General features: G+C 39.2%; 6 protein-coding genes, 2 long non-coding RNA genes and 6 pseudogenes across 23 annotated transcripts; 9 read left to right on the top strand and 5 right to left on the bottom strand.

Moving 5' to 3' along the window:
• Window positions 1–66,680: 66,680 nt before the first annotated feature.
• Window positions 66,681–105,177, top strand: KIAA0040 (KIAA0040 ortholog). 5 transcript variants are annotated; one of them, XM_078077995.1, is made up of 3 exons: window positions 66,681–66,744; window positions 69,874–70,162; window positions 101,616–105,177. In XM_078077995.1, the coding sequence occupies exon 3, from the start codon at window positions 101,749–101,751 to the stop codon at window positions 102,046–102,048; it is 300 nt and encodes a 99-aa protein (XP_077934121.1). In that variant the 5' UTR covers window positions 66,681–66,744; window positions 69,874–70,162; window positions 101,616–101,748; the 3' UTR covers window positions 102,049–105,177. The 5 variants fall into 5 exon arrangements, 4 of the variants coding, with proteins under 4 accessions (XP_077934121.1, XP_035973283.1, XP_035973274.1 ...); XM_036117390.2 differs by lacking the exon at window positions 66,681–66,744 and adding an exon at window positions 69,451–69,595 and having other exon boundaries at window positions 69,874–69,971; XM_036117381.2 differs by lacking the exon at window positions 66,681–66,744 and adding an exon at window positions 69,452–69,595.
• Window positions 105,178–111,703: 6,526 nt separating this feature from the next.
• Window positions 111,704–175,990, bottom strand: TNN (tenascin N). 2 transcript variants are annotated; one of them, XM_036117342.2, is made up of 23 exons: window positions 175,544–175,990; window positions 167,241–167,680; window positions 165,625–165,999; window positions 164,823–165,086; window positions 158,550–158,735; window positions 157,223–157,312; window positions 148,374–148,637; window positions 144,773–145,036; window positions 143,836–144,099; window positions 142,905–143,168; window positions 139,904–140,167; window positions 137,683–137,946; window positions 136,750–137,013; window positions 135,817–136,080; window positions 134,112–134,375; window positions 131,005–131,268; window positions 128,732–128,862; window positions 127,542–127,674; window positions 126,958–127,109; window positions 121,308–121,404; window positions 120,236–120,403; window positions 114,974–115,137; window positions 111,704–112,636 (listed from the first exon to the last, which is right to left on the bottom strand). In XM_036117342.2, exons 2-23 carry the CDS (start codon window positions 167,644–167,646, stop codon window positions 112,496–112,498), a joined length of 4,947 nt encoding a protein of 1,648 aa, XP_035973235.2. In that variant the 5' UTR covers window positions 167,647–167,680; window positions 175,544–175,990; the 3' UTR covers window positions 111,704–112,495. The 2 variants fall into 2 exon arrangements, with proteins under 2 accessions (XP_035973235.2, XP_077934120.1); XM_078077994.1 differs by lacking the exon at window positions 142,905–143,168.
• Window positions 166,213–176,709, top strand: LOC144382590 (uncharacterized). Its single transcript, XR_013449837.1, has 3 exons — window positions 166,213–166,263; window positions 166,607–166,737; window positions 176,012–176,709. It is a non-coding gene; the product is annotated as an uncharacterized LOC144382590 (long non-coding RNA).
• Window positions 176,710–209,829: 33,120 nt separating this feature from the next.
• MRPS14 (mitochondrial ribosomal protein S14) lies at window positions 209,830–238,998 on the top strand. Of its 2 annotated transcripts, none has more exons than XM_036117417.2 (3): window positions 209,830–209,966; window positions 222,145–222,303; window positions 238,531–238,998. In XM_036117417.2, the coding sequence occupies exons 1-3, from the start codon at window positions 209,922–209,924 to the stop codon at window positions 238,711–238,713; spliced, it is 387 nt and encodes a 128-aa protein (XP_035973310.1). In that variant the 5' UTR covers window positions 209,830–209,921; the 3' UTR covers window positions 238,714–238,998. The 2 variants fall into 2 exon arrangements, with proteins under 2 accessions (XP_035973310.1, XP_035973323.1); XM_036117430.2 differs by lacking the exon at window positions 209,830–209,966 and adding an exon at window positions 210,424–210,574.
• LOC118551591 (swi5-dependent recombination DNA repair protein 1 homolog) lies at window positions 223,846–228,580 on the top strand (annotated as a pseudogene).
• Window positions 238,999–242,522: 3,524 nt separating the features above from the next.
• Window positions 242,523–253,554, bottom strand: CACYBP (calcyclin binding protein). Of its 2 annotated transcripts, XM_078077992.1 has the most exons (7): window positions 253,325–253,554; window positions 252,863–252,952; window positions 249,368–249,587; window positions 245,872–245,968; window positions 245,521–245,620; window positions 244,182–244,279; window positions 242,523–243,126 (listed from the first exon to the last, which is right to left on the bottom strand). In XM_078077992.1, the coding sequence occupies exons 1-7, from the start codon at window positions 253,343–253,345 to the stop codon at window positions 242,970–242,972; spliced, it is 783 nt and encodes a 260-aa protein (XP_077934118.1). In that variant the 5' UTR covers window positions 253,346–253,554; the 3' UTR covers window positions 242,523–242,969. The 2 variants fall into 2 exon arrangements, with proteins under 2 accessions (XP_077934118.1, XP_035973306.1); XM_036117413.2 differs by lacking the exon at window positions 252,863–252,952 and having other exon boundaries at window positions 253,325–253,553.
• An 8,712-nt stretch (window positions 253,555–262,266) lies between these two features.
• On the bottom strand, window positions 262,267–1,010,690 carry RABGAP1L (RAB GTPase activating protein 1 like). 8 transcript variants are annotated; one of them, XM_078077987.1, is made up of 27 exons: window positions 1,010,540–1,010,686; window positions 940,132–940,312; window positions 938,632–938,824; window positions 929,197–929,407; window positions 928,158–928,332; window positions 920,483–920,640; window positions 919,562–919,672; window positions 883,943–884,009; window positions 877,926–878,028; window positions 874,449–874,615; window positions 844,526–844,667; window positions 805,708–805,801; window positions 790,911–791,061; window positions 619,624–619,764; window positions 577,536–577,649; window positions 533,896–533,970; window positions 517,273–517,398; window positions 514,726–514,869; window positions 466,990–467,031; window positions 411,818–411,946; window positions 293,752–293,844; window positions 283,027–283,137; window positions 276,959–277,063; window positions 274,122–274,205; window positions 270,216–270,287; window positions 265,403–265,600; window positions 262,267–264,398 (listed from the first exon to the last, which is right to left on the bottom strand). In XM_078077987.1, the coding sequence occupies exons 2-27, from the start codon at window positions 940,267–940,269 to the stop codon at window positions 264,246–264,248; spliced, it is 3,297 nt and encodes a 1,098-aa protein (XP_077934113.1). In that variant the 5' UTR covers window positions 940,270–940,312; window positions 1,010,540–1,010,686; the 3' UTR covers window positions 262,267–264,245. The 8 variants fall into 8 exon arrangements, with proteins under 8 accessions (XP_077934113.1, XP_077934114.1, XP_035973356.1 ...); XM_078077988.1 differs by lacking the exon at window positions 619,624–619,764; XM_078077989.1 differs by lacking the exons at window positions 262,267–264,398; window positions 265,403–265,600; window positions 270,216–270,287; ... (1 more) ...; window positions 276,959–277,063; window positions 283,027–283,137 and adding an exon at window positions 293,264–293,566 and having other exon boundaries at window positions 1,010,540–1,010,690.
• Window positions 325,057–325,879, top strand: LOC118551635 (nuclear transport factor 2 pseudogene; annotated as a pseudogene).
• LOC144382489 (uncharacterized) lies at window positions 337,027–345,188 on the top strand. Its single transcript, XR_013449486.1, has 4 exons — window positions 337,027–337,095; window positions 337,529–337,601; window positions 339,868–339,986; window positions 345,120–345,188. It is a non-coding gene; the product is annotated as an uncharacterized LOC144382489 (long non-coding RNA).
• On the top strand, window positions 350,933–351,157 carry LOC118551648 (COP9 signalosome complex subunit 9 pseudogene; annotated as a pseudogene).
• LOC118551625 (hsc70-interacting protein pseudogene) lies at window positions 607,616–608,866 on the bottom strand (annotated as a pseudogene).
• LOC118551602 (MYG1 exonuclease pseudogene) lies at window positions 628,399–629,563 on the top strand (annotated as a pseudogene).
• On the bottom strand, window positions 742,939–749,328 carry GPR52 (G protein-coupled receptor 52). Of its 2 annotated transcripts, none has more exons than XM_036117557.2 (2): window positions 748,235–749,328; window positions 742,939–747,156 (listed from the first exon to the last, which is right to left on the bottom strand). In XM_036117557.2, the coding sequence occupies exon 2, from the start codon at window positions 746,932–746,934 to the stop codon at window positions 745,849–745,851; it is 1,086 nt and encodes a 361-aa protein (XP_035973450.1). In that variant the 5' UTR covers window positions 746,935–747,156; window positions 748,235–749,328; the 3' UTR covers window positions 742,939–745,848. The 2 variants fall into 2 exon arrangements, with proteins under 2 accessions (XP_035973450.1, XP_035973456.1); XM_036117563.2 differs by having other exon boundaries at window positions 748,375–749,328.
• On the top strand, window positions 967,341–968,001 carry LOC118526413 (claudin-6-like; annotated as a pseudogene).
• Window positions 1,010,691–1,045,956: the final 35,266 nt, after the last annotated feature.

Here is a 1,045,956-nt window from a genome sequence, read left to right as displayed (position 1 = left end):
AGACAACAAAAAGAAATAAAATGTATTCAAATTGGCAAGAAGAAGTCAAACTCTCTCTTTTCACAGATGACATGATACTTTATGTGGAAAACCCAAAAGACTCCACCCCAAAATTACTAGAACTCATACAGCAATTCAGTAATGTGGCAGGATACAAAATCAATGCACAGAAATCAGTTGCTTTCTTATACACTAACAATGCATCTGTAGAAAGAGAAACTAGAGAAACGATTCCATTTACAATAGCATCAAAAATCATAAGATACCTTGGAATAAACCTAACCAAAGAGGTAAAGGATCTATACTCTAGGAACTAGAGAACACTCATGAAAGAAATTGAAGAAGACATAAAAAGATGGAAAAACATTCCATGCTCATGGATCAGAAGAATAAACATCGTTAAAATGTCTGTGCTACCCAGAGCAATCTACACCTTCAGTGCCATCCCGCTCAAAATTCCAATGACATTTTTCAAAGTGCTGGAACAAACGATCCTAAAATTTGTATGGAATCAGAAAAGACCCTGAATTGCCAAGGAAGTGTTGAAAAAGAAAAACAAAGCTGGGGGCATCACGTTGCCCGATTTCAAGCTATATTACAAAGCTGTGATCACCAAGACAGCATGGTACTGGCACAAAAACAGACATATAGACCAATGGAACAGAATAGAGAGCCCAGATATGGACCCTCAACTCTTTGGTCAAATAATCTTTGACAAGCAGGAAAAAATATGCAATGGAAAAAAGACAGTCTCTTCAATAAATGGTGCTGGGAAAATTGGACAGCCACATGCAGGAGAATGAAACTCAACCATTCTCTAACACCATTCACAAAGATAAACTCAAAGTGGATGAAACACCTCAGTGTGAGACAGGAATCCATCCAAATCCTAGAGGAGAACATAGGCAGTAACCTCTTTGACATCGGCCACAACAACTTCTTTCAAGTCACATCTCCAAAGGCTAGTGAAACAAAAGCAAAAATGAACTTTTGGGACTTCATCAAGATAAAAAGCTTCTGCACAGCAAAGGAAACAGTCAACAAAACAAAGAGGCAACCCACAAAATGGGAGAAGATATTTGCAAATGACACTACAGATAAAGGGCTGGTATCCAAGATCTATAAAGAACTTCTCAAACTCAACACCCAAAAAACAAATAATCAAGTCAAAAAATGGGCAGAAGACATGAACAGACACTTCTCCAAAAAAGACATACAAATGGCTAACAGACACATGAAAAAATGTTCATCATCATTAGCCATCAGGGAAATTCAAATCAAAACCACACTGAGATACCACCTTACACCAGTTAGAATGGCAAAAATTGACAAGGCAAGAAACAACAAATGTTGGAGAGGTTGTGGAAAAAAGGGAACCCTCTTACACTGTTGGTGGGAACGCAAGTTGGTACAGCCACTTTGGAAAACAGTGTGGAGGGACCTCAGAAAATTAAAAATAGAGCTAGCCTATGACCCAGAAATTGCACTCCTGGGTATTTACCCCCAAAGACACAGATGTAGTGAAAAGAAGGGCCATATGCACCCCAATGTTCATAGCAGCAATGTCTGCAATAGCCAAACTGTGGAAAGTGCCGAGATGTCCTTCAACAGATGAATGGATAAAGAAGATGTGGTCCATATATACAACGGAATATGACTCAGCCATCAGAAAGGATGAATATCCAACTTTTACATCAACATGGATGGGACTGGAGGAGATTATGCTAAGTGAAATAAGTCAAGCAGAGAAAGTCAATTATCATATGGTTTCACTTATTTGTGGAACATAAGGAATAGCATGGAGGACATTAGGAGAAGGAAAGGATAAATGAAAGGGAGGAAATCGGAGGGAGAGATGAACCATGAGAGACTATGGACTCTCAGAAACAAACTGAGGGTTTTAGAGGGGAGGGGGGATGGGGGGATGGGTTAGCCCAGTGATGGGTATTAAGGAGGGCATGTACTGCATGGAGCACTGGGTGTTATACAAAAACAATGAATCATGAATCACTACGTCAAAAACTAATGATGTATTGTATGGTGACTAACATAACATAATAAAATAAAATTAAAAAAAATAAAGAATATTCATTTGAAAAGACAATTATTCTAGATGCCCACATGTCTCAACCCAGCCTGTCCTCAAATTCTCACAGAAGCCCCACATAGGAAAAAGTGTCTGTTTCTGCCCCTTCAGAATGGACCTGAAACCTCCCACCAACAGAAGCTTGGTCTCCCAGAGAAGGCCCCCATATCCACCCCAGTCCAACTAGAAGCTGGGCACTTGCCTCTCCTCCAAACCCCTTCTAATGGCCTGAGATTGGAGGAATGGCTTGTCATACACAGCCCTGATTCTGTCTGGTACTCTAGGGGACAAAGAACTCATAGCCACCTTCAGAGCCACTCACCTGTCCCAGGTCCTGACCTATAAAAAGAAGAGGAACAGAAATGACCACATTCACACTTAGTGCTTGGTTCCTGGGAACAGAGACAAGTTGGCAGTTCATTGGGCCAGTAGTTTTCACTTTGGTGGCGTCATATGGACTGTGACAGATGTGCTGGGGCCCTGGAGCCTCTCTGTTGCAATTTTCCCCATCAAGGCATGACGTTCACCCTGAAAGCAAGGGAACACCTCCTCCCCCAGAGCACCCAGTGCCAAAGAGTCCTGCCAGGTGGAGAGGAAACCATGTCTTTCAATGGAGCTTCTCACCTGAGTCACCCAGGCATTCTTGCCCTAGAGCATTCCTTCACTCGTTCTGTCCCTTGTCCATACAGTCATTCATTCACACACTCAACAAAGAGTCACTGAACACCCCCTAACAGTCTGCACTGTGCAGGGAACTGGTGGAAAGCCAGGGCGGCTGGGGCACAGATGGGTGGCTAGTGGGTACCACAGATACAGATGGGAAAGAGGGCAGGACCTAATCAGGCAGGGCTCTGCAAGCCATGTGCGAATTTAGATCTATTGTAAGAGTGGCAGGAAGCCACGGGAGGACTCTAAGCAGGAGAGCGAGATGACCATATACACATTTAAAAGAGTTGGTTGTGGCTGTCGTGTAAATGGTGAGGGGATGCAAAAGATCTGGGGGGGGGAGCGGAATGCAGGAGTGGGTCAGATGAGAAAGAGAAATACTTGGCCTCAGGTGGTTTTAGTAAAATCAGAAAGGTAGATATATTCAAGAGATGTTTGGGAGTAAACGGACAGAAATTGAACATGTCGATGAGGAACAATACACAGAATGGTGTATAGGATTCTGGGTGGCCCCACTGGTTGGACGGGAGGCACCCAGGAAGGGAAAAGTCACTGAGAGCCAAAGACAGGAACTGCATTTTGAACAGCAGCTAGAGACTCTCTGAGATATCCAGCCAAGAGGGCAGTTGTGTGGACAAGGGTAATGTTCAAAAGAGAGCCAGAGGTAGAGTTCTTTGGGGATCACATACAGGGCTGGCTTCATGGCCGTGTGACCTATACAATGACACAGGGCCCCACACTTACAAGAGCCCCACACTTGGGTTTAATGCTCTGCTGTCACCACTTGACATTTTTATTTTGCACCAAGTTCAGAAAATTCTAGCTGGACTGGGGTGGATATGGGGGCCTTCTCTGGGAGACCAAGCTTCTGTTGGTGGGAGGTTTCAGGTCCTATGTGGGGCTTCTGTGAGAATTTGAGGACAGGCTGGGTTGAGACATGTGGGCATCTAGAATAATTGTCTTTTCAAATGAACATTCTTTATTTTTTTATTTTATTTTATTATGTTATGTTAGTCACCATACAATACATCATTCGTTTTTGACGTAGTGATTCATGATTCATTGTTTTTGTATAACACCCAGTGCTCCATGCAGTATGTGCCCTCCTTAATATTAGCTGGTCCTAAACATATAATATCAATAAAGATACAGGCATGGATTCATTCATTCATTCCACAAACATGTATTGAGCACTCGATAAAACAAGAAAAATTAGCATAATATATAGTATGTGAGACGGTGATAAGCCTCCGAAGATAAATAAAGGGGAATGTATTAGTCTGCTGGAGCTGCCGTAACAAAATACCACAAACTGCGTGGTGGAAACAATGGAAATTTATTTTGTCACAGTTCTGGAAGCTAGAAGTTTGAGGTCAAGGTGCTGGAAAATTCTATTTCTGGTGAGGCCTCTCTTCCTGGCTAGCAGACTGTCACTCCCTCACACGGCCATTTCCCTGGGTGAACAGGGCAGGAGAGGGGAGAGGAAAAGAGCACCCAGGTGTCTCTTCTTTTAAGAATAATAATCCTTTGGATCAGGAGCCTACCCTTAGGGCCCCATTTAACCTTAATTACCTCTTTAAGGGCCCTATCTCCAAATATGATCCCTCAGTGGGTTAGGCTTTCAACACACATGCACCCCATGCACACATGAATTTGGCGGGAGGGACACAATTCAGTCCATGACAGGAGGTTGGGAGTGTTGAGGGGAGAGCAGAGGCTAACAGTTCTCCCCTTGTGTCTTCTCCGCCCACCTCTGAGGTCCCCTGCGCCTTCTGTGACTCTTCCCATTCATATGGACAACATTTTACCTCAAGCTCCAGTGCTGTTCTGCAAAGATGTTAAGGAATGAATACCCCCAAAGCAATCCTTAGATAATTAAGGAAAGGAGCTGATGGACATCCCTCAGCTTTCTTGCTCCTGAGTATGACAGTTCGGAGGTGTGTGCTCCACATCATTTCTCAGGGGGCCTCCTGGAGCCCTCAGAGGTGGCCTCTCACTGACCAGCTCTATGAGCTTTCAGCCCTCCCCTTTCTCAGTTCCCCGCTACCTCGCTGAGCTGCCTGTGAGCACCTCCTAAAAAACAGACTTGCACTCACTCTTTCATGGTCTGCTTTTGAGACAACCCACACTGAGATAGGATTTTCCATTAAAAATAAATAAATCAGGCCGGGGAAAGCCTCAGTGAGAAAGTCACATTGGAATAATGACCCATGAGGAAGATGGGGAGCAAGCCTCGGGGATATCTCACACTACAGCCTTCCAGGCAGAAAGAATGGCTAGTAAGAAGACGACCTCGAGCTGGAGCTCGCTCACAGGTGCACCAGTGGAGGCTGGTTTGGACAGATCCGGATCCAGGGAGAGTGGCCGGAAATGAGATCAGCTCCGTGATGGGAGGCCAATGGAGAGAGAATGAGAGCCACATATGTAATTTTGAACTTTCTCGTAGTTCACATTCAAACAAGTAAAATGGATTTAATAATAGTATTTTATTTACCCCAATATATCCAAAACACTCCTTTTCAACATGTAATCAATATTAAAATTTTAAAAGATACTAGATTCTTTTTTGATATTTATCTTAAAATTCTGGTATGTATTTTACACTTGCATAGCTTTTCAGGGGACCCACAATATCCAAACTATTTTTCTAAGAATACTAAGATAATGTTTACCTTTTTCATCGCATTGACATTTGCATCGATGGTGGTAAAACTGCAGGCACCTTACCACAAATCAAGACAAATGGCAATAAACCTTGCACCCATAACCATATTTTTTACTCACAGAAAAAAAAAAAAAAAGCCAATTTCACTTAAGAAGATCCTTGATGAAAACGTAAAATTTATTAATTCTATTATATCTTGACCCTGAGTTCATGTCTTTTTAATTCTGTGTGAACAAATGGAAAAAACGTTTAACGTACTTCTACAGAACTCTCAAGTACACTCATTGTCTCCAGAAAAAAGAACTCGGGCCATTGTTTGAGTCACCAGCTGAACTAGTTGCTTTTTTCATAAAACACCATTTTTACTTGAAAGAACAACAGACAAACTATGGGTTTTTTGACATGGGCATGTGGCAGAAATTTTCTCAAAAATAAGCCAAGTAAGCCTGTCATTTGGAGAAAAACAATTGACTTATTTTTTGCTAGTGATAAAATTTGAGCTTTCAAAAGAAAACTAGAATTTTAAAAAACTTGTATCTATTATGCTAAGCTTGACAGCTTCCCAATACTTAAGAACTTTCCTGATGATATCAGTGGTGGTGTTAAAAGATGTGATTTTTTTGATTTTATAATAAAATATGTCAAATTGGGAAGATCTACGTAGCTCACTGAACATTTTTTTCTATTAATTTGCCTGTTGTTTTCTATATTCTAGTAGGAAGCATTTGTCTGTATGCGCATTTAAAATATCTTGTTGCACTCTTGTTTTTCCACTCCCTTGATGGTGTCTTTGATTAAAGAGAGTTTCTGATTTCAGTATAATCAAATTATCAATCTTCCCCTTCATAGTTAGTGTTTGTTGGTCTTGTTTTCAGATTGGAAACATGAATGTATTCTCTTGTGTTATTTGTAATTTTACCTTTTGCATTTAAGTTTTTAGTCTACCTGGAGTTTTTTGTTAGGTAGAATTATATGAAACTGCTTATGTTTGACTATTTTTGACCTACAAAATGAAGGTTCTATATGGTTCAACACAATATATGACGTGAGGCAGGAATATATTTTTATTTTTTTCCCTATGAATAACTTTTCCCAGTACTATTTATTTAAAAGTTTATCCTTGACCACTGATATGCCCATGCTACCTTTCCAATATAAGTCTTTTTGTCAATTCCAGCCCCAATACCACATCATCTCGATTAAAATAACTCTTGTTATCTGTAGGGCAAGACCTCTCACCTTGTTCTTTTTCTTTAAGAGAGTTTAGCTATTCTTGACTCCTTGAACTTCCAAATAAATTTCAGAATCAGTTCATCAAATTCCACCCAAAAAATTTTTTTTTGGAGTTTTTATGGTAGTGCATCAATTCTATACATCAATTTGGAAGAATGGGCCTCTTTATGATATTGAGTCCTCCAGTCAAGGAACACAGAATATCTCTCAACTTATTATATCTTCTTTAATTTCTCTCAATAAAGGATGCTGATTTTCTCCTAAGAGGTTTTACACATATTTTATCAGATTTACTGCCAAGAAATTTTGGGGTCTGTGATTTTATTTTACCCTACCTCCAAGCTAATAAGCTAGCCTGTTCTTGTTTGGTGAATGCTAGTAGAAGACGTGAGACTCCTGCAGAGATTAAAACTCTTATTTTCCACAGCAGGAAGTATGTGCATTTATTTTCCTTGACCCAAGTCCCGTGGAAGAGCCCAGATGGATTCTATTCACTCACATAGTGGGTTTGCTTTATAGCTAAGGATCACTGAGCTTGGGAAACCCATTATTTAATTGCAAGTACTAAACAAGTTTCCTCTTTGTCCCAGAGGAAGACATTACTTCCTGCCTCGAGATTTCTTGGTGCAAAAACAACCTTAAGATAAGACCCACATAAACAGTTGTCAGGACCTTGCATTCTTGGCATACCCAGCAAGACATAGCAGAATGAAAGACTCATGGAGGAGTATCTCCCAATAGCACTTCACATACCCTTGCAAAAATTACATTTTCTAACTGTTTGCTGTTAATATTTAAAAAAAATAATAATTGGATTTTGTTTATTAATGTTCTACCTAGCAATTTTACTAAACTTATTAATTCCAATAATTTATGCATGGATTCTATAGAATTTTCCACATACAAAATCATACCATTGTTGAAAAATGACCTGTTTCTTTTCATCCAAAATTTCTCTCTCTTATTCCTTTACTTTTTCCTGCTTTATTTCACTGCCCAAAATGTTTCACTGGCTTAACTAGAACAATGTTGAAAGAAATAATAATGGCACTCTTATCTCATGTTTTATCTCAAAATGAAAGCTTATAATGTTCCACTATTATAAACAATGCTTTCTCTAGTCCACCTCCTCTTTTTTTGCAAACATCCTTTATTAAATTAAATAATTCCTTTCTGTTCCCAGGTTGCTAAATGTTTATAATAATTAGATAACTTTTTTCTGCAATTATTACATAATTTCCCTTCATTTATCTAGTAATGTTAGAGCAAATTTAATTTTCTGATGTTAAAAGCTTGCATTGCTGAAATAAACTCAACTTTGTCACAATGTTATCAATTTTATACTCTTAAATTTGATTAGCCTTTATTTTTACTTATGTTGGCATTTTAGGTATAAACTTCTCTTCAAATACTACTTTAGCTTCATCTCACACATTTTGATTTGCAGTATTTTTTATTATCATTCAGTTAAAAACATTCTCTAATTTCCATAAGCATTTCTTCTTTGAACCAAGGATTATTTAGCAGTGTGTTTGTAATACTTAACATACACTTCTAATTATGATTTATCATTGATTTGTAGCTTAATCAGATTGTTCTGGAAAGACCCAATCTACATTATTCAGCCTTTCAAAATTTGTTTGGGTTTGCTTTATGGCTCAGGATATAGCCATTTTTTGGTAAATATTCTGTGTATTTTGAAAAAATGCATATTCTAGTCAAGTCAATGATACATGCCCATTAAATCAAATTTTTTCATCATGTTCAAATATTCTATATTTCTACTGATGTCTTTATCTGCTTGTTCAATCAAATTACTGAGAGAGGGGTATTAAAATGATCCACTATAATTATGGATTTGTCTATTTCTCCTTGGAGTTATCAATTTTGGCTTAAATATTTAGAAGTTCTGTTGTTAACGTACATATAATTGTAAATTTTTATATCTTTTTGGTGAACTGAATTTTTTAATGAAGTGAACCTCTTTCTCACAAGTAAGGATTTTGGTTGAAAATCTATATATTTTCCGTTCTTTAAATAACTGCACCAGCTTCCTTTTGGTTAGATTTTGCTCAATGTATCTTTCTTCACTTTTTTTCCTTTCACTCTTTCTATATCCTTATATTTTAGATATTTCTTTTATAAATAACATATAGTTGGATTTTTTTTTTTCAAGATTTATTTACTTATTTTCAGAGATTGGGGGTGGAGAGGGAGACGGAGAGAGAGAATCTCAAGCAGACTCCTTGCTAAGCACAGAGCCCATCACAGTGCTCCATCTCACAACCCTGAGATCACAACCTGAGCTGAAACCAAGAGTCAGATGCTTAACCAACTGTGCCACCCAGGTGCTCCGTAGTTGGATTTTCTATTTCATCCAACCAGACCATCTTTTTTCTCTTAACTCTACAACATGTATTCCTTTTTTAAATTATTATTAATAGACTTTATTTTTTAAAACAGTTTTAGATTTACAAAAAAGTTGCAAAGATAATTCAAAGAGTTCCATATATCCCACATTCAATTGCCCCTATTATTAACATCTTACACTGATGTGGTACATATGTTATAATTAATGAACAAATATTGGTATATTATTATTAACTAAAGCCAGATTTCCTTCTTTTTTAGCTAACATCTCTTTTCTGTTCCAGGATCCTATCCAGGATACCACATTACAGAGGGTCCTCATTTCTCCTTTGGCTTCTCTTGGTTGTGATGGTTTCTCAGACTTTCCTTGTTTTTGATGACCTTGACAGTCTTCAGAAGTACTGGTCTAGCATTTTGTAGAATGTTCCTCAATTGGAATTTCTCTCATGTTTTTTTCATGATTAGACTGGGGTAGTTTGTTTAGGGGAGAAATACCACAGAGGTTAAGTGCCATTTTTATTACATCAGCTCAAGGGTACATATTATCAACATGACTTATCACTGTTGATTTTGACCTTGACCACTTGACTAATAACTTGATAATGCTTATCAGTTTTTTTCCACCACGAAGTTATTCTTTTGCCCCCATCCATAGCACAGAACACTTTAATGCCACTTTGCCCCCATCTGTACCATATCTTTTGGAAGGAAGTCACTATGTGCTGGCCACACTTAAAGACCGGACTTATGCGTCACCTGCCTGAGAGTACCTACATAAATTAGATGAAATTTTTTTCTGCATGAGAGAATTGTCTCTTTTCTCCAATTTATTTATTTATTCCATCATTTATTTATGTCAATACAAATTCATGGATATTTGCTTTATAGTTTGAGTTATAAACCAACGCTATTTTATTTTGTTGCTCAAACTGCTCCAGCTTTCCATTGGAAGCCCTTTTAGTAGGCTCCTGTGCTCCTTTGATTTACCTACATCATTATAAGGTGTTTGTTTGTGACTTGTTTTTTGAGCACTTCCTGACTTTCTGACATTATAAGAGCTCTAGACTCATCTTGCATATTTCCTGCCTCAATCTTAGATTCAGCCATTTTTCCAAGTTCTTTTTATGGGCTAATGGAATTATAATCCAAGATCTTGGCACTACGTGTGCTCATTACTACTATGTGTCATTGCTTTTGGACTCTCTCAGCTGGCAAAGCAAAGGAGTTTATATGTGTATATTAACTACTGTTAATTGTATGTAACCATTTGTATCTATATTAAGTTAGACATGAGTTGTTCTTACTGATGTCTCCAATTCTAATCCATTACCATATGGATGACTCTAGCATCTCCCCAATAGTGAGAAACCAAGCTGCCACCATCTGCCATCATTTACTTAATTGTTCAGTTCCAATATACATGTATAACAGTATCAGAATTGCTAGGCTGTACCTCCATGGGAAGCAAGTTTATCAACTAGAGTATAGTGTGATGCTCAGCTGCTTCTGCGTTTGGTCTCACAGATGCTATTCATTTCCAAAACTGCTTGGGACAACACCTTTCCCCCCTTCCTTTTTAGTGAGGTCTTTTAAAAATACATTTGTGATACAGTTAGATTCTATTGCCATAGTTTGGATTCTTCCCTGGGATCTCTCAGACTCCTAAATGAGGTTTTCTAATTTGCATGCATTGAAGTTCACTGCTTATGTTTTGAAGTTTATGTTTTTCTATTGCATGGATGTACCAGCTTGTTTATCCATTCACTTATTGAAGGACTTCTTGGTTACTTCCAGTTTGGGGTAATTGTGAATAAAGCTCTCATAAACATTTGTGTGCAGGGTTTTTTTGCTCATAAAAGTTTTCAGCTCAACTAGGTGAATACATAAGAATGTGGTTGCTGTGTATGGTAGGACTCTGTTTAGCTTTGTAAGAATCACAAAACAGTCTTCCAAAGTGGCTGTCCCATTTTGCATTCCCACCAGCAATGAATGAGTTCCTGTTCTTCTGAATCTTAGCCAGTATTTGATAACGTCAATTTTTTTTTGTTTGTTTGGATTTTGGCTATTCTCATGGGTGTGTAGTGGTATCTCATTGTTTTTTAATTTGCAATTTCCTCAAGACAAATAATGTTGAGTATCTTTTCATATGCTTATTTGCCATCTCTCCATCTTCTTTGGTGAGGAGTCTTTAGATCTTTTGCCCATTTTTTAATTGGTTTGTGTATTTTCTTACTGTTGAGTTTTACATGTTCTTTGTATATTTTTACTTGTTCTTTTTACATTTCATGAAATTACTGATATATTTCTGTATATATTCCTTCACTTTCTTTAGTGCTTTCTATTTTTGTTCTCTTTCTCTCATTTCTCATTTTTTGTTTTTTTGTTTTGTTTTGGTTTGTTTTTGTGGGTTTTTTTTGACTAAGGTTTCTTCATCCTCCCATTTTTTCTTCCACTAACTTGGAAATTGTACATTATATTTTATTCTTTCAGTAACTTGCATAGAAAATACAACATGCATACTAATTTATCAAAGTAAGTTTAAACAATACCTTTACTCTTTGTCTAGACAGTAAAAGGACTTTATAATACTTTAATGCCATTTATCATCCTCCAGACTTACTATTTTAATTAAGTAGTCTAAGTTATTTTAGAAAACACACAGACATAAGATGTTAGTGAGCTTTTTTTTATGTAGTAAATGAGTATTTGGATTTACTCCTGTATATACCACTTTTTCACTCTTCATTTTTCCTTGATTGTAAGCCTTCCATCTGGGATCGCTGCCCTTTTGCTTGCAGTTCATCCTTTAAATTTTCCTTTATAGAGGGTCCTCTTGCAGCAAATTCTCTTGGTTTTTGGTTTTCTGAAAATGTGTTTATTTTGTTCTTGTTCTTGAAATATCCTTTCCTTGGGAGCAGAACTTTACGTTAATAGTTATTTTTTTCTTAGCACATTGAAGATGTGATTCCAGGTTTCTATTGTTGTTGTTGTTTAATCAGCTGTCTGACTATTGCTCTTTTACAGGTAATCTTTTTCCCCACTCTGGTTGCCTTTAAGATTTTTCTTTGTTGGTGATGGCCTACAGTTTCACTACAACGTGCCAGATGTTCATTTTTAATTTATTCTCCTTGTGATTTGCAGGGATTTTTGAATCTGTGTGTTTTAGTCTCCAACAGTTATAAAGAATTCTCATCTATTATCTCTCTGAACATTTTCCCTAACCCACGCTCACCTCTCCTTCTAAAGATTTTGTTTATTTATTTGACAGAGAGAGATACACAGCGAGAGAGAGAACACAAGCAGGGGGAGTGGGAGAGGGAGAAGCAGGCTTCCCGCAGAGCAGGGAGCCCGATGCGGCCTCGATCCCAGGACTCCGGGATCATGACCTGAGCTGAAGGCAGACGCTTAACGACTGAGCCACCCAGGTGCCACCTCACCTCTCCTTCTAAATTCCAATGAAATTTTTGTTAGATCTTCACATTCTGTTCTCCATGGCTCTTGATATGTTTTTCATATTTTCATTTCATGTGCATGTCTCTATGCTACATTTTGGATAATTTATTTGACCTCTCTTCAAGTTCACTCATTTTCTCTTCACTTCTGTCTAATTTGATGTTAAACTCACCTACTGGGTTTTTTAATTTTATTATTATCATTCCAATAAATTATATTTGGTTTCCAATAAATTGTCACTCCAATAAATTATATTTGGTTTTGCTCACATCTGTGTTAAATTCATTTAAAAAGACCATTAGACTGAGGTGCCTCTAATGCCATGGTGGCCTATGCTAGCAAACTAACATCTAAGCCTGTCAATGCCTCCAGGTTACAGAATCAGAATGCCAAGGACAACCAATCACAAACAGCCAACTGGGCTTTAAACTGTAGCCAATCAGTAATTTCCTTACTTTGCTTCTGCACTTTTTTAATGTAAGTCCTGCCCTGGCTTCTCTCAGCAGAGCACTTCTAATCACTTTTGTATTGGTGCTGCTAGATTTGAATTGATATTTGCTCAAAAAAACTCTTAAAATTTTAACATACCTCGGGGCGCCTGGGTGGCTCAGTCGTTAAGCGTCTGCCTTTAGCTCAGGTCATGATCCCAGGGTCCTGGGATAGAGCCTCTCATCGGGCTCCCCGCTCAGTGGGAAGCCTGCTTCTCCCTCTCCCACTCCCCCTGTTTTGTTCCTTCTCTCACTGTGTCTCTGTCAAATAAATAAATAAAATCTTTAAAAAAAAAATTTTTAATATACCTCATTTTATCTTTTTTTTTTTTTAAAAGATTTTATTTATCTATTTCACAGAGAGACATAGCGAGAGAAGGAACACAAGTAGGGGGAGTGGGAGAGGGAGAAGCAGGCTTCCCGCAGAGCAGGGAGCCTGATGTGGGGCTCGATCCCAGGACTCCGGGATCATGACCTGAGCCGAAGGCAGACGCTTAACGACTGAGCCACCCAGGCGCCCCTCATTTTATCTTTTAACACCTATTTAGACCCTCATTGTAGATGCAAAACTAAATGTCCCCTACAGACATTTTGCTTGTCTTTTATTTCTTTAAACATAGTAATCATATTTACTTTGGATTATAAGGTTGATGATTGCAATACCAGAAACCTGTGCAGATAAATTTCTTCCTTCTATATATTTAGTAATTGTTCATTGTTAGCTGCTCCTTTTCCTTTTCCTTTTCCTTGTGAGAATTCTTTAAAGCCTTGGCTGGAAGTAGATTCCTTTAGAGAGGATTTGTGCTTGCTTTTTCCAGATGGTTGGGGCATTGCCATTTGGGGACTACTTTAAAATCTGACTTGATGTTTTGTGGACCACCCAGGTCACTAAAATTTGACTTACATGTCCACACATAGGTCAGCTTAAGATTTTAATTAATCACTTTCAAGCAGGGAGTGATTTGGACTTTTTAAAAAAATCCTGTTTTATCTGGTGCTTAAGCAACTTGCCTTGAAAGTTTCCTGTGTGTGGAAGAGGTGCAGTTGGGTTTAGTTCTGGCTCATATTGACCCTTAGCATGTCACTGAACTTTTCTCTTTCTTTCTTTCTTTCTTCTTTCCTCTCTCTGTTACACACACACACATACACACACACACACACACATAGGCATTTGTCCTATAAAACTATAAAAATTGAAGCTCAAGTTCATCAGGTTCAGCAATAGCCCTCAGGGTAAAAATTTTGCTTACTTCTCTTGGGTCCTCCTTTCCCTTAGATGTTGGACTAATAAATCCTTACTGCTATATTTTACCAGTTCTCCAATGTTTTTAGGAAGATTTTTAAAATATACATTAACTAACATTTTTCATTTTTATTAGCAGGAAGATTGTTCTAGGTGTCTTTCCATTATATTACCAGAAACAAAGCTATGCACTTTCTGAACATGCAAGTTTGCAACAAGGAGATTAATTCAGATTGAATTCCTACTAAACAGGACAATGCAGAGATCTATAGCTTGACAATTTTTCAAAGGGAACTTAGAGAAATATAATAGTAATTGCCTTTATATACACATTTATACCAAACTAGAAGTTTCAGGCTGGTAAGGATTAGAGGTTCAACCTCTGTCAGGGAGGCCCAGCAAAACGAGTTCTTCTCTAAGGAGACAGATTTTATTAATTCTACAAATATTTATAGCACACCAATTCTACATCCTGGGGATACAGCAGTGAAAAAACCAACAAGTCCCTGTCCTCATTGAATATAAATTTGAATGGAGATTCATGCCCTTGTCTTTCTCAATAGCATGTTCTAACCAGCAGAGTTATGTAGCACAGTTGGAATATAGCTATCAGTGAGTGTCATATTTCTTGGGGCCAACTCAGCAGGTGAAAAAAAATAATAAAGTGAAAAGTGGTTTTTTTTTCCTTTAATAGCCCGTGCCCCACAGATGATCCATTATTTTTCTTTTCTCTGTTCTAAGTCTCTTAAAATTTCTGCCCTTTTCATACTGGGCATAAATGGGAGCAAAAGGAATACTGAGTGTCCATTTGCATGACAAACCCTGCTGCAGTCAGTCTGTTGCACTTGAGTTTCCTCCTTTGAGGAAAATCAAATTTTCTTCCTTCCTTTATAGTCCATGTCAAATCACTGTGAGAGATCTTAGCCTTAAGCTTGGGGAGTGGAGGGAAGTTGAATATGTTCTTTAGAGAGTTGGAAATGCCCAAATAAATGTAGTTCATTTCAGCATTAGAAGGTCTTGGCCCTAATTTCAAGTCCTGACAACGTCCTTCTACCAGAATATATAGCAGAGACCAAGACTTGGTCTGCTAGCTCAGAGCAGGGTTCCCATTTTATCACCTGCTAGATGATCTCAGGTTCACACTTAGAGACCCCAGAGACAAAAGGAGAGAAGTTCCTTCCATGCAAAGTCTTGCCCTCAAAGTCCCTATGATACAACATAGAAGAATAAACTTCATGTGCCCTGTGAATACCATTATATAGAACACTTGCATGTGCAAAAAGAGCAAAAGGCAGCATTTTATAGCATGTGCACCTCAAAATCCTTTGAAATGTTCCCAGGAGGGAAAAATGTAATTGTTTATCTCTTTCTTGAATCTTCTCAAAGTGAATTAATATACTAAGGATTTTTGAGATGTTAAGTATTGAAGTAAAGAAAACTGTGTAATATTATCAGAACATTTTCCAGATTTGCAAAATCATTTGATGATGGGGACTTTTTCTGTCCACATGACCTCTACTGTCCATGGAAACACTTTGGGAAAGTCATGATGGAATCATATGGTCATTGTTTTTGTGTTAAAGTGAGGATTTATGGGTACCTTTTACCTCCATTTCAAACATTTTGCAATCTAAATTGTTTTATCGTTTCACCTGTTTATTTATTTTGGTGTCAAGGTTCTTAGTTGTATGCTGGGTGATTCGGGCAGAAAGGGAATTATTAAAGGCTATTGGATTCGTTCATGGAGGCTTCAGGAGAATCTGAATTGGGTTTAAATGCATCCATCCAGGGGTGCCTGGGTGGCTCAGTCGTTAAGCGTCTGCCTTCAGCTCAGGTCATGATCCCAGGGTCCTGGGATCGAGCCCCGCATCACGCTCCCTGCTCAGCAGGAAGCCTGCTTCTCCCTCTCCCACTCCCCCTGCTTGTGTTCCCTCTCTCACTGTATCTCTATCTGTCAAATAAATAAATAAAATCTTTAAAAAAATAAAAATAAAAAATAAATGCATCCATCCAAGAAAAACATCCAAAATTCTCTCAGGACTGATTCTGTAATGTGTAGTTGTTGCTTCTACTGGACAGAGAGGCAACTGTTCATCCCACTGACAATGCTGACACTGGAGGCTGGCCCCTCTGCTAGAACCGTTACCAACATGGACTCTGGAAATTGGATCTAATTCTACTGCGGCCATTAGACCCCCCAAGATAGTGTCTATATAGCCCTAGCTCTTTCAGATTCCTAGCTTTCAAGTCAAAGTCCTCTCTGGGTTAACTTGATCCATGAATCGTTAATCATGCGACTAGGGTTTGCTGTAAGGAAAGCTGAAATGGTATCTAGTTTTTGTGGGAAGAAGAGGACTTGAAAGAAGAGGACTCAACTCTTTGCCCAGATGGAGAATGTCTCAAAAGATAAAAGGGGATGGAGGGACTTGAGTAGGCAGCCAAAAACAAGCCAACTTTCTCACTTCATATTCAATTATACTTTGTTCTCCTACACACATTGCATCTCCACTGTCTAGTACAATTTTCAATACAAATATGAAAAGTTTCAAAAGCTAATCCACAAATACCTGAGACTCTCCAGCAAGCTATAATAGGATGTTATTTAATGAGCCAAGCTCACTCAAACCTGTGGAGCTGTTACTATTGGCAATGACTTGGGTTTGAAAGTTTTGACCAAAACCTCCTATGTTTTGTTTTGTTTTGTATGTCCACTTTACCACTCCTTCCCCCAAGGAGCCCTGTAGGGCTTCACTATACACAAGTGCATTTTTAAAGGAAATTTTATTGATTTCCCATGACACTGGGATAAATGTACCCTCATTCTACCCTTTCCCTTATTTGCACACACAGCTGGTTGGGTCAGTGTTGTAAAGTTGGAGAACACCCTCCCCAAGAAGTTCTTGGGATTCTGTGGGAATGTTCAGGGAACTTCTTGACCTTAAGGAAATATTCATGGACCCTAAAGTAGTTGTCCAGTGATAGCCCTGGTATGCCTGGAGCCCAATAGAACAACCACACCATGACTGAACCTGGTGGTAGAATGGGCCTGGAATTTGGAGAAGCAAAGTTTACAAGGAGGTGTGATGTGGAGCCTGACATCACTTAATCAAAACCCTCTTAGATGGGGGCACCTGGATGGCTCAGTCAGTTAAGCATCTGTCTTTGGTTCAGGTCATGATCTCAGGGTCCTGTGATGGAGCCTCACATCGGGCTCCCTGCTCAGCGGCAAGTCTGCTTCTCCCTCTGTAAACTCTCTCACTCTCACTCTCTCTCAAATAAATTAATAAAATCTTAAAAAAAAAAAAAAAAACCATCCTAGATGAACCAACCAGTCTGGGAAAGAGGGGTGTGGAGTAAAGAAAGACTGTGTTGCTGAAGTCTAAGCTCTGCTGGGCAAAACACCTCTGAAAGAGCTGGTCAGAAGAGAAAGATATTTCCCAACTACTCTCCAAGAGGGAGTAGAGTTCCAGAGGCCAACAGGCTATCTGGATATATATGCAGACTCCCTGGTTGGCAGATATCTGTGACCAGCCAAGCACAGGGATGTCAGAGCTGTTAGCAAAGGCTATGATTACAACTGAGAAACTGCTGACCCTTACATACATTCTACAAGGGTAACCCCAGGGGACCAAGGGAACATTTGAGATGCCAAAACAAAACCTGTGAGGGTGGGCCCAAAAATATTTAGGGAAAGAAACTCCTGGAAGCAAGAGGACTTCCTGCCTGTCAAGGATGGATGGGCTCTGAGCAGTGATATTTGGGTATTGTCATAAATCTCATCTGATTTCATAGCCACAGATCTAGCTCTGCCACAATAACATCTTGACCTTCGAGGTAGAAGGGTTGAGGCTCCTCCTTTACACTTTAATACATTCCTTTGAGTGCTCAGGAGTTCACAAGTATAATTTCCCTCATGAACCCCAATTCATAATCCCTTTATGGGGAGGGAGCATTGTCATAAACTCCAAACATAAGCTTCAGGTGGAACCTCGTCTTCACCCTCTCTTTACATATGTGGCCCAACTATTCTATCTGGAAGTAGTCCTATAGGTCAAGAGTTCACAAGCCACAGAGCTGGAAGGACTGAGGTCACACTCAGGTCAGATGAAGAGCAATATTAAGGCAGAACAATCACACACTTCCTAGGAGACCCCATTTCCATATGTATGACTGATTTGGATAGAAGACTCTACAAAAATAAGTTTCTGGAGCTATTGGGACACATGAATCACCCCTTTGACTCTACTGCAAGCTTCTTGAGAGTGCAATCCATATCTGCTCCTTGTTTTTATCTCCACAATTCTTAGAATAGTGGTAAATATTTGAACGAATGAATGATAAATATTTGGAGCAGCAATGCTGTACCATCAGAGGTTCCAGTGACAAATCGACACCATCCATTCGTATTACAGGAAGGCTTTTACTTTTCTAGGTGAAAAGTTCTTGGCTCCTGCTAAGAAATTACTTGAAGGACAAGATAATTCAACACACTTTTCCCTGGTCAGTTTCAGCAGTTTATCCCGCTTAAGGTTTCACATTAAAAAAACATAAAAATAACTAATCTAAAGAATGTAATAATAGGATTGGCCAGGGCCCATGAATCCCTAGAAATGTTCTCACGAAGTCATTGTAAAAACCCAATGTTGTGTGTCTAAGTGGTCTCCTGGGTGAAAACACAGTTCCCTCCCAGGAGATGTGACTTGGAGCATGAATAAAGTTTTAGCTTGCGTTAGAGAGGTGGGCATTAAGAAATAACTAGTTTCAGCTGACCAGTTCCTGGGCCCCAAGTACACTGCAGTCTGGCTTCTGAATACCACTACTCCAATAAAACTATTCTAAGGTTGCTGACAACTTCTTTGTAGGTAAAACCAACAGCCTCCTTATTGTCCTTATTTCACATCATCTTTCTGCAGCTTTTGGTACCTACCGAGCACCTGCTCCTTCAAATCTCTTCTTTGTAGCTTCTGGATACTCCTGGGATTTTCATTACTGTTCTAGTTGCTCCTTCTTAGCCTCCTTGCAGTATCCTCTTGCTCTGCCCATCTCTAATCTGTTAGTATCCTCTAGTAGTTATCTTTGGCCCTCATCCAGTTTCATCTAATCCTCTGACAATGACTCCAAATCTTCATTCCCCACCCTACCCTGACACAGTTCTTCTCAGTTAGCTTCTACAAGGACATTAAGCCCTAGTGCCTTTAGGCATCCATTGTATATAATTAATTAACTTCTCTCCTGTGTATCTAGAATAAGAGTACCTATCAACCATCTTGGGGGAGAATTGAAAAAATAATCACTTGGATCATTTCCTGTAGGGCTTAATGCTCTTTAAGAACCCTTATTGAGGCTGGTTGACACTGGTCCCATAGAGCCAACTGCCTAGGAGATATCTCCACTTGGCTATTTCACAGCTACCTCAAAGGCCACACTTCAACAATAAACCCATTGTTCCCTCATAATTCCTCTTCTGCTTTTCCTATCTTGATAAAGACCATCATTATATTACTAATTCCTGATTTTTCTATTTTTAGACATAACCTATTGATTTTCTACTTTGGAAAATGAAGAGAGTGTTCTCTCACACATGCCTGTTCCCAACATACACTTTCCATCCCTCCATCCTATTTGTAATTTAGAATTTTAGTAGCATAAATATTCTGTGTTTATATTATTATAACTATGTAAACACATTTCATAACTGAGCTATGTAATATATGATAATTACTTTTCCTTTATGGCACAACTTTCTGTTTTCCCAGGGTTAGTAGCTGTTTTTCATTTGTTTGTTTATTTGCTTGGATTTCTATGGACATACCCTTAATTTTTTCTGTATACTTATCTGTAATTCAGCTTCAGAGTCTCCTCTAAATGTGTAAACATGTAAACAACCTTAATAAATTAGACTTCCTACAAATTTTACTTCCTTGAAGGAAGTGCCTATAGATGGACTTTGGTCTTCATTATTGATATCTCACTGGGCTCCCCATGGAAGACCTGATGTCAGTACGTTTATTTATTTATTTATTTATTTATTTATTTTTAAGTAGGCTTCATGCCTAGTGTGGGACCCAATGCGGGGCTTAAGCTCACGACACTGAGATCAAGACCTGAGCTGAGATCAAGAGTCGGACGCTTGGGGCACCTGGGTGACTCAGTCGGTTAAACTTCTGCTTCTGCTCAGGTCATGATCCCAGGATCCTGGGATCGAGCCCCATATTGGGCTCCTTACTCAGTGGAGAGCCTGCTTCTCCCTCTCCCTCTGCCCCTCCCCCCCACCCCCCTCATGGGTGCGTGCTCTGTCTCTCTTGCTCTCCCTCTATCTCAAATAAATAAATAAACAAAACTTAAAAAAAAAAAAAAGGAGTCAGACACTTAACCAACTGAGCCACCCAGGTGCCCCAATGTCTGTACCCTTAAATCATTTTTCTTCACTTGGTCACATTTTCAGAGAAGGCTCTTTCCATCTCTCTCCTGAAAGATAAAGATAAAGTTGTCAAAAAGAAAAGATATAGTTGTCAAAATTTTGAGAGCTTGATAGGAGATCAAAGACTGGAGTTCACATCTCTCAGTATGTAAACTTTCAAGGACCACCGTATTTTTAATATGATATCCCCATACTCAACTCTATATGGTATCAATTTTACCCCTCAAGAGAATAACCCTCCTGTTTTCTGTAAGAATGGAAGTGGGAAATCATCTTCTGATATAGATGGAGAAATTATTTGAGGGTCCAACTCTTTCTTTAAAATAATTTGAAGTGATTTTTCTGGTTTTGGTTTGTCCTTTACCTCTACTTCCAGAGTGTCCATTAACTCTGATTTCTAAGATTTGGGGGAGGAAATCTATGGTTTAAATCATCTTCCTATTTGGCTTTCCTCACTGCTTATTTAAGATTAGAATTCCACTTTCTCCAATCTGCTAAATCAATTGCCACTCTTCCATATATTGCCTAGCTTCTAAAATTTTGTTATTGTTGTGTTTTTTCCTGTTCTGTTTGTTCTTATACTTTATCTACTCATAAAAATCCCATTATCATCCCTTTGACGGAGTTTTGGCAGGGAGAGATATTATGCATTATCTTCTTTAAATAAAAGCTCCTTGGCCTTTTAATTATGTCACTTGCTACACTTGCAAACACACTCACTTACGGTTCTTCAAATATACCATTCTCTCTTTCTCTCAGTCTCTCCCTCCTCTCTCTCTCACACACACACATCTTTATGTGACTCTCTCCCCCAGAATGGCTTTTTCCACTTTCCTTGCCCCACATCTATCTGAAGAATGTCTGTTCATCCATCCTTCACCATCAGCTCTCACCTCCATCAGGACATGTCCCAGACCCCCTCCTATAATTCTGTAGCTCCCTAGACATCTCCCTCCCTCAGCTACTTATCTTCCCTGATAATTACTGCTCATTCACTTTTCTGTCTTATCCACTGGACTGAAAAGCACACTCACAGATCTCTCACAAGCCTTCTTCCTCCAGGAATGCTTCTGGCAGAAGGAGACACTACACGAGATGCTCCCCTAAGGCAGTGTTCCAAACCAAGAGAAGGCTTCATTCTTTTTTTAATAGTCTAAACCATTCTTTTTTAAATGGTCTAAACCATTAAAAATTATTATTATTATTATTATTATTATTATAAAAGTCTCTCTCCTACTCTCCTAAAATAGTTCTCAAAGTTAGACCAGAAATTAACTGCCCTAGAAATTATGTTTAGTGCTTTGTAGTCAAAGCACTTTAGCACTCATCAATTAATTATGATAATTTACCATCATTAGCCAGCTAATTAAATTTGAAACTGAAGCTCCAGAGGAGAAAGACCAATTTAGAAATATCACTCCAGGCAGATGTCCATAGGCCCAGCTCCTCATTTCTTGACCTTCCATAAAAAATAGTGGGCTCTGGACTGGAACTAGGCCAAGCAAACATTTCATAGGCTCCTCCTTCTCATTATACAGTCCAAGGCCAGTGCTTCTCCTCTCTGGAGCTTAGACAACAAACACCCTGGGAATATCCTTCCAAGTGACATACTCATCGAAATCACAACAGTCTTATTTTCAGTCAGTAAAAAGAGACTGTCTCTAACACACACACAAAATGCAGATCTTCTCTGGCTCTCATTCTTGCAACAAAAGGGGGGATAAAATGGCTAGAGCTATAAACCATGCAAGTCTTGCAGTGTTTGGAGGCTGCTTAAAAAGTGGTCTTGTGGGGGGTGGGGAGAGGATGAAAACAATGGAATGGAAGAAGGCTCTTTACAAAACTCTATTTGAGGAACTAGTATTCTCATAATACAGTAGAGTCAGGCTCCCAGATTTATTTCTCTTCCATACATCAGAGTCATGACCTTTCACTTGATATCTGTGGAGCTCTTCACCTCTCAGTGCAAAGGAAAGTGGAGGGAAAAATTACCTGGTATGTGTTGTGCCCCACTTATGCACTGAAATTGCCGGAAATGCTCTCCTGGGACATTTTCTCCAAAAACAGTCTGATGAGCCCCCTTCTGCTTGTCATGAGATGTTGCTCTCATATTTTATTAACAAACTCCCCCACCCCAAAACTGTAATCAGCCTGGCTTTTCTCATGTTCCCTTAGAAGAAAGGGAAGGTACAAATGTCTCAGGGTGCAGAGATTTTCCTAGAAACTCCAACATCTTCATTGCAGATTGTTTATAACGGAGCCTGATTATGATTACATATCATGTAATATTAATAAAGATAACAGTAATGATAGTAACAGCAATTTTCAGGTGTTTTCACAGTTTGTATTAGAGCTGTTTAATACCTAATGACATAGTTATTTTATTATCTCCATTTTTACAAGGAATAAGGTTCTTGTAGAGAAAGTGACTTGCCCAAAGTAACAAAGCTAGTTGATGATATAGCTGAGATTCCAATCCTGGTCATCTGATGCCAGTTTGGACTGAGCTACTCTTAGTCTCTCTCTATCCACTGGGGTGCTTTTGACTGCAAATAAAAGAAAGTTGAGCTAAAAATCCAAAGGAAGAGCAGTCCTGGGTTTGGTTGATTCAGTGGCTCAGTGACATCATCAAGGACCCAGGTTCTTTTCATTTCTCTTCTCTATTACCCTCGTGTCAAATGTCATCCCCACACCCTTTCAAGATGCTGCCACAGTTCTAGGCATCACCTGTGTAGACAAAATCCAGAGACATAAAAGAGGCTATGTTTGTAACACATCCCTTTTTAAAAGTAGAAGCAACTTCCCCTCACCTCTCTTTGGCCACAATTTCATCGCATGCCCTTATCTCAACTTGCTTATCACTTAGCAAGTGATACACACCATCTTGATTAGCTTAGACCAATCAAGATGCAATGCCCTAAGTCTGGAAAGAGCCCACTCCCTGCTGAAGAACATGGACTCTTAGAGGAAGATAAATAAAATCTGTCAGCAAAGAAGAAAAGGGAAATGTTCTGGGGTTGGCAATGAACAATGGTCATCACTCTTACCAATATGGCAGATTATTTATTTCCTAAAACATCCTGTTATTAAATAACAAAACAAAGCACCTGGTAATTCTATACCCATAATTGGTATGTAAGGTTAATGGAATATGAGAAAAAGGTCAAAGTCCAGTATGGTTAAATACATATAGTGCTAGATCCACACACTGTAAAGGGAACTCCACTGACTACAGGTGAAGAGACCTGAGCTCTAATCCGACACTAACTGGGTGGTCTTAATCTGCCTAATCTTGGCTTCTTATTTTACATTGGTTAACAATGCCTGCCTCTATCTACCTCACAGATTTTTCTTAATATAAATGGTTTACTAAATCATTATTGTTATTAGACTAAAGTCATTTTCCAATGAATACATGTATGAAGGAAGATTTCTGGTTTTGAAGACACACTGAGTGCTCATCATGCTGGGTCCTTCCCACCCTTTCTGCCTCCTCCCCAGTTCTCAGAAAACCTTGAGGTGGATCCTCCACCCCTGGTGCCTGGCCCTAAACCAAGGACCAGAATGTCTGTCAGTCAGCACCTGGGCTGCTTTTCTGAATTCACTGTAATGAACACATTTAAGCCCACTGCTTGTCTTTGTATTTTAGAGAAGCTGGGTGATGTGGGAAGGAGGGTCAGTGACCATAGTGACAATATGTTCTCCAAATGAAGTCAGGGAGATTCAGAGGGAACTAAGAGAGGGCTAACAATCCTGCTCCTTTTGTTCCTTTGCATTATGAAAGATGCTTCATTAAGCACTTTTACCTTTCACGAGATTCCTGGGTATCTCTCCATTGCTCTTCTCTCTGGTTAAATCTTTTGGACTGAGATTTGTTCCCGCCCCTCTTACTCACTGAGTCACTAAGTCAAACTTCATTGCTAGATCCATTCTACTGATGTGTAGTAGATAAGAACACATCTTTCTTATTTACTACAGTAGTTCTGGCCATTGCTTTACCTTCCTTCTTATAAAGTTTTTAGCCGATTGCCTGTGAAAGAACATATAATAAAACCATGTTTGATTAAACTGGAAGAGATATAGAGATCATCTGGACCTTTGCTACTCAGAGTGTGATCTGCAGATCAGCAACATGGCATAACCTAAAAGCTTATTAGCAATGTAGAATCTCAGGCCTGCCCCAGACCTACTGAACCAGAATCCACATTTCAACAAAATCTTCAAGAAGTTCATATGCAGATTAAGTTTTGAGACGTGCTGATCTAAATCAACTAACTACCTCATTTCACGGAGAAGTCAAGTGACTTCTCTAAGGTCTCATAGCAAATTATTAGCTGAACTGGGGTGGATCTCAGGTATCTTGATTACTAATACTGCACCACACTACCTCTTAAATACCATCGATTCATTTATACTTAGCTACTTTTTCCAGCTCTCATTTCCATATAGGAAAGTAGACACTGACATAAAGATATATCAGTATTTGGCATTCAAATTTCCTTCTCTTACCACTACTAGCATTTTTTATAACATAGCTTCAGAGTTTTCTGCAGCCTTCTTAGATCTCATTTTTTCACTTAATTAATTCACCAGGGCCTGCTTTAGTCTAAAATAATGACATGAGCAGAGTTTCTCTTTAATGTTTTTCTACTCACCTCTTTCTTTCCCGTCCCCTTTTTAAGAATCCATCAACTAGGGGCACCTGGGTGGCTCAGTCGTTAAGCGTCTGCCTTCGGCTCAGGTCATGATCCCAGGGTCCTGGGATCGAGCCCCGCATCAGGCTCCCTGCTCCGCGGGAAGCCTGCTTCTCCCTCTCCCACTCCCCCTGCTTGTATTCCCTCTCTCACTGTGTCTCTCTCTGTCAAATAAATAAATAAAATCTTTAAAAAAAAGAATCCATCAACTGGATTAACAACTAGTCTATCTACTAATATTTTATTTAAAAATCCTGTACCTACCTCTAAAATGAAAATAATCTAACGCTTTCTTTCTGTTTTAGTTCTTGGTGAAGATCATGAGATTAAAATTATGATTGCTTTGCAAAATGAATTGGGGAGTTCAATAATTTTTTGTTGATTTAAAAACCTATAGATCTCTTTTTTTTATTATTATGTTATGTTAATCACCATACATTACATCATTAGTTTTTGATGTAGTGTTCCATGATTCATTGTTTGCGTATAACACCCAGTGCTCCATGCAGAATGTGCCCTCTTTAATACCCATCACCAGGCCAACCCATCCCCCCACCCCCCTCCCCTCTAGAACCCTCAGTTTGTTTCAGAGTCCATAGTCTCTCATGGTTCATCTCCCCCTCCGATCTCCCCGCCTTCATTCTTCCCCTCCTGCTATCTTCTTCTTCTTTTTTTTTTTTTTTTTTAACATATGATGTATTATTTGTTTCAGAGGTACAGGTCTGTGATTCAACAGTCTCCACAATTCACAGCGCTCACCATAGCACATACCCTCCCCAATGTCTATCACCCAGCCACCCCATCCCTCCCACCCCCCACCACTCCAGCAACCCTCAGTTTGTTTCCTGAGATTAAGAATTCCTCATATCAGTGAGATCATATGATACATGTCTTTCTCTGATTGACTTATTTTGCTCAGCATAATACCCTCCAGTTCCATCCACGTCGTTGCAAATGGCAAGATTTCATTCCTTTTGATGGCTGCATAATATTCCATTGTATATATAAACCACATCTTCTTTATCCATTCATCTGTCGATGGACATCTTGGCTCTTTCCACAGTTTGGCTATTGTGGACATTGCTGCTATAAACATCGTAGTGCATGTACCCCTTCGGATCCCTACATTTGTATCTTTGGGGTAAATACCCAGTAGTGCAATTGCTGGATCGTATGGTAGCTCTATTTTCAACTTTTTGAAGAACCTCCATACTGTTTTCCAGAGTCGCTGCACCAGCTTGCATTCCCACCAACTGTGTAGGAGGGTTCCCCTTTCTCTGCATCCCCGCCAACATCTGTTGTTTCCTGACTTGTTAATTTTAGCCATTCTGACTGGTGTGAGGTGATATCTCATTGAGGTTTCCTAATGAAGGATTTGATGGGTCATACTCTATGGCTCATCTATATTTTGAACATTTTTACAAGATTATCCTATTTGAAGGATCATAACTATTTAGAATCAAAAGCTGAGTAATATTTTCTTAGACAAAATATACTGCCATGTTTGCACCTTTGAGATTTGTTACCTCTTGAGCAACCTGGGGCAAGGATGGAAGGATGGAGAAGGGGAAATATACCCGTCAGTCCTTCCACTCCATTCCTCATGACTTCCATCCTGAAATATATAATCTCATGTTTATCTACCTATTGCTTCCACTTATGACACTTCCATTAGCATTTTCCAACTCCTTTTATCCCATACGAAGCAGCTAAGGAAACCGGGACTAGGAGTCTTAGACTCCACTGCAGTATTTTCTTGGGATTTTTCCATTTCGGTGCCCTAAAAGTAGGGAAAGAGCATTTGGACAGCTCACAGTCATGCTCAGGACATCTGACGAGGCACATGTCAGCATGCCCTGGAGCATCTATGGGTGACTCTGAGGCCCTCCCTGATCTGGAAAGATGTGGTCATGATTCATGTTTCTGCAACAAATGACAAGAGGAAGCATAGAGTCTGCCACTTATTAGCAAGTGTCCCTGCTGTCCTTGTCCTCGCACACTGTATTTCCCAGTTTAGAATTATCTCTTAACCTCAGGAACAGCCTGCATTTAGAAGTTTCTGGGTAGCAAAGAAAAACCTATAATTTTATCACTACCACTCCTGCCCCCTCAGTTTGCTTTGAGAAATCTTTGTGATTGGAAGAAGCTAAGGTATATGCAGGAAGTCTTAAGAATCTTAAAATGTATTGCTCAAAGACAAATGTTTCCCTATCTTGATTAACAGGTCAAGTAGGCAATTGCTTCTGTAATGTGGTCTCAAGACATTAATCAAAAAAAGGTCTGCCTACCTCATACATTTTCTTCTCTCTGACCTGAAATTCTGCCACTAATTTGCTGATGGAAGGGTCCTCCTTCTCTTTCTATGTTCAGGGATGGAGGGTACACAAGACAATACATCTAAATTCATGTATTCCACAGTTTTCCCAGGACTAAACTTGCTCTGAATTTTTCACATATGTTCAGGAGGGTAGAGGGGGTACCAGGTGGGTATTGGGGCCTCTGGGGAGGGTGGGTGGGAGGGGGAGAGTAAGCATCAGAGAGATAGAAACATTTTTAAACTGGAAAAGACTCCCATCCTAATGCAGTGCTCTGTAAATCAAGAAAGAGGCAAAGTTTGCAATGTCATTCAGCCTCCTCCAGCTTCGAGAATTTCCTTCTCTTAATGAGGCATCTCTCTTCCCCCAGCAACTGAGTGGGAGAATAAGGAGGTATAGGGAAAAAAAGAAAATCAGCGAACAACATCCTCTGTGATAGCCTAAAAGTAAACATAGCAGTTTATTTACATACATGTTAATTTTATACAAGTAATCCCAGAATTATATGCTGCTTTTATGATTTCCTACATGTATATCTGTGGAGAAATACTCCTATTATTCCAGCACCAAAGGAGTGACAAACCAATTTGAGAATTACAATAGGATGTGAAATATGGGAACAGTGACAAGGTGGTCTCAGAGGTATCTGTAAGCACAGTTGTTAGTTCACTCCTCAAGTTCTGAGTCGAAGCTACAGAGGGAATCTACACAGACAGATTCAGGAGACTGAACTCCCTAGAGGATATGTTTATTCATCCATTTATTCACTCAACAAATATTAAGGAACCTGTACTATGTGCCAGGAATCCCTACTATTGGCTGGTCACTGGCAGCCCAGATATTAGTAAGACTGCTCTTGGCAGCCGTAAGACAGAACATTATAATGCAACGTGGTAAACTATAGTGGTAGAAATGGCAGAGTGTTATAGTACAATTAAGAAATGGCATCCAACTTACAGAATTAGCTAGGCAAAGGGCTGTGTGTGTGTGTTGAGAAATAACAAGGCATGCATATGGAACAAAAGAAACATTCTGTTGCTGGAGAATAAATCATGAGGTAGATGCCAGGAAATAACCTGTAGAAGCCAGCAGAGCAGCAGGGATCACTCATGAAGAACCCTGTGTGCTATGTTAAGGAGTGTGCACTTTGCTCTGTAAATAAAAACTGGGGAACCATGAACAGAATTCAGTCAAGGGCATATCATAGCCAAACTTATTTATGAAGATGCAATTCTCTGCCAGCTATGTAGAGGATGAATTGGAGGAGGTATGCAATGAATTGGAGGAGGTAGGGAGAGCAATCAGGAAGTCACTGTTGTGGTTACAGGGTGATAAGGGTGATAGGTGGTTAAGGTTAAGAGGTGATAAGGGCCTGAACTAGGGGGGTTGCTGTGGGGATGAAGAGGCAGGAATAGGACTGAGAGCTATATAGGAGGCAAAACCAACCACATTTGGTAGTAGATTGAGTGGGGAGAAGGAAAAAAAAGGAGATGTTCAGGATGGCCCTCAAATGTCTTACTGAATTGATTAGTAAATGGTGGGGCCACCAATCTAGAAAGAGAATATAAGAGGGAGGAAGTTTGGACTCAGCATAGCCATGTTAGGTTGGGGAGGGGGGCACTGAGTGGCATCTAGGTGTAGATTTTTAGCCAGTCATTCAGCGGAAGGATCTGAAGGTCAGGCAGGGGGTTGAGATTTGGGAGTTAATAGCAGCAAGCAAATTTAAATCATAAATTTGGATCCAGAGAGAACATGTAGAATGAGAAGAGAGCTGAACTAATGGTATAACTTTATGGAACACCAAAATGTCAGAAGCATCAGGAGAGAAGACTGTCCAACCACAAGAGAACTAAAGGAAAAATCATAAAAAAGAACCAGGAAAGTGAGGCTATACGAGAGCCAAGATTCTAAAGAGATTCAATAACCCACATCAAATGCACCAAAGTACAGCAAAGTGTGAGATCTTAAACATCTCATTGGATATGGTGGTTAAGAAATCATTGGTAAATTTAACTAGACCATCTGAATGGAAATAATGGAGCCAAAAGCCAAGCTGAGTGACATGAAAAGAAATGGGAATGAAGAAGTAGAGACAGAAAGTATAGCCCACTCTAAAAAATTTGCATAAGAGGAGAAAAGAGATTTGTTGAGAGCTAGATGAGGATGTGGATTCAAGGAAATATTTTAACATTGGAGGAAACTTGAGCAAGTTGATAGACTTAGAGGGGTAGAAATAGAAGATACAGAATATAGGGTGATAAATCATGTGACAAATTCCAGAAAAGGCAGTAGGCAACAGGATCTAGGGCACAGGTGGAGAGATTGACCTTGAAATGAGAAGAGAAACTTTCGGGACTGGAAGGGTTAATAAAATATCTGGAATGCTTTTTGCTGCAAGCATCAGAAAATACAATCAAAAGAATCTTAAACAATAAGGAAACATTATTTTATTAAGATGTCAATGAACAGGATGGTTATGGGAAAGGTTGCTAATTCAGTGGCTTAACAATGTCATCAAGGACCCAAGTTCTTTCCAGATTTCTGCATTGGCACCTTCAACACACCAGCTAACTCCCACCATGGTCAGAAGATTACCACAGTATCTCCAGACTACATTGTTCCATAGAACAATATCCAAAGGCCAGGAGAAAAGAACTATTCCTTAGGCTCCATTTTGAGAGGGAGAAAAACTTTCCCAGAAGCCCCTCCACAGACCTCCATTGAATGGCCAGAATTTTTTCACAATGCTAAGCCAAGACTAAAAAAGGAAGTGAAATAGTCAAAATTGGGTTAGGCTAACTATGATTCATCCACTTGGGCTAGACAAGAGCCCAGCCTCCCTGAAGATATTTGATAGCTATCAAATATCTGTACACATCAGGGTTCTGTTATCAAGAAAGAATGGGTGAGCATGGCTGTTGGGTAGGCAACCGAAAGTGTCTGCCACAGTGGGGATAAATGTAGAAAAGTTGGTATCCAAGAATAGAAGTTATGCTTAATTTCCTTTATTTTCTTGACTGTCCGCTGACAGTGAGGGAACAGAAGTTAAGTATGAAGTTTGAAGGAATAGGTAGGATTTGAAAGTCATTGAAGGAAATGAGAAAAAGTGTTGACTAAAGACAAAAGCACTACGGGGCAAGCTGAGAAGAGAGCCCATGAAATTTTCAACATGCCAACCAACATCTGATTATTTTCCCAGTATATCCCCTTATTCAGGTATAAGAACAAAGAAGTTAGAGAGTAATAGTACCACTGGTTCTAGGTTGGGATTTTTGGGTGATAAGATAGAAAAATAAAGGATGGAAAGGAACCAAAGATGCTTATGAAAGAGTGGTTCGGTTCTCTGTATAACCCATGGAATCTTGGTTGTATAGAAGAAAAGAGGAGTCATAAAGGTTCAGATAAACAGTGAGAAAATGATGTGATGAAGAAAGAGGATCTGCATATGAGGTCAAAGTTTAATGGGAAAGATAGTGTGAAAACAGGAAATTGTGACCAGAGAATGGGATACGACAGTGTTGCCCAAGCAAGGTTGGTTGAAGAAGAGAGAAATAAAGGGCATTGGAGTTAACAGTGTCCAGGAGTTTGGAGGCTGGGCTGCTGGACTGGATGTCTAACAAGTGCTATAATATCCTAAGATTGTGTCTGAAATAAATGAGAATAATGACTGGCAACCATCCCCAAATCATCAGTGAAGGAAGGAAAATAACCAGGAAATAGGCAGATGTCAGTAACCTGGAGGCAAACAACATGGTATGAGTGGGTGGTATGACCTGGAAGGGAAAAGAGCTTTTACCTGAAGACTGATGAGGATTGTCTGGAGGTGGATGTGAGAGTCAGGAGAACAGCCACATTTTTCTAGGAAGAATGCTGCATGGAATTTAGAAGTATGATCAGTTGCTATCAGTGGAAACTGCAGACAAAATTGAGACTTTGAGGAGATCCAAATCTCAGTTAAAAAAAAGAGGTTGAGGGGTCTTCTGAAAGGTCTTTGGGGATATAGAAGAGTGTATGTTAATAACAGAAGGGGGCAGATGTCACCAACACCCCCAAAGAAATTTCAGGTCCTTGATAGGAAGAGATGACAGCCTGACTCAAACTCCATATACATTTCAATAAGTCTAAGATTCCTCCATTTACTGAGGGGAGGATTTCAATGTGGCTTCTATACTTTATAAGACTTCTATACTTTATAAAACATTAACAGTATCATTACTAATGCAAGGAAACCTTCTTATGCCAGAGCAAATAAAAAATAAAGGTGTGAGTTTAGATATGAGAAAATGTGGCTCTGAGCAGGAATTTATATGTTTCTGCTAAGCTGGCTCCTGCTCACTCACTCTTTGTCTTTCTTCATTTGCATTTCTGGTTTCTTTTCTCATTATGGTCACTATTTACTTGACAGATGATAGAAGGCCAGCTGAGGGTGGAGTACCATTAGCATATAAACAAGATTTTAAAATAGCTGGAACAGAGAAGGACTTTAGAACCTGCTAATCCTCGGAGTCTTGACCTCAAAATAATCAGGAGAAAGTGTACTCGGGCAATTCTCAGCCAGCTTTAAGAATGTCCCTGCCTTGCCTTGGGTGACCTAGGGTGAGTCATCATTTAACTTGGCTGCAAGCTGCCACCAGGTCTTTTATTTAGCTCTATTATTCTAAAAAGATTTAGTAGCAAATACGTAGTACTTGAAGGAAATGTGGAACAGTGTAAAAAGTGAGGACTTTAAATTCAGACAAATCTAGATCTGAATTCCAGTTGCCAGACCCAACTTTATTTCCCTTAGCAAGTTACTTGAACTCTGAATAGGAAAAGTCTCCTCTTAAGGTAAGTCAGCTGTGGGTCAATTTCTTTATGTACATCCCCAGATTATTACCAACTCTACCTGCCTCCTGGGGTCAGCCACCCCCAGTGGTATAGTCCAAGCCCCTACCTAACATACTAAATTAGAGAATTCTAGTATCCTTTCCAGGATTTCCAAGGTGGGCGCAAATGTTCTTCAAACCCCCGCTGTCAGCTCATTCCTTACCTCCCCTCACCACCTCCCTCCTGAGATGCTGTCCCCTCTCCCTCCAATGAGAAGTAGACAGGGCCCCTCCCCGTTAAGCCTCCACACAGCACCAACACAAAGCTTTTCCTGAAGGTTTAGTGCTAATGGAGGCAATTAAAGAAAAGGAAGCAGATTGAAGTAAAACATTACACACCAGACAAGATGGCATCCCTGCTAACCCCATTTTGAGCCTGTCCTATGGCGACCGTGGACCTGGGATCTCAACCTTCCATTGTGAGCTTTCCCTCATCCTCTCGGTCCTCTGAGTTCCAGAGCCAAAAAACAGACATTTTCTGTTACGTTATGATGCAGGGCACTTTCAGGTCTAGTTGGTCTCACCTCATCCCCCTGCACTTTGCCTTCAGCAACCATGAAGGCCACTTTAATGTGAGTTTCTACTCTGGGCTCCATCCCAAATAACACAAAGAGACATCAGAAGCTTTGAAATGGCAATTTTTCTTGCACATGTTCCAGATCACAGGTCTGGTCAGAGATCCCACTCCCATAAGTAGCTCCTGTAAGTGGAAAGGAAGGGAAAAATTATTCTCCCCCCAATCCTTACAAACTTCTGGGTCCTAAGGTTCTGGGATTCTATCTTCCAATTACACATATATCACTTGAAACCTTCACAACCACATTCTAAGACATGTATTATTATCCCCATTTCACAGATAAGGAAGTTTAAGCTTAGAGAATTAAAACTATTTTCCCAGTTTCACAAGCTAAAATGTAATTGAGTGAAGATTACACTCAGTGTTTGGACTGCTGCCGCCTCTTAGAAACCAGCTCTCATGCAAAAGTCCAATTAGCTTGAGGTGATCACGCTATGAGGAAGCCCCGTTTGCCATGTGGAGAGAGAGAAAAGCCTCACAGAAGAGCATCAAGGAACCAGGCATGTGAACAAAGCCTTCTTGGACCTCCCAGTCCATTTTAGGCACCAGCTGAATGCAGACGAGTAAATGACCCCAACCAACATCACATGGAACAGAACTATCTGGCCAAACCCTAACTGAATTCCTTATCATTCCCATTTTTAAACCTAAAAGGTTAGAGGCCTTTGGGAGGCTCCACTAAGGAAGGTGGGTCACTCAGAAACCAAATTTGTTTCTCACAGACAAATTCTTCCTGAAGAATCTACTGGAGCAATGGCCAAAAATACATAGCCCTTGTAGGAATACCCAAATGTACAGCAGATTCTGGCTGAAAACTGCCCCAAACCATGGTTTTGAATTTCAGGGGTAAAACCCTAATTATGTCTCTATCCATTTCATAGTTACAGTGTATGTGTGTGTGTCTATGTACCTATGCTTAATATCTTCTACATAGACACTGCTAAGAACTTTAGAAGGTAGCCAAGAAATACTCTATAATGGGGAGACTACTGACTCCACATCAAAGAAAGCAATTTAACTACTTATGTTCCATTTCCATAAACTTGAGAAATGGCTTCATACATTCATTCATGTAAGATATGTTCATGAAGCATCCACTTTGTGTCAAGCGACTGTTCTAGGCCCAGTGGATTCCACCACAAAAAAGGGCAGCCGTGGCTCTGCTCTCAAGGAAGTTCAACTCTAATGCCAGGAAGACAAGCAACAAATAAGGAAATGATTCAATAAAACATAAAGGGGGTGGTGAGGCAAGGTAATAGTAAGAATTATGAAGAAAACAAAGTGTGAGCCAGGGGTAGAGCATGACAAGGGTTAGGCAGGGTATAGCAGGGAGCAGTATCTACTTTTAAGGTCCTCTCTGAAGAAGTGACTTGAGCAAAGACTTGAATAAATCAAGCGAAGGAACTGTGTGGAGAAATAGAGGAAGAATGTTCCAGGAGGAGGGGAAAGCATGTGTAAAGGCCCTGAGGAAGAAACAGGCTTGGGCTACTCAGGACAGAGCAAGTGGGCAGTGTGGCTGGAGGGAGGAGGGGAAGGAGGAGATTGGAGAGGTACATGGGTCACATGGTAGAGACCTTCATACCACAGAGGGGAGCATGGATTTTATTCTAGCATGTTGTGGGAAGGCATTGGAGGACTCTGAGCATTCATGCTGGCCTGCTGTATGACAAATAGACTCTGGAGGGAAAAGCGGGGAAGCAGAGGAACTGTTGGAAGGTTATTGTGATTGTCTGGAAGAGCAATGATAGTGGCCTGTGCCTCGGTGGGAAGAAGTGATAAGATTGTGTTTTGAATGTAGAGTACCTCAATTACACATACACAATTATTATTCAGATCGAGCTCCTCAGCTCTGAGATTTGGAAGCATTTCCATTTTTTAAACTGATGACTGAAAGAGCTGACCGGGTACTTCATCAATGCCCTGGAAGACAATGTTTGGCATGCCAAGCCTGCCCCCTGCGTGCAGACACCCAAATCACCCGGACAGCTTTAGGGCAAGGAGACAAGTGGATTTTATTTGATCCCAAAGGAAAGCTCCATATAACCATGTGCCAGTGATGACTGTTGCTTCTCGGCCTAGGTAGACAGATTGGGTAACTTTCCAACCAGTCACACAGCTGCCCAATGAATTTGTCCTATCTGCCATCTTGGAGAAGATCTCCAAGGACATGCTCCTTGGAGAACAACATAATTAAACTTTTTGTAGTCTCACCAATACTCCTTCACATGCAGAACTAGTTCCTGGGAAAGAGGAGGACCAATTTGCATCAGAAACCCAGTGTCTTCTGGGAAGTAACCTAGACTCCCACAACTTTCCCCCCAAGATTTAAAATGAGAGAGTGGCTCCTCAGTGGCACAGTCGGTTACGCATCTGATTCTTAGTTTCTGTTCAGGTCTTGATCTCAGGGTCTTGAGATGGAGCCCTGCATCAGGCTCCCGGAGTCTGCTTAAGACTCTCTCTCCTTTTCCCTCTGCCCCTCCCCCCCGGCGCGCTCTCTCCCTCAAATAAATAAATCTTAAAATAAAATAAAATAAGGGAAATGGCAGTAGCCCTGACCATGTTTCTTCGGCAGAAGAAGATTCCAAGTCCCCAAAGAAAACAAGGCAAAGGGACCCGAGGATGCAGGAGCCCGAGGTTCATGGGGCTGGACCAGTTCTGGGATAGCACGTGGCTGTGGCAGAAGGAGTCTTGCAGCACAGCCTCCAAAGCCATGGTAGCACTTGGGAATGACACTTGGGAGTAGAATGTGAACTTAGAGAGCTGTGATTTTGGAGCTCAAGCATGGGGTTCCTTGACAGTAGTGACTATAGTCTAGACCTGTGAAGACATCAGAGCATTGGCAAATAGTTTTCAACAGTGGTGCCACATGGTAGTGAGACAAACAAGCAGCATGGGACCGATCAGATGCTGCCTTATCACCTCCTATCTTTAAAGCATCTCTGGATCCCTTTGGACTGCATGAGCCCCTAGTCTTCGCAGACAAGAAAGAGGGAAAGGCCTCAAGATGAGATCCTGTACTTCTTGGAGGTGCCTGGGTGGCTCAGTCGGTTAAGCGGCTGCCTTCGGCTCAGGTCATGATCTTAGGTTCTTGGGATAGAGTCTGGCATTGGGCTCCTTGCTCAGCTGGAAGCCTGCTTCTGCCCCTCCCCCCTGCTCATTCTCTCTCTCTCTCTCTTTCTCTCTTAAATAAATAAATAAAATCTTTTTTTAAAAAAGAGATCCTGTACTTCTTAAAAATAAGAACAGATGAGGACCTTAGTGATTAACTGGGGAAATAAAAAGCACCATATATCTGGTAACGGACGTACATGTGGTATGGTGTGTGGTGTACCATGTATATGGTAAGGCATGCATATGTATACCTTACACATATGATTAGAACGTACTGACTAACAATCATAAAAAGGTGGCATTACTACATTTACTTGCAGGAAAATGGGTGCTTTTATTTACTTTTTTTACTTGTATTTATTTTCAAATTTTCTACAATGAGCATACATTACTTCCTCAAAAAAAAAAAAAAGTAAAGCAAATATAAAGAAGAGAATATTTAGTCTACATCCCTCACCCTGCCAGACAAGTGTCCCCAGGGGTGACCCCAGGAACCTATAACCAATGATGACTTCTGGGTGCTTTTGTAGCCCCTATGGATGGCCAGAGGTGGTGATTCTTGGGCCAGAGAGTAGCCAGAGCCCACCATCCCCTCAGCAGAAACACTGGTCAGATTGTTTTCTGAGCTGAAGGGAACTTCCTCAGCCCGGAACAGGACAGAATGAGTGGCAGGCCCCTCCCCAACCTCCTGTCATGGGTCAGGGCTCCCTCAACAGTCCAGGTGGCCCCATGAGGTGACCGCTCAGGGATGTCAGGCAGGGATCTCCCACACAGATTCTCTGGTCCCACATGTGTACTTTACATAGAGTTTCACTTCAGGTACCAGGTATCACACCCAGAGAGCAACAATTAGACCTTCCCTCGTGTGATTTGCATGCTGCAGCCTGGCCTCCTGGGGCTACTCCACTGTCACAGACATTTATATATTCTGCCTTCACAGGGTCAGAGCTCTGAGCTGAAGGCTGAGGGGCACACAAAGATGATAACCCTCGTCAGAATTAATCCTATCTGAGATCACAATAGCACTTTGCTTATATCTTCTTCATTGTACTCATCATATTATGCTTTGCCATCCTCCACTTAACCTTGGGCTCCCAGAAAACAACTATCACATGTCACTCCACTTTGTACCCCTCACAATAAAGGACCCAGCATACAGCAGATACTTGTTTGCTACTTATTGAATGAAGAACCAAGTCATTCTTTTCTGTTTGCAATACTATATATATATGTATTTAAGAAACATCATTGCTCAAGCAATGGTCCTCAGATCCTACAATGGTTATGAAGTACTAATTGGTCCAATAATTAATATCCTGATATAAATCTTTACAATTTAATTTTGTTCACTGAATTTACTTACATTGATAGCTCTCTCATTCTTCCTGTAAACACACACACACACACACACACACACACACACACACACACACACACACACTACTGATTCTGTTGTTTCCCTAAAGAATCCTGACTAGTACACCAATCCACCCTCCACAGGCCAGAAAACTAAGCAATTCTTGCCAGTTCAGAGGGCCTGGCCCCAGTGGATAATGCACATCAATCCAGTACAGTTATTCATACAGGAACACTTTTTCCAAAAGCCCTTGCTGTGTCTTCCACCTGGAGGGACATCCATCAGTGTGACACTCCTGGCCCTCTCCACTCCCCACTCACCTAGTTGGTGAGCTAATGGAGGAACCATAGAGAGCCGCCCAGCCCCTTCCCCATCTTCTAGTTCCTCCTGCCTTTTTCCACTCTTAGTCTGACCTGGGAAAATGTCCAGCTATGTCTGTAACAGGGTAGGCAAGTCTGCGCAATTCTGTGCTCAATTTGTTTCTCGCTATAAGCTTCGTCGTCCAACTTAGCCTCTATCAGTAATGAAGGTAATACTTTCTCTCCATTCTTACTGTTCTGTTTACTATGCAGAGCCCTGAGCAGAGAGGAGGTCCCCAGCCAATGCACATAGCTTGACTTCATAGTTCACATAAAGTGTATCTACCTAGAGAGTAAGGCCTCACTGGGTCCTGGGACATCTCCTGAGGGGCCTGGAGTGACAGAGCTGAAGCAGCCTCGAGGTTGCTAGTCCAATCTCTCCTGGTACTGGGGGCGGGGGGGGGGGGGTAGGGAGGATTACTATACTTGCTGCTGCCTGTGGGAGTTCTAAGGAGCAAATAAGAACATGTACGTGAATATTTCTGCAGTCCATCCTGGTATGTGAATGCAAGGTGAAATTATTTTTGTGGCTGTTGTAGTCCTGCTGATGTAGGATCCCAAATGCCCACCCAGGTAAGTTCCATCAACTATTTCTAGACAACTATTTCACGGGAGCTGTCTTGCCTGGGCTTTACCGACATTTGGATCAGCTACCACGTGGCCTCCACATCCCACCAGACGTTCAGGTACCTGTGGCTAGATATGGAAGAGAATGTTTCCCCTCCCCGCAGGGTGTTACAAAGTTTTTCAGGACTCCTGAAGCAGAAATGTTCCTGCCCAATGCCTTGTGCTGTTCATGTGAACTCTTTCCATTTGTTCTTCAAGCTAATTCCCTGCCTCCCTAAGGCAGGCGGGCCAGGGCTGGGACAGATTTGCATGACAGATGCTGGGCCCACACTGTACCCTTCAGAAGCATAAAACCCTGTTACCAGGTCAAAGTTGTGGTGCTTTGTTCCCACTTTTATAGGACAAGGAGTATTCTAGGAGGTTCCTGAGTCCCTGGCTGAATCACTGGACCAATTTTCCAGAGATGCCCAGACACGTCTGAATTCCAGTGGTGGACACAGCACACCCCTAAGGCAGTTATGCTGCTGCCTTCAATAAAAAGGGCCCTCCAAACCTCATTTCCTGGCCAAGCCACTTCCAAACCTGACCTCTGGGCTCCTCTCCTCTGTCTCTCTCTGCTTTACTCACCCAAGATGAGGGGGTAGTGTGCTAGGGCTGAGTTGTAAAGGAAGGCACAAGGATGAGTCAGCCTGGGGATGTTTTCCCTCTGTCATCCAAGCAGATGATGTATTTTATATTTTGCCCATCGTCAGCAGACTCGAGACCTTTATCCTGTGCCATGTGCACTCACCTCCCTTGTGAAGGAAACTTTCCAGCATAGAGCGATCCCCTGGCCGCGGGAAATCCTGCAGCCTTAACTTCATCCAGGTGGCCACCATGTCTGCGGGCTGGGGGACAGAGAGCGTGTGAGGTGGGTGGTGCACCTGCCCCCCTGCTCCGTACGTGGCGGCAGCAGCACCAGCTCCAGCTGCAGGCTCCACTTGGCGGGGAATTCCCTGCACAAAAGTCTCATCCTGTCTGCCAGTGCGAGCCAGCTCACTTCCTTCTGGGCAGCTCATTCTCTAGGGAAGGCACAGAGAAGGAAGGCTGCGGAGGAGAAGGGTGTTTAGGGCACGAAGAGTCAGGAAGGGTTTAGTTCTCTTCCAAAAAAGGACTGAGCCGGCAGAGCCTGGAAACTTCCCTTCCTAAGCCAGGGGTGGGGAGGACGTGGTGGTGGATGCTGTAAAGGTGGCGTGGATCGTCCCTCATCCAGACCGTAAGAGGCCTCTGATGCCTTAACCTCGTCCCTGCTGCTAGAACACATGTGGCAAAGGCTGTGGCCGTGGATTTCTAGGGAACGCAGCCTGGGAGTCAGCTGGACCCTCACCCTGGCTGGGCGTGCAGGGGCTGAAGCCAAGAGACGCATCTGGGAGGATGCTGCCAGAGGGACCCCAGAGAGGCCAAGGGGACCCTAGGATGAGGGGCCTGTGCTGGTGTGAGGTCTGGTGTTATCCTTTCCCCAACACCCTGCCCAGCTGTCTCCCCCGCTTTGACAAAAACAAAATGTCAAGTAATGGGGAAGATATTAGTCAGTAAACATGGTTGTATGAGAAATGTCACATAGCTTTATTTACTTCCAGTGAATCTGACTCCAGTCTGGTGGGAAATCCAACCGTTGTTACTGTAGCCCCCATACCCCCCAGAATTGTGCAAAGGGCCCCAGGATGCTTCTGCTGCCCCAAATATTCGAGAGGCCCCTGCAGCCCACACTGGTTATGGCACTGCGCCCTCTACAGGACCCCTTGAAATCTAACATCACTGTGACTAGAAGAGGGAGACTGAAAGCCTGATCCCCCTGGAGCCTGGGGTCTTGCCCCCTTAGGTGCGCCATTCCCTCCAAAACCTTGCCAGCTCCCCAGAGACACTGTCAGGGAATGGAGCAGGGGCTCCCACTCTTTGAGGGGCTCTCTGGCTACCACTGCTTTCCCAGAGAAAAGGAACCTCTCCCTCTGTCCCCTCACCTCTTTCCCTCAAAGGTCCTCGCCCCCAAGAAACCCCACATGGTGTCTGAGACCTCAGACTGGAAGCTGGCAGGACAAATAATCCCTCAGATAATGATTTATTTGCCTACCACAGTATTTTTAATTTTTTAAACTGTTGCCACATTAGAGGATGACACTCAAAATACGGATTTCTGACTCTTCTGGAAAAATCAGAAAATATGGCAAATGAGGCCCATTTGATGGGGTCCACCCATCCATTTCCTGAACACCTGTTAGGTTCCAGGTGATAATCTAGGTCCTGGAGCTACAAGGGTGAACAGAACAGATGAGGTTCCAGTTCCGGGGGAGTTTACATTCTATTTCATGGTGGGGACATAGAAACAAACATTGACTGGGGGCGATGAGAAACAAGCTACAAACCAGTGATAAACAAGATCCTTTCCAACAATAATGAGGACCGAGAAGAAGATATACCAAGGTGTTAGTGGGGAGACTAAGAGCTCATTTAGACTGAGAAGTCAGGGCAGCTTCTCCATGGAGGTGTCGTTTGAGCTAAGACCTAAATGACGAGAAGGAGTTTGGCACATGGAGATCTATAGGAAGAGCAAGCCAGGCAGGAGAGACACCAAGTACCAAAGCCCCATGCTGGGTATAAACTTGACTTCTAGGAGTGACAAACAAAAGGCCAGTGGGGCTGTTTGGCTGACATGAGAGTTGTGCTTTAGGGCTTGAGTTCAGGGAAAGAAGGACACTGAGGAGGGAAAGCCTTTGCAGAGAAGAGAAGGGAGTCCTGGAACAATGCAGCAGGTTGGGTCTAAGGAGGGAGGTGGCCAACTAGGGACACTCTCACCATGAAGAAGCATGGCCAGTGGATTCTAGAAGCATTGGCATTTGATATGGAGTTTTAAGCTTCCCTTTTATGGGTTATAATTTTCTTGTGGTAGCATCAAGTCCTTGGGAAAAATTATCTACTCCCTATCACCCTGAATTAGCTGTTTTAGGAGATACCGTCCAGGCTGTGTTCTTGTTTGGAGGGCTAGACCACAGGGAGCTCTAGAGCAGTGGTTAAAACTAGGCCAAGGTGATCAGCGGAGCAAGTCCAAGTCAGGAGGAGCTGAAAGAAACCAAAATGACTTCAGGGACATGGGAGCACTCTTTGGTGATTTTCGGAAACACTTGGGGGAACAAGAGTCTTGAGACACACAAGCTGGGGACTCCGACCATGGCATCTGGATACTAATGCTAGTGACCATTGATGGCTGGAAAGCGTCTTGACAGAGAAATAGAACTAGGCAGATGGATGAAATTAAGATCATACTTGGAAGACTTGAATTGGATCTCTGACCCTAAATGCAAACCCTTCTTTCAAGAACTCCCTTGGCTAAGTTATCTCAAAGCTGCAATAATTAGGCTCCTGAAAACAATGAGCAGAACAGCAGTGTGTCCCCGCTCCTACTTGGCTACATGGCTCTTCCTGCAGGCACCACCAAAGGAGGGTCCTCCTGTGGCCAAGCTTGCTTGGACGGCCTGACACGTCTCCCCGATACAATGCCGAGGGTGAAGAGGTGAAGGAAAGCACAGCCCATGGGCCCCCTGAAAGGCCCGGCATGGGAAGGGGGAGGGGCAGGACGATGTCCCATCTAGTAACGCATTCCATGGGCTATGGTCTAAGGGCTTGGGCTGCATCAGTGATTCCTGCCCTTGTGGAGCTGATATTCTAGCAGGTGAAAACAGGTAACAAATAATAAAAGCACAGCAAGTAAGTCAATTATACAGCATGGTGGGAAGAGAAAGGTGCTTTAGAAAGAAAATGTGGCACAAGACGAGGGAAATCAGGAGTATTAGGAAGAGGGGCCATTGCACGTTTAATGCGGTGGTCAGAATCAGGTGACATTTGGGTGCAAACTGAAAGAGGTGAGGGAGAAGAACATTCTTGGCCGAGTGAAGAGCCAGAGCTAAGGTCCTAAGATGGGGGTGTGCCTGATGTGTTTGGAGAACAGCAAAGAGGCCAGTGTGGCTGGGCTGTGGGAGGGAGCACAGGGTACTGTAGGAGGGGATGTGGTGAGGAGGTGACACAGGCCACGCCATGCGGGACTAAGCCACTGTTAGAACTTGGAACCCACCAGCTGAACAGAAAGTGCCGTAAGCGCCATTACAGTGGGGGCTGCGCATTGTCGTCTCTGAACACCTGGCATAGCCCCTGTCCCCAGCAAGTCCTTGTTGCGCGACTCACTGCATGTGAGATGCACCCTTTATGATGGCCCCGTGTGTGGGCCAGAGCTGAGTCATCACCACGGGCCCCTCTTCGCCCTGCCCCACACTTCCATGCCCCCTCCGGCCCTGCAAGCGTCCCTGATACAGTATCAGTCACTGCCCAAAGCCATGTCCTTATCTGCCCTAAAGGGACACATCATGTGTTTCCAGAGACCATATTACATAAAATTCTTGGAGAAAAAGGGCTGGGAATGCAGGTCCGTGTGACCTAATGAAAAGAGCCAGCCAGTCAACCTTACCTCTGGGCCCTCCATCTCTGATTCCACCTTTTATGGCTTTGCTCTCTGCAGCCTGCTCCCCTTCCTCCCTCCTCCCTGCTCCCTCCCTCATCCCTCTCCCTCCCCCTTCCCTTCTACCCCTTTTCCCCCCACCCTCCTCTCCCTTCTTCCTTTCTACCTCCTTTTCTCCCCCTTCCCTTCTATCCCCTCCATCCCCCGTCCCCCCTCCCCTTCCCACTGAGTCTATTCAGTGAGCCCTAAAGGTTTCCTTAGGAAGGAATTCGGGCACAGAGGCAAGACAGGTATGAGGCACACTAATAAGCATGGGAGGTGGGTATACTCGTTCCATTTTCACGTGGTGCAGCACAAGCAGGCAGACCAAATGTTTCCCAGGGCCTGACTGTGTGGGGCCAGCAATGGAGGAAAGAAAGGAGGGACCACAGCCTGATCTGCCCCCACCCCCTACCCCACCACAACAGACCAGGGCAGCTCAGGTCAGCCTGTTCTTGGGGCACCTGTCTCTCAGGAAAGAGTAGAGTGACGGCTCTGGGCCTCAGGGCTGTCCACCAGGGGACCCGATAAGACTGCAAGGGGAACACTGTATTGAAGCTTTGCAAATGCTTCTCAAATTATCAGGCCCCGCCAAAATCTTGCTTTGACTCTCAGGGTTACAGTAACCACTCCCACCCATCACATTTACAAAAAGAGCTCTTGCACCCCCTCAGTGACTCTGTCTGTCCTTGGGCACTTGCCAGTCGCACAAAGCAATCGGACAGAAGCCTGCACCTGCCAGCCCTGCAAATGCCTGTGTCCCCCACCCCTCCCTCCACCCCTCCCTCCCCAGCCCCGAAGAGCACAAACAATGCCAATGAATATAAAGGTGCTCCAGAAAGGGAAACACTAGACGAATGACCTTGGCTCAGAGGTGAGCAGGGTCACCATGCTCCTTAAAATATACATCTGTCTGAATCAAACCCCGATTTTATATCCTGGGGGAAATCTAATACGTGCCTTGAGATCTCTGCAAATTGCAAGGGAATCTCTATTCTCCTCGCTCACCTCTGGCTCCAATTTCCTGCTGTCCCTGAATTCTCATTCTCCGCTCTCCATAATTCTGCACCTTCTTTGCCCAACCCTATCCTCTTGCCTAAAAGCAATTATTTTTACAAGCATTGCGCATTAGCCAAATTTTTACTGACGGTTTGTAGGTCACGAGGGATGGGTTACATTTGCTCACCGCTCAGCAAGCAACCTCCCATCTGATACTAGATGGCCCGTTTTTGGAACATTCTCTAGGGATTTCTCACCGGCCCTGCCTTCGTGGGCAGCACCAAGGCCTCTCTCGCCCTCTCTCCTCCAGGAATTCTTCCGACTCCTCCCTCAGAGCAGGGTGGCTCCCTCCTGGGCTCGACACATCCAGAGCCCATCTGTGTGCGCCAGGGACCTGAAACCTGCTGGCTCCTTTAGAAATGCCAGTTCTTGCAGACACTTGCTTTAAGTGGTGATCTTTTTTCTTTGTCTCGCCATGAAAATCATTATTTTAATTCCAACTCTTCAGCAAGCAAAGGAGAGGTCTTCTATTTCCCTTTATAAGGTCACTTCCTAATTTGTAGCATTCTCTGCCTCCTGTCCTTGAGGCCCAAGCCTCCAGTCCCATTCATGGCTAAATAGACTCTGCCACCTTGGAACTCCACTGCCTGCCCCAACAGCACCAGCACACAGTGCTTATAAATAATGTAAGTAATGTCTTGACGTTACCACGTCATAACCACTGCAGACGCCTATGTGGCATAAGCCAAGGGGCTTACCTTGGGTGCTAGGAGAGCCTTAGGAAGCCAGGCACAACTACAGATTGTCCATGAAGCCCCTAAAACTGTATGCAGCCACGTGCATTCTTCTGCAGACAGGGTTTATAACTTTAATAAGATATTACCCCCCCAAAATGTTTTAACCATCTCAGGTAGCCTGTGAACAAGACAGAGATCTTTATCAACAATGCAGGCTGAGGGGCTAACGTCACTTCAAACCAGGTCACTATTTAATTAGCAGTTAGGGAAAGAGGAGAAATCATTACGAAAAGACATACCTTTTCAAAAATCGTTGCTCTGAGAGTTGTTAAAAAAAAATCAGCAGGAGTTAAGGAGCAGAGAAAATAAAAATACAAATTGTTGTTTTTTTATGGAGAGTTTTTAAAGATGTGATTCAATAAGCTGATGCCTAACAGCTAATGCCTTTTCACAGACATCCACAAATTCTGAAACGGAGATGTTTATTTCTGTATTTCACATTTTGAAGAGTCTGGTTTTATAATCTTAAATATTAACCATAAAGACAAAGATGAAGCAGATACATAGATTTATTGTATTCATTGCGGAGCAACTTCGCTCAGATAAAACAACTGCAACAAATGAGCCCAAAGTTAAGGGTGGATGGAAGCCTAGAGCCAATTAAAACTAAATGGGAAAGAGATTTAAGTCTGAAAATTGAAGATAAGGGTTGGCAATTATCCTGCCATCTAACCAAACACACAACTGCTACTGTTCTGGATGGCTTGATGTATTTTTAATTATCATATCAAGCATTTGACTCTTGTTAGAAAAAATGAAATTGACCATAAAAAAAAAATCAGCTCTTTCCACCCATAATTCAGACAAAGAAATAGCCCTTTCTGCCCACACGGTGTGTGTCTAAAGAGGCACAGTGGTATGGTACCATTAAAATGGTACCATCAATTACAGAGTGCTCACCATCGCCTGATCTGTGTTTACCTCATATTAATTCTCAGTTGAATGTGGAAATGTTTAGTTTTGCCTCATTTACATTGTTAATAGTTATACACTAGATTATAAGGAAACAGATGAGACAGAAGGCCCTGAGAGAGTGACACAAAGCTGAAAAGGCTTCGCTGAACTTGCCCAATGGAAGACAATACTGCCCTTAGGTTCCAAGCAAGGGGGCCCCTGGCCTGGACCTGTGTGCTAAGGGGGCTCCCACACCTCACAGCACACACACACACACACACACACACACACACACACACGCTTAGGAAGATCACGTGAATGCCTGTGGCACTTGGGATCTAGTGCTTGCGACAGACATGGAGCAACCCACAATCCCAAACATCTACTCTTCTTTCTAGCACCCTTCTGCCCCAGGGAAATATTTCACATCTCTTGCCCCTGTCCTCCAAACAAAAGGCAGCTGCATCTGAATGCCATGAAGGTTTGTGGGTTTCATCCTGCAGACACTGACCCAGGGGGAGAATTTGAGGAACAGAGGCATTTAGGTGTAAGAGAAGAGACAAATTAACCTGTCAGATCCTTCCTCTTGGTATAAACGCAATACTTCTAGCATACCGAATGATTGTTTCCTAGTAAGTACCAGGTGTCTCTTATCTTCCTTCTCTTTGTATTCTAATTTGAGGTTCCAGATGTATTCACAAATGATCACAGTATTGGCAACAGATGCAGGTAGCAGCTGAGGAACATTTTGCAATATTAAACAAATCATATAACCCTTAAATTTGTGTGTATGAGTGAAGCGTGAAACCAATATTTTTACTGGTAACTAAAAGAATATTGAATATTAAAGCTATACATTGTTTTATTTTGGTAAAAATACTTTTAAATATTTAATTACATTTCAAAAAATTCCAATTAAAATTCAACTTTATTGAAAATATTTACATTTGATATTTCTTCAGGGAACCTAGAGTAGACATACTTTGACATGCCCATTCCTTCCATTATGTACAGCTAAAACCCTGAATATTATATGTAAAATAAAGATCAGAAGACTCTGAAAGGCAAAGAGAAGGCAGACTGGCTAGAGACGTCAGAACCCAAGGAATGACAGTGGTCAGTCAGTGCCTTGGATTTTCTTTTTGCCTCATAAATTCCACACTTGGAGCTAAACAACCCAGCAACTCAGAAGCACCAACAGGCAGACAAAACAAGTCCCAACAGAAACCACCTCTCTGTCATCAAAGGAATAGGAAAGGAGCAGCCTAGCAGACTGGAAACTTGTTAGACTATCACCACTCTAACCCAGCCAAACTCCACAAATATCTGCGGCCCCATCCATGCCAGAAAAGTCCAAGTGGGAGCCTAGACTTTCCCTTCACAAGACCATAATGAAGTGCCCCCAACACACTGGGTGGTGTCAGAGAAAGTCAAGTATGGTGCCTGGACTCTCATCCTCAGTGGCCAGTAATGAACTCCCCCCACCCCATGGTGTCCATAGAGTTCACGCTGAGAGCCTGGACTTCCGCCCCCCTCCAACAGAAACAAGAAGCCCTTCTTCTTCCCCTCTGAAAGGCCTAGTGGAGAGTCAGGACTTTGACCAGCACCCAGTAGTAACAAATCCACCCTAACTGTAGTCTGTAGAGGCTGGAACTCCCACCTCCACCTGGTAGTAACAAAGAGTAGGCCCCTCGGAGGTCAGTTGTCCACAACGGATAGGTGGGGAAGCTTGACTTCTACCTCCACCTTACAGTCATGATGTGATGACTCCCCAAAAAAGCCAGCAAAAACAGGTTTAAATAAAATCTAGAATCTCAGAACATAACAGGAAAATGTTCAAGTTTCAACTGAAAATCATTTATCATATCAACAACCAGGAAGATCTCAAACTGATAAAAGACAAATAACAAAGCCAACATTCAGATGAAAGAGCTGGTAGAGCTACTCGACAAAGACTTTAAGGCACAGCCATGATAAGGTGCTGCAGTGAGCAATTACAAACATGCATAAAGTAAATAAAAATATAAAAGTATATAAAAAGAGAAGATGTCCACAAAGAAATAAAATCAAAATGGAATTCTAAAATACATTCACATAACCCACAGGAAGGCAAGAAAAAAAAAACAGAAAAACAAGAAAAACAGAGAGAAGAGTGAGAAAACAAAAAAGACTTCAACCTATAAATAACCATACTAAATGTAGATGATCGATTCATCTTTCTCCATCTGACTTACTTCACTCAGTTCACACTCTCTAGGTCCATCCATGTTGTTGCAAATGGCAAGATCTCATTCTTTTTTTTTCTTTTTATAGCTGAGTAATATTCCACTGTATATATATACCACATCTTCTTTATCCATTCATCTGTCGATGGACACTTGGGTTGCTTCCATATTTTGGCAGTTGTAAATAATGTTACAATAAACATAGGGTGCATGTATGTGTCCTTGAATTAGTGTTTTTGTTTTCTTTGGGTAAATACCCAGTAGTGCAATTACTGGATCATATGGTATTTCTATTTTTAATGTTTTGAGGAATTTCTGTACTGTTTTCCACAGTGGTTGCACTAATTTCATTCCCACCAACAGTGCACTAGGGTTCCTTTTTCTCCTGGCCAACACTTGTTACTTCTTATCTTTTTAACATTAGCCATCGTGACTGGAGCGAGGTGATAATATTACTGCAGTTTTGATTTGCATTTCCCTGAGGATTAGTGATGTTGAGCATCTTTTCATGTATCTGTTGACCATCCCAATGCCTTCTTTGGAAAAATGTCTATTTAGGTCCTCTGCCCATTTTTTAACTGGATCTAGTGCTAGGCAAAGAATTCTTAGACTAGACATCCAAAGCACCATCCAAAAAAGGAAAACAATAATAAATTTCCAGGGATTAAGGAGTGAATGGGGGAGAAGTATATGGTTATTAAAGGTCAACATGAGGGATTCTTGTAGTGATGGAAATGTTTAACTGTATCAGTGTTAATATCCTGGTTGTGAAATTGTGCCATAGTCTTATGAGATAATACCATTGGAGGAAACTGGGTAAAGGGTACATGGGATGTCTCTATATTATTTTTTATAATTGCATGTGAATCTAAAATTATCTCAAAATAAAAAATTTAATTAAAGAATTACATTCAGGGGTACCTGGGTGGCTCAGTCGGTTAAGCATCCAACTCTTAATTTTGGCTCAAGTCATGATCTTAGGGTCGTGAGGTGGAGCCCCATGTCAGGCTCCATGCTCAGGGTGGAGTCTGCTTGAGAGTCTCTCTCTCCCTCTCCCTCTGCTTCTCCCCCCACTCATGCACTGTCTCTAAAATAAACAAATATATAAAATCTTTTAAAAATGTTAAAAACTACATTCATTATTTGCAATTTGGTTTTTTCTTTTAAATTTATTATGTAATTATAAATGCTTTAAAAAAAAAAACTTTTCCAAAATGAAACAAGATGAAACCAGAGAGGGAGACAAACCATAAGAGACTCTTAATCTCAGGAAACAAACGAGGGTTGCTGGAGTGGTGGGGGGTGGGAGGGATGGGGGAGCTGGGTGATGTGCTATGGTGAGTGTTGTGAATTGTGTAAGATTGAGGAATCACAGACCTGTACCTCTGAAACAAATAATACATTATATGTTTAAAAAAAAAAGAAGAAGAAGAAGATCGTAGGAAGGGAAAAATGAAGGGGGGGAATCAGAGGGGGAGACGAACCATGACAGACTATGGACTCTGAGAAACAAACTGAGGGTTTTAGAGGGGTGGGTGTGGGGGGATGGATTAGCCCAGTGATGGGTATTAAGGAGAGCACGTATCGCATGGAGCACTGGGTGTTATACACAAGCAATGAATCATGGAACACTACATCAAAAGCAAATGATGTAATGTATGGTGACTAACATAACATAATAAAAAAAAACTTTTCCAGTAGCATATATGAAAAATAATATTAAATTTTCACTTTTAAATATTTACTTTCATTGATAACTTAGATAAAAACACACTCAAATGTCATTCCTCATTTAACAATCTTTCCATGGCTTTCCAAGGTCTATAGGATAAGAACTCCTTAACTTGGCATTCAAGGCCATTTTTGTTCCATCAACCCTTGACCATCAACCTGGACTCATCCTCTACTGCTGCCCACCTGCCCCCACTCCTCTCTCCAACACTTGCCTGCTTAAACTTCCTTAATGTGCCTTGCTGTTTCATGTTTTTTGCTTACTCTGCCCCCCCGAACACCTTCATAGCTTTCAAAACATCAATACTTTATATCCTTCAAGATTCAGCTAAATCCACCTCCTCTAGGAATTCTTGCTTCTTCCTCCCTTAAGCCCAGGCCAGAGAGAATTTGCCCTCCTTCTGCAGTCACACTGTAATTTGTACATCTGTCTTGGTATCTAACTCTCAGTTGCTTACATGTCTTTTTCCCTCTTGTAGTCTGTGAGCTCCTTGAGGATAACCACCTTTGCAGTGCTTCAAATCATGCCTGACACATAGGAGATGATCAAGCACAGGTTTTTGGAATGAATGGTTGAATACCTAGCTCACCTGACTCCCCTATTCTGTTGGTTTCCTTATTCTCCCTTTTTCTCATCTTTCCCCCAATAAAATTCATTTCTTTTTCTTCTGAAGTCCTTTAGACTTTGTTCACAAGACTAATATGGAATAGGGGCGCCTGAGTGGCTCAGTCATTAAGCGTCCGCCTTCAGCTCAGGTCATGGTCCCAGGGTCCTGGGATCGAGCCCCACATCAGGCTCCCTGCTCTGTGGGAGGCCTGCTTCTCCCTCTCCCACTCCCCCTGATTGTGTTCCCTCTCTCGCTGTGTCTCTCTCTCTATCAAATAAATACATTAAATTAAATTTTAAAAAAGACTAATATGGAATAAATGCATGATCTTGTAGTCAACTGTGTGGATGCTCACCTAAGAGCTCCTCAAGATGGGGATTTTTCAAACACACTTTAGACACATCAAAGAGCTCAAAATTGATTGGTAAACAAATTGTTCAACTGATTGAATGAAGAAATCAATGAATAACCTCGAAATATCTTGTAAATTACACAGTGTAGATTTTTGTTTTTTTGTTTTACTTTGCTCCAGGATGAATTACAGAGAGAAAGAGAGAGAGAGAGAGAGAGAACAGAAAGATACATGAAAATCGTATAAAAAGCACAAACAAAAAAGAATGACTATGTGGCTGGAATCAGGAACATCACTGTGCAGCTTTTGAGTTTGGGGTTAAGTCTTGTGAATTGTCCTTTGGAACTGATGGAAGGAGGGAGGGTGAGAAATCATCACATCATTTCCAGCTGCTTAGGAAGGAACCCCAGTTTGAGTCCTATTTTTCATGTATAGGGAAAAAAGAGACACAAAGACGTGTCAAAATCATCAAAAGGCACATTTTGGTTTTATGCACAGTCCCAGCCTTGAGGAATTTACAATTGTAATCATTCCAAATGTTTTCCTTTAGCGTAATTTAATGAAATAAGAAAATAATGCATAGGAAACAGTGTGGGCTGAATCCAAGCCCTGGATTGACCCTCTGCCAGTTACAGCTGCCTGTCCTCTGATTCTGTTTCCTTAGCCATAAAGTGCAGTATCAGACCACCTACACGTGGAACACATGTGGGATCAAATAAGATAATGTATGTAGACTGTGGAGCATAATTCCTGCCACGTAGTAGGCCAATAAATTATGACTGTCTCTTTCCCCATCAGAAGAACCAATCTCAAGATTATGAACTTCCCAACACCTTCAAGTGAAATATTTTTCTCATTTAGACTGTATTAGAAGCCAAAGTTATAACACCAGGAGAATACTTAAGGAAAGTATGATGTGTGTTAAAAATGCTAGATACCCTGCAGGGCTCTCAATAAATACTTATTGACTGACAAATGTATTGTCAGAGAGCATAAAATCACAGAGATGGGAAGAGGTAACAGCATAAAAAAGTAATTTGGAATCAGCACAGGATAATGATTATACCTCAATAAGTATTTTATTTCTTAAAAGCAATAGTAAAGGAGACTGGAAATCATCTGAAAAAAAAAATCAGGTTTTCTTTTACAGCCTCAAGTTTATATGAATGCCAAGGGCACAGTACCCAAAATGCTGGTATCTTACGGGCAAAATTGGAAGCAGAAGTACTCCAGGTATCAAGGGGCATATGTATTCATGATATCCATTGTCATGTCTTTCTACATGACCCAAGGAACAGGAGACCCAGTTATCCTATGTACCTTGACGGAAGCACCTGCTAGAACACTTTCGAGAGTGTCATCACCTCGGAAGACAGGGTTTACATAACCAATATTTACTGGGCTTTATTATGTGCCAAGTACCATGCTGGGTTCAGGAACACCAAATGGATGGATCACAATCCCTGTCCTCAAGAAGAGAGGTGGAAGGGGTACCTGGGTGGCTCAGTCGTTAAGCATCTGCCTTCAGCTCAGGTCACGGTCCCAGGGTCCTGGGATCGAGTCCTGCATCAGGCTCCCTGCTCGGCGGGAAGCCTGCTTCTCCCTCTCTCACTCCTGCTTGTGTTCCCTCTCTCGCTGGGTCTCTCTCTGTCAAATAAATAAAATCTTTTTAAAAAAGAAGAAGAAGAAGAGAGGTAGACATATAAATAACTAATTTCAAGTAAAGTGTGACCAGTTATCCTTGAGGTATGTCCAAGAACATATGATAGCACAAAGAAAGGAGTGGACCATTTAAGCTGAAGGATTAAGGAAGTGTTTCTCAGAGGCAATAACAATTGAGCTGGACCTTAAAGGATGAAATGTTTGCGATGCCAACAGAAGGTGAGGGCAGTCCAGGTAGTGGGATCTCTTGGACAAAGGCTCAAAGTCCAAATAAAGGGGTAAAATCAGGAAACTCAGGGTAGTTCCATAAGAACCGGGTCATTTATAAGCCATACATAATGTATGTATATATAATACCTCACATAAGATATCTTAACTTTGTAAAATTGGCAACAAATAATTATTCCCATTTTGTTGATGTGCATACCATGAACTTATATTCCCTAGTCCATGAACTCATCAGGTCCACCTAATATATATATATATTATTTATTTATATTTATATAATAAATATATATTTATTTATTCTTAGAGGGTGGGGGAGGGGCAGAAGGAGAGGGAGAGAGAGAATCCCAAGCAGGCTCCACGCCCAGCATAGAGCCCAATGCAGGACTCCATCTCACAACCCTGAGTTCATGATCTGAGCTGAAATCAAAAGTTGGACACCTAACTGCCTGAGCCACCCAGGTGCCAGGTTCACCTAATATTTTTAAATTGAATACCTGTACTTGTTCTTGGTTATAGATCATTAAATGGCCCTTAGACATTGATGCCTTGCTCCTCATAAGTTCTTGAATTTATATAAGACCAGCCGCCCACAATTATGAAGGTCCTAGGGAAGGATAGGAAGAGAGGAGGCTGAAGGATAAAGAGACACAACTTCCCAGTGTGGGCATCTCAATGACCCGACAAAATATCCCAACATCCTGGAGAAATAAATATTTCACAATGGTCAGAAATATGATAGGACTGTGAGTAGTAAATGCATCAACCATATACATTATGAAACCTAAGCCATAAGTCCTTGATTCTACAGTATGAAAATAGAAAAATTTTCATTGCAATAAACAATAAAAACAAAAAAATAAAATAACTAAAAACAAAGACAGGACATGCCAGTTTATTGCAAGACCCTTGACACCCAAGGCTTTTGTGCTACTACAGATCATCTTATTTATGCTACAGAAATAACCGATAATGCTGCCCACGGGCCTGCACTGCGGGAATCACTAAATGATCTCAGTATGTTTTCCCACTGAACCTGAGATAAGGGGATAAGGTGAGATCAATGAATAAAGTGAAAGTGTGTGTTGCGCTGTTGAAAACAGTGCTTTTTAGGCATCTTCGAAATGGCCCTATGGTTACATTAAAATTGCCACTTCAAAATGTCATCTACCTAATTTCATGTCTCATGCCTGCCAGAAAAATGCTTATGTGACCTTTCCTAAGGTCACATAATTTCTCTGGGCTTCTAACTCCTCTCCTGTAAAATGAAGACTTGGACCAGATAACCTCCAAATCAGTTCCCGTGCTGACAGTTCATAATTCTGACTTTCTTTTTACCCCACATCTAGTTATCCCAAGCCTCTATCTGTACTCACAACCAATTGTCTTGGGCAGCAGAGATTTAACCCCAGCCCCCCAAGGCACATGGGTGGATTCTTGGCCCAAACAGCACAGTTCAGTTGAAATGTCCCCATGGGCCCATCTGGGCAGTGTCTTTGCCCCCCACCTTGGACAAATGTGTGCTAGATGTAAAGCGGCCAGACGATGATGACACCTCTCATATTGCTAAGTTGAAGCTCAAGATACACCTTGCCCACTGTGGTTTCATTTCCTGCCAGGAAACAGAGCTCGGTGCTGCAGATGGGGCCTAAGATGACAAATGTTTCTGAGACAGGTTCTGCGTTCACCATGGTTTCCTTTGCTGTGACATATGGTAAACACCACAGAGCCTTCTTTTTGTGGGGTCAGGCAGAAAGCACAATTCGGATGAACATCACCTTGGATTTCCTACTTATGGATGAAGTGAGTGTGAAGTGTACCGTGGAGTTTTGGTGTTAGGTGGAGCCCCCCCTCTGTCCAGCCTCGTGGAATTGACAGGTAGGGACAGAACAGCCCCTTCAAGGGTTCCAGCCAGGAGGCAACAGGCCTGAGGAGCACAGGTGCACTGAACAACCCTCCAGGAGGAACACAGAGTTGCCCCAGGCAGAGCCCACCCCTAGCTCTGCAACACGGGGGACAGCCTTCCACGGGGGCAGGGAGCTCTGTCTGTATATTTGTAAGGGCATATAAGGCAATGTTTAAAAGCATGAATTATGAAGGGGGCACCTGGCTGGCTCAGTCGGTAGAGCACATGACTCTTGATCTCAAGGTTGTGAGTTCAAGCCCCACGTTGGGCGTGGAGCCTACTTTTAAAAAAAAGCATGAATTATGAAGCCAGAGACCCAAGTTCAAGTTCCATCTCTGCCCCTTAACCACCTCTGTGACTTGAGCGATCCAAGCCTCAGCTTCCTCATCCATAAAACGATGCTAATAGTGGAATCTAATAATCAGGGTCATTGTGGGGATTAAATAAGACAGTGAATGTAAAGCAGTAAGATGTGGTAGCTAACACACAGTGCTCTGCTGAGTCATACTTGAGCCTGAGATGGAAGGAAAAATCAATACGACTGAACCTGTCTTTATTTAAAATCTTGATAGCTTGTTCATCATGAAATCTTTGCATTTTTCAATTTTAAAAAATTGCATTAAAATATTACTTGATTGTTGAGGGTTTTTTGCCATCCCTTAAATCTTGCACATGCCTACAAATTCAGTAAATGTTGCTTGTTATCATTTTACTATCATCATACAGTGACTGCACAGCATAATTTATTACTTATCTCATGTCTTGTATTAGTCATTGTTTCAAGTGCTTTATGTCCTATTTTCCCAACTAATTTGTACCCTTAATAACAGCAGAAGTTATGACATATGTCTTTTATGCCTAACACTGCTGAGTACATAAGAGATTCAAGAACGTACATGTCCAGCTCTAGCTTACAGCCTATGGTAGACAATCCACCTCTCTGTTGTGCTCAAATTGTGTCATGTGTTCGAAGGTTTTGTTCCGTGATCCTTACGGCAGGGATGACAGTGGCATTATCCTATGGCATGTCTGGCACAAAGATGGTGGAACAAAAATCAAAGAACAGGCAGGGACCTTTAAGTTTATCTCATCCCACCTGCTCACTTTACAGATAAAGTATTTGATGCCCAAAGAAGTTGGATGATGTGGCCAAACCAATCAATGATAGCACTGGGATGAAAATTCCGTTCTCCTGGGCTTTTTCCACTCCAGTGCTTTGTGAATTTTCTTTTCTCTCTCTATTCCTTTCAGCATCAAGTACAGAGCTCTGCATGTAGGAAAAATTCAGTAAATGATTTAGATTATTGATTTCCAGAACTTGAGTAATCTTTGCTTAAAGGGGGAGTATGGAGTCATTGACTGGGAAAGTGTACGTGTATTTAACAACTCTCAATAGCCCCTGGCTCAGTGCAGCAAGGAGGTTGAGAGAATACTGGATTCAGAGTTAGACAGCTCTGAGTTGAGTCCTGGCTTCGCTACTTCCTAGCTATGGCACTTTGGGTAAAATTAAGTTTCTTAACTTAATTTTCCTCATCCAAAGCATGAACATAATAATGGTACTTACCTCATAGAGTTGTGGAAAAATTACCCAAAACAAAAACACGTAAAGGGCATGGCAGACTGCCTAACCATAGTAAATGCTCAACAAATACTAGGGATTATCACTATTCCAAAAATAAGCCCAAGAGTTAGATGGGCTATGGGCAGATGGATAGTGTTAAATGTACAGCTGTATGATATACTCATATTTTTATATTATGGTGGATTAAAGATTGTGAGTGGGGAGCTAAATAATCATTGAGCACTTACGATTATGCTAGATCTATCCCATAAAGCCTCATAAATAACTCTAATACCCATTGTATTCTGTGGGATCTCAGTTCCATATATCCATGACAGAGACTCCACCGCCTCCCCTCACCCCTACTAGCTGCCCAGCTCCTGAAATTTTACAGAGTTCCAAAAGCACCAGGAGCCCAGACCAGTAGACGATAAAAAGGGACCTGTCGTAGACTCAACAATACCTCACTATGATGCCCTTTTTGTTCCATTGCAAAAGAAAACAAACTATATTAGCAAGGATGCCTGATCAATAAGCAGAAGCCCAGATATAGTAAGACACTCCATGACTTGAAATCCTGCCAACACACGCCCGGTGCTGTGAACAGTGGACAGAATAACCCGGGGAAACCAATCGCACAGTTCACTTCACACAATACCTCACCTACGTTTCCTGTCTTTTCCCCTCAGGACATAACAAGACTCTGATCCCAAACTTACACGACTTCATGGGAAGATGTGAGGTAGAAGTCTGTATGAAAAGCAATTGGGTTTTAGTACTTAGAATTTGGGGGGAAGAAACAGACTTGGATATCCCAAATTTCCAATCAAAGACCACAATATTTTGCATCTTGGCAGCATCTTTATTCCGAAATCCTCACACTGCTTCGACTTGTCTGGCATTAACATCCCAAGGAAGCAACTAAGGGTTCATGGAAGCCACAAAACTCTAAAGAACACTTAATGTTCATGGCACTTTGGTAGGAAAAATGAGGGAAAATACAAAGAAAACCATTTCCATCCTGGGTCAAATCCTCCATGGGCACGCTGAAAGTTCTCTTAAAATTCAAGGTTTCCCCAAAGCAGTGTGGTATCCTAAATTGGATCCTAAAACAAACAAACAAACAAGGACATTAGTGGATAAACTGGTATTAAAATCCAAAGGTTCCATAGATCAATGAATAGTACACTATCCATGCTAATTTCTTAGTTTTGACAAATGCACCACAACCACATCAGATGTTCACATTCGGAGAAACTGAGTGAAAGGTATTTATCTTTGCGATGCTTCTGTAAATCTAAAATTATTCCAGAGTTTATTCAAAATTTTATTTTTGAAATAGCAAAAAAAACAATAATAATAGTAAGTCAAGATTTCTTTGCAGAAGAGATTTTGTTTGATGGGTGGGAAGGCTAGAGATTATTATTCTCTTTCCCCAGTGAAAAGTATATTAAAAAGACAAAACCTCCAGCCTTTGACTAGAGATCAACCAAATGATGGTGGCCAATTCCTTTTCCCCTCAAGTTAATATGTTGGGAAGATAAAGAGAGCTGGGCTACTCTAGGATTTGGGCTCTCCAGTCTGTAAAATGGAGAAAACGGTCTCTCTCAAGTGTCCCCGTTGGGAATACAGGATACAATGGATGCAGAGCCCTTGACATGTGTCAGGAGTTGGGGGAGAGGCATTTAGTTCCCTTTGCTCCTTCTCCTTCTCAGGACAGTCCACAGGCAGTGCCTGTCAGCCTCCTCTGGGGGGAAGGAGGGCTCCTCTGTCTTGGTCAGCAGGGCTCCCTATGCCGCTGGCCTCTGGAGGAACTGCCAGATGGCTGAGCACCTGGACAGCGAGCTGCAGTCTCTCCCTCAGCCGTCCTTCTAGAGAGCAGCTCCTATCCAGCCCTCTGGGAGTAGTTCTGTCCTTGTCCCACTTTCTAAAGAACAGCCCACCCATCACTCTGTGGGGATAGAGAAACAGGACAGCCTATCCCTTACTTATCGATTTATTTTTTGGTAAGAGTGAGAAGGGAGACAATGATCCATGAGCTGAGGCTTGGAGGCCCAGCCCCTGCCCCCACAGAGTATCACCAAGCCAGGTCACATGGAGGCTCATTTCTACAGGTACCTTGCTCCCCTTGTCTTGACTCAACTTTAAGTCTATCCATATTGACTTACTGTCTCTTGTTTCCAGGAAAAACTCTTTTTTTTTTTTTTTAAGATTTTATTTATTTATTTGACAGAGAGAGAGACAGCGAGAGAGGAACACAAGCAGGGCGAGTGGGAGAGGGAGAAGCAGGCTTCCCGCTGAGCAGGGAGCCTGATGCGGGGCTCGACCCCAGGACCCCGGGATCATGACCTGAGCCAAAGGCAGATGCCCAATGACTGAGCCACCCAGGAAACTCTTAAATTAACTAGACCTTACATTGTGTGACTGTGTAGAGCCCCTCCGTTCTTCCTGGCATTGTCTGCCCTTGCAGATCGAGATGTGGTGAAAGTCCCAAGCTTTTATGTTCTACTTCTATAGATTGTGAATTTCTTCAATAATCTCTATTCCAAATATTCGGCCTTATTATCCTAGCAACCATTCAAATGTCCCAGAAATTTATAATGTTTCAGTGTGTATTCCCTCCCGATAGCCTCATCTACCTAGAGGTGACCACACCTGCCGGCCCCTGGAGGGAATTCAGAAGCGTATCCAGTGGTCAAGGTACCCGTTGGGTATTCCTGTATTATCAAGGACATTTCTCATGCTCTTTGGCCACGTTAGCATCTGAGCCCCTTCTATGTTTGGGGAGTCTCTCTCCCTGTGGCAGAGCTGGTCTATGGAGGTGAGCGATGATAGGTATTTGCTTACTAACCTCCCCACGGCTAAAGAAATGACGGTGAACTAGACTCCACCAATCATCTCTAGTCCAGACTTTAAATTGGAAACTAATCATACGAAGGAGCAGAAGTCACCCAGAATCCATCCTGGCAACGCAGACAGCTCCATCCAGTTTACTGATAGACCAGCGATACCAGCCCCGGGGGCAGTTTGCAGCTTTCACTGCGGCACAGGGACGGTGTGTGTGTGTGTGTGTGTGTGTGTGGCACGCTGTGTGTGGCACAGGGACAAGCCTCGGCATCTGGGCTCTGCAGGAGCAGCACGGGGTCCTCACCAGACCAGTTCTGCCGCACAGTCTGGTTATTTCCCCTGGCAGCAGAGCCCCTGAGTCTGGCCCTTTGACCTTCCTGGAAATTCTATGAGCCAGGGCCTATGAATTGGGATTCACAGGTCAGCACCCTGTGTCGTCACACAGGGCCCCAGGCTCAGCATGGTCTCGTGCCTGGTTTAATGCTCTGCTGTCCGTCTTCCAATTCTTAACATTTTGACCAAAAGGCCTCACATTTTCTTTTGGTGCCAGGGCCCTGCAAGTTATGTAGCCAATCCTGCCGTAAGCCAGCTAACATGCTTTAGGTCAGGGAGTTCTTAACCTTTTGTGTGCCGGCTAAAGCCTATGAAGTATATGGAGAACGTTTTGGTTTTTTAAAGATTTTATTTATTTATTTGAGAGAGAGAGAGAGAGAGAGAGCACAGCAGGGGGAGGGGCAGAGGGAGAAGGAGAAAGAGACTCCCCGCTGAGCACAGAGCTGAGCCTCCCTGGAGCCACCAGCCTCCTCAGGGCTAGACCCTGAGTTCAGGACCTGAGCTGAAGTCAGAAGTGTAACCAACTGAGCCACCCAGGTGCCCCCAAGAGAGTTTTTAAATGCACAAAATATAGTAGCCAACAATTCTGAAATATAATTAGAAATTTTTTAAAAACAAATATATGATAGCATAATATCTGTGTTTCTTTTATTAGTACATTAAATAAATCTAGTGGTAGGTCTAATAAACCGCTTTTATCCAGAAGTAGTAGTGAGCATAAACAATATTTTGAAATGTCTGCAACAACTGAAATTGACTTTAAAATATCTATGATTTCTAACAGTAATAAATTCACAGATCAGATACCTGGTTTGTTATCCGCATTCAAAACTTACAGAAATGCTAAACTCAGGGTTTTTTTAAGATTTTATTTATTTATTTGTTAGAGAGAGAGAACAAGCAGGAGGAGTAGCAGACAGAGGGAGAAGCAGGATCCCTGCTGAACAAGGAGCCCGATGCAGGACTAGATCCCAGGACCCTGGGATCATGCCCTGAGCTGAAGCCAGATGCTTAACCAACTGAACCACCCAGGCACTCCTGGAAATGCTAAATTCAGTTTAAGACTAACCAAAAGAAGTGATTCATCCAAGTCACAGAGCCCCTAAATTTTAATTACAATTTAATTTTAATTTAATTTTAAAACTAAATTAAAATTTAATTTAAATAAATTCTTTTTCTGCTTCAATCATCCAAAGTCATTACTTTGTTGCTTACAACAGAGAAACCTGTAGGATAGAGGTGCCCAGTGTGACCCAGGCTCTAGGACCAACCCTGAGTTTGCCAGGCTTCTCCACAAAAAAAAAAAAAAAAAAAAAAAAACAAGCAAATATAATAGTCACAGTGGCTCCAGATGAGTCAAAGATGCATCCAACACAGCCCTGCCCTCAGCTATTAGATCTTCGAGGAGAAAGTGTCACCCCAGGACACTGTCTGCAAATCAGGTGACAAGCTCCACATGTGCGGTATGAACCAAGTGATGTAGGTGGTCGAGCAAGTGGAGATCCCTTCTAGCTTGGAAGATAACTATTAATAATAGTTCTACATTATAAGAAGGGAGATAAGGACGCCTGGGTGGCTCAGATGGTTAAGCGTCTGCCTTTGGCTCAGGTCGTGATCCCAGGGTTCTGGGATCGAGCTCCACATCTTGCTCTCTGCTCCGTGGGAAGCCTGCTTCTCCCTCTCCCACTCCCCCTGCTTGTGTTTCCTCTCTCACTGTCTCTCTCTGTCAAATAAATAAAATCTTTAAAAAAAAAAAAGGGAGATAAGACACATGGTAGGATAGTCGTCGCTCCAAAACCTCCAGCAAGCTAACAGAATGTGGGAGTTCCCTTCCTCAATTTCCTGAATCCTCACACAGGAGTCTCTGTTCTAGCCTAGATCACCCAGGCTTTTTGCCTCTTAGCCCAGTGTCCTTTCCTCTGCCCACACCTCTCCTGTCATAACTAAAGGGGAGGCTGTCTACGAGAGGGAAGTACATTCATGCAGATCATCTAAAAACCAAGATACCCACACCCCAAATTGTGTAGAGCAGGTGTCAGCTAAGAGAAGAGAGGCTCAAAAAAGAAAACAGATCGCCAGATCCTCTGGCCCCCAAATAGGTTTCGAGATCTGAGCCCCCAGCCCAGGACAGAATTCATTTGGCTGGTGACCAGCACACAGAGTCCTTCCCATTCCTGCCTGGGAGTTATGCTCATAACAACAGCAACAGCCGGAAAAGGGCTTCACGAACATAAAAATAAACAAACTTTCTATTTTTAGCAGGGCTGCAGCTGTGAGAGCTTCATTATTTGCATTTTAGCGGCAGCATTCTGAGGGAGGAGAGGCAAGGGGAGAGGGGTGGGGGACGAGGACAACTGGGAACGAGGACAGCAGTCGCTCTGGGAACCAGATTTTTCAATGCTGAGCCCAATTACACACAGGCCACAGAAACCAATGTCCAGCCTGGAAGTCTCTGGAGTCTGCAGGTCTGGAAAAACTGGATAGGGTCAACCAGGAAGCCGGCCCATGATTGGGCTCTTTTCTGGCCATATATAGAAATAAATAATCTTCTACCCACATGGTTTTTAGAGCCACAGAAAACTGTTGCCTAGTGACTCCATCAGAGGAGTAGAAGCTCACTCGTAAGCACAGACCTTTCTCGTCTTAACTCAGGCTCTCAGAACCTGTGGGACTCTCACAGGAACTCAGCTCCAGCGTGTTCCGGGTTTAAACACTGTGTCCAGAATTCTCGATGAGCCTGCAGCGTTTTCTCCTGCCCAGCCCTCACTGACAGCTGACAGCATCAGGAACTTGACAAAGGACAAGCCTAACACTGGAGGTGAGGAAGGATGGAAGCTATGGTTCTTCTTTTCTGTTTCCCTGGAACAGAACCAGGTGTTGTGAGAAGGAAGTGTTCCAAGGCCACCACAGAGGAGGGGTGGAAAGGTCCCTTCCTTACGATAAATGTCACAGCAGCTTTAAGAAAAGTGTATACCTGATCTGATTTCAGAAGAAAGTCTCTTTGCCCATGCTAATCCCTTTAGCCATGCCATACCTTGACCCCATGTCATCTTTAATTATGTTCTTTTCCCTTTTCGTGTCCCTTTTCGTGCATCGTCCCAGCTATATTTTCAGCCCATTGTGAGGAGATAGAATTGCAGACCCCAAAGCAGTCCTGAGGAAAGAAAGAACCCAGTGCTTCTTCAGCTGCTTACAAGGAGGTGAATTCTGAGGAATGCTTGGAGAATGACTCCACAACCTCCCAGATTTGTCCTTACAGCCAAGGGGCTTCCTTCACTGGCAAAGGATTTCCTGAGAGCTGTACCACCCCTGCTCATGCAGAGCTTGCAGCCCAGCATGGGGGAGAAATAAACAGGTAATTTCCTTACTGTGGGCAGGCTCTATGGTGGGTCAGCACAGAGTCCCTTGGGAATACAAAGGCCTGGCTTTTTCCTCAGTCTTGGAAGAGTCAAGATGTTTTCAGAGAAGATGGTGGCTAAGCTGGGACTCAGGCAAGGTAGAGATGGGTAGGGGTAAGAATATCTCTTCAAAGGGTCCTCATCTAAGCGTAGCTCTCAAACAATATGGCAAGACATAGAGCAAGGCTAAAATAGACAAGAACCAACTCCAGCACTGCGAAGATAGTTGGTTTCTACCTCCCAGTAACATTTATCTTGTTACCCAATAACATTACTGAGCAAACCAATTGTGGTCCAATCATAAGAAAGAGTATCATTCTCTATTTGAACGTGGATGTCCACAGCTAACAATGTAAGCCCTAGAACTTGGGGTTGAAAGAGACTGTATGGACTAAATCTCCAGGGATAGCAATCCCTTCCACAGCATCCCTGACAGGTGGTCACCCAGCCTCTGCTTGAATTGTTCCAGGGACAGAGAGACCTCTGCACTGATCAAGGCAACTAGTTAGTTAGTTAGCTAGTTAGTCAGTCAGTTAGTTAGTTTGTTTGTTCATTTGTTCCTTTTAAAGGCAGGAGCTAGAGTATATAGTGGCCTCCTACCAGGCTGGAGTTTCTGACTCTAGTCCCTCAGTCTCTCTACACTGCATTAAATCCTACAAAACACCACCAACCTGACTTTTTTTGAGAGTGGTCTGTCCATTGTTCAAATCTGCAGTGACCCCCAACTACCACCATACAAATTCTAATCTCCTGCTTAAAGACTAGAACAGCTCATATCAAAATGTAACAATGGTTATCATTGGTAACCAGGTTTATAGATGATATTTTGTTTTTCTCCTTCATACTTTTGAGTCTTTCCCTAGTTTTCTGCATTAGAGAGAGAGAGAGATTGAGAAAGGTTTATCAAATAATTAATGTAATTTACAGAACAGTCCTACCATTTATTCCTTTTCTACACCTTTTTCTATGTTGGGTTCAACCTAGCAACCTTTCACTCTCTTTCCCCATCTTTAGATTCTTCTGCATCTCTTAAATTCTGCCCAACCCAGCTTTATCAGGAAGGTTTCCATGAATGCTCCAGCCCTTACTTCCCTTAAATCCAAATTTTAAAACATAGCACTTTGTTATAAGCAGTTTTCTGATATCTGCTAATCATTGCATAGGTCAGTTTCCCAGTAGAATGTAAATCCCTTAAGGGCCATATCACAGTGCCTACCTAGCACAACCCTGACATTACTGCAGATTCTCCCTAAACAGTTGGCTATGGCTGGCTGGATGGCTGAAATTCCACTAAGTTGCATTTATTAGCTCAGTTGGTTAGAAAACAGCTAATAATTGTCTTATGTCATCTCTTCCTATGCTTCTCAAACTGGGGTGGGGGTGGGGGGCACATCCCTGGAGGTATAGGAAAAGTGTGTCAAGTGTATATAAAGCCACAAGATATCAAATAATGTCTTCCTAAAGCAACAATTTCCTACCCTTTAGGGCTACTTTGGTGGAAATTTTGAGAAGCACTTTGTAGCCTATGCTTTTCCAAGAGCAGGAATTTTCCAAGGCAGATATGCAGATTCTGCTTGAGTTTATCAGTTCAGGCCTTGCTTCTAGATACTTTCAGATGACCAGTAGGTCTAACACTCCACCAAGAAAGGTTCCTGGAATGCATCATTCATCCTGCATACAACAGCATAGACACCACTGGCCTAGGAGCCAGAACACCTCGGTTCTTGTCCAATTATGCAACGAGGGTGGGCAACTAGCCTTTTCATGCCCCAGCTTCTCATCCACCCTGCCCTCCTAATAAAGGTCAGGTTAAATTAAACAATACATGTGAAATAATGTCTCTGTAAACTGAAACCTACGTATAAGCTCCAAGTATTATTACTATTGTTACCATCCCAGAATCAGTTCATTTGGTCCCACAGACACAGAGAGCCTGCTTCCCCAAACTGTCCAGTTGATTAAAGTGGGTAGCAGTGGAGTTCTGAATCCAGAAAGTTCTGGGTTGAAGTCTGACTCAAGAGTAAGCTCCACCACACTAGAGCCTGATCCGTTTTTGTATATCTCATGTTTTTCATTGTACTGGGAACATACATGTGCTGAATAAATGCATCTCTATTTCTTGGAATCTCTACTTACCATTTACCTGATCTTTGGAAAAATTTTGTTTTAATTTTCCAAATTCCAGTCTCCTCTTCTATTAGACTATTATAGTATCTCATAGTGTTATGAGAAATGTAAAGGCAATGGGCCTAGACTGCTTAGCACATAGAAAACAATAAGTCAATGGTAGTAAAAATAGAGAGGGTGAGTGTATTTCTGCAACTTAGTAAATGAAGGCTATCCCATTATTTTGTGTTTTTGTCAGCCCTTCCGTTTACCTATTACGAAAGAGCCAGCCTAGGGAGAGGAAGTTTATTGGTGGCAACGTTGAGGTTCTGAGTCACTGAACTAGTTAAGGAAGCAAACTTCAAAGGCACAGTTACTTTATGGGCCCTAGAGGCAAGAGGAATGAACAATTTCAGGCTTCACAAAAACTTCTGCCAGAATGAATGTGCTGGGCAGGGCAGGCTGGGGTTTCCCAGACGTCTCACCGACAAAGTGGCAAGAAATGTTTTATCTCGTCTGTGTAAATGCTACATGAAACCCACACAGTGGGCTCACTCAATAAATCGATACATAAACCCGTCCCCAAGAGAAGAGCAGAAGACAAGGGGGAACCACAAAGAGAGGCAAAATGAGAACTCTGTGGGGCTCTCCTCTGGCCCTGAGACCCCTGCCAGAAAACTGGAATCCAGAGGCCTGCTGCTTCCATTTGAACAAAGCCAACGCTGAATCACAACAAAGAGTGCCGAACAGGCAGCCACAGGGCCGTAAACATAGCTTCCAAGACACAACTCTGGGGCCTATGCACCAGAAGCAGAAAAGGAAAACTGAGCTCCTTCACACCCCAGAGGCATAAACAAAGGGTTTTCTAAGCAAGCACTTGCCCCCCACCCCATCAGCCCTAGTTTTGGAAGCCGTAGGGCAGGTGCTCTGGCTCTGGAATCTACAGGAACCCTACAGAAAGCGCAAAGCGCATGCAGTGGGGGACATGGATGCATGGGGAGACACGTGGATTATCAAAGGAGACATCCAAGAATTTCCGAAACTTTCCCCAGTGCCAAGATTTGGAGCTACCGCCATAAAAGTAGTATTTTTCCTGGCATCCCGGATACAGCATTGAAGGCATTTTGGATGTTGCATTAAAAAGAGTTCCCAAGAAAAGTATATCGTCACTGCTCTTTTTGGAGGAGCTTTCATAATCAGAGTAATTTCTGTCAGAATTCGGCAGTTTAGAAGGGAAGATCTGAACAGAAATCTAATCACAAGAGGTAAATATAATAACTGGTATGAAAAAGGGCTCTCCGAAGTCCAAAGCCAAAATGAAAAAGCAATGCCTTTTAAAAGGGCTGTGAGGGAAGCTGGTGGGGAGCAGAGGAAATGCTTTCTTAGAATGGCTATAATTAAGCTGGAGAACTTGCTGGGTTTTGGATAACCTGCTAAAACTGAAACACGCACGAGACTAAAAATAAAAGACGGTATCTGCAGAAAATACTTGGCTAAGGTAAAAAGCACAGGGTTTTGCTGCCTTCGCGAGGCAAAGGCCCCTGAGACTGGAGACTGGACAGGTAACACTGGCACACTGCCAACTGGCTCAAAGCCCAGCTCTAGCGAGGCCGAGAGCCCTTCCACAAAGGGCTGTTGTCCACAACGACCCCATATATGCACAGTGAAGGGCCTGCTGGGCCACCCCGACCTCCCCACCACATGGAGTAGATCTTAGCTTCGGGAAGCTCTCCTTTATGGCTCTGCCATTCCCACGTCGGTCCAAACCCTTCTGGAATCCATTTTAGGTTGCCAGCTTGTGCCACCTCTGGGAGATAATCCATTCCATACATTCTTTACCTGCTATGTGGTGTAGTATTTCCGCTGACTTGTCTTGAACTTGCCCCTCTCGTGGTTCCAAGGTGCCGCTATATTTCAGGATCTGGTGAACAAGTCTGTGCTCATCTTATCCACACCATTTATAGGCGGATCATTCCCTCTTAACAGCCTGCACCTTGTCAGAAGCCCTTCTGACTTCCAGTCGGTTCCTCAGAGCGTCCGGGCTGCCGTTTGGTGACTTTCTGGAGCCCTGTTTACACTTCTAGACCCTCACCCAAGTGTCACAGGTAAGAATATACCACAGTTTTAGGGGAGAGTAAGATTCTCAATGTAATATTTTCCATACCTGAAGAATATGCCCATTTGGGAGCAGCACTGTCCTGGGCGCACACACATTATCTTCGATGTGGCTTCTAGACTCAGGGCATTTGCAAACTGGTGGGAGAATGTGGATTGATGCAGCACAAGGTGGACTGATGTTGCCCAGTAGTGCAAGCTAATCTGGCTAAAACAGGGCATTGCCAAGAAAGAAAAGCAAGTGTAGTCAGTCCTCATCTTCCTAGCAGGCTATGGTTGGATACTAAATACCCTATTGATTTTCACAACACTGAAAGGGAAGCCTTTTGTCCCCAACATACTGATGTGAAACCAGGTGCTAAAATTAGTGGGGGATGATCACTCAAATTTCTAGTCTCAGTTCACATATCTGCTTATTTTGGCTTCTCTCTTTTTTTTTTTAATTAGATGTTAATGCTCTGATTCACTCCATTTAGAGCCCACTAACCCCTTGACCACCTTCAAATATCTCTACTGAAAACATGAGAAATAATGAGGATTAAGCAAAATGTAACAGCACTGCGGTTGCCCAAGGCCATTTATGAGTTCATCGAAGTAAGGATTTAACTGCCAAGAGAATAAAATAGTAGGTGGGTGCTCTAACCTGCCTTTTAGTAAGGGATACATCATCTACCCAGTGTGAGAATATGTGGCCAGCTGCCCACTCCTTTTCTTCACCATAATTGCATCTTCTTAGTAGTGTTAGCCCCTCAGCAGACCTTGCAGCCGTAGCAACCGAGTATGAGCCAATCCGCCATCTTGCTCACCCATGAGTCACTGATTTCTCTGCCCCAGAAGCTGTTGGCTTTCCTTGCTTAACTGAGACGTCACAGAGATACCACCTTATGGATAGGATTCTGATTTTCTTCCTACCATTTAAAACCATGTCCATGAAGCCCTCAGCTCAAGCCAATTGTCTCCTCTCTGGTTTGGTTTCTTCCTGTTTCCTTTCAAAGGCAACCCTAAATAACTGCCACTTAGGCCATAGCCAATCTGTAATGTTGCTCTAGATTTCCAGAAAAGTATTTTCTGCAGCCTTCCCTCAAAAGGACTCATTGCAGGGCTGAACATTACCCTTGTTCAAGCATGGAATTCCTTCCCAGAAGGCGATTTCCCCCTCTACTTGATGGCATAGTAGTAAAAGGACAGAGTGGGGTTTCAGAAACACTGGAACTCAAATCTGAGCTTCACCATCTATTAGTTCTATGACACTGAGGAAGTTGCTTCACTTCTCTGAACCTGTTTCCTCATAAAAGGAGGAGAATACTACATCTCATAAATGTGTTGTGAAAGATTCAATGATATGTGTAAAGCACCTGACACAGTATCTCGTGTCCTTTCTTAAGATGGAAGGAAATATCCATTCCCCAATCTTTTGACCAGCATTCAAGGCCTCACTGCCAGCCACCCCACCACCCCCGCCTGGCTTCCTCAGTGCCCTCAGGCTCTGCACCCTGGCTTTTAAGTTCCAGGGGTCTTAGAGAAACCAACTCTACGTAGGTAGACAGTTGCAGGCTCAGAGTGTGATCACAGATGGAGCTTTTGGGCAGCATGGTAAACCCATCGACTGAGGGAAGGTTCTCAGTCTGGACACTTCCAAGCAGCCTTACAACCCCAATCTTCCCATTTCTGCTAGGACTACTTGTTAGCCCACTTGCTTCTAGAACCCACTTTCCCCCTTCTTGTCCAGATCTAGACTGAGTTCACTCCACCTGAATTTCTGGGAAAAGAGTCTCATCTAATCTCCTTCCGTTGGAAGAAAACATTTTTTTTTTCTTTCCTTAATCATTTTTGGTGTTTCTGACCGAAGGGCTGGGTTTTCTCTTTGGCCTTGCAACTCAGAGCCATTTGGCTTCTCCAGCACTAACAGAAAGGGGTCTCTTCTTCCTCAGTCGAAATAGTTGACTGCGGGGCGCCTGGGTGGCTCAGTCATTAAGCGTTAAGCCTGGGATCCAGCCCCACATCAGGCTCCCTGCTCAGCGGGAAGACTGCTTCTCCCTCTTCCATTCCCCCTGCTTGTGTTCCCTCTCTTGTTGTGTCTCTCTCTGTCAAATAAATAAATAAAATCTCTAAAAAAAAAAAAAAATAGTTGACTGCAAGAGTCATTTTAATTCCCACCTGCAGAGGAGGGCAAGACCCTGCTCAGCACCTGGCACCTGGTCCCTGAGCACCTGGCAAATATAGTCAAGCAGGCAGCACCCCAGGTCTATGTCATGGAAGGACTTGCCCAGATGGCTCTGAAGAGGCCCCTCCAGGGCAAGATCCTGGCATCATCCTCCCCCCTAGCCTGCCCCCCAGTAACCTTGGAGACACTGAACAATCTCCCTGCCAAGGGTCATCAGAAGCTTCCTGTCTGGAGTCCTGCACCCAACCCTGGCGCAGGCCCTTTCATTTTCTAGAGTTCCAGGTGCTCCAAACTGGACCCACAGAAATCAGAATAAAAAGTGAATGGGGGGCAACTGAGGATAACAGGGAAGAACCTCTGAGAACTTTGTGCAGGCAGTTTCCCCCTCCATCTCTGCTCTGACAGCTCAGGATGGTGCAGGGTTTTCCTTACAGCCTTCAGGGAGCAGCACCAAGACTGTGTGCACCCCCCCCCCCCCAGGCATCCAGCGGGTGAATAAGGCAGCTGGTTGTTTTGTTCGTCCAGATAAGGCTTGGGAGCCTTCACCCAATCTGTCCCATGGTCCCCCTCCCAGATGCCTTCCACTCTCCTGCCAAAAGGCTGCTCTCTTAGGCAACGCTGGGCTGTCTTCACCTAAGCCGAGTTTCCCCGGAATTGTCTCAGGTCCCAGGAACTTGGTGCGTCCGTGAAATGGACTGGCGACGGGCGTGGCGGGCGGGGAGAGCGCGGGTCCCGCAGGAGGCGTGTTCCGGCACTGGTGGGGCACTAGCCCGGCGTGGCGGGGCGGGGGCGGGGGCGGGGGGGTGGCGGGAGACCCGGAGGAGGGCGCTTCGGGGCGAGTGCGCCGAGTCCAAGGGCACCGGCGGTCTGTGGGCCCGGGAGGGGAGCTGGGGCCGAGCCCAGGCGGCGGGAGAGAGGGCGAGTCTGATTCAGGAAGTTGTGTCTCTGACATCAGGAGCAGGACGGAGTTGGAGTGAAACCTCAAAAATGCGAGGCGTCGGCCCGAGGGAGGGCAGAGAACGCAGACGGTGCCTTCCTCCAGGAGAGCGGCAGGTACGCGCGGCGCCCGGCCCCTGCTGAGCCCCCGACTCGGCACCTGGCTCCACGAGGGGGAGGGGCGGGGGGGACGGGCTTCCGCACCGGGACCTTGACCTCACCCGGGACGCGCCGCTGTCAGACGGGCCGCGCGCGCGGGAGACCCCTGAGCCACCGCGCCTGCAGGAAGCCCTCCGGTGGACTGAAAGGTGAGTCTCAAGACTGTGTGTTTGTGTTAACATATCTTAAGCTGTGTGTGTGTGTTAATATATTTTAAGCTGCGTGTGTGTGTTTTAATACATTTTAAGGTGTGTGTGTGTGTGTGTGTGTGTGTGTGTGGTTTAAGTTGCCTTCTGTTGGGAAGGGAACTTCCAGCTCACTTTCGTTCTTTATAAGGATTGACCAGCCCCAGAGATAAGTGAGATTTAAGGATCGTTGGTCCTTCACGACTCTGGTTCTAGTTTGTTTCCCTTCTTTTCGAGGATTCTCAGCAGGCTGACATCTGCTTCTGGGCTGAGTCTACATGGGTTGGGGTTGGGGGATTGGGGTGGAGTTCTCTTAGTCCACTTGACAATGCTGCTGCCGGTAGGAGCTTCGAGATTCTACTTGTTACTGAAAAAGTCAAGGCCTGAGACCCACTACAAAGCACCTCAGTGGCTGATGTTTCTCAGTTGTTTTAAGTGAAGCCAAATTTTCAACAGGGCTAAGAAACCAGCCGAAAAGAAAATATGGCCTGGAGCCAGGAATGGGAACCTGTCTACTAGCCTCTGAGCCTCCCAGGGATTTACTGTGACACAGATTGCTTCCTAATTTCTTTGAGTCTCTAAATGGTCCCACTCCCAGCCCCCCAGCTCACCCGTGAAGGTAGAGGACACAAAAAGACCCGTTTCCCTAGTATGTTTAAGAGCTTCCCAGCATACATTGTGTAATAATTAAATAAACTATATACGTTAGCTGGTAGGAACACATGTCCTGCCTAACCGAAAGGGAAACCAACCCACAGGAGCACTGCCCTAATTTCACAGAGACGGCCGGCAGCCGGCATGCCGGCTACCTTGCCCGACTGCTCCGTGGATTCTGTTCAGTGAGGACGGGGAGGGATGGTGCGCTTGAGAAGATCACTCCTTCCTCAGAAGCACCTTCCTTCAAAGCGGTTGCATTTCATTCACTCAGCTAAAGTTTGTAAGAATCTGAAGCTAATTTTAAGGAACCCTCATTTTGAAGTCCGGATGAATAATGGGAGAGCCTTGAGTTATAAGGAACAGGTCTGAAAAGTACCACTGATGTGTCATTTGTCAAGTTCCAAAGAATTTAGCAAGGGTCTTACCATCAATCTCCTACTCTGATGTGCCTCCCCTTTGCCCAGTGCTGGGCTAGCAAGGCAGCTGTGCAGGGAAATCTGATTGAGTCCTTCATTTCCTCTGAAATTCTGGCTCCCCAGTCCCACCCAAGATACAATCTAGGAAAGAAATACAGGACAAAACAAATGCTTCTCCAGCCTCCATATTTTGTCAATATTTAGCCGGTAGAATAAAGAGAGAATGACTTCTGCCCTTTTCTATGAATACTAAACTCAAGAGAATAATAAACACTCAAAAAGCTAAGTTACTGACTTCATCCATTCATACAATACTTACTATACCTACTGTGTGCCAGGCAGCATGCCAGGTCCTTGGAATCCAAAGATAATGAGATCGTTTCTGCTTTTGAGGACCCACAATCTGATAAATGACGCAAGATACAGAAACAAACTATAGTTCAGAATAATACACGTTATAGTTGGGGCGCCTGGGTGGCTCAGTCAGTTAAGTGGCTGGCCCTTGATTTTGGCTCATGTCATGATCTCAGGGTCCTGGGATGGAGCCCCACATCGGGCTCCATGCTCAGCAGGGAGTCTGCTTCAGGATTCTCTCTCTCCCTCTGACCCTCCTCCCATTCTCTCTCTCTCTCTCAAATAAAGAAATAAATCTTTTTTAAAAAAAGAATAATACACATTATAGTTGCAGTAGCTATGGGACATTGAAATGATCCAAAGGAGAGAGTGATAAACTCCCCTAGGAATTATCTGGAAGTCAACACTGCAGGAATGATGGATGAGCAAGGTGTTGGAAATGATTAGGAAATGATTAGGGAGAGGGTATTTCAGGCAGAGGAAAGGGTATATGCAAAGTCAAGGGCACGTTGGAAGAACTGCAAGTAATGGGGGTAACTTAACTATCCCAAATGTTGTGCATAAAAGCAATGTTGAAGGTGGCTAAGGGAGCCTGTTAATAACACTATCAATGAGACCTTGTTAACACTGAAGAGTCTTGGATTTGGCCAATAGTGATTGGCCTAGAGATATTATTTTCATTCCATATGGTGACTCCCAGGTGACTCTCTCTAGACTTCCAAGGCCTTCCCAGGATGCCTTGCGAGATACCTAAAATGTCGGAGAGTATCTTGTGTTAATGGCACACAGGCAGTACAGATGCATTTAACCAAACAAGTGAATCCCTAGAAATCACTTCACCATATAAGAAATGCATACTTTAGTTCAACTCTAAGATCTGCCAAGACCTCTCCAGAACTCATACCCCAAGTCTAGTAATTGTATCTGTATGGGAGAGTCCTACCATCATTAGAAGAAGAAGGATGACTTTCTCAGATGAATTCTAAACCCTGATAGAATAGTACTTTAGGTCTGGCTGCCATGGCTCAGATCAGGAAATTATGTGACCCAGTATGGAAGGAAAAAACCTTGAACTTGGAACTAGACACACATGGGTTCAATTCTGGCCTTGACCACTTATTAGCTTTCCTTGGACAAGTCTTTGAATCTCTCAGCTTCATCTCCCTTACATGTAAAATGGGGATAACTGGGGGCATCTGCATGGCTCAGTTGGCTAAGCGTCTGTCTTTGGCTCAGGTCATGATCCCAGGAGTCCTGGGATCGAGCCCTGCATTGGCCTCCCTGCTCAGTGGGAGCCTGCTTCTCCCTCTGCCCCTCCCCATGCTCATGCTCTCTCTCGATCTCTCTCTCTCAAAGAAAAAAATAAAAATCTTTAAAAAAAAAAAATGGGGATAATTGTTACTCTCCAGGGCAATAGTTAGAATCAGAACCAAATTGAAAAAGAAAGATACATTTACTGCAAGTTTCTATAAAAATGTAAGTTGTTTTATTATTATTACTAATCTTTCCTCTTGAAGCTACCAACTAGACAGATTGTGTACGTGTAGGATCTGGGGAGTATTGTAGGCCCAGACTTGCAGCTTTTTAACTGTATTATAAAAGTCTCCTTCCGTCATACCAATGGCATGCATCTATTCCGGCCACTTCTTTTACTCCTTACCTCCAGTAGCCAGAGCCCAAAGAAGTGAGTGCTTTACTAATGTTTATGCAATTCTTGCACAGCACGAGGACTCCTGGGAGCTCATGGCTGAAAGCAGCCAGGATTCCATTTGTCAGGCCGTGGACCCAACCCCAGTTGCACTGAGTCCACTCAGAGGGGATGCTTTTTTCCTGATGGTCACCAAGGTGCTGGTTAAACCAGCACTGGCCCTGAATCTGAGCATCAGGTGATGGCTTGAGTGGATCTGTGGTCTTCTTTTGTCCCAACCAAGGAAGCCTGACATGGTCCAACCCCTGTGAAGCTCAAATTTGATGCCAACATCCGAGCTTTCGACTAAACAGACTTCTGAGAAGGGCTGGCTGTTGATGAGCAAAAGGAAATAACCACAGGCTCAAAGACTTCAAGTGGAAAAACACTTAGAAATGAGCCAGCCCCACCCCTCACTTCACAGATGAACGAACTCATGTTCAGAGAGGTGAAGTGTGTTCCCGGCTCAGCAGCTGATGAAGGGGGGGTGGGGGGACCAGAACCCAAGCTCTGTCTCTCTCCACTCAGGAATAGCAGACACTCTCTAGGGTTTCTATCATCTGGACCTTCTGTACGTCGTGCACGAGGACACACACAGGCACTCAGACACTGGCAGCAATGTAAAATGAAAAGGCCGCACTTGAAGGCTGAGCCTTCCCCGACTGGCTTCCAGGGAAAACCAGGAGCAGATCTTCCAGAGTAGAGGGCAGGTCTCCTCTTTAAGGCAATCTCCATACCACACCCATCCCTTCTGTTTCCTCAACTTCTGTCCTTAAATTTCTCAAAAATTTCCAAATACCGGGGCACCTGGGTGGTTCAGTCGGTTAAGCGTCCAACTCTTGGTTTTGGCTCAGTTCACGATCTCAGGGTCGTGAGACCGAGCCCAGTGTCAGCCTCTGTGCTCAGCATGGAGTCTGCTTGAGATTCTCTTCCTCTCCCTCCTCCTCTGCCCCTCTTCCCTCTCTGTCTCTCAAATAAAATCTTAAAAAAATAAAAATTCCCAAATACCCCTCAAAAAGGGAGATAGCACTGGGTGCCTTAATTAACCGAAACCCCTTTAGTGTTTTATTAAACTTGTCATGAAGATGGTTTCGAGACCAGTAGGCAGGTCAGCATTAAACATCAAATACTGATTCACACTTTACTATTGCATGAGAAAGGCTCTGGGTGAATAATAGGAGCTCAGGAGACTCATCACAGGCACTGTAAGAGAGAGAAAACAGTGGCAGATAGACTTTTTTTCCCTCTCCATGCAGCAAGAGGAAAATCAACAGCCAGTTCTTTGAAGGGCAATCCCCAGGGCCACAGAACAGCTCAGGTTTCTGACTTTTCCACCCACATTGGCCTGAGCCATCTGAGCAGAGCACCACCTGGGGACGTGAGCGGGCCCCAACATAGCTGAGTTCCAAAAGGAACCTCACACAAACACGACATTTCTTTCTCGGGGCAACTCCCAAAGGGCCATGGCAGTGTCCAAACCAAATCCCGGCCCCTGGCAAGAGACTTGCTCCCACGATTGTAAGCAAGCTGCTCCATGGAGCTTGTTGCTAAGAAATGAAAGAAAACCTAATCGTTGCTGTATTTCTCGGTCAAAATTGCAGATTGTTTCTTGTAAGCCATCGCAGACTTGCCTTTGCTCTTAACTGTCTACAATTTCTTCCCTCTAGGATGTTTTTCAGTTGACTTTTATTCTCCTCAAATACACTCCTGATTTCAAAGCTGGATAGGCTTAAGGAAAGCCCATCAACAACTTCTTTAGTTTTCCAAGCAAATCATAAAAGAAAATTGGCAGAAGAGAGGGAAAAACTATAACAGCAATAAAGATAGTTGCATGTTAAAATACTTTTAGTCTTCAAATTGTCCTGAGAACATAGGACACAGGTTTAGAGGTAGGTGCAGAGGCTGGGGGTTAAGGTCAGTGGAAGAAGCAGTGGAAACTCTGAAGTTCCATTAGCTGTAGTGTTATGGGCACAGAATGACACACAGTGGACATGCTGTGTCTTAACCCGCATGACATGTGACTGTGGCCACCGTAAACAGAGAAGAGAATGCTTCAATGCAAGTCAGGAGCTTGCTTTTCTCTCCCCGACCCAAGTGAGGTCCTGAGTCTCTGTGCTTCTGGTCATGGTTTCCTAATTCTAGCACCTTCTGCAGCTCTACCAGGGGGACAAAGTATGGGCTTTCAGAAGCCCTTCAGCTTGAAAAGCCCTGGCCCTAGCCTAGAGGCTCCATCAGGCCATCCATGCACAGTGACCTAAAATCCCCCAGGCACTAACAGAGGGCAAAGTCACCTTCCCGATGATTTGGGACTGGGAGAGAACAAATGTTCAGCCAACCTTTGTTGGTTCCCTCACATTTTTAGTGTGCATGCTAGGCTCTCAATAGCCATTTGTTGAACAGTGGTGCTAAGAATTTGAGGCATGCAATCTGACAGCCCCCCGCCCCACCCGCCAGGTTGCTTTATGAGCACATCACAATTGTTTACTCAATGTTATGGGACAGAAAAGTGGCAAAGCTGAAAGGAAACACACCACTTTTAAGGCCAGCCCTGCAGACTTATCCCATCTGTCAAGCCCGTTTCTTGTAAATGACTGAGGTTTACACGCTCCCCTCTCTCTCTACCTTCCACTCGCGACCTGAAACTTTCCCTCCCGCCCAAGGCCCACCAACTGCTGAGTAGCAGTAGCCAGCCCTGCACGCCAGTGGTCTAGATTAAAACCTCCAGGCCCACTGCCTGGGTGACCCACACTATCCCGTAATGAAACTGCCTCTGGGAGAGGGGACCCCATTTGCACACCACACCATCCAGACATGACCTGCTCTGAGCTCTCCTGGTTTCCAAAGGAGAAACTCAGTTCCTGCCCTATGGGGAGATTTGGCCCAACGCCTTCTCTGGTTCAGACAAAAGGCAATGATGTGCCGAGTGGTCTCAGGAGACTTGGTGATTTCCAACTACTGTGCCCTTGGTAGATTCGCACGAGGATATTATTGACCCCTCTGAGGAAAAGCTGCTTTTTACTGTGTTTGCAATGGACGAGTGGCACAGATTTTCACAGCTGGCCACGGAAAGAATATCTCACTTCCAGACAGAGACACTGCATCTCCCCCACCCTCTCTGGGATAAAGGAAGGGGACACGGTCACAGAGCATGTGCCACATGAGGAAGGAGGTCTGATGTCCCTGACTGACATTTTCCAGGAATAAGTTTTCAGTGGTTTAAAAAATAGTATTCCTTCAATAACGAATACTTAAACCATTGAAATATGTGGTCATTCAACATTTGGTATTGTAATGAATGAATAAATATACACTAAAGACAACAATCAATGCCATTTTCTTAATTACTAATAGGAACTATACCATTTTTTTTCCATTTACCATCTATTAGCTTTCAAGAAATTTTGCATTATCTCTTCCCACTTTCTTTTGGAAGGTAAAGTTCACATTACATAGACTTAACTTTTTTTTGAGAGAGAGAGAGACTGAGTGCACGCAAGTGAGGGCAGGGGCAAAGGGAGAGGGAGAGAGAGAATCTTAAGCAGACTCCACACTGAGCACGGAGCCCAACGCAGGGCTCCATTTCAAGACCCTGAGATCATGACTAGAACCGAAATCAAGAGTCAGACGTTTAACCTACTGAGGCACCCAGATGCCCTGAACTTAACTATTTTAAAGTGAACAATTCAATGGCACTTAGTACATTTGTGATGTTGTGCAACCACCACCTCTATCTAGTTCCAGAACGTTTCCATCATTCCAAAATAAACCCCCATGCCCATTAAGCAGTTACTCCCTGTTACTCCCTCTTCCCAGCCCCTGGCAACCACAAACCTGCATCCTATGTCTATAGATATATCGATTCTAGATATTTCATATAAAAGAAATCCTACAGTATGCGGCCTTTTGTTTTTGGCTTCTTTCACTTAACATGTTTTCCAGATTCATCCACGTTGTAGCCTGTGTTGGTGCTTTGTGCTTTTTCGTGGCTGAATAATATTCCATCGTGTGTAGACATCAGTTTGTTTATTCATCTGTTGAGAGACATTTGGGTTGCTTCTGTCTTTTGGCTGTTGTGAACAAGCATGTACAAGGATTTGTTTGAGTACCTGTTTTCAGTTGTTTGGGATACATTCCCAGGAGTGGAATTGCTGGATCATCTGGTTATTTTATGTTCAACATTCTGAGGAACTGCCAAACTGTTTTTCCTTTTTCCCACATTTTTATCAGCGTCTTTTCTTGATGGTAATATGCATATTAAGTAAGCATACTTTCCCATCCCTAGGCTTTTATTTGTGGCCTTTGATCTTATGCTTCAATGAGAGATAGAAAATCCTGCTCCTTGTTGTCCTAGAGATGAAGTTATTTGGATGCTTGAGAAAGAAAATATTTGGATAAACTATAAATTCTTCTTGGTATAGTTTAGTTAACGACCACACTGTCTCTGGAGCCTGGTCTGTATCACGCTGGGCATTGTGGGAAGCACATCACCGACTTCCTCTCACTCAGTGGTCAGGACAGCTCAACTCTTAGGCCCATTTTACAGATGAGAAAACTGAGCTCTCTCCCAAGAGCTGAGTGCTCTTCCTGTGGCTCCAGAGTATTATCCATTGGCCTCTCCTACAAAGGAACTCTGCAGTTTTCCTGCCAATAATGAATCAGGAGCTCACGGTCTATTTCGGCAGATGGATAAAGAGGTGGTTATAGGGCGCCTGGGTGGCTCAGTTGGTTAAGCAACTGCCTTCGGCTCAGGTCATGATCCTGGAGTCCTGGGATCGAGTCCTGCACCAGGCTCCCTGCTCAGCAGGGAGTCTGCTTCTCCCTCTGACCCTGCCCCCTCTCATGCTCTCTCTATCTCATTCTCTCTCTCAAATAAATAAATAAAATCTTTAAAAAAAAAAAAAAAGAGGTGGTTATAACACAGCATAAGAGATGCTATGAGAGGTGTCACAACAGGGACCCCGGGACCAGAGGAAGACCACTTAGCCCAGCTCCGGGAGACAGACTTCCCAGAGGAGATAAAATCGAAGTGTATTAGTTTATGTGTAAACTTTTGTGACCTTTGGTAAGATTTGACTCTCCCCCATCACCCTTTGGCAGCACCACTTGGTGATTACATTCCCAGTGCGTGGGGCCTGGCACACGGTAGCTGCTCATTGAACACAGGCTAATAGACACGTGTGCTTCTGCAGGAGGAATTTCCAGCCCCTGTCACACTTGCGTGACTCCAATACCTTGGGCCTACGTTCCAACTCATAGGCTTTCTCAATTCAAATATGGCCCAGGGACCAGGGGAACATGAGGAAAGGCCTAGAATGGCTTTTGTGGTTCTCTCTGCATCTGCACAGGCTCCGTGTCCATGGGAAGAGCAGAGGAGAAGGAAAAGAAGGCAAGAGAGGGGGAGAGGGGCGGGAGGTCGTGCAAAGGGCATTATGAAGAGATCTTGGCATGCCCTGGTCAGGAGGCTCTAGGGTTGCATGGGGTCCTAAGGAAGAAATGAAATGAACTGGCAAACCACTTTGTAAAACCATAATTTCTCCATCCATCTCGAGATTGTATTGTTGCTTCAGTGCTTCCTAGCTGATGGCTGTGCTGTGTCTGAGGTGATTCACCTCAGCCCCAGGTACAAGGAGCAGTAGCTTCATGGGAAGCTCTGTCTCCCCAGCTGGTAATTCTTGCTCCTCTGTACCAGGGATCATCCGCGTGATCTGGCTGCCATCACTAGCCTTCGGTCAGTCACCTCCGGCTCCTGTTTGCAAAAGGAGAACTGTAAAAATCCTTCGGAGGCCTGGAGGCCTCGCTCTAGAATGCAGAAGCTGCCCCAGTGTGACTCCAGCTACATTTCCATACACGTTTCTTAAAAACTTGGTGTGTGCTTGACACGACGCTAGAAGCCCTGGGGAATTTATTTTTTTTAAAGATTTTATTTATTTATTTGACAGACAGAGACACAGTGGAAGAGGGAACACAAGCAGGGGGAGTGGGAGAGGGAGAAGCAGGCTTCCCGCTGAGCAGGGAGCCCGATGCGGGGCTCGATCCCAGGACCCCGGGATCATGACCTGAGCCGAAGGCAGACCCTTAATGACTGAGCCACCCAGGCGCCCCAAAGCCATGGAGAATTTAAAAAACAAAACCAAACAGCAAGCAGGCACAGATCCCACCTTCCACCTAGAAGGCTGTAAGCACCTGGGAGCAAATCCTGCCCCTCTCGTGCGTGGCTATGAGCAACAGCCTCTTCCCTGGGATGAGAGTCTGTCCCGGGATCTCTGCTCACCAGGGCCACCACCCAGGTTCTGAACTGTGCCACTGTCAACATCCCCGATACCCACTTCATTCCCTGGTCTGCCGCCTTTCCAGGCTCTGATCGACTCGCCTAAGCCATAAACTGCTGCTTTGGGCTCCACCCCAAGTGTGAAAGCACAACGCTTTACAAGACCTTCTTGTTCTGCACAGGGGGGTCCTGGACCCACCTGCTGCAGCCCAGCCTGTTATACCACCCGTGCCCTGGCCCAGCAGAGGCCTCTACAAAGCGCATATAAGATAGCAGGGCTCAGGGCTGAGCATCTACTGTGTGTAACACGAAGCAAGGGGGATTCCTGGAGGGAAACTCCAATAGCTTACAGATCGAGTGGGACCGTGGGCCTGGCACAGCTCTGTACCTGACGTACCCGGTCATCTCCTCCTCGTCAGGGAAGGGAGGCAGGAGAGGGGGGACGGAGTTTTCAACTATGGTGATCTCTCTATAAACCATGATTCTGGAGAAAGCCCCCAGGCCACCAAATCCTTCTCTCACCCCTAGCTCTAGGGGCTTCACACAGGCCCGTCTTCGCTACGGTTCCACAGGCCAGAGCATTCCTCCATGACTCTGCCAGAAGTAACAAGAGGCCTCTTTCCACGCTAAGCATGTCGCCTCTGCGTCCCTGCGCGCCCTTGAGCTCCTCACCGTCGGATCGTTGCAGGGCTCACAAGCCCGGACGCCCCGGGGGCCTGGTGGACGAAGCTAACATTTATTGAGCAACTACTTTGTGCCAGGCATGGTTTTGCCACATTATACAGATTATGTAGCTCATCTGATTTCCACAGCAGTCCTGTGCTGCCCCACGTCTCCTTACCTGCACTTTACTGTTGAGGAAACAGAACTTTCTGAGGTCAGGCAGCTAGTGAACGGAGGAGGGGGCAAGCTTCGACACCCCCCCCCCCCAGCCAGTGTCCCTAAAGAGTACCACAGGAGATGTGGGGGATGGGGACGAGGTGCTGTGGAACTAGAAAGCCACAGATCAAACACAATCTGGCCGCTGGTCACTGGGCACATCTATCTCGTCGGCTTCCCGTTCGCAGCCTCTGACGTAGGATTTGCCCCTCTTGAGCAAACACCTCATTTGGTTTCAGGGACCTTGTGCTAAACATTACCAGTATTGCTACATGGGTGGGCTAACTACTGAGGGTGTGTGTGTGTGTGTGTGTGTGTGTGTGTGTGTGTAGAGAGAGAGATCCCTTTGAACTTGTGCCAACTGGAACCGGCTTTGGTTACCCTTGTGACCCCGGATTTGAAATCGGGATTAGTACCACATTTAAGAATATAGAGAGGAATAAAGTGTGGCTGGAGTGGGGAGAGAAGGAGGCTGAAATTCACTAGCCTCCTCAAGTTTTCTTACACAATAATCTGCCTTTAAGGGCAAACTTGGAAAACACCATCTGAAGGGCCTTGGGCCCAGCACATCACCAGCCACTCCCAGCCCTGCCCTCAGGCCTTCAAGTCATAATAGGCGAGGAGGCCTGGGACAGGAGAGAAAGTTTCCCTGCCGCAGGCCTCCTCCTCAGGCCCCAACCCGGAGGGACCCTCGCCCTGGGGCCCTGGGCCAAGCGGCTCACTGGACTGGCAGGGTTAGAGCCCCGGGCTGGGAGACGTGCTAAGGGAGGGCGGGGCTGGAGCGAGTTGTTTGCGTGTTGCCATGGTAACAGCGGGAGGTTGGAAGGCTCCGAATCCGAGCCACCTTGATTGGATTCTTTCTCTGAGCCAGCTGTGCTTTCTCCAGTAGCTGGAATGCCTTTATCCCCATCCTCACTGCATTTAATCATCCTGCTCTCCCTGCAGATGCCAACCCCAGTCACACCTTCCTTCAAGCCTTGCCTGGATCTCTCATGGAATTAACAGCTTCCTCCTTGCGGCTCCCTCCATAACCACTTGTTTGCCTTTCCCTTTGGACACTTAACTAGTCCTGCTTCGTGGTTCTTCTTCTGTGCTCCTCCATTTCCCCAACAAAAAAATAAATTCCTGGAGTTCACGGTCTACATCTTTAGTTCAGCTTGGAATTCCTTCTCCAGGAAGTTAGCAGGTTTCTGCTTCTTAGGAGGCAGCATTACCTGGAAAAGCCTAGAAAGGAGAGAAGGTCCTCATGCACAGGGTGGCTACTGAACATACGTGCACTGAATTGAATTGTCTGCTGCAGTCCTGCAGAGTGGAGATGGTGGTTCTTGGCCCCAATTGTGTCAACAACGCAGGCTCGGGGAAGGAAGGAAAGAGCTAGCAAGGGGAGTCACTCCCTCTAGGAAGAAACAGGGAGAGCCTTTTGCAGGAATAACAGTGATGTACGTAGTGAGTGCTACACACACGCATACTTTCTAGTCAATCGGCTTGGCAACCAGAAATTACCAAATGAAATGATACCAATTCATGAACACCAAAGTGTGTCAGAAAGACACCTAACCAGGGCATTTCAAGAACACGGTGATAGGTCACAAGGTTCAATATGGCACCCTGTGAGGTCAAGTGCACTCTCCATCTGGCCCAACGGTCTTTGGAAGCAAGCTCTCACTGCTGTAATCTCAGTTTCTTGGCACTGATAGCCCAGCTGGAGATTCAGAAATAGCCAGTCACCAAAAGAGGCCTGCAGAGTCTGCCGATACTCTGGAATGCCCAGGAGCATCTGGTATGTAAGCACACTCTGAGCTCAGGTTGAAAGCGTTCTCCAGACCCAGACTATGGAAAATCCAGTTGGTGGATTTTCTTCCAAGTATCTTCTTCCATCTGACCACAGTGTTGTGTGTGAACCCAGAAAACAGCATGGCAGAGAGGAACACGCCGTGGATATTTGGGGGAAGAAGAATTACCACATCATCCTTAATCATCTATGAGACCTTGGGTGTTTAACTTCAGTGAGTCTGTTTTCTCACCTATAAAAATGTCCATTCATTAATTCAGCAAATATTTTCCAAGAGCAAACATGTCCCAGATGCCGCGATGGAAATAGATTCTGTCTAGAAAGGAAGAAAGATGATTAAATCAATAATTAGCCAAAAGCAGGTAGGGGCTATGCTTAGCAGTATGAGGACAGTGAGGGGTGCAGGGCGGGGACTCTCACCTTCATGAGGTCATGGAAGGCTTCCCAAGGGGCACCATATTTCTCCGAGACTTCAGTGAATAGAAACCAGGAGATTCGGTGGTAGTGGCTGGAGTGGGATTGGGGGAGGGCTGGGGGTTCCAGGGACAGAAGCTTGTGGAGGCCCCAAAGCGAGAGAGGGACCACAAATCTCAGGGAGTCTGAGAAAGTAAACTGCAGAAGGGACAGGTTGCCATCGTTTGCTCCTCTCTCGTGGCTTTGTAGGAGTTGGTGCAGTGAAGACAACATCCCACCGGGAAACCAGAAGACTTGCAGCCCTGTCTGCTCTTGGTCGCTAACCGGCTTTTCAATTTCAACAAATTTTGACCAAATTCCTGCTCCTTAGTTCATTCATCTGTGAAATACGGCAAGAAATTCCTCCTCTCCTCACATTACTGTAGATTGAGTAAAGAGATGTTTGCAGAAGCCCTTAAGAAATTAAAATGAGCTCTAAGTGCAAGGTCTTTGATAGGACTTACCCAGTCATAAATAAATGCAAGCCCATTTGGGCATCAGTTCTCAGACTCGCATTAGGGTTTTATTCCCCCCCCCCCACCCCGCCGCATTCCCAAGGGATCACGAGATAAATAGTAGTTTCTTTCCGATGGGTTTGGTGATATTTCATTTCAGTTCATAATCGGATTTTTGCAAGAAGGAAAGTAGGCTATTAATAAAACTTTTTTTTTTTAATTGTAATGTTTGTGATGACTGAGCCTGGCTGGTGAGGGCAGACTGCCCGCGAGCCCAGGGGTGGGGGCTGACTCCCGCATCATCCCCGGCTCCGGCCACGGCACACCTCCAATGATGAGAGGGACCGGGTTAAGAGCCTGTGACCTCTGAAACCCTGACACTGCTGTGTCTTCTCTGTTCCCCAACTTCAGGGCCTCCCTGGCACCCATTACAGCGAACCTATGATCAGCTTCAAAGCCCTCTGCAGTCCCACCAACCCTGCCTGTACCACCTCGTTCCCCCGCTCTTCCCCGGGGGGGTTTCTGTATGTGCTGGCCTCTCACCTGCACTCTTGCTCCCCCTTCTAGCCAGCTCACCCCAACTTCTCTTTCCCCACCCAACCATCCGACCCTCCCTGTGACCAGGACATCCCATCCTCACAGGAGTCACCTCAGCCTCCGACTCCGGGGTGCAGGGCCCCCCCCTTCAGACCCAAGCCAGCATTGATCCCTCTCCCTCCTAATGGTGTGTGCACTTTGGCATTTTCTGCTATTTACTTTAGCCTTTAACTGCCTTTATTATTTTTTGAAAATTATACTTGGAAGAGCATTTTCAGTTTTTAAAAGAGCTATGCATATTATTGTTTGGCTTTCATAGCAAGCGAGGCTGCGGGGGGGATGAAGTCAGTGGGATTATTACCTTCCCAACTGTGAAGGGAAGGGCCCGCGGTTGGGGGGGGGGCAGGGACTTGCACGGTCTCTGGTCCCTGACCTCTCCCAGGGTAGGAACCTCCATACACCTCTGTGCTCCCCCCAGCACCAAGTTGATCACATAGTAGTTACTTAACTAACATTTCTTGAAATGAAATCCATATGCAACTTCAGGAAAAGTAATTCAAATGGCAAATTTTATTGATGGCAACAGCTGCTGTAAGTTCTGTAGGCTGAACAATATGCCCGCAGCCTTGCTTTTATTATGGTGACCCCGTAAACAACCCAAGGGAGACTCGCACACATTCCATCCAAACCTCCCCACCCCCACCCGGGGTCAATCCGAGGGCAGTCACAGATACAGGTACCATTCCCTCTGCTCCCACCAAGCAGCTGGGGCCCCAGGGCCTCCTGGCGAAGGATGGAATGTGCTTGTCAGAACTTGCTCAGCAGGGCGGACATGCTCAGCCAGCCCTTGAAAACCAGGGGTCATTTGGGCAGAAAGGGGATCCCGGTTGCCCAGCACCAGTGCACAGTCAGGTGAAAGAGCCGCCCGGGTGCGAGTGGGGTGGGTGGGGGTCCATCCATCCAGGGTGGGGTGGAGGTGGGAAGACCTCCCAGCATGGGAGCCAATGTCCCAAGAATTTCAGGCCACTTTGACTACCTGGCAGAATTGAGGTGTGGTGTTTTTTGCTATGTCCCAACATCTGCCTGGAATGATACCGATTATGACTGTAAATATTTGTACAGTTCCCAACAGCCTAGGAGCACGCTCACATACATTGTCTGTTTTGACCTAAGGACCCTGTGAGGCAGGTGGTGACTACTAGCTATTTGTTTCCTTCAGAAGGTATGTTCATGCGATCAAACCTTCAGTACCAGAGGAATGAGAGAAAAGGCACTCTTCCAGCCTGTCCCCAGTGTCCTTCCATCGAGGCAACACATATTATCATTTTCTTGAGTATTTGTCTGGATTTTCCCCCATTTTAGAGATGGAGAAACTGAGGCCCAAAGTGACTGAATTACCTCCCAAGGATGCACACTAAGTCACAAGTGGGAATTTGAGCTGACTTCTCCTCCCACAGTCTATGAGCTTCCCCTCCACTCACGGCTCTCAGCCTGTCATTCTGCCAAGAATTCAGCTCCTATGAAAACCTACAGGAGCATAAACAAATAAAACCAGACAAAAGTCAAAGCCAGAACTGGGCAGAACTGCCTCCCCTGTGAGGACCCTACAAGGACACCTGCCTCCCTCTCTGGCTGCTCTAAGCCAACTCCCTCCCTGGGACCCCCCCCCCCCCCGGCCCAGTATCTTCTTACCAGCAGAGACAGGACCACACCCTCAGACCCTTTGCTGTATCAAAGTGTTTCCACACAATGTCCTACTTCTTCAAGACCCTGATACTGAGTTGGTCTGAGTTTAAAAAAAAAAAAAAAAATGTATTCTGGGCTGCTTATGGGAGATAAAGCTTAAAAGCTGGTGCAGAGCTGAAAGCAGCCCAGCCCCCGGGCCACCCATGGAGAGCTCAGCTCCACGGCCTCGCCCACCATGCCTGCACTCCCAGACGCCCCATGTGTTTTCTAGGGGGTCTTCCTGAAAGCTCTGAGGTCTCCAGGCAAGGATGGAGCAGAGGTGGTGGGTGGGGAGGAGCAAGAAGGGGGGTTGAGGGAAGAGGAGTGTGTGTGTGTGTGTGTGTGTGTGTGTGTGTGTGTGTATAGTAGTATCCACGCCTCCCTGCCCCCCGGACAATCCCCAGCTTAAGCAGTTTCTTGGACCCTTACTCCCAAATCGCATGTTTGCAGTACCTGTAGCCTCCTTTGGGAAGGGCATTCCAGGGGCCAAGAGGAAGACATTTGGGGGTGAGGGCAGGCAAACGGAGAAGATTAGGGGTGGGGTGAAGCCACCGTCAGTTCCAGAATTTCTCTATAACAGGAGTTTAGGAATAACAATCTATCTGCACAAAAACACCTAAGCCGCATTTGATGAGACCGAAACAATGTCAACTGTGTCAAAAGAAGAGGGTGCTGTTTGCAGACTCCTATGTCCTCCGCATTCACCGACAATCAAAACTGTTTTAGGGGCGCCTGGGTGGCTCAGTCGTTAAGCGGCTGCCTTCGGCTCAGGTCATGATCCCAGGGTCCTGGGATCGAGCCCCACATCGGGCTCCTGCTCAGCAGGAAGCCTGCTTCTCCCGCTTCCACTACCCCTGCTTGTGTTCCCTCTCCCGCTGTCTCTCTCTCTCTATCAAATAAATAAATAAAATCTTTAAAAAAAAAATTAAAAAAAAAAAAACTGTTTAAAAAAAAAACCCACAAAACTCTCCATGTGACATTAGTGATGCAGATGAAAACCCATGCAGACAGGAAGTGAGGGTCCATCTTCCAGGAGCATGAACTCCTCTGCACACCTCGCCCTCCGGGCCGGAGCGTGTGGCCCAAAGCCTGCGAGTCTGAAATATTCTACACTGTGCATTCCGCAGGGGTGAGTTATGATTGGAATGAGAGTATTTCTGCTTACTCCCTCTATGATTCGGACTTTATGTTTCCAGCCTTAATATTATAGTAACGTAGCTTTTGGCTTGTAATTGCCCTGAACTTTTGTGAACATCAAATGGAAGGAGGAAATGGAAAAGAAAAGAAAATCATACCTGTATTGCTTTTAAGTTGCATAATTGTATATTTTTGCCACCCCATTAGTTTTCAACTATTCCAGCCTGTAAAATTCTCTTCCACCACCACTAAGAAAAATAAATCAGCCAGTCATTCAGGTCTGGCTGCGAAGTGTGAGAACGCGAAGTTCTCTAGTATTAAAGAGAATGACGCAACTTTCAGTTTAAGGCCTATTTTTTAATGACCACCTGTGTGGGAGACCCCGATTCACACAAGCACTTGATTGTCTTCTTGCTTTTCCAAAATTCACTCTTTCCCTCTGAGAGGAGATGATGTTTGAGGACTTAAGTGTCCGTGGGCCGGCTCAGCCACAGAGAAGTCACCGCCCCTCCGCAAGGGCTCCTAACTTAAAGATGACCTCAGACCCCAAGCTCACACTTTCCAAAAATAAAACGGCACCTACGCGCTTCACCACACCCACAAAAATTGGCTCCAAAATGTTTTACCAAATAGTTTTGAAAAGTGAAAATGAGAGCTGTTGTAAGCCAGGTAATTCACGGTAACCATGGCTACGGGTTTTATTAGCACTAATACCAGGATGTGGTCAGATCAGATACATACCGGCAGCGAACACGAATGTGACCGGTGTCAGTGTGTGTGCCCAGAAATTCTCCAAACTGGAAACCTAGCTCCTAATGATTGTGATTCATAGAGGACAGGGTGGGGGGTGGGGGTTTGGAGGGTGGAGGGCCGCATCCCTAAGCTTGGGGTTCTAATTTTAGCTTTAATTCAGCTCTCCAGCATAATCCTCTAACACCACTACCTTGCATTTCGATCGCAATTTTCCCTTCTCAGTGATCTTTCGTGTCTTGCTGTTCTTCACAAAAATCTTGAGAGAGATCTGGGACAGCGAATGGCCTTGTTCCTCAGACGAGGAGAGGGCTGGGAAAGCTTGCCTGGTTTGCCTGAGGTCAGAGGGTTGAAGGACAACAGAACCGGGACTGGAACTGGATCCTCTGACTCCGAGCTTCATATTCTCTCTGCTGCACCCCTCTGCCAGCCTTTTGTATTGTGCTTGGGACATTTTGATCCACATTCATCTCTCTTGCAGACATCCTTCATCCTTATTATTTGTATGATTAGCCACAGATCAAGATCAGTCAATCAAAGTGGAAGTTACGGCTGGAGAGTACAGCTTGCCTTTTGCTTTTCGTCCTCATTTCTCCTTTCAAGCCCCCGGCCTTGCTCTCCCCGACATAAATTACAGCGCAAAGAATAGGGAATGTAGTCCCTTACTCCCCACAGCGTTTGTAACCCGGGGACTGCAGGCTTTCAATGTGTCCAGGTGCAAGGTAGGGGATAGGACTGGGTGAGGCTAGCAGGGTGGGACAGGGTGTCAGATGAGGGTTAAGGAGGGAACACAGGCCCTTTAAAGCCCCAGCAGACTGTGGCTAGGTAGGAGTTTAGGTTGGGGCCAAATCTGGGGGCTAGCTAAAAGTTGATAATTTTACATGAAGTTAGAGGAGAGAAAAAATAAAGTAGTAAAATAAAATAGAATAAAAGTGCCTATGGGTTGGATATAGCTCTTGGACCGCCCATGGGCACTCACAGGGATTTTATGCTTTGGGTCCCTGATACCTGCTGTCATATGTGATATTGTATTTCTCTTCTTACATTTTTGGTCCTATTAAAATGGGAGCTCCTTGAGGTCACAGAGGACACCTTCATCAGTCAAGAGTGTATCCCTAGGGTGTGGTACACGTGGCAGGCTTTCAGATGTCTGATGGGTGATGGATGTGGTCAACACCCCACATCATCTGAGAAGAGAAGGTCCAGAGATGGAGTCGTCAGCTTCCTGAGCGTGGCCGCTATGTAGCGAGCATAGTGGTCACGGCAGGATCCTCGAACTCAGATTGGACCAGAGTCAAACCTCTTCTGACTTTAGTAGTTCTGCAGCCTCAGGCAAATTACTTAATCGCCAATAGACTCAGTTTACTCCTCTGTGTAATGGGGATAAAAAAGACCACCTTCCGAGCTGTTGAACGAGGCCACGTTTATAGAGCCTTGACTACACACGCAGAGTTTCGGTGCTTAGAATGCAACAAATGGTGACTTTTTGATTGGGCAGATTATTCCCTGTGTCTGTGAAAGGTGATAAGACATTTTGCCAACCCTCTGTCTCAAGGCTTTGGCCTCCTGAAGTATCTGTGTCAAAAGAGGCCAAAGAAAACAAGTGAGCATTCTAGCTGAACGGAGAGGAGAAAGTTGATCGTAGCGGACAAAACAAGGCACCCCTGAGAAACTAGATCCTGGAGGTCAGAAGGGCTGAAAGAAGGAGACGCAGCTGGAAAGGAACAGAAATTAAGTTAGCAAGAAAGCAGGAAGAAGGCAAATGCGTCTGCCCTGATTCCTTAGGAGTTGGCTAACTCACTTCTTAAACCAGTTGGGGGAAAAATTGATAAAACTCTGATTAGAACAGGGGCACCTTGTTGGTTTAGTCGGTTAAGCATCTGCCTTCAGCCCAGGTCATGATCCCAGGATCCTGGGATCGAGCCCCGCATCAGGCTCCCTGCTCATCAGGGAGCCTGCTTCTCCCTCTGCCTCTGCTGCGCTCTCTCTCCCCCTCTCTCTCTCCCTCTCTCTCTCTCGCTTTCTCAAATAAATAAATAAAATCTTTAAGGTGCCTGCTGTGTGAAATGCACTTAGGTTACATGCTTGGTGCACATTATCTCTTATTGCTCCCAGCAAGGCATTCATTCACTCATTCACTCATTCATCCACCCCACAAGTACTACTTGCCAACCCACTTTCGACCAGGCACTGTGCTAGGTATTGAGGAGAAAATGATGTGGCACAGTGGATAGAAAACGCCTAACCCTCTGAGAAATGTGCTAATATCTCTGTCTACAGAAGAGAAATTCTAAACTCAAAATGCTTAAGTGAATGCTGCCCAGACTCCACAACAGTGAGCAGAGGAGGCCAAGTTCTTCCCTGGACGTTTTCTAGTTTAGGGGTAGGAAAATCGGAAAATTTCCTTATGATCTCAAGGCCGTAAATAAGAGGAATTTGTCCACCTGCTAACAGGCTGCAGATATGATATTCAGTCACATTTAGCACTGTTGGAATTTTCAGAGAATCAGAGAGACAGGATGTCTAATCCTAAGGGGTGACTGAAAGAGACTAATTATGAGTGTACAACACGGACACTTCGGAGGCAATGTAATTAAAGATGAGAAGAGAGAAAAAGAAGGAAAGAGGGAAGAGAAAGAGCAAAGGGGAATAAAGGGGCTAGCGATTCCAGGCATTCTGTCACAGAAAGCCAGAGAAAGCCCAGATGAAAACCTTTTTAAACTCTTTTCATTGTTCTTAAATTATTTTCTAATTATTTCCCTGGGATGATCTTTGAGTAGAGTGAGGATGTCTTCTACCTTCCCTCTATTTCCTGGCATAGCTTAATTAATACTTGATTGATTGAAAGATTGACTCACTTGAACCTGGAGTGAAATGGAGCTTTTTAGTTTTCTTTTCTGCTGAACCTGAAATAGAGCATATAGTAATTAGGAAACGATCCCTTGTTATCAGAAAGTCCCAGCTACAATGAGCTCTTTGTAACTGAGCAAAAGGAAGGTAGGTGATAATATAGGAGCTGATAAAGCACACCCCCACTCCCTACTGCTTTCAGTGATATGGAATTTTCTTGATCATTATTTCTTCCTGAAAAGAGTGAGTTGGCTGGAGGATATGGCTGGACCATGGGCTAAATGGTGGGTCATTGTCATCCAAGTCTGGCCACAAATATGACTGATGGTCACGTTTCTGTACTCTTCATTGCCCCAGCTCTCTCTCCCTAATGACCTGGGCTGACTGAACAACATTTTTTTCGAGATCTCTTTTCCTTCAGGACCCTTGGGTTAGCTGGCATAACTTCATTCATTGATCCAGCTACATGCCAGACTCTGGGCATCCAAACGGAACGAGACAGGCCAGGGCCGTGTTCTCATGGAGCTCAGCTCCAGTGCAGGAAGGCAGTCAATACACGTGTAAACTGAAGTTACCAGACCATTATATTCAAATGGGAAATTTAGGGGCAGAAAACACTACAAAAGTGGGTAAGATGGGATGATCGGGGAGGGGTTGGGCTTCTTAGTTAAAAATGCCTCTTGGTAAGGTTCCATGTGAGTGGGAATGCATTTGAGCTGAGCCCTGTTATGTAGTGGTCAGTCACACCAAGATCTGAGAATAAACGTACCAAAGGGACAAACAAGGTCCCGAGGGGGTGGACAGTCCTGAAGTCAGGTGTGTCCAGGACACGGTGAGTGAGAAAGGGGTACAAGATGAGATTAAAGGATGTAGGGCCAGACGAAGGAGGTCACTTGTGGGATCTGTTAAGGGCTTAGACTTCACTCTACAGGCCTTGGGAAACCATGGGGGAGTGGTGGTGAGTGGAGGTGTGGGGGTAGGGGCAACATCGCCTGGCTTGTGGGGGAGAACAGCCTATAGAGAGGGAAGCAGGGAAGCAGATCCTGGGTAAGAAGCTATCTCAGTAATCTGGGTGAGAGATGATGGTGACCTAGCCTTGGAATGGAGAGACCTGAATGGATTGGGGATCTATTTTGGAGACAGAGCTGATAGAACCCACTGATGAGGTGGGAGTAGGGGTGAAGCAAAAGGGAACTCTTAATTTCCTGGGGCTACCATAGCCAAGCACAAGCTAGGTGCCTAAAGAGCAGAAATGTATCTGTCTCACATTGTTCTGGAGGCTAGAAATCTGAAATCAAGAGGTTGGCAAGGTCAGTTGCTTCTGAAGGCCATGAAGGAAGGACCTGTTCCAGGCCTCTCTCCTTGGCTTTTAAATGGCCATCTTCTCTCTCTGTCTCTTCCCATGGTCTTCCCTCTGGGCACATCTATCTCAATGTCCAAACTTCCCCTTTCTATGAAGGACATCAGTCATATTAGATTCTGGGCCCACTTCACTCCAGCATGACCTTGTCTTAACTAATCACATCTGCAACAGTGCTGTGTCCAAGTAAGGTCACATTCTGAGGTACTAGGGGTTAGGACTTCAACCTAAAAATGTGGGGGAGGTGACACCATTCCACCCTTAACTGGGGAAACCAAGGATACAGTCAGTCTTCTGCTTAGTCTGAGCACTGTAAGAAATCATCCGTTCATCAACTATGTATTAACACCTATTGTGTGACAGATGCTGAATGAGGGCGTCAGGTTCAACAGATGAGTAAGAATCACTGCCATGTAGGAGCTTGCAGCCGAGTGTGCGAGAAACAAGTCAACAAGTCCTATGTATATTAGTATATGTATATAAAATATTAATCTATATGACTTTGTACTTTTCTGTATTCTTATCATTTGTCAGAGAAAACAAATCATTGTAATACCGTAAGATAAGGACTGTGGGAGGTTATTGGCTCTATGAGAGCTCAGAAGAGGAAGAAATCGATGTGGGGGAGCTTGGGCCTGGGGGGCTGGGAGTCCCAGAAGACCTCTCAGAGGATGATGAGGGACAGTGTTCTCCCGTGAATGGGCCGAGGGAAGAAGGTGAGAAGACATTCCAGGCAGATGGAACAGCATGTGCCACAGCATGACAAAGGGAGAGAGCAGGGACATTCCGGAGAATTCTGGAAGATGTGGTCATAAGGGCAGTGCTGGTGGGAGATGAGGCTGGGATGATAGGAGGGACGAACTCATGAGTGATATGTCCTCCTTGCTAAGGAGTTGTGACTATCAGGTAAGTGATGAAGAGCCGAAGAGGGGCTGAGCAGGGGGATGTGACCACTTGCAGACTTTAGAAAGATAAATGGGAGGAAGGAGGAACTAGGAACCAGTTTGAGGGCTCGGACAAATGTGAGCCAATGGGGACAAAAAAAAGGGCCTCTGTCCTACCCAGGCCCCTTTCTTTGCCTCTCCTTCCACCCTCTACCCTCTGTACTCACGGCCAGAGCTGCCCAGGTTAAACCACGCTTCATCTTGGGGGCTCACAGGCTCTCGGGCCCTGGCCACCTCCTCTCCTAGGGTCAGCCGAGCTCTTTCCCCCTTCAGAGTCTTCACCCTGCTGTCTTGCCCCCTTGAAGGCCCTTCCCTAAGCTCTGCACACAACTAGGTCCTCGCCATTCCTTGGACCTCCATTCAAAGTCATCTCCACACAGGCCAGGCCAGTTAATTCCTTAGAGCACTAACAACATATCTTGGTTTATTTGTTTGTACCCTTGTTTGTTATCTACCTTCTCCCCGTAAGTAGCTTGACCACATCTGTGTTATGCGTGACTGTGTCCGCAGTACCTAGGACAGGAATGACTCGTGCTGGGAGTTCATTAAGACACTGGCAGAAGGAAAGAAAGAGGGAGTGAGGAGAGGAAGGACGGTGTGGTGTGGGGGTGAGGGACGAGGCTTGTGCCCCGCTCTGCCCAGTGAGGTGGGATCTGTGGAGAAAGGGCAAATAGCCTGTATCCAAATCCTCATAATGCTGCTTCCCACTGATACCTGTACATATGTTAATTCTGAAATGGTTGCTCTGAAAAAGAATGACAAGTGGAATAATTTAGAAAGAATCTCCTTACTACAGGAAAACTAGAGAAAAGAGGGGGGAAAAAATGCCTTTTAAAGGAGACCTATATAGTCAAAGTCATGACTTCAGAACCATCCCAATTCTAAAATGGCAAACAAAATCATTATGAGCTCAGGAGCTGAGGGATGTTTCTTCGGGCCAGCCTGTTTGTTTGGGTCAGATAATAAGGGCTCACATGTACGGCCAGGCTCGGGTCTGAGAAGCTCTACACATACTGACTCACTTAGTTTTCACAACCTCCTTTCTCATTTAACAGATGAGAAAACTGAGCCCCAGGGAGAGAGGGAAGTGACCTGCCCAGTGTGATGTAGTCAGTGAGTAGCAGAGCTGGGATTCCAATACAGGGTATTTGGTCCCAGACCCAGCACTCTGAAGCTCTTGCCTAAACCCCTTTCAGGTCGGAGCTGCAAACTCTAGGAGAGTTGTCGACCTCATTGTATATGTGTTATAATCATTACCAACAGTACCTTTTTGTCACTTGTATTAGTTAGGATGGGCTAACTGCTTTAGCAAATAATCCTCAAAATCAGTGGTTTTACCCACCAAAGGCTTATTTCTCACTCACGCCTGTTCACTGTGGTCTGTAGGGGTATCCTGCTAGCAGTCATTCAGGAACACCTTCTTCTCGGCCAACCCCGGGGGCCTTGGAGTCCTCCACTTGGTCCTCGGCGTCTGGCCAGCAGTGAGCAAGTGGAGCGAACGTGGAAGATCTTGGGACAGATTTCGGGAGCCAGGCCCACATTCCTGTGGACAGAACTTAGTCATATGGCCCCACAAAGATTTAAGGGGACTGAGAAAGGTAGTCTAGCCTATGCCCAGGATGAGGATACTGTGGGCATCTTGCCAAGAGCTGGCTCAATGCTTTATTTTTAAAGACTTTTATAAGGGATACCTTGGTGGAAGGGGGTGCTGGGAGTCAGAAGACATTGGTTCTGGCCCTGACCCCAGCAACTGTCAGCTGTGTGACCTCCAGCAAATAATAACCTCTTTTGGTCCCAGATTCCTTATCAATAAAGTGAGGGTACCCACCAAATGACCCATATCTGGATTCTTCCAATTCAGAATGTCTATATGATAATGCATCGTTTTCTTATTTTTAATAATCACGGTGCCTTAATCATTTTTATATTGATGACCTCTGTGTGCCTTTGTTCAAAATTGCAACCATAATTATAACATTGATTCTGAGGGAAAATCCTATCTATTTTCTTCTAATACTCAATATCTAGTTACACACCACAAATGTATACACTGGGGGAGGAAAAGAGCCTCCAACTTTGCGTCAGAACTAGTTACTTGAAGCAATTAATTACACTGGGGAAAATACAGATATCTATTTCATCATGCCTGGAACCACATTTAAGTTATAAACACAGTACTCCACAAGCAGATTACTGCTGTGATTTGGCCATTTTTGTACAAAACAGTACTTACGTCTATTAGAGGGCACCTGAGCATGCCAGGTAAGCAAGGTGAGAACCATCAAGAAAATATATATCCAGAACAGCAGAGTTAATGACTACTGACTGAGATTCCTCTCCATGCCCCGACTGCCAGAACACCTTGATCTCTGAAGCACATGACATTATTGTCACCATAGGGATTTTGCAAGGCCTGCAGGGGCAAGGTTTGGGCCGGCAGGGTTGGAGAGGCCTGGGGCTGAATAAGATGCTCCAAACCTCCAGGAGAAAGGGCAGGGAGTCAGGTAGAGACTGATGAGATTCCTAGCCTAGAAAAAATAAAATATGCCAGACTTGGAGACCTGACCAGGGACCAGGGCTGGAAGAGGAAGAGCAGAGCACAGCCCAGGGACACCTCCTCATGCCCCTCTGCCCAAGAGCTCTCCCACCACATCCTCTGGAGAACACCCAAGTCTGGCCACTTGTCCCACCCTCCGCCCCCACCTTCACCCTCACCCCTGCTGCCATTTCCCCTGAACAACTGTAATCCTGCTTCCCACTCTTGCCTGCACCAACCTGTCCTCTCTCACCTCCGTGACACTGTTCTTTACAGAACACAGATCAATTATGTCCCCTTGTTGCTTATGGCTCCTGCAGCCCACACTGGCCATTAACAGGGCTTACAAGCCCTAGGGGGGTGGGGCCGCCTGCCTCGTGGGCCTCACATCACCCCACTGTCACCCCCACTCACTGCCACTGAGTTCAACCACACTGCCTTCACATCCTTTTCAGAAGAAGCAGTGGGTCCAACCGTTCATCTAAGAAAAAGCACAAAACACACATTTCCCTGTGTTTCTAGACTTTTGGGGGACACTTTATAATGTATTAGCAACTGAACTCATTGCTTTCAATTTAGAGGCACTTCAGCTGAAAAGGTATCTGAGCGTTGACGAATTTCAAGCAAATAATTTCAAGCAAATTACTTGAAAATGCTTTAAATAAGTTTATTCTATGTTTCGAGACTTTTCAGGCGCCCTTGACCATGTCTTTGTTTTTGTAATTGACCACGTTTTTGTAATTCAGATCTGTTAAGTCATCCCCACCCAGAGCCTGCCCCCACCTCCGTGGTGGGCATTACTCAGTAGCATCACTTCCGTCAGGCTTTCCATATTATAATTTCACACCTGTCTGTGGGATTCTCTGATGAGTCTGCTTCCCACACTAGACTTGGAGCACCAAAAGGACTGGGACCTGGTCTGCTTGTTCCTGGATACCCAGGACCCGACACCGTTCCCAGACTGTAAGAGGTGCTCCATAAAAAGTCACTGAAGGAGTGACTGAACAGACACCTGTCCTGATTATAATTTCCTTTTCATTTCTTTCCTGTGACTCTCTCCAGGCCAAACTGCTTACTCTTTCCCCTAGGCTATTCTCATGTCCCTTTACACAGAACTTGACCACAGGACTCATCACACTATACTTCTGCTTTTTTTTTTTTTTCTCTCGTCTTCGCTCAACTGGAAAGTGCTCAGGGCTGGTGACATCATGGGTGTTCAGTGCATGTTTGCTGCATTGAATTGTGACCTCCAGGACAGTAGTCTTGGCCCAGATGCCCTGACCACACAAGAGCGAGAAGTAATGCCATCATGCTGCAGGGCACGAAGACAGACCTCTTCCCCACCTCCCCTCACCCATGAGCCATTCCCTCATTCAACACAAGGCTCCTATGCTTATTCAACAACTTGTTCATACCACGGTTTTTATACCTGACAATTGTCCAGAAACACTTGGGCTGTTTGTTACAAACATAAATTCCAGGGCCCACCCTAGACCTACTGCATCAGGGTCTCCAGGAGCGGGGCTCAGGAATCTGAATTTAACTAACTCCCTAGGTGACTTTTAGCAGCCAGCCTGGCCAGAAGTCCATCCTTGGGTGAAGGGATAAAGCAGCAGAGTGATAACCACAGCGTAAGGTAGAAAACTCAATGAAATCATTTGAGGAAAGGCCAAGGGAGGTCTTTGCTGCCAACTTTCAATTGTAAGATGCTGCCCCACCCCCCCCACCGCCACCCATGCATAGCCTGGAGCCTGCAGCTGCAGCAGAGGAGTCTGAAGGGTCAAAGGGAGACCTGAACCTCCCACCTCAGCCCACCCCCCATTAGAAGGCAAAAGATTTAGACCATGTGGAGGTCACTGTGGAGTTGCTCTTAGGGATTTTAACTGGGTACCATCATGATCTTTATCATTAGCCTTTCTAGAAAGCATTTACTATCCCACAGACTCTACTCTACAGCTTTACATGTATTATTTCATCAAATAAACAGGAACAAAGAGAGACAATGCAAAGTAGCATGCCCCGCCCCCTGCCGGGGGCTCCAGAAGGAAAACCAGTCCAAGGGCCAGCCTGGCCAACTCCTGCCAACTCTGGAGCAGCTCTTGGCTCTCAGGGCTGGATCAGACCTCTCTGGGGAAGGATGATCCATGCACACTTTCAGGGATTCCAAAGGCTGGGAGGGAGCCTAGGCCCACAGAGGGCTAAGTATTCTCCCCAGGCCTTACTTTATGAGCTCAACAATCCTCCAGACACCAACAGATGTCCCCAAGCAACTCTTCTCCATCCCTGTTGCTGGACGCCAGAGTCTAGAATTACAGCCACAGACCCTCAGACCAGCCATAAGCAGCAAGGTTACCTGTGAAGTTCTTTTCATTTGAATGGGGTGGGGGCCCATGGTTCTTTGGTGGTGAGGATTGGGCTTGGAGGTAAGGGAGGGAGAAAGAAAGTTCAAGGCTAGAATTAGTCCATTGTTATCTGGAGATAACTCACTATTTCATAGATTGTTTTATAGTATTTTACACTTTACAAAATGCATTAAATATATTGAGCTCTTTTAATCCTCACAACATCATTAAGAGGGAAGCTCATTAGCTTCATTTTGTAGCTGAGGTTCGGTAACTCACCAAGGTTACACAGATTGGCCCAGGGCTCAAACCCAGGTCTTCTGGCTCTGCGATCATTATTACCAATCAACACCTTACATACGGACAGATTGAAGCCTCTTGGAAGAAAGAATGAATGAATGACTCTCTCCCCAGCGAGATACCACAGAGGATATAAGGATGAGTCATTTCTGGTTTTAAGGAAACGGAAAGTAACATTTCCCCTCCTCTTTCTCCACACACCCTCCTCCATAACAACAATCAAACAATCAAGTTTGTTGGCACCTATTGTCGGTTTTGGAGGAATAGACTAATTATCTTTCAAACAGTGTCAGCAATACTTGAGATCCAGCAAAATGATGGGGTCTCCCAGAGAGCATTCCTAAGTCCCAAAGTGTGGCTCCTTTTACAAAACATTCTGTGGAAGCTCTAACTTTTAATTCATACCACCAAGGAGATACTTGATTGTTTCCTGGAAATGCTAACAATGCGAGGCTCATAAATACTAATGAAACAGTACAGATTAGCAGAGCTCAGCAAGTAACCTAGGGGGCCTAGAAGAGAATTCTTAGATTTAAAAATATAAAGAATACTTTTTTAATTGAATTTTCCCCAGACTGGGCTCCCAAATGTTAATGAATACTCTCCTTGGCTATATGGAGAGTAGACTCAAATAAGTACCTTCAGGAATCCAAAAGTGAATTATTGACTTAGCTTTAGCTTGAAAAGAAATCTATTTATTCAAAGGCTATTTTAGGTGTCATGGGATAGACGAGTTTGAGACAAAGGTTGGGAGTGGTAGGAGGGCCTGGGACTCAAAACACATAATTCAAATGCATGCTTCTATTTCGGCCAACTAAGCAACCTAAGTTGAAATTTGCTTATTATATTTGTCTTTTACAACATGATCCCTCAATAATAATAACTCTCCTGGAAAATACAAGTCTCCGTGTCTTTGTCCTTCATCACTGAATCCTAACACCTAACACAGTGTGTGGCATGTATTAGGTGCTCAATAAGTGTTCATTAAATGGATAAAGAGCTCTCTTAAAACATTTTCCAGGGCTGTTCCCACCCTGTTATCTTTTCTTGAAGGGCATCCTCCTATTACAAAGCCCCCAAATAAACACACACCCTACGGAGGCCCTCTCTACCCTGGCCACAACCTATAGTCCTCCTCTCTCACACTCTGAGCCCCAGGCTCACCAGAAGGCACCCTGTTCTCCTGCCATGTTCTAAAAGTTTCTCTGCCTAGAATCTGTGCACATCCTTTTACCCATGTTTCTCTGTCAAGATCTGGCTCCTCTTTCTGGGTCCTCCTCAGATGGTTCTATCTTCATGAAAAAATGCCCTGATATTCTCCAAGGGCTCAAAGCCCTTCCTCTTTCTCCCTGGTTGAACCCAAAAGTGGGCCCCTGATGCATGTACGCTCCCTGCAGGGACCAGTGTGACATCTGGCAAGAAGAGTTTGTCAACAAATGTGGTGGTGGTGTCTAATCTGAGTCATAGACATGCAGTACAAGGGGCATTTGGTCCCAGAAAAGTATACGTGTGGATCAAATTAGTGAAAACTACCCAGAGTCTTCCCTCAACAGAGCAGGACATTCCCTCCAGATGGGCCAAAAAACTCTGGGGCCAAACAAGGGCTGGAGTAAAAGCTAAGGTGATGGCAAAGCAAGAAGGAAAAGCCAGAGAGACAAGTGGGTGAGAAGGAGCAAGACCGTGGAGTGGACTTGATGGGGGAGGGGAGCAGTTAGAGGATGCTCAGGGTGTGTTTTCTCAACAAAGAGGCTGTGGGCTTGATGGTGTGTGGGCAGATCCATCGCATGTGATGTTCCCAGGGCCTCGAAGGGGCTCAGGCAGAGCCTCTGGCAAGGGGATGTGACTTCTCAGAACGTTTTTCTTTGTTGTATGTTGAGTTTAAGTTCAGGCAGTCATATGCTTTCCATAAACCTCCACTTGAGCAGGACTGGATTTTTATTGTATGTATCTTCATGCATTTGTGAAGTATCTGACAATGGGAAATAAATCACTCTGTCGTCTTTTTCCACAACAGATTGGGATAAACATTGAAGTCAATCCGGGGAATAGCCACATATTGTAAGATTCTATAAATCCTGGGCTACTTGCCAAAATGGGTTAATTCCACACAAAGGAATAGGAAGCTCAGAGCAACACCTGTGAGGAGCTCACCCCTCGGGGATTTGGAGCCAAACTTTCCAGAATCAGTAAGGCCAGCTCTGCCAGTCACTTGCTGTGTAATCTCTGCCTCTGCCTGTTCACCTGCAAGATGAGGGAAATAACTGTACCTCCTCCATTAAGTTGTGATGAAATGAAATGAGTCAGTTGGGGAGAAGTGCCTAGAATGGTGACTGGGATCTCAGTGCCATTGCTTAGCATTACTTCATTTTCATGGACCAGACGGCACGGGAGTAGGTACCAATTTATACAACTGAATGATTTGTATAGACAATGTGTGAGTCTAAATGCCAGCAGACTAGGACTGAGTTCAGGTGGACTTTGGAAGGACACACAGGTGCACGGGACACTTGCAGAGTGCTATCCAAGGAATCTGGCTTCTGAAGACAACCCCCAAGTATAACACACTACCCAAGAGGGGACACACATGTGTGTCCCAGTGCAGGACAACAGAATGAAGACTGGACTTCACGCTGATTGTGAACCCAGGTCCCCCAGCACTTTTCTCCATAGATAATGCACCATTCTGTTGCACTCTTTAAAAAATATAAATCATATGAAAGTGATTAGAAAAGTAGCAAGTAAAATGCAAATATAAAGTAATGTCATCGTCCCGAACTCTGGGTGTTCGGTGCATCTCTGTGTGGCCTTGGACATATCACCTCCCCCATACTGGGCCTCAGATTCTTAGTCTTTAAGTGAGAGCATTGCTTGGGATGATCTCTAAAGTCTCCAGCCTGAAAATCGATGAGTCTTTGATCTTTGGGTCCCAGGCCATGTCTGTACCAGAAGGTCTTTTGAATTTCCTTGAAACATGCTGCCCTCCAAGTCTTTAGACACAAGAATCTGTGGATTCCAGAACCAAAGGAGCCTGTTAAGACTTCATACTCGAGAGCTGAGGCCTAAGATGTATGTGGAGAGGTGAAGGGGGTACCAGTGGAAGAAGGGCCACTCTGTACAAGCGACCAGAATAGCCCTGGCTGTAAGTTGAGCTCGGGATGGCAGTAGGGACCCCAACCCAGTTTCCAAACACCATTGCTGAGCAGCCTGCAAGGCTCCTTTTCCACTGCAAAGAACAGGAACAGGCAGAGAAAGAGACTTGGGAATATTTGGTTGAGGGACAGAAAGCAGGGATGAGGACAATGCGAGAGAGGACGGTAGAAACAGAGGGAACCAGCAAATGGTCTCCCACTGCAAAGCTCAGTGAGTCCTCTTTGGGCACAGGAGTGGGATGTAAGGAGGGAGGAGATGGAGCGGAGAAGAGAGCATGAAGGCAGGGGTGAGACAGGATGAGGACCACTGACCTCTTAGCCTGGTGGAGATCGAAGCCCCCTATGACAGGTAGCAAGATTTAGACATTTCACCTTGTGCTTAAGCTTTAGTAAGTACTGAAAATGGCAAGTTGTATTCATAGAAAGTCACATACAGCTCTCCCATGAGTAGTACGTGTTCGGAACCTATCAGGCGAGCTGCAGGGAGAAAAGATTGAGAACTGTTTTTGTACAGGCACCAACCCCTACCCAGAATGCTGAATCTGCACTTCACTCATTTATCCAGCAAATGCTGAGCACCTGCTACATGCCGGGTCTGATACACTATTAATTCTTTACGCTAAGCCCTATATAGTGTGTATAAGAATTAGTTAGTACCTACTTAAATGCATGCATTTATTTTGTTTATTGTGTTTCGATACCATTTCAGTGAACTCTGGAAATCTGATTCCCTCCCTTTCCCCAAGCCTAAAAAATATGATGTTGTTAAAGATCATAGACCATTCCCACTGCATTTCTCTTGAATTGTCTGTTTTGCTCTCTTCAGCTGCTAACATTGGCATGCCCAAACCCAAAGCTGGAAGAGGAATAAGTTACAAGTGGACAAGGCTGCATCCTCTTGAGCCCAGGACTTGCTAGTGAGCTGAGAGTTTCCCTTGGCCCCAGTCTAGCCAAGCACCATGGAGAAAATCAGCTCCTTCTTCAGCCTCATTTGGGACACCATCTTGACCAAACACCAAGAGGGCCTCTTCAACACCATCTGCCTGGGCGTCCTACTGGGGCTGCCCCTGCTGGTGGTCATCACCTTCCTCTTCATCTGTTGTCATTGCTGCTGGAGCCGGCCAGGCAAGAATGGCCAACAGCCAGAGCGAAACAAGGGGAAGAAGAGGAAGAAGAAGAAGAAGGCTGAAGAAGACCTCTGGATCTCTGCTCAGCCCAAGCTTCTCCAGATGGAAAAGAGGCCATCACTGCCTGTCTAGTTAGGCAGGAAGCACAGGCGTCCTTCCTCGGGGGCTAAGCCACCTTCTAACTACACACAGGCTAGAGAGCAGCAATCCCTAAAGTGATGCGCTTATGTCCACAGAGGAACTAACCAAGGGACAAACCTCAGGCTGAGTGCCCCACCAGAGGACAGCCCAGGAAGAACACGGACAATTCTTGGGTACTGCCTTGGCAGCTATGTGTCCAATAGCAATGCTCTTTGCCACAGACTCAGGCATGCCTTCCACCTATCTCTAGCAAGCTCCATATGCAAAAGCACAAAGAACGTTTGTCCATACATCTTGACATGTCTCCCAAATGCACACACATGCACACACATACACACACACACATTCAGGCAACGGGTACCTGGACAAATATATTCTGTTTATCAAATGGCCATTGAATATCTACTTTGTGCAAGTACATTATCTGCTCTCCCAAAAATGTCTCATAGGAAGGCCCGGCCAGATTCTAGCACACATGCACAATTATATAACCAGGCAAGGTACCTCTGCACTGTCTACCCATCTACCACTCAGGTTAGAGATATGTGCTTTCTTGTTCCTATCCCTCCATAACGTTTTACTGGAAATCCTCATATTTGGACATTCCAGCAACCTGGTACAGTTCCCATCCCTGTATAGTGATACAGACACACAAAGTTCCCATGTTTCTCATCTGGGAGGCAAAGTTTAAAGTGAGAAGGATCAAAATTCATTGAAAGCACCATCTTGCAGCTCATGACAAGGTCCCCATTTCCACTGATAGGTATCTAATGTTGTCTAAGACCTCTCTTTGAGACGCTACCCCCGGAACCACTCAACAAGGTGCCCTTCTCCAAGCGCAAACAAACAGCCCTTGGAAGTGACTTCTAGAATTCTCTGGAAACCAGGCATACTCCATCCACTTCAGTGAACTGCAGTTGTGGACCTGGGCAGTGTCTGTTTTACAGATAGGAAAGGGATGTTACACCTGAGCTAGGGATCTCCTGTGTAACCAAAGCTTTTCAGCAGGGAAGGAATTAAGACAATTTCTGGTACAGTCTCCCAGAAGGCACACTGGAAACACTTTCATAAGGTTGTAATAGCTGCGTGGTATGCTGCAGATGGGATATAGAAGTTATAGAGTGTAAACGAAAGTAGAAGGAAGCTATATAGAGGTTTAGTCATATTTATCTCGAAGCTCAGGCAAGTGCCTTGCACACAGTAGGTACTTAGAACTGTCTGTGGTTGCTGTTGGGTATGCAATGATGTTAAGGGTAAATGTGTAATACCTCGCTGATCCCCCCAAGTGACCTTCTTTTCTGAGCCCACTAATTGCTGCAAAGGATGGAAGGTGGGCATTAAATGCTCCCCGGAGGCTGCATGCAGAACCAACAGTCAGGTTGACGTGGGTGCCCTGAGACCCATGACGACAGGTAGACTAGGTCCACAGGGAGTTGAGGAGAGTGTCTCCCCAGCAGGCTGAGGTTGGGAGGCCGAGTTAATCCATTTACATGATGAACCGGTTGGTATTTTGATTGTATTGTGACCATATTACAAAGATGGAGACTTCCCAAATTGAGAGAAGGTTGTGCTCTGAAAGGTCACTTGCAAGTCTGCTGGGTAGCTCTCTTGAAATATTTCCCCACAAAAGCTGTTCTAAATGGCAGTAAAATTGCAATTTAATTAACAATGTAGCTAAACTTTGATAGCTGTTCTGCAAGATTGTGTTCATGGACAAATGTAGGCTGTTCGCTCTGCTAGGCTGCCTGGTGCTCACGTGCCCTGCAGGAAGACTCCAGGCTTGAGGAGGGCAGGCATCTGGTGGTGACCACTGCGCCAGGGTCTTCTAACGGGCCGCCCTGTGGGTCATAATTCAGGCCTTCGTGTATTTTAGAACCAGTCACACCCACCTTCTCATACCAAGGGGCCCCAAATGCCCTGGGCACTCAGACCCCCTACTCCTTAACCCCTTTGAGCAGAGAAAGAAGCACTCTCTGCTTCTCTGTCCCCTTGTACATGGACAGCCTGTCAGGGAGCATCTAGCTGTCCCCTTCCCATCACAGGATGACTGCTCATCACCCCACACCAAATGCATGTGCCTCCCCATGCCGGCCACTGCCCACTGGGACCAGCTACCCTTCCTGCCTCCAATTCTCAAGCCCCCTAAGATGGATGGCTTGGGGAGACGCAGAGCTGATGGCTGAGGCTGGGTGTCAGATGTGATCTAGGAGAGAGGATCACTCAGATCAGGGACCACACAAGTAACACGGTTGCCATGGCAACTGGCTGCTAGTTTGAATTAAGACGGCAGTCGGTTGTCATTGCCATGACAAGGCCTCTGTCTCCAGGGGCACTGCCCTGCTGTCTCCTAATCAAATGGACTTGAACTACCTCCGGGCGCGAAACACCCAGAAACTCACTTCTCTGTTGCTTAGGACTCAGGAGACCCAGATGCTGAGCGAGGTTTATGTTTTCTCCTCCCCACCCTCCCCTGACAACCTCCACCAGGGTCTCTCCAACACTGCCCGGGGTGCCCTAGGCCCTCAAACTTCTGTTTAATACCTGGATCCGTGCGAGGGGCCCAAGGCAATCATCAGAGCCATTCCCTGTTCTCCCCACTCATCCTCGTCTTTCTCTCCCGTGTTTTCTTCTCTTATTCCTGTTTCTCCCAGCACCACCATCCCAGGTCCGGCCCTTTCTTTATTCCTCTTCACTTTTACTCCTTCTCCCCAGCCTCTGCCCCAGAACTGCCACCGGCAGCCAGGGGTGCCTCGGGACCGGAGCCTGCTTGGCCCATCTTGGAGAGTTTAAGCTAATGGAGGCAAAAAGATTGATAAAGAACAGGTTTCCTAAACCGGCACAGGCTTGGGGAGGAGCCCCCAGGCCGAGATCGGAACAGCTCCTGCCAAACTCGGCCACCACCATCAGAGGAGGCCTTCCTCCCTCTGCTCAATGTATTTGCTTTTTTATTTCTTGGGGGAAAGGAAGGGGGTGGGGAAAATGTAGAAAAAGGGCAGTCACCTTTTGGAAAAGAGTATAAATGGTCCAAGCTGTATAGTATTTGTCAGTATTTTTTTTTCTAGAAAATTCAAACACGTGCAAAAGAAAAATTTATTTAAATAAAAGACTTTGAAAATAAAAGGCCATGCCTGGTTTCCTTACCTGTTGTCATCAGTTACTTTCTTGACATCCAATATTGCCCTCTCCCAGACATCACTCAGAAATGACAAAGGCAGCGACTCCCACTAGGACACAAAAGACCCAGCTGTCCCGGGGCTCTACCTTCCCCCTGACAGAGTTATAGCTCAAAGGACCAAGACCAGGCTCTTGCATGCCTGCCTGCAGAACAGACACCTCAGAGACCAGGCACCTGAGAGGCGCCAGCTGCAGGAAAAACACTGATTGATGCTCTCTGGTGACTCTTAGCGTTCCCTTCAATGAGGTCAATCAAGGTCTTCTTAAAGGAGAAAGAGGAAAATAGCAAAAACCAAGTAAAAAATAGACCTCTAAGTTAAATCCGGTGTTGGGAAAGGGGGAGATCCAAAGTCTCTATAGTAGCTGCTGGGGAGATAGATACATACATAGTTAGATGCACAGATAGATACATACATAGATACCTACGTTCATAGTTAGAGACATAGGTACTTAGATACCTAGATAGCCAGCCAGACAGGAAGTCACACATATGTATGTATAAATGCCCATCGTTTTTTCAAGGGGACCACACCTTTGCACTGGTTGTGAAATGGGATGATTTCGATGCTCCAAAGTCCTCCCTTGATGATGCTAAGCCAGCCATTAAGCAGAAGCCCTCTAGAGCAGTGCTGTCCAATAGAAGTAGAGAAGATGGAAATGTTCTCTGTCTACACTGTCCAATATGGTACCATTCGCTACATGTAGCTATTTAAATTAATTAAAATTAAATAAAATTAAAGGTCCGGTAGCTGAGTTATACCAGCCATAGTTCAAGTGCCCGACAGCTATGCGTGCCTAGCAGCTACTAGATGCTTGGTGGGGACAAGGGTGGCAGAGTGGGCAAACAGGCTGACAAAACTCTGTGTTCATTACATTTCAGTTAAGGCTTAGGGAGACAGATCTACGGCACCGGCGTCCCCTATGTCCTCTTTCCCCCAAGGCAGGCTGACATTCCTGTAGTTTTAGTTGATTCCTAGGCTCCCTTCCCCATTGCCACACACTCCGCAACAGCCCAAGGAGACAGTCTTTATTCAGCTCTCTGTTCTTTCCTCCAGGACTTCCAAAACTTTCCAGGATAGAGCAGAGACTGTTGCCCAGAAACCACAGGTAGGGAACAGCTGCAGCATACCTGAGAGGACGCCAGGGCTAAACGCCACCAGCCCCACCTGCCCAGGCTCAGCCTTGCCTGCAGTGCTGAGCATATGGATCTGGACAATGCTTTGAGTGCTCTCAACTCACCAGAACTCTCTGTGCTGGCCCCTTGCCCTTTGATTTTAGCATTTTTCCCAAATTCAAAGTCACAGGATTACAGGACTAGAAAAAAAAAAAAAAGAGAGTTCCTTCAATACAGCTGTCAGTCCCCATCATGGGGACAAATACCTGTGATCCTTCATTCGGGAATGGCCATGCATGCATGTATCTAACTCCCTCTTTGAGATTACTTATTCCATTACCATTTTTGGCTCTTTACTAGATGCCAGCGACACAGAGTGGTCCTGGAGGGGCTCACAGCCTGGCTGGGGGTGGGGAGTGGCAGACAAGCTAATCGATCATTACAGCCCAATGTGGTCACTGCTTCCACATTGGGCTAGGACTCAGGACTAAGGGTGTCCTGATTCTGATGCTAAGTCCACCTCCCACTGGCTATGGAATTTAGGCCATGACTTAATCTCTGTAAAGATTAACCTGTAGAGGAGAGTGAACGATAGTCCCTCTCTCACAGGGACAGAGCAATAAATAAGATAAAGCATATAAAGCATTCAGCATAGAGCCTCTGCAAACGTTAGTTGTTGTAATTAAGGGTAGAAGGAAGATAATGAGAGAGTTGTATCCTTGAAGCCAAAGGAGAAGAAACTTTCAAGAAGAAAGCAAGTCCATAGAGTCAGATGATGCAGACAGATCAAATGAGATAGGGGATGAAAATAATGTGCATTTTCTATTCCTTTTGGCGTGATATGTTCCATAATTTCACCACACACTGCACAGCCTATAATATTACCGATACTGCCAATTTGCAGTATGTGATGGGTAGGGTACCTACTCACCCCTGCCTCAGCCCCTCCTGCGCACAACCAAACCACCCTGTGTGACAGTGCCCCCTGGTGGCCAGATCAAGAAAGACTTTGAGTCAACATCTTTACACTTCCTATGGTGTTTCCCTTAGAGCATCAGTCCAGCTAGATGGTTGGGCTTTGAACTAAATGTGCTAAAGACTCACTGGGTTTTATGTGATGTTCACAAATCCTTCAAGGTCAAGATTGCCATGCTCACCTGACAGATGAGGGATTTTCATAACCTTAAGTCTTAATTGTCATTACATATTTTTGGTGAAGTATTTCATGGTTTACATCACAGCCTCCAAGAAAGCTTCCCTAACCACACAAGTCTTCCGGATCACAGCAAAATCAGACTATGCAGCACTGTGTGTGTGTTCCTGTCTTCCCGCTCTCCCCTCCCATCCCATCCTCATTAGAAGTAGCTTTTGTGAGGCCTGAAGAGTAACTATCTTACCACCTTATTTCCAATAACTAGAATGGAGTTAAGTACATACCATACCCTAAATAATGTATTGATTAGGGGGAAAAAAGAAAAGAAAAGGGATGACTGGAGTGTTTCTTACATGTGCAGATTCCCCATCCCTCTGCCCTTCAGATAGATCTACTAAGTCTAGGGTGGGTCCGGACCACCTGCTCTTCTAACAAGCACTCTAGGTAATTGCCAGTGATCCCTGAACCACACCTTGAGAAATATTATCTACTCAGAAAACAACAACAACAAAAATTCTATGGTCAAATAAGTTTGCAAGATACTATATAACATGACTTCCCCTCTCTACCCCATGAGATCTGCAGTCGTGCCTCACATTAAAGGTTCTAACAGGTACTATAGTAAAGAAACTAGTGTAACTCCCCTTAACTCAGACTTCTCCCAAACTTATTTGGCCATGAAACCTTTTTTTTTGCAGATCTGGAGGGGCAAGTGTCCCAAGGAACACCCTTTGGGAAACGCTGCCATGGAGGGTTCATGTACAGCTCAATTCATATCACCCCCAAGGAATCCCAGTCTGATTCGTTCTCACTCTGCCTTTATCTTTCTTCCATTTGTGAGGTGTAACAATCCCATTGGTGGCTATGCATAGCACACACACCCTAGAGCTGGCTAGAGATACACCGCTGTCAAGGAAAAAAAAGAAGAGGAAAAAGAAGAAAGAAAATCCAAATGTTTTGATTGAAGTTATAAGCACTAAAGGTCCAAGCCCTCTTACCACCTATTACGTAAGAGTGTTTTCAGGATCTCATTTGATTCTTGCAGGGAGTACATCAGGGACTGAGGTCATTCCCATTTTATAAATGAAGAATATGAGGCCCAGAGAAGGTGAGCAACTCACCCAGACCTGGAATGGAAACCAAAGTCTTCAGGATCCTATCCTAGTGCCTTCCACACACCAGGCATTCATGATCCAGGCTAATCTGCCGATCTGGGCTCCTCAAAGACTGTTAGCTTGCAGCACCTCCTTTGAGTCAGAACCTTTTGAATACACTAAGGGGCTCTGCCCATAAGACTTCAGAGTACTCAGATGACTCCTTCAGATGTTCTATAGAAAGCCTCACCCACCTCCTTATCCTTGTCTAATTAAACCTAATTTTCTTCACTTACCCAAATAAAGAACCATTTCCACTCCATCTTGTTTCCTTCCTTTATTTAAATTACGATACTGCAATACCGTCATTTTCTATTTCTGTCATTATACATGAACTGCAATTTATGGGCATCAGAGAATAAACAGGCATTTATGGGCTAACCTGGACCTAACTTCTTTATATAACATTGGAAGTGGAATTCTACCCATTCCCCATTCCCACCCCCACCCCCCCCACCCCCAGTAGAAACAATCAACTAACAGAAGGACTTCGGGAAGTGGATTCATTGCACATTAGGAGCTGCCTAAAATCTCTTCTGGGGGTGACCCCTTCACCTTTCATCATGCCAGTGGACCCACCTTTCATCATGCCAGTGGACCCATCATGCCAGTGGACCCATCATGCCAGGGTCTCAGCACCAGCCCGGGAGACCAAGTGAGGGGGGTTAGAGTCCTGGTTTCACTAGGCAATCTCTTCAATGTATTTCCCAGTTTCCTGTTTTGTGCATTAGTCCAGCAGCAACACTACCTGCACCACCACCAAGCATGCGCTGGATGCTGAGCCATCCCTACTAAGCTGATTCTCCACGCCGTTACTCAGGAAGGGAGAAAAGTGAGGGCCCCCAGAACTCCCCTTTATAGAGGATTGGAAAGTGGCCTTGAAGGGAGATGCTCCCAATGGGACAACACTGCCATCTCCTGGCCTGTCTGGGTACAGCATGTCTACTCCGTGGGGTCTGCTGGCCCTGACCATATTGATCTGCACTCTTTATTGACAGAAACTCCTTCCTGATCCTCTTCACCGCCCCCGGAATGATTTGGAAATTTTGTTAGCAGAGGACCTCCTCCAGCAAACGACTATGTTTTGCCCAGAGCTTTTCATTACTTAGACTTGTTTTTCTTCCTGCCCTGCTGTAGGTCCGTTTGCATGTCTCCCCCGCCACGTATTCTCTTTTCCCACACCACACCTGGTGCTTGTCCTTCCTGACATCTCCTTGCTCACAATCCCTTGAGTCATTCTTACTCTTTCTCCCTGGCTCATTCAGCATGTTCCGGCTTTAATGATCCTTGAATCCCTGAGAATTCTAAGTTGAAAAGCAGAGCTTGTGATGTCATGTGACAAACATAAACTCTGGGGCCCTATTCCCAGAGGAAGCTGCTGTCAGGAACAACCGGCTTTAAAGTGTGCCATGAAAGGACCCTTCCCTTTACTACCCAGCCCCCTCAATTCCTGCTGATCCTTCCTCCTAAATATCTCCTTAATCTGTGCCATCTCCCCTTTCCCACCATTTCTGCCACAGACCCAGGAGCTGTGGTCTACTGCAATAGCCCTTAACCTGTCTGGGTATCTCCACCCTCTCCCCAAAACTCCCCTCAGCAGCTCCCCACCATTCTCTAACCTGCCACCAGACGGAGATTTCCAAAATGCAAGCCTGATGGCCAGCGTTACTGCAAGATTCAAACACCTGTGAGCGTCCTCTGCTGCCCAACTCGTCCATCCTGGCAGAGGTCCTCAGGGCTGGTTGCATGCTGGCTTTGAAAAGCTCCAAGGCACAGGACTCAGCTGAGACCCCTTGAGGCAGAGTCCCTGGAGGTGAAGCAGGTTCCATATACCTACAGCTGAGCTGATTCGGATGCACCGTGCGAGCCAAGAACGGTCCCTGCCCATCTCTCTGGCATGGCTCCCCACCAAGCACTCCTCATCCCACCAAGAAACCACGTTCCTCCCTCACCCACGCCACACTCCGCCCTTTCCCATCTTTGCCGCCACGTGCCCTTTCCCCGAGGTGCCCTCCCTCCCTGACAGACTCAGACTCTTCCTTCCGGACCTAATGCTGACCATCACGTCCATGACGCTTGCCCGCAGTGTCAGTCCACACCCCGGTTGACCCTCTCTCCCCGACGTGCTACCTGCTGTCACAGTTTGTGCCCACAGCTGTCCATCCGCACTGCATCCAAGGCCGCTCAAGGGCAGGGCCTGTGCTCTGTCCATGACTGCTTGGCTAGCATCTTGCGTGGAACAGAAAATGGCTCAGAACCTTCAGCAGTTGCTTGTGATGCTTCTATCCTTGCCTCTGCCCTCCTGCCTGGCTCACAGCCCATCCCTTCTGTGACACCTGTTGTTCTCTTTGGTCTGTCCTCACAGGGAGGGACTGCCCCCACAGCTTCAAACCCCCGATGGCTCATAATCTGACTCCCAGGAAAGTGGCCCTCTGAAAAGCAGGTTTGTCCAGACACCCATCCCCGGGGCCTACACTCAGCTACCGGGGTGGGGGTTGCCAGAGCTGGTCCCCTTACAGTGAGGTCTGGCACAGACATTTAGGGCTGGAATGTTCTCCTCAGTCAGATAAATACCCTTTAAAAATGAGCTTCTCTCCTGGTTCCAAACCCCATTGTTCGTCGTCTCCCAAGTGTGAGACCCCAGGCCGACCAAATTCCATTACAATGCACAAACTGTACCTTCGAGTGCACTTAGGTTAAATTCAGAATTCAAGTGCACTCATGTGAGTTCAATAACACAAGGCACATTTTTTTTTTTAGATCGGGTGGTTTATTATTTTTTCTTTCTTGAATAGGAATTTAAGTTACTTTAATAATGATCACGGACTTCACTACAGAAAAACCTTCCAGAGTCACAGGAAAATAAGCCCCAGGGATCCGACTGGCCAAGTGCCCATTCAAACAGTACACCTCCATCTCGGAGCAGCTTCAGGAAACCTAAGGGTCCGACCATGTGGGGGGCCAGGGAAGGGAGGGGGGCTGAGGACTGGAGGGCATGAACAGGAGTCACAGAAGAGTCTTTGGGAGGAATCAATCATCAAAACAGTCAAATTATTTAAAGTTGAAATGAGTGAGAATTTATTCACAACATATGCAGATCTATGCAAGTGAATATGCAGATGGGTGGGAAGGGGGCCCTTGAGAAGAGCAGTAACACAGAAGCTTGGTTTCCAGCATGCTGGACACTGGTCCTAACTTAGCTAGACAGGAATCCATCTCGGTCCCTCATGGTTCTTCCTTTGTTCTTCCTCCTAACACTAGCATTTTTTAAACGGGGAAAGATTTATAGCTTTTTTCTCAAAACCCAGTGGTTATGGGAGATAACAAGCATCAGACTTTAGCCCCTTGGCCATCAAAGCGAACCCTTCCTTGGTGCTTCTTTCTAAGGAAAAGATTTCTAGTAGCAGAGCTTTACATATATATATATATATATATATATATATATATATATATATATACCAATTTCCAGAGATTTCCAATTGGTGAAGTGCTAAATGATTTTTTTCCTTCCCCCCCCCCCAATCCTGTATATTTGTTACTGAAGATAGACTGAAAAACCTTGCAGTCAGGAGTCGTCTTTCTCATATTCTACCATTGGTTGATTTTCGGGACCCCAGTATATAGATGGGCAAAAACGCAGGTAACCAAGGGAAGTAACCTGTATGGTCTGAAGCTTGGTCACGTGCTTTGTCCTGAAGGTTATCCAGCCATCTCAGAAACCAGAGGCCAGGAGCATCCCCCAAACTTCCATGAACCAGTCACCACCACCCACCCTGCCCCAAGCCTACACAGCCCCAACCCCGGGCCGGTCTTGTCTCGTGTGACGACTGCTCCGATAGGCCATCAGAACGTTCTCGAATTTTCTCCTAGTGTCCGCTTCTTTCTGTCCAGGACATGCTCCCCACTGTAGCCATGAGGGCGGATTTTCAACTCCACATAAGGAATGGAGAATTCATGTCCTTTCCACGGCTCCCAGTTCACCCCCTACCAAAAAAAAAGCCAGCATCAAGAAGAGGCAACTTGGGAGGAAGGAGTGGTGGGTTATGGTACAAAGGACTGCTTCTCTGCCAGGAAAACCACTCCCTCTCTGCTTAGGAGAGAGAAAAAGTGAGACCAGCGGTGACCGGGGTCCTTATGATATGGGAAGTAGGGCCGAAGCTAGAAACATGCGCCCTCTGCTGGGCAGCTGAGGTTTGACAGGCTGGTGACTTGGAAGACACCCCCCCCACCCCCATCCCCATCCCAGTGGTTGGAAGGATGGGGTGTGAGCCCAGGGCAACAGGGGAGACCACAGCAGCAGCAAAGCTAACACAGGGTCAACCTGGCCAGCAACACACACATTATCCTTGCCTCGCTCTTTTCCTTTCCGAAAAATTAAAGGCAAAAATAAACGTATTAATTGGTGAATCGTGTAAAATCATTTTCAATTTAGACTGTTTAAATACTAGCTCTGGGGTAACGAATAGCCTGCTGAAAACTAAATTTCATTTTATGTCTTTTGACTGGTGAGCGCAATAATATTTAATTCACTTAATAACCTTGCAACCTGCAATAAAGAGCCCAAGTGACCAATTTTATATATTTTAATTTGTGAGGTAAATAATAAACAAGAAGCTAAATGCCTTGCAGACTGTGAAAAGCACATTAACCAGATGAATGTCTTTTATTAGCAAATATGGGGATGGTTTAGGGCATGCTGGCTGCTCATTTCAAATATTTGATCTCTGATCACAGGCTTCCCTGCGTCAGCCCACATGCTGCCACCATGATTCATGGACCCACCCTCCTTGGCCTCCCTGGGGGGAAATTTCTTCTTCCCTTTGAAACATCACATAAGGACTGGGAGTCCCCGCTGCCTGGTCAGGGCCAAAGTAATCAAACTGTACCAGGACTTGAGATGTGCTAATATTTCTGGTACTATCAGTGATGAGGTGAGTTCTGGGTAGCGGTGGCTTCCTGAAGGCTAGAATAGACCCAGGATGGGAAATCAGAAACCCAAGATGGGGAGGAGCTGGTGGAGGGGATGGATTCATGATGAGCAGGAATAAAGATGCCACGTTCAAGGAGCTGTGTGGGAGCAGCCAGGAGATGCCCCACAGCTGGCAAGGAGTCAAGATGATGCCCACAGGTCAGAGAGGTTTGAGAAATCATCGGTAGCAAAGTTTCAGAGCAAGGAAGGGGAGAGGAGCCATCGAGAACTCTCAGCCCTGTGTGTATCTCCTGAAATAGCGCTTAGCATAACACTCTGGGTAGACCCTGAGCGGCTTTGGAGAAAGTGGATCCAAAGGTGGGTCTGATCAAAGGCAGAAAAGACTTTGTTTTCCTGGTGATCAAAGGATTTGAGAGAAATAGCTCTGGTTTCATTGGGAGATCAACTAGAAGGAATTATGAAGTGTCTGTTATGAATGGAATGTTTGCACACCGTCCCCAATGTATATGTTGAAACCCTAACCCCCAGTGTGATAGCAGCTGGGGGTGGGACCTTGGGGAGGTAATTAGGGTTAGTGAGATCATAAGGGTGGGTCCCCCAAGATGGGATTAGTGCTTTTTTAAAGATTTTATTTAATTTGTTTATTAATTAATTTATTTATTTATTTATTCATTGAGAGAGAGGGAGAATGAGCAGGAGGAGGAGCAGAGGGAGAGGGCGAATCTCAAGCAGACTCCGTGCTGAGTGCACAGAGCCCGACACGGGGTTCAATCTCACGACCCCGAGATTATGACCTGAGCTGAAACCAAGAGTCGGACACACAACCACTGAGCCACCCAGGCGCCCCGGGATCAGTACCATTATAAGAAAAGGAAAAGAGACCAGAGCTCTCTCTCTCTCTCCACTACATGAGGACACAGTGAAAAGGCCGCCATCCACAAGACAGAAAGAGAGCTTCCACCAGGAACTGAATCTGCTGATAACTTGATCCTGGACCTCCTAGCCTCCAGAACTATGAGAAATAAATGTGTGTTGTTCAAGTCAGCCAATCTACGGTATTTCGTTACTAAGACAGTGTCCATATGTGAACCAGTAAACGGAGATGGTGCATAATCCATGTTATCTGTCTCTATCCAGCAGTGGACAGCCTGAGTTCCCACCCACCTAAGCTAAGTAAGTGTGCAGTCCTGGTGGGAATGCAGGCGGGGGGGAATGGGGCTGCAGCAGATGGGCAGGGAAGACCTTGACCTCAAGGCCATAGAACCTGGAGAAGAAGCCCTCCTGTCCTGACCGGAGGCATCAGAAGGAGAGGGGTAGCCAAACCAGCTTGGAGAGTGTTCCCTGAAAGCTTTGAGCAGAACGTGGGACAGAAAAGTTCACCCGTCACATACCTCACTGTGTTTGGTCTCCCCGTATCTGCCATTGGGGTTGGCCAAGTGGCAGTTCTTGTACCACCAGCCACCATGATGGGTCAGGGCACAGTTGCTAAGGGCAATATCATTGTCTCTGTCAAAAGTTGTGAACTTCCATCCATTGTGGTAAGTAAGAGCATCCCCTGCGGGAGAGGAAAGATGAGAGGTGAGCATCTAAGTTTTGCCACTGAGATGGTGATTGTGCTCTGGACTCAGCAGGACAATCTTTGGGCATGAAAATGCCAAGGATCCGGCCAGTTACGTCACAGGGAATCACTCGTCTCTCAAAACGGCCAAGATGAGAACATGATACAGATGAACAGATTCTCCTTCCCGGCCTGTCACCCAAACTTCGGGCCTGTCTCTCCAATAGCCTGAAAAGCCTTGACAGCATTCTCACTTTGAGGCCCTGCAGTCATGTGAAGTAACCAAATATCCAAAACCAAACCCATCGGCTCTCCTCACAGTACCTGACCGCCCCTCGCACGAGGTAACCCCTTGCCCATCTTCCCTGTCTTTGCTCAACCATCCTCCCAGCCACCCCACCTGGAACCCCGAGACACATCTGACAAACCCGTTGTACCCCTTTATGGAGCCCTTCCTCCTGCAGATCACTCACAGATGCCCTCACCCCAGCCTATGCTCCTCTCTGCACCTGTCTCAACACAACAGCCCTCCCGGCCTTCCCTGAAGCACACGCACCCACTTCCACGTTCTCAGACTCAATGTCCTCCTTCCCAGCACCTGGAGGGAGCTGGTCCTCCTTGCTTGGCTCTGCAGGCCTAGAGCTTGGCTGTAGCCTTCACACAATCTCTGAGCCCACTGTCCCCACAGGCACGCGCTGCTTGTGCAGTGGATGGGTCTGCCCCCGTGCTTCTGCTCCCGGAGTCTCTCTGCCCGCCTCAGTCCAAATCCTAACCGTTCCTCAAAGGCCAGCTGGGCCCCAGTCCTGAGGAAGCACCAGTCTCCTTAATAATCCTCGCACACACACTCCTCGCACACACACTTGAGTTTCCTGAGCCTTCCTGGCACATAGGTACGGTTTGAGCTTCATGACATCCTGTCTGGAAATCCACTCACATCATTTGACCTGTATCTCTCCTATTTCCCCACCGTCCTTGTCATCTTTTTATCAGTTTATTTCTTAATTCAGCTCATAAGAGGCGATAACCCCAAGCTAAATCAAGTCATGTTCCTACAATAACATTTAGTTTTCTTCGGATCTCTGAGCTACCAACTCTCTTCACCCTGGGTACCCTCCTCTGACTCCCTCATGATAGCCTACGAGGTGGGGCGGGTAGCTCTTAGTCCCAGGAGGAAACGGACTCACAAAGGTTAGACTCTGGGAACTTGTCAATGCCCCACTGGCCACAAACAGCAGGGCCGGGGGACTCAAACCTCAGGCCTCAGATTCCAAGTCCAGGGCTCTTCCCTCTGGTGGCTTCCCCCTTTCCACAGGTGAGTTATGCTAACAAGAGCAAGCCAGCTCTGGTTCTACAAGTGTGGTCCCTGGACCAGCAGCAGCAGCAGCTGAGAACTTGTGAGGAATGCACATTCTCGGGCCCCATCCCGGATCTACAGAAGCAGAAACCCCCAAGGTAGTACCCACCTGCAATCTGTGTTTTCACAAGTCCTTGGGATGACAAGCCCCTGAGGTGCAAGCTGAAGTCGGAGAACTGTAGTCTGCAACTTCATTTATTCAGGAAATCTCAGACCCCCCTCCCCCGCCCGCCAGGGCCCAGCACTAGGCTAGGCTCTGGGAATACAGACAGAGGGGGCCCCTGCTCTCAAGGACTTCGCTGGGGGTGGTATGGAAAGAGCTATGGAAAGAGTTAACAACATGTTGTGAAAAGGGAAGGTCCCAGATTGTCCCTCTGACCTGGCAGCTCAAACAATGGGTTCTGCCCCGCCTTACCCAGCAAATGGGGGGGAGGCAGGGCAGCAGGTGGGAGGAGGCAAGGCAGCCACTCCTGCTGAGACAGCCGACGGGCTCCGCCCCCATTCGTTTCCTCCAGTCGAGGAAAGGCATACGGTGGCTCTCACACACATCTCTCCCCTTCGGCTTTCTGGCAGTTAACTACAGTTTAAAATAACACGCCATGGCCCCCTGGTGACCCTTCTAATGAGCACAGCTTACCTAACTTGCAACTAAAGTTCCCAGAGCTGTTTTCTAAGAGTGTGTGCAAAGGCTCTTTCTTTAACGATTTGTCTGTGGTTCTCTAACCTTGGGCGCTGGGATCACGAGAAGTGAAGCAGGTTCCGGGCTAAGTGTGGCAGTTTATTCCACAGATGGATTTTCTCGCTTCCAGAAACTGAAGGCGTGCTGACGTTCAGAGCACAGACAGAGGGTGTACCCATGAATCAAAAAATCACTTTTCTCTGGTTGTCAGGCCCCCAGCCAACTCGGCATTCTGATTTATTAAGCTTATCTCCCTAAGTAAGATAGAGTAGAAAAGCCGGTGGTGGTCAGACCCTCTCTCTTCTCTCAGGGTTGTAGGAGAAAACCCTGGATGAGAAATAAGCACCCCTAACTTCTGGTATAATGGCTTTGGGTGGGCAACTGGCTCTCCTCGGCTGGTGGGTTGGAGGGGTTGGCGGCAGGCCCAGAAAAGCCCAGGGTGGGGCCACTGAGCTGCTCATCTCCTATTTCATCTACCACTACTCCAGCATCACCTCCTGAGGCAGGAAGGCAGGCCCAGGCGGCTGAGCCCCCTCAGACCCGAGGGAGCCATCCACATCATATCCCCCAGGAGTCACAAAGGACCATGTGTCTGGACCGTGAACCCTGGGACCAGAACGGGCCAATGGAAGAGTGATGTGTGCCATTTGGGGCTTTCCCTCTTGTCCATGGACCCAACAATTTTCTTCCCCTTCCTTTTAAGCACCAGTATTTAAAAATCCATTTCAAAGCGAGGAAGGCACTTTTGCGTAGAGCAGTCCTTCGCTGTGGATATTTGGCCTCCCTGGCCCCAGCCCACCAAACGCTGGTGGAGTTCCTCAGTTGCGCTTCCAAGTGTCCCCAGGGTGTGGATCTGGCCCTGGTTGGGCGTCACTGAGTCTCCTGGAGGTGGGCCTTGAAACCAGCTGTAAATGGTCGGTTAGCCCATAGAAGCCACTCTGCACCACTCCAAACAGCTGTTTATGTTTTCATGATAACTTCTCAAGAGATGAATAGCGTCTTGAAGGTAGAGCTCATTTGATGTCCTCCCTGCCCCACTCCAAGATTCAGAATCAGAAACTAAATTTACCCAGCACTGCCTTGCTGGGGTTTCTTCGTGAGGAACCAGAAGCTTCCTAAATTGCAAAACCCTCCTGGGGACCAATCAGCATATATAAGGAAAGCTAAAACGCCATGAAGCCCACCATGCAATGTCAGAGTTTCCCAGTAGGAATGCCAGCACATACGGGGAGACCAGATCACTGGCTAGATGTGGTGTGATCTGAAGGTCTCCCGAGGCTTCCTATGAAAAAACACATGCTCCACTGACCAGCACTGCGGGCCTGAACAAACTCAGAATGGGAATTATCCCCTAATCACGGTTAAAATGCAAATAGAGTCCCTGGGAGGAGAATCCCATTAATTAGTGAATACATTGACTTCTTTTCACTCATTTTCCCATTAGCATCAGTTCATTTCCCGGTTATTTTAAGACAGGCCTCAGAACAAGTACATGCGCACAAGAGAAGAGAGGAGGATGGGTGGCCCTAGCGGGTCCCCCACCAGCAGGCCGGGAGGTCACTGGGCTTCAGGGAGAGAGGCAGGACATTGTCTCTTGTCCGCATGTCACCAAGCTCACGCCTTCACTGACCCCGATGCAAGCTACCTGGGTCTCAGGGACTATCCTTTACGATATAGAACATCTGTAAGACTGCACAGAAAGCTCTTGCTAGCAACATCATGTGTGAAACTCACCTACCCTGCCGGGCTCCATGCTAAGCACTGTGAAACGAGCAAATGCAAAATTCATGTAATTTTTTTTAAACAATTAAAAGACCTACAAGAAACTGCCTTAGCAGTTGGCCACTTCGGATCATGGCCCCAGACACTAAGAGGCATCTGTTCATAGTCCTCTGCCATTAGGGGGTCCTAGAGTGGCCTCAGGCTTCATGACCCCACCCCACTTTCCTTGCCTCTGCTCAGTCCTTGCTCACCGTGGACTCCCCCAGGCCTGGGGACCCCTTCCTTGTTTCCCATCTGAGGCTCACCCTTGCAGACCCAGCTCCAGCCCACTGCCCTGCAGGGAGCTTCCTTCAACAGCCTCGGGCCTCAATGTCGCCACCTTCTCACACCCTATAGCTCTTCATTCTCCTCACCCCTTATGTGGCTCTTTACAAAAGTCACTCTCTATTATGACTTATCTGCTTACATGGCAGACAAGGGGAGAGACCACGGCCCATACAGTCAGCGGATCTGGCTGGTAACACATTCCTGCATAGTTACCCCCAAGTCAAAAACACGCAGAATCAAACAACACACTTACTTGTTAGGGTTTAAAAACTATAAATCCAGGCGTAAGATATGATATTAAAACAGTAGCTACCCCGTCCGTCTGAAACAGAATATCCAATGGTATAATCCCAGTGTTTCAGTCACGTTGCTTGGTTTTGTTCTCTTCCTTCACAACTGAACACACCGTCAGCCGGCTTGAGTGCACTGAGCCGCTAATCGAGGTTAGATATTCTCTGCTTTCAGCTGAACGGCTCATCTCTGGGTCCTCACACTCTGCACAGAGTTAATGAGACCTACACTGCTTGTTGTTTGAATCAGAATTTTCATTTTTCCCTTTACTTATGGCAAAGCGCTGTGAAATATTTAAATAATCACACACACACACACACACACACACACACACACACACACTCCTGGGCAAGGCCTGCAGCCACGTGGCTGGAGCCCAGTGACAGGTGGGCAGGCACCATGAATCACTCCGGATGCAGGCTCCTTGGCTGATGCACAGCAGCCGGAACCAGGGAAGCATAAGAAGAGCGTTTTTACGGGTGGGGGGTGGGGATCAACGCATAACGTACAAAAGTTCCAACTTTAAGATTGTCAAGGACTGCTTTCACACTTCTGGTGAGCCCCCGCCCCCTGCAGGGAGCAGGGCCTGGACCATCAGTGAGGACAGTTCCCCTCCACGGAGCAACATGCCATCCCCCGCCCCCCTCGCGCCCCAGTCCGCGGCACACGGCAGTCCGATCTGCAGACCCCAGCCGGGAGGAAATGTGTTCTCGTTCTCCTACCTGCTGTGCCTCTGTATTTCCCAACCGTGAGCCTGTACCGCTCCTTGCTGGAGGCCACCTGGAAGGAATCATACACGGCATAGGCAGATTCGTTCGCAGTCTGCAGGTCCACTCTCACCTCATAGCGGGTAGGGGAGCCAGTAGTGAGATTGTGTAGCTTGTCAAGTCCTGAAAATAAGGAAGGGAATTCCAATAACCGGTTGACTGGCGTGTGTAGGCACACGCCACTAGCATCTGCGATTTCCAGCACCGAAAGTCACCGTGGCCTTTACCTCCTCTGCTAATGGGGGCTCTCCTCACACTGTCTCTGTTGGGGGGGGGTGCCCGTTTTCTCATCCTATTATTTCTTTGGCACGGCCGTGTTTATGAGTGTGGAAACCATGTCCTCTGGGAAGGGGCCATGGAGGGCAATGGGGCAGTGAACCTGCCCTCGACTCCTTCTGTCCAAAGCGGAAGCCCCTCCCCCTCTCACCCCCGTATCTCGCCAAGGAGAAGAGGACATCAACCACCACTCCGAGGTCTCTGAAGGAATTCTGCACCGTGCGCAGACCACAACCATCATCCACTCTATCAGACAATGAGACTCCAGATTATGCTTTTTTAATTCTTCGTTTCCCTGTGGATGCTTTTGGCTATTTCACTCTTCATGAATATCTGCTCCCGATTAGAACAGAAGGAAAAGGGAAAACACCATCCCCATGATGGCTGGCATTACTAGAAGAGCTGCAAAGGGATTCCGGACATGACCTCCTAGGAAGAGCCCTGAACCCCAATGGGTCAACTACTTTTCTAAGACGTGCCAGCTCCAGGTGGATCCTGTGGGGCTCACATACAGCATGAAGACCCCCTGTGACGGGCCCACCCTGTCACAAGCCCAGCACATGGCCCCCATGAGAACCTTCCCAGCAACATGGCCCCACCAACACCCTGGTGGGCTGGCTCCTCAGAGTGTCCTGTCCCTGCCACTGGGACGTCTTCCTGAATGTGGGGAGCCTTCTCAAGCTGCCCAGGCAGCCTCTGAGGATGAAACAGCCCCTCTCCCACAGCCCTCCTGGAATCTCAGAGATCATACCAAGCCAGAACTCCTTCATGGGATCCCCAAAGCCTTCCACGTAGGTCCGCCAGCGCTTGAAGAAGTCCAGCTGTCCAGTGTTGCGTCTCTGGAAGACCTGCAAAGGAGATGGACCTTTCACTCTGACACACTTGAACAGACATGACTGAGTGAAAGAGCACAGTAGCCTGGACTGGGGGCTGCCCTGAGGTTAGACAGAAGCAGAGAGAAGGTCAAAATGACCGATGTGGTGACAGACTGAAAGTGGGACTGAAAGAGAGGGTGAGGTCGGGAGCGATTCTTGTGATTTGGGTTTGCGGCGCTGGACAGCTATTCACTCGGCTCTTCACTGAGACGGGGGCTCTGAGAGAAGACAGGGGCTGCCGGTGTGAGCTCACCTGGGACAAGGGAAGTGCGAGTCACTCCTGAGGTCCCCTGGCCAATGAAGATGCCATAGCAGCAGCTGAGCATAAGGGCTAGGGTTCTGAAGAGAGATCTGGGCCAGACTTGCAAAGGTAAGGGTGTGTCTGAGACGATGCTCAGTGTTCGCCCATTTTAGTCTCCTGTCCCCAGGAACACAGGCAGGAATGCTGCTTTTTCGGGCTCCCTGGCAGTTAAGCTGGAACCAAAGGGCTGTAAGTGGGAGTGCAGGAGGGCCGGGGGGCTCTCTCTCTCCATGCTTTGTCTTCCACTGCCCTGTGCCTCGGGGCCTCAGTGAAGGCCACGTGTCCACAGGGCACAGCCACAAGTTGGAATCAGCCCAAATCCCTGAGTCACCACTGATGATGGCTACCCACAGAAGCTTTGCACACATGAGAAGAGACTGTTCATGTCTTCAGGCATTTTGGGGTTTGGTGTTGGCGTGTTACCACCGCGTAGCCCACTCCATCCTAAGGAATGTAGAAAGCCACTGGGACACAGAGAGTAAAGCAAAGCCACTGGAGAGGATGAGACCACCTGGGAAGAGAGTGGGAACTAAAAAGAGAAAATGGCCTAGAATCAAGACTCAGGGACCTGCACTATACAACAGCCAGGCGCAGAAGGATGTGCTCATGAAGGAGAAGGAGGAGGACCTGGGCATGTAGGAGGACAACCAGGAAAAGACCATAAAGAGAAAGGTGTGGCCAATAGCGTCAAAGACAGGTCAGCATCAAGGAACACAAGGCGTAAGGAATGTGTCCATAGAATTTAGTGACACGGAAGTCACAAGTGACTCCAGCAAAGGCTGCGTTGGAGAGAGACGGGGGCAGAAGCCAACATGGAATGGCCCGAAGAGTGAGTGAGAAGTGAGAAAACAGACACAGACTTGGGTACCACTATTTCATGAAAGTATGCGCTGCTTCCTTTTCAAAAGCTCCTCTATTTGGGGAAGGAAGGCAGTGCCAGTCAGAGTAAATTGGATTCTTTCACATGAAGTAAACCTGAAGAGCACCTACAAGCTAAACACACCTGTGTATGCTACTGGAATGGATAGTAATGGCTGTCATTCCCCGTGACCTTGAAAGCCACACTAAACACCGTCCTGGCTAATCACAGAAATGACTCTGGGATTCTGGAAGGCTGGGATGGCATCTTTGTCTCTACTTTCCTTGGTATTCGTTCAATGCAGAAGGCCCACCACAAAACCCCATCTCCCTCCTTTCTACCATGCTTCACAGCAGGTGCTTTGAAGTAAAACACGTTATCTCAAATTTGGTAAGGTAAACCTCCCAATATTTGTGCGTTCTTTCTATTTTTTCTGGGAAGAGACAGGGAGGGAGGGGAGAACAGGTTGCCTGCAACAGTGCTGAGAGCCTCACGTGGGAACTCACATGTCACTCCTTTTGAAGCACCAACCCACCTTTGCTGGCCCAGGAAGCCCTGGACTGGGGCATCGATCTACGGCGGGTGGGGAGAGCCCGGGGCTCTAAGGCTGACCGGGGCCACTTGCCTGGCCAGTGGCTGGTGAGCCAGTCATCTCTGTTACTGAGCCTCTGTCAGCTGCGTGACACATGGGGTTAGAAGCAGGAAGGAAGCGTCCATCTCAGAGGTGCTAGGAGAACTCAAGGAGAGGGTAAGTGTAAAAATGTTCTCCAAAGCTACTGAGCTGCCAAGCAGAACTGAGAGAATGATCGGGCAAATCATTCCATACTGCATTAACACTGTGGTTTCTTTCCCCTTTGTCCTTCATTTCAGAGACTCTCACTCCTCTCTTGGCTTCCTTCATTTCTTCGTTGGCTTATCCACTCATGTAACCACTGTTAACTGAGCAGCATGTTCAGTGCCGGCTGCAGGGCAAGGACTTATGATGCCATTTTACAGACGGGAAAGTTCAAGTAATCGCTTGATTAGCCAGATTAAATCATAGTCCGCTGATTATCTAGTGGCGGATGCAAGGATAAAACACAGATCTCTTCACCTTTTCATCAGAAAGTTTGAAAATACCAGTTTCACTGAGTTTATTTTCCAAAACCCATTTCTTTAGATTCTAGGGTTAACTGTTCATTTCCTAGCATGCTGCCCATTCCGGTCCCTTCCCCAGGACTCTTCCTGTGCCGTGGACAGTGGGATCCCAGGGCAGACGCCGTACCAGTGTTCCTCATACATCAAGTCCAATTACATTCGCACTAACATAATTAGTTACAGTACAAGGTCAGCCTCAAATCTGATCCTGTCCTCCTGGGACAGGCGCATTACAAAGGCATTCTCCAATCAATGAACAGAGTGCCCAAGCATGGTAGGGGTTTGTCCACCTGATTTTTTTTTTAAAGATTTATTTATTTATTTTGGAGAGAGCGCACAAGCAGGGTGAGGGGCAGAGGGAGAGGGAGAAGCAGACTCCCCGCTGAACACAGAGCCTGACATGAGGCTCGATCCCAGGACCCCCAGATCATGACCTGAGCTGAAACCAAGAGTCGGAAGCTTAACCGAATGAGCCACCCAGGTGCCCCTCCCTGATTTTTTTTTAAATGCTTCAGCTCAGCTAGGAAAACTCTGAACAATGGTTCTGATGCTCTCTGCATCACTACTGAGACCCAGCTCCACACTTACTAGCTGTGTCCTTGGGCAAGTTAGTTAACCTTGACAAGCCTTGCTTTTCTAAACTATGAGATCAAGAGGTTAATAGCCCATTTGTCATGCTCTTAAATCCAGGCTTTAGCAAGATCATTAATCATGATAAATCATAAAAGTGTGAAGGCCAGAGACTGGCACATTCACATATAATAAGTTATTATTATATCTCAATAAATGTTAGTTTGCACTTTATTATGTCAGATTCCAAATGAACTGACCCACTGTGACCATCTGTATCTCTCGATCAGGGAGCCTGATTTGACTACCTCGGAATCTAGCCCATTCCCATTCTATGGTGTGAAAACACCTTATAATGAATTGTTTGGGGTAACAGAAGCCCCTTAGCAGGTCCATCTCAAGGAGGGCAGAGTTCTACACTCCAGAGCTGTCACTGCACTCTAGAACTTACTCAGTGGTCTGACTGATTCCCTGGGGAGAAAAAAATGAAAATGTCATTTAAATGTCTGTGGAAAGAACTTCTAATGCAGTCCTTAAGGCTTGCAAGACGGAAAACAAAGATGGAAATGCTTGAGGCACGGAAGTGTTCCCGTCTGGTCCTCAATCCAGCCTGCCTCCTGTGAGACCAATTACCTCAGGGTAGGGTTTTCCTGGCCTCTTAATCACATTGGGCTCCTGCCACCCCATGGAGAAAAATTTCCTTAAAAGGATTTTGGAAGCTCCATTTAAAAGAGCAATGTACTGGGGCACCTGGGTGACTCAGTCAAGTGTCTGACTCTTCGTTTCAGCTCAGGTCATGATCTCAGGGTTGTGAGACTGAGCCCCTCTCATGGGACTCCGTGCTCAGCGGGGTGTCTGCTTAAGATTCTCCCCCTCTGCCCCTCCCCCACTCATGTGCGCTCTCTCTCTCTCTTTAAATAAATAAAATCTTTTTAGAAAATAAAAGAGTAGTGTACTAAGGTCATCTCTCAGTGACAAAGATTCTCGAGCCCAAAACCATGGAAACTGTCAGTAAAAGATCTGGTGTAGAAGTTTTTAGGACTCAGGTGTTTTGGGGACTGTGGTAGCTTTGAGGAGACCCCTATAGAATCTCAGTTCCTGTATTACCTTCAGGAGTTTGGGTCAGAAAACAAGACTTGGGAGGGGGTGAGGGGCTGGTGTTGGTTAGAATGCAGAGTGATTCGATTATTTCTGGAACTGACCTCGGCATCCTGGTAAGTAAGGGTCATTTGCATGAGCAGACTGTAGAAGGCAAGCTCCTTGAGGGCAGGGATTTGGGTCTGTTTGGTTCACGGCTGGTTCTTGAGTATATAAAACAGTGCTTGACACATAGTAGGCACTCAATAAATACTTGTGGAAAAAATCGGGGGTATTCCCAGGCAGACAGACTGGCAGGTATCTTTCTAGAGGTTGCCCTGGACAAATGTCTCCTTCCCCAGGGAAGGCTGGTTTTCAAAAAGGCCACAGGAAACAACACAAACATTCTGCCAGTGGTCAATTATGGGCACAAGGCAGGAAACTGGCTTCGAGCCTGCAGAGACTGAACGCTTACAACGGTGCTGATGAAAAGCAGCAGGTATAGCCCTGTGGGTCTGCTCAGGTGCAAGACCCTCCCACGTTCCATTCTGTTTGGTTATTTGTATAAATCAATCAGGAATTTCCCTCCACCCATCCAATCCGGTTACTGCCTTTCAGCCACCAGATGCAGCTGTGCGGATAATAAGTTTTCTTCACTGCTGCTTCTCTGATGGGATCATTTTATCCGCGGCTGCTCAAGTGTCTTTGCTTTCGCAGACCCCTGAGCGAACGTGTAAATGAATGTAGTTTGAGCACTAGGGGCTCATGATTTCTCCTCGCGACAGTGAGCTGCGGATGCACAGCAGTAAGGTCTCACGCTGGTTTGGGGTGGTGAGAGCCTCTATCTGTTCAGGCGTGGGAAGGAAGGGCGGGGGGGCGGGGGCATCAGATGGCAACCCTCAAAGGCAGCTCATCATGTAACTGGATCAGGCCACAGCAATCAAAGCAGGTGCCACAGGCTGTAAGCAGACAATGGCCCAAGGGAATAAAACCTCCACACGGAAGCAGGGCCATCGGCACATTGCCAAGTTTCCCTCTTTCAGGCTTCAGCCCTTCAAACCAAAGTTTTGCTTCTGATCCTCAGAGCAGGATGAAGAACCTGGACAAAGGACTTCAGCTCAGAGGCCCGAGGCCCAAAGACATCATGTGTTTCCATCTTGGATGGCCAGAGAAGACCCACAGGGAAAACCAATGATCTGGGAGGCGGGGGTCCTGAAATCTGGTCCCACCTTTTGTCATTAACTCTTGTAACGTGCCAAGGCACTTCTCCCTCGTGGGCCTCAATTTACCTATCTATAAAAGCGAAAGAATAACCTCTGTCACTTACTTGAAAGCTTCTATGGGAGAGTCATGTTTATGACAGGGCTTGGAAGAGAAGAAAATGGAGGTGATACATACACAGAGGGCATTATTAGATGCTGATTAACCCACAGCCTCCACAAATCATTAACCTTCGTTCCACGAAGCCTGCTCTATCCCAGGTGTGAAGTACTTCCAGCGAGGGTGGGGTGGGGGTGGGGCTAGGGCTGGGGCTGGGATCTCTCTGAAAACAAGTACGAGCCACCAATGCTCCTAGACTCACAATCCAGCCGCCTCCGTCCGTGTCCATGTCACAGTACACCTGCAGGGGCAGGCTGGTGTCACCGTGCAGGTAGATGGTGTACAGACCACTGGCAACATTGCTGTTCTGCTGAACTTGACTGCAGTCCGAAGGGTGTGGAAAACGCACACCAACTAGGAGTCAAGCAGAGAGATGGTGTCGTTAGGAGAAGGGCAAGGAAGAAGGAGGGGGCTATTTAAGACAATTTATTTTGTTTCGAAACTATTTCATAACCTCCTACTACGTTGCTTCTTCCAACTCTTCACTAAGATCTTATTTTTCTCATGCACCTGCTCTCATCAAACCCTTCAAATGTACTAGAAATAAGGTCAAGTTCACATCACCTCCTGCCCTAAGTCCCACAAAATAACATTCTGTTCTGCTCCCCTCTTTAGTCTTTCTGCCACGAGATGGATTTCATCTGAACCTATAACCGTATTTCAATTGCCCCATTTCCAGAGAAATCCATCACTCTGTCCACTCGCTCCTCCTCGGACACCTCTTCTGAGCTCTCTGACGCTTGTCCTCTACCATGTTCTCGTTCAGCGTGCAGGAGTCCACATTACCTGTGGAAAGGGTGGTAGATACATTCCTGCTCCGGCGATCACCCTTAAAGGCGATCAAGGAGACAGGGTAGGTGATGCCCTGCTCAAGGCCTCGCAACTCAAGCCTCTCATCCCCTCTTCCAAGCTGTACCTCCTACCAAACAAAGGAGACAAGAGACAGGAGACAGTCAGTCCGTGTGTCATCCCCCCATGCCTGAGGTGTCAACAGCATTCCCTGGTGCTAGTGACAGGAGTTCTCTGAGAAGACAATGTTTGGTTTCTTTGAGGGCTTGGTGGCCCCCAGAGTCCCGGTGGGTCCCAGCAGCTTCCCTGGAGGGTGGTGCCATGGAGACTCGGCCCTGCTGGGAGCCCTCGCAGAGAGCCGGCACCAGGTCCTGCCCCTGGAGGAACACCCTCCAGGTCTCCTGGTCAACTCGGCCTCTAGACATATGCCAGGACACCAACTACAGCCACCGAGTCTGGTGACACTGGGCTGACAAGCTAATAAGGGGAAAAAAAGTGACCACTGATATCTGTGAGGTGGAGCCATAGTTGGCCTTTCAATACTTCCTTCTGAACCTATCTTATTTCCTCTATGAACGGAGGGCTAACTTCCCTTGAAGGGCTATCATAAGCAATCACTGAGATCATGAATAAATCAAAGTGCCCTCCCTTTTCCCCTTTCTCCCTCTTTCTTGCCAAGAAGAAAGAAGAATTTTCCATCATAACAAGTTACCAAATTTGTTGGTCCTCAGATTCCAGGTGGGAGGTATAACTCTTGAAGTCAGGGTTAATCGATTCATTCAATAAATATTTACTGAGCACCCCTCGTGTGCCAGGTTCTAAGCACTTTAGATACAGTGATAGTAACACAGACAAAAAGTCCCTGTCCTCATGGGGCTAGCACGAATTGGGAAAGACAAACAATAAACACAATAACATGGAACAGATGTGTGGCCAGCGAATACACAGTGGTCAGCTAGGAACAGACATACAAGTGAGTCCTATGAAATGAGGCCACATGTAGGATGATGTCGACAAATAACCTTGTGTAGCACCTTTCCTTACCACAGCAGATGATCACTAAAGATCAACTCATTTCTCAGCAGGTCACCGTCATACCAGCAATCAAGCTGGTGGGCCCAAGTCAGGTGCTTCATATGGAGGGGGGGGCATGGGCACCAAGAGAACAAACAAGAAGTTTCCAATACCTTAACAGTGCCATCTGGGAACTGGTAGGTGAGAATGTAGCCATCAATCTGAGCAGAGGGGGCTGTCCAGGTCAACACCCCTCCGGACTGGGTGACAGCAGATGGACGAAGGTTTCTGGGAGGGTCGATGTCTGTATATAAAGTCAAGTAATTATGATTACTAAGTATTATTGCAAGCGGGGCAAGATAATTTTTGACGTGTTAACATATTTCTTCCCACTTCTCCTCCCATTTCTTTTCCTCCCTTCCAGCAAGTAGCAGTCTCTGCTCTTCCTTGCCACCAGCTCCTTATGACCTCTGTTTCCAAAAGCACCCACCTACCGAGGACAAGGGGACTAAGGAAGTTGGGGGTTGAGTGGGTGGCAGACAGAGTGAATCTGTGCTCCCACACCCGCCCCCCAACGCAGATTCTCCAAGAGTGGTGGGTATAAGCAATCTAGATTAGCAGACGGGTTCTCAGGGATGGCAGGGCTCCCAAGGTGGCGTGGGATGCTGAGACAGTGCAGATCTGAGAAGGCCCTGTGTGCAGAAACCAGGGGCTCAGCAAACACCTACCTGGAAAGATGACCGAACCCCTGGATGCCCATCTTCCCCTGCCCGGCAACTGGGAAATTAACGAAGACATCACATAAAGCCCGGGAGAGGGAGCGTGACCCTAAATTTACTGAGATTCTGACCAACAAGCAGAATGTGATAAACATTGAGTTGGCATAGAAATATAAAGTTCTATCTCTTACATCATGAAATATGTGGCCTTAGATGCTTACCCTGTACAGAAAGCCTGGGAAAGCAGGGGGGTGCTTGTGTGAAGGAGAGAAAGAAAGAAAGGGAAGAAGAGGTGGAGGGAAAGCAGAGCATTTCCTCTGACTCTGAACACGGGGCTGTGTACGTGCACACGGGAGACCAGGGAAACTCAATCTCAGCAAAAATTCCAGTCAACACCATATTAATTGGTCAGATGGCTCATTTTTCTTAAACCAAATAAGATATTAAATGAAAATTTCCATTTTGAAAAATCATCACAGAAGATGATTTTAATTTAGAGGTTCCCAAAAAAGATGTCTCCAGGCTATTTTCTCCCCAGTAGCATTTCAGCTGAGAACGGAATTGCGATATTTTAATAGAAATCAGGCAGCTGTTGTTTTGAATTAGAATGTTTTGACAAATTTTGAGTTTCGGTAATATCAGCTTGGTCTGACTCTCTAAAGTGTAACATCTGGTACGGATTTCATTCTTTCCATCCACTGCAAAACTGAATTTCCTGCTTTCAGAAATTAAAGCAAAAACCTTAACTATTTAAATATCTTAAGCTGGTCTCTGCTACTTCTCTGCCCACCAATCCCCTGGTTACAGGCTTGAGAGGTCTGTCTTGGTTACTGCCACATTTCTGTGAAGCAAAAAGGTGGTAATACGGTTGTCTTTAAAAATGGCAAGAGTAAAGCAAAGAGAAGATAATGAAGGAACAGAGGAAGAAAGGAACAAGGGAGACAAACAGAGAGAGGGAGGGAAAGAGGGACTGGTTGTCTCTGGAGAAACTCACTGGGCATTACGGAGTTTTTCTTTCTATATACTTTTGTTTAGTTTGAAAATTTTTACTGTAAGTATACTTTACTTTTTTTTATTTAAAAACCCCACTCAGCAGGAAGCCTGCTTCTCCCTCTCCCGCTCCCCCTGCTTGTGATCCCTCTCTCGCTGTGTCTCTCTCCGTCAAGTAAATAAATAAAATCTTTAAAAAAATAAAAAATAAAAACCCCTGCTATTTGTAACTGATAAAGAAATTCAAGCCACCTCTAAGTCCAGGGGCCACACACGGTGTACCGGCCACAGAGGGGACGGCCAGGCCTTGCCCAGACTGTCCACAGAGGCTCGAGGATGTCAGAGAACCCAGTGACCTTCCCAGGTCCCAGTGAGGGAGATGGAGACAGAAGGGCTTCCTTGCCTCTCTCTTCTCCGAACTGGAGCTGAGGCCAAGCAGGTTCAAACACCCAGGCGGAGAGCCTGGGAGCTGAGCGGGGTGGACGGTGAGGGAGGCTACGTTTGCACAAGCACCTGGAAGAGCCGCACGGGTCTACTTTCACACTGTCTCCTCTACACTCTTCCTAAGCAGAGCAGTCACGCCTGCATAGTACCTCAGAAAGGGAAAGAGGGAACCCCTCTGAGGAATGGCCTCAGGCGAAACAGCTGCCCTCCCTGCCCCCCTGTGCACCCCCAGGTATGGAGGAAGACTGTCCTGATGGATGTACATGATTCCTTGTCCCAGGCCCTCACAGTACCTGTCAGGGCCTTGGTGTCGGCCTTCTTGCTCTCCTGGGCCCCCTTCTGGGCCCACACCTGGACAGTGTACTCCACACCTGGCCTCAGGCCCATCAGGACGGTGCTGTTCTGCTGCTTCCCCACAGACACCTCCCTGGTGTCCCCATCAGCAGAGGTGTAGCGCACCATGTACTTGTCGATGACAGCTTGTACCGGGTCCCAGGAGATGGTGGCTGTGTCCTCTGTCACCCGGTTGGTCACCAGGTTTTGGGGGCTGTCAATTTCTTTTTAAAAAGGAAAGGCCAAATTTTAGAGCTAAGGGAGGCCATCCCACCACCCCACCACCAGGAGTCTTCCCTTCAAGTTATCTTTAATAATGATATAATTCCATTGAAAACAGGAGTGAAAGGTCCCTGCTTTCCATTTTCCAGGGAAACAAGCCATTGGATATTACAACTGGGAGGAATTAGATCTTCTGCAAGCTCATCAATATGGAAATTTTCTGTCTCTCTAGTTTCCACAGAAGTAACAAAAAAAAAGTCTCCTGAGCAACAAGATAAGCCGCCCCACTGGCTGTTGAAACGACCTCTTCATTATCTCTGTGGTATCTGGTTATTTTGTTCACAGAATCTCAGAGCTGAGAAGTCAGATCTTCCAACCTTCTAGTCTTTTATCAAAGGGGAGCATGGAGGCCCAGAAAAATGAAAAGTCTTGCCCAAGATCCTGCCGTTTTCTTGTGTTAAAACCCAGATGGGCCCCTCTTTGCTCTGAGTTGTGAAGCCTCCCACCTTCTAAAGGACTTGTCTCCTTTTCGTCTGTGCTCTCTCCGGCATCCCTGGTCTCTCCTTCTCTACTGTCATCGTTCCCAGACTACAAGCTCTAGGACCTCCTGCCTCTCTGCACCCCTTAGCTGACAGACTTCTCAAGAGAACAGGGTTCACCTTCACTTCACTCCTCCCCTCCCATTCACTCCTCGATTCAATGAAGTTTGGCACTTTTCCATTAGCACGCCACTAAAACCGCTAGGATACGGCACCCCCAACTTCGCCAAATCCAATAGACACTAGCCATCCTCACCTTACTGGACTTTTGAGCAGCATGTGGCAGAGCTGATCCACTCCCTCTGTCTTAAAACACTCTCAGCTCTTAACTTCCATGACCACACCCTCCCCTGGTTTTTTCCTAATGGCCTGACCCTTCCTCAGTCTCCTCTGTCAGCAACCTGGAAATGTTGGGGCACCGGAGGCTCCCCCTTTTCCTCTCTCTACACTCCTCCCTTAGTGACCTCATCCATGTCCATGGCTTTGAATACCAACCAATGCTCTCTGCTCCCCAACCTGTGAGCCCCCCGGCTTGCACCTACAACAGCATATCCACCACGGTGCCTCGCATGCACTTGACACTGGACCTATATTTGTGGAATCAATAAGTAAATCACTCATTCAACCAAGGAATCTCACAAGGTTCTCCAGTTTAAATGTCTAAAAGTCTTCACCTTCTTCCCCGAGGCTATTTATCTCTCAGTCTCCCCTCTCAGACAATGCTGCCCCAACCTTCCACGTTGCTCCCCCTCTTTCCCAATGGCCGTCGCCCCCCTCTCCCGGATTTTACACTAGACTCTTCACTAACCCTCCTAATGCTACTCCTGTCATGTCCTCCGTGGATCCTCCTCACTGTGTCCTGAACTACCTTTTTTAAACAAACACCACATCACATTGCTCTTCTTCTGATAAATGTAACATGCTCCCTCTTGCAGGCACCGCGTGGTCCCGTGTGAGTGACCCTGCCTCCTTCCCACCTCACCCCATGCCACTTCCCTCTCTCCCCCTCTGTGCTCCAGCCACACCAGCCCCCCTCACAGTTCAGCAACCATCTTAGCTGTGCCATCTGAGGGCCGTCACGCACACCCTTCCCTCTGCCACAAATGGCGAGTTTTCCCCACTAACCATTCTCCCCTTCTTCCATGAGCATATTGTCCAATGGATCTCTCTATAATGATGGTAATATTCTACAGTGTCCAATACAGTAGTCACTAACCAATGTGGCTGTTGACCGCTTGAAATGCACAACTTTGAAAATCATTTAATTACTTCTAATTAGTTAACATTTAAGGAGTCCCATGCAGCCAGTGGCCACTCTGTTGGATGGGACAGTAGATCAGAAGTGTTGGCTAGGCATGTGATCATCCAGCTGAAGAATTCATTCCCCAGCCTTTCCTGTCGTGAGGTCTGGCACTGTGTCTTGGATCTAGCCAGTGGAACAGGAGAAGAAGTGAAGAACGTGTGCAATGTTCCAGCCCTGCCCTGCCCTTTCCACTGCTGGAATGAGGGTGGAGGATGACTATAGAGATGGAGGCAACTCCCTAGGGATGACTGAACAACAATACAGAAGCAGCCTGGCTCTCCCATGCCATGGAACGACCGTACCAGCCTGGCCCACCTACCCTCTGACCATCCCACAAGACAAGAATAAACTTCTTTCTTGTGTAAGCAAGTGCTATGTGGATGTTTCTGTCAATGTGGATCTTAACTATTACTCATCCTATCCCTTCTAAGAAACATCCCTACCCTGTTATTCTTTATACCTGCACCATGTTCATCTCCTTCATAGAACTGACCATAGTTTACAGTTATAATTTGTTTGCTCGTTGATTGTCTATCTTTCCCACCGGACTTTAAGAGAGCAGGAATCATATTTGTTTTTGCCACTGTATCCCAGGCCTGGCCTTTAGAAGATGCTCATCAAAACTTAACTGTGTGTTGAAATGAACACAGAGCTGCAACCTGCCAAGGTAACACTTGCTCCTTTAAACTACACACCACTTATTAAGTCAAACCTACGTAAAACAGCCTGTCACAAAACAGTTCCCTAACCCACGGTTTTTCACTGAGAGGCAGAGCGGTTAAAACCGCAAGGCTTGGGGAAAGGGTTTTAAGACCGTCACAGGACTGCTCAGTACTGAGTCCATGACTACACTTTGATTTTTCTTTAGGTAAATGAAGTTTTTTACAGCAAACTTTCCTAACACAGTCCCTGGTCACAGACCCCAAAAGCAGCAGTGGTATAGTTCAGCAACAGGTCAGCCCACAGTGATGACCTGAGTTTATTTTCTCCTCCCTCCTGTTACCTGTTGGGGCCTTGGTGTCGGCCTTCTTGCTCTCCCGGGCCCCCTTCTGGGCCCACACCTGGACCATGTACTCCACACCTGGCCTCAGGCCCATCAGGACGGTGCTGCTCTGCTCCTTCCCCACTGACACCTCCTTGGTGTCCCCATCGGCAGAGGTGTAGCGCACCATGTACTTGTCGATGACAGCTTGCACCGGGTCCCACGAGATGGTGGCCGTGTTCTCTGTCACCTGGTTGGTCACCAGGTTTTTGGGGCTGTCAATATCTAGAAGGAAAAGTACTGCTCAACATACACTATTAATAGGCCTCAGAGTACAGAATCTCAGGGTCATTTTGCTTGGGGTGAGATCCTTTCATGTTTTGTGGTTCCTCCCTCACCTATGCTCTAACTGCTTCATTGAGATGCATTTTCTCTCCCCAGACAGACTTTGACTCCCCAAGAAGAAAGCACAGTAGACCAAAAGCTACAAATCTACACTATTGCCTCCACTAAGAGTTTAATAAAACAAATCTCATTATTTACTTAGTAAGCGAACGTCAAACTCCCACTAGGTACAAGGCATGGTGTTAGGTAGCACGCGGGGCCCAGTTGAAGACACAGCCCATGCTCACAAGCAGTAACAATTTTGTTTCTAGCATCATGTCAACAAAGACCTCTGATTACATGCAAGATGATTCTAATAGCCAGATGCAAATGTCAGCTCCTAGAGGCAGAGGGCTACCTCCTAACCCTCCAGGGTTCCCACAGCCTCGTAGAGAACAGAGCACACGGTAAATGCTGAACATACGTTGTTAAATGAATCAGCCAATTAAAAACCAGTTTTAACAAATAATACAGTATATGTTAAAAAAAAAAAAGAAGATAGTAGGAAGGGAAAAATGAAGGGAGGGAATTGGAGGGGGAGATGAACCATGAGAGACTACGGACTCTGAGAAACAAACTGAGGGTTTTAGAGGGGAGTGGGGTGGGGGGAATGGGTTAGCTTGGTGATGGATATTAAAGAGTGCACGTATTGAATGGAGCACTGGGTGTTATATGCAAACAATGAATCATGGAACACTACATCAAAAACTAATGATGTAATGTATGGTGATTAACATAACATAACAAAATAAAATTTTAAAAAAATACAGTTTTAGCATGCTTTACATACTATAGATGCACTTGTAATGCTGGTTAGCTGGTTAAATCACTAGAGAAATATGGCCATATAGCTCTTTCACAATCAAACTAGAATAGAACATAAAAGTTATCCTTATCCTTAAAACCAGAATTACCATGATTCATACATGCTAAAGCATACCACATATATCTTCTTGCTCTGGTAGATGTAAAGTCTATTTTTCAAAGCTGAATTTTCAACATGTTATTATTAACAACATTTGATTTTCACTTTCTGTTCCCACTCAAAACACAATGAGAGACCCTTAATACTGTCCACAATGAAATATTCATGCACTCAGAGAAGGAGTCGCTGGGCATGACCATCCAATCATGGCAAAATTGTAGCTTAGAACTGCCACTTGGACCTGACTTGTAAGGAAACGAGTTAAAGGGAGGTGAGGGACAGTGTGTGCAGTCTCTTATGAAGGGACACTATCGTGCTCCTCCAGAGCTCATCTAGTCTGCCAGTGTCAGAGCAAGAAAATAAACTGGACCAACCATAGGCTTAGGTTTACATTCTCAAAGAACAATGCTCCCTTACCTGTCGGGGCCTTGGTGTCGGCCTTCTTGCTCTCCCAGGCCCCCTTCTGGGCCCACACCTGGACCGTGTACTCCACACCTGGCCTCAGGCCCGTCAGGACGGCGCTGCTCTGCTGCTTCCCCACGGACACCTCCCTGGTGTCCCCATCAGCAGAGGTGTAGCGCACCATGTACTTGTCGATGACAGCTTGCACCGGGTCCCAGGAGATGGTGGCCGTGTCCTCTGTCACCTGGTCGGTCACCAGGTTTTTGGGGCTGTCAATTTCTTCAAAAAAAAAAATTTGGAAAAGCCTAAGCTTTGAAGCCATGAAGAGATACCCATCACCCCATCACTGTCATTTTCATCTTCTAGGTCTCTCTCTGCACAAGGCAATGGTCTTCCCATCCAGAGTCTGCTGGGAATCAAGGGAGAAAGTAACCCCTGGCTCCCAATTTCAAAAGACTACTCATTGCAAACTTAACATATTTTCTTGGCTTTCAGCTCTCTGGAATGTGGGAGAAATGACATCTTCTTAGCAACATTATGGCACATCAAAACAATCATTAAACACCTGCCACGATGTTCAGGGTACCCAATTTATCGTTTTTTCAAGGGCTATTTCAGGGGCAATCATTCTAAAAGCATTATCACCAGCATTGCAATGGTCAGGGCCTATAACGTCTTTGCTGAGTCGGCTGAAAACATGGCCACTGCACAACTTTACTTCTCCCTTCTAGTGGGTTGAGTAGTTTCGTGAGCAGCTCATTACTATCAGGCAGAGTGATGGCTACCAGCTATGAGCCCACTGAGATCACTACTAGAACTCACTGTCTTTTTTGATCTTTAGGACTTTCTTTACAAAGTCCCTCATCTCAGACCATACCTTTCGTACCATGCACACTCAAATCCACATGTTCAAAATTCAATTCCGATTGACCATCTCTCTCTTGTTACCTGTTGGGGCCTTGGTGTCGGCCTTCTTGCTCTCCCGGGCCCCCTTCTGGGCCCACACCTGGACCGTGTACTCCACACCTGGCCTCAGGCCCGTCAGGACGGTGCTGTTCTGCTGCTTCCCCATGGACACCTCCCTGGTGTCCCCATCAGCAGAGGTGTAGCGCACCATGTACTTGTCGATGACAGCTTGCACCGGGTCCCAGGAGATGGTGGCCGTGTCCTCTGTCACCTGGTCAGTCACCAGGTTTTTGGGGCTGTCAATTTCTTTTAAAAAAAAAATTTGGAAAAGCCTAAGCTTTGAAGCCATGAAGAGATACCCACCACCCCATCACTGTCATTTTCATCTTCTAGGTCTCTCTCTGCACAAGGCAATGGTCTTCCCATCCAGAGTCTGCTGGGAATCAAGGGAGAAAGTAACCCCTGGCTCCCAATTTCAAAAGACTACTCATTGCAAACTTAACATATTTTCTTGGCTTTCAGCTCTCTGGAATGTGGGAGAAATGACATCTTCTTAGCAACATTATGGCACATCAAAACAATCACTAAACATCTGCCACGATGTTCAGGGTACCCAATTTATCGTTTTCTCAAGGGCTACTTCAGGGGCAATCATTCTAAAAGCATTATCACCAGCATTGCAATGGTCAGGGCCTATAACGTCTTTGCTGAGTCGGCTGAAAACATGGCCACTGCACAACTTTACTTCTCCCTTCTAGTGGGTTGAGTGGTTTTGTGAGCAGCTCATCACTATCAGGCAGAGTGATGGCTACCAGCTATGAGCCCACTGAGATCACTACTAGAACTCACTGTCTTTTTTGATCTTTAGGACTTTCTTTACAAAGTCTCTCATCTCAGACCATATCTTTCGTACCATGCACACTCAAATCCACATGTTCAAAATTCAATTCCGATTCACCATCTCTCTCTTGTTACCTGTTGGGGCCTTGGTGTCGGCCTTCTTGCTCTCCCGGGCCCCCTTCTGGGCCCACACCTGGACCGTGTACTCCACACCTGGCCTCAGGCCCGTCAGGATGGTGCTGCTCTGCTCCTTCCCCACGGGAACCTCCCTGGTGTCTCCATCAGCAGAGGTATAGCGTACTATGTACTTGTCGATAACAGCCTGCACAGGATTCCAGGAAATGGTGGCTGTGTCCTCTGTCACCCGGTCAGTCACCAGATTTGTTGGGCTGTCAATATCTGAAAGGAAAGTTAAAGTGTACTATTAACAAGCACTAAAGAGTTAGACCATGTTGCTTAGAGGGAGGCAGTTTCTTGTTCTTATGTTTTTCCCATCTCTTATGTCAGTTTTCAGTTGTTTCATGGACGTAGACCTTCTCTCCATGGTTGGACGCTTGGATCCTCAAGGAGGCAGCATAGGACAGTAGAATGAGCACTAGATCCAGAGTCAGAAGAGCGAGGTTCTGTTCCAGCCCAGAGATGCAGAGCAGACGGGAAGGGAAAGCCCAGAGCAGAGCCACAGACCAGGGATCTAGGCCCAGCTCTGTCATCAGCCAGCTGTGGCCCTGGACAGCTAGCTCTGCTGCCTCTAGCTGAGCCTCAGTTCTTTCTTTGTACAATGTGGGCCTTGCTATCTAGATATTAAGGTACCATAATATTCCATGAATATTCCACAAATCTGACTCCATGAATCATCAGCTAATTTCATGACTTATAAAAATTATTCACTTCTCTGTATATGAGGTTTCTGAACTATAAAATGGGGATATTGATCCCCGAGCTAGCCATCTCACCAAATGCCTCTGAGGACCAAGTAAATGAGGAATACAACCCTCATTTGTTGCTGGTGGGTATATAAAATAATGCCACCACTCTGGAAACAATTTAGCCATTCCTAAAAAGGTTAAACATAGAGTTACCATGTGACCCAGCAATTCCACTCCTAGGTATAAACCCCAAAGAACTGAAAACACGTCCACACAAAAATCTGTACACAAATGCTCATAGTATCCCTATTCACAATAGCCAAAAAGTGGAAACAACCCAAAAGCTCATCAGGGACAAATGGATAAACACAATGTGTTACATCCATACAAAGGAATATTACTTGGCAAGAAAATAAAGTACTGACACATGCTACAACATGGATGAACCTTGGAAATATTATGTGTAGTGAATAAAGCCAGTAATGAAAGGCCACAGGTTGTATGGATACATTTATATGAAACGTCTAAAATAAGGAACTCTATATATAGAGACAGAAAGTAGTAGTTTCCTAGGGCTGGGGAAGTTAGGATGCGGAGGGACTGCTAATGGGCAAGGAGTTTCTTTTCAGAGTAATGAAAATCTTCTGAATTAGATACTAGTGATATACTAGTGATAGTTGCATAACTGTAAATATACTAAAAACCATTGAATTATATGCTTTAAAAGACTACATTTTATGGAAAATAAATTATATCTCAATAAAGCTGTTCTTTAAAAAATGAGAAGGGGCACCTGGGTGGCTCAGTTGGTTAAGTGTCCAACTCTTGATTTTGGCTCAGGTCCTTATCTCAGTCTTGTGAGATGGAGCCCCGCATCAGGCTCCGTGCTAAGCGTGGAGTCTACTTGAGATTCTCTCCCTCTCCCTCTGTCCCTCCCCACCACCTCCCTCTCTAAAATAAATAAAATCTTTTTTAAAAATGAGTAAAGTGAGATGAAAGAGCTTTAAAAATTATAAACTAATACAGTATGTAAGTGCAACCTTAGGATTTTCAGAATGGAGCACACAGTGCTCCCGAGAGGATTTATCCACTAACAAAACAATAACCCTTCCTTGTCCCAAAGAGATCAGAGCAAAAACCATTTCCCTAAAGTACTAGGCTCACAGATCCTAACATATATGGTTTCTTCCTATCTTTTCCTTTTCAAAAAGAAACATTTCAATGATTGAACACAAATCAGAGGAACGGTGAGTAGATGGGACCAATCACCATTTATCTTTCTGAGACCAAAGTATGAGGCCAAGGGTGAGCTCCTTAGTTTAAGATCATGTGTAAAAGGGAGATGAAGGATGGTGTGTGCAGTCTCTTTTGAAGAGACACCATCCTGCCCTTTCATAGATCATCTAGTCTGCCAGTGTCAAAGCAAGAAAACAAAACTGGACCAGCCATAGACTTAGGTTTTACATTCTCAAAGAACAATGTTCCATTACCTGTCGGGGCCTTAGTGTCAGCCTTCTTGCTCTCCCGGGCCCCCTTCTGGGCCCACACCTGGACCTTGTACTCCACACCTGGCCTCAGGCCCATCAGGACGGTGCTGTTCTGCTGCTTCCCCACGGACAGCTCCCTGGTGTCCCCATCAGCAGAGGTGTAGCGCACCATGTACTTGTCGATGACAGCTTGCACCAGGTCCCACGAGATGGTGGCCGTGTTCTCTGTCACCCGGTCAGTCACCAAATTTGTTGGGCTGTCAATGTCTGAAAGGAAAGTTAAAGTGCACTATTAACAAGCACCAAAGAGTTAGACCATGCTGCTTGGAGGGAAGCAGTTTCCTGTTCTTATGTTTTTCCCATCTCTTATGTCAGTTTTCAGTTGTTTCATGGACATAGACCTTCTCTCCATGGTTGGACTCTTGGATCCTCAAGGAGGCAGCACAGGACAGTAGAATGAGCGCTAGATCCAGAGTCAGAAAATCTATGGCCCTGCACATCTCAGCTGCCTCTGGCTGGGCCTCAGCCTTATCATCTATAAACCTGGGGTTTAGGTTGGACAGACTTTAAAGTTCCTTTGAGTGCCAATGTTCCATACACACATCTAATTTCATAAATTACTAATTTGTTTCATGACCTTGGGTAAGTCACCTCACTTCTCTACATTTATAAAATAGGTTTAATAGCTATTGTACATATCTTGCTGGGTGGCTCTGAAAACCAAGACAAAAAATATCATGTAAAAAGGGGCCTTGAAAATACTGAATATTAGTGTCTATAGAAAAAAAAAAAGGCAGAGCAAGATAATATTAGTGTATATCCTGGATACTTGCCTTATTAAATGAGTTAATAATAATATGCCCCTTATGACAATTCTTGGCACAGACTAGATGCCCAATGACCATAAGTTATTATTAATGATATCACCTTGTTGATATTTTATGAATGAAGAAAATTATGCTCCTCCATACTATGCACGCAGAAGGCATTCAAAAATGGAGTCACCAAGAAAATAATAGCATGTCTTTGTTCCAAATAGTTCATTGCAAAAGTCATTCCCCTAAAGTTCTTGCTTCTAGGTTCTGTCACAGATGTGCAATGGTATGATCAAGCAGGACTCTCTTACCCTGGTTTGGGCTGTGACCCCAAGAAAACTGGTATCTACATTCCAACCTGAGAGCCCACAGCCAAGGCAGGACCAACAGTCTTATGACCCTTGGCTGACTACCATCTCCAGACTATGAAAGAGGTTGGAGGGACACCTGTGTGGCTCAGTTGGTTAAGCATCTGCCTTCAGCTCAGGTCATGATCCCAAGGTCCTGGGATGGAGTCCCGAATCGGGATCCTTGCTTAGCGGGGAGCCTGCTTTTCCCTCTGCCTGCCACTCCCCCTGTTTGTGCTCGCTCTCCCTCTCTCTCTGGGAAATAAATAAATAAAATCTTAAAAAAAAAAAAAAAAAGAGGTTCGAGAGGCCAAAGAGATGGGACTTCAAGAGTGGATTTCTTTGGGCAGAATTACACTGTGAGCTTCATGGGTGAGATCCTAACCTCAAATAAGCACTTGCAATGGGATCCGCTACAGAGCTAGTTATGCATACCCTGGAGCAAGTGTTCTCAACCAGGAATGATTGGCAAGGTCTTGCGTGGTTGTCACAATTCAGTGTAAGATGGGGAGGCTCCTGGTGTCTAATGGGTAGAGGCCAGGAATCCTGTTAAACAGCCTATGGTACACAAGACCGCCCCCGGCAATAAAGAATTATCCAGCCAAAAATTTCAATAGTGTCAAGGTTGAGAAACTCTGCCCATGGCTTGGGGAATACCGTGGGCTGGTGTCTGAAATGGGCCTAAAATACCTAAGAGGCGAGAAAACAGCTGATTGCTCTGATGCAGAATGATTAGAGGCTGCAGCATTGCAAAAAGACCGTATATCTGGTTGAATGGACAAAGGGTGCATGCTCTTCCCCGTGGACCCAAGGAAAGGAAGGAAAGGCCCACTTGGGATGGTTTTAGAAGCTGTCCAAGAGGCTCACCCAGATAGAGGAGGTGACCCCAACCAGAAAGGCACTGGAGTGCACCCACATGTGCAGATGGAAGAAAGGGAGCAGGTGACCAGCAGGAGAGATGCATCTGCCAACAGAATCACTACGATGAAAGATTGGAGTGTAGGAGGGTGGCTTAAGAACATGCAGAAGTGCTCCATGAGGGAAAACGCTAGCTTTAAACAGGCCCGGGGCAGCTGTGACTGTTACAGTCAAATAAGACTCCTTACTTCTCCTCCTCCTGACGCCCTGCCCTCTCTCCAAGCTGTGCCAAACATACATGCATCAGAAATCCCAGTTAGCGTGCTGGAAGGAGGGGGCCTGAAGTACTAGGAGGGAAATACAAGAGAAGCTGAGCACGTCTCCTTCCCAGGGCAGGCAGTTAGCCTGCCAACGGCCCAAGCGGATGGTGGGGAGAAGCTTTAAATTTAAATTAAGTATGGATAATTACTAAAATGATACATGTTGGGGACTAAAAGTGATCAGTTATTTGCTTATTTTTAGCTAATAAAATATTTTATTATTTCTGCCTAAAACAGTCATCCAAAGGGTGGAAAGAAAGAACAAGCTCCACAGAAAGGGTTTGAACAAGTAAGGAGGGAAAACAAAGCAGGTTTGGGATCACAGTCAGGCTCCCTCCACAGGACGGGCTCTTGGGCTTTCAATCACATTTATTCCTTATTAGGGGAAGCATTTAGTAGTTTAACAACACAGAAGATGCACAAGCAGACAACAAAGAACTGCGAGTAACAATATCAATCTTTAAAGACCAAAGTTTGAAGACAAGACAAACTATGCATTCTAAGAGAAGCCATGAAGTCAAAGTAAGGGGTACACAGCGGACTCTGCAAGACACCAACCTGCAGTTCTAGAAAACCTCCCTTTCTGCCAAGGTCACAGAAGGAAAACCAACTGAAACAGACCATGAGTTCAGGAGTGACACAGTGATGACGCATGCTCCCTTACCTGTCGGGGCCTTGGTGTCAGCCTTTTTGCTCTCCCAGGCCCCCTTCTGGGCCCACACCTGGACCGTGTACTCCACACCTGGCCTCAGGCCCATCAGGACGGCGCTGCTCTGCTCCTTCCCCACGGACACCTCCCTGGTGTCCCCATCAGCAGAGGTGTAGCGCACCATGTACTTGTCAATGACAGCTTGCACCGGGTCCCAGGAAATGGTGGCCGTGGCCTCTGTCACCCGGTCGGTCACCAGGTTTTTGGGGCTGTCAATTTCTTTTTAAAAAAATATTTGGAAAAGCCTAAGCTTTAAAGCCGTGGAGAGATACCCACCACCCCATCACTGTCATTTTCATCTTCTAGGTCTCTCTCTGCACAAGGCAATGGTCTTCCCATCCAGAGTCTGCTGGGAATCAAGGGAGAAAGTAACCCCTGGCTCCCAATTTCAAAAGACTACTCATTGCAAACTTAACATATTTTCTTGGCTTTCAGCTCTCTGGAATGTGGGAGAAATGACATCTTCTTAGCAATATTATGGCACATCAAAACAATCATTAAACACCTGCCACGATGTTCAGGGTACCCAATTTATCATTTTCTCAAGGGCTACTTCAGGGGCAATCATTCTAAAAGCGTTATCACCAGCATTGCAACGGTCAGGGCCTATAACATCTTTGCTGAGTCTGCTGAAAATATGGCCACTGCACAACTTTACTTCTCCCTTCTAGTGGGTTGAGTGGTTTTGTGAGCAGCTCATCACTATCAGGCAGAGTAATGGCTACCAGCTATGAGCCCACTGAGATCACTACTAGAACTCAGTCTTTTTTGATCTTTAGGGCTTTCTTTACAAAGTCTCTCATCTCGGACCTTTTCTTTCATACCATGCACACTCAAATCCACATGTTCAAAATTCAATTCCGACTGACCATCTTTCTCTTGTTACCTGTTGGGGCCTTGGTGTCGGCCTTCTTGCTCTCCCGGGCCCCCTTCTGGGCCCACACCTGGACCGTGTACTCCACACCTGGCCGCAGGCCCATCAGGACGGCACTGCTCTGCTCCTTCCCCACGGACACCTCCCTGGTGTCCCCATCAGCAGAGGTGTAGCGCACCATGTACTTGTCGATGACAGCTTGCACCGGGTCCCAGGAGATGGTGGCCGTGTCTTCTGTCACCCGGTCGGTCACCAGGTTTTTGGGGCTGTCAATTTCTTTTAAAAAAAATATTTGGAAAAAAATAAGCTTTGAAGCCATGGAGAGATACCCACCACCCCATCACTGTCATTTTCATCTTCTAGGTCTCTCTCTGCACAAGGCAATGGTCTTCCCATCCAGAGTCTGCTGGGAATCAAGGGAGAAAGTGACCCCTGGCTCCCAATTTCAAAAGACTACTCATTGCAAACTTAACATATTTTCTTGGCTTTCAGCTCTCTGGAATGTGGGAGAAATGACATCTTCTTAGCAACATTATGGCACGTCAAAAAAAACAATCATTAAACACCTGCCACGATGTTCAGGGTACCCAATTTATCGTTTTCTCAAGGGCTACTTCAGGGGCAATCATTCTAAAAGCATTATCACCAGCATTGCAATGGTCAGGGCCTATAACGTCTTTGCTGAGTCGGCTGAAAACATGGCCACTGCACAACTTTACTTCTCCCTTCTAGTGGGTTGAGTGGTTTTGTGAGCAGCTCATCACTATCAGGCAGAGTAATGGCTACCAGCTATGAGCCCACTGAGATCACTACTAGAACTCACTGTCTTTTTTGATCTTTAGGACTTTCTTTACAAAGTCTCTCATCTCAGACCATATCTTTCGTACCATGCACACTCAAATCCACATGTTCAAAATTCAATTCCGATTCACCATCTCTCTCTTGTTACCTGTTGGGGCCTTGGTGTCGGCCTTCTTGCTCTCCCGGGCCCCCTTCTGGGCCCACACCTGGACCGTGTACTCCACACCTGGCCTCAGGCCCGTCAGGATGGTGCTGTTCTGCTGCTTCCCCACGGACACCTCCCTGGTGTCCCCATCAGCAGAGGTATAGCGCACCATGTACTTGTCGATGACAGCTTGCACCGGGTCCCAGGAGACGGTGGCCGTGTCCTCTGTCACCCGGTCGGTGGCCAGGTTTGTTGGGCTGTCAATTTCTTTAAGAGAGATGAAAGAATGTAGCATTTACTAACTCTCTAGTTCCTGAAAGGCCAGCACATACATAGACAAAATGATGATCTTGACAAATTTCACAGTCTGTTCTATGCCAGTGATTGGGATAACTTAAGGGTTTAATTAAGCAAGTGGTCTGAAATTCCAAGAATGAGCTAACAGCATTTAATGAGATGTAGGGTTTTCAGACAAGCGAAAATAGTCTCAGCTCTATAAACTTTACCCAAAAGTAGTCTTTGGATTTGGTTTTCATACGCAAATTTCTCCTTTATCCTGTATTTATACAATATACTCTTTCAGTTCCTGACTCCTTGTACCTGAAAGCAATTATACTTCAATAAATCTCTGCATCAGCTCTAATATTTTCTTTGGGAAGAAAAATATCCTGGAAGTAGGGAGCTGTCAGTTCTTTCCACATAAAACATTATGTCTGCGGCCAGAGAACCAGAAGACTTAAATTGATGGTATTTGAGGTCTGGGCAGATAAAAATAATCCGCCTTGCAGAATCTGTCTGGGTTTCTATGCAGTTAAATTGGGTTGGAATCTGGGTTCCACTATTTCCTAGTTGCTAACTTAGGCAGACTGTAAACCTTAACTCTAGGTCCCCTCACCTCCAGGAAGGAGGAAAGAGCGGTACCTACCTCACAGGTTAGGGCAAATCACAAGTGAGATATTCGCATGGTAAATGCTTAAATATAAGCTCTTTGTTATTACAAGTGCCATTTGAGGCATGAAATACCCCTTTCTCCTTAAAATGTGGACCCCTCGAGTCAGAAATCCAAGTAGTGGTGGTGCATGACTAACATGCCTTTATATTCCTGTTTCAAAAACCAAGTCCTCAAACGTCTGAGCTTTCTGTGACAGCAACTGCATTTCCAACCTAGGCACCACTGCTGGACATCACAGCCAGGCCAGGGGGGCGGAACACGCACCCAAGGGAGACAGCTCACCTAGGGGAGCACAGAGTTCCGAAAGCACTAGGGACAGAGGACATAGAAGGAGGAGTTTCGCTCTGGGATTCTCATCCTTCACTACTCCACTCTCATAGACCTGGCCACCATCAACACCACTTAAGATTATTAAGATAATTGCATATTAAGATAAGACAGAAAAAAACCCCTGTCCTATTCTTATACCCCACACCTTTGCATATGCTGCTGCCACAGCTAATGCCCACCCAAGGGTCTAGACTGTGCTCCATTGTCACCTCCTCCTACAGCCTGCCATGACTCCCTCTCCCATCCCAGTCTGTGCTAAGTACCCTTTTTTCTGGTTCCCACAGTTTCCAGGGACATTTGTTGACTCTAGAAATAACATAACTCACTGCACTTTATCTTTTTTCCTTGTCTTCTCTACCCACACGGGTGTGAATGCCGTGAGCACAGACTGTCTTCCATCTCTGTACCCCCAGGGCCTAGCTCTGTGCCTGACAGCACCAGCAATGCCACATCCCGGTGGCCCCCAGTAATTCTGGGGTGCTAACTCACACCACCCCTACCTGACAGAGGGGAAGATTCTTCTCTATTCCAACCTCTACCATCTTAAAAAGACTGACCCACGTGCTTCCTTTTCACAACACTCAAAATCCTACTAAATGGAAAGCCTTGTGTAATATAAACCAGGAGGTGGCAACCTACAGCCCATGGGCCAAATCTGACCTGCTGCCTTCTTTTATAAAGTTTTACTGAACACAGTCCTACCGGTTCATTTACATATTATCTGTGGCTGTTTTCACATCTCAATGGCAGACCTGAATAGTTGCAACACAGACTACATGGCTGGAAACCTGAAAATATGCACTCTCTGGCCCCTCACAGAAAGTGCTGACCCTGCCTTTAAACCAATCTAGATCTCACCATCCTTACTGGCAGCTTCTCCCTCCCCTGGAGGAGATAAGGCCCACCCTGGCCCAGGAAGCTCCATGCTGTGAAATCCATCAAGGGCTGAATGCTGATTAACATTTGCTATGGACTGAATGTTTGTGTGTCCCACCCCCCACCCCCCAACTCCTATGTTGGAGCCCTAACTCCCAATTTGATGGTATTTGGAGGTGAGACCTTTGGGAGATAATTAGGTTTGATGAGGTCATGAGGGTAGGTCTCCATGATGGCATCCATGCCTAATAAGAGACCTGAGCTTCCTCTCTCTGCCACATAAGGGTGTAGGAAGAAGGTGGCCACCTAAAAGCCAAGAAGAGGGCTCTCACCAGGAACCAAATCAGCCAGCGCCCAGATCATGGGGCTTTCCAGCCTCCAGAATTGTGAGAACTAAATTTCTTTTGTTGAAGGCCCCCAGTCTATGGTATTCTGTTAGAGCAGCCCAAGCTGACTGAGACACCTTGTAAGAAATAATCATGACTGTCACCTACATAGCGCTTGGCTATGTGTCAGGCACTTCCATGAATTAACTCATGTAACCCTCCCAATAACCCTATGAATCAAATACTCATATAACCTCTTTTATAGACTGAGGAACAGAGGCGAAGTGACTTACCCAAAGCCACTCCGCTAGTAAACGGCAGAGCTGGGATTAAAACGTGGACAGTCAAGCTTCTGAAACCACATTCCTAACTAATTATCAGCTTCTCTGAGTGTCTCTATACTAACTGACTGTCCAGAACAGAGACCAATCTATAAGTGAATCCTTTTCTATGATTTCCTGTCAAGTGTCTGGAACCTCAAGTGGGCTCCGGGATGAGATTGCTCTGAATTCAGGGACAGGAGCAGAGGAAGCTTTAAGCAGAAACAATGTCTGGGATGTGCCCCTCCCAGCCCCCCACCCCCCAGCCATCTCAGGACATCTACAAGCCCAAGCTGAGCAGAACAGCTAGGTGAAGTCTGGGGAGGGACCCTTCTGGTTTCTGGAAGCTTCGAGGCAGAATCGGTACATTTGATGACTGTTGACTCAGGATGCAGACCATTTCTGTGGTCTGAAAGAGAGTTCCTGATTACAAGCCAAGTGCCTGTGCAGCCTCTGCAAACGGAGATAAGCATTCAAATTCACTGTCAGCCAAATGTTTTGAGTTTTAACGTCCAAAAAAATGAAAATTAGGAAGTGTTACTCTGCTCTGAGAGAGTTACACATGGAATTCTAACCCAAACAAGTATGACTTTCTATGTAAAATAAAAAGGCCGGTTTCTTTTGTTCAAGGTTAAAATGGGAAAAATCATAATTGTGAAATTTTAAATTGCTTTTGCAACCCCCTTCCCCACCTCTGCAAGCAGAAGAGCTGACGTTGGGTGGGCATCGGCCTCCTGATTCACGAATCCGCCTTCTCCCTGCCATGAGGAAACCCGTTTAGGCTCCCATCCCTCTGTTACCTGTGAGGGCGTTGGTGTCGGCCTTCTTGCTCTCCTGGTTGCCCCTTTCAGCCCACACATAGACTTTGTACGCCTCTCCTGGCTTTAGTCCCGTCAGGACGGTGCTGCTCTGCTCCCTGGGGACCGCCGCGTCCTTTGTGTCCCCATCAGCGGAGGTGTAGCGCACCACGTACTTATCTATGACAGCCTGGACGGGGACCCAGGAGACCACTGCTGTGTCTTCTGTCACTCGATCAGTGACCACGTTGGTTGGGCTATCAATTTCTTCATGAAAATATGAGAAAAAAAATTAGAGAAAGACATTTGGTTGGTCAAGATCACAGCAGCTTCAAGCTCTAGTTCATCCAGGTGACCTAGTTCCACAGTCCACACAGTGCAAGAGGGTCTCTCCGTCCTCTGTGACAGGTGGACAACTGGCCTCTGCTTGAACCCTCGGCTGAGGAACCACCCCCATCCTGAGGGACCAAACAATCCCTTCCATTTTGAGACCGCTGAGCACACTAGACATTAGTTCCCACAAATGTAGCCACTTAAGTGGAAGTCCTTCCGGAGGCACATAGAATACACCTCATGCTCTTCTGGGAGACCCTCCAGCAGGTGTTCAAGAATAGCTACCACTCTCTTTCCTAATTCTCCTATGATCAAAACACCTTCATCTCTCCAAGTATGCACTTGCAAGTTACTAGTTTTTACATTGTTCTATCATATCCTGCCATACCGTATCATATCATATCATACTTCCAAATTGTAGTTTCTAGAACTGGCACATTTAGATTGGCCCCCTTTCTTTCCCTGATCAGGGAAAAAAATCCCCAAAACTCAGTCCATTCATTCAGCAATTCGCTGAGCATCCATTCCATGCCAGGGAATATAATGGCACTCAGGAGTCACCAATGAACAAAACCAGCAGAAATCCCTGCCTATGCAAGACTGATGTTCTAGAAGGACCAACCCAGAACAACATGTCCTCTGTGTCCTGGACACCGTGCTCCTCAATAACATATCCTCAGACCACAGCCTCAGAAAATCCCTATGCTTTTTCACACGTGTCCCTGTTAACCCAGGGGTTCTCGACCTTTGTCAACACTGGGCACCTACTAGGTACCACCTCCAGAGAGTTCATTTCAGAAGGTCTCAGATATGCGCTGGCATCTCTGCTAAAAAAAAAAAAAAAAAAAAATATGCAAAACTCAGCAGGTGATTCTGATGTACATCAAAGGTTGAGAAACTCCACGTTAAACCACATCTTTCCCACTTCTGCATATAAAATATATTTCCTGAACCCAATGTTTATTCTTGTTATGTTTTATCTTATGGACTTCATTCATAATTTAGTCTTTCACTTAACATGCTGATTTTCCTTTCTAGCTTATCATTTACAAACCTAATAAGTAAGCCATCTGAGCTCAGCAGCCATCAAGGTCACCGACGAACGTGCTTCACGGAACAAAGCTGAGGCACGCCCCGAGAACCCTGCCTACGTGCAAATCTATATCCTTTTGGGTAAAGACACACAAAACAGCTTCTTACTCTCAGAAATTCAAGCAGTTTTGCTTCTCACCATCCTGTTCTAGTTCTCCTAGCCCAGGATTCTCCAGCAGAGAAGATACAACTTTACATAGCTGCGTTTTTTCACATCAACTAGAATCACCCTCCTGGAGCACAATGGCAGCGTCTTATGTGTGTGCAAAGGAATATGTTCCATCACCAGAGGCTGTGCATGTTTTATTTAATAAATCAACTGTCATTGATTGAGCATATACTAAATTCAAGGTGCTTTTCACACATTACTTTATCAAACCTCATAGTAATAACTCAAGGCATTTATCAGATTCCCCACGTACTAGTTTGGAAAATTAACAATAGTGATCATTTTTTGAGCACTAATTGTATACCAGGCTCAGAGAGGTTAGATGACTTAGCCAAGGTCACTTTGCTAGTAAATGATAGTCACTTACACATTCTACACACCTTCCCTGAATGCCTAGTTGGAGCTGGGAATTCAGTTTAACTCAGTTATAAATTAAAGTGTGCCCCCCCCCAAAAAAAGATACGTCAAAATGCTAACCCTCAGTATCTCAGAATATGACCTTATTTGGAAATAGGGTCTTTCTAGAGATGAGCAGGTTAAAATGAGGTCATTAGAGTGAGCTTAATCCAATATGCCTGGTGTCCTGATGGAAGAGGGAATTTGGACACAGAGCCAGACACACACACAGGGAAGAAGATATGAAGACACACGGGGAGAAGCCAGCCATGTGGCTGGAATGCTGCATCTATAGGGCAAAGAATCCAAGGATTACCAACAAATCGCAGAAGCTAGAAGAGGTGAGGAATGATTTTCCCCTAAAACCGTCAGAGAGAGCACGGCCCTGCAGGCACCTTGATTTCAGGCTTCCAGCCTCCACAACTGGGAGACAATAAATTTCTACGGTTTTAAACCACCCAGTTTTTGGTACTTTGCTACAGCAGCCCTAGGACACTAATACAGTTGACCCCTGAACAATGCAGGAATTAGGCCCCTCGATTTTGCTCAGTTGAAAATCCACCTGTAACTTTTGACTCGCTAAAAACTTGACTGATAACCTACCGTCGACCAGAAGCCTCACCAATAATAAACATTCGAGTGACACATATCTTGTATGTTATATGTGTCATAGACTGTATTCTTACAATACCTCCTTTTTCTTAGTTTTTTCAGGATTTCTAAGCTATGCGGTTTGTCTGTGAGTTTTTCCCAATTATCACGAATCTCAAAAAAATTCCAGTGTATTTATTGAGAACAATCTGCACATGAGTGGACCTGGCAGTTCCAACCCATGTTGTGTAAGGGTTAACTGTATAAGCCACGAACAGAATAGACTCTCTGCTATAGAATTTACATTTTCCTGAAGGAGACAGACAATAAACAAGTAGTGATGGTATTAGGAAGCTCAATAAGGCAAGATAGAGGAATAGAAAATGCTGAACAAAAGACATCTGTGAGCTTAGACAGGGAGGTCAGGAAAGAACTGGCTCACCAGGAAGGGAACATCTGAACAGAGACTGAAATGAAATGAGGCAGTGGACCACATACAGTCTGGGAACCTCATTCCAGACAGAAGGAGCAACATATGTAAAGGCCCTGCTCCACATATTCAGGGAACAGCAAGAGGCCAGAACATCTGGACAGAGTCAGTGAGGGAGCTGAGTGCTGGAGGTGAGACCAGGGAGGTGAGGGGTGAGTGGACTGTGGGTGGCCTCCAACAACTGTGGCTTTTGCCCTGAATGAGATAAGAAGCTTCTAGGGGTTGGCACAGAAGAATGGCATGACCTGCGCTATCAAAAGATCCCTCTGGCTGCCAGAGAGAGTAGGGGTGTAGTGGGTCGAGAGTAGAGGTCACCTGGGAGGCTGCCCCAACAGTGGGAGAAGACAGGAATGTGGACCAGTGTGGCAGGGATGAAAGTCATGAGAAAGGTTGGATTGGGGAGATTTCAAATGTATAGTTGTCAGAATCTGCTGATGGAGTTCATGTGTGACACAAATCCATCCTTCCATCCACCCATGTTATTTTGAGGCCTGAGCGATTTGCAGAAGGGGGTGACCCTTTACAGAGATGATGGAGAGATCTGAGGGAGGGCAGAGTTGGCAAAAGAAGGTGGGGAGAATGGGACCAAGAATTTGCACCTGGACACTTAAAAGTGCTAGAGCCAAGATGTGAACCATTCCTATCTGTCAATGCACCTCCACTTTCTATGTCCCCCGAGCAGCACTATCACCAGCCTTTTCTTATGGAAATAAGAACTATAAATAAATAAAATCAAGTGTGATCTGAAAGCTTCCTGCAATCTGAATCCAGCAGCAGCAGGGAACTGGAGCTTGTCGTGACAACTGGAACAGGGAAACAGCCTTACACTGTTGCTTTTGGGAGACAGGCTGGGCCGAGTGAGCAGTACAATCAGGAGCAAACAACAACAGGGCCACGTCCTGGGCCTCTGGAGGCTGGAGCAGGCTCTCAGAGGATGCTCAGGGGCCGGTGTACACAGGAGAAAGAACTCTTTCCCCACCCTGCTCCCCTTTCTGTGCAAAGCATGATTCTGCAGAGGACCGGGAGGGAATGAAGACAGCCTCCAAAGGTAACAATGTCAATCTGGGAAACCAGTGCTGACTTGGGAATGGGGACATTTAGAATGGGAAGTGAGGATGGGGAAAAAGAGGGCAAGAACACCCCACAGTCCTGCCTCTTAAAGTCCCTGGTCCTCATCCTCTCCAAAGCGAACCACGTCTGTACAACCCATGGTCCCAGCAGTGCCCCTCACCACCCCTCCCTGGCCCAGATCAGCGCTGGGCACCGTAGCTGCAGGACCCCCAGCACAAGCCTCTGCCTTGTGGGGTCAGGGACCTCTGTGTGTGCAGCCCTCTCAGGATCCACCAAGCCCACGGGAGTGTAACCAGCCCTGATGCATCTTGTTCCCTCAACAGTCCCAGAGCACTTGAGGGATGGAGAGCCAGGAAAGGCATCTTGGCCATGAAGAGTAAGAAGGTAGGAAGGAAAAACAGAATCCTCCCATGCCAGGGTTCTAGAGACCTAGCCCAGAGAGATATGACTTCTCCAAGGTCATAAAGCCAGTTAGAGGCCTGGCTAGCCTGGAACTCAGGACTCTGCCCTTTCCCTCAATCCCCTAACCACACCACCCTGAGCCAGAAGGAGGGTCTTCGTGAAGCACTCCTCTCTGTGATAAATCTAAGGATGGGAACCAGACACCAAGACACAGAAGCAGGACAGCCTCAGTGATGGGATCCTGATGATGGGCCACATGGCTGGAAGAAGCCAGCTGAGCAAGACCAAAGCCTCTCTGTCTGCCAAGAAGGGGTACGGGGATCATAAACAGTTTTTCCAAGGAACACAGCAGTAGCTGCAGACGGCTGGCTGAATCACAGATGAGTCACAGCGGGAACCTCAAAGAGGAGACAGGCTCTCCTTCCCAGTCCTCAACTTCCTTCCCACCTGCTGGACACTAGCAGCCCTGATGGGACCTTTCTCAGGGCCATTCAAGGTCAAAGACTTAAGACAAGACTTGGTAAGTAGACCTTTGAGTTGCATGTGTTAGAGTAAAGGGCATCCCCACTTCAGAAGATCTACTTTACAAAACTGAGTGGACAGAAGAGGCTAATTAAGGGCTCTGGGCACATCGGGAAAGTTTATTCCACTTTATAATGAGATTTGCCACCGGGCTGGGTAGGGCACTGCTGTCCTAGGTCTGCTGGAACACCAGCCTCACATGTCCCTGTTCCAGCCCATGGCCTCAGGCATTCAGAATAGCTTTCTCCATTCCCAGTGGCTACTTCTGAATCACCCAGTTGGCATAGTGGAAAATGGCACAGCCAGGATCTAAAATCTACAGGGATATGGGCTTGGGGGCAAAGACGGAGGATAGGGCCTTATGCCCCTAGTTTGAAAGTGAGTTCCTGGAAGGTGAGGCCTTCCTTCGGACTACAGCAGCCATGCGTCCCCTCACCTTGCTTCCTCAGGCCTCCCCTACTGCTTTCACTGTGGCAATAAAATTATCCCAAAGACCTCACTTGTAGAGAATGTGCTCAGAGATCAACCTCTCTTCCTGCTCTCCTCTAGCTTTGCTTCTGGAAAGGTTGTGATTTGACCTCAAGCAAACCTCCGTTCAAACGCCGCCGTTCACTAGTTCACCCTGATCTCCTAAACTGTGTGGGCTTCCATTTTTCTCATCTGTAAAATGGGAATAATAATGCCTGTAATGCTATTATAATGACAAAGATAATGTGTACGGAGCCCTGAGTACCTAGAATATAGGGGATACTGAAATGATGAAGATCATTATTATTTTTCAGCCACTGGGTGTACGTGGGTGGCTGTGTGGGAGGCAGGAGCTCTGAATGTTGACAGGAGTTCATCTTGCAACATGAAGGAGTTTAAGAAGGAAAGTTTTACGGGCTGGGCCATTGCAAATGGAGCAGTATGTTTGGAAGGCAGTAAAAAGAGAAAAAGATCCAAAGAGAGGCAAAATTGCTATTTCACGGCACTGTCAAAGGGAAAAGTTCTAAGAAAATTGTTAACACGTGACTATGCGAGGCTGTATGTTCTGCTGGGCATGGGAGCTGGTGGGATTATAACAAAGCAAGCAGGCCTTTGTTCTGGACTCACCACAGAAATGCATGAATCATGGAAGTTATGAAAACACTTATAATAATGTAAAAAAAAAAAAAGAAAGAGGGACTTTAAGCTCATTTAGTCCAACCTTTCCTTTTACAGATGAAGAAACTGAGGACAAAGGAGTAGCATCACCTCTTAGTGGCCTGCCCCTCCTGTCGTTGGATGTGGGGTGGCTGGGAGGGTCTGGCAGCGAAGTTCAGGGCCCTTTCCCCCGAAGACACTGGCCTGGCAGATGCTCGCTGCTCTGAAGTTGACCTGCTTCTGGAAGTCGCTTCAGTGCACTCTGAGTGTCTTAACAGGGTGAGAATTTTCAATTGACCCCTTCCCTTTCGTGGATTAGTTCCACTGAGTGACTTGTTAAATGGAAAATACCTGAACTGTGTCATTTCTTCCCTGCACATGGTTATGCTGTTCTTAGATTCCAATGTCTTTTTCCATCTCAGGCAATGCAAAATATTTGGAGAAAAGAGAGATTCTTTCCCCCCCCCCTTAAATGAATGAACAGTCTAGCCAGGTTTGAGAGTGTTTCCTGACCTCAGAAATGATTGTGTCTTTTTTTTTTATGTTCGTTGGACACATGACACAAATTTATTTGCTACCCAATAAAATATCCCATCCCACTTTTAGAATATAATTGACAATAAAAATGCTTCTTGAGTGTTCACATTCTAGTTGGGATAACATATTTGAAAGGTTAACTAGCAATTCAAGGCCATGTGTGATTAAATGCTCTAAAAACTCAGAGGCAAAAACGGTTGCTCTTTAATGTGGTCCCACAAGGCCTCGGTGGAGAGGCTAAGGTTGGAGCTGAGCCTGGAAGGATGAGTGATCTTATTGCTATGAGCCTCTGAAGGGCAAGGACCAGGACTTTTCTTCTTTGGAAGAATCTAAAGGGATGATGTCTCTAGTGCCCAGCAGTTAGTTTTTGTTTAATTAATTGATAGCTTGAATTAACTGAATTCCTGATTGAATTAATGGATAGCTAGAGATAACCGTAGAGGGTTTCCTAGGCTGGCATAACATGAAAAACCCATAATGCAGAGATAAGCCTTCTGTGTTAAGAAACCCCGAAACAGAGACACCTGGGTGGCTCAGTTGGTTAAGCACCCGACTCTTGATCTCAGCTCAGGTCTTGATCTCAAGGTTGTGAGGTCAAACCCTGTGTCGGGCTCCATGCTGAGTGTGGAGTCTACTAAAAAAAAAAAAGAAAAGAAAAGAAACCCCAAGAACAGTCCAGCATCAGGGAGGTTTTCCATTGGGAAGTAGGAGTGAGGAGAACAACAGCCCAGGATGGTCAGATCCAGTCCGAAATCAATGAGGAGTCACAGAAATTTTTCTAGTTAGGAGGTAAACAGTAGGAGAATTAGCCAGAAACAATGGGTAAAAAGGTAAAAGTGGGAGAAACTTTAGTTTTGTGTCCATCAAAGCGGATATCCTAGGTTCAAAGGCCAGCTCTGTCATTTCTTAGCTAGGCAATTCTGAGTTTAACTTCCCAGGTTTTTTTGTTGTTGCTTTTTTTTTTAAGTGACTTAGAAATAATACTAGGACCTACCACACAGTTACAGTGAAAACTAAATGAGATCATTTATGAGAAGTACTCAGTTAGCATAATGCCTGATGCATAGGAGGCTCTCAATGAATTCACAGCTAACAAGAAAGCCACCGGAAGCAAGGAAGTCCTTGCCATTTTCCACCCCACTAAAAGTTTTTACCAGTCCACCACTCAGGCAGGCTGCACAGTCTGTATTGTCTCATTCCTAAATGAAGTTATAGCTTTACTGTTACAACTGTCTGACTCTAACTTTCACACTACAGATAATGCGATCTGTTAGGCAACCGAAATAGCGAATTCCATTCCTGCACCATCTCACCACCCTGGCTAGCTCCTGCCAGGACAGAATCGTGTAAAGAACTGAAACACGTTTCAAGGAAGTCTCGAAATTCAAAGATCCCTTCTTGGCCAGCTTCAAGGACTAGCCTTCCCCCAGTGGCATTATAGTCTAGCTCACCGGTTCCCAACTTGGGTTGGCAAGATCTCCACCATTGCAGGAGATGCACCATTCCACACGGACTCAAGCATTGGCTCAAAACTCAAAGCTACGTGGACTAGCTTGCACATATGACTACAGGGATTTCAAATTATTTTCTGATTCATAAATTATAAATCTATCGTCAAGTGTTACTGATTTATAACGTCTGTCATTATATATGTTTTCGCAGTCCACAGATGTTCAATATACCACTGCTCCCATGTGAGAGTCTTTAAAATCTTTTGACATTTTAAAGCAGAGTGCTTGAGTGTGATCATCAGGGAAAAAACACAAGAATAATGGGGAAAAAATTACAGATCACCTGTCTTAGGTAATAGGGAGTTGTGTGCCTAGGTCCAAAATAATGAATAAAAATAATACAGTGATAAGAGCTAATAAAATAAGAAGAAAGATGTCAGAAATGGCCTTTCCCCTTGACTCCGAGATCCTAGGGGAAATTTTCAATGGTAAAACACATTTCAAATAGGAAAAGTTTCCTTCCCTTCCCCAGCCCTACAACATAGATGTCAGTACACAAAGAGAATCTCTCTACATACAAATCCCAGAGTTTTTATCCAGAGAGGAGTCAGCCAAGAAAAATATCAGAAAGCAAACTGGAGAAATGTTCATAGTGCTTCTAAATAGCTCCTACCTGTCTTGCCATTCAGGAGAATCGGTTTGCCCTCCAGTTCCCCTTTCATGGGAACAACGGTGATCTTATATTCTGTCCCGGGCTGCAGACCTGCCAACAAGCAGCCAGGGCTCAGTGAGTTCGGGCTCCAGACCCTCGCCCCCAACCCTGCTCTCCCCCAGGATTTCCCTCATGAGGGGAGGTGAGGGGCTATTCTTCTCACCCGAAGATAAATCTAAGGCAGAGGAAGAGTGGTGGGGCCAGTGGAATACAAGGCGTCATCGAGGGGCTTACGGGGGTGCGGGGGGCCAGAGTGGATGAGGTGAAGGTAACAGAGCTCCTTTGTTGGGCTGCCAAGCACTGATTTCCCAATTTTATTTATAGCCCAAGTGGTTTTCTGCCCCCAACAATCCTATTCCCTCAAAAGTTTCTTTCCACCTCATTGTAATAATTAGCCTAATTGTATTCCATTATTTTCTTCTTTGCTTTGCCCTTTTTTGTTTGTTATTTCTCTGCAGCAGTGGTTTGAATAACTGTTCTCTGTGGCACAGAAATCCAGACTGTGGCAAAGTACGGGCAGAGAGCAGCGTGTGGGAGGCACACACACTGCCCTCCGCTCTGCGGACCCTGGGAACCCCAAGATGTCCTTCCAAGATGGAGCTCACAGAGTGGACAGCGGAGGAGGACTTACCGATGGAGCTAATAAGGCTCAGGGCCCCCCTTCCCTGCACGGGCCACCTCCAAGGATATTCACTTAGGTATTCATGATTGTGTATTATTTTCCTTAAAGAGAGCCCTGAAAATTCTCTAAGCTTCAGGAGTCACAAAATGTGATCCAGCCCTGCATGGCCCTGTTTCCTTAGTGGCCATCAGATTTCCAGCTCTCAGCAGATAAACTAGGTCAGTTGGGACAAGGACCTCCCCACCCAGGCCTCCCAGCATCACTCCTTCCATGCAGCATGCCTAATAAACCAATCTCTCTCTCTCTCTCTCACTTCCTCTCTCTCTCTCAGACACACACACACACACAGTTCACACAGACACACACACACACACACACACAGTTCTTCCAAAAGGAATGACTGTACCAGCATATCCACCCTGAGACACAGACAGGGTTTTCAAGAGGACATTGGGCCTATAATCTGTCAACCAGGTGCTCTGAGATTCCAGAGTCAGCTCTGGGACCCCAGAGCACAGGTCTGCAGGCCTACAGACTGGGCTCTTATCTGGGAGTTTCCAGGGTCAGAGTTCAAAGTGATTCCTAGGGCCCCAGGACCCTCTGTGCACACTGTCCCCACCTCATCATCCACAGCAAATGTCCCACATCCCCAGTGTTGGCTCTTACCCGTGATGTCATATCGGCTCTTGGGGTCACTGCTCTTGGGCACGGTGACCTCAGCCACCTCCTGCCCTGTCAGGGGGCCATACTGCAGCTTGTAGTAGTCCACCTCGGTCGGGGGGTTCTCCCACTCCACATCAAGCGAGTTCTCAGTCTCATCTGTCACCCACGCAGTGCCAAGCACGGCAAGATCTAGGGCAGGGGTCAGGGAAGGCAGGAGAGAGCAGTGAAGAGCAGAGCTCGGGCAGGTCTGGAGCAGAACGTTGGCTACCGGGTCAGTGCCCTTCCTTGACACACTGAGAGCATGCTTCAGCCCAGGACATAATCCTTAACAGGTGTCTTAAAACCACCAAAGTAGCAAATAAACTGTTGGCTCTCACATTTTCCATGGAGGACAGACTATCTACTGGGAAAGCCTCCTCTCTCCCATCCCATCGGATGCCATGCTGCCTTCCCTATCCAAGCCACCATGGGCCAAGCCCTGGACCACACTTCTCCAACCAGCCATCCAAACCACCGGACCCAGGGGTCAGGCTGCCCTGAATGAAACACACCCTTTAGCTGCAGAACCCTGCCCTCAAAGACTCAATCCCAGGAGGAGAAGCTCAGCTTCTCCCATGTAAAGTGTGGGGAATGCATTTGAAATTTTCTGGAGTATAATACTGATAATACAACCAGTGTCTTCCTCCATCTCCCAAATTACAGCTCCTTCCTTGCCACTCAAATTCTCCTACGAAGACTAACCCTAGGGAAAACTATAAAATAGGTGAATTTTAACTTGGTCCTTCTGAGTATCTTTCCTGCGCCTTCTACCACAGTTTTTTTTTTTTTTTTAAGATTTTATTCATTTATTTATTTGAGAGAGAGAATGAGAGAGAGAGAGAGAGAGCACATGAGAGGGGGGAGGGTCAGAGGGAGAAGCAGACTCCCTGCCGAGCAGGGAGCCCGATGCGGGACTCGATCCCGGGACTCCAGGATCATGACCTGAGCCGAAGGCAGTCGCTTAACCAACTGAGCCACCCAGGCGCCCTCTACCACAGTTTAGACCTGGTGACCTCAGCTGTCCAACCTGTCCAACCTGCAGAGGAGAGTTATTCATAGTCAAGTAATAATGGCTAAATGTTTATCCCTCCACTTGGAAAAAAATGAAATTATAATGATTCATGCAAAGGAATGGATCGCTGATGTGGCTCCAAGGGAAGAACTTTTGGGTGGTGGCTGCAGAGGGGACTGGTTTTTTGAGAGCACCGTGAGTTCCAAGGGCCGTATCCAACGGCCATACCCACTGGATGTCATCTGACCCGAAGTTTGAAGCCACCAGGCTCTCAGTCTTGCCCCTTCCTTGGTCACATGCCCACCTTCACCACCTTGGTGGTGCTCCCTAGATGCTCCCTAGGCTGGCTGACCACTTGTCAAGGACATGGGATAGAGAATTTATGTATCAGGCAGGGGGTGAACTTGGTGCTCTTAAGGTCCCTCGGGTCTGAATGTTTCTGATTCACTCTCTTATGAACAGAGAACCTCACAGAGCCTTTTCTCTGAAGAATTTCCTCGCACCTACTGGCTTCCATCTGCCAGCCTCCAGGTTCTTTCTTCAAAGATGGGAATTCCTTAAGGGAACAGGTCAAGAGGTCAGTAATGAAAGTGACTCAAGGACCATAGAAGGGTCCTCTACAGCTCACAAGTGAAAAAGCAGACTTAATGAAAATATTCAAGATTATTATGGGGATAAGTGTCTCTTGGACCCAGGCTCCCCTGAGGAGCAAACAGAATGGGTTTAACATGAATCAGATTAGATAGAAAGACAAGCTTTACAGTTGCAAGATTTTCCAAGCCCCTAGCGCAGAAGCCAAGAGGGGTTACTAAGACTTTCAGAACAGCTGTCTCTGCTCTTCATTGGGAGGCTTTGGGCACTGGCCTGTCTAGAGACAGAGGCAGCCACAGACAAAAAGGGGGAGCTGGCCTGGTTCTCACAGGTAAGCTTGGGTGTGCTCCCATTGAGCATAAACAATTTCACAGAACATCAACATCAGGCAAGCCACTGAGTGGCCATGATAGCTGACGACAAAACAAGGCCATTCCATAATCATGTCTGAACACAGACAAAAACAAGAACACTGACAATACATTAACAAAAGAAAAAACAAGAATCACATGATCCTCTCAATAGATGCAGAAAAAGCATTTGACAAAGTACAGCATCCTTTCTTGATCAAAACTCTTCAGAGTGTAGGGATAGAGGGTACATACCTCAATATCATAAAAGCCATCTATGAAAAACCTACAGCGAATATCATTCTCAATGGGGAAAAACTGAGAGCTTTCCCCCTAAGGTCAGGAACGCGGCAGGGATGTCCACTATCACCACTGCTATTCAACATAGTATTGGAAGTCCTAGCCACAGCAATCAGACAACAAAAAGAAATCAAAGGCATCCAAATTGGCAAAGAAGAAGTCAAACTCTCACTCTTTGCAGATGATATGATACTTTATGTGGAAAATCCCAAAGACTCCACCCCAAAACTGCTAGAACTCATACAGGAATTCAGTCAAGTGGCAGGATATAAAATCAATGCACAGAAGTCAGTGGCATTCCTATACACCAACAACAAGTCAGAAGAAAGAGAAATTAAGGAGTCGATCCCATTTACAATTGCACCCAAAACCATAAGATACCTAGGAATAAATCTAACCAAAGAGGCAAAGGATCTGTACTCAGAAAACTATAAAATACTCATGAAAGAAATTGAGGAAGACACAAAGAAATGGAAAAACGTTCCATGCTCATGGATTGGAAGAACAAATATTGTGAAGATGTCAATCCTACCTAGAGCAATCTACACATTCAATGCAATCCCCATCAAAATACCATCCACTTTCTTCAAAGAAATGGAACAAATAATCCTAAAATTTGTATGGAACCAGAAAAGACCCCGCATAGCCAGAGGAATGTTGAAAAAGAAAAGCAAAGCTGGCGGCATCACAATTCCAGACTTCCAGCTCTACTACAAAGCTGTCATCATCAAGACAGTATGGTACTGGCACAAAAACAGACACATAGATCAATGGAACAGAATAGAGAGCCCAGAAATGGACCCTCAACTCTATGATCAACTAATCTTTGACAAAGCAGGAAAGAATGTCCAATGGAAAAAAGACAGTCTCTTCAACAAATGGTGTTGGGAAAATTGGACAGCCACATGCAGAAGAATGAAACTGGACCATTTCCTTACACCACACACAAAAATAGACTCCAAATGGTTGAAAGACCTCAATGTGAGACAGGAGTCCATCAAAATCCTAAAGGAGAACACAGGCAGCAACCTCTTCGACCTCAGCCGCAGCAACTTCTTCCTAGGAACATCGCCAAAGGCAAGGGAAGCAAGGGCAAAAATGAACTATTGGGACTTCATCAAGATCAAAAGCTTTTGCAAAGCAAAGGAAACAGTCAACAAAACCAAAAGACAACCGACAGAATGGGAGAAGATATTTGCAAATGACATATCAGATAAAGGGCTAGTATCCAAAATCTATAAAGAACTCATCAAACTCAACACCAAAAGAACAAAGAATCCAATCAAGAAATGGGCAGAAGACATGAACAGACATTTTTCCAAAGAAGACATCCAAATGGCCAACAGACACATGAAAAAGTGTTCAATATCGCTCGGCATCAGGGAAATCCAAATCAAAACCTCAATGAGATACCACCTCACACCAGTCAGAATGGCTAAAATTAACAAGTCAGGAAATGACAGATGTTGGCGGGGATGCGGAGAAAGGGGAACCCTCCTCCACTGTTGGTGGGAATGCAAGCTGGTGCAGCCACTCTGGAAAACAGTATGGAGGTTCCTCAAAAAGTTGAAAATAGAGCTACCATATGATCCAGCAATTGCACTACTGGGTATTTACCCCAAAGATACAAAAGTAGGGACCCGAAAGGCTACGTGCACCCCGATGTTTATAGCAGCAATGTCCACAATAGCCAAACTATGGAAAGAGCCAAGATGTCCATCAACAGATGAATGGATAAAGAAGAAGTGGTATATATATACAATGGAATATTATGCAGCCATCAAAAGGAATAAGATCTTGCCATTTGCAACGACGTGGATGGAACTGGAGGGTATTATGCTGAGCGAAATAAGTCAAACAGAGAAAGACATGTATCATATGACCTCACTGATATGAGGAATTCTTAATCTCAGGAAACAAACTGAGGGTTGCTGGAGTGGGGGGTGGGGTGGGAGGGATGGGGTGACTGGGTGATGGACACTGGGGAGGGTATGTGTTCTGGTAAGCGCTGTGAACTGTGCAAGACTGTTGAATCTCAGATCTGTACCTCTGAAACAAATAATGCAATATATGTTAAGAAAGAAAAAAAGAAGAAGAATGTAGCAGGAGGGGAAGAATGAAGGGGGGGAAATCGGAGGGGGAGAAGAACCATGAGAGACGATGGACTCTGAAAAACAAACTGAGGGTTCTAGAGGGGAGGGGGTTGGGAGGATGGGTTAGCCTGGTGATGGGTATTGAGGAGGGCACGTTCTGCATGGAGCACGGGGTGTTATGCACAAACAATGAATCATGGAACACTATATCTAAAACTAATGATGTAATGTATGGGGATTAACATAACAATTAAAAAAATTTTAAAAAAAATAAAAATAAAAAAAAAAAAAACAAGAACACTGTACAAACCACAAAAACTACCCAATATTCTCTCCCCTGACTAATATGAGTGACTACCCTTCACTGATGATGGCTTTAGCCTCTCTCTAGTCTGCTCTTTCTAGATAAGGTTCACTAAGTTACCAGTCATGGAGTTAATTCCCCTTGATGACAGCATGCAAGCCAAAGCAAACCCCTGCTGCCTTCAACTTCCCCCAAATCACCCAACACAAGCCCCAATTCTATCCCAGTCCTTCCTAATGCTCTTACTGAGATACCCACAACCCCTGTGTTGTGTTGTCCCACATGCCAACAGTCAATAAACCCAACCTGCTTGACTCCAGCGGTGTCCTGAGGGGTCTATGGCTGGAGGGGATTGATAAAGGCAATCACAAATTATACTCCCAGGATGACAGGTCTCTCATGGCCCTTTCCAACATGGAGCCATCCCTATCCTCACCACTGAATAGGACAGGCAGCCTGATGTTTCTGCAGAGACAACCATGTGCCCAAAAGCCCAGCCATCTGGGTGTCCCTGGATCTCTCCCCAGGAGTTTAGTGAAGGGTGGAGGCAGCTGATTTTTATCAGCATCTAGAATAGTGCCTGGTACACAGTAGATGTTCAGTAAAATAAAATGAGTGAATGAGGGATCAGAATCACTCACATAGCTAGGTTTTTCCAAGCTCTTGAAGATCTAAGTTGCTTTAAGAACTTTCATGAGAAAACAAGAATTTCTAAACAGTAAGCAGTGAGGCTTGTCTCTCCAAACATTTTGGTAACATTTGGTGGTACACTGGAGACTCTGTCCCTCCAGATCCATCTTTTGTCCTGCTGTGTATCCCAGATTATGACCTGTGTGAATTGTGTTAGTCAGATCCCCTTGCCCTCTGGCTTCTTGTTACGTTCAGCCAGTAAGTTACCAGAATATCAGAGGGCAGGATAGAGAATTTAGGCAACTGATCTCCTTCCCTCCCTCCCAGTGAGGCTATGGTGGACCGCCTGCATCTCTACCCAAAGTGCCTCCCCAGGCAACCCTCTCCTACAGCTCTTTTTGGGTGCCACTACCAATTTCCATCCCTCCCCCTTCAGAATGAGGTGGATCCCCACTGATGCTAGTCCTAGAGTACTTCACCAGCCAAATCCTACCCATCCATGCCTCTTCACTAAACTGTCTTCAATTATGCTGTTTAGTCTCTCTCTTTCCTGCTAAGATGAATCTGATGCAGGTGGCTTCAGCAAATCTCCAGCCATCATCCCACCTCCAACTTGCTGAATGGCCTCAAAGCCTCAGTGAGGGCCTGGGTGTACAGGTGTACTCCTTGGCTGCTTGTGTGTGGCTGCAGGGCAATCAGACCTTACTAATCTTAGGCGCGGAGAAGACCCCTTGAGCCCCAATCCAGCAGGCTCTATTACTGACTTGCAGGAGCCGAGAAAAGGGAGCAAGAACTGAGATTTTTCTCCAGAAACCAGGATTGCAACAGCTACGTTTTTCAACTGCCAAATGAGGGCAATGTTCTGCGTAGTAGAAGGGTATTTGTGGGAACAATGGAAGAAAACATTTAAAATGGGGCCTTTCCTGGGAAACCTGAGGCATCCCACTGCTTCCTCACCTGTGGTAGCAAGTAGATGCTGTGGGCCGCTGGAAACCTCTTTCTTCACATTGCGCAGGGTAACTATGTACTTGGTTCCAGGCTGCAGACCAACGATGTCATAGGTGTGCTGCTCCTTGGGCACTTGGATCTGCTTCCCAGAGAGCTCCTGCCCCAGAGGGTAGTAGCTGAGGAGGTAGTGGTCCACCTCGCTAGAGGGCTCCCAGCTCACCAGTAGGGAATCCTCCGTGCTCTTGAGCAGCTGTAGGCCCTGGGGAGCCACCACTATGCAGAACAGGAAGAGGAGAGGAGAGGGTGAGGAAACAGGGGTGGAAATGCATAACCAACGTGTGGTCACCGAGCCCCTACTATATCCTTAACACTGGCGGCAGGTTAGAGCACACAGCACCTGTGTAGAGCACCACTCTGGACCCCCCCCCCCGCCCCCGCCACCACCACCCCCCCCGCGGGAAGTTACGTGGTTGGGAGTTAACACCGACTCACACACCCCCAGACACACACACTCACACACTCACACACACACACACACACACAGCGCCATTAGATCACAGAAGACCACTGGTTCTCAAACCAGCAGCATCAGGATCACCTGGAACTGGTTATTGATGCAAATCTTCGGGCCTCACCCCAGACCCCCTGCCTCAGAAACTTCGGCTGACCCAGCAATCTGTGTTTCACAAGCCCCCCTGGGCTTCCGAGGTGGACTAGAGGCCGCGTCCCCGCGCCGGACCGGGTGTCACGATGGCTAAATGGCGAAAGCGCGGGGCAGGGAAAGGAGGGAGTCGGGCCTCTCGGCTCTCACCCTGGGCACAGTCGAGGCCTCTGAAGCCCTCCTCGCAGTAACACTCGCCCGTGTCGCAGAAGCCGTGGCCGCTGCAGTCACCCGGGCAGCGGCGCTCGCTGCAGTCCTCGGACGTGAAGTCCTCGTGGCACCGGCAGACGCCGCGCACGCACACGCCGTGCCCGCTGCAGTCGTCGGGGCAGGCGGGGTAGGCACAGTCGGCGCCCACGTAGGGCGGCTCGCACTCGCAGAGGCCGGCGGCGCAACGCCCGTGGCCACTGCACGCCCCGGGGCAGGCGGGCCGCTCGCACGCGGCACCCTCCCAGCCCTGCTCGCAGCGGCAGGTGCAGGTCTCCGGCGAGAAGGTTCCGTGGCCGCTGCAGTGGGGGCTCCCACCTACCAGCAAGAGGAAAGCAGGCTGGGGGGGGAGGGCCGGCGAGCGGGCTGGCTCGGCCTGGGCCCCGCACAGCGCGTTCTTCGGAGGGCAGGGCCCAGGACGAAGATAGAAGTCTGCCCTTTCCAACCTGGGCCAGACTCTGACCTGTGACAGCTACAAACGTGTCCTGCTTTTACGCCCCCAAACGCCACGTGAAGTCCCTCCCCTTTCCCGTCTCATCCAAGCGCTCAGGTGAATTCTGGTTCCCTCCGTTCTAAATGGTGGTAAGTATTTAGGACCTAACTCTGAAGACGTCTGGACTGCTGCAGCCCCGGGTCAGCGCGCCAGCTTATGCTGAGGGGCAGGGCTCCGGGGTGGGGGGTGGGGGGCGGCTGGCAGGTGAGATCCAGGCTGCCTGGGAGCAGGCTGGACCTTAGCAAGGCTGGGTCCTTGGGAAATGAGCCCAAACCGATTCCTGGAAAAGTGGGCCTGCAGAAGCTACCCAATAGCCCAGTCACACTATGGGGTTGAGGGGTGGGAAAAGGGATCCCCCAGGCTCCCCTCTCTAACCCCCTGGCCGGCAGCAGCCCAGCTCCTGCTTCTCAGAACACCCTCTTTCCTTCCTAGACATTTTTGCCCTGGAGGCTCCTCCGCAGCAGTCCGTGCTGTGTCATTCATGGCCGTGGCCCTGGTGCCCAGTTGTCCCTCTGGTGTACAGGAAATGCTCTCAACGGTAGCACTTCCTCCAGCATAAACAGGTATGCCAACATACCCCTCGTTATGATTTGGATCCGCTTTGCTAAATATCTACTATGGGCCTGGAAACTTCTGTACAGCACCTGTAGTCCTCAGAACTGGACAAGTTGATAGAATTATCCTAACTGGGTGGTTTAGAAAACTTCAGGATTTTACCCAGAGTCACACCACTAAATAGTGACGAAACTGGGGCATTTGTACCCAGTCTCGTCTAGCTCCAAGGCCATCTTTCCTCTCCTTCCCACTGCTCCCTCTTCTGGTGGAGATTGGATTCACAGGTCAAAGAGCACCCAGGAGCATAAACCCAGGAGTCCGGACTCATGGTAAGCGTTGCCGGGCCCTGTCTACCGAGGCTTGCAGATACTGCCTGGAGCTAGTGCCAAGGATGAGACCCCCCACCCGCCCCAAGAGTGAGGTGGGAGCGCACCAGACTCACAGAGAGCGCCTGACACGTAGCAGGTGCCCGTTCATGGTTTGTTGAATGAATACCAAGTGGCAAACTCACCAGCAGCTCCTTGGCAGCAGCGCTGGACATCACACTTGTCCTTCATCTCCGCCATCTCCTCCTCCAGCTTCTTCACCCGGGCCAGGAGCTCTTGGACGCTGCTTGCTAGCTCACAGTCCTTCTGTGGCGTCTGCAGGCGGATGTTGTGCCTGAAGATGATGTTCTGTTCCTCAGCCTCCCCTGGGGCCAGGAGTGAGGCCCCGTCATCACTAAGGGGCTGAGGGTCAGTCTCCACCTGGACCAGGGCGGACTTGGGCACGTCAATCTTATAGGTGTGGCTGACAGTGACCTGTTGCTCCTTGTCACTGCAGCCGTGAGGTTCAAGGGTGGCTGGGGCTGATGCCACCAAAAGCACAGAGCCCAATAGGAGCCCCAGGGGGAAGCACAATGTCCCCTGGAGACCCATCTCGGAGAGACAGGGAGCAGAACCTGTAGGAGACCTGTATCCAGAAAAGATGCAAAAGACAAGCCATGGGGATTTGCTGATGGAAGCTGGCCTTTTGAATGGATTCTAGGAGCCCACAAGAGGCTGAGAAACCAGCAGAAATATTTCAGCCTGTAGGTCCTGAGGATCCAAACCAAATGTTTTGTTCCTTCTCACACATTGCCCATTCCTGCCTCCTGTCTTTGCTTACACCGTTCAGTACCTGGGAGACCCGCCTCTTCACCTCTTATTCTATACTCACCTGACTAATAATAACAAGGAAAACAACTGTCTCCTATGAAAGGCCTACTGTGACCGAGCTTCAATCCCCCCATCCCTAATCTATACCACGCTCCTAATACTATCCCATCAAGACCACCTAGAGAACAACTGCACATAGAGACCTCCCCACTGTGAGAGGCAGCGACAATGTGCTGGAAAGACAAGTCAGGTCCTAGGTGTCTAGCCTTGCGAAGGCTCGTTATCCTGGCATTAGCCTCCTCTCGTCAAGTGGGAATGGTCACACCTGTTTCACCGCATTATATGTGGACAGCACTTCATACCATGCCAGGCACACAGGAGGTGCTCCCTGAATGCTTGAGGTTTTGGTTTTAATCAACTACTGAGTATGCTTTCCTTTTCCTTCTCATTTTTTTTATTGTGAAGGATGACATTTATCCTGAAAAGAGCACACGACAAAAATGGTATCATTTTAATGAATTGTTATAAAGGCAACCACCATGGAACCACCACCCAGCTTCAGAACTAGAATGTTGCCAACATCCTAGAAGCCTCCACAGGCCCTCATCTGATGCTGCCTCTTTTCCAACTCGGTAGTCAGAGTCAGCAGAACACCATCAAAAGGAGTGGACCCGAGCAAATAACTCTGTTGGTCATGAAAAGGAAGAAAGCATCATTAAACCCAGTTTTAATATTTTGTAAAATCTTTGATTTCTAAGAGTCAAGGTTTATTTAGTATGAAGAAGTAGAGGATGAAGGTCCCTGGCAGAATTATCATTAAAGATAACAATAATAATATTATTATAACATTACCTGTTATTTATCAAGTTGCTGCTTTGTGCCAGGCATTGCCCAGGGGCGTTAACCCTCATAATTAATCTTCATCACTGCCAAGTGAGATAGATTAGTGCTACTTTGCTTATCCTGGGTGAGCAACCAGATGTGCAAGGCAAAGTCACTTACCAGGGTCTGTCCAACTAGTAAGTGTCACAGTCGGGATTTAAAACTAGGTCCGACTGATTGCAAGCCTGTGCTGGCTCTGCATCCATATGACCTTCTGATACAAATAACACATGAGAACAGTATATATACCTTTCCTATGTCATTCCCTCCTTTGGGCAGACGCCCTGGGTGTTTTACCCAAGGGATGTGCTACCACTCTGAACTAAACCATGCAGCACCTAAGGAGAATTCTTCTTCAGGTTACCCCTTTGCCCCACTCACTCCTTCTTAGTTCTTCCTATAATCCAAAGCATGCATTATTGATGATAATAACTGGGGCTCCTGGGTGGCTCAGTCTGTTAAGCAGCTGAGCCTTAATTTTGGGTCAGGTCATGATCTCAGAGTCATGAGAAGGAGCCCCAGGTCAGCCTCCACACTCAGTGTGGAGTCGGCTCGAGGTTCTTTCCTTCTCCCTCCCCCCTGTCCCTCCCCACCGTTCATGCACAATAGATAGATAGATAGATCAATAAATCAATCTTTTTAAAAAAAATTATAATATCTCACCTTTTCTGAGCACTTACTATGCCCCAGGAACTGGACTCAACATCTTGCAGATATAATGGAATGGTCAGTGAGCCATTTCTTGTCATGGGATTTGGACAGTGGGTAATGAGGGCCCACACATTCTAAAGAGAGATGCTTTACTGAAGCTTTTCTGGGAGCAGGTTGGTTTGAATAGAAGGTGGAAGGCAGAGAGACCAGTACCTGCCTCTTGCCCAGAGGAATTCAGAGGTGGGAGTTTGCCTGGAACAGCCTGCATAGCAGAGATTGGAGGGAGGGTATGGTGCACCCCAGAGTTTGGGGAGACGAGAATATGGAAGTCCTGCCACATATATAAGGCAGCTGGGGGCCAGAGCTGAGGTGCAGCCCCGTGGCTCCGCAGGAGTGTGCTTCCCCAGTGGGCAACCCACGGGAGGAAGTGCCCAGGGGGTAGAAAGCAGACTGTCTGAAAAACCCACAACAGATTCCCACAAGAGGGGATGGGTGGAGCCAGCAATGGGAGTAGCTAATGAAACAAGGGCATCCGATAACTAGAAGGAACTGTAATAGCACTAACTAGATAAAAATCCCTTTTCCCTTCCCTTCTGACTCCCCTCCCTGCCTCAGTCAACAACCTGGGGAAGCCAGAAGCAGCCAGGCAAGTTGAGGGAGGCAGTGGGGGAAGGAAGGCACCAGGCCCACTAGGGCCCCTGCCCTCCCGCTCACCTGCAGATCCCTGATCCCAGATCAGGTCTGAGCTGGGTGGGAAGAAAACATGGGGCCGGGATAGAAGACTGAGGCTCTCCTATTGGGATAGAAATGCCCTTCACAGAAGGGTTCTCTTCCAATACTAAAAGTGACCAGGAAGCTCTAGAATCTGCTTGGGATTTTTGTCAAAGGAGTGGGGGGCAGCTGGGGGGAGGGGGGAGATTGAGGAGGGCCAGTAGAGCGAGTTGGAAGACAGGTGTAGGGTAAAAATAATGATAGTTCACAGTTGCTGTCCTCAGAAGTTCAACCCCATGATAACACAGTCACACATAGCTCTGTTCCTTCCCCAAAGCGGGAACTGAGACTCAGGGGCATCAAGCAATATGTCCTTGGTTATGCAGCAAAAGTACAAAGCTGCAAACTCAGTCTGCACAGTGTCCACTAACTGAGCCCTTAACCTCCCCCACTCCAGCACTTCTGTCACCCCCAATAGCCACACACACTGATCTCAAAGGCAACCTCTTTGTATGGAGTTTTCACTGTCCCAAATCCCCTTCCCAGGCAACAGCGGAGCTAGGAAAATGGGCTCGGACTTCTCTGCCCATTCCTGCCATCCAAACCCCGCCCCCACCCTATGGCTCCCTCTCTTCTGAGATGCAAATGGAGTACAGATGGCTTTTTGAAGAAGTTCTGCACGAATGCAAAACAGCCGCAGACTCCTGCCATAAACTGCAGCAAGGCTGCACGAAGCCCAGTCTCACTGTGTTTGTTTTTGGAAGCCTAGAATATGAGAAACCCCAGAAGCCCTTGTAGGAGCCCTCAGGGTCGCCCGTCCTTCTGCCGCCTGTCGCTCGTAACAAGATGTCCTAGCTAATTGCAGCCTCTTGGATTACCCGAGTTGAGCTCAGATTTCCCTGGGCAGGGTGATTGTTAGAAAGAAGATGGGAGGGAGGCATCCTCCACCTAGCACTTCTGTCAAGTGTAATGAGCGAGAGGAGAAGCCTGCTGGCTTTCCTTCCAACACCTGGTAGGAGAGACTTGCCTGGTGGAAGAGCATAGGGAAGGGATGACCTCAGCAACGCCACTGGGACGCACAGCCGTCTGACCACAGACAGAGTCCGTCACAGAGGGGGCGGACAGGGCAATAAATGTCACCCAGGAAAATGCAGGAGAACTTCCCAAGTGGGCATGATTTTTCTGTTGAGGAATCACTTAGTAAATGCTGTAGGAATGTTTGAGATGAAGGGTATTTACTGGCGTGGAATGTGCCTTTGGGAAGCCACAGGAAACCAGGTGTCCCCCAGAAGCAGTCTCATTAACTCCGATCTTGTCTTTAATTCTGACTGCAGGAAGGGGATGTGGGGAGGTGGGGGGCAGAGGCATATTAAGACTCAGGACAAAGGCTGCCTGGCATGGCCTTTTCAAGAAAGGCTCTTTGAGGTGTGTGCTCCTGATCATCAGCTGGACGGCTGGTCCCCCTAGTTCTGCCCTGAGAGACACACTGATGTAAGAGGGCTCTACATCAGTGCTCCATTCATTCTCTCTTGATGGCCACATCCACCCTTGTGGCTTCAATTTCCAGCCACACAATGATAGCCCCAGAATCTATGTGGGTTCCTCACCCAGACATCCCTGTCATCTCAGGCATGGCAGCGGCCATGAATATGTGGATCCTCTCTGTGTCTTCAGTCTCATAGCACAATCCTGGCCAAGGTAATATTTGGGACATTAATAATAGCACCTAGGTTTTTCACGTGTGTTTATCAGATGATGGGGACTGTGCCAGGCACTTTATAAATGTTATTCTCCATTAGTCCTCACAATCCTGAGAGTCCATTGATATCATTAGTTGTTACAGGTGTTCAGAGAGGTTAAGGAGCTTGCCCAAGGGCACACAGTTAATAAGCAGCAGAGCTGAGACCAAACACCAGGTCTGTCCACTCTCCTTATCTGTGTTCTTCATCTCTCTGCTATATGTACTGCCCCAGATAAAAAAAAAAGCCAGTGAGATTACAACATGTGAAGAAGAAACCAACGTCTTCTTGCCTATCATATTTAAGAGAGGGGTTCTCCTGAAAATAAAAGAAACTCAAGGCTTACTGGGTGCTCAATTCAATCTGAATTGCTCTATAACTAAATCCTATGCCTATACTTCCTCTGAGCAGTGCCAAGTATGATCTCCTAGAAAGATAATTAGTTTTCCCCCAACAAGGAGGTTAAATCCTGCTCGCTTCTCATGAGATGTGGAGAAGTGCCTTCCCAAGAGACACAAAGCAGACCAAGACTTCTGTCTGGAGGGGCAGATATCAACCAAGGCTGGGCCAGAGGAGAAGGGTGGACCCTGAGTCCCAGATAGTCCTCTCCTATCCTAGGGCAGATGGTCTCCACGTCACCTCATTTTCCCCAAAGAAGGACACACACCCTGGTCAGAAATAAAAAACACCACTTACAACAAAGAGAGTGGCAGCCAATTTCTAGCCACCATTACAGATCTTTCTACTTAAATTCAGGGCTTTCTTTGGTTCCCTCATTACCTCATCCTGCCTTTACAATTAACCACAAGCAAATGAGAACACTGCTTTGGGTTTTAGAAAAAATGTATCATCCATTTCCAGTACAGTTAAAAAGATATTTTTTAATATTCTGCCCCCAAATGACAGGGTGGACGTCACTGAGCTATGAAGGAAAGTGGGGCAGATGGTGGCTAGGGATGCAATGATGTCACAAATATCACCTGGCAAACTTGTCACTCCTTCCCCAAACTCTCTTGGGCATATTCTGTCAGTGATCTACAACCTAGGCCCTGGGTGACCCCAAGGTTTTCTGACCCAAGTACTTGGTCCAGGAGAGCAAGTTCTTGGGTGCCTGGCTCAACTCTTCCTGGGTTGGACACCTCAGCCTGCCGATTTTGCCTCTGGATCTCTTTCTCTTGTAGTAATGCAAGCATGGGAGATGCACAAACCAGTCGTCTTTCAGCTAGGTCACACTCCAGACAAAACAAATACATAGGAAGACTCTTATTTCTGGTCCCTGTGACACTGAACCCTCCGCACAGGTATACCATACAGGATATGCGATACCAAGGGTGGGTGAGAATGAAAAATTGGCTTCATGTGATAAGACTTAATACAGGGGCATCCCAGGCATCATTCAGTCCCCTCCTCTTCTAGGTCTAGCGGACCACACCCAGTGAGTACCCAAGAAGACCTTATAGATGACTCACACTGCCATGCAAGACCCCTTTTCCTGAAGAGCTCTTTCTACCACATCCGCCCACGCACCACAAGCTAGAAAAGCTAACACATGGTGTCTCTTGTCCAGCCTCAGCACTCAATCACCTTTTCATGGGTGGTAACAAGCTGGTGTGGCTGTTTTGTCCCATCAACCAAATATTGATCTACCTTATGGGGGCTCAAATGGGCGATGACGATGGTAGTTCCCATTTTCTCAGCTCTTATGATGTGCCAGGCTCTGTGCTAAGCTCTTTTAAAGATTTTCCTGAGCATCAGGCAAAGATGTCCGTTTACACCATGGGAATGAAACCCCTTCTCACAAAAAGCCCTTCCTTTTGCTTTCATGGGAATACATGGGCTCATGCACCGTAAGAAGATAAAACAGGCACAGGGCATAAATTCGGGACCTGCCTCCCCCACATCCAACCACATACCCAATCTCCAGAATGACTTTAAAGCATCACTTTAGACACACAGGTGTGGGGGGCTTCTGATGACAACCTCTGTTTCAGCTGAATGATAATGAAGAGAGGCATATGATGAAAATGTTGCATTTCCTTTCCTTAGTTTAATGTGTGGTTTTCCACATATTGAAATAATTTTAAAGTTCCAGCCTTCTTCCAAAGAGGCTGGGTCCCATCCGCACTCTCTGGGTCTCTTCTTGAGACCAACAGTACATATTCAGATGGTGGCTGGTTGACATTAGCAGTGAGTCTAACTGTGGTGACACCCTACAAAGCCCCTACCCATTCAGGGGCCAGGCTTGACATCTTAGAGTCATCAGTTCAGAGACTGGGGGCTCCAGATGCTGCTCCAGAACCTAAACCACGATCTCATGTCTGTATCCAGACCCTACAGGAGCCAAGGCTCTGGAATGAGCAGTGGATGGACAAGAGTTTCCACTGGCATGATTTCTACAGGCATCTTCTCAGTCTACCCTACATTTCAAACCACAGAACAGTGCTGGAATAGAAACCAGAAGCCACAAGATGATTTGAAGTCATCCTGCCCAATTTTCCCTCCTTAAAGACTCAGCTATCGCCACAAACTTGGGGACATAGCAGGACTCCAAGTTCCATGAAAGAATGTCTGGTTTGGGGGAGAAGGGGAGTTCCCTCCTCCCCTGGGAAAAATGGTAACTGCTGTTAATACTTTCTATTCCCTCCAGAGTCTGCCCAGCATCATCACCTTGACTCTGAGTCTCCAACACACACCTAAATGCCAAAAACACCTATTCTTCCCATGCAGATCCTGTGCTCAGCTGGTCATCAGTCTGTAGTCCTTGCTGAGCGGTGTTGCCTGCTACCTCGGTGATACTCTGGCTCCTCAAAGAGCCCATGGACATTAGGCACTGCAGCTAGCCTAGTTTGTTATTTTCACACTAGGATTTGTTCTTTTTTTAATGCTTATATCAGCAACTCCTGTTTCGTGTTTTTAGGTGACTGTTCTCACTCATTCTTTCTCTCTCCATTCCCTCAGCTCTCTCCCGACCACAAAAATAAATAGATAAGTAAATAAAAAGACGCCCAAGAACTAGTCCACAACATCGTTTCTTGAAATGTTTCCCAGTGGGTGTTCTTGAGGCATTACAAGGGTCGTGGCTGGGACTTTTGGGGAAAGAAGTTGTTCTCTTACAAGTAAAAGACAGAACCTATGAAATTAAATGTTTGAAAAAACTTCAAAGCTCTTTAAGTGCATTTGCAAACATCATCTGACTTGGCATATGCAAAATCCAGAAAAGGGGAAAGTTAGAACAGTTTCCTGATCACATCTAAAATCAAAGTTTCATTTTAGGATTTTTTTTAAAGTGAGATGTAAGAAAAATTACCAAAAAAAAAAAAAAGGAGGACTTTGACATTGTAATAATAATTTTTAAAAGCCAACAAAGAAATAGCCCTGAAGGACATGCCAAACTTAAAGGAAACATCATATGTAAAAATCTATTTTTACTCCAGGCAGAAATTTCCTACAACACAGACTGAGTGTGGCCAAGTAAGAAGATGATTGCACTCAGTCCCGTCGGAGTGTCGAGGATATTGCTAGCTAAGGACATGTTACTTGGGTCCTGGGAAATATTTCCTAATTAGGTTTTCCCTCCTGCTGGAGGTGATAGGACACCGGTTACACTGCCTGGATTTTCAGGCTCAGGAGCTTATTCCCACCTGGCCACCTTCCTCCCTGTCGCAGGTAAAGCCTTCAGAGACTGGTGCTCTTACCTCAGAGGCTGCTGGGCAGCACTTCCAACACTTCTGTCACCCAGGAACTGGGCCCCTTGGGCTGCAGAACACGGTGCTGCTCTGTCCAGCCTTCTCTCCTCTCCTCAGCTTCCCTCCCTGGGTTTAAATCCAGTCCAGGCCAGAGGAGGAGCCAATGGGGACTCTTGGGTGTTTCCCTCTTCCCGGCAGAGACTCAGTTAAGAGATAATGAGCGATTCCTTCTTATTCTAACTAGGGAAGAAAAACCGTACACATTTCCCCCTTCTTTTTTACATCCATTACGCAGCAGCTAAAAATACTGGAGACTGTTTCCATTTAAGTGGATCCAGAATAAGGTTATTAAAAGAGTTTGCATGTCTCCTGGCCAGGAGGTGGGTCTTTGGGTTTGAAAGAGATTTTATAAAGTCTCTTTCTCTTTTTTCTGTCTCAAGCACCCTGGGGCTTAATTGCCTACCATTTTTTAAATAGGAGAAGACCTTTGGCACCGAAAGAAATGAGCAGAGACCCTCAGAGGCGGAACCTCTTGCAACCTCCTATCTCCTCCTTTCATCAATTCACAGCTCTGAATGGCAGGGCTCTGAGGACTCCAGGAGCAAGAACAGTAGGTCCAGGGCATTCAACTCCACTGCCGGCTCTGGCCCACCCCTTTCCAGAAGCCTCCCCCACACGAGCCACAGAAGAGCTCCATCACCAGGAAGGCAAAGTGGTGGTCCTTTCCTGCCGCCCCTTCCTCTTCTGCCATCAGATGGACAGATCTTAATTCTTTCTGTGAACCAGAGCTATTCCAATGGGTCATGGCTGACACTCACTGTCCTTTCTACCCTCTACCCCACTTCTGCCCTGCCTGAAGAAGGTTCTAGAATGCAGATCTACAACACAGTGGAAGGAGCTGATATGTTTCAGCTTACCTGTGTTGGCATTGAATGTTGCTGGAAGTAAAGAAGGAGAACAGGAGAGACAGGGGATGGAGGAGTTGCCTCAGAAGTGTGAGGGTGTGTCCAGAATCAGGTTGCCTGTATCTGAAGTTTGTGTCTGCTACCTGCAAGTGACCTTTGACTTAACCTCTTCCTGCCTGGGTTTACTCATCTCTAAAAGAAGAAGAATATGGTCATGGTGAGGATTAAAGGAATGAATATGTGTAGAGAATTTTGACTAAGTCCCAGGGACAAAATGAGGACTCAATAAATGTTAGTTGTTATTATTGTTGTCGTTATTATCATTTTAAAGATTCTTCTTGCATACCTCACTAAGTAGTCTTTGATAATCCCCACCTCAGTCTAGATGGGTTCAGAGTTCTCTGAACTTCTTTACTCAAAACCATAAGTAGCCCTACTCTCTGCCCCTGGAATCGAGACCAGCAATACACAGAGGTGGTATATTCATTGTGGTGTGAGTTAGGGGTCACCAGAAAATCCCCTTGCCCCCAAACACTTCTCTTCTCCCCTGGATATTTTTTCTCTGCTTCTTAAATAGCGAAGTATCCCCTAGAGGCTCCTAAGACCCTGCAGTCTGCTCACATTGCTCTCCTAGCCTCTTAATTTCCTTTTGTTAATTCTCCTCAAATGAGTGATCTTCACCAACTCTCTCCATTACCCCATCTTCCATGCCTTAAATAGGAATAACTAAACCAATGCAACAGGCTCCTAAGAGGCCACCTTCCTCCAGCCTTTCCCTCCTCTAGCTTATATGAGTTAGATGCAGGATGAGTAGCTATAACAAAGAGCTCTCCCACCCAATGCAAATAGCTCAACAAGATGCAAGATGATTTCCCTCTCACATAACAGAGGCCACCTGGGGCTGGTAGGGCAGCACCACCAACCACAGTGCAGGCCACCTCTCTCCAGGACTATCTCCCAGCCAGAGGGAAGAGTAAAGAAATGAAGACAGAAGAAGTGCATGCCCATTCCTTAAAAACAAAAACAAAACCTTTTTATTCTATAATTGTTTCAGACTTGCTGAAAAATTGCAAAAGTATTACAAAGAATCTACAATAAACTTTCACCCACATTTTCCAAATGTTAACGTTTAACCATTTTGGTTTAATCACTCATTCTTCCTATATATATTTTTTTTCTAAAACATTTGAGAGTCAAAGACACGATTTACCTCTTTACCCCCTTACCACTTTGTCTCCCCTAACTTCCACATTTCCCCCAAACTGGGATATATTCTTATATAAGCTCAATACAATGATCAAAATAAGGAAATTAACATGGTATAATACTACTGTCTAATTTGTGGACTGTATTCAAAGTCCATCATTTATCTCTCTAATGTCATTTATAGCAAAATAAAAATTGTTTTCTTGATCCAGGATCCAATCCAGTATAACTCATTGCATCTAATTGTCCTGCCTTTTGAGTCTCTTTAAACCTGGGACACTTCTTCAGTCTTTGTCTTTCATGACCCTGACATTTTTGAAGAATAAAGGTCAGTTATTTTGTAGAACATCCTCAGTTTGAGTTTGTCTGATGCTTCTACACAACTAGACTTAGGTTATGCATTCTGGGCAGGAATACAGCAGAAGTGGTGTGTCCTCATCATATCTTATCAGGAGGCACTTGATATCCAACTGCCCCAATGTCGGTGATGTGACCTTGGATCATTTGGTTAAGGTGGGGTCTGCCAGGTTTCTCCACTGAAATAGGTGTCCCCTTTGTAATTGATAGGTGTCTTGTGGGAAGATGTTTTGAGACCATGTATATATCCTGCTTGGTTTTCTACTTTCACCCACTAGTTGAGAACCCATTGTTGAATCTTGCCTAAAACACTTACTACAATGGTGGCTGTCAAACGGTGATTTTTCTAATTCCATCACTCCTTCCATGTTGATAGATGGAATACTACTATAGGGATTTTCCTTCCCCTCCTCCCACTTTATTATTTTATTTATCTATATTCAAACTGATTCATGTATTCTTTTTATTCTATGTGTTATATTTCCTATACTCTCATTATTTATTTTATTGCTCAAATTATTCCAGATTTGACCAGGGAGAGCCCTTTCAGCTGATTCCTGTGTCCTTTTAACATACCCCTGCCACTCTTAGAGCATTTCCTTACTTTCTGGATAGCAAAATGGTCAGGCTCACCTTGCACTTCTCCTGCCCCAAACTTAGAATCAGTTATTTTTCCAAAAAGCCCTGTTTCCTTCTAATGGAGAATGATGTACATTTTTGGATAAGGGCACAGCCTGGAGGGGCACACATTTTTTCCGTAGCATCCCTTTGGGCATAATTTGGTCACATGATCACACACAGCTGCCAGAGAGCCTGGCATATCTTCAGGTAAGTGGTCATGTGTCCAATGAAAGCTCAGAAGCAGTGTTAGTTTAAAAAGGGAGAATGGACATTGATGGACAGCTTGACTTCTGCCACAGAGCCCATCCAAACACCACTGGTAAATGCTCTCTTTGAACCATAAGCTCTCATGTCACTCATCTGCCCGAATCTTTCAGAAGCTCTTATTACCTACAGAGCCAAGCTTCTGAAGCTCTCTGTAATGGCCCCATCACATCCTCAATTCCAAATTCATCTCCCACTGTTTGCAAATACAAATGGTCAGCTTCAACCACTCAGCCTTCCCTGGTCCTGGTACACATGATGCTCCTCTCACCTGTGCCCCCTCTTTTTGAGGCCAAGATCATCTCCACTCCATGAGTCTTCTCTGATTTCCCTACTATAATCGCCTGAACCAAGGTGAAATCTTTACTTTTCTAACAGCTGGCCCCAGAGTTTCTCTTAGGGAGGTAACCCTCTTCATGTAGGAAAATACTTGGGATCCTAAGGTCAGGCTTACAATGAAACTAAGAAACAAACCAATAAAGGCCAAACTGCTCTTCATGGGATGAATAGGTATTGGCAAGGGGAAACAGAAAAGATTATGGAAATGGTGAGGCATGAGGGCAGAGGCTGGGGCTTAGGGAGGACTGGAACCAGTGAGATAATCCTTAGAAGATGAATTACTTTTAAGAACAAGAATGTCTATTCAATATTAAAGTGTTTGCTTTGCCTTATATCAACCCCCCTGCATGGTCCCCCAAGACTCAATCTAAGGTTGAGTCTTCCACACACAGAGATGTTTTTTTGACTAGTTTGAAAGGTGAGAAGGAAAACCAAAGGAAGGGACTGGGTCACACATCTGGGTCAGTGCTGCACAAAAGGAAACAGCCAGAAGATTAAGACACCATGCAACGGAGTTCAGAGGAAGCAAGAATCCAGAGCCAGACATGTCCATAGGCCATAAACCCCTGTACCCTGTCCAGGACAGAATTCACAGAAATTGATGATGGGAATAGAGGTGCTTTGGATTTTCCACAAGTTGGAGGCTGGACCTAACTGTGTTTAACTCCCTAAGAAAGGTGACTTCACTTGGCACCTGAGTTACAGAATGTCTTCCCTGTACCCCTCATTTCAAGACCAGTAGTGCTGGTTGGCTTTCCTATGTATCCACACAGAGGCTCCATTATTTTTTAAGATTTATTTATTTATTTGAGAGAGAGTGAGCACAAGTGGGAGGGGCAGAGGGAGAGGAGAGAGAATCTGCAGCAGATTCCCCACTGAGTGCAGAGCCCAACACCGGGCTCGATCTCATGATCCTGGGATCACGACCCAAGCCAAAACCAAGAGTCGGTCGCTCAACCAACTGTGCCACCCAGGCATCCCCACGCAGAGTTCAGTATGAACTTCTGGAGAATGAGGACTTTGTTTTCTTTTTTTCCCCTCACCACCTATAGTATTGCAAGTACATAATACATTACCGGAAATTCTATCATGACAGATTTATTCCTCAAAATGCCCAAGAACAAAGCAAATTCCCCAAACATATCAGGCTTACACTGTGCTATCAGGTACTGTTTTATCTGCCTCCCAACAGCCTCATCCTTCCTCTTTCCCAAGAGAACCCTACTTTTATTTAGATATGATCTTAGGCTTCAGGGAAGTCTGGGCCCATTCCCTGCTCCATGAGGTGGGTTCTGACTGATCTAAGCCAACCCAGGTAATTCCATTGCCACTGACTGATCCAGACAAGATCATGCAATACATTTGGTGTCAGTAAGATGTAGGGAAAGCCTGCTGGCAAGGCTTCAAAGAAAGTTTCCTTCACTCAAAAGATAAATAAATGACCCAAAGAAGAGACAGACATTGTCACATCTTTATATAAGGGCTAAAACTGTGTCAGACACTTTGGAACCAAACATAAGGGTACTAGCCAAAGATGAAACCTATCAAGGATGGCAGGATGGAAAGATGGAAGGAATCTGGAGTTTTTTATGACACTGCTAAGCTGATGAATTGACTACCCCCTGAGTTTTACTTCAGAACTTTTTTGAGTCAGGGTTTTATTTCTAAGAGCTAAAAAAAATCTAAGGAAGTCAACATTGCTCAGTTAATGTCTTAGTAGCCAAGTAATTTATTGACATTCTGTTAGAACATAGAAAGGGATATGTAGGGAACTCCTACCAGGAAATAGTCACAGCTCACACAGGCCATGGCTTGGAGATTGGGAAATCAGTTTACGAAGCTTTCAGTTCTATTGACTCCTCTGTGTTTGTTACCTTTAGGTTGGGAGTTCATGGTAGACTTAAAATAACCACAGATTCTTTGCAGTTCTTCCTCACAAGAGGTTGAGTCTATTTCTCCACTACTTGAACCTGGCCTCCCTTTGTAATTTCCTTTGCCCAATAGAATGTGGCTAAGTGACATTATGATTCTGAGCTTGGGTCTCAAGTGGCCTTACAGTTTTTGCTATCACCCTCTTGGAATACAAGTGGTTTCTGGAGGTAAAAGAGCACACGGAGAAAGAGACCTGGCCATCCTAGCTGAGGTCCCAGACATATGAATAAGTGTAGCCAATATTATGTGAGATATCCCAGCACAGTCTAATCCAAACTACCAACCCACAAAAATTATGAGCAAATAACTAATTTTTTTAAGTCACCATATTTTGGAGAGGTTTGCTATGCAACAATGGAAAAATGATACAGAACCTATTTCCAAACTAGGGGAACAATTTAACTTGAAGATCATTTCAACTCATTATTTTGTCCAAATACTGTAACCCATTCCAGAACAACCTGGAAAAAAACTAAGTTGCTGGTTCAAATGATGGTTCAACCAACATGTTATTATATCATCTTTTATTTGAGAAAAATGTAGGAAAAAGCATTCCAACTCCCGTCATCTCCAATTTTATTCATCCTAAGAAGTCACCCAAAACCCAGTGCACTGGCTCTGAGGGAGCCTGAATCAGTTGTGTCTAGTTTGAAGATCTGGAGCTGGCCTCAGCTGGTTTGGGTCTGTTTGAGCTGGCTGGAGGATATGTCTTAGTATTTTTAATTAGGATTCTGCTGAATCTAAAGGAACTGAAACCAAACCTGAACAGACCTCCACTGCCACCATCTTGTTTCAGCTCACTCACTCACTCTGCTATAAACTATATACAGTTTGTACCCATAGGGTCATCTTTCCCTTATGGTAGATTCTGTGGTAGATTCTTTGTTAGCACTTGCAAGGATGTGCCATATTTGACTTTAAATGTGCAAGTGCCTGCAAAAATAGACAACAGAACACGGCATTCAGCAAAAGGCTTTCACCAAAGGAAAAATTATTATTTCCTTCAAGGCATTGAAAGACTTGATTCTTCTTCCATCAATATTTTCTTCTCTTGGGTCAATATTTTTTGATATCCATCTCAGTAGAAGCCAATATCTTCTTATTAATCTCTTTGGGTGGTAAGAGTTGGTATGAGCCAGTAACCTGAAGTGTATGTGGAATCAGAAGTCTGGATTTTTCTGCAAGGGACCTAGAACCTAGTAGGAAGCATCAGTTTGGTTTTTAGGAGGCTCTTCATTTATCACCTACCCATAGATCATGGTTTTATAGATAATCATTAATATTCCTATTTTAAAAGCCACTTATTATTGTAGACTAACTGCAACATGCAGAAAAATATAAAGAAGAAAATTAACATTTCCTGGAATTCTCACAACCAGAGATAACCACTGATTTTTTTCTACAAGTGTATACATATATGGAGAGATGTATGTATCTGTGCACATGTATTTAAAAAAAGATTAAACAATTAGGATCATATTACACAGAGATTCTTCTTCTGCTCTTTGCTCTTAACTTTACATAGAATTTTTTTCTCCATTTTCTTATAAATTCTTAAAAGGATATGCTTTTTAATGTTGTATAGTATTCTAATATGTGCATTTAATACGCGGGGGAAGGGATTCATTACAAAAGGACATGAAGACATTGCCGGAGTAATGGAAATGTTCTTTTTCTGGATTGTGATAGTCGTCATAGGACCTTATACATTTGTCAAAATTGATTGAACTGTGTGCTTTTAATGGGGTAAATTTTAATGTATACAAATTATATCTCAATAAACCTGACTAGAGGGGGGGAAATACTTAGCTAAATAATCACCTCATAATATGACCTGGTGCTGCCCAGATCTTGATCTACTATTTAATTTCTCAGGCTTGACAGCACATGGAAATCACCTGGGTGTATTTAATAAAATAAGATGCCAGGGTTGAGGGGAGGGGACCCAGAGACTCTGATTTAATTGGCCATGGGATCAAGCCAAGGCATCATATTTCCTGAAAGCTCCCATGGTGATTCTAAAATGTGCAGCCAGTGTTGAGAACCACTGATTTGCACAATAAGTCATTTGGACCAAGGAGATAAGAGGTGATAAAATGGGATGTGTACATTTCAGAATCATAAAAGGGTTTTATAAATTTTGCAAACTAAACATTTATTATCCCACTGATTTTTTGTCCTATATTCCCCCCTTGAGATATTTATATGAGATAGTCATATAAATATTTTTATTGCAACATAATTCACATAACATAGAACTCATCCTTTTAAAGTCTACAATTCAGTAGCTCTTAATGTATTCACAAGCTTGTACAGCCATCACTATTATTTACTTTGAGAACATGTTTTTTCAACCTAAGGACAAACCCCACACCTGTTAATAGTCACTTCCGATTTCCCCCTCCCCCAGCCTGTGAAAACCATGGATCTACTTGCTGTCTGTATGAATTTGCCTATTCTGGACATTTCATATAATTCATATTCATTACATGGAGTCATACACTATATGACCTTTAGTGACTGGCTTCTTTCACTTAACATGGTGTTTTTAAGATTCTTCCATGTTGTAGCATGTATCAGTGCTATGTATTCGTTCCTTTTCATGGCCAAATAATATTTTATCATATGGATATACTATATTTTGTTTATCCATTCATCCATTGTTGGAAACTTGGTTGTTTCCACCTTTTGTCTACTATAAATGTTCCTGCTATGAGCATTTGTGTACAAAGTTTTTCTGTGGATATATGTTTTCATTTCTCTTGGTATTCACCTAGGAGTGGAATTGATTGCTGGGCCATGTGGTAACTTTATGTTTAACTATTTTCCTGTCAGCAATGTATAAGTGATCCAATTTCTCCACGTCTTCTCCAACACCATTATCATCTGACTTTTTTTGTCATAGTCATCCTAGTGAGTGTGAAGTAGTAATCTTGAGATTTTGATTTGTACTCCATTAATGATTAATGATGTTGAGCATCTTTTCATGTGCTTACTGGCCATTTGTATATCTTCTTTGGAGAAATGTCTATTCAAATCCTTTGCACTTTTTAATTGGATTATTTGGATTTTTATTGTTGAGTTGTAAGTGTTCTTTATATATTCTGGATATTAAACTCTTAATAAACATATGATTTGCAAATATTTTTCCCATTCTCTGGATTTTCTTTTCACTTTCTTGAAAGTATCCTTTGAAGCATAAAAATTTTTAATTTTGATGAAATCAAATTTATTTTTTTTCTTTTGCTGCTTATGCTTTAGGTGTCATATATAAGAAACCATTAACTAATCCAAGGTCACAAGATTTACAAGTTTCTTTCTAAGTTTTTTATAGTTTTAGCACTTACATTTAGGTCAATAATCCATTTTGAATTTATCTTGGTAAATGGTGTGAGGTAAGGGTCCAACTCCATTCTTTTGCAAGTGAATATCCGGTTGTCCTAGCACCATTTATTAGAAATACTCTTCTTTCTCTCACTGAGCAGTCTTGGCATCCTTGCTGAAAATCATAGGTATTTTTTAAAAATATTTATCTATGCTCAGATGGAAGAAATCTTTACCCAGCTGATTAGGAGCTCTAAGTCCAATTGGCCATCTCTACATATCAGTAGGTCCAATGCCTAATAGTTCTGACTTTTAAGTGTGACTTTAATAGTTGTGACTTTAAGGACCTACTACTAGGTTCTTAAAAGATACTTTTTGATAAGTTAATCTCAAGGTTAATCAATTTAGTAAACATAGCATAATTGGTTTCTGATCAAATTGATTGGTCTGATTCAAGATCTCTCTGATCGGCCAAAAGGACCAAACTGGCCTGTAAAACTCAACAGTCAGAATAGTGGAAGAATCCTTGGGGTGACAGTTGCCTACTAACCAAGACCACAATTCTATCTGGGTGTTTACCTCTCCTGTATGTGACTCATAGTTTAATCCTGATTTATTCTAAACTAATCATGGTAATTCCAGTCTCTTCAATATGGTTTGATTTAGGAAAGGATATCTGACCCACTTTTGTCAAATGTGGCTTCTGGAAAAGTTTTTTTTTTTATATCAGAAGAGTTGGTCCTTCTCCTTCCAATGGCTATTGCCATGCCTGCCTGGAATATGACAGCCATATTTACAACCATGAGGGGAGCTAAACAGGACAAAAAATGACAGAGCAGAAATATGGGAGGATTCTGGGTCCCTAGTGACATTCTTGAACCCCTGAATTAACTAACCTGTTGCCTTCCTACCTTGGGACTTCTCATTATCTGAGATAATACATTTCTTCATTACTTAATCCAATTGGGTTAGAGTGCTTTGTTACTTGTTCTCATATTATCCTAAACAATATAGGCCTCCGACTTTTCTCAGAAAATGCCCTTCAGACTGAAAAACGTTAAGGAGACTGTAAGACTGAGCACAGTAACCCAGAGATTTGAAATTCTCCAAGGGGATTTTCCAAACTTAGCCCCAGATGAAGCTTCCCTGAGATCTATAAGGAGACCTGCCCTCGAGGCTGATAATGATGGAAAAGGTATGGTACATAAGTTGACCTCCATCACCAACACTAAGTCCCTGCTTCTTCAGAGAGGACGGCTCATCTCTATTGCTTTTCTAAAAAAGGAATAGAGGGGTGCCTGGGTGGCTCAGATGGTTAAGCGTCTGCCTTTGGCTCAGGTCATGATCCCAGGGTTCTGGGATCGAGTCCCGCATCGGGCTCCCTGCTAGGCGGGGAGACTGCTTCTCCCTCTGCCTCTGCCTCTCTCTCTCTCTCTCTCTGACTTTCATGAATAAATAAATCAAACACACACACAAAAAAGGTATCAAGTTTTGGTATTAATGTGTTTCATATATTCTTATCCTCTAGAAATACTTGGCTATGAAGAAAGTGCTTTTACATTCTAAGTAGAATGATGTAATCTCAACATCTTTGGATTGAGAGGGAGACAGAGAAGCCACAAATGTGGGAACCTCCTCCCTGACACTAGTCACCCTCCCTATGGCTGAGACCTCCAGCCGGCACTGCTCACCAACCCTGGTAGGAGGGAAATTTCAGTTGTATGTTGAAGCCAGCATGTATGGGTTTCAGAGAGCCAAGTATGTGCCTCTCTCCCTAAGTTCCCAGCCCCACACTCAGTGATGTCACATGGGTAGCTTAAAAATCAGTCATTGTGAGAGTAGAAGTCAGGAAATCAGGAAAGAGCTTTTTTCTCTCTGGAGAGCCAGCTATTAAATGTTACTGGGGGTTCCTCTTTTGGTCAGTCTTAAACAATAGAGGTATCATGACATCTCCCAAACTTCATGGCTGTAAATCAAAGAGAAAAAAGACCCACTGTCCTTCCCTGAAGATGACTAACTGCTAAAAACTGGTAGGAAAATATAATCCTTTTCTTTACAAACTGAGTCACAGCCTCCCATCTCAAATTTTCCTCCTAAGGCCAGCCTGTTCAGGCTTTTATTTTTTGTTTAAAAACACACACACACATACACACACACACACATACACACACACACACACACACAACTTTGATTCTCCCTAATAGCCTAACCGCCAACATTATGGGTTTTGATCATTGGTTGTTTTTTGGTTTTTTTTTTTAATTGTTGTTTTTTCAGAGTGTAAGGTTACAACAAGGCTGCTGTGTGGTAACTCTTCCATTGCATGAAAGGGCAAAGCCACAGTAATGACAAGGTCTTACTGTGGAACTGCTGAGGTCGCCCATTTGAGGCCATCTGTGGTATCTGGGAGATTAGTCTATGGGTGGCTCCCTGAGTGACTGAGGGGCACGATGTACCTCTGCAGACTTCTGTTCCTCTGTCCTCCCATCTCCTTCCACCTCTATTACCCTATATCCCCTATCCCATATTCCATAGCCAGCCAGGCTTTACAGGTTCTTTTTTCCACTCCCTCTTGCCAATTGCAGGTCTGGGAAAAATTATGGAATAGTTCAGATATACCAAAAGGCATAGAAAAGAGCATTATAAACACTCTTGAATCTCTACCCAGCTTAGGAAATAAATCATTATTAATACTATTAACGTCCCTGCATATGCCTCTCTGATCCTAGTCCCCTTTCTTCAAGAGAGAAATATTTTCCTGAAATTGGGACTATCATTCCAGTGCATGTCTTTACACTTTTACTACATATGTCTATATATAAGCCTCTGCAGTATATAAAATTGGTTTGAAGGCTTTTGAGCTTTATGTAAATGGTATATATAGTATGTCTCTTACTCCACCTTGCTTTATTTCAATCAATATTATGTTTTTATTAATGCTTGTATTAGTGTTCTGTCACCACTTAACAACCACCAGTGCAGTGGTTTAAAATGACACACATTTATTATCTCATCATTTCTGTGGATCAGGAGTCCAGGTGTGACTTAACTGGATCCTCTGCTCAGGGTGTCACAGGCTGCAATGAAAGTGTTAGTCAGACTGCATTCTCATTTGGAGGCCTGACTGGGGAAGAATCTGCTTCTAAGCCCATTCAGGGTATTGGCATAATTCATTTCCTTGAGTTTGTATGGCTGAGAGTCCTAACTCCTAAAGGACACCCACTTCCCTGCCCTGTGGCCCTCCCCCTAAGTTCAAATCATAGCAGCTTGCTTCTGTAAGACCAGCAGAATCTCTCATTCTAATCTGGTAAAATGAGGTTATAAGATTTATCTCATCGATTTTGAGTGTCTCTACACTCAAGGGAGAGAATTTTACAAATGTACAGACACCAGTAGATGGGAATTATTGGGATCTGTTGGCCTATCTCAGGCCTATCTGCCACAATGTTGATACATGTTACTCTCGTTCATTTATTTCTGTTGTTATGTACTATTACATTGCATAATGTCACAAAGTCTACCCATTTTGCTGTTAATGATTATGTTAGTGTGATTCCAATTTCTCCTATTATAAACAATGTCATGTTTAATAGTCTTTACAGATCTTTTCTATACATGCCAGGAAGTTTCTAGGCCCTAAAGCACACCAAAAGTCTTCAGCTTTACTAGATGTGGTTAAATTACTCTCCAGAGCAGTTATGACCTACTTCCACTCCACCAGCAAGTGTGTGACTTCCTCACAATTCTACATAGTTTCCTACTCTTGAAATTGGCAGCATTATTTTAATATTTTTATATTATGGGCAATCGGAGAGCTGTGAAATGGTATCTCCTGGTTCTAATTTTTATTTCTGGAATTACTAATGAGGTTGGTAAAAGGTAATGAGTACCTTTTCATATGTTATTTTTGTTTCTCTTTCTGGAAACTGCCCTGGACTGTTTGTAGTTTTATTTTTGTTTGTTTGTTTGTCTGTATCTTTCTTATCTATTTATAGTTGATTATGTGTCCTGGTTCCTAATTCTTTGTATTATTGCACGACAGATATTTTCTTCTTGTGTTTGCCTATTAACCTTCTTTCTGACATTTTTATATGCAGAACTTTTAAATTTTAATTTGGTCAAATTTATCAGTCTTTCCCTTTATGATTTATTTCTTTTATGACTTATTTAAGAGATATTTTTCTATCCTGAGGCCCAAAAGATAGTCACCTATATTTTCCTATAGAGTTTAAAGTGTTGCTTTAACACATTTAGGTTTTTAATATACCTGTATTCATATCAAGTTTGCTTCTAGAGTCTCTATTCTGTTGCCTTGATCTATTTGCTTATTCCTATACCAATACATTTGGCCTTAATTATTACAACTTTACAATAAGTTTTAATATGCAAATAGGCCTACCCTACCATCTCATTCTTTTCTCAAAAATGTTTAGTTTATATTTGACCTTTCTTTTTCACATAAACTTAGATTCAGAATATTAAATCCCATGAACAACTTTCCTGGGATTTGATGGGGGTAGTCCTCAATTTATAGATTAATTTAGGGAACGTTATAGGCTGAATAGTGTACACTCCAAACTTAGATGTTGAAATGCTTATACCCAGTACCTCAGAATCTCCAAGGGGATGCTTCTACTATTTCAAAGACATACATGTTTCTTAAGGGTTTTGCCACCTGGCTGTCTGTTCTGAGACCTGTGACTTGAAAATAAAGTGAATTGAGGAGCCTGGCGGCTCGGGTCATGATCCCAGGGTCCTGGGATCAAGCCCTGCATCAGGCTTCCTGCTCAGAGGGGAGCCTGCTTCTCCCTCTCCCTTTCTCCCTCTCCCTCTGCCACTTTCCCTGCTTGTGTGCTCTCTCTCTCTCAAATAAACAAATAAAATCTGAAAGAAAGAAAGAAGAAAGAAAGAAAGAAAGAAAGAAAGAAAGAAAGAAAGAAAGAAAGAAAGTTAGTTAAGTGAATTAATGTGGCAATCTACCCTAAGATGCTGAGGGCTGATCGGTGATCAGATGGCGCATTCACATGTTAGGACAAAAGTCTAGCCCAAAGGAATAAACGTGACTGTTGGGGCTCGAACATGAACATCTCCTCAGATCCCAACAGTAATGGAAAACATCCACAGGCTTCCTTTACAGCTCCCTCTTAAAAATAGCACTCCTGGCATTTGCTATCTGAGTGTTCAGATCAGACTAGCTCAGATGGAACCAGGAGAGATTCCAAAGGATGGGGACTTGAAATGTCCCCTTAATTTTATCAAACCACTTAGATTCACACCCCAGTTGCACCACGTATTTCTATGGCCTGGAGCAAGGTGCTTCTACTCTCCTGCCTCAGTTGCCTGACCTGTCCAATAGGATTATAGTAGCACCTACTCATGAGTGGGATTAAGCGAATCATTCATGCAACTCATTGGGAACAGTGCCTGGTGCACAATAAACACTTGATAAACATTAGTTAAGCCAAGGGATGGCCACCTTTGCACTGCCTTTCAGTTACTTAGTGGGCTTTTACATTTCTTTTATTTTTCCTTAAAGTCCCAGAATATGCTATTTAAATGTTACTCTATCCCCCATATGTTCCACCCAGCGGCCTGGCACAGAATACCACTCTAGTTCATTTGTACGAGTTTATCCAACCCTGCCTATCAACAATCACATTACTACTCGCCTTGCTTTTTTTCCTAGTATTTAGGGTTGGATGCCACCGGCTCCCAGGTCAGCTTTCCACAATGAATGGGATGCTGAGCCAGAAGCAAGCGATCCTGAACCTGGCCATAGATATGCCAGCACGCTGGGGGAGTCCCTGGTTTGCAGCCCCATCTCTTAAAAAGTCCAATGCTATCCTGGGGGCTCAGTAGGTCTGTGAGCTTGAAGACATTCATGCCAGGGTCACAGGGGGTAAAGTGGGAAGAGTGAATGACTGGCCTCATTTCTTCTCAGTAACGCCCATCAAGCAATGAGATGGCTGGGCTGTGGTCTGTGGGAGGGCAGAGAGCTGCTATTCCCGTTCAACATGCAATCCCAACACCCAGCACCATGCCTGGCCCAGACTGGGCAGTCAACAAATAGACACGAATCTATCGGAATTTTCCCTGGTACCCAGGCCCCGTAAGGCCTCATGCAGGCTCTGGACACACAATAGATAGTTAATGAATATTGATGGTCGCCCATCAATATTCATTGTGGTCATTGCGGTCATTGGGCCGCAACATCGGTGTTGGCCTCGGTTAGCTGAGTCCCTGTCTTTACTTGTAATACTCTTCTGTTATATTTGTGCAAGTGCACACATCTGCAATAAACTGTTGCAGAGGAGAAATCACTAAACAAACACAGCTCTGCCTATTAAATAAGATGTTTTGCCTACAGGGATGAAGTCTCAGGCACTACTGTCGTTCTCGGCAGCAGCAAACATGTATTAAGGAATTAAACCAGGCAAGGTACAGTGCAGGTCAGAAGGTACAAAGAGCCACAAGCCACCAGCCTTGCCCATGGGGATGTTCAGCAAGGCTTTGGTCAGGAAAACAGAAGCACTGACACAGAAAGTGACAGGGCAGGACAGAAGAGTAAAGGTTGGTTCTCAGGGTCATCTCTACCTTTTAGAAAATCAGAAGCTTCCAGAGCTGCCATAAACCACTGTTGATGATCCCAACTGCCTCAAGCACCAAGGTAAGAAATTCTCAGAGGACTAACATCTCTGCCTCTTTCTCATTCCATATTTCAGGCAAATGCCTTTCTTTGGTGGACTCTAGCTGGGAATGCTGCCAGCAAAGAGTGCTGGGAACTGTTGTTCTCAGGTTTCCAGCCCCTGAATAAGGGTGGAATATAGAAGGGATAGAATGATGTTCAGTTATCAACAGACAGTTCAGCATGAAAATCTTCAAAGTGTAAATTTAGAAAAACAACATTCAAAGGCAGTTAACCTTTGCTAAGGATCTGAGAAGCAACACAATCTGTGCTTGAAGACAAGCATTGCCATGAGAGTTGGAGTCTTTGAGGAAGGCTCTGGATAGAGTCATACCCTAAGACAAGACTCTGTCAAACAGATAATGGAAAAGAGGAAGAGCACATGGAGGTGAGTGCACATACATTTATTCGCTCACTCAGGCGTTTAGCCATCCATTCAACAAACATTTATTGGTAAGCGGTAAGCTAGGCACTTGGGCTCCTAGACTGGGAGAACCTACCAATTGTTTTTCAGAAAGGAAATAATATGATGAGATTTTTAGTGAGGGGAGATCACTTCAGAAATGCACGTGTGCATAAACAAACCGAAAGGATATGCGCCTCAGTGTAAACAGTGCTTGTCTCTGGCTGGTGAGGCTGTGAATAAAGGTTATTTTCCTTTCTAAATCTTTCAGTATTTTCCAAATACCCTGCAATGAATGTGTATTAATTTTTATCAAAAAAAAATTTTAAGAAAGAAGATAGAAAGATTAAACAGGTAACTGTGGAGGAAATTCACGACACATTTGTCATGTGATGTTTTTCTGAGTAGGATACCCTTCCTTTCTCCTCACCTTCTTCCCCTTCACTTAGTTGCCTCCTGTTCATTCCTTGGTTTTCAGCTGAAACTTTCCTTCACTGAAAAGACTTGCCTGAGCCCTAAGTTTAGGCTAGGTCTCCACGTTCTACATTCTCAGCCCCTGGGGTTCTCCCACCACTGTTCATACCTACAAGTATGGGTTTGATGTTTGTCTTCCTCACCAAAATGTAAGTCCCACAGAGCAGGTATCAGGTCTGCTTTGTTCATACCTGTCTCCCAAGCACATTGGCCATTCCATAAATCCTGTTGGAATGAATCAACCATGGCTTTAAAGGATGTAAGACTGAAGACAGGCAGACTAATAAGGAGGGAATTATGACAGTCTGGACAAAGGAGGGAGAATACCTAGGAAAAGGGCAAAGTGATGAAGGGAAGATGTTATGGTATCAAATCTACAGAACCTAGAGACTTCTTGACTACATTCAACAAAGAAGCAGAGGTTGGGGGGATATTTTGGAGGTAGAACTAATAGGACTTGCTGATGGATGTAATGTGGGAATGATGGAAAGGAAGCTGTCAAGAAGGCCTTGAGAGTTTTTATCTTGAGCAGGTGGATACATGATGATATAATTTCCTGAGATGGAGGAAGCATTTGTTGGGGATGGAATCAAGAGTTCTAATGTGGGGGGCGCCTGGGTGGTTCAGTCATTAAGCGTCTGCCATCGGCTCAGGTCATGGTCCCAGGGTCCTGGGATCGAGCCCCGCATTGGGCTCCCTGCTCCGCGGGAAGCCTGCTTCTCCCTCTCCCACTCCCCCTGCTTGTGTTCCCTCTCTCACTGTGTCTCTCTCTGTCAAATAAATAAAATCTTTAAAAAAAAAAAAAGAGTTCTAATTTGGGGTGAGAAGCAAGGATGAGGGTGAAATGTAAGGTGATTGTCAGATTTTGGCTTGGGGGTCATTCTCTTGGGCACAAAATACAGAAGGTGAACCAAGCTTGAGAAGAAATATGAATTCAGGACGCCTGGGTGGCTCAGTCGGTTAAGTGTCTGCCCTCAGCTCAGGTCATGATCCCAGGGTCCTGGGATCGAGCTCCGCATCGGGCTCCTTGCTCAGCAGGAAACCTGCTTCTCCCTCTCCCACCCCCCTGCTTGTGTTCCCTCTTTCGCTGTGTCTCTCTCTGTCAAATAAATAAATAAAATCTTTAAAAAAAAAGAAATACGAATTCAGTTTAGACATATCCACTGAGATAGCCAAGTTATCCAATGAGATTATATGGGTCTCGAATTCATGAGAAATTTCTGAACAGAGACAGAGATGTGAACTTAGTGGGGGTAGTTGAAGCCATCAGGTGAATGAGAACACGTATGAATGAGAGGGGTAGAAAGACACCAACACCAAAACACTTGGGAAAACTCTCCATATTTACGGAGGAAGAGGTGCCCTAAAAGGAGATTGAGAGGGAACTGTCAAAGGAGTAAGAATATCAGATTACATGAAATAAGGAATGCTGTTGTGATCAAAGCAAGAGCTCAAAGAAGGGCATAGTATATTGAAGTGGAAAGAAGGAGCCAGATTTTGGAGGTCCTTGAATATAAGGCAAAGAAATTGACTTTTGATCCTTGGCCTTCATGATTAGCAGTGAATGACAAATATATATATATATGTACTGATTGTACCTGGCTGAGCCTCCCAGCCCTGTAGGGGAATTGAGAAACACTGTGAGTCAAAGGTCCAAATCATGATCCCGCATGGTCAAGATTTGAAGATAGAAAGTATAGAGTGGCCTGTTAAGAATATATTTCTCCAACAAGTGTTGGAGAGGTTGTGGAGAAAGGGGAACCCTCTTACACTGTTGGTGGGAATGCAAGTTGGTACAGCCACTTTGGAAAACAGTGTGGAGGTTCCTCAAAAATTTAAAAATAGAGCTACCCTGTGACCCAGCAATTGCACTACTGGGTATTTACCCCAAAGACACAGATGTAGTGAAAAGAAGGGCCATATGCACCCCAATGTTCATAGCAGCAATGTCCGCAATAGCCAAACTGGAAAGAGCCGAGATGCCCTTCAACAGATGAATGGATAAAGAAGATGTGGTCCATATATACAATGGAATATTACTCAGTCATCAGAAAGGATGAATACCCAACTTTTACATCAACATGGATGGGACTGGAGGAGATTATGCTAAGTGAAATAAGTCAAGCAGAGAAAGTCAATTATCATATGGTTTCACTTATTTGTGGAACATAAGGAATAGCATGGAGGACATTAGGAGAAGGAAGGGAAAAATGGGGGGGGGATTGGAGAGAGAGATGAACCATGAGAGACTATGGACTCTGAGAAACAAACTGAAGGTTTTAGAGGGGAGGGGGCTGGGGGAATTGGTTAGCCCGGTGATGGGTATTAAGGAGGGCACGTACTACATGGAGCACTGGGTGTTATACGAAAACAATGGATTGTGGATCACCACATCAAAAAGCAATGATGTATTGTATGGTGACTAACATAACATAATAAAATTAAAAAAATAAAAAAGAATAATAATAAAAAAGAATATATTTCTCATTAAAAAATATATTGTCTAACCCAAGTCACTACTGACTTGAGGGAGCTGGAGAGTAAAACCCAGAATTTCAAAAGCCATCATTATTCGTGCTTGGTTCTTATAGACAGCCCCTTGGCAATAACAAAGGACCAAAAAACATCCCCCAGGAATCCTCTTGGTTTAGGCAACTCCAAAACCAACTGCAGGTCATCCAATAGCCTCCCTGATGAGCCTCAGTTGCAGAGCTTCGGCGCCACATGGACCATGTGTTAGTTTATGTTCCAGAAGGAGCCATCAGACAAGTGTAGAAAAATGTCTGTCCGTTTTTCCATTACAGTGTTCCAGAAGAAGAAGAAAATGGCCTGAGGCAAGGGGAAGACAGACTTTATGACTCTTTTTTTTTTATTATGTTATGTTAATCACCATACAGTACATCATTAGTTTTTGATGTAGTGTTCCATGATTCATTGTTTGAGTATAACACCCAGTACTCCATTCAGTACGTGCCTTCTTTTAAACTCTGGCAGCCTCACCTTCCACCATACCACTGTGGTTTGAAGAGAGGTTTAAAGTTGAGCTTCAAAAACAATTACAAATGAAGACTCTGGCTAACCATGACCATAGAGGGAGATGGATGCGAGCTGGGTCTTTGCAGAAGGCATTAGGGTGCGTGGTGAGTATGTGAACCTGAATGTCTAGTAAGGCACCTCGGCAGATGCCTTGGTGGCTGGCATGTATTAGGGAGAGTGTGTGTCCCAGGAGGATGAGCCTCTCTGGGTGGACTGGAAAGATGAATGGCCATTCAGACTGTTGAAAAGAGTACCAGGAATGGGGCACCTGATTGGCTCAGTCAGTGGAGTGTACAACTCTTGATCCTGCGGTTGTTGGTTCAAGCCCCATGTTGGGTGTAAAGATTACTTAAAAAAAGTAAAAATCTTAAGAAAACAAAAGAGTACCAGAGATGGTTGGTAACTGACAGTGTGTTTAGGGATGTCTGCATGAGACTGCACTTGGTATAAACACTTTGCAGATATACATTGTGCCGTTACTTTCAGAAAGCAGAAAGCCCTAAGCTTCCAGCCACTGACAGAAGCCAGAAGCTGCAGAGACTCAACTGGAGATGAGCTGGACATGTCTGCTATCTCAGGGGAATGCGCTGGCCCTGAGAACTCTGTGCTCTGGAGCCTGGTTGGGGAGAATAGGAAAGGAAAGAGCAAAGGAAACCCAGTTGGATGTCAGGTTCTTTGATCTAAGCTTTGGCCAACCCTACCCTTAGCCTCCAGTTTCACTCTATGCCAGGCTTCTCTTCTAGTGGAAGGTGAGTGAATAAGCAGAGACATGCCACCTCTGGGGGATGCAAAAGCCGGAACTTAAGTAACTGATGCCCTGAAGCACAAGATGCCTATGGTTGATCCCTCTAACTTTCCGCAACATGCACCTTGTTGGAGAAGACAGACCCCTTCTTTCTGTTGGCTCAGTGGTAAGAGATTCCAATGTGTCCAGTGGAATCAAGGAAGCAAAAAAGCCAGAGGTAAAGTCACAGGCAAAGAGGGACCAAGAAGAGGTCAAGGATGACAACTGGGCTTAAAAATGAGGTCTAAGGCTAAGGTATGATGTCAAAGCAAGGGGGTGGGGAGGAAGACACACACCAAAGAGGCAACCTCTGCTCATTCCATCCAGTACTGTCCGGTCCAACAAGCACACTCAGCACCAAGCACCCTGCTCAGTGGTACACACACAAAAAGAGACAAGGTTCCTGCATTCAGGAAGCACACAGTTTTCCAGACAAGCAAGCTATTAAAAGTCTGTTAACATGATGAGTACCAGAGGTATGGGGTGCAGAGGAGCTGCCCTGGCCCTGCCTGGGGTCCCTTCAGGGAAAGCCTCCTGACGAAGAGGGGTATAGGTGCTCTGAGGGCAGAAACAATACTGTGTGTGCGTGTGCACATGTGTGCATGCACGTGCATGCATGCATTTACTATATGTCCCCACAGTCCTATATGTTATTTTAAATATGGCAGGTACCTAATAAAGATTGTCGAGTGAATACAAGAATTAATGAGTTTTTCTATTTGTATCTCTCTAACCATTCCTCTGCTATCTTCCTAAATCTTACTCTATTTCTTTTTCTTTGCTGGAAATACCCAGAAGAGCTTCATTTTGGGGTAAGGTCCAATAAACTGGATGCCAATCAGATATAGAAATTGTCATTTCATGACATGAGCCAGTATTGAAGGAAAGGGTACCTGTGGCCTATGGTTAGAAGGAAAATCACCACCATCTTAATCATTGGAGAGCATTTATTGAACACACACCCTGTGTCAATTGCTGTTTTAAGGGCTTTAAGTATGGAATGTGCTAAATCATTTTTCCTCACCATAACCCAATGAGGTGGGTATTATTACAGGTGAGAAGCTCAGCTGATGCACAGAGATGTCATGTAACTTGCTCAAGTTCCCAGAGCCAGTACGCGGTGGAGCCAGTTCCGTCTGGCTCCAGAGCCTGCAACTCCTACTGCAATCCACCCTTGGGACTGAACACTGAGGGCAAAAGCATCTTGGGCTTACACCCCAGTGTACAGGCCAGAAACCACTAATTATTTCAAAATTTTTTAGTTACATAATATCCACCAGTTCGTTTTCCCCTAATGCCCTCTGTTTCCCTGTAGGGATTGGCAGATCCTAAATTCAAAGGGCTTTATAAACGATCACTTTTGTCTGGGCTTTTTATTCCAGTGGTAAGAAACATAGGCCATAAAAAAACATGATAATGTTGGAAATCATGGAACACATCATTTTCTTCATCAGATAGTAGCAGCAACTCAAGGTCATACTGTTTTCTGGCAATATGGGACCTGGGTAGAAGAGACAGGCATGGTTGGCCTCAGGCCAATGTCCATGGTTTGGTCTCACCATCTGAAAAATGGAGCAAATGATCTCTCGGCCTCATGAAAGCACTGCAAGATTAACAAACTCATGTCTGTATCTGAGAATTCCGGGTCTTCCAGAGGAAACAATGATCACCAAGATTTATGATTCCAAATAATAGCATCACAAATGACCATTTTTCACCAATCCTCTCTGATTCTTCCCCAGTATTAAAATCAACACTAGTCAGAACCCAGCCTATTACCATAGAAGGGTGAAGGATAACTAAATGAAGCCAAAGGGAGAAAGAATCCTGTCAAAGACCTCTGTGGTCACTCTGGACATCCCACACAGATGAATGTATTCTGCGGTGAAGTATGCGCATGTGTGCGCCCGTGTCTTGTCTTCATTACATCAGCTTTTCCGACCGGGTTGCCATTCCTCTTCCTTCCTGCAAATACTCCAGAAGCAGACCGTCATGGTTATCGAAGGCATGAGGCTAAGGTTTTTCAGAGAATCCCAGATCCACTCAGAGTGGGAGACACTTGGCCTGACATCAAACCTCAAGGACAGATTTCAAATGTATGAGAGGACATGTCCAATCTCTACTTTGTGGATTACCACAATCTATAAGGTTATACCGAATGTAACCGGAACTCCATGGATTCAAATACTTATTGAATGTCTACGGTGTGCCAGACACTGCTTTGTGAGATGAGATATAGAATTGAACAAAACAGACTAATGATCATTGGCATCATCATCGCTGTCCTCCTAGAGTTTACATTTCTATAGGGGAAGACAGACTAGCATTCCCTGTAGTAGAAGGGAACCAATATTAATGAAGTATCATCCTGTAGCTCTATGAAAGAGGTAAATGCATTAATGGTAGTTTGTATTCTTCATGTATCTTTCAGGGGATACACACGAGATCTCCCTGTGCCGTACAGCATCCTAACAACCCTATAGCTTGCATTCCATGACGATGCAGTGACTTAGGTAGCTACGGTTGCACTTTTTTTCCCTTTCTCTTCCTTGAGCAGAGAAGCGGAGGGTGCTTGTGAATTAGATCCAGGGAAGGAAAAAAACACAAACCCCAAATGGATCCCTGAAAGCAGATGTCCAGCAAATCAAACTCAATCCAGCAACTTAATTACTTGATGAAAAGATGTTTACTGAGGACAGAATGCCCACTGAGTGCTGTACATTGCGAGAAATCCAAGAAAGTGCTGTGACCTGAGTCCTACCCTCAGATACAGGACATGAAACAATTAGTGAATAACACAAAAGAGTGTATCAGCTATTTATGACAGCAAAGAGCAGAGGATTAAAAAAAAATCTAGGAACACAATTTTAATTTCCTTTTCTACAATAAATCAGGACAAAATTCGAATTCACCTGGTTTGACTGACAACTAATAAACTCAGCAGGAGACAAGACACATCCAGAAACATTTTTCTTTCATATAAGTTAGCCTGGCAGCTGGCAGCTGGTGGCGGGGGCCTATGTGTGTGTGTGGGGGGGCTGATGGGGTAGAATTTAAGGATTCTTGTGTTTCTGGAAGAAAGCCAATAAGGAGTCTCAGATATACATGGAATGTAAAGTGAGTGTGCTTTCCTCTTGCTTCCTACCCATCCCCAGCATGGACTATGGACAGAAGGACAGGGTACACATTTCTGCTGTTCCAGGACTGCTAGGCGGCCTTCAGGGTCACCCGACCATGTGCCTTCTCAAGAAAAGCCCACCTCTGCCTTGTGCTGGCACCCTGAGGACTCGCCCTGTGGCTTTGCGGACGTTTTCTACGCTTGAGTCCCATTCACTTCTGGCTCTTTGATATTTTCATCCCCATAGCTACTGAAAGCCATGTACTTCCATGAGATGCTAACATTTTGCCTTTTCGTCAGGGTTTGGAATTTAAAAAAACTAGGAAGAGGAGAAAGAAGAAAGAAAAAGGAGAAAGGATGTCAAAGAAAGAAGACGCTGCTTTCCTATCAACTGTTTATTCCCCCCAAGTGAAAATCTATTAAGGACATTGCAACAGAAAACGGGTGTGATCTCATCCCTGAAACCACACGAAACATTTTGTTTCAGCCTGAGCCACAAGCAGCTGGAGGAGAGTGCCTGGGACAGCACTGAGTCGGGTCCAAACCCTCAGAATAAGTGTAAACTTCCCTCTGGTAAGGGGAGAGGGAGGTACCCACACAGCTGCAGGGGCAGGAGCAGGAACAAGCAACAGAATCCGCTTGACAACCCAGGGGACCATGGCCTTGGGCACAGAGACCTCGTGCGGAGAGCACTGTGGCTGTCCTATTACCCCACTGAGGCCAGAGGTCTGGAACCCAGGACGGCCAGGTAGCCCCGGGGGTCCGTGTCTCTCCAGGCAGCAGGCAAGGCTCTCTTGCACATCCGAGGGGAGAGCAGAGTGACCACATCTGCTTGGGTTTCAGCGAGATGAATAAGTATTGTCGTCATCATCCAGGGTTTGTTGGGTCTGACTCTGGGCAGGGCAGCATACTTGATCCTAGGAATACAGAGGCCGAGCCTCATCTCTGTCCCCATGGACGTCACTTTCTTTCCCGGAGTCCACAACACGTGCTTTACGACCGTGTTCCGGAGAGGCCCATGGAGCCCTTCACTCCCTCAGCATCCTCTCGAGGCAGCTCTAGGCCCTCTCCTCTGGAAAAGACAAAAGTGTTTCGATTATTCCCACCAGCATTGTGAGTGTGGTCTCTGTCATGCCTGGGAAGGGAGAGACAGAAGGGCACTCTTTTTTCTAAAATACGAGGCCAGAAGGTTGTATCCAGAGAGGCTGGACTTGAACGAAAAGCCCATGAGTGATGAGGAGAGCATTTTGTGCCAGTCTGTGTCCTCTCCCATTCAGATTGGCAGTGTCTGGTTAGGATATGGCGAAAGGTCAAAGTCTGAATTATTGTCTGAATTATTGCAATCCAATAAATATTTATGCTATTACATACACCAGACGCTCTGCTAAGAACTTGGGTATGAAGTTGACAACAACACATTGCCTTAAGGAACTTTCAAATGAGTTGAGGAAATTAATACAAATAATATATATATGGTAATATATATTTATAATAATAAATATAATATATACAATATATAATAATATAGTAAGTATATAACTATATATATATATTTTTTTTTGACAGCTTGGGGAACATGTAAAACAAGTATATTATGAAAGAAGGTAAAGGTGAAGGGCTCCCGGGTGGCTCAGCCGGTTAAGCATCTGCCTTCGGCTCAGGTGGTGATCCCAGGGTCCTGGGATCGAGCCCTGCATCAGGCTCCCTGCTCAGAGGGGAGTCTGCTTCTCCCTCTCCCTCTACCTGCCTCTCTGCCTGCTTGTGTGCTCTCTCTCTCTCTGACAAATAAATTAAATAAATAAATAAATAAATAAATAAATAATCAATCTTTGGGGGGGAAGTATAGGTGAATACATTAGTCCCACCCTCCCTGACTTGGACTTCCCCTATGAGGATTCTAATAAATATGTACTTGCCTTTGTATATCTCTTTAGAAAGTAGATGGCCAAGTCCTGAGCACACACATTATGAGTCACTCCTAATGAGTCTAGTAGGAAAAGAGGAAGATGGAGGCGAGAAGCGGAAAAGGAGGTGAAGACGTAGAGGTGCTGGTGTTGCTGACTCAATAAAGTGAAAGCAGATGAGCGCAGTGGGCTGACTAGAGTTTCCCCCCAAATTCATGTCCTCCCACAGCCTTAGAGTGTAACTGCATTTGAAAGTGGAGTGTTTGCAGATGTCGTTAAGGTAAGGATTGAGATTAAATCATCCTGGTTTAGGATGGCCTAAATGCAAATGAGACTGTTCTTAGAAGAGTCCGAACACCAAGACACGGGTGGGGAAGAAGGCCAGGGAAAGAGGAAAGGCAGAGATTGGAATGCGCTGCCTCAAGAAGCCAAGGAATGCAGGAGCCAGCAGAAGCTGGAAGGGGCCAGGAAGGAGCCTCCCCTGGAGCCTCTGGAGGGAGTGTGACTGTGCTGACACCTTGACTTTGGACTGTGGCCTCCAGAGCTGTAAGAGGACACATTTCTGTTGTTTTAAGTCACCCAATTTGTGGCAATTTGTTGCAGCAACCACAGGTAATGAATACAACGAGGAAAAGCAAACAGCCTTGGAGGAAGGGGGTAGGTAGCCCAGATGGAAAGAGGAGTCCATATGAGCTTCTGCACACAGATACTGTTACAAACCAATGGGGGTTCCTTCCCTTGGTGATTACAGACAGACTACAACCAGGTGGAGCTGCTTCACATAGTTCTCCTTATTTGCAGCAAATAAGGAGAACATGGGGAATAACCTCCAAAGCTATGATCCCTCCCCCTCCCCAAATAAAGGGGTGAGCAGGCTCCTTTTGTGAGAGTTTCAGATGGATATTCAGAAAAGGAGCCCTCATCATGGCATGTGATGTGCAGGCATGAAGTTGCACCTGCACGCTCAGAAACACGCCGATACATATTTCGTATGTTATGGGGATGACACTTTTATCCCCCCCCCCAAACCTGGGCAGAGATTCTAACATTTTAATGAAGCTTAGGGAACCACCAGGCACTTTATGATTCATCAGGGCAGGCATCCTCCTACGGGTCCTACTCAAAATGTTTCTTTTTCTGCCCCAGCAATTCATTAGTTAGTTTCTAAAAGATAAAATTGATAGTTAGGCAGAGGTTTCTAGGAGTTTCCTGAGTTCAGAGGATCAGACTGATGACAATCCCAAGGCCACGTCTGAGATTATGAACCCTGGGAGCTGGATAGAAGGGTTGAGAATTATCTGCAGAGCTGTGCCTCATTGATAAATAAGACTATCCTAAACCATTTATATCTCAACCTCCAATTTACTTGATTATCTCTGAATCATAGAACAGTAATGCAGCTGTGAGCCAGGGAGCCGGGCCTGGCAGAACGAGCAGGTACACCCACCTCATCACCTGCTCCTCGCCCCCTTGGATGGTAGAAATGACTGTGTACCCGGTGTTTGGTTACTCATTTGATGAACTAAACTGAACTGAATGGAGAGGTTGTCTGAAATCAAGTCTTCACGAGGAAGAACCGCGGAGGGGAACCTTGTAAGACAGAGAACCCAGTGTGGCCAGAGGTGCTTGGCGGGGAAGGGAGATGGTGCAGAGATCTGATACACTCATGGGTATCAACAGAAGGGGTTGGTTTGGACTTTATTCTGTAGGCAATGGGGAGCTACCAAGAATGAGGAGTTGTAGTGTTTTAGAAACTTCACTCTAGCAGCAGGAAAGAGGGGATGTTTTTGTGAGGAAAGTGATAGGTTAAGTAAATACAAGGGGGGAGTAGGAAGGGGTGCCTCACTGGCTCAGTTGGAAGAGCATGTGACTCTTGATATTTGGGTTGTGAGTTCGAGCCCCATGTTGGGTGTAGAGATTACTAAAGAAATACAAGGAGAGTATGGAAAAAGCACAATTAGGAATCCAGCTGATACTAATTCAGGCAAGAGATGAAAATGGTCTGACCTAGAGGAGCCAGAGTGGGAATGGAGAAGTTTAAAAAGAAGTAGAATCAACAAGATGTGGATGACCTGTTTGGATGGGATGTTATTGTCTTAGCCTGAATTTACCTGCTACTCCCCCATCACCCCCAAAAGCAGAATCCCTATGACAAGGGTTTACGCGCAAGTAGTAGATGTGGGCAGCCAGCCTGGGGAGCAGGAGTGAGGGATCAGAGCAAGTGGAATGAGCAAGGAGGGAAAGACAATGTCAGGATGTGTCCTTCCATTCATGGCTGGAGCTCCACATCGCCGAGCCTGTGGAGTCACGGGACAAGGCATCACAGGAGATGTCCCCTCCATAAGCTTCCATCCCCCATTGGTTTGGATGTCCCCACCGGTGTCCACGGCCCTGCACTTGGTAACCGTGTCTGTGTGAGTGAGAAGCAGGCCCCTGGTTCCTCAGGTGTTGTACGGTGACCCCAGAGAAGCTACAGAGCAATAAGCAAGACGTGCCAGAGGTAAGTTTGAGGTACGCGTCTCACTGCGCCTGAGCTCAGTCTTGTATTTTACAACCTCTAACAACAACTTTTTCCTGCTTTTTGAACAAAGAGCCCTACATTCTCATCTGGCACTGGGCCCTACCGGTCATGTAGCCTGTCTTGCCTATGATGCCTACAAAAGAGGCAAACTCAATTGAAAACACAGGTCCTGGGAGGTGGCTGGGGGGATGGGGTAACTGGGTGATGGGCATTGAGGGCACGTGACGTAATGAGCACTGGGTGTTACATGCAAATGATGAGTCACTAAATTCTACCCCTGAAATTAATAATACACTGTATGTCAATTGATTTTAAATAAATTTTTATTTTATTTTATTTATTTATTTGACAAAGAGAGACACAGCGAGAGAGGGAACACAAGCAGGGGGAGTGGGAGAGGGAGAAGCAGGCTTCCCACGGAGCAGGGAGCCTGATGCGGGGCTCGGTCCCAGGACCCTGGGATCATGATCTGAGCCGAGGTCCGACGCTTAACAGACTGAGCCACCTAGGCGCCCCGATTTTAAATAAAATTTCAAACACAGGTCCTACCTGAACATATTATGTCATCACTTTATTTGGAGAGAGACAGAGAGAGAGAGAGAGACAGAGAGAGAGAGAGAGACAGAGAGAGTGTGTGTGTGTGTGTTTCCAGTCTGCATCAGACCCCGGGCGTGGGAAAGGGGTGAGGAGGGCCTGGCAGGCATGGGAGCTCGGCGTGGTAATACTGCCACCTTGTGTTCAATCAATGCACAGCATGTAGCTCCAGGAGGAGACTCCCAGGCAGGGACCACAGCGGCTGCTTCTTGCAAGTGCGTGCTCGGGCCACCCACACTCCACGGCCAAGCTGGTACACCAATAGGGTTACTATTCAGCTGATAGTGCTTATTGAAGGCAGATCACCCATACACACCATTTCAGAGCCAGGGCTGAAAATACTTGCGTGTGTGTGTGTGTGTGCGCGCGCGCGTGTGCTTCCCTGTGCCTTTCTTTCTACATGATCTTTTCCTTCACTCCTACTTTCCTCCTTTCCCCCCCTCTCATAGCTGTCCCCACACACAGACCACCAAAAGCCCAAGAAGTCTGGTTCTTTTGAGTTAAACCATATCCAACTTTCCATATGTGGGCAGCCTGGCCCTCGAGGTCCCTCCTGGAGAACACCAGGGTCCAGAAGCATTGCAGGGGTAAAGCAAGGAGGGTGTTCAGGTCCTAGGAAGTTGCTGAATCAGCTGCATGAGTCAGTCTGGACTCCTGGACCAGACAGGGTCTCTAGGGGATAGGCACACGCCAAGCAAATATTCTTCCTCTGTGATTCCAAGGGCTGCAGCCAAGGAGTCCTGGTACTTACCAGTTACAAAATAATGAAAAGGAATAATTAATCCTCCCCCAAAGCAGAAAGGTTAAGGAAATGATCAATCCTCTACTAGCTATAGACTAGACACTAAAGGAACTACTACTTTGATGGTAGGCACAGAGGAGCCAGAGAAACGAAGCCCAAAGGGACAGTGAATGACTTAGTACTAAATGTGAATGAAGCAAGCATCCCTGATTTCTTCATTTCCTCCTGCTTTGTCCAGGGTCCTGACTGCACGTGTCCCCAAGGATTAGCAGAGGAGATTTACTGGGACCAGGGCATCACCCCTTCCTTCATGTCCTTGGAGAAACACATATTTTGGATATTTGGGGTGAAATAATAGAGGCATAAAAAGAAAAGGACAGATTAATATTGTTAAATCAATGTCAACATTTCTGTGAGTCTAAAGGTAAAACATAAATTATAGGGAGGGGCGCCTGGGTGGCTCAATCATTGAGCGTCTGCCTTCGGCTTGGGTCATGATCCCAGGGTCCTGGGATCGAGCCCCGCGTCGAGCTTCCCTGCTCGGCGGGAAGCCTACTTCTCCCTCTCCCACTCCCCCTGCTTGTGTTTCCTCTCTCGCTGTGTCTCTCTCTGTCAAATAAATAAAATCTAAAAAAAATAAAAATAAATAAATTATAGGGAAATTGAAAAAAAATTCTAAAAACACAATCAGTAATCTAGTCATTCAGTCATTACTCAGTATTTGAGTTATTTCCTTCCTAATCTTTTTTTTTTTAAGATTTTATTTACTTATTTGAGAGGGAGAGAACACAAGCGGGGAGGGGGGCAGAGGGAGAGGGAGAAGCAGACCCCAACGCTGAGGGGCTCCATCCCAGGACCCCAGGATCATGACCTGAGCCAAAGGCAGACGCTTAACCTACTGAAATACGCAGGTGACCCCTTCTTAATCTTTTTCTTTCTTTCTATCTATCTATCTATCTATCTATCTATCTATCTATCTATCTATCATCATCTACGTATCTATCTCTCTTTCTTATAACTATACCTGTATCTTTAAACATACATTTTTTGAAATTTGGAACCCATCAGATTTTGTAAACTAGAATTACAACATGTTATTTCTTAATTCATTTAACTCTCCCTCTACTATTAGACTGTTATTTATTTGTTCTTATTCTAAATAATCCCATGGCACATGTCCTTATAAAATTCTGGAGTTTCTTAGCATTCTCTTGAAATAGATTCCTAAAAGTGGTATAACTGGGTCGATAGATAAAAATTTTGAAAACACTCTTGCCAAATTATTTTGTGGACAAGTTATGCCAATTTATATTGCTACTGCTAGGATAGGAAATTACCCATTTCCCCACACCCACAATAACACTGAACTTTCTTTTAACCTTTGTTAATTTGCTAGATTAAATTGTCATTGTTTTAATTTGCATTCTCTTGGAAACTAGTGAGGTTGAATATTTGTCATGTTATTAGACATTCTGAGGATTGTCTACTGGGATTTAAGTTTAAAAAGATATTCATCGGGGCGCCTGGGTGGCTCAGTCGTTGAGGCGTCTGCCTTTGGCTCGGGTCTTGGTCCTGGGGTCCTGGGATTGAGCCCCGCATCGGGCTCCCTGCTTGGCAGGAAGCCTGCTTCTCCCTCTCCCACTCCCCCTGCTTGTGTTCCCTCTCGCTGTGTCTCTCTCTGTCAAATAAATAAATAAAATCTTTAAAAATAAATAAATAAAAAGATATTCATCTATATTTTCTTCTGTTTCTCTTTTTAAGCTTTGTGAATATTTAACTCCTTAATCTACCTATGGTAAGAGGTAAAGATATAATTAAACATCACTTTCCTGGGGTGCCTGGCTGGCTCAGTCAGTAGAGCATATGACTCTTGATCTTGGGTTTGTGAGTTCAAGCCCCACACTGGGTGTAGAGATTACTTTTAAGTATCTCTAATGCGTGAATGATGAAGCTACTAATGCTGTAAAATCTTTAAAGAAACAATTTTTTCCCCCCTGAATCCTTAACTAGTTGTTCTACCACCATTTGTTCAATGACTGTTACACCTCCTTTAATATATAAGCAATTGTAATTACGTTGGGATTTCTTTTTGGCCTCCCTGCTTTAGTTCCTTTACCTGTCTGCTGATTTTGGTTCCAGTACCACACTAGTTTAATCACTATGGCTTTATAATATATGGCATTGTAATATCAGGTAGAGCAAGGCTATTTGTTATTTTTCCTTTTCAAAAATTGCATTCCCGGGGTGCCTGGGTGGCTCAGTCGTTAAGTGTTTGCTCGGGTCGTGATCCCAGGGTCCTGGATCGAGCCCCGCATCGGGCTCCCTGCTCGGCGGGAAGCCTGCTTCTCCCTCTCCCACTCCCCCTGCTGTGTTCCCTCTCTCGCTTGTGTGTCTCTCTCTCTGTCAAATAAACAAATAAAATCTTAAAAAAAAAACTGCATTCTCATCCAAGTTATTCTTGTACATATATTTTATAATTATTTTGTTAAGAAAAAAAATTCATTGGAAGTTTTTTTCCTCCCCATTGGAAGTTTTGATTGAAATGGCATGAAATCTGGACATTAACCAACGGATATGTTTTATAAGCAAGGATTCCATAACAGAAGTCAGGCCTTTGTCCTTGAGCGGCTGCTCCTCCAGAGGACAATGTGGAGTGAGGCTTAGGAGCATGGGCCTTGGTCTGGGGCCTAGCTCTGTGAGTTTGGCAGGTCACCTAACCTCTCTGTGCCTCAATTTCATCACCCATTCAATGGTTTTTATTTCATTAGGCTCAGAATCAACATGGTGACTAGAATACTTTCTCATAATCAAATCTCAAAATATTTAACAATTAAATTTTTATCTATCCATCCAAACAGTACCTTCTAGCCTCTAAAGGAAAGACTATACAGAAAAAGCAAAGGCAATCTGACAACGGTGATTATCTCCACCTCTATCTAACTCTGTAATCTCCAGTTGAATATAAGCATCAGAAGTTCAGGGATTCTCTTGTTACCCCACCTCACACACATACATACACATACATAATAGGCAATTCACATGTATATATTGGATGAATAAATGCGTGAATGATGATGGTTCTTCTGATCCTAGAATTCCAGGACAGTATGGTCAACAGCCTTCCCCACCTTCTGTCAAATGGCCACAGAGAATCACAGACTTCTTAGGAAAACTCAAGGTAAAGTGAGCTTTCTTTAGCCTTGCCAAGCTTCCATACACACTAATGGAGGAGAGTGCCTTGGAGGAGAAATCTTAGGCTGTTTTACAAAACCAACACTATTAATTAAAGAAGACCCTGGAGTCTTCTCTTACTATCTGAGAGCTGCCTATCTTCCTAACCCTTAAATTGCTTTAATCACTTCTTAAAGTGAAAAACAGCCTAATAAAATACAAATGCTGTTTAAGATATTTGTACATACATGTTCAGAGTAGCATTATTCACAATATCCAACATGTGGAAGCAAAGCAAATGTCCATCAACAGATGAGTAGAGAAACCAAATGTGGTCTATCCATACAATGGAGTATCATTCTGCCATAGAAGGTAATTAAGCACAGACACATGCTACAACATGGATGAAACTTGAAGACATTATGTTAAGTGAAAGAAGCCAGTCACAAAAGGACAACTGTATGCTTCCACTTACATGAGGTACGTTGAGGAGTCAAATTCATAGAGACCAAAAGCAGAAGAGTGGTTGCCAGGGGATGGGGGTGGGGGAAGATAGAGAGTTACTGTTTAATGGGTACAGAGTTTCGGCTTGGGAGGATTAAAAAGTTCTAGAGATGGATGGTGGTGGTGGTTGTACAATAATGTGAATGTACTTAATACCATCTAACTATACACTTAGAAATGATTAAGATGGGAAATTTTATATTGTGTATATTTTAGCACATTTTTTTAAAGCTACTAATGCTGTTTAAAGATGCTTTCAGAACTATTTTTACAGAAAGGAAGCAAAAGGACACCATACACAAAGCTGGCTCACTCATTTTGTGAGCTGATTACAGATGACTCAATTGCGGGGAGAGAAAGGCATTGCAAGGGCTAACATTAGGAATAGATGCTTACCTGACATGGTCGGGAATTTTCTGATTCTACCATGACAGGGACTCATGTTGTTCTTTGCTGCCAGCTGGCCTCAGTCAGTTCCTCCCCAGTCCATTAGAGATGTTCCAATAAACTTGGAACTTTAAAGAAAGGAGTCTGCATTCAACTTCCTTCCCAGAAGATGTAAATAGCACATGGGCATCTCCTCACTTCACCCATCAACACATCTAAGATACAGGTCTGTGCCAAGCTAATACATACTCCTTGATACTCTTCTACCAGAACCGTGGGTAGGTGGTACTACCCTTACATCCAAAGGAAAGGGGCCTCTCAAAGTGTTCATTCCAGACCAAGGACATCTGCCATGAAGATGACCTAAAAGTTCCCTGTACTACAGACTGAAAACAGCAGTTTTTAAAAATATTTAAGTAATCTCTACACCAAACGTGGGGCTCAAACTCATGACTGGGAGATCAAAAGTCGCATGCTCTTCCAATTCAGTCAGCCAGGCGCCCCTGAAAAAAGCAGTTTTTAAAAGGCAATATTCCTTCCTCTCCCCCCGCAGAACTCCAAGTGTTTTAATGTATATAAAAATCCTAGACATATAAACAGGAATCACCAATACGATCATTATCGCCATTATAGTGGACAGAAAAGATTTGAAAATCTACAGGGGGAATTACAGAGAAGGAGGAGCTGGCAATAATTCTAGGTTTATGGCAAACGGCACCCTAAACTGGATGGAAGACATAGGAGGAGGGGGAGCAGGTTGAGCGAGACCGGGAAGGACTCTGGGGAAGAGAAATTGGTGACGAAGAGCTGAGTGGGAGCGGAAGGAAAGTAGGTGGGTAGGGACGAAGGCAGTTTAACAGCATCTAAAGCTGAAGGAATGGCAAGCGAGGAGCGCCACACTGCACCAACAGTATCAAAGTCGCACTTCCGGATTTGTAACTTGCTCATGTTCCGTGAAATACCGCGAGAACGCAAAGCCAATAAGTAAGCCCTCCAGCTGTAGGCTAAAGACCCGCCCTCCGTCCCGCCCCCTGCGCCCCGGGCCCCGCCCCTCGCGTCGTCGCCGCATTGGGCAGTCAATAAAATTCCGGCGGTTCGGCGTTTGCGGCGGACAACATGGCGGCCTCCATGTTGGCTTCTCTGCTGCGGACCGTCCGGAAGGTCAGGCCCGCGCCCTTAGCCCCACGCCCCGTCCTCCCCACTGAATCCCCAAACCCACGGGTCCTCTACCACTCGGCCACCTGTGGCACCCAGTGCGGATCCGCCCCAAGGGAGGTCCGAGCTGCAAATGTAAATTTGATGTTCGTAAGCCCCTGACAGGCATTGAAAGCTGCAGATTGCCGCCGATTTATACAGAAGTGAGTGCAGGTGGAGAAGAGAAGGGGGTCCGTGGATTGAGGCCCCAGGGACTCCAGTGTTAAGCGAGGAGAGCCGAGCAAAGGAGACTTGACGGGAGTTCCTCGAGGGAGAGGGAAAGCCCAGGGACTGTGGTGGCCCGGAAGCAGTCGACGACAGCATTTCAGTGGTCAGCTCTGTGCTCAAAGTTGACAGGCCGATTAAAAGGGCTGAGAATTGGCTGTTGGTTTTAGCAGCGTGGAAGTTGTTGGGAGTCCTCATCATAGCAATTTCAATGGCGTGATGGGGGCCAAAGCGTTCGAGAGAGAACGAGAGGAAAGAAATTGAGAGACTATGAGTATAGACAAACCTTTGCTTTGATGTTTTGCTGCAAGGGGAGCAGAAAAATGGGTCGGTAGCTGCTGGAAGGAGAGGTGGGTTAAGAGTGGGTGTTTTGTGTCCTTGTTTTTTCACGTGACAAAAGTAACTGTTTTTGTGTTAACGGGAAAGATCTTGTAGAGTGGGGAAAATTAAGAGAAGGAATAATTGTGGAGCTGTACCTTTTTGTAGGTAAGAGGTGATGGGCCTCATGTTCCATTGTTTAGTTTAAGAACGTGGACAGTTCATCCTCCGTGGTAGTGTTGTCCAATAGAAATATAATGCCAATTGCATATGTTAATTTAAAATATTCTAGGGGCACCTGGGTGGCTCAGTCGGTTAAGCGTCTGCCTTTGGCTGGGGTCATGATCCCATGGTGCTGGGATGGAGCTCCACGTTGGGCTCCCTGATCAGAAGGCAGTCTGCTTGTCCCCCTTCCTCTGCCCCTGTTCGTGCTCTTTCTCGCTCGCTCGCTCTCAAACAAATAAATCTTTAAAAAAATATATTCTAGTAGCCATGTTAAAAAAGTAAAAAGAGACATGAAATTAATTTTAAATATTTGAAGCCAGCATATCCAAAATATTAATTTCAATATGTAATCTACGAAGATGACTTATGAGAAATTTACATTCTTTTTTCATACTAGATCTTCAGGATCCAGTTTGCATTTTACTTACAGCACATCTCAGTTTGGATGCCAAATTTTCCACCATTAAAATAGAAAATGTCCCACCAAAACAGTAAAGTTGTTTAATATTTACAACTGCTTCAGTTTAAATATTTAATGAATTAAAATTAAATAACATTAGGAATTACATTCCCCAGTTGCACTAGTTACATTTCAAATGTTCAGTAGCAATATGTGGTTAGCGGCTACTATAAGAGTGGATATTTAATAACAGGAGAGAATGTACAGCATATGATTACAGATGCTAGTAAGTGGGTAGATGTAGTAGTGGGTGTTTATGGAAATTCTCTCCTGATTGCTTCTAATTTTGTAATTAAAGAGAAGTCATCAGTGGAGTGTGAGGGTGTGGGAGCAAGTGTTAGGGATTTAAGGGAAGAGGAAATGGTGTGAAATAGGAGCAGACAGGAAAACTAGGGACAAGAATTGGAGCAAGTACAGTGATGTGAGAGAGAGAGGCCAGGGAGTTGAGTTTGTATGAAGTACAACATTGTATTTATGCACTGTGGAATTCAGGCTGGGTAAGAGGGAGACAGGAAATCAAAAGCTGTGAGTGAAAAGTGGTAGGACAATGAATTAAAAACCTCACAGGGGTTGTTGTTGGGGTGTTTGAAGGAGCAAGCCAGAAAGAAGTGATAGAGAACGAGGCACCAAAATTGAGATAACAGAAAGCTTGGACTTACTGGTAATAAAAGACCTAGGGCATGGAAGGGAGTACAAAAATCCCTGGAGGAGAGGAGTTCAAGGAACAGAGAAATCAGGAGATAATTCCATGTATATTGAGATCACCAGGAGTTAGGACAAGAATATTGGAGAGTGACAGTGAGCCAGGATCTAGATTCAGTGATAAATGAAAGGGAGGGGCTGTGGTAGATGAGTGCAGGAGGGAGAGGTGATGGGAGATATAAGCCAAAAGCACGAGAGTCGAAGCTTCCTTTCAGGAAGGAAAGCTTGGGAGCTGCCCTGAAGAGCAAGGAATACACTTTCCCCCACCTCCGTGCCCAGTCACGGGAGAAAAAACTACAGGGGAAGCCATCAGGAGGGATTCAGGATTCAGCTAGAGCAAAAATCTGAAGATATTAAGAGAAGTTGAGGATTTAGAATATTTTGATGACTGTAGAGCATGAGTTGAAGAGGGCCCCCCGAAAGCTTTTTGGGAGGTAAACACAGGTGGGGGGGGAAATAGGAAATAGGATGTGTACAGAACAGAATGGAATGTAATCTTAATGTATATAGTACTGTTAGAAATCTAAAATATTGACAGTCTAAATGTAGGCAAAGGACATAAAACATTCACAGAAGAAATAATGTAATAGAGCAATAAATGTTTTAAGAGTGTATTTTTTTCAAGCCAGACTTGAGTTTTAGTGGGCTATACAATCTACGCCTCCACTATATTATAAGACAAAACTGAGCTGCGTAAATTTGAAGATCTAATTGCCTTTATTAAATGATTCTGGAATCAGGAACTATACAAAATGAGGGTTTTTATAGGAAAGAGGGTAGGGCAAGAAAGTTATTAGCAAAAGAAAAGGATTGTTCCAGGCAAGGTCACTTTCCCTTAGGGGGATGAGGCAGGGGGTCTTATCATGCAGATTACCTCCTCTTCCTTTGGGGGATGGAAGGCCCATGTGGCACTTATTGGTGCCCATCAGAAAATTCCTGACTGACCAGTTAAGAATGCTTTTGTGGGGGAAGTTGAAACTGTGAGTAGATTAGGTATTAAGCTCTGGTTTGAGGATTCGGCCTAAGTAATGCCATTTGGGTCTGTGGTTTTCTGTTTTTTTACAATTAATTACCCCCTTTTGGTCAAACTCTCAGCTTAACAGAAATGTGAATTGAATTGAATTGAATTGAATTGAAGGCCTTAGCTCCACTTGGTGACCAACCTCAAGTTATAGCAGTTTTTGTTATTCCTTTGTGTGATATCCATAGGTCATGACATGTTGGCTTAACCTCTGGGATATTCACAGGTCATGGCTTCAGGTTCATGTTTTTTAAGTTGGTCATTTTCTTTGTTCCTTAGATGTTTGAAATTTAAAAAAAAATTTCCAAAGTAATCTCTATGCTTTGTTCCTTAGATGTTTGAAATTTTTAAAAAAATTTCTAAAGTAATCTCTATGCCTGATGTGGGGCTCAAACTCACAACCCCAAGATCAAGAGTCGCACACTATACCGACTGAGCCAGCCAGGCACCCCCAGATGTTTCAAGTCTTAGATCATTTGCCTGATGGTTAGCAGCTGTGAACATGCATTTAAAACTTTTGAGAGAATACAATGCGCCAGGGAATTACTATGATTAATATAAGCAAGATAATTCCCAGTATATGGAGTGTACTATAGAGCTATAGTCCCCAAGACCCAAACTAATCAAAATTAAATAAGTCAAAGACCCCATGGAAGGAGCTACCTTTTTAAGCCAAGTCACTTGTTCTATGATCTTATGTAATTGAGTTTCAGCTTCCTCAGAAGTGTTAACCCATGCACAGCAGGTGGTGGTGGGCCATAAGGACAGACATCTTGCTCAGATAAAAGATAATCAGGAGTGGGGCGCCTGGGTGGCTCAGTCGGTAAGTGTCTGCCTTCAGCTCAGGTCATGTTCCCAGGGTCCTGGGTTGGAGCCCCGCATGGGGCTCCCTGCTCAGCGGGAAGCCTGCTTCTCCCTCTCCCACTCCCCCTGCTTGTGTTCCCTCTCTCACTGTGTCTCTCTCTGTCAAATAAATAAATCTTTAAAAAAAAAAAGATAATCAAGAGCTACTTTCCTATCAAGGGCAACTTTGCTAGAGAGTTTAAGGATTTTTATTGGGCTGCAATTGCTTTAGCAACGGATTTTGCAATAATTTTAAGAATTAAGGAGCAGTTCTTGATCGTAGCTTCATTTATGTTTATCCCCAACCAGAGAAATACAGACCTGTCAAAAGGAATAAATCCTGAGTCATGAAAGCCTCCTCGTAGATCCTTTTAAACTCAACAGTGTGAATTCAGGGGAATTGACCAATTAGATGTCTTATTTTACTTGTGAAAAGTTAAGACACAGATTTTCTCCTAGCCTGAAATAAGAGGTTACCCCCTCTTAGCAAGGGCCTGAGGATGTTAATCTTCCCAGGGAGTGCCAGATTAAAGGAAAGGAAAAGGAGAATGGGTTTTATGTTTATAGTATGAAGTCTTGATCTGTCATCTTGAGTGGAAGCAGTCTACCTCAGTGTCAGTTACTTCTCTTCCTTGTTAATTTGGTTTAGAGGTCTGCAGCATCTGTATGGGCCAGGTGTCAGGTGGAGTGTTTTTTTAGCTGTGTGTACCCAAGGCTTAATACCTTTTAGTTTTGCAGCAGTGTCACTGGTCAGGAGTACTTGGTAAGGTCTTCTCCGGCGGGGCTCGAAAGTTGTTTTTCTCTGATGATGTTTCTAAAACGCCCAGTCCTCAGGCTTCAGACTGTAACCAACAGGATCCTTTGAACTGGAGTTCAGAGAAAGCTTTATTTACCTGTTGATGATAGGGTTTAGCTTAAGGTACTAAAGATTTGCAGTAGCTAGTCATACTAGCATGATACAACAAGAGAGCAGCAGAATATCATATACTGATAGAATCCCAAAAGGTTTGCAAGGTTTTTGTTAATGTTTGTATGATTTACCCAGTGAAGTGGGTGCTTTGGTCTTTGGAGATCATGGAAAGTATACCGCAGGGGGGAAATCTTCAGCCCATTCAGAAAACACATACAATAACAAGAACATTGATCACCCATGCTAAGCGGCAGTTAAATGAAGTCCAGCTGCAGGTGCACAAAGGTCTGAAGCCTCTGGGAGCACAAACAGTTTTTCCAGGATTATGGCCCAAACGGATCAGATATTGCTGGTAGACTGTTTTTAAAGGCAGATGCTTAACCAACTGAGTGACCCAGGTGCTATTTGATCATATTAGAGAGATTGAGAGCATGAATGAGAGAGGGGAGAGAGAGAATCTCAAGCAGACTCCCTGCTGAGCATGGAGCCCCACATGGGGCTCAATCTCAAGACCCTGAGATCATAACCTGAGCTGAAATCAAGAGTCTGATGCTTAACCAACTGAACCACCCAAACACCCCCGGTATCAGCTTTTGATATTAAAAAATTTTTTTTTTCTTTTTTCTTTTTTTTTTTTTAGGTAGGCTCCACACTGGGCATGGAGCCCAATGTGGGGCTTGAACTCAGGACTCTGATATCCATACCTGAGCTGATATCCAGACCTGAGCTGATATCAAGAGTTGGACACTTAACCAACTGAGCCACCCAGGCACTCCTCTTTTTCCTTTTTTTTTTTTTAAAGTAAGCTCTATACCCAACGGCTTGAACTCATGACCCCGAGATCAAAAGTCACATGCTGTATGGACTGAGCCAGCCAGGTGCCCCTTAAAACTTTTTTTTTTTTAAGATTTTATTTATTTGAGAGAGAGAATGAGAGAGAGAACATGAGACGGGGGAGGGTCAGAGGGAGAAGAAGACTCCCCGCTGAGCAGGGAGCCCGATGTGGGGCTCGATCCTGGGACTCCAGGATCATGACCTGAGCTGAAGGCAGTCACCTAACCAACTGAGCCACCCAGGCGCCCCCAAAACTCATTTTTTTAAAAAGATTTTATTTATTCAGGGGTACCTGGGTGGCTCAGTTGAGTGTCCTTTTTTATGTATGTATTTTAGAGAGAATGTGAGCACAGAGGGGAGGGGCAGAGGGAGAGGGAGAAAGAGTCCTAAGCAGACTCTACGCTGAGCATGGAGCCCAGCACAGGACTTGATCTCACGACCCTGAGATCACAACCTGAGCCAAAACCAAGGGTCGGATGCTCAACTGACTGTCTCACCCAGGCACCCCAAAACTCATTTTTTAAAATAAATTCATTTTAATCTTAACCAGCTTGACCACATTTTAAATTCCTTTTCAAAGATTCCTTTTCCACAAACCTTTTATAACTGTTTCCCCCTGCATTCCATTTTTGTCCTGTTTTTCTTTAAACAACCAGCCTCATTTTAGGACAAAATCAATTTTTTCCCCTTAACAAAAAATTCATCTTTATTTCTCATACGTTTTTTACTCCCTTTTTTGGCATATGGAGATGTTTCCCTTATTTTTAGTAGGTTTAATTACATATATTAATTAAAGTTTTTAACTTTAGAAACTTTAATTTGTAGTGAAAACTAAGGTAAGCAATTGTGAATGATTTGTTAACCAGCATTCCTTAAATTTGCAAATTTATGGTTACATTTCATATTATGTAGAAGCATATGTATGCCTTTTTAATTTTTTTCATGTACCATTAACACATCTAAATATCTTTTAGATTTCTGTAATAAGAATCCAAAAGTAGATAAACCTATGTTTAGTAATTAATGTTTTAGTATTTTGTCTTATTTGGAAATGATCTAGATATTTAATGAATTTAACTTAACTCATTGTTTAACTTAACAAAACTTTAAGGTTTCAAGTTATCAAAAGGATTTGGGGACACTATTTTAAAAATTTACCTAAAACTCTTTATTTAGTCTATTTGTTAAATAATTAAGTTTAGATTACCTACCAGAACTTCATTAAACATTAAACAAAGCATTATCCTAAGGTATTATTTTTTGGTGGGCAGATGTTTTAAGAGATAGCTTAGGTAGAATAAAGTTTTATATTTAATGTTGATACCTTGAAAGACCTGTCTGTTTTCTTTTTTTTTTTTTTTTAAGATTTTATTTATTTGACAGAGCACAAGCATGGGGAGTGGCAGGCAGAGGGAGAAGGAGAAGCAGGCTCCCCTGCAAAGCAGGGAGCCTGATGCAGGGCTTGATCCCAGGACCCTGGGATCATGACCTGAGCTGAAGGCAGTCGCTTAACCAACTGAGCCATCCAGGTGCCCCAAGACATGTCTGTTTTAAACTAGTTTTGATTTCAAATATGTTTTCATATCACATGAACTTGAAAACACATTTGGGTTAGTTTCTTTCTGAGAGTTTTAGAATGCACAAATTTTACAAGCACTTGCCTTCAAACCAACTAAATAGAGCTCTTTTACAAATTAATTTTAGCTGTACCATGTGGAGGTAGAGAAAATATCTAATATTTACAACATAAATGGACACAAATACACAGACAAGATGTAAACAAAAATTTATAACATTTGTTTTTACTAATATTTGTGGAGAGGACATATAGGCCTGATTTCCGAACACCTCCCTGTATTTTTTTGTTTTTTTGGATGAAAAACTTCTCCCTGTAGTTTTGTATTTGCTCTAGGTTCTGGAGAAGATAGGGGTAGAAAATTTACAGAGGAAGTATCCAAATTTTCTTCAAGGTGGAGATTTGGAGTCTATCCCTCTGTTGTCAGAGGTGCTGAAGTCTGAGCCTAAGAACCCTTTTAGCAGTTTGTATTTTGAAAGGACCTCTGTCATGGAGCACCTGGGCTGCTCAGTCAGTTAAGCATTGGACCCTTGATTTCAGCTCAGGTCATGATCTCTGGGTGGTGAGCTCACGCCCCACGTCGAGGGGCTCTGTGCTCAGCGGGAAGTCTGCTTGGGATTCTCTCTCCCTCCCTCTCTCAAATAAATAAATATTAAAAAAAAAAAAGATAAAAGGGCCTCTTTTTTCCTTCAGTCTCAGGTGATTGTGGGCTGTGCTTACATTACAGAGATGTGATAAGATTTATCACCTCCCCTCTCAGCAGGGAGCCCAACTCAGGACTCGATCCCAGGACCCCGGGATCATGACCTGAGCCCAAGGCAGACACTTAGCTGACTGAGCCACCCAGGGGCCCCTAAAATATACCCTTTTTCTTAAGAGGACTATTTTGTTTCAATATCCGGGTCTTTTACAACATTTTGAGAGGATTAGGCGAGGTTTGGGCATTGGTAAAGATTGGGTTTTGACTTGTTTCTGGAGTTTCATTTCTGGTTTTGTAGAGATTTGTAAGACAAAGACAGTTTTTAATTCTCCAGGGAACTGATTTACAGCCTGAATATCAAGGAACCGGCCCATCCTTTTAACTAGATTTGTTTCTTCATATTAGGAAGATTTTTAACTAAAATGAGAACTAAAGGATTTCTGTCTTTGTAAAATCTGTATAAAATAAAGCCATTCAATAGAGACCTTTTTTTCTGCTTATACAATTCAACCTTGGCATCTATTAACTTCTATTAGTATAAAGTATTAGCTTTATACCTTAAAAAATTTGCTGCTTTTCAGGGGACATGAATTCTTTGTTGGGGGAGGAAGTGTCTAGGTTATATCTACAAAGATCATTGTGTGAAAATGCGTGAAGCTGGCAGGGGTTGGTTACAGTAAACCAAACCCTACAATTTGTTCCCAGTGATTCTGCTAAATTCACAGTCTGACTTTTCACATTTACAGGAGTAGCATATATACTTTGAACCTAAAGATTAGGCTGGAGTGCTCTTTGTAAATTTTGTAGGAAAGGGGAAGTTAAAACTAGCAGATGGGGCTGGATTTTAAGGAGGGGAATTTTGATTGGATGTGGACATTATTTGTCTTAAGTCTAATTTTTGTTCTTTTTCTTGTCAAAGGAGTCCCTAGGGCCAGCCATTATACTAATAAGGCAATTGAAAGCTCTTTCTAAAGAATTCTTTTTTTTTTCAAATATAGCCAATTTAAAGGATCCATCATTTGGCCATTGACAAATAGGGTCTCATTCATTTTAATATCAACTCATACCAATAAGCCTTTTATGGCTTACCCAAAGACAAGGGGCATCCAGAGGGCATAGATAATGCAGCCACCTTGATCCAAAAGTTTACTCTGAAGAATAGTCTAAGAAAGCAAAGACTTCAGGCGCCTGGGTGGCTCAGTTGTTAAGCGTCTGCCTTCAGCTCAGGTCATGGTCCCAGGGTCCTGGGATTGAGCCCCACATCAGGCTCTCTGCTCTGCGGGAAGCCTGCTTCTCCCTCTCCCACTCCCCCTGCTTATGTTTCCTCTCTCGCTGTGTATCTCTCTGTCAAATAAATAAAATCTTTAAAAAAAAAAAAAGCAAAGACTTCATTGCATAGGTGATAAGAATAATGTGTGCACACGGTCTCCAGTCTCCCACAAACGTGAATCGCCTTTAGTCACAACCGCCTAATCTGTGATACCAGGCAGGTAGTCTGGAATGGGTTTTCTAGCACTAACAAGCAATACAGGTTGAGATGACAAAGGCCCCTAATAGGCTGGGACCTCTTAGGACAAACTCTCCTGAGAGCCGGCACTGCCCAACAGAGAGTGCTGCTTGTAACAGATCCCCAGTCTGTTCAACTGGCCATAAATGTGCACCCCAGTAAGTGCACCCTCCAGATGGTGAAGACCACAGAGAATATTCTCACCAGTCACAAAGCCAAACTCTTAGGTCAGAGAACAAGAAGAAAGGAAAACCCCTACCCAATGTTGGTTTGTTTTGGTGTTTGTGTGCACATTGACCACTTTAGCTATGCTTTGGGTCTCTCAGAGCCAATCTCCTATGTAGGAGGGGTGTGCTTCAGGGTTGGGAACTGTGTTTTACATAGTATCTCATTGCATGGAAGTTTCTTGAGGTTGGCTGGTGACCTACCGTCCATCTAACCCTTTCTGTGACCACTTACCCCTAACACGGGAGTCTTTGAGTTAGATGGCGAGCGCTCTACGGTCTCACACGCTGGACCTGTGCCCACCATTTTTTTGTGGCTTTTTGGTCTTCAAGATCCCCATTAGCTATAGCCTTTAGGTACACACAAAACAAGATAAACATGCACCTCGCCACACCAGCACTAATGAAAACATGTCACTGCAGACTGGCCAACAGAAGACCGTGTGCGCCATCAGCAGTTACCAATGTGCACTAAACCAGCAGACTCCATTCAGGGAGACTGCAGACAGGAAATGGGAAAAGGACTAAACCAGTAAGTCCCAGTAAGTGGGGAATGCAGACTGGAACTGGGGAAGGGATTCCAATGTGGAATTGCAGACTAAACCAAGTGAGAAAGACAGGCGCTCTGTTAGGATCCCCATTGATCTAGATGGACCCATTAACCCCGGACTGGAAAGCCAATATTAGATAAGTATCTCGAATGCAAGAGGAGCAAAGCTGAAACCTAGGGGGGCTTAGCAGTGGCTCTCAGAAATGGCAAGAAGGACCAAACTCAAAAGGGTTCACAGGGTGCCATGCCTGTGTTTCTCCTTGTCCCAGAATGCCATGAGAAGTTCGATTCATAGCCCAACGCTACGGCTAAATCTGTTAAAACAAAACAAGATTTAACCAAGTAAATTTGGAGATCCAGTTGGCTTTATTAAATGATTCACGGTCAGGCAGCAGCAAGTAGAAGGGAGCTCTAAGGAAGTGTAGAGAATGGGAGGGGGTTTTTTTATAGGAAGGGTGGGGCAAGAAAATCATTAGTTGTCTTCAGGCAAGGTCACTTTCCCTTGGCGGGGGGGAGCAGGGGGTCTTATGCAGATGGCCTCATCTTCCTTTGGGGGACCAGGCCCAGGTGGCACGTATTGGCACCCATCAGAAAAGTCCTGCCTAATCAGTTAAGACTTTCTGGGGGAGGTTGAAACTGCAAGTAGATAAGGTATTAAGCTCTTGTTTGAGGACCCAGCCTAAGTGATGACATTTTGGGCCTGTGGTTTTCTTTTTACCAAGTAAACGTGACAGTGAGAAACAAACTGTCTTATTACTAGACAACTTGTGCTAAGAAATTTTAGGCCAGTGATAATTTCAAGGTACCCTTTACCCCAGCAGTTCTGCTTCCAAGAATGTACCTTGCTAATCTATAGGAATGCATGTGAAATAATTTATGTAGGAGGTTACTCAGTGCAGCATTGTTTAACGATAAAAGGTGAGGTGTGATCTAGATGTCTGCCAGGAGGTCCCAGATTAAATAAATGATGCATCTGTGAGGAGGAAAAAATCATTTCCTTCTGTTCTAAGTTCTCAGCTGGGGCCCCTGTAACAAAAGACATGAATAGGAGAGAAGCATACAAATGTGTAAGTTTTACATGATACATGAGCCTTTATAAGGAAGTGATAACCAAAGGGTTAAACCTGAATATTAATGCTAGGTCTGGTGAAGTGGGAAGTTGTGGGGAAATGTGATAGGAGTATGAGCTAAGTGTGGTAAACTCCGCAAACAGCAAGGCCTGTTCTTTGATTCCTCTTGGTGTCCCTCCATCTTCAATGATAAGGTTGCCCATACCCCCCTCCCCAAACCCCTGTCAGGTATAGGGAGGGCACCTCTCACCTGAAGGTCTTAACACCTGCTTTAGGGGGAGGTCAGAAAGTCTTTCCTGCACCTGCTGTTTCTCAAATTCCTTGTGCTTGATGTAGTCAATAATGTCAAGGTGTCATATTTTGAGGTCGTGTGCCCTGAACCTTGTCAAGTCTACTGTATGGACAGTGGAATATGCAACCTAAAAAAAATGGAGAAACTTTTTAACATATGGATATGAAAGATCTTCAGGATATATTGTTAAATGAGAAAAAAGGGGGGAGGGCATGAAATATGGGGGAGGAAGTATGTATATGTATTTGTATAGACAAAGATCTCTGGAAGGATATACCGGATCTAGTAATGGTGGATACCTTTGGAGGTAGAGGGGTGGTCATTGGGCAGGTAAGGGATGTGGTGGGAGGGAGTCTACACTGTTTCTTTTTATTCTTTTTGGTTTTTGAACCATATAACTATTAGCCTAAGTAAAGGTCAAACAATTATATTTAAAAATCTAAAAAAATTTTTCACTCTCTTAACACACCTTATTGGCATTATTAGTTACCACCATTTTGGATTAATGTACATTTGTAGAAGTTACTTATTTTGAATTGAGTCTATCAGTTTAAGCTATTAAAGTGATCCAAAATTACTAGGAAAAAAAACTATTAGGTCATAAATGGTCAATAAAAGGGATCACAGGATGAGAGACACTGGCAGAGCCTGGGTCTGATGATCCTTCACCTTGTTCCTTATCTTTTAGATGGTTCCTTCATCACCTTCAGGCCAAGTTCGAGGTTATTACGTAGACTGGAAAATGTTGCGTGACGTGAAGAGACGAAAAATGGCCTATGAATATGCAGATGAGAGGCTACGGATCAATTCACTCAGGAAGAATACCATTTTGCCAAAAGATCTTCAGGTGAGCTAATTAAGATGAGCCCCTGTCTACCACAAGATCATTCTCAAAACTGTTGTGACTTAGTAACAATATAATTTCTGGAGAATATGATCAGGATATCTTAGTCAACATAAATTAATACCCTTGAAGTGATTTTGGTGAGTTTCAGACTAAAGAGAACTATTCATTCCTAACTAGCCTTTTAATTGTTTCACTAGATGACCCTTAGAAAGTACTGGTGCATGGTAACCACACAAATTGGGCAGTTATTTTGACCTAAGATCTCTTCCCGCTCCCCGCCCCCCAACTTCTTCCCACTCTTTGAACTGTCAAGGCATTGGGAGGCTGTGCTGACCCATGAGGCCGGCCAGGTGGCCTAAACTGTTCCTCCCCCAGGGCAATTCCTAGCTTCCTAGCCTGCCTCTCTGAACTCCTTTGCCCACCTCTGTGTGCTGAGGTGGCTTTCCTCTAGGTTTACTTTCTTGTACTCCTTAACTTGAATAAGAGGATGTCAACCCTATTTGACTTCCTTAAGCATAAGGTCCTACACCTACCTGGTGACATAGAATACCTGCATTCAGGAGTCTTACTGGGGCACCTGGGTGGCTCAGTCAGTTAAGCAGCGGACTCCTGATTTCAGCCCAGGTCATGATCTCAGGGTCCTGGGATCCAGCCCTGCGTCGTTGGGCTCACAGTCTGCTTCAGGGTTCCCTCTCTCTCCCTGCTCTTCTCCTCTCTCTCTTGCTCTCTCTCTTGCCCTCTCTCTCAAATAAATAAATAAATCTTTAAAGAAACAAAGCAAAAGAGTCTTATCAAGGAGTATAATTCAAACTCAAGCCTACTCAAACTATCAAAAGTTCAGAGTAAGATAAAAAAAAAACCACATATAGAAGCTGGCTGAATAATATACAGGCCATTCATTACTATGAATTCTTTTAAATCTTGTCTAGATTAGCCAGATCAGCAGAAAGCTGAGTACCCTGAACCACTCTGTTAGGGCTTTTATTTTACCATATGGCATTAAGCTACTTGACTATATTTAGGGAGTAGGAAGAGGTGGCCCCTGAGAAACAACTTAAGATGTCATGGAGGAATTACTGATGAAGACCCCCAGAAGAAATGGCTCTGCTATGAGAACCAGCAGTAGCTTTTCAAAGACTGTGAGTTTTAGGAACTGATCCTGGCTCTGTGTCACCTACCAAGAAGCATACAAATCAAACTTCTGTCCCAGTTCTAACAGACGTACAGGCTTTTCACAGCACACTCTATAGTCTCCTGTTCCCTATGCCCCAATTTCCTCATTTGTAAACTGACTTAAATCTTTTTGGGAACAAGGAGAAGTATATATATATGTATATGATAGGTACATGCATACATAAGTCACTTAGAGCGGTTCTAGGACAGCTTCCGCGAAACTTTACTTGTCTGGTGATTTCTCCTCTCCAGTCCATTCTCTAGCACATATTATCCACCATTCATTGACTCATTTGTGTTTTATATAATTCTCTAAGTATTTCATAGTGGGAACACATGCGTAAGCTTTTGGAAATTAGGAAATAATTCTTTTTTCAGATGTGCAATATATGTATTTGGTAATTCTGTATATTACTCAGTGTGTACTATGGTAAGTGTAGTCATTGTCACCATACGTTTTTATAATATTATTGACTATATTCCCTATTTCTGTGACTTACTTATTTTATAACTGGAAAAATATACCTCTTTTTTAAAAATTGAAATTAATTGACATAGAATGTTATTTTCAGTTGACTAACACATTGATTCAACAATTCTGTATGTTACTTTTCTTTTTTAAGATTTTATTTATTTGAGAGAGACAGAGATGGCAACAGAGATAGGGAAGAGAGCATGAGCTGGGAGGAGTGGGAGAAACAGGCTCCCCACTGAGCAGGGAGCCCCATGTGGGGCTCAATCCCAGGACCCTGAGATCATGACCTGAGCTGAAGGCAGACACACTTAACTGACTGAGCCACACAGGTGTTGCATCTTTTTTTGCTTAATTAAAGTATAGTTCACACACACTATTCTGTTAGTTTCAGGGATACAACATAGTAATTCAACAACTCTGTACAAAATGCTATGCTCACCACTAGTGTAGTTACCATCTGTCACCATGTCACACTATTTACAATACATTGACTATAGTCCTTATGCTGTAACTTTCATCCCTGTGACTTACTCATTCCATGACTGGAAGCCTGTACTTTCCATTTCCCTTCACCCCTTTTGCCCATGTACCCACTTACCTGCCTTCTGGCAGTCACCAGTTTTCTGTTCTTATGGGTCAATTTCTACTATAGTTGTTTATTTGTTCAGTTGTTTTGTTTTTTAGATTTCACCTATACGTGAAGTCATATGGTATTTGTCTTTCTCTGTTTGACTTATTTCACTTAGTATAATAACCTCTGAGTCCATCCATGTTGTCACAAATGGCAGGATCTTGTTTTTTTAAGGCTGAGTAATATTCCATTCTATTATACACACCACATCTTCTTTATCCATTCATCTATTGTTGGACACTTGGGTTGTTTCCGTATCTTGACTATTGTAAATAATGCTGTGATAAGCATAGGAGTGCATGTATTCTTTCGAATTAGTGTTTTTGTTTTCTTTGTGCAAATACTCACTAGTGGAATTACTGGATTGTATAGTATTTCTATTTTTCATTTTTTGAGGAAACTTCATACTGTTTCCTTCAGTGGCTGCACCAGTATACATTCCCATCAACAGTATAGGAGGAGTCCATTTTCTCTACATCTTTGCCAACATTTGGTTTTACCCATTCTGAAAGTTGTAACCTCATTGTGGTTTTGATTTTCATTTCCCTAATCGTTAGTGAGGTTGAGCATCTTTTCATATGTCTATTGGCCATCTATGTCTTCTTTGAAAAAATGTCTATTTAAGTCCTCTCCCTGTTTTTTAATTGGATCATTTGGTTTTTTGGTATTGAGTTGTGTAAGTTCTTTATATACTTTGGATATTAACCCTTTTTCAGATATATTGTTTGTTGAAGTCTTCTCCCTTTCAGTAGATTGCCTTTTTGTTTTGATGATGATTTCCTTTGATGTGAAAAAGCTTTTTATTTTGGTGTAGTCCCAATAGTTTGTGCTTTTGTTTCCCTTACCTGAGGAGATACATCTAGAAAAATATTGCTAAGGCTGATATCCAAGATACTGCCTATGTTTTCTAGGAGTTACGTGGCTGCAGGTCTCACATTTAGATCTTTAATCCATATTAAGTTTATTTTTGTGTATGGTATAAGTAAGTGGTCCAGTTTCATTCTTTTGCAGGTAGCCGTCCAGTTTTCCCAACACCATTTATTGAAAAGACTGTTTTTTCCTCACTGTACATTCTTGCCTCTTTTGTCATAGATTAATTGACCATAAAAACATGGATTTATTTCGGGGCTTCCTATTCCATTGACCTGTTCTGTCTCTTTTTGTGCCAGTACCCTACTGTTTTGATTATTATAGCTTTGTGGTATATCTTGAAATCTGGGATTGGGATACCTCCAGCTTTGTTGTTTCTCAGGATTGCTTTGCCTATTCAGGACTTTCTGTGGTTCCAAACAAATTTTCGTATTATTTGTTCTAGTTCTATGAAAAATGCTATTGGTATTTTGATAGGGATTGCACTGAATCTGTAGATTACTTTGGGTAATATGGACATTTTAATAATAATTCTTCTAATCCATGACCATGCAGTATCTTTCCATTTTTTGTGTTGTCTTCAATTTCTTTTCATCAGTGTCTTAACAGTTTTCAGAGTATAGATTTTTCACCTTCTTGGTTAAATTGGCAAACATACTAAAGGTAGTAGGTTATTCACTTACAAAGCTGATATGGAGGTTAAAACCTAAAAACCAAAGTAGTAATCAGTTTTATCTATGAAAATTAGTCTAAGGATACACAAAATAAGAAGATGTAAAATATGACATCATATACATAAAACATGGAGGGCGGGAATTTAGTGCTTTCAGTTTAAACTTAAGCTACAGTCAATGTAATATAGACTGTTATACACATAAGATGATATATATAACCCAGTAGTTACCACAAATGAAGAAGTTAAAGTAGATACACAAAAAATAAAGAAACAGAAATCCAAGCATGACACTAAAGAAAATATCAAACCCCAAGGGAAAGGAGCAAGAGAAGAAAAAAACAGAGGAACACAATAAGGACACAACTAACAAACTGGCAATAAGTGCATATCTATCAGTAATTACTGAAATGTGAAGGACTAACTAATCAAGACATAGAGTGACTGGATAAAAAAAAAAAAATAAGACCCATCTACATGCTGCCTACAAGAGACTCACTTCAAGACCTAAAGATACATACAAACTGAAAGTGATGGGATGGAAAAACATATACCATGCAAACAGAAGTGAAAAACAAAAAAGCCAGGCTAGCAATACCTTGGGTGTGTTTTCTGCACTGGGGATGGCAGAGGGAGAGGTAAATCAAGGTTTCATTCTCAAGATAGAAAGCCTATCTGACTCAGCTGTGATTTTACCTAGCACTCCGGGCCTGTGCCAGTCCACCATCTCCCCATACAAGCAGTTCGGGAAAACAAGCTATGAGTACAAGACTTAGAGAATGATTAAGGAAAACTCAATCTTCATTTAATTCCTGTTACAGTGTGGTAAAATGCCTTAAAGTAGAGAATAAAGAAAATGATCAGACTTTTTCAGAGACACTAGCATCTTCAATTCTGTTCGGTATTTCAAGAAAAATTTAAACACAGTGAATTTGAAGAAAGTACATACTTGAAAAATACCTTCAAGAATGTCAGTGCAGGGGCGCCTGGCTAGCTCAGTTGATAGAGCAAGCGACTCTTGATCTCAGGGTTGTAAGTTCGAGATTACTTAATTAAGTATTACTTAATTAAGAGATTACTTAAAAATAAAAAAAATCTTAAAAAAAAGAATATCAGTGCATATGAATCTAAATCATTTGGTACTGAGGTATGCAGTGATCTCCAAAGTGGCTTTGTAAATGAAGATCTTCCCGGATGAGGATTAAGAAAAAGCAAAATTGGTGAAGAGATTGAGGAGAAAGAATACCTTCTTCAGAGCCTAAAACTGGTCAAAATGTACAGATCAAAGATTGACCTGTCTTAGGCCGCTATTACTTTATGAGCTGCGTCAGCTATGTCTGAGAAGAAACCCAGCCTTACTCAGTTGATAGACCACTGTGGGTTAGATGATAAATTGCTGTACTATAACAGAAATGAAGAAGACTTTATGGGTGTTTAAATCATAATTTTTGTCTCCAATATTTCTGGGAATGACAACCTAAAAGATAAAAGATAATACATTTTAAAAGGAAGGTAGAAACCATTAGGGCTTAGAGAAAGGTATCTTTATATATATATATATATATATATATATAAAATATATATAAAATATATATATATATAAGAGATTTATTTGAGAGAGAGAGAGAGAGCATGAGCAAGAGAGCACAAGCAGGGGGAGCAACAGAGGGAGAGGGAGAAGCAGATTCCCGCTGAGCAGGGAGCCTGATGAGGGGCTCGATCCCAGGACCCTGGGATCATGACCTGACCAAAGGCAGCCACTTAACCGACTGTGCCACCCAGGCACCCCTTAGAGAAAAGTATTTTGATGAACATCAGTTTAGGGCACTCTGTTATATAACTATAAAATAAGCTCTAAAATTAAAATTTAGTATTTTGGGTAAATTTGCCAAAGAAAACTTGACATTTAAAGAAGTGTGAAAAGAAACTTAGATCATGTTTAAAAAAATAATTTGGGCATTTCTGGAAGTCAGGTTTTGTTTTGTTTTTTTAAGCTTTTATTTATTTAAGTAATCTTTACACCCAGTGTGGGGCTCAGACTCATGACCCCGAGATCAAGAGTCGCATGCTCCACTGACTGAGCCAGCCAGGTACCCCTGGAAGTCAGTTTTAATACATTGTTTTGTTTATTGTGATAAAAAGGTTTTATTTTAAATATTAAAAAATAGTCTGGTAAATGTCTAAACCTAAAGTGGTCTAAAAATGCCTGCCTGCCTGCAATGTCCACAATAGCCAAACTATGGAAGGAGTCAAGATGTCCATCAACAGATGAGTGGATAAAGAAGATGTGGTGTGTGTGTATATATACAATGGAATATTATGTAGCCATCAAAAAAAAAAAAATCTTGCCATTTGCAACGACGTGGATGGAACTAGAGGGTATTATGCTAAGCAAAATAAGTCAGTCAGAGAAAGACAAGTATCATATGATCTCACTGATATGAGGAATTCTTAATCTCAGGAAACAAACTGAGGGTTGCTGGAGTGGTGGGGCGTGGGAGGGTTGGGGTGGCCGGGTGATGGGACATTGGGGAGGGTATGTGCTATGGTGAGTGCTGTGAATTGTCTAAGACTGATGAATCACAGATGTGTACCTCTGAAACAAATAATACATTACATGTTTAAAAAAAAAAACAGTAAGAAGGGAAGAATGCAAGGGGGGAAATCGGAGGGGGAGACAAACCATGAGAGACTATGGACTCCGAGAAACAAACTGGGGGTTTTAGAGGGGAGGGGGTGGGGGGATGGGTTAGCCTGGTGATGGGTATTAAGGAGGGCACGTATCACATGGAGCACTGGTTGTTATATGCAAACAATGAATCATGGAACACTACATCAAAAACTAATGATATAATGTGTGTGACTAACATAATAAAATAAAATTTTAAAAAATAAGACAAAAAATAAAAAAATAAAATGCCTGCCTGTTTCCTAAGTTTATGAATCTTGTTTCCATCCATTTCTCGCATATTTCCATCTGGATGGTGTAGCAGGTAAATTAAACTTGTTCATATGTCCAAAACTTAAAAGAAGAAAAAAAAGACTTTAGAACAAAAACTGTAGCAAGAGACAGGGGCATTACATAATGATAAAGGAATCGATCCAACAAGAGGATATCATAATTGTAAGTAGCTCTGTACCCAACATAGGAGCACCTAAATACATAAAGCAAATATTAATAGATATAAAGGGAGAGATTGATAGTAAAACAAAGTGGTAGGGAGCCTTAACACCTCATTTACCTCAGTGGGTAGACCATCAGAAAGAAAGTCAATAAGCAGACCATGGCTTTGAATGATACATTAGACCAGACAGACCTAACAGATATATAGAGAACATTCTATCCAAAAACGGCAGAATACACATTCTTTTCAAGTACACAGGGAACATTCTCTAGGATAGATCACATGTAAGGTCATAAAACAAGTCTCAATAAATATAAGAGGATTGAAATCATATCAAACATCTTTTCTGACCTAACCATATGAAACTAGAAATCAGTTACAAGAAAAAAACACACTTGGAGGATAAACAAAATGACACTAAGCCACAAATGAATCACGAAAAAATCAGAGAAAATAAAAAAATACATGGAAACAAATGAAAACAGTGAAGTCCAAAATCTTTAGGACACAGCAAAGGCATTTCTAAGAGGGAAGTTTAAAGTCATACAGTCCTACCCCAAGAAACAAAAATCTCAAAACAACCTAACCTAACACTTAAAGGAGCTAGAAAAAGAACAAATCTCAAAGATAGTAGATGGAAGGAAATAATGAAGATCAGGACAGAAATAAATGAAACAGACGTGGGAAAAAAAAAAATAGAAAAGATCAATGATAGAGCTGAGTTCTTTGTAAAGATAAATAAAATTGACATTTAGCCAGATTTACCAAGAAAACGGAAGGAATGAAATCAGAAATGAGAGGAAATAACAAATGACATTACAGAAATACAGTTGATAATGAGAATATTTGAAAAATTATATGCCAACAAATTGGACAACCTAGAAGAAATGGATGAATTCCTAGAAACCTGCAATTTCCCACAACCAAATCAGGAAGAGATAGAAAATTTGAACAGACTTATTACTAGAAATGAAATCGATTTGGTAATCAAAAAACTCCCAACAAACAAAGTTCCAGGACCAGATGTCTTCACAGGTGAATTCTACCAAACATTTAAAGAAGAGTTAATATCTATTCTTCTTAAACTATTCCATTAAATAAAAGAAGGAAAACTTCCAGATTCATTCTGCATGGCCCGTTACATGATACAAAAACCAGACAGAGACACTACAAAAAAAGAAAACCACAGACCAAAATCTCTGATGAACATAGGTAAAAAAAAAAATTATTAAAAAAAATTTAGCAAAGCAATGTCAACAGTACATTAAAGGGTCATTCACCATGGTCAAAGGGATTTATTTCAGGGATGCAAGGGTGGTTCACTTTTGGCAAATCCGTCAACATGATACTTTAACAAGAGAAAGGATAAAAACCATATGATCATCTCAGTAAATATATTTGACAAAATATAACAGCCATTTGTGATAAAACTCAACAAAGTGGATTTAGAGGGAACATACCTCAACATAATGAAAGCCATGTATGAAAAATCTACAGCCATTGTCATACTCAGCAGTGAAAAATTGAAAGCTTTTGCACTAAGTTTGAAAACAAGGATGTCCACTTTCACTACTTTTATTCAACATAGTACTCTTAACTGCAGCAATCACACAAGGAAAAAAAAAGAAGAGGCATCAAAATTGGTAAAGAAGTAGTAAAGGGGCACCTGGGTGGCTCAGTCATTGGCTGTCTGCCTTCGGCTCAGGTCGTGATTCCAGGGTCCTGGGTTCCAGCCCCGCGTCGGGCTCCCTGCTCACGTGGGAAGCCTGCCTCTCCCTCTCCCACTCCCCCTGCTTGTGTTCCTGCTCTTGCTATCTCTCTCTCTCTGTCAAATAAATAAATAAAATCTTTAAAAAAAAAAAAAAAAAGTAAAAACTGTCACTGTTTGCAGATGACCTGATACTATATAGAGAAAACTCAGGAGGACCTGCGTGGCTCAGTTGGTTAAGCATCGCACTCTTGGTTTTGGCTCAGGTCATGATCTCAGGATCATGAGATTGAGCCCCGTGTCAGGCTCGGTGCTCAGCACAGGGTCTGCTTGAGAGATTCCCTCTCTTGCTCTCCTTCTCCCTCTCCTCCTTCCCCCACTTGTATGCAGTGCATGTTCTCTTTCTCTAAAATAAATAAATAAAATCTTAAAACCCAATGACTCCACCATAGTCTATTAACAACTGATAAATGATTTTAGTAAAGGTGCAAGATACAAAATTAATATACAGAAACCAATTGCATTTCTATACATTAATAATGAAGTAGCAAAAAGAGAAATTAAGAAAACAATCCATTTACAATTACACCAAAAAGAATAAAGTACCAAGGAAATATTCTTTAATGCTTAATAGTTTGTGTTAATTTAGTGGCTTTCATATGCATTTTATTTAATTTATGCACTTTTAATATGTTAGAGTAATTACTGTGCTTTCTCACAGTCTAGCACAGGGTCCATCATACTTGTCATATTTAAGTGAATATAATCACATAGTAATATGCACATATATAAGAATAAATCTCTACTGAGAAATCCTTAATGCAAGCTTCTGTAGTAATCTCTTTTTCCTCCATCTCAACCACTTTTGCCCTTACCAGCTTCATTCTCTCTATTGCAAAATCTCATCTGATCCCTCATCTTTGCTTCTCCAGCAGTTAGAATCTTTACCATAGGTGTCAGGGCTCTATTACCCTTCTCCAGCCTCCTCTCAAACCCATTCCCTCTTACTTGATCTGCATCGGGAGGTTTCAAATTTTCATGACTCATAAGTCATATGGGAAATAACCTAACTTTATACCTTAAGGAACTAGAAAAAGAAGAGTAAACTAAGCCCAAGTTAGCAAAAGAAAGGGAATAACAGGGGCACCTGGCTGGCTCAACCGGTAGAACATGCAGCTCTTGATCTCGGGGTCATGAATTCAAGCCCCACATTGGGTGTAGAGCTTACTGTTAAAAGAAGAAGAAGAAGAAAAGGAAAGAAAAAGAAAAATCAAAGATTAAAGCAGAAATAAATGAAATAGAGACCAGAAACACACTAAGGTTCAATGAAACTAAGAGCTGATGTTTTGAAAAGATAAAATTGACAAATCTTTAGCTAAACTAAGTAAAAAAGAGCAAGAACTCAAAATCAAATGAAAAAGGAAACATTACAACCGATATTACAGAAATACAAAGTATAAACTGATATGAACTGGGTGGGGCACCTGGGTGGCTCAGTCAGTTGAGCGTCTGCCTTCGGCTCAGGTCATGATCCCAGAGTCCTGCAATTGAGCCCCATATTGGGTTCCCTGCTCAGCGGGGAGCCTGCTTCTCCCTCTCCCTCTGCTGCTCCCCCTGCTAGTGCTCTTGCTCTCTGTCAAATAAATAAAATCTTTAAAAAAAAAAAAAAAACTGGTATGAACCATTATATGCCAACAGATTGGATAACCTAGAAGAATCGGATAAATTCGTAGAAATATATAGCCTAATAAGACTAATTGGAGGAGAAATAGAAAATCTGAACTGACCAATAATGAATAACGCTATTGAATTAGTAATCAGAAACCTTTCAGAAAAGAAAAGCCCAGGACCCTATGGCTTCATGAGTGAATTCCATCAAACATTTAAAGGTGAATTAATACCAGGGTGCCTGGGTGACTCAGTTGGTTAAGTGTCCGACTCTTGATTTCTGGCTTGGGTCATGATCTCAGGGTGTGGAGCCTGCTAGGATTCTCTCCCTCTTCCTCTGCCCCTCCCCCTTCTCCTAAAATTTTTTTTTTTTTAAACATTAAAACATTAAAACATTTTTAAACATTAAAAAAAAAAAAGGTGAATTAATACCTATACTTCTCAAACTCTTCCAAAAACTTGAAGGCAAAGGACCACTTCTGGATTTATTTTATCAAGCCAGCATAACCCTGTCATCAAAGCCAGGTAAGAACACTATAAGAAAAGAAACAGGGGTGCCTAGGTGGCTCATTCGGTTAAGCTTCTGACTCTTGATTTCATCTCGGTTGTGAGATCGAGCCTCGTGTTGGGCTCTGCCCTGGGTGAGGAGCCTGCTTAAGATTCTCTCTCTTCCCTCCTTCCCTACTTCCCTCCTTCCCTCCCCCTTTCTCCCTCTCTCCCCCCCCCCCTCAAAAAAAAAAAAAAAGAAACTATAGGCCAATATCCCTGAAGAATGTAGATGCAAAAATTCTCAACAAAATACTAGCAAAATCATATAATAGCATATTAACAGTATCATCCACCATGATCAAATGGGATGTTTCCCGGGGATGCAAAGATGGTTCAACATATGCAGATCAACAAATATGATATACCACATTAATAGAATGAAATATAAAAATCATATGGTCATCTCAACAGATGCAAAAAAGCATTTGACAAAATTCAACATTATTTCATGATAAAAGCTCTCAAGAAATTGGGTGTAGAAGAAACGTGTAACAAAATAATAAGCCCATAGCTAACATTGTACTCAGTGGTGAAAGGTTGAAAGCTTTTCCCCTAAGATCAGGAACAGGAAAAGGATGCCCCCTCTTGGCTCTTCTATTCAACACAGTACTCAGGCAAGAAAAATTTTTAAAAAGGCATTCAAATCAGAAATGAAGAAGTGGGGCACCTGTCTGGCTCAGTTGGTGGAGCATGTGCTCTTGTTCTCAGGTCATGAGTTCAAGTCCTACATTGGGTGTGGGAGAAAAAAAAAGAGGTAAAATTGTCTTTGTTTGCAGATGTGATCTTACACATGGAAAATCCTAAAGACTCCACCAAATACCGTTAGAACTGACCAATGAATTCAGTAAAGTTGAAGGATACAAAAATCAGTTGTGTCTGTATAGACTAACAACAAAATACCTGAAAAAGAAATAACACAATCCCATGTTACAGTAGCATCAAATTCAGTAGAATACTTAGGAATAAACTTCAGGAGGGGAAAGATCCGTATGCTGAAAACTATAAGGCACTGATAAAAGAAATTGAAGAAGACATAAACGAAAAGATGTCCTGTGTTCATGGGTCAGAAGAATTAATATTGTTAAAATGTCCATACTTGGGGCACCTGGGTGGCTTAGTTGGTTTAGTGTCTGACTCTTGATTTCAACTCAGGTCATGATCTCAGGGTCATGAGATCGAGCCCCGTGTTGGGCTCCGCGCTCTGCAGGGAGTCTGCTTGGGATTCTCTCTTTCCCTCTCCCTCTGCCCCTCCTCTCTCTCTCTCTCTCTCTCTCTAAAATAAGTCTTGAAAGAAAAGGAACTGTCCATACTACACAAAGCCATTTATAGACTTTTTGATAAATTCCAATGGCATTTTTCACAGAAATAAAAAAAAAATCCTAAAATTCATATGGAATCACAAAAGAGCCCTGAATAGCCAAAGCAATCCTGAGGAAGAACAAAACTGGAGGCAACACACTTCCTAATTTAAAACTTTAATATAGGGGCTCCTGTCTGGCTCAGTCAGTGGAGCATGCGACTCTTGATCTTAGGGTTATGAGTTCGAGCCCTGTGTTGGGTGTTGAGATTACTTAAAAATAAAATCTTTAAAGAAAAAACACTTTATTACAAAGTTGTAATATTCAAGATAGTATGCTGCATAAAAACAGACACCTAGAACAATGGAAGAGAAGCAAGAGCCCAGGAAGAAACCCATTCATATATGGTCAACAAATATTCAACAAGGGAACCCAAACTACTTAATGGGGAGAGAGTAGTTGCTTTAATAAATGGTGTTGGGGAAACTGGATGTTCACGTGCAAAAGAATGAAATCAGAACCCTATCTTACACCTCACAATAATTAACTCGATGTGTGAAAACTTAAAAGTAAAACCTGAAACTGTAAATCTTCTAGAAGAAAACATAAGGGAAAAGCTCCTTGACATTGGTCTTGGCAGTGACTGTTTAGATATGACACCAAAAGCACAAGCAACAAAAAGCAAAACATAAGAGTAAATGCTTCTGCACAACAAAAGACCTGATAAAGGGTTAATATCCAAAATATATAAGGAACTCCTATAGTTCAATAGCCAAAAAAAAACACTTAAGTTGAAAAATGAACAGAGAACCTAAATAGACATTTTTCCGAAGAAGTCCTACAAACGTCCCCTACAGGTACATGAAAAGATGCTCAATATTACTTATGATCAGAGAAATGCAAACCAAAACCACAATGAGATATCACCTCATACTTGTTAGAATGACTATTATCAAAAAGACAAAGGATAAGTTTTGGCGAGGATGTGGGGAAAAGGGAACCCTTGTGCACTGTTGGTGGGAATGTAAATTGGTGCACTAATTATTGAAAACTGGAGGTTCCTCAAATAGTTAAAAATAGAACTATCCATATGGTCCAGCAGTCTACTTCTGAGTATCTGAAGAAAATGAAAATAGTAATTCGAGAAGACATCTGCACTTCCATGTTCACCACAGCATTATTCACAATAGCCAAGATACGGAAGCAACCTAAGTGCTAGCAAATGAATGTGATATTTATCCAAAGAAAATGTGGTACACAAAGGCACAAACAATATGCAATGGTGTTTTGCCTTTTGCAATAACTTGAATGTACCTTGGGAGTATTATGTTAAATAAGTCAGAGAAAGACAAATACTGTTTGATTTCACTTACATATGGAATGTGGAGTAAGTTGAACTCATAGGAACAGATTAGAATGGTGGTTACTGGTGGCTGGGAGGTAGGGGAAATGGGGAGATCTCAGGCAGAGTACAAACTTACCTCTATAAGATGAATAAGTTCTGAGAATCTAACATATAAAATGGTAATTATAGTTAACAATACTGTATTGTATGTTTGAAAGTTGTTAAGAGAGTAAATGTTAAATGTTCTCATCACCAAAAAAAGTAATTATTTGGGGGTGATGAAGGTGTTCAGTAGGCCTTATCGTGGTAGTTATTTTGTAGTGTATACATAGATCATCACAATGTGTTACATGATGTTACATGTCAGTTATATCTCAATAAAGCTGGAGAAAAAACATATGGGGAGACAACAGAAATATGTTCACATATTTTCCAAATGACTTAAACAAGAATGTATATAGTGGTGAAAAACTGGGGGCTTTTCCTGTAAGAACCAAAACAAGACAAGGATGTCTACTCTTTCCACTTTTATTCTACATAGTACTGGCAGTCCTAGCCACAGCAATCATACAATGAATCAATGACATCCAAATTGGTAAGGAAGAAGTTAAACTGTCACTATTGGCAGATGACATGATACTATAGAAAACCCTAAAGATTCCACCAAAAAACTATTAGAAATAATAAATGAATTCAGTAAAGTTGCAGGATATAAAATTAATATACAGAAATTATTTACACTTCTATACACTAATGGCAAAGTAGCAGAAAGAGAAATTAAGAAAACAGTCTCATTTACAGTTGCACCAAAAACAATAAAATACCTAGGAATAAACTTAACCAGGGAGGTGAAAGACGTGTACTCTGAAAACTATAAACACTAACGAAAGAAATTGAAGACAATACAAATAAATGGAGAGATAGTCCATGCTCATGGGTTGGAAGGATTAATATTGTTAAAATATCCATACTACCCAAAGCATTCTACAGATTCAGTGCAATCCCTATCAAAATACCAACTGCACTTTTCACACAACTAGAACAAATAATATTAAAATTTTTATGGAACCACATAAGAGCCCAGATAGCCAAAGTAATCTTGAGAAAGAACAAAGCTGGAGGTATCCCAGTGCCAGATTTCAAGATATACAACAAAGCAATAATAATCAAAACAGTGTGGTACTGACACTGAAATAGACATATAGATCATTGGAACAGAACAGAGAGCACAGAAATAAGTTAATCTACGACAAAAGAGGCAGGAATATACAATGGGGAAAAGACAGTCTCTTTAATAAATGCTGTTGGGAAGCTGGACAGCTACATGCAAAAGAATACAACTAGACCACTTATACGATATGTAAAAATAAACTCAAAATGGATTAAAGACATAAATGTGAGACCTGAGAGCATAAAACTCTTAGAAGAAAATATAGGCAATAATTTCTTTGACATCGACTGTATCAACATTTTTCTAGCTATGTGTCCTCAGGCAAGGGACACAAAAGCACAAATAAACTGTTGGGACTAACACCACAATAAAAGCTTTTGCACATCAAAGGAAACCATCAACAAAGTAAGAAGACCTCCTACTGAATAGGAGAAGATATTGCAAATGATACATTGCAAATGATAAGAGGTTAGTAGCCAAGATACATAAAGAACTTCTACAACTCAACACCCAAAAAAGCAAATAATCCAATTTAAAAGTTGGCAGAGGACCTGAATAGACGTTTTTCCAAAGAAGACTTCCAGATGGCCAACAGACACATGAAAAGATGCTCCACATCACTCATCATCAGGGAAATGCCAGTCAAAACTACAAGGAGATGTCACCTCACACCTGTCAGAATGGTTAGAAGTAAAAAGACAAGAAATAACAAGTATGGGCAAGGATGTGGATTAAAGGGAAACTTCGTGTGTGTTAGTGGGAATATAAATTGGTATAGGCACTGTGGAAAACAGTATGGAGGCTGCTCAAGTAATTAAACATAGAACTATCATATGATTCAGTAATTCCACTACTTGGTAGCTGCCCTATTCATAAGAGCTCAAAACTGGAAGCTACCCAGATGTCCATCAGCTGTAGAATGGATAAATGAATTACGGTATGTTCACACGACGAAAATCACCACCAATGAGAACGAACAGATTACAACACATGCAACAGTATGGATGAATCTCACAAGCATATTATTGAATGAAAGAAGCCAAAGAGAAATGAATAAAAAAGAATGCCTACTGTATGGTTAGATTTATATGAACTCTAAACACGGAGAACTCATCTGTGGTGTTAGTAATCAGGAGAGCTGCTGGCTAACAGTGTCTATGGTCAGTGTCTAAAAGGAGGCACACGTGGGGCCTGGGGTGCTGCTGATGTTTGTTTGCATTCCAGTTGCTTATTACAGAGATGTCCTATTAAAAGTGAATGAGCTTTACACTTAATGGTTTGTGGATTCTTGTATATCTGTGTTAAATTTCTATAGAATTTTTAAAGATTGTATTGGGAGCATGCCAAACATTTCTATCATTTTTTCCGGTCTATTTGTTTCTACCCAGAGGTTAAGGTTCACTACTGTGTCTAAGGTTCTTTGGGGAAACTGGCTATATTAGTGAATCTAGCCCTTTGTTCCCTGACTCTAAGCATTGACTCAAGCATATAGAATAACTGTGTGCATGTGATCTGTGTAGTAATGTTGTGACTTCCCTTAGGAAGTGGCCGATGGAGAAATTGCTGCCCTTCCCCGGGATAGCTGCCCTGTTCGAATCCGAAATCGGTGTGTTATGACGTCCCGTCCACGTGGTGTAAAGCGGCGCTGGAGGCTTAGTCGTATTGTCTTCCGTCACTTAGCAGACCACGGGCAGCTGTCGGGGGTCCAGCGAGCAATATGGTGACCCGCTCCGGAACCTACTGAGCAGGGAAGCCAGTTCTGGCAAGAAGAGGCTTCTCTAATAGACAAAAACCTAGTTTTGTAGGGGTCCAGTATGGGGGTCTAGTCTACCTGATGCTGCCTACGGTTAAATTACCTTTTAATTTTAAATTAAGAAATTTGGTGGATGTTTCAGTCAGTGAATTCTGGCTCTCTGTGAATTCTCTCTTCTCTTGGACTTAAAAATTAACTGTACTGTTTCCATACATACTACAAGGAGTAGAGAAATAAAAAATATTCTGTGAAAATATTCTCTGTATGCCTGCCTTTTCCTTCACGCTGCATCTTTTAGCAACATATGAAGGGTTCCTGTATTTTTAAGGGTAGTATTTCATAAAGCAATATTATCTGATCGTTAACGCAGCTCACGGACAAGTAGCTCATCTGTGGCAGTTTGTCATCCTGGGCTGGCTTCCCTGACCTGCATAGCGCACCGTACGGCCAGCTCATCGTTAGGGAAACGATGTGTTAGACGGTACAGCTGATGTTCCTGGGTGTCTAAGTCATGCTCCACTTCTCTGTGTGATGGCTGGACAAGAGGCAGAAGCACTAAACGTTTTCTTGTTCCATCTTTGACGGCCTTTAGGACAGAAGGCCTCTTAGAGCCCCTGAAAATCAATGCAAACAGGAAAAATTTTGTTGGAATAGTATATATTTTCTTTATTCTGGTTTATCTGTAACAGAAATGAGTAAAGGTAGCAAAAGATTGTCTTGTTCAGTAACTCAGCAGTGATCAGCCCAGTGATAAAAATGCCCGGGGTGTAAGTATGGAAGCAGCCACTTCACATCAGGCAAGTGTTCCCGGAGCTGACATCGGAACTTCAATCAAGAGGCAAGGGACGAGATTTTTGCAGAGGGAACCGGGGAAGCGGAGGCACAAAGACATCAAGGAGTGCGACGGCAGCCCCTCCGTTGTATGAGAAATATGAAACGCGAGACAAAGCCCATGTCATGGAAGATACCACAGTATGTGAAGGTAAGACTGAATTGAAATACCAGCTATTGGGAGAGTTTTAAGCAGAGGAATGACCTCATCAGTTGCTCTCCAGATAACTGACAATAGTATGGTAGATCTAGGCCACGAGTGGAAAGGCTCCATGCAAGATAACCAGTTAGGGATGTCATAATCGTTCTGGAAAACCAGGGCCTTAACAAAGGGAGTTGAGGCAGACAAGAGGATAGATTTTAAAAAGTCTTATTTAGAAAGAAAATTGGGCAAGACTTAGAGACTGATTATATTTAAGAGGTAAAGGGGACTGTGGGTTTCTGGTAAGGGTGACTGGATGGATGGTAGAAGGCAACCCCCAGATAGAAAATATGGGCAGAAAAGAATCAGTTGGGAGGAAACTGGGCATGTGAGTTCAGGTTTCAGTCGTGCTGTTTGAGATGCCTTGTCTTCCCAGGGAGAGGCCTGGTGTGCACCTGGGTAGCAGAGTCTGGAATTTTGGTGGAGGTGAAGCTGTGAGAGAATTCTCACAAACCTTGGAGTCATGTTTCCCAAATTTACATTACAGCTTACCAACTGGAATGCTCTAGCTAATATCCCAGCTAGTAACTAGGGTTAATCAGATTATAACTAGAATGTCCCATTTGTTGATTTCTGGCGTATCATCGATAGGACACCCTCTTTTTGTTTTCATTTGTTTGATTCGGGCATCCAAGCATGATCCATCGATTTCATTTGGTTGCTGTGCCTGTCGTTCCTGCTTTCGTGTTACTGGTTTGTTGGAGGAGCCAGGTCATTGGTCCTTCCTTACGTTCTGCATGGCGCTGGGGGTTATATGCAAACTCATGGGGATTAACATAATAAAATTTTTTTAAAAAAGGCCAACATTTGGCTATTTGCTTCTTCATGTGTCCTTTAATTTATTCCCCTGTCCCTAAAAACTTGTAGTTACACTCAGAGGCTTGACTAGATTCAGGTTCAGTTTTTTAAGGAATGAATTTTCCCGAGTGTGCTGGGTACTATTTCCTGTGCCATCAGAAGGCAACTTTCTGGTTGTCCTCCCACTGCTGGGTCCTGTATCCTGTTAACTTGATGAAGGATATTTGGTATTTCCTCACTTTCTGGCATAAGAAAATGCAGGCTTGGGGCGCCTGGGTGGCTCAGTCGTTAAGCGTCTGCCTTCGTCTCAGGTCATGATCCCAGGGTCCTGGGATCGAGCCCCGCATCGGGCTCCCTGCTCCGCGGGAAGCCTGCTTCTCCCTCTCCCACTCCCCCTGCTTGTGTTTCCTCTCTCACTGTATCTGTCAAATAAATAAAATAAAATCTTTAAAAAAAAAAAAAAAAAGAAAGAAAATGCAGGCTTACCTTGTGTATTTTCTGCCTCACATTTTTTCAAGGCTCCTTGGTCCTTTTAGTACAAAAGTGTTGAGACCATATCTGAGCACTAAGGGTGCTGCTGTTTGCTACTGAATTCTGAATTGTCATTGCCTTTATAAAGGCCCTTTTGGTGGATGTTGCTAAGAAATGTGCATTTAAGAAAAATAATGTAAGTTCATATCGATTCTGTACTTGTTAAATAAATATAAGCTCCTAATGACTCGAGTTATTCATTACCTTTATCATATAATACATAAAAATTGCTTCAGCATATACTTTTACTCCTAACACTAAGTGATCACAGTGTTAAGACTTCTGTGGGTTTGTCTTTGGACTCCTGTCGCACTAGCAATGGAGAGTCAAAATACTGTGTTCCAAAGTCACTTGCAAGTATGTCTGTCACAACTTGATATGTTAGGTTTGTTTTCAAATGTTAGGATTACTTTTTATTTAGCTTTTAAATGTTAAAATTTTAGATGGTTCTAAAGTCGAAACTACAGACAAAAGTACACTCACAAGTATGGTTTCCATCCCACCTCGTTCTTTTCCCTACTGGTAACCATTTTTATTAGTTTTGGCTTATTCTTCTGGTTTCTTTTTGAAGTAAGTAAATACGTGTATGTCTGTGTATTCACATGTCTCACCCTTTCGGACACTAAGGTAAGTATACCATAAACAATTTTCTGCACTTTGCTTTTCCTGTATCCTGCTGATCATTCTGTATATGTAGAAATAATCTTCTTTTTGTGACTGTAAGGACCCCCCCATGTAGACATACCTGTTTATTCAGCTAGTCCTCGATTAATTGACATTTGGGTATTTCTATTTCTTTGCATTTATCATTCATTTTTGCCATTATTTTTGAGGTTATGTTAAATGTTTAACAGTTATCCTATATGTTCATTTTAAACCCTACCAATTTTTACCCTACCATTTTTACCAGATTCTCCTATTAATTCTAGTAGTTTTGGTCAATCCTCTTGGATTTTTCCTATGTATGTTTAATCGCTTTCTCTTATCTAATTGACAAATACAAATGGAGATCACAGGCATCTTGCTCTTAACTGTGGATTTTTAAGGGGAGTAATTCTAAAAGAAATCCTCCCTTTTAATAAGCCTTTCCTGGCATACTCCTGGATAGACAGAACTATTCCATTGAACAAAAACCTAATCAACTTTATTGAACATAGGAATAGATGGGATTTTTATTTATTTTTGCTTTATGGTTATTGCTTTTGAAAATCATCTGATCCATGGTAACTTACTAATTGGTACTATAGAAAGATGTTTTCCTTTTCTTGTCAAGTTTAGATTTCGTTTTTATTTCTAAGCATTTAAATCTAGAGAAAAGTATTTGTGATTGGATTAGTAGGCCATGGTAATGTGTGGTATATGTATTACTTAAGCTGCTCATAGAAAACTATGGCAACCTTGAAGCACACAGGTACGAATTTGCATTTTATGCAAAAATTCAGGTTTTATTTTTACTTATTCTTACAATTGTGGGAGCTGGTATCAGGAACTTATAGGCAAATATCAGGAACTTATAGGCAAAAACAACTTTTGTTTTCTACATCTTAGCTGAACAAAAATACACACAATGTGGCATCATCATTAGGCAAGACTTGCTTTTTTACATTTCACACAAGAATACCATATTATCCTTTTTTGAACAAAATGCCCAGATTACTAAGGAAACCATCTTTGGAGGAAGTGTTTAATAAGCATATTTTATTTAAATAAATCCTCCAGGAGGAAATGGGAGCATTCACTGCCTTTACTTAGAAGAAGGCTATGTAAGCAGTTATCTGTCAAATTTATCTGTGCAGCTCACCAACATTTCCTCATTGGAAACATCAATATTTCCACATCGCAGTTCCCAAAATGACTTTAAAGTCTTAAAATTCTGTGTCTCCTTTGGCTTGCTTCTCTCTTGATTCCACCCAGGCTTTATTAATGGTTCGCTTCATGTCATCATCTCCGTCTTCATAAATTTTCTTTAGAACATTCATCAATCCCTCACTGGGATCTGTTTCAGTGTCATAGGAGGGCTTTCTGTGAAAAAGAAAACACAGTTCTAAATGATCCCATTTACTGATATGGTCCTCAATATTATCAATGCTTCTAGTTCAATCCATGTCCAAGCAGGGCCAATTAACTTTATATTCTTCACTTACCTCCTTCAGTGCCAGATTGTATAACTGGGCACTGAGGATACAACAAGAGAAAGACATGGTCCTGTGCTCAGGTAATTTGTTCTAGATTTAAAATCAAATTAGATACATGTATTTCCTAACTCTAGCCAACCAAGTGCACCCCCGGCTACAGGGGAGGAGTGGGAGGAAGGAGGAAGGAGGAAGGCTGAATGACTCAATGTAGGGCATCGCCAGTGCAGGACATTTCAGGCAGAGGAACAGTTTGACCTAGAACGGAAATATCTTTAAATAAACACTTTTTAGAATAGCCATTAAGTAGGATAAAAATATTCTCTTTCACTCTGCACCAGTGACAGTGAAACTAATTACATATGAGAAACTTCTGTGGAATTCAAAACGTTGATCTAGGTATCTGGACCTCTCTTGAGACTAATGGAATCTCTGGGAATGGACAGAGAATCTGTATAGAAGCAGCACAGGTGGGGCACCCGGGTGGCTCAGTCAGTTAAGCACCCAACTCTTGCTTTTGGTTTCAGCTCAGGTCACGATCTCAGGGTGGAGATGGAGCCCCGTGTCAGTCTCCACGCTGGGCGTGGAACCTGCTTGGTATTCTCTCTCCACACTCTGCCCCCCACTGCCCCCTCCCTCATGCATGCTCACTTGCTCTCTTAAGGGGGAAAAAAAAAGCACCCCTGGCCCAGGGTTAAGAACCAATACAAAAAAGCCAACCAAACTAAAGCCCTCCGTAAAAAGCAACTTGCTGGATCTGTGCCCTCCTTAAATACATTGACAGGAGAAAGATACAAGATGATGACTGGGTTACTCAGTGGACATTAAGAGGTAAATGGTCAAATTACAGATTATACAACTCTTACCCATAACAGCAAAGTGTTAAAAATCTACAGTCCCAGCAAAGAATACATTTAATTCTTAAAGACGTGAAAGTAAACTTACTCTTTCTCTTTGCATTCTTTTTCAACCTGAGTCAGGTAGTCCCAACGTGTGTTTTCTGCTTTCTTTCTACATAAGATAAGAACTGTATCTGTCTTGACCTGGAAGAAAAGCAGGAAAACAAGTACAACTTACAGCACATGGAGATAAGCATGGTTATTTGGAAAACATTTACGCAATCAAGTTACTATTATGTGTAGGACCGGTTTTAGGTGGTACTAATACTTTACGAATAGGACTCATGAAAGAGAACGTACACAAGTAAAACTGGAATACCTTCAAATATAAAGACAAAAACCAAGACAAAGAAGGTATTAATGGGGTTTGTTCTTTAGGAAAGGCCTCTGTGAGGTGAAATCTGAGCTGTGGCCCAAGATCCAGAAGAAAGGGCATAGCAAGGAGAAAGGCTGTAAAACGGGATGATTTTGGTGTGTCTGACTTAAAAAGGAAAAAAGTGCTAGGATTTTGGTGATTGAAGGACAGAGTAATACAGTAAGGCGGAAATCAAAATAATACACAACTCTTTCAACAGTGATCCATATAATTCCTAGGATTCTTTTGAGTATTTAACTATGAGATTAATGGATAAAGAAGGAAGCAGTGAGGCACAAGCTAATTAATAAGTTATATTCTAATACTGCCTTTAAACTGCTATAGAAGTATGTAAACACAGATGGCAGAATGGCACATCTATGTACCAGATGTATTAAACCTTATTTAAGTAGAAAAGAGATTATCTGAGTTAGTGAAAAATGTGAATAATAGTTTAAAAGGCCATTTATTTTTTATAGATTTTACTACTTCTAATTAGGCTAAGTGTTTAAGCAACCTCTTATGTATCAAAAATTAAGCACTTTATATATATTTCATTTCAGTATATAATTTCAACTTTGTAAGATAAACTATTCCCATTGTACAAAGGAGGAAACTGAGGCACAGAATGATTAAGTGAGCTACCAAAAAGTCACAACTAGCAAGTGGCAAAACTGGCATGAAAACTCAAGTCTCACTCTTAACCAATTTTAAAAGTTTATTCCCTTCTTGATTTTAATGCAATATTCTTATAATAACCTATTCTTCTAGAGGCAAGAGTTGACACAAGGCCAGATAGTTATTATTTTAGGTTTCTGGTGCAGCTACTTAATTCTGCCATTACAGCGCAATCACAGGCCCAGACAACACATAAACAAGTGAGCACAGGCGTGTTCCAATAATATAGCCATCAGGCTATAGTTTGCTGATCCCTGTTACAGAGGATAAATTAATTCTAGTTCCTCTCAATTCTAAATCAACCAGGTTCAATTTAATGAGGTTTCACAATATGACAAAAAAGTAAACTTACTTTTTTTGAACTGCCTTCCACAGAGATGGGTTTTAAGAGATTGTTCACAATCATGGAGTAACTCTTCCCATTTAGATTCTTTACCAAAAGATCAAATGACCTATAATACAATAGTGAATACATTATCTCTCTGGCTCTATGAGAGGTGCTCTATAGCTCTTGTGGAAAAAAGCCACAAGTTTTATTTTAGGATGTGCATTTGGCCATCCCTGGTGATAAGATTAGCCTCTTCAAAGCAGGTATAAAGGAAAATTCTAAATTTAAGCAGGTTTAGAAACTGAAAAGAAGAGAACCAGTAATAAAGCAATCTCTGACTTAATGATCACTCTATTTCCCATCGTGAGAACTCACCTCTCTGTGAAATGCACCTGCACATTCTCGGTGGGGACCTGATGAACTCCAGTTAAGGTAATGTAGATTTTCACAAACTTATCTGACTGATCCCATCCTAGTAACAAAAAAGGGACATGAGTAAAGTCTCATACTATCTCTAGAACAACAAATGCATATGGCTCCTAAAACTGGAGGAAACTAAATTCTGGAATAGAAACACGGGAAAAATTAAAATATAAGAAACTTTCTAGATGGAGAAATTGAGCTTCATAGCAGTTAAGTAATCTACAAAATTAGGCATCTAGCTAGTGGTAAAACTTGGATTCAAATCCAGGTTTACTGAACACAAAGCCCGTTTTTTTTTTATTCCTTAGAATAGGAATATGATCATTAAACACATTCTTTAAGAGTAGCCCATTTTTTGAAGGGGGGGAATCAGAGGGGGAGACGAACCATGAGAGACTATGGACTCTGGGAAACAAACTGAGGGTTTTAGAGGGGAGGAGGTGGAGGGAGGGGTTAGCCTGGTGATGGGTATTAAGGAGGGCACGTATTGAATGGAGCACTGGGTGTTATATGCAAACAATGAATCATGGAACACTACATCAAAAACTAATGATGTAATGTATGGTGATTAACGTAACATAAAAAAAAGAAAAGAGTAGCCCATTTTTCTAATACCACTCACACAAACTCAAAATGGATGAAAACGGGAGACATGAAACCATAAGCTCCTAGAAGAGAACATCCGCAACAATGTCTCTGGCACTGGCCATAGCAACGTTTTTCTAGATGCGGCTCCTGAGGCAAGGGAAACCAAAGCAAAAACAGTACGACTATACTAAAATAAAAAGCTGCACATAAAAGGATCACCAATAAAATGAAAAGGCAACCTAGTGAATGGGAGAAGATATTTGCAAATGATCTATCTGGTAAGGGGTTAATATTGCAAAATACAGAAGAACTTGCATACAACTCAACACCAAAAGCCCCCAAATGATCAAATTAAAAAATGAGCAGAGGACCTGAATAGACATTTCCCCAAAGACGACATACAGTTAGCCAACAGACACATGAAAAGATGCTCAACATCACTAATCATCAGGGAAATACCAATCAAAACAATGAGATGTCACCTTACATCTGTCAGAATGGCTAGAATTAAAAAACAAACAAAACCCCAAAAACATGAAATAACAAATGTGGGTATGGATGTGGAAAAAAAGGAACCCTTGTACACTGTTGGTGGGAATGTACCAATGTAAATTGGTACAGCCAGTGTGGAAAACAGTATGGAAGTTGCTCAGAAAATTCAAAACAGATATGCCATTATGATTCAGTAATTCCACTACTGGGTATTTACTCGTGTAAAACGAAAACACTAACTTTAAAAGATACATGTACCCCTGCAGCATTATTTATAATAGCCAAGAGAGGGAAGCAACCTAAGTGTCTGTCAACAGATGAATGGATAAAGATGTAGTATATATGACAATGGAATCATTACTCAGCCATAAAAAAGGAGATCTTGCCATCCATCCAGAACAGCATGGATGGACCTACAGAGTATTATGCTAAGTGAAGTCAGTCAAATGGAGAAAGTCAAATAGCATATGATTTCATTATATGTTGAATCTAAAAAACCAACAAAAGCAGAAATAGACCCATAAACACTGAGAACAAACCAATGGTTGTCGGGGTTAAGGGGAGGAGATAGGCACAGCGGTAAAGGGGAGTGGGAGGTACAGGCTTCCAGTTATGGAATGAATAAATTGGGGAGAATAAAAGGTATGGCACAGGGAATATAGATGATACTGTAATAGCATTGTACGTGACACCTGAGGTGAGCACAGCCTAACAGAGGTGCTGGATCACTACGCTGTACACCTGAACGTATGTCTCACTGTGGGTCAACTATACTCAAAAAAATTAAAAGAGCAGCTCATTTTCTTTTTGTGGAAATTTTGTCCTATACCTAAATATCAATAATTCACTACTAAACTGGATGTCTAAACATCAGTATTATCTAACTTCATAATCATTTCTACTTCTCTAAACAGTTCAAAGGCAATCATTGCTTTCTCAATTCCCTTCACTGACACAGTAAAATACAGAGTCCCAATCATCCAAATCTAATTTGACTAACCTAGATGAATTCTGTCAACTAAAAACATACAAACTTCACATAAAAAGTGAATAAAATGTGAATAAAAATGAATAATGAATATTGTATATATATGCTCTCTGTATATCCTTGACTGTTCCTTAGTCCTATAGAAAAAGTGTAGTGTTAATAAAAAAAAAAAAAGACATCCTAGAAGGTTTTGCAGACCTTCATCTAGTTTCTTCCCATTCATTCGATCCATCCTCCACATTGAGAACAGTTTCTCCCTTAACACAAATCAAGGTTGCTGGGTATATGCCATAATCCTACAAGCTCAGACCAGCTTCCTTTGGTCGAATAAGTACACAGCATATCTCCTTATTGTACTATACTACATCTCTCTTTTTTAAAATAGATTTTATTTATTTGAGAGAGAGAGAGAGCACACACAAGAGGGGCGAGGGACTTCCCGCTGATCGGGAAGCCCAATGCGGGACTGGATCCTGGGACTCTGGGATCACGATCTGAGCCGAAGGCAGTCACTTACCCAACTGAGCCACCCAGGCGCCCACTATACTACATCTCTTAAGCACAACACACACTGCTTTTCATTATGACAATACGGAAAATACATGCTGCCTTTCATGGCTCTATGCATGTCCTCTGCTCACTCGATCCCCCCTCCTTTTCTTACACTTGCCGAACTCACCCTTCAAACTCAAATGTCTAAGTCTCCATTACATCAGCTGTATTCCCACAAAACTTCACAAACCTCCATTCACTTCATTCGAGCAAATATTAAGTAATTACTATGTGCTAGATACTGGGAGCACAAAGAAAAATGACTGTCCCTCCCCTCAAGAGAGCTCATCAGATTCAAGTTGCACTGTTCCAAAATGATCTACTGAGAGAAAATGGTATCATTACATGTTATGGTATTAGTTGTATGTCTGTGTCCTAACCACACCATGAGCAAGGACTGGGTCTTGGTCACTGTGTATCCACAAGCCCAAGCACAACAGTGGCATAGATTGGGCACTCAGAAATGTTTCTCAGATTTGCCTCGATTCCTTTCCTTAGATAATACTGGTGGTTGTTGGGCAAAATAAAATGCAAAACAGGATTAAAACAAGAAGCTGTATTCCTTATATGCTGAACATATTTCAGAATAGGTTCATTCTTGCTACTCATTACAGAAGATCATCTTGCTCTTGTTGATAGCTTTTAAATCTATTCTTTCCTTTTTCATCTCTTCCAAAGCATCTTAATAAGTAACAGTAGGTCTTCTCTTTCAAACTACCAAAAACAAACACTGAGACTATTTTAAAAATTGACTTTGTTAGTGGGTCACTACTCACGAATAAGTTCCTGGGAGGCAGAAAGAACTGGATGTAGGATAGGGAGTCATACCGTAATTACTGATTTTCACTGTATATCCTGTTGTAATGGGAGCAACCACAGCAGCTGGCTTTTCACTGTCAAGAAGTTCTGCTTTCCTCTGTGATTTCTGCTGCATCTTGTTCTTGATTTCTGTCTCAATCTTGGATTTTTCAGCTGTAAGGGCATCACGTACTCTTTTTCTAGTGGCTTTTTCCAGCAGCACCTTCACCTCTTCTAAATCTTTCTGTAGCTGTGTTAAAATAGAAGGAAGTTAGCTATGATAAATAAAATAATAACTGGATATTGTGCCTATTGGTCATTTCAGTTTACTGAAGAGCTAAGAATTAAGAGATTCATTTAAATTTTCTAGGGTTGGGTTGCAACCTGAGATTCTTTTCTCCAGCCTATTGAACTGTAAATAACTGAAGCTTCCTATTTTTTTTTTTTAAAAGGAAAACTTAATCTTAAACTAACAGTAATTAATCAAGCCTAAATTTTCCAGTTTGGTAGCTGCCTTTGTTTTAGAACGGTTTATTGACAAGATACTGTTGTGATTCATAAAGTTCGATGAAGGAATCTGAAGAAAAGTTTATGGATTTCCTTATAACATCTGTTCCTAGTCATCAGGTATTAGGAATTTTAAAAATCTTAAAATAAAAAAGATGAGTGAATACACGATGAACATGGTGAAATGCTACAGCAACTTTACTGAGGTAGTCTACTTTCTGTGATTGTTCCTCACTGGTTCCTACCCCAAATACTACACATTAAAAAGTTTGCATTTTTAAGAGATAAAAAAAATAAAGACATTTCTGCTTTTAAGAAAAAGTCTTGTTCTGAATCTCCAGGTTAACGTTGCAGTCAAAAGTCTGGGTCTTGGTTGCACCAAAGAGGAGAAAAACCTAGGCAAACAATCCAAAATGCGACACAGTCCTGATCACTGAAAAAAACCACCTGTTCTTTTCTCCTCATGCCAATACACTGCCTACCAGTGTCTATTTCTACTTTCTAGAGAGAGGGCCAACATTTTATGACGTTCAAGAGTTAAAGACACTATTAGATAATTATAATTAATCAGCTTAAAACCTTTCCCCCATTATCCTCTGACATACTGCAAATGCATAAGATCCTTACAAACAAGGGTTTCATTTTTCTTAAAATAACTTTACATTCTGGCTTGATAATAGCAATTTGACATTATATACTATAGCCTCAGAGCATATAAAAAACCTCAATATAAAAATCTTTAAATGCTTGATAACTCAGTATAATGTCCAAGTAGAATTTTAAAGTCTTTGTTTCTTCATTTGGTCTTCAAAATGTAGTAACAGAAAAACAAATGCTTTTTACCCTTATCCATTTAACTCTGACGCCCTCATTTCACTTATCAGTAACTACTAGGATGTTTCTTATCTACTCCCCTCACCCCAAAACCCATACTGCTAAGACAAAGAATCCTGCAATTTCATCTTTTGAGCACAGAACCAAGATGCTTTCGTTCAAAGCAGTATCTTATTATGATCTTAAAAATTCACAGATTCTATTACCAATATGATAAAAATATTGAAATGTAAAATCAGTGTATTTGTTCCTGAGTAAGGATTCAGTTAACAACAACAAAAAATAGAAAATATATCAAGTCTTAAACAAGATGTTTTATTTCTTGACTGGATAGGAATCTTTTTTCTAGGAGGCTTCTTAACTCTGAGAATTAAGCAAGGGATTCTCAGGCCCTCTTTACAGCCAGTTTTGGCTATCTCATACTACAAAAGGAAGGGAGCCACTCTTAAGTCTGAAGCAACCTTCCAACAGGCCTGTTTTTAATTCCACAGTTCTATTATTTGCAGACCTGAAACCAGTAAAATTGATCCCTTTGGTACTTTTCCTGCACACATACTTGAAGATGTCATAGATAAAGCAGTTTCTCATCTAATTTACCTTAGCATTCATTTGTTTTCCTTATGCAACATCACGCATCCCTTTTATCCCCACCCATAAACACATTCAAGCTTTTTCTTCTCTGAGTTCTTCACCAGGAAGCATTGAAACCAAAGTGCCTCAAAATGAGCAAAGGACTTGAACACAGCCATCAAGCACATGAAAAGATGCTCGACAATCTTAGTCATTTAGGAAATGCACATTAAGATCACAATAGGATGCCACTTCACACCCACTAGGATGGCTAACATCAACCCCCCTCCCCCAAATAACAAGTGTTAAGTAAGAGGGTGGGCAGATATTGGTACCTTCATACGTAACTTAGGGGAACGTAAAGTGGTGCAGCCACTTTGAAAGAGTTCACAGGCTCCTACAATTCCACTCCTGGGTACGTACCTCACAGAATTGAAAATACATGTCCACATTAGAAGCTGTACACAGTATTCATAGCGGCACAGTTCATAATAGCCAAAAATCAATCATCCAAATGTCCATCAACTGATAAAGGAGAAACAAAATGTGGTATATCCATATAATGGAATATTATTCGGCCATAAAAAGGAACACCTGCCACACCATGGATGAACTAGAGATTATGTTAAGTGAAAAGAGCCAAAAGCAAAAAGCCACATTCTGTAAGATTCCATTTACATGAAATGTCCAGCATAGGCAAATCCATAGAGACAAAGTAATTAGTGGTTGCTGGAGGGAGCGGAAGTACGAAGGGACTGCTTAACAGACACTTAATAGGTCTCTTTTGGGGATGATGAAAATATGGAATTATACAGTAGTGATAGTTGTGCAACACTAAATGTACTAAAAATAGACACTTTAAAATGGCTAAACAGTGAATTTTATATCAAACAAAAACAACCTCTTAAGTGTCCTAAGTGTATTTTAAAGTACCTCAACTGAGAAAAATCCCTTATTTTGAAGAGGATTAATAACTGAGCTATCCACATGTGTGACCGTGAAGTCACTGCAGAGACTGTTTCCTCAGGGCACACGGAAACCCAAGGCCTATCTTTAACACGTAACATAAACCTGGGGCAAGGTATCCAGTATAATACACACATACACACACACACATTTTCTTCATTTAAAGATGTTTCCAAGTCAAGTATGAGATTTCTTGGACTTGTTCATATTGAGGAAGAGATCTCCAGAAAACAAATCTAGTTAATACTCAACACTTTACTGTGAATAACAGTATCATGTACTGACATCCTACTTAGGCCAGGAAAAGAGCAATGCAAGTATTATTATTCTTATTTTGTAACTGTGCAAACTAAGTCTTCAAAAAAGTTAAGACGCCCCTGGTTCAGAGTTCATAGACCTTAAAAGAGAAAAAGGCTATTTCCCACCGCTAGTTACAGCCTTTCAATTTATTTTTAAAACGCATCTAGCAGATTGCTGTTTGCCAAGCACTGTTTTCAACATTTAGGACTATTAGCTGGTCTAACTCTATGAAATGGATACTACTGTGGCACAGAGACGCGCAATAACTTGCCCAAAGTAACCCAGCTACTCATGTGCACTGAGAAAACAGGACTAGGAGAAGTCAAGTGCTGGGAGCAAAGACCTCACCTTCCAACCGCCTTCTACGGTGGAATGACCCTCGGTTTCTGCAAAAGAAGCTTCACCTTCCCGGGCTCGTCTAGCAGGGGCTGACGGAGCCTGAGGAAAACGTGAAGGTGACCAGCTCGCCCACGTCCACCGCGGGCACTACCTGCAGCCGGGGACCGCGACACTGCCCCGAGCACCCAGCCCGCGGGGCAGGGACCACCGGCAAGGCCGGGGCTGAGCGCCGGGTGTCCATCGACAACTTTCCCGGGGCAACGGAGGCTGGAAGCCGGGGGAGGCCGCTGCAGGTGGGCGGCTGGGCGGCCGAGACGAAGCTCAGGGACCCGACGACACAGGAGGGAGCCAGGGAGGCGGCCGCCGGGCACCTCAGCTCGGGATACAGGGCGGGGAGCGGGCGCGAGTACGGGGCGACGGCGCTCAAAGCCCCGCACGGCCGAAGTGAGGAAAATGAAGCCGGACCCTTACCTCTTCCAAAGCTGAAGCCATGGTCGGGCTGATTAGGCAAGGCCCGAGCTGCAGACACGCAGCGGAGAGAACAGGAAACACCGCACCGAACGCGCTTACCCGGACGCAGGCCCCACCCGCACGAGTCGCAGCTCCCCAAGCCTGCGCGCACACCCGACCCGGCGCGAGACCCGGCCCGCCTCCCGCACGCGGCGCCTCTGGAACCTTCGCGAGTCCCTCGCCGCCCCACCCCCTAGCCTCCCCCCCCCCCCCCGCGCGCGCGCACCGCCTGCCTCGCTTAGCCCCGCCCCGCCGAACCTGGCCCCGCCCCGTCCGCCGAGCCTCCTAGCAACGCTCAACTCTCGCGAGCAAACCAGCAGCTCGAGAAGAGTAACGCCTCTTCCTCCCCGCCCGGGCAACTGTACGTGTTATACTTTGACCGCGCGTGTCCCGGCTGCGCAGTCGCAGCTCAGAACCGCTGTCTTGGCGTACCTTAACCCAACCCCGGAAATAACGTACTGGTCTTCGGGGGTCCAAATCGGAAGTTGTCTAGAGAGTTGGCTGATTCCGTCCCCTCTAGGGCACCGGGTCGGCTAGGCATCCATCTTATCTGAAGCTAATTTGTGAGCGTCTGTGAGAAAAGGACCAAAGAGGGGGAGAAGGGGCAGCCTTTTTATGCCAAAACAGGAAAGAATGAAGACGGTTAGCGTGGAGAATCCTGAAGGGAATAGTTTGATTTTCAGTGGGTTCTGACGCTCTGGAGACGTCACCACGATGTAGCATCTGCGATGTGGTGGCATCATCACGGAGCGCCACGGGAGGTGGGGTTCTGGCCACGTGACGGGACCCAGTAGCGCTGCCAGGGGTTAAAGCGTCTGCCAGGCTCCCCAGTCTTCGGCCGCAATTGTGGCTCCCCCTTTGTTCCTTGATTGTTGAATTGCTTCTGCGGTACCGTCGTCCCCATCACCGAACATTCTGCAACTCTCTAATTCTTTTTTTTTTTTTTAAAGATTTTATTTATTTATTTGAGAGAGAGAGAGCATGAGAGGGGGGAGGGTCAGAGGGAGAAGCAGACTCCCTGCCGAGCAGGGAGCCGGATGCGGGACTCGATCCCGGGACTCCAGGATCATGATCTGAGCTGAAGGCAGTCGCTTAACCAACTGAGCCACCCAGGCGCCCGCAACTCTCTAATTCTAACCCAGGTTTGAATTCGATCTGAGGCTGTTAACCAGAAAAAATGTAGGCTGAGTTTTCCTGGGATTACACTATGTTCCTCCTCTTTTCAGATTATTTTAGCCTTGGGCACCCTTAAAACGTCTGCAACAGGATTAGGAACAAACAGTAATCTCTAGGAAGTCAAATAACCCTCACTCAGCTTTATCGCCCAAGGCAACGATTAGAAGTCTGAGAAGGAAAAAAGCTACTAGAAAAATGCAGGCTGGCCATTGTCATGGTGAAGAAGCTTCTGTAGTGCAGTACAAAAATAGACAAACTGCAATTACTTATAAGATGCACGAATCTCACAGACCTGACGTTAAGGGAAAGAAACCAGATAGAGTTTACATCGTTTGGTTTTATTTAAGTGAAGGGTAAAACCAGCAAAAGTCATTAGTTATGGTGTTAAAAATCAGGATAGTCTTTCCTTGGATGGGGAGGACAATGACAAACCACGAGGAGGCTTTTGAGGTTCATATAATGTCCTATGTCTTGATTTGGGTGTTGGTTGCAGGTATGTTCCCTTTGTAGAAATTTCATGGAGCTATACACTGGAGTGCAATTTTTTTTGTATGTTACACTTAGCTAAAAGTTATATTTAAGTAGGCGGGAATTTTCCCAAGAAGATGAAATGTTACACTGATACATTACAATTGTCAAAATTGATAGAATGAACTCCTTAAGTTCTGTGCATTTTGTTGTATGTTAATTATTCCTGTTTCTTAAAAAGTGTCCAGCCCAAAGCCTGGAATTATTTATACTTAATTAAATAAGAACAAATAGCCCATTGCACTGCGCGAAAGGTTGACCTAATGCAGTGATTTTTCTAATTTGCTTGATTATACATCTGGGGCAACTCCCCCTACTGCCAGATAGCCTAAATAGAGATTTGATGTATGTATGTATGCATTTATTTATTTATTTTTATTACTGGTCTTTTTTTAAACTTTAAATTCAAGTTAGTCAACATATAGTGTAGTGGTGTCAGGAGTAAAATTTTGTGATTCATCACTTACATATAATACCCAATGCCCATCCCAACAAGTGCCCTCCTTACCATCACCCATTTTATCCCATCCAGTAACCCTGGGTTCATTCTCTGTAGTTAAGAGTCTCTTATGGTTTGCTTTCCTCTCTGTTTTTATCTTATTTTATTTTTCTTTCCCTTCCCCCATGTTCATGTTTTGTTTCTTAAATTCCACATAAGAATGAAATCATATGGTATTTGCCTTTCTCTGACTTATTTCGCTTAGCATAATATACTCTAGTTCCATCCACATTGTTGCAAATGACAAGATTTCATTCTTTTTGATGGCTGCATAATATTCCTTTGTATATATGAACCACATCTTTATCCATTCATCAGTTGATGGACTTCTGGGCTCTTTCCATAGTTTGGCTATTGTGGACATTGCTGCTATAAACATTGGGGTGCAGGTGCCCCTTCGGTCACTATGTTTGTATCTTTGGGATAAATATCCAGTAGTGCAATTGCTTGGTCATAGGGTAGTTCTATTTTTAACTAAACTTAGAAGATTTTAAATACCATCTATTATCCAGTGACTCCCAAATCAGTGTCTTCAGCAACACCTCTCCTCTGAGCTCCAGACTCTGTCTCTACTTGGATGTCTGAGAAGTACATCCAATTTAGCTTATCTGAAAAAAAATCAAAAACTGCACACACACACAACAAAAATCTCCTCTCAATCATCTTCTCACCTCAAATCAGTTTCTCCAATTATTCTCCCGCTCTGTGAATGGTTACCTCCTGCTCCTAATTGCTCAGGCCAAGGAATCATACTTGAGTCTTCAATCTCAGGTCCTACCTCCCATCCTATAGCAAGATTTAGTGTCCTTATCTACAAAATATGTGGATAATCAAACCACTTCTCACAACCTCCACTGCTACCACCGAAGACCAAGCCATAATTATTTTATCTGGATATTTAGCCTCTTAACTGGTTTCTTCCCCCCGCCCCCCCACCGCCCCGGCCCCGTGCCTTTACAGTTTTCCACAGAGCAGCCAGAGTAATCTTTTCAAATCATTATATCCCTTTGGTAAACAACCTCCCAATAGCTCCCTGTTGGGCTTAGACTAAGCACAAACTCCTTACCATGACCTAACATATACTATATGATCTTATCTCACCTTTATGATGAGTATCATGTCTCATCTCACAGAACTCTTCTCTCACTGCTCCTCCCTCTCCCTGGTTTAAACACTGGCATGTTGTCCTTGAATCCACGGAGTTTGCCCTCACCTCAAAGTCTGTACTCTGTGCTGTTCTCTCTCAAGTGCTTTTCCTCCAGACCATCACGTAGATCATTGCGTAGATCTTCATTTTACTCAAGTCTCTCAAAAGTAACCCTAAGGGCTGCTCTTCCCAGCTGTATTAGTTAGGTTTCGATCAGAGAAGCAGAATCAGTAGCAGATACTTATTGCAAGGAATTAACCTATACAATTGTTAGAACTGGCTAAGCAAGTCCAAAATCCTTAGGCCACACAAGCAAAAATGGATTATAGGCAGGCTGGGTGCCATGAGAACAGGTTGAAGCTTTGATTCACAGAAGTCAGGGAAGGAAGAATTCCATTCTTCTCTCAAGTAAATCTCAGCCCTGTATTAAGGCCTTCTAACTGACTCAATTAGCCCCACCCAGATTATCCCAGATAATCTCCCTCAAAGCTAAATGATTAAGAGCTTTAATTACTATGTGCACAATACACAGCAACACTTACTTTTTGGCTGAATCACGGGGGAGTGTAGGCTAGCCAAGTTTACATATCAAAAACCATCCTATCAACCTCATCCCCATCACTCACCATTTCTCTCCACCCTCTTACCCTGCTTTTCTTCATAGTACTTATTAATACCTGCAATTTATTAGTCTTCCCAACAGTCACTCTCAATTGGGGGCAATTGTGGACATTTTGCTTACCCCTTCCTCCCAGACATTTGGCAATGTCTGGAGACATTTGGCAATGTATGGAGACATTTTTGGTTGTCACAATTGGCAAAATACTACTAATATCTAGTGGGGAGAGGCCAGGGATGCTACTAAATATCCTACAGTATGCACAACAGCCCCCACAAGAAAGAACTCTTTGGCCCAAAATGTCAGTAGTTTTCTCTGAGTTTGAGAAAAATTCTGTGTTAAAGTTAAAACTTCTGAGGTAGGATCTTTTTGTTCACCTCATTTCTAGCACTTAGAGACTGGTGCATTAGGCAGTCAGTAAATTTGCTTGAATTAATTTAATAGACCTGGCAATCTGCATTTTATTTTTATTTTTGTCATTTAAATACTACAATTTCTCTTTGGTGAGCCCGTGCTAAAGCCTGAACTTCCTTGCAAATTTTCCTTGCAAGTAAACTTTTAAAAGATTTTGTTCTGTCTCCCTTTGACAGTAATCAAAAGTTTTGTTACGGAAGAATTTCAAAAAGATGAAATCAAGAATCCCTCGCAAATATAAAAGGAACATGTGACAAATATTTTATTCAACTCACTTAATGAGGGAACCAGTAAAATGTTAAAACTGTTATCAAAGTGTATTTGCATAATGGATCCTTAGAGGCAATTTATTTCTATTTTTTAAAGATTTTATTTGAGAGAGAGTGGGGGGTGGGGCAGAGGGAGAGCATCTCAAGCAGACTCCCCACTAAGCATGGAGCCTGAAACGGGGCTCGATCTCACAACCCTGAGATCATGACCTGAGCCGAAACCAAGAGTTGAACACTCAACAGACTGAGCCACACGGGCGCTCCTAAGTGCCTGTAGTTTAATAAGGGAATGTTAATGTAGGGTTGCAAAGTTAGATACAAACTGGCTAATGTCCTACCAGGGTAATAAGCCATATATAACCTTTGGAGTATCCATTCCACTGAAAAGAAAGTAGGGATTTGCATCCCTACTGGACATAAATCTACAATTTAACATGTAACTTCACTAAGTCTAGGACCTTTAATCAGTAGTGAACAGTGAATTTCATTTCCTGTTAATGTTAAGAACACTCATGACTTCTAACTACCAAATTCAGTAGATTTTTTTGAATAATTTTGCTATTTTACTTTTTACATAAAATTTCTCATTTTTTATTTTTTTTAATTTTTATTTTTTTTTAATTTTTTTTTTTAAGATTTTATTTGTTTATTTGACAGAGATAGACAAAGCGAGAGAAGGAACACAAGCAGGGAGAGTGGGAGAGGGAGAAGCAGGCTTCCCGCTGAGCAGGGAGCCCGATGTGGGGCTCGATCCCAGGACCCTGGGATCATGACCAGAGCTGAAGGCAGACGCTTAACCGACTGAGCCACCCAGGCACCCCACACCTATTCCTTTTAATTAATTGCCTTATTATTATTAAACTAGCTGTGAGTGTCTGGTACGTACAACCAAGGAATCTCTATATACAGAAGAGGGCCCTTGGCAGTGCTGCGTGCACAGGATCTTTCTGCAGGGGATAGCCCGCAGCAAACTCCTGGCATATTCTTTCTTTCTAAATGGACTGGAGTCTAGGGTCCGTTCAGAAGCGTTACATAAGGGGCGCCTGGGTGGCTCAGTCAGTTGAGCGTCTGCCTTCGGCTCAGGTCGTGATCCCAGGGTCCTTGGATCGAGCCCCACCTCGGGCTCCCTGCTCAGTGGGAAGCCTGCTTCTCCTTCTCCCTTTCCCTCTGCCTGCCGCTCCCCCTGCTTGTGTGCTCTCTCTCGTCAAATAAATAAATTCTTAAAAAAAAAGTGTTACATAAACATTGGGTTCAGATGATTCAGAATAAAGTTAACTAGAAACAAATAAAAAAGACGTGTATGGGCTTCAGAACAAATGTTTATTACTGCTTAATGGGGCCAAAGGGGCAACACAAAGCATTGAAAACATCACTGACTCACAAAAAGTCACCTTGTTACCTTCTTGGTTGAATTTATTTCACAAGGCTTCATTCACACATGAAAACAAGATACTAATCCAAGTTCGTAACTGTTATAAAAGTAAACATTTGCTGGGACAATGTACAATAAATTGCACTTTTCTTAACAAGCATTACATTTACACTGATAGCCTGTACTATACATAATACATGGAATTATGGAAACAGCTACTTGGTCAGTGATTACAAAGGCTGCTCACTCATGTTTCTTTTGTAGTCAGTCAGCACTGTTTGGGCCAATCAACTCCTTTATTCTAGAACCTGTATTCATTAGAGAAGTCATGGACAAAATCATAGAAGTCACAAAAATAAATGGTACAGAATTTCTGCTACCTCCTCAGCAAGGGAAAGGTAGGAGTTGAAAGAAGGGAAGTGATGCTGATTGAGAAACTTCTTCCTTCATTTGAACTGAGGATCCATACATTATGCAAAATACCAAAAATGGGGAATATGGTGCAAAAGGCTATTGGGTCATCTTGGATTCTGGGACCACCTCCAGCTTTATTCTTGTGCTTTCATGACACCAGAGTCTTGATGCATTTATATATTTATAATTAAGTTGCCTATATTTTATTCCATATATAATATATAGTTATTAAAAGTTACATTTTAACAGAAAATATTTTACATGGTAACTTATTGCCAATGAAAAAGGAAAGTAACTTAAAATGTTTATTTTCTACTCAATGATTCTTTTTTCTTAAAGTTTTCCGAACACTACTAATGATAAACCAAGGATGGAGGTGGGGAGAATGGGACATGTTGATGAAGATGTTTTTATAACAGGTAACGAATTCCTTTGGAGATACGCTTGACATGTAGTCTTTTAGATGGAAGCTGGGAAGGGGACACCTGACAGCTGACTGGAGTCACTCAGCCACTTGTCAACATCCGCTTTTCTCGTTACAACTCACGATCGTCATCTGTTGAGACGCAGCCCACGTGGAAGCATTCATTTTGGTAACTTTTGAGAGAGAAGGAAATTCCTAAAATGAAGGGCTTTGCATGTGTTACATGGAAGTCACTGTAAGAGAGGAGGGCTGTTCTAGAGCAGTTCTAGTTCAGTGTGGCACCAGCAGGTCAACCAGAGGGAAAGACTGGCCACATGTGTATTCAGGGGCGTGGTACCTGGCCGTACAAAGAGGCAGGGATCCTCTATGTAAAATTCTACCAGTCACGCACACACACAAATCAAACAATGTTCAAATCAAACAACAGCGGTTGTCCGTTCTCTCATTTACTTGTAACTGAAGCAAGAAAATCAGCTATTTAAGAGTCTGGATTTTTTTAAAAGAGTAAGTTCTACAACAGAATCCTCTTGTTAAGCAATTAAAAGTGTTCTTTCCCAGAGAGAGAAAACAAGGTATCTAATTTTTTAAACGCTCCCTTTTCCCTGCAAGGGATCCTGAAATAGGACAACCACCTTAGCAGAATCGTTAGTGGGCTGACTGCAGCTAAAGAAAACTCAAGCCCTTACGTTACACGTGTAGGCCCCATCCTCAGTACCTGATGAGCTCCTTTCAGGATCTCTCATCTCATGCCCTGAACTGTGCATTCTCTTGTTTTTCTCATTTTCACTGGGAAATAAAGCCACTAGTTATTAAGTGGAAAATATTTTAAGAAAATGGAGTAGGGGCTTGAGAAAAATGTTAATATACGGTACAGAATGACAATTTTGGATAAAAAAGATAAGTATTATTATTCACTATCCCAACATCAGTACAAAGATTGCTTTTGTACTTTACTTTGGAAATTTAAGAAAGCCAATGAAGAAATTATGAACTGAATAGCTGGGAGAGGGAAAGAGAGAGAGTGGTTGTATGGAAAGAGAGGCCAGAGGCCTATATGACATTCCTATTAGTGTTTCTGATAGGTACTCACACACAGAACATTAGGTAGCTGAGAATTTCTTTGCATTAAATTATATGTAACTAAATATAACCAAATTGTGTCATGGCTCAGGGTGTGAAGCTAGCACACATATGCACTGCAAAATTCAGCTGAGTTTTTTTCAGCTTCAAAGAATGTGTTAAACAAGAGTCTCAAGATATAAAAGCTAATGAACTGAATTATCAAATTGAAATTCATTCCTTTTATTTATTCTGCAGAATTAAATGAAAAGATAAATCATCACTCTTCAGAATACTGCAAGTGTTGGATTTCTGGAGGAATGTTTCACACAACATATCCCAGGAAAAGATGAAAAACACTCTAGAATATTTGGAAATTTCCTAGCTATCTGGGCTGGTTGATGTCTTTCTAAAAGAAATTCAAGAGAAGAGTAGCAATTTTTAAATATATTTCAAAATAAGTGAAATTAAAACTAACAGTTACTTAATACAGGGATGCATGAGTTTTCAAACAATACACGGGGAAGGACTGGGGTGGTGCTATTATAACATGTTGAATGAATAATCATATCATATACCAAATTTTGAATTTTCTTTCTATCTAGTATTGCTACTGACCCAAAGGCATTGCAGTGAGGAACAGTTTAGACTTATGGTACCAATACACATACCTAAGTATGATATGGAACTGGAGAAGAAAAAAAAAAACCTATAGATTGCCATTAAAATCTTTTGACAGAGTTAAGAGAAAACGCAAAAAGACCGATTACACATTTGGAATGTGTACCTGGTGATTTTGTTTAAAGAAAAAAAAATGTAAGGGGCTCTGGAACTGAGCCTGGTGTACAGGTGAGGACCGTACCTACGGCCATTCTATTTCTCCATCAACTACCACGTAAGGAAAAATATGCAATTTAGGCATTCTGTGGAATGTGCTGATTTTTGGAAGTTAAAAAGAGCTCTGTACAGTAAAACTATATGATTCACAAAACACAAAAGAACATCTTTAATTTAGCTGGCCATTTGATAAGGCAACTTGTACAAGGCTTCTTGGAATCAAAGCATAAAATACCAGCAAAGCTAAAAAATTATACTAAATAATTTACAGAAACAAGTACCAAGATGCAATTTTCTAGCCATTATATTTTACAACAACAACAAAAAAGATTACCTTTTCTAAATCACCAAGTAGGGAATATCAGAGTCAACAAGGACACTCAGAATGCTGGATTACAAGGAAATGAATATTATAATGAAAGACGACAGGACAAAACACAATTCTGTAAGAAAAGTATTTGATGAGTGTAATAAAGGATAACATCCATATCAGTTTTATGGGTTGTAGATGATATAATAAACACCAATGAAGGGGACTTAACTTTTTAGAGTTTAATGATCATTTTGGAGGAAAGGATCTATTATGAGCAACTTATAGTGCATGCTCCTGGAGTTGAGATGGCTCTTATTTAATTTTTACTTCCAAGAATGTGTTACTTTTAATTGCAACATATGGCACAGATGAGAATCACTCTGGCTACAGAGTTTAAGATCCTTTGCAAAGAATATGTTCAACAATGAAGCGCAGGATGAGTATCAATAAATGTTATTGTACATAGCGACAGTAGTTTGGTTGGCGTAAAAGGACCAAAGCCTCCAAACAAGCTGAGAAAATGGGAAAATTAGTTTTGTTGTTACCAAAAGATTTCCTGCAAGGACTATATATATAGACAGGTTAAATATAATTGAAAAAAACTATTTCCACCAACTTTTAAACAACAGCTTTACCTCTCCATGAGATAAGTATTTCTATAAAGATTTTATATTCAATCAAAAATGTTACCAATGCATTTGCATCTCTTCGTCTGGGGTACCAAGGGCATTTTAGGGAGATATGGAAATCAGTAAAAGTTGTCTAACAGTAAACTAAGATGATGTGAAGCTGACCTTTATTTCCCATTTCATAACTTTAAAAAGTAGAGTATATTAGTGTTTACTTAGCAAATATATGTCAACATTAAATTAAATACTCTGTCCCTGGTTCTCTATTTCATTTGAAGCACAATGGCTGACCCTGGGCCTTTCTAGGCTTCTCTGGTAAAGGTTCGCTAACGCTGCAACTCACAACAGCCGCCTCTGACTTCACGTTTGCCGGAAGTCACAGCTGTGTTCAGACTTAGGAATCGGCAATTCCCGTGTAGAGTTTCTCAAAAGGACCTGTTAGAATACTAGGGCCAAATGATTTATCTTATCCTGCATTTATCAAAAGCTCTGTTCCTTTCATCTAGGGTGTTTTCTCAATAGTCTATCTTATTCCATGGTTCTTGGCACTTCATTTCCAGATATACCCAACAGAAAATGAAAATAAACTCATTCTTTTTGGGGGGACTATTCAATCCCAGGTTTATTCTTTAGACAGGATTATCGTTTTCCAGGGAGTCACTTTCAGGAAGAAACCTGACAGATGTCATAAATGGTCCCACAGTGTGCTTTATCTGAATAAATCCTGAAAAGATAAGAGGTTTAGATTTCAATCTTTTTTTCTTTTTCTTTTTTTTTTTTCTGTGACAAATCTCATTCTATCACTTCAACCTTGGAATAAAAGACATCTCCATTTTTATGTAAAGTAAGAGTAATTAGGAATAATTAGTTCTAAATAAAAAGCATTTAGTTCTGAATTACTTATTTCCAACTAAACATCAGGCATATAAAATAATGGGTAATACTATGATGGAACTGAACATGGCCTTCCATGAAGAAGCTCGAAAGCAGGTATTCAACATAACTCAGGTCAGTTTAAACATCCCTTTGCAAAGTGTCAAACGAGAAAAGAGTGAGAGCTACTGAGAGATCCTGGCTTGCTTTCTGGCCTCCTGTACTTTCCTGCAAAGGGATACGGGGAGATTCCTCCTGGGTTTCTGTCCCTTTGATCGTTGTGCTCTTGTGCTTGGGGGGAGGCTGGAACTATGTGCTCTCCTTGGGTGGCTGGGTGACCAGCGGAGGCTGCAGTGGCTGGGTGCCCGTGGCCGTTTTGATAGAGTTCAGGGTTTTGCTAAACCAAGAGTTTTTTGCAGCTTGGATTTCATTCATAAGGGCTCCTCTCTGATGTTCAAGTTCCTAATTAAGAAAAGAAAATCATCAGAGTTATATAAGTGTTTTCTCTCTGCCCAAAAAACCAAAGTATAGCTTTTCGGAATCCCCAGGTCTGTATAGCTGTAGCTGTCCTCCCACAAAACCCACAAGAGATTTAATCGGCTTCTTAATGCAAGAAAACAGTTTAGAGCTAAAAGAGTTACCACTGGAAGTCAGAATCTTGCTTCCTCTGAACAGTGAAATGAAACCTCATTTTATCTTTTCTTCCCCCTGCGTTTTTGGTCCAAATTTAGGTTCAGGTTACAACATGTTTGGAACAACAAATAGACATATAGATGGACTGAACTTCTACTGATGATGTAAGCATGAATGAATTCTAGTTCCAAACACATGGCCTTCGCCCCTGACAACATCCTGGGTCCAGCACAGAAACGGTTAAGGGTCGCTAGTGCGGCCCAGGTTAGAGCCATGGCAGGTTATAGCGGTGGGTAAGGACCTTGGGAAAAAGGAAATGGGAAGAGCCCATCAGAAGCCAGGACTATTTTTCTAATTATGTTATCTTCCGATATGGACATAGATTTTCGGGAAAGGGATTTGGTAAAGTCAGGTAAAGATGAAGGAGAAAAAGCTCCAAAGCAAAGAATGGGTGTCAGCTAATGTTCACCTGTCAGGGAAAGGACAACAGAGAAGGTCTGGCCTTTCCTTCTCAGGATCAGCTACCACAGTGACTGAAGTTCGATGAGAAGGAGCGACCTTGGCAACAGAAATCTCAGGGAAAGCTAAAAAAGCATATGCTTAAACCCGTTCTCCTAGGATATTATCTTAATCACTACATTTTCATTTAAAACTATGTATTTATGTCACTTTAAAAATAATGATGTAAAATGTGACGATGGAGGGACACATTAGTGGGCAAAAAATGTGTTCATCGTATGTGGAAACATCTTCGGATGCTGAGCTGGATGGGTGGACCCAAAGGACGAGAATGTGTCCAGAGCACGGACTGTGTCTCTCCTCTGGTCACCGACCTGGATTTTGCACTTGGCCTCCACCAGCTGCAGCTTGGTCTGTGCCAACTCCAGCTCCATCTCCCTCAGCTGCTTCTTCAGGGCGTCCTTCTCATCAGCCAGGTCTACGCCCTTCTCCTCCCTGCTGACGGCCGCGGGCTTCAGAGCGCCCTCTTTGCTGAAAATGTCGCTGCAGTGTTTACAGGCCATCATTTTACCCTGAAATAGCCAAAGAGAGAACCCACATCAAACGACTTCACGGCAGAAATCCCTTCCTGAAACAAGAGGAGAAGATGTTCATGTAGACGCTGCTTGTGGTCCTCAAAGGCAGGCCTACTTCTGAAGGTAATTATTTTTCTTGTGCCGCAACCAAAATGGTTTTAGCACAAAACCCAACTGTGGGGGCACCTGGGTGGCTCAGTCATTAAGCGTCTGCCTTCGGCTCAGGTCATGATCCCAGGGTCCTGGGATCGAGCCCCGCATAGGGCTCCCTGCTCAGCAGGAAGCCTGCTTCTCCCTCTCCCGCTCCCCCTGCTTGTGTTCCCTCTCTCACAGTGTCTCTCTCTGTCAAATAAATAAATAAAATCTTTTAAAAAAACAAAAAACAAAACCCCAACTGTGCAAGTTAGGTGCTCCTTGTGTCTTAAAGTATCTCTAGAGAGACCCTGGAAATGGAAACTATGAGAGCATCTCTGTGAAACCCTGTTCTAGAAATTCTGTGCTGCCAATAGTCTTTCTAGAGCCCCACGCCATAGGCTCTCCATGCAGTGTCTCCTGAATCCTAGAGTTACTGTAAGACCACATACTCTTATCACCCCCATTGTAAGTGAAGAAACTCAAGAGTCTAAGTAGCTGGCTCATAGCAGACGGACTAAATCTATGCTTGCAACAAAGTTTATGTCATGTCCTTTGGTTCAGCTTTAAGCAAAGAGGATCATTATTGTTCAAGGTAATGAAAGTACCTCTGCCCCATGCCTGGCCTGCCAATCAGATGCACAGCACTGACCAAAAGCAACTCTTCAACACACTGGTGCTATTGTTTTCTTAAAATACCTCCAAAAATAGTTTAGAGCTAAAAGATATTACAGAATATTTCTATTTTAATATACTACTACATATTATAATATGTCCATAACCGAAACAACACTCCTCTCTTCACACACACACACACACACACACACACACACACACCAACTCTCCCCACATTTCTGTGTCATTATGCCTGTTTCCACCATTTAGGCCTGAACACTGGGGTCATCTTTTCTTTCCCTTCTCCTTCATTCCATATTCAGCTGGTCACTAAATTATTTTTCTGACATGTCCAAGCTCTTCTCATCCCAGGCCTGAATCCCTAGAAATCACCTTCTCAGCCCCCACTGATTGCTTTTTTTTTTAAATTAACATATAATGTATTATTTGTTTCAGGGGTACTGGTCCGTGATTCATCAGTCTTATATAATACCCAGTGCTCATTACAGCACATACCCTGATTGCTTTCTTATCCCATCTTTAAGGCACTCTTCAGATTCCTACCTGATTAATATTCATTAGACACTTGAAAGGTATCTTGTAACTCTCTTCAGAACCTGTAAGAATAATTAGCCCACTACTGGCACTAAATAGGCACACAGCAAGTATTTGTTATATATATTTATTGCTGACTAAATAAAACGTCAAAGTGCTGGCTTTTGATCTGGGTCTTAAATGACTAGAAGTTTACCAAGCTGGGTAAGCAGTTCTATTAGGCTGAACCCTATGAAGGAACAGACTCCCTGACGGAGGAGGACATTTCAGCAGGGAGAGCACTGTGTGCAAGGATGCTGGCCCTTCAGAGAACTGCAGGGAGCCGGAGCAGGGCCCAGCGGGAGGAGATGGCTCAGCAGTGAGAGGAAGGAAGTGACAAGGGTTCTCCATGGCCCCGTGGTAAAGGTTCTCAACTGTAATGCTATCGAATCCCGATTTCAGCCTATAGAAAATGTCTGCACTGCATCTTGTGCTCCACGTTGGAGAGACGGCAGCGAGCCTCATGAGGCTGCAGTCCGCAGGCGAGCTGAAGAACAGAGGTGTGCTGGAGGCTGCAGAGTCCCACCCAGCATCCAACTCCCTGTCTTCCTTACTAACAGAACTCTGATTTTATTTGGGCTGGCAGTTTGCCCAGTTAAAAGATGCCATTCCCCAGACTCCCCTGAAGCTAAGTGTGGCCATGAAATTCAGTTCTGATAGGTCAGCAAAGTGTGGTATGGAGCTTTAAGGAAGGCCACTTAGAGCTCACCCAGTTGGAGGTGGGCCCTTGTACCCTTGCATCTCCTTCTGGCCTAAAATTCTACCCTGGAAGGTGGGTGTGATGGGGGCCACTCCAGTTGACGGGTTTGACTTTCAGGTCACCCTGAGGATGGAAGCCCATGCTGAGGGTGTGGGTTACCGATAACTGACGAGCGTGGATTGCTGATAAAACCAAGGATCTTTCTAGCCCTAGACTTTTTTTTTTTTATACATGAGATAATCAACATCTTTTGTGTTTAAGCCATTGTTATTTTGGGTTTCCTCTCTGTGGCCAATCTAATTCTAAACTGATACACAGAATGAGAGAGTCACATTTATCCTGGGGAATACTCATTCTAATTCTAGTGTAGAGGATTACCTGAAGGGGGAATGGTGTGATGGGAGGACGGAGACATCGAAAGCCACAGCACTGCGCCGAACAAGAGATGAAAAGGAAGTAGTGCTGGGGCAAGAGGCTGTAGGTCAGTGTAGTAACCAAGGCTATGGAGAGTAGAGTCTCACTCCCTGGGCTCAAATCCTGGCCTTACTACTTACTGTGACCTTGAGATCATGAATGACCTGATTTGGTGATCATTGTCAAAAAAAAAAAAAAAACAAACAAACAAGATCTAATAAATCATTAAAAAGAAAATATAATAGGGGCGCCTGGGTGGCTCAGTCGGTTAAGCGGCTGCCTTCGGCTCAGGTCATGATCCCAGGGTGCTGGGATCGAGTCCTGCATCGGGCTCCCTGCTCAGCAGAGAGATTGCTTCTCCCTCTCCCTCTGCAGCTCCCCCTGCTTGTGCTCTCTCTCCCTCTCTCTCTCTGTCAAATAAATAAAATCTTTTTAAAAAAAAGAAGATGATATAATAGTGTCTACCTTCTCAGGAAGTTGTAAGGGTTAAATGGGATAATCCATGGAAAGGTACACACAGAAAGTGTTTAGTAGGTGTTAGTTGTTCTTTATTCAGCTAAAACAAGTTCAAGTTCCTCTGCCTGACTATCATGGGCTTTCATTAGGCAAGCTTATCTCTTTATCCAGTATTTCCCTTGATTCCTTAATACACGCTCGAAGCACATCAGTCTCCTTAACGAGACTCATTCTGATTTCTGGGTCTTCACTCACAGTTTCTTCCAGAATGTCCTTTTTAAATCCTTCTCACTGAATTCTACCCATCCTGCTTCAGCCCAGCCTCCTCCACAAAGTCATCTTTGGTCTGTAGTTCTTACGATTTTGCTTCTGTATAACCCTACTTGTCAGTGTCATCCAATTCAGCGCTGGCTTACATGCTTTTGAACTATTCCCTAAATATTTCACATGCATATGTATAACTTGCTCCCAGGAAAATTCTAAACTTTTTGTTATGTATAATTTCTGTAAAACAGTATTAGTCTAACAGCTGTGCACACAGTTAGATGCTCAATAAAACCTTGAGTGATCCGTATAAATTCACTTCATTTATATTTCTACCAAGATTTTAGTTCAGGATAGTTAACCCTTTTATGCCAAGGCACCTCATCAACTGAGTGTTAGTGTAAATAAAAGGATGATAAAGGCTAAGGAGGAAGAAGGTAAAGGCAGACCAGAGAGGGAAGACATTTACCCAAAATTTTAGCAGGTTCGGGCAGGGAGATGACCAACATCACAGTCACTAATAACCTCAGACTGTTTTAGAACAGGAAATAAGAAAAAACCACTTGGGATACAAAGTCAGAACAAGGTTCATATTTTCAGTTCTCATGTCTCAAATTTTGAGGCTATAAACTTATAAAAATATGTGTTTATTGTGTGCCAGCCACTAAGCTAAGCACTTTATATATGTGATCTTACTTAATCTTAAAAATAACCCGCCGAGGCAGGTAATGTCTCTATTTCACAGGATACAAAATACAGCTTAGAGAGGTAAATAACTTGTCCAGGTTGTTCAGGGATATGCTAAGGTGCCTAGAGCGCATTTATGCACTAGCATCCGAACATATTCCAAGAGAACTCCGTCAGGTTTCCGTCACGCAGGTCACGAGAGCCGGCTGTGCCCAGGCTGCTTCTTAAGACACCAATTCATTTGCTTTGCGGCTGTTCTATGGAACAATCGCTTTTCTCACATAAGCAACAACGAGTCTCACCACCAGGGGGCAGCATATAAATAAATGCTCTCTACACAACCGGCGGAGAGCAACCGGATGATCCCCCCGGGTCGCACCCCGAAGCCACATCCATTCAGGCACCGTCGGGATGCTGGGGGCTCCCGGGCGTCCACCGTCCAAGAAGGCTCAGGGGCGTCTTGTAACAAGGCTGAAGTCCTACTACCTGCCTCCGACAACCCCTGAGATTGATGGGAACACAACCGTTCCGCGGGCAGCGAAGAGGATCACACCCGGGTCAGAGACAGATTCTGTTCTCCAGAGTTCCTAAATCCTTTCCCGCACCGAGAGGGGCAGGGCGGGTGTGACGTCATAAACTGTCCTGCCTGGGGGGCGTCCTCACGCACTGGGATCGTCCTATCAGGTAGTGACGTAAGACTGTGTGAATCTGGAAGAAGGCATACCACAGAGCTATTTCTCTCTCCCTCACCTTTACCACTTCTAGCTCCTCCTTGCTGGCCGCTTGCTGTGTCTCCAGTCTGGTACTTAACTGGGAACAGATCTGAAGAAAAGAAAAGAGTTTCTTTATTAGGAAACAGAACAACTCTGATGTGCACATTCCTGTGTATCAACTCATACAGTGCTCTGGCTTCTCTGGTGCTAGAGGAAATTTTGCAAAAGAACAGCCCTGCAAATGCCACCCAGGCCCGGCAGAGAGCCCTGCAAATGCCGCCCAGGCCCGGCAGAGAGCCCTGCAAATGCAACCCATGCCCGGCAGAGAGCCTGAGAGTATTCCATGCATAAAGCATATTTTGATCTTAATTAGTAGAAAAACACATGGGGTAATTTGATTTGTCACTAGACTTTGCGACTATTTCCAGTGAATTCCTGTCCTGTTTTTGGAATCAATCTATAGAATTTTTGCTGAGTATCCACTCTGTGCAAAGTACCATTCTGGAAACCTGATGAAAAGAATTCTGGCCACAGAGAGAGTCTCTGTTTTCAATGACCTAAAGTTTCCTTAAGAAGTTGGGGCACCTGGGTGGCTCAGTTGGTTAAGCGACTGCCTTCAGCTCAGGTCATGATCCTGGAGTCCCCGGATCAAGTCCCGCATGGGGGGGGGGGGTGTCCCTGCTCAGCAGGGTGTCTGCTTCTCCCTCTGACCCTCCCCCTTCTCATGTACTCTCTCTCTCTCTCATTCTCTCTCTCAAATAAATAAATAAATCTTAAAAAAAAAAAAAAGTGGCAGAGGGGATAAAACAGAGTTAAAGTGACCAGAAAATAATAAAGACTAAAATTCTGATCAAGTGGTTTGGCAACATGGCGTGAAATGACAAGCCTGAGGTCCAGCTCTAGTACTTTCCAGCAGTGTGTCCTTGAGCAAATTCACTAACCTTCCTAAGCTTCAGTTCCCTCATAAATACAAAGTGCTGTGCTGTGATAATCAGTGGAAAAAAATGTATGCAAAGGATTCAGTATGGCACCTGGCCTATAATAAGTGCTTATTAAAGAGAATCTCATTATTGATTCTGAAATAAGGTGCTAACAACAAGTACTAGGAGCAGGTAGAAATAAGTGCTTTCAAAGCCAAAACCAACCAACCAACCAACCAGCCAAACAAAACCATTTACTTAAAAAAATTACTAGATGTTCAAATTCCTTGAGTGACATAACAGATCTTTTATTTTTGAAAAGTGGAATAAAAAAAGTTAGGGGATGTCAAATTTTAAAATGCAATTTGAACTAAAAACATAAAAGATCTACCTCTATTATCAAAACAGCCTTTTTTAAAAAAAAGATTTTTTTTTATTTGAGAGAGATAGAGAGCATGAGTGGGGGGAGGCGCAGAGGGAGAGGGAGAAGCAGACTCCCCACTAAGACTCCCACTGAGCAGGGACCTGGAGATCACAATCTGAGCTGAAGGCAGATGTTTAACCAATTGAGCTACCCAGGCGCCCCTGGGACTTTTTTTTTAATGTCTGTTTTGAGGGGTGTCTGCCTTCGGCTCAGGTCATGATCCCACAGTCCTGGAATAGAGTCGTTATACTGCCCCCACACACCTCCCCCACCCTTCTCGGTGGGGAGTCTGCTTCTCCCTCTCCCTCTGCCCCTCCCCCTACTCATGTTCTCTCTCTCTCAAGTAAATAAATAAAATCTTAAAAAAAAAAAAAAATGGCTCTAGAGACCAGGGCCTGCTTGTAGAGTTGTTTCCAATTTCTCCAGATCCAAGCCTGGAAATAATGAATAGGACTACACTGGCTGATGTGAAGAAGAAGCAATCTCCCTATAATTTTGGCAAACCATATACCTTTTCAAATAACCCCAAAGATTCCAAAATAAAGCCAATCATAGCCAATTCCAACTACAGAATGCATGTGGATTATGTTTTATATCCTAATTATCTTCAGGCAGATGGGTCTGTTGCCTTTTACATTACTGGTTGTGCCTGCCAGATAATATTCAAGAACAGTCCCAAGGATTACTATTTTGAAGAGTGCTGCATATGGTGGCCACCCATGGCCTAATGTGGTGATGAAAGAAAACCCATTTGCAGTGATGGCAAGTTCCACAGCACATGGTCTTTAATGTTCCTTGGATTGGCTAATGTTTAACCATCCCTTCTCCTAGTTACCCAAATTGAAAATCTCGGGATCACCTTCAGTGTTTTCCCTTGTCCAGCAAAAAATGACTATGTTTTGTGTCTTCCTCTTCTCCATTTTCATTACTACTTATTTTAGTTTAAGGCTCTCTATTTTCTCACTTAGACTCTGCAGTTAGCCTCTTACCGGTCTGTATCTTTGCCTGTGGGTCTCTCCATTTGGTTCCACATTTCTCACTGGGACAGATCAGTGCCAACAATATGTCCCTGATTATGCCACTTTCTTGCTCAAACATTCCTACTGTAAACGGAATAAAATCCAAACTCCTCTGCCTAACCCGAAGCCCCTCCTTGAACTGGGACCCCACTCACCTTTGCTTCTTTTTTGTACTCGAACCTCTTGACAAACAAAACTATTTCTGTTCACTAACCTACCTCCATGCCTTTGCATGTGCCGTTCCTCTGTTCCCCATTTCTATCCCCCTTCGCTGCCTCCACATACCCAAATCTCGCCTGGCCTTTGAAGCACAGCTCAAATCACCCCTCCTCCAGGAAGGGTTTCATTTCCCATGGGCAATAAGCTCCCTTTCCTATTATTTGTGCACAGGTATTAGCTCCCCATTACAAGATCAGCTTCTAAAGGAGAGAAATTGAATTAATTCATCTTTTGATCCCCCAAAGAATCAAGCCTCTCAGATTGCAGGTATCAACACATATTATCATCAAAGAGAGAAGACAGCTCTGAAGCCTTATTTCTAAGCAATCGTCCATGAAGGAGAAAAATCCTTCTGAAAAGATGTTCATAATATATGAAGTGAACCAGTTGCAAAAACTAGCACAAACAATATAAATGACATTTTTATTTATATAGCAACAATGCATATTCAGTATATTACAGTGACTATTTCTAATTGGTAAGGTTAAGCGGGGGGGAGGGGGTGTTTTCTTTGTGCTCTTCTACACTTTCTTAATTTTCCATGAGGAACATAAATTTTATTTATAAGCAGCACATTTTAAAAAATAATAGGAATCAGATTTCAAACTCCTACATGAGGCAGGAGACCCCAGGGAAGTTCTTAGGATAAGCAGGTGACAAATGGTGCCTTGGTTAATTCTGGAATGCTGGAACTGCTGCAGTCCATTCAAGGGTTTCTCAGCAATGCAGAGTCCTTGCCATGTCCCAGCACGAGCAGCAGAGACAAGACGATACTACTCGGGCAGGAATGAGGGCTTTCTGGGAGCACTCTGGTGAAGGGGCCAGGAACATCCAAGGAGAGCAAGCCCTCCACTAAGAGATCAAAGGTTCCCAACAGAAGGTTTCCTGCTAGCCTTGGCCATGGTTGGGTAAGGCCACATGGCCACGTGGGAAAAAGAGCTCCCACATTCTATACTGTGACAGCAAAGGACACACTGATTCCCCGGATACTGTCATTTGATATAATCACTAAGCTTTAGTCCCTGGCAAAGAGGCAAATGTTACTAGTGAGGTCTACTGGAAATGTGCTTCTGAGGTGGGCAGAGACAGGATCCCAATGGTAAAGATCAACTTTCCTGTTCCTCTCAATCTACCAAACATTGTAAACAGCCAACAGATCATTTCGCTCAGTTACACCTCCCATGTTATCGGCAAGCGTGTCCAGTCACTGTTTATTTCAGAGGAGAAAGGAAGCCATCAAATTTAATGAATGTATGCAACCATTGCTCTGGAAACTCTAAAGACAAAATGATTTTTCCCCCCAAAGAAAAACAATACAAATAATCACTTTTATAGCAACGCAAACCTCAGAGGCACGATACCTGCTTATACTCAGCAATGATAGCTGTGGTCTTCTTTATCTCGTACTCTGCCTTCTCCAGTTGTTTCCGGAAGACTTCTTTTAGCTAGAGAGACAGAGAATGAGAAACACCAAGCCTCAGTCAAAAGCCTGATGAATTTCCACAAACACCTATATTCAGGTCAGCCTGATTCGGTCAAGGCCAATGTTAACAACTACAACTATATAAATTTTCCTCACTGAAGCTGTATCTCAAGCATTCGAAAAGCCTGATCATCTCCAGAGATGCAGACATCTTTCCTTCTCTCCTGTAATGTATAAGACATATGAGCAACCCCATTATACAACTGCTTATCCTTACCACTTACTTTATAAATATATTGTTAAATACGTGTCCATTCAGAAGCTATCTTCTCTCTTCTTTTTTTTTTGGATTTTATTTTTAAGGAATCTCTACACACAATGTGGGGCTTGAACTCACAACCCTGAGATCAACAGTTGCATGCCCCCCTGTCTGAGCCAGCCAGGTACCCCGAAGCTATCTTTATTCTTACGGAAGTCTAAAACAGAACAAAACACCCAGGCAATGTGTGTATTCGCTGTATCATCAATGACTGAAGAAGCATGTTAGGCCTTCCCATTCACAGCCCCCTACGGTCACTGCTGGTATCTCTCTGAAGGTGGGAACAGGAAGCTTTTGAGACTGGAGTCAGAAAAAGTTGGAGGAAGATAAGAGCTTTGGAAGTCAGGAGATTCAGGGACTGAGCAGTGACTTTAGAAGGAGCCAGCATGATACATGATGCAGGTACTTGTTACAGTCACAGAAATGCTAAACCAAGAACGCTGAGCTGAAAACCACACTTTTTTGTAGCCCAGCAACTCGGGCTTCTAGGTAGCAAGGAAGGTAGGGCAGGAAAAGCTCAGGTGCCACCAGACGAGGAAAGATTTCAGTTCTTCCACGTTGTTGACCAAACAAACAAACAAACACAAAACAACTCTGGTTAATCTTAAAGTACATAATCAGAATAAATTAAATTCTGCTTTGCAGCATCCCAAATTATAAATGGGATATACGCTGTATTTGCTAATTCACAAATGACTGTGATTTATAATTGGACTCCTTATCGTGAGAAGCTTTCCAAATTTCTTCATATTTGCTATGTTTTTAAATTCTAAAAGCAATTTATAGGACATATTGATTCAAAGTTATTTATATTAGTCTCTATTCTCTGTCTTACATAATTTAAGGACGCAAATCACACCTTTCTCCCCTCCTACGATAAGGCGCCACAGACTTCAGGACAAACTTAGAAAGCTGAGAGGCTTTGAGCAAGTGTCACTTAATTTCTCTAAACCATGGTTTTCTTATCTGGCAAATGAAGAGAATAATTCCTATCTCACAAAGGTACCATAATGATTAAAACAGGATATATGCACATATACAAATACGTGTGTGTATGTGTGTGTGCGCGCGCATACACATACACAGACACACAAAGGGAGGGAAGCATGGGTTAAATTAATTTGCTAATAGCTTCATTCTTTTTTTTTTAAAGATTTTATTTATTTATTTAATTGACAGAGAGAGAGAGAGAGAGACAGTGAGAGAGGGAACACAAGCAGGGGGAGTGGAAGAGGGAGAAGCAGGCTTCCCGATGAGCAGGGAGCCCCATGTGGAGCTCAATCCCAGGACCCTGGGATCATGACCTGAGCCGAAGGCAGTCGCTTAACGACTGAGCCACCCAGGTGCCCCAATAGCTTCATTCTTTACCTAAAGTACTGAATTGAGCCCCAAAAAGGCAGGAGGTAAAAAAACAAAACACAAAAACACAAAAACACAAAACCCAACAAAAGGCCTAGATCAAAGTGGATAATCAGCTCCTAAAAAAAATTTGACTAGGTAAAAAAACAAAACAAAACAAAAAACCTGGCCCACATTAAATGCCAAGAGTCATTTCATCATATTCCAATTTAAAAAAAAAATCATGGAACACTTTTTATTAACCCTGGAAGGTGCTAAATGATACATCCCTTCATTAGTAACTTCAGTAGACTTTTTCTGCTTGGATACAGGTCTTTGAAATGGTTTGTGTTCTGTTTTATATTTAGTATTTTTGATGTCTTGGAATGAAACTCATTAAAATAAATGAGTGAATCATGCTTGGCAGAGATGGAGAACATTGGTGAGGCGGCCCACTCTTCCTCAGGAAGGCTGGAAGTCTCAACTCCTTGAGTAGAGAGGCCCCTCCTGTCCCTTATCCAGGAGGCCTTGGCCAGGCGGTGCGTCTTCCAGCTGATTAGCCTCCCAACGCATATGAAGACTGGAGGGTGCTAACTTCAAGGCTGGTTCCCAAAGGGCTGCTTTTTCCTTTCCTCCGGGAAGTAAGAGCTGAGAGCTCTGCCAGGAATGCTGGCGCTCCTTCTAAGGCATGATTCAGGAAAAACGAGTGGGACTGACTGAGCACCTCCCAGCAGAAATCTCTGCAGGCTTCCCATTCCCCAAGCCTCTCAAACTACTGCTCAAGTCAGTTAGCTTGGAGACAGGACACAAACTCTGCATATTTGTCAAGGCTCTTGGATCGTAATTCCAAGTTGCTAAACTTAGAGGAAACTTCACACTCTCGCTAGCCATCTGAGTCAAGGCAGATTCCTAAAACCTGTTCAAGGGGACAAATCAGTTCCTGCCTCTGCTTCTAACGCCCTTCAAACGAAATGCCGAGACCCAATGCTGCTCACGTGTCCTGCTTCAACATCGCCCTTGATTTAGAGTAAGTTTGATTTTACTTCTTGCTTCGAGTATTAATCAACTCCTCATGCCGACACACCTGCGTAAAGCAAAAGCCCACCGATGCCTCTTACCTGGGCCGTCTCTTCCTCTTGCTTCCTCTTCTCTTCTTCAGTCTCCACCAGCCTCTGCTTGGTCAAGAGGAGCTCCTTATTCAACACATCTGCCTTGTCTTCTGCCTGCACGTTGGAGCACGTCACAGTCATAAGGAAGGTGAAGAAAGAACGGGTGTGGATACTCTCTCCAAACCTAATCTCTAGTTATGATTGTTGCATCACTACCAGAAGCCATTCTCCCCCTCCTAGCTCACCCAGGGCGCGGCTGTTTTCTTTGAACGCCAACTATAGAGCAGGCACTCGGCACACATCATCTCTGATCCTCACAACAATAATTATTTTACTGATGATGGCGGTGAAGTTTGGAGAGATCAAATAACCTGACTGGGGCAGAATGAGAGCCATGATCTGAGTTCAGACATGAATGGCCTCGAAGTGCATGCTCTTTCTAAATGCTTCTTACACATTTTCAGATGTCACAACAGCACTCACTCTGAGACTGTGTAGATGGATAGGATGAAGGGGAGCCTTATATGGAAGCTTCCAACTGTTAGTGCCTGGGGGTGGGGGGTGCGGATTCAGAGAGAGACAGGCTGATCCATGGACAGCAGTTAGGTGAGAAAATTCAAAGACCAGCAGAGGTAAAATGGCCCACAAGGGGACTCACACAGGACAGTGAGTACAGCAAGGAGAAATTAAGACCAAAACCCCATGAGAGATAGCCTTGGGGAAAACTGAAGTATGGACCAGGCATCTAAACAGAAAAGACCATGTTTCTAGAAGGGCTGAGAAAAACTAAAGAGAATACTCTGGTCTTAACTTGGATACAGAGTCCAATTAACCAGGAAAGCACTGTGCGTATATTTAACTAGTCAACCCGTGCCTACTGCACACCCGAGACCCTTACCTCACCCTGTAGGTCTCAGCTTCCAGTTCACATCTGTAGTGAAGTGAGCCCTGAGTCCTGTCCCACTCACCCTTATCTAAATCAGTTCCTCACCCCCATCTAAATTAGTTCCTCTGCTTACATCTCTCCTATTTCCCTTGATAGCACTTAGCACAATCTCTAGTGACAAATTACATGTGTGATTTATTTGTCTTGCCCATTAGACTTGCTCATCTGTTGGGGGCTCCAGCTTCTCTGTTCTTACAGTTCCCTGTGTCCCATAGTCCAATGATTATGGCTCTGTTTTCAGATACTTTGCAACTATGGTGTAGTTAAGGTGAACAGTCCCTCTTAAAAAGACTCTAAAATTTGTTCTGATAATATTAAATTTTAAGGGGGAGATCTACACAGCAAAAGAACATCCTGAAATCAGAGGTGGGCAAAATATCTGTTGCAAGTTACGTTTTCATAAATTGTAAGATATCTGATGCAGATTATAGACACTCAAAACAGCGAATTCTAGAGCCAGTCAGATGACTGCAGTCAAAGCAGGGAGCACCTCCCCAGAGTCTCTGAGGGAGGGTCACAGAGCAGTGAATCAAGAATAGCTATACAGATCATTTCAGTGTTCTTAAAAATTGAACCAAATCTAGCTCCCTATAACGTCAGCCCACTGGTTCAAGTTCTACCTCAGAATATTTGAGCAACAGCCCTCCTAATAAAGAAGAGTGCAATTTAACGTCCTCTTCAGTACCCCCCGCATTTTCCATTTTGTGAAGAGACGAGTCCTTTCTCCTCATGACACTCTGAAGTGAATGTTTTCTAAGTTTGGTTTCTTAAAGAGATTCACCCCAATTTTTAGCCTTTTGTAAATTTCTGCTATCTGGACATGTAAGCTTCTTAAATTGTGCATCACATCTAGACATTTTATAGTTTTGGAACACTAAAGGAGTGTTTCTGACATCTGCAGAAATTGCTGTGGGTCCCATGTGGGACCTCCCATGCTGTCCTCCCATGTGGGAGGAGCGTCAGTATTTTCCAGAAGCTTCATCCAGAGTCTCTCCACTATGTTAAACAGTGAAGTCAGAATGATTCTACTGCTCATCAAAATAGGACCAGATCTGAAAGAACTTGGTTCTCCTAAAAACAGTCTTCTGGGTCTTTGGACACCCAATTTCTACACCTCACTTAAGTAGAAATCATCTTTCATGTTAAATGAATCTCTAGGAACGTAATACTACACAGAGAGATACTCATATTCTTTGAACTCAAACCATAAAATCTTCACCATAATTTGTTAAGATCACTGTCATTATTAATTCTAATCACCAACATCTTTTTTTTAAAGATTTATTTATTTATTTGAGAGAGACAGAGAGAGAGCAGGGGGAGGCGCAGAGGAAGAGAGAGAGAGAGAATCTCAAGCAGACTCCCTGCTGAGTGCAGAGCCTGATGCGGGGCTCAATCTCAGGACCCTGAGATCATGACCTGAGCCAAAATCAAGAGTCGGCCACCCAATTGACTGAGCCGCCCTGGCGCCCCATCACTTACCAACATCTTATAAGGCCTTGTTTTTTTGTAAAGATTTTATTTACTTGACAGAGAGAGAGAGAGAGAGAGAGCACAAGCAGGGAGAGCGGCAGGCAGAGCAGGCAGAAGGAGAAGCAGACTCCCCGACGAGCAGGGAGCCTAATGTGGGGGCTCGATTCCAGGACCCCACGATCACCACCCAAGTCGAAGGCAGACGCTTAACCAACTGAGCCACCCAGGCGCCCCCTTATGATACCTTATCGATGTGGAGACTTCGAATTGCTACCTAAGGTTCATGTGACATACATAGGAGAGGAAAAAGCACTGCCATTTGTGATTTAATCGTGAATTGACCGATAACCTGATCAAAAGGTTCAGCTCTCACATCAGGGATGAGGATCTTTCAGAAATGAGTTCTCAAAGAACTCGTCAAGCCCGTTGTTCAATCTAAAACAAAACAAAACACTTCGCCACTCATTACGTGGAGCCCCTGCTCCTAACACAGAACCTGCCCCGGTCAAGGACGAGGCGTCGTCCGCAGTGCGAAAGTGCTGGTGTGTCTCTTCTGCTCGTTCCTTGCGAACGAGAAAGGACAGGAAGGGCTTGAAGGCAGCTCGCTACAGAAACTGAAATGGAGATGTCGTATCTTTTTACATTGTTAGTCACGGAGAAGTCCTTATTTCAAGAGTCTAAGGGAGAGGAAGTTGTCAAAACAGACAGCTCTGTCGAAGAGAAAAATTAAGAGCCTTTTGTGCCCAGGACGCCCGAAGCCAGCAATGACAAGGGTGAGGAATAATTTATTTTTAAAGAGTACCTAATTATCTAATTAGTGCTTGTTTGCTTTACATATTGTCTTGAATACAATCTGCTTTCCTGCTTGTTTAATGTTGGCTGAAGTTTGACTATTTCAATGAAGAGATGTGATTTTGATGAAAGTGGCAATGGAAAAGTAGGGGGCGAGTGGGGTGAAGGCGGGGCAAGCCGGCGCTTTCCCTGTGCGGCTGGTGTCCTCCCAGGCTGGCTGGGGGGCAGGACACCTAAAGTGCACGGACGGCTTTTTGACAGGCAGATAAGCCCCACTCCGGCAGAAACTGCAAAATCAGATGTTTGGAGGAGATATGCACGAAATAGCAATTGTTATTCTTTCACCGAGATAACAAGCTTCAAAAGGCAAGGGCCAGGTCTTACTTACTCTTTTAAAAACAGAGGTATAAAGGGAGGAAATTAAGAAAAAGAGGAAGAAAATGAAAGAATGAAGGAATCTTTTCTTCAGGGACTAGCATCTAGAATCTATATGAGCTATCTACCCAGATACTCAACCATCAATTATTTCGGGAGTACGCATGCAGCAGTCTTTCCAGGCTGATCCACAAAATAGACTTTCTTGGTGGTACAATATCTTTTTAAAAAATAATATGTTTTTTCTGATTATTAATAAGGTATAACGTATATTATTACTAAACCAAGGGTTGTTAAGAATTTAAGGTCTTCTTATAAAAGATAAAATAATTGAAAAAAATACATGCATAAAGATGAATCTAAAAGTTAGATTGATGCTCATCACCCAGAGTATCTAGAACTAATATTTTGATGGATTTCCTCGTAGGCTTTTTTCCTTTTGAAGTATATTTCAGCTTCCTTTCCTAAGATGATGGCCCTCCACCAGCCATATCCTTTGCAATTTAGATGCAAGCATTATATTCAGATAAATTTATAGGTTTTACAAAAATATTATAACATCATCTTCCCATTGTTTTTAAAAACTATTCCAAAAAGACATTTACTTTCATTCTCCCCTTTTATTGGACATATACATTATTTCTACTTTTTATTCTTCTGAGTAACACAGTAATAAACCATCTTGTACACATACTTCCATCCAGATCTCTGTTAGAATAGCTTTCCAAGTCAGAGTACATATGTCATCTTCCTCATTTACTAAATGTAAGATTAAAATAATACCTGCTTGATGGAGTCATTAGCGAGATTAAATGAGATAACACTTATAAAATTGCGGAATATAGTCGTTGGTGCGTAGTAGGTACTCAGTAGACATTTCATCTCATTACTTTTTAATCCTTTTAAAGGTCTGATAGATAACACCAAATACATTTCCTGCGCAACTTTAAACATACGACTCTCTCTAGTGAATTTCACCGCATCCCCAGAGTCCCACTGCTTAAAACTCTTTTTCATTTAGTTATCCATCTTCAGAAAACTATTAATGGATACAAGATTCAAAAGAACAGAATCAAATGTGAGGCCGTTGGAGAGCCAATATGAAAACAGGAATTTCGTATTAGTACTGACTCACCAGCATAGTCTAATTAATACAAAAATGTACCAGCCGAGGTCAGACTGGTCTTGGTCCTGTCCGACTGGACGCCCCTCTGTCTTCTTTGGCTCCGACTCTCTTAGTCACACATTTCTCACACCACCTCTAACAACTTCCAAACAGCCTGGCTGAATGGTTTTGTGGGGAAAAGGGTCACCCCCACCCCCGGCCCCCCAACCAGACTGCTTTTCAACCTTCTACATCCTGTGTCCCACGAAGCACAGTCTCTGTTTTATCTTCGAACTCTGTTTAGTGTGGATTCCTTCAGCTACCCCTTCTCCGCCTTTAGCACTGTTTTCCTTAATAGTCGTCTAATCCCCATCTTACTGTGGTTGAAACTTTTGAGCTGCAAAAGTAGCTGTTTATATGGGAAAAAGGAGTTGTGCCAGGGACATTTAAAAAACTCCTCCAAACATTTAATAATATTTACATTATTGGATCTGTATTTGAAATATTGTCAATGAGCAGGCAGCACACAGGTGATGCCTCTTTTTTACAGATTCAACAGTGTAAGTCTCAATCTTTCTGACCCTGGCACCGTTTGTGGGGAGTATTCACTTTTTAAGTCAGAAAAGAGAGATAATTTTCAATCTGCCCAAGACTCCTTCCATATTGCCAGCTACCTTTTATAAAACACTAGCGACAGAAAACAGCAAGTCCTAAAGCTGTCAGTACTGCTGGAAAGAACCAGGGAAGGTGAACAATTTAAGGTCTTCCTAGCAACAGCTGCCATGTACTGAACACACACTGCTGACGTGCTTCACCTTCTCTTACTTACAGGCAGGTTAAGAACTGCGCAGGGTCATGCGCTGAGCAGACGGTGCTGCCAGGATTCACAGCCAGGCATCTTGGCCCTCAGCCCCTAGAATGCCTGTCTGCCCACCAATGCACGTATCTTAATGTACATACTTCACATAAAATCCTCACATTCATTGTAGATGAGAACAAAAAGTAAAGTGCCTCCCAATGTCAGCGTGGCATTGGTATAGTCTTGGTGACTGATATTCCCAGGTAATTATGCTGGCAGCCCTTGGCTTAGGAAAAGTACGGACGAAGAGAAGAGACACCAGAGAAGTTTAGAGTTATAAAAAAACACGTCGCACATGCTGTTTGGAAATGACCCAAACCGTTCTCAAAGGCTGGCGTCTTCCACCCTCTCCAGTTAGCACAAGCTGTCCCCTGCCACCTACTGGCCGCCCCTTCACCCAACAAGCAGCCAGAACTCAGCGTCAAGTACAGAGTGAGCCCCAGCGGGACTGCAGGGAGAGCAACTCGGTCCTCGCCTTTGAGGAGCTCGTCGCGGTCTGACTGCAACCTAGTGAATAACACGCTTACCTGATCCAAGTCATTTCGCAGAGCGATCTTGCTGGTTACTAGCTCATGGGCGAGGTCATCGTTCTCCTGTTCCAGCCTCATGCTGGCCTCCTGCAGTCTCCGGTTCTCCCTCTGCAGGAAAAGAGCAATAGCCGGAGGGCGGCATTAGTGCCGAGAGGCACTAGCAGAAAGGAACGGACCGGTGAGCAAAAACAAGCAGCGACAACAAAGTGAACTTCTGAAGGTGTAAAAAGGAGGAGGCGCAAGGGGCACAGGAAGGCAGGATTGCTGTCTGGGGAAACAACAGTGAGTTAAGCCAGCAGCGCAGATGCGGCTCTCTACCCGGTGAACCTTACAACTGTCCCTGACAGGCTGCATGGTAAAAGGCTGCATTATTAAAAAAGTGCCACAAAAGGCAAAATTTCCAACATCTCCCCAGTCCTGTGATGTTTCATATAGACCCAGAACCGAGACACGGGCCATCCTCTGTTTGAAACATGCACAGTAATCCCACCCTTAACCTCAAGGGAAACTGCATGACACAGAAGGCGTGAAATGGGGGGAAACCACTAGACATCTCTTCACATTGTTTTTCCAGTATCAGAGTTCACATTCATTGAATATATTTAATTACGAGCACTAAATCAAGAACCAGAATACATGGGTTCAGGACTTTTGCTATCAACTGACACGTTCATCCTCGGGGTAGAAATACTTTTCCGAACACCAATTTTTGTATTAGTATGAGCGACAGTCCTTATGACAATGGCTCTCGGTGTTTGTTGGAGGGCTTTTAAAGTTTCTCAACTTTAAAACTTCAAAAGATTCTGGGTAAAACAAATTACTGAGCTGTTTTTTTCCTCTTGAACTCCCAGGAAAAATCTGAAACAAAGTCCTATGATGAAAGAACCAAGTCACATTTTTAGGAAGAAAGGTCTCCCCTGAACTAAACATTATGAACTGTGTACATGTGCATCTATTTTCAGAGTAGCAATTTACTGTCTTCCAATCCAAAGTATCAAAAGTACCTTTTTTTGTTTTTTTTTTGCTACTGTTAACAGTTATGGGAGATTCAAAGAGAGCTGACAGGAAAGACTTCAATGTGATGAGCCCTTCCTGTTTTTCAGATTTATACTCCTAACAGGGTTTTCTGCAAGGGTGGCAGAAACTCAGACAAAGGAGTACTGCACAACCGGAAGACAAATCTATGCCCTGGAAGAGAGTATATCATTGTGTAACGTGGGGCAAAAGGACATTTATCTTCTATAGAACAACCTAGGGTTGGTTATATGGAAGAAAGACAGCCCAATTTCTTTTTTTTTCTTTTGGTTTTTTAAAGAAGGGCTAGGAAACTAATGGTAAGGGCAGAGCCTCAGACTTTCATGGAGCAGAGGATCCCCCAACAGGGCCAGCAGAGAAGCTAAAGGATAACTTGTGCTTTGACTAGAACTGGCCAACAGAGTCTATTCCTATCTCCTCTTTTGGAAAAGGAAGACTGGGATACTTGGGGAATGCCAAAACATTTTTGAAAAAGAAATCTACTGAAGAAGATAAAAACAGTCCCAAATCTCTTAAATGCTTTTAAATAAATTCATGATAGAATTCCATGCAGTGTTAAAATATAAGTGAAAAATATGATCAAAGAAATGCTTAAGCCACCTCATAAAAAAAAAAAAGAAGACAAGGAACTAGAAAGTCTCATTTTCATAACATAAATAACATTAATTGCAGGTACTGGCTTATTTTCATTGTTGTCTTTGTACTTTAAAAATGTTTCTAAGTTTTCAACAATGAATACAGAATACATGTGTTTAAAATGTTACTAAAAAAATTAAAAGCCATTCGGAATTTCAATTCCACTGAAAAGGATAAAATGCCAAAATGAGAATTTTTTTAAAGTTTACTCCTGTGAGAAGCTCATATTCTACCCGAAACCAGACTGGATCTTCGGTTTTGACCAAGATACTACGTAACTCCTCAAAAGTGTGGCCCTGCCAGGAATCCTTTCCCAAAATATTCCTGAAAAGACCGTGTACATATTTGTAGGGGCACATCGCACTCATCAAATTCTGTCTGTCCCCTCGATCTATAGAAGTCCTAACCTCCCTCAGAAATATCATCAAAGTAGGCACGAAAATATAGCAGATAAACAGCCAGGGCCTCTATGGCGAAATCTTTCAATCTTTGCTGAAGCAATCCAAATTCTAGCGGGGGCCCGAGAGTTAGTCTTCTACCCAATACATCTAAATATTACTCCTCTTTGTGGAAACAACTTGCCTACTTGTTGAAAACTTAGAATTATATATTAAAAAAAAATGTTCCAGAAACTTTGCCAATCCATTTCCTCCTCACCAGGAACGAGCAGCAACACCCAGCACCATTTCGTCAGGACACAGTGCACAGAGTGGGCTGCTCAGCAGGGAAGCGAGTGTTCTCCCTCTCCGTGAGTCCCTTCCCGAGAGCTCCTGGTGACACGACTCCAGTCCCTGCTCCTGAGTCAGTGTCCGATTCCTCCTGAAACTGTACCTGCCGGACTCCAAGGTGCAGAGTCCCCTCAACTCTTATTGACGTTACAGTTGTTGCGCCCAAGGGACAATGTTGCAGGTACCGGTTTTTCAGGTGACAGTGACATACCAGGGAGTTAAGGTAACCTGCAGGCAAAGTCACACATGGAAAAGCACTTCGTTGCAAGTACTTTAAGGATGCACCCGGTGGCTACTTCTCTCCTGATGGGAGATCAACGCCCGGTGGGTGATGTTAATTAAGGAAGAGCCGGGGGCTCAGCTCAGTGCTGACTGGAAACGTGCCATCACCAAGCCTGTTGCAACTGGAACCCTTCCCTACGGACATGCGGCCAAGGGGGGAGTGGGGGGACAGGGGGAGATTTGGGAGAAACTGTGAGTGTCTAAGTGTCCCTAAAAAGCAAAATGGCCTGAGGGGCGCGCCTACCGGCTTGGCTTTAGCAAGAAGCTTCGGTTGGGTGTGTGCACAGCAAGCAGCACAGTGGGAGTGTGACTCCTGCTCTGCACTCACAGACATGTGGGCAAGCAAGCTGTGGGGCCGAAAATGCAGTATCGTCCTCCAAAGTCTGAACCTGGGGCGGGAGGTGTCCTCAGCAGTCCTCCGTGTCCCTGAGCGGGCCAGCGAGGCACCGCTACCCACCGAGGCGGGGGTTCCTGCCTACGAACCTGCCTACACTCGCCAAGGGTTCAAGTCAGGTGTCTTACTGGGCTGTATTTTCTTTTGCAAGAAAAAGCTCCCCTTTATACTAGAACGGAGAAGAAAGTTCCATCTGGATGGGCCTCGTTCCTTCTGAAAGGTCAGCAAGGGCTGCCCGCCCGAGAGCGCCTGGGAGTCAGCCCGTCAGCCTGTCCGTGCAGAGGCAGCGGCGTGCCCCGGTTTGCACAAGCAGATGTGGCCCGCGGCTCGGAGCCTGTCAACACAGCCGGCGGCCGGCTTCCCGCCCCTCTCCGCAAAGACAGCAGGAGACCCTGCTTCCATAACCCTGGAAACTCACACTGCCCTGTTGGGCACATCCTCCATCTCACACAGCTGACACCATTCCAACAAAAAGCAGACAACAATGCTCCTCGTCCGTTCCCTCCCCCCCCGCCCCGGGGGCATAGGAGCTGCACGGCCGGCAAAGTTTGGTGAGTAACTTTTGGGAGGAGGATACTGCATTTTTCAGACAGACAGACGCCGGTATCACAGACATACACAGATAAATAACTTACCTCCTCAAAAGTCATAGACCAACTACCGTTTTCAATCATAGGTACAAAAGACAATTGAAAAAAAAAAAAAACAGAATATCCAATGAAATTGCACACCTACTAATACAGTTATGAAATGGCAATAACAAAAGCAGACACTTGTTAACAATGTGTTGCTATTGTGTTTTTCCTCAGAGTGTCGTTTACTCTAAGTTCTCTCTCTGTCTGCAAACATTCGCTGGAAGAAAGTACACTGGAGGCAGCCAGTGGGCAAGTCTCAACTCAGGAAGATGAACACACTCAGACTCCTCCCTCTCCCCGCTGCCTTGGACCGTCTGCGAGACTGATGGGAACGCTCTATGTGTGTTCGTGTTAGCAGCTACGGTGTCAGTTGTTTACACTGTGTTATTTCGGCCGGGTGGAGGGAGCTTCCTCATATGACAAGGTCGGAAGCATTGCAAAATAGTTCATTTTCGGGCCACAGAATGAAATTGCTGGGCAGGGGAATGCTTCCAGGTCTCCTGTGCATCTGAGGGCTGGAGTGTGGGTGAAGCAGCACAAGGGATGGTGAACGTCATTTATTCCGTGATGAGAAACCAGAGAAATGTGAACTGGCACTCAAAAGAAAATAAACTAAGCCTCACAGGAAAAAATGATGGGGAAGGAGGCAGCTTCGTAAACTTTAGCTCAGTATTTTGGGTGTGTCATCTGCTGTTCTAATGAGTTCCTGGCACATGTTTTTAAAGACATTTAAGGGTCAGGAGAAAATGTTTTCCTAAAAGACCCAGTACAATTTTATTAGCAACAACATACTCAACTGTTGCATATTTTCGTTCGGGTAATTCTTTCAAGAGTTGATAATTATCATCATCAAATTTCAGCAGTTTTTTTTTGACATTCAAAGGCCTACAGATGAAATGTTTAAATGTCTATATTGTCTGCAAATGAAGATTTGAGAGAGAAAATCTGGATATTTGAAATCCTTTTATGCTCTTCCTTTACCCAACATATCCAATTTTATCTTTCTGGTAGAAATTTTAAAAAATTTAAATGTCAAACTAAAAACAAAATCTTGTCAGTAATAACTAACTGGCAGTTGGCAAACCAGACTGCAGTTCTTCTAGCATTTAAAAAAACAGTCTTAGATTATTCCCTAGCACAGGGGTCAACAAGCTTTAAATGTAAATGGCCAGACAAGAAGTATTTTAGGCTTTGCAGACCATACAACCTTTGTTGAGATTACTCAAACTCTGCCACTGTTGTGCAAAAGCAGTCCTAGACACCGATAAGTAAACAATGGGTGTGGCTGTGTTCCAATAAAACTTTATTTACAAAAACAGGCAGTGGGCCGATTTGTCCCACATGCCATAGTTTGCAGATCCCTGCTCTAGCATACAAAGCAAATTAAAAAAAAAAAAGCAAACGGGTTATAGATGATGTCGAAACATGTTAGTGTGACATAATTTTCTCAGTAATGCTACTTTAGCAGGAAGCAAAAGTTACTAAAAATTGAATAAAAGTTTTGGAGAATTAATTCTCAAGATCAATAAACATACTTAGAAATTCTTAATATGCATAACATTCATACCTCTCTCAAGTGTTAAGTAAAACTCACTGAACAGGCACCATCAGAAACCACCTGCTCCTTCTCAGCTAATTTGCTCAAGAATCCTCAGTAGGGGTTACCTTGCAATTTCCACCATCTTAGAACAGTGAGTTCATTGGATTATCCACGCTCAAAAAGAGTGGCAGCTTTCTGAGGTCTATCACAAAGTTATCACAGGCAGATAGAAACCATGCTCTTGACTGTTAGTATTCATTAAAAGCACATTATTTCATAAATATAAATATTTCCAAAAACCAGTGACAGTCTCTGTGATGAGGAAAATTAATAAAAGTATTTTCATTGGTAGAAAAAGACTTTTCAAAGATGGATTCACTTATCTTGACTTCCTGAGGAAGGAAAGGCCCCACACAGTAAGAAAAAAGGGAAGCCTTTTTTTTTTTTCAGGTAAGATTAGCAAAATTTAAACTTATTTCACTTGACAAGTTAAAAACAAAATGTGATAACTGGTCTAAGTTATTTCATTAGCTATGGAAGGATGGCAAATAATACAAGTTCAATTAAGCTTTGCTTCAAATATTTTGTATTGTTTTTGCCACGTATAATTAGATAGCTTAATTTTAAATTACACGCAGGGATAACTGCTCTACAAAAATTAGTATGTGTGAGACAAACTTTTTGTAAACTTAGAGGAATTATTTTCTTCCTGTTTGAATTACACTTTGATAAGAGAATTACTACTTCTAACCTCATGAAAGAAATTAAACATTCTAAATTTAATTATACTAAATGTAGATAAGATACTTCAATTAGAAATGATGCATATGGGGCGCCTGGGTGGCTCAGTCGTTAAGCGTCTGCCTTCGGCTCAGGTCATGATCCCAGAGTCCTGGGATCGAGCCCCGCATCGGGCTCCCTGCTCTGCAGGAAGCCTGCTTCTCCCTCTCCCACTCCCCCTGCTTGTGTTCCCTCTCTCACTGTATCTCTCTCTGTCCAATAAATAAAATCTTAAAAAAAAAAAAAAGAAAGAAATGATGTATAATACTATCTGTGTCCCAAACTCAAGAGAGTTTAAGCATTCCTGATCCTTTCTAGGATTTGCCCATCTAGAACAGGTAATAACATAATCTTCATTATGCTTTGGAAGACTCCTGAATTAATTAATTAGTTGTGCTTTCTAAGGCTTCCCCCACATCTGTGCAAGTAGTTAATTAAATAAGAAAAGCATACCATATTCCAGAAGTAGATGAAAGCTGCAGGTCTCTAAAAGGTGCTGTCAATAGGTTACATTATTAGAAAACTACCTTTCCCTAAATGGAAACAACTCAACTCCTTAAAACAGAAAACAGTATTACAGTTTCTGAGTTGGTAACTACTTATTAGGAGCTTGGCTATTAATTTTTAAAATACACTAAAACAGCTACACATATTCATGAATGCTTGTTTTCTGGGGGCTTGTATGAAAATGGAAATATACGTGATGGATTTCTATAGACAAATCCTTATCCCAACTTTCACTTCATTTGGAATAAATTAATTAATTTACAAACTGAAGTATCAAGTAAATAAAAACTCCAACACCAAGTTGGCCAGGTCAAACTTAAGAAGGACAATAAAAGAGACTTAGAATAAATATTCTATATTCTTCTTCCAATAAAGTTTCCTTTTTGTGTCTTGCAACCTAGTCATGAAGATCAGCAGAAAGAGCACACCAAATACTGTAGGAAGTCATTATAGAGCTGATTTTCAAATGCAAACTGAAGCCAAGACCAGGTAACCCAGTGCGTACACATATTTATATATGTTTATGTTTGTGTGCATCCATATTTATATATGAAAATGAATGTACCACCCAATTATGCTGGCCTTTCCCCTATAAATATGTATACACATAGGATTTTTAATCATTAATTAGCTCCAGATCTGACGGAAGGTCTCCCTCCCACAAATATGGCTTCTGCACAGGCACCTCTCATGTGACTTGGGATTTATGAAAAGAAAATGGGCTGGATACCAATCCTCTTGAAACATTTTGCTTGGATTTTTTTTTTTTTTTTGAGATATAATTCACATACTATAAAATTCATCTTTTTAAAATGTACAATTCAGTGGTTTTAGTACATTCACGAAGTTGTGCGACCGTTGCCACTGTCTAGTTCCAGAACGTTTTTGTGTTTAGGGTTCTAAAATTTAAATTTATACCAATATAATTCATCTCGTTCTTTGTGGTCGAGGCTTAAGTGTTAGATACGGGTGAGTATAGTGACATCACTTGAAAATGTAGATATTGGCATCTGTCATAAAAATAAAACACATATTTGGATAGATACAGCAAGAATGTGATGGCTGAGAGCTGCCTCTGAATCGCTGGTCTTCCATCCCACCTCTGGCTTCCATGCGAGAGCCCTTTTTGTATGCCAAGGGAAACAGCATCAAACTGAAAAATCTCTTAGAATATTTTATTGTATGACATTTCTGGGCCTTCAAAAAAAAAAAAAAATTGACACAACTTTCCTAACTCCCTTGCCATCTAGTGAGCTAGGGGGGAAACATGGCATTTTAAGCAGAATGGACCTTCATGGTTGAGGAGGGCTTGTTAGTGAACTGGTATAAATTCCGAGTTGATGCCCACGAAGATCTTCCCAAGTTGTTCTTAAGAATTTGCACAACTAGGTTCCCAGTCCAAGATCTACGAATTATAAAGTGCTCATCCCAGGGACATAGATCTTATTCTTGACAGGATTAAATTTAGAAGAGGCTAAGAGGTATTTCTTTCCTACTTTAAGGTCATTATAATTAGTTTCTTAAACTAGCTATTGACTATCTGAAAGAACAAGTCTGGGGATGGTTGGAAACTATTTTGTCAACTGTCACGTTGAAAATGTAATTATAATTTGAGGACTGTAACTTTACCAAGTATATCGCCAATATAGATATCTAGACATTAAAAGGGTATAGAAATATTAGTTAGATGTATTGACAAGCTATTACAATAATACAAAAGAAATAGCTATAGAGCATATCTGATATGTGTAAGTTAAAAGGAGTATCTGTTTTCAAAACAAAACAAAACAAAAAAAGTTTAATTCTACTTTGGTCCCTCAGTAAAATGTGCACACATTGAAAGTCTTACATGTGAGAAGTACTCTTTAAAAAATAATATGCACTGTACTATTTATACATATCTACTTTGATACGAAAAGGATTTAAGAAACAGTACCAAGTTCAGTCCCAGACTGATTTTAAATATACAATTTTAGTCTTTCGTTGCCTTCTCCTCTATTTTAAAGCAATCTTCCCAGATTTTATTTGTAATGATGGCAACTAAGAAAATTAGAATGATCATATAAGCAGTAGGAGGGCTTCATTTGGGATCCTTAAGACTATTTTAAAATTACTGCTTCAAGCCATTCTAAAGCAGCATGTGACATGAGCTACATTAAAACTGGTTTTATTGAGGGGGGTGGTGGTGGTGGAACTGAGCTTCAAACCTTATTCTGTGAGTCCCTTGTGGGTTAATAGGTATCTACCCGAGCAGTACATGGGCTCTTCTTCTCAGTTCTTTTTTTTTTTTTTTAAAGATTTTATTTATTTATTTGACAGAGAGAGACACAGCGAGAGAGGTAACACAAGCAGGGGGAGTGGGAGAGGGAGAAGCAGGCCTCCCGCCGAGCAGGGAGCCCGATGTGGGACTCGATCCCAGGACCCTGGGATCATGACCTGAGCCGAAGGCAGACGCTTAACGAATGAGCCACCCAGGCGCCCCTCTTCTCAGTTCTTTACCCTGTTTTATAAACAAGGGGAGAAACATACTGCTGTCAGGCTACTGGGGAGCAACCTTGGGAGAAATGTGAAGAAGATAAGCGAGGGACTGGTAGAGCAGATCCACGCAAGGGGATGCTATTCTGGTAATAATACCTGGGTAAGGGCAGGCGGTCGGCCTACTTAGGCTAATAACAACCATTTACTGAACGCTAGCTCTGTGCTAGGTACTTAGCACACAACGTCCTCATCCTTGCAGAAGCCCTGTAAGGAGATGAGTAAGCTCCTGCATGTTTTACAGACCAGGAAGCAGCTCGCTAACGAGCCCGGGATGCAGAACAATGCAACAGAGGTATTATAACCCCCCAATGGGGGGGCGCCTGGGTGGCTCAGTCGTTAAGCGTCTGCCTTCGGCTCAGGTCACGATCCCAGCATCCTGGGATCGAGCCCCGCATCGGGCTCCCTGCTCCGCGGGAAGCCTGCTTCTCCCTCTCCCACTCCTCCTGCTTGTGTTCCCTCTCTCGCTGTGTCTCTCTCTGTCAAATAAATAAAATCTTTAAAAAAAAAAAACAAAACAAAACAAACCCCAATGGGGATAACAAATCCTGTGCTTTTTTTTTTTTTTTTTCCTGGAAAGCCAGGATTTGAACTCAGGTCTGACCACATCACCCACCTACTACTGCCATGCCCCGCTCAGGTCAGCAGCGGAGACAAGAGGGACTGTGACTCCAGCTGCCCCTGGTGACTTCTCTGACCACGTGAGGGCAGCTCGAGTTACAGAAGTGGCCGTCATCCCGCGGTGGGGGCTCATTAACAATGCCGCCCCAGTACTTTTCCTGGAAGGATATGTTGGCATTGGTGGTGCTCGGTGTGAAAATACAATATTCCCTAATCCCAGGGTTACTGACATGAAGCAGGAGGGAACCGTGATGCACCTGTAGGATTCTGAGGAATTAAAACATGTTCAAGAGAGACGATAATGTGTCAGCTGGAGAAAATAAGTTCGAAATCAGTGTTTCGCCAGCACCGCATCATGGGAACAGTGTTGCTAACTATCACTGAAGAGATCTATTGATGTGAATGGCCCAATTTTTTACAAATACTACAATTCACTAAGCTATTAAGCTGAAATCAGCTTTGATTCTGAAACTGGATACTGTAGTGAAATGTCACTGTTACTCAGATTTGTGGAAATAAATGTTGCAACAAACACCGTTACTATGCTCTGTTAACCTTTGTGGGTTTTATTTTTCCTTCCAAATCAGTTTGTATGTTTAACAGTTGCTACAGCCAGAGGAAAGTCTGAAACATTCTTGTGCCCGGCTTGGAAGAGTTCACCTTCTACAAGTCCTTGTGGACGTGACCGTGCACAGCTAACACAGTCCTTTGCCACTTTCCTTGTTCTCTCATTTTTGAAAGTAGTCGATAGCCACTTTCTCTCTTTCTTTTTCCCTTTCTCTCAGCTTCTTATGAAGATTCCAAGTATAAATGCAACAGGTGGAGTTACCTACAAATATACAAACTGAAAGAAAAGAAATATTATGGTTGGCTACGCCAGAGTTTCCTGAAATGAAAACATACCTGGACATTTATAAGGTCAGAGAGCGTCTAAGTCAATCAAGAAGGAACCGAGGGAGCTGAACCGGCCACTGCTCCTTTAGGGTACAGAGGCACTTTGCTTCCATGGGTGACCCCCACCTCCCCTACCTTGTATCTATCCATTGGGTCTTCCTGCTGCAGCTGACTCTCTCGCATTGTCTGATATTCTTTCTCATATTTCTTCAGTTTCTTGGTTGGTACCTACAGGGATCAGAAGAAAAGCATGTTAGACAAGGACATGATTTAGGAAAACATTTTCTGATATGGTTCCCAATTAAGTCTCTGGCATTCTAATGGCACACACCCAAGTCAAAGTAGAGGGGGGAGTCTAGATCTGAGAGGAAGGGTCTGCTAACTTTTTCTGTCAAGGCCTAGATAGTATATTTTAGGCTTTGGGGGCCCGACAGTCCAGGTCAAAGCCACTCCACTCTGCTGTCACCTCAGAGAAATGGCTGTCATTAGTGATAAGTAAACAAACAAGAATGGCCATGTCCCAACGAAACTTTATTTACAAACATCCATTTCTGTGCTGCAACACGGTTATGTCATAACTGTTTTTTTGTAAATGCGTTTAATAGTGCTATTAATTCTAACCACTTCTCAGTAAAATTCATGCATAGCCTTCTACCATACTGAAAAGGAAAACTGTTTTATAAAGGTAAAAAACTGAGCAACAAAGAATATTTTTAAATGGAGTCAATATATTGTACCCAAGAGAAAGAAGATTCTAAAGTCTGTCACTAAAAACTCCCAACAAATAACAGAATCGTTGTGCTGTGTGAAATAACAGAACATCATCTAAACGACTCATCTATTTCTTACTAAAATTGTGTCATCTTTAAAAGACAGTAGTCTACTCTTCTCTGAAAAAAAAGAAAAGATTAGGACTTACAGAATCTTAGAATTCTAAAAATAAACAAATAAGCATAACACAGAATAAAGGTCATAGAATTTGGCCCTAGATAGATCAGGGTCTGAATGCCTACTATTGTTTTCTTTTATTAACTATGAAACCTCTTGGCAAACCAGTATTTAACCTCTCTTGGTCTGAGTTTCTTCATCTGTAAAATGGCAGGCAAACAGATTTCTGCTTCATAATGGCTGTCAGGAGAATTAAATGCTGTTAACACAGGCGAAGTATCTAAAATATTGCCTGTTTCCTGGAAGTTTTTTTAAAAAAGTATTCAATAAAATTAATGTATTATCATCTATGTTCCATATGACAGAGTGAGTCTACTTTTAGACTTTCCTTGGACAATCAAAATTATAGAATTCCTTTCAACATCAAAATCTTTATTTGATGTTTAGGTGCTAAAGTAAGTGACTTGAAATGAGGAAAAAGCTTATGTAACTTTTTAAAAGACAACAAATGTGTTATTTTGCTGGATTCTTGGGGACTTGAAGGCAAGGATGTGTTGATGCTCCTTAGTAACCATCGTCATGAGATCTACCTAAGTCGCTGGCCCATAGGAGGCTCTCAGCAGACTGTTTCTTGTTGAGTTCAAAATATGGTATTTAGAAAACATGTAATATGTGTGTGAGAATCTGGCCAGAGAATCTGTTAAATAAAAAGCAAAGACGCCATGTGTCATGCCCCGTCTTATTCTAATGACTCTGTTCTTCCATCCAGGAGCATTCTCAAGTACTGGAATTACCTGCTTCTCACCACAACTGGGAAATTTCACAAACTCAGTCCAAACTGGAGACAGTGGAAATCATTCCACAACCACATGATGACAATATTCATCTGGCTGATGGGGGAGTTTCCCCAGTGAAACAAGAAGTTAAGGACAGTTTTCAGGGTGTAACTGAATTGCAAAACCACTGCTGAATACGGTCATGAGAAACTAATTTTTAATTACTCCATCTCCAGAGACTTTCAACAGTACACTGTGATGAACCAGAGTGCAAAAGACAGGGAGGCACCACCTGCCCACCCTTTGGCCTCAAGATCATCAGATAGACCAGGAAAATACATGTGGTCATGTGCCAACAAGACAGCAGCAACATTATTTCTTCCTGACTTTAATTGGGGGCCTCAATTTCCTCTAGCTGTCTCTTCTCTGGATGTATTAATCATACACTCCAAAAACCAAAAACACTCTTAAGATGGAAGTGGTGAGTCCCTGGCACTGAAGTAGCCCAGAGTTGAGGACAAAGGGAAAAAGTCTCAGTTCTAAGCAATGACAGGTGTTTCCAAGGCATTCCTAGGAACAGGATCCAGAGGAGAAGTGAGTATTGTGGGGATGGTGCCGTGCAGCAGCCATTTACCTACAACATCGGAAGTATGTCAGCATCTCTGCAAATGAGCACGGGTACCGAGGGGTACACCAAGCTGAACATCAGTCCTATGTGGAGGTATTTTCTACTGGTCCTAAAATGGACCCATTTACCAATGACTGATTACAAATTGCAAGCTTATTTCTAGAAAATTTCTCCTAAAACCACATTTTTAAAATTCAAAGTGTTACAGAATTTTTTTTTCATGTAAAAAAGTGTCCTTTGAAAAGTCAGTTTTGCTACTTATGTTAAGAGGTTCATTTCAATGTGAAATTTTTAAAAAATGCATTAAACACCCTCAATAAGCTAATCCTTTCCCATCTGGCTGAGATTCTAGGATGTTTGGCTTCATCTTGTTCAGGGAAACAGAGCAGGTTCCCAGAACAATATGTTGCTAGGAAACCTTCCAAGCTTATTTATCTTGTGCTGTGGGGTGATACTGAGCATCCACCTGTGATTGGCACAAAGTGAGATGGGGGTAGGGGGGAGGAGGAAGGTGAGCTGATACGAAACTGTTATTTATGAGATAATCAAAGAACATAGGCTGTCAAGAGTTTTTAAAGCTGTATTTCAGGACAAAATTGATTTTATTTTAGGGAATGTAATATTGAGTTTGAAATTTTTCTTAGCAGAGAAAGGAATAAAATACCTCTTTAGCATGTAGTTTTAATTAAAAGAACAGAAAGTCATTAAGAATTACTAGAATTGACCCAATTATTATCTCAAGAGTAGTACAGGTATCTCTCCCCTTAAGGTAAATATTTTTAATGTAAATGTGCACTTGAAGAATCACTGATCCTTTCAAATGTCTACCTAATGGGGGTGGGGGGGGGCTTCTCCCTCTACCTGCCCAATACCCTCTATTTGACTAAATTCAGGAAATGTACTCAAAGAATCCACAATTGTTTGATAAGGGCAATGGGTAACGAGCATTCACCAACTCAAAATGGTATTTATTAAGAACAACCCCCAAAGAGAAAAACTCTGGCAAGACAATCCCAAGTATGATAGCAATCATTTAAATAATCAGCCAAGACCTGACATTTTGGACTTGACAACTACATTTGGGGAAGTAGGCATTTAAAATAGAAGCAGTGTTTTAATGTTTTAAATATTTCACGGTATTTAGATTATTTCACAATATGCTTAACCCTGACGTTTAAATTCATAACATAGCCATTTACTTAGAAGTAGTAAGTTGGAGCTGGAAGGACCTTTGGAGACTGTCTGTCTGGTAGGATCCCTGTCTTCAGGATGAGGGAAGTGAACCCACGTGGCTGAGAACACTGGACTGAGCCAGCAGGTTGTGACAGAGTGTTCTGGAATATCTGGAATATGGGTGGGTCCACTGTCTCTCTGGCCTGTACTCTCTTCTGGTACTGGGCTGTCAGGAGAAGTGTATTTCCCAGTATTCCTTTAGTCATGTGAATGCCATTGTCATTATTTTTGTCACATCCAAACACATTTTTCTATGATTTTTCCTTAAATCAACTGATTTTCTTACACAATATTACAAGAAAAATATTTTGGAAGCAAGAGTCAATATAGACAACTATGGCAGACAAAAAAAATGCGCCCCCGCCCCCAAAGATGTCTGCATCCTAACGCCCAGAACCTGTAACTATGCTTCCTTCCATGGCAAAATGGATTCTGTAGATGTGTTTGAGGTTAAGGACCTTGAGATGGGGAAATGATGTTGGACTTTCTGGGTGGGCCAATGAAATCCTACAAGTCACTAGAAGAGGAGAAATTTGGGGGCGCCTGGGTGGCTCAGTCGGGTAAGCATCTGCCTTAGGCTCAGGTCATGATCTCAGGGTCCTGGGATCAAGCCCCACACGTTAGGCTCCCTGATCAGCAGGGAGTCTGCTTCTCCCTCTCCCTCTCCCCCCTGCTCATTTTCTCTCTCTCTCTCAAAGAAATAAAAATCTTAAAAAAAAAAAAGAGGAGAACTTTTCCAGACTTCAGTCAGAGGAGATGTGACTATTGCAGAAAAGCCAAAGAAATTCGATGTTGCTGGCTTTGAAGCTGAAGGAAGAAGTGAATGTGGGCAGCCTCTAGAAGCTGGAAAAGGCAAGGACAGACTGCAGACAGGAATGCAGTCCTGCTGACACCTTGATTTTAGCCCTAATGAAACTGGTCAGACTTCTAACCTACAGAACTGTAAAATAATAAATGTATAAAGCTCTTTAAAGCCTCTGAATTAGTAGTTATTTGCCGTGGTAACCAGAGGAAACTAATCCAATAACATATTATAAATCATAACAACTGGGCGCCTGGGTGGCTCAGTTGGTTAAGCGACTGCCTTCGGCTCAGGTCATGATCCTGGAGTCCCGGGATCAAGTCCCGCATCGGGCTCCCTGCTCAGCAGGAGTCTGCTCCTCCCTCTGACCCTCCCCCCTCTCATGTGCTCTCTCTCATTCTCTCTCTCTCAAATAAATAAATAAAATCTTTAAAAAAATATATATAAATCATAACAACTATTAATTAAACTACCAAATGTTTACAAACAAAACTCAGTTGAAAGTCTTAACACTTTTGCTGAAAGCAAGATAAAAACTTCCTGCCTGCTTCGTTTTACAACCAATTGCAAATTATGTCAATATAAAGTAACCTGGATACTGTCCGCTCTTGTGTTACAAACAGCAGAATGGCAGTAAGCAGAAGATAAAAGCAACTCCATCCCAGCCAATGTGTAGATTCATTCAGCCCCGTCCTGCCTTCTCCCTCTTACCACTAATGGCAATGAGTTGTGGCATTTCTTAAACCATATTCGGTTTTTGCTAAGGATCTGTACAATGTCCCCCAAATATTTTCTACTACACTTTATCATATTCCATTTTTAAAATGTCTGTTCAGACCTTCTAAAATGATTTCATGAGCAGCAGTTTGAAGGACATGCACTAAATCAAGGAGGCTTTTTCATCTGCTCCCCTGACGCTCATACTCACTGGGCTGTAACACTAAATCAGTGGGGAGGCTCTATTAACTCCTGTCCTGGTCACCAATGCAGTCACCTGCCATGTACTGAGGAAAGTGGGTCCTATTCAGCTGTTACCGGGAAATACATAGAAAAGAGCTTTATGAACTTCAGGGAAAGAGGGTGGTGAGGGGGTGTTCAGGGAGTGGTGGGAGAGTGCTCCACGGTGACTCTGGGTAACAGGGAAGAAGAAAGCACAGTAGTTGCTAGTTTGCTTTATTCTTTCTCTCAAAGTTCATCATGCCATCATGCTGGCCTCAGCTGGAGATGTGGGAGAGGAAGACTGAAGAGGAGTATGCTCAACTTTCTTTTCCCATGCTCTCCCTCTTTTCATCTAAAGCATATATTTATTTTTAATTATGACTCTGATAGAATGAAAATATTTGTGTGTATATATAGTTTTTTGTTGTGTATCAATTACTTTTTGGTGAACTTAAGAATCTTTATCTCACTAATGATACCTAGTTGGGTTATTGCCTTATTTTTACTTTTATTACATTGAGTACTCCTTATTAATACTTGAATTTCATGTGCATTAGTTATTTTTAATAAAACATACTTCTTCTCTCACATACATGATTTGGTTTCCTGATTATCAAATGTAATCTCTATACATTTAAGGAGTTTAGATGCCTTTTAAAACAACACAGATCTTAAACTCTGGGTTGTAACTAATGGAATAATAGAACTCTGAAGAAACCCATTATATTAACCTAAGGGAAACTTACACACAGAAAAGAGGAAAATGACACAGCATAGCTGAATACACATGTGGAGAATTTTCAGCCTGGCCTATACTCTGCGATGTATATGTCATGATTTGGGGCATATGCTGATCTTATGGAATGGTGCATCAATTTTGTGAAAAATGGATTCCGAATTTAACTAGAGAAAAGAATCTAGGAGCTACTAGTGTTTCTCAAGGTGGGAGTACTATTGGCGTTTTGGGTGGAATGATCTGGGGTTGCCTTAGACTTCACTTCCCATTTCTGAGCCCCTAGTATCCTTGGCCCATGTATGATGTCGTCTCTTAAATGCTGGTAGTGCCCTCCAGTCATTGGTACAATGAGGATGCCCACACGGCTTTCCAGAGAGGGAGGGGAGGGTGTTAGGGGATGGGAGATAGGAAGGGAGACACTTGAGAAAAAGTGGGATTTGTGCAGAAAACCTCTGCACTGTGCTGACAATAAAGACAAGGGGAGGCCCAGCCCGGCGTGGGAGGTTTTCAGCACTGCATTCACATAACTCTCATGACTGCTTCCTTCTATTCTGTTTTTGATCAGCAGTGATTGGCACGAAGAGAAACACAAAGTGCCTGCATGTCAAAGAGTTCCCTAACAGTGTTAAGGCTATAATTTAGAAAATTATACATTTAAGCCTCTCAACAACTCTGGGAGGTGTTATTTGGATTTTACAAATAAGAAAACTGAAGAGAGGTAACTTTCCCGAGATCACGCAGCTGGTAAACAGAGAGGCAGAAATGGGATAGAGGCCACCATCCACCTTCAGCCTCTGTCCTCTTGGGCCACTTTGCTCCACTGCCCGGGACCCCTGAAGGCAAAGCTCCTCAAGAAGTTGACCTCTAGATGTGGTGCCAAATACATGTCTAATGACTACAGAGTTTCATAAGTGTGGGAAAACCACACCAGTACATATGTTTATAAAAGGTACAAGAGGAAATTTGTTGGGGGGTGGAGAGGAGCACCTGTGAGGTGGATTTTCATTATGACTGGCTTATGGAAGCTTTCTTGCCCAGTTAAAAAAGCGCATTTCCCCGGTGCTAAATTTTAACAATGGGCTAGTCCCTTGTCAGAGCTATTATTCAAAACTTGATGAATCTGCTTCTCTATTTCAAAAATAAGATACAAAAATATTTATTAATGGATGCAAATGCTGGCAAAGTAGATCACTATTTAAAAAAAAAAAAAAGCTGCTGGGGTGGGGTGCCTGGGTGGCTCAGATGGTTAAGCATCTGCCTTCGGCTCGGGTCATGATCTCAGGGTCTTGGGATCGAGCCCCACGTCCGGCTCCTCAGAGGGGAGCCTGCTTCTCCCTCTGCCTCTCCCCCTGCTTGTGCTCTCTCTCTCTCTCTCTCTGTATCTCTGTGTCTCGAATGAATAAATAAAACCTTTAAAAAAAAAAAAAAGAAAAAAAAAAAGCTGCCAAGATCTGTTTAATATTTTCCTGATGGTCAGGAGTCTGAGTGCCTAAAAAATTAATAAGCCAAAGTACTAGAAATTATGTATTGCTCTTGCTCACTTCGGATAATTTCTTAGGAAGAATATAAATGATCCCATTTTAATATATTAATCATCAGAGGAAAAAATAGGTAACTATGGCACCACATTTCTTGGTGATCTGGAGTTGTAGGGGGTTGAGAGTTTCCAACTCAGAGTCAGTTCTGCAAGGACCTGTCAAGATCTGGACAGAAAGTGGATCGGTGGTGAACAAAATTCTAACAGTGAATTTGCAGTAGCCTCAATACTTTGGAAGAACAAGATGGGAGGGGTCAAGAGAAGAAGAGGGGCCATGTCCTACTAGACTTCACTTAATCCTCTTCCCAGTGTTCAGCAAAAGAAGCTACTTTGACTCTCTTCTGAGCTTTGGGGGGGAGGGGGACAGAGGCAATGATACTTTACCCCATGAGATTAGGGGGGAAAAACCTTCAGAGACCATAAGAACCTATAAATGATTATTAACTATTCTTTATTTATTGAAGTTTAGTTGACATATAACATTACATTAATTTCACGTGTATGATATGATGATTCAGTATTTGTATATATTAAATGATATGATGATCACCTCAATAAGTCTAGTTAACATCTGTCTCCTATATAGTTACACAAATTATTTTTATGTGATGAGAACTTGGAAGATCTACTCTCTTAGCAAGTTTCAAATGTGCAATGCAGCATTATTAACTACACTCACCATGCTGTACATTATTTCCCTAAGGACTTATTTATTTTATAACTGGGAGTTTGTACCTTGTGACCCTCTTTACCCATTTCGCCCACCCTCCATCCTCTGCCTCTGGCAAGTTGTATTCTAGTAAGGAATATAATGGCTTAAGGGGGCGGGTACAAGGAAAGTACTTATCTCTTGTAACACTAACGTAACTCCTGAGGCTTACAGAATCAAATTACTAGGCATTCTCTTCCTGAATTCACACATCATAGTCTGCAGTGTGGCACCTGCCTCATCTCATCCGGCATGTTCAGCTTTCCAATGACTCAAGCCTAATGGTGCACACACCTGTGACAGATTCCTGGACTCATTAATGAATAATTGTATGATGCAAGTCACTTTCCAACATTCATGGCTCAATCCTGAATGTAGTATGCTCATCAAAGTATCTATGAAAGCTTCTGAAATACCAATTTCTACTTTCTTTACCACATTCTAATATAAGCTGTCTGTTCCCCATGCTGTAGCAGATTTAAGAAACCGTGGCATTTTATAGAAACTGCTTAACTATTCATTTCTAATTTCTCATCTCCAGTCCTATGAATCTAATCTCATTTACTTTTTTTTATGGACCTCCTTGGTATTCTGCTTGAGCTTTCCTATCAATAAATGACATTTGGAGGTGGAGTAATTTCTTTACTATCCAAATGCTGACAACTTCTATTTTATAGTTTCTAGCTGAACTCAACCTACCTATCCACCTGCTAACTTCATATCATCTTTTAGATATTTCACATAGGAGACATTTTAAACCTGGACACATCACCCACTGTCTAACCCCAACCAGTCCTCCCACTGTTCGTCTTCCATCCAGATGCTCAAGCCAGAAACCCCAAAGTCATCTGTGACCCCTCCCCCGACCAAGGATCATGAAATCAATCACTAGATTCTACAGAACATGCCTCCAAATGTCTCCTAGCTTGTCTTCTTCTTTTGAACCTAATGACACTGCCCAAGTTCAAGCCATAATCCCCTTTCATCACTGCAATAAGCTCCAAACTGGGCTCTCTGTATCTGTCCTTGCTCTACTCCAAAACTTTTTTCCATAGGGCAGCCAACGTTTTTTCAGAATGTGAATCTGTTATCTTTCCTCTTCCTAAATTTTTCAATTGCTTCCTGTTGCATTTAGGACAAAGAGAGGAATACCTGACATAACTCTGCTGGTCCTATAGGATCTGGTCTCTATCTACTTTCCCCCTCTCACTCTCTATGCCTGTATTTTGCAAAATTGGGGTTCAACCATCCCAGGAAGTACATGAAAGGATCCAAATAGATGCAAAAGGCAATTATTAGAATTTTTAGTTCTATTTTTTTAAAAGATTTTATTTATTTGAGAGAGAGAGAGTACACACAGGGGGAGGGGCAGAGGGAGAGAGAGAGAAGCAGACACCCTGCTGAGCAAGGAGCCCAATGTAGTGCTCAATCCCAGGACGCTGAGATCATGACTTGAGCCAAAATCAAGAGTCAGCCGCTTAACCAACTGAGCCACCCAGGTGCCCCTCTAGGTTCTATTTTTTAACCAGCTTTCTTTCTTTCTGTTTTTTTAACCTGATCTTCTTAAAATGTCTATTTTTTGTGCCCATTAATTTATTAAAAAATGAATATGTACATTGGAATATGTATATTGGAAGTATGTGCTTAAATTACTTTTACTGACAGGGATGCATAATCAAAAGAGTTTAGGGGTCACCAGTCTCTACCATAGACATACTGGCTTCTTTTACTTGTTTCTGCACATCATATTCTGTCCTATCTTGGGATTTTGAGTATGCTGTTGCTTCTGTTGGGATGGATTCAGCATATTCACCTCAAGATTCTAATTGGAAGGTCTAAGGTATGATCAGGCACCTCTAATTTTATAAACCTCAGGCAATTCTGCTATACTGTATTCTCCATTTGAAAACCATGGAATTTATCAAGTGCTAAGGGAGTGGGGCACAAGCTAGAGAGGCTTTTAATGAACTGGCCTGAGAACATAATCACCAGTTTCTAAGGGAATATCCATTCTGTGTTTCAAACAACCAATTTATAAATAAACTTTAGGAGAGAATAAATTTGTAATATCAGGAAGGACTATTTTTAATGTTTGAAAATATTTCAAGACTCTATTATATAAACGGTTCAGCTGTAAGGACGCAATGAAGTTTAAAAGGGAAAAATCAGGGTGCCTGTGTAGCTCAGTTGGTTAAGAGTCCAACCCTTGATCTCAGTTCAGGTCTTGATCTCAGGGTTGTGAGGCTGGGCATGGAGCCCACTTTAAATAGACAGATAGATAGATAGATAAGGAAAAATCATATGCTTCAAGAATAATTATTTAAGCAATAGAGTTTCTCTTCAATATTATATGTAGAGTAGTTTAGGGTTAAATAGGCTTGCATTTGAAATCCTTCTCTGTCAAATACTAGCTATGTAATTCTAGAAATGAATCACTTAAACCTCTTATTCAGAGCTTCAATTATTTATTTTTTAAAATGAGGGTAACACAGGGGCGCCTGGGTGGCTCAGTCGTTAAGCGTCTGCCTTCGGCTCAGGTCATGATTCCAGGGTCCTGGGATCGAGCCCCGCATCGGGCTCCCTGCTCGGCGGGAAGCCTGCTTCTCCCTCTCCCACTCCCCCGCTTGTGTTCCCTCTCTCGCTGTCTCTCTCTCTGTCAAATAAATAAATAAAATCTTTAAAAAAAAAAAAAATGAGGGTAACACAAATCACAACTACTGTGACCACCTCCTTTTATTGAGCACATAATGCAGGCCAGGGCACTGGGCTAAGCACTTAACATACTTTGTATTATGTAAGCCTCACAAAGTTGAGTTGGGTCTACTGTACTCATAGCTATAAAATAAATATACTGAGGAAAACTAAGTAACATGAAAAGGGACCATAATAATGACTGACCCAACAGGCCTTCTGGCTCCAAGGTCAAGCCATACTTGCAATATGTTCCATGCCTGTCCTTTACACTGCCCGTCACTGTCCGGCACACACAGCTCTCAAACCCAGGGCCCTTCTCATCAGTAACCGGCTTCAACGAACCCAGCTAGTCAACTGCAGGATGGCGGAGATACTATTTTAACACACGAGTAGGAGATAACGAACCTAAGATATCAGCCATATTACCTAGCATCAAGCAGGAGCTCAGAAAAGTATAAACACCTTCACCCCAAATTTTCTAGGCAAGCCAGAAAAAAGAGAAGGTAAAACAGACCCTAGGGTGGTTGAACCAGGAATTTAACTCTGGGAGAAGCCTGTATAGAATTTTATAAAGTCTCAAGAGGTGGCAGACTGAAATCCTATATTTTCCTCCTCTCCCAGCCACCTGAAGAAAAGTACTGAGGCAGAAACCACTCAGGAGATTTACAGGGTAAAGCAAATTAACTTCAGGTACTGGGAACAGGCAGCGCTTAGACGGAACATTTTTCGAGGCCTATTGTTTCATTGAGAATGCCTTTCTTCTCTGTGTATGATTTCTTAGATTTCTTTCTTTCTGTCCCCACAGCTTCTCATCCTGATTTGTACAAAAACTGCCCAGTTCTTTTCTGCACCCACGTGCAACACCTGCAGCTTGTTCACTAGCACAACTATACTGGCTTTTAAATCTATTTTTCTCAGATTCTTTGCACTTGAAGGAGAGAAAAAAAAAAAGACATTTGCCTGTTTATCTTTTTAGTAGTAAGAATTCTTATCTCACTGTATCCTCTTTATTTTTTTTAGATTTTATTTATTTATTAGAGAGAGAGAATGAGCGAGAGAAAGAGAGCACAAGCAGGGGGAGGGCAGGCAGAGGGAGAAGCAGGCTCCCCGCTTCCAAGCTGAAGGCATACGCTTAACCAACTGAGCCACCCAGGCACCCATTATATCCTCAACTTTAGATTGAATTATGAAAATTCTGTTATTTTCTCTTTGTAAAAATTAAGAAGCAATAATATCTTAAGTTAGTATACCAGGGGCGCCTGGGTGGCTCAGTCGTTAAGCATCTGCCTTCGGCTCAGTTCATGATCCCGGGGTCCTGGGATCGAGCCCCACATCGAGCTCCCTGCTCAGCGGGGAGCCTGCTTCTCCCTCTCCCACTCCCCCTGTTTGTGTTCCCTCTATTGCTGTCTCTCTCTGTCAAATAAATAAATTTTAAAAAATTAAAAAAAAAAAGTTAGTATACCATAATGGATGTTTCTTATTTCTTTGATTTTGGGGAGAGACGCTCAACATCCACTGAAATATCTTAAGTAAAATTCCACTTCCAAGTAAGTTTTAGTTAGAAATTTATCACTTAAATTTTTTATTATAGTGCTTAGGAAATAACAGAATGACTACCGAGTGCTAAAAATTAAGACGGTAAGATGGTATGTAATACCCTAAATCTGGTTACATGTTGAGTGGTGCTGGTCTGATTCCAGGGAGTAGATTAACCAGATGTAGTCCCAAAACTGGGCTGCAGAAAGCTGATATAGCTATGCATTCAAAGCAAGCTAATCAAGCTTATTTAAAACTAGACAATGATATGGGAGAGAAGGAATGGCAAGAGAACCAAGCAGGACACTGTTCTTTATTATAATCAAATGCTATGTTCATTATAATAATAGCGACCTTTGCAGCACGGAATGCAAAGAAATCCAAAACAGTACTTTTGTGTCAGTTGTTGTTGGCAATTAAAACAAAAGTAAATATATATCTCTTGCTAAGAGTTCTCATAGTAGGTGGAAGGCTGTAGATGTTTGTGCCATAAGACATTTAATTCAAGACTAATACGCTGAGACAATCTGAATAATTCTGTCTTTAGAAAGATTCAGCTTTACTCTACCAGACTGAGAGGGACAAAACAGTGGGAAAGAGAGAGAAATGGGAGCTTTTCCTGTATTCATCTGCCTTTAAAGGCAGGAAGTAAAATTGATTAGTCCACAGCAGCAGAGGATCATCCTGCATGATGGCCGCTTTGCCATTTGTATACATCACTTTTGAACACGGGAAGGAAAACTCATCCCTACTTTGCATTTTTAAAAATCATCCATTCACTCACTCATTCGACACATGTTTATGGACTACCTCCTATGTAGCAGGCATAGCCGTCCAGGAACAGTCTGGTGGGGAGAGAGTCTTTAGAGAAATAATCACACGATTTAAATCAACGCTGCCCTTACAAGTAAGCTAAGTGCTGCGAGGGAAGCGTAAAGATGGAGGGATGATGGCGCATGCAGCTCTAATTTTGATTGCGTCTCCAAGGAGTGACAATGAACGTGAGGAGTAAGTTAGCCAGTGCAGTGTGTGGAGAAGTGTTCCCAGCAGAGGGGGAACAAAGAGCACAGGATGGAAAAGAGCCAGACTGGCTCCATAATTTGCCAGGACAAGTACAAAATGAAAATTGAGACCCCTTGTTTAAAGAGTGGTCATTTCAAGATGGTAGAGCATTCAACCAAGTGTAGGGACCTGTGCAACTGGACTGGCCGCATGCCCATGAAGCTGACTCTGGAAAAGAGGGCTAGTCTGAGGGACCATAGGCCAGCTGAAGCGCCGGCGGGACAGAAAAGGCTAGCTGAGGCTGAAGAAATATGGGAGGCACACAGGCACAAACCCAAGGAACAGGGCCTCCAGGGACCAACCTCAGGGACCAACCTGCTCTGTCTCCTTTATAGTTCCCCAAACAGTTATTAAAGAGCTATTGTATAAGCCAGGCTGTTATGTAAGCACTCTTCTGGGCGCTAAGAGGAAGACAAAGAAGACAGTCTTTGCTTTTAAGGAGCTTACAAATAATTCTGTAATTTAGGGTAGAATGTGGTAAGTTTCACATGAGAGTATAAGCACCAATTTGTGGGAGATTCAAGGCATGAAGATTATTCACTTGAGGTAAACAGACTGAAATTAGTCTTCTTCTGCCTTTAGAGCCATGATTTGGCCATATCACTATAGAAATAGCAAACATACCCAGCACTTCCTATATGCCAGGCACCAAATGCTATATGCTTGAGATGTATTAATTTATTTTAGCCTCACATAATGAGGTAGGTGCTATTATTATTTTTTAAAGATTTATTGAGAGAGAGAGAGGGAGAGCATGCACGAGCAGGGGAGAGGGCAGGGGGAGAGGGCAGAGGGAGAGGGAGAGGGGAAGCAGAGTCCCCCCTGGTGCAGGGCCTGAGGTGGGGCTGATCCCATGACCTGGAGATCATGACCTGAGCCAGCCAAGAATCGGACGCTCAACCGCCTGAGCCACCCAGGAGCCCCATGGTAGGTGCTATTATTATCCTCACTTTAAGGAGAAGAAAACAGAGACCTAGAGAGGTTAAATAACTTACTTGCTCAAGGTCACACAGCTAGCAAGGTGGGGATTCATTCCAATCCAGGAAGCCAAGGTCCAAAGCCCTCGCTGAACTACTATACTATATTACCATTTGACTAGCATTGTTTCATTTTGCTTTGTTTTAAAAATCTATACGCTAGGGGCTCCTGGGTGGCTCAGTCGTTGGGCGTCTGCCTTCAGCTCAGCCATGATCCAAGGGTTCTGGGATCGAGCCCCACATCGGGCTCCCTGCTTGGCAGGAGGACTGCTTCTCCCTCTCCCTCTCCCCCTGCTTGTGTTCCCTCTCTCGCTGTCTCTCTCTGTCAAATAAACAAATAAAATCTTTAAAAAAAAAATCTATATGCTATACTTATGCCCTTTTTCCTCCCAGGTCTTCTGCTGTCACTTTAACCTTTTTTATCTACTCAGCCATATATCATATCTGCCTCAAACTGGCTAAGAGATACACAAGAAAAATAATTTTCCTAAAGATTTTTCCATCTTTATATCTAGAGTCAGAATTGTCAGGAACAGAAATGAGAAATACATTTCGGTATGAATTTCTGAAAGGAGATGACACAGACAGCGCTACTTTCCTTTGCTGTTGATGACCATGCCGCGCATCTTGTACTGATGACCAGCTGGAGCCACCATGGTTATGGACAGCTCCTACCGACTCCCTGAGAACTGTGAACAGCTAATGAATGGAACTCTGGAACCCATATATTGGCTCTCAGGGTCCCCATGACCCAATGCTGGATCTGTTCCTTACAGAAGTAAGAAGTGCATGTATGTGCTCATTAATTCCACAAATACCTACTTTGTGCAAGACACTGTGCCAAATGCTCTCGGATACAAAGACAGCTAGGACACAACAATTTCATCAAGAAATTCAAAATAAACTTTAAAATTTGATTAATACCATCATGGAAACAGAAGCCTCCTGCTCTTATGGTTTAGAGGAGAATGTTTTCACAAACTCACCAGGAAATTTAGGACAGACTCTAAGGCGGAGCTAGCCTGTAAGCATTGTCCCCAGGGGAGATTTTGCTATTGACCATTCACAAGTGTCAGGATCTTTCTTCCTTTTCCTTCCTCCCCTGCCTCCTTTTTTTTTTGGTATCAGTAGCTTCCAAGGACTGGACATAAGCAAGGCCACAGGTTTCCTCCCCACTATCTTTCCACCAGGGAGAAAGCAGCATTTGTAGGTGGTAAGCAAGCCCAGAGTGCTCTGCGTCGGGTGCTGTTCTGCAGGTGTTAGACGGCCTGGCCTGCCGGAATCGTCCATGTGATCCATGCAAGGCTAGAGGGGCCTATGTAGTATTTCTAGCCAATCCAATTTAAAATTATTTGACATCCTTTATGCTAATTAGAAAACCCTCTGGTGTAGATTTAAATATAAGTAGGATAAATTTACAGTAGTTACCTCCTGATTAGGGTTTTTTCTAATGCCAACCGACTAACCCTAGACTGTATTCCCGTATCAGGATGCTTGAAATATTAATCAAGTCCAAAGTGCAGACTAAAACTAACACACATTTTATCACACAGTTGGAGTACTTTAATTTTTTAAAAAGATTTTATTTATTTATTTGTGAGAGAGAGAGAGTGGCAGAGGCAGAGGGAGAAGCAGGCTCCCAGCCCCGATGCGGGGCTCGATCCCAGGACCCTGGGATCATGACCTGAGCCGAAGGTAGACGCTTAACCGACTGAGCCACCCAGGCGCCACCCCCCTTTTAAAAATATTTTATTTGTTGGAGTATTTTAACACACGTTTTATCACACTGTGTAGGTTGGAGTATTTTAATGTAAATTGCAGAGTATATAACAAACAGTAGGTAGAACTGTAATAGTTACAGAGAGGAACAAGATAAAGAAAAAAACAGCTCATTATTGCTTATTTCTTTCCTCATTCCATAAAGGAAAGCAGAAGGAAACTGCTGTAAGCAAAGGTATGGAGCTGAAGTGTGGGCCTGCTAACTGTGCTGAGCAGTTGTCCGGGCGGGGAGCTAGAGACCCTGGTGTTCGGCATCTGCAGAGCAGGCTGGAAAGAAGGCACCAAAGCCAGTTCATCAGATCTAGGTCACCACCAGTTGATGAAAGCAGGAATCTATTTTGGTAGTTGCTAGTTCAGTGACCATATTTTCTGAAATAAAAATCGGGCACATGGTCTTAACAGATGTTCGGGTCCATTCTGGATGTGAGAAGCAATTTGGAAGACGAAAGAACCTAAAATGCTAAAAATGTTTTGATTGTGTTAGTAGCTTATAGGGCTTAGGAAACAGAATATTTGACCTTAGAGCTATCTTTGAAAAACTCTTGTTCCAGTAATGGTAAGAGGTCACTGAGGTGGCAAGGGGATAGAAGGATTGAAACTGTGCTGGTAAGAATGTTCATCTGGAGATGGTGTATCTACACTAAATTAGGAGGGAGGGTGAAGAAAAGGAGGAAGGTGGCAATTGAAAGAATATTTAGGAAGTTTTAAAAAACAGATCAGGAGAGGGGCGCCTGGGTGGCTCAGTTGTTAAGCGTCTGCCTTCAGCTCAGGTCATGATCCCAGGGTCCTGGGATCGAGCCCCGCATCGGGCTCCCTGCTCCGCAGGAAGCCTGCTTCTCCCTCTCACACTCCCCGTGCTTGTGTTCCCTCTCTCGCTGCCTCTCTCTCTGTCAAATAAATAAATAAAATCTTTAAAAAAAAAAAAAAAACAGATCAGGAGAAAAGGCCTTTGTGAAGAAGATGACAGGAGAAATGGAAAGGGAGACCCATGAGAAGCAGAAAAGTCTAAAGCAAGTGTGTCCTGTCATTTCAGTTAGGCCCAATGAGCCCTCCCCTCCTTAAACTTCTTCAGAATTTGTCTACACCACTCATTTAATCATCACATATGGCTGGTAAGGAGCTTTTCCTGGGGTATGAATTTTCCTGATTAGGATACCTGAAGGCAAAAAAAACAAAACCAACACCAAAACCCTTCCTTATTTAAACTTGGTATCTACGTGCTTCCACCTAACACAAAGCTGAATACTTAGTCAATGCCTAAAGCCGATTTGTTCAGTTAAGCATATTCTTAATGTCTGGTGGTTCAAGTGGAGTTTGTTAATTAGTTACAACATTAGAATAAGAAAAACAGATGAAGACTATGCCCATATATTTTCTTTGAGTATGGGTATTACAGGAGGTATGTGATGACACAGAGCTGATAAGTGGAAAGACACAGAAATCCACTTAACATAGGATATTTTTGTTACCTAAATGAGAAGATTGTGATAACCAATTAAAAATGGCAGTTTTCCTTGATATGTTTGACAGAGCCAATAATTACCTCTGCTCTGTGGGGCAATTTCTGAAACGGTGCATGAGAATGAGACTATTTGGGAGATTTCTTATGCTATGCAGTTGGATGCTCTTCCCTAAATTGAAATTCATTTCTTTAATTTTGGGCAGGGGGGTGGGGGGAAGACATAAGAAAAAAGTAAAAACATCATGCATAGTGAATGCTTAACACATGGAGAATAGATATATATCTGACAATCGTAAGAGAATTCTCATTGTGGAAAAATGGTAATATCAAACTAACTTTCTAAAAAATAACTGAATCATTTTGAATGCTCAGAGTAGATCAAATGAGAATAATCTGAAATTAGGTTTGGCCACACACAGATAAAGGAAAGACCCTAAGATTGGCTTTTCTCTTATGCCTGTTTCGCGTCCCTCTACTGCTGTTTACACATGAATGACTGCTCTCCAAAGCTTGGGGTGGAGTGGCATTTATGTTCCCATTTCCATGGCAACTGTGAGGAGGCCAGAAAAATAAGGTATGGGGAAATGTGCATTTCAACCCTCACTTCCCTTCTGCAGGTCCAGCCTCCTCATTTCCATGGGAACAGGAATTGAAAGACCTCCAGCAGCTGAAAGGGAAAGCCCCCATGGACTGCAGCTGTTCGAATACCAGCTGAGAGCCGCCAATGACAGTATATTGCAGCTATTAAAATTTTTATTTATTTATTTATTTATTTTAAGTGCTTTTTTTTTTTTTAAGATTTTATTTATTTATTTGAGAGAGAAAGAACACATGAGAGGGGATAGGGTCAGAGGGCAAAGCAGACTCCCTGCCGAGCAGGGAGCCCGATGCGGGACTCGATCCAGGGACTCCAGGATCATGACCTGAGCCGAAGGCAGTCGCTTAACCAACTGAGCCACCCAGGAGCCCCGTGGCTATTAAAATTTTTAAATGATGTTTTCCCTAATAAATTCCCCCACTGTAATAATTTACAACGGGGAGGGGCGCCTGGGTGTCAGTGATGGACTCTTGGATTTGGCCTCAGGTCATGATCTCAGGCTTTGTTCTAGGTGCGGGGTCAGCTTGGGATTCTTTCCCTCTTCCTCTCCCTCCCTTACTGCCCTCCCCTTTCACATGCACTCTCTAAAATATAAATGAATACGTAAATAAATAAAATCTTTAAAAAAAATAATTTACCGTATATGGTTTACAGAAATGGTTTAACTAGATGAGGAAGTACACTCCTTTGGATCGAGTACTTTGCTATCTTTCACAATTCCAATATCACATGTCATTTTTTAAAAGTAATCTCTAAGGGCTGATATCCAAGATCTATAAAGAACTTCTCAAACTCAACACTCAAAAAACAAATAATCAAGTCAAAAAATGGGCAGAAGACATGAACAGACACTTCTCAAAAGAAGACATACAAATGGCTAACAGACACATGATAAAATGTGCATCATCATTAGCCATCAGGGAAATTCAAATCAAAACCACATTGAGATACCACTTTACACCAGTTAGAATGGCAAAAACTGACCACGCAAGAAACAACAAATGTTGGAGAGGTTGTGGAGAAAGGGGAACCCTCTTACACTGTTGGTGGGAAGGCAAGTTGGTACAGCCACTTAAACAGTCTGGAAGTTCCTCAGAAAATTAAAAATAGAGCTAGCCTATGACCCAGCAATTGCACTGCTGGGTATTTACCCCAAAGACACAGATGTAGTGAAAAGAAGGGCCATATGCACCCCAATGTTCATAGCAGCAATGTCCACAATAGCCAAACTGTGGAAAGAGCCGAGATGCCCTTCAACAGACGAATGGATAAAGAAGATGTGGTCCATATATACAATGGAATATTACTCAGCCATCAGAAAGGATGAATACCCACCATTTGCATCGACATGGATGGGACTGGAGGAGATTATGCTAAGTGAAATAAGTCAAGCAGAGAAAGTCAATTATCATATGGTTTCACTTATTTGTGGAACATAAGGAATAGCATGGAGGACATTAGGAGAAGGAAGGGAAAAACGAAGGGGGGGAAATCGGAGGGGGAGACTAACCATGAGAGACCATGGACTCAGAGAAACAAACTGAAGGTTCTAGAGGGGAGGGGGTATGGGGGGATGGGTTAGCCCAGTGATAGGTATTAAGGAGGGCATGTATTGCGTGGAGCACTGGATGTTATATGCAAACAATGAATCATGGAACACCACATCAAAAACTAATGATGTAGGAGGCGCCTGGGTGGCTCAGATGGTTAAGCGTCTGCCTTCGGCTCAGGTCATGATCTCAGGGTCCTGGGATCGAGCCCCACATCGGGCTCCCTGCTTGGCGGGGAGCCTGCTTCTCCCTCTCCCTCTACTGTTCCCCCTGCTTGTGCTCTCTCGCTCTGTCAAATAAATAAATAAAAAATCCTTAAAAAAAAAAAAAAAAAAAAAAAAAAAAACTAATGATGTAATGTATGGTGACTAGCATAACATAATAAAATAAATTTTAAAAGATCATTTTGGGAAAAAAATAAATAAAATAAAAGTAATCTCTACACCCAACAGGGGGCTCAAACCCATGATGCCAAGATCAAGAGTCACATGCTCTACAGACTGAGGCAGCCAGGTGCCCCAATATCATATATCATTTCATTTTCAGAGAGAGAGAGAGAGAAAGGGAGAGTGTGTGCGTGTAGGCCAGCAGGGAGAGAGAGAGAAAGAGAGAATCCTAAGCAGACTCCTTGCCCAGCATGGGAGCCCCATGTGGGGCTCCATCTCACCACCCTAGATCATGACCTGGCCCGAAATCAAGAGTCAGACGTTTAACCGACTGAGCCACCTAGATGCCCCTTATATATCATTTTAAAACAAATGGCTATGGTAGGAAATGCAGTGAAATGAAGAGTGCGCCTCATCAAGTCACTGTGATGTCACACACCTCCAAATGTTGGACATGGAAAAAGTATGGAGGGACTAATTAAACTGAGGGAGGAAAGAGAAAAGAGAGGGTAAGGAGAGATCTAATTTAACTTTAAAAAACTACTTAATTAGGGGCATCTGGGTGGCTGAGGGGGTTAAGCATCCACCTCTTGATTTCGGCTCAGGTCATGATCTCAGGGTTGTGAGATTGAGCCCCATGTGGGGCTACGTGCTGGGCACAGAGCCTGCTTAAAATTCTCTCTCTCCCTCCCCCTGCCGCTCCCTTCCTCCCACCCCCGTGTTCATGTGTGCTTTCTAAAACAAAACAAAAAAAAAACAAAAAAAGCCCCACTACTTAATTATATTTTATTACAAGAAACTATATGAAGATTGTCAGCTATATCTAGAGACCTAGACTTTTGTAAAAAAATTCTACCAATTTTACATTATAGCATTTATAAAAAAAAAATTACAGCATTCGTAAAAAAATTCCATAAACATAGAGTACTGCTATTCAAATCTCCTTGGTTCCTGAGTTCAAATGGAGATGTATACCCATGTTTCTTTAGCTACTGTCATTAAAAAGGACAGGCCAGAACTTGTCTAAGATTACTCATTTCCCCTCTACACATAAAGACTTTAGAACACATATATGTAGGATGTTTTATAGGTGGAAATCTGTGTTATAAGCTTTAAGCTCACAGGGAAATATCCTTATTAATAACTGAAATGAATGCCATCCTTTTAAACATATGGGAAGGCTAAAAAAGAAAGAGAAATTCTTTTTGTTTTACATGTCCATAACTTAATTTTTTTTTTTTTTTTAAAGATTTTATTTATTTGACAGAGAGAGACACAGTGAGAGAGGGAACACAAGCAGGGGGAGGGAGAAGCAAGCAGGCTTCCTGTGGAGCAGGGAGCCCGATTTGGGGCTCGGGAGCCTGATGTGGGGCTCGGGAGCCTGATGTGGGGCTCGATCCCAGGACCCCGGGACCACGACCTGAGCCAAAGGCAGACGCTTAACGTCTGAGCCACCCAGTCACCCCCATAACTTAATTCTATCTCTGAGGTACTTTTTCACTCTTTATGGAGAGGTTGTTATTCCAAATTGTTCACTATAACTTGGCTTCTACTTACACATGCCTCAGGCAAATACAAAACCTGAACATAATCTAATACACTTCAACAGAATGGTGTCAAGAGCATTAGCCAACAAGATAAGGAGGAATATTAGAATAGACCTTTGGGGCCTATATGGGTTTCTTATTCTTACCACAGTCTCCACGGGGATATTTCCAAAACAAGATTATGAGGATAAACTACAGAGGAGCTCCAAGTTAGGATATCCAGTTTTCACTGTTGATTCAAGTAAAATCTGTTTACATCAAGAAGCACATATTGAGGACCTACTTATCATCTTGTACGGGTACTGGTAATACCAATGTTTATGAAAAAGACAGAGTTTCTAACTGCCCGGTAACTTTTTTTAAATGAAGTATTGCTATTTTATAATTAATCTTATTAAAAAAATATGGTTAACTCTCCTTCCCCTCCTTCACTACTATAGACCTTGATGTACATGAGGGTTGTCCTGAGACTTTGTAAGTGTCACTTATGATGTAACAAATAAATTAAGCTATAAGATGCAGATTAATATTTGAAAAAAATGAAAGTGACTTCTTGGGACCCAAGGTGAGTCTACAAGTATGAAACCAAGTAATTGATAAGTTGTGGCACCTTCCAATACTCCGTAAATGTTTTTTCTTTCTCTTTTTGTAAGCAATTTTTTCCTGGCTACCATAATAATTAAAATCGTTTTATGAAGCACTTTGTTGTCTCTATAAAGTATACAGTGATTTAGGTGCATAACATAGAAAGTATTATGAAATCTGACAAGTTAAAGCACGCTTTAACTTAATCCAAATTGCTCTTTTCTTGCTAAAAAAACATAATTTCTTGGCCTTTGTGTTCTCATCAATTCTACCATCAGCCCTAGTGGTTGGTTTTCTCTTTGGACACGTTTTCCCCCAGAAGCAAAGTTAAGTTGAAATCTAGATGCTGAAAAAGACCACTGGTCTCATAAGACTTGCTCCTTACCCAGACTCATAGGGCATATACTGACAATTAGTACTTTTGCAAGATTATAGAATGTTAGTGTTATGGCTCTTAGGAGAATCTCATAAAAGTGTTGAAATCACAAATGATAAAGTCATAAATTTAAAAATCTATTACCATAAATTTTGGAGTATGAAAGTTTCTCAAATTTCCTTTTTCAATGCTAACAATTTCCTGAGATATATATATATATATATATATTTTTTAAAGATTTTATTTATTTATTTGACAGAGAGAGACACAGCGAGAGAGGGAACACAAGCAGGGGGAGTGGGAGAGGGAGAAGCAGACCTCCCGCCGAGCGGGGAGCCCGATGTGGGCCTCAAACCCAAGACCCTGGGATCATGACCTGAGCCGAAGGCAGACGCTTAACGACTGAGCCACCCAGGCACCCCCCTGAGATATATTTTCAAGGGATTATTTACAAATACAAATATATAAGGACCAGACAAAATTAAGCCAAAGCCATTATTAAGTGATTTACTTCATCTCCTAGACTTTGTAAATTTGAGCAGGTATGTATTTAATATATCTGTTGTTTCTAGTCCAAAAAAGTCAAAGGTAACACACCTAGATATTTTCAAAATTTTTATGCATATGCACTCAGAACAGAGAACCAGAAACATTTATAAAGATTTTGTGAAAAACAGTAACAAAGGTCTCCTTTGACAATAGAGTGAAAAACCAGAAATATTAATCACCTTTTAAGAAGGGAAATCGACTTTACTTTAAGGGAACTTTTAATTTTAATTGAAAATATTTTTAATTCAGGTACTATGAAAATTATCCTTTTCTGCTGATAGAAAAGCTAAAGGATAAAGAATATATCTAAACAAAGAACAGATTTCTAGGCTAATCCAGTTGAGGTGAAGGCCATAATACTGAATTGACTATGCTTGGTTCTCTAGCATAAATAACACTTATTTTTGTTTGTATTTTCATGCCATTCAAGAAAAAAAGGTAAGATTTTCTTGTCAAATTGTTTTACTACAGAACCTGCCTTATTCACTTGAAATGTAAACCTCCATGTCTATAGAAGTCAAATTTGCGAGGCACATATTTTTAATATTCTAGAAGATGTTAAGGACTTTATTTCTCCCCCAGCTTTATTGAGATATAACTGACATATAACACTGTTTAAGTTTAAGCCATACAACATGTTGATTTGGTATATGTATATACTGTAATATAATTAACCACCACTGCATTAGCTAACAACTCCAACACGTCACATAATTACCACTTCTTTTTTGTAACGAGAACATTTAAGATCTACTTTCTTAGTGACTTTCACATATATAATACAATCTTGTTAACTGTAGTCACCACAGTGTACATTAGATCCCCAGAACTTATTCATATTACAACTAGACATATGAACCCTTTGACCACCATCTCTCCATCTCCCCCACCCCCATGTCCCTGGTAACCACTAATCTACTCTCTATTTCTATGAATTTGGCTTTCTTAGATTTCAGATGTAAGTGAGATCATACAGTATTTGTTTTTCTCTGACTTATTTCACTTAGCATAATGCCCCCAAGGCCATCCATGTTTTTTGCAAATGGCAGGATTTCCTTCTTTCTCATGGCTAAATAATATTCCATTATATGGAGCACATCTTTTTTATTCATCCATTGATGGACACTTAAATTGTTTTCGTATCTTGGCTACTGTGAATAATGCTACAAAAAACATGGGAGTGCAGATATTTCCTTGAAATCCTGTTTTCACTTCCTTGGAATGTATACCCACAAGTAGGGTTGCTAGATTATATGGTAGTTCTATTTTTAAGTTTTTGAGGAACCTCCATATTTTCTTCCATAGGGGCTATACCAATTTACATTCCTACCAATAATGTACAAGGGTTGTGTAGCATATTTTTGATAACTGCAGAAAATACACCCAATATAAGAGACTAATAGCTCATTAATTTACATTCTTATATGTAAGTGAGCTTAAAATAAACAAAAACTGTACAACCTCTGTTGCTTTGATATTGCTGTTACCATTTCTGATTCCTGCTTTAACTGTTTCTGTTAGGCCTTATTAGAAGGTCTCTAAGCCAAAAAGACAAAGTTGAATTCTTCTACAAGTTCATAATTTTCCCTGGAGGATTAGGCTTTCCAAAGTTGGTAAAATGAACGAAATATTCCAGTCTGACCCAGGTGAAAGGTCAAAAATGCTGAGATGCCTCCAAAACCCTAAAAATGGTCCCCAGGCAGACTTGACAATCAGGGAATCTTCATTATGCAAGAGAGAGCCTGGACGTAGAGTGGAATACTAAGAAGAGCCTCTTTCTCTCCCTAGGACGATGGGTCTCAAACGCTAGTGTGCATCAGAATCTGCTGGAGGGCTTGTTAAAGCACATATTGTTGGGCCTTATTCCCAGAGCTTTTGCTTTAGTAAGTCTGAGATGAGGCCTAAAATTCTGCATTTCTAAGAAGTTCCCAAGTGATGCTGATACTCTTGGTCTAGGGAACATATTCGGAGAACCTTTGCTCTATTTTCCATTTATTAAGGCAAATTCTTGAGTACTTGTCAGTCATCCAATTTCCTTTTGTGTAAATCCATGAAAACAGAGTGCAGGGTGGCCTAGAAAAGGTCCACCCAAGCAAAGTGGGGCCAAGTAAAGTGAGGAGGGTAACCAAGCAAGGGGGTGGCCCTGGGAGGAACATTAGAGCCTAAGAAAGGCAAGGAGAGCATTTACATGGAGAGGAAGCCTGGTACGGGTGTGTTGGAGCCCCCACGGAAGACGTTCATGAGCAGGGTGCAATCTAACATGGGGAGTTACAGCCTGAGCAGGGTGAGAAGGGCATCCACATAAGGAGGGGGTGGGTGGGGGGGGGGGGACAGCAGAAATCGCAGACTTGTACATACAAAGGGATTGATCAAATAAGTTAAGGATCCAGATTTCTCAATGTCAGAGAAGGGAGTTATAATAATGGAACGAGAGAAAACTGGAATGAAGCCTGAAGTACTGGATTGCAAGTGGAAATAATGGTGTAGAGTCAGAGTTTTCAGGTACATAGTTAGAAATAGAGTTGCGAATGTGCGTATGGATGTGGATGTGGCATACTCCCAAGTTCTGTCTGCTGAGAAGGCCTACAGGTAATGATACCTCCGTGGTGAGCACATCTACTACACAGATCTTGGTTTCTACATAGCATTTTCTACTAAAAGGAACCAGGAGTACAAAAAGAGCCTGAATATCTTACTGTTTCAAAAGCAAGTTATGCCCAAGACTAATGGGAACATCCAAAGGACACAGAAACCACCTTGAAGGAGCTCCCAAAGATCAAAAAAGGATTAATTTGAGCATTAAAATAAATAGTGATTGTAACAAAATAGAGTACTGAATAAAATAGGAAAGCATGAGTCCATATAGGTAAAAATGAAATAAATTGAGACTGATTAGGCATGGGATGTTTACATAATTTCAAAGTAGCTCCCTACCAAACTCTTAATAGTTGCCAAGAGGAATAGAGCAACTTTGCAAGGAGAACCTGGCAGGAACGACCCTATTCCAAATATCAAAGTGGGTATCACCAGTAATGAAACAAATCAAAATCATACTCCCTCAACAGAATGGATACAATGGGAAAAATACAGAATCATCTCTATGATATATTCTGGTCAAAAATGTATACCCTAAATCTACTTATGAGGAATCACCAAAACCATCAGACAAACTCAAATTGAGAGACATTCTAGTGAATAACTAGCGCACAATTTTCCAAAGTATCAAGCTTATAAAAGTCAAGAAAGACCGGGAAGCTGCTCCAGACTGAAGGTGGCGGCTCAAGAGAGAACTGAACACAGTACATGGCTTGGGGATCATCTTTAAAAAAAATTCTTTTAAATAAATGAACAAATATTCCTCCTTGAAATTTTGCAGAAAAGGATTGGCTTTTTTTTTTTTTTTTTTTTAAGATTTTATTTATTTGACAGAGAGAGACACAGCGAGAGAGGGAACACAAGCAGGGGGAACGGGAGAGGGAGAAGCAGGCCTCCCGCGGAGTAGGGAGCCCGATGCGGGGCTCGATCCCAGGACCCTGGGATCATGACCTGAGCCGAAGGCAGACACTTAACGACTGAGCCACCCAGGCGCCCCGAAAAGGATTGGCTTTTTGGAGTGGTTTTGATATAACCCTACATGGTAATGAAATCATTCTAGCAGATGATTTCTCTGGGTCCTTTCTAGTTTACCCATTCTACCCTTTTTACTATCTACCTGCCCATCTATCCTTCAGAGTGCACTTAATAGAATTTGAGCATGTACAGCTCAGAACTTGACTAGACAGGCGAAGAACCATATGCTTAAAAAAAAAAAAAAAAAGATGAGTCTAAGGAAAGCTATTTTACACTATAAATCTTATTTTATTTTTTTTAATTAATTTTATTTTGTTAGTCACCATATATTACATCATTAGTTTTTGATGTAGTGTTCCATGGTTCATTGTTTGCATATAACACCCAGTGCTCCATGCAGAACGTGTCCTCCTTAATACCCATCACCAGGCTAACCCATCCTCCCACCCCCCTCCCCTCTAGAACCCTCAGTTTGTTTTTCAGAGTCCATAGTCTCTCATGGTTTGTCTCCCCCTCCGATTCCCCCCCTTTCATTTCTCCCTTCCTACTATCTTCTTCTTTTTTTTTTTTTTAAAGATTTTATTTATTTGACAGAGAGAGCGAGAGAGCACAAGCAGGGGGAGCAGTAGAAGGAGAGGGAGAAGCAGGCTTCCCACTGAGCAAGGAGCCCGATGCGGGGCTCGATCCCAGGACCCTGGGATCATGACCTGAGCCGAAGGCAGACGCTTAACCGACTGAGCCACCCAGGCGCCCCACCTACTATCTTCTTTTTATAAATCTTATTTTAATAGTAAGAAGGCAAGTCTTCAAAATCTACACCTGGACACAAAATGGCCTCCCATTTTCAGTCAAGTCTTCCACAAAAGGGGCTAATATGTATGGTCTACATGGTCTTTCTGCCACATGATTTCGCTTCAACCAAGAAGTAATAAGAAACTAAGATTTAAATGGGTTTTTAAAGTTAAGTATTAACAAAGCCATCTGGTGTAAAATAGGAGTCATCTTTTTGCTTCTTATAATGCCTAGCAGAGTGATGACAAGTTGTAAATGTACATCCAAAGTACCGTAAAGAGCAGAACAGAGACATATATGCTCTGTAGACACAAACACTCCCTGCCTCCCTCCTCCCTCATAAATACTCCAACTGGCTGAGACAACTAATGGTTCAGTATAGCTGAGTAAAACGCATGACAATAGCTGTCTGCCCTAATCTCGTTTTTAAAAAACATTTAAGTCTTACCAGGGCTGAAGCAAGCTTTGATTTGGCTCAAAGCACTGACTCCTAGTAAGTTTGAAAAGCCTCACAAAGAAAATCCCTGAAAGAGGATCAGTGAAAAAAGTATTATTTGTTAGAAGCCATAAGAAATGACTTCCCTTATCCTAAGAATTCAAAGCTCGGCTTAGAACTAGAGTATTAGAGTATCAATCTTACCATTAGCACTAGGGATTCTGAATTTTATTCATAAAACATAATGCAAAAGACATCCTATCAGGGGCGCCTGGGTGGCTCAATTGGTTAAGCAACTGCCTTCGGCTCAGGTCATGATCCTGGAGTCCCTGGATCGAGTCCAGCATCGGGCTCCCTGCTCGGCAGGGAGTCTGCTTCTCCCTCTGACCCTCCCCCCTCTCATGTGCTCTCTCTCATTCTCTCTCTCTCAAATAAATAAATAAAATCTTAAAAAAAAAAAAAGACATCCTATCAGCTTTCCTTTTTAAAAGAAATGGGCAATGTTCATCCTGAGTAAAAAAATACCGAGTTTCACTGGACATATGTATTCATTCCAACCACTCAGAGCCCGGCCCAGAGGGGGCACAAGTATATTGTGAAGTATCCCAAGAATAAACAAAATATGCATTAAAAACAGGCACATTACTTACTTTGTCATTGTGTTAAAAGAGAGTACAATGACTTTTAAATGTTTCTAGTTAAAATAAAAACAACAAAAAACCCCACTAAACTTGGGGGTTAAAAGAAAACCAAACTATTCCTCACTTGGTAAATTGGAACCTGATAAATTCCTTTAGTTGGACTTTATTACATATTCATTTGAATTTTAAAAGTGCACCATTAGATTACTGTTAATTTTAGTAGGTATGATATCAATATTACATTTATGTTTTTAAAGTCCTTATCTGTTAAGATATATACCTAAGTACTTATGAGTGAAATGATAGGTCTTAAATTTTTATTTAGTACTTGAGCAAAAAAAATTTGGAGGAGAAATGGAACAAGAAAAGCAAGAGACTGACAGTTATTGAAGCTAGGTGATGAGTACATGGAAATTCATGGTACTGTTCTAGTTTTGTGTGTGTTTGATAATTTCCATAATAAAAGAGTTTTTAATATGTCTATTATTAAAGCCTTCAGTTATAATTATGGCAGTGCCACAATAAATTCTGGTTTGGATTTAAGTCCTTTCTATTCAAAACACTGGTTTAGAAACCTAACTCTATCCCTGATGCTCTAATCACCTAGTACTATAATCAGATATTTAATAGCTACCATCAACCTCACATATAACATTAATCAATTTTCAACCACATGCAGATACACCATGGGGCAAACATTTAGTAAAAGTTAGACATAGGGCTTGTAGAGTAAGTTGGTCCTATTTCCTAACGCCCATGCTATAAACAATCCATTATAAATGCATTACATTTCAATTTCTAGATTATCGTTCTCGGAGACACATTTTTCTTTATCTCCTCCTCAACATGAAAAATGAAGAAAACAAGTACCAAGTAAATCATCACTCAACAATGGCAAAATCAAGCTCATTGAATTTTGCTTTAAAATCAATAGGAATTACACGACCTAAATTTCTAATTTCTAATCTAACCAAAGCACAAAAACCTAGTCATATGTTTTTTTGCCAGTCTGAGGAAGGGAATCCTTCTTCAACACTAACAGTTGGGAACAAGGAAGAGAAGGTGATAAATAAAATAGGAGACAATCTCTTTCCAGCGCCCCATCCTCAATCGCTCCCACTTATCCTCCTGTTCACCAAACACAGCTGTCAAAAACCCCAATAAACAACAAACTTTCTTCACAAGGTGGGGGTTACAGTGTAAAAAAATGAGAAGAGTTAGGGTGTCCATATAAAGCACTGCTGTATGTGTCTGTTTACAAGTCTGTGTTCCCCAACCAGCCAGAGAGACTCTCCAGGGTGGGGACAGGTTCTCACTATAGTTGACCTTTAAACAATGCAAGGCTTGGGGGCACCAACCTCAGACAGTCAAAAACCCACATATAACTTTGGACTCCCCAAAATACTTAACTACTAATAGCCTACTGTTTACTGGAAACCTTACCAATGATATAAACAGTCGATTAACATATTTTGTATGGTTGTATTATATGCTGTATTCTTAAAGTAAACTAGAGAAAAGGTTATTACAAAAACCACGAGGAGGAGAAAACACACTTACGATACTGTACTATAAAAAAATCCACACATAAGTGGACACGCACAGTTCAAACCCGTGTTGTTCAAGGGTCCGCTGCAGACCAGCACGTGCACTGAGCCTCCACAAGCAGGTGCTCAGCATTTACGGACCAGACGCATGAATGAACTTAAAGGAAAATAAAATCTCCAAAAAGATGAGAGGGAAATGGAAAAAAGCTCTGTATAAAAACAGAAAGACAGAAAATGGCAACAAAGTTGTAAAACACTGCAGATACAAAGAAGTCTGTTTCAATCAGTCAATCATTAGAAATATTTCTGGAGTTCCTGGAGGCTCCACTCAGGCTCAAGGTAGATAATGAAATTAACAGTTGTAACAGTTAAATCTTTATGAACTTTTAGCTTATATTATTTTCCTTCTGGAATAATCTTTCTCCTTTATCTCAATTATTGCCTGTTTGCTTGTTCCTTGTTCATCCATTCACCCCTTTCTATATACACTGAATACCTTTACTGTGCTGGGGATACAATGATGAATAAAATAACTAGTCACTACCTTTAAGATACTAAGTCTAGTAGGGGAAATAAATATATAAGTGAATAAAGACCATAAAATGTCAAAAGATTAAGATCTGTATGGGACAGAACGAGGTACAAAGATTAAATGGTCTGCTTTATCTGGGAGTCAGGATATGTGTCACAGAGTTGGGCCTAGAAAACTGAGAACAGCTGGACAAAGGGAGTCACTAGAAAGCCCCCATGGAATGACTGGTTTGCGGGGGAATCAGTGGGAAGTGGGATGTATGGGAAGTGGGGTGTACGCTGGAGAAGAGCCAGCTCCTGAAGGGCCTTCTTAGGGCACAGTAAGGGGCTCAAACTTCCAGATCCCATGAATTAGGAAGCCACTGAAGTTTTTTAAACAAATGAATTTCATCTCTGGTGGGAACTTGGAGAATGACTAAGCAACCAGAAAAGAATAGAGAGGTGAGAAAAAGTGTTAAGAAGCAGAAAATGGACAGGAGTTGGTCACAGAGTAGATGTGAGCGATGCCTAGACCAGCTCCTAAGTCTTTGGCCTGGATGGTACCATTCTTTAAAAAAGGAAGTGAGGGATCATGCCAGCCTCTCGGGTCTCAACTAGGCCGGGTGACGCTCCAGAATGGGAGACAAGCCAATTTGGGAGCAGATTGGATCCAGCTTCATTCAACATTACTACCAGTTACTTGATAACGACAGAACCCAACTAGGCACAATTTATATTGATGCATCATGCCTTACGTGGGAAGGACAGCAGTTCCAGGGGAAAGCTGCCATTGTGGAGAAGTTGTCTAGCCTTCCGTTCCAGAAAATCCAGCACAGCATCACGGCACAGGACCATCAGCCCACGCCAGATAGCTGCATCATCAGCATGGCTGTGGGCCAGCTCAAGGTTGATGAAGACCCCATCATGGGGTTCCACCAGATGTTCCTATTAAAGAACATCAACGATGCTTGGGTTTGCACCAATGACATGTTCAGGCTTGCCCTGCACAATTTTGGCTGACCTCCACCCAGCCAGGGTTTCCTCCTCCCTCCTCTTCCTCATACTATTCACACTCCTCCAGATGCCCCAAATATCATACACAAATGAGCAGGGCCGCGGCGGGAGCGGGCACAGTGTGCTGCTACCGAGGTATTGTGCATGATGTTTGGATGCTAGACTAGTTGCATCTGACAGGAGAAGTTTGTGTTGTACCAGCGCATGCCTTGGAAAGATTTAAGTAATGTAAAAGGTTGTCTTGTTTTTTGTTTTTTTTTAATCTACTGACAAGTTGCTCTAGTAACCCAAAGAAGTGAAGGAGAAAGCACCTGCCTCACCGCCCAGATACTGATTTGTTTGGATGTTTCAATGCCTCATGATACAATAAAATCATAAAATTTTCTTAACAACAACAACAAAAAGTAAGTGAGGAAGAAGAGTAGGTTTGGAGGATAAGGTCAGTTTTACAGTTTGGATTTTAAACCACATCATTCTACTACTTAAAATATTATTAAATAAGAAAAAATATTTCTGAAATTCACATTTTAAAGGAGAAAAATCATAAAATCATCTGAAGAGATGCACAAAAGCAACTGATAAAAATTAAACACCCATTAATAATTTATTTTAAAAATCTAGCAAATTAGTAATAGAAAAGACTGTTTTAAACCCAGAAAAAGCTATCAATCTAAAACCTAGAGCAAGCATAACATTTAATGGTGAAACCTTAACAACATTCCCTTTAAAACCAGGAACAGGACAAGGATGCTTGTTATTATGGTTCTTTTAACAGTTATTGTTGAAGTTCTCACTGATGAAATAGATGAGAGAAAATAATGAATAGGAAGTTTAGAAATTAGAGAGGAAGGCCAAAAAAAAAAAAATCCTGTTATTTACAGATAATTAATAGTTTAATTAGAGATACCTAAAATAATCTATGGATAAAGGAATAAAACCATTTAGAGACTTTTACAAGTTTGTTAAATACAAGGTCAATTTATAAAATCAGTAGATGTCTATACACTAGCGACAACCAATTAAAAAAATGTAAGTAGAAACGAAGCCCATTCCTTCTTGCCATAAAAACTATAAGATCTCTGGAAATAAAACTAACAAAAAGCCTCTGTGAGAAAAAGATTTTAGTTTTGTTAAAGAACATAAAAGAAGACCTAAATAAAACAGATGGAAAGACTCCCAATAGCATTGATAACATCGATTCTTCCAAGATTCATTTACAAATTCAACACAATTCCATTCAATATCCCAAAGGATTTGTTCATATAAGCCTTGATACGTTGATCCAAAAAATTCATACTGAAGGTAAAGGACCAAGAATAGTCAAACAAACATTAAACAAATATAAAAGAAGAGACATTTGTCCTCCTAGATATCAAAGATTAATAGTAAGTTTTGCTAACAAACTGTCATATCAGCTCAAGGACAGACACATAGACCAACAGAACAGAATTAATGAGCGCAGAGACAGGCCCATGTATATATGGGATTTGGTATAAAACCAAGGTGGTGTTATTACAAATCGATAATGAAAGGATGGCTATTAGTGGAGAAGAGACAGTGGCTATCAAAAAGAAGAAAAGAGGGGCGCCTGGGTGGCTCAGTTGGTTAAGTGTCTGCCTCCGGCTCAGGTCGTGATCCCAGGGTCCTGGGATAGAGCCCCACATCGGGCTCCCTGCTCAGCGGGGAGCCTGCCCCTCCCTCTGCCTGCCGCTCCCCCTGCTTGTGCTTGCTCGCTCTCTCTCTCTCTCTGTCAAATAAATAAATAAAATCTTAAAAAAGAGAAGAGGAAAAGAATTAGGTCCCCTCACACTATCAAAGAAATAATTAGCATAGATGAACTGAGTACCTAAATGAGAAAAGCAAGTATTTTGAAAATTTTACATATAAAACACTATCATCTCTGTGAAAATCGACAAAAATCAGTTTTTAAAAAGTGCCTGGCACTCAGTAAATAGTTAATTAATATTAACCACGATCTTCATCATCATCATCATCTATGATCTCTGGGTAAGGAAGCAATCTAAATAAGAGACCAGAAGCACAAATCATAAAATAAAAATAGAAACCAAATGCTATGGCCTACAAGGCCCTGCTCCATCGGGCTCTCTTTTCCCCAGCAGTTTCCTCTCAGGTCTCCTCAGGCTCACCTAACTTCAGTCTAGACTAGTCTCCAGGCACCAGTCGAGCACCTGCCTCACCCCAACGGCTGTCTCCTCCCCCTGCAACTCTCCCTTCCATACAGCCACGCGGATCACTCTCTTGCCCCAGTCAAGTCTTTGCTCAAATGGACCTTTTCAGAAATCGACCCTAACCAACCCACTTAACACTGTGCCCCCCTCAGTACTCTGATCCTCCTGACTTGCGTTCTCCATATTACCCACCATCTTCTAATACACTATATAGTTTTACTCAGTGCATTTACTGCCTGTCTTCAAGTAAATGTAAGTTCTTTGAGAGCAGCGACTTTTGCCTCTTTTATTTACTATCATATTCCCAGAGTATAAAAGTGCCCAGTAGAGTACTCAATAAATATTTATTGAATGAATAAGTGAATGAAGATTGATAAATCTAACTCATCAAAATTAGAAATTTCAGGGGCGCCTGGGTGGCTCAGTTGGTTAAGCGACTGCCTTCGGCTCAGGTCATGATCCTGCAGTCCCGGGATCGAGTCCCACATCGGGCTCCCTGCTCAGCAGGGAGTCTGCTTCTCCCTCTGACTCTCCTCCCTCTCATGCTCTCTGTCTCTCATTCTCTCTCGCAAATAAATAAAATCTTAAAAAAAAAAAAAAATTAGAAATTCTGGCAAACAGCAACACACCATAAACAAAGTTCATAGATAAGAAAAAACTGAAAGATATGTGTAACAAATATAACCAGTAAAGGATTAATATACAAATACCAATATAAACCAGTAGAAAAAAGACAATCCATTATGAAAATGAGCCAGTCCGTTGAGGGCCTTAAGGGTAAAGACTTAGGTTTCCCCAAAGAGAAAGATTTCTCCTCAAGACTGCAATGTAAGAAATCCTGCTCAAGTTTTTAGCTTGTTGCCCTTCAAGACTTAGAGTCAAGCCTGCAATATTAACTCTGGCCTCAATTTTCAGCCTGCCAGCCTGCCCTATAGATTTCAGACTTGCCAGCCTCAACAATCATGTGAGTCAATTCCTTAAAATAAATAAATCTCTTGGGGCGCCTGGCTGGCTCAGTCGGTGGAGAACACGACTCTTGATCTTGGGGTTGTGAGTTCAAGCCCTACATTGGGTACGGAGATTACTTAAAAATGAAATCTTAAAAAAAAAACAAAAAACAAAAAACAAAAATAAATCTCTCTCTCTCTCTCTTGTTTTCTCTATAAATCTGATTGGTTTTATTTCTCTGGAGAACCCTGACTAATACAATATACTCCAAGTGCTTAGAACAGCACCCAGTACATAGTAAGTGCCACAGACTGATACCTCTTACATAATATATCAAAAGTATTAAAAAGTTAATGGTATGAATATGTATCAATTGGGGAGGGCAGAAAACTATGGAGGAAGGGAGTATAAAGTGAGTGAAGGTAAATGAATTTTAAACTATATTTGCATTGTTTAATTTCTTAAAAACATGATCTCAAATAAATATGGCAAAATATTAATATTTATTCATTTGGGCACAAATACATGGGTGTTTATTCCATAATTCTGTTTCTGAAATAGTTCATAAAGAAAAATAAGGATTTTTTTTAAGTTTGCAGAAAAAGTTGAGACAAGCATAACCTCTTCATTTGTAGAGTTTGTCTTTAAGGGAAGGGGAGAAAGAGAGATAGTACTAGTATGAGGGGGCTCAAGAACTTCCTGACCAGTTTTTCTTAATTTGAGAAAGAAAATATGCGTCACTAGAAGAGTAGTTGAAACTGTTGTGCTAACTGAGATTACCGGTTGGTGCACGGCCCTGGGGGAGGCAGGCAGGGATCAGACTGGGAGCAAGGTTGAAAGGATTAATGTTGAACAACAAGAGAACAAGTCTTTTTCTGAGCCTGGAGAAAATAAAGTATGTTAGGAGTAGAAAAATGTAGCCAGGCAGCATCTGATTACCCTAGATTTTTGGGGAAGCAGGAAGCAAAGTCATCCTTGAGAGCTCCCCTTAAATGCCATTTTTTTCCCAAAAAGCCCTACCTCCTGATTCTGCAATGAGAAATGCTCTCTCCTCTTTTCCAGAGTCCCAGAGTCTTTTGTACCTTTCTTATGAAACTAACTGGACTGTCCTGTAATTTCAAAGTGAACCTCTTACAAGTCTTAGGTACCTCTGACCTGGAGCGTGATGATAGCTCAGTCATGTTTGCAACGCCCAGTGAAACCACTTGTAAGTTTTGACTAAATACCTTTTTCTTTTCTTCTTTTTAAAAAAGATTTTTTTTTTTTTTTAAGTAATCTCTACAGCCAATGTGGGGCTCGAACCTACAACCCCAAGATCGAGAGTCACATGCTCCACCAACTGAGCCAGCCAGGGGCCCCTTGACTAAATACTTTTCTGATTAAAACTTAAAGGTGACCAAGTGTACCACTATGCAGCAGACTTCTAATTCTTTGTTTATGTAGAATATACTCAAATGATTAACATATTATGTAATCTGACTACATATCATTTATCCAGACATTGCACTAAGGGTAAAACTGGGAAGGTTCTGGAACCTTGGAATCATGCAGAATTTAGCACTGTGAAAATTGTGGGCTTTTTAAAACTTGCCATTGTCTTTGAGAAAATAGTCACCTATTCAATAAAGGCTCCATACGTACTTCCCATATTTTTAACTATTACCTAATAAACATTCAGTGACTACCTACTGTGCTTTCCTCAAACCGATCAGCCTTAAAGGTGATTTCAGTTGTTTCTAATACCCAAATCCCCAGGAGGCAATGGCAATGATAAGGACTAGCGTCTGCTGCCTCTTTCCTGGGTACCATGTGCTGTAGAAGCAAATAAAATGATTTACCTTATTTTGTTCCCATAACTCTACAGACATTGTCTATTATTGCCCACATTTTACAGAACAGGAAACAAGGTTAAGCTGATTTGCCACACAGCTGGTAAGTGGCATAGAAAGGCTCTGAATCCAGACAGAGCCCATACTTCTAACCACTACCATGAATTCCTTTACCAGAAAACGGAAAGTTTTGGTATACTGGAGACATGAATAATATGCGTATGTTCCGGTTTTAGGAATAATGTTGTCATTTGCTTTTTTAGCTGGAGGAGGCCAATAGTATCTCACAAAATGATCAACCTCCTGGTCCTTATTTAGAAATATTTCTCTCCCAACACATGAGTAGGTTATGTTCTTAAACTCCCTGGTGAAAAAGAAGTGCTGGGAAAGAATGCTGCTATCGGAAGGGCATGTCAGAAGAAATAATTTTAAAAATTGAAGGGCAGAGTAAATACAACAAAACAACATGCAAGTATTGAAAATAAATGTCTTTCTCGTATTGATTTCAATGGTGTTTCAACTGTGGGGCTTAGAGGGAAAAGGGACCCACAATATCTAAATCTGAAATTCAGTTTAATGGACATTTAGTGCCCACCTGCAACAAGTATTGCTTTACATTTTACTAACCAGAGGATTTTCAAAAGGATTCATCTTTAGGAAGCTCACCGTGGAGGCATGATTTATATATATAAAACAAGACAAAAAAATTTAGATATGATGGGTTATGGATCATGGAATAAATGCTCTCTTGATGAAGTCTAATTCCCAGCGTTTTTGAACAGTTCTTAGGAGCTGATAACTAGCTGTTAAGACCAGAGATTTTCATGTTGATTTCTGGATTACTTTGAAATAATCTTAATTAAACCTTGACCTTTGCAGAAAATAATGCCCTTAGGAGCTATTAATGCTTACATCTCAAAAAAGGGAAGAACTCTTAATTTTATCTCATAGGTAACAGCATGCCTGAGAGACGGTATTTTTACCTTGAAGAATTCTACTTATTACATTCCTCAGCAAGTGATAATGGCAAGAGTTTGTAAAATCATATAAAAACAGATGAAACTAATATAACTAGAGAAGAAATACATTATTATGGATTTTGTTGACAATGTCTCTGTAAGGGACAGGACGATCTGAAAGGCAGCCTGAAAGTAGGCTGATAAAAACACATCACCACAAGAAAAAAACCTGTAACTATGTGTGGTGATGGATGTTAACTAAGCATATTGTGGGGAGCATTTCACAATACATACATAGACCAAATCATTATGTGGTACCACACCTAAAATGAACACTGTTATATACCAAAACTATTTCAGTTAAGAAAAGGACAGAGTGACAAATTAAAAACAACAAAAGCATACATTAATATCATATCATTGGGGTAATATTAGTCTGCGAAGGGCTGCCATAACACGATACCACAGACTGGGTGGCTTAACCAACAGAAATGTATTTCTCACAGTTCTGGAGACTGGAAGTCTGAGATCAAGGTGTCAATAGGGTTGTTTCTCTTGAGGCCTCACTCCTTGGTCTATAGATGGCCACCTTCTCCCTGTGTCTTCACATGCTCTTCACTCTGGGCCTCTCTGTGTCCTAATCTCCTCCTCTTCTAAGAACATCTATCATATCAGGGTGCCTGGGTCACACAGTTGGTGAAGCGTCCAACTTAGTTTCGGCTCAGGTCATGATCTCAGGGTCTTGCGATGGAGCCTCGAGTCAGCCTCATGCTCAACGTGGAGTCTGCTTGAGTTTCTCTCTCCCTCTGTCCCTTCCTACCCCCTCCACGCTGGCACTCTCTCTCTCTCTCTCCCTCTCTCTCTCAAATAAATAAATAAACCTTAAACAAAACAAAACAAAACAAAACCAACCACAAACATCTATCATATCGGATTAGGGCCCATTCCAATGACTGCATATAACCTTAATTACCTTTTTTAAAGATCCTGTCTCCAAATACAGCGATATTCTGAGGCACTAGGGTTTAGGACTTCAACATCTGAATTGGGGAGGGAGAACACAATTCAGCCCATAACAGTGGTTAAAGCCACAAATTTTGGCGTTAGATCTGTTTTGAGTCACAGGCTCAGCCACTTACCAGCATTATGACCTAGACAAGTTGCTTAACCTCACTAAGCCTTGATTTCTGCTTAAGATTGATGTAAAGAATAAAAGATAATCCACAAAAGCACTTATGGAACAACATCTACCATCTAGTACACACTCAAGAAATTACTGTTTTATTGTCCTGGTAGCCTCAAGTAAACTTTCTTTTCTTCTTTTTTTTTTTTTCTTTTAAGATTTTATTTATTTGTTTGAGTGAGAGAGAGCACAAGCCAGGGGAGGAGTGGAGGAAGAGGGAGAAGCAGGTTCTCCACTGAGCAGGGAGCCCAATGTAGGACTCGATCCCAGGACCCTGGGATCATAACCTGAGCCAAAGGCAGAGCTTAACCGACTGAGCCACCCAGGTGCCCCTCACGTAAATTTTTATAACTCTACTTACTTGACACTTAACATTTTTCATGTATTTGGTTTTAGAACTAATTCTTAAATTTTTTATTCTACTACAATCTTTCAATCATCTCATAAGCTAAAACCCTGCTCTGGGAACACACTAACTCCTTGTGCCCTGAGCCACCACATTAGACACCCAGGTCACCATGCTGTGAGGAAGCCCGAATGATATCGAGAATCCAAAGCAAGTATTTTATTCAACAATCCCAGCTGAGCCCTATCTTTTGAGACATTCCATTCCAGGCACCTGACACAAGAGTGAAGAACTTTCATATAATTCTGGCCCTTAGTCTTTCCAAGTCACCTGCGGCTGTTTGAGCCTTTCCAAATGAGGCCTCAGAATACTATGGAGCAGAGATAAGCCATGCCCACTAGGCCCCGTCTGAATTCTTCACACACACCATCTGAAAGCGTAATGGTCCTTGTTTTAAGATACTATGTTTTAGAGTGGTTGGCAATAGATACACTAGAACCATGGATTATAGAAAATCGAAACTACAGAATCATAGAGACATAGAGACTATAGAGAATATATAACACAGTATAATATATACATCATAGATAGCAAGAGCTAGAGAAGCACAGAAGCAAAGAAGACTGTAGAAAGCATATAATCAACCTCCTGGTTTTGTTTTTTTTTTTAAGATTTTTATTTATTTATTTGAGAGAGAGAAAGAGAGCATGGGGGGGAGGGTCAGAGGGAGAAGCAGACACCCCGCTGAGCAGGGAGCCCGATGCGGGACTCGATCCCGGGACTTCAGGATCATGACCTGAGCCGAAGGCAGTCGCTTAACCAACTGAGCCACCCAGGCGCCCAACCTCCTGGTTTTAAAGGTGAAGAAACTGAGGCCAGTCCAGTTATGTGATGAGTGACAAATCTGGGACTCATATTTAAGTCTCTTCACTTTCAGTCCTGAGCTTTTTTTTTTTTTAAGATTTTATTTATTTATTTGAGAGATAGAGAGCATGAGCTGGGAGAAGAGCAGAGGAAGAGGGAGAAGCAGATTCCCCACTGAGCAGGGAGCCCGACGTGGGGCTTGATCCCAGGACCCCGGGATCATGACCTGAGCCAAAGGCAGATGCTTAACTGACTGAGCCACCCAGGCGCCCCAGTCCTGGGCTCTTTCAAAAACACAATTACTTCATAATACAGTTCTGTATTATAAAAGCCTCTTAGCATCTCTTGCTATTATTCAAACTTCAACATTTCAGGATATTCTACATGTTCTCTGAGGCCAAACATCATTATATTTCTGGATATAGACAAATTACCCTACTATCCCTGGCACATGACAGGTACTCAATAATTGTTTTAAGTAAAGAGTTACCAAAATAAGACAGCTAAAAAAAATGTAAAATGATGCAGCTTAGTCTTCAGTGGTTGTGTTTGAAAAACAGAAACAGCATTTTTAGTTTTGGAGCAAAATTTTTTAAGACCTAAAACATGATTACTTCCCCCACCACCAGTAATTAATTTCTGGTAATCTCACTGAGGACAACCTTCACAATCCCCAAACAGTGCCTCAAATGTAGCTGCTCAGTGTTCATCTTCTGAGAGGTACATAAATTTAACTACGCATAATATAAATATAATTGGAGGTATCATGGCTAATTGCCTCTAACTATGCATTTGCCCCTTGTTTTTTAGGAATACATTTTTAAGCCAGGTGCATGGCCTTCAGCTAAAATTATGCTTCCTAGCCTTCTTTGCATCTAGGTATGGCCAGTGACAAGTTTTGGCAATTGGTATGTGAAACTTCCTTCAAAGAGGTATGCTCTCCCTTTCCAATTTTCACCCTTCCCTCCAACTAGAATATAGACCTAGAAAATGTGGTCGTGAGTATATTTAACCATGAACATGAGGGCAACATCCCTAAAGACGGTAGAACAACAGGACCGGAATCCTGAGTCTGCCTTCCTGACCTCAACATAGCCATCACAGTCAATTTGGACTGCATACACTCAAACTGATACTGAAGAGGAAAATGAAGATCTTCCTTATTTAAGCCACTGTCTCTTTAGATCTCTTTGTTAACCTGTACTTTAATATAACAAATACTACATTTTTGTGACCATAATTTTTTTTCCCAGTTTTGGCCCTTTTGTCTTCTGGACTTACATGTGGTCTGTGAATTTAAAAGTTCAGCTCCTGTATCCCAATTTTCAGTGATATTTAAGTATTATGAGGTCATTTCAGGTCCCATCATTGACTGGATTGGATGACAAAGCAAGAAGGTAAGTTCAGATGTATTACTGTGAAAGTCTTAAAAATCTAGCCAGGTGAGGATAGTTATACGTTATATAGTTATATACCAGATCAATGGTATAGAATTGAGAGTCCAGAAATAAACATGTACCTTTATGGACAATTATTTTTTGACAAGATGCCAAGTGTATCCAATAGTATTTTCAATAAATGGTGCCAGGATAATCAGATATTGCTATGCAAAAAATGTATGTAGACATCTATTTCACCATGGCAAAAAAAAAAAAAAAGAATGGATGACAGACCTAAATATAAGAGCTAAAACTAAAAAATGTTTGAAAGAAAACCTAGGAGAAAATTGCTATGACTTAGATTAAGCAAAGATTTCTTAGCTAGGACACCAAAAGCACAATCTATAAAAGAAAAAAAAATTGGTAAATTGAAAACTTTTGCTCTTCAAAAGACATCATTAATTCTATGAATGGGTCTGCATTCAATTAAAGAGACAACCAGAAAAAAAAAAGAAATCATTAAGAAAGTAAAAAAGAAAATCTTACAGATTATAAGAAAGCATTTATGAATCATTTATCTGATAAAGGACTTGTACCCAGAACATAATAAAGAACTATCATGACTCAACAAGAAGACAAATAACCTAATCAAAAAATGGGCAAAGGCTTTGAACAGACATTTTACCAAAGAAGATATACAAATGGCTGATAAGTACCTGAAAAACTGTTCAACATCAATGAGAATGTAAATAAAAACTTCATATGAGATATTATCATATACCCACTAGAATGGTTATCATGAAAAAGACTAGTATCATCCAGGGCTGTTGAGGAGAAGGACAAACTGGAATCCTTGTATACTGGTGGTGGAAATGTAAAATGTTGGAGCCACTTTGGAAAAATTCGGCAGTTTCTTTAAAAATTAAACATAAGCTTGGGCACCTGGGTGGCTCAGTCGTTAAGCGTCTGCCTTCGGCTCAGGTCATGATCCCAGGGTCCTGGGATCGAGTCCCACATCGGGCTCCCTGCTCAGCGGGAAGCCTGCTTCTCCCTCTTCCACTCCCCCTGCTTATGTTCCTGCTCTCGCTATCTCTCTGTCAAATAAATAAATAAAATCTTTAAAAAAAAAAAAAAAAAAAAAAAATTAAACATAAGCTTACTATACAACTCAGCAATTCTACTCCTAGGCATCCACCCAAGAAAAATGAAAACGTATGTTCACACAAAAACTTGTATGGAAATGTTCATAGAAATATTATTCATAGTAGCTAAACACTGGAAACAAGAAAAAAAAAATCCACCAACTAGTGAACAGATACACAGAATGTGAATATCCACATAGTGGAATAGTACTGTGCAACAAAAAGGAACAAAGAGCTGGTAAGTGTAACAGCAGAGACTGACCTCAAAATCCTCATGCTAAGTGAAAGAAGCCAGGTACAAAAGACGATTCATTATATGACTTCATGTATATGAAAACTTCCAGAGAATGCAAATGTATAAAAACAAAAAGTGGATTACAGGTGACTGGGTCTGGGGATAAGATGGGGACTGACTGCAGATGAGGATGAGGGAGTTTCCTGGGGTAACAGAAATGCTCTAAAACTGGATGTGGTAATGGATGCACAACTCTATCTTACTCTTCCTGAATTTCAACTGGGTTCCTGCATACCCATCTAAGGATCTTTCCCAGCCTTCCCTGCAGCTTGTGGGGACATATGACTAAGTCTGGATACAAGCAGAGGTGATGTATGCCACTTTGTACTAGTGCCCTTAAAAGGGAAGGGGTGTGTCCTCCCCTTCCTTTCTCCTTTTGGCAGGGAGATGGCAAGAGCTCAAACAACTCCTTGGACCCAGAGACGGAAGCAGCTTGTGAGGATGGCAGAGCTGTCCTACTGGCCTTGGACCTTTCAACCCTGGACTGTATGTGAGAAAACCACTGGATTTTAGGATAATACAATGACATTATAGAAAATGAAGAGTGGAGTTCACCACTCAGCATTTGTTAACTATGAAGTATCTTAAGCAGCAGCTATCTTTATGAACTGTTTGCAGACCAGCAGTAAGAATGTTCTTATCTAATTACAGAAAAAATTATGCAACAACTTCTGTTAGTTTTCAATATTTAAGATCTGCTGTAGACAATATACTGGGAAATCTATCCTGGACACTAGTATATATCTGAAGTGTTTGTATTGAAAGAATGTTCCAGAAGTTACTGAAGCTTTGTAACTTGCTTCTTTAGGTGTTAAGACTTATTTTCTGAAACAATGAATTGCTAGTATTTTTCATTTCATACAACCACTGGCATTAAAGTAGTGCTAAGTTAAGTCTGTTCTTTTTCTTTTTCCTATAGTTCTCCAATGAATCTTTAAGATAGTTAAACAGTACAAAAAACCTTTTGTGGACAGCTCATTTATATAAAGAAGGTAGGTATTTACTTACCTGCCACCTGACTTAAAATAGAACCCCGACAGTGCTGAAAATCAGACGGCAGTGCCCTTTCCTCCATTATAAAAGTTCCAGGGTTAAGCTTTGTAAAATTTCCACCAACTAAGGGTTTGGTAAACATAGCTACCTTATCAGGAAGATTGTATCACAAAAACAGGTATGTTGTTCTACAGGCAAGACAAGAGAAACTGCCTGTCCTAATTGATAGTCCACGGGACAAACCTTCTACCTCTAGAAACACAAAGTTTAGTACTGTTAACTTACTCACATGGCAAAGATGTGCAAGTCAAAACCTCTGGGGAAACAATCAAAATCCTTGCACAGTTATATGGTTTTATCTTGTAAATAAGCACATAGAGTGGTCTATGAATGGGCACCTCTACTTAGAGACAACAGTGCAGTCTGTGTCTTATATAATAGAGACGTAAGCTTTCACACAGTGCTAGGCAATAATTAAACTGGGTGATTGCATGGCTTACTGGGTATACCAGATGACAATGGAGATGACAGCAATAAAAAGTTGTGCCATTAAAACGGCACAGATTTCAATTATTTTCACTAAGACTATCAACACCTGAAATAAATGTGTTAAATGAATCTTTTTCCGAAAATCTAGCAGAGACCGGAATTCACAGATAATTTCAACTAACTAGCAGGCCTCGTCTCTCAGATTGACATGTATTTTCCATAAGAAATAAATTTACCTGATTCGACACAGTTGGCACTGTCCCAAACAGATTCAGTTTGCATCGTCTCATCTGCACTTGTTTTTAACTTGCTTAAGTCATAAGGCATTTCTAGTTGTGGGTGTGTTCTTTTCTGAGAATACTGAAACTTCTTGTGATCAAAGACCATGTATTGGCTTTTTTGATATCTCTTGTAGTAAGGAATGGTACACCCTTGCCACTTATTAATGCACAGTCTCAGCTTAAATAAGGATCAAACAAGTACCTTATCCTTTGGGCATATCTTTGAGTTACTTTTCCAGGAAAATGGATGTGAGCTGATCTATCCATATTCTCTTGCCTGGTCCCTTTTTTTTTTTTTTTTTTTTTTTTTAAGATTTTATGTATTTGCGAGAGAGAGAATAAGAGACAGAGAGCATGAGAGGAAGGAGGGTCAGAGGGAGAAGCAGACTCCCCGCCGAGCAGGGAGCCCAATGTGGGACTGGATCCCGGGACTCCAGGATCATGACCCGAGCCGAAGGCAGTCGCTTAACCAACTGAGCCACCCAGGCGCCCCATTGCCTGGTCCCTTTTGTGAGATAAATCTGAGAGGCCATTGGCAGAGAAAAAGAGTAAAATCTACTGAACAGAATACAATCATCTGTCTCATGTGGCTACGGAACATATGGCTAGTATTTCATTAACACCTGCCAGCCATGGACAATGCCATTGACCAATTTTTTATGCTTTTTATTTTATCAAACAATGAGTTTGTAAAGCATAAATGCTTACCCAACTCAATTTATACTTCAAATTTCCAAAGGTAAAAATCAAATCTTATTTACTCATTTGACCTACCAAGCAAAAACAAGACTGCCAAGGGTGGGAGCTACTGTGAAGATCAATGCCAGAAACAGTTTAGCAATAGGAGCAAGTTTTCGAACTAAGCAGGGCTTTTTGTATTACTCCAAGGCTAGTCAGCAAGGCCCTGAAGCTCTAAGGAGAAAACTGGGGTATCCGGAATAAAACAGGATTTGCTCTAGGAGTAGTTTAAAAACCACTGTCTCCAGGGCCCTCTAAATCTCCATTCTACACCATCAAGGCCAACACAGCCTGACGTGTGGAAGCAGGAAGGATCTCTTACTGCTCAGTCATGTGTCTCTATATATGATTACAAGAACCAGAGAGATAGCAAGGGAGCTTTGATTTGTATAACAATAAATGATGATTCAATTATATAACAGGAGTATGTGAATGGGCTATTTTCAACATCTTGGAATCTAATAAGACAGATGATGTCATTACTAAGCAGAGAGTATGCTCAAAGAATTTATTGCCAGCCTTATAAGCATATTCTCAGATTTTTATAAACATTAATTTAAAAATCTCAAGATTTCCTTTCTATAAAGGATAGGACCCTTCTTCATAGAAAGATAAAGCTTAGAGAGAAGATAACAAAACTACTCAACTCATACAAATTTGCCTTCAATTTGGCTATTGTATTATTCTGCATGTACTAAGCTGAACAGTTTGCGTTCACTGTTAAATCACAGAAAGTTTTTTTTTTTTTTTCCTTAAGTAGGCTCTACACCCAGTGTGGAGCCCAACACGGGGCCTGAACTCAGGACCCTGAGATCGAGACCTGAGCTCAGATCAAGAGTTGGACACTTAACCAAATGAGCCACCCAGGCACCCCAGGTTTGTTTTCTTTTTTTTTTTTTTTAAAGATTTTATTTATTTATTTGACAGAGAGAGACAGCGAGAGCAGGAACACAAGCAGGGGGAGTGGGAGAGGGAGAAGCAGGCTTCCCGCTGAGCAGGGAGCCCAATGCGGGGCTCGATCCCAGGACCCTGGGATCATGACCTGAGCCGAAGGCAGACGCTTAACGACTGAGCCACCCAGGCACCCCCCCAGGTTTGTTTTCTTAAATAGATGTTTTCAGGGGCTCCTGGGGCGTCTGCCTTTAGCTCAGGTCATGATCCGAGTCCTGGGATCGAGCCCCGCGTCGGCTCCCTGCTAAGCGGGGAGCCTGTTTCTCCCTCTGCCTGCTGCTCCCCCTGCTTATGTTCTCTCTCTTTCTATCAAATAAATAAATAAAAATCTTAAAAAAATAGATGTTTTCATGAATTTTATGGTGCCTTATCATGTAAAAAGTATCTTTGAGACAGGCAACAAAAAAATAAGCTGGACTTCATCAAAATAAAAAAACTTGTGTGCAAAAGACTTATCAAGAAAATCAAAAGATAATCTACAGAATGAGAGAAAATATTTCCATAGCATGAATCTGAAAGGGGCTTGATATCCAGAATATGCAAAGAACTCCTATAAGTCAATAACAAGACAAACAATCCAGTTAAAAAAAAAAATGGGCAAAGGGCTTGAGTAGACATTTCTCTCAAAAAGATATACAAATGGTTAGGAAGCACATGAAAATTGTTCAACATCATGAGCCATTAAGGAAATGCAAATCAGAACCATAATGATATACCACTTCACGCCTACTAGGATAGTCAGAATAAAAGAAAAAAAACCACAGAAAATAATTGTTAGTTAGGTGGTAGGGAAATTAGAACTTTCACACACTGCTGGTGAGAAATGTACTGTCAATGTAAAATGGCTCAGTTACTGTGGAAAACAGCACAGCGGGTCCTCAGTAAGTTCAATACAGAAGTAGAGTATGAGCAAGCAATTCAACTTCTAGGTAAGCACCAAGCATAACTGAAAACAAGGACGCAGATACTTTTACATCCGTGTTCACTGCAGCATTATTCACAATAGTCAAAAGGTGGAAACAATCCATGTGTCTAACAATAGATAAACGGATACACAACATGTGGTATACACACAAGATCAATGTGTTCAGCCATAAGAAGGAATGAAGGTCTGACACGGGCTACAACATGGATGAACCTTCAAAACTTCATACTACGTGAAATAAGCCAGACACAAAAGGACAAATACTGTATGAGTCTACTTACATGAAATAACTAGAATAGGCAAATTCACAGAGACGGAAAATAGACTAGAGGTTATCAGGGGTTAGGAGAAATGAGGGAAATAGGAAAGATCTGCTTAGTAACAGAGTTTCTGTGGGGGTAGGGAGGAAATGGGGGTAAAAAAGTTCTGGAAATAAAGAGGTGAATATAATTAATGCTGTGGAATTGTACAGTTAAAAATGGTTAAAAAGGCAAATTTTATGTTTTATATATCTTATCACAATAAAAAAATACCTTAAAAAAATACCATGAGGTACCACTTCATACCCACAAGGATGGCTAGAATTTAAACAAAACACAGAAAATAACAAGTGTTGATGAGGATATGGAGAAACTGGAACCCTCATACATTGCTATTGGTGATGTAAAATGTTCAACTGTTGTGGAAAACAGTTTGGCAGTTCCTCAAAAAGTTAAACATAGAATGATCTATGTTTATGATCACATGACCCTATGATCCCATAATTCAACTCCTATGTATACACCAAAGACAAAGGAAAACAGGCACTCGTACAAGTATATGCACACACACATTCACAGCAGCGCTATTTACTATTCACAATGGCCGAAAGGTGGAAACAGCCCAAATGTCTAACAAGAGATGAACAGATAGACACACTGTGGTATATGCACACAGTGGAATAGTATTCAGCCATAAAAAGGGATGAAGTACTGATATGTGCTACGCTGTGGATGAACCTTCAAAATGTTATGGTAAGTGAGAGAAGCAAAAGGTCACATATTATATGATTCTATTTATATGAAATATCCAGAATAGAGTCCACAGGCAGAGGCAGATTTGGTGGTTGCCAGGGGTTAGGAAGAAAAAGGAAAATGGGGAGAAACTGCCTAATGGATAAGGGGTTTTACTTTGGAGGGATGAAAATGTTCTGGAACTAGACAGAGGTGATGGTTGCATGACATTGTGAAGGTACTAAATATCACTGAATTGTTCACTTTAAAATGGTCAATTTTACAGAGAATAGAATGATTATCAGGGCCTGCAGGAAATGGGAAGATGGAAATGGGCAAAGGGTACAAAATATCAGTTATATGACGATTAAGTTTAGAGACCTAATTAATGTACAGCCTGGTGACTACAGTTATAATAATATATACTTGAAATTTGCTAGGAGAGTAGATCTCAAAGTGTTCTCACACCCCCACAAAACGACAGGTAACTAGGAGAGGTGATGGATATGTCAAGTCAAGATACCAAGAAGCTTAAATTGCTTTTCTTTTTCAGACAGGTATTAAATTATCCTTCAGATCAATTATGTGTTCATCAAAACATGAAGTGAATTAAGATTCCAAAATAAAACTCTTAATTATATGGGCAAAGGGCTTGAGTAGACATTTCTCTCAAAAGAGATACAAATGGTTAAGAAGCACCTGAAAATTGTTCAACATCATGAGCCGTATAATTTAACTTTCTGTCTGATGCTCAGATTTCCTCAGTAATATCCCTAAAGTGACTACATATGGTTTAACATATTTAGTAATTTACTGGAACATCTCCAGGCATTCAGAGGAATTCACTAATTTTGTGGTGAACAGCTCTAATTGTTAGTTTAGTTTTCCCCAATACTGAGGTGAAATGTGTATCTCTAGCAGCCTGTACTCATTAACCACGATTCTGCCCTTCTGTTCCAACTTCCACAAACAATCCTGCTCAGGAATCTGAAGACCATTCCTGTACCTCCAATATTCCCCTCCCCCAACAAGTACGATTTCCCTTGTGGTCAGTTTTATCAGCCTGAACCCTCCATTCAGCTATATTCCCAGGGTTTTAGTACCATGGTGTCCATGATTATGATCTTCTTGTTCGTATTCTGCACTTAAAGTTCTTCCCATAGTACATCTACAGTTCCTTTACGATGACAAAATGATTTTTAAAAAACCTCTATCATAGGAGTCATCAGAGTACTTTCTCTAAAACACTAAAATATGCTTCATGACAAAATCTATATTCCAATCTGAAAAGAAAAATAACAGCAGAATAGATGAGAAATACTTCTTTCTAGGATTCTTAAACTCACATTAGTGATCTTCGATCTGAAAGGGCTGATCCAAATCTCCTACTTTAAAGATCAAAAGATTCACAACTAGAAAGGTCAGAGGAATTGCCAAGTTTAAGTCACGGCCTAGTGTTGCCCTTTGTGTCAAGTCCAATTTCCTTAACATGGTCTGGTTCCTACAATCTTCCCCAGGCTCATTTCAGGCTCTTCCCTGCTCCCCTCACCTACATTCTATCTATTATATTTAAGTTCTTCTTTTGCTCACCTCCAAGACTTAAATATTCTTCCTCCTCTTCCCGCAATACTTTCCCCCTTACCCTCATTCGCTTCAGTGGCCTGAATCCTATTTGTCTTTTAGGTCTTCTCTGAACCCTAACTTGGATTAGTTCTCCCTATCTGTTCCCATAGAACCTAGGACCCCTAATTTAAATCAGGTTTCCCTATATGTCCCTGTAGGACCCAGGACTCCCTCTCTTCACAAAACTCATAACCTTTTTTTGGTGATTATTTGTTTAATACTTATCTTGCCTGCTAGACTGTAAACCCTGTGAAAGTAGGGAGCACATTTATCTTGGTCTCTTCTGTAGCCTTAACGCAAACACATTATTGTGCACGGACTATGCAGCAAATATACAATTTTGCAAAGGCTTAAATTAGCTTGTAATTGCTAAAAATTTTTATTAAAATGCCATTAACTTGCTACACTACGTAGAATTCTTTTGGACCTGAATCTCATATATTACCCTTGGCCCTACTGTGTTTCACGGACACACTGTTCTAGCCAGATCTTTCTGGATCTGCCCACCAATATATTAGCTATCCATGCTAGTTACCTATACACTTGATAAAAATGCTACAAAAAATATATATTGCCTTTATATAATTAAGTGTCCTTCAAGAAACTGTCCAGAAATAATTTTTAATATAAGACACTTCTGTATCTTTGTCTGATCTTCTTCTAAATTACCGCTTTCTGAATTATCAAGGTGGTTTTTTTTCCATTAAACCAATAAGTACTCTTAGCTTTGCTCCCAGAATTATTTGAATTAAAAGACTGCAAAGTGAGATTCAAGTCAGATGGCAACAGTTCTACATTTGAACAATAACTCCCATCACCGTATGTCTTCTCCACAGTCAGGGAAATTCAAAATAGATGGAATTGTTAACAGGTTTACTTACCCAGTGTCAGTAGGCTTGCTAGATAGAGCACAAGGCTCTCTTGCCACATATAGAGCACAGAGTCAAACATGGAACTTCTGGAATTTGGACAAACATGCTTACCTTACTATTCAAATCCCTAAAAGAAAGTGAGTAGAATCGGGTAACAGTCCTGATCATTGTTAGAGCAATCATTCACTTTCAGGATCCACACTTCAAAAATTAAGAAAGTTCTAATTATAGTGTTAATGTCTAACTTATCGCCTTCCTCAAAAACCACTGAAGTATAGGGCGTTTCAGGATTCTGATAATCAAAGGGATATATAATCAAAGGGATATTGGGTATAATAACTAATGAGTGAGTATAAAGCACAGCGCCCTGAGTCTTGAATGGTGATCAAGAGCACTGCCCTCGAGCCAGAAGCCAGTGTTCAAATCCTGACCTTCCGGTCGCCATGGTGTGTCCTTGAGCTGCTTAGTTAGTCTGTGCTTCCTTTTGACACCATCTATAGAATCAGCCTCAAATCTGCACTTACTTCCTAGAGCTGCTGGGAAGAGTAAATGAGTTAAAAAAAAAAAAAAAGAAGAATGTGCTAAGGGGATTAAATTTAAAAATAATGACATGTCATTCTTTTTTCTTCTGTGTCTATTTTCGTAGCATTGACAGGAAACCCGGGCTCTAACCCTGCGGGATGTGTGGACCCTGCCCTTTATGTTCCTCATTAGGTCAGTTCTCTGTTGTCTCAATTTGTGAGTAGATTGATTTCCTATTCCTCCTCCAAGTCTCCTAATCTGAAGTCCATGCAGAGTTAAGAAAGGAAACTCTTTCGCTTTGTAGGGGTACCAGACACACCAAAGGCAAGTACATTTTACGGTTATATGGGAAATTCTCTAAAAGCAGAGGAAGACCGATGGATGATCCCCATGAGCAGATGCACCATGCAGACACCGTGGGCAAGGTGGGTCAGCGCGACGCCAGCCATGCTGTCCCCACACAGTACGGTGACCATCACGTGGACCTGGCACAGTCGGGCCCAGGCCCTGAAACCAGAAGCCAGCTGAGTCCTGTGGGTTTGGTCTAAACAGGTCACAGGTGGTGAAATGTCTCAGTATGAAATCATAAAGATTTTACATAATGTTCAAATATGTTCAATATACAAACAGCTGCTAAGTACATAGGTTAAAAGATTGAGTAGGCTGATGGCTTCATTTCATCCGGGATGGAATTAGTACTTCTGTTTCACAGCATTTTTACTTCTGTTGCTCCCTTAACGATTATTTAAGGGAGGAGACAAGTAGCTCTTTATTGTGGAATACTAGTATCACTTCAAATTTATTTTTACAACCTTAAGTATTTTCAATACTTTTTTCTCAAATCTGCTGAGGTTACACAGAATAGCTTCTATTATTTCCAATTTACAGAAAGAATTTTCATTCAATTACTCCATTTACATACTGAACCCATTTTGGTAGAATATCTACCACGTTTTGACCTCAGAAGGGTTGAGAAAAAGCCCTCATCTCTTGACTAGTATCTGTTCACAAATGACCTCTTTTCTCCCCTGGGTCCAGTCTCAACACCCTCTTGCCCCAAATGCGGTACACTGAGCTCCACTTCAACGATTATAAAGAGTGCTCACTTCCTGACATAATAGGTCAAAGTCCTGCTTAGGAGAAAAATGAACTTGTGAGTCCGGCCAACTCACTCATAGTCCTCTTAGTTACGTGAAATATACTCCCATCTATTCCAGCCCTCTTATCCTCCGCTCCGTATCCTTCCATCATTGGGAAGGCTGGTCATTGAAAACATCTAATTCTGGTGTGACAACCTTGAGTGCTAAGTTACACCTTGTTTTTCAAATCTTCCTCAAAGAGTTCAAATCAATGAGAAATTAGACTGCACATTTACAGATGACATTAATACTTTAAATGGAAGATATATTTCCTGTCTTTTTAATAAGAAGAAAGCTGAGCAGCCTACACCCAAGAGGGAAAGCAATTTGCACCTTTCAGGCAGGAGCAATAAAAATGATCGTTTTACATGAAGGAATCGAATTAATGTAAGTGTGATTGTTAGGTTGGAGAGTACTGCAGAGCTTTTGGGCTTCTAACCAAGGATCAGATTTTAATTATTAAGGGAAATTATGCTGATTCTAACATTAAATACTGTATGGTTTTAACACTACCTTAGATATACTGAATCCCAAATCATCAAAGTTGTTACAATCTATCAGCTTGGACTACTCTGATGGATAAATCAGTAAATATATCTGGGACCTTCCTCCCCTCCCCCTTAAAACTCTTAGGATGTAATTAGGGAAGGAAAAAATTTATTTCAAGATACCTGAATGCCCTTGTGAAGCAGGAGGATGAATGTGTTCAAGCACAGCATTAGTGACTTGGAGATTATTTTTCAAATCCTACACCCAAAGAAGAACAGCCTGAAAAGGATCTGCCACAGACTGTTCCAACAGGCCCTATAAAGGGAACACTGGGCGATTAGGATTATTCCACAAAAAGACTTCTGAGGATGCACAGTGGAGCCTAGCTTTCTGAAATGTACCATCCTTCTACACATTTCGTATGGCCAATAATTGAGATAGTGATTAGACAGGTACCTGCCAGTGAAATGTCACAAAGAGGAAAAGCGGCACATGTAATGGATATCTATCCAAAAGGTTTGTAGTAAGGTCCTTAAAGAAAAATAAATAAATGAATAAAATGGTTATGTCTCTAAAAGACCCCCATATTTTTTTTTTTTTTTAAAGATTTTATTTATTTATTTGAGAGAGAGAATGAGAGAGAGAGCACATGAGAGGGGGGAGGGTCAGAGGGAGAAGCAGACTCCCTGCTGAGCAGGGAGCCCGATGCGGGACTCGATCCCAGGACTCCAGGATCATGACCTGAGCCAAAGGCAGTCGCTTAACCAACTGAGCCACCCAGGCGCCCCAAGACCCCCATATGTTTAAGAGGAGGCCTCATTGTATAAGCCTACATTGACAATTATGCTGTGATTTATGCAGGAATATGTAGCTGTTTTTATTTTCTTTCTTCCTGTAAGAAATTACAAGAATCTTTTAACAAGTGGCTGTCTTTGAAAACCACTTTGTCTGTATTTTCTAACCTAATACATATATTGATTTTCTTTGATTGTTTTAAGAACAGCAGATTTGGATTTGTTATTTGGACAGGGAAAATCTCAGAGTGGTAAAATTATGAGTAATTATTGTTTTAGATTTTATTTATATGCATTTTCCATATTTTGTATATCAACGTACTATTTTAGTCATTAATGAGGAAAAAAACCTTTAAGTTGCAAAAAGATCTTTAGGGAATAGACCTATTTGGCAACCTTCACTTTATTTTTTTTAGTTTTTTTCTTTAATGTGTTTATTCACTCTTTTTCTAGATTGACTCATATTGTAGATTTTTGGATGTAGATATAATTATTAACACGTAAGGATATATTACCTGGGCAACCTTCACTTTAAATAAATAATATAAACACCTATTCTTTCTGTAACATGTATTAATCAACTTCATTACACCATGTCCCTACTCAAAACCTTCATCTATAGAATTAAAAATATCAGTTCCTAAGCATTACACTCAAAACCATGCATGACCAACTCCCACTATCTTACTACCTTCTGGCCTTGCTCCCATATTCCAGCCAGATGGAACAAGCTGAAATTCCCAGACATGCTACCTCTCACTCCTGTGTGCTGTGAAAATACTATTCCTTCTATATGGAACATGTTTTCCTTCTCTCTGACCACCTGAAAAATTCCTATTTTTTTTCTTTAGAATTCTACCCCAAAGTTTCCACTTTTGAATGGCACAGTTTTATACACTGTTGTTGGAGAAAATGATATATCTCTAAAGAGAACAATTTGGCTCTATCTATCAAAATTATAAATGCACTTACCCTTCAACCCAGCAATTTCACTCCTAGGAATTTAACCTACAGTTATCCTCACACATTTGTGAAATGATGATATACAAGATTATTCACTGCAACATGGCTGGTAGCAGCAAAATATTGGAAACAACCTTATATATATGCATATACTGGGAGTTGGCTAAACACATGGAAATCCATATAGTAAAACTATCTATGCAGCTGTCAAGCGAACGAGGAGTCCTTGATGTACTGACAAAAAAAAATCTCCAACACATACTGTTAAATAAGAAAAGTAAGGAATGGGACACCAAACATCTGTAAAAAGAGAAGGGAAGAATACATACAAATTTGCTTGTATTTGCATAAAATATTTCTGGAAGAATATCGTTAGAAAACATCACAGGACAACCGGAGTGTGTAGGAAACTTCGTTAGATGCCATTTTATAGTTGTTGAAATTTTGAAACCATGTGAATGTACTACTTACTTAAAGGTAAAATTGTAAAAGCTTAAAAACCAAAATGCTTTAAAAAAAAGTATCCACATGTTTATGAAAGTATCTCTATTTCCCACACTCTCCCGATCATTCCTTTATTCTCTCATTAGAACCTTTACTGACGACAGGTACTATGTGCCAGGTGTTGTGGTAGGTAGAGATGGAAAATAAAAACAACCTGCAGGGGAAAGCCTCAATGCACAACTCAGAAAGCAGACAGAATATCTCATTTCAGTGAGTGCCCAGGGTGCAGGGTGTGACAGATACACAAGGAAGAGGCAGGCATCGCATACACCCTAATAGCACTCTTATCCCTGGTGCATAGTAACTGTTTGCATGGCTGTCTCTTAAGCTAGACTGCCATCTCTTTGAAGCTATCTCAGAGGTTAACACAGTGCTATGCACATAGGAGATATGCATGTTAAATGAACCACTGAAAAAGATATAACAGAAATAAGCGCTGCACTTTTTAACAATTAGGAACTAATATATTTTTTTAAGGTTTTATTATTTATTTGACAGAGAGAGACACAGCGAGAGAGGGAACACAAGCAGGGGGAGTGGGAGAAGGAGAAGCAGGCTTCCCGCAGAGCAGGGAGCCCAACGCGGGGCTCGATCCCAGGACCCTGGGACCATGACCTGAGCCGAAGGCAGACGCTTAACGACTGAGCCACCCAGGCGCCCCAGGAACTAATATTTAAGTACTTAGACTCTAACCTGATTCCACAATCAATTTTATGAGAATTTAGTATAAAGATCTAAGGATTAAAAAAAAAATTGGCAGGGAGGGGCAGAGGAAGAGGAAGAGAAAGAATCTCAAGCAGGCTCCACACCCAGCATGGAGCCCCACACTCAGAACCCTGAGATCATGACCTGGGTTGAAATCAAGAGTTGGATGCTTAACCCACTGAGCCACCCAGGCACCCCAGGATAAAAAAATTTTTAAATAACTATCCCTATCTTACGTGTACAGATATTTATGAATATATTCAACTGTCACAAACATCATCTACTATAGACCAATGATTATACCTATGTGGTGTTTCATTTTCTCCCAATACCATCAATTAAATATACACAGAGAGAACAATGCACCAGGCACAATGCTGGGCTGGTGATACAATGGTAAACAAAAACAGATACAGTCCTGCTCTCACAGATGTTATGAGTTAGTGAGAGACTAATCAAATAATCACCCAAGTTTCACAAGTATTTTTCTGTATCTTTAAGAAGGGAAAGAGAAAGAATACAAGGCATGGCCAAGATTTCTCCTAGCCAGCCATAAGGAAAGGAACATTACCTAAAACCTTTGTGTCTCAGATAATATAAGTTAAATGTTATGTTATGGGATTGTGAAGAGAATTCAGTGTCCTTGAGCGCTGATGGAGAAAATACCTTTATTTTCCTGAACCTCTGAAATTATCAGCTATAGATATTACAGATATTTTCATTCACATTATAATTATTGCATATCTCAAAATATTATTTATATTTATCACTATTTTATAGGAACTAAGGTAGTTATTCTACTTGCTGTCATATCCTGTTATTTAATGTATTAATAAAGAAGCATATAGTACTCTATCATAAATCTGATTTTGGGGAGTTGGGGGTGGGAAAAATGGGTGAAGGTGGTCAAAAGGTACAAATGTCCAGCTATAAAGTTAAGTCCAGGGGATGAAATGTATGGTATTGTGACTATAATTAATAATACTCCATTGCAGTGGTGGGGGGTGGGTGGGTGAAATACGCAAAGGGGACAAAAAGATACAAACTTCTAGTTATAAAATAGATAGGACACAGGGATGCAATCTACAGCAGAGGGAATACAGTTAATATTGTAACAACTTTGTATGATGACAGATGGTAGCTAGATTTATCGTGGTAATCACTTTGTAATGTATATAATGTTAAATCACTATGTTGTACGCCTGAAATTAATAGAATGTTGTACGTCAAGTCAACTACATGCCAATAGAAAATAATACTCTATTGTATATTTGAAAGTTGCTGAGAGTAGATCTTAAATGTCTCATCACAGGACCAGGAATGCCTGAAGCACTGCAGGGGAGATGAAGCTGGAGGTGGACAAGATATTTCCCAAGGGCATGGGGCCATACATGGACCTGGATGAGACAGAAGGCAGCACCGGGCTCCTGATGAACTTGGCAGTCAATGAAAAGGCAGTCCATGCAGACTTTTTAAAGGATCTTGTAGATCTCTTTGATAATGATGATATCCAGTGAGGTGCAGCAGTGCGCGTGGTCACGCCTTTGTTATGTAGTGGTCGGTGGATCTCCTCAAAGGACAACTTCAAACGGATCTAAAGAACTTGTGCAATTACTTGAAATTAGGAGATGGTTAACCAAGAAAGAGAAGGATGGTTTTAACCATCTGTATGAGGCTTGTTAATCTCTGAATGTGACCAACTTTCATCCTTCAATTTAAAAAAAAGCGATGCCATCAAAAAAAAAAATTCTCATCACAAGGAAAAAAATTGTAATAGGTGTGGTGCTGAATGTTAACTAGACTTATTGTGATCATTTTGCAATATATATATATATATATATATATATACATGTCAAATCATGTTGTACATCTAAAGTAATGTTTATATGTCAATTATACCTCAAATTTTAAATGTGATTTTTCTCTATTTTGATGACATTATTTCAATGTAATTGGTTTCCTATATAATTTATTTGTTTTATTTTATGCATTTAAAAATAATTTTCCGGTAAGGGGCCCATGGACTTAATCAGATGGCCAAGAGTCCATAACCCCAAAATTGTCGAAAATCCCTGGGCTAATAGATGGTTCAGGTTGGAATAACAAAGTTGGCATACCATAGCATGTCATTGGAGAAGAGAGTTTTCTTTCTTTTTTATTATTATTATTATTTTTAAATATTTTATTTATTTATTTGAGTGAGAAAGAGAGAGAGAGAGAGAACACAAGTGGGGTGAGTGGCAGAGGGAGAAGCAGACTCTCTGACAAGCAAGGAGCCCGACTCAGGGCTTGATCCCAGAACTCCAGGATCACAACCTGAGCTGGAGGCACATGCCCAACCAACTGAGCCACCCAGGCGCATCTGGAGAAGAGAGTTTTCTGTTTTTAATTACCTTTGGGAGAGATGGGAAAGAAGAGTGCCAATTCACTTCAAAGCTCCAAGTAAAATGAAAAAGAATAATAGAACGGTAAGTTTGAATTTATAGTCAGGTTTTATTGTATTTTTGAGTATATGTCATTTTCTGATGACAAATCTGTGGATATGACTATAAACAAAGTATGCTACTGAGAAACACAGTATTTACATATTGTAGATAGCTACCTAACTATGATGGCCACATGAAAGGTCAATTATTACATATGCGGTAGATGATTGTTCAGCAAATAGTCACTTCCTCTCCTCCAACCTCCATGGTGGTGTATCCTTTCCTGTCCCACCACGTTGGAAATGATGCTCTGATTTGCTTTGGCCAATGGAACATGGACAGAAATCAAACTGTGCTAGCTCTGAGACCAGGCCTTTAAGAGGCGTTTCCACTGACCCTTCTGGGAATTTCTTTTTTTTTTTTTTTTTAACATTTCATTTATTTATTTGATAGAGAGCACAAGCAGGGGGAGCTGCAGGCAGAGGGAGAGGGAGAAGCAGGGAGCCTGAGGTGGGGCTCGATCCCAGGACCTGAGGATCATGACCTGAGCTGAAGGCAGATGCTTAACTGATTGAGCCACCGAGGCACCCCCCCTTCTGGGAATTTCTAAACTCTTGTCATGAGAAGGACGCATTCCAGATAGCCTATTGATTACAAAAGAATGGGCAGTGTGGAACAGATCTAACCAAATCTGGGTCCTGAAGCTAAGTAAACTCAGCTATATCCAGCTGTGCCAGCCAAGATCAGCCAAACCCTAGCCATCCAAAGACTCATAAGACAAAGATAAATGCCGACTGTTATGTACCACAAGATTTATGGTTGTTTGTTGTGCAGCAATATCCGACTAACAAAATACACTAAGAGTGCTCTTTAAAAACTTTGTCCGATTAACTAATGCCATTCTCTAGTCCCTCCATAAAGAAATCAGATACCCTGGGCATGCTTAACTCTTGTGGTGACTAGGCCACAACTGAGTTTATGCTTAAAAAAGTTAATTGCATTTGTTCCCAAACATGTTTATGTTCATAATAAGATGAATGTGAAAAAAAATTGAATTGCTATTTCTATAAAAACTAATTTGAACAATCTGGAAAGACTTTCCAAAAGTCAAATGGTGAAACAGAAAAGTCACTGTCACATTAAATGATTGCAATGCTACTATCAAAGATGTAAAAAGTTGCTAAAAAAAAAAACTCTACAAAGTTTAAAGATTGCTTTGTAAGTTTATTAATTTGTTGCCCTCTTAAGGAAACAAACTAGAAAGTATTATGTACTTCAGAATTCCTATTCTAAGAAAGGGCATAAAGATTCCTATAACGAAATTGATAATGAATATAGACTGATGTTTTAAGTTAAAATAAATGTTTAGGTTAATATGTACTTTTTTTTTTTTTAATGCTTCATCCCCTGAGCCAACTTTTTCTATTAAGCGACTTTAGTCCTGACTGTGTCAGGTAAGTGAGCTTCTTCAGTATTTCAGCCTGACAGAAATCCTATTGTGGGCATTAAAATGATCAGGGCTTCAGTATTATTTTTGCTTTGTTTTGCTGCAAATCCTATTTATAAGCCAGCTTGTAGTCCTGGCATTGAGTTTGAATGTTACAATTTCATTTCATATTGAGTTTGAGCACTGTGGTGAGTTTTTGATATAATATTGGCTTCTCTAATAATTTAATCATCTGTTAAAATTTCTGTTAACCAAGCCTAAAATCTGATCCATTAGATTTTTAAAGCACAAGAACATCAAATCAGGAATAAAACCTGAACTCCTTCTGACTTAAAAAGCCCTCCATCATAACCTGGTTCCCAACTTCTTCCCCGACCACGTTTCTTACCACTGTCTGCCCCTGGTGCTCACTCCACATTGTGATCCCCCACTGACCTTCCTGTTTTGCTAATATATCAAACTCATTACCACTTTGGGGCCTTTCTCTCAGAGCTTTTCTCTGCCTGAGCTACTCTTTTTCCTGATTTTCCCATAGATGTCATTCAGATCTCAAATGACACCACTGAGGCCCCCAGTGACTATCCAAAATAAAGCCTCCAATTAATCCCTTTTGATGATATCACTCCATTTTAAGTCTCTGTATAATACTTCTCACTAGGTGATAAGTAATATCATTAGCACTATTTCTGTCTGACTTCTCCCCAAAATAGTACAAGCTTCACAATTGATATGTCTTTCATGTTCACACCTCGCTCCCAGGGCTTAAAAATATAGCACAGCACATAGTAGCCAGATCAATGAATATTTTTGATTATTAAATTGAATACAAACATGGATGCTAAAACAAACAAAAAACCTAGAATAAGATATTTTTCAACCACCGTGATAAGTTAGGATTTAAAAACAGAAATAAAAAATTTAATGTGTTACATGTTTTATGTCAACTGTTTCTATAACATCTCCCACCCCCAAATATTTTGAATTGACTTACAAATCAACAGCACCCCCAGTATCAAGCATAGAAAGATTAGTTCTCAAATCTCAAACAGGATTAAATGCAGAAAAGTTCATAATTATTGTTATAGAAGCTGGTTCAATGATTTCATATTTATTAGCAAAACCACCTAAATAATTTTTGGATAATGAATTTCTTTATAAAGTCTGCTAAAAGTTCATCTTTTATTTCAAGATTTTTATAAAGAGAAATCAGTTTAGAATCATACCAACTAATGCACACGTGCCTCTGTGTGCAAGGTAAGCTCAAGTACTGTACTTGCATTAACTGATTTAATTCTCACAAAATCCTATAAGGTGCTTCTAATATGGTTCCAATTTTACAGATGAGAAAAATGAAGCTCAGAGAGGTCAAGGAATCTGCCAAAAGCCGGTGAGCTTGTTGGAGGTGAGGTCGGATCTGACCTAGTTTGGCTCCAGAGCCTGTGCCCATAGGCTCTACTCTACGCTACGTCACCTCACCTGACACGACTCAGCCAGGTTCTCCCTGAGGATTCTGGAGTTGTGACTTAGGGGTAGCAGCTTAACTCTCTGCATATGACAGAACTGTAAATCTGGATGCTATATGGCAGCCATATTCCTTGGGCATGAAGAAGCAGAAATCTTGGGTAAAGAGATAAAGGAGAGGCCAAGAGAGAAGTTAATGAGGTGGCAAGAGACAGGGAGGACTCTTGCCAGCATCAGTCTGGTACCAACCCTGCTGCCCGGCCGAACTTCTGCCCTTGTGTTTAAAGGGACACACCCTGGTGTCTGTATGGTAAGTGCCCTTTCTTGTTTAAGACAGCTCAAGATTTTATTACTTGCAACTGTAAGAACCTTAACTCATTATCAGAACTGATCAACCAAATGAGGGAAGATTTGGCTCCTGACACTAAACTGAAATTGATGGACTATAGCCAGAATGTGTACATACTAAAGAACAATTAAAAATAAAAAATGTTCAGCTAATAACATTTTTTAAAAATATGGACGAATCAATTGGTCTTATGTTTTATTCGAATCAATATTTGAAATGTATATCCAGTGAAGATTCAGAAATAACTATTGATTTCATTGTTTTACCCATATTTGGCACATGGAATTGCTCTGAATTTTTTTTCTTCCTAATTTGGCATGCTAGATTACCTCAGTGTGCCAACCCAATAAGGAGGCAGTAATTTCAGAATGCTTACCCTCATCTCCCATTGATAGGACAGATAAAGTGTAGCTCCCTGAAAGAGCTCCCTCCCTTTGCCGGCACAGTGCTGCTATTTTGGTATCTGTCAGTGAAGAACAAATATCTAGTGGCAATAGAGGCTAGATGTGTGTTAGCCTGGGTAAACAGCTTTTGTTAATGGACAGTGTTCTAGCCACCGAACACCAAGTCCCTTATAGTGATAGGCGACCCAGAATTTCAAGATGTGGAAACTAGTAAAGCCAGGCCATCTTTTCTCCAACACACTCTTTTTTTTTTTTTTAAGATGTATTTATTTTAATTTTGAGAAAGAGAGAGAGCAGGGAGGAGGGGCAGAGGGAGAGAATCTCACGCAGACTCCCTGCTGAGCGCAGAGCCCAACGCAAGACTTGATCCCAGGACCCCGAGATCACGACCTGAGCTGAAACGAGAGTCCAATGCCCAGCTGACTGAACCACCCAGGCGACCCTCCATTACATTCTTGATATCCAACTTTCCCATTCAAGCTGGCACAACAAACATTCCAATTATATAAAGTAGGAAGTTTACAGTAATTTTCAACTTACCTCAATAATTTACTCTTCTCATGTAAATCAGCTGCTGCTTCTTCCTAAGTAGTATTATTGTATGTATATATATATTGCAAGAACTAACCAACATGCGCAGACTAATTTATCACACTGCCACTGTCAAGTGTCTAAGACCAGACACTTGTCAACTTTTCACCTGCATTGTTGTAATGCCCTTTAAAAATTTTTCCATAGGCAATGTGGCCCCTGTCAGTCCATTATTCCAGATTATTGCTGCAATAATCAATACATCTACTCAGCAGATGGTTTGGCCCATATAAATCCCTCCTATTGATTCTATATTACCTTCCCACCTTCCTGAGGCTCAAACCTAAGACCCTCTGTACCATCTTCAGGGCAGAAGACTTCAAGTTTCCCATAGGACTGATATCCTGATGGTGATTCCCTAACCAAACAAAGTAATTCACCAGGGTAACCCAATGAGCCCATGTTCTCCTTTTGTCCACCCCCCTCCTTCTTCCACATCACTATGGTGCCTTATCTACTCAATCCACTCCTTCCTTTAAGCCTTCTCCAGTTTGAACAGCCCTTTCCTTGTTAGAAGGGAGACAAATAGTAAGGGCATTCACTCTGCTAAATACTGTACAAATGCTCTCATTTAATCCATACAGAAATCCAATGAGACAGTACTACTATGTCCTTCATTTCTGAGATGAGGAAACTGAAATGTAGAGAATTTAGGTAATTTATGAATAAATAGCAAATCTAAAACCTGAACTGGACACTGTAACTTAAAAAGCCCCTAAAGCAGTTAACCTCTCGGCCTTTGCACAAGCTATTCCCCTGCTCAGAAAGGTCTTACCCTCTTCTACTAGTTGGCAAGCACCTGGTCAACCTTCAAAGTCTGACTTAAGTGCCCCCACCCCCTTTTGAAGGCTTCTTCCACACTGCTCAATCAGTGGTAATTAGTCTTCACTTTGTTCTACCCTATCATAGCCAAGTATCACTGCTATAAATATTTATTTTGCTTCTTTTACTTGTTTGTGAGGTCTTTGGAGGAAGGGATATTCTATTTATACCAGCACATTGTAGTAACCCAAAAATGTCTGTAACATTACACACTGCCCTAACAGACATCAGTACGCAAAGTTCCCTCCGTAACCACTCTACAGATTAAAAAACTGAAATAATTCAGAATATAAATTAACATTTAACCTGAAATATTCAAGCTTGACAGTAAGTATGCATTGGTTATTAGGCTTGTTAGCTGCTTAAATCACACATTTTGAATTTAAATACATATTCAAAGCTTCCTTTGGAATGCATAATAAATGTAACAGGTGTGATCTTTTCCGTGTATTTACACTAGTCAGCAACAGAAATAACTGGAAATGGTGGAGGAGGTAGAGAGGAATGCTGGCCGTTCCTCTCTGCCACAGAAGGTCGTGACTGAGGACAACTTCGGAGACTGCCTCTCTCTATTGTTTATCACTCCTTGTGTGAGCACCTCAGGTCAGATTTAAAGATACATGTTTTGGAGGGAGAATGGGGGGAGGGTACAACTTTGTCTCAAAATACAAGTCAGTTAATCTCAGCCAGTGAACAACCAAAGAAAAGGTAATCTGTTAAAGGAAAGCTGGAATACTGTGTTCAATGAGGCACCTTTCTAAATGTTTCTCAAGCCATGTTGACTATACTGGATTTTCACCTTACACACCAACTTATTTATGCTGTAATTAAAAAGTTCTTAAGTTTTGCAAGTGGTGACTCTCATCTTTTGTTTAGTTTATCTTAGTAAATACAATACTGGCCTTGGCAATTTCTTTTTTTTTTAAAGATTTATTTATTTATTTATTTGACAGCGAGAGAAGGAACACAAGCAGGGGGAGTGGGAGAGGGAGAAGCAGGCTTCCCGCTGAGCAGGGAGCCCAATGCGGGGCTCGATCCCAGGACCCTGGGATCAGGACCTGAGCCGAAGGCAGACGCTTAACGACTGAGCCACCCAGGCGCCCCAATTTCTTTTTTTTTTAAGTAATCTCTACACCCAACACGGGACTAGAACTCACGACCCCAAGATCAAGAGTCAAATGCTCTACTGCTCTACCGAGTGAGCCAGCCGGGAGCCCAGGTAATTTCTTGGGTGGGGGGGAGGGAGAGAAGGGAAGAGAGAGAGAGAGAGAGAGAGAGAGGCTTGGCTTCCTTATCCTTTTTTTCTTGCCATGATTGTCTAAAGGGACCTCTATAAAGGGATTTGTGATTTTCTTGCATTATTATTCTAAGGATCAATAGGATATAGCCATATTTTTTAAAGTGTAGCTTGAGACATTTCTGAAATCAATTCAGTGGAACATAACTAGCCTGTAAACAAAACAAAAAACCTGACTACATCACAAGTAGCAAAAAAAGTATTGTTTAGTTAAATTTTCTTTTAGTCTTGTGTGCACAATGGCTTGTATTTTTGTACCATGAGTCTCCACCAAAAATGTCAGAAAGCCACAGGGCTACTTATAAACAAGAAAAGATTCAGTGTCCACATCAAAACCACTGTTCTTAATGGGCTTTTTACCATTTGAGGAATCAAGATACCTTCCATTATGAAACAAAATCCAATTACAGAAAGATATTTAATTAATCCTGTACTAAGAAACCTTCTAAATACCCTTTGTAATAATCGACCTAAACCCAAAGGATTTTATATGTTAGCAAGAATGTAATTTGTTTCACAGTGCAGTAATAAATCAGATTGAGAAGTAATTTATTTCATACTGTAGAAAATCTGAGTATTTATCTCTTTCATACAATTTAAAGGGTTCATCTCAGACAAAGCAAAAAATCTAATATGGAATAAAAAGTAAATGATAAATATTTCATCTTAGCACAATTTTAGTATAACTTTTCCACATGAACCAAAACCAAATATCACCTTCAAAAGACTATACCAGTCAATTCTTTAAAAATCTCACATCTGATAAAGAAAACTATGTATCTCCAGAAAGTTGTATAATCATATTCAACACCCCAACATCTATATTATTTAAATGTTTAGTATACAGTCCAATATTTTTGTCTTTATCATACCTCTGAAACTTTCCATATTAGTGACCAAGTTTCATAGCAAACATCCTCCAGGGTTAGCAGCAGAAGTGTGCTTTGGGGGAGTTGATTGTATCAAGGCACAACATACGTCAACATACTGAATATTCATATAATCTACAAACGGAAGTGTTTCCTAGTAAGCACATTAATATTAATTCGTTGATTCATTTCCTCTCTCTTTGTGCCTCCTGTAAATGTGCACGTGACACACACGCACACCACACAATGTCCTACACTTGCTGAGCGTGAGATGCTCCCTAGGACCTGGTCAGGTCACCGCCTACCTCCTCAGTTTCCCATGTCCTCTTTATTGTGCCACTTTATATCTGTTTTTGTTTCTTCTCTCCTTTGGCACGGAAAATTCCTACAAGTGTTTGAAGACTCAGCTCAGATCCCTTAAGAGGATCTTTACAGGACCACCAAAAAGAAATTAAATAAAGTTCTAAATTTTTTGGATAAGTTTTCATGGCGGAATATTGTGAAACTAATGGCTAAAATGAAGTTTAAAAGATTATCCACAACTACTGATGGACTATCTCTCCTGACTTGGTAAAATATTGTGGTTAACTAAGGATTGGCAATAATATCTACCTAATATATATAATTATAAAAATAGAAAAAAATGTAGGTTATATATATTAAATAGGACAAGAATGCAAAAGGCTAGATGTTTCTGTATTAATGAACACTTATAGAAGTATATTATGTTTTATTTATTTGGCTTTTGCTATTTTTTTGGTCCAGCTGACTCTTTTAAACTGTATCTATAAAACATCTACAGGGGCACCTCGCTGGCTCAGTCAGTAGAGCATTCAACTCTTGATCTCAGGGTCATGAGTCCAAGACACATGTTGGGAATGGAGCCTACCTAAAAAAAAAAAAAAAAATCTACAAAGTGAAGTATAATGAATCCCTATATACTCATCTCCCAGTTTCAACAATTACCAACACACAGTCATCTAACTTCATCCACATCACTAACCCCTCTACTGAATCGTAAATGTTTTTGAATCTTTGCAGACATTTCATCCATAATTATTATTATTTTTTTAAGATTTTATTTATTTATTTGAGAGAGAGAGACTGAGAGAGAGAGCACATGAGGGGGGGGGGTCCGGAGGGTCAGAGGGAGAAGCAGACTCCCTGCGGAGCAGGGAGCGCGATGCGGGACTTGATCCAGGGACTCCAGGATCATGACCTGAGCCGAAGGCAGTCACTCAACCAACTGAGCCACCCAGGCGCCCTCATCCATAATTATTTTAATATGTATCTCTAAATCTTTTAAACATAATTATAATATTATTGCATAAAAATGAATAATCTTAGTATCATTACATATCTAATTAGTGGTCAGTTATAGATGTTTTTTATAGTTTGTTCAAATCAGCATCTAAACAATGGCAATAGACTGCATCTACTTAATATAACCCATAAGTCTTTTCAAAATCAATGTATGAGATCCCCTTTATATTATTCATAACAATATATTGTTTGAAGAAATTGCTGTAGTATGTTTTTAAGGTTCCTATGCCTTAAAATAGAGAATCAGGGTTTCATATTAGCAAGATAACTGTTACGATATAGTCTTTCATTCTATGGGCGCCTGGGTGGCTCAGTTGTTAAGCGTCTGCCTTCGGCTCAGGTCACGGTCCCAGGGTCCTGGGATCGAGCCCTGCATCTGGCTCCCTGCTCAGTGGGAAGCCTGCTTCTCCCTCTCCCACTCCCCCTGCTTGTGTTCCCTCTCTCACTGTGTCTCTCTGTCAAGTAAATAAATAAAATCTTAAAAAAAAAAAAAAGTATGGCTCACTGCTATCTTAAACTAGACAGCCATTATAAGGATGACATTTACAGAGAATAAACATCTGCAAGAACTTCATTTTTCTATTATGTGAGGACATGCACACCAAGACCCTTGGAGAATGGTTAAAAAAAATTACAAGTATTAAATCCAAATGATAATTGTACTAGAAGTTAATTTCATAATAGTTCTTAGTAATAACGTAAACATTCTGAAAGTTATCTGACTTTTAGATAGTTTGGTTCTCCATGTTGATGTTATAGCCCACTGGTAAAAATGTTACACTTCAAAAGACTGAATCATATGTGTTTAAATGTAGGTAACCTTCACCTAATAATCATATACATACATACAAGGCAAACACATGGGACACAGTGATATTTGCCACTATAAAACTCCTCTGACCCTCACTACATATGAAAGTATTAACCTAAGTTTTACTCCTAAAGCACTTTAAAATGCACTACTAAACATATAATAGTGTTTAGTGATGTAAATAAATCATTAAAAACCTGTAGACCTTTTTGTAGCTGAACACAAAGCCAAAAGCAATACTTCTATTTTAATTCCCAGGAAGTTTTTCTCAGTTGCTATAGGAATACAGCTATCATATTAGAAAGGAAAAAAACAGCTCCAGAGTAGTGTGCGAGGCACCACCTACCATAGACCTGGGCTTGCTGATGGCCACCAGACTAGTGAGGAAGTCTTCATCATGCCGCTGGCTGAAAACATGGGCGTCATAGGCCACCATAATGGAGATTTCTTCCATCATCTTGCCAGCTGGCCCTTCCACAGCACCAGCTGCTACCCCAGCTCCAGACCAGACTATCCAAGGAAAACTCCTACTGCAGCTCAGTGCCAATGCCCACACCCACCTGAGTTTCAGGGGGTGGAGTATCAAAAATCCAGAAGGAAAAAAAGAAAAGGAAAAAAAAAGAAAAGCAGCTGCTATCCCAGGCTTGTCTGGCAATTCACCCCCAGTAGAAAACCAAGGGAGGTCTCTTATCTGTGGAGGAAGTATACACTATAAACACCTTCTGCATTCTTAACACAGCAGCTGGAAAGTTCGGTTTTGGGAAATCTTCTTTCAGCTTCAAAAAGAGAAATAAAGAAAAGTTTTCTAACTGGAAATATCCTATAGCAAAATCAAACAAAACAAAACAAAAGACCCCCCCAAAACTGATTTATGTTATGCTCTTGGTAATTAGAATCTTTCAAAGTTTATCTTCTTACTTCAGTATTACTTATATCAAGATTCTTCTTCTTGGAGGAGAAGTGGATTTTCTTACGGCTTATTTTTCCACATTCATAGAAAATAAATAGATGGCAACCTTTAGTTTTTCAGAATTTCTAGAATTCTTGGTGTGGTTAAAAATTATCTCCTGAAGTATGAAAAAAAGAGATTCTTTTTCACCTCTGATTATTTCTGTTAAAGAAAAGTACCAAAATATAAAAATGAAACAGGGACTGCAATATCCATTAATTATCATTTCCCCTTCTCCCACTAAAAAACACACAAATATTTTAAATAAAATTCTTGCTTTGGGGAACTTTGTTTTCTGTTGTTATTCAGAAAGCAACACAATGGTCCCATTTCTAAACTTATGGTTTTTCTCCCATAGATAAAAGTTCTCCTCTTTTTTTTTTTAAGCTTAGAGGTTTCTTTTAATTACCCATATTAGCAGATAGTCATGAACTGGTGGTGTCTTAGCCACCAGAAGTGTTTTACAGTTGGAAACCATAAATGAATCTCAATATGCCCTAATGAAAAATTTGAAAGCTGCCCATAATTATCATTACAAGGTTGCCTAAATTACCAGGAAATATAATGTATGCTAATTCCATGGAAAAAGTATTAAGCAAATAAAAAGGGGGAGAACAAATGAAGCTCCTCCAAAAGTTGTTTTTCTAAAATTTCTAATTAAGCTATTATCGTCTCTGCTTTTTATAGATTATGACATTGCAGTACCATGAGAAATATCATTTGTTAGAATTAGAAATCAATTTGCCAATGTTTGTCTATAATCAAATACAGATACTGGTTGGAATTTTTAGCCCTAATTACCAATAGCATTGTTATGTTGTTTAATTGTTTGCTTTTCAAAGGACAAAACTTAGAATGAGATTCATGGTGTCTATTTTCCCGAAGTACCTTCACCTAGATTAACATGATTACTTAAATAGCACCTTGTTCCATTTAAATATGATTAGGAGAATTTTGCAATTGCTATAGCATTCTAGATTAAACACACACACACACACACACACACACACACACACACACACACAGGAAGGAGAAAAACACCTTATTGCTAGGAAACAGAAGCAAGTCTAATAGGCTTATTTTAACAGAAAATGCAATACTTTCAATAAATCTTCAAGATTAAAACAGCCTCAAACTGTGCTTGACCCTCATTGAAGGCAGTAAAGCATTTTCACTTCATTTTTTGCTACAATGCAGCTTTGTCTCTTATGCTTTATTTTTGTCAAAAAGTTTCCCAGCATATTTATCTTAAGGCTGACTAACCAGGTAAAAATTAAACGGTAATCAAGAGACAAGGTTTCGTAAAGCGTCCAGGCAGTTCATACCTTTTAAATTCCTTTTTATCTTTTCAGAAGTACTGTAAAAGATACTGTGAACCTCTTCACGCATTCACTAGCACCAGAAGGTTTCAGGTTTATCTTGCAGCACCATTTTCTAGATGGGAAAGCAATTCCTCTTGCTTTCATGTTTTTCTTTGCTGCAGTGACTCAGTGCTTCTACCTTGATACCTGAATAAGGTGCACTGACAAAGACACCTGTTGTGGAAGGTAAAGAAACTACTTCCCATAATGCCTTACTCCCTGCTGGCAACCGCCCAGGGGCAAACAAGAATTATAAACCACATTCGAGCAGTTGCCTATGCACCCCGGGAGAGCAATTCAGTGTAACAATGGGTAATCTTCTTGGTTAGGAAGAACACTCATAACCCAAGGGAAAAAAAAGGACCAGAAAAACAATATCAAAAAGTTCAGGTGTTATGTATTAAACTCATAAAATATTTAGGGATCAGGGGTGTAAGAGTACAAAACAATTTTAGGAACATAATCAAAGGCTGTAAAGATACTTTTAAAATTACATAAACAGAAGCTAACGACTTTAAATAATGCAGTCCTTTTAGAATTCCACACAGGTTCTCAGGTAAACAATCAGGTATTTTTTAAAGCTTCTGATTTATTACCTACAAAAGATTGTTCTAATTAGCCACAGCCACTGGAATTATTAATAACTTTTCATTTCTAAATCTAAGAGGTCCTCTATCAAAGCCAGAATGCATGCATTTTCTAGAGCAAGGGTTCCCTAAGTTAGACTTGCACCCTTCATTTTTGTCACCCTTACAATGGTCCTCCATACTTGACTTCCAGAGTCTGGGCAGGAAAAATTCCAATGTTTCTTTTCTCTTACAATTAAATGTATACTTGTGGTCCCAACAAAATGCATACTTTTTGAAAACCAATGATCTATTTAAAAACCTGTCTTTGAACTGGCCTTTTCTCCAGTCTCAGAAATACCCTCCCCAAAGTTCAGGAGCCCTGTTACAGTCATGTTTACAAACAGTCCTCTACTCCCTTGCAAGACATCTTTCTTACTCTTTTGCCTGTTCCCCTGTGAACTGATCCCACGGATCTCCCAGGATTGTTTCCACCTAAGTTTCTGCAGTCCTCTACTTCGCACCACGCAGCAACACTGAAAAAAGCCGTGGGGGTGGGGAATTACCTGAGATCAAGGGGTGTAGCAGCATTTGCTGCTAAAATTTACCAGGCAAGGACTGTATATCCTACCGGCAGCAGAAAACAAGGCGGCAGTGGTAACCAATAGAGGGTCGCCAGTTCAAGCAGGAACTAGCTAGCAGTCTGTCCCAGGGCAAGTCATTCAACCTCCCTAGGTTTCAATTTCCTCATGGTCATGTAAATTGAGAGGGATGGACTAGATCTGAGGTTTTCACGTGCGCTCAGAAACTGTCCAAAGCTAAGTATCCAATTTCCCTCCACTAAACAGGCTTACTGGGGGATTTGAAGGTGGAAATAACTTTTTAATCTCTATCAGAATAAAAAACAAAGGGTAACATTAATCCCAGATGTTAAGAAAGTCGGGGTTGCTATAATGTGTCCCCAAAAGGCAGTCGATTTTGTACCCTACTTTGGATTTTCTAATGCCAACTCTTTTGCCTATGAAGAGGATTTAGTGACAGTGCGGATACTTTTTATTAGTTATTCTTTACAGTCTTTTCAGTTTAGAGGCCAACCTGGCTACAAAGTAATTTGTAAAAGCCTCTCCAGATCTCATTAAAATAAGAAAATTTTAGTGAATAAAATATCTTTAATGATTTGTAAGTGCCATTTTAACATTTTACGTAGGACGATTTTACTATGGTAGCTGATTTTGTTCCAACAATCATTCTTCTAGGATTATTACATTTTAACAACAACATACCTGGGTCATACTGAGTGAGTATGAGTCTAATAAACCATTCCTGGCCTTCAGAGAACATCTGTTCTCACATGTCAAATGTAGGTACAGCCAAAACAAAAAATCAAGGAAAACATGAATAAGATGTGAACATTTTTTAAATTTCTGTGTTCTCCCCAAATGCAGCAAAGCAGCAAAGTAGCTTTATGATGGGAGTGGTATTCAAATCAAAGGAGCAAATATGTGAAAAACAGACAGCATGTCTTTAAAAAGAGCCACAAGATGGGGAGCCTGGGTGGCTCAGTCGTTAAGCGTCTGCCTTCAGCTCAGGTCATGATCCAGGGTCCTGGGATCAAGCCCCTGCTCAGCGGGGAGCCTGCTTCTCCCTCTCCCACTCCCCCTGCTTGTGTTCCCTCTCTCGCTGTGTGTGTCTCTGTCAAATATACAAAAAAATAAAAAATAAAAAGAGCTACAAGAGTGGCTGCAAAGACCCTTTCCCCATGCCTCAGGTTCTGCTTGTTGAACTTCTCACAACAGCCATAAAGTCGGGGCAAGATGGAAAGGAGGAGAAAAGCACCAGGGCAGAAATGTGGTCTCAAGGGCAGAGGGTCTTCTGAGCCTTCCGCATGCACAGGTGGAACCCTCTAGACACTCTCCTTCCCTCCCCGGTGGTTCTTGTGTATTTATTCCTAAATCAGTCAACATAAACATTCACGAAGTGTATGTGACTCAGTTTTAAGAGATCTTCACAAAATATTCATGTATTGACATAAACAACTGTAAGAAAGACAAAATTCTACAAGTACTTTCGTAATTACAGAAAACCAATATTCCAAGTAGGTTTTACACTTAGGAGTGCACATTATAAAACCCAAGTGCTCTAAGTGGGGGAACAAAATATAAAAGGAGAATGAGAAGTCACAGAAGTATCAAGAGCAGAAAGCTTTTCAGAGTATTTTGGATTTCAGAGTAGTCTAGTGACACATACTGAGTTTTTACAAAGGGAAAAGACCAAAAAGTAAAAGAAAAAGAAGCAAAATCTTAGTTTTCTTTAAAAAATCATGCAAAGGTAAATACAGAAAACCTTGATTCTTGCGTTGAATTCCAGCCATTCAGCTCATTATCTTTCCTATCTTCCTAGCAATTGCTAGGCAAATTCAAAACCCCAGAAAGCATAGATTCTTAAGGGAAAAAAAAAAATCCCCAGAGTTAAAGAAAAGAAAAACCAGTGGGGCCTAAAATACTTGCCTAACAGCTACACTGGGTATCTTACTTCCTCATTCGTATCTCACTACAAAGAATGTGGGTGAGGGAGAGTCCAGACTGTGAGTCTGCAACTCTCTAACAGTCAGCTTTTTACCTCATTTATAACTCTAAAATCCACAGCCAACTGTTAAACGCAAAACAACAGGCCCAAAATGGAGTCACTTTTGTGAAGCCCCACGTTACCAAACAGAGACTTCATTACAGTTTTGGCTCTCCCAGAAATGGAATCTTAAACCAGTCACTCAGAAATCTCCTGATCAGCACTAGTTGGGTAATCTGCCTGACAGATCCCTTTGAAATAATCAACCTGCTTTTTTGCCTACTGTAACTTCTTTGTTCCTACTCCCTTTTGCTTACGGAAGTCTTTTCTTTGGTACAACTCCTCAGAGCTCCTTCCTATCTGCTAGATTGGATGGTGCTCAAGTCATAAATCATTGGATAAAGCCAGTAAGATCTTTAAAATTTACTCAGTCAAATTTTGTTTTTTAACACAACACATTCACTTAAACTTTACCTAACCAAAAATAAGTGTTTCCAGTGTTGTAAGCATTCACTGATATTTGCCAAGGATGGTTTCAGACACATCTAAAAATATGAGCAATGCTTCATCGTGTCTCATTTTGAGCAGAATACACAACTCACCTGTAATTACAAATAACTTTACCTTAATTTTTAAAGCATTCAAAATATTTTTTAAATTAAAAAAATTTTTTAAATTTTAAAAAAGTTTTACTAACAACCAAATCAAACCATTCCACAAGGATAATGTTTTAGATTCCCCCCCCCTTTTTTTTAACCAAGATCAGAAGGTAGTTTTAGTTTTAGGGAACAGCAAAAAAGTGTGAACTAGTTTTATTTACATGTTCATTTGTTTCAAGTTCTTCCTGCAGGGCTGGTGACTCCAGCCTGGATAAGTCCCTTTCCAATGGGCCCTCAGGTCCCTGCAGCAGTGGTGGGCTTGATGATCACCAGGGGGAAGTGGGTGGGGGCGCTGGGTTGAATAGGTGATGGGGATTAAGGAGGCACTTGTGATGAGCACCAGGTGATGCATGGAAGTGTTGAATCACTATATTATATACCTGAAATTAATATTACTGTTAACAAGAATTTAAAAACTAAAAACAACAACAACAAACCAACTTGATGAATTTGATGCTACGTGAATTATATCTCAATTTAAAAAACCCGACAGCATTTGCTAAATGCTAGTAATGTGCATGGGAGTGGGGGGGGGGGCTTACAAATTTTTAATATAGTAACATATAATCTAGTTATAATGATGACTAATAGGGGCGCCTGGGTGGCTCAGTCGATTAAGCATCTGACTCTTGATCTCGTTTCAGGTCTTAATCTCAGGGTCATGAGTTCAAGCCCCATGTTGGGCTCCACACTGAGTGTGGAGCCTACTTAAAACACACACACACACACACACACACACACAAATAATAACTAATGTATCCTTAAAAAGTCTTTTAAATAATAATAGGAACTAATATGTAGTAAGCATTCACTATATCCTAGACATAGAATCCCATTTAATCTTCACAATAAGTCTGTGAACTAGGAACTATAATTATCCCTTCTTCTCCACTAAAGTATGGAGAAGTTTAGTGATTTGACTCAATTATCACAATTAGAAATGGAGCTGATAAGATTCAAAAACCAGTGTGTCTGGCTCCAAAGTGCATGCCCTTGACAATAAGGGAAGTGAGCAGACATAAACTGAGAATCGGCCATGTGCCAGACACCCCTGCTTTTCAAATACTGATATCTCCTTCCCCCGCCCACCCCCCAGAACACAATACACTATGTTTACCAAGTAATGCCATCATAAGTGACTTTAGGACTGTAAGAGTATGAAGTCTCTCTGCATACAGGAAAGCCTGCATAGAAAAGACGGAATGGATTTGGATAGGCAAAGTGAAATCATTTTTTACAGGGAAAATAAGCCTGGTCTCAGTGCTGATATTGGTGGGGTATAGTAGGAGATAAGATTTCAAAGGCAGGTTTGAATTGGCCTGTGGTAGGTTTCAAATATCAGGTCAACAACTTCGGAAAACGCAATGTATAAGCCTTGGCCTGTGGTGGGTTCCAAATATCAGGTCAACAACTTTGGAAAATGCGGAGTATAGGCCAAGGGCGGCCACTGAAGACTACGAAGTTTTTGCCTTCCTAGCCTCCATTTCTGTCACTAGAGGAAGGACCTATACTATAAGGGTTAACACATGGGCTTCAGAGTTCAGAATAACCTGGGGTAACATCTGACTCTGCCACATACTAGCTCTGTGACCATAAGCAAATTCTATAAGCTGTCTTACCCTTGGTTTTGGCATCCATACAATAAGAAAATAGTAACAATGTTGTTACTATGAGGGATAATAAGATAATGCACATAAAATCCCTTAGTAAGCTGCCCCGCTCTAGAAAGCATTTGGTTAATGATGCTGTTATTTGCTGTTATTATCAATATTAATAAAAATGATGTCTGCAGGGACAAGATCATTTTTTAACACCGAAGAGAAGATGGAATTGTAACTTTCAGAACTGATAACTTTCAGTATCTGAGAACACAATGTCTCCATTTTCTATTTCCTTATCCAATTAATAAAAATCCAGGAGAAAGAAATAGATGATGTCACACAACTCCAACCTTCCACCAGTTTTCCCTAAGCAATTAAATGTTTTTAGATGTTGCTTTATTTGGGAGCAAATTGGTTAATTTACACGCATCCTTCTGTCAGAAATCACTGAGACAGGTTAGAGGACATGAAAGGTTGATAATGTGTGTGTGTGGAGTCTCCTGTACTTTTACAGCCCTCTCCAGTTTCCTGATGACAATGCTGACAGAGTTTAATCAATTACCTCTTATTAAATTAAGCAATTGTGACAAGAACAGGGAACAAAGAGAGCATTTGTTGTATACCGATATTCATCTGTTGTAACCTGATCAACAAAACACTGTTACTATGGGCTAACATGTGGAAATACATAATCCTTCTTTATAATTGTATTATAACAAGATTTTGCATTGTTCATTGGTACCTTAGAATTAAGAAATATCCTATACAGTGGTTTAGAGTAACAGCTTATCTGGAAGCTTAGACCTGACCAATAAAATTTTAATCCATTTCATTCCAAGGAGATCAACTGAGTTTGATGAGGAGTGTAGGAGGAGGGAAGAGAGAAGTAACACATTATTTAACATCTACTGTGCTGGGATGGAGCTTTAACTACACTCTCCTAATTTTTACAACAATACTATGAAGCTGGTTTTATTATCCCCATTTTACAGAAGAGTAAACCACTGCCCTATGGGTTTAAGTAATTTAAGGTCACACTGCTAGTATATGAAAACCATGATTAAAACTGAAATATGTGATTACACAGGCTGTGTGTCCCCCCAACCCCCAACAGGTTCATCATAAAATGAATTCAAGAAAGAAGAAAGTAAATTCAACTTGGAGATCCTGAAATAGAAGCTTCACAATTTCCAAAGCTGCACTTTGTATCTCTCTTCTCTTAGTATTTTGCTTTTAAATTTTTTTTAAGCAAGCTCTATGCCCAACATGGGGCTTGAGCTCAGGACCCCAAGATCAAGGGTCACATGTTCCACCAACTGAGGCAGCCAGGCGTCCCCCTCTTAGTATTTTCCTTTATTATTATATCATTGTATATTCAAAATATGAATTAAAAACTCATTTTGCATCTAACAGTATTATTTATAAGGCATTTGCAAATAGAAAGAAAACTGAGGCCAACTACTGAGAGGTGTAATGCACATATTAACAGTCTGCTACAATAGAAAATATCGTGTGGATTGAAGCAGCATTCCTTCAATGACCTGTCAACAGCAGCTTCTCTGTGGTTTAAAATTGGCCTTTTGTTTGCTTTAAGAGCAAGAGTAAATTGCTTAATGGGTTAATAGAAAAATAACAAAAAGGCCTTAATATTTTTTAACAGTGGTCTTAGTAGGAGTGGTAGCAATTTCATTCACTTCAACAAGAATTTATTTATTTTTATTTTTTTAAAGATTTTATTTTTAAGTAATCTCTACACCCAATGTGGGGCTTGAATTTACAATCCTGAGATCAAGAGTCATATGCTCTACCTACCAAGCCAGCCAGGCAACTCAAGAATTTATTTTTTATGTTCAATCTAAAATATTTTCCCAGGGGCGCCTGGGTGGCTCACTTGATTAAGCGTCTGCCTTCGGCTCAGGTCATGATTCCAGGGTCCTGGGATTGAGTCCCACATCGGCCTCCCGGCTCAACGGGGAGCCTGCTTCTCCCTCTGACCTTCTCCCCTCTCATGCTGTTTCTCTCTCTCTCAAAAATAAATAAATAAATAAATAAAATCTTAAAAAATTAATTAAATAAAATATTTTCCCAAAAATGGTCATTTCAGGTTTAAGAACTGTCATAAAGCATCATCATAACATATATCACTCCAATATCATGATTTTTATTTTTTACCTAAAAATAGCTAACATCCTTATGTATTACTTATAAAAGACAGCAGGAAGTTGAGAATATTAGTGTCTACATAGCTGCCCAAGGGTTTACTTTCAGTTACGAATTCTAATGCATTACGATGCATCCTTATTTAAAAGTGTCCCTTTGGTGGCTCAGTTTTGGTTTCTGCTCAGGTCATGATCTCAGGGTCATGAGACTGAGTCTCGTGTCAGGCTCCGTGCTCAGTGTGGAGTCTGCTGGAGATTCTCTCCTTCTCCCTCCTCCTCTGCTCCTCCCCCCACGCTGGATTGCCTGTGTACTCGTGCACACTCTCTCTCTTTCTGTCAAATAATAAATGAATGAATGAATGAATGGATGACTAAATAAATAATCTTTAAAAAAAGAAAGTCTCGGGGCGCCTGGGTGGCTCAGTCGTTGGGCGTCTGCCTTCGTCTCAGGTCATGATCCCAGGATCCTGGGATCGAGCCCCGCATCGGGCTCCCTGCTCAGCAGGAAGCCTGCTTCTCTCTCTCCCACTGCCCCTGCTGGTGTTCCCTCTCTCACTGTGTCTCTCTCTGTCAAATAAATAAATAAAATCTTTAAAAAAAAAAAAAAAAAGAGTCTCTTTGAGGGGCACCTGGCTGGCTCAGTCAGTGGAATGTGCGACTCTTGATATTGGGGTTGTGACTTCCAGCCCCCCACTGGGTGTCAAGGTTACCTGAAAATAAAATCTTTAAAAAATAAAAAATAAAAAAATAAAAATGTCCATTTGGGACAACTTAGCATGCATTTGTGGAGAATTTTAAGTATGCAACATGAGATTACAATTTATAATACTAAATGACCAAGCTGAGACTAGAGCAATGTATATATGCTGGCAAATCTGTATAAATGATCAGATTGTAAAACTGAATACAAATATATATTAAATATTGATTTGTGGGTAATTTTAATTTATGTAAATATAATGCCTTTTGCTTCTCCTAATGGCCATCTAGCTTTTGACACTTTACTACTTACTAGTATCTGTACTCCAAAGAGTACAAAAACAGGGAATGAAGGAACAACTCTAATTAGTGATTAATTGGTAGATGTTATTTCTAATCATCTCTGTCAAATGACTACACTAGAAAAACAACTAAAAATTAAGAGCTAAAATAAATAAAATGTTCATTATTTGAAAATTTTCAATTAAGTGTTTTTTCCATACTTTCTATTTTCTATTCCCATGTATAGAGGAGAGCTGTCTAAAGGAATTTCATAAGAAAACTGCCCCATGAGGCTGACTAAATAACAAAATTAATGTTAAGCAAGAAGTTCTGGTATTAAACTTTATAAAGAATAAAATGAATTTTTCCATTATCTGCACTTGGAACACATAATGGAAGCATCATTAACTGGCTGCTTTTATTAACTATTTTATTCACTATTAACAAAACTTGTGCCGTACTGCATGGAGCACTGGGTATTATACAAAAACAATCAATTGTGGATCACTACATCAAAAACTAATGATGTATGGCGACTAACATAACATAATAAAATAAAATTAAAAAAAAGAAAACTTGTGAATCTTTTACTCTAAAGCCACTCTTTAAATTTCAACAGTAACGTTGAAGAACCATGAGAGACGATGGACTCTGAAAAACAAACTGAGGGTTCTAGAGGGGAGGGGGGTGGGAGGATGGGTTAGCCTGGTGATGGGTATTGAGGAGGGCACGTTCTGCATGGAGCACTGGGTGTTATGCACAAACAATGAATCATGGAACACTATATCTAAAACTAATGATGTAATGTATGGGGATTAACATAACAATAAAAAAATTAAAAAAAAATAAATAAATTTCAACAGTAACGTTTTTTTCCCTTCTCTCCATTCTCCCTCCCATTATCTATCTCCCTCATACACATCTCTTTTAAAAAATTATTTTTGTCCTAAACTATTTGATTCTTTAGCACATCGTGTATTTATCAGATAACTTACTAAGTATACACCTTTATATACATTTTTAAACTTAACTCCAGTTATTCTACATTGTTCCCTCTATACAAGGGTTGACAATATAAATGAGATATGAACACAGTACATGATCTTACAGATGGCACTTTATAAATGAGTCCTACATTAGCCGATTGTAGATAATTGTTCTATTATAGTTACTGCATCTACCAGTAATTCAATATTGCTAAAAAACAAAAACAAAACCCTTTATTTTATGTTAGGGTAATATCTTAATGAAGATATTTCATTAAAAAAAATCCCACTGATATGTACAGGGTAATTAACCATTGTGCAAGACGATATCCTAGGAGTTCGTTCCTGTGAAAGAAAATAGCTATACATTTGTCCAAAGCCTCCATAAGAAAAAAATTATAAAGCAACCATTTTTGTAAAGGAGCTTCGTTCAAAGACAAAAGTTCTCTTTGAAATCACACACAGTTTCTCTTTAATGCAGACTGCGTTAGCACTATTAATATAAATTTCCTATGTTCTTTTTATTATTAATATATTTGTAAAAGTGGTCTTTAACCTTACAATGCCACAGAATACAAAGGAAGCAGTAAACAAATTTACTGGTATTTTGTATTTACCCCAGGGCAGTTGAACAGAAGCAAAGGGAAGGAAATGGGTCTGAGATTTGGGTAATAATACAACTCTCTATGTCATAGTGGGAAGACTTAAACCTCTGGCAAGTGAAGGCTAAGTGACAGGAGTCCGACAGTACCTTGCAATGTTGACAGCACCACTTCCCACCCCAAAGCCCTTAGCTTACATGAGTCTTCTGACATATTTCTGGGTCAAATAATCAAAAAATAAAACCATTATAGGTAATACCATTATCTCTACTTCCCTCTCCTAAAACCTTAATGTATTTCCTCTAAAAAGAAAATAGCTTCCTTAGCATTAAAAAACAGTATTTTAGAATTTTGTATCCAACCATTAGAAACCATTTCTTTACCCAGCATATATCACTGACAAGGTATTATGTTGAAAAAAAGTAACTAAAGCAAATGATGAACATACAACAATGTTACTAAGAGGTTGAAGGGAGAAAAGCAACTGTTTACATTAAATATATTGTGGTTTTTGTTTTGTTTTTACTACAAAAAGCCCATATATAAGTTACAAAAAAGATGCAGAAATCAGAAGAAACTCAAAGTGAAACAACTTCCTCTTGGTTTTAATGGTCAATAAAGAAATACATAAATTTAAAATAAGTAAGTCTTTTAAGCCTTTACTAGATATAGGCTTATTAGTTATTTTGGCAGTTGCTAAGCAACAGTCTCTTCCGTAAGGCTAAAGCACATGCAATTAACAGGTTTTCAGGAAAAGATAAATGCAAAATTAGGGAATAGTATTTGAAAAGCAAAAAGGAAAAAGTATTAACTTGCTAAACAGACTGTAACAGAGATTTAGTGACTTCTGCAATAGTGGTTAAACATTTTGTTTTCCACTGGCACCAAATGAGATGTTACTTTAGTACATTAACATTTTAACTTTATTTAAATGGTGATCATTATACTCAACAGCCTAATTATTTTGAATATCTCAAATTAAATCAGACCAGTATGCTCCAATTACTACTAACAGTGATCTCTATAGATCTCCTTCTCTGCCAGTATTTTCCTCAAATCCCCAGTTTCAGGGTAGTCACAGCCCTGGCTTGTATTTTTAAAAAATTTTATCCTACTGTGACATGAAATTAGTAAAGCTACAGCTTCACGATGCTGCTTAAGCTACTAGATCCCTGAAAAACTTGCTCTTTAACGTGAACATTTTGTTTTTAATTTTAAGTAGGCTCCAGGCCCAATGTGGGACTCGAATGCACAACCCTGAGATTGAGAATCGCATGCTCGAGGTGCCTTGGTGGTGCAGTCGGTTAAGCATCTGACTCTTGGTTTCAGCTCAGGTCAAGATCTCAGGGTTGTGAGATCGAGCCCTGCATTGGGCTCCATGCTCAGCTCGGAGTCTACTTCAGATTCTCTCTCCCTCTCCCTCTGCCCCTCCCACTTGTGCACATGCTCTCTCTCAAATAAATAAATCTTAAAAAAAAAAAAAAAGTTGCATGCTCTGTCCACTGAGCCAGCCAGGCACCCCTGATGTGCACATTTTGTAATAACTCTTTTTACAGATCTTACTATATCAACTCAGTGACTAAAGAGGAATACCCTTTAATCCATTGGGTATAATAATGGAAACTTTTTTAAAAAGGAAAATGGCAAATAACTGAATGGAAAATTACTGTAGAATTTCAACTGTTGTGGGGGAAAGAAAAGATAGGAAATGGAATGCAATGCTATCATTTTGAGGATTCAAGGGAAAATTTCCCTCCCTATTCCTGTACTTTTCCCCTTCCTCATTTTTAATAATATGTTGCAAGTTGTGTAAATGGTGGAAGGCCATGATTACCAATCCCCTTGTTCACAAAATCAATTCCTCTCTGACTTTTCTTAGTCTACGCTGAGCAAGCTTGATGCAGGGGCTAGTAAGAGTCCACTTTAATAAATGAGCTAAGGAAAAGAACTTACAAATGTGAAGTGCCTTGTGTCTGGGTTGCAATCATGCCTTATATTGGTTCTACAACCAAACACCTGTGATCTTAGAAAGGCAGCTTCTTATTTTATTTTAAAAGAACAGCTTTGGACTAAATGATTGGTAGAGTCTACTTCAGTTTAACATCCATAACTCCACCTTGAAGCATACTGTTATAAAGAATTATAATCTATTAAATAAATAATTACTCCATCTTTAAACCTGCTGAGACGGGACACTTAATACCAGGTTAGTAGGATCTTTTGAGTGATTTCTCTTTTTGTTTTCCATAGTTTGCCCCAGACCAAACTCAAGAATCTACCACGAAAATCTAATTGTCCAAATAAGAGTAAAAGGCTAAGAAAAATGCCCTCTCAAAAGTCAGCAAGCAGTTTGTAATGATATGCATGGCTAAGACATGAATTTTAATGACCTCTATTTTGTTTTCAACAGCTACCAGAATTAAACATGAGCAGACTCTTCAAACTGTAAAACTCTCCATTGAGTCATATAAATTTCTTAAACATGGCACTGTTAACATTTGGGGATGAATAATTTTTTCTTATAGAACGCTGTCCTATGAATTTTAAGATGGTCTGCACCATCACTGGCCTCTACACATGAGATATTAGTAGTAGCCATTCCCCAAGGTTGTGGCAACTCCAAAGTTTTTGGACTTTGCCAAATGTCCCCGGGGTGCAGTGGGGGGGCCTACCCTGAGTTGAGAACCATGAATATAGATCTGTATCTATAAATTAAAATTATGGAAAGGGGTTATTTTTAAATCCCAAATTGACCTCCAACCATTAGACTTTTAAAAATAATTTCTATGATTTCAGGCCCTACTGATATTGTCTCAAACTCTATTGAAAATTACCAATATCAAGTGCAATTATGTTAAGAAATTGCATTCTGAGGGTTGTGGAAAGGGAGGTGGGTAGGTGGATGGGGTAACTGGGTGATGGGCATTAAGGAGGGCCCCTGATGTGATGAACACTGGGTGTTATTCACAACTAATGAATCACTGAACATTATATCAAAAACTAATGATGTACTATAAGTTGGCTAATTGAATTTAAATTTTAAAAATTACATTAAAAAGAAGAAAATTACCAATAAATGAGTCATTCATTAATATCTGTGAAGAACTTTCTTTCACTTTGACTCTATAAGGTTTTTGCCTCCAGAACATTTACGTATTCTTCTTTTTTTTAGTCTTATTGAAGTATAATTGACAAAAAAAAAATTGTATGTATTTAAGGTATACAGTTTGATGTTTTGATATTAAATATTCTTAAAATTGGAAAAATCATAGTCAGTTACTGACAAATTACTTGTGGTGTCTCATTGTTACAGACATTGTTTATATATCAGTATTAATTACTTATATGTTGGAATATATATTATTCAACTTCAACCATCAGTTTTATAAAGTAGTATCCATGACTTTCAGACATAGGAGGGTTCTAAACGGATGTCAGATTCTTAGGTTTCTGAAGGGGACCAGAATATGCTACCCCAAAATATGCCACAAAATATGCCTAAGGACTATTTTGAGCTGAAAGAAATTGAGAAGCCGCAGACACAGAGGCAACTCTCTGCCCTCCCCCCATCTGCCTAAAAGCAGAGTATAAATTTCCCTTTTGTAAAGAAAACTCCCATCTGTAAAGGGGCCCCCTCCACAACCCTTTTCTACTATTAGTTTCCCTCCTACATTTCCTAGTTACCTTCTCACAATTTACCCTCCTCCAAGCCCAAACCCCCTTCTCCTTTGTCTAGTCACCTCTCTACAATTTATCACCCTTTGTTAAAACGGTATTTAAGTTCCCAGATCTAGCTGCCTCTTTGGGTTTTCATTTCTTTTCTGTGAAGTTGCTATTTATATAAAAAATATTAATATCAATAAAGAAACATATGCCTTTTTTCCTGTTAATCTGTCTTTTGTCAGTTTAATTCATAGGCCCCTAGACACAGAACCTGAGAGGGTAGAAGAAAAGTTTCCCCCTACTTATATTTCCAACCTATAATTTGTTGATGAAATTATCATGAAAAAGATGACAATTATATTTATTCATAAATATATACTACCCCATGGATTCATAGAGTATTGGAATTGGCTTTAGAGAGTACTATCTAGTTCCTGATTTACAGAGGAGGAAACCAGAGGCTAGGGTTAGGCCATTGAAAAAGTAAAAATTTCATTTTTAAAAAATGAGGGGAAGATGAAAGGGAAAAAGCTTAAGAAGGAAGAAGAAACAAAACCAGGAGGGAGGGAAGTAAAGCCTTTTGAGGGGTGTGGCTTTAGTGTGACAAACCAAAGCCTCACATACTGCAGACTTCAGTCCCTGGGATCCACACAGAACAAGAACTGGAGAAGTAATGAATGTAGTTTTACAGCTTTGAACACACTCAGTGCTTCCTGTCAAGGGCCAAGTGTTGCTGGAGGAGACCTGCAACAGACTGGCCAGATACAACTTCCCCGGGCAGTGGTAGACAGAACTACCTGGCTGCTAGACTGACACTTTATAGCACTTGATTAACTGGATTTCCTGTTAAATGGTGGGGACCAAGGGTGTGTTGAGTATGTTTTAAACTTTTATGTTTGGAAAGTTTTCCTTATGTGTTTATCCTGGGGTTTTTTAATCTAAAAGTCTAACTTTAAAAATATAATAAATAAAACATATAAAAAAAGGTAGATCCAGTAAAACATAGTGGTTGACCTTTGGCTGCTTCTATACAAGTTTTAGATTGTATTTTAAAGTTGTCCAGATGTTCCAATGTGTAATTGGTTAGTTTTATCTGAAAGCATTTGAACAGGCATAGGACTTTGTAATATTTTAAAATAAAGAGCAAAAAGTATCTTCTCATTTAAACCGGCCATTTAATGAAAACAATGCTCTGTTAGTATAAACAAATAAAAAGGGCTGATGAACATCCATCCATCATTAAAAATGGCTTAGAAACAGTTCAAATACAGAAAGGTAGTTGGTAAAACTTCGCTGTATCTAACTTCAGTGAAGTTCAAGAGAACACAGTTACTAAGTGTCTCCTATTTATAGAGCAGAGTGCTAAACATCTGGAGTATCAGACTGAAAAACTCAAGAAACCCAGATTTTTATCAGTAGGCTGTAGAAGAAAATGAAAGAAATTTCTACACATGGGGCGCCTGGGTGGCTCAGTCGTTAAATGTCTGCCTTCGGCTCAGGTCATGATCCCAGGGTCCTGGGATCGAGCCCCGCATCGGGCTCCCTGCTCAGTGGGAAGCCTGCTTCTCCCTCTCCCACTCCCCCTGCTTGTGTTCCCTCTCTCTCTGTGTCTCTCTCTGTCAAATAAATAAGTAAAAAATCTTAAAAAAAAAAAGAAATTTCTACACATAATGAAAGTAAATATATTCATTCCTCATTCCCCATAAAAACACAAATAATAACCTCAGTCCATTTTAAAATGTCTTTGAATTGAGCCTTTCTTTTCACTGCTTTTAATAGTCCCTCTTTCTCAAGAGCCTTTGCTTAACAGATGCAGAAAACAAGGCCCATAGAAGGGGAATGAAATGCTTACTTCAGATTCTATGAAATCACAGGTGATGTATGGGTTGTTCAGGCCTTCAGGGGTTCTCTAACTCAACTGCTTATGTCAAAGGCCCCAAATAGAGCTGCTCAGTGGCAAAGCCCTCTTAAGTAAGGACCCTAATGGAAGCCAAAGCCTACCTTACTCTTGGTCTATGTATAGGACACAGCCATTCCAGTCTTCTACAAAGCATAGCTAAGCCATTAGGGTTAAATAAGGTAGGAACACACTTCCTCCAGCACCATTTAGAATGGAAAAGCTCTAGGCCTGAATGGGGCCATCAGAGTGGTCCATGGTGGCCACTCTGATTTTGACTTTGCTGCAGACCCCCAAAACAAGACCAGAAATGGGTAGTTTCTACCCCTAAAACATATGACCTCGACTCAATGGTAATTTTATATCTCATACTTAATATAAAATCAGGCTTTCCTTAAAATATGCTTTTAGATAATTTATTCCCTTTATTGAGAATATCAGACCCTCAAAAGCTTTGGGATGGGAGAGGAGGAGGGAACATTTTAAAAAGCATTAAAAAAATGCATTTACATTGAGTATTACAGTCAGAATTTTTAATAGGCAAGAAGTTTTATTTCAAATTCACTGGTGGAATCTATAAATATATCGCTCATTTCCTGGTTGCTTAGGCCATTAAGGGTCTAATCTATTTCCTGAGCCGAAACTAGCTAATGGAAAAATATTTAGAATAGTAATTATCTAGTGAGATGGGCAGTTGGCATCTATTTACCCTAAACATATCCTTGGTCATAATTCCCTTCAGTAATTTATATGGTTTCTAAAGAAATAATCTCACTTTTTACAATGAAAGATCTTTGCTCTACCCCTAATGTTTTATGAATAAGGGCACCCATCTATGACATCCTTCAGTCTCAACACATATGTACCATAAGGTCAGGAAGTGTATTACTTGCTTTCCTACCAAGTATTTCATTCATGAAGTCAGTGAAAAAAAAAATAGGAAAAAGAAAACCTCATGAAGTCAATATTGTTATCATAATCAAACTCAGATTTTATATCTATGGATGGACACCACCTATTTGCAATACTACCGAACAGCTGCAGAGATCCAATTTACTGAGAGCAAACTATGGTGTGCTGCTGCCGGATTTACCAGGGGCAGCTCACAACGTGACATTCGTAACACTCTCCAAGTTTCATTCCTACAAGTTTCTTTCTCTTCTGTGGCCACCATCTCACTGTTGGATTATCAGCACACCTCTGACACGTCTGTTATTAGGTGGAGGGTCCAGATGGCAAATTAATTTTTTATATTTAGCCTATGAGAAGCATTATTCACAAGGTAAAAATGCCAGAGGGAAACCCCAAATGTAGGAAAAAGCCAAGCATGACTTTACCTCCCTCCCTTCAGCAAAGTTCATCAAGAGCTGTCTTTGAAAATAATCTACCACAGCCGGGTTTAGGCTCTGGAGCAAAGCCAGCCTTTGAGTTGAGACCTGGGAGTGTGGCACTCATGAGTGAGATTCTGAAATCTGAGCCCACCAGAGATTTCTTTTTTTTTTAATTAAAGATTTTTATTTATTTATTTGACAGAGAGAGACACAGCGAGAGAGGGGACACAAGCAGGGGGAGAGGGAAGGGAGAAGCAGGCTTCCCGCTGAGCAGGGAGCCCGATGCTGGGCTCAATCCCAGGACCCTGGGACCATGACCTGAGCCAAAGGCAGACGCTTAACGACTGAGCCACCCAGGCGCCCCCCACCAGATATTTCTTTTAAATCAGTATCTATAAAGATACAGAAGTATCTGTACTTTTGTATGCAGAAGATAAAGCTCAGTAGAAGATGTATTTGATTAGATAAAAATATTACTGGACTCTAAGAAAAATGCCTTTTTTCTTTCAAACAGCATTCTTATACATGTTATTACCTTTCCATAATTCAGACACCAGTGATAAAGCCATTTTATATATTTTGGCACAGAGTATTAATATCATTATTGCTGCTGTAAATGTCTCAATCCAAAACAGAATTAGCAGTAATACAGTTCTAGTCCTTTTGGAAACCTCTCCTAAAAAAAAAAATTAACTTCATTTCATAAAGAAAAAGAACAAATTTCTGCTAAAGAGGACCAATTTACTCTTTAAAGAAATTTGATTATCAAAGCAAAATAGAAACTCTTTGTTCTGTCTGCTAGTCACACCCTGTGCAGTTATCAGTATCAGTTGTTAAAATTTTTCCTTGTGGGTTTCACATCTATCTTAGATCAATCTTTTCATAACACATTGTCCAGTTGTATTTTGTACATGAGGCAGAGCACTTCCTGATCTCAACAGGCTTACAAGGCCCTGGAATTGTCCTGGAAAAGAAAATTGAACAATATAACTTACCAAAAAGAAAATGCATCAGAACTCAGTATTGGAGATTCACATGTGATACTGCACCTCCTGATGATGCTATATAGTTGGGCCTCGGACACCGACTTGCTTACAACTGTTCTGTGCTTTTCTATTCGGAATTTTAAGTGATAGCAACCAGAGAAGCAATTCTCCACATTCTGGAATCTTCCTATGCCCTCTGAAGATCTAACTGATATATTTCTTTTCTGCAGTTCTCAGGGTTAACATTTCCAGGTAAAAGTTTACAAAAGTACCAACAATTAAATAAAAATTAAATATTTGATTCTCATACCACTAAACTCAAATACTTAATTGAAAGACAAGTTCTAGTGTCTGACAACTTTAAGGGTAAACTATCTTTATTTGGTCTTGGATAAAACTGGCATTGGAACAAAACTGGAACAACCCAAGTAAGTAAGACTCTAGAAAAACTAAAGTAGTCAAAGAATTACAGTCATTTAGGTGTGCTATCACGATCAAAAACTGTTCGGATGACACATTTAAAATAGGTCACAGAAACCTAAAAAGTTTTAGAAAGGTAGGAGTTAATTTGCTAAGGCATCCGAAGGAAAGAATAACCCAACTTCACCATTCAAAACAGAAAAGATTGTTTAAAACAGAAATGCCAAAAAAAAATTATTTTCAATATTACAATTTGAACAGGAAAAAAGACAGGTATAAAAATTTATTCTCTTCATTAAGATAATAAAATTGGACTTTTACACAATTGGTGAAAATAATGAAAATACAGCAAAGAATATTTTACATAATGAGAAACATGCAGCCCCGACTAGTACCATGGGCTCCGAGGCTGATTTGTACCATCCCAGCACATCCAGACTAGAGAGAAGATGGCTCTCATCTCTGAGGCCCCATAGAGCCCCACATGTATGGAGGTTTTATTTCTTTATTATTACTATTTTTAAGTAGGCTCCATGCCCAACGTGGGGCTTGAACTCACGACCTCATGGTCAAGAGTTGCATGCCCTGTCAACTGAGCCAACCAGCCACACCTGTGTGGAGGTTTTAAAATGTAATTTTCCTCTGTTGGTTTTCTGTTGCTATATAACAAATTACCATAAACTTCATGGCTGAAAGCAACACCCATTTATTATCCCACACCTCTGCAGTCAGGAGTCCAGGTAGGCCCTGCTGGCGTCTGCTCAGGGTCTCACAGGCTGAAATCAAGATGCCTGGCAGGCTGGGTGGGCTCTAATCCAAAGGCTCTGGGGAAGAATCCCCTTCCAAGCTCTTTCTGGTGGTTGGCAGAAGGTAGTTCCTTGCAGTTGTAGGAATGAGTCCTGTTTCCTTCCCAGCTGTCACCTGCGGGCTGCCCTCAGCGCCTCAGAAGCAACTGCATTCCTTCCCCTGTGATCCCCTCCATCTTCAAAGCCACAACTGCGGGTGAATGCCTTCTCATACCTCCTAGCTCCTCAACTGCCCTTCTGACGGCAGCCAAAAGAAGCTCTCCGCTTTCAAGGCTCATATGATTAGGTCAGGTTCACTTAGATAATCCAGGATAATCTGCCTATTTTAAGGTCAACTGTGATATAGAGCATAACTTATTCACAGAAGTCAGATCTCATCATATTCACAGGTTCCCAGGATTAGGGTGGGACATCTGTAAGCGGGCCATTTAAACATTTTTGCTTACCAAAAAAAAAAAAAGAAAGTAAACAAAACAAAACAACAAAAGCCAAATGGTTTTGTGAACTTGCCCAAATGTGAAACAAAGATATTCTAAATTCCTTACACTTAGATAAGCAACATATGCGTACGGTATAAAATAGAATGACCTGAGAGACAGAGAGTAAAAAGTAAGACTTGCTTCTAATACTGTCCCTTAGCCCCAGCTCCATTCCCTAGGAACAGCAACTGTTTACTAGTTTGTGTCTCTTTTCAGAGATATCCGTATCTAGTAAAGCACATATATTTGGGAAGATTGATATTATCTGTTCCTGAAAAACTGATAGAAGTCCCTTGTTAAATCACCTGGGTCTCAGGCTTTTCTGAAGGGGTTGATGGGGGAGGGGGTGGTGGGGGAGGGGGCAGGGGTGGTAGTGGTTATTCTGTGATAGTTTAGATTTTCTAATTATCTGTGGTTAGTATTGATCATTTCTATTTTCCTTGAAAAATCATCCTTTCTTCCAGGTTCTCAAATTAATTTGCACGGGATTGAGCAAAATATTTTATGATTCTCTTATTCTTTTCTGTTTCTGCCATTTCCCCATGATTATATCTCATCTATGCTCTCTTCCCTACCCACTTTTTACTAGGTTAGCTAAAGAATTATCTATTTTTTTAAGAACCAGCTCTTTTATTTATTAGTCTGATCAATTTTCCTTTTTCTAGTTCATTAATTTTTATCTTTATTCCTACCTTCTGCTGTTTAAGGTTTGTTTTGTGGATCATTTTTCTAACTTTTTGAGTTAGATATTTAATTTGGTTATTTTCTTTCTTCCTTCAGTAAGAGAGGTGCTTCTGAATTCTGCTTTAGTTCTGTCCCATAGGTTCCAATATCAAGTGTTTTTATTGTGCTTTTTTCCCTAGATTTTCCATAACCTTTGGTTTCCTCTGTGATTCAAGAGTTGTTTAAGCAAAAAATTTTAAATGTTCAAATGATAAATTAAAAAATTCTTTTTTTTTTAAAGATTTTATTTTTTATTTATTTGACACAGAGAGACACAGCGGAAGAGGGAACACAAGCAGGGGTAGTGGGAGAGGGAAACGCAGGCCTCCCGCTGAGCAGGGAGCCCGAGGGGGGCTCAATCCCAGGACCCTGGGATCATGACCTGAGCCAAAGGCAGACGCTTGAGGACTGAGCTACCCAGGCGTCCCAATTAAAAAATTCTTTTCTTAATTTTTAGTTTTATTGCAACAAAATTAGAGAGTGCTATATGTATTCCTTTCACCTTCTGAAATTCATTGAATTCCCTTTAGGATCTACTTTTGTGAATGTTTTATTCAGCATTTAATAAGGCCTATTAGCTTTCAGAATACAAAGTGACAAATAGTTGCTTTATTAATTATTATTTTTTAAAGATTTTATTTATTTTTGAGAGAGAGATAAAGAGAGAGAGCACAAGCACAGCAGGGGGAAGGGCAGAGGGAGAAGCCCACTCCCTGTCGAGCAGAGAGCCCAACGTGGGACTCAATCCCAGGACCCTGAGATCATGACCTGAGCCAAAGGCAGACACTTAACCAACTGAGCCACCCAGGAGTACCTTTATTCATTATTTTTATTTGGGTTTTCTTTTTCTTATTTCTTGTCTACCTGATCTCTTGAACTAAGAGAAGTGAATTAATGTTTTCCTACTACTATCATGTAACTATTTCTCTTCATATTTTCTGCAGTTTTTGCCTTATAAATGGTAGTGGTACACTGCTATTATGAATCATCCTTCTTTGCCTTATTTAAAGCTTTTTCCTCCAAATTCAATCATGTCTGATATTAAAGATGCAATCCTACTTTATTGTGTTTTCCCGGTAAGCTTTTGCCCATGTTTTCAATCTTGTCTGTGTGATTCTCCATTCAGCCCATTACCCCGCTTCCTCTTTCTGCCTATTCAGGGCCAAGGAAGCTCTTGCTGCCAGCCCACGCACCCACTCCCATTAGTCTACACTGGGCATTACTGGTTTGTCTGAGATCTGTAGCTGTAGATATCCTTCTTCAACTGCATTTGTCTGTTCCTCATTGCATACTGTGGTTTGGGGTTGCATGTCTCCTAGTTTCTTTAAAGATGGGGCTCATGTTTCTTCTTTTTGTTCTCCTAGTGCAGTTGGAAGATTTGTGAGACAGAAGGGAGATAATGCCATCAGATATGTTCTAGATTCTAGAATCTAGAATTTGTTTTTTGCCAGTTCTCCTTTACTACCTATTCCCTGCTCTCTGGCCAAAGGCCATGCTCTCCTATGCGCTGTAGGTGTTCCTGATAACGGTATGTTCTGGTCCTTAGTACCCTGAGTGAGGAAGGCAGTTTCTTATCTGGCTCTCTGAAATTTGCTCATGTAGTTTCTAGGCTATTTTTGCACTGTCTATATCTACCTCCCCCAGAAGCTTCTGGAAATCCTACTCTTGTCTCTGACTCATGTCTCTCTCTTCAGTTTACAGTTCAGTCTGCCTAAAAGCATATTTTTACCAGCTAATTCAAAGCTGATGCTAAACAAGACAAACCAATGGCTGGGCCACATTATGTTATCAATTTAGCGTTCTACCTACTGTGTACAAAGCCCCCTCCTGGGCATTGGTGAGACATACCAAGATGGATGCCTCAGGAACTCATAATTTAGCAGAAAGAAAAGAAAAAAAATATTGTTCCTATACTTCTTTTTTGCTAAATAAACATTTCCATGTAGTCTCCTCAAATGTCATGTCATGTCATCAGCATTATCCATCATTCTCTGGGTCCTCCCTGTATCACGTTAGCTTTCTTAAACAATTAGAGGTAAATTGCCTTTCCTGTTCAAAGTCTGTACACTCTTGACATGCACATAAAACTGCTACTGTTCATCAGTCCTTGCCTCGGTTGCACAGCCAAAATAATAAGAGTTGAACTCACAGGGCAGTTGTATAAATTAGGATCCTTTGGCTGCAAAGAATAGAGACTCAAGTTATCTCCCGTAACTGTTTGTGGTTGTGTGTGTGTGAGAAGAGTACCTAGGGGGCATTATCATAGGCTTCACATGAAAACAAGGAACAAGGTATGCCATGTGGCTAGGCCTCATGGTAATTCATGGAAAGCAGCTTAACCAGGCCTCACGTGAAGTATAGGAACACAGGTTGAGAATTTCAAGTTGCGATTTCAAGTTGTCCAGGATTAGACAGATGTGTAAAAATCTGGTTATAGTTCCTTAGGCCTTTGGCAGCAGTAATTTGTTGATCATCCTCTTCCCCTGCAGATATGAAGTAAAATCTCTGCAGCCCCACGCACACACTTTTTGAAAATCTCATGACTTGGCTCTTACTTATATATCACTCTTGCTTACTCACAGCTTCTAGTGACTCATGTCATCTTTGTCTGCCTTTTTTTCTGGCTAAGTATTGGACTTCTGTTCCTATCAAATAATTCTCTACCTCAAATTTAAAATTTCCTTAAAAGAGAAGATCTGATCCATCCACTATGTCACCATCATGAGTTGGATATATAAAGTACTTGTGCTGGGCCATTTAAAGGGTCAGACTCCCCAAAGCCTGACTGCTTTAGGGCAAATGCAGATGGCAAGGTCATACAGAACATGGCCACCTAGAGTTGTGCCTTGGGTTATATCCTCAGGAAGGTGTTAGAGGTAGGATTCCTTAGGGGGAAAAAGGCCTCTGGGTATACAGATATTCCTAGATTTGGCCTGACTAGTACAGTGGTTAAGTTTTTCCTCAGTTCTGATTACCAAACACCATGCATTCTGCCCCAGGTTCTCTTTGACTTCCAAGGTAGATATGCTTGTTTTATTGTGTTACAAGCTTTTCCTGTATATTTAAATGTAATCACTACCAAGATAAAAGTCCATATGCTATACCACCAAAGGCAAATTTAGTCCAGCCAGCTAGAAATTCCTTGGGAAGAGTTATATCAAATAGCACCTACTGCTAGCTTCCCAAGGGGTCAAAGTGATTGATATACCCACTTCTCTAAAGGAACCATCCATTTACTAAAGCTAGGCAATAATGTACCTAGAAGAAATTGGGGCTTACTTATAATTTTACTTCTGCCACCTAAGACCACATAGACAAAAAGCTTTTTAAATTTCACTTATGACAATTTAGAACTGAATTTCACTTTGCTATCACAATCCCTGTGAGAGTAAAGTTTTACTATCATCTTATAGATTGGAAAAGAAAATAATTCCAGAAGCCAACAATGCCACAGTTTAGATTAGAGATGCACTGGATTCAGAGAATAAACTGCTATGGCTTTAAAATTTCAACCACAGCACAGCTGTAAACATCAGCCTGGCCTAGCACCTGAACTGAGACAATAAATGCCTGATTAGGTACAGACATCTGTTTGCTCAAGCCTAGCCATATGCCACTGTATTGAAGAGGAGCCAGTCATCCACAGGACCAGAATGTATTCCTTTAAAGCTCCTGTGGGGGAGGGAGGGAGTCTGTCCAATCTGTCCCTGTGTGTGTCTGCTATTTGCCTAATTCTTGCAAAATTATAAACTCTAACAATCAAAAGAATAATCTAATAGTTTTGTTTAGAGTACACAACTGAAGATATTCATCAAACAAAGGGGATATAAATTTAGATAAATTCCTTATACAACAAACATTATCATAATAAGGTTTTTCATAAAAATATTTTCAATTGCCAGATAATGATCTATATCTTAAAGGCACATTACTGATGTGGGTAAAAAGAAATAATGCAGAAGATGCATAATACAAGGAACACTTTTCATATCAGACAGACACATACCATACTACTTTCAGCAATCATTTGGTTTTCAACCAAGAAGTTCTAAGCACTTACAATTCCAATGTATCAGGAATTATAATGGCTATGCAGCATAGGGAAGTGAATTTACCTTCTACTTGCTCTCAAGGGAAGGAATCACGAAGGTCTAGCAAGGCAAACAGACTGAGAAGTAATAAGAAAACAATGTAAGAGTATCTCTAATTGCCTAATCTATTGGCCAAAGATTCTAAGGGGTATGCTCCGATCTCAACATGTCCTATCAGAGATAGGCACTTCTGACACATTTTGCATCTTTCCCAAAAGTGTTTACCATGAGAGATCCTCGGTCATCTATTATCAGATCCATAAAAAAGCAAAGATATCCAGTGGTGTTCTATTCAGTTTTAATGTTATGGTTAGTTTGCATCCCAGGGTGTAAGTTTGATTATATGTGAATGTTAAACTCGGTAAGGAAGGGAATGGTGATCAAAGTTTTCACAAATTATGCTTTGCAGTGGGTATGCCATTAGCAGGTGGAAAGAAACAGCTTGCAGGAGTGTGAATCTTTGAAATGAATGCCTGGGCCAGACACAGGGGGAGTGATGGTTATCTTATATGGAGAATAGGAAACAACTATATCCTTCAAGTCCTCTCTCTTACCTCACGCATCTTCAATCCCCTCACTCCTTTATAAACCTCCAAACATCCTAATCTATTCAAATTGCCTGGTCACTTATGGCAGCAAATATACATGGAAGAAAAATGAGAAAAGAAATGAATGGGAGTGAAATTAGGTTCTTGGTATCACCTTGAAAGAAAATTAATATCTTCTTTTAATGTGATGTGAGCTGCTGAAATAGTTAAATCATAGAATCCTGGTGATTTAAAACAACAGAAGTTCATTTTTTAATCATGCAAAGTTCAGGTAGCAGGGAGGTAGGGTTGGGGCTTTCTGAACTCTTATCATTTAGGATCTCTGACTGTTGGAGATTTTATCATCTTCAACATGTAGTTTCCATGGTCCCTTTGGATGCCAATATTCAGTTGGCACAAGGGGTTGAAAGAGAGCATGGAGGCTATATGGGAGATTTCTCTTTAAACAGCTAAAGGAAGAAATGTACATCACTTTTACTCTCCTTCCTTTGCCCAGACAGAGTCACATAGCTACATCTAACTGCAGAGGAAGTTGGGAAATGTAGACCAAACTGCATCAGCAGGAACAAGGGAAAACAGGTTTGGTGAACAATTAGCCAATCACTGCCACAGTGTCTTTCCCAGATTATTATACTTCATCTGCAAATACACCCAGCTCTTGCATCCTAAGGATGTGAATTTAAATGGTGTATTTGTTACAATGAAATTCTACTACTTAACAAGTTTACCTCCCAATGAAATGTACTATAAAATGAATTGCCTGTAAAAGGAAAATTTTCATTAAAATTCCACACTAGCTTATTCGAATATGAGTTCAACTACATAAAAACATTTTAGAGTCTCTTCATTTACATTAAACAAATAGTGGCACTGTCTCTACTTGGATTTCTTACTTGTCAAACTTAGTATTTCCAAAACTCTACATTTTTTTTTTTTAAGATTTTATTTATTTATTTGACAGAGAGAGACACAGCGAGAGAGGGAGCACAAGCAGGGGGAGTGGGAGAGGGAGAAGCAGGCTTCCCGCTGAGCAGGGAGCCCAATGCGGAACTCGATCCCAGGACCCCGGGATCATGACCTGAGCCGAAGGCAGACACTTAACGACTGAGCCACCCAGGCACCCAAAACTCTACATTTCTAAAACCAGATATGTGATCTTCCCCTCCATACCTCTTCCTGTCTTTGTCATCTTAGAAAAAGACCTCTGGACAGCCCATTATTCAAGCCAGATCCTGGGAAATAACTCTTTATATCCTTCTCCCAAATCCCCATCTTATTCATCAGCAGGTTTTACTTTCAAAGTATATATTGGATTCCTTAATTTCTTCCAATTTCCTCTAATCCAAGTCAATCCACTTTCACCTGGATTCCTGCTGTAGCTTAATCTCTACTTCTACCTTTAGAGTAGCTCCAGTACTTTTACATTTTCTTAATCTGTTCTTTCTCACATAAGTCAGATAGTCTTCCGAAAATCCTTCTGAAGATTTGCATTCTGCTCAGGATAAAATCCAAAATCCCAACAAAAGGCTTTGAGGCCCTGCAAGAATCTGGTCCCTAGTCTCCTCTCCAACCTCACTGGCCAGCCCTTAATTTTGCTCAATCTGTACCAGCCTTTCGGTTCCTTGAAAAGGGCAAATGCCTTTCTGCCTAGGGGCCTTGCCACACAGTATTTCTCCTGTCCCGGAAAAAAAATTTTTTTTTAACCATAATATATATTTTGTTTTTACCGTGAAATATATTTTCATATAAATGAATGTACTGATATATATGACTACCATTTATCCAAACACCAAGGCCAAGATAGGCAATTAACCCAACTGCTTCACTCTGGGAAGAAGAGGTATATGGAAGGAATGGGTTTTCCCCCAGTTCACCTATCGATAGAGAAACTTCTTGTCTTCTGCATGAGGCCCATTAAAGATCTAGTCCAGCAGGGAATGGCAAATGCCTAAAGAACAAAATATAGGTGTAGAATTCACTAATATCTCAGGATTCAGGTTTTCACATTAATTTCTGGTTCCTAAAATTTTTTATTTTCCCACTCAGCCACACATTTAAAAATATTTTTAAATTATTTTATCCAGAAGTTTTAGATGTTCTGTACCAGAAGGGTTTATACTGACAACTGGCCCATTATTTTGCCAGAACAAAAGATCTATGGCATACTTTACTACTCCTCTTCATCTGGCTAGCTCCTATTAAGCTTTTAGAGCTTCAGCTTAAAATGTTTTCCTTGATCCCCTGATTCCCCAGTCTAAATTAGCTTCTTACTATCATCTCTCTTGTAACAAACTTCTCTTTCCCTTTGTAACCTTTATTGCCATTTTTGATTATACATTATTTTTGTATTATCTGTCTCTTCCATTATCCTGTAAGCTCCAGGAGGACTGGAATCTTGTCTGATGTGATTATTCCTGAACAGAATACCTAGTGGGGTACTAGGACACAGTAGGTGTGCAAGAAACCCCAGATGCTTCTTAAGCAAAAGAATGAACAGATGCAGTTTAATGTAATCACACTGAGTCAGAGTAGTCTTAAATCCTGTGACTGATAAATACTGGCACTATTTAACAACTTATAAATACTGATTGCCTTCAAAAACTATGCGGTACAGTGTAAGATGAATAAAAAGAACAGTGAGTATAAGAGAGGTAGTAAAGCACAGACTCTAGAACCAGGCTGCCTGGATTTAGATTTTGGCTCAGTCACTTATTAGCCAAGTGACCCTTGTTACAGACTTTCACATTTTGTGCCTGTTTTCTACTCTGTACAATCAGGTCAATAAGGGTATTTCATGACATTAAAATAATGATTAAGTGATAAACATGTCAGGCATCTATGGAAGCAAGATATCATTGTTGTGGCTGTTATCGTGACAAATTTAATATTAACCAGTGGTGCCTTCACACAAAGATGGCAAGTTGTATAGAATCAGGAGGGAGAAATAGGGAGGAACAGCAAGCTGTGGAAAGGCAGCTGGGTTGCAGATGCACCATTAAGAGGCAGGAGCGCAAGGAGACATCCATGAGGGAGGCAGGGAGGAAAGGGCTGTGCGGGTGCCCACTGCCAGCACACAGACGTAACTGACAGAGCGGTTAGGAGAGCAGAGCCTGGGATGGGCCTGCCATCTCTTTTTTGCAACATGCTCATAACACTTAGTTCACCTGATCCATCACCAACTCTGTGGGGAGGATGTCTTTGGATCTGATTTTGGGTTCAATTCATCAAAAATACTTGCGAACGTCAGCCAAATAGGACAAGATTAAGTTCTGCTCCTTTTGATAGCAGCAAGTATCTCTGGGCATTAAAGGCAAATTCTGTCTAATGCACCAGTTTTCCTGACAAATGCAACACTCTATTCGTGGATCCTATTTTTCAAAAAACGAAATACTAGATCTTCCCCATTTTTTGGGTCTTCCTTCTTTTTTCCAACTGCATTTTTCTCTAAATACTGAAAATATATTACACAATATCTTCTTTTGCATCCATTCCCCGCCCTCTAGATCCTGGGTCCATCTAAAAATAAAGTCATTAGAGTTTGTATCTTGTGATATTACACTGACTATAGGTCTGATTATTTTATAAGAAAGTTTTATTACCCTTTTCTCTAGATATAAAACTAGTTCTTTTTAGTCATCCTGAGACCACTTACCCATGGCCCTCCATGAAAAATTTACATTAAGAGGAGTTTAACTACATCACCCATATTAAGACTCTAAAGTTCTATCTGTTGGGATAAAATGACTACAGCTGAATGCTGAGATGAATTAAAACAAAAATAGAATTAACTAGGTCCAAGGAGCTTACTGTCTCTGTTTTCTTCCAGGTGTTTTAAGGTTTCAGGTCTTATGTTCAAGTCTTTAATCCATTCTGAGTTAATTTTTGTGTGTGATATAAGACAGTGGTGGAGTTTCATTCTTTTCCATGTGGCTGTCCAATCTTCTCATCACTATTTATTGAAGAGACTGTCTTTTCTTGTAGTTTTCAATATACAGGTCTTTCACCTCCTTGGTTAAATTTATTCCAGGGTATTTTATTCTTCTTGATGCAATTTAAGTGGGATTATCTTCTTAATTTCTCTGATAGTTCATTATTAATGTATAGAAACACAACAGATTAGTGTGTATTGATTTTGTATCCTGCAACTTTACTGAATTTATTAGTTTTAACAGTTTTTGATGCAGTATTTAAGTTTTCCTATATATAATATCATGTCATCTAGGAATAGTGACAGTTTTACTTTGTCCTTTCCAATTTGGATGTCTTTTATTTCTTTTTCTTGCCTAATTGCTCTGGCTAAGACTTCTAATACTATGTTGAATAAAAGTGGCAAGAATGGGCATCCTTGTCTTGTTCCTGATTTTAGAGGAAATGCTTTTAGCCTTTCACATTGAGTATGCTACAATGTAGAATACTTAAAAATTTTTAAGCTTCCTGTGAACTCTGGAATCCCAATTCTCTGCTGAATGATGAAATCAGTATCACAGGCTAGATTTTCTTTGTAATCAGAGTATCTCTACTCAAGTTTTATTAACAATTCATAAGCAATTATTGCTTCTGCTATCAGGGAACCTAAACTGATGCTGGCTTTACTCACTCACTTTTATTGTGAAAAAAAATTTTTTTAATTAAAAATGTAATATCAGCTCATAATAACAAAATGTATAAAAGGATATTATTAAATAAAAATTATTAATAAATGTTAGTAAATATTATTAAAATGGCAAGGAAATGTCATTTCCATACCAAATTCTCAGAAATGAAGTTAATTTTTTATATATATACTTAAACATAAATTTACCACATGTATATGTGGTAGATTGTTAGAGGAATGGCTCCCCATCAATCATGTCTCCTGGTCTCCATTTCCCATGTGCTGTCTCCTCTAACACTGATTCTCCATGTGATTTGTCTTGGTCAACATGACCTGACAAATATGACACAAGCAGAGGTTTGATTTGTGCTTGTGCACTGGGTCTTGCCTTCTTGGAAATCTGGGACCACAATACTGTGAAGAAGCCAATGGTAAGAAAATGTGTGGAAAGAGAGATCTTAGTCCCACCTGCTGAATGCTATCACATGAATGAATCCAGAGATAACAGTAGAAGAACCACCCAGCCAACTCACAGAATCATGAGAAATACTGTTGTTATAAACCAGTAATTTTTGGGATTGCCTGTTATATAACAATAGATAAATGACACAGTGTGCCATTTATCACATAAATTTGCAGATCTACTATTGACATTCCTTGAATTTAGTTTATGAAGTAGAAAACAAAATTGATAATTACAAAATACATGAAGAAAACACAAAATATGATGAAATTTCATACATAAATAAGGAACAGACTGCTTTGTTGTTTGAGATCTATATTAGCAGTCTTGATCATAAACTATTAATTTGATGTTTTTCCCTGTTTAAAAAGGCTGTGGCATATACATCTTAGCCTCAGTTCTTTCAACACAATTATTTTTACTATAGACAATTAACAAGTTAATGCAAATGAGACTATATAAAACTTTAAAAACTTTTAGTATTCTTTTTCTTAAAAAAAAAAAAGATTTATTTGAGAGAGAGCATGAGTGGGGGGGGCAGAGGGAGAGAGAATCTCTGGTGAGTGCAGAGCCCAACACGGGCTCAATCTCACTACCCTGAGATCATGACCTGAGTCAAAACCAAGAGTGAGATGCCCAAGCAACTGCACCACCCAGGCGCCCCAAAACTTTTAGTATTCTAAAGATCATTTAATAATGATCTAAAAAATCTAATAGTTGAAGATATGGGAGGGCCCCTGGTTACCAGAGCATCAAAGAAGAAAGCAGACCTTCCCTCCAAGTCTTAAAGGTCTACAAAGATGGAAAATTCACAGTCATATTTCATGATCCCTGTAGTATATACAGTATGATAGACAGCTTTTTTTTTAAAAAAAGATTTTATTGAGAGAGTGTAAGTGTAAGCAGGGGGAGGGGCAAGGGGAGAGGGAGAGAGAAAATCTCAAGCAGACTCCATGCAGAGCACAGACAGAGCCCATGTGGGGCTCGATCTCACTACTCTGAGATCATGACCTGAGCTGAAATCAAGAGTCAGATGCTTAACCAACTGAGCCACCAGGCGCCCCAGACACCTTAATTTTTTTTTTTAAGATTTTATTTATTTATTTATTTGAGAGAGAGAGAGAGCACAGAGCGAGAGGGACAAGCAGACTCTGCACTGAGTGAGGAGCGGAGCCTAAGGCGGGGCTGGATCCCATGACCCTGAGATCATGACCTGAGCCCAAACCAAGAATTGGACACTCAACAGACTGAGCCACCCAGGCGCCCCCAGACACCTTTCTTAAAAGCAAAATTCAGACCAATACACTCAGCTATTTATTTTTCTGTAGGAAGAAATCTGGAATACTATTCAGTGTAATAATGAGAATTTTTCTGTTTATTTCCAGTATTTTCAAAGAGGATTTAAAGCCCAATATTCTTCATCTTAAATGAACAGGATTTGCTAACTAAATAAATATTTAATGTGTGACTTCTTTGATCCAGTTAGGCCTTCTTTGACCCTAGCATAGGCTGGGCATTGGATCAGACACAAGGCATCTAGAGAAGAACAAGGTAGAGTCAAAGCCTTGAGGAACTCACAATAAGAGAAAATGACTCAAAATGAACACAGTAATAATGGCTAACATTTTTTGTATACTAACTATATACAGCATTGTGCTAAATTTCTTACACAGTTGTGTAAGTTCTTACACATTGCTCGGTTCCTTGAGCAATGCAGGGGGTTAGAGACACTGACCCCCACAGAGTCAAAAATCCACATGTAATTTTTGCCCCCCCCATACTTAAGTACTAATAGCCAACTGTTGACTCAGAAATCTTACTAAAAACATAGAGTCGATCAACACATATTTTTTATGTTACATGTGTCATATACTGTATTCTTATAATAAAGTAAGCTAGAGTAAAAGAGTTATTAAGAAAATCATAAGGAAGAGAAAATACATTTATAGTACTGTATTTGTCAAAAAACATCCACGTATAAGTAGATCCATGCAGTTCAAATCTGTGTTGTTCAAGGGTCCAGTGTATATATTATCCCACTTAATCTTCATAGTAATCCTATTACATAGATAATATTATCCTTATTTTACAGAACAGATAGCTGACGTATACGGAGTATAAGTAACTTGCCAGAGATCACAGAGGTAATACACAGAGAAGCCAAGATTTGAACCCCAACAACATGGCTTCAGAAAACCACATTCTTAACTACAAATGCGTTATTCTAGTGCAGGAATTACCAGAGTTAGAATAAATAACAGTCTAGGCTCCCAGAGGAGGTGATGTCTGATCTGGGTCTTAAAGGGTAAACAGGGGTTTGCTTGATCCTATAACTGCAACAGGAACTGATAAATAATTTAGCAGTGAGTCACACATACGCTTAGCTTTAATAATTCTTACAAGATCTTCGTGCAGTAGGTATTAGTCTCATTTCATGATGAGAAAAGTACTCATAGAGATTAAGTAAATTTCTCAGGATCACTCAGTCAGTAAGAACTGGAGTCAGAATTCAAAACTAGACTTGTCTGCCTCCAAAGCCCCTGCGTTTTCCAGGCACTCCACAGCGGGAAAGTATTCCAGGAGGAAGGAACGAGAGGTGACAAGGCCAGGAAGGGGCATGGCATATTGGTGTGAAAGAAGGGGTTCTCTACCAAGCTGAGGGGTGGGGGGCTCATCCTGCAGGTAACAGGGACCCAGCAGTGTTCTCCGAAGTGAGGAGTGACAATAAGAGGTTGATTTTCCAGGCAGACAACTCTCGTGGTAATGAGTACAGGAAACTGGAGAAGACAAAAACTAAAGCCAGAGAGACCAGTTAGTCTGAGGTGAAGGGTCTAAGAAGTTCCTGCTATGCCAGACAATTTTCTTCAGAATATTTCCCCTGCAAGGCAATGTCTACAGTCTGTCTTCTTAAACAATGGCCACCTTAAAATTTGGTGAAATGTTTTAGAATAAAAAACTTCATGTGAATGATTTCAGAAAATACATTAAGTTTCTATATCCTATGTAGTATTCATATTATGTTGTTGCTTAAAGTATCCATTCTATTAGAATAGAATATAGACTTTCTTCTGTCACTGGACATCCTGCTAAGACGGAACTTATTTACTTGCCCAACTCACTGCCTCTCTGTTAGGAAAGGAAGAGAAACAGGGAGGTTGTGGTTTATATAAGATATGATACAATATAAAGGCAGGACTATAAGGAAGTTAATGCGGTAAGACCATACCAGAACAACGGTATGTAAGGTAAATGAGAACTTTTCACAAGCTAACATGCATGCCAGAGGACATGTCTTGCTAACCACGTGGGCTGATGGAAGTGGAGGGTGGGGCTGTAAAATCTTTTCAATAATCTCAGATTTCAGGCTAGAATGGGAGAACTTGGGTATGCTGACAAACATGGGAAATTTCCTGTCCTGTATCATCAGATGTTGGAGACCACTTCAGTGTTGCCAAGTAAGATTCATGTTAAGAAAAGGGTGTTTTCAGAGAATCTGGGGAGAAACTGACATTCTGTTGACTACGAAAAAAGACATTATTATGGACTGAAACGTGTGCCCCTGAATTCCTATGTTGAAGTGCTAACTCCCAGTACTGGTATCCTTACAAGAAGAGAAGACTAGGACCCAGACGACCCAGCAACCCAGACAGAGGGACGATCACGCGAGGACACAAGGAGAAGACCTGCAAGACAAGGACAGAGGCCTCAGAAGAAACCAAACCTGCCGCCCCCCGATCTTGGACTTCTAGCCTCCGAACTGTGAGAAAATAAACTGCTGTTTCAGCCCCACAGTCTGTGGTATTTTATGATGGCGGCCCTAGCCAACGACTACAGACATGAAGACCCAGGGCCAGAAATGAGACCCAGAAAATAAGGACTGCCTCTTTAGGAACCAACCTAGTAAAGAAACTCCAACATGGAGCAAGAGCTAGTGGAAGTACGGTGATCCGGGGGGTAAGGGAGGATGGAGGACAGCGCAGTGCATGGAAAAGAGAAGCAATGGAACACGGCATAGAACACACCGGTAAGTGCGCCGACCCTGTGCCCAATTGTGTACTGAAGCCTCCAACCTCAGCCACTTAACGCTGAGCTTTACCACCTCTTCATGCGGTCTGTACTCCAAGATGCCCTCGCATAATGGTAACAATAACAGCAGCAGCAACAGGAGAGATAGTGAAATAATAAATAACAGGCGTCTGAAAGAGACCATGTGAACTACATAGTGTGGTCATGTGGCTGGGAAATGGGGCAGGCAGGGAACAGGGGAGACGCTCCGGATGAAAGAAATCGCTCTCTTTCACAAGCGGTAGCAATAAAAAGTCTCCAGGCCAGAGGAACTGACAATGAAAAAGTATTTCCCATTTAATCACAGCTATCAGCTATAGCAAGGAATACAATTTTCCCCTCAGCACTTTGTTTGCCTTTAAGTGGAGCTTCAGAAAGCGTGACAACAATTGGAGACATGTGAGTAACACAATTTTTCACTATCTTTTTTGGGTTGCTATTCTCATTTACGTGTTACTTCCACCACCTTTTTTTTTTTTTTTTAAAGATTTATTTATTTATTTATTTGAGAGCGAAAGAATGAGAGACAGCATGAGAGGGAGGAGGGTCAGAGGGAGAAGCCGACTCCCTGCTGAGCAGGGAGCCTGATGCGGGGCTCGATCCCGGGACTCCAGGATCATGACCTGAGCCGAAGGCAGTTGCTTAACCAACTGAGCCACCCAGGCGCCCCATACTTCCACCACCTTAAAAGAATTTTTTTTTTTTTTTGCTGGGGAGAAGGAGAGAAAAAGGCTTAATAGTAAAAGATGTAGGTTCTCCAGAGCATTAATTCGACTCAGTCATTTGCCAGCTAAATACTAAATGGGTCCATGGGTTGGTGGAACAGGCATATAACAACCAAGTAAATATAATGTAATTTTACCTTATACCCCCCAGAGTGGAGGCAATGGCATCTTTTTTTTTTAAATTTAAATTCAATTAATTAACATATATTGTATTATTAGTTTCAGAAGTAGAGGTCTGTGACTCATCAGTCTTACAGAGGCATGGCATCTGAAACAGCTGTGGTTGAAGGGTTTCGAATACTAAGCCCCCAGGATCCAATGACCCAGCTATCTTAACCCAACCTATTTTCAACACCTTCAACATCTAAATTTATTTTTATTGCTACCTACAAAAACAAAATTATTTCTAGTGAGCAGCAACAAGGGCCCAGAAGAACACCACACATATTTTTTTGTCTGAATCAGATCCCCAAACACAAACTGTGAAGCATCACTTTAAATATAATCTTAATATAAATTCAAATAGTTAAAAAAAAAAAGGGGGGGTCTGGGTGGCTCAGTTGGTTAAGCGTCCAACTCTTGATTTCAGTTCAGGGTCATGAGCTCGAGCCCCGTGTGGCAGGCTCCACACAGGAAGTGGAGCCTGCTTGTGATTCTCTCTCTCTCTCTGCCCCTTCCCCCCCAACTTGTGTGCATGCAAGCCCTCTCTCTCTCTCTCTCTCTCTCTCAAAAACAAACACAAATAGTTTAAAAAACAAAGAAAGGTGGATCTCAGTGTAAGTAGTTGAGCAGGAAAATTATTTATTACCAATGTTGCCAAAAACTGAAGACAGGTTCTAACTTTATGCTCCAGCACAGATAAACATAAATGTTACAATTTAAGATAGGAAGTAATGGGCAAAACACTGCAGGAAGGTATATGAATCTTCTTTGGAAGATTGCTGAGAGTGAATTCATTGCAGGGGAGAAAAAGATACTTAAAGTCTGATGCAAGAGAAACTGCTAGTTGGAAATAGCAGTTTTGAAGTATTCTTTTTTGTTGTTAATTTGATGTGGAGAGCTCTGCATGAGGACACTGTACCAAGTTTGGGATGCATGTAAAGGTATAATGCTTTATTCCTATGATTTATTGTTTCCCTTACTAAAAAGAGAGATGCCCATATAAAAATCAATTTTTATATCCATTTATCTTATTTTTCTTTGGTGTAGGACAACCTAATGATTTATATAGATTAGCTCATGATACAATACCCAGGTTCATCCACAAAGTTAATTTTAAAATATCTATATGGCTTTCTCCTTAATAAACTGAAAGAAAATGACGGGCAGAAGTAGGGATAATGGTAGAACAAAATGGCAGAAGTAATAAAGGGGACAAATGCATTCTAGTTGATTAGGAACAGCCAGAAAAGCTCAGTTCTCTAAATGTGGAGGGCACCTGATGCCTGGGCGTCTGGAGCTACGGCCTATTTTCTCCACCTGTCATCAACTGTTTCAGAGCACGTCCAACATTTACATGTTCCCTGTTCATTCCCACAGTACATGATTGTGAGAAGCAAAATCAAATTGCATTAATTTGGGGGAGAAACAAAACAATGCCCCAAATCTGAGGTACACTGAGGATTATGAATGTTAATAGAAGCCACAAAGGATGGGCGCCTGGGTGGCTCAGTCGGTTAAGTATCTGACTCTTGATTTTAGCTCAGGTCATGATCTCAGGGCCATTAGATCAAGCCCCCAGTCCGGCTCCTGCTAACTGCAGAGTCTGCTTGAGATTCTCCCTCTCCTTCTGCCCCTCCCCTGCACAGGCCCATAGGCACTCCCGCGCAGGCGCACTCTCTCAAATAAATAAATAAATAAATAAATAAATAAAATCTTTAAAAAAAAAAAAAAGAAGCCTCAAAGGAAAAAAGAGGAACTGTTTTGATATAGAAACTATCTCATTATCAGTTTGTTATTTATCACATCTCTGTATCCTGCAACATAACACTTCCCCAGCAGAAGATTATGACCCTTTAAACCAAATATTTCCAAATGTGGTTGTCAACATAGAGGTCTTTATAGGAAAGGAACACTAGATGTGGTTCCATTAAAAATGAACCCTTTCCATGGTGTACATAAGGGCACACATTTTAGATCCATGGAGTTGACAGAAGCTTCTGTGTGGCCTCATTGCTAATTCAAAGAAAGCCTTTATTTGGGAGATTATATTCTTGTTTACACATAGCAACAACAGTCAGAAAGAAATAGGAAACGGCATGAAGAAATTAGAGGTAAATAGCTTTTAATACAAATGTTCTTTACAGTTTTGTTCTAGTATGAAAGTTATTTTTCAAACAGTTAAATTCAAATCCACGGTTACCAATATGGAGGTCTTAAAAGGGAAAAAAAATGTTAAATTTCTAGATGAACAAATTTACCATATCCCATTACAAATGTGATTTGTGGGAGGCAAGATCAAATTATATTAATCCACTCTGGGAGCGCAGATAATTGTCCATCTCAGTAAAGAGGTAACTGCGCTGGCGCAGAGCTTAGAATTTTCTGAAGAAAGTAGTTACCACGGTAACCCCTTTGTCATTGGTGGCTACCTCTCCCGCATGAGGCAGGAAGCCAATTTTGGTGTGTGAGCAAGATGCCAGGGCAGAACTTTGTTTTTAGCCATCATGGGTCCTCCTCATCTCCCTTGCTCCTGTTGCCTCTGCCATCTCTGTTTATTCCACCTCAAGGCATTTCCAATGTCTATGATCACAGGAAGATGGGAGAGACGGTAGCACTGTTGCCAGGACAGAGAGGCAAGTCAGAGGAGCTGGCCATAGATGGCAAAATAGCAATTGGCACGGTTCTGCTGCCACTAACTAACCTGAGCTACAACTGAAAATTTTAAGTACAAGTCAGTATTGTCTTCCAGTGTCACTAAATTGTCTTTCAAATATAAGAGTTTTTGGAGGAAAGGTGCTTTTTTCTTGGGTAACCACCACCAACTCATTTAATGTTCTCCTCCACCATTCTCCTAAGTCATGGAGTTCAACAATTCTCTGTAGTTCTCCTCCACCCCCTTTTCTTGCAGACTCTCAGTCCCCATTGGTCTTCACTTTCTCTTTTACTTGTTAGACTCCATTTTCCATCATGTCAACCACACTCTTCTAGCCTCATCTCTCTGAACCTGTGTGTGCTTAGGGTCATCAAGTACCAGTTCCTGAGAAGCGACTATTAACATTCAGAAATTGTGTGAGCCAGTTCTTTTTTTTTTTTTTTAAGGTTTTATTTATTTATTTGAGGGAGGGAGGGGCAGAGGGAAAGGGAGAGAGGGAATCTCGGGCAGACTCCATGCTGAGCACAGAGCCACACATGGGGCTCGATCTCATGACCCTGAGATCCTGACCTGAATTGAAATCAAGAGTCGGATGCTTAACCGACTGAGCCACTCAGACGCCCATGTGTGAGCCTGTTCTTAAGTTATTGGCACCTTGAAATTGGCCATCGTCGGAGTATTTACACCGTGGAAAATGGCACAAGTGACAGATCAGGGATTCCCCTTTTCCTCATCCCTCTCATTCCCCCAAGATCTGGTTTATTAGAGCACCATTGCCTTGGCCCCACTGTCCTTCCTTTGCCTCATGCTGGCAAACCTCAACTTGGGGTCAAGATAACTGTCTACATTCTTCATGTATATATTTGGGCTGCTGAGTGTTTCTGGAGAAACTCACAAAATGCTACAGATTCTTGCCACTATGAATTCATGATCTCCAACAACGGTCCAACAACTCTTTGTGTGTTTTCTCACTTAGTTCTTCCAATCTCTACAACGTCTATTCTAAAAGCTTTTCCATGTTCTTTAAACCTCTCACTCTACTATATACTCCCTTCCTCTAGAATCTGCTTAATTGAAATAACAGAAACCTTCAAATGAAATATTCTCAATTTCCTCCCCACCAAACTGCACATTCCCTTCATCCTCATTGATTCCTTGCTCATTCCCTTCTACTGTAATGGAAGAAAGGTCTATTCTCTGGAATCTAATCCCTTACCCTACTTGGAGGCCTGTCTCTTGATATATTCCTCTTTCTTTACCGAATCTTCAACTTTTCTCTTTCTGTGGGCCTTTTCTTCTTATTTGAAGATGGAGTGGTCTGGCCCCTACATATCAGCCCTCATGATTCTCTCAGCTATAGTCCCATTTGCTTTCCCTCAGTTTCTTAAACAGAACTTACTGCCTCCTTCTTCACAGTGTTTGTACATGCTGTTCCTTCAGCCTGGAATGCCTTATAATCTCAGTTTGAGAAAGCTTTCCCTAAATTGTTGATTGAGTCAGAGTCAGGTTCCTTTGCTCCTTCCCCTCATATATCCTTCTTATTCCCTTCTGAGCTTTTGTCTCACTTGTAATTACACAGTTATTAAGGTGATTATCTAACTAACATTTTGCACACAATAGTATGGAAATCCCATGATTTCAGGGAGCATATCTACCTTGTGTTCCCTGGGTCTAGCACAGCGCCAGGCATATAGCAGGTGCTCAATGAAGAAACTGATTCATTTAAGTTTTTTAGCATTTAGAGACTCATCTTTCCCATCCTCCAAACACCCATATCAGTCTCATGTCTTTTTTTTTTTTTTTAAGATTTATTTATTTATTTGACAGAGAGAGATGGAACAGAAGCAGGGGGAGTGGGAGAGGGAGAAGCAGGCTTCCCGTGGAGCAGGGAGCCCAATGTGGGGCTCGATCCCAGGACCCTGGGATCATGACCTGAGCCAAAGGCAGACGCTTAACAACTGAGCCACCCAGGTGCCCCTCAATCTCATGTCTTCTTATCTCTCTTGTACTTATTCTCTGGCTTGCTGGCCATCTCTTTCATCCCCCATCTTCTTCCCATTCTAACCTTCTCAGAAGAGTTGTTTTATCTTCCTTTCTCCATTTCCTCCCCTCCCATTTATTCCTTGAATCACTGGAGTTTATACTTCATCACTCCACTGAAACTGCTCTCACTAAGGCCATTAAGGACATCTTTATCATTAACTATTGCACAATGTCTGCTTTTCACTACCTTATATGACCTCTAAGCATTACTGACATTTATTCAACTTCTTCCTTCTTGAAAACAAATACCCTTTCCCTTAGCAGTCACACTTCACTTCTCTTCTGGGTTTCTTCCTGTCTTCTCAGTCTCACCAGCTTCTACTTCTCAGCCCATTTTTTTACATGTTAATGTACCTATCCTCAACGTTCCTTTCTGCTCCCTTATGAGAATTCACCCACTCTCATGGTTTCAATAGTGGGACATTCAAATACCTACTTTCAGCTCAGATCTCACTTCCATACCCATCCACTTACTTGATATTTCTATATATTTGGATATGAGATTGTGGATATACACTGCAAACTTAACATGTCCAACACTTCACACATTATCTTCCATCCTTGTAATTTGTTCTCCTTTGTTCTCTTTGCAGTGTGATTACTATCAAGTTGCCTAAGTAAGAATTCTGAAAGTCATCACAGGCTCTCTTCCCTGCCCTAATGCTCACATTTAATCACTAAGATCTCTTGATTCTATCTCTTGAATATCTCTGGAATCTGTCGATATTTCTCCAGCCCATAACAGATACTCTGGTCACTTCTCACCTGGATTACCGCAACCACCCCTGAATTGGTCTGTCACAAATATCTAATCTTACCCCTTTCAATCCATTCTCCACACAGCAGCCAGAAAGATCTTTCTAAAACAAACAGCTGATTATTTCTGCCTCTTATTTAAAACCCCTCAGTGCTTCCCATTGCTCCCAGGATAAAATCCAAATTGCTTACCATGGCTTACATGGCTCTGCACCAGCAGTCTGGCTCCTGCTTACTTTGTCTTCTCTCTATTTACTCCCCTCACCCCCATTCTCTAGTCATCAACTATGATTAGGGCTTGTTCAACACCACATTTTCTTACCTCTGGGCATATTCCCCTTGCTTCAGATACTCCTTAACTCCTGCTAACCCTTCAGGTCTTATCTTAACTCTTATTTCCTCTCAGAAGTTCTCTTGCATAGTTCCTGCACACAACAGGCACTCAAGAAATTAACTTCCTTTCCTAACTACTTTGTTTTAGTTTAACATCAAATTTTGAGGTTTTAATTTTGCTCAAATTATTTCACTAATAAAATCAAATGAAAGAGGCTGATTTCTATTTTTAAATATTCTTTTATGAAGATCTACCAACAGACTATTTTGAGTGATGTGATGAACTTTGCTACTAATGAGATGCATCACAAATGTGGCATTTGGAACATTTTTCCAAATAAAAATGAACAAGGAAGGAAGGAACGAATGAACAAACGAACGAACAGACAAGACTTGTTTCCCAGTCTTTGAAGAGCAATTCTCAGGGAGTTTGCATGTCCATAGAACTAAGGTATACACAGTACTCTAACTTTTATTACAGGTGTTTTACTCTTCTAGTTTATCCTTTTATTCTTATCAGAGCAATGCCAGCTAAATGCATTCCATTATAATTAAAAGATTCAAAATTTTAATATTTCATCATTTATCTACATAGCATTGAATTGTATGGAGAGGCATGAAAGAATTAAATCATATACGATGTCTAATATCTTAAATTTTTGACCAACAAGAATGGCAATTTCATCAATTCAACCTAATACAATATAAATGATGTTGAATAAAATTATATAGAACAACAGGCAGATCAAGAATAATTATAAAGGTTGTATGTATAAGCACTTGAATATCTATAGATATCACATTCATAAATTCTTATACTTTATAAAAATATCAATTTACTTAGCAAGTTTAAGACTGTCCCACAGTATACAGGCTAATTTTTTTTTGAGTTACTGAATTCCTTTTAAGAATCTAATGAAAGCTCTGGATCGTCTTACCTGGAAAAACAAAATGCTCATATGCTTGTGTTAAGAAATTCAAATTTCTACTGATTTAGAGTCCATGAAGCCAAGATTCAAGTTTAAGAAGGTCTATAGTAGCAGAATTTTTAACTACAAGTAACAACTGAATAATGGTATTCAACAAAGCCTGAGGAAGTACAGGATATTCATATATTAAGTAAGCAAATGACTTTTCAAATCAAGTCTGATGGGTCAACATATTTTCCGATTATAACCTAGCTGAAACCATAGGCACAGGAAGATATGAGAAACATTTAAAATCATGTTAGTTAAATCAGAAAAAACCCACAAAAACATTTTTGATATTTAATATTATACAGGTTTGAGAAGAATAAAGTTATTTATCTAATCCAGTGTGGTTTGTTAATACATCTTGTTGTACACATGCAGAAATAAACCACATATGGAACTAAGTTACTTTTCACCTGCAACTAACTGTTGCATCTATTTTAAAAGCAGTCAGTTCACTGCAATCACTCATCACCTAGTTCCTTAAAGTTAGAGGAAAGTGATTCATCTTGTTGGGTAATTAAATGAGAACATGTCAATTCAAAAAAGATATAATCATACACAAATACTAACTCTGAAAATAATTAAAATAATTTTTTTTTAAATTTTTGATATTCTATCTTTAATCTCAAGGCTGTAGATAAGAAATTGTGAGAGCAGCTTGTTTGCCTATTCCATACCTGCAGTCACCTCTGTCTGTGAATGCTTTGCCTAACACACAGCCTCGGTCTGTAAATCCATCATTCCCTAAACTTTGCAGTTGCCAGCATATTCTGCTACAAGGACGGCATGAGGACACACATCCTTACCACACCCCTACTTCCATTATTCATTGCCACACCTCAAACTCCACAACTTCTCACAAGTTGCAGCATATAAGAATGGGGAAGAGGGAGGTGGTGTGAACGGTATGACAGACCTCAGTGTTTTTTCAAAACAGCAAGCTGTTGTGAAATCGATTTAGTGGGTTATGATTACCTTTTCGGTTTGAAGATTTTTCTTCAAGAAGTTTAAATGACACAGAATACAATACAGTAGTAGAAGAGGAAACATCAGAGTACATCACACATTGTAAGGGTATTTCTTCAGATATGTGTGTGGGGGGGGAGTCAGGGTTTTGATGTAAAAGCTATTTTAAAATGTAGGTCTCAGTTAAAAAACAATTTTAAATATTTAGGTTGGAAACCTATGCTCCAGTTCCAAAACAATCCTTGGATATTATACTACTTCCGTCTTCCTTCTCTGAGTTTCACCTCACGTCTACCTCATAATCACTTTATAAATTAAAATGATATCCTGTGATGCAAAATCAATATACAAAACTCTGTTGTATTTCAATACATGAATAAGAAACTACCAAAAAGAGAAATTAAGAAAACAATCCATTTTATAATTGCATCAAAAAATACCTTGGAATAAATTTAACCAAGGAAAGATCTGTACACTGAAAACTGTAAGACATTAATGAAAGAAACTAAAGAAGACACAAATAAATAGAAAGATATTCTGTGTTCACAGGTTAGATTAATATTGTTAAAAGGTCTATACACCCAAAGCAATCTATAGATCAATACAATCCCTATCAAAATTCCAATGACATCTTTCACAGAAACGGAACAAACAATTTTAAAATTTGCATAGAACCACAAAAGATCCCAAATACCCAAAGCAATCTTGAGAAAGAAGAACAAAGCTGGAGGCATCACACTCTCTGACTTCAACAACATTACAAAGCCAAAGTAATCAAAACAGTATGATAGCAGCATTAAAAAAAAAAAAAAAACAGACACAGATCAATGGGACAGAATAGAGAAGCCAGAAATAAATCCATGCATATATGGTCAATTAATTTACAACAAAGGAGCCAGGACATACTATGGGGAAAGGACAATTTCTTCAATAAATGGCGATGGAAAAACTGGACAGTCATATGCAAAAGAATGAAACTGGGCCACTATCTTATACCAAACACAAAAATTAACTCAAAATGGATTTAAAAACTTGAACATAAGACCTTAAACCATAAAACTCCTAGAAGAGGGGTGCCTGGCTGGCTCAGTCGTTAAGCATCTGCCTTCAGCTCAGGTCATGATCCCAGGGTCCTGGGATCAAGCCCCACATCGGGCTCCCTGCTCAGCAGGAAGCCTGCTTCTCCCTCTCCCACTCCCCCTGCTTGTGTTCCTTCTCTCGCTATCTCTCTCTGTCAAATAAATAAATCTTAAAAAAAAGAAAAAAAAAATAGCTAAGATGGGCGCCTGGGTGGCTCCGTCACTAAGCGTCTGCCTTCGGCTCAGGTCATGATCCCAGGGTCCTGGGATCGAGCCCTGCATCGGGCTCCCTGCTCAGCGGGAAGCCTGCTTCTCCCTCTCCCACTCCCTCTGCTTGTGTTCCTGCTCTCGCTGTCTCTCTGTCAAATAAATAAATAAAATCTTAAAAAAAAAAAAAAACTTCTAGAAGAAAACATAGGTGGTGAGCTCCTTGATGTGTCTTGGTGATGATTTTTTTTGGATTTGACATCTAAAATAAATACAACAAAAGCAAAAATAAACCAAGTGGGACTACATCATACTAAAAAGTTTTACACAGAGGTGCCTGGGTGGCTCAGTTGGTTAAGTGTCTGACTCTTGATTTCAGCTCAGGTTTTGATCTCAGGATTGTGAGTTCAAGCCCCATGAGTTTAAACAAACAAACAAACAACAACTTTTGCACAGCAAAGAAAAACCATCAACAAAATGAAAAGGCAACCTATTGAATGGTAGAAAATATTTGCAAATCATATGTCTGATAAAGAGTTAATATCCAAAATATATAAAGAACTCCTATAACTCAACAGCAAAAAAAACAACAACAACAATCTGATTATAAACTGGGCAGAGGACCTGAACAGACATTTTTCCAAAGAAGACATACAGACAAACAACAGGTACATGAAAAGGTGCCCAGCACTACTAATCATCAGGGAAATGCAAATCAAAACCAAAATGAGATATCACTTCACATCTGTTAGAGTGGCTATTATCAAAAAGATAAGAAATAAGTGCTGGCCAGGATGTGGAGAAAAGGAAACCCTTCTGCAATTGTGGAAATGTAAATTGGTGCAGCCATTATGAAAATGAAGGTTCTTCAAAAAAATTAAAAACAAAACTACCATACAATCTAGTAATTTCACTTCTGGGTATTTATCTGAATAAAACAAAAACACTAATTTGAAAAGATAATATGCACCCCATGTTCATTACAGCATTATTTACAATAGCCAGCAATGGAAACCTAAATGGCCCCTGATGGATGAATGGCTAAAGAAAATGTAGCATACATGCACAAAGGAATATTATTCAGCCACAAAAAAGAATGAAATCTTGCCATTGGGCACCATATGGATGGAACTTGATGGCATTATGCTAAGTGAAATAGGTCAGACAGAAAAAGATAAATACCAGATGATCTCACTTATATGTAGAATCTTTTAAAACAAAAATACCAAGTTCAGGGATACAGAGAACAGACTGCTCGAGGCAGGGGGTAAGGTGGGTAAAATGGGTGAAGGGGGTCAAAAGGTACAAATTTCATTATAAAATGATGACATTATTCATTATAAAATAAATAAGTCATGGGGATATACTATACAGCATGATGACTATAGGTAATAATACCATACTGCTACTAGGAGAGTGGATCTTTAAAGTTCTTACCACAAGAAAAAAATATTTTGTAACTATGGATGGTGACAGGGGTTAACTGGACTTATTGTGGTGATCATTTCTCAATTTTGTGACTGAAACTAATATAATGTTATCAACTATACCTTAATAAACATGGTGTCCTGTGAGTACTGTTTTATATAGCTAAGAAAAAGTTACTCTCCTTAGATAATGCAAAGACAAAAAACAAAACCCAAAACAAGACCTAAAAACAAAAAACAAAATCAAATAATTCATTATTACTTAAAATAAAAATTTATGTCTATCTGCTCATGTTCACACAAATTATTCTGGTTGCACATGTTCATTCCAGAAATAGCCCAATCAGATCCTATTTTGAACTTACTTTCTAACATTTTAAGTTTCTGTGTCTTTCAGATACCAAGTTTCTGGTTTGACCGTTGTTAATCGCCTCCATCCTCTGAGGAGCTTCATAAATTATATTGGAAAAAATCCTTCCCTGTACATCTCACAATTTTGGATTGCTTCCTGGGTTTTCCATTCTCAGTGACTGTCCAATGCTACCAAATTTCCCTTGAAGACATTTAACTTTCTACCTTACCTGTACCTCCTAATTCTCTCATCTCATTCTTAGAAATGAATGTTTTATTTTAACAGATTCCTATAGTACTGTTCTAGTTACAGTACCTTTCTCTGACAGCTCTGGAACAATCAGAGGGCTGGAGCCTACCTTTCAAACATACCACCCAAAAAATTCAATCAAAGCCACCATGACTACTGAAATGTATTTTCAAAGTCTACAGACAAATGTGGCTCATACTTAGTCATTTGGCCCAGCCAAATAAAATAATTAGTCTGGAAGGCTTTACAAGTTTGCATTTCAGGATGAAGATTCAGAGGTTTGTTTTGCTTTAGTATCTTTGGAAAATGATTTTTTTTTTTAAATATAGAATTCATTTGAAAGACAATATATTTTTTCTCTTCAGTTATTTACTTTCAGCACTGAATTGTACTTTTCAACATTTAGAATTCACTTTAAAATAAGTTAAGATAAAAAACAACAGTGTTACACCAAAAAAGTGTTAGAGTGGGTATGATGCTTAAATGAAGTCTATGTCAAAGTATATTTTAAGTAATGAATTTAATAACCCAATGGCATCTCAATCTTCTAATCTCCTAATCCAAAATCTATGGAGTCATCTTGACTCCTCATTTCCTCTCATACTCATGTGTAATGTATCATGAAATCCTTTTGGTTCTCTTTCAGAATATACTCAGGTTCCAACTACCTCCGTCCCTACTCCATCTCTATCTCATTGTTATCACCCTGGTAAACTCTATCATTATTTCTCAACAGGATTACTGCAAAACCCCCTGTCTGACCTCCCTACTTCCACCCTTACTTTCTTGCAGTCTGTTTTCAACACAGTAAGTGCTGTGATCCTCTAAAACCTCAGACAGATCATATCACTCTTCCACTCAAAACCCTGCAAGAGCTACCCACTTCACTTAAAGTCTGAATCCTTACAAAGACCTACATTTTCTGGCTCCTTGTGAGCTCTCTAACTTCCTCTTCTATTGCTCTCATTTTCATTCACTTCACTCCAGCTACATTGGCCTTCTTGCTGTTCTTCAAACCCACCAGGCATGAGCCAGGCTCAGGGCCTTTGAACTAGCTGTTGTCTCCACTGGAACGTTCTTCCCCTAGACATCTCCATGACTAACCCCTCTCCTTCACCTTTTTAATGAGGTCTACTTACTCTGAATACCTATTAACAACTGTAACTTTCCCTCTCCTCACCAATCCAGTCTTGCTTATTTCACCCTACTTTTCCTTTTTTCCTAGCTATTTATCACCTTCTAGCATATTAAATATATTATTCATTATTTTAGTCATTTATTGTCTGTTTCCTTCTGCAAGAACATAAGGTCCATAAGACATGGGATCTTTGTCTCTTTGTTCAGAAGGGAAATTTATATTTATGTCATAGTTAGGTAAGAAGATTCCCTAGTATATTCCAGAGGTACAAGAATTAACATCAATAAATTGGTTCCAAATCTTTAAAAAATGTGCTCTCTCATCTTGATACCATAATTTTCTTGATAGAAATTTCCATATCAAATTATTATATGAAACTTGTTTAGTTTTATGAGACATAGGCTAAGGAACAATATATCCATGACCATTTTGCAGATGTGGGGTGGGAATGGGCAGACCAAGACTCAAAGCTTTCCTAGTCCCTTGGAGAAAAGAAAGCACTGCCTAAGCAGGCTTTTCTTGCTTTGTCATAAATAATCCTAAAACAGATGGCCAAAAGCTAAATACTAAGTCTGCTGCTATGGAAACCACTATCACAGCAGTCCATTCTAGAGCCCTACCTATAAGATAAATGTTTGTCTTCCTATTGTTCCAATCTGAACCTACTAACTTTCACTCCAAGTCCTACTAGAAGGTATTATACACATACCAGCCTCACAAAAATGTCTGGGAGAGACTAGTTCATACACAGTATCACCTTAAACATAGTCAAAATCCAGCAATGTATAGAGAAAGGGTTTTATATAATTGGCCACGTTCTTTCTGCATTCAAGTTCTGTCTTTATTATATATAAATCCATGTACCTTACCTTAATATTGCAAGCCTGCTCCATCAGTCTTCTGGCATTTTCCTCCGCCCTGTATCTCTTTGGAAGCTGAACTCTGAAAAACTTTAAAGCACCTTCAAAATCAGCCTGCAGAAGATCTTCCTTTGAGGTCTGCAAAATAATCCCAAGAATCATCATTACATTTTAGCCTGCCTTCAGGACAAATACATTGAAAAAAGAATTTCTATTTTCCCAAATGCATCATTGTAGCTAAGATCTAGCTTAGTTCCACAAGTTATTAGGAATAGATTTCTAACCATAAGTCACCATAAATCCTAGGTGCAGTATAGGAATTAATTAATAGGCTAACATATTTAATTTACATAACCTGAAGATTAGAATGGTGGATCCCAGCAAAGCTAACCAAGTTACAGCTCTGGAGGGAAAAAAAAAAAAAAATGCCAGAAAAGGAAAAAATTTTAACTCTGGGTCTAATCTATGACTTTAGCTTGCTGGGTGTTCTAAGGATATTATTAGAAACTTGGCTGAAGACATAGACAATGTAATCAAAGCACATTAAAATTATATAATGAACACCTAATGGGAGAAGGACCTTTCAACTAATGACAACAGCAGTTCAAGAAAATAAGAAATTGATTGCCCACCTTAAAGAATGCTATGAAAAAGTAAATGAAGTGAATCACTTAACTAGCAAACTTCTTATGAAAACCGTTTGCAAAATTTACTTCTTCAAGAAATAACCACTTAAAAATAAATATATGCATGCATAGAAAAAAGATGGAAAGGAAATAAAAGGTTTCTCTGGATAGTGGGGTCATAGGGGTTTTTACCCTTATATTTTGCTGTATTTTCTGCAGTAAAGATTTTGTAATAAGAGGGGTGCCTGGGTGGCTCAGTCATTGGGTGTCTGCCTTCAGCTTGGGTCGTGGTCCCAGGGTCCTGGGATCAGGCCCCGCATCAGGCTCCCTGCTCTGCGGGAAGCCTGCTTCTCCCTCTCGTACTCCCCCTGCTTGTGTTCCCTCTCTCGCTATGTATCTGTCTGTCAAATAAATAAATAAAATCTTAAAAAAAAAAAAAGATTTTGTAATAAGAAAGACAATAAGGGGCGCCTGGCTGGCTCAGTGGGTAGAGCCGGTGACTCTTGATCTTCTTGGGGTTGTATGTCCAAGCCCCACACTGGGTGGGGAGCCAATTTAAAAAAAAAAAAGAAAAGAAAAAGAAAGGCCAGGGGCGCCTGGGTGGCTCAGTCGTTAAGCGTCTACCTTCAGCTCGGGTCATGATCCCAGGGTCCTGGGATCGAGCCCTGCATCGGGCTCTCTGCTCGGCGGGAAGCCTGCTTCTCCCTCTCCCACTCCCCCTGCTTGTGTTCCCTCTTTCGCTGTGTTTCTGTCAAATAGATAAAATCTAAAAAAAAAAAAAAGAAAGGCCAGAAGTATTTTAATAAACAACTATAAGCAATCTTTGGCAAACACCCTGATACAAATTATAGATTAAGCAGACAGGGTACACAGAAGTAAGCCAAAGAGAAATAAGATGTTTTAAGAGTCAGAAATTATCGAAAACTTCAGTAATAAAATGAAAAAACAAAACAAACCAGGATGGCTAGAAATCATAAACTATGCGCTAGTTCAAAATATTACTTTATTTAGATTCAAATGTAGAGCTGATTAACCTTAAAGGCTGTCCTGAAAGAGTATAAGAAGTCAGAGAAATTCCTGCTCTTCACAGGGCCGGAATCATCTTCAGCACCCTGGTCCCCAAGCCATTAGACATGTCATCTCCTAGGTGAGCCACTGCAGTAACCCACTAACTGGTCTCCCCGTTTCCATTTTGTTCCCCACAATCCACTCTCCTTATCATAGCCAGATGATACCCTTTCACATCCTGTGGTTCTTCTGTGTAAAGCCCTCCAGAGCTTCCTACTGTGCTCAGAATGAAATCCAAAATTGTTACCATGGCCCACAAGACCCTTCATGATCTGGAGCCCCTGCCTTCCCCTCCAACCTCGTCTTGAACCACATCCCCCTCCTGTTCTCAAGCTCCAGGCACACTGGCCTTGTTCCTGTTTCTTGTACACACCAAGTTCATTCCTAACTGAAGGCAACTGCCCTTGCTGTTCCTTCCGCCTGGACAGTCTTCTCCCAGGTTTTCATAAGGATAGCAACTTTTTGTGATTTAGATTTTTAGCTCAAATGTAAAATCTGAGCGAGGCCTTTCCTGAGCACTTAAATTCTCCCCCACCCCCAGCCCATCAAGCAATTTCCCACCAACGCATTTTCCCATTTTACATCTGTTTCCTCCTAAGGAAAGGGGCCTTGTCTGTCTTGTTCGTTGCTGTATCCACAGTGACAAGAATAATAACTGGAATATAGGAGGTACTCAATTAAAATTTACTGAATGAATGAATTCTACTTTCATCTCCCTTACCTTTTAAACAGAAACATGTAAAATAAATTAATCTATTAATTCATACAACAGGCATTTCCACAGGGGTACCAGGTTGCCTCAGCTTTAGATCAGAAAGTAGAGCTAGGCTAACGGTAGCAGTGGAAAAACAAGCCTCGGTACATCTCAGATTGACTTCCTCCCTCGTGGATACTTAGACACGATGGCGATGATGAGTGGTAGAATGTTTAGCATGACAGAGTGCGATCAACTCACCTTAACTTAGTTGGAAAAGACTGTTATGGAAACGTCAGCCTAAAAGAGGGCTTCTCTGACCAAAGTATCAACTGTTGAACTGCTGGGAAAGCATCCGGCTGCCGGATATACCAGACACACTACATCCCCACTCTTCCTTTCTCACCTGTGATACTGGCTCTGACGATCAGCTCTCTGGTGACTGTCGGGAGAACTCAGGACACACTGCTTCTGGAGTTTGTGGGGAAGCAGGATGAGCAGCTATCTTCCCCACCCCAAAGCCTTTGAGGCCACTGCTTCTATTTTCTGGGCAACCAAGCTCTAGTTACCTGGTAACAGATGGCCCCAAAATGGTGGTGCAGTTCCTTGCCTGAAGGCAGTAGCATGATTACCTAATACTGCCCAAGGCCTAATTTCAAATCCAGCCTCTGAGTTGGTGCAAAAGCAGAAAGGTGAGGATTAAAGCTGAGGAATCATACAGCCTGTGACATGTGACCTCTGGTCAGGCAGGGGTGGCCAGGTCAAAGAGATGCTGTCTGAAGGAGGCTACCCACTCAGGGGAGGTGCAGCAAGAAGCTCCCCACCTGGGTGGGGCTAAAGCCCAGCTGGGGCTGAGTCTCTGGAAGGCAGAATTCAGAGTGCCCTGCGACTGTCCTTTCCAAGACACTGCTTGCATTAATGATGTTCCAGATCCCATGGCACACTCAGCTAAGCCCTGTCAGAGAGGCACTCTAATGATCACAGAGCAGAACGACTCAGGTAGACAGACATGTGGAAACTGCATGGTATTCGGTCCCCTAATCTCAGCTTCTAGGAAATAGCTGGCAATTAAAGACACTCAAACAAGGCTGCAAAGGATGAAATAAATTCATTCTGATCCCAACTCTGGCTAAATTGTGGTGCTGCCTACATCTTTACTGTTCTACTTCAAGAAGGGAGCATCTTCAATGTCAAGTATTTGAGAAGGAAATAAGGTAAGTACTATGAGTGCATTTTGTGAGCCCCAAAACAAATATAAGGGATGACAGTTTGGAAAGTTGTCTCTCTGTTAGTCAAATATGCTCAGGTACTGATATTTTAGTAGCTAAAAACAGTACCCTGCTCTCACTGACATTTTTAATTCCATAAAGCAGGCAGTCTAAGTTGTAAGAACTTATATTCCTGTCATGGACTGAAATAAAGCTAATTTCATTGTGAATTAAAAAAAATATATATATATATACACACATATATATATATATATATATATATATGCCAAAAGACAACCCTGGGGGGTGGGGTGGGGAACACGCCAATAAGCAAAAAGTATATTAACAAAAACCTTGCTTGACATTGCTCCAGAAGATAATCTGCATTCCTACTTTGATTCTAAAGGGCTTTTTCCTCCAATTTTCTATCTTTAAGAGACTTCCATAATCATTAAGTATCACCTCCAAATATCTTTTTATGCCATAAGCAGATTATAAATTTATAGGGGTAACTCTCCATTTTCTGATGGCTGTATGTGAGAGGTTTTTCCCTCTACAATTGAGGAATAGATACCTCTTGGTCTGCAAAAATTTGGATACCTCACTAAGAATTTATCAGAAAGTTGTTTGGTTTTTTTAAATACTTTGTAAAAATCATAATTTGCATACATATGTGTGTGTATATACATAGTGGGATCATGCATTTTTTTACTGATGACATATTCACTTTCCCCAAAACGGAAAATATTTTTTAAAAGCCTAAGAGGTCTCACTACCCAGAGATAAACATAATTAACATTTCGTTACATTGCTTATAATCATTTTTTCCTATCCCTACACACATATTTAAGAAAATTTGAATCATATTGTACATATCATTTTTTTTTTAAGATTTTATTTATTTATTTGACAGAGAGACACAGCGAGAGAGGGGACACAAGCAGGCGGAGTGGGAGAGGGAGAAGCAGGCTTCCCACCGAGCAGGGAGCCCGATGTGGGGCTCGATCCCAGGACCCTGGGATCATGACCTGAGCTGAAGGCAGACGCTTAACGACTGAGCCACCCAGACGCCCCTGTACATATCATCTTGTTAAATATATATGCTTCACAACCGTCAAGCATTAATGTAACAGTATTAGTCCAAAATATAAGTAGCAGCGCTTTCTATGAAACTAAAACATGACTTCACACGGCTTATTAATAAACTGGCTACGGAGATGTAAACTTAATTAACAGTTATAATTAAGTTTACATTTGTATGTATGAATGCTACCTGTCTACCCTGACAATGAAGAGAAGCTCACCACATGATCTTGTGATAAGACTCAAGCCTTAAAAATGCACCCCTAAAAGATAGACTAACATTTCAAGGACCAAACCAAGTATCCAAAAGAGGAGAGGCCAGCTTCTGGATATCGTTATCCATCTGTGCTCACTACAACAGAACTCCGTCAGGCTAGAAGAACTGATTTCAGCTGGAAAGGCTGTTCTTCAACTGGGAAATTCTTAAGAGTTTTTCTATATTGCCTTCAGAATGATCGTGAGGGAAAAGTATCATAATGAAAATGCAATTACTTTCCTGACATTATTTGTTAAGTAATATTAGCCAGAAGGTAACACAGACTAGAGTTAGGGAAATCTGAATAAGCAAAGACATGTTTTCTTTCCTTGCAAAATAGAGAACACTATCAGCTTTTAAATAAGAATAAATGATAACTTTTGAAAATTAGTGGTTTTATTAATACTCATCTTTTGCTCCCCAAACTTGCTGTCAAATCCTTTTAAGTGATGATATGGAACATGTTTATCAATTACACCTCCAAAGGGGATATTACTTCTTTCTTCATTTGAATAGAATTATATAAAAAGATTACCTGGACAATTAAAAACATTTCAACCAGTCCTACTTCTGTTTCCTTTCAAGTAGGTAAAGAGAAATATCCAGAGGGAAAAGGTAAGTAGGATTTTTGTTTGTTTGTTTAAGTAGGATGTTAATTTAGGTATCCTTCCCACTTCCCCCAGTAAAATGAATTAAGCACATTGCCAGGCACACGATAGACACCAACATAAATTTGTTCTATGAATTCATAAAAGCTCCACTTCAAGCACACCCAGTGTTAAAAAGTCACAATTAATAAAATGCAAATTAAAAAGTAGATGTAGGACTTATTTTAATATAAAAATTGACTTTTACATCAGAAGTATGCGTGGCAACTTTTATATTTGGGTCTTTAAGTTTTAAGAGTTGTAATCTCTCTTCAATGAGCAATCCTTGCAGCAGTTAAAACAGAAGTAAGAATGGGAGACATACTTGCTCCTCTGGTTTTTCATTTCAATAATCAATCCTCCTTTGGATTCACTGTGCACAGTGCCCACAGTATCAGTATTGAAACTATAGCCAACACTGATATTAATACAGAACGACCTGGTAATAACTTCCCATGCCATATAACAGCTAATAAAATCTAAAGGGAGAAAAGGGAGATTTTGAACAGGAGTAGGATAAAAGTTTTTCCTTTTTCTTCAAATTTCACACACTTACAGAGTATGGACTCTGGCTATGTGTCACCGCTGATACCATTTTGAGTGTGTTTTTCCCACTGAAAAATTCAGTGCAAGAGTATCACATTTTAAAGTGATTTTTTTTTTTTTTTAAAGAGGCAGGGTGGGTGGAAAGGAACAGTTCTAACATTTGGGTGTTAGCTCTAGATGCTTCTATTCTGAACCTCTCACGACTCTTGGATGATCAATCTTTCTTCCAGGGCCTCCGATAAGCAGCAAATCCTAGATTTGATTATTTTAGGGGATTGTTATTTTTTTTAAATCTAGGTATGGTTCTCTTTCTTACCTTCACTATTTTTTTTTTTTTTTAAAGATTTTATTTATTTATTTGACAGAGAGAGACACAGCGAGAGAGGGAACACAAGCAGGGGGAGTGGGAGAGGGAGAAGCAGGCTTCCCGCGGAGCAGGGAGCCCGATGCGGGGCTCGATCCCAGGACCCCGGGATCATGACCTGAGCCGAAGGCAGCCGCTTAACCGACTGAGCCACCCAGGTGCCCCTCTTACCTTCACTATTTTTACCACAAATGGCTTTTTCTTCCTTTATAGTGTCTAACAGGATTTCTATTCAGTAGAGACAGATTTTTGGAAGTCTGAAATCATTTGGAAGCACAGGCTTTAGGAGAGGGAAACATTACTTAGCTGGTATCTAGGATACCTGTATCTCTTGCTCTGGTATTCTAATTTCACCAAAGAAACGTGTGTTCGGTGAGTCAGCACATAGAATTTATGCCTTAGGGTAATATCTAAAATGAAGTACTTGTACCTGATTTGTTAAAGGGAAATTATTCTTTACTAGGTGTACCTCTGACGGACTAGAAGCAAAAATTTCAAAGGTAATTTAAAGAAACCTTAAAACAAATTTTTCAAATGTGCTTGGTATTCTAGTAGTTTGATGGTCCCTCTGTGAATCAGGGGACAATGAATAAGGCTCAAAGTCCAAATCTACAACACTGTCTTGGCAAATCTTCATTTATTTGATCAGTCCATCAAGAAAATTAACTTACATGAAAAAAGAAAAACTACTGGAATCTTTAAAGTAAAATAAAGTATTTACATGTGTTTAACCTACATGCATTCATGTTTAAAACCTATCTAAAAACCAAAACTTCAGTGCCTGCCCTTTTCAGTGGTCATGGAAAGACTGCAATATTGCATGTGGCAGGATTCCTCTCAGGACCACCCTGTGCAGATCAGCCATCGATCCCACATCATTAGCCAGTCCAATAACACAAGGCTGAACAACTGTACTTCCTCCTGGTACACATGCTAAATAAACTTTACGCAGTAACTCATTGGATAGCTTATCTCAATTCACAGCCATATTGCTAATTAAAGGGCATGTGATTTCCCAAACTGTAGAGTACCCTAGTTCTATCAATAATCTTTTAAGTACAATACTGTATAACAAAATCAGAGATTGTCAAATGACCCTATAGACAACTCAGTACATACTTTTCACGTGTAATGCAAATGGCACCATTACCTAGACTCTGAATGTGAGAGCCCAAAACAACCTGAGAAACATACTACCTTGAATACCTAACTGGGCAACCAAGACAACTTCATATGGTTGTGACATACAGATCCACATGACCTCCAGAAGATCTGAAGCTTATGAACCCACCTCCTTGTGGATTTTATTGCTGATAATCTGTTTTAAAACTAAAGGCAGTTTAAATTCAACCCTAATGCAGATTTAAGTATGAGAGACAGTCTTAGTTATCCATTTATGTTTTCCTTCAAAGCAATGAAAGTGTAAAGTGCCAAAGGAAGGCAGCACCAGGTTACTGGAAAGTTAGGAGGGGGAGCCCTGGAGCCACAGAGTTAAGTAGTCTTTAAGAATATGAAAGTATATGAGACCCAAAATGGACTTCTCAAAGAGATGTAGAGAATTTGTTGAAATATATTTTAGCACTTAACAGTGTTAGAGCTCCTGAATAAAATGCTTTTTATTTCACTTAAAAAAAAAAAAACAAAACTCCTTTCTAATAGAACATAAACCTTCAGTTTTCTCTTTTATTAAGAAAAATGAGATTCAGGGAAACAGAATTCAAGTGAGCGCTGATGACCTCACCTGGGCACTAAAACATATGTATTGAACTCTTTTCATTTCTTTCTTAAATGACAAAGAAATTGTATTTCTCAAAAATACCCCCTCCCCCATAACTGTATGCTGGTCATTGCTTCTAACTTCATCTCACAATGATAAACAGACTTTCTTCAGGGTGAAAAACCCCTCATGTATACAGATACCTAAAATGTTGTTATGATTAAACAAGGGGGATGATACTTGCATGCAAATACATACATGAAGACTGAATTGATCATTGCAAAGATAATATAAACAGAGATGAACTAGACTGAAGAGAGATACATGAGAGAAAAGTGTTAAATTCAGTCAACATTGTACTTCTGAAAAGACTCAAATATGACAGAACCATAACGAAAGAACAGTCTGGAATGGCATTAAACTCCACTGTATAAAATAGACAAAGCTTAATTATTCTTGTTCAATTACCAAATAATGGTATAGGACTACTGTAGACCAATTACATTATAGAACAGTTGCTAGGTATAGTTCTCAAACCACTAAAAAGAAACCCTGCACCAGCGATTGTGGGTATTTAATTTTAACCCTTGGTAGGAAGTAAGGAAGGGTGATTTTCCTCTTGTTCAGGAAATCAAAAAACAAGCAAGCCAGACTTCCCAGATTCACAGCACAGACCCAACAGCTTTAAACTGCTTCATAGATACACAATTTGAGCATTCCAGGAGAGAAATTTTCAATTTCCCACCCAAGGATTTTTAGGGGGTAAAATTCCCTACCCAGAAAAAAAAAAAAAAATCAAGTTGGCAATCAAATGGTGAGGTTAGAACGCAAACCACAGTAGTCTAGATAGGTAGCAATAACGTCTGTTGTGAAATTTAACCCTTTTGGAGACGTAAATAACAGAATGCCTACATCAAGCGCTTGGATATTCTGCTTTATTGCTGAGTCTAGGCAGCCAGAAAAACATGGTTTTTTTTTTCCCTGCCACAGAGATAATGCCACTAATGTGGCCCTGGGCTTTTAGAAAAGAGCCAGATCTCCTCTAGCCAATTAAGGAGTGGCCTGGAGCAGGCTCAGCCAGAGCCCCAGGGCAGCGGCCACTGAGCACTTCCTGCTTGGTAGTGTGGGGAAGAGAAGAAAAAGGAGACTGCAAGCCTCTTTTAGGGATACAGGAATTCTCACAGAGGGTGGCAGATTCCTTACAAATGAAGTTCAATGAAAAACAGTCTCACCGCCAGAAGCCGAGGCACAAACAGACGATGCCCCATCCCCAGAAGTTCCAGCACCCGACATGCATACTCATTCACCAGCTTGCTCCTCTCGTCGTGCATGTCCTGGGACTTTTTGACAGGAGGTGTGAGCTTAGCAGCTGGGGCTGGGCAGGGCACCCCTTCTTCCATGAGCAGTAAGTAGGTATCCAGAATGAGAAAGCTGGATCTCTTATCCACAATTTTGAGAACTGCAGTGGGAGGGGAGCCAGGCTTAGGTCTCCCCAGGAGCACGCACAAGCCAGGCTGTGGTGGGAATTGTCAGCTAACGTCTCCACAGGAAGAACATTTTGGCTAAATTATCCACTGTGCAAGAGCCCCAAAGTAGACTGGAAAATGAAATCAAATTTTGATCTAAATAAAAAAACGGCAAAAGCAATCGAATGCAAGAAAATGGCCAAGAGTGATGCAGGAGAGTTCAGATACATGTGTTAAAATGTACCAGCAGCTCAGAAGGGTCTAGCATGTGAGTGTGTGTGTGCGCGCGCGTGTGCGTGCGTGCGTGTGTGTGTGCGCGCGTGTGCGTGCGTGCGTGTGTGTGTGCGCGCGTGTGAGCAGACAGCAGCAGCGGTAGCCGGGAAGCCAGGGCAGTTGTGAAGCTGCAAGGAGAAAAGGATGAGCTCATTGCAATCCTTGATTCGTGACAAGGGGCGCTGCGGCCGCCGCGCCTCTCTCGCTCGGAATCAGTAATGAAGGGGTAGGGGAGGAAGGGGAGGGAAGAGAAGGAGGTAGGTGAATGAGCATGCAGAGTGTCTCGGGGGAGAATGCTGTAATAAGAAGCCAATGGCGAGCCGTTGGACAGATGTGCTTCTCCCTCCCAGTCCACCTTCAATCAGTGTGAGTCTGACGGCTTATGCTGCTGAAGCCGAAAGCCCGAGACAAACGAACTAGCTTCTCTTCACATGGAATGCTCGCAGAAGAACCGGACAGCCGGCAGGCTAAAAGGCTGACCTTTCTTCACTCTTGCTTTCTAATAACGACAACAGATAAAAGTCTGATTTTATGCTGCATATTTAAAGTGGGATGCTCCAATCCTGGTTCGGTGACTGAAAGCTCTACAGAAGAGAGGTTTAGGGCGAAACGATACAGGATAAACAGAGAGCAAAGACCGAGCTTCCAAGAAACGACACACCCTCAAGTTGCAGTGTTTATGCAATAATAATGACTTTTTGAAATGCTAGAATGTGAAGTATGTCAGCATTCTGGGAAGCCATAATTAAAAGTAAGATTTCTATAAACATGCAGTATGACAAAACATAAAGACCTACAACATTACTAATGAGCATACATCTAAGGAACCATTGAAGTTGAGATTCTCAGAGCAGTAATAACTTTCTTAAGCCACAGACCCTGATAAACACTCATTTAATAGCTCAAAACATTATTTTGATGCTCTGTGCTCAAATTAATCCTTCCCTACTAATAATATAACTGAGGATTATCCATGCTTTAAAATTTTACAGTCTTAGTATGTGTCATATTAACTTCCTTGATGTGAATAATCAGTTACAGCCAAATGAAGGCAAAAAGACAAGATCCCCTTTGGGAGCAGTTTTTATACTTTAGCTAACAATTAACTAATCATATTCAGAATCTTGTTCTGGGTTCTGGGGTGAATACCAGGTCAGTTTCTCCATGTAAATTGTAATATGATACAGAGTAAGAGGACTAAGAGAACCACAGCTGATTCCTTCTGAATCTTAGTTTCCTGCTCTGACAAATAAGAGTTATAGATCTCTGCAAGTAACAAAATAGAAACATCAGCTTACCTCTCTGATCTTGGTTAAAGAAATAGATTAATTACAGAATTGGGGTTAAAAGGAAATATTGCCTGCTTTAACAGAATATTGTTTAGTTCCTTTTTCCAAAACTCAATAAAACATTTTTTTTTTGTTAAACATTTCAAGTATTAACAAAATCTTTTTTTTTTTTAAGATTTTATTTATTTATCTGACAGAGAGAGACACAGTGAGAGAGGGAGAAGCAGGCTTCCCGTGGAGCAGGGAGCCCGATGCGGGGCTCGATCCCAGGACCCCAGGATCATGACCTGAGCCGAAGGCAGATGCTTAACGATTGAGCCACCCAGGTGCCCTGAATATTAACAAAATCTCAAATAAGATATTTATATATATTGTTGTCAAGCCCTTATTTCTTCCATAAATTCTTTCTTTCTTTTTTCCCCCCCCAAATGATTTTTCTTTCTTTTTTTTTAAAGATTTTATTTATTTGTCAGAGAGCACAAGCAGGGGGAGCAGCAGGCAGAGGGAGAAGCAGGCTCCCCGCTGAGCAGGGAGCCCGATGTGGGACTCGATCCCAGGACCCTGGGATCATGATCTGAGTTAAAGGCAGACGCTTAACCAACTGAGCCACCCAGGCGTCCCGATTTTTCTTTCTTTTTTATAGAGAGAGAGAAAGAACGTGTGTGTGCTGGGGGGAGGGGGGCAGGGAGAGAGAATCTTAAGCAGGCCCCATGCCCAGCGCTGGCCCACCACAGGGCTCTATCTCATGACCCTGAGATTAGGACCTGAGTCAAAATCAAGAGTTGGACGCTTCACCAACCGAGCCACCTAAGTGCCCCTCCGAAAATGATTTCTTAAAAAACTAGAGATTTTAATGTAAAATGATCAAAACCATTACAGTATGACATATATATATATATATTCAGATCCCTAAGGTTCTGGAGGAAATGTCTGATGGGCTACCCAGGGTGGGGCTTCTTCAGCTCGAAGGGGGAGACTGTTAGGCTGAGGGCAGAGGTTCTGGGCCTTTCATAGCCTACCCCTACACACACACACACACACACACACACACACACACACACACACCCCCTCAGGGAACAGCTCCTTTTTTATCTTGTTTACATACTGGAGTTACAGGAGATTCTGTTTGAAAAGACCATGCTACTGCTGTGTAAGTGTGAAAAGCACTGTCATGGAAGCTTCTCGTTTAAGAACAAGGGGACATTTTTACTTGCAAAGGAAGGGAGAATTCAGTGACTCCTTTGCTTATAGGACTTTTTTTGGATTGATATATTTTTTAAAAGCTAGGGGAAATGTTTCTATGCAACTGACTTGGTTTCAAAGAACACTGGCCGAAGCATTTATTTTTCCTTATATAAACCAGAAACAAAGAATTTCTTGCCCAAACGGATTCTGGTAAGAAGTCAAAATTAATCAAAAGACTTCAGAACTATGGTTTGGCTCTGATGCTCACAAAAGAAGTTCTATTAAATGTAATAGCCAAAGTATGATATTTTAATGAGCAAACTGAGTTACACTTAAAACAATTACAAACAAGTGGTCCTGTATTTCAGTTTTCCTCATCTCTCCATCATCCTGCCCCTCAAAAATGCATTATCCTTGAGGAAGTGAAGGTAAGGTTCAGGCTGGGCTCTGAGTGGCCCCTCCTGGGAGAGCAGCAGTGGTTTTATGGGGAGATGGCATGAGTCCAGAGCATACCTTCCCCAACCAGCCTGAGGAACTGGGGCCACACCAGAGCCCTGCAGAAGGCATGGGGTTTGGAGCAGTGAGCAGCCTGAGGAAGAACAGGAGGAAGGGGGAAGTCGAGGAGGCCCCCGAACCAAGATGCTGAACCAGAGAAGGCAGAGCCGGCACCGTGGGGGAAGGAGAAGATGTAGCTGCTGACACGCAGAAGTGGATCCAGGTCCTCGGGCTTCACAGGCCAGACCCGCAGTTAAGAGTGAGGATGAAGATGGAAAGGGAACAACAGCATAGAGCAACTACAGCTCTGTTCCCATGGACCCAGAACATGCTGAGCTGGTGAAAAGGGCAAAGGCTGAAGGTCCCTCTGGGCCCAGAAGGCATCCCCTGCCTGGAAATGACCACACTGAGAGGGGTCTCACCTCCCTGCACTCCAGGCTAGAACCCGCAGAGGAATGAACACATCCCAGGTTGTAATGTCCATCCCCATCCTCTCATCTTCCTTTCTACAACAAGGTGAACCAGACTTCTTAGAAACCTATTGATTCAGTTCTGCATATATGGGGACATCAGCCCAATCCCAACCCGTCTGGGCAGGTATCACCCTATGGAGAATAAAGCACCCTCTATAAGCAGCCCTCCATCCCCAGAATCATCCTTGTTTTCAACATTTCCATAATTTTTCAGGCTGTCCTTTGAGAATAAGCTGTTGATAAGTATCAGGTAAAACAATTCTTCTAGAACATCACTTGGTGAAATGGAAGAATGGATTCCAGGCATTTTTGAAGCCATACAAGAGTGAGTCATCTCAGTGAGCATTTTCTCTTCTTCCTCCCCAACTCTCCAAATAATTTATTTATTGCTGATGAGATTCAGTACAGTACACTTCTGAGAAATAAATTTTTGAGTTATAAAGTAGTCCAAAGATGAAACTAATGGTAGAAAAAAACTCTTCTAAATTAACCAGTTAAAAATACATGATTTCTCAAATTTCCTTACACTAACTAGTATGAAGATTTTTTAAAAACAATCTGTAAGGAAGTTCAACAGCAAGTTGAAGCTAATATGGGAAATTTGGATGAATCATGCAATGAGGCAGAGTGAGAGAAAAGCGAAGAGGACCAGGCAATGGTCCCTAAGCCATGGTCTAAAAAATAGAAGGCTCTCTCTCTGGAGTGCTGGAATCAGGTGGATGGTGGGGCAGAGCCTCGTGCTTGAGTGCTCTCCCTGAGCCACTCCACTGTGTCATAATTGCTGGGCATGTGCAGGACATAAATAGACTCCCACTGTAAAATGAAAAGCATATTTGACTTAATTTTATGGAATTGTAATTAAGAACACTGAGTGCAAAGAAACATGCTAAGTAGTTACTTCAGGGGTTACGAAGGTGAAAAAGGAAACATTTTCTAATCTGCAAGAGCTTAAACTCAGAGAGGCATTCAAACAAAGATAAAGCAGGATGTGGACACCATAAAAGGAGGAACAACACTGTGTAATGATCTAGTCACATATTTGGTCTTTACAATGGATGCAGACAAAAGTAGGCTCCTATTAGTGGGACTGACCTGGACCTAAACCCAAGAGTAAGGAGAATTAAACATATCTCTAGGAGCAAAACAGGGCATTGTTTATTATACTATCGTTTAGTCATATTTACTTGTATGACATAGGTAAATTACTTAATATTCTTTGAGTCTCTGTAAAATGCTAATGTCATATATCTAGCCAAGTTGCTCTAAAAACTTAGTAACTTAATGCATATAAAGTGCTTAGAACAGGGTGGGTGCTAGTCTGTCCAGGAAGTCCTACAGAAGAGGAGAGCAAGTATAAAATGCATTGTGTTCACCTGGTTTAGGGTTAGAAAGACAAAAAGGACTCTGAACGTATTATTAAAAAGAGAATTAGCCAAATACTGATAAAAGACATTCCTATGAGACCAACTGCCTCTTCAGTTCTAACCTTGAAGATTTAAACACTTAGTAATAAGTAGGAAAGGACCTATACTCTTCTCAACTTGGAAAGGTAAAAGGGCAAAAACTGAATTCTCTAGTTATTTCTTTTTTGTAGGATAGACTTTTTATTTTTTTGATTTTTTTAAAAGATTTTATTTATTTATTTGAGAGAGAGCGAGAACACGAGACAGAACACGAGCAGGGGGAAGGGCAGAGGGAGAGGGAGAAGCAGGGTCCCTGCTGAGCAGGGAGCCTGACTTGGGGCTCCATCCCAGGACCCTGGGATCATGACCAGAGCCCAAGGCAGATACTTAACCCACTGAGCCACCAAGATGCCCCTGGATAGACAACTTTCTGAAAGATGAACTCTCAATAATTTGGCAAGTTCCTAAGATCCAACAAATAGGTCAAATAAAGATGACACAGTAAGTAGTATTGGTATCTTGGCATACATGTAAAATCCTGCACAGCACATGCTCTGCCATTCAAGCTCGAGCTCTGCTACATGCTTCTGGAGGTAGAAAGATACACCAGATGCTGCTTCTAACTTTATGTATTATTCACGCTACTTGAAGAAAAGGCTAAAATGAAATGTAATGAGACTGAGCATATAGGCTGTATCACAGGGAAATGAGTCTCATTATTTTGTAGCTGGAATTCATACCCTGAAGAATTGGGAGTACAAAATAAAATCCGTAATTAACTGACATCATGGTGGGTAGTTCAGGTAACAAGTTTATAGGAACTCAAAGGGGAAAAAAAGATTCCTGTAAAGTATTATAGATTTACCTAGTGTTTAAGAATGGTCTGACCTCTCATAAGACTTAAGGCATAACCACGTTAAAGGAATTTTGGTTTTTTTTTTAATAGAAGAAAGAACTTTCTCCCACCAACAATAATTTACTAACATGCTGAATAGTTACTGTAGCAATTCTTGTGGTCAGATTCTAGCTTAATGCCTTTATTAGTGCAAGAACTTCTACAGTCTCTTTAAGAGTTGATCATTTTGCCTCAACTTCCTTATCTTTATTGACAATTATCTCAAAAGGCTGCTTATTTTATTATTGGACATTTATCTGTTTAGAAAGTACTACTTGCAGTAAGCCAGAAATGTGAAACTTCTAGTCACTGGGTTGGGGAATATATTTTTTAACAACAATATAATGATATATTTTATAACAACAATATATAGAATTAAGTTTACTTTCTTTATGTAACATTAATTAAAATATTTGAAGGCAGTCTTAATTTCCTTTTCTCCGAGCTCACCATCCCTGCTAACTGGACCTCCTATAACCTGGTTTCTGGACCATTCTAAAGTGTTAGCAATCCTACCACCTGGGCAGAACACACTTTTTTGGCCAATGTCCCTCAGTAAAGCACTACTCACACTAAGAAGGATATTCTGGATATGACAGCAGAATCATAAAATAATGTGGTGTTGTTAGACCCTAGAAAGCATCAGAGTCTAACATGTTTATCCCACTGATGATAAGACTGAGACAGCGGATAAGTGACCGGTTTAGGATCATAAAACTTACTCTCGGCAGAGCCAGGAAGCCGAGATCCCAGAGTCCAGTTGCTTGGCAGGGAACCTTGCATTTCCTGCAGTGTTGTTGTCTTTCAATTAATGTAGCCGATTACAAAAACAAACAAACAAACAAACAAACAAACAACTATCTTATTAGGAAAACTGTGCTTCACCATTTTATTTCACATGGAATTGACCCGGAGCCTTTGCCTGCTCTCTGCTATGAAAGAATCTAAGATTCATAGATTTGAGTTGAGAGGGGCATCCAAAAGCCTGCCTTGAGAATAATCACTTCTGAACACACACTTACGATAATAAAGGACATCTGCCTTCTCAGTTTTTAAGCGAGGAGCACTCTCTTCTTCAATCACACAGTTAGAGAGGCTACGTCCCTGGCAGCTCAGCCACAGTGTCCACTTAAGAGCAGCTTTCTTGAAGCCATGTTAGTGATGCAGGCTTGAAAACGGAATGCTGTCTCAGTTCATTCATCCCATTCCCTGGGCAATTTGTTTAAGGCTCACATTTATTTTCAAGGTAAGCAGAAGCATAAATAAATGTTAGCAGGGGCCTGTTTTTTATGTTAAATTGATCAGATTAAAATAATGATCTATAGAATCCAGACTGTTTCTTGATTCTCTCATGCTGGATCAGCATTTTACTTTTTATTTTTACAAGTGTGTATGAGTGTACGGGTGTACTGTGTGTCATGGCTGTTAAAAATAATGAGGTGCTTTATTCATCTTGGTAAGTTGTGAATTGCCTCTACCTTCTTCCCATGGTCCACCTCCAGTTCTCTATTCAATTTGCTAACTCTGGCATCTTCATATTACATAGAATGCTAAGTGTAGTTTAATAGCTGTCACTGTGAAAAATAATATTTTCAGTGGAGTAGTTATATGGGTCAGCCCATGTATTAGCAAGTGAATTTGTTTCCATAAAATGAATATGTCAGATGGGGACAGTCAGGGCTTTTTTGCATAGACAAGTCCATGTTCTGGAATAACGATGGTAATAGGTAGTCTGGCTGTATTATTTCCTTGCCCCTGCCTCTGGCCTCACAGCTTCAGATGGATTCAGTAGAATTTCAGAGGTAGCAAAATGGTGAGAATGGAGGTGATTTTTCGTCTACTTTCACTGGAGGTGATCTGCTCCCTCTTCACCTCCCGTGGAAGTTCGGTTCCTGCAGATACTCAGTATGGCCACAGGCTGACTTCCGTGACCGTAGTAGAACAGATACACAGGGTCTTCCCTGCGTGGTGGGCTCCTTTACCTATCTCAGACTCCTATTTGCTCCATGCAGGGCCTAGCAAAGTGACTTATACATCACAAAGTCTGGTAGATATGTGAGTAACTACTAGTATGAATGATAACAGTTATTATTTATTCAGGATCGATAAAGGCTATGAACTATGCAAGCCCTTAGAGTTTGCATTACTGCATTTAATCCTAACAACCAATTATGACCTTTTCACATTGGAGGCACCTGAGCTTAGAACAGTGAAGGGACTTGCCCAAGATCATGTTGCTAGTAAGTGGTAACTGCAACTATAGTTTTTGGATAACTACCAAATGTTTAAAATCTTTATTTTTTTAAAGATTTTATTTACTTATTCATGAGAGACAAAGAGAGAGAGAGAAGCAGAAGCAGACAGAGAAGCAGGGCTCCCCACGGAGCTCCCAAATGTTTAAAATCTAACTTGAGTTATTAAACAGTGAAGGAAGTAGACTTAAACAGGCTGGATCCTAGAGGTTAATCAAATTAGTCCAGTGCAAACAACAGGATTTACACAGTCATGTCACTATGAATATACTGAGGGACTAGTGTTTCTTGGGTTCTAAAAGAAACGATGGAAACAAAAACAGAGTAAAAACTTACGCTCAAAGAGCATCACCTGTACCCTGGTGATCCTATCCATACTCTTCTTGTTAATCAGTACTGAACAACACAGCCACAGGATCAGCCCTCTCTCCAGAGCTGCCAACCTGTGTATCTATCTCCTCACAGGATATATGCAGCCTCACATGTAACTTGATCTCAGCGTCCAAAGTCACCATTTCTTCTCCAGCACAGATCCTCCTCTGACATTTCCTATCCTGGCTAATGGGTTCCCCATCTGCCCAATTATACAGTAGACACCCAGGTGTCATCCCAGAGTCCTCCTTTTACCTCCCTCTACCTCTAACCCATCATTCAAGTCTAGTGGATTCAACCTCCTCACCATCTCTCAAAACTATCCCCTCTTCTCCACTCCCAACTCTTCTGCTTTGAGATCAGCCCCAGGTATGACATGCTGGGGTCTCCACTGTCTACAATACTGAAGGTACTTGGAGTTCCCTGCATATACCTGGTAACTCCATGTCTCCAGGTCTTTGTTCTTGCTTTCTCCTTTTCTTGAACTGTGCTTCCCCTCTAATTCACTTACCTTTTCTTAATCTGTCAAAATTCAATTCTGATATTACCTCCTGCAGGAACCACCCTTCAATCCCACACTGGGACACCTGGCCCGCTGTTTGCTCCCCATGTTTCCACCTGTGCTGTCTCCTGCACAGCACTTGCAGGCTTATACTTTAATGAGTTGCATGGAAATCAATGGTTAGGGTCCCTCTCCCCTGCTAAGGCACTTAGAGATAGGTATCATATACCATCCTTCTTCTTGTCCTAAAAACTGAGCAGAGGCAGTTACATAATGGCTACCCCGTAATTGTTTCTCGAAATGGTTCAGCATTCAAAATGGATAAAATATGTGTAGGAGAATGAAAGATAAGCATTTCTCTGATTAGAGATATTGGTGCTTTAATATTTCTGAGCCTTTTAAGATGCTCTTCCCTCTTTCTGGAATGTTTTTCCTCCATCATTTTTTCCTTTAAAAATTTTAACAATCCTTCAAAATGTTGTTACTGAAAGAAGAAAAACTGAGATGTCAGACCTGTATTTATTTTTTTTAAGGATTTTTTATTTATTTATTTGACAGAGAGAGACACAGTGAGAGAGGGAACATAAGCAGGGGGAGTGAGATAGGGAGAAGCAGGCCTCCTGCTGAGCAGGGAGCCCAATGTGGGGCTCGATTCCAGGACCCTGGATCATGACCTGAGCCGAAGGCAGACGCTCAACGACTGAGCCACCCAGGCACCCCTGACAGACCTGTATTTAAAACCAACATTTGATGTCCAGTAACTGTGTGACTTGAGGAAAGCTAACCTCTTTGAGTCTCATTTTTCATTAAGGAAATAAGGTTTAAAACAGTAATCTTATGAAGTTGCTAACATTATTCATGACTGTGATATTTCTAGGTTGGTAAACTAGGATGATAGTACAGGTAATAACTGATAGGGAAAGCATTGCGGCCAGGAAAGGACGCAGGATGCATGGAGTTAGCTAGAAATATGTGGCAATCTTTTGGAGATGTTCCACAGGCCATGGGAAAGATGAACATGGAGCCAAGGGATGGGTTTAGAAATCACTGGTGAAATATGGGAATGAATGAGGTAAACGAGGGAAAATACGAAAGCCGTGAAGAGATGTTCTCATATTATGTCATGATATTCTTCTCAATTATGCCAGGTGTGATTTAATAACTAGTTATATTTTATTAGGGAAATAATTGACCCCACCAGACAGAATGCTCCTTAAGGGAACATTTTGCATTTGCTTCACTCACCAACTTGTTCCTAGCACCCAGTAGAGTGACTACATATACAAAGAGTTCAGGAAATAATTACTGAGTTGATGAATGATTGAATCTCATATAATATTCCCTGATGGAACTTCAAGTCATTTGCTTGAAATCTGGTGACTTAAATAATTAGTAACATGAGAATACAAATTCCTAATAAAAATGTGCTGAGGTGGAGGTAAGAATAAAAATCTGACAAGTGCCTGTTGTGGGCCAGACACCGCGCCATCCACCTCCATGCATGGTCTTACTCCATTCCTGTAATATGTGGTAATGAGATCACTGCTAAAAGAAATGATTTGTTCATGTTTTGCAAGTCAGTATTTTTTAAGTTTTTATTTTAAGTAATCTCTACACCCAATGTGGGGCTCAAACTCACAATCCTGAGATCAAGAGTTGCCTGCTCTTCTGACAGAGCCAGCCAAGTGCCCCCTCGCAAAATCCATCTGCCGATTTCTACAACATCCTTGATTCCTTGATTTCCCACTTTCCCTAAGCCTTCCAAGTCCAATTGATCTAGAAGTCCTATCAGCTCTCTCTACAAAATTATCTGAATCTGTCTTCTTTTTCCATCTTCACTGTCACCACCTTAGTCCAAGCTATGATCACGTCCTGACTCGGCCTTCTGAAATAACGTCTGACTTGTCTCCATTCTCGCTTCTTTTTCAATTCACATTCCACACACCAGAATCCTTCAATCCAAATGTCTTAAAACCATAAATCAGATATAATTTCTCCCTGCTTAAAACTTATACTGGCTTCCCCTTAAACCCAAATGCCAACATTTTGCTACTGTTTATATGTCTCTACTGCTCTGGCCCCTGCCTAGCTCCCTGACCACACCTCCTTCCTGTCTACATCTCACTCACTGTGCCCCACTCACACTGGCCCCCTCTCTGTTTTGAACACACAAACCTCTCCTGCCTTAGGGCCGTTGTACTTGCTGCTGCCTCTGGTCGTCATATGGTTGGGTCCACTACGTCATTCAACTCAAATGTTACTTTGCTCACAGAGGCCTTCTCTTACCATCTTATCTAATGGAGAGCAGTAACACACTGGATTCTCTTGTATTCTTTCTTTCACAACATTCATCACTACTTGAAACTGTTTACTTCTTTCTCATGTATGATCTCTTTCTCCAACTAGAAAATGTTAGGGCAAGGCTCATGGGGGAGAGGAGGGAGAGTTTTAAATAATCTTTACTTAAGTTAGTAGAGAAAAACATAAATGTAAAATAAGATTCTGGTTTCAGCTTCTTTTTTTCATTCATTCACCTTTACTTTAAAGGATTATTATTTTACAGGGCCTTCTGAATCTCTCTTTTCTTTAGCAACCAGGAGTCAACTAAAATGACCCCTTGACATTTATAGATTCAATATTTATGGTTTCAGCTCTCCCTGAGAGACCCCACAAGGCCATAACACAGTAACTTGTGGGTTTACTGAGGAATGAATTTAGTTACTTCTGTGTAGCAGATGGTAAGTAAGCTTACCTTATAGTCTTTGTTCTTCACAGTTATTCTATGTTCTTATGACAAGGCAGTTATTTTATCTCAATTTTATAAAAAACGACACTGAATAAAAATATCATAGTGGCATTAAAAAATTTAAAAGCATTGTAGAATATATCTTTCATGAGTGTCAGGTTGTTTTTATCCCCCTGAACCTATGTCTATACACATCTTTGTACAAAAGGTCTACCTGGTTAACTGTAGTAATGCCAGGATTAATACCAAATGTTAGGCTTCCAAAAAAGGCTACTATGAATCTATAACCATCATAAAGACTAGCCACCTAAAACTGCAGAAACCATTTTAGACATGCAAGTAGCTGAGTCATTGTGGTTTTTGGTAGAGAGAGGTTTCTATATTTGAAAACAACGATATAATATTGGTTTTTAAAATGTCCTGCAAACTTTGGATAATATATGCTATAAAACTGTCAGCTACTTTGGGAAGGAGAAGGAAATTAACAACACAAAATAAGCAGAAACACCCCTTAGACCAAATGGGAATAGAGAGGACTAAATGAGCTCAGGGGCAAAAGGTGAAGAGGAAATACTCAATTCTCTATGTATACACCATAAGCCCAGAGTTGTGCCTGGTGCTAGTGGAATATAAAACTAATGCGTAATATGGTCTCTATCCTCAGTGGCATTATAGACTTGGAGCAGAAACAAGGCCCATGACTGGGACATTAGGGAATCCCCATGACTGTGCAATAATGTGCCTAATAGGTACATCTGAGGCCAGATTATGATGAAAATGGAATGCCAGATGATGGGCTTATATCAGACAACAGACAGGTGAATAATACAATGAAGACAAATCTTTAGAAAGATTAATCCGGTAGCAGAGGGCAAGGGAGTATAAGAGAGGAAGAGACTGAAGGTAGACAAGTCATAAAGCTCTTGCAGTGAGCCAAATATGAGAGGAAGAAAGCCTGGACCGGTGTGGTTGCCATGGCCACGGAGAAATGCTTAAATCTGAGAAGCATCATAAAGGAAAAATAGCTCTTCATTATATTCGTGTAACTTTCCAAGTACATGTGGCTTATTATGTCTTCTTTTATATAACTCATTGATACAAAATTGCCAGAGATAATATTCTTTACCAATTCAGGGAAGGGCACACCACGGAGGAAGTGAAATGCCCCCTGTCATATGAATCCTCCCTCAAAGTTGTTGATTTTGAGGCACTAAATTTGGCTAAAAGATCAATTGGTTTGGTCACTTTCTCTGAGAGTCTAATTATTTTTTATTTTTTATTTTTAAAGATTTTATTTATTTGACAGAGAGAGACACAGCGAGAGAGGGAACACAAGCAGGGGGAGTGGGAGAGGGAGAAGCAGGCTTCCCGCGGAGCAAGAAGCCTAATGTGGGGCTCGATCCCAGGACCCTGGGATCATGACCCGAGCTGAAGGCAGACGCTTAACGACTGAGCCACCCAGGCGCCCCGAGAGTCTAATTATTAATAGAGTTCAAACCCTAATGCTTTAGGCGGAACCAAGCAGAAGCTTATCTGATAGCACTACTCAATCATCTAGGGACACACTGGTTATCACTAAATGAGCAGTAAGTAAGAATATGTGAAGTCTAATAAGCTGCCTTCCCTACAAAAAGCATTTTATATGCAGCTCCTTTCCTTAAAATTAAAGAGAGGACAGGACTGGGAAGTTGTAAAGAGGACAAGAAAGAGAGAAATAAAGGAGAGAATAGCAATGAGAATAGCAATGACTTAGCATTTATCATCAAGCACATCTAATCGTTCCCATGTCTCTCTGATGGCACCTGGGAAACGCTGCTCAGCGTCCCCGTACCCTGCCCTTTCCATCCCTGATGTCACAGCCTTGGTTCAAAAGGCCTTCATGATTTCTCCCCTGGTCTATCCTAATAGTTTCACCACTCTCCATATTTATTACCAGTCTCTCCACATTTCCCTTTACTTCTCACTGTCTCCAAAATTTTCTTCCTAAAACACCATATCTAATTACATAACTATTTGAAGGTAGCCTCTGGCCCACAGGTTAAAAGGTTAGCACACAACCCTAACAATAAGACACCCTTCAGACAATCTAGACCTCTCCTGCCTTTCCAACACATCTGTCACCTTGACACCTTAAGCCCAATGTTCTCATGAAGCTTCTTCCCCAACATGCTGTATTTTATGGTATTTCTGGTTCTCACATATGCTGTTCTCATTGCCCAAAATATCATTCCTTGTCTTCCCTTGTTAATTTTTTTAAGTTTTATTTATTTAAGTAATCTATACACCCAATGTGGAGCTTGAACTCATGACCCCAAGATCAAGAGTCAGATGCTCTTCCAACTGAGCCAGCCAGGTGCCCCTCCTTGCTAGTTAAGACTCAAATGTCACTTTCTCTTTCAAGTCATCCTTATCATTACCTCCCTCCTCTGCCTTTGTATCCTGTCCTGTTTCTTCATGACCACACAGTAACAATCATTCTGTGGCAATCATCTGTATATCTATTTTCCCTACTTATCTGTGAAGCCCTTGACTTAATTACAACATACTCATCTTGGCATGTCCACTACCCAACAGCTCCTGGTCACTGTGGTCACAGATTATTTAAATAAATATTGAGTAAAAAAATGAATAACAGATGCTCAAAATGAAGAAGTGAGTTATAAACAGAATTAGAATAGGAGCTTAATTTTTATTTTATTTTATTTTTTAAAGATTTTATTTATTCATTTGAGACACAGAGATACAGACAGAGAGAGAGAGCATGAGCAGGGGGAGGGGCAGAGGGAGAGGGAGAAGCAGGTTCCCTGCCGAGCCAGGAGCCCAATGTGGGGCTGGATCCCAGGACTCTGGGATCATGACCTGAGCCGAAGGCAGACGCTTCACCAACTGAGCCACCCAGGTGCTCCAGGAGCTTAATTTTTAAAAAGACATGTATTACACTAGGGGATGGCAAGTGTCTATTTTATTTAATGTCTAAATGAGTAAGAAGAAAGGTCAAAATGAAAGTAAGTGCAATATTTATGGATTTCTAAAAGAAAAGAGGGAAAACTCTAATACATAGTAAAACAGTGTAAAAGCCATAAGAAAATAAATAAAACTCAAATTATTTAGCAATATGCTATCACTTGGTAGTTCCTTCAGAAACAAACAAATTTGTAAAGAGGACAAGAAAGAGAGAAATAAAGGAGAGAATAGCAATGAGAATAGCAATGACTTAGCATTTATCATCAAGCACATCTAATCGTTCCCATGTCTCTCTGACGGAGGCTCTCATGAGACAGGCTAGCTCTCTGGAGGTGGATCAGTGGACAAATGGACACTTTGCAGGACAGACACAAATGCAAGTCCAGAAGTCATTGTTTTAGTTTGGACTTTAGTGTGTAAAATATATGGGGGAGGGGAGTGTTAAATTAAAAAATATTTTCCATTTCATATGGAAACAAAGTATATGTGTTGAAGGAAGTAGTAACTTACTTAGCTATAAGTAATCAGTACTGCAAAATCCAATCATTAAAGTTCTCAAACAAAGGTTTCTAAACAATGTTATCATGCGCCCAAACTCATATTAAAATAAAATATACCTTTAAGAAAACATCTGATTGGCAAGTTTATTTGCCCAAGAGGGCAGATACTCAGAATTTACTAATAACAGGATTGAAAGCACATTCAAGAAAATGACATAGAAATCACTTGTGGCAGATGGAAGACACTCCCATATGTCCCCCTATAAGCTATTACATTTAGATAAGAGAAAAACTACAAGTAAATGGGTAAGATGTTTGAAATGAAATTAGCCAGGCTAGATAAATTAACCAAAGAATTACATTCCAGTTTCCATTTGTTTCACATTTACATATGGTTTTTATTTCTTTCTTTCCTATGAATGAAAGTTGAGAAATCTAGCCAAACTTCAAGAACTAAAAGTCTAATATGTAAGTATTCCACTGTATGCAAGACAATGGGGCCTGAGAGCAGGTGTCACCACGATAAGGCTTACGGTCTGCACATAATAGCGGAGAAGTATATAGGCTGTAGGGTCAGCACTTGAACAATCATGCTCAAAAGCTCCTGCAGGACCCGAATGGTCATGTGCTTAAAAGAGGTATTATTCCTTTAGCTCATTACATACCAATGTCAGCTTTGCTGTCTTTGCTCTGAAATGAGAACACATTATTTTCCAAGAGGAATGCACCAACTTCAACTGTGCTCAGCAGGAATTTCTTTGATTTCTTCTGTTTACCCTAAAATTGCCTAAACCTAGCATAAAATACCAAGTCATGACAACTACAATTTATATGTATATGTATTTATATATATATTTACTGAAATTGCTTATTTTATTAAAGTGGTAGCCGAGTGAAAAACTAACAATCTAAAAGACTTAATTTTCTGTTTTACAATCACCTATCTGTTAACAGTATATTTTGAAATACTGCGGTATATTCTATACAAAAAGGAAAGGGGAGGCGGAGGAGAAGAAGAAAAACTTTCCAAGAGCCTATTTAAATATCACCAAGAACAAAATGGGTCCTATTTGAAATACACCACCTGCCATTATTTTATAATTAAGGAGGAGGCATTTATAATTTAATAATTAAGAATAGGTTTAAAAAAAAAAAAGAATAGATTGACTGGTGGCTTCCTTTCCAAGGCTGATCATTTAAAATGGAGCTGGCTCGGGGCGCCTGGGTGGCTCAGTCGTTAAGCATCTGCCTTCGGCTCAGGTCATGGTCCCAGGGTCCTGGGTCCTTTTAGAAATCCATAAATATTGCACAGGGTCCTGGTCCAGGGTCCTGAGCCCCCGGCTCAGCGGGAAGCCTGCTTCTCTCTCTCCCACTCCCCCTGATTGTGTTCCCTCTCTCGCTGTGTCTCTATCAAATAAATAAATAAAATCTTTAAAATAAATAAATAAATAAAAAATAAATAAATAAAATGGAGCTGGCTCAACCACACAAGAACTTGCAGAACATGTGAAAGCTGAGTTGCAGACAAGCACCCACTTTACTCCCCACTCCCTCGCTGCCCCCAACTGCTCCTCCCCCTTCTATCTCCAGGCTGCCCTTCTTTACACTTATTTTCATTTGCTCCCCTCACAGTCCTGTCTATTCCTGGCTTTGTACTCAGGTTCTTAAAACTCATCCCAGGCCAGCCTTACTTGATGGCTCGTGCCCGTCTTGGTGACCTCCTTCAGTTCATCTGCTCAACTCTCAGCCTTTATGGTGTATTACCATCTTGTGTAGATGATCCACTACCAGTCCCACACCTGCTGGGATCAGCCTCTCCCACTTCCTGCCACAACAGGGAGAGATCTCAGACTGGTGATGTAAAAGAAAGCAAAGAGATCTGAGATAAGGTACATATAATAAATTGATGAAGAGAGCTAAAGACAAAGGATAATAGAGTAAAAGTAGTCAAGTCTATAATTTTTCAAATAAAAGAGAAAAAATAACAAAGATGCAAAGATGTTCACTCACCTCTCAATTTATCAACAGAATGGTGGAACTAATTTCAAACTGAGGATTAACAGATTTGAATGTGTATTGTAATTGTATTTGATATCTCATGTATCAGGAATAAACTTAAATAAATTTAATGACTTCACTGAAGTCATTCAGTTGAAGAACTGACTCAAGAAGAGCTAGCAATGTATTTAGATGCCTTATCTGGCATTCCCTCACACCCCACTCCAATATACTATATACCCCCAAAAAGTCTAATCTCTCCTATGATGCAAAGGGCCACCCATGCAGAGTTGCAAGCTGACCCAGGGGACAGTAACAAATGAACAAATTAGTTTCAAAGAGCTTCCCTTAAATTCTTCAAATGGCATTTAAGTAAAATAAAGCAGATATTTAAAAGCACTTACTTTAACATGTAAGCTATAATGCGACAGTATTTCCTGGGAGTTATTTCTATTTAGGACTGTAACACAGGAAGGTAAGTGATGACCAGAGATTAGATGTGAGCTGGACATGAAAAAACATGTAGGTTTAGAAAGACTGGAAGGCTATTCACAGACAGAAAGCAGACAAGCCCCAGGTGTGCCTGGCTAATCTTGAGTCCACTTCCAGTTTAGCTGGAGTAAAGATATGTGATGAAGTTAGAACCATCCATGTGAATATAGTATGGACAGTTTACAGGAAAAACTAGGGTATCTGAATTCTATTCCAATCTTTAGGAGTTAGGAAAGTTCTATTAAGTACAGGAGAAAAGGGATGGAAACAGTGTCTGAAGCCGTACTTAACACTGGTAATTCTGAGGGAAATTTCTCTCCGTGCATGATTATTTAAATTGAAAAAAATTTTAAATTTGGGACATAGGACTTTTGTACTCAGAAGAAAGGAGTTTTGGCATACATAATCGACGTGAAAAGATCTGCATTTACTATATAAACAATTAACAATTTAATCTAAAGAAGCAAGGATTAGTGTGATCCACTATTCTTTCTCTCCGATATAAAACATGAAAACAAACCATAGATCATTAGGGAAAAATCAAAACTACTTCAAATATTGCTTTAGATGAAGTGCAATCTACTTAAATACAACAACTAGAAAACGGATGAGGTTAATCCTTTGGCCTTTTGCGACTCTGTGCATCAATCCTGGAATTAGGGATGCTTGCTGAACATGCATTATACTCTCTAACTCCATCCATGTTGTTGCAAATGTCAAGATTTCATTCTTTTTTATGGCTGAATAATATTCCTGTGTGTGTGTGTGTGTGTGTGTGTGTGTGTGTGTGTGTGTGGTGTGTGTACACACACACCACATCTTCTTTATCCATTCATCAATTGATGGACACTTGGCCTGCTTCCATATCTTGGCTATTGTAAATAATGCTGCAATAAACGTAGCGGTACATGTATCCATGTATTCTTTGGGTAAATACCCAGTAGTGTGATTACTGGGTCATAGGGTAGTTATATTTTCAACTTTTTGAGAAACCTCCATATTGTTTTCCACAGTGGCTGCACCAGTTTGCATTCCCACCAACAGTGCAAGAGGATTCCTTTTTCTTCACATTTTTGCTGACACTTGTTTTTTGTTTTTGATTTTAGCCATTTTGATAGGTGTGAGGTGATATCTCATTGTAGTTTTGACTTGCATTTCCCTGATGATAAGTGATGATGAGGATCTTCTCATGTGTCTGTTGGCCATCTATATGTCTTTTTTTTTTTTAAGATTTTCTTTATTTATTTTAGAGAGAGAGGGAGAGATGCGTGCTCAAGGGGGAGAAGGGGCAGAGGGAGAGAATTTCAAGTAGGTTCCATTGCTGAGCATGGAGCCTGATGCCGATGTGAGGCTTGATCTCACAACCCTGAGATCACAGTCTGAGCCAAAATCAAGAGCCAGACACTCAACTGACTGGGCCACCCAGGCACCCCCATCTGTATGTGTTCTTTGGAGAAATGTCTGTTCATGTCTTCTGCCCATTTTTAATTAGATTATTCATTTTTTGGGTGTTGAGTTTTATAAGTTTTTTATTTATTTTGGATACTAACCCTTTATCAGATATGTCATTTGCAAATAACCTCTCCCATTCAATAGGTTGCTTTTTTTTAAAGATTTTATTTATTTATTTGAAAGAGAGAGAGACACCTAGAGAGCGAACACAAGCAGGGGGAGTGGGAGAGGGAGAAGCAGGCCTCCCTCCAAGCAGGGAGCCTGATGCGGGGCTCGATCCCAGGACCCTGGGATCATGACCTGAGCGGAAGGCAGACGCTTAACGACTGAGCCACCCAGGCGCCCTGCTTTTTTTTTTTTTAAGATTTTATTTATTTATTTGACAGAGACAGAAAGAGTAAGCAGGGGGAGTGGGGGGGGGGCAAAGGGAGAGGGAGAAGCAGGCTCCCCACTGAGCAGGGACCCTGATGTGGGGCTTGATCCCAGGACACTGGGATTATGACCTGAGCCAAAGGAGGATGCTTAATGACTGAGCCACCCAAGCACTGTTTTCTAGTTGTTGTATTTAAGTACCCAAGCACCCCAAGATTGCTTTTTAGTTTTGTTGATTATTTCCTTTGCTGGGCAGAAACTTTTTATTTTGATGTAGTCCCAACAGTTTAGGGTTTTAAAAAAAAATTTTTTTTTTAAAGATCCTATTTATTTATTTGAGAGAGAGAGAGAATGAGAGACAGCATGAGCAGGGGGAGGGACAGATGGAGAGGGAGAAGCAGACTTCCCGCTGAGCAGAGAACCCAACACAGGGCTCGATCCCAAGACCCCAAGATCATGACCTGGGCCGAAGGCAGATGCTTAACTGACGGAGTCACCCAGGTGTTCCCCAACAGTTTAGTTTTGCTTTTATTTCCCTTGCCTCAGGAGACATATCTAGAAAAATGTTGCTACAGCCAATGTCAGAGAGATTATTGCCTGGGTTCTCTTTGAGGATTTTTGTGGTTTCAGGTCTTACATTTAGGCCTTTAATCCATTTTATTTTTGTGCATGGTGGAAGAAAGTGGTCCAATTTCATTCTTTTGCATGTGGCTGTCCAGTTTTCCCAATACCATTTGTTGAAGAGAGATTTCTTTTTTTTCCATTGGATATTCTTTCCTACTTTGTCAAAGATTAATTCACCATTTAATTGTGGGTTTGTTTTTGGGTTTTCTATTCTGTTCCATTGATCTGTGTCTATTTTTATTCTAATACCATACAGTTTTAATTACTACTGCTTTGTAATATAACTTGAAATCTGGAATTATGATACCTCCAGTTTTGTTTTTCTTTTTCAACATTGCTTTGGCTATTTGAGATCTTTTGTGGTTCCATATAAATTTTAGGATTGTTTGTTCTAGTTCTGTGAAAAATGCTGTTGGCATTTTGATAGGGATTGAATTAAATCTATAGATTGCTTTTGGTAATATAGACATTTTAACAATATTTGTTCTTCCAACCCATGAGCATGGAATGTCTTTCCATTTCTTTGTGTCATCTTGAATTTCTTTCATCAGTGTTTTATAATTTTCAGAGTACAAGTATTTCACCTCTTTGGTTATGTTTCTTCCTAGATATTTTATTGTTTTTGGTGCAACTGCAAATGGGATTATTTCTTTAATTTCACTTTCTGCTGCTTCATTATTAGTGTATAAGAATGCAACAGATTTCTATACATTGATTTTGTATCCTGTGACTTTACTGTACTCATTTCTCAGTTCTAGTAGTATTTTGGTGGAGTCTTTAGAGTTTTCTATATAGAGTGTTATGTCATTTGCAAATAGTGAGAATTTTACTTCTTCCTTACCCATGTGGATGTCTTTTATTTCTTTATGATATCTAATTGTTGTGGTGAGGACTCCAGTACCATGTTGATAAATGTGGTGAGAGTGGACATCCTTGTCTTGTTCCTGACCTTAGGAGAAAAGCTTTCAGTTTCATCATTGAGTATGATGTTGGCTGTGGGTTTTTCATATAAGGTCTTTATTATATTGAGGTATGTTCCCTCTAGACCTATTTTGCACAGGATTTTTATCATGAATGATGTTGTACTTTGTGAAATGCTTTTTATGCATGTATTGAAATGATCATATGGTCTTTATCCTTTCTCTTATTGATGTGACATATCATGTTAACTGTTTTGTGAATACTGAACCACCTGTATCCTGGGAATAAATCCCACTTGGTCATGGTGTATGTTTTTTTTTTAATGTATTGCTAGATTGGGTTTTCTAATATTTTTGCACCTATATTCATGAGAGATATTGGCCTGTAGTTCTCTTTTTTTGTGGTGTCCTTTTTTTACGTTTACTTTTTTTTTAGTAATCTCCATACCCAGTGAGGAACACAAACTCACGACCCTGAGATCAAGAGTCACACGCTATTCTGACTGAGCCAGCCAGGCACTCCTGTGGTATCTTTATCTGGTTTTGTTATCAGTGTGATACTGGTCTCACAGAATGATTTTGGGAGTTTTCCTTCCTCCTGTATTTTTTGGAATGGTTTAAGAAGAATAGGTATTAACTCTTTAAATATTTGGTAGAATTCACCTATGAAGCCATCTGGTCCTGGACTTTTGTTTTTTGGGAGTTTTTTCATTATTGATTCAATTTCATTGCTGGTGATTGGTCTGTTCAAATTTTCTATTTCTTCCTGCTCTAGTTTTGTTAGGTTATGTGTTTCTAGGAATTGATCCAGTTCTTCTAAGTTGTCCAATTTGTTGGCATATAGGGTTTCATAGTATTCTGTTACAATTGTTTGTATTTCTGTGGTGTTGGCTGTTATTTCTCCTCTTTCATTAGTGATTTTGTTTATTTGTGTCCTCTCTCTTTTTTTTTTTTTTTGGATGAGTCTGGCTAGAGGTTTATCAATTTTTTTGGTCTTTTCCAAGAACCAGCTCCTGGTTTTATTGATCTGTTCTACTGTTTTTAGTTTCTATATCATTTATTTCTGCTCTAATCTGTATTGTTTCCTTCATCTTGCTGGGCTCAGGTTTTATTTGTTCTTTTTTTTTAAGATTTTATTTATTTTGAGAGAGAGAGAGAGGGAGAGAGAGAGAGCACACACATGAGCAGGGGAGGGGCAGAGGGAGAGATAGAGAATCTCAAGCACATTTCATGCTGAGGAGCCCCATGCAGGGCTTGATCTCACAACCCTGAGATCATGACCTGAGCCAAAATCAAGAGTTGGACACTTAACTGACTGAACCACCCAGTGCCCCTATTTGTTCTTCTTTTTCTAGCTCCTTTAGGTAGAAGTTTAGGTTGGTTATTTGAGATTTTTCTTGCTTCTTCACATAGGCCTGTATTGCTATGAACTTCCCTTTTAGACTAGCTTTTGCTGTATCCAAAAGGTTTTGGACCACTGTGTTTTTATTTTCATTTGTTTCCATGCACTTTTTGATTTATTCTTTGATTTCTTGCTGGATAGAGTACTCTTGGATGCAGATTTTTCCCATTCAGTGCTTTGAATATATCATGCCACTCCCTTCTGGACTGCAAAGTTTCTGCTGAAAATCAGCTGATAGTCTTATGGGGTTTCCCTTGTATGTAACTGTCTTCTTTTCTCCTGCTGCCTTAAAAGTTTCTTATCACTAATTTTTGCCATTTTAATGACTATGTGTCTTGGAGTAGACCTCTGTGGGTTGAATTTTTTGAGGGAATGTCTGTGCCTCCTCGATCTGGATATCTGTTTTTTTCCCCAGATTAGCGAAGTTTTCAGCTATTATTTCCTCAAATAAGTTTTCTGTCCCCTTTTCTCTCTCTTCTTCTGAGATTCCTATAGATCCAGTGTTATTATGTTTGATGGAGTCACTGAGTTCTGTGATACTATTCTCAATTTGCATGATTTTCAGGTTGGTTACTTTCCACTACTTAGTCTTCCAGGTAATTAATTCTGCTCCATCTAGCTTGCTATTAATTCCATCAAGTGTGTTTTTAATTTCATTTATTGTGTTCTTGACCTCTGATTGGTTCTTTTGTATCTGTGTGCTAAGGGTTTCACTGATGTCTTCTACTCTTTTCTCAGGTCCAGTAAGTATATTTATGATCATTACTTTATTTATTTATTTATTTTATTTTTATTTTTTAGTAATCTCGACACCCTGTGTGGGGCTCAAACCCAAAACCCCAAGATCAAGAGTCACATGCTCTTCTGACTGAGCCTGCCAAGTACTCCTAGGATAGTTACTTTAAATTTTCTATCAGACATATTACTTACATCATTTTGCCTATGTCTCTTGCTGGGGTTTGGTCCTGTTCTTTCATTTTGGATATATTACTCTGTCTCCTCATTTTGTCTAACTCTCTGTGTCTGTTTCCATGTGTTAGGAAAGTCAGCTACTTCTCTCGCTCTTAATGACAACAGCCTTATGAATAAGAGGTCCTGTAGTGCCCTGCAGTGTAGTGTCCTCTGTTCCCCGGGCTTGGCCCTTCAGGGAGTGTCTCCTATATGTGTTGCATGTGCTCTGCTGTTGAGTCTTGGCCTCTTTTTCTTTCAGTCCATTTGTTTGCAGAGGCTCTCTGCCTATTACGGGCAGTGTTTAGTCCCCAGTAGGGGTGGGTGTACATTTTAACAAGGTGCACGGTGGTTGCTTATGAAATGAGACCTGCCCCCTTCCACAGCTGGAACTGAGGTCCTGCAGTGCCAGAAGCATGACTTGGCAGGACAGATTGCTGAAGTGTGATGGGGGGGTTCGGGGGGGCAGGGTTTGGGGCAACAAGTTAGGTAACAAGTGCTACTTCCCGCAGGTGGCCGTTACTTATGCTGGGGGGCAGCAAAGGGAAATGGTGCCTGCCAACTCCCTTGTTCCTAGAGGGGTCTCCCCATGATCCCTGTCTCTCCAGGTCATGGTCTGAGATGAGCAAATCACTCTCCCTCCTGTATGTCCCTCGTGTTTTTCAAACTGCTGGTGCTATGCTGTATCTGCATGGGCTGTTTGTCTTGCTATCTTTTTAAGGGCAGGAACTCCCTTCCTGATGCCCTCAGGGCTTTCCCAGAGCTGAGCCTGCTGATTTTTAAAATTCCAGGCTTTAGGTCTCATTGGTTGTAAGAACTCATGAAATTCGGCCCCCCTTGCTTTCAAAGACAAATATGGGGAGTCATCCTTATTCATGGGCTCCCTGTTGTGAAATTCTGTTTTGTTTTTTTTTTTTTGGCACCATCAGCTCCCTCCCTACCATGAACGGCCACAGTCCGTTTCACTCCCAAACTGTGTCTTTGCCCTTCCTACCTCCTTCAATATGGCCTCTTCTCTATCTTTAGTTGTGGAGTTTGTTCTGCCAGTCTTTGAGTCATCTTCCACATTACTTATGCTGATGTGAGTGTTATCTAGTTGTATCCGTGGAACAAGGTAAGCTTAGGGTCCTCTTGTTCTGCTACCTTCCCAGCCAACCTCCCCATTTAATATATTTCTTAGTTCTGTCAAACACTGTAATTTTATCTCTTGAACTTCAGTTTGGGTCTTTTTTATATCTTCCATATACTAACTTTTGAACATATGGAATAAAGTTATAATTACTATATTAATGTCATTGGTAATTATACCATCTGAGAGTGTTTTGATTGGTTGGTTTTCCTCTTCAGTATGGATCAAAATCTGCTTTGACCACATAGATGAAGATGATTCCAAGAGATTATAAGGCAATGTTTCACAACCAGGAAGGTATTGCCTCCCAGGGGACATCTGGTAATGTCTGGAGACATTTTTGTTTGTCCTAACTAGTGAAGCGCCACTGGCATCCAGCAAGTAGAGGTCACTAAATACTGCTAAACATCCTACACTGCACAGGTCAACCAGCCACAACAAACCATTAGCTGGCCCCAGTATGTCAATAGTACTGAGTTTGAGGGGCACCTAGGTGGCTCAGTCGGTTGAGCGTCTGCCTTTGGTTTGGGTCATGGTCCTGGGGTCCTGGGATTGAGCCCTGTGTCAGGCTCCCTGCTCTTCAGGGAGTCTGCTTGTGCCTCTGCCCCTCCCCGCCTCCCCCTCACCCCCCAGCTTGTGCTCTCTTTCTCTCTCTTGCTCTTTTTCTCAAATAAATAAAATCTTTATTTATTTATTTTAAGATTTTATTTATTTGTTTGACAGAGAGAGACACAGCGAGAGAGGGAACACAGGCAGGGGGAGTGGGAGAGGGAGAAGCAGGCTTCCCGCGAAGCAGGAAGCCCGATGCGGGGCCCGATCCCAGGAGCCTGGGTTCATGACCTGAGCTGAAGGCAGATGCTTAACAACTGAGCCACCCAAGTGCCCCAATAAAATCTTTTTTTTAAAAAAAATACTACTGAGTTTGAGAAACCCTGATGTAGAACAATAGAATGAAAGGAACTTGGGTTCCTGGATGATCTCATGGTGCTGAGCTGCATACCAACCTGGACTACAGGCCTATTTTCACAGACTGTCACATAATAAAGAAAAAAACCTTATTTCTTATTTAAGGCACTATATTTTGGGTTGGTATGGCAGTTTATCCTATATTCTAATATAGAAATTGGTACCCAGAAGTAAGGTGCTAGCAAAATTAAAACTTAAAATAAGTTTCTTGGCTTTGTGGTTGAGTGAAAGATAAGGCAAGAAAACAGATATTGCAGAACGGAAAATTGGTGAACCTTTTTATGTCACAATAATGGTAAAACTGTAAAAACTAAAAGGTAGACTGTGTGTGTCTAAGATACCTGTCACTCTAGAGAAAGTGGTTGTTAAGTGGTCTATAGCTTAAACTGATCAAGTACCTTGATTTGAGGCCTCAGGGTTAGAAAATCTAAATTGTCCCCCAAATGGAAGGATAAAAAAGCTCTTTATTTTTTCATAAGTATCTCTCATTAAGACTTCTCAGCCAAAATATAGATCCAGCCAAGAGTCAAAGACCAAATTAAGGGTGTTGCCTTCCTACCCAAGCTTGTGGTTTTAGCTGGCCTCAGGGTAACCTCTACTAAAATGGAGGAAGAAGAGAATGGGACACTAAAAGCAAACAGACAAATACAACAAGAAGACTTAAGAATTATGTCTAGGGAAAAAAAAAAATCTTTGGATCTATTTATTTACAACAAACTAATTAGAAGCAAAAAGACCAAAAAAGCTCACAAAAATATTAATTAATTAATTAATTACCTAAAGAGAGCAAAAGGCTGGCTTTTAAAAAAAAGCCTATATTTGTTTGATCACTAAAACACCTCTCAGGCTTCCAAATCTCCACAAATAGGAAGCACGCTTTGAAAATTGTACAGTTTCCAAGGAAGTCATACTCATACTTACTCTTTTTTTTAAAAAAAGATTTTATTTATTTATTTGAGAGAGAAAGAGAGAGTGAGTGAGAGAGAGCATGAGAGCAGGGTGAGGGGCAGAGGGAGAAGCAGACTCCCCATTGAGCAGGGAGGCTAAGGTGGGGCTCAATCCCAGGACTCCAGGATCATGACCTGAGCCAAAGGCAGATGCTTAACTGACTGAGCCATCCAAGCACCCCTCCTAGATAATTACTCTTTTACACTAACTTTAGATGTCACCACAGAGGACAATGGATAATGAAATAGCTCCTAGAGATAAGAACAAGGAGGCAGCCAAATGGGCTAACCAAGAACATTCCTCTACTTCTAGAGCAATAAATTCCGAAAGACCGGTGATTATGGTATGTTTCCCATTCTTCCCTTTCCAAATGAGAACTTCTGTTGCAGTTATACTTTTCCCTACAACTTTTGTGCTTTGGGTGTGAGATGAACAGATACCTTGTCACTGGACTTCGAGGAGCCACTCCAGACCTGAGAGACAGGACTGTGCTTCATCCAGAATCCCTTGACTTTGAGCAGATGAAATAACTGAATGAGCTTTTTGAATGACTCCCTTGGGAAGGAGTTAGTGTTTATGTGTGAGAATAAAGGTGATCACAGATATGGCGAATGGTCAGAGGGGCAAACTGTGACAGACTTCTTTCCCCCTTCCTCCACTGACATGAGAATTTAACAGGTCACATGGCTGCTGAGCTAGGCTGTATTTCCTAGTTCCCTTGTGCTAAGTGTGGCCATGGACAAAACATATGTCAATAGAATGTCAGCAAAAGTAACATATTCAACTTCTTTACTATTTGCTTAAAAGAAAATTGCTTGCCTTCCGCTTTTGCTTAAAATTTCCCTCTTTCTCTGAATTGGAACTCGGATGAGGCATTGATTTAATTTTAACCACATACACGAGGACAACACCCCAGGAACTGGTGGAGCAAAAACATAGGGAACCTAAGTCCCTGAGTGATCTCATGGAGCTGACCCGCCTGCCTTTTTGGACCAGTACTCCTCTTTCTGGAATGGTATGTGTGAACAAAATAAACTATTTCAGTTAAACCACTGTATTTTTTATGGTTGCTCCTTCATGTACTCTTTCTCTTTTTAAACAGCAGCTTAGATTATACCCTAATTAATTAAGGTTACCTATGCCACAAATAAAAGATTTTGCTCTGCATTCACTTGGCTTTGCCAAAAGCAAATTTCCTTAGTCAAAAGAAAACAACGAAGGAGGAAAAAAAAAGACCAAGCCTATGAAGGTTTCAGTTATTGTATTTCCAGTAAAAGCATATTTCAACCTTTTCTCAACCTGCATAAACCAACTATCAATTAAATTTTTATATGCTTCAGTTGAATTTCCTCCAACTAGTTATAATATTGTGATAATATCAATCGATTCCTACAGTGAGTCATCAATCCTGTCAGCACTTTAATGAACAAAATTAGTCTATTTCATGCTGAAAAGCAATACTAGCAACTCTTGCAGATAAAAAGGGTCATAAAAACTTATTGGGCAGGGACATCCTCCGACAAAAGTCACCTGATAATATCTCCTTATGATCAGCTCATACACAGTGATTGGTCAGAGTGAGAGTTTGAATAGGACCTTAAACAGGATTCAGGGATGACTTCATACATCTTAACGGCTATGAAAGAAGAAATGGATAGGCAGAACTCAGAAATCAAATATTATTCTAGCCAGTCAAGAGGAGAGAATATTTTAATTTCATGATCATTCTTGATAGTGAGTTTGTTTTCATTAGCCTAAATTCATTTATTTGCTGATGTGACAGTGGCTCCTAATTACTCTGTCTCTGCTTCTGTCCTGTTCAACCAGTGACATTTTACAACTGGGACAACTATCTTTGAGCATACAGTTGATGGGGTTTGGAACACACTATCCCCAAATATGGTACCTTGGCATATTGAATATTTTAAGCTGAAAGAGTTTGAGAAAATAGCAGAAGCAGGAAGGTTTCTCTGACCTTCCCCTGCCCTTCTCCCCTGAAGCAGGTCATAATACCCTCATGTGAGAAGTACCCTCCCTAAACCTGGAGGAAAGGAGCATCCTTATCTCCAAGACAGGGATACTGAGGAGATTCCAAACAAGCAGGCCTAGTGAAATTTCCCCCAGTTTATTACACTTAGCTCCTATTCCCTTCGTCCTACATATTTCTCGACAACTGTTCACTCTTCTCAAACCTCGCATAAAAACACTCCACTTTAACCAGTTCTTAGGGTCTTCTTTTCCTTATAAAGGCTCCCATGTCATGTAAAACATATTAAATGAAATTGTATGCTTTTCTCCTGTTGGTCTTTGTCAGTTTAATTTTCAGATCCAGCCAGTTTTTAAGATGGTTGAGGAATTTTTTTTCCTCTGCTATACAATCTTCAAACAACTTAGATAAAAAAACCTTTCTTTTCATTCATAGTACGATGTTAACATGGATTTTTTAAATGGAAGCTGATTTCACTACAATTTGAGTGTCTCCAACTATATATAATGTAAAAAAGCATGGAATTTTGACTAAGAGCTCTAGAATTGAGTATCAAGTAGGAATAATAATGTCTTCTTCACAAGGTAATTGGAGGGTTTAAAACACACACACCGGCCACAGTTTAGTGGTTAAGAACAGCTAAGGTAGAATGGTAAGACAGCCCAGTTCTGGGTCTGGTGTGTCACTCTCCTAACTGAATGACTTTAGCCAACTTATCTACCTTCTCAAAGCTTTTGTTTCCTCATCTGTAAAGTGGAGATATTACCTGACACAACCAGTTCATAAATTAGGGAACTGTCAACAAACTGTCCAGTTATGGATGCTTGAGGATACAAATCACTGGGTCTTGGTTAATGCCCTGAGCAGAGTAGGTACAAAGTATTATGTTTACTGACTAGTGTTTAAAGATTCAAGAGACCTTTCCCCTCTTGATGAGACAATTTTCCTTTCAGATGTTTGGGTAAAGTCACTAGTAACTCGACTGTATTAACTTGTGAAGCATGTAAATCACACATTGTCCTTCTTTGTAAGGCATTGGAAAAGAAAGCTAATCCAAGGTAGGAGGATTTTATTTAACAACTTTTGAGGAAATTCAAGACTTTGTGTTATAGGGGCATCTGAGTGGCTCGGTGGGTTAAGCATCCGACTCTTGAGTTCAGCTCAGGTCATGATCTCAGGGTCAGGAGATCAAGCCCCACTTGATCCATTAGACTCACAACTACTGGAGGACCCAGACTATCAACTCTGCAAGCTGTCACACTTGACCCATGACCTGCCAATAATATGCATTCAGTGAGTGCCTGAATGTCTGTGGGCTAAGTGGACTGTGGGCTGAATGTCTGTGGGCTAAGTGGACTAACCAACTATCACTGGCTTCTCTAAAGGGAGGCAAGAAAGCTGGGATCAAGGACCAAGGTGGGAAATAACCTTGAAATGAAGGCAGAATATACCCTCATTAAAGATAGGAGCACAGCAGAGGAGGACACAAATGAAGAGAAACTTTTAAGTAAAAGAGAGAAAAGCCTGAATGAGTTGGTGCTAAAATTACTTAGTTTTCTCACAGAAATAGGACAAGGGAGACAATGAATTGTATTGTTCATATCTCTGTCAAGTAACCTCATATTTCTTAGGGTACGTTAAGTCCAAATGAATTACTGACAATGTGGACATGGCATGATTAGTCAACTATCCTTCTTCCCTGGCATTTTGGATTGTCTCATGAGAAATAAAAAATGACAAATTACTTCAACAAACTTAAGGTGTTATATAATACATGCACGGTACTGTGATGATGTACTTTTTTTTTTTCCTGATATAGATCCCTAATCCATAAAATGCATTATTTCTGGAACTTTAAAATTCCTCTAGTGCGGGACGCCTGGGTGGCTCAGTCGGTTAAGCGTCTGCCTTCGGCTCAGGTCATGATCCCAGGGTCCTGGGATCGAGTCCCACATCGGGCTCCCTGCTCCGTGGGGAGCCTGCTTCTCCCTCTGCCTCTGTCTCTCTCTCTGTCTCTCATGAATAAATAAATAAAATCTTTAAAAAAATTTAAAAAATAAAAAAAAATAAAATTCCTCTAGTGTCTTGGGAGTGCCTGGGTGGCTCAGTTGGTTAGGCAGCTGCCTTCAGCTCAGGTTATGATCCCAGGGTCCTGGGATCAAGTCCCACATCAGGCTCCTTGCTCATTGGGGAGCCTGCTTCTCCACCTCCCTCTGCCTGCCATTCCCCCCTGCTTGTGTGTTCTCTCTCTCTGTCAAATAAATAAATAAAATCTTTTAAAAAATAAAATAAAATAAAATTCCTCGATTATCTTGCACCCCCAATTGTGTTGGTTGTTTTAGCATTTATTAGATAGCACCCTAAAACCACCCTATCATCGAGCTGAGGATACACTAGAGAAAAGTTAAAAAGAAACTAAACATTCAAACAACAGATTATGTTGGAAGGGGAAGCCAATATAAAGGAATGCCAATGGGAAGGGAAGAATTGGAAGCGCTAGACTCTTAGCGTCTATTTCCACAGCAGTAGTGTTTTACTGCCACCAACAGGACAATAGGCATTCCTTCATGGAAATTAAAAAATTAATTGAATATGCAAAAATCACTGCAAATCCAAAAGAAGGTTTACAGTTGCTCCATTTTTTATCCCAGGTCTTTAGACTTCTGATTTTGTAACCTGAATGGCAGCCATAGAAACAACAGTCCCAATGTCAGTCCTTCCTTATGTCACCATCTTCAAGCACAGAAACAAGAACCTTTAACCCAAGTTGGTGAATCAAAGACTAGGGAGAACTGAAATCCATTTTCCATTTTCAAGGCGTTTTGCTCTTCACTTCTTGTTCTTTAACCCTGTATGGCTTCAAATATGGTCCTTCAGGGAGAGAGCGGCTGGATCAAGAATTGACCCTTCTTCCCAATGCCAGCAGAAAGAGAAGGGAAAATTGTTCTTGCAGTTAGGCAAGAAAAAGAAATAAAAGGCATCCAGATTGGAAAAGAAGAAGTAAGACCAACTCTACTTAACAGATGACATGATCTTATATATAGAAATACCTAAGGAATACATACATTCACACACACACACACACGCACATACACACACACACACAAGCTAAAAATGACGTCAGCAAAGTTTGAGGATACAAGATCAGTATAGAAAACCCATTGTAATTTTAGATAATAGTAATGAGGAATCTAAAATAGAATTAAGAAAACAATTTCATTTACAATAGCATAAAACAGAATACTTAGAAATGTATTTAGCTAAAGAAGTGCAAGACTTTTGTATGCTGAGAACTACAAAACATTGTTTCAAGAAATTAAAGAAAACCTAAATAATGGGAAAACATCCTGTGTTCATAGATTGGAAGATTTAATATTGTTAAGATGGCATTAATCTTCAATTGATCTAAAGATTCTGTGCAATTCCTATCAAACTCCCACAGCCTTTTTTTTTTTTTTTGCAGAAATTGACAAACTGATTCTAAAATTCATATGGAAATGCAAGAGACTGCAACAACCAAACAATCTTGAAAAAGGAGAACAAAGTTGGAGGACTCACACTTCCTGATCTCAAAAGTTATCATAAAATTATAGTAATCAAGACAGTGTGGGGGGCGCCTGGGTGGCTCAGTCGTTAAGCGTCTGTCTTCAGCTCAGGTCATGGTCCCGGGGTACTGGGATTGAACCCCACATCGGGCTCCCGGCTCAGCGATAGGCCTGCTTCTCCCTCTCCCACTCCCCCTGCTTGTGTTCCCTCTCTCACTATGTTTCTATCTGTCAAATAAATAAATAAAATCTTAAAAAAAAAAAAAAGACAGTGTGGTACTGGCATAAGGATAGACAAATATCAGTAGAATAGAGCATCTAGAAATAAAAGCATGTGCTAACAGTCAACTAGTTTTTGACAAGCTTACCAAGATAATTCAATGGGAAAAGAACAGTCTTCTCAACAAATGTTACAGGGACAACTAAATGTCCACATGCTAACCAATGAAGCTGTACTCCTACTATATTAGTTAGGGTTGCCATGACAAAGAACCATAGACTAAGTGGCTTAAATAGCAGAAATTAATTTTTTCTCACAATGGTGGAGGCTAGAAGTCCAATGTGTCAGCACTGCTGGTTTCTTCTGAGGCCTCTCTCCTTGACCTGTAGATGGCGGTCTTCTCCCTGTGTGTTCATATGGTCATTCCTCTGTGTCCTCATCTCCTCTTCCTATGAGGACCCCAGTCCTACTGGATGAGGGCCCATCCTAAAGATCTCATTCTAACCTCAATACCTCTTTAAAGACCCTTTCTCCAAATACAGTCAGTCTGAGGCACTAGGGGTTGAGATTCTGACACAAGAATTTTGGATGGGGAGGGAGGATGACCATTCAGTCCATAACACCCTATCCTACTTCATATACAAAAATAAATTCAAAGTGGACCGCAGACTTGAATGTAAGAGCTAAAACTATAAAAACCTTAAATGAAGAAATCTTGGGAAGTTGGGAAGATGGCGGAGCAGGAGGACCCTGAGCTCACCCCATCCCACGTTTTCAACTAGATCTCACTCACAGCCAAGTCAATAAACTGGAGAGCGATCCAGACTGGCAGAACAAACTCCGCAACTAATGTAGGAAAAATCTGCATCTGAAAGGTTAGGAAGGTCAGAAAGGTGGAAGAAGGTTGCTTGCAAGAGGGAGAGAGAGCAGAGAAACCAACAGGCCCTCATACCAGGGAGCTCCCCCACAAGAAGACTAATCCCCATAATGTTTGGCTTTAGAAACCAGAGGGGCTGAATTCTGCTCCCCAGCATAAATACAGAGCCACCTGTGGGAAGGGGAGCTGCACACTTGCTACCAAACCCCCCAGCAGTGTGCCCTGCCCATAAGTTTTCCCAAGGACTCACCCACTCCCACCCACTAGCCTCAGCCCTAGGCTCAAGGCAAATTTTGTTAAAGCCATGTATGTGCCCTGCCAAGTTGCTGGGCACACATCCATTGTGGCGCCCAGCCTTGTGTCCCCAGCCACTGTTGTGTGATGCACCTAGCTGAGTACCCCCAGCTGCTGTCCTGCACTGCACCCAGCAGTGCAACCCCAGCCACCTTCGTGCACTGAACCAGCTGCACCCAGCCATCACTGTGCGCCATGCCCAGCCTTGTGCCCCTGGCCACTCCAGCATGCAGCCCCAGTGGCCGCAACATTTCCGGGGATCCAGCATAGAACTAGTAGCCCAGGGTAAATTTTGCTAACACTGCTGGCCTGCTCCCAAGTTCCCCAGGGAGCACACCCCCTCAGAACTGGCCTGCCTGTCTACAGAGAGTAAGCACAGCTCACAACAGGAAGTTGTCTTCACTGAAAGGCAAAGTGACTTAGATACAACAGCAGGGCATGAGCAACACACAAAGACACTCTTCTGAAGTGCCAGGTTCTGGAGACAGGGGACACTGCACTGCAGGCACCCCAGGACCTCATCTTCATAAAGTTACTACTTTCAAGAGCAGAAGACATAGCTGACTTTCTTAACCCACAGAAACAGACACAGAGGCACACAAAAGGAAGAGAGAGAAATTTATCCCATATGAAAGAGCAGGACAAGGCCACAGTCAAAGATCTAAGAGAAACAGATATAAGTAACATGCCTGATAGGAATTTAAAACAATGATCATAAGGATACTCAGTGGAATTGAGAAAAGAGTGGAAGACATGAGTGAGACCCTTAACACAAAGATAAGGAAACATAGCAGAGATAAAAGGCACAATAAGCTAAATGAGAAACACACTTGATGGAATGAACAGCAGGCTGGAAGAAGCAGACAAATGAATCAATGACCTAGAAGACAGAGTGATGGAAAGTAATCAAGCTGAACAAAAGAGAGAGAAAAGAATTAGGCAGAACAAGAATAGACTTAGGGAACTCAGTGACAACATCAAACGTAATAAAATTCATATGATAGGAGTCCCAGAAGAAGAAAAGAGAAAAAGGAGGCAGAAAATTTATTTGATGGAATAATAGCTGAAAACTTCCTTAATCTGGAAAGTTCACAGACATCGAGATCCAGGAGGCACAGAGAACCCCCAACAAAATCTACAAAAGCAGACCCACACCAAACATATTGTAACTAAATTTGCAATACATAATGATAAAGAAAAACTTTTAAAAGCATCAAGACAAAAGAAGTCATTAACTTACAAGGGAAAACCCATAAGGCTAGTTGCAGGTTTTTCAACAGGAGCTTTGCAAGCCAGTAGGGAGCGACATGACATATGCAAAGTGCTAAATGGGAAAAATGTGCAGCCAAGAATACACTATCCAGCAAGGCTAGCATTCAAAATAGAAGGAGAAATAGAGTTTTTAGGCAAACAAAAATTGAAGGAGTTCATGACCACTAAACCAGCTCTGCAAGAAATATTAAAAGGGACTCTTTGAGTGGAAAGGAGAGACCAAAAGTGACAGTACAAAGGCAGAAAACATAAAAGCAGTAAAAATGAATATTTTTGTAAAAATTCAGTCAACAAACTCACAAAAAAAGGATGTCAAAAGAGAACCAGAGTAGCAACATTTATATCAGACAAGCTAGATTTTAAAACAAAGACTGTAACAAGAGACAAAGAAGAACACTATATAATAATAAAGGTAACAATCCAACAAGAAGATATAACAATTGTAAATACTTATGTACCCAACATGGGAGCACATAAATATATAAAACAGTTAATAACAAATATAAAGTAACGAATGGTTAATAATACAATAATAGTAGGGGCCTTTAACACCCCATTTACATCAATGGACAAATCATCTAAACAGAAAATAAACAAGGAAGCAATGACTTGGAATGACACACTGACCAGATGGATTTAACATATATTCAGAACATTCCATCCTGAAAGAGCAGAATACACATTCTTTTCAGGTGCACATGGAACATTCTCCAGAAGAGATCATATATTAGGTCACAAAACAGGCCTCAACAAATACAAAAAGACTAAAGTCATACTATGCGCCTTCTCTGAGCACAATGCTATGAAACTAGAAGTCAACCAGAACAAAAACCTGGAAAGACAAATACATGAAGGTTAAACAACAGGCTACTACTAAACAATGAACAGGTCAACCAGAAAATCAAAGAATAAATTTAAAAATACTTGGAAACAAATGAAAATGAAAACACAACTGTCCAAAATCTCTGGGATGCAGAAAAAGTGGTCACAAGAGGGAAGTATATAGCCATACAGGCTTATCTCAAGAAGCAAGAAAAATCTCAAATAAACAACCTAACCTTATACCTAAAGGAGCTGGAGAAAGATCAAACGAAGCCAAGGTAGGAAATAACAACATAGCAGAAATAAATGATATAGATACTAAAAAAACCCAACAGAACAGATCAAATGAAATCAGAAGCTGGTTCTTCGAAAAAATTAATAAAATTGATAAACCTATAGCCAGACTTATCAAACAGAAAAGAGAAAGGACCCAAATAAATAAAACCGCAAACGAGAGAAGAGAAATAACAACCAATACCACAGAAATATAAACAATTATAAGAGAATATTATGAAAAACTATATGCCAACAAACTGGAAAACCTAGAAGAAATGGATCAGTTCCTAGAAACATATAACGTACAAACACTGAAACAGGAAGAAAGAGAAAATTTGAACATGCTGATAACCAGCAAAGAAATTGAGTCAGTAATCAGAAAACTTCCAATAAGCAAAAGTGTAGGACCAGGTGGCTTTACAGGCAAATTTTATCAAACATTTAATGAAGAATTAGTACCTATTCTTCTTAAACTATTCGAAAAATATAAAAGGAAGGAAAACTTCCAAATTCATTCTATGAGGCTAGCATTAACCTGATACCAAAACCAGATAAACACCAGAAAAGAGAACTACAGGCCAATATCCCTGATGAACATACAAAAATTTTCAACAAAATACTAGCAAACTGAAATCAACAATACATTAAAAAAATCATTCACCACAATCAAGTGGGATTTACTCCTGGGTTGCAAGGGGGGCTAAATATTCACAAATCAATTGTTATACATCACACCAATAAGAGAAAAGATAAGAACTATATGATAATTTCATTAGTTGCAGAAAAAGCATTTGACAAAGTACAACATCCATTAATGATAAAAACCCTCAAGAAAGTAGCTTTAGAGGAAATCTCAACATAATAAAGGCCATCTATGAAAAAACACACACTAACATCATCCTTAATGGGGAAAAACTGAGAGCTTTTCACTTACGGTCAGAAATAAGACAAGCATGTCCACTCTCACCACTTTTATTTAGCGTGGTACTGGAAGTCCTAGCCACAGCAATCAGACAACAAAAAGAAATAAAAAGCATCCAAGTCAGTAAGGAAGAAGTAAAACTTTCATTATTTGCAGATGACATGATACTATATATAGGAAACCCAAAAGACTCCACCAAAATACTGCTAGAACTGATTAACAAATTCAGTAAAGTAACAGGATACAAAAATCTGTTGCCTTTCTATATACCAATAATGAAGTCACAGAAAGAGAAATTAAGGAATCAATACCATTTACAATTGCACTAAAAACCATAAGATACCTAGGAATAAACCTAACCAAAGAGGTGAAAGACCTTTACTCCAAAAACTATAAAACACCGATGAAAGAAATTTAAGATAACACAAAGAAATGGAAAGATGGTCCATGTTCATGGATTGGAAGAACAAATATTGTTAAAGTGTCTATACTACCCCAAGCAATCTACGTATTAAATGCAATCCCTATCAAAATACCAATAGCATTTTTCACAGAGCTAGAACAAACAACCCTAAAATTTGTATGGAACCACAAAAGACCCTGAATAGTCAAAGCAATCTTGAAAAAGAAAAACAAAGCTGGAGACATAAATTCCCTGACTTCAAGTATTATTACAAAGCTGTAGTAATCAAAACAGTATGGTACTGGCATAAAAATAGACACATAGATCAGTGGAACAGAACAGAAACCCAGAAATGAACACACAATTACATACATGGTCAATTAATCTTAGACAAAGCAGGAAAGCATATCCAATGGAAAAAAGAATGTCTATTTAACAAATGGCGTTGGGAAAACTGGACTACTTTCTTATACTATACACAAAAATAAATTCAAAATGGATGAAACACCTAAATGTGAGACATGAAACCATAAAAATCCTAGAAGAGAACACAGGCAGTAACTTCTTTGACACTGGCCAGAGCAACCTTTTTCTAGATAGGTCCCCTGAGGTAAGGGAAACAAAAGCAAAAATAGATTATTGGGACTACATCAAAATAAAAAGCTTCTGCACAGTAAACAATTAACAAAACTAAAAGACAACCTATGGAATGGGAGAAGATATTTGCAAATGACACATCTGATAAACGGTTAGCATCCAAAATATATAACGAACTTATAAAACTCAACATCCAAAAAACAAATAATCCAATTAACAAATTGACAGAAGATATGAACAGACATTTCTCCAAAGAAGACAAAAAGATGGCCAACAAACACATGAAAGATGCTCATCATCACTTACCATCAGGGAAATGCAAATCAAAACTACAACGTGATGTCACCTCACACCTGTCAGAATGACTAAAATCAACAACACAAGAATTAATAGGTGTTCATGAAGATGTGGAAAAAGCAGAATCCTCTTGCACTGTTGGTGGGAATGCAAACTGATGCAGCCACTGTGGAAAACAGTATGGAGGTTCCTCAAAAAGTTAAAAATAGAGCTACCTTATGATTAGCAACTGAACTACTAGGTATTTACCAAAGGATACAAAAATACTAATTCAAAGGAATACACACACCCTGATGTTTACAGCAGAATTATATACAACAGCCAAATTATGAAACAGTCCAAGTGTCCGTCAACTGATGAATGGATAAATAAGATGTACTATATTACTCAGCCATCAAAAACAATGAAATCTTGCCATTTGCAACAACATGCATGGAGCTAGAAATTATGCTAAGTGAAGTAAGTCAGTTGGAGAAAGACAAATACCATATGATTTCACTTATATGTGGAATTTAAGAAAGAAAACAAATGAGTAAAGGGGAAAAAATAAGAGAGAGAGAGAGGCAAAACAAGAACCAGACTCTTTCCTATAGTGAGCAAACTGATGGTCACCAGAGGGAGGTGGGGGGGGGGGGGGATAGGTGAAACAGGTGTTGGGGATGAAGGAGACACTGATGATGAGCACCAGGTGTTGTATGGGTGCGGAATCATTACTGTATTGAAACTAATATTACACTGCATATTAACTAAGTGGAATTTATTTATTTATTTATTTATTTATTATTTATTTTTAAAGATTTTATTTATTTATTTGACAGAGAGAGACACAGCGAGAGAGGGAACACAAGCAGGGGGAGTGGGAGAGGGAGAAGCAGGCTTCCCGCCAAGCAGAGAGCCCAGTGCAGGGCTCGATCCCAGGACCCTGGGATCATGACCCGAGCCAAAGGCAGACGCTTAACGACTGAGCCACCCAGGCACCCCAACTAAGTGGAATTTAAATAAAAACTTTAAAAAAAAAGGAAAAAAATGTGATATATATATAATAGAATATTATTCAGCCATAAAGAAGAATGAAATCTTGCCATTTCCAACATGGATGGAGCTTGAGAGTATACTGCTTAGTGAAATAAATCAGAGAAAGACAAATACCATATGATTTCACTCGTCTAATTTAAGAAACAAAACAAAGGAAAAACATAAGAGAGAGAGAGACAAATCAAGAAACAGACTCCCAGTTAACCCTAACTACCCTATTTAACACTGCAAAACCTACCCAGAGGTCCCTTTACTCTGCTGTACTTTTCCTTTTTCCCATGCACTATTACTTCTCATATACTATATTTATATATTTGTTATGTTTACTGTTTATTAACTGTATACTGTTAGAACACAGGCTGATGGAGGCAAGTATTTTTGTTATTCTAGTTCATTGATCTAGTCAAGTACACAGAATAGTGTCTATCTCTGAATAGGTGTTTGGTCAATATTTGTTCAATAGTGAATAATAAAATCTGTTTTAAAAAGAGTACTCTGGGTGGGGGGGCGCCTGGGTGGCACAGTCTGTTAAGCATCCAATTCTTGGTTTCGGTTCAGGTTGTGATCTCAGGGTCATGGGATCGAGCCTGGCATTGGGCTCCACGCTCAGCATGGAGTCTGTTTAAAGATTCTCTCTCCCTCTCCCTCTGCCTCTCCCCTCCCAACTCTCTCCCTCTCAAATAAATAAATAAATCTTTAAAAAAACAAACAAACAAGGGTACTCTGGTGACAATGTGGGACTTGGCTAGGACAGTGGTCATGAGCAGCTGGAGGAAGAGCAGACATCCATTTCTCTCAGTTCCACTACTAACACCCAAATCTAAGCCATCATCTTCTCTTACCTATCACACTCCAGACACTGACTTTCTTTCACTTTCTTAAGCATATAAAAATCCTCTTTAAAGCCTCATACTTGCTTCTTCTGCCTAGAAGTCTCACTCCCCAGATTTTGGCATGCTAGCTACTTCTTTTCATTCAATTTTCAGCTCAAATACCATCCCTCAGATCACTTTCATTGACAACTGAAAGAAGGGAGCTCCCTTCACTCTGCATCAACATCATTCCCCTTCATAAACCACAGCATGTGCTAACACAACTATGTTTGTTTAAGTACTATCTTCCCTTCATCGGAATGCAAGCTCCAAGAATGCAGGGTCCTTCCTTAGCAATACTTTATCACCAGTGCCTAGAAAAGTGCCTAGCACTTGATAGGTGTTCAATACTTATTACTGAAAGAGGTCACTGCAACAGTCCAAGTTAGAGAGTGTGGCAGCCTAACTACCAAAGTGGGAAGATTCTGAAAATTCTTAAGAAGTGGAATCAACAGGATTTGATGACTCAGTAGATGCTGGGAATTAAGAAAAGAAAAGCATTAAGGATAACTTCCAGCTTCCTGCTTTGAGCAGCTAGATTGTGCCTTCACTGAGGTGAAGGTTACTGGAGGAGGCAAAGGGCTGGGAGGGTGTATCCGTTCAGCTTTGGCTTCTGGATTTGATGTGCCTCTGAAACATCCAAGCAGACATGTAAGTCCATGGCCAAATATTTGGATCTGGGCTAAATATAAAGATGAGAGTGAACATTTATAGATGAAAGCAGGGGAATGAACAAGATCAGCAAGGAAGAAGCATCAAGTGAATTCCTAGAGGCTGGAGCTCTGTGTAACTCCAAGTTAATGACTAGGGGAAAAAAAGAAGTAAGCAAAAGTAAAATGAGAAGATGAGAGGGAGATAAAAATAAGACAGAAGCCAAGGGAGAATGTTTCAGAAAAGGGGAAGTGTTATGTCTTTATGCTCTTTGGATAACTGTTGAGAAGTCAAGTAAGATAAAAATGGAAATATGTCCACTGATTTTGTTAGTGACTTCATCGAAAAAACTTCAATATGGGGCGCCTGGGTGGCTCAGTCGGTTAGGTGTCTGACTCTTGATTTTGGCTCAGGTAATGATCTAGGGGTCATGAGATTGAGCTTTGTGCTGGCTCTGTGCTGGGCGTGGAGCCTGTTTAAGATTTTCTCTCTCGGGGCGCCTGGGTGGCTCAGTCGTTAAGCGTCTACCTTCGGCTCAGGTCATGGTCCCAGGGTCCTGGAATCGAACCCCGCATCGGGCTCCCTGCTCGGCGGGAAGCCTGCTTCTCCCTTTCCCACTCCCCCTGCTTGTGTTCGCTCTCTCGCTGTGTCTTTCTCTGTCAAATGAATAAATAAATCTTTAAAAAAAAAAAAAAAAGATTTTCTCTCTCTCCCTCTCCTCTTCCCTGCCCCCCCTAAAAAAAAAAAAAAAAAAAAAAAAAAAGGCTTCAATAGAATGGTAAGGAAAAAGACCATAGTGGAGAGGTTGAAAAGCCAAAACCATCAAAGAGATGCTTCAGAACTTTTAAATAATATAAAAGCCCATCCAAGCTAGGGATCATTCTTCTAAAATTTAGCCATGATCAACTGGCTTCTCTAAAAAAAAAAAACAACTAGATGTTCCCAAATGAAAGAACATGGGACTCTTCAAAACTGTCTGAAGAGTTTTGTTTGTTTACAATGACACAAATTAGTATAATAATTTACTTTTTAGGCTGCTTTGTTTTACAACTTGATTTCACTGTCCATAAAAGCACATATTTAGAAATTCTGCTTTTTCAAGAGTATGGAGAAAATGCATTCTCGTATTGCTAGTAGAAAGCAATTTTGCAATATGCATCAAAAATTCAAATTTGATTACAGTCTGATCCAGCAATTACATTCCTCAAAGTTTATCCAAAAGACATCATTACATAAGTATGCAAAGATGGAAATTTAAGGATGTTTGTTTAACAGGAAAAGTCTGGAAACAAATGTCCATAAAAATTAAATATAAAATTGGTTAAGTAAAATTATGGTACACACAATAAGATACTCATTAGTGATTAAAAAGCTAAGGCAGCTCTATGTATATTAATTGTACCTGGGTGCATTTTCATACTTAACAAATTTCCAGACACCAATCATATATTAACTCATTAAACCCTAACAATCCTATGAGATAGGTGTTACTAATATCCCCATTTTAAAGATAGGGAAATCGTAATTTATCTAAGATTGCGGCATAAGCTGTGGGAGATGGGATTTGAACTCAAGTAGCCTGGCTCCAGCATCCATGCGTTTAAGCACTACGTGTCTGTAGTGACACAGAAGATGGTCATAACATAGCATTAAATGAAAAAGAGTCTTGTTCATCAGCATTTTTTGACAGAAAATAATATGTTCATCCTCATACACTATTCCTCTGGATTTATCTCCTATCTCCCATCTCCTTAATTATAATCCTCAAGCCCATATTAAAAATATATATGTACATATAAATGTACATAGCTAATGAATGCTTACATTTCATAGACTAAAGCATGGGAGGAAGATTTTATAATGAATTTTTATTACGGTTACCTCTAGGGATGGAATTATGAGTGGGTTTTCTTTATCTCTATAATAAGACACAAAATGAGCTGGAAGGAGGGGGGAGAAAAACATTCTGTCATTTACTTTTTTTTTTCTTAAGATTTTCTTTATTTATTTGAGAGAGTAACAGAGAGAGCACAAGCAGGAGGAGGGGCAGAAGGAGAGACAAGCAGACTCCCCACTGAGTGGGAAGCCTGAAGAGGCGCTTGATTCTAGGACCCCTAGATCATGACCTGAGCTGAAGACAGAACACGACTAACCCACCCAGGTGCCCCCACCCCATCATTTACTTTTAACCATTGTTTGAATGCAAAGAACCTATTCTGATCAAAAATTCTCTGGCAACATGAAGTGGCTAAGATTAATTCTGACTGATCATTTCTAATCTATTATAATGTACTATATGCAGTGACTATTAAATATTTCATATAACAAATGAATTAGATTGGGGGAATGAATGGACACTGCCAATATCCTAGATGATTTGATGGTGCCACCTACTATAATGAACAATTCATTTAGCTCAATAGCTTTCTAGTTCTTTGGTAGACTATTTCTAACCCAAAAGAAAGTAGCTCCCATTCAGAAAGTAGGTGTCTTTAAATCATACTGAGCAACAGAGACCTTTACTTATATTTATGCTGCTTAAAAATATAATAAATCCAGCTTTGCCATTAGTAAAACAAAAGACTTGAGGCAACCTGGGGCCTTGGCTCCCTCAATTATCAACTGCAGGAGAGAATGAAATCGTTTTCTCTGGTTAACACAATTCACAATTCTTTTACAAGTGACACCTGGACATTTAATGTATGCTAATGGATTACTTATGCTGGGTTCATAAGCACTTTGAACTATCCCTAAGTTTGTTATTTTTATGTAAACAAATATACATTCTTTTATACGGCTTACTAGATCAGAAGCTAAATGCTAGTCCCTTTCATATATTTTGGGATATTCTTTTTCCGGGTGGGAGCAATCAGATCAATTTGGTACACTTCAATTCAGCCTATATATACTGTCTCTAGTGGGGTCAGCTCCAGGATTCATACAAGGAAGGGATATAAATATCCCAAAAGTAGTGAGAAAGCTCTCCTTTTAATCTTCTCTAGCTAGGCAAATTCTGCAAGATACTAGATGAGCATCCATGTATTTCCAGAGAAGATTCAAAAGCCTTTCTGCCCAGTGGCCAGAGAATGTCCTCTGCACAGGCCATATCTGGGTTAACATGAATAAAAATAAATGAAAATAATGCAATCAAACCAAAAAAATCTGTCAATCAGGAAGATAATTTACCAGATGGATACAGTATTAAGCTGACACAGAGTATAGTCCCAATATCCAGACAGGAAATCCTGGGATACCCCCAAAAGACAGACTAAGTATGTACTGAGAGCACCAGTAAAGAAAAGTCACCAAAAAAATGAGGAAGGGCATTTTGGGGAGGATAATGTCTGAGGCTTAAAAGCAAATTAGACAGGATAGGAAAAATCATAACTTTGTTGGACTTCCTCATTACACTTACTTTATGACTAAATATTGTTTTCAGTCTGAATTACATAATACTGTCACTGCTTAGGCATTCTAAAAGTCTTATCCCAGCCCTCTACTGAAAAGCATCTTAGAAAGTTTTTGGTTTTAATTTGTCCTAACGAAAAAAGAATTAGAGGTAGAGATCCATGACTTCGCTAAAAGATACATGCACATGTTTTTACTATTTTACTGAAAATATTTTAAATATCTTCCTAATTTCCAAAATAACTTTGGTATAAGAATTGTTCATATCTAAACTCCAAATGATTTAATGTTACAATTTAAAGTACAATTTATGAACTTCACAAAAAACAAATGTTTAACAGAATAAGAGGTGAGGAGTACACCCCACTTCTTGATGTACATAGGACCCACAGTATGTCATGTCTTGGTTTGGGATCAAGGTATTTACGTACGGAAGCTCTCCTAAAATACCAAGCGGCACTCTGAAGACATCAAGTCATTATCTTTTGGGAAATTTGGAAGAATGATGGGGAATCTAGAAAGTGAGTTACCTTGTGAATACAACAGTAGTCACAATAATGATAGCTAACATTTATTAGGCAATAACATTTTCTAGACACTATGTTAAGTACTTTTTATGTATCATCGTATTGAACTCTTACAACAATCCCATAAATTAGTTTCTATTATTATCTCAAAACTCAGGGTCTGAGCACTTAGACTAATTTGCCAAGGTCACACACCAGAGCTGAAATTAGAACCAAATCTGTCTGAGCCCAGAGTCTGCAATTTTAACAACTATGTTTTACTGGGTAAGGGTGAGCCTGCATTTTTTTAATAAATATAGGCAATTATCACCTTCAGTAACAATGTCCTCTCTTACTGAAGGACAAAAACTGACTGATTGGGTTACTTTCACCAACTTTGCAGCAAATGTCTTGCTATTACCACACTGTTAAAGCTCCATTGATATGTTGATATAAAATTCAACAAGGTAATTGTAATTGAATTCTAAAGTGTCTTGTAAATTTCTAGCTCTCAAAGAAGTGCAAATTGAAATGTAGCAGTTTCTTTTTTAGTCAGTATATTATAAAAGCTTTCTAATAATTCAATTCTATGTTTAGGTACCTCTAGGGATGTTATTGTGGTAAGAAGTATTTTAAGAAAAAGGCTGGCATCGTTTTGACAGAAAACAGGTTTTAACTTTTTCTCTTACATCACCCAACTCGTATGAATGAAAACAACTTTATATGTTCCTGGAAGGAGCACTGTGATAGCAAAATTAAATAGATTATAAGAAAAGTAAAGAAGCAAACTCTAAATAAACAAAAACAACAAAGGATGGGAGGAGAATCAGAGTTCCTCACCGAAGTCTTTGTGTTCAAGAATCTAGAATGAGTCAAAGGCTAATCTGAATTATGCCCAATTTAAAGATAAAAACAGACTTACCTTTAGGAGAGCCAAGGCTACATGAAAGATTATATTCAAACCCTGAAATAGAAAAAGGATCCAAATCAATACTGCCACATCTATCATTATTTTATTAAGTATTTCCCCATACATCTTTAATAAAATCCCTGGTTGCTTTCATCTTCACATACGGTAATAATTAAACCATGAGATTTTTTTTTTTGAAAGGTATTTTCCTTCTCTGAGAGGCTTACTGCAAATTTTTGATGCTACTTAATGTTCACATAAAATTGTTGTTTTTACAATAAATTATTTCCCCTCAATCCTTCAATAAATTATTCAATAAACTATTCTTCCTTCAATTTCTGAATTATCTTCATGGGTCTAAGGCTTGTGAAAGTCAAGTTTTTTGATCAAGATGGCAGTGATGCAGAAGTCTAAAATTATTAATTGAAATTCCCAAGTCCCAGTATGTACATCTTGGTTAAATGGCCAGCAATAGACAAAACAAAACAAAACAGTGTTGCTAATAACTGGGATAGATTGTGTGAGGGGAGTTGTAAGCATCACACTGGATTTCCACTACTGTTCTTTTGCTTTCAAGTAGTATTTGTACAACTAGAGGTATAATTAGGGGCGGTGTGCCAGACTTCCTTTTCCTTTTTTTTCTCTCTGAAAACCAAAGCGGTATCTCTTTAGGAATAAACAAATAGCTTGTTAAGAAGATATAGTGGAACTGAATTTTGAGCTCTGAGTTCAGCCCAGTGAATCTGAAGAGCTGTTGAAATGTTAAATTCAAAATACAGGAAATCTTAAATGCTTAAGATGACAGAATCAGAAACAAAGTTGCCATGAAATATGCTGTTTCCTTGCCACGCAAGTCATCATACATGAGAAGAAAGATCTTTCAAGTATGAGTTGACATCTCCCATATGTCCAGGGTCTATATATGTGCCCTCTCCATCTCAGTCACAAATACAGTCTATCTGCCTTGCCTTTTGGATACGGAGTTGTATTATGTAAAAAACTTCTAATAAACCATCTTTTTCCTGTCTCCAAAATCAGAAGTGAGGATTAAGACTAGGTACTCAGAGTGAATTCCTATTAAAATTTGCTGATCTTTCACAGTCAACTACCTAAAATATGATCTAATGGTAGAAGGCATGAATGATAAACACAATATATTTGGTTGGAGGTTTGGGGTTTACTCAATTAATTCTTTAAGAAACCAAAAGCAGCAGGAAGTATAACAAGGCCAAGAGACAAAACCAAATCAACACAGTTCATCACCACACCACGCAATGAGTCTGGACTGGTTTTGATCACAATTTACCAATTAGAAAAAAAAAAAGATTATTGTAGATCAAAAAACTTGGGTTACAATTAAACAAAATTTTCTTTCCTTTTTTTTTTTTTTGAAGATTTCATTTTTAAGTAATCTCTACACTCAATGTGGGGCTTGAACCTACAACCCTGAGATCAAGAGTGGCAAGTTCCACTGACTGAGCGAGGCAGGTGCCCCCAAAATTTGCTTTCCTCATCCACTAGCTGCTGCCCACTGCCCACTGCTGCCCAAACCTGCAGTCTAAACCTGCTGCCCTGCCTGACGCCCCTCCACCCCACGTCACAGCTGCTTGGCAATGGTGAATTGTTACAACCTGCATGTTTATCAACCTGCCATTATGACTAAGTCCACAATGTCTCTGGATCTTGTTTTTCTAGTCACTGCTTAAAATGTAAGCTCCTCTAGTCTCCAATTCTCTAATCCTTATTATGCTCTGGTCCTTTCTCCTAAGTCAGTCTTCCACCCCACTTCTCCCTCCTAAATCCCTTCAGGGTGCGTGTTGGAAACTCCACTCCATGTTCAACCAACTCTGCTATATTCTCAATCTCTTTGCTTTCACAGGAATAGTGAAATCTCACTGGTTCTCATAACAACATCTATTGTGATTCCCATTTTTCAGAATGTGAACTTGACTAGCCTAAGGTCATATACGTATTTAGTAGAAGGCTAGGATCCTCCAAGCCTTTAATGTCTAGTTTAAGGGAATTTCCACCACTCATACTGGTGTAATATACATAGTAAGTGCTTATTTGAGGACAAAATGATTAAACTATACTAGCTATCCCAAAATTTATGAGATTTATTCTTTTCCCTGTGGACCCAACTAGACCAATTTATAGAGTCATCATCAAATTACAGTAAGAAACCCTTTTCTTCAATTATCTCAAAGTCAGACTATTGAACAAGTGAGCTATGAAAAACACCAAGAACTTAAAAATTAAAAAAAAAAATTAAAGACCTCTAAATAACCAAAATAGCTCTAACACCACAAAAATTTATTCAAATTTTAATTCCATATGCACTTCAAATTACTTTGGTGATATGATTTTATAGTTTATAGATATCAAAAGTAGCAAAGTAAAAGACAAAGTGTGTGGTAGATGGGATTAGAGACAAATAGCCTATAGAGATAGTTGTCAGAATTAAAATATTAGACAGAAATAGAAGATAACACTTTCCTAAAAACTATAAAACACATAGTTGTCTGGGCCCATTTAGTGGGGCCAATAATCCTTCTGCAGTTTACATTAGCTCATAATGATAATTCTGCAGTGTTAATGTTTCCATCATGTTTAAAATATTGTGCTTAAGGAGGAAGTACAGCATGTGTAATAAATAAAAAGTAGATAATTTTTAGTTTGGGAAGCTAAAGAGATAGCTTTCAGTTACCAGAAGCAATTTATATATGTAACCTCTTTAAACCATTTCAGAGTAATAAGGTATTACTGCATCTGCTTACTGAAGCTCTGGACATTATCCATGAAAATAAAGAAAAGACTTCACAAGCCTTAAACTGAAATAGGAAAGTGTTGCCAGACTATGCAAACAAGATACTTCAGACCTCTAAGTTGTTGGAAATCAGGAAAAACTTGCTATTTTACCAAGTTCTTTATTTCACTAGAAAATGTATCCTGATTTCTTAAGAGGAGAGTAAAGAAGGCAACCTTAGTTGGATATTTTCTTTGAAATAAGACTTATTCTCATTTGGAAATATAATTAGAGGTATCATTAAATTATGGAAACCTTCCACAGGCCAACATTTGGTCAGTTTAAAAGTGCAGCACCACACACAGGTTGGTTTTAAGATGACAATGTCAATGTCAGCTTTGGTCCTCAGCCTTCTAGCCAACAATGAAGTGAATTATTAGGGAACAACACTTCACTCTTCCAAGTTACCATGAACTAAATCCTCTATTGTTACTTTATTGTCCATCCATTCTTACATGATCTAACCTTTGACTAACTGAATTGAAATATATTTATTGAGGGGCGCCTGGGTGGCTCAGTTGGTTAAGCGACTGCCTTCGGCTCAGGTCATGATCCTAGAGTCCTGGGATCAAGTCCCGCATCGGGCTCCCTGCTCAGCAGGGAGTCTGCTTCTCCCTCTGACCCTCCCCCTCTCATGTGCTCTCTCTCTCTCTCTCTCTCAAATAAATAAATAAAATCTTAAAAAAAAAAAAAAAAAAAAAGAAATATATTTATTGAAATACATTTTTTTTAAAGACTTTATTTATTTATTTGAGAGAGAGAGAGCACAAGAGGGGGGAGCAGGAGAGGGAGAAGCAGACTCCCCGCTGAGCAGGGAGCCCGATGCGGGACTCCAGGATCATGACCTGAGCCGAAGGCAGTCTCTTTAACCAACTGAGCCACCCAGGCGCCCCTACTGAAATACATTTTTTAAAGATTTATTTATTTGAGAGAGAGAGCCCGCGTGAGCGAGGCCGTAGGGGCAGAGGGGGAGGGAGAGATTCTTAAGCAGACTCCGCACTGTGTGGAGCCCAACACAGGGCTCGATCCCATGACCCTAAGATCATGACCTGAGCTGAAACCAAGAATCAGATGCTTAACCAACTGCGCCACCCAGGTTCCCCTGTTGAAATATATTTTAAAAAGAAAAAGGTGTCATTTTCAAGATGCCTCCCCTTTTCAGGAATATGTAATCTGTAGCAATTTGTTGGGTACTGAGGGGTAAACAAGCGTTCCTAATAGGACTCAAAGAGTAAAACATTTGGAGAACTATTAAGAATAAAAATAACAATATATTGTTATGGCTACTTATTATTAATGGTACAAGGTCTAACTCCAAGTGCAAGATAATAAATAAGAGCCAACATCCACTGAATACTTCCTATGTGCCAAGAGCTGTAATCACAATGAAAATATGCCCTTATTTAATCCCACAATCCTAAATTCCATTTTAATTCCATCCAAATTAAGACTTAGTCAAAGTAAATTTCCCAAGGTGACACAGCTACTAAGTGGATTTTAAACTATGCAGTGCAATTCTAGAAGTCATTCTCTTAACCACCAAGTTAGAGAAGATAGCCCAATGAAGAAGTGAATGAATGAATAAATCCCTTAGTTGGGGTTATTTAATGTGTCCTCTAATTCCTAAAGGATTAAAGTGATTCCTTCCATTTAAAGTAAATTTTGAATGCAGAGGGTAGAAAGATAACAAATAGGTGACTTCTACCCAAACCAAATCTTATTATTTGCCCCATATCAAAAACACTCACAAAACGCAGCTGACTGCTTGCAGGATGTGAGGCCATACAAACCCAGCACGCTGTGGCAAGAAAGGGTCACCACCTTCCCCCAGTGACAACAGACTGAGATCAGTCTTGTGTGCATGAAGAAGTGGCTCCTTAACTGATTGGGAAGCTGCCGTTTCAAAATTCAATCATAGCCTGGCAAAATCTTCACTTTGAAGAACACCTACAAGTAATTGCCCCAAATTAAATAATTGCTCCAAAGTGCAGATCGCTGTGTTCCCGGGTAGGCCAACAATCGAGCACCCACAATCCTGCATGAAGAAAGGCTGACAGCAGAGCACTCACTGAAACAAAGACACTGAACATTTGGCTCTGATGAGCAGGCAATTGTGGGCTCCAAGGGGGCTGACAGATTGTGTGAGAAGCTGTCAGGAGCTACGCTGACAGCGCCGAGAGCAAACGCTGAAGAGGAAGTGCCAAACAGTGCCAAGTGCGCATCAGCGCCTGGGTCCTTAGGGATCAAAACAAAAGGGAAATAAATAGTATGTGGAAATGGAAATCCTAACAACAAGGCAGTGAGAAATGATCAAACCAGAACTGGCCAAGGTAAATGGAGCAGGCCCACAGACAAACATAGCTAAAGCTAGAGGGAATGTGTGCTGCCCTTTCTGACCCGACCAACATGGCATCTACCATCCCAGGAAGGGGTAATGACTAAATGAAATAGCATATAAAAAGCATATCAAAGGAATTGAGCACTTGGTAAGTATTCAATAAATGCTAGCATATATTATTATGTTTGCATATTTATTGCTTATCATATTCTTTTTTTTGAGGGGGGAGGGGCAGAAGCAGAGGGAGAGGGGAGAGGGAATCTCAAGCAGGCTCCACACCCAGTGCAGAGCCTGAGGAGGGCTCGATCTCGCAATCCTGAGCCAAAATCAAAAGTCCGATGCTTGGGGCACCTGGGTGGCTCAGTCGGTTGAGTGACTGGCTCTTGATTTCAGCTCAGGTCATGATCTCAGGGTCCTGGCACTGAGACCCTTGTCAGGCTCCGTGCTCAGCGTGGAATATGCTTGAGGATTCTCTCTTCCTCTCCCTCTGCCCCTCTTCCCACTCATGCTCTCTCTTTCCCTCAAATAAATAAATAAATAATAAAGTTTAAAAAATGGAAAAAAAAAAAGGGTCGGGTGCTTAACTAAGCCACCCAGGCGTCCCTTTATATTTTTCACTTAATTCTCTCAATAACTTCATGGCATATGTGTCACTGCCACCATTTTAGAGATGAGGAAACTGAGGCCCAGAGACATCACTCTGTTAGTAAATGGGAAAGCCAGGTCTAGAACTGATGTCTGTCAGACAAAACAAACAAAAAACAAAAACAAAACAAAAAACAACTCCATAGCTTTTTCACTAATCCCACCTCTACTGCAATGAGACTTTGGTTAGCTATCTGTGATGAATTAAGGATGGTCATATTTCTTTGACACTTCTCCCATTGAGAGGTAGGATCTTTGTCCTCTCCTCTTGAATCTGGGCAGACTATGCTTCTGCTTTGACCAATAGAATATGGTAGAAGTGAAGTTATGCCCATATTCTGGGCCCAACCCTTAAGAGTACAAGTTTCCATGCCCCATCTCCTATAGTGCTCCCTCTGGAAGGCCAGCCACCATGTAAGTACAGTTATACTTAGACCCCATGCTCTAAGAAGCCAAACAGAAAGGAAATGCCCTTCAGGACAAGATGCCATCCATAAGTAACACAGGCCAGGGGTCACCCAGGTGCCAGATACGTGAATGAAGTCATCCTGAAAGTGAATCCTCCACCCTCAGGTGCCCCAGTTGCTACGATGTGGATCAGAGATAGACCACACAGCTGAATCCTCCTGAAATTCCTGACTTAGGAAATTGTGAATAAAATAAATGGCTGTTTTAATTTTTAAAAACCTTTCATTTTGAAATAATTTCAGATTTAGAAAAAATTTGCAAAAGTAGAGCCAAGAATTTCTGCATACCTTTAACTCGGCTTCATCAAATGTTAACATCTTACATAACTACAGAACAACTATCAAAACCAAGAAAATAGTGCTCAAATTTGGTCAAATGTCCCACTAATGTCCTTTTCTGGTCCAGGATCCAATCCTGGATCATATATTACATTATGTTGTCACGTCTCCTTAGTCTTCTTTCATCTACAACAGATAGCAGATGAAAGCCTTTGTCTAATAAACTTGATACTTTTGAGAAGTACAGGAGAGTTATTTTGTAGAACATCCCTCAATTTGATGTGTCTGATGTTTCCTTATGATTAAGCCTAGATTATGTATTCTTGGCATAATAACACAGAATCATTGTTGTGTCAGGGCATCGTATCGGGAGGCTGCATAGTACGTTTCACTCCAAAATCACTGTTTTAAAGCCGCTCAGGTTTCGTACAGCTTCTAATGCACATCAGGTAATCAGAACAGAATGAATCCCTTTGGGCTCCTCTTTGGGTAAGATAAATTTCTTACTTCTGTGATCTGAAAAATAATGCATTTTTCCATGGAAAGAAGATAGTGACAGATAATTACTATGCAAATATAAAGAAATACTGGCTGCTTTTAAACATTGAGGTCTAATTGCAAGCCTAGTGTAACATGTTAGCCAAAACGTATTTTACTTTATTCTCATTCTCATATTGTAAGCTCTTTAAAAATTCCATCTTTTAGGTTGACTAAATAATGGAGTGAGTTTGATGGAGTACTCAGCAAAATGATGTATTTTAGGTTTGGGTTTTGTTTCTGGATGCCCACTAGAGGTCAGGATTGCAGCACTGAAAACCAAGCAGAAGCTTAAAAAATTTCAGGAGCTTTGCATATAAATTCATTTAAGTCCTAATGTTTTAAAACCCTTACGGCTAAGTCCTCCTTTATGTCTACTACCCATTTACTAATATATATAAAATATAACAAAACTTGCACCATTCCAACCTTCCCTTTCCCCCAATTTTATTATATGTTTTTCATTTTTATTATAGATACATTTGTTAGTTTTTTCATGAGTAGGAGTTCAAGAATGTGAAGGGACAGATATAACCTATGAATGCATCTATCTAGTTGCAGGTGGGTTTTTTTTTTTAAATCTTTGCTTGACTTACATTTGTTTGTATAAGTGAAGTACTAAATAAAGGTATATCTACAAAGTCTGATTCCTTAATCATGAGTGGCCCTGGGAAAAATACTTAGTGGTTCGTGAAAACTGAATTTAATAACCTTTTAGAAACAAAGGAGACGGGCGCCTGGGTGGCTCAGTCGTTAAGCGTCTGCCTTCAGCTCAGGTCATGATTCCAGGGTCCTGGGATCGAGCCCTGTATCAGGCTCCCTGCTCAGCGGGAAGCCTGCTTCTCCCTTCCCACTCCCCCTGCTTGCGTTCACTCTCTCACTGTATCTCTCTCTGTCAAATAAATACATAAAAATATTTTTTTAAAAAAAGAAACAAAGGAGATACAATAAGAGAAATAAGTCAGATTCCAGGTTTTCACAAATATTTATCAGATCTGTGTGCCAGGCATTCTGAAGACTACCTAGTATATACAATCACTTGTATGTTTCCATGATGTGTAAGTCATTTCTCCACCAAGGGAACTTCCAGACTAGGATTAGAGATAAAAATATAAGTAGGTAACACATTACTCCTGGCTAACAAAGGAGAGGTGTGACCTGGAAAGCACTTCATAGTTCCTATGAAGGTGCCTTATTGGTGATGAACACTGGCAATCACCCTTCTGTTCTCAATCCCCTTATGTCACAATGAGCCTTAGATTATACTGTCTTCCAGCTACTGTCGTCAATCAACCACCCCAGGCTATGGGGATGTTTTTGATGCCCTTCTTAAAGACAAAGACTTCTACCAATTCCTAACTACCAGCTTCTCTTGATCCTCCCTTTCCTCCAATCTCCTGCTAGAGTTTCTATTGACCCAATTCACCCAAAAGCCAGAAGGTACCGGAGCCTTGTTATTAGTTTTATACCTATACTTTTAAAAAATTTTTATTTTTTAAAAATATTTATTTATTTATTTATTTGAGAGAAAGAGAGAGAGAGAATGAGCAGGGGGTAGAGGGAGAGGGAGAAGCAGGCTCCCCACCATGCTGGGAGCCTGATGTGGGGCTCGATCCCAGGACCCCGGGATCACGACCTGAGCCATAAGCCACCCAGGTGCCCCCTTATACTCTTTTTAAAAAATAATAAAAATGATCTTTAAAAATCCCCAAACACCTTAATCTAAATTCAACAAATATTTATAGAACACCAACTATGTGTTCAACATGGCATGGAGGGGTTCTGAAAAATTTAAAGAAATATATATATATATATTTTAAAGATTTTATTTATTCATTCAAGACACAGAGATACAGAGAGAGAGAGAGAGAACGAGCGGGGGAGAGGCAGAGGGAGAAGCAGGATCCCCACTGAGCCAGGAGCCAGACGCAGGGCTCGATCCCAGGACCCTGGGATCATGACCCGAGCCGAAGGCAGACGCTTAACCATCTGAGCCACCCAGGTGCCCCAGAGAAATACATTTTTTAAAAATCAATACAATTGGGGAGGCAAGTCACATGCAAGGGTTAGAGAATAGAGCAGTATTTGGTTACAGTGTGTCAAGTTATTTTGTTGGGACTCCTCGTGATTACACACCTGCAGAAAAATGCAACAGGCAATCAAAATGTTCAGGAATAACTTGAGTAAGAGCAGTGTGAAGTCTTCTTTGGAACTTGACCTAATTACAATTGAACTAAAACAAGATGACGATGACAACTAGGGTTTTCCCTTTGCAATGCTAAATCCAGGGACTTGTTGGCGGTACCCACTCCCCACAAACCCCACCCTTCTTAGTGATCTCAGAGCTGTGAGGAAATGAAAACTAGGTTCTTCTCAAGGAACTCCCCCATATTAGATCATGCCCTGAGTCTCTGGACCTTACTATATGTTTTCTCTACTTAGAACATTCCTCTCTCTTTACTTAGATATTCCTCTCTTTCTCTAGGTCTGAGTTTCGATGCTAATTCCTCTGAGAAGGTTTTCTTGGTGTTCCACGACTGTGTTAGGTACCCCTTATCAGGGCTCTTTAAAAGCACCCCGGACTCTCCGAATCACAGCACTCACCCACTGCTTTGTAACCAGTCTCTATTTACCGGTGTCTATTTCCCTGTAAGTTACATGACGGCAGAACCCTGCCTATGTCTTTACTGGTGTATTTCCATCACTCAGGACACTACCTGCAACAGAGTAGGTGCTCAGTATTAGTTGAATGAATAGATGAAATGAATAGGATTGTTGGGATCAAGGAAACAGAGCTTTAATGAGAATGAAAAATCATGAAATGATGGGGTGCCTGGGTGGCTCAGTCGGTTAAGTGTCTGACTCTTGGTTTCGGCTCAGGTCATGATCTCAGGGTCCTGGGATGGAGCCCTGCATCGGGCTCTGTGCTCAGTGGGGAGTCTGCTTGAGATTCTCTCTCTCCTTCTCCCTCTGTCCTTTCTCCCCATTATCTCTCCAATAAATAAATCTTTAAAAAAAAAATCATGAAATGTTCCTCAAACCAGATTTTTCTATAATTTCTTGATATAAACTGCATACTTTTTTTGGTTGTTAAGCCTCATTTTCAGGTTATTTGGAGAAATATACAAATTATGTTCAGTTCTTTCTTAAATATGAACAGTGAGCTCCTGAACAGTAACATTAAAATTCAGACATGTTATCTTTCATCTTCTTCTATCCCACTCTGAAAATGGGGGTAAAATGCATCAGGGTGATGTGCTCAGGAAAAGAAAACCAATCACACATTTATCACTGTCTTTGCAGATAAGCAGAAGCTGGTATTTTAAGCATTCCCAAAGCCGAATCATGGAGGAGAAAACCCAAAAACAACTCAAGAACTTGCAGTCAAGAACACAGTTGAGAGGATTTAAAAGCCTCAACATATTGTATGTAATTTGCTTGGTGATGAGTCAGTGAAAGGCAGCAATTAGACTAACACACCAGGGAATGCTCTGGATCATCAACTCTTACCCCATCCAAGGATTAAGTCCTGAGGTTTGTGTCAGGTGGGGAACCATTAATGAGTGTATTCATCTTTGGTAGCCCTTTCTCTTTCTTCTGTCCTCACTCAGTAGATGGGTAAATGTTAGTGAAGCTTAAACACTAGGGACAATAGGAGCATAAGTAATACAGGAGGAAAGCACTGTAAGAGAGTTGGTTTTTGTTTTGTTTTGTTTTGTTTTAGAGAGGGAGGGGGATGTGGGGCAAAGGGAGAGGGAGAGAGTCTCAAGCAGGTTCTGCACTCAGGGCAGAGCCCAACTCGGGGCTCAATCTCACAACCCTGAGATCCTGACCTGAACCGAAATCAAGAGTCGGACGCTTAACCGACTGAGCCAGCCAGGAGCCCCTGAAAGAGAGTTTGAAAAGTTAAATCAGGTAAACAGCTCCACAGTTGCCTGCCATGTCTCTCTGAAGGTATGAGAAGAATGTCACTAATTTCAGAAACTCACAACTTTTTGGTTAATCACCAGATGGGATTTTTTTCTTTTTCTCCACCTCCTGCCCCCCTGCCACTTAGAGCCACTAGCAGCCTGGTCTGAATAAAAAATGCAGTGGAAACTTTAAGAATTAGGATGATTTATGCTGAAGACAGCCAAGGAGCCCCCGCTTCTTTCTGTCTCAGAGGTAGGTGTCGCCTCTTTCTGCCAAGAGCTACATGGGACTTAGCACCAACTAGCCAGACCATTTCACAGGTAGCTATACATGGTAAATCTTAACTGCAACCATCTTTATAGCACTTCATTGCAAAGAACTTCTGAGCACACTGTGTAATTCACCGTCGCAATATCTGTCAGGTATAGAAGTTGATATCAATACCTCCATTTTACAAAAAACCCTCAAATATGCTAGGTGATTTATCTGAATTCACAGCATTCAGACTGGAATGACAAGTTTCCTGATTCTAACCCAGTTCTTTTACCTTTGGCTGAGTAGTTCACAACTGTGGCTATTTATTAGAATCACCTGGGGTGCTTTTATAACACACTGATGCAGGAGTTCCACCTCAGATCAAATAAATAAAAATTTCTCAGGGGTCCAGCCTGGCCGCTTGTATTTTTAAAAACTCCCCAGGAGTCTCTAATACGGATCCAGACTGAGAACTGAGAATTACCTAAAGTTTGCAATCCAACTGCACATTAGAATCACCTGGGAAGTTTTGATAACACCTCGAAGTCTAATTTAATTGGTCTGGGTGGGGCCAGGTGATTATAATATGCAGCTAAGTGTGAGAATCACTGTACAATGCCTCTAACAAATGCACCTTAAAATTCTTTAACTTAAAGTCCTCTTACAGGCCAAGATGTCCATCGACAGACAGATGAATGGATAAAGAAGATGTGGTATATATACACAATGGAATATTATGCAGCCATCAAAAGGAATGAAATCTTGCCATTTGCAATGACGTGGATGGAACTAGAGGGTATTATGCTGAGCGAAATAAGTCAATCAGAGAAAGACATGTATCATATGACCTCACTGATATGAGGAATTTTTAATCTCAGGAAACAAACTGAGGGTTGCTGGAGTGGTGGGGGGTGGGAGGGATGGGGTGGCTGGGTGATGGACATTGGGGAGGGTATGTGCTATGGTGAGCGCTGTGAATTGTGTAAGACTGATGAATCACAGACCTGTACCTCTGAAACAAATAATACATTATATGTTAAAAAAAAAAAAAAAAAAAGAAGAAGATAGCAGGAAGGGAAGAATGAAGGGGGGGAAATCGGAGGGGGAGACGAACCATGAGAGACGATGGACTCTTGAGAAACAAACTGAGGGTTCTAGAGGGGAGGGGGGTGGGAGGATGGGTTAGCCTGGTGATGGGTATTAAAGAGGGCACGTTCTGCATGGAGCACTGGGTGTTATATGCAAACAATGAATCATGGAACACTACATCAAAAACTAATGATGTAATGTATGGTGATTAACATAACATAATAAAAAAAAAGTCCTCTTACAGATATCTCATAATATTTAAAATGTTTCTAAAGGTCACCTGTGCCAAGGTTTTAAAGTCAAACATCAAAGCTAAATGTCATTAAAAATAATGTGAATTGTGCTGTAATTGTATGCTCAATTAACTAAAAGTTATGGAATCTAGATGAAAATAATGATGATGATAATAGTAAAAGTGACTAATATGTTTTTAAGAAATAAGACTGATATTGTGCTCAGTTTCATCTTTTTAGAAACTGTGGTCAGACAAATGAAGATGTTAAAGAATCTCTCTGGAATCTATTAATGCTGATCATACATTATTTTTTTAAAAAAGTAGACCACATTCAATTCTCTATTGAATACCCCTTTCAAGTGTATTCATATAGGTCATAACCTACCAAGAAAAGATAGTTGATGTTTCTCTACAGTAGTAAATCAATATATCATATTTTATGTGAATTATGCATAAAATTTTAGCAAGTACTTGAAATTATCATATTATATTTATGAATTAAAAAATGAATACATAATGATGCAATCATAAAATGATAGCTAAAAGCATGAAAGTTGGGATGCACTGCAGGCTAGCCTATATACCCCCATCAGATCATTTGTCAGCAGAAAAAAAAATATAGAGTGGTCACTTGGAAAGTTGTTGAAAATATGTTACTTGTATCAAACTTCACCAATGTCTTCAGGGACATATGTATGTCTGTATGTATATGTGTATATATTTGTATACAGCTGGTATTCTATTTTAAAAGGAAACCATAAAATTGGCTATTTAAAAATCTACAGGAAATACAAGGAAATGAGTTAAGCTCTATAAAAATGTAAAGAACTGAAAGTGATAAAATTTGGCAGATTAACGATGAGAAAAGAACAGCATATAATGAAAGCCAAGCAACAGAATATCAAGTTAGCAGATTAATTTTATGAAATGGGTCATAAAAGAGATTTCAGAGAAAATAAGCTATCAATAATATTTCCTTAAATAATTTCACTGAAAATCAGTATTTGCTCATCAATCACAAATGTGTCCTCAAATTTTAACATAAATACATATTACTTGCTTGACCAGAAATCACATTCCTTACAAGAAGCGACAACAATATACATGCTTTCAAAAATAGTAATAATTTTAACAGCAATCTCAAAATTTAATCCTTAAACAGAAAATGTTTATAAAACAGAAATGACAAATTTTTTAAGTGTAACAAAATATTCTGGTGAGCAATTAATTTTCCTTGAATACTAAAAACAGTTGTAAATTGAAAAAAGTCCTATTTTCTATAGCTTTATGATGTGTCTACACAGCATTTTTGCACAGCAATCACAGTAACTTAGAATATACTTTTCTTACTTTCACTTTTCCATTCACATATCAGGGATACGTAAAACCTACAACTCTGACCAGGGAGTCATCACAATTATCCACTTTTTTAGAAAGCAAAAAGAAAATGAATTTCCAGTCTATTTTTTTTTTAAGATTTTATTTATTTTAGCAAGACAGAAGTGCGCACATGCGCACCCTCAAGTGGGGGGAGGGGCAGAGGGAGCGGGAGAGAGAGAGAAAGAGAGAGAATCCCAAGCCGACTCCCCGCTGAGCGAGGAGCCCCATCTCATAACCCTGAGATCATGACCTGAGTGGAAATCAAGAGTCAGGTTCAACCGACTGAGCTACGCAGGTGTCCTTCCAGTCTATTTTCTTTTCTTTTCTTTTCTTTTTTTTTTAAAGATTTTATTTATTTATTTGACAGAGAGAGACACAGCGAGAGAGGGAACACAAGCAGGGGGAGTGGGAGAGGGAGAAGCAGGCTTCCTGCGGAGCAGGGAGCCCGACGTGGGACTCGATCCCAGGACCCTGGGATCATGACCTGAGCCGAAGGCAGATGCCTAACGACTGAGCCACCCAGGTGCCCCCCTCTAGTCTATTTTCAAGAAAGTACTATTATTTATGTAGTAAACCATCTTGTGTTAGCAATGAGCTATCATGGAACAAAATACCCAGGACTTCAGGTACATGAAGTACATTTAGTCTTTTGACTGCTTTAGAATATTATTCAGCTCACTCAAAATATGTTAAGCTGTGAAACGGATGGGAGAGCTTGTTCCTTTATTAGGAGCTGACCAAGAAAAAGTATCCACCTAAAGCAGGCAGATAATTAAATCACTCCTTAATGAAAGCTCTCTTCCAAGAAATCCTGGCCTTACATCAAGAAATTATACTGGAAATCACAATTCTACCTCCCATAGTGAGGAGGAGATGTCCTCACTTAAGAAAAGATGGAAGAATTAGTTCAGCTAATTTGATCTGACATCTACTAAATGACAAAACAAAAAACCCAAGTTAAAAGTGAGAGCTATGACAAAGCAAAGAGACCTAATTAACACAAGACACTATAGCAACAGGAAAATATAGAAGTTGCTGCAAATATTCTATAATTCTAAGGAAAAACTCTAGAAGCCCTGGGAAATTCATTCCTATTTAAACATAGTAAATTAAGCCTACTATTAAACAATCTGGAAATTCACTGTAGAAATTCATTAATAATATAAACCAAAAAGTTTCAGAGTGGGGTTAAAATATCTGTACCGCAGTTCTATTTCTGCTACTGACTGGCTTAGGTAAATGTCTCAACCTCCGGGAGTAAGATTCCTAAGTAATAAAACAGAGAGCACCAGTTAAGAATAACGAAGAAGGGTTTGATAAAAGCTCACTTCCTGGGTCTTATTCTGGAAGATTCTGAGTCAGCAAGTCCAGGATGGGCATGAATATCTATTATATATTTTAGCACCCTCCAGCTCCTTCCATTGCAGTTGCTGGGGTGTAAGTCACTGGTAAAATGTCTTTGTGATTATTTCCTGAAGGCTTCCTGTCTCTCTAATTGGGACTTAATTTCCCATGCTCCTTGCATCAGGGACCCCATTTCCTTCCTTTAGATGCTCAAATGACCAGGAAAGAAGTTCAGCTTGAGGTAATCACCTCCTGAAACTCTCTGTGATTAAGGATCTCCTGACTCCCATGCCCCTCAAAGGAGATATACTAATGTCCATTTATGTTCTGACCGTTCTCTATCTACATTTCTTCTATTAAGATTATTGCTACCCCATCCCTCCCACCCCCCACCACTCCAGCAACCCTCAGTTTGTTTCCTGAGATTAAGGGATGGGGTGGCTGGGTGATAGACACTGGGGGGGGGGGGTATGGGCTATGGTGAGCGCTGTGAATTGTGTAAGACTGTTGAATCACAGACCTGTACCTCCGAAACAAATACATTTTTTGTTTAAAAAAAAAAAGGAAGATAGCAGGAGGGGAAGAATGAAGGGGGGAAAATCGGATGGGGAGATGAACCATGAGAGACTATGGCCTCCGAAAAACAAACTGAGGGTTCTAGAGGGGAGGGGGGTGGGAGGATGGGTTAGCCTGGTGATGGGTATTAAAGAGGGCACGTACTGAATGGAGCACTGGTTGTTATACACAAACAATGAACCATGGAACACTACATCAAAAACTAATGATGTAATGTATGGTGATTAACATGACATAAAAAAAAAGATTATTGCTACGTTCACTTCATGGTACTTAGTTGTTTATGCATATTCATTTTCCCCACGAGATGGGAAACCTTCCAGGCCAGGGACCACGTTTTACTGCTCTTGATAACTTCACAGCCAATCTAGAGCTGGGCATATTATAAGCACTTAATAATTTTTTATTAATTTAGTTGAGTTGATCCTATTATCTAGGTGATTGGAAATTGGGAAGCTTTCTATCCAAGGGAGGATAATCCATGCTTGATGTTTATTTTTTAATTTTTATTTTTTTAAAGATTTTATTTATTTATTTGACAGAGTCCTAGCGAGAGAGGTAACACAAGCAGAGGGAGTGAAAGAGGGAGAAGCAGGCTTTTCACTGAGCAGGGAGCCCGATGTGGGGCTCGATCCCAGGACCCAGGGACCATGACCTGAGCTGAAGGCAGACGCTTAACGACTGAGCCACCCAGGCGCCCCCATGCTTGATGTTTATAAATGAAATGAGAAGGGTTATAAAAGAACAAAATACTACTTTTCCAAATTAAATAACTTTCTTTCTTCCCACTTTTTAAAAAAAGACTAAAAGACATATATGATCCAAAGTCATCTGAAGAATTAGTATGAAAGGTACAAGAATTTAAAAGCATACAAGAATTTTAAAGCATACCAAAAAAAGCTACAATAATTCTACTTAATTGAACAGCATGAACAGATGTCAACCATGATTGGTTTCTAGCATAGGTTGACTTATGGTGTAAAGAGAGGTCTTGGCATGTGTCCTCAGTTGCAAAGAAGGAGTTCTATAATCCAATAGTCAAAAGGCTGAGCATAAAGATAGCTTTGATATTAGTTCATCTCATCTTGTGCCTCATTTATAATAAATGACATTTGACTTTCTCCTAAGACCAAGTTTTTGTCTCCTAATTGAGTTCTGGTTCTGAATTCTTACCTTTGTCTAAGTTGCTGTCCTGAGAGCCTGCTCAATTCGCTAGGCTTTTTTAAGACAGGTTTTTGTTTTTTTTTAATTTTACTGTTTACTGTCTTATTTTACTGTTGCCGTACCCTGTTTAGAAATAAGATCCTGCTTCCAAATTCTATCCCTCTGGCTGGGGCTTGAAAGCTTTACTGGACCTACCTTGCATTCTGAATACTACCATCTTCTGAGATCCCGAGAGTCATGCTCGGTGTTCCAGCTAGGAGCTACTGCTTCTTTCCACATACTAACATTTACTACTGAAGGCCAACAACACCTGTACTAGGAGATACGAAGATAAACCACAGTCCTGCCCTTGAACATTACATGCTCTAAACACGTGAAAAGATTCTTCTACCTGACTGGCCACTACTTTAAAGTCCCCCTTTGCAGGATTCTCCATATTTTGTCTAATGTTGGGTGACACAGCATTCAGTCTTTGATCCTCCTCTATTGACTCTCGCTTTCTAGGTGACCCTATCAAGTCCTGTGGCTTTAAATACATACTACATGTTGATCACTCCCAAATCAACATCTTCAGCCTCACTATCTCGTTTGAACTCCAGACTCATATATCCCACTACCTCAAGATCAGATGTCCATACAAGAATCTCAGCCATGTCTAAATCTGAAATCTTTATTTTCCCCCACAAACCTGCTCTTCCTCCAATCTTTGCCACCTCAGTTAACATGGAAACTTCATTCTTCTAGTTGCTCAAGCAAAAAGCCTTAGAGGCATCTTCTTTCGCACAATCCATGACCAATCCACCAGCAGAAATCTTGTAGGATATACTTGCAAAATATATCCAAAACTCAACCTCCTGGTCTTCCTACTCCTACCTCTTGGACTTCCATGGTCTATTCTCCACACAGCATCCAGTGTGACCCCTCAAATCATTTCTTTGCTCATTCTTGTTTTTTTTTTTTCTTTTAACTAAATAGCTTCATGAGGTCATAAACCTGGACTGACTAATTTCCCCACTGTCTAGAACAGCGTTTGGCCCATAGTAATGCTAAATAGTTGTCAATTGAATGAAAGTGCAACAAAAGAGGTATGTACACGGCAAAGGGGGAGCCCCAAAGTAGAAAGATTAGTCCTTCTTGGGTAAGCTGGGGAAGGCGTCACAAAGCAGTGGATGATTGAACAAGATTTTGAAGAATAAACACAAAATGGTCACGTTAAAAGTGTTGAGAGGAAAGCTGTGCAAACCAACAGCCTGGCATCTGTAAAGGCAGAGAGCAGGAAAGAAGCGTGGTGCGCTTGGGAGCAGCATGTGATCTGGAGGGGCTGAGGCAGAAAGCGCATGTGAGCAAGGACAAGGACTGAAGCTGGAGGAGGTTTTCTTTGACTCTTGCAACTATGGGTATCTTGGTCCACACTATTATCAGTTCTAGAGATACCTGGGCAGCAAAAATACACAGAAGGCAGAGGAGGGTGTGTGTGTGTGTGTGGGGGGGGGGTTATGAGACAGATTCGAGACAGCTTTCCTAGGTCTGAATTGACCTTTCACCTCCTATTGACTGTATGACTCAGAGCAATTACTTAAACTCTCTCTGCCTCAGTTTCTTCATAAATAGCACCTCCCTCACAAGGCTTGAGATTGAGTTAGTATATGCAAAGCACTCATAAAAAATGCCAGGTATACACATAAGCACTCTATGTCTGAGCACATTATTATGGCAAAGTCCTCAAAACTGAACTTCCTAGAAGTTTTATAAGGAACTTTAGTTATTCAAGATCTCAAGAAATTTGCTACATATTTTGATAAAAGTTGACCTATATATTTCTTCTATAGCTTCTCAAAAAAATTCTTTTTCCTAATCAACCTGATCATATCAAAGACAAGGAAAAAGGTCACAGAAAATGGAAGTAGCTAGTACTTGAGGAAAAAAAAAAAAAACCAAAGGATTAATAACCTTTAAAAGCTGATAGAGAAGAGGTGTTTATAGTTTCTGCTTCTAGAAAATGATGGAAGCTGACTAATTTAGTCTTTGGCATTTGTTCCTTAATCGTTAGCTGGAGTTTTAAAAAGTTACTTCAAAAAAACAGAGCTTAGTTGTGCTGACAATGTAGGAAGTTTGCTATGGACAGGCCGCCTTGCCTCTCTACCAGTCACATCAGACAGATTTGTGCAGATCCCTGAGCTAGACAGGATCTCTGGAGGTGCATCCACTCAGGCCTGGAGATGTCAAATCCCAGCCACAGGAAACAGACACTGATAATAACCAGAGAATCTGAGGAAGATAACCAGGAAGCCAAATATTCCTCCTGTTCCAATGTTTACTGGCTTCACTGTGTGGATCTGCCTTACATCTAACTGCTGTTCCTTTTGCTATAGTATAAACTTACTTCCTTTTGTTCTATCCTCAAAGGAAATGGGGAACACCTGGTCACAATTTTTCTATGTCATCGAAGATACTTTTGAAGGTACCCTTTCCAAGGTTAAATAGTCTTAATTCCTTTAATCTATCCTCATTTTTACTAATTATAAATTCTTTTGTTGTTCACCTGTGAATTCTTTTCGAGGCCTTCATAAATCTCCTAATACAAAATAAAACTAGATAGTATGCTGAAGAATTGGGAATTACCTTATCCTGAGTATTAAATTTAAGCCCTCATCCTAAACTGCCTACTCCTTCTTTGGGCTTTAGATAAGCCATGGGTCTAACAACCTTTCCTGTCTTACTTATACAAGTCATCTTCTTTTATTTTTTTTTTAACGTTTTTATTTATTTAAGTAATCTCAACACCCAATGTAGGGCTCCAACTCACAACCCCCAAGATCAAGAGCGGCATGCTCTTCCAACTGAGCCAGCCAGGCGCCCCAGTCCTCTTCTTTTAAATAAGGGGTATTGGCTTGAACTACCTGTTGGGCAATTTCCAAGTGTAACAATCCATGATTTTTATGATTTAAATATAATAGAAATACTTGATTTTTCTGGTTTCAAATTAAGAACGGACTGGATAGATTCACAGAGACATGGCTACCTTCAAGTTCTAGTCCACCAGAAGGTGTAACAAGGAAGACACCGACATTACCAGGGCAGAGTCTGGAAACCAAGGCTTGTTTACAGAATATGCACATAGAACCTAGCCTTTTTAGGACTGGAGGAGTTTCCAGGCATCTTGCAAACTTAAAGGAGGGTGAGCTTATGACTAAAGGTAAAGATGGATGCCAGGAATGGTACGGAAAAGAAAATTCTCAAGTTGAAGATCTAGGGTATAGAGGTTTTTGTTTTGTTTTGCTTTGTTTTCTGGATTGGAAAAAAAATATTTGTCAAAAAGCATTCTCATCTATTTTTCACAAATGTTGACAAATTTGGAAAATTAAAAATCTTGAAAAAGTTACCAAAGTAGAAATTCCTTCTCTAGACATCTTATACAACAGGATAAACATTAATTTTAGAGGGATATCTAAGTGTCTGCAAACAGAATGACAGAGAAACCTGTCTATGTAATTCCTAGTGGCCCTCACGAGCTTTTAATAGTTTCAGGGCAATATTTCTGAGGACAGTGAGCTATACTAGGTAAAGAAGGACGTCCTTAGGGCTACCTCAGGGAAGGTAGGCAAGAAGGACAGTGTTGTTCTTTCACTTAAGATTGAATTTGGAAAAGGGGCTCTGTCCATTGAATTTCTCTCTAGGCCATAATTTTGACTTTTGTAATCAAATTCGTATGTCCCCAAGCCAAATTTATTTTATGCCTGTTTTAATTTCCTTTAGGACTCTGAAATTGTGTAACTGGGCCAGATGACCCCTCAAGTAAAATCAAAGGCATTCCTTCTCAGAGAATATGTGGACAGACACTACATCCTGGTGAACCCACACGGTACACTGGAAATGTGAGTATTCAGGTTTAAATACAATCAACCAGTATAGAGAAAAATCCAAACATGAAGAGAAAAGCACTGCATAGGGAACGCACCAAAAAAGTCTTATTTGAATCAAGTAATTGCTTTAAAATTTACAGTGAATTATTGGAACTAATTTGTTTAGCTTTTCATTTTTTAATGCTGTAAAAATTTAAAGACAATATAAAGGGAAATCGATGGGTAACAAATTACAGATAGAAATAAAAGTTGTAGTTGAATTTGGAATTGGTTCTAGTTAAGTATTTGAAGGTTATAGTGTGTGGAGGTTACAGAGCTTGGGCAATAAATGACTGGCTCTTGAATATAATTCTCTAAACAATGTTACTGCTGACAGTAAAGAATAAGAAATTAGTCTGCAATGTCTTCTGGTGAGAGACTCTGGATTCCTTTTCTCCTCTAAAACAGAATGCAGTTCTGATGATTGGCATGTGAGATTAACTGTGTGAAAAGTAAAACCAGAATCTTCACTAGCTGTCTGTTGTTGTTGCTGCTGTTGTTGTTTAACTGTTGTTCTCTAAAGCATTGCTATAGAACATGAGCTCTGTGGAGGCCGTATCAGCATCACCTAAGAGTGAGCTGGATGTGCAGACTCTCAGGTTCTCCATCCCAGAACCATGAACTGGCCTTTAAGTAGGATCACCAAGTGATTTAAATGCATATTAAAATTTGAGACCCACTTGCTAAGGTTCCTTCCAGTTCAAAGAGTTTACGATTATATAATAATAAAATCTGACTCCTGACAAAGGTGTCTTTGAAATAAGGTAAAAAGGAAACTCACTTGAACCTGAACATGGTATCATTTTAATGAAAGGAAAGGACTGTACCAGGCATATGACAAGTATGGTCTCATTTAATCCTCACAACAATCCTAAGAAACGGATATTATTATCTTCTTTTTACAGAGGACAAAACAGAGGTACTAAGAAGTGAGATGATTTGCCGAGCCTCTGGAGCCTGTAAGCCCCAGAGCCTGGTTGGGAAACCAAGTCTTTCTCACTCCAAATCCTATGCTGCTTCTATATCAATGACCAGCAGAGGGATTTCAAAAAAGATGCCCAGTGTAGTCACAAAAAACCAAGTGAGACTCAAACGACCAGCAAATGTTTACTGATTACTTACTCTGGACTGAGAACTGAGCTACTCTAAGTAAAAAGGTAAAATATGTGAGCAAAAAGCCAATAAAATGAGTGAAAATTTTGTGATTCATGCAAATACTAAAGACAACCCATATTTTAAAAATGATTTTACATAAAAGATAAGCAAATCAACACAGGTCTGTCTCAAACAGGCCACACTTTTGCATTTTTCCATTTCATCTATTTTTGCATTTTTCACATTACAGATCTATTCTGTCTAGTGGTTCAAAATATAATCTACTTCCCACAAACAGCAGATGGCGCCATGTATCAGGGAAAGAATGACAAAAAAAAATCAAAGATCAAGCTGTCAAAATTGATATCTTTTTGAAAATGACTCAAATTTTCTAATTAGCTTTCTAATAGTGATAATTTAAAAGACTTCATTTTAAAAATTCACTTTAGATGCAGAAGCTACTTTTTTTTTTAAGATTTTATTTATTTATTTGACAGAGAGAAACACAGCGAGAGAGGGAACACAAGCAGGGGGAATGGGAGAGGGAGAAGCAGGCTTCCCGCTGAGCAGGGAGCCTGCTGCAGGGCTTGATCCCAGGACCCTGGGACCATGACCTGAGCCGAAGGCAGAGGCTTAACGACTGAGCCACCCAGGCGCCCCCAGAAGCTACTTTTAATTCAGCTTTGCTGACCAAAAACTGTGAGGAAATAAAAGAAAGCTATCTTAATTTATAAGTCTGCTGCAAATAAATTTATTAACAAAGCTTATTAATTGAGATAGTAACCTCTATTAATCTTAACATAACTCCTAACATGAAAACTCCAACCCAGGAAAGATTTCTGGAAGAAGAAAATTCAAAGGGGAAATTCAAAGTGCCAAACTGTTAAATAAACAAGTCAACACACAAATTAAGGACCATAAAATAATTATATCTTCAAAACTGATTTCAATCAATAATGATAATATATGGTACTGTCAACAACAGCCCAAGCAGAAGTAAATGTTTTGCCACCAAACCACATCACATTTCTGTTTTTTGACTCCAAACATTCCCAGGCACTGTCCCAGAATACAGTCAGACAGAGCAGGGAAGCTACATGTAAATACCGTTAGCGTAAGTGAGCCCTTCCGTTCTCTGATAAAGCAAGCCAGCAAGCAAACAGAAAGGACTTCAGAAGCTACTGCATTCTTGGAAACATAAAGCACCTGGACTAGCTTTCTACAGAGAGAAGAGAGATTCCATAGACATAACTTCCATAAAAGTTACAGAAGGAAAATGAAAGGTTAAAAGACAGAAATAAAAGGTAAAGTGATATAAAAGGCTATATGTTATTGATGCTTCTAATGTATAAGTCTAAATTCCACTAAATCTCTTTTTCCAAACAGAAAGCTTGTGGGGGAAAAGAGAAGAGATCATGTTTTCAGAAGAAGAAGAAGAAAAAGAAGAAAAAAAAACTCTTCAAAATTTTTCCTGCAATATATTTCTCTTTCTCAACCTTTAAACTATACATGTAGTACTTTCTACAAGAACAGTGTTTTCAGAAGAGGCAATGTTTTCACACTGTCCCAGTCAGGTATTTTTTCTGGGTAAAATACAGTAATAATACTTAAGAGTTTAACTTACAGTTAGCTTTGACCTTCAATTATACAAGTTCATTTTAGGTCCAAACAATAAATAAAGGAAAAAAGAAAATCCACTTAACAAGATGCTTTTTTGCCCTAGGTAGGCACTCTTTTCCAATTCAGTCCTATTCTACCCTCATCTTTTCTCACTGAGCTGTCAAAATCTTTCGAAGAACTCCCCCCAGTGCTTAACAACCATGGCCCATATTCTGAAATACGAATTCATCTACCACCCTTCATCCTCTGTTGACACTTTCAACTAGCCACCATCAGCTCTTCTGTGGGCAGGAGTCCTTAATTGGTCTCCCTGATTTCCTTATCCCCCTTCAATGCATTTACAACAGCCATAATCATCTCTCAAACATTTAAATCAGACCACGCAATTCCATGTTTAAAGATCATCAGTAGCTTCTTGCAATCACTTGGAATGAAATCCCATGTCCTCCTCAATATGGCTGCCACGCCCTGGTATTATTTGGGTCCACCTACCTCTTGGCCAACTGTTCTCTGTGTTCTAGAAGTTTTGGCTTTCTTTTAGTTCCTCCCACCCAAAAGTCTTACACATGCACTACTTCCATCACCCCCTTAAATGGGAATTCTCCTACTCATCTCTCAGATCTCAGCTCTAAATGTCACTTACTCAGAGAGACCATTCTTGAAACCTTAATCTAAAATAGGTTTACTTATTACAAAATCTTGTGGCAGCTTGAACTTTCCCTTCCTAGCATTATAATGTAAAATCATGTTTTTGTATTTATTTATTATCTGTCTACCCATAAGCCTATTAGCTCCATGGATACAAAGACAATGCCTATTCAATTAATCATGAGATCTGTCAGGTCTGGCTCAGTGTCAGGACATATTAGGTGTTCGATATTTATTAAATAAATGAGTGATTGGATGAATGAGTAAGACATTCCCTTGAGTGAGTATCACTGGTTTCCTAGATGTTGAATTGATGAGCTATTAGTTAATATTTTTCTAGAGACAAAAGACAAAGCCTCACTTTGGAATAACTCGGAAGCATATTCTGCCCCATTTTTGGCTTGCCTGGAAGCCTAACAGCTATATGTACTAGTCTGTCTCATATTCATATCTGGAATTAGACAGTCATCCACTTTTCACTCCTTTTCAATGACTCTGAAAATAAATTACTTATTAGGAGTCCTTTCAGAGTCCATATAAACATTTAATAACCTTACCTTTAAAAATCTAGTTATCCTGCCTACAATGCAAAACATTAACTACTGTGTTCTATAAATTCTTTTTTCCCCAAGTATAAGAAACAACTTCAAAGAAAAGGCTATAAAAAAAAAATCTAATCTAAAAATTTTACATACACTGTATAATGTGTTCCCTCCCCCATAATTCCACAAAAATGTAGAACTGTTAGACAATCTGGCATTATACCACAGACTTTTAAATGTATACTTACTGCAAAAGAGAAAGGCACATGTGATAGAGGACAGACGCGGAAGCCACAATCCAGAACATTAGCAGAGATTCTGAATGTTTCTCATTAAATATATGTCAATTGATATTACACAACTGGTCTGGCTCTCACAGAATTACCTTTCTAAAACATCTATTTTATCATGACATTACCCTGATTTAAACTTTTAGCAGCTCCCCATTTATGTAACTGTGCTTTCCAAACTGTGGTATGCCAAAGCCAAGGTACAGAAAACTATGTGTCAGAAGAGGAACGGCTAAAGCAAATATGCTACATTTCCTAGGACAAAATTTTTTTTTTAGATAAACAATTTTTACTTGAACATTTGAAAAAAAATATTTATAGTAAAACAGTTCTGGCTCTACTGTGGAACAAAGTGCAAAATTCAAAAATGAAATTTTATTTTTAAAAAAGATTAGAGAGAGAGAGAGAGAGACAGAGAGTGGGGGGTAGGGGCAGGAGAGGGAGCGAATCTTAAGCAGACTCCACACTGAGCATGGAGCCCCACAAGAGGCTTGATCCCACAGCCCTGAGGTCACAACCCGAGCCAAAACCAAGAGTCTGACACCTAACCGACTGTGTCACCCCGGTTCCCCTCAAAAGTGAAATTTTAATATATGATATGCCACTTTACAGAAGCTTCGAGTTTGTGAGACTGTTAAACACATAACAGACACCCAACAAATGTGGCAAAAAGACATCACAGAGAGGGATGCCTGGGTGGCTCAGTTGGTTAAACAGCCGACTCTTGATTTTGGCTCAGGTCAGGATCTCAGGGTCCTGAGATCGAGCTCCATGTGGGTCTCCCTGCTCAGTAGGGAGTCTGCTTGAGGATTCGCTCTCTCTCCCTCTCCCTCTGCCCTTCCCTTTGCTCGTGCATGTGCGCTCTCTAAAATAAATAAATCTTTAAAAAAAAAAAGATATCACAGAGGACTTCACTCAGTGACCATATAATGACTACTATAGCACAGTAATGCTGGGATTGGACAGTGGGCCTTCCCTCAGTTTGGATTAGGTGTTCCTTATTCTTATGAACCGATCTCTCCTATATATATCACTATTCTGAGTATAATATTAGGTTGAACCACAGGAAATTGCCAATATTCAATATTTTTTATTTACAAAAATGGCAAATTCCTATGGACCAACATAATATACAAGTCTTTGTATCAATTTGTATCTGATCACCCCAACTTATGTCCTTTTAAAAGATCTGTGCTTTGGGGGTGCCTGGGTGCCTTCGGCTCAGGTCATGATCTCAGGGTCCTGGGATCGAGCCCCGCATCAGGCTCCCTGCTCTGTGGGAAGCCTGCTTCTCCCTCTCCCACTCCCCCTGCTTGTGTTCCCTCTCTCGCTGTGTCTCTGTCAAATAAATAAATAAAATCTTAAAAAAAATATCAGGGGGCACCTGGGGGGCTCAGTCGGTTAAGCGGCTGCCTTCAGCTCAGATCATGATCTCAGGGTCCTGGGGTCAAGCCCCACATTGGGCTCCTTGCTCAGCGGGGAACCTGCTTCTCCCCTGCCTGCCATTCCCCCTGCTTGTGCTTGCTCTCTCTCTCTTGTTCTCTGTGTCAAAGAAATAAATAAATAATCTTAAAAAAAAAAATCTGTGCTTTGTCTCTATCATCAAGTAAAGTAACTAGCCTAAAATAAAACACAATAAATGTTGGCTTATGGCTCATCCTGGGTTAATTTGTACACAGTGAACATAAGCAAGCACCTGAAGCTCCATATTTTGGAAGAAACACTGGTAATAGAACCCCCTTCTCCTTCAGGTTGAGGCACAAAAGACTCCTGTTAGTCATTTGTTAAATGGCATGACATAAAAAGAAGTGGGAAAATCTAGTCACATTCATGTTCCTACACCCCAAATAAAGTATTTGTCCTATAGCATACTATGGGGCTTACATAGAACAAAACCATTATAATCAACCATTCATATAAGTGTAGAATTTTTAAGCTTGATCTATTTTTATTGTCAAAGAAAGAAACAGGCTTAGTCAAAGTAAGAGTGCCTGACATCAACCATAAAGAATGAGTATCAAGCCACACTTCTCTTTTTTTTTTTTTTTAAAAAGGGTACTTGTGAATCTGAGCTTTAAAAAGCTTTGATACTTAGAGAAAAGAAGTTTTAGATTTTTAAAAAAGATTTTATTTTTAAGGAATCTCTATACCCAACATGGGGCTCGAACTTACAACCCTGAGATCAAGAGCCGCATACCACCGCCTGGGCCAGCCAGGTGCCCTTAAGTTTTAGATTTCTAAAAGAGATTGTTAGACACTAATCAAAAAAGGTATATGCACTCCTATGTTTACTGCTGCATTATTTACAATAGTAAAGACATGGAAGCAACCTAAGTGTCCACTGATAGACAAATGGACAATGAAACAGACACACACATAGAGGGATATTGTACAGTCATAGAGGATGAGATCATGCCTCTGTGACAACATGGATGGACCTAGAGGGCGCTGTGCTAAGTGAAATAAGTCAGACGGAGAAAAACAAATGCCATATGACTTCAATTATATGTGGAATCTAAAAAACAAATGAACAAACAAAAAGCAGAATCAGACCTAAAAATACAGAGAATGAACTGATGGCTGCCAGAGGGGAGAGAGGTGGGGGGATGGGCAAAATGCTGGAAGGGGAGTGGGAGATCCAGCCTTCCAGTTATAAAATGAGTAAGTCCTGGGAATAAAAGGCACAGCCGTGGGAATGTGGTCAATGATAGTGTAATAGCATTGTACGTACAAGTGGGAGCTACCCTTGTGGTGAGCACAGCATAACATATAAAGATGCTGAATCACTATGTTGTACACCTGAAATTAATGTAACATTGTATGTCAAGTATACTAAATTTTTTTTTTTAAATCGAACAGGTGACACCCATTAACACTCCAACATAGATTCCTTTAGAAAAGGTAGCTCCAAGATCCGGTCAGTATTGATATGATTGGAGGTACAGAGAGAGAGCTAGAATTGGGGTCCAGGAGGAACTGGAGCCTCTAGGGAGCAAGCAGTGGTAAGGGAGAAGTAAAGGTGAGCAGAGGTCACTGGGGGCTGTGAGACTCTGACTGAGGTGGCTACCTGTTTCCCAAACTCCTGTCCATGAGGTATCAGCAGCATGACTTTTGTTATATTCTAGTACCATCTGCACTATTGTTGACTCTGTCTTCCTAAAAATAACTGTATTTTAAAAGGAAAAAAAGGGATTTTAAGCTTAATATATATATGGAATACTATGAATCATATATGATTTTCTGCCTTAGAAAAGTAAAAATCTGATAAGCCCCCAAATAGCCTGTATTGGAACAATGCAGATCCATCTTTGTTCCCCCTACTTGGTAACTGCTAACTCTAAAAACGGTCCCTCTTGTTCTTTGCCTCAATCTTCATGAAGTAAAATATCTGCCCATTTTTAATCATAATCGGTCTGCTGCAGCACTGCTGTGAAACAAATCTGGTCCAGATACTAGTGCCAAGGAAGTGTAGCTGTTAAAACACTCATCTGTTCTCTGTCAACTCGGCTTTGTTGATGGGCCAACAGTAACATCTGCTCAAAATAGCCTTGAAGAAATCAACAGACCAAGGTTTTTACCCCCAGAATCAACACTAAAAATGCAGCAACCATAGAAACATTGCTGGATATTTCCCTTAAGATTTGTGTTTCTCTGAATTCATTACCCTCGACTATTATTTTACTTCCTAGAATTTGCCAAAGTCATGAATTCTAAGAAATGAAAAAATGCGCTCTCTCTCATGCCTCTCCAGCTCACTCCTCTCAAACTTCCAGACAAAGGACTAGGCCTGTATCCTTCACTAGCTCCCATATGGAATGGAAAGTGCTTCCTCCTAGCTACTGCTGCTACTGGGGATTAAAACTGCCAAAAAGCATATAGCCTTTAGCCCAAACACATTTCAGTGTGTAAGTACATGAAACTGTTATATCAGCATTTCTTAAAATTTAAAAAATTTTAAAACTTGGGAACATTTGTTAAACATGCAGATTTATAGGGTCACATCTTCAAAGAACCTGAAGACTAAGATGGGTCTATAGAATTTGCATGTTTAACAAGCACTTCTCAATCTTCCCAAGTTCTTTTTGTTTTTTTTTCAAGTAGAATGGCCAACATTTGTTGTTTTTTTTAATTTTTATTTTTTTAAGTTTTTATTTTATTTTATTTTATTTTTTTTTTTTTAAAGATTTTATTTATTTATTTGAGAGAGAGAATGAGAGAGAGCGAGCACATGAGAGCGGGGAGGGTCAGAGGGAGAAGCAGACTCCCTGCTGAGCAGGGAGCCCGATGTGGGACTTGATCCCGGGACTCCAGGATCATGACCTGAGCCGAAGGCAGTCGCTTAACCAACTGAGCCACCCAGGCGCCCTTTAAGTTTTTATTTTAATTACCCAGTGCTCATCACAAGTGCACTCCTTAATCTCCATCACCTATTTCACCCATTCCTCCCCCAACCTCCCCTCCGATAACCATGTTTGTTCTCTAGAATTAAGAGTCTGTTTCTTGGTTTGCCTCTCTCTCTCTCTTTTTTTTCCCTGTGCTCATTTGTTTTGTTTCTTCAATTCCACATATGACTAAAGTCATATGGTATTTTTTCTCTGACTTACTTCATTTAGCATTATACTTTCTAACTCTCCATCCATGTTGTTGCAAATGACAAGATTTCATTCTTTTTGTATGGCTGAGTAATATTCCATTATACACACACGCGTGCGTGCACACACACACACACACCCCATATCAACTGACCTTTAAAACTCCAGGCTTTAAGCCCCACTGATTGTGAGAACTCATGAGATTTGGGCCCTCTTGCTTTCCCAGCCAACTGCTGTGGGGAATTGTCTTCCCTGTGTCTTCCCCTGTGTGCTAGTCTGTCTCTTGCCCTTCCCAGTGACTGCAGCTCCTTCCCCATCACAGCAGCCAAGATCCATTTCTCTCCTGAGCTGTGTCTCTGCATTTCCTAATTTCTTTGATGTGGCCTCTTCCCTCCCTTTAGTTGCGGAGTTTGTTCTGTCAGTCTTCAGACCGATTTCTGGGGTATTTAGGATGATGCAATAGTTACCTAGTTGTATTCGTGGAATGAGGTGAGCTTAGGGTCTTCCTACTCTGCTGCCATCTTCCCCTCTCTCTTCCACCAAGTTCTTTTTAAAATTAAGATAGAATTCAAATACCATAAAATTCACCCTTTGAAAGTGTACATTTCAGTGGTTTTTAGTATATTCATAAATTATACAACCATCTCCATTATCTAATTCCAGAACATTTAATCACCCCAAAAAGAAACCTTGTACTCATTAGCATTCTCCCCGACGCCTCCTCCCCCTCCCCAGTTCCTGGCAACTACTCATCTACTTTCTGTCCCCATGGAATTGCCTGTAAACTTCATTTAAATGGAATAATCTATTATGTGGCCTTTTTGTCTGGCTTCTTTCACTTAGCATAATGTTTTCACAGTTCATCCATCTTGTATCATGTATTAGAACACCATTCCTTTTTATGGCTAAATAATATTTCATTATATGGGTATACCACTTTTGTTTATTCATTCATCAGTTGTTAGACATTCCAATTGTTTCCACTTTTTAGTTATTATGAAAAATTGTGGTATGACATTCACATACAAGGATTTTTTTGTTTTTGTTTTGGTAAACCTATGATTTTAGTTCTCTCGGGTATATACATAGGAATTGAATTGTTGGGTCATATGGCAACTCAATTTTTAACTTTTTGAAGAACTTCCAAACAATTTTTCAAAGAAACTGTACCATTTTACACCGTCACCAGCAATTTGAGGGTCCCAATTTTTTCACATTCTCAGCAACACTAGTTTTTGTCCATCTTTTGCATTATATCTGTCCTAGTAAGGTTGAAGTGGTATCTCACTGTGGTTTCAATTCACATTTCCCTAATGGCTCATGATATTAAACATCTTTTCATGTACTTATTGGTCATTTGTATATCTTCTTTGGAGAAATGTCTAATCAGATCCTTTGCTCACTTTTAAATTGGGATATCTGTCTTATTTTTTTTTTAAGATTTTTATTTATTTATTTGACAGAGAGCGGGACACAGCAAGAGAGGGAACACAAGCAGGGGGAGTGGGAGAGGGAGAAGCAAAGCAGGCTTGCTGCTGAGCAGGGAGCCCGATGCAGGGCTCGATCCCAGGACCCCGGGATCATGACCTGAGCCGAAGGCAAACGCTTAACGACTGAGCCACCCAGGCGCCCCGGGATATCTTTTTATTGCTGATCTGTGAAAATTCCTTTTATATTCTAGATACAAAACCCTTAACAGATATGTGATTTGCAAATACTTTACCTCATTCTGTAGGTTTTTTCACTTTCTTGATAGTGTCCTTTGAAATACAAGTTTCTCATTTTTATGAAATCCAACTTACCTATTTATGCTTTTGTTGCTTGTGCTTTAATTGTCATATGTAAGAAACCACTGCCTAATCTAAGGTCATGAAAATTTACAGTTAGGTTTTCTACTAAGGGTTTTAGAGTTTTAGCTCTTACAGTTAGGCCTATAATCCATTTTGAGTTCTTATATATAGTATGAAGTAGGATACAGCTTCGTTCTTTTATATTTTAACATCCAGGTATCCCCGCAACTTTGTTGGAAAGAATATTCTTTCCTTATTGAATTGTCTTGGCGCCCTTGTCAAAAGTCAATTGCTCACAAATGTGTATTTGTGAACTTTCAATTCCAGCCTATTAATCCATATATCTATACCTATGACAGTGCCACACAGTTTTGATTACTATAGCTTTATATAGGCATACCTCGTTGTACTGTGCTTTGTTTTACTGTAATTTGCAGATACTGTTTTTTTTTTTTAAAGATTTTATTTATTTATTTGAGAGAGAGAATGAGAGACAGAGAGCACGAGAGGGAAGAGGGTCAGAGGGAGAAGCAGACCCCCCGCCAAGCAGGGAGCCCGATGTGGGACTCGATCCCAGGACTCCAGGATCATGACCTGAGCTGAAGGCAGTCGCTTAACCAACTGAGCCACCCAGGCGCCCACAGATACTGTGTTTTTTACAATTTGACGGTCTGTGGTAAACCTGCATGGTGCAAGTCTATCGGTACCATTTTTCCAACAGCATTTGCTCACTTTGTCTCTGTGTCACAATTTGGTCATTCTCAGAATATTTCAAACTTCTGATACAGTATATTATTATATTTGTTACAGTGATCTGTGATCAGTGATTACGACTTGATGAAAGTTTAGGTAATGGTTAGTGTTTTTTAGCAATAAAGATTTTTAATTAAGGTATCAATTTTTTAAAAGACAATGCTACTGCACACTTAACAGACTATAGTATTGTGTAAACATAACTTTTCTATGTACTGGGAGACCAAAAAATTCATTTAATTCACTTTGTTGCAATATTTGCTTTATTGTAGTGGTCTGGAACTGAACCCATAATATCTCTGACGTATGCCTACAATAAGATTTGAAATTGTACCCCCTCCCCCAAATTATTCTGATAAAAGCTCTGTATGAACTACATTTTGAGAAACACTGGCTTATGCCTTCAAGCACAACTACACTTCTATCAAATGTCTTCTTTCTTTTCTTTTTTTTTTTTTTTTAAGATTTTATTTATTTATTTGACAGAGAGAGACACAGCGAGAGAGGGAACACAAGCAGGGGGAGTGGGAGAGGGAGAAGCAGGCTTCCCGCAGAGCAGGGAGCCCGACACGGGGCTCAATCCCAGGACCCTGGGATCATGACCTGAGCCAAAGGCAGACGCTTAACGAATGAGCCACCCAGGTGCCCCTCTTTTCTTTTTATTTTTAAGATTTTATTTATTTATCTGACAGAGAGAGAGAAAGCACAAGTAGGCAGAGCAGCAGGCAGAGGGAGGGGGAGAAGCAGGCTCCCCGCTGAGCAGGGAGCCTGATGTGGGACTCGATTCCAGGACCCTGGGATCATGACCTGAGCTGAAGGCAGCCGCTTAACTGACTGAGCCACCCAGGCGCCCCTCAAATGTCTTATTTCTATAATCACTATAAATATGTCTTTTACAATATGGGCTTCTAAAATAAAAATATACTAAATAAAAAAAATGCTAGCTTTGCTACATTTAAAAAAATAAATAAAAATACACTAATTTATTTACCACAATTTAGAAACTCACCCACCACCTCCATATTCCCCCCCAGAAAAGAATAACATTTCATCTTGTTATCTAAATCAGAGGTCACAAACCTTTAGGAACCTTTAGCTGAATTTAGTCTGATGATGCATTCTGCTTGGCCACATGGTATTTTTACAAATGTTGATTTGAGTTCCTTTACATGAATCACGTACTCTCCAATTCATATCAGTCCCCACTATTCTGGATTATGTTATACCCAGCCGACTTCACTCATTTTTATGCATATGAGTTGGCCATATCTGATCTAAACAAATCCTTAAAACAGTTCCATTAGGGAAAGTAGGAAAACTTCTGGTTTCTTTTATTTTGTTGTAACCAATGCCCAATTTTTTAAAGGGTTTTATCCAAATGCAAGATTAAATTCAATGATCTTTTCTTGAATTTAAGATTTAACAGAGGTTTACTGACTAGCAGTAGTTCTATGATTTGAAAAATCAGGTAAAGGAGGGCGAAACTCCACTAGGTTCAAAATATTTTTATCAAGTGTAGTAAAAATTCCAAAGTTGAAGACTGTTAATACAGTGGGTAAAATGTAATTCAGGCTTATTAGTAAATTTCAGATAAAATCCAAATTTATCTTTACCAAAGAAAATTAAAAATTGGCTCATATTTCTTAGAGGAAAATACACAGATTAAAAGAAATGTTGGCTGGCACAATTTTAAAAATGTCATTTTAGGGGTGCCTGGGTGGCTTAGTCAGTTAAGCGTCTGCCTTAGGCTCGGGTCATGATCCCAGTGTCCTGGGATCAAGCCCTGCATGGGGCTCCCTGCTTGGCGGGGAGTCAGCTTCTCTCTCTGCCTCTCCACCTGCTTATGTTTTCTCTCTCTCTCTCAAATAAATAAATAAAATATAAAATAAAATAAAATAAAATAAAATAAAATAAAATAAAATAAAATGTCATTTTAAAGGTGGGAGTAAGGAGAGCCTCAGAAAACCTACTGCACTATAAGGAAATCTGGCCCTCCACCTGAGGCAACACTGGCCCTTAAGACTGCCATATAAGCTGGGGCTGTAGTTTCACCATGACCTTCTCTCCTCTCTTTACTTACCCCCCAAAAAGGGATTCATGCAGACTGCTTGAGTTCTCCACCATCCTCCTCCTCAGCCTAATACAGCTAGAGAATATTTTGCTGTTACTAGAATAGTATATGATGACAAAGATCCTAAAAATGGATGGGATTATTAAATGTTAAGAGCTGGGCAGAATCCAATCAGTCCATCAGTTAAGCCAGGACAACATGTTTCCTCCTCTCTCATCCTCTTCCTGGGGCAGAGCATATCCTTCCTTTTCTTTTTGGGGCCAAGCATATACTAACCTAGGATAATAGAAGAGGGTCTTTTATAATACAAGCTTAGAAAGAAAAATGAGGCAGAGATTTTTAAGAACAAAGTTCTGCCAACAGATCGCCATCTTGGTAGAGGGAAATGTCTGATTCTCTTGTAGATGGTACATCCCAAGGGCCATACCAGCTGTTTTCTTTCAGTCTTTTTCAGCCTGGGTGGGTTGGAAACATCCTCCAGGGTAAAATCAGGTAAAGCTTAGTAACTGAATCCCAGGCCAAAACAGAAGAAGAAGAGAAAAGCCCACAGGGCAAAGGAGTAAAAGCAGAGGTGAAAGATGGAGTCTTGGGGAGATAACTAAAGAGAAAGGAAGTGTCATAGAGAGGTTCCCCGAGGCACCAGGAAACGGGTGGCTGGAAAACGGTCAGGTGTTACTCTTGAGGATCAGGTGGGATAGACAGAAGCACAGAGAGGAACCCACCTCACCTGAATCCCTACCCAAGATGAATTCTATAACAGGTACCTTGAGCCTGGAGAAAAGAATTACTCTGTACATCCTTCAACACTCACTGGTATAACTGATCAGCTAACAGTGAGACTTCTCTGTTCTTTCAGTATTGCACTGTTATCATCATGCTCTTCTGAAATTAAGAAGGAGAGTCTCACAAAATAAGCAGTATTTGTAAAATTTCTATGTGCTGTACAATCAGACATAAACAGAAAGCAACTATACTGATTTTTGAAAAAAATAAGATCCGGGACAAGAACTGGATATTTCTAGATAGGTGAATATGCAAAGTAATATCTGTCTTCCAAAGGTGACCTGTTTTTCAGAGCCTGATAATTCTGTGTATTTCAAGGTTGAGTCATAGTATCTGAATACGTTCAGCACATTAGTTTCAACCCATTGTCACTTATTTTAAGCTGTTTACGTCTCAAGCTAACAGCTTATTAATTTAGATAAAATGTGTTTTGATTCTATTTAATAAAAAAAAGCATTTTTTTTAAAAAGCATTTAAATTAGAGGTTTTATCAGTACTATTGGATATCAATCTTTCATCCCTTTACAAGAGTCCTATATTAATAAGTGATTTTTAAAATGGATTTATAGGGAAACAGAGATTCTGAATACTCAGAATGCACTAATTTTTCTCTGTATTAAGGATTTTTTTTGACAAAATGGACTCTTCCCAGTCAATTCACATAAACAAGAGAACTGGTCAGAAGTAGATGTATCTACTTTATTTGGGATGTTGGAGAACAACTAGACCATGATCTCTAAATGCCCTAAGTAAGAAACAACTACCAGACTGTGACACAGCCTATACTGCAATCCAGTAGGTCAATGAGCCAGTGGAACATGCAGGAAATTGTTCAAATATGGAAAATTTTCTGGCATTATTCCTCAGCAAAAAAAAAGAGCAAAATGGGCTATATTACTAGGACATGGACAAGAAGCAAAATGTCAAGTGGACCTCTAAAAAATAAGAGCTTCTGAAAACCCTGGTAAGACAATCCAAAAAGCAAAAGACCAGAAAGTCCTATTATGCTTCTTTTAAACCAATGCAGTCAGCAATTCTAGTACTGATGGCTGGATACTGTTTGTCTAGATATAATTAAGAGGCCCTGGGTAAATAAGGTAAAGGTCAAACCACTGTTCAGTTAAAAATGCCAAACAAGGGATACTGATGGTAAAGTACTTGAAAGGGGAAGACAGAAAAATACCAGGATCATCAGAAGAAGCATTTCCTGTTGAAATTCTGCTAGATCATAGAAGGAACACCTGGGATATATGAGGTCAATAGAGTCTTGGACTCAGAGACCCCCAGTGATGTTGAGAATCGATAAGACTCCAACCTTTAAATGAGAGTAGATAATGGGGGTTTCTTAAAAGAGGCAAAGACCTGGGTGCCTGGGTGGCTCAGTCGTTAAGCGTCTGCCTTCGGCTCAGGTCATGATCCCAGGGTCCTGGGATCGAGTCCCACATCGGGCTCCCTGCTCGGCAGGAAGCCTGCTTCTCCCTCTCCCACTCCCACTCCCCTTGCTTGTGTTCCTGCTCTTGCTATCTTTCTCTGTCAAATAAATAAATAAAATCTTAAAAAAAAAAAAAAAAAAGAGGCAAAGACCATTGGTCTATTTGCTATAAAGATGGGCAAGAATAATAAGACTATCTGCCGGGAGGGCCTGGGTGGCTCAGTTGGCTAAGTATCCGACTCTTGATTTTGGCTCAGGTCATGATCTCAGGAACCCTGTGTCAGGCTCTGCACTCAGAACGGAGCCTGCTTGTCCCCATCCCTCTGCTCCTCCTCCACACTCCCTCCCTCAAATAAATAGATAAAATCATTAAAAGAAAAAAGTAAAGCCTGAGAGTTTGTCAGCAAAAATTGGGTATTAATAAAACTGGATGGTAAAGGGAAGCAACTACTCTCCAAAACGAGGTCTCACTTCCAGCTGTTACTGTATGATAGACTTCTTTCTGTATCGTACAATCTAAATAACTTATAAATTGGAGGATTGTTACTAGTGATTGCAACGGAGATATTTAAACAATTAGGTTAGAAGATGCTTTCACAATCCAATTTCCAGACAATGGGAAGCATTCAAATACTTTATACAGCTTTGTAAATAATCATTAAAATAATATAGATCAAAATTACATGCTGCTTTTACTCAAAACGCTACCTGAAAAAACTATACCATGTAAATGATTTGGAACACTGCTACCCCTTCAACCCTGAAGACCATAATTGTTAAGATTATACCCTATATTAAAACTGTGCAACTCCCCATTCTAATTAAATAAATATCTATGGCTGGATATTTTTGAGATTTTTGAGAATTTTATTTAATAAATTCTATATTTATCAAATGCCACATTTCAAAGCAGTCAATACTAAGAATTTTAGTCCATGGGGTATATGCACACTAGAAATGTTCTGTTGTGCCAGATCCACCAATGACTGTTCTCAGAAAATCTGCCTCCATGTATAGCTCTTTTTTTTTTTTTTTTAAGATTTTATTTATTTACTGACAGAGAGAGAGACACCGAGAGAGGGAACACAAGCAGGGGGAGTGGGAGAAGGAGAAGCAGGGTTCCTGCTGAGCAGAGAGCCCGATGAGGGGCTCGATCCCAGGACCCTGGGATCATGACCTGGGCCGAAGGCAGATGCTTAACGACTGAGCCACCCAGGTGCCCCTCCATGTACAGCTCTTGTTGAGTGGGCTGTAGGCCATATGACTCACTCAAGGCTACCCCTTTCCACAGAATATTAGATAAGACATGGACAACTAGCCTAAGGTGGCACACACCTAAGTTTGAGAACTATGCAAGCCTTATTTTAAAATGTGAGCAGGACCAGTTAGGTTATCCCTCAAGAATTTTACCTAAAAAATATAAAGAGACTTGCCAAGAACTGTTGATACTAGAGTTGAACAATCATGGCAAAATTTTCTGAGATACCACAGACCCCACAAAGAAGTAGGTAAGGAAAGAAGGGAGAACATTCAACTCATAGAGAGCAATAAAGAGTAAAAGAGATGAGTGCCTGGAGTTTCTGTGGCACATGTCCTTCCTGAGGTCTACTTGTTCATCTTCTCCTGGATTTGCTTTATATTCATAATAATCCCCCACTGTACTTGGGCTACCATACGTATTCCTGGTATGTCTACAAGTTGATTATAAGGTATATATAGTAGGGCACAAAAGAGACATGCCTTCTCTTTTCAGAAATTTATAAGCTAGTTATAAGCATTTGATAAGTAATACACAGTAAATAAATAAATAATCACTGACTACAGGGTGCTATAACAGAAGGCCAAAAGTTTAGACTAAGAATAACTGATCAGGAAAAGCTTCTCAGAGGAAGTAACATTTAACCCTAGGCCTGAAGGAGTTAGCCAGGTAAAGAGTGAAGGGTACATTCGAGGCAGAAGGGAAAGAATATGCAGACGTTTTCGACCTGAAAAGATCTTAAATGTTCCAGAAACTAAAAGAAGGCCAAAGTACAGTAAAGGAAGACTGACCCAAGGGTACCACTGGAGAGGAAGAAAGGGCAAGATTAGAGGCCAGGTGAAACAATGTGAGTTTTATTTAGTGGGAAAACACTCAAGGATTTTTTTTTTTTAATCTTATACCAGTGTACTTTATTTATTTATTTATTTTTATTATGTTACGTTAATCACCATACAGTACATCATTAGTTAAGGATTTTCAGCAGAGGAATGACTTGACCTGATCTCTCTGGATGCTATGGCGAATAATGGGATAAAAGGGGGTCAAGTGGAAAGAATAGTTAGGAGGTAACTGAATAGTATGTGACACTGGTTTGGAGATAGAAGACAGCTTTCTAAACCTATTTTAAGAAGTGGACTTCATAAACCAGTGAGTACAATATTTTCTAAATATGTTCAATTATAAATTGCTCAGAGATACAAATATATGCAAGTAAAAAATACAGACATGCATGGGAATGATAAACACTGAATTCTGTATAATGGTTCCTCTGAGGAAGGCAAAGGAGGAGGGTATTTCCTGGGAGAGGGAGGTAATAAAACAAACTAATCTTGTTCGTATTATTTTGTTTCTTAACCAGGGAGATAGATATATAAGAGTTCATTGTAAGTCTTTATGCTTTTAAATAATGTTTTAAATATTAAATCATAAAAATAGAATATGTTTAGTTATTTTATTTAATCCATGCTACACAGTTTAACCACAATGAGCTTTCTGAAACAAAAAAATACTATAAAGTAACTTTAGTTATTCCAATTCATGATAAACTGAAAGATTTTTATTGGGAAAAAAACCTGTTACTCTATAACTTTAAGTCAGTGATATATGTTCTGATTATGAGAACTGTTCACACATAATTAGATGTTGTGGGTTATTAAACAGGTTTGAGATATATAAAGTCTTTGTGAGTCCTCAAAGTAATGTGGGTTTGATTTTACTAAAACAAAATACCACTCCTATTTTTAACAGTAAACATGTACCTTTATTTTAAAGGACTAGGTTTGACATGCTTATTTCTCCACTGGTCATTTTTCATAATTATTCCACCCTCTATATTTCCTAAAGATTGGCCTTAAATATTCCCAAGGGTACCAGAACCTGCTTTTAGAACAAACACTGCAGAGAAATTGTAATCCAGGCATTTCCAGAACAAAGCATGCAATAACATGCCCCAGTCACTCCTCAACATCATCGGTCCCCAAGATGCTCTTTGAAGCGTAGAAGCTGCACAATCAGCCACCCTTCCCTCTCACCACTACATTAAATTAAAATATATAATCAATAAATCTCCAGATGATCCATCAGCACATCCCGTCCTCTCTACTTATAAATCTATCTAGAATTCAACCACTTTCTCACCATGTCCACTACCACTAACTTGGTCCAAGGAACCCAGATAATTGCAAATGCCTCATAGCTGGTCCCCCACTTCTCCCTTTGTACTCTCTCACAATCTTTATTCAATAGTGCAACCTGAGTAGTGAGGATAAAATATATATCAGAGTGTGCCACTCCTATACTTAAAACTGTCTAGCTGTTTCCCATCTCAGTCCAGTAAAACCTGAATTCTCTACAATGGTCAAAAGTCCTTATTAAGACCTGTTACATTTCTCTTCATCTTTTTCCATAGCACTTAACACTTCTGATAGAGTATATATTCTACTTAGTCATTTGTTTATTGTCTGTATCTTCCACAAGGATAAAAAATTTAATGAAGACAAGAGTTTTCTCTGCTTTTCTTTACTGTTGTATCCCCAAACCTGAATGGTGTCAAGCATTTAGAAGGAGTTCAATAAATGTTTGTTGAATAAATGAATGAATGAGTGAATATTTCTTTAAAGTGACAGGAAGCACAGACAATGGTTCTGCCATATAAACTTGAGGTTTCAACTGCTTTCTGTAATGTCAAAATTAATGCAAACACAAGAAAGAGCTGTAACAACTGATGTGAGAACCATAAAAAGCCCCGTAGGCGAGAAAGAAGTTAAAATCCAGAAACAAGATTTTAGAGAGTTTTTTTTTCCCTAGTCCGAAGATTTCTACTGATAAGTAAAACTTTAAAATAACCTTTGCAGTATTTATTGGTTGGTCATAGATTTTTTTCCCCTACTCTTGTAGTCAATTACTACTCTTAAAGTTTTTATAAAATTTATGTTTATGTCCCCTATGCTCATTCTAATGCATTTTAAATTCAACATATTACTTGATAAAGATGTCAGCTAATGCTAGTATGGTAATCATATTGCAATACAGAAATGTTACGAATCAACACATTGTATACCTCAAACTTACACAATGTTATGTGTCAGTTATATCTCAATAAAAAAATTCAAGTATTACTGTTTGAGGGAGAAAATGGGGGCAAAGAATAAGGATATTATATAATGAATCTCCTCTTCAGATAACAGTTTCAGAAAACTGTTTTGAAAGGGGGTATATAGTTGGTGGTATTTAATTAAATATTGTAGTACTGTACTGTCATTTTTTTTTATCACCCTAAGAAGAAAGGAGAGACAGGAAATATATTCTAATTTGAAGGGTCAATGATTTCCTTATATTCCACGAAATATCAAGTTACTATATAAAGCTGAATATAATTTGATATTCTAAAAACTGAACTATCTGGGAAGAGCCAACTTCAAACATCATCTGTCAGTTATCTTGTCAAGACTAAAAGAAATACTGTTTTTCTTATGTCTTCTGAAAGAAAGTAGAAGAAAAAAATACTTTAGGAGGACTACTTGAATCACTAGTCAAAATGAAATAGAATTAAACTTCCATTAAGGAAGTTCTTTCTGTAATGTCAAAATTAATGCAAACTAAAATTGCAGGCTAAAATTTTGGTTTTAGCAAAAAAGCATCTCAACTAGAGGGAAACAAAGGTGGTTAGAAAGGTAAGAAAGAACCAACAGCTAGTTAACCTACTCTCTTAAGAATCTCTGGTGTCATCTAGTTAACGGAAAAAACTGAGAAGCAATAAAAGAGTTATATAGGTGGATAGAGCAGAATGGAAGGTTATATTATTAACTGGGTATTTACTATGTAGGAGGCACAGTGCTAAGCAATTCATATTCATATTCTCATTCAATCCTTAAAATAAACCTGGGAGATAGGTTTTGTTAGCATCATTTTACAGAGAAACAAATTGAGACATATACAGGTAAAGTAACATACAGTGATGCAGGAAGGGTTAAATAAAAAACCAAATATCTTAACTCCATGTTAAACTGTCTCTATGTTGCTCCTTCTATAACTGAATACACTGCTGGATTTTTCCTACCAGGTTAACTTCTCTCGCGTAAGCACAAAAGTGATTCAGCTCTTAGATCCAGCTCTTAGTTCTCATCTGTATGCAACTTCAGAAATCAAGTGAGTAAGTTTTCAACTAAATGAGTTTTATTTTGTTCCATATTCATGAACTCTAATCTGATCTAGGATCTGCCCTCTAAAAAACAAAACAAAATAAAATAAAAACCTGCCTTTGATCACAAGGAAGACTTTCACTGAATAAAAACAACTCAAAAGGTAATGCTCAAAATACTCTGAAAAGCTAGCCGCTTGGTGGCATCTACTAAACCCTAGTATATACATGCCCTAACCCAGCAATTCCACTCCTAGATGTGTACCCACAGAAGTACATTCATATGCTTACCAAAAGACAAGTTCAAGAATGTTCACAGCAACACTATGTACAATAACCTTAATCTGGAAACAACCCAAATGCCCATCAACAATACAATGGAAGAATGGATATATTGTAATATATTTACACAATGGAACAAATGAACCATGCCTAGATGCAACTATTATATGGATGAATCTCACAAACATAATGATAAATGAAAAACCTTGATGAGAAGAGTTCATATTGTATTATTCCATTTAAACAAAGTTCAAAAACATCAAAACTCATAATCTATGGTGCCAGAAGTTAGGACAGTGATGACTCTTCAGAGAGGTAGTAACCGCAGGGGCAGTGAAGGGGAGGAGGGCTTCTGAAATGCAGGCAAGTGTCAGGGTTTTTTTTGATCTGGGTGCTTGTTACATTAGTTATGTTCACTTTATGAAAAACCATCATGTTTTACACTAATTTTTGCACATTTTCTTTTGATCTGTTATACTTCAACAAAAAGTTCTTTAAAAAAGACAATGTTCTATTCTTGGTGGGTTGACAGCACAATATTTACACTATAATTGTTAATACTTCTGGCTTTTTTCTTATCTCTCCATATAGAGGCAGACAATAAAAAATAGAAGGTTTTGTTCTTTTTTAAAAAAATAATTTTAATTTCAATTATTGCCTACATGATAATTTGTGGAAAGTTCCATTCATCTCAGATTTATAATAAGATGTCTTTTTTAAACTCTAGCAAGAGAGGGAACACAAGCAGGGGGAGTGGGAGAGGGAGAAGCAGACTTCCCGCTGAGCAGGGAGCCCAATGCAGGGCTTGATCCCAGGACCCTGGGACCATGACCTGAGCCGAAGGCAGATGCTTAACGACTGAGCCACCCAGGCGCCCCAAACTCTACTTTAAAATCCTGTTGTCAGGCATTTCTCCAAAGAAGACATCCAAATGGCCAACAGACACATGAAAAAATGCTCAACATCACTCGGCATCAGGGAAATCCAAATCAAAACCTCAATGAGATATCACCTAACACCAGTCAGAATGGCTAAAATTAACAAGTCAGGAAACGACAGATGTTGGCGGGGATGCGGAGAAAGGGGAACCCTCCTACACTGTTGGTGGGAGGGCAAGCTGGTGCAGCCACTCTGGAAAACAGTATGGAGGTTCCTCAAAAAAGTTGAAAATAGAGCTACCCTACAACCCAGTAATTGCACTACTGGGTATTTACCCCAAAGATACAAATGTAGTGATCCGAAGGGGCACCTGTACCCCAATGTTTATAGCAGCAATGTCCACAACAGCCAAACTATGGAAAGAGCCCAGATGTCCATCGACAGATGAATGGATAAAGAAGATGTGGTATATATATATACAATGGAATATTACTCAGCCATCAAAAAAACGATATCTTGCCATTTTCAATTACATGGATGGATCTAGAGGGTATTATGCTAAGCAAAGTAAGTCAATCAGAGAAAGACAATTATCATATTATCTCATTCATATGTGGAATTTAAGAAACAAAACAGAGGATCATAGGGAAAGAGAGGAAAAAACAAAACAAGACAAAATCCAAGAGGGAGACAAATCATAAGAGATTCTTAGTCATAGAAAACAAACTGAGGGTTGCTGGAGGGAAGGAGGAGGGGGCTGCGGTACTGGGTGATGGACATTAAGGAGAGCACGTGATGTAAGGAGCATTGGGTATTACATAAGACTGATGAATCACTGACCTCTACGTCTGAAACCAATAATACATTATATGTTAATTAATTGAATTTAAATAAAAAATAAAAATAAAATAAAATCCTGTTGTCAGGGCATCTGGGTGGCTCAAGTCAGTTAAGCGTATGACTCTTCTTTTTTTAAAGATGTTATTTATTTATTTCACAGAGAGAGACACAGAGAGAGAGGGAACACAAGCAGGGGGAGTGGGAGAGGGAGAAGCAGGCTTCCCACAGAGCAGGGAGCCCGATGCGGGGCTCGATCCCAGAACCCTGAGACCATGACTGGAGTGGAAGGCAGACGCTTAACAACTGAGCTATCCAGGTGCTCCAAGCATCTGACTCTTGATTTGGGTTCAGGTCATGATCTCAGGGTCATGAGATTGAGCCCTGCATTGAGCTGCACAGAGCCTGCTTAAGATTCTCTCTCTTCCTCTTCTTCTGCCCCTTCCCCCACACATGAACTCAGTCATGTGCATGCACTTTCTCTCTCTCTAAAAAAAAAAAAAAATCCTGTTGTCTTCATCCTCACTAAATAAGGGAATTAACCTGAGTGACCATATATTCAGCTTTATACAAGCATTTTAAATAAAACTATTAACAACCAGGAGTTTTTGATTCAGACTACATTGCCAAAGTGTACTAAAGTTCTTCCCAAATTTTCTGCTACTAAATTAACTTCATATTTTTGACCTCAGGATGAATGAAAAAATCCTTAAAAGCATATAGCTTAGAAAAGCATGAGAGGCTGATATGCTTCCTAAAAGTCTCCAGCTCAAAGTCTTTCTCGCTTTGCAATAGGATCTTTGAGCAAAATAACTGAAGACTAACACCTTTTTTTTTCAGTCAGAATGATCACCTTTGAAAAATCAACTTTTCCATCTGAGAATTTCTTAGCATTCCATTTGTAACTAAACATTAATTCATAACCATGAAGATCTGTATCATTTTCCTAAAAAAGAGAGAATATGACAAAAACAAACATGTATAGATGATTCTATTTAAGACTATGTTATCATTTCTTCTTTTGGAATATTTGACCACATACGAAAGACGAGCTCTGACATAAATATTTTATTAACTACAAGAAGGAAAGGGGCAAAGAGAAAACACAGACAGGCAGGAAATAAAAGTTTATCTAAAAATTTCCTTTGCAAAATAATCCTCTGACAAAGATGAGTTAGTGGAAAGAATGAATATCCTGATACTGTTCCCAATAAAGTTTATTTTGAATTTGAACTGTTAAGGGATGTTATTATTTATTTCCCTGGTTACCATGACCCTGTGATTACAACTTACCCCATGTTTTGGAAAGCTATGCAACTTCCTTAAACAGCTACAGAGTACAGATTTAAGGGAAGGGAAAGTAGTATCTAGGATGCTCTTACTAATTTTAATAAGCATTCAGATCTTTCAAACACTGTAATTATAAATCAAAGCTGGCAAGTGATAATGCTCATATATTTTCTTTTCCCCTACCATAAATGTTGCTAACTTTCCTACCAACTGACATTAGAAATTCAAATATCTTCAAAATAAAATTTCCTGAGAAATTGTGAATCTAGGTTCCAAAAGACCCATGGACGATACTCCAATGTCAGGTATGGAATCATTCAGATAGAGACAACTTTAGAAAAGTCATCACTCCAGTGAACTAGAATATAGTGTTACTATTCTGCCAAAAGTGACTAAGAAATCCAATTTTACTGGTGTGATTAAGCATATTAATTTCATTCTCTTTTCTATAATGAACATTATAGAACTAATCTAGTATGAAATTAGAAGACCTCTTTCAGCAAAAAATATGAAGCAATGATATTAACTTTTGCAAGCTCCTACTATTTATAAAACTGTTAAAATGTCATACCCTCGCTTTCCTATTTTTTTAAATAAATACCATGAAATACTAAGCTCAGTATGAAATGAACAGGACCAATGAATACTTATTTATCAAAAATAAATTTTAGTATTACTTTAAGATCACAGAAGTCAAAGACATAAATTTGGGTTTTACTTTCAAAGAGTATTACACTAAATTTGAGGAGTCGGAACTGTTCACCATACCAATCTGGATAATCAGGCAAAGGAGAATTTTTAGTACAAATGCCTAAATTTGTGTACACTGTGATTACATCATTTTGACTTTGAGTAAGGTTTTAGCTCCTAATTCTGGTTAAATTTAGATAGGCATTTTAGAAACTAATTTGTAAGTAAAACAAATAGGAAAGTCAATGTGTTCTCAATCAGGCTTGCTGGCTGTTAGAGATTCAGAATTGAGAACTTATTCTGTGACCTTCAGCAAGTCACTCAACCTTTCTTTATCAAAATATGTCACAGATGGGGGTGCCAGGGTGGCGCAGTCGGTGAAATGTCCAACTCTTGGTTTCGGCTCAGGTCCTGAGCTCAGGGTGGTGAGATCGAGCCCCACCTCAGGCTCTGTGCTCAGCGGGGAGTCTGCTTCAGATGCTCTCCCTCTGCCCTTCCCCCATTCTCTCTCTCTCAAATAAAATAAACAAATCTTTTAAAAAAATGTTACAAATGTTTAAAAATCTTACACCTTTACAAAATGCTCTGCAACTTTCAAGTATCGTGCGACTTCCAACTAGAACCTCTGAAGAGCAGAACCCAGCTATACTTGCATGTGAAATAATTCCTGCTGCGGTAGGCTGAGAAGTAACAGTTACGCTTTGCACAGCTTATGCATTTTATCTTTTTAAATCATTTTTATAATTAATTTGATTAAATTCGGTAAATACGACTGAAAGGGTTAGATTTTAAGAAAGGAAACTTTGTGTATAACAAGTAATGTAGTAATACAATACTGTTTAGATTATGTTAGGCTTATACTTTCGATTACTCTACCTTTCTAATTTAAGACAGCTATAATTTATATACATTTATATCCCAAATAAAAAAAATTCTTCTCATCTAGCAATCACTGCTAAGACTGTCAAACATTTTAATTGGCAGTATATGATATATGCATGTGTAATTCTGCTTATTTCTTTAAAAGAGTAAAGTGAATAAAAGCAGCCATCTAGGGAACTAAAAACAATAAATGAAACAAATCAGATACCTAAGGAATTTGCAAACTAATTTTTTAAATATTCTGTGAAAATATATGGTATTGAAGCGTTGGTCTATCACTTCACTATTATCTGGTAGGAGTCTCAAACATCATATACAATAGAAATATCTTATGAATTGAGGATTAAATTACTGTATAATTAGAAAACAAACTTAGTGGTTACCAGAGGGGAGGTGGGTGAAGGGATGGGTTAAACAGGTGATGGGGATTAAGGAGTGCACTTGTTGTGATGAGTACTAGGTGACGTATGGAGTTGTTGAGTCACTATATTGTACACCTAAAACTAATATAACACTGTATGTTAACTATACTGGCATTTAAAATAAAATATAGATTACTACACAATTTTCGTTTATATTCACTCTTGGGAGTATCACTGCATTACTATTAAAAACACCTGATTTTGAATTCATTTCTATAACTTTAAAGGTCCTTTATATTAGTAATACATTATTACACAGATAAAGGCTTATTATGAATTTTAATTACACATATTTAATTACCTCATCTTACTTTGTAGGAATTTTAAATGCCTTAACATTTTCATTTCTCACAAATAATAAAATTATAATTAAAATAGTCTTTACTAAAAATTCAAATAGAACTTTCTGGTCAATATTTATGTCTTAATGTATAAAAAAAATAAAATGAAGAAAATTATAACCATTTTAAATAGAAACTATTTTCTCTTTTGGCTTAGGTATGAGAGATGCAGTCACTCTACCTCACAAAGCAGTAAGTCGATGATGTGGAAGACCATGCAGAGTGGGAACTTGGCTGTAAAAAGAGTGAGGAACCACTGGGAGGCATACATATGAACTTCCAGGTTCAGAACACAAAAATGGTGGTGCAGGTCCGGTAACTGCTCCTAAAAAGTCAAAGTGGAAAAGTGAGAAGCTTTATTTCCTACCACAAATGAAATTTATGACAAGCTTTCTATGAGCACTCTAGATTTTTTGCAGCGTTCATTGAATTTTATGTAACTACACAGAACTGATAATAGGAGATGAGCATTGGGACCAGGATGATCGAGGAAAATAAAGGCAGACTTCTTATGGACAAATAACAAAGATCACCTCTTGCTCACTTGACTATTTTTGTTTCTTGGGAAATGCTCACTCTGACAGAATACCTATAGTCTAATGAATGTCATCCCTCCAGAGTCGAGTCCAGCACCTGATCAAATGGGTTGCCTGACTACCTAGGAAAGAAATTTATTTTCTCTTTGGAGACCACTTAATATCAACATCATCTGGGATCTATGATATCACTTCAGTATATTTTTGGGGTGCTGAGAAAAGCCCAAAACATAATGAGACTTTAAAACAATCTATCTTTTTTGAATTTTTGGTAGAATTCCCCTGGGAATCCATCAGGCCCTGGACTCTTGTTTTTTAGTAGGTTTTTGATCACTGCTTCAATTTCGTTACTGGTTATTGGTCTATTCAGATTATTTACCTCAAAGATACAGATGTAGTGAAAAGAAGGGCCACATGCACCCCAATGTTCATAGCAGCAATGTCCACAATAGCCAAACTGTGGAAAGAGCAGAGTTGCCCTTCAACAGACAAATGGATAAAGAAGATGTGGTCCTTACATACAATGGAATATTACTCAACCATCAGAAAGGATGAATACCCACCATTTGCATCAACATGGATGGAACTAGAGGAGATTATGCTAAGTGAAGTAAGTTAAGCAAAGAAAGTCAATTATCATATGGTTTCACTTATATGTGGAACATAAGGAATAGCATAGAGGATATTAGGAGAAGGAAGGGAAAAATGAAGGGGGGGGAATCAGAGGGGGAGACGAACTATGAGAGACTATGGACTACAGGAAACAAACTGAGGGTTTCAGAGGGGAGGGGGGTGGAGGGATGGGTTAGCCTGGTGGTAGGTATTAAAGAGGGCACATATTGAATGGAGCACTGGGTGTTATACGCAAACAACGAATCATGGAACACTACATCAAAAACTAATGATGTAATGTATGGTGACTAACATAACATAATAAAATTAAAAAAAAAAAAAGCAAAAGCAACAAAAGCAAAGATAAACGAGTGGGACTACATCACCTAAAAAACTTCTGCACAGCAGAAGAAATTTATTATTGGTATCAATAATCCCAAATATTTACTCAGAAGAATTAAATCTCTAAAAACGAGCCTATTGCTTTTAATGTCCCTAGGGGCCCAGAATCTTCTACACAGTCCTTTTTCTCCTGAAAAAAAGCACATATGTCATTGTGCTTAGAGTTCACTTAACATCTTTCCCCTACTTCATTTCTTCTTTAAGGTTTTCTACCCTCCAACATTCTCTTCTCCCAGCAAAGTTGTCCTTAACCTCATTGCTAATTCTCTGTCTTCTCTGTTCTAGTCTTTTAGTCTCCCATTGACTTCACGTCCTCTTTAGACACCTATGGATCTCCTGAGAGGTCAGGCCAATGAGCTCCTACCAATATCTCTACTGCTGCGTCCCACTAACCTTAATCACTTTACTTTTCTCCAGTAGGGAATCAATCCATTAATGTATTTATTTCACATTTCTTTTGGGTTCCCAATACCTCAGATAGAGAAAGCCATATAAGCATGCTACATAGACCCATTATAAATTTAAGATTTTCAACTTCAGATGGAATTTCAGAGCTACTCAGTAATTCCTTTTATCAGCACTAGTCAATAATTTTGCCCTTGCTCACGATCTTTATTATGTAATATTTTACATATATAAAATAATATGTTCCTCATACATATAAACTTACACAGACATATTGTAAAACAGTAACAACCCATTGTTTGAGATCAAGAAATTATATAAGAATAATTTTTAAATATGTCCCAACATTAAAATATTTAAGTGTTTTTTATTCTTTTTCAAATCTTTCTCTGTCATTTCAAGAGTTCTCTACATGTGGACCTAAATATGGTAGTGGTGCTAATTAAGGCAGGGAAAATTCTTAAGTATTTCAATTTTTATTCTGTAAATATCTTCATTTCTTTACAAATACTACTCAGGAATCTCTTCATTGACTTAACTCACTATATTTCCACTTAAAAGTATATTAAAGTTAAATATTTACAATGGAAGACTATTTTAAAAATGATCAAATGGTTAAATAAATATTAACACCAATATAGATTCAGAAACCAAATATATATACATTTTTCCGTAAAATTCCATTAAACTTTCATGAATTATTATTGTTCACTAATTTTATTACTTTTTCTCTAACTCAATCCCTGAGTGATAAAAGCCTAATTTTTATTTACCTGTATTAGTCTCTCCAACTGATAGAACTTGCAATGAAGATCTTCAAAGTTGTTTTTGTAGAGATCTCGTAAACCATAGTCATACATGATTTTCACCAAAACACAGAATGCTTGTTCCTCTGGCATCTACAGGGAAACAGATACATATAGAACGTGACTGAGTGGCATTTGGCCAGAGTGTCAGAAAAGTTCCTTCATGTTATTAGTCCTCTGCATTAATGGCTAAAAGCCTCTAGTGAATGAACTTCTTCAGAGCCAGCCTTCTGCAGCAATATAGATAAAATTTGTGTTCAAACCTTCCAGTTTCCTCACTTGACATGAACTTTGCTCTTTTGTGATTTTTTTATTTGTTTGACAGAGAGACACAGCAAGAGAGGGAACATAAGCAGAGGGAGCTGGAGAGGGAGAAGCAGGCTCCCTGCTGAGCAGGGAACCCGATGAGGGGCTTGATCCCAGGACGCTAGGATCATGACCTGAGCTGAAGGTAGACGCTTAACGACTGAGCCACCCAGGTGCCCCTCTTTTGTGAATTTTAATCATCCTGTTATTCACTCATTAAGCCATCTTAAAAACAGGTAATACAGTCACATGATTTAAAAATCAATACAATGCAAAAGTATACAAAGGTAAAAGTCTTACTCCTCTCTGTCTCTGTATAATAATTCCTGTACCTGGCCCCCACCTCTTTGGCATAACCTCGTAGCTACGCTCCATAATTTCTCATCTATCCTGCTAGTGTTTCTTTATGCAAATAAAAGAATCACACTTATTATATTTTTCCCTTTCCTACATAAAAGATAACATTCTATGTACATTACAATGCATCTCGTTTCTTTTTCCCTCAATAATATTCTCCAAAGAGGGATTTCTGGGTCAAAGGATAAATGCATTTTTCATTTTGATAGTGAGATACTGTCTTCCCACAGTCTTCTTGCTGTTATATTCTTTTTACATAAAAAGTTTTTAGGAAAGAATTTTATGAGCTTTTATCATTAAGAGTTAAATGACAAAATCTAACACACCCCTTCCAGAAGCATTTTTATCTGAACAGAGAATGAAATCTGAAATCCAAGGAACAAATCTCTAAACTGTGGTATCAATAAACTGAAGGGACTTAGAGACATACCTAACATTCTGGAAATTACATCAAGCAAACAGAAAAAGATTTTATCCTTAACTCAGTGTCCTAAGATATAACTATTGTGTAAACTTTACTTTTTTTTAAAATGAAAACTTTATTTATTTGAGAGAGAGTTTGCGCACAAGTGGCAGGGAGGAAGAGAGGGAGAGGGAGAAGCAGGCTCCCTCCCCCGAGCAGGGAGCCCAACACGGGCTCCAGCAGGATCCCAGGACCCTGAGATCAGGACCTTGAGATCAGGGCCTGAGCAAAAGGCAGACGCTTAACCAACTGAGCCACCCAGGTGCCCCTGTAAACATTTACTTCCAATGTCACTTCTTTGAAAGTCTGACCTTGGCTGATTATGGTATTTGACACCTTTGTTAGACTAAATTCCTGTCTGAATACTTGAGTCAAGTAGAGTTCTATGTACCCACTTAGAAATGTAATTCTTACACAAATTGGCCACTTCTATTTTCGACTTATAAACCATGAAATACACAAATTAGTTAAATAAAACCTCCTAAAGTTAAGTAAGTACACTTAGCTGTTGTCATTTTGATTCTATAAACATTTGCTTATTCCTTTTTTATCTATGAGGTGTTTGGGGCTTTGACCTCAGCTGTTCAAGTCAGCAAACATTTTTCAGCTTATACTCATTTTTTCAGAACACAAGTACATTGTATTCTTTCCCCCTTTAACAATTCTGTCATTGAAGCTTCAAGCGACACTAGCTTGCACAAACATGATCTACTCCTCCTACCACCAAGGTCTAAGCCTCTCCTTCTTCCTCTCAGATCTCTACTAAAACGGCCATACAAAAGTGCTCATGTAAGGTAACTGTAGCCAGCCCTAGAGAAACTAATTCACTTAAGTCCTAGTTGAATAGTTTATCATTTGGTATCCTACAAAGGGGATAAACTTTAGTGCCTTGCATGGGTAAAACCACTAAAGCAAATAAAAGGTTTAAATGCCATTTGGTATCCACACATGCAGTCACTGAACACAGAGATGAATGCACTGTGCTAGGCCCTGGGGATACACATGGAACGGTATAGCATCTTCCCAAAGGACAAGTATATAGGCAACTCTCCTTGACTTTGATAGGGACACAGAAATCCTGGGATTGGGGAGGTAGGATGTGTTGATGAGGAATTAGACATCACCACAGCTAGAGCGTAAGTAGAAAAAAGGCTGGGTATGAGCCTGACTGGGTAATTTAGTCAGGAAAAAGACAAATGAACATAAATTTCTGCTTTGTTTTTAGGTATGGAGCTTAAATTCTCCCTTCCTCCCTCCATCTCTCTATCTCCACCTTTCTCCGCTCCCTCCTCCCCACTCCCTATCCATCTGTCTGTTTCTCTCATACACACAAACAATATATTTAATACAGTTCTTCAAAAACAAAAGAATTTTTAAGTTTGAATTTGATTCCCCCAAATAAAATGACAATCCCAGTCTATAACCTTTATTTTTTTTTTAAATCTATATTTGGGGGAGTGAGGAGTCTTAGAGCTGTTATCCTTCATGTCTAGCTTTAGGCAACATAATCTCTAAATAATGACCACAATAGATAGATCCATCACCTCACATAGTTATAATTTTTGTGTGTAGTAAGAACTGTTAAGATCTCTCTTAGCAACTTTCAAATACACAATACAGTATTGTCAACTATAGTCACCAAACTGTTACATATCCAGAACTTATTAATTTTATACCTTAAAGTTTGTACCCATACCATAAACTTGTACCCATGGGTACAACTCACTCATTTCCCCCATCCCCTGTGGCAACTACCAATCTACTCTCTTTTATGACTTCTTGTTTATATTCCACATATAACTGATACCATACAGTATTTGTCTTTCTCTGTCTGACTTACTTCACTTAGCACAGGCCTCTGAGGTTCATCCATGTTGTCACAAATGACAGGATTTCCTTTTTTATGACCGAATAATATTCCATTAAATGTATATACCACAATATCTGTACCCATTCACTTGTTGATGGACATTTAGGTTGTTTCCATGTCTTGTCTATTGTAAATAATGCTGCTATGAACATGGGGGTGCTAATACTATTTCAAGATGGTAATTTCATTCTCTTTGCATATATACTCAGAAGTAGAATTGCTAGATCACATGGTAGTTTTCTTTTAATTTTTTTAAGAACTTCCATACTGTTTTCCATAGTAATTGCACCAATTTACATTCCCACCAACAGTGCACAAAGGTTCCCTTTTCTCCACATCCCTGCCAGTACTTGTTACCTCTTGTCTTTTTCATAATATCTACTCTAACAGGTGTGAGGCAATATCTCATTGTTTTTGATTTGCATGATGATTGGTGATGTTGAACAACTTTTCATATACCTGTTAGATTTTGAATATCTTCTTTGGAAAAATATCTACTCAGGTCATTTGCCCATTTTCTCATTGGATGATTTGGGTTGTTTTTTTTCTCTTGAGTTACAGGAGTTCTTTATATGTTTTAGATGTTAACCCTTATCAGATATGTGGTTTGCAAATACTTTTTCCCATTGTGTAGGGTGCCCTTTCATTTTGTTGATATTTCTTCTGCCGTGCAGAAGTTTTTTAGGTGATGTAGTCCTACTCGTTTATCTTTGCTTTTGTTGCTTTTGCTTTTTTTTTTGAATTTTATTATGTTATGTTAATCACCATACATTACATCATTAGTTTTTGATGCAGTGTTCCATGATTCATTGTTTGCGTATAACACCCAGTGCTCCATTCAATATGTGCCCTCTTTAATACCTACCACCAGGCTAACCCATCCCCCCACCCCCTCCCCTCTAGAACCCTCAGTTTGTTTCTCAGAGTCCATAGTCTCTCACGGTTGCTTTTGATGTCATAATCAAAAAATCACTGCCAAGACTAATGTCAAAAAGCTTTTTATCTATGTTTATTTCTAAGAGGTTTATGGTTTCAGGTATTATGTTTAAATATTTAATCCATTTTAATTTTTGTAAGAAATATAAGATAGGGGTGCAGTTTTATTCTTTTGCATATGGCTGTCCAGTTTTCCTAACACTGTTTATTAAAGAAACTATCACTTCTCCATTAAATATTCTTAGCTTCCTTGTCAAATATTAGTTGACAATATATGCATAAGTTTATTTCTGGGCTCTCAGTTCTGTTCCATTGGTCTGCATATCAGTTTTTATGGCAGTACCATACTGTTTTGATTACTATAGTTTTATAATAGAGTTTGCAATCAGAAAGTGTGATGCCTCCAGCTTTGCTCTTCTTTCTCAGGATTGTTTTGGCTATTCAGGGTCTTCTGTGTTTTCACACAAGTTTTAGATTGTTTTTTCTAATTTTGAAAAATTGTCATTGGGATTGCACTGAATCTGTAGATGACTTTGGTTAGTATGAACATTTTGACATTACCAATTCTTCTGAGGCATGAGCATGAGGTATCTTTCCATTTGTGTCTTATTCAATTTCTTTCATCAATGTTCTCAGTGTACAGTTATTTCACCTCAATTCAATTTATTCCTAAATATTTAATTTTTTATACTATTGTAAATGGGATTGTTTTATTTCTTTTCCAGATAGTTCATTGTTAAGCACATAGAAACAAAAGTGAAGTTTGTATGTTGATTCCATATCCTGCAACTTTACTGAATTTGCTGATTAGTTCTAACAGGTTTTTTTTTTTTGGTGGAGTCTTTAGGGTTTTCTATATATAAGACCATGTCATCTGCAAAAAGAGACACTTTCATTTTTTCCCTTTTTGATTTGGATATCTTTGATTTCTTTTTCTGGCTGATTGCTCTGGCTAGGATTTCTAGTACTGTGTTTAATGGGAATGGTGAGAGTGGGCAACCTTGTATTGTTCCTGGTCTTAGAGAAAATGCTTTCTTTTTCTTTTTTTCAGTGGAGATGTAACTGACATATAACATTATATTGGTTTCAGGTGTACAACCTAATAGTTTGATATCTGTACATAATGTGAAATGATCACAAGTCTAGTTAACATCTATCACCATACATAGCTCAATTTTTTTTTGCAATGAGAACTTTTAAGATTTACTCTATTAGCACTTTTCAAATATGCAATACAGTATTATTAACTATGCTGTACATTACATCCTTATGACTTATTTATTTAATTGGAAGTTTGTACCTTTTGACCCCCCTTCACCCATTTCATCCACCCCTAACCCCCCACCTTTGGCAACCATCAATTATGTCTACGAACTTTTTTTTTTGAAATTCCACATATAAGTGAGATCATATATTTGTCTTTCTGTCTTTAACTTATTTTACTTAGCATAATGCCCTCAAGGTCCATTCATGTTGTGGCAGACAGCAAGATTTCATTCTTATATATATATATGAGACACATTTTCCATATCCATTCATCCATCAGAAGCCACTTAGATTGCTTCCATATCTTGGCTATTGTAAATAATGCTACAGAGACCATAGGGGTGCATATATCTTTTTGCTTTAGTATTCTTATTTCCTTTGGATAAATACCCAGAAGTTGAATATTTGATCATATGGTAGTTCTACTTTTAATTTTTTGAAGATCCACCATACTGTCTTCCACAGTGGCTGCACCAATTTACATTCCCACCAATAGTGCACAAAGGTTCCCTTTTCTCTACATCTTTGCCAACACTTGTTATTTCTTGCCTTTTGGTAAGAGCCATTGTAATATATATGAGGTGATATTTCATTGTGGTTTTGATTTGCATTTCTCTGATAATTAGTGATGTTGAACATCTTTTATTATACCTCTTGGTCATCTGTATGACTAGAGGGAAAACTTTCAACCTTTCACACCTGAGGATGATGTTAGCTGTTGGCTTGTCATATATGGCCTTAATTATAGTGAGATACATTCTGTACCCAATTTGTTGAGAATTTTTATCATGAATTTTGTCATTTATCATTGAATTTTGTCAAATACTTTTTCTGCATCTACTGAGATGATTTTTATCTTTCATCCTATTAATGTGATGTATCACATTTATGATTTGTGTATGAACCATCTTTCATCCCAGGGATGAATCCCACTTCCTTGTGGTGTATAATCCTTTTAATGTGATGTTCAATTCTGTTTGCTATTCTGTTCCAGTCTTTATTATCTTCTTCCTTCTACTAACTTTGGGCTTAGTTTGTTCTTCTTATTCTGGCTCCTTGAGGTATAAAGTTAGGTTATTTGAGATATGACTATTTTCTTGATGCACACATTTATCATAATAAACTTCCTTTTAGAACTGCTTTTGCTGCATTTGGTGTTTTTCCATTTTCATTTTTCTCAAGATATTTTTTAACTTCCCTTATGATTTCTTCTTTAAATCACTGTTATGTTCAGGAGTGTGTTATTTAATTTCTGCATATTCATGAACTTTCCATCTCTTCTCCTATTAGTGATTTCTAGTTTTGTGGTTACAAAGCCTACTTCATATAATTTCTATATTCGTGAATTTCTTGAGATTTTTTTCTATGGCCTAACATATGATCTATCCTAGAAAATGTCCCATGTGAACTTGAGAAGAATGTGTATTCTGCTGGTTTTGGATGGAATGTTTTGTATATGTCTGTTCAGTACATTTGGCTTACAGTGCTGTTCAAATCTGCTGTTTCCTTATCGGTTTTCTGCCTAGATGATCCATTGTTGACAGTGAGGTATTAAAGTCCCCAAATATTATTGTTGCTGTTCATTTCTCCTTTTAGTTTTGTTTGTTATCTGCTTTATATATTTAGGTGCTCCAATGTGGGCAAATACATATTTATAATTGTTATATCTTCTTGATGACATTTTTATCATTATATGATGACTTTGTCTTTTTTGACCCTTTTTAGCTTAAAATCTATTTTGTCTAATACAAATATAGCCACCTCTACTTTCTTTGGGTTACCATTTGTTTGAAATATCTTTTTTTCCCTTTCATTCTCAGTCTATGTGTGTCCTTATGACTAAAGTGAGTCTCTTTATAGGCAGCATATAGTTGGGTCTTGTTTTTGTTTTTTGTTTTTTTTCCCTCCAATCAGTTCTTTTATATCTTTTGATTGGAGAATTTATCCATTTATGTTTAAAGTAATTATTAATAGGTAGCAACTCATTATTGACATTTTGCTGTGTTCTGACTATTTTGTGGGTACTTTGTTTCTTGCTTTCTCTCTTGCTGTCTTCCTTTGTGATTTAATGACTTTTGTAGCAGAATGTTTTCTCTTCTCTTTATATTTGGTGAATCTACTGTCAGTTTTTGCTTTATGGTTACCATGAAACTTACTTAAAATGTCTTATAGTTATAACATCCTATTTTAGGTTTATGAAAACTTAACTTTGATAGTATACAGAAACTTGATACTTTCACTTCTCCCCCACCTCACACTTTAGGGTTACTGATGTTACAGTATACATCTTTTTTATATTGTGTAGGAAAAATTATTGTAGTTATGGTTATTTTTAATATGTTTGTTTTTTTAACTTTACACAAGAGTTATAAGTGAATCATGTACTATCATTACATATTACAGAATCTGACTTTGACTACATAATTACCATTACCAGTGAATTTTACACATTCATATGTTTTTACAATGTTAATGAGCATCCTTTTAATTCAGCTTGATGAATGCCCTTTAGCATTTATTGTAAGGGAGGTCTAGTGATGATGAACACCTTCAGCTTTTGTTTGTCTGGGAAAGTATCTCTCCTTCATTTTTGAAGGTTAGCTTTGCTAGGTATAATATTCTTTTTCTTTCAATACATTCTTTGAATATATCATCCCACTCTTTCTTAGCCTACAATGTTTTTGTTCAGAAACTGAATAGTCATCTGGGGAGTTCCCTTGCATGTGATGAGTAGCTTTCTTTTTGCTGCTCTCAAAATTCTCTTTGAGTTTTGACAACTTAATTATAATGTGTCTTGTTATAACCCTGTTCAGATTCTAACCATCTAGAGTCTTCTGGGCCTCATAAATCTGGAAGTCCTTTTGTATCCCCAAGTTCAGAAGGCTTATAGCCATTATTGCTTTAAACAGACTTTCTGTCCCTTTTTAATTTCCTTCTGGGATTCCCATAATGTATATATTGTTTCATGTGATGGTGTCCCATAAGTCCCGTAGGCTTTCTTCACTCTTTTTCATTTTCTTTTTGCCCCTCTGACTTGATAGTTTCAAATGACCTATCTTCTAGTTCACCGATTCCTTTTTATGTTTGGTCGAGTCTTTTGTAGCTTTCTATTAAAGTCTTCAGTTCAGTCATTGTATTCTTCAGCTCTAGAATCTGCTTTTTGATGGTTTCTATTTCTTTGTTGATTTCATTTTTGTTTCCTAATTTTATTTAGTGATCTGTGTGTTCTTGTAGTTCATTGAACTTCTTTAAAGGGATTATTCTGAATTCTGAATTCTTTGTCAGACAGTTCATAGATCTGGGTTTCTTTAGAGTTAGTTATTTGAGATTTTTTAGTTTCCTTTGGTGGTATCAAAGGTACCTGATTCTTCATGATCCTTGATTCCTTGCATTGTTATCTGCATACTTGAGTAAGTGGTCCCCTCTTCCACATATTACAGTTTGCTCTGGCATGCAAAGACCTTCACCAGTTAGCTCAGCTTAGGGTACTGGATGGACCAGTTGGTAGTATTCAGGGGCAAGCAGGGCTTGCTATCAATCTAGTTGAGTGAGGCCACTGCTCATGCTTTAAGGCCAGGGGGGATGGTATTGGCTGGGCTACACAGTTGGGTGAGCCTACTGGCTATGCTCAGTATTCAAGTAGGACCAATGGGTGGGCTGTCTGACTAGGTGGGGCTGCTGGCCAAGCTCCACTCAGGTGGGGCCGCTAGCTGGGCTCTGCAATCACTTTCAGATGAACAAGATCAGAGGCTATCTTCCTTGGCAGGGTGGTGCCACTAGTTAGACTCCACAATTAGGCAGGGTTATGGGTTGAGCTCTGAAATAGCTCCTGGTCAAGTGGGGTCTCAGGTTGTGCCAGACCAGATGGTGCTGTGGGCTGGACTTTGTGTTCAGGTAAGGCCCCAGGCTGTATCCCAAAGTTAGGCAGGACCACAGGCTTGGCTTCACAATCAGGTAAGCTACTGGCTGTGCTCTGCTGTTGGCCAAGGTAACTGGTTGAGCTCTCTGGTTGGGAGGGGTCTCCAGCTGTATCCCACAGTTGAGTGAGGCTAGAGACTGTTCTATGGTCAGGTGGAATTACTGTCCAGGCTTCCTGATCAGGTGAGGCTGCAGGCTATGTTCAGGAATTGGGTAGGAGTGTAGCCTGGGCTCTGTGGCTGGGCAAGACTGCAGGCTGGGCACTCTGGCTTGGTGGTACTGTAGGCTAGGCTTTGAGGCTGCCCAGGGTCACTTAAAGGCCAGAGGCTATGTTCAACAGTTGGGCAGGGCTGCTGACTTGGGTCTCTGCTTGAATGGGGCTATAGGATGGGGTCTGCAGCAGCTCAGATTCTCTGGCCAGGCTTCCTATAGGGTCAAGACTGAAGGCTAAGCTCAGCAACTGGGTGGGGCTATGAATTTGCTTCCCTGCCTGAGCAGGGTTCCATAGGTTCCATAGCCAGTCTGGCCCATTGACTAGGGATCCAAATCAGGCAGAACTGCCAACCAATATATTGTTTAAAACAATATTAAGATGTTGGAACACAGTGGATCTCTAATATTGAATATCCACCTTTGTTGTGTCATAGAATCAGTGTTGTTTTATTGGGGAAAGGAGGAGACAAATATTAAAATATTATAATTTAAGATATCAAAATATCATCCATGGCTCTATGAAATACAAAACTAAATACCTGCCTCATATGCATAATCTGAGAATCAATCATGATGTAATCATTGTTTGGTAACAAATGTTGATAAGGATCTGCCATCTGTACTAACACTGAATGGAGACAGTCTCCAAGCTTCACTGCTTCTTTCTGCAATTAGTCATAAAGCAAAGCAGGTCCAAGTACTTCAAAAGTCTTTAAGGCTCACCTGATGTAACACATCAAGATGTATTTCAAAGTAAAATTACATGTTGATAATATAAAATAATCCCCTTATTTGGATAAAACTAAATTTTCTGTTCTGCATGATTGTGTTTCACATGTTTTTGTAATAAATCTATGTTTTTCCATGAAGGCAATGAAAATTACACTAATTTTTCATTTTCTTCAACAAAGGTAAATGCTAGTGAGAACTCTGAAAATCATGAACTCATGAGTGTTCATTTTCCGTTTACAATATGAAAAGCAAATAAAATGAAAACTTCTAGCTTTTCATTTTCCTTTTAAATCAAATGTATACTAAAATACATTTATTTATTTATTTATTTATTTTTTAAAGATTTATTTATTTATTTATTTGAGAGAGAGAGAGAGCACATGAGAGGGGGAGGGCCAGAGGGAGAAGCAGACTCCCCGCTGAGCAGGGAGCCCGATGCGGGACTCGATCCTGGGACTCCAGGATCATGACCTGAGCCGAAGGCAGTCGCTTAACCAACTGAGCCACCCAGGCGCCCACTAAAATACATTTAAACTGAATGTCTATTTATAAGTCATAAGACATATTGTATAACATTAGTGTGCTCTGTGTAATCAATTTAAGCTAGTGGGACAAGGGTCCAAAAGGAAAGGCTAGGCAAATAATTAAGCCAATTCTAGAACAAATAGCAGCAAACAACATTATTAGAGGCATTCATTCATAACCCCTTTTGATCCTCATAAAAATTCTGTAAAGTAGGTATTATTTTTACATTTTTAATATTAACTGGTGAAGTTCGGAGAAGTTAAGTGATTTTCCAATAATTACACATCTATTAAGTAAAACCTGGATTTAATCCCATGATTGCATTCTTTTTTGTGCCAGATACAAAATAAGACCCTTTACATTGATAATATAAAGTATCCAATATTCACAAAAATCCTAGAAAAATGATAATATTATCTCCATTTAATAAATGAAGAAACTGAAGATCAAAGAGTTTAGGAAACTTGTTGAAGGTCACAGAACTTGAAAGGTATTAAATCATAATTCAAATTCATAGTCATGCTTTTTATTATCTGTGAAGGAGTTCAGCTTTGAAAGGGCAAAGAAACCTAAGATAGTTAATGGGAGATCAAGAGAGTTTTTGTTTTTGTTTTGTTTTGTTTTTGAGAGAGCGAGAGAGAGAGCACGTGCATGCATGCACATGGGAGGCGGAGGGGCAGAGGGAGAGAGAGAGAATCTTTTTTTTTTTTTAATTAAACGATTTTATTTATTTATTTGACAGAGAGAGCAAGAGAGCACAAGCAGGGGGATCAGTAGAAGGAGAGGGAGAAGCAGGCTCCCCGCCGAGCAGGGAGCCCGATGCGGGGCTCAATCCCAGGACCCTGAGATCATGACCTGAGCCGAAGGCAGATGCTTAACCATCTGAGCCACCCAGGCTCCCCGAGAGAGAGAATCTTAAGCAGACTCCACACCCAGCATGGAGCCTGATGAGGGGCTCGACTTCACAACCCTAAGATCATGACCTGAGCTGAAATCAAGAGTGGGACACTTAACCAACTGAGCCACCCAGGCGCCCCCCCAAGAGAGTGTTTTTTAAAGGTAAAATGTCTTGAGTGTATTTACTCACAGGGAGATGTCAAAAAAATACAAGAATTAACTTAGAACAGGAAAATTTTTTGCATTTTAAGGGAAAAGTGATTTGGGAGTATAGAAGGACTTATTTAAAATACACTAAAACTCTTGTAGTAAAGATATCACTAGTAGATGATGTGATGTATCTGTCTAGCATCCTATCTTGCTCTCATCTGGAATCAAATACCCTTTCCCTGTAGGGAGAAGCTGATCCAGTTCACTATCAGCAACAAGATGGACTCAAGACATGGGCCAAGGCAATCAGAATATCATACTGTCCTGGCCTCAGTAACTGATTCAGGGATGGCAGCAGGTTCCCAAGATAGGCCAATCAGAGTCCTCCAGGGATCTTGTACCTTGGATTCTGTGGAAATCTTTTAGGAAAACTAAGAAGTAACTCTGTTTCTCATTTCTTAAGTCCATTGGTGAAATCTTACCTTAAACCTATCTTTTCTGGGGGATTGCAGTAAAGGATTTGTAATTTTTAAACTTTACTTCATTTTTAAACGCAACCCACAAAAATGCATAAAAGTTAAATGTATACTTTAATAAATAACTTGATCATAAAGTAAAACCAAATAATTATAAAGACAAGTGTAACTACCACCCAGGTTAAGAAACAGAATACTTTCAATACTCCTGAAGATCCCTGTATGTCCCACCCCAATCATGACTCCCAATTTGTCAAGAAATCACTATCCTGACTTTATCAATAATCACTTCATTGGTGTTATTTATATTTTCCATCTAGGTAGCATCCTATGAATAGAATTTAGTTTTGTCTGCTATTGAACTTTATATGAAATGGAATCATACCAAATGATATACTTTGCTTTCTTACTAAACCTTATGTTTGTGTGATTCATTCGCATTAACTTATGTAGTGTAAAACATTCATTTCATTGTTATATAGTGTTCTACTATTAAATATATCACAAATTTTCCATTTTAATGTCTAATTACAATTCTAGTATTAAACATTCTAATAGTGGACATTTGCGTTGTTTGTTTTAAACACTGATCCTGGGACAATTCTAATACACAATTTGGGTATACATGTGCGTAAATTTGACGAGGATGAGTATCTAGGAGTGGAATTGCTGGGTATGCATATCTTTGTCAGATAAAGCCTTTGGTTTCCAAAGGAATTGTGCCTAGTCACAGTGTTTTTTAAAAATTCAATAATTTTAAACATTCTGAATTATCCAAAAATAATCCTTTCTGCAGTTGGAAAACTTCCACATGCCCATAGTAGTATACATACAGTAATTTAACCTTAAAAAGGAACATGATTTTCTGACGGTCAAGGAAAGTATATGTTACAAAAAAAAAATTTAAAACTACTTGACACTAAGTATGTTAGAAAAATATACTGGGTTAAAAATTATTTAAAATATTTTATATGATTTTTAGAATAAATGAAATATATAAAAGGACATTATTTATTATATTTCCAAATAAGCAATGATTAATACTACAATGAGGATATTACTTATCTGTACTATAACATTCTTGACCAACTGTAAAGGATAAATTTCTTGTAATTCTATCAATAGATATAATAGCAACTACTGTGATAAACTAATCTTCTACTGCTTAAAATACAAATTACAAAGCTATTATCAAAGCATCGGGAAATTTTCAAGCACCAAGAGAGCTAATTATTTCTTAAAACTACTTAGACAATGGAAAATCTTAAAAATTCTAAACTTTTGTTTTTGAATACTTTCATTTTTGATCTTCCTTTCCTCGTAGGCAGTGAATGTGAAATATAAATGACCATGGGGGAGGAAAAGACAGCATCCCCAAAAGAATCAGGTTCTGACAATGATTAATATGGAGCTGCCAAAGGATGTCTGGCAGCAGAAAGAAGCAACTGCTTATGTAACCGATAAAAAATTAGTAACACCCCTAGAACTTGAGATAGCGTATTTGATGAATTATTTAAGCTAGACTGTATTCTTCTACCTGTTTAAACCACAGAGACAAAAATATGAAAAAGAAAAAAATTAGTTAATTTCTCTCATTAGAATTCATTAATGGATGGGTTGATCAGTTTAATGGAATATGCTGATTAAAAGAATTATCGCAGGGCGCCAGGGTGGCTCAGTCGTTAAGCGTCTGCCTTTGGCTCAGGTCATGATCTCAGGGTCCCGGGATCGAGCCCCGCATCGGGCTCCCTGTTCTGAGGGAGGCCTGCTTCTCCCTCTCCCACTCCCACTCCCCCGCTTGTGTTCCCTCTCTCTCTGTGTATCTGTCAAATAAATGAATAAAATCTTTAAAAAAAAAAGAATTATTGCATATACTCTCAATTAAAAATTACAATAATATGTTTCTCATTAGCACTATGCTGAATATTAGTGAAACTTTCCTCAAAGGTTCTGAAGGTATTTCTATATTTCCAGTTATTTTTATAAGCCATGGCAAGAACTGCATAATTCTATTATTGTAGAAAGTATGAGAAACTGGACTGAATGTCTATCCATCTTGAGACATAGTTCGAAAGCAGTTTTAGAGTGCTGACTTGGCATGTGATCCTTACAATATGAGGGTAGATAATGCAGAAGAAAATCCTAGGTATTTGAGTTTTCTAGTTATTTGGATTACTGACTCTTTTTTTTTTTTTTTTGTGGGGAAGTATTTCCAAATAAATATGAACTCATACTTAACTAACCCTCTGTTAAATCTGAGAACAGATATCTTAGAGAGATGTTCTTCTCACTGAAGTTTAATCAACATATTGTAATGTGTTTAACAAGGCTACAGGTCTAAAATGCTAAACTGATATATGCAAAGATTACTTTGTGGAAGACAAAATTTCACCACCCATGGCTTCCACTTTGGCTTCTCATCAGAGTGATTAGAGGAAAGGTGATTCTGAACCTTGGTGAACACACTCATGTCACTGGGTGCAGTCTCCAGCCCCCCTGCATAAGAGAGCTAACTATGTTAGACACTAGGTGGGTTTAGTAGCAGAACAAGGGCCCTGGGAATTTGTGGCCATAAAGTGCTTGATTATAGGAATCAAGGGAATACCAAGAAGATGGGCCACGGAGATGTCAAAGGAGGAAGGATAACAAGGAAAAGATCAAGAAGACCATAAAACAGATGATAATGCAACAGAAGAAGAAATCAAAGTTAAAGTGATTTTCTGATTTCTAACAGAACCATTGTATACCATTATTATCATTAGAATCAAGTTATCAGAATTAGGACCGTGAATTTACTGTAATCACTCTTCATTTCCAGAATGCAAACTTAAATGCTTTTGCTTTAAACTTGCTTGACCTCTTTGCTGCGTTTGACAGAAGACACTGCTTCCTCCTTACTGAAAATTAGAAATTCACCAGGAATTTCTGTTCCTCATCAGCCCTTTAAATATCTGGAATTCCTGGGCTCTGGGATTCTATTTCTTTTTCTTAGATGATCTGATCCACTCTCGTGACTTCAGCTATGATTTCTCCCTCAGCATCAGTCTCTAGCATCCACCTTGTTGGTGGACAGTTTCACTCAGATGTCCCCAAAATATCCCAAACTCAAAGAATTCAAAATAAAATTCATCATCAACTCTTAATCATGTTTCTCCATTCAATCTCAATGGATGCATTTTCTATCCGAGCTAAAAATGCCATAAGTCAAAGAAAAAAAAAATACCACAAGTCATCAAGTCACCAAAGCTAGAAAAGTAGACATGTTACTTTTGACTCTTCCTTTGTCAATCCTTCCATAAAACTTACCAATTTTGCCTCCTGCATGTTTCTTAATTAAGCTTCTTTTTCTCTGGGTCTCAACATCTCTCATTTAGATTGATATTTCCTAACTGGTCTCTCTGCTGCTGCTTGTCTCCTTTAATTTCACCCTCCTCAAGGGTATAAGAAGAATTTATCTGAAATGAACATCTAACTGTCCTTCCCTTGCTTCAAACTGATCAATGGCTCCTCTCTAGCTTTAGAATAAAGCCCACCTTTCTTGACATGATTACAGAGTCTTTATGATTTGGTCCCTGCCCATCTGACCATTTTTATCTCATACCTGTCTTTGCATACATTTCCTATAGTAACTGAACAGAAACTGTAATTGCATACTGTTCCCTTTATATGCTGTGACCTTTTGTGTTTCCATATATTTGCTCATGTTGTTCCTCTTTTTTTTTGCTCATGTTGTTCCTCTTATTTAGCTATCTCTACTCCCTCCCTTTTGCAGCCTCAATTATTTCTGTCTGGGCAAGGATACCATCTCCTCCAGAAAGTCTTTCCTGAAAGTTCTAGTAGAGCTGGGTTGGGTAATTCTCCTCTCTATGCTCTTACTCTGTGTATTGCTTTTACTTGGCACACTCTAAGTTCTTTAGTGAACATCAGAAAAATCAGTAAAGACACGTAAAAAGGATAAAAAGAATAAGTATGTGCTTACAGTACTTGTGCCCCATTCTGAGGCCTTTGAGAACACAAATGATAAATTATTCATATTTGTAATCCCACTTCTTAGTTTAGCCCTGACAGACTGATGATCAATAAATGTTCCGTTAAATGAAGGTGACTGAGAGGAAAAAGAGTATACAAAAATAAATCGCAGAAAAGATAAGACTTCCTTGCCATATTCCTTCGTAATGGTTCTAGTCCTGCTTGTATCTGAGCAGTTACATGGACTTCTTTGATTCTAGAGGATTCTCATTAAAAATAACTCCAAATAAGCAATTTATCTCCTTCCTGTCAGCATTATTAATTCAACTGAGAAACTGTCCTGTACCTGACATCAGATCTCTTACTTTATCACAAAAGGTACCTTTTAAAAAAGATGTGCCATGTGTAATCTCTATCAGATAAGTGGAAAATAGGAAGGAAGAACAAAACCAACTAGAAAATAAAATGAACTTGGCAGCACCAAGCCATTTATCACATGGAAAATTACTCACATGCAGCAGTAATACAGCAGCCAGAAAAGACTGTCCTTGACAGTAGCCAATGTCTTCGTCGTAGACAGAGTAGGCCTGGAGAAAAGATGAAGAGAAAGAAGTACTATAAACATTCACAGATTTTAACATAAGTTAACATCAGGCTGCTGCTTGATCTTGACCCTGGGCTGTCCACCACAATTTCACTGATACTTCAACTTAAATGTGTGAGTCGTTAGCACAGTGGGATCCCCCAAAGATGTTGCACAGTTCCTAAAGCAATTCTAGATGTCCCATTATCCCCAGGTTCATCTTTAGAATCTGGAATAAAGAGATGCTCAGAGCACCTAATTTTAAAAGCTCCATTACGATTTGTAGTCAGGCAAATGACACCATGGGAGGCTGACGCAAAGAGTAGAAGAGGGTGGGAAGGTTCTAGAGTTGATGTGGGAGTTCTAATGCAAAGACAAACATCCCAATTGTGCTGTTTGAATCCCGGACATGTATCCCATCCCATGGATCCCAATCTATGTGTTGTGCTTCATTTCAGTGAGGGACTTTCCATTTAATGTGCTTAATAAAATGCATTATGATTTTGTGAGTATAAAAACTGTCTCTGTCCAGGGCAGTGGTTATTAAAGATTACTAGGAAGAGCTACCATAGGGAGGAGGCTAAGTGTGGTAGCTTCCATATGCCAAGGTAGTCAGAATACGGGTCTGGAACTTTTTTTTTTTTCCTGAAAGAAAAAAAACCTTTCTTGAAATAGAGTTTGTATCTAGTGAAATGCATACATTAGTCCTTGAGTTGGGATTTATAAGTACATAATTACATTTATGTAACCACATCGTTACAGAATATTTCCATCATTCCACAACGTCCCTCATGCCTCTTTGCAGTCAACCACCTCCACTCCAGACAACCACTGGTCTGATTTTTATCACAATATATTATTAGCTTTGCATTTTTAAAACAATCTCATACAAATGCAATCATATAAACTCTTTTGTGTCTGGCTTCTTTTACTCAGTATAATGTTTCAGAAATTCTTCCCTGTTGCTGCATGCATCAGTAGGTCACCTTTTCACTGATGAGTAGTATTCCACTGTGTAAACATACCACAATTTGCTTATCCTTTCTCCTGTTTAACATTTAGGTTTTTTCATGTTTGGTTAGTATGAATAAAGCTGCTATGTATACACAAGGGTTTTTTTTAATGGATATAGGTTTTTATTCCCTTTAAGTAAATGCCCAAGAGTGGAAGTTCAAGGTTTAAATGATAAGTGCATGTTTAACTTTATAACAAATTGCCAATGTGTCTTCCAAAGTGGTTGTAACTCAAGCATTACACTTATAGCAGCAAACTATGAGTACTCACTGCTTCACATCCTTGGCAATATCTGATACTGCCAGTCTTTTTCCTTTTATTAATCCCTGTGGTTTTGATTTGCATTTCCCTGAATGCTAACAATGTAGAGTGCATTATCATTGCTTCTAGGCAATTGATATATATTCTTTTGTGACTGTCACTTCAAGCTCTTGCCCATTTGTTTAATTAGGTTTAATTAGATTCATTGGAGTTCTTGATACATTCTGTTCACGAATCCACTGTCAGACATATGTGTTGTCAGTATTTTCTCCCTGTGTGTGCCCTGCCTTTTCACCTTCTTAATGGTGTCTTTTGAAGTACTATTGTTCTCTTTTAACCTTCTTCTGCTAATGATGATATTATCACACTCTCTTCTAATGAGAGAAAAATTAGATCATGGAAACATTACCTAATGAATCTGAAAGGAGCTTTTTCTTCATTATCAACAATTTCCAGAGCTCTGCCTAATTTTAAAAATTGAAAGATGCATTAGCATCCTTTCACTTATTTAATTTTATTTGATTTATACAGTTATAGTTCTGATTGCTTAATTTGTACTTTTATCCAGACCTCATCATGGGTGTGTATATTAGGGGTTGGAAGAAGAGTTACAGAGAGAATAGAAAAGGAACAAAAAAGGAAGAAAGAGGCAAAAGGTTCTAATACTATCCCAATTTGAAGCATTCCTGATAGTGCTCGGTCACTACCTTTTTCATGAAGAAGGAACTCTGGGATTTGTTGATGAGAGAGCATGTTACATGAATGATGAATATATTTTCGAGGCTTCCCCTCCCCCATGAAAGATGCCAGTTAAGGATTCCTTAAAACTATGGATCTCCAAAAGCCAGTCATGCTTCATCAAACCTGACATCATTTTAATCAATGTTTGATCTATTTACAGAAGTATATTTAACGTTTATTGAGAAGTGTGCTGTTTATATGCTCAGCATATAAGTCCAACAGAAAATGAAGGTCCAATACACATCAGACAGAGAAAGTATGAATTCAGTGACTCCAGAGACTATTCTCTAATTAGAGAGCTAAGGATGAAAGTACAGATCAGTAATGCAATGATCTTACTTTCTACTTGTTTTATGGTTTTAAGTTAGAAGCAAAAATGACCTTCCAGGGGCCATCTACTAAATTGATTTTATAATTCACAGTTTAAAAAACAGTGTTCTAGGGGCAACTGGGTGGTTCAGTCACTTAAGTGTCTGACTTCTGGTCAGGTCATGATCTCGGGGTCCTGGGAGCCAGCCCTCCATCAGGCTCCCTGCTGAGCGGGGATCTGTTTCTCCCTCTGCCTTTCCCTCTGCCCCACCCTCTCTCTCTCAAATAAATAAAATATTTAATTAAAAATAAAATAAATTAAAAACAGTGTTCTAGCAAGTTCTTTCCCTTGGAGTTTTTCCAAGAACCGTTTGGCTTTAGTCCAAGCCTTCTCTAACTGAGGTGAACTGAATCCTTTCCCTCTATTCAAAACTTGCTCCTCTTTGCACCAAACCTCTCCCCATTCCTTACTTTAATTGCATCTTTGGCCAGATGCCTGCTCAGTCTGACTTTTAAAAACCACCTGGGTACCACTTCTGTAATGGGAGAGTAGCTCCTACTGGGCCAACCTTCCCTCTGGCAACAAATTTAAACTATATCTGGACAAATACATAACAACAGTTACCTGAAGACATTGATGAGCTAAACGACAGCAGTCAGAAACTGGAGGGGAGAATAAACTAAGAAGAGGAGAATGACACTGGGTAAAATTCCCATTCTTTATGGCTTTTGCTGAAGATCAGTGATACCACATTGGATGGCTAAAACTTGGATATAAAACTGCAGTCTTATTGGCTCGAAGAACCAGAGAACAGATTAGGGTAACAGCTAGAAAGTGAGAGTGGAAATTCTGGAAAAAGGAGTAACATAAGAGAAGCCGTTACTACACTTACTGTAAAATTACAATATTCAAGACAGTATAAAACTGATACAAGGATAGACAAAAAAATCAGTGAACAATAAAAAGTCTAGAACTATAAGCACACTTATAAAGTCATTTGATTTCAACAAAGTTACCAAAATAATACAATGAGGAAAATAAAATTGTTTATATATGTAAACATGTAAGTATATGAAAATTGTCTCAATGAATGTACTCAAAAAGTTGGATATCCATATGGGGAAACTAAATGAACCTTGATACCTACCTCACTTCATACACAAAAATTAATTTCAGACTTATCACAGTTCTAAACATAAAACTAAAACTATGAGGCTACTCAATGAAAACAGAATATCTTTGTAACTTGGTGAAGGCAAAGGTTTCTTAGTCAGGACACAGAAGCACTAACTATAAAAGAATAAACTGATACAGTACACATTATCAAATTTAAAAAACCTCCAATGATGAAAAGACACTGTTAAGAAAATAAATAGGTAAACCACAGACTGGGAAAATATTTGCAAACATATCTGGAAAAAGTCTTGCATCATATACATAAAGGACTCCTACAACTCAGTGTCAAACAACTCAAGTTTAAAAACAAAAGATTTGAAGAGACACTTCACAAAGGGTTATCTATGAATGACCGGTAAGAACAGGGCCAAGTGTTCAACATCATTAGTCAATATATTAAAATGAAATTAGAGCCACAGTGAGACATCAGTACATAGCCACCAGAAACTAAAATTAAAAAGACTGGTACATCTAATGCTGGTATCCTTGGATTCTCAAACACTGTCAGTAAGGAGTGTAAAACAGTAAAACTACTTCGTAAAATTGTTTGACAGTTTTCTAGAAAACTAAACATACACCTACCTTATGACTCAGCAATTCCGTATCTATGTATTCATCCAAGAGAAATGAATGCAAATGTATACAAGAAAGACTGATATAAGGCTAAGACATATTTCCAGCAGCTTTATTTATAATAGCCCCAAACTGTAAGCAGCCTCAGATTAGGGATATCTACGAAGCACTCCTCAGCAACAAAAAGTAATGAATCACGTACACCTGTAACATGGAAGAATCTCGAACTATTATGCTGTGTGAACTACATCTTCCATGAAAATGATTCTCCTCTGTGGGTCCACTAATATAAAGTTCTACAAATCAAAGCGATAAACGGTTAAAAAAAATCAAAACAAAGATTGCTTCTGGGTGAAGGGTCAGGGATTAACTGTGAAGACATGACGGAACATCTATGTCTTGGATTACACAAGTATATGCATTTGTCAAAACTAATGAAATGGCACTCCTAATATTTGTGTACTTCATTGAAAGTAAATTGTACCTACAAAAGAAAACCGTTAGCAAATACTGAGCTCCAGCTAATAATATACATGTTGCACTATTAGGCATAAGGTATAAAGACATACAAAAGCAATTCTGAATGCCTTAAAATATTAAAATGGATTGATCAATTGAACAGAAGGGTAGATGGATCGATAGGTAAGTGACAAAGAAAATGTAACAAAATATTAATTGTAAAACCTAGGTGGTGGGTTGATGAATGTTTCCTGTACAGTTCTTTGTATTTTTCTACATATTTGAAAATTTTCATAACAGTTTGGGGGGAATAAAATCTTTGGCTGCACTCTGTCTCTTCTCTCTGCTCTGAACTATAGACTACTTTTCTGGCTGGGTTCCCAAGAGTACTTCATATTTTCATTCAGCAAGTCAATATTTACTGAGCATCTATTATGTAATCAAACATTGCACTTAGTGAGGTGGATGCAGTGATGAAAAGATACTGTCCATGCACCTCAGCTCAGAGTCTTGTAGAAGAATTCGGCATGTGCAGTGAAAAGGGGCACAGTGAGAGAAGTGCTGACAGACAGATGGAAGCTCAGAGGGAAAGGGTGAGGAAGTGCCCTCATGAAAGAAGTAGAGTTAAAGGCAAGGAAGACATCACAGACAAGGTGATGTTGTCTTAATCTTACAAAAAAAAAAAAAAGAAAAGAAAAGAAAAGAAAAGAAAGGGTGGAACCTACCCTCCCCAATGTGCTATGGTGAGCGCTGTGAATTGTGTTAAGACTGATGAATCACAGACCTGTACCTCTGAAACAAATAATACATTATATATTAAAAAAAAAAAAAAAAGATAGTAGGAAGGGAAAAATGAAGGAGGGGGAAATCGGAGTGGGAGACGAACCATGAGAGACTATGGACTCTGAGAAACAAACTGAGGGTTCTAGAGGGGAGGGGGGTGGAGGGAGGGGTTAGCCTGGTGATGGGTATTAAAGAGGGCACGTATTGAATGGAGCACTGGGTGTTATATGCCAACAATGAATCATGGAACACTACATCAAAAACTAATGATGTAATGTATGGTGATTAACATAACATAATAAAATAAAATTAAAAAAAAGAAGGATGGGACCAAAATTGCTGCAAACTTGGCCTCACATTCTTGAAGGAAGAATATGGAGATTGTTTAAGCATGCTGCAGGGGAAAGGCATGTACAAAGGCATGAGAGAGCCTGCCCTCTTTATTATGTGCCAGATGCTGCACTAAATGCTCTTGCATGTTCTCAATCCTCACAAAGTTTATGAGATAAGAAAAGTGAGGTTTAGAGAAGGTAATTAACTTGGGCAAGGACACAAAGCGAGAGCCAGGATTTGAACCCAAATCTGTTTGAATACAGATGTACCCTTAATACCTGTATTATATCACTGCTATAGACTGTGTTCCTCCTAAAATACATATGTTGAAACCTAATCCAAAATGTGATGGTACTGGGACATGGGGCCATCAGGAGGTGATTAGGTCAGGAGGATAGAGCTCTCATGAATGGGATTACTGTCCTTATAAAAGAGATCCCAGATGAAAGACCTTAATGTGAGGCAGGAATCCATCAAAATCCTAGAGGAGAACACAGGCAGAAACCTCTTTGACCTCGGCTGCAGCAACTTCTTGCTAGACAAGTCACCACAGGCAAGGGAAACAAAAGCAAAAATGAACTATTGGGACTTCATCAAGATAAAAAGCTTCTGTACAGCAAAGGAAACAATTAATAAAACTAAAAGGCAGCCTATGGAATGGGAGAAGATATTTGCAAATGACACATCTGATAAAGGGCTAGTATCCAAAAGCTACAAAGAACTTATCAAACTCAACACCCAAAAAACAAATAACTGAATAGAGACTTTTCTAAAGCAGACATCCAGATGGCTAACAGACACATGAAAAGATACTCAACATCACTAATCTTCAGGGAAATACAAATCAAAACCATGATGAGATACCACCTCACACCTGTCAGAATGGCTAAAATCAACAACACAAGAAACAACAGGTGTTGGCCAGGATGCAGAGAAAGGGGAATCCTCTTGCACTATTAGTGGGAATGCAAATTGGTGCAGCCAATCTGGAGAACAGTATGGAGGTTCCTCAAAAAGTTAAAAATAGAACTACCCTATGATCCAGCAATTACAATACTAGGTATTTACCCTAAAGGATACAAACATACAGATTCGAAGGGATACATGCACCCCAATTTTTATAGCAGCATTATCAACAATAGCCAAACTATGGGAAGAGCCCAGATGTCCATTGACTGATGAATAGATAAAGAAGATGTGCTACATATACACAATGGTTACTCAGCAATAAGAAAAAAAAAGAAATCTTGTCATTTGCAATGATGTGGATGGAGCTAGAGTGTATTGTGCTAGGTGAAATTAAGTCAGTCAGAGAAAGACAAATATCATAAGATTTCATTCATATGTGGAATTTATGAGAAAAAAGATAAACATATGGGAAGGGGGAAAAGAAAAAAGGGAGAGAGAGAAACAAGCCATAAGAGACTCTTAATGATAAAGAACAAACTGAGGGTTGATGGAGGGAGGTGGGTGAGGGGTGGGCTAGGTAGGTGATGGGTATTAAGGAGGGCACTTGTTATGATGAGCACTGGGTCTTGTATGTAAGTGATGAATCACTGAATTCTACTCCAGAAACCAATATTGTACTGTATGTTAACTACCTAAAATTTAAATTAAAAAAAAAAAAGAGAAAGAGATCTCAGAGTGTTCCTCTGGCCACATGAGGACACAGCAAGAGGATGGCCATCTATGAACCAGGAAGCAAGCCCACACCACATACTGAACCTGCCAGCACCTTGACCTTGACGTTCTCAGCCTCAAGAACTATGAGAAACAAATTGTTTAAGCTACCCAGTGAATGCTATTTTTGTCACAGCAGCCTGAAGAGACCAAGGTAATCACTTAGATTCACTCTGTGCAGAATTATTCTTCTTGGACATTTATGTATTTGGGTCCACAGAAGATGGGAGGGCCTATCTTCTGATTTGCCATGGGGCTCAACAGAGATGGGGGATAAGACTCCATAGTCACAAGATAAATGACAATTCTTAATAACAATGCTTAATCTTTTTCAATCCATGACTTCTGGGTTTAGGGAAGGGGAACTTTTTTTTTTTTTAAGATTTTATTTATTTGACAGAGAGAGACACAGCGAGAGAGGGAACACAAGCAGGGGGAGTGGGAAAGGGAGAAGCAGACCTTCCGCAGAGCAGGGAGCCCGATGCGGGGCTCAATCCTGGGACCCTGGGATCACAACCTGAGCCAAAGGCAGACACTTAACGACTGAGCTACCCAGGCACCCTGGGAAGGGGAACTTTTAATTTATTTATGTGATATATTTATTAACATGCTAACCACAGACTAAAACTTAGACATAAAAAAAGACATTTGTAAGGCTTAATCTAATTGGTGCTAACATTTATATATGAATGTAAGTTCTTCTTTATCAAATAAATATGGAAAACACTTGATTTTCTTTAAGTGAGTAACTGTTATCCATTGATGGGATACTAACTTTGAAAATAATTTTCCACGAACCCCAAACAGACAAAATAGTCACTACTGCTCTTGAATTACCTGAAAATCATTAGAGGAAATGTTTAGTTTTACAGATAAACTATGTCTACTAATTGATCTAAAATCCTTTCTCCCAAAACACAAACTTTTACTAGGTTGATGCAGGAAGTGCAGAATAATATTTCTCTTTTGTCCCAGAAATGGACAACATACAGTACTATTTCATTAGAAAAGCACACTTACAGGTAAAGAGGAAGGAAGCTCAGATTCACAGGAAAAATGAAAAGGAAATCAGAAGATGTTCTCTAAGAAGACAGAGAGGCTGCTAAGTGGACATGCAAGAAATGATCAGATTTCTAAAACAGATCCCCATGTAGCTCTTGGCACTGCTAAAGCAACTGATATATTTGCTGATGTACTGGCTACTGATAGACAAGCTGTTTCATCTATTACCTACAATAAGCTTCTGCCAACATGAGATCAAAACAAACAAATCAGCCCTTGGATTGTTCCTGGCATCAACAGCCCTTAAATGAGTGTGTCAGGGAAACAATCAAGTATAAAATATGCAGAAATAAATTTATTTACAAACTAAAAAGAGATCTGTTCTCATGCAATCTAAGAGAAAAAAAGAGATATCAAGGAAAGACTATTCTTAAGTAATGCCACAATAAGCTAAATAAAAAGAGAGCACAGAGTGACAAGAATCTTAAGACACCTGGCTGTCTAAAAGAAATTAGGGTAACATTTAAAGCAATGATTATTCAATATAGTACTTAAGAATACAAGTGGCTGACCAAACCTCGGCAAGATGGTGGAGGAGTAGGAGACCTAAATTTCGTCTGGTCCCAGGAATTCAGCTAGATAGGGATCAAACCATTCTGAAAGCCTATGAACTCAACAGGAAATCGAAGAAAAGAATAGCAGCAACTCTCTGAACAGAAAAGTGACCACCTTCTGGAAGGTAGGCCATGTGGAGAAGTGAATCCGAGGCGATATTCGGGAAGATAGACGGCGGGGGAGGGGGCCTCCGTCGGCTGCTACCGGCAAGTGATAGAGCTGCGGAGCACAAAATCGGAACTTTTAGAAGTCTGCTCCGCTGAGGAACGTTGCTCCAGTGGCTAGGCAGGGGGTGGAACCCTCACTGGGACAGTGTGGTCTCAGGACCCTCGGGGTCACAGAAAGGCCGGGGGTGCCTGAGTGCGGCAGAGCTCCCAGGTATCGGAGCAGGGAAGCCGGCTGCAAAGACGGAGCTGAGGCACAGGCTCTCAGCTCAGGGTTGCCATAAACCATGATCTGTGGCATACTCGGACCACTGCTCCTCCAGCCCGGACCCAACAAGCAGCAGATCCGGGGAGACTCCCCTTCCTCCCCGGGGAGGAGCAGAGCGGGAGTGCACCGCAGGATCTGCTGGGTTTGGAGACTCCACACGGGGTCGGGTGCCAGAGATAGAAACGCTTGGTCACAGGCCAGGTGAGCACGGAGTGCGGCCGGAGACCGGGGAGACGGGAGTTATTGACTGCTTCTCTCTGGGGGCTCACTGAGGAGCGGGGCCCCAAGTTCTTCGCTCCTCCGGGGTGGAGATTGGGAGGCCGCCATTTTCACTCTCATCCTCGAAAGCTGTACCGAAAGCTTGCAGGGAACAAAAGCTCCTGAGAGCAAACCCGAGCAGATTACTTAGCCCGGACCGGCAAGGGCAGGGCAATTCCGCCTCCGGCAAAGACATTTGGGAACCATGGCAACAGGCCCCTCCCCCAGAAGATCAGCAAGAACAGCCAGCCAAGACCAAGTTTACCGATCAATGAGAACGGCAGAACTCCAGCACTAGGGGAATACTGCACATAGAATTCATGGCTTTTTTCCCATGATTCTTTAGTCTTCCAAAATTCTTTTTTATTTTTCATTTTTAGAGTCATATTCTATCCCTTCATAGAGGTTAACCTTATTTTTGGTATATATATATATAAGTTGTTCTCTCATTAAAATTTTGGGATACAGTTTCTTCTAACAGACCAAAATATACCCTAAATCTCTAGTGTATGGCTTTATTCTAGTCTCCTGCCTGATCACATTCTCCCTTTTTTTTTTTAACTCCTCTTCTTTCTTTTTTCAACCACATTCTTATCAATTCCGTTTATAAAATCTTTTATAATTTTCATCTTTACAATCATATTCCATCCCTTCTTCGTATTTACCCTCATTTTTCTACATATATACGTTTTTTTTCTTTAAAATTTTGGGAAGCACTTTCTTATAACAGACCAAAATACGGCGAAAATCTAGTGTGTGGCACTGATCTATGCACCAGTCTGATCATATTTGATCATATTCTATTTTTTTGTTAGTTTTTGTTTCTTTTTATCTTTTTTTCTTTTTTCTTTCTTTCCCTTTCTTTTCCCCCAGTTTCAGGTCTCTTCTGATTTGTTTAGTGTATATTTTTCTGGGGTCATTGTTGCCCTGTTAACATTTTGTTCTCTCATTCATCCATTCTCCTCTAGACAAAATGACAAGACGGAAAAAAATCACCTCAAAAAAAAGAACAAGAGGCAGTACCGACTGCCAGGGACCTAATCAATACAGACATTAGTAAGATATCGGAACTACAGTTCAGAATAACAATTTTAAAGATACTAGCTGGGCTTGAAAAAAGCGTGGAAGATATTAGAGAAACCCTTTCTGGAGAAATAAAAGAACTAAAATCTAACCAAGTAGAAATCAAAAAGGCTATTAATGAGGTGCAATAAAAAATGGAGGCTCTAACTGCTAGGATAAATGAGGCAGAAGAGAGAATTAGTGATACAGAAGACCAAATGATGGAAAATAAAGAAGCTGAGAAAAAGAGAGATAAACAACTACTGGATCACGAGGGCAGAATTCGAGAGATAACTGATACCATAAGATGAAACAATATTAGAATAATTGGGATCCCAGAAGAAGAAAGAGGGAGAGGGGCAGAAGGTATACTGGAGCAAATTATAGCAGAAAACTTCCCTAATTTGGGGAAGGAAAAAGGCATCAAAATCCAGGAGGCACAGAGAACCCCTCTCAAAATCAATACAAATAGGTCAACACCCCGACATCTAATACTAAAACTTACGAGTCTCAGAGACAAAGAGAAAATCCTGAAAGCAGCTTGGGAGAAGAGATCTGTAACCTACAATGGTAGAAACATTAGATTGGCAACAGACCTATCCACAGAGACTTGGCAGGCCAGGAAGGACTGGCATGATATATTCAGAGCACTGAATGAGAAAAATATGCAACCAAGAATATTATATCCAGCTAGGCTGTCACTAAAAATAGAAGGAGAGATAAAAAGCTTCCAGGACAAAGAAAAACTAAAGGAATTTGCAAACACGAAACCAGCCCTACAAGAAATATTGAAAGGGGTCCTCTAAGCAAAGAGAGAGCCTAAGAGTAACACAGACCAGAAAGGAACACAGACAATATACAGTAACAGTCACCTTACAGGCAATACAATGGCACTAGATTCATATCTTTCAGTAGTTACCCTGAATGTAAATGGGCTAAATGCCCCAATCAAAAGACACAGGCTATCAGAGTGGATAAAAAAAAAAAGACCCATCGATATGCTGTCTGCAAGAGACTGATTTTTGACCCAAAGACATCCCCAGATTGAAAGTGAGGGGGTGGAAAATCATTTACCATGCTAATGGACACCAAAAGAAAGCTGGGGTGGCAATCCTTATATCTGATAAATTAGATTTTAAACCAAAGACGATACTAAGAGATAAGGAAGGACACTATATCCTACTTAAAGGGTCTGTCCAACAAGAAGATCTAACAATTGTAAATATTTATTCCCCTAACATGGGAGCAGCCAATTATATAAGGCAATTAATAACAGAAGCAAAGAAACACATTGACAACAATACAATAATAGTGGGGGATTTTAACACCCCCCTCACTGAGATGGACAGATCATCTAAGCAAAAGATCAACAAGGAAATAAAGACTTTAAATGACACACTGGACCAAATGGACTTCACAGACATATTCAGAACATTCCATCCCAAAGCAACAGAATACACATTCTTCTCTAGTACCCATGGAACATTCTCCAGAATAGATCACATCCTAGGTCACAAATCAGGTCTCAACTGGTACAAAAAGACTGGGATCATACCCTGCATATTTTCACACAACAATGCTTTGAAACTAGAACTCAATCACAAGAGGAAAGTCAGAAAGAACGTAAATACATGGAGGCTAAAGGGCATCCTACTAAAGAATGAATGGGTCAACCAGGAAATTAAAGAAGAATTTAAAAAATTCATGGAAACAAATGAAAATGAAATCACAACTGTGCAAAATCTTTGGGATGCAGCAAAGGCAGTCCTGAGAGGAAAGTATATAGCAATGCAAGCTTTTCTCAAGAAACAAGAAAGGTCTCAAATACACAACCTAACCCTACACCTAAAGGAGCTAGAGAAAGAACAGTAAATAAAGCCTAAACCCAGCAGGAGAAGAAAAATAATAAAGATCAGAGCAGAAATCAATGAAATAGAAACCAAAAGAATAGTAAAACAGATCAACGAGACTAGAAGCTGGTTCTTTGAAAGAATTAATAAGATTGAAAAACCCTTGGCCAGACTTACCAAAAAGAAAAGAGAAATGACCCAAATAAATAAAATCATGAATGAAAGAGGAGAGATCACAACCAACACCAAAGAAATACAAACAATTATAAAAATATATTCTGAGCAACTATATGCCAGCAAATTAGATAATCTGGAAGAAATGGATGCATTCCTAGAGATGTATAAACTAACAAAACTGAACCAGGAAGAAAGAGAAAACAGACCTATAACCACTAAGGAAATTGAAGCCGTAATCAAAAATCTCCCAACAAACAAAAGCCCAGGGTGAGATGGCTTCCCAGAGGAATTCTACCTAACATTTAAAGAAGAATTAATACCTATTCTTCTGAAACTGTTCCAAAAAATAGAAATGGAAGGAAAATTTCCAAACTCGTTTTATGAGGCTACCATTACCTTGATCCCCAAACCAGACAAAGACCCCATCAAAAAGGAGAATTACAGACCAATATCCTTGATGAACATGGATGCAAAAATTCTCATCAAAATATTAGCCAATAGGATCCAACAGTACATTAAAAGGATTATTCACCATGACCAAGTGGGATTTATCCCTGGGCTGAAAGGTTCGTTCAACATCCACAGATCAATCAATGTGATACAATACATTAATAAAAGAAAGAACAAGAACCATATGATCCTCTCAATAGATGCAGAAAAAGCATTTGACAAAGTACAGCATCTTTTCTTGATCAAAACTCTTCAGAGTATAGGGAAAGAGGGTACATACCTCAATATCATAAAAGCCATCTACAAAAAACACACAGCGAATATCATTCGCAATGGGGAAAAACTGAGAACTTTCCCCCTAAGGTCAGGAACACGGCAGGGATGTCCACTATCACCACTGCTATTCAACATAGTATTAGAAGTCCTAGCCACAGCAATCAGACAACGAAAAGAAAAGGCATCCGAATCAGCAAAGAAGAAGTCAAACTCTCACTGTTTGCAGATGATATGATACTTTATGTGGAAAACCCAAAAGACTCCACCCCAAAACTGCTAGAACTCATACAGGAATTCAGTAAAGTGGCAGGATATAAAATCAATGCACAGAAATCAGTGGCATTCCTATACACCAACAACAAGACAGAAGAAAGAGAAATTAAGGAGTCGATTCCATTTACAATTGCACCCAAAACCATAAGATACCTAGGAATAAATCTAACCAAAGAGCCAAAGAATCTGTACTCAGAAAACTATAAAGTACTCATGAAAGAAATAGAGGAAGACACAAAGAAATGGAAAAACGTTCCATGTTCATGGATTAGAAGAACAAATATTGTGAAGATGTCAATGCTACCTAGAGCAATCTACACATTCAATGCAATCCCTATCAAAATACCATCCACTATTTTCAAAGAAATGGAACAAATAATCCTAAAATTGTATGGAACCAGAAAAGACTGCGAATAGCCAGAGGAATGTTGAAAAAGAAAAGCAAAGCTGGCGGCATCACAATTCCGGACTTCAAGCTCTATTACAAAGCTGTAATCATCAAGACAGTATGGTACTGGCACAAAAACAGACACATAGATCATAGAAATGGACCCTCAACTCTATGGTCAACTAATCTTCGACAAAGCAGAAAACCATGTCCAATGGAAAAAAGACAGTCTCTTCAACAAATGGTGCTGGGAAAATTGGACAGCCACATGCAGAAGAATGAAACTGGACCATTTCCTTTTTTTTTTTTTTTTCTTTCAAAGTACTTTAATCCCATATAATCTACCAACCTGGAGTAAATTGTTACTTTGCATATTTTCAAATGGTGTCACCCAGTGTTCTGTTAGGTATTTTCCCATGATACTTCAGTCTGTGCCCCATATCCTACACTCTTAGGTTAACGTTATGGAAGCATTTTTCATTCTTAGTCTTCATTATTATTTTTTTTTAAATTTTATTATGTTATGTTAGTCACCATACAATACATCATTAGTTTTTGATGTAGTGATCCACGATCCATTGTTTTCGTATAACACCCAGTGCTCCATGCAGTACATACCCTCCTTAATACCCATCACCGGGCTAACCAATCCCCCTCCCCCCTCCCCTCTAAAACGCTGATTGTTTCTTAGGTCCATAGTCTCTCATGGTTCATCTCTCCCTCCAATTCCCCCCCCCCATTTTTCCCTTCCTTCTCCTAATGTCCTCCATGTTATTCCTTATGTTTCACAAATAAGTGAAACCATATGATAATTGACTTTCTCTGCTTGACTTATTTCACTTAGCATAATCTCCTCCAGTCCCATCCATGTTGATGTAAAAGTTGGGTATTCATCTTTTCTAATGGCTGAGTAATATTCCATTGTATATATGGACCACATCTTCTTTATCCATTCATCTGTTGAAGGGCATCTCGGCTCTTTCCACAGTTTGGCTATTGCGGACATTGCTGCTATGAATATTGGGGTGCATATGGCCCTTCTTTTCACTACATCTGTGTCTTTGGGGTAAATACCCAGGAGTGCAATTGCTGGGTCATAGGGTAGCTCTATTTTTAAATTTTTGAGGAACCTCCACACTGTTTTCCAAAGTGGCTGTACCAACTTCCATTCCCACCAACAGTGTAAGAGGGTTCCCCTTTCTCCACATCCTTTCCAACATTTGTTGTTTTTTTCCCCATCCATTTTTGCCATTCTAACTGGTGTAAGGTGGTATCTCAGTGTGGTTTTGATTTGGATTTCCCTGATGGCTAATGATGATGAACATTTTTTCATGTGTCTGTTAGCCATTTGTATGTCTTCTTCAGAGAAGTGTCTTTTCATATCTTCTGCCCACTTTTTGACTTGATTATTTGTTTTTTGGGTGTTGAGTTTGAGAAGTTCTTTATAGATTTTGGATACCAGCCCTTTATCTGTAGTGTCATTTGCAAATATCTTCTCCCATTCTGTGGGCTGCTTCTTTGTTTTGTTGACTGTTTCCTTTGCTGTGCAGAAGCTTTTTATCTTGATGAAGTCCAAAAAGTTCATTTTTGCTTTTGTTTCACTAGCTTTTGGACATGCATCTTGAAAGAAGTTGCTGTGGCCGATGTCAAAGAGGTTACTGCCTATGTTCTCCTCTAGGATTTGGATGGATTCCTGTCTCACATTGAGGTCTTTCATCCACTTTGAGTTTATCTTTGTGAATGGTGTTAGAGAATGGTCGAGTTTCATTCTTCTTCATGTGGCTGTCCAATTTTCCCAGCACCATTTATTGAAGAGACTGTCTTTTTTCCATTGCATGTTTTTTCCTGCTTTGTCAAAGATTATTTGACCATAGAGTTGAGGGTCCATACCTCGGTTCTCTATTCTGTTCCATTGGTCTGTATGTCTGTTTTTGTGCCAGTACCATGCTGTCTTGGTGATCACCGCTTTGTAATATAGCTTGAACTCGGGCAACGTGATGCCCCCAGCTTTGTTTTTCTTTTTCAGTATTTTCTTGGCGATTCGGGGTCTTTTCATTCCATACAAATTTTAGGATTGTTTGTTCCAGCACTTTGAAAAATGTCATTGGAATTTTGATCAGGATGGCATTGAAGGTATAGATTGCTCTGGGTAGCATAGACATTTTAACAATGTTTATTCTTCTGATCCATGAGCATGGAATATTTTTCCATCTTTTTGTGTCTTCTTCAATTTCTTTCATGAGTGTTTTGTAGTTCCTAGAGTATAGATCCTTTACCTCTTTGGTTAGGTTTATTCTGAGGTATCTTATGGTTTTTGGTGCTATTGTAAATGGAATCGTTTCTCTAATTTCTCTTTCTACAGTTGCATTGTTAGTGTATAAGAAAGCAACTGATTTCTGTGCATTGATTTTGTATCCTGCCACATCACTGAATTGCTGGATGAGTTCTAGTAATTTGGGGGTGGAATCTTTTGGGTTTTCCACATAGAGCATCATGTTGTCTGTGAAAAGAGAGAGTTTGACTTCTTCTTTGTCAATTTGAATACCATTTATTTCTTTCTGTTGTCTGATTGCTGTTGCTAGGACTTCTAGTACTATGTTGAACAACAGTGGTGAGAGTGGGCACCCTTGACGTGTTCCTGATCTTAAGGGAAAGGCTCTCAGCTTTTCCCCATTGAGGATGATATTTGCTGTGGGTTTTTCATAGATGGATTTTATGAACTTGAGGAATGTTCCCTCTATCCCTAAACTCTGGAGAGTTTTAATCAGGAAAGGATGTTGTATTTTGTCAAATGCTTCTCCTGCATCAATTGAGAGGACCATATGGTTCTTCACCCTCCTCTTATTAATGTGTTCTATCACATTGATTGATTTGCGAATGTTGAACCACCCTTGCATCCCGGGGATAAATCCCACTTGGTCGTGGTAGATGATCCTTTTAATGTATTGTTGGAGCCTATTAGCTAGGATTTTGTTGAGGATTTTGGAATCCATATTCATCAGGGATATCGGTCTGAAATTCTCCTTTTTGGTGGGGTCTTTGCCTGGTTTGGGGATTAAGGTAATGCTGGCCTCATAGAGTGAGTTTGGAAGTTTTCCTTCTGTTTCTATTTTTTGAAACAGCTTCAGTAGAATAGGTATTATTTCTTCTTTGAGTGTTTGGTAGAATTCCCCAGGGAATCCATCAGGCACTGGACTCTTGTTTTTTGGGAGGTTTTTGATCACTGCTTCAATCTTGTTACTGGTTATTGGCCTATTCAGGTTGTCAATTTCTTCCTGTTTCAGTCTTGGCAGCTTATGGGTTTCCAGGAAGGCCTCCATTTCATCCAAATTGCTCAGTTTATTGGCATATAGTTGTTGATAATAATTTCTAATAATTGTTTCTATTTCCTTGGTGTTAGTCGTGATCTCTCCCCTTTCATTCATAATTTTATTAATTTGGGTCCTTTCTCTTTTGGATAAGTCTGGCCACTGGTTTATCAATCTTATTAATTCTTTCAAAGAACCAACTTCTAGTTTCATTGATCTGATCTACTGTGTTTCTGGTTTCTAATTCATTGATTTCTGCTCTAATTTTAATTATTTCTCTTCTAATGCGTGGCTTAGGTGTCGTTTGTTGATTTTTCTCTAGTTCTTTAAGGTGTAGAGTTAGTTGGTGAATTCGGGATTTTTCTATTTTTTTGAGTGAGGCTTGGATGGCTATGTATTTCCCCCTTAGGACCGCCTTTGAAGTATCCCATAGGTTTTGGACCGATGTGTTTTTGTTCTCATTGATTTCCATGAATTGTTTAAGTTCTTCTTTGATTTCTTGGTTGACCCAAACATTCTTGAGCAGAGTGGTCTTTAGCTTCCAAGTGTATGAATTTCTGCCAAATTTTTTCTTGTGATTGAGTTCCAGTTTTAGAGCATTGTGGTCTGAGAATATGCAGGGAAGAATCTCAATCTTTTGGTATCGGTTGAGACCTGATTTGTGACCCAGTATGTGGTCTATTCTGGAGAAAGTTCCATGTGCGCTCGAGAAGAATGAGTATTCTGTTGTTTTAGGGTGGAGTGTTCTGTAAATATCTATGAGGTCCATCTGGTCCAATGTATCATTCAAAGCTCTTGTTTCCTTGTTGATTTTCTGCTTAGATGATCTGTCCATTGCTGAGAGTGGAGTATTGAGGTCTCCTACAATTAACGTATTGTTATCAATATGACTCTTTATTTTGGTTAACAGTTGGCTTATGTAGATGGCTGCTCCCATGTTGGGGGCATAAATATTTACAATTGTTAGATCTTCTTGTTGGATAGACCCTTTAAGAATGATATAGTGTCCTTCTGTGTCTCTTATTACAGACTTTAGTTTAAAATCTAATTTGTCTGATATAAGAATTGCTACCCCAGCTTTCTTTTGAGGTCCGCTGGCATGGAAGATGGATCGCCATCCCTTCACTTTCAGTCTGGATGTATCTTTAGGTTCAAAATAAGTCTCTTGTAGACAGCATATGGATGGGTCCTGTCTTTTTATCCAATCTGCAACCCTGTGCCGTTTTACAGGAGCGTTTAGGCCATTCACGTTGAGAGTGATTATTGAAAGATATGAATTAATTGTCATCATGTTGCCTGTGAAGATGTTGTTTTTATAGATTGTCCCTGTAAATTTCTGTTGTAGATCACTCTTGGGGTCTTTCTCCTTTTATAGAACCCCCCCTTAATATTTCTTGCAGGGCCGGCTTAGTGGTCACATATTCTTTCAGCTTCTGCCAGTCATGGAAGCTCTGCATCTCTCCATCCATTCTAAATGAAAGCCTTTCCGGATAAAGTATTCTTGGCTGCATGTTCTTCTCATTTAGTATCCTGAATATGCCTTGCCAGGCCTTTCTGGCTTGCCAGGTCTCTGTGGATAGGTCTGATGTTATTCTGATGTTCCTCCCTCTGTACGTAATCTCTTCCCCCTAACTGCCCTTAAGATGGTTTCCTTGGTTCTAAGATTTGCGAGTTTTACTATTACATGCCGGGGTGTTGGCCTGTTTTCCTTGATCTTAGGAGGGGTCCTCTCTGCCTCTAGGACTCGAATGTTTGTTTCATTCCCCAGATTAGGGAAGTTCTCAGCTACGATTTGCTCAAATACATCTTCTAGTCCTCTCTCTCTCTCCACTCCCTCCGGGATTCCAATTATTCTGACATTGGAATGCTTCATGGTGTCACTTATTTCTCTGATTCTATTTTCATGGATTCTGAGTTGTTTTTCCCTGGCCTCCTCTTTTCCCTTTTTATCTATTATATTGTCTTCCAGATCGCTTATTCTCTCTTCTGTCTCAGTTACCCTAGCTGTTAGATTATCTAGATTGGATTGGATCTCATTGATAGCATTTTTAAGTTCTGTCAATTCACCTTTTATTTCACCAAATCAATCAACCATTGTCTTCACAATTGCTAGCCTGAATTCCATCTCCGACATCTTGGTTATATCTGCATCCATTTGTAAATCTGCAGCATAAGTCATAATCTCTGAGTCTTTTCTGTTTTGGGGGCTCCTCCTCCTAGTCATTCTGTTGATGGGTGTTTGAGGGAATGTATAGAGTCCAAATTATTGACCAGAACCCAAGCAAGATGCACCTGTTTTCTTGGGACCTTAGGGTTGCTGGCCTCTTGTTTTCCCAGCCTGTCTTCTGCAGGAGGGGCCTGCTGCGCTGTTACTCAGGCAGCCCTGTTTGGGCGGAGTTGTCCTGCGCCCCTGTGGCGGGGGATGGGCTCAGTGGGAATCAGTCTTTGGGGCTTTTGTTCTCTGGCACCTTTCCCTGGCGGCTTTCCACATCTCTACCATGAGTCAGAGCAGAAGAGACCATTTCCAACCCTATGCCTCAGAGCAGAGAGGTCGCAGTCTGTTCTTCAGTGAGCCCTCCAGGCCACACTGTCTCCATTTCTGTCTGTGCTGCTATAAACTGCAGCGTCCGGGTTGTGTGCCCCTCCACACTGCTCCCAGTCCTGCCTCCAGGTCAGGGCACGTCTCTGCCCTTTGTGCTTCTAAAACCACCAGCCGCTCCCAGTTCGTGTGGCGCGACTCTGCTGCTCCGGGTTTCCGACCTGGGGGCTGCAGTTCTCCTGCGCGCGACTCCCCTGCTCCAGGTTTCCACCCCGGGGGCTGCAGTTCACCGGCGCGACCCCGGCGCTCAGGGTTTCCGTCCCGGGGGCTGCAGTTCACGTGTGCGTGACTCCGCCACTCTGGGATTCCGTCCCCGGGGCTGCAGTTCACCAGCGTGACCCCGACGCTCCGGGTTTCCGTCTGGGGGGCTGCAGTTCGCGTGCGTGCGACCCCGCCGCTCTGGGTTTCCACCCCGGGGGCTGCCCTAAAGTCCTTTCCCCAATGCTACCAGTCTATGAGTCTATGCCAGTCCACAGTGCGTGAGGCTGTCACTCACCGGCGGTGTAGGATTCCCGCGGCCAGCCACCCTCCCGCTGCCGTTTATCCTCCGGTATCTACCCGCAGAATCACGGCTCTCCACTTCGTACCTCAAAACCAACTGCCTGTGATATTCTGTTTGTAGAGATCCATATCTTCTTACAACTTAGGCTGGTTTCGTGGGTGCTCAGAGTGGTCTGGTAGATATCCAGCTCAATTCCGGGGACCAGCTGAAATAGGGTCCCCTACTCCTCTGCCATCTTCTCCATCCCCCCTCTGGACCATTTCCTTACACCACACACAAAAATAGACTCAAAATGGATGAAAGACCTCAATGTGAGACAGGAGTCCATCAAAATCCTAAAGGAGAACACAGGCAGCAACCTCTTCAACCTCAGCCGCAGCAACTTCCTCCTAGAAACATCGCCAAAGGCAAGGGAAGCAAGGGCAAAAATGAACTACTGGGACCTCATCAAGATAAAAAGCTTTTGCACAGCAAAGGAACAGTCAACAAAACCAAAAGACAACCGACAGAATGGGAGAAGATATTTGCAAATGATATATCAGATAAAGGGCTAGTATCCAAAATCTATAAAGAACTTATCAAACTCAACACCCAAAGAACAAATGATCCAATCAAGAAATGGGCAGAAGACATGAACAGACATTTTTCCAAAGAAGACATCCAAATGGCCAACAGACACATGAAAAGTGCTTAACATCGCTCGGCATCAGCGAAATCCAAATCAGAAGCTCAATGAGATACCACTTCACACCAGTCAGAATGGCTAAAATTAACAAGTCAGGAAACGACAGATGTTGGCGAGGATGGGGAGAAAGGGGAACCCTCCTACACTGTTGGTGGGAATGCAAGCTGGTGCAGCCACTCTGGAAAACAGTATGGAGGTTCCTCAAAAAGTTGAAAATAGAGCTACCCAGCAATTGCACTACTAATCCCAAAGATACAAATGTAGTGATCCGAAGGGGTATGTGCACACCAATGTTTATAGCAGCAATGTCCACAACAGCCAAAATATGGAAAGAGCCAAGATGTCCATTGACAGATGAATGGATAAAGAAGATGTGGTATATATATACAATGGAATATTATGCAGCCATCAAAAAAAACGACATCTTGCTATTTGCAATGACATGGATGGAACTAGAGGGTATTATGCTAAGTGAAATAAGTCAATCAGAGAAAGACAAGCATCATATGATCTCACTGATATGAGGAATTCTTAATCTCAAGAAACAAACTGAGGGTTGCTGGAGTGGTGGGGGGTGGGAGGGATGGGGTGGCTAGGTGATGGGCATTGGGAGGGTACGTGCTATGGTGAGCGCTGTGAATTGTGTAAGACTGATGAATCACAGACCTGTACCTCTGAAACAAGATAGTAGGAAGGGAAAAATGAAGGGGGGGGGGAATCGGAGGGGGAGAAGAACCATGAGAGACTATGGACTCTGAGAAACAAACTGGGGGTTTTAGAGGGGAGGGGGGTGGGGGGATGGGTTAGCCCGGTAATGGGTATTAAGGAGGGCACATATTGAATGGAGCACTGGGTGTTATATGCAAACAATGAATCATGGAACACAACATCAAAAAGTAATGATGTAATGTATGGTGACTAACATAACATAATAAAATAAAAAACAAAAGAAACAAACAAAAAACAAAAAAACCTGGAAAATCCACAGAAACAGAAAGTGGATTAATGACTGCCATGGGCTGAGAATAGGGATGCTGGAAAGTGACTTCTAATGGATATAGGGTTTCTTTTTTAGAGAGGTAGAATGTTCTAGAATTAAATAGTGATGATGGTTGCATAAGTTCATGGATATACTAAAAACTACTAAAACTATACTTATTTAAAGGGATGCATTTTATGGTATGTGAATTATATCTCATTAAAAAATATGGAAGGGGCACTTGGGTGACTCAGTCATTTAAGCGTCCAACTCTTGATTTTGGCTCAGGTCCTGATCTCAGGATTGTTAGTTCGAGGCCCACGTTGGGCTCTGTGGGGAATCTGCTGGAGATTCTCATTCTCCCTCTGCCCCTCCCCCTGCTCACGTGCTCGTTCTCTTAAATAAATAAATAATATGGAAGAAAATGTATGTTTGTATGCATAGATGCATATATATATCTATACATATGTTCATATGTATATATATTCCTTAGCTCTGTCCACTGAGACTACTTGGAGTAATGACATCCTAATAGTAATGAACACACCTAGCATACAGATATTGATTTTCTCCATTTTTAACTAAAGAAAGCAGGGCTCCGTAGAGAAATAGCTAATTCTAGTTCTGGGGCAAAGAAATAGGCCTGGAACATCTTTCTGAGCCAGAAAGAAAGGCAGTGCTCAGAGAATGATAGGGTATGCCAAAAGGTCAGCTTGAAGGCCTCCCACTGTCCAATTGGGAACAATCTGAGCACCAAAAGAAAAAATTATAGTAAGAGAGTAAATATACTGAATAAAATGAGAATTCATGAGTTCATTTGAATATGATAATACATACATATATATACACACATAAATGGAAAGTCTGATGAGGTATATTTTTTTTGTTTGTTTGTTTTTTTTTAAGATTTTATTTATTTATTTGACAGAGAGAGACACAGCGAGAGAAGGAACACAAGCAGGGGGAGTGGGAGAGGGAGAAGCAGGCTTCCCGCCGAGCAGGGAGCCTGATGCGGGGCTCGATCCCAGGACCCTGGGATCATGACCTGAGCCGAAGGCAGACGCTCAACGACTGAGCCACCCAGGTACCCCTGATGAGGTATATTTTTAAGATTTCATTTACTTATATGAGAGAGAGAGAGAGAGACAGAGAGAGAGAGAGCATGAGTAGGGGGAGGGGCAGAGGGAGAGGGAGAAGCAGAATCCCCACTGAGCAGGGAGCCTGACCCGGGGCTTGATCCCAGGGTCCTGAGATGAAGGCAGATGCTTGACTGAACCACCCAGGTGCCCCAAGGGAGGTATAGCTTTTAATTACAAATTATCTCACACAAAATACTTCTTAATTACAAAGGGGAAAAGAGAAACTTCACAGTGGAGAAATCTGGTAAACAATACCTTATTTACGTGATCAAAGTGATCATCATCAATAATGGGAAAAACTGCAGCTGTGTGCTACCTGAGAGGAAGAGATAAGAAGAGATCATTCCTTTTGTGTTACTCCTGCCAAAAATGTATAACCTGAATCCAAACATGAGGAAGGATCAGACAAACCCAAATTAAGGGACATTCCAAAAAATGACTAGGCTGTCATCTTCAAAAGTACCAAGGTCAAGAAAATGAACGAAAGAGTGAGAAACTATTCCAGATAAAAGGAAATCAAGGAGACATGTCAACTAAATGAAATGTGTGATATTGAGCTAGGTCCTTTTTCTATAAAGGACATTATGTGGACAACCAGTGAAACCTGAATGAAGGCTAAGCCTTGGGTAGTAGCAATACATCAATGTTACTTTTTTATTTGGGTGTTTTATTACAGTTATGCAAGGGAATATTCTTTCTTGTTAGAAAACATCCTAAAGTATTTGGGGGTGATGCAGCATCATGTTGGCAAATGACTCTCAAATAGTATAGGGGAACAAAATTATGTACTTGCAACTTTCCTGTAAGTTTGACATTGTTTAAAAAATACATGGAAGTATGGAAATATACATACATACATAAATAAACTTGACAATAATTTTGTCTGTTGACTCTAATAATAAAAAATTGGGACTTAAAAAAGGTTATTAAGTTTGTCCTATATGCTGGCAAAAAGAAAAGTATTAACATAAGCTCTAAAAATAGATTTCCTGATATGAAATAATCTAAACTCTGGTGACTATAAACATAGAAAGCTCGATGTACTCACAAATATTCACTCACAAAGCAATTTTCTTATCTAACATAGCTGGCAAAATTCCTGGATGTAAGTTTCCTTTTATGTAACACTTGGAAAAAGGCCCTTGGCAACAATTTAAAAGTGAACTGATACACTCGTTGTTTTTAAAAAAGGAAATGTAAAATAACTAGACTATCATATCCTTAAAAAAAATTAATGTCCCTATCATAAGTAAACTACTGTGTGATTATAGGAAATTACCCAGAGTGTTCAGTTTACATCCTTGGACTTTTGATTAAGAAAAAAGAAAAAAGGTACATAAAGGACATCAAGAAGGAACTCTACAAAATGAAGAAAAGCAACATCCCTGCTCTTTAAAGAGCTTAGGTTGAATAATTTTATAAATAAAATTATTTTCTAGAAGAAAAAATTATAGAAATAGAGAGCTCCTTTGGAGTTTATATACATTACATTTTCACCTAAAATATCAGTGTGATGACCATGAAAATGCACCTCTCAGATCTCCAACTGCAGAAAACATAATTGACCAAAGGTCCCAACTGCTAAGTTCTGAAATCCATCTCTACATTTGCACCAAGGTCATACTTGCAGGGGGAATACTCCAAGCCAATGACTGAGCACAACAAAATATTAAGGAAGGCCAGCTTCTGAGAGAAGTGGGACCTCACAGACAACTTTGGCCAATGACTCCCATTAGTCTTGCCAAACTTTCCTTAGAAGTGCACTACAGTCTAAGACACTTCTACCTAATCTTCCTTCCTCTCTTCTTCCCTTGGGGTCAGACTAACACTGTAGTCCAATGGCTGTCCCAGCTTGTTCTCCATTTTCTCTTAATAGGCATCTCCCCTAATATACTGCACATTTAATACTGTTTTGGTGATAGGCTTCTTAGATGACCTGGAATAACACAATTTCATCAAGTCAAGACCATAGAGTTAATTATATTACATCATGTAGCCAGTACTGCACTCTGCTCTCTAAAACAAAGAAAAAGAAAATGTCAGAGAGCACCTTTTCCCTCAAAGACTGAACAAACTGGAAGAAAAGACTTCAGTGAAATTAATCAGATAATGTACAAACATAATCCATAATATAATCATCTAAACTTTATAGAGTATTTTAAATCTATAAATCACTGCGGGTAGAAGTGGGCAGAACAAGCTTCACAAGGGAAGTGGGCTAGTAAGATTTGGACAGATGGGAAGGAGGAGGAAAGCAATTCAGATTCACACCCTTCCTTGGTCTTTAAAAGATGCAGGAAAAGGTCTGGTTAAGGAGGAGGTTTCAAAGTTGTAAAGATATTGCCAAATGGATAACAGTAAACAGGAAATAAGTCCCCATAACCCTATAACTAATCCATTCAGGAATAACTGTGCATTTATTGTTTGGGATATTTAAGATATTTGAATCTACTACAGAAATAGATCTCTATTTTGAGAAAAATCATAAATTCAGGACACCATGAGTAGCATTTTATTTGAAGGCTCCTTGTGTTATGTCTTCACAGGTTAGTTTTGTTTTTTCCTTTTCTATTTTAAAAAGTAATCTTATTTTTCTTCTTTTCTCAAAGAATAATGTTGTTTTTGAAAAAGAGTGGCTATAAGCAAACCCTTAGAATGCATACCAATCCCTGTATTCTAATTTTATACATTTTTATCATCCTCCTAATCCTACCCTTTCTCTTCTTTATTCTAGTAATGGTGTGATAGCTTCAATTAGCCTTTCAGTTGAAAGAGTAGAGGCTTCACAGAAACTATAAAGCTATTTCAGAAAACCAGCACTTAAAGAAATTTTAAAAATCTCTTCAAACACTTTCAAGAGCATTACAAATCACTTGTTCTCTTTCCAGGACTCCAGCTTCACAAACCTGACCTTTTCATTGTTACAGTTTCAGAAGAAAAATTCATATTTAAAATAACATCATATTTTCTCAGTTGAGCTTTGACTCACAGAAAGTCTACCCTATTAATATTTATATTAAAAATGACCAAAAAATAAAAAATAAAATCTCAAAATAGTCCCTCATGTATGACTTAGTGATACTAACAAATATAAAAAATATTTTTGAAATGTTATAAGCAAAAGCTAAGCATGAAGTTAACCCCCGAATACACACACACACACACACACACACAGTGAAGCTTTTCAACTTTAAGTTGCTAAGACTTCTTTTATATGTGTATGTATATGCATGAGCATGCATTTGCTGTTCTGAATGGCTATAAACATAACTGTCCTTGGCAATGAAGCAGAATTAGACAATTTACCTAAAATAAAAAACGGAAAATGAGTGATTTAAGGGTAGGGAAACTAAATGAAACTCTTACTCTGAGAGATTAAGATTTATCAATATGCTAATCTAGTATTCTCTTTGCCCCCTGTAAACAAGAGGATCAGGGAAAATCTCCCCTCTCTTCCAGAAAATCTGAAATTATTAACCAACAACTTGTCTAACAAAAAGTTAGAAGGAAACACTGTGGGAAAATTTGATCTCATATTTCCTCACAAGAGCAGAATAATATTTCATAGAAGGGAAAATTTTGGAAAAAGTGGTCTGCAAGAATATTAAAAAATAACTAAGCAGAGATTTTAGTGGTACACAGAAAGTAAGGTGTAGGTAGAGTCCATCAAAGAGGAAGATCTCTAATAAATAAGTCAGGCTTTTAGCTGAAATGCTGGAAGGGCCTCACCCATAAAGCAAAAAATAGTCAACACTGGGTCAAAGGGATCCACCATATATATATATCTTCCTACAAGAAAAACACTAAATCTGCTCTGGAATAAAATCATTCAAAGTCTTTATATAATTTTTCATATACAAGATCTAGATTTCCATTAAAAATGATCAATCATGAAAGAAAATATGAGAAAATAAAAGTCAAGAGACAAGAGACAATAGGAATATATGAACAGGTGAACAGATATCAGACTTGGACTTTAAAATACCTATGATTAATCTATTCAAGAAAATAGAAAAAAAATTCATGAGGGAACTGGAATTTATTTTTAAGAAGGATCAAATAAAAATTCTAGAACTGAAAAATGAAACAACCAAAATTAAGATGGCAATAGATTGGTGAGAGGATTAGTAAAATTTATCTAGATGAAGACACAAAAGAAGGATGGAAACATATAAAATAGAATAAGAGACATAAGTGACATAGGAAAATATGAATACTTGGAAGTCCAGAATAAAGGAGCAAGGCAAAATAGTATTTGGAGAGATATTGGCTGAGCATTTCCTAAAAGTGACAAACTATGTCAAGCTACAGATTCAATAACAAACTCCAAGCAGTACATATATAAAGAACTAGGGCACATTATAGAAGAACTGTTGAAACACCAAAAATAAATTTAAAAAATTTTAAAGCAGAGAGAAAAGATGCATTACATTTAAAGAAACCATAAGATTGACAGCCCTCTTTCAACAGAAATGATGGAATCCTGTAGACAATAGAATAACATTTTTAAAATGCCAGCAAAAACCCCTGCTAATCTAGAACTTCATAACAAATGAAAATCTCTCCAAAATAAAGATATGATAAGACCCTCAGACAAATAGAAAAATGAAATAATTTTCACTAGCAGACTTTTACTAAAGAACATTAAGGGGCGCCTGGGTGGCTCAGTTGTTAAGCGTCTGCCTTTGGCTCAGGTCATGATCTCAGGGTCCTGGGATCGAGCCCCACATCAGGCTCCCTGCTGAGCGGGAAAGCCTGCTTCTCCCTCTCCCACTCCCCCTGCTTGTGTTCCTGCTCTCGCTGTGTCTTTCTCTGTCAAATAAATAAATAAAATCTTTAAAAAAAAAAAGAATATTAAAAATGCCTTCAAGAAGAAGGAAAACAAACCCAGATGGAAGCAGGCAATGCAGGAAGAACTAGGTAAGTCTAAATGAATATGGATGGTTAAAAACACAAAAATAATACCCCGTGTGTGTATGGGGGGGGTACTGACATATGTTCTGTATTAATACATGACACTAGGACAATAAACAAAAAAGTAATATATGGAGTTAAAGAGATATAAGGTTCTTGAATTATATAGAAGTGATTGAAGTACTCACCTAAGGTGGATTCCAATAAGCTAAGAATGTCTGTTGTGATTCCTACAGTAACCACTAAAAATATACAAACTATACAGTAGTTAGAGTATAAAGTGGAAAATGAGGGAAAAAACAAACAGATGAGACATATAGAAAACAAATAGTGAGATATCAAGTTTAAAATTAAATGTCAGAAGTTTATTAAAAATATACTCAATACCCCAATTAAAAAATTGTAGAATTAGTTAAAATAACAAAGCTCAATTGTAAAATGCTTCAGGGAGAGACCCGTTAAATGTAACAACTCAACTGAAAGTAAAAGGATAGTAAAAGTTATACAATGCAAAATAAAGCTAATTTGGCCATACTTATATCAAAGTACTTATCAGCAATAAGAAAGACATTGTATAATGATAATAGGGTTATTCAATTTGAAGACATAATAACACTAAATTTGTAAGCACTTAATAACATAGCCTCAAAATACATAAAGCAAAGCTTGAGAGAACTAAAAGGAATAACAGACAAGTCCAAATTCATAGTTGGGAATATTAGCACAATTTCATCAGTAACTGACAGAATAGGAGAAAAAAAGATTAGAAAAGTATGATTACAGAGTTTATGTAATAATACCAAAATAAAACATACTTAGAAAGCAAGTCAAAAAATTTCAGAAGTGTTGAAATCATACAGAGCATGTTCTTTGACCATAGTAAAATTAAGATAGAAATCAATACCAAAAAATAACTAAAATCACCAAATGTAATGGGTCAAGGATACCATCATAGATATTAAAAAATTTTTGAAACTAGTAATAAAATATAGCATCAAAATTGATGAGGTTACAGTGGAATAGTACCTAGCAATACAAAAGAATGTACTACCAAAAGTTCATTTTTGCTTTACTAGCCTTTGGAGATTATCTTGAAAGAAGTTGCTGTGGCCAATGTTGAAGAGGTTACTGCCTATGTTCTCCTCTAGGATTTTGATGGATTCCTGTCTCACATTGAGGTCTTTCATCCATTTTGAGTTTATCTTTGTGTATGGTGTTAGAGAATGATCGAGTTTCATTCTTCTGTATATAGCTGTCTAATTTTCCCAGCACCATATATGGAAGAGACTTTTTTCCATTGCATATTTTTTCCTGCTTTGTCAAAAATTATTTGACCACAGAGTTGAGGGTCCATATCTGGGCTCTCTATTCTTTTCCATTGGTCTATATGTCTGTTTTTGTGGCAGTACCATGCCTTCTTGGTGATCACTGCTTTGTAATATAGCTTGAAATCAGGCAACGTGATGCCCCCAGCTTTGTTTTTCTTTTTCAACATTTCCTTGGTGATTCAGGGTCTTTTCTGATTCTTTAAGTATAATTGACATGTAACATATTACTATCAGGTATACTATCAAATATACAAATATTTGATATTTGTATATATTACAAAATGATCACCATATTAAGCCTAGTTTACATCTATCACCATACAGCTTCACTTTTTTTCTTATGAGGAGAGCTTTTAAGATCTACTTTCTTAACAACTTTCAAATATGCAATCTGTCAGTATTATTAATTATAGTCACCACACTGTATACTACATCCCCATGATTTACTTATAACTGGAAGGTTGTTTGTACCTTTTGACTTCCTTCACACACTTTGCCCACTTCCCACCTCTGACAACTGTTAATCTGTTCTCTGTATCTATGAGCTTGTTTTATTTTTATTTATTTTTAGAATCCACATATAAGTGGGATCATATGGTATTTGGCTTTCTCTAACTTATTTCACTTAGCATGATGCTCTCAAGGTCCATCCACATTGTTGCAAATGGCAAGATTTCATTCTTTATGATGGCCTGATAATATCCCATTGTATGTATATATCACATTTTCTTTATCCATTCATCCATAGATGAATTCAACCCTAAGGTTGAATTCCATTCAACCCTAAGGTTGTTTTCATATCTTGGCTATTGTAAATAATGCTGCAAATAAACAAAGGAATGCATATATCTTTTTAGTTAGTTTTTTGTTTTGTTTTCTTCAAATAAATGCCTAGAAATGGAATTGCTGGATATGGTAGTTTTATATTCAAATTTTTGAGGAACCGCCATACTGTTTTCCATAGTGGCTGCATCAATTTACATTCCCACCAACCATGCACAAGGGTTCCCTTTTCTCCACATCCTTGCCAACACTTGTTCTTTCTTTGTTTTTTTATACTAGCCATTCTAACAGGTGTGAGGTGATATCTCATTGTGGCTTTGGTTTGCATTAGTGATGTTGAGCATCTTTTCATGTACTTGTTGGCCATCTGTATGTCTTTTTTGGGAAAATGTCTATTCATGCTCTCTGCCAATTTTTTAATTGAATTATTCAATTTTTTGGTGTTGAGTTGTATGAGTTCTTTGCACATTTTGGATATTAACCCCTTATTAGATATGTGATTTGCAAATATTTTCTCCTATTCAGTAGGTTGCCATTTCATTTTGTTGATGATTTCCTTTACTGTGCAGAAGCTTTTTTTTTTTTAAAGATTTTATTTATTTATTTGAGAGAGAGAGACAGCATGAGTGGGAGGGGCAGATGGAGAGAGAGAATCCCAAGCAGACTCTACAGTAAGTGCAAAGCCTGACACAGGACTTGATCCTAGGACCCTGAGATCATGATCCGAGTTTAAGCCAAGAGTCAAACGTTCAACCGATTGTGCCATATAGGTACCCTTGTGCAGAAGCTTTTTAGATTGATGTAGGTTTGGTATCTTGATTGTAGTATATTTTGATTATGGCTACATAGGTGTATACATTTGTCAACATTTATCAGACTACATGCATAAAACAGATACAGCTTATTGTATGTAAATTAAACCTTAATTATATTGATTATAAAAATTACAGTTTTTTAAAGATTTTATTTATTTGAGAGAGAGAGAGCACAAATGGTGGGCCAAGGCAGAAGGAGAGGGAGAAGCATACTACCCGCTGAGCAGGGAGCCCGATACGGGGCTTGATTCCAGGACCCCGAGATCATGACCTGAACCGAAGGCAGACACTTAACCAACTGAGCTACCCAGGTGACACTAAAAATTACAGCTTTAATGCAGAAAAACAACTTTGTAAAAATGCATCTAAAGCAGTATCTAAAAACAATTTGTAGCCCTTTCTGCACCTGTTAGAACAAAAGAAAGGCTAAAAAATTATTGATTCAGGCATGTATCTTAAGAAGCTAGAAAAAAACAGCGAAGTAAACTTAAAATGGAATAAATGAAATAAAAATAAGAGCAGATATCAATGAGGGGCACCTAGGTGGCTCAGTCGGTTAAGCATCTGCCTTAAGCTCAGATCATGATCTTGGGGTTCTGAGATTGAGCCCCATGTAGGGCTCCCTGCTCAGTGGGAAGTCTGCTTCTCCCTCTCCCTCTGCTGTTCCCCCTGCTTGTACCCTCTCTTGAGCTCTCACTCTCTCTCTCTCAAGTAAATAAATAAAATCTTAAAAATAAATAAATAAAAAAGAGCAGATATCAATGAAATAGAAAGCAAATATATAATAGATAAAATCAACAAAGCCAAAAGTTGGCTCTTTGAAAAAACTAAGAAAACTGATAAAGTATTGATTCAATGCAATATCAATCAAAATCCTTATGGAAGTTTTTCTTCTTTCTCAAAAATTGTCAACTTGATTCTAACATATGGAAGTATGAAGGGCCAAGACAGTAAGACTAATTTTGAAGTAGAACGAAGTTGTAGGCCAAAAACTATCAGATAATAAGACCTAGTGTTAATCACCTCACACATGTCAGAATGGCTAAAATTAACAACAAAAAACAACAGATGTTGGCAAGGATGCAAAAAAAGGGGAACCCTCTTACATTGCTGGTGGGGATACAAACTGGTGCAGCCACTCTGGAATACAGTGTGGAGGTTCCTCAAAAAGTTAAAAATAGAACTACCCTATGTTCCAGCAATTGCACTACTAGGTATTTACCCAAAGGATACAAAAATACAGATTCAAAGGGACACACGCACCCCAATGTTTATAGCACTGTTATCAACAATAGCCAAATTATGGAAAGAGCCCAAAAGTCCATCAACTGATGAATGGATAAAGAAGATGTGGTGTATATATGCAATGGAACATTACTCAGCCATAAAAAAGAATGAAACCTTGCTACTTGCAACAATGTGGATGGAGCTAGAGAGTATTATGCTAAGCAAAATAAGTCATAGAAAGACAAATACCATAAGATTTTACTCATATGTGGAATTTAAGAAACAAAACAGATGGACATGGGGGGTGGAGAGAGAGGCAAAAAGACTCAGCTATAGAAAACAAACTGATGGTTACCAGAGGGGAGATGGGCGAGGGGATAGATTAAGTGGGTGATGGGGATTAAGGAGGGCACTTGTTGTGATGAGCACTGGGCATTGTATGTAAGTGATGAATCACTAAATTCTACACCTGACTACTATCTTTTTTTAAAAAAACATATAATATATTATTCTTTTCAGGGGGAGACGAACCATGAGAGACTATGGACTCTGAGAAATAAACTGAGGGTTCTAGAGGGGAGGGGTGTGGGGGGATGGGTTAGCCTGGTGATGGGTATTAAAGAGGACACGTACTGAATGGAGCACTCGGTGTTATACGCAAACAATGAATCATGGAACACTACATCAAAACTAATGATGTAATGTATGGTGATTAACATAACAATAAAAAAGAAAAAAAAATAAAAACTTGAAACTACAAAAAAAGAAGAAGAAAACACTGGATTTGTCTAAATCCAGATAAGTAACTATGGACATAAATTGTTCTTATCTTTGAAATGATAATAGTATCACACATCCTGCTGCCTTATAAGATTTTTTTTTAGAAGCAAAGTAGAGATTCTTTATGAAAAGGCTTTAAATAGAATAAAATGCTAATATAAAAAAGACCTATTGTTAAGCTGTTGTAATTCTAATAGTGTGACACTGGTACAAAGATAGACAAGTAGATCAATGGAATGGAATGGTCCAAAAATGAAATCAGGATTTCAAAGAGATATAGGCACACCAATGTTTAGTGTAGCATTATTCACAAAAGCTAAGATACTGAAGCAACCTAAATACCCATCAACAGATGAATGGAAAATGTGGTGTGTATATATGTATATATACATACACACACACAATGGAATATTATTCAGCCATGAGAAAGGAGGATATCCTGTCATTTATAACAACATGGATGGGCATTATGCTAAGTGAGTTAAGTCAAACAGGGAAAGACAAGTACTGTATGATATGACTTATATGTGTAACTAAAAAAGTCAAACTTGTAAAAAAACCGAGAGTAAAATGGTAATTATCAGGGGATGGAGGCAGGGGATAAGAGTGATATTCTTTAAGGGTACAAACTTACAACAAGTAGTAAATAAGAGATTGAATACATAGTATAATAAATATAGTCAATAATATTGTACTACAATAATCAAACTTGCTCAGAAATTAAAACTTAATTATTCCAACCACTGAAAGGATAGGATAATTATGTAATATGATAGAGGTGCTAAATATCACTACAATAGCAATCACATTACAATATATAAATTATCAAATGAATACACTGTACACCTTAAATTTACACAATGTTACGTATCAAATATATAAAAAAAAGAAATTATAAAAAGCAAGAATTTTAAAAAATAGTCCAGATACACACCCACATATACATGGTTCAGGTTTATGACAAGGATACTGCAGGAATAAAGTGGGGAAGAATGGTTGTTTAAAAATAATGCTGGATCAATTAGAGATACATATGGAAAGAAAATGAACCTTGACTTCTACCTCATACAATAATCAACTGTAGACAGATATATAATCCTTAGCGTAAAAAGCAAAAGAATAAAATTTCTAGATTACATCACAAAATATTTTCATGACTTTGGGTTAAACAAATATTTCTTAAACAAGACACAAATATACTAACCATAAAAGAAAAAGTTAATAAATTGGGCCTTTAAAAAGTTAATAGCATCTGTTCATCAAGAGACACTATTAAGAGAGTAAAAAAGCAAGCCATAGAGAAGATATTAGCTATACATATACCTAAAAAAGGACTCATGATGCACAAAAAAATCTCCTATAAAGCAGTAATAAGAGAAAACCCAATTGTAAAAATAAGCAACGGCAAACGAGTTTGTCATGATAGAGGTTATCCTCATGGACAATAAGCATGTGGAAAGTGCTCATCTTCTGAAATCATAAGGAAAATGCATATGAAACCACAATGAGATACTACTACACATCCACCAAAATGGTTAAAATTTAAAAGTTGGCCAAGTGTTGGTGAAAATATAGAGCACAACTGGAATTCTTACACACTGCTGGTTGAAATATAAATTGTAAAACTGAAAACCTGTTTAGCAATATCTGCCGAAGGTGAACATGTCTATACACTTTGACGCAGAAATTCCATTCGTGGTCTATACCTAACAGAAACGAATACATATGTTTAAGAAAACACTATTAATACAAGCATGTACATACCAACATTATTCCTAACTGAAAGCAAACCAAATGCCTACCAAGAATAAAATGGACACTATATTTTAGTATATTTATACCATGGAATATTAAGCAGCAATAAAATAAACTACTGCCATATACAATAACATGGATAAACTTCATGGACAATGGGAACAAACACACAACCGTCACTTTTTAAATTTCAAAAAGACGTAATACTGATGTATAGCAATATATATCAGAATGGTGGTTACCTTTGGGGGAGGCAACCACTGGTAGAAGAAATAAAGGAAAGCTTCTGGAATGCTAGTAAAATTCTGTATCTTTATTCTATAGTGATTATACATACTCACTTGGTAAAAATTCACTGTTATATTCTCAATATCTGTGCATTTTTCTATATGTATATTAAATGTTATACTTATTAAAGTTTTTTTTTTTTTAATGGTAACAATGAGATGTAAGGTGATTTTAAGGAAACCATTCTTTATAAAGATGAAGGCCTAACATGGATGGACCTTGAAGGCATTATGCTAAGTAAAATATGTCAGAGAAAGACAAGTACCATATGATCTCACTTACATGTAGAATCTAAAGAAAAAACAAACATAACACTAAACTCATAGAAAAAGAGATCAGATTTGTGGTTACCAAAGGCAGGTGGTGGGGAGACGGGAAACTGGATGATGGTGGTCAAAAGGTAGAAACTTGCAGTTACAAGATGAATAAATACTAGGAATGTAATGTAGAACATGATGATGACAGGTAACACTGCTGTATGGAATACGGGAAAGTTGTTAAGAGAGTGGATCCTAAGAGTTCTCATCACAAGGAGAACATTTTTTTCTCTTCTTTTATTGTACCTATATGAGATGATAGATACTAACAAAACCTATTGTGATAATCATTCACAATATATGTAAATCAAACTATCATGCTGTACATCTTAAACTTATATGGTGATGTCAATTTTTTCTTGATAAAACTGGTGGAAAAAAAGAAGACTGCCTTCTTATAATCAGCTACAAGAAAAATACATGTTTTCTGTGATACTCAATTTCTATTTATTATTATTAGAAGTCCCTAGGGTAGGGGCACCTGGGTGGCTCAGTCGGTTAAGGGTCGGACTCTTGATTTCAGCTCAGGTCATGATCTCAGGGTTCTGAGATCCAGCCCTGCATCAGGCTCCTCTCCCTCTGCCTCTCAAATAAATAAATCTTAAAAAAAAAATGAAGTCCCTAGGGTCTTTTCTAAGATTTATTTATTCATTTGAGAGAGAGAGAGAGAGCATGAGCAGGGAGAGGGGCAGAGGGAGAAGGAGAGAAAGAATCTTCAAGCGGACTCCCTACTAAGTCAGAGCCCGATGCAGGACTTGATCCAACGACCCTGAGACTACGACCGGAGCAGAAACCAAGAGCCAGACGTTCAACTGACTGAGCCACCCAGGCACCCCTAGAAGTCCATAAGGTCTTATTTAAATCATTAAAGGCCCTAATCACTAAAGGTGTCCATTCCCCAAATGTACTTCAAATAATCTTTAAAAAAGGAATAAAAATTTACAGGCATGCTAAAATTAACATAACTTCTTTCTAGAATTTCAGATTATAAAATTCTAGATGTGATCATTAAAGATGAACTCATTTTTCTTTTGTGGTGCCCCAAAGCATGTCCTCGGTCTATCTTCTGAGTAATCTTGCACTGGCTATCTTAGGAAAAACATAATTGAAATACATAAAAAAGAATGAGATCTTCCATTTGCAACAAAATGGATGGATTTCAAGGGTATAATACTAAATGAAATGTCACTCATATGTGAATTTAAGAAACAAAACAAATGAATAACAACAACAAAAACAAACAAAAGAAGACTCCTAAATATAGAGAACAAACTGATGGTTACCAAAGGGGAAGTGGGTGGAGGGATAGGTGAAACAGATAAAGGAGATTAAGAGTACATTTAATCATGATGAGCACTGAATAATGTACAGAATTGCTGAATCACTATTTATACACCTGAAACTAATATAACACTGTATGTTAATTAGCTGGAATTAAAAATACATAAAAATTTTAAAAAATAATTAAAACATTTACCTGGACTAGGAGCTTGGGTAACTCCCAGTACACTGGTGAAGACCCCACTGGTGCCCCTGATCTTCTCTTTATTATTATTATTTTTAAAGATTTTATTTATTTGAGAGAGAGAAAACAAGAGACAGAGCACGAGCGGACGGGGAGGGGCAGAGAGGGAAGAAACAGACTTCCTGCTGAGCAGGGAGCCCGGATGTGGGGCTCGATCCCAGGACCCCAGGATCGTGACCTGAGCTGAAGGCAGACACTTAATGACTGAGCCACGCAGGCGCCCCTATTATTACTATTTTTAATAAGACATTTATATGTATAGGCATATAAGGTCATTTTCTTCTTTGCATTTAAGTTTTTAGCTTGACAGAAAAATATTTTCTAGTCCTCTAGCTTTAACTTACATTGATGATAAATCACTTGCTATTTAAACACTGTCCATTTAAAATAAAGAAAAGCCACCATAATACAAATAACATGGACCCTGCCATTAGACAGACCTACCTAGAAAGGAATATCAGTTTCATAATTTCTTATCTGTGTGATATGAGTAAATGCTTAGTCTTCCTGAGAATTTGTTCACCTAATTATAAGAATGCAGATATAGGGGCGCCTGGGTGGCTCAGATGGTTAAGCGTCTGCCTTCAGCTCAGGTCATGATCCCAGGGTCCTGGGATCAAGCCCCGCATCGAGCTCCCTGCTCGGTGGGGGGCCTGCTTCTCCCCCTCCCTCTGCTTCTCCCCCTGCTCATATTCTCTCTCTCTCGCTCTCTGTATCTCTGTGTCTTGAATGAATAAATAAAAAAACCTTTAAAAAAAAAAAGAATGCAGATATAGTTTTTATTTCCAGGATAATTGTCAAAACTATGTAACATGATACATGTTAAAACACCTAGCACAGTTTCTGGTATACAGAAGGTATTTAATAATCATAATTTTTCTTCTTCATTACAAATGTACAATCATAATAGTGGCATGGAAATACCATAGAATTTTAAGCTAACAGAGCTGGGTTCGAGTTAGTCTCTTCCATTTAGTGGCTATATAATTTTAGGTGAATAATTTAACTTCTCTGGCGTTCATCTATAAAATGCAAGAAATTCAATCTGCCCTATGGGAGTACATATGGAAATCAATAACAACAGGTAGAAAGGTGCTTTCTAAGCAAGTGCTTCACAAGTTTCCACTATTATTGTTGTGATTATGTTGATCATCATCTGAATTTTAGAAAGGTTCTCCAAGCCTTCCTGTATGACCTAAAAGAATTAATTTTTCCTTAAGGAAACTAATTTATTTGAGAATACTCTGCCAACCTCAAGGAGCTCTTCTGAAACCACTTAATTCACTGCTCATTATGATGTGCTGGCAAAGCACAGTGACCCTAGAGATTCAAAGAGTTCCTTAGCAGCACCCTATTTGGGTCTACTTTAGAAGATTGCTATGACTCAAAGAAGCATGCCAGAACCCCAAGGGAGAAAGGAGGTACACAGAGAACAGAGAAGGCCTGCTTGATTCTCCAAGGGCTGTCTGATTCCCCCCAAGGTACAGCTCTACAGGAAATCCTTTTGGGTGCATTTTGATCCAGGAACACCTATCATTCCATACCCATGAGCCCTTATTCTGGAGCCAATCAGATTCCAAGGATATGAGCAGGAGCAGTCCCACAGCTTGTTAATGCTCTTAAGCAAATTGGGCTTTGTAAAGAATAGTGGCCTATAATGTGTTTGGTAAATGCTGTCATACAAGCAAGGAATCATTCAGGCACCCCAAAGAAGAGGGTTGTATTACGGGTAGTCAAATAGAAACTTATACTGAAAATATAATCAACTCAGTGAAAAATAATTCATCCCTATAACCACTAATAACCAACTCGAGAAAACAATATAAATAATTATATCTAACTTTACAGAAGTCAGTGATGATTTGCATTCTTCAAAATCATGTAGCAGGTCACTCATTACTGGTATCAAAATAATACCTGAAATGTTTTAGTTCTTACATTAAATCTAATCTAGTTTTGAAAATAATATTTGATAAAACAAGGATTAAGTTTATTTTTGTCCTTCCACAAACCATTATATGATCAAATTATTAACCCAGATGAACAAATGTATTGACCTTTATGTAATATATTCAATTCCTCCATTCAATTCACAACAGTAGCCTCTTTTTCAGAAAACAGTTGCTCTAATAAGAAAATTAGAAAAGGCAATATGCCTCAAATTAAATCGCACACCAAGAGTCTCTTCAATCTATACTGTTGTGAACAATATTTTAACTGATTACTCTGACTGACTGACTGGTCTTAGGTCTTTAAAGAGATATGTATCTCAAAGTAAATCACTAAATGTATTCCATTTCATGTGTGCATGAAACACACACCTAAACACAACAGAAGCCCAGGTGAAGTCTTCAATGTTAAATCATACTCACTTATAGCTCTGGTATTGAGAGACAGAGTTATATTTTATATATTATTCCTGACACAGGAATTATTAAATTCTGCACTCATCTCTTATATTTTAAGAAAAAAAAATTTAAACACTTAGAATCATTGCAAATTGGAATTGGAAATCAGAATAATCATATCAGACCCCATAGCCTTAATGAGGAGGAAATCCAAAAAGTGATTTTCCCATAGTCTTAGGTCTGCATAAGAAAAGAATCAAGAACCAGATTTCCTGATGTTCAGTCCTTTAAACTGTGCCAACCTGTCTCCCAACTCAAAATAGATTTTATATCATATTTAAACTAGAAAAGTGCTAAAGATACTTGGGGAGCTAGTATTTTTTTCCTCCTTTCAAGGACACTATTTTAAAATGTTACTGACTTGACTAATAGGAAAGACAAGAAGGAAGGAAGGACGAAGGGAGGGATGGAGGGAGGTAGGAGAACCCTAAACTTTTCATTTTCAGAATCCTATGAATTCTATTACACTTTCAGTTTAACTTCCACACATAAATTTATGACAACAGAAGAATCTTTGAACCATTTCAATTTCCTCCTACTCTGAAAAAGATATTAAGAGGCAAAAATGGAAATTGACAGGGCCATTAAAACATGACAGCAAGTTTTTAACAGTCTTCCCTCTAATCTGACAGTTCAGATCATTTCTCATTTCACCAGAGCCACAGAAAACTTTTCAACTACAAAGTCAGACTTCTGTATCCTTGAAACCAAAATTGATATCCACACTTATTATAATTGAAAATCTCTTAATAATTTCTGTTTCAATTTAAAAGCACAGCATATTATATTTCTAGTATAGGCTCCAGTGATAAGAAGTTGTCGGAAATAAATGAGGTAATATATGTGAAAGTACTTTGTAAATTTGAAATTAATACAACAGATGGAAGGCACTGCATAAAAAAAGGTCTATAAGTGTGTTGCTAATGTGAATAAGATATATCATTCTTACTGGTAAATCATTAGATGCATTTCTTTTATAATCGGGAGCAAGACAAGGATGTCCACTATGATTGCTTCATTTTAACACTTATGATGGAGGTTCTGACCAGTGCAGTAAGACAAGAAAAGGATTAAGGAAAAAAAAAAAAACTGATAAAGAAGAAGCATTTTAATCAAGGTATTATTAATGTTTCAGGTTTGTGCAAAGTATCCAGGATGGAAATTCAAAGGTATATTGCTGAGAGTGTGAGGTATGATGTTGGATATGATTCTAGAGATAAAAATGATAGAACAGGTGGACCACATTCAGTGGCCTTTTTACATAGAGCAACTTTTGGGGATATGGGATGAAAGTCCTAAAATGAAAGACTATAGCTCAAATTGGATAGAAAAAGCAAAAGAAGTGTATACACAAACTTGAGATGAATATTCAATTCTAAAGTGTCATTAAGTATGCTTTCCTATTTGTGAGTTGTCACCACCACCTGAGATTTCCCTGCATGAGCACTAAACTGCTAAATAATAGATCAAGAAGAGAAGGAATTGTGTCACTTAGGAACACAGCAAATTTTGGTTTCTCCAACATATTCTGATATATTCATTTCTGGTCTCCCCCATTATCTAAGGGTGTTGTAAAATCATGTTTAGGTAATATATATTTTAGTACAACATTATAAGCTTTAGCAACTTTTATTTACTACCTTGAATTCTGAAATGCTTTTAATATGATTCTTTTGTTTTCCACATTTTTACAAAATTTAGTGTAATTTAAAATATTCAGCAGTTATAAGGTATTTTAGAGCTACATTGTTGCAATATTCTTTACTCAGAAAGAGCTTTAAAACTGTCTAATCATGTTGCAAATATACATTGATAATCTAACATGGCTACATGAGCTGTGTGAATGTACTAAGGAGTACTGTCTAATGAATTCAAGGTTGGATTATTATATGCAATATCAAAGCAAGGTTGTATTATTATCTGTAATATCAAAGATATCAACTACTTAAATGTACCAACTATTTAAATTTTATCTTTGTGTTTGGTAATGGTTCAGATATTTCTCCTGTAAATATTGTATAATGAGGGGAATACTGTTTTTACTACAAGGGAGCACAATTGTAAGTCAGAGGCTGAAAGCACATAAAACCATCTGTTTTAGTTATGTGAAAAAACTTTCTAGTATCAGCCAGAGAAAAACTGAAGGAAAAATTACTGATTAGCTTACAGAATTTCAAAATTGGTAGAAAAAATTTTAAATAACTACTTTTGCCTTTTACACTCATATAATGAGTATGTTATACATTTGTAATGGTATTCAATGGTTTGCAGCATATTTTAAAACTAGATGGTGTATTACTTTCCAGAAGTCAGTACACTCTCAGATTTTAAGTTATTTATGCATTTCTAGCTCTGAATGATACATCCATATAAAAAGAGATTTCTGATCGGTGTTTATAATCTTCCAAACGGCTACATCAAGAGAGAAGGAGAAAAAGGAAAGAAAAGAAAAGAAAGACAAGATAAAATAGGAGTGGGCAGAGAGGGCTAAACCACAAACATGCAAGAAGGATTTTAATGAAAGCTATGCCATTTGCAGAATGAAGCATCAGTCCTACTTGGTTAGCACAAGCAGGCAAGCAAGTGCTTTTATATGTAATATAAAAAAAAATCAGTAAATATAAAATAACTCTGATACGTACTTCTGAATACCTACTGGCAAATTTTGCTACTCAGTAGAAGGATAAATTTGATTATTCAGGAACTGATTATACAACTTATAAATTAGCCATGGTATTTGCTTTTTCTCCATATTATTACAAGATTTTTGTGTAGTTCATCTTCAGTAATAATCTCTACTGTAATAGGGGTGAGGACGATGTTGAGTGGTCCACCACATTTCATAAGGCATCTTAAATTTGAGGATAAAGGGCAAAACTTTGTTTGTAATTTTTAGCTTTTGGCCTCAATTAGCATTGACAATATGAGTTAACTATAGGTAATGATTTAAAAAGTCATTTTGCATTTCTGATATAACCTTAAAAAATTAATAATCTGATATAACCTAAAAAATTAATAATCTAGCCCCAAAACTACTATATTAACATTAACAAAAACAGAATCTTTTATATCCACGTAGAGCATATTTACTAAAAATGAGGGAAAAAGTTTTCTTCCAGGCTTATTAATAATGAGGGAAAAGCTTTTTAAAAATGGGACACAAAAACTGCATGAAGATGTCTAATGTGACATAAGTTAAAATATACCAATAATATGAGAGAACTTGCTAGTATTTAAAAACCACATTGTTTTCTTACCCTTATGTATTGTCCAAAAATTGAGCCAACTGCCACATTATTTTCTCCAAAGGACAGTCCTCAGGACTCCTCTGAGCCTTCACTACGTCACCTGAGAGGACCTTCTGTTCCTTCTGTTCCTTTTGTGTTAACAGCAGAGCCAAAGTGAGGCCTTACTGCGCCCCCTCCCTGATGAGGACGCATAGAACACACAGCCAAGAAGTTGCCTTCAGGACTCAGTCCTGAGCAGAGAACACTGAGGCAGGAGGGAAGGGAGACTCAGGAGACAAGCTGACCTAAGTAAAGTCATTTTGGTTTTAGGCTGACCCTTAACCTAAAAGCCAGCAGGTCATAAAAAGAGTCACAAAATCTGATTCATGGAAAACCATAAAACTCCACTCCCTCTAAAAGCTCAACATTCGTAAAAGCTCGACATTTTTCAAATTGCTCCCTGTAGGTAACTTTGCAACCCTAAAACAATGGAAAAACTAACCACCCAATGTAAATGATAAGCCCAAAGTTACAGAGTAAGCCCCTCCCTATACCATTAGCTAATTTTAAAAACTTAAAACCTTCATTAGAGGCGAAGAGGGTCGTCTTCCTCACCTAGGATGAGAGGTCGCTACTTAGTGAAATAGCTTTCTTACTTCTAGACTTAATAAATCTTTGTCCCTTTCTCTAAACACCTTGCTCTTGAATTCTTTCTCATGCAAGAGAGTTCTTGGCAAGGGACTTCGGCTGCCCAGCATCAATGGGGCACAGTGCAAATAAGAAATAAAGACAGGAAAAAATCCAAAAGTCTTTAAGATGGGTTCCTAAAATATGGCCCTGTAAAATAAGTTAGAAAAAATGAGGTGGAGGGCCCTACCTTGCAGATCTTGTAGAGTGATTCCTGGCCATCTCCTCCAGTATCTTTAAAGTAATCATGTGCAGGAAATGTACGATGAATATCTCGAGTGATAACACTTTCCTGGGCTGAGTCCTAAAACAGAAAAAGGTAGACCTGGTCATTAATTTAAAATTTCTTTTTAATTGAAAAATAATAAATACACATGCCAAAAAAAAAATACTCAAATAGCACAAAAAAGTATGCTGCCCCCACCAAAAATATCCGCCTTCCATTCCAAACCCATAGTCCCATTCACCAGATATACATGCTACCAACAATTTCTTTTGTATTCTTCATCCATCTATCTATAGATGTGTGAATATATGCTTATGTGAGAGGGAGGTGAGGGAGAGAAGTTGTATAAACACATCTCTATCCTCTGCTCTTTGAAAACAAATAGAAGAAAACTATCTGCTACTTTCATGGAATAGGATAACTTATAGGATATTCCTAATCAATACATGCAAGTGTATTTCATTCTCTTTATGAGCAGCTATCAAAAAGAATGAAGTATCTGGATATGGACATACCATGATTTGTTTAATATTCTCCTATTAATGACTTTTCTGCATTTTTCTATTTATATTATAAATATTATCACTAGGAACATTTTTATACATACGTGTTCAAGAACAGGTTCCTAGAGGTGGAATTGCTAGGTCAAAGAGTATATACATTTCCATTTTTGATGAAGGTGCTTTCCCTCCAGAGGTGTTGTAACAATACATACTCCAAACACTGGTGGAGTAGATGTTTTTCCATATCTGCCCAACACCACATATTATCTAACTTCTTAAATTTTTGATTATCTGGTAAGTGAAAACTCAGACCACAGTAATTTAAAAAGTAAAGATATCAATCATTTTCTCCTGATAGGTTAATTACCTAACTCATTCACTCCTGAAAATAAAAAGCCCCAAAACTACTATATTAAGATGACACATGCTTTAAAGATAAATCTAGAGGTTCTTTTTAAGACAAATTCAGGATCCAAAAGCTCAAAATTGAGTAGAATTCTAAGCTTTATAGAAAGTGATTAATCATTCATTTGATTTTATTTGAGTCCCATAAATGTTGTTTATCTGTTTAAATGTCAAGAAAATAGGACGGGACTACTTTTAGCAAACCTGATGATGAAAATATTTTGCACAGTTTAAGGAAGCATCGGTGACTACTAGTACAAATTAAAAGTGTCATTTAATGTCTTGCTTCCATAAAGATTTGAACAAATCCCCCATTTCAGTTAAAATCAAGGAAGGAAAAAAAATGTTTAATACATGAGTTACTTTAATGAGTGCTAGCTCCCTTTTTCTTTGCAGCTGAGAAGTATGTAAGAAGGAAGTCGTTGATTAGCTCTAAGTTAAGCCAGGGCCTTCTCTTGCTGCCTTTTTCATTTCAGCTGCTATTTCATGCTGAGTGGTAATTAGATCTTATACCATGTGGAGAAAGGACACAAACTGAAATGTCCCACATTTGCTAGCAAACACCAAACACATTGCAAATCAGTCCAGAGGAAATTCTGATGGCTTAGAGGAATGCAGTGCTACAGCTGAATAAAAATGAAACTTGAAAAAAAAATGATCATACCTTAAGTAAGAGGATATATAGAAAGCTTATATTTATAAAGGCAAATGCAGGTTCTAAGGATAGAGAAAATTTTGAGGGGAGGTGGGAGCACAGAACAAGGTGAATATAAAGGTAATGTATAAAGAGCTATGGTCTGGTATAGAGTCTAAGTAGGAGATCCCTAAGTAGGGGATCTGGTACCAGGTAGAAGAAAGTTTTCACTGTCCAGGTTTTCCCTAATAGAAAGGTTCTCTTTCCACACAGTAATAGTTCCCACTTATAAGCTATTTGAAAAGATGACCAATGAAAATGTTACTACTGCCACTGCTGAACTATTTCAGGGGCAAACATGTGCTGAGTGGTTCACAGGATAACTCTTTTTACACTTTTCAAGATGTTAAGGGAGAGAAATCATTGGACTATATTCCCTAGAAACTGCCTACTCATTTGGCATCATACTGTGTTTAAATGGTACCAACAGTCTGATTCAGAGAAAGGGAAATTGATTAAAAATTTCTAGAAAGTAACTTTATATAATACTGAGTAATTTTTTTCTATGCATACTTGAATCTTCCTTATTTGTTTCTAAAAATAAATGGGCAAAAAATCAAATGAAAATAAAAATCATCAACTTTTCCTGACTTTAATGAACCTTCCCTTTCTAGGATTACTTTTAAATGCTTTCTACATATGTGTGTTTCTAGAGTTTTCTTCCAACATATTGCTCTCAGTTGACTATGGGAACAATTTTTGGAACTTCACTTTATAAACTAAATAAAATGTTTTGCTATATTGTTCACTGATTCCTTTCACATAACTGAAGGTCAGGAGGTACACTAGAGTCTTACAAACAGACTAATATGAATGAAATTGTGTACTAGACTAGGGACAATAATCACGTTTTCAAAGCTAAAATTAATCATCTCCCAATTACTGATGAGAGTAAGAACAGTATATATTTCAGGAATCCAGACCTGAGATGTGAGAGATTAGTCCCAAATTCACTCACTCTTCCAACAAATATTTTAATCAAAGCTAATTCTCTGTAAAAGGAAGGTAAAATGATGATTTTTCTCTTCAATATTAATTTTCTGTTTAGACTTATTCCAATTATGGCTGTGAATTTTTATAAGAAATAAAATGAACAGAGAAGGACAAAAAAGAGGCCAAATATTTCACCATCTAAATATCTGTAGTTAAAAGGGTTCATGTGAAAACCTTTAAAAAAAAAATATGGCTAGAAACATTTTTTAGCACAATCAAAACAGATAGGAGGTCATTTTCGTGGAAGGTTCCCATAAGCAGAGTCTCTTTAAATCCTAAAGGTTATCATCAGAATGGGGAGAGGAAGGAAGTCACTCCTTCATGGGAAGCTACTTCACCAATATCCAGAGAGGTTCACAACTTGACCTGCAATTTACTTCCCAGTAGGTGCATCTCCCATTCTGATCTTCAGTCCAGTATGGTGGATTAGTGGCTTTGGAGTCAAACTCATTGGTTCTATTTCTGGCTACTCTACTTAATATGTATAGGATCCCAAACACGTTATTTAATCTCACTAAACTTCAGTTTTCTGTTCTTGAAAATGGGATGATAATGTAAAATTTATGTCATTTAGAATAAAATAATGCATGCAAAGTGCTTACTTATAAGCACACTGCCTAGCATAAACTGAGTATTCATTAAAGAAACAAAAATAGTAATTGTCAATTATTATTCCCCCTTTTCCTTAAGAATCACATTTAACTATTTAAATGTTCTGGTGAAAATATATTTTAGACATCTTTCTGCATGTGTACACTTTAAATAATGAAACAAACCACTGTTTTTCTTTGGATATCATGAACATTATGAATAGAGTTTTCAGCATGATGACACTTTAATACATACATTCTCCATTCTGAATTTCCCATCATGTATCTTATGTGTCTTAAATTATCCTTATTTCTCCTAATCCATGAATAAAAGCAAAAGTGAATAATTATTTGCATATAGTAATGTTTTTATCAACTGATAACACATTCTGGCCCCAGCCTCGCATATACCCATGAAATAAAGATATACAGAACCCAGGAGGAGGACGGAAAGGACAGGGTGTGGTAGAAGCTAAATTTGCCAGAGTAGCTACCATGTCCATCACTACATCAGAATTTAGCTTCTGAGAATCAGAGAAGGGTTCAAGTCATGGTTATGAAGAGGACAAACGTCACTGTCTCTTTCACATGCCTTCCTTCTGGACCTTCAACACCAAGTATATAACTGGTAGGCAAAGTCCTTGATAGCATCTATCCCATCTAAGGAGCAGTCAGGTTGGGCCACACACAAAAGCGGACTCTGACCAGAAACAGAGAGTAACTGTAAGAGGTTTGAAAGAAAGTCTTAAAAGATGAGTTTTATCTGCCTCCTCCCCACCCCACACCCCTGACAATACCACCACACAGTAACTAAATTTCTATTTAGTTTACCTTTGAAGGATTTTCTTTAATTTCCAAACTGCTAAGTCACAAGACTAAATTATCTTTTTATTTTCAAAAAAGACATCATCTCTAGTGTGATAAAATCCATGCTCCAACAGAGGATATAATTTGGCTTGTTGAAAATCAATTTAAAACCAACTCTAAGAGGTATGATAAGTAGCTCGATTAACTTTTGATCATTTTAAGTGGATTCAATTTACAGCCTGCTACCAAGAGTATTACATGAGCTGTTCTTCTAGTATCATATATATGCCCTAAAATATCTGCAATCCTCTTAATTCCTATTCCAAGAGAATCATCACTTATTGTTTGTTGTGAGAAAAAAAATGAATACAGCATTCAAGTGTCAACAAGTATTAGGAAGACAGGTTTGGATGACCGTAGCCTATTATTTTTTTTATAAAACAATTTATGGGCTGTCAACAACTGGAAAAGTATTCTACTGCAGATGATTGTTTTTACATGTGACCTTAGCACCAGATGAAGTGTAAAAGTGATGTCGATAAATGAACACCTTAGCTATACCTTAATTTGCTACATTTTTACAACTATGACAGCATATACACAACCAGGAGGAGTTTCTTATTATTCTGTATTGTCAGATCCAAAGTATAACTGCATTTTCACTTTTCATCTACCACAAAATTATTTCAACTTTATAAATATCATGCCAATTTGTTAGTGTTATTAAAAATGCCAATGTAGACCACGCCTACTCACAGTGAGCAGATAAATGATTCAGAGCTTAAAAAATACTTGACCTTAGAACGTGCCTTCTATTCTTACTTCACAGGGATCCTCCTTTAGTTCTATGTTGGAGCTAGATCTATGGTAAAACATCACAAACTGGTTGGCTTACATGTTCCTGCAAGCAGATGGGTTTGCAGTGGTGGGTCTGATTTATTTGCCTTGATGTTTGCCAAAAATCCAAAGAGGCAGAGATAAAAGGAGAAAATATGAAAGTGCATTCTAGTTTCAAACATGCTATTGAAATCGTGAGCTAGAAACAGTAACACACACAAAAAAATGGATCATTGCCAGTCTTCATCCTTGAATATGCAGGTGGGGGGCGGGGAGCCTTAGCATAAGTGGGATAATATGAAAGCAAAGAAATAAATGTTAACTAAATCATATTGTAAGCAACCTGTTTCCCAGGCATTGAACACACATGCTGCCAAATGTCTCAGAATCAAAGCCTGACACAAAGGTCAAAAATATAAGCCACATTCTGGCTTCAACTAGAAAGAAATCTCTTCAGGGAGAGAAGCAACAATAAGAACTAAAGGGAGGGGAAGGAAGGGGACAGGAAGAAGTGTTATCTTTAAGACTGGCCAATATTCATGATAGATACCTTAATCTTGAAGGAAGTGCCAGGACTGGAATGGGAAATATGAATAGAATAAAGAATTCTTCTGGGACTGGAAGACTAAGAAGCATTGCAGCCTATGGGCACAGCCTGGATTTCCCAGAGAGCCCATGAAATTTAGGTCGGAGCAGAGATGATTCTGTGACAAATACCTGGGATTACTTTTAGACTCCAAATACACCCACCAAATGCATCTATGGCCATATATGGGTATGTCCTCATTCCAGGGTTGCTAACCACTCATTGTCCCAAAATAAAGGTTCAACTGAGGCACTTAGGCTTGGAAGCTCATTCAATGAGCAATGATAAACTCTGCAACTTCTGTTGGAATAAGCACAATAACTGAACTTCAGTGGTGTTATTTTCCAAAGTAAGATGCATTTCTAACTGTATTATTTTTTTAAAAATTATGATTTTTATCAAAATAGCCCTTTAAGCCCTTTGAAATTAATAATTTAAGAGCTCCATATTTATTCCCATTGTATAAAAATAACTTTTTATTTTTCCACAAAACTAAAGAACACCTCTAAATAACTAGCATTTGATAAAAATGCCTATTTTCACCTAATCTTTACATTTTATAACTTTATTAACTTTGACCATGTACACACCTAGTTATTAATAACTTAATTTTAGCCATTCTACCACTCCTTCGATTACTTTAAATGCTTCTCTTTGAAACTCTGTGAGCTCAATTACATTTTCTTTTTTTTTTAAGATTTTATTTATTTATTTGAGAGAGTGGGGGAGGGAGAGGGTCAAGCAGGGAGCCCAATGCAGGGCTGATCCCAGGACCCTGGGATCATGACCTGAGCTGAAGGTAGACAGACGCTTAACTAACTGAGCCAGCCAGGTGTCCCTCATTTACATCTTCTTAAATCAAATGACATAAAAATCGAATGTACATAAAAAATTAAGCTTTCTACTTGTTGCTTAGTGTTATTAAATTCATTTATGTATAAATTCATTTATGTATACAACAAATACTTAGTTCTGAGTACCTACTAAGAATCAGGCATTATTTTAGGTGCAGAAGATACAGCTGTTAGCAAGGCAACGTCCTTTCCCTACGGGACTTATATTCTAGTAGCAGGAAAAAGAGACAAAAAACAAGTATATCATATTGGCTAGAGAAAAGTACAATGAAAAAATAAAACAAGGTAAACAGTGAGTGAGGAGAGGGCTGATATTTCAGGTAGGGTGGTTTTGCCTTTCTGAGTGTTCGACTATTTAGAGAAAGGGCATTATAGGCAAAGGGGAACGCATGTGGAAAAGCCCTGAGGTGGGAGCAGAATGGCAATACTTCTCTAGATACTTTCTTCATGAATTGCCATGAATTTCTCAAGATACATGTCTTCAATGAATTGCCAAAAATTATTTCAATATTTTTCTGGATTCACATGCCACGTGAATTTATAAGTGTAATTTAGATTTATAAATTTTATATTTGTAAGTGTAATTTAGATTTATAAATTTTATATTTATAAATTTATAAGTTTAATTTAGATCATTTTTATAAGATGTTTTAATTCAAATATTTGAATAATATTCTCCTGGTTGCACATGTCTATATGAAAGTTTACCATTCAAACATCTATCTAACACTTGTCATGTGCAAGATACTATACTAGGATTTATGGGATCAAAAAAAAAAAAAAAATAGGATATAGGCCATAATGTCCCTAAATTGCAAGAGGTTAAGATCTTGTTAAGACAAGATGTAGGTGCAAATATCACTGGAAGGAAACATATGCTAACAGCTAAATAAATGATATGGGCAAAGTTAGCCATGGGAATTCAGCAAAGAAAGTAACTGTAGAAGGGTTCACTGGTGAAAGGGGCCTTCTCAGAAGATGAGGACTGGGTTGGCTACCATAGACAGGATGGGTTCAACAAAATGGAAAGATCTCAAAAGAATATAGTTAATCCTTGAACATTCTCGGGATCAGGGGCACAAACTCCCCATGAAAAAATCCACCTATAACTTTTGATTCCCCCCAAACTTAACTACTTAATGGCCTACTATTGACTGGAAGCCTTACCAAAACATAAATAGTTGACCAACACATATTTCATATGTTATACATATTATATACTGCATTCTTACAGTAAAGTAAGCTAGAGGAAAGAAAATGTTAAGAAAATCATAAGGAAGAAAAAATATACTTACAGTACTGTACTGTATTTATCAGATAAAATTGGTTCTGATTTAAATGCTAAGAGGGCCACAGACCAGTTCAAACCCATTTTGTTCAAGAGTCAACTGTATGCTACAACAAGGTGGCATGAGCAGAGGTTCCAAAGCAGGAAACTACTCCTGGCATGCCCAGGAGATATGACTCTAATTGTCTATAGAAGGGAATCATAGAGGCGCAAGTTGAGTGGGATCTAGAATATGGAAAGGTAATCTTGAATGAAGATGTTTTAATAGTCCCGTGGACCACAAGGAACCATTTCATCTGGCCATGTCATTTCATGGTCTTTGTAGTCGGTTTTGTGAACTCTTGTTTCATTTTGATCTCATCTGATTTTACTATCTGAAAGAATTAGTGTGTAGTGAAGAATTAGCCTTACACAAAAAGAGTGGTGGCCTTTATCATTAGTTACTAGGAGGTGATCTCTACGCCCTTGGAATGCCATGCCTGATAGGAGGTCTTTGTTTGCATGTGGGCTTTGGTCACCCAACAATCTAACAGTGTGATTTATCATGGGGCTTAGGGTCATGCAGCATTAGTTCTATCTGTAAAGAGACTAAAAAACTAAAGATCAGTCATGTGGGCAGCACATGAATAAGCCCCTATAAAAACTCTGCACAAGACCCAAGTGAGCTTCCCTAAATGAAGCTGGCAATATTCCATGTATGTCATTACACACTGGTGCCAGGAAAGCTATGTTGTTGATGACTCCATGGGGAAAAGACAAAAAAAAAGTTCCATGTTTGGCATTTCTCCTGGACTCTGCTTGCGCTTCTTCCCTTGGCTGGCTTTAATCTGTATCCTTTAGCTATAATACACTGGTACCATCAGTTTAACAGCTTCCATTGAGTTCTTTGAGTGTTTCTAGTGAATTATTGAACCTCACAGTGATTCTGGTAACACCCTGAACTTATAACTAGTGTCAGAAGGGATGGCAGTCTTATGTGGACTATGATCCCTCTTTAACTTCTTAACAAGCTGGACACCAATAATTTTGAAAATCTCACTGTGGTATTCTCATCAATAAATTTTGTTTATTCAAGGATATTTATCATTGCCTTTCATTTCCTCTATGACAAAATATTATTCACAATAAAATAGTCCCACAATACTGTATTAATTCAGATGACTTTAAAAAAAAATCACCTTTAATGTAGGGTGGGAGGCTCAGTTAGTTAAGCATCCAACTCTTGATTTTGGTTTAGGTCATGATCTCAGGTTCGTGAGACTGAACCCCGCATGGGGCTCCGTACTGGGCGTAAAGCCTGCTTGAGATTCTCTCCCTCCCCTCCCTCTCTCTCTCTTAAAATAAATAAACAAAATAAGTAAAATAAAAAATGAAAAATCACCTTTAATGTAGAACCCTACAGGTTAAAAATATTGGGACCACTATTGGCCATTTGATCACATGTTCGCTGAGCTCCCCCAAAATACAAATGTGATTAGTGAAGATCACTAAATTAAAAGGGGAACAGACAACTACTGAAGTGATCCTATAATTCACTTACATAAAGGGTCACCTGAAACCTAAAAGGGGAGTGAGCATAAGGGAACAATAACTACATCCCTAAGTAAATGTCAATAATGTATCTATTTTAAAAATCCTTTAAGATCAATAAAGTTCTTCACACTGGGATATGGATTTTGAAAAAGGCAATTAATTTTTATATCAAGTCAGGTTATATAATTACCATTTTGTTCCTTTTTATAGCAGCACATTTCCATTAACCCAAGTTTTTACTCACCCAGGAGTAAAAGATGCACTGATCACACAACAATAACAAAAGAAACAAGGCTAAGAACAGAAAGATTTGTTCCTGAGAGACTATAATAGTTCTAGTTCTCAATTATAAAGGTTATTTCAATGAATTAAATGTTCTAATTCCATCTAGTAACTGTACTATAAGGCATTTAAAAAAATTTTTTTTTAAGATTTTATTTATTTTTTTTGACAGAGACAGACACAGCGAGAGAGGGAACACAAGCAGGGGGAGTGGGAGAGGGAGAGAGAGAGAAGCAGGCTTCCCGCTGAGCAGGGAGCCCGATGCAGGGCTCGATCCCAGGACACTGGGATCATGACCTGAGCCGAAGGCAGACGCTTAACGACTGAGCCACCCAGGCGCCCCAAAGCATTTTTTTGTTTTACAAATTCTAATTAATATTATAATTTTCTTTTCTGATAATCTGTTCAATTTTCCCTATTCAAGAGGGTCAATTTCTGTTTCTCCAACAGATTTTTCTGGAAATAGAAAAAAAATGTTTTTTCCAATAAGGCACATTTAAAGCTTGATTAATCCTTTCTGGAATAAATCATGAGTAGAAACCTAGAGATTTTTATTCTACACTTTTTTTTCCCTCTATATTGATTCAGAAATGAGCATTACTATTCTAAGACTTAGGGGATCTAGGTAAATATATATTCCAACTCCTCAACACAGTATATTCCTTTTTAGTTTCTTCGCTAATTCCTTGTCTGGGTACTCCTTATCTGATGGTGTTACATCCTTAGCCTTGTTCTCTGCTCACCTTCCATGTTCTTCCTGGGAAATCCTATCCATTTCTGTGACTTCAGCTACCGTCTGTCTTCTCTCTCCTTGCTCCTTACTAAAGTAGATGCCAAATCTTAACAATTATCAGAATCATCTGAGAAGCTATTTTGGAACCCATTATCTCCAGATCTCACCTAGATTTAAGTTACCAAAATCTCTATAGTACTTCCAGGCAAGCTGTATTTTTAACAAATCCCTACGCAGCCATAAGCAAAAGTCTACAAATTGTTATCTAGGAACTACTGGTCTAACAGATCTATCATTTTACATCTAAAACTTGACAAGTCAAAAACTCAAATCGGAATTTCCCATTAATCAGGTGTCCTTTTATATTCTCAGTCTCAATGGAGTGAAATTCCATGTCTGAGCTGATATCCAAAGAGTTATTCTGAAAGTTGTCTTTTCCCTTTTTCCTCTCTTAATCAATTGGTCCTTTGGTCTTCCATTCAGTTGTATTAATTAACTGGTACCCATGCCTAAATATCCTCACTTGGCTATCACTTCTAGGTAGACCATGATCAGTTGTTATTTATCTGTTTCCCTGGCACTGGAGACTTTAGTAGATGCTTAGTAAATGGATGCTAAATAAATCAGAATAAGGGAAGCAGGCATGTTAAGTGTATACTCTCCATGACAGAAAGACTCAAGTTTTATAATTTCTGCTCTGAGTTCTAAATTCTCTTGGAACCTCACTTAGATGTAGTAGCAAAAGGAAATAATCTGCCCCAAATCAAAGATGATAACAAGTACTCTTAGACTTACAATCCAAACCTTCACAGCAAAATGTATACCAAAATGTACTTACTCCCAATGCCAAAGATGACACATGGAAATAATTATAGATATTACTACAGAAAAAAACAAACGGATCTCCATCTTAAAAAAGAAATTAGTAATTATACCACCATTGGAATTGCAAAAATCATCATAACAAAAAGCTGTTTGTGGTTTTATCACTGAGTTTTTACCTCATTTTATATGAAAAGCAATAAAAGATAAAGATACATTCAAATGTTGCATTATTTCAAGATCAGTCCTTTTACTTCAGAAATGACAAGAGATGAACACATAATTAATGTGTTCAAAACCCTACCAGAGGCAAAGTACATTAAATATGATGTTTTAGAAATCTACAGTAACCTTCAGAGTTTACATGTTAACTCTTTCTCAGTAAAATAGCTTGAAGTAGTAGACTGAGATCACGGTTAGGCAAGAATCAGAAAATTCTTTCCTATTCATTGCACCTCAGGATCATAGTATTTAACAGGCTCAGGTTCTTTACTAGGTTCTTAATACCATATGAAATCAATGGAGGATACAGATCCTCCTCTTTTATTTGAGGGCCTTTTAGAAGCTATAAATTAAGAGAGTAACATCTTCTATTCTACTTCATAAGATTATAAGATACACATGAATGAGGACTTTTTTTCTATCTTCTAGTCTGCTAGTTCTTTAGGTTCTATAACACTGACCTGAGAAACATACAGACATGGCTGTTGTCTTTCTCACTTTTGAAGCACTACCCCGGCCCCTTTAATCAATATCCATATTTGCTTCTGATTTAAATGCTAAGAGGGCCATAGACCCAAGTTACTAAGAGATGATTTTTAAAGTCTAAATTTCTAAGAAAGAAAATGTAACTGGTTAAACACTAAGAAACTGCAAAAGTAATCCCACTTATTTCTCATTTATTAAGTTGCCATTTGTGCTTTGACTTGGTTCAATAGTCATGGGGACTGAAAGGAGAGTTCTTCCCAGGTGTTTGTCCGGCACCGCTTCTTTATTTAGACCTGGTTCTACAAAGAAAAGCTCTCTCATTTTTCCAAAGCTTTAAGTGGCTGATACCAAGTTACATACACATAACAGTTCCTATGTTACAAAGTAATTAGGCATAATCGACAACTAATCACAATGTGAAAATAAGTAATACTATTCTTTAGACAAACCAAGCGTTGTTTAGGTCAGTTAGGGCATGTGTCCTTTCCTGGCACCACCACAATTCAGGATATTATCACTTTATGCTTAGACTCTGCCAGTGCTTCTAAATCATGACGGAGAAGATTTTCTCTACTTTACCCTGTACAGTACTTTCAGGTTAACCTACCTAAAGTGCTGATTTGCTCCTGTGTAGCATTCAAATCCATCTACAATGTGGTTCCACCCACTATCCTCAAAAAACAAAACAAAACTTTATTCCATTCCATCTGAATCACATCCCATTCCACAAAATTGCACTGTTATTTCAAGCTTCAACGCTTTTGTGCAATTTCCTCTGCCTCGGATGGCCCTATTTCCCATATTTTCTCCTGTTAAAATCCTGTCCATTTATAAAGGCTCATATAGACTTCTTCCATGGTGCTTTCCTAATGATCCCAAGTGAAAATAATGCTGTCTTCCTTATGGCCTAATAACACCAAGGTGTATAAATGTATACAAAACCTATTACATACTGCTTTGGGGGTAAGATATATTGTACCTCCTCTAAGCTCCGGGCCACTAGACAGGGTGTCATATAGTAACACATTTAGTACCCAACAGATCATTGTTGAATAAATGATTTTATGAAAGGAGAAAATGGTAAACCAAGGCAGAAAGACAAGAGAATAAAGAATGAGCTCATGTTGTTGCTCTTTAAGTGGAAGGTGGGTCAAATCCCACACTGAGCCACATATGGAAACTAGGTTGGGCAAATCTTCCTTTCTTGGGCACTCACTTCTGCCCTGTGAAATGCTCTGAGCTGGCTCCTTGGGGAGAAGGGTTATAAAAACCATCCTAAGACAGAATGTCATCTGACAGGGCTAGTGCCACGGCCAATGCCACAGTGAACATTTTTACCCACAAGAAACAGATGGTCTCATTGTTCAAAACCCTGCTCTTCTAGGAGTTACTCAAAGGTAACTTTGGAGCCAATTAGCACATTTTAGTTCATAATGCTAACGTCCTGATTTTTTTTTTTTATTTGAGAGAGAGAGAGCAGGGGGAGGGGCAGATGGAGAGGGAAAGGCAGAGAATCCCAAGCAGACTCTGCATCAAGCAGGAAGCCTGACAAAGGGCTCGATTCTACAACCCTAAGATTATGACCTGAGCGGAAACCAAGAGTCGGACACTTAACTGACTGAGCCACCCAGGTGCCCCAACTTCCTGATTTACAGGAAAGAAGAATCAAAGAGTCCTTCACACAGATTTATCGTGATAAACAGAAAGCATACATTTTGCTTAAATCTACCTTCCATCTAGCAAAAGCTAAAATGCTTTATGGAGTGCAGTGCCGCAATGATCTAAATAGCCACTAGAAACAGCTCTCCTCCAAGTTAGTATTTCTTGCTGACTATGGTTGTGATATGTTCAAGATTATAGTGGCAAAATAAAATACACAGACCTGAACCATGAAGAGGATAGCATGAACCAGAGAACCTGTGACAAATGTAGCAAATCAAGAGCCACAGGGAAAGGAAGGGAGTAATGGCTGACTTTGACTCTTTAAACAACAAAGATGCAGCATTCTGAGCCTGAGTATCAGTCAAGAGGACAACTCTGCCCTTACCACGAAGGGAATATCTGCAACTCCTGAAAGTCAGGAGGAAACGGAGATGGGATGGGCCAAGTGAGGCAGAGGGAGCAGTCTGGCTCTAATCCCAAGAACAGGTATTGCAACATCCCTGTACCACCACCCCTGGGGAGAATCAAGGAAATGTCCACAAAGTTGCGGGGGGGGGGGGGTGTAAAAAGAAGGGGGGAGCTCAACAATATTTCATGAGTAAAAGAATTCTTAACTTCTTAGTTTTTTGTTTGCATCTTACTGAAGGATTTAAGTAGGGCAGGTGCCCTATAAAGAAAATACTCAATTCAATGTGCTCAGCTATAGTGTGAACTTTAGTTGTCTTATAATTTTATAATTCCACAAGAGTTAAAAGCTACTGTGTTTGCCCCAACTTTAGGGTTCCCAGATAAAATGTAGGATGCCCAGGTAAACTGCATGGGATTTAATATTGCATGGGAAACACTTATTTATATTAAAAAATTAGTTTTTGTTTCTCTGAAATTCAAATTTAAGTGAGTATCCTGTATTATTATTTGCTAAATCTGGTAGCCTTACGCAGTTTGCTAATATCACAATGCTGGGAAAATCAATTACTGAGTACTCTTTATATACCATTTCTTTCTTCAGTTGCTTTTAAATACTTGGTCTGAAAGATACCATATTTGATATAAACTAGTCACATCTGACTTCTCAAGCAAGCTGTGTTAAATTTACTTAATAAAAATGAGCAAATATTAAACGCCACAGATACTGCTATGAATATATTGAGAAAGATCTAATCTAAACTATGTAAGACTGAGAGGAAAATGAGGACATCTAGATAACAATGGACAGACACCATTATTAGTGAGAATACCAAGCCTGTGAGGCTCAGAAAAACTGAATTGATGACCTGGAAAATAAGATCAAATTAAGATATAGAAGACTGGTCTGAAGTCCCTGAAGACATGAAGGCAGAGCAGATAAAGATTCCTCTCAGTGAGCAGACCACAAAGATGCTGAGACTATTTACTGAGTCAACAACTTTCCTCTGCTCAAATGTCAAATAAAGATCAATCAATTAACATCTGAAAAACTTCTCTGGTCAAAGAAAAAAAAATGGCTTCAAAATTAGCATAATGGCATATACCTACAGCCGAGATTTTGGTGTTGTGCTAAGCTTTATCAAAGGAGGATTTGTTGTTCTAGTATTTACCCTGCAAAATTGATAGAAAAACAGTATCTGGACACAACTTGAAAGACTTGGGTGTGGTGGCCTGGGGACAAGCAATTCTCATATATAACACAAATTCAGGAATACAAAAATTTAATGAGTTGTGTATTTTAAACAAATCTTTTTCATTTAAGATTTTAAGTAAATAAACATGAGATCCATTTAAATATTCTTAATTATTTTTCTGAATGGTTTTAACATTTTTATTGAAATTTTATAAACTAGCAGACACTATAGTATCTGATTATACTGGTGCACTTTTGAACAAATTGTTAGTCTTTCTTTGAATACGTTGTAAATTAATTGAAAAGTGCGATTTTTCTTCTTTTCATATTGTATTCTTTTTTTTTAAAGGTTTTATTTATTTATTCATTTGAGAGAGAGAGACTGAGAGAGAGAGAGAGAGTATGAGCAGGGCAGAGGGAGAGGGAGAGGGAGAAGCAGGCTCCCCGCTGAGCAGGGAGCCTGATGTGGGGCTCGATCCCAGGACCCTGAGATCATGACCTGGGCCAAAGGCAGACGCTTAACCAACTGAGCCACCCAAGCACCCCTCATATTCTTTAAAACAGAGAATTTTGGGGGTGCCTGGGTGGCTCAGTCGTTAAGCATCTCCCTTCGGCTCAGGTCATGATCCCCGGGTTCTGGGATCGAGCTCCACATCGGGCTCCCTGCTCAGCGGGAAGCCTGTTTCTCCCTCTCAAACTCCCCTTGCTTGTGTTCCCTCTCTCACTGTGTCTGTCTCTGTCAAAAAAATAAATAAAATCTTAAAAATAAATAAATAAAATAGAGAATTTTTAATTGAAAACTATTTTAATATATATTTTTTTTATAAACAAACATTTTACTACAGACACACAGAAACACAAATGCACATGATAGTTCACGTCTTTTGAAACCCTTTTCATCAGTTACTTTGGTCTTTTTGGCTGCAACCAACCAACTGTCGCAGGACCTCAGCTCCCATAGTTCAGGGATTGACAACCTACCATCCCCACACCTTAGGGCTGAACTCACTAAGGCTCTGGGGGCCTCTAAGAGTAAACCAAACAGACTGTGACTAGGCAACATATGCACATAAAAATAAGCAGCACATTATCTTAGAATAATTTGATATTTTAATCAAAAACAAAATCACTTCGGCTCAGATCATGATCTCAGGGTCCTGAGATAGAGCCCCGCATTGGGCTCCGCACTGAGCATGAAACCTGCTTGAGATTCTCCCTCTCCCTCTCCCCCCCTTCCCTATGCTTGCGTGCTCTTTCTCTCCCACGCAAAAAAAAAAAAAAAAAAATCACTGAAGTAGTCAAAATGAGAAAAATCTGAACTTTGCTGTACTTTGTCAAACTTGCTTCACAGAATATTGCCTCTGGGCTTGGTGTTCCTATCCCACCAAACAAGACTATCTGTCCTCACCTCCAAATGGGCAAATCTGATTTTCTTTTATGTGCCCCACCTGTCCAGTAAATCACCAAATACTTCTTCACCCAGGTGTAGAGAGAAAGGATCAGAAGAAAAGACTGAGCAAAATTTAGCTTTCTTTGAATGGGAGGGAAGGGGTGGTGTCCTGAAGTTAGTTAAAGGGCCATATTTCAAAGCTAGGTTGGGTGAGGTGGCTGAAGCACTGGTCTAGAATCAATGCTTTCCAAAAGAAATATAATGCAAGCCATATAAGTAATTTAAAATTTTCATGAAGCCATGTTAAGAAAGTACAAAAAAATAGAGGAAATTAATTTTAATAACCTTTTATTAAAACCAATGAATCTGAAATATTATCTCAACATGTAATCAATGTTAAAAATTAACAAAATTCCATACTCTAAGTCTTTGAAATGATATGAAATTTTTTCAATTCTGATTTGCCACATTTCAAGGGTTTGATAGCACATGTTGCTAGGATCTACCATACTAGACAACACAGGTCTAGATTTCAACTCAGAAGCCAAACTCCACACTTTCGATCCCTTTATCACAAACTTTTCTCCTGTAGGGGGATAGGAAAAATGTCTCTTGGGTGGGGGAGTAAAAACAGAGAAGACTAAACGTTACAGAGAAGAACTGCTTATGCTTTTGTTTCTTCCATCAGTCCACTGGGATGCCAAGGTTTCTTATGAAGCTGCTAAGCCCATTACCAATAATGGTATTTGTTAGCCATGCTTCCATATGGGATGTAACTAATAAGAACTTATCTTACTACCAGGGGCAAATAGAGAAACACCAGTAAAAACCAGAAACAGGGGCATGGTCTTAAACATTTTCTATAAACTTTGGCTTCAAAGAACTCCACAGCAGACTGTGCACATCACAGAGGTAACTTTTGCTCCTGGGACTGCCAAAAATTACAGAAGCAATCTTAATTCATCCTGTATCGAGAGAGCACTGACCTGATTATGTTGACATTGCCTGAGTTCTCTATTTAAGTAGCAAAAATGCGTACAGGCTAGATTATCAAAGTCTAATTTAGGGCTTTAGTGTTTTCCAGGCCTCTCAGTTTTCCTTAGGCACAATAAAGAGGAGCATTAAAGAAGATCCTTCACAATGGAACATCCTTTTCAGAGAGTGAATGGTAGTGAAAAAATCTGAGCGGTAAAGCCACCTACAAACTATATAATCTTGGACAAGTTACTTAATGTCTCTAAGCTTTGTGTGCCTCGTTCTCCCTACTCTGCTACCAAAATGGTGATGTTGGTCCTAATTTTCAAACTTGTTTTAAGATTAGATATTATGTATGCCAATTATAGTGCCTGACACATAGTAAGCATTCAATTCATGGTGGATATCATTAAACCTGGAATTGTGTTGCTTTTTCTCTATAGCATGAGGGCAATAATTCTAGCAACCAGAAGTAGGGCAACTCCTGCAGGCTTCTAAAGTTACCAGGCAGCCAGATCATACATAACACTTCTAAGACAAAGTCATGGTGAACAAATTGGGGTTTAGCAAATCTATGGCCAGCCTTGAAGCTTCTCCACAGGCCATGGAAATTTTAAATCTCTATTACTGAATCATGATCATGATCTAATACTCATTGTAGTGAGTCATAATCAGAATTAAAAGGAAAAATGGGATGGTTAATACTACAGTGCATTTCACCGAATCATTTATGAAAATTACTGCTTCTGACAGACAGACATACATGTATGTATGGGGAGGGCCAAAAAAGTTTGAACACCACTACATTAGAACACACTAGAATTTTAAGAAACTCTAAAACTTCTCACTTCCTGGGAGATGCAGATGAGCAGGAAAGAAGACAGCATCTGACTCTTTTGGAAAGGAATTTTTAGGGCCACAGTGAGAGTTGTCAAAGATAGGCTCTAAAATATGTATATGGGATGAGGATATAATGATCCTAACTTTGATCAATAGGGCTGTGTGAAGCCCAACTACCCTCAGATGACTATAGAAAAAAGTATAACCAACTCACTAGATTATATGAAATCTTCATACAGTAAGTTGCAGGCATTTTTTTTTTTTTAATGACTCTTTTTTTTTTTTTTTTAAGCACTTGAAAAATATAAGAATTAAGGCTCTGGTGAAAGGAATTTTCCTGACTTTATAAATAGAATCTGATATAAATCCTTTTTGTGTGTGGAATTAGAGATTTACATAATTTGAATCCTAATGTGTATAACACAGATGCTATAGTTTGCATTGCTATTTTTGGTTATGAAAAGAAAAACCAGGAGGAGGTCCAAGATGGCGATGTAGGAAGATCCTGAACTCACCCCCTCCCACAGACACACCAAATCCATACTACATATGGATCATTTCCCTCTGAAAGGGATCTGAAAACTAGGTGAACTGATCTCCACAACAAAGGATAAAAGGACCACATTGAGATGGATAGGAGATGCAGAGACAGAGTCTCACAAAATGCCACCCCCCTGGTATGGTGACCCACAAGAGAAAGAGATCTCACGGCATAGGCATTTCTCCCAGAGGAGTAAGGGGTTGCTGCCCCACATCAGCACTCCTGCCTCTGGAATCTGCACCAGAGATGAGCCTTCCAGAATGTCTATTTGCAAAGCCAACAGGGCCAATGTCTTAGGGAGGAGGGGGTGCCAAAGTGCTATAAAAAAACGGAGATTTCTCTCTTGGAGGACTCGTGGTCTTACTTACCCCAAGACCCAGCAAAAAAAAAAAAAAAAAAAAATGCCTAGACTATATGTGAAGGAGACTCATTTTCTGATCTGGAGGCACTGGAAGGAGGGGTGGGGGACAGTTGAGATGCTCTCCAGTGACAGAGATGCTGGTAGCTACCATTATTGCATTCTACACACACTCTGGGGCTGGACACAAAACCCCAACCCCCACAAAGGCTGATGTGCATGGTCTCCACACTTCCTGAGGCCAGAGAGCCTGGGCAGTTGCAGTGCTCCCCTGCTCCCTGGGTAGAGAAGTCACAGACTTCTCTCCCCTCCCTAGCAAAAGTCCACTAAAATGGCAGTTCTACAATCCCCCAATCCCAGGCTGGGGACTGGCCTGAAAACATGTACTAAATGAGATGCCCCCCCCCACCTTGGATCACTGACAGGTCTTGGCACACCCTAAGCAATGGGGACATATCAAGGATAAACCAGGTGGCTTAGACAATCATACAAATTCAAGAGACAGCTAAGAGCTAGGGTATGGCTAAATGAAAAGGATCATCACCTACATGAGACCACTCCCTCAAGACCGAGAGAGGTACCTGTTTTGCCTAATACATACAAACCACAGAAATGCAAGCAAAATTAGGAAACAGAGAAATACGTTTCAAACGGAAGAACAAAAAAAGACCACAGAAAAAGAGGTAATATACCTGATAAAGAATTCAAAGTAATGGTCATAATATACCCACCGAACTCAGGAGGAGACTAGATGAACACAGTGAGAACTTCAAGAAAGAGAAAACATAAGAAAGTACCAAACAATAGTCACAGAGCTGAAAAATACAGTAACTGTACTGAAAAATATATATAGGGGTTCAATAGGAGACTAGATGAATCAGAAGAACAAATCTGCAAGCTGAAATAGAAAGCAATGGAACTCACCCAGACAGAGCAGTAAACACAAAAAAGAATTTTAAAGGGTAAAGATAGCTTAAGGGACCACTGGGACAACATCAAATAACACTCGTATTAAAGAGGTTGCAGAAAGAGAAGAGAAAGAGACAGAAAACTTATTTGAGAAAATAATAGCTGAAAATTCCCTAATGTAGGGAAGGAAACAGACATCCAGTCTAGGAAGCCCAGAGAGTTCCAAGAAGATGAACCCAAGGAGACCCACACCAAGACACATTATAATTAAAATGCCAAAAGTTAAAGATAAAGAGAGAAATCATAAAAGCAGCAAGAGAAAAACAAATTGTTATATACAAGGGAACCCCCATAAGGCTCTCAGCAGATTTGTCAGCAGAAACTTTGCAGGTCGCAAGAAAGTAGCATTGACATATTTAAAGTACTGAAAGGAAAAATCTTCTAACTAAGAATACTCTACCCAGCAAGATTATCATTCAGATGCAAGGACAGATAAATAGTATTCCAGACAAGCAAAAGCAAAAGGAGTTAATCACTACTAAACCAGCCTTACAAGAAATATTAGTGAAACTTCTTTAAGCTGAAAACTAATTGCACTACTTAATAGTAAGAAAACACACAGAAGTAAAAATCTTACTGAAAAAGGTAAATATATAGTAAAAGTAGTGATTAATCACTTATGAAGCTACTAAGAAGGTGAAAAGACAGAAGTGGTAAAAATAACTAAAACTACAACAATTAGTTAAGGGATACACAGAAGATGCAAAGTGACATCAAAAATATTGAATGTGGAGAGGGAGTAAAAGTGTAGTTTTGGAATGTGTTCAAATTTAAGTTGCTATTAACTTAAAACAGACTGTTATATACGTAGGATGATATATGTAAACCTCACAGTAACCACAAAGCAAAAACTTATAGCAAATACATAAAATGAGAAAGGAATCTAAACATAACACTAAAGAAAGTCATCAAACCGTGGCAAAGACAAGAGAAGAAAGGAACAGAGAGGAACTATAAAAACAGCCAGAAAACAATTTAAAAGATGGCAATAAGTACATATCTAATAATAATTACTTTAAATCAAAATGGACTAAGTTCTCCAATCAAAAGACACTAAATGGATAAGAACTAGGACACATCTATATGTTGCCTACAAGAGACTCACTTCAGAAGTAAGGACACACAGAGACTGAAAGTCAAAGGATATAAAAAGATATTCCATGAAAATGGAAATGAAAAGAAAGCTTCAAAACAAACAATGTAATTAAAGACAAAGAGGGTCATTACATAATGATACAGGAGTCAATACAGCAAAAAGATATAACACTTATAAATACATATGTACCCAACACAGAAGCACCAAAATATATAAAGCAAATATTAACAGACCAAAATGGAGAAACTGGCAGCAAGACAATAATAGTAGGAGATTTTAATATCCTACTTATATCAATGGATAGATCATCCAGACAGAAATCAATAAGGAAACACTGGCCTTAAATACCAAAATGCACCAGACAGACTTTATAGATATATACAGAACATTCCATCTAAAAGCAGCAGAATACATATTCTTCTCAAGTGCACATGAAACATCTTCAGAATAGACCACACATTAGAAAACAAAACAAGTCTCAATAAATTCAAGATTTTGAAACCATATCAAGCATCTTTTCCATCCGTAAGAGTATGAAATTAGAAATCAATTACAAGAGGAAAATAAACAAAATAAGTCAAAGAAGAAATGAAAAAAATACATAGAGACAAATATAAACAGAAAAACAACCTACCAAAATCTGTAAGATGTAGCAAAAGCAGTTCCAGGTGGAAAATTCATACCAATATGGGCCTACCACAAGAAAGAAGAGAAATTTAACAAACAATTCAACTTTTCACCTAAAGGAACTAGAAAAAGAACAGAAGCAGCCCAAAGTTAGTAGCAGGAAAGGAATAATAAAGATTAGAGTGGAAATAAATGAAATAGAGGCTAAAAAGATAATAGAAAAGATCAATAAAACTAAGAGCTGGTTCTTTTTTTTTTTTTTTTTTTAAGATTTATTTATTTTAGAGAGAGAGGGAGACAGAGACAGCACAAGTGGGGGAAGGGGCAGAGGGAGAGGAAGAGGGAGGAGACTCCCTGCCACGCACGGAAGCCAACACAGGGCTCAATCTCATAACCCTGAGATCAAGACCTGAGCCTAAATCAAGAATAGGATGTTTAACTGACTGAGCCACCTAGGCACCCCTAAGAGCTGGTTCTTTGAAAAGATAAATGAAATAGACAAACCTTTAGCTAGACTCACCAAGAAAAACAAAAGAAGGCTTGAATAAATAAAATTGGAAATAAAAGTTACAAGTGATACCACAGAAATACAAAGGATCAAAGAGACCACTAAGAATAATTATATACCAAAAAATTGTACAATCTAGAATAAATGGATAAATCCCTAGAAATTTACAATCCTCCAAAACTGACTCATGAAGAAACAGAAAATCTGAATAGACCAACTACTAGTAAGGAGATTAAATCAGTAATCAAAAACATCCCAACAAATAAAGTCCAGGACAAGATGGCCTCACTGCTAAATTCTACCAAACATGCAAAGAAGATTTAATACTTATGCTTCTCAAATTCTTCCAAAAAACTAAAGAGGAGGGAAAGTTTCCAAACCCATTTTATCAGGCCATCATTACACTGATACCAAAACCAGACAAAAAAATTACAGGCCAATAACTCTCAAAGATATAGATGCAAAAATCCTTAACAGAATAATAGCAAACTGAATTCAACAATACATCAACAGGATCATACAGCATGATCAAGTGTAATTTATTCCATGGATGCAAGGATAGTTCAATATCTGAAAACTTATCAAAGTGATACACTGTATTAACAAAATGAAAGACAAAAATCATATGATCATCTCAATACATGCAGAAAAAGCATTTGAAAAAATTCAACATCGATTTAATAAAGTGTGCATAGAGGGAATGTACCTCAACATAATAAAGGCCATATCTGACACAACCACAGCTAATTTTATACTCAATGGTAAAAAGCTAAAAGCTTTACCTCTTAAGTTCAGGAACAAGATAAGGATGCCCAGTATTCCCATTTTTATTCAACATAGCATTAGAAATCGTAGCCACAGGAATTAGGCAAGAAAATGAAATAAAAGGCATACAAATAGGAAACAAAGAAGTAAAACTAGCACTATTTGGAGATGACATTATACTATATATATAAAAAACCCTAAAGATACTACAAAAAAAAACAAAAAAACAAAAAACCCTGTTAGAATTAATAAATGAATTTGGTAAAGTTGCAGGATACAAAATTAATATATGAACATCTGTTGCATTTCTATATACTAATAACAATCAAAGAGAAATCAAGAAGCAATCCCACTTACAACTACATCAAAGAGTAAAGTGCCTATGCAAAAATTTAACCAAGGAAATGAAAGACCTGTATACTGAAAATTATAAGATACTGATTGAAGAAATTGAAGACAACACAAATAGATGGGAAGATATATCATGGATTAGAAGAATTAATATTATTAAAATGTCTATACTACCCAAAGTAATCTACAGATTCAACGCAATCCCTATCAAATTCCAGTGGTATTTTTTCTCAGAACTAGAACAAGTACCTTTAAAATTTGTATGGAACCAGAAAGGAACCCGAATAGCCAAAATAATCTTGAGAAAGAACAAAGCTGAAGGTAGCACACTGCCTGATTTCAAACTATACTACAAAACTATAGTAATCAAAATAGTACAATATTGGCATAAAAACAGACACATACATCAACAGAACTGAACAAAGAGCCCAAGAATATACCCACACATATACACAGAGTCAATTAATTTAAACAAGAATATACAGTGGGGAAAGGACAGCCTCTTCAATAAACAGTGGTGGGAAAACTGGATAGCTATATGCAGAAAGATGAAAATGGACCACTATCTTACATCATATACAAAAATTAACTCAAAATGGATTAACAAATTGAATGTAAGAAACTATAAAACTACTAGAAGAAAACAGGCAGTAAGCTCCTTGACGTAGGTCTTAGCAATGTTTGTTTGAATCTGACTCCCAAGTCAAGGGAAACAAAATGGGACTACATCAAACTAAAATAAACAAATGGGACTACATCAAACTAAAAAGCTTCTGCACAGTGAAAGAAACCATCAGCAAAACAAAAATCCAACCTACTGAATAAAAGAAAATATTTGCAAATCATATATCTGATACAGGGTTAATATCCAAAATATATAAAGAACTCATACAACTCAATAAAAACAAAAGATGCACTCCAATTAGAAAATGGTCAGAGGATCTAAATAGCTATTTTCCAATGATGACATACAGATGGTCAACAGGCACACGAAAAGATGCTCCACATCACTAATCATTAAGGAAATGCAAATCAATACCATGATGAGATATTACATTACATCATTCATAATACCTAATATTAAAAGGACAAGAAATAACAAGTGGTGACTAGGATGCAGAAAAAAAGGGAACCTTCATGCACTGTTGGTGAGAATGTAAATTGGTGCAGCCACTATGGAAAACCCAGAGGTTCCTCAAAAAATTAAAAGTAGAGCTACCATGATACAGCAATTCTACACTACTGGATATGTATCCAAAGAAAATGAAAACACAAATTCGAAAAGATACATGTACTCCTATGTTTGTTTGCAATATTATTGACAATAGCCAAGATATGGAAGAAACAAACCTAAGTGTCCATCAGTGGATGAATGGATATAGAAGATGTGGTATATATACATACAATGGACTACTACTTGGCCATAAAAAAGAATGAAATCTGTTTACAACATTATGGATGAATCTTGAGGATTATGCTAAGTGAAATAAATGAGACAGAGAAAGACAAATAATACATGATTTCATTTACATGTGGAATCTAAAAAACAAAACACAGACTCATAGATAACACAGGACAGATCGGTGGTTCCAGAGGGGAGGGGGACTGGGAAGAGCAAAATGGGTGAAAGAGTTTAAGAAGTACAAACTCCCAGTTATAAAATAAATAAGTCATAAGGATATAATGCACAGCATGGGTAATACAGTAAATAATATTGTATTAATATTACAATATTAATATTGTATTAATAGATGATAGATGGTAACTAGATTTATAGTAGTGACCATTCCACAACGTATGTAAGTTTCAAATCAGTATGTTGAACACCTAAACTAATACTATATGTTAATTACGCCTCTATAAACACACAAAAAACGGAAGAAAAAGGAAAAAAAAAATCTAAATTAAACCACATGAGATTTTTTTTAAAATGAAGCAGCATGGATTGGAAATGCTTGGAATAAAGAAAAAAGTTCTAGCACTAGCAGTAAAAAATTAGGGAAAACAAATGTCTCTGTTATAAAACTAACTATCCTATCTTTTAAGAAACCCTTCTTTAAAACCCTTATGAATTCTACCCTGAACACTCCTCTGTAACTGCTCATTAAGGTTACACTAACCTCTGAATTGACAAGCACAAAAAATATTTTTTTCATATTGTTCATGTTGTATGAAGTGGACAGTGAAAGAGAGCTAACCATTTCTTGGGACGCCTGGGTGGCTCAGTCAGTTAAGTGTCTGCCTTTGGCTCAGGTCACGATCCCAGGGTCCTGGGATGGAGCCCCATGGTGGGCTCACTGCTCAGCAGAGAGCCTGCTTCTCCCTCTCCTCCTTGCTCGTGCTCTCACTATCTGTCTCTCTCTCTCAAATAAATAAATAAAATCTTAGAAAAAAAAAAGCTAACCATTTCTTCTTTTTTTTTTTGTTATGAGAACTTTTATGATCTACTCTCTTAGCAACTTTTGAATACACAATACAGTATTGTTAACTACAGTCACCATGCTGTATGGTACATCCTGAGGACTATTTATTTTTTTATTTCTTTTTTTTAAATTTTATTTTACTATGTTATGTTAATCACCATACATTACATCATTAGTTTTTGATGTAGCGTTCCATGATTCATTGTTTGCGTATAACACCCAGTGCTCCATTCAATACGTGCCCTCTTTAATACCCATCACCAGGCTAACCCGTCCCCCCAACCCCCTCCCCTCTAGAACCCTCAGTTTGTTTCTCAGAGTCCATAGTCTCTCATGGTTTGTCTCCCCCTCCGATTTCCCCCCCTTCATTTTTCCCTTCCTATTATCTTCTTTTTTTAACAAAAGGTACAGGTCTGTGATTCAACAGTCTTACACAATTCACAGCACTCACCATAGCCCATACCCTCCCCAGTGTCTATCACCCAGCCACCCCATCCCTCCCACCCCCACCACTCAAGCAACCCTCAGTTTGTTTCCTGAGATTAAGAATTCCTCTCTCAGTGAGATCATATGAGGACTATTTATTTTATAACCCATTCCTGTTTTCTCAAACCTCTTCCCCCATGGGCTCTATTAATACCTTTTGCCTGATTCCCCTCTTACCTCTTTGCAGCTTCTCAGTCTCCTTTGCCAGCAACTCTTTTTCTGTAAAATTCTTACATGTTCTCAGCCCTTTTTCCTTCTTAACCAACACTCTCCTTGTGTGGTTTTGTACATACAAGGCTTCAACCTTAAGACTGTCACTAATAATTCTCCAATTATGTATCCAATCTCCAGGCCTACATTGTAAATTGCCTACTGAGCAACTCTACCCAGTTCTCCTCTAGGCACTTCAAACTCTGTGTCCTAAAAAACAGACTCATCATCTTTTCCCTAAAGTATTCTTTTCCTCTCATGTTCCTGTCCCACTGTGGGAAATGGTACCATTCTCTATTTAGACCTCCAAGCCAGAAATCTGAGAGTTGTATGCAACCTCCTATCTGTTGTTGTCAAAATCATTTACAAAGCCCTATCCTTTTTTTTATTATTGACCTTCAAATCCATCATCATTTCCCCATTTCTATTTCCCCTACCTTATTTCAGTACCTGAGCTTCTTCTCCCTAGATTATAAACTTTTACTTTATTTTTATTTTTTTTTAAGATTTTATTTTTATTTTTAAGTAATCTCTATACCCAATGTGGGGCTCGAACTGAAAACTCCAAGATCAAGAGTCACACACTACTGAGCCAGCCATGTGCCCATAAACTTTTATTTTAAAAAAGATTGAAAAAAAAAACCAAAACAGATTGAGATATAATTCACTTACCAAAAAAATTACCATTTAAAATATGCAATTCAATGTTTTTTAGCATATTTGCAGAGTTGTGCAATCATCACCACAGTCTAAGTTTAAAACATTTTCATAACCCCAAAATAAACCTCATATCCGATAGTCATGTCCTCCTACCTCCCTCACCCCTCCCAGCCCAAGCAACCTCTACTTTATGTCTCCATAAATTTGCCTATCCTGGACATTTCATATGAACTTATACAATACGAGGTCTTTTGTGACTGGTTTCTTTCACTTGGCACGATGTTTTCAAGGTTTGTCCATGTTGAAGCTTGTACAAGTACTTCATTTCTTTTTATTCCTGAATAATATTCTATTGTATGGATATGCCACATTTTATTTATCCATTCATCACTTTATAGGCATCTAGGTTGTTTCTGCTTTTTGGCTATTGTGAATAATGCCGCTCTGAACATTTGTGTAAAAGTTTTTGTGTGAACGTATTTCCAATTCTCTTGGGTATACACTTAGGAATGGAATTTCTAAGTCATACAGCAATTTTCGGCCCTTTGAGGAACCACCAGACAGTTTTCCAAAGCAGCTACAGCATGTTTACATTCCGACCAGCAGTGTGCGAGGGTTCCAATTTCTCCACATAGTTATGAATACTTAATTTTTTAAAAAATTTTTGTGAGAGAGACAGTGAGAGAGAGCAAGCAAGCATGACTGGGGGGAGGGGCAGAGGGAGAAGCAGACTCCCCGCTGAGCAGGGAGCCCAACAGGTGACTCGATCCCAGGACCCTGGAATCACGACCTGAGCTGAAGACAAACACTTAACCGACTGAACCACCCAGGCACCCGAATACTTAACTTTTTGATTACAGCCCTCCTAATGGGTATGAAATAGTATCTCATTGTGGTTTTGGTTTGCATTTCTCTGATAGCTAATGATGCTGGGTATCTTTTCATGTGCTAGTTGGCCGCTGCTATATCTTCTTTGGAGAAATATCTATACAAATCCTTTGCTCTTTTTTTCAATTGATTTTTTTTTCTTTTTTTTTTTTTTTTCAGAAGACCAATTTTACTTTTACCCACTTATGGTAATATTTGCAATGTCAGAATGTACTTAATATATAATTAAGTAAATCAAATAAGGAACCTAAAAGGAACTGGTCTTCTTGAGTTATTCACAGCACACATTAGAAAATCTAAGAGAGAACACACATTAACAACAACAAAAAAAACCACTGGCAAGCTCAAACCCAAGTTTATATGCTGAGTATTTTTAATGGGTTTAAAAAGCATGCTCAGTTAGCATACAGCCTCTTCTCACTCATAAAACAGATGCATTTCTATCTGCTTGTGTACAGCAAAGGGTTAGAACCTAAATCAACTTACTTATGACTTCAGAAATGTGCTACTTCAAAAATGTATTCCATGGAATTTTTTTCACTGCTCCTACCACTGATTCTTCAAAATAAGCAAAGTACAGAGGGTCTCATCCCTACCCTTGAAACTGTTTTTAAACACCAGCACTTTAAATTGAAAGACAGGCAGAACCCTAGCAATTCCTGTTATAGTGCCTGGACTTAGTCTTAATTATTAATGTTAAGAGTTGAATGTACAACAGAAAATCTATCATTTCTTTATCCTTGGAGAAGAAGGAGGGAGAAAAAGGAGAGGTGGGGGATATGGTGCAGTATTTAGGAGCCAAACAGGAGCACAACTCATCAACCCCGAAATGAAGAACCACGGATCTCATCAATTTTATAATTCATGTTGGATCAAGAAGTTTGGTTCCCCTCTATGTATATCAATGAATTCAAACCTCATACTCTCCAAACTACGAAGATGAATAATGTAAGATAAACTCCAACTGCAACAGTATTTCCCAAGTAGAAAACTGAACACCAAAGGGAATCCCTCCTTCCAACATCTTTTGACATGGTAAGATTTCACCAAAGTAGAAACCTATAATTTAAATATGAAATCGCTTGGCCAAGTAAGAAACTACAGCTGTTATGAGTATTACCTTACATAATCACTATATTACATATTAAACCCAGCATGACATATACTTGCACAATTATGCTGTGAATGATACAGTAGTGATGAAGCCAGTGAAAAATGACTATCTTTAGCCCAAAAAGAGTATGGGGGGGGGCAAGTGAAAACAAGTAGAAAGCACACGAAGAGATGGGTATTTTCTGACCAGGAAGGTCACTCTAAACACAGAAATATAAAAAGAAAAGTATTCCCTTATTTCCCCTATGTGGATATAATGCAAACATTTATTTTCTATATCAGACAAGAACACAGCTAAGTAATCCAATTCTACTGCAGCATTATAAAAATCATCCCTTCACCACAGTGTAAGATTTAAATGCATCTGCACAAGGGTGCACACTATATAAAAGGAGTAAGGTTGCTGCTGCCCTGCCAAGCACTTCCGGTCCCTACCCAGGTCCTACTGCAATACTGGTGGTCCCAATGGTTTTATCCAAATAAATTGTGTTTAAAAAATAAAGCATTTAAGAAGACAAGTCAAAATGCCTCAGAAACCATATCTCCAACTCAAACTTCATCTATTTAAATGTTATATTTGCCTCCCACTAATAAACCTTTATTTCACTCAAACTGAGCAATAAATCTTCCACACTGAAGTATCTTCCTTGCCCAATTAATCCAAAGGAAAAAAACTGAAATGATTAGTAAAGAAAAATGTAGGGACTAACACACCCTTTTAATATGTTTTTAAATATTTTTAAGGTTTAAAAGTGTTTAAAGTTTGTAATTCCTAATAGGAAAACATTATCTGAATGACTACCCTAATGGCAAACCACTATAGAATGTTTCAGTTGCATGTGGGGCAGAGGGGTAGGGATTCTCTTCACAGCACCCCAGCTTTCTTCATGAGAAGGTCAGAGGTACACTGGTTTGTATTATTGCAACATCCATTAGGTGATCGTTGCTTTTCCTTCAGCAAGGGCTTTATTTGTCAGAAGGGCATTATTATGCTTGACCTCCAAATTTGGCTGACAATTTACCGATGAGATTCATAACCTTTGGATTGCTCTGATATTTTGACATATTTGCTGGGTTCTGGGCCACATCCTGGAAGGCCACCATAACTTCTGGATCCTGCATGGCTGCGAGAACCTCTGGATCACTAAGAATTTCATTGAGCCCAGGCATTCCTGCCATTCCAGGCATTCCTCCAGGAAAATTACCAGGCATTCCCCCGAAAGCCACCTGGGAAAGAGCCATACTGAGCTCCTGATTGTCGTCTGGCTTCTTCCTCCCTCTGGGCTCTCTCATGTTCTTCCCGAGCCTTCTTAACCCTTTCTATTCTTTCTTTGATCTCTCGCTCTTCACGTTTTCGCTCATACTTTCTCCGATGTTCAGCAATTTTCTGGGCCCTTGGTTGAACTTCTTTCAGCATTGCGCTAGCATCTTCATCGTAATCCAGTTTACAAGCAAGGGCAAGATCATGTGCTGCTTCTTCCCAATGGCCCAGAAGTCTGTGTGCTTTCCCTCGCCACTTATAAGGCTGAGCTGAATCAGGATTTATTTCAATAGCTCTGTCACAGTCTCGAATGGCAGCATTTGGCTTCTGTAATTTGATGAAGACACTGGCTCTCTTGGCATACAGAATGGCCAAGCGAGGATTCAGTTTGATGGCATCTGTGAACAAGTCAATGGCTTTCTGTAGTTCACCATCATTTAGGGCATCAATGGCAGCCACTTTTTTATCATTTGCCTGATCCATCATTTTCTCGGTTATCTCTACATTTTCATCTCCCATTTCTTGAGGGGCATCAGTATCTGGTTCAATCACACCTTCATTGTCAATTTCTAGATCACTTTCCTCACTTGATGGTTCGTCTGTCTTTATGTTTTCCTCCGCCTTCTTACTATCTGTTTTTTCTTCCTTGATATTGTCTTCTGATTTAGTTTTATGAGTGGCAGGTGGTATTTTACCCCCCCATGCTCTCCACCCACTCCCGCAGGAAACGCATTTCCTCGGTGTGCAGAACGCTCGGATCCTGCTTACACATTTTCACGAAGGCCCGAAGCTCGCTCACTTTGCGGGGATCCATGGTCCAGAGGCGGTGAAAGGCGGCAGGCGCGGCTGAGGTTGCGGCCCGATTCCAAGCGGGGTACTAGCTCAGCGTGATCGTGTGGAAGGGGGCGGCTGCCGCGAGGCAGAACCGATTTTTTTTCTTTCAATGATTGAGTTGTAAGAGTTCTTTTTATATTCTGGATAATAGACTCTTATTAGATAGATGATTTGCAAATATTTTCTCCCATTCTAGGTTGTATTTTCACTTTCCCACTTGATGCATAAAAGTTTTAAATTTTGATGAAATCAAATTTATGGGGTTTTTTTGTTGTTGCTTGTGCTTTTAAGATTTTATTTACTTATTTGAGAGAGAGGGTGAGCATGAGTGGGGGGAGGGGCAACGGGAGAGGGAGATGGGGAAGCAGACTCCCTGCTGAGCAAGGGACCCCCCCCCCACCCATGCAGGGCTCAAACCCAGGACCCTGAAATCATGACCTGAGCTGAAGTCAGATGCTTAACCGTCTGAGCCACCCAGGCACCCCTGTTACTTGTGCTTTTAGTTTCATATCTAACAAAACATTGTCAGGGCACTGGCATGGCTCAGTCGTTAAGCCTCTGCCTTCAGATCAGGTCATGATCCCAGGGTCCTGGGATCGAGCCCTGCATCGGGCTCCCTGCTCAGCGGGAGCCTGCTTCTCCCTCTCCCACTCCCCCTGCTTGTGTTCCCTCTCTCACTGTCTGTCAAATAAATAAATAAAATCTTAAAAAGAAAAGACTGTCAAATCCAGGATCATTAAGATTTATCCATATGTTTTCTTCTAAGAGTTTAACAGTTTTAGCACTTACCTTTAGTTCATGGATCCATTTTGAGTTAAGTTTTGCATATGGTGTGAGACAAGGTCCTATAATAACCTTTTAACCCTTCTACCATCCTTTGGTCTTGCTGCCAAAATGATTTTTCTTAAAAGCAAACAAGCAACAATTCCTATCCCATTATCATGTTTATGAGTCTCTAAATGGCTTTGTCATATCTACTGCAGGGATTCTTAACTTTGTGAGATTAGAGAATTTGATGAAAACTATAGACCCTTTCCCCAGCAAGAATGTATATGAATGTCCATATGCATATGTATGCTAACACACACATACACACTTTTGCATGTAATTTCAAAGATTCACAAATGCACTAAAACCCATCCAAAGACAATTAGCCCAAAGAATAAAGTCCAAACTCCTTTGTACTTCCTTTGCCATTCATTGCCCCCCAGAGGGAGCACTGCCCTGCCCCATCATTTTAGCCTCTTGTCATCCACTCTCCAAACTGGCTTCCCACAGGTTAGTATTAAAAGCTCTCTGATCCTATCTAATGTGTCATGCTACATTAGAATCACATTTCTTTGCACATACATGCTATGCCTTCTAGCCAAAACATATTCCTCCAGCTCACATTAAGTGTGATACCTATGCAAATGTGCTTGGCACACAGAAGACATAATGCTTGTTAGATCTGAAAGAGGACTTAGCAAATGTTAGAAAATGAGGACTTGATACTTTTTTTCTAGAAATTAGACTTAAGTAAATGACTATGTTATATCTGTATTTTTTCATTCAGTAGTAAATTTTGGAAAACCTAATAAGTGTATGTATGAAAATTATGTAGCAGAAGACAATTTCCAAGTAATAGTAAGTCTAAGAGAATGTAAACTGATTGATCACAGAACCATCTTAGTTTTGTAAGTTCCTCTTAAAAGATTTTAAGAAGATCACATTGGTTGAAGTACCCATTTTAAGAAAGTTATAACATAACGTAGAAGAACGTATCTCAGAAAATATAATGTTGTCTCTAGAAAAAGAGATTCAATTAAAAGGGTTACTAAATTCTCACCAAATATGTTCATTCCACCAAATCAATTATCTTTTCTAGACATCACTTTAATGTGCAGCAATTTATCTATATTTTGTTAAAATTAACATTACCATTTTTGGGTATGCATCTGAAGGGGAAAAAATCACTATCTGAAGAGATATCTGCAGCCCTATGTTTACTGCAGCATTATTTAGAATAGCCAAGACACAGAAACAGGGATGCCTGGGTGGCTCAGCTGGTTAAGTGTCCAACTCAGGTCATGATCTCAGGATCCTGGGATTGAGCCCTACATAGGGCTCTGTGTTCAGCAGGGAGTCTGTTTGAGGATTCTCTCTTTCACTCCCTCTGCCCCTTCCCTCACTCGTGTGTGCACACTCTCTCTCAAATGGATAAATAAATCTTTAATAAAAAAAAAGAATAGCCAAGATACATAAACAACCTGAGTGGCCATTAGTAGATGAATGGATAAAGAAAATGTGGCATATATACATAATGGAACATTATTCAGCCATAAAAAAGAAGGCAATCCTGACATCTGTGACAACATGGATGAACCTTGAGGGCATCATGCTAGGTGAAATAAGTGAAACAGAGAAACACAAATATTGTATGATGTCACTTATATGTGGAATCTAAAAAAACCCAAACTCATGGAAACAGAACAGATCAGTGGTTGCCAAAGGTGGAGGGTGGGAGTAGAGGTGGGAAATGGGTAAAGGTGATCAAAGATAGGGGCGCCTGAGTGGCTCAGTCGTTGAGCATCTGCCTTCGGCTCGGGTCGTGGTCCAGGGGTCCTGGGATCGAGCCCCGCGTCCGGCTCCCTGCTTGGTGGGAGGCCTGCTTCTCCCTCTCCCACTCCCCCTGCTTGTGTTCCCTCTCTCGCTGTGTCTCTCTCTGTCAAATAAATAAATAAAATCTTTAAAAAAAAAAAAAAGGTGATCAAAGATACAAACTTCTAGTTATGAGATTAATAAGTTCTGAAGATCTAATGTACAGCCTGGTGATTATAGTTAATACTACTGTATTGTATATTTGAGGGGCGCCTGGGTGGCTCAGTCGGTTGAGCATCCGACTCTTGATTTCGGCTCAGGTTGTGATCTCAGGGGTCATGGGATTAAGCCCCACATTGGGCTCTGCGCTCAGCATGAAGTCTGCTTGATTCTCTCTCCCTCTACTTCCCACTCTCTCTCTCTCTCCCTCAAATAAATAAAATCTTTTTAAAAATACTGTATTGTATATCTGAAAGTTGCTAAGAGAGCACATCTTAAAAGTTCTCATCATAAGAAACAAACTTTGTGAGCATGTGAGGAGATGGATATTAACTTACTGGGGTGATCATTTCACAGTATGTACATAAATTATTAAGTTGTGCACCTTAAACTAATACAATGTTAAATGTCAATTACATCTCAACAAAACTGGAAAAAAATGCAAAACTAACAGCAAAGGGGATAAGAAGTATTCTCTTAAAACTGCAAGTCAAGTGTCCACAGTTATATGAACTGGGAATCAATCCTTAAGAATCAAGACAGAACAAATAGTTTGAAAAGTTGGAAGTATTTGACAGGAAAAATTCAGAAAGATCGATGTAAAATAATCAAAGAGTAACTGGGTAAAATTCAAGGAGGAATAAATAGTTATCTAAGGGTAGTATGCAAGTACTGCCTTTATCCCGAGGAAATTCCACATGAAATTTGTGAAACTAAGGGTAAGGGAAGGCATAAGAATAAAGAAATATATTAGCAAGAAGCCAAGAAGGCCTTTTTCTTTTTTCTGAAAAATCTGTAACTTCCTATACTTACAGTCTTATGCTGACTTGAAATCCCTAATGAAAAATGTTATAAAACACAAATACTGGCATTTTTAACCCCTTATAAGGAAACATAAGAAACAAATTGACAGATTGTGATATTAAATTTCACTGAGTTTCCTATTTAGATATATCTTATCTTTTTGCTTGAAAGGTGATTTTGATTGAGGTAAATGAATTATATACATAATGCTTGATGACTTTCAGAGGTTCATCACTTGGGGTGTGAGAATATGTATTAATTAGGGAAAGGTATAGGAAAAATGAAATGTTGGTAATTACATGCCAGGGCATACATAAAGTCCAACTCTTCATCAAAGTTCAGACAAAATCACAAATAAAAAGACTGATAAATAAAAGGCAAATTATTTCATAAACTTCATGTTATTAAAGCACTCTGACAATAATGAGTATAATAAACTCATTGCTTATTCACTGCAAAAAGAAAATTAACTTCTTTCCACAAATTGCCTCAATTTGTGACCTTCTGTGTAGAAAAAATAAAGTATTTCAAAAGTCATAACTGCAAGTAATGATATAGAGAGGAAAATCCTATGCTTTTTATACTTCTTTATGATTTTTTTAAATCCTAGTTTTACAGTGCGATTTTTTTTAAAAGCACAATGGACAAAAGAAAATATCTAAAAAGGCAAATATAAGCTAATTTTATTTTTTTTATTTTTCATTTTGCAATTATATTTATTTCAACATATAAAAGAATGGTGTTCCCATCATTTAAGCTCTTTCCAACTAGATAATGTTTTCTTCAACATTTAGCCAAGTGTTGGCAATTGAAAGAGGAGAAGTTCAATGTGATTGGTTAACTAAGATTTCAAAGAACCTGCTTCTCCCTAGAGGGTCAGTTAATTTCTCATTTATAAGCCCATTTATAACTCCAGCTCTGAGAAATGGTCCTAATAAAATTCACGGTTAAGTAGGCTGTCAAATGCATACCAGCCATTAACATTTGGGCTGCCTGCTGCTAGCAAAATAGTAATATTTAATGCTACGGCATTTTCATTTTATAAGACTATTTAGCATAAATCTGCTTTAGGGTCTTATGAAACAGCTTTCCTTTGTTAAACAGATTAAATTCAGGTTGTAATGGTTGGTTTTAGAATGACTTGAAAATACTTCAGTTTACAGTCACTAAGAAACTATGTATTTTCTGATTAGATTATTGGCTACATTCCCTCCGGTAACTGCAGGAAGATACACTATTTTTAGGACAAAAGCAACTTATTGTAGGGTCCTCTGAAAAGAAAAGAGAAGAGGAAAAAGAGCTAAGAAGAGAGCTAGGGAGAAGGGAGCAAACTGAAGTCAATAAAGCCATTTCGCCTTGTTATAGAATTTTCCAGTTTCTCCAGCACTTGATGTATATTACTACCTCATCTAATGCTCACAGCAATCTGATGAGGTACATAGACCATTGCTATACCACACCTAAGAGGAGGAAACAAAAGCTCCAGAAGAGTGAAATTACACCTTGGCCACATGGCAAGAAAATGGGAAAACAAGATTAGAATCCTAGGCCTTGGGATAAAAGGAAGAATTTGTGCATTAATTCATCTAATATCTGAGCTCTGTCTTAAATCTTCAAGAGCATAAGGTATAAAAGGCATGTGTGTGTGTGTGTGTGTGTGTGTGTGTGAGAGAGAGAGAGAGAGGGAGAGTGGGAGGAGGAGGGAGGGTGGCAGGGAGAGGGAGGGAGAGAGAGACAGAAGGGATAGTGTAGGCAGAAGCACTTGCATAAGTCATGAAAGCATGAACATGTTTACTGGACTGTTTCCTTCCTTCGATCGGAACCTCTTTGAGGGTAGGGAATGTGTCTGTGTTCACCACTTAAATCCCCAGGACCTAGCAAAGAGCACCATAAAAACTGGCTGCACAAATGACTGACAGAAAGAAAACAGAAACTAAAAGAGAATGAGGATAGGGACATCAAAGGAGGAGAAAATGTCAAGAAAGAGTAGCTAGTATCAGATGTCACAGACACATCTAAATAAGAACCAGAATACCTCCCTTGGATAAAACAAGGAGACTGATGCTGACTTGGAAAGGTTGGGGTGGGTGGGGAATTTCTAGCGGAGTGATGGAGGGAAGACAATCGATACTCTGCAGTTTAAGTCTTGGTCTCTTCTCTAGTGTGTTAACTAGAGATGGTTAAATAGTTGGAAATTATTTTCTGGGCACAACAAGGATCAAAGTGGTATTTCTTTGAGTTCTAGAGAAACACAGGGAGAGAAGAAAAAAAAATAAGCCAAGGACCAAATATTATATCCAGGCAAAAAGTTATCCCACCAGAATAAAAACTCTAAAAAGAAAGAGGTAGAAAAGACATGAGAGAGAATCCATCCCACCCTTCCTTCCACCTAATGAAAAAAAAGTTTAGTTTCTTATATACAGTGAAGTCAGACCTTAGGCTATTTTCATTTCTCTTTGTGCTATTTTAATACTAGGAAAAATAAAACATGGCCAAAAATTAAATGGCACAACAACCAATCAGATGTTTGGTAATGATATCCAAGAAGAATATTTCAATAGCTAACAAAAGATGCCACATCAATATCTATAGTAATGATAACTACATAATGTCTTCTTCTAGGTAAGAGAAATAACATACCATTTTAATAAGTGATTGTTCTATATGTACAAAAGCAAAACAGACACAATTTAAAAGAGGAGCTATATTCTCTGAAAAGTGAAACTGTTGATACCTCCTTTCTGTTTAAGGCTTCAATCTTCACATCAATAGGAAAAACAAATTTCTTTATTCTTTGCTCCATCAAAGAATAAAAACATTAGTCCTGAGATCTAAGAAGGTTGTTACTTCCATTAAGTTAAGAACAAGATCAATATGAACCTTCAGACGTGGATCAATAAGAAAAAATGGAAAAGAGATTTTAAACTTTATTGTAAAAACAGTAATGTGGAAAACTAGAAAGAATGAGGTTTTCTAACAAACTGAGTCACCATCTTAATTTTTTATATATCAGTATCTATTATGTACTATATGTCAGGAAACGTGTAGTTATTTGCTTAAAGTTCGTTAATCAGGTCAATGCCATGAGAAAATGATTTAAATTTGTGCAGTTCTTAATTGCAGAATAATTACAAAGAAAGAAAATTTATTACTTTCAAGTTCCACCAAGTAACAGAAAGGTCCTTGGGGAACTTGCTGTAATGACCAGATAAGGCTGTCTGCAATTAGCATGCCTCTTATATGTATGTTAATCAGTATTCCAACCACTGAAGCCTATTCAGAAACATTTTGTTCTTTTAACCATTTAAAGCATTCCCTTTCTAATCTTGCTCACATTATTAGTTTGCATAGGCAATGAATAAAGAATTCCGGTAGCAAAAGTAAATTTCACTTCAGGCATTGTTCACGTTCCTTATAGGAGTTTAAATTAATGAGGTCTTTACTAAGTTTGGTTTTTACCTTTTTCTAAACTCTCAGCTTTTTATTTATTTATTATTATTACTTTTTCCATTCAATAGTTTATTATGGTAAAAGAAGATAGGACAAGTTTGAGACCCATAGTGGCCATTTCTTATAACTTCTAACTACATTTCAGAAACAGGAATAAGAAAATCATTGTGAGGCCAAAAGTCTACCATGTCATAGTGAGGTAAGAGATCAACTCTCTTAAGGATACGTGTTCTAAAAGAAAAGATCCCAGTGTCTTAAAAAGTACTTAGCATAAATCCTGGTATTCAGTAATTACTGTTTTTTTTATCTTAAGAGCAAGGACCTCCTCTTATATAACCACATTACAATGATCAAAAACAAAAAGCTATTAACATCTTTTAATGGTAACATCTTTTAAAGCCAGATTTAATTTCAAATGGCCCTTGACACTGGAAAATGACCTTAAAAGTTTTGCAAATACTAAAATCAATGATTTTTAAAAAAATAATGGCAAAATGAAATGGACATTGGCTTGGGATTCAAGAGGTTCTGCCTTTTTTGTCACTGCTTGTTATGGGGCTTTAAGAAAGTCACTTCATCTCTGGATCTCAGTCCACTTAACCACAAAATTAAGGAATTGGCTTAACTAACCACCAGAATCTCTCCCAGTTCCAACTTGCTTTCATTCTGTATAAAGATTACTAAAGGTGAAAAACTACTGCTTTTCAACTCAAAAGTATGAAATCTTTAGCTTACTTTTCTGCCTTAAACTTTGCTGCCAAAGTGGTACAGTAAGTTTCAACCAAGTGTGTCCATTCTCTTGAGTCTCTAATGTTGGCTGAGAAATAAGGCCTTTTTTTTTTTTTTAAAGATTTTATTTATTTATTTGAGGGAGAGAATGAGATAGAGAGAGAGAGCATGAGATGGGGGAGGGTCAGAGGGAGAAGCAGACTCCCTGCTCAGCAGGGAGCCTGATGTGGGGCTCGATCCCGGGACTCCAGGATCATGACCTGAGCCGAAGGCAGTTGCTTAACCAACTGAGCCACCCAGGCGCCCGGAGAAATAAGGCCTTTTAAAACTGTATGTTTTGACTTCAATGCATTTAAAACATGTAGTACAGGCTTTAAAGAAAAAAAAATTTAAGATGTTACATAAAAACAGGCCAAGTGTAATAACATCTAACATTTGGACAGTTCCTTAAGATTTATAAGGAATTTCACATGTTATCTCATTTAATCTTCTCAACAAGATGTAGAGCTGTTATGTTTCCCATTCTGCAAAAGTCAAGTTCAGACATGGCATTAGGATTGGGAGATTTCTTACTGTATAGTCCATGCTCTGTCCATTACACCACAGTACCTCAAATGTACATATAAATACCCTAGATCTCACTTTGATTTAGCAGCAATGTTTCTTAAAATGCTTAAATGTAAGCCGTCACAGTTCCATTAGATTAGGAAAGCAGAGCAAAAACCTTGCCCACAGTATATCAAAATTTCTTAATTTTTATTTAATCTGTTCCTGAAGATTCAAGATAACTTTAAAAATTAAATAATTAAGACTAATCATGAAAAGAAGACAAGTATTTTTGTTTGCAGCTAAAATGGAGCATGTTGAAGAAATGTAAATACAGTTTATAATTTATTTGGTTCCCAACACTGAAATGATATAATTATTAATTGGGATATTTCACATCTTCAAAATTTTATTGTCCTTTTGAGACTCTGCACAATTCTATTTATTTATTTATTTATTTATTTATTTTTTATTTATTTTTAAATTTTTATTATGTTATGTTAGTCACCATACAATACATCATTGGTTTTTGATGTGGTGATCCACGATCCATTGTTTTCATATAACACCCAGTGCTCCATGCAGTACGTGCCCTCCTTAATACCCATCACCGGGCTAACCATTCCCCCCTCCCCCCTCCCCTCTAAAACCCTGTTTGTTTCTCAGAGTCCATTGTCTCTCATGGTTCATCTCTCCCTCCAATTCCCCCCCACACACACATTTTTCCCTTCCTTCTCCTAATGTCCTCCATGCTATTCCTTATGTTCCACAAATAAGTGAAACCATATGATAATTGACTTTCTCTGCTTGACTTATTTCACTTAGCATAATCTCCTCCAGTCCCATCCATGTTGATGTAAAAGTTGAGTATTCATCCTTTCTGATGGCTGAGTAATATTCCATTGTATATATGGACCACATCTTCTTTATTCATTCATCTGTTGACGGGCATCTCGGCTCTTTCCACAGTTTGGCTATTGCGGACATTGCTGCTATGAACATTGGGGTGCATATGGCCCTTCTTTTCACTACATCTGTGTCTTTGGGGTAAATACCCAGGAGTGCAATTGCTGGGTCATAGGGTAGCTCTATTTTTAAATTTTTGAGGAACCTCCACGCTGTTTTCCAATGTGGCTGTACCAACTTGCATTCCCACCAACAGTGTAAGAGGGTTCCCCTTTCTCCACAACCTCTCCAACATTTGCTGTTTTTTCCCTGTCCATTTTTGCCATTCTAACTGGTGTAAGGTGGTATCTCAATGTGGTTTTGATTTGGATTTCCCTGATGGCTAATGATGATGAACATTTTTTCATGCACAATTCAATTTAGACTGTATGAGGAGCTCTTGTCTGAAGAGCTCTGGTATAGACTATGACTTAGGAAAACGATATGATCTTCAGATCCTCTAGGAGGCAGCATCATATTGCCACTGATTATTAAATACAACATCTTTATCCACTAGTCTCTGAGATACAGATCATTCAATCTGTTCAGAGTGCAGGCAAAATAAAACCCAGTTTATTTGAAAACAGCCCAAGTCTACACAACCTTCATCACTATGATGTCTCTATAAGTAATGATGATGACTGAAATGTTTGCTGCAGGAAGTATTTCTGGTTGAAGATTTCCATGAACATATAACATTGGTAACCTCTTACAAATTCAGGCCAATACTTCAGGTTGTCAGCAACTGATCAACTGTTATAATTCCAATACCTTTTAGTTATTGCTCAAAACAAAAATCATATAATTATAGTTCATTCACCTTTTATCAATGGTTTTCCAGAATTTGCTTTTTTCTAAAAGATTATTTATTTATTTGAGAGAGAGAGAATGAGTGGGGGAAGGAGCAGAGGCAGAGGGAGAAGCAGGCTCCCCACTAAGCAGGGAGCCCGATGTGGGACTTGATCCCAGGACTCTGGGATCATGACCTGAGCAGAAGGCTTAACCAACTGACCTACCCAGGAGCCCCAGAATTTGCTTTTTTCTTAGTAACAGCTACATAGGTCCTTAGCTTAAAGAGTGGTATCATTTTCCCAAAAGCCAAAAATTAATCACTGCCCTTGATAATTAAAACAAACAAACCACACCTCAACTTCTTCCCTTTTGTGGCAGGATGACTTTCTCAGGATAAGGACCATTCATGCAAAAGAAAAAGAAATACAAGAAATCATGTCTAGATGGAGGTAAAAGTAGCAAAGCTTTCAAGTTTCTCTACTTGGCTGAGAGAAAACACCACTGGATTCTTGAATCCATTTCTGGACACATGCCTACCCTCAATAAATTTGGCTTTCTGAGCTGCAACACCAGAGTTAGTTTTTAACAGCTCCTTACAAACACCAGTGAACATCTGAGGGCTGCCAAGGGAAAGAGTACCGTGAGGGAGCGTACACAGCGGTGACAACAGGCTCCGGAGCCAGAGCGCCCAGGGCCGACTCCAGTTCTTCCCTCGCTGGTCTTTGGTAGTGACGAGGCAGACGGGCTGAGAAAGTAACAGAAAACCCCAGATAGAAGCTAATTTTTCTCTCTTACATGAATGTCCACAGGCTGGCAGTGTGGGCTGGTGCACAGGCTCTGCTCCCCAGAATTCACAGGGACCCCGTTCCTTCCAGCATCAGGCTCCACCACTTCTAGGGTGCAGCCCTGGTGTTCACGGTCTAAGATGAGCTTCACCTACGACAGGAGGAAGGAGGAATAGAGAAGGAAAGGAGGGGCAGCGGGGATAAGCCAACTCTTTCTGGTAGCTCCCCAAAATTACCCACAACACTTTTTTTTGTCACTAATCACACTTAACTGCAAAGGAGGTTAGGAAGTGTGGGCCACATGCCCAGATGGAACTTTTCCTACTACAGGAAAGAGGTGAAAACAGATATTGGTGTATTCGTGGTCTCTACACACCCTGTGTGATCTTAGCCACTTTATGCCTCTGACTTCTCATCGGGGAAATGGAAACAATGATAGAGTCTCCCATCATAAAGTTACCGGGAACACAAAATGATAGTAATCAATACAGAGGGGCTGGCACAGTGTCTGACACACAATGAATACCCAACAAGGGAAATAATTATTTGTCTTCAAATATTTTCTTTGCTTACTGATTTCCTTTCAATTGTTAAAAATTATATAAACTGTTTTGTTCCCTCTGGTTTATCTATTTTTCTCTCCAACCCCCAAGTTACACAGTATAAACAGACTGATCTCAATCACTGCTTTCAGCAAGCCCCCCCTTTCTAATGCTCTTGCCAACACAACACACACACCACACACACACCACATACACACATCACACACACACAACTCACAAACACACTTTCATTCTCTCTTTCTCTCAGAGAAAACTTTAGTGACATCCCATTACCTAAATTCAAGTGCAAACTCCTCTGTCTTTACCTCCATACCTTTCCAAAAGTATCTTCCACTATGATCCAATTAGATCATACTATAACAGTGACAAAAAATGATGGAGATCAAAAGTACTAAATTAATAGAGGCTATTCCTTTTTAAGGTTTTTTTTTCTTTGCCACGTAATGTGCTCAGTGCTTTACACAAACTCTCTCTTTTAATCCTCATAATCCTGTGAGGTTATCACCATTATTATCCCCATATTATAAATTATGACTAAAGCTTAGAAAGGTTATACCCAAAGTCACAGTAAGTATATTGCAGGGCTGTGATCTGAACAGAGGTCTGCTGGGTTCCAAAGCTGTTCGTTTAACCACGGTGTGGCAACTGTCTTCTGCACAAACATGGCATCTGTGTTCTCTCTACACACCTGAGTCACCTTAGAATTCTTTTTCTAATCACATCCTGCAAAGTTTCACTATGGTCCAGCACATTTCTGATCTCTTCTATGGGATGTTCATCAACTATAATGGAATAATAATTACATTACAGTAATTACATAATAATAATAGTGATAAACAGCAAAATAGAACCTGTATTATACTCTTATAACACTACATGGTTCTAAGAACCATACATATACTAACTCACTTAATCCTCACAACAACCCTGTGAGTTAGACCATAATTATTGCCATTTTATAATGAGGTAAATAAGCCTGAAAGACTAAGCAACTTGCCTGAGCTTGCATAGGTAATAAATGTTGGAACCAGGGTTCCAACCCAGTCACTCTTTATCTCCTCTCTGACAAAATATATTCTTCCTGTATCCCTTACTTAGATATTAAATCACATATACCTTATATTATAATTCAACCTTTTCATATATTAAAGTATGAGGCACAAGATAAATGGATAAACGAAATATGAGGTATTCATACAATGGGATAATATTTGGCTATAAAAAGTAATGACTTTTTGATATATGCTACAACATGATGGACCTTGAAAACATTATGCTTAGTGAAATGAGCCAGACACAGAATGACAAATATTGTACAATTCTACTTATATGAGGTACTTAGAATAAACAAATTCGTAGAGACAGAAAATAGACTAGAGGCTCCTAGGGGTTAAGGGGAAGGGGAAAGGGAAAATTATGGTTTCACAAATACAGAGTTTCTGTTGGGGAAGAAGAAAAAGTTTTGGGTATAGATAGTGGTGAGGATTACCCAACACTGTGAATGCATTTAATGACACTGCATTGTATACTTATGAGTAGTTAAAATTATAAATATTACATTTTACCACAATAAAAAAAAAAATCCAGCACATTACATTACAGTTATACTTCATAGACTCTATTGAAGGTTGACGAATCCTTTCTGAGACCAGGAGATAGCACGAAATATTCTACATGGTTGGCAGACAGTAAATGAAAACTACCCTTTCTATGAAACACCAAAGCAATCAATCCATAACCATGTCTTGCTTTCCCAACATGATCAATAGTACCTTTAAGAAAAAAGTTTCGCACACATGCACACACATAAGATGCTCAATAAAATTTATATTCAAAGCTTCACAAGCACACAAATACATAAGTAATCTTTGCAATGATTTCAGCAGGATTCAAGGACAATGCTATAATTTTCATTTTGTAAGTGGAGAATATAAAGTACAAAGAGAAGTGATGCTGTTTGGATGACTTTGTAAATCTGACAACTCTGTAAACCAGGTAGTAGGTTCTCTGCTTATTATTTGATAAGTTACTGGATCATGCAATCTTGAAAAACACCACAAGACATCAACCTGATATTCATACTACAAGGGATTAAAGCACAGTAAGGTGAATACTAATTACCACCTGTAGCTCTCCTTCTCCACATACCCCCCTCCCTCCCTACAGCATTCAACAGGTCCTCCAAATTAAACTGGAATGTCTAAAGACCCTAATTCAGAAGAGGTAACCAATTATGATCAACCAGCAGTGACCATGATTGAGAAATGAATAAAAGTGGCACCTGTCTTTTAAGAAAGTGACTCTAACCACTTCTGATGATGAGGTTCCAAAACCTTTTTTAGGTGGGACTCAACCTGCTCACCAGCCAGACTCTTCCCCATCTCTCATCACTCATGCTCAACTCCTCCCTCTCTGGTTACTGATAAGCAGCAAAATGGAATTTCTCTTCTTGCTCTCTGCTTGGCTTCCATTAGAGGTACAAACCATAAACAACAATGGCATTACTAAAAGCTTGACACCAGAGAGAAAAGACGCAATAAAAGCTAACATATTCACTAACTGAATATTTAATAACTGAAATATTACTAAGATATCTTTGTATTTCTTGGAATGAATCCTAAAGTGACTTAAGAATCAGGAATGAGGAATTGTTAATGTAATGCTATATGATAAGGCCAATACTTACCTGTCTGAATAACTTATGATTTTACACATTTATTAAACAACCAAAAATTCCATCTTGGATATATAAGGAAGAGAATCCCACTCAAAAGCAGCCAAGCTTTTACCTCATTTTTCATGAAGTGAATGGATCTGATCAGTTTCCTGAAACATCACCCCTACCTTTTCTCCCCGAACTGTAGCACCTTTCTTGCCTTACCAAGCAATCTGTGCTCATGTTTCCAATGTAACGTGACCAGGACATGAGGAAATGAGGCTTAGGTAGAATTTCTTTGGCTTGTGACTGGTGCTTAAGCTATATTGCAGCATGGCTTTGTTTGGTATTAGAAATTAAACTTCAGAAGTTCTAGGAAAATTCTAAACTGCACCAAGTCCAGACAATGAATACCTTATAAATCTTGTGACAATCAGCTTAATACTAACATATGCAAAGGAATTCAAAGGGTAACAGAAGGAAAGTGGAAACCAAGAGAAGCTACAGGGGTCAAAAGAGGAAGGAAAGAAAGTAACCAGTCCAAAAATTAAAAAAGTGAAGGCAATTAGCTGGAAACCAAGTAGAAAGAGAATCCTGCAACCTGGTTAGTGATAATTAAAATCTAAAGAAGCAAAACCCCTTTCTTGGGAGTAGGTGATGGAGTATGTCCACACACAGCTGGATACAATCATTAAGGAGAGTGAAAGTAGGAAGAGTCTGGGGAAAACCATATTTCATTACCTGTGTCTCAACAGTGGAAGATACCTGCTAGGTCAGAAAAAAACTGATTCCAGCCACAGCTCTCTCATGTTCCATTTGCCTGAATATGGCCTCAAACACCTCATGCTACCCAGCAAATCCTTCTCCTTTTAATAAATCCCCCACTAATCTATGAAACCACTAATCCACCCTCTCTCTTCAAAGCACACTGCCTATGCACCCTATAACACATGCTTTCTGTCCTTTCAAAGAGAATCATTGAACTAAAGTCAAGGCAAATATTTGATATTCCATGGGAAGATGACTGCAGTGCTCAGGAGGATGAATAATGTGACCTTATAATAACTTCTAGAGAAAGATGCATTGTTTTGTGGGAAGTAGAAGGCGGTTAATCCCTGGCATGTGTTCAGGCAGCTCTACCTTATTTCAGGCTTGACATTTTTAAAACAATTTTACCTCCAGTAGGAGCTAGAAAGTTCTAAACATATTAAATAAGAGGTATCCCCCGCCCCAGATAATTTTATATATTTTACTTCTCTGAAGTTGATACTTCTAACCCAGCAAATAGTTTCCAAGGCATTTGAGGTAGCTGAAGTCCAACCAGAGTCTCTGGCTGGCAGAAGTTCCTGCTGGGAAAGAGAGGCCCAGCAGGGCAACCACAGGAACACAGAGCCATGAAAACAAAGAGTGTGAGGAGGAGATCAGAGAAGGCTCCCTGGACCAGCATTTGTAAATAGCTTTCGAAACATTTCTTAGCGGAGATAAGATTTGAAGCAACCATGATGAATCCCAGAATTGCGGTCTTGGTATGGACCCATGAGCTCACTCTGGTCTGTCCACCCTCCTCCCCAGTGGATGGATCCCAGAAAGATGGCCATGTTAACTCCTAAAGAATTCCAGAGACAGAGACCAATACTGCTACTACTGAAAAACTGTTATTATGCTAAAGCTCTTCTGCAGGATCAAGAAAGCACCAGACATTATGGCAATCCTACAACCACTTTTTAGTTCCACACAAAAACCCACTCACTATTCAGATACCATCTCTCCAAAAAGCCTATCTTGACTCCCCAAGATGGGAGTCATATCCTCCTCTGCGCTCTCATAACAACCTCTACAATGGTTCACCTGAGCACTTACACTATAAATCCACCTATGCTTTATCTGTCTCCCCAGTCAGACTGCGAAGGCCTCAAGGAAGTGATTCCCTGTGCGTTGTCATCGGTAAGTACTCAAAAAAATTTTTTGTTGGATCAATGAAAAACAATCTTTCCCCTTTAAGTGTATTTTGAATCAGATCCGTCTTCCCTGCCCCAAGAAACTGAGGTGGTTCATTCAAGCAGGAAGGGTTAAAGAAGGCAGAATCGGAGAGTGGCTAAGAAAGTTAAATTCTAACACGGCTGGCTTTCTACCTACACGCTACTTTCCCAAATGTGTGACTCTGAGCAACTTACTTGTCTATGCTTCAGCATGCTCACCTACAAAATGATGATAATAATGGTAGCTTTCTTGCAGATTTCTGTGAGGATTAAACAAAACAATATGTGCAAAGTACCCGGCAGGGTAGCTGACTCACCCTAAATAATGAATAAATGTTTGCTGCTCCTGCTGCCAAGAAGAAAGCGTATGACAGCGGCAGGAGTGACAGGCCAGGGTTTAGGACAGTTGGATTCTACATATCCTGGGACACTCTTGCTGGCCATGTGATCTCAAGTAATGAAAAGCAAATCATTCTCATCTCTGCCTTCTTTACTAAGGTAATGTAATGATTAGTGCCTATGTGCACATTATCTTAAGAATGAAAACCTGCTTTCAAAAAGGAGAACTCTGTGTGTGGGGGGGGCGGAGGAAGGGAGAGAGGGAGGGAGAGGAAGAGTGTATTTTCAAAAACGGAATGCTGATAGGTGTTCTGCCTGGCAAATTATTTAGGTGGAAAAGAAAAAGGATTATTTTAGATTAAGACTTTTTTAAAAACCACATGAATATATTCCCAGGCCAAAAAAAAAAAAAAGTCCCTTGCACCAAATTATAAGGCCCAGAGGGAACGTACTACCTAATGTTTAGGTCTCCAACTTTTAGTACAGGGCCTGATACTTGAAAGGCCATAATGCTTGTGGAACTCAGGACAAATACACCATGGTGAATTATGAACAGTCTCTTCGCTGAATATAAAATACTCACTGTCTATACAACTCACTTGATAACTATTATGAAAACTCATGTGGCATCTCTTGGAATACTTTTAGAATATTGTGTGATTTTATGTTGCTATGTAAGCATCTATAAAAGAACCGTGGTCTTCTTTACAGTGAGTAAACCTTTTGAGGGCAAGATCCATGCCTTATATTTCCTCTCAAATTCTGTATTTCTTAGCATCATGTTTCACATTTAGAGAAATCAATAATTAGTTGATAGCTGATCGATCATATGTGCCAGCCTAACATAATCAGTGTATCCAAGAAAAAAAATTAAGAATAAAAATTTCATCTTGGTACTTATTTTCTGTTTTTAGCTTTATATCTAGAAACTAATGAAACTGTAACTGAGGATTAAAAAGATAATCTGTAATCATTATTTTTGCTTCAGGGAAAAAAGATACCCCCTAAATAGAAAATTGTATTAAAATATGCATTTCTAAGAAGCCAGGGAGGTTTGTGAGCTGGACTAACAATCTCAGGGAAGGCACTGAAAGTGATAAACATTTTGAAATCCATAATTTTTTTTTTAGAGGTAATTTATTTTCTACTAGTGGCAAGTCTCGTGGTGACTTTTTTTTTTTTTTTTACTTAAAACTAATCTCTGGCTGGAATTGAATAAGTTCCCTGGCTAGACACCAATTTGACAACTTTATACCTATTTATCCATTTATATAATAAAACTTTTAGAGTATAAAATATAATAAAACACTTGATTTTTAAATTTCAGTAAATACTTAAGTAATTAAGTAACAGAAGCATAGCTTGAAAGGGATGACGTGATTCATTTATGGATAAGTTTAGTCCTTTCTCTGTCAACAAGGGCTAGGTTGCTGTCTTCAGACTCATACTATCATATTCTCTGAGGGAAAAGCACCTACATTTGTCTAGAGTTTGAGACTCATAATGATTGAGAAATAAAACTTAAAGAAAACAGCTGCCTGAGTTATAAGTCCATAAATTCACCTTCCCTTTATTTTGTTTTCTCACCCAGCTTCATTATAGCCTCATACAATATCTACAGGAGTTCACTCTCAACACCATGGTGCCAGTAACTTTTCGATACCAGGGATGACAAATATAAAGTAACACTTAGGAAATTAAGAGCAAGCAGCCGCACACTGGTTTAAGAGACAGGATGGTTAAAAAAGAAGACAAAAATTAAGAGTAGCGTTTCCAAATATAACTTGAGAACTTACTTGCAGTAGAGTCCAGATACTTCTATCTTTTAACAATAATACTCCTCCTTTGTTTAGAAAGATCAGCCAAATCAATTGTGGAGGTCAATAGAATGAAAAAATGTCATAGGCAGAATCTTTATAACTCTAGGGAAACTTAGCAAACCTTGAAAGTGAGACAAGGTTAAATGAGGTAAAGAGGCAAATTTATTAAGCTATATATATATTTGATTCAATGGAAATTTTAACTTACCCTGGCAGTTAAGCTATATAACACCATAAGGAGTTCCCTTAGGCTGAGACAACTCTCTAAATCCCTACAGAAATATGGCTCCATTCTTAAGGGCTAGGGTATCATATCCTTCAGGATACATATTGGAAAAGGAGGATTGCTCTGCCATGAAGACTGGCTGCTTTCTGACTGATTTAAGATGATGAGACCATGGAGGGTTGCCAGGGTGGCTCAGTCACTTAAGGTTGCAACTCTTGGTTTCAGCTCAGGTCATGATCTCAGGGTTGTGATACCAAGCCCCAAGACCAGCTCTGTGCTGAGCATGGAGTCTGCTTGGGATTCTCTCCCACTCTCTCTTTGCCCTCCACCCCCCCCCCCCCCGTTTGTGCATGAGCACTCACATGCACATGCTCTCTCTCTCTAAAATAAATAAAATTAAAAAAAAAAAAAGATGATGAGACCATGGAAAGCCAACAGACCACCAACAACTTAGGATCAGAGAGCAGGCAGTCCTAGGGCTACTACTTCAGCCCTCTTCTTTAGAACAAGAAAGCACTCTAGCTTGGTCCCTCATTTTAACTCTTCCCAATTCAAAGAGTTATACTGCAGTCTTGCAGCCACTTCCTCATCATCTCATAAAGGGAAAAGGGATAAGGAAAACACTCTCCTCTCCCCTCAGAGTTTTCACCAGCCAAGGACAGTTCATTTCTGCCACTCTCTGAGGCTCTAACATGTCTAAAAACTATTTAATCTTCCACAGTTAGTTGTGTTGTGACCTCCTTTTTCATACAAAAGGTCTACCATGGAGCGGCATGTCAGCCACCTTGGTGCTTTCTGGAAAGGCTATGATGTTTTGTCTCAGCCTAAGGAAACACACTCCTTCAGTATCCATCATATTCTTTCCCATTCCTGTAATTTTGCTCTTGCTCTTCTACTATGATGCAGCCTCTAAGCCCTTCCCTTATCAAAGTCATCTTAACCTACATAGAGTCTGTCACCTTTGATGCTATTTACCTACTGCAGACCAAAAGTAAAAATTTCCCCCTCCTTAAAATTTCCCCCGAGAGTCAACTGATAATTTATTGGCATGGGTTAGTTGTTGTTTTCCTATATAACTACTACATCTACCTAATCACACCACCAATCACACCAAATGTTAAGGAAAAGGAACCTATCTTTTTTTCTTTTTGGCACATAAAAGATGCTCAACAGACGACCCACCTCCCCACCGGGGAGGCTGCATGGGCCGCCGCTTCCCACGCGGTCTCCTACCTCTACTGCTGTGGCCGCCACCAGCCTCGCGGCCCCGGCCCCAGCCCCGGCCCCTGTGCTCAGCCTGGAGTCCGTCCCGCCGTCCAAGCGACCCCGCAGCAGCCTCATGGCGCCACCCCGAATCGGGACGCACAACGGCACTTTCCACTGCGATGAGGCCCTGGCATGCGCACTGCTGTGCCTCCTGCCCAAGTACCGGGATGCAGAGATTGTGCGGACCCGAGACCCCGAAAAACTGGCTTCTTGTGACATCGTGGTAGATGTGGGTGGCGAGTACGACCCTCAGAGACACCGATATGACCATCACCAGAGATCTTTCACAGAGACCATGAGCTCCCTGTCTCCTGGGAAGTCGTGGCAGACCAAGCTGAGCAGTGCGAGACTCATCTATCTACACTTCGGGCACAAGCTGCTGGCCCGGTTGCTGGGCACCAGCAAAGAGGACAGCATGGTTGGCACCATCTATGACAAGATGTACGAGAACTTCGTGGAGGAGGTGGACGTGGTGGACAATGGGATCTCCCAGTGGGAAGAGGGAGAGCCTAGATAGTGCTGACTACCACACTGAGCGACTGGGTTGCCCGACTGAATCCTGCCTGGAACCAGCCCAACCAAGACACCGAGGCTGGGTTCAAGCGTGCAATGGACCTAGTCCGAGAGGCGTTCCTGCAGAGACTAGACTTCTACCAGCATAGCTGGCTGCCAGCCCAGGGCTTGGTGGAAGAGGCCCTGGCCCAGCGATTCCAGGTGGACCCAAGTGGGGAGATAATAGAACTGGCAAAAGATGGATGCCCCTGGAAGGAGCACCTCTACCACCTGGAATCTGGGCTGTCCACACTGGGGACCATCGCCTTTGTTATCTACATTGACCAGGCCGGACAGTGGCGGGTAAAGTGTGTGTGCAAGGAGCCCCATTCATTCCAGAGCTGGCTGCCCCTGCCAGAGCCAGGTGGGGTCTTCAGGATGAGGCCCTGGACCAGGTCAGTGGGATTCCTGGCTGCATCTCTGTCCACACCAGCAGCATCATTGGTGGGCACCACACCAGAGAGGATGCCTTGAGCATGGCCTGTGCCACCCTGGCCCAGCACCCGGTACCTAAGCCTCCCACAAATTTCCTAGTCCAATAAAATGTCATCTATCACGTTAAAAAATAAATAAATAAATAAACAAACAAAAGATGCTCAACAAATGTTTGTTGTATGAATCCCTTAACATGCTTACAATGTTTTACATATATTATAGGAGTTCAATAAATAATTGGTATTTACTATTTACACGAGTAAGGAAAATTACTGCAAGGACTTTTGCCATAAAGCTATTGAAGGATATCCTATCTATAGTATAACACTGAATGTTTTAAGGCTTAAAGAATGTTGACATTACTCTAGGGTAGGTTAAGCAGTGATGGGAAACAGTTAAAATTGAGTATGAAAGATAATTTGTACTTTGGCATACTTATAATCCTTTTTAAAAGGCTCTAAATATGTATTTCATTTATTTAATGTGTATATTATTACTTATAATGCTTAACTACAAACAGAGCTCTCATTTATAGAAAAAGTATAATTAAGAAAGAATGCTTGCTATTTTCTCTATATTCTTTAATCATGACCAAGGGAAGCCTATTAGGACATACTGCAATGCCATAAGCCAAGCACCCTCTTGCTTATTCTAACTGCTGGAAACCTAATTAAGAAGCAATAAACAATTCCCTGCATGCTGGCCTTAGAAACTCCAAGTGTAAGCAAAAATACAACGACATGAAAAAGGTTATGTAACTATCACTATTTATTATTATCTCAAGCGTTATTAAGCACCAAAAGGCAAAGAGCTGTCACCAACTAAATTTAAAAAGGACTTTTATTTTCTTCCTTTAAAAAAGATAAGACGCAAACAATGAATCATGGAACATTACATCAAAAACTAATGATGTAATGTATGGTGATTAACATAATAAAATTAAATTTAAAAAAAAAGATAAGATGTGGTAAGATATGTGAATATGTGACCACCCCCCAACCACCATGAACATATTTTCAGAGAATCCTCACTTTAGAGGAAAAATTATCATTTTTAACTTCTAGGACTGTAACTTTGCCTAAAATTGAAAGAAATTATTTCAAACAAGATGTCTTTTCAAAGAAGGGAATTACAGTGTATAAATCAAACCAAACACTTCATCCTGTGATACATATTATGCCATATTTTACTTTGGAAGTAAAAGTACTGCTTTTTGAAAATCTGCCATCACAAAATTTCATGGAGCTCACTTGCAAATGCCAAGGGGATAGAGCTGATTACCATTACTTTTACCATTACCATTACAGGAAAGTTTAACCTAATCATGAATACAATGCAAGAAACACTTATAGATACCTCCTTTAAATGGGGGAGGAGAACTTGGGGCACCTGGGTGGCTCAGTCAGTTAGGCATCTGACTCTTGGTTTTGGCTCAGCTCATGATCTTGGGGTCCTGGGATCAGCCTGCATCTGCTCCACACCCAGTGGGGAGTCTCCTTGGGATTCTCTCTCTCTCCCTCTCCCTCTGCCCACCCCTCCTGCCCACCCCCCCCCAACTCACACTCTCTCTTTCTCAAATAAATAAATAAATAAATCTTAAAACAAAGGGAGGAGAACTTTAGATTAAGCAGGTTCAATATCCTGAAAAAAAAAAAAAAAACCCACAAAATTAAGGAAAAGGTACACAGGCTTTTTCAGAAAAGGCAAATGAGTGATGGCTCAATTTTTAAAAATAATACCACCAAAGATTTTGGTCTAATTTGCAAAGGTAATTAGCTTATATTTGAAAAACAATGGTGATCCAAATGAAAGGAACAAAATGAAATTACAAAAACCTGCTGAATTTGACTACAAATCATTTTTGAGGCTATACTAGAACTAAAAGAGCACTAAATTAACACTTTCAATAAAGTGACAGATTTTGATTATTAATCTCTAAGAGAAGGAATACTAATTGTAATTACTTGTGGTTCTGTGATTCCTACTGAGGATTTCTGCATCTAAGTAAGTGAGAAATAATGGTCTACAGTCTTCTTTTTCTGCACTGTCTTTGTTTTTGCTATCATGGTAATACTAGCTTCATTAAATGAGTCAGGAAATGTTCCATCCAATCTTCTGGAAGAGACTTTTTACAAAAAAATGGTGTTAATTCTTCTTTACATGTTTGGTAGAATTCTCCAGTGAAATACTGGAACTAGAGATTTCTTTTTCAAGAGTTTTTAAATTACAACTTCAATTTCTTCAATGCTTAATGGGCTATTCAGACTACTTCATCTTGGTTGAGTTCTGGCAGTTTGTATTTTTCAAGAAATTGATTCATTTCTTCTAAATTATCCATTAATGGGTATAAAGTTGTTTACAGTATTCCCTTGTTATCTTTTAAATGTCTGCAGGCTCTGTACTGATATCACCTATTTCACTCCTGATACTGATGATTTATATCTTTTCAACTTTTTTTTCAGCCTTTTCAGAGATTTACTAATATTATTGATTGTTTTTCAAGAAATTAGCTTTTCATTTCATTACTTCTGTTTTTTTATTGCTAAGTATATCTGGACAATTAAGAATTGTTTATATTTAAGGTATACAATTTGATTATTTGACCCACAAAAAATTGTAAGATAATCACCACATTCAAGCAAGTTAACATATCCATCTCTTCAGTTAGCATATTTTCTTTTTTTGTGATGATAACAAGATCTACCCTCTACCCTAGCAAGTTTCAAGTATACAATATTGTTAATTACAGTCACTTACAGTACATTAGATTGATAGTATTTATTCATCTTGCAAAACTGAAACTTTGTCCTCTCAACCAACCTATCCCATCCATTTCCCCCTTTCCCCAGCTCCCGGTAAATACCATTCTCCTCTCTGCTTCTATGATGTAGACTATTCTAGATTCCAAATCTAAGGGAGAACATACCATGTTTGTCTTTCTGCATCTGGCTTATTTCACTTAGCATGATATTCTCCAGGTTCATCTATGTTGTTACAAATGGCAGGATTTTGTTCTTTTTAAAGGCTGAATTATATTCCATATACATAAAATCACATTTTCCTTATCCATTCATCTGTGGATGGAAACTTGGGTTGTTTCCATATCTTCACTATTTAAATAATGATGAAATAAACATTGTAGTGAAGCAATCTCTCAAGATGCTGATTTCATTTCCTTTGGTTATATACCCAAAAAAGAGACTGCTGGATCATATGGTAGTTTTATTTTTACTAAGGAACCTCCATACTGTTTTCCATAATAACTGTAACAATTTACACTACCACTAAAATGTTCCCTTTGTCACAACGTTATCATCACTTGCTATCTTTTGTCCTTCTGATAATAGCCATTCTAACAGGTGTAAAGTGATATCTCACTGTGATTTTGATTTGCATTTCCCTTATTATAAGTGAAGTTGCACATCTTTCACAAACCTGTTGGCCATTTGATGTGTTCTTTGGAAAAAATGTCTATTGAGGTCCTTTGCTCATTTTTGATCAGGTTATTGTTTTTTGTTTGATTGTTTGCTGATTGTTTGCTGTTCAGTTGTATGAGTTCTGTATTTTGGATATTAACCCTTTATAAAATATATGGTTTGCAAATATTTTCTCCCATTCCACTGATTGCCTTTTTATTTTGTTGATTGTTTCCTTTGCTAGACAGAAGCTTCTTAGTTTGATGCAATCTCATTTGTCTATTTTGCTTTTGTGCCTGTGCTTTTGATGTCATACCCAAAAAACCATTGCCCAGACCAATGGTAAAGAGCTTCCCCCCCACCCTATGTTTTCTTCTAGGAGATATATGGTTTCAGGTCTTACATTTAAAAGTCTTTAATACGTTGTGAATTGGTTTTTGTGTATGGTGTAATATAAGGATCCAATTTCATTCTTCTGTATGTGAAGATCCAGTTTTCCCAACACCATTTACTGAAGAGACTATCCTTTTCCCATTCTGTGTTGTTGGCACCACTGTCAAAAACTGGTTGACCATGAATGTGTAGATTTATTTCTAGATGTTCCATTGACCTATATGTCTGATTTTATGCTAGTACTATACTGTTTTGATTACTGTATATTTGTAATATATTTTGAAATGAGGAAATGTATGCCTCCAGCTTTGTTCTTTTTTGAGATTGCTTTGACTGTTCAGGGTCTTTTATGAATCCATATGATTTTTAGGGTTTTTTCCCTATTACTACAAGGTATGCCATTTGAATTATGATAAGAATTGCAATGAATCTGTAGATAGCTTTAGGTAATATGGACATTTTAACAATATTAATCCTTCCAATCCATGAGTTGGGATGTCTTTCCATGTATCTGTTTCTCCTTTAATTTCCTTCATCAACATTTATAATTTCCAGCGTACAAGTCTTTCATCTCTTTGGTTAAGTTCATTCCTACATATTTTTTTCTTTTTTGTTACTACTGTGAATGGGATTACTTAAGTTCCTTTTCAGAGAGTTTGTTGTGTATAGAAACATGATTGATTTTTATATATTGATTTTGTATTCTGCAACCTTACTGAATTTATCAGTTCTAACAGTTTTTTGGTTGAGTCTTAGTGTTTTCTCCATATAAGATTATGTCATCTGTAAACATAAATAATTCTACTTCTTCCTTTCCAGCTTGGATGGCTTTTATTTCCTTTTCTCAGTCTGGGACTTCTAGTACTATGTTGAAAAAAAGTGGCAAGAGTGGGCATCCTTACCTTATACCAGATCTTAGATGTGGGCTTCTCATATATGGACTTTATTGTGTTGCAGTAAGATTCTCCTACACTTATTTCATCGAGAGTTAATTATCAGGCATCTCTTGTAGGGCAGCTCTAGTGATGACAAACCCTGTCAAGTTTTTGTTTGTTAAGGAAAGACTTTATGTCCCCTTCATTTTTAAAGAATAATTTTGCCAGGTATAATATTCTTGGTTGGTAGTTTTTTCCTTTCAATATTTTGAACATATCATCCCACTCTCTCCTGGCCTGCAAGCTTCATGCTGAGAAATCCACTGACAGTTTTATAGAAATTCCCTTATATGTAATGAGTTGCTTTTCTCTTGCAGTCTTCAAAATTCTCCCTTTCTCCTTGACTTTTGACAATTTGATTATAATGTGTCTCAGTGAAATCTCTGGGATGATACTATTTGGGGACTTTTGAGTTTCATGAATCTGGACTTCCATTTCTCTCTCCAGATTTGGTAAAGTTTTTAGGCATTATTTCTTTCAGGACTTATTTCTGCTGCTTTTATAATCTCTTCCCCTTCTGGGACTCCCATAATACATGTATTAGTTCTTTTTGATGGTCTCTCATGAATCCCATAGACTTTTTTCACTCTTTTTCATTCTTTTTTCTTTTTCTTTTCTGCCTAGGTAATTTCAAATGACCTGATTTCAAGTTTGGGAGTCTACTGTTGAAGCTCTTTATTGCATTTTACTATTTCATTCACTGTATTCTTCAGTTCCAAAATTTCTGTTTGGCTCTTTTTATGATTTTTCTTTGTTGCATCTCTCATTTTGGCCATGTATTGTTTTCCTAGTTTCACTGACTTGTCTGTGTTCTCTTGTAGTTCACTGAGATTCCTTAAAACAATTATTTTGAATTCACAGTCCCGCAATTCATAGGTCTCCATTTCGTTGGCATTAGTTACTAGAAAATTACTGTGTTCCCTTGGTGGTATAATTTTTCTTGGATTTTTCATGTTTCTTGTAGCCCTGCACTGACGTCTGCACATTTGAGGGCCAGTCATCTCCAGACTTTACGGATTGGCTTCATTGGGGAAAGACCTTCACCCACAGATAGGTATGATGACACTGGCTGGGTGGGGGTATGGTGGCGCTGACTCCATGAGGATAGAGCAGTAGATCATGGGCTCTGGGAGAGAGCAGCAGTGTAGTCTCCATGAAGCTCTGTCGAATGAGGTCACCATCAGAAAAGACTGTAGAGTCCTCAGCAATCAATGTTGTGGATCTCCTCAGTGGTAAAGGCTTCTGGAGTCTTCTTCTTCTCCTTTTCCCCCATAGGGGTAAATAATGGCCAAAAGATCTTCCCTGGTCTTGAGTTTGGCATGCAGGTACACATATGGAAGCAGTAGGATCTGGGGCACTTGTGCCAGTGGGGACACACATGTCTGGGGTAGAGGTGCACAGAGAGCAACCATGAAGCTCAGGGGCAAGTAGAACCACTGCAGGTCCTTGGACAAAGGTGTGGATGCATGTGCTGTGGCAGTGGCATCAGCATTCAAGGTGTGCGCATGTATGGAGCCAACGTCCAGGGCTTGGGGGAACAGAATGACCATAGTGCCTGGGACCAGAGTGCAGGTGCACTTACTGCAGTGGTGACATTGATGCCCAAGGCATGGGCATGTGTTGAATAGTTGTGGAGCCAGGGTCCAGGACATGCATGTGGCTGTACAAGGTCAGTGTTGACTCTGGCTCCAGAGTTGGTGGGACCATTCAGCACTCCTGGGAAGAGGGGGAGATGCAAAGGGGTTCAGCAGTATGGATTCTGGGTAGCTCTGTCAGCTCGGTTCAGGGTCAATGAAGACTACAGGGGTCCTCAGTGGAGAAAGCTGCCAGTATCTACAGGGGTGATGAGAATTGCTGGGGTCCTCCTGTTCTCCTTTTTCGCACAGGATAAGGTCACACCAAGGGGATAAGGTGACACAGGCAAAATGTTTCCTAGGGTTTTCTATGCAGATTCCCAGTTTCTGTGTTCAACGGGGGCTTCTGCAGCTCCCCTATTGTACTCCAGAGCTATTTTCATTGGTATATAGTTGGGATTTTTTAACTGAAGTATAGCTGATACACAGTGTTATATTAGTTCCAAGTATACAACATACTGATTTGACAATTCTATACATTATACAATGTTTGCAATGTGTAGTTACTATCTTTCATCATACAAAGTTATTTTTTTTAGTTTTTTTATTGTTATGTTAATCCCCATACATTACATCATTAGTTTTAGATATAGTGTTCCATGATTCATTGTTTGTGCATAACACCCAGTGCTCCATGCAGAACGTGCCCTCCTCAATACCCATCACCAGGCTAACCCATCCTCCCACCCCCCTCCCCTCTAGAACCCTCAGTTTGTTTTTCAGAGTCCATCGTCTCTCATGGTTCATCTACCCCTCCGATTTCCCCCCTTTCATTCTTCCCCTCCTGCTACATTCTTCTTTTTTTTTTTCTTTCATCATACAAAGTTATTACACTATTATTGACTATATTCCCTTTGCTACACTTTTCATCCCTGTGACTTATTTATTTTATAACTGGAAGCTTGTATCTCTTAATCCCCTTCACCTATTGTGTCCATCATTCCTCCTTCCTTCTGGAAACCACCCATTTGTTCTCTGTATTTATGAGTCTGTTTTTGTTTTGGTCATTCGTTTGATTTGGCTTTTTGGATTCTACATGTAAATGAAATCATATGGTATTTGTCTTTCTCTGTCTGACATTTCACTTGGCATAGTACCCTCTAGGTCCATCAATATTATTGTGAATGGCAAGATTTCATTCTTTTTTATGGCTGAGTAATACTCCATTTTATATATATACAGCACATCTTTATCCAGTCATGTATTGATGGGCACTTAGGTTGCTTCCATGTCTTGGCTATTATAAATAATGCTGCAATAAACACAGGGGTGTATGTATCTTTTTGAATTAGTGCTTTCATTTTCTTTGGGTAAATACCCAGCAGTGGAATTACTGGATTGTATGATATTTTTAGTTTTAGTTTTTTGAGGAGCCTCCATATTATTTTCCATAGCAGCTGCACCAATTTACACTCCCACCAACAGTGCACAAGGGTTTCTTTTTCTCCACATCTTCACCAACACTTGTTATCTCCTGTTCTATTTTTTTAATAACAGCCATTCTGACAGGTATAAGGTTATATTTCATTATGGTTTTGATTTGCATTTCTCTGATGATTAATGATGGTGAACATCTTTCATGTGTCTGTTGGCCATCTGTTATGTCTTCTTTAAAAAAAAAGTCTATTGCAATCCTCTGCCCATTTTTTTAGTTGGCTTATTATTATTTGTGTGTGTGTGTGTGTGTGAGTCTTGAGTTGTATAAGTTCTTTATATATTTTGGATATTTGCCCCTTATCAGATATATCATTTGCAAATATCCTCTCCCAGTCAGTAGATTGCTTTTTTGTTTTGTTGATGGTTTCCTTCATTGTGCAAAATGTTTTTTAGTTTGATACAGTCCCAATTTTTTATTTTTGTTTTTGTTTCTCTTGCCTGAGGAGACATATCCAGAGAAATGTTGCTATATTGCTTGTACTTTTGTTATTGAATCCATTATTGTCAGATAATATGCTCTGTATGATTTCAGTTCTCTTAAATTTGTTGAGGTTTGTCTTATGGCTCAGGATATGGTCTATCTTGGTGAATGTTCCACTTGTATCTGGTATTGTTGGGTTACACGTTCTATATGTATGTGCCAGTTAGATTCTATTGGCTGATTATATTGTTCAGATCTTTTGTATTCCTACTGACTTTTGTCTAATAGTTCCATCAGTTGCTGACAAGGGAGTCCTGGGTCCATTTACATTTAACATAATTTCTATAGTGGCTACATGCAACTTATTTTGTTCTTTTGTCCACTGAATATACATTGATGAATGCTGAGCGTGTATACTAAACACACAGCAGCAGTCACTGATTGGCTGAATTTCAGAAGCCTAAGGCTGTCATTGATCTGCTAACTTCCAGAAGTGTAGTCACTGGAGTGAGGCTGTTATTGACTGGCTGATATTCAAAGGCATGGCCACTGGAGTGAGGCTGTCATTGACTGGCTGATTTTCACAGCATGTGTACTGATCCAGAGCTATTTCTAATTAATGATGGTTACTTATTCATAACTTGGGACTTCAGGCAAAGAACAGCCTTTTTCTTTCTTGAACATAAAAATTAGGTACTTTTAATTCTCAGTTCCCTTCAGAATAACCTGCAGGAGAGACCATAAAGGACTACACAGATCTTTATTTCTGGAGGTCTGATTTTCAGCTAGTGTTTTCATTCAAATGTGTAAAGTGCCAATTACAGTGGTGGAAAAATAGCTCTAACTGTCAAAGCTATATATTTTGTTGAAAAATGTTTAATACATGATATTTAGTGCATCCTAATACAGGCAATATAGGACACACAACAAAATCATTAAATACAGGAGGCCTGGCTACCCTAACTGTGAGGGAATGTAGTGTGTCTTGATAAAGACTTTGGACTTCTGACAGTAAGAACCATGGACAGTTGAGAAACAGGAGAAAGATGTGAGTTAATTAATGTTAGACAGGTGAGGGTGGCGGGGTTGCTCAGTAATGACCATATAAGGGAGATTAGTTTAAATATATCAGGAACCTAGTAAAAATATTAAAAATGAGATCCCTCAATTATTATAAGGGCACCTCCTTAAACTAAGAGTAGGGAGGATAGAGGAAAGTGTTATAAACTAAAGCAGAGTTTGTCCTCTGGTTAATTTTAGTCTTCAAGGGTTTCAGACTGGTATAGTGCTGAACTCCTATTTAATGGCTAAGCTAACTCCTCTACACTATTTATAGGAAAAAGCCTAAGCTTCTGGAATTAGTTTTAGGGATTCAGGAACAAGTTGGCTTGGCTTTTCAACAGTTTTACTTCTCCAGCTTTTCCCATTTCTTGAAATCTCAAGAGCTATTACTAAAAGCCTAAGGCTTTCCATTCATCTCTACATAATTCTAAACTTTAGCCTAGAGTGATGACCAAGTTTGTATAAATTCAAAGTACCTTTTCTCTTCACCAGCATTCTAGGTTTGAATACCTATTTAGGTTGCATTGCAATATTTAAAATCCAGTCTCCTCTTTTAGTGCATTCTTACTCTATCTTTCAAGTATCTAATGCAACCACTTTCCCTGTCCTCCAAAAGCCAAGAAAATTCTGAATTTTATTTTCCATAATTTTTATTATGAAGAAAATAATCAAAATAATGTACCACCCTGTGGAAATAAGGCTGCCTCTTCTATCTTCTTTTGAGAAATGCTTGTATATGGGAAGGAAACTATATGTCTAAGAAGAGTCAGGTGCAGGATGACAAGAGATGTTAGCTAAAACTGCCCACAGAGCAGCCTTTGGCTTCACCAGCACTGCAGAGTAGGTGATAACCTAGCAGATGGATTGGAGGGCAATTTAGTGTTACTCGCTTCACTTCACTGTTCACAGGGGAGTCAAGGACAAGGGTTCAGGTATATTGACAAAATGACTTAACATAGCTATATAACATCTGCCCATACTATTTGAGGAATCAGTCATTGAATTTTTAAATATTCATGGTGTAAATTTTTATACTTGTGAGATTTTCTTTTTTCAATCTAGGTCAATGTTGTAGTTTTAAATTATTTTTTAAACCTTTTTGGCACTTCTAACTAAGCTTGTAAAATACCAACTGGAGATTCAGGTATACTTTTAGTGTTACTTCAACATATGCAACTAAAATAACAGCAAGTAGTTACTGAGTGTTAAACTTAAAAATCAGAAAAGGGATAAAAAGTCAGAATCTGAGGCTTCAGTAGTAGTTAAATTTTCTTACCAAGATGAATTAGTTAAGCAAAATGAGGGGAATCCAGATAAGTACTGAGATATTAGAAGACAGGTGCCATACAGAAGCCCTCTGCAAATTTATGTGGGGATGAACACAGCACATTTCAGAAACAGGGAAGAGCAGAGGTTTTACTTTTCTGAAAAACTTAGAGAATAGTTCTATTTGTAAACTGGCATGATAAAATCAGGTGATTATTATTATATTTCTCTCTAAGACTAAGCATATAGTATGATACAACCATAAATAAAGAAGTTCAGAGTTTCTTCATGATTTCTATTCATAGTCTTAAAAATCCTGGTAAACGGGACTTTTAAGGATTATACAGCACTTTAACAAGAGAAACTATGATTTCACAAGCAAATTAAGAAGGCAGACAATTTAATTAATATTATCCATATAGCAGAGTTTAGAAATCTTAGATTATTTGGCTTCACTCTGTAGATCATGCTTTCCATTAATTACCTTTGCCCTGAAAAATTACCCCTACAGGCTCCAATGGGAACATGTGTGACATCAATCTGGGAAATGACTCATGAAGTTACTTCTAAACTAACCTTCCATGCACACAGAATGGCACTCATGTCAAGGGGCCAGGCAGCATTGACGAATTTAACAGGAACTAAAACCGCCTAACAAGTTGGCATTTTATGACATACTTGTACAATTTAGGTTCATGAAAGAAACTAGAACAAAATGTGAGAAATTAAAACATCTCATCTAATGTCAAATTATAGCTGGTGACAGAATGCTACAAAGAACTTCACAGAACCTAAGCTGCATCTTAAGATCACCTTTGATGGGGTAAATAGTCTGTTTCAATGTGAAACTAAATTTAATCTTGCTGAAAGACAAAATAAATATGATCTTTTTCAAATATAATGTAGTAGGTAATAAACCAATGCATGTGAGTTCAGTTTAAATACCAAGACTATTACTGTATATCCAAACTTTGGAAGAGACATTCCCCATCCCTAACAGAGCCTAGGTTGACTCTCAATTTGCATTCTTTTAAAGTATGTCAAGCTCTAGTATAAGAAACGCTTTCTCTTTTTGTCACCTTTACCACCATAATAATAATAAATGCTAACATTCACTGACAGCTTGCTTGCTATGTGCCAGACCCTGTACAGAGACTTACCACAATAAATCTAGGAAGAAACAACTGTCACTTTTTACAAAGAAACATCACTGCTAGCATGATCTAGGAGAAGGATTTGAATCCAAATCTGTTTAATTTTAGATCACTATGTTAAAACTCAATTTTAAAAAGTGAACTTAATGAAAGTCTACTGGCTATGTTTTAAATGCTTTATCTTAATTCAAATGATACAATTTAAGAAAAACAGCCAAACAACTCAGCTCTATAATCCTCTTCCTCAATTTCTGTAAAACACTTCTAATGGTTCTAACTCCCCTACCTCACCATGACCAAAATGCTTTAAGAGAGCCTCCCCTGGAAAAAGACTCAGAGCAAAGTTTCCTCTTATTATACATGGCACATTGCAGGAAAGAGCTGAAAAACAAAGATCTGAGTAATATCCAAATTACATCACAGCAAATATCTTTATACTACAATTTCTGCTTCATAGAGCTATTCTCTAGAGCAGAGGTGTATAGTATATACACATATATTAGATGAATCTGAGTCCCTATCTCAATATATTTATACGTAGTAGGTTATCTATATGCACCACTGTCAACCCATATGTTAAATATTTTTAGATAAAATAAATGTAAATAGATGGTCTAATATGTTCCCTTACCCAGTGGGTTACAGTATACTCCTCACTCTGGAGACCATGGAACAGAAGATGCAGAATTTTTCCAGCTTCTTATTTCTCTAAAATTGCCTCCAGACCCAAATGCAGAGCAGCTCAAGGACCTTTTTCTAACAGAAGAGCTAGTGGAATAACCAATCTGATAGCTCAAAAGAGTTTTCAGGACAGGTCTGGAAAAGCCTTATTTTCCTTAAATTTACACTTTGATCTATTCTTCTTTATGATTTTTTTTAATCTTTAGGACAGAAATCCTTTCTACTTAGAAATTTCTACTTTATGCTAAATACCACACAGAACAGAAGCAGCCTGTGTAAAGAAGACAAAGGCATATCATCATAAGTATAGCCAGCTGCTAATATTTATTAAATATTATCATGCACCAAGCTAAACATTTTACACGTATTACCTCATTCAATTTTCAAAAAACCTAATGGAGGCCTGGAAACAATAGGTAACTCCTACAAAATTATATATGCAGCATAGATAGAGAAAGAATTAAAACCCAGGTTTATCTGACACTAAGTTCTTAATCACTATGTTTAACCTTCAACAAATCCCTATTACATATGATTTCTCCATGAAAACACTGTAATAACATGTGTTCACTGTGTCAATATTAACTTATCTTGAAAATAATACTCTAAGTAGGAATAGTTATTATTCTGAAACACATTAAAAGGTTAAATAACTTGTCCTAGATCACAGAAGGCTAAAAAGTGATTTGAACCCGGGCATTCTATTTCCAGAGCTCAGACTCTGAACCACTATACTAAAGCAATGTTTTTTTGTAACAATTTCAGCATCCTAAAAATTGAGCAGACAAATTTACCATGGTCTGGTATTGGTATCACGTTACAAAATGAGTTCGTAAACATGAAAAAATTATACACAATATACATACATACAAATGTGCTATAATTGGTCCTGTAGTTCTAGATTATTTGATGTTTAAACAAAATTATCTCTAAATTGTGTTCAAACTTTTACACTGCAGAGGAAAAATCCTATTATTTTTTCTATAAATTTGACCATTTTCCTCCCAGGCAGTTCAAAGTAGTTCTTCGATAAATAACATAATTTTATAATGCAAAGTGAAATATCATTACACCCACTTTGTGGGTAAAAAAAAAACCAAAGTCATGGAAAAATTAAATGTCAGGCTGCAATTCAAAGATTAAATGGCAGCACTGGGAATAGAATACACAAGTCCTTAGATTAGTGGTATGTCTAAGGTTATCCTTCAAATTTTAGTTCAATTCAGTAGACATTTACGGGGCATATTCCATATAGGATACATGGTAGACAATGTTGGGCTCAGGAAAATGCTTTTAAAAATCACTCTTTAGTAGCTTATAATCTGGCAGAAAGGAGAAGGTATATGAGGAATCATAAGGGGAGGATGAGGTAAATACTAACAAAGACTGTAGGAGATTTATAAAGTAACCAAAAGAGGAAAAATTACACTCAGGATGAAAAACAGGGGAAAGCTTCAAAAGGAGGTGGCATTTAACCTGGAGCTGGGGAACAGTATGAATGTGGAGAAATGTGCCTTCCAGATAGCAGTACCATCATCAGCAATGGTTTTTCCAAAGAATAGTTCAGAGGTTGCTGCACCACAGCAAACCCGAAGAGGGCTCTAAGAGCCAAGAGTGGAAAGGCAGGCTAGAAGCATATGGTAGAGGGCACATTCAAGCAGGCTAGGTAGTTTGGGGTTTTATTCTAAACTAAGGAGAACAAGGAAATTATATAACAGAATTTGAACATCAAAGAGACTGCTGTGGCCATACCTTCAGATATTGAGCAGAAAAGACAGCAACTAATTGGACGCACACTTGTTGAATAGTGTGTGTGCTTAGGGTATGTGAAACCACTGAATACTCATGGAAGATCTTCCTTAAAATTCAATTTTATTGGAAGATTTGTAGAATTGAAACAATCATAATTTTTTGTGCTCCTCACAAGGTCTTTACACATGCATCAGAATCACACTTCCCACACTGACCACAAACAGTATTAAATAATATGTAAAACTCACATGCTGGCAGATCATTAGGGTTGTGCTCTAAGGCAGAACTACCCTCCCCCCACAATACTCCAAAATTCTACTGAGAAATACAAAGTACAGAAAATGGCAGAATCTGATTTAGAAAATTCCATTTTAAAAAATCTAACTTTCTTTCACTGGCTGTTGGGAGTTCTAAGATGAAAATGTCTGAGAAACACTGTATAAGATTTTAATAATATAAGTGGGAAAGTCTAAACTATGGCAGTTACAGGTACAATGGGAAAGGGGGATGAGTGGGATAGGTGTTAGGATAAGGTAATAGTGGTCATCCCTTCCTTCTGTCCAGGCTCAGTTAGGTGCCCACCCTAATAAACTTTCCCAGAACACTGCACACTCCTGGCTCAGCACTCATCATATTGTATCCTAATTGCCTGTTTTCCTATTTGTATCCTCCTCACTTCAACTCATACCATCTCAGGGTCGTACTTGTAATCCTAGTACTTGGCACAACTTCTGGCATCTAGTAAGCATTCAGTGAACATCGATGAAATGGCATCATCATTATTCATATTTCCTTTTCACAGAGGGAAGGAACTAGTTTATCCATTCGACTTAAGGATCCTGTTCCTTTATCAAGGATTTAATCAGGCCAAAAGTGAAAATACACACCCTGCCCAGTGGAAGTGTGCTGTGGTCAGACTGGGAGACACCTTCACCTCCCTCCCCCCCTCCCCCCCCACCCCTGTCCCCACATATCTCAAAAGAGTACTCGGCCACTGGGTTGTCCTTCTGGTATCTCTCACCACCTTTTTGACCACTGCTGAGTTAGGTAACATGCGTGCACCAATGCTGTGTATAAAGCAGTAGCACGTTCATGGAGGTTGCACAGTTAGTTATCCTGTATAATGTACCAAAGGCACCCTCTGCTATGTTAATAGGCTTGCTCTAAACTTAGTGAACTAAGGAGTTAATGTTGTTCTATTTGAATGTGCATATAAACTTATATGCTTATATTTAAAATATTTAGTCTAGAGGTATTGGTTTTAAAGTAACATTTCTTTTTTTTTTTTTTAATTTTTTTTTTTTAAAGATTTTATTTATTTGCGAGAGAGAGAATGAGAGACAGAGAGCATGAGAGGGAGCAGGGTCAGAGGGAGAAGCAGACTCCCTGCTGAGCAGGGAGCCCGATGCAGGACTTGATCCCGGGACTCCGGGATCATGACCTGAGCCGAAGGCAGTTGCTTAACCAACTGAGCCCCCCAGGCTCCCTAAAGTAACATTTCTTAATGGAGTAATGGTATACCACCTATAAACTAGTATATCAGTATCTCCAGAAAAAGATCATAATATTCAAAAAATTCCTTCCCAGGGTCATAATAGTTATATAACAGTTTTCTTTTTTTTTTTTTTTAAAGATTTTATTTATTTATTTGACAGAGAGAGAGACAGTGAGAGAGGGAACACAAGCAGGGGCAGTGGGAGAGGGAGAAGCAGGCTTCCCGCTGAGCAGGGAGCCCGATGCGGGGCTCGATCCCAGGACCCTGGGATCATGACCTGAGCCGAAGGCAGACACCTAACGACTGAGCCACCCAGGTGCCCTAAAACAGTTTTATTTTCAATAAAATCTTTAACAGAAAAACAAAAATATAGTTTCAAAATATGTCTTGATAAGAGACATAAATATTTAAAACATAGGAATGTTTTAGTGAGCTTTAATTAAAATATACATAAGGTTTGGGAAAAATGGAACTCTCCTAACTAAATTTTATTACAGGTCTTGAGAATGAGAAGACTACAAGAAATAATCTTCCTTCTTCTGTTCCTTCCCTACTTATTCCTTTCTTGAATCATCAAAAACAAAACAAAACAAAACAAAACAAAACAAAAAGCACTTTGCTGCATGTGAGGCATAGAAGAGAGCCCAGACCCTCCCTCACAGAGCTCAGAGTATGAAAAAGGGAGTAAGCAAAGAAAGAAACATGTTCTCGGTGATATAATTAATTCTGATGGCAGAGCAAAATAACCAAAGTTACAAGTAACCTAGTAAAAATTAATAGAGACCAAATTTGAGTGTCACAATACTCCAAAATTCTACTGAGAAATACAAAGTACAGAAAATGGCAGAATCTGATTTAGAAAATTCCATTTAAAAAAATCTAAATTTCCTTTCAGAATCAAAAAGTGCAAGAATTGATAATGGTGTGCAGCATTTATTAAGCACCTCTGCTGAGGTCTAGCTGTAGAGAACTGGGGCAATGGCCATACAGACATGAGTTTGTTTCCCCAAAATCCTTTACCCATATTCACAAGTGGGGAAAAGGGGTGTTCCTCAGGAAGGTGGGTTCTTAGTGTCAGTGAGTTCAGGGCTGTGGGCTCCACTGATTCCCCCAGTTAGCTTTTTGTCCTCTTTACACCCACCCCAGGTTTAAAAAGGGTAATCATTAGGACGGATATAGCTCTATGTTTCTCAAGTCTTATTAAGCTACTTTGTACTTGGCTCAACCTCATAATATGAACTGTCATAGCAACTCATTCAACTGCCTCCCACATATAAGTTTATAGTCTATTTTTAATTGAAACCTCATCTAAGTCGTAGAAAAACTGGCAAAATACAAAAGCTCAGCTGAAAAGACACTTCTCAAATTATCTTCATGGTTTGGTGAGGGAGACAGGAAAGGCAACTCACTATTCAAAGAAATCCATAAATGAGATGGTTGGCCTTTTAAGTCAAAGAACCAACTTCAGAAGCAGCAAGATAAAATTTCAATATCTACTTATGTTCTATAACTTAAAATCTCCTTTCAGGCCTATTTTACACTATATTACAAAAGAAATTAAAGTATAAAGCAAACATGCAATACCTAAATCTGCCCTTTTTCCTATAAAAAGAAAAAATGACTTAAAGGGTCTAGAGTAAAACCATAAAGGCAATAATCCCAATACTCTTTCTGCTTAAAAGAAATAACAGTATTTCTTGCTAAATGTTATAAAATGTCCTTAAAATGACGATAAAATGTTTTTATTTACCATAATGCATACCCATTTCCAAAAGCTAATTGCTTAAGTCATTTACTAGAGGGGAAAAACTATCAGTTTGACCTAAAAGTTACCATTTGTTAATCTTATTACTGCTTGTTTTGATGAAAATCAATTTTTTTGAGGATGTTCATAGGAACTTTATTCATAATAGGCAAAAGAAAATAAATTTTTAAAAGGAACAACTATAAAACAATAAAAACTAAAAATTATAATGCTTATTTTTCTTTTTACTTAATGTACTATTCTCAGTTACCTGGAAATGTGACAATTTTATAGAAGGCACACATTCATTCTCTCTCTCTGTCTCCCACTTTCCCTCCATCTCTCTCTCCTCCTCGGTCTTACACACACACACACACACACACACACACACACACACACACTCACACAGAAGGAGCTGCAGAAAGGTTTTTTGCTTTGGAGATTTTCATTCTCACACTGCCCCTTCACCAAGAAAGGACCACTCCTTAAATTTCCAGACTGCTTTTTCCCCTAACACTGGAATAATTTATTTGAATAAATTCTCCAAGTACAGACCTCATCAATAATTAAAATGCTGATGAAAGGATATTTGCAAAGAGGAAAAAAATGTTATGATAAAAACCTGAAGTGAAATAAGGACAGGATTTCCTATAAAAAACACCCATCCACATTATGTTAGCATTTATGAATGCTGTTAACATAAGGCTATCATATTTATTTAACAAATATTCACTAAGTGTCTACTATTTGCAGACACCATTCTATAACAAAATTAAGTTGAAGAAAATATGAATTTTTCAAGGACAAAACCTTTTTGATTCTTATAAAATTATACACAATCTAATTTTTACGAATGCTCAATGTTTCTCTAAAACACATGGAAAAGTTGAAGTTTTCTAATTCAATGAAAACCTGACAAACAATTCTGAAAGATGAAAGTCTACTGTCAGAGCATTTTTTTAAATAATTACAATGAACCTTTTTAAATTTGGAATTAATCCTTAATCATTTAGGAACTGCATGTTTCATAAAACTAATTATTTCCCCTTACCTATGAAAATATGACTACCAGGTACCAACTGCATCCTCTAGGATCCTCTCATGATAGTAACTATTCAGGCCAAAAAAAAAACTTCCTTTGGCAAATCAGTCACCAGTTGGCTATTACGTAGCTCCTGTTTATACCACAAGCAGTCATTGCTGACTGAGTGCCTATAACATGCAGAGCATGTAGTTCTCTGAGATCCTAATAGTCTAGACATGCAAAATTCTGGGTTCCTGGACTATACTAAAATCCTGAGATATGGAGAAGAGGTTTCCTTTAAAAAATGATGGTACAATCTTGAAGAACCTAGCAATTTATATGTAAGTGGGGCTGTCACAGAAACTTTGCTTGATTTTATTTTAGTTTTGACGTATGTGCAATGGAGAAAAGAGGTGGTAAACATCACATCTCATGAGAAGAAACATAAATACTAATTTAGAAAGTTCAAGGACTAGTAAACTAGAATAGTGCTAATTACAACAGTAGGGGTTTTTAGAGTGAACACCATTCATTCACATCAGGAAAGTGGCACTTTAAAGTTCCAAAGTCCCAAAGGAGAGAAGCAACATTTTTAGCCTGATTTCACATAACTTCAACACCTAGAATCGTGACCCCATTTTAACACAAAAACTCAATCTACTGGAACACATAAAGGTTATAATATCCTAGAAACAAGGGATATAGCTAAGACATTTTGAAATGTCTAAATTTCATTTTCTTTCATATACACACATATCCAGAAGACTAACAAAGTTGAATACAATTGAATTCTACAGGCAGAATGAATATCTATTTCTTTGCGTGCATTTATGCCTGTTTATTTTTTTTTTTTTTTTTTTTTTTTTTTTTTTAAAGATTTTTTATTTATTTATTTGAGAGAGAGAGAATGAGAGAGAGCAAGCACATGAGAGGGGGGAGGGTCAGAGGGAGAAGCAGACTCCCCGCCGAGCAGGGAGCCCGATGCGGGACTCGATCCAGGGACTCCAGGATCATGACCTGAGCCGAAGGCAGTCGCTTAACCAACTGAGCCACCCAGGCGCCCTATGCCTGTTTATTTTTAACCTTTAAATAATTTAATCATTAATAAAACTGAATTCTGCATACCAGAATTAAGCAATGTTTAAATTCAAGTGAAATAAAAGCTCTATAGAGAAAAATTAATTTACACAAATTTTAAACTTCATTACAAGTAAAAAGCTCTACTTTGATACAAGTGTGAAACAAGGGGTGCCTGGGTGGCACAGTCGGTTGAGTGTTTGACTTGGTTTCAGCTGGGGTCGTGGTCTTGGGGTCATGTGATCGAGCCCTGAGTTGGGCTTTGCTCTGTGCAGTCTGCTTAGGACTCCCTCTCTCTCCCTCTTCCCTGTCCCCCGTGCTAACGCTCATGTGCTCTCTCTCTCTCTCTCAAATAAATCAATCTTAAAAAATAAAGTGAAAAAAAGAAAAGGAAAGGAAAAGCTAGTAAACCCTCCTTAGAATTGGGTAGGTCTAACTTTAGGACCAAATATCTAATTAGAACACCAGCATCCATAACCAATACTTTCTATGTTTCCACATTAATCACAAAGGTAAACATTTTGACTTTTACTCTCCAGATTATCTTTATGGATATATCTTTTTCCTAACAATGCTACACATCCTCCACACACCAAGGTTAGGGAAACTGGTTTCTAATAAAGGATATGCCTGGTGGGGAGTGGAGTGAGGAATGATGGTTTATAAAAATGGCCTACAAGTATGAAGCCAGAAAGGAACAGAATCATAATTTGGGGAGACTGGTTTAAAAAATAAAAAGCAGGGAGGGTATGTGCTATGGTGAGCGCTGTGAATTGTGCAAGACTGTTGAATCACAGATCTGTACCTCTGAAACAAATAATGCAATATATTTTAAGAAAAAAAAAGAAGAAGAAGATAGCAGGAGGGGAAGAATGAAGGGGGGGAAGTCGGAGGGGGAGACGAATCATGAGAGACGATGGACTCTGAAAAACAAACTGAGGGCTCTAGAGGGGAGGGAGGTGGGAGAATGGGCTAGTCTGGTGATGGGTATTAAAGAGGGCACGTTCTGCATGGAGCACTGGGTGTTATGCACAAACAATGAATCATGGAACACTACATCAAAAACTAATGATGTAATGTATGGTGATTAACATAACAATAAAAATTTAAAAAAATAAATAAAAAATAGAAAGCAAAAAAAAATAGAGAAAGAGAGTCTCCAATTTTTTATTCATATATATGTAGATCTTATATACATATTTTATTTATACAGATCTGAGATTACATACAGAGAATAAAAACATTCATAAAACACTAAACAAGAGAAGATGCCATTGATGAAGTTACCACAATTACAAATTTAGAATCATGCTAAAGGCAATAACCAAAATCATCCTTTTCTAGGCAAAATTTCTTTTAGCTTACTGATTTAATAATTCCATTACTAAAAATTAGGTTAGGTTACCTTTTCTTTCTAAATCATCAAAGCTTAAGTATTATAATTGTGGCACTAAGATTTATTTCTAGTTTTTGACTACCAGCTTAGTTAAAAATTTACTGAATTGTTTATTATAACAATCTACTACAACAATTACAAATAGGTCAGGCAAATGTTGCTTTTAAACAATTACAATCATGGCACTATTTAAGTATTTTGTTGACAAGTTAGTCCCTCACCTATGGTTAATAACAAAACATTATAACCAGTCCTTCAATAATTGAACCCTCACTGCACTCACTTAAAACTGCACAAAGCCCAAAAGGCACCTGCGTATAAAATCCACTTTACTATCTACTCTGGGTAACAATTAAATTAGAACTATTCTGCTTAACTTGCTGCTTTGTATGAGTCTGAAAGCAACAAGGAGTTCTCTTATTTCAGGGGAAAAAAAGTTGCAGGAAAAAGTATGGGAAAAGATAAAAATTGTATAGTTCTGTTTTTTCTAAGTAAATTTCCTAAAGAAAAGAAAATTTATATTGACAAGGAAATACCAAAAATAAATTCCAGAGCTAAAAATAAATTATTTATGGAGAATTTACATTTTGATCAACTAATAAATTAATGACATTGGCACTCACTAGATTTTTAAAAGATGTTAGTAATTACCAACAAAACAAAAAGGCAACCTACTGAATGGGAGAAGATATTTGTAAATGATACAGCCAATAAGAGGTTAATAGCCAAAATATATAAGGAACTCACAGAATTCAATAGCAAAAACCCCCCAATAATCCAATTTAAAAATGGGCAGAGGACCTGAATAGACATTTTTGAAAGAAATGACCAATGGACATGTGAAAAGATGCTCAAAATCACTAGTTTTTAGGGAAATGCAAATCAAAACCACAATGAGATACCATCTTGCACCGATCAGAATGGCTAGTATCAAAAAGACAAGAAATAACAGGTGTTGGTGAGGATGTGGAAAAAAGGGAACCCTTATGCACTCTTGGTCAGAATATAAACTGATATAACAACTGTGGAAAACAGGATAGAGGCTCCTCAAAAAATTAAAAATAGAAATACCATATGATCCAGTAATTGCACCACTGGGCAGTTACCCAGAGAAAGCAAAACACCAATTTGAAAAGATATATGAACCCCTGTGTTTATTTGCAGCATTATTTACAATAGCCAAGATATGGAAGGAACCTAAGTGTTCATCCACTATTCCATTATATACAAATATAATGGAATATGACTCAACCATAAAAAAGAATGAGATCTTGCCATTTGCAGCAACATGAATGCACCCAGAGAGTATTATGCTAAGTGAAATAGGTCAGAGAGAGAAAGACAAATACCATATGATTTCACTTACATATGTAATCTAACAAACAAATAAACAAAATAGAAACATAAATACAGAGAACCACTGAGGGTTGCCAGTGTGGAAGGGTGTGGGAGGATGTGCAAAACAGGTGAAGGGTACAAACTTCCAGTTTTAAATAAATAAGTTATGGGGATGAAAAATACGGCACAGGCAGCATAGGGAACATAGTCAATAATATTGTAATAATGTTGTATGGTGACAGATGGGGATTATACTGATCAGGGTGAGCACTGAGTAATATATAGAGTTCTTGAATCACTGTACTGAACACCTGAAACTTATATAATACTGTATGTCAACTACACTTCAAAAAACAAAAAAAGAATTGTTAGTGACTGATAGGCTAAATCAGATATATTTTATTAATTTGTTAAAAAAATATTTAAGTGCCCATTAAGTACAATAAGATGAAGGAAAACACATGTAAAGATCCTACTAAACTACCTGAAAGTAAGCATTTGGTAAATGTTAGCTCCATTACCCACCTCTCCTCTCACTCCACTCATGTATTACAAGGAATTAAAATGCAAATATGATATAGGTTCACAAATACCCATAATGGACAGTTGAATATTAAAGTATTCAAAGCAAACTACAAACCAACTTCTTTGGGACTCAAAAGGTGAAAGGAATTATATTCACGTGGAAGTAAGACATCTGAATTGGGTCTTAAAACATAGGCAGTATTTTGACATATGGAGGTAGTCAAGAGAACAATGAACAGTGGCATGAACAAGGGCATGAGAGCAGGAGAGTGCAAGGGGTATTCAGCAGCAGAAAAGAATGCAGATGGGCGAGGGCAAGTGTCTGCAAAGCTTCTCTCAAATGCACCTGATAATAAATATTTTAATCTATGTGGGCCATATTGTGTCTGTTGCAACTCCGTACTCTGTCCTTGCAGTACAAAGCAGCAGTAAATAATAGTAAATGAATGAGCATGGCTGTGCAACATGAAAAATTCATTTGTGCCCACTGAAATCTGAAGTTCATGTATTTTTCCCAGGTCATGAAATATTATTCTTCCTTTGACTTTTCCCCACCATTTAAAATGTGAAAAAATATTCTTAGCTCTCATTCCACACAAAAGCAGGCAGCAACCCAGATTTGGCCTGCATGTTGTAAACTGTCAACCTGTTTGAAACCTCCAGTAATCTATACCTAATAATAAAAGTTCAATTTTCTCAAGATTTTTTTAAAACTATATCTAACAATATTTTATTTATTATTCTTTCTCTACGGCTAATGTTTTTTTTTTTGTTTTTTTTTAAGTCAGAAAAAGAACCTCAGGGCTTTACTTTGAAACCATCCTTAATCTCACTTCTAGTGTATCAATAGGCTTAAATGTTCCCTTGATGTTTAATTTTATTTGATGTTAAGGCATTAAACTGCTTTTCTTAATTCCTCTATGAGATCTTATTAAGTGTTTTATTACTTCTTCCTGCTTTCCTTTGTATAGCTTATAGTTATCACTCTTTAATTCTTGATACACATATTTATATCTTTTTGTCTCTTGAAATTTTCTTGACAAATATAATTGCATTCCATTTCACTGTACTTTTGGTTTCAAGATGCTCTAGTCACTGCCTTCACCTTTTGAGTCTAAATACTTACAGAATCTTATAAAGAGTCCCCAAAGCATTATCCATTGCAACAGAAATTCCTTACCCTAAATTTGTCTATTCTCATCTCCCCCGGAATATTAAGATCTCTGGGTCATGATAAAAAGGTTCATCTATTTGAGCCCCATATTGACAAAACTTAACCATATTCAAAAGAAATATGCAAAAAGTTACTTGAGTGAAGACATTCCAAAACAGAACTTCTGCAATTAAAGCAATCAAAGATAATCATGTTTCTATTATAAATAAAAATAACTGCTTAGTAGGACACAAATTCTTTATATATGTGTACTTATAATGCAATATACCAAAATTAGAAGAGGAAAATCATTATGAAAATCACTTCAAGAATTATTTTGTCCTAGTGGACCGAGAAAAGAGAAAAAAAGATATGACATACATACCTTGAAACATACTGCAATTGAAAAACCACTGCTCATCTTCAGATCTAAAGAGCTAATGTACTTATATTTTATTCTTTACCTTGTAATTACAAAATCCGATTTTGTGTCCCAGTAATTGATAATACTGCAAAAGGCTAAATATTATCCACAGTTCACAATACACCACAGTACAAATAGCTAGTAGCTGTTTGAAAAAAATACATATCAAAAAAGAAAGAAGTATCTGTTTATGCCAAATGACTCATTTTTTAGGAAATAATGTGACATACAAGTCCTCCTAGGGAGAATAATACCACAGTAATTTTAATAACAGCTGTTAATGTTGATTGTATGTTTACCATGATCCAGACACTGTTCTTTATACTTTATATGCAATAATCCTCACAAAATTTAATTCTCACGACAACCCTATGAGATGGGTGCTATTATTATTCCCATTTTATAAATGAAGAAACTGAAACTCGGTGAGATTAAATAACATTCTAACTCAAAGAGCTACAAAAGAGGCAAAACAGTGCCAGAAACTGGGGAAGTCTGGCTTAAAAACCTTAACTCTTAACCGCTATTCTATTTGTTATAATACAAGCAACTATGTTTAAGGCAGAGGACTATGGCTTTACAAATTAGGATCCAAACCATATTAGTTTTCAACTGTAAGAGTTTATATATAATTTCAAATACAGTAAGGCTTAGCATCTAATCATACTACAAACATTTTACATTATTACTTAGTGACAAGGCTAATATTTACTGGTTAACAGATGGTTGAAAGCTGTCTTAAAATGATGCATGAGAATTATTTTGAAAATGTGACAATTCAGTGTGGTAAATATCTTAAATAGGCATGAGCTGATGAGTGGCAGATGAAAGAGCACTGCTATCTTTAGAATTTAGATCAGTGGTTCTCAAAGTGTAGTTCTCGAGCCAACATCAGCATCGAGGAGTCCAGCTCCCGGTTAAAACCCTATGTGTGTATACAGTAACAATCACCTTACAGGCAATACAATGGCACTAAATTCATATTTTTCAATAGTTACCCTGAATGTAAATGGGCTAAATGCCCCAATCAAAAGACACAGGCTATCAGATTGGATAAAAAAACAAGATCCATCAACATGCTGTCTGCAAGAGACTCATTTTAGACCCAAAGACACCTCCAGGTTTAAAGTGAGGGGGTGGAAAACCACTCACCATGCTAATGGACATCAAAGAAAGCTGGGGTGGCCATCCTTATATCAGGATTTTAAAGCAAAGACTATAATAAGAGATGAGGAAGGACACTACATCATAGTCAAAGGGTCTATCCAACAAGAAGATCTAACAATTGTAAATATCTATGCCCCTAACATGGGAGCAGCCAATTATATAAGGCAATTAATAACAAAAGCAAAGAAACACATTGACAATAATACAATAATAGTAGGGGACTTTAACACCCCCCCCTCACTGAAATGGACAGATCATCTAAGCAAAAGATCAACAGGGAAATAAAGGCTTTAAATGACACTCTGGACCAGATGGACTTCACAGATATATTCAAAACATTCCATCCCAAAGCAACAGAATACACATTCTTCTTTAGTGCTCATGGAACATTCTCCAGAATAGATCACATCCTGGGTCACAAATTAGGTCTCCACTGGTACCAAAAGACTGGGATCATTCCCTGCATATTTTCACACCACAATGCTTTGAAACTGGAACTCAATCACAAGAGGAAAGTTGGAAAGAGCTCAAATACATGGAGGCTAAAGAGTATCCTATTAAAGAATGAATGGGTCAACCAGGAAATTAAAGAAGAATTAAAAAAATTCATGGAAACAAATGAAAATGAAAACACAACTGTCCAAAATCTTTGGGATGCAGCAAAGGTGGTCCTGAGAGGAAAGTATATAGCAATACAAGCCTTTCTCAAGAAACAAGAAAGGTCTCAAATACACAACCTAACCTTATACCTAAAGGAGCTGGAGAAAGAACAGCAAATCAAGCCTAAACCCAGCAGGAGAAGAGAAATAATAAATATCAGAGCAGAAATCAACAAAACAGAAACCAAAAGAACAGTAGAACAGATCAACAAAACAAGGCGCTGGTTCTTTGAAAGAATTAATAAGATTGATAAACCCCTGGAGAGACTTATCAAAAAGAAAAGAGAAAGGACCCAAATAAATAAAATCATGAATGAAAGAAGAAAGATCACAACCAACACCAAAGAAATACAAACAATTATAAGAAGATATTATGAGCAACTATATGCCAGCAAATTAGACAATCTGGAAGAAATGGATGCATACCTAGAGAAGTATAAACTACCAAAACTGAACCAAGAAGAAATAGAAAATCTGAACAGACCCATAACCACTAAAGAAACTGAAGCAGTAATCAAAAATCTCCCAACAAACAAGAGCCCAGGGCCAGATGGCTTCCCAGGGGAATTCTACCAAACATTTCAAGAAGAATTAATACCTATTCTTCTGAAGCTGTTTCAAAGAATTGAAATGGAAGGAAAACTTCCAAACTCATTTTATGAGGCCAGCATTACCTTGATCCCAAAACCAGACAAAGACCCCATCAAAAAGGAGAACTACAGACCAACATCCCTGATGAACATGGATGCAAAAATTCTCACCAAAATACTAGCTAATAGGATCCAACAGTACATTAAAAGGATTACTCACCTCGACCAAGCGGGATTTATTCCTGGGCTGCAAGATTGGTTGAACATCCGCAAATCAATGTGATACAATACATTAATAAAAGAAAGAACAAGAACCATATGAGCCTCTCAATAGATGCAGAAAAAGCATCTGATAAAGTACAGCATCTTTTCTTGATTAAAACTCTTCACAGTGTAGGGATAGAGGGTACATACCTCAATATCATAAAAGCCATCTATGAAAAACACACAGCGAATATCATACTCAATGGGGAAAAACTGAGAGCTTTTCCCCTAAGGTCAGGAACATGGCAGGATGTCCACTATCACCACTGCTGTTCAACATAGTACTAGAAGTCCTAGCCTCAGCAATCAGACAACAAAAAGAAATAAAAGGCATATGAATCAGCAAAGAAAAAGTGAAACTCTCACTTTTTGCAGATGATATGATACTTTATGTGGAAAACCCAAAAGACTCCACCCAAAACTGCTAGAACTCATACAGGAATTCAGTCAAGTGGCAGGATATAAAAGCAATGCACAGAAATCAGTGGCATTTCTATACACCACCAACAAGACAGAAGAAAGAGAAATTAAGGAGTCGATCCCATTTACAATTGCACCCAGACCCGTAAGATACCTAGGAATAAATCTAACCAAAGAGGCAAAGGATGTGTACTCAGAAAACTATAGAATACTCATGAAAGAAATGGAGGAAGACACAAAGAAATGGAAAACGTTCCATGCTCATGGATTGGAAGAACAAATACTGTGAAAATGTCAATGCTACCTAGAGCAGTCTACACATTTAATGCAATCCCTATCAAAATACCATCACATTTTTTCAAAGAAATGGAACAAATAATCCTAAAATTTGTATGGAACCAGAAAAGACCCCGAATAGCCAGAGGAATGTTGAAAAAGAAAAGCAAAGCTGGTGGCATCACAATTCCAGACTTTAAGCTCTATTACAAACCTGTAAGCATCAAGACAGTATGGTACTGGCACAAAAACAGACACATAGATCAGTGGAACAGAATAGAGAGCCCAGAAATGGACCCTCAACCCTATGGTCAACTATTCTTCAACAAAGCAGGAAAAAATGTCCAATGGAAAAAAGACAGTCTCTTCAACAAATGGTGTTGGGAAAATTGGACAGCCACATGCAAAAGAATGAAACTGGACCATTTCCTAACACCACACACAAAAATAGATTCAAAACGGATGAAAGACCTAAATGTGAGACAGGAATCCATCAAAATCCTTGAGGAGAACACAGGCAGCAACCTCTTTGACCTCAGCCGCAGCAACTTCTTCCTAGAAACATCGCCAAAGGCAAGGGAAGCAAGGGCAAAAATGAACTATTGGGACTTCATCAAGATAAAAAGCTTTTGCACAGCAAAGGAAACAGTCAACAAAACCAAAAGACAACCGACAGAATGGGAGAAGATATTTGCAAATGACATATCAGATAAAGGGCTAGTATCCAAAATCTATAAAGAACTTATCAAACTCAACACCCAAAGAACAAATAATCCAATCAAGAAATGGGCAGAAGACATGAACAGACATTTCTGCAAAGAAGACATCCAAATGGCCAACAGACACATGAAAAAGTGTTCAATATCGCTCGGCATCAGGGAAATCCAAATCAAAACCTCAATGAGATACCACCTCACACCAGTCAGAATGGCTAAAATTAACAAGTCAGCAAACGACAGATGTTGGCGAGGATGCAGAGAAAGGGGAGCTCTCCTACACTCTTGGTGGGATTGTAAGCTGGTGCAGCCACTCTGGAAAACAGTATGGAGGTTCCTCAAAAAGTTGAAAATGGAGCTAGCCTAGGACCCAGCAATTGGATTACTGGGTATTTACCTCAAAGATACAAATGTAGTGATCCAAACAGGTACCTGCACGCCAATGTTCATAGCAAAAAATGTACACAATAGCCAAATTATGGAAAGAGCCTAGATGTCCATCAACAGATGAATGCATAAAGAAGATGAGTATATATATACAATGGAATATTATGCAGCCATCAAAAAATTAAAATCTTGCCATTTGCAATGACGTGGATGGAACTAGAGAGTATTATGCTAAGCGAAATAAGTCAATCAGAGACAGACAAGCATCATATGATCTCACTGATATGAGGAATTTGAGAAATAAGACAGAGGATCATAGGGGAAGGGAGGGAAAAATGAAACAAGATGAAACCAGAGAGGGAGACAAACCGTAAGGGACTCTTGATCTCAGGAAACAAACTGAGGGTTGCTGGAGTGGAGAGGGGTGAGAGGGATGGGTTGGCTGGGTGATGGACATTGGGGAGGGTATGTACTATGGTGAGCACTGTGAATTGTGTAAGACTGATGAATCACAGACCTGTACCCCTGAAACAAATAATATATTATTAATTTTAAAAATTAAAAAAAAAACCTATGTGTAATTTTTCAGGCCTGATCAAAGGCAATTATAAAGGTTTTACCCGGCAAACCTTATGGGGAAAGCTGTACTCCCAACACCAGATGTGGTGCACAGCCAATGCAATCCAGTCGCTAAAAGAAGTTGCAGTCAAGGACTCAACTAGGTCCCCTAGCTAATCATGCTCTTCCCCCTATTTATACTGCTAGCCCAGGCACCTTCATTCCTAGATCATGGGCAGTGGTGGGAGTTGGAGGTGTGGAGGGAAAAACAGAACACCCTGAATACAATTTCCCCCACTACTCAGTCCTTTCCATTCCTACTCCTCCTACCTCACCCTCTCCAGACCCCATATGGAGCTTTTTGTTCAGAGTTCCCTCAACATTGAGACAACCCGTACATCTGTGCTTATCCACCTGACCCTCAAGCAGTGTGCCCTTCAAAGGGGGAAATGGAAAAGGAGAAGTCAGCATTCCCACCATTTTTAGACTCTGGTGTACACTGCACCGATAAGTGATTAAAGGCTTAATTGGTACTCCACCACTTGGCAGCTCTGGGCGCTCTCTTACCAGCTCAGCTGAGCTCTTGAGAAGCATCACCTTTGAACTTAGTACAAAATACAAAATCTCAAGCCCTAACCCCAGCTAGATTGAATAAAAAATTTTGGAGGTGTGGCCCAGCAATCTGTGCTTGAGCAGCTCTCCAGGTGATTCTAATCAACACCAAACTTGGAGAACACTGCTTTAGAGAAACCCTCTCCCCATATCCCCATAAATAAATGATTCCAGGTGATTTCTTGGGGCACTTCCTAAGAGCAATTATGAGAGAAATGACCAACCAAATAAATGATTCCAGATGATTTCTTGGGGGCACTTCCTAAGAGCAATTTGAGAGAAATGACCAACCAAATTCAGATATTCTGAAAGAAATAATCTAAGGTTTATTTATGTTCCCTTTATCCATCATCCTTTCAAAAAGTTTGCTTTAATCTTTAAGTTCCTTATTTTTATTCCTTTTAAAAAATAAGATACATTCTTTAACCTAAATATAACTTGCTTGTATTTTGACTGATAAGATTTCAAAAGAGAAAACTGGTTAGACCTATACTTAAAAGGTGCATGTAATCTTAAATGCAACAGACCGAAAACACTAAACAATGCTTAACCTTACTGTCTCAGCTTCAGCTACTATAACAAAAAACCATAGACTGCGTGGCTTAAACAACATTTATTTCTTATACTTCTGGAAGCTGGAGTCTAAGATTAGGGTACAAGCATCAGGTTCTGGTGAAAGCTTTCTTCCCTGTTTACAGATGGCTGTCTTATTGTATCCCCACATGAAATAGAGAGAGGGAGGCTAGCTCTCTTCCCTCCCTTAATAAAGGACATTAATCTCATCATGTGGACTGCATCCTCATGACCTAAATAAATATACTACCTCCCAAAGATCTTACCTACTAATACCATCCTATTGGGAATTAGGGTTTCAACATATGATTTGGGGGTGGGGAAGGACACAAACATGTAGTCCAAACACTTATGGTATCAAATTAAACTGTGACATTCAAAACATTTTTTTCCTAAAAAAGGGGGGGATATAAAATATACTGTCTTTCAGGCTTTTACCATGATGTGACATGGCCCCAGTGAATCAAATTATACTAGTTTGTTGGAAACGCCCTGGTAATAAGCCACTGAGTATAAAACATGGTATCTTTGAAAATTACCTGGGCATTTGTGAAGTATTATAACTAGGAGTTAATGAAGTTCATTATGTTTAATTCACAATAAAAAATAAAGTTTTAGAAATCAAACATTTACATGAAATGTAATGCAACAAGTTAGAATTAGGAAAACTCTGATTAAAAAAGGAGGCTCCTCATACTTTCTTTGACATTTGTCTATTTACTAGTTCTAGTTTATTATAACTGCTGTAGCCATTATATAAATATATCACAATAGTTTATTAGTGTTGAGCCAACACAAAAAAATAAATATAGTATATCACCCTTTACACAAAGTTTAATAACATTCAATTTGCTAAATAATTGGGATATATGTATGTATGTATGTATGTATATATGTATAATATGGGGATATATATGTGTATATATATTTAATATGGGGATATATATATTATAAAGACATCCATAGGAATGATAAATGTGAACTTTTAACTTCTAAATAATGGTTAACTTCAGGCAAAGACAGAGAGATAACAGAGAGAAGTACACAGGGAGCTTCCATATTTCTGACATTTACTTCTTAAGCTCTGTTGTAGAAATGTATTTATCACATTATTCTCTATAGTGTTTTATGAGTTTTTAGAAATATCTCATAAAAACACTTGATATAAATGGTATCAAGTGGCATGTATTCTTTAACTTGCTTTTCTTCACATTATGTTTTCAGTATCCATGTTGAGAAATAGATTTGTGATTCACTCCTTTTTGCTGCTTCATAGTATTCCACTGTATTCAGTACCCTATCTGGATAGGACATTTTAGTATTAGAGTTATGTAGTTACATAGGCTATTTGTATCTGAACCATGTAATATATTATTATCATTTTTCTTTTTCTTTTTCAAACTGTTTCTCCCAACCCCAGAGTTCATAGTTGTCTTGTTTGTTTGCTCAGTTTTCCACATACCCATAACTTTCCCCTAATTTTGTAAATATCCTCTCAATAAATTCAAATACTCTCAATATTTTGTCAACTCCATCTTCTTGAAAAGAAAGTCTCCCTAGATCTGGATTCAGATCTGAACTGGTCACTCAACAGGCCTCCTATTGGCTGTCAGGTTCAAATTTTCCTTTCCCTCATCACAAGGGTTCCTTGCATCTCTCTTTCATGGTACATCTTCTATTTGTTATATGTCTTTCTTTTTTTGTTTTTTCTCTTATTTTCATGGTGAACATTTCACAGTACTTTTTGAAAAAGGACAGATTAAGACCTAGCACATCTAAAAATGTCTTTATTTATATTTTGTTAATTTTCCTGGGTATAGAATTCTAGGTTGGAATTAATTATCCCTCACATATTTGAAGGTGTTGTTCCATTGTCTTCTGGCTTCCAGTTCTGCTAGTAAGAACAAAACCTATTTTTTCTCTCTGGAAGCTTTTAGGAACTTTTGTTCTTAAGACTGCATAAATACCCAATAATATGTGTTGGCACCTGTCTATTTTTATCCAGTATGCTGGATACTTGGTGCGTCCTTTCATTTTAGAAACTCATGTCCTCAATACCATACAATGTCCTTGGATTATTTCTTTTATTTCCTGCCCTCTATTTTTGTCTCATAGAGCTAAGTGTTGGGCCTCCAGGATTAATTCTCTAATAATTTTCTCTATTTTTATGGAGTTAATAATATACACAGTAAAGTACATCAAAGTATATAGATCAAAGAATGTTTACATGTATATACACCCAGGGAACCACACTTATATCAATACACCATCATGTATTATACCTACCCCTAATAGGTAGTCACTATCCCTAACCACAGTTTTGGTTGTTCTTGAAATCCTATAATGGGAGCATGCACTATATACTTCTTTGTGACTGCTTTCTTTCACTAAATGATTGTGCCTTCAGATTCACACATATGTTGTGTGTGCCAAGTTTATTCTTTTAATGCTCTGATCTAACTTTATTAAATTATCTACCCTACTTTCTACCTCTGTATTTGTGTCTATTTGCTGGAAGACTTCCTCAACTTCATTTTCTAGCCAAAAAATTCATTTTTTTAAAATTCCCTGACTGTTCCTACTTATAGGAACACATATGTGTATGTGTATTTTTTGTTTTATCATCTCTTTTTGCTTAAGACATTAATTTTATTTTATTTTTAATGATTTTTTTTCTTCTCCCTGCACATTCTCTGTGCTAAGTGGCTTTATCGGTTTGGTTGGTTGGTTGTTTTATGTCAAATATTTCCTTCCAATGCCTAATGATATTTGGTTACCTGCTCATATTTAAGAGTAGGACACTGAAGTCCCCAGCTGTGCAGGACACTGCCAAAAAAACCCACTTATTTCTTGCCCCATCTAGAATACTAAAGAGTGTTGCATGACAGGGGAGTGAGGAAACAGCTGGGAAGACAGCAGGTGAGGTTCTTGGAGGGCATTAAAGAGAATCTTACTAACTGCATCACACACTCTATCAGGAAGCCTGTCCATGGGCCACTGGGAATGCCTCACCTGCAAATCCTCCCACAGGCTTCACAATGGGCACCCCCAATGCTCTGTGCACCTCACACATACACACCCCCACCTAATGGCCAGCTCTCTGTGCACACTCCCGATACAGCAAGAACAAGTCTTTGCAGGCTACTAGCAAGGAGGTAAAGAAAACTGGTCCAACTCTGCAGGACTGGAAGAAACCACACAATGTTGAGCATTCTGCACCACTCTAGGGGAAGTAAGCAAATGGGAGGCTGTCACCAACTGGCCTGGCTTTACAGGATCAACAGAAGTCAGACAAGCTTATGAATTCCCTCATAAGAGGAAACAGGAAGTGTGGAGCAGGCATATAGAAAAAATCTAAAAAAAGCATTAGAATCCCTATTATGGCTGATTTAAGATATTTCTCTCTTGAAGCCAGTCAGTAAAGACTGAAGGAGGTGATTACATCTTCAAATGTGAAGACAGCAATGCAAGACTTCAAGGAACATGAAAAACAACAACAACAACACACTAGGAAACATGACACCACCAAAAGAATACAATATTTTTCCAGTAACCAACCCCAGAGAAATGGTGATCTGCAATTTGCCCAATAAAGAACTGAAAATAGTCATTTTAAGGAAGCTCCATGAACTACAAGAAAACACAGAAAAATAATTCAACAGAATCAGGAAAACTACATGAACAATAATGACAAAAAAGCTATAACAGAGAGATAAAAATCATAAAAAAACACAAATTCTGGAGCTGAAAAATATAATGAATGAAATGAAAAAAAATGCAACAGAGAGCAGCAGTAGCAGACTGGAGCAAGCAGAAGAAAGAAAATCTGAACTAGAAGACAGGCCATTTGAAACTATCCAGTCAAAAGAAAACAAATTAAAAAGAATGAAAACAAGTGAAGAAAGCCTACATGAACTATAGGATACCATTAAGAGAAACAATCTGTGTATTATTGGAGACCCAGAAGGAGAAGAGAGGGAGAAATGGACAGAAAGATTACTTAAAGAAATAATGGCTGAAAACTTCTCAAATATGGGGAAAGATATGGACATCCAAGTTTCCTAAGCTCAAAGCTCCCTGCAAAATTTCAACCCCAAACAATCTTTTCCAAGACACATTATAATAACACTAAAATCAGCAACAAAGAATTTTTAAATCAGCAAGAAGAAAAACAATTCGTCACATACAAATGAACCTATAAGGCTATCAGCAGATTTCTCTGTAGACACTGCAGGCCAAGGAGACTGACATGATATATTCAAAGTGCCAAGAGAAAAAAACTGCTGACCAAGAATACACTACCCAGTAAAGTTGCCTTCCAGAAATGAAGGCATGATAAAGACTTTCCCAAACAAACAAAAGCTGAGGGAGTTCATCATCACTGGTCCTCCCTTACAAGGAATGCTAAAAGAAGTTTTCCAAGCTGGAATGCAAGTTTGCTAATTAGTAACATGAAAATACATGAAAATATAAAATACACCAGGGTAAAGGAAAGTATATAATCAAATTAAGGATACTCTAGCACTGTAAATGGTGGTATGTTAACAACTTAACTCTAATAAAAAGGTTAATGGACAAAAGTAATAAAAATAAATATTTATAATAATTTGTTAATGAATACATGGTATAAAAAGATGTAAATTGTGACATCAAAACAGAAAATGTGTGTATGGGGCAGGGGTGTTAAGGGTTAAGAGCTTTTGTATGGGACTGAAGTTAAGTTGTAATCAGCTTAAAACTGACTATAGGGTGTTTTACATAAGCCTCATGGTAACACATAGAAGCAAAATCTATAGGAGATACATAAAAGATAAAGAAAAGGGAATCAAAGCATACCAGTAAAGAAAATCATCAGTTGACAAAGGAAGACAGCAAGAGAGGAAGCAAAGAACAAGTGAACTACAAAACAGCCATTAAACAATACAATGGTAATAGTAAATCCTTAAATGGATTAAATTCTCTAATCAAAAGTCATGGAGTTTATGGTTTAAAAAAAAATGGTTTCAAAAAAAAAAAAGCAAGACTCAACTATCCTCCTACAAAAGACTCACTCATTTCAGCTTTAAGGCACATAGGCTCAAAGTGAAGGGATGGAAAAAGATATTCTATGCAAACAGACACCCAAAGAGAGCAGAGGTAGCTGTAGAGATCAGAAAAAAAAAAGACTTTAAATAAAAAACTATGAAAAGAGAGAAAGAAATTAATTATAATTAGAGGGGTTAATTTATCAAGAGGATATAGGAATTCCAAATACATATGTACCCAACATTAGAGCACCTAAATATATTAAGCAAACACTAACAGATCTGAAAGGAGAAATAGTAATACATAGTAAGGAAACTTCAATACCCCAGTTGCATCAACAGACAGATCATTCAATACAAAGTCAGTAAGGAAACATTGGACTTGAACTATACGTTGGACCAAATGGACCTAACAGACATTTATAGAACCTCAATGGCAGTAGAATACACATTCTTTTCTTCTCTTTCTTCTTTAAGATTTATTTATTTATTTGAGATAGAGAGTGTAGTGGGGAGGGGCAGAGGGAGAGGGAGAGAGAGTCTTAAACAGACTCTGCAGAGCCCCACACGGGGCCGGATCTCACCACCCTGAGATCACAACCTGAGCGGAAACCAAGAGTCAGACACTGAACCAACCACACCACCCGGGTGCCCCATATACACATTCTTTTCAAATGCACATGAAACATTCTCCAGGATAGGTCACACGTTAGGTCCCAAAACAAGTCTTAAGAAATTTAAGGAAACTGAAATCATACCAAGTATCTTTCCCAACCACTATGATATGAAAGTAGAAATCAGTAACAGAAGAAAAGCTGGAAAATTTACAAATATGTGGAAATTAACACACTCTTGAACAACAATGGGTCAAAGAAAAATCAAGAGAAATCAAAAACTATCTTGAAATAAATGAAAATGGAACACAATATAGCAAAACTCATGAGAGGCAACAAAAGATCTAAGAGGGAAATTTATAGTGATAAATGCCTACATTAAGAAAAAGATCTCAAACAACCTAACTTTACTCCTCAAAGAGCTAGAAAAAGAAGAGCAAAATAAACCAAAGTTAAGAGAAAGAAGGAAATAACAAAGATCAGCATAGAAATAAATGAAATAGAGACTAGAAAAAAAATAGAAAAAATTAAGAAAACTAAAAGTTCATTCTTTGAAAAGATAAAACTGACAAAATTTTAGCTAGACTTATAAAACAAGAGTTCTCAAAATCAAAAATGAAGGAGGAGACATTATAACTGATACCACAGATACAAAGGACTATGAGAGACTACTAGAACAATTAAATGCCAACAAAATGGATAACCTAGAGGAAATGGATAAATTCCCAGAAACTACAACCTACCAAGATTGAATCATGAAGAAACAGACTATCTGAACAGACCAATAAGGAGTAAGAAGGAGACTGAATTAGTAATCAAAAACTTCCCAACAAAGAAAAGTCCATGACTAGATGGCTGGACTCATGAACTCTATGAAAACATTTAAAGAAGAATTAATACCAATCTTCCTCAAATACTTCCAAAAAAATTAAAGAGAAGACAGTCCTAAATTCATAATAAGGGTCCAGCATTATCCTGATATCAAAGCTACCACAAGACACCAAAGACACTCCAAGAAAACTGCAGGCCAATATATTGGCTGAATATAGATGCAAAATTTGTCAACAAGATGCTTGAAAACAGATTCAACAACACATTAAAGGGCTCATATACCATGACCATGAGAAATTTATTCCTAAGATGCAGACGGTTCAACATTCACAAATCAATCAATGTGCTAAACCATGTTAATGGAATGAAAGATAAAAATCATGTGCTCTCTCAATAGATGAAAAAAAAGATTTGATAAAACTCAACATCTTTTCATGATTAAAAGCACTCAACAAATTGTATACAGTAGGAACTAACTTCTACATAATAAAAGCCATATACAACAAACCCACAGCAAAATCATATCAATAATGAAAGGCTGAAATCTTTTCCTCTAAGATCAGAAATAAGACAACGGTGTCCAGTCTCACCACTCCTATTCAATACAGTACTGCAAGTCTTCATCAGAGCAATTAGGCAAGAAAAAAAAATAAAAAGCCTCCAAATTAGAAGGAAATAAGTAAAATTGTCCATCTTCTCAGATAACATGATCCATATATAGAAAATCTAAAGAATTCACCAAAACCTGTTAGAATTAATAAATATGTTCAGTAAAGTTGTAGGATGACAAAATCAACATACAAAAATCAGTTGCACTAATTATACTGTAAGAATAAACTATCTAAAAAAGAAATAAAACAAACCCACTTACAACTACATTAAGAACAATAAAATAAGTAGAAATAAATTTAACCACGGAGGTGAAAATACACTGAAAACTACAAGAAACTGATGAAAATAATTAAAGGCACAAATAAATGGGAAAATATCTCATATTCATGGATTGGAAGAAATACTGCTGTTGTTAAAATGTCCACATGCACAGTCAGTTAAGTGTCTGACTTTTGGTTTCAGCTCAGGTCATGATCTCAGGGATCTGCGTGGAGTCTGCGTGGAGTCTGCTTGAGGATCCTCTCTCTTCCTCTCCTGCTGCCCCTCCCCCTGCTAGTGTTCTCTCTCTCTCTCTAAAACAAACAAATAAATCTTAAAAAAAAAAGTCCACACCACCCAAAGCCATCTATAGATGCAATGCAATCCCTATCAAAATTCCAATGGCGGGGCACCTGGGTGGCTCAGATGGTTAAACGTCTGTCTTCAGCTCAGGTCATGATCCCAGGGTCCTGGGATCGAGTCCTGCATTGGGCTCCCTGCTAGGCGGGGAGCCTGCCTCTGCCTCTGCCTCTCTCTCTCTCTCTGACTCTCATGAATAAATAAATAAAACAAAAAACAACAACAAAAAAATTCCAATGGCATTTTCCATAGAAATAGACAAACTATCCTAAAATTTGTATGGAACCCAGTGTACAACATGGTGACTATATTTAACAATATTGTATTATATATTTGAAAGCTGCTAAGAGACTAAATCTTAAATGTTTTCACACCCCCACCACACACACACACACACACACACACACACACACCATGATGGAGGTATTAACTAACCTTACTGTGGTAATCATGTCACAATTTATAAGTGTATCAAATCATCACATTGTATACCTTAAACTTACACAATATTATATGTCAATTATATATCACTAAAGCTGAAAAAAAAAAAAACAGAGTAGGGCACTAAGAGCTGAGGGGCAGGTCAGAAGAATAGATTGGGTTTGTTCATAGTGTGCTCACTAAAGGATGATCCAACTAAGCCATTTCTTTTGGGAACCCCAAGCAATCTGTCTTTCTTGGACTTTTTACATTTCCAAAAGAAAATTCTAATCTCTTGCATCAACAAAATTGCCTGATTACTAACATCCTGCGGACTGATGGAGAAGACTGGAAGTCTCAATATTCAACATGCAAAAATTTCATTTACTATACCTGATTTCAACACAGTACCCATCTGCCTTATGCCTTTTACTATTCTGTGGTGTTCTTAGTTCTGATACCCTCATTTTACCCTCTATAGAAAATATGCCTTTAAGTCTTCTGCCACATAAAAGAGGCACTATAGCTTACCTATATGGAGCAGAGGATGGGAACTTGGAAACCAACTGTTTCTTAAATACGAGTTTAAATTAGTTCTGTTTTTAACCCCACTTTAACTCTAACTTCCAGAGGTACCCAGTGTTTCCAATTCCTGAGCATTATGAGATCCTGGTATGTAAATCAGAGTTTTCTCAGTTTTCCCTGCTGCCAACTTATACTTGAGTTTTCTCAGGTCTGCTAAGTTAGTCTAACTCATACATCTGCTTTCCATCTTCCAAATTTTGTAACTTATCTCTTCTCCCATTTTCTTTGCCCTTGTGAGTTTATTTAGTTTAAAACCTCTTTATTTTCATTTTAGAGGGGATTTGGGAAGGACAAGAGCTATCAACATGTGTTTAATCTGCCATGTCTAATTAAAAGTCCTTTTTACTTTTTTGCTGTATTTCAAAAATGAACAAAAAATTCACAAAGCAAAAAATTAAATTTAGACAGTTGCTGTACCTTTCCAAATCTAGTTTTCTGTAAGCTTTTTCAATCTTTCAGTGTACAAACCATAAAAAAGGTGAAAATTTTAAACAAAATGGTAATTTCACCTAAATAAAATCAATAAAGTCATGACAGATATTTTACCATGATTTAAAATGTCCATGCTGGAAGCCACTGTTGTTCTCTAACACCAACGTTCCCCCTAGTCACAGAGCTTCAGCCCAAGGACAAGGAGGGTAACTGAGGAGGTCTCTACACCACCCCTGATACAAAGCTGACAGCTTGCAGACTGACTGGTAGTAAAGCACGGAGGAAGCAACCGGTTACAAAAGCCACTCACAAGAGTCAGCAACTACACTGGATGGGCAAAGAAACTCGTTACAAGCCTGGGACTCTGGCACTCGGTGAAATTAAATGTTATCAGAAGTCCACTGAACATCTGATTCACAAACTTCCTTTCTACTGTCTGGTGCAAGAAATTGCTCAGGACTTCAAAACAGACTTCCAGAGCACAGCTATGGGAGCTCTGCAGGAGGCAAGTGAGGCCTATCTGGTGGGCCTTTTTGAAGACACCAGTCTGTGTGCTATCCATGCCAAACGTGTAACAATTATGCCGGAAGACATCCAGCTGGCATGCTGTACACATGGAGATGTGCTGAAGAATCCACCATGTCTGGAGACATTTTATTTGAAAGAAAAACAAAACATTTTTTCCCTCTCCTTCCTGTTATTGGTAGTTCTGAACATTACATACGTTTTTTCCTATGGGGTCAAAAGGTGCCTAAGTATGTCACTACAAGTGGAAAAATAGGGAACAAATCAGATATTGGCAGTTTTTCCATTTTCATTTGTGTGTAAATATTTAATATAAATGCGTGGACATAAAGAATTAATGTTAAGTAAAAATGTTTCAGCAGTTCAACTTTATAACAATTATAAATAAACCTGTCAAATTTTACTGGATAATGCCAGCATTTGGGTTTGTTTTTTTTTTAAATAAATTTCTTACTGAGAGCAAAATAAAATAAAATGGACAGATGTTTTGGCATAATTTAGAATATAACTAAATAATCTGCTAAATTCTAATACATCTAGTCCAAATACTTTGCTTTTATGACCATGATTGAATTGAATGATTTTTTTCAGTCTATAATACAAATGCTTTATTTTCTGTGGGAAATAAATTTTATTTGCCACTCTCATTAGTTCACTGTTGTATTTCAGATTATCTGGATCACTTAAGTTCTAAGTGTTTTAATAGGCTGTTTTAGTTATCAGCTCATTATGTTCTTGACAATAAAACACTTTTTAAATCAGATGCCTAAAGAATAAGAAAGCCTAGATAATTCATGTGCTAATTTAATTTTGAATACAAAATTTCTTTCAACATGGTAACTGATAATACAAAATATTTAACAAAGTTTTGAACAATCAATCTTTTAAAAAAAAACAATGTAACAAATCAAATGTGAAAGATATTGTGTGTTTCTCTTCCTATGGCAGTCAAGAAATGATTAGTGAAAAGTAAAAACTATTTCATAGCTTAAATAATATATTTCATGGTGTTAATTAGTTCTTATCATAGACCTATTTTATTCCTATTAATTAAAATTCACTCTGCATCAAGTTGCTATGGCAGCACAACTTCACCAAACAATAAATTCTTCAAGTTCTGCTACAAAGAATGCTGCCGACCTTAAGTCTTTATTTTGAGAACAGGGAGAAAACTGTATAATTCTCCAGTCATAAATGTATAATCAATACCTGGAATTGCTTTACAATCTATAGCAAGAGTTTTGCTCTCCGAGTCCTGGGAACTGAAGTATTTTATTTGGCTTTCATTTCTTTATCCCTTTAAGAAATGAAAACATTCTTGATAAGGACCATTTCAGCAGGGCTCACCTCAGGCAAATTGGCTCCGGCTATAAATAGTAAAATCTGCCATCTGCCTTTCTATTCTTGGGCTGAATGCAGTGCTGGCATTGTGTTCACACTCCACTGGTGCCAGGCCTGATGCCGCATAGCCAGCAGCCACAGAAAATAATAGTGCAAGACAGAGATAATGAGGTGAAGAACAGAAATGGTACCACTATAATTAACTGCTGTTTTGATATTCACCACAATAAAGCATACACAATGGTGTTGAGAGAACCTAAAGCCACATTTCATCTGGGCCTCATAAACAGGTTGGAAATCAAACTGTTAGAGCCCAGGGATTTTACATCACTGAAGATTAATTAAAACATAAAGAACCTAAGCGCCGTTAGCAATATATGTTTGGCATGTTAGCAAGAGTTTCCACAGTTGTACTGTGTATTTTTTATTCTAATGATATTTAATGAGGCATTTCTTTGTATCATCAGAGGTATTCTCCTGTTCTGTTTTAAAGAGATAAGCTCTTCAAGGATGAAAAAGCCCTTTTGCTATACCCGACCTTTCCCTAGTCTCGTGGTTCTGAAACCCCATGCAAATTTTCATTTCATACACAGCTCCCACTATTTCTGTCAGCTATTTTGAATCCTCAGCTACTGTAAGATAAAGACTTTTTCTCCTCCTTGCTATTACACAAATCTGACCTATTTTAAACAAGAATAACTGTCAAGGGAGTCGACTTTACATCAGAATCGAAGAGAAATGTATACAGGACAACTGTCATGTTGTATATTCCTTGCATTAGGAACTGTGTTATTCCTGTATCAATAATTACTGAAGTCATCCGTTTGTTGACATAACCGATAGCTAACTTCAGGAGGCACCACGCACTCTTAGAGTAAGTGCCAACAGAGAACACGGTATCGATGGGGTCCCCTGGACCTGTGCAACGGGGCAGTACCAAATGCACATTTAATCCCTACCAGGAGCTGAGGGCAGAGTGTGTAGACAGTACAATGCTGTGGCTCTCAATCCTAGTCACACGTCAGGAACACCTGGAGACTTACTTAAAAACACTCTTGCCTGGGCCCGTCCCAGACCAGTTAAATAAGAATCTCAGGTGATAGGGTCTTGGCATTGTTTTTTGGTTTTGTTTCTGGGTTTTGTTGTTGTTGTTGTTGTTTTCATATGTTTTGTTTTTTTGTTTTTAACTTCCCCAAGTGGTTGTAATGCATAATTAGAAATGAAAACCACTGCCTAATGATATCAGTATCTGATCCAAAGTCTTTCAAGACAAAAGCAAATGACTGAACCCCCGAAACCGAAAAATGTTTACCTGGAGGGGCAGTCCAAGATGGCAGCATAGGAAGATTTTTAAACTTACCTCCTCCCACCGACACAACAAATCTACAGCTACATATGGAACAATTCCCTCTGACAAAGACCTGAAAACTCACCAAATAGCTCCTTTTATCCTTTATCCAAAGGGCCACATGAAGATGAGTAAGAGGCAGAGATGCAGTCTCACCAAAACCCCCATCCCTTGTGCGGTGAACCACAATTGCTACAGAGCTCATAAATCCGGAGCTTCTCCCTGAGGAGCGAGGGGTTCGTCCCCTGTATCAGGCACCCCAACCCTTGGGAACTGCACTGGAAAGATGAGACCCAAAGCATTTGGCGTTGAAAACCAATGGGTTTCATGTCCAGGACACGCAAAGGGCTGCAGGGAACTGAGATCCTGCCCTTAAAGGCCTCACACATTTGCAAGCTCAGAAGTGGTAGTTTGAAAAGCACCTAGATTACATGTGAAGGAGATTCATTTGCTAATCTTAAAGGTTCTGCCAGAGGAGCAGGGGCCTGTTGGAACGCCAGAGATGAAGGTGCTGCCTTTGGGCTCTCCCTCGAACTCTGCTGGTGGGCAGATGCAGTCCCTGCACTCTCCTGCTATTCCGTGAAAAACCAGCGGGCACACCCGACCCCGACGCCTTCCACTGTCTTGATAATGCTGGCAGGGGTGCCCTGGCTCCTGCTCTCCTGGTGCCTCCCTAAAGCCGGCAGGCATGCCCCAGCTCTGTGTTCTCCCTCTGTCTCATTGAAGTTGGCACACACAGTTCACACAGGGGACGTGCCTTGATCACCTGGCTCTGGTGGCCACGGGGCTGCATTAGTCCTGTAATGGGACTGTAACAATCAGAAAGACACTTCTTGACAAGCTACCACACCCAAGGCACTACACAGGCAGCAGACTAAAACATATCCCGTTTTTCTTTGAAAAAAGGCCTATTTCCTTGTCTTAGAGCATCAACCCGAGGGGCAGGCCACAGGTCTGCCACATATCTAGCAGCTATGGAGGTGTCCTCAGGGAACAAAGGGTGGGGGGTGCCATCTTTGCACTCTCTCTCAAACTTGATTCAACTCACGGGTACCTTCCAGAAAGGAGCTTACACACTTGTCTGAAACCCCAGTTTTTGCAATTGTCATCATGAGACACCTCCAGATTGCCTGGTCTGAAAGCCAGCAAGACTTACATTTGCGGTCCCACTGGACTGTATATATTTTCATACTTTAAAAGCTGCTGCCTGTGGGTCTGGTCTCCAGTCAGCCTGAATCTAAATACTAACTAAGATCTGTTCCTTTAAAACACTGACAGGTCTTGGAAAACCCTCAACAACAGAGACCTGTCAGTAACAAATCAGGCTGCTTAAATAATCATAAACGTTTGAGAAACAAGAGGTAAGGCAAGGCTGAATGATAAGGCTCATCTCCCATACAAGTCCTATCCTTTATGACTGTGAAAGGCAGGTGTTTCACCTAATAAATTGAAAGAAATAAAGAGTCAAGCAAAATGAGAAACAAAGGAATATATTCCAAATGAAAGAATAAGATAAAACCTTAGAAAAAAGACCTTAATGATAGAGAGGTAAGTAACCTACCTGATAAAGAATTCAAAGTAATGATCATAAAGATGCTCACTGAACTCAGAAGAATGGATGAACACAGTGAGAACTTCAACAAACACACAGAAAATATAAGAAAGTACGAAACAGAAGTCATAGAGCTGTAGAATACAATAATTGAACTAAAATATACACCAGAGGGATTTAACAGCAGACAAGACAAAGCAGAAGAAAGGATTAGTGATTTAGGGTAAAGAAACTCACCCAGAGAAGCAACAACAAAAAGAATTTTTAAAAAGTGAAGCTAGCTTAAGGGACCTATGGAACAACATCAAGTGGAATAACATTCACATTATAGGGATCCCAGAAGGAGAAGAAAGAGACAAATGGGGAAAAACTTGCTAGAAGAAATAATGATTGAAAACTTCCCTAACCTGGGGTATCCAAACCCAGGATGCCCATAGAATCCAAAAGAGATGAACTCAAAGAGATCCACACCAAAACAAATTATAATTAAAATGTCAAAAATTAGAAGTAAAGAAATAATCTTAAAAGCAGCAAGAGAAAAACAACTTGTTATGTACAAGGGAATCCCCATATGACTATCAGCAGCTTTTTCAGTAGATAGATACTTTGCATGCCAGAATGGAGTGACATGACATGTCCAAAGCACTAAAAAGAAAAAACTTTCAACCAAATACACTTTATTTGGTAAGGTTATCATTCAGACTAAAGGAGAGATATAGTACTTTCTAGACAAGCAAAAGCTAAAAGAGTTCATCACTACTAAACCAGCCTTACAAGAAATATTAATGGGATTTTTTTAAGCTGAAAAGAAAGGGCACTAAGTAATAACAAGAAAATACATGAATTGAATCAGTAATCAAAAACTCCCCCCAAAATAAGTCCAAGACCACCTGGCTTCACATGTGAATTCTACCAAACATTTAAAGAAGAGTTAATACCTATTCATCTCTAACAATTCCAAAAAATAGAAAAGGAAGAAAAATTTCCAAATTCATTTTATGAAGCCAGCATAACCCTGATACCAAAACTAGATAAAGACACCACAGGAGCACCTGGGTGGCTCAGTCGGTTAAGCATCTGCCTTCAGCTCAGGTCATGATCCCAGAGTCCCGGGATTGAGCTCCACGTCAGGTTCCTTGCTAGATGAGGAGCCTGCTTCTCCCTCTCCACCCCCACCCCCTGCTCATGCTCTCCCTCTCTCAAATAAATAAAATCTTTAAAAAAAAAAAAAAAAAGACACCACAAAAAAGGAGAACTACAGGCCAATATCCTTAATGAGCATAGATGGAAAATCTTCAACAAAATACTGACAAATTGAACAATACATTAAAAAAAATCTGTTACCACGATCAAGTGGGATTCATTCATGGGTTGCAAGGGCGGTTCAATATTCTCAAATCAATCAACATGATACATCACATCAATAAGAGAAAGGATAAGAACCATATGATCATTTCAATAGATACAGAAAAAGCACTGGACAAAGTACAACATCCGTTCATGATAAAAACCCTCAATAAAGTAGGTGTAGAGGGAACATACCTCAATGTAATAAAGGCCATATTTGAAGAACCCACAGGTAACAACATACTAATGGGGAAAAAGTGAGAGCTTTTCTCCTAAGGTCAGGAATAAGACAAGGATGTCCACTCTCACCACTTTTATTCAACATAGTATTGGAAGTCCTAACCACAGCAATCAGACAACAAAAAGAAATAAAAGGCATCCAAATCAGTAAGGAAGAAGTAAAACTTTCACTATTTGCAGATGACATGGTACTTTATACAGAAAACCCAAAGGCTCACCAGAAAACCACTAGAACTGATAAACAAATTCAGTAAAGTTGCAGGATACAAAATCAATGTACAGAAATCTGTTGCATTTATATACCAATTTATACACCAACGATACAGCTTCAGAAAAAGAAATTAAGAAAATCCCATTTACAACTGCACCAAAAATAGTAATATACCTAGGAATAAACCTAACCAAAGATGGGAAAGACCTCTGAAAACTATAAAATACTGATGAAAAAAAGTGAAGATGACACAAAGAAATGGAAAGACATTCCATGTTCATGGATTGGAAGAACAAATATTGTTAAAATGTCTATACTACCCAAAGCAATCTATACATTTAATGCAATCCCTATCAAAATATCAAAACGGCATTTTTTTCACAGAACTAGGACAAACCGTTCTAAAATTTGTATGGAGCCACAGAAGACCCCAAATAACCAAAACAATGTTGAAAAAAGAAAAGCAAAGCTAGAGGCATCACAATACCAGACTTCAAGTTATATTACAAAGCGGTAGTAATCAAAATAGTATGGTACTGTCATAAAAACAGACACACAGATCAATAGAACAGAATAGAAAACCCAGAAATGAACCCACAATTTTATGATCAATCAATTTTCAACAAAGCAGGAAAAAATATCCAATGGGAAAAAGACAATCTTAAATAAATGATGTTGGGAACACAGGACAGCTACATGCAAAAGAATGAAAACTGGACCACTTTCTAACACCATACACAAATATAAATTCAAAATGGATTAAAGACCTAAATGTGAGACCTGAAACCATAAAAATCCTAGAAGAGAACATGGGCAATAACTTCTCTGACATTGGCCATAGCAACTTTTTCCTAGATAGGCCTCCCAAGGCAAGGGAAGCAAAAGCAAAAATGAACTATTGGCTGGTGGTGCCTGGGTGGCTCAGTCGTTAAGTGTCTGCCTTCGGCTCAGGTCGTGATCCCAGGGTCCTGGGATCGAGCCCCGCATCGGGCTTCCTGCTCTGCAGGAGGCCTGCTTCTCCCTCTCCCACTTCCCCTGGTTGTGTTCTCTCTCTCGCTGTGTATCTCGCTCTGTCAAATAAATAAAAAATCTTTAAAAAAAAAAAAATGAACTATTGGGACTGCATCAAAATAAAGCTTCTACACAGTGAAGAAAACAACAAAACTAAAAGGCAACTTACAGAATGGGAGAAGACATTTGCAAATGACATATCCAATGAAAGGTTGGTATCCAAAATAAATATAGAGCTTATACAACTCAACACCCAAAAAAACCAAATAATCCAATTAAAAAATGGGCAGAAGATGTGAACAGACATTTTTCCAAAGAAAGACATCCAGATGGCCAACAAACACATGAGAAGATGCTCATCATCACTTATCATCAGGGAAATACAAATCAAATATACAGTAAGATATAACCTCACATACAACATACAATATACAGTAAGATATCACTTCACATCTGTCAGAATGGCTAAAATCAACAACATAAGAAACAACAAGCATTGGCAAGGACATGGAGAAGAAGGAACCCTCGTGCACTGCTGGTGGGAATGCAAACTGGTGCAGCCCCTGGAAGACCATATGAAGAAGGTTCCTCAAAAAATTAAAAATAGAACTATCCTACCCAAGTAATAGCACAATGAGCATTTACTAAAAAAAAAAAAAAAAAAAAAAATACAAAAACACTAATTCAAAGAGATATATGCATCCCTATGTTTATAGCAGCATTATTTACAATAACCAAGATATGGAAGCAGCTCAAGTATCCATCAATTGATGAATGGATAAAGAAGATGTGTATTTATACAATGGAATATTATTCAGCCATAAGAAAGAATGAAGTCTTACCATTTGCAGTGACATGGATGGGGCTAGACAGTATAATGCTAAGTGAAATAAGTCAGTCAAAAAGACAAATACCATATGATTTCAGTCATATGTGGAACTGAAGAAACAAAACAAACGAGCAAAGGGAAAAAGAGGGAGAGAGATTGAGACAAACCAAGAAACAGACTTAACTATAGAGAACAAACTGATGGTTGCTGGGGGGGGGGGCGGGCGGGAGGATGGGTGAAACAGCTGATGGGGATTAAGGAGCGCACTTGTGGTGATGAGCACAGGCTGATGTATGGAAGTGTTGAATCACTATATTGTACACCTGAAAGTACTATAACACTGTATGTTAACTAACTAGATTTAAAATAAAAACTTAAAAAAAATATGAAAATATAAATCTTACTGGCAAAGATAAATATACAGTAAAGGCAGTTGATTAATCACTTAAAAAGCTAGTATGAAGGTTACAAGGCAAAAGTAGTAAAAATAACTGTAGCTACAATAATTAGTTTAGGGGTATATAAAACAAAAACATGTAAAATGTGACACCAAAAACATAAAACTTAGGCAACCTACAGAATAGGAGAAAATATTTCCAAATCATAAATCCAATAGGTGGTTAATATCCAAAATATATAAAGAACTCATACAACTCAATAGCAAATAATAATACTAAATTAAATAAAACCTAAATAATTTAATTAAAAATGGGCAGAGGATCTGAATAGATATTTTTCCAAAGAATACATACAAAGGCCAACAGACACATGAAAAAATGCTCAACATCACTAATCATTAGGGAAATGCAAATCAAAACCACAGTGAGATATCACCTTATACCTGCCTGAATGGTTATTATAAAAAACAAACAAACAAGAAATAGCAAGTTATGGAGAGGATGTAGAGAAAAGGGAATCCTTATGCACTGTTGATGGGAATGTAAATTGATGCAGTCATATGGAAAATACTATGGAGTTTCCTCAAAAAATAAAAATAGAACTACATTATGAACCAGCAATTCCACTTCTGAGTATTTCCAAACCCCCCCCAAAATAAAAACACTAATTCAAAAAAATATAGACACTTCTTTGTTCATTTGTAGCATTATTTATAATAGTCAAGATATGGAAGTAACTTAAGTATCCATCGATAGATGAATGGATAAAGAAGGTGAGGTATACACACACAATGGAATACTACTCAGCCATAAAAAAGAATGAAATATTACCATTTGTGACAACATGGACAGACTTTGAGGATATTATGCTAAGTTAGTCAAACAGAAATTTCACTTATAAGTGGAATTAAAAGAAAAACCCAGTGAACAAACAAAACAAAACTCATAGATATAGAGAACAGAATGGTGGTTGCCAGAAAGAAGGGGTGTTGGAGGTTAGGCAACAAGAGTAAAAATGGGTCAAAAGGTATAAACTTCCAGTTATAAAATAAATTAGTCATGGGGATACAATATACAGCATGGTGACTAGAGTTAATAATTTTGTACAGCATATATGAAAGTTGCTAAGAGAGTAAATCTTTTTTTTTTTTAAGATTTTATTTATTTATTTGACAGAGGGAGAGAATACAAGCAGGGTGAGCGGCAAAGGGAGAGAGAGAAGTAGGCCCCCCACCGAGCAGGGAGCCCAAAGTGGGGCTCAATTCCAGGACCCCAAGATCATGACCTGAGCCAAAGGCAGATGATTAACCAACTGAGCCACCCAGGTGGCCCCATGAGAGTAAATTTTAAAAAGTTCTCATCACGAGAAACAAAAATTCTTGTCACTTCGGTGACAAATGATAAATACACTTATTATGGTGACTATTTTGGAGTGTATACAAATACCAAATCATTATGTTGTATACCTGAAACTGATATATGTCAATTATACCTCCATAAAAAATTTACCTAAAACTTTTATCTGGCCAGGTGCCTGGGTGGCTCAGTCGGTTAAGCGCCCGACTCTTGATTTCGGCTCGGGTCATGATCTCAGGGTCATGGAATGGAACCCCATGTCTGGCTCCGTGCTCAGCAGGGGAACAGCTTGGGATTCTTTCCCTGTCCCTCTGCCCCTCTCCCTGCTCATGGACGTTTGCTTGCTCTCTCTCTCTCAAATAAATAATCTTAAAACAAAAACCCAAAACCTTTTACCTAGCTTTAAGATTTAAAAAAATCAGAAATATTCTGGTACCTGGGTCGCTCAGTTGGTTAAATGTCTGCCTTCAGCTCAGGTCATGGTCTCAAGACCAGTGTTGGGCTCCCTGCTCAGCAGGGATTCTGTTTCTCCCTCTCCTCTGCTGCTCCCCCTCCCCCGCTCATGCTCTCCCTCTCTCTCTCAAATTAATAAAATCTTGTAAAAAATCAGAAATATCCTTAACTGAGAAATGCCAACAATATCAAATATAAAACATTGTATCAATGCAAAATAACATAAAAAAATGTCACTTTTGTAAAGGTATAAAACAAATTAGGGAATTACAATGAAATACATCAAAGACTATTAATATTCTTTGGGAGTGGAACACTCTGCTTCATGAGAGAAATACATTTACTGAGATGAGTGGGGTACCATCTGGAAGACTCCACTATAACCAAGTAGCATTTAGCTGATTTTTTACCTCCTAATAAGGAAGGAGGGAGCTTTATTTATTTTTCTTTCAAGTTTTCATCTAAATTCCAGTTCATGAACATACACTGTAATATTAGTTTCAGATGTAGAATTTAGTGATTCATCACTTACATACAATACCCAATGCTCATCACAAGTGCCTTCCTTAATCCCCATCATCCATTTAACCCATCTCCTACCCACCTCCCCTCTGGTAACCATCAGTTTGTTCTTTAGAGTTAAGTCTGTTTCTTGGTTTGCCTTTCTTCTCCCCCCCTCCTCCAATGTTCATCTTTTTTCCCTTAAATTCCATATATGGGTGAAATCATATGGTATTTGTCTTTCCCTGTCTGACTTATTTCGTTCAGCATAATACTCTCTAGCTCCAGCTACCCATTGCAAATGGCAAGATTTCAGTCTTTTTGATGGCTGAATAATATTCCATTGCATATATACACCACATCTTCTTTATCCATTCATCAGTCGATGGACATTTGGGCTCTTTCCATAATTTGGCTATTGTTGATAATACTGCTATAAACATCGGGGTACATGTATTGGAAAGGGGGAGTTTTAACAGCTACAGTTATGTTACTGTGTATTTCTATAGAGTCTATTTCTGTGGATATAGACTTTTAAAAAACTTGTCTTCCTACCAGCTGTATCAATAGCCTCCTAGAACTGGAGGGATATTACTTGTCCAGATCTATGCTTTATCACCAGCTTAGTCACTTGCCAGGAGAGAATTTCTGGGTCTCTTAGAAATAAAGATGGAAGATCTCACAGTCAAGGGCACAAAAGTATTGCTAAAGATGTTAGTATTTTTCTTAAGTTAATTTTCATGTGTCCTTAAAACGAAGTCCTGCTTCTACATTTCCCCCTACAAAACATATTTGAGATAAGTATTTCTGATGTTTAATTCAATAATGTAATAAACTTATTTTATTTTATTTTATTTTTTTATTATTTTTTTTAATATTTTTTTTAAAGATTTTTATTTATTTATTGAGAGAGATAGTGATAGAAAGAGAGCATGAGAGGGGGAGAGTCAGAGGGAGAAGCAGACTCCCCGCTGAGCAGGGAGCCTGATGCGGGACTCGATCCCGGGACTCCAGGATCATGACCTGAGCCGAAGGCAGTCGCTTAAACAACTGAGCCACCCAGGCGCCCTGTAATAAACTTATTTTAATATCATATGTTAATGTTAGATTGCATCCTCATAATATTCCCCTAATGCTGTTATACCTTAGTGACATATTATTCATTTCTGTATCTGAGCCCTTCCCCTTAGTGAAACTGCAGGGACCTTTCAATAGGTTTCTTTTTGGAATACCTCATTAGCTCCACATTTTAGAATTGTAAGCTAACACTTAAATACAGAAATGTATTTATTAATATGCATTTTACAGCATCTATAATAAAAAAAAAAAATCACTGTTCAAATCCCTGGGTTCAAATCCCAGCTCCACTGCCTACTAATAGTTATTTAACCCTGTGAAGCCTCAGTTTGCTCATCTACAAAATGAGGGTAATTGTAATTCTACTCTATAGGGTTGTTTTGAAGATTAAATGAGATAAGGCATAAAGCATTTCACACAGTGCCTGGCACATAACATTCACTCAATATATATTACCCACTATAATTATCTATTATAATTTAATCATGATAAACTGGTTGGAATTTGGTTTTTACATTAAAATAATAATCACTGTTTTTAGAATGTTTTTCCTATTAATATGAAAATTTTAATGCTTCAGTCTTAGTCTCTTAACTTTATAATTTCTTTATTGTTGATAAGAGTTGAATTTTTTTGGCATGTGAATATTCGGAAGCCATCTTCCAAGAACCATTGTTCCTATTTTGTTTTTGTTTTGTTTTCTATTATGTCCAATTACCCAACATATAGTACATCATTAGTTTTTGATGTAGTGTTCAAAGATTATTCCTCTTTTGATTAACAAAGATTTAGCAGGTACCCAAGAAATGTCTCCAGCTGATCTAAATGACAAAAGTCATATTAGAACCCAAACTCAAGATGGAATACTAGCTACATTTTTAAAATATTTTATTTATTCATTTGACACAGAGAGAGAGCAAGAGCGAGAGAACACAAGCAGGGGGAGCAGCAGAGGCAGAGGGAGAAGCAGGCTCCCCACTGAGCAGGGAGCCCGATGCAGGACTCAATTCCAGGACCCCAGGATCATGACCTGAGCCGAAGGCAGACGCTTAACTGACTGAGCCACCCAGGTGCCCCAGCTACATTTTTTAAAATAAAAATAATTCTCAGAGTTATTCCTCTCACACTATTATGAGCAATAAGAAATATTACCTCTACTTATAGTAAAATTTACCTGAGTATGTGTCAGCCAATATGTATTAAATGTTTCTTATGTGAGCACCTCAATACAATACATCTAGTCATGGTGGGTTACTGCAGAGTTAAAAAACATCATCACTGTCCTTAAGGAACTTGAAATCCAATGAAAAATATATAAGTATGGTTGTAACAATACCAAAAACATAAAGAGTAACTAAAAACAGGTGTATTTATTAAACACCATATTTAGAAACATATTTTGAAATGGCCAATGTGCAAATGAAACAAATCAATCTTTCAACTAGAGTATAACACTTAAGATCTCCCAGAACTAGTAGACATATTACCTCAAACTACAGATGAGCAAGAAAAAGAGCTCCTCTGCCAACTGGGAGCAAGTTCTGTGGGAGAGCTTTCTGCTGGATAAATCACAAACACACACACACACACACACACACCACACACACACACACACACACACACACTTTTCAAAGCTAGAATAGCTCAAGTAACTTCTAACTGATTTCAAGAGTTTGTCTAATCTTATTAAAGGAGCACATAATTTTACGTTGCAAAGGTAGTAGATATTTCAGATGCAGCTGACTTGGTCTTAGTATTTTTCCATTCCCCTAAATTATTTGTAATTATGGGACCCACTTCATAGGATTATTCTGAGATATAAATGAACTAATCTTTAACACAACACTTGACTAACTAGCAAGTACTCATTATTGATTAGTGATTTTTTCTCATTATTGTTCAGTAAATAATATGTAAGAGTGCTGGCAGTTTTTACTGGAATGACTAGTCATGGCCCTGCTAGTTCATAAAGCTTCTTTATGCACATTAGAAAAATGCACTCTTCCCCCAGGCTGCCGGGTGGTACAACCCAAGCGTAGGGACACACCTAGGGAGTTGAGTAGCAAGCTGACTCCCAGCCAGGCTCCCCTCTGCAGGTTATCAGCCTTGAATACAATACCTGCAGGTGGGTAGGCAGAAAACAATTCTTGAACAGTTTTAAGCAATGGTTGAAATGAGGAAAGGAACATTCAAAAACAAATAGGAATATTAGAAAACACACATCAAAGGAATTTATTCAAAGTCAGGGGATGGCATGTGTGAATGTTAAAGAATGATGTATTTCACAAGCAAGATTAATTTATTAGAGTAATATGAACTCAGACCTAACAGGAAAAGAAGGAAGTCATCTGGATGGGGAAGAGAGGGTCAATGGGTAAAATCCTGAAGAACATGGTGTACCTAGAACCATATATATATATAGGTGTAATGAGAAATTCAGATGCTCTAAGTAGAGCATAAATTGGTGTGAAGGGATGAACCAGATCCAGCTCCTGGGTCTAAGTCTTCATATAACTAGTCCTTTCTATTATACCACAAAAAATTTAATATACACTGGTGGACTGATTCTCAGGAAGGCAATATATGCAAACTCTTTGGAGTACTACATCAGCTAATCTCCATGGTGAGAACCTCAGAACTTAGGAAGGCAGACTTGCAGAGGCTCTCTCCAGCAAACTCACGCTGAATCTAGAAACCTGGGATTGGTTGGTTTCACAAGTGCCTCTAACAACAAAAGCTCTCCTTAGTCAAATATACCAAGGATCACTAGCAAAGTTTTTGCTCATTTCCTTCCTCTTTGTTATCTATATTTATTATCCTTGGCACATTCCAGCCAAATGCATATCATCATCCATGCCTACTCTATTCTTACTCAGTCCACTAGACCATTCTGATGGTTCCTTTCATTGGACTCTCAGGAATAATGAGTTACTCTCCTACATCCTTCAAGTTTTCATTGATTGTTCCTTTAACTCCTCACCTTAATTTAAAAATCTGGCTTTCTTTCTCAATTTCTCCAATGTGAATGATTTCTTGTGCCACCTCCACTCCTCAGTTCCTCTTGGCTAACTGCAGAACAATGTTCTACTAACTTCTCATTCTTCAAGTCCTAGCCATATACTTACTTTTACCACGCTGTTCCCAGCCTCATAACCCTCCTCTATGAACTTTAACAGTTTAAAGCTGAGTCTCTGCCTAGTCCCTTTCCTCAAACGTGACATTAATAGTTACATTGGCCACTAGCTCTTTCTGAACTTCAGTGATCATTTCCACCCACTCTAACTATCCACCATTACGACCATCCTAATAACTATGAACTAGATGGTGCTTCATATCCCAGACTCTTGAACATTGTAACTCTCAACTTTCCTCTATGTGATTCCTCACTCTAGTAAACACCTTAATCTCTCATTAATTCATCAAAACCCTCTCTGTTTCACTTGCTTCTCTACCCAGACCCATTTGCAACCATTTCAAATATATCATCACTAGCACCCTCTCTATGTCTTCTCTTGAATTTCTGCTATACAGAATTTACTCATTTCCAACTTTGGATATTTCCTATTTTTCTTTTTTTCTTGTTTTAGTTTCTTTACTCCCATTTCTAAGATGCTAAGCACTGCTAAAGAAGTCACCAAACTGGGCGCGTGGGTGGCTCAGTTGGTTAAGCGACTGCCTTTGGCTCAGGTCATGATCCTGGAGTCCTGGGACTGAGTCCTGCATCGGGCTCCCTGCTCAATAGGGAGTCTGCTTCTCCCCTCTGACCCTCCCCCTTCTCATGCTCTCTCTCTCTCTATCTCATTCTCTCTCTCAAATAAATAAATAAAATCTTTAAAAAAAAAAGTCATCAAACCATGCTTTTTGGGCCCCAAACAATGTGTATCTAAATTCAGTACAGTCTTTACTATGGTTGAGCAATTCATGTGGTCTTATCTTGTGTCTTAAGCAAGTTTACATGTCCCACAACAGGTATTTAAAATCTTTTCTTCTCTCTTTAACTCCATCTCACCTACCCTCAGTCTTAGCAGATGACCTCATCTTTACTGCAAACCTGAAATTCTCTTAATTTCCATCTTCTTCACTTCATACTTCATCATTATTTGCTCTATTTACTGGATATTTAGAAACTGTTCCCCGGGCACTTGAGTGGTTCAGTTGCTTAAGCGTCTGCCTTCAGCTCAGGTCATGATCCTGGGGTCCTGGGATTGAGCCCATCGTTGGGCTCCCTGCTCAGAGGGGAGCCTGCTTCTCCCTCTCCCTCTGTCCTACCCTTGCCCGCTCCCTGCTTGCTTGCTCTCTTCTCTCATGCTCTCTCTCTCCCTCTCTCTCTCAAATAAATAAATAAAATCTTTTAAAAAAGAAACTGCTCCTCCTGTTTCTCAGTGTTAAACCTTGGACATGGACTCATCATTCATCTCCTTCTACCTTCTACTCTGATACGTGAACAATCTTTTACATCTTTGATTCCCAGTCAAGCAAACAAACAATAAAATAACCTCCCTTAATCTCTTTTTTTAAAAGATTTTATTTTTATTTATTTATTTTTATTTATTTATTTTTTTTTTTTTTTAAAGATTTTATTTATTTATTTGAGAGAGAGAGAATGAGAGAGAGCACATGAGAGGGGGGAGGGTCAGAGGGAGAAGCAGACTCCCTGCTGAGCAGGGAGCCCGATGCGGGACTCGATCCTGGGACTCCAGGATCATGACCTGAGCTGAAGGCAGTCGCTTAACCAACTGAGCCACCCAGGCGCCCAGATTTTATTTTTATTTATTTGAGAGAGAGAGAATGAGAGAGAGCACATGAGAGGGGGGAGGGTCAGAGGGAAAAGCAGACTCCCCGCCGAGCAGGGAGACCGATGCGGGACTCAATCCAGGGACTCCAGGATCATGACCTGAGCCGAAGGCAGTCGCTTAACCAACTGAGCCACCCAGGCGCCCTAACCTCCCTTAATCTTAAGAGCCCTTCTCAAGATACCACCTCCTCATCCTTTTCTTTTGTGGTTTAAGCCACAACTGACTGGGTCTGCAATCTGACAGAAAGGCAACTAGGTATATGCCATAATCTACTTGGGTGCAGAAGGAGAACAGTCAAATTTTTCACATTTATTATAATATAGTCTATTCTATTTGTATTTTTGTACATGTTATAACATGAGTGCAAGAGCGTACGTATATAACTCGTAAATACATAAATATATGAGTGCAACAGGATATGTTCGTAACTCCTAAATGAGTAAATGTACAAAAATTGGAGCTCTGTGCTCAAATATATTTTACTGACAGGGTATGCATTTGAAAAAGCTTGGAAAACAGCCAATGGTAGCTCTGAGCTGGAGGGGAATGCCTGAGGCCTCTCTTGTCACCTCAGCAGTGATTTAACACCTCCAATTTCTCGTCTGGGCATGGGTTTAAGAATAGAGAGAGAATGTTGCTGAATTTGAACCTCCTTTACAAGGAGGAAGAAGAAAGGACACAGTTGAAAAAAAATCCCACTGGTGTAAATAACTTAAAAGCAGAGCATAGCAGTCAGGGCTTCTTAGCACCAGAATACTGCAGGTGGGTGCGCACACATATGCTAACTAGATGGTACTTGAAGAGAGCAAAAGACAAAATAGCATCAAAACTTAATCTGGTGGGGGGAGCCCCTCCAGAATCTTTTAGAGTATCCTCAAGGTAAAACTATTTTCTTGCTAATACTAAGATGTTATTTACCTTTTTGGAACTCTCTGTCTTTCAAATATACTGTGGAATTTTCCAGACGCCACATTACAATAAAGTGAATGCAAAGCAGATTTGAGGTTCTGTCTTACACTGGCATTACAGAGATTTCCAAAAATGTAAAACACCATCACTCTTCTCACTAAATCATTTTTATACTGGAAAATAGTTATTTTTCATTAAAAAATGCTATGGCGGTGCACCTGGGTGGCTCAGTCGGTTAAGCGTCTGACTCTCAGGTCATGATCTCAGGATTGTGGGATCGAGCCCCATGTCGGGCTCTGCGCTCAGCACCAAGTCTGCTTCAGATTCTCTCCCCCTCTCTTCCTCCCCCTGCTCAAACTCTCACTCTTTCTGTCTCTCTAAAATAAATAAAATCTTTTTTAAAAATGCTATGGTAACATATAATGGGGTTATTGATGTTACTTTAAAGTGACTGATAAAACATTTTAAAAATGTCACAGTTTTTGATTTCTAATATGGTAAATATGAATAGATAAAACCATCTAAAACTTTTTGGGGTCTTCAATAATCTTTAGCAGCCCTGGGGCACCTGGGTGGCTGTCAGTTAAGTGTCTGACTCCTGATCTCAGCTCAGGTCTTGATCTCAGGGTCGTGAATTCAAGTCCTGTGTTGGAGAGCACTTAAAAAACAAAACAAAACAAAAAGTATAGAGCAGCCCTGAGACTAAAATCTTGAGAACTGCTGCAATAAACACATAAATTCATCCTCAGGGCCTGGGCTGCAAATTTGGATCCAATCAAAAATCTGTCAGAAAAAAAAAAAAAATTGTGTTTAAAAAGAATGGAGTGGGGCGCCTGGGTGGCTCAGTCGTTAAGCGTCTGCCTTCGGCTCAGGTCATGATCCCAGGGTCCTGGGATCGAGCCCCACATCGGGCTCCCCGCTCTGCAGGAAGCCTGCTTCTCCCTCTTCCACTCCCTCTGCTTGTGTTCCCTCTCTCGCTGTGTCTCTCTCTGTCAAATAAATAAAAAAAAAAAAAAAAAAAAAAAGAATGGAGTGCCTTGTGAAAACAAAAAGAAAAATCGCTCTCTTGATGAAGAAACCAGGGTCAGCTAATAAAAAAGACCAGGAAAAGCAAAAGTTCCCTGAGGAAAAAAAATTCAAGGAACCTGTGAAGCTCCTCGGACTATAGGTTCCGCCTTCATCTTTGTTTACAGAGTTTGGCCCATTACGCATCTACTCAAACAATAACTGGGAGTTTAATGCTTTAAGAAGAGAGTAGATTTAATGCATGATAAATAGCAGCAAACTGTGTAAGTTATAACTTACAGCAAATTGTGTTCATCTATCTCATGGCCTTTAACTTCTACATAACTTCTTTGAGAACTGGCTTCTTGAAAGAATAAGCTGTGGTTGCTGTTCCACTTCCTTCCCATTTCTTGTCCCTTCACAGTCTGGCCTCCACCCCAACCTAAAACCTTAAGCTTTTAAAGTTGGCAAATGAACTCCACCAATAAAAGATAACTTCTCTCTCTCTCTCTCTCTCTTTTTTTTTTTTTGGCTTAAAATATAGCACATGCTTCATGATTTAAAATCAAATAGCACAAAAGGGGCACCTGGGTGGCTCAGTTGTTTAAGCATCCAACTCTCGGTTTCAGCTCAGGTCATGATCTCATGGGTCATGAGATCAAGCCCCTCATTGAGCCCTGCATTGGGCTCTGTGCACAGCAGGGAGTTTGCCTGAAGATTCTCTCCCTCTGCCCCTCCCCCCACTCACACGTTCTCTCTCTCTCTCAAAATAAATAAAATAAATCTTTAAAAACCAATCAAATAGCACAAAAAAAATCAAATAGCACAAAACAGCTTATGATTCCTCTTTTCACACATGATTCCTCTTCTCAGAAACAACTTCCCCCCTTCTAATAATAATTAGCACTATACCTAAATATGCATGTACTGACATAGCTATTTCTTGATTTATTCATTTTGGATTTTGCCTATAGGTTCCTGCTCTGATAGCTGAGCCTTCACCTTTAAATGAATAGCAGCATAAACCACAAACTCATACAATGTGTGCAACTCATTTTGTTAGTTTTATAATTTTTCATATGAAGAGTGCTTAAAATATAGTCTGCTTAATTATAAGTTATTTGTGTTATAAATTCATTTTAGATAATTTTATCTAAACAAATACAATTAATTTTAGATAATTTCAGGACACATTAGGAGAAATTCCACATCAAAACAGACAAGCTATAAGTTAAAATTTAAAAACTTTTTACATTAGTCAAAATATGATGCCAATAATATGTTTTAGTCTATACCATAACGATTTCCTAGAAAACTGGCAACTGACAACAGCTACTAGGCTCACAGTTAATTCTTTAGTTAGCAAATAATCCACTGAATGTCAGACATTACATTTCAAACTAGGTAAAAGTAAGTAATACTTCATATATTTAAAAATATTATTGAGGGATGCTACAGAATCATTGCTTTAAAAGTACTTAATGGGTGAAATCTATGTAAGCCTTATATGAATGATTAAAATTGGAATAACGGCATAGTTTGGTAGCAATATTAACACTGTCACGAAGCCTTACTTTAATGCACTTACATGACCCTTTAGTATGATAGTGCTATGACAGAGCTCATTCTCAATAGCTGTAGCTATCAAACAGGTTTAATTCCACTGCATTATGGTACTATAGATGAAGAATGTGAGCAAAAGCTAGAAAACTCATACATATATCTCTGCATTTAGAATATAACTATCCTGAATAACATATTTTTATGTATGTACATGTTTAAATATTCATTTGTCTCTGAGCAGAACAATCTAGCCCAAAGCAGTGTCTTCAGCATTTTGGGCTCCAGAAGAGTACATTTAGCACCACCATCCCAGAGGCTCCCCAATTCAACAGGTGAGCTATATAGATCCATATAACCAAAATTCCAATTTATCTTACTATCTCATCTTGAATTCTTGGCCTGCTACCCACATGCAGATTTAAAGAGGAATAGAGAAAGACTGAAGGCTTACCATGTGATCATTATACTCTGAAAACATGGCTTTAATGCTTAGCTGTAAAACATGGCTTTATACAAGATGATGAATTTTAGTCGTTCCCTGTGCTTCCAAGGAGATGTGTGAGGTCATAACATGCAAATTCTAGTACAGCCTTAAACATGGACTTTTTATGTGTATGTTTATCCTCCTTATGTCCCTATTTTAGAGTAAAATGGGCTAAATACCTATTACCATACCTTTGAGAAATCATGCAAAGTGTTAGAAAATACACAATAAGAACAAGTTTGCTGGAAGCCAGTAACCAGAGTAGAAGCAGTAAAAGTGATAATACTACCATTACCACTGTTCCTAAGAATAATGCTAGCCACCAGCTATTATCATGGACAGAATACTAGGCCAGACATGTTGTGTTCTAAATGGTAAGTCTTACCTTCTCATGAACGTATTTAGGCTGTGAATAATATATGCAGGAATCCTTTGTTCTCACTAATTAGAATTGATTGGCTTAGTGTTCATTAAAAATTACCTAAAATATTTTACAAAATGATTGGTTGCGTAAAGAAGCCACATGCTACTGAAAAGTCAACTAGGAGATAAATTAACCAGAGGACTTGATGGAGAGTCAGAAAATTTAATCAAATGGAAGAAGCATACTTAGTATACCTAAAATTACTCCAGGAGCCATGGGGGGAGGGGGGGAAGCATGAAATTTTAATTTCTCTTTGGTGGAAATTATGGCTTAATTTATTTTAGTTCCAGTGTTCTAAATTTGTGCTTTTAGGGGCAGGCTTGTTTAATTGTAAACATTTAGCATCACATGTGAACCTCCTAGATTCTTTTATAACCAATGAAAATTACCTACTTGTTAGCATCTATCCTTCACTGAAAACATACATTTCTGCCTAAGTGCTTTGTTAGTAAAGAAAGAGATCTCATCCTCCTTAATCTGTAGCCTTCTGTTCATTATAAATACATGTATCTCGTGACTTTATCTTTAAAATCTAAGCTGTCTTTATCACTTTCTTCCATATAACTGAGGCCATTTGGTTGGCTTTTAGTGGTATTCTAAGCATTTAGTTAAACAAGAGATTTTTTTTTTTAACTTTGGTAACTTAGTATCTTCATACTTTTTTTTTTTTTTAATTTTTAAACAAGAGATATTTTATCATGTTGGGAATGTGAAATCCCCTAACTCATATCTACTAGTTAAAATTTCAAATTTTTTAAAAAAATTCCAGTGTAGTTAATATACAGTGTTGTATTGGTTTCAGGTATACAATACAGTGATTCAACAACTTCATATATTACTCAGTGCTTATCAAGATAAGTGTACTCTTAATTCCCTTCACCTATTTTACCCATCTTCCCAACCACCTCCCCTCTGGTAACCTTCTGTTCGTTCTCTATAGTTAAGAGCCTGGTTATTTGGTTTGTCTCTTTTCCTTTCTTCATCTGTTCTTTTAAATTCCACATATAAGTAAAATCATATGGTATTTGTCTTTCTCTGACTTACTTATTTTGTCTATAGATATATTCATGTTGTTGCAAATGGTAAGATTTCATTCTTTTTTATGGCTGAGTAATACTACATTATATATATATATATACTGATATTGCCATGAACTTAGATACTGAAGGCTACGTGTAGTGGAGGTTGGAGGGTTAGAGACAATAGAGAATGACTCTTGACTTTGAAGATATATAGATGTCACTACAATTCAAGTATAGATATCCAGGTAACAGTTGAAAAGGCAGTTCTGGAGTCCAGGAAACTTGAAGACCAGAAACATGTATTTGAGAATCACTGCCTAGGGTATAATAGTAGAAATATAAAACACTTCTTTTTTTTTTTTTTTTTTTTTTAAAGATTTTATTTATTTATTTGAGAGAGAGAGAGAGCACATGAGAGGGGGGAGGGTCAGAGGGAGAAGCAGACTCCCTGCTGAGCAGGGAGCCCGATGCGGGACTCGATCCTGGGTCTCCAGGATCATGACCTGAGCCGAAGGCAGTCGCTTAACCAACTGAGCCACCCAGGTGCCCATATAAAACACTTCTAAAGAATGGATTAGAGGGGGAGAAAGGACTGAAGATAGCTCACTGAAGGATGCCTATATTTAAGATTTGAGAAAAAGAGATGATATATGATTTGTCAGAGAGTTTAGAAGGGCATAAAAATCTGGCAATCTCAGTTTAGAGTACCATAACACATTCTTCTATATTATGTAGGAAAGAAGGAGGAGGGAGGGTTAGGGGATTATATATAAATATACATGAAGTTGAAATATGACAAAAGAGAGGCAAGACAAATATTTTTAACTTATAAGCTGTTATGTTACTAGGCCACATGCATTTCCCTTCTTCATCAGGGATATAGAATAGGGTATTATAATTTATCTTACTCACTAGTACTCACTGGGCTAGTTTTGATTGCACAGAGATTTCTAAGCTAGGGTTCATTATTTTTAATGTAAAAGGCATTAAACCTAAAATAAAGGTATCTAAGCAAAAGGTTTTCATCGTTATTCTTTAAGCCTTAATTACCTTTCTCCAACACTATCTGAGACTAGCTATTTTTACTCAGAGATCTTCTAGCCAAATATGCTCTAATTACCTTGCCCTGAATAGACTCCGCTCATCCCTATTTATACAGTGCTTTGAACATTTAAAATTTGCCAGTAGTTTTTAAAAGATGGCATAATACTATATCACTCCAATTTAATTAAACACAAATGTGCTTTTTTTCATTCCTAACAAAATGAACACAACTGAACAGGACTTGCAAGTTGCACAGAAGTAATAAAATAGGCATTGCTTATATATCAGAGTCACAGGTCTTCAGAGTCATATAATGTGTTTAATGTCATTATTTCCACGATGGGAAGAAAATAAGGTTTCCAGTAAAGATATGTGACATTTGTTCAAAAAGGACAATCATTTCCTTAAGATAGCCTCAGACTAGATGTGTCTCTCAGCTACGTTACTATGAATAACTTTTCTGAGGAATGATGCTGTAACAATTTTTCTAGCACTCCCAGAAGAAAACATCTCCTTCAAATAGAGAACTAGGTAGAATACACAATTGCAAATGACATGCCAATTCATCATATGTCATCAGATCTTAACCACTTTTTCTCTGGCAATGGTACCGTTTAGCTACAAAGCAATCAAGATTCTTCCAAAGAGAACATTGCAGAAATGATTAAAAACTATATTTGGGGTAAGAAAATAAGCCCAAGACTCAATAGCAAAGTAACTGCATAATTGTATTGGTTCAGAGAAAAAGCAAAGAACTGTAACACAAAAGTACATAAGAGATTTACTAAATACATGCATATTGAGAGTCCACTGTAGAAAACCACATTTAAAAAAATGTTCTCTGCCATGATCATGGAATTTAGGGGGAAGAATAATATAAGGGATCTTGAGCCTGTCTGACAGCAACATGCTGCTGGAATTGTGTAGGGAAGATACGGTTCCCTTCTGACAAAGTGAAAAATGTCCAAGTCTTTATTCTAGCACAAACCATACATATGTGAAATCAGGAAAAAGAAACGCTTTTACTTATTCAAGATAGCATAACACTCATACAACTGTTTGTGCACAAATCTAAGATGCTTTTGAAACACAGCTCCAACATGCTAATTCATAGGTAGTGAAAACCCATTCACGATAAAGCAAGCCTTTATGACATGATTATGCCATAGTGGTTACAAAGACGGAATAAAGTGTGGTTTCTGCCTTAAGAACCATATAACTGTGTGAGAGAGATGGCTCTATTGGGTGAATATTAAATATAGTACACGAAAGATAATTAATAGTAAATCAAAATTCAGTGACATGTTATTATCTACCATCAAGTTATAGGGTTTATTAACCCCCAGGGCACTCACCTGATTCACTTTGAACCCGTTCACTAGCCTATAGATTATCAAGGCCATTGGAACTCTCATTTATTTCCCCCCTCTGGTCTTTTTACTATTATCACCTCCACCAGAGTGTGTCATGACAGTCAATCAGTTTTGTTTTGGTTTTTGGTCTTCCTTCCTTTTCTTCCTTCTTTCCTTCCTTCCTTCCTTCCTTCCTTCCTTCCTTCCTTCCTTCCTTCCTTTTTTTGACTTCTTGATTGCAGCTATAGTAAAAACAAGTTGCTACAAAGAAGTTTTGCAACTACTGATAAAATTAAAGAGGTGAATATTATCTGTAAATATCAATTATCTACCATAGTTGTCCTCTAAAAACAAATAACAAAAATTAATAGAATGGAGTGGTAGAAGGTGCTTGTACATTTTAACATCTATATAATTTCTATGGTATCTCTGATGCCTCTTGTTTATATATTCACTGAATTCTGCATATCTGCAGTGATACATGGAAGCACCAATGTAACATGGCAACATTACATCAAAAAACATAATTCTGACAGCTATCTTTTTATTAGTTTCAGGTGCACAATTTAGTGATCCAACACTTCCATACAACACCTGGTGCTCATCACAAGTGCACTCCTTAATCCCCATCACCTATTTCACTCATCTCCCCCCCCCCCCACCTCCCCTCTGGTAACCATCAGTTTGTTCTCTAGAGTTAAGAGTCTATTTCTTGGTGTCTCTGTTTCTCTCTTTTTGTCCCCCTATGCTTGTTTGTTTAAAGACTTTTTTAAAAATTGAAAGTAATAAATGTACATGGATTTAAAATAGTACTTTTAAGCTTAAATGAAAAGCTGCAGGATTCTGTCACATCCCTCCCCACTTCTGATTCTTATTGTCCTGAGGAAATAATTTTCAATTCTTTTAGCTACTTCTTCCTGTATTTACTTATATATTTCTTTTTTTTAAAGATTTTATTTATTTATTTGACAGAGACACAGCGAGAGAAGGAACACAAGCAGGGGGAGTGGGAGTGGGAGAAGCAGGCTTCCCGCTGAGCAGGGAGCCTGACGCAGGGCTCGATCCCAGGACCCTGGGATCATGACCTGAGCTGAAGGCAGATGCTTAACCGACTGAGCCACCTAGGCGCCCCCTTACATATTTCTAAGTAACATGCATACCCTTCAATAAACCCTACTGTGTATTACAGGTATTGAGAGGGTATGCAATATACACATTGTTGTTTACATGGAGCAGTGACCTGGCCAGTTCTTTGGGATTCTTCTTTTGGAATGGTCAGTTTTCCCAGAGAGGATTCTTTCTAATTTCTTGACTATATGGTATAAGTCTGGCTGCTAGTTTTCTGCCTGGTGTTCTAGCTGCTTATACTAATTACATGAACTTTTTGTGTACCTGTTGCTTATAAAAAGTTCACTATGTCAGGAAATTTATTTTTCTATATATTTTGATAATTACAAAGAGCAGCAAGTTGTGATACATTTTATTAACATAATTTTTTATGTGTAATTTTCATAGCTTCTGCACAATATCTTATATATCTTTACTGCAATTAATAGTTTACAAAGATAATCAAGAGTTCCAATAAAATAACAGATTTTTAGATATAAAAGAAACTGTGAATATATTCTGGACCAGCTCCATTATGTCCAAAATTGAAACTTAAGATTAAATTCATAGATATCCTAAGAATCCCAGAATGGTATTTTCCCTCAAAAAGAGGGCACACATACTACACTAAATATTTTTTAAATGGGTATATTTTTCCACTTTTTGGAAGCCAGAGCAACCAAGTGTTTTGAAACACCTACAAAAGGAAATTCTTCTGCAACAGAAACATTTTTAAAAGTATCCTAATTGTTACTAGATAGCTACTTTCCCAAAATGTATACAATAATGTAAACAATAATAATGACAACTCACAGTTGTCACTGAACAATTAAATCTTCTCACAGTGCATTATGTATCCATCTGAGAACCAACTAAAAAAGGGAGGAAAAACCAAGTGATAAAAGTAAACAAGGTAAGAAGATCAAGTAGTTTAGAAAATGCAGAGTCTCAAAGGACATGGAAGTTTTGTGCCTTTCCCAGGCTTTGGCCCCTGCCCTAGATTTTGACTCAGAAACACTAAGAAAACTGAAAGAAGTACATTTACAACAGGAAATGCTTGTTCCTCAGTTCAGATCACTAAGGTTGCTCTTCTAAGAAATCAGACAATTTTTAGTGTCTTCCACTCAATTAAGGCAATAGATTCATAGAAAACAAATTACAAAAAAAGCAACTTGGTCTTTAATTTCAGCTGCAGGTAAAAAAAAAAAATGTGAAGTCTCAATGATTCATCATTCCCATTCATCAACCAATATCTACCAAATCTTTTCTGGAAGCTCCAAGTCCTGACAAGCACTGAGTTTTTTTTCAATGGAACTCAGGGCTACTGTGTCTCCACTCTTCAACCAGGCACTGAGCTTTGCCAAGAAACAAAACTACGGGAAGTAACACCTACATTAGAGGGCTATGTCAACCATTAAATGATAGTGCATGTGAGTTACCAGTCACATAGGCACTTCATAAACCTTAGTTCCTATCCTTCCTTTTTAACTAGACTTATTACATGCCACTTTTATAATACCACTCTCCTGTGATTGTCATTCAGTTCCTTTCACTATGAATGCTTGTGTTGTAGGAACTCTATCTTCCTCTTCTTTGTTATCTGGGCATTTAGCATGGTAACTGGTACAGAATAGGACTCGAGTCAACCATATTGACAGAGTCCATTCATATCTGAATTGAATGAATGGTATGGAAGCAGCAGAATATTGCAGTAAAATGAACACTGTTCCACTCACCAGGAAACCTGCCGTAAGCAGTTTACTTTGGGTAAATCACTTAACCTCTCTGGATGTCATTTTCTCCCTTGTGAAATTAGAGGTTTGGGAAAAATGATCCAAAAACTCCCTTCCAGCTCCAAAATTTTATAATTATATGAATGTGACTCTAAACAGTCTAAAAGTTATGAGGGTCTAGAATTCATAATTTTGTAATATATGAACTTAAAGAAGAATCCTAGGAAGAGAGATTAAAGACAAAAGGAGAAAACCAAGAAAGTAGTAAATTATAACATTTCAGGCTTGATTTTATCTCCTCACATTAAACAACACTGCAGCTGCTGCTATTTACTTATTCTCAAACTGTGCCAAGCACTGTGTTAAAATTCTTTATGTAAATTTCATCATTTCACCTTCAGAATTCTATGGGATAATTACTATCGCTATGCCCAAGGAAACTGAGGCTCAGCGGTAGCAAAGTCACACTGGTTGAAGTTGGATGCCAAAGGCCACCATTAAGAATCCATGTTTTTAGATATCTATAAGCTTTCAAATTCTATATAAATAATTTAACTTCACCACTACAAACATCTAAGTATTGACCTCAAACCCAAAATAAGAAGCAATGACCCACATGGTACTTTCTTCTACACCAAAATGCACCTCCTAGTATTCCTAAGCCTTCTAAGTCTTAACTGCATGCGCTAATTTGAAAACCTTTGATGATTACAATTATCTTTCTAGTGTGTTATTAAAAATTATTAATTCGCATAAAAATGATCAGATGTTTTAAACTTGAATTTCTAGGTTCTGTAAGATTTCATCAGGAATATATGAACTACATTATAATTTAAGCTACTTCCTAGATCAGAATACATCATATGTGGTAACTGATCTTGCTTAAATTCATTTTTTATTTTTTCCCAGTTCTACTGTGCATATTGCATTGTGATATTTTGGTCCTTCTTAAGATTGAAAGTAAAACAATTTGGGGTTAATAGTTATTAATGAATAGAAAGCCTATTCCATTTATAAGAACTAATTCCTAATATTATCCAAAAGGAGTTTAGACTGTAAAGAAAACCTCTTTGTTCCAATACAAGCCATAGCACATCACCAGCTAATATCAACTAAGAGATTGCTCCTCTGGAAAGAGAGACTTCTTGAATTGATAAAATACATAGAAATCAATAAAAATTATATCAAATTTATTTCATGGTCTGCCACTAGATAACAAATATGAAAGAGCCAATTCTTATCTTTTATGAGGAGAAAGAAAGGCTAAATAGTCACAATTAAAAATTTTGTTTCAGTTAAAATGTGCTTATTCTCCATATCCATTAAGACTCAATAAATCTTCCCTACTGATTAGATTTATTGGAGTCTACACAGTAATAATAGGAAATCATTAAAAGGAAGATTATAAAACATATTTGATTTCAATAAGCTCTTTATCAATTAATATACCTAACCAACATATGCATATTACATACATAATCACATATAATATTTATGGAAGCATACATACATTTCTATAAATAGATTTACACATAAATTCATACGTAACTTCACTCTTCCTTAGCTGAATTACCATAGTTCAGTACTAAAGAAAAAATAGAAATCAAAGCTAAAACAAAAATGAAAGGGCTAAATTATAACATTTTTTTTCTAAGCATGATTTAGAAGTTAAAAAATATGGAATTAAAATATAAAATTGGTTTTCCAAATGTGATGAAAATAATACCTATGAAACTAACAGGATCTTAAAATAAATCAAACCTGCAAGGTAAGGTGCTTTCAGGGATTTCATTTTCCCTCCTGGGAGATACTTCAATAATCACTGTATAGTTAAGACTTCTGAGATAGAAATCAGTAAGTAAAATTAATGTAAAAGTGGTCACTGTCAGATCTATAGCATGCAACACCCTGATATTAATAGAGATGCTCAACCACAGATGAAGTGGCTAATCAGTTTTTCAAATAAGCAAATCAATAGCCAACCTACACAGGCTTCTTGGAATCTTTTGTTCAATGACAAGGCTGCTGCTCTTTCTAAGCAGTCTTTGTTGGACTGAGAAAGAGAGAAAAAGAGCAAGGGAACCTGCAAGAAGCTGCCAATGACAAAAGGGCAAAGAGTGGGAGGGGGAGAGGAGCATGAGGAACAGACTCAGAGAATCAGAAATCAGTGTACCAGAAAGACTCCAGGTGATAAAAGGAGTGAAACAGAACTCATACAACACAGAAAGACCAGAAAATCAAAGGGACAAGGGGATGGGAGAAAGGGAGAATGGGAAAAACAAAGAATTTGCACAAAACAGTGGAGTTATGTAACCAAAGAGGCAAAGAATCTGTACTCAGAAAACTATAGAATACTCATGAAAGAAATGGAGGAAGACACAAAGAAATGGAAAAATGTTCCATGCTCATGGACTGGAAGAACAAATATTGTGAAAATGTCTATGCTCTCTAGAGTAATCTAGATAGCATAGACATTTAATGCAATCCCTATCAAAATACCATCAACTTTTTTCAAAGAAATGGAACAAATAATCCTAAAATTTGTATGGAACCAGAAAAGACCCCAAATAGCCAGAGGAATGTTGAAAAAGAAAAGCAAAGCTGGTGGCATCACAACTCCAGACTTCCAGCTCTATTACAAACCTGTAAGCATCAAGACAGTATGGTACTGGCACAAAAACAGACACATAGATCAATGGAACAGAATAGAGAGCCCAGAAATGGACCCTCAACTCTATGCTCAACTAATCTTCGACAAAGCAGGAAAGAATGTCCAATGGAAAAAAGACAGTCTCTTCAACAAATGGTGTTGGAAAAATTGGACAGCCACATGCAGAAGAATGAAACTGGACCATTTCCTTACACCACACACGAAAATTGACTCAAAATGGATGAAAGACCTAAATGTGAGACAGGAATCCATCAAAATCCTTGAGGAGAACACAGGCAGCAACCTCTTTGACCTCAGCTTCAGCAACTTCTTCCTAGACACATCACCAAAGGCAAGGGAAGCAAGGGCAAAAATGAATTATTGGGACTTCATCAAGAAGAAAGCAAAGGAAACAGTCAACAAAACCAAAAGACAACCGACAGAATGGGAGAAAATATTTGCAAATGACATATCAGATAAAGGGCTACTATCCTAGTATCCAAAATCTATAAAGAACTTATCAAACTCAACACCCAAAGAACAAATGACCCAGTCAAGAAATGGGCAGAAGACATGAACAGACATTTCTGCAAAGAAGACATCCAAATGGCCAACAGACACATGAAAAAGTGTTCAATATCACTCAACATCAGGGAAATCCAAATCAAAACCTCAATGAGCTACCACATCACACCAGTCAGAATGGCTAAAATTAACAAGTCAGGAAACGGCAGATGTTGGCAAGGATGCAGAGAAAAGGGAACCCTCCTACACTGCTGGTGGGAATGCAAGCTGGTGCAACCACTCTGGAAAACAGTATGGAGGTTCCTCAAAAAGTTGAAAATAGAGCTACCCTACGACCCAACAACTGCACTACTGGGTATTTACCCCAAAGATACAAATGTAGGGATCCGAAGGGGTACGTGCACCCCGATGTTTATAGCAGCAATGTCCACAATAGCCAAACTACGGAAAGAGCCAAGATGTCCATCGACAGATGAATGGATAAAGATGTGGTATACAGATATATATATAATGGAATATTACGCAGCCATCAAAAGGAATGAAATCTTGCTATTTGCAACGACGTGGATGGAACTGGAGGGTATTATGCTGAGCAAAATAAGTCAATCAGAGAAAGACATGTATCATATGACCTCACTGATATGAGGAATTCTTAATCTCAGGAAACAAACTGAGGGTTGCTGGAGTGGTGGGGGGTGGGAGGCATGGGGTGGCTGGGTGATAGACATTGGGGAGGGTATGTGCTATGGTGAGTGCTGTGAATTGTGTAAGACTGATGAATCACAGACCTGTACCTCTGAAACAAATAATACATTATATGTTAAAAACAAGAAAAGAAGATAGTAAGAAGGGAAAAAGAAGGGGGGGAATCAGAGGGGGAGACGAACCATGAGAGACTATGGACTCTGAGAAACAAACTGAGGGTTCTAGAGGGGAGGGGGGTGGGGGGATGGGTTAGCCTGGTGATGGGTATTAAGGAGGGTACTTACTGAATGGAGCACTGGGTGTTATACGCAAACAATGAATCATGGAACACTACATCAAAAACTAACGATGGAATGTATGGTGACTAACATAACATAATAAAATAAAATTAAAAAAAAACAGTAGAGTTACGAAGGAAGGGATGAAAGCAAAAATGCGAGGTAGTGGCAAACAATATAGCTTCCTTGTTGAGAGTATGAACTCCAACTTTAAATTCCACATGGAGGGGTGTCTGGGTGGCTTAGTCGATTAAGTGTCTGCCTTCGGCTCAGGTCATGATCCCAGGGTCCTGGGATTGAGAGCCCCATGTCTGGTTCTCTGCTCAGTGGAGAGTCTGCTTCTCCCTCTCCCTCTGCCCCACCCCCCCGGCTGTGCTCCCACTCTCTCTCTCTCTAATAAATAAAATCTTTAAAATAAATAAATAAATAAATTCCACATGGAAGTTCCTTAGCTTCTTTGTGCCACTCCCCTCATATAAATGAAGTGATCCTCACAAAATATTAGGCAGGGGCACAGTGCTGAGAGCACAAATAGCACTCATTAATATTCATTATTATTGTTTCTGATAAAAGAAGAAGAGACTGTATGTAGGTAACTGTGGTATGGTGAAAATATGATGAAACAGGTTGGTAAAGATACCTACAGGTAACCAGAAGTTGCTATATTTATACTCAAACAGAATTCCATTAAAAATATTAGAAGCCATATAGAAACTTATGTATGTTGCAATCCATGGTTCACCTTTGGATATGCCTTATGGTATGGCATGGTAGAAGTAACCAGAGAGATACTCTTCTGCAACATGTATGAGTGTACATGTGTGTACACACTGGAGAGAGGTGATAAAATGTATATTACATGACTCAGATGTACAAAAATATAAAATAACAGTTCTTTTCTACAACTTAAGTAATTTTGCTTCTACACATCCATTTCTTCTAATAGTGATGGGTGGAACAGGGTTGAGAATTGTTAAAAATTTACCAACTAAAAATAACTCAAGTTCTTCTATTTAAAGCAATCTCTTTCAGATAAATAATCATTCAATTAAAAATTCAATCTTTTTAAGGAATCTCTCCACCCCATCTTTTTTCTTAGGATGGCCACTAGCTATAAGGAGGAGGTTGAGTTGTCTCATGGTCCTGGGGGGGGGGGGGTAGTGAGTGCTGATTCACTTGCTATAGGCCAGGCAATTGATTGGCTTTACCTTCAACATCTGCCATTCCACCTAGTCACTATATGCCTTATACTCATGTCTACTCAGATTTTTGCCAGTCTTTTTGGCTGACCTTGAATCTTGTTGTAGTCTCTGGTTTCGAGGACCTCTGGTTTTGAGATCCAGGAACTCTATAGCATCCATCCTCTGTTTACAGGTTTTGGCTAGTCTACCAGTGCTCTTAGAATTTCTCTGTCCCCTGAGAGACAGCTTTCTCAGGCAATCCTGGTGTGCTCAGATTCTCTCCTAAAGCTAACTGGTTTTTATTTATTTATTTATTTATTTTTTAATTACCATCACTATCATCAATACCTTCAGCCTCTGAAAAGGTATATAGGGGGGTGAAAACACAGACCTATGGCTTTTCTCAGTGCTGGAAAGGATTTCTTCTTCTGGTAACAGAGACTGCCTGTGTGTGTGTGTGTGTGTGTGTAACATACATATAATCCTGAGTCTTTTATATGCCATTGCTTACAATGAAATTATGTACAGATTTTCCAAATTTTGCGCTCAACACATACTGAGGAGTTTCTAGAGTTTAGAACATCCTTATTTCTCTCAGCAGATCCAGACCATCATGAGTATTACTCTGGAGAAACCAAACCAAACCAAAACAAACCCCAACACATTTAAAACTGAGAGTTAAAAGTATTAGACCTTGACCCAGCAACTCTACTTTTAAGAATTTATCATGTTGATAAATTCATATGAATGCAAGATGATGTATGGTCAGGGTTATTTACTGTAGCATTATTTGTTAAAGCCTAAGGTTAGGAATTGAACTGTCCACCAATCAGATATGGCTACTAAAGCTGATAAGAAAAATGGGGTACTTTTATATGTTCCGATATGGAACTAGAGCAAAGATATTATGTGAGAAAAGCAAGGTGTACAAGAGTGTAAACGACGTGTCGTTTGTGTACACAGAACCAAATGACAGAGAAAAAGGGTGGCAATGTGTTGGGGGGGGGAGGAGGGGAAAGAAGATTTATATAAAATTATATCCTTTTGTACCTTTTAAATTTTATTACTGTACATGTATTTCACATCAAGAAAACTATTTATTTAAAAAAAAAACAGAGCTAAAAAAAAAAAACCTTTATTTGAGACTGTATCTACTCTCCTCCTGAAATAATGCACGCCAATGACTCCACGGGTTTAGGGGGAAGCCTGGGAACAGGAGGAACAAGGGAACGCTCGAAACACAAATACATCATTTTAATATTCCCAACAGATTCCTCATATCACCACAGAAACGAGGCAAAGTCTCACTCTGATACACTTCCACTCCATGAATTTATGAGACTGGAAGAAGGTAAACTGGAACAATGAGATCTCATGCTGTGTGTCTCAGGAGATTAGTTTCCATCAAACACTCACAAGGTAGAAAGAGTCCCCAGACTGCAGGAAACACTCACTACAAGCCTTACAGTCCATGGTGGAGGGTCCCATATACTTCAAGGATCCCAGTTAGCAGTTTCCTGGGGCAATTCACCTCTTCTAATAAGAAGATGAGGGGTGGAATAGGGTGATAAATGCTAAAAGCTAAACTGGTTCCTCACCAAAGGTGTTTCCCTTGCAGAAATGGAGCCTCTCTCAGTAGGCAGGACTTGGCAATGATGTATCATGCATGATTCACCCACGTCTCCCCCACCTGGATTTGTGTATACACCAAAACCGTCTCCCCGTTTTCTTGGCTATGAAAAGTTATCTCCTGCAGCCCTTAGCATCCCAAGTCTCAGAGTAAATGAAAGCCACAGTGAAGGCAGAGTGAGAGCAAACACGTGAAAGGAGAGAGGGAGAAAAGTAGCTTAAAATGATATTCTAAAAGACCAAAGATTCTGGCTGCTAGGAATTCTTTCTACCAGGCAACTTAAAATTTCACAGTAACAATGTAAACTGAAGAAATAAATTAGGTTTATTAACTTTAATCATCCAAACTGGAGGCAAAACAATCTAGTGGTTAAGATTCTGAAACCAAATTAAATAGGCCCAAATCTCCAGGGAATCACTTCATTTCACATGGAAAACCATGAAATTATAACTACTGTGTAGAAATTATCTCAGAGGAACTTTTTTCCATAATAAAAAAATAACAACAATAAAAATTCAACTGCAGATGAAATGAACAGAGCGTCAAGGTCTACCAACCAGTTCCACAGTGCTTTAAATAGCAGCAAAACAGAACAAATTTCCTTCCCAACCACGTCCTTATCTTACAAGAAACAACATCTATTGGCCCAAGGGAAAAACAGTACATCAACACAAAAGCAGCCTGGCTGAAGGTGGCTGTGGCTTTATCTGCAGGAGCCTATCAACCAACATAAGCCCACTTAATTCTACATAAACCCTTCCAAGCCTCCAACAGAGTATTATTTTCAAAAAGGAAGAAACAGATCAATGCCATTTTCTCTCTAAAAAAAAAAAAAAAAATTATACACAATCAATGTTCTAAATATATGCTCTCAAAAATACTAGACTCCAATGTAGAAAAGTCACAGAAGAGTAAAATTATTTCTTGAAAAATAGTATCTAAGTATAAAATGGCAACTTCTAAGAAGTATTTAAATTCAAATATAAAAAGTGAAACAGATTAAATCTTGAGATTAAATGTCAAGCTTGAAGTCTGGATAAACTTCAATAGTTTACTTAAAAATAAAAGATTTTACTATTAGAGACTGCATTCTGCCTATAAAACTATTATTAAGTTTGGGGCGGGTGGGTGGCTCAGTCGGTTAAGCATCTGCCTTTGGCTCGGGTCATGATCCCAGAGTCCTGGGATCGAGCCCTGCGTTGGGCTCCCTGCTCAGTGGGGAGCCTGCTTCTCCCTCTCCCCCCAACCTCATGCTCTTTCTCACTATCTCTTTCTCTCAAATAAATGAATTCTTTAAAAAAAAAAAAAAACTATTATTAAGTTTAATTCTGGGTAGGGTGATGAACATCAATAGGTAAGCAAATAAAGAATCTGAAAACAATACTTTATACCTATTTAGATTGAACATATTATTTTTGACACATTTGAGATTGCTCTTATATCTCATGAATGTCATTCAATAAATACTTAACAAGTACACATTACACCAGGCTCTGGGAATGCAATAATGAGCAAAAATGACAGGGTTCTTAAAAGGGTAATAATGCTATAGTGTGTTAAGGCTAAGATGGAAATACAGAGTGCTGTGGGAACACAAAGTATGTACACCTGACTAGCATGGAAAAGGGGGAGATAGGGTAGTGAGTGGTGAAGGAATTTAAGAAATCCTTCCCCAAAGATTTAACATTTAAACCAAGACTTTAAGGATCACTAGGACTTATTCAAAGGGAAAGAGGAAGAAGGATCTAAGTAAAGGAAGCATTATTTCTAAGAGAGGAGGGGAGAATAATAGTGCAATTATGAAACTAAAGTATTTCATTTTTTAGGAGAATGAATAACATACTCCCTTCACTCATCAACTCCATTCATTCAATTAATATTTACTGAACTCTGATAACGTTAATTTATATATAGCAATTCACAAAATAGAGGCCACCACAGTGGCCCAGTCCACAATATAAATCAAAATGTAAGTCAGCCTGCACTTACGGGAACCACCTTACTGTCAAGAAAACCTAATGTACACCAACTCAGCTTTAGCTAGCTTACCAAGCCCTAGAAAATAGGGCCTGCTTGTCTCATAGGGAAATTCCCGACCTCCTAGCCAATCATGCCCTGTTTCTGAGTTGCCCCTTCTAACAGTCCATAAAACTCACTCTTACCTCAAATCCCTCCAGAATAATGTTCCACTGCTTGTGAGGCATGGTACTCCTCCAATCCATGGACTATTTTCCTCTGAATAAAGGACATCAAACTTGTAACTGAATTGTTCTGATTTTATCATTTGACATCTCCCTTATTTAGCAGCCCTGTTCAACAAGGGAGGTATCTTTATCTTTTTCAAATTATAAAGCCCAAATAAAAGGAAAGCAATACTTTGGATGTGGGCTCTCTCTAACTGGGCTCTTTCTCTTTTCCATTATACATAATTCCTTTGAAGAACAACCAGAAAAAAAAAAAAAATTACTTTAAAACTGAATAAATTCCCTGTGAAGGAATTAAGTCTTGAAATACCTAGTTTATCTATATTCCTATTTCTCTTATCCCATTGTCTCTGACTTTTCAGAATATGTGCACCTTACAGTCCAGTAGATCAGAAATCTGACATGGGTCTCACTGGGCTAAAAAAAAAAAAAAAAAATCAAGGTGTCAGCAGGGCTGCATTCCTTCTGGAGGCTCCAAGGGGAGAATGTTTTCTTGACTTTTTCCAGCTTTCAATCTCTGGCCACATTCCTCGATTTTGGCTCCCTTCCTCCACCTTTAAGCAAGGGCTGGTTGAACTCTTCTCACACTGCCTCATCCTGACTCTCTCTTCTGCCTCCCCTTTTCCATTTTTAAGGATTTTTGTGATTACATTAAGCCCACAAGCATAATACAGGCTAATCTCTGTATTTTAAGGTTAACTGATTAGCAACCTTAATTCCATCTGCTACTTTAATTCCCTTCTGTCATGTAACTTTACATACATGGAGGTTCTGAGGATTAGGACATGGATATCTTTGGCAAGTCATTATTCTGCCTACCACAGTACATAACACAATATTTAAGGTTACGGACTATACCTTAAGGTATAGGTGTGTGTGTGTGTGTGTATACCACATCTTCCTTGAGGAAGCTGCCATGGTAGCCTCTCTGTCCTGTGATTAATATCTGCTAGGGTAGATAAGAAATTTGTACAAAATCATACTGTCAAGGAAAAAAAACCCATCCTAAAAGTACTTCAAGTAGGAACTGGATGAGAAATGAGAAAATGAGATAGAAATGAGAAAGAATATTTTTAGCTCAAAGGGAAGATGGTATATGAAGGTCTTAAAGCCCTGGTAGGATCTGTAACAGGACGAGGTAAGTATGGGGTGATATTTCAGGTGGGAGCTTTGTGTATCTAAATGGAAGGAAGATTAAAAAAAGAAGAAAGACGACACATTTAACAAGTCCCAGTGGGGGGAGTAAAGAACACTCAATGGGAAACAGTAGGAACTGAGAATTTCACAGAGAAAGTGGTCAAAAATTCAACTGTGGCAGAGATGAAGAAACACAAAGAGAAAAGGGCCACTGGAGTTTTAATTAATGTATCACTGGAGATCTTCAAAGAAGCAAAGTGCTGATGGCAGGAGCCGGATGGCAGCTCTTACATAGGGGCAGCAAATGTAAGTCTTTTTTTTTTTGATAAATCTATAGCTTTAAAAAGCAAAATATTTTTTTTTAAAAAGAAATTTGAGAAGACAGTAAGATAAAAAGTTTGGTAGTACCCTGTGTGCCAAAGGGAAGAAGTCAGTGAAACTAGACAAAGAAGAATAAGAATAAAAATCAGATAAAAGACACAGGTTGCAACTCTCAAGGCAATACCTGAGGGTAAAGAGCTTTATAATAAAGTTGCTGACAATATCAATTAACAATCTATTCTAAAATTTTAATTTTGGGGGAAATGGTGAGGCAAGATTCAGCTAACCTCATTTTATGAATAGACTACTGGGTTATGTCCATTGAAAATACTGTGTTTTCATTCTTACCAGACTCAAACATGAAATTTCCTAGGAAATCCCACAAGCAAAATCACACAGGCTCTCAGGCAAAATCAGAACTCCAATAGAAATCCTACAGTAGTAATGGTCACCACCCAGAACATAAGAAAATAAAAACTAAGTTTTTTCTCAAGGTTTTACTGATGGTTCCCTTTAGAAGAGGAAATATATATTAACTGCTTTGAATTCTTAGAATATGGGCTTCCAGAGTCTGTCCTAAATCTATGACAATAAAAACATGTGTTTGCAGAGCACTGGAACCACCTAATGATTTAAAGACACAAATTGTTAAACAGGAATCACAAACCCCGGAAGCTTACATCATTATAATAACTGTCTCGCTTTGAAGATAGGCCAAAAAAGATTTCCTAATTTTCAACAGAATAAAGGATAAAAAATACAGAAAAAATTAATAATTTTTAATTTTTTAGTAATTTTACTTAGTGAAATCAACTATATGTATTTTTTAAATTTTTACTTAAATTCAATTAATTAACATATAATGTATTATTAGTTTCAGAGGTAGAGGTCAGTGATTCATCAGTCTTATATAACACCCAGTGCTCATTACATCACATGCCCTTCTTAATGCCCATCACCCAGTTACCCCATCCTCCCACCTCCCTCCCCTCCAGCAACCCTCAGTTTGTTTTCTATGATTAAGAATCTCTTATGGTTTGTCTCCTCTCTGATTTTGTCTTATTTTTTCCTCACTTCCCCTATGATCCTCTGTTTTGTTTCTTAAATTCCACATATAAGTGAGATCACATGGTAATTGTCTTTCTCTGACTGACTTATTTCACTTAGCATAATACCCTCTAGTTCCATCAGTGTTCTTGCAAATGGCAAGATTTCATTCCTTTTGATGGCTGAGTAGTATTCCTGTGTGTGTGTGTGTGTGTGTGTGTGTGTGTGTGTGTGTGTGTGTGTGTACACCACATCTTCTTTATCCATTCATCTGTCGATGGACATCTGGGCTCTTTCCACAGTTTGGCTATTTTGGACACTGTAGCTATAAACATTGGGGTGCACGTGCCCCTTGGGATCACTACATTTGTATCTTTGGGGTAAATACCTAGTAGTTCAATTGTTGGGTTATAGGGTAGCTCTATATGAAATCAACCTTAAACTATGCTACCTATTAACAAACGTCCCTAGAATATTAGAAAACATTATTAATCCCTGAACACTTATAAAATGTAGAGCACTACTCATGACAATCATCATTTCTGACTGTGATTAATTTGCTCATTTCATTAATCTCAATAAATTTTAATTTGGAAGATTTTGGCTATCTGAGGCAAACCCCACGCAATTGAAACCTCAACTCCAATAATAATATTTCACAGATAACTTATATAACAAACTATTACTTAAAAAAAAATAAACAGCTCAATACTAAGCTCTAAGTACATGCAAAATGGGCACAACAGGGATTATGCAACTAAATTTGTGATTTCTGAATGGCCTCTCTGCCCCAGTGAAATGAGGTAATGTTATTTGCTTCCTACTGCTCTCCTAGGTTTTAAAACATACTACAAATTAATTTACATTAATTTCTAAATATTAAGCCTAATTTCTCACTGGCTCTTCTGAAGAACTTGACAACAGCAAGCCCTCTCAAGGGAAACACAATTTCTGCCCAGCTATAAGTCATTTCCCATTCTCACTTGTGCTTAATATTGGCCTTGTGAAATATAAAACATAAGTATTAGCCAAAGAAATATAAGTCAAGTGTCCTATGACAGTTAAATGGGAAATCATCTTTACAAAAAGAGGGAAACTTCGGGGTGCCTGGGTGGCTCAGTCGGTTAAGTGTCTGCCTTCAGCTCAGGTCATAATCCCGGGGTCCTGGGATCAAGCCCCGCATCAGGCTCCCTGCTCACAGGGAGACTGCTTCTCCCTCTCCTCCCCACTCGTCGTGCTCTCTCTCTCGCCAACTCTCTCTCTCTCAAGTAAATAAAATATTTTAAAAAATTAAAAAATTAAGAGGGAAACTTCTTCCTCCCTTCTTTCCCTCTTCCCTCTATCTGGAATACAGACTGAAAGGCTAGAGTTTGAGCAGCCATCCTGAACCACAACGTAGAAGATATGTGATGGCAGGAGAGCACAAAGCAAGAATGAGCTTCATTTCTTTATACCACGGAGCTACCTCAATAGTCTTGGATTGTCTACTTGCAGACTTTATTTCCATGGGAGAAAACTTCTACTTTCTTTAACCCACTGTAATTTATGGTATTTAGCCTTATGTAAGTGAACCTAATCCTAACTGATACAAAGTGCATATCCTAGCAATTCCACACCTGGCATATACTCTAAAATCTACACCAATGCTGTCCAAATTCTGTGATGATGGAAATATTCTGTATCTTTGCTGTCAAACCCAGTAGCCACTAGCCACATGAAATGTTTAACATTTAAAACAGAATTTCATATTTTATTTAATTTCACTTTAATTTAAATGTAAAAAGTCAAAGTGACTAGTAACTGTTGTATTACCATAGCTCTAGCCATCAAGAGCATCAGAATTATAACTGAGTTAATTTAAGATGATATAAAGTTCCTAATTTATATATAACAATATAGTAAACTTCTAAACATTATTTTCATTTCATAAGGTATATATGCTTTTAATTATACTTTGCTAGAGTAATTTTATTATACCTATCTTGAGCCATACATGTAGAAACCTAGAAAATCTAGGTGTGAAAATAAAAACAACTTGACAAGTCTATAACACAGACTTTCCACTTTAGTACAAATAGCTATCCTGATTTTCTTCTTAATTAGAGTTCAACTGCTCATAAAAATGTGTCAGAAGTTAAATACTTTTTACGTTTCATTTTCATTCATATGTTCTCTTAACTCAAAGCAAAATTTTACCCAAATTTCAACAAAATTACTTCCCAGCATGTAATGAAAATTTTTAGTTTGTTTTAAAAACCAGTAGACACTTTTCCTCCCCAATGTTAACCACCTTTGTGTTAAGAGGTATGAATATTAGAGATTGTAACCACAGTTCTTAGCCTATTAATACACTAAACTAGAAAATTCACAACAGTAAGGCATCTCAAAAAGGTCACTTAGTTTATATCCTCATCCCAGAGAGGATTATGTTGTATGTTAATTGCCCCTGGGAGTATTTGTCTATCTTCTTCCCGTTTCCTTCAGGCAGAATTAATCTGTGTGATCTTAAAGTATTTTATGTGATAAATACCTTCTCACACAGCACTTACTATACTAGGTCATGATGGTTTCAAAACTGTCTTTGTTCTAGACCTTGAAATCCTCAAGGGCAAGGGAGACCTCAGAGGGGTACTGTGGCACTGGAACAGAACCATCCAAAAGCAGCACAAAGGAATTTGCTCTTGAGAGCAGAGAAGCAGAAAAGGAATAATGTAATCACAGCTCACTAATCCCACATTTCTGTCCAGGGCTGGCCTTGGTTACAATCTGCTTTAATTCAATTCATCCTATAATTCATTTTTGGGTACACTTCTATTTGTTTAAAATTTTTGAGTTGTAAAATCATATGCAAATTAGTGAATAAATGAGATAATAAATTTAACCATATGACAGATTAATCCTAAATAAAGCTTTTAAATCACTTTGGTTAACATTACACAGTTAGCTGAACACAGTATTCTACTGTTTCTGGTAAGATTATCTAATAACTGCAACCTCTGCACAACCTTGTTGTTTTAAATAATTTGTAGAGAGTCAATTAGGTATTATATAAATACCACCCACGTCCTTAAAAGAGAAAGAGACATGTGCAGGTGAGGAATCACTTTTAAAGTTGTGAAAAGATGTCATTTTTAAAAATTCACTTTGAATGACATACTTTTAGAATTTAACTGCTATCAAACTAAAATGACAAACAACTCATTAGTTATCTGAATTCCTAATTTTTGTTTCAACTTGCAGACCAACTTTATATTTTATGTAAGGTACCAGCTAGTCTTGGTACACTAGGTAAATATAATAGCAGGTGACACCAGAGATGTAGGTGGAACACAGAGAGAGTCAATATCCTGGTAAGAATATCCAAGAGAAGAATCAGTACCAGCATCCATTCACCATCATTTAATATACCTACTCACCTATTACTTCCACCCAATTATCCAATTAAGACCCCTTCAGGGTTAGTTAGGGACTAAATTAAACCTGGCCTTCTCCATTGATATAGTGTAAAATATTATGTGCCTTTTGCCTGAGACAATGGGACAGAACAGAGAAACCCATAAAGTTATACAACTGCTTTCTCATTAACCAAACCCTACATTGGCATCCAAAGCAATCACCTTTTACACGGGTTTTTCAACATAACTTTGGCTTTAAAAAGCTGCCGTTCCAGAAAGGACTGTGAATTTCCACAGCAATTCCAAACTTTAAAGTACTGTTTCTCAAAGTGTGGTCTTAGTCCACCCGCATCAAAATCTGAGGAGTTCTGAAAAGTGCAGATTCCTAAACTCCCAAGCCGCCCGCCCCCCACCCCCGCCTGAAACAAACTCTGAGGAGGGGAGCCCAGGCATGTGTATTTTTAGCAAACATTCTCCCACATGATTTGGGGCATGCTAAATTTTGAGAATCGCTGCCTAAGAACAAGCTATTCCTAGAACACATGGTATATACATTAAGAAGCATTAGACATACGGATATAACCTATACTTCCAAGATACAATCCCTAGATAGAGCACTGGCATCAACTGAGAGCTTGTCAGAAATGCAGAATCTCAGGCCCAACCCAGCTCTGCTGAATCAAAATGTGCATTTTAACAAGATCTCCAGGTGATTCATATTTACATTAAAGCTTGAGTTGTACTGGTCTAGAGCAGTTATTCTTGGATGCAGGTGTCCTGGGGCACCTTGTATCAGTAAACAGCAAAGTATATTAAGAATATTGTGGTATGGGCGCCTGGGTGGCTCAGTTGGTTAAGCGACTGCCTTCGGCTCAGGTCATGATCCTGGAGTCCCAGGATCGAGTCCCGCATCGGGCTCCCTGCTCAGCAGGGAGTCTGCTTCTCCCTCTGACCCTCCCCGCTCTCATGTGCTCTCTCTCATTCTCTCTCTCTCAAATAAATAAATAAAATCTTAAAAATAAATAAATTAAATAAATAAATAAAATCTTTAAAAAAAAAAAAAAAAAAAAAAAAGAATATTGTGGTAAACACCTGAAATATACTTTATAGTAAAATAGGCAAAGCCAAGGCCCTCCCTGTTCAAATGCAGAGGAAAAATTCTGATTATCTTTTGGTGAATGTTAAAACTTGCATGATAATACCATTTCCCATTCTACTCCACCAAGCACTGTACTAATCATAGAAGACAGAAGTCATTCAAAATACAACTGAGAACAGACAAAAGTTGAAAAAGAGAGGTTTTATAAACAGCAATGGTTTGTGAGTTGCTTTGTCCCCCAATTTAAGACTCACTGAAGACGTAAAGAATAACCAAGACCTTATTCATTTAATTTAGCACATTCTAAAAGTTGTTTTCCCATATATGAGTGCACTTGAGGTTGGGATACAGTTTCTTATATAATAAAAAGACTTGCTGGAAAAAACACAAAACAAAATGTTAAGAGACAGTCCTCCTTGAATCTTTCTGCTTTTTTTTTTTTAAAACAAAGTGGGGAATAAATCAGAGAGAGGACTACAGTCCACAACGATACACCTGAAAACTAGATAAGCAAAGCGGGAGGTCATGAGCATATATATAAATACTATGCTTCCTGGAAAAATAGCATGCTGTCTTATAAATTATACTTCACATAGAAATGACAACTTATTTTCTTAATCACAGAAGCATATTAAATTAGTTATAAAATTTATTGCTAATGACAGTATTATCACTCAACTATGGGAATACTATCTACATATTCAGCTCATTATAAAATATACTATGCAGGTTTGACATAAATACTTTTTAAAAATCTCTTTGGAGACCTGATCTCTAAGCACTCACTTAAGCACTAGCTGATCTCAGAGCACTTACTGGAAATCGTATTAATGTGGATACAATAAGTTCTATGTACAATTAAGGACATGTCACTATCCTCTTGATAAATATAATTTTGCTATTATCATGCATTATGTCAGGGTTCCTGTTGTACAATATTAACCGACTATTATATCAGCTTTAAACATGAAATATGCATCACAGCTTATGACAATATTGGCAGAGGAATAAAATGTTCCCACGTGTCCAGCACCTCTCCCCAATTCAGTACTTAAGAACTGAGTTTGAAAACAATGCTATAGAGGGGCGCCTGGGTGGCTCAGTCGTTAAGCATCTGCCTTCGGCTCGGGTTGTCGTGATCCCGGGGTCCTGGGATCTAGCCCCGCATCCGGCTCCCTGCTCAGCGGGAAGCCTGCTTCTCCCTCTCCCACTCCCCCTGCTGTGTTCCCTCTCTCGCTGTGTCTCTCTCTGTCAAATAAATAAATAAAATCTTTAAAAAAAAAAAAAGAAAAGAAAACAATGCTCCAGAAAGCAAATACCAGAAAATTATGTGAAATAGCTATCACTTATTTGTTGACTTTGAATCAACACTAAACTCAAAATTTACCTTACTTCCTTTTCTACTTTCTATACTAGAAATGAGTTAAGAAATACAATGCTTACTACCACTGCTCAGAAGTCCTAAGTGTTAGATAATGATGATTACTATATGTAAACATCAAAACAATGGCTACAACCACGAAAATAACTCCAAGGTGCTTAGAAGAGCAGTGGAGCTTATTTGCTTATAAACAGCATAATTTTAGCTTGCAATGCTGTATGTTCATATATTTCAATAGTCTGGCTGCCATTCAAACATACAGATTAGCTGCAGAGGTTTGTAGAAAAAGCCTACCCAGTAATAACTTCTGTACTTTATCTGGTACCCAAAATGATACTTTATTTAATAAATGATGTGGCAGAGGTCATATGCATAGTATTGATATCTCAGCACATCCAGTTCTGCTCCTACGATTATGGTACTCAAAGCAGTACCAGCCTCAGATCCAGGAAGGAGGGGACACTGCCACAGACTCTGTGTTTCAGAGAACCCTAGCTATCACAAATATCCCAAGTTAAATCTATTGAAGAGCAAGTGGATGCCTTCTGCCACTTTGATTTGGTGCTAAGACTGACACAGTGTGACCTATGACCCTAAACATCTCTCACAAGCAACACTCTTCTAGCCCAGGGAAATGCTTCTCCACATCTCTTGCCCTTCCCCCTCAAAATAAATATCAGAATGCCCTGAAGGTTTGTGGGCTGCTGCAGAGGACAGAGGTAGATTCTGCTTTGGAGCTTCAGGAGGATTTGAGCAATGAAAGCACTTAGGTAAGAGAAAAGACAAATTAATTAACTTGTCAAATCCTTCCTCTCAGATATCATGAACGTAATAAATCCCCACTTAACTAAGTATCATTTCCCAAGAGTGTCAAGGTCCATTTTCTTGCTTCATGTTTTAATTTGTGCTTCTGCAGGTACTCACAAATTAACATGGTATTTGCAAGAGTTGCACATAGGAGCTGAAGAGTATTTTATAATATTCAGGAATTCATAAATCTCTTGTGTTTTGTCTTTTACATCAGTGGATAATTCTGCACACATAAGAAGAAAAATAACCTGAAAATAATTATAGTTCAAAGAATTTTGGGGGCGCCTGGGTGGCTCAGTTGTTAAGTTCCTGTCTGCGGCTCAGGTCATGGTCCCAGGGTCCTGGGATCGAGTCCCACATTGGGCTCCCTGCTCCGCGGGAAGCCTGCTTCTCCCTCTCCCACTCCCCCTGCTTGTGTTCCCTCTCTCACTGTGTCTCTCTCTGTCAAATAAATAAATAAAATCTTGAAAAAAAAATGAAAATCTCTTTTTTAAAAAAAAGATTTTTTTACATTTGCCTTAATTTGTATTTTTATAAAAATATGTTCAAATTTTGATGAAATATCTGAAATATTCAATTAGCCAGTAAATTGCTCCAAAAAGTATTATTAAAATCTTATTAACAAAAATGAACATAATTAAAATAAAACTAGGCATAATCAACTAATTGTTAGAGTACCTAATAGTTTTAAATTTAAACTCAGAATACTGAAGATTAGAAAGTTGTTATAGGTGAGATCCATCTTTACAGAGGAAACTGAGAGCTTTATTTAAAGTTTGTTTTATAAAGTATTACAAATGCATGAAAAAGTTAGAATTAACACTGAGCTTTCCAAGGTCACCCTGCTCATCTTTGCTGGAGCCAAAACCGGAATTCTCATCTCCTGACTCCCAGTCTAGTGCTCTTTTTATTTCAATTTAGGAAGATTTATAAAGTTCATCTTACATGGGATATTTAGATTTATACTTGTAATTTTTTTTGACCTGTAGATAATTCATACACAGGAGGAAGAAAATGGCTAACGACCTGATCTGCCTAAAGTCCTTGCTTGATATCCTTTCAAATTCAAAACCTCCAAAAGTAGACAGGATCATCACTTACACCTTAATTGTTTGCCCTTAACTGTTTGATACCCAGCACTGCAAGCTGTCAAAAAAATATATCAGATCTTTGGCATTTTAACAAAAAGAGGTGTTTAAAGCAAGCATAAGTCCAGGATATTATTGTTAACTACCTTAAAAACACAGGCTGACAAGACATACAGTAATTGTAAAAGACAATCCAATCATTCAACATATGGGGGGAAAAATGCATGGTGGGAATCCTGAATAATGCAGCACCTTCCTATGTCAAGTGTCTCTAGAGCACCTAAAAGTTTATCAGAAATGAAGAATCTCTGGCATCACCTCAGACTGAACAAATCTGAACCTACAATTTAACAAGATCTCCACATGATTTGTATCCACATTAAACTTTAAACACCAATGGACTAGCAGGTTCATCACACCTGCTTATACATGACAAGAACAATATTTAAAGAGTTATCAATTATTACACATGTTGTACTCCTAGACACTAGGTGTAATTTCCTTTACTTATCACAATACGACAGATATTATTTCCCCCATCTTATAGGTTATGCAGTAAGGGGTCATAGAGGTTAAGTTACATGGTCATGGTCAAAAGCTAATAAGCAGTAGATCCCAAACACAAATTATTATATTATTATTATACATCGCCTCTCTATCCAACAGCCTCAAGAAACAAGAAGCACTCGAAACTGTTACTTGTCAATGTCAGGAAGATTTTTAAGAGGCACTAAGAAGGGAGTAAAGCAACAGTATCTTGACATTTTCTGTGGGATTCTCTTTGGTTAATCAATGTGCTTCTATTTTGCTGGGTTTTATGGTGAGGGGTAGATATGGCATGTTTTAAAAGAGTGACAATCTAGTTGAAGAAATAGAACTTTCTCACATAAACTAACAGTTTATTAAAAATTAAAATATAAAAAATTAAAATATCAACAAATACAAAATGATACTTCAGACCAAATTCATAATTTCCAAGAAAAGTATTAAATAAATTTATTCATTTTAATGTAACATGTATTAGCTACCTAATATATGCTAAGATGACATTAGGCACTGAGGATCTAAAATTAATTTTAAAAAATAAACTCTGAGGTTAGAGACTATAAGAGAGAGAGCACTAATGTTTAAGTATAAAACAAAAAGGTAAGCATTACATGATCTGTGTACACAAAATGACACATGAACAGTTATTTCCATCATGTCTCACAAAGAAGAAATGAGCTCAAAGAAGGTCTAGAAAAAGTTTAGTAATGTTTTTGAGAAATGACAGATTTGGATTCCATGGACATTCTTTTTCTCATCTATAAAACAGTGGAGTTAAGAGATCAGGAATCTCCAAAAACCTATCATATTCTATGCATAAACCTCCGAGGGATGAATGACTGCAGGACTGCAACCTGCTTCAATTAGAGCACCTGAGCCAGTATGGGTGGGTGGATGTGTGTGTGTGTAAAGGAGATTTTGTTGGCTTTAAGAGAAAGTTTGAAAACTTTAAAAATTCTCTCATCATGTAGTTATATATAACAAATTATGCTTACATCAAGGCATGTCTAGTCTGCCAGAAAACTATCTCTATCAACTGTTAAGGCATCTCTGAGGTAAGAGCTCATCCCAAGGAAATAAAAGGCCATACGTGCTACAGAAAGGGAAAACACCGGCAGGGCATCTTGTCCTCTGGATGCCCTTGAGCGTACGCTGTTCTACCTCCCACTTCTAACTGGGACTTGCCCCCAGAGCTCTGGACAGCAGATGCTATACCAAAACAAGAGAACAAGATGCTGCTTGAAAAATCTCTCTGAGACACTTGGAGTGTAAGACAGGAAACATTTAGGATCTATGTCATACATTCTAACAAATCTATTTTTTGGTGGGTGGGAAGAGCTGGATTTTTGCTAAGACACTACAGAATGCAGTGTGCTTCTGCAGAGCTCCAGAGAAAGCAACACACACCTGCACACTAGCAGGGTTCACAGAGGTCCTGTGTTGTCGAGAGACAGTGCTCTCAGCACAAACATCAAACGGCAATGACCTCCCAGGAGGCAGAGGTGAACATCACCAAACTGCTACGACTGCAAAAGCATGAGAGCCAAGGCAGGAGAGAAAGAAAGGTAGATGGGACCAACTAGTTCTTGAGTATACAAGCAGTGGGGAGAACATTCATAGGGAGGAACCAGAAAAATACCAAAAACCATTTGAATACCCCGTACCATGATTTTGCCCCTGTTATGGTTAAGAAACATTGCTGGAAAATATAACAAGGAGACATGACTGGCCAACTTTGTTTATTGTACTTGATTTTTTGGAGGCAGTAAATTTTCTAGTATTATTTCTGTTGCAGGGAGTTCAGTTCTCAGCACTATTTTGAAAATCATGAAAAATTACTTGTCTGCAATTATTTGAAAAGATTCCAAAGAGTGAAACAAACAACATGTATGGTGCTCTCCTGACTTCATGATAAAAATCAGAGATCAGGCCAAATCCTCTTTAATGTAGCTATTATATTTTTTCTTTCCCCATCATAATTCCTAATTAGACTTAAAACATTTTCATCACTCATCAAAATGGATCTTTGAGAGTTTTATGTTTAACATCAATAAACTAAATGCAAGACCTTGGACAAACATTTAAGACAAATTAATGTCACATAAGTCAAGAAATATCAATCTCTATTTTCAATTCAACTAAATATTATCCTGGAAATGGTCCTGGATAACACTGTTCTTGATGCTGTTTTTCAACATCACCTAATGGGCTAGCTCATGGCTTATTTCATATGAAGAAAGTTAAAAGTCCATTTAAATAGAGTGTAGATTTTCACAAGTGCTGAAATGCTCAAATAGCTCTCTTGGAAATTAAATTAACACAGCCCATTTGATTTTCAACATGTTCACATTTTAGTCATGCCTATTTTTTAGCAACCAAGCAAAAACTCAATCTCATGGTAAGTTATAGAATCCTTCTAGAGACTGAATAAAAATTTTAAATGCTTTGTCTTAATGACATTCTGGCCCAGGGTGAGGAAAGAAGGTAACAATATACCATATATGAAAAAGGGCTAATATTCCTACTATATAATGAACTCTTGGCAAATTGATAAGAAACAATCTAATGGAAATAGAAAGTACACATACATTTAGTAATATAATGTGGAAGAGTTCTTTAACTCAAAATTTATTATAAAGTGGCCATACCTCTTTGACTTGTCTAGGTATTTATTACTAAAGTTATCATAAAATTATTCTTACTATATAAGAGAATGTAACCTAAAATGCTGCTCCATGGTTTGACCTTAAAAGTGTGGTTAACATTTCACTGCATTCAGAATTGTTTTCACTTCCTAACACTTGTCAAAAGTATCCTTATGTGTTGCCAACTGAAGATAATGACCAGAATTTAAATGTTATGCATAAACTTCGTTAATAAAAAGACAGTGACATATGTGTAATTTTCTCTCTCTCGTTTAAAATATTCCTGTGCAGAAAAGAGTTAATACAGCAAGACAAAGACTGCTATCCTTAGAAAGTCCTGCTTGCAAGGTTGGCCATTTGCTGGCATCTGGGAACTTGAATTTTGGGAGGATTCCCAGCATTCCCTAACTGGTAAGTGTGGCCTACTGTACCTCAACTCTGTGCACAAACAATGCAGTTTATGGTGAACACCTGTTTTTCTTCTGAACGTCTATGATTTTGGTACATGCTAAACAAAGGGTGTCTATGTAACTAACACTTGATAAAAACCCTGGACTTCAAGGCTCAGGTGAGCTTCTCCGGCAGACAACATTTTGCATACGCTTTCACGACATGATGCTGGAAGAATAAAGCTTGTCTGTGCAAGTCAACTGGGAGAGAACCCTTGGAGGCTTGTACCTGATTTCCTCCAAACTTTGCCTCATGTGCCTTTTTTGCTTTGCTAATTTTGCTTTCTATCCCTTTTATTGTAATAAATCACAGCCATGAATATGACTATAGGCTGAGTCCTGTGAGTCCTTTAAGCAAATCACCAAAACTGCAATGGTCTTGGGAACACTCAACACAATTACTCCCAAAGCACTTCTCCCCATTTTGGGAAAAGTGGATAAATATTCCATTTTAAGACTCATCAACTTTGCCTCCTGTATGTTGTTAGCCACCAGGTCCTATAGATTCTTTTCTCATAATATCACTTTCTTTTCATTCCCACGGTACCCATCTCTTTGATTTCCTTCCAGTCACCACTCCCCTTATCCCCTCAAGCTCAGATTATACAATGGTCTCTCTCTCAGTCTCCTCTGGCTGGCATAACAAATTAGTACAGACTGATGGTTTAACCAATAAAAATTTATTTCTCACAGTTCTGGAGGCTGGAAAGTCCAAGATCAAGCTGCTGGCCAATTCAGTTTCTGGTGAGAGCTCTCTTCCTGGCTTGCAGATGGCTGATGTCTTGTTGTGTCCTCACATGAGAAAGAGAGAGAACACTCTGGTATCTCTTCCTCTTCTTATAAGAGTATCAGCCCTATCATATCAGGGTACCACACTTATGACCTCATTTAACCTTCAGCACTGCTTCACAAGCATATCCAAATACAGTCATATTGAGTGTTAGAAATTCAACATTTGAATGGGGGGGTGGTTCGGAGGTGGACCAGAAACACTAGTTCATAACAGTCTCCTATCTGGTCTCTACCTCCCGAAATAAATTCTGCAATCTGCAGCCAGTTTCCCAGGAGACTGTAATCATTATGAGTCTCCATGGCTCAAAGTCTACTAAGGAGAAGTCTCCAAAATCTATGGTGTACAGAACAAGTATTTTAACCTGGTTACCACAGAGCCAATATCTAACACCTGAATGGGATTTGCTTTAGAGATCAAGAAATCAGAGCAATTTATGTCAGCACCTAGTTCTGATGTGGATATGTTCAAGTCCTCTAAAAAATATAATTGCTGGGGTGCCTGGGTGGCTCAGTTGTTAAGCATCTGCTTTCAGCTCAGGTCCTGATCCCAGGGTCAAGCCCTGCATCCGGCTCCTTGCTCAGCAGGAAGCCTGCTTCTCCCTCTCCCACTCCCCCTGCTTGTGTTCCCTCTCTCGCTATATCTCTGTCAAATAAATAAATAAAATCTTTAAAAAAAAAAAAAAATATATATATATATAAAATTGCCTAGTATCAAATTGTAATACCCACTTTTCTAAGATGTTGTCTAATATAGCAAAATTTCTAATATATAAAGAAATTATCACTTTCCTAAATAAATTACTCCCTAACAGGTATACTGGGTATTTAAAAGCAAGCTGAATATTTTTACCTTCCTTCCCTACTAGAGAAGGTGAATGTTGTCTTAATATCACCTTTTATCTCCCGTTTGAGTCACATCATAGGCTTACAATAAATTTTTTAATTGAACTAGAAAGAATATCAATTCTTCAAGACAACTAATATATCATTAATGCAACAATCACTTAACAAGGAGTTTCAGCAAGAAGACAGGTAAGTCCTAATATGACTGAATTTAAACACACAAAAAAACTACATAAACAAGAATAGAAATTTAAAATCCTAGTAGATCCTTCCCAAAGAAATCCATGCAAAGTGGCTGAAACGCCCTTGTATTGGATCAGTATCAATATATCAGGATATTTTTTTCTAAATATCTGCTATGTATAAGCCACTGTAGTAATTAGTTCAGGGGATACAAAAAAGCTTAATACACAGTGTCAGCCCTCTTAACTCTTGCCTAGGAAAATGAGACAAATGTACAGGCAATATCCAACTTTTGAGACTAATTAACTTGGCAAGGGCACAATGCCAATGAAGTCATGGATTTAATCTGCTCATGTTAATTGGTGTGCTCTGTCCTCTAAATTCTGCATTGTAGAATGTCCCTGAATTCAAGGAGGGCCAGGCATTACAACATGGATGTAAAACTAAAAATTCATCATTACTTCTAGAAAATTAGTTCAGTATCACCATCTTTGTTTATAAAAGGTAGCATTACCATGTACTTTGCTGATACAAATAAGTTTAAACAGATTGTACATGTGTAAATTTTTTTTTTTTAACTGAGCTTTGATGCATTAGAAAGAAAGAGTGCCTTTTTTAAGCCCCGAAATTCAGAATCATTTTCTGGTTGATACTAGAGAGATGAGAAGAAGGTGGATCAATATAGGAAATGGTACCTGGTCTCTGAGATGGGGTAGCCCTGAGCCAGGACGTTTAGGTAGGTCCCTGCCAAATGCGGCAGTGGTCCTGTATGACTGGTAAGAGAATGAAGGTGGGCTGCAGAGAAGACCTGATCACACCCGAGAGTTAGAATCGTACAGTATGGTTGGAAAACGGTTTGGTTCTGCCTCACACTGACACAATCAGCGTCTTAAAACTGATTCATCTGGGACTTAAAAGTGGGGCTAGGGAACTTCCAGTGAGGGATGCTTTGTGCAGAGCCTCCAAGATCCAGTCTCTCCCCAGGGCGGACACACTTCCAGCAAAGGTTAATACAATGATTCTCAATCTTCTGAGTGCAGAGAGAAATTACCTGCAGACCCTGTCAAAAACTCAGGTTCCAGGGGTGCCTTGGTATCTCAGTCGGTTGAGCATCCAACTCTTGATATCGACTCAGCTCATGATCTCCGAGTCCTGAGATGGAGCGTACCTGGAATTCTCTCTCCCTCTTCCCCTGCCCCTCCCCCCACTCATGTGCTCATGTGCGCATGTGCACGTGCTCTCTCTCTCTCTCTCTCTCTCTCTCTCTCTCTCTCTCAAAACAAAACAAAAAAACTCGGGTTCCAGAGACCCACATTCCAGGTATTCTGATTTAGTGGGTCTAAGGTAGTTTCTGGGACTCACTGCCAGTGAATATGATGTAAACTGTCGAGACTATACTTAGAAATCCTGGATTAGTGACTTCGAAAAATTAATTCACGTCAAAGAAAAGACCTGATTTACTAAAAAGCAGTAAAGATATCCTTGCTAGAAAGATACAGGCAGCGGCGCCTGGGTGGCTCAGTCGGTTAAGCTCTGCCTTCAGCTCAGGTCATGATCCCAGGACCCTGGGATCGAGCACCACATCAGACTCCCTGCTCCACAGGGAGCCTGCTTCTCCCTCCTCCCTGCTCCTGTTCTCTCTTGCTCTCTCTTGCTCTCAAATAAATAAATAAAATCTTTTAAAAAAAAGAAAGAAAGAAAGATACAGGCAGCAACATGAAACTTTCTCATATTTGGTAACCAAAATAATATCCCTCATCAGAAATGTTTTCCTATACAATTATATATAAACACTAAGATTTGAGCCTATTATCTAGGACGGTAAATCAACGCAGCAATTTATGAGAAGCTGTTTAACAGTCACAGCTGTATTTTTCTCATTTCAGATAAAAAGACATGAGTATAAACACCAACAAGCATGTGTTTAGTACAGTTACCCCAAGTAAGGATACTCCGTTCTTAGCTTTTGTGTAAAACACTTTGCTAATAGCATCTAGAAATTTAGGAGAAAGAAAACATAAATTCTTAGAAGTATTCAAGCAAAGCCCCCAAATTATTAGCAGCATAATCTACTCAAAGGCAAAAATATTCCCCTCATTTTTAGTATAACACTCATCCATAAAGCCAAGATAATGTTGTTACAAATACTTATTATACACCTACCATGTGTGGAGTATTATTTTGGATGATAGGAATACAGTGGTGAATGTAACAAAGTCCCTGCCCCCCACAGAACTTAAGGTTCTAGAAGAAGATTTTTGGAATGATTTTATACATATATATGTCAATGTCCTATCTTCTTTTTAAATTTTTTCTTTAGATTCTTTAAGGTAATAATGTCCAATATTAGCCTAAAGAACTAACCACTACTTGAAATTCACTGATAAATTCACTGATATTTACACAAAAATATCTGTCCACTCCATCATATGGAACTTCTAAAATTTCACATTTGTTTAAAACAGAATTAGATAGTGACCGTGTTTCATGCTATAACACTGCAAGATTAAAAAATCAGTGTAGAATGTGAGTCCACCACTGGCCAAGATCAAACAGGATGAATCCTTATTTAAAAAAAAAAAAAACAACCACACTTTAAATATACGCAATTTTGTCAATTATACCTCAATAAAGCTGGAAAAATTATAAAATTAGAATATTAGATAATAAAGATGATTTCTATTTGCACTTTAATATTCTAAGGTAATTTTTCTGTAAATATGGCTGAGAGAAACATGAAATAAACTAGTATAAGCTTTGACAAACCACACACACATGCAGAATTACTTAACACAAAATCAGCCTACCTGCACTTATTTTTTTGTGTGTAAAACTCTCTTCCAGAAGTTTAGCATAAGTCATTAGGAACCCTCCATGGTAACTAAAGAGATGCCCTTCATAGTAAGTCATATATGGAAAAAGAATTCTAAAATTTCTATTCACTTATCCTTATTCACATATATCAAGTTTGTGTAACCATTAGATTACAGAAACACAAAAAAACTTTTTTTAAAACTTTTTATTGTTATGTTAATCACCATACATTACATCATTAGTTTTTGATGTAGTGTTCCATGATTCATTGTTTGTGCATAACACCCAGTGCTCCATGCAGAACATGCCCTCTTTAATACCCATCACCAGGCTAACTCATCCTCCCACCCCCCTCCCCTCTAGAACCCTCAGTTTGTTTTTCAGAGTCCATCGTCTCTCATGGTTCGTCTCCCCCTCCGATTTCCCCCCCTTCATTCTTCCCCTCCTACTATCTTCTTTTTTTTTTCTTAACATATACTGCATTATTTGTTTCAAAGGTACAGATCACACAAAAAAACTTTTAAAATACAATGTATTATAGAGAAGTATAAAAAAGGCAAAAATTGATCTTAAGTCACAAAGTATTTCAGATACAAAAATACTAAAATAACCTCCTTACAATACATCCCACATATGACTGTTACATAGCTAGAAAACATAACTCATGACCAAAAAGGTCTCTTCCAACCCTAAGGTTCCATGATTTTATAATATTGCTAAAATGCTCAAGTTTTCCTATGTAGGGGAAATGCGCCAATTTTAGTCACGACCTCATCAGTTCTCTGACTTCACAAATCTCCTCTACAGCAATCCTTTATTGGTTTCCCAACGCCCAGTGAAAGAAGAGTGGGTCAGTTTGATATACGTGTCAGTATAATGTTAATAACCAAATAGTAGGGCAAAGGGGGAGGCAGCATATATTGGAGTGGAAAGGACATAGTTTTAGTATCAGTCAAAACTGGATTCAACTTCTAGAGATGCCACCACTTAGTGGATGTGAGATGAAGTACGGATTTGAATTCTGATGCTCAGTTTCCGCTGCTGTGAAGTGAAGTTACTAAAAGGGACAAAATAATACACATGAAGACATTTTCATGGTGCTTATCATATAGTACTTGTGTTATGTTATCTCCCTTCTCGCTCTAGACAATTTTATTCTCTGTACTACCAGAGACCTAAGAACCATGACTAAGTGAACCAGCCCAGCAATACTTTCAGCATCCTATGCCCAGGTCTCATTTTTTACTAGGCTCAAAGATAAACCAAGGTAGCCATTAAAAGTTCAGTATTAATATCAACTCCTTGAGAAATGTGGACCACCAAAAAGAATAAATGACTAGAGAGAAGACAAAGTTTAGGCTTTCTAAGAAAGTACAAATTTCAGAGATGCTAAGTTTGATGGTTCATCTAGTAAAATTTTAGACAGATGGCTTATAATACTTAAAAAACAAAGATGTTCCACACTGCCCATCCCTAAGAAGAAATGGTAAAAATCTGGCTATGTGTATATTTGTGTATGTGCACATGCACTTAAAGGGTTTTAGATCAAGAAAGCCCAAGATAGAATATATTTAATTTCTTCAGGACTGACAAGAATGACTCCAGCTGATGTTGCTAATATTTATCAGAATCTTCTATATGCCAGGCACTATGACAGGTGATTTATATTATCTCATATAGCCCCATGAAGCAGGTACAATTATTAGGAAACCAAGGGTCAAAGAGGTTAGGTAACATGCCCAGTATTACACAGATAACAAGAGACAGGAGACACAATTAAAATTCAAATCAGTTTGACTCTGGAATGCAGGCTGAACAACTATACTTCATTTTCTTTAGGAAACATCTCATGAAATTATTTGAAATGACTGAAAATAAGAGGGGGGAAAACAAAACTAAGTATTAACACTAGATAAAATGGGAACCAGATATTAGGTAGATCTAGAGACAGATATACAGCCATATTCAAAATCTGCTAATTAAATAAAGCAAAATCCATTTGAAGGAGGCTTTTGCTAAGTTCTGTTCTTGGTACTCTTCTGTTTAAGTCATTATTTCTGACTTGAAAGACAACAGAGAGGGTAAGCTTTTCAAATCTATAACATGATTCAAAAAGATCACATAAAGTTAGAAGGAAGGGCCACTAACTGAGATTAAATTTTACAGGAATGACTGTAAAACCCTGCAATGAAGTTCAAGAAATTGATTTTCCAAGTTCAGAACAGAAAATATCTGGTTGAAAAATAGTTCAAAAACAACAGACTTGAAAAAGTTCACTACAAAGCCAGGGTAACACTGCTGTTCAAACAGATAAGCCTCGCTGAGACCGCACTAATGGAAGCACATTATCTAGATACAGCAACTACTAGTCTTGTTGTACTATGAAAGCTCACACTAAGCCAGAGAATACTATGTCTAAGTCCAACAATTACCCTAAAGGTGTAAATTTTTGTGTCTTCCTTTTTAATAGTGGCCTTAACTGATATGATAGTCCAAATAGCTCTATCTCACCTATAATTAAGAAGCCTCTACCCTCCTATGTACAAAAAGGACATTAACAGGTCAGAAGTCCATTGTTACAGGGATTTGAAAAGTGCCAAAGCCCAAGTATGTTGTTTTAGTGGACCAACCAAGATGATGGGATATTTGAAAACCAAAGTAAATGAAGAAGTAGCCTCCCATCCCCATGCCCTCCCTATCCTATAACCGTTTAATTTTCTTCATGGCATTTGCTAAAATCTAAAGTTATCTTATTTTTTACTTGTCGGTATCTTAATTTGAAATACTTTTTGTTTACCTCTATTTTGACATAAGCCTTATGAGAAAAGAGAGCTAACCATTCATGTTTATCACTATATTCCAAGTATTTCAAATAGTGACTTGTACATAAGAGGTGCTCAATAAATAGTTACTGAATAAACTAAATGAGCAAAGTGTGGGGAAATAAAGATGCTTAATCTGGGAAGAGAAGGAAGATATAAAAGCAATTTTCATATATCAGAAGAGTCATGTCAAAAAGGGAGACGACTTATTTCTGTTTTTCTCCTGAGAGAAAAAGGATCCAAATACTGGACATTTCAACAAAGAATTGGATTCACAATTAGGAAGCATCTTCTAAGTCACAGAGCTGTCCAACAATTGAAGAGGCCACCTTACTAGTTATGAAAGGATTCTTAGGGGTAAAGGCTGTGTACATAAATTATCAGTTAACCTAAAACTCCTATGACTCAAAGTACAGTAAGAATATAATAAAACTAGGGGCGCCCAGCTGGCTCAGTTGGAAGAGTGAGCAACTCTTGATCTCAGGGTCGTGAGTTTGAGCCCCATGCTGGGTGTACAGATTATTTAAATAAATAAATATTTTTTTAAAGAATATGATAAAACTATACAAGAAGACTGAAACAAGTGATCAAAGTGGTTACTCAGAAAAGGTATCTTAAAAGGCAGTAGACAGAATCAGTACCAAAAAAAAGAATCAGTACATATTGGATTTTGAATGAAATGAAATGGGAAGAGAAGGAGAAGAAAAAAGGTCTGGTCGTCTTTTTTCAATGAGCATTTATTAAATTGAAATTTAAAAAAATATAACTTTTAAAAAAATAAAAAATAAATTTAAAAAATGAGCATGAATTAAATACACAGATGGCAAGCCGGAAATCTAGAAAAATACTGGTACCAGTGAAATTAACAAGAAAACAAAACAGAAATGGTCAGTTGAAGCTGGCAATAATGAATTGCCCATATAACTCTTTGGGTTTCAATTTTTATGAGAAATCCAGAATAGGAAGGCTAGATACATTTGACTGAGTACAGGTACAAGGCCAGATTTAGAGAGCTCCATTTCAGATCATTAATAAAAGGATGGTAGTTCAATCCCTGAGAATGGATGAGCTTTCTGTGGAAATATTCAAAGAAAACAGTAAATTAGGGATGGGGAGAGCATCACAAAATTGTATCTCTGTAAGGATCATTTTTAAATGCCATCCAATCATTCATTTGTCCTTGGGCAGAACTGCACTTAAATAAAAACTCCAAAGGTCATTATCTTTCATCTTCTTAAAAATCTCCACTGAAAGGCATTCTTAAAAATCCCCCTGCAAAATATATTCCAAATGTTAAAGATATATGTATTAAAATCTTTCTATATTTTAAATGTAGTTTCAGAATACAAATGATAAAATTTCTTATAGTACATGGTATCAAATAATCAAATATTAAATCATATTTGATTTGTTAAATGGACAAGCAGAAGGACTTACACAGTTTTTTCCTGGCCTTTTAAAAATGTATAATTCAATATATAGTATAAGCTTAGAAAAAAAAAAACATATATTTTTTAGACAAGTCCAAAATATCTATTTGTATTACATCAAATCAAGCACTTCTCACACAGTGAAAAAAGGTTTCTGCCCTGATGTTCTAAAATAAACAGTTATCTTTCTGCATCAACTTAAATAGGACATCATAAGTCATGAAATTTAAATTATGAAGATTTAGTTCTTTTCCAAATTGTGATTTGTTATTACTAATTCTCTTCTCAACTTTACACAATCATAAACATAAAACATTTATTTTAAAATAAATATAAAAATTAGAGAAAAATTAGGTTCTATAAGTTGTATAGCACCTTTATAATTTAGCCATTTGGAAGTCTGGAATCTACAAAATCAGTAAATATTTTACAATGAGTAATCAAGAGGAAAAAGGAGATACAACTGTTAAATATTCTTTTTTATAAAAAAGATTTTATTTATTTATTTATTTGACAGAGAGAGACACAGTGAGAGGGAACACAAGCAGGGGGAGTGGGAGGAGAAGCAGGCTTCCCGCCGAGCAGGGAGCCCGATGTGGGCTCAGTCCCAGGGCCCTGGGATCATGACCTGAGCTGAAGGCAGACGCTTAACGACCGCCCCAATATTCTTATCAAATTATATAACTGAAACTGTTGTTTAGAAGAAATCAACATAAGTGGTAAAGTATTTCAGATGAAAGGTCTACTGGTTATGTAAAAATAACAAGTCTAACCTCATCAAAAAGTGCCATGTTCAAAGTTATTTCTATGAGCATGAAAAGAATCGAATGACTCCCCTTGGTATACATTCTAAGAAACTGTATCCGACCAAGATCCTAAAAAACCTACACTATACATATATTCTAGCAAATGTCAACATAACAATGTATAGAAAAGAGTTAATATAGCAGGCCTGAGACTGTCCATCCATGGAACTGCCTCCTTGCAAGGCTGGCCCTTGGTTGGCTTCCGGCAATGTGGCTGATAAACAGTTTCCCACCATGATATAAAACTTTAACTAAATGACCATGCCTGGACTGTTTGTGCAAACAAAATGGTTGATGCTAAATATCTGCCTTCTTTCTGGAAGTCTGAAATTTTGGTTGGCACAAGGCAGAGAGTGCCTACATGACCAGTCTCCAATAAAATCCTAGAGCTTCACTGGTATGTGATAATTTGTGCATGTTGTCACAACTCACTGGAGGAATGAAGTGTGTGCTGTGATCCACTGGGAGAAGACTCGCAAATGCTTCTGTCTGGTTCCCACTGCTAGTTTTACTTTGTATTGTTTTGCTGTAATAAATCTTAGCCATGAGTACAACCATATGCTAAATCTTATGAGTCCTTCTGACAAATCACCAAACCTGGGAGTAGTTTTGGGGACCCATGACCAATATAGTTTGAGATTGTTTGACTTTTAAATATCAATTATCTGGAGTTACACATTAAAAATGTTCATCACATCTGCAGATGGCAAAAGTTTAATGAATACATTGGAAGATACAATGAAGTTTTTAAAAGGCTGGAACAACTGAGCCAAACTCTAACGAGATGAAATTTAAAGGAGATAAAGATAAAATTGTGCTTTAAAAAACCCACAAACTATTGTACATGTAAGAAGAAGGAACATATAATTAAGCAGGTGTGAAAAAGACTTAAGGGTTTATTGAAAATAAACTCAATATGTTAAGTGATAAAATATAACTACCAAAGGTACCTAATTTCTGTGCTGAATAAATAGCAGTATGTTATATAAACGAAGGAAGAATGAAAACCCCATCCTCTTTTGTTAATTGTCATATCACATACAGAACATTATATTCAGCTCGGAGCACCATTTAAAGAAGGATGTATTTGAGCACATTCAGGGAAAAGCTGGTGATGAGCTTCAAAACAGTATTTTACGAGTAATGAATGGTTCAAGAGTAAGAGAAGACTTTTCTAAGAAACAACAGTTCTACTAATGGATACAGAAGGTTCTTGGGCAAACTAGAAATTTTAATTCTTTTTTTAAAAAGATTTAATTTATTTGAGAGAGAGAGCATGTGCAAGCACACGAGCAGAAATGGGGGCAGAGGGGCAGAGGGAGAGGGAGAAGCAGGCTCCCCACTGAGCAGGGAGCCCAATGTGGGGCTCAATCCCAGGACCCCGGGATTATGACCTGAGCCGAAGGCAGACATTTAACTGACTGAGCCACCCAGGTGCCCCTAATTCTTTCTATATAATCATGGTGGGAAGAAATCAGAAAGAGATTCATTTCAGCTGAATATAATAAAAGTTATCCCAAATCCAAAGCTACCTCAAAGTACATTCACCCTCCTTAAAAACACATATTCAAAGCTTTTAAGTCTACTGAATGCTGACCGTGGAAGGAAGAATTAAATTAGAGTGGATACCTATATTAAATGATACCTGTATTAAATAATCTTTCAACTCTTATAATATACTCTTTTCCATAGCTTCCCCATGTACACTCTACTAGAAGGGCAGAGAGGAAAAAGATTTTGAAGTAATCTTCAGTCCAACCATGCCATCAACTGAGTTGGGCGGGAAAAGGGGAGAGACCCAAAAATACAGTTAATCTGGACAATTTCATTTCATTCCACTAAAAAATACATGACTTACTATATAGAGAGTACTTTACACTCAGCTCAACAAATAATCATTATATACAAAACACTCTGAAGAAACAGATGTAAAAAACACAATGAGTAGAAAAGACTTATAAGCAACCCCTGCTACTTAGACATCCACCCCAGGTTTGACTTCTCCAAAGTGATAAAAGCCACTCAATTGCTTACCACAGCTGAGGTTATCACTGTGGGAACTATACCCATGGTTTTTAGAGAAATCCTCAGTATCAAAACTAGGCCTGGGGTTCTCAGCCCTTAAGAGCTGAAGTCTTGATGTCCACATACATTCCAAGGACACAGGGTTCAAAAGTCTCCAATTATAAAAAAATCCTCCCCTAAAATGAGAGAGGCCAGTAGGGTTATTACTGCTAGAGGATGAAGAGTACAACGGAAAAAATGTTCTAAATCTTTCTCAAACTCCACTATATAAGTGGTCATGTAGCATACACAGCATACAAAGAAAGAGGCAATGCTGATAATAGCACCAACAATGGGAAAACAGCATTGACAGAATTCAGTGTTTTGTCTTAACAAAGCAGAAGCACAAAGTAAATGGTAAGCTAATAAAAGTGAGAAGATGATCTGAGCTCAAATATTTGAAATAAAGAATTTGGACACTTTGGTTTAAATGTGGCTGAGCAGACCCATCCTAGTTACTTTTTTTGTTTTTAAGTGGAGAAGAAAAATACCATAAAAAACCACATTAACAAAGCAACCTCTAATAGGGACTAGGAGGCAATAAAGTGAAAAATTAATTACCTTAATTTACTTGTTAATGTAGAATTGCTGCTGGCAAGTTTGTAGTGAAACAACCTAGTTTGATAGTTATTGGTGTGAAGAAAAACTGGCTCACTCCCTTTGAAAAGCAACTGGCAATATATGCAAATAATCTTAAAATATCTTACACAGTTTGACTCAGTATTTCTCTTTCTTAAAAACTGTAGGAAAATAATACTAAATACAGACAAAGTTTCATTTATAAAGATGCTTGTAAAGAGTACGCAATAACATGGAATAATGCTTAAGATATGAATACATAAATACATTTAAAAATCCTTATCATAGAGCTGCACCTCGGTGGCCCAGTCGGTTAAGTGGCCGACTCTTGATTTCGGCTCAGGTCATGATCTCAGGGTCGTGGGATCCAGCCCCCCACTGGGCCTCCTCAGTGAGGAATCTGTTTATCTGTCTCCCTCTGCTCCTCCCCCCCCACTCTCTCTTTTCCTTTCTAAAATAAATAAATAAATAAAATCTTTAAAAAAAAAACAACACAGTGGATTAAAAAAAATCCTTCACAGAAAAGGTCCTAATCCATAGTGAAAAAATGGAATGAAAAAAAAACTGAAAAGTTGTTCTAATTATATACAGATAATGGAATTATGGGTGATTTATTCTCTTTTTTGTCCTTTTATATATTCCCTGTATTTCCTTAAGAAGATGACTTCTTGGGCGCCTGGGTGGCTCAGTTGGTTAAGCAACTGCCTTCGGCTCAGGTCATGATCCTGGAGTCCCGGGATCGAGTCCCGCATCGGGCTCCCTGCTCAGCAGGGAGTCTGCTTCTCCCTCTGACCCTCCCCCCTCTCATGTGCTCTCTCTCTCTCTCTCAAATAAATAAATAAAATCTTTAAAAAAAAAAAAAAAAAGATGACTTCTTTAAAAATTAAAAATAAAAACAACTAAAATAAACCTTGATTGAGGATGAAAAGGGGAAATTAATTATGTAAAAGGGATAAGAATTAAGAGGCAGAATTATGGAAAGGCAAGTTGCTGAATATATGAAGAAATACAGACAATATCCTAACACTCAAATTAACTCTGTAAGAAATCCCTAAGGTCTTCTTTTAGGAACCTGCCATCCATCGACTCCTCTGAAAAAGGCAAGAAGACCCAATGATCCTTTGGAGAGCTTTCACTTAAAATCAAACTAACGGAAACCTGATAATTTGCTGTTGTTTATTATTCAGCTTTATGTGAAATTATCCTATTCATTTAAAAAAATTATTTTTAAATCCACTATAATTAACATACAGTGTTGTTAGTTTTGGGTGTACCATATAGTGATTAAAAAATTCTAAACATTATTTAGTGCTCATCACACGCTAAGTGTGCTCTTTCTCCCCTTTGCCTTTCACCCATCCCCACACCCGCCTCCTTTCTGGTAACCACCAGTTTGTTCTCTATATTTAAGAGTCTGGTTTTGGTTTTGTTTTTTTCTTTATTCATTTGGTTTCTTTAGTATTTTTATTAAGTTTTTAATTTTAATTTCAGTTTAGTTAACATATGGTCTTTTTTCTTTTTAAGATTTATTTATTTTGGAGAGAGAGAAAGAGAAAGCATGTGCAAGCAGGGGCAGAAGGGCAGAGGGAGAGACAGAGAGAGAAACCCAAGCAGACTCCATACTGAGCACGGAGCTCAATCTCATGACCCCGAGATCACAACTTTAGCCAAAACCAAGAGTCAGATGCTCAACTGACTGTGCCACCCAGGTGTCCCAACATATAGTCTTATATTAGTTTCAGGTGTACAATATAGTGATTCAACAATTCTATACATTACTCAGTGCTCATCATGATTAAGTGTACTCTCTAATCCCCCCCACTAACTTCCCTTGTAACCATCAGTTTGTTCTCTATAGTTAAGAGTCTGTTTATTGGTTTGCCTCTTTTTTTTCTTTGCTTGTTTGTTTTTATCTTAATTTCCACATGAGTGAAATCATATGGTATCTGTCTTTCTCTGTTTATTTCACTTAGCATTATACCCTCTAGATCCATCCACGTTGTTGCCAATGGCAAGATATCATTCTTTTTTATGGCTGAGTGATATTCCTATTCATTTTTGACAGAAAATATATGACAAATAAATTACTGAGGTGTTCAGCTAGACTATATAGGTTCAAATAATGGCTCTCCTACCTCAGTGACTTGGAACAGTACCTAGTGCATAAAAAGCATATATAAATGTTCGTTTTTATTCTTATTGAAGAAGTATATCTTCAATATAAATGTCGAGATCATTCATTCATTTTCTAGCCCAGCTGACTAAACTTGAGAAAAGCCAAAACTTTCTGATATCTTAGTTTAAAACACCATTAGTTGGATCTAGCATTTTACCCACATGTTAGAAATTTTCCTGACATCTGGATGAATCAGGTTGAAACTAGCGATCATCCTTATGAGATCCCTAGCAATTATAAAAGTACAACATTCTATTACTATGTGCATACCATATAAAAAGTATTTATAACGTCTTATACTAGACGTCAGGAAATTTTTTTCTGAAAGGGTCAGACAGTAAATATTTTAGGTTTTGTAAGACATATAATCTCTGTCACAATAACTTAACCCTGCCATTATGGTAAAAAAGCAGTCACAGGCAACATATAAATGAATGGGCACAGCTATGTTTCAATAAAACTTTATTAACAATAGTAGGCAGTGGGCTTTAATTTGTCAACTCCTATCTTATACTACAGTTATCCATATGTAGTCCATGTATCTCCTAATAGCCTATATGCTCTTGGAGAACTGCAAATTTGTTTTACTTATAAATCTCATCATTTTGCATAGAATTTAGTATAGTCCCTCACATACAGTAACAACCTAATAAAGAATGAATAAATAAATATCAGGTCCACATCATTTGATTAGCTTGAATGACAGACAAGTTAAAACCCACTTGTCATAAAGACAGCCATCATAAAGAGAGATTCACCTATAATCAGGTGACAAATATTAGAAAAAAACAAATCTAAGAAATAGTGTCTAGGATGATGCTTGAGTTGATAGAATGTGTCCTATGTGCAATCCCTCAAGTTGTATCGACCAATGTTAATGTTTTTGTCCTAGTCTCAAAGCTTATACTTTACATCTAAACTAATTATTTTACTCTAATCAGATTTAACCCATATAAAAGAACATTTTCTTTGTAATATACTGCATCTCGAAGTATCCCCATAATGTTTTTGTATTGTGTCGAATATTGAACACTGCCCTTACTTTCACTTTAATAACTTCTCAAATATCCCAAGGTATCCTCTGAGACTTCAGAATCTAAACATGTGGCCAAATATTTAGGTCAGTTCATCTTTTTAAATGCACCGGTCCAGGGCCCCTGGGTGGCTCAGTCGATTAGGCATCTGACTTCGGCTCAGGTCATGATCTCGGGGTCCTGGGATCAAGCCCTGCATCAAGGAGTCCGCTTGTCCCTCACCCTGCTCATGCTCCAGTAAACAAATAAATGCACTGGTCCCTTTAATTCCTCAATCTATTGTACTGTTCCTAAGACTTTTCCGCAAACTCTCCCTCAAATCCTGGAAATTAGATGATCTGCCCTCTTGCTTGCTTCCCACAATTCAATAAGTTATTCTTTGGACCTAGGATCAGGAGTATTACAAACCACAATTTATACTCTGCACATAAAACACAATCCATAAATATTCATTGTCCTAATTTGTCAATATGGAATGCAAATTAAGATTTCAAAAATTTGTATTATGCAATGACTTACTTTGTAAGTCATTTTAATTAGTACTATAAATTAAGTAGTAACAATCAATCACAGAAACTTTAAATTTGTAAGAAAATAAACTTTTCAAATAACTGAGTTGAATTTATTTACTTCAATTGCTGCCTATACTAGAAACTAAGGAAATGTTCCATCTAAGGACATTTCTAAGACAATCCTGTTAGACTAAATTGAGTTCCTTTAATTTTTCTGTAACCATTTTTATTTCACTGAAATAAAACTGAATCATATATTAGAAGGGTTTTATTTAAAATGTCACTGATTCATGGGATGCCTGGGTGGGTCAGTCAGTTAAGCATCCAACTCTTGTTTTCGACTCAGGCTGTGATCTCAGGGTCACAGTATGGAGCCATGCACTGGGCTCCACGCTCAGTGCAAAGTCTGGTTGAGATTCTCTCTCCCTCTGCCCCTCCCACTTGCACGTGTTCTCTCTCTCAAATAAATAAATAAATCTTTAAAAATAAAATAAAATAAAATAAAACATCACTGATTCAGACTGATTTCTGATTTCCTGGGTATTATTTTATATGCTAAACACAAAACATATATAAAGCACTATAGCCAGAAATGTCAAAACCTTTTCCATCATAATGCTTCAGAAAAACCCATCCTATGATGACTTCAACCATACTGCAAATCCATTACAAAGAACATTCAGAATATGGGGTGCCTGGGTGGCTCAGTCGTTAAGCGTCTGCCTTCGGCTCAGGTCATGATCCCGGGGTCCTGGGATCGAGTCCCACATCGGGCTCCCTGCTCAGCGGGAAGCCTGCTTCTCCCTCTCCCACTCCCCCTGCTTGTGTTCCTGCTCTCACTATCTCTCTCTCTGTCAAATAAATAAATAAAATCTTAAAAAAAAAAAAAAAAAGAGCATTCAGAATATAAAGTGCATGGCTATGACATGTTTACTTTTCAAAAGCAGTTTTACATAAAGATAGTGTGATTTTTGATGGTTCTTCATCATTACAGTGCTTTAAATACACAGCTAATGTTATTCAATTCAGCCTATGTATCTCTTAATATATTTAGCAGATGATTGTTGTGGGTTTTTTTGTTTTTTGTTTTTCTGGTTGTTTTTTAATATTTTATTTATTTATTCAACAAAGAGGGAGAGAGAGAGAGAGGGATCACACGTAGGCAGAGCAGCAGGCAGAGGGACAGGGAGAAGCAGGCTCCCCGCTGAGCAGAGAGCCCGTTGCGGGGTTCAATCCCAGGACCCTGGGATCATGACCTGAGCCGAAGGCAGACGCTTAACTGACTGAGCCACTCAGGTTCCCCTGACTGTTGTGTTTTTAAAAGATGTAAATTTTCATTACCCTCTATGGACTAGAAATTGTTTTAAGAAATATCAAAACAATGAGCAGTGCTAATAATACATCTTATTGACATTTTCTATGATCTCAAAATCTCATCTACAACATACAGTTAATTTTAAGGTAATGATTCCTACTTCGTAAGTTAAAAGTTAAAATTTCACAAAGAATTTTTCCTGTATCAACTAAATAATTCTTCATTTTCTACTCAAGGAAGAAGGGTCAGGTCATTCGACCACCAGCCATCCATAAATACATTATTCAAGAGCCTTATCACAAAGATATACGCTCACTAGTATCTCTGTCTTGCTATATGATCTTGTTAGTGTCACTTAAAAATCTTATCTCAGATTTCTATACGTGAAATGAGATAGTGCTTACTCACAGAAGCTTTTAGAATACATCTAATTCATAATGTCAAGGGTATTACACATGTTCAAAAGCATTTTAAGTTTTTTTCAAATTTTAACTTGAAGTCTTTTCTAATAATTTCTTAATCCTCAGATTTGATAGGAGAGGCACATACTTTATCTCCATTTTCCTCGTGGTACACTGAATCATTTGAATATATCCCATCATAGTAATCTTGCTCAAGAACATTGCTTCAAATCCTAATATGTCTTCTATAGAAGATGTGTACCTTTAATTATTGCAAAAGTAATTAAACACGCTACAATGACTGCACATCAAAAATGCCAGGATTTTTCCCCCTAAATTTGTAATGTGGTAAAAGCATTAAAACAACCCCCTGCCCCCCCACTGCCCCCCCACACACCTTTATTTGTCTCTGTGCTACCAATGGATGTCCTGGACTTCAAAATTTACAAAAGTAAATCCCAATATAGTCCTCTAATAAATTTTAAGTCTGTTCAATTGTAAGTGTTAAATCACATTTAGAAAAAGGGCTGATACATGAAATTGATGACTGAAATAACAGAAGCCATCAAAAGACCTTTTTAGTAACATGACATCACAAATACAAATCTTCAAAATGCACTTTTCCAGATTTCTTTCCAAATAAAAATACCTAGAAATCCAGTAAAGTTTTAAGATCTTGGAGATGTAATACATTTTTTAAAAAATTGCCTTGGGACAAGAGAAGTAGGGAGTAAGAGAAAACTAATCCTTGGGATGTTATGTTTTCCTCAAAATCTATTTGAAAAGAGAAATCAAATTCTATCTCACTGTAATTTTTAATTTCAATACAAATTACATTTAAACCTAGGTATACATTATACAGAAGTTATTTTCTTAGAAACAGAAAACGATGATCTATTTTAAAATTGATAACTTCAAGCAATTCCAAAAACCAAAATTTGAATCCTTTCCTTGCCAAGATAATAAAGAAAAATTCAAATATAATTTAATTTAAATTAGATTTAAATATATTAAAACATTAAACAAAGATTTTCAGGATTTTTTACCTGCTTTTTCAGAAATTCTTTTAATATTCCCCAATCTGTCACTTACAATATCAATTTTACCAATTTAATATTTTTAATTATAAAATTCCTGAAAGAGTATAACATGAAGAGGCTATTAGTATAAAATGTACAACCTAACAATATCTATTTTAAACTTGAAACTCTCTTAGGAACATAAGTAAAGTAAATGTTTTACATTACAGAGTTTATACATGAACAACTATTTGCGTCTCGTATAACCTCAGACAAGTGCACTGGTCATTTCTTGCTACAATGCATTCATTGCATTAGTCTACACTGCATTCAAAGATACATTTGTATTCACTGTGTTGAAGCAAAAATAACTCAAGAATATCTAATATTGCATCAAATTTCTCAGAAAATTTTCTCTGAAGTAAATATTACAGAAATCAGAAAACTATATGGACTATCTTAAAGAAATGGAAAGATATTCCATGCTCATGGATTAGAAAAACAAATATTGTTAAAATATCTACACTACCCAAAGCAATCTTTGCACTTAATGAAATCCCTATCAAAATACCAAGAGCATTTTTCACAGAACAAACAATTCTAAAATTTGTATGGAAACACAAAAGACCCTGAATAGCCAAAGCAATCTTGAGAAAGAAAAGCAAAGCTGGAGGCATCACAATTCTGGATTTCTAGTTATATTACAAAACTGTGGTAATCAAGAAAATACAGCATGGGCACAAAAATAGACACAGATCAACATTACAGAATAGAAAACCCAGAAATGAACCCACAACTATATGCTCATTTAATCTCCAACAAAGCAGGAAAGAATATCCAATGGGAAAAAGACAGTCTCTTCAACAAATGGTGTTGGGAAAACTGGACAGCAACATGCAGAAGAATGAAACTGGACCACTTTCTTACACCATACACAAAAGTAAACTCAAAATGGATTAAAAACCGAATATGAGACCTGAAACCATAAAAATCCTAGAAGAGAACACAGGCAGTAATGTCTCTGACACTGGCCATAGCAACTTTTTTCTAGCTAGATCCCCAAGGCAAGGGAAATAAAAATAAAAATAAATTATTGGAACTACATCAAAATAAAAAGCTTCTACACAGCAAAGGAAACAATCAACAAAATTAAAAGACAACCTGGAATGGAAGAAGATATTTGCAAATGACATATCTCATAAAGGGTTAGTATCCAAAATATATAAAGAACTAATACAACACCCAAAAAACAAATAATCCGGTTAAAAATGGGCAGATGACATGAACAGATATTTCTCCAAAGAAGACATCCAGATGGCCAACAGACACATGAGAAGATGTTCATCATCACTTACCATCAGGGAAATGCAAATCAAAACTACAATGAGCTATCCTCATACCTGTCAGAAAGGCTAAAATCAATAACACAAAAAACAACAGATGTTGGTGAGGATGTGGAGAAAAAGAAAACTTCTTGCACTGTTGGTGAGAATGCAAACTGGTGCAGCAACTATGGAAAACAGTATGGAGGTTCCTCAAAAAGTTAAAAATAGAACTACCTTATGATCCAGCAATTGCACTACTGGATATTTACCCAAATAATGCAAAAACACTAATTCAAAAGGATACATGCACCCCTATTTATAGCAGCATTATTTACAATAGTCAAGATATGGAAGCGGCCCAAGTGTCCACTGATTGGTGAACGGATAAATGAGATGTGATATATATATAATGGAATATTATTCAGTCATAAAAAAGAATGAAATCTTGTCATTTGCAATCACACGGATGAAGCTAGAGAGTATAATGCTAAGCGAAATAAGTCAGAGAAAGACAAATACCATATGATCTCACTCATATGTAGAATTTAAGAAAATAACAAATGAGCAAAGGGGGAAAATGAGAGAGACAAACCAAGAAACAGACTCTTAATTATAGAGAACTGATGGTTACACAGAAGAGGAGGGTGGGGACTGGGTTAAGTACGTGATGGGGATTAAGGAGTGTACCTGTGATGAGCACTGGATGATGTATGGAACTGTTGAATCACTGTATTGTACACCCGAAACTAATATAATACTTTAACTAGTTGGAATTAAAAACTTTAAAAAAACTATATAGATTATCTTCAAAAGAAAATAATATTGAGACATAATTGGATAATGTTACTTGAAGAATCAACAAAAACTGTTTTGTGAAATGTCAAAATATTTTTTTATTTTTTTTAAAGATTTATTTATTTATTTGAGAGAGAGAGAGAGAGAGAGAGCACACACGAGCAGGAGAAGGGACAGAGGGAGAGGGAAAGGAAGAATCTCAAGCAGACTCCATGCTGAGTGCGGAGCCTGATGTGGGCTCAATCTCAAAACCTGAACCAAAATCAAGAGTCTGATGTTTAACCCCAGGCGCCCCTCAAAATACTTTTAAAATAGCATTCTTTTTTTTCAACATTCTTTTTAAAGATTTTTATTTATTCATCTGAGAGAGCGAGAGAATACAAGTGGTGGGGGAGGGGCAGGGGGAGAGGGAGAAGCAGACTCCCCACTGAGCAGGGAGTCCAACATGGGGCTCGATTCCAGGACCCGGGATCACTACCTAGGCCAGAGGCAGACACAACCAACTGAGCCACACAGGCACCCCTCAGTGTTCTTTTTAATAAAACAATTTACTTTTTCTGATTATAAAAGAAGTAAATGTTATTCTAAAAAAATTAAACAGAACATGAATAAAGAAGACTCAATCACTTCACTTTTAATATTTTAAAACACAACCATTTATACTATTAAACAAGGTTATGAATATTTTAAATTATAGAGCAGAACTAGCACTGGATAAAACTCATTTAGAAGAAACACTGAAAAGGGAATCTGGTTGTTTTCTTTTCTTTTCTTTTCTTTTCTTTTCTTTTCTTTTCTAGTCATTTTGTTTTCTTCAATGTCTATATATTTGGTTGTAGAGTATGCCACTTTCTACATAGTCTTCTTAATCCAAAAAAAAGTTTTGTTCAGGGAGAAGAGCAACTGTTGGAATCTACACATCAGAATATCACATCAACGCAGTACACTGTACTCAGTACAACTCAGTACAACTCAGCTCCTATGCATTGCGATGGCCCAACCTTAGCATGTTATACTAGCAAATTCCCCACATCTTAACCTCCTTTATTTATCACACAATTATATCTTTTTCATATCTAATGATTAGCTTCCAGGGTGGAGAGAGATAGAGGAAAGTCCTTCAAAGCAACAACTTCATTTATTTCTAAACTCATAAATCAGTGCTATATGTACAAGGAACTTGTTGGTTAATCTTTGTTTCTTCCAGGTAACAGGTATGTAACAAAATACATACAGTAAGTGTGTAAATTCCATTTCAGTAAGTGAAGAAAAATAAAAAGACAAATGGCAAAACATTCCTGAACAATCCATTCCTACTACTGACAACCTGACAAAAGAAAAATCTTTAAGCATATTTTAATACAACCAGATAAGGAGGTAAGTCAATCTCAGAATCATCCCAACAACTGCTTGCTAGTTTATCCTTAATCTCAAATGTCTTCATGAATAATATTCCTGGAAAATGAGCTTTCAGAAATTATGGAAGTTTTCTATATTTAAAAACACCTGAATTTAAGCCAAAATCTGAGTTTAAACAGATAGGGAAAAATGCCATTTTAGGAAGCTCTTAAACTCAATGGATTAATTCTGTTATAAAATGTAACTTTCTTAAATTGGAATTAGTGATCTTTAAATTGTGATGGCAACAAATATGGCAGTCACAGTGAAAAGGAGCTACCACATTCTGAATGTTTTCTATGTGCCAGGAGCCATGCCGAGCACATAGACTACATTATTTTGTTTAGTCCTCAAATCCAGCCTAACAGGAGGGTACAAGTCTCTGGGTTTTACTGATGAGAAAACTGAGGACTTGGTATCTTACCTAGGTACAAACAGCTTCTGCAGGCCAGGATTTCAGTCCAGGTTTCATACACTGGTAGGTTATAAAGACTTCCAACACTATATAACTTTAGAAATGACTCCACAGATAATAGAACCTCCAGTAATAGACTACAGTGTTATTGTTTGGCTGTCACTTATAACCAAATTGGATAATTACCACCAAATACAATATAATGATGAGAATAATGGTTATGCTTTCTATTCTTAAAACACATTAATCTAAAAAAGACAGAGTAGTTTCAAAATAAGTATTATCTTATTATATAAACACACATTAAAATATGTCAAAAGGAAGTTAAGTGGCTTGCCTTCAAGTTGCATGTGAAACATTATAATAAATGAAAAATCTAAACCTAGAACTTGCCTTATAGAGGCTCCCCTTGCAGCCTAGAGTAAAGCTTTCCTTCTCTACTCTCCTTCATCAAAAAATTTTTTTTCTATAGGAAATTTAGAGAGATCTGAAGAAACTATTCAACAAAAACTTAACAAAAGTGAATAAAGGCAATGTCAAGGAAATGCTATGTCCTAGGGTTTCTGTTTGATTATAGACTAAACTGGCAAGTTTGGGCTTACCAGATTGGTGTTTTAATAAAAGAAATTTGTAAGATCAAGGAAAAAGATATCACAAGACATGGAAAGGACTAAAGCAAAAGATTTAGGCGAGGAAAAAGAAATAAAACTCAGAGAAATTTTATAAGGACAAGGTACAGACAGAGGTACAAAGGTGTGAAGGCTTTTGAGGAAAAAAAAAAAAAAGAAAGAAAGAAAGAAAAGCAGTAGAGCAGAATGGTTCAATGCATAGGCTTTAGCTCCAACCCAGTGAGTGTGAATGAACCTCTGTTACTGACTGAGTGACCTGGCATTAATCACCCTTCTTTAGTTTGCTCATCTCTAGGATAAGAATAATAAAAGTACCTATCTGAAAGGGCTGTAGTGAGGATTAAATGTTATAATGTATGTAAAACCTAACAGTGTTAAAACTTGACACATAATTGTTATTAATTATCATGCGGAAAAGCCAGAAGAGGAAAATGCAATAAACACAGCCTCAGATTTCCTCTACAGAGATCTACTGAGTCCTTTCTAACTCTATTTACACACCAAACTAAAGGAATCAAAATCTGATTCCCAAATAATGCATATCATGTTGAAGATTCTATTTGTGACAGCTGAAAAGTTAGTAGTATTATGCTTTCTTGAATTTTGTTTTCCTTGAACTGGTCTGAACCTAAAAGGCTCATTTCAACTTATCCAAAATGTCACTGGCAAACAGAGGGCAAGAATATACATAACCCAAACCACAGAAATGTTAAACAATTAAATTTTGATTCCCAAACAAGCAAACTCTCGTTCTAAGTGAGTGTTTATTAAACTGAAACAAAGTCTGATTTTGATATATAGAATACTATTTTATTCTTTATTTTAAACGTTTCTTACATGTTTAAAAATATACATGGGTTCAGAACAACCTCAATAAAATGATGACATTTTCTATTAAAGGACCTCTGAAGTCAAACCACTGGTGTGCAAACACAGTTGGCTTCCAATTTGAAGTCATAGGCACATTTCATTAAATGCATTTCATAAAACAAAGAAATCAAAATGCTGAGAAGAAATATACTCAGTAGTTTGATATAAACTTTAAAATATCTGTCAGGCAGGAAACTTATAGTAAAAAAAGTAAGATTTAGATGTTTTACCACTCACACCTGCTTCACTACTATTCCCCAAATGCCATTTTGCTACATCTAAACCCCTGACAATTTATTATACAATTCCATGTAGCACACTAAAAAATAAGTTAATTTAATCTTTGTGTATGAAAACAGATCATTACAAAAGAAAATACTGACAGCTCTTACCTGTATTTGATAATTAAGTATATTGTATTCTCAGCAGTAGTAAGAATGCAGCTTGGTCTAATATAAATATCTAAATAACAACTACACAAAAGTATTTTTCTCTTCAAAGAAGTTTTTGTATATTTTTTCCAATGTTGATGACTTAAGCAACATTGATCTATATATTGTGCTAAGAAAACATCAGGCACAGATCACATAATATAATTTACATTTTCTTTGTTGTAAAAAATATACTATATGCAAATGAATATCACACAAACGATTGGTGGACGCAACACTAAGCTTTGTAGACCTAACACAAAAAGGTTAATATTTACTCTTAAGAGGGAAAAAAATGGGGGTCACACGGAGTGAAAGGGCAATCAATACCTCACTTCTGGGTGAATACTCTGCGTCTGCATTAGAATTATTTGTGGATTTTCTTAAAGAAAAACAAAGCTTTATTATAGCAAAAAAAGATACCACTTTGGGCACATGAACTAAATGAAAAGGAACCAGATAAAAATGTTTACAAAAGCTATTAAAAATATTTAACACAATATCTCAAACAAGCTATAGATTGCTTTATTGGAAGGAATAGATTATTTAACATTATGATTGCTTTATATAGTAGATTCTTTCTTTAGCTAAGACACTTTTGGATTAAGGTACTGAAGGATGCAGATCAAGAAAAATGGACAGAGAAAAAAATAGCAGGCTGTTAGAAAGGGGGTGGCGGGTTAAGCATAATTTTACCCAGAAGAAACAAAAATACTGTTTCTTTTTGTTTATAGCAGAAATTTTATGCTGTGGATATTATAAAAACACAAGCAAAAGGGTTATGTGGCAGGTAATAAAATACAATACTTACTACGCATCCTTCATGGAGAAACCACAAAGTACAATGCAAAAAATTGTACTTTGCCACATATATAATATGTAGCATTTTCCTATAAAGGGCAATTTATGTAAGTGATTTCCACAAACACAAAGAAAGTGAGAGAGACAGAGACGGACAGAATGAGAGGCAAAGACAGAGGAGAGAGCTCAGTCAGAGAAGACAGAGATGCCGAGGAGCTTTGCTCATGTCCTGTGGAAGATCTGAGATACTTTTTTCAATACTTTTTTTGTCCTCCTTCTTAATTTTGCTATTACTGTACATTTATATTCACACACTATAATTATCTCATGAGATTACCCTCTGTACATTCTTTTCTCTAGTTCCCCACCACCACCATGGAAAAAGAGGGAAAAAAAAAAAAAAAGAAGAAAGAAACCTCTAGTCCCTTCATCTCATAGTCAACTATTCAAGTAAATATTTCTCTAGTGGCAAATTTCCAGATGAACCAAGAATACAATCCAAAACTCCTACAGATTACATTTGAATTCTGTATAGTTCTCTTCAAATGGAGCAGGAATTAGCCCGTTTCCGAGGTTTGGGGTCTCGTGCTTCCTGATCCTTCACACACATACAAGACGTGCACATTGTCTCGGACAGTCTTCGGAGGCCTAGCCGGAAAACACTGTTGGAAAGGCTATAGATTACACAGTTACAAAAACTATTACTTATAGCAAGCCAGGTTGTTAGGAAGGACAGTGCTGGATTGTCCAAGACCCGGGAGCTTTCTAGAAGAAAGTAAATTATGTAAGGGAGCCACAGCATGTAAAACACACTGGTTATCCGAAACAAAACCATGGCGTAGCGACGGTCAGGGCTGTGTCCAGTCTCCCCAGGGGCATCTACCTCGTGGCTAGGAAATCGGGCCCTCCGGTCATTTATCTCTTTGGTGTGCTGCCGGCAAATTTTGAAGATGTGGAAGTAAGTGAAGCAGACAACAAAGGCAGCAGGAGCATAAAGTAAACAAACAATAAAGCCAGTAAAATAGGCACTGGTGAGCCAGGAGGTGGCACACCATTCAAAAATGTCACCGTGGTACCCTGGTTTCCCCCAGCCAAAAAAAGAAGGCAAGAAAATTAGGCAAGAGTAGATCCAGATTAAAATAATGCAAATTCTCAGGCGACAAGGGGTGACCAATTGATTGTAGGAAAGAGGCTTGGTTATTGCAAGATAGCGATCCACACTTATGCAAGCAAGACATGCCATAGAAACACTTTTTAGAACGGAGATGATATATCCAAAAACCTGGCAAGTCAATGACTCATGGATACCTGTGGAGTAGTGAAGAAGTGAGAGAGTAGGAACCAAGCAGCTAACTCCAACGAAAAGATCAGCATATGCCATTGTCTGAATAAAGTAGCTGGTAGTATAATGGTGCAGGAGTGGAGCGCAGTGAAAGACAAAGATGACCGTTAAATTCCCGGCAATGATTAGAAATGTCAGCAAGACAATAACAACGGTCTCAAAGATGCACACATCCACTGCACTGTAGTAGCCAAATCCAAGTGGGCAGGAGTGACGTTCAGACACATTCACAATGCCACTGCTCATGTTCAGGATGCTCCATTCAGTCCACCTGGATTCATTCATGGCTTGGAATTAAGGGAATGGGTAGCCTTGGTTCCAGCAAGCAGGTGCCCTGTCCAGCATGTGTTAAACTCTGCACATTAGTGTCTTGGGATCAGCTTCGGAAGACAGTGGCGGTGCTTCTGTCACAGCTGAGCCTCCCAGAGAGTACTCAAGCCTCTTCATCAGCTCAGTGCAGCAGTGACACATCTCAACTTTGGGGTGGGGGGGAGAAAGGGAGGTAAGCTAGAAAGGAGGTGAAAAAAGGTCACTGATTAGCTTCCTCCAGTGCTCTCAAACAACTTTCTGAAGACACAGGCACTTCTAGAGAAAATGGATTTCTTATTACCTTGCACTATTAAAAATTAAATCTGTAAAAAAAAAAAAAATCAATTGCCAAGGGAAGAAAAGCCTTTGTGGGGTGTTTGGTCTCCTCAGAAAGGTAGTTTGTTAGGGATCAATTAGAATGAATGAGAAGAGAAAAAGTCTTAAATTGTCTCAGGCTTTCTGCTTCATCTATCATAAGAAGTGGATTCATACTTTACAGTTTAAATAACTAAGATCTAAGATCTAGTCGCAAATCTAAGAAAAAGTTCATTGCAGCAAAGAGTGTCTTTGGACTCAGTTCAGGGTTTGATGCTGGTGGATCAACTTTATGATCTATTTCTCCCTCATTTCTCAAAAAAGCTAACTCCCCCGACAAACACACACATGAGGTTAATTCTAAAAGACTCAGCTCTACTTGGGCACGAAGGAGCAGAGCAGAGGTAAAAGACTCCAGATTGTCCTATAACTCTCATGAGGAAATAAAAGCTTATTTCCAGTAGGGAAGATAATATACAATGGGTTAACACCTGACAAAAGATGATAAACTTTAAAGTTTTAATTCTGCATGCAATTTTTTAAGCATTCAGATGAAAACAGTTTTAGGTCCATCACAATTACCACCAACAATGTAATTTATACTTTTTCCTTTTCAGAGGGAAAATAAATAACTGTTACTAATTTCAGCATAAATAACTGAAAGTAACTTTCATTATCTGATATGCCACCTTCCAAATAATGGAGCATGATCATAAAATAATAGCTCAAAGTTATTTCTCACCTTCGCAACCACACCTATATCTCACATATATATGAAATTTAGACAATAGAAACTTTCCTATATACTCTGAGCTTACTTGACCAGAAATGCTGCCATTATTTATTACTTAGGTATTTCTAGTACGCTTTGTAGTCTACATTTCTATCTCTTCTATTTTCATCAGAGGATTAACACATTAGATCATTACTTCGACTAAATCTTCTGAAAGTGGAAAATTACCTTGTTTGTTATATTTGCAGTTATATAGCAGCCATATGTTAAGAAAATGCCTCTTCTATTTCTGTATTCTATTTTGAGCAAGTGCTCAATTAATACAGGGGCCATTAGGTAGGTTATAAGATGGTCTTATTTTAAAATACCTCTAAAGCATCAAGGTGAGTTTAAATCCTAGAGTTTGAAATACTGAAAGGCTTGCACGATAGAATCCATCCAAAAGGCTTCCAAGGTCATTCTGACATCAGGTGAACATTTGTCAAAAATCTTTTTTAAAGTACACGTATTTCAGAGAGTTTCTTGTCAGTCTTTGTTGTCATACCTCTTGAAGAAATAACATGCATTAGAAATAAAAACATTTCCTTCGGGAACAAAGCAGCAGCTTAATAGAAAGCATTCTTCTGAAAGTTGTTTTCTCGTGCACCACCAAGTCATTCAGGGAAGTCTTTCTTCTTTTATAATAGTCACAGGATATTCCTCCTTGTACATTCCTAGTTTCACTTATCACAAAATAGTTCTCTTCTTACAGGAATAAGGCAATGCTTCTCACCTACATTCACTCTTATCAGCTGCTAGGCTGGGCTGCTTGATTCAGAAGTCCGATCTACTGTGATGCAGTTACCAGGATGCTGTCGGTATATTCTTCACAATCTCTCAGTATCACTGCCTCCACCTGAGCCGGAGCCCTGCTCCTCCTCCTCATCCTGAGCTGATGCAGAAGAACTCACCATTAGAAAGGTGACTCGGTCCTCCTGCCCCAATCAACAGCACAGCCAATGGCTACTGCAGCTGAAACTGTCACTAGGTAACAGTTGCCAGGCACATGCAGGCTTATAGACTTACTCGGCAAGCTCCGATCAAGATTGACAAGAGAAGACAATGCAACTGACCGAGCCTTATAACATATTAATGGCACGTGTGAATCTCTAGAGGTAGTCTCCTTATAGCATTTGTAAAGATTATTTCCTATGGACAGGACAGAAAAAAAACAAAAAGCAAAAAAAGCCCTGGGATACACCTTTAAACCCTGTAAAGAAACTACCACGAGGTACTATGACACTAAAAAGTCAGCAGAAATCTAATGCTCACTGGCAGAAAAAATGTATTAATTATTAAAAATCAGCTAAGTCTTCATGAGCTCAAGTGATATAGCTACTAATTTTACTCTCTAAAATATAGTTATATTTTGATTAATAGAAGTTAAATCATTTAGTAATCTCGCCAATCCCTGCCACACCCACACTAACTTGCTGAATTTGATGTATTTAACTGTATAAACAAAGCATTGGAACTAACACCTCTATGCTAAAATCTATTTGGGGAAATATTTAAGGTCAAATGTGAATTTTGAAAAGTAGGGATTAGAAATAAGTAGAATGACTGTTTACTCCACTTTTTATCCTAATATGAAAAACAATCAGGGTCAAAGAACTCTGTCATATGGTGATTGAGCCACTCATACCCAAGTTAGAAGAAAGCAAATTAAGCTCCTTTACCTGATGGAGGTGAAAAACACTTCCATTTATTTTGACTTACTACAGACAAACATTCTCTATTTTAAGCATTTCCTTATGGGGTCAGCACTTTAAAGTGACTTAGAACTAATTTACAAATTATTTCAGAATTAAATAAGGAAAATTAAGATGAAAACGGAAGATAACTAACATCTGTTGAGCACATTCTGTGTGCCAAGCATTATGCTATGTGCTTTATATATTTTCTCTCTATAAAAACCTTAAATCTTTATGGAGTAGGTACCCATCATTATCATTTTCCAAAGGAAGAAGATGGGTACTAGAAAAGGTAAGTATAACTTGCCTACTAGAGTCATGAAACTAGCACTGAAATAGGTCAAAACTGTTATTCCTAACACCATATTGATGAACCTCTCTCCCTCCCTTTCCTTTCCACTGATGGCTGCCACTAAGGAAATGTCTAAGAAGAATTATTTTGGATTTCTTTCTTTCTTTTTTTTTTTTTTTTTTAGATTTCATTTAAATTCAGGTTAGTTAACATATAGTGTATTATTATTTTCAGGGGTAGAATTTAGTGATTCACCAGCTGCATGTAACACACAGTGCTCATTCATCAAATGCCCACCTTAATGCCCCTCACCCAGTTACTGCATCCCCCCACCCACCTCCCCTCCAGCAACCCTCAGTTTGTTTCCTATAGTTAAGAGTCTCTTATGGTTTGTCTCCCTCTCTGATTTCGTCTTATTTTATCTTTCCTTCTCTTCCCCTACGTTCATCAATTTTGTTTCTTAAAATGATTTTTAAATAACAGAAAACCCTATTTTTTCCTCCATGTTGAACTGCCTTACAGGAAGGCCATATTATTGTTAAAAATCTTCAGGGGCTTAGGTGAAATACAGAATGCAAGCACATTTCTCATTACCAGAATAATTTATAAAACAAGTTAGAATAACAATTGTAGAATGAGTACCATGTTGAGATTTGAAAGTAAATATTTAAATGTAATAACAAAAGGCTAGAAGGTCCTATTTTACAGGGAAGTATTTTGACTTTTAGGGATACCTAAAAGCATTAAAATCAAACAAGACTGGATTTAACTAACATTCTCTTTTACAATATAAATATTCAAAATAAAAATTACATTTGATAAATATTCATGAATGTAGACAGATCCCATACCCCATATTAAAAAGAGTTAAATACTAAGCTTTACTATAAAACCATCGAAAAATAAAACACTATCAATTATTAAAGTTACCTATGTCACACAAATCTAAATAAACCATTTACAAGGATAGACTTTACATGTATTTTTTAAAGATCTATTCTTTTTTCCTGAGGATTTTATTTATTTGAGAGAGAAAGCATGAGTGGGTGGGTAGGGGAGAAGGACAGAGGGAGAGGGAGAAACAGACTCCCCGCTGAGCAGGGAGCCCAACACGGGGCTCGATCCCAGGACCCCAGGATCATCATCTGAGCTAAAGGCAGATGCTTAAGTGACCAAGTCACCCAGGCGCCCCAGGCTTTACATATTTTTAAAATAGCTTTGAATGTAATATTTTCAAAATCAGGGAAATGGGAAAAAATCTCACAGGGAAATACAACTAAATTGCTTTAGTTTGACACATTTATTTCCAAAAACTATCACTGACAGGGATTTGAGTCTATGAATACTCTAAATAATCCATAATTGTATATGCTTCCAAAGGTATATGATAAAAAAGAGAGAGTTCAAGTAGAGCCTTTGATGCACTAAGCTTCCTGCTTTCCTTCTACCAACTTCCAAAAAAACTTCAATGGTTCTGGGGTGCCTGGGTGGCTCAGCTGGTTAAGCTCAGGTCGCGATCCTGGAGTCCCAGGATCGAGTCCCACATTGGGCTCCCCGCTTAGTGGGGAGTCTGCTTCTCCCTCTGACCTCTCCCCTCTCATGCTCTCTCTCTCTCTCTCAAATAAATAAATAAAAATCTTAAAAAAAAAAAAGCATAATCATATGTTTAGAAAAAAAAACTTCAATGGTTCTAACAAGATAATTTTCTTTTTGTTTTTAGAGATTGACTTGTTCCCTCACTTTTCTCCCTTTCCATCCTTTTTTCTGATCTGATTATAATAGGAACTAATTTATAATGTGAAGCTTTAATAACAAAAAGGCATTAATATCATATATTTACATAGCTCATTACATAAAGCACTCTTTGTTTTTAAATTAGGCATAATTCTCTTCATGTTAGGGGTCATTAGGTGTTTTATTATTGCCATTCTTATTACAATCATTATCAACCACCCCCCTCTCCTTTCAACTGATGAATGCTAGTCAAGAAATATCTAAGAGGATTATTTAGGATACTTCAGAATTACTTCTAATAGCTAAAACTATAGCTTTATGAGATGACAAACCACAGGTCTTTGATTTCTTATTTATACCTTAAGTATGTTTTATATGTATCAATATTTCATTATTTTTTTTAATTTTTTATTGTTATGTTAATCCCCATACATTACATCATTAGTTTTAGATGTAGTGTTCCATGAGTCATTGTTTGTGCATAACACCCAGTGCTCCATGCAGAACGTGCCCTCCTCAATACCCATCACCAGGCTGACCCATCCTCCCACCCCCCCTCCCCTCTAGAACCCTCAGTTTGTTTTTCAGAGTCCATCGTCTTTCATGGTTCCTCTACCCCTCCGATTTCCCCCTCTTCATTCTTCCCCTCCTGCTACCTTCTTTTTTTTTTTTTCTTAACATATATTGCATTATTTGTTTCAGAGGTACAGATCTGAGATTCAACAGTCTTGCACAATTCACAGCGCTTACCAGAGCACATTCCCTCCCCAGTGTCTATCACCCAGTCACCCCATCCCTCCCACCCCAGCCCCCACTCCAGCAACCCTCAGTTTGTTTCCCGAGATTAAGAATTCCTCATATCAGTGAGGTCATATGATACATGTCTTTCTCTGTTGGACTTATTTCGCTCAGCATAATACCCTCCAGTTCCATCCACGTCATTGCAAATGGCAAGATCTCATTCCTTTTGATGGCTGCATACTATTCCATTGTATATATATACCACCTCTTCTTTATCCATTCATCTGTTGATGGACATCTTGGCTCTTTCCACAGTTTGGCTATTGTGGACATTGCTGCTATAAACATCAGGGTGCAGTACCCTTTCAGATCCCTACTTTTGTATCTTTGGGGTAAATACCCAGTAGTGCAATTGCTGGATCATATGGTAGCTCTATTTTCAACTTTTTGAGGAACCTCCATACTGTTTTCCAGAGTGGCTGCACCAGCTTGCATTCCCACCAACAGTGTAGGAGGGTTCCCCTTTCTCTGCATCCCCACCAACATCTGTCATTTTCTGACTTGTTAATTTTAGCCATTCTGACTGGTGTGAGGTGGTATCTCATTGAGGTTTTGATTTGGATTTCCCTGATGCCGAGCAATATTGAGCACTTTTTCATGTGTCTGTTGGCCATTTGGATGTCTTCTTTGCAGAAATGTCTGTTCATGTCTTCTGCCCATTTCTTGATTGGATCATTTGTTCTTTGGGTGTTGAGTTTGATAAGTTCTTTATAGATTTTGGATACTAGCCCTTTATCTGATATGTCATTTGCAAATATCTTCTCCCATTCTGTCGGTTGTCTTTTGGTTTTTCAATATTTCATTATTAAACATTTAAGCACTTCAGGCAACTACTCAATAGGACCTAAATAGCAAAGTAACAGAGGGACATCAGCATCAATGGTAAATAAGATAAACAGTAGGTAATGATTATCAAGGAGAACTACACAACCAATATAATACTGTAAAAAGTAAAAATGAAGGGGGGGGAAATTGGAGGGGGAGGTGAACCATGAGAGACTATGGCCTCTGAGAAACAAACTGAGGGTTCTAGAGGGGAGGGGGGTGGGGGGATGGGTTAGCCTGGTGATGGGTATTAAAGAGGGCACGTATTGAATGGAGCACTGTGTGTTATATGCAAACAATGAATCATGGAACACTACGTCAAAAACTAATGATGTAATATATGTTGATTAACGTAACATAATAAAATAAAATTTAAAAAAATTTAAAATATTTTTTAAAAGTAAATATAGAATAAAAGGGTTTTTTTTTCCAACATTTTTAAAGGTACAAAAAAGGTGTATGCATTCAGAATGTATCTATTTCTTCAACTACTCTTCCCATCTGTTAACTTTTCTACATCTCCACTGTCATTGCCCTAAGCAAGCTAGCATTAACTTGTGTGTGGGCTCATGCAGTGGCTTCCAGTGTAGTCTTCCTGAATTGCCTGTGGCCTCTCTTCAATCCATTATGCACAAACAGACAGAATATTCTTTCCAAAATGCAAGCCAGATGATATCACTCCCCTTTTACAATACTTCAGTGGTTTCACACTGCCTCAAATCTGTTCTCCACATATCCATCCAATCTTTCTTTTCTATATTGTTTAGGATTAGCTAAACCTCCTCCTATTTACCCATCCCCCTGTCCCACATATATTTGCTATGTTCTCTACTGCCTCAGGACATTTGTACCTGCTGCTTACTATGCCATCACACTTTTTTAGTTAATTCAGATGCAACCTTCAGATTTTGTTCAAATACACTTTCTCACAGATACCCTCCTTGAATTCCTAGATTACACTAGATTCCATATTTATCATAGTTTATAATGATCTAGTTCATTCAATTTTGTCTTCCTAACTACACTGCAAGGCCCATGAGGGGAGCAATACCTGTCTTATTCCTTATTATATCTTAAGTGCCTACTCTACACTGTTGGACATAAAATTGGAGGTAAGAAGTAAGTGTTTACTATAACTTTAATATAACACACATAAAAATAGCTTGAAGAGTCTATAAGACAGAAAAACACTAATAACCAGTTTCTGTGAAGCTCAGAATATACAAAGTTGCTTGCAATCCCCCTTGAATGACATGCAAGCTTCACAAGAAATTTATAAAGTATATAACATGATTGCAGAAGGAGAATAATTAGCCTCCTAATATATTCAAATTGGGGGCAGTATTATTCATCTATACCTCTACCTAAACCAATTCAATATGAGTATTTGACTAGTGCTTTGAAAAATCCTATCTTGGGCGCCTGGGTGGCTCAGTCGTTAAGCGGCTGCCTTCGGCTCAGGTCATGATCCCAGAGTCCTGGGATCGAGCCCCGCATCGGGCTCCCTGTTCAGTGGGAAGCCTGCTTCTCCCTCTCCCACTCCCCCTGCTTGTGTTCCTGCTCTCACTGTCTCTGTCTCCGTCAAATAAATAAATAAAATCTTTAAAAAAAAAAAAAGAAAGAAAAATCCTATCTAGCAGGAGATAATGATTATTGACTTATTTTAAGGATGACAAATGCTACAAAATGCAGTATTAATATTTTTTAAATGTAGTATCAAAGCAACTTCATCTAAATGCTAAAAAAATAAACCATTTGAAGTAGCACATATTACAATCCACTGATTTAGTGATCCCTGAAGGACAGAAAACAAGTTTATATTATTAACTTTATTTCATTATGACAAGTTATTAACAATTACAAGTATTTAACAAATATTAAGTGAGTGTCACTACAGAAGAAAACTTCCTCACCTGCTAAAGACACTCCACGGAAAAACCTATAGCTAGCATGATAGTTAACAGTGAAAGAGTAAATGCTTTCTTTTTAAGATGAAAATAAGACAAAGATGTCTGCTCTTACCACTTCCATGCACTTTGTACTCGAGGTCTCAGCCAGTGTAACAGGCAAGAAAAAGAAATAGCTAAACCATATAAGAATAGGAAGACATGACTGCATACATTAAGAAATACTTTAAAAATCTACCCGAAAGACCATTAGAACTAATGAGTAAGTTTGTCCAAATACAAGGTCAAAACAAAAATCACTGAATTTCTATATACTTGCAAAAAACTATAGTAAATGAAATTTTAAAACAATAAACCATTTACAGTTAGCTTCACGAAGCAGAAAATACCAATAAATTTGACAAAAGATGTGTAAGACCTCTACCCTGAAAACTACAAAATTAGAAGGTCCTAAGTAAATGGAGAGATATACCACCTTTATGGGTTAGAAGACTCAATACTGTTAAGAATGTTAGTTTTACTCAAATTAATCTACAGATTTATTGCTATTTGTAGAACTAAATAGTTGATTCTAAAACTTATATGTAAACAAAAAAGGGTTGGGGTAGCTAAAACAATCTGGGGAAAGGATTTTTTAAAAGCTGGAGGACTGGTACAACCTGATTTCAAGACTTATTATAAAGCCACAGTAATCAAGACTGGCATAAGGATAAACAAATAAGTCACTAAAAAGAACAGAGTCCAAAAATAAACCCATACTTACCTACTGAATTTTAAAAGACTAAAGTCAAGAGGAAAAGAAATCTTTTCAGTAAATGTTACTAGAAAACTTTGGATATCTGGGGAAAAATTAACTTAGACCCCATCCTCATACTATATACAAAAACATATTTGAGATAATCACAGATTATGTTTAGATAAACATAAAAATTTAAATTATAAATATGTAGCTTCTAGAAGAAAACATACTAGGAGAATATCTTCATGACATGTAAGTAGACAAAGATTTCTTAAGATACAGAAAGCAATAACTATAAAAGTAAAATATAATAAATTATACTTAAAATTCTGCTTTTCAAAAAATATTAAGAAAATCAGTGAGTCAAAAGACTAGGTGAAAATTTAGCAAAACATATTATCTAACAAAAATTTGTATCTAAAATTAATAACTGACTCCTATAATTTGTTAGTAAAAATACAAAGAACCCAGTTAAAAATGGGGAAATGCTGTCATAGATACTTCACCAAAGAAGATATACAAATGCCCATCAAGAAAATGAAAAGTGTTCAGCATCAATGGTGATCAATGGTCATATAGTCATATGCCTACTAGAATGGCTAAAATTAAAACACTGCAAATATTAAGTATTTGTAAGAATGCACAACAATTCAAACTCTTATAAATTACTAGTGGTAATGTAAAATGGCCCAACTTTTTTTATATTATTTTTTTCACTGTTCTATTAGTTTCAGGTGTACAATATAGTGATTCAACAATTCCATATATCACCTGGTGTTCATGACAAGTGCCCTCCTTAATCCCCATCACCTATTTCACCCATCCCCCACATCCTTCCCGTCTGGTAACCATCAGTTTGTTCTCTATAATTAAGAGCCTGTTTCTTGATTTGTCTCTCTCTTTTTGCCTTTGCTTGTCTCCTAAATTCCACACGAGTGAAATCCTATGGTATTTGTCTTTCTCTGACTGACTTTTTTTGCTTAGCATTATACTCTCTAGCTTCATCCATGTTATTGCAAATGGCAAGATTTCATTCTTTTTTTATGGCTGAATAATGTTCATACATACACAATATATATATACACACACACCACCTCTTCTTTATCCGTTGATCAATCAATAGACAATTGGGCTGCTTCCATAATTTGGTTATTGTCAACAATGCTGCTATAAACATAAAGGTGCATGTATTCCTTTGAATTAGTGTTTTTGAATTGTTTGGGTAAATACCCAGTAATGCAATTGCTGGATGATAGGGTAGCTCTATTCTTAACTTCCTGAGGAACCTCCATACGGTTTTCCAGTGACTGCACCAGTTTGCTTTCCCACCAACAGTGTAAGAGGGTTCCTTTTTCTCCATATCCTCGAAACGGCCCAACTTTTAAAACTTTGAAACAGTTTGGGAGTTTCTTATAACATTAAACAAATCTACTTACCGGTTCCAACCAAAATGAAAAAATATATATATCCACAAAAAACTTGTATAAAAATGCACATAGCGGCTTTACTTTTAATAGCCAAAAACTGAAAACAACTCCTATATCCATCACCAGGGAAACAGATAAACAAATTGTGATATGTCCATACGATTCTGAAATAGGTGAACTAATTTTTTTTTTAAAGATTTTATTTATTCATTTGAGACACAGAGATACAGAGAGAGAGAGAGCATGAGCAGTGGGAGAGGCAGAGGGAGAGGGAGAAGCAGACTCCCTGCTGAGCCAGGAGCCCGATGTGGGGCTCGATCCCAGGACCCTGGGACCATGACCTGAGCCGAAGGCAGACACTTAACCATCTGAGCCACCCAGGCGCCCCCAGGTGAACTAATTTTTGATGAAAGAAATCAGAACATAGTTCCTTCATGTGGGGTGTGGATGTGGATGTGTGTGTGTCTTGACCAGCAAGAGGTATTAGGAAACTTTTAGGGATGATGGAAACATTGTGTATCTTGATATCTGTGGGTAACATGCATGCATATATATCAAAACTCATTAAAATGTGACATTTAAGATCTGTGCATTTCACTTATATGTAAATTATAGCCACAAAGAATGATAAAGCTATGAATGCACTTGCATGTTTCAAGTGCTCCATTTCTTTGTAAAACCACCACATCAGAGCCCTAAACTACTTGAGCAAATTTTAAGGTGTTGCCAGCAAATCATACATTGATGTTTAAAAAGAAAAATACCAGAATCCTCCAAAGCAATGCCCCATCAAGAATGAGAATTACTGTAATGTCCAAAAGAACAGATCCTACGAGACAGAATAACTACATCTATCCCATGTCTACTTTCACACTCTCTCAATCAGTATACCTGACTCATGGTTCAGTGTTTGTACTCACAGACACAACAGCCCAGATGCAAGTGAGACACTGGGTGAGAAAAGACTTCTTATTAAATGCCAGTTATACAACACTCTGAGGCTGCCCTAGCTAGCTGGGATCTAAGACAACTGGCCAAGAAAGCAAACCTTTTGAGAGATTTCATTATCTTTAATCAGTCACAAAGGAAAACAGAGAAGGAAAATACTAATTTACATGTATGTTTAACTCTGAGTGGGGGAACCCTCAATTAAAATATATAATTAAAATCAAATGAATAGGTCAAAAATAGTATGCAGAGCAATAAAATAAAACCATGCACAGTATGCTCTTTCTTCACATTTCCCCAAGTTAGGTTATTACTTTTAATAAATATTTATTAAATTTGAAGACAGGATAAGACTATGACGTGAAGAAGAGAACATAGGCTCTAGCATAAGCCAGATTTGGGAGGGGGGGCACACTGGCTGCAGTACTCATTAACTGTGACCCCGTGGGTATGTCATTCTTCCCACGTGTCTCAGCTTCCATCTGTAAAATGGATGTAACTCCTACCTTTGAAAGTTGGTTATGAAAACTAGAAATTAAAGATAAACCATAAAAAGCACATAGCTGTTCATTCAAAGCTCATATAGTAAAGGTAAGCATATTCTTTTTTATCAATAGACTTTTTGTTTAATCATTTCTCCTTAAGAAACTACACCCACAAGTAACCTGTTGAGATTAGGAAATTAATAACAACTCTTCCCCTTTTCTACTGATTGCCATCTCCCTCCAAATTCCTTTTAAAAAGTACATTCTTAAAATGAACACATTATTTCCACCTGACCATGCATCTTAGGAAATTTATATGAACAGCAACACAGTAATGTAAAAATTACCAAAGTTTAGTCTGTAAAAACCTCAGTTTCATGGACGCTGCAATTCCCAGATAATGAGGGTTTCTCTTTTTAAATTTTTAAAATTTTGCTTCACCCTATGAAATTTTACATTTAAATCTTTATAGGATGTATCATCCACTCCTCTGTCTTCTTAAACTGAGAATTCTGAACATAAATTTTGCCTGGTAGGCTGGGATCATCACTGTTAACATCAATGAGAACACAGTCTTATGATACAATCATACCTCTGTAGCTACTAGATTGCATTTACATGTATATACAGGTATAGATACATAGATTTTATATATAGAGAGAAACAGACAGACTTGTTTAATTTCCACAAGTAACCAGGCACCTAGAAAAGAACGGAGCTCCCATATTTTCTGACTCTATTTGCATAGCAAATATAGCAGTACTCCTCCTTCCTCTTCTAATTTGCTATCCTTAATTTTCTAAAGGTTTAAATATCAGAAATTAAGCTTACAAGAATTTTTCTCAACGAGTAAACAGAAGTACTATTCTATGAATAAAATGCCATAGCTCAGGCCTAAGTTGTCAGTTATTTCTGGATAAGTGAAGTGGTAACTGTTTGAGTATAGCAACAGGCATGATAAATACACTTAAAAATAACACAAGAGAAAAGGAAATTCCAAGCTTTCTTATATCTTCCATGTAAGAGCTATCCATTAATCATGTTCTTCTCTTACTTTATGAAACAATTCTGGAAATTAAACTGTTTAATAAGATTTTTATATCAATGAAATCCCATCAAGTATTAATAGTATGTCACAGAAAGGGTTCAATATAGCCACCTCCCTTTAAGTTGAACCTTAAAACATCTCCTGCAAAGCTCTGTCAAATTATACAAAAACAGAATAGTACAATTACATGTGAATGAACCCAAATAATGGGTTCACATTATAGGAAAGAAATGAATGAACCCAAATAATGGGTTCACATTATAGGAAAGAAATGTTGATTCAAATTCATTTTTAATTGAAAGAGATTTTTCCCTTATAAAAGAAAATTGCTATTTTTTTAAGATATCTTATTGTTATGGCAACTGAAGTGCTAAAAATAATAAAGAAATATCAAAGTTGTTATAGCAACTAGAATTTTAAAAAGCCATGAAGTGTAAAATAATCAAACCTTTACTTGGCTTGAAATGCAACATCTATGACTCAGTTCTCAGAAGAAAACTTGAAATACTCATGCTCTTGTCTTTACAAATTGTCTCTAAAGTCCAAATTAAAAAACAAAAAAACAAAACTTCAGCCTAACAGTTGAAATATTTTTTATATTCCTCACATCCCTCATCATTCTATACATAATCAACAATGTGTCTCTGATAACCATACAAGTTACCAAACTTCATGAGTAGCAGGAAATGTTGGTTACTCAATAAATGCACGTTGAATTGAACTCAACTACTCAGAGTTCGTGGAAGATCTGGATTTTCTGGTCTTCTAACATGTTTCTTATCTCTAATCTTCACTGTTCTGCTCTAGAATACACTAAAAGTCGAAAAGATCTACTCACTGCCAAAGTGCTTTGCCCAGATTCATCCAATTAGAGTTCAATCAAATTACTATTTTACTGAAGGTCTACTGTATGCTACGCATTATGTGAAGTTCTGGGACCTTTTCTTGTAGAAGTCACAGTCTGGTAGAGAACGAACTAAAATAGGTCAACATCACCAGAATGTGAAGTGCAATGAAGGGATATAATAAGATGATCAGGAGAAAATCCATGGAGGTTCTATAAGCAGTGGTCAGGTCTTCCAGGATTTAAACCAGGAAGTAACATAAATTGATTCTTTTCCCAGAGATAGCCAGATGAAGAAATTAAAGTTTTAGATTTACATGCTTTGCACTAGAAAATCTAGGGTAAGTCTTTACTTTCATAGTTTCATTTGTTCCTTTCTAATAACTAATGACCAAGATTCGGGTGACAAATGTAGTAATAAATAGTGCTAACAAAGGACATTTCTCCAGTATCTATGCATGGAACAGAACTGACTGGGAACAGACCCCTATGTATGTTTCTCCATACCCCTCTGCTTTAATTTGTACTTTTTTTTTTTTTTTTTAGTATATTTCCCCCCTAAAAATAACTGGCTTATTTTTAAAGTAGCTGTGGTTTATCTTGTGAGCTAGTAAAGACACCTTGAGAAGCTCAGACTGGGCTCAGTGTGAAAGTGGGCCTTATTTCCCTTAGATACAAAAAGGGAGAGCTGTAGTGCTTTGTTGGTGAGGAAAGCCTCCTATTGTATATGCCGTAGAGTCTGATTCCTCTGCAGAAAGAGGATGCTTACAAAACCACAAACTCTTCCCTTACCTGCCTTACCCAGTAAAGAAGATGACTAGTGATAATCATTACTATTTTGATCCTGAGCCCATTATAATTCTGTTGCCTCTTAATAAAATGAATAACTGGTATTGTCCTTTAGATAAACGATCTACAATGCCTTATTTTATTCTTAATTTGTGCTTATTAGTATCATCCAACAAAATCTTATTTTTCCAAGTTTTACCAAAAAAGGAATACAAGCACTCAAAAACAGAAAAAGAATTTTACATAGTTGTATTGAATGCTTAGAATGTCCCTCCAAAATAAAAGTAAATTATTCAATAGTTAATTTGATCATTATATTTAACACTGTAGTAATTTCTACCCATGTAATGCCTGTATGATTCATTTTATAACACTTGTTGAATTTCTACTTGTTTATGCCACATACATATAAAGTCTATGTGTCTGCATATATTATACATTTTGTAATATTTCTCAAACTGGGGACCAAGGAATCTTTAAGAGTGTATCTTTAGTGGTCCATGAATACTCTGTAATATTTTTTAATTTTCAATTTTATTTCCACCATAATCTAAAAGTTTTACTAGAAGTAGATTCTGACAATCTGACTGCTATCTCATAACAAAGTACAATTATGCAATACTGGTGCCAGGACTTACTGACGCATTTACCATTGTGTTGGTGCCAGCTAGTTCTTAACTTGTTGCAGGCTAAGAAAATAGTACATAAGGAGGTTTAATATGTAAATAATGCAACAAATGAAGATCACATGACCTAACACCACACCATACAAGTAAGTTCTCTGAGTGGGTTGCAAAAGTGTGCTGGGAAAACTGAGTCATCTGAAAGCACATGGCCCCATAAGCATGCCAAGCTCAGAAAAAAACCATATAGTAGCTATCAGGATCACATTCACACTGTGAGCAGCAATTTAGTTTCAGGAAAATAACCTAATCCATAGCATTAAATTAATACCATACGGTATTGGTATTAATAGCATAAATGTATATTTTTATTATTTCTATTACATTACGATCATGAGAACTAGAAGTATATAGAGTTCATATTCAATTTTATATTGCCACACATTTAGGTAACAAAATAATATTTACAGCCATACTGGTGGAAGGGGATTGTTAAGGACTTTTCTTCACCATGAAATTGTGTGGCGTATTATTCAATGTTGAAAACCCTGACACATCTAGTTGATACTCAAAAGATGTCTTTTAATAATGATGATTAAGTACTCTGGCAATACAAGTGAAAAAGAGGCAAAGCTAAAGAAAACTATTTAACTAGGCTGATAAGAAACGAACAATTTTTGACTCTAGAGTGCCCACTAAGCTTATGGAAAATATCCAATTACAAGTCATATGAACAGATGGAAAAAGAGTTATAACAGAGAATATAATTACCATAAGATGCTCATTTAAACACACATTTGCTTTTACATGCCAGCACTAAAGAAATGTCTTATTACCCTTTCCTCCACAAACTTCACCCACACCCTATCATCACTCCGTATACTGCATTGTCAACTCCTAGACCGAGACAATTGTCTCATTTATCTTTGTATCGCTCATGGAGCCTAACACACAATGCTTCAATCATAGATATTCAGTACATGTTTGTTGAAAGGATAACATTTCTGTTGAGCCAGCACTTTCTCCCCAAAGATCTCATAATGCTTTATAAGCAGATATTACTGACATTATAAACATATTGCATGACTTACTCCAGATCACATTAAAAATATGATGGAAGAGGAAAAATCAACAGAAATGATGAGATGAAAACCTTCTAACCCTGAGACCAGAAATGTATTAACCACAAGATCATTAAGTGTCTGTTGCAGGGGCCTAAAATAATTTACTTAGCAATTTAATTCACCAACCAACAAAGGGTTGAGTATATTTAACCATCTTCTTTACTACATTATAAGGTCCTCTGAAAATATCTATCATTACTGTTATCTTCAGTGGTGAGCACAGTACCTGACACATGATAGAAGGTAATGATATATGCTAAATAAATCAAATTGACTGATTTTTGTTCCTCTGCTGCTAAATTTCAACACAAAAGGTTACTTCATAAAGCTAGAGCCTAATCTAAAACAGCAGGATTCTCTCTTTTTTTTAAATTTTTTATTGTTATGTTAATCACCATACATTACATCATTAGTTTTAGATGTAGTGTTCCATGAGTCATTGTTTGTGCATAACACCCAGTGCTCCATGCAGAACGTGCCCTCCTCAATACCCATCACCAGGCTAACCCATCCTCCCACCCCCCTCCCCTCTAGAACCCTCAGTTTGTTTTTCAGGGTCCATCGTCTCTCATGGTTTGTCTCCCCCTCCGATTCCCCCCCCTTCATTTTTCCCTTCCTCAAACAGCAGGATTCTCTTAAAATACCAGAAATTAGGGTGGCTTAAATTCACCCAGAATATAAAGCTTTTCAAAGGAAAGCTAAAAATATTATACTTTCTCATCATCCTTGGGTCATGTTATGGTGGAATAAGGAAAATGAGAACTCAAACGAATTGACCTACATCTGCCAGTACAACTTTATTTTTCGCCAGGCATTTTCAAAGCTAAGTGGCTAAAGTGATTAGGTAGCATAGGGAACAACTCAGAACACTGAGCCTTTGACAGAAATCACTTTTAAGAGACAGAAATTGAGAAAGGAAAGAATAAACCTATTATGCTGTTTTTAAGACAAGCCTAAAAGAGGAATAAATGTTGCTAAACTGGCAAAAGCCTGGTAAGAAAATGTCTCTACTGAAAAGGATTTGGGATCAAAGAAGAAAATGTGATTAAAAACTTGAATTAGAAGACTGAAGTGGGAACTCGCAATCACTTTGGCAGACTTGAGGGCCCACTAGGCAACACCAATGCAACAATGTTTACAAACTCCTGAGTTGGGGGATAGGACTTGAAAAAGAACATTCACCCATACATATACGTACAGACATATACACACATTCACAGAGATTCAGTGTTCCTGTTAATCTAACATTGACATCTCCGTGATGCCAGTTTCAACCCAGCAATAATCTAGATGCTTCTGGTGTGACCACAACATGGGCTAAAGCTTGGTAAGTGTAGCTCTGCAACATGGACTCATATTACAAACGTTACCATCTTCTGCTTTTCCCATTCACTCTCTCACCTACCCCTGCTTTCAGGAGCTGAAATAAACTGGTACACAGCAGTATAAAATAGAAAGATGAGTTAGAGAGATACAGTTATTTAAAAGTTAAGCTTTTCTGAGAAACTGTAATTTTGTTCAAAGAAAAAATACACCTTGGGTTAAAAGTAGATTCTTATAGGATTTAAATGTGCCAGTAAGAAGCTAGAATTAATGGGGTATTTAAAACTCAGAACACTAACTCCAAATAATTTAAAATCAACATTTACTCTAGGAAGAAAGTGTTCACAGAATTCTATTCAATATCCAATATTCTGAAGTTGCTTATAAGGTAACAATGAGATAAATCAACCTCTGATTCTTTTCTTTTCTCTTATCATATAGGAAATATTCCTAGTGCTATGCCTTTTGAATATTAAGACCTTGGAGTTTTAATACTCCAGTCCCTCCACAGTCTTCTCAGGGAGAAGGCACATATGAAGATGTATTTGTGATACAAAAGTTTTAGAACATTTTAGGAAACTATTTATCCAATATCCCTAGTCTGCCTTTATACTTGCAAAACTCGATAGCCCTAACTGTTTAAATGCTTGCATGTACAAATATTATCTGGGCATCAAAAGATGACTGCAGAAATGTGAAGGATTCCAGTTATAGTAATGGGTTGGAATGACATTTTCCTTAATAACTCCTTTTATAAATGTACCGCCCAAGCTGAATGTCATTATGGGACTATTTATAATTTAAAGCTTTCTGTCAAGATGATTTTATGCCCTGACATGGCTCTGAGTAGGCTGGAAACAGCTGTATTCCCCAAGGGAAAAGAAATTATTGGTGTTGTTCAAGAGCAAAGGTATTAAATAGGAAGTATTTTTAACAGAACTTCATGAGAATGATGATGGCTAATTGATTGTAACTACAGTAAAATTCTGCCAGTCAACCAATAACCACTTCAGTAATAAATGTTACTTTACCAATAAAGTTTCTTCCCTCTAAGTAGCTGAAACTTAATTATAAATATAACTCTAATCCTTTGCGCTTCCTAATAAACTAGATGCCTGGCACTATTACAATTAAGGTTTTTGTCTGTGCACAAAATGGGTATTAGAAAAGTTTTGGAAATTTTCAAAAAAACCATTTATCCAATATTGCCGTAATGTCACTATATTTGTAAATTTTAACTTTGCATAAATGAGTTTAACCAATATGAAAAGAATCAAGAGAAAATGTCAATTATTGAGTAACATGAGGATGTACTGTATTTGTGGAAAACACTGGTCTAAACCCCACCATTAGTAAAAGACAGACAGAATAATCAGACCAAGCTGTTTGTTTTTGTTTTGTTTTTATTATTCAGTTTTTAATCTACTAGAATAAAAAATATTATGTTCAATTTGCTCCTTATATTTTGGGGGATTTTCATAAGAATCTAAGTTGGTGGGGAATTCTGAATACAATTATTGGAAATATTCTTCATGGCTCAGCCAAATGCTACTAGAAATGAGAAAAGAAAGTTCTAGTCCACTATTTATTGGATGACAGAAAGTCACTTGAATTCTTCTAGTTCCAAAGGGCTAATCTGTCTCATTTATAAAATATGATGCTTAACAAATGAGGCATGCAATAGTAACACTCGATGACTTTTAAAAGTTGAAGAGTCCTGAAATTTTTACATTCACAAGGGTGCCTATTAACAATATTCTTAATGTGTGTTGGGACACAAGGACTGTAGACATAACAGAAAACTACTGATAAAAAATAACATACTACATTATCTGTTGGTTATATTGGTCAGATCCTATTTACAGCAAATGCCATAACAAATTCTAATGAAAAAACTCAGCATGACAAAAAGATTCCCAATGCTGTGGCTGATGACTACACATCTCAAATAATATTCAGTGTGTTAACAGTGCTCCTTACCAACTAAAATAGCAACAACAACAAAAAAAGTAGAGAGTTCTCTATTATTTGCTTGCACTGACCAACAAGGACAATTTAGCCATTTTTTTTCCTAAATGTTAATCCTATTGTTGGCTTATTTTAATTCCACAAAAACTTGCATTCCAGTGGCATACTACAATTTTGTAGCAATAATAATGCCAATTAAGTGTTAATCATGAGCACAACTGGAACATAAAGGTGTGCTATATACAAGTCAATAAGATGCATTAAAGGCTGGAATTTACTCATGTTTTTATTCCATAGTAGCAATAAGACACTTCAGAAAGTGTGATCTCAAGGAGATTACTGCACTGAATGCAGTTTAAGTTACTTGGCACCTTTTTCCAGCACCTTTTGTTTCCTTCATAGGAAGCAAAACTACCACTACACAATTTTGACTTAAAATATGGTTATTGTTTGTTTATTTAAAATATGGCTGAGATGTCATATAGTAAAGTCTGAGAAGTACATGATAAAACATTTCCAAAAATGAATATAATGTGTATTTTTATAATCATCAAAAAGCATTTAATAACTAAAGAAATACAGAAATGTCATCGACTCTAGGCAAGAAGTGAAGGTTAAATATGCATTTTAGGAATTTTAAAGGCCAGGCTGAGACTGGAAAAGCAGAAGCTACACTATGAGCCATTATCTCCAGCAATCCTAAGGGCAAGAGGGTAAGGCACATAAAGGTTATTCTTTTCATGCCGTACGTACCTCATGTTCTAGGCCAACTCTACTGAACACAGCAATTTTACATCTCCTCTTTGATAGTGGGTCAGGAAAAGAAAATATATCCTATAGTCTAGGTAGGCCATAAAAACATAGACACACATTTCCTTCATTCATCATTCAGTAAATTTTTTCTTGATAGCCTACTGTATACTATGCTTTCTTTTTGAAGTCCTTTGGTTTTGGTCAAATACATCTTTTCTTATAAACTGAAGTGACTTTTCCTTTAGGAACAAGGGTGCTTACTTCTCAGATCATTTGCCTTTGGCCTACATATCCCAAAATAAATTTTTTTCTGGTTCTGAAAAGAGAGAAAGTTTAGTTTCAAACAGATGTCATATATAAATCAAAAGTAAAGTGAACACTCAGTCTACCTTCTGTACTTAAATTACCTAGAGAAGTTGTTCCAAAATTGGATTCAAAGGCTTGGCACAAGACAGGATACGACTTTTACAGAACAGTACTCTATACTAGAGGAAGGGAGGAAAGAAGAGGAAGGAGGGCAGGAGGGAAGAAAGGAGTGTGGAGGGAAAAAAGGAAGCAAACAAAATAAGGAAACCTTCAAAAGACCTCCAAGTGGATTACATAGAAAAATTATCAAATATAAATATTTCTAATGCATTTTTACCCAAAAACACATTACTTTGCATTTAAGTAGCCCCTTTGGCCCAGTAGTCTCTTAAGTTTTTGTATTAGTTGATTCATAAATCAAAATATAGGCACAAGACTCTTTGGAAATTATTCAGTTCATTTTGAGACACAGAAAAGGCAGTTTTACTCACAGCACATTTTCCAGAAGAGAATAAAGAAGAAAAAAGTCCAAAAGACATTTGGAGATACTTATTTTTGTTCATTATCTGTTGATTCAATTAAGTGTTAAGTGCTTCCTGCAATGTCAGATGCAGTCTATAGATACTACGGAAAAATGCTGGTGAGATATGTTTATATTCCATATTGTCATAGTTACCTATAAGCAAAATAAGAGAGTTTGGTACAGAAGAATGGACACAGAACTTTGTTTTACAGATCTAGGTACAGCTTCATCTGTTATAATTACCATTTATGTATCCCATACAAATAAATTCTTATACCTTTGGATTTCTCATCTAGAAAGTCATGCACCAATTGTCTTGCTTATCCCAGATGGTGAGTTGGAACATTAAATAAGAAAATATTTATGAAACACTTTGGGAAAAAAATTATAAAGTATGCTAAAAATGTCACTATTTTTACAATAAAACTTCAAAAAAAGGATGGATACCTGGACTATATAAAACTATTTCATGTAACTTCTCTTGGGCTTCTATTTCCACACCAATAAAGGGGAGGGGGGCTTATCACTGGCCTTGGTATTATAAAAGGCTTTAATGAGGATAAAATTAGAAAGTATATAAGAAAATTTGGGGTGCCTGGGTAGCTCAGTTGGTTCAGCGTCTGCCTTCGGCTCAGGTCATGATCCCAGGGTCCTGGGATCGGGCCTCATGTCAGGCTCTCTGCTCAGCCTCCCCCCTGGCTTGTGCTCTCTCTCTCGCTCACTCTCTCTCTCTCAAATAAATAAAATCTTTTTTTAAAAAAGAAAGTATATAAGAAAATTTTATAACTAAGAAGAGCTATTTCTATAAACTGAATGTTTGTGTCTTACCAAAATTCATGTGTGGAAATTCTAGCCCCCAAGGTGATGGCATTAGGAAGTGGAGCCTCTGGGAAGTGATTAGTGTCCATATATGGTCCAAGAAAGTTTCTTGCCTCTTCCACCATGTGAGGACAAACCAAGAAGGCATCCTCTACAAACCAGGAAGTAGGCCTTCACCAGATATTGAATCTGCTTATGCCATGACCCTGGACTTCCCAGCCTCCAGAACTGTAAGAAATAAATTTTTGTTGTTTGTAAGCCACCCCTTTATGGTATTTTGTTATAATAGCCCAAATAGACTAAGTCAGCTATGAAATATAAATGTTCTTATTATTACAAATTCTATTTTCTATTTTTAAAACTTTTTTTGGAAGTGTTCAAATGTTAAAAAAAAAGTTACTTAAATCTTGATGATCCTTATTAATCAGGCACAGGAAACCTAGACACAAGATAATTTTCACCCAATGGGCAGAGAAGATATTCCAGTTTGTTACAATTACAGTAAGTCTCCAATATGGAAGCAACCACAGAGAGCTCTCTTTTTCTTATGAAAAGTAATCCAAAGTATGTGCTCTTAAACCAGGTAACTCTCTTGTTTACTATAACTTTGGGCAAGTTATTTAAAATGTTTATGCTTCAATAATAGCACTTAAATAATTATAAATAATATAAATAAACAGCAATAATTAAATGAGTTCACAATTCAATAATAAATATTCAAAAGGATTAGCTATTTTATTACATACCACTAAAGGCATTATCAAATTTCTGTCTTCTCAGAGCAGTATGCTACAAAGCCTTTATACAAATCACTCTTGCTTCCCTTCAAAAGTACTAAACGCTGACACACATAGAAAGTTGTGCTTCTAGTAGGACAGCATAAGCCCTAAGAGCCCAACTATAAGCTCTAGACTAAATACAAAGAAACAATTCACTGAGGGCTCTGGAGAGAGGAGAAAAGCAGGATTATTTTGGAGAGGTAACCCAAACTTGGAGAACGGGAATATCTAAGTAAAGTATGCATTTTTTGCAGCTTTGACCTGAGGGCAGGCCACAGTCACAATGTGATGCAAGGTGACGGATGTTCCAATAGACAGCAAACTGTCTTTCCTGACTGAGAAGGCAGGGTCGGGGCCCAGCATAATCACAGTTACCACAGAGTGAAGAAGGAAATAATGGAAAAGAAAGAGCCAGAGATTGAGAACCCTAAATTCTGTGTATAACATCTCCCCAGTTTCTGGGTAACCTCCAGCCCAAACACACATGTGACAGACTACAGGCTGGCAGGCTCAAGCTGAATGGACTCAACCACGAAGGGGGCTGCTAGCCACCAACGCAAGACAGAGCTCATAATCTGAGTAAAATTAAGTTAGGCGCTTGCTAAACAAAAAGTCAATACTCTCGTAATATTCACAATTTCCAGGACAGAACTCCAAAATTATTTGACAAACAAGTACCAGGAAACTGTAACCCATTTACAAAGGAAAAGACAATCAACAGAAGCCAACCTTAAGATGATGCAAATGTTGAAATTGTCACACACACACTCTGAAGCAGCCATGAAGCCTATGCTCAGTGAAGTAAAGAAGATGATACTTGCACAGAGTAAAAGTAGAATAAATTTCAGGAGAGAAAATGAAAATATAAAAAGGATCCAAAGGAACATTTTAGAATACAAACATAACATTAAAATTCACTGGATGGACTTAAAATAAAGATGAAAAAAGAAAGACTAATTGAACTTGAACAAAGATCAACAAAAATTATCCTACCTACACAAGAAAGAAAAACAGCTGATCAAAAAAATAAAAAAGAGAGAGCCCCAGAGATCTGAGGGGATAATATCAACAAAATCCTAGTAGTAGAAGAGAGTATGGGGAGTAAGACATATTTGAAGAAATAATGCCCCAAATCTTTCCAAAGTTGGTGAAAGACATAAATTCACAGATTTAAGAAAGTCTGTGGTCCCAAGGAGGACTAACATGAAGAAAACCATGCTTAATTTGATAATCAAACTATCAAAAATCAAAGTGAGAAAGAAAATCTTGAAAGCAGCCAGAGAAAAACAACATATTACATACTGGAGAGCAATGATTCAAAAGAGGCAGGACCAGCTATATAATTTTTGAATATCAGTGCGAAATGAAAACACAGGGCCCATTGTTCAAAACTATTAAGAATTTCAAGACAAATACAGCAGAAAATTTAACCAAGCACACAGCCTTTGTAAGTGTGGAGCCCTATGCAACCGCACAGGTCACATGCCCATGAAACGGACTCTGGGGTGACTATGTGCTTTCCTCAAGAATGAGAGAAGCCAAAGGAATATTTTCAAAATGCTGAAAGAAAAAACCATCAACCCAATAGTGTATATCCAGGGAAAATACCCTTCAAGAATACAGGCAAAATAAAGACATTTTCAGATAAAGGAAAGCTATGTTATCAACAGACCTGCACCATATGGAATGCTAGAGAAATTATTTCAGGCTCAAGAGAAATGATACCAGAGAGAAACTTGAATCTTCAGGAATAAATGAAGAGTATGAAAAAATAGTGATAAATATCTGGATTTTCCTGAATATATCACTGAAAATTTTTTTAAGAGAGTCCTCTGGCTGCAATGTGGAGAACAGGCTGGAGTAAAGGGGGTAAGGAGGTGAAAAAATGGGAAGACCATTTAGAAAGCTATTGTCACATTGGAAAAACATGTGCCTTGGACTTTAGCAACAGCAAAGAAGATGGAGCATGCCCATGTTTGAATCCCAGCTGTAACATAAAACTGACGCTCTTTCCAACTATACTATACTACACTTGAACAGGAAAAAAGTACAAAGTATTTTCTCAGTTTGTGATACTGGGAGAAAATAAAGCCAAGCTTAAACTTCATTCTGTCCTAGAAAAGTCCCTAGAAATATGTTCACATTATTATATGCTTTTGCAAAATTTGCAAAAAAAAAAAAAAAAAGGTTCTTTCCTTAAAGAACTCTCCCACCCCAAAATTATGCTTCAGGCCCAACAAAACCTGAATCCACATTGGATATTCAAATACAACTAAGTGGCATAAAAGGGAGAGATGAAAGGCGTATTAGAAATAAAAATAAGCCAGTTATCCTCCTGAGCATTTAGAATAATACTAAACATGTCCTGAAGGATGAGTGCCATTAAAAAGCACTCTCACAAAAAAATAAATAAAATAAAATAAAAAGCTCTCACAAATGAGTAACATTCAAACAAATGTTCTCTAAATCAACAATCTAGATTAATATAATATATAGTATGTTCAAGATTCATATAATTATGTCTATGTCAGTGATCAAATATGTCATGAATAATATCTAAACTCATTTTCTTCCTGGGAGTGATTTCTAAAAAGGAATCAATAAAGTGGCTCTTTCAGTTAAGGCATTTAGGATATGTCATTTCATTTCCACAGCAAAGGCACTAGGCAGATTTCCTAGAGGACTATTTGTCACAATATATTTCTGGCTACATCTTTACCCATTTCCAAAAAGAAAAAAAAAATAGCCCTCCAGTAACCTTAAATTCTGTGTTAAGCGACTATCTCCATAATAGAATATTTTAAATTAATGTGGTTGGCTTTCACTAAAGAACTCTCCTCTCAATATAACCCAACAGAAGGAATGGGGAATAGGACTTGTCTTCCTGGGAAATAAAATGTATTAAGGTTTTAAATGTGATGGGTCAAGTAGTATGGGTATGAAGATTAATGGAAGTAAAATTTAATTCTTATTCTTCAGGCTCAAATGGAAAACCTAAAAGGCTCCATACATTTTGAGAATTAAAGAAAAAGCCTGAATCAAAAATGAAAGTAGACAGTCTAGTCAAAAAACTCAGGAGAGAAAAATCGTTCAGAAGAAATATCTACTTCTTTGATTCTCTGACTTTCCTTCCGTCTTTTCCATCAAGTAAAAGCCAAGTATCAGATGATTTAGATGTTACATAAAGCATAAATTAAGAAGAACTTAAACCTTATAAGGCAACTATGTGTAATCCACTGTCATGATTCTCATTTTATATTTATTTAAACAGTATTCTTTTGGTAAGAAACTATAATTATTTTAGTTTTATTTTAAATATATACTTTTATTTATTTTTTTTAGAGAGAGAGAGCATGCGTGCATGCATGCACATGGGGTGGGAGGCAGGGGAGGAGCAGAGGGAAAGGGAGAGAGAGAATCTTAAGCAGGCACCGTGGCCAACACAGAGCCCAATGTGGGGCTCCATCTCACAACCCTGAGATCATGACCTGAGCCAAAATCAAGAATTGGGCATTTAACTGACTGAGGCACCCAGGTGACCCATAACTATTTTAGTTTTTAAACTACATTGTCAGAATCCCTATCAAAATACCATCAGAATTTTTCACAGAGCTGGAACAAACAATCCTAAAATTTGTATGGAACCAGAAAAGACCCCGAATAGCCAAAGTAATGTTGAAAAAGGAAACCAAAGCTGGTGGCAACACAATTCCGGACTTCAAGCTCTATTACAAAGCTGTCATCATCAAGACAGTATGGGACTGGCACAAAAACAGACACATAGATCAGTAGAACAAGATAAAAAACCCAGAAATGGACCCTCAACTCTATGGTCAACTAATATTCAACAAAGCAGGAAAGAATATCCAATGGAAAAAAAAGACGATCTCTTCAACAAATGGTGTTGGGAAAATTGGACAGCCACATGCAGAAGAATGAAACTGTACCACTTTCTCACACCATACACAAAAACTGAACTATATTGTCTTGGGGCACGTGGGTGGCTCAGTCAGTTAAGCATCTGACTCCTGATTTCGGCTCAGGTCATGATCTCAGGGTTGTGAGATCGAGCCCTGCGTTGGGTGGGTGCCAGCTAAGATTCTCTCTCTCTCTCTGCCCCCAACCCCCACACTCTCTTACTCTCTCTCTCCCTCTCTTTTAAAAAAAAAAACAAGGGCGCCTGGGTGGCTCAGTCGTTAAGCGTCTGCCTCTGGCTCAGGTCATGATCCCAGGGTCCTGGGATCGAGCCCCGCACTGGGCTCCCTGCTCAGCGGGGATTCTGCTTCTCCCTCTCCCACTCCCCCTGCTTGTGTTCCCTCTCTCGCTGTGTCTCTCTCTGTCAAATAAATAAAATCTTTAAAAATAAATAAATAAATAAATAAATAAAAACAAAAAAACAAAACACACAAAAAAACCCCCACATTGTCTTATCTGTCCATAACAGTAGTTTACCCATGATTGCAGAAAAATTTTAAAACTGTTTTAACACTAAGTATTAAATTACATGGTGACTTTTTAGCAATTTCTTTCTTAACTAAAATAAGACAGAAATAATTACATGCATTTACTGAGCTAATAATCATTTTAAAAAACTATTTCAGAAACATTTTAGAGTTTTAGGCCTAAGACCTAGACCATTGCTACTCAGATTGTTTCATAGACTACTAGAGGTATTGGCATTAACAGATGGGTTGTTAGAAATGAGAACTGCAAGCCCCATCCCACACCTACTGAATCAGAATCTACATTTTAACAAGATTCACAGGTGTTCTGAATACACATTAAGTTCTGAGGTCTGTCCTAGATAACGTTTCTGACCAAAAAAAAAAGTCAACAATGAAATTAAACCTGAATGTAAACAAACCAAGAACAAATAATTATCAAGTATTGACTCTGCTTTGACGATTAAATCAAGACTTGCAGAGAGGTATGGAATTGGTACTTGAGATTATATTCTAAGTTTATACTCTAATCGAATCAAAGTGACATAATGTTGGCATTTAGATCTGATGTCATATTTTTACTGGACTAAGCCCTCCTTAAAGACTCTTTGGAGTGCCCCTGAAGCAACACGGGGATCCCTGGAGAGCCCTTAAAATTACCAAGATAAATGTGGGCTTCTCTTGTTTTTCAAAGAGGCTTCAGTGCTATAGGCTTTCTTAGAGAACATCTCTATCTCCAGAATAGAAAAACAAAGTAATTATTTAATTTGTAACCATTCTCTCAAAGTATTAATATGCTACCAGAGGACTCCTATATTAAAGAATTGTCAATGACTTAAGACACTAATGAATTTGGTACAAACTGAATAGAATTTAGCACCAAGAGAATATTTCCTCTTATATGGTAATAAAATCATTCTACATAGAGTTCCATTAACAATATCAGTGCAAAGAGTGAATGCCTATAAACATAATAGATGAAAAAAGCTTGTATTTTTATAACATAAAACAGTATCATTTATAGCTCATCAATCATGTATTGCTGTCCAGCAAAAATTAAAAGCCTGATGGAAAATTAAGTGATCTTCATACTTGCAAATGCTGGAGACTATTTTTGCTAAGACTGTCGGAATTTACTAACCACAATTATGACATACAGTCTAAAGAGTGTAATAACCTCCTTATCATGTTAATTAATTGTTCTTCTCATTTAAAGATCTATTGTGTTGTCTAACTGAGAAATAATTCAAGTACAGTGCCCCAGAAAAAAACCACTTGGGCTCCCATTTTGGAGTCTAGTTGGCAGCTCTGAGCCTTGCCAATGGCCCTGACTCACCCTTTGTGTCCTCTGTAGAGGCTCGTATTCTACACACAGCTTCATTAATAGTGGGCTGAAAACAACCTTGGGTTGAGTGTTTTGTTTGGGACTTACTTGCCAGGACCTTTTGAACAGGAGTGTCCCAATGAAGTACTAGATATTATTTATGTAAGAATAAGCTTTAAAAAAAAAAAAAAAAAAGGATGGTCTTTCAGAAATTTCTAACTACTTTGTAACTGCATGACTTAACCTGATGATAAAAGCAGTTATTAAAAGTTTACCTCAAAAAAAAAAAAAAATTTACTGCCCCCTTCTAAAGAAAAACAAAACAAAACAGTATCAGGGAAAATAATATCTTACCTTACTTAATCTAAACATCATGCTACCTATGAAAAGTAAATGATTCAAGTTTCTAATCTGGATGAGTTCAACATCAGTTTGGAGTGATGAGCAGCTTCTAGCCCTGCCACATGTGTGGTGAGGAAGGCAGATACTAACACCGGCGAGCAGACAACAAGCACAAGTTCTGTGCGTGTGTTCTCTGCCCTGGAAAGGCCACCTCTGGAGAGCCAGCAAGTTGCCTCTTAGTTTTTAGTCTCTGGAGGTACTCTTTATTCATGAAAACTTTGATAATTCTGCAGTTTTATCACAATATAAAGAAGTAATATTCTCTCTGATTTTATGCTCCAAGCAAGTACAATGGAAAAAATTAAAAAGAGAGTTAAAAATCATAAATGAATTACAGGTAGTTTCTATTTCCAGTTCTGATATATCTCTTTCATTTGACCTTGGGCTGGTATTTAAACTTTTTGATTTCTACATTAACTGTAATACTATTATTTGAGATCAATCTAATTCACAGATAAGTCAAAAAGATAAATTAATGTTTCTAAATCAATTCTCAAAATTAATATATTAAATAAACATACAACAATACTTTAAGGTGAACATCTGAGTAACTGAGTTATGCAGATTAATAGAAATCCACATACCCCAGTCCAATGGAAACCCTAATCAAAAAGAACCCCAGAAATCTAAAACCTGAATAAAAACTATGGCACCTGCTTTAATACTGTTCTTGTTCAAGATACCGTCTTGCTCCCATCAGATGCATCACATAATATAAGTTAGTGGCAAATCTGGGTTAACAAACATTTTCTTAATTCAATAGAAATACAACTCAATAGAAATACATCTACATTTAAAAAGTAATTACTACATCATTCACAAGACTTTCGTTTGCCATAGCTAAGCATGCTATGAAGTTTGTAAACATTAGATTGTGCTGTATCAGCAATCATTTATACAAGATTTAGCATCCTGAACTATAACTGATTTGAAATAACAGCACAGAAAAACTGATCCCCAAAGAGCCACAATTCAAATCATCTTCATAAAAATAAAGAATCATAATATAAAAATCAAAATCTATGTGCCAACAGGTGGGGGTTGAAGGGTGGGAAGGATATAAGGAAGAGTAAGCTACAATTCCAGTTCTACTGAGGGGAACTTTTCAGTTATCTTCCTAATTTGTCCAACTACTTGCACATTTTAGAAACTAATAAACCTCTGTATATGTACTAAGACAGATATCAAAAGATAGGAAGTAAATGAACAAAAGCAACATTAAGAACAATGATAAAGTTCTTACTAGTAATTCATAATCAATTACTATTTGGTAAATTAAAAAATATCTGAAGTGCTGGATATATTAATCATCATACAAACACAAACAAGCCTGGGAAACAAGACATAGAATATATATATAATGCACATACCCTTATGAAATTAAAATAGTCTCTTTCGTATAGTAATTCTCTAAGACTTCAGTTAAACCAAATAAACTGTTAAGCTTATGCAAATGCCAGTATGAGTTAAATAGATAAATTCATTAATAGTTGTTAGATATTTATGTTGATTTTAATCTCACATGCTATATATGTGTGTGTATGTTTATATTTATAAATATCTACATACATACCCAAATATTGTCTACTAAGATTATTTCTAAGTAGCATGGTTTGTTCCAGGACTTAAAAAACATGGTAAGATTACAAGTTAAAAAACTTTGCAGATCAACCAAAATATTTTAACTCCAAAATTATTGCTATTATGTAAATTTACATCTAAAAAGAAGTCCATTAAATATCAAAGTTTATCACTACAAAATAAAGTTGGCTAGAAATCTTTCAAATCACTCCTTTCAACTAGGACATAAGCAGTGAAAGAATGTTGCTAGAAGCTGGATAGCAAGTAGCTAAGTCTACAGTTTCTTTCTGTAAAATAGCCTGAGCAGGCAGCTGATGAGCAGTTTCCTTTTTAATTAGAGTCGTTTCCTGATTAATTAGTCCCAGAGCACTTAATGCAAGACTACACTGTGCCACTGGGACAAACAGTGATTCTCCTCATGGTATTCCTAAGTATCATCTTTTCCCAAGGATCAAGCTCAATCTATTTTCAATGGGAAAGGGTCTTTTCACAGTAAAAATAAGTTGGAAAAACTATAGGTCAATACCAAGAGATATATCACCAACCCCAGCAGGAAAAAGGAGTATGTAGATTATCTAGGGGAATCCCTTCAATCCTTCATTTAAGAAGAAAAATTCTTTTACTCAGAAAATCTTGATTTTAAATAGTATGTAATAAAGATCAATTTTCCTTTTTGACTGCATGGTCAGCTCTATAGGACTAAATGAGAAAGAAATTTTGTAAACATACCTAAATCATCCCTGCAAAGATGTGACCTTTGAAACTATTCAAAGTAAAGATCTGAAGTCCCTAAAAAGTGAAGTAGGAAAGCTACAGACTTTAATTACATAATCTGTATGAAGAGACGGAATCTTATCCAGAGTATCTAAGTACCTAATAGACAGATGGGTAGAAAAATTAAGATAAGCTTTCTTCTTTTTTTTTTTAAGTTTTCAGTTAAAAATTGCCATTATACTTTTTCAAACAAGAACTGAAGTTTTAAAGAGTTAAATGGAATTGCTCCTTTTCACATCATTTTTGCAGGTTATCAAGGTAAAAGCTTCATAATGCTGTCTTCAGAAAATTAGTCATCTATTAAAAGATTAAGTAGCTTTCATAAACATGTCAGAGATCAGCTCTTAAAGGGTAGAAGTGATTGAATTATTCTGACAGCAGTAACAAGTAAAGCTCTCAAGTATGCATATCCATAATATTCCAACCCCGCAATAAAAAAGTTTTAAGCAACTTTTACCTAGTCTATTCATCATTCATTAGGAATAAAAGTTTGTATATAAAAAAGTAGAACCAATTATATTTTTAATAGAAGCATTACTGATAAAATTGTGAATCTAGAAAAAGTAAAAATTTAATAGAGAGAAAAAACAACCAAATGAGAATCATAATAAATTTTTATGGTGCAATTATTCTTTTTAAATAACAACATATTGAATGAATTACAATACTTATTTTGAAACAGTCTATGCAATGAATATATTAATTAAATCAAAAGCCAGTTTATGGAATAAAGCTTTAAAGTCTGAAAAAAATTTGCAGCATCAACCGTATCTCCAACATGGTATTTATCTCGTATCTTCTGGAAGAAGCTCAAGAAATTTCTCAAAGAAATTGAATTTTTCTAAGGCCTACAATAATCTTAAATTTACTCAATGGTCCTTTAGCTTTTCCATTTATTTTTTTTCTATTGACGGGAGAAGGAAGTAGAAAATAGGATATGAGTTTGCAATAGGAGATGTATTGTGTCATATTTTGGGGTCTTTGTGCATGCATATTAACAATTACATATCTACTCCATAAGCTTAAAAGAAGTAATTATTTATCTTATAATGAAAATATTGAATAAATTAAGATGACAACTTTTCAATGACTAGTCTTGCATCTGGTCCCTAAGAGCTACTCATTAAATGTGATGAAAAAAGTGAGACTTCAGTTAATCAGCTCTGGTCAATAACTTGAAGCGTTCTATTAAAAAAACAAAACAAAACAATAACCCCAAAAAACAAAAAACCAACATTCTTAACTTCTAATATAATTCTTTAATTATAATACCATAACCAATTAACCCCTCCTACTTTTTTAAATCATGGAGCACTGACCTATAGTTTAATTCATGCAATCATTCAACAAATATTTATACTCAAGGCTAGTGCCAGGCTCTGGGGATACAAAGTACATTTTGTTTGGAGAGACAAAATGACAGTTTCTCTATAATGACACAGTCTACTGTCTTGTCAGTTTAAAAATCAACTAAAAGCCATGCAACTAACAAGCAGCCTAAACTGAGAAATTCATAGGAAAAATGAAACCCAGCAAATATAAAATACCAAATAATGAAAAACACATTTTAGAGCTACATTATGGACAGTTAAGAAAAGGAAGCAGGTAACAGAATGGAAGAAATGACAGAGAGACAAATATATACTATAATGAGACACAAAAGGATAAAGATACTGAGAATGATTCATGAAGTAATCAAACAAGAACCTACAAAATGAAACTGGTAACTGTTACAAAAATATGATAAGAAATGTGTAATATGGGGAATAGGGGAGTGGATTTTTGGTCCCTGTCTCATATCTGTTGTCGCACACTTTTTTTTAACCCTGATACTAATTAATGGTAAACAGATGTAAACATAAATTTGAATGAAAAAGTAAGTCAATGCAAAAACTGGGGAAAACTCACCATACATTACCCAATAAAATATAAATATACTCTAGAAACATGTGCAGGTAAGATTAACAAAGTTATTATGGAAAAAAGGTTATTATGAGATTGGGATCCAGGAGTCATACTATAATCCCAGACTCTTGAAAATTTGCATGATTTAGGGGCGCCTGGGTGGCTCAGATGGTTAAGCATCTGCCTTCGGCCCAGGTCATGATCCCAGGGTCCTGGGATCGAGCCCCACATCGGGCTCCTGGCTCAGCAGGGAGCCTGCTTCTCCCTCTCCCTCTGCCTCTCTCCCTGCTCATGCTCTCTCTCTCTCTGTATCTCTTTGTCTCAAATGAATAAATAAAGTCTTAAAAAAAAAAAAAAAAAGAAAATTTGCATGATTTAGGAAAAATATCAGTTTTCCTCTTATCCTTAATTCTAATGCTATAATAATACAACTTTTATGCCACTGAATGATCTATGCTCAATAACCCAAAAGACTTCCCTGAAAACAGTATACTCCTTCACTAACTCCATGACATGAAAATAAAGGTAACATTAGAAGATCATCTGTTCCTTAATTTACCTGTAAACTATCTACTATGTTTAAAGGATAACAAAAACATTATCTGTTATAGAAACAGAACATTGTCACTTAAGCACATGAAAGTATGAGTATATTTTTAAATTTTTACAGAAAAATGTCAATGCTGGGGGAAAGACTTTTAGTGCATGTCAGATTCACATATAATTGTAGTTTTGATACATGCAAGTGTCAATACAGATATGATAGAAAATGAAAGACCTCAGAGGATGAAAGAAAATTTGATATAAATGATGCTGTGAAAAAGTAATAAGAAGCAAGGTATAATTATGTAGTAAGAAACCACTGCCCTCACTATGCAAGAAAAGAGAAAATAACGTACATTTTCTTAAAGAATCTTTTTCAATAATTCTTGATTTCCTTTAACAAAGACCTTCTGGTATCTACCTGTTTAAGGCATTTGCATTACAGTACAGTGAATACTCTTTATTCTGTTTGCGCACCTTATTTTGAGGGTTAGTACATTTTAAAAAATTATAAATTTTCTGGAGAAATTTTTGTAAATTTTATGGCTATATCAGTAATGTACCATTCAGTACAAGAGCCTGTGGCTTTTATACATACCAATGATACAGACCCAGCTGGAATAACCCCATTCTATCAAAAAGCTCATTTCCTACAACTAGACAAGGTGATGATAGAGAACAGAGCAGCCATGTAATTAAACAGTGCCCTGCCTCTTGATGAAATCTAGTGCTGAGCGTTATCTGACATACAGCACTGAATTTTTAAAAAATAAACCATGTAAAGAAAAAGCAAACAACTACCTGGCTACATTATGTACAGAGTTTAATTTAGTTGTGAAACTTATCAAATAAAAGAAATCTGTAACTGATACTATTACTTGACTTTTCAATTAAATATTCTGTACATGTTATTCAATCATAAGAAAAATACCAATTTAAACATCTCCTCTTGAGAATGTCCAGTAATTATAATTACAGTATGTTCCACCAAAATAGAGTAAAAAATTTTCTTTACCTACATGTTTTATTAAAAGCCATCTGCTACAACAATACACTGGAGAATAGAGAGGACAGGCTTTACTCTGAGCAGCACCAATAACCTGACAAGAATAAACACAGTGAAGACTCACCTGTCCATATAATGCTCAAGAAAGTAGAGAACTTGCAGAATCTTAAAACAGGCCAGTCTCATGGTTGTTTTTTTATTTATATTCCAAAAGAGATTTTTGGCAGCAACTACCAAAGTATTATTTGCAACTACTGCCCTTTTGGCTGATAGAAGTTTGAGCACACACTCTCTGTAGTTTATAAAACTAGACTTCTACTTTGCAAGCTTATACTGTTTAATATTTAGCCAAGATAGTATTTTTTCAGTTCTTTGATTCTAAAAATTAATATGTATTATCATCCTAGCACAGTACCTGGCATACAATAAGTACTCAAATACCTATAATATTACTTGTTAAAATTCTATTACATCAACCCTAGGTAACCAATTAAATATTCCCTTGTGATATCATTTTGATATGCCATATTTTCTGAAGTTTTTCACTTCAAATATTTATTCTAACAAGAATAAACTTTATTACTTTCTTCCCATTTAACAAGGGGACAAGCCTTGACCCATGAATAGCGGATGGTCAACAGGGGTGGGGAGTGAGGAAAGGATTTCACTTGTGAAGGCTCCTTTCACAATCCCAGCTAAGTCACTAACTGGCAGCTGAATCATTACATAAGCCAACTCTATACGACACTCCCTTCTCCTATCCTGCTCAGACATTTAATTTCCACCTCAGACGCCCTCTTCCTTGTGAACTCTTCCCTGGCTCATCCAAGCAGAGCTGAGACTACCTCTTTTGTATTCCACACACTGGATTAAGATACCTATTATAATCTGTATCATACTCAATCTATCCGTGCACAGACTTGGCTTTCCCTAGGCTACACTCATCAAGGGTATGAACTCTTTTCATCTACACAGCCCTAGAAACCACAGAAAGCCTGGCCCATAAAAGCTGCTCAATAAAGAGTTACTGAATGAATAAATGAATTAATAAGTGAATGAGACTAATACTGCCTTGTAGTCTTGATTATATCAGACAATCATTAGGAGTGGTTTTTAGAGAACATCATTTGACTTTATGATATACTTGAATATGCCTAATCACTAAAATAATAAATCATACAATCACTACAAAGTCAAGTTTTAGGATTCAAATATTCCACGACATTCACCAACCAGAAAAAAAGAAAAAAAACAGAAAAAGACAAGTCTGACACTTCATACTTCTAAAAAGATTCCTTCTCAATTCCATCACAGCTATTATTCACATCATGTGCTCTAGTGAAAACTATGTGACTGGAAGTAGTCTAATACACATATTAAAGTAGAAATATAGACCAACACCAATACCCATTACCACTGTTACCATGTTCATGATGTAACATCATATTGGTAAAAACAGTAGAAGCTAATCTTGAATACTTACTATGTGCCAAGCACTTTATCATCTTATTTAATTCCCACAACAATCCCATCAGGTATTACTATTATCCCTGCTTTATAAATGATGAAACTGAGGCTTAGAAAGTTGGGATAACTTTTTAAGATCATAAATTAATATATGGGAGGGGTAAGACTCAAATCTAGATCAATCTAGCACTGGAACTTAAATCCTTTAAAAAGAAATTGTGTGTGCACATACACACATACATTTTTTGAAGAGAAGATTCACTCAGAAAAAAAAAACAAGAATTCGGGCGCCTGGGTGGCTCAGTTGGTTAAGCGACTGCCTTCGGCTCAGGTCATGATCCTGGAGTCCCAGGATCGAGTCCCGCATCAGGCTCCCTGCTCAGCGGGGAGTCTGCTTCTTCCTCTGGCCCTCCCCCTCTCATGTGCTCTCTCTCTCTCTCTCTCAAATAAATAAATAAAATCTTTAAAAAAAAAACAAAAAAAAAAAACAAGAATTCAAGTGGTGGTGGTAAATGGCTTGTGATGATGTTATTTCTGAAAGCTCATCAATTAAAACCTTGTTTTGATTTTTAACAAAGTGTAAAGTATGAATGTTACAAATTACATGAATTCTACAAAAGAGCACAGACCATGATCCAGTATTTGTCATGTTATGCAAATAATAATCAGCAGACTTGATAGATAAACTATACCACACATGTCATGTAATTACTGAAATTACACATACAGCACACCTGGGTGGCTCAGTGGGTTAAGCATCTGACTCCTGGTTTTGGCTCAGGTCATGATCTCAGGGTCAAGAGATCAAGTCCTGCGCTGGGCTCCATGCTCAGCATGTAGTATGCTTAAGATTTTCTCTCCCTCTCCCTCCCCATCTGCTCCTCCCCCGATCATACTTGCTCTCTCTCTCTCTAAAATAAATAAAATCTTTTTAAAAATTACGCATACGGTACTGTAAAACAACATAAAATTCAAGTTGCCTTAAATGCACACAATCTCCCCCATGTCAAATGGTTGCTAAATATGTGAAAATGTAATCATTATTCAGTGGCTCCTCAAGCCAGATATTAATATTTAATTCTCAGTTCAGAAGCTCTAAATTCTGTCTGCTTGATCATACAGGGGAAATAGGGTCACAATCCTCTACTGTCTTTTCAGATCACCTCAAAATTATGAAGAATGCTAATTTCATAGGAATAACAAGAAATATCTAAGCAATGACTTCAGGAATATGTGGTACAAGTCTGCCACTGATCCAAAAACAGTGCTGAAGCCCTCAGCCTTTGGTAGAAATCATGCAGCAGCAGACAATGGTCGAAGCCTCAGGCCACTTTAGGATAGACTGTGTAGAGGCACCTGGGTGGCTCAGGTCATGATCACAGAGTTCTGGGATTGAGCCCCGAGTTGGGCTCCATGCTTAGCGGGGAGTCTGCTTCTCCCTCTCCTTCTCCCTCTGACCCTCCCCTCACTCGTGCTTGCTCTCTCTCTGAAATAAATAAATGAATAAATAAATATTTTTTTAAAAAGGATAGACTGTAAAGACCCATCTTAAAAGGGATGGCTTGAAGTTAGGTGTTTTAGTACTTTTCAATTACTGATTCTATAAAGTACTATTTAGATCTTTTCTACCACTTGTAAGATTTATACATGTTTCCCGATATAAACTGAATAATACCTAGTTTATAAACTGCATTTCTATACAATGAATAGTATAAAGCAGAGAAAAGGGATAGTACTGCTTTTACTTCTTTAGCCTTTTATTATCTTTAATGGTTAACAATGAGAAAAATACAGAGAACGAGTTTTTCCTTCCAATGGATCTTTAAAAGACAAAATGTAAGAATGCCCTATCCCTTTTGTTTCTCTTTTAGAGTTTTCTATTTTATGGGTTCAAAAACTGATTCTGCGATTTAGTAATTGTGTGTCTCTTAATCTCACTGCACCTCCTTTTTCCTCAATGGTAAAAATGGGAATTGCATCACCAAAGCGGTCAGACTTACATGGAAAGAACATAAGAAAGCACTAGACATAATGCCCATCACTCCATAATACCCACACACTCCATTAATTCCCTCAGCAATTGTTTTCTAGCATCAGCTAGAGGGCAGTCCTAGGGTTGAATGCTAAGATTACAGCAGTAAGCAAAATCCAGACACAATCCTTGCTGAGAGTTTATAGTCTAGAGCGCCCCCATGAGTCATATTGCACTTCCCACAACCGGACCATGGCAGGAGCTTTCACAACTCTTGTCTTTATGCTTGGCACTGCCTCAGCCTAAATATATCCTCCTATTCGTTGCTCCTAGGCAAAGTTGGCTGCTCCACTCTGCTCCCTTAACACTTTGCTCATAATTCTGTCCCAGCACTTACCATGTGATCACCATTTCTCCACTTTCTTGACTGCCTCCCGCACTGGACTGTTAACTCCTACAAGGGTAGGGTTACTCTTTTTATACCTCCAGTACCTAGCATAGTGTCAAACACAGAAGACATCTTAATGTTTGATCAGTTAAAGAATGAATTAGTTGCACAAGTAGATAACAGGGTGTTATGCATCTTGCTTTGCTTTTTTCTCTTTTCTCAAATGGATGTCCTGAAACCTGCATAGATCTCAAGAACCCATCGTAATCTCTATTTTTCCCATAGTACTTTTCTGTGCCACTCATTGAAGCATATATTGCTTTATCATTTTCCTCATCCCTAACACTAATGAGTGCTTACCATGTACTAGGCATGCTCTGAGTGCTTTATGTGGATTATCTAATTGAATCCTCCCAACAATTCCATAAGATACAGATTAAGACCATTATATAAATGAGGGAATTAAGATATGATAATGATAAAAAGACTACTTTTTCTTTCTTTTCTTTCCTTCTTCTTAACGATTTTATTTCTAAGCAATCTCTATACCCAACATGGGGCTCGAACTCACAACCCTGAGATCAAGAGCTGCATGCTCCACCAACTGAGCCAGCCAGGTGCTCCAACAGACTACTTTTTCAGAGAAGCCAAATCTTAGGTAAGTTTTCTGTAAATACTCATCTTCCTTCCTTACATAATCTTAGGTCTTTGGTAGGGTTTTTATAAAGCAACTATTGGTTCAAGCTGAACTACTTCATTAACTGACCTTGAAATAGTGCCATTTCCTTGATAAGACATGAAAAAATTAACTGGACCAAAGAAGACACTACCAATTGCTGAACCATGACGAACTAGTACCAAATACTGGAGGCACTTCTTACTGAAAATCCTCTGGGTGTTCATGTTTTTTCTACTGAGCGGCTGGTAAACTTATATGTATTCACCACCAAAGAACATACATACATTCTTGGCTACAAGCACTTGCTGTCTGATTTCTACCCTTAAACATAGAAAAAGGACAAAATTGTTTTTTTAAGATACTTAACATTCATCTTTTATTATCTTTTATTAGAAGGAAGACAATGAAACTAAATATACCATTGTACTTCCTCTCACAGAAATGTTGTAACTTGAGAGCTTGAATAAAGGAACATTATCAGAGCCACACATTTCTATACTGTTTGTATGAAAATGTTGTTTTTGATAAATTGTACTGTTAACAATAGAAGTAACATTAAAAATTTTACATAGTCATAAATGTATAAACTGAACGTGGAAATATTTATTAAACTATCTTAAATTCTACATTGTTAGTCAATCTCTAGTGGCAATTTTTAAACATTTGTCATTCTAAAATAAACAAACTACTAAGCTTAATTTTTATAACAAATTATTCCACAACAGATCTCAACTATTGCCTCTATTAACAGGCAACTGTAGCAGAGAAAGGTGGGTGTCTACCCAATATCTATTTTCTCTTTTCATCCTTATTAATAAACCCATATTTCAGTGGGTAGAGGAGAGAAGCAATATACCCATCTTAAAAAAAAAAAAAAAATTCGCAACTTCCCAGGGAGATAGTAGCCAAGTAACAGAATTCTGGTCAAAAAGATTAAGTAAAAGTTGCTGCTTAAGGTTTACGGGAAGGCTCTTTAAAAGGGCAACAGACAGGGGCACCTCGGTGGCTCAGGCTGTTGAGTGTCGACTCTTGGTTTCGGCTCAGGTTGTGATCTAACAAGTCATGACCTCATGGGTCATGACAGCAATCCCCAGATCAGGCTTCACACTCACTGCAGAGTCTGCTTGGGATTCTTTCCCTCTTCCTCTTCCTCTTCCTCCCCTCTGCCCCTACCTCCACTCACATGCACTCTCTTTCTCTGTCTAAAATAAATAAATGGATCTTTAAAAAAGGGCGGGGCAACAGACTTGGTTCAGATATGCCAAAGAGAGGTCTAGCCTCAGTATAAACTTATGGGAGATAACCTCTAAATCCCTGGAATCTCCCAAATGATAGGAGTGTCTTTTTTTCATTTGGGGTGGGCTCCTTCAACCATATCTGATAGTTTATGTTGAGGAGGCAACTCATGGTGGGCCTCTAGACAGTTTATGTTAAAAAGAGGACTCAGCATGGAGGCTAGCCAAGCCAGAAAAATCAACCATGTGGTTAGAGGTGTTGAGCCAGGTGATATCAGCCCAACTTCAGGGGAGGGGAGAAGAAAGAGCTAAAGATTGAGTTCAACCAGGTGGGTGATGATTCAATCAATTATGCCAATGTAATGAAACCCCAATAAAAATTCTGGAGTCCAAAGCTTGGTGAGCTTCCTCCATTGGTGATTTTCTAAGTGCGTGCTACTACACATTGATGCAGGAAAGATAATGTGTCCTTGAGGACGATGCAAGCATCATATCTGAAATCCTCTCAGTCCCAGATTCTGCTCTATATATCTCTTCCTTTGGTTGGTTCTGGTTTGTATTGTTTTGCTATTAAAAAAAAAAAACAACCAACAAAACCAAACCTATACTTGTGAGTAAAACATTTTGCTATACTGGCTCTCCAAGGTTTTCTGGCCAAACTTGTAGCTGAGCTGGTATGAAGTAAGAGTGGTTCTGTGGACCCCCAAACTTTCAGCTGGTGTCAGAAGTCCTGGGCAGACTTGGCAGCCTGGAGGACTGTTCCCTTAGAGTTCAGTTTGACTGTCTTTGTCTTCCTTCTTTTCTGAACACACCACCAGGTGCAAAGCAGCCATTTTGTGACAAGGTGACAAGCATGTGCCAAGTACATCAGACAGAGTTCAGTCAGGGAAGTACTTCAAAAGAGATTTAATGGAAGAACTTAGGTACTGAAGCACTGGAAGGGCTGAAGACCAGAAGACTGGGGACACCACTGTTAGCTTTCGGGTTTGCCACCATTACTACAGTCCAGAGAATTAAGGGATTGCTATTGCTCCTCAAGTTCGGAAACTGCAGGAAACAGGAACTACAGAACGAAGGCAGGTGATTCAGAATGGAACGCCTAGAGACAGATGCCAAGTCTCACAACTGGCAAGGCCCAGGGATCTGTCTACTACTGCTAGAAAAAAATAATATGGCTCTCGCCTCCCTCCAGTCTTCACATGCAAAAAGTAAATCGCAGCCAGATCTCAGAGTGAAAGAGAGTCTCAAAATATTTTATTCAATGAAAACATTTTTTGCCATTCTGTCTCTTGATCTTAAACTCCTTCCCGCAATTGTATATTCAAAATTACCATGGTGCTCAGTATATATGGTAAGGCTTTTATCAAGTATGTGACATACACTGTATTGTCGGGAGTTCGTAAGTAACATCGTGGAAGACTATTCTTTATTTTTCTCCCAAAGTCTGAAATCCTAAAAGGTATGAATTTTAAAAGCCTCTTAGTAGAGAAAGGGATATGGCAGTAGCTGCTATCCTATAAGCAGCCATTAAAAGTATACAATTTGTTATTTATATAAAAAAGTGATCTGACACCCAAGAGTTATGGTCTCTGGACATTTCTTCTTAGATACCTCCATTAATAAAAACTTTTCTGGCCATAAACTTCCAATACATGTGTATTTATTTCGTTAATTTTTATTATGCACAAGTGCTACTGTAAATATAGATCTTATAAAGCACAGAAATGTAGATAGGATATAAAAAAAGATAAAACCAATGAAAAACTTAGGCTGCACAAAAATATTCAATATTGAACATGGGTCATTTAAAAATGTGTTATTTTGTGCAATTTTTCTATTGAGATAACATAAAACATAACATAAAATTTGCCATTTTAAGGTGTACAATTCAGTGGTTTTTAGTATATTCACAATATTGTACAACCATCACCACTATGAAATTCCAGAACATTTCCATCACCCCAAAATCAACCCTGTAACTGTTAGCAGTCATTCCCAATTCTTCCATCCTCCAGCCACCAGCAACCATTAGCCTACCTTCTGCCTTTGTGCATTTGCCTATTCTGAACATTTCATGTAAACAGAATCATACAATATGAGTTACTTTTTAATACGTTGGTTTAGCAGTTTATGAAACAACAATTTGAAACTTGTTTCAAAAATAGTTTTCTTCATTCATGGTTTTAATCATTATCATATTTGAAAAAGACTGACAGAAATCCAGAGACCCAAATAGAGGAGCATCATTTTTTTTCAGTCGCACCCATCAATCATTTTGTTGAAATTTGGTTAGGAAATCACCCATTTTCTCAAATGAATTTTTTTCCTTAAAAAAAGATTTTATTTTTTTTAAGTAATCTCTACACCCAACATGAGGCTTGAGCTCACAACCCCAAGATCAAGAGTCACATGTTCTACCGACCGTGCCAGCCAGGCACCCCTCAAATGAATTCTTATCAGTAAACCAGAAGCTGTTTTATTTTTGTATTTTTAACAGTCAGTCCAAAATTTTCTGCAACTATTTGTACAAGTTTTAAACACATTTGAAATTTCTGATTCCAGGTTTTTAAGAAGATGTTAAGAGTTTTATAATAACACATATAGCTTTCAGTGTGACTTCACATAGTGACGTTTAAATTGCCAAGTGTTTCAAATGTCCTTCTCTATAACATGAGTTTATTTCTAGAAGTAGTTGCTTTGTCATCCTTTATACAACATTAATTCTTACTTGAAGGGACAGATTAGTGTTTTTGTTTTCTGTTTTTTGTTATTTTTAGTATCTTGATATATAACATCCTATGATAGCAATCTCTTTAAATCACTCATATATCCTGTGGGGGTTAAGTTAAAACTAGACAACCTTTAAATCCATGTAACTGAGCACATGCAAATTGCAAGAAAACTCTAATATCATGAAAACACATATATAAGTGTGAGCACCACTGTTATTCCTTCCCCATGGTGTGCAAGCCCCTTCTTCCCTTGGTTCACTCCTAAATCACATGGGACAAGTAGCCATATGGACCCAATGACTTACTGAGGTCTCAGTACCATGGCAGAGCAAATAATTTCATTTTAAGTTAATTTGATTTTAAAATTATACTAGAGTATATTTATACTGTGTACAAATATAATTGTATATAAATCTCATACAGTAAGAAAGCTTCATTGAAAACACTTGAAATATAAATAGCTTCCACTTCAACGAAAAAATGAAAGCCAAGGCATTGTTTACCACTATCCACAACAAGTGCTCAGAACAAAAGGCAGAACCATTCACTGCACAACACCAAAACAGTTTTTAAAGAAGTTCAAAACATTTATGACTTACTGCAGCTATGAAACCAGTATTTACTTAAAATGCCATCCAATGAGAATATGAAATAAGCTTCCTACCTTTGTGATAAGAAGTCGGTATCTATCCAGCATTGCCTGGTTGTCATGGCAGCCTGCTAATAACTGCCACACCTCTGCCCTGAGGGCTTCGGGGACGCCACTTTTCACCAGAGTGGACAGCCCCTTTGGTCGTGCACCAAGGTTACTGTGCCTAAGAAAACAAGAAAACAAACCATTCATACTCTCTTCACCACTGCTGAACTGCTGTTGTTATGAAAAGTATGCTAATGAATTTACATAAAAATGTAAGCCTGGGTTGAGAGAAAAACTGGGAAAGGGCATGAAATACCATCAGTAGCTCAGTGATGTCCTGGACGTTGTTCCCCAGTCCTATCTTCTTTATTGGTGAACCGTGTTATTCTACCGTCAAGAAAATTTTTACTTCCTCTCATTTACTGTTTAAAATCATCCTATGAACTTATTCATAAAAATGAATGTGTTAATTATATATTTCTGGGAAGCATTTCAAGGCATGAAAAGAACCATCTGAATCCCTTGACATGAACGTAGGGCAAGTTGGCTAATGGTGTGGGTACGGCAGGGGATGGGGGAACAGAATGCTGAAGGTGGATCACAGGACTCTCATGTCTTGACTATACCCCTACATCCTGACCCAAAGTACTCCCTAAATGAAGGACGTAGACCTTTCCTACAAAACCTATACAACCTATACAACTTCACCTTGCTAGAGGAGTAGCATATACTTATTAGCCAAGGGTATTTAGAAACGAAACAAAGGCAAATATTTGTTGTCATGAAGTCAATGATGACATAGTAAGTATGCTACTCTAATAATCTGCCCAACTGAACAAGGAAACTGACTTGCAGTTCCCAGTCTTGTGAATATAAATTCCATTCCTCAACGTTTTCCTGGTGCCTAGCTTGAACCTGGAGCTATGTTTTATGCCCCTTTGCTCAGATTTTATCTCTACTTGTATTTGTTGCTCAGTTTTGATCTCTTAGAGCTGACCCTGGTGTTACCATCCGTACTCCAAACCTTGATGATGTACTCTGGTTTGATCTAACGTTCAGGCTCTGGTTTCAAGTTTTAGCCTTAAAAGTCATAGAACCAATACATCTATTTTCTAAAACTGACCTCCCATCTACTTCACCAACTTCTCTAGCTTATGCATACTCTTCCATCTCCAGCCCAGACCTCACTTTTAGCAGACCCTCCCTCTGAAAATATGTTCCATTCTTTTCCCATTCGGTCATAATCTGGCCATTTTGGAAAAACTGTTATAACTTCCATAACTCAAAATCTCAAGTAAATTCAACCCATTAATATTTTTAATAGGCCATCAAGTGCATATCTATTCTGCTTTCTTTCAGCCTCTTCAAAGACAACTTTTATAGTGCTGAGTTAGAGAACCTAAGCTGCCGATACTGATTGGCTTGGAGCAAAATGAAATAAAAGGAGGTAGAGCTTATATGATTTAAAATACTATTGCACATTAGGGACCAGAATTATGCTAAGTGAAAAAAGCAAGTTTCAAAATAGCATATATGATATAATTTTAAATATATATTCTCTGTCTCTCCCTCTCTCAAAATTTTATATATAGTATTATTTTAAATACATATTCATTCTCTCTCTCCCTCCCTCTCTTGCTCCCTCTCTTTCTCTAACACATAATATTTTGAAACCTAAGCTCAGCCTGTATTGGAAAAGAATATAGAAGAATATACTCCAAAATATATGTGCAATAGAATTAAGAGGAAAAGTACTTCTTTTATTTTCCTCTGCTGTTTGAAATATTCACAATGATCTTAAATTCTTTTATAATTATACACAAAGAAAGTCATTTCAATTCTTTAAATTTCTCTCATGGACTTAAACTAAAATATAACTTTAATTTGTAAAAACAACAAAGCTAAATATGCTCCACAAAATTTCTTGAGTAGTATTCTCGAGAAGACTTACACCTGAGTAAACTATCTAATACATGTAACCTCCTTCCAGCTGCCTCTTCTTTGCTATCAGCTGAGTATAATATTAGCAAAAGAATATTATGCCATAAGAGAGCCAGGATCAATCATTTAATGATCTTTCTCACAATTTATTTGGTTCTGATTATACTTTTGAATAGGAAAAACATACGTTGTTTGAGGGTAGCTGAGTTTCTGTACTCTTAAGGTAAAAAACTGAACTAACTAAAAACAAGAGTGTACAAAGGTCTAAGCTTATTTCCTCTGAAATTAAATGCAAAATATTCTGAATTTTAAGTCCCATAATATAAGGGGAATAGCAAAGTAATTAAATATATGCTACATGTTAGATAGATCAGTAAAGTCATCAGTGTATCCACAGCTATTAAAACTCTAATGCACACCTCCTATGTAAAAGAAAGTTTTCCTCAACCCCACATAACCCTCTAGCTATCATACGGTCTCCTACCCTGCAACAACAAATTTCTCAAAAGAGTTGTTAAATAGTCATTACCTCTATTTCCTCCTCTCCCACTCATTCCTCAATTCAGCTCAACATGGCTTCTGCATCTCTCCTTAGTTTTCACTGAAGTAATACATGACCTCTCTCCATGCCACTAAGTTCAAGGGACATTTTTCAATCCTTTCACTATTGACCACTTGGCTTCCTTTGGTTTCAATGACAAAGCCCTCTCTCTTCCCCCTCACAAACCCCACTGCTGTTGCTTCTCCTCTGCGAACCTCCCAAGCGTTGTGGGTGCTCTCTTCACACTTTCCTCGGTGGTCTACTTCTCATGGCTCTCTAGTCTCTGAGTGTTTTCACCCATGCCCATGTGTTTGGAGTTCCACAGGCTCAAAGGTGCCTCAAAATCAACATGTACAAATCTTAATCTATATTTTCTTCCTAAACCTTGTTCTCCAGGGTATCCCATCTCAGTGACTGTCACCACAATCTATCCAAATTAGAAACCTAGGAGTTACTGTTGACATTACTCTCTGTCCTATAGTAATCCATCAACAAGTCTAATGCATTGCTTTCCTGACCTTTCCAAATTCCATGCACTTCTCCCTATCTCCACTGCCACCAATTCTATTCACCCTAGAACACGTACATCTTCCTAACATTCACTTGTCGTACTATGATATATTTCCAATACTGCTGGCAAATATAATTTTGTATAATGATTTAAAATAAGATTTTGTATTTGGAATATCTTTTCCTACACATGCATACATACACATGCATACACCCCTAATGAACATTTTACCACAATATGATTCAACTCAATCAACATTCAGCTTCTAGCTGACCCTTAGCCATCTGTCTGGCCAAGCATTATGGAAAAAAATATTTTCTCCTCTCTTAAAAACCTAGGTTCTATTTATCTTTATAGACTGATATTTAAAAAGAACTAGGTAATTCATAACGCTACATGATTAACAGCTTTAATTTACTGATTTTCCTGGTAATCATACAGTAACTATATTGCATACAGCACCCTAATACTTAAGGGGCACTAAGGGATATCAAGCCAAATACTACTAGTATACATCTGTGACCGGGGAGGACTCAAATGAAATAGCAATTTACGGAAATAATCATTGCTTTCAATATTTCTGATAAAACTACCTATTAATAACTACCTATGGCCATTGCTTTAATAAAACATTAACTGCAGCTATCAAGAGACCTAGAAATAGGCAACTAGTTTTACGCGGAAACAAGAGGCATCTAATTATTTAAAAAGTCACACATAAAGCAGATATATACTAAATATATAGTAATCAGGTAGTTTTTATAACATAAATATAAATTCCAGAAGGGCAAGAATCTCTGTTTTCTATCCTTTTGCACCCCAAGTACTTAGAACAGGTGCGTGGCACAGAGAAAGCATTCAATATATTTTAGATAAATGAGTGAACAGATTTATAAAATTAAATTAATATGATCAACTACTAAGGCTAAGCAAAAAAAAAAAAAAAAAGAATGCTTTTTTAAAAGCAAATATTCTCTTAAAAGATTTTAATAAGATCATCGAGCTGCCATGAATTCACCTAGTTACCTTCAAAAGAGGCATCTTTTCTTGAAATTATCTAAGCATATAAGAATTGTTCTATTTCCAAAATTGTCCAGAGAGAATTTCAAAGGGAAGATACCAATTCTTTTTTTTTTTTTTTTAAGATTTTATTTATTTGACAGAGAGAGAGACAGCCAGAGAGGGAACACAAGCAGGGGGTATGGGGGAGGGAGAAGCAGGCTTCCCGCAGAGCAGGGAGCCCAATGCGGAACTCGATCCCAGAACCCTGGGATCATGACCTGAGCTGAAGGCAGACACTTAACGAGAGAAATCAAGAGATGAGAAGAAAAGCCACTGAATGACACTGAGTGGTAACTGATGGAATTAGGGCAATTTTGACAGAAGGGAAGTAGGTGGCTGGAAGACAGGAGAATGTGAGGACAGTGGCTTGACCCATTTTAAAAGGTTCTCTCAGGAAAAAGAACAACTAGAACTGAAACTAAAAGACAGGGACTTCTCCTTCCCCAAACAGTGAGAAGATCGAAATATGTAAACCTAGGTCTTAATTAAATTAAACAAGCTACATTAAGTAAAACTTCAAGAGGGGCGCCTGGGTGGCTCAGTCGGTTAAGCGTCTCCTTCGGCTCAGGTCATGATCCCACGTTAGGCTCTCTGCTCAGAGGGGAGTCTGCTTCTCCCTCTGCCTCTGCATCCACCCCCACTTGTGCTCTTTCTCTTGTTCTCTCTTTCTCTCTCTTTCAAATACATAACTAAAGTCTTTGAAAAAGAAAAACTTCAAGAAAAAAGACAGATTAAATGTCATTCTGAAAATCAAGAACATGTATTTTGATTTGGGGGTAGAGAGGAGCATTTTTCCTCAGTTGAAAAAAACGGAACATTATATGTTAATGTGAAAAGGAAGAAAGCTATAAATGTTCATGCTTAGTGATTCTAGTCTTTCAGGTTTCCTCTGAGCTTATATTTTATATTGTTCTCCCAGCAGTTTGTTGATGCTTGGTTAGGCTGAGAGACCACATATTAAGACAACACTTTCCCCCTTGGTGAGTATAGCCATGAAGAACACAAAGTGCCTCCTAAATATATATCAATTTTCTGATATTCTAATAAAAGAGAATGAATAGTTTGAAGATGGTTTTATTCAATAAACCAATATCTAATTTTTACCTCAGATATTCACTTAGTATTTTTGGTTAGGAAATCTTCCTGCTACAAAATTTGACCTTTATACCTAAGTTTTCAGAAGCAGTACTCTGTTTTTCTAGTCTTCAAAAATCTCAACAGCTTCCACACAATTTCAAAACCAGAAGCAGTTATCCAGAAATAATTCTGCCCAATTCCTTAAATTCCCTCAATAATTTAATACTCTGGTCATCAGCACTACTATTTTGAATATATTCAGCATGTCCAAAAATCTTAATACCACTTTCTAGTTTGGATTTTCCAAGTCCTCCCATCACAGATATCTCCTCTCTTCTTCTCTCCCTGTTATTGGCGCTCTTCCCCAACTCTAGTACACTCATTTTTTTTCCCGCAGTTATTTCTTCAAGACACCTTAACTTCTTCAAGACACCACTACTAAACTTCTTATACATTCTGTTTTTAGCTTTCTTTTCCATACTATCTTTATTTCTTTCTGATAATTTCAAATTCGTATTAAATTTTTTCCCTTTACATCTTTCTAGTGGTATATTTAATTAACTGAATTCTGATTTTATCCCTAAAAGTTTCACTTTATTTCAATACAGTGATCTAGCTGTTGTATACGAAGTTAAAATACTTTCAACTATATTTTTAGTTAATATATTTTAGCCTGAGTGGCTCAGTCGGTTGAGCGGCTGCCTTCAGCTCAGGTCATGATCCCAGGGTCCTGGGATCGAGCCCCATGTTGGGTTCCCTGCTCGGTGGGAATCCTGCTTCTCCCTCTCCCACTCCCCCTGCTGTGTTCCCTCTCTCGCTGTCTCTGTCAAATAAATAAATAAAAATCTTTAAAAAAAAAAAAAGCTCATTAAGAACACAGGCTAAAGGGACACCTGGGTGGCTCAGTCATTTAAGCGCTGATGCTCAGTCATTTAAGCGTCTGCTTTCAGCTCAGGTCATGATCCCAGGGGCCTGGGATGGAGTCCCTCATCCGGCTCCTTGCTCAGTGGGGAGCCTGCTTCTCCCTCTGCTGGCCACTCCCCCTGCTTGTGCGCTGGCTCGCTCTCTCTCTCTGACAAATATATAAAGTCTTTAAAAAAAAAAAAAGAACACAGGATGTCTCCTCACTTTAAAGAAAAATATCCCCAAAGCAAAACTGAAGTATTTTATACAACAGGTGCTTTACCTAAATAAATCACAAAAATAACTTCATTTAAATACCTAACCAGTATTGCTAAGACTCATCAAAAGCTTCTAAATGTAAAGAACACTAATGTTTAAAAAAGATACTCCAAGAGCAATTAAAAATTTTTATCAATCTTTGTATAGTCGATATAAACTTCTCTCAATTAGGCAAATTTTACCCTTTTTACGCGTATGAGTTATCATGACACAACTGCGATAATGAGCCAAATAAAATAAAAATATTTGAATTGTAGAAGATGCAGCAAGTTTTGTAAATGTCAAAAAATCAGTTCTCTTAGTTGTTTAAAATAGTTTCCTCACATAGTGATCCAAAGGGGCACCTGTACCCCAATGTTTATAGCAGCAATGTCCACAATAGCCAAACTATGGAAAGAGCCCAGATGTCCTTCGACAGATGAATAGATAAAGAAGATGTGGTACATACATACAATGCAATATTACTCAGCCATCAAAAAAATGAAATCTTACCATTTGCAACAATGTGGATGGAACTAGAGGGTGTTATGCTAAGGGAAATAAGCCAGTCAGAGAAAGACAATTATATGATTTCACTTATATGAGGAATTTAAGAAACAAAACAAGAGGATCATAGGGGAAGGGAGGGAAAAATAAAATAAGATGAAATCAGAGAGGAGACAAACCATTAGAGACACTTAACTATAGAAAACAAACTGAGGGTTGCTGGAGGGGAAATGGACATTAAGCAGGGCATGTGATGTAATGAGCACTGGGTGTTATATGCAACTGATGAATCACTGAACTCTACCTCTTAAACTAATAATATACTGTATTTAATTAAGTTAATTTAAATAAAATTTTAAAAAATGAAATAGTTTCCTCAGATTCTTTCAATGGATTTCTTGAAGTCCACTACTAAAAATATAATTTAGAAAAATATTTTATTTCTAAAAAAAAGTACATTGAATTATAGCTGAGAAGCCCTGTCAATTCTACCTCCAAAGTCTTTCCTCACTTGGAACCTCCTCTCCCTATAAGGCCCACGAGTTTGGTAAGATCTCATCAACCCATGCAATTACCTCCCAACCAGGTTCTCTATTAACAGTTTCTTCCTAAATAATAAAAAGCCCCATAGCAATTTTAGCTTTAAAAAATTTGTTGAGGATTGTCTTTACTATGTTGATAACTACTGAAGTTGGATGGTGGGCATATGAGGCTTTACTCTATATTATTTTCTCACTTTTGCATATCCATGACATCACAATTATCTTTAAATGTTTATATGCCTCTGTAAGATGGCAAACTCCTTGGAGGTAGGAATTATCTCCTATTCATCTTTAAATCAGCAATGGCTAGTACAGTTCCTAAGAGAGAGTAGATAATTTTTTTTTTTTCATTTGGATGAAATCATCCTATAGGAAAAAATAATAAAATGGTCAAGAAACATGAAACAACTCAGTGTTTCAGTTAGTTTATTAAAATGGTCTGGTATGAGTATACATTCCTATCTTTCTTCATTATGAACCTCAAAGGTAGGAACTGTGTGTTTATCTATGTATCTCCTAAAGCCTAGGAAGATGCTTCATAAAATGTATGTTCCAACCAAGTTATAAATCTTGTATTTTATAAAAACAGCAAAGCTCTCAATTTGCTATTTATTTAGTCACCAAAGTAATTTGTGTTCCTGCCATTCTCATGGTCTCTCTTTAAATTCCTACTAGAAGGCTGGCAAGGGAATCAACTTCCTAATTTATTCTCTCCCTCTCATTAAAACTTATACATTCTTCTATAAAAACCAATCCAGTAATCTACCCACATTTCAGAATGGCACCTGTCCACTTGGCTAAAAAAGTTCTGGCTCTGGAGCCAGACTGTCTAGATTCAAATCCTGACGTGGTCATTTACTCATTGCATGATCATGGGCAAATTACTTACTGGCTCTTGAGCAAGTTACCTATTCATTGCCATTATCTTCTATACATTTTTATACTAGCTTCTTAACATAGCTGCACCTCAGTCTCTCCTTTTTTTTTTTTTAAGATTTTATTTATCTGACAGAAAGAGCGTGAGAGCACAAGCAGGGGGAGCAGCAGAGGGAGAAGCAGGCTCCCCGTTGAGCGGGTAGCCTGATACGGGGGCTCGATCCCAGGACCCTGGGATCATGACCTGAGTCCAAGACAGATGCTTAACCTACTGAGCCACCCAGGTGCCCCCAGTGTCTCATCTCTAAAATAAAGATAATAATAGTCCCTACCTCAGAGGGCTGCTGTGATGACTAGAGTAAGGCATCTAAAGTGCTCAGGGTAACACCTGGCACATAGTAGGTAAACTTAAGTCAGTTATTACTTTGTAGCCATGCCCCCTCTTTCCTCCTATTACAATGAACTGTCTGTGCTCCTAAATACAACTCCTCCATTAATCAACAAATCCATCTCTTCTTGCCTATTCAATGACTTCTCTTGCAACTGTCTTCTCCCTCTGGCATTATCAAATTTTCTCTCCTAGATTATTTCCAACAACATACGACATACTAAATTGACCATTTTAATTTTTAGAATAACCTCTCGATCCACATGCACTTCCTAACATGTCCCTATTTCTTGTCATCCTTTTATAGCAAAACTACTCTGAAGAGGTCCCTATACCTGCTGATTATCTTTCTTCTTAGACATAGTCTAATCAAGTTTTCATTCTTACCTCTCCACTGAGAGGTTCTTGTCAGGGTCATCAGTGACAAGCGAATAGCTGGATCAAGTAAAATTCTCAGCTTACTCTGACTTGACCTATGAGCAACTAATCATTCCCTTCTTCTTGAGAGACTTAGTTCCTTTGATTTCTATCTTGTTTCTTCTCCTACCTTTACAGGCTGTGCTTTCTTGGACTCCTTTATGTGATCCTCCTCATCTCTCCAACCTCCAAACACTGGAATGGACAAGGGTCTGGTCTCTGGATGACTTCTCTATTCGCTCCCTCAGTAAACTTGTCCATTCTAACAGCTTTAAAAATCATCTATACACTAATTGGCTCCCAAACTCCTATTTCCATTCTTACCTTTCCCTTAAACTCAATCTAACATGTAACTGACTAAAGTACACATTTATTTGGATGTCTACAAGGCATCTCAACATCTCCAAAATCTTGATTTTATCCTCCAAAGGTGTTCTTCCTCCTCTTGTCTTTCATATTTAAGTAAATGCGAGACCTAGTTGTTCAAGCCAAAAACCTTGGCATTGGCATCATCAGTCAGTTATTTCTTTGTCTCAGGCCACACAGGAAACATAAGCAAATTCTATCAGCTCTGTCTCAAAATAAATCCAGAATCTGATCACAACATGGCATAAGACATCATCATCTCTCTCCTGGTTTATTTATATTAGTCTTCTAACTATTCTGCCTGCTTCTGTCTTTGCTTTCGTATAATTTATTTTTCACTTCAAAGCCAGAATGATACTTCCAAAATGTTTAAGTCAAAACACCTCACCATAACATGACATGATCGAGACACAAAGTGGTCAAGTAACCGCCCTGTGAAAAATGAATCTACTTACAATCTAGAAAAAAAATAATCAAGTACCAAATGTAGCTGTGTAAAATTTTCATAGACTTGAAGGGACAGAAATCTGTAAGTCAAGAATTTTCATTCATAAATACATTCAATAAATTTTTGTTGAGCACCTACCATATTCTAGGCACTGTGATAGGGTAGGGACCTGTAAGACAATAGTAACTTTGAGGAGGTCATGTGCATTTGACATAACTTTGAAGGGTTAAAATAGAAAAATTAGTTTGAGACAGTGATTCCTACACTAAATACTACAAATCAAAGAGAGAGGAATGTGAATACAAGGGATAACGAAGGCACTGACCTAAGAAAAGCATACACTTCAAAGAGCTACTCTATGTATAAGCTATGAATTTCATTCTTGTCTTTCTCCTTTTTTTTTTCCCATTTCCTTACCTTCATTCATATTTATTACTTGTTCTGATGTATTGTGTAGTGCACAATATAAAATAAGCACTTGGGTCTTTTCTTCTTCTTTTGTTTTTCTGATATAGTAGTAGCATTTTGTGCTTCAGCAATTAAAATGCTCAGGATTAATACTCTAGGTTTTTGGGGTTTGGATTTTTTTTGCCATTTAAGGTACAATTTATGCAGTGTAAAATTTACCCCAGTTCTGTGAGTTTTGACAAATTCATATAGTTGTGTGGTCATCACTATAACCAAAATATAGGACAGTTCAAAAATTCTATGCTCTCTTGTAGACAACACCACCCAACATGATCAATTCTTGGCAGCTACTGATAAATTTTCTATCATGATAGTTTTGGCTTTTCTAGAATCTTATATAAATGAAATCATGTAGTATTTAGTCATTCAAATCTGACATATTTCCCTTAACATAATGCATTTGAGATCCATCATGTTGTTGTGTGTATCAGTAGTTCATTCTTTTAATTGCTCAGGAATATTCCACTGACTGGATGCCAGTTAGTTGATCCATGTTGGAGAGCATTTGGATTGTTTCCAGTTTGGGGCAATTATGAACAAAGATGTTGCAGACTTTTGTATACAGGTTTTCATTTCACTTGGGTAAATACATAGGAGTGGAATTGGAATTGCTGGGTAGTGTAATAAGTATGTGTTCAACTTTATAAGAATATGCCAAACTTTCCAAAACAGCTACACCATTTTGCATCCTCACGAGCAAAATATGAGAGCTGCAGTTGCTATGTATGTATCCTTGCTAGCTCTTAGTATTACAATGCTTTTTTGCTGTTGTTTTGTTTTATTTTAGTCATTTGAATGTGTATAGTAGTATAGTAGTACCTCATTGTGGATTTAATTAGTATTTCCCTAATGACTAATGTTGTTTAGCATTTTTTCATGGGCTTATTTGTAATCCAAAATGTCTTCTTTGGTGAAGTATCTGTTCAGATCTTTTGCTTATTTTATTTTTTTTTATTTACTTGAGAGAGAGAATGAGAGAGAGAGAGAGCAGGAGAGGGGGGAAGGTCAGAGGGAGAAGCAGACTCCCCGCTGAGCAGGGAGCCCGATGCGGGACTCGATCCTGGGACTCCAGGATCATGACCTGAGCCGAAGGCAGCCGCCCAACCAACTGAGCCACCAGGTGCCCCCAGATCTTTTGCTTATTTTTAAATGGGGGTTTTTGGGGGGTTTTTTAGTATTGAGTTTTGAGAATTTTTTTATATTCTGGATACAAGTCTTTTATCAGATAACTGTTTTGCAAATATTCTCTCCCAGTGTGTAGCTTTCCATCTACCCTGTAGATGTAAAGTGGTATCTCATTGTGGTTTTGATTTGCACTCCCCTAGTGGCAAAAGATGTTAAGCACCTTTTCATGTGCTGGCTGGCCATCAGTATGTCTTCTCTGGAGAAATGTCTATTTACATTGTGTGGCTCTATTTCTGAACTCTCTATTCTGCACCTTTGATCTATGTGTCTATCCTTTCATCAATGATGTCTTGATTACTACAGCTTGATGGTAAGCCCTGAAATCAGGTAGTATGTGTCTCCCAAATTTGTTCATTTTTAAGTGTTTTGGCTATTCCAGTTACTTTGCTTTCTGTATAAATTTTAGAATCAGCTTTTCAGTTGCTACCAAAAAAATTCCACTAGGATTTTGATTGAAGTTACATTGATCTCAAAGACTAATATGGGCAGAATGGAAATCTTAACAATACTGAGACTTTCATTCTATAAACATGGTATATTTTTCCATTTATTGAGGTCTTCTTTGATTTCTTTCATTACTGTTTTCTACTTCTTCAACATATAGATCTAGTAACAGTTTGTTCAATTTCTACCTAAATGCTTCATGTTTTTTTCTAGTGCCTTTATATGGCTTTAAATTACTATTTCCAATTTTTCATTGCTAGAATACAGAAATAAGATTGATTTTTGCATATTTACCTTATATCCTACAACCTTGTAAAATTTAGTTTCCAAGTTAGGTTCTGCCAATAAGTTAACAATGGTAGCAATCGAAAGGTAGAAGAAAAGAAAGGATTGTATTGCCAGTAGTAGCTATACCTGAGAATTACTGATACCTGCCAGGTGCTCTAGGAAATATCAGCACCAATCACATAGTGTCCCCCTACCGGCTCAGATGTCTGGGTAACTCTGCAGAAGCCAAGAACTAACCAAATGACCCTCCCCCACAGGTCCTTCTAAACCCTTGCTGCTCTGAGCATCCTTAGAAGCCCAAGCAACCAGCTGGGCAGCCTTCTTCAGAAGTCCCTGCACCAGCTCCTCAGGAGACCTCCCTGAAGTCCTAGATTCTGTTTACAACACTTCTTCCTTTTTTTTTCTCCACCTCTAGAGGATACTGCTGCTTCTTACTACTTGGGTTATGTCAGCGTCCTCTTTCTGTTGTTGGGCATTCTGATACACCAGGAACCAATTCTGTCTGAAAAGGCTGGCATGGCTTCTGCTTTCTCAACTGGACTCTGACTAACAATCTTCTTGCTCTGACCAGCACCCCTCCCCCACTCCCCACACCTAACTGTCCTACAGAATTCTATTAACTAATGACAAAGATTCTCTTTTTGACCAAACTCTACTCAGGCTCACCTGAACTCTCTTCTTAAACAGGCCCTGACTTTTAAGCTTCCATGTTCATCTCTGCATTGTCCAACTTTAGCAAGAATCCTACTAAGTCAGTTTAGCCAGGATCCCCCATCCTCAGTATCTGATCACCCTTGATTTCTAATTGAGTTCCTCATCTTCCACCATCCTCAGGCGATGTCCAATCATCCTGATCCACCTTTAGCAAGAATCCTGTTAGGTCAGTTTAGCCAGGAGCCCCTCTACCCTTGACGTTTCCTCTTAGTAATTCTCTATTGGCTATAAATTTGCACTTGCCATATTTGGAGTTGAGCCCAGTCCCTCTCCCGTACTGCAAGACCTCATTTCAGTGATCCCTACACCTACCATGATAGCTCTCCCTCCTTGAATAAAGTCTTCCTTACCACCTTTAACCAGCGTCATGAATAACTTTAACACTAACTCAGGGCCTTAGAAAATGAAAATTTATCTTAAAGGGGGCAATAACAAATCAGTAAAAACATATGAGATAAATTTAGAAAGGTGGACAATGTTTACATGAATCAATTAGCTTCTGGATGTAGTACAGGGAAAAATTGTGAAAAGTTTTTGAAATGGGCTAAAGAGACTACTGAACACCTTTTCTATGGAATGTTGCCCCTTCTGGGAATTATCTGAGATGACAGAGGTGTATGTCTCTATTTGTCTTTAACTAGGCAAATTTACAACTCTCAACAGATGTGTAGAAAACTGATAACAATGTGTAAGTTTTTTGTCCATAGCCATGAAAATAATTCCTGTTCATGACTATGCAAGTGAATTATCAGGAAGAGAATATAAATCTCTAAATTGAATTCTCATTTTGATTGGTTCTAATATCTTACTGGTTCCCATTAATTAATGAGTTAAATAAACTCTCTAAGATGTGTTCATTTCACATTTGTATGTGTGAGATAAATAAGATTAAATTTTCTTTGTTTAATTAGGGGAGGCAGTAAGCCCTCCCTTACTCTTAGGGCATCTCTTTTAAAAAACAAAAACAAAAACAAAACATAATAGATTCAACACTTTGGTCAGGAAGTTGACATAACTATTCTCCAGATTTTACAGTGAGAAGTCATGAGCTTTCTGACCCTCAGAACCATAATGTATCTCCTAAATTAAATCAGGAGTCTCTCAGGATGTGTATAGGAAATTATCATAGAAGCATTCACTTGTCTCTTAAAAAGATAAAATTTTAATTTTTCTTTCTTCTACTTTACTGTACAAAATGTGTGAAATTCTGCCCAAACTTAGTAGCTTCTCCTGGACCACCAGCATGCATGTATTTTGACATGTATACTCAATAATAAATCGTGGTTTCTATATATGGTATGGCAGAATGATTTGTTGGTAAGATTTTTCAATTTTACTAACAAATTATAGTCATGATTACCTCTTTAAAAAACTTACCTGTAATAGATATAAACAGCATAGGCATAATAAATACAAAGTACCCCTTTTTTGTAGTTCTAGATAAAATACTCCAAAATATAAAGTAACAGTTTTAGTCAGAAAGAATAAAACAGACTGAGTTACAGTTTATAATCAGTGGTGAAATGAGCAATTCTATGCAGTACAGCCCCTTTTCATGGTAACAGACTTAGTAGAGAAAGGAAATATGACCCTTTAACGATAGATATTTACATGTTTTAGCAATAAAGCACACAGTTGACTACTGTGAGCAATGTTATGTCTACATGACACAATAAGACAAACGTATCTTCCAAAAGTAAGTTAAATAAGACCACACTGGATGGAAGACCCAGCCAAACATAAACAGTGTCCATGAATTATGTTTTAACTTTTATGTTTTTAAAGTACATTAAAATATTAAGATAAACATATAGATTTTAATTAATAAGACAAATTAACATCAACTATGTAAATGTAAAATTTTCAATACAAAAAAATAAATTTTTACCATCTTCCTAGCAATTCTCCCCAAGAATACAGGATCTTCTCAGGACAATCCTTAGACACATCACCTGTTCCACTTGAGAGTTCATTATCACTCTCTGCAGAAGAAACACAAAAGCAAAAATGACAAACATCATACTATATATCTGATATTTATGTATTATAAAGCAAGAAACATCACTATGTGTCTAATAAAACAAACTTCTTCTATTATGCCCATTGCAAAAAACCTTCATTAACATTATCTTTAGTGCCTAAATATATTCTCAAAGCATAAACATTTTATGAAAATTCCTATTCACAGTTTATATATATGAAATTGAAAATAACTATATATAAATAACTTTATCCCAAGAGGATAAAATTTTAAAGCTAATGGTAACACAATTAGAAATCCCTATGTGATATTCTAATCACCAGATTAATATTCTCAAATATTAATATTTTATTAGTGATGCCAACACTGAAATCAAGAATCAGATATATATATCAATATATAACACCAAGAAATATATTATAATACAAACACCAAACAACTAGAAATACAAGAAAAATTTTAAGGTTTTAAAGATATATTCATAAGTACAAATATTTTTGACTAAAGGAAAAATTAAACTATTTGGGCTTTTTAAAATTACAACTTTATAAAATATCCCATAATATAAAGTAATAGTTTTAGAAAGAACACAACTGGTTGAGTTACAGTTTACAATCAGTGATGAAAATGAGTAAGTGTAAGCTGTGTAAATCTTTTTTTTCTTTTTTTTAATTATGTTATGTTAGTCCCCACATAGTACTTCATTAGTTTTTGATGTAGTGTTCCATGATTCATTGTCTGCATATAACGCCCAGTGCTCCATGCAATACATGCCCTCCTTAATACCCATCACCAGGCTAACCCAACCCCCCACCCCCCTCCCCTCTAAAACCCTGTTTGTTTCTCAGAGTCCATAGTCTCTCATGGTTCGTCTCCCCCTCTGATTTCCCCCCCTTCATTTTTCCCTTCCTTCTCCTAATGTCCTCCATGTTATTCCTTATGTTCCACAAATAAGTGAAATCATGATAATTGACTTTCTCTGCTTGACTTATTTCACTTAGCATAATCTCCTCCAGTCCCATCCATGTTGATGTAAAAGTTGGGTATTCATCCTTTCTGATGGATGAATAATATTCCATTGTATATATGGACCACATCTTCTTTATCCATTCATCTGTTGAAGGGCATCTCGGCTCTTTCCACAGTTTGGCTATTGTGGACATTGCTGCTATGAACATTGGGGTGCATATGGCCCTTCTTTTCACTACATCTGTGTCTTTGGGGTAAATACCCAGGAGTGCAATTGCTGGGTCATAGGGTAGCTCTATTTTTAAATTTTTGAGGAACCTCCACACTGTTTTCCAAAGTGGCTGTACCAACTTGCATTCCCACCAACAGTATAAGAGGGTTCCCCTTTCTCCACACCCTCTCCAATATTTGTTGTTTCCTGCCTTGTCAATTTTTGCCATTCTAACTGGTGTAAGGTGGTATCTCAATGTGGTTTTGATTTGAATTTCCCTGATGGCTGATGATGAATATTTTTTCATGTGTCTGTTAGCCATTTGTATGTCTTCTTCAGAGAAGTGACTGTTCCAGAGCTGTGTAAATCTTTCAAGTGGTAACAGAGCTGCTAGAGAAAGGAAATGTAATGGGCACAATTTATCTACATTACAACAAGCACCTTGACACAGTACTATATAAGAAAAAGTCTGAAGAAGTATTACCTGAATGATAAAATAAGCTATATAAAAATCTGTCTGGCTCATAGCAAGGACCAATGTTTTATCAACGTTGTTACAGTACAATAAGTACTGGCATTAAGTGAATCCCACAGGGATCAGTGTTAAGAACAGTTATTACTTAGCATACAACAAAGCCAATGATCCAAGTATAAACCAATTCATATCAGTGGATAGCATCAACACCAAAAAAAAACCAATACAATAAAGGAAGGTTTATTTGGCCAGCTTAAAAGATTTGATCATATTCACACAAAAAGATTTTATCACATATTTAGTAAAGTATAACGAAAACATATGCACACACGGACAAATGCTTCAACATGTTTAGGACACTGTTCAAAAAGTAAACATTATTCTGGATACTGGAATGAAGTTCAAGAAGGTAGACACGAACATCACTGCTCTAGAAATACCTCACATAAGCAATTCTGTGAACTTTGCAACAAGTTCTTCATGAAAATAATAGAAATGAGAGATTTTTAAAAAGCTAAAGCAAATGAAGTATTGCTAAGTATTGGAGGAATACTGTAAACAGAAACAACTGAAGCCTTAAATATTAAAATATTCTAAAAAACTCTCAATGTAAACAACTATCCCTTATAATCCTTGTAATTTTTTCATCTAAACTGAGGTGCTTTTTGAGAATGAAAAAGGACACTATTAAAACTTACACTAGAAAAAAGGTTAAACTTAGACTATCAGGCAAACGGACTGCTGATCACTCTTCTTATAAATTGGTACCAAGTATGAGTACTTATAATATAAATTGGATTTCAATTAAGCAGGGTCCAAGATGGTCCCACCTTATACTCTATTTTGCTCCATAGTAAATAATAACACAGCAAGGTTCCAAAGTATTTGATGAAGTTGTATATGCTAAATTGGAGACCAAAATCTAAGGACACAATGAAAAGGAAAAAGAAAAAAAGAAAACAAATCATTAATCTTGGTTTTAATAAAAATCAGAAAGTACTACTGACACAGAGAATCTCCGATTCTTCTTATTCTTTTAGGGAAAGGAGTAAAACAAAACAAAGATGCCATAAGAAAGATTAAGAAATCTGACTACCTATAAATTAAAAGCTTATATGAAGGGACGCCTGGGTGGCTCAGTCCGTTAAGCGTCTGCCTTCGACTCGGGTCATGATCCCAGAGTCCTGGGATTGAGTCCTGCATCGGGCTCCTTGCTCAGTACGGAGCCTACTTTTCCCCCTGCCTGCAGCTCCCCCTGCTTGTACTTTCTCTCTCTCAAAAAGAAAATAAATAAAATCTTTAAAAAAAAAAAAAAACTTATATGAAGCAAGGTATAGCGTATATGAAAAAAACAAAAAAAAAATTCCCAACATTTGACAAATGGTCTTAATATTCAAATAAACTAAAAAAATCCAACAGAAAATTGGGCCAATTAAACCTAGTACAGTTGTATAAAAAAATAACTGGCCAATTAAAGATGTTAAAGAAAGCCTTATCTCAATAATTTTGTCATTCAAATTAAAACAATGAAACAGAAAAAGACAGCATTAAGAATAATTATATCTAGTGTTGATGAAAATATGGGGAAACAGGCAAGAAAGCTGATGTTTATAGAACAGTAATCTTTTTAAATGTATTAAGAGTCCAAATTAATACATCATTTGACTCAGCAACTCCACTTCTAAAAATTTATTCTCCAGGAATACATATGCTAAATAGACAGATGTAAAAGGATTTCGTCGTATCACTGCTTGTAATAATAACTGAAAACTATCAGGAATTCTTCAGTCGAAATTGCATTAACTAGGAGCACCTGGGTGGCTCAGTTGGCTAAGCGTCTGCCTTCAGCTCAGGCTGTGATCCAGAGTCCTGGGATTGAGCCCCGCGTTGGGCTCCCTGCTCAGTAGTAAATCTGCTTCTCCCTCTCCCTACCCCCGCTTGTGCTTTCTCTCTCTCACTCTCATTCTCTCTCGCAAATAAATAAATAAAATCTTTATTAAAAAAAAGAAGTTGCATTAACTAAATTATGGTACATCCATTCCAAAGAATACTATCCAATAGTTTAAGATTGACTAGATCTTTATATGCTATATGAAAACCATCTAAAACACATTATTTTGTGATGAAAAGCAAGAAACAAAGGAGTAATTTTTAAGTATGGTTTTATTTCAGCAAGTAGTATTACTTATATGATTACAAAGACCTTTAAAAACAGCTGTAAGGGGCGCCTGGGTGGCTCAGTTGGTTAAGCGACTGCCTTCGGCTCAGGTCATGATCCTGGAGTCCCTGGATCGAGTCCCACATCGGGCTCCCTGCTCGGCAGGGAGTCTGCTTCTCCCTCTGACCCTCCCCCCTCTCATGTGTTCTCTCTCATTCTCTCTCTCTCAAATAAATAAATAAAATCTTTAAAAAAAAAAAAAAATAAAATAAAAAAATAAATAAAAACAGCTGTAAGATTATATACCAAACTATTAAGAACAATTATGTTGCAGCACCTAACAGTATCTTCTCACATAGCAGGCATTCAATAAATACTGAGGGAACACATCTTTCACTTTTAAGTTTCTTTTCTATAAATATTCTTATCTTTTAAAATAAGTACACATAACTATAATAAGCATGGGGAAAGGACTTTTATCTTTTAAATAATCCCTGTTGCTACAGAAAAAAACAAAAGCCTATTTCATTATTATAAACCCCTACTAATATGCAATAAAATTATCACTGACAACAACAAGGTACTGTTTCCCGACAATCTCCCAAGTTATTTTCCACCACAAAAAGGAATTAGAACTGTAAACACCTAGATTAGTAGGAGAACCACAAAGAGAAAGGGGGGAAACGGGCACACACAATGAAGTAAAAACTAGATCCCTGATGAACAATTAAGGCAGAAACCACATCAAGTCAGGAGCCAAATATTTGGACAAAAAATAGGACTTAGCCAAAGAAGACAGGAATCCTAGGCTTTTATTGAATGTCTGCCTTTTTTTTTTTAATCTCTATTCTAAACACAGTTCTTAAATTTTACAGACACTAACTCATTGTATTCCCTAAAAAACCTAATAAGGTAGTCACTACTCATTTGCCCACTTTCAAAATAAGAAAACTGAGGCACAGAGAGGTTAAGTAACTTGCTCAAGGTTACCCTTCTAATAGGTGATGGAGAGATAGAATTCAACCTCAGTTTGAATCCAGAGTCAAATGCTACCTCTCTTTAGTTTTTTTATTTGTTTGTTTACCATTTTTTCATGGGAGACTGTGCTTGGCATTTAGCAGATACCAGTCTGTGCCAAGTGCCAACATCTAGTAAATGTTGGAAGCCAGAGCCAAGAATGGAAAAGGCAGGCACATTTAAAGCAACATGCCCTAGAAACACTGAATTGAGAGCAAGAGATTTAAATGGACAAGTTTCAGGGGTATAATCCCCTTGACACTCAGGAAGAATAAAAATAAACTGATAACCTAGTGACCTCAAAAGTAAGCCAGATCTATCTTCCTTGCTGCAGAAACAACTCACCGTGGGTGTTTTAAATACTTATTGGCCATCCTGCTAGACAAGAAGAAAGGAGGCTAAAGAAACATAAAGTTACTATATTAGATACGATGGAGTCTCTAGGTAGAATGAAAGAAATAAACCTAAAAAAAAATGAAAATGAAAGATACTGGAGGACGCCTGCGTGGCTCCATCAGATAAGCATCTGCCCTTGGCTTGGGTCATGCTCCCAGGGTCCTGGGATCGAGTTCTGCATCAGGCTCCCTGCTCAGTGGGGAACCTCCTTCTCCCCCACCCCCGCCCCGCCCCCCTGCTTGTGCGCATGCTCTCTCTCTCTCAAATAAATGAATGAATGAATAAATAGATAGATAGATAAATAAATAAATATTTTTTTAAAAAAGAAAGAAAAGAAAAAGACACTGGAAACCAAAGTGCAGTAAGAAACACAGTGAAGAGGTTAAAAGTTTCCTGAATTGATAACTGGAGGGGAAAAGATGGAAGAAAGAAAAATCCATTACAACTACAAAAAAAAAAAAAATGTATGCCTTGAAAATTAGTGACCTTTAGTACGTGGGCATCTATGTGCAGACATGGGTAAAGGGAACCAGGTCCATTCAGTCATTCATAATGGATTCTGGAGGGAAAATGCATGGTTCTGAAACCCGGTTTCACCACTTACTAGCTGCGATCCTGGTTAAGTTACTCTGTGATTCAGCTGCCTATTTGTAAAATGGGAAAAATAACAAACACTATCTATCTTATACTGTAGTTGTACCAATTAAGCAAGTTATTATGTGCAAAACACATATATTATAGTGCCTGGCAAAGGCAGGCATGTTAACTATTAAAAGCCATTTTCATTCAACAAATTTGAATTCCTATGATGTACAGTACGGGGGAGAAGCTGGAGTGCAAGTTTTGAGCAGGAAGTGGCAACAATAAATGTAGACTTTTCTTTATCCAAGCTCATGAGATATGGGAAGGTAAGAGAGTAATACAGCTAAAAAGAACTGCATCGTCAATTCAGGCATTACACTCCTTTATCAAGCCCCACGCCCCAGAAAATTGGCCCGTTCTTCCTTTCTGGCTCCTGTACAGACTCCTACAATAATATCCATCAGACTTCCATGAACACATGCCTGTTTTCATTATTGATCCAGGCATTTAATATCTATAACTTTCATGTTTTACATATCTTTTTCCTTTTCTTGAAATCCAAGCTCTGTGAGGGCTAGGAGTATATCTTGTCTTTATATAATAGGATTTAGCACACAGTAACACTCAACTGTGGAATAAATGGAAATATTTATTTGTTACTGCTTTATTTTTAGAATATGTTTATACACTTAAGGTAATTGGAAAAGAAAACACTGGAAAGAGAAAGATGAGGAATCGGGCCAATTCCCTAAAAAGACATGAAACTGCCCCGGTTTGGAGGGAGGGAGTGACCAGAAGGACCTCTCATATTTTGACTGAATATGGGGCTTTGGATATTTTAACTACGTTAAGAGAGAGAGTTGAGGGAATCCATAGCTAATAGATTTAACTTGTTTACTTTAGAAGAGGTCTCTGAGAGACTCTGCTTAACTCAGGGAGTATGGTTAGAGACTCCTCCAAAATGCCTAACTTCATTCCTTTCCATGCACAATCTCCTTGTTAATTTCAATTTCCCCACAACTATTGTTCTCCTTGAGAAAGCAGGACCATACACAGGATTCCACAGAGAATCCACACAGACTCCACAGCAGACGCACACTATAGGACTACTATTTTCTTTAAATATCGGTGAAATGAAAATAACAATATTAATCATGTATTATAAAAATTAAATGAGAATGTATGTGCGATACTAAACATGGTGCCGGTCACCCAGTAGTACTCAAGCGTTAGGTATCATTTTTTATTATTTCTATTGTTACTGAATCCTCAGTTTCCTGCCCAGCACTTCAAAGTAACTAAAAAAGCATTCTAGGTTTATTGTTTATTATTCACTGATTTCTAACATGCAGAGAGCAGAAACCAACTGTGCAACACCAAAACAAGATGCAATAAATGTAAATTTTTAGATCAAATAAAATAAATATGTATGACACTTCAAACAAAATAATTTAAGGGCTCTCTTAACTTTGGCCACTCCCTGCTTTGAAACAAATACTGTGTTTCTATTAGCAATGCTTTTCATCCTAGTCATAAAAGGAAAATTTCAGAACTAGTATCAACAGACATCATAAAAGGAAAAAAATATACATATTTCTACATACATACACATGCACACACACAATGTTTTTTTTTTTCCAAATAAAGTTAAATGACAAAATTAGGGGCAAATTAGCACAAAATCCCATTTTTCTTTTCAACTAAAGGATTACTCATAAAATAAAAAGCTGATGAGTAACCACAGATAAAATGTGACTATTGTGGGTTTTCAAAGATTTTCCCCTTAATTTTCTTTTTTAATAAGTACTGTTTGCTGAAAATAATACAGGTTACTATAAACTCTCTTCTAAACAATTGGGGAGAAAAAAACAAAACCTTACTCATCTGGCAAAACCTATAGGAATACGGGTCTGTATAATGATATGTGTCAAGATGGAATAATGTAAAAGTGATTTATTTTTATTACTTAGTAGTAAATAATGTTATTTTGGACAGCCAAAAACTATAGCCACATTTGTATGATCTTGAATATTATATAATCTCTCATTTCTCACGTAAAAGTTAGGATATACTTGTTCTATATATAAGCTGATACACAAATGTAAACCATCAAGGTAAAACAAAAGATCATCCTTAATTTGAAATATGGTAACATTTCCCACTGTCAAAGGCAAGGTGATATTTATAGACAGAAGATTCAAGGTGGAAGAGACCACAAATTGCATGATTTCTTTCCAACTAAATCATCATCACTGTCACTCTCTCAATCTAATTACAGGTTTCTAATTAATAATCCCTGTAGTTACTAAGCGTAAGTGATTAATAAAAATGTATCAGTGATCGCTGAAATCTGTCAACCATACTCAAAAGAGCAGGGCAGCCAAAAACCTTACTTTCTTTTTTTTTCCACTTTGTAACATTGCTTTTTAAGCCTCACAAATCTGTTCAGATAACAAAATGGAAAGAATTTAAGTTACATTTGAGGGAAAAAAAGAGGCTAAGGCTCTTAACATTAAACAAACTACTTTTTTTTTTTTTAAGGAGCCCAACACAGGGGCTCATGACCCTGAGATCAAGACCTGAGTGGAGATCAAAAGTCAGATGTTTAACCCAATGAGCCACCCAGGCACCCCTAAACAAACTGCTTTCTTAATCATGAGGCTAGTATATCCTTTTGTGTATTTATGTATGTTTCATTTCACATTTTTCTGGGATATAAATGACTTAGAATTTATTTAGATATTTATTTACATTTTGTATTTTCAGGGTTTTGGAAATGCATTTTAATTCTCTGCTCATTTTTTTAAAATTTTTTTAATTGAAATATGATTAACATACAAAAAGCTGTAGATATTTAATGTATACAATTTGATGTGTTTGGAGAGTCTAGTATAGTTTTATAATAAAAAATTGGGGCAGTGTCTATTTGAATATATTATCAATGACTTTTTTCAAAATAAACTGACAGGTGGCAAAGAAGGAAATTAGTGTCTGGCGGATTATAAGAAAGAACACATGAAAATAGTTATACTAAAGGATTATTTTAAAACTTATCATTCAAAGAATAACTTTTTAAAAGGCAGCCAATCAGGGCGCCTGGGTGGCTCAGTTGATTAAGCAACTGCCTTCGGCTCAGGTCATGATCCTGGAGTCCTGGGATGGAGTCCCACATCAGGCTCCCTGCTCAGCAGGGAGTCTGCTTCTCCCTCTGACCCTCCTCCCTCTCATGCTCTCTCTCGCAAATAAATAAAAAATCTTAAAAAAATAAAAAATAAAAAAATAAAATAAAATAAAAGGCAGGCAATCAATTAGAAGAAAAAAACTAAGCAAGCATTGGAGATAATTAGAAACAAAGAGAAGCAAGGGAAGAAAGAACCCATCAGGATACCCAAATTTAACTCATGGGTGGAAAGGGAGCTCACTAACTCCCACCTGGTGGTGCATAACACACTCACAAGTCCTCTAACTGGACAGATGACCCTCTTCAACCAAGAGTGTAACTCTGCAAGGGAACACACTCAAAAGTAAATAAGAAAGGAAGGGGAAATACCCACAAGACTAGCCAAAGCAGCCACATGAAATCAGGCAGTCAGGGAAGTAACAGTGAAATCAGGTTCATCTCTGCATTTGGATTTTTTTGTACTCCCCTCCTAAGGGAAAGCATTTTAACTGATGAAGAGATTGCCAAGTATAAAACACAATGGGAGAAAAAGGCAGAAACTGCCAAAAGAGACTTAGGTTAACTTGATATAGGCTGGCTCGTACACATAAGGACTTTAAAATTCAACAATGACAGTAAACATATAATTGTGAAGGTAACAGAAAATAATGGATTTTTGAGAAAAACTCAAGACTTTAGAGCAAAAGTGCCATTTTAGTGGACCTGCTAAGCATTCTCTGCATGGTCCTATGATAACATGTCTCTCTGTAATGTCCTGAATACTTGCCTGCCTTCCTTTCTAAACTAACTTACTTACTTAAAAAAAGAGACTGTATTCTGGTATCCTATCAAAGTACTTGGCAACTGGTCAGCACTCATAGATATATGATGAATAAAATAAGAAACACACTTTTTTAGAACCTATATATATCAACTGCCTATATGACATTTCCATTTGGTATCTAATAAACTTTCAAAAAAACTCTTAGTTTTCTTCACATACCTGTATTTGCCTGGTTCCCCCCTCCCCATTTTCATAAATGACAAAATTATCTATGCAGTTGTTCAAACTGAAATCGACAAGTTATTATTTACCCTCACTGCCTATAGTTGATTACCCAACCCTGTTGACTCTACCTCCAAAACGTATCTCAAATCTACCTACTTTTCTCCCTCTCCAAATTACAACCCTCACCCAAGCCCCCAACATTTGGCCAAGATCACTGTAAGGGTCTCCCAATGGTCTCCCTGCTTCCAGCACTACTCTGCTGGACTTCATTCTCCTCGTATACAGCTGCAGAGGGGTTTTGAAACGACGAATCAAATCTTAGTCTCGTCTTCCCAGCTTAAAACCCTTCAAAGCCTTCAAAAAAGAATTTCTCACAGTGGTTTTACAGGAACTTACATGATGTCCCCTGGCTATCTGTCCATGTCTGTATTGTACCACCTTTTTGCTTGCCCCCTACCCTTCAGTCATCTGTCCTCCTTTCTATTCTTCAAACACACCAAGCACACTTTCACCTTCACCTTCAAGCCTCTGCACTATTTCCTCTCCTGAAATGCTCTTTACTTACCTTCCAACAGCTGGCTGCTTCTTGTCACTCAGATCGCAGTTTAAATGCCACCTCTTCAGAGAAATTTTTAGCTGAACACCCAATCTAAAGTAGCTACCCAGATCAATCAACCAATTTTTAAAAAAATTTTTTTAAAGATTTTTTTATTCATTTGAGACACGGATACAGAGAGAGAGAGAGAGAGAACATGAGCAGGGGGAGAGGCAAAGGGAGAAGCAGGCTCCTGGCTGAGCCCGGAGCCCAATATGGGGCTCGATCCCAGGACCCTGGGATCATGACCTGAGCCGAAGGCAGACGCTTAACCATCTGAGCCACTCAGGCGCCCCACCAATCAACCAATTTTAAATATCTAAATGGCATTATTAGTTCCTATTATTTTTCTTGTTTATTCATTATCTGTCACCTCTCCCATAATTAGAAGTATAAGAGATTTATCTATCTTATTATGTCAGAGGTCTTCAAGATCACCCCCAGGTTCATTGATTCTCTAGGAGGACTCAGAGGACTCAGCATATAGTTGTACTCACATTTATGATTATTACAGTGGAAACAAAGCAAAATCGGCAAAGGGAAAGGGCACATTGGGTGAAGTCTAGAGGAGACCAGGTGCAAACTTCCCAAAGTCCTCTCCCAGTGGAGTCCAGAGGACACACTTAAATCTTCCAGCAACAGGTTGTGACAAAACGTGTGAAATGCTGTCTACCTGGAAAGCTCATTAGAGAGGTTTTTATTGGGGCTGATCATGTAAGTACCCTCTGCCTAGCATGTGCCAAAATTCCAGAATCCAGAAGGAAAGTAGGTGTTCAGCATAAATCATATTGTTAGTACAAATAGTGTAGGCACAGTGAGCCACTCTTCTCAGTTAGAGAATGGTGGGAACCCTCTCAAAATCTGTTTCCCAGTACCAGCCAAGGACTGACTTTGCAAATAGCCTTTTCTGAGGATAGCAGTCTGAAGCCTGCTATGTTGAGTCTGTTCTGCACACTTATTCACCCCTGTATCACCTATCCATCCATTAACAGATTTTAAAAACAAAAATATGTTGTTCTTCACCAAGTCTAACATTCCAAAGAGATTTCCATTTACTACACAAATATTTACTTAACACTTGCCACATATTAGGCAATGGGAACTCAAAAAAGAATAAAATACCATCTGCCCCTTAGTAACTCACACTCTGGAAGGTGAGAGAAATGAATTTAAAAGACCATACTTATAATATGGTATTTTAAGAATTATTAGAATGGTATGTTCAAAGTACCATTAGAACAAGATGATAGAAAGACTAATGCTGCCTTTGAAGAAAGGGCCTACTTTAGCTGGAAGTGGTCAAGGAAGACTATCTGAAGAGGTAACACCTAAGCCTTGAGCTGAGATCTAAATAATGAGGGAAGGGCGCCTGGATGGCTCTGTCAGTTAAGCCTCCACCTTCGGCTCAGGACATAATCTCGGGATCCTGGATGGAGCCTCAGTGGGGAGTCTGCTTGTCCCTCTCCCACTGCCACTCCCCCTGCTTGTGCTCTCTTGCTCTCGCTCTGTCTCAAATAAACAAAATTTTTCTTTAATAAATAAATAAATAAATAATAAATGAATGAATGAATGAATGATGCAGAAAAGGCAGCAAGCAGAAGTTCTAAAGAAAGTATCTTCCAAACAAGGAACAACATATGCAATAGTATAGAGAAAGGTCAATTTGAAGAGAAGCTCTATAGAATATACTATACACTCAATAACCAGTAGCTATTATTATATCATGTCCTCTTCTTGTATTGAGAAATGGATGATTTAAGAGATCAGATATATGAAGCCCATACCACTAGTAATTATATCTTATTTATATCTACCCTACCCATTTACCAAAAAAAAAAAAAAATACTTGAGACAGAAGATAAAAACAGACATAAGTAAAATAAAGCAAACATGAATTAATCAAGTATTGATTCATTCAAATATTTATTAAGCACTCACTACATGGCCAACCTCAAAAATATGAAATAGACATGTTCCCTGACTTTGAGGAACTTATGTTCTAGCAGAAAAAAGGAAATGGATATAGATATATGACAACAAAGCAGAATATATGCTACAACAGTAGTAGGAACAGAAAAGTCAAACATTGGAGTGGGGTAGACAAGATGCCTTACATCAGAACACCATACAAAAATAACATACAACAAGTAAATGAAAGGGCACCTGGTGGCTCAGTTGGTTAAGCGACTGCCTTCGGCTCAGGTCATGATCCTGGAGTCCCTGGATCAAGTCCCGCATCGGGCTCTCTGCTCGGCGGGGAGTCTGCTTCTCCCTCTGACCCTCCCCCCCTCATGTGCTCTCTCTCTCTTTCTCTCTCTCTCAAATAAATAAATAAATAATCTTTTAAAACAAAAAACAAAAAACAGGTAAATGAAAAACTAAGCTTCAACCTTCTCCAAAGACAAGAATGAAAAAAATGAAGGGTTGGGTGCCTGGGTGGCTCGGTTGGTTAAGTGTCTGACTCTTGATTTCCATTCAGGTCATGACTGCAGAGTCCTGGAATCAAGCCCTGCTATGTGCTCCATGCTCAGCGCAGAGCCTGCTTAACAATGTCTCTCCCTCTCCTGCAGCCCCTCCCCCTGCTTGTGCACTCTCTCTCTCCTTCTCTCCCAAATAAATAAATCTTTTTTTAAAAAAATGAAGGGTTACATGCACAACTCTTACTGATAAAAGCTTAAAAAATAATTTCACATAGAGAGATACCTTTTCCCAACTTGTGTGATCAATCTCCTAAATCTTTTTTTTTTTTTTTTTAAGATTTTGTTTATTTATTTAACAGAGAGAGACAGCAAGAGAGGGAACACAAGCAAGGGGGGTGGGAGAATGAGAAGCAGGCTTCCCGTGGCGCAGGGAGCCCAACGCAAGGCTCAATCCCAGGACCCTGGGTTCATGACCTGAGCTGAAGGCAGACGCCCAACGACTGTGCCACTTAGGCGCCCCTAATCTCCTAAATCTTTACACAAAATACCCTGAATAACATAATAAACCATGTCCAAGAAGACACTTTTACCATACCTATAGAAATATCTCTACCAACCTTTGATTAAAGCAGAAAATACAAAATTAGAATGACCTAAAAGGCTCTCCATCACCCAGCCTCTATATTCTCTCTAATCTCATATTGTGTCATTTCCCACCATTACAAATGAATATATTTTACTGCACACGTAATGCTGCTTTTCCATCACCCAATGTTTCCCTCTGCCTGGAAGGTCTCCCTTACCAGGCATCCAAATATTTCTAGCTAAATAATGTGCTTTTAATCAAGACAGAGCTCATAGGCACAATTTCCAAGAAGCCTTCCTTGAATTTTCAGGCCAAACTAAGTTTCTTTTAGGCAGCTCATATTATATCCCATTCATATTACTGCATTTACTACATATTACTATCTATTTATGGGTCTTTTTCTTCAACTAGACTAAAAGCTCCTCAAGGATAAGAGTCCTGTCTTATTTATTTTTGTGTCCATAGCACTTAGCAAAGTAGTGGTGTCCACTAAAAGTTTGTTAAAACTTTACAATTTTAATAAAACCTACCAAATAACAAACTTAATTTACAGATGGCCTTCTAGTAATCACACTTGAAAAATCTAAGAGAATAAATCACTAATATTTTCTTTAGAGGGGATATCCTGAATACCAACTGTCTACGTTTTCAGTCTTTTGTGCAAACTCTTCAAATCTGAGATCATTAGTAAGTGCCAATGTACCCATAGTCTGCACTGTGAATAAGATCTGCTCTGCATACTTCTTAGGTGAATGGGTGGCAAAATGAAATTGCATTGCAAAAGTCAAAGAGCCTTCATGTATGCCCACTGAGATCGAGGGCCCCTGAATGTCAGCATAGGTGTCTTCTATAACCAATGGTTCACAACTCTCTACCAGTAATATAACATTTGCATATGTAGCCCATTCTTATAAATGACATTTCTCAATGGACACAGTAAATTCTCAACTGAGGACACACATCTCTGGAGTAGCAAGGTACTCCCATATATTAAGAAATTACTGTTCTGCTTATATTATTTCAGTTGAAAACATCACATAGGATCTTATATATTAATCTTATTATGCATATATTTATAACTTATAATACATTTCTTTCCTTTAAAAAAATTGTGATAAAGGGGTGCCTGGGTGGCTCAGTTGGTTAAGTGTCTGCCTTCAGCTCAGGTCATGATCCCAGGGTCCTGGGATCTAGTCACGCATCGGGCTCCCTGCTCAGCGGGAAGTCTGCTTCTCCCTCTACCCTCCTCCCCTGCTCCAGATCTCTCTCATGCTCTCTCTCTCTCTCAAATAAATAAAATATTGGAAAATAAATAAATAAAATAAATGTGATAAAGGCCAACATACAAAATGTGACATGTGAAGGTCAGATACTCCATACTCCATTAAGTCAAACTACAATTCATACTTCTGCTCCCCTGCCCTATAATCTAGTGAAAGGAATGGGAATCTGTTGCATCACTCTATGATTAAGATGTATTATTCTACTTATGCAAAATATCATCCTCTTTTCAAGACAAGTAATGAGAATAAAACTCAAGATTTCTTAGAGAGTTTTAATCCCTTAACTGGGTAACATGACCATTACAAATACTCAACAAAAATCTCACTTTGGGAATGATCATAGGTGCATAGCCTTCAAGAATGTAATATTAGTTTCAGGAGAATTTAGTGATTCATCACTTACATACAACATCCAGTGCTCAGCACAACAAGTGCCCTCCTTAATACTCATCCCCAATTTAATCCATTCCTCCCCCACCTCCCCTCCAGCAACCCTGAGTTTGTTCTCTATAGTTAAGAATCTGTTTTATGGTTTTCCTCTCTTTTTTTTCCCCATATATGTTCATCTGCTTTGTTTCTTAAGTTCCTCATATGAGTGAAATCATATGATATTTGTCTTTCTCTGACTGGCTTATTTCACTTAGCATAATACAGTTTTCCACAATGGCTGCACCAGTGTGCATTCCCACCAACAGTGCAAGAGAGTTCCTTTCTCCCTACATCCTCACTGACACTTGTTTTTTGTTGTTGATTTTAGCCATTCTGGTTCAGGTGTGAGGTGATATATCATTGTAGTTTTGATTTGTATTTCCCTGATGATGAGTGATATGGAGATCTTTTCAAGTGTCTGTTAGCCTTCGGTATGACTTCTTTGGAAAACTGTCTTCTGCCCATTTCTTAACTGGATTATTTGTTTTTTGGATATTAAGTTTGAGAAGTTCTTTACAGATTTTGGATACTAACCCTTTATCAGATATGTCATTTGCAAATATCTTCTCCCATTCCGTTGGTTGCCTTTTAGTTTTGTTGATTGTTTCCTTCAGTGTGCAGTTTTATCTTGATGTAGTCCCAACAGTTCATTTTTGCTTTTGTTTCCCTTGCCTCCGGAGATTTGTCTAGTAAGAAGTTGTTATGGCCAATGTCAAAGAGGTGAGTGCCTGTTTTCTCCTCTAGGATTTTGATGGTTTCCAGTCTCACATTTGGGTCTTTCATCCATTTTGAATTTATTTTGTGTATGGTATAAGAAAGTGGTCCAGTTTTCCCAACACCATTTGCTGAAGAGACTTTTTCCCATTGGATGTTCTTTCCTGCTTTGTTGAAGATTAGTTGACCATATAGTTGTGCATCCAATTCTGGGTTCTCTCTTCTGTTCCACTGATCTATAGGTCTGTTTTGTGCCAGTACCATACTGTATTGATGACTACAGCTTTGTAATATAGCTTGAAATCTGGAATTGTGATGCCTCCAGTTTTGTTTTTCTTTTTCAGGATTACTTTGGCTATTCAGGGTCTTTCGTGGTTCCATATAAATTTTAGATTGTTCTAGATCTGTGAAAAATGCTGGTGGTATTTTATTAGGGATTGCATTAAATGTGTAGATTGCTTTGGGTAGTATAGACATTTTAACAATGTTTGTTCTTCCAATCCATGAGCATGGATTGTTTTTCCATTTCTTTGTGTCCTCTTCAATTACTTTCATAAGTGTTCTATAGTTTTCAGAGTACAGATCTTTTATCTCTTTGGTTAGGTTTAGTCCTAGGTATCCTACTGTTTTTGGTGCAACTGCAAATGGGATCAATTCCTTAATTTCTTTTTCTGCTGCTTCATTACTGGTGTACAGAACTGCAACAGAATTCTGTATGTTGGTTTTGTATCCTAGGACTCCACTGAATTCACGCATCAGTTCTAGCAGTTTTTTGCTGGAGTCTTTTGGGTTTTCTACATAAAGTATAATGTCATCCTCAAAGAGTGAAAGTTTGATTTCATCCTTGCCAATCTGGATGCCTTTTATTTCTTTTTGTTGTCTGACTGCTGACACTAGGACTTTCAGTACTATGTTAAATAACAATGGTGAGAGTGGACATCCCTGTCTTGTTTCTGACCATAGAGGGAAAGCTCTCAGTTTTTCGCCCTTGAGGATGATGTTAGCTGTGGGTCTTTAGAATATGGTCTTCATGATGTTGAGGTATGTTCCCTCTATCCCTGCTTTGTTGAGGGTTTTTAACAAGAATGAATGCTGCATTTTGTCAAATGCTTTTTCTGCCACTATTGAGAGGATCACATGGTTCTTATCCTTTTTTTTATTAATGTGGTGTGTCACACTGACTGATTTGTGGATTTTGAACCACGCTTGTAGCCCAGGAATAAATCCAACTTGATCATGGTGAATGATTCTTTTAATGTACTCTTGAATGTGATTTGCCAATATTTTGTTGAGAATTTTTGCATCCATGTTCATCAGGGATATTGGCCTTGTAATTCTCTTTTTTAGTGGGGTCTTTGTCTGGTTTGGGAATCAGGGTAATGTTAGCCTCATAGGATGAGTTTGGAAGTTTTTCTTCCTTTTATTTATTTATTTGAAAGAGAGAGAGCATGAGCCTGAGCTTGGGGGCGGGGGGCGGGCAGCAGAGGGATAAGCAGAGTTCCCACTAAGCAGAGAGCCTGTTGTGGGGCTCGATCCTAGGGCCCTGGGATCATGACCTGAGCCAAAGGCAGACGCTTAACCGACTGAGCCACCCAGGTGCCCTTCCTTCTCTATTCTTTTGAACAGTTTGAGGAGAATAGGTATTAACTCTTCTTTAAGTGTTTGGTAGAATTCCCCTGGAAAGCCATCTGGCCCTGGACTTTTGTTTGTTGGGGGATTTTTTATTATTGATTCAATTTCTTTGCTGATTATGGGTCTGTTCAAATTTTCTATTGCTTCCTGTTTCAGTGTTGGTAGTTTATATGTTTCTAGGAATTTATCCATTTCTTCCAGATTGCCCAATTTGTTGGCATATAATTTTTCATAATATCCTAATTGTATTTCTGTGGTGTTGGTTGTGATCTCTCTTCTCTCATTCGCGATTTTATTTATTTGGGTCCTTTCTCTTTTCTTCTTGATAAGTTTGGCTAGAGATTTATTAATTGCATTAATTCCTTCCAAGAACTAGCTCCTGGTTTTCATTGATCTGTTCTATTGTTTTTTTAGGTTTTATATCATTTATTTCTACTCTAATCTTTATTATTTCCTTCCTTCAGTTGGTTTTAGGCTTCGTTTGTTGTTCTTTTTCTAGCTCCTTTAGGTGTAAGTCAGGTTGCGTATTTGAGATATTTTTTGCTTCTTGAAATAGGCCAGCCCTGTATGGTTATATACTTCCTTCTTATGACCACTTTTGCAGCATCCCAAAGGTTTTGGACCATTGTGTTTTCATTATCATTTGTTTTCATGTATTTTTTTTTTTATTTCTCCTTTCACTTCCCAGGTTGACCTATTCATCCTTTAGTAGGATCTTCTTTACTCTCCATGTATTTGTGGTCTTTTCTAAATTTTTTCTTGTGGTTAACTTCAAGTCTCATAGCATTGTGGTCAGAAAATATGCATGGTATGATCTTAATCTTTTTGTACTTGTTGAGGCCTGATTTGTGACCCAGTATGTGATCTATTCTGGAGAATGCCCCATGTGCACTCGAAAAGAATGTGTATTCTGGTGTTATAGGATGAAATGTTCTGAAGACATCTGTTAAGTCCATCTGGTCCAGTGTGTCATTCAAAGCCATTGTTTCCTTGTTGATTTTCTGCTTTGATGATCTGTCCATTGATGTAAGTGGGGTATTAAACTCCCCTATTATTATTACATTATTATCAATGAGTTCCTTTATGTTGTTTTATATATTTGGGTGCTCCCAAATTGGGGGCATAAATATTTATAATTGTTAGATCTTCTTGTTGGATAGACCCCTTTATTATGATATAATACCCTTCTTCATCTCATTACAGTCTTTGGTTTAAAATCTAGTTTGTCTTATATAAGTATTGCTACTCTGGCTTTCTTTTGACATCCATTAGCACAATAAATGGTTCTCCATCCCCTCACTTTCAATATGCAGGTGTCTTTAGGTCTAAAAAGTCTCTTTTAGGCAGCATATAGATGGGTCTTGGTTTTTTAACCATTCTAACACCTTATGTCTTTTGATTGGAGCATTTAGTCTACTTACATTCAGAGTAATTATTGATAGATGAGTTTAGTGCCATTTTATTACTTGTTTTGTAATTGTTTCTGGAGATTTTCTCTCTTTCCAGTCTTTGTCACTTTTCATCTTTCTTTCCCACTCAGAGTCCCCTTTAGTATTTCTTGCAGGGCTGACTTAGTGGCCATGAACTCCTTTAGTTTTTGTCTGAAAAACTCTTTATCTCTCCGTCTATTCTGAATGACAGCTCTGCTGGATAGAGTATTCTTGGCTGCATAGTCTTCCCATTCAGCATGTGAAATATATCATGCCACTCCCTTCTGGCCTGCCAAGTTTCTGTGGAAAGATCTGCTGCTAACCTTATTTGTCTTTCCTTGTAAGTTGGGAACTTCTTTTGTCTTGCTGCTTTTAGGATATTTTTCTTTTTCTCGATATTTTGCTAATTTAACTACAATATGTCTTGGTGTTGGCCTGCTTTTGTTGATTTTAAAAGAAGTTCTCTGTGCCTCCTAGATCTGGATGTCTGTTTCCCTGCCCAGATTAGGGAAATTCTCAGCTATAATTTTCTCAAATAAACCTTCTGCCCCCTTTTCTCTCTCATCTTCTTCTTCTGGGACTGCTATGATATGAATGTTATTATGCTTTATGGAGTTACTAAGTTCCCTAAGTCTATATTCATAATCTAATATTTTTCTTTCCCTCTTCTTTTTAAGCTTCATTATTTTCCATAATTTTATTTTCTGTATCACTTATTCATTCCTCTGCTTCTTCCGTTCCTGTGGTCATTACATCCAGTCAGTTTCAAATCTCAGTTACTGCATTTCTCATTTTGGCCAGACTAGTTTTTAGGTCTCTCATCTTTGTGGTAAGGGACTCCCTGGTGTCAATGTCTATGCTCTTCTCAAGCCCAGCTAGTATCCTTATGATTGTTGCTTTAAATTCTGCATCAGGCATATTACATTTTGATTAGATCCCTGCGTGTAACCTTTTCTTGTTCTTTCTTTTGGGATGAATTCCTCCATCTTGGCATTCTGTTTAGAGCTCTGCCTTCTTCTGTGTGTTAGGAAAGCCGGTTGTGTCTCCTGCTCCTGAGAGTAATGGCTTTATAAAGAAGAGTGGAGTCCAGGGGCCTGGTGCTTCAGAAGTATCTCTGATGTATACTATGTGCACTCTGCTGCTGTGTTGTGGCTTCTCTTTCCCTCGGGTCAGTCGTCTGAACAGTTTCTCCTTGCCTGAAGTGGGGAGTGTTTGGACCTTGGCCAGAATGTGGCAAGTTTTAACTATGCGTGCTCTAGTCTGCTTGTTAAAGAGACCTTATGCTATTTCCACTGGAGCTGAAGCTGTGCAGAACTCTATGGTCAGTAGATGTGGTGGGAGCAGGGGTTTTGTGCTCATCTTCTGGGGGAGGGGTCCACTGCCCTGGTTCTCAGGCACACTTGCCCAGGAAAAGCAGCACCTGCAGAGTGGGGAGGAGGGGGGCTTGGTATAAGCGGTTAAGACTGCCAGTGTTGGCACTGTGCTGCTTACTGAAGTTATTTTATGCTGGAGGCAGGGGAGAGGAATGGTGCCAGCCCCCTCCCTCATCTCCAGAGGGGATTTTGCACCCACTGCTGTCCAGGAAGCCTTCTCAGAAGAGTGAACAATCTCCACTTGTATGTCCCAGGTGTCCCTCAGATCCCTGCCTTCACCCCATGTCTGGGGCCATGTGCCCCCTGCCCCCACCAGCAGCGTGGTACACCTGTGTTCTTTCCCAGGCAGGCCGGCTTAGTTTCAAAAGTCCAAACTTTAGGGACCCAGCATGGGACGGACCCATCCTGGTCCTCTGGAGGAGGGTCTCGCCATGCTGGGACTAACGCAGATTTGTCCCAGAAGGGCAGTTGCACCAAAGCACGGGATCATGGAGTTTGGAGCAAAGGGCAGCCAAGAGACAGTGTCCAGGTTAGCTGCCTTCAGCAGCTGTCTCTGCAACTATGCTGAGGGGCAGGGAAGGTAATGGCACCCACCAGCTCTTCTGTCCCTGGACAGGCAATGCCACCTCTCCCAGATGCACTCCAAGAAGGGAGAAACATCTCTCCCAGCGCGTCCCAGGATCACACCATCTGCTCCCAGGCTCTCTGCCTTCCTTCTCCAAAGGAGCATTTCAGCTCCCTGAGGGCTCCATACCAGCCATGCCGTGGACTTCTAAAACTCCAGTCTTTGAGCCCCACTGGTTGTAAAAACTCAGAAAAATCAGCCCCTTTCATTTTCCCAGTCAATGGCTTTGGGGAAGTGTTTTCCTTGTGGGATCCCCTGTGTGCTCCTCTCTCTCTCGGGCCTCTCTCCACGACTCGGACTCCCTCCCCTCCACAACACCCGTGATCCGTTTATCTCCCAAATCACATCTCCACACCTCCTACCTTCCACCATATGGCCTTGTCTCTCCCTCTAGTTGTGCAGTTTATTCTGTCAGTCCCCAGATAGATTTCTTGGGTATTCAGAGTGATTTGATATTTATCTAGCTGTGTTCAAGGGACAAGGCAAGCCTAGGTTCCTCCTACTACTCTGCATCTAAGCTCCTCTATCTTGCATTTATTTTACACATACCTCTTTGTACCTCTAGACTGCAAATTCCTTGAAGATAGGTACTGGTGCTAAGCATTTAGTACACTGCCTTGTACATAATAGGCTTTAAATATAATTGAATTAGGATGGATAAAAGAAAGGGGGGGTAAGTGGGATAAGCAAAGCTGGGGAATGGTAGAGGCAAGTAAGCGAAAATCAGCACTAGAGAGTCATAAAGGTTATGGGGAGAGAGGTGATTACAAAAGCCAGGTAATTCTGAAGAGACTGGTAAAATCGAAAACCTTTATTTCTCTGATGTAAAATTTATTTGTTGTTTTGGTACAAAGAGAAAGGCAAATTAAAGTTCTAATTATCTAAAGCCAAATTTCTGGGTTTTTTTTAAAACAAACTTTCTGTATTTTTAAAATACCCCTCAAGGGGCAGCTGAGTGGCTCAGTTAGTTAAGCACCCAACTCTTGATTTTGGCTCAGGTTAAGATCTCAGGGTCATGAGACTGAGCCCCGAGTCGGGCTCCCTGCTGGGCGTGGAACCTACTTAAGATTCTCTCTCTCTCCCCCTCGCCCTTTGCCCCTCCCCCCACTTGTGCTCTCTCTTTCAAAAAATAAAAAAATAAAAACAAAATACCTTTCAAAATATTTTAATGTGCTCAAATGGGTACCACTTAGAATTTTTATTAAATAATTTGCCTGTCTCTATTTATAGTATCATGAAAATAGTAACAGTACAATATTGTGTAGCCTTTCTATTGACATACATTTTACAAATATTTACTCCAGTCCCAAAATTAAAGCCAGTATGATATTTTCAGCACTAAGTTTTCAGAAAGCTCAGCCTTCTTCCTGTAGTTATAAGAGATCTGAGTCATTCAGCTCCCAATGCCATATTCAAATCATTAGAACACCACATCCCCCTAGTGTGACAAGAACCATAATTTCTCCAACAGAAAAATTAAGCCCTCTCCTTACTGATACTAACTGCTGCTACAGGAATGGCATATGAATTACTTCTATAATCTTTCTGCAAATAGTTAATAAGCTCTCAGTCTTGCTTCAGCTAAAGGAGTTAATTGTTCACACAATGCAATTATAAAGTATCAGGAGCCTAGATTCTGGTCCTGACACTGTCACTTTGTCTCAAGGTCTCAGTTTCCAGAACTACAAATGAGATAGTTCAGTATAATTAAGTTCAAATAACATTTATTGAGTACATTCTCTGAGCAAATATATAATGCCTAATTTGTTGCCAGTCTCCCAAATTTAAATATTTTAATGATTTGAGGTTATTTAATTTTTCCTGCTTGTAATAGACTGAATAAAGAGGACCCAATAGTTAGCACCTTTCTCCTCAGGTCTTTTCCTCAGACACCTACCTCCCCAAGCCCTGCCCACAGACACGTACTTGGGGGTCACAGTTGCTATCAGCTTGCTGGCTTCAACCCAAACCCCAGCACGAGGCTGATAAACAACAGGAGTTTGTCATACTCTGCCCCGACCTGTAATGGGAGCAGTGCCTGAGGAGGAAAAGGGAGATTCAAGCAAGGCCTTAGCCTGAAAAAGAAAGAAAAGATTTTAGCAAGAAAAATATTCACAAACTGTGTGACCTTGGGCAAATTGCTTGACCTATCTTCGATTTTTCTATACTAGAAATGGATCAAATATTACCTTATAGGGCTGGTGTGAGAATTAAATGTATAAATTACATAGTTTTTCACTAGAAAGTGGAATTAACTGCCTTGTGAATCAGTGACCCAATCTGTTCCCACAGAAACCAGTTTACCTGCCAAGCATTAAGGGAATTCTACTTCAGGAGAGGGCAGGCAGTAAATGACCCTATGATCTCTTCTAATTCAAAGAGTCACTGAAAACACGCAGCTGTATCAGCATCACCAGGGTGTGTATCACACACAGGTGGTCACTGTAGTATTTTAGTCTGAATCCTAATCATTAAATTGGCAGCAAAGTGGATTCAGTGGCCACAGAGGCCACACAAACCCTCCTAGACACAAGGACTCTGAAGTAGGCTGTGAATAACTACAGACCATCTACTACTTACTTATGGGAATAAAAGTCCAGAGACTAGAGAGGGCTCACTTCACAACATGGAGAACATCCAAAAAGTGCTGATAATAGTCTCAGGCATGTATAAATGTTCAATAAAAGTTAACTCCCATTACTGCTATTATCACATCATGGAAGAAGTAAACATGAAGACTGATAATATCTCCTTTGGGTAAAGGAATGAAGGAAAGGGTGCTCGGATACACAACTCTAAGGAATATAAAGCTGTAGTCTTTCTAGAGAGTAATTTAGTACCAACTATCAAAAACCAGATTGTGCACACCGCAGTAGTATCTAGAAATCTGCATTTGTGCTTCAGAATATAAGGGTGACTATTCTTTACAATATCCGTAATAGCAAAAAAACAAAAATAGAAATTGCTTTTAGAACCTTCAAAAGAGAACTGGAAAAGTAAATTATGCTATATCCATGCCATAGAATACTATGCAATTAAAAAGAGCAAGAAATAGTTTAACGTAGTGTTCATAATAGATTGTTTAATGAGAAAAGCAAGTTGCCAAACAGGATATACAAAATATTCCTTTTGGAAAAAAAAATCTAAATCATTAAATGATTTTTCCTGGAGAATCAGAATTGGTGGGCAGTCAGGGTCCATTTTATATTTATTTACATTTTTTAACAATAAAAAAAGAGAACAGAAATTCCATATATTTTTGTGTTTGTTTTCTAAGTAATACAAAGTTGCTTATCTTCCCAAATCAAATCAGTGACTGGCTTTACACAGACAATTTTCCAGTAGTTCTGTTAATTTATTTAAATGTCTTACAAATCTGATTAAGCAAATGATTTTCAAAAACCAGTCAAAAAACATTTTAGTTGATTCATGTAGGCAGTAAAACTGAAATGCCAAACATCAACAACATTTGCTAGAAAGAAGTTTATCTCAGAGAAAATCCACTTGGGGTTTTTCTTTTACATTTAAATCATCATTTGTCAATAATAATAATTATTTTAAGAACTCTACACTGTTTCTAACCACTCTCCTCTTTTTATTCGGCTACCATTTAAAATGCTATTATCATATTAAGTTGCAGCCATTGTGAATAAATATTCTTATCTTCCCCTTCACATCCTGGATCTAGATGAACTTTTCAAACACAGGCTTTACTGAGCCACTTAGAAAATATAACTACATGTAAAAATGTTGTAGAAAGATAAATAAAATCAAGTTAAATTTCTATAAAAACTGTGTGGCATTTACTAGTTGCAGTGACCCTTCAAGTACAAAGTTCACTTATCTATCATTTAAAGGTCAGCCCTACTATTAAAAAAGACATTATAGGATTAAATTAAGCCTTCCAATCTCCAGAAAAGTACCAGTGTATAACTTTATTAGAATATAATTGCTTTGCATGTAAATATGTGAGATCCTTGGACATTTGAAACATATTTCATTAAAACAAAACAAAACCTAAAATCCTCAGGTCATGAAGCAATTACTTTGCTTAAAAAAGAAATACCAAGAATGAAATCTTGTACTTACTTAGAACTTTAGATACCAAAGATTTTCCCTGAATTCTCAATTATTCTATGAATTACATTAAGTACGAGAAACGGGTTTCAAGGGCAAAGAGGGCAAAATCCCATCTCAGCTAAACTTTAGGGATTTCAAGTGAAAACATCTTTGTATGTAATAGGAACTCGGAGTAATAAGAAATGTAAGTGCTCAAGTTTTCACGCAAACTTGGTGTAGCACTAGCCTTGGTGCTACATCCGACAATTCTGCATGACCAAATTTTCAACCTCCCTCTTCTCTTCTAATATTCTTTCCTATCCAAATCTTCATCCTATTCTATAATATCTACAGAAAGTGTTCACAGGAAAATTACAAAGGAAGCATTTTGACAATGTCTCTAAGATAAATTATCTAATATTAATCTTCATCGTCATCTTTCAAGAAGTTTGAGACATGAAGCGAGGCAAAGAAGCATCACATTAACTGGCATTCAGGAGAATTTGGGAGTTGGGAAATGTGAAGCTTTTATCACACCTAAGTTAGAAAAACGATGAAAGAGAGCCGCATGCATTTTGGAATAACAGGAAAATAGCACTAAATTAAGGAAGAACTAGGATAACTTTGTATAGGGGTGCTAGTTAACTCAAACTATTTTCTAACTTCTGAAAGGACTATTTTTTTAAAAAATTAGAAAAATATAGAAAGGGAGACATGATCACTTAATTCTTGATACTATATCGTTACATTAATACTGTTTCAGTTAAGGTAATTGGTATACCCACAAAGTACTAAATGAACCAAAATTGACCCCAGCATGAAAACAAAAAAAAAGATGTGTCAAACCCAGGACCCTTGCAGAGCAATCATTCATTTCTATTTGCTTCAAAACATTAAAGATGATTTTTTTTCAAATGCCCAATACAGTTTTCAAAAAAACAATCCATTTTATGAAAAGTGAGAATATACTTACTATATATATAAAAGACTAGACTATATAGTGTACAATTTAAATATAATAGAAATCAGTCCCATACACATTAAATATGTTAGAATCAGATTTCAATCTGCCAAATTCAAGAATCTTATCACTTAAAAAAAAAATACTAGATTCTAGTTAAGGTCAAGATAATAAACTTTCCAGACACAAAAATACTGCTGCAGGAAATGATTACAATGTATTCTTTGTCCAACTGAAAGATTAATTACTCTTTAAAAAGTCATGAATTTTTTTTTTGTAGAAGACATGCAACCTAGAAATGTGAGAATGTAGTTTACTTTCTATTGAATGCTAGATTTTCATTCTTTAGAGGCGCTGTATTTTAAAACATAGAAATTACTCTATGACTGAGGTGGAATAAGATTAGACTCAACAGACTGTAATCATGAATTAAACACCACAATTTTGTATTTCAGGTTTTTAAATGAAATACAAATCACAGGGGAGGAAATCAATACTAAATGCTTTTAAGTTCAGTTGATACGGGACCAAATCATACTCAAGCATCCAATGGTTAGATTATCGTAGGGGAAAACATCAAGAGCCCAAATGATAATTAATCTCACAACACTCAGAATCTAAGCCACACATTTGGCACTTGATTACATTTGGGTCAAATGCAATAACTGTGATGTTTCATAGTATTACGTAATTCCTGAAATGATTTAAAATGCTATTCCCACATAAAACATAAGGAAGTTTAGCCTTAAAATAAGTCCCTCCAAGGAAACAATCACAGTGCTAAAAACATGTATGTACACAAATATTTCTGAAATGAATGAAATTAATATACAAATATGCTTTCATCCAGGCCAAGCTAACCCAGCACTAAGCCTCTGAATATGGCAATTAAAGACAGGTATGACTCATCACCTTTTCCTGTCAATTATTTCCCTGAAATCAGTCATTTTCTATTTCCAGGATGGCACCCTTGTTCAGGCTTTATCTCCTCAAATTAGACATATAATCACAGGTTCTTCACTGTTCCTAACTGCATTTTACATAGCTTACTGCCCACTTAATCTTCCTAACTCAAATCTTTGCTCATGGCATGCCCTCTCTCAAAATACCTCAGTGACTCTCCATGGCTTCATACAGTTAAAGTCCACACTGTTCAGTGTTTTCAATGAGGCCCTCCAAGGCCTGTTCCCCACCTGTCTCTCCAATCTCACACTCACTGTCTCATAGGCACACTGCAAATTCTGCGTGCATCTATACTTCCTGTTTTCACAGATGTCAAAATGCTATGCTTCCTACTTTCTACTCTTCCAAATCCCACTAACGCACTCAAATTTTCCCTGACTTAATCACTTGAAAGTGAAGTAAAGCTACCATTTACTGGTGACCCACTGTGTTGAAATCTCTGATAGGCCCAGCACAGGACAGATACAAGTATGAATAAAGACCCAAGCTTGTCAGAAGGAATTTACAGTCAAGTAAGGAAGAGAAGACACATGTAACTGTAATGTAACACAGAATATCATAAATGTTATTAAAGATAGATAAGCAAAATTATAGTGGACTTCTATATTCAAGAAACAACAGATCACTTCTGACTGGGGATAAGTGACAAAGAAAATGGCATTGAAACTAATAGTTGAACCCTGGCTTCAATAGGCAGAGATGATAAGGGTTTCACAAGTAATGGAAATGGCTTGAGAAAAGACACTGGAAACCCATACCAATAAATGTTCATACTACTCATTTGGCAATTCATCATGTACTCTTTTGAGGAGCTGTTTAGATCATTTTTTTGTTTGTTTGTTTAGCTAATACTGCATATATTTACATCCTAGGGCCTAGTCCAATAGGACATATGAGATATAAACTTATAAAATGAGGGAAGTAATAGTACCTATCTTGCATCATTACATTGACAAGTAAGATAACATGTATGCAAAAGTGGCTGTTACTTAACAGACGCTTAAAAAACGACAGGTTTGCATTATTTTTGGTACATGGCTCTCTGTGATAAGCAGTTCTAAGACTGTCCCCAAGATCCTTGCCTCCTGGGGTGTACACCCTGCAAAATCCCTACCATTGAGTGTAGGTAGAATGTATAAATATGATGGCTGTGACTAGGTTGTGTCATAAGGCAAAGGGGAAGGGACTCTGCAGATATAAGATTCCCAACCACTTTGACTTTGAATTAATTAAAGTGAGACTATCAAGGTGGGCCTAACCTAATCAGATAAATGCTTCAAAGAGGGCTTGGGCCTTCCCTTAGAGTAGATTCTCCTGTGGGCCTTGAAGAAGCAAGCCACCAGGAGTTCTACAGCTGCAAGAAAATTAATTCAGCCAACAATCACTTGAGCTCTGAAGAGAACCCTAAGCCTCAGATGAGACTGAAGTCCTAACTGAAACTCTGGACTGCCGCCTCGTGAGGCCCTGAGCAAAGAACCCAGCTAAGCCATGCCCAGACTCTTGATCCATGGAAAATGTGAGATAATAAATGTGTATTGTTTTAAGATGCTAAATGTTTTGGTAACTTGTTATGGAGCAATAGAAAACTAATACACTCTTTCCCTTCACTTTCTCTTAAACACTTTCCCTTATCAAATATATTTTTAATCATTTTGTTGAAACAGATAATTTAAAATGCAAGAATAAAACAATATTATAAAGTCCTTTCCTCCCTCCCTCCTACCGTCTCCCCCTCCTTCTCTCTCTCTCTTTCATACACACACGCGCGCGTGCGCACACGTACACACAAATTTTATGAAGTATCTGACTGCTAAAGAAATAGTATCTAATGTGTCAAAACTGTTTTATTGGAACATATTTTGCTCATCTACAAGACGGATATAGTAATAGTGCAGACCTTTTAGGGATGATATGAGGATTAAATGAATTAATATTAGCAGGCAATTTAAATCCTTGCTACTGAAAGTGTGGTGTGGAATCTGGTAGGAGATTTTTTTAGAAATGCATATCAGGCCCCATCCCAGACCTAAGAAAAAAGACTTTACTTTAACAAGATCTCCAGGCAATGTATGTACATGTTTAAAGTTTGAGCAGCACTTCTTTTGCTGGTGCTTGCCATACATAAGTGCTATATGATCAGCACATTTTCTTAAAAACTAATTTCTTTTCTATATCCCCTATCTTCTTTTCATTTGAATATAAAAAATTTTCATCTGCAAACTGGTTTCTACAGTAAAAGCTCTTTGTGATTGCCTTTTCTCTAATCAGGCCATGAATTAAGAAATTAGGAGAAAATAAGCCTCTGATTGAGTTTGAGACTATTTTGCTCTTTAGTTATAATGAGTTAGGAGTAGTGTTAGACAGCTAACAGTCACTTAAATCACGGGGAAATTTTTTTTTTAGATAGCATTTTAACCAATCCAAATATAAAAACTACAGATTATACTGAACATAAGAAGTACAACCAGGAGTGAAGCTTACCTAATATTACTGTGACTTTGGTCTTCTACAATTACTTGGGCATGTGTCTTAAAGGAGATCATATTGTATTTCCCATCTTTTGCCTTCACATAACTTACTATCCATGTTACAAGTAACTAAATACAAGTTTTAGGTCAACAAACAGAAAGCCAGTTTGAAATACAGATGAAGCAAAACAAGGGCACCTCACATTTCAAAAGCAGGGGCAATTCATAATATGTAGGAGTGCCTAAAGGAGATAAGGTAATTTTCAAATAATCCCTATAATGTTGCACTGACGGACTTAACTTTCTGCTAAGATTCCTTTGCATTCAAATTAATACCCTTTAACACACTTCATTTTTTGAACAGCATTTGAAAAATATGCAAAGATATCTTAATTCATTTTACTTTAGATCTTTCGCAGGAAATTAAGAGCAATATTAGTCCTTTTAAATCTGTATCCCTTTAAATGACAGGTTAAGGTAAGACAATTTAGAGTGACTTGAACTTCCTCTTTTGCTTTGACAGGCAAATTGTTGAAAATAATTAAATGAAAGAATACTCCAATTCCCCCCAGCAGGAAAACATTTCTACGCCACCTCCAGTTCTAACTTTTGATGTTTGCGTTGACAGAAATGTCAATTACAGAACTAATAATAAAGTATATTGAAAATGTATGAAATGCCTGATCTATTAAAAAAAAGTATTACTTCCTACTCTGTGATTTTTGTAGCTTTTTAAATATAGTGATGGCTAACAGAATTTCAAAAGACGAGGTGACATCTCAAATAGTGAAAAATCATTAAGAACAGAAGCGAAAAAATTTTTAGAAAAACACAAATCTGATGACTTGTTCTTCAGACCATATACTAAGGATGAGAAACTGAAAATTTTATGTATGTTTTTCATATTTTCAAATGCAATCCCAAAACGTTTCAACTGTTTTTCTAATCTTTCTCAGTATTGAATCATTCTGAGGCATTATAAAAGGAGAAACATTCATTTATTATATCTATTATAATAAATATATTTACTTTTAAATTATTTGTTCATTCATTTATTATTATCCCTATTTCCTGAGCAGGCAAGATCTCAATGAGAAGGTGGCAGCTGAAGAAAAATGAGAATGAGGGAAGGGAGGGAACCATGCACCAACCTAAGAACAAGGGTCCCAGCCAGCACTCCAGTCTATGGCAAGCATACACCTGGAGTGTCTGAAGAATAGCAAAAGGACAAGTGTGGCATTTGTGAGGGAGGGAGTAGCAGGGAATGAGGTCAGAAAGGTAAAAATCAGACAGTAAGACTGCACTGAGCCTTGTAAACCTTGGTAAAAAGAACGTTTGGCTGAGTGAAATGAGAAGCCAATAGAGGATTTTAAGGGGAGAAGTAAAGTAATCTGACAAATTTCAAAAGGATGGGTATGGCCGGTGTGTGGAACACGGACTAGGGTGGTAGGGCCGAGGGTGAAAGGAGGAAAACCAGTTAGGAGCAATGGCAATAATCCAGTACAAGAAATGATCAAGTCAGATCTGGATTCTGAGATTTGGAGCCTGGGAGTTGCCACTTGCTGATAGGGGAAGACTAAAAGCTTAATCCTGCAAGAACCAGTCTTCAGCTATTTACTCCACTTGGAACACAGCTGCTCTCCATTGAATAGAAAAGAAAAGCAAAACCATTTTGGAGACAGAACTCTGGAAACACGACTCAGTCATACACATGCAAGGCCTGAGGTCCAGCATGGATATGTGACTAGTTAGGGCTCTCTCTGGTCTCTCCTGAGTGTGTGCTTAGCCTTACACACATACAGCGTCTAACAGACCACCAGTGATATGTACAATCTTATGAAGGCCTACCTACTCCTTAAATCTTGTTCAAATTCTGGCCAATCTGTGGCTTTCCCCAACCAGAATTATGACCTCATGCTATTTACAACACTGGCCTTCCCATCTCTTTGCCACAAAAATCACTACTGTTTCCAACAACATTCCAAAAATACAGGGTTTCTATGTTTGCTCCAAATCAAGTAAACCCCTTCCAGCAGCTAAAGCAAAGCTACTGGTTTTCCTTCTTTCTTTTATTGAAGTATAGTTGCCACACAATATCACATTAGTTTCAGGTGTACAAGACAGTGATTCGACAACTTTATATGCTATGTGGCGCTCACCGCAAGTGCAGCTACCGTCTGTCACCGTACAATGCTATCACTAGACCACTGACTATATTCCCTATGCTTAACTTTCAGCTCCGTGACTTATTTATTCCACAGCTAGAAGCCTGTATCTCCCACTTCCCCTCACCCATTTTGCCCATCTCCCCCACTCCCTCCCCTCTGGCAACCACCAATTCGTTCACTGTGTTTATGGATCTGTTGTTGTAAAGCTCCTAGTTTTCACAGCTTGCCCCACCCTTGTAAAACTACCATGACAATAAGCCAGTGGTGGGAACGAGCAGAATGGGAGCAGCCTCAGGGACTAAAATACAGACCGCTCTTATCTGAGTTCAGTTGTTTTTCTTGAATAGATGCCTCCCAATTTTTTATATAATTTTTCACTTTCCCAAGTCCTGAACTGGCTGGTTTTTGACAATTTTATTGACTTTTATCATTGCTTTTTGTAAGTGGATTCACCAAGCTCCTTTACTCAGCCATTCTGCATTGAATACTTTTTAAATGTAATTTGCCTGAGCAACCTACTAAAAAAAAATGTCACAGAAAATATTTTGAAACATCTCTAAGTACAGAAACTGCCAGTACACTAAAATAGTAATTTTTTACAATTTTAGAAAGAAAATAGTAATTTTCTTTTGACTGTTAACATGCCTTTGTTGAAGAGCTTACTCAGGTGGACTTAAGTGGAAAAAGCCTCTAAGCAGAGTAAACAGCATTTGCAAAGACACAGAAGCACGTCAGGAAACTGTACTGTTACAAATTCAGTAGCTAATCCCTCTATTTTAGCTCTTCCTTTCCAACTACAGATGAGCTCGAATTTCTTACCCCTTTCTTGGCCTAATATAACCCAATGTTTTAATCCAATCTCTTTCCTCTTCTCACCAACTTTCTTGAAAGGTTAAGAACACTGTTCCCCCCTCCTCAATCCACTACAATGAGGCTGTATTTCCCAACTTCGGTAAAATCACCAACACAGAGGTTCAGGACTTCTAAAATTTACCAAATCCAATCAACAGTTTTTGGTCCTTTCATACTGAACCTCCCTGTTCCATGTGGCAATGCTACATATCACCCCCACCTTGCAAATCTCTACTCCTTAGTCTGTTACTACACTGTCTTAGTTCTCACAATGTTCTGGTCATTTTTCTGCAAATCCTTTAGCTGGGCTTTCTCATCCTGCATCTACCCCTCAAATGTCAGTGATCACTTAAATTCTACTTTTAACCTGCATCTCCCACATTTTCCCCCAAGGAAATTTTAGCCACTCTCATTACCTCATGGTAATGTCTCTCAAACCTTTAACTCCAACTATTAAACTTCTTTCACAATTAAAGACTATTTCTAATAACTGAAAAATAGTCCCACTCTAATGTTCAGTAAGTTCAAACTCATCAATGTCTGAAACAGAATAAATCTTACCCTCACCCTGAAATCTACTCTTCTTCCTCTTGTCTCATTTGTTCGACCAAAATCATCCAGCCACCTCCACTAGAAACGTAGATGTGACCTTTAATTCTTTTTCTTCCCTTCGCTTCTGCTGCCCATGACATACAATTTATAAACCTCTTGATTTTACCTCCAGAATATTCTCAAATGTATCTCTTCTGCCTCTGTTCCTTACATTTTGAAGTAGCCAATTGGACACAACTGTGTGAAAAGAACTCTATCAAAATGACTACATCTGAGGCGCCTGGGTGGCTCAGTTGGTTAAGCGTCTGCCTTCCGCTCGGGTCATGATCCCAGGGTTCTGGGATCGGGCTCCCTGCTCGGTGAGGAGCCTGCTCCTCCCTCTCCCTCTGCCTGCTGCTCTGCCTACTTGTGCTCTCTCTCTCTGTCAATTAAATAAATAAAATCCTTAAAAAATAAATAAAATAAAATGACTACATCAAACATTAAGTTTGATCTCATTATTTTTTATGGCTAATATTCCACTGTATGTACATACTACCTCTTCGTTATCCATTCATCTATCAATGGATACTTGGGCTCCTTCCATACCTCAGGTTTTGTAAATAATGCTGCAATAAACAAAGGAGTGCATTTATCTATTCAAATTAGTGCTTTTGTTTTCTTTAGGCAAATACCTAATAATGGAATTACTGTATCATATGGTAATTCTATTTTTAATTTTTTGAGGAACCTCTACACTGTTTCCCACAGTGGCTGCACCAGTTTGCATTCCCACCAACAGCGCACAAGGGTTCCCTTTTCTCCACATCCTTGCCAACACCTGTTACTTCTTGTGTTTTTTGATTCTAGCCATTCTGACAGGTGTAAGGTGGTACCTCACTGGTGTTTGGATTTGCATTTCCCTGAGAACTTGCAACAACTTGATGGACCTAGAGGGTATAAATGCTAAGTGAAATAAGTCAAACAGAGAAAGATAAATACCATATGATTTCATCTACCTGTGGAATCTAAAAAACAAAACAAATGAACAAAGAAAAAAAGAGACAAAGGGAAAAAAAGACTCTTAAATAGAGAGAACAGGGGTGCCTGGGTGGCTGAGTCAGTTAAGCTTCTGACTTCATCTCAGGTCATGATCTCAGGGTCCTGGGATTGAACCCCCCTCAGGCTCTGCCCTCAGCGGGGAGTCGGCTTCTCCCTTTCCCTCTGTCCCTGCCCCCGCCCCTGCTCTCCCTCTCTTCTCTCTCTCTCAAATAAATAAATAAGATCTTTAAAAAGAGAGGGAGAGAGAGAGAGAGAAAGAACAAACTGGTGGTTGCCAGAGGGGAGGAAGGTGGGAAGATGGGTAAAAGAGAGAAAAGGGATTAAGAGGTACAAACTTCCAGTTACAAAATAAGTAAGTCATGAAGATGAAAAGTACGGCATAGGGAATATAGTTAATAAGATGGTTATAACGGTGTTTGGTGACAGATGGTGACTACACTTACCATAGTGTACAATGGAAATGTATAGAATTGTTGAATCATTACATTGTACACCCAACACTAATATAACATTGTATGTTAATTATACTTCAATAAAAGTAAAAATGAAGCTTGTGCCTAATTCAGTAAGATTAAAAAAATGATGGACTTTCCAATGCTCACCTATATGATCTTGAGATCCTGGCAGTGAATGTTTCTGAATATTTTGCTAATTAATAACAAGCTAAACCTGGGATCATTTGGTTTGCCATTTACTTCTCAATGTATCCATTTTCTAGTAATGTTGCTTTCCATAAGCAAGCAGCTCTTCCCTTCAAGGGCATCTGCACAACTTTCAAATCTCTTCACCCCTGAAGTAATTACCACTAAACCAAAACATACCTTTCTAAGCCTTGAATAACATCAAGTAATATGTCAGACAAAATGCATGGAAAATAAATTAAAAGTGTGCTTGAGTGTCTGAAAGACTTCTGTTGAAGAGAATATTTTGGCTTCCAATAGGTTTTTCTACAACCTGTCCTTTAAAGAAGGATGTTTGCTTCTGGCCGACATAATTGAAATATTCTATATCTAAAGGTATTTTTTAATGCACTAGTTGATCTCTATGCTGAAATCACCCTCCAAAAGTGCTTTCACAGAAAACAACACTGTTTGAAAGATAGAGTCTCATGTTATATTTTAATATTAGGTTACATTATAGTCTTCCATCCAAGGTGTATGATATTAGATTTAGAATATGATCTGAAATATGTAAGATCTAAAATATCTTGTCTGTAATATTAAAAATACTACCTTTTAAGCAATTGAGAGTGGAGTTACATCAATTCAGTGATTTAAAAAAGAGTACCTTGATTTTGTAGGTCATGAAAATTCACTGGCTTTAGAGTGAGACTAACATAGGTTTGGATTCTATACATTATTTTTTTTAAAGATTTATTTATTTGTCAGAGAGAGAGAGAGAGCACGCACAAGCAGGGGAAGCAGCAAGCAGAGGGAGAAGCAGGCTCCCTGCTGAGCAAGGAGCCCAATGCAGGACTCGATCCCAGAACCCTGGCATCATGACCTGTGCCGAAGGCAGAGGTTTAACCAACTGATCCACCCAGGTGTCCCAGATTCTGTATATTATTATTAGCCCTTTGACCCCAAATGATAACCTAAAAATTTTTAGTCTATTTCTTCATATGTTATATAAAGATGATAATACTTATTTCTCGGGGCTAATGTGAGTAACATATGAAACTAGATCTATTAAGTATCTAATACATTATTGCCACAAAGCAGATACTTAATCCATGTTAGTTAACCTTCTTTTAAGTTAGTGGACAAAAGCAAGGAATTTTTATTTACTAAATTATACAATGTATTCCTATTGAGTAGCACCTGTCATTCTATTATTTTTGTTCTCTCCCAATTCTAGTGCCATGTATTTTTCATTTCTAAAGAGAATGGCATTTTTGTAAGACATTACCTGAAATCTTGTGTTCAAATTACTTTCTGGTAGAAACTTGTCACACCTGTTTTTTCTTCCTGTGCACGTAGCTCAATTACATTCCCAAACCAGTGCTGTGGTTCTTGTTTACCAGAAAAGAATGTGCTTCTAGGTCTGGCCTAAAATTCTCCTGCACGTGATCTCTGGTCTTTTCCTCTTTGTGTTGGCTGGGAAGGAGATGACCACAACAGTGTTCCTGGGCGTCTAGTATAGAATATAGTGGAGTCACACAATGGAAGTAAGGGCTGAACTCTGTGATCAAGAGAACACTGTGGAAGTGATGTTGCATGACTCCAAAGCAATGACATAAAAGGCACTGCAGTTTCTACCTTGTCTCCTGGATTGCTATCTGGAGGAAGTCAGCCATTAAGCTGTAACGACACCCAAGCAGCCCCTGTGGGGAGGCCTATGTGAGAGGAAGTAAAGTTGCTTGCCAACCACCAGCATCACTTTGGTAATTATGTGAATGGACCCCTTTCAGCCCCACCCAGTGAAGTCTTCAGATGATTACATCCCCAGACAACACCTGACTCTTCATAAGAAACTCTTAGCCAGAACTGCCCACACAAACCATTCCCTAATTCCTGACCTTCAGAAGCCATAAGAAATAATAACAGGTTTTGGGTTTTAAGCCAAAAAAAAAACCCAAAAAAAACAAAAAAAAAAACAGAAAAACCTCTAAACTCTACCTCCAACCAAACATAAAAATTTAAATGGATCACAGACAAATCATTAAGGAAAAAAACTGACAAATTAGACTTCATAAAACTTAAACTTTTGCTCTCCAAAAGACATTGTTCAAAAAATTAAAAGGCAAACTACAAAATATCTGCAAAACATATCTAATAAAGGACTTTTACATATCTATATATACAGAGAGAGAGAGAGATGAAATCTGAAAAATCAATCAGAAAACAACCCAATTTAAAAATGGGCAACAGATCTGAATGGACTGTTGACCAACAAGATATACAAATGGCAAATATCATATGAGAAGTTGAACAACATGATGAGTCATCAGGGAAATTCAAATAATATCACAAGATACCACTATACACCCACTAGAATAGCTAAAATTTTAAAAATTGACAATGCCAAATGTGGTTAAGGATATGCAGCAACTAACTCATATGTTGCTGATAAAGATGGAAAACGATACAATTACTTTGAAAAATAGCTTAGTGGTTTTTTATGAAGTTAAACTACCCTTACCATAAGACTTAGCCAATCCACTCCTAGGTGATTTACCCAAGAAAAATGAAAGCAGATATTCATCAAAGACTTATACTCAAATATCCATAGCAGCCAAGAGCCAACAGCTACAAACAGCTCAAGGGTCCATTAACTGATGAGCAGATAAACAGACTGTGGCACATCTCTACAATAAATTACTACTCAGCAACAAAAAGGAACTATTGATACAACATAGATAAATCTCAAAAGATTTGCTATGTGAGAGATGCTATATACAAAAGACTATGTACTATAGGATTCCTTTTATATGAATTGTAGAAAAGGCAAAACATGGTGACAGAAAACAGATCAGTGGTTGCCAGGGACTACAGGTGAGAAGAAAGGATGACTCTTGTGAAGGGGCATGAGGGAAATTTGGGGGTGGGGGGTGGGTAATGGAAATATTTTATATTATGATGCTGGTAGTGGTTATACAGATGTATCCATTTGCCAAAATTCAATGAACTATACAATTAAAATGGGTACATTCAGGGCACCTGGCTGGCTCAGTCAGTAGGGCATGAGACTCTTAATCTTGAGGCTGCTAGTTTGAGCCCCACGCTGGGTGTAGAGATTACTTAAAAATAAAATCTTATAAATAAATAAATAAATAAATAAATAAATAAATAAATAAATAAAATGGGTACATTCTATTGTATGTAAATTATACCTTCATGAAGTTTTTTTTATTACACACTTAGAATAAGGTCTAGCGTGTAATAAGCACTCAAAAAATATTAGCCAAAAATAACCAGTATCTGTATGGCAACCAAATAAAGGAATGGTTTCATAGAAAGACTGAGAATTCTAAGATGCTTTTTTCAAAGATGATATAAATTCAGAAATTTATTTTTAATAAATCCTACCCTATAAGCAGATAATTTAAGGGCTTAAAGTAAAGATCTACCACTTAGTTCTAGTTTCTATAAAAAGAGTACTAAGCACAGAGCCAAACAAAGTGTGACTCTGGTGAGGTTGATTAGAATCTCTCAGCAGCATTCATGTAGTAAACAGAGCACATACCATGCTATTTCAAAAAAGTGAGTGGTAAAATGATAAAGCAACAACAAAAAACAAGTCAGAACTAAATAATGTCAAATGAGTAGTGGGACATGACCTATCACTAAAATTCTAAAAACACTTGAGAAAAGTTGAAACTTCTCATTAAACACTTCAAAAATATTTGAAATAAAACAGAAAGCAAAACAGCAAATTTAAACAGATGCGTAAGTGGCACTGGGGACTATGCAACCAAGGAACCAATGGACCAAAATCTCTCCTGCATCTAACAGAATCTAGCCTAATAGTAGCAGAGACTAGGAATAATCATCATTCTCCTCCCGCACCTCTCACGCACACACACACACACACCATTGAGGGTTATAAGTAAAGCAGCTATATAAAGAGAGAGAACCGAATAAGTGTCACTTCTTACCCTCTTCTGCTTCATCCTCCTGTGGTGACACTGGACCCCCTCCACTAGTGGGAGTGACTGGTTCCTCCTTCTCAGACTGTCGCTGTAGACTTACTACCTCATATATTGCATCTCCAGCATTGGTGTGCCCTTTTCCCTCAGACTGAGAAAGACATAAACATGTGATTCAATATTAGAAATGTGAAGGAAACGCTAAAAGATAGTATTTCAAGGTTCATTAAAAAGAGCTGAAATTAAGAGTAGCATGTCATGTTTGATCTCCTGCATGTCTTAAGAAAATTTTTAAAGTGTGTTGTTCTCCACTTGATATCCTAAATGATTTATTCTTCTAGTATTATTATCTAATATTATCTAGTATCTAGTATTATCTACTAAACATTGTGGGAGAAATTTTCTTTTTATCAAAAAAACCTGAAACACCACAGATTCTAGGGCAGATATATAAGTAATGCTAGATTTCTAGGACTGACTACACCTTGCACTGAGATAAAAAGATATCAGCTACATCCGTCAAGTATTTCATGGGAGCAGGTCGTTCTTACTTTATAAATGGTTTACATTCTACGGCCCTTTTCTAAGGAGGAAAAAATAAGGCAATTGCCAATTAAACTAGCATAGCCTACAAAGCCCTAGAGAACCTGGCCCCTGCCTCTCTTTCCAGTCTCAGTTCACACCTACAGTTTGTTACTACATTCCAACCACTCTGGCCTTGTTTCAGTTCCAGGAACTTTAAATTCTTTTCCAACTCAAGACCCTGGGACATCCTTTTCTCTCTGCCAATACAGCCTTTCTAACTCCCGTCAGTCTTAGATCTTTATTTTTAATGTCACTCCTACAAACTATCTAAGTTAATTTCCTCATGTTTTTGATACTTTTCATTCCCTGTCCTTCCCCTTCACGGCATTACCACAATGTAATTACACATTTATTATTATATTTATTTGTTTAATGGCAGTCTTGCCACAAGACAGAAGCATCATAACGGCAAGGACTGTGTTGATTCCTCCATCAGAAATAATACAGCACCTGACACAGAGTAGGCGCTCAACAAATATCAGCAGAATGAATGGCTAGACTAATACTACAACATATGAACTTTGTAATCAACTAACCTGGATCTGAATTCAAATTTTACTACTAATAAGATGTGCAGTCTTGGACAAATTACTTAATTTTGCTGAGTCACAGTATCTGTACCAACTAATTCATGATTGATTCATTCAAAGTATCTTAAATACTCTGGACATTTATCAAAGTACCTGAAACAAATTTTTAATAATAATAACACTTACTGTTGTTATTATTATCATTATTTCAATGTTTATAGCATGCTAGGCTCTATAAAACACAAAATAAGAATAATATAGGGCATATGTGGAGATAAAATTATCTCTAATATCTACCTGTACTATAATCCATTTAAATTATAAAAATATAACTACTAATTATTCACTGCTTTCAAGAATTAATTCTGAACCCCAAACTGAATTTTAGGTGCATCTTCAAATCAATTAGCAAATAATAAAAGTTAAAAATTATCCATTAAAAAAAGAAGACGGCCATGAAAAGTTACTAGGTTTAAACCAACCAAATTTTTATTGCATTTCTACTCTACTCAAGAAACAGAGACCTCAATCCCTAGAGCAACCACTAAAATTATCATATAAGGCAATATAGTAAAAATGAAATACTAACTAAATGTTCAAATAATTCAAAAGTTGTCAGGAAAGGAGAAACAAAGTAACAAAAACAGAAAACAAATAATAAAATGACAGATCTAAATTCAAACATATAGTTATATTAAACATAAATGACCTAAACATACCAATTAAAAGACAAAAATTGTCAGATTATATTAAAAACAAGACACCATTGCATTCTCTAAAAAAGAAAAACTTTAAATATAATAAAATAGGTAAGTTAAAGTAAAATGGGGGAAGAAGCTATACCATGAAAACACTAATCAAAAGAAAACTGAAGAGACTCTATCAATATAAGACAAAGTAGACCGCCACGCAAGAAAAAAATCACTAGGAATAAAGAAGGTCGTTAAACAATGTTAAAAGAATCAATTCAACAAGAACACAAAAGCATCTTGTAAGTAAAGTCACCTAACAACTAAACAATATAAAGACTTGATGGAAATGAAAGGAGATGGACAAACCCACATTTATAACTGGAGATTTCACATTCCTCTCACAATAATCACAAAAAAGTATACAAAAATACTTCAAGGTTATAGAAGAATTGAACATCAACAACAGGATCTAGTATTTATAGATCACTCCACAACCCAAAGGCACATTACACATCCTTTTCAAATGCACATGGAACTTTCTCCAAGATAAACCATTTCCTGGGTTATAACACAACCTTTAAGAAAGTTTTAAAAATTGAATTGTAAAAAATATGTTTAGTTAGCACAATACAATTAGAATCAACAAGAGAAATATATCTGAAAAATCTCCAAATACTTAAAAATAAAGAAACACACTTTCAAATAATCCATGGATCAAAGTGAAAGAGAAATGTTCAAATTACAAAATATTCTGAACTCAGCAAAAATGAAAATAAAACAAATAAAAATTAGTAATACATCTAAACAGTAGCGATTTAGAGCTCTAAGTGCTTATATTACAAAAGAAACACCCCAAAATCAGTAATCTAACTTTCTACTTTAAAAAACAAGGAAAAGAGATGCAAAATAACACAAAGCAAGCAGAAAGAAGGAAATAAACAGAACAAATCAATAAAACCCAAAGGTAGTTCTTTTTTTTTTAAAGACTTGATTTATTTATTTGAGAGTGAGAGAGAGCGAGAGCGCACAAGTGTGGGGGAAGGGCAGAAGAAGAGGGAGAAGCAGACTCCCTGCTGAGCAGGGAGCCTGTAGTGGGGCTCCATCCCAGCACCCTGGGATCATGATCTCAGCCAAAGGCAGATGCTCAACCAACTGAGCCACCCAGGCGCCCCCCAAAAGGTAGTTCTTAGCAAAGATCAATAAAATGATAAACCTCTAGCTAAACTGACCAAGCAAAAAAGAAGGTACAAATTACTGATAAACAGGAAAAAAGTGTATATCGCTTGTACAGACCCCATTATAGCAAAAGGAATAATGCAAATAGCCCTACACATATTAATTGGACAGCTTAGATAAAATGGACCAATGCTCTGAAAGCTAAAGAATACCCACACTTACCCAAGAAGAAATATATGACCTGTATTAAAGAAATTCAATCTGTAATTTAAAACCTTTCTGAAATGAAAACTTCAGGCCCATACAGTTTCAATGACAAATTCTACTAAATATTTAAAGAAATAACAACACCAATACTATAAAAATAAAAATAGGGGCGCCTAGGTGGCACAGTTGGTTGAGTATCCAACTCTTGATTTTGGCTCAGATCATGACCTCAAGGTCATGAGATCGAGCCCTGTATCGGACTCTGCACTCAGCAGGAGTCTGCTTGAGATTCTATCTCTCCTTTTCCTCTGCCCCTTCCCCTCTCAAATAAATCAAGAAAATATAAAAAAGGGATTCTCAATTCATTATATAAGGCCATTTCTCTAATACCAAAACTAAGGAAGGTATTACAAGCAAAAGAAAATCGCAGACCAATATCCCTCATAAAAAATAGACAAAAATCCTCAATCAAATATTAGCAAATAAAATCCAGCAACATAGCTTATAGATATAGATATATATCAAAACCAGTGATGTTTATCTGGGAAATGCAACAATAGTTCAACACTGAAAAAAATCAATATAATTCAACATATTCACAGACTAAAGAACAAAGACCACGTGATCAGCGGATACAGAAAGGTATTTGAGAAAATTCAGCGTTCATTCATTCATCTCAAAGGCTTTCAGTAAACTAGGAATACAAAGGAGTTTTCTTAACCTGATAAACAGTATCTATGATAAACCTACAATTAACATCACACTTAACGGTAAAAGACTAAATGCTTTCCTCCTAAGACTGAGAACACAACAAAGACATAGACTCTCACCGCTCCCACTCAATATCATACAGAAGTCCTAGCTAGTGCAATAAAGCAAGAAAAAGAAAGAAAAGGCACACAGATTGGAAAGGAAGAAGTAAAACAGTTCTTATTTACAAACAATGTAAACCCTTGTCAGGAGTCGATAAACTTTTTCTATAAAAAGCTAGATAGGAAATATTTTAAGCTTTGCAAGCCATATGGTCTCAGTCACAACTACTCAACTTTGTTGTTGTGGATAAGTGTTACAACACTGGTAAAATATTTCATCTGCACTTAGTTTACTATGGAAGCATAATTTTCTCTACTACTATAATCTCATGTAGACCTAAACATTATATCCACCAACTGAGTTTCAAAATGAGATTTTTTTTATAAAAAATACTTATTTCTAGTATTCACTTATTTTTAGATAACTAAAAATCTGTGTGTAAAATAAATTGTCTGGTTCATGTTAGAATTAATTAGAGCACTTTGAAACATGTAAATACATGTAGGTGCTCAATAAATGTGGTTGACTAAACCACGTTACAAAGATTCTTCACACTTATTCAAATAAACTCTAATTGTTTAAAATTGTGTACTATCATCAAATACAAAGAACGATAATGCTCATATCTCTATTCAGAATCTTTAGAATGGGGCCCGGGAATCTGGGTTTTTTAAAGGGCCAACAATGATTCTGATGAAAAGCTAAACTGTGAACCACGGCCTCTAAGAACTCTTGTCTTTAATAAAAATGTCTATGCTCAAAAAATCACAAATCATATAACAATAAGACAGTCTCACTAAACTGCAAATATATATAATAACATGGAAAAAATACATTTGCAAGTAGCTTCTATTTGACTTTACACAAGTGAAGGTAAAGAAAGCCAATCCTACACAAAACTGTTGAGTTAGGAAAACATTTGCCTTCCACAGCTTTTTATTCCCCCACAACCATGTAAGTACCCCCCCAGCCTTGTTAACTTTCATCTTTCTGCAATTAGAACAGTTATTCCTATTCAGTTACTTACTCTTACTTTTTCCCAGTTTTATTGAGCTATAATTGAAATACAACACTGTATAAGTTTAAGGTGTACAACATAATGATTTGATACATTACATATATTGTGAAATAATTTCTACAATAAGTTTAGTTACTATCCATCACCTCACATAGTTACTCTTGGTTATACTAACTGATTATAGTTTGATTTAAATAGGTTTAAATCAACATGAATCTTCAAAAGGTAATTTTCCTTTTGTGTTTTTAAACTGTTTAAAAAAAAAAAAAATCACAGGCCCAAAATGGCATCACTTAGACCAAGTTTCCAAACCAGTACTTAATACATAATCTAACTGCAGTTTCAACAATCCCCAGAAATGTAGCCTTAACTGGTCAGAAACTTTTCAATCCATACCAGTGAGTCTGCCACCTGGGTCCTCTCTACCCCACAAAGAAGGATAGGGTAATCTGCATGATAAGACACCTCCTTCCCCCCTAGACAGTGGCCTGGCCTGGAACAACCCTTTTCTCTTACTAATAACTTTCTTGCCCCCACCATCCTATAAAAATCTTCCATTTTCTATAACTCTTTGAAGCATTCTACTTGTTAGATGGGGTGCTGCCCAATTCATGAACTGTTTAACAAAGCAAGTTAGATCTTCAAATTTGCTTGGTTGAATTTTGTTATTTAACAGAGTTGGTGGCAGTGGCAGGATCTGAAGCAAACTTCGGACAGCATTCAGGGAAGATGAGGAACGATGCAAACCCTTTGAGTTCATTGTCTTTCTCGCCATTTCAGAGGGCTGTGGGTAAGCAACTCTCAGTGTGAGAGCTGCCTTTTTGTTTGCACTCAAGCTCCTGATCTGAGTGGCTGTCCTTTACAGGCAGGTCAGCTTGAGCTGGCAGACGGTTATGCACAGAGTCCAAGTGAGCTGGCATATCTGCCCAGAGCCCACCCCGAACTGAACTGGCAATTCTGCCTAGAGCCCAGTCAAGATGGCAATTTTGCCCAGAGCCCAACTGAGCTGGCAGAAGGGTCTGCCCAGAATCATGCCCCCAATCCTTTGGACCACGGGTCCCTGGGTAGAAACCCTCAGCAAGGTTCTACAAGAATTGTCAATGGTGTGCACAGGGCCTTCTTGTGGCCAAGACGCAGTACTGGTAATATATTAAGGCACGTGTTTGTTCGTCTTGTTTTGTGTAAATAAAGGCTATTGCTAGCGGTGATGTTAGAGGCAAAAAGCCACAAAAACTGGTGGGTACAGGTCAAGTATTTAATGATTGTTAGAGCACATACCACCACTTCAAGAAGACTCCTGTGGTAGGATCAGCTGGTCACAGTAGGGTTAGATTAACACTAGGTCAGCTGACAACCTCAAGAAAACTGTGCAGCAAAGTATACAGTAAAACACACAATCCCAACCCTGCAGCATACAACTTTTAGGTATTAGTTTGGCTCTGAGAAACCCAAAGACTTAGCTAATGGGACCCTCACATTCTAAAGAGTCAAGCACACCTGCTTATTTTATGTCTAAGAACTACAGTCCTAGAAGTTGCAGATATCTAGCAAGATGAAAACATTTTTATTAAAAATAACCTAGAATTTATAGTGGCCATTTTGGGGAATGTTCCAATTAGACAAGATTGATTATTTAAAAAGTATAATTGAAAGTAAGGGTTCCCAAATTAAACAGAATGGGAGGCCTATTTTAGTTGATATGAAGAAGCTTCCAAAAGGCTTCAAGATTCCAAATTAGTCTCATTGAAAGATTCATTACAAAAGGCTAATAAATTTAAAACACAAGCAGTATCTAAGACAAGACTGTAAGACTGACATTATTCCTACTGCTCCCCTCTAGCCTTTTTAACCTGAGTACTGTCTACTAATTTCTGTCTGAACCACCTTTACACTCTAAAGAGACTGTTACCTTTTAACATAAAACCACCTGAGGTTATAGGTGATCCTCCTCAGATATCTTCCACTTCTTGGTCAAAGATGGAGCTTCACAATAAAAACAAATTCTTAAAGTAGGATCCCCAAAAGCTTTTTTTTTTTTTTTAATAGATTACCTCCCGAGCCTAGTCAAAGGGGAAAATAAAAATTCACATTATCCAATCCTTTTCAAAGCCAGAACCATTGGTTATTAATAATTTCACTCTTAGGAATAAGTCTTCTTTCTTGCCATCCCAATAACACAGCTTGGACTTTTTGCCTGCCTGGGACATGCAGGTGGTTGTTTCTTTGGCTATCTTGTGGAGTGACTACCTCTTGTAAAAATAGTATCTTTTACACCCTATTTGAGGATTTCTCTTGGGTCCGTGAGGTTGTTTAATACTTCCAGAAATCTTTTCTGTTTGTCCCAGCCAAAACCTGAAAGATATTTTTAAAAGATTTAATAACTATAATCAGAAATTTGGACAAACTGGAAAGCTGATACCTAGGGCCTAGGAGAAATTTTTTTAGGCCTTCTTCCCTAAGCTAAATGTACCCAAAGGAAAAAAGGCATTCTCGTGAATAGATGGGTTTATTAGTCCTGTGATATCATTTAGGCAGCTACAAAATTCGGTGAGAAATTAGAAACAGCTGTGCTTTCTTTACAAAACTAGTCTTTACAGGACCAGATGTATGGTTTCAAAAACAATTCAAAGACCACCAATCCTTTCCATTAATCCCAAAAATTTCCCTATTTATCTCGAAAGGCTGATAAATATTGTAAAAATTCTGACCTTAAGGAAATGAAAGTCCTTCTAGAAAATGGTTACATTCCCCCCCCCCCGTGCATTTAAAATGAAAAAGTTTAATGTTCTACCAGGTCTTCTCTGAGAACTCTTTATCTAGCCAATCTCTTTAAAATGCAAATTGCAGGGAGGTAATTCTTATCAAGTAAAAACAAGAAGGAAAGGCCATTTAAAACTTGACTTGCCAAGGACAAATACAAATCTTAAGTAGCTTCTCCACAAATATTAAAAGAAAGCTTTAGCCATCTATACCAATAACCTTAACCATCTACCAGAGAACCTCAGATCCAAATTTTATGACTAAAAGTTTATACTTAATGTCAGCGAGCCCTCTTACTCAACCTCAGACTTAAACAGTTAAAACCAGAAACAGACAAGACTACTCAACAACTCATGCTCTAAACAAAACCCACTGTATTTATTTCTCATTACACTTTCAGATGGCACTGACAAAATACATTTTGCAATGACTGGAACATTCCAACCATGAGAACAGAAAAGCCCTGATAGCAACCAAATGTCTAGAAGACCATATCCCACATGTCCCCTTGCCTGCCCAGGATGTTGAGCTGAACACATACAGCCTCCACCCATGATCACACACTCTCTGCCTGCTCTTTTGCCAGGTGCCCCCGCCGAACCTCTTCCTATGAAACTCTAGGTGTCCATCTTGCCAGTGGACAGGCTGGTTGTTAAGGCTTGAGCCTGCCACCTCCCCAGCTGCCAAAACCCGAAATAAATTTCTCCCTTTCTCTTCTCCAAACCTTTGTCTCTTGAGTTACTGGCTTCTCTTGTGACAAGTTTATTCAGGTTTGTTCAGCATAGTGTTAGCAAACCCAGCCAGGTGCTATCCTACTGATTTATCCAGCCTCAATGGGATTCCCTGGGACAGCTGGCTGAGGCAGCATGCCAGAGCTCATCAGTTGATGGGGTGGACAATGTAGTTGGCTAAGAGCTGACCCATTCCTTTCCTGAGTGAGTGGCTGTGACAGATCCTTTGGTAACACTTATTTCATGGTAGTGATTTTAAAATAGAAGCTAATAAGGTCTGCATCTATCTGCATGTTCACGTGTGTCTATGTATGTGTTCTATATGTGTTTCTACCTCTGGAAGGAATTAATTTGTAAAACAGCTCTGTTTAGCTGGTTTGAAGGCAAGCACTTATAAGAATTGGTCATTCAGAAACTAACCCAAATGCTTTCCAAGTTCACATAATCTGGAAAAATACTTGATATAAAAGCTAGTTTGAAAAGGGGGACAGAAAATTTGAAGAAATAATAGCTAAAAACTTCCCAAATCTGGGGAAGGAAACAGAAATCCAGATCCAGGAGGCACCAAAAGCCCCCCAGAAAAAGAAACCCAAGGAGATCACACCAACATACATAGTAGTTAAAATGGCAAAAAGTAAAGCGAGAGAATTTTAGGGGCACCTGGGTGGTGCAGTCAGTTGAGCATTTGACTCTTGGTTTCGGCTCAGGTCATGATCTTGGGGTTGTGGGATCCGACCCTGTGTCAGGCTCTGTGCTAAGCATGGAGTCTCCTTGAGACCCTCTCTCCGTCTCCCTCTGCCCCTCCCCACCACTCACTAAATAAATAAATAAATAAATAAATAATAAATCTTTTAAAAGAGAGAATTTTAAAAGCAGCAACTGAAGACACATACATAAAGGGAAATCCCATAAGGCTTTCAGCAAATTTTTCAGCAGAAACTGCAGGCCAGAAGGGACTGGGCTGATATATCTAAAATGCTGAAAGAAAAAAACCTGCACCAAGAATACTCTGTCCAGCTACACTATCATTCAGAATAGAAGGACAGAGTTTCCCAAACAAACAAAAGTTAAAGCAATTCACCACCACTAAACAATCACTACAAGAAATGTTAAAGGGTACTCTTTGAGTGGGCCTAAGTAGAAGAAAAATAGGATGCACAAAAGTAGAAAATTAAGTATATCTATATAAATCAGTCAAGGGACTCACGAAATAAAAGAATGTAATGATACCATATACCTAAAACATGGGAGGGGAGGAGTAAAAAATGGGTTCAAATTTAAGTGACCATAAACTTAATATAGACTGCTATAGGCAGAAGATGTTATAAATAAACCTAATGGTAACCACAAATCAAAAACTGATAATAAATATGCAAAAAATAAAGAGGAAGGAATCCAAGTATATCACTAAAGGAAGGCAGCAAACCATGAAAGGAGAGAAAAAGAGAAGAAAAAAAAAGAGAAGAACTACAAAAACAACCATAAAACAAGTAACAATATGACAGTAAGTACATAATTACTTTGAATGTAAATGGACTAAACACTCCAATCAAAGGACACAAAGTGACAGAATAGATAAAAAGCATGACCTATCTATATGCTGCCTAGAAGAGACTCATTTCAGACCTAAAGACACATGCAGATTGAAACTAAAGGGATGGGGGCGCCTGGGTGGCTCAGCTGGTTAACCATCTGCCTTCGGCTTGGTCATGATTCCAGCATCCTGGGATCAAGCCCCACAGCAGGCTCCCAGCAGGCTCCCTGCTTAGTGGGGTGGTCTGGTTCTCCCTCTCCCTCTGCCCCTCCACCTGCCTGTGCTCTCTCTCTGTCAAATAAATAAATAAAATCTTAAAAAAAAGAAAAGAAACTAAAGGGATGGAAAAGCAGTTATCATGCAAATGGCTATCAAAAGAAAGACAGGTTAGCAACACTTACATCAGACAAATGAGATTTTAAAACAAAGACTATAACAAGAGACAAAGAAGGGCACTACATAGTAATAAAGAGGACAATCCAACAAAAAGACATAACAATTGTAAATATTTATGCACCCAACATAGGAGCACCCAAATACATAAAGCAGCTAATAACAAACATAAAAGAAGTAATCGCCAGTAATACTATAATAGGAGGGGACTTTAACACCCCACTTACATCAGTGCATAGATCATGCAAACAGAATATCAACAAGGAAACAGTGGTTGTCATATTGGATCAGATATATCTAACAGATATATTTAGAACATTCCAGAACATTCCATCTTAAAACAACAAAATACATACTCTTTTCAACTGCAAATGGAACTTTCTCCAGAACAGATCACATATTAGGCCACAAAATAAGCCTCAACAAATTAAAAAAATGGAAGTCAGGGACACCTGCCTGACTCAGTCCGTGAAGCTGTCTACTCTTGATTTCAGCTTAGGTCATGATCTCAGGGTCATGGGATCAAACCCAAAGGCAGACTCTGTGCTCAGCACAGAATCTACTTGAGGTTCTCTCTCTCCCTCTCCCTTTGCCCCTCCCCCCCACTCACGCATTTTCTCTTTCAAATAAATAAAATCTTAAAAAAAAAAAAAGATCAAAGTCCTAGCATGCATTTTTTCCAATCATAATACTATACTATAAAACCAGAGATCAACCACATGAAAAAGTATGGAAAGAACACAAATACATGAAGGTTAAGTAACATGCTACTAAACAATAAATGGGTAAACTAAGAAATCAAAGAGGAAATGAAAAAATACATGGAGATGAATGAAAATGAAAACACACAATCCAAAATCTTTGGGAGGCAGCAAAAGCTGTTCTAAGAGGCCTAACTCAAGAAGCAAGAAAAATTTATGGAACCAGAAAAGACCCCAAATAGCCAGAGGAATGTTAAAAAAGAAAAGCAAAGCTGGTGGCATCACAATTCCGGACTTCCAGCTCTATTACAAAGCTGTCATTATCAAGACAGTATGGTACTGGCACAAAAACAGACACATTGATCAATGGAACAGAATAGAGAGCCCAGAAATGGACCCTCAACTCTATGCTCAACTAATCTTTGACAAAGCAAGAAAGAATGTCCAATGGGAAAAAGACAGTCTCTTCAACAAATGGTGTTGGGAAAATTGGACAGCCACATGCAGAAGAATGAAACTGGACCATTTCCTTACACCATACACAAAAATAGACTCAAAATGGTTTAAAGACCTCAATGTGAGACAGGAGTCCATCAAAATCCTAAAGGAGAACACAGGCAGCAACCTCTTCGACCTCAGCCGCAGCAACTTCTTCCTAGAAACATCACCAAAGGCAAGGGAAGCAAGGGCAAAAATGAACTATTGGGACTTCATCAAGATAAAAAGCTTTTGTCAGCAAAAGAAACAGTCAACAAAACCAAAAGACAACCGACAGAATGGGAGAAGATATTTGTAAATGACATATCAGATAAAGGGCTAGTATCCAAAATCTATAAAGAACTTATCAAACTCAACACCCAAAGAACAAATGATCCAATCAAGAAATGGGCAGAAGACATGAACAGACATTTTTCCAAAGAAGAAATCCAAATGGCCAACAGACACATGAAAAAGTGCTCAACATCACTCAGTATCAGGGAAATCCAAATCAAAACCTCAATGAAATACCACCGCACACCAGTCAGAATGGCTAAAATTAACAAGTCAGGAAACGACAGATGTTGGGGGGGATGCGGAGAAAGGGGAACCCTCCTACACTGTTGGTGGGAATGCAAACTGGTGCAGCCACTCTGGAAAACAGTATGGAGGTTCCTCAAAAAGTTGAAAATAGAGCTATCATACAACCCAGGAATTGCACTACTGGGTATTAACCCCAAGGAACAAATGTAGGGATCTGAAGAGGTACGTGCACCCCGATGTTTATAGCAGCAATGTCCACGATAGCCAAACTATGGAAAGAGCCAAGATGTCCATCGACAGATGAATGGATAAAGAAGATGTGGTGTATATATATACAATGGAATATTATGCAGCCATGAATAGGAATGACATCTTGCCATTTGCAACAACGTGGATGGGACTGGAGGGTATTAATGCTGAGCGAAATAAGTCAATCAGAGAAAGACGTATCACATGATCTCACTGATATGAGGATTTCTTAATCTCAGGAAACAAACTGAGGGTTGCCTGGAGTGGTGGGGGGTGGGAGGGATGGGGTGGCTGGGTGATAGACATCGGGGAAGGTATGTGCTATGGTGAGTGCTGTGAATTGTGCAAGACTGTTGAATCACAGACATGTACCTCTGAAACAAATAATACATTATATGTTAAAAAAAAAAAAAAAAAAAAAGAAGGTAGTAGGAAGGGAAGAATGAAGGGGGGGAAATTGGAGGGGGAGATGAACCATGAGAGACTATGGACTCTGAGAAACAAACTGAGGGTTCTAGAGGGGAGGGAGGTGGGGGGAATGGGGTTAGCCTGGTGATGGGTATTAAAGAGGGCACGTACTGAATGGAGCACTTGGTGTTATACGCAAACAATGAATCATGGAACACTACATCAAAAACTAATGATGTAATGTATGGTGATTAACATAACATAATAAAATAAAAAATAAATTAAAAAAAAAGAAATGTCAATCTGCATTAAAATATGCTGTGCTGGACTCAAAATGTTCTGGATTTCCTAAACTAATCTAATGTAATAACATTTAAGATTACCTTTAAAATGAGTATTATATAAGCATTTCTTTCTTCATAACGTTGTTTTTTATCTCTAATTGCCTCAAACTGTTCTTTCTAGTTTATCACACACATCCCCAAAATAAGCAAGAATTCAAGAACCACCCCCTACGTGTTTTCACTGTGCTGACTCAACTGACCCCTGGTGAACTGAATTCTGTTTTACAATAACTTCATCTAATAATCAAATCTGCTCCTATTTTTTTCCTGAAACTCTTTCTCCTCATAGATGCCTAATTATGAAATAAAAGATCATTGAGTGCACTGAAGTAAATTGCATTTTCCAAGCTATTATCTCCATATGCTTTCCTTTTTTTATACGTAGAATAACTTTGCTGTTACCAATTTTTACTACATTTTGGCACCAGTATAAAGTAGAAAACATTTTTATGAAGAGCAACACAGCTAAGAATGTTACATGGCATTATTGGAAACAAAAGCGTTACCTCTGTTCATAGGAAATAATTTCATTTCAAAATGATGAACAAGTAGTATTCTAAGAGTAATACCACAGTCTTAAATACAAGAATATTATCTGGACCTAAAGACAGCGTGTGTATGAAATAAGCAAAATTTTATTATTAAGTATCAGTGACATTGCTACTTCCCGTCACATCCAAGTAGCTCTGTCACTTTACCCTTTAGGTGGTGATAAGCCTTTTGTTTTTATTTGTTAAATTTCAATGTACTCAAAGAACACAAATCTTTAAATAAGAGTTATTCTTCACTCACAGGCCACTTGGTAGTGCTTTGTTGAAGATCAGCTGACCATATAGTTGTGGGTCCAATTCTGGGTTCTCTGTTCTGTTCCATTGATCTATGTGTCTGTTTTTGTACCAGTACCATGCTGTCTTGATGACTACAGCTTTGTACTAGAACTTGAAATCTCGAATCATGATGCTTCCAGCTTTGTTTTTCTTTTTCAAGATTGATTTGCCTATTTGGGGTCTTTTGTGGTTCCATACAAATTTTAGGATTGTTTGTTCTAGTTCTGTGACAAATGCTGGTGGTATTTTGATAGGGATTGCATTAAATGTGTAGATCGCAATAAAGCCAATTAGATCTTCAAATTTTACTCTGTTGAATTTCATTTTTTAACAAGTTATGAGTATCTCCAATATAAGTTCTATTTTGGGGTATTTTAAAACTGTCATTTAAAAATCATTTTGAATTAACATGATAAGCACCTGGAATCTGAAGCAACACAATGTTCCAAAATTCTAATTTTGCTTTCTGCTGTTTTGGAAGTCCTTTCATATGTTAAGAAAAAAAAAAAGAAGAAGAAGAAGAAAAATATCAGGTGATGTATAATTTCCCTTTTAATTGAAATATAATTGACATAATGTTGTGTAAGGTATATAATGGGTTGATTTGATACATTTATATACTGCAATATGATTACCATTGTAACATTAGCTAACACCTCTATCTTGTTACATAGTTATCACTTCTTTTTTGTGGCAAGAACAAAAGATCTAGTCTCTTAGCAACTTTAAAGTCTGTAATAAAGTACTGTTGATTATAATCAGTAGGCTGTGCATTAGATCTCCAGGACTTTTTTATCTACTAGTTGCAAGTTTGTACATAACGTTTAACTATACCATTTCTGCCCAAAAAAACTAGTTTGCTTTGAAATTTATCTACTATGTCATTCTTCTAAATGTTGGCAATAATAAGTGTTCAAGAACATAGCAGGAAGGAAAGAATGAAGGGGGGGAAATTGGAGGGGGAGACGAACCATGAGAGACAATGGACTCTGAGAAACAAACAGGGTTCTAGAGGGGAGGGGGGTGGGGGGATGGGTTACCCTGGTGATGGGTATTAAAGAGGGCACGTTCTGCATGGAGCACTGGGTGTTATGCACAAACAATGAATCATGGAACACGACATCAAAAACTAATGATGTAATGTATAGTGATTAACATAACAATAAAAAAATAGTAATTGTTCAGCATCCCATATTTTGATGAGGTGCTCATTCAGCAGTATCACTAGGTATAGCTTCCAAATCCAGGAAAAATAGATTGAATTTTCTCAAAACTCTAATTTTAGGGACACCTGGGTGGCTCAGTGGGTTAAGTGCCTGACTTCAGCTCAGGTCATGATCTTGGGGTCCTGGGATAAGGAAGATGTGAGATATATATATATGGTGGAATATTACTCAGCCATCAAAAAGAATGAAATCTTGCCATTAGTAAGGCTTCCAGGCAATAGGAGGCTGTTAACAGTTAAGTTTTGAGGAAGCCAAAAGTTAAACATGGAATTTCATTGCATGAGGGGTAAGCACACTTAACTCCCACATTGTTCAAGGGTCAACTGTGTAAGATAAAGTAAAATGTATCCTAATACTTTGGATCTATACCCAGCATCTCTTTTGTCCCCAGTTGCACAAGGGTTGTGATTACATTTTTGTCTCCCATTCAACCCTCAGTCAACTGCAGTCAGACTTCTGCCCCACTATTCCTCTGAAACTGTCCAAGTCTAGAGTCTAAGATCATTGTCTCTTATTTACCCATCAACTCCCTACTTAACCTCCCTGCAGTAACTGATGCTGCAGGCATTCTCTCCTCCTGGAAACAATTTCCTTCCTTGCCTTCCTTGGCCTCATGCTCTTGTGATTTCATCCCTGTATCTGTGCTTAGATTTACTTGGCTCAATCCTCTTCTACCAGTCTTTCAAATGTCTATTTCCCAAGTGCTCCACTCCTCATTCAACACTTGGGATCTAGGTGATTTCATCTACTCCTATTCACAATTCCCAAGTATTAACCACTTTTAAAATCTTTATTTCCCAAGGTCAGAATACAAATTGCCTACTAACTTGGGAGCCCCACAGGACCATTAAATTCAGCCAGCATATCTGAAACTCCACTGGCTTTCCTCAAGAGTCTTAAAACTTTTCTCCCAACCACCCAATCACTTAGAAGTAATCCTAGCCTGGGGCACCTGGGTGGCTCAGTTGGTTAAGCATCCAACTCTTGATTTTGGCTCAGGTCATGATCTTAGGGTGGTGAGATTGAGCCCCATATGGGGCTCCAAGCTCAGCATAGAGTCTGCTTGTGATTCTCTTTCCCTTCCCGAACTCACATACACGCTCACCTGCTCTCTTTATCTCAATAAATAATAAAATCTTTAAAAAATAATAATAATCCTAGCCCCCTTCTTTTCCCTCAACTTCACATCAAATCAAACACCAAATCTTACTGTCTTTATTAATGCCCCTCTAATTCCTCTGTTCTACAATCCCCACTACCACTGCCTACTCACTTCATATCTACTGCCTCCAGTATCAACATCCTTTTCACTGTTGTCAGAGTGACCTTCCTCAATTACAAATCTAGGGTCATTCACAGCTTTTAAAATCCTCCCAACCTGAGGAAAGGCTCTAAATATCTAAGCATGGTAATGACTACCTATTTAGAGTAATTATCCACCATGTGCATTGATGCTTCAGTAATATCTAATTTTTCTAAATATCTTGAGCATACCACCTTGCATCAGTTTTATGAATTTACTCAACTGTTTTCTCCGAATGAAATGCCCTTCTCTGCTTTGTGATACCTTCAAAAGCCTAACCTTCCTTACCACACTCATTTATTGATTGATTGATTCACTTACTTTAGGCTGAAAGGACTCTGCCCAAAGAGAATACAGACTAGACAGAAGAAAGCAAGTAGTCAATTAGCATTAATAATAACAATAGCTAATAATTATTAAGTATTTGCCAGATGACAAGCACTATTCTAAAGGGCTTTACATGAATTCTTATTTATTCATCATAACAATTGTGATACTGTGATATAATAAGACATATATTTTTGGTCTTCATCCTGACTCCTGAAAAAGCTCCATGGCTATTAAGGTGAAAGAAACATCTTTTGTTATAATATTTGGTTTTCATCATATGAAAAGAGCCCAGATGTCCATTGACAGATGGATGGATAAATAAAATGTAGTGTGTGTGTGTGTGTTTATATATAAAATGGAATATTACTGAGCCATCAAGAATGAAATCTTGCTATTTGCAATGATGTGGATCGAACTAGAGGGTATTATGCTAAGCGAAATAAGTCAGTCAGAGAAAGACAAATAGCACATGATTTCACTCATATGTGGAGTTTAAGAAACAAAACAGATGAACATAGGGGAAGGGAAGAAAAATAAAATAAGATGAAAATTGAGAGGGAGACGAACCATAAGAGATGCTGAACTCTAGGAAACAAACAGAGTTGCTGGAGGGGAAGTGAGGGGGAAGGGATAACTGGGTGATGGGAATTAAAGAGGGCACTTGATGTAATGAGCACTGGGTGTTAATGCAATTGATGAATCACTAAATTCTACCTGTGAAACTAATAAAAAAAATTTTTTTTAATATTTGGTTTTTGTCCCCATTTTCTGTAGTAGCTCCAGAGCAATAAAGGTAAAAGGAGCATCTTTTCCTAACATGCCCCTTCCAACCACACTGGAGTTTGTGTTAATGAGGTGACTTTGGAAAGCCCCTAAAGACTAGGGGGAGGAAAGGGCTGGATATGATCAACAGTGTGATTAGAGGGTCACAAATTTCAAACCCACTCCCCAACCTCCAAGGAGGAGAAAGGGGCTGATCAGTGAGTTAATCACTAATGGTCAATGATTTAATCAATCATGCCTATATAACAGAGCCTCCATAAAAATCCATAAATAAAGGCATTCTGAAAGTTTCTGGATTGGTGAACACATGGAGGTGCTGGGAGGGTGGTGTGCCTGGAGAGGGCATGAAATCTCCACAATCCACAGCCCTTCCCCCATACCTTGTCTTATGCATCTCTTCCATCTGGCTGTTCCTGAGTTATATTCTTTTATAATAAAATAATAATGTAAGTAAACTGTTTTCTTGAGTTCTGCAAGCCATTCTAGCAAATTATCAAATCTGAGGAGGGGGGTTGTGGGAACCTCCAATTTATAGCCACTTAGTCAAAAGCAAATGTGTCAAACTGGACTTATGACTGGTGTCTGAAGCTGGGGGTAGGGGGACTGAGCCCTTAACCTGTGGGGTCTGTGCTAACTCCAGGTAGTGTCATAACTGAATTTTAGGACATCCAGTTGGTATCCACAGAGTTGGATGATTGATTGATATGGGAAAACACCCACCCATCTGTTGTAAGAAGTGAAGTGGTGTGAATCATAGTAAAGGAAAAGAAAGTTTTCTTTTAACAACTCTCTGAGGTGGTATAATAAAACTCCACATTTCGGAGATAAGGAGTATATTGCCTAAGGTTAAACATCTAGGAAATGGTAAGCTGAGATACAACCCCAGGAAGACTAAGTTCAGTCCAATGTGTGATTGGTGAACATGACTTCTACATTTTGCATATACTTCTACAGGTGGAAGGATTACCTAGTGGTATAATATTTTTACCACTACATTCTTACTCCTTAAAGACAGAGAACATATGTTATTCATTCATGTTTCCCCAATACCTAGCATAATGCCTATCACATTGTAGCACTAAATAAATGTTTAATAAACTAAACTAAGCACTGAAAATCATTTCTAAAATGAGTACTGGCATCTCAGAAAAACTATAAAATAAGCTATACAAGCCTTTGGCCCTCTTTCTTCAATTTACTAACACTTCACACATCACGCAGGAATGCCCTCTTGATTTCTTAACCTTGTCCTCTAATAAAATCTAGCCTAAGGAAAGAGTCTTATTAAACTCATCAATAATGAAGACAATATGACTGGTAAAAGTTATTAGGGTCTATTTCCTGGGGATACTGGCATTTTAACAGGTAGCAAAGCTTTAAAGCAGTGGAATAGCATCAAATAGTAAAATACCAGCTGTTCATTAGTATTAGAAAGGCTTTTGGAGGAGGCATCTTTTAGGCAAGCAGTTTCCAAATGATTCCATATAATCAGCATGTTCTTTCCAGACCAGCATCATACATCACTTCATTTCAGCAGCTAAGAGTCTGTTTTCTTAGAGGGGTAAAGTGCACTGCCCATTTTTCAAATGTTGTAAGACCTTAGATCTTATTTCTAAGCTCTTCACATATAATACTAATGTAATTAGTGATGTCAACAGTCAAAGATGATGCAAGTAAAAGAAGACAAGCTGAAGTAAAATATAACAAAAATTACCAGGACTCATACAGAAAAGTTTTCACAGAAAAAAAAAAAAAATCCCAATTTTTGTGTTATGACTAGCATATTTTCCCTTTCTCATAATCATTTCACAAGGATAAGTTTTAGGGCCAAACTTCTTAGGTTTAATTCCTCATCTACCAACTAATAACCTTCCTATGCCTAAATGCTTATCTGAAAAATGACAATAATAATGGCACCTACACCTCAATGGTTGTACTGATTACATACGTTAATCCTTTTAAAATGCTTAGAAAGCATACCGCATGTAGTAATATAGTTGCTATCACCACTACTGCTTATAGTAATAGTCATGGAAGTTGTTGTTACTTCCAACAAGAATGGAGAGATCTCATTGAATATATGGAGAACTGAGTAGACTTGACAGAAAGCCCTTTCATAGTACTTAACATAACTGACATTTATAGAATACTCTACTCAACAACTGCAGAATACACATTCCTTACAAGTACTCTTGGAACGTTTACCAAGATGGACCATATACTAAGTCATAAAGTAAGTTTAGACAACCTAAAAGGATTCAAATGACACAGACTATGTTCTCCGATCAAAATGAGACAAAATTAGAAATCAGTAGCAGAAAGATACCTGGAAAAATCACAAATATTTGGAAATTAAACAATACACTTCTAAACAACCCATAAATCACAAAAGAAATAATACAGGATGTGGAAACTATTTCAAATCAAATGAACACATGAAATATCAAGTCTTATGGGTGCAGCTAAAGCAGTAGTTACAGGTAAAGTTATAACCTTAAAAATGAAAAGGCATCAGAAAAAAAAATTTTTTTTAAAGATTTTTATTTGACAGAGAGAGAGAGCGAGAGCAGGAACACAAGCAGGGGGAGTGGGAGAGGGAGAAGCAGGCTCCCCACTGAGCAGAGAGCCCGATGCGGGGCTCGATCCCAGGACCCCAGGATCATGACCTGAGCCGAAGGTACACCCAATGACTGAGCCACCCAGGTGCCCCAGAAAAAAAATATTTTAATCAATGATCTAATCTTCACATGAAGAAACTAGAAAAAGAAAAACAAGTTGAAGCCAAAGCAGGAGGGGGAAAAAAAGAAATTACAAAGAAAACAAAAGGAATCAAAAGAAAACAGAAAAACAACAGGGAAAACAATGAATCAAAATCTGATTTTTTGAAAGAAGAATGTCAATAAAATTAATAAACCTCCAGCTAGGCTAATTTAAAAAAGAAGAGATTACATAAATTACCAATATCAGAAATAAAAGCAGATCATACAAATCCTAAAGACATCAAAAAGAAAATAAGACAATATTTTAAGCAATAAATATCCTCGATTAAACTGAAAATTTCTTGAAAGATACAAATCACCAACAACTCAAGAAGAAATAAAATAATAGTAAACAGAACTGGTTACCAGTAAACTGGTAACTAAAAGCCTTCCCACAAAGTAAACTATAGGCCCATATGGTTTCACTGGTGAATTCTATCCAACATTTAAGGAAAAAAATAGTATAATCCTAAATTCTTCAAGCAAATAGAAAATACAAATTTCAACTCATTTTGTGAGAACATTACACTAATGCTAAAACCTGACAAAGACATTACAAGAAAACTACAGACCAATATTCCTCATGAAAATAGACATAAAAATCATTAACAAAATATTACTACTTCAAATCTAACTTATATATAAAAAGAATATTATCATGACTAATATATAAAAAGAATACCATCATTGTATTAGGATAAGTGGGGCTTATCCCAAAGAATGCAAATAGTTTAACACTCAAAAAACCAGAGTCATTTAGCATAGCAATAGAGAAAAAAAGGAACAACTTGAATATATACACACACAAAAATATTTCATAAAACTTAACACTGTTCATGGGGGAAAAACACTCAGCAAGGCAAGAAAAAGAAATCAGAGCATTCAGATTGGAAAGAAAGATATAAATTGTCTTTATACATTGATGACATTATAGTGTATATGAAAAACACTCAGGGATTTATAAAAACTAATAAATGAACTTAGGAAAGTTGCAGGAAATAAGGTCAATATACAAAAAGCAAATATTTATATTCTAGCAATGAACAATCAAAAATTTAAATTTTACAAAATACATCTTTTAGTCACATAAAAATATTAAATACTTGGAGATAAATGTAACAAAATATGAATAAAACCCGTATACTAAAAGTGACCTAACATTGCTGAGAGGAATTAAAGAAAAGCTATATAGCTTGTGATATGCCATGTCCACTGATTGGAAGACTTGATATTGGGTTTTTTTTAAGTTTTTATTTTTATTTTTTTTTTTTCCCTTTGCTTTTTTTTCTTTTTTTTTATTGTTATGTTAATCCCCATACATTACATCATTAGTTTTAGATATAGTGTTCCATGATTCATTGTTTGTGCATAACACCCAGTGCTCCATGCAGAACGTGCCCTCCTCAATACCCATCACCAGGCTAACCCATCCTCCCACCCCCCTCCCCTCTAGAACCCTCAGTTTGTTTTTCAGAGTCCATCGTCTCTCATGGTTCTTCTCCCCCTCCGATTTCCCCCCCTTCATTCTTCCCCTCCTGCTACATTCTTCTTCTTCTTTTTTTCTTTCTTAACATATATTGCATTATTTGTTTCAGAGGTACAGATCTGAGATTCAACAGTCTTGCACAATTCACAGCACTTACCAGAACACATACCCTCCCCAGTGTCCATCACCCACTCACCCCATCCCTCCCACCCCACCCCCCACTCCAGCAACCCTCAGTTTGTTTCCTGAGATTAAGAATTCCTCATATCAGTGAGGTCATATGATACATGTCTTTCTCTGATTGACTTATTTCGCTCAGCATAATACCCTCCAGTTCCATCCACGTCATTGCAAATGGCAAGATCTTATTCCTTTTGATGGCTGCATAATATTCCATTGTATATATATACCACATCTTCTTTATCCATTCATCTGTTGATGGACATCTTGGCTCTTTCCACAGTTTGGCTATGTGGACATTGCTGCTATAAACATTGGGGCGCACGTAGCCTTTCGGGTCCCTACTTTTGTATCTTTGGGGTAAATACCCAGTAGTGCAATTGCTGGATCATATGGTAGCTCTATTAAGTTTTTATTTTTAATCACCTGGTACTCATCATGACAATTGCACTCCTTAATCCCCAACATATATTTCACCCATCCCCTCACCCACCCTCCCTCTGGAAACCATCAATTTGCTCTCTAGAATTAAGAGTCTGTTTCTTGTTTGTCTCTCTCTCTCTCCTTTCTCTTTGTTCATTTGTTATGTTTCTTAAATTCCACATATAAGTGAAATCATGTGGTATTTGTCTTTGACTTATTTCACTTAGCATTATACTCTCTAGCTTCATCCATGTTGTTGCAAATGGCAATATTTCATTCTATTTTATGGCTGAATAATATTCCGTTGTATACATACCACCTCTTCTTTACCCATTCCTTAATTGATGGACACTTGGGCTGCTTCCATATCTTGGCTATTGCAAATAATCCTGCTAAAAACATAGGGGTGCATGTATCCCCTTGAATTACTGTTTTTGTATTCTTAGGGTAAATACCCAGTAGTGTGATTGCTGGATCATAGGGTAGCTCTATTTTTAACTTTCTGAAGAACCTCAATACTGTTTTCCACAGTGGCTGCACCAGTTTGGATTCCTACCAACAGTGTAACAGGGTTCCTTCTCCTTCACATTCTTGTCAACACCTGTTTCTTGTGTTGTTGATTTTAGCCATTCTGACAGGTGTAAGGTGATATCTCATTGTATTATGGATTTGCATTTCACTGATGATAAATGATGATAAGCATCTTTTATGTGTATGTTGACCATCTGTATGTCTTCTTTGGAAAAATGTTCATGTCTTCTGCATTTTTTTTTTTTTTAAGATTTTATTTATTTGACAGAGAGAGACAGCGAGAGCAGGAACACAAGCAGGGGGAGTGGGAGAGGGAGAAGCAGGCTTCCCGTGGAGCAGGGAGCCCAATGCGGGGCTCGATCCCAGGACCCTGGGATCATGACCTGAGCCGAAGGCAGACGCTTAACCAACTGAGCCACCCAGGCGCCCCTGTCTTCTGCATTTTTAAATTGGATTATTTTTGGGGGGTGAGTTGTATCAGTTCTTTACATATTTTGGATACTAACCCTTTGTCAGATATGTCTTTGCAAATTTCTTCTTTCATTCCATAGGTTGCCTTTTAGTTTCATTGACTGTTTCCTTTGCTGTGCAGAAGCTTTTTATTTTGATGCAGTCCCAATAGTTTATTTTTGCTTTTGTTTCCTTTGCCTCAGGGACCTATCCAGAAAAAAGTTGCTACAGCCGATGTCAGACACATTACTGCCTATGTTCTCTTCTAGGATTTTTATGGTTTCAGGTCTTTAATGTATTTTGAATTTATTTTTCTGTATAGTGTGAGAAAGTGGTCCAGTTTCATTCTTTTGCATGTTGCTGTCCAGTTTTCCCAACATCATTTATTGAAAAGATGGTCTTTTTCCCATTGGATATTCTTTCTGCTTTGTCAAAGATTAACTGACCTGTATTTTGGGTCCATTTCTGAGTTCTCTATCCTGTTCCATTGATCTATTTGTCTGTTTTTGTGCCAGTACCATACTCTCTTGATCACTACAGTTTTGTAATATAACTTGAAGTCTAGAATTTGATGCCTCCAGCTTTGCTTTTCTTTTTCAAGATTGATTTGCCTATTTGGGGTCTTTTGTGGTTCCATACAAATTTTAGAATTGTTTGTTCTAGTTCTGTGACAAATGCTGGTGGTATTTTGATAGGGATTGCATTAGATATAGAAGTAGACTTCTTTGGATAGTACAGACATTTTAACTATTTGTTCTTCCGATCCCTGAGCATGGAATGCCTTTCCTTTTCTTTATGTCATCTTCAATTTCTTTCATCAGTGGTTTATAGTTTGCAGAGTACAGGTCTTTCACCTCTTTGGTTAGGTTTACTCCTAGGTAACTTATTATTTTTAGTGCAACTTGTAAATGGGATTGTTTTAATTTCTCTTTCTGCTGCCTCATTATTGGTGTATAGAAATGCAAGATATTTCTGTACATTGATTTTGTATCCTGTGACTTTACCAAATTCATTTATCAGTTTTAGCAGTTTTTGGGTGGAGTCTTTCATGTTTTCTATATAGGGTATCATGTCATCTGCAAACAGTGAAAATTTTACTTCTTCCTTACTGATTTGGATGCCTTTCATTTCTTTTTTTTTTTTATTTTATTATGTTATGTTAATCACCGTACATTACATCATTAGTTTTTGATGTGGTGTTCCATGACTGTCTGCATATGACACCCAGTGCTCCATTCAATATGTGCCCTCTTTAATACCCATCAGGAGGCTAACCCATCCCCCCAACCCCCTCCCCTCTAGAACCCTCAGTTTGTATCTCAGAGTCCATAGTCTCTCATGGTTCGTCTCCCCCTCTGATTTCCCCCCCTTCATTTTTCCCTTCCTACAACCTCCTTTTTTTTTTTTTTAAACATATAATGTATTATTTGTTTCAGAAGTACAGGTCTTTCTTGTCTGATTGCTGTGGCTAGGACTTCTAACACTATGTTGAATAAAAGTGGTGAGAGTGGACATCCTTGTCTTGTTCCTGACCTTAGGGGAAAGACTGTTTTTCCCCATTAAAGATGATATTAGCTGTGGGCTTTTCATATACGGGAAAGGCTCGATATTGTTAATATAGCAAGTCTTCCCAAAGTGATATACAGATATAAGGCAATCCCAATCAAAATCAGGGCAGACGTTTTTCTACAAAGTGACAAACTTATGTTAAAATTCCGATGAAAATGCAAAAAAATGTGAAAGAGACAAAACAACTTTGAAAAACATCAGAAATCTTACAACACCAGACTTTAAAATTTACTAAAAAGTTATAGTGGTCAAGACTGTGTGGTATTGGTATAAAAACAGACCTCAAGGGGCGCCTGGGTGGCTCAGTTGGTTAAGCGACTGCCTTCGGCTCAGGTCATGATCCTGGAGTCCCGGGATCGAGTCCCACATCAGGCTCCCGGCTCGGCAGGAAGCCTGCTTTTCCCTTTCCCACTCCCCCTGCTTGTGTTCCCTCTCTCGCTGTCTCTCTCTCTGTCAAATAAATAAATAAAATCTTTAAAAAAAAAAAAAAAAAAAAAAAAACAGACCTCAAGATCAATGGAACAGGATATCGACTCCAGGAAACAGACCTACGAATCAATGGTCAATTAATTTGGGGCAAAGGTTAACAGCTAATTCAGTAGATAAAAGACAGTCTTCTCAACAAATGATGATAGAACAACTGGATATCCACGTGAGAAAGATGTGGGAAGAGGACCTCAGCTTTACTTCATACCATACATAAAAATTAACTCAAAATGTATCATAGGCTTAAAACTATAAAACTCTAGAAGAAAACCTAAGAGAGAGCATCTTCACAACCTTAAGGCAAAGATTTCCTAGATGTGACACAAAAAGCACAAATAATAAAATAAAATATTGGTAAATATAGCCATCAAAATTAAAAACTTCAGCTCTTCAAAAGGCATTGTTAAGTAAAAAGGCAAACCATTGTTGGGGGAGGGAATATTTAGAATAAGTGTATCTGACAAAAGACATATTCAGAATATATAAAGAACTCTATAATTCAGTAAGACAAAATATGGACAAAAAATCTGAATATTTCATAATGAAGATATATAAATGAACAATAAGCACAAGAAGCTCAAAATCGTTATGTGAAATGCAAATTAACACTGCAATGAGTTACATCTACACAACCATATGAATAGCTAAAATTTAAAAGACTAATAATACTAAGTGTTGACAAGGACAAGGAGAAATTGGAACACATATACATTGCCAGAGTGAAATAAAGTGATCAAGCACCTCAGAAAACAGTTTGGCTGTTTCTTATGAAGTATACACTTAACCATATGACACAGCAATTCCACTTCTAGTTATCTATCCACGATAAAGGAAAACCTATGTCCACATAAAGACATGTACATAGCAGCTTTAACCACACTAATCAAAAACTGGAAACAACTCAAATTCCCAAGAGATAAACGGCTGAACAACTTCTGGTATATCCTTATAAAGGTCTATCATGTCACAATAAAAAGGAATGAGTTACTGACACACACAACATGGATGAATCTCAAAAACACTGTTCTATGAAAGAAGCCTTACACCAAAGAGTACATACTGTACAATTTCAGTTATATGAAACTCTAGAAAAGACAATTCTAATCTATAATGACAGAAAGAAGATTACTGCTTGTCTGAGGCTGAGCCTGGGGAGGAATGGCTGAGACAGCACAATGGAACTTTTAAGAGTGATGGAAATGTTGTCTATCTTAATTTTAATGGTGGTTATTCAAGTGTATGTTTGCCCATCTCATCAAAATATACAACTAAAATGGATGCATTGTACTGTGTGCTAATTATACCTCAACGAAGCTGATTTAGAAAAAACTCTTACCATGGACTACAAAGCCTCATGTGATCAGGGACCTAGCTTCCTCTCACCATCACCTACTGTTCTCCCCTCTTCTGCGCTCCCTAATCTTTCCAGCTCTCTAGGCATTTGCAGATACTCTTCCGTACTTTAATTAAATTCTATTCCTCTGTCAGGCCTTAGGTCAAAGGGCTGTCTCTGGGGAATTTTCCCAGATCCCCTATAATTTGGTCCCCTTATTCCATGCTCTCTTCACTCCTGTGAGTGGAAAATGAAGTGAAAATGCTATTTGGCCCTGAATGAACATTAATTAGTGTAAGTCATACTTTCATACATCCCTTAGCCTACAGATAAACTCCTGCTATATTTGAGAGCAGGAAAACTGACATTTAATTTGGGTAGAGGGAATCCCACCTGGCTTGTTATTATCCCCCTGGAATCTGATCTAATCCTGTTTGAGTAGAGGACTAGTTCTGGGGTTATTCAACAAATCCAGTCATCCCAGAATCCTTTATACTAGGAATGGTCTGGACCCAGAGTTTCCTAGGTAACCTTGAACTGCGTTAGATGCTCACCTAATTCCTTCTTTCTGCCAATGTTGTCTAGTCTAGACTAACATCTCCAAATTATTATCAATAGCTGCAAACCAACCCAGTCTCTGAAATACTGAAAGAAACTATCTTAGCCTTACAGCAGCATAGTGTGACTTCCAGTAAGGAGTTATAGTTTCAGCTCTTGCAATAATTATCCATATAAATTTTAACAATTCATTTAACTTCTCTAGATTTTAATTTTTTTCCTTTTCATTATTTCTACTCAGGGCAGGTATGCCTTCAGTCTCCATAGCCTTCCACACTTTTTCTTGAGCACAGATTATACCATTAAAGTTAGAAACCATCTTCTTCATATTTGATATTCATTTAAATCAGTCTCACAGTGCACTTGTGATGAGCTCCAGATGTTGTATGCAAGTGCTGAATCACTATCCTGTACACCTGGAACTAATATTACACTGTATGTTCAGGAATTTAAGTAAAAACTTAAAAAAAAATACCTGCATGGTCATAATATATAATTATCCATTTTATAAATCACTGAATCTTGTTTGCAAATATTTTGTTTAGGTATCTACATCTGAGTTCATGCGAGAGAGCTTACTGTGGCTTTTCCATTTTGGTTTCTTTGTCAGGTTTTCGGGGCAATTTATTTTCTGGCCTGATAAAATGTGTTCAGACAGTATTCCTTCCTTCTCTATTCTCAGGGAAAGCCTGTGTAGCTTGGTGTGTGCATGTATGTTCACATATTTGTGTGTCTGCGTGTGGGTGTTTGTGTGTGTATTTCATAAGTGTGTAGGTGTTTGGAGGCATTCAGACTGAATTCACTTCATAGGAAAAATTTTAATTGCATATTCAACATATTTTATACATATGGCAATTCAGATTTTCTATTTATTCCTATGTACATCATTTTGATAAACTGTATTTTTAAGGATTTTGTCCATTTCATTTACATTTTCTAATATTGTGGCATAAAATTGTTCACAATAAAAAAAATTAACATAAAAAATAAATCAGTCTCACATTTAGTAGAGCTGAATATTATAAGTAAATCTGATTTAATTTTAATTCACATGAAATGACCTGGTACAGTATTTTTAATGTTTCATTACTTGCTGCTCAGTCACTCAACATCAGTAGTTTTTAAAACATGAAAATACATTTAATTATAAAAACCTACTCTAATATATATATATTCTTGAAATGTATCTAAGTATATAAATCTTAGTACTTTTGTTTACCTTGCCATATATATGTGTGTGTGTGTGTATAGATATATATATATATAGATATGGGAAAATATAGAGAGAGATAGATATGGGAAGAAGGTAACTTTTCATCAGGTCTCAAGGAGGAAGAACTGACATCATAATTTATTAATGGTCACTGGGAAGAATGATGACCACTTTCTATATAGAGCCTTTATTTGCTCTTACACAACTCTGCATAATCCTTCGGATCAAAATGACAAGTGAATTCTTTGATAGAACAATTAAGCTACCAAAAAAGCAAAGAAAAGAAGAGAGGGAGGGAGGAAAATATTCCATAATAAAATATGAAAAGATACTCAGGAGGCTAATATTTTGAATACTGTTCATACAATCTTCATTAGAATATGCTACAAAAAAAGGAAATAATCCAAATAGTAATAAAAGTGTGTCAAACCACCACTCTAATAATTTTATAAAAGACAAAAAACAAAGTAATTTCAAAGTATGTAGTATATGAAGCCTAACTGAGCAACGACAAGTTTTTTTTTTATATGAAAATGGGTAAGCAGCTTCTTTATTTGTTCACTGTGCAGATACTTGCTTTTACCACATTACATTTCACATATTACAGTCTATGAAGCAGCAAGAATTATTAAATTTGGGAAATGGGAGTACTAAGTAGTATATAAAGGATTTCCATTATTCAAATATAGCATTTTAGCCTCATTTCACAAAACAGACACTATTAGAATTCAAATTATTTTTCACTGTTACTTTCTTCCTTCACTACAAAACAAAAATTATGTATTTTACCTACTAACATTGGCTAATTTAGGGATGTCATAGAAACTCCACTTTTATTTTGTACTAAAATAATTTTATGATCTTACTGATAAGTCACACAATGTATTCATATAATATTTTGGTAGAAATAACTATGACAATTAATCCCAGGTATTACTTGGAAATTTTTTTCATTATAACTTTATAAAGATATGCTATTTCTGTGCCCTGTCTTTTTGGTTCTAAATAATTATATATAAAAGGATGTCATTTTATATATATAAAGCAATATTTCTATTAAATACGTGGAAACCTCACAGATACACAGTACAAATTTCTAGTGAAAAAAGTACATAATTATTACACGAGCTGGGTTTTTTTTATTTACATAACCTAGATGTAGATTTTTCAAATATTCTACTGTTTGACGTTATCACTTGATTATTTGAGAAATTTTTATCACTTTTTATCACTACTTAAGAAATTATCTTGGTGTTAAAAAAGAATAGAAAAAATATATACTGGTTACTATATGCAAAGAACAAAAGGTCCTACCTGTTTCAACCTCATGAAGAAAGTCTCTGTGAAAGTCTTTCTGCTGAAATACCAAAACCGCTCATTCGCAGGGTACACACGTACTACCGTCTCCAGAAGAAAGCGCACTGGCTCCACCACCTCTGTGACGACCATATCCACCGCCACAGTCATGTACACTCGCTTATCTGCAGCAGAAATTTTCTGTATGTTATGCTGGCTTTATTATTACTTGATTATTCAAGAAAACAAAGTTTTTCCACTTATGAAAAAAATAAGGTTCCTTCCAATCATGTTACCTTCTTATGTTTAGCTTTAAATGTTGTATTGTCACTTTGATCAAGTAGGTAACCATGTTCTCCAAGTATGTTTCTCAATACTCATGATCTTATCTAAATCAATTGTCAAAATCTTCTCTAAAACCTTACTTTTTCTTTCCCCAAATTAGGTCCTTAATGTAAAAAATAAGGTAAAATTTTCAGAATCTCTTTGACAGTAGAACTGTTTTTCAAATTTCCTAGAAAGCCTCTAGAAATTCACAAGGATTTGCCCTTTCATCTTATAAAAAGAGATACAAGAAATTATTCACTTTGGTGAGTTGCACTGGAAGGACTGACAAATCAGAAGAGACACTCAACCTTCACTATGTTAAATTTGTAGAGGAAGATGTTATTTAAATGAATATTTCAATGTTGCATGATTTAAGGGAAGTCCCTGGAGATCTGTCAGTATCCTCATTGTCCCCTCATTATATGTTCAGGAAAATCACTAAGGCTCTGATGAAATAGTTCTGTACAGTTACAAATCTGTATCAGAGCTTTGGAAAGTAGTTTTAGGCAATAGTATAGTGTTATCAGTCAAAATTTCAGTTATTATTTAAAATGTTTACTTGGCCACAGCCTTCCTTTAATATGAATCTAGAATCTTTTAGGCTAGTGTCTATTGGTTTTCTTTAGTTTCACTATGATAGGTTGAAATATGAGTTTTAATTTTATTTACCCTGCTTGAGATTCAGCAGGTTTTTCTTTTCTCTTTCTTTTTTTTTTTTTTTCTTAAGTAGGCTCCATGTCCAACATGGGGCCTGAACTCTTGACCCTGAGAATAAGAGTCTCACGCTCTACTGACTAAGCTAGCCAGGCACCCCTCATTGGGTTTTTCAATCTGTGGTTTGGCTAATCCATATTGTCATTTCTTTGTTACTTCTGAAATATTTTTAAAATTTACTTTGTCCAGCATTTTTAGTTCTCAGTTAAAGTTCAAATAACCAAGCCCATCATTAGAAGAAACCTTCAACAATGTTTTTAAAAAATATTATACAACACTTATACATATCAATTATACTTCTATTAATATCAAATTGAACAAAAAAATTATTACATTATTACTAAATAAATTCTACCTGCCAATTCAAGAGAAACAAGGATTCTCTAGACACTGTATTTGCTCTAGCAGACCTTAAAGTCCAAGGGGAGTATTGTCAAAGTGTAAGAGACAATAACACAAAACATAAAATAGAATACACAACTTGGTGGTATAGTGAAAAGATCCAAGACATTTCAACTCCAGAGCTTCAACTTCTGTAAAAAAATCAAACCTCATTCATGAATCCTCTGAGTCATTTATAATCTCAAGGATATCATTTGGAAATTTTAGAAATCAGGTCAGTGTTTTTTGTGCCATATGAAATAATTTTAAATTTAAAATACATTATCTTTTGGATAAGAATATTTTTTTAAGACTTACTTATTTGAGAGAGAGAGCACATGCATGCACGTGCACACACAAGGGGGAGGAGAGGCAAAGGGAGAAAATCCCAAGCACGCTCCCCCTGAGTTTGGAGCCCCACACAGGCTTGATCTCATAACCCATGAGATCATGACCTCAGTGGAAACCAAGAGTCGGTCGCCCAACTGACTGAGCCACCCAGGCACCCCAAGAATATTATTTTAATATAGTATTATATAAAGTTTATTTTAATAGAGGAAATAAACTTTAAAATACATTATCCTTTAATAGTAGACCAAATAGGAGCGCCTGGGTGGCTCAGTTTAAGTGTCTGCCTTTGGCTCAGGTCATGAGCTCAGGGGTCCTGGAATAGGGCCCTTCATTGGGCTTTCCGCTTAGCGGGGAGCCTGCTTCTCTCCCTCTGCCCTCCCTGCCCCTGCTCATGTGCTCTCTCATTCTCTCTCTCTCTTCTCCCAAATAAATAAAATCTTTAAAAAAAAGAAAAAATAGAAGACCAAATATGTATTAAATACCAATATTAAACTGAACTATGTGTTATATTAAAAATAGATAAAACTGCTTTTATAACTTACTATTTGAAGTTCCTATATTTTATTCTTCAAAATTATCAACTGGTTTATTTTTCCCATTTTCATGTTTACTTTCTGAATGATTATAAGACAGAATTTTACAGGCTGGTCTTTACAAACCTGTCTCCAGAATTTACAAACTGTTGGTGTAAAAATTATTTATTCCTAATACATGAAAGATCATTATTTTTCTCTCTTTTTAGCCCTCATTGAAATGGAGAAAACAAACAAAAAATTCATTAAAAATAATTCATTCAAAAAAAATAATTGTGAAATAGATGTGTGATCAAATGCACGTAATTTATGGAACTGGTATATACTCTTGTTAAGGAAATTTAATAATTATCATTTAATGCTCATTAATATATTTCCATATCAGTATTCACTAATGCTCCTTTCTTTAACCAAAAATCTACTGTGGGTATAAAGTAACTAATATAAGATGAAAGATCAAACCAATTGATCCATTATTTTCTCAGTATAAATTATTGGTTGAATCACAGTAAAGCATTTAGTGTAACATAACTTTAGTTATAAGTCATGAGGTAAAAATTTAAATTTTAGTTTAAGGACAGATGGCAGAGGGATAAAAAACACAATTAGCAGATATCTGGATAAAGTAGGAATAAAAATAAATACAACGGGATGAATGATAAATGTACTATTTACCACTCATAAATTTATCTGTTTAACACTAGACATGTCAAACAAAATGAAAAGGTGTTTACCACAAATAAAATCCTTAATATACATTACTAAGATCCCAAATGTCAAAAAATTGGAACAATTAAAAAATGAAAAAATATAGGTAATCTATAATGAGAAAAAAAAGAGAATAGTTATCAAAGATATGCAAAATTCAAGAATTTGCTTTCACCATTTCTTTCACACTCTTCCATCATTGCCCCCAAATAAAATAACTCTATGGTAACATATGAAACACAAACCCCAAATACTTTCTACATAATCTAATAAAACTAATTCACATATTTTGGGGGAGGATTCTTTTGAATAGTGGAGGTTTTCCCCATAAATGCATAAAGTATTTTTAAAAAATTTAAAATCTAAGTAAGAATAACTTCATTTTAAATAAGCACCAGAATTTTAAAAAACACAGCAAAACAACATTGACCATAATATAAAATTTATAGCAAATAATAATGAATATTATGAGAAAATTTACCTTTTGGGGTTTCTTCATTAAGTGCCAGAAATATTGGTACATTGGGGTTCCACATGCCAGTAATAACATAAGCCCTCCCATCATAGCTCTTTCCCATGGATTCCTGTAAAAGTTCAGAGAGAAATCACTGAGAATATACACATCAAGAAAATCCCCATTTTAAATTATATCTTACTTTAAGCAATCTAATTTATTAAAATTTGGATTTACAATCAAATGGGATTTTTTTTGGTAAAACTTTTGTCACCCTACAAAAGCATTTTTTTCAATATTAAATTCTCCTACAGCTTTCTTCAGAGTTTCTATTTAGAGGCACATACCTCTTGGATAAAAGGGGGTATACCTTAATATGCTGACTCACAAAAACAATATATTGGTATGAAGTTATATTTAACTTTATCTTAGGTTGCTTGTCAAAATGTCACATACCTAAGCATACAAGTATGTCCAGTGTCTATTAAAACTATAGTATAGATCTCACTGAAGATATTTTAACTGAATTAATAGCTAATCAAAGGAAAAGCGGTTAGTATTTTTCTTCCAATGTTCTAATTTAAAATATATTCTTAAAATATTAATTTACTTTACCACAACACCTCTCAAAGTTGATATTTTCTATTATCTATATCAGATATTTGTACACTTTCTTACGATCAGTAATCAACATTAAGAGACTAATAAAGGTTTGTAATCAACACCCAAGTTGATTAACCGTCTTCCTTTTACCTTTTTATTTGCTCCCTCCTTCCCTCTGTCCTTCTCCCCTTCCTCATCTCCTCCACCCCTTCATATGTCCACCCAGCGCATTCCTGACTCTGAAGCAGGCAGCAGCTCCTATGGTGAAAGCGGGATCCCATACAGCTGTGTGTACATGTGTGCATGGGGTGGGAGAGGGAGGGGGAGTAGTTAGAGGTGTTTCCACGGGAGAACAGCACGCAGCATACAAGTATGTGCACGTGCAAGAGTATTATCTACACTACTTTAAACGTTCCGTACCCATTTCCTCATATTATGAAGAGAGTGCTGAAAGGGTCAGACGAAAACAAAGAGAAAAACTTTTTTTCAGTTTTACCCCCAAACAGATGCTTCTCTGAAACCCAACAAAATTATTTCAGTCATTTGGTAATTATGATATATTTTCCTAGGGTATTGGTGGTATTTTACCAATCGAACTGTCAGCTTGAGTGTAGGAACCCTAAGTTCCTGAGATAAAGTACACTCAAGCCCATGTAAAGGAAACTCACACAACACCTTCACTACATTCATATATTCATCTTCATTCTCTGTATCCATCTCTCTCTCCACCCCTTCCTCTCTCTCCCTCTCTATGCCTACCCTCTCTACCTTCTCATTAGACCCCCATTCAGAACAAGAATGGGCATCTGACCTCCCAAAAAACCCAATCCATTTCTGGGAAGAGCTATGCTGTGCTTGAGTCCAAAAAGATGAGCTAGTCCAATCAAAATATTTCTTTCAATTGACAAATACCAAGGAAAGTGGGCAGTTAGCCGTGGAGCTGAAAGATTTTAATAAGAAGTCAGGCCCTGACAGGCCACACATCAAATGAAGTGGTAAGGTAACGGAAATTATAAAGTAGGAAAGAATATATAAAGAACAGCAAGTATTAGGAAACTGTTAAGTAGTAAGAGAGAAATGGAGAAAACGAACAAAAAATTCATTAAAAATAATCATGCAGTCCAAACACACAGGCAGATTCTGGGAAGCAAGAGGAGGGAGGAAGAGTGAGGAACAGAGAGAGGACAGAGAAGGGGCAGGGAGGGAGAGAGGAGGACAAGGTGGGAAAAGGTGAGAGAAGGAGAAAGGGGAGACAGAAGGAAGGAAAGAGGCAGAGACGGGGAAGGAGGTACAGAAAGAAAGGGGGGCAGAGCACCAGAGGCCTGGGGGCAGGGGCAGCCGTGGAAAAAGAGCAGGAGCCCGAGCTAAAAAGAGGATCAAAGAAAGAGTAAGCCCATGGTGGGAGGTGAAGCAGACAGAAGAGTCCAGATAGCAGAGACCATTTTGCAGGTTTAGGTACGATTTCATGAAGATCAATAACCTCTTCTGTCTCTAAGGTGTTCTAAGCGGATAAGTGGATCTTTGTTCCTTATAAGCAAAATAGCCTAATTCGACAACCATAGTTTTATGTCTTTGTAGTCCTCACTATACATCACCACAATAATACTGTCTTATACATCAAAAGCCCTCAATAAAAGTTTCTCCTCATCAAGTATGGCATTTTTGTTATTGAACTAGACATTTCCATCATACAGCCTGGCTTGCTCTCAGCCTCTTATAAAGATACTTCTTGGGGCGCCTGGATGGCTCAGTCGGTTGAGTGTCCAACTCTCTTGGGGTTGTGAGATCAAGCCCCGAGTCAGGCTCGTGCTCAGAGGGGAGCCTGCTTGCGGACTTCTCTCCCTCTCCCCCGCCCCTCCCCTGCTCACTCGCCTTTAAAATAAATAAATCTTTAAAAAAAAAAAAAAATACTTCTTCAACTATCTTGGCTCAAGAGTTCTTCCTGACTCCTCTGCCCCCACCACAAGTGGGGCTGACAAAATCAGGAACAGGAGGTATGTCTCTGCCCAAACTAGGCCAGGGTGGAACCACTAGATGCCATCCTCTTAGGAAAATAAACTAGGAAATACAGACAGAATATGGCAGTTTGCAATGGGAACATAGGCAGAAAAGCCATAAGATAGAGGCCAGAGAATCACATAGTAAGCCACAAATGAACTACTGTCAAGTAAAGTAATGAGCAAGCTTAAGCTATGAGGTCAAGTAGGCAGATGGTGGGGTAAAGCAGACACATGGTACTGAAAAGACATAACACACAGAAAAAGTAAAAAATGTAAGTTCATGCTAATCCATCCATTCATTAAGCAAATATGAGCCTACTAGAAGCCATGGTCTATGCTTATAAGTATCCAGCAAGGAAAACAAAACAAAATGATCCTGACCCTAGAGAGCTGACAGGCTAATGTTTTCCAAACCGCATAAAATCAATTTAGTGGATTATGACCAGACTTTTTCATCAAGCAGAAGAAAAAATAGCAGAGTTCCTTACACACGTAAGGGGTAAGAACTGTTTCATGAAAATTTTATTTCTGCTTTTTTTACACATACAGATTACAAGCTTACTGGATTACAATGTAAACATATTTGTAACTGTGAGTTCAGCTACTAGTCTAGTGTCAATAAATGGTTAACTGTAAAGATCCACAAACTTTCTGAGGCATTTCTAGGACTTTTAAATTGTGTTCCAGTTCCAAGAAACCTGGCTCTACTGTGTTTTCAGCTCCTCTTGGTACCTTGCTGTTAGGCTTTCCCTAGGTACTATAGGGAAGCAAACTTTGCCACCCAAAATGTATCTCTTTGGCATGTGGGTTATTTTTAGGCTGCTTATTTAAAAAAAAAAAAAAAAAGGCTGAGGAAGAAACTATGACCTCTCCCTTATGGTCACCATAGATAACTACAGTATAAAATAAAGCAGGTGAGGTAGTCAGGGAGGAAATTGGCAAAGTCTGTTAAAATTCCTATGTCCCCTTGTTTCTGAGTGGTCTCACAAACATTTGTTTGCCATTTACTTTTTTTCATCTTTGAATTGTCTTTCTTCCCTTTGAAGTCCCCAACTTCTACCCCTTCTCCTTAGCTTAGAATGGCATATAAGCTTCATTGTCTGACTGCCTGTAGGCATCATATTCTTATGGAGCCCCCATACATATGTAATTAAATTTAGTTTTCTGCTAATCTGTCTCTTGTCAATTTAATGCTTAGACCAGTCAAAAGAACCTTACAGGGTAGAGGAAAATTTTTCCCCACCAACAGTATCAATGGCTGTGGATCAAAAATTCTCATTTCCTTATTCCTAAAAGTATCTTCACCAAAAATATTCTCACTACTGGAAGAAAACTAAACCTCTGTTATTCGTATCTCCCCAAAACCCAATTTTATTTATAGATGATTTAGTTTATATACTATATGTAAGTAATCTGGCTATTTGCTAAAAAATATATTTTCACTTACAAATATGACTTTCTCTTTCATGTAGATCTTATATTAAACTAAAGTTATAAATTTATAAAAAGTCTCAATTCATCTTATTAGAAAATATTCAAAGGGAAGAAAAGTCAGCATTGCTTAAAAATTATTCAAGCTAAATAGAAAAGTCTCACAAATTCTGAAATTAAATATAATTGCAGGATTTTTCAGTTTGTCAGAATCAAATGCAAGAAAATGAAATTTGTTTTCAAAGTGTTCACATATTTGAACAAGTCAGAAGAACATAACATCTTGGTCTAGAGGACAGAACTAAGACTAATTAGGCAAAATTATAAGGAATATGACTTCTGGTGATTACAAAGAAATAACTTTGTTATAACCACAACTGTCCCATAGTCTTCATTATAAGGTAATAAGTTCCTTTTGATGAACAGTAGTCTAGCCAAAGCTCAATAACCATGTATTAAGATAGCACAAAGATCAGTAACAAATCACAACTCTTGATAATTGCAAATACAAACCCTCCCACTTTTACCAACTATTTGTTGAACAGAAGCTTCAATGTTGACGAGTCCTTGGATTTCAATATGGACTCTTCAAAGTGGAGGACTGCTCTTTAAGTAAGACAGTCAAGACCAGGGGACCTCAGAAGTTCATGCCAATCTGTAATTCTATAATCTGCATTTAAGTTTTATAAAAAAAAAAACTCTGCCACTGATTCACCTTAATCTTTTAAACTCTGAAAGACCATGACTAAGACCTAGGAACTTATAAGTGTTAAATGTCCCTGAACTACCTCCTCATGGTATTTTCAGGACTCTAAAAAGCTATGGCTTGCCTTAGGTAAAACCACTTGTATTAATGATATGTTTTAAAGAGGGATGGAAGAAAGGTGGATCAACAGCTAATTTGTTTTCACATTCAATGCAACTGGTTGTCCTTAACCTTACCTTTACGTGAAATGCTTCCTCTGTATCTCTGTGGCTCATTCTATCAACTCTAGGAGAGCACTTAACCCACTGCCATAGTTACATACTTAAGAGATCTGTTTTCATCACAAATCTATAAACCCACAGATCCTAAGAGCTATGTTTTACCGTATCTATAACCCCAGCACTCCACACAATGCTTGGCACACAATTATGTGCTCAAAAAGGCTGAACAAACCATTTCCAGTAGGACCACTAGAAAATCAATGTGACAATATCATGAAATAACTCAAAGAAAAATATGATATAATTGGTGATATTTAATTGACATTTTCAAAACTCAGCTGAAAAGATTAAAACATGTAGTGCTTGTGATCACTAAGTATAAAAATCCCAGTTAAGTCACTTTATATTTTACTATTTTATACTTACTTGATACTCTAAGAGGACTTTCTTACAACATTTCTAAATCACAAAATAAATATATTCATTAAGTGCAATATAGAAGGTATTTCTGTTTAAAAGTTAAGATAGTTTGCTATTTTTATATCAAATACCAACTCTCAAATATATATTAACCTTCAAGAAAATTCCTTAAATAAATACCACTCCTACAGTAAATATACTTTGCTAAGGACAGGTAATAAAGGAGGATAAATTCAGAAAAGGAAATAAATGCTTTAAAGAAAACAAAAGCATTCATCATACTACTCAAATTAATAACAGTGCATTAAAATAAATGAAAGGCACCATATTCACTCTGGATATGCCTGTTATAATCATGTACTTGTTATTTTTGGCTCAAAGAAAAGATATCTTTCTAAGAACCAAACAGATGAATAAATGGACATTGTCATAACACTATCCTTTTATTTGTTTTCAATTTGCATATGACTTTTTGGTGGAAATTTTTCTAAATCTGTCCCTCATAAGTAATTTTAAGTTTGGGTTTCCAAAATTATTACTACCATACAGATAAAAGTTAAAAACAATTTTGACAATATGACAAAATTTTAAAATAGAAAATACTCCTAAAATATAAGTTAACTATCATCTATACTTGGTTAATGTGCTTAAGATTATCATTACCATATCCAGTAAATGCATGTCACTGTTCTTCACGTTTCGACCTGGGCTTAATAACATTCCAAAACATCTGAAAATATTGGGGGGAAAGAAAAGGACAAATAAGGTATCAAGAATATAATAGAAGCCCAGTGAGCAAAAAGTCTTTTTATAATTACACAATCTGAGCTCTATACTTACAAATAGCTTTAGTTTTTTAAAAGAAACACCATAAAAAAGAATTCATTAAGACACATAATAAAATTGCATAGAAATAAATTATCTAAATTCCCAGATCTTTATTTCTGCATGTAAAAGATTACCAATGATCAGAAACTGTGATAAAAATGGCCACAAATTATTAACTGAAACAAAATACAGTAGTGAGATATGAATTGGTTTCTAGGTAGAAATGAGACTTCATCTGCCTTGGAGTTATTTCAAACATGTAAGTCAAAATCAACTACCCCAATTAAATAAAAAAGATTAAAAAAAAAATAAGACTGTGCTCACTCTTTGTATCAAGCCAGATTAACACAAACAATTACCCTGGCCTTCAACAGTCATTTTCACTGAGTAGCCTGTTAATATTTATTATACCCTAAGTTTGAAAAAAAGTTATATGAAACTCATTACTAAATGTACCATTATATTAGTGAAGATATTATCCAACATACTATATATACAATTAACTATTTACTTTGTTCTGTGCTTCCTGATGCTAGAGAAGTTTTAGGAATCCCATCTACTACATCCCCTAGTACTTTATTTCTGAAGGATTTTCATAAGCTCTAAAATTCAGCTAAATCCAACATTTTTATATTTGTTAGGTTATTATTAATTCTGCTTTTTAGTAAGAAAAGTAGAGTCCAGAGAAATCCAACAATTTACTCAAATTTTTGCCTCTTAAATAGATCTTATAAATCTAGAGGCAACGTGATCTGTCTTCAGTAGCCCTCTGCCAAGAACGCATATCCACACTTACTAGAATGTTTTTATTGTAGTTTTCCAACAGTTAAAAATATGCTATGGAACATTTCACACAGGAGTAGAGAATGTAAATAAATTAAATATGTTAAGATTTTTTAAATTTCAAAGCACTGACAACTCACATGTCACTACATAATCTGATCCTTGTTATTTTCCAAAAGTTTACTTTTCTAGTAGCACATCTTCTTCTTCCATGAACAAGATAAGTCCTATCCCAATATGAGTCTAGTAAGTGGTAAAACAATATATACTTCCTGTTAGTACTTGAGGATACCTTGCTCAAGGCTCTCTTTTGGCATCCAAAAACAATCAAGTACATGACAAAGATAAAGTCACTGAGTTCTGAAGATAACTTTCCAAACATATTACTGTACCACTGAACAAAATGTAATCTACTACAAAAGAAATAATAATACCCTATATCCATAATTTTAATACAATTACTATACACTGCTATAATTTCCCTATGAACTCCTATAATAAACACTACAAATTAAATGTTAATTATGCAATTCATTGTACTATTTCTTCTACAATTGCCTTAAATACTTGCTAAGCAAGAATTAAAAAGTGAATTCTTTTTTCAGATATGAAATTTGGTCCCTCCAACTAAAAAGTCAGGTCAATGAGGACAGAAGACTTCTCTCACATTCCCTACCTGCTTTGCTTTGGCTTGTATCTCTCATGGTTTTTTTAAGAACAATTTTCTATATTATAGAATTTTTAAGTTACAGAACTATTATGTACTCATTGTAAAAAGTTAATGGATACCAAAATGTAAAAAGAAAACATAACTTATCCTTTTTCTAGTATCAGCCCCCTTAAGAACCAATGTTAACAATTTAGTATGCATCCTCCCTACATTTCTTTTTGCTCCTTCTGAAATCTTAAAGTTTTTTTTATCATTTTGTTTGCCAAGCACTTGCAGGCGACTGATGAAATTGGTGCAATTTTATATATTTTTTTAATATTCCCATGTTAAACTCTACTGCAAAAAAAGCCTTGGAGTTCTAGGTTTTCCTTAAATGGCAACAGCTATCACTTTATTTTGATGATCTTTGATGTGCTGCTCTTTTCCTGGGTTATAAATAAAAAATCCTGCCACCAGAGGCACCTGGGTGGCTCAGTCAGTTAAGTGTCCGACTCTTGATTTTGGCTCAGGTCATGATCTCAGGGTCGTGAGATCAAGCCTGGAGATGGGCTCCACATTCAGCACAGAGTCTGCTTATCCTTCTCCCTTCCCCTCTCTTCCTTCCCCCACCCCCCATGCTCTCTAGCTCTCTCTCTCTCAAATAAATAAAAATAAACTCTTTAAAAAAAAAAAAAATCCTGCCACTAACCAGTAGTGTGACCCCTTTTTAAAAAAAATTTTTTTTTTATTTGAGAGAGAGAGAGAGCATGAGTGGGGTGCAGACGGAGAGGGACAAGCAGGCTCCCCCCTGACACGGGGCTCGGGGTCAATTCCAGGACCCTGGGATCATCACCTGAGCCAACGGCAGATAATTGACCAAGCCGCCAAGGTGCGCCCCAGCACCTAACCCTCTAGAGCCTCTGCTTCCTCTTCTACAAAATGGGAGAGGTATAATACATTAACTCTAAGGAGTTCTTCCAACAAGAAAATTGCACAATTTTTCTCTATCAAGCTGTATTAGTCATTTCTAAATTTATATTTCATTAAAGCACATCAGGTTTCTTATGGAGACAAGCAAGGTCTATTAGGAATAATGTGTCAGTAATTAGATAGATACTATTAGTACCACAAACACCTAATGCAAATATTAAGTATTTCATTGGGGAGGTCAAAGCATTCAACATTTTCTTGTTAACTCTACAAATAACATAGAAAACTGCCATCACACCTATTTTCTCAAGCAGCTCAAAGTCTATTAGAGGAGGAAAATACAAGTAAACAGGCAACTACAACCTGATATGGTAAGTTCTAGGATCGCTGTAAGTACAGAATGTTAAGAAAGCAGAAAAGAGACACACCCAACACTATTTCTAATATAGTATATAGCTGATTTGACCAAAATTTGAAATCAAACCTCCTAAGAATGAGATAATGATAGTATATTAATATTATTGCATTAATTATAGCATATACTGTTTATTTAATGCCTTAAGTCAGACATTACCATAGGGCTGCATTTACATTTCAAAACAACCTGCATATGAGAAATGACAAACTAATTTTCATGAAGGTAGAAGTGATTTGTCTGAACAACTCAGGTATTAAGTTAAAGGACTAGGATTCGAGCCCATGTCCCTGATCCAAAACTGCAGATCTTTTATACATTATACTCTATCACCTCCCTAGCCTATCAGGAAGATTATAAACTCCAATGTAAAGGTGAAATGAACCTCCTGAGGGTGAAAGTACGCTGTGAACTATAAAGCCGTGCCCAATTATAAATTATTACAATTGCCACTATTATTTTTTTAAAGATTTTATTTATTTGAGAGAGACAGTGCACAAGCAGAGGAAGAAGCAGACTCCCTGCTGAGCAGAGAGCTGGACACCACCAACGGGGGGGGGGGGGGGGGCGGGAGGGGTGACGGACGACTGGATCACAAGACCCTGAGATCATGACCTGAGCCAAAGGCAGACACTTAACCAACTGAGCCACCCAGGTGCCCCTACAATTGCCACTATTATTAAGAAAAGAAAGTTTAACCTTCCATAATACCTGTGAGTTTTTACTCAGAGTTTTAAACAGTGTTTAATACCAAGTTAGCATCCATACAAACACCAAAACTCAGCATATCTAGCATTGCTTTAGACTTAAGTGATAGAAAAAAGCGACAAAAACCAAAGATGATATGTTAATGTTCTGTAAGAGGAAACTAAATTGTTTTACTTCTGCTTTCAGCCCATCAAATGATTAGGATTCTATCTACCTCCATGAAGACTATGGATAAAAATGAAGAAGGGAAGAAAGGAAAAGGAAAGGAGGCAAGTGTCTACCAATGTCAGTTAAGGAACACTGTCTCTTAACTGAATTTTTGTTGTTAAAATTGAAAAAGTGACAGTATGTCAGAAGGAGGTAAACAGAAAATACAAAGAAAAGCTGTAAGTCAATCATATTTTTTCAGAATATCCAAGAACATGAAAAGCTAAATTTTGTAAAAATCAGAATCCCAGTCAGTCACATACTAAAGAAGTTAAAGCAAAAGACAGTTGAAAAAGCCTCCCAGGTGAGAAATGCTGGGAGTGTTTTTCACTCACTAACAGGATTAAGCAGAGATAGATACACAGGCATTCCTCTCTACGCGCGGTATGGGGAACCATTACAATAACCACACAAGCTGAAACTGGGCAAAACGATGTTATGGTCAGTGGGGAAAATTATGATTGCTCTGCAACCTTTATTTTTGTCAAAACTTTAAAAAACTCTTTGCTGTCAGTTATAAGTATACAACTAATGGAGAAAAAAAGTAAAACTATTATTTATTTAGTACTTTGCAATTTAAAGTACTTAGAAACATTGACAAACCATTTTATTTCTTCGGAAACAATTATTAAGACGAGTTTGAACAGAGCTTGCTTTCTTCTCATATAATTTACAATACAGAGTAAGCATTTTTTCTATGCCCTGGTAAACACTCACATTCCTTTCTAACTTTGATTCAGCTTCCAATATTTTATTCCTTTGCACTTTCAATGTTATGAAATTTCTGAGGGTTCCTTTAATGTGAAGTTTTTGCTGGCATTTCCTCCGGGACATTCATCCTTTCCTTACTTATGCTGCTAAATTAATCCTCACTATGTTCCTCTGGCTGCCTATGTAGATTCCACTGAATAGAGGCAATGTCAACATTCCCAGGGTCTTATTTCTTTATAATTCCATTTATGTCCTATTCAAATCTTGCAAAGTTATTTCTACAGTGCAGTAAAAGTTCTGCCATGCCACATGTATAGTATTCATTGTTGCTTCCTGTCATGGTGCATGAATTTTTTTTAAGTTTATTTGAGAGAGTGAGAGAGAGCTCACGTGTGTGTGTGTGTGTGTGTGTGTGTGTGTGTGTGTGTGTGACAGAGGAAGAGAGAGAGACAGAGAAAGTGGCGGGGGGCAAAGGAAGAGGGAGAGAATCCTCAAGCAGACTCCCCACTGAGCATGGAGCCCCATGACAGGCTCGATCCCAGGACCCTGAGATCATGACCTGAGCCGAAATCAAGAGTTGGATGCTCAACCAACCGGGCCACCCAGGCTCCCCGCATGATTATTTACAACATTTCTTCCAAAACTTAGCTAAAGAAACTGCATGATCTCCAGTCTTGTAATTATCACTCCCTTTCAGTGGGCAACTAACTTCAAAATTTTGGCTTGAATGCTAGCCAAACTAACTAGAATTTTCTTTTTTATTGCAGTCTTTTTACCAAAGCAGAAGTAAATGTTCCATTTCAACCCTAAGCAGCTTTCTATTCCTACTGAGATTTAAAGATGATAGGGTTGACTTTACTGTGCTCTTTATATTCACCAGATTTTTTCAGAATGGTTGACACCATAGCTTCATGCAGGGCTTAGATCTCTTCCTATCTTCATTCTGCTGTCATCATTTCTAAATCTTCTAAGATCATATGCAATTTCACTTTCAGCATTATCACTTTTCATTTCTTTGCTGCACTTTTATCTTTGTTGGCCAACTCTTTCAATTTATCCATTTTTGTAAAATGTTACACAGGTTTATCACTGACAGATAAGGAGGCAACACAACAACACACTTTGCTGTCTGGGAGTGAACTAAGTAACAGATGCACTGTTACCATTTTCAACAGAATTTCAAAGAAGTGATGAAACTAGTCGCTGATCTTATATTTATGTGGCGACTGTGAACTGAAGAGTTAACAGCAGAGTTTTTAATTTCTGCAATTATTCAAAATTAATATATCATGATAACAAAAATTTGAACCACGTGGCTGCAGGACTGGTGTTATTTAACTAAACCAAAGTAACATAAATTTGTGTGTTATCATAACTGCAAAGCAAAGACTGCTTATACAGGGGCGCCTGGGTGGCTCAGTCGTTAAGCGTCTGCCTTCGGTTCAGGTCATGATCCCGGGGTCCTGGGATCGAGCCCCTCATCGGGCTCCCTGCTCGGCGGGAGGCCTGCTTCTCCCTCTCCCCACGCTTGTGTTCCCTCTCTCGCTGTGTCTCTCTCTGTCAAATAAATAAATAAAATCTTTAAAAAAAAAAAAAAGACTGCTTCTACATACATAAAAGTGCTAAAAATCTAGCCAAGGTTTTGCCTTCTCATGGTGGCACTCTACTCCGATTCTGCAGGCTACTAGATTTCCACTTATCACTCAAAATAGTCTCAGTAAAAATCATGATTGTGGTACTAATGATAATACCACCAATAGTAGTAACAGTAAGCATTTATTCTGAGTCAGGGACTATTCCAAATACTTTACAGGTGTTATCTGATTTTTTCCTCCCAAAATTCTTTTTTTTTTTTTTAAGATTTTATTTATTTATCTGACAGAGAGACAGCGAGAGAGGTAACACAAGTAGGAGGAGTGGGAGAGGGAGCAGCAGGCTTCCTGCTGAGCATGGAGCCCGACGCGGGGCTTGATCCCAGGACCCTGGGATCATGACCCGAGCTGAAGGCAGATGCATAACCGACTGAGCCACCCAGGTACCCGTCCTCCCAAAATTCTTAAGAGATATTATTTACAATCTACAAATTAGAAACTAAAGCCCAGAGAAGTTAAATAACTTGGCCAAGGTCACTGTAGAGCCAGGATTGAAACCCAATGAAGGACTCCATAGTTGGTGATCTTTTTTTTTTTTAATTTTATTATGTTATGTTAATTACCATACATTACATCATTAGTTTTTGAGGTAGTGTTCCATGATTCATTGTTTGCATATAACATCCAGTGCTCCATTCAATACGTGCCCTCTTTAATACCCATCACCCGGCTAACCCATACCCCCACCACCCTCCCCTCTAGAAACCTCAGTTTGTTTCTCAGAGTCCATAGTCTCTCATGGTTCGCCTCCCCCCCAATATCCCCCCTTTCCTTTCACCCTTCCTACTATCTTCTTCTTTTTTTTAACATAAAATGTATTATTTGTTTCAGAGGTACAGGTCTGTGATTCAACAGTCTTATACAATTCATAGCGCTCACCTTAGCACATACCCTCCCCATGTCTATTACCCAGGCATCCATCCATCCCACCACCCCCACCACTCCAACAACTCTCAGTTTGTTTCCTGAGATTAAGAATTCCTCATATCAGTGAGATCATATGATACATGTCTTTCTCTGATTGACTTATTTCGCTCAGCATTAATACCCTCCAGTCCCATCCACATCGTTGCAAATGGCAAGATTTCATTCCTTTTGATGGCTGCATAATATTCCATTGTAGATACATACCACATCTTCTTTATCCACTCATCTGTCAATGGACATCTTGGCTCTTTCCATATTTTGGCTATTGTGGACATTGCTGCTATAAACATCAGGGTGCACGTACCCCTTCGGATCCCTACATTTGTATCTTGGGGGTAAATACCCAGTAGTGCAATTGCTGGGTCATATGGTAGCTCTATTTTCAACTTTTTGAGGAACCTCCATACTGTTTTCCAGAGTGGTTGCACCAGCCTGCATTCCCACCAACAGTGTAGGATGGTTCCCCTTTCTCCCCAACCCCGCCAACATCCATCGTTACCAGACTTGTTAATTTTAGCCATTCTGACTGGTGTGAGGTGGTATCTCATTGAAGTTTTGACTTGGATTTCACTGATGCCGAGTAATGTTGAGCACTTTTTCATGTGTCTGTTGGCCATTTGGATGTCTTCTTTGCAGAAATGTCTGTTCATGTCTTCTGCCCATTTCTTGATTGGATCATTTGTTCTTTGGGTGTTGAGTTTAAGAAGTTCATTATAGATTTTGGATACTAGCCCTTTATCTGATATGTCATTTGCAAATATCTTCTCCCATTCTGTCGGTTGTCTTTTGGTTTTGTTGACTGTTTCTTTTGCTGTGCAAAAGCTTTTTATCTTGATGAAGTCCCAATAGTTCATTTTTGCCCTTGCTTCCCTTGCCTTTGGCGATGTTTCTAGGAAGAAGTTGCTGCGGCTGAGGTCGAAGAGGTTGCCGCCTGTGTTCTCCTTTAGGATTTTGATGGATTCCTGTCTCACATTTAAGTCTTTCAACCATTTGGAGTCTATTTTTGTGTGTGGTGTAAGGAAATGGTCCAGTTTCATTCTTCTGCATGTGGCTGTCCAATTGTCCCAACACCATTTGTTGAAGAGACTGTCTTTTTCCCATTGGACATTCTTTCCTGCTTTGTCGAAGATTAGTTGACCATAGAGTTGAGGGTCTCTCTATTCTGTTCCATTGATCTATGTGTCTGTTTTTGTGCCAGTACCATACTGTCTTGATGGTTACAGCTTTGTAATAGAGCTTGAAGTCTGGAATTGTGATGCCGCCAGCTTTGCTTTTCTTTTTCAACATTCCTCTGGCTGTTCGGGGTCTCTTCTGGTTCCATACAAATTTTAGGATTATTTGTTCCATTTCTTCGAAAAAAGGTGATGGTATTTTGATACAGATTGAATTAAATGTGTAGATTGCACAGGTAGCATTGACATCTTCACAATATTCGTTCTTCCAATCCATGAGCATGGAACGTTTTTCCATTTCTTTGTGTCTTCCTCTATTTCTTTCATGAGTATTTTATAGTTTTCTGAGTAGAGATCCTTTGCCTCTTTGGTTAGATTTATTCCTAGGTATCTTATGGTTTTGGGTGCAATTGTAAATGGGATCGACTCCTTAATTTCTCTTTCTTCTGTCTTGTTGTTGGTGTATAGGAATGCAACTGATTTCTGTGCATTGATTTTATATCCTGCCACTTTACTGAATTCCTGCATGAGTTCTAGCAGTTTTGGGGTGGAGTCTTTTGGGTTTTCCACATAAAGTATCATGTCATCTGCAAAGAGTCAGAGTTTGACTTCCTCTTTGCTGATTTGGATGCCTTTTATTTCTTTTTGTTGTCCGATTGCTGTGGCTAGGACTTCTAGTACTATGTTGAATAGCAGTGGTGATAATGGACATCTCTGCCATGTTCCTGACTTTAGAGGGAAAGCTCTCAGTTTTTCCCCATTAAGAATGATATTTGCTGTGGGTTTTTCATAGATGGCTTTTATGATATTGAGGTATGTACCCTCTATCCATACACTGTGAAGAGTTTTGATCAAGAAAGGATGCTGTACTTTGTCAAATGCTTTTTCTGCATCTATTGAGAGGATCATATGGTTCTTGTTCTTTCTTTTATTAATGTATTGTATCACATTGATTGATCTGCAGATGCTGAACCAACCTTGCAGCCCAGGAATAAATCCAACTTGGTGGTGGTGAATAACCCTTTTAATGTATTGTTGGATCCTATTGGCTAGTATTTTGGTGAGAATTTTTGCATCCATGTTCATCAGGGATATTGGTCTGTAATTCTCCTTTTTGATGGGGTCTTTGTCTGGTTTTGGGATCAAGGTAATGGCCGCATCATAAAACGAGTTTGGAAGTTTTCCTTCCATTTCTATTTTTTGGAACAGTTTCAGAAGAATAGGTATTAATTCTTCTTTAAATGTTTGGTAGAATTCCCCTGGGAAGCCATCTGGCCCTGGGCTCTTGTTTGCTGGGAGACTTTGATTACTGCTTCAATTTGTTTAGTGGTTATAGATCTGCTCAGGTTTTCTCTTTCTTCCTGGTTCAGTTCTGGTAGTTTATACATCTCTAGGAATGCATCCATTTCTTCCAGATTATCTAATTTGCTGCCATATAGTTGCTCATAATGTGTTCTTAAAATTGTTTGTATTTCGTTGGTGTTGGTTGTGCTCTCTCCTCTTTCATTCATGATTTTATTTATTTGGGTCCTTTCTCTTTTCTTTTTGATAAGTCTCGCCAGGGGTTTAACAATCTTATTCATTCTTTCAAAGAACCAACGCCTAGTTTCATTGACCTGTTCTACTGTTTTTTGGTTTCTATTTCATTGATTTCTGCTCTGATCTTTATTATTTCCCTTCTCTAGTTGGGTTTAGGCTTTATTCGCTGTTCTTTCCCCAGCTCCTTTAGGCGTAGGGTTAGGTTGTGTATTTGAGACCTTTCTCGTTTCTTGAGAAAGGCTTGAAATGCTATATACTTTCCTCTCAGGACTGACTTTGCTGCATCCCAAAGATTTTGGACAGTTGTGTTTTCATTTTCATTGGTTTCCATGAATTTTTTTAATTCTTCTCTAATTTCCTGGTTGACCCATTCATTCTTCAGTAGGATGCTCTTTAGCCTCCATGTGTTTGAGTTCTTTCCGACTTTCCTCTTGTGATCGAGTTCTAGTTTCAAAGCATTGTGGTCTGAAAATATGCAGGGAATGATCCCAATCTTTTGGTACCGGTTGAGACCTGATTTGTGACCTAGGATGTGATCTATTCTGGAGAATGTTCCATGGGCACTAGAGAAGAATGTGTATTCTGTTGCTTTGGGATGGAATGTTCTGAATATGTCTGTGAAGTCCATTTGGTCCAGTGTATCATTTAAAGTCTTTATTTCCTTGTTGATCTTTTGCTTAGATGATCTGTCCATTTCAGTGAGGGGGGTGTTAAAGTCCCCCACTATTATTGTATTGTTGTCGATGTGTTTCTCTGATTTTGTTTTAATTGGCTTATATAATTGGCTGCTCCCATGTTAGGGGCATAGACATTTACAATTGTTAGATCTTCTCGTTGGATAGACCCTTTAAGTATGATATAGTGCCCTTCCTCATCTCTTATTATAGTCTTTGGTTTAAAATCTAATTTGTCTGATATATGGATTGCCACCCTAGCTTTCTTTTGGTGTCCATTAGCATGGTAAATGGTTTTCCACTCCCTCGCTTTCAATCTGGGGGTGTCTTTGGGTCTAAAATGAGTCTCTTGCAGACAGCATATCGATGGGTCTTGTTTTTTTATCCAGTCTGATAGCCTATGTCTTTTGATTGGGGCATTTAGCCCATTTACATTCAGGGTAACTACTGAAAGATATGAATTTAGTCCCATTGTATTGCCTGTAAGGTGACTGTTACTGTATATTGTCTGTGTTCCTTTCTGGTCTATGTTACTTTTAGGCTCTCTCTTTGCTTAGAGGACCCCTTTCAATATTTCTTGTAGGGCTGGTTTTGTGTTTGCAAATTCCTTTAATTTTTGTTTGTCCTGGAAGGTTTTTATCTCTCCTTCTATTTTCAGTGACAGCCTAGCTGGATATAGTATTCTTGGCTGCATATTTTTCTCATTTAGTGCTCTGAATATATCATGCCAGTCCTTTCTGGCCTGCCAGGTCTCTGTGGATAGGTCTGTTGCCAATCTAATGTTTCTACCATTGTAGGTTACAGATCTCTTCTCCCAAGCTGCTTTCAGGATTTTCTCTTTGTCTCTGAGACTCGTAAGTTTTACTATTAGATGTCGGGGTGTTGACCTATTTTTACTGATTTTGAGGGGGGGTTCTCTGTGCCTCCTGGATTTTGATGCCTGTTTCATTCCCCAAATTAGGGAAGTTCTCTACTATAATTTGCTCCAATATACCTTCTGCCCTTCTATCTCTTTCTTCTTCTTCTGGGATCCCAATTATTCTAATATTGTTTCACCTTATGGTATCACTTATCTCTCGAATTCTGCCCTCGTGATCCAGTAGTTGTTTATCTCTCTTTTTCTCAGCTTCTTTATTTTCCATCATTTGGTCTTTTATATCACTAATTCTCTCTTCTGCCTCATTTATCCTAGCAGGTAGAGCCTCCACTTTTGATTGCACCTCATTAATAGCATTTTTGATTTTGACTTGGTTAGATTTTAATTCTTTTATTTCTCCAGAAAGGGTTTCTCTAATATCTTCCATGCTTTTTTCAAGCCCAGCTAATATTTTTATAATCGTCATTCTGAACTCTAGTTCCAACATCTTACTAATGTCCGTATTGATTAGGTCCCTGGCAGTTGGTACTGCCTCTTGTTTTTTTTTTTTTCAGGTGATTTTTTTCCATCTTGTCATTTTGTCCAGAGGAGAACAGATGAATGAGAGAACAAAATGCTAACAGGGTAACAACCACCCCAGAAAAATATACACTAAACAAATCAGAAGAGACTTGAAACCGGGGGAAAAGAAAGAGAAACAAAGAAAAAGATTAAAAAAAAAAAAAGAATATGATCAAATATGATCAGGCTGGTGAATAGATCAGTCCCACACACTAGATTTTGGGTGTATTTTGGTCTGTTAGAAGAAACTGCCTCCCAAAATTTTAAAGAAATAAAAGCTTATATATGTACAAAAATAAGGGTAAATACGACATAGGGAAGGAATATGACTGTAAAGATGAAAGTTATAAAAGATTTTATAAAAGGAATTGATAAGAAATTGGTTGAAAAAAGAAAGAAGAGAAATTAAAAAAAAAAAAAAGGGAGAGAAATGATCAGGCAGGAGACTAGAACAAATCATACACTAGAGATTTAGGGTACATTTTGGTCTGTTAGAAGAAACCATATCCCAAAATTTTGAAGAGAGAACAACTTATATATATATACCAAAAATAAGGTTAACTCCTATGAAGGGATAGAATATGACTCTAAGAAATGAAAAATAAAGATTTTTAAAAAAAGGGTTGATAAGATGTTGGTTGAAAAAGGGAAAAAGAAAAATTCAAAAAAGAAAAAGAAAAAAAAGAAAATTTAAAAAATAAACTTTGAAAGACTAAAGAATCAGGGGGCAAAAAGCCATGAATTCTATGTGCTGTATTCCCCTAGTGCTGGCATTCTGCTGTTCTCATTGATCGGTAAACTCGGTCTTCGCTGGCTCTTCTTGCTGATCTTCTGGGGGAGGGGCCTGTTGCCATGGTTCTCAAATGTCTCTGCCGGAGTTGGAATTGCCCCGCCCTTGCCGGGGCCAAGCTAAGTAATCTGCTCGTGTTTGCTCTCAGGAGCTTTTGTTCCCGGCAAGCTTTCCATACAGCTTTGGAGGAAGAGAGTGAAAATGGCGACCTCCCAATCTCTGCCCCAGAGGAGCCGAGAACTTGGGGCCCACTCTTCAGTGCGCCCCTAGAGAAAAGCAGTCAATCACTCCTGTCTCCCCCATCTCCAGCCACACTCCATGCTCACCCAGCCTGTGACCGAGTGTTTCTATCTCTGGCACACGACCCCGTGTGGAGTCTCCAAACCCAGCACATCCCTGCAGTGCGCCCCCATGCCGCTCCTCCTGGGGGAGGAAGGGGAGTCTCCCCGGATCTGCCGCTTGTTGGGTCCTTGCTGGAAGTATAGGGGCCCGACTGTGCCATGGATCACAGTTTATGGCAACCCCAAGCTGAGACCCCACTCCTCAGCTCCGTCTTTGCAGCCAGCTTCCCTGCTCCAATACCTGGGAGCTCTGCCACACTCAGGCACCCCCAGTCTTTCTGTGACCCTGAGGGTCCTGAGATCACACTGTCCCAGCAAGCATTCCACCCCCCACTTAGCCACTGGAGCGATGTCCCTCAGTGGAGAAGACTTCTAAAAGTTCCAATTTTGTGCTCTGCTGCTCTATCACTTGCCGGGAGCGGCTGACAGAGGCTCCCGCCCCCTGCCTTCCATCTTCCCGAATATCGCCTTGGATTCACTTCTCTGCATGTCCTATCTTCCAGAAAGTGGTCGCTTTTCTGTTCAGAGAGCTGCTGCTATTCTTTTCTTCGATCTCCTGTTGAGTTCGTAGGTGTTCAGAATGGTTTGATCCCTATCTAGCTGAATTCCTGGGACCAGACGAAATTTAGGTCTCCTACTCCTCTGCCATCTTGCTCCTCCCTCCATAGTTCATGATCTTAAAAACTTTACTAGCTTCAATGCCATCAGTCACAGGAAGAAGTCTCTCCATTAGGTTTTATACTTACCAACAAAAGAGGTTTAAAAAACTAGTTGTTCTTTTCTTTCCATTCTTCAGGTGGGAAATTTTTTTTTCCCCCTAAGATTACCTGGAATACTAGGACTGATTACTAGGAAAAAAAAATAAAATGGGGGCGCCTGGGTGGCTCCATCAGTTAAGCATCTGACTCTTGATTTCAGCTTAGGTCATGATCTCAGGGTTATGGGATTAAGCCCTTCAACATGGGCTCAGCACAGAGTCTGCTTGAGATTCTCTCTCTCTCGTCTCCCTTTGCCCCTCCCCCTGCTCACACTCTCGCATGCACACTCTTTCTCGCTCTCAAATAAATAAATAAAATCTTTTTTTATATATTTAAAATAGATGCTTAGGACTGTTTTAGATCTGCTACCAATGCAGAGAATTTAATCTACAAAGAGGTTATAAAAGAAGAGGTGATATTTTTAGGTCCTTTTTTTTTTTTTAATTATCAACCAATAAACTTCAAGAACATAAAACAACCTCCAAGCATACCATCCTGGGGCAATGATGTTCCCATTAATTCCCACAGTATAATGGATCAAAATTTGAAATGCAGAACCATATTCAAATATGAATACTTTCACTAAATCTTTTCAAATACAAAAGGAGAACTTAGATAAAAATAGAATATTAAAAATGATTAGAACAATCAAACTAATAAACTTCAAAATCTAACACTGGGCTTAATTACTGCTAAATACATTTAGTAAATCAGTTATTTTGCTTTACTATTCAACAGGAACAACAGGAATAATACAGGAAATTTAGATAATGATACATTATTTGGGCTTTTGCATATACCAGATATTTGCATCAAAATCATTAAAAGAATTGCTGCAAGAGCCAATCAATCCAAGTCTGTGAATTCATGTTCCATTCCTGCTTCTGTTGAGACCTTTCTGCTGCAAGCCTCTGGTGTCAGGTGGTGTGTGGTCCATGATAGACCTCTCTTGGCAGACACAAAAGGTTGGGTTCACCTACAGTTCCATGCAATTCAGGCCTGGGTGCCTGACACTCCTGAAAGGATGATCTCTCTCTTCCTGTTACCCACCTGCACTTTCCCATCCCCAGGCCTAGAAGATAATGTGTTATGCTCTGAATGTGCTAAGAGAAATAAGAAGATGAAGAGAAGATTAATTGCAATGGGGATGGAGAAGTGACCTGGTCTGAACACACCAACATAATTCCCTTTTGATGGGCCATATCTCAATAAAGAATAAATGGTGGCGAGCCCACAGCTACATTGATTTGCATCCCAGTGACCGCTGTGCTCTGTCCTATCCATGCTCAGTGTTGCCTGATGCCTTGAGTACAGATGTGAATGTCTGGATTATGAACTTGGGTTTGCCATGAAGTGACTGCTACTGCTGCTTTAAATACTTAGTTATACAGTATATAGTTTTAATTAATAGATTTTTTTAAAGTAGTTTTAGGCTTTCAGAAAAACTGAGCACAAAGTATAGGGTTCTGAAATACTGCCCCAACCCCTTCCTCTACTATCAACATCCTGCACCACAGTGATACACTTGTTGAACCTACATTGACTTATCATTATCACCCAAAGCCCATACTTGACAACAGCATTCACTTTTCGTGTTGTGCAGTATACGGGTTTTGACAAGTACATAATGACCACCTACATCCACCATTACAGTATCATCAAAATAGCTTCACTATGCTAAAACTTTCATGTTCCATCTATTCAACACTCTCTTCCCTCCAACCCCTGACCACTGATTTTTTTACAGTCTCCATAGCTTTGCCTTTTCTAGAATGTCATACATCTGGAATCAGAGTAGCCTTTTCAGATTGACTTCTTTCATAGCAGCATGCATTTAAGGCTCCTCCTTTCCATGGCTTGATAGCCCACTTCTTTTTAGTGATTATTCCATTCCCTGCATGTACCTTAGTTTGTTTATTCATTCACATATTAAAAGTCATCTTGGCTGCTTCCAACTTGGGGCAATTATGAATAAAGCTTCTATAAACAAACAAACAAGCAAACAAATGCCAAATGAAGATCTGAAGTTGTGGATATATATATAAAAATTTGGAATTCAGAAGAGACCTCAGGTTTGAGATTAAAAATTTGGAAGTCATTCATCTACAGATATATTTAAAGTCCTACATCTAAAAAGACTGGATGAGGTAACTAAGGGGTGAGTGTGGTAGAGGAAAAGACTGCTAAACTAATATCATCAAGAAGGAAAAATCGAATAAAAGCTACTATACAAGTAGAAAGTTGGCCAAGAGCATGGACATTTCCTCCAGAGTAATAAGAGAAAAGGCAAAATATGTGGTACAGATGAGATAAATTGGTAGACAAGGTCACGGTAATATCTAAAATTCTACTGTTTCTATTATCATAAATAAGAGATTATCGGTTGAGAGTAAACGTGGTATAAGACATGGTGGACATTTAAAGAGAAGGTGTGAAACAGCCTAGGAAAGGGATGAGATAACTTGTCTAGTAAAATGAAATAGGGATGCTAGCAACACAAAGGTACACCTGAGGTTATGGTCATGAACCTCAAGTGAAGCCAATCAGCATAGCTGTATGTCTGTTATTTACCCAGTTACATTCAGTTATAATAGATGTTGGTGCAAAGGAGCAGAAAGCTGAACTAGAGCTGGGAATATTCCAGGCAAGTGGAAAAATGGAAAAGAGAATAAGGGAGTTGTGGGAGTATAATTTATAAAGATAGATAATGGAATCTAAATTGGGACAGAGATAAGTAAAAAAGCAAAAACATTAAGTGAGTGAGGGACGATAAATCATGATGGGACTATAGATTATTAGTCTCAGTGAGATCAAAGAATTAATGGAATTGAGAAAATGAGAATGAATTAGAGAGATAAAAGGTAGTGATCAGACAGTGGGATACCTGATACTGAGATTATTAAGGCAGTGCAATCATTGGTAATGACAAATTCCAGAGTATTATGGTGGAAGTAAGTGGTTGAGGGAGGGAGAAAAGATCTGTAGATAAGAAGAAGTCAAGAAACTAAGAAGCTAGGTTATTAGAAAAATCATCTACATAGATATCGAAACTGCCATAAATTAGGATAAGCCTAATAATTAGAGAATGACAGTGAACCAGGAGCTAAAATCTTCAAAGAATGATGGGAATCCCAAGGATGTGTAGATAACTGCAAGAAGAAAGGCTGGCACATGGGAAAGTCTGAAAGCATCAACTTCGAAGCCGTGAGTTTTCAAAGAGGGAAGAGGAAAACAGTCTGGAAGGAACAAGGACATGCAAGAAGGATACTCCTACTTCTCCAGGCCAAAGATACAAGGGGTGGGAGGAGAGAAAACAGCCATCACTTGGAAAGACTGTAAAGGAAACAGTAGACTCAGGTGAAAACCTAGTTTGTGTAAAGTGAAGGTAACATTCAGAAATCAGGTTGAGGATGAAAGGAACTGTGCTGTGATGCATTATGAGTTCCAGAGTGTAGAATGGAATGTTCCAGAAGCTGGGTAAAGGTGGAAGATGAGAGTCAGAAGACAGGATATCCAGGGGATCAGGATTTGAGTATTGATGGAAAACCCAGGAGTCTTGGACTTCTTACAAGGCCTGAAAGAAATAGGCAAAACAAATAGATTTTGGTGAGGCTGAAGATTGAGGGTGGGAAGAAGAAGGATCTTGGCAAGAGCATGCAGAGCTCTTGAATACCCTGTTTTACTCCAGTTCGGGACAACCAAGGTGCACCAGTCAAGGAAGAGGCAGTACTACCAGAGAAATATGGGCATCCTTTTCCTTTTACTGATGGGGGCGAGGGGGGCGGGGGAGTAGAAATGGGAACAGGATATATGAGTGTGGAGGAGTTTTTACTTGAAGTGCATCAAGGAAAGATAACTACTTCTGGATATCCAAAGACCCTCTGAATTAATGAGTTTGCAGAACTGTAAACCCAAAAATATATTAACTATGCATTAGCCCATAACCTCATCTCACAATGCTACTGCTCCCTAAAAGACAAGGTCCGGGGAGCCTGGATGGCTCAGTTGGTTAAGCATCTGCCTTCAGCTCAGGTCATGATCCCAGGGTCCTGGGATCGAGTTCCACATTGGGCTCCCTGCTTGGCGGGAAGCCTGCTTCTCCCTCTCCCTCTGCAGCTCCACCTGCTTGTGTTCCTGCTCTCTCTTTCTGTGTCAAATAAATAAAATCTTTAAAAAAAAAAAAAAAAAAGACAAGGTCCAAAATAGCTGCCCTATATCCACATAAAGAGACCTTCAATTAGGCAAATGTTCATTTTCTACAATCAATAAAAGCTACATTTACATACACCCCCAAGGAAGAAAAAAGTAATTTTAAATGTGATTCCTGCATGAAAAACTAGTTACAACAAAATGCTCTTAGGTTGGAGTCCCCAAGACCATCCGGGTTCAAAGATTTGCTAGGAGGACTCACAGGACTCAGTATATAGTTGTACTCACGGCTATGATTTATTAGAGTGAACAGATACAAAGCAAAATCAGCAAAAGAAAAGGTGCACAAGGTGAAGTCCAGAGTCCTCTCCCTGTGGAGTCACTGAGGACACATTTAATTTCTCCAGCAATGAGTTGTGACATGTGTGAAAAATTGTTTACCAGGGAAAGTCAGAGACTCAATGTCCAAGGTTTACTGGGAGCTGGTCACACAGGCATCCTTTGCCTAGGACATAACAAAATTCCAGATTCCAGAAGAAAAGCAAGTGTTCAGCATAAATCATGCTGTTTCTACAAACAGTTTAGGCACAGTGAGCCACTCATCAGTTCTGGGAATGGTGGGAACCTTCCTGAAATCCAAGTTTTCAGATGCCATTCAAGAACCAAACCTACAAGCAGACCTTTAGGAATAGAAGTTTCGGCTCTACTCTGTTAACTCTCTTCTGCAGAGCCCTAGCTTGATATTTACATTCTAAGTAAAGAGAACTTTAATATAAAACAATGTCTTCTGTGTGTAAAATAATATACATTCCTTAGGAGCTCGATTCCATTTAAAAGACTTACATCAAATTATATAAAGCTTTGATCAGTTATCAAAAGCATAACAACCTTCTATAGTACAGTGGAATAATGAAGTAACTCACCAAAATATATGAACCTTAAAGAAAACATGTGAATACCAATTAGAAAAATCACATGAGAGGGGCATCTGGGTGGTTCAGTCAGTTAAGCATCTGACTCTCGATTTCAGCTCAGGTCATGATCTCAGGGTTGTGAGATCGAGACCCATGCCCTGCTCTGCACTGGACATGAAGCATGCTTAAGATTCTCTCTCCCTCTCCCTCTGCCCCTCCCCTCCCCTCTCTCTCACTCTCTCCCTCTTTAAAAAAAAAAAAAAAACAGAAAAAAGAAAAATCATGAGAATAAGTAAACTTATTAAAACAGTTAAAATAGAAAAAATCAAATTAATATTTAAAGCACAAATACAAAATTTCACATATAACTTATTTAACTTTTGTTAATTGCCTAACATCCTACTAAATAAAAATAACATTTTATGTAGTTTTTCCTCCCTCTTCTCTTGAAGTGAACCAAAGATCTTTAAAAAAAAAAAAAACCTTCCACTATAAAAATGGATAAAACATTAGTATTTAAGCAATGCTTACTACTGACATAAAATAATTATGTCTATAGATACTTAATACCTCTTTGCACCTTGCCACCAAAATAAGTCATACAAAAGAGTCAAATGAAAAAGCCTTTAGGAATAGCAGGACACCCTGATTCAAATCTTCATGTTGTCTCTTAATTAGTTATATTTCTTAGCAAGGTAAAATAACATGCTTTAGCTTCTTTCCTGACACCATCACCAAAAAATTTAACTAAAAAGATAATTTACTCTACAGGACTTCTTTAGTATGAAAAAAACCTATGCATTAAACACTCAGGATGGAAATGAACATATGGCAAAAATCATTAAATGGTTCTTATCCTTGCCATTAACACTATTACAACAGCTTAAAAAAACAAAACAAAACAAAAAACCACAAAAACAAAAAACTATCTAAAATAACCAGGGGCACCTGGGTGGCTCAGTCAATTAAGTGTCTGATTCTTGATTTCAGGTCATGATCTCAGTCGTGAGGTCGAACCCTGCATGGGGCTCCACACTGAGTGTAAAGCCAGCTTGAGATTCTCTCTCTCTCTGCTCCTCCACCCCCTTAAAAAAAAAAAAAAAAAAAAAACTATCTAAAATAACCATTTTCTTCCCAGCCCCCACCCTGCCCAGAAAATGTATTTGAAACTTCATCTATGGGGCTGGTTGATTTTATCAGGTATTCATTCAATTAGTCATTCGAGGTCCAATTAGGAGAGAAAACACAGTAATTTGAACAGGGAAAGTTTATTATAAAGTTATTACTCTCCTAACTATAATAGGAGAGTAACAATAAAGAGAATTCTAAAGACTACCCCAAGGCTGAGGGAGAATACACCCAGAAAGAGCACACCCGGAAGGAGGATCCTCTCCCTGCAGCTGGTATTCTAACCTTCCAAGAGAAAGTATGATTGCAGTACAGTGAATGGCAAAGTTGGCTGGACTGCCTAGGCAAAGCTGGGCCACAAGCAAGCAGGAAACAACCCACTTACGTGCAGGCAGCCAAGTCTGGCAGGCAAGTCAACAAAGGAAATCAGAGCTCCTGGAGTCAGCTCACCAGAAGAATGGTGTGAGGCCTGAGGCCCACAGTATCTCTGGCTGCAGGTCCACAGGAAGACCTTGCTGAGCCAGGACCAGGATTCTGAGCTCAAGGAGGGAGTGCACGCACTGGCTGCGCAGCTGGAGCCCACCGCTGGATGTCCCAGCGTCTTAACAGCAAGAGCAAGAAACGACCGCAGCACACCACACTACAGAGACCCTTCCTCCTGCAGTGTCTCTCCAGCACCCTCTACTGGCTCAATTTAATATTGTGCTTGCCGCAAAGAAGAACTACAGAAAGCTCCACTAACGTAAAAAAAAGGTAGATTTGAAACCAAGAGGCAATAAATTGATAATTGGCATAGGATATAGTTAAAATACCCTACCTCTCCTATTTAGAACCCTAAATTTCGGGGCGCCTTGGTGGCTCAGTCGGTTGGGCGTCTGCCTTCGGCTCAGGTCATGATCTCAGGGTCCTGGGATGGAGCCCCGCATCGGGCTCCCTGCTTGGCAGGGAGTCTGCTTCTCCCTCTGCCCTGTGTGCGCTCTCTCTCTCTCTTTCTCTCTCAAATAAATGAATAAAATCTTGGAAAACAAAAACTAAATTTCTTGGTTAAACCAATAAATTATTTTCTAATGTAAGTTGAGAATGTGGTTTATCCACTACGTAAAAATACAGATGCTTCTCAAGAAATTAAAAATTGATCTACTATATGATCTGAAAATCCCATTACTGGGTATACACCCACGGAAATGAAAATAGGGTGTCATAGAGATACATGCACTCCCATGTTTACCGCAACATTATTCACAATAGCCAAGATATGAAAACAACCTAAATGCTCGTCAGTGGACGACTGGATAAAGATGTGGTATATGATACAATGGAATATTATTCAGCCATGAGAAAAAAACAAATCCTGCCATTTGTGACAACAGGGATGGACTTGAGGACACTGTGTTAAGTGATATAAATGAGGCCGAGAAAGACAAATACTGTATGATCTCACTTATATGTGGAATCTGAAAGGGCCAAATTCATGAAAGCAGGGAGTAAAATGATGGTTACCAGGGGATGGAGAGGGGGAATAGGAAAGATGCTGTTTAAGGACACAAACTTGCAACTAGTAGTATATAAGTCCTAGAGATCTAATGTACAACACAGTGAATATAAACAAAAATATTGTATCATCAAACTTGCTAAGAGATGAGATCTTATGAAAAAAATAATTATGTGATGTGATAGAGTGCTAACTATTGCTACAAGGGCAATCATATCATAATATATAAATACATCTAATTGACATATTGTACACCCTACATTTACATAATGTTGTATGTCAAATATATTTCAATTAAAAAAAAAAAAAAACTACTTCCACATTTGAACAACCTGGAACTCTCCTCAGCTAGGACCTGATAGTCTCTCTGTTCATGAATGCCTTGATTAGTCACCTTAAGTTAAATAAAGCTAAGTAAAAATCTCTCACCACTGGAAAAATAATTTAGAAATTATTATATTATAGAAGTATATTATGATTTACAAAAGGATTCAAAAAGAGCTCCCTCCAAGAGAGGTCTATAGACTGTACCAATGTGAACTATCTAGTTTGTATACTGTACTATAATTATGTATGATGTTACCATTGGGGAAGCTGGGGAAAGTGTATATGCAGCCTCTCTGTACTATAACTGTAACTTCCTGTGAATCCATAATTGTCTTAAATTTAAAAGTTGCACTCTAAGACATCTAGAAAAGATCAACTTATAAAAACATGTTACAGAAAACAATATATGTTTTCATTACCAATATTTTTTTAAAAATATTTCTTAAAACATGATGCTGAAAAGGTAATAGCATTATCTATATACTTCTATAGTGCCACTCTCCTCTATCAGGTGCCAACAATGGAAGATATTGAAAATTCTGTTCAGTCCAAAGGCTGTGAGATAGACAGAAGCTTCCAATTATTCACCTGATAATGCCAATAGTTCTTTACAAATCGTCACTTGAAATTACTATCAGAGAACAATGAAAGGTTTTTTTGTATATCCTGGTTTCCTGAGGAAAAAGAAAGTTATCTTTCTACTGCCTTAAAAGAAAACTCAAAGAGAAAGAAAGAAAGAAAGAAAGAAGAAAGAAAGAAAGAAAGAAAGAAAGAAAGAAAGAAAGAAAGAAAGAAAGAAAGAAAGAAAGAAAAAGAAAGAAAGAAAGAAAGAAAAGGAAAGGAAATTCGGAAAGGAAGAAAGAAAACAAATGAGGGGCAGCTGGGTGGCTTAGTCAGTTGGGCATCTGGTTCTTGATTTCAGCTCAGGTCAGGTCATGATCCCGGGGTCATGAGATCCAGCCCCTCATTGGGCTCCAAGCTGGGCGTGGGGGTCTGCTTGAGATTCTCTCTCCCCCTCTCCCGCCCCATTCAAGCTCACTTATGCTCTCTCGCTCTCTCAAAAAATAAAACAAAACAAAACAAAATAAAATATTATGGAGACTTTGGGTCACCCCACTAATTTTTTCTCACTTCAGGATGGAGAAGAATGATGTCCCTTAAGAAAAATTATTAGTACATCTAAAGTTCTTGATTTCATAGATACACTAATTTCCATAAAAGAATAAAAGATCAAATCAAACTAACATCTACGCAACCTGAAGTCAGTGACTTGAGCTTCTTTCTAAATAAAATAGTAACTTGCTAGAGTGAGGTAAAAATAAATGCTAGGTAAATCCAGCAAAAGACCTTCAGAATGGTCAAACATCAAATTAGATCAGCCCAAAAATAATAAACAGTAGAAGTTCTACCATTCCCCTACTCCAGTGATATTAAATCATATTAGAAAATTGTTCTGAGAGAAAAGAGCCCCAGGTGGTTTTTATTTTCAGTACTCCTTAGCTTGGAAATCTTTTCCTCAAGAAAATAACACCAGGAAAGGTACCTGTCAATCACTATTGCTAGCAAGTATGGTACCTAACACCTCAATTTCTCATTATATGGTTTTGCTGTAAGCCAGCAAGCACAAATTGAGAAGTGAAGCCGAATATACTATCAAAACAAGCACATCTCTGAATCACTCCACAAATGATCATTTACATTCTGTAATGACGTGTTATGTATTTTTTTAAAGTATATGTAATGGTTGTATTCCCCAAAATTAGGATCAAAGTGATTCATGGAAATCCTTTCTTTCTCACAGTGTGGCCCATGTTACTCAGTACAAACAGAGTTATACGCTTATGACAAACCTAATAATTGTACTCTGCTTGCTGTATCAATATTTCATTTTGATTCACAGAGCAAGCATCAGGGCAGATCCCTGGGAACAAAGTGCTTTGACAGACATAAACACTGAAGCCAAAAATCTCTTCCCAACTAACCTTCCACAAGGCCTGAAACTACCATCATTAAAACACAACTTCTTGTTAGGGAATTTTACAGAGGCCCATTTGCTAAGTATATATTGTATTATTGTCCTGAATCATTTTATTACAAAATACTAGTCAGAAAATTCATACAGCAAAAACTGAAAAACTTCTCCGTCACTTCTCAAGTGTGAAGCCTAATGGGTGTGACATAACAGTGCTATGTATTTTAAACATTACATAAAGCTTTAAAAATCCGTATCAATTCCGTAGTTTGCAAGAAATTTTTTTGCAATATTTCTAAATGTGATGATACCAAAAACCACAGAAATGTCAGCTGGTCAGGCACAGAGATGATTGCCATTTCTGCTCTGGAAACACCAGAAGAGCCTGACCTGATCGAATCCTCACACTTTCACATTTTAACTGGGGGCTCACAATAATTAGGTTTAGGTCTTGCTCTTCTCACACATCTCAGATGACAATCATCTTGCTTCCTCCCTTCAGCTGTTACTGTTGGTTTTCTCTTCTACAAATCAGTCAGCTTTTTTCCCAGGACATGGTGCCCCTGAGTTCGAAGTCTCTGAGCTGTCATCTGGATACCCCAGCATCTATATTCTCACTTTAAAATTCTGCTCAAAATACGACAATACCCATTCATTTATTTCCTAACTGGCTTGATTAATTTTAAACTTAGTGGACAATCAGGATTAGTCGGATACAGTCTTTTTTTTTCTTTTTTTTTTTAAATTTTATTATGTTATGTTAGTCACCATACAATACATCATTAGTTTTTGATGTAGTGATCCACGATCCATTGTTTTCGTATAACACCCAGTGCTCCATGCAGTACGTGCCCTCCTTAATACCCATCACCGGGCTAACCAATCCCCCCTCCCCCCTCCCCTCTAAAACCCTGTTTGTTTCTCAGGTCCGTCGTCTCTCATGGTTCATCTCTCCCTCCAATTCCCCCCCCCCCATTTTTCCCTTCCTTCTCCTAATGTCCTCCATGTTATTCCTTATGTTCCACAAATAAGTGAAACCATATAATTGACTTTCTCTGCTTGACTTATTTCACTTAGCATAATCTCCTCCAGTCCCATCCATGTTGATGTAAAAGTTGGGTATTCATCCTTTCTGATGGCTGAGTAATATTCCATTGTATATATGGACCACATCTTCTTTATCCATTCATCTGTTGAAGGGCATCTCGGCTCTTTCCACAGTTTGGCTATTGCGGACATTGCTGCTATGAACATTGGGGTGCATATGGCCCTTCTTTTCACTACATCTGTGTCTTTGGGGTAAATACCCAGGAGTGCAATTGCTGGGTCATAGGGTAGCTCTATTTTTAATTTTTTGAGGAACCTCCACACTGTTTTCCAAAGTGGCTGTACCAACTTCCATTCCCACCAACAGTGTAAGAGGGTTCCCCTTTCTCCACATCCTTTCCAACATTTGTTGTTTCTTTCCCCATCCATTTTTGCCATTCTAACTGGTGTAAGGTGGTATCTCAGTGTGGTTTTGATTTGGATTTCCCTGATGGCTAATGATGATGAACATTTTTTCATGTGTCTGTTAGCCATTTGTATGTCTTCTTCAGAGAAGTGTCTGTTCATCTCTTCTGCCCACTTTTTGACTTGATTATTTGTTTTTTGGGTGTTGAGTTTGAGAAGTTCTTTATAGATTTTGGATACCAGCCCTTTATCTGTAGTGTCATTTGCAAGTATCTTCTCCCATTCTGTGGGTTGCCTCTTTGTTTTGTTGACTGTTTCCTTTGCTGTGCAGAAGCTTTTTATCTTGATGAAGTCCCAAAAGTTCATTTTTGCTTTTGTTTCACTAGCTTTTGGAGATGTATCTTGAAAGAAGTTGCTGTGGCCGATGTCAAAGAGGTTACTGCCTATGTTCTCCTCTAGGATTTGGATGGATTCCTGTCTCACATTGAGGTCTTTCATCCACTTTGAGTTTATCTTTGTGAATGGTGTGAGAGAATGGTCGAGTTTCTTTCTTCTTCATGTGGCTGTCCAATTTTCCCAGCACCATTTATTGAAGAGACTGTCTTTTTTCCATTGCATGTTTTTTCCTGCTTTGTCAAAGATTATTTGACCATAGAGTTGAGGGTCCATATCTGGGTTCTCTATTCTGTTCCATTGGTCTGTATGTCTGTTTTTGTGCCAGTACCATGCTGTCTTGGTGATCACTGCTTTGTAATATAGCTTGAAATCGGGCAACGTGATGCCCCCAGCTTTGTTTTTCTTTTTCAACATCTCCTTGGCGATTCGGGGTCTTTTCTGATTCCATACAAATTTTAGGATTGTTTGTTCCAGCACTTTGAAAAATGTCATTGGAATTTTGATCGGGATGGCATTGAAGGTATAGATTGCTCTGGGTAGCATAGACATTTTAACAATGTTTATTCTTCCGATCCATGAGCATGGAATATTTTTCCATCTTTTTGTGTCTTCTTCAATTTCTTTCATGAGTGTTTTGTAGTTCCTAGAGTATAGATCCTTTACCTCTTTGGTTAGGTTTATTCCGAGGTTTTTGGCGCTATTGTAAATGGAATCGTTTCTTTAATTTCTCTTTCTACAGTTGCGTTGTTAGTGTATAAGAAAGCAACTGATTTCTGTGCATTGATTTTGTATCCTGCCACATCACTGAATTGCTGGATGAGTTCTAGTAATTTGGGGGTGGAATCTTTTGGGTTTTCCACATAGAGCATCATGTCGTCTGCAAAAAGAGAGAGTTTGACTTCTTCTTTGCCAATTTGAATACCTTTTATTTCTTTTTGTTGTCTGATTGCTGTTGCTAGGACTTCTAGTACTATGTTGAACAACAGTGGCGAGAGTGGGCACCCTTGATGTGTTCCTGATCTTAAGGGAAAGGCTCTCAGCTTTTCCCCATTGAGGATGATATTTGCTGTGGGTTTTTCATAGATGGATTTTATGAACTTGAGGAATGTTCCTTCTATCCCTAAACTCTGGAGAGTTTTAATCAGGAAAGGATGTTGTATTTTGTCAAATGCTTCTTCTGCATCAATTGAGAGGACCATATGGTTCTTCTCCCTCCTCTTATTAAGGTGTTCTATCACATTGATTGATTTGTGAATGTTGAACCACCCTTGCATCCCGGGGATAAATCCCACTTGGTCGTGGTGGATGATCCTTTTAATGTATTGTTGGAGCCTATTAGCTAGGATTTTGTTGAGGATTTTGGAATCCATATTCATCAGGGATATCGGTCTGAAATTCTCCTTTTTGATGGGGTCTTTGCCTGGTTTGGGGATTAAGGTAATGCTGGCCTCATAGAATGAGTTTGGAAGTTTTCCTTCTGTTTCTATTTTTTGAAACAGCTTCAGTAGAATAGGTATTATTTCTTCTTTGAATGTTTGGTAGAATTCCCCAGGGAATCCATCAGGCCCTGGACTCTTGTTTTTTGGGAGGTTTTTGATCACTGCTTCAATCTCATTACTGGTTATTGGCCTATTCAGGTTGTCAATTTCTTCCTGTTTCAGTCTTGGCAGCTTCTAGGTTTCCAGGAAGGCCTCCATTTCATCCAGATGGCTCAGTTTATTGGCATATAGTTGTTGATAATAATTTCTAATAATTGTTTCTATTTCCTTGGTGTTAGTCGTGATCTCTCCCCTTTCATTCATCATTTTATTAATTTGGGTCCTTTCTCTCTTCTTTTGGATAAGTCTGGCCAGTGGTTTATCAATCTTATTAATTCTTTCAAAGAACCAACTTCTAGTTTCATTGATCTGATCTACTGTGTTTCTGGTTTCTAATTCATTGATTTCTGCTCTAATTTTAATTATTTCTCTTCTAATGCGTGGCTTAGGCGTCGTTTGTTGATTTTTCTCTAGTTCTTTAAGGTGTAGAGTTAGTTGGTGAATTCGGGATTTTTCTATTTTTTTGAGTGAGGCTTGGGTGGCTATATATTTCCCCCTTAGGACCGCCTTTGCAGTATCCCATAGGTTTTGGACCAATGTGTTTTTGTTCTCATTGATTTCCATGAATTGTTTAAGTTCTTCTTTGATTTCTTGGTTGACCCAAACATTCTTGAGCAGAGTGGTCTTTAGCTTCCAAGTGTTTGAATTTCTGCCAAATTTTTTCTTGTGATTGAGTTCCAGTTTTAGAGCATTGTGGTCTGAGAATATGCAGGGAATAATCTCAATCTTTTGGTATCGGTTGAGACCGGATTTGTGACCCAGTATGTGGTCTATTCTGCAGAAAGTTCCATGTGCGCTCGAGAAGAATGAGTATTCTGTTGTTCTAGGGTGGAATGTTCTGTAAATATCTATGAGGTCCATCTGGTCCAATGTATCATTCAAAGCTCTTGTTTCCTTGTTGATTTTCTGCTTAGATGATCTGTCCATTGCTGAGAGTGGAGTATTGAGGTCTCCTACAATTAACGTATTGTTATCAATATGACTCTTTATTTTGGTTAACAGTTGGCTTATGTAGATGGCTGCTCCCATGTTGGGGGCATAGATATTTACAATTGTTAGATCTTCTTGTTGGATAGACCCTTTAAGAATGATATAGTGTCCTTCTGTGTCTCTTATTACAGACTTTAGTTTAAAGTCTAATTTGTCTGATATAAGAATTGCTACCCCAGCTTTCTTTTGAGGTCCACTGGCATGGAAGATAGATCTCCATCCCTTCACTTTCAGTCTGGATGTATCTTTAGGTTCAAAATGAGTCTCTTGTAGACAGCATATGGATGGGTCCTGTCTTTTTATCCAATCTGCAACCCTGTGCCGTTTTATGGGAGCGTTTAGGCCATTCACGTTGAGAGTGATTATTGAAAGATATGAATTAATTGTCATGTTGCCTGTGAAGACGTTTTTATAGATTGTCCCTGTAAATTTCTGTTGTAGATCACTCTTGGGGTCTTTCTTCTTTTATAGAACCCCCCTTAATATTTCTTGCAGGGCCAGCTTAGTGGTCACAAAGTCTTTCAACTTCTGCCGGTCATGGAAGCTCTGCATCTCTCCATCCATTCTAAATGAAAGCCTTGCTGGATAAAGTATTCTTGGCTGCATGTTCTTCTCATTTAGTACCCTGAATATGTCTTGCCAGGCCTTTCTGGCTTGCCAGGTCTCTGTGGATAGGTCTGACATTATTCTGATGTTCCTCCCTCTGTACGTAAGGAATCTCTTCCCCCTAACCGCCCTTAAGATGGTTTCCTTGGTTCTAAGACTTGCAAGTTTTACTATTACATGCCAGGGTGTTGACCTGTTTTCCTTGATCTTAGGAGGGGTTCTCTCTGCCTCTAGGACTCGAATGTTTGTTTCATTCCCCAGATTAGGGAAGTTCTCAGCTACGATTTGCTCAAATACATCTTCTAGCCCTCTCTCCTTCTCCACTCCCTCTGGGGTGGAGGGAGGTTATTCTGACATTGGAACGCCTCATGGTGTCACTTATTTCTCTGATTCTATTTTCATGGATTCTGAGTTGTTTTTCCCTGGCCTCCTCTTTTCCCTTTTTATCTATTATACTGTCTTCCAGATCGCTTATTCTCTCTTCTGTCTCAGTTACCCTAGCTGTTAGATTATCTAGATTGGATTGGATCTCATTGATAGCATTTTTAAGTTCTGCCAATTCACCTTTTATTTCTGCCCTTTAGAGACTCTATGTTGCCATTAATTGATTTCTCCATTCTAGCCATTGTCTTCACAATTGCTAGCCTGAATTCCATCTCCGACATCTTGGTTATATCTGCATCCATTTGTAAATCTGCAGCATAAGTCATAATCTCTGAGTCTTTTCTGTTTTGGGGGCTCCTCCTCCTAGTCATTCTGTTGATGGATGTTTGAGGGAATGTATAGAGTCCAAATTATTGACCAGAACCCAAGCAAGATGCACCTGTTTTCTTGGGACCTTAGGGTTGCTGGCCTCTTGTTTTCCCAGCCTGTCTTCTGGGGGAGGGGCCTGCCGCGCTGTTATTCAGGCAACCCTGTTTGGGCGGAGTTGCCCTGCGCCCCTGTGGCGGGGGATGGGCTCAGTGGGAATCAGTCTTTGGGGCTTTTGTTCTCTGGCGCCTTTCCCTGGTGGCTTTCTGCGTCTCTTCCGTGAGTCAGAGCAGAAGAGACCGTTTCCAACCCTCTGCCTCAGAGCAGAGAGACCTCAGTCTGTTCTTCAGTGGGCTCTCCAGGCCACACTGTCTCCGTTTCTGTCTGTGCTGCTATAAACTGCAGTGTCCTGGGTTGTGCACCCCTCCGCAGCGCTCGCAGTCCTGCCTCCAGGTCGGGGCACGTCTCTGCCCTTTGTGCTTCTAAAACCGCCAGCCGCTCCCAGTTCGCGCGCGCCACTCCGCCCCTTGGGGTTTCCACCTCGGTCGGAGGTTGCAGTTCACAGGCGCGAGCCCGGCGCACCAGGTTTCCGTCTCAGAGGCTGCAGTTCGCCTACGCGCGACCGTCGCTCCAGGTTTCTGTCTGGGTGGCTGCAGTTTGCATGTGCGCGACCCCGCCGCTCTGGTTTTCCACCCCAGGAGCTGCCCTAAAGTCCTTTCCCAACGCTACCGGTCTGCGAGTCTGTGCCCCGTCCGCAGCGCGCGAGGCTGTTGCTTGCCAGCGGTGTAGGATCCCCACGTCCAGGCACCCTCCCGCTGCCGTTTATCCTCCGATATCTGCCCACGGAATCACGGCTCTCCGCTTCGTACCTCAAAACCAACTGCCTGCGATATTCTGTTTGTAGAGATCCAGATCTTCTTACAACTCAGGCTGGTTTTGTGGGTGCTCAGAGTGGTCTGGTAGATATCCAGCTCAATTCTGGGGACCAGTTGAAATAGGGTCCCCTACTCCTCCGCCATCTTTCCCCCCTCTCCTAGTCAGATACAGTCTTAAAGAGTATACACTCAGGAACCAGATGGCTTTGGTTTAAAGCCTGGCTCTACCAGTTTCTGGCCAACTGACCCAGGTTACTTAAGCTCCTTAGCCTATTTCATGATCTGCAAAAATGGGGTAAAAGTTTTAAAGCCTTCCTCACATGTTGTTATGACAATTGTAGCATGACCATCACAGTAAGTGCTCAATAAATGTTGGCTGTTACTATTTTCTCTCTTCTGTCCAGTTCCTAAATAAAGCTCAGTGTAAAATCTAACATGGATCACTGACAAAAAAGAAAAAGACTATTAGAAATTTTCAAGATATGAAGGCAGTCTTCACATATTCTCTAAACAAGGTAGGATTCTATCAGGTGCAGTGTTCTATTACTATTACAATGAGTTTGGACAATACCAACCCCAAATATAAAATTTTTATATACTTTTTATTCATTTTTTCAACAAGTTTTTAAAGAGGCAGTAGAGAGTAAGAACATGTATTCTGATACCAGATGGACTCAGTTCAAATATTAATTGTATGACCTGGGCAAGTTACTGAACCTCTCTGTGCCTCAGTTCCTTCAAGTGTTTCTTCAAGTGTACAATGAAGACAGTAGTACCTACACCTCTAGAACCGTGTCCAGCACAGAAGAAGTGCTACGTAAGGATTAAGTAGCTAACTACAAAGTTCTGTGCTGCTAGCATTGTGCTAGATACTGGAGATTCTGAGATAGGTATTTGCCTTCAAAGAAGTCAAAACAGAAAATCTCAGTATAATCTGTTAAATATCTATATACGAAGGAGGCTTGAACCCCTGAATACACGGAGAAATGGATTCTTTTAGAATAAAAATATTTTTTGAAAAAAGCCCAAACATTGAAAATTAGCATTGATGGGTACACTGCGGTTCAATATATTATTTTCTACTTTTTCATATGTTGGAAATTTTACATAATGAAAAGTTGTTTTTGAAAATGATAAGTCATTTTCTCTTTCCAACAAGATAAGCCAAAATTATGTAATTTGGGGTTTTTTTCACACCAATGTCTTTGCCAGCAGCAATGTTTAAGATGCAGAGGTGTTAAGAATTCTCTTGACACGACTGCCACCTAGTGGATTACCTTAAATTTCACCATTTACATTTTATAATTTAAACACCTTAAGTACCACGTATAATCTAATAAAAGGCAAGTTTCTTTTTCCAAAAAAGACAAATCCGAGTATTTACAAAACTTCCCATATCACAGGAAATTCTGTCTGTTATGCTGAACAAAGCATTGTTTGTGGAAGAACCCTCAGCCTGAAGCAATCTCATTCAATTTTAGTTTGGATATTTATAGAGGTTATCAGAAAAAACGTGTTAAAAAAAGCAGGGGGCAAAGAAACTTAGCATGGGTTTAGTAATTACTGCTGGATATATGAACACAGAGTTGTTAGTAACTACATCAAGATTAATTAAAATAAAAGCAATACAGTAAGTGGTTATATATACAATGAATTTTTTTTAAATAATCCTAATGCTATACAAATAGACACCTGTGGCTTAGGTAAAATTGCTAACAACAGCAATATACACCGGTCAAAAAAGTGCTTTATCTCAGATACTTAAGTAGATGTTGAGATAATGAGCTCTGGGAACATGCCTTAAAATTATTCAGAAAGTAGCATGAAAAAGATTATTGAGTCTGAATGAGGTTGGCTTCTGAATATGAGAGTGGGCAAAAAGCCCCATTTCTAAGTTATTATTTTGTGTAATATATTTAGAATGCATGTGTAAACGTTTAAGCTAATGAAGAAAACATTATAAGTAGGCATTCAACTATTTTACCCATATTCATCAAGGTTTCAGGTTGATCAAAGTTGGAGCCTCTCATTAGGAAAAGGATAGCACAAGCCTCTATAATAGAGATATAATATGCCATTAATCATAAAACTCCAAAATTTTTCAATCATTATTAAGAGTTAAATTACTCAACTCAACACCTAATACTTCTTTGCTTTCGTTACAACAGATGTATTAAATGGAAAACTGCCTTTCGTTATGCCAGAAAGGAAGTTCTGGGGGCATATCTTAAGGATGTAGGATGTGAAGGGACTCCCAGTGGCAAATTCTGGACAGTTTGGACACCAAATAATTAAGTTCTGTAGTGAATTATAAAGTATTGTAGTGGGGAGGAAAGAAATTCAGGAGTCTATATCAATAATAAATAGGTAAGTGGAAAAGAAGGGAGATCTTTGGCTTACATCGGAATGCCAAGGGCTGACTGCCAAATCTAGAGAAAGTACAGGAGAGGGAAAAATGTAATTTTGCATTCCTCACAGTAAAGATTGGATCAGACAAGAATAAGAATCATGAATGAATGCTAACTCAAGAAGAAATTTTGATGAGAAGCAGGATATTTTCATGTATCTCCGCCACAGACTGCTTACTAGTTGCAAGGGAGGAAAAAAAAAAAAGGAATTACAGGGAGAAATCAGACATTTTGACAATCAAATTTTGGCAATCAAAATGAACATCACCAGTGAGGGACAGATGGTTACCAGGCACCTCCAAATGTGATGCACTGTGAAGGGAACATCACCTATGCAGCAATAAATAACCTGGATCTAATCACACAGTAGTATCAGATAAACCCCAAATCAGCAACGCTACATTAAAAAGAGGGAAAATGGGTGTATTCTTCAAAAACATCCGTGTCATAAGAGACAGAGAAAGGCTGTAGAAATGTTTCCAGATTAAAGAAAGCCAAAGACCTATGGCAACTAAATGCAATATCTGACCCTAGTTTGAACCCTGAACTGGAGAAGGAAAGGATGCTACTGGGTTAACTGACAAAACTGGAGACAAATCGCAGGTTAGACAAAAAGTATTGTATGCTTGCTAAATTTACAGAAGTTGCTACATATAATGTGCTTATATAAGAGATATCCCTATCCTTATTTTTAGGAAATACATATTTCCTAAGAAAGTATATAGGAATAAAAGGCCATGGTGTCTGTAACTTAAATCATTCAGAAAAATGATTATGTGGGTGTGTGTATGCAGGTAGGTAAGTAGGTAGGTAGTGAAAGACTGAGAGCTAGAAAAGGAGGAGATTGAGAAAGTGGGTGCAAAGCAAGTGGGGTAAAATGTTCCCAATAGGTTATTTGGAGTAGAGTACACAGGTGTTCTCTGTACCTTTTTTTTTTTTTTAACCTCGTCTCTAAGTGTGAAGTTGCCTACTTCCAAATAAAAAGACTCAGACATCGCTATTACCTACTGCTAACAACAACAACAGAAATTCTCATCATCATTCCTTCAGGACTAAAATATTCAAAATCAACAATACCTTTAATCTTCAGCTATTTTTCATGAATTTTATGACTCACAATTATTTTTTAAACCGCTAAGAAAGGAAAAAAGATGACAACTATAATTATAAGACAGAATTCTATAGCAGCATTTTTTCCTGTTATCTGGATACTAGTAAAACCCAAGGGTGGGAACAAAGCAAATTCCTGACATTCTAAAGAACATTCTAAAGAGATATTTGGAGGCCAGTCACCCTCTCCTAGAATTAAAAGGGACAGAGGTGGCCATGATGCCATCAGCCAGCACCTCCACTGGCCCCCACCTTCATCCTAGTCTATAGAATTGGGGTCATAGTCTTACAGCAGTCTTTTTTTTTTTTTTTTTTTAAAGATTTTATTTATTTATTTGACAGAGAGACATAGCGAGAGCAGGAACACAAGCAGGGGGAGTGGGAGAGGGAGAAGCAGGCTTCCCGCAGAGCAGGGAGCCTGATGCGGGGCTCGATCCCAGGACCCTGGGATCATGACCTGAGCCGAAGGCAGACGCTTAATGACTGAGCCACCCAGGCGCCCGTTACAGCAGTCTTAATGAAGAGGCTTCTCTTTCTCTTTTGACCATCACCAATTGCTCCCACTTCTTAAAGCTAAGTGAAAAGGCATTTGTTTTTATTTCTGGCTTTTTGCCACTATAAAAAGGACTGTAATAAACATCCTTAAAATTATGTCCTTACACAGTAGTACTTTTATTTTCAATAGGACAGAGTCCCTAGAATGGGACTGATGCATCCAATTATAGGTGGGTTTTTTGTTTTAATTTTATAGATGTTGCCAGATTGTTTTTTCAAAAAGGATGTACACACACTTTACCATTTTCCCATATCCCCACCAGCTCTACATGTTATTTCTGTCAATCTGTTATCTATCTTACTGCTACCTTAAATACATTTCCTTGTATTTGAATAGGGACATCTTTACATATGTATGTTTGTTGGCCATGTGAACAGCTTTCCTGTAGTTTATTGATTCATATTCTTGTTTTCCTTTTCTGCAAACTGTTAAGAAATTCATGTATATTATAGATATTAACATTTCATCTGTCCTTTACAGTACAAATACTTTTTCCAGAAATATCATTTGTTATTCTTTGTTTATAGTACCTTTTGTCCTACAAGATTTTGTTTTTATATGATCAAATATTAGCATAAATACATAAATGCATACACATGTATGTATGTGTGTATATATGTGTGTGTGCTTATATATATAAAAGATATGTATCTATCTTTTTTTAAGCCCCTGAGATCCCGGTAACTAAATGTACTTTTTAATTATCAAAGATGATTGAGAATTTAAGGTATTTGTCCTACACATAAATAAGGACAGCAGGAAAAAGGGATGTAACTAAACAGGGTTGAAGCAGTTATTACTAGGGGGAAAAAAATTCACGTTTATTTCATCCATCAATTTAGATTTTCAATGAACCAGTTACATCTAACTTATTTAAGTGGACAGAGCATTGTGAGTCCCATTCTCATTTTTAAACAGAGAACCTGAAATATGGTGAAAAGCTACAGTGAGTAACACAGATGAGATTCAGTAGTCTCTTGAAACACAACAGCAATGTCATACAAGTTTTTGGTAGCATTTAGTAACAAGCTGCTTACCTTTCAATAGCTAATTCTTTGTTAGAAAGTTGCTGCACTGTAATCACAACCTTCTTCTCTATTCCTTGTTTTAATTTGAAATAAAATTTGTCTCTATCCTTAGGCACAGGACTGAAATATGCAAAAAGAACAGAAATTATCAGTACAATAACACAATAAAATAATCTACTCCAAGGTTAGAATCTATTCTGAGGTTCAAACAAGACAAAACCCTTAGTCAGGCCAGACTGACTATTCTTAAGAATTAATTAAGACAATAAATGTCTAAAATATAGTTTGTTTTATCTGAAAAGAAAAAATACCTTGAACAACTTATCTAAGACTCAATGTCTGTATCTATTTAAAAACAGACAAAATATCTACCTAATAATTATTGTTAGAATGAAAGGCACATAAATGATCATTAAAGAGCATAACGGTGCCCTATAAGATTACTTGTATAATCTTCTAAATATACAACAGAAGAAAATGGTTAATTAAATGATCAAACCACCCAACACACTATTGATACCATTGAAAATGATTTTGATTAAGAACATTTTAATGGAAAAATTCTTACATAATAAAGTCAAAAGAAAAAAAATTATGTATATACAAGTATATAAAAATATCCCTTAGAAATAAACAAAGGCAATAAATCAAATATTAAAAGTGGTTGTGACTGACAAAACTATACCTTTTTATTCTGCTTTTATTATTTTACATTTTTCTATAATATCATTATTCTTAAATACTGAGAAAATCATTTATATAAAATATCTGAAAGCATGAGAATAATGAAACATATTCATTCACCTGCCAAATATTTCTTTATCATGTTAAAGCTTTATACCAACACTGCATAGCTTCTGGAAGCTTTATATTAGCCAATACTATATTTCAGGCACAATACCAATTTTTATTCTTCCCAAACAACCTCACCTGAAGTTTCCTTTTCCATCATCTTCTTTTACCTCCAAGGAGACACTGAAGGTAAACACGTCACTGTCAGGAGTAGGAATAACCGAGTCTTTAACATCAGACACTTGTCTGGAAGAACGTTTGAATGCTGTACAGAAACTATATAAAATTCTGCTTACCTAAAAGAATAAAAATGGAAATACCATTAGGCAAAGGTTTTAACCGCATTTTGATACCCCCCTCTCCTAATTCTTGAATCTGTAACTTTCCATGGTCACAATTTACTTTAGCAGACATAATCTAAGCATACATTTATATAAGCTTATATTTATGTATTTATATATTTATGTTTATATATATTATACACAATATACATTTTATATACAGTTTGCTTCTTCCAACTCTAGTATTTAAACATGGTAATAAAGAGGTTTAATTGAAGTTCACTAAAGGAGCTGTATTTATTTATAGATGTTTCTAGGTCTCAGAATATACCATATTGCAATAAACGAATCCTAAGATAATCATCAGAATGGTGCTGGCTTCTAACTCTTCCCAATGAACACACAAAACAAGGTGTTAACCTAAGTTCTCAATTTCTCTTTTCACTTCCTTCAGCTTCAGAAAGCTAGATAGTGAGGCACAGAATAAAGTAAATACTGGTTGTAGCAATAAGCTGACATGGTAATGTGATTTAAAGAGATTCAAGTGCTGTTACTCAATGTTGCTGTGGTGTAAATGCACTGCAGGATTCCCAGCTGAAATGATCTATTTATTAGTGCTATGCCACCCTGGTGACTACTAGAAGAATATATATATCAATGGCTTATACTCTTTCCCTAAAGCGGAAAAGGACTCTAGATCCCCCACTCTTTTAGAAGTTATTCTCTTCCTTGGCTCCAAAAGAAGCATCACACCATCTCAAAATTGTAAGCTTGAAGCACAAAAGAAATTCCAAATTTCTCAGGCCACCCATGGGTTGAACAATGAAACCAAGATGAAGTAAGAGTTTAACAAAGGTCATACATATTCTCACACTGGGAGATACAAGAGACTTCTCTAAATATGAACAAATCCTTCCCTTTAGATAAAGTGAATTCAAATTATTCGCTGAATTATGTGAGTTTCAGACTGTAATATTTTGTCATTTGCTTGAAATGACCACTTACAACAAAAGAATTTCTTAAAGCATGGGGTCTTTCATTTTTCTGTTTTTGTGATGTTCATATATTCTGCCTTTTCTCATATACAGCCTATCACATTCAAAAATAAGTGGTCCTCAAGCTTCCCATAGCCACACTTACATCTATTAATCAATGATTACCCTAAACTGCCTTTCCGTTGCCAAATTAAGTTTAACTAACTGACTTACACACTTTTAACTGTGTAAGAATGCTGCCTGCCAGCCTGAAGTTCACATCCAGCAGTAGAAGCATATTTGTACCACAGTGCTTATAAAATTTTTAAAAATATTTTAATGTGGGGCGCCTGGGTGGCTCAGTCGTTAAGTGTCTGCCTTCGGCTCAGGTCATGATCCCGGGGTCCTGGGATCGAGCCCCGCATCGGGCTCCCTGCTCGGCGGGAAGCCTGCTTCTCCCTTTCCTACTTCCCCTGCTTGTGTTCCCTTTCTCGCTGTGTCTCTGTCAAATAAATAAAATCTTAAAAAATATATATATATTTTAATGTGTTACCCAATTATAATTTTATGTAAATGAGGAAAAACAACAAAAGCAACAAAGGACTGATAAAATCCTCACACCTCAAATCTTACACAATTAAGATGATGAATTCACACATTAATTTAATAAATATTTTTTGAGTGCCCTCTGTATAGTTAGTATTATTCTAGGTGCTAGGGATGTAAGCAGTGAACATGGTGCTTACATTCCAGCATATGTAAGCTTAATGTGCTTTGGGTAGGTAAGAAGGAATCATTAGGTAAGCCAAAAGCAGAACTATTTAGCCTCAAATGGATACTTACTTGATTTAGCTTCAATAATTTAACTGTTAGAGAAGAAAACAGAAGCAAAGAACACACTAGAAATAAGTCATTGAAGAGTATGACTCAAGGTAAAGTGTAAATAGGAAACTTAAACTACTTTTAGTTAGCACTCCCCACTTCCTAACATCAAATAAAATGTAAAGTCTATTGTTTACTTTTTACACATTGCACTTGAGCATATTTTTAAGAGAACATTATGCATGAATACAGAGGAATACCTGTAGATAAGTACATTAGCAGAGTCAAACCCCAGCCATATTTATTCTTTCCTCTCCTCTCCCATATGTCCTTCTAACTATTTCATTTTCTTTAAGTCAGAGCTAGCAGCAAGCCTGCCACATCAGGCCACACCAAAAAAGTCAAGGAGTTTGGCAAATTCTAAAGTAGACAGCAACGCTCAGCAATTTCTCTTTAAAAAGGTTTTTAAGTATATGAGGCTGAACCAGAGTAGTTAAGGATGATGGGGGAGGGGGGGAGGAATCAGAATACACTTTTCTTTTTTTGGAGGTAGGACACAACAGTACATTAACAGCAATCAAACTGCATTTAATCCTCACCGTGTCTTACAGTTGCTACTCCCAACAACAAGGATAAAATCATTTGTGAATTTCTAGAGTCTGTGAATAGCTGGAATGGTGACCCAAGGTAGGATATCTTCAGGAACAAGGATTATCAATGTCTACAGTTACTGAAACAAATTGGGTAACCAATTACACCATGAAAAGAATATTAAAAACATACACCATGGTAAACATTTCTATACATGTCACACTATTAAACGCTCACGCACACACACACACAAATAATCTAGAATAGGCATATTCTTTGAAGAAGCTTTATTGACAAATAATACAGTACAATTTTCCCCAGAAGGCTATACCCATAGAAACTACTAATTAAACACAAAAGTATCTGTTGGGGTTGTTTATTATGAGAGACAGGAGGAGAGCACATGTAAATATGTGGAAAGGAGATACACCAAAACCTTAACTCTGGTGGAATTTTAAGTAACTTCTATTTTCTTCTTTATTTCAGTACTTTCCAAATTCTCAAGTATGTATTACACGTAAATACTCCAGAAAAATGCTATTAAACAAAAAGGTATTTACTTAAAATAAATGACATAGCTAATTTTTCCAAGAGAAAGCCTTTTCTTTAATATTGGTGAAAGATAACTCTTTTAAAAATACGATGTATCAAGAAAATGTTCACCCAAGAAATAGATGTAGAAAAATCATTCTATAAAGCTCATCCTGAAAGATAATGTGTTAAATTTTTAGAAACAAATTATTCAAATATATTACTTACTGAAAGGAACTAAAATAAGAAGCATATCATACAAGAAACTTTTTTTAAGGTATATTTATTTGAGAGAGAGAGAAAGAGACCATGCGGGGGGAGGGGGGGGCAGAGGGAGAGAAACTCAAGCAGACTCCCTGCTGAGCACAGAGCCCCACAGGAGGTTCCATCTCAGGACCCTGAGATCATGATCTGAGCCAAAATCAAGAGTCAGATACTTAACCAACTGAGCCACCTGGGCACCCCTCATACAAGAAACTTTTAAAAAATTACAAAAATAAATTTATTTATGGAAAACACTAGTAACATAACTTCAGAATTAATTTCCAAAATAAGGCGTTTTGCTAAAATGCCATCTCAATACATATGTTTAGAAATAATATTTTCCCATACAAGGAATAAGGTTTCTCTTACACAGTGACATTTCAGCAAACCCCCTTCCTTCCCCAAAAAAACAGTGCATTAAGAATGAAGATCTTCCCAATGATACCCTTGATATCTACCATGAAATACCTCTGAATGCCTTTAACACCAGATAATAACCATGCTTCTAAAATGTAACACTGAGAATTGCTAGTAATGCATAAGTATGTTAAAATATACAAACAACAAACATCAAATCTGTTTTGAGGAAACTAGTTACACTGACTTAATAAATTCTGAAAGGGAGTCAACTAAGCCTTTTAAAAATATCTTTACAAACAGTTTTGTACAATGTATCCATAAAGATGCAACAGGGTATATGTCTCCCTGGCTTTTTTCACTATGCTTTTGGATATTTTGTTTTGTCTGCAATTCTTCAGCAGAAACAGTACATCACTTTCCCTGAACAAAATCATCGGTATCAAGAAACCTCGGGTTGGATTCCCCGACTCTTGCCATAGGTAATCGAGATCCACTCCAGCAGAGCCCTACAGATGAACCTCCAGGGTCTATCAAGTCAAATGTATCCTAACCCTTCTGTGGGAACACCTAATCCTTATGCCAGGTCCCACAGAGCTATGACCTTCACTGGCATCCCCCAACACTACCAGTGCCTGCTGCTTGTGGGATTTTAGGGTGAAATAATAGCATGACAGTGACAGTGGGTCGTGGCAGCCATGCAGCTACTCCTGCTTGAGAAGTTGCGATGTCTTCTTGCTTTTAACAGACAAACTTCAGATCTCATCCGGGCACTCTGCAAACAATGGAAAACAAGTAAGTTAGTAACATTGCTGCACAGTACATATTTAGGCAATAAGAATGTCTGTTACCTGTTCCTGAACTATTTTTGCCAATTGTTTGTGCCCATCAAGAGGGACCCAGAAACTAAGGACTAAAGCTCTGCCTTCACCACAGAACAAGAAACCTAGGAACCAGATAATGAGACAACCAGTAAATGCATCTAAAGGCTTCAGATTAATTAAAATGGGTCATTATTTTTTGAGGGGAAAGAGGAAGAAGGACATCCTCTGTATAAGGCATGGGTAAAACCCAAAGGTGGGTAGAATGTAAACTATATGAATGCTAAATGCCTTTATAAAACATAATGAAAAAAATCCATATTTGCTATTTATAATATTTAAGCAACAGGAAAGTTGTTACTGAAAATTATATGGGTATTCAGAGTCAGAGACTTCCATTTGAAACCCAGCTCTATTGTATATTCTCTTAGCCTTGAGATAAACAAAGGGTAACCATACAATTTATCAGCCAAACCAGAAACCTTCTGAGAATAAGATGGAGTGCTACTAATAATATACCTGGACAACAGACGTAAACTAGAACTGCTCCAGGCAGACGAGATCACTAATCAAAATAAATACTATCTATATCATAGAGATTTTATGAATGTCAAGAAAATGCTTAGCACAGTGCCTGGCATAAGCTCTACATTTATACTGGTTATTTTTTTCATTTAGAAATATCTCTCATAATAAAGTTTAATGACAAATGTCATGTATTTCTCCTTCAAATAATGAATTTTGCCACCAATGCCCCATAATGGAACACTTCCAAAAATGTACTCTAAAAAAAATTAAATACATGGACATCACTTTCTCATAACCTTCAATATACCAAATATCCGCTCTAGAAATACGGTACTATTTAAGACCATATCCAAAATGGTCAGGCTGAGAATTCCCCCACAGCTTTGTCCACTGCTTACCCACTATTAAAGCTCTCAAAAATGACACACAGTTCCCTCACCCATAAATAAGAGGATGCTATAATCAAAAGAGTTTCATACCGTCATAATTATGAAAAATGCTTGCAAGCCAGGTCCCCTTTCCATTTCCTTCTGCAGTAGTGTTTCTACCTCTCCAAGCAGGAGGTTCTCCAAGTCTTCAAAGTTCATTTCCTTCGAAGTTCCTTCCTTCCTTCAAAGTTCATTGTTGTTAAGCGCCAATTACCCAGAAAGCACGCAGGTGTGTGAAATGCTGCCAACATGAAATGCCAGGACTCTACCCTCTGCTTCCTCACTTCTGTAGTGGAGTTGTAAGGATCAGAAATAGACCCCTTCATTCACAAACACACAGATACTCTTTCAACATATTTATATTCACTGCCTCCTAAGTGCCAGGCACACTTGCACTCATTCACTCTCCTATCACACCTTTGACCAGACAGTATATACATAAATATAGAAATGTTGGCATGAAACAGATTCAGATGTATTTTTTAAAAACAAAAAAAAACCTAACTTGAACTTCTTATACAGACATGGGTTCTGGCTCATATGGCTACAATCTAAAGTATGTGTGTCTATGCATGTTCATTTTAGTATAAATAAAATTAGTCACCAGGGCATAAGAATTGACCTATCCCTCACGCTTAGTATCAAACACACAGAAATATACATTTCTCTGAGTTCCCATGTTGCGGCCAGAAATAAACTCTTAGAAGTCCTGTTAATACAATGATAAGTTTATGTTTCATGGTAAACAGAAAATAGAATAGCTGTTTTTAGCATTTCCTGCTGACAATTTATATTTCCAAAAGCAAACACACCTTAGCTTTGCCCATCCAAGCAAATTTATTAATGCCTTTAAAATGGTTGTAAGCACTGAAGTTCTAAAAGTACAACCTAGGGGCACCTGGGTGGCTCAGTCGGTTAAGTGTCTGCCTTCCGCTCAGGTCATGATCCCAGGGTCCTGGGATCGAGCCCCACATCAGGCTCCCTGCTCGGTGGGAAGCCTGCTTCTCCCTCTCCCACTCCCCCTGCTTGTGTTCCCTCTCTCGCTGTCTCCCTCTCTCTGTCAAATAAATAAATAAATAAAATCTTTAAAAAAATAAATAAAAGTACAACCTAATTACACTTGAAACTAATATAATGCTGCATGTTAACTATACTGGAATTTTTTTTAAGTTTTTGTATTTATTTAAGTAATCCCTACACCAAACGAGGGGCTCAAACTCACAACCCTGAGATCAAGAGCTGTACATTCTACAGACTTAGCCAGCCAGGCACCCCAACTATACTGGAATTTTTTTTTTAAAGTGCAATCTATTTTTAATTTGGGGAGAATCCAACAAATACAGAAAAGAAGGCAATTTCTCCATGTATTTAACAACCACTTCTCCAGTCTCAGAATAAACCAGTTAGTAATTACTAAGAGGAACATAACTAGCATCTTCAAAAAACTACAAGTTGATACCCCTGCTATAGGTGAGATTTGTATTTTTTCTAAAGATTTTATTTATTTATTTGACAGAGAGAGACAGAGAGCATGCACGCACAAGCAGGGAGAGCAGGAGAGGGAGAAGCAGGCTCCCCGCTCAGCAGGGAGCCTGACCTGGGGCTCAATCTCAGGACCCTGGGATCGTGACCTGAGCTGAAGGTATACGCTTAACTGAATGAGTCACCCAGGCACCCCGAGATTTGTACTTTTAATTAGGCCAGTTCCATAGAGCAAAAGTCATCCTCTGAGGAATGAACATAACAAATAATCAGTGAAAACCACAGATTTCATGAAGCAATCTTAGTCCAATATCTACATGAAAGCAATATGCAACCATCAGTCCAGCAGAAAACATGTTTTGTTATAGATGCTTTTAAAAAAGTCACATGGACCAATCAACTTGGGAAAAATAACCAAAAGAGGCCCTTTCTAAGCTTGAGCAATTACTACCATGGTAGGGTAGGAGGAGAGCTCTTCAAGTAGGATTTTTCTGTTACATCTGTTAAGCTGAGAGTGCCCTACCTATGATACCACTTCAATGCACAGTTATCAGATTTAGTTTTCCATATTTAGTTCTATGCCATTAAATATTAACTTTCTCTTTAGAAATCTCCAAATTTATGTAATAGAGTATATAGTGATACATAATAATTTATACAACAGTGAGACTAGGGTTCAAAAATATTACCCTAATTCATCTTGATAGCAAATTGCTACAATATATTATACTTACAGCCTCTTTAATTTCACAAGAGAAAACATGTATCTGAAATTCTTCTGAACCATGGGAACTCTCTGTAAATGCAAAGCAATTGCTCTCTGTTGTCCCATCATGTCCACGTGCACAGAATAACACCTTATAGATCGGAAAAGAAGCTAACTCCAGATTGTTGGATTGGTCTATAATTCTACAGAAAAGTGATAAAAAATAAAACAAAATATTAACTATCAAAGAACAAAAGCAAACAGTTCTATTATACTAATGACATATATATATAATTATCTTAAAATCACAAAAACTGGTTATAATAATGTATTAAAATATTTTGCTATGTGTGTGTATATACGTACAGATATACGTATTTATACACATACACACACACACAAATTCTTCAACTTCTTTTAACAATTACTTAATTTTTGTATCTCCTATGATGCAATTCATTTACTCCCAAAGCCAAGTATACATTACCTGGTAAAATCTATGTCACCCATCCCCAATTGCTAGCCTTGTTCTGCTATGGCATTCATTTCTATTTACAACAGCACCTATAAGTTTATCTAAGACCTAGGTCATTGTTCGACCAAGACGTCTCTTACTCAAAACAAAAAAGTTCAGAGTGGTTCCAAAGTTGAACAACAGAAGTTAAAATACAAGTTAAAAGGAGTTTGTGGGATTTAGGAGTAAATAACTCTCCCTATGTAAATCCTAAGCCCTAGATTGATCACCCAGGAGCCCCTCACTCTAGTTCTTGAACCACGGTTATATGACAAGGGGAAGGCAGGTTTTTATGTTCCTTCCAAATAAAGAAACACAAATTATAGGTATGTTTGAAGTTCTATTTCCATTTATAATATTCTAAGCATAATTTTGTAAAAGACTCTCATAAATAAGCAACACCGTCTAAGCCTAAACATGTTTTTTTTTCATGTCTACAGAGTAAAAGTGAATTCACAGTAAGTCCTAGGCCTCATTTATGATATAACATCATCACCACCATGCAAAAAATTTCATACATGTCTAGGGGAAATAAAAAAAGACTAGAGCTTACCTCACAGAACCTTCTGGAACATTTGGCACATACAGAGTAACAGGAAAGGGGTGCTGACTGGAAGATTTCATAGTTGCCATTGCCCGTAGAGCCTCCACTTCATTACGTGGGGAAGAAACCTTCATACATCCTAAGTAGGTCAGTTTGTTAAATAAAACACTATCTTCTTCAGGTAATCCACTTGGAGAAGTCGGTCTGGGTGTAGAAATTTCTAAAGAAAAACACATACACACCCACTCAAAAGTTAACGGAAAACTTCACAGTATAATTTCACCTACTGCCCAAAAACAAATGAAAAACTGCAAACAAAATTTAGGTCTGTGTTTTCACTTCTTTTGATGTTTATGCTACATCTTAATTCGGAGTTCTGGAATTTTATACTTTCAAAGCCTCTCAAAGTATTATCTTACTTAGCTATAACTTCTTTAGAGGAAAAGGGAAAAAAATTACAGAGTTCAAATGATGTAGAACAATAAGGAAGAAAAAAACTACACTAAAGGCAAGTGGGGGCACCTATGTGGCTCAGTCGGTTGAGCATCTGCCTTCAGCTCAGGTCATGATCTCAGGATCCTGGATCCAGCCCCATGTCAGGCTCCTTGCTTAGCCAGGGAGCCTGCTTCTCCTTCTCCCTCTGCCCCTCCTCCCTACTCGTGCTCTCTCTGTCCCTCTCTCTTTCTCAAACAAATAAAATCTTTTTAAAAATTAAAAAATAAATAAAGGCAGGGTGAAGTAGCCTAAAAATAATGATGATTAAATAAAACTAAAATAAGTTCAAAGTCTGTCTTGGCTGTAAAGATCCTGCATAGCACCAAATTTATTAAGGAGCCTAACTTCCCAAGAAAAAGTAAACAACATTAAGATGTTACATCTCGTACCAATAACAACAAAAGCAAGCCCCTTTTTGGCTCCTTCCTGGCTTGCTGACCTCTATGAACTATGTAAGTATTCCAATGGATCCTATGATTGCTTCCTATGAATGATCCTATGATCCTATGATTGCTTCCCCTAATTCTCCTCTCCCCATCAATGAGTTTCTAAAACAAAACAAAACAAACAAAAAAACTGTTCACTTTAGAAAATTCTAAGCACAGGGCGCCTGGGTGGCTCAGTCGGTTAAGCGTCTGCCTTCGGCTCAGGTCATGGTCCCAGGGTCCTGGGATCGAGCCCCGCATTGGGCTCCTTGCTCAGCAGGAAGCTGCTTCTCGCTCTCCCACTCCCCCTGCTTGTGTTCCCTCTCTCACTGTGTCTCTGTTAAATAAGTAAATAAAATCCTTAAAAAAAAAAAGAAAGAAAATTCTAAGCACAGCATGCAGCAAAGGCCCAACTGTAGTTAGAGAGTATCTATCTGCATATATCAGATACTATTAAATTCTCCCTTTGCCACTCTTTCCATCCCCACCTGAAACCCACATTGAGCTAGTCTCCACCTCTCCCCATTACCCATATCCAAGCATGCCTGTCTCACCCAAACTAGATCCTTGCACCAGGCTCAAATCCTCACCACCAGGATGCCACTTAATAGGATATTAACAAAAAATTCACAAAAGCCATTCCCAGCTCCCAAATATTATACTGTAACATGCAACCTCACCTCCGACTTTTCTTCTATTAAGAAACTAAACCCATTCAAAATGAATTACTTCATCTACCATGTTCTTTAATCACTGAAACTGTTTTTTTCCCCTTTTGAATCAGTTCAATGGCTCTATTTCAAAAGGGATAAATAAAAAAAAAAAATACATGTTAAGGCTGAATGCTAACATGTCTAGACTTACATGTATTTTTTATTAACTTAGCAAGCACACAACAGTTATTTGCAAGATTCTATGATTAAATAATGTTTTAGTAACTGATGAATATGAGAGATAAAGTAGTTCAAGTGGTGTAAGTTATATGTAGTTGGAGTTAAAAAAAAAAACAGAAAAAAGGGACAAAAAAGCTTTTTGAAAAAAGTATTCTAATAATCTGTGTAACTGACAGATTCAGAGAACTCTGTAAACCCCAAATAGAGAAACAGTACAGAAATTGATCCCAAAAAAGACAAATGACAAAATAAGCAGACAAAGCCTTAAAAATAACTATCATAAATATGATTGAGAATTTAAAGAAAAACATCTAACAAAACAAGGAGAAAAAATGAAAGACAAAGGACCAAAAGAAATTCTAGAGCTAAAAAATGCAAGATGTGAAATCAAATACTCCCTGGGTGACTATGAAAGCAGATTCTAAATTGCAGAAGAAAAGAAGAACGTTAAAGAAGTTCCTTGGGATAAAGGAAAATGATACTAGAGGAAAACTGAAGAGCACCAGAAGTTATAAATATGAGGGCAAGAATTTTTCCTTGCTTTTTCATTTCTTTAAAATATAACAGATTTTTTAAAGTGAAAAATGAGTATTTTGTAGAATTTGTAACATGTGTAAGCAAAATGAATGACAACAAAAGCATAAAGTCTGCAAGAAAAGAAATGGAAGATCCTCACAGTATACCTGAAGTGGTATATTTTTAAAACACAGACCTGTTAAAGACTTGAGTCATAAACCTCAGAGCAAGCACTAAAACAATAAAACAAATTATACAATTTGTATACAACTGTATACAATTACACAGTTAATAAAGCAGTAGGGGGATAAAATATAATATTAAAAAATATTCAATCCAAAGGAAAGCAGGAAAAGGGGGAAAGACACAAAAAACAAAAGGAGAAAACAAATAGCAAGAAAGTAGATACAAATATCCAAACATGTAAAAAATTACATTAAATATAAATGGTCAAAGACAAGGGTCACCAGCTTTTTCTATAAAGGGCCATATTAATAAATATTTTAGGCTTTGTGGACCAAGAAAAAATTTGGATATTATGCAGGTAGTTATATAAAAAGAGAGGCCTTCCACAATTTTTTTAACAAAATTCAAAACTTAATTTATGGACACTTTTAATTTGAATTTCATATAACTTTCCTGTATCACAAAATATTATTCTCCTTTGACTTGTTTTCAACCCTTTAAAGATGTAAAAACAATTCTTACCTTGAAAGCCATACTGAAAACAAGTAGGGTTTGGCCCATGGGAAGTAATTTGCTGACCCCTGGTCAATTAAAAGTTCATCAGACTGGATAAAAAAAGAAAAGCTCAACTATATGCTAACTACAAGAAACACACTTTAAAGACACAAATAGACTAGAAATAATTAACAAAAAAAAATAGTAGACATACCATGCAAACACTAATTGTAAGAAAACTAGAGTAGTTATATTAATATCAAATATCAGACTTTAAAACAAGGGGAAAAAGAGACACTTTACCCTGTTAAGGGGAAAAAGAGACTCTTCACAATGATAAAGGGTCAGTACATCATGAAAACATAGTAATTTTAAGTGGTTATGCCCCCTAACACCAGAGCTTCAAAATACCTAAAGCAAAAACTGGCAGAACCAGTCAAGTTGAAGTACTAAGTCTGCTATGGCTTATCTCTCTTAACTAGAAACACTGAACAGAATACTAAAAGTACATAAAAATTCTTTTTAAAAAAGTAAACAATAATTAAGATTAAAGAGAAGAGTCAAAACTTGAAGAATTACAAGTATAGTGTTGAGTTTCCTTCCCCCCCCACCCCGCCCCATCTTTCACCTCCCAGATTTAACCTAAGGGCAGTCCCAGTTGTAGAACTGTGCAAACAACAACAAAACTGTAAAAGAAATTTAAAAACAGAAAAAGGAGTGTCTGCAAACCAGAGAGTGTTTGGGGAATTATGACTTGTTTTGGTTTTGTTTCCTCTCTCTTTTCTCTCTCCCAGTTCTACCTTAAGGCCAGCCCCAGTTATGGAGCTGCACTGCAATGGGGGAAAGGTCGGGGGGGGGGGGGGGAGGAGGGAGGGGGAGAGGACCACATACGTCTAAAATTTGGAGGAAAAAACCTGTCTTAATGTCTAGAACACTGGAGCAAATGGGTTCACTCCTGTGATTCAAAAATGGAAAAGGAAACCTCCACCATTTTTTTCTCTTTTCTCTTATCACTTTGTCCTAGAGTAGACTCCAGGCATGCAAGACTGCTAGATAGCACAACAAAACAAAAACTCTAAGTGAGAAATCTGTCTTTCTACTTAGAAGAAGGAAAATGGGCCCCAGGATCCCAGAGAGTATGGGAGAACTCCCAAGGAGAGTTGAGGAGAAGGTAATCCCTAATTTTGTGTATGAACTAATAATACAAGTTTCGGGCTCACCACCATGCTGTATGTGTGTAACAAACCAAAGAAGCACAGCAAAGGTTTTGGGAACTGAAGTGACTTTGGAACCAGAAAGGAAAATAAAACTTGCAGTCTGGACATCACCAGGTAGACTGCCTGCTAAAATAAATAAAATCAATGTTCTTCAGAGGATTTTATGGAAAAAGAATCTCAAAACAAAAGATTCAGAAAGTCTAGAAAATAATCCAGTTAACCAAAAAAAAAAAAAAAAAAAAAAAAAAACAGAAAAAGGTAACCAACTCTCAAGGGAAAGAAGAATCAACACATACCAATCCCAAGAGTACGCAGTTGTGGAAATTATCAAGGACTTTAAAATTGGTTTTATAACCATGCTCCATGATATAAAGGTATATACACCTGAAATGAATGAAAACATTGAAATCCTTGGCAGAGAAACAGAAAATGTAAAAAGAACCAAAGTAAATTTAAGAACAGAAAAATAGAATATCTAAAATTAAAAATTCAGTAGAGGGGCTCAAAAGAATGGAGAGTAAAGAGTCAATGAACTTGAACACAGGTCAACAGAAATTACCTAAACTGAAGAACAGAGAGAAAAAAATGCAACAAATAATGAAGAGAGCCTCAGGAAATGTGGAATAATATGAAAATACCTAACATTTTTGTTGTCTGAGTCCCAGGAAGAGAAAGTGACTGATGCAGAAAAAAAATATTTCTAAGATATAATGACTGGAAACTTCCCATATGTGGTGAAAGATATAAATTTACAGATTCAAGAATCTCAGTGAACTCCAATAAAAATAAATTCAAAAAGGGGTGCCTGGGTGGCTTAGTCATTAAGCGTCTGCCTTCAGCTCAGGTCATGATCCCAGGGTCCTGGGATCGAGCCCTGCATTGGGCTCCCTGCTCCATGGGAAGCCTGCTTCTCCCTCTCCCACTCCCCCTGCTTGTGTTCCCTCTCTCGCTGTCTCTCTGTCAAATAAATAAATAAAATCTTCAAAAATAAATAAATAAATAATCAAACTGCTGAAAAGATAATAATCAATATAATCAAACTGCTGAAAAGATAATAAAAAGCATACAGAAAAAAAACAAACAGGAACAATGAATGTTCAAAGGAATGCATATTTCTCAACAGAAACTATGAAAACAGAAAGACAGTAGAATAACATATTCAAAGTGCTCAAAGAAAAGAACTATCTAAATGCTTTTCAAAAGGACATTGCTCCATAGAAATCTCCAGGATCTACTAAAGTGTTTCAGTGGAGATGAAGAGCCTACACCCTGCCCCACATCCATTTTAAGCAGATATGTATTGTAATTATTGGCCTTGGACCTAAAAGTTTATGTGATTTTATTTTCAGATTCAACACTTCCAATACTACTGAGGATGAGGATGATGGTAATGAGGAGGAGGAGGATGGTATTTTATTTAGTACTTAACTTTGTGCCAGGAATTTTACAAAATACTTAAAATGAATGATGTTATTTAATCCTCCTTCATCCCTATACAGCAGATTCTATTTTATCTCTATTTTACAGATGAGAAAACTAAGCATTAGAGAAGTTAAATAACCTGGCCAAGGTCATAGAGGCATAGACAGAGCTTGGGTTCAAACCCAGGTCTGAACTTCAGATATGATGTCTTAACCTCTATGAATGGCCTACAATAGGATGAATTAAAAGAACAATGTAGTTCTCATTCTGCATTTAATTATAGAGTATCAGCTCTTCAAGGGAAGGAATTGTTCTATCCTCTTTTTATTCACAGCACTTATTAACAGTGTCTAAAAGACTAGACAATATATATCAAATGAATTAATCACTAAATAAATGAAAATTTTTTAAGGCTAGTAATCCTTTCAGCAACCTATCATAGGAAACACACATCATCCTGGGCACCACCTAGACCCTATCCCATCCACAACTAAATGTATTATAACTGCAGCCTTCCTGTAGACAAAACTCATCGGTAACTATCCAATTATGACTAGCGGAGATCCTGAGTTAAGCAGGCAAATAGCAAAATATTTCTACCAAGGCAACAGTTCTAGACCTGGTAAAATCACACACCAATGTAAGGAATTCATTCCCACCTAAATATAAATTCAGTCCTATTCATCTCATACTTCTTTAACTCCATTATCCTTTCCTCAGCAGAGAGAGTGACAAAGAGTATAAGATAGACCACTCATGTTTGTATCCAAGCAGTATTTAAGTATATTGCAATAAACTAGCAAAGGATTCCCTGTTAGAGTTGCATACAAGTAGCCAGTTTATAAGATCATCAAATGACAAAAATGAACAAGTTATCATGACGTTTAAAAAGCTTTCATCTGTCTAGTTTTATAACAAAAAAACAACATACCTTAAATGTTCACTCTAGGCCATTTAAATCTAGATGCTTTCCAGACAGTTCCTTGCCACTGAAGTTATGTGTCATTTTAAACCAACCACAATAATTCTCTTAAGCAAAACTGTGTTGACTGCAACCAGGAAAAGGCAGCTGAAATGTCTTGTCTTAGCCTGTTAAGGCTGCTATAACAAAATACCACAGACTGGGTGGCTTATAAACAGCAGACATTTACTTCTCCCAGTTCTGGATGCTGGAAAGGCCAAGATCGAAGCACTGGCAGATTCAGTGTCTGGTGGGAGCCCACCTTCTAGGTCACAGACAGTATCTTTTCACGGAGTCCTTAGAGATGGAAGGGACAAGCTAGTTTTCTGGGGTCTCTTTTATAACGGTACTAATCCCAATCATGAGGGTTCCACCTTCATGACCTAATCACTTCCCAAAAGGCCCTACCGCCTAATATCGTCATCACCTTGAGAGTTAGGATTTCAACATGAATTCTGAGAAGGACAAGAACATTCCAACGTTATACAATTGAAAATAAAAACTAAAAATACATAACTAGAAAACTAAAAACTTACTTGTAAAGCAAAGGAAATCTCTTCTTATCCGAGATCTTCAGTGAAAAATACATATTTAAAAATATATTTAGCGTTATGAGTGTTGAGAACACAAAAAAGTACACAGTACATGGTCCCCATCAAATATACTTAGAATCATAAACCATTGCAAAGATTAACCAATTCCAACAACCCATCAGAGCTACATTAGAAGATAAAAGGTATTTCTTCCTTTCAATTAATATATTAACCAAAATATAATTATATAAATGTGATATCAATGTGCTCTGGGCTTTTTGGAAGGGGTGGAGATTTAAGAAATTCAAAAGATAAAACAAAGCACAATGAGTAATATAATCTCTTCTGTTCCCTTAATCAAGAACAAAAATTAATACTTTTTAAGGTTTGTTTCTAATCCTGTATTTTTAATTAAAATATATATATATATAAATGTTTAGCTTAAGTTCCCTTGAACTTAATTCTACCTGTGAGTATGACTATATATTGAGACCTATGAGTATTTACAGTGAGTCACCAAACCAGAGGGTTTTATTAAGGACCCCCAATGCATTACAAATATCTTCTCCTAGTCTGTCAGTAAGCCATATTTATTACATAGAATGGTTGAAGATGTATCAGTGGGACAGGGTAAACACACACACATACACACACACACACACACACACACACACACACACACTTGAAATTTTTGGTGCCTAACACTAATAGTCCATTTGGAAGAAACCCCATGAGTATGATATATGAATGTTTTTTTTAATGTTAAAATGTGTTGTCTAATAATTTAATTAAACTGCAGATCAAAGCAAAAAAAATCATTTATTATGGTACCATTCTCATTCAGAAGGTTTAAGTGTTTATGTATTAAAATACAACTTTCAGGGCACCTGGGTGGCTCAGTCAGTTGAGCATCTGACTCTTGATTTCGACCTAGGTCATGATCTCAGGGTTGTGGGGTAGAAGCCCGCATCAGGCTGTGCACTCAGCAGGGAGTCTGCTTGAGATTCTCTCTCCCCCAGCTGCCCCTCCCCCACCAGGCGAGTGCACGCGCTCTAATAAAATCTTTTATATGTATATATTATATACATAATACATATATTAACTATCTTTTCTTAATGATGTGGCTTTTCCTATGCAATCACAAAAATAGTCTCCAATATTTTCTTCTTATATGTTTATTTTTCACATTTCACATTAAGTATTTGCTTTTCCTATGCAATCACAAAAATAGTCTCCAATATTTTCTTCTTATACGTTTATTTTTCACATTTAAGTATTTTTCACTAGGAATAAATTTTGTGTATAGTGTTTAGAGCCATGATAGCCACATTGTGTAGCACTTTGTCTTGTATCTATACTTACCCGATAGCAACATTCAGAAATGGATCATTGGCCCTAAGTCAATCAGGATAATCTCACCTTGTCTGTGGTGTGACTTATTTCAGGGTTTGAATGTAACCATCAGTTACTACTAGTTTAGGTGATTCCCCTGACTACTACTAGAAAATGGTTCAACGGAGTGAAACATAACTTTTGTTCAATAAGTAAAAGAAGAGAGCCTTTCTCTCTTCCACCAGCCATAAATAAATTTCCTGGCCCTACTTACAGTTTCTGCTGCTAACTACTTTAGGACCATAAAGGAAGCCAGTTAGAGAGAAAGGTGACATGGAGAAGATCAAATCTGGCTGAGTAGTTTACAAAAAAATACTATCAGAGCCCAGATCAAACAACACCCCTAGTGTTTAAACCAGCTGAAGTAGGAGTCGGCTTTGGTTTGGTTAGGCTTTTTTTGCACCCAAAACCATTTTGCATTATAAGCTGGTATTTCTATTATAAATCCTACTCAATCATGGATGTATTCATTATTTAATAGACTGATGGAATTGATATGCTATGTTACTTAGAATTTTCACAAATGATAATTTGAAATAACTGTAGTCAAACTGAGTAAAAAGGCACATACTATGAAAGACAGTGTCCATTACACTATTTCTGATACCCAAGAATTTATTCAATTGTTCAGTAAGTATTTACTGAGTGCCTAATATGCGCCAAGTACGAGGAATAAAGACCCAGAGATAGTCCCTGTTCTCAAATAACACTGACATTGATTTTACATGTAGAAAAACAAACAAAAACATAAGAACTACAGGGGGAACTCTTGACCAGAACCAAAAACCTGGTGGCTGGTGGCCCTGATCTTAGCAAACAAAGTTAATAGGATTTTTAAATTTTCATCTTAAAATTTTCAGGATCACTTTATCCCATTTCTCTTAGGTGTTTAAGAGTTCGATACAGTACCTGTATTTGATGGATCCAAAATTAACTGAAGAGATGGCTTATTTGTTTGGCTGGCTGAAACATCTCCAAATGAATGGTCTGAAATCTCAGTGGAACTCTGACAATCAACAAGAAGACTATTTTGCCCTTTCTCAGAATCTCTCAAAATCTCTTCCATGGCTTTTTCCAATTGTTCATCACCATTAGAAACTATCTATAGGCAAAGTGAGACAATTCTGTTTCAATCATATTATGGTTCTGGGCTTAATGAAAATATTTTATTTCTAGAAGAAATTAAAACAAGTTAAATTTTAAATTTAAATATAAGTTACTGAACACCAAGAATTTATACAGTTGCACCTAACTATATCTGATCTAAGATCTAATTTACAGAGATTTTTCTTTCCTTTCCTTTTTTTTTTTCCATAGGAACACATTCTAAAAACCAGGTAACATTAAATTTATGTGTTTTAAAGAGAAAAACAGGTAAGTTTAAATAAACTATCTACTCTCTTATTTAAGAGGTCATATTTCTTGTTATCATAGCATAAACATATTTGTGATTTCTTTACAAAGTTTGCTTGCTGCCAAGAGGAGTACTAGTAATTTCCCCACATTTAAGTTGACTCAACCCTCCTTAAAAGCAGGTGAGACACAAAGCCTAATAAATGTCTTAAACACATTAATACTAAAATGTAGATATTTAAATAAATTTAAATAGTCATTTAAATACAGATATACTTAAATTTAAATAAAACCATTGATTGTTATATCCTCAACATAGTATAAATGGGTATTTAATAATATAATTTTTTAAAATTTTATTAGATTGATATAGACTTTTGATGCCATAGTTAATACTAAATAGAAGTCATAAACAATATGTAGCACTTCCGACTAGTTTCTCTATTCCTGTTTCTAGAAGGTGGTTACACAGTTCTCATGCATGTATACCTGGGTTTGATTCTTTTTCTTGGAGTTAGGAAAGACAACAAAAATGAGAAAGGATCATTTTTGCTTAAATAAAAATTCAACTGCTAAAAATATAAGACATATGCTTAAAAAATATTCAGACAAGCCAACTGTTAAATCACATACTAGAATGTTACCAGCTGATTTAAAACATAAAAACCATGAAGTTGTTTCTGAAGTAAAGACAAAATATAACTTATATAATTAACTTTAAAAACTCAGCAATAAGAAACACAAAAATATACAGATAATGGTTAAATCTTACGTAAATTTAAGTCTAATTCCCCAATTACCCTTTTTTATTTTCCCTTCTATTCCTTCTTTATAAAATTCTGAATTAAAAGATAAATAACCAAAAGCAAAAAACTTTAAAAATACACAAACCAAATAATTAGCCTCTGCATAGATCAATCACTGATCTTTTCAAGGTCAGCATTTGAGAAAAACCTTTGTATTTTACACATCTCTTAAGATCAGTCTCACCTCATTAAGAAAAAAACAATAATTTAAAATTGTATCATTTGTAAGGAGAGAGAGAGAGAGAGATACCTTCAGTTCAGGTTTTTCATCATCTTTTGTAGAAGTATCATCTGCATGCTGAGGAACCAAAACAAATTCTTCACTGTTCAGTGTAGCCACAGAATCCGATGACCCACTAACCTTCTGTAATGAAGCTCTGACCTCCATTTCAATTCTACAAACTTCTCTTTCCACATCCACCTGGTCAAAACTACAGGGATTTAAAAAAAGAAAAAAAACCTATGAATAAAAACATGGAAATAAGTACCAGATCAATACTCAGCCTTTAAAAATGGTTCATGTTAAGAAGAATTCTGCTGGCTAGATAATTATCTGAAAACTAGGGAGGCTACCTTCTTGGACTAGGCCACATAATGGAAATGTACTCTCTTCACCCTGAGTTTCCTGACTAAAAGAACCACATTGTTCCCTGAAAAACAACACAAACCCTCCCACATCACAACTAAACAGATTTACTACTGTTTAATTCTGTATTTCTCCTAGAAATATTACTTTTGTTCTTTTTTAATAGAAGAAATAATTATGATACTAGAAACCAAATTCACACACACACACAAATATTCACTGAAATTACTTTATAATTATATCCAAATGTTTCCAAAAACTTATCTCAAGACCAAGTATTGTACCTTAAAATATCTTGTGTGTCACTTAAGTTGACAGATTAATAAAGAATTCAACACCCTAAGCCATGTATCTTTTCTTTTGCAGACACATTATCACTTATCAGCACAAGGAGGGGGGAAAGGCCAAGACTTTCACATCGTATTCATGTGGCAAACAGTGTTTTAGTAATCAAATACAGTGTAATTGTTTTCTGGATCGATCTGCCACCACAGAAACTCAACACTGTCTATTACTTCCAGAAGTTCAAATATTCACACAACTAATTTTAACTGAACCTGTGTACTACATAACAGACATAGTATTCAGCACTGGGGTTATATGACTGAATAAGGCAGACAAGGTGCCTACTCTGCTGGAGCTTCCATCTACTAAGAAAACAAGCAAGTAATAAGCAAATAAGGCAATTCTAAATCACTCTAAAGGATTTGGAGAAGATAAGACAGGTTACTGTGACAAAAAATAGCTATAAAAAGTATAGAGACAACCTTAAGTAAGGTGGTAGGAAAGGACTGGGAAATATTTGAGCTGAAATGGAAAAGACAAGAAAGAACCATATATTAAACAATCTGCTCAGTGACCAAAAGGGCAACACGAAAGAGGGGTAAGACAAGTAAACTGGGACTAAATAACACATGACTCTAAATCTGCTAATCCACACCTTAAAATTACCCACAGAATTGTTCTTTTTCTCGTTCCAATTAGGTTACTCTGTTCTTTGCCTCATACAAATATGGCTGCAGTATCTCATTTTGCCTTTAGGTGACACTAACACCATTACTCTGGGCCAAAAGAAAGATTTACTCTCAGCTTCAAGTTACACTTTAAAAAATTAATTACTTCCATCTTTACCAAAACTCAAAATTTCCAACAATATCAAAACAAAGAATAATTACTTGTTCTAGGATCGTATAATTAGTTAGCCATCATTTAATTCTGTTAGACATGTGAGTATCCTTTCTTTTAAATTTTAAATCCTTCAAGTCCTCTAAAAGTTTTTTATTTTGCAGGTAAAGTTTCTGAAAATGCAATATGTATTAGAGGCCATGTCTCTACCCTTCCAGGCTGTCCCATGAACCCTTGATTGCCAACATGCTACACAGTCAAGGTGTTCCTTCTGTGGCCAATCCTTCAAGCCCAAGCAGACACTCCTAGTTGGAAATTCCCCAAATTCAAGTCCTAAGCCTTTTTCTGACTCCTTGCCACACACACCCCCTCTAAGTAGTATCTCTCATTGCCATGTATTTAAATACCATCTATTTTCTAACAATCTTCCAAATTTCTATCCCAACCCAAATGTCCTCTAAATTCCTTATTTGGAATCCAACTTTCTACTTTATATTTCCATGTGGAATTCTTATCAGTATCTTAAATGTGACCCAAATGGAATTCTTTTTTTTTTTTTTAAGATTTATTTATTTGACAGAGAGAGACAGAGCAAGAGAGGAAACACAAGCAGGGGGAGTGGGAGAGGGAGAAGCAGGCTTCCCGCGGAGCAGGGAGTCCAATGTGGGGCTCGATCCCAGGACCCTGGGATCATGACCTGAGCTGAAGGCAGACGCTTAATGACTGAGCCATCCAGGCGCCCCCCAAATGCCTCCTCTAAACTTGTTCCTCATTCAGATTTCCCTTTTCAGTAAATAACACCACTTTCTACCAAGTTGCTCAAACAAGAAATCTGAGTATCATTCTTAATTCATCTCTACTTCTTCATTCCTCACATCAGCAAGTCATGTTAGCCCACATCCAAAATAAATCCCATATCTATCCCATTTCTTCATGGCCATTTTTACCAACCTAATCCCGGCAATGTTCTCATCTACTAAAAAAGTCTCCTAACCCATCTCCTACCTCTAGTCCTCTCCTCCCCTAAACTACTCTTCACAGAGCTGCCAAAGAAATCTTTTGGAAAATAAATTATATTACATTAAAACTCCATTCTAAAATCTTTTCACTAAAATTCAAATAAAATCCAAACTACTTGCCAGGACTTAAAAAGCCCAACACACCTTTGCCTCTGTAACTTTACCATTACAGCTCTTTAATTACAGAAAGTTCTTTCCCACTTTAGGGTCTTAGCACTTGCCTCCTACTTTCATATGGCTGACTCCTACAGGTGTCAGCTTTCATTCATCCATCCAACAAATATTTAATGAGTCTCTACTATGTGCTAGAAACTACAATGGGAACTGGAGACTAAATGATAAATGAAACCAATGCATCCCAGTCTTCCTAGAGCTAACATTCTTAGAGAAGAGAGGAATAACAAAGAAAGCAAAACAAGGGGCACCTGGGTGGCTCAGTCCTTAAGCATCTGCCTTTGGCTCAGGTCATGATCCCAGGGTCTTGAGATCAAGCCCCACATCGGGCTCCCTGCTCAGTGGAAAGCCTGCTTCTCCCTCTCCCACTCCCCCTTCTTGTGTTCCTGCTCTTGCTATCTCTCTCTGTGAAATAAATAAATAAAATCTTAAAAAAAAAAAGAAAGCAAAACAAAACATAAATCAGGATCCCATATTGGAATATATACTATAAAAGGTAATGAGAAGGTAGGAGGCAATATGGACCCAGTTGACATCCGGGCTTAATAAGAATGAGTGAGCCATAGAAAGAACTAAGGGGAAAAAAAACTTCAAGTAGAAGAAACAGCAAATACAAAAAGCCCAGGTATGAGTAAAGGCTTATGAGAAAGGAGGCCTTGATAGCTAGGTCAAAGTGAGCATGGGTAAGAGCAGTAAAAGATGAAATATGGAAAGGAAGGCAGGGAAGCCTGAGGCGACCCCTGATGCTAAGGCTATCTAAATAAACCCCCACCCTAATTCCAACTATTTTGTTTATCTGGGAGTATCAAGTGCCTAGTGTAGTCTACCTAGTACAAAGTAAATATTCAATAAATGTGTTGAACAAATTGTTGTTAAAAGCCCTAATCAGGCTAAAGTTCTCACAAATAACAAATTTAGAACCAGGATTCAAACAAGGTATTCTGACTTCAAAGTACATGCTCTGAACCACTACATTATACCATCTCTTGAAGTTTCCTCACCTATTCCTAGACACCAAGGGTTGGTATCTGTCACTATGCACAAAGAACCTTCTCCATACCTCTCCTCCATCAAAAGCTATCTGTCTTCCCCCAAGACATTTTTCTTAGATAACTGATAAACAGTTAACCTGGCTCTTAACTCTAAATCAGCATGTTAATGAATACTAATAGTTGCTCAGTTCAAATAAGATGTCCATTTTTAAGAGGTTTTCTTTAGCCCAAGAGAATGTTAAATATTCTGCCAGGCTAACAAAAAAAACTATCAGTTTACCAAATGTAATTTTGTGACCTCTTCAAAACACAGCCCAGAATTTCTCATTTTACTCAGAATTAAGACATCTCTCATTACTAGCATCAAACCCTTCCTCTAAGGGCCTTAGGAATAATTTTAAAAGTTTGCCTAATGCTACCTTATTGGCTTGAACATTTCTTTGAACTTCAATGAAAATGCTTATTAAATTTTCACACAAACACAAAAATCTGAGAATACAAAGCCAACACTTTAAAATATTTCAACAGGCAGGTAATAATATTTATTTTTTAAGATTTTATTTATTTGTCAGAGAGAGCACACACATGCACATGCACAAGCAAGAGGAACAGCAAGCAGGGGAGAAGCAGGCTCCACTGAGCAAGGAGTCTGATGCGGGACTTGATCCCAGGACCCTGGGATCATGACCTGAGCCAAAGGCAGACAACCTATTGAGCCACCCAGGCATCCCCAGGTAATATTTAAATGGGGAAAGAACAGTCTTCAACAAATGGTGCTAGGACAATTAGATATTTACATGCAAAAAAATGCAGTTGAACCCGTACCTCACACCACACACAAAATTTAATCCAAAATGGACCACAGACATAAATGTAAGAACTAAAACTATAAAACTCTTAGAAAAAAACAGAAGTAAATTTTCATGTCCCTGTGTTAAGCAATGATTTCTGAAATGACACCAGTCATTCAGCTCCAGGGCTGGAGATCCGGGTGTTGCCATTTTTAATTTTTTTTTTTTCATCCTCTGGAGCAGCAGGAGAAACCTTCAGGGAACAAAAGCCACATGGAGCAACCTGAAGCAGCTTACACTGAGTCTGCCCCCCCCCCATAAGGGGTGCTGCAACTCCGCCCAGGCCAAGACACCTGAGAATCAGTGCAACAGTCCCCTCCCCCAGAAGACCAGCATGAACATCAGTCGAGTAACAAGTTTATGAATCACTCAGAACTGAAAAATTCCTGCGCTCGGGGAAAATACCATATAGAATTTGAGGTTTTTTCCTCATGAGTCTTTAGTCTTTCATTTAAAAACTTTTCTTCTTTTTCTTTTCAAATAGTTTCTCATTTTATCAACTCTTTGTTTTTAAGTTATTTTTTAATTTTCATTTTTACATTTACATTTTATAGATATATTCTTCATTTTTGGCTTCCTTTCACTGTATTCATACACACACACACACACACACATATATATAAGTTTTTCTTTCTTTACAATTTGGGATTTAGTGTCTTCTAACAAACAGACCAAAATACACCCAGGAACAAATGGATCACCCTGTTTTCTCCACCTGTGAAATTATATTCTCTCTTTTTTCCTTTTCTTTTCTTTTTTGGGTTTCTGACCTCTTCAGATTTGTCTCGTGTGTATTTCACTGGGGTCATGGTTGACAATTTTTTATTTTGTTCTCCTGTTCATCTATTCTTCTCTGGAAAAAAATGACTAGAAGGAGAAATTCACAGCAAAAGAAGAACCAGAGATAATACTCTCTACCATAGACCTAATCAAAATGGATATAAGTAAAACATCAGAAATTGAATTCAGAATAATGATTATAAAGCTACTAACTGGGCTTGAAAAAAGCCTAAAAGACACTAGAGAATCTCTTAGTGCAGAAATAAAATCTAATCAGGCCAAAATTAAAAATGATTTAACTGAGATGCAGTCTAAAATGGATGCTCTAACAGCTAGGGTAAATGAGGCAGAAGAGAGAGTCAGTGACATAGAAGATGAAATGATGGAAAGGAAGGAAGCTGAGGAAAAAATAAACAACGAATTGACCATGAGGGGAGGCTCTGAGAAAATCAGCAATACCATAAAGCAAAACAATATTACAATGACTGGGGTCCCAGAGGAAGAAGACAGAGAGAGGACAGAAGTTATATTTGCGCAAATCATAACTGAGAACTTCCCTAATCTGGGGAAGGAATCAGGCATTCAAGTCCAGGAGGTACAGAGAACCCCCTTCAATATCAATAAAAATAGATCAACACCCCAACATATACTAGTGAAGCTTGCAAATTTCAGAGATAAAGAGAAAATCCTGAAAGCAGCTCGAGACAAGGGGTCCTTAACCTACAAGGGTAGGAATATTAGACTGGCAGCAGACCTATCCACAGAGACCTGGCAGGCCACGAAGGCCTGGCATGATATATTCAAGGTACTAAATGAGAAAAACATGCAGCCAAGAATATTTTACCCAGCAAGGCTGTCATTCAGAATGGAAGGAGAGATAAAGAGCTTCCAGGAAAAACAGAAACTAAAAGAATTTGTGATCACTAAACCAGCCCTGCAAGAAATATTAAAGGGGATCCTGTAAGCAAAGAGAAAGCCCAAAAGTAACACAGACCAGAAAGAAACACAATCTACAGAAACAGGGACTTTACAGGTCATACAATGGCACTAAATTCATATCTTTCAATACTTACTCTGAATGTAAATGGGCGAAATGCCCCAATCAAAAGACACAGAGTATCAGATTGGATAAAAAAGCAAGACCCATCCATATGCTGTCTACAAGAGACTCATTTTAGACCCAAAGACACGTCCAGATTGAAAGCAAGGGGGTAGAGAACAACCTATCATGCTAATGGACATCAAAAGAAAGCTAGGTAGCAATCCCTGTACCAGACAAATTAGATTTTAAACCAAAGACTATAGTAAGGGATGAAGAGGGATGCTATATCATACTTAAAGGGTCTATCCAACAAGAAGATCTAACAATTGTAAATATTTATGCTCCTAACTTGGGAGCAGTCAATTATATATAAACCAGTTAATAACAAAATTAAAGAAACACACTGATAATACAATAATAGTAGGGGACTTTAACACCCCACTCAAAGAAATGGACAGATCATCTAAGCAGAAGATCAACAAGGACACAAGGGCTTTGAATGACACACAGGACCAGATGGACTTCACAGATATATACAGAGCATTCCATCCCAAAGCAACAGAATACACATTCTTCTCAAGTGCACATGGAACATTCTCCAGAACAGATCACATACTGGGTCACAAACCAGGTTTCAACCAGTACCAAAAGACTGGAATGATTCCCTGCATATTTTCAGACCACAATGCTTTGAAACTGGAACTCAATCATAAGAGGACATTTGGAAGGAACTCAAATACTTCAGGCTAAAGAGCATCCTACTGAAGAATGAATGGGTCAACCAGGAAATTAAAGAAGAATTTTTAAAAATTCATGGAAACAAATGAAAATGAAAACACAACTGTTCAAAACCTCTGGGATGCAGCAAAGGCAGTCCTAAGAGGGAAGTACATAGCAATACAAGCCTTTATCAAGAAACTAGAAAAGTCTCAAATACAAAGCTAACTTTACACCTAAAGGAGCTGGAGAAGTACAGCAAATAAAGCCCAAACCCAGCAGAGAAGAGAAATAATAAAGAGGAGAGAAGAAATCAATGAAATAGAAACCAAAAGAACAGAACAAATCAATGAAACTAGAGGCTGGTTCCTTGAAAGAATTAATAAGATTGATAAACCACTAGCCAGACTTATCCAAAAGAAAAAAGTACCCAAATTAGGGACACCTGGGTGGCTCAGTCATTAGGCATCTGCCTTCAGCTCAGGTCATGATCCCAGGGTCCTGGGATCAAGCCCCATGGCAGGAAGCCTGCTTCTCCCTCTCCCACTCCCCCTGCTTGTGTTCCCTCTCTTGCTGTCTCTCCCTCTGCAAAATAAATAAATAAAATCTTTAAAATAATTAAATTAAATCAAAATCAAAAAAAGGACCCAAATTAATAAAATCATGAATGAAAGAGGAGAGATCATGAACACCACCAAGGAAATACATAGTTTTAAGAACATATTATGAGCAACTTTATGCCAACAAATTAGGCAATCTGGAAGAAATGGAGGTATTCCTAGAAACTTTTAAACTACCAAAACTGAAACAGGAAGAAACAGAAAACCTGAACAGACCCATAACCAGCACAAAAATTGAAGCAGTAATCAAAAACCTCCCAACAAAGAGTCCCAGGGCCGGACGGCTTCCCAGGGGAATTCTACCAAACATGTGAAGAAGAACTAATACCTAGTCTCCTGAAGCTATTTCAAAAAATTGAAATGGGGGTGCCTGGGTGGCTCAGTCAGTTAAGCATCTGCCCTTGGCTCAGGTCATGATACCGGAGTCCCCAGATTGAGCCCCGCATCAGGCTCCCTGATCGGCAGGGAGTCTATTTCTCCCTCCACCCCTCACCCCACTTGTGCTCTCTCTTGAGCATGTTCTCTCTCTCTCTCTCTCTCTCTCTCTCAAGTAAATAAAATCTTCAAAAAAAATGAAATGGAAGGAAAACTTCCAAACTCATTCTATGAGGCCAGCATTACCTTAATCCCCAAACCAAAGACCCCATCAAAAAGGAGAATTACAGACCAATATCCCTGATGAACATGGATGCAAAAATTCTCAACAAGATACTAGCCAATAGGATCCAACAGTACCTTAAAAGGATTATTCACCACAACCAAATGGGATTTATTCCTGGGCTGCAAGGGTGGTTCAACATTCACAAATCAATCAACGTGATACATCACATTAATAAAAGAAAGGACCAGAACCATATGATCCTCTCAATTGATGCAGAGGAAGCATTTGACGAAATACAGCATCCTTTCTTGAGAAAAACTCTCCACAGTATAGGGAAAGAAGGAACATACCTCAATATCATAAAAGCCATCTACAAAAAGCCCACAGCGAATATCATCCTCAATGGTGAAAAACTGAGAGCTTTTCCCCTAAGGTCAGGAACACGACAGGGATGCCCACTCTCACCACTGTTGTTCAACATAATACTAGAAGTCCTAGCCTCAGCAGTCAGACAACAAAAAAGAAATAAAAGGCATTCAAATTGGCAAAGAAGTCAAACTCTCAGTCTTCACAGATGACATGATACTTTATGTGGAAAACCCAAAAGATTCCACCCCAAAATTACTAGAACTCACACAGAAATTCGGCAATGTGGCAGGATATAAAATCAATGCACAGAAATCAGTTGCATTTCTATACACGAACAGTGAAACAGAAGAAAGAGAAATTAAGGAATTGATCCCATTGACAATCACACCAAAAACCATAAGGTACCTAGGAATAAACCTAACCAAAGAGATAAGAATCTGTACTCCAAAAACAAAGGAACATTTAATGGAAGAAATTGAGGAAAACACAAAGAAATGGAAAAACATTCCATGCTCATGGATTGGTAGAATAAATATTGTTAAAATGTCTATGCTACCTACAGCAATCTACACATTAATGCAATCCCTATCAAAATAACATCAACATTTTTCACAGAGCTGGAATAAACAATCCTAAAATTTGTATGGAACCAGAAAAGGCCCCGAATAGTCAGAGAATGTTGAAAAAGAAAACCAGAGCTGATGGCATCACAATGCTGGACTTCGAGCTCTATTATAAAGCTATAATCATCAAGGTATTTTGGTACTGGCACAAAAACAGACACATAGATCAATGGAACAGAATAGAGAGCCCACAAATGGACCCTCAACTCTATTGTCAACTAATCCTTGACAAAGCAGGAAAGAATGTCCAATGGAAAAAGGACAGTCTCTTCAACAAATGGTGTTGGGAAAACTGGACAGCCACATGCAAAAGAATGAAACTGGACCATTTTCTTACACCATACACAAAGATAGACTCAAAATGGATGAAAGATCTAAATGTGAGACAGGTATCCATCAAAATCCTAGAGGAGAACACAGGTAGCAACCTCTTTGACCTCAGCTACAGCAACTTCTTGTTAGACACATCTCCAAAGGCGAGGGAAACAAAAGCAAAAAATGAACCATTGGGACTTCATCAGGATAAACAGCAAAAGAAACAGTCAACAAAACTGAAAGGCAACCTACAGAATGGGAGAAGATATCTGCAATGACATCAGATAAATGGCTAGTATCCAAGATCTATGAAGAACTTATCCAACTCAACACCCAAAGAACAAATAATCCAGTCAAGAAATAAGACATCAAAAGACATTTCTCCAAAGAAGACACACAAATAGCCAAAAGACACATGAAAAAATGCTCAACATCACTTAGCATCAGGGAAGTACATATCAAAACCACAATGAAATACCACTTCACACCAGTTAGAATGGCTAAAATTAACAAGACAGGAAACAACAAATGTTAGCAAGGATGCAGAGAAAGGGGAACCCTCTAACACTGTTGGTAGGAATGCAAGCTGGTACAGCCACTCTGGAAAACAGTATGGAGGTTCCTCAAAAAGTTGAAAATAGAGCTACTCTACAACCCAGCAATTGCACTACTGGGTATTTACCCCAAAGATACAAATGTACTGATCCGAAGGGGCACCTGCACCCCAATGTCTATAGCAGTAATGCCCACGATAGCCAAACTGTGGAAAGAGCCTAGATGTCCATCAACAGATGAATGGATAAAGAAGATGTGATATATATATGTATATATATATGTGTGTGTGTATATATATATATATATATATACACACATACACACATATACACACACTGGAACACTAATCAGCCATCAGAAAGGATAAATGCTTACCATTTACATCGACATGAATGGAACTGGAAGGTATTATGCTGAGCGAAATAAGTCAATCAGAGAAAGACAATTATCATATGGTTTCACTCATATGTGGAATATATGAAACAGCACAGAGGATCATAGGGGAAGGGAGGGAAAACAGAATGGAAAGAAATCAGAGAGGGAGACAAACCATAAGAGACTCTTAACTACAGGAAACAAACTGAAGGTTGCTGGAGGGGAGGTGAGTGAGGGGATGGGGTAATTGGGTGATGGGATGGGGTAAATGGGTGATGGATGGGCTTTAAGGAGGGCATGTGAGGTGATGAGCACTGGGTATTATATGCAACTCATGAATTACCGAACTCTACATCTGAAACTAATGATGTACCTTATGTTGGCTAATTTAATTTAAAAAATAAGAAAGAAAAGTATACAAGTTTAAAAGGAAGAATAAAACAGTCTTTATTTACAGATTACATCATCATCTATGTAGAAAAGTCCCAAAGAATCTACAAAAAAAAAAACCCTCCTCGGGGAGCCTGGGTGGCTCAGTTGGTTAAGCATCTGACTCATGATTTCAGCTCATGTCATCTCAGGGTCATGAGATGGAGGCCCAAGGCGGGCTCCCCACTTACTGCAGAGTCTGCTTGAGATTCCCTCTGCCCCTTCCCCACACACACGCACACAATCTCTCTTTCTCTGTCTACTCTCTCTAAAATAAAGAAATAGATCAATAAGTAAGAAACCTACAAAACACTGATGAAAAAATTTAAGAAGATCTAAATAAATGGAGATATTCAATGTTCATGGATTAGAAAACTTGATATTTTTAACATGTCAATTCTTCCCGGGTTGCTGAGGCTGAATGACCAACTGACTGAGCACTCAACTACAAGGTTAACTATGTGCACAAGGACAGGGGAGCATGTCTATTTTTTTTTTTTTTACTCACCAATATATGACCAGCATAGTGCCCACAGATTAAACAGATATATATCTGTTTAATAAACAAGTCAATTATCTTGGATGTAGCAGAACGGACTCTTGCATCAGATAGGAAATTGGACTGAAGGAATTCTAAAGTCACTGAATCTTAAGATTCTCATTCCATGTGATATGTTGAAGAATTCCATTTCAACAAGTCAATTCAAAATATAATTTACTAAGTCTACTACTATGCAGCAATATGCTAAGCAAAATGTTACTTGCTCTTTATGTATGGCAATCTGCTATTATTTCTGATCAAAAGAAACAGCAGTTGGAAAATGTATAGGGTCTTTATTTTTTTAAAGATTTCATTTATTTGAGAGAGAGAGAGCGTGCGCGCACATGAGCACGAGCAGGAGGAGGGGCGGACGGGGAGGGAGGAGCAGACTCCCCACTGGGCAGGGAGCCCAACTCAGGCTCCATCCCAAGACCCCGGGATGACCTAGCCAAAAGCAGATGCATAACTGATCACTAAGCCACCCAGGCACCCCTGCAGGGGTCTTTTAAATAACACGGAGCTCACAGTTCTGTGACCTCAAGACTAACACATCCATTTCAATTCAGCATGTGAAGAGCAATGAACGAAAGTAAAACTACTTTTAAAAGCACTTACAGTTAGGGCACCTGGGTGGCTCAGTCAGTTTAGCGTCTGTCTTCAGCTCAGGTCATGATCCCAGAGTAGTAGGATTGAGTCCCACATCGGGCTCCCTGCTCAGTGGGGCGTCTGCTTCTCCCTCTACCCCACCCCCTGCTCATGATCTCTCTCTCTCTCTCTCATGCTCTTTCTCTCTCTCTCTCAAATAAATAAAATCTGTTTTTAAAAAAAGCAGTTAGTTAAAAGGCTACGCTTATTATAATCCAAAAATTAGAATGTAAAACTCTGACAAAAAAATTTTATGTCTCTTCAGGCACACACAAACACACACACAAAAAAAAACTGGGAACTACAGTGTAGACATATACATTTTCATTCTTTAGGCATTTTAAACATATAAGAGAATAAGGGGGAGAAAACTTATCAGTCCTACAGAAAATGTGATGTATGTCTTTTCTATTCCTCCCCTTCCCCCTTCTGTGAACCCAAAGGAGCTCTATAAATATTTTTGATTGAATTGAACCACTTAAACACACATACCCCCCACACCTATAGCAATTCTGCCAATTCTACCAAGTGAAATGGCTTTTAATTCTTACTTTAATGCCACATCATTTTTGTCAAATGAGCAATATATCTTAAATTAACACCTCACTTGGATGCCTAAAACTATAATTTTCACATATACTAGAAACAGCATTTAGCAAACAACATTTAGCAAAGTCTAACTGGAAGCTATCTTCTTCCCAAAATAACTGAACACATTCAAAAGTATAAAATCATGGTGCACATGGTCCAATTTCTTTTTGTGCCAAATGTGGTTAGCCAGCTTCTTGCTTTTAGATTATGTGTTTGCACCTATTCATTTTCAAGTGGCTCTTGAACTAAAATAGAACACTGAAAATATGAGTGTGACTCAAAATTGGACAAGACAGGCTGTAAGGACTATTAGGCATGAGAATTCAAATGACTATAGTAGACCCATTACAATAGTGGAAACAGGAAATATTCTTAATTTACAATAAGAAAATGGACATGAATAATTTGGAACACTTACCAACTATACTTCTATGCTTTGAAAAACCAAGCCAGTCTTGGGGAAAAAAAAAAAATTACCATAGCCTCTACTTACTAAACAGTCCATCCACTATTCCAATTCTCAGGCAAGAGCCATACCAATATGAATATATGTATGCAATTATGTCCCTGCTCCTGAAAAGGGCACAAAAGGGCCTTAGTAATTCACATTACTTTAGTCGATACCTATTTTTATTTGTCTAGCAATAATCTCGAAACCTTTTTTTCCTGAGAATAAGCCTTCTCTCTGTTCAAACCTCATGGTTTTTATAGAAACCACAACACCACGGCCAAACAGATCCAAAGATAGACAATGAATACAAACTAATTAGACCAATTAACCCAATTCCTAAGATTTTTGGACTGATGACCAAAGACTTCAAACTTTTAAGATGTGAACTAGGAATTGTTGGTGGCCATGTTTTTCCCCATATGAAGAAGGCCAATATGCAGTGAAAGAGAAAAGTAAATCCTAAGTACAGACAGGAAAGAGAGTCTTAGTTGAGTCTCTATCATTTCATTTGAGAGAATCCTAAGGTGTTGCTCCATCTGTTCCCATCCTCACTCTTGGTAAATCCACTGTTCCTTTAATTCTATGAAATAGCCCTTCCAATAAATTCTTTTTTGCATAAGCTAGTTTAAACTGAGTTTCTGTCACATGAAACCTCATAAGTCCTACTATAATTATAAGATAGCAAAAACACATAAAAGATATACACAAACACACACACACACACACACATACTTTAAAAAAAAAAAAAAAGATTTTAAGTAATCTCTACACCCAATGTGGGACTCAAACTCACAACCCTAAGATCAAGAGTCGCATGTTCTTCCAACTGAGCCAGCTAGGCACCCCATAAGATATATTTTAATAGGTTTCATACAGTAGTAGGAGAACAAAAATCTGGGTGAAGGAAGAAGACAGTATCTAAAAAGTTGACAATTTCCCAGATAATCAGTATACTGGATATGATGAAAGAAAAAAAAGTAGGCTCAGTCAGTTAAGCATCTGCCTTCGGCTCAGGTCATGATCCCAGAGTCCGGGATTGAGCCCCACGTCGGGCTCTCTGCTCACGAGGAGTCTGCTTCTCCCTCTGCTCCTCACCCAGCTCATGCTCTTGCTCTCTTAAAATAAATAAAATCTTAAAAAAAAAAAAGTATGGTAATAAGACAGAAACACACACACAAATCAACAGAATAGAATTGAGAGCCCAGGAAAAAAAAATACATGCTTATATTGTCAATTAATCTACAACAAAGGAGGCAAGAATATACCATGGTAAAAACACAGTCTCTTCAATAAGTGGTGTTGGGAAAACTGAACAGCCACATACAAAAGAATGAAAGTGGACCACTTTCTTATACCATACAGAAAAATAAACTCAAAATGGATTAAAGACCTAAATGTGAGACCTGAAACCATAAAACTCCTAAAAGAAAACATAGACAGTAGTCTCTTGTACATGAACCTTAGCAGTATTTTTCTGGATATGTCTCCTCAGGCAAGGGGAACAAGAACAAAAATAAACAACTGGGATTAAATCAAACTAAAAAGTTTTTGCACAAAGGAAACCATCAACAAAATGAAAAGGCAAAAAAAAAAGAAAGGAAGGAAAGGAAGGAAAAAAGAAAAGGCAACCTACTGAATGAAACAGGGTATCTGCAAATGATATACCCAATATGGGGTTAATATCCAAAATATATAAAGAACTCATATAACTTAACACTGAAACAAACAAAAACAAATCCAATAAAAAATGGGTGAGTACCTGAAAGGACATTTTTCCAAATAAGACATACAGATGGCCAACAGACACATGAAAAGATGATCAACATCACTAACCATCAGGGAAATGTAAATCAAAACCACAATGAGATACCACCTCACACCAGTCAAAAGGGATAATATCAAAAAGACAAATAACAAGTGTTGGCAAGGATGTAGAGAAAAGAAAATGCTCATGCACTATTGGTAGAAATGGAAATTGGTGCAGCCACTGTGGAAAACAGTATGGAGATTCCTCAAAAAACTAAAACTAGATGTACCATAAGATCTAGTAATTCCACTTCTGGGTATTTACCCATGGAAATGAAAATACTAATTCAAAAAGATATATGCAACCCTATATTTACTGCAGCATTATTTACAACAGCCAAGATATGGAAGCAACCTAAGTATCCATCAGTAGATGAATGGATAAAGAAGATGTGGTATATATATACACAACAGAATATTATTCAGTCAGAAAAAAGAGTGAGACCTTGCCGTTTGTGACAACATGGGAGGCCTCAGAGGATATCATGCTAAATGAAGTAAGTCAGACAGAAGAAAGACAAATACCATGTGATTTCACTTATATGTGAAATCTAAAGAACAAATGAATAAGAAAAGAGAAACAGACTCATAGAGAACTAGCAGTTGCCAGAGGGGAGGCAGGTAGAGGAGATAGGTGAAACAGGTGAAGGAAGCTTAAGAGGTACAAATTTCCAGTTATAAATAAGTCATGGGGCACCTGGGCAGCTCAGTCAATTAAGCATCCGACCCTTGGTTTCAGCTCAGGTCATGACCTCAGGGTTGTGGGATCGAGCCCTACGACAGCCTCTGTGCTCAAGATTCTCCCTCCCTCTCCCTCCCCCTTACCCTCCCCCTCTGCCTCTCTCCCCTGCATGTGCAGGCATTCTCTCGCAAATAAATAAATCTTAAAAAATAAATTAAAAAAAATAAGTAAGTCATGGAGATGAAAAGCACAGCATAGGGAATACAGTCAATAATATTGTAATAAGTCTATATGGTGACACATGGTAACTACACTTCTTGTGGTGAGCATCTCATAATGTATATAATTGTTGAATCACTATGTTGTACACCTATAACTATTATATGTCAACTATACCTCGATTAAAAATAAAAATACTTGGGGCACCTGGGTGGCTCAGTCATTAAGCGTCTGCCTTCGGCTCAGGTCATGATCCCAGGGTCCTGGGATCGAGCCCCACATGGGGCTCCCTGCTCAGCGGGAAGCCTGTTTCTCCCTCTCCCACTCCCCCTGCTTGTGTTCCTGCTCTCACTATCTCTCTCTCTCTGTCAAATAAATAAATAAAATACTTTTTAAATAAATAAATAAAAATACTCAAAAAACTGACTAGCTGTAATGACAGAAAAGGAACAAATATGTAAATATTGCTTGCCTCACAATTACTGAATAGTACTTTTATGTTGAGTAACACTTACTACAAATAAACAAAAACCTGTATTAGGAGGTGAGATTTATAGGTGACTGTTGTAGATCAGATTATTGTTACCAATTTTCTACTCCCTCCCTATTATAGAATTGTACAATTAGGCCCCTTATTATGTGATTTTGTAATACCTCTCTCTAGAGTAAGTGGAGCAAAGTATTTCCCTACCCAAATAATTCAGGGCTTAGCCATGTAATTTGCTTTGGTCAATGGAATACTAATAAACAAAACTTGGGCAAAGACTTAAAATGTCTTGAGTTATTTGGCTTGGTCTCTTGAGCTTCTGCCATCTATCATAAGAAGATGTTGGCTCAGGAAGCCAAGAGACCCAAAATGCAACTCATGACAAAGACCTGAATCCAATCCACAGAAGGAAGTAGAGTCTCCCTCACAGACCCACAGAACCATGAGTTAAAAACCTAAATGTTTGTTGTTGTAAGCCATCAAACATTTTGGCATTGTTATATAGTGTTACCACAGCAATGGCTGACTAATTCAGTGACTTATTTTTAAATGTCTTCAGCAGAGGCACCTGGCTGGCTTAGGCAGAAGAGCATAGGATTCAGTCTTGGGGTTGTGAGTTCAAGCCCCATGCTGGGTGTAGAGATTACTTAAAAATAAATAAATAAACTTAAAATGTCTTCAGTATTATTATGCTATCTTTATATTAAATAAAAATCAGAAATAGCTAACACTGCAACTAACAAATCTCTCTCAAGGAGATATTGATATGGTTCTTCAACTATTACCTAAAAAATCCAGTGATTTCTATAATTTTTGTATTCCACTGAATTAAAATGTACTTCAATAGGCTAACCTTCTAATACTAATATTCAATTCTAGATATACTCAATTTATAAAACTTTGACCCATGCATTATATTGTAGTTTAGAAAACCCTACTCAGCAATATCTCCTAGGCAATAATATAAATGAAAAATATTTTGGAAAATATTCTCAAATTTTTTAATCAGGATTGACTTTAACTCTAGATTTTCTCTTGGTTTTTCTGCCATAATTATTTATGCAACCTATTCAATAGTAAGTTTGACAAAATTATATACATTATATTATAGTCACTTACTACCTGGAAAACTAAGGTCTGACAGCTATACAATTCAGAGTTCCATAAACTTGGCTTAAGACTAATAATCAGCTTTGTGCACAGCAGGTACAGGCATATGGTCAAGGGGGAAAAATATCTATCACATGACAAGAGACCATCACTAAAGTATCCACTTCATAGTTATAGCTCCCCTTGGTATAATAAAACCAAACTTTGTGATCTAACACTTGGCATGTTGTATGATGCTGCATAAAGCACACACCACATTTCTTTCTGGCCAATGTGTCCATGAGAATGGTGCCTCAGTTCTATGAACACATGGGTTTATCTGAAAAATAAGGGATTGGACTAGTTGATCTCCAAGGTCTCTAAGCTCTAAAGCTTCTACATTATCATTTATCTTCAAAGCTATGGCACAGAAATTAAAACAATTTCTCTAACAAGTTACAGAGCCAGAAAAAGAATCTAGAAATCCTCAGTTGAGAAATCTATTTACTAGCATATTACCCTTCCAAGGACTGGTAATTATTACACTATTACAAACATTTTGATTCCAATCAATTGTTTCTTCTGTGCTCACATAACACACTCTAGGAAAGTATAGCACAATACAACACCAAGCAGAATTAAGAGGGCAAAATAGTGAATTCATGTTTACTGTGTATCTCCACATAATTGGCACTTAGTTGACAGAGAAAATGGTAATTACCAATTTGTTGGGTCTAGCATAGAGAGACTCAAGGTAGCATCCAAAACTTCATAAACTTGGCAATGAGACATGGTTCCTAAGAAGACTAAGAGATTTCACAATTACCTTCTTCAACTATTTGACCTGCACAAGATCAGCAGTGAGGGGCACCTCAGTCACTGCATCAACACAACTAAAGAAAAGAAGTTAAATGATTTTTTAAAATTGTTTTTCTTTTCCTATTAAGCCTACAGGCAAAGATCTGACTTCTGTCTTTGAAGCACAGAGCCCTCTGTGTTTAGTATAACACTTAATGTTTGTGAGATATGCCTGACTTAACACTTTTTAACCCATCAGAAGAAATTTAAATACATAAAACCCAAAAGCTTCTTGGCATATAGGGTACATGTTTGTATGTGTTATGCATTTATCTCTGCCTAGTTCTACAGAATTAGTGAGCCACATAAAAGAATTAGAGTTCTTGAAAATCCCTCAAATTAACTAGGTTTCAAGAAAAGGCATTTTTCCTTGATTTGGTAGAATTTTTTTAAATTTATTTGAGAGAGAATGAGTGAGCGCACGCGCATAAAACCAGGGGAGGGGCAGAGAGAAAGGGACAAGCAGACTCCCTGCTGAGGGTAGCCCTGTGCAGGGGGACTCAAGCCCAGGACCCTGAAATTATGAACTGAGCCGAAGTCAGACACTTAACTGACTGAGCCACCCAGGTGCCCCTGATTTGGTAGAATTTATAACAAAGAAGAGATACTATACTTCAGACTACTCTCTAATCTTTGGAGTAAAATGATTCAGCAGGATGCTTATGAGGAAAGTTAAGCAATATGAAAAAAAGTTTTGAAATCCTAAAAACAGGATTTCCAAACTGTGTTGCACAAATTAAAAACAAACACAAGGGACGCCTGGGTGGCTCAGTCGGTTAAGCGTCTGCCTTCGGCTCAGGTCATGATCCCAGGGTCCTGGGATCGAGTCCCGCATTGGGCTCCCTGCTCCGCGGGGAGCCTGCTTCTCCCTCTGCCTCTATCTCTCTCTCTGTCTCTCATGAATAAATAAATAAAATCTTTAAAAAAATAAATAAATAAATAAATAAATAAATAAATAAATAAATAAAAACAAACACAAAGGCATAGAATAATCTGAAGATATTTTTAGAAAATATTATGACATACCTAAAATTTCCTAAGTAGTTTCTATGAAATTATATGTTGTGTGTCTACAAAAGCAAAGGGAATGAGGAGGGTCTTGCTAAGTTGAAACTATAAACTATAAACTGAGTCACTGTTCATTGGGAAAATAATTCAGAGTAAAAACTGTTCTAGTACTAGATTTTTCTACTTTACTCTCACAAGGCAACAAAACCCAAAGGTACTTTATATAATTAGAAGAACAAACTATTCAATGACCCCATAACCATTTCTACTGAATATCCCACTTACTAAAGGATGTTTTTAAATGCCTTCTGATGTTTTAAATAGAAAAAGTGTGATAAAATACAAGCCATCAGAAATCCAATATTTGAGAGTTTCTCGTGTTGCTGAATTTGCATGTTGATGTCCATCTTGGTATTTGTCACGCCTTTGAATCCTGGGTCGTAAGCCACAATAGACTTGCTGCATACTGAGGGCAGAGATAGGAATATTAGAGCCCCATGCTCTAATACCACTCATACAGAATCCAGTTAATTTTTTAACAAGCATTCACTGTTGTTGCTGATGTTGAACACTTATTATTTGACAAGCATAGTTATAGTCTTCTCCAACTGGATGTCTAAGAGACATTTCAAACTTAACATATTCAAAAATCATACTTCCAACCTTTCCCCTACCAACCTACCACTTACTCCACACTACCCTCCCGCAGGTTTCCTCATCTGATGACAACTCAATCCTTCTAACTCTGGCCAACTATATCAGTCACGTTACTCCTCTTGTTCTCTTATTCTCCTTCCTCAAACTAACAAACTCTCTCCACTCTCTCACCTTACATCCACACTGTCAGGAAATTACTTTGGCTCTACCTTCAAATTGCATCCAGAAATCATCCATTTCTCACCACCTCCATTGCCACTACCAAGTCCCAAACCCATCATCATCCCTTACCTAGATTATTCTAAAAGTCTCTGAAACTACTCTCTGCTTCTTTACTTGCTCCTCTTTGGTCCATTTTCAAAAGCAGCCAGAATGATCCTTTTAATTTAGTTCTTGCCAGTCCTCTGATCAAAATTCTCCAATGGCTCCATCTTACTCATAATAAAAGCCAAGTGACCTTCAAAGCCATTATACACCTGTACTACAAACGCCCCTCCTCACTACTTCCCCCACCCCATCTTACCTTACCTTTGTGACTTATCTCCTACAATTCTCCCCCTTGTAGACTCAATTCCATCTAAAACAATCTCCTTGCTACCTGCTTTGTCTCAAAAAACCCTGGCACACTTGCTCTGGCTATTGCAAAACAGAACACTCTTCTCCCAGATGTCTACTAACATGTTTACTTCCCTGTTCATATCTTTGTTCAAATCTCATCCTCCTCAGAGAGCTACGCTGATTGCCTTATCTAATACTACTTTTCCCACCACCAACTTCCAATCCCCATTTATCCTGATCTACTTACTTTCTTTCCTGGAACACTTATTTTCTAACATACAATCTAATTTACTTTTGTGTCATATTTACTGTTTATTGTCTGCTTCTCCCAGTAGAATGTAGCTTCTTCAAAAGTAAGGATAATTGTTTTATTCACTGATATAACCCAAACACTTAGAAGAATGCCTGGCATATAGCAGACAGATAAATATTTGCTGAATAAATGAATGAATGACTATCCAAGACTGAGTAAATTCAAAGTTCCTAAAACTCAAGGAGCCACCTAGTACCCCACAGCCTGATCAGAACTTTGACTCTAAAGGATGATAATAGCAGTGACGGTTTCTTTCCCTGGGTAAATAACCAGCATACACTTGACATTACATAGAACTTCCACAGGTTTATGATATAATGAGGCAACTTTTAAAAGAAGATACTAAACCAAAATGTTAAGACCTCCTCACCAAATTTCCCATTCATGCAAGGAAAACAAGAACAATGACAAGTCAACTATATTAAGAAATTATTGTTGATATTTTTGAGAGCATGAAAATGTTGGTATTGTTATGAGAGAGTCCTTGTCTTTTGGCAGTATATAGTGAAATATTTACAAATTAAATAATATGATGTCTGAGATTTGCTTCATAAAATCTGGGTGGGCACGAAGGAAACTAGACTGGTCATCATTTGATAACTGCTAAAATTGGTAAAAGGCCATAGGAATATTTATATCATTCACTTTGATTTTGTATGCTTGAAATTTGTATTTTATATGCTCAATATTTGACAAAATAGAAGAAAAAATAAATAGTACAGAAAGTTAAAAAAAAAAACATAAAAACAAAGCCTATATTTTCTTTAGCATCTAGCACATTATACAGCACCCAAATATATGATGGAAAAATAAAGTACATGCCACAACCTAAGACAGTTCTTATAAACTTCCACAATGACAAGAGCAGATTAAAACAAAATGAATGGCCAAAGTGAGGCTGTCCTTCAGAGTAAAGGAAAAATGGCATGCAAAGTGATGGCCACATTGACCTCAGATTTGGATAACTGGAACAGAATGGGGACAACCTGAAAAAAACTTTCCATCTTTTTACAAGATAAAAGGCACTGTACTTTATTCTATAAAGGTCATTCATATAAATGCAAAATATGATCAACAGGGACAAGAAAATGTGGCTGAAATGTTATGTACCAAATAATACTGCAGCGTAATTAGAAGGACTACTAATAGAAATGTTAAGGATCAATTTGACCAGAAAACAAATACAGTAGGAAACAAACACTATCCCAATCTCAGAAAGGTCAAATAAACAAAAAAAATTTTAAGGGCATAGAAAATTTAAATCTTTTAAGTGCTAAGGTAGTTATAAGCTAGGTATACAGGGGCACCTGGGTGGCTCAGTCAGTTAAGCATCTGCCTTCAGCTCAGGTCATGATCTCAGGGTCCTGGGATCGAGCCCCGCGTGGGGCTCCCTGCTCAGCATGGAGTCTGCTTCTCCCTCTCCCTCTGTTCCTCCCCCCTGCTAATGTGCATGCATGCTCTCTGTCACTCTCAAATTTAAAAAAAAAATAGACATACAAAATTTGAATCCTTCAAAACATAATTTCTATAACCTCTGGAAGCAGTTTCAACAATTTCCGCAGCTGATTAAATCTGCTCTAGTAAAATATTAGCCTACAGGGCTTATGGTCAAAAACAATTTTTTGAGAGCCACCCATCGAGCTCACGTACAGATAAATGTTTAGGGTTTTTTTTAATTCACATTCAAGTAACTAAAAATAAAAATCTAATGGACTAAGTGCAAAAAGATATAAATTTTTCCCATCAGGAAAAAAAAAACTGTTATTTATGCCAACTTATTCTACTAATATGCCAAAGAGTAAGATGTGATATATGTGTTTCACATTCTAGGAATACCAGATTTTTAGCTACCACCTACATAAGAGCTTACATAAAAACATCTCAAGTACCTATTTTAGTTTGATTTTCTCTTGCTTCTTACTCTTACTTGCCACAAAATCTCAAATTCTTAATAAAAACAAAATAGGTACCTGAGATGTTTTTATGCCATTAATTTCCAGTACAGTACAATGTACCCTGTTGCTGATCAAAAAGGAAATATTTCTTTCTGATTACTACAAAAATTTTTATTTTGTAAAAATTTATTTTCATGTAACCTAAACCAATCATCTTAATAAATCAAAATACTATACCAGATTTCAAAGAAGTGAAAATTCACCTATTTTAAATTTGCTCTCATTAAGTCAAGTCCTTGAATCTAGGGATTATTTATGTCTCTCCCACTCTAAAAGACAAAAGTAATATCACAGTCTGCAAAAAGTCATTGCGGGACTGGCTTAGTACAGTAAATAGCTCCATAATGAACTAGACAATAATGTGTTTATTACTTCATGAAACTCTTAAAAGGTCTTATAAACAAAGGCATTATAAACAAGATCTAAACCATATATACTACGAATTTAGACATTTCAATCATTACAGCACAAACACCTAAATATCAAAGAAAAGTAGCATTTATTTATCAAGAACTATTCAATCATTTTATAGTCTCCAACTATACTCAACACCTTACAACAGTGGTTCTGAAGGACAGGCAAAGGAATCCCAAATATCATGGATAGAAAAGGGAAAAAGGACTAGTCATAATAAGAATCTGTGTTGTCAAAAAAGTTCCTAGCTGATTGTGATATGTATATTCAACCATTTTAAATATGCCCATCCTGAAGGACTTACACTATAGAATCTCCTTAACTAATTTAATTTACACATACAATAATTTAATACTTATTAAATTATTAAGTGACAGGGATTATGGCAAACAATGAAAATACATTCATATAAAATGGAATTTTCTGCTCTCCAGAAAAGATGCCAACCACATGCCCAGAACTCCAAGAATATCTATATAGACCACAACAGATTTGCTTAAAAGTACAACATCAGCAATACTGTGTTATGCTTAAGAAACAGGTAATAAAGCAGTATGGCAATGAGAAGGGTTATCTATGTGCATCAGAGGGGTTATTTGTGAATAACCGAAATTAAGAAGTGAACAAATTCTGTAGTTTTGTTTTTTTTTTAAGATTTTATTTATTTATTTGACAGAGAGAGACGCCGCATGAGAGGGAACACAAGCAGGGGGAGTGGTGAGGGAGAAGCGGGCTTCCCGCCAAGCAGGGAGCCCGATGCGGGGCTCGATCCCAGGACCCTGCGATCATGACCTGAGCCGAAGGCATTTGCTTAACGACTGAGCCACCCAGGCGCCCCAACAAATTCTGTAGTTTTTCAAAGTACATTAAGTGGAGGGACACCTGGATGGTTCAGGTAGTCAAGCATCCAACTCTTGATTTTGGCTCAGGTCATGATCTCAGTGTTGTGAGATGGAGCCCTGCATCAGGGCACCATGCTGGGCATGGAGCCTGCTTAGGATTCTCTCTCTCCCTCTCCCTCTGCCCCTCCCCCTTCTCTAAAAAAAAAGAAAAGAAAAAGAAAAAAAAGTACATTAAGTGGAGCACTGAAGGATTCTTTCATGAAGAGGAATCTAAACATACCTCCCACTATCCACCATGGGTGAGATGGGGTAGTGTCTGAGTTTGGGACTAAACCTACTTACAAGAGCTCAAGCTCTAATAAATATTGACAATGGGGGTCATTAAAGCCTGACTGTAAACTCTCAACCACTAGAGTCAGGCACACACACAACTGGGTTTAATCCTGCCTCCACCATTTACAAACTTTATGACCTTAGGCAAATAAATCTCTCTGAACTTCACTGAGTTTAAAACAGGAGAAATAATAATCTACCTAAGAGTTGTTGGGAAAAATTAAATGATGTTATATATGTAAAAGCACTGAGCATACTGTCTGGCACTTAAAAAAAACAAAGCTGAATACATATTAGTGAATATCATTTATTGTTCTTTTCTGTGATACTACGAACCCTGGCTCAGTTATTACAGGGGCATTAGCAGTACCATCTACCTTCAACTTATTTGAAGATTTAGTTCGATCCACAGCCATCTCTTATAATACATCTCAAATTCAGGGCACCTGGGAGGCTCAGTTGGTTAAGCACCCAACTCTTGATTTCAGCTCAGGTCATGATCTCCGGGTCGTGGGATTGAGCCCTACATCAGGCTCCATGCTCAGTGTGGAGTCTGTCCCTCTCCCTCTGCTCCTCCTCCACTAATTTGTTTTCTCTCTCTCCCTCTCTCTAATAAATGAACAAATAAGATCTTTATTTTTTTTTATTATGTTATGTTAGTCACCATACAGTACATCATTAGTTTTTGATGTAGTGTTCCATGATTCATTGTTTGCGTATAACCCCCAGTGCTCCATGCAATACGTGCCCTCCTTAATACCCATCACCGGGCTAACCCGTCCCCCACACACCTCCCCTCTAAAACTCTCAGTTTGTTTCTCGGAGTCCATAGTCTCTCATGGTTCGTCTCCCCCTCCGATGTCAGATAGACATCTCCCCCTTCATTTTTCCCTTCCTTCTCCTAATGTCCTCCATGCTATTCCTTATGTTTCACAAATAAGTGAAACCATATGATAATTGACTTTCTCTGCTTGACTTATTTCACTTAGCATAATCTCCTCCAGTCCCATCCATGTCGATGTAAACGTTGGGTATTCATCCTTTCTGATGGCTGAGGATTATTCCATTGTATTATATGGACCACATCTTTATCCATTCATCTGTTGAAGGGCATCTCGGCTCCTTCCACAGTTTGACTATTGCGGACATTGCTGCTATGAACATTGGGGTGCATATGGCCCTTCTTTTCACTACATCTGTGTCTTTGAGATAAATACCCAGTAGTGCAATTGCTGGGTCATAGGCTAGCTCTATTTTTAATTTTTTGAGGAACCTCCACACTGTTTTCCAAAGTGGCTGTACCAACTTGCATTCCCACCAACAGTGTAAGAGGGGTCCCCTTTCTCCACAACCTCTCCAACATTTGTTGTTTCTTGCCTTGTCAATTTTTGCCATTCTAACTGGTGTAAGGTGGTATCTCAATGTGGTTTTGATTTGAATTTCCCTGATGGCTAACGATGATGAACATTTTTTCCTGTGTCTGTTAGCCATTTGTATGTTTTCTTTGGAGAAGTGTCTGTTCATGTCTTCTGCCCATTTTTTGACTTGATTATTTGTTTTTTGGGTGTTGAGTTTGATAAGTTCTTTATAGATCTTGGATATCAGCCCTTTGTCTGTAATGTCATATGCAAATATCTTCTCCCATTCTGTGGGTTGCCTCTTTGTTTTGTTGACTATTTCCTTTGCTGTGCAGAAGCTTTTTATCTTGATGAAGTCCCAAAAGTTCATTTTCCCTTTTGTTTCACTTGCCTAATAAGATCTTTAAATAACAATTATACATCTCAAATTCTATCTTACACTACGACCAATTCTGGGGTGGAAGGAAGAGACCTTCCACTATAAAAATGAACAGGAAAAAAACTTCACATCCAAAAAGATTTAATTCAAATTATGGATACTTGACCAAGCAAAAAAAGCAAATTTCTTCTGAAATAGATTTACTATAAGATACAGGAAAATGTGTTTATAAAACTTCTAGTTGATGTCCTCAGGACAATTGAAGAGAGAATTATATACATGAAACTAGAGCACGAAGTTATAAAGAAGGAAGATTAGGAAAAATTGCAGAGACAAAATAACATGATTTCCAAAGGCAAAACTGAAGCAGATCTGGATTAGATACTTCAGCAGAACAAATTAATAAAGAAATAAGATAAAAACTTAAAAACGCATCCCAGAATGGATAAAAGAATTAAATATAGGGGCGCCTGGGTGGCTCAGTCGTTAAGCATCTGCCTTCAGCTCAGGTCATGATCCCAGGGTCCTGGGATCGAGCCCCACATCGGGCTCCCTGCTCAGTGGGAAGCCTGCTTCTCCCTCTCCCCCACTTGTGTTCCCTCTCTCGTTGTGTCTCTCTCTCTCAAATAAATAAGTAAAATCTTAGGAAAAAAAAAAAGAATTAAATATAAGTGCTGAGTAAGAGAAATATGAAGATCAGATCCAAAAGAGACAATCTAAATTTTAAAAAAATAACAATTCCAAAGGGGAGGGAAAAAAAAAAAACTGAAGTGAGAGCTGTAATAGTGAAGCCTATAATAAAAATAATAATTCTTAAACTATACCAGGTACAATTCTTTACATAAACTTTACATAAGCTCTTTTAATTCTACTTTCAAGTAAGTCTGTTATTATCTCCATTTTACAGAGGAGTAAACTAAGAACTTTACCCAAAGTCGCTAGTATCATGGCACAAATTAGAAACCAAGCAATCTGGCTCCTCAGTTTGTAGTCTCAATTACTATACAACGTCCCTCAAAGAAATATTAGAAGGAGACACTTGGTGGCTCCTACGAATCCCTGTGGGCTCCTTCGCAGCTCCTCTCAACCTCAACTTTGCCATGGCTTCCACTGGTCTACAAATCCTGGGGATCATCCTAACGCTGCTTGGCTAGGTGAATGCTCTGCTGTCCTGTGCCCTGACCCTGTGAAAGGTGACTGCCTTCATCAGTAACATCATTGTGGCGGCCCAGGTGGTGTGGGAGGAGCTGCAGATGTCCTGCATGGTGCAGAGCACAGGTGAGATGCAGTGCATGGTATACAACCCACAGCTGGTGCTGCCCCAGGACCTGCAGACTGCTCACGATCATCCTCCTGTTGGCTCTGCTTGGTCTGCTGGTCTACCTCACTGGAGCTAACTGTACTACCTACATGGAGGACAAGGACTCCAAGGCCCATTGGGTGCTTTTCTCTGAGATTATCATTGTCATCTCAGGGATCCTGCCCCTGATCCCCACAACTGCTGCCAGCCCACACAACCATCCAGGACTTCTACAACCCCCAGGTGGCCAAGGCCCAAAAGTGGGACGTGGGGCCTTCCTCTACCTGGGCTGGGCAGCCTCTGGCCTTGTGTTGCTGAAAGGGGAGCTGCTGTGCTGCATCTGCCCCTTGGGAGGGAGGGGCTCCCAGGACTCAAACCATGATATGGCCTGACACTTGGAATCCGTTGCACATGTCACCTCTCAGAGTCCCTCTGAGTACCCCACTAAGAATTTTATCTAATTCTGTGTGTTTGTGTCCTTACACCTGAAGTGAGTCTTTTGTAGGCAGCATATAAATGAGTCTTTTTTTATCCATTCAGCCACTCTATGCTTTTTTATTGAAAATTTAGTCCATTTATATTTAAAGTAATTATTGATAGGTATGTACTTACTGCCATTTTATTGTTTTCTGGCTGCTTTCTAGGTCCTCTCTGTTCCTTTCTTCTCTTGCTCTCTTCCCTGTGGTTTGATGAGGGGTTTTTTAGTGGTACACTTAGACTCCTTTCTCATTATCTTTTGTGTATCCACCATACATTTTTGCTTTGTGGTTACCATGAGGCTTATATATAACAATCCATAACAGCCTATTTTAAGTTGATAACAACTTAAGTTTGAATGCATTCTAAAGCTCTATATTTTACTCTCCCCTACTCTTTTATGTTTTTGGTGTCACCTTTTACATCTTACCTTGTATATCTCAACTAAAACTGTAGTTATAGTTATTTTTACTATTTTTGTCCTTTAACTTTCATACTAGCTTTTTAAGTGATTAATCTACCACCTTTATTATATATTTACATTTACCAGTGATATTTATACTTTCATATGCTTTCTTGTTACAACCTAGGGTCCTTCTTCTTCAGCTTAAAGAAGTTCCTAAATAAAGCTTCTTATAAAGCTGGTTTAGTATGATGAACTCCTTTGCTTTTGCTTGTCTGGAAAACTCTTGATCTCTCCTTCAATTCTGAATAACTTTGCAGGGTGAAGTTGCTTTCTTTCAGCACTTTGAATATATCACACCACTCTCTTCTAGCCTGCAAAATTTCTGCTAAAAAATCTGATAATCTTATGGGGGTTCCGTTGTATGTAACACATTGTTTTCCTCTTGCTGCTTTTAAGAGTCGCTCTGTCTTTAACTTTTGACATTTTAAATTATAATGTGTCTTGGTGTGGGTCTCTTTGGGTTCATCTTTTCTGGAACTCTCTGGGCTTCCTGGATCTAAATGTCCATTTCCTTCTCCAGGTTAGGAAAGTTTTCAGCCACCATTTCTTCAAATAAGTTTTCTGCCCCTTTCTCTCTCTCCCTCTTTTCCTTCTGGGACCCCTAAAATATGACTGTTAGTCCACTTGATGTTGCCTCATTCTTCCCTTAGAGCTAGATTCACTTTTTCATTCTTTTTTCATTTTGCTGCTCTGATTAAATGAGTTCCACGGCCCTAAATTTGAGTTCACTGATCCTTTCTCCTGCTTCATCTAGTCTGCTGTTGAACCCCTCTATTATATTTTTCAGAGCCGTTACTGTATTCTTCATCTCTGTGACTTCTATTTGGTACTTCTTTATACTGTCTCTTTGTTGAAGTTCTTACTGTGTTCATACACTTCTCCCAAGTTCGGTGAGCATCTTTACAACCACTACTTTAAACACTTTATCATGTAAATTACTTATCTCCATTTCATTATCATTTTTTGAGGTTTTATCTTGTTCTTTCATTTGGAACATATTCCTCTTTTTCCTCATTTTGTTTGACTGTGTTTGTTCCTATGAGATAAAAATGCCTCTTCCATCCTTGAAGGAATGGTCTCATGTAGGAAATGAACCTTACCATTCAACCATACTGTAGTTCTTAGTTCTCTTGAACCTTTGTGATTGTCCAAGCAGCCTATTTTATTCTTAATAGGTCCCAACTGTTGAGGATATGCCAAGACCTGTGTCCAAAACTGGGAGGGGGGGGGGAGCGTCTTAGCACCAAGAATCAGGATGATTGGAAGCCAGACCCCCAGGCAGCAGCTTTTCAAGTATACAAACATATACAGTCTTGTGAAACTACAAGCATAAACCCTGCTAGCCACCAGACCAGGCAGTCTGGAGGTGTCCTCTGGGCAACAGTTGCAAAAATTGGTATGTAAAACTGGTTCAACATTCAAAAATCAATTAATGGAATCCATCACATCAACCAAGCTACAAAAGAAAAATCACATGATTATATCAATAGATGGAGAAAAGCATTTCACAAAATCTAACACCAATTCATGATAAAAACTCTCAGTACACTGGAATGAAGGAAATGTCTTCAACCTTGATAAAAAATATGGTCACAGATGACATGATTGTCTATGTAGAAAATCTGAAAGAAATGACCAAAAAAACTACTAGAAGTAATAAGCAATTACAGCAAAGTGGCATGCTACAGGGTTAACATACAAAAATCACTTGCTTTCCTATATACCAGCAATGAACAAGTAAAATTTGAAATTAAAAACACAATACCACTTACAGTAACACCCAAAAATTATATACTTAGGTATAAATCTAAAAAATTATGTACAAGATGTGTATGAGGAAAAACTAGGAAACTCTGATGAAAGATATCAAAGAAGAACTAAAGAAATGGAGAGATATTCCATGTTCACGTATAGGAAGACTCAATATTGCTAAGATGCCAGTTCTTCCCAACTTGATCAATGCAATCCCAATTCAAATCCCAGATAACTGCTCTGTGGATATCAACAAACTAATTCTAAAGTTTATAGAGAGGAGCACCTGGGTGGCTCAGTCGTTAGGCGTCTGCCTTCAGCTCAGGTCATGATCCCAGGGTCCTGGGATCGAGCCCCGCATCGGGCTCCCTGCTCGGTGGGAAGCCTGCTTCTCCCTCTCCCTCATCCCCCCTGCTTGAGTTCCCTCTCTCGCTGTGTTTCTCTCTGTCAAAAAATAAAATCTTTTTTAAAAAATAAAGTTTATACAGAGAAGCAACAGACCCAGAATAACCAATATAAAACTGAAGAACAAAATTTGAGGCCTGACACTACCTGACTTACTGTAAAAATACAGTATTCAAGATAGTATGTTATTGGCAAAAGAACTGATAAATAGATCAATGAAACAAAATAGAACCCAGAAATAGACTCACATATATACAGTCAAGCAATCTTTGACAAAGGAGCAAAAGCAATACAATGGAGAAAAGACAGCCTTTTTAACAAATGGTACAGAAACACTGGACATCCATGTCCAAATAAAATGAATCTAGACATAGACCCCCCTTCACAAAAACTAACTCAAAATGGATCACAGACCTAAATGTAAAATCAAAACTATAAAACTCACAGAAGATAACATAGGAGGAAATCTAGATGACCTTGGTGATGACTTTTTAGATACAACACCAAAGGCATGATCCATAAAAGAAACTGATAAGCTTGACCTCATTAAAATTAAAATTTTCCTTTCTGCAAAAGATACTGCTAAGAGAATGAAAAGACAAATCACAGACTGGGAGAAAATATTTGAAAAAGCCGTATCTGACAACAGACAGTTATCCAAAATATACAAACAATTCTCAAAACTCAACAATAAGAAAATAACCTGATTTTTAAAATGGACAAAGACCTTAACAGACACCTTATCAAAGAAGATTGTCATCAGGGAAATGCAAATTAAAACAATGAAATACCACTAAACACCTATCAGAGGGGCTAAAATCCAGAACACTGACAAGACCAGATGCTGGCAAGAATACAGAGCAATAGGAATTCTCATTCATTACTGGGGGGAATAAAAAATGGGACAGTCACTATGGAAAACATTTTGGCGGTTTCTAACAAAATGAAACATACTCTCACCATATAATACAACAACTGGGCTCCTTGGTATTTACCAAAAGGAGCCGAAAACTAACGTCCACACAAAAACCTGCACATGGATGTTTAGAGAAGCTTTACTGATAATTACCAAACCTTGGAAGCAACAAAGATGTCCTCCGGTAGGTGAATGGATAAACTGTAGTACATCCAGACAACGGAATACTATTAAGAGCTAAAAAGAAATAAGCTATCATGTCATGAAAAGACATGAAGGACACTTAAATGCATATTTCTAAAAGAAAGAAGCCAGTCTAAAAAAGCTACACACTGTATGATTCTAACAATATAACATTCTAGAAAAGAAAAAAATATGTAGACAGTAAAAAGATCAGTGGTTGCCAAGGGCTGCAGAGGTAATGAAAAAAGCAGACCACTGAGGATTTTTAGGACAGTGAAACTACTCTTTGATACTAAAATGGTTGATACATGTCATTATATATTTGTCCAAACTCAAATAATATATAACACCAGAGTGAACCCTAATGTAAACTATGGGCTTTCAATGGTAATCATGTGGCAATGCAGATTCATCAATTTTAACAAATGTACAACCCTTTGAAGAATGTTGATAAGAGGGAGGCTGTGCATGTGTGGGGGCAGAGGGTATACGCAAAAATCTGTGCCTTCTGCTCAATTTTGCTGTGAACCTAAAAATGCTCTAAAATATAAAGCCTATTTTAAAAAATAAAATAAAGTTGTAAGTCAGATACATCCTCCTCATAAGAGGGGCAAACTCCCCTGCTTCAATCCCCACCAAAGTACTGCAGCAATTGCCAGAAAGCTCAAATTGCTTTTTTCTTCTTATTTTTTTTATTATTATGTTATATTAATCACCATACATTACATCATTAGTTTTCTTTTTTAAAACAATTCAGTGGGTTTTACTATATTCACAAGGTTGTACAGCCATCACCACAGTCTAATTTCAAAACATTTTTATCACCCCAAAAAGAAACTCTGTACTCACTTGCAGTCACTCCCCCAATCCTCTTCCCCCCCTACCCCCCCATCCCCCCCACCCCCAGCAAACTCTAATCTGTTATCTGTTACAACTTCTCAGCCATTCCTGACTGTTGAAGAAACCGTGTCTAGCGGTGCCTGGGTGGCTCAGTCAGTTAAGGGTTTGACTCTTGATCTTGGCTCAGGTCTTTATCTCACAGTTTTGAGTTTGAGCCCCTCACTGGCCTCCACACTGGGCATGGAGCCTACTTAAAAAAAAAAAAAAAAAAGACTGTCTAGTGCATGCCTGCCTTCCAGGTGCCAGGTAAGTGATGATAATCTCAGCACTTTTTCAGGGGAGCAGTACAGAACCAACAGGTCAATTTCCTAGAATCAGTCCCTGAGATATAATCCTACTGAAAGGCTCAGGCTTTAGAATTAACTGAAGCCTATTCCTGTATATTAATTCACCACCATCACCATTACTACTGGGGAGAACAGAACAGTTAATACCAACTGAATCCTCATTCAGATCAGAGTTCAATTTAATAGATGCCAAAGCCAAGCTGGTCAGTGTTGATCCCAAGCCAGACACTGAGAATGACTGGTTTTGAATCATAACTTCTAGCCCAACCAGTTTTATGACCTTGGGCAAATAACTTAATCTCCCTAAGTCTTAATTTTTTTTCAGATATAAAATAGGGAAGATAACTGTACCCATCTCACAGAACTAAAATGAGTTATCATAAGTAATGTGCTTAGAACAACACACAAGTACTTAATGAATGATATTTGTTATTGGTATCTATATCATCTACCTATTAAAAGATTCTTATATGGGGTCCAAATATGACTATCAAAAAAAAAAAAGCACTAACCATGGTTGGACCACATGAAATTGCCAATACATGACATTTTTTGACCTATAAAAATGATAATTTCATGTGGTTCAATCTAATATATACTTCTAAAAGACAAACCTAAAACAAAAGTACACAGAAAGTTAAAAAAAAAAAGTATAAGTCATATCAGCAAATCAAAACAAAAAGGATACTGAGACTGGTAGATTCAAAATCAGAGTGTAATTGAGGCCAAATGCATTAAATAGGACAAATAAGGTCTTTTATAGCGATAAATAGTACAAGCCACACTGAAAATCTCTTAATCGAAAGCCTTTATATACCAAATAGTATAATATCAAATAATAAAGCAAAAACTGTTCAAAATACAATGAAAGATTGATACACAATTCAAGCAGAAGACAACTTAGCTGTGAACAAATCAAATGCCTAAGAAATGAAGATACAGATGTGAAGTTTAATTGGTATGGTTAATTAACAGATATGTAAAGAAATACTAAACTATCATTCTGGCCAAACATAAAGGTTCATTTTCAGAACAGAATATATCCTAGACCCCACCAAAAAAAAAAGACAATTTTCAGAGTACAGATTGCTTAGGATATTTCTCTGACTACAATACAACTAAACATCAATTAGAGTTTATATCAAGTAGAGGGGATCTTATTTGCTCATTTATTGACGAACATTCCTCAATCTTGACTAGAATATATGATCTGTCTGGGGCACTGCAGCTTCCCCAGCACCTAAAAGAATGTCTGACACACGGTAAACACTACGTAAATATGTACTGAATGAAATTAAAAAACACTAAATACTCAGGACAATAAAGACATCAAAGCTATAATCATAGATGGTTTAAAATGTAAAAATGAGAATGCTACATATAAAAATATTTCTGGTTTTGTTCCAAAATACCTTTATAGTAAGTATTATTGTATAAAACAGTCATAATCTGAAAGCATCAACTGAAAAACTATTAAAACTAATAAGAGTTCAGAAAAATAACAGAGTTCTTATGACACATTAAGTACACAAAACAGTGCTAGTCATTATTGTTACAAATGTTTCTCTTTCACACATTTGATAGTTTTGTACTTTATATAATGACACTGCCTGAGTTTCTTATGCCAAATGCACTAATTCATATCCACAGGGCAAAGATTATTTCCTGCTCTTCTATGGTAACACCATCAACCCCAGAAGAGAAAGGCCCAATCTCCTCTGCAGCACTGCCCATCAAGTAAAATGCCTATCTTCACCACTACCATGGGCAGGCGCGAGATCCCATCCAAAAGCTTCCTGGCCAACAATACAGTAAGAAAGTGACTGGGCCTCCCTCCCTAGGGAACCTGAATCCCTGGAAAGAATCTCAACCAGCTACAGGATTTATCTCATCCTAAAAGGAGCATCTGTTATCTAGAGTTTTCACATTTTCTTAGTTACTTATAACTAGAATACACCTACCCCTCCCACACACATAAATCAAATTATTTATTTTTTGAACATTTTCTGAAATATAGTCTCTATGAAAATAGGAAATAATCAGTATTGTTTTTATTTTTAAGCAAGCCTGCCAGACATAAAATATACAAATTCAATAGCTTTCTTTTAGGCCAGCAGTATCTCATTACACCTAAAAGAGGGTGAGAGGAACCCATTCAGATAGCTAATAAAATAAGAATAAACTTATATAGAGAGAACTTATAAAAAATACTAGTAAATTCTACTGAAGTACTTTAAAACTCCAATAATCAGAGATACACATAATTTTCCAGGATAACAGAATTCAGAAAATAGCCATTATGTAACTACATATTGTAAAGATGCCAGTTGATTTACAGGTACAATCTAATTCCACCAAAATTTTTAAAAAGAAGTTCTTCGGGCAGCACCCGGCTGGCTCAGTCAGTACAGCATGCAACTCTTGATCTCAGGGTCATGAGTTCAAGCCCCACACTGGGTGTAGAGATTACTTAAAAGAAAAAACAGAAAGTTCTTGTGAAACTTGATGCAATAATCTAACCTTTAGGAAAGTGGTTAAGGGCATGAGCTCTACAGTCAGACTGCCTGGGTTTGAATCCTACTTCCTGAGCTTAATGTGATCTTAAACTAAGTATTAAACCTATCTGTATCTCAAGATTTTCATCTGTAAAACTGTGATATAACACCAACATCATGGGCTTGTTATGAGGACTGAATATGCTAATACATGTAAAAAAACTGGACTTTTACATGCTCCGTAAATACCTATAAAGTAGTATCAACATCTGGAAGAAAACATGCAGGAAAATAATCAAGAAAATGTGGGGGGAAAGGAAAGAAGGTATACTGCCAGAGAGAGGATAGATTAACTGAAATTATGTAAGAGTGGTGTAAGAAATCAGAGGCAAATCAAAGAAACAGAATAGAAAATTCAAGAGCCTACCAGCTAATATTTTGGTATACAATAAGAGTAGCATGTTACAAAGCATTCGTGAAAGGACAAGTTCATTCAAAACATTAGTGGAAGGAGGGAATATTCAATAAAAGTTGATGGCACAGGGCGCCTGGGTGGCTCAGTCAGTCAGGCATCTGCCTTTGGCTCAGGTCATGATCCTGGCGTCCTGGGATTGAGCAGCAGGGAGTCTGCTTCTCCTCCTCCCTCTGCCCCTCCCCAGTACTCATGCACTCACTCACACTCTCTCTCTCTCTCAAATAAATAAATAAAATCTTTAAAAAAAAAAAAAAAGTGATAAGACAACTGGCTATTAGGAAAAAAATTAAATGTGATATCTACCAGAAATGAAACTCCAAACAAATGTCAAAAGGATTTTGGTTCTTAAATGACTAGGACAAAAACTATGAATATTTCTGATATCAGGGTAGGGAAGAAATAAGCATAATGCCAAAGAAGAAATCATAAAGAAAAAGACTGATAAACTTCATAAAAATTTAAGACTTCTGCATATCAAATAATATGAGAAACATTTAAGGCAAAAGTTTGAAACATGACAAAATGGTACAAGTTGTCAGGGAGAAAAAAAGATGGAATACTCTGATTGAAAATGAAATAAAGGATATAAAAAAACAAATGACCAACAACCATATTATATTTTCTAGCATCCATTCATTCTCCCTCTCCTTCAGTTGTACAGCAGCCCCAGAACCTAGCCTCTGGAGGTGGGGATAAGGATGCAGGAGGAGGAAAGAGGGCATGTCTCTAACTGAACTCCAAGCCAATTAACTTAATACCTTTTACTGTAACACTTTGTTCCAAGAGGAGCACTAAGTCTTAAGCCAATTAACATGGCATTTTTCCTAAGAACAGTACAGGAAAGAATATAAGTGTCTCATCAGATTAAAACCACAAGAGAATGTAGTGGAGAGGAAAGAGAGGCTGTCCTCCCTCTGGACGTTTAGCATATAGATATGAGACCTATAAGAGATTGCAGGTGTCAGATACAGGGTAAAGAACAGAAGACAGGGAGGGAGGAAGGTTTTGACTTCACTAGAAGCTAAAGAACCTGAAGAGACATGCTTTGCAACTAATGAGAACTGCATTTTAGTGTGAGTCAAAAATAACAATAAACTGGAATATACCACTTATATTGTTTTTCAGAGAATCTGCTATTAAGGCATATAATAAGTTAGACAAAGTAGACAAAGCTAAATTCTGTAAGTACTGTTGATCTCTATTTACTTGTATATAAAAACAAACTATTTTCAATGACAAGGAAAGTAAATGTGTTGGAAAATTATAATGCCCTGTACAAATCTCTCAGATATAAAGGTAAAGCTTCCCTAAGAATGAAGGTAATTATTTGAAAGAACTACAGCAGTTTATAAAATGCTTGCAATGACAGTATCATGAGTTAAGAAAAATCTTTAGTTGATCTATAAAAAATAATTTTTATATTAAAACTTAATTAGTCATGTAAGAGGAAGGAGTGAATAATTAAGCTATCAAATAAATGCTCCACTGTCAAAGAACAACCATCATTCAGCTTTATGGCAAAGTCACCCAAAATGATATTATTTTCTATCTTCTCTTATTCTGAAACAGAATAAAAATGAAATTAGTGCAGAAATAGATGTTTGAGGACTTCCTGAAACTGGTAAAACAGTTTTCCCTCAAGAGAAGATCCAGCTGGGGCACCTGGCTGGCTGTCAGAAAAGCATGCCACTCTTGATCTTGGGGTTGTGAATTCAAGCCCCACAACAGGTGCAGAGACTACTTTAAAAAAAAAAAAAAAAAAAACTGAATAAAAAAGAGAGAGAAGATCCAGCTGTTAAAATTTACTGAGCACCAGTGACTAATGTGAAAAATTCAGGTGCTCAACCAACCACTCTAAACTGAGACTACAGCAGAACTCCAAATGAATTAACAAAAAGTCAGAGATAAGCCCAAAGACAAAATAGGGTTTCCTTAAAGCAGAAAAGAAAACCAGAGGTAAGTTCATCTAAATATGGTAAAAGATATGTATACTCTACCTGGAATTAGTAGTATACGACTTGTGAACATCTAAAACCACCCAACTATACACTTTAAAATGGTTAGTTTTATGGTATGTGAATCAAAAAAAAATCCGTATAACTGACATTTACATGCAAAACCTTCCAAAAAGATAAGGAAAATATATGTAAAATGACTGTTAACTCATCAGAAGTTTTGTGTTTACCAAGAATCTATTATTAGCCTGCAGTTTCTGTATGTTCCAAGATTTCTTTTCTCAAATAAAAGGAGGAAGGGGACACACGTACAAATTTTGTCATCTTCACAAGCCATGAGATTTGAATATCTGAATGAACATGCAGACCCTTTGGTAACATTCTCCATAAACAGTCTGTACATCTGCGAACTTGTGACAGCCTGCTGTAGTTTCAGTTCAGAGTGGATAATCATCTGGTTTTTTCAGATTAGTCATTGGTGCTCAGTAAATTCTAATGGCTGGATCCTCTCATGGGAAAACTGCTTGTGCCTTTGCAGACCTAGCCTGGAAGCTGAGCTGCCTGATCTCAATGACAGCTTTGTTCATACAATAAAGAATGTGACTATAGTCACCTGACACTTTTGATTAGGAATTCTCTGCTTCCTAGACAAGACAAATCCTATGTGGTCTCCCCCAAACAGAGAGATGACTGTACATATGCTTTGTACTATGCTTTCTATCCTGTATATCCTGGAAAAGAGAAATCCTGCTCATGTGGGGTTGTTTCTAGGATGTAGAGGCATGAGCAGGATTTCTCTTTTCCAGGATATACAGGATAGAAAGCATCCAGGGGAAGTGAGAATAGCATCTCTTTGTCTCAAGCCCAAACAGATGCTGCTTTTGCCTTTGTTCTACAAAAATAAATAAGAAAACACAAAAAAGTATACTCTAATATACATTAATTTGCATTTCATATAAAATTCTATAAATAAGTAAATATTAAGATGTTATTAGGAAGTTTTATTTTCATAGAAAAAGTATAATTGACTTGATGGTAGACTAAGTCCTCAATTCAGATAGCCATCAGTGTCAAGGAAAAAATCTAGCCAGGTGGCTCACATTGCCAAGAAAATACTACTGACCTGAATTACAGGCACCATGCCAATAATAATTACCATTTACTGAGTATCTATGTATTTATCATACTTTTGAAAACTCTACAAGGTAGCTATTATCCTCATTTTATAGATATGAAAACAGGAAAAGAATAGTTAAGTAATTTGCCCAAGGTCAGTGTTAGTATACATCTGAGGCAAAACTCAAAACCAACTCAACCAGACTCCAAAGATACCGCTTTTCCCACTCTGGAATAATGCCTCTCAAAAGAAAATGCATAAAATAATAATATCTAACACTGAGTGCTTATTTTGTACTATGCACTTTACATTCCATCTCATTTAGCCCTCCCAATATAAGGCAGAGCTAAGATGAATTCATTTTTATAAGTGAAGAAACAACAGAACACTAAATGACTTATCCAAAGTCACAAAACTAGTATAGCAGTCCACCCAGGGAAGCAGTATTCACCACAAACACACACACACGCACACACGCGCGTGCGCACACACACACATAAGTACTATCACTTATTAAGCTTATCATGTAGCAGGCACTGTGCTATATACTTTTCTTTCTCATATAATCCCTCAAAGAGCAACAAAGATAAAAATTGAGATTTTTTTAAAAGTTCAACTATTACTCCTCAGATTTTTAGTCCTAATTTCAAAGAACTTTTTAAAATGTTGAGTTTAAGACAAAAAGTAGCCTATACCCAGAAGACAAATTTAGAGAGTCCACAATACCTCAAAAATAGAAATTCAGTATGCTGCCAGAATTTTACCAATTGTACAATCTTCCTTAATCCTCAATTGCAAACAGATCCTAAACTAGCATGACTAACTCTGCTTTCCCTTTAGTAAACATAGCTCGTAGTTATTACTAGCATTTACCATTTTGCTATTTGTCAGTTGCTTTGCCAGGAGCTTTCTATTTGTTAATTAATTGTTAACTGAGATTAAAAAGGAAGTAAGTAACCAACCCAAGAACCACACAAGCAGTAAGCAATGGAATGAGATGCAAACCCACATCTACTCCAAAGTACCAGTCTTGAAATATTCCATACCTTAAAATCTAAGGACTTTACTATGTGATATATCCAGATTGAAGAAGGGAGGCGGGCACAGAGTTCCTACATTTAAGAGTAGGAATAATCTTGGAAACCAGAAACTAGTCACTCCATCCTTGAATTATTTGAGAAACACTTAAATGATTAATTGGTTAACAAAAAGTACAAGAACATGGGACATTGGATAAAAACTAAAAATTTCTATAAAAGGTTAGTCATGACTTTCCAACTTGGAGATAATAGAACTATAATGTGTCATAATTCCTGAAAATTACCCCCCAAAATGGAAGAAAAATAATTAAATATTTGCCCATAAGATGCCAAAGAATTTTTTTTTAATGTGCATGCCATGGATTAATTAATTCAAACATTTACTGGACATCTACTATACACTTAACACTACAGAATGGAAATTTAGAGATGAGTCAAACCTGTGGGCTCTCTATGCCCTAATACCTACAATAATGCAGGGGGTCTCAGCAGCTTCTCAATTTGCCACATACACCTTGTGTATTATCTAATCTCTTTAAAAATAAAGGAAAACAGGGGTGCTTGGGTGGCTCAGTTGGTTAAGAGTCCAACTCTTGATTTTGGCTCAGGTCATGATCTCAGGATCGTGAGGTGGGACTCCACACTGGGTATGGAGCCTGCTTAAGATTCTCTCTCTCTCTCTCTCTCCCTCTGCCCCTCCCGCCCTCCCCCCATGCATGTACACACATCCTCTCTAAAAAATAAAAATAAAGGAAAACAAAAAGTTTAGCCCTTCCAAACAATTCTCCCCCACTCCCCAAAAACACTGCTTGGCCTCTTGAGCAAACCATTAATCCTAGCCATTACTGACCTTGAATACAAAATAAAAATAAGAATATTTCAAAATATAGGAATTAAAGGGACAGCACAAGTTGCACATACCAGTTTCACAAATGGAAGCATTCATCTATAGGAGGCTGAACAGCTCTTACCACTGGTTCCTTAAATCACACTGCAAGTCACAAAGCATGCAGGTGTTTTTGTAAACTTAACATAAATAAAACAAAAAGAAAATGAAGTTAAAAGAAAACCACTCGTTATTTGATTTCAGAAGTTAATTTTTTCACTACACATTCAGACAATAATTACTTCCAAAATCTTAGGAAAGAGCCTTCATGATCTGATGCTTTTAAGGAGAAAAAAAGAAAAAGTGACCCTCATCTCTAGTCAAAATATCTGCCACTAAAATTAATCTTACCTGAATTCAAACATTCCAGGCTTTCCACAACTTCAATCATTAGGATAACAATTTTCAACTCTGTACTGATTTTTATGAACAAGATGGAAGAAAGATATAAAACAAAGTTCTAACTAGTTATACTGATTTGTATTTTTATCCTGAAACTAAATCCCACTAAGAAGTTACAAAATGCTTTAGGTTACGGAAGTAAGTAAAGTGACCTCCCTGGCTCACAAGTCTAACTACTGCTACATTTTAAAGATTATTTATTTGAGAGAGAGAGCGTGGAATGAGCAGGAATGAGCATGTGGCAGGGAGGGGAGCAGAGGGAGAGGGAGAGGGACAAGCAGACTCCGTGCTTGAACTGAAGTGAAACCAAGAGTCAACCAACTGAGCCACCCAGAACCCCTCTAACTATTGTTACGTTTTATTTTATTTTTTTAAGATTTTATTTATTTATTTGACAGAGAGAGACACAGCGTGAGAGGGAACACAAGCAGGGGGAGTGGGAGAGGGAGAAGCAGACTTCCCACCAAGCAGGGAGCCCGATGTGGGGCTCGATCCCAGGACTCTAGGATCATGACCTGAGCCGAAGGCAGACGCTTAATGACTGAGCCACCCAGGCGCCCCCTATTGTTACATTTTAAAGCCACAGTTAAAACTAAACTTCAAATATAAAAAAGTATGCCAATATAGTCTAAAAGATTCAAGCAAGTACAAATGTACAAAATGTTCAGTCTAATTCCATCAATTAATAAGCTAAAAGTTGGTAGAGATGCCCCAACATGAGAGTCTCAGTTAAGTTGGGAAGACAGATTCTGGTTTTCCCAAGACATTTTCATATTACTATATTGCTGGGAAATTTGAAGTTCAGTTTAACCAATAGTTAAGTTTTAATATAGTTAAGTTACAGCTGAGATAACAGTAAAATAAGCAAGTATTTCTACCATAAAAAACATAGCATAGCATAGGTTATAAATACAAAATAAAAAACTGTTCCTAATGGGTATGAATAGGCCCAGATAATAAATACATAGCCGTAAACACAGTAAACCCAAGCAATCCCTTCTTGAGTCCCAAAGTTTACACTTGGGAATTTAACAATTGTAAACCAACACCCAAGCACAAATTGAGAAGTCAAGGGTTTTCTTTTTCCCACTTAAATTTTCCAGCTTATCTTTTTAACACACAGCTAAATGTTATTTGTTGTATTTTCTTCCTAAAGGCAAAAAAATGAGGCAGAAATTCTCTCCTGCTTCTGAGCAAAGGAAATCACATAAAAACTCAAATATTTTATGTCAAAGTTACCACCTTTAAACCAAATCCTACAAATGGAAAATTATTTCCAAGAAAATTAGCACAGAAACCAGAGTAGTTAACTCCACATCTGAGCTTCACTTTTTTTCAAATATTAACAAATAATTTTTTCCCACTAGTCAGAACCCATCTCAGCACCTTAAAATTCTATCGCTGACTTTATTTTTTATTTATGTGTGTCATTTAAGTAATTTGTACCTAACATGCTAAATATTAATAGCCTTTCGGGCGCCTGGGTGGCTCAGATGGTTAAGCGTCTGCCTTCGGCTCAGGTCATAATCCCAGGGTCCTGGGATCGAGTCCCGCATCGGGCTCCCTGCTAGGCGGGGAGCCTACTCCCTCTGCCTCTGCCTCTCTCTCTCTCTCTCTCTCTCTCTCTCTCTCTCTCTCTGACTCTCATGAATAAATAAATAAAACATTAAAAAAAAAATATTAATAGCCTTTCATAATGGTCCCAGCACACTTCAATAACACCTGATGTTATGACAAAGCAGAAGATAAAAGTTTAAAAATGAAAAGATGAAGCCTTTCACAAGTTGTCATAGTTTTGTCAAAATATGTCAAACTTCTATAAGCCAAGAACATACCTCAATGTGTCCTATCGAGAGAACGATGAAAATAAACAGTTGGAGAAACACAGACATGAAACATATTTGACATATCCTGAAATGAAACTCAAGTACTACAATCTGAAATAAATTCTAATCTGTTTCAGATACAGTTATCTAGTACCTATCCATTGTACTTTGGGGGAAAAAAATTCTCCATATCCTCCTTGCTTCGCAAAAGTACAACAGTATCCCAAATCACAGGTCACAAAGAGATGTACTTATACATGTTGTAGAAGATTCCTATGTAACCTAAAAATAAGAAAAGGAGTGGTCAGAGGGCAAGGCTGTCTGGGCAGTGGGGATATCCAAGAGCATCCTAATGGACCAAGGCTGAGTTCTATAAAAATATCTTCATTTAACTATAGTAACAAGGCATTTTCCAGCAGTCTAAATACTAACTTCTAGTTCCTATCTCCTCACTTTCTGGTTTCCAACCAGTAATGCATCAAAATCCCCCACAGGAACTACTGTCCTTTCAGCTCAGTTCCACTATGAGGTATTTTCTACCTTTCAAAGTGAAAATTTTAGATTAGCATACTTCATAATGCAGAGTAACTTCTGCAAAATAATTTTTTTTAAATAAAATGTCAGAGAAAGAGAGGGAAAAGAGGGAAAGGAGGGAGGGAGGGAAGGAGGATGGGAGGGACAGGCCTAATGCAAACAACTTAGAAAACTCAGCAAAACTGTATCTTAAAGGCTTTCTTCAAGTACATTTTTAAAACCAAATCAATAAATAGTAACTGGTTCAAGAAGAGCTCCAGAATTCTTTCCCCAAAGAACAATGCAATTTAGTACCAGGAATCCCAGACTTCGTTAAAATTTCTAGCATCAAACAGGCTGTATACAATTAAACCTATGTTTTAACCTTACTTCATTCTATAGATAAAGGGACTATTTATCCTGTTACACATATTCAAATCTTTGCAAGGTACCTTTGGATCTCCCTTAATGTATCTGAGTAAATGAATGTATAGCAAGAGACCAGCCAACAAATATATACTAAACAGTAATTATGTCCAGAGCATTCATATATAAAGTTTAAGGCAAGTCAACGCTTTCTGCTACATACTATTATAAATAACACATCTTTTTCAAAATATTAACATGTTGGCTCAAATAAATTAAAGCTACTTCAAATGACACTTAAGACACTCGAGAAATAAGTATTCAATAATGACAGTTGACCATATGCTTCCTTCCCCCAAAATACAGAGAATATTATTGAATATTATTCACCCTGACAAGAAAATGAAAACCTATACCATGGTCTGAATAACATTCATATGGTCAAGTCTGTAATATAAGAGCACATCCGCATAAAAACAATGATAGTCTTTTGCTCTCGGGAAATGAGTAGATCAAAGAAGCAATATTAATTTGAAAGGATACATGTTTTCTATTAACAGTATAATTTAGGAATGTAAAAAGTATAACATACTATGTGTTTAATGGGGCAGTTGTAATTTTTAAAGATTTAAACAAAGTCTAGTTGGTTGAGAACTCACTATAACTCACAAATAAGATATTTTATTACTATTATTTACTAAATGCTTACTATGAACCAAACAGCGTCAGGCATTCTAGTTATCTTTTTGTTTATATTCACAACAATCACTGAACATTATAATTGCATTCCCACCTTACAAATGAAGGACTACATTCAAAAGATTAAATAATTTGTTCTAGCTAATACAGCTAGTTAAATATGGAGTCCAGATTTGAAGCAACCAAATCAATACCACTTTGCAATGGTCTGTCTCCTACAATGACTGCCCATTAGGGCAGTTCGGAGGCCCATCTCAAGCCCAGTGGAGGGGTGGGAGGGAGGACTGGGTTAAATGGTTTTAAACATGCCTGCCTAGTTCCTTGCCCAAAGTTTCCATCTGAGGGGATTGTGGCTATAGGAGGTGCCATGACTCTTTGCATTGAAAAGAAAACTGATTCTTCTGTTCTACTTCTATGTGGGGGTTTTCACTTCTTGCTAGGAAGAGTGCAATACTGGAATCCTCACCACATTTTCCAATCTACCTTTACCAGTAATAAAGCTCAATACTTCACTTTGTCCCACATTTGGCACCTTGTTTCTGTTCTCAATTAGTTAAGAACCTGGAGAGCTGCAGAAGTGACTCCATTAGACCCTCTTGAACCTCCAACTGGCATGCACAGTACAGTCAGAGAGACGTGCAGTATAGGTTTGAGATCAAGCAACCGTCATTAATACTAACAACATCAGGTGAACCACAGGGATGGCTATTATTTGCAAAATAAGATAACTTTTTTATGTTTAACCATAAGGTTTCAGAGATAATCTATTTTTGAACATGCACTTACTTCAATATATGAAATTTTCACACCATTTGGTTTGACCACTTTGAAAAAAACCTAAGTTAACACCACCAGCTTTTTTGTTGCTGCTCAGGAATTGGACTCTACCAGTGCGCTTAGTCCCACATTCTAACCCCACGCCTTATTAGTCTGACCCATCTTCTCTTTAATAATATAGAAGCCTTCCTAAACCCTTACTTACTTTGAGGAGCCAAATCTGATCGTTTCCTTGTGTACTGAATGCTTCAGACTCAGGTTTTCTCTATATTCCAGAAACTTCCCTGGTTACACCCCAAGCATCTTCTAGTATTGTTCTCTGTTCACTGGCTGATAAAAACTAGCAGGGCAATAAGCAAGCTGATCATGGCATACTGAGCAGTCATTAAACCAGAGGTAAAAACCAAGGAGAAAGAACATAACAGGAATGTGGGAGGGAAAGGAAGAAGAAGAATGCAATGTTCCATGATCTGATTGACTAATCTGTTTTTTCTCAAACTGGTATACATGAATCCCCAGGCATAAACTGAGACATGCTGGGGATACACTAGGAAAATGAAGGTGAATGCTAAACCTGATATGTAGTATCAGCTTTCTTCATTCGCTCCAGTATTTCAAAGTTAATAGACCAGCAGTGAATGTTTCTTTTCTGGAAGTAATTAAAATATTTCTATATTTAGGGCCCACTAGGTGGTTCAGTCAGTTAAGCGGCTGCCTTCAGCTCAGGTCATGATCTCAGGGTCCTGGGATTGAGCCCCACATCAGGCTCCCTGCTTAGCAGGGAGTATGCTTCTTCCTCCCTCTCTCCCTCCACACTCTCTCACAGGCACTCTCTCTCTCAAATAAATAAAATTTTTTTAAAAATATTTCTATATTTATATAATCAGTATGCGAAGAAATGCAACATTCATATGAATTCTTAAGATAAAACAGAGAATTTAAGAAATTGTCAAGCTACCCTGAGGTACATCCTGAACTTCCAAGGGGTATTCTTACTCTCCTCTGCCTTTGGGGTTATGCAGGTAGTTTATAAAGCCCTATTTTACACAAATTTGGGAGTGTCTGGATTAACAACCTAGAAACTTTCTCCAACCCTTCCAAAAAGAGTCAATCACTGCCCCGACAGTGCGTCTACAAAATTTTACATTAATATATATTCCTTCCCTAGCATTTATCATACCACATAATTATTTATGGATCTATCTCATCAATTACAACTAGTTCCACTAAGACAGCAAGTACCCTTTATTCATCATTGTATTTCCAGCTCCCAGGAAAGTGTCAGGAACACAGTACCCCATCTGACAATATCACACCTGTTAAATGAATGAATGAATGGGTTAAACTTACACATTTCAAAGAACAATAATTTCTTTCTAGCAAGATCATTTCAACAAAAAGATTTTCTTAATGTTTTAATTACATTAGACAACCCATACAAATACCAAATCCAGATCCACTTTACAACTATAATGGGATTTGAAAAGCTCATTCATTCACCCATAGTCAGGAAACCACATTCCAAAGATTTAATAAAAAGGCAAAAGCAAAACACTAACTGCACACGGTTCTTTATACAAAGTATACCCTTTCAAATCAGAAAATTTCTGGTCATGCAAAAACAAAACTGTGATTAAAATGGAAAACCTTTACAAATGATGCCTGCCATTCTGTTTATCTTAACACATCTCATTAAGGGTGAGAGATCTTAAGATATAACAAATCAGTATCACAGTATATTAGTTTAGCTTTAATTACCTATGCTCTACTTCTAGTTCTATACTTCAAACCTATCTGGTTCTCCAGAGGGCACGTATCTCTACTTTATGCAAACTCACGAGGAAAACCTTAATTACTTTAGGAAAAAAAAAAAAAAGCTACAATTATTAATAGTGCCTATGATCTTCCTAGCTTTTCTTTCTTTTTTTTTAATTTTTTATTGTTATGTTAATCCCCATACATTACATCATTAGTTTTAGATATAGTGTTCCATGATTCATTGTTTGTGCATAACACCCAGTGCTCCATGCAGAACGTGCCCTCCTCAATACCCATCACCAGGCTAACCCATCCTCCCACCCCCCTCCCCTCTAGAACCCTCAGTTTGTTTTTCAGAGTCCATCATCTCTCATGGTTCTTCTCCCCCTCCGATTTCCCCCCCTTCATTCTTCCCCTCCTGCTACATTCTTCTTCCTCTTTTTTTCTTTCTTAACATATATTGCATTATTTGTTTCAGAGGTACAGATCTGAGATTCAACAGTCTTGCACAATTCACAGCGCTTACCAGAGCACATACCCTCCCCAGTGTCCATCACCCAGTCACCCCATCCCTCCCGTCCCACCCCCCACTCCAGCAACCCTCAGTTTGTTTCCTGAGATTAAGAATTCCTCATATCAGTGAGGTCATATGATACATGTCTTTCTCTGTTTGACTTATTTCGCTCAGCATAATACCCTCCAGTTCCATCCACGTCGTTGCAAATGGCAAGATCTCATTCCTTTTGATGGCTGCATAATATTCCATTGTATATATATACCACATCTTCTTTATCCATTCATCTGTTGATGGACATCTTGGCTCTTTCCACAGTTTGGCTCTTGTGGACATTGCTGCTATAAACATCGGGGTGCACGTACCCTTTCGGGTCCCTACTTTTGTATCTTTGGGGTAAATACCCAGGAGTGCAATTGCTGGATCATAGGGTAGCTCTATTTTCAACTTTTTGAGGAACCTCCATACTGTTTTCCAGAGTGGCTGCACCAGCTTGCATTCCCACCAACAGTGTAGGAGGGTTCCCCTTTCTCCGCATCCCCGCCAACATCTGTCATTTCCTGACTTGTTAATTTTAGCCATTCTGACTGGTGTGAGGTGGTATCTCATTGAGGTTTTGATTTGGATTTCCCTGATGCCGAGCGATATTGAACACTTTTTCATGTGTCTGTTGGCCGTTTGGATGTCTTCTTTGGAAAAATGTCTGTTCATGTCTTCTGCCCATTTCTTGATTGGATTCTTTGTTCTTTTGGTGTTGAGTTTGATGAGTTCTTTATAGATTTTGGATACTAGCCCTTTATCTGATATGTCATTTGCAAATATCTTCTCCCATTCTGTCAGTTGTCTTTTGGTTTTGTTGATTGTTTCCTTTGCTTTGCAAAAGCTTTTTATCTTGATGAAGTCCCAATAGTTCATTTTTGCCCTTGCTTCCCTTGCCTTTGGCGATGTTTCTAGGAAGAATGATCTTCCTAGCTTTTCAAAGCTTTCCATAAGATGATCAGAATTCTCAAGGTAGTATCAGTGAAAAATGGATGAATAACTATTTTTAAAAGGATAAGCAACATTTTCTCCTACATTCTAAAAAGGGCTCTATTTATTTTAGTAAAATTTGCATGTTCTAATATTATCATCTCAAAAATTTAAATGTCCTATATTTTACTGAATAGATGCATACTTAAATGTACATATTTCCACTTAAAAATATACTACAGGCTGCCAATAATGTAACTAAGTGGCATTTTATTAGTTAATGCCCCCACAGTGTCTGACACATTGTATGCAATTAATAAACATTTGATTAATTAGGTCTACAAATACTTAAGCTTATTATATGCCAGACACTGCTTTAAGCAGGCATAGTAAACCTAACAGATATGGACCTCCTCTTCATGCAGACTTCAGTTTTGTGAAGAAGGCAGAAAATCAACAAACACACAAATATGTACTTCTCAAATATGGCAACTAGAATGAAACAAAACAAGGTGATATTAGTAGGGGGTGGGGTATCCTACTTTAGACTGGAATATTAGGGAATATCAAGAATGCTTCTCTGAATCTGGGCATTTGAGATAAGATTCTCCATCCAAAGATTTGGGGAAAAGATCATTCCAGGTTATGGGAACAGCATGTGGAAAGGCCCTCCGTCAAGTTTCAGAAATCGAAAAGCCAGGGCACCTCGCAGCTCAGTCGATGGAGCATGCGACTCTGGATCTTGGGGTTGTGCATTCAAGCCCCACAATGGGTGTAGAGATTACTTAAAAATAAAATCTTAAAAAAAAAAAAAAAAGGAAATTGAAATGCCAGAATAACTTGATCAGAGAAAACCAAAGGAAAAATAGATTTCTGAGAAACTGGCAATGGGACAGATACCATAGATTTGTAGCACATGTTAAAGATTTAAGGTTTTATTCTAAGTGCACTAAAAAAAACTAAAATAAAGCATTACAGGTGAGGCATGTGCAAGAAAAACCAAGATACAGAATGCCAGAAGGCCTTGGTCCTACATCAAAAGCTTGGTAAGGTACACATAGATTTCAAGTTAACATGTCTAAGGTGCATACGTGTTAGGTTTTTCATAATTCCCTGCTTTAATCAACTTTTTTAATTAACCCATCATCTTCCAGACATCATCACTCTCTCCTCCCTTTCCCTTTGTATGTCCATACCAGTAGGACAGTAAAATAGTCAAATAAAATGAAGAAAAAAAGTACATCATAAAGACGAATTGGGAAATTAGCCTCTGAATAAGTGAGCTGACTAGTTCTTTACAGGTTAGGATGAAATGGGAACAGGGGTCTATGCAGAAGATACATACATTCTGAACTATTTAAATGTTTATAATGTGCATTATTTTTAAATCAAAACAGACTATATTTAACAAAAAAGCAGACTATAATTATATTTCTCACTAAAAAACAATTTAAAATCATGTAACTGCTTAGCAAAATATCACCAAAATCTTTCAAAAATTCTTTCCACTTCATTTTTCATCAAAATGAAAAAGTGAGGATTAGCTATTACTTTGTGAGATTAACAATCCTTGTAGGGCACCTGGGTGGCTCAGTCAGTTGAGCAGCCAACTCTTGATTTCGGCTCAGGTCATGATCTCAGGATGGTGGGATGAAGCCCCCAAGTCGGGGTCCATGCTGAGCACAGATTCTGCTTGAGATTCTCTCCCTCTCCCTCGCGCCCCTCCCCCGCTTACTCTCTCTAAATAAATAAATAAAATCTTCAAAAAAAAAAAAAAATCCCTGCATCTTCATCTTCTACCTGAAACTCAAGTATGCCGAGAATTTCCTTGGAAATTTCTACCTACAATATTCTATTCGATAAACATCTTCCATTATTCATTGAAACATCTTTCATCTCTACCAAGTGAGTTTGAACATTAGTGTCTAAAAAGAGCTATTAGTCAACATTTAACTCTAATTTTTTTAAAATTTTAAACCAAATTTTAAAGTAAATGTACATAATGATCCATCCACAAAAATCTGTCCCGCTAAATACCCAGAAATATGTGAAAATACAATTACAAAGGCACACATATTAGCATTGTTTTCAACTGGGGCGCAGGGTAAGCGGGAGGAGGCAATCTAAACATCTAAAAAAAGGAGACAATTCAGTAAGTTCCATGGTATCATGCTGCCACAAAATTGTCAGTGAAAGATATTCAAAATATACTGTCTATGATAAGCTCATTTTTTTTTTAATGTGTGTGTTCATCAAACAATATACGGGTTGAAGTAGAAATTCACTTTTTACCTTATCTTCTTTTAAATGTATTACAATACACTACCCAGGATTTTAAAATAAAAGCAGAAAACGTCAAGAAATTACTATTTGAAGATACAATTTTACATTTCTTGAAATAGAAAAAATGATTTTAAGTAAAACCTAAAAGAAATAAAATTTAAAATTACCCTCCAAAGTACTTTACTTCTGTCATTCTCAAAGCAAGGTGCATACAATTTTCTCCATTTCAAGTGGAATATTTACTTACTGAATAGTCCCTAACTAGTAGACTCTGAAGTTAGACTTAAAAGGATTATAACGCATCTCCAGATCTCTCCACATTTCACAGACCCTATTAACAAACACAGAAGGACGGCAGAGAGCACGAACAGATCGCTCCTCTCTCTAAAATCACATTTCAATGGAATCTATAAGCCCTAAGAGGTCCTCTAATTTTGGACATAGGTGTATTTGACTGATGGAATCTAGGTATGTATCCACGCCCTAGATGAAAAGGGGATTGGGAATAAAGCACCTAACATTTTTAGCTTTTAGTAAAAAGGTGGCTCTGACTCATAAATTGGGGGAATATGTCAAATACAAGAAAGGGGTTCAAATGCTAAAAAGAGAAAAATGACAAATGTTCACTATTCATAACAACAATGGTGGCATTCAGACAACCACATCACCCTAAACGACAATTATCAAGACTATATGGTAGTGGAGCCTAGCTAGCTCAGTCAGCAGAGGGTGCGACTCTTGATCTTGGGGTCATGAGTTCAAGCCCCATGTTGGGCATGCAGCCTACTTAAAAATAGAAAAAAACCATATGATATCTAGACTCAAAAATATTATACCACAAATAACTTGTTGGTTATAAGGTAAAAGACAAACTTTATAACAGAACAGTTAGATTTGTCACCACTTTATCCAGTGATTAATCTCAACATCACTAAAACCAGGACAACCAGATATAATGCATTATGATCTATACAGCAGCAACTATAAGTACTGATGCCCAAAATGTTTTAATTTAAACAAACTTTTAAATCTAGCTTTTAGGGGCGCCTGGGTGGCTCAGTTGGTTAAGCGACTGCCTTTGGCTCAGGTCATGATCTCAGGGTCCTGGGATTGAGCCCCGCATCGGGCTCCCTGCTCAGTGGGAAGCCTGCTTCTCCCTTTCCCACTCCCCCTGCTTGTGTTCCCTCTCTCGCTGTCTGTCTGTCAAATAAATAAATAAAATCTTTTAAAAATAAATAAATAAATCTAGCTTTTAGCTTACAGGAAATACAAAAAACAGAAAACAATGAAATAAGCCAGACAAATTCAAAATGTGGACCATTTTACAGGACAACTGTCTAGATGTCCGGACAGCCATGTGAAGAAAAAGGAACAAGTGGGGAGATGTGTTACTAAATGCAACTGCGTAGTCCTTGATTATGTCTTGATTTAACAAACCAGCAATAGAAGACATTGTTATGGGCTGAACTGTGTCCCCCCCAAATTCATATCTTCAAGCCCTAACCCCCAATACCTCAGAATATGACTGTATTTAGAGGTAGGGCCTTTAAAGAGGTGATTATGTTAAAATGAGGCCATTAGGGTGGGCCCTAATCCAATCTGACGAGTCCTTACAGGAAGATACAGAGACCCCAGTGATTTACACATACATTCATGTGTGAAAGACCATGTGAAGACAAAGAGAGAAGGTGGTCACTGATAAGCCAAGGAAAGAGTCCTCAGGAGAAATAAAATCTGCCCACATCTTGACCTTGGACATCCAGTTTCCAGAACTGTGAGAAAATACATTTCTGTTGTTTAAGCCACCCAGTTTGTTGGTATTTTGTCATAGCAGCCTTAGTAAACTAATACAGACACTTCAGGTACAAGTAGCAAAATTTTGATATGGGCTAGGTTTTTTACGATACTAAGAAATTGTTAGGTATAAGAATGTGAGAATGTGTTACGGTTATATAAGAAAATGTTACCTTTTAAAGATGCATTTAAATATTTACGGATAGAGGTGCCTGGGTGGCCCTGTCGGTGAAGTGTCCGACTCTTGATTTCAGCTCAGGTCATGATCTCAAGGTTGTGAGATCAAGCCCCGTGTAAGGCTCCACGCTGGACATGGAGCCTGCTTAAGATTCTCCCTCTCCCTCCGCCCCTCGCCCCTTAAATAAATAAACAAATAAATATTTAGGGATAAAATAAATTTCTGTAATTTGCAGTGCTATACCAAAAAAAGACATGAAGATAACAAACTGTTAAATGTAGATGGTTATGTGGATACTAAGTAAACTATTTACTCTTTCTTATAAATTTGAAATTTTCCATAATGATAAGTTAAAAATATATCTATATGAAACTGATTTAAAGAGAATTGAGGGGCGCCTGGGTGTCTCAGTTGGTTAAGAGTCTGCCTTTGGCTCAGGGCATGATCCTGGAGTCCCAGGATGGAGCCCTGCATCAGGCTCCCCACTCAGCAGGGAGTATGCTTCTCTCTCTGACCCTCCCCCCTCTCACGTGCTCTCTCACTCACTCTCTCCCAAATAAATAAAATCTTTAAAAAAATTTAAAGAGAATTGATTGTACAATAGAACAAAGATTCCCAAAATGAATGCCCACAATTAAGACATTAAAATGAGGAACAAAAGGAATACAAAAATACACAAAACTATAATTATACCTTCAACAAATATTTGAGTGCATACTATGTACTAAGTATTGTGCACATGGAGGTAAACAAAAGAGACATGGTCCTGCCTAATGGGGTTTACAATCTAATAGAGGAAAGATGTAATAAACAGAAATAAATACAAATAAACAGAAGAAAAAATATATAAATGTGTAATCTTTTTTTTTTTTTTAAAGACTTTATTCATTTGAGACACAGAGATACAGAGAGAGAGAGAGAGCATGAGCAGGGGGCAAGATAGAGGGAGAGGGAGAAGCAGGCTCCCCGCTGAGCCAGGAGCCTGATATGGGGCTCGATCCCAGGACCCTGGGATCAGGACCTGAGCCGACGGCAGACGCTTAACAACTGAGCCACCCAGGCGCCCCCCTTTTTTTTTTTTTGAAACAAATTCCTCTTCCATCTCTAAAAGGGAGTTCCTCAGAACTCTATTCTGGGCCTCTTCTCTTCTACTTAATCTCAATTAGCACTTTTCAAACCCAAACATCTCTCAAGTTTTATAAACATATGTCAAATTGCCTACAGACATCTACAATATTTACTTCATAGACATCAAACCTCGAGCTCATATTTTCTTTCCCCAAAACTGTGTTCCTCCTTTAATCCCTCTTGATAAAGAGATCCAAGAATACCTTCTCTCACCCCTAAATCTAATATGTCACAAATTCCTATTGCTTTTACCTCACAAGAACTTCTTAAATCTGTTCATTCCTCTCCAACTTCACTACTTCCAACCAATTCCCTTACCTGGATTACTATAATAGTTTTCTAAACTGCCTTCCTGATTTCAGCCTTACTCACCTCCAAATTCATTCTACCTAAGGTAAACAGGCAACATCCAATATTATCATATTTTTGTTAAATAAGATTTTTAAATTACTCTTGCCAAATATTGAAGCATATTTCCTCCAAGCATCACTCAAAAGCTAATCCTAAAATAAAACTAGCCCATAAGAGTAATTCTTCCAGCTAAATAATCCTGGTTTAAAAAAAAAGTTACCTGAATTAAAAACAATACTTAGAAATATTTGGGAAGCACAGTGTCCCAACATTTCTCCATAACATTCAACTATCACCAAAATATGTTACACTTGGGTTGTCAAATAAAACACAGGACACCCAATTTAAATTTCAGATAAACAATAGTTTTTAGTATAAATATGTCCCAAACATCAGGTATATTTTTACTTCCTAGATCAGGCAACCCTAGTTATACTAACAAAATTATCACAGCAAGCAAAACCTGACTTTAATTTTAATTTTTTCAATATAGAGGTTACTTAAATTTAGGGGAAAAAAACTCCATAATCCTACCATGCTAACACAATTAGCATTTTAGTGCATTCCTCTTTTTCTTATATACTTTAAATGTTATATTCACCCTTCCTTAAATGTATAGGCATTTCATTATGCTAACACATACACCTGCTTTTCTATCTTTTCCCTTTTTCTCTGTAGTTATTTCTTTAGAATACTCTCAGAAATGAAATTACTAAACTGAAGGTTTATTAAAAGGTTATGAGCAGTCTAACAATTCTAGATACATATTGGCAAATTACAAACTACTAGCAATATTTGATATGCCCACTTTACTAAAATCTAACCAGCCTTATGTTATTAGTATTTTCCAAAAAAACTGAAATAGGTATAAAATAGTATTTCATTTTGCTTTAATAAGCCTTTCTTTGGTTACTGATAAGATCTAACATTCTTCTACCAGTTGCTTATATCTCCTCTGCTATCAACTATCTGCTCATTTCCTTTACCTATTTCAAAAAATAGTTTTGTTCTTTATAATAAAGCTTTCCCAAGTGAAGAATGAAAGTGCCAAATGTCTAAAGTTATAGTCACATGAACCAAATGAAAAAGTATAGTTTATTTCTTCAATCCTCATCATCTTCCAGAAATTACATTTTTATATACTCTCATTTTATATACATACATTATCTCAAGTTTCATTTAAATTCTCATGATTAAAAATAATTAAGAAGTTGAGTTGACTCAAATTTCCTGATATTTAAATACCATTTCTGTTCAACCTAGTACTTGGATATGCCAAAGAAACTTCTCTTAATTAATTTGATCATGGAAACAGAAATCATGTTGCAGATCTACTCTCTTTAATAATCCAGATACACCAAGAAACCTGATTTTGCAATGAGAGTTTACTCTCCAATGCTGTCAGTAGTTCTTATATATGCACTATATATAAATATGTGCAAATATAAATATGCACTACTGGTTTCAACAGAAGACAGAGTAAGAAAGTAATGAAGTAAGTCAGCACAAATTCATCAATGCCATTAGAACAGACCTCAAAGCTCACAACAAGCTAACAGCAGGCCTTTAAATGGCAGGGATTTTTGAGATAACCTAATTTAATCTCTTTCCTCTCCATCCCCCACCCACTTTGCAAAGGAAGAAATCAAGGCAAAATGAAGTGAAATAACTTTCAAGAAAGTCTTAAAGCTAGTTAAGAGCAAGAATATCTGCTTCATTCTGCAATCAACCAAATTTTATTGAGTGGCTTTATTCAAAGCTCTATATACCAAAAGTGAAAAAACGGGCGCCGGGGTGGCTCAGACGGTTGAGCAGCCAATTCTTGATTTCAGCTCAGGTCCTGATCTCAGGGTTATGAGACCAAGCTCTGCATTGAACTCTGCGCTCATTGGGGAGTCTGCTTCGGGATTCTCTCTCCCTCTGCCCCTCCCCCTCTAAAATAAATAAATAATTTTTTTTTTTTTTTTTAGTGAAAAAAACAGTGAAGTCCTTGCTCTCAAAAAGCTTACATGCTACTAGGGGATGGGAAGAAAAGAGTAAATAAGGAAAGAAAGAGAGAGGGAAGGAAGGAAGTTTCTATGACAGGGGTAAGTATTTTGAATTCAACTACATTGGGCAACGTGGGAGAACAAGACTAGAACAGGGTACCACTTCAGATTGGGTGGTTTGGGAAAGGCTTGGAGAAAATGAAAAAAGAGCTGAGATCTGAATGACAAGAAGACAGGCACAGGAAAACAGAAGGAGAGAACATTCTGATTAGAGATGCTCTTATATCCAAGTATTCATCAAGGGGTAAAGAGTAAAGGGAAGGTGGGTTGACAATGCTTTTTTTTTTTAATCAAAATATGTACCATTTAAGTATAAAAGATATTACAAAAAGATTTAATAAATTTAATAATAATAATAATAATAAATATGGCACAAACATGATTTTTCCCAAGTGATAGACATATCAAGATAAAATACTATCATAGGAAAATATCTAAATCATGATGATTTAAATTCACTACTTAGATATTTCAATGATCACATTTGAAGATAACAAAGTAAACACACTTCCATTTCCAACTTTTCTATTAATTTTGACACCAGCATATACAACAGCCTAGGACTTTTTTCCAGCAAAACTATGTATCTTAAATGATGCTAGGGATATTGGGCTCAGAGAGTAAGATGTTTGTTTCAGCCAATAATTCTGCTCTTTTTAAAAATCAGTTACTGGGGCACGTGGATGGCTCATTCGGTTAAACGTCTGTCTCCGGCTCAGGTCATGATCCCAGTGTCCTGGGATCGAGCCCCACTGATGAGCTCCCTGCTCAGTGGGGAGTCTGCTTCGCCCTCTCCCTCTGCCACTCTCCCTGCTCATTCTGTCACTCTCTCTCTCTCTCAAATAAATACAATCTTTTAAAATAAAATAAAATAAAAATCAGTTATTTTTAATACATGTATATATTACTTTCCCACTACAGTCAAGTTCCTGAAAGACATGGTTTATGCCTCCTACTTCTACACATTCCCCCATAGCACAGAGCCGTGTGAACAGTAGAGATATAGAGGGGGAAAAAATACATCATTCCTAGAATGTCTTAACACGTTATCACAAAGGAACAATTCAACAGTCCATAAGCCTTGAATAAATTGGACTCAGCTCAATGAAAAATAACTCTCTAATCAAGTAAGTAGTTTAGTATCCTAAGCATTTTAGTAACTAAGAATAAAAATAAAACAAACAAAAAAAACACTCAGCTGGTTTATGAGGTTTTAAGCCAGAATATAAATGTTATGCCACATCTGATCAATCTGGTTCCACCCATAAACCTTCATATAAAGCCACAGGCCCTCCCCATCCACGTCTCCTGTTTGAGGTCAAGAGCACTGGCGTAAAATTTCTGCCATCATTCCCCAGGTCATCCAATTCTCCCTCCCCCTATTTAAAAAAAAATTTTTTTTTTTTTTAATTATCTCTATGCCCAACATAGGCTCAAACTCATGACCATGATATCAAGAGTTGCATGCTCTACCAATTGAGCCAGCCAGGCACCCCTCCTTCCCTCCCCCTATTTTTTGGTCTGCTGCTGTCAATTAAAGTTACTAAAGGGGCACCTGGGTGGCTCAGTCAGTTAAGTGTCTGCTTTTGGCTCAGGTCATGATCCCAGGGTCCTGGGATCAAGCCCCAGGTTGGGCTCCTTGCTCAGCAGGGAGTCTGCTTCTCCCTCGCCCTCCATCCCTCCCCCTCCCCTGCTCATAGTCACTCGCTCTCACTTGGTCTCACTCCATCTCACTCTCTCTCTCTCAAATAAATAAAATCTTAAAAAGAAAATAAAGTTACTAAAAGCAAGGAATACTGAGGATTCTGGCTTGGTTAATAGGGCCAAGAATACCTACCTGTACAGAGCACCTTCTATACACCAAGCACCCATCTTATTTCTTAAATTTCATGAGGTCATGAACTATTATTACTTTCATTTTACAGATACATAAACCCAGAAGTAAAGTTACTTATCCAAGGTCACACAGCTAATAAGTCTGTCAGATTCAGAATTCTTTACTCCCCAAGAAATAGATCAATAACAATCCCATCATAAAAAGGTCAAGATGATGGCCATACAAAGCATAACCACCAACATTAAGTGAACAAGGTCAGAAAGCAGCAAGGCCTAGAAAAGAAATTCTACAATCTTTTCCACCTACTTTAAACCCACTGCCATCATAACAATTACAAGTTTGACAAGGGCGAGGAAAAGTTTTTCTGGTTGGTAATCCAATTTGGAAACTAAATAATTTGCTGCCATCTAGCTCAAAGATTGTATTTTTATGTAGTAGTTATTTTTCATTTTAAGACATTTTCATTAATAAGATTAATGATAGATCCAATTCGGCTCTAACATAGTTTACAAATTCACTTAAAAAGTATTACTGAAAATCCTACTAAGTGCCCAATACAAGAAGAAAGAAAGGAGAAAGGAGAGAACATTTATGAGAATTTAACTATGTGCCAGGTACATAGCTATGTCTCCTCTAGATTCCTTACCTTATTCAAGACAAGTAACCCTAGAGGCACCTGAGTGACTCAGTCGGTTAAATGACTGACTCTTGATTACAGCTCAGTCATGATGTCAGGATCGTGAGATCAAGCCCCTTGTCGGGCTCTGCACTCAGTGTGGAGTCTGCTTAACCCCTCTCCCCCTGCTCCTCACTCCATTTGTGCTCTATCTCCAAAATAAAAATAAAATCTTAAAAAAAAAAAAAAAACCTATGCAGTAAATGCTATTATCCCTATTTTACAGATAGACTTCCCCAATGACACAAAGAGCCAAGATCCAAAGCTAAGGTAGACAAATTTCAGAGCCCTAAACAAAACAGTTTTTGCTCTTTAAAAGCCTATACTGTAGTCTAACGCAGAAACAGGTAACTTAAAATACAATGTTTTAGTATCACAATAGGGAGGAAAACAGAATGCTCTGAAAGCACATATGAGAGAGTCTACAGTTTCAGTAAAGGCTTTCAAGATGATGAGGTCTATGCTAAGACCACAGCTACGAGCCATCCAGAACAGAAAGGCGATCTAGTCCACACTCTTTAAAAATACCTGGTACCCAAATGTCAAGGACCTAACTCTGATACATTATATGAGCAAATAGTTTCTAACCAATGTTACATAGCAAATACCTTGCTGAACTATGTCTAGTATTTTGTAAAATCTGCAGGTCTATGTGTGTCATATATAAGAAGAAAATTAAATCTATGGTTATTCAAAGCCCTTTGGAAATCAATCATTCTGGATAAGCAATTTGATAACTGAAATAAGAGTTTACCCTCTGGTTTTCATACTACAGTTGGTCTTTGAACAATGCAGGGGTTAGGGGTACCAACCCCCTTGCAGTCAAAATTCACATATAACTTTTGACTCCCCAAAAATTTACCTATTAATGGCTGATTGTTAAAAAAAAAAAACAAAAACAATAATACTACTAAGGAAGAAACAATTGGCGATTTTAAATAAAAGCTGTTAAAATGAAAAAAAAAAAAAAATAGCCAGATGTTGACTGGAAGCCAACGATTGTTATGTTATTGGTAACATAAACAATTGAATAACATAAATTTGATATGTTATATGCATTATATACTGTATTCTTACAATAAAGTAAGCTAAAGAAAATGTTATTAAAATAATAAGGAAGAGAAAATACATTACAGTGCCATATTGTATTTATCAAAAAAAAAAAAAAATCCACGGATAAGTGGACCTGTGCAGCTCAAAACCACATTGTTCAACACTCTGTTGTATTCCATATAAAAAACTTTCTAAGCTAAATACTTTAATGCCCTCATAAATGTACTACACAGACCATATACGTAACCTTTTCTTGGTAAGAGAGAATCTCACAAATTTCCATTATTATTCTATACTATTAGAAATATATTTGATACCTTAAAGCTCATTATGTAAGGCTGTTTTCTTTATGCTATCTATAGTTTTTAGATTTGGGTTTTTTTTATAGTTTTTCCTATTCTTCACTGCTATCATCTCAGCAATCTCACTATCCTGTTATCAGTATGTATGTATATGACAGCATCTCACCTCTTCTAAATTATTCCTCCTAATCCACTACCTTAGAAACCACAAGCACCATATTTAAAATAAGTTATCAGTGAGAGCTAAAAAGCTTTATTTATAAAAAATTACTTATAAAAATGACATCCACTTTAGGGATTTTACAATGATTCAGAAAGTTGAGGAGCTGCCTACACTGGGTCTACAAAGGTAAAGAGTTACAATTTCAGATTTTCATACCTCTAGTTAAAATGTCTCTCTTGCCTTCTTTCACCTCAACTCAGATATTTCAGGCAGCCTTACCTGAAACCTCAGACCAGGTTACATAACCCTCTGAAGCTTTCCTATACCACACATTTTATCCTGCCCCATCCTTGCTAAACTCCACTGTATATATGTTTCTCCAGTATGACTATCAGTCCTTAACAGTCTCTTACCTGTGCTTCTTGAGCACAGAACCTATACTCTGACTTATAAATAAATGCTTGTTGAATAAAACAATGTCAGAGAATGAAACTGAATTTATGGCCATAAAGCCGTAACACTCCATACAATTAAAAACGACCTTTCATACCCATAATGATATTAACTTTCTTCTGCAAATATACACTCAGGACATCTAAATTTAAGGGAAAGTCATATGAAAATTATTAAGTACAAGCATGTGACAACATACTATTAAACCTTTTTTACCTACCACACCCTGAAAAACATCTTTTTATCTTGGGGGGAGAAAAGCAAAAATACATTAACTATATTTTTCCCAGGCAACTACATATTTCTGTTCAACCTAAGTGCAAAGAATTGACATTTAAAGAATAGTAATTGTTGATGATCCAAGCTAAAATAAAAATTATCTTGGCTGTATCCAGCTACTTCAAGGTGTTAGAAGAAGAGTCACCCATTACAGGATTCATAGATTCCTGATGTTGCAAGGGTCTTATAAGTTACCTCATGTTATAATACTCCTCCTCATTGCAGAAAGAATTCACTTTGCTAGAGATCATCCAATCCACTAGTTATTCAATGCACCCCTACATTTCTTCTTTCCTCTTTCACTCACTGACCCTCTGGACCCACACAAAATAGGTCTTCCACTATGCAAATAGTAGTCTTTCAAATATCTGTTCAACTTATTTTAGTAATTACAAAGTAATATAGGTGCTTATCTATTTCCAAGATTTCTTTGGCTCCTCAAAAATTATCCAGTAAAACGAAAACACGAGGCACATTTACAGGTGTTCTTTTGTAAACCTTAGTTTTCTTAATTCTCATAACCACCCTATGAAATAGGCAAGATAAGTATCATCACCCCATTTAAAGAATCATCAATAGAGAGTAGTAGTTGAGAGTCACTATGAAGCTGATTTAGGAGCAAAGGAGACCTGCCTCTTATGAGCTGGATGATTCTAAGCCATTTCCTCCTCCACAAACTGGGAATGATAGTATAATAACTCCTACCCCATATAGTTATTGTCAAGATTAAGTAGACAATGCACAGTATCTCGTATAACATCCACTAAACAATTAATGCTAGTTCATTATTATCACGCAAAAAAGAAATCACTTTTTTGGTAAATCACTTTTCCTCTCTGAATTTCACAGCAGCACTGGATCAAGAATTAAGGTCCTGGGGCGCCTGGGTGGCTCAGTTGGTTGAACAACTGCCTTCGGCTCAGGTCATGATCCTGGAGTCTCTGGATCGAGTCCCGCATCGGGCTCCCTGCTCGGCGGGGAGTCTGCTTCTCCCTCTGACCCTCCCCCCTCTCATGTGCTTTCTCTCTCATTCTCTCTCTGTCAAATAAATAAATAAAATCTTAAAAAAAAAAAAAAAGAATTAAGGTCCTGTGTTCTACCTACCTTGTCTTCCACAAAACCAAAAAGTGTTTTCAGTTATTTGCAGCTTAATGACTATTTTTGTCCATCCCCATGCCCCAGCTCAACCACAATTTTTTAAATCTACTATTATCCTCTTCCAAATAAAATTCTCCAAAGTACAAAAATTGCTAAAGTCCTCTATTTTAAAAAGTAAATTCCCCTCAGTGGACTATAATAAAGTTCCACTACGATTAGCATGCAAACAATGAAATTTATATGTAAAATGGGAAGTACCACATTAACTGCTAAACAAACTGGTTTCTCTAACCTATTATTAAATTAACTTTTAAAAACTTTATCTGATATCTTCAAATGGTAGAGATTGCTATTTTACTGTTTGTGAAAACAACTATAACAGGAGAAACCTGTTTCACCTATCAAAACTATTGACAATGTTGACAAGAAATATAAAATGCATTTCAGAATTTAAAAAAAAAAAAAAAACTTAGAGACCTAGACTCATTTGTGAAAAATTAAGCTATATAACTCATGCATAAAAATTTTATAGGTTCGCTTGTATAGGTAAACCAGTGATCCTAGGATTTGAATAATAATAATATTCTAGAATATTGAGGGAAAAATGGATGGAGGAAAGAAGACATTAACTGGAATTACAATTCAGTACCAAACTTGATAGGCAGTAGTTCATCGCTCCACAAAGACTAGGACAAAGGCAAATCAAAACATTAGTCCAAACATGATCCTTAACAAACAGTAGGCCAAATATGACACAAAGATTTAAAATGAAAGAATACATAAATAAATAAATACATAAATAAAAAAATAAATAAATAATAAAATGAAAGAATACAGTTCATGAGGGAAGAGCTTTGTGGAAATACTAAATGAATGAGGTCTGATGGCCTCAGATGCTAAAGTAACAAAATTACTATAAAAACAACCTCAGAAACCATACTGTCTGCCACTATATGTATAGGCTCCCTTCAGTGGCTGACTTTTCACTAAACTAAAATATAATCCATTCAAAATGTCATACCAAGATAAATTACCTTGTCTTCCACAAAACCAAAGAGAGACTACTCAAGGAAATTCCAGATAACCACTCTAAGAACCATTTGCATTTGTACAATGCTCTTAGCAGAGGGCCTCAAAATGACGAATACATCTTGAAGTACAGAATAAATATTCTATATGGTTTATCAAAAATTAGTGTTCTGTCTCTTAAGCCTGCAACAGTGAAAAACCACAGGTTTCTATTTTTTCTAAAAATAGTATTTGTTATTTGCATCCCCTGTGGTGGAAGTCTCATTTTGAAGCCTGGCAATTTTGCTTACTGCTGATAATGAGGGCAGAATATGGGTGTATATGTGGGATAGGGGAAAAGTTGAGAAATCCCTCACTAGTACATGAATGTATCCTACACTTGCCCTTTTAAATGTGCTCCTTTCCTGGAAATTTCGCAAAAAAAAAAAAAAATCCCTTTGGGGATCTGCATTACTTTCATATCTGTCAATATTTCACATGATAACCTTCAAAGAGTCTGACCACTTGTTCTTAATCATTTGCCAGGTAGACTGTATTTTCACCACAAATGTCAACTACTAGTGGGTGGTGTGCATGTGTATACGTACATAATACTCATTTATGTATATGTGTATATCTGTAGAAAATACATAAAATAAAGACATCGATATCACAGTTTATACCACAAAAAATGACAGTAGAAAATTTGGAAGTATTTTAATAAGCTCTATTTGGGAAGCCTAACACGTCTCACAAAAGACAAAACAGAAAACAAAACAAAAAAACAACAAAAAACAAAAAAACCCAACACCCTGTGCTGACATGATTAGCTACTCCATTCAACTGGTGTGAGGTATCTGAGGCATGCTGCATCTGAACCCTTATCATACTATCTGGGGTGTGCTATCCTGTGGAGCAGTTCATATGAAACTGCCAAAACCTTCTAAAATGATAGGATGACATACTTTATATATCAGAAGCTTAAATAAACAAGGAACACAGTATGGCAACGACATAATTCGTTATTTATTTTAGAACAAAAGCTCATCCCAAAAATTCTTTGTCAACCATCCAGAAGTAGCCCAGCTTTTACCAACCAAGCAGTTATTTACTATAGCGACTTCATCACCAAGATTACCAAAATTTTCCACACGCTTCTAACAGTTTCTGTATGTGTTGTTACCTGGGCAACACTCTAAAAGGGCTTTTACCTTTACAGAACTGGGAGGTCAAAAAGAAGTAAAGCTTCTTCAAATTAACTGTGCACCATTTTAATTAGAAGTACTAAGTATGAAATCATCAGAAAACAGAAAACCTTGAGAACTACCACCAATTTGATTAAAAGACACACCTTACTGTCACTAATCTTCATTTCTAGCCACCCAATTCACCTGTGGAACAAGGGAAGCTCCATCCAGGACTTCAAAACATCCTCAGTCATATAGGCTGTCAAATACATAAGCGCTGAAATTCAAGGAACTTCTTTGAGTAGAAAAATAATCTATCAATCCCTCACATCTGGCTGTGGTATGAAATACCCTGCCTTGCTGCCCTAAATTCTGAAAGCTAGGAGGCTCAGCCATGGATCTGTAAAGACTGCCTTTCTGCCAAACCAGATCTGCCTCCAAAAATTAAGATCCAGTCATTTAGAAATCACATTTTAGAAAGCACTTTGAAAATACTTTCAAAACTGCTTCCTCCTCTACTACAACCAATTTGATGCTAGGTCTATTTGGCAAACAAAAAATAATGGTATCTCCTTACAAAGAAAATATTTTCCCTTACTTTCCAACAGTTTTAGGATTGGTAAACTTGAGGTTGCTTCCTTAACACTAAGAATTTTTCCCTTCAGCTTTTACACTAAGGATATTCAAGTGCTCTCTGGGTCATATTCTAATCAAGAACATAGCATACAAAACTTCTTTAAGGTTAAAAAGTACTGGGGCGCCTGGGTGGCTCAGTCCTTAGGCTTCTGCCTTCAGCTCAGGTCATGATCCCAGGGTCCTGCTCCTCAGGAATCTTGCTTCTCCCTCTCCCACTCCCCCTGCTTGTGTTCCCTCTCTCACTGTGTCTCTCTCTGTCAAATAAATAAGTAAAATCTTCAAAAAAAAAAAAAATGTTAAGAAGTACTAGATGACGCCAGAGTCAAAAATGAAAGATAAACTGAAAAGCAGAAGGGAAAACTGGCATTCAAGGCTCTTCACCATCTAGTACTAACTCTTTCTTGCTTAGCCTTTTCCCTCTATGCCTTTGATGACCCTGGCCCTAGGCTCAGAAAGGCCTTTCTTTACATACTATTTGTCCTATTCCCACATGTCCAAATCCCACCTGTTCGTCAAAGCATGGTTTTAAATGTCACCTCTTCCCTTATCCTTACAACTAAAAGAAATTGCTCTCTCCTCTCTCTAAACTCTCAAAGTGCCTTATCTTTATTTCTTTACCACACTTACTTTCTGCCATATAGTATCTTTGTTTCCATATTTAATCCCCACATAAACATGAAGGCCTTAGGGTCAAAATCCATGCCTTATTCAACTCTATTCATAAACTGCTTAATACAATGTCTGGCACATATGAAGCACCTCAACTGAGCTACATGAAAAGCTTTAGTTAGGAGAGAAGTCCACTAGAAACAACTCCAGATTATTAGGATTCTGGAGACCAGCCTTTGTTAATAACTAGCTATATCACCTTGAACTTCAACCTTTTAGAATGTTCATCTGCAAAGTGAAGAGGGTGGACCAAACCAGTTTTTAACTGTAGGCTGTTATCTATCATTAGCTGGCTATAAAATCAATTTAGGGGTCAAAACCCAGCATTTTTTTTTAAATGAAATGAAGTGGAATAGAAATATCAATGTGTACTGTAGGCAGTAGTGTGCTGAAAATGTTCAACAACTGGCTATACAAAGGGAAGAAAAAAGCCCTAAACTATACCACTTGCTGATTTCCCTGGTGTAAATACTCTCACGCCATAGACAACTTCAAGTTACCAGCATGATGTCACTGAACATGGAGCTAGGTGGGAAGAGGAAGGCACACTGCTTCTGCAAGGCAGTATGATGAGCCAGTTCCAGCAAGGTCCTGAAAAGACAAGTATTGTTTTGCCAAACTTTTCTTTCAACTTTGCATGCAGGCACAGGAGTGTGGAGGGAGAGGGGATTGAATCAAGATATAAAATGTGTTTCTTACTGTAAGTCACAGTCAAAACAGTTTAATAAATGTTCAGCTAAACAATCTCCTAGTCTCATGTGTCCTACACAATGCAATAAATCTTATTCTTGGTTACGTGTGTAATTTCTTTACCACCACAATTTATTTCTCTTCAAAAATGAAAGTTACAGAGATGCCTATTAATATCACCAGAAGGCAACTTACAAGGAGTGGAAATTTGGCTTAGGAAGTATCAGAAAATGGCCAAGGTTCTCAGCCTTTGTTCAGCCCCACACACCTAAGGGACATAATTACATCCTACTAGTAGCAGTGGCTCATTTAGCAAAGGGTTGGGGGGAGAAGGGGAGAGGAAGAGGAAATGTATAGTATGAAAAAAAATCCAAGTAACTGTGACATTTGTGCCCATGCCCCCACTCCACTGAGAACTCAGGTACAGAGAAAACCAGTGCTGTAAAAAAGTAAATTTCTATATCTGATGTTTCCCAGCCAATTTCTCCAGCACAAGCCTGCATCCCCAAACAAGATCTCCATTACTGAGAATTCCCTACTAGAATTAAGTTTCTGCCATGGACTAGAGACATGTACTTGTTGAATTTAGAATAAGCAAGGAAAAAAAAAAAAAACAGCATAGCCAACAGTTGTTAGACTTGATATTCTGGGAAAATCAGGCTTTTATTGGGTAAAAAAAAAAACCTTTCTTACTTCTTATTTAAGCTTACTAAACTGAGTAAGGAGAGGTGAAGTTTCTTGAATATATTTTTGGCTGTTCTATGTCTATCACAACAACACAGTCTGTAACCAGATTTTTCATGAGTGTTTATAAAAAACTGTTTTTTCTATTTTTAAAGCTATTTAGAAAACAAGAAGGCTCAGAATTTCAAATAGACTAATAATCGTAGCCCAAATCTAACTCCAAATCAACTAAGTACATGCCTAGAAGTTTCCAATGAAAATTCCCCAAAATTACACCAAAAAGCACCAAAAGATGACAAAAAGGAGTCAGCATGAGCACAAATTTGCTATACTCAAACAATTTTGGCATCCTAGCTGTTGAGTGAGTGCAATATGGAAAATAAATATGAAAAGGTAAATGTTGAGATACAAGTTTTGCTAAATTCCATTAACTCTTCCTTATTAGGGGTCCACTGAGGTTCACATACTTATTTACCCAATTTCAAATACCAACCATAAAGTGAAAATTATTTACCACTCTGAAAAGCCACGAGTCAAGTCAAGCCATGTTTTCTTCCATGTTCACAATATTAAACCTCTCCTCTAAAATGTGAGTAGGTTTTACCATAACTCAGACTCAAGTCTGTACTTTCTCTGCCTCTACTGTTAGTGTGACAAATGTCATAAGACTATCTCCATAAGAAGTTCCTGAGCTATCTTTGCAGTACCAGAGGCTTGTATACCCTTGTGCTCCTGGTCATCCTCAGACCCAGTGGCTGAGCCATTTATACAAGGCAAGAGCTACCTACAGGTAGCAACTCATTAAAACTTGTGAGACAGAGCAAAAAAAGAAAAAAGAAAAAAAAAGCTCTGTGCCTGAGAATCCTATAGACTACAGTATCTATTTTCTAAACACCCTCTTTCCAGCCATAATCATCCCTACACCTCTTCAAGACAATGGTAGGATGGAATGCAGACCCAGTTCTACACCCTCAATGCAAGAAATTTTTGCTACTTAGCTACTACCCTCTTCAAAGTTCATCTCTTGAAGTTTGGCTATCTCCCACTCATAATATTTTTTCTTGGCACAACAGAATTCCTTCTTTTAACTACTCCATTAAGAATGGATAAAAGGACTTTTAGCTTTAATGCTGTATCATCTGAGTTCAAATATACAGTAATTGAACAAGTTGAAATCTGGGTTAAAGCAAAGGAAAAAATTTTAATTACAACTTCTTAGAAGTCACAAATTTTACACTGATGAGCAAACATGAAAACTTTTGTTTTATAAGCCTAATAAAATTCTGTCATTCAAAGAAAAACAGCACAATAACTACTAGGGTAAAAAGAAAATTATCTGAATCATGAAATATTAGCAAAGGAACAAAAATTCTCAGAATACCAAAACTATAATATATAAAAGTTCCTATCAAATAACAGGCCAAAAACAAAAACAAAACTTCATACATGTATTGTCACACCTTTTTATGCTGGGTGGTGTATTCACATGTCCCAATAGTACTGGGATCTACTACCTTGTTTCCAGCTTTCTAAAATACAGTGTAGGCTATATAATATGTTCACATATAAGCACTGCCCAACTACATCCACTTCTCCCCAGATGACTTATTAATACATCATATCAGAGCACATTTTGAACTGATTTAATATAGACACCAGTCTCTCAGAGTCTCAAGTAACTTACCAAGCTGGTGAGCATTTAAATACAAATGGATGAGGGGCGCCTGGGTGGCTCAGTCGTTAAGCATCTCCCTTCGGCTCAGGTCATGGTCCCAGGGTCCTGGGATCCAGCCCCGCATCGAGCCCCGCATCGGGCTCCCTGCTCTGCGGGAAGCCTGCTTCTCCCTCTCCCACTCCCCCTGCTTCTGTTCCCTCTCTCGCTGTGTCTCTCTCTGTCAAATAAATAAATAAAATCTTTAAAAAAAAAATAAATACAAATGGATGAAATTCATCTGGTCTTTCTTCCTTGCAATTTCATTGTCAGTTTCCTATGGGACTCTATTGAGATAATGAATCATAGACCAGTTTTCCAGCTCTAGCAGCTTGTGGACCAATATTTTCCAAGGACAAAATCCACTTCCAATTTGACCACAAGCAAACTTCATTTTTCTATTTTCTGACATCATAGTACTGGATATTCTACAGAAATTCAGCAGAAGCTAAATATAAACACTATTATAAGAAAAGTCAGTTTTCATAAAATTGTGTTTTCAGAACTGCAACAAGCAACTACCTACCTCCTACCAAGTACAAGAAATTTTAAATGTATTAAAAATCCCTAAATCTTCCAGTACCAAAAATGCAGGCCTTGAAATCAGTTTCCAGTCAGCGCTGAAATCTCTCAAGCAAAAGTTCTCTTTACCATTAATTAGTGTAATGAGGTTGGCGTTTCTCCTCACTTGCAGGAAACCTTCAACTCTACAAGTGACCACCTACAGTTCGGTACATTTTCTAAGATAATCTTGAGAGGTACACGGAGAATACACAAGTACCTGGACACACTGCCCTGGGATCAGAAACAAATCCTGTCAGTCGAGTCCCCTAGCATCCAGCCACCTTCCGCTGGCCGGTGGCCCCTTTCCACATGCTGACGCACTGCCCAGCCCTGCACCGTTGGCGACCAGTGCAAAGCACTAGCCCCGGCTCAGAAACTTTGACTCAGTTATCAGGACACTGAGCACCCACTCCTGGACAGAGGATTTTCGTGGCCAGGCGGTCAACTCCGAAGCGGGGCATTCCTTGCAGGCAGAGATCTGCCCAGGACGCAGCCCATCCCAAACTGCAAAACCACAAGCATCAACAGCGGGAGCGGAGCAAAGTGCCGGGAGGAGGCAGGGGGAGCGCGAGGGCGAGACGCGGTCACGAACAGAAGCCTGAGTGTGGGTAAAAAAAAAAAAAAAAAAAATACCCTAGCCACACGCCCCCCGGACGCAGGGCTGCTGAGACCGCGAGCCCGGCAGCAAGCAAGGCGCAGCGGCGGAGGCGGCGGCAATGTCAGGAGGGCACAGCTGGAGGCGAGCACCCAAGTCCCCACCCCGCCCCCAGGTGAGGGGCGCCCCGACTCCGCCCGCTGGCCCGGGCCAGGAAGAGCGACCAGCAGGCAGAGCTGTGGGGTCCAGGAAGCAACCGACAGTCCCGAAACATCCGTGCCCTCCTCCCGGTGGTGCTCTCGCATCCAGTCCTCGGCCCGGCCCCGACATCGACCCTCCCCCGACTCAGCCCCGGCGCCAACACCCCCGGCCCGGCCCGCGGCTCCTAGCCGCCCGACCGCCCGCGGGCCCCTAGGAGGCCGCCCTCGCCTCACCTCCTCACGTCTCCGCAGACAGGGCCGGAACAACTCTGCCGGGCGCCGCGTCCCACCCGCCGCCCCGCGCTCTGCGGCCGGGCCCGTCCCGTTCACTCCGCGGCCGCCGGAGCCCTGGGCGGGCGGAGGGAGCAAGGCGGAGGGAGTGGAGAATGGGAGGGGGGGGGCAGAGAGGGACCGCCCGGCAGGAAGAGGCGAGGGAGGGGGCGGGCCGAGTAGGAGGCGGGTCGGGAGCGCGCCCGTGCGGGCCCCTCGGCGCGGCGTGCGCGCTCCTGAGGGTGGAGGAGCCTTCTCTGCCCTCGGGTGCGGCGCGCACGCGCGTACACGTCCGCGCCTGGCTGTGGTGGGGCTGGGTACGGGGGGGCCGGGGGCTGGGGACGGGACAGTGAAGACCTGACAGAACTCGGGTTGTCAGAGTGGGGACCCGGGAAAGGGCGGGAGACGGTCGCCGTCCCTCAGAACCTTCCGGAGGGGTAACCGAGCCCGTGGGGCCAGCGAGTTCGGGCTCGCTGAGGGGCGTCCCCGAGCCCCGGGCAGGGTGGGCTGACGGGCCTGTCCAGCGGTTAGAGAGTTCTTAGATAATTCTAAGTTTGGGGAGATTGTGTTCCTGCTCATAAATTGGTTTACATATTTTCACTCTTAATGCCCAGCAATCCTCAAGGAAGTCACCTTAAAGAATACTAACTTTTCTCGCCAGTTACTCTTATGTGCCTCTTTCAAGGTGTCTGGTGTGCTTGTCAAGCGCTCCCTTGCTGGTTCGTTCTGTGGAACTCGGGAGATTGAAGAGGGAAAACACCTGCTATGTATTTATATTAAGAAAACTCAAATCATTCTCTCCTTTGGGGTAGTAAATTTGGGAGTACAAATTAATAGAGATAAAATAAACCAACTCTTTTTCCTTTACAAATATTGTATTACTGATCCTTGAACTGTTAGTATCCTCCTTCGTAGATCTTGCAGCCAGAAATGACCTGTAAATTTTCCTAATTTCTATAGCACTTTGTTTCTATAGGTTTGAGGCACCGAATATATTCAACCCTATCTAGGTAAATCTGCAATATTTTATCCCCCTAGAGAATCCTTGAGGACCTGCTTCATTCATTTTTATACCTTCCACAACGCCTAGAAAGTACTCCATAAATGTAATTGTACGAATGAATGAATATAGTGCAGCAAGAGTTAAGTGTATGTCCAATGATTTAAGCTCTAGAATGAATTCTTTAGTTTAAAATTCTCCCTTCTGCCCCACTTCAATTCCCCTGCACTCATTTCCCCAACTAGATCCAAAAACTACCCTGAGAAATACATTTGTCCAAAAGGCCCTCTCTCTCTTTTTTTCTTTTTCCTGACTTAAATGATTAGAGATGCTGGGACATATCAAGAGTGTTGAACGATCTTGCATTTCCCCTATCTTCTGGGCTCCTTCCCTGAAGGTCCTCTAACCTCTATATTCCAAGAGTCTACCTACCTCTGGGCCTGACTCAATAAATGCCAGAATTTTGATATTTAATAAAATTAGGGTTGGAATAACTCAAATCATCTGTATCTATTAATAATACACCAATAAGTACCTATTCATAATAAGCTGACAAGTAGGTACTGAGTCTCTACTAAATAAAGTACTAGTAAAGTTACACTGGGCATCATGAGGAAATCAGTAGATGAAAAAGACGTAAGTTTCTACCTTCTGATATCTTCCAACTGGAGAGAAGCTTTTTGACAAAAAGGGCAAACTCTGTCCCATGGCCACATGTTACACCTCTAATCACCAGGGGTCATTGTGTAAAACTGAACTGTCCCTCACAATAGAACTTAGATAAGAGATGTCACAAGAGAACCTAGATAAGAGACGAGTCACAAGAGAACCTAGATAAAAGACAGTGAAGATGATTCCATACAAACTTATCCTCATCCTCAGGAAAACAATTCTAAGTACATGCCAAAGAGTTAATAACAAAGCATTGTTCATATAATGCGTGCTGCTCACTTCTCTTCCCACAATGACTTCCTTTGCAATAAGCATATGCTAGCAGCCCTAAACCTTCAAAGGACTAAAAGCCCTCACTTTGGCGGAGAGTATAAAATACTCTAGCATGGCTCATAACATGACAGAAACTGGTGGCCTAGGTCCAGATCTAACCCACAAACATGTTTGGTTTGGCCTGTGTGGTGCTTAAACAAATTAGCCAAAGTTAAAAATTAAAACCAGAAGATTTCACATGCATTCTGGCTTCTCTTTAAAAAGCGAAAGGGACCACCTGGCTGGCTCAGTCGGTTAAGTGTCTGCCTTCATCTGAGGTCATGATCCCAGGGTCCTGAAATGGAGCCCCATGATGTCAGGCTCTCTGCTCAGCTCCCTGCTCTTTAAAAAAGTGAAAGATTTGGTAACAGTGGACCTCTATTTTCTCATGGTGACAATCGGCCGCCTACAGGGCATTCATTCTCTCCTTTCTCAAAGTTTCTGTATGCCCTATTTTGCCTTACCCTGTTTCCCTCGTGTGGGTCTGCAACTCCCAATTTAAAATTTCATAATACCAAAAAACAAGGAAACAAGTTACACATTGAACAAAATGGGAGAGTTTAAATCACAGTTATTTAATGAGGTGAAATATTATATTTCTTTCATAATGGGCATTACTGGTTGACTCCCCAGCATGCATTTCTACCCCTCTGCAATTGTGAGGCAGCTAATGATGTGAATAGGAAAAGGCCCAGCTCCAGTCCCAGGTGTGGGCCTTAATTGATGTTCGTAACCCGCCTAATCTGGTCTCTACCTAACTCTGTCAGTGTTCAAGGATCTAATGCAGATCTAAATTGGTCCAATCATAAGGGAGGCCAGATCTCAGGTTTATTAGCAGAAGAAATGTGCTCTCTTACTCTGGCTGGTGTGATAGGTGGACGTAAGTCCAGTAGTTACTGTGGCCACTTTGCTACCATGAGGAAAGCCAGCCTGAGGATAAAACTGACACATAATTGAAGAGCTCAAACCCAGGTTGAAGCCTACCCCTTCCTCCAGATTTAGTAAGTTCCCTGAGCCAATAAATTTTCTTGACTATTTTAAAAAGTTCAAATTTGGCTTTTTATTGCTTGCAGCCAAAGTTAAGTTTTCCGTACACATTACAAAAGAAAAGGCATTATCTGATTCTTCTAAGGATACATTTTCAATTAGATGAATAGGTAACAACCTAGTTGGTAAAATGTAAAGGGTCTTGAAAGGAACCATCCCCCAAAACTCTTTCCCTCACTAGGTTACTTGATGCCCGGGAATCCATCATCACCACACTTTCTTTTTTGTTAACTTTAACTTAAATCCTGTGCCCTCTTTAAATCTACTTTCCCTGAGAAGAGGACTTCATGACTCCAATCAGCAAACTTGTATAAATGAATTTATCATACAGTTTTTCAGTGGTTTTGTTTACTAGTGGAAAGATTAGGAAAGATACCAGGAACCTGAGAGAGCAAAGGTGTCATAGAGGAGGTACAGAAGACAAACTTTTATATTTCAGTTTTATGTAGAGCTGAAATTCAGAGTAATTCAGGCAAATCATACTAAGCCTATATGATAAAGCAAACCTATATTAAAATCACACTTTTAAGACTGAATAAGAACAAAATCAGTGAATATGTACGGATCAGAAAATTTCCTCAGCAGTGGAGGAGGTAGGCAAAGCCATAAATGTCTCTCTAAAAAAGAATAGCTAATGTACAATTTTTGTAATTTGAAAAGAAATAGAAAGAACACAGCCAAAAACTGTTTTTCCCATGCCTTGTGGCAAGTATCCAACATCCATCTCACCATCAGGGTCCTCTACTTTGGTCTAAGTGATTCTCTTTAATATATAACAAAATCACCCTGGGACTTTATTAGAAAATGCGGACCTCTATGTTTAAACCCTAAGAGATTCAGGGGACCCAGGACTTCTTTTATTTTAACTTCTTTTACAAAAATGTTTAAGATCATAAAAAACTAGAGAGAATGGTATGAGTCTTCAGATGCCAATCACTCAGCTTGAAAAATTATCAACACATGGTCAATCTCCTCTTCCCCACCCTTCATGTGGATTTCACCCATTAATACTTCATTACATAGTTCTAAAAGATAAGAATTTTTTTTTGCAATCAATAAAATCCAGAATGTGGTAAGCTCTGCAGGACAGACCACCAAATTCCTTCAACAAATAAATTGCATAAACAAAAATGGGAGGAAGTATGTCTTGAACTTGCTTGGATATTTTGTTTTTAACAGCTTCCTAAGGTATAAATGCCATACAATAGATGGCATTTTGTTTGTTTTTTTTACTTATTTATTTCCAATATAGTTAATATAGTGTTATATTAGTTTCAGGTGTACAATATAGTGATTTAAAAGGGCGCCTGGGTGGCTCAGTTGGTTAAGCGACTGCCTTCGGCTCAGGTCATGATCCTGGAGTCCCAGGATCGAGTCCCGCATCGGGCTCCCTGCTCGGCGGGGAGTCTGCTTCTCCCTCTGACCCTCCCCCCTCTCATGTGCTCTCTCTCTCAAATAAATAAATAAAATCTTTAAAAATAAATAAATAAATAAATAAATAAATAAATAAAAACTCCATACATCACCCAGTGCTAATCACTAGTGCACTCATTAATCCCCATCACCTATTTTACCCATCTCCCCATGCACCTCTCCTCTGGTAGCCATCAGTTTGTTCTCTGTAGTTAAGAATCTGTTTCTTAGGGGCACCTAGGTGGCTCAGTTGGTTAAGTGACTGTCTTTGGCTCAGGTCATGATGCTGGAGTCCCAGGATCGAGTCCCGCATTGGGCTCCCTGCTAAGCAGGGAGTCTGCTTCTCCCTCTGACCCTCTCCCCCCTCATTCTCTCTCTCTCTCAAATAAATAAATAAAATTAAAAAAAAAAAAACTGTTTCTTGGTTTGCCTCTCTCTCTTTTCATCCTTTGCTCATTTGTTTTGTTTCTTAAATTCCACATATGAGTGAAATCATATGGTATTTGTCTTTCTCTGACTGACTTATTTCACCTAGCATAATACTCTCTAGCTCATGTCGTTGCATAATGGCAAGATTTTATTCTTTTTGATGGCTCAGTAATACTCCATTGTGTGTGTGTGTGTGTGTGTGTGTGTGTGTGTGTGTGTGTATCTTTTTTATCCATTCATCAGTTGATGGACATTTGGACTCTCTCCATAGTTTGGCTATTGTTGATAATGCTGCTGTAAACATCAGGGTGCATGTACCCCTTCAAATCTGTATTTTTTTTATCCTTTGGGTAAATACCTAGTAGTGCAATTGCTGGATTGTAGGGTAGTTCTATTTTAACTTTTTGAGGAAACGCCATACTGTTTTCCAGAGTGGCTGCACCAGTTTGCATTCCCACCAACAGTGCAAGAGGGTTCCCCTTTCTCTGCATCCTCACCAGAGAACACAGGTAGTAATGTTGTTTCCTGTATTCTTAATTTTAGCCATTCTGACAGGTGTGAGGTGATCTCTCATCATGGTTTTGATTTGAATTTCCCTTATGATGAGTGATGTTGAGCATCTTTTCATGTGTCTGTTGGCCATCTGGATGTCTTCTTTGGAGAAATGTCTGTTCATGTCTTCTGCCCTTTTTTAAATTGGACTATTTGTTTTTTGGGTCTTGAGTTGTATAAATTCTTTATATATTTTGGATACCAACCCTTTATCAAATATGTCATTTGCAAATATCTTCTCCCATTCAATAGGTTGCCTTTTAGTTTTGTTGATCATTTCCTTCACTGTGCAGAAGCTTTTTATTTTGATATAGTCCCAAAGTTTATTTTTGCTCTTGTTTCCCTTGCCTCCAGAGACATATCTAGAAAAATGTTGCAATGGCCGATGTCAGAGACATTACTGCCTGTGTTCTCCTCTAGGATTTTTATGGTTTCAGGACTCACATTTAGGTCTTTAATCCATGTTGAATTTATTTTTGTGTGTGGTGTAAAAAAGGGGAAAAGATACATTCTTTTGAATGTATCTGACCAGTTTCTGCACATATTTAATGTATTCAATTTGGCAAGTTTTGAGATGTGTATATACCTATGAAACCATTACAAGAGTCAAAATAATGAACATATCCCTTTCCCAAAAAAGTTTCCTTGTGCCTCTCTGCAATTTCTCTCTCCTACACCCTCTCCCATCCTCACGTAACCACTGATCTGCTGTCACTATAGATTAGTTTGCATTTTCTAGAGTTTTCTATCAATGGAATCATACACTATGTATTCTGTTTTGTGTTGCTTCTTTCACCTGGCACACTTATTTTGAGATTCATCCATGTTGTTGCATGCATCAGTAGTCACTGTTTTTTTAGTTTTCCAGTCTCATAGCATGTTCCCCATTCTTATTGGGCTTCAGTATGTACTTGGTGTCATCTCCCCTTCATGCTCTGTTTTTCTGTTTTCCTTTTTCTAGAACTTGGGAATTTCCCTTATCTTGCTTTCAAAATATTGAAACTGGTAATATATATCTTTTTCAATTTTTTAGATTATTATCTAGCATTCTAGATTTGATTACTTTTTTTAACAATGTAAAAAAATGGTTAGGGCGCCTGGGTGGCTCAGTTGTTAAGCATCTGCCTTCAGCTTCAGGTCACGATCCCAGGGTCCTGGGATCGAGTCCCACATCGGGCTCCCTGCTCGGCAGGAAGCCTGCTTCTCCCTCTCCCACTCCCCCTGCTTGTGTTCCTGCTCTCGCTGTCTCTCTCTCTCTGTCAAATAAATAAATAAAATCTTTAAGAAAAAATGGTTAAAAAGTTACTCATTTTTAACAATGTAAAGAAACTATTGAAAAGGAACTCTATGTTTTAACAATGGAAAGAAAGTATATAGTCAAAGAGGGAGCCTGCCTCTGTGTTGATGTTGTGTCAGCCATTTTAACAGAGTTCTTGTTCCCTGATGCATTCCCCACCCCAGCACACAAACAGAGCTTTGGCAGTGACCCCAAGTTCCCTTGAAGTACTTGCCACAGACCTAGAATTTAGATTTTGGACGTATCAGAAATATTCCTTAAATACATATGTTTTGCAGAGAAGCAACTTCAAAAATTACAAATAACTTGCATGGTAAAGGGAGGAAAATTACCACTTTCCTCTTCTGAGTCAAGGGAAATCCACACCCTATCCACAACCTCCCACCCTTCCCCCCAAGACATTTTTTAGTCCCTTTTCCCTATGCCACATACAAAATAAGCTGCAAATTTGGAAAAAGAAAAAAAAGTTTATGTCTAAGTTCTATTGGAGTCTACCTAACCTAAAAATAAAGGAGAATTATTAAATGAAAATCATTGTTGCTTTAGAATGTATTGAAAGATACCTAACACTTCTCCAATTTCAGAAAGATTCTTACTACTCTTTAATTCTTTGATTTAATGACAGTAACAATTTCTTGTGGAAGATCATTAGTTTATAATGTTTATACCTACCTACAATTTCAAACTCTATACCAAAATCCAGGTTTTTGGATTATTTTTAATAAAAAGGGGGTCCTGTGATTATATTCCTAATATCTTAGTTCATAAAGTAGATGATTTGTAAATGGATGTCCACCTGTGTCATTTTCTATGCTTTTTGGTATATTTTAAATTGCATAATAATTTTTAATTTAATTCCACCATCATTTTCTGCCTTACTTTGGATACATAATTTTCAATCTCTTTCATGGAATTAATATTTTTCTCTTCTGTGACCCCACAACACCTGGTACATACTTTCTTACAGCACCTGTAACACTTTCATACGTTTAAAAATATTCATGACTACCTCCACTAGATTCTTCCCCTAATACCTAGATATTCAGTAAATGTTTATTGTATGAGTAATATAGCATGAATGAACACATTCACAAATTTGTTTTAGAAATTACTGAGAATCTTGTCTTCTAATGAAACAGAGAGCTTAAATAATATAATAAGCTACTAAGTTTCATACCAACTGGTCATAGTCTTTCTTTGGTTGCAAGTGAACAAAAATGTTCTCTTCACAGAGAAAGCAAGCATTTAAAGAAAATCATATCTATAGTATAAGTAAGGATCTTTATCAGTAATTCTAATTTGTTAATAATCAAGGTTTGACCTAACCATTTTATGAGAGGAAATATACTTAAGTCTCTATGCCAGTGGTTCAAGATGACTAGTTGCTGCAACATCCATTTTCTCTTTCACCTTAGTAAAAAAACCCCAAACTTATTCAAAATTAGAATGTGCATAGTTAAAAGACTACAATTCCTGATCTCCCTTGCAGCCATGTATTCTGAAAGAGAAGGAACTGAGACATTTTCTTCAAAGAGAAAGAATGGGCTCTTCTCCTTTCTTCCCTCCTGCTACCTGGACCATAGACAGGATGGTTGAATCTAGCAGCCATCTTGAACCAGAGTACAAGAGCGCACCATGGGAATGGTGAAGTGATGAACTGGAAGGATTTAGGTCCTTTATGACTTTGTAGAAGTTCCAACCAGCCTGAAATGCTGACTTCCAAAACTTCTTTTGTAGAGAATGAAACCTTGTATATGTAATGCATTATTATTATTTTTGGTTTTACTCACTATAGCTGGACCTAATTCTAAATAGTGCTGTTACTCCAAAACCTTATTTCAAATTCATACTCCTTAATTGATACCCATGATTTTAGAATAGAGAATTAAAATAGTTTCATAATGGGGTGCCTGGTGGCTCAGTTGGTTAATCATCCAACTCTTGATTTCAGCTTAGGTCATGATCCCAGGGTTGTGAGATCCAGATCCAGCCCCACATCAGGCTCCGCACTGAGCATGGAGCCTGCTTGGGAATCTCTCTCCTTCTCCCTCCCCACGCATGCGTGCTCTGTCTCTGTCTCTGTCTCAAATAAATAAATAATAAAATAGTTTCATAATAATGTAATTCCTTTAAAATTGATATTGTTTATTTGGATCTATCATATCTAGAAGGATAGCTGTTACAGAAAGTTTGGATGAGATTTTTGGTAATTCTTCATCTTGAAAACCACGGCTAAAAGGTATATTTTAATTTTTGTTTAAGTAATCTCTACACCCAATGTGAGGCTCTAACTTACAACCTCGAGATCGACAGTCTCATGCTCTACCAACTGAGCCAGCCAGCCACCCCTAAAGGTATATTTTAAATACATTTTGGTTTGTTAATCTTCTCTGCATTTTTTTCCCTACTTTAGGAGGACTGAATTTTTTCATTCAAATTTTACATTTATTTCTTCCATAGAGCTTTTTTCTACATTCATTTATTTCAGGATTCTACTGTAGTGATTGGTAAATGAAACCAGTACTGAAATTATACAATTTTTATTTTATAAATTTGGGCTGGCAATGTGTATTTCCTCCTAAGATTTGTACCTGCAAGTTCTGTAAGGTTTCCACTAACCATACAGTGGAAAATCTGTGTATTTGTTACATTGAGTTAGTGTGACTTGAGAGATATAGTCAAAACATAACTGTTCTCTTGACATGAATTCAGAGGGTGAGTTTTTCCCCCTGTGACCAAGATGAAAATTCCAGCAAGTCTTATGACTTTTCTGCTCCCTTATCTTAACAATCACTTTAAATCACAAAATTCAGCCTCAGTTTGACATTTAGAAAGGAAAGTCTTAGAGAAAAGGAATGTAGTCGGCTGTTTTCTCTCTTTCCTATTTACTTTCTTCCCTACTCAGTAGCTGCTGTGATGGAATCTCTGGATTGCAGTTCAGAGAGGGACTAGGGATAAGGGAGCAGAAAGGTCTTACTTGCTGACTACAGTGAGAACCTTGTACTTGCTGAGATTGGCAGATATTTAAAACTGATTTTTTGTCTTGTGGGAACTTTTGTGAGTTCCTCAGAGACTCATGCTTGGTCAATCAAGTTCTAACTCCTCCAAAAACATCTGACACAGGACATATATTCTATTCCTCTTGGGGCTACTCCTCCCTTAGCTGCAAATTTTTTTGGATATCCACACCATACAATTCTTTCTGTTAGAGCTCAATTGACATATCAGTCAGTTCTCTTGGGTAGAATCAAAAAGATCTCTGAACTGGCTCTTTCTCCCCTGTGTGGTCCACATCTGGTCTGTGGGAAGCTTTATGCATCATTTGTCCTAACAAATTCTGAGAGAGCGTACTGGTCCCAATGCAACTGGATATATCCTCTCCAACAACAATGAGCTTGCCAAGCCATCACTTTCTGATCCTCTGGATTTTCCAGGGAGTCGGATATCAGTCCTTTATACCCTGTCTTTGTGACCACAGTTTTCTGAATAATTCTATAAGAATCCCTACTATCAGGCCAGAGGTAAAAGGGCCAGCACCCTCCCCTGCTCTACCTTAGTGAGAGGGGCGTAGGATCCACAACATTGTTTTATCTAAAGAATACCACTTCACAAACGCAGTTTCACTTTCCACTGCCTGACTTTTGTGGTTTTTAAGAACCATCTAACCAGTGGAAATTTGTTTTGAAATTTCTGCTGGGTGGTTTGGTACCTCACTCTGAAAAAATCACACCTGTTGCATTGGAGAGCTTCTTTCAAAATTTCTGTGCAACTTCCTTGTTACATCTGTTATAGCTTCAGGATGCAAATAGCCAGACTTTTCAGAGACATGTTTAACTAAGAGAGAATTAGCAGTTTTCCAATAAATTACGCTTTAAAAATGAAATCCTTTAGTAGAATAACAGGAATAGAAAATTATTTTTAAAAATCATCACAAAGTAGTCACTTATATGCAAAGTAAAAGTTGGTATTTTTCTCTCTAAGCAGTAACTTTTATCAATAGTTTATTTGAATTACTACATCCTCTTTCCCACTCCACCATGAATACTTTCAGACCTAGGAAACCCTCCTTTAACAAACTCTGAATTCCTCATCCCAGAGTAAAAAAATATTTTAGAATACAAATTTGGCTGCCCTCTTTAAAATCAAACACATCTTTGAAAATCAAAAGCCCTTCTAGATACGTGCAGTTGCTTCAGTTTGTGGAATAATTCCAATGACTGACTATATTACATAGCTTTCTACTGAATTACATTTCTACATATTTTAACTTTCTCTTATCCAAAAACTTTCCTTCTAAGTGGATAAACAGAAGAAAAGGAAAAGTATACGCACATAATAGATTTGTGTCCCTGACATGATTCCCTTACTAATTTTTTCTCTAATTGGAATAATATATGACCTTTACTTACCCCCAAAACTCTGCCTTTTGAGGGATATTACTTCAAAGCCTTCCCCTTCCTTCTTTTTTTTTTTTTTTTAAGATTTTATTTATTTATTTGACAGAGAGAGCAAGACAGCACAAGCTGGGGGAACAGTAGGCAGGTGAGGGAGAAGCAGGCTCCTCGCCAAGCAGGGAGCCCGATGCGGGGCTCAATCCCAGGACCCTGGGATCATGACCTGAGCCGAAGGCAGATGCTTAACCATCTGAGCCACCCAGGCGCCCCTCCTTCCTTCTTGACAAAGCTTTCCATATCATCTTCATTTGGTCATTTTAATAGTAAACATTCCCATTCATTCTGAACAAATATTCATTGAGTACTTCTTAGGTAGAATGCACTGTTCTTGGTACTGAGATACAGCAATAAACATGAGAGAAAAAGTCCAGGATGACTTGTAGATACCTGTAGAAAACACCAGCAGTTAAAAAATAAATAAACAGGGGCACCTGGTGGCTCAGTTGGTTAAGTGCCTGCCTTCGGCTCAGGTCATTATCTTGAGGTCCTGGGATTGAGCAGGGAGTCTGCTTCTCCCTATCCCTTTGCCTCCTCCCCCCTGCTTGTGCTCTGTCTCTGTCTCTGTCTCTCTCTCAAATCAATAAATAAAATCTTTTTTTTTTTTAATTTTTTTTTTTAAGATTTTATTTATTGATTTGAGAGAGAGAGCACATGAGAGGGGGGAGGGTCATAGGGAGAAGCAGACTCCCTGCTGAGCAGGGAGCCCGATGCGGGACTCGATCCTGGGACTCCAGGATCATGACCTGAGCTGAAGGCAGTCGCTTAACCAACTGAGCCACCCAGGCGCCCAATAAATAAAATCTTAAAAAAAAATAAATAGACAGTATAATATAATGTCAGGTGCTGATAAATGCAATGAGGAAAAATAAAACCGTGTTGAATCACTATATTGTACACCCGAAACTAATATAACACTGTATGTTAACTAACTGCAATCAAAATAAAAACTTAAAAAACTAAAAAAAAAAATTTATTAAATAAAACATTGTAAAAGAATAGGAAGTGACATTTTAGATAAGGCAGTCGGGAAAGGCCTCTGTGAGGAAGTGTTAGAAAATCTATGATGTGAGGTCAGTTAATACAAATGGCCTGCGGTGGCAGAGTCCTTGGTGTGCTCTAAGAACAGCAGAGAAGCCAGTATGACTGGGCCAATGATTGAAAGAAAAGTGGTAGGAGATGAGCTTGGGGGAGTGGGAAGAGCTAGCTAGTGGCCAAGATGATAGAGGGCCTTTGTAGACCATGGCCCAACTTTAGAATGTACAACTTAGATTTCATTCCATGTTGATGGAAAACCATTTTAAGTAGAGGAGTGACAAGATTGGTTCTATGCTTTAAGAAGATCAACCTGGCTGTAGAGTTGAGAACTGACTATGGAGGAACAAGAGTAAAAACATGCAGACCATTTAGAAAACTAGTTTAGAAGACCAGATAAGAAGGATGGTAGCTTGAAATAGAGGCATATTGAGAGAGATGGGAAGAGGTGACTGGATTCTGGATGTATTTTGGAGATAGAACCAATAGGATTTACTGATGACCTGAGAGTTAAAAAGGAGTTGGGGCTGATTTTAGGAGTTTGACTCAAGCAATTAGGTAAATGGTGGGAACACTGGGAAAAGGACAAATGGAGTTGGAGGACTGTAAATAATCTAAAGTTGAATTTTACATTTTAAGTTTGAAAACTGTTAGCCATCCAAGTGAATATTTTTACCTTAAAATTAGATATATGATCTTGGGTATGAGCTAGAGAGAGAGAGATGAGTCTCAAAGACTCATCAACATATAGTTTTCCTTTAAAAAAAAAAAGAAAGAAAAGAAAAACAATCTCAAACTTACAGGAAAGTTGCAAGTACAGCATAAACAACTTCTTCCTTAGTCATTTGAGTCAATGTTGACTCAATAATGACCCAGTGAGAATGCTACTCCATACCCCATCACTTCCTAATACTTTAGTGTGTTCTTCCTGCTTAACCACAATAAAGCCATTGAAATCCAGAAATTAAGGCTGCCATATTACCAACATCTAATCCTAATGACCTTTATATCGAAAGGATTTAGGGGTGCTTGTGTGGTGCAGTCAGTTAAGTGCCGACTCTTGGTTTCAGCTCAGGTCATGATCTCAAGGTCATGAGATCAAGCCCTGCATCAGGCTCCATGCTCAGTGCTGAATCTGCTTAAGATTCTCTCTCTCTTTCTCCTTCTGCCCCTCCTGCTTGTGCTCTCTCTCTCTCTCTAAAATAAATAAATAAGTCTTAAAAAAATAAAAAATTCAGTTCAGAATTATGTTTCTTTAGTCTTTTTCATTCTGGAACAGTTTCTTACTCTTTCCTTGATTTTCATGACCTTGCTACTTTTTAAGATTACAGGGAAGGGAAAGGAACTGAAAGAAAGAAAAGGGAAAGAGTATATGTATATGGTTTATAAAGCCATGAAACTGGCTGAGATCTCCCAGGGAATAAGGACAAATAAAAGAGAACTGAGTCTTGGGGAACCCCAACTTTGACATTCACTTGTCAAAAAAATGAGGAGGAAATAACAAAGTAGATTGTGAAGAAGGAGCCAAAGAGATGGGGGAAACCAGGAGAGGGAAGTTTCTTGGAGGCCAACATAGTATGTATTCTGAAAAGATCAGCTATGTTGAATACTACTAAGAGGTAAAGCATGATGAAGACTGAGAACTCAGCATTGAATTTAGTGATATGGTGGGCAATGGTAGACTTGATGAGAGCATTCACAGTGGAATGATGAGGGCATAAAGCCTTATTGCAGTGAATTCGACTGAAAGATGATTACATGGGGACAGCACATTTATAAAATTTTCTGTCCAGTTTTATCCTATAAAGAGGATTAAAGAAATGGGGCAGTGTCTAAAGAGGGAAGAGAGATCAAGAGAGGGTTTCTTTTATTAAATTAGAGATATTAAATGTATTTCTTTTCTTTCTTTTTTATTTTTTAGTAGGCTCCACACCCGCATGGAGCCCAACACAGGGCTTGAACTCACAACCCTGAGATTAAGACTTGAGCTGAGATCAAGAGTTGGATGTTTAACCAGCTGAGCCACCCAGGCGTGCTATTAAATATATTTCTATGTTAGTGTTAATGATCCCACAGAACCAGGAAATCTGATACAGGAAAAAGATAGGATAATTTTAGAAGTGAAGTTCTTGAGCAGGCAAAAAGGACCCAGAGCACAGAAGGAGGGGTTGGATTCAAACAGCAACAGGAACAGTTCAGCCTTCATAGTTAAGAGGGAAGGTAAGATGCAGGGAGTGGGTAGAATTAGTGGTGAGAAGTTGTGAAAGTTCTCTGCTGACTGCTTCTTTTTCCTCAGTGAAATAAAAAGCGAAGTCATCAGCTAGGATGGAGAAGAGGGGAAGAGGCTGGAGAGGAATGGCATCATCTGGAAAAGTGGGTGAGTCAAATGACTAGGGAAATGTAAAGAATGGCTGGACAACATTGATAACCCACTTGAAACTTGAGGTCACAATTTTAAAGTGAGTCCAGTCAGCATGATAATTTTTTTTTCTCCGGTTGATTAGACTGAGTAGGTGGGAAGTTGTATTATACCAGGAGTTTTGCCAAGCAAGTACCAACGGAGAAAAGGGTGAGGGTGTTGAGGGCATAAGCTATGAGTGCTCACAGTATAAATCATCTCATGAAAGAGTTTATAAAACATTATCCACACAATGTTTAAAATGCATTTTAATAAAAAATTAAAATATTTATAAAGTAGTTTCACCAAGTAATGTGTGTGTATATATAAAACACATAAATATATAAATAAAATATTATCTTCTTAACTATAATTGCCAATCACATTTGGAGACAATATCGTTCATATGCACAGTAATTACAAATAGTAAATAAATTTCAGAAATCGATATTACTGTCATCATCAATATTTTCACTGTACAACTATGGGCTCTATAATAAATGGCTCTTGTTCCTTATCTCAGAACTGAATACAGTTTAGGAAATCCTGAGCTAAATTTTTCCCTTTGCATCCAGGAGGCAATTAACTTTTTTTTATTATGTTATGTTAATCACCATTCATTACATCATTAGTTTTTGATGTAGTGTTCCATGATTCATTGTTTGCGTATAACACCCAGTGTTCCGTGCAGAACATGCCCTCTTTAATACCCGTCACCAGGCTAACCCATCCCCCCACCCGCCTCCCCTCTAGAACCCTGTTTGTTTCTCAGAGTCCATAGTCTCTTATGGTTCGTCTCCCCCTCCGATTTCCCCCCCTTCATTCTTCCCCTCCTTTTTTTTTTTTTTTAACATATAATATATTATTTGTTTCAGAGGTACAGGTCTGTGATTCAACAGTCTTGCACAATTCACAGCACGCACCATAGCACATACTCTCCCCAATGTCTATCACCCAGCCACCCCATCCCTCCCACCCCAGGAGGCAATTAACTTAAGTGTTTTGGTCCACCTCACCTCTGCTCTGTCCTGAGGCACCAACAGTTCAAGTAGCTATTAGTTCAGTAGTTTTATTATCTCATTCCAAAGATAGTGTAACTAATCCAATAGGGAAATCCATTGGTACTGACTATGTGAGAATAGTTACATGTATATCACACATGGCTCCATTTTTGATATCCACATGTGCCTCAGGCCTCAGTCCCTTTCAGAACTGGATGGGTCAAGATCTTTGTATGTATATTCATTCATCCCCTCACAATTAATTGAACATTATCTTGTGTTGGCTCAGTGGGGGGAAGTAAAAATAAACATGCTATGCTTTCTACTGTCAAGAGGTTTTCTCAACAATAGGCCAGATGAGACATGCACATGAAGAATTCTATAAAGCAATTTGTGGTGAGTGTTATGTTGTTGATACCAGGTGAATGCTATAGTTATATAGAGTTAGAGAAGGTGTTAGAGAAGACATGGTGTTTGAACTGGGACTTGAAGGATGGCAGAATTTTGAAAGGGAGAGAATAGAATAAGAAAGCATTCCAGGCAGAAGGCGCAGCATGAGCAAAAGCAATGGACTATAAGGAGGAAAAAATGGGTGGAAAGAATAACATGCTTTAGATATCATTGACAGTAAGACCAAAAATCCACTCGATAAACTTTAGATAAAGTAGGATCTATTTAAAGAGAAATCCTCACAGATTCAAGAATGGGCAGGAAGTTTATCTGGGCCCCGCAAATGTGTGGAACCAGGAACTGGAAAGTTAAGAAGCAAGGTTAATCTTTCCTTCATTTCTATTTTTCATTGCCTACTTCTTTTCTCTCTCTCTCTCTCTCTCTCTCTCCCTGGTGTGTCAGTTTGGGGCCTCCAAAAAATAAACACCAAGATACGCACATAGGAGAAAAAAAAAAACACCCTATCTCCTAACACTAGTTCCCAACAACTTATCAAGAAGAGCCTCTGTGATCCATTTCCAATTTCCTGGAATGGAGAATTAGAATGACACCATTTGGGTCAAATATCTACACAGCCGTTGCTAGGGAGTATGAGGTTGTAGGGTACCAATATGGAAACTAGGCCCATTGTACAGAAGGGGCTGAGGATAATGTGCAGTTTGTTAAGAAGGAGGGTAGGCAGAGGGATAGAGGCATCTCTGTTTTCAAGAATACTTGAGTTGGAATACAAAGTTCTGGGTTTGAATCACAAATCTGACATATATTACCTATGTTATTTTCTTAGCTAAGAGTTCCTCCCTGTATATGGTGCTTCCTCGTCTGTTAAAGGAGAATTAATAATACTTTACAGGGCAATTACAAGAATTAAGCAATATAATAAATATGAAAACACCTTGAAAATTTTAAAGCCCTATACTAGAACAAAGGGCAGAAGGATTAAAGAAAGAACAATTAGTCCAGATTCGATAAATCAGCATTTTTATTTTAATAGTGGAATGCATGCTGAATTCAAACAAAGAATATGGAGTCAGAGAATCTGTTAGGAAGCTATACAAATAATCAGTTTGTAAGGATGTGGTACCAGTTCATTTCAGGGGTGAAAGGCAGTGGTGGTAAAAGTACAATAGTAATAGTAGTAATAAAATTAGGATAGAATAGTATTAGAATTAAGACAGCAATGGAATTAAGTAAGAAAGCGGATGTGAAAATAATTTTGGAACCTTATGCAATGTGAGCCATCCCATACAAATTTACTCCTCCAGACTCTGGATAAACTTATGAAAAAGGAAAGAGATTAAATTTCATTCAGGAATATTCTTCTGAGGGTGCCTGGATGGCTCAGTCAGTTGGGTGACCCACTCTTGTTTTCCGCTCAGGTCATGATCTCAGAGTCCTGAGATCAAGTCCCATGTTGGGCTGTGCACTCAGCATGGAGTCCGCTTGAGAGATTCTCTCTCTCTCTCTCTCCCTCTCCCTCCCCCTCCCCCTTTCCCCATCCCCTGCTTATGCTCTCTCTCTTTCCCTCAAATCAATAAATAAAATCTTTATTTTTTTAAAAAAAGGAATACTCTTCTGGAAAGAGAATTGAGCTCCTTGCACAGGAAACTCATCTGAAGAAAAGAAGATTTAAATGTTAAAATGATACCTTTGAGCCAGAATTAACCTCCAGGGATAGAGGAAATTTGTTCATGAGAAAAAGCATAAGTAGATGGCCAAGTATAATATTTTTGACTGGTACCAAAAGACTATTTTGCCCAACAATATATTCCACTGTTCATGCTATGGTGGCTAATGTTTACTGTTTTGAATTAAAGACATTGAAGGTTTCTATTAAATACATACATTATCTTGGAATAATTCAGCAAGAAAAAATAGCTTGTTATGGGGCACCTGGGTGGTTCAGTCGTTAAGCGTCTGCCTTCAGCTCAGGTCATGATCCCAGGGTCCTGGGATGGAGCCCCGCATCCGGCTCCCTGCTCGGCAGGAAGCCTGCTTCTCCCTCTCCTACTCCCCCTGCTTCTGCCCTCTCTCGCTGTGTCTCTCTCTGTCAAATAAATAAAATCTTTAAAAAAAAATAGCTTGTTATAAGATACAAGCAGAGGAACCCACTAATAGAGAGGGAGATTTCTAGAGACACAAGGCTTGTTGAAAAATATCACCTTAAAACTAATTAGTTTATCAGAGTATCTGCCCTATCACCTAGAAGGAAGAGAAGGAAAAGCGATGAAAGACAGGAGAATTTTGCTGCAGAAGCAGGAGATCACAGATGGCCTCAAGCTGGGATTGACAACTTCTGAGAATTGTTGTATTGTCACGACTCATCTCCCACCCTTCACCCCTGGCTGCTACGTGTCATCTGAAGCAGAACATTGGGAAATACCCCAGGGGGAATTGTACCCTGGATTTTAGGCTCTTCTAACAGTAGAAGGAACTAGAAAGATAGCGCTGTTACATTCTGAGAGAAAATTTCAGGACTAGGTTTGAGGTGGAGGCGGACAGAATCAGAAATTAAATTTTGGATGCGTCAAGTTTCAGATACTTATTAAATAACCAAATGCAGTGTCACACAAGCAGTGTCTAATCATATATATATATATATATATATATGATTAGAATTCAATTATATATATGATTATATATATAATTCAATTATATATATGATTAGAATTCATATATATATATGATTAGAATTCAATCAGGTGAGAAGCCTGAGCCACAGATAGAAATTTGGGATTGCCAGTATATAGATATGATATTTAAAACCATGAGAATGAGGGGTGCCTGGCTGACTCAGTTGGAAGAGCATACAACTCTTGATCTCGGGTTCATGAATTCTCGCCCCACATTGGGGGTAGAGATGACTAAAAGAAATAAATAAATAAACTTAAAACAAAAACAAAAACATGAGAATGAGATCACCGAGGGAGGGAATGGAGACAGAGAAAAGAAAAGAACCAAGCCTAGAGCCCTAGAGCAGTTCAAAGATTGAAGACTGAGAAGAGGATGAACTCTCCAAGGAAACTCAGACGAGCGGCTTGTGAAATAGAAAGGAAATCAGATTAAGAGTGGTGTCCAGGGAGCCAAAGGAAGATAGTGTTTCAAGGAGAGAGGAATTCTCAGCCGGTATTGAATGCTGCTGATAGGGTCAAGAAGATAAGAGAATTCTAATACTAGTCCTGAGTTTCAAGGAAATGAAGGTAACAAGGACTTGGCTTTTTAACTCACAACAATAGAGATGATGATTTCTTGCTGCCTTTTAGATAAATATATGGTACCATCTTCAAGAAGATTCTAATCAGAATATTCACTGAACTTGCTACAGTTCCCAAATAGTCACATTTACTGAGTGCCTTTTATGAAGAAGACCCTGTGATAGTTGTTGGGGAAACAAAAATGAGTAAGATATGAGTCCTGACTTGAAAAATATTCATTGCTACTATATTCTGAATACATAACTAGGTGTCCAGCACTGTGTAAAGCTTTACAATACTTTACAAATACTGTCTCATTTAACATTAACAACAAACTTATGTGCTGGGTATTTTTATACTCTTATTTATTGATTTATTGATTTTTTATTTTTTATTTTTAAGTAATCTACACCCAACATGGGGCTCAAACTCACAACTCCAAGATCAAGAGCTGCATGCCCTCCGACTGAGCCAGCCAGGTGCCCCTATACTCATTTTTAAAATGAGAAAACAGAGGCTTAGACTGGTTAAATAATTTGACCAAGTCATTTAGGCACTAGTAGTAAGAGTAGGAAGCAGGTGTGTGTATGAGTATGTGTGTGTGACTTAAACAGCCATTTATTTAACTCATAGTTTTATGGGTCAACAGTTGGGGCTGGTCTTACATGGGGAGCTCTTCAGGTCCCATTGGACTCATTCATGTGTTTACATCAATAGTCTGCTGGGGAAGTGGGGGTGACGAGCCATATGTCTCTCGTCTTCCAGCAGACCAGCCTAGGCTTAGCCACATGGACTGTCAGGGTTATAAGAGTGAAACTGGAAGCATGCAAGGTCTCTCAAGGCCAAGAACTGGCACCAAGTCACTTCTACCACATTTTGTTGGCCAGAGTAAGTCACAAGGTCCATATCCAAGGTGTGGGGAAATTGCTCAGTAAATATGTCCACAACATCTTGCATTTAGCTGGTGCTCAGTAAATGCTTATGAAACAAATGAAAAGAAAACTTTCCTTTTTTTTTTTTTTAAGATTTTATTTATTTTTTGACAGAGAGAGAGACAGCGAGAGAGGGAACACAAGCAGGGGGAGTGGGAGAGTGAGAAGCAGGCTTCCTGCTGAGCAAGGAGCCCGATGTGGAGCTCAATCCCAGGACCCTGGGATCAGGACCTGAGCTGAAGGCAGATGCTTAACGACTGAGCCACCCAGGCGCCCAAAAAGAAAACTTTCAATCTTAAACTATACAGACTTCATTCAATGCAATCAACTGCTAAATTTTATTCCTCATCTGCTAAGGGCCAGGAAACCTCAAACCATCCATTCTCATCTTTGGTTTCAGAATAGCAGATGAGGGAGCAGGAAGGTGGGGCAAAAGGCAGAGGGTCACAGAAGCTCAGCTAGCCCCAAAAACCTCCTCTAAAGAGATCCAGAGCACCATCAGAGGTCTGGGCCAGATACCCAGTCACCTGAATTGAAAGCCACATGCTCTTCCCTTAGGGGTAAAGAAAGACTTTTAGGCCTCTGAGAGGACATAGAGACAGCCTCTTTTGACTCTCCCCCCACCCCAGATTTAACAGCTTTATTAAGATTTAAATGATGTGGAATGAATTGCACATATTTAAAAATGTACAGTTTGATACCTCTTGATGTACGTATATACCTGTGAAACTATTGCCACAATCAAAATAATGAACTTGTCCATCACCCAAGCTATCTCATGCCCCTTTGTTATCCTTCCCTGCGGTCCCTCCTGTCCACCCCTGCCCCAGGCAACCACTGATTTGCTTTCTGTCACTATAGACTAGTTTGCATTTTCTAGAATTTTATTTAAATAAAATCACACATTCTTTTTTCAGTCTGGCTTCTTTCATTCAGCATAATTATTTTGAGATACATCCATGTTGTGTGTCTCAATACTTTATTTCTTTTCATTGCTCTGTAATAATCCATTGTATGGGGGTGCCTGGGTGGCTCAGTAGATTAAGAGTCTGCCTTCTGCTCAGGTCATGATCCTAGGGTCCCCTGCTCAGTGGGGAATCTGCTTCTCCCTCTGCCTTCCCCCCACTTGTGCTCATGCTTTCTCTCTCTCTCTCAAATAAATAAATAAAATCTTTTTAAAAAATCCATTGTATGGGTATATCACTATTTATTTATCCATGCATATAGTGATGGACTTTTGGGGTTGTAGGAGTCAGATTTTTAAATTCAGTTTAGTTTTACTCGAAAGTCTGTGATTTTATCTACTATGTAATAAGTACACTTTGTTATGGACTGAATTGTGTCTTCCCCACCCCCCCCAAATTCTTATGTTGAAACTCTAACCCGCAATGTGACTATATTTGGAGATAGGTAACTTTAAGGAGGTAACTAGGATTAAATGAGATCCTAAGTGTGAGACCTCAATCCAAAAGAACTGGTGTCCTAACAAGAAGAGGAAACGGGGTGCCTGGGTGGTTCAGTCGGTTAAGCAACCAACTCTTGGTTTGGGCTCAGGTCATGATCTCAGGGTCCTGGGATGGAGCCCCATGGTGGGCTCTGTGCTCAGCGCAGAGTCTGCTTGAGATTCTCTCTCCCTCTCCCACTGCCCCTCCTGCTCATGCTCTCTCTCTAAAATAAATAAATATATCTTAAAAAAAAAAAAAAGGAGGAAAAGAAGAGGAGACACCAGCACGTACACACTTTCCCTCTCTCTCTGCACAGGAAAAAGGCTAGGTGAATATGCCCAGTGAGAAGGTGACCATCTGCCAGTCAGAAAAAGATGTCTCATCAGAAACTGACCCTGCTAGCACTTTGATGTTGGACTCCCAGCCTCCAGAACTGTGAGAAAATGTCTGTTGTTTAGGGCACCCTGTCTGTGGTATTTTACTATGGCAGCCTGAGCAGACTAATACGTACTTCAAGTGAAAAGATTAATGACTTCTGAATTTCAACAGGTGCAAAATGAACCCAATATCTTCCCCCACCAAAATTTGGTCCCCTATTAGCATGCATGATCTCTCTGAATGGCACCACCATTGAATCTATCAGGGAAATCCAAAACCCAGAGGCTCTCGTTAACATTTCTCTCTCTCTCTCTCTCTCGCCTATCCCCCCATTTCCAACTCATCTCTCCATTCTATTAATTTCACTTCTGACTAGTCCTTGAACCCAGCCACTTCTCTTTCCCTCCACAGCCATCTCTCTACCTCAAGTGACCATCCTTTCTTACTTGGGCTAGAATCACAGTGTCTGAACACTCTCCCTATCCCTCTGATTCATTCTCCACATGATAGCCAGAGTTTTGATTCAAAACCAAAACCAGTTATCACCCTTCTGCCACGAACAGTTCCCAAAGCTCCTAGAATAAAGACCAAGTTCCCTAACTGGTCTATGAGGCCCTTATAACTGGCCTCTCTCTCCAGCCTTCCTTTCACTAGTTTTCTCCCTCATTCTCTGTCCTTCAGTCACATTGGCCTTCCCATTCCCTAAATGTGCCTGTGGCTCCCACAGGTCTATTTCCTCTATCTAGACTCTCTCTACCCTTCTGTTTGACTTAACCTCAATCATCACTTCACCAGCGAAGCCTTCTGGGACTTCTCTGCCTATGACAACTAACCTGTTATGCACCTAAAATTACAGTGGTAATTTACATCTGTCTGTGTGATTCTTTGATTAATGTCTGCTTCTCCAGTGCCTAGCACATGTATAAATATAATAGGAATTCTTATCCTGAGATGCAGAAATCTTTTAGACAGGTCCATGGATGCCCTGAAACTATGTAAAATTTTTCATGCATTGGCTAGCTCTATGTTTTTCTGCAGATAAGGGCCACAGTTTATATCATATTCTCATCCATTAGGAGGAAATTAGATTCAGTGGTTGGTCCATTTTCTTATTTCTTGTTGGCCTGGAGCTCCCTGTTTAAAAGCAGAAGAGAAAGAAAAGATGAATACAAGAACTAATGCTGTTCTGCATTATAATGTAAATTTCTTTTTTTTTTAAGATTTTATTTATTTATTTGTCAGAGAGAGAGAGAGAGAGCATGCACAAGCAGGGAGAGCGGCAGGCAGAGGGAGAAGCAGGCTCCTCGCTGAGCAAGGAGCCCAAGGCGGGACTCCATCCCAGGACCCTGAGATCATGACCTGAGCCCAAGGCAGACGCTTAACCTACTGAGCCACCCAGGCATCCCTATAATGTAAATTTCCATCTCCATTGTGTATGAGGGCTATGTTATGTAGAAAAATTAAGACAATGGTTCTTTTCCTCTTTATTGGTACTGCTCTGAAAATAGAGGTTTGTCCTTGAGAAATCAATGTGTGTATATGTGCATGATCTGATGATTGTCTCCTAGGTCCTTAGAATACTGAATCTCTTTCTAGACTCTAGACTACGCAACTACACTTAGAATGGAAAGCTCACATGGAACTCCCATCCCTTCCCTGTGGTATTATTCTAGACTGAAACAACCAAGATGGGGAAATGTGCTGTTGGGGAATATTCAGATCCATAGGCTATCAGGAGGGAGAAAGAGGCTGTGGACTAGAGTCTATGATCCAAACCATTAGCAGCAGAAAAATGAAGGGTATTCTCTAACTGGACAGAGAATTCCTTCCTGAGCAGCAGAGTGCAGGGAGGTGAAGCCATAATAGATGTGGATCAACCTTTCTCACCCTTCACTTTTCCCAAATATGCCAAGGATGGTGATTCTAATGAGTGCGTGAGGGAAATCTGTGGTTTGGGTTGTACCCTGCAGAGGGAAGCATAGAGAGCTCTGGGAGCACTTATGAGCCACATGGAAGGAAAGAAAGCTATGAAGGAATGCTTCCCTTAAGAGAAGACATCTGAGCTGTATTTTGGATTAATAACATTTTTTTTATAAAGATTTTATTTATTTATTTGACAGAGAGAGAGAGAGAACAAGTAGGCAGAGAGGCAGGCAGAGGCAGAGGGAGAAGCAGGCTCCCCACTGAGCAGGGAGCCCGATGTGGGGCTCGACCCCAGGACCCTGGGATCATGACCTGAGCCGAAGGCAGCGGCTTAACCCACTGAGCCACCCAGGTGCCCCTAATAACATTTTTCATAAACTGTTTTGCAAAACCAATAGAAATCTTGATGAGCAGAATTTAGGGAACTGAAGCCTAGGTAAGTGAAGATATTTCCCCAAAGAAAATATGAAGCATATGGTCTGACATCAAATGATTTGGCAATAATGACAGAATATTTGAAATTGGGACTCTAGAAAAAGAGAGCATATGGTCACTCTAAGCATAGGGTGTAGTTGGGAGAAGGCTCTAAGGTATGAGAGAATTGAGCCAACAAAAAGGTGACTGAATACACTGAGATTAAGCAAATGTCTAATGTCATCAACATTGATTGCAGAGAGTTAAAAATAAAGCTAAGATATAGAGGCCAACCAAGATCCCCTGAAGAGTTTCCCGCCCACTCTCCTCTCTCTGGTGTGACTGATATTAACAGCCTCCACCAACATCCAGCAGGTAGGCTTCAGAAGTGGGTGATGATGGATTTTGAGGTAATAAAATATATGAAGGCCAGCAAAAAGCAGCAAAGTAATTGGGAAATAGGCAGCAAATACTGCTCCAGAAATACTGATTATACTTCCTCTAAACTCCCACCTTGAGACAAATACCAGCATTGCAACTATGTTATTCAATAGTTTAAAAAACGTATTTAATATATTCCTCAAATAGAAGAAGACACAAGATGTACGTTTTTATTTTCAAAAGGGAGACAATATTTTTAACCTAAAGAGAAAACAATTGGGATTAAGTGCATTTTGGTACTACCTCCTTGACTTCTTTCTATACAAGATATAAATTCTTAAGCATCTATATTTATAATAAATATAAATATTATATATTAATATGGGACTTCATGGGACAAGAGAAAATAAATTTTGAAAATCTAAGGACTTCTTGAAACAGGAATAAGAGTGAAAATCAACTAGAAACCTATTTCAGGGAGGTAGTAATTTATAAAAACTAAACAGCTAAAACCAAACAAAACTAAACTAAGCAAAATAGCTGGGCGGTGATGACAAAGCAAAGAATGACAATTTTTGGAGGGGTTAGTAATTATTTTCAGAATTTGAGCTTACTTTTTTGCACTTCAGAACTAAGTGGTTAATCTCAAACATCCACATTGAAGAAAATGGGCACTTTTTAATAGGAGCAAATAATTCAAAAAAGACAGAATGCAAGGCCAAAAAATGTATTACAATGTTTAGCCTTCCTCCTAACCAATAAAACGATGAGATATATCTTTGCTTATCATTTATAAAGATTAAAAAGAAGGGTAATACTCAGTGCTATTGAGGGTGGAAGTCTCATAGATGATTAATGGGAGCATAAAAGGCGTGATTTTTCTGAGAAGCACTTTGGCGAAATATAAGAAAACTCTCAAAAATGAGCACAGCTTCTGATGTAAAAATTCTACTTCTAATATTTATTTTGGGGAAATAATCAGAAAAACCTGCAAGGATAGATTATATCATTTTTAATAGTATTGTATTATAAAAGCTAAAAATGTCCAAGAGTTCACTGGTAACATTATAAAGTGTGCAATCATTTAAAATACCTATATGCATATACACGGAAGGAAATTCACAATACTAATAAAATAGGTTTTGAAATAGTATATACAGTTTGACCCCAAATTTAAAAAATTCTATAACTATAGGGGCGCTTGGGTGGCTTAGTCAGTTAAGCTTCTGACTCTTGATTTCGGCTCAGGTCATGATCTCGGGGTCCTGGGATCGAGCCCCATGTTGAGCCCCATGTTGAACTCCATGCTCCTCCAGAGTCTGCTTGAGATTCTCTCCTTCTCCCTCCAACCCTCTCCCTGCTCACTCTAAATACATACATACATACATACATACATACCATCTTTAAAAAACAATTCTATAGCTATAGGCATGAATGCTTACATAAAAAGAATACCAAAATGTTAGCATGGCAGAATTATGGATGCTTATTTCTGTTTGTCTTCTTCTATTTTCTATTTTTCTTTAATAAAGAGGTACAATTTATGGAACAACATTTTATTTTATTTATTTTTTAAGATTTTATTTATTTATTTGTCAGAGAGAGAGACCGCGTGCACAAACAGGGCAAGGGGCAGGCAGAGGCAGAGGGAGAAGCAGGCTCCCTGCTGAGCAGGGAGCCCAATGCAGGACTCGATCCCAGGACCCTGGGATCATGACCTGAGCCAAAGGCAGACGCTCAACCTACTGAGTCACCCAGGCGTCCCAGAACAACATTTTAATAACCATTTGTTGAACAGAAGTATCCTCACTGAAGTTTTTCTCTCCAAAGGACAAAATAAATCCAAGCACAGGAGTGTGAGGATGTCATGAAGGTAAAGCTGAAGGAGAGGTGCATATGTTCAGGTGGGATGGCCTATCACGAGAGACAACAGAGAACTTTACATATGCCCCAAAGATGAATAGTTGAGTGGCTTTTTTTAAGTCACCACTTCTTTCTGTTTTTTTTTACTTAAAAATTTTTTCACCTGGAGAAATAAGCATTCATAAATTGTGGGGATATAGGACGGGATGGGCTGGGGAAATTCAAAGATTTTCTGTCAGCAACCATACTTTTAAGTGATTTTACATTGTCAATGTTTATCTCATCACTAGGAGGAGATGGTTCACAGTAGTCTCGACCATGAGAAAGATCTCAGGATTTCTAAAATATGGTAAAAGGGACACCTGGGTGGCTCAGTCGGTTGAGTGTCTGCCTTTGGCTCAGGTCATGATCCCAGGGTCCTGGGATCGAGTCCCACATTGGGCTCCCTGCTCGGGGCGGGGAGCCTACTTCTCCCTCTGTCTGCTGTTCCCCCTGCTTGTGCTCTTTCATGCTCTCTCTTTCCCTCTCTCTCTGTGTGTCTCTCTGACAAATAAAATAAAATAAATACGGTAAGAATACTTATTATTGATGCTTTTGCTACACCTTTCAAAATATTAAAAGGCTTCGCTAACATCAGATAGGGTTTGTAGTAACCCGAGGAGTTGAATCAACCAAAATGATACATAGAGTCCCTGTGAAACACAGGTTTCGAAACTACTTCCACACAAAGGTGTCTGTGTCAGTCGAGGTTCTTTGTAACAGGAACAGAGACCAACTCTCACTGATTTAAGCAGAGCAATAGTTGATTAAAAGGATATTGGGTTATACTTCCATAGAATTTTTTTTTTTTTAAAGAAAGGATATTGGGTGGCTCATAGAATTTCTGGAAGCACTAAACAACTGGGCTGGAAGCTAAACAGCAAAGATAAACTTCCCATAGACCTGATCTAATGAGGAAGCTGGCTAGAGTAACCAACCCTCCTGCTTTTCCTGGGACTGAAAGGTTTTCAGGGATTCAGAGTTTTCCAAGCTAAGACTGAAAAAGTGCGAGGCAAACTGTGACAAGGTGGTCAGCCTAGAGCTGGTGCCATAGACATCTTGCACTTGATGCCCTTTGGCCATTTCTGCTCTAGAAACTGTTGCTTAACAGTAACCGTACTGACGCTAGAAGAGAGACAGTGACAGAGAGAAAGATAGAAACAGCTTGCATCTTCAGCGCTGAACCAAAGGTCCAGCACAGATGTCTGATTAAAAATCCGACGTCACATGCCTGCCCCTTAGCAGCGAGGGACGCAGAGAAAGAGTATCTGACATCTTTCACTTCCTTTCTGGGAGACATCTTTGCATGCCACCAAGATTTACAAGGTGAGGAATTCTCTAAATATAAAGAAGCAGGTCACGTGGCCCAAATAAGGACCAATTTCCACTACAGTATCCAATTTTTTTTTAAATCTAAGAACACAAAGGCAATCATTCGTCTGGTGTATAGTGGTTTCTTTGACTTAAAATTAAGTTTTAAAAGTCCGATTAATGGAATGTTACTGTAATATTATCTTAATTATTTGGCCCCACAACAGTTTATGCCTGTTATAAACTTTAATCTGTATGATGAACAGAATCCTATATTTGAGTTGTAAAAAATTTAATCTTTCTGACTTTTGCTCATCACAGAGGATTGTTTTATTTCCATTATTTACCGAATTTTTTTTCTCTTTTGTTTCTAATATTTCTAGAGGAGACAAATAGTTACCCAAAGGCTACAGTGTTTGCCAAGAAGAGATGGGCTTTAATGGAAACCTTTTATCCAGGACAAACCTTCAGAATAGTAATGGACAATGTGTTCTGCATAGCTCTTTAGCTTTCACTCTTACATTTATTGTGGTCAAGTGATTTGAGCAAAGGGTTTCAAGTCAGTGCTCATGTATTTTCCTTAGTTGTTCATTTCTCTTTCAGAATGACCTTGAACCATCCAATTAAGATTTTTTGTTCTGTATTCATATACTTAACTATAAAGTAGGAATGCCCGTAATTAATCAAAGATACAATATTTGCTGATAGACGGTAAAGAATAAACCAATGGAACAAGAATTCTGGTCCTGCCTTTCATGATATATTTGTGAGGTTTTTGCCATGTCACTTAAGTTCTCAGGTCTCAGTTTCCTCAATCTATAAATGCTAATAATGCCTGCATTATCTGCTTCATAATATAGATGGAACAGCATTTTTAAAAGTATAGAACAGTGAATGCAAAGTGTTAGTATTGAATTACATCTTCCAATATTTAATGCTAAAAATGCAGACTGCTTCCTTTGATTTTACCTAGAAAATATGTCTCTGAAAATCAATTTAAAATTAAGGAAGCTAATAGACAAGTCCTTTTAAGTTTGTGGTTATCTTCTGTACGGCAGATTTTTAAAGAGTAATTCTTAATACAGTTTTCTTGCACTTGCTGTTTCCTAGAATCTATTCTTTTAAAAGTTTTCTGAATTGTATTTATAGTCCCTGAAGTCCTGGGATGCTTTTCTGAAGTTTTTCTGTGCTTTGTTGTTTTGTTTTGTTTTGTTTTAAATCTAAGATGTCCAAGATAAGATTCCATACAGGAGGCAACTATTAATACAGCAAATAGAAGGTAGTAGAATTGGTCTACTTAAAATAACTACCCCCAATTGGAGGTATAAAACATAAATTTCATTTAGGAGAGGTAACAAATGGAGAGGAGAAGAATCCATTGGAAGAGGTTTGCTTGACAAATATACCATATCTACTTTGTTAGAAATTACCAAGTGCCATAGGATTAGGAAAGTACTCACCTACCCCTTATGAAGAGCCTCCTTTGTTTCCTGATCTCTGGTCCTTTAAATAGTGTCTGGATAATCTCATATGAACTCTCTGGAGCTGTGAATTTATAGATTAAAAACTGCTGATTTTGGACAACCATGTGATTAATCGGGACACCAGAAATACAAGCAAGCAGACAAAATGTTTATTCCAGCAGCTTCAAATTCGGGCTCTTTAGTAGGAAAAAAGAGCTCAAGCCCACTCCTTTATAAAAGTTCTTATTATATCTCAACCTTCACTGTCTAAACCTAAATAGAATTCCTTTCTATTTTTAATCCTCTTTCAACAAAGTGGAAGCTGAATTTACACACCAGTTTTTGTCTTTTATCCATCAACACTTTAGTCAAAAGCCAATTACACTGCCTGTTCATCTCAAGTGGGAGAAACCCTTCTGACTTTTTCCTCACACCTTCTCTCAGTGTATTTATCACAAAAATTTGGCAAATGATCTGATTTAGAAGAGGCAGCGCTGCCTGTTTCTCTGGGTGACCTTGGGCAAATCTCTCAGATTCTTTTTCCTGGAGAATATAATTTAGTTAATAAAGAACTATGTGATCTGTCTTGCCCATAATAAGCACTCAAAAAATTTTTGTTGGCTGATTTCTTGACTGAGAGGCAGAGCTTATTTGTAAAGTTAAATATTCAACTCAATATCATTTATAGTTAACTAAGAATGTAAAGGAATTTAACCGTTCTTTGTGAGACTTAAACATACAAAATCCTACACATTAATACAAGTAAAATGTAAATGATGCCAAACTATGCTCTGAAGGAACTATAAAGATGTATAAGAAATAATCCTTGATCTCAAGGTACTTACAGGCCAGTAATGACTTGTACAATTGCTGACATATTTGAAAAGATTCAATTCTGGGTGCCTGGTTAGCTCAGTTGGTTAAGCATCTGCCTTCTGCTCAGGTCAGGATCCCAGAGTCCTGGGATCAAGCCCCCACATCGGGCTCCCTGCTCAGCGGGGAGTCTGCTTCTCCCTCTGCCCCTCCCCCTGCTCCTTCTCTCTCTCACTCACTCTCTCTCAAATAAATATATAATTTCTTAAAAACACATTCAATTCAAAAAACAATTGAGAGTACTTACCATGTACAAAACATGGTAAAAAATAATAAGTATTGCATTGTCCTAAATAATGTCTCTGAAATATTGTAATTATCAATTAACTTTTGTCTTCATTTTTTAAAAAGTGAACAAGTTAAAAAAAGATGTGAACAACTTTAACAAGATACATTAAAACAAAAAACAGTCCTCAGTCCTTCTATCCATCATTCCCCTGGTATCAAAGACAATTACTTTCAACTCCAGATGACTTTCTTCCCATGTACCTCTATACACTAAATAGCATGCCTATATTGTTACCCCACACTCTTTTAGTGGTAGGTATTCCCTATTGGCTTTCCTCACCCCACCACAATTAAACACACACATATACAATCAGTTCCCATTCTTCATCATCACAATATAGTGGTCAGATAAATATATAGTGTTTGTGTTATTATAAGTACATATGTTGTTGAAAACCGACCTCTGTGATTCAGAACCAAAACATAACACAAAGACAGAGTTTGGGATAAAATAGAAATGGAAGGAAAACTTCCAAACTCATTCTAGGAGGCCAGCATTACCTTGATTCCAAAACCAGACAAAGACCCCACCAGAAAGGAAACTTACAGGTCAATATCCCTGATGAACATGGATGCAAAAATTCTCAAAAAATACTAGCAAATCAAATCCAACAGTACATTAAAAGAATTATTCAGCAGAATCAAATAGGATTTATTCCTAGGCTGCAGGGCTGGTTCAATAGTCACAAATCAATCAACGTGATATACCACATTAATAAAAGAAAGGATAAGAACCATATGATCCTCTCAATAGATTCAGAAAAAGCATTTGACAAAATACAGCATCTGTTCTTGATAAAAACCGTCAACAAAGTAGGGATAGATGGAACATACCTCAACATCATAAAGGCCATATATGAAAGGCCCAGAGCTAATATCATCCTCAATGGTGGAAAACTGAGAGCCTTTCCTCTATGGTCAGGAACAAGACAAGGATGTCCACTCTCACTATTATTTAACATAGTACTGGAAGTCAGCCTCAGCAATCAGACATGAAAAAGAGATAAAAGGCATCCAAATCGGCAAGGAAAAAGTCAAACTTTTACTATTTGCAGACAACATGATACTCTATGTAGAAAACCTGAAAGACTCCACCAAAAAATTGCTAGAACTAATACATGAATTCAGCAAAATCGCAGTATATAAAATAAATGTACAGAAATCTGTTGCCTTTCTGTACACCAATAACAAAGCAGCAGCAAAAGAAATTTGTAATTGCACCAAAAACAGTAAGATACCTAGGAATAAACAAAGAGGTAAAAGATCCATACTCTGAAAACTATAGAACACTTATGAAAGAAATTGAAGAAGACACAAAGAAATGGAAAAACATTCTATACTCATGGATTGAAAGAACAAACATTGTTAAAATGTCTATACTACCCAAAGCAATCTACACATTTAATGCAATACCTATCAAAATGTCAACAGCATTTTTCACAGAGCTAGAACAAACAATCCTAAAATTTGTATGGAACCAAAAGACCTCAAATAACTAAATCAATCCTGAAAAAGAAAAACAAAACTGGAGGCATCATGATTCTGGATTTCAAGCTATATTACAAAGCTGTCATCATCAAGACAGTATGGTACTGGCACAAGAACAGACACATAGATCAATGAACAGAATAGAAAAGCCAGAAATGGACCCACAACTATATGGTGAACTAATCTTCAACAAAACAGAACAGAATATCCAATGGAAAAAAAAGACAGTCTCTTCAACAAATGGTGTTGGGAAAACTGGACAGCAACATGCAGAAGAATGAAACTGGACCATACACAAAAATAAATTCAACATGGACTAAAGACCTAAATGTAAGACCTGAAACCATAAAAATCCTAGAAGAGAACACAGGCAGTAATGTCTCTGACATTGGCCATAGCAACATTTTTCTAGATATATCTCCTGAGGCAAGGGAAACAAAAGCAAAAATGAACTATTGGGACTTCATCAAGATAAAAAGCTTCTGCACAGCAAAGGAAACAATCAACAAAACTAAAAGGCAGCCTACAGAATGGGAGAAGATATTTGCAAATGACATCCAATCAAGGGTTAGTATCCAAAATCTATAAAGAATTTATCAAACTCAAAACCCAAAAAACAAATAATCCAGTTAAGAAATGGGCAGAAGACATGACTAGACACTTTTCCATAGAAGGTATCCAGATGGCTAACAGACACATGAAAAGATGTTCAATATCACTCATTATCAGGGAAATGCAAATCGAAACCAGATGAGATACCACCTCACACCTGTCAGAACGGCTAAAATTAAGAACACAAGAAACAACAGCTGTTGATGAGGATGTAGAGAAAGGGGAACCCTCTTGCACTGTTGGTGGGAATGCAAACTGGTGCAGCCACTCTGGAAAACAGTATGGAGTTTCCTCAAAAAGTTAAAATAGAACTACCCTACAATTACACTACTAGGTATTTACCCAAAGGATACAAAAATACATATTCAAAGGGGGGTACATGCACCCCGATATTTACAGCAGCATTATCAACAACAGCGAAACTATGGAGAGAGTCCAAATGCCCATCAACTGATGAATGGATAAAGAAGATGCCCCCCCCACACACAGTGGAATATTACTCAGCCATCAAAAAGAATGAATCTTGCCATTTGCAATGATGTAGATGGAGCTAGAGAGTATTATGCTAAGCGAAATAAGTCAGAGAGAGACAAATGTATGAATTCACTCATACTTGGAATGTAAGAAACAAAACAGATGAACATATGGGAAGTGTTGGTGGGGGAGAGAGAGAAACAAACCAAAAGAGACTCTTAATGATAGAGAACAAACTGAGGGTTGATGGGGGGGGGGGGACTAAGTGGGTGATGGGTATTAAGGAGGCACTTGTTATGATGAGCACCGGGTGTTGTATGTCAGTGATGAACCACTGAATTCTACTCCTGAAAACAATATTGCACCATATGTTAACTAACTAAAATTTAAATAGAAATTATTAAAAAAAAAAAAAAAGAGTTTGGGATAAAGAGAAATAATCCTTTTATTGCTTTGCCAGGCAAAGGAGGCTGCAGCAGGTTAAGGCCTTCAAAACTTCAAGCCTGCTGGGAGGAAGGGGCTGAGGGTTTCATAGGGAAATACAGGATCTAGCCAAATTTTTTTAAAGATTTTATTTATTTATTTGTCAGAGAGAGAGAGCACAAACAGGCGGAGTGGCAGGCAGAGGGAGAAGCAGGCTCCCTACTGAATCCCAGGACCCTGGGATCATGACCTGAGCCGAAGGCAGACGCTCAACCGACTGAGCCACCCAGGCGCCCTGGATCTAGCCAATTTTGACAGGAATTGTGTATGTGCTGCCAGCCTCATTAGTCATGTCTTTAGGGTAGGACCAGTTCCTAAAACAAAAGGCCAAGAAGGGAGGAGCAGAGGTTTGTGGAAGAGAGAGAAAATGTTACTTAGTTTAAAATAGAGCTTTGCTAAAGCATTAGCAGCCACTTTGATTTTTGTTCAACTTTATGCTGTTCAGCCCTTTCAATGATGCTTTCAGTGATATAGGAGTGATATAGTCAACTATGGTCCTTTTTTTCCCCCTGCAAATGTTTTACTTTCCCTGGAGTTAATAATTTTCATGTGTGTGTTTGCTTAATGGTCTAATCCCTGGTTCAATCAAATTCTTTGCCAGTTGTTTAATTTATGAATATATCCTATCAATTTTATCTTCCTAAATATTTCTGTCCCAGGGCTTCTGACTTACTCCAACTTTGACTTGTGATGATAGCATCCTAGGATCTCCCTTGGCAAACATCTTGGGAGCTCCTTTCTGTTTTCTGCGAGGATGGATTCCTTGTTTTGATGCAACACAACCTTCAGTAACTTCATGAGAAAGGATACCCGGGAAGTAAAATTTTTTGAGATCTTGCATTTCTGAAAACGTCTTCTTACCCTCTACATGCATACTGGATATAGAACTCTAGGTTGGAATTAATTTTCCTTCAGAATTTTAGAACCATTTTACCATTGCTTTCTGCTTTCTAGTATTGCTACTAAGGAGTCAAAAGACATTTTGATTCTTGATCCATTGTATGAGGCCTCTTTCTCTTTTTGAAAGTTTTTTGGAAGTAGGATCTTCTCTTCATCTCTAGGGTTCTGAAATTTCATAGTAATATGTCTGGGTGTGGGTCTTTTTTCATCCCTGGTGGTATACATGCAGTAGGATCTTTCAATCTGAAAACTCATGAGCTTCAGTTCTGGGAAATTTTTGTAAATTATCTTGTTAATGCCTTCCCAATTTTTTTCTTACTTCCTTCTTTTTTTTTTTTTTTTTTTTCTTTTTTTTTTTTTCTTACTTCCTTCTGTCTGGAACTTCTATTATTCAGATGTTGGACTTCTTGAACTTGTTCTCTGGATTTCTTTTCTTTCTTCTCTCTTGTTGCCTAGCTCTTGGTTTTTTTGCTCTACTCTCTGGAAGATTCCTCAACTGGAAATGCCAACTCTTCTGTTGAGTTTTTCATTTATGCTACCATAACTTTAATTCCAAGGAATAATTTTTACAATCTGAATGTTGTTTTGATGTAGCATCTTGTTTCATGAATGTAATATCTTGTATTTAAGGTTTTTTTTCTCCTTGCCTTGTTACTTTTTTTGCCTCATGCCTCCTGCCTCATTTTCTCAAATGTTCTTTATTGCATTTATTTATTTGGGGTTTTATCCTTCTTAATAGGTTTTCTTCAGCTTTCTGTTACTCGATTGTTTGCTCATATTTAAGAGTAGGACACTAAGAGCTAATTGAAAGCTCGAAGTATATGGATGGAGCTAGAGTGTATTATGCTAAGTGAAATAAGTCAGTC

The sequence above is a fragment of the Halichoerus grypus genome, chromosome 7 (assembly GCF_964656455.1).
Source record: "Halichoerus grypus chromosome 7, mHalGry1.hap1.1, whole genome shotgun sequence".
NCBI classification, from domain to species: Eukaryota; Metazoa; Chordata; class Mammalia; order Carnivora; family Phocidae; genus Halichoerus; species Halichoerus grypus.
Note: the sequence above shows the minus strand (reverse complement) of the source record. Positions and strands in the feature narration are given on the sequence as shown.

Bases quoted from the DNA above. Each gene is read 5' to 3' on its own strand.
- KIAA0040 (XM_078077995.1), top strand. From the start codon at position 101,749: ATGGAGAAAATCAGCTCCTTCTTCAGCCTCATTTGGGACACCATCTTG.
- MRPS14 (XM_036117417.2), top strand. From the start codon at position 209,922: ATGGCGGCCTCCATGTTGGCTTCTCTGCTGCGGACCGTCCGGAAG. The intron at 209,967-222,144 runs GTCAGGCCCGCG...CTTATCTTTTAG, and splicing joins TGCTGCGGACCGTCCGGAAG to ATGGTTCCTTCATCACCTTC. The intron at 222,304-238,530 runs GTGAGCTAATTA...GACTTCCCTTAG, and splicing joins TTTTGCCAAAAGATCTTCAG to GAAGTGGCCGATGGAGAAAT.
- TNN (XM_036117342.2), bottom strand. From the start codon at position 167,646: ATGGGTCTCCAGGGGACATTGTGCTTCCCCCTGGGGCTCCTATTGGGC. The intron at 158,736-164,822 runs GTGAGGAAGCAG...CCCCTGCCCTAG, and splicing joins GCATCTACTTGCTACCACAG to ATCTTGCCGTGCTTGGCACT. The intron at 145,037-148,373 runs GTAACAGAGGGA...TCTCTCTTAAAG, and splicing joins CGACACCAACGCCCTCACAG to AAATTGACAGCCCAACAAAC.
- GPR52 (XM_036117557.2), bottom strand. From the start codon at position 746,934: ATGAATGAATCCAGGTGGACTGAATGGAGCATCCTGAACATGAGCAGT.
- CACYBP (XM_078077992.1), bottom strand. From the start codon at position 253,345: ATGGCTTCAGCTTTGGAAGAG. The intron at 249,588-252,862 runs GTGAGGTCTTTG...ATTTTAACACAG, and splicing joins CCGTAGAAGGCGGTTGGAAG to CTACAGAAAGATTTAGAAGA. The intron at 244,280-245,520 runs GTAAGTTTACTT...CTTTTCTTCCAG, and splicing joins TGGAAGGCAGTTCAAAAAAA to GTCAAGACAGATACAGTTCT.
- RABGAP1L (XM_078077987.1), bottom strand. From the start codon at position 940,269: ATGGAGGTCAGAGCTTCATTACAGAAGGTTAGTGGGTCATCGGATTCT. The intron at 920,641-928,157 runs GTAAGTATAATA...TTATTCTTTTAG, and splicing joins CTTGTGAAATTAAAGAGGCT to GTAAGCAGAATTTTATATAG. The intron at 283,138-293,751 runs GTAGGGGAGGTG...CTTTTCCTGCAG, and splicing joins ACCCAATGGATAGATACAAG to AGGGAGAACCGGAGACTGCA.